General features: G+C 46.8%; 1 long non-coding RNA gene across 1 annotated transcript; it reads right to left on the bottom strand.

Moving 5' to 3' along the window:
• Window positions 1–852,325: 852,325 nt before the first annotated feature.
• LOC138581807 (uncharacterized) lies at window positions 852,326–853,191 on the bottom strand. The gene is made up of 3 exons (XR_011304796.1): window positions 852,701–853,191; window positions 852,561–852,618; window positions 852,326–852,484 (listed from the first exon to the last, which is right to left on the bottom strand). It is a non-coding gene; the product is annotated as an uncharacterized lncRNA (long non-coding RNA).
• Window positions 853,192–1,153,433: the final 300,242 nt, after the last annotated feature.

The following is a 1,153,433-nucleotide window of genomic DNA, read 5'->3' as shown; positions in this document are numbered from 1 at the left end:
GTAGACTCCCGAGTGATGGGGATGAAGTATCAGGTAAAGCTCTTGTTCTAATCTGTGATCTCTCCTTCCTTTGCAGGCGCGGATCGCGATGTTCAGGACGGGCGTGGCTGAAGACAGGACTGGAGCTGCAGGCACGGTGAGCGTTACGCCGCAGGAGTGCAGAATAACGCGAAGCGTGTTCTGTTCTTCGGGCATGGTTTAAATAGCTTCCCAGAAGTAGTTCCCATGTAAAGTAGTCCCTGCACCACACCTTATCAAATAGTCCCCAGATAAAAAGTAGTCCCTTCAACCAACCTCAGACTGGGCTGTGCATGGTACTGGTACTTGATAACCTGTCTTGTCTAAAAAGGCAGTATGAGCCTCGTGCCAATGGTGCCAGGACTGAGTCCAGGAAGCCCTCAGGCAATCCTTTGGAACCTTAAAGGTCCCCATGGGTGCCAGTACTCTGGGCCGCCTGGTCTGCTCCTGATGTCTGGGGCCAGGCACTGTGACAGAAACCCTATCCTTGGCACTAATTGGTTACTGGTGTGGTGCGGCAACAAAAGTGGCAAAAAGGCTGCCCTTCTGGGGACGAGATATCCAGAGGGAGAGGAGCATCGTTTGTAAAAGAATATTAAAGAGACCAATGTAAATCTTGTTTTCCCTGAAAAGTTGCTGCAAGTGCTGAAGCTTAAATTTGTTGAACACTGTGAAGTTGTTATGAACCTCTTGTCAGTTGATCTAAACCACAAAATCACTGTTGTTGTGAAACGCTGTTCAGGCAGGGGAGTATACCTGGATGACAAAGCTTTGGAGAAGTAGGCCTGGCATGGAATTAACCTGGCAGGTTTGTAGTGACCCTGAGTGCTCCATTCCCCCTTGCATGGCTCAGACAGGTGTTAGGTGAGTAAGCAATGCTCGTGTAGGAGTGACAGAAGGTCTGAACTCATTTTTGAATACGGAACGATTGAACAGAAGCAGGCACGGTACTCACGTAGAAGCGGAAGTGATTCCCAAGGTGAATTTAAATCTCTAACTAATGAAAAGCAACGTTTTGTAACCACAGCAAATGACTGTAATGTTTAAGGCGTGAGTCTGTGAAAAATCCAGCAAACCAAGGGGGCAATATTGTTAAAAGCCAAGACCTACCAGCATTGCCCAAGCCAAGAGCCAATATTGTCAAAAGCTAAGACCTACAAGCATTGCCCAAGCCAAGACAGACTAAAATGTAGACAAGAGCAATTTAGTCAACATTGTCAACAGCAGAAGGGGGCTAATGAAAGGTCTACAGAGGGGAAGACCTATTGCCCATATTTTGTCCAACATTTGGTGAAAGCTGGTAGAAACTCACATTGTCAAAGCCAGGGGAGAAGCAGAAAGAAACCCTATCATTGGCCGTCAATGGTTACTGGTGTGGTGGGGAAACAAGAGTGGCCAAAGGGCTGCTCCTCTGGAAAAGAGAATTCCAGAGGGGTGGGAGCATCACTTGTAAAAGAATATTAAAGAGACCAATGTAAATCTTGTTAAACCTCTTGTCAGTTGATCTAAACCACAAAAGCACTGTTGTTGTGAAACATTGTTCAGACAGGGGAATATACCCAGATGACAAACCTTTGAAGAAGTAGACCTGGCATGGGAGGTGAAAGATGGAGAAGTAATAGTGTTTTTGACAGAGACCATTTATGCTGTTTGTGGTGCTAAAAGAAAAGCTGAGTAAAGCTGTTGCAATGAAACTATATTTCGTTGAAATGTATTTGTTGTGGCAACAGTCATCCTGATTAAGACAATTATTGCTGCTATGTATGAACTGAGACCTTATTCAATGAGGAGGAAAAGCCTTACACTTTTTGTGTTGGAACTTTACGCTGACATGTTGAAGTGGCATAAAACTATGTTGGAACCTTTGTTGAAATCTATGATTTCCTTTGTTTGCATTTTTTTTTTAAATTGTGGCACAGAATCACTTTTAAACGTGGGGAAGGGGAATTTGCCCAGCTTGTGAAGGGAGATTGTGTTTATATTGTGAATTCAATTATTTGTTTTTTTCAACTGCCATATATTTCCTTATTCATTTGTTATATGTATACGTGTGAGGGACAGATATCCTTTGTTAGAGTGTTTCCTTTAGTTTACTTTATGCAGGATAATCCTCATCAGGGTAGTGATAGTGAGGCGTTCATCCAACCTTTAAATATGATGAAATTACATTAGTTGAGAAAACTTTACAATGTGGTCCGCCTCACATTTCTGACCCCTCACAGCATAGAACAAGGTTGCTGATCCCCATGCGCCGATGTACGGTGTCCGTAAGTGCCTGGTGGTCTACTGTGTCGAAAGCTGCCTAGAGGTCGAGTAGGGTTGGCTGTCATCAAGGATGCTGAGGGTGTCATTGAACACCTGTATAGTTGCCGTCTCCATGCTGCATCTGGATCTGAAACCAGATTGGTAAGTTTGTAGGAGATTGTTGGTGTCGATATGTCACTGCAGTTGAGCGGCTACCGCTTTCTCGATGATCTTACCTAGGAAAGGAAAATGGGTGACGGGGCGATAATTACCTAGGTTGTCAGCATCCAGAGTGGTTTCTTTAGTAGAGGGAGGATTTGCCCTGTCGCTGGGGTCGATGGGAAGGTGCCTTGAGTTAGGGAGCTGTTGATCATCTCCAGGTAGGGAAAGAGAGCTTCTGTGTGGAGGGTCTTGAGGATGGATGCTGGGAGGATGTCATCTGTATGTGATGTGTCTATGAGGGCAGCCAGGGCTTCTACCATGCCCTTTGTAGAGAGTTTCTTGAATGTTGTCCAGGGTGTGGAGATTTCATGAGGAGGGATGTGAAGTTGGTCTGTGGATGCAGAGCTGGTCTCTATGTGCTGGCGGATATTGCTGATTTTGTCGATGAATAAGGTGTTGATGGCGGTGGATATTTCGATGGAGTGTGTTATGGCAGGGTTGGGTAACAAGTTGATGCAGTGCTTGACCACTTTGAAGGAGGCTTTTCATTTGTTGTCGGGTTCTGCTATGGTGTTCTGATAGTAGCAGGCCTTGGCTGTGTTGATTAGTTGTCAGTGGGTGCTCAGAGTTCCTTGAGGAGGGCCAGGTCGGATGCTGTCCTGGAGCGGCACCAGGTTTTCTCTTGTTTCCTGTTGTCTCTTTTGCTGAAGTTGAGTTCTTGCATGTACCAGGATGCTGACGGTTTTGGTTTGCAGGTGCGTTGTTTCAGAGGTGCGTGCCGGTCGTTGGAGGCTGAGAGGGTGGTGTAGAGTGCTTCTAGTAGAGAGTCGCATGTGAGGCGGAGGTTGGCGAGGTCTTCTGTGAGGGCTTCCTCTGGGAAGTTCTTGAAGGACCTGAAGGTTTGTCTGATGGGTTTCTGCTGGGAATGTTTGACTAGGGTGGTGTGCAGGATGTCGAAAGGCATGGGCAGGTGGTCAGACCAGTCAAGCGAGAGAGGTTAGCTGTAGTGGAGGGACGGCAGTGCAGTGATCATTAGGTCGAGAATGTTACTTTTCTCGTGCATTTGGTCTTTTGTGTGCTGTATGAGGCTGAGGATGTCGAGAATGCAAAGGAGAGCTTCCTTCATCGGTTTGGTGGCCTTGTTGCCTGGGAGGTTGAATTTGCCTAGGAAGATGTTGTTGGCATGAGTGAGGTGTTGGACATAATGGTGACCAGGTCAGTGAAGTCTCTGATGAAGGCAGTATTGAATTTGGGTGGTCTGTAGATGAGATGGAAGGTTACTGTGTCTGTCAGGGCGAGTCGGAAGTGGCAGGAGAGGACTTTGAAAGGCCAATGTTGTCGATGTCAAGTCTGGTGCAGGGCCATGAGGTCTTATGGATGACTGCGAGGCTTGTGCCTGTCTTGTTCGGATGGTCTCTGTGTTGGATGCTGTAGCTGTTGGGGACAAGGACATTACGGATTTGGGTGGAGGTGGGTTCAGCCAGGTCGCAGTGATGAAGATGGCATCAAGGTCATGTGTACTTATGAGTTTGGAAATATCTGCTGCATGGGTGATATCTGAGCCTACATTGGCGAGCATCATCCTCTGTGCTGTGGACAGTATGGGGCTACTGATGGGCTTGAGGGCTTGAGGCTGATGCGGGTGAGGTTGCTGCATTGCGGATGTCCTCTGGGGATCGAGGGGGAAAACACATGTTAGTGTGTGCTTACCTGTTGTCTGAGCAGGCGTTCAGGCCCTGTGTCCACCCAGTCCGAAATTGCCCTTTTCTTTGTTTGGCCTTTACTTCAGACACCCAAGTGTGAGATGCCCTTGATCTAAGAGTTAAGAGCAGAAAGGAAGAGGCAGGGCTAAGAAGGTGGGTGGGGTTTGGGCCACGTGAACTAGATCCACTTGCACCTGCTCACTAACTGCAAAGGAAAAGAGGCTGGTGGACTGCTTAAGTAGGGAAAAGGGGCAGGAAAACAAGAAGGCACCAACAGTGTAGCAGTGATTGACAGGTGGGTGGGGCTTAGGTCGCGTGACCTAGATCCACTTGCACCTGCTCACCAACTGCAAAGGAAAAGAGCTGGAGGGCTGCTTGAATAGGAAAACGGGCGGGAAAACGGGAAGGGACCAACAGTTTAGCAGTGATTGGCAGTTGGGTGAGGAGGGGACAAGAGAAGTCTGAATCATAGTCACGCCCATGTTGATCCTGAAGATGCACACAGAGGCCATCGAGTGATGTCAAATACAAAATCACGACTACAGGAAAATGTGTGGTTTTTCAAGTTGGTGTCGAAAGTTAAAGAATGTATACAAAAATATACACGGTGCCAAGCCCCAGCACTAATGGCTCAATCACCTCGCATACATTCATAGGAATTAAGTGAACATCCATGGGAGCACGAGAGCATGTATTTTGGAACAATCGATACAGACCAACATTTCTTAGTGGTGATCGATAAATGATCTAGACATGCTGAAGTCGACTTTATGATATCATAGGTTATTTATAACGCACTTAATATCCAGAGGTTTCTAAGCGTGGACGCGAGGATGGAACTTGTGTTGCTCCATGTCGACTTGCTTCCAAGGCGAGTACGTTGGCCCTGAGCTATCCTCCCGAGACATTGCAAAGTCTTTTGCAGCAAAGGGTGTGATTCCTCTCCTGGAGCAAATGTTGGCAACACTGGCAGTTGCTTCAAGACCCATTAACATGAATACTGGCTACGTGTCATTCTTGGGTTCTACGCTCGGCGTGAACCATACTAGTGGGTGGGGCCCACGCTTACAGTAGTGCCATTATGGCAGCATCTGGCAAATGTTTACCCAAGCGCCTGAAATGTTGAAAATGGTTTGAAAAAACTCGATATCTGTATTGTGTCCCTCATCTAGTTGGTACATTTCTAATTTGTGTTTTTAAAAATGAACACAAGTCGTGAGAATTGGCTCTTCAAATCCGACGTTAATTACCATATGTAATTAACATATTCCAATTTGTTCTAGTATCTCTGTACATGTAGTATATCAAATTGCAGATGCATAAATCATTTCCAGTAGGCTGAGGCTGTCAGGAGCGGATGGGGACCACTCTTAACCTTGGATAGGAGGCCTACCACGTTGGAAGCCAGAGCAGTTTTACTCCAGAGAGGGAATTTTGGCAGTTGGGACGGCCCCAGTCCCTGTCCCTTCTTTATGTGCCCGTATGATTGGCAAATGTATCAGTCTTAAATATCCCATATCTGAATTACAAGATGCTGGCCAGTTTCTGTCTGCTCTAGAGAACTACAGATCCCAAGAGGCAGAGCGGAGAACCAGTAGGAGACCTTCAGAATACTGAACCCTCAAGACATCAGCCCACATCAAACTCCAGAAATAATCCACTTGCCAGCGCACCCCAACCAGCAGTGAAATGAAGAGCACCCGTGACGCGACACAGCATGGCGCAACACAGCAGTGTCACAACGTACCTGAAAAGCTGCAAATCGCACACTTCAAAACCCACACTCAATAGTGACAAAACAGTGGAGCAGCTCTGCGGCAAGAACGTTAATCCACTTTGGAGAACCCTGCTCATATGTTGGGGAGCCCCAAAACAGCTCCTGAATAAGCACTTTAATTTGGTTCACAGTATCCTGCTCCTCTGTAAAGGAGTCACAGAATAGCTTCCCTGCAGAGACTGTGAACCCATGGACTGGGAGAAACATCATAAGACTTGCTATAGCAGGCCACCATTGCTACGTCCCGACGCACCCGCACATGAAAATGTGGTGGGGCCTAGACCCCTTTATATATCTTTTCATGTATGTAACCCTTCCAGGGTTGGGAAGACGAGACAACATTGGCCAGGGGAACGAGACCAATGGGAGCAAGAGGGGAAGGATGTAGGGGGCCACAGAAAGAAGGAAGTTGTGGGTGTTTCGGGGGAGGTCAGAGGGAGAGGAGGTGGCAGGCCAAGAGACTAGAGGAAGCACAATGGAAAGGAGTTCAGAGGGGATTTTCAGAGAAGGTGAGATATTGGTTAGTGGGAGAAAGTGGTCCTGTATTGCGATTGTGCGTGTAAGGTGTGTGAGCGAGAGAGATAGTAAGAAAGTAGGGGCTGAGTGAAGAATGATTGAGGGAGTGAGTGTAGGGTGATTGAGGAGAAAGTGGGGTGGAGTAGCAGAAATGTGGACGAGGAAGAGTAGCGGTAGTGTGGTAGAGGGTGGAGAGTAGTAGGAGAGTCAAGAGTGGAAGAGAGAGTAGGAGGAGGTGGAGGTAGTATAGCGAGAAGGCTACATCAGAGGAACAGAGGAGAATTTAGCATGGAGAGAGAGAAGAGAAGGTGGGAGGAATTGGAGGGAGGGGTCATAGTGAGGAGAGAAGGAGGAGAAATAGAGAGGGACAGAAGGAGATAGAGAGAGGAATAACTGGTCATAAAGAGGAAGAGACTGAGTGGGGCTGGAGTGTCTGGAAGGCACACCTACGGTCCCTAGAACGAACGCAGGAATTAGAGTGGGTCACACCTAGACAGTCCCTGAGAGAGTTAAATAGATAAGACTAGCCTTATGCATTTCATTGTATATGAAAGAAAGAGGTTGGAAGTAGTATGCAGAGGAATAGGAGAATTGAATGGAATATATATTGGATTTGTTTATAGGATGTATTTTATTCTTAATGTACTTAATTATGAATGCCATTTATTTTAATGGGATAAAGACAGGAAACATTCTTCAGAACTGATTGAAAGCAAGAAGAAAACGCGGTGAATATTCCAAAAATGTTTCACAACAGAAAAAATGTAACAATCTCTAATCTTCCTAGAATTATGCTATTTATATTTTTTCTGTTCTCATTTTATATAATCATGTGAAAAGTTTATATACTAAACTGTAGCACATTATTAAATAAAATAATAAAATAGTAACAATATTTATCGTTTGTTATTCAATATGATCACTTCTTCTTGCTCACAATACATTTTTCAAAGAGTCATATGAGATTTGGCCAATGCATTTTGGCCCACACGTTCCTTCATCAGTGCAGATCCTAAATAACATACATAAACTATGCGTTGCAGTAAGAGTAATGCATACATCAACCAGCAGAGTCGATAGTATTCAATCAACAGGAAAAATGTAAACACACACACTTGTGCCTAGGATCTGTCAAAATGATGACTAAGCAATGTAGAAAATGAAAAACAAAAATACAAATAACAAATATGAGAGCTGTAAGGGTGTCTTAGAAGGAGTGTGAGAAGGCGATTGCATGTTTGGGTTATAGGGCCTCATTACACGGTAGGCGGTAAACCATGGCGCTATTAGCGCCATTGTTCATGCCGGTAATTTACCGGTACCGCCTTGGAGGAAAGGGGAATTACCGCCCTATTCCAAGGTTGGGAAGGCGGTAATTCCTCCTTCCTCTATTGCCCTTCCCCATTCCCATTTTTGCCCCATAGGGCATAATGGGAATGGGGAAGGCGCTAATTACGGTACCGCAAATTGCGGTACCGTAATTAGCTCCCTGGTCCCTTTGCGGGTTGGATTTTTAACGCCTGCAAAAAGCAGGGGTTAAATTCCCCAACCCGCAAAGGTACCTCGTAGTAAGACGGTAAGGATTTACCGGTACCGGTAAAATACCAGTACCGGTAAACCCTTACTGCCTACCGTGTAATGAGACCCATAGACTTTTATTTTAAAAGTGCAAAGCCTAACTATCTCTGTCTCTACGAGGGGTTTCCCAGCCTCAACCAAGAAAAATAAGGAAATGCCAGAAAGTCTGTCAAATGATAATCCGTCCTTGTCCAAACCCTGCTTCTATCTCTTACACTTAAACCTAAGAAGTTCTCAATAACATACGTTCTTCCACCAGGAGAATGCCTCCCTTCTCTTGGTGTCTCTTAGGCCCAGAAGAATGCCTCCCTTCTTGTTGATTTTCTCTTCGTATCCAAGGGCTATCTCTGTAACTCTTGCAGCTCCTGCCAAGCTTTCTTTACTAGGCCCTCAAAGGCTTCCTTGGTCCAGCCTCCTCTTTCAATGTCTTCTTGGTACGGGATACTATTCCCTTGAGATTCGGTAAATAGTCTTTTCACTACCAAAGCAGAGAGGAGATACTCCTCTGATGCGTTCTTTATATTGTTGGCTGGAGTTTTGTTAAGTGGCTTTGGGATTGTCACTTAGGTGAGGAAACACTACTCTGTGGTACTCTTTCTTCCAACTTGGGTCAATTGTCTTATGCCTGCCACTGTACTGAGGAAACGTGCCTCTGTTGCACTTTTTCAGCTTGTGACTTCCACTGTTGCATGGAAGTTCCCCTAGGATGCTTGATTCGATATGGCTAGTGTTCCGACCCATCTCAGGAGGTCAGTAGACTGCGACAAAGAAGTTCTTCTCAGATGCCGTCTCTGGTGGTCAGTGGGCTTATTGCTGCCACTGCAACAAGGAAATTCCCCTAGGATGCTTGATTCGATATGGCTAGTGTTCCGACCCATCTCAGGAGGTCAGTGGACTGTGACGAAGAAGTTCTTCTCAGATGCTTGATTCGATATGACTAAGGTCCCTGACCGGTCTTTGGTGGTCAGTGGGTTTATTGTTGCCACTGAGACAAGGAGGCTCTCCTCGGATGCTCACACCATTCTTCCCAATAGTTTGGTTGTTACTTCTGGGCCAGGGGAAAGCCATTCCAGCCTGCCTCTCTTGCATCTCTGTGTACCTTCCGGGTCTCTCATACCTCTGTTACCTTCTTTGGGACTTTGTTATGCCACCAAGGCTGCCTGGGACTGGGGTCTGTCTCTCCGACTCTTCGGGCTTCTCTCCTCTGCTTCCGTAGCAGCACAGCAGCTCCATACCTTGCTGTAGTGCTTGGTTCTCTCACCCTGGTTCGAGCTTGGGTCTGCTCCAGCTGGACACACAGAGAACTCCCTTAGCAGTTTGCCAGCGTCCCCACTCTCCTATTCCTCCGGTCTGCCGACAGGATTTGAAACTCCTACTCTGGATGGTTTCCACACATGTTGCTTCTGTCGGCTGGACTTGACAATTTCTTTAGTCCATCGTCTCTTCTTATACATTGTTGCCAGTCCCTCCCTGGTGGATTGTCAAAGCCCTTTGTTTCTTTTGACATCTTGATCTTTATGCCTCCTTTGGGAGACCTTGTATCAGTACTAGCACAGTCAGTAAACTTCATGTCTTCTGTGCTCTTCTTCATCATAGTACTTTCTGCTTTGGCTGTGTCCCATGTACTACAGTAATATATTGGTATACTTTCAAGGAAGTAGCTTGGAATGGAGAGCGGGGGCTAGGGAATGTTGGGGCTTGACGTTGTTCAACGGGCTGTACCCCAGTTGGTCGTCCTTATCACCAGAGGAGGAGTTCCTCCCCATGAGGTCCTCCCGCATTAAACCACCCATAGGGGGACTATTGGGTAGCGGCCGCACCTCCCTATCCTCATGGGATTGGCTCCCCCCTGGGAAGAAGTCACAAGCCTAGTGAATTGTCACAGAACTCATGAACAAAGTGTAAAGCTAAGGGTTAAACATTGTTACTTAGGATCATTGCGTAACAACATAGTGTCCAATCATGTTACATTCTCTATTATCATGCTGTAAATACCAGTCATTGATATGACAACACATGGGAATTTTCATATGGAAACTATCTTGCCATCTCTGCCTCTACCCTAGCAAAACTGAAATCCTAATTTGTGGTTAAACACCTCTCCTTCCCCAACCAACCCCTGACCACACTCCCTAGGAGCCCCTCCCGCTGCATCCATCTCTAAAAAATCTTGGATGCACCCTGGACTCAGATTTATCACTCTCTTACCACATCAACACTGTGTCCAGAACCTGCCACTTCCATCTATGCATCCTTAGGTGAATATTCCCTTACCTCTCCTACTAACACCGAGTATCTGCAATCCTTGCCATCATCCTCTCCCCGCTTACACTAAGCCAACTTCCTCTATCTAGGTGGCCCAGCCTACCAGCTCAGGAAAGTCCACTGAATCCCTAACTCCTTAGCCAGACTCCACCTTGCCTTCTCACTGTGATGCTGGAAATGCATCAGAGGGACAGGGCCTCTGTATCCTTGTCCTTTATTGCTTTATCATGTATGTTCTATCTTTTTTTCTGCACAGGCGTTCATGTGGGACTCCTGCGGTGCAGCTCTTCCTGTTTTTAGTCGCGGTGAACAGACCCTTGGATACCCTTAGGGCACCCATGGGTAGGGTTACAACCCTGTACTCCTAGTGTATGTTTTTGGGCACCTGTGTGTGGACCACAGAGCATGGTATGGGCTGGTGGCAGCTCCATGCTGAATTTGACAGGGTCTCTGAGTATCCTCCATTTTGGGATACCCAGGCCCTGCCATTGGAATCAGTTGATTCTTGATAGGAAACAAGATGGCCCCTGTGGCCCCTTGCTTTTTATCACCTGTTACCTTACTTTTCCCAAAGTCCCGGGAAGCTCTGACTCTGTCCCTTCCCCCTGACTGGCTGTTGGGTGGGCGTTCCATATATGGTGTTGTGGGGAAGTCCAGGCCAGACCGGCTGGAGCCTTCCCAATGACTGTATGGTGTGGTTACGCCCGTGGGGTGAGACCTGGGTGAATGGAGTGTGTGATGAATACACATTTCCTGGTGTGGGTGTCTAGTATCTGGTGTTTGACACAATGACTGAGACAGCTCTGCCCGAAACTGGTATGAATGCAGAGTGTAGTGCTGAATGGCAGAGTGCTTGTCTAAATCCACATTCTGTGTTGTGAGTGTCTGGATGGAGAAGAATGGCCTGAATGCACTGTGAGCCAATTGGCTGCCTGACTGCCTGAATGCCCTTCTGAGTGATTGGTTGCCTGAGTGTGACCCCGCAGAGTGAATGGGAGATCAACAGTATATCTGGGGGCCTCTCACTGATGGAAATAGTTCAGAAGCTGAAGTTGAGACTGATGCTTAACTTTGAAGCCCACTGAAAGAAGAAGAACTGCTGCTGCTGTCCTTCGCTAATCTGAAAGCTGCTGTGCCTTCAAGGAACTGGATCAAGATAGGACCTGGCTATGGGACCTCTTCCTGAGCTACAAGGGACCGTTGTGCACCAGCTGATCCTTGCCAAAGCTCCCTGGTAGACAGACCTATGAAAGGATGCTGACCGGAGAAGGGGACTGCCGAGTAGAACGAAGAGAAGCACCGGACCGCCGTCCACCGTCGCCGACCGGACCTGCAGTGCTCTCTTTGCCTAAAATAATTTTGATCCACGGACTCTCTTGTTCATCACCGTCGACCACTTGTGTCCTGCCGGAGAAAGTCAAGGTCGCCAACGACCGAAGAGAATCCGCCGATGCGTTTTCCGCCACCCGAAGACCTCAGAGATGCTGATGAAGCTACTGAAGCCAGCTGTGGTCCCGTCCCGTTCGCCGACGCCCTTGCTGGGTCAAAGTTCTTCATTGACTCTTTGGGACAACGAACACTTGTCGTTGAGGTGCACCGCAAGCCTCAGCTTGCAAGACATTTTTGGCCGATCATCAACGCGCACCGCAAGAACTGAAGCTGCTGCCACAATGACAGTGTTCACCCTTTTTCCTCTTGGCTCCTGCCTTAAAGGGAGCCGCTCAAGAAGGATCCGTCGACGACCTGATGTCGAACTTTGCTATTCCAGGTACCTTGGGTTTGTAGAACTATTGAGAAGGAAATAAGACTCTTGTGAACAATATATGGACAGGGCTTGTACGATATATCTTTATTTACAGGTTGCCCAGGTGGGGGGATAATCATACAGAACTGTGCCTGGTGGTAGTGGTAGGGGCTCAGTATTCTGCCAATTGTTCTGACCAACTGCTTTTCCTCCTATGTTTATTATTGATTCATCTTACAATCTGATTCGTATGCTATTTGGGGTGGATAGCTGTGGTTGCATTTTAAAGGAATCGATAGTTAAGAGTGGTACCACGTAGACCTCTATATAATTGCCATTATAGTATTGCCAGAATACAAAGTGTGTTATTGTGATTGTGCATATAACGTGAAGCTTTTTTATATAAAGAACTGTGTTTTCACTAACATAGTGTGTGGAAATTTCTTTGTGGGTGCTTGGGGACTACACTGTACTTACAAACCAGCCTGCATCACCTCCTGAGAGCTTAATCCTTGATTGCTTGTCCATAGCTTCCCTATAGAGAATCCTGGCTGGGGTCCTCTGTGCCCCTCCTCTGCCATATAGAGAGCAGGAGTACAGACACCTCCCTGTTGCCCTCCCCACAATAAATAAAAAAAGAAAATGGCACCACCAGGGGAAGGGCCTCGGGTGGCTGGAAACAGTGGGCAGGGAATGTCTGTTCTCGTCCACTGTTCTAGCCACCATGCTACGAACCTTGATGACCTTCTCGCAGAACTTGCATCCATATTATATGACATTAAGGGCCTCATTACACGTTATGCGGTAAACCATATCGGTATCACCATGGAGAAAAGGGGATTACCACCCTATTCCAAGGTTGGCGGGGCCTTAATTCCCCCTTTCTCCAAGGCCCTTCCCCATTCCCATTTTTGCCCCATAGGGCTCAATGGGAATGGGGAAGGGGCTAATTATGGTACCGCAAATTGCGGTACCGTAATAAGCACCAAGGTCCCTTTGCGGGTCCCAACTTTAACGGCTGGTCTACACCAGCCATTAAGGTCGGGTCCTGCAAAGGGACCTCGTAGTAAGGCGGTAAGGGTTTACCGGTACTGGTGCCCTTACCGGTACCGGTAAACCCTTACCGCCTACCGTGTAGTGAGGCCCTAAATGTCTCAAAAGGAGACCTGTCAAACTTTGCATTGATCAGAGATCAAAGGAGAACTCGATCGTCTCCTTGTCACTCCGTCAATTGATTGCTGTCTTTCCTCCTCTCTTTCTGCTTCTGATTTTGCTTCCTATTTCACTTCTAAACTGGCCACTCTATGTGCCTCTTGTTCTCTTCATATCTCTATTTCTATGGTTTCTTCCAAGCTTTCTTCTATTTCTAATTCGTTATCTTCCTTCTATGTGTTCACTGACAGTAATAGAGCTGAATGTGTTGCTCTTGCTTATCCTACTGCAGTACTCTGATCCTCGCTCCATCACTCTTATTCCTCAAATCTTTCCTCTAATAATCTCCTATTTAACCTTTTTATTTAATACTGCAGATTTTTCTTCTTGTTTTAAACATGCAACTACTCTTCCTATTTGAAACCCCCCCTCACCTGATCCTTCCGGCCCACCCTGTCTCTTTTTCTTCTTATATCTAAGATGCTCTAAAAAAGGGTCTACTCTCAGGTCTCCTCCTATATGAATCTTCTTCCCCTGCTTCCACCTTTTCAATCAGGTTTCCAACCTTTTCATTCCATCGAAACATCTGTACTCTATGGCACCAGTTCTCTTCTTTCTTCCACTACACTACACATTTGCCTCTTCTTTTATTGTTAGATGTATCTACTGCCTTTGACATGGTTGATCACGCTATTCTTTCTGTTAGCCTTTCCTCCCTAGGAATGTCTGCCTCTGTTACAAATGGCTTCTTTCCTGTCTCTGATCGCTCTTAATCTGTTCCTGAGCTGGCCACCTTTCCTCTGCACTTCCATTGCAGTAAGGGGTTTATCAGTGTCCAGTTCCTGATCCTCTTCTTTTCTCACTTTACACCACCATCCCTCTTGGTTATCATTTCTTTTCATCTTTCCTATCACTTGCATGTGCAAGATTCACAAATCTTTATTTCCTTCTCATCCTTCTCGAAATCTATCATTCTAACCTCTCCACCTGTCTTTTAGACATCTCATCTTGGAAGACATCTAATTTCCTCCACTTAAACTTCTAAAAAACTGAAATTCTCTTCATTACTTCTTCACAGTTTACCCCCTTTATCACTCCTTTGCTTATTTCATTCCCCTTTCTCAACTACCTTTTCTCCAATTGATCCCGCAAACTAGGCATCACTTTTGATTCTTCTCTCTCTTTTGCTTCTGATTTCTCCCAGGTTGTCCGATCAAGCAGGTTACATTCATGTAACATTTGTAAGGCCCGGGACCAGCCTTCAAAGCCACTAAACTTCTTCTTTCATGTAGAATTATTTCCCGCCTTGATTATTGCACCTCTCTTTTTCTCGTTTTACCTGACCGGCTTATCAACTGGTCCTGCGCCGCTCTATAATTCTTCTATCCATCTCATATCCTACCTCTCGCCTCATGTGTCTAAAGCCACTGCTCTTCCTTCTCTCTGCTGCTTATCTTTTGAATATCGTCTTCAATGTCATTTTTCATGCATTGTATTCAAATGTCTGCTCATCCTTACCTTTCACCACTTATCTTGGTATCATCCTTCTCGTTCCTTTACTCTCAGTCACAATTTCTGGTATCTGTTCCACGTCCACCGTGTGCTCAGTCACACTTACACTCTTTGTGTCTTTTGGCACCTACATTACAAAACTCTCTTCCTCTTTCTATTCGCTCTCTGACCTCTTTCTCATCTTTTCACTTGCATCTAAACATTTTTATTTTTGCTTTTCATTTTGCATAACATGTTCTGTTGCTTCCATTAAATCCGTACCATTTGTATTTCTGTGTGCAGTGCTTTGACAATAACCTCTATATATGCAAAAATAAATGGCAGAATATCAAATCAATCATTGCATCCAGTCAGCCTACATCACAGTGGACCTGTCCCTTTTCACATGTAAAATAAAGTAGAGGAGGAATTGGAAAAACCTGAAAAGGCTTGGATAATACAAGATGTGTGGCTCCACCCACTGTGAGTCCCCTGATGTCATTGCTTGAAAAGCCATGCCGCTGCCATCGAGCAAGCACACCAAAGAACCCAAACGATTGACAACAACATTGTGGACCTGACGAGCGCCAACATTTTCTTGAAGGTGGACTTTGAGCATCTGAGATCCATCACGACCATCTCTACCTCTGCAGGCCTACACATGCACACATATTGAATTTTGGCCTTCCTTAGCCCACAGAGGTGTTTCAGAATGCCATTATGGGTGCAATAGCAGGACTAGAAGAAATTCTTAATGCCAGCGATGCCGCCCTAATCCATGCCAAATCCGAGGAAGACAGCCTTATCATGCGTTCCAGAGAATATATGATTTCACACTGCATAAAGAGAAATACTGGTACTTCAAAACGATTTGTTGCTTCTGTCTTCGATCAAGATGACATCAAAGAGGACACCAAAAAAGTCTTCTCAAGCAGTGTCAGAACTACAAAGCTTCCTGGCTATTGGCAACTATTGCTGGTGCTTTATCCCACAGTTGCTCACCTTCACTGAACCACTATGAAGCCTGACAACAGGTGATGTGACCTTGAAGTACGGATTGTAATGGCCCAAAATAACAGGGAAAAAATGCCAAATTCGTGTTTTGTGCGCATTCGGCATAGTACAAAACTTCGAATCCCATATGCCGAACAAGGGGAGTGGGGCTGGCAGGGGTGCCCCTCGCATCCGTAATTCGGCATTATGGGCTTCGTGGTTGCAGGGGTGTCCCCCGCTTATATTACATGAAAACCAGGGGACAAATGTAAAAAAAAGCATTCAAGATTTTCGAAATGCGTAGATGTCTACTTCGCAGTTTTGAGACTTGTGCTTTTCCGCTGTGGTTTTTTCACATAGATCTGTATGGAGAACAGCAGCAAGCAGGGTTTCCTGTGGCAAAAGGCCGATACACTAAAACTCACCAACATGATTCTATATGCCAGCCTGTGTGGCCAACATGTGGTGTGGCACAGATTAGCAGGGTTGCTCATCATCATTCTGTAGCCTTTGTCAGCCGATCCTTGGCTCCCACTTAAGCAATAGCGCCCAAGCAGCGGGGGCATTGCCACTTCATGTAATGCCCCGAGACCCGAGTGAAGTGGTAATGCCCCCTCCGCCCCCCTGCGAGGGGCTTATTGCTATTAGTACCCTGGCTGGTAAGACCGGGGTACTAAAATCATTTTTGTTTCTGTTCCAAAACGCTCCGGCGTGGAATTTTGTGGATGGGGGGAGGAGGGAAGAGAGAGGGGGCCCACACTTACCTCGTTCTCCGGCGGGAGAAGATGGCGGCTTCCAGCCATGAGGCGGCTTGGAGCGGGGGATTACTGCTGTAATTCCCCCGTTCAGAGCCGTCTCATTGGCTGAGAGGCTGCCACCCCCACTGCCGGGTACTAATGAGCAATGGTACTTATAGATTGAGAAAGAGGCCACTGCCGTCCTCAGGGGCATCAAACATTTTCACCTATACACCTAAGCAACGTTTTCTGTCATCACAAATCCTTCATCCCCATTCTCTAGGGATAGATCCCTAGAGCGTTGCAATCATCTAACCGTAGATACTAAAGAGGTACAACGTCTCTCCGAATTTGTGCCTTGAGCTACACAATCTTGTGGGTTTCCTGTTCAGGTACCCCATTGAGGCCACTAATTATGCAATGTTTGGGAAGACAGCCACACTAACGAATCCTTAGGTTGAGGTGGAAATGCCCAAAGCACTGCCGCTATCCAACATGATTGAAGAAACAGCCAAAGATAACTGTCTACAAGTTGTCTTACAAGCCATCGATATAGGTCTATGGAAGAACATTCTGCAGGACAATGTGCATAGGACACTATCTGTCAACGAAAGATGGAGCCTCACTCCAAGTATGGCAGTCCGGAAATAAGGGTGCCGGTAACAACGTACCGGCACCCTTTCAGGACCGCCATACTGTAAGAATGCTGATAGGGGCACGGTTTTAGGTTTCTTCTTACCTGATTCCTTTTCAGCTGTCTTTCTGTGATGCAAATAGGGTCTCTCCTCACCCGATACCAGGGCTGCCTGAAACTACAGACTGGGCTGGCACCAAGAAGGAAAAATTCCAAAGGATAAACTCCCAAAGGAGTGAAGAAATCTTGGCTGGAACAGTCCTTAGGTCATATCATAGTGGCTTTGGTCCAGGAATCATGAGAATGGTGAGTGGAACGTCGTAGGAGTGGCCCCAGCAGGTAGGAGACACAGACCCAAGAAAGGCAACTGGATGCAGAGCATGGGAAAATCAAAAGTAAGGAGGGATAAGAAGAGCAGGAGGAAGGGTTGAGATGTTGCATGAGGAGTTTAAGGACAAAAGGGAAACAAGGAAGAGCGTTACCGGCAACAAGGAAGTTGCAATGCAATGCGTTGTGTACAGAGACCAATGTTCATTCTGGACGGCCTGAGGCTCATCTTCCGGGACAAAGGTCAGGAGGTGCCATGTCTTAGATGGCAGAATGACGTCCTGGTTGGCAGCATTCCGTGAAGGCCATGCTGTGGTTGGCGGAACGAGCTGAGAGGACTACGGCCCGTATCCCATCTATCATTAAGGACCTGGGGCGACACCGAGTACTGACACACAGATTCCCCGGCAGGCCTGACCTGCTGGGAAATCAGGCCCCTACCGGCATGTCTCTCTCTGAAGCACCGGCATCGTTAGCAACGGTGCTGGTGCTTCAGTGTCCCCATTCCAATGGAGTCCTAATGGATTTTCCGTTCCACCGCCACTTGTGATATCCCAGTGCTACCGGGATATCATATGTGGTGGTGGAACGGTAAATCAGGTGGCGGAATCAGTGTTACAGGGTTGGCGGCAACCCGCCAGCAGCACCGGTGGGTTACTGCCAACCTCGTAGTGAGGCCCATGGTATTCCGTTGCATCCATTCGGAACGCACTCGATAAATTGGTGTAAGAACAACCCATGAGAAGCTCTAGGATCATCGACCCAGAGACTCTATCTGTGATGTTGTTACTTTAAGTTCTTGTCCCTCATGTCACGTGGAGAGGGAGTGGTGGCAACAGGAAGGGCAGGGGCGGGCAGGGGGAAGTTAGTTACCAGTTAGCAGTTCGAGAATGAAGACGTGTTTATCTTACAGTCCTGGTGTCCGCCTCTTTGTTCGTTCTACGCACATAAGGGCAGTGTGGGTTTGGCCTTCAGGCAGAATAGGCCTGGACGCCACACTATCAGAGAGTAATCGTACTGGACATCAATAGTGAAGACAAATGATGGACTGAGAGTCATGAGGGGACCTTTCCGGCACACATGTATTCATTACTGGTGCGGGTTTTACATCTGCACTAAGTCATGTGCTAAAGCGTTACCTACTGTCTAATTATGCGTGCACATTTTCGCACCTTATTCACGGCTGATAGATCAGTTTGACCTCTGCAAGTAGGCCCTCTGGCATTCGTCCACCAGGTTTTTAATGTCTGGCGAATATCTTCAGAATGGCCGCCATTACATTAGCTTAACTGTTTAAATCGGTTCGATAACCCTGCCGCTGGGATGGGATACATGACATCTATGTCGAGACATAGTATTTCCCATTAGTTATCATTTGATTCTCCCGTCACATATTTACATATCACAATCGTTGGTGAGGCCATCCTAAAGATCACGTTTTTTGGCCTTTGGCATCCAAACCCTACGGTTACACATCAGGAAAGATGCAGTTCCTCACAATTATTTTTTGTAAATCACAGTGATTTGCCCCATCAAATTGAGTGCTCATAAGAACATGCAGCTTGCAGATTTCTCAACATACCCAGGTTGTTTTTTGTACTCACATCGAGTGAAGAAAAAGTTACAATTGCTGTGGGAAGTTGTCCCTTTAAAATGTTGAGAATGAGATGTTTTAGCAGAGGTGCATCTTTCATGTTTCTATAGGGCTTATGTTTCAACATGTCTGATTTGGATTTGTTGTAGATGGACCTTTCTTATTTCACTATGAGATGTCCACAGATGAAAGAGACACACAGGCGCTGTGTTTATGAAAATGATGAGCAATAGATGGTCCATAAGAGGGTGCTCACAGAATTACAGGCGAAAAGGTTTCAGTTTCATATTGTTTGCCCCGTTTTATATAAAAGAGAGGGGGCAACTGATTTGTTGGTTCTTTTGCAGGTAGATGCCTGATTGCCATCATGATGTCAGAATTAGAAAACAAAGAAAAAAGAAGGCTTTTGAGTCACGAGTTGTATAGATGATAATTATGTATTTGCATGCATTGTTCACAGGGTTTCATAAGGTGCACACCATGTCAAGTTTTGAATAATAATATGAATACATCTTAAGTGGCAAATTTGATCCAATTCTTACCCTTGAAGAATGGTCAGAGTGTTAGGGGTAGGGCCATCGTAAGCACTTTTGGGGCCCTGGGCACGGACATCTTTGGGGCCCCCCTTCATCAAACCATCAAACCAAAGGAATTAAGTGATCAAGAATATCTACCCCACTCTCCCCCTGCCGCAATCACAACCCATAGGTTGATATGCTGCCTCAAAGCATTAACAATAAGTCTCCATACCCTCTTTATTTGAAGGCCAACATTATCAGTCTACGAAGCTGTTACTTCTGCTCTAGCATAGATACAGGAGACTTTCTTTTATCAATATCATCCAGGAAGGTATGCAGCCTGTAGTATACATGTAACTCAGAATAGACAGAGAACTCACATTTGCTGCCTCACAGAACGCAAACATGCTCAAGCATGGATAGAGGAGACCAATTGGTAGAAAGGAAAAAGCTACACATATGATGGCATGGACAGTGGATGCAGATTAGAAGCTACCAGGAAGGTGTTTGTATCCAGACAGAGTGAGATCATAAGTGGGACATGGTTTTCAAATAGTGTTGCCATTAGGGATCAAAAGACTAAAGTGCCTGTGGTGTGCAATATATCAATGCTCACTATTGTAGTGGAAGCAACACTATAGCCAGTGACACCATGAGTGAGGCTGTTTTGAAGATCATACCCTGAGAAGGACATCTCTCTGAAGGGCTGACAATTTTGAAAGGTTTAGGGACTGGCAATTTCGAGAGGCTAGGCAATACAAGATTAAATTAGATGCCCATCATTACGCACACCGGTTAAGGGGTGAATCTGGGATGGGTGCCAACTCTGCAATTTCTGCATTTGAACAGTTTTATTACCAGTTCTTACCATGAACTAAAACAATCTCATTTTATAAAACTGACTTGGAAAGTACACCAATCACATTTCCAAACATGACAATTTTTTAAATATTACAGAATGGTTTAACACAGAATGATTCTAGCTTCATTCTCTCCATCATCAAAAGAAGTATATAAGTACCAGCATACCAATCAGTGTGATGGAACAGATTTAATCTGTGTTGATGTTTTGTATTTTAAAGCTCTACATATTTCCAAAACACTGGCTTGTGAAATTGTCATTTATAAATGTGCAGAAAAAACTTTGACTTAAAAAAAATGTGAAGTTTTTTGTGTCAAAGGAGCAGACTTTAAAATAGGCTTGCCCGAGTCCTACACCATCTGGTCTGCTCCCTTCTGTCTATCCCCCCCTTCCACTCAAATGGCCTACATAAGAAGAAAGATCAAGTAATGGGCTAAACAATGCCACCAGCATGCGAGGAGGCAAACCTCACAGAAGACAGTACAGTAATGTACGAGATATTAGATGATTTGACCAGGAACACTGTATTGTCTGCTGGCAAAGCCAGGATACAGGCATGAATGCTTTGGTTCAAAATTTCGATACTTATTCATCTCTTGGACTAACAGTTTATGCTCACCGTTGGAGGTGATTACCCAGGTTTTACATCACCCCATCTGAACAAAGCAATTTCTAGACCTTCACCATGAGGATGCCATTTTTTTTTTATAGCAACCTATATCTGGTGCAGATACATTGCTGATAATAGCACCTGTTGTGCTGCAAGACCAAGTACATATGCAGGCAGATTTATAAACTTCAGACATAGGAAAAGCTCAGCCAGCCTTACAGGAATGTGCTATTCTAATCTTGCATAGGAACACACATCTCTGCAATGAGTGCTTAACACACTGAGCTAACTTCTGAACCATCGTTGTACTTAATTTACCAATATGCATTTAAAAATTGGCTATTGCACATGATCAACATCATTCCCAATATACCACAGTGAACACAGAAAGAATTACATGATGAATTGATCGGGGCAGAATGTACTTGCCAAAACAGACAGGCAATAGGTTTAGAGCCTCAGCATCATGCCATAAAATATCCCAATGTGTGCTTTTTAAGTCTGGTGAACAAAGGCATCTTACTTCTTTAGATCATGCAGCCTTGTGGGACCCTCTCCAAGGTGGGGGCCCTGGGCATGTGCCCCTTTTGCACTCCCATAAAAACGTCTTTGGTTAGAGAACAGAAACATATTACATGTCGGGGACAGGCACTTTGAGAGGAATAAAGCTCAGTCTCATATAAATGTGTTCCATTAAACAAAAGCTGCCACAGTGGGTAATGACTCAGGCCGGTGTCCGGTCAAAGATTTGAATCCAAAAGGATCGAATGCCATAGGATTGAGTCAATTTGACCGAAAATAAAAGGGTCGAATTTTTTTTTTTAAATATTTTTTTTTGGGTTTCCATTTTGGAAAAAAAGTTGTTTTTACCACAAAAAAAGGGGTTTGCCCCCCCCCCCCACAAAAAATCGACCCTTTTGATTTGACCCTTTTGTCATTCGATCCTTTGCATTGGAATCTTTGACCTATAATCACTCAGGCCTACATAGGAAGGGGAATTGGTTGAATGTATAGTTGAGTCTCTAACCAGGTATAATCCCTTTTGCTTGCTGGGACCTTCTCTTTTGTGTACTGCACGGACTGAGACAAACGTTTCCAAGCAAGGTTTGATTGATCAAGCTGCCTGCACAGGAAATCCTCCACCCTTCCACAAGGTTCGAGGAGAGAGAGAGAGAGAGAGAGAGAGAGAGAGAGAGAGGGAGAGAGAGAGAGAGAGAGAGAGAGAGAGAGAGAATGAATCATGGGAAAGTTGAGCATTCATGCCTGCACACGCCACTGCAGGAAACATCTACATCTCTCCAATGGCGATTGTGGGAAGAATCAAGCACTGACACACATCTCCCATGCCTCTTTCAGGCAAAATGTTTTACTATGTGAAAGTGAAAAAGTGATTCGTTATCAAATGTCCATGTGACAAATTATACACAGGGCAGACAAGACGGAAAGCAACAATTAAATGACTGGAACACACATCTAATGTAAATGTGAGAAAACAACGTGTACTCAACAGGTGGCCTATGATTGGATCAAGAGGGGATTATGTGTCGGTGCATTGCCATCACCAGAGGCCACGGAAGCATGGGAGTGGCACGCATAGTCAGACCCTATCACCAATGCTTTGAAAGAATGAATGTCTGATTTAACTCAACAAGCTACCAAGTGTCCCTGGAGACTATCAGAAGAAAGTGAACCATTCAAACAAGAAATAGCTCATCTTCCAATAGCAGCTACTACAGCTAAACATGACGCCATCACGAAACAAACACTACAATATGAATGAAAAAGCAAAAAGTGACTCACATTTAAGAGAGACCAGTTAGATTACGAACTGGGTGGAGTATATATATTTGAAAGGAAATTCGACTTAACCTATACACACATATCAGAAACAGTAACTCGCCTCCTCCTCATCATCAACGGACATGACGTCCATCAGTGATCTGGGAACAGACAAGAATATTTTATAGGAGATCCAATGTTTCAAGAGAGGAAATGGTCCCAGCTGAAGAGTCACCTTTGCACACAGATCATTTCCAAAGACCCCCTCTTCAGCAAATCTCACCTACAAGTACTTCAGAAGAACAGGAAGAAAAAGTGGAAAACACAGAGGACTACACATCTTGATAGGGAGTTATCACCAAAGTGAATGATTGGAGGTACGACAGCAGGCGACCAATCCCCACAAAACATAAATATAGAATATTTCTAATATACTGTATGCAAATACCCAGCCCAGGCTTGTCCTTTGTCCCTAATTAAGAATGGGATTTTCCACTTTTAGAAATCCGCCTGTACACATATGTATGGAAACTGAAATCAAAAACACTGTCCATGGGAAAACCACCTGCTCCACAGTGGAATACTGACAGCTCAACAATCACACAATACAGTGTCCCAAATAGTAAAGACTTGTATATAATAATGACTTTGGACAATGAACAGGAGGAGATTATTATTAGCTGCAATATATGTGACCTATCCAATTCCATTGGAGCAAGCGCCGACAGTGGTCTGAGGCAAAGCTCTGCATCTATCCCGCAAATAGAGACACGCGCACTAATTAATAAACGGCTGACAAAGAAATTAACGGGTACATTTGACTGAAAGGTTTCCGTGTTCATTTGCAGGGTGTTCCATAAAGTCCTGCCTTGAAGAAGGTGGCGCAGCATAGCATCTGTCCACCGAAACATCCCAGCGATAATTGATTAGCTCCTTTGGGCAACAAGGAGCTGGACATATAATTCATTGGGCACATGCCCACATTGGGCATGTGCAGTGGCATTAAATGGGGACCTAGGCAACAAACCATTAGGACATGGACCCTGGCCATTTTTGATACCAAATATAGGGAAAATTATATAAGTGATAGTTACTCTCTCGGCTATCACACATCTGATCTGTGTATTAACTACAGGACTCAAATCTGTCTAAAATAGTTGGTGATGCAGTTTTTACATGAACCATCAACCTAATTTCTATTGATTTCACGTGCACCCATATGTGTCTTGGTTATTGAGTCACACATTAACATTATCACTGTTAGGAACTCCATTTCCATGTATCTTTTGTTTAAATGTTGTCTTATTTTGAAGCACAGACACTTTAAACCGTGTTGCAGCACTTTGTATCTCTTACCTTGTTACTTTTGCAAGAGGCCACACTGGCTGGTCATGTTCCTGAATTTGACCTGGGGCCTCATTACGAGGTGGGCGGAATGGGTTTAACAGCGCTGGTAATGGTGCCGGTAAACCCATTCCACCCTATTATGAGGTTCCCTCGTCAGACCAGATGACCTTTGCGGGTCCCGCAAGGGGACCAGGGAGCTAATAACGGGCCATTAATGACGGGCCCGTTATTAGCTCCCTCCCCATTCCCATTGAGCCCTATTTGGGCTCAAATGGGAATGGGTGTGGGTTTTTTGAATGAGGAATTACCGGGTCCTCCAAGGTTGGAATGGCCCGGTAATTCCTCATTCAAGGAACCCGGACCCGAGTTTGGAGGCAGCCATGGCGCTAATAGCACCATGGCTGCCTCCAAACTCGTAATGAGGCCCCTGTTCTTTTTGACCTTCTTTTACTTCTTCCCTTTCTTCCCCTGTAAAAAAAAATTAAATTAAATATGTACACTTAATCAATACTTTCCATAAACAAACACTCAGTGTGCAAATGCTGCATCATGAATATAAATTAAGGTATTGTCTTAACCTTTCGACCACACAATGATAGGTGGAAGAATATTCATGCTAGGAGCACTTTTGGTATTACTATCCCAGCTGTGCCACAACACAATTTGATCAATACCTTTCAAAAGACCATGACAGCACATTTGTTTGTCAAACGCAATGAGTTGATTTCAAGTTACTGCCATACTTAACTTAACATTACACTTCTCTATGCTAATACAATATGCATACAGTGGTCTTTAGTGCAATAAAACCAATAAGGAAAAAACACCAAACCTATCTTCCCTCCTGCCCCAACCCCTCCCCCACTCCAAACCTCACTCCAGCATGGCAGTTGCTTGGTACAAAGAGACTTGCAACCCATTCAAATCACCTCTTTTTGTTCCAGGCCGTGGAGTCTCTTGTATACAGACCTTCTCACTCCTAATTTCCACTGTTTGCCTGTTGCTTATTCTTTCCCTGGTTCTATTATCCCAGACAAGTCCATTGCTCTAAGTCTGTGTGGTGTGAGACACGCACCAGTATCAAGAGAGACAAAGACACAGGGGATATAGTTATGAAACCTTTATTTAAAATATTCAACGTTGGTGTAATGCCTATCTTGCTCTCTCTCTCTAGTTTGGGATTTCCCTTAACTGATGTTTCTAAGGATGGTCTAGGTATGTAAGTCCCAAAACAAAGTCTATCTGTGTTAAACCTATGATTGCCTTCACTATGCAAACAATTGTTGTGCAGGGTTTCTCTAAAAGGAAAATTGTGTTCCAAAAAGAAGTGTAAAACAGGACTGGATTAAGGTGGCCTTCTCGTCAGTTTCAGGTCTGTCAGTTCAAAATAGTTCAACCTAAAAGTGCCCTTGGAATCTCCCAGGCAAGGTTCTTGTAACTTCAAAACAAATCAGTTCACAAAAGTTCCTATGTTCACTTAGACTTCCTTCCCCAAGCTTCTCAAAGTTCACATTTTCTTTAGGCCTCTCATGGCTCCCTTCCCCAAGCTTAGGCCTTTCCCGTTTCAACAGTTCAACTCAAAAACCCTCTTGGGCCTCTCAGGATTCCCTTCGCCAAGCATAGGCACCTCTGGTTTTAAAGGTTTCGCTCACAGTCCCTTTCAGGCCTCTCAGGGGTTCCTTTCCCAAGCTTAGGCCCCTCTGGTTGAAGATTCACCAGAAAGTTCACCAAAACACAAATGTCCAGTTTTCCAGAATTTACTCTTACAACACAATTCTTTCTCTGAAGCGCAAAACGTCTTTTGCATCACCTTGGGGATTTTGCTCCCACTTCGCCTTCAGTGTAGCTCCCCCTTTTGACCACCTCTCAAGTGGCGCTGTTTGTATCCTCCTTTCAACACCGGGGCAACATCAGAGATTTTCGAGAATGCATGGCTTTACTCTTCCCTATGTGCTACCACTCTGATTCACAGCCCCCCTCTTCTTCTTTCTTATTTTCTCTGTCTTGCTTTGGCTGCTGCAGAGCTTCTAATACATGGGACTCTGCTTTCTCCCCATGTCTCTGGAACTCTGTATATTCTATCAGGTTTCTTTCTCTATCTCATGCCTCTTGCACCTTTCTTTCTGTGCCACTTGCACTCTTTTCATCTTGTCTCTTAATTATGCCTCCTTTCTTCCGTGCCGCTTTCACACTGCCACTTATCTTTTCATCCATGCCGCTTGCATGTTTAAACTTTCATTCTTGCTTACCTTTTAGGGTCGCTCCAATCCTCTTACTTCTATCCTTTCTTTACATGCTTCCAATGGTTTCTCCTTTCCTCCTTTCGTGCCACTTGCACACTTCTTTTCTTCCCCGTCAGGCTCCCGCTTAAGCTTCACTTGCGTACCAGGTTTCTTCAACATTCATATACTCACAGGGTAAAGCAAAGTGCTTGGGATGGCTCGCCGACTTCAATTCTGAGGCCAGGGTCTTACCACCTGCCCCTCAGATAATCCTGGGACCTGGACTCCTTCCAGGTGAATGAGTATCTGCCTGGCCACGGCTCACAGGGCTTAACACGCCCCAGTCTGGCTCCTTGGAGACACGGCTCCCTTGCCACGCTGCAGCCCACACAGCACACTGGGTCAGCGCCTCAGCGTCCCGCTCTCCTCCAGACTCTTCGGGGTCTTCCTTTATCAGCTTCCTGACCTCCAGCTTTCACGGCTTGATCAGCACCCATTTTTCGATGTGCATCTCAAAAACTGGCTTAGGAATAAGAAGTGATCCCCTGCTGGACTCAGCCACACAGCCTCTCCTCTGCTCTCCTAGCTGCTGCCTCTGCTCTGCTGAGAGTTCCACCTTTTATACACCTGAGCCCTGTCAAGGGGTTTCAGGTGTGAGTCCTTGGATTCCCTTGCCTGTCTCCCATTAGGCCAATTAATAGGACATGCCTGACCCTTAGGTTTCCTTTTCTCCATGTCAGTACTGGAGAGGTGTTTAAAAGAGTGCAGGTGTGTAGAATTGTGGTCAAGTGCCTGACTCTGCTTGACCTCATTAAAGGGACAGACTGGTAGGGTGGTGTAGTAGGCCTCTCCATTCATCTTCCGCCTCACAGTACAATAGGAACATTTACCATAGGTTATCTTTCTTACTCTTGGACACCTCTTCCTCGTCTCATTATATGTTGGAATTGAGGAGGGCGGAACAGAATAGGACTTATAATACCCCATGAAGGCTGAGGGAGAGTGGGGTGATGGATAATTGGGAATGTCCACCCCTGGGTCGGGATCCAACAGCGATGAGCCTTCCCTGGCCACCTGAGCAAAGTATCCAAGTGGAGAAAATGTGAGTAGGCCCTCAGGTTTCTCACAGTGGGCATGTGTTGTAAATACATTCTGAGGATACAAACTAGAGTAATAATTCTCATTTCCGCAGAAATCCCTCCTGGCTATCTGTTATGTCTGCAGTTAATTTCTCTAATGCTAATACTGACCATAGTTTAGTCCACCATAGGTTTATGTGCAGAGTCTCACATCTTCTCCAATTTGCAGAAATAACCATCTTTGCCACCAACAATAATAGGGTTATAGTTGCACCCTCCTTTGAGTGCAGAGGGTAGGTTCCTATTTTGGCAATACCCAATAATAATAGCTGTGGGTCAAATGGGAAGTTACGGACCAGTATTTTGGATGTATATGTTACAACTTCCTCCCAGGATGTTTTAATGTTACAGCACTCCCACCCTCTTCCCCGCAGTCTCCCCAGCACCTCCCTTGATTCTCAGGGTGTGTCCTTCTCATCCATGCTGGAGTTAGGTACCACCTTGATACTACTTTGTACGCAGTCTCTTTCATTTGAACTGCAGTGGATGCCTTTTTGTTTCTCAACCATATGTCTTCCCATTCTTTGTCTGTGATTGATCTACCAATGTCTGCCTCTGATGCCTCCATGTAGGTCCAGTTATGCCTTCCTCCAGCATTTTCGCAGGATGTGGTAGATGTTAGACATCGGCCCTTTTGTCATGGTGGTACCAACTACATATCATTTGAATGCAGTCAGCTGTCGTGTCACTGCCTCTTTGATTACCTTATTTAGTACCCAGTGTCGTAATTGGTAATACTGGAAACAATCACATTCTCTCAAATGATATTCTTGCTTGCACTCTCAGAAGGTCTTCATAGTTCCTCTTTTAAACATGTCGCAGATACACCATCCTCGATTGTCTCTCCAGCACTGGAATGTTCCCATTGCTGGTGTGAATTCCAGATTATCATGGATTGGGGTGGATGTTGACAGGAACAATGTGAGGCCTTTATTAAATGCTAATCTGTCCCACATTTCTAGCATCAGTTTAGTCACTCGGTTTATGTATAACGAGGGTGGTCTCAGTTGTTTGGACAACCAGAGGGCCCTCTACAGGGGCATGCCACCCAACGCTGTGCCCATAACCAACCATTGTTTGGAGTATGTTACCTGCCACCATTCCCTCAGTATCCGCACCTGTGCTGCATCGTAGTATGTTTGGAAGTCTGGGGTCGGCAAGCGGCCCTCTATTTGACTCTGCTGTTTAGGTTGCTCTAGATAGCCTGCTTTTCTTCCCTCTCCTTATGAATGTCGTGACCTCCTTGGTTACCATGGTGTAAACGGAGTTTACACCATGGTGGTAAAGTTGGTGCACTTAGCACCAAGGTTGTAATAACCTCCACTGTCAAATGTTTGATGATCGAGTATGAAATCGGTGTGGTCACGATTTAGCAAATTTAGGAGTACTAACTCTAGTATCTATGCTAGTATTTTAGCAAATATTTTTACATCTAAGCTTAACAGTGCTATTGGTCAGTATGACCCACACTATTCTGGGTTCTTCCCCTATTTATTTATGGATTACACTTATAATGGCCTGGCTCATTGTGTCTGTAAGGGTCTGTGATCATAAAAAGGAGTTGAAAATGGCTGTTAATGGCCTCAAATGTTCTCTAAAGAATGTTTTGTAGAATTAGACTGTCAGGCCACCAGGTCAAAAAAAGGGGAAATACTGTTGCACGTTCGGTTGGTACAACTGGGTTAAATCATTTAGAAACTCTTTAGACCAACCCCCCACCACGCCAAAGGCGTTACATAATTCATTTATGCATTTGGCAGAAAGAACACCAATGAACCAAAAGTTCTAAATTGTATATGTATTTATTGAAGCAAGCAAATATAAATGTGTAAAAACATTTGGTATCAACAACCCAATATATGCAAAAACAAATACAGAAACTAAAGGGTTATTGAAATCATCTACACACACATATACAAATAGACAAGAAAAGAACAAAAGAAGGGAAAGGGGGAGAAAGAACCGGGAAAAAACCCAGTTACAAATTCAAATCCAATTGAGAACCTAAGCAAAAAAAAGAAAATCAAAAAAGAAAACAGCCTATATTGCTGCTTAGCAAAGGTATAACCTTAAGACACATCTGGGTTGTAGCCTTTGGTCCTTCTGTTAATATGAACACAGTTGAATACTCAGCAGAAATAGAGTCCTTCTGTCTAAGAAGCTTTAATCTTGCAAGTATCCAGTCCATCCATATGCCATGGAGTAAAGATTATTTTCCGAGGTAGGGTCTGCCGTGCCTGTTAGTTTTTAGATATTTGATCGCCAGCACTATTTCCTCTACTGTTATGTGTTTATCTAGACACTCCTTTTGTTCTTTTGTGATCTTTATTAAATTGGCCTCATCTACATATTCTCGACATATGTTTTCTCCTACAGGTTCTTCCGTGTATAGTTTCTCATAGAAGTCGTGAAACCCGTCAGTCATTTTCACATTGTCATAAATTAGTTGGCCATCGGGTCCTTTAATAGCATTTATTAGAGCCGTTGCCCTTTTAACTTTCAGAGCATGAGCCAGCAGCCTGTCAGATGCGTTTCATGGTAAGGATTATGCGTTCAGCTCTGTTGACAGCCATGGTATTAAGTTGACCTCTCAATGCCATCAGCTTTCTCAGAGGTTTAGGGGAGCCGGCCTCTCTATATTGTCTCTCCAACACCTTCAGCTCACCTAGTAGCGTCTTATGTTCATCAATTTGTTAGCTTGGCTATATGTGATCCCAGGGACAAACATCTTCCCCTTGATATTGCCTTCAATGCATCCCACGTATTGTTAAAGGATGTATCTTCTGCTAAGTTCTCTCTAAAGCAGTCTTGAATCTGTGTCACAATTTCGTCTCTGACCACTGGGTCTCGTAGCAGGTGCTCCAGGAGTGTCCATGTGCACTCTGCAATTTTTGGCGTCCCTAGATAGAGAAATAACATGACTGGTGCATGGTCAACATAGTAATGTCTCCTATTCCTATTTGTACCTCTGTTACATCCCCTCTCAGGACCTGAGACATTGTATATAACCTGTGGACATGCAAAAATAAAGAGTAGTCCCTTGTGGACCCATGTACCTCTCTCCACAGGTCTATAACACAAAGTCTCGCTAATTCCTTTTTCAGTTTACCTGTGTGCATACCCTGCACCCTGTTCCCCTCTGAGTGGCCCATCAATTTGTCCATCATCAAATTCATGTCTTCCCCTATGATTAGATCACCCATTACAAAATGTGAGATTTTAGGGATTAACTTCAGCAGATAGTCTGCTTGTCCCATATTAGGGGCATACACAGATGCCAGTGTCAGAGATTGGTGTCCCAATTTACAATTCAAAATAACATATATGCTGTCTGGGTCACTCACGGAGTCCGTCAGTACCAGTCCCGGGTCCTTCCTATAGAGTATAGCTACCCCGTCCTTTTTGTTGGCACTGAAGCTATCAGTTGTACCCCAAAACGACTGTCTCCTATCCTTCTGCAGTAGGTGGGTAGGTGGGTCTACTGGATAAGGGCTATACCCACCTGCTGGTCACTCAGTAGTTGGAACAATCAAACTCTCTTATTTTGTGAATTTAGACCTCTGACATTTAGGGATAACATCTTAAACGTCTCCCCTACTTAACCAGGGTTGTCAGTGAATCCCACCACGGTAAATTGCTTTTCCTTCCTGCCAGATTTAACAATCCCTCCCCTTCAATCCCCAACTATAATACAAAACATTGTAGATGAATAAATGGGTCCACAGCTTATTACTCTGACCCGTCAGCCTGGGCATTCTCATGCCAGAACCACTCTGTCTTCAACACACGGAGGAGCCTCCTCTGAATCTCTTTCAATGTCTCACATCTATTCAGTAAGTGTTGTCTTAATGTGGTGGAGGCATTTTACACCCATTACAAGTAACGCCATCTCATTTTCCACTTTCTAGATCACTTATCTCTATTCCTGCAGCAAGCAGGCTGGTGACCAGGCCCACTGTCTGAGTATCTCACAAGTATCTCACAAGTATGCAGTCAGACCTTCAGGTTTCATGTCCTGACTCTCGATCCCTCTTTGAACTTGTAGTGTTTTGCGCCTTTCAGTAACCATCCTGCCAACTCATGTTCAGTTGGTCGTGATCCAGATATTGTTCAAAGATTGCGATTTGGAGCAATTGGCATCCTACCTCCAATCCCCTAACTAGGTGGTGTTGGTTGTGTAGCTCAAATTATATACCAGTAGGATATACTATATCAGATTCCATCTTTAGTCAGCTTCTCTGTTATGGGCTTAAGCAACAATATTTTCCCAAAGGTGGCATTGGGGACCTCCTGGAAGAGATGTATCTGTGACCCTCTGAACTCAGTCCACCCTCTCGATCTGGCTTCACGCAGCATTCTTTCAACGGATATAAGTGTGGCTTAAACAGAATGTCTCTGGGTTTCACCTTGTCTTGTGTGGGCCTAAATGGGCATACTCTATGTGCTCTATCCATTTTCAACATCTCTGGTGAGTCATCAGGGAACAACAGCGACAAGTGCGCCAAGACCGTTGAAGCCTGGAAGCCGTGGAGCAGCGGAAAGAAGCTGAACGCTTGCGGAGCGAGTGAGCAAGTTGTCTGGATGTCGTGTGAAGTCTCGCTCCTGAGAACAGGCCCGGCGATGCCAACCCCTGTGAAACAAGATAATGGGGATGTTGGAGACCCAGGAGGGATCACGGCAATAGAGAGTGATGCCAACATACTTGTCGCAGTACTTGGCCTGAAGTTAAGAAGATTAACAAGTACTCTGGGACTCAGTCTACTTGTTCCAGTATTCTTAAAGAAGTTAAGAGGAGTAACGACTACGCCGGAAGTCAGTCTACTCATCCCGGTAGTCATAAAGAATTTAAGAAGAGCAACGAAAACCCTGAGACTTAGCCTACTCAGACCAGCAGTTGGAAAAAAATGAATAAGAGCAACACATAATTTGGGACTCGGTATACACGTCCCAGTGAGGGGCTTAAGAATAAGAAAGGCCCAACAGAAGACAGTGAGTGTGAAGAAGAGGCATATGATACTCATTATCTGGTACACAAAGAGTTGAAGAAATAGAGTAACATTAAGAGTAAGGAGAATATGAAGAGGAATTCCTTATCCCTGTGGGAAATAGGAAAAGAAGGACTTTCAGAGCCACTGAGGAGAAACTTTTGCCCAGCATCCCCAAAATAAACAATGTTAAAAAGGAAAGGCCTAACAGGTAGGAGAGACTGGGAAAAGGCCCCTATAGGAACTACACCAGTTACGTAAAGATATTGCTCAACAATATCTGAGACTTATATATTAAAACCAAGGAAGAACATCTAGAAGAAGAGAATCATTCTCCTACACTTTTGTTGTTCAAGAAGCTGAAGAAGCCTTTCCAGCTGAAGGGGGTCATTTTCCTGGGTTATTTTTTGTTGTTTTTACATAGTAGTAGGGATAGAATAGCTTAGAGTTGGATGGAGTACAGACTGTTTACTTTTGAACTTCACTACAGATGATGAGTAACTTAGTTAGATCGTTTAGGTAGGGAATGCCATATTTTTATATTTAAATAAAGATGCGTAAAATGACATAAATTGGCCTGCCTCTTCCTTCGGACTTACCACAGCACATACGAATTACATACACAATTAAAAATATTGCCTATTTCCATTTTTCGCTCATCTCCAGTCAACTGTGCATGAGTTTCATAAATTGTTTACATTTCATGTCTTTGAGTATTGAGATCGAATTAACAAAAAAGGAGGGCTATGACGAAACTATGTGAATCAAGAACCAGATAAAATAATAATTTCAAAGTGTATCTTGTTTCTATCCCCCACGCAAAACGAATTGAGAACTTTTAATGTTACAAATTAATCAGACAATTGTGCGACGAGGAAGAGTAGATTGAGCAACACGCAATGAAATAAAAACTGCATCTTAATCTTCCAATAAGTTTTTTTTAATGTGGAGCGAGAATGTAAAAAACTACAAAAACATTGATAATTGCACTCTCTTTTGAAAAAAGTTCAATAATAACGGAGAACAAAACAGACTATTTTGCCTAACTTTGCGATTCAAACCACAATGTTTGCAATGCTAAAATTCGACATTCATTTCCCAAATCAATTTTCATCAGAATATTAATGTAAGGAAAAACATACATATAACATTCATAGAAATAAGTATTTGTCACACCTGTTCTAATTAGCAACCAAATTGCCACTTAACATATTCATAAATCCTTAATATAAAAAGAATAAAAACACAGAAAACAGACTAACGTCTCCTGAATTGCATACCAATCACTTATATCAGAGTGGAGCTAGATTTTCAATCATTAGATTCGACTATCATATGCAAAGAGCTAATGGTACTCTATAAGATTTTTAACCCTCCAACAAAATCCTTATATACAGAATTAAAACATATTTTTCTTGAAGGGACCTCTGATATAATTACCAAAATGTTCAAGGAAGGCACAGCACTATTGGATAAAATAGCCTCGAAAAGTAAGGACCTAATTTATAATCCAAATAAGGTGAAAGGAAAAGGAACATTTTGGGATTGGTCCCAACAAATGAAAAAGTACAAAAATACAAAATGTACAAGCATTAGAATTAGACATTTAATAGAATTGATACTCTGCTGGCATATTTATGTTTGTTTCCGGAAAGGAAATCAGGCTGATTTAGCTCAGGTTCAGGTTAAACATGCTATGCACTTTAGATATTTTAGGGCCCCGTAGAGGGACAGAGAAAAAAGAGTGAGTGTGTCGGTTGTGCCATTATACCAAGGAAACCTGGAAGCACCTAATACTCGACTGTCCATTAACAGCACTTGCAAGGCGGCACTTGGTAAGCACTTGTTAAGCACTTGTTAAGCCGATTAATCTCAGCCTGATTAATGGACCGAGCAGACACATTGTGGCGAATACTGTCTACGCTGATTGGAAACATATGATAATTGACCTAATTTAATTTTATTAAATCAATTTATGTAGTGCTGGATAAACCTTTTTTATATGGATTTTAAAGGACATTTTGTATTTAGGAAACATTCTTTTATGAAATAATGAGATTATGATTATGTTTTAAGAGTATTTCTGTATATATTAGTGACATTTTTTGTATAGCTGTATGAGAAATTAGGTATTGTATTTCATTGAGATGTTTTATGTGTTGATTGTATGTTTCTGAGATTATTCATGTTTAAGGTTTTTGTAAACCAAGTCAAAACAAAGAAGAAAAAAAAGAAGACAGACTTTCAATTCAGTCTTGCACCCAGACACTGCCAGAGAACACAATCATAATTGGCAAAAAAGATTTTCAAACACATTATATTCCTTCATTTCCAGAATGTCCTTTGATCCATCTGATATGAATATCCCAGCAAATACTGTGTTCTTTGAATTGTCAAATTTACCAATCAAATCTATTTAGACAAGATTCTTTTTTTAAATCATCTTTATAGTTTTTGGAAGGCAGATGAACGACAGCATAATCCAACATAGGCAACATAGACAGCTATATAAAGCAAAATCCCAAACACAGAAGGCCAGGTGTCACAGACATGGTTAGCATCACATCCAGTATTACTACCCTTTGCCCCAGGGCTCCCGCACTTCAAACAAGGCCCACCGATCTCCCCAAACAACTAAAACAAAGGCAGATATTTGTATAATTTAGGCTTATATGCGCCATAATAAGAATCTTGTGTATAGTTGATGAAAGGGGAGCCAGTTGGACACATACAAGGTATACCGATCTTCAGATAAGGCCATTATTTTTCTGAGGCCAAAATCTCCCAAAGTTTACTCCACCATATAGCCAGGATGGGCCCCTCAGCTGACTTCTAATTGCGAACAAGGGTAATCTTGGCCGCCAAGAGGAGGAATGAGAGAAGTTTAGCTTTGTGGCCCAACAAAGGGCGGAGCCCATCGCCACTGCCAACTAGAAGAATCAACAAAGGTTCCAAGGGGAGGGCAACTTGCAGTATCTCCTTAATGTGTGCAAGGACCACTTTCCAAAATATCTGTACCTTAGAGCAACTCCACCACATGTGGAAATAAGTCCCTTTTTCTCAGCAGCCCCTCCAACAAGTCTCCGAACATGAAGAATTGATGTGGTGCAATCTATCCGGGGAATATTACCAACTATAGCATAACTTTAATTGACATTCTTTGTCCGTACTACATCTCGTGACCTTGTGGTTGCGTTCACATATACGTCGCTGTGAGTCCTCATCAATGGGGGCACCCAGATCCCTTTCCCAGGCCTGCATATAACGAAATTGATCTTGAGGGGTAAACCGATCTAGTAAGTTATAGAGCCCAGTAATCCTACCCCTAGTCTTGCCAGCCAGACAAGTAAGCTCCAATGCATTACATTCCCTGGTACCTCTCTGTCGGACTATAGGATGTGATATCCAATGGTGAATTTGCAAGTAACAGAACCGCTCCCCTTTTTGTAGTATGAACGTATTCTTGCATTCCTCAAATGTAAGTAGGGTTCCATTCCTATGAAGATGTCTGAGTTGTAAGGGAACTCCCGCGACCCAAGCAGCAAATGGTTCTGGGGATAAACCAGGGGCAAAGTCTGGGTTGCCAAGTACAGGCCAAGACCAACCGGGGTGCCCCATCTTTTAGTAGCCAGGACCCAACACAAGATCAAATGTAATGTAAAGGAAAGGAGAGAGGTACCAGGACGTTTGGTATTTGCCCAAACGAATGGTAAGTGCTGCAGAGAGATTGAAGAGGCTGCCTGTTCCATTTGAACCCAGATCAGGGTCTGTCCAGTTTGGCCCCAAGAAAAGATATGCGAAAGTTGCAAAGCTTCATAATAGCAGTAGATGTCTGGGACCCCCAAACCTCCCAAGATCTTACTATGGAGCAAGACCCTCTTTGCAATGCGTGGCTTGAGATACTGCAAATAAACTCCAGGATTTTCTTTTGCAGCACGTGTATTTTATGTGTGGGGACCATCATCGGGGGCGGCCGTAAAATGCTAAATGAGTTTCGGAATAATGTTCATTTTCACACCAGTGATGCGCCCCAACCGAGAGATGGTTTGCGTATTCCAACGCTGGAGGTTTGATATAAGTTGATTAAATAGCAAGGGGTAATTAACTGAATATAGGGACTTAAGTGTGCTAGGTATCCTGACCCCTAGGTAGTCAATGTGATCTTGTTTCCATTGGACTCAGGAATTGCCATTGAGCCTCGTCAAAGCCGTAGGTGTCAAATTGATAGCAAGGCCTACCGACTTGGAATAATTAATGGCGAATCCAGAGACCAATCCAAAACGCTCAAGCTCAGCCATTAGGGACTCGACCGACTCACCGACCTTCGTCAGAGAGAGTAGAACATCGTCCGCATACAGGGATATTTAATGTATCTGTTGTCGAAAACGGAATGCCTCAGATAGCATCATAAGTTTGAACACGAATGGCCAGCAGCTCCATCCAAAGTGCAAAGAGAAGAGGAGATAAAGGACAGCCTTGTTTTGTACCTCTGCACATTTTGATTAAGAGGGAGATCCTCCCATTGAGCAGCACACAGGTCTGCGGGTCACAGTAAATAGCAAGCATAGCCTGCCGGAATATAGGGCCCAGGCCCGACTGTTGAAGGTTCTCAGTGAGGAAACTCCAATCAAACCAGTCAAAAGCCTTGTGAGCAACAACAGTTAACAGCCCATCTGGAACTCCAGCTTGTTTACTATATCTACCAGATTAAGAGTTTTCCTAATGTTATCGTGGGTAGAGCACCATTGAATAAAGCCAGCCTGGATGGCTGCATCAGAATTGGAAGGACTGTCATAACCAGAGATTAAAGAATTTTCGAATATATTTTAGTGTCATTGTTATGAGCGGTAGGATTCCAATGATATGTGGCTTTAAGATCAGGATCGTTGCAGTCTCAAGCATAGTGGAGTGGAAGTGCCAGTTTCTAGGAATTAATTAAACAATCTGGTCAGGTGGGGAGTGAGTAAATTACAGTACATTTTATAGAACTCTGAAGTAAAGCCATCAGGGCCTGGAGTGCAGTTTTTAAGGGACTATATTGCTAAAGTAACTTCTTTCAAGTGATATTGCTTGTTCCAGTCGATTAATATTGGCTAAAGGCAAAGTCGGGAAGACAACTGGGGCCAGGTAATCTCGCAGTACATCCATGTCCGCTGGAGCGGCCAGAGCTGTCGCTGCATGATATTTATGGGCCTAAGCTAGTTTGTCGTCATCTGTGAGAAGTGTGTTTGTGTCATCAAGCAGGGCCCGCATATTGTTCTGAGATATATGCTGTGCTAATTTGCTAACCTGAATTTTGTTAGCCTTGTTTCCCCTCGTGTTATTATATTGTTTAGTCTTCAGTATAGCTCGGGAGGTATGTTCGCCAAAGTGAGCGTTGAGCATGGCCCTAGTAACCATCAGTTGTCTACGTGATTTAAGGGAGCCCGAGAGTTTGTGCACATTCTCCCTAAGTCTCACCTCAGCCTCCAAGTCGCTCGGTATCCCGGCTCTATTCCTGGAATAAGATGGAGCAACACTTATAGACTCTCCCCTGACAACTGATTTCATGGCGTCCCAAACTGTCCTAAGGGAAACGTCGCCAGTAAGGTTATAATTAAAGTCAGCGATAATGCACTCTCCTACTTTCCAATGAATGATCTCATCTTTGAGCAAAGGATTATAAAACTAGACAGTTCTTGCTCTCCCCTCAATATCTGAAGAAGGTAGAAATTTTATGCAAGCCCCAGTTACCATCTTGGAGGTTATATCAGTAATTGGGGGACTGACAAAGGGGAAATCTCCGGGAATGGACGGTTTAACTGTAGAGTTTTATCAAGAATATGATGAGGTGTTGGCGCCGGTACTGTGTAGTTTGTATAATCGTATTCTAAGGGAGGAGAAGTTGTGTACTTGAATGAAGGAAGTGATCATCACAGTAATTCCGAAACCTGGAAAAGATGCAACTAGGTGCTGTAATTACCGTCCTATTTGCCTGCTCAATGTTGACATAAAGATCTTTACCAAGATCCTAACTATAAGACTGGAAAAATATATGGGAGGGTTGATAGAGCGATCTCAGACAGGATTCATGAAACAGCGATATGGATACGGCAATATTAGAACGCTGTTAGATATATTGAGTTTACCGGATTCAGAGATCAAGGATGTTTTGTTGATTTTTTTAGATGCCGAAAACGCCTTTGATAGGGTAAACTGGAGATTCTTGAACTACACACTATCAAAACTGGGATTTGGGTCTTTGTTTATTAAGGCTATTAAGGCGCTACAAACTGACATAATGGCTAAGGTGTGGGTGAATGAGGGATTTTCAGCATCAATGCCATTATATAGGGGCACACAACAAGGCTGTCCTTTTTCTCACTTGTTGTTTAATCTATTATTAGAACCATTGTTAGCATACATACGACAACATGGGAGTGTTTGCAGCCTATGTGTGGAAGAGAGGGAAGTTAAGACATTGGCCTATGTGGATGATGTGGTGGTTATTTTGAATAATCCAGTCGAGGGGGGCCATCTACTGAGAAGTATTTTTGAAGAGGTAGGAAGGTTATCAGGTTACCGGATAAATTGGGGAAAAACTGTAGTATTTCCAATAAGAACTCACCGGGATGTGAGCAATTTTTAGGTTGGAACTGTAAATGGGAGAATGCATGCGTAAAGTACTTGGGTATTTACATTGTTTGGGATGTTAAAAAGATAGTGAATTATAATGTAGATAGACTCATCGAGGTCCTCCAAAGAGGTATCCCTACAAAACATCCCCACCAAAAATATTGCCATACATATGGCCGTTTGTCTCGCCATAGGTGATATTTTTGGGGGGATAATTTGTGCGGGCGGGGATTGTGGGTGTTGCGGAGGTGGCCCCCACAGGGTGCATGGGTCAATATCGCTGCAAAAATATGGTGATATTTTTGTATGGCAATATTTTGTGGGGATATTAACACATGACACATGGAACCTCCAAAGGGATATTGTGAAATGGGGGCGTATCACTTTAACCATTTGGGCTAAAGTTAATGCAATTAAAATACTTCTGTTGCCAAAGGTTTTGTATATTGTTCAATCATTGCCCCTACTCTTCACAAAAAGAGCACTTAGGCTGTTTCAAGATTTTCTATGGGGAGTAGGGAAGAGGGCCACAATTCCTCAACACATTATGGTCCACAGCATTAAAGATTCAGGTTTTGGGTACCCGATACTAAGAAAATTCGCGCAACAGCTCTCTGTTGAAAAAGGTGTCTAGCTACTCTAGCGGGGATCAGAATCAGGTGCCATGGTGGGTGCAAATTGAGATGCAAAAGTTTTCACCATATGATATTAAATGCCTGTATTCTTTTGGGAAGCTACCTGGGAGGGTGAAGAGTTTAAATACAGTCTTGGCGACAAAAGACGCCTTGACTTTGTTGATAGTGGGAAGCGGGCAAGGATTATTTATTTATAAAGAGGCCTCTCTTTGGCATAATCCAGGTCTACAGATCAACAATAAGGTATTGAATTGGAGGAGTTGGATTAGGAGAGGCATCTTAACGATAGGTGATGTTTGGAGTGATTAAGGGGTGGTGCGCTTTGAGAGTTTAGTATAGAAATTTGGGTTACAAAATAGGGAGTTAAGAAGATACGGTGAATTGGTTGATTTAATCTCTGAAAGGAGGCAAATGATGGATGCACCACTATTGCAGAAACCGGAGGTCCTTAAAGTATTGACCAGTGGATCACAGAAGGTGTCAAGTATTTTGAAAATTATGCAACCAGAGCAAAATGTTTGGATTCATGGGAGAAATTATGGCTGTCATGGTCAGAGGAGTTAGGTAGAGATCTTACACAAGAGAAGCGTGAAAAGGTTTGGAAAGTCCTGCTAAATGCTAAAACAGATTTCCAACTACGCTATACTCATCAGAGAATATTGGGCAGAATCTATTGGACCCCGGTGCGTATGTGTGCTTTGGGGATGATTGATGGTGACTGTTGTTGGGTTGTGGGAATGAGAGGGGTAGTTTGCTTCATATGTTGTGGATCTGTGAAAGGGTGGTGAATTTTTGGAGGGATGTTGTTGACAGGATCGACCAAATCTGGAACATTACATATCCACGCAATCCCTTAGCAGTCATCCCGCAGCTACCAAGAAGTGGTCATAATAATAGTTGGGTAACATCGTGCTGGATTAATAAAGTTTTGTTGGTGGCGACTTAACAGACATTTAAGGTCTGGAAGACAAGGAAGAAACCAACAGTGGAGGAATGGATCTTAGATGTGCAAGTCCTATCAAGGTATAAGAAGACTATGTATTATAAATAACACAAGGAAGCATTTTATGTTGAACTGGGTGGAAGTTTAATTGAACTTTATGGGTGATCCTGGATTGATCTGTGGAATGGATTAGGTTTGCTGTCATAATTAATGGGTTTGTTGGGATGTGAGGGTGGTTGTGTCTGTTATGTATCTTGTTTTGTGTCATCCTAATTGTTTGTGGTTGTCAGATTATTGCTCTTGGTTATGTTTTAGGTTCGGTATGGGTCGTTTTGTAGAATGTAGGGCTATAGTTACTGTTTGCTTTGAATTCTGTTTTAGACTATGGTGTTGTTTATAGTCCAATGACCTAAGCTGTCATTACTGTTGCAGTTGTTAATTTTTGTTGAAAACAAGAAATAAAGAGTTTTAAAAAAAAGAAAAAGAAAGAAATTAACAAAACTATTAGCAAGAAACTCCAGGTTAACAAAGTAAAAACTTCCAGATTGGAAGACTAGGAGGGGAGAGACCTACGACCGAGAGAGAGCAGGAGACCAGCGCATGATCAGATAAAGTGACAACATGAATTTCACTTTCCGTGATATAGGGTATGACCGAAGAGGAAACCAAAAGCGCATCACTCCGCGAGTATCCCATGTGAACATGTGAGTATTGCATATAATCACTCTGGGTCGGGTTATGCAGGCGCCAAATATCTATAAGCCGAATCTTGCGCAAGGGTTGCATTAGAGCTAAGGAATTCCTAAAGTCGACTTGCGTGGCTGGAAGAGTTTTGTCCACATTCGGGTCAGGCATGACATTAAGGCCCCCCCCAATAATTGAAGATGCTTCAGCAAAGGAGAGCAATTTAGTTCGGAGGACGTGCAAGAACTGATCTGGGTGATCAATGGGACTGTAGGCCGAAGCAAAAGTGAAAGTGTGCCGACAGTTCCTTAACCCCCAAGTATCTGCCATTTGGATCTCGCAGGACTCTCATCTTAGTAAAAGAGATCGATTTCACAAATACGACAGCTGAACCTCTCTTTTTAGACCCACTAGTTGCGAAAAACTGTAATGGACAGTACAGGTGTTGGAGCCTCTTTTCGTCACCTCACAGGAGGTGTGTTTCCTGCAGAAAGGTTCCAGATGGGAAAAACCTTGAAAGGACAGATTCGTGCTTGATCAGTTTATTCAGCCCCAGAACATTTCCATGTGAACATGGGAAGTGCTGGGTCCTGTGTAGAGTTAGGGTGGCTAGCCAGTGACATTAGAATGTGGTGTTATCAAGCTATGTGCTATCATAGTTGCCCAAACATGAAGTGCCTTATATGCCATCACAGTTCTGCCCTCCTGTTTTCTGTCCCCCCCGACCGTTCCCAACCGAAATTAGAGAAACCCTTCCATCAAACAAATATAACCCACAAAAAGCCAGGTCAACAGGCGACCAAACCAACTACGAGGCAACCTGCCAAGGGGCAGAACCCGATAACTGTTATGAAACATTAACACGTAAGAGAATACATTATAAGAACCAGAGAGCAAAATGCTCAGAAACTCAGGGGACCAACCACCATGCAAGAAGAAATTGTCCGCTGTGGAGACCAGAGCCAGAACGATGATTAAATACAAATCAGGTGTTCTGGTCTGTGGTTCTGGTCCATGGTTTCGGGCGGGGGTGCTTTTTGTCATATTGGGAGCAGATTGGCAGTACGGGCCACAGTGCTTACCATAGCCTTCTTTGTTTCTGTGTTCCTTTTCCCTGGGCCTAGTATGTGGTTATGTTACCGGAAACAGTTGTGATATCCCATTCAGAGATGTCTGCTGTTCTTTATCACCTTGTATCCTTGTAGATATTTACAGTTTAAAAAAAAAAAAGTTTTATTGCCATTTTCATCGCGCTTTAAAACACTGTGTATAGGTGCATTATAAATGCCATATCATATCATAGCATATCATATCATAAACAACACAACATTGTTAACTCTATTTCCTCCCCTTTCATCCTCCCCTTCCCGTACCCTCTTCCCCTGTCCAAACCGTACCCTGTTCTAATCCCTCCCCTGATCATCCCTCTCCCTCCTCCCTGCCCATTTGTCTGTCCCCCTCAGTTGTGACCCAAGTCTCTGCATTGCTTCCTGACCAAGGCATCGATAGTCCTTGCCCCTTTTGTGCTCTTTACTACTTCTGCACTCAGATCAACCTCAGCCGTTTCATCTTCCTCGGGCACCAGGCTCCTCTGAATAAACTTCAAAATCAAATCCCATTCTACAAGAAATCATTGGTGATCCCCCCGAATAGAGTAAGGGACCCACTCTAGCACATCAAAATTCCATACCTTACCCACCCATTCATGTTCATTGGGGCGTTCCCTCTAAATCCACTTCTCAGCCACCACGAACGCCCCCACCATCATCAGAATCACATACGCATTTCTTTGTGACTTTGTTGGTAACTGTTCTAGGGTTCCTCCCAGAGCCAAGATGGCCTCTCCCTGAGTGCCGCTCTATTGTACCTACAAGATCTCTTCTAATGCTGACCGGATCATTACCCAATACTATTGAATGGATGGGCACTCCCACCAAATGTGTGCCCATGTTGCCACCTCCCTGCATTCCCTCCAGTATTTGTCCGGGACCAACTGATACCATCTATATAGCTTCTTGGGGGTCTGATGCTATTGAACCAATATCTTTGTCCCTATCTCTTGTATTTTCAGTGCCCTTGTTTACTTGGGGATCTGTGACCACAAAGCAGACCATTGCTCCACTTCTGTTGGATACCCTACTATCGACTCCCAGCTCTTCATGTGTTCCCTTTTCCCCGGTTCCTGCCCCTCTTTGATAATGGCATGAATTGCCCCCACTATATGTTTGTCCCCTGTTTCTGTTGAGACATATTTTTCAAAGGGGGTGAGTTCCCTGGTAGTGACCTTCCTATTTGTGGGTTGTTGCAACCAGTGTCGTAATTGAAAATAGTGGTATTGCGCCCCTTCTGCTAGCCCAATAGCATCGTTACACTGATTGAAGGCTTTCAACTCCTGTCCATTAAACATGTCCCCCAGTTTTGTGCAACACCCCTCTTGCCACCTAACACATTCTTTGCCTCCAATACTGGTTGCAAATTGCGGGTTACTAAACAAAGGTGTCCATGGGAAGGGGAAGGGAGTCAGGCCTGCCTGTCGTACCGACTCATCACACACCTCTCCCACCAGCGCTTATATTTCACTACAGTACATGTTTGTTGGTCTATCTTCCTTTTGTCATCATAGAACCTCCTCTAGTGGGGCCCCCACTAGTGCTCTGTCCATGGATATCCACACCTTCCCCCTGTCATCCCTAAACCAGTCTCTAATCACTTTGATCTGAGACGCTAAATAGTAAGCTATGAAATCCAGTTCTCCCAGCCCTCCCTTATTCTTCAAAGTTCTCATAACTTGTCTCGGCACCCTAGGTTTTTTGTGAATCCATATAAATGCACCCGTATATTTTTGTAGGGCCCGGAAGTAAGTGTTGGGTACCGGTACTGGCAATTCCATAAAATGATAGAGCAGCTTTGGTAGGATTACCATTTTTAGCACACTGATCCTCCATAAACATGATATTGATAGGGGTCCCCAATTAGCAAGGGAATTTTGTCTCAGATTCAGTCTGATGCTTACTATCTCCACCAACCCCCTCCTCACCTGAAGTCTTTATGGCTGAAGTACTATCTGAATCCGAGTCCCAGGATTCATCCGTTGGTATCTCCTTTCTTCTCTGTCTCCAAAATTCGTTGGGCTTCTTGTGCGTCCTTACTCCTGGTTTGGAGCGTTGGGAATGAGCTCCACTAGAGGCCACTTTGCCAGAGATGCAATTTGCCTGGCAGCGGGAACCCCAGGGAGCCCACCCCAGACCAGGGAAAAAGCCTTGCCGAAAAAACCCTGGTAGGTTGTGATCTTTTGCTGGGACATCAATTCCCAGAATGCACTTGAGAACTGAAGTAGTATACGAAAGTTCCAAAGAATCCTCCAGAAGGTAACAGCAGAATTGTCGGAAGTCCGGAAGGGCAAGGTAGCAGAAGAGTAGCAGGTACCTCGCAAGAACTGCGAGTAAGGAAAGAGAGAGAGTACCCAAGAGGGTAAGCGGTAAACAGCAAACAGAGGAACAGCCGTCTGAGAACGGCAGAGACTGCAAAGGAAGGTCGTTCGGAAAGCGGCCAGAAAGGTAAGTAGAATTACACGTGAGCGCTGGTGAACACTATCCAAAACACTGGAAGTTGCAACGCGGTTGCGTTAGTGACTTCCGGAAGTATAAAGCCAAAAGACTAGAATGCGCACTGTGAGTCCTGGAAAGGAGTCCTTCTTCTATCTCCGTTTCAGTCTCCATCTTAGGTATAGTTTCCACGGCAGGCGAGTTGTGACAGTATGACCCCTTCTTAGGCCTCCACCTCCTGGTTTTCCAGGGTGAAGGCGATGGAATTTGCGTAGTATACGAGGAGCAGAAATGTTCTTAACAGGTTCCCATGTGCACTCAGACTTTGGGTATCCCTTCCAGAATACCAGGTATTGCAGTACACCTCTTTTGTATCTTGAATCCAAAATGTCGGAAACTTCGTATTCCTCAGTGGTCTTTGTGGTCTTTTGAGGAGGTCCTTTTGTCTTTCGGGAATGAGGGTCCTCAATAAATGGTTTAAGGAGTGAGGTATGAAAGACAGGATGAATTCTTTTGAGAATCGGGGGAAGGTCCAGTCTATAAGCCACAGGATTGATCTTGGCTGAAATACGAAAGGGGCCAAGATACCTGGGTGCAAATTTTCCTGGATGAACCCATCTGGGTAAATATTTGGTGGATAACCACACCTGCCTTCCTACCTCCCACTGAGGATTTGGACTTCTCTTTTGATCTGCCCATCTTTTACAGTCTTGTCGAGCTTTTGAGAGATTGGATTCTGATATTCGATGCATCCTCTGTATGGTATCCAGTAGATGATCCACTGAAGGTGTGTTTGTAGGAGGGATACCAAAGAGGGGTATATGCTTTGGGTCATAACCATAGGTGCACTTGAACGGACTCATACCTAGAGAGGTATGTCTTGTGTTGTTATAAGAGAACTCGGCCATGGGCAGAAGATGGAACCAGTCGTCTTGTTCTTGGTTACAAAAACACCGTATGTACTGTTCAAGAGTGGCGTTTAAGCGCTCAGTTTGCCCATTGCTTTCCGGGTGAAACCCTGATGAAAGAGATCTCTTGATTCCTAATGTTCTGCACAGAACTGTCCAGAATTTGGACATAAATTGAGCGCCTCTGTCGGAGACTATATTGACAGGAATCTCATGAAGCCTGACTATATCCTTCAGAAAGATTTCTGCAGTCTTGCTGGCAGTAGGAAGTCCTTTAAGAGGAGAAAAGTGAGCCATCTTGCTAAAGGAATCGATTGTGACCATTATGGCGGTGTGTCCACAGGATTCCGGCAGCTCCACTATGAAATCAGTGGATATCTGTTGCCATGGTCCTTCGGGCTGTCTTTCTTGTTGTAGAAGTCCTAAAGGTTTGTGGTAATCGTACTTGTTTTGAGCACACACGGGACAGGCCTTTACATATTCCTTCACATCCTTAGCCAGGGACGGCCACCAAAATTGACGAGACGTTAGCTCTAGCGTGGCTCTTTGACCTTTGTGCCCGGCAGAAGGAATATCATGACACCAGGACATTGCTTGTACTTGGAGTTCTCGGGTTGGTACATACAAGGATTCCTTTTTAAAAAGAAAGTCGCCCTTCCCTTTCAAATCCAGTTTTGAACTCCTATTGTTCTGTTGTTCTGCTTTGACCCGTTGCAAAAATGTATTTATGGTTGCGATGAATGTCTTTCCTGCTAACATGAGTTCCTGTTCTGGTAAATCTCCCGAATCATCGTTCATACTTCGAGAAAGGGCGTCTGCTAGAGTGTTGTCCTTTCCTGGAAGATAGGTAATCACAAAGTCAAATTGTGAGAAGAAGTACGCCCACCTGGCATGTCGTGAATTGCGGCATTCCATTTTTTGAAGAACTTTAAGGTTTTTATGATCCGTACGGACCAAAAACGGTACTACAGAGCCTTGTAGCAGATGTCTCCATTCCTCGCATGCTTGTCGGATGGCCAGGAGTTCCTTTTCTAACACGGAATAGTTCCGTTCACTAGTGGTCAACGTGCGTGAATAATAAGAGACAGGATGTTCTAAACCGTCTTCCTCCTCTTGTAATAATGCTGCCCCAATAGCACCGAGGGAAGCATCAGTTTCCACTATGAACTGGCGGGTTTGATCTGGTTGTCTTAGGATCGGAGCTGTTACAAAGGATTGTTTCAAAGTTTGGAAGGCTTGTTCAGTGTCGGAATCCCAGAAAAACTTCACCCCCTTTTTTAGAAGATTGGTGATAGGAAGAATAATCTCCGAAAAATTTGGGATAAACTTTCTATAGAAGTTCGCTAGTCCTAAGAATCGTTGGATTCCCTTAACATTAGAAGGAACAGGCCAATTTGTGATGGCATCTGTCTTGGCTGGATCCATCTGTATGTTATCTGCAGATAATATAAAACCCAAATATGGTACTGTGGATGCCTCGAATATGCATTTTTCGGGTTTAGCTAGTAGATTGTTTCTCCTTAGACGTTGTAAGACTTCTGTTACCAATACACGATGTTTCGCCAGAGTGGCTGAAAAGACAAGAATGTCGTCTAGGTAAACTACCACTGAGGAGTAGAGCATATCCGAAAACACATTGTCCATAAATCGTTGGAATTGTGCTGGTGCATTGACTAATCCAAAAGGCATTACTCTATATTCGTAATGTCCTAGAGGTGTCCGGAAAGCCGTCTTCCATTCATCCCCTTCGCGGAGTCTTAAAAGGTGATAAGCCCCTCTCAAATCCAGCTTGGTGAAGACTTGGGCACCTTGTACAGCTTCAATAATGTCCTTCATCAATGGCATAGGATATCTATCTCGCACCGTAAGACTATTCAGACCTCTGTAATCTATACAGGGACGTAGTTCGGTTGTTCCTTTTTTGGGAATAAAAAATAGAGACGCTCCAGCTGAGGAAGAGGATTCTCTAATAAGGCCGTTCTCTAGGTTGGTGACAAGGTACTCTTTCAGGGCCTTTTTTTCAGGAAGTGACAACGGAAACATTCTCCCGCAGGGTACGACTGCCTCCGGTGTTAGTTCAATCTTACAGTCTTCTTTGCGATGTGGGGGTAGAAGACGAGGCTGTGTATCTGTGAATACATCTATAAATTCCTGATAAGGAGTTGGTATCATGTTGACACTAAAGGAAGGATGCAGTGTTGCTTGAATAATCGGGGTGATTTCAGTAGTTAAACAATGTTGATCGCAGTACTGCGATTTGAAGTCAACTGTGTTCAAACTCCAATCAATGTGGGGATTATGTTTTCTCAACCAAGGGATTCCCAGTATGACCGGAAAATGTGCCGCCCTGATCAGATCGAATGAGAGGTATTCCTGATGATTAGCCATCTTTATTTTCAGCTCCTGTGTTTCGTGACTAATGGGACCTGATGTTAGTGGGGTACCATCTACACCTTCCACCGGAATAGATTTAATCTTCGGTCGTCTGGGTAAGAGATGTTCCTTGGCCCACTTGTCGTCCACAAAGTTGCCCGCCGCCCCACAGTCCAACATGGCGATGCACTCCACGGACCCTGTCGGTTCCCATTCTATTAGTATCTTGATTACCATAAGACTGCTACTGTCTAAAGCCGAAGATTGTGCTAAGTGACAGGGATTTATGGTGTTCACCCCTTCCCTTTCCCTGTTTAAGGTTGGGGTCCTTCGTTTCCCTGTCGTCTGGAGGGAATTTCCGGGCAATCCCTTAATAGATGGTTGTTTGACCCACAGTACATACACAAGCCAAGGTCCCTTCTTCTCTTTCGTTCGCTAGTAGATAGAGGTCCTCGGGTAGTTCCGATTTGCATAGGTTCTTCCGTAGATCTCTTTTCAGGTATCGAAGAGGGGTTTGGTCCTGATACAGAATTGCGTGGTCTTCTTCTTTCTGCCTTTCTTTCTGCCATGCGGAACTCTACTTGTAAGACTAAGGAGACCAAGTCTTGGAAAGAATTAGGTCTAGATACTCTCGCCAGTTCGTCCTTAATATCTTCGTGGAGTCCTCTTCGGAATATCGTCTGTTGGGCAGTTTCAGGCCATCCTGCTTCTGCTGCTATCCTTTGAAATCTCGCTAGGTACGTTTGGACATCCGATGACCCTTGTCGTATGTCGAGTAGATCTTCGAAGGCGGTATACAAGACCTCCTGCCTTTCAAACCTTTCTTTTAGTCGTTGTGTGAATAGACCGTAATCCATGAGAATAGGATCTGAAGTGGTAACAAAAGGCGTAGCCCATGCCAAAGCGTTACCTGTCAGATTGGATATTAAGAACCCAACCTTGGTTCTGTCTAACTCATAGGTTCTGGGGCGAAAGGTGAATTGGATTGTGCAGGCATCCAAGAATTCCTTTAGTTTCTTTGGGTCCCCATCATATTTCCCACACGACAAGGGAAGAGGGGGTAATTCTCCTCTGTGATCATCCCGTTGAGGTGCCTGTTGTCCCAACTGTTGGACCTGTTGCTGTAATGCCGTATTGTCGGCTCTTAGGGACTGCACTTCAGCTGTCAGGGCCTGGATGGTGTTTACCATTTCTTGGTATTGTTCTAGAGAGGCCATTATCTCTGGGCGTTGCAATCTCTCAGATTCAGTCTGATGCTTACTATCTCCACCAACCCCCTCCTCACCTGAAGTCTTTATGGCTGAAGTACTATCTGAATCCGAGTCCCAGGATTCATCCGTTGGTATCTCCTTTCTTCTCTGTCTCCAAAATTCGTTGGGCTTCTTGTGCGTCCTTACTCCTGGTTTGGAGCGTTGGGAATGAGCTCCACTAGAGGCCACTTTGCCAGAGATGCAATTTGCCTGGCAGCGGGAACCCCAGGGAGCCCACCCCAGACCAGGGAAAAAGCCTTGCCGAAAAAACCCTGGTAGGTTGTGATCTTTTGCTGGGACATCAATTCCCAGAATGCACTTGAGAACTGAAGTAGTATACGAAAGTTCCAAAGAATCCTCCAGAAGGTAACAGCAGAATTGTCGGAAGTCCGGAAGGGCAAGGTAGCAGAAGAGTAGCAGGTACCTCGCAAGAACTGCGAGTAAGGAAAGAGAGAGAGTACCCAAGAGGGTAAGCGGTAAACAGCAAACAGAGGAACAGCCGTCTGAGAACGGCAGAGACTGCAAAGGAAGGTCGTTCGGAAAGCGGCCAGAAAGGTAAGTAGAATTACACGTGAGCGCTGGTGAACACTATCCAAAACACTGGAAGTTGCAACGCGGTTGCGTTAGTGACTTCCGGAAGTATAAAGCCAAAAGACTAGAATGCGCACTGTGAGTCCTGGAAAGGAGTCCTTCTTCTATCTCCGTTTCAGTCTCCATCTTAGGTATAGTTTCCACGGCAGGCGAGTTGTGACAGTTTGCACCAAATGAAGTGCCTATTGATTTAGTGATCACTGTTATACCTTTTTCCACCTACCGATATGGGAGGGTTTGTTGCAGTTCTTGGTTTTAAGGCTTAATCTGACGGAACCGACAGGTTTAACACCTAAGACTTTTGAGCATTTATTTTTAAGCCTGCTTGCTCTACAAACTGACGCAGTATCCGGTTAACTGCTATCTGCTGTCTGGGTCCGAATTCATTAGCAGCAAGTCGTCCGCGAATGCTGTGACTTTTTGATCTTTCCCCCTGGTTGGGATCCCTTTTATTTCATCTGTGGACCGAATGGTTGACAGGAAGGGCTCCAAATGGACTGCGTAAAGCAGTGGGGAAAAGGGGCACCCCTGCTTTATACCTCTCGAGAGTGGGATGCTCTCAGAGAGCTGGCCATTCATTGCCAGCCGTAATCTGGGACAGTGATAATTCGCCTTTATTATTGCTAGGAATTTGGCCTCACATCCCATTTTTGACCCTATCAAATGCTTTCTCAGCATCTAGGGTCAGGTTTAGTGCTGAAATCCCTGTCTCATTAACCTTTTCGATGAGGTGACTGACCCTTTGAGTATTAACGCTTATCTGTCTACCTCTAATGAATACGGATTGGTCTGGGTCAACAAGCTCTGGGAGGAGCCAGTCAATTCTATACGCCAGAATTTTCATATAAATCTTTGCATCAATGTTAATGAGTGTGATCGGTCTATAGGATCCGCATTGGGTGCTATCTTTCCCTGGTTTCGGCAATAACACTACTTTAGCTTCTTCCACCGAGTGTGTACGCCCAAAAGAATTAAAGAGCGGAACAAATACAGAATAAGGATATCCCTGTAGGTTTTATAGAAGTGCACCGAGCACCCATCCGGACCCGGCATCTTCCCCATTGGTAGGCTTGTTATGGTAGCCCTTACTTCTTCTGGTGTGATATCACTCTCTAGTTCCTCACAATCCCAATTGGCAACCTTTTGTAATGAGAATCTTTCGAGGTATTCTTTTTGCACCTGTTCTGACGGAGAGTTTGTCTCATATAGAGTAGAGTAGCATTTTGTGAATGCCCTCATAATGTCGGGAAGAGCTGAATTTTCCCCGCCCCCTCTGTTTCAATTTTTAGTATTGTTCTGAACCCTGGGATCTGGGGCCCTTTAAGACGAGGTGGCAATACTTAGAGATGGATCGGGATGCAGAACTTACTCATACATCAATAATCAAACTGACTTAGGAAGTTGGCAAAACTTAGTAATGTTTTTTATTTGCAATTACCTAAAATAGGGAGTTACAACGGACATCAACAGATGTCGCACAGTGCGATCTCAATGCATCATATAAAAAAATGTACTTTTATAGCAAAAATGTGTCATCATTGACGTCACACTATGTGGCAAACTACAAAAACCTACTTGGGGATGTGATAGGCTTACAGGGATCATCTAAGTATATGTTCCACACTGACAGGGGTTGTGATTGGGGCTCTAACATCAGATGGACAACTAAGCCCTCCTCTAGTGCAAATCATCTTCATTGTCACAAAATACACGACTATTCATTGGCTACACAAACTATAGGGCTCTCTGAATCATGGCCCTCTACAATTGGTTGGCACGCTTGTGCCCTTTCTCTTCACAGGATTTTAATCTTACTAAAGTGCATTGGGGAACATCCAAATTCTATATAATCCTATGTATATACTTTGGGGCATTGCCGCAATCTATTACTAAGTAGCCAGCCTTAGGATGACTTTGTCTACTTGCGTTACAGCATCTGTACAAGTGTAAAATGAATTTGCATTTTCTTCAGTGTTTCTTCGCACAGGCATCTTCATTTCGATCCCAAAAGGTTGCTTATCTTCGACGCCTCCTCTTCAGATCTTATAGAATGTTTATATTCTTTCGTTCTTTGAATCTCTCCAGGGTGTATCAGTTCTCCTCCGCATGACGCCACCAGTCCTCTTTTTCATCCATTTTCACACTTCTTCTGGGACTCTGTCCAGAAGACCATCATTTCTTCGATAATGCATATAAGGTTTTCTCAATGGATACCTTGTTTCAAGAATTCTTTGTGGTACAGGCATTCTCATTGGTACTGCACGTGTCGCAATTTCTGGTTCCCAATATATAGGCAGCATGGGGGCAGAGCTTCTGGTAGGTGTATTTGGCTCCTCCTCTACAGTTCTTGACATTTCATTCTTCCTCAGTGCGCTTGCTAATGGGCGATCCATCTTGTTAACTTTAATATAATATTTCTGTTTATGGTAGATCAGCGATCGCTCGGCTGCTTTAGTTTGTAAGACCTCAAGTGGACCCTTTATCAGCCGATACACACTTCTGATAGCCCCTCCGGCACCTTCTGCCATGCAGACCATTATTTGTTTCACTTTTCCTTCTAGCTCTGTTTCCAGTTACTTCAATTGTCTATCCCTCTGCGATTTCAATACTATAAGCGCCCCCCTCAAAGTGTATTTAAAGGCGTCCCATAACATTTGTTCACTCGTCTCACTTGAGCTGTTATTGCTAAAGTAATCTAGTATTCTATCTTTTACTGCCCTTAGGATCTCATCTGTAAGAATATGCGATAGACAACGCCATCACCACAGCCCAGGTGTGCCTACCCCCATACTTATAGATAATGTAACGGGAGCATGGTCGGACAGGGCAATAGCACCCACCTCTATTTCCTTCACCTCTCCCATTAAGGCCCTTGATACCCAGACACAATCAATCCTTGAGACAATTCTATGCACGTGTGAATAGAATGTGTAGCTTTTGAGTTTCCACGCTTTTCCCTGCAACCATCTACCAGTGACATTTGTGTAATTCTTTCTATTAGCTCTTTTCAGGGCTTGCGCTGGTTATGGAAGACACTTGCACTTCATTCTTCGCAGGGATCCCAAGCCATTTTGATGTCCCCCTTCACAATGATGTACCCTTTTTCGAAGAACTTCAGCTTTCGTACTATTAATCTGAGGAACCTGTCCTGCCCCTCCTCACATTGGGTGTATATATATATATATATATATATATATATATATATATATATATATACAGATGAAAGGGTGTATGTTCCTCCCCAGAAACGTTACAGCTAAATACTGACCCGCTGAGTCTCTCTCTGTGACTATGACGAGAATGCCCATGTTATCTCGGATGGTAATCAGTACCCCCATATTGCCCGCTGCGTTGGCCTGAAATATTTGTTGGTACCCCTTTATTCTCACTTTGTGTTTGTCTTGTTTGCGAATATGTGTTTTCTGGAGGGTTAATAACCCTGGTCCCTCCCGTCCCAGAAAGAGGTTATCCCCCTAATGTTTAGGGAGATGATTTTAAGGGTATCTTTTGTCGGCATGGTCCTCGTATGCCATTCTAATAGCTGCTTTGTAGTACAGGTTTTGGTTGGGACCTTCCCTCCCTCCCCTCCCTCTCCTCCTCCCCCTCCCTTTCCTTCCTCTCACACCCCTCCTAACTTCTCCTTTCGCTCCCGCCTGCTCTCTTCTCCCCCACTCTAATTGGGCGGACTCAACCAGCCTCGAATGCTCCTGACTTCCCATCTCGGGAGTTGAGCCCCTGCGCCATCCCAGTAGATTCTAGTGCGGGTCCCCCCAGGCCCATGAGTGATTGCAGTTTAACCTATATACCCTACCACTCCCCCGGTACCTCCTTTCTGACCTTCCTCCCCAGGCAGTTTTTAATCCCAATCCCCATGGCTTCTGTTAATATGTTCAATCGCTCATAGTCTCCGTCATGTGGCTCTCCTCCCCCTCTAGCCATTTCTCGGGGGGCTTACGTGGGACTCTAGGTGCCTGTTTTTTCCTGGGGTTTTTTATTGTGTATTTGGACCATTCCCACAGTTTACTCTTGACCGGGTCCCTTGACGGCTTTTGTGACATCGTTTGGCCCTCCTTCTCTTCAATGTCCAGGATTCTCATCCCTTCCACGCATGTGGTGATTCGCTGCTGATGCCCTTCCCAATCAAATAAAAGTCTAAAGGGAAAGGTCCATCTGTATTGTATCTCCCTCTTCCTCAAGCTCTGACCACCAGACCCATCATTCACCTTTTAGCCAAGGTGGTCTGTCCAAGGTCATGATAGAGCTCCAAGTCGAACCCATTATACGTAATCCCCCCAGATTTCTTTGCCGCTGCCAGCACTCTCTCCTTTTGCTCATAGTTATGTAGGGTGACCAACATACCCCTGGGCCTTGCTCCCGGTTCACCTCTCTCTGGGCCGACTCTATGCACCTGGTCTATTTTTAGTTTGGCACTATCTTCTAGGTCTATCAGTTCTGCAAACACCTTGTTGGCCATGGAACAAAAGTCCTTATCTACCACCTCTTCTGCCAGGCCTTTTATCCTTATGTTAGCTCACCTTGACCAGTTTTCAAGGTCTTCGCTTTGGCTCTCTATGTTTTGTGTGACGCTAGACAGGTGTTCCATCAGTTCATCAATTTTCTTTGTGTCATCAGATGTCTCCTGGAGAGCATTTTCAGTGGCATCTACTCTCCCTTCCAATGTATTCATATCCACATTGACCTCCTTAAGGGCCATAGAGAAGTTCTCTCTCATTTTGTCCATTTGCACCTGTATGGTGTTTGCTATTTTGTCCCCAAAGTCTTGAAAGCACAGTTTGAGGTCCTCTTGAGTGATCACTTGCTCGATTCCAATCTTCTCCTGTTGACCCTCCACCATTGATCTATCCGTGTCCCGCTCACCCTCCAGATGGGCTCCCCCATCTTTGCTCCACCGTTTTCAGATGGTGCCCTCTTGGGACTTTTTCACAGATTTTTGAGTGAGTTCTGGGCTTCTTTTCCTTTGTTTTTCGACTTCTTGCCTCTCGTTGTCCACTGGGCTATAGTTTTGGGTTTTTTGTGTAAATCGGTTCGATCCCTTCTCCTCCTGTGCTGCCTGGTAGTTTCTTGAGTGGCTGCTTTTTGCTGGGGGAGCGACTCCTCCTTTCCCTTCCCCCACACTGGTGGGCTTGAGATTTAGCTTTTGCTCAATGTAAGCTTGAGTTGATTCCAACTTGTGTAATCCCCTGTAACGAGGCTCTAGGTCCACTTAGGCCTCTCAGCCGCTGGCCCTTCGCCCTGGTCCCACTACAGGTGCCTCTTATCTTTGAATGGGGTGCTGATAATGTCAGGTGTGGCTGCCCGGGTACTTGGTAGTTCTCTTGCGTTATTTATTGCTTCTGGCAGTTTTTGTCCAGACCTCGGTCCAGTCGCCAGGTCTGGGGGGTGTGGCCCAGTTCTCCACTACTGGCCCCACCCTTCCCCTGCTTTTATCTTTGGGCTGGGGGGGCTCTGCAGAAGCTGTGACTAAAGACCCCCTTTTCTGGGCTTTCAGCAGCTGCAACTAATAGCCTACCCTGAATTGGTTTCCGTCCTCTTTACAGCTTCCAGATCACAGCCCCATGTAGCTGCAAGGCTTGGATGAGCCGCTGCCGTTCCTTGCACTGCCGGGGGGAGGGCCAACGACCCCTCCAGGTCTTCTATCCCCCAGTTCCATGCTCCAGCCCCCATGGCAGCGCTTACCTCCTTGCCCGATCCGGAGCCCACTACGCTTCACTGTCGTGGGGATCTGCAGAACGTCCCCCTCCTTCCTCGCAGTTCTGCAGTGCTCCACTGCGGCTCTCGATAGGGGATGGAGGGGGGATTGACAACTTTCCCAGGAGGGAAACTGCTTCCTCTCCTGCAAGCCTTCCGGGTGCGCTGCTACCAGCGGGCTCCCAATCCCCCACGGATTTCTTCCGCTATGTGACGGGCCACCTACACCGTTACCCCGGCACGGTGCCTCAGGGCTGTTGGGATCTCAAGATGATGTTGGGCAGAAGATCCCTCTTTCCGACCTCGTCCCTCGCCTGGGAGGATTATTTTTGCTATATTTTGCTAATTTAGGCTCCGCAGGGAAGGAGAGCTTTGCTTCATGTAGCTCTCCTCATGGCAGCCATCTTGGAATCCCGGAAGATATTCACTGTTACACTATCCGCGTCGCGTATGGCACTTCCTTCCCATGTCATGGTTTCATAGCAGTATAAGCCACTACTGGTGATGGTAGAAGGCACATTGCAACTCTTCCTGTCCATAGCTCCAATGTTTGCCATCAGGCGCGTTGTGATCTGTTGTTTGAATTCAGCAGTCTGATCCTGGATTCTAATCTGTTCTGGGGATTGCTTGCACCTGCAGTTCAGAAAGGGCTCTGAACCCTTGGCCAAGTCTCCTTTAAAACCTCTGATTGGAACTCAAGGCAGTTGAGGCACTACCTGCTACCTGCCAGCACCATGGGGCCATCTCCTCATAGAGCCTGAAACGGCTCTAACCCTCAGCCTGCCTGTGCATACTACCCATGGGTTACCCTCATGCTTTGCCTCTGAAAGGGTCCATATCATCCCAAATTGGTTAATGCATTGCGTAAGGATCTGGGCCGGCTAGATGGGTAAGGCTGCTGATGTGCCCCAGGATGTTATATCCGCTCCATAACCAAGCCCATGCCTTTAAATCTTAATTTCATTTTCAGAATAAAATGATCAACGTATTTCCTCTGAACTCCTCTCAACTATGACTGGTAAGTGAGAAGAACTTCAGGGAGTTGAAAAGAGTGCACCAGGCAGATGCCCCTATTTACCATTACCATTGAATGGATGGAGGGGGGCTTTGCCTATTCCATTCCATTGACAATGGATGAATGGATCTCACCATCTCCCGTTGATATGCCACGCATCTGACAGAACAAAAAGAGAGATTTCACCTTCTCCCATTGGCTGGACTGTATCTGGAGTCTTGCCAGCGCCTATGTGATTAGAACACGCCTTGTCTTTTTTTCTCTGTTTGATCAAAATATCAAAAAAACACACTACGCAGAGCCGGTAACACCACACATTACATTATTGGCATTGTGGGTTGTATGTATGAACGTATTGGGATTTCTAATAGTGCCAACGTATCTATAAAGCAAGCGAGCAGAGTACAACAAGTGGATACAGGAAGGGGAGCCAAGAATATGACTAAATCCTGAAGCCTAGAATAATAAGGGTGCAGTTGTAAGGGCATGGGTAGAGGCATACAGAGCCTGCAGCAGCCAAGTCCTCCCTTGCCTTCTCCTGCTATGAGAGACAAAGCAAAGGTGTCCCCATCAGTCTCCCCAGAAGGCCACAGGGGAGGGGAAGGGGCAAATCACTAAGCAGCCCATGCAACTTTTTCCTGCATTTTTCCAAACTGATATTTAACAGCATGAGAAAAGCAAGGGGTATGCAGCAAAATTGCACACTTTTAGTTATAGTCACTTACTTTCAACACGCTTAGGTTGGATATTTGCATTTGTCTATATCTATTTCCAGTCGCGTCCCCCAGAAACCTGGTACAAAATGGCATAAAGCAGCAGCAGCAGAGCGTTCCTATTTCTGGGAGGTCTGGAGAGGACTCCTGCAGTGCATGATAGCTAGCTTATCAGGGCCCAGTTACCACAGCCGTGAGCTAGTGCAAGGAATACACGGTGGGAGCTGCACAAGCACCACCCCCTTTCCATTCTCCTCCCTGATGACCTGGTCTTCTGGCTAGTGAAAGAATTGTAAGCTGATGTTGTATAGGTTGAAGGGTAGAGAAGCCCCATAGAAAAAAGGCTCCCATGGGTACTCCTCATGCAAGCTCCATAGCACCCCAGGATCCTGCTGCTCAGTAGTGACCCTCACAGACAAAGCCCCACAAGGACTCAGAAAAGAGCCAGAAAGAGGGGCCGCAGACTGCTGGGAAACAACAGGGCACTGTCTCCCCAGCAGACCTTCGCAGTCACGGCCAGTCCAAGGCATGCACGGTCTATGCGGTGGCCCAGGGCCACACTGTCAGGGAGGGGGGCACTCAGACACTAGTACCCAGTGCTGGAAATTGACATCATTTACTATGGAAATAACAACCCTTCCTCCCACACCCTTACACGGATTGTCAGTGGTGTGGGTGAAATTGAAGGGCAGAGCTAGGTGGCGAATAATGCAGTGCATTGAATGGAATGTCGGATGCTAGCTGCTTTGCATACAAACAAAGTGCATTTTGGGAACATAAGAATGACAGCCAATTTATCAAACATGCCTGTGATAGTCATTCAAGCATGCGTTCCTTCTGAGCATGTACTGCATAGTATTGTGCTCATTTAATTTAATCAGAAAACTCACCATAATAATAAAATGTGTGTAAAATACAACACAGAAATATGGCTTTGGACGGTTTTTATCATTTAGGATTGTGCTGCAAGGTAAGCAAGGTATGAAGCAAGGTATGGATGTTAGATGCAATGTATACATCGGTTGTATAGTCTTCTTCTGGCGCAAATCCTGCCTTCCTCCACTATTCCAGCTAATATTGATATTTAGGTGGACTGTGCTGATTCCATCTTCGAGGCCTGTTTCTCCAGTGAGTCCACAGTGTCACTCCCCAACCTGCTGTGACGCTCTAAAGACAAATACGTACCCCCCTCCCAGCAGGCAGTTGTGTGTGCCCCTTAATGAGTGCTTATCAGTTTCTTCTAGCAGAGATTTTAAAGCAGAACCGATATAGGAGATATAAACCTCATTATAAGGCTGTCAGACTGTTCACGCTGTTTTAGCCACCTGGCCTGGAATATCAGGTGGTGGAAAATGTTAGTTCCCTGAATGGGGACTCTGAAGCATTGGCAATGGGGGTCATTACGAGTTTGGAGGTAAGTAACTGTCCTTCCCGGCATGGAGCAAATACTGTGTCCGTGTAGCAAAGAGCCTGCTATTAGAGGGCCATTATGACTTCGCGTGCACAAGCTTTGCGCCATGCGCTAAAGACCCCAAAATCACCCTTAGCGGTGTCGAGGGAAGTGTAGATAGCACCACCGCCATCCATGCCTCCGCCATTAGCGGTCACCGCTAATTGCGGAACCGGAAGTAGCATCACCGCACAGGAATGGGAAAGAGCATGGCGGCCATCTTGAAAAACACAATCCATTGCCATCCTCTGCACCCAGGATCCACATCACCATCACACCTGTCCCAAAATAAAGCAGCAGCATATTAGAATGCCCAAGGCACTGAAAAAAGGAGCTGCGCGTCTGCGCAAGGAGCGCTTCTCCAAAGAAGAGCTCAACATGCTCGCGGACACCTTGGCAGAAAATGGGGATGTTGTGTTTTCAAATGACATGCGTCGACCTGCACTGTTGCGCAAAAAAGAGATCTGGGCAGAGGTGGCACGTAAAGTGAGTGCGGTTGGCACCACCCCACGCACGATGAAAGATGTCCGGAAGCGCTGGGATGACCTGCGCCTACGCGTCCGCAACATCACCGCAGCAAACTGTAGCCAGGGAATAGCAACAGGTGGCGGAGGGGGCTCACCAATAAAGATGACTCGCCGGGAGGAGACTTTTGCGAGCACCATCGGAATGGAGGCAATCGAAGGAGTGGGGGATATGGAGCGTGGAGCCCTGTCATCGGCAGATGCAGGTGGGTGTCCCAAATAAACCACTGTAATGCAAACCATGAAGATGCCCCCCCAAACTGACAGTGAAATGATACAAAGCAGGGGCTACCAGACACATGTACGCAACCCTGCCTACAGGCAGTGCACAGCACCATCTCGTCCACATGCATGATGCAACCCATACATGTGTCAGCCCAGACACATCCCTGCATGACCCACCCATAAGGCAAGCAACTCGTATGTCACTACTCCAACGGCAAATACCTGCCATCCCATAGAACTGCAGCTACCCCAATGCATGCCTGATGCACGTAAACCCATCACTAATGCACTCCCTCTCTTGGTCCCCCACAGGCACACAATATGACAGCAATGATCAGGACCCCACGGAGCAGCCTGCGACACCAGTCAAGAAGTCCAGGGGCATGGAGGGAGCAAACAGGCCCTCAACATCAAGGGGAAGAGTGAAACCAGGACTACCTCACAAGCCCAACACAACCCACAAACCTACAGCACCAATGTGCAATAGGCCCACCACCACAGCACCCACACCAGCCACCACCACACAGGAGCCAGTGGCTGAAGGCTCTGTATCCACTGCCAGCAGTACTATTGGAGAGGCAGCTGCCATGGCAGCCGTGTCAGATGATGAAGCACGTAGTCCGATACCCGGAACACCTACCGCTACAGGCCCCCTGTAGTCACCCCACCTCTCACCACCCAGCATACACAATGCCAGCAGCCATGAGCTGTCTGCTGTGGAGTCATGGCCAGGGAGCTCCAGCCCCACGGGGAGCACACATGAAGCACAAACCATGTTGCATGCAGCTTCCACATCCACCAGTGTCCGGGACAGGCAAGAGGGGATCACGGTAATCCAACAGCCCCAGGAGGAGCTGACAGGGCTGGTGACCCAGCACATCATTGAAAGTGGCCAGGCAAGGGAGGATTTCAGGGAATGTGCAGCGTCCCTCAAAGCTGCCATTGAGTCAACTTCTACAAACATATGCAACGAATTGGCGGCTGTGAGGCAGGTCCTCACCCGCATGGTAGAAGCCTTGGTGGCCCTGCGTCCCACACAGGTGGTTGAACAACCAGGCACCTCCTCAAATGCCAGCCCCACACAGACCAGCCCCCTGCGTAGGTCTGTGCGGAACTTGCGCAGGTCGGACAGGGGTCCACCCAATGCTGGCAGTGGACAAGGGGTGTAGGTGCAGCCTGTCATTCCAAACTCTTGAAGACTGATGGTGCATGCAAGTGCACACCATGTGTGGGGAAGTTGAAGGGGGAGGGCGAGAGGGTATGTGGGGAAGTTGAGGGGGGAGGTGGGAAAGGGTGTGTGGGGTGGAGGGCTTGTGCACAATCAATGTTCTATTTGTTTGAATACCTGTTGAGATATGAGAATTCACATGACCGGACATTGATTATTGTATATGTGTGCTTTATTGGTGTACAGTGTCCATGTCCCCGACACTACCAGTGCCCTGAGTCCCACCTCCAGGGCACATTCTGCATCCATGTGTGTTAGAAACATTGGTTAATCAAAGTCTGGCGCACGGCACGTCCCTCCTGTGCATCGCTACCTCCCTAATGTGCAGCCCCATCTCCTCCATCCTCATCCCCCTCGTCAGGTGGTTGCAGTTCAACGTCAGGGGACAGAGGCACATTCTGTCTAATGCACATATTGTGTAGCATGACACATGCCATGATGATCTTGCCAACCTTCTCATGCCTGTACAGGAGTGCCCCACCAGACCTGCTGAGGCAGAGAAATCATGCCTTTAAAATCCCAAATGTCCGCTCGATCACCACACGGGTACGTGTATGTGCACGATTGTAGTCCTCTTCGTGCCTGTTCTGCGGTTTCCGGACAGGGGTAAGGAGCCACGTCTTCAAGGGATAGCCAGCATTACCTGCATGTGTGCAACAATGGTTATGTCTAAGTGATTACACCAAATGTGACCTGTATCAATGACACAATAGCATGCATTCATTTCCTGTTTGCATCCACATATCCATGCACGAATAGAGCTACTCAAAGTAACTGCAATATGTGAATTCATATGATCGACAGGTGTGCGTGGCATCGTCTAGTGGGCGCAGGGGTGTCCTATTCCTTATGAGTGCTCATGCACTGTGGTTGCCCACTCCGGTTGTTCCAATGATCTAGGTGATGTGTAGTTGATTGTATGCTTTTTTCCTGTCACTGTTGAAGCCAGACTCTTGATGATCTGACTTTCCACACCTGATATAGCCATGCTGGTATGCTGGAGCTCTGTGGTGGTGTAGGAGTGAGATTCTGTATTTTGGCCTCCTTTGTACGCACTAATGGACACATGTCCATTTTGGTGATGTTATTCGGTCATTTGCATTGCCATACTAACTGCTTGTCGCTGCATTGTGTTGCAGGGGCTACGGTCTGATTATGTGCAGTGTACATGTTGATGGCTATGGAATGGTTGCAGCACTGCCTCATTTTCATAGTAGTGCAGCTTACGTCTTGCATTTAGGTGTCAGGTGTCAGGTCCAGTCTGGCCTGCTTTGGGGTTCGAGCATGGTCCATCCTCTCAGCTAATCTCAGCCAGGTGAAGTATGCATCTCCCCCCCCATCTCAGCCAGGTGAAGAATGCATCTCTCTCCCCCCCCATCTCAGCCAGGTGAAGTATGCATCTCCCCTCCTCCCCCATCTCAGCCAGGTGAAGTATGCATCTCTCCCCCCATCTCAGCCAGGTGAAGTATGCATCTCTCCCCCCATCTCAGCCAGGTGAAGTATGTATCCCTCCCCCCCAATCATCTCCCCACCTCACACTGCCATGAGCTTGACATGCAACTCACCGAGTAGCCAGGATCGTTGCCCTGCGTGTCGCTCCGTGTAGCGTGGTATTGTGGAGTTCCGCATGACCATTGAATCATGGGTTGCTCCGGGAAATCGGGCACAACAATGTGTGATGATCTTGTTTGAGTCACATACCATTTGCAAGTTGATGGAGTGGTATACCTTACGGTTGCGGTACACTACCTCCATGGCATGTGGGACCACCAATTCAACATGGGTGCAGTCGATGGCACCGATGGAACCTGGGAAGCCTGCCAGTGAATGAAAGCCAACTTTGGTGTTGGAGATCTCCTGGGCAGTCCGTGGTAGGAATATGTGGTCGCCTGTGTGCTGCAGGAGGGCATTGAGCACTTGGTTCAGCGTCCGTGAGAATAATGGTTGTGATATGCTATGCATCTGCCCTACTGTGTGCTGGTAGGTGCCTGTGTCCTGTCCAGGAAGTGGAGCACAGACACCACCTTCAGTAGAGGGGGGATTGCGGTACGGATGTCTATGAGGCTCACAATGTCGTTATGTATCATGTCCACAATGGTGGTGATGGTGTCCTGGTCCAGACGGTACAGGGTGTGGATCTGCTCAGGGGTTAGGCTGAATGGACTAGCTCTGATTCGAGAGATTGGCGGCTGCCTGTGTGGTGCAACTGCCTGCACTGGTGGTGCATACTGGGCCTGCCTCACCCTCCTTCTCCTCCTACGTCTTGGGATCATTTTGGTGTGTGACTGGGTGTGGGTAGAAGTGGGGTGTGCTCCTTTTGTGCTGACCCAGTCTACATTGCCTCCACCTGTGATGATTGTGTGCATCTGTGGCAGTTGGGAAAATTGCACATGGCCGTTTACGGGTGGTTCGCGATGCCGGTATTTCCTCCATGCCGGTAAGGTACTTTTCGGCCTTAGTAGGCCGTTATTTGCATATCCGCCTGACTTGTGTTTAGCTCATGTTTACGCCATGCCGCTATTGCCGGCATGTAGGGTTGCGTGCCCGCGCCAGATGCCACTGATAGCGGGTTGGCGGGTCGTAATGGACCGGAGCGGTAAGCGATGCCGGTAATCCTTTACCGGCATTGTTTTTCCCTTACCTCCAACCTCGTAATGACCCCCAATGGCGCTAACATGCCAGTGCTTCCTGACAACTCTGCTTTCCAGGGCCGTTGCGCCCGGCAGATCAGATCTGGCAGTGCACACAGGCCCAGGAAAGCAGAGTTGTAGTCTGCCGGTCCGGAAAGTGTGCCAGTACGTTGCTACCGGCACCCTTATTTCCAGACCAGCAGACTTATAACGAAGCCCAGAGAGATTGAGAGACTTGTTGGGAGTTTTAATGTATTTAATACACTTTAATACACTTTCGACTCCATGGGCCTCATTACGAGGTGGGCGGTAAGGGGTTAACGGTGCCGGTAAAGGCGCCCGAGCCGTTAACCCCTTACCGCCCTATTACGAGGTCCACTCGCGGGACCCTCTCTGGACGCCTGGTTCTACCAGACATCCTTAGCGGGTCCCACGAGTGGCCCAGCATGCTAACAACGGGCCCGTCATTAAAGGGAATCCCGTCATTTAGCATTATTCTTTTTTTTCCCATGCTGCGGGCGCTGAATCAACATTTCCATCGAAATTACGATGGATTGCAATGACTGTGTTGCGATTTCATAGCGAATCCTTACCATCGGACACGTGGGAGGTAATACTAACACCTTTCGCCAAAAGATGGCTTCTACCTGTTGCCATATGTTGAGATCAAGATTGATCATTGTTTCGGCTCCATAGGCTAGGATTGCTACCACTTTTTGACGGAAAAATGTTACCACTGGTTTCAGTCAACACTGGAATTAGTGTCCGTTTCTTGTTGGGACTTCCTGAAAATTCTCGGGACAGAAAAGAAAAGTGGTAATTTCCGATGTGGGCAGGTGATTTTATCCAAGACTCCCCGTCCCCTTCCAAACCGGCCGGCACTCTTCTGACAGTGTTTTCCTGAAGCTGACAGTGCCGGCGTGCTGCTCTCTTCAGCTGCCGAGAAGGAGATCTAAGCTGCATTGCCATAATGTGCAAACATAATAACATAAAAACGCCAATTTAATTGATTTTATTGCGCAGTTAAGTTCACTGAATGTTTCCTGTGGAGTCTTATTGTTTTCTTATGACTTTTTTATTAGAAGTCTCGCGTGCTTGAGACTCCAATGAGGAAATATCTGTCATTTACAGCCGCTTCATTTAAATGCAATTTCTGTTTTAACTTTTATTATGAATAACGTTCACTGCAGTTTTGTATACACCAAGGAGACACTTTTTTTCTATTGAACAAACCATAACCCTCATTCTGAAGATATAATCTCGTTTCAGAGAACCATCGTCTGTGTTGAAGGGGGGGAGGGGATGGGCAGGAAGGAGATGGGTAGATACCTATTGCTATTCAACTAGCCCCTATCCCTTCTGCCTCACCATTTCTCCACTACGACCGTTCCTTCCTGTAACTAGCACCTAGTTGCCCATGGGCTTTGCACGCTGCTATAAATGCATACATAAATAAATAAATAAACACTGATGTTCGGCCCATTGGATCGAGTTCAAGAATAATAGGGGGTGGGCAGTGGTTCAGTTAAGTCCCTTTTGGGTGTTTTTGAGTCCTGAAAACTTCCTCACCCAGCCAAACATCTAAAATCTAGGTTCCGGGATGACATTAACCCACAGCGACTGACCTCCTGTTATGGAGCCCATGATGATTGTATTTTTTTTAAACATTTTTTTGTTTATGTGCTTTTGTCTACAATTTGTGACCTTTTACACTGTGAACAATTCATCTAATACAAGTCATACATTTTACAAAATTATAAAATACATTAAAAGGAAATACATTATCCTATTAAAAATTCATAATTCTATCCTGAGTAAAACTAATGATATACATATAAACCTTAAAATGTATTGGAGTTTATCACCTAAAAAGAAATTAAACATTCCATTATCTTTCGAGAGACAGCTTTTTGGCCACCAGTGACCATATGTGGAAGGCTGCCGCAGAAATCACCAGTGACTCGGCACAGAAGACTTCACTCCAGAATTGGTCCAAAGTGTGGACGGCAAATTTACTGAAAGCTTTCTCATACTCCTTAATAAGGATGTCACATTGTGTTAAAATGTGAGGTGACGTTTCTACCCTTTTGGAGCATAGTCTGCATAATCTATCTCCCATAAACCCACCCAGGCCCCTTTGTTAAATCAGGGCAAATTGTTTGCGGGAACACAGGATGAAACGGACGTGAGGGGCACAGAACTTTCTAAGAGGGATTTAACATTTAACCCATGACGCAGCAATTCCAATATCAAGAATAGAGGATAATACGTGGCTGAATTTGGATTTTTCCCTGATTTCACAAAGGCAGAGTTTCTGTCGAAACACGTGTTATTATAGAGGGCCAACTGAATCACATGATTACCCCTCAATAATAACATTTTAGCTGGTTTCAACCACATTTCGGCATCAATTAGACTTTTTGTAACGCATGTACACGTGTGAAGGAATGCTATACTAAATTGTGTTATGTGGAGTAGAGGAACTCACGTCTCCCTTTATGTCTTCACATACATGCAACATTTTCAGGAGATTTCAAGAATACATAGGGCGCAGAGGCCAAAAAGTGGATGTCCCCAAATAAGTTCCTCATACTGTCTCACAATTATATTTAAATGTTCGCCTTATGTCTCCTGAGTCACTCCCTCCATTTTACAAATCCAATTGCTAGTCTTCCGTTTTTTCCACATACTTGATAAATGAAGTCAGGAGAATTCCACTTGTCTTTTTTTATCTAATGATAATGATGTGTTTTTTATATAGCTCTTTCGCCAAAGCACCTAACATGGAACAAATTTACATACAATGTCACTCAGTCGAAGTTGTTACTTATTTATCGACCTCAGAAGGATGAAAGGCTGAGTTGGCCTTGCTGGCAATCGAACCTGAGACCGGCAGATCACACATAGATCGCAGCAGTGAGTGATCAACCCACTGAGATTTCTTGCTGGCAATTGACTTTCAAGTTTTTTGTCATGGAACTCATTTACTTCCAGAATTTTAAGCATGGACGTTTTTTGACTTCAACAAAGACGGAATTGCTTCCCCATTTTTGGTTTTGGAATTTTATAATTATTTTCAGTAAATTTTAACTGAAGCACTGACTGAGAGTTGAGGAGAAAGCTAGGCAATTCTGGTTCAGCGAGTGCCAGTAATTCTGGCTGGGGGGCCCTTCAAGACCATGAGTGGTTCATGGCCCTGCGTTTTGTGTTTGCCAAAGGCATCCAGAAGCAAATGGGCTTTTAGCCCATGCAGAATCCTAGAAAGCTACCTTTAGATTGCAGGTTTAGGGGAGGGATTTGGATGAAGGTTACAGTCATTTAAGAGTATCATTACTTTTTGCACCGGATAGACTTAAGTATGCGTATCATCAAGAGAGTTGTACGATGGTCTGGACCAAGCTTGCCATGACATCAGTTCAAGTAGGGTAAATGGATCCTGATGGCTTATGCAGAAGGCAAGACAAGCTGGGTAGCTTAGGTGCAGTCCCCACATGGACAGCTGCAGTGAGAGTGAACATCATGAGACTTGATCCATTAGAGCTTGTGGACCTATGACTGAGGGTTGTGGGGGAGCCACCCCCTTTGAGGCTAGGGAGATGAGACTGCTCCGCAAGACCCTGCCTAGGGGTCTGGGCAAGTGGGACCTCACTGGGAGTGAGTCCCCCTTTGGGAACAAGGACTCCCATTCCCAAAGGGAACTTCCTATGCAGGACACTTTATCTGCATTAATGTGTCCTCCATCTGTTCGGCTGCGGGTAATGTGGAAACCAACACTTTATCTGAAAATAAAGGAGCTATCACTTTAAGAATAAATGGCTATGAAAACTGCACGAGTAGGCCCAAACCGAGGAGAGAGAGCGGTACGCAGGGGAAGACCCCTGATGTCAGAACGCTAAGGAGAGACAGAGCTGAGTGCAGCCGTGGAGCCCGCAGTATTCTGAGAAGCTGGCGAAGCAATTCAGAGACACCGTAGGCCCAGCGTAGTAGACAGCGGGAGAACCATTGTCCAGACGGAATCAGAGGAACCGTCTGAAGAGGTGGTGTGACCAAAGAAGTACCATGGTAGGCCTGGAGCACTCCTAACTACGCCGAAACCTGGATGATAAGAAGCAAGGAAAGCTTCCACCTGCCGCAGTTCGTGGGAATGCAGCGAGCTATAGAGAAACTGAGACCGGAGTAACTGAGAAACTGAGAAGCAAAAGGGAAGAGAGGACATTGACCTATTCGAGCTTCAGCCAACTCCTGTAATGTGACCCCAGGCTGATGCAGATACAGGGGAATGCTGGATGAGTGGGTGGCCGCAGGGAGGACGAATAATTAAGCATGATTGTGATACATGTATTAGGGAGAATGGGTGAGCAGAAATAGATATCTGAGGAGGTATTCAAAAGCCTAAAGTAGGAAAAAAGTTGTAAAGTATTAAGAAAGTCAAAATATCTATCATGGGGAAGAGAGAGAAAACCCTAAGAGATACAATTGTTGAAGAGCGGGAGACCCCTGTAAGAGAAGTTGTGTCAGGAAAAGGTTGTGAAGCGTTGAGAAAGTGGAACCAAGGAAACAACTATCATTTGGAAGAGAGAGAAAACCCCAAGAAGTGATTTCAAGAGAGACAATTGTTAAAGAGTGGGGAGATCCCGGTGAGAAAACTTGTGAAACGTATTGTGAGTTAGGAGTACCAAGTGAAGAATACCACGAAAGAAGGAACTTGCTAAAGACATCTCAGAGGTGGGGAACTTTCAAAACTAATAAGTCAGAGGAACAACCCATAGCGAAAGGAAAGTGTTTAAGAGACTATATTCAAAACAACAATATTAAGGGTCTTTTGCTCAGTCAGGAAAATACAACCCACCAACAGTTGAGAAGAGCTGCAGGAGCTCATGAAAAAGACATTTCAGTGCCAGAGGAGATCATCATAAGGAGTATTTTTGTGATATAAGAGACATTTAGACAGTATCAACTTGTATGAAATCAGAAGACCCTGGGAGAAGATGCAAGACACAAAGGCAAAGGGGAGGCCACCAGATGAAAGACATTCTTTTGGGCCCAGTTTAGTTAGTATTAGGGTTAGGTTTGGACTGAGGACATTTTTGATTTCCGGCTACCTGGTGACAGAAGAGCACCTTTAATGTAGTTAAGTAGGGTATTCCCTTATAGCAATAGGCCAAGATAGGCATTTTTTATTATTTAAAATAAAGCACTTAAACATGTCTGTGTTGTGTTTGACTCCTTCTTCCGACCCACCAGAGTAGGTATATCTTGGGGATCATGATTGGCAGCTTGGTACTCTTAAGCTTTGGGGTATGCTCGTTGGACGTCTACTTATCAGAGCATACTTGCCTAGAAGACATTAACTTCACTGAAGTACTTCCAGGTTGATATGAAAATAAGGGATGCTATTGCCTCCTGTTGGAGCTTCACAGCACAGCACTACCTGCCGCTGATTTGGAACCTCCCTGCTTCCAGCGAACTCTGCAGAGCATTTTGATGATGCTGAATCTGCACAGTGGGCGTGGGTGCGAGAGGAAGAAGGCTCCACAAATGTTTCTGCATTACTTTAGGGGAAGTTCAGAAAGCTGTATCTGGCTGGAGTCTCCCAGTCAATTTGATACACTCTTTAACAGGAAAGATTCCAGGCCCAAACTTCAACCCATTTGTGAGATTTCCTTTTATGAGACTTGTGAGAAACCTGAAGGTGTCTCCCTGACTAATCCCCGGGGATCTGGCATCCAGGTGGCCAGGACACGGCCATCGCTATTGGATCCAGTTTCTGGGGGTGGACCCGTGAGGGAGGATCACCTGGATGGAGGGTCCTCAGAGAGTGGAAGTGGGCGGTATCCCCCTTCTTCCAATACCTTTTCCCCATCCTGTTATATAGGAAGCTCAGAAACTCTACCCTCCCCCTTTCTGACACAAACACTTTGGCACATCACGAAAGGCGACGGAAAAACACCAATGCCGTTTACCTAACATGTCCCAACACAGGGGTCAGGCAAAGTCAGGCAATTGACCAGGATTACACACACCTGACAGCCTTTCCATTCCCCACAGGGATAAAAGGTGGAGCACGAAAGCACAATACAAGCAAGGCAGGCCGCACAATGAGACAGCTATCCAGGCACAGCAGTTCAAGAGGAGGAGAAAGGCGTCGAGAACCGAAAGGCTGAAAAGCAGAGAAACGCCCTTGACCTTTCCGGCCCATACTTGCGAGACCTCTGTGAAAGGAATCGTAAGACTGCGAACAATAGCTCAAGTATGTTGCAGCAGATGTCAACGGTACACGGAGCGTGCCTACGCTGATAAGCAGGACCGAGGGAGACGCCTGTGGTACGCTACAGTGGTACCGGCCTTGACTCCAGATACAAGGAAAGCCAAGCGGGTCATCACAGTCGGTGAGTCAAGGGGAGAACTGATAAGAAACCGGACTGTGTTGAATGAAAGTCACAAAGTGGCACATTGAGGAAAGTTCAAAGAACTGTCAATTGTTAGAACTGTAAAATTGTTAAGGGAAGACAAGCTGCAGAGGGGATCGGCACCCCGTGGGTGCTCACTCAAGAGATTCTGGTTGAAACTACAAATACCAGAAGGCAGTAGGAGAGCCACCAAGAAAGGTCAAAGTGGTCATAAAGGTGTCTAGAAAAATCCCCTTACAGTCGAAAGTCTTTGACCAAAAAACCTGTGAGAATGCAAGGGAACTGAATCCCGCATTAAGAGAAAGCAAAAGGAAATGTGAAGTGGCAAGAGTAAACCCGATGGAGGGATGCCAATGTAGAGGGGCCAAGTCTACAGTCCCAAGAAACAGTGTGTTAACAAAAGTGAAACCGGCAGAGTGATGTCCATGAGGCACTGTCTAAAAAGACATTACGATTTGTAAATGCTAAGGAGAAAATATGTTTGCAAAAGCCAAAGTGAACCCGACGGAGGGAGGCAAACAATCGAGAAGGGTCTGCGCCCGGAAGAGGGGGACCCAGGGGTGAAGGTATCACCCAACGTACATTTAAAAGGAACATTTTGTTTGTTATTTTGGTCCTCGGAGGCAAGAGACATTTTGTAAAAAAGAGACTTAACCGCCAACGGCCTTGATACCTGAAGCGGAACTGTCATCTCGTGCTGGGAAAGCTCGAACGTATGCTGTGCTCTGTAGTCCCATCTTGTCCCGTGCTCAAAATGTGGGGAATGGAGACCCCGATTTCCACATCCTGACTTATCATTTGTGAACACTTCTTTCTTTCTTGTCAATCCTATCCCACACTCTTTTTGGTATTTAGTTGTAAGGGTTGGCAAAAGTTTTTTTAGTATAGGCCCTTTTATTTTGACAAGACGCCACTAGGACTGCCTTATTTTGATTTGCTGGTCGTAGCTTGCTTCCATCTTAGATTTAGGTTTAGATTAGGCATTTTTATACCCTAACTATACAGTTTAATAAACACCCTTGAACTGTGATCACTTGTGTCTGTCTTTTCTTGATACCATTCCTTCCTTACAGTCTGCAACAAGTCAATTTCCTAAATTCTGTATTTCAGCAGTTGTTAAATTTCCTAAATTCTGTATTTCAGCTGTTGTATTGCTCCTTTACCTCACCCTGTTCACAATGTGTTCCGCTGTAAAACGTACCTTTCTGTTAACACCCTCTTCTTTTCCTTTGCGCTTGTTTTTTTAACTTAAAATGGTGATAATACCCCAAATCCTCGATGTTTGCCTGCTCCCCTGGGGAAAGTACACCTATTGAGGAATGTCTCAATAGGTATACTTCTCCACCCTTTCCCTTCACTCTCTGGCCTGCCTCCCTTGGCCCTCCTTCTACCCTTAACTGCGAGGCTAAGAACCTCTGCGTTATCTTTGACTCCACACTTTCCTTCTCCACACACATCTCTGACGTCTCCAAAAAGTCAAACTTTTTACTGAACCTCCTTAGAGGCACTCTGCCTTTCCTCTACTTCCCTCAAAAGCTCACTGTCTCCCAAGCTCTGGTTTGCTCTAGGCTGGATTACTGTAACAGCCGCTTTCTAAATCTACCTGCCTCCACTCTCCATCCTATACAACTAATCCAAAACAGGACTGCAAGACTTGTCCTTGGCCTGAAGCCCTGGTATTGTATCTCTCCAGCTCTGAAATCCCTTCATTGGCTCCCAATGGACGCATGGATTACATTTAAAACCTTCTGCATTGTCCACAAGGCTTTCTGGGGCCTGGGTCCAAAATACCTTCAACTATCCCTCTGTAAATACTTCCCCTTTGCGCCTCTACTTTCAACACCCTCAGGGTCAGTCGTTTTTCAAAGAAACGAGCTGGGGGTAGATCTCTGTCTTCGGCTGGGGCCTCCCTTTGGAAGAGCCTCCCGGCCACCTTGAAATTTGAGGAGAACCATCTGCGGTTCAGGAATCACCTCAAGACCTTCCTCTTCACCTCTGCTTTTGCCCCTCTTCTCCTCTGCTGATCTGTTTCCTCTCTTGGCACTGTGCACCTGGCCACCCTCTGTCATTCGGGCTCAGGTACCTGCTCACCCTGCCACCCTCCTGCACTGCCTGCGGGCCACCCCTTGCACTGGGGGTCTGTATTTGTACCCATACAGTCCCCCTCCCACCTTTTTTCTGCACTTATCAGATATACCCTATCTGACTAATCTATCACTTGCCACTTGCTGGCTGCACTACCACTGTTTAGCGCCTTTATTTATTTAGTTATTTTATTTATTATTTATTCTGTTCTCTCCTCTGTTTCGCACATTCCACTTCTCCTCCTTCCATACATTTTCCCCCTTTTCCCTTTTCCAGGCACTTGCGCGTTCTTGATGTCACTGGGCCTAGTAAGATCGCTGTTTTTGTCCTCCCTTGTTCCCCTCCCTTTGCATGGTCGAGCTCTGAAACACTTGTGTACAAGCGCAATATAAATAAAATATCATTTAATTTCATTTCACATACTACCCCTCTTGCACACTCTCTCTAAACCTTGCTCCACCCAACCATTCTTGCTACCCCCCATACCATCTGTGGACCATTCTCATCTGTAATAGGCTCAAGGTTGTGATTTGACTATCCTTGAGGCTGCAATCTGACTTCCTTATCCGATTGTGACGGTGATGCGAGAACAAGCAGGGGCAAACCCTTCCTGACGCCACTGCACCCACCGAAAGATGACAAAGGAGGGGGCACAAAGGGCCCCAGGGGGGATCGTCCCCAAATCAAGAGGGAACATCTAATAGGCAGGAAAACCCTCAACGCGTAGGCAGCAGGCAGAAGCAGGCTGTAGCTGAAGATGGCAGGACGGAGTACAGTTATGTAGCAGGGAAACGGAGAAGACTAGGACACGGAACAGAGAAGGGAGGCAAAGGGAAGCAGCAGACAGGAAAGCAGGAGTGTATGAGGGGAGCAAAATAGTGTCAGAACAAGAGAGCGAGATCCCTGGACAAACGACAACAGAGCGTCTTACCTCTGAGGAGGGTTTGCGACACACTGTGTGAACAGGAGCTGACTGTAATGAAGCGGCATCTTCTGGAAGCGTCAGAAGAATAAGAAAGAAAAGACCAGGGGGGTAATTCATAGAATCCAGCGCACAAGTGGCACACGCGGCTGGCGCACAGTATGCGCGTGCGACAGTCTGCGCCAGTCGTGTGCGCAAAAAATCCAATTCCCGCAAACAGCGTATTCATGGATTTTAACATCCATTACCAGCCGTGGCGCAGAGTGGCACAGCGACCCTGCAGCAGCGCCAGTTACGGCCCCAACCCCTCCCCGTGCGCTATGTACAGCACATAAATCCCGTACATGGCGCACAGGCCTGTGGACCAGCATACAGGCCCGCAACCACGAAAACCCCTGTAAAACTCCCCGCGCACCCCTCCGAATACATGTATTTTGGGGGTGCGCGGGGAGTTTCACACGCGATTGGGCCTGTGCGAGCGGGGTACGCGTATTACTAGGGTTCGCTGGGAGTTTCACACGCGATTGGCCCTGTGCGAGCAGGGTACGTGTATTACTGGGGTTTGCGGGGAGTTTCACATGCGGTTGGCCCTGTGCGAGCGGGGTACATGTATTACTGGGGTTCGCGGGGAGTTTCACACGCGATTGGCTCTGTGCGAGTGGGGTACGTGTATTTCGGGGGTGCGCGGGGAGTTTCACACGCGATTGGCCCTGTGCGAGCGGGGTACTTGTATTACTGGGGTTCGTGGGGAGTTTCACACGGGATTGGCCCTGTGCGAGCGGGGTACGTGTATTACTGGGGTTTGCGGGGAGTTTCACATGCGGTTGGCCCTGTGCGAGCGGGGTACATGTATTACGGGGTTCGCGGGGAGTTTCACACGCGATTGGCTCTGTGCGAGTGGGGTACGTGTATTTCGGGGGTGCGCGGGGAGTTTCACACGCGATTGGCCCTGTGCGAGCGGGGTACTTGTATTACTGGGGTTCGTGGGGAGTTTCACACGGGATTGGCCCTGTGCGAGCGGGGTACGTGTATTACTGGGATTCGCGGGGAGTTTCACACGCGATTGGCCCTGTGCGAGCGGGGTATGTGTATTTTGGGGGTGCACAGGAAGTTTCACACGCGATTGGCCCTGTGCGAGCGAGGTACGTGTATTACAGGGGTTTGCGGGGAGTTTCGCATGCGATTGGCCCTGTGCGAGCGGGGTACATGTATTACTGGGGTTCGCGGGGAGTTTCACACGCGATTGGCTCTGTGCGAGTGGGGTATGTGTATTTCGGGGGTGCGTGTGGAGTTTCACACGCGATTGGCCCTGTGCGAGCGGGGTACGTGTATTACTGGGGTTCGCGGGGAGTTTCACACGGGATTGGCCCTATGCGAGCGGGGTACGTGTATTACTGGGATTCGCGGGGAGTTTCACACGCGATTGGCCCTGTGCGAGCGGGATACGTGTATTACTGGGGTTCGTGGGGAGTTTCACACACGATTGGCCCTGTGCGAGAAGGGTACATGTATTACGGGGGTTTGCGGGAAGTTTCACATGCGAATGGCCCTGTGCGAGCGGGGTACGTGTATTTCGGGGGTTCGTGGGGAGTTTCACACGCGATTTCGCTGTCAGAGCGGGGTACGTGTATCCAGTGGGGTGCGCGGGGAGTCCCACACGTGAATTGGACGTGTGGGTCCTCCCAGGTGTGCCCTCTACCCCCTCCATGGCCCCTGCAGGTAGCCCACACCACAGGGGACTACCCAGCACCCCTGGTCATGTCCCGCACGCAGCCCATCCACAGTGGGCATGCCCCCTAGCCAGCCCACATGTCACCTTGCACTAGTGATCACCAACTCATATCCCCCAGCACCTCCACCCCCCAGCAGTGAGGGGCAGCTGCCAGCAGGCCCCGACTCATGTCCCCCAGCACCACCACCCACCCAGCATTGACGGGCACCTGCCAGCAGGCCCCGACTCATGTCCCCCAGCACCTGCACCCCCCAGCAGTGAGGCTCAGGCCCTGACTCATGTCCCCCAACAACCCCACCCCCCAGCAGTGAGGCTCAGGCCCTGACTCATGTCCCCCAGCACCCCCACCCCCAGCAGTGACGCTCAGGCCCTGACTCATGTCCCCCAGCACCCCCACCCCCCTAGCAGTGAGGTTCAGGCCCCGACTCATGTCCCCCAGCACCCCCACCCACCCAGCAATTGACGGACACCTGCCAGCAGGCCCCGACTCATGTCCCCCAGCACCCCCACCCACCCAGCATTGACGGGCACCTGCCAGCAGGCCCCGACTCATGTCCCCCAGCACCCTCACCCACCCAGCATTGACGGGCACCTGCCAGCAGGCCCCGACTCATGTCCCCCAGAACCCCCAGCCCCCAGCAGTGAGGCTCAGGCCCCGACTCATGTCCCCCAGCAGCCCCACCCACCCAGCATTGACGGGCACCTGCCAGCAGGCACTGACTTATGTCCCCCAGCACCCCCACCCCCCAGCAGTGAGGCTCAGGCCCCGACTCATGTCCCCCAGCAGCGCCACCCACCCAGCATTGACAGGCACCTGCCAGCAGGCCCCGACTCATGTCCCCCAGCACCCCACCCACCCAGCATTGACGGGCACCTGCCAGCAGGCCCCGACTCATGTTTCCCAGCACCCCCACCCACCCAGCATTGACGGGCACTGGCCAGCAGGCCCCGACTTATGTCCCCCAGCACCCCTACCCCCCAGCAGTGAGGCTCAGGCCCCGACTCATGTCCCCCAGCACCCCCACCCACCAAGCATTGACTGGCACCTGCCAGCAGGCCCCGACTCATGTCCCCCCAACACGTCATCATGATCCACAATCATGGGCCTCATGGCCACCCAAATCCCACCGCACGCCACCCCTGTGCAAAGACCCAGCCAAGTATCCCATCCACCCCACATTGAAATGCCCATTACATGATACAACCCAAATGGCAAGAATGTACATCAACACATGTCTGTCACAGACACACAATGGGTGCTGGTGATTGTGAAAACCTACACCGTGACATGCATGAAACCAATGAGAGAATACCACACATCAAAGTAATAAACCAAAATGTATGAAAAACATGAAGTCTGAATCCAAATAAATCGAAATGGAAATGTGTCCAAAGTCTCTGTACACCAAATCAAATCCAAAGGAAACGGAAACAGTAAAATCCATTGTTCCATTGTGAGAAAAATAATAATAGATACATCCACTGTTCAACTATGTACAAAGAAGTAATCCAGGGTCCATGAGCCCAACAAATGAAATGAAACCTAGCAAAAAAACGACCTAATAAAGAACTATATACAAAAATGCGGGGCATAGTCCAAGCGCCCCAAATGAATGACAAAGATAAAGGAAACCTAAAACTACAAACTATATACAATGGCGGCGGGCTAGTCCGACGGCTCACTTCCCGATTTCCCGGGCCAGGGCATCATCGAACTCCTGCTGAATGTCCTGGAGGCGGTCCTCTTCCATGGCCCCGCGGGTTCGCAGGGATGATGCCATGTTGGACTCCAACTCCCTGCGAATGGCCTTGTGGCACTTGGCCCGCCTCAGTGACCTCCGCATGGAGTTCTCCACCCTCACCATTGTGAGCCGTGCCTCTTCTGCCCGCCGCCGCTCCGCATCTATACGCCGGCCCAACCGCAGCCACACAGAAGACACACCCATTCCAGGATTCTCCTGCCCTCTGGCCGATGCCTGCCCCTCTGATGTCGATGGCCCTGAGCCATCATTCCTCCCACCTAGAGCCTGCTGCTGCTGCTGCTGTCCATATGCCCTGTCCGATGATGCCTGCACATCCTCCATCAGCTGGTCTCCAGTTGTTGTGGTGCCCACCCCTGCTGGACCGCTGACTCCCGACTGTGGCAGGGATGGGATCTCCACCAAGCTGGCTGTGTTGGTCAGGCCAGGTGCACAGGGGGCCCTGGTGGAATCTGGGCCGGAAGACGGCATGGAGAATGACTGGTGCATAGTCTCCACAGAGGAGGAGAGGTCCGCCAGAGTGCGCGACACATGTAGGAACCCACCGACCAGGGCCCCTCCTAACAGTGCCACGTTGCGACGCTACTCTTCGTGATGGCGTGCGTGCTCTGGCCAGGAAGCACGCACGTCATCACGAATGTCACGCGTGCGCAACACGACACCAACCAGGACAGAGCTCATACGTTCGTGGGACTCCTCGTCTGCAGGTAGTGGAGAGGCAGATGACGTGGCACTCCCCCCCTACCTCTGGACGGGCCTGGGACGGGGGCATCCCTGCTGGTGCATGGTGGTGCAGTTACAGGGTCAAGGACAGCCACATGCACAGGCCCCTGTCCTGGCTCTGGACTGCACCACTTGTACCAGTGGTACTACCCCCACCAGGCCCCATGTGCGGCTCAGTAGCGGGCTCCTCCTCCTCTGTGGAGACTACAAACCTGGATGTCTCCAAACCGTCTTCTGCCATTGCAAGCCCCGGTGGGGGCTCACCCGGCCCTTCTGCTACAGCCGTAGTGGCAGACACGGCACCAGTCCCCTCGCTCCCGGATAATGGCAATTCCTGGGAGGGTGGAGGCATCCCCGCCGCTTGGCTCCACAGTGCCGTATCCGCCCTCTTCTTCACTTGACGCTGCGTAGAGGGAGACATAGAACACAAGCATCAGGGTACAGTACAATAGTCCCCTAGACAGGAAGCAATAACACATGAGTGGCTCTGTCAAATGTCACTTCCATCCTGTCCCTCCACAATACATGGATGAATGTACGCAACACACATGCAGAAACAGGCACAGCGCCTGCAATCAACATCAGCATCCATGTACAAGGGCCTCTATTAACCAAAATGTTGCCTTCAAACTCACATGCATCATGGCTCACACTGATCCCATGCACACACACCACCGGAGGGTCATGCATCATGGCTTGTACACCACAGACACAGTGGATAGACACAGTGGATACAACGGTGACCACACTGCATGAGTGAATCTACACATCATCACAGACATATGTCATGCATCCATGGCGTTTCAAAGTCACACACACACTTCTCAGACACACACACATGTGCACCATACATGTACATGAGAGCAGAACCCATCCCTCACCCCCCTCCATGTCCAAGAACAGAGACTGGCATGCATTCATGTGTGCATTCCGCATACAGCTCCCCATGTTGCATTGGAACACATGCACCATCCATGTGGTTCACACATTACTGGTCTTACATGCATGACCATGATGTCCCTGCACACACATATCCATACATGGCCTATGACACACATACAGGCAAGTATCAGACTACCAGCACACTGCAACATGCCCTGTCTCACACAGCAATGCTTGGCCACTTACCGCTCAACTCCAGACGGGTCTGCCTCCGAAGGATCTGGGCGTGGAGCGCTGGGCCTACGCGTTCCAGGACCCTCATCTGGATGTTGATCATGCTGGGTCCTGGGGCTGGGCTGTGGATCGATGGTATCTCAGTCGGGAGTCTTCTGTTCCAGCAGGGGTGGACACAGCAACTGGACCCCTGGAGATGGCTGACGTGCAGGCACCAAATAGCAGGGAACATGGGCAGCAGGCAGGCAGCAGCAGATGGCTGGTGGGAGCGTGCTCGGGGTTGTTGGGGGCAGGAAAATGGCCTTCTGGGCAGGAGCGTGGTCTTCTGTGTGTTTTCATGTGGCCAGCTTGATACGGAGTGATTTGGCACGTGAAAAAATTGCACGTCAGCGTGTAATTCGAGGAAAGGCCCTTAGCGCGTAAGCGCGTCTGTGATGTAGCGAGCACGGGCGTTTCCCTCATGACGTGGGCATAGTGGTTCAGCACGCGTGTGAAAAAACTGCACGTCTGCGTGTGAATGCGTGTAATCTGAGGAAAGGGGCTATGCCCGTAAGTGACGCAACGCAGGCGGGCGTTTCCCTCAGCACGGGTTAAATGTGAGCGGGGCCAGCAGTTCGCTGTACTTGCCTTTTGTGGAGACTGACGTGTGTTGCTACTTTGTGTTGTTTTGCGCGCCATCACAACTTCACAACGGATCAAGGACGTATCTCTTCTTTTGGCGGCGGTATTGGCTACACATGTTTTTCATTATCACGCTAGTCAGACGGTAAGTCGTGCACGCTATTTTTCCCACTGCGGGTGCCTCTGTGTATCGCACCCATTTTTGAGGTCATAATAGCCTGCGTGTCCCACGCGTACGCGTTTTTCGTGTTACTGGATGCCACCGCGTACTGTGGGAGGTTAATTCTACGCACGTAGGCTGCAGGGTTGCGTGCAGGGTTTTACTGCAGTTTTGGGGTGCCTGAGCGTCACGTGACCCGTCACTACATCACCGGGGTCACATACAGCCTTGCAGGTGCAGGGGGGATGTTAACATCTTGAAGGCACCTCAATTGCCCAGGACAATGGTGGTGTACACCTCCCATTGGCACTCCTCCATCTGTGCCGGCACTACTCCATCTGCGCCATGGTTGGGAGGCCACCAAAGGTAAGGGCCACCTCAGCTGGGCATCCTCCTCATGGCGGGCGTGGTCAGGGACGTGGCTGGGGTGACCAGGGAGTAGGGGGACTCAAGGGTGTCCAGGGTGGCCGCAGAGGGGGAAGAGGCAGCGGTGCACCACTTGAGCACGATGTTGTGCCATGTGTGGGTGCAGTCATGCCACCACCCCCTGTGGTTCCGGGAGATGCAGCTTCTGCATCTGGCACTGGCGCCCGTGTGACCCGGCAGTCCGTTTCATCGACTGCCACGGGCCCAAGGGTAGTGGTAGCTGCAGGTGCAGCTGTGGACGCCACCACCCAGGCTCAGGGTCTGCCAGAGCAGGCTGCGTTGGCACTTGAAGAGTCCTTGGAAGATTTCCAACAGGCGAGGAGGGAAACCGTAGGTGCACGCAGGGCTGCCCTGACCAAGACAGTAATGTCATCTGCTGTCCCGAACAGCCGGGTGTTGGCAAGTGCAGGGGCAGATGCAGCCAACGACACCCCGGTTGTGAGTCTGCCAACCAGGAAAGTCGCGGTCAATGACCCTGCCACAGTGGATGTTGCTGCGCAGGGTCCATTAGAGGGCACCCAGCTACCACTGATGCAAGTCAGGCCTTTGGTCTTCCCTCCACCTGCCACTCCCTTGGCTCAATCCACCGGTGCCACTGACCATACTGGTCAGGGCGGCATTTGCCAGCCAAGGTCTGCGCCACAATCCAAGAGGAGGAAGGTTGCACCTGCAGCACAGGCTGGGACCCCACACAAAGCCACGACCTCCTGCATGTCGAGGAAGAAGCCTTTCTGTAACCAGGAACTGGACTTTCTCGTGGACTATGTGCGGGACCACAGTCGTGACATGCTAGTGGGTCCTAATTGTCAGACTACGGCTGCCCACCGTGATACCCACTGGAAGCAATTTGCGGAACATGTGAGTGCATTCGGCCATGAGGTGCGCACAGCGCAAGAGTGCAAAAAGCGTTGGAATAATCTCAAATGCAGCGCTAAGGCTAAGTGTGCCTTAAATTACAACTTAACTCTGGTGACTGGCAGTGGGCCTGCACCTGAGGAGGAAGACCTCACTCCGCATGAGTCACTCATTGCGGAGTTCATACCATCTGAATCGGTCAAAGGAGTGGGAGAGATGCCGGACTTTGATGCCCAGTCCAGTGAGTGTTGCTGCGTGTTTGTTGAGGACATGTGTGTTTTACTTGTGTGATGTGTTGTGCATGACTGCCACTACATGTCACGTGTACATGGTTCTGATGTGCAAGTAATGCAATGCTTCCCTGATGCATGGCTGCTCTGCTGGATGGTGGACATGTGGAGCAGACGGGGACTGTCCGCATCACCACTATTGCACTCTACTCACATGCTGGTCACCAGGATGCCCCTCCAGTCCATGTTCCAGCTCACTGGCCCTTCTGCATGTAGCGTGGGGTGACCTTCCTCTCAGCCCAGGGACTATGTCATAGCATGACTGATGTGCATGTGTCCTCTGCCTGCATGCGGGTGCTCCATGTAGGCATGCTCCCTTGCCCCTCCACCCCGCGCTCTGCACCCCAATTCCACCTTTGCACTGATCTGCTTCAATTTTGCCGTTGAGTACTTCCCTATTCATGCGTCCTGTGTACATGCTAACTTCCAGCGGCCAATCTGCCAGACATATGCTGTGTGGTACATCCTTTGTACTTGATGCATGGTGTCTCACTTGGACTGTGCAGAGGTCAGATGCCCCGCAGGTACATGAGTGCCCATTCATGCTCCATGTGTATTCCACGCATGCCCCTAGGTGTCCTTGACTGGATGATCATTGTAGTACGAGTCCAGGGTGACCTACATTGCATGGCATTTCATCAGCCTTCCCATGTCCACTGTGGCTCAGTCCTGCGTCCCACACATGTTTACGGTGTGACAGTCTGTGTGGGTCACAGGCCTCAGCCTGTTCAATGGCCAATGACTCTGTCCAACTGGTATAGTGTCTTCTTCACACGTGGGTGTACTCCAGAGGTTTCATCATGTGTCCTGCTTACTGTCCCATCATCATTTGCTGTGTTGTCACTTGACTCACATGATGCAGTTGATGCTAGTCAACACTGTCTGTCAATACACAGGTCTATGGTCAGCCTTTTGATACCATGCTAGGCATCCCTGCATTTGCACTTGGGGGGAGGGGTGGTTTGCTTGTAGCCATGCTACCTATTGAATGCACATTGCATGTGATGCCTGAAGTTGACCTTGCACTGCCTTCACATTTTCTGACACACATCATGAAGTACTTGTACATGTAGATAGTGAGTAACGTACAAATTTGCTGCACTGCAGCGACCCACTTCTGTGCAAACTGACACCATTCTACATGCCTAATCACAGAAGCGATGTCAAGTTGACCCAGCATGCATGGCAGGTTCTATTTTGTGTGTGACATGTCTGCTTGATGTGTTTGGTGTCTGTGTGATGTCCATGTGTGTGTGTGTTGTGTGCTTCTAAAATGTGTAGTGACCTTTTTTCTCTCTACTTTTCAGATGATGACGCAATGGAGCCAGAGGATGATGTTGTCATGCCAGGCACAGGGTTGTTACCACTACAGCAACCCGGCACAAGTGGGGGTAGTGGGGTGGTAGGCCACGAAATCCCACATGTGCTACAGTCCATCTTGTCTCTGGCTGGCAATGAGTCCAGCCCTGATGAACACTCTGACGTCCATGTCGAGTTGGATGTGCATCAGGTCCATATGTCAGGGTTGAGTGATTCTGATGTGGGCACTCCTCTGTCCGGGACACCTGCACTGAGGGTCAGACAGTGTTGGAACCTCCACCTGTGGTGGATCGGGACACAGGGTCACCCTCCACACCAGTCACTGATGTGCCTGGGACATCACGTTGACGGGGGCATGTAGTCGTGCAGCCGCGGGCGGTGCCAACACAATGAGGACACCCGGTCCTTGGGTCCCGCAGGGGTCAAGCCCAGCAACGCGGTCGCCGTGCGCAACCGCAGTATACTGAGTGGGAGCAAGACATGACTGCCAATTCTGAACGGCAGGGGGCAGCAATGGAGAACATCGCTGAGAGCATGGAGTGTGTGGCCCAATCCGTGCTCCCCCCTGCTAGGCAGGTGCTTCTCCAGCAGCAGGCGGTACAGTCCACGTCCGGCTCGCTCAGGCTGGGCATGGCGGCCTCAGACAGGGCACGCCAGGCTGAAATGTTGTCTCTGCGTAAAGCAATTGCTGCTCACGCAGAGGCACACATGGAGGCCCTGAGGCAGGAGTATGCTTCCCTCAGATCCACTTTGGGTGTCCTTATGAAGTCCCAGAGGGAGTGGGCAGAGGAGAGGTTTGTGCAGCTTGAGCGTACCATCTCGGCTGAGGTACGTGCTTGCCGGGAGGTGCAGCAGTTGTCCAGCCAGGTCTTGCAGGAGGAACTCTGTGTTACACATGCTACCCTGCACGAGGAAGCACGTGTATCACGGGAGGTTCTGCATGCAGACCTACGTGTCATCGCCACACAGAACCAGACTCACCCGTCCGGCAGACTTGCTGCCGACGAGGGGCAAGCTGCGGCTAGGCGTGGTCAGGCTCCTGTGTCACGTCCTCCTTTCCAGGAAGAGCCACACTTGGACGACAATGTATCTCCCACATAGGTCAGGCTGTGTAGGCGTTGAGCCCATGGAGGTTTTTTTTTCCATCAACATCATCGCATGTGGGTGTTGAGCAGCACCATGTACCTCCCCCTCCTGAGTGCCCCCCCCCAGGTCGTATGTGGCCATTTTTGATTTTTCTTTTAGTTTAGTTAGTTTAGTTTCAATTTGATAGTTAGTTTAATTAGGTAATGTAGGTTTTTCATAGTTAGTGTAATTAGTTAATATAGTTTAAAATTGCTTGTCTATTGTGCTTTCATGTGATGGTGTGGTGCTTTGTGGCTTTTGAAAGCATACACTGTCTGTTCCAGCTGGGCCCTTCAAGCTTGTCTTGTGTATGTCTTTGCAGCTTGGGGTCCTGACTCACATATGCCACTCCTGTTTCCCTTATCCATGGGCTCGCAAGGATGGTTTGGTGTAACAGCCTATTACACAAGGGCTTTGGACTGTCATATCTGTGGCATGTCTGCTGCTGTCCAACTTGTGTTAACACCCTTAGTGGGGATGATAGGGGTGTTATTGACCATTGTTCTTCTTTCGCTAGATGGGGGGGTTTCATGATTCATGTGTACATTAATTGCTATGAATTGTGTAGTATGTTTCTTGTACATGTGCTTGTTGCAATTCATGCCGTAGATAGTGTGTACCACACTTTGCCCTTGAAAGACGCACTGATGGTGTGATTTCTGATGTACGTCTCTGACATGGTCCAGTCATGAAATGCCTGAAGAGACACACACAGATGATTTTGAAGCATTAATCATGTGTTTCATGCCCTTTCTGCAGGGGGATGAGCCTCCAGACCACCTTTGCCAGCAGACATGGCCCATTGGACGTCTGGAAGCTGGACACATTTGGTGGTGCCGACATGCACATGTGTGCGCAAGCAGAGGCACAGGGATTGCGCTCATACATCCAAAAACAGCTGACGAGTTTCAAGGGACTTATGAAAAAGATTATGATTACCAACAATATCTCTGTGGACAAATATACCTTATCAAAGGAGGAGACTAAACTCATCTTTCTGAGTAAAAGCCATTTGATTGGCCTGAATGAGGCGATTGATTGGAATTTCTAATATAGAGTGTCTCCATCGTATGATATTCCAGTATGGCGCTCAGATCGATGGCTCCTTCCCCCCCCCCCCCCCTTATTTACCGTGTCCTCTATATACCCACACACACACCCCCCTGTTGTTAGGGGTATTTGGTGTTGTTGGTTGTGCTCTTCTTGACATATCACTTGATTATCATGCCTTGAATCACAGTGCTGTCCCACTGGTTTGAGAGAATGGATTAGGTCTATTTCTTGTCATGTATTTGAGGAGAGTCCCTCCCCTACGTTGTACTTACCGTCTTCCCCCGTTTTGTGCGCGCCGGCATCTCTTTTTCGGGGTGTTTCCTTGTTTCTGTCCCGGTCCGCGGGTCATTTTTTGGGCCGTTCCCTGTGCTTCCGGGGTGTGCGTTTGCATGGCCAGCGGTATTTCATTGGCTAATGGACTGGCCGCTTTCCTAGTGTCCTTGCCGGGTGTGCATCGTGTCGATTTAGCTGACGTTACGTGCAAGTCACGTGATAGTCACGTGACAACACAGGAATGCTTTTTTACCAGGGTCTTCGAGCCGGAAAGGTGGACACACCGTCATTCCGGATTCACGCGTCTGCCCCGTCAGTTGGAATACAACCACTGAGGTAAGCTAGGTTTTGAGGGTTAGTTCCCCTTTGTAGTTATACTTCACGTGTAAATCTCTTCGACCCACACGTGGATTTTACATCTGTCCATTACCGGAAGTGAGTTATTGAGACATAACGGGTCTAGGAAGATTCCTCATACAACTGAATGGCATGTACATTATATTTCTACCATAACATGGCCATCATACTACATTCGTTTTTGACTTCATGACTGTTGACACTGTACACAAGGATCTTGTGATATACCTTTGCAGTCTCTTCACGTGTGTTTCGTTTTCCAGTCTAGACTAGCTAGTGCTGACGGGAGGGAAGTTGTATTTTTGTGTATATACAATAAAGAGAAATTCTCTGTATTAGACTGTTTGTTTTCAACCACAGCAGTTTGATCCTAGTTAAATTATTGGACACTCCATAGATCAAGTAGAGGCTCCTGATGCATTTTTGTTTACGGTTCTTTCTCTTTTGTCCCAGATATCGATTTTCTGATGACCACGACTCACCTCGTTGCCGCGGTCTATATCAATGGTTTAGAAACATTCTGCCATGATTTGGTTAAGACTTATACATATATTGAACAGAATCTGATTACTCTATAAAGGTGAGTTGGTCAACACTCGGGACATAGGCGCACTTAGATGGCGTGTAGAGCGTACGGACATACTTGTTGGGTACCTCTCTTTTACACCTCCCTTCCTGTCACTATGCCTATATGGAAAACGCCTGATGTCGTGTTTTACGATTTTCATGATGGTTGGGTTTCCAGTTTAATTAATCTTTCCCATTCCTTTGCTTTTTACCTCGATGTTGCAAAACAGGTATCAAGTCGCCTTTTATCCTGTATTGAACACAGGTTGAGAGTTTTCCCCTCTGATAATCAGAGTCTGGAATCCGGATGACTATTGTGGCGACACGATGCCTTTACCTCTGTGATCTTGTAGGTTACCCCTGTCCCGGGTCGTACACCGCATAATTATAAGAGACGCAATGTAAGTGTTTTTTCAAATAAACACTTTCACTATGGGATCTTTTTCTTACTGTGGTGTCACGATGATGCTGTTCACTGGGTCACTTGCGGTTTCATTTCCTGGCGAGGTTTTACTTGGTTGATTTGGAATGTCTAAAAGGTTTCACGAGGTGTTGGTGATGGTGGATAGATTTTAGAGGCACCAATTCATTACGGTGCTTCTGATATGTTTGTGGATTTTTGTCCACCTACTTTTCAGTAGAGGATGGTCACAAGGTATTAACTACCTAGTCTACGCCACGTTTAATAATTACACGTTGGCAATATTGATCAATCATATAATAAGAGCATTTTCAGCTTGATTGATTCAGTGTTCCTTTGTTTACATCTAGGTGTGTGTTGGTGGGGCATACTACATATCTCTTTCTTGTCCATGTACAATCCATCTGACTCTGCTGGACCATAACACCCCTGAAGAATTTCTGGTTACTGGACGTGATACAGAAAGAAACATGTCGGGTTGGGGTTGTTTTGTTATTTATGAACAAAATTAGAAGTCAAGCCCACCCGAGCCAGTAAAGTTCATAATTACAAGGAACTGGCTTTTAGGTGTTATGTTGATGGTCTACATTAATAATGGACCAGATATTGTATGATGATGTTTTAGATTGTTGGATATTTTTGAGGATAAATTGTTTTATCATTGTTTGTATTATGAATGATTCTATTATTGGGCTTGTGTATGTATGTGGTATGGTTGCAGTGTGGTTGGATGTGATTTATGGATGAGAATTTTGTATCAGATCAATCCGACAATGAAATGGAGGGATTGATCCATATGAACTATTGTTAATAATATTGTAGATACCAATGTTATTGTATGTTTTTTACTACAATAATACTTTTTCTAGAGATTTATTTAACAAATGTTAATAAATAAAAATACTAAATTGTTTGATTGCCTAGAGGTTTGAATTTAATTGTTTCTCCTCATTGATTGTTGAGATAGTGACAGATGCAGATTCTATATTTAGCTTGAGTATGTAGATTTTGTTGCTATACCAACAACAACCACCTGAACACTTTTACTACTCTGACCTTTGATGTTTTTCTAATACATTTTCTATCCAGGCCAGGTCACAGTAGTTGGATTTTCCTGGTATCCCCTGTTACTCTAGTCCTTTGAGTTTCAAGGGACTCCAGGCAAGGTGAGCAGCACAGGGGGGCCACAATGCAGCAAACCTTTCACCAGGCCAGTTGCACATGCATGCTTAGTAGGAGCACTGATGGTGAGCTTGGACAAATATTGGTGTTGAAGCGCACAATACAGCTGAGATGCGTTGGTGGACTAATGGCTAGTTGATGGGAAAGTTGTCTGGGGCACCTGCAGACTGTCCACCATGGTCCATTGAGGCACTTGTATTAGCCATGTAGCATTCCAAGACATGGAAAGAAGCAGCTCACAGAGACAGAGAGCAAGGGACAGACTTGTGTGCAGTGCATTTCATTCCCATGTAGAATTTGACACATGCACTACCTACTTTATTTCGGTCATAGTGGAACACAACTTGTCCTGAAGTCATACCTTGCTATATGTGTCTGGCTGCTTACCCAGGGAACATTGAATGTTGTGTGAATCGTGACACATTGGTCTTCCATTTGCCACGCACCCACCGGTGCCTGACTTACTGCATTGACTGTGTATGAACCATCACAGGGGTAATGTATGGGTAAGAAGCATCCACACCAGATTGTTTGTTTGTAGAGTAGTTTGTTACTTTGGGGCATATATGGTGGTGTGTTTGTGTGTTATTGGCACGCACAGTGGCTCTCTTTGCAGCATTGAACTGCTCCTGTTACCGGACCTGAGAGTGCGCAGGCAGGAGGCCAGCACTCACCCCAGAGATAAGTTTCTCTTTGTCTTCCATTTGAGTAATTTGTTACGATGTGCATGATGATCAAGTTTGGTGTAATTGTGTATGTGTTAATGTGAGTAGTACAGTTTTGTGCATTTCCTACTTTCCCATGTCAATCCTACTCCCCTCTCCTTCCCCTCATTCCGGTTATCCAGAATAGCAATGCCTGTCCTGACTGCATATCCCTGACCCTCATTCCCCACCAGGGTCTCAGAGGCCTGTGTGAGTTTGACCTTGCAGGCACCCAGACCACGGTGGGGGTGGTTGGTTCGTGCCACTCCTGCGCCTGTACACGGGAGCTGTGACAGTACACATCAGTTTGTGGTGCATCATTCTGTGTTATGTACCACACATGTTACACATACTGTAGTGACATTGTTTTACTGTGCTACCGTGGTTGTTACGTCATTGTGGTAGTGCTTGGGTTTTATGACGTACTGCTACTTCAAGTCATCTACTGGAGGCTCTTCTGGTTTGTTTTGCTGCCTTCAGGCTTTTTGCTTGGTTCTGTGTTGGCCTGCTTTGAGTTCTCTTTGATTTGATGTTTCTGCAAGTCAAGGTGGCCTCTGAGGGTGCTGGACATTTTTTACACACACGGTGGAAGATGGTGACAAAGGGGAAGGGTGATCCTGTGGCCTGGTGAACTTCAAGGATGAAGGCTACAAAAACCAGGTGCAGTTGTTCAGTGGGTCATGGTGATTTGTGAGGGGGGGGTGTTTTGTTGTTGACAGTTGCCTTGCCCTACAGTGTGATGCGCACCCTGAAATTGTAATTATGGTATCCTATGTACATAATGTATTCTGCTGATCAATGCCTGTTCATGTGTTGTGTTTACCTTTCAGGTGTGAGGGAATAGTTGTGGCTTGACATGCTGGGGAGTACACATGGTCAATGTTCACATGTGATGTGTAGAGGACACTGATGGTCACTTGATTGCACATGCATATATTGAATGCATGTCCCTACTGACCCACACACTCGCACTATGATCCACTACATGTACAACCACCCTTCCATGTCCACATGTACACTCTGTTTGCCTTCTGGTGCCCACTGTGTCCCTGCAGCACATGATCTATGACCAATTGTGGATCCTGTACATGCGTAATTTGCTTTTTGATGTAGTTTGTCGCTTAGATGTGATACTCAGGGTGTGCGTCACACACGATGGCTGTTCACTATGCTGTGCGCTGAGCAGTGTGTTGCAGGAGGTGGACACGGCACACAGAAGCTGCAGTGTTGATTTTGCAATGCACAATGTGCATGTAGACAGGCATTCATTGTTATGTTACAACTACAACTGTTGGAATGCATTTGGGTATGACTTATTTTGGGTGGGAGGTTGTTGGTCAGTCATTTCATCTGATTCCATGTCAGGCATCATTGTCTGATGCCACTTTACATTTTTCACATGTCAATGTGTACCTTATTGCTACTGTGTTCGTGTATAGCTATTGCTTGCCATGTCATGTTGTGGTTTGGGAGGGTTTGGGTGACATACCAGTGATAGTCATGGCCTGTTTTGCAGGTCTGTGTGATTTACACCTTGCATGTGTGCCTTTTGGTCACACAGGATTGCTTATGTTTAAGTAGCTAGGGATGCACACAATGTGCACTTCCATGGCAACACTCTCGGGGTGGTAACGTTGTGACAGTTGACTGTCTCTTTGTCATCATCGATTGTCACCTGGTATGTGCCTGGCCTGTGTGCACTCCGCAGTGGTGGGAGTTTAAGTGCAAAATGTGGCCACAAGCTGGGTCCGAGCGTCCTCGCCACGTGCCCTATCCCCTCCCATGGGCAGCGCCTTTGCCTGTGGTTGGGGATGTGGGGGCACCATCATGTCCACCGGTACACTCTGCCGTGTTGCAACATTGTGCAGGACACATGCTGCCACAATGATCCTGCACACTACTGGGGGTGCATAGAGTAGCTGCCCGCCAGAGCGGTCAAGGGATCGGAACCGTGACTTGAGCACTCCGAATGTGCGCTCCACTATGGCCCTGGTTGCAATATGGGCCGCGTTGTATCTTACCTGGTGTGGTGTGGTGGGGTTCCGGATTGGCGTCATCATGTGGTTGCTCAGAGGATAGGCACTGTCCCCTGGAGAGGTGATGATGGTTGTGATTATTGGGGTTTGTGTATTTGTGTGTGTGTGAGACATGCATGCATGTGCACGGGCATTTGTACTCACCTAGGAGCCATGTGTCACCATGCTGCCCAGCTTCCAGGGCCCGGCTCAGGGCGGACATTCTGTATATGAAACTGTCATGGGTGGAGCCAGGGTAGTTTGTATAGACAGAGGTGATGATTCCCTTTGCATCGCATACCACCTGCACGTTGATGGAATGCCAGTGCTTGCGGTTTCAGTAGATGTGCTCAGTGGCCCTAGGTGGACATAGGGCCACATGGGTGCAATCTATGGCACCAAGCACTTTGGGGAAGTGTGCCACCCTGTAAAAGTCCTGGACAACAGCCTGCTTTTCTGCGGGTGTTCTGGGCATGTATATGTGCCTGCGGACTGAGGGGCGCGCTGTCATGATTGCCAAGACCTGGTGTAGGCAGCGTGACTGCGTGGCCTGTGAGACCCAGCCACTATGGCAGTAGTCCGCTGAAATGACCCAGTGGCCAAAAAATGCAGGACACCTTCTCCAAGGGGCTCAATGCTTGGGAGCAGAGGGTGGGGGATTTAAGGTCATCTTCCCACTCCCTGACCAGGTCTAGGATGATACGAGGTGGAAACGTCAGGCATCCCAAAAAGGCTTGTCCGGGTGAAAAAATGCAGGCCCTGGCTATTCTCCTCCTCCTGCGGTGTCCCACGATCAGTGCTGCGACAAATGGGGCATTCATCGTAGCTGTATATGCGTGTTTGTTGTTTGCGCGCACTTCTATACTGTGCGAGGGGACGCTTCCGCCTGCCTTCGTGTGGCGGACCCGTTGACGCCTATGCGCGTCTTTTGTCGTTAGCGGGTTTCCTGTATTCGAATCCATGAATACGGGATGTTCGCGTGCGTGTGGGCGTTCCGTGTAGTTCTCTGCAGTACTTCCCCAGTTACACCTTCTTTTTGACACGTTGTTCCCCATTCCGCGTGTTCCACCCACTTTTGTTGTGTGCGCCGCGCTATGTGCGCTTTTGCTGTGCGCGTAGCGCACGCCGTTTGATGACGTGTGCGCCCGCGTGTGCCACGCAGGATTTTAGCGCACATCCCAGGATTTACACGCGCACGGACTTCCATGAATCGATGTGCGTGGCTTTTGCACGCTTGCGCTGCGATTTTCGCGCTTGCGCAGCGCAAATTCATTCCATGAATCGGCCTCTAGAACGCTTGCTAACGTTTTTATACAACACAGCATCCCTCTAGTGGAGCGCTTCCAGCATTGCCACAGCGACCACAGGGAAGCAGTCGGCGCGACAGTATGCTCCAAGGACAGGCAGCATGGAAAGCCCGAACCAGATGGGGAGCATGGACATACCCGGCCGGTTCTCAGGATCTTTCCCGCTGGGATACCCCTTCCACTCAACTAGAAACTGAAGTTGACCACGATAATACCACAAGTCATAAAAAAGGCAGGCTTTAAATTCCAGCTCACCGCCTTTTAGGATGGGAGGAGGCGGAGGAGTACTTCAACCACAAAAACAGTCAGCAACGGCAGGATTTTAACAGTGAAGAATGGAAGATGGGGTGGACACAGAAGGACACTGCAGCTTAAATGCTATAGAGTTGATCTGACGAGGATGGGAAAAGGGCCCAAGTATATGGGGACAGTTTAGAAGGACAGATGTGTCGAGAAAGATATTTAGTGGCAAGCCAGATGTAAACTCCCACCTTCCAAGCCAGGATGTCTGAACGTTTGCGGTCAGCGATCCTCTTGGTCCGTTGTCCAGCAGCAAGGAGATTGGAATAAGGTGCCTTATCTGGCAGAGATAGATTGTAAATCCTGCTAAAAGGGACATCAGTGCCGGGTAGAAGGTCAATTTGGCAGTGATCTTGCCTATGAGGGGGCAAATCATTGATGCCTTTGTCCTAAAACAAGTTCAAGTAGTCATGGCACTTGCAGGGGGTTTACCGCTAAGTTATCCACAGGTTCTGATGCGGCAACAGGAGTGACTAGAGGATCCATCTTTTCAGGATAGCAAGTCAGGGAACAATATTCAGATCCTAGATAACGCGTTTTTAAGGACCAGTGGCTATAGGGATTATGCTTACGAAGCCATGGGATGCCCACTAGTATAGGGGTGTGGGCTACCTTGATGAGACCAAAATGGACCGTCTCTGTATGACAAGCAATTCTCATTCAAACTGGTAAGGTCCGTTCTTCCACAAATCTGGAAGAAAGAAGCCTGCCATTGTCTCCTTCAATGGGAGAGGGTGCCTCTTTCTCTTCTCGTGGTATACCATGTATATGTGCCTAATAATCATCCATAAACAACTCGGCCGCTCCACACTCAAGGAGCACCAAAGCTTCCATGTGTATATGAGAAGCAAAAGTAAGATGAACACGTAGTACAAGTAAGGGAGATTCTGGTAGATGCGTTGAAAGGGAAGGTAACAAACAGGGATCTTCTAGAGTGCCCCACCCTTTAGTACCTTTTAAGGCAGCGGTCTGGCATTTCCCGCTCTTCTAGGTAGTACTAATTTACGTTATTTTATTTATTTATTCGGTATTTCTAATGCGTCTATACACACTGTGTTTTGAGCCGCAATAAAACAAGAGGGTGGGGGAAACAGGGAGGACAAAACAAAAACCATCCTACTAGGCCTTGTGACATTTGGATCATGCAAGGCCAGTAAAGAGAAGTGCAGGGGACAGGGGAGGGGGGAAGTGCCAGTTAGGGTGGCAGGGCCCGTGAGAAAAGCGAGTGCCAGGGGAGGCCAGGTGGACAGAGCAAGGACAAAGCAGAGAGTGCAGGGGAAGGAAGATCCACAAGCAAGTGCGGTTTAAGGGGCAGGAAGGACTAAAAGGATGCAGGCCCAGCCAGGTTAGTGCAGGGGGAGGGGCCCATAAGGGCAAGTGCAGGTTGAGGGGATGCGGGTAATGGGAGACCAAGTGCAGGGGTAGACTGGATTAGGGGGGCCTGGTACCCTATAAAACTCTGAAGGAACCAGGGAGCAAAGGAGGGCGTTGGGGGGCGGGATGAAACCCACCCAAATTTCTTTTTTTGTGCACATTTAATTTTATTTTGTTTTGCAGGAGAACATCACAACAGTACAACTTTACCGTTTCAGACAACAGAGAACATGAAACCATAACCACTGGTAACAGCAAACCTCAACAATCCCCCACTTACACCCCCCCACCCTCCCACCAAACCCACCTCACCCCCCCTGGTACTGTGTGCTCGTTCTTTGTTCAGTTTACAGGCCCTAGTCAGTTGCATGGCCAACGTTTTGGCACCCTTAGCCCGCCTCCCCCCTTACTCCTTACGCACCCTCTGAGCAGTGCCCAGCCTTCTCCACTGATCCACTGCTTTCCAGCTATACCCCATTTCAGTTCTAATTACCGTGAGATCCCTCTTCATCACCCCGTCTGCATGCCCGGTGTCAAGTATTTGACAGTGAAGGGGTACAACTCCATTTCTGTCGGCCGCGGCCTTCTGTGGGGCCCTGCTGTAATCCTTTCCATCAAGTAAATGCTCTTGCCTACATTGATCCATTTTCTCTTACTAGGTGTGTGTTCATCTTTCCATTTGGTGGCAATGCATGCTCTGGCGGCCAGGAGTAGAGCTGCTGCCATTTTAGGGAGCCTGAAGTATTCCTCCTCCTCGTCCTCCATCCCAAACAAAACCAGAAGGGGATTTATACCCCTATGTATCCACTCTGGGTCTTTGATCCAATTAAGGCCCTCATCCCACAAGGCCTGTATCCTAGGGCAGGCTCACCACATGTGCCAGTAATCCGCCCTCCCTTCACACCCCCTCCAACACCGTGGACTCACATCGGGAAACATCCTGGACAGTCTGACCGGGTCATACTGCCATTGATGGAGGTGCTTGATCGCGTGCTGTCTATACTGGCATGATAATGATGTCTTACGAGCACCCCTGCAGAGTCTGGTCCAGGGGGACTCATCTATTTCCATCCCCATGTCCCTTTCCCATCGCCCTCTCAAGTTCTCTGTGTCCACCCCCTCCTGCCCCCACCAAGGCACCGTACATGGCCGAAATGATCCCTTGCATTGTCGTACCCCTATCAAGCTACTTCTCAAAAGGGGTGAGCTCTCTATGTTACGCTCACCTGGTATCCACAGGGACGCCACCCAGCCTGGTTTCTCGCTGGTATGCTTTTCAGTTTTGCCAAGATGTGGTCTGCGGGGAAGGTTCTGCCTGAAAATACAGGAGGACTGTGTTCAAGACTGGCCGACCGGGGTAAGTATCCTCCCTCCACCCCGTATGATTTCAGCCCCTCAGGGGCCCTCTCCTCACCTTGTGGTAAAGTTAGGTGTGCTCTCCGTCCTGCCTTCTTTGCAGGGGCGCGTTGTCTTTCGAAGGCGTGTGCGGTCCAGTTACTTCACTGACGCCGGCCTGTTTGATATCGTTCAGGTAGGTCTTATTGCTGTTCTTTAGTCTTGTTGCTATCTTGCATGCCTCTCTTTCTTTAATAATGTCTATTTTTCTCCCTTAGGTATGCGGAGCTTCAGCGCGGCGAACTGGCTTGGTTGAGCCCCGCTGGTAAATGATGACGCTCACTGGCGTAACAGGGGCCCCCACAGCCCCCGCGGTGCGGGGGGTGCCCGCTAGCACATGCCTGGGAGGGGGCCCCACTTGAAAAAAAAAAGAAAAAAAAAAGAACATTTCTAAATATATTTTTTAAAATTTCTTTTTGAAATCACTTTGCCTTCATAAAGAAATTATTTCTGTAACAGAAATAATGTCTTTATGAAGACAGAGTGACTACAAAAAGAAACCTTCTTTTTGAAGTCAGAGGGCTCCCCTACCCCCACGACATGGAAGACCCCAGGCTGGAGGCCTCCATGTCATGGGTTGGGGGAGTCCTCTGAATTAATAAAGAAATAGTTTATTTTTTAAGTCACTCTGCCTTCATAAAGAAATGATTTCCGATATGGTTCGGTCCTTAACAGAAATAATTTCAAAACGAGACAATCCTCATCATTACAAGTTTGGCGGTAGCCTTGCCGGTAAAACCGGTAGGCTGCCGCCAAACTTGCACTTTTTTCTGACACCTGCGAATGGGCAGTTACCGGTAATTGGCCATTTGCGGGGGCCGGAAAAAAATGCTCCCCATTCTCATTTGATCCTCATAGGGTTCAATGGGAATGGGATGCTCGGAGGCACCAGCACCATTCAGAATGGTGCCGGTGCATCCGACATGCTCTGCTCGCGGGTGGCGGTACGCCCGCCAGGTCAGACCTTGCGGGCGGGAAGGCACCCGGGAGCAGAACTCTTAGTTTGCCTGTCTGGTAACAACGGTACCGGCAAGCTTACCGGTACCGTTGTTACCAGACCAGCAAACTTATACTGAGGCCCAATTTCGTTTTTAGTAATAGGGCGACCCTCAAACCAATGAGGCGTGTGAGTGTATTGTGAAAGGGTGCACACAAATATATGGGTGACTGGGTGTGCGTGTGTGCGTGTATGGTGAAAGGGTGCACACTTAAATGTGTGAATGGCTGCCTGGGTGTGCCTGTATGGTGAAAGAGTGCACACTTAAATGTAAGGATGGCTGGGCGTGCATGCATGTATATGGTGAATGGTGTTTGTGCTTGTGTTCAGGGGCGCAACAAAACCTACATTTCGGGGGGCTGATTCTTCAAATGTTGGAAGAGGCGCTAACTTCACGGGTGGTGGGGGAAGCAAACTTATTTGTGTGGGGGCATCTAACTTCTTTACGCATTTTAATGAGACTATTCTAGTGCAGCTTCAATGTTGCAAGCAGTTAACTATCTCCTTTAAATGTAAAAGCACCCACTTATGAACTGTTGTGAGAATGAACAGTCTCCTGTTCCCTTTCTACCCTTCCAATCACTTCCCTGGCATGAAAGTACTAAACCCACATCAAATTTCAATTGCCTAAAAAATTTGGCATTTGGATGCAGGTACTAACAGTGAAATGCTTTACGTTAGTAACGGCTGGGCCCTTGTTAACAGCGAAACCCAGGTGCCATTTAACATCTGTATCCTGTTCTGTCCGGTAACTGCTCTGAAGGTCAGCCAGGTTGAGTCAACATACCCCACATTTTCTGGGGGTGAGTGCTGCAGCTCAGTCAACTGAATATTGTTAAGCCCCTACTTGTGTTTAATGCCTTAATTACTTACTGGTAATTGTCATTAGTCCTAGCCCTATTCTTCCTTGTCCCTGTACTTGTGTATGAGGCAGTACTTCGGTATGAGGCACCATGCCTCATACTCAAGCACTGGGACGAGGTAGAGGTACATGGAGGTAATGCCTGACTTAGCTACCTGTATATTCATTACTCCTAATCCCACTCTTCCTCATGCCAGTACTTACCTATGAGGCAAGGATCCTCAAACGTTAGCTCTGGGACAAGGAAGAGGGATGTGAAGGTAATTCTGGGCCAAGGAGCTGATTTTGGAGGTTGGGGTAGGGCATGGGAGGGAGAGGGGATGTGTGGGCGGTGTGATTGTGCGATAAATCATAATGGTTGTCCATGTCCAGGTTCAGCAGGCATGATATGTGGTATTAGTGGCTAGAGAGGCATTTGGGTGCACCCAGTCTAGTTATTCCTCAGTTTATTATGACCTTTTTTTAACCGCACATTTCTGATAAAGCAGTCCTGCTAAGTGTAATTACCTGGCTAGATTGTCATTTGGGTGCTGCCAGTATAGCCATTTCTTACTGCAGCATTGTATATTTTTTTGAGCATCTGTGATAAATTGATATGATATAAGTCTATTATAACATGCCTATACACAAGTGTTTCTTGGTGCGACAAGCAATGGTGTGAAGATAGAGGGTGGACAAGACAAATGATCTTACTAGGCCTTGTGTCATTCAAATCGTGCAAGTGCGAGAATGAGAAATGCAAGGGGAAAGGGATGGGGAAGTGCAAGGAAGAAGGGAGGGGAAAACAGGGCTGTAATGCTCTGAGTAAGTGCAGCCAGGACAGTGAGGCTCTAGGTAGTGCAAGGAGGACAAGGGACTGTAGAGTTACAGTTACAGTCCCTAAGTGTGTGGTAGGCCGGAGGCAGTGCAAGGGTGACAGATCAAGAAAGAGCCTGGACTCAGTGAGACTCTGAGGGTAGCCAAGCAGACAGGTAGGTCAGGTAGTTCAGCAGGGGAGGTCAGGTAGGTCAGCAGGGGAGGGAGAGAGCGAAAGCAGAGGAGAAGGGGAAAGTTTTGAGCTGCTTCCTGAACATCAGGTGGTCCGCTAAAGTTTGGGAGGCGCAGAGAGGCACCTGCAGAGGAAAGAGATCTACCCCCCACTCTCTGCCTGAAGAAGGGTCTAGCCCTTAGAGAGTTGGAGGTAGCCGGGGGAAGGGCTCGAGAAAAAGGTATTTTGTAAGAGAGCATTGGATGTAGTGTGAGCCCGACCCCAGAAAGCCTTGTGGACAATGCAAAGGGTCTTGAACTTGATTATTGCAATCACCGGGAGCCAGTGGAGAGATTTCAGGGCTGTAGATATATGATCCCTGGGCTTGTGGCCAAGGATAAGTCTTGCTGTCCTGTTCTGGATTAGTTGCAGAGGGCGTAGAGAGGAAGGCAGCTTGAGAAAGAGGCTGTTGCAGTAGTCCAGCCTAGAGAGAAACAGGGCTCTGGAGACAGTGAGCTTCTGGGGTAAAGTGAGAAAGGGAAGTGTCCCTTTGAGGAGGAGCAGCTGGTAGGTAGTGGGACTTCTTGGCAACATCCGAGATGCGAGGAGAGAAAGAGAGAGTGGAGTCGAAGATGACACAAAAGGTTTTTTGCCTCGCAATAAGGTGAAGGAAGAGGGCCCTAGGTGGGCGGCCAGGGTGATAGAGGGAAAGCAGGGGCAGGGGTCCCAATGAGAAGGATCTCAATCTTAATGGCACAAAGGTAGATATCATTGGCGGTGCACCAATCCTGAATCACAGATAGACAGTCAGGAATGAGCAAGAGATGAGAGGAGCCTGAAGGAACGCTGAGAGTAATCCGCATAACACAGAAAGTTAGAGGAGAAGGTAGGCCAAAGAGGCCAAGTAGAGGTTGAAAAACAAGGGTGAGAGGATAGAGCCCTGGGGAATGCCACAGGTATAGAGGTGGCAGAGAGAAAGGGACCAAGTTGGACCTGGGAGAGCAGTCCAAGAGGAAGGAGGTCAGCCACTCCAGGGCCTGATCCGTGATGCCCAGGTTCTCACGTAGTCGATTTATCAGGATGGCATGGTTGACTGTGTCGAAAGTAGAGGAAAGATCAAGGAGGATTAGGACAGAAGGAATGCTGGAATCAAGGTTAGAGAGAAGATCTTCACAGGTGTTCAGGAGAGAGGTTTTGGTGCCTCTGGCAGCTCTGAAGCCAGACTGATGGTCTTGGAGACAACCAATTGATTCAATGTCTAGAGTTAGCTGGGAGATGGCCAGCTTTTTTCCAAGAGTTTGCCCAGGAATGGGGTGATGGAGATTGGGTGATAGTTTGCCTGACAGGTAGGATCGACAGACGGCGTGTTGAGGAGTGGGTGCACAAGGGAGTGCTGAAGGGGAGAGGGAACGTTCCAGTGGTGAAAGAGTGATTAAAGAAATCGGCCAAGGTGCAGCGAGGGTGTCAATATGGTCCTTGATGGTTCTGGAGGAGCATGGGAGCACCTTTTTGACATCACTGTCATGGATCAGACTTATCTAGAAACCTTGTCAGGTGTTGTCAGAGAGAAAGAGGAGAAAGGACGAGGAGAGGTAGAGATGGCCAAAGGGGGGCCAAGAGAGGGAGAGGAAGAGGAGATAGTGGACAGGATGTCTTGAGTTTTAGCAGAGAAGTGAGAGGCCAGAGCCATACTGAGGGACTGGGAGGGAACAGGAGAGGTGGAGACCGCAACAGGATTGACCAGTTCCATGCAGATTTTAAAGAGTTTGGCCGTGTTGTTAGAGGCAGCAGAGACCCAGGCTTCAATGTGTGCTCTCTTCTTGATGAGTGTTATTGCTTCAACTGGCATTTTTGCGCAACCAGTCTAGGTATGTCTAAATGTGGCCTGGGATGCTTTACTGTAATGTTATAATGTGTCTTCACTGGTCTACATTGTGCAGCCAGTGGGACATGTTTTCAATGTGACATGGCATTTTTAATAGCAACGCGTGATTTGCATGTATTGGATTGGTTTTACCCTACAAAACAATGGCAAACACTCTGGCTTTTTAGCCACGTTTTCTCAGAAAGTGTGCTGTATATTGCATTAAAACACATATTTATATCTTTCTCCTAGTACAGTGTGCGGTATACCCCTTCAGCAGCACGTCCATGCGTATTGTGCAAGCGTGATAATCTAGGCCGGCCCAAAGTGTGGCACGACCCATGAATTTTTGCCGAGCTGGGGGGGGCCCCCTCAGCATGGCTCGCAGGGTGCCCCCACATTTTGTGTTACGCCACTGATGGCGCTTTAAGAGCGCTATGATGCGGTAAGTAAGCGCTATGCACAGCGCTGCGATGGCTTGCCTTTGCTAACCTGTTTTGTCTTCTTTCCTTGCAGGTCGCGGTGTTCTTCAGCACGTGTGGAATTTCCAGAGTGGTGCCAGCCGAGAGGCGACCAGCCAGGTAAGCCTTTTGAACAGTTCGTAATTTGCAATGTCTCTTCTGCTTTGTTAATGTTGCCTCTATCTTCCTCTTTCAGGTCGTGCAGTCCGGGAGGCCTGCAGATCCAAGGAAAGCTGTTCTCAGGAGCTGCGACTAACTAAAGATGAAGACAGCAGGTAAGATGCTGCTGCTAATGATGTTCCTTTTGTCTCCATGCAGGTTCTGCTTCTCTGAGGTACGGGGATATAGCTGGACACGGTGAGCATCACGTTGCAAGCTGCAAAGTAACACGAAGCGTGTTGTCTTGCTCGGGTGTGGTTTAAATAGCCCCAACAAAATAGTCCAGGTAAAGTAGTCCCTAGGCTACCACACCCAAAACACTAGACCGCATAGCTTGGTTCCGAGGAACCAAGCTATGTGGATGCCTCCATGTTGGCAGGCAACACAATAAAGTAATTCCCAAGCACATTGTTTTTCATGGTGTATGAGCCTGGCGCCATAGGTGCCAGGACTGGCCCCATGAAGGTTTTGGAAGAGGATGTCAGGCTCTAGAGGCCCGAGTCCTGACTTCACCTGGCCAATGGGTTTCCCAGAGGGGGTTTTGGTCGAAGGTCGTGACAGCACTCTCCCCTAAGACCGCTCCCATGGAGTTCCTTCTGTCTGGCCCAGGTTTGGTTGGGAAGTTCCGATGGAATTTCCTGATTAGACGTGGATATTCTCATTGGGCTCCCAGGGTCTATCTTGTGGTCCAAACCCTCTCCAATCGACGAGATAATATAGCTTGGTCCTAGAGTATTTAGAGTCCAAGATAGCTTTGACTTTGAATTCTGGTTCTCGGTCAATAAGTATGGGCTTAGGTGGTGTCCCAATCCGTGTGCCGGGTTGCATTGGTTTCTGGAGGGACACATGAAATACCGGGTGGATTTGTAGATTAGGTGGTAAATCCAGTTTCACAGCTGGGTTGATAATTGCCTTAATGGTATAGGGTCCTAAGAATCTGTAATGAAAGGTCCGGGTTCCCTTGATTGGTACGAATTTAGCGGCTAACCAAACTTTGTCTCCTACTTGATAATCAGGGGCCTTTTTCCGGTGTTAGTCGGCGAATCTCTTTTGTTTTTCTTTGGCATGAATAAGATGTTCCTTTGCCCTTTTGAAAGCCTGAGTAATGGTTGTGTGTAGAGTCTTTACCGCTGGCATTTCCAAGTTGGTCTAGTTCAGAGGTACGTGGATGTCTGCCATAAAGGGTATAGAAGGGCGTTTGTCCCGTGCTTAAATGTAAAGAATTGTTATATGCATATTCGGCTATGCATAGTAGGTCTTTCCAATTCCTTTGTTCATGGTGCAGCATGCACTGTAAATATTGCTCGAGTGTCTGATTGGTTCTCTCGGTTTGGCCGTCCGTTTGGGGATGGTGACTGGTAGATAGCCGAACGTTGATCTGCACCATTGCACAACATTTTTTCTAGAAGTTAGAAACAAACTGGCTGCCTCGATCAGAGACCAGAACCGAAGGGAAGCCATGTAGCTTAACCACGCCCTCCAGGAACACTTTTGCTAAAGTGGCTGCTTCTGGGAGGCCTTTGAGAGGAATAAAATGGGCCATCTTCGAGAATAAGTCCACAACTACAAGGATGGTGTTGAACCCTTGGCTTGGAGGTAGATCAGTGATGAAGTTAAGGGAAAGAGTGTGCCATGGAACTGGAGGAATGTCCAATGGTTGTAGGAGACCAGATGGTTTTTGTTTCTGTGATTTATTTTGTGCGCAGACACAGCAGGACTGAATAAACTGAATGATGTCCTTATGCCAGGTCGGCCACCAAAAGTTCTCTTTCACCTTAGCTAGGGTTTTGGCGATCCCAGGAGGCCCTTCGATCAGTGAATCATGATAGTTTGAAATAATATGCTGTTGTAATTCCTTCTTGGGTACATATAGGCGATCCCTAAAAAAGGGTAGATGGTCCTTGATGATATGTTGTTCTCCTTGAGTTTGCCATGCGAGGAAGGCATCAGGATTCATTGTCCATTGGATTTCTTCTCGTAGTTCTGCTTGTGTTAAGGCTGTCGTGATACCCAAGAGTTTGTCTTCAGGTATAATAGGTACTGGGTCTGGAGTTGTCAGTACCATTTCATCTATGCCCATGCGAGATAAGGCATCCGCCTTTACGTTTCTGACTCCTGGTCGAAATGTGATTACATAATCATATTCGGCGAAGTAAAGGGCCTACCGTAATTGGTGTGAGGACTGGGCCTTGGCTGTTTTGAGGTTTGCAGGTTTCGGTTGTCTGTGATTTGTGTCTGGCCCCCAGAAGGTAGTGCCTCCAGGCTTTATAGGCGGATTTGATAGCCAGGAGTTCCTTGTCCTTGATGGCATAATTAATCTCTGGAGGTGAGAACTTTTTCGACCAAAAGGCCACAGGATGTAGCTGGCCGGTTTCCGGGTCTCTCTGTGAAAGGACAGCCCCCATTACGAGACTGGACGCATCAGTTTCAACGACATAAGGGAGGTCTGGATGAGGATTTCGCAGGACTGGAGTGGAGGTAAACCTTTGTTTAAGTTCCTGAAAGGCTTCTTCTGCTTCTTTGGTCCAAGCAAACCTTTTATTGTTTTTTCGTAATAGTACTGTGATTGGGTGCACAACCTGAGAGAAGTCTGGGGTGAACCGGCGGTAGAAGTTTGCAAAGCCCAGCATGCTTTGTACCCCTTTCAGAGACGGTGGTGAAGGCCATTTCAGAATGGCATCTACCTTGTGCATGTCCATTCTGATGCCTCCTGGAGTAAGGATAAAACCAAGAAACTCTACTTCGGTGACGTAAAAAAAGCATTTTTCAAGCTTTGCAAACAAGCGATGTTGACGGAGCTTGGTGAGGACTGAACAAACGTGCCTGACGTGATCTTGTTTCGGGGCTGAGTATACTAAGATGTCGTCTATGTACACTAAGGCGCACACATCAATTAACTCCCTTAAGACGCCATTCATGAAATATTGGAATGCCGCAAGAGCGTTGCATAACCCGAAGGGCATGACTTGATATTCAAACAAGTCGTACTTGGTACGGAAGGTGGTTTCCCATTCATCTCCTTTTCTGACTCGGACCAGGTGGTACACTCCTTGAAGGTCCAATTTGGTATAAATCTGGGCATCTTTAACTTGGTCTAGCATCTCAGGGATAAGTGGCAAGGGGTAGCGGTTCTTCACGGTGATCTGGTTCAATGTGCGGTAGTCAATACAGGTTCTCAAGTCCCCTTCCTTTTTCGGTACGAAGAACAAAGGATTGGCTGCAGGGGACTTCAAAAGATGGATAAATCCGTTTGTAAGGTACTGGTCTAAATAGGATTTCAAATGAAGGTTTTCCGGTTCTGTGAGAGCGTAGATCCTGCGGCAAGGGATTTGTGCACCAGGAACAAGGTCGATGTGACAGTCATAGGGCGGCAATGTATTGGCTTGGTCCTTTCGGAATACATCCTGGAAATCATGGTATTCACTTAGCAAGGTATTAGTTGCTCCCAGGGTTGATATTGTCGCTCCGGCAGTCATGGGGATACAGACGTCGGGTTTTTCCTCTTGGTAATAGCAGGCAGGGGAGCCGTCACCAGGGAAGGTTAATTTTCGTGCCCGCCAGTCTATCAAAGGGTTGTGAGCAACCAACCATGGCATCCCTAGTATCAGCCTGAACTGAGGTGCCCTGATGAGATCAAATGAAATAGACTCCCAATGTCCGTCCTGGCACAGCAAGGTTACCCTGGCTGTGCACTGGGTTACTGGGCCAGAAGCAATTTCTGTCCCATCCACGGTGGTTACCTTGTCCATAGTTGGCTTAGAACACAAAGGAAGCCCCATCTCTGCTGCCAGTTCTTTATCAATATAATTTCCAACTGCTCCGCTATCGATGTATGCTTCAACGGCATGCATTCTTGACGACTGTTGGTGGTTAATTAAGATCACTGGTATTGCAAAGTGCGAGGTCAGCAACTCTTTCTTCTCACTCGACAAACTGACCACTACGTTTGTCGATCTTGGTAGTTTTCCGATTCCTTAGCTTTATCCTTCTCTGTGGCCCCGACTGTTCTTCTTGGGGGTTTTACTGGACAGTCCTTCAGGAAATGTCCTGGTTTCCGACAATACAAACAAAGTTGTTGTTGTCTTCTTTTGTCCCGCTCTTGTTTTGTTAATGGAGGCCGTATCCCTCCAATCTGCATGGGCTCTACAGCATTTTCAGGTACACAGGGTGTGTTTTCCCTTGGTCAAACATACACGGTCCGAGGGTCCGTCTTAGAACGGTCTGCTTTTCGGTCCTGCAACCGGTGGTCTAGCTGCACGACCAGATTTATGAATTCGGCACAGTCTCTGGGTGGATCAACCACCTGGGCTAAGACGTCCTTTAATTCGCCTCGTAAGCCTCGAGGGAATAACGTGGTTCTTTTGTTTCCTGGCCACCTAGCTTCGGCAACCAGTCTGTTGAAGGTAGCAATGTACGTTAACAAGTCCTGATTCCCCTGTCGGAGGGACAAGAGTTCATTGTCTACTGCTTGTTCCTGGGTATGGCGAGCAAAACGTTTTTCCAATTCTCTCTGGAACCCGCCAAAGTCATGTAATAGAGGATCGTCATGGGTCACCAACAGCACCAACCAATCTGCTGCACTACCACTCAGGTATGATAAGACAAAAGCTACCCGAGCTTGGTCGTTTGGAAATGCTGCAGGCCTACAAAGAAAATGAAGGCGACACTGATTGATGAATGCCACATACTTCCGTGGGACACCTGAGAACCTTTCCGGTGGTGCCAGGGGAACTGTTCCAGGTAATGTGATCTGTACTGGAGTGGGGGTAGTAGATAGTAAGGAGGGGTTTTGCATCAGTGGGTTGCTCCCAGGCAGAGGAGTCTGCCCTGCCTGTGATTGCAGGATCTGCCTACTGATCTCCTCCGTACGATCTTTGGTCACTAGCAAGTCCCTCCAGAGAGCATTAGTCTCATGTCGGGCAGAATGAACCTCAGCACAAAGCTCTCCTAGTAATTGGGCCAATTGGTCCATCTCTGATGTCACCATGGCGCCCAGGTGGATGTGTTACGGTAGGCTTTGTGTTCTGTTACGCTCACCTGGTATCCATAGGGACGCCACCCAGCCGGGTTACTCGCTGGCATGCTTCTCAGTTTTGCCCAGATGTGGTCTACTGGGAAGGTTCTGCCTGAAAATCCAGGAGGACTGTGTTCAAGACTGGCAGACCGGGGTAAGTATCCTCCCTCCACCCCCGTATGATTTCAGCCCCTCAGGGGCCCTCTCCTCACCTTGTGGTAGAGTTAGGCGTGCTCTCCGTCCTGCCTTCTTTGCAGGGGCACGTTGTCTTTCGAGGGCGTGTGCGGTCCAGTTACTTCACTGACGCCGGCCCGTTTTATTATCGTTCTGGTAGGCCTTATTGCTGTTCTTTAGTAATGTTGCTATCCTGCATGCCTCTCTTTGTTTAATAATGTCTCTTTTTCTCCCTTAGGTATGCGGAGCTTCAGCACGGCGAACTGGCTTGGTTGAGCCCCGCTGGTAAATGATGGCGCTTTAAGAGCGCTATGATGTGGTAAGTAAGCGCTATGCACAGCGCTGCGATGGCTTGCCTTTGCTAACCTGTTTTGTCTTCTTTCCTTGCAGGTTGCGGTGTTCATCAGCACGTGTGGAATTTCCAGAGTGGTGCCAGCCGAGAGTGGACCAGCCAGGTAAGCCTTTTGAACAGTTCGTAATTTGCAATGTCTCTTCTGCTTTGTTAATGTTGCCTCTATCTTCCTCTTTCAGGTCGTGCAGTCCGGGAGGCCTGCAGATCCAAGGAAAGCTGTTCTCAGGAGCTGCGACTAACTAAAGATGAAGACAGCAGGTAAGATGCTGCTGCTAATGATGTTCCTTTTGTCTCCATGCAGGTTCTGCTTCTCCGAGGTTCGGGGATATAGCTGGACACGGTGAGCATCACGTTGCAAGCTGCAAAGTAACACAAAGCGTGTTGTCTTGCTCGGGTGTGGTTTAATTAGCCCCAACAAAATAGTCCAGGTAAAGTAGTCCCTAGGCTAATACACCCAATACACTAGACCACATAGCTTGGTTCCAAGGAACCAAGCTATGTGGATTCCTCCATGTTGGCTGACAATACAATAAAGTAGTTCCAAAGGACATTGTTTTTCATGGTGTATGATCCTGGCGCCATAGGCGCCAGGACTTGCCCCAAGAAGGTTTTGGAAGAGGATGCCAGGCTCTAGAGGCCCGAGTCCTGACTCCACCTGGCCAATGGGTTTGCCAGAGGGGGGTTTTGGGCGAGGGTCGTGACACTCTACCGTCTTATCCCGTATCCTTGCATCCGTGAGTACCCCTTTTAGCTGCAGGAACAGGAATACAGAAAGTTTGCCTATGCCCAGGGCTTCTTCTAAATCCGCTATCGAGATGAATGTGCCCCCCTTAAAGAGCTGTCCTATCTTCTCCAAGCCCGCTTCAAATCACTCTTGAAACCGTCCCGGGCTGGGTATGTTGTCTCTAATTCCAGGTACCCACAGATGACCCAGCGGCGAGGGCCACGTAGTGACCCCCTTCATGTCTGCCCCCTGTCTCCAGATTTCCCATATAGTTCCCAGGATGGGGTGATCTCATATTCTCTTCGGCAATGTATCCCTGGGTACCCACAACCATTCCCCAACCGTGGCTGGGCTCAGGTGGTAGTTATCCATCGCCACCCATTGGTGATCTGCATGGGACTGCAAGTGGGGGATCAGGAACCTGAGCTGATTTGCCTTATAGCAGAACTGCATGTCTGGAAGGCCGCCCCCTCCTTTCTCCATTGGTAACATTAGCATGGACCTGGGGATTCTAGCCTTCTTCCCCTACCAGAGGAACCTGTTAGCGCCCCCCTGTACCTACCGAAAGAACCCATCTGGTATGAGTACCGGTAGCATTTGGAATAGATAGAGCACCCTCGGGAGGACCACCATTTTCATTGCGTTCAGGCGACCCATCCAGGAAATTGTAAGCTTTTCCCATTTTAGTATGCCCTTGTGTATTTTCTGCTTCAATGGGGAGAAATTAGCTTCATATAAGCTTTCCAAGTTTCTAGTGAGATTGACACCCAAATACCGCACCATGGACACATTGACCTCCAGACCAAGTGGGTTGAACCTTCCAATATCCCCATCCCTACCCCTATCCAGGGGGAAGAGTATCGACTTCTCCCTATTAATCTTCATCCCAGCCATAGTGCTCAATCAACCCGAGAGCTGCTGGAACGGAATTCAGGGGTTCGCTCAGGTGTAGCAATATATCATCTGCATATAAGGAGACCTTATATTCCACCCCTCCCATCTTGATACCACACACACCCCTGGGTCATCCCTAATCCGCTGGGTGAGGGGTTCTATTGACAGAGCGTGCAGCGTTGGAGAGAGGAGACACCCCTGCCTGGTACCCCTCCTGAGCGAAAACCACATTGAGAACCTCCCATTCACCATCACAAGGCTATAGGGGATGCATACATCGCTAGGACCCCCCATAGTAGCCTTTCCCCTATACCAAACTTTACTACAACGGCCCTAAGAAAACACCATTCCACCCAGTCGAAGGCCTTCTCCGCATCTATTGAAAGAAGAGACGCCCCCCCATGTTCTGAGATGCGTGCATGAGATGTAGTGTCTTCCTCATTGTGTCCGCTCCCTGTCGCCCCATAATGAACCCCACCTGATCTGAGTGAATTAGGCTCGGCATATACCCTTCCATTCTCGTGGCTATCACCCTGGTGTATAACTTAGTGTCTGTGTTAAGGAGAGAAATCGGCCAATATGCCCCACAGTTCAGAGGATAGCTACACTCATGGGAATCATGGTGACCAACGCGTGGGAGAACGATTCCGGTGCAATGACTGTATCGAGTATATGGTTAAACCGCTTTGTCAAGAAGGGTAGTAGGGTGCGGAGAAATGTCTTATAGAACCCAGAGGTGAAGCCATCCTCCCCTGGTGCCTTTCCCACTGGTAATCTTGCCACCGCCTTTTTAACTTCCTCCTCAGTTATGGGGCTTCCAGCGCAGAGGATTCCTCATCAGTGAGTTTGGGCAGGTTAATGGCCTCCAGATAGGCACCAGTATCCTGTGCCTCGGGGGAAACCTCTGATGCGTATAATTTCTCGTAGAAGGGTGTGAAAGCTTCTGGAATCCCCCCCCCACCCTCCCTGTTAGACCTGCTACCCCATCATGCCCTCCTATTTCCATTACCCACCTATCCGCACGCTGACCTCTCAGTCGTGCGGTCAATAAGGAGTCTGCTTTGTCCCCTTTTTTGTAGTACTTTTGTTTAAGGAAGAGCAGGCTGCAGATGACTTTTCCTTCTTCAAAGAGTCTCAGTTCCTCCCTCTTACCTCTCGCCTCCTGTATATTCTGCTCCCAACTCCCAGAAGGGTTATGGGCCTTCGCATCCAGGTGTCTTATCTCCTCCCTAAGTGTCTTCTCAACTATCACTCTTTCCCTCTTTTTACGGGCCCCTTCCCTAATTAGGATCCCTCTCCACGTTGCCTTCCCAGCCTCCCATATGGTCCCCATGTATACCTCCCCATCATCATTGACCTTGAAACATTCTTCTATTTCCTTTTGCACCTCAGTGAAGAATACCGGGTCCTTCCAAAGTGATTCATTGCACCTCCATTTTGCTCCTTTCTGAGAAATGCCCGCCCACTGTATATCCACCATCACCATATCACGGTCGGACTACGAGATCGGAACAATCTCAGAGCCCAGAGCCTCCTCCCATATATGTCGCGAGATGTACAGATAATCAATCCGCGTGTATGTCCCATGTGGTGGGGAATAACATGTATAGCCCCTTATCCCTGGGTGAAAATGGCACCTTATGTCCCTCAGCCCCCAGTCCCCCATTGAGTCATGAAACTGGCGGTGTCCGGTGCCCTGTTTTCTCCTGTGTCCTTTCCCCAAGGCTCTTCCTATCCATGGCTGGATCTGCCCATGTATTGAGGTCTCCACCTGTGATCAGATGCCCCGAACTTTCTACAAGGATTTTTGCCAATGTATCTTTCAGAAACCGTAACTGTCCCTGGTTTGGCGCATACACAGTGGCGTACGTGAACCGCATCTTCCTAATATCCCCTGAGACCAGTAAGGCTCTCCCGTTCATGTCAGACCAAACCATGGTGACCTCCATCCTCAGACCCTTCTGTACCAGAAGACCCACTTTTCGCAGAGGGCCAGAGCCCCGAAATTCTTGACTGACACACCCGCAAGGGATCCTTTGTTTCTCCCCCTTAGAGTACTTCGTTTGCTGGATAAACAGAACATCCAGCTCGGACCTCCGGAATTCCCTTGCCAACATAGATCATTTGGTGGGTGAATTTAAACCTTTCACATTCAGAGTGCCAATCCGCAGGCAACCGTCCCCCGGTGTATTTCGCACTATATGCTCATGTTATTCCCTGTCTGGGGATGCCTGGCCTCCTCTTTATGGACTTCATTGTGTCAGCTGGAACCTTGCGCAAACCTAACACAACTTCTGTAACACCCAGTACCAGTTGGGTTCCCCCTCCCCCCTGCCCTCCATACCCTTACCCCCACCCACCAATCCCCCCCCCTTTGGTGCTTGGTTCCATCCTGTTAGCATCACTGGGTGAAAACCGAACCACCTGTGGGATCCCCCTCCTGGGCAGGGCCCCTGCTTTCCAAACCTCGTGTCCTTGAGCCCCCCTACTTTCACAAATTCGCATCCATTGCCCTCATTAAAGTTCCTTCACACTGCCCACTCCCCCACCCACATATCCAACTGATCCATGAGATCAACTATCACCCATGAAACGAGAACCATAACACACGATGCCCCCACCCTCAGGTGGGGCTAAAAGAGGTTACATGGGCCCACAGGTCGGGGTTCATTGGGGCGCCCATCTTCGAAAGTTACGCCACCCCATGGCGGCCCACCATCACATGTTGCCTCCATTCCCCTCCACCGCGGGAGTATTCCGTTTCCTTCGTCCGGCTTCCTGTCCCTTGAGGTGTGGGAGGTCTCTCCTTCTCCCATCAGTTCGCTCACTGCCCTCTTAATCTCTGGTTCCGAAGTAAGTCTATATTTGCATCCCTCCACCTCAAACGATATGGAGAAAGGGAACCCCCACCTGTAGCTGATCCCTTTTTCATTTAGCCACCTAGTGAAGGGAGCACAGAGCCTTCTCTTAGCAAGGGTGAGGGACCATAGGTCCCGAAAAACTGTCACCTTTGCCGAGCCATACATTACGGGTCCCTTCTTTCTTGCCCGTTCAAAAATTTGTAGCCTATCACTATAGTTGTGAAAGCAAACAAGCATGGATCTGGAGCCATTTGCTCCCCCCAGCCCTGTGTATCCGCTCTATCTTGACCATGTCGATGGCGTCGTTTTCAAAAATGAGTTTGGTAATGGCGAAGAGAGCACTACGCAAGTCCTTCTCGGTCTCCCCATCTGTCTCGGGAACTCTGAAGAAACGAAGGTTGTTGCGCCTCTCGTGAGTCTCGTGGTCGTCCACCTTCAGGAGGATTTCCTCCTCCCTTCTTTCGACCTCCATGAGCCGCACATCAATCTGGGTCTCTAATGTGTCCAGGGAGGACTGGTTATGTTCCACCTCCACCAGCTTTCCTCCATCTTGTCAATTCTGTTGGTGATCTTGTCCACTCTCTGCCCAATGTCTGCCCTCATGCTTCTCATCTCTTCAACAAGGGCCGCTACGTCCTTTTTGGTGACATTGGCATCTTCTCCCATCGTTGATCCTTGGCCCAAGTCGGGCGTTCTCCTCTCTGGGATACCCGGGGTGTATTCGAAGGGGGCCAGTTTCTTCCTCACTTCCATGTGTCACCACCCAACGCCTTGCCCATGCTGTTGGGTCCTTGGGAGAGCTCGTCCGACCTTGAGCCTATGTTGCCATGACATTGTATAGGTTCTGGCTCTGACTCCTGAGTGTCTCTATCGGTTGGACGAAATAAAGAACGGCCCATCTTCCTTTCTTTTCTTCTTTTTTGTAAGCGATGATCCGATTGGAGGGCTGTAGCAAACAGTTCTTGTAGCAAACCAGGCCTGTGTATACGGGCCAGTTCACCCTTAAAGAATTCTTGAAGGGCACGTCTGAACAAGGTGTATTGGATTGTCTCTGGCCATCCAGTCTCTGGTGCAAATCTCTTATAATGGGTAAGGAACATTAGAACATCTATGGTTCCTTGTCTTATCTCCAATAAAGATTCATGAGTGGAGAATGCTGGTTCCGTTCTTTCACGGCACTGATAAACCATTGGCAGTCATCTGATAAGGGAATGCTATATGTAACAAATGGGGTAGCCCATGCTAATGCCTTACCCAGCAAGTTGGATATCATACACCCTACGTGGGCTCATTGTGTAGCCAAGGCATGGGGTTTTAAGGTTAACTGTACTAAGCAGGCTTCCATTAATCATCGCAATTTGCTAGGCGAACCATCATATTTTCCACTAGTGAGAACACCTAAAGGAAGGTCTATAGGAGTTGGTTCCCTAGCGATGACCATCTGGCAGAGCGCCTGACTCTCTGTCTTCAAGGATAGAACATCTGCAGTTAATGCTAGTACCACGGTGATAAGTTCCTGCATCTGTGCCATCATAGGGTTATTTTGGAGGTGTTGCAATCTCTCAATTGTAGTAGGATTAAGATTGTGATCTGACTTCTCCTTGAGGCTGTGATCTGACGTCCTTATCCGATCGTGCATGCGATGCAAGGACAAGTAAGGGCAATCCTTCCCTGATGTCACTGCGCCCACCCAAAGATGACAAAGGAGGGTGCACAAAGGGCACCAGGGGGGATCGTCCCCAAATCAAGAGGAAAAAACCAATTGGCAGAAAAACCCTCTAAGGAGAAGCAGTAGGCAAAAGCAGGTTGTAGCTAAAGACTGCAAGACGGAGTACAGATAACGCTTGCTAACGTTTGTATAGATCACAGTATCCCTCTAGTGGAGCCCTTCCGGCGTTGCCACTGTGACCACCGCGAAGCGGCTGGCGCAACAGCCATGATGTGTGGCTCATAAGACAATATTTAAGAGCCTCTATGGACAATCTATTGGACAGGCTCTTGAGCTCAACTGTGGAACAATGTTTTTCTTGAAGGTAAAACTGCCTGCTTATGAAAAGGATGGGGTGATCTATGTTATGCATCTGTTTCTTCACCCATATGTCCACTCCACAACTCGCCACTCTTGCCCTACTTACCCACCTGTTACTTTATTCCTTCTGGCTCTCTCCTCCTGCTGCTGAAAGTTGGTCCTGGTTTCTGCTGACCAGTTGGGTCCAACCCCAACTTTTACCTTAAACACAAGCATATCTTAGGTTAGGTGATTTTGCCATCTTCTGAAATGTAGGAAGGCCGACCAATGTCTTCCCTGTCAGCAATTAGATTCAATTTGGGCAGACACACTTTTAAAAGTCAACATTTTGACCAGATAGAGCTAGAAATTAGTGTCAAGGAAACCTCTTACGATAATGCAGGCAGTCTCTGTTAAGGCATTCAAGAGAAAGAAGAATGGGTTGCCACCTGCTGCCTAAAGCTCAAATGAGAGATGGGATGAAGTTTTGGGCTTTTATAATGCTAGGGGATCAGTACATTTTAGCTGCAAGCTGCTGAATATGCGTGTTACTATGATATTAAAGCATATAGCACATGGAAACTGCCAGCTGACATCCACTGACCAATGGGGAGGCGCGCCCCGTGTCAAGCTGCAGCACCGTCATCCCTTAGTTAGCAGAGGATGAAGCATGATTTTCCTGTATGTGGAAAGGACTTTTGCATTTGCAAGGATGATAGAAGCCTAACAATCTGGTACCGCGATTCTTAACAAGATGGCTGGTGTTTGTTTACAAGGCATGTGAACACGTGCAAAGGTGACTTCAAGGAATCTTTCATCATCTGTGTCAAGAGGCTGAGTCCCGATATATGCTCCTGCGTGAGATACAAATTTAAGGTTGATTTACTGTAGCAAAGCCTATGAAAGAAACTTGCGCTTAACAGACCTGTTGCCTTACAAACTGGAATCTTTTCCGCTGAGCTGATCCTATCTTCTGAGGAAAAATTGCTACTGCAGTTCATCTTGGCGCTTTCCCCAACCTTTTGCGGTTCAGTGGAAGGTTGGAACTTCGCTGCAACTATTAAACGGCACATTTTTTAGTAAGAGCTAGCTTGAGGTGTCGGGTGCAAAGTTTACTGGTTAAGCACATGACATAGGACATGGGTCCAGCATTAATTTTCCAAGTTTGGATCCCATTAGGGTCTTCTCAACCCCTTCATCTGTTAAAGTTAAACAAATAATGGACCTCATTTCGAGTTGGGTCGTATTCCGCTGGGAAATCTGCCACACTAACACCGAACTGAATTACTGTTACCGCCGCTTGGTCCGGCGGAATAACTGCCGGATTACAAGTGGCGGTGGCAGTGTAAATCCCCATTTTTTTAACAAAAACTCGATGGGGCTTTTTTGGTGGAATTCCCACAGCGGTAATTCCGCAGACTGTGCTGGTTTCTCAGCAGAGTTCGAGGATTCACCTCCAGCACGATGCTGGAGGTGAATCCTGCACTCCAGGGCCTTAGTTGTGGCATGGTGGAGCAGAGGCAGTAATTCCGTTACCATCAATGTTTTCCCCGCTACTCCATGTAATGAGGCCCAATGTATCTTTCAACTGGGAAATAATAAAACATATTGTTATAATGCTTAGAAGAGGGTGGAATCTGGCATGAAGTGCTATGCAAGAATACAGAACATATGTGTAGGAGTGTAGAGGCCAGAACAATAATAGTCAGTGTGCCTCTTTTCAGGAGGTGCACGAAAGAAAGATATAGGTTTAACATCAGCGCCAAAAAACCGTACTACTCATCTCTTCCCGCATCTGTTTCTCAGCGCCCCTGTCGTTTGTTTCAGTTACTCAATAAAATGCCTTTTTCCTCTCCCTTGATCTTTTAATCTCTTCTAAACTTTCTCCCACAAATTTTGCTGACTATTTCGCCTCAAAAGCTTCCTCAATTTGGTCCTCCTTTTCCCCATTCCACTTCTTCCCCTTCACTAGTCCCCCCACTCCATCTCTTTCAGCCTTCACCCCACCCCTTTCTCTCTTTTCCACTCTTACTAACTCAGACACTGCCTCCTTTTTCTTGCCTTCTCAACGTACAGAATCCCCCTCTGAACCTCTTCCTCATCTAGTATCCCTCATGGATTCCTGCCAATCATATCTCTCGGATCAAACTGTCTCTATCCTCCTCATCCTTCCCTTCTCCCTTTGAACATGCTGCCATGATCCGCATTCTCAAAAAAGCCTCCCGTGATCCTTCCTCTCCCTCCAACTTTCAACTTATTTCTCTCCTCCCATTTCCTTCTAGACTTCTAATAGGGCTGTTTACTCTCAAGTCTTAACACCTGCTCTTTGCTACCATCTTTCTAATCTGGCTTTCGTTCGGCACATTTCACCTAAAACGCTCTCTTACACATCTCCAACTCCCTGCTTGGCACAACAAACTTTCATCTATTGTTATTATCGTTGACCTTGTTGCTGCCTTTGATACTGTCGTTTACCCCACACTACTTTCTGCACTCTCTTTTCTTGGCCTCTCTGGTAACATTCTCTAATGGTTTTGTTCCTATCTTTCCTGACACACCTACTTAGTATATTGGCCCGTTCTTACCTCTTCCCCATGTCCTCTTCTTAACAGGGTCCCTTAGGCCTCTGTCTTTGGGCCACTGCTATTCTCAATCTGTACTATTACTCTTTCTGCACTCATTTAGTCCTTCAACATCTCATGTCACTTCTATGCCAAACTTTTCTCCCCTTCCATGCCGCTAAACTTCACATCTCCTGCTGTACTTTCTCTGGCCTTGACTACTGTTCTATTTATTATTTGTATTTGTAATGCGCTGGAATAGAGGCCCTTAGGTATGGAAGCGCAGGGCAAGACAGACATACAGTAAACAAAAAGTATCCCAACTGTCAAAGGGAAAATAGCTTAGAAAGGTTGTCATTCGAACAATAAGGTCTTGGGGTAATGTTTGAAAGAAGCCACAGAGGAGCAAGAGCTTAGATCTGGTGCTAGTGCATTCCAAAGATGCAGGGCTGCCACTGTGAAACAACCATTCAATACGACGGTCAGTTTTGTCTTTGGAGTCCACAGAAGGCCTGAGTTGTTGGACCGCAACGTGCATCTAGCTGAGCGCAATCCCAACAGCAATGAAAGGCAGATTGGCTCCTTTTGTAGGTCTTTCCTCCTCATATCTTACTCTGCTGCACTCTGTCTTCAGTTCTGCAATTCGTACCCTCTTTTCTTTACCTCCTCGATCTTCGATTACCCCCTCTATTCTGTCCTTCCCCTTGATTCCCATCTTATTTTCCATTTTCTCACTATTGATTTTAAAATCTAGCACAGTGTGCTCTCTTGTATCTCCATACGGCCCTTCTTGTTTTCTCCACTCCCAACATGTACACCAGGGGTCCCCAACCTTTTGTGCGCAATGAGCAAAATGTGCCTATCCTATGAAATGGTGAGCAATATCCAATCTTCGACAGAACATATGGGCACTCAGTTGACAGAAAAATGATTGCATCACACATTCGAACTGCAATAAACTTTAAGACTGCTAATATAACATTTCAATTTTCAGTACTTAACAGTAATCTAGACCAAGTGCAATTCTAGTAAAGGAAATGTACAAGGCCTTTATCTTTAATTGACATTAAGTGGTTCTTTACAGGATATGTTGAGGAAATTGAGTTATCAGTAGGACATTTTTAGACAGATGGGACCAGTCAAGTTGTTCAAATATATAGCAAGATCAAATAAACATTACCAGGGGCTACAGGTTCTCAAGCAGAATAGATTCAAGAAGTTCAGTGCAAATGTTTGGACAGTAAAATTGGTCAGAAATGGAGCGGTCTATCCTATCAAAAAATCAAAGGGAGTGTTATGGAGATTCATACAGGACATGAGACTGATTAACCATATTGTCGAGGCAGAGTTTCCTCTAGTTCCTAACCCGGTGACGATACTATGCAGTATCCCAGTAGAAACACGATATTTCACTGTGATTGATTTGAAAAATGCGTTTTTCTCAATCCCGTTGCACAAAGCCTCACAAGACTTGACATAATTACGTTCCGCCAGACTCGTCTGAAACATACTAGGCTGTCTCAAGGGTACTGTGAGTCTCCATCCATCTTTAACAGGGTCCTCCAGATGGACGTAGACAATGTTGATTTGAAAAGTGCAGTGATACAATATGTAGATGACATTTTAATTTGTAGCACTGCCAAAGATGAGTGTAGGCAGGACTCGATTCAGTTGATGACTATCTTAGCAGACAAGGGATACAAAGAGAAACTACAGTATTGTCAAATAGAAGTGTTATACATAGGATAGTTGATTTCACATGAGAGAAAAAAGGTGACACCTGAAAGAGTCGAGGCGATAATGAAAAATGCAAAACCGCGCATAGTAAAACATGTGCAACCATTTTTGGGACTATGCAATTATGTTACAGCATGGGTATTTGACTATAGTTCGCACACAAGACCCCTTTTGCAAGCTTTAAATAAAGCACAAGTGAACGAGGTTAAAATAGAATGGACTGAGGAGATGGAGGAAGGGTTTGAGGAGTTGAAAAAAGCGATTTGTACATCTCCTGTTTTGGGAATCCCCAATTATGCTGAGGAATTTTATTTGTTTTTGCACACGAATGGGACAGTCATGACAGCAGTGCTCACACAGAGGACTACATTGGGGTACAAGCCTCTAGCGTATTACAGTGGGATTTTAGACCCAGTTATGAAAGGACACTTTCCTTGAGAACAGTCATTGGCAGCTGCCGCATTCACAATTGAGAAGTCTACAAGTATCGTCATGGGCTGCTCTATGATGCTTTTTGTGGAGCATGCCGATATCTCAGAGAGCTTCCGCCTCTGAGGTAATGATTTTGAATCCAACGATCAAAATTGTCAGATGTAAAATAGTGAATCCTGCCACATTTGTAGCTGAACCAGTAATAGAGGGCAATCAACTGCATGGCTGTGCAAATTATGTTGAAATTTAACATTGATATACCACGTGTGAAAGAAAATGCTTTGCCAGCAGGGGAAATTCTCTTTATTGATGGTGCTTTGAAAATGTATCAAATGAGTGGGGAAAGACATCTGGTGCAGCTGTGGTAAGGCATAGATTAAATGGTGAGTCTGAAGTTGTAGCAAGTGCCAGGCTACCATCTCATTTTTCAGCACAAGTAGCAGAATTAGTGGTGCTTATTGTTGTGCTTGAGAAACACGGAGGACAGGAAGTGACAGTGTACAGTGACTCCGCCTATGTGAAGTCAACCGTACATGCAGGACTAGCATGTTGTAAAAGGAGGGGCTACCTCTGAGCATATGGCACTCCAGTGCAGCACACATCTTTATTGGACAAGCTTATTAAAGCACTATAACTCCCAGTGGCCATAACAGTCATTAAATGCACAGCGCATACTAAGCTAACAGATTTTATTTCTTGCAGGAATGAAGCCGCAGACGCAGAAGCCAAAAGGGTTGTGTATTCACCAGATATCCCAAGAATGTCAAAGAGAAAGTCAAAGAGAAAGTAGTTATGGGCATGATAATGCAAGAATGGTTTAATCATTTGCCACAGACCCAATTAATGGAGATTCAAGGCAGTGCACCTCAGGAAGAGCAGGAATTATGGAAGTGAAGGGGGTATTCTTTATCTCCCACAGAAGCATTATGGTGCCAGGATAGCACCGGAAAGTGGGTGATGCCAGTAGCATTGTTAAAGATAGCGCTTGCACAGCTGCATTACTCCACGCATGTAACTTGGGAGAGTCTTGCTGCGATGGTTGTGGAAGACTGGTTAGTTCCAAATTTGTTAGAGCATGTTGCATTCTTTGTAGTGAATTGCATTGTGTGTCAGAACTTTACTGCTGGGCATACACGGAGAACAATTAGAGGAGTAATACCTCCATCGAATGGTCCTTTTCAGCATTTACATATTGATTATGTTGATATGCTGCAGGTGTGTAATGGATACAGGTATCTGATATTGGTGGTGTGTCCCTTCTCTAGGTGGATCGAAGCAGGTCCATGTACACACCCTGATGCCACTTGCCCAGCAAAGGTTTTAGTACGTGAAGTCTTTCCAAGATGAGGTGTGTGTGTAATGCTGAGATCCGACAATGGGCCACATTCTGTCAATGAAGTGTTCGAATATATAGGACTATTATTGAGTATTACGCATACGTTTTCTTTTTCTTATCACCGCAAGCAAAGGGAATATGTGAGATACTCAACAGCCTCCTTAAGGAAAGAATTGCCAAGATAAAGCTAACTGTGAAGAAGGAATGGCTATATTGCCTGCCCTTATCTTTATATGCCCTACAGAATCGGCCTGGGATGGACCACCACCTCACCCCCCATGAACCAGTAACAGGGAGGCGAATGAGAATGCCTCTTACACCTCCATCGAGGAGTAAAAGTGATGCCCATAGTACAGCGAAACTGTTAGGTGATGAGCTGCATAATTATTTGACATGTATGACCTCTAGCATCTCTCTCATTTCAGATCAACTCACGCATCAGGGGAGGACTGTCTCAGAACACAGATGAAGACCATTCATTAACCGGCTCTCCTGAACTATTATCGGCACCCAAATTGTTTGTTGGTGATACTGTACTAATTAAAAATTTCACCAGAAAGTGGCATGAGCCATGTTTTAATTGGCCCTTTTGTGTCAAAAATATAACCCCCTCAGCAGTAAAAGTCCAAGGCAAACGAGCTTGGCTTCACTTGAATGACATAAAATTGTATAAAGGCGAGACCAGTCCTCCTACTCCCAGAGTTGCCGATCCAGAAGCAAGACAAAAAGAATTTCAGCATGTGCAGACTTGATCGATGACGAAGAAGAAGGACGATAAACCAACCAGTTGTTAATGCAGATTTTGCATATGGACTAGGGCTCAGTCGAACACTCCCTATAGATATTATAGTGGGTGTGCAAACCCTTAGGAATCTTTAGAAAAATTAAATTTGGAAAAATATTGATGTATCACAATTATGCTTGAACGAGATTTTGAGTTCGAAGATTGAAAACAAGAGCAATACCCAGATTCCTTTCTCACTGAGTATCTATTTGGTTAGTCCCATGGTTCTAGCCGATGGGGATGTGCACAGACTTGTGATTACTGTTTTTGTATTTATCCTTCAAGCTTATCCTGCTCTTGTCAGAAGAGATGTTGATGTTCGCCCTTTTTTACACAATCCTAAGAATGGCCCTGTAATTAAGAGACTGCTCATGGCAATAATATAGGACATACTGCAATTACAGGAGTAAAAAGTGTCTTTTTCTTAAATGACCACAGTAGAAATTAGGAATGTTGAAAGTAGTACGATTTTAGGGAATGAGCAAGCCCGACCAATCCTAGGATGGAGAGAGAAGTGGATGTCCATGGTATTGTGGATATTATACGCCTGCACAATTACACTATGGTTCCCTCCACTACAAGAACTGCTTTTGAATTGCTTACTTCCACTGAGGCAGAAGCCCCTACGGTTCTCCCTATTAAGATAACTCTTTTTGATATACTGCATGATTATTATGCAAGCACTGACCTTGTAGTGGTGAGACCTAAGAGACATGCAGAGGAAGATAATGAAGGGATAAACACTTATCTACATAATACAGCACACTTGGGTAATAACATGTGGCATCAGCACATGAGAGAGGTGGGAAAGAGAACATCTAAGGAGAGTTGCTACGTGTGTTCCATAATACCTTATGCTTTAGAAACCTCTAAAATATTCATAGCCAGAGAAGTATCAGTGAAAAAAGCACATTGCCTGACGCACCTCGCACTTTGCCTGACAAGAGGACAGTTCCAAGGCAGAACAGCATCCATAGTGTGGATGAATAAAGCGACATCTCAAAGAGAAGATAATTATTATTATTTTTTTTTTTTTATTTGTTTGTGGTTACACAGTAACCTTTACAAAAGTTAAAACATGATAAGAATACCTAGACAAATATGTTTCCTATTAGCTTTACAGAATAATTTTACAGAATAAAATAAATTAAAATAAACATTTGTGCAGCGTATTAACAAAACTTCACAATTAACACATTTCCAAAGTTACATTAATTTCTTAGAATCAACAGTTACAAAGCACAATGCATTTTCAAGAATCTCAAAACTGATAATTGTAGTTTTATTCGATTCCCGTGAACCATATCTAACCATAATAAGTTCAAATCCACACAGTCACTATTGGGAACGAATTACGATAAAGACTTAATTCGTTCAGACCTCAAACCATCGCATTCTGTTAGAATATGTCCTAGATTTTCCAATGGAACCGTGGATTTACAGTATCTGCATATAGGAACAGGTGCACAAGCACCAGACCTAATGTTCAAAATTTCCCCAGTACCCAGTACATTGAATCTAAACCTCATGAAGGCGTGCCTCCATGTTCTATCAGGAAATTTGAGCAAATACGACTCAGTAATACCAATTTTTTTTTAATTGGACACAAGTTGACAGTATAATTTCTTGGTCAAAACTTCCGCAACCGTGGAATTCCAATCATGATGAAGGAGAAGAGTGTTTACCTTCATAGGGTTGGAAATCAAAAGCTCTCGGGAGACACCAACTTTTTCTAGACAATCAAGAGCTTCCCTTTCCATGTCTTCAAGAATCTTCGAAGTAACCTTCCCGTGAAGAAACCTGCTGCCTATAACACCGTATAGAGTCGTGTCATTGCTGACAAGGAGCTTCCTATATAGCGCAAGCCTACGCCACTCTATTTTACTTCTAAGAGAAAAGAGTCCCAGTTCGTAACGGATAGCCGTCAGAGGAACACACTTCGGTAGACACCTCACCATATGTTTTAAAATCCGAGACTCATACCTTACAATTTCTTCCCTGCACCAGCGAGGAGCGAATTCCAGACCGTAACAAAACTGAGCCACAATTATATTACGGTACAGGCGCAGGTAAGGCTCCATCGTGAATTTCCCGTACTTATGGTCAATTTTCTGCAATTGACACATCAAGGGTACAATTTTCATTTCAAGAAACTCCCGGGAGTTTGCCTTTTTTTTGTTTTCATAAACTGGATAACCCAGATATCTCATGGCCTGTCTCACTGGAAGTTTGACATGATCTAAAAACCAAGAATATTTGTTGGAACACCTCCTGTGACTTAGGCGAAGTATGACAGTTTTAGTGCGATTGATTATTAGGGAGTTTACACTAGAGTATTCTTTAAATGAGGTCAGTAGACGTTGTAGGCCAATAGGTGTATGGTCATATAAGGTAATGTCGTCCGCGTAGGCAGTCCAAAAGATCTTAACCCCCTCCACCTTGGGGGCAGCAAAGGAAGATTCTTTAAGGTGTGAACCCACATCTGAAAAATATAAATTGAAAACAGTGGGTGCAAAAATGCAGCCCTGTCTAAGCCCATTGGAGACCTTTATTTCCTCCGACAATGAGCCATCTGTACTAAGTCGGACCTTAATTTTGGTGTCTTCATGTAGGTAGTAAAGAATTGACAAGAGAGGAGGGGAAGACCCACGAGACGTAGTTTGGTCCATAGCGTAGTTCTGTTGACCATGTCAAAAGCCAACATCAGATCTTTGCAGATAATTATGTGCAAGCATTAAAGTCAAGAGAGAAGCCAGAAACAAAGCATCAAATAATAAAATATGAGCAGCCTGGAGTAAATGGAGCAGGAATAAAGATTGAAGAAAACAAGATTCTGCAATGCAAAGATAAGAATGGGAATGAAATATGAGAATGCTGGGAAAGAGGACAACTACAAATCAAAGGAACAGTGGTCACTCACGAAGGATGGGTTGATGGACTGGTTGTGTGCAAAGCAACAGCATTAACCGGACATTGGGAAGAAGTTGTGGCAAATGCAGAAAACGAATGCAAAGATCAATGGACGAAGATTGCAAGATTGTTGACATGGGTCGATGATAAAGGAGGACCATTGAAGATATTACCCCTGAAGAATACGTCCTTATGTTTTCAGAAATAATGGTTTGAGGAAAGTAGGAGAGAATCGCCAGTGCATTCCATAAATACAGTTAAATATTGGAAAATGGGCCGAATTGTGGTCTCCTGTCACCTGAGACAAGGATGGAAATAGAAATTGGGCATGTAGTCCAGAACAAAGATAGCGCATGCTCACACTCCCATATATTCTCAGGGGCAAGGATACTTTGCAAGGCCAAGTTCAAAGACAATCTTCATGGCAGAAGGCATGGGTGATGAGAGATGTTGGGCTAATTGGGAGGGGAGACATGGCAAGTCCACCTCCGGACACCTGGTGTATGAGCTGATGTGCTGCTAGTGAGGCGTATGTTCCCAAAGGGCACGAGTGTGCCAACCAATTATAGAGGGCCATATAACCAAGAGCCTTATAGCCAATGATGTACCGTGTATCTAGTAAATGATGAAGTTGACTTGCACTAGGGGTGGGCATGAGTTGTCCAGATGACTGTAAAGACCCAATCACAACACAGTCCCTTATAGAAAGTATACTTAGATGTTCCACTTGAGCCAACCACACCCCACATAGGGTTCGCTTATTTGCCACGTAGTATGATGTCACATATGACGAATTGTTTCTGTAAAAGTATTGTTTTTTATGAAATGCTTCGAGTTCAAGTAAGATAATACTGTGCCGCGTCCATTGATGTCCGTTTAACTCCCTGTTTTAGACAACTGATATTAAAACAGTAAAATGAACTTTGCCATCTTCCTGAGTTGGTTTGATTATTTGTTGTAAGAGTTACTCTGCATCCCATCTACTGCATGACACGCTACCTATTTAAGGGCCATAAGCTCAACAACTTCTTTCTGTCCCAGGAAATCAGTACATCCCCTCTCGCTTCCGTTCCTTTTCCTTTGTCGCTCCCAAAATCTGGAGATCTCTTCCTCCTGATATTCTTTCTTCCCCTTCACTCGACATCTTCACTAGCGGGTTAAAAGCTCATCTTCTCCCACCTCTTTTAGCTATCTATTCTTCATTCCGTTGTTATTTCTCTGTTCCTCTGTTTCTCTGTTCCTCCATTTGCTCATTTGTTATACCGTCCTTTATTTTCTGTGCAGCACTTTGGCAAAAAACTCTACAAAAATACATCCCAGATTAGCACCCACTCCCTCAATTGGTTCAGCAGGCTGGTGGGGGAGGCTGCTTGACTTGTCAGGGTCTCCATCAGCACCCATTCGTGTCACATATGCTTAGTGTATTTAGGGGTGTGCAGAGACTAACTGTTCTTGCCTTTGCAGGGAGCGTCTGAAAAAGGATCAATTGAAAACTAAAGTGTGGTAGGTTCTCCCAGCTAATGATGCAGTCTTGAAGGACGGGCCCATACAGTTGCTAAGGGCACTTAGTTTACAACGTTTGTATGCCTTGATCTTTGACATGATTTGCGTAAGAACCGTAGCTGTAAATTAATCTTAAGTTTCATTTAACTATTATTTTACTTCTGACACAAACACACTTCTAGGCTTCAAACAAAGCAAATAGTAAGTGGTGTACATTTAAAGAGTGGTTTTATGTTAGAAAGTGGGGGCTTGGTTTATCATTGCTGTTAGGCTGTTCTCATGGCTCAGCAAGGTGAGCAATGGGTCTACTGATCCTTGCCACACATGCAGGCCTCATCTTTGAGTCCCTTCATCCCTCAGAGTTTAAGAGTGTAAACACAATTCCCTTATATTTTTTAATAAAGATCAGAACACTTTCTTGGGGAGATTAATGCATTGGCCCAACCTGCCTCCTTACTCGGTGTCAGCGAGTGGACCTTTGTGTTGTATCAGCGGACCTACTATCACTTCAGGGGTTCATTCATTCCTGTGAGAGGGCACTCAGAATACCAGAAATTAACTATTACATCTCCCAATGGGGAAGTCAGGTCTAGAATTGCAAATTAACAAGGAGGTTTCTGGGAGTCCCTCTGCCAGACTTTAGTCCTGGTTACGAGAGACTTACCCAGAGTCTTTTGTACTCTTGTTCAGAGGAGAATTGCCTAGCATTTCGATGCTGGACTGCCCCAGGGCAGGACAAAGACTGATATGTTTAGGATATTTCTTCTCTGTGAAAGATAGTGAGCTAAAGACTCTGGGTAAGTCTCTGGTAACCAGGACTTATGTCTGGCAGAGGTACTCCCAGGACCTCACTTGTTAATTTGCATATTTAAGTAACTTTGGGTCTCACCCTAAGTTACTAGGGGAATCCAGATGTGGACCCCTTGCTCACTATTCTTAGAGAGGCACAGCTCCACCCTACTGATGAGGTCCAACCAGACGAAACAAGTGTCCTGGGTTGCTGTTGGTACTTTTGTTCAGAGGAGAATTGCCTAGCATTTTGGTGCTGGACTGCCCTAGGGCAGGACAAAGACTGATATGTTTAGGATATTTCTTCTTTGTGAAAGATAGTGCGCTAAAGACTCTTGGTAAGTCTCTCGTAACCAGGACTTATGTCTGGCAGAGGGACTCCCAGGAGCCCCCTTGTTAATAGGTCTAGAATCGGACAGAAGCCATCTTGGGTGCAGCTCCTCATTTTGGAGCAAGTATAATTGCTCAGTACACAAGGGAGAGGCACCTCTGCTATGTGCTAGTTATCTGCCCACCTCTCTGCCAGAAGATGGCATCTGAAGTACGGCCCCAATAGTTTCAGTTAGAAGCCAGCTCCGTGGATGTGCCCATTTCCTCATTTGATCCAACTTGAATAAAAGGCAATGCCAACTTTTGGCAAAGATTTGTGAATTTAACATAGCCTTACATTTCATCTTGCTCATTGTCTCTTTTTCCAGGTTTGCTTGAGTTGTTAAACATAAATAAATAGTTTTCGGTTTTGTCACTTCGCATTTAATGCAAAGCTGGCCTGTTTCAAAGGCCAGGTATCAAGGCCAAAGGAACGTGTACATGCCGGTCTCTGCCGGGCACGCTTGTCCAGCCGGAGAAGCTTCCTTCCTACCCCATGTACGACGCAACTCGATCTCCACTTTATTTAGTGAAGGTAAGCTCTGCCACCTACTCTTAGTGTGCGCGTTGGCCAGCCCTAGAAACGTAGTGCAGCTTTGCACATCTAGCTCTATGTATGCCTCGCCTGTTGCAGCTACCTAGGCCCACTCTTTTCATCCCGCCACTCCTTTCCTGGGACTCATCTTGTCCCAACTCTCCAGCGGTTTATAGTCATAAAATCGAAAACAAAAAGTCGAAAGTCAAAATATCGAGAAAAAAAAGTCGAATTTCTTTTTTATTATGTTTTTTATTCGAAATGGGGGGTTCCCCCAACCCCCCCTTTTTTTTAACCTTTTTCTTTACACGCGAGAGCCCAAAAATAAATATAAATAAAAAAATAAAAATAAATGTTCTCGATGTTTTGACTGCACACCCTCTCCAGCACTCCCAGTACTTACATTCACCCTGTTGCCCTCCGCTTCAGAACCCCACATCGATTCACGTGGCCAGTGTATTATCTACCCACGCCGCTTCACACTCTTTCCACAAACAGTCTGGCTCCACCATCCACCCCTTACCTCCCACCACTCGCCCTACAAAGCCCCACTATCACGCACCTAACACCACGGGCAGCTCCCTGCACCAAACTGCCAGTACATCTAGACTCGCCACCATTGCCTATTGAATTAGCCTGCATTCACAACCTGACTGTGCACATGCTACCTACACGGGGGAACTACCCCATGCCTCTCCCCTGCAGTGGCCTCACACAAGGTAGCCCAATAGAACACCACAGGGATAATCCCCAATGACGAACTCCTGCAGAGTGCATCCTGCACCTTGTGGCAGCAGCACATCCCACCGCCGACCAGCATCAAGCTGCTAGCATTCACTCCAAGTACATACCGCACTACACTGTCCTGTTACCAACAGTCCCTGGCAGCCCAACAGCTTACTGTGGAGCTAACACTAAGACTAAACCACGACCGTTAGGGGAACACTCCCTGCACCTGGCAAATCGACGTGTGACCCCCACCACTGATTCTTATCCACTGGCAAAAAAGCTATGAAGTGCCAACCTCCAATGCCGCATAGCTCCCAATTCCCCACAACCACCCGGACCATTACCCACAGGCCCAGTAACACACCAATGCCTCTCACAGAAGCACCTCTGGCCCTGCGCAGGTAGCACCACTCCTGCGCAACACCAGATCCTTGTCTGACCTCATTGTCCTGAACAATCTCAACATCCTTGCCCTTCCTGAAACCTGGCGGACCACTTCAGCAGGCCTCTACATATCTATTGCCATCTCCTCAGGCTATGCTATACTACGCTGTGATCGATCATCTAGAAAAGGGGGTAGAGTTACCCTCATCTACAAGTACTCCCTCCCATTACACTCCATCAACTCTATCATGCTCCCTAGCAGCAAATCCATCTCAGCCAAACTAAACTGCTCACCTAATGCACCTATCATCCTTCATCTCATTTATTGACCCCCTGGTCCAATCGCAACCTTCGAGGATGACCTCATTCAACTCATTGCTACTAATCTCAAGCCCGCCACCCAACTCCTACTCATCAGTGACCTGGATCTTGGCTTCAATGACCCCTCAGACACCGAGGCCACTGCCCTGTTCAGAGCCACTGCAGCTTTGGGCTGCACTCAACACATATCTGATCCTACACACTCCCAAGGTCGCATCATAGATTGGATCTTAGACCAGGAGAGTAATATCACTGTTCTATCCAATCTACCTTGCCCCTGGTCAGATGACTACACCATCACCTTTACTATGCCCATCCCAAGCTAATGCTGGCAACTATGCGCCAACCAAGGGGTTCCCCAACTGGGCATTTTGGCCCACAGCACCCGCAACCTGACCAGTGCCCAGATCCTCCCCTTACTCAGCCTCTCCATCCCCCTCCCCCTCCCCCTCTACACTATACCACTGACATGGTAAACCACTACAATATTATGCTAGGCAAAGCAGCTGATGCCCTGGCCCACTCAAAAGTCGGAGAGCTAAAAACCCCACACACCATAACACATGGTTAACTCCTGACTTCCATGCCACATGAGCAAAAAAAGAGCATCTGAAGCAGTCTGGCACAAAGACCTCACTACAGCTTACAAAGACCACCTTGCCGCAATCTCCTTGTCCTATAACCAAATGATTCATGCCACCAAAGCCGCTTCCTACAGTGAAAGAATCGCCAACGCATCCTCCAGCTCATGTGAACTGTTCACTGTACTCCGAGAGTTAGAGACCCCCATAACTCTCCGCACCACCTATACACAGTCCTGAAATACAACTCCTGGTGCAGTAACATCCAAGACACCTTCACAGGCAAAAACACTTAACTACAAGCCAAAATGAAAGCAAAAGTGCTAAGCACTCACGACCCTCACCTTCCAGACTGGACCACCTAAAGACATCCCCCTCTTCCAATTCCAACACATCTGCGCACTTGAGCCCTCTACCATCATCAACGGCCTCAAACCATCTGCATGCAAAGGCAACATTTGCCCAACATCCATTGTAAGAATGTGCAGAACCCCTGCTCCACATAATCTCTGCCATTATCAACTCCTTCTTCACCACTTGCTCGGTCCCGCCCATCCATAATGAATCCTGGATCCCCCATTGCTTAGAAAATCCACCATTGATCCAACAAACTATCAGCCCATAACCACTGTCCCGTTCCTCCTGAAAATGATCGATAGAGTTGCATACCTTTAAATCCAGGACTTACTTGATTCCCACCACATTTTGGGCACACGACAATAGGGCTTCCGCCCAAGACATGAGACAGAAACCGTCCTCTTGGACCTCAAGAACCAACTGGACGACCCCGGAAAACCTTCCCTACTTTTACTTCTTGCCCTTTTGGTGCCCTTTGACCTCGCCGTTCAACAGACGCTCTGAGACCAACTCAATCTTTAGCTTACTTCTCCCCAAATGCAGCCAAATGGATAGCCTCTTTCCTGGCTAACAGATCCTCTTGACTCTTTGTTGGTGACACTGCTGCTAGCTGCACTCGCATCTCCTGCAAGGTGCCCCAAGGCTCTTGTGTCTCACCAACGCTATGTAACGTCTACACTAAGCCACTGTTTCGACCATCGCAACTCACTAGGCATCTCATGCACCAACTATGCTGATGACACTCAATTTCTTATCTGCCTTTCCGGTGACCACACACAAGACACTATCAAATTGAATACCATCAATGAATCTATCCGATCCCTGGACGGCCTTACAGAGTCTGTGTCTCAACAATGAGAAAATGGAGTTGCTCCTGACTGGTCCCCCGGCCCGCTTGGCCAAACTGGACCAATCATACAAGGCTTTCCTCATCAATGGTCATAAAATCCCAGTCGCCACGTTGGTAAATACACTGGCCGATTACCTAGGCACACCACTCACTATGACACGACATATCAACCATGTTGCTTCTTCATCAGGTTATGCTATAAAACTCATCAATGTTAGCAAACTTTTCCTTTCGGGGATAAACGGCTTGAAGCTGCCCGAGCCCTCATTGGATCAAAACTAGACCATTGTAACGCTCTACTGTGTGGCGCCTCGGAAAAAAAACCTTTGCAAACTACAAAATATAAAGAACAATGCCTTACGGGCCGCGCTGGACACAGGCAAGCATGACCATATCTCAGATGCCAGAAGGTCTGCCCACTGGCTCCCTGTCAAAGACAGACTCACTTTCAAGACCCTATCCATCGGCCACCGCTGCCTGTTCAACAACGCCCCCCCCTTACCTGGCACAAAAACTCAGGGGACATACCCAAGCAAGGGCCCAAACACCCGCCTACAGGCACCATCTGAGTATACCCAGATTCAACCAGAAATGAGAGGGTGGCTTCAGCTTCCCAGTCCGCGCTACCGCCCTCTGGAACAACCTCCCCCTGACCTGTGGAACAAACCCTCCTACACCTTGTTCAGGAAGAGACTAAAACCCATCTTTTCAAATAATGTCTTCCCTCGGCCCTGATCCCTCTACCTACTTGACAACTTACCTGTAACACTGTAACTAGCACCTAGATGCCCATGGGCTTGCATAAATGTTGAAATAAATAATCCCACCCTCTTTTCAGGACTGGTAGGCCTGTGAGGCCTGTTTGCCGTGTCAGACAAATACACATAGGGAAACTCCTTTAGAAGCCTCGCATTTATAGCAAAAGGTAAGTATCAAGATTTTCACAACTTGCCAAAAGTAAAAGTCTGATTTCTGAACTTAAAGTGCCCAGATGGGTTCTAATGCCATGTTTTATTGATAAAACTAAACATGAATATAATGCCATTAATAGACCTTACAGTCCATTTTCAAGACATGCGTATATTAGTGGAATGCTTTACAGGACCAGGGAGAACGCCTCATCATCAGGGACATTGACATCTAAAAACTCTTCTATTGCTTGAGCCCTTCACCATCCATATGTTGGAAGGCAGTGCATGATTGCACCAAACCTGTATACATTCCTTTCCTAGGAATCCTGAGGTACCCATTACAGGTACAGCCTATGGCCATAGCTGTTCAAGCATCAGTCTCCAAGAAGACTCCTTAAGTGCTATGGGTGAGTTTTTTAGTCGTGAATTTCCATAAGGAATCATTGTAGGCTCCAACCCCTCCCACACTTAAGTACGGCCACAGATGTTCAACTTTGTAAGGCTGGCCTCAGTGTTTATAAATCACCTCATCCAGTAGTATACGCTAATCCAGCCGTTCAACCCAAAGTAGCTATTTATGGGGATGCCATTCACTCTATTCTAAAGTTATACCCCTTATTTCTGCAAACGAGACATGTCTACTGAAATGCTTAGTGTGTCTTGGCAAGGCCAATTCAGATGCTCTCCCCACACTGCATACTTCCTGCTTTGCAACAACCATACCTACTGCTAAAATGTCCTAACGTCTGAGCAGACTCATGCCATCTACAGGAAGTTTCCTTCTGACTTGCTGCATCTGAAGCCGAATGGAGACACCTTTAAGTGAATGTAACCCCTGGCTCAAATGGGGCCCTTTCTGGTTGGGAGGCAGGAAGTGGTGGGGGGGGGGTTATAGGCAGGTGCATGTAGGGAAAATGGTGAAGGAAAAGATAAGAGCAAAATAAAGACTAGGACACTGTTTTTTTTTTAAATGTCTTTATTGCATGTGACTGTATTTACTTTGCTTGACTGAACTTACTTGACTGTTCCATGTGCCCCTACCGGGGGGGGGGGGGACACAGAACTCTGACATTCACAACATTAGGCAGGTCTCCCCTGCCTATAAGAATGGACTAGACTTCGAAAAGGTTCCAAAAGGGAATGAAGGCAAAGACAGTTGGAAGTGACAGTTGAAAATAAGAGTGAACAAGAGAAAGACAGAAATAGACGCTTAAAGAAAGGAAAGCAGAAGAAAAGAGAAAAGGAAGGTTGGCGCTCCCAGGGTGGTTATGGCCTTCGGCGCACCCCCAGGGCATCGTGATCATGAAAGTCACTGGCTGGCCACGTATGTCAGCTGCAGCCCAGCACGATCCAAAGCCCAGGCCACGTTTGGGATGCGGCGTGAGTGAAGTAACATACCAGCCGGGGACTGCATGTGCAGGGCAAGCCTGAGACACGAGCGTGGCCGGGGAGTAGTCTCGCTACGTGGCCCGGTGAAGAAGTACCAGGCCTGGGGCTTCATGAGTGGGTGTCCCCAACCAAGGGCGCAGGGAATGGTTCACCCGGCGGCCAGATCGGGTGGCCAGAGGAGATCGAAGCCCCGGGCTGCATCAAGCGCAGCCACCCTGATGAAGATGGCAGAGTGTGGCCTGTGTGGGAAGTCCACCCTCCCCACGGCCAGATGGTGGTGAAGATGTGGCACCCTGACAGCACCAGCAGCGTGCCCGGGGCCACCAGCACCGCTGGGGCGACTGTGAGCAACCTTCCTTCCCAGGGGCCACACAGGGTGCGCGGTGTGAGCATAACTTACCTGGAGCCCTGGACGCTGCGTCTGACGTATCTCAGGGATGGAAGTGGGAGGTGTACATGTCTTATTTAATGATGATCAGGGAGGAATGACAGATGCAGTACTTGGACGGCTGGAGCAGACTGAACATTCCAAGTCTCTATCTCCATCATCCACATACACTGGACCAGACAGTATTGATGAGGAGATGTAAGAGGAGCGAGACAAAGATTATGTTTCATCAGAGCCCAGATGGGACCAAGCACTGCTGTTGGAAAGCAGTGGTGCTGAGGTGGAAGAGGGGAATGGCACCATTACAGATGCAGAAGCTGAACTGTTAAGAGAATCTCACCCCTTACGTGTAGACATGCTCGTTGAGGGACAGACCTCCTGATGCAGATCCGACGGCCCATCACCCCATCATGTGGTATCCGGTATTCTACCACCACCATCCCCTCCAGCACCATCATTCCCACATGAACCCCGCCTGTGTTTTGATATCCCAGAGTGAAAGTCAAAAGCGTGGCAGTACTTCATAGAGGATTAACAGGAACCACATTTGGCCACATGCACACTCTGCCAGAAAACAAAGTGTGTGTAGATAGAAGGCGGAGACAAATGTGGGTACAGCATCTATGTCCTCCAACATGCAGCAGAAACAGGCAATGATATGAGAAGTCAAAAGATCTGAACACCATGCCTCCGAGTACCAACAGACAAGCAGTACACCTGTATCCTACGTACTCTAGTGGAACTTAGCAGTGAGCCCCCATTTTCATTAAGTGAGTGTTATGGAAGCATTTGGGCATGCCGAGGAACATCACAAGTCCCACGATGGAGAGTGCCTGCTCAGTGCTTATCTGGCTATGTTGTTGGCAATAGATCTTGTTGCCCTACTCATTTGTGGAAAACGCTGGTTTCTGGTGCCTTATGGAAAAAGTTGATCGATGCTGGGAAGTTCCCAACCAATGTTTTTTCTCTTGCAAAGTGATACCAGCATCCTATGACGAGGTTCCTTCTAAAGTGGGGAGCCTGAAGAGCAGTACATGGAGCAAATATTCCTCTTCCACATGACTATGTGGACCAGTGGTCCGAGCATTGACCCAGAGCACACTGGCTGGTTTTTCCTTCCTCCAACAATCAAGAGAGGTCATAGAGTAATTGGTGACATCTGGGAGAAGATGGAGGAGGAGGAAGCAGGGTGCCTTTGGGCATTATTGCAGCAGACAATGAATCAAATATCCTTGCTGCCTTAAAGATTGGTAAGATAATGCACATTTCCTGCTTTACACATGTCCTTTATGTCGTAGTCATAGTCATAGTATTATGGCTTATCAGCAATTGTGAGCCTGTCCAAGAAGTGACCGATGTGGCTCAGAAGATCAGCATCCATTTAAGTTGGGATTACAGGCCTAAAAATCAATAGTGCCAGCTTCAAGTGCGACTTAAGGGCCACTATACAACCTCAAGACCTCAGTGGCTACCTGTTGGAACTGTACTTTGCACAAGCTGGACAGGCTACACTCGTAGTGCAATCCTATTACGTAGCAGAGCTCTAGACGGGGCATTCTGTAGCACTGTGGCAGCTACTGTCTAATGTTTGCTCTGTGCTACGACCTTTTGAGGAAGCCACCAAGCCATCATAATGCATCCCTGAGTGAGGTTATCCCTCTGGAATACCTGCTCAACCTGATGGCCATGGCAAGGACCTGTGACTTGTTAGGTGGTGCTGATGCCCCAAGGCTAGTGAGGGACCTGCTTTCTATCTTGCTTGGTGATTCATGGGTAGTTGGATTTGAAAGCAACAATGATTGCCTCCTGGCTTCCTCTGTAAATGTGCCTGAATTCCATCCTCATGCCTCAGGGGAGGAGGTCTTGTAGCAAATATCACAAGGTAGGAGATGCTATGCAAATATGCAAAGATGCTCATCTGCAGTGTTTGCAACATTCATTGGTGCAAGAAAGAAGGCAGCAGGAAGAACACCTTCCAGCCGAAATGTTTCCAAGTGAACAGGGTATGCCAAGTTCATAACTCATGGCATCAATGAGAAGTACATCACTGACACCTTTTGAAAGCTTTGAGAGAGTAGTGTGGTCACAGCCTACAGGGAGGAGAATCTAGGGGACACCCTCCTCAGTGACTCGGGCATCTTGAATACAGACAGGTCATCATCAACAGGACCAGGTAGAGGACAGTCAATCACACAGATGCTTATTGCCTATCTACTGGACACTTCACCTGTGGCAAGGAATGTTGACCCAATATGGTACTGGTACAGCAAGCAGTCTGTCTAGTCAGTAGCACCTGTGTAAATTGCTGTAGAATCGTTAACTTGCACCCCGCCTCACCATAAGTGTGCACTCTGTGGGAGTTTTTCAGTCCGAGAGAGTGTTTGAGGCAACTGTAGCCAGGACTATTATCTATAACCACAGGATAAGCCTTGCACTGCCACATGATGAACAATTGACATTTATAAAAATGAACAGTCGCGTCATTTCAGAAAAGCAGCAATGACATCCATCTGTAGCAAAGACACCAGCTCAGATGAATTGGATGATGATTTGTTACTCAGCGAATGTCGTGAGTGGAGTAGGTTGTTTTGCGGTACATGAGGTTGGGAAATGGATAGCTGTAGTAGTGACTGTAAATAGGTAGCCATGATCAGTTGCTTCTTTACACATTCCAATACATATATAGTGAAAGTAATGTTTTTTTAAAATCACTTGTGAAATGTTTTCTTGCTCTCTCACAGGGCACACTCACCCACCAAGGTTCTTGTTTTGTTTCAAAGCTTGCAGCCACCGCCTCCAGTTCCTGGGCTTGATCATGGGGGCCATAAAGATTCTTAGGTACTTTCAATGGGTGCAGCCAAACACTAAGGATCTTAGTTTCCCACACAGTCAGGATTGACCCAAACTAAACACCACCTCCAGTGTGCTTTCTGAGGCCACCAATCGTCCTACATGATGGGCATGCCTGGCTTCTCCCTGCTGCCCCTGTGGCTTTTCTGTGGCTCTCCCTCCTGCCTCTGCTGGGACCTCCTTCAATGGTCCCACCACCTCTCCCACCCTTAAGACATCCTCCAATGTCACTGCCTCCCTCACTGACCTGGAGAATCAACAGTGATCTTTTTCCCCACCTGCAAACATGCGCCTCTCCTCAACAATGATGAGGGAATCCATCTCCTCCTGTGAGGAAAAATGCAGCTCCTTCTCCCCTCCCCCTCAACCTTCTCCCCCTTCTGCTCCCAGTGTCATGCGCCAACATGACTTCCACAAATTCAGAGAATTGTGTATGATCCTGCAAACCCAAAAGTGAGTGATGACCAGCAGAACCAAAAATGGACAAACAAGGGAACAATCAGAATAATTCTACTTCTAAAACTAAAACTACAATTTCAAACTTCAACCTATAACTAAAATCTACAACTACAATCGACAACATCTACTGTACAATGCAATACATTACAATACCACAGTGATCAGCAAAAACACAAGTGTGCATTTTTTGGGGGAGACAAATACGGTGTGAAACCTTTTTTGCCATTTCTAATTTTACACAGGGATCCATAAAGGGAAAGGTACAAGAGAAAAAGACAAACTTGTTTCTTTTTTATAAGGTGAAACTATCAAAAGGCACTAGCACACTGAACAAACCCTTAGACAAAGGGGAACAGAAAATAACTAAATAAACACACAAAACAGAACGATACCCCACAAAAGATAAAAACAAGCAGAAAACATGCCTCCAAACAACTCAAAAAACTTCTCAAAACTCTCCAAAAGCAACAACCACCGTCCATGTGTGAGTCTGCCCTGTGTAACACCTTCCCTCTCAGCATAGAAAACCACACAAAGGAACAGGAAGTGAGCTGGGTCTAAGTAGGGAGATGAACTACCTTTAGGAGATTTGTGGCCTCTTATTCGTTGCACAAACTTGGACAAACTCGAGGAATCATCTGAGACGGGACTGAATGGCTAGACCAACCGGACAAATAAACCCAGTATTCGTCATGAAATCCTCTGCATCATACTGGGAAATTAATCATTGCATGAGATGGAGAACTCTGCCGCAAGTTCATCAGGGATTCGTCATCATCCAAAAACATGTCCCACTCTTGTGGTAGGAATTAATCTTCTCTAAAATCATTGTCCACGATTTGTAGAGGTTCATCAGGCCTAGCTTTTAGCATTTATGGGGTTGGAGGAAAGCTTGGCACAATTTGGAAATTGGATAAATGAGATACATCCTATGATCACATTTTCCATTACCTGTCGCAGAAATAAAGTGCACTTTCAGGATGTAACTGTGAATTTCGATAAAAGCAAATTTGTTACTACACCATTCGGTAGGAAAGTGTGCATGTTACATAACACTTACACTGTAGGGCTCAATAGACTCTGAGATCATGTGCCAACATCAAATACAAATATGCAACTCTACATTACCAAAATCATAACAGTTTCAAAAAGGGTATTGATTATTTCTAGAGGGGAACTTGGTACCACAGGCAAAAAAACGAAATGTGCAGATTTGTGTCTATGGAAATATATTGACAAAAGCAGAACCTTGTAATCAATTTCCTTGACCTGGTATTAGAGACTCAAGAAAGATTAAATTCAATGTTTCGGAGCAGGTGCAAAACATCCAAACAATCATTGAGAACTCATTTGTTTCAACACAGTTTTTCTGAGTATACTTGAATCACTGGACAAATATTACTCTTTTCTCATGTAACTTTTTATTAGCATTTTCAACACTTCTCAACATAAATGCACCCTCCCTTTTGGTCCGGTCTTGATCCTTCGTTAGCCCCTTTCCTCTCTCCTTCCATGTCGTCTTCCCCCTTTGTGTCTTGAGCCCCTTTTGTATGATATAGTCCCTTCCTCCTTGGGGATTACAGTGAACTTGTGCCCCTTAGGGTAATTGACCAGGAATGTTTACAATAAACCCAAGTCTCATTCTCTTCAGGCACCAGATCCCCCTGGCTCCTTTCTGTAGGAATCCCAGCACCAGGGTCCAACAGCCAGATATCCTTGTTGTTCTCCTTGTATGCAATACGTTACCCATTCACAGCTGCGCAGTTCCACACTTTTCCCACCCATTCATGTTCCATTGAGCAATTACCAGTCCCTCGGCCATCATTAAGATCACATATACCTTGTGTCTGCTTTCATGGGCAATTCATCGAAAAACTCCTCCCAAGCCCATCATTGCCATACCTCTGTTGCCCCTTCCCCTTACTCAAAGGGTTTCCTCTAGAGTTCTTGAATTACCCCCCCAGTATGCTTGGATGCAAGGGCAATCCCACCAGACATGTTTCCAGGTTCCCTCCATTCAACGTTCCTTCCAACATACGTTCGGCACTGTGGGATACAGTTTATGGATTTTTACCGGGGTTAGGTGTAATTGTAACATAAGTCTTAACCATATTCCTTAGATTTGAAGGGACCTTGTAGGTTTGGGGATATTGGACCACGGTCTTTTTCTTCTATCAGTTGGCCTGTTTCCCCTTTCCATCTTGCCATTTATCACCTTTTGCCTAGCTCCTCCACTTGTTTGGTGTATGAATACATGTCCCCACCATATGTTTGTCCCCTGAATCTGACAATAGATATTTTTCAAAGGATGTTAAGGTTCGTGTCGCAGCTTCCTTCATTGGTGGCTGCAGTAACCAATGTTGTATTGTGTTTGTATATCTAAACATCTCCCCTTCTTCCACCCCAAAGTCCATCATGCATTGGCTGAAGGATTTAATTTCAGTCCCCTCGAACATATCCCGGATCTTATGACATCTTCCCTCCTGCCGTTTGCTAAACCCCTTTCCTCCTGGCCCCGGTGAAAACTGCGAATTGCCAAAGATTGGAGTAAATGGGGATGAGAATGAGGTAATTTGGGCCTGATTAGTTAAATCCTCCCATGAGTCTCCCACCACTGACACTATCTTGCTACAATACACATTTGTTGGCCTATACTCCTTTGGTTTCCATAGTACCTCCCCAAAGTGTTCTCCTGCTACCGCCTTATACATTGCCCTCCATATCTTATTCCGATCATCCCTCAGCCAGTCTCTAATCACTCTTGTTTGAGCCGCTAGGAAGTACACTTTAGAATCCGGCTCCCCCATTCTGCCCCTGTACCTTGGCATCATCATTACCCTTTTCGCTATTCTCTGCCTTTTATAATTCCAAATTAATCTCCCAGTGTTTTTTGTAGAGCCTGAAAAAAGGAGGTAGGAACTTTTATCAGTAGGGTCATAAAGTAGTACAGTAGTTGAGGAAGGATGACCATCTTCAAGAAATTGATTCTGACTATCCATGTTATCGCTAACGGGCCCCAGTCGATCAGTTTGTTCTTTATGGCTTCTTGTGGAGGATAATAGTTCGCCAGAAAAAGCTCCCCCATAGTTTTTGTTAATTTAACTCCTTAACTTAACTCCTAGATATGTTATGGCCTCATCAATTCATCTATATGAGAATGTTTTTTTTAGCCCACTTTCTATTTCTCTTGGTGTGTTGCGGTTCAGGATTTCTGATTTGTGGGTGTTTATTTTTAGCCCTGCCACTGACTTGAACTGTTGCATCTCTTTCTCCATGGCTTTATAGGAAACTTCAGGCTCTGTTACCGTTAATAGCATATCAACAGCAAAGGTGGCAATTTTGTACTTCCTTCCCCCCAAATGATATCCCCGATATTTCCCTGTTATTTCTTACTGCGGCAAATAAGGGTTTGAGATTAATTGCATAAAGTTATGGCAAAAGGGGGCTTCCCTGTTTTGTGCCCCTCTGTACTCTGATGGCCTCTGATAGTTGTCCATTTATTACTATTCGTAGTGATGGATTCTGATAGTTGATCCTAATCCTTGCTAAAAAAGTTTCCCTGAATCCCATATTTTTCATGATAAGGAGCAAGAACGTCCACTCTACCCTATCAAAAGCCTTTTTGGCATCTAAAGCTATAAAGAGGGCAGGAATATTCTTCTTGTTAACTTTCTCTATAAGATGCGCTATCCTTCTTGTATTGTCGCTCATCTGTCTGCCCCTAATGAAACCTGAATCATCTGTGCTAATGATACATGGCAGGATTCGATCTAAACGGTTTGGTAGAACCTTTGTATATTATCTTAGCGTTGACGTTGATTAAAGAAATCGGCCTATATGAGACGTACATGGCTGGGTCTTTTCCCCGTTTTGGGAATAGGACTACTTTCGCCTCTTCCATGGACGGGTGATTTGCCCCACTCACCCAAATTCGTTTAGGAGAAGTACCAGGTATGGTATTAAAGTTTTGCCGAAGGACCTATAAAACTAAGAGGTGAAACCATCTGGACCTAGAGACTTGTTAAGGGGTAGTAATGTTATGGCCCTACGCACTTCTTCCGACGTGATAGCTTGTTCCAGAGCATCTCTCTTCTGCTCTGTTATTCCTGTTAATACGCATTTGTCAATGTATTCTTCTTGTCTTTGCTCGAACTGATTTTCCAAGCTATATCGTTCGGTGTAGTATCTAGAGTATTCTTGACAAATGTCAGCTGTCTCCATACTGCTATGCCCCTTCCAGTTTTATTTTTAATATAGTTTTGACCTTGTCTTCCCTTCTCAGCATCCTAGCTAGAAGCCTGTCTGATTTCTTTGCCTTGAGATAGTATTTTTGTTTAAGGAATAGTAGGGATTGTTCTGCAGCCCTAGCCTGTATTATTTCCAGTTGGCTCCTTATGGCCCTATATTCCTTTCTTATTTCACCACTCGCTTGCACTCCCATCCTGGCCATTACCTTTTTCAATTTTTCTTCTAAGTCTTTTTAAACTAGTCTGCTTTCTCTGCCCCTTCGGATTTTGGTAGCAATGATCTTCCCTCTAATCGTAGCCTTGAACGCATCCCACCTCGTCTGCATGGATGAAAATGATGGGATAAGAGATGCACTCAACAGTAAATATATACTTAATCAGAATCCTTCATTTGTAAATCTAATGTGCATAATACATCTGGTGACAGGAGGGAACAGCCCACTTGCATATGAGGCCAAACATTTAAATCCACAAGAAAGAGATGCAGAAGTACCCCCACTTGTGATCACCTGCCCTCTAAGCAAGGAATGTCATCTTTCAAATGGAATGCAGGCAGATTCAATAGATACCAATGTGTATGAATTACGTTTTTTTAATTCACCCACAGGTACCAACCAACCCATAGTAGCAACCTTACAACAATTGTCATCAACAAAATGATGCCACAGATAATCTAATTACAGAATGTCCCTATATCAATTGTCCATTAACTCAAAACTAATTTCTTCCACACATAGAATAATCGCTTATATTAAGTTGTCTTCCTCTCAAAAATAAATACTTGTATGTAAGTGTCCCTGTGTTTTTAGCCATCTGAATAAAATCCATGGTTAGAGTGTTTTAGGTTAGACAAATGTATATCATAATTTAGCAGGTATCAGAATGCTGTCCATTGGAAGCAGACCATCCAAACAGGTTTTTGATATTTGATTTGTCAAGTACGCAGGGACGCTCTTGGAGAGGCATTTGTTGAATGATTTGTAAGAGTGGGGTAGGTTGTTCAGTTTAGATTCGGTGCTGATGATGAGTAATTCAGTTTTCTCATACATACAAGTCTTTATTGCTGAGTAAAAGACAACTTAATATATGCTAGACAATTCATTATTCATCATGTCCCTCTTGTGCCATGTTGTTCACAAAGCTCCTTTCTGCCCCCCCATTAAAATGGAGATTCTTTTTTTTTTTAAATAACTCTAATAATTAAGTTTTACGAAATAAACAATATGAATGTACACAAGCAGCAGGGTCACAAGAAAACAATATACACAGTGGTAGGACAGTCGTCAGTAGTTCGAGCTCAGTTCTTATCCCCCCCACTTCCCCCATATTTTCTGAAATTTCAGAGGGCGCCACCTTGCTGTGTAGATGCGTCGTTCCAGGGAGGCACATCTAATTATTTCCTTGGACCATAGGTCTATGCATATTGTATCTGCAGAACCCCAGGTAGTATCGGTTAATCTCTTCCCCACCCCTAGTGCCACCCCAAGAAATGCTTTTTCATACTTGGTGTAGTCCGTTTCACCCCACACCCCCAATAGTATCAGTTTTGGGTCTCTTGGAACTCGGGACCCCGGTATCTCGGATAGTTGAGTGATGCACGCCGCCCAGAACTTCTGTAGTACTCCACACTCCCAGATCATGTGAAAACAAGTGCCTTCTGTTCTTTTACACCAGAGATATTCCCCATCATTGCCCCCACCCCCACCCCCAGTTAGCCTCCAGTGTGCCCAGGTCACTTTTTATCAGCTTTGTGAGTTCCCTAGGGCCAGAGGAGTTAAGTGCTTGCTAAAGAGTGGAGGTAACCTTAGAAGGGATACAGTCCGGGAGAAGATTTGTCTCTAGGGGGGAACAGGCGGGCATATTCGCCAGGCTTGGGAATTGGGCATTTATAGTGTGAGGGAGCTGTGAGTGTCTAAAGCGGTCCATAGGTGGCAACCCATATTTCCCATTCAGAGTCTCGATACCGGGTTTACGAACCACGAAAAAGTATTTCTGGGGGTAACATTGGGGCATATGGAAAGGTTGATCGCAACATCCTGGGGTTCTGCGGAACATCCGAGACTGAGCCAATGGATTACAGAGGTGAACAGTTGCCCATCCTTAGAGAGGAGAGTGCACAGGGCGAGGGGCTCCCCCCAAAATTTTTAAAAATATGGGGCAAATTGGTGGGGGACGGCTGAGAGCGTATGGTAGCTTTTGTCCCAATCCAAGATCTTCAAAGCGGCGCACAAGTACCAGCCTGCACCCTGTGTTCCTGTTATTTTGTCATAACATTTCTGGCACTCTGAGGAATCTGTGGTATCATGCTTCAACGTACCTATGTTGTTTGTTTTCTTTTGACTGTGCGAAATTCAATAAAAAGATGTTATTAAAAAAGGTGGTGAATGAAGTGTCAACTTCAACTCTATATCCTGAGGAATATAAAATACTGTATCCCAAAATATGATTTGTGCTCCTTACTGAAGACCCTGCTTTAGACCAGACTTGATAACAGCAATGAGCTGGTGGTAGGCTTTTCTAAAATGAAACTTGCCCCTCTCTGAGCTTTTAAATTCAGAGACAATAGGCTGATGTCTGGCACACAGTGCTAGTACCCCATTTCTCCAGTTCTTGTCAGGCTGATGTCTGGTACACAGCGATGATAATACCCCATTCCTCCAGTTCTTGTCAGGCTGATGTCTGGCCCACAGCGATAGTACCCCATTTCTTCAGTTCGTGTCAGGCTGATGTCTGGCACACAGCGATAGTACCCCATTTCTTCAGTTCTTGTCAGGCTGATGTCTGGCACACAGCAATAGTACCCCATTTCTCCAGTTCTTGTCAGGCTGATGTCTGGCACACAGCGATAGTACCCCATTTCTCCAGTTCTTGTCAGGCTGATGTCTGGCACACAGTGATAGTACCCCATTTCTCCAGTTCTTGTCAGGTTGATGTCTAGCACACAGTGATAGTACCCCATTTCTCCAGTTCTTGTCAGGCTGATGTCTGTCTGGCACACAGCAATAGTACCCCATTTCTCCAGTTCTTGTCAGTCTGATGTCTGGCACACAGCGATAGTACCCCATTTATCCAGTTCTTGTCAGGCTGATGTCTGGCACACAGTTATAGTACCCCATTTCTCGTCAGGCTGATGTCTGTCTGGCACAAGGTGATAGTACCCCATTTCTCCAGTTCTTGTCAGGCTGATGTCTGTCTGGCACACAGTGATAGTACCCCATTTCTCCAGTTCTTGTCTTGCTACATTGGCTCCAAATAACAGATTACTACATTTTCAAAAATGCTTCCCTTACCTACAAGGCCACTCCATCTACACTTGCCTAAATACCGGCAGATAAACTTTCTACCTCAGGTGGCACCAAATACTTTTCTTGTAACACAATACAATTATGGATTTTTTCTCTCCTGAATCCCCTCTAGACGTTCATCTTCCCAGCTCGTGCACCCCTTTTATGTTCCTGTTCTTATTCAGCCTTGATCACCCTCGATCTACCAATCCTCTTTTCCTCTCTCTCTCTCTCTCTCTCTCTCTGACTTCGCTCTCCCAATGCATAAATGTCCACAGACCCCGGCTCTTTGCTTTATTTGGTGCCCCTTTTTATGTTAGGCCTTACCTCTCAGGTACCCCTACACCTTCATGACGGCACCGCTAGTATGGCTTTGACAAAGTCTTACCCAGCTGCGTTGACTGGCACTCTTCTTCTTCTATGGGTGCTGGGTAACATCTCCTTGGCTGAGTTCTATGCTCACTCTTCACACAACTTGCCAGGTCCTCTCCCGCTCCTTCTGGACCTTCACAGATCCCATTTATATTTGTGGCTGCTTTATTCACACAGGCTACCCGTCCCCTGTTTATCTAGTCTTCCCCAGCACTGCTCCCACTTTCCATGGCATATGCCTTTTAGTAGATGGCGGCATCGCTTCAGGCATGCTGCCTTCCCCTCAAATAGCCATAACCTGCTCTTGCCCATCATAGGTCCTCCCTGACATGCCTCAACTCAGATCACTTATTTCCCAACTATGCTTTTGGAGACTCTCTGTCACCAAACTAGATGGACTTGTGCCGCGACATGTTTCCGACAGTCTCTAGGATTCATCAGCTACCAATGACATGACTCTCTCTACTATCTGCTACTCCCCCCACCCTTAGTCCATAGAAATGATATGATTGCTGGCTCTCGATGTACAATGACGGCACTTGTCTGACCTCATATTTGCCCCACCCACTTTGTGAACCTGAATTGATGTTGTAAATGCTCTATCCGACAGGTCCCTACCCTAACTATTTATTTGCCCATTTCTGTCGCTGATTGGCTGTGCATTTTGCCCTTTACCTCTGTACAGTGCTCTGTGGCCTCGTGGGCATGCGTCCCACTAAAGGAAACCTCAGATTAAATAAAGACATTATATAAATATTTGTTCATTGCTCACTCAAGGGGCGCCAGCTTTTGTAAATAGGTGTTTATTGCCTGGCTTCACCCTGTGGGCCGGGTAGCATGTTACTCCTTGCATTGCCGAGCAGTCTTCCTGTGATGGAGATATATTGGCAAGTGTCGCTCCTTTATGAAATATTCCCAGCCACAGGATGCTGGAGTCCATTCAGCAATTCGTCAAGGAAGATTGTAGACATGGCCTGGGATGCTTACCGAGTTCAGGAGCATAAGGGGACCCAGACAGAGCGCTGCAGGGATCCAAGGAGTGTCGTCTGGTGCGGGATGGTGGGACGCTGACATTGCATTTTTCTGTCCTATGTTGCTCTCATCGTCTGGCACTAACACTGATCTTCCATTGCAGCGGGCAGGCCTGACAGGAACAGCACCAATGCACTTCTGCGCAGCTTTGTTGGGTGCATTGCCCTAGTTCAATGGCTCATATACTGCCGGGAAGGGTGGCTTCATGTTCTCTGCACAGGGCTTCGTTGCTAGGCGGCTAGGTTTCTTTTGCAGGAAAACCCATTCACCTATACACCATTCTGTTAGAACTGTGAACGGTTAGGTACTATGCGCTCGATCTTTTTTTTTTTTTGTGAACTAAAAGATTCAAATCAGTTAGGAAGAAATCCTCTCTTTATTTCGTTTTAGGTTGCACATAAGATTCTCATGTACAATGAGTAATATAAATGATACCCATTGTAAGATATCCATGTCCCACATGTGATTGTCCCAAAGTGCCAACATCAACCTATTGGGGCACGTGCATGTTTCATCCAAGTCCAGGCTTTCTCAAGGCAGAAAAACCCTAATTATAATAAAATAATATCACGTAAATAAATGTTCTCAAATGTCATCACTTATGATGTTATTAAAGTCATGGCGTTACTGCCCGGCCTGGAAGAGGAACCCCTGTGTCGTGTTGCTAGCCCATAGTCCTGTATAGATATCTAGGGGAGACCTGGTTAGTCTAATTATTTAATTTCAAGTGTTACATGGCTAGGTTTTCCTGAATGTATGAATTTGCTCGTGGGGTGTCTTTCCGTGAATCTGTCTGCTGTTAGGCGTGCCACTCTTTGCCGATCTCTCTAGCTCTGGCGCATAGCTGGGGAGGGAAGTGAAGTGGGCGGTGGGGTAGTTTTGGTCCTCCTTGATTTCCCCGCTGTTATCTGTGACTGCGTCCTTTAGTGTGTTTTTTCAGTCCTTAAAGTTTCGCTGCCTTTGTACCTTTGCGTTTGTCAATGGCTGTTGAATACCCTTGCATTTCCGGAAGGTGAGGTGGTCTTCTAAGGTTCTAATTTCTTTGGACATACTGTTACATAGGTTAGCAATTAAGCGTGAGAATGCTGTTCCTCCAAATTTCTTCTTTGCTTATTGGTTTGTCTCTATTTGTAGGTTGCTTGATCGGAGTTCCCTTCTTGGCTGGTAGTGGCTGATCTTGGATTGGAGGAATTTGGCTCTTTGTCTGTGTAAGGATTTGTGGGCAATGCACAGGGCTTTGAATTTGATGTGTGTATTTACTGGTAGCCAATGTAGGCTTCTCAGAGCTGGAGTGATATGGTCTCTTCTGTTTATTCTCAGCAGAATTCTGGCTGCAGTATTTTGGCCCCATTGGAGTTTTTGGGGAGTCTTTCCGGCATTCCTAGGTAGAGACTGTGCATAACCAATTCTTATTAATATCAGGAATATGACTGTAAGGGTTCTGTGTGGAAAAGAGAGGTATGGGAGCAACCCCCTGGGGAGTCGCAGGAGATAGAAACACTTTTTGGTGATTGCGTTGACCTGCGGCTCCGGGGATAGTCTGTTGTCCATGAGTATTACTAGGTTGTTAACCCCATTGGAAGTTTCTGGTTGTGTTCTCATACCTGTCGTCCAGTCCAGTTGTGAGTTGGCTGCATTGCCTTCTGGTGACGAGACCATTATTTCCGTTTAGGCTGGGTTCAATTTAAGGTTGTTCATTGTCATCCATTTGTAGATGCCTGTGAGACAGTTGTTGAGGCAGTTGTTTAGATGTGCGATATGCGAGGGAATAGCAGGTGATTGGAGATGTTTGCGGGTGGGTGGACGTGCCTTTGTGGGGGATACGGCTATCTTCCATCAAGATGGAGTATGATATTTACCTGAGAGTTATGGCTGATTACTTGTTTTGTTGATGGATTGTCGGTTCTGTCATTCGGGGAATCCTTCTGTGTGTGCTTGGCACTTTCTTAGACTCTCCTCGTGTGACTCCCCCCACCTACGTGTCTGGGGGCAAAGATCACCCGAGAAGCAGAGTAGATCAGTCAAGACATGGGTGGGAAGAGACAGGTTCTTGAATGCCTTCTGGAAGGTGAGGTGATCATCTATGTAACACTGATAGATGTACATAAGATAGGGCTGGACTCATGGAGATAGGATGGAATAAAAATAATAAAAGTTATACAAGTTTGGAAAAATGTGCATATATGTTTCAGGTGGTTTTACTAAGTGATGTATTACTACCAATGCTATTCTAAGGTTACTACAACTGTGATTCACTATACAAATAATGTTACAAAGTGATTTTATATTGTTCTACTGTTTTAAAGTACTTACTTAACTTGCGAATTATCACCTCTGCCTCAGTGTATATAACAAATGCTTATTTTTAATATAACTTCTAGGTGAGTTAGTGTTTTCTTGGACTAAGTGATTGCTCTGAGTTCTTTGTACCTCACTAAAGCCCTCTTTCCTCCTTAGACTAAGTCTCGCTGCTCACCATTCTACCAAACTCTTGTGTGGTTCAGGCCATACCTAAGTAGAGTAACCCTGTTCACCAAAGGTGAGCTTTCATTAGTTCTGTCCCAGAAAGTAAATTGTGTAAAACTCCCTAACAAGACCCACCTGCCAAGTCTTGGACCCAGACCACAGGGACCTGTGAGTGTGTACTGCTGATAACCCACCACCCCAGAACCCAGAAGTTTTGTGTGAATTTGTATTCCTGTGCTGTGTGTGTGAAGGACCAGGCCTCTAATTTTAGGAGGGAGAAAGGGAGAAGGGCTACTGGCGGCATGGCATTTTCTACTGGGCGTCAAGGATAAAGCAAACATAATACTTGTTATTACGTGGCTAGACTGGCCTACATTGGTGGTGCTAGTCCGGCTATATATTCTTAGTGTGGCATCACGACAAACTTCCTAGCCAGGAAAGGGCTACGCCACGTGACAGTTGATAGGTCTGCACCCTGCCGGGGTGGGACCACTCTGAATATGCAACCACACAGGGCTTGTCTTCTGGGCCCACCCTCCGCTTTGTCAGGGCACCCTGCATGTGCAGCTCAGGCTGGGCAGCGTTGATCTTCTCCAGGGTCACCCTGCACACGTGCCTCTGGTGCATTATGGTTGGGCATGACCGTCTGGCCCCTAGGGAGGCCGACAGCTCACCAGACCCGTGGGTCCCCGGGCTGCACTGAGTATGCAGTCCAGGCCGATGATAGATGCTGGGCCAGCCCTGGCCACGCAGCCTGGCTGAAGGAAGATGATAGACCCCAGTGGCTGCTCAAGGCCAGAGACGCCCTAGGGAGCTGATGGTATTGGCATCCTGCTTCCTCTGCCTTCAACCATTCTCCCCAATGGGTCTCCTCCCCAACATTCTCCCCTGTCAACATTCTATCCCCTGCCCAGCCCACTGCTGGAAAGAGGAGACAACGCCCATTATTCTTTTTCCCGTTTTTTTCTGCATTCCATCGAGCCCCATGGTGGGCTGGAAGGTATAGGCCACCAAGAAACAGGCGTTACACAAACACATACACCAACCAACTTTACTGAACTGAAGTTGAAAGTGTACAATGTCAGCTATGCGAATACCAAATTGTCAATATTAAAAATGAAGTGTGATTTTGAAGGAGTCGAAGAAGGTAGCGTTGAGAGAGCTGAGTGAGAGCAACCTGTTACCAGCAGTCACAGGTTTGAATGCGGACAGGGGATACCCAGCCCCTTATCCTTCAGAGGTCAGTAAAATGAGTACTGGCTGGTAAATATCGAACACCTACACTGATAGCGCCTTCCAATGGGGGAATCCGACGTGAGTGCTCAGTAAAACACCTCAATGACAGTAATAGCGACAGGCAAGGGGCTAAGGAAGGAGATTTGCCTGGCCCATATTCGGCTAATTAGTGACCACAGACCAGCCCCGACGTTGGCGCGAGTTGTACAATGTGCGCCGTTATGTGCAGTGAGAATTTCTTGTTAAATCATACCCGAACCCTTATTCTCGCACCCTGCGCGCAGAGAAGGGTAGAGGAACTGCGCAGAAAGCTAATCGCCTGTGGGACGGCGGAATAAATCAGCCGGGCAGCTTTACAGTCTCTGAGGAGAAGGGCTCTCCGGTAGGCACACCCAGGCGGGCGATAAAACGCTCGTGCGAGGCCCTGGGAGCCATTTGGCAGGACCCGGAGCGAAGGCATTCCTGGCGCGTAATTTAGCCACAGAGCGGGTCTGCCTTTAATTACCACTGCGGCGGAATTTCAATGCGGGCGATTCGTCTTGCGGCGCGGCGCGAGAAGGCGGATTTATATGGGACGTTATTTCATGGCAATCCAGGATCTGCATTTTTATGCCGTCGCTCCGTCGGCTCCCCAGCTGCCCCGGCAGCTCGCCCGTGCGGGGGCAGAGCTGAAGAAGCCCGAGGGTGCCGAATATTGCTGACATTATGCACACACGCTCTCTATCTTTCCTCGTCTCCTGCCTGTCGTGCCACCTGCTCCCTCCTCACTTGTACTCTCGCCTGCGCTTCCTGTCCATGCCCCTCCCGATTCCTGCCTCGTTTCTCACCCAGCCTGCTCTCATAGAAGTGCTCCCCTCTGTGTTTACCGTATGGTTAAAGTAACCTCTCTCTCTCTCTCTCTCTCTCTCTCTCTCGCTCGCTCTCTCTCTCTCTCTCTCTCTCTCTCTCTTTCTCCCCTCTCCTGCCTCCCACACCCCTGCTCCCTCCTCTTCGTTGTCTTGTCATTTCTCCACCCACCATCTTCTGCTTCTTCCCACAGTCTTCTCACACTGGTGCACTCTCTGTCATGTTCAGAGTTCAGTTTATATCCACATCGTTATGTGGAGGGTGGGGATAGGGGATGGATGTGACTGGGTATGAGGGAGGAAAAGGGAAGGGTGATGCATTAATAAAGATATAGGAGTTGAGACCATCAGTGACTGTGTGGGCCTCCGTTATTTGTTTGGTGCGCATGGTGTCGAGGTGCCGTATGAAAGGGAGCGCCCTGTCACTCCACAACATTGGCGACCAGGGAAACACGGACCCAGCGCGGTCCTGCCTGACCTGGCACTTCGTTCCGGAGTGGAGGGGGAGGCGTGGTCCGCCTCAGCTGCTCAAGCTGACTCGGGCTGTGAAAGGTGATTGTACCTGGGGGCACAGCGGTAAATACTTCATCAGTGTGCCTGCAGAGGTAAGTGGCACACACAGCCGACTCCCCGCCCAGGTTGTGGCATTGAGTTTAAAGCGCATTTTCGCGCGCGAGACCCCCTGGTGGCCACGCTCGTCGTGCAGGCAAAGTACATGGCCCAGCTTGACCACGATGGAAGAAACCTGGACGAAGGAGTGCAAGCACAGTCATGCACGTGCTTTAGATAACGAATAAGGCAAGGGACACTTGTAGACCAGCAATGTTGGAGGACGACATCCCTGCCACAGTGCCTGCCAGGCTCTCGGAAGCTTTCCACCAAGGCCAAGGAGAAGCTACGCCGTGGCAGCTGCCTCAAGCATTTGACCTCAGAGGCACAGGTAATATGGGATCCCGGTGGGTCCGATGGATGAACAACATCAGAGTGTATGTGGGGGCGATGGGCCCCATGGATGAAGAAAGAAAGTAAAACATACTCACCCTAGCAGGGGCAACTGCCTTCAGGGATATCTTCTACGAACTAGTTGATGAGGAAAAGGCAACATATCAGGAAATTCGTGAAGCACTTGATACCTATTTTGCACCACATACCAACGTGGATTACGAGTGCCTTGTCTTTCACACAACCATGCAGGAGCGAGGAGGGACTATGGACAACTATGCCATGTGTCTTCCCATCCGCATGAAGAATTGCGCCTTCCACCGGTGCTCCAACGCTCCCAAGTCATTGGAGGATGCGAATCTGCAGACTTAAAAAATAAACTGCTCCAGAAACAGCAGAGTGTAGTGGAGGAGTCAAGTGTCCCTACCAGAAGCTCCACCCCCATGTTGCCTATATGTTGGGAACCAGAAATTGCAACACCTGCAGTCCCAGTGCAGTCCCAGTGAGAATGCCCGTACCACAAAGAATTCTTGAAACAAGGTACTCATTGAGAAAGCCCTATATGCACGCACAAAGAAATAACGTTCTTTTGGAAGAAGTTCTGGAAGAAGTATGAGAGTGAGCAAGAAAGAAGATTAGTGACGCCATGCAAAGCAGAACTGACGCACCATCAAAAGATACATAAGACGGGAGAACATTAACATTCTATAAGATCTGAAGAGGAGGTGTCCAAGATGAGCAACATTTCCGGCTCAAAATGAAGATGCTCATACAAAGAAACACTAAAGAAAATGCAAAATCATTTTATATTTGTGCAGATACAGTAACGCAAGTAGACAAAGTGATCTTGAGGCTGGCTAAGGAGTGAATAGTTTGCGGCGATGCACAAATGAATATACATAGGAATGTATAGAACCTGGATGTTCCACGATGCACTTTAGCAAGACTTGAAACAAAGTGTATGGAAAGGTTTTTAGTGTGGCGCAGTTGGAAAACAGCTAATGGCGAAGAAGAAATTCAAGAAAGGCTTGGCTTGCCCAGCACAGTCGAGGCCAATGTGAGCCTGGTTGTTCATTAAGTAGTTACAATGAACGTGAAAAAGAAACAAACTTCTGTTTGAGGTGAGATGGAAAAACACTGAAGGTGCCAAGAGTTCATCATTTAATAGTATTAAATGCAGCAAAGAGCTTGAAAACCTGGTCTCCAGTCACATGGTTTGATGAAAATAGACATTGTGTCAGCTACACCGAAACCCGAAGATAAGACCATGTCATACTCCCTTTAATTCTCAGGCACAGAGAGCCTCTGCAAGGCCAAGTTCGAAGCCTTAATTGAATGGCAGACTGCAAGAGTGATGGTAGATGTTGGGCTAATTGGGTGGGGAGGCATGACCACGCCAACCCTCCCAGCACCTGGCTTGGTAGCCTGCGTGCTGCTAGCGTGTGGAATATTCCAGAAGGGTACAAGCGTGCCAACCAATTGTAGAGGGCCACATATCAAAGACCCCTATAGTTTGTGTAAACAATGAATCGTCATGTATTTTATGACAATGAAGATAACTTGCACTAGAGGAGGGCTTAGTTGTCCACCTGATGTTAGAGACCCAATCACTACCCCTGTTAATATGGAATGTATACTTAGATATTCCCCGTTCACCAACCACAACCTCCGTAGGTTTTTGTAGTTTCCCACGTAGTGAGGCGTCAATGATGATGAATTTTGACTATAAAAGTTATGTTTTTTCTGAAATGTATCGAGAGTCTGAATGATAGTCGGATGATGTCCGTTGTAACCTCTCTTGTTTTAGATAATTGCACATTTTTGGCAACTTCCTGAGTCAGTTTTGATTATTGATGTTTGAGTAAATTCTGCATCACCATCCATCTGTAAGTATTGCTACCTCGTCTTAAAGGGCCCAAGTCTATGGGGCCACATGGTAGCAGAGGTAGGATGGATAAAGATCCATCGACTCAGTAAGCTTTTAAGGGTCTCAAAAATATATGATGTCCTCTGCCATTTACCTGGAGGACCTTGAGGCTTCCTGTGCATAGCAGCCAAAACAAGATCTTGCAAGACACAACGAGATAGGTAGGACGGGTGCCTCTTTCACGGAATTCCCCTCCCGGTTTCTACAGGCAGCTGAGCGGACCGAAGGCTAAGGTGGCCGGTTGAGGAGGAGACCATCCCGATGGTCAGGAGCTGAAAAGCAAATGTTGAGTACATTGATAAAGGTGGGAAAAATAATTGTGTATTAAATGGGGAAAGTAATAATAGGAAAAAAAGCAACAGAGGACTGGTTGGGTATTTAAGTTAATGACGAAGAGCGTCAAATAAAGATATATGGATGAGGAGTGATCCATAAAATAAGCCCAGAATCCAACGTCAAGGACGTCTAGAAGGAGTTGTTTCAAAATCCAAGTGGATATATAGGCTACAAACAGATAGATCTGTTAAAGGAAACAGTTCACAGTCCCCATCAGGAGTCATTTTAGGGATGAGAGTAGCAACACAGAGCGTTGGCAGAGATATATGTGGGGCCGGCCAGTCTGTCTGTTTGTATATTGTATGTTTTATATGTATTAAGGAAATAATGAAATGTCAAAGAGGGACAAATAATAGATTTTGGTAAAAGACTGAGAGTAGATTATTTATTTATTTAGTTGTTAATGTTGTCGACAGAATAGGTGGTTTTAAGTAAAGTGAGACATAGAGGTTTGGAGCAGCAAAGATTGGTGCACGCTCATATTGAATTGTTTTTCTGAAAAGTATTCTCTGTGTTAAATAGCGCTAAATATTGACAGTCGATTGCGACTTATCAGGATGGAGGATGTTACTCCGCTCATGTACCTGTGCAAAAAAGTTGCCAAAACATGCACCCAAGCTTAAGAAATAGAGTGCAGAATGGGTTAAGGGCACAGCAGATAAGATGTTCATGCCATGGCCACAAGGGGGATCACTGTAAAAAGCAGTTTTGCAACACATGACTATGTACTTGCACGCTGCGTATACGGGAAAGAAATTGGAAAAAAGGTTAGCTAGACTAGAGCTTTGGAAAATGTATCAGGAGGAATGGGAAGACCTGCCTCCTGAAGACTGGATGCTTAACCAGCGTAAAGAGGGGTGTGTTGAGCCTTCTGCTCCATCTAGCGTGCCTGAAGTAAATGCCGATAGCACGAAAGATGAGGGAGTGTATCCGTTAAGAGAGCTTAAAACAGCGGCACTATAGAGTAATCCGACCTGCCTGCGTATAGCAGTGATGAGAGCCCAGAAAGAACTCCAGAAAGAAATGTGATCTCTAAAGTCCCACGGGACAAAGAGAGAATTGAATGGCCAATTGTGTGAGCATAGATATAGAACGAGAAATTAAGAGATGGGAAGGAGAAAAAGACAGAGCTGACGAGATAGGGCTCATACAGAACAAATGGATAGGAGGTCAGATATTGTGCAAACTTGATGGGAAGAGCATAGAGGAAGTAAGGCAAGAAGATGATCAAGACAAGCAAGGTAAAAAAGACAGGGAACGAGAGAAGTGATTGAAAGAAGATTAGTATAAAAGAAAGAGTAGACAGAGACGAGAACAAATGGACCAGGAAGAACAGTTAAGAAAGGAAGAAAGAGCGGAAGAGCAAAGAAAATATGACAATAGGCAGAGAGCAATCGAAGAACGAGACAGGCTAGAAAAGAAAAGAGAGTTAGAGGAAGAACATAAATTAAGAGATAAAAGAATACAAAGACACAGAGATGATGAGGTGCTTAGGGCTAATGGGAGAAGAGAAGCAAAAAGACAGGAAGAGGAAATGATTAGGGCGGAAACAAAGAGAATTTGATGAGGATATGGAACGAAAGCAAAGGCAGAGGGCATGCAGCATTGATTGCATTGAGAAAGAGCTAATGGAACCAAATCCAGTAGTGGCATGGGAGGACATAGAGGAGTTCATCCCATCACAAAAACCTATGCCAGGACCCCCTAGAGTGAATCTAGAGGAGAATTTTGAGATAGGAAATATTGGCGATAGAATCAAAAAAGCCTATCAATAGATGAGGACAAAAAGTGAAATGAGAAATAAAGGGAAAGATGATTTGTTTGAAATTGTCCAGTCATGAGGCAAGGTGGGAAGCCTGCTTAGTCTCGAGCACAGAGCTTTGTCTTTGGACAGGCTGACTTTAAACAGGGACGAGAAAGAGGATAGCCATACAAGTTGGGGACAGGATATGTCAGATGAAGACAGGGAAACCTTCTGTGGGGAGGAGGGAGCTAGGGCATGTGGTGCCGAGGGAGGTTTTCAGACAGACAAGGAAGTGAGATGGTCAGATTTGGACCTGCCTAAACAAAGGACACCAGAGTCCATGGCTTGTCCAGGGCGACCTCTTAGTGAGAGGGGGGAATCGCCACCATATGTGAAAAGAGTGAGGTCATTACCAGGAAGAAGGCAATCAGGAACCATTGTCCCCACTATGGATAGGCAGACGATGGAAGCCGATTGCGATTTTGGGATTTTGCAATTTCCCTTGTTAGAAAAAGGAGGGGCCAGACTGCATTATATCCTGTGGCCCCAGATGGATAAAGGTAATCTAAGGTGTAAGCTGCAGAGTTTGACTTCGTGCGTTGGGAAATGGATTTATGAATTGGAAAAAAAGACATGAGGAAACACGTTAGCTATAGGGGACATTAACGGCCTTCTAGCAGCTATCCTTGGGGAAAGGGCTGACGACATTTGGACGAGAGCAGGATACGCAAGTGTCACAGCACAGAACACAGCACATGATGTAGCGCCGTTTAATAATTGTAGAGCGTCAGTTTGGAAAGCGCTTAGAGTACAATATCCTGATATGTCAGATATGGGCGCAATAATGGCACGTAAAATGCAAGAAGGCGAATATCCGCTTGCTTACATTCAGGATTTTCAGGAGCAATGGTCTTTGGAAACTCGAGAGCCTTGGGAGAAATCAATATCTCTGTTTGATCATATTTTATGTCAGGGGTTGCCAGAACAGGTACAGAGACAGCTCAAGAAGCTGGTGGGTATGGAGGCAAAGCCATGGCCAGAAATACAGCTGACCATTGAGCACCAGTGTCGACTGTTGCAAGAGAAAAATCGAAAAGAGAGAAGATGCTAGCAAGCTTGAGGATGCTAAAGTAGTACAGAAGAAGCTGTCGAAATATGCTATAGAAGGGACGATGTTGACCAGCGGAGAAGGGCTAGGATCACAACAGACATCAGGTATGCCGCAGGTGAATAACCACTGGCAGTTGGATCAAGGAGGGAGCATATTTATACCGAGAGGCAGGGGAGGCTTCCATGGAAGAGGAGGATTCCAGAATAATCAGGGAAACATTCAGAATAACCAAGGTGGGTTTTACAATATGCAAGGTGGTAATCAAGGCATGCAGGAAGGGCATGTTATGAGATTCCCTCCTGTGTGTTGGACATGTTGAATGACAGGTCATATTGCGCAAACATGTGGGATCGAAGGGTATGTGCAGAATGGGCAATTTTCAAGAGGGAGCACAGCTTATCCTCCAGCATATAGCCCACAAAGAAGGGATGGGTTCGCCTAAGATCAGACAGTGTATCGATCACAAGCACCACAAATACAACAGGCTTTGCAACCACAGCAAGCACCATTGAATCAGCCACAAGGACAGTCACAGTACGCACCCATGCAAATACAGCACAGCACAAACACAGGGCAGTTATTGACTCCTAGAGTTGGGGGTGCCACCATCGAAGGTGGGAATCCTTTTACAGGTACGAGAATAAGTATATACCAGTTAATATAATGTGCCCACAATAGGACATCTCAAAGCGTGACTTGATATGTTCAGTACTATCGGTGACCCCAAATCCTCAAGAGGAACCAACTGTTAAGTTGCGCTACTAAAAACCTATCAAATTCAGTAAAAAAACGTTGTTAAAGGGACGTTATGGTTCAAAGTAAAACCGAAAAACCCCTGAAATTCGGCAGTTATGGTAAGATAAGCAACCATAACTTGCGCCACAGTGCACTGCTAACACTAACACCCAGGACATCAAAGATGACATCACAAATGTCATTGATGACATCACTGATGACATCACATGGCTGACTCTCCCTTTTTTTCCTTTACTGACATGTCTAAGCCACATAGTTTTCTTCAGTAACAGTCAGGAAGTAAAAATTGAAAAGGTACTATATTTGTAGACTTAGGGTCAAGTCATATCATATGAAACATATATATATAGCGGAAGACACAGGCTATATCAGTATATAATGCGCCGAGATTTAATGGCAGAGCTAAATATGACGATTTCTTTCACTAACGAAGGCATAGTGTGTTCAACGCCAGGAATACACTATTTAAATGTGAGTGAATGTATTATGGCATTTACAGTGCAAATAGCCATATGAGGGGCGCCGTTAGAGCCAGAAGCTTTTCATTATGGGGTCCGCATTTTGCTAACATGGTTACCTTGTTTAGTGGGCAAGATTATGAGAATACCTGATGAATATCTGTCCAGGCCAGAGATACCTATGGACGAAGAGGGGGGACATGATTTTCCCTTGGAATTACAAGCAGCCATAGTGCGATCGGAATTGGCCAAGCTCAAAGGATTTGATGATGAGGGCAGGCCAAGGAGACAGTGATTGCTATTGGAGAAGGATGTAGTTTGACTGAAATCACTGACGAGGATATGTTTAAAGATGACCCGTCAGACAACAAAGTGGTATTCGAAATGAGCATTACATATTGGATCAGGAGAGAAAGATTAGAGGTCCCACAGAAAATGATGATAGTGCGGCAGCGTCCTGCATTTTTTAATAAAGAAATGGAGACACTGCCAATTTCGTTATGGACTATGGGCCCCTATGATGTAGGCCTGTTAAAAGGAGTGGGAGAAGTTAAAATTAAGCTGAAACCAGAAGCAATGTTACCTCGAGCAAGACAATTTCCCATGTCTGGAGAGGCAGACAAAGGTATTTTCAAGACTATATGAGCCATGATTGAACAAGGTATCTTAGTGATGTCAGAGTCACCATGTAATACCGAAGAGTATCCTATCAAAAAATCAAAGGGTGGGTCATGGTGTTTAATTCAGGATATGAGGCCGATTAACCAGATTGTAGAGGCAGAGTTTCCTCTAGTTCCAAATCCTGCAACGATGCTATGTAGTATTGCTGTTGAGGCGTGATATTTCACGGTGATTGACTTGCAAAATGTGTTTTTCTCAATCCCACTGCATAAAGATTCCCAAGATCGTACGTCATTTACGTTTTGTCAGATTAAGCAGAAAAGCACATGTTTGCTTTAGGGGTACTGTGAGTCTCCATCGATTTTCAATAGGGTCCTGCAGATGGACCTAAGCAATATTGATTTTCCAAGTGTTGGGCTGCAATACATAGATGATATTTTGGTCTGTAGCACATCAGAAGACGAGTGTAGACGAGACTCGATTCAGCTAATGATTATTTTAGCAGATAAAGGATACAAAGTGGATAAAGAGATATTGCAGTATTGTCAGGAAGAGGTGTTGTACATAGGACAGTTAATCTCATATGAAGGAAAGAAAATGACACCTGAAATAATTGAGGTGATCTTGAAAACGTCAAAACCTCACACTATAAAGCAAATGCAACAGTTTTTAGGACTGTGTAGTTATGTCAGAGCATGGGTATTTGATTATAGTTCATATACAAGACCCTTGTTACAGGCCCTGAAGAAGGCACAGGTGAATCAGGAGAAAATTGAATGGACTGATGAAATGGAGGAGGGGTTTGGTGAACTTAAAAAGGAAATTTGTACAGCTCCAGTTTTAGGAATTCCCAATTATTCTGAGGAGTTCTTTTTATTTTCGCACACGAATGGAACAGTCATGACAGCAGTGCTCACACAGAGGACTACATTGGGGTACAAGCCCTTGGCATATTACAGTGGCATTTTGGACCAAGTATTGAGGGGTCACGTCCCTTGCAACCAATCACTGACAGAAGCCGTGTTCGCTATCGAGAAATCTGCAAGCATAGTGATGGGGTGTTCCATGATTTTATTTGTTGAGCATGCTTTGTTTGTTGTCTTGGAGAAACATAAGGGTACGCTGACATCTTAAAGAGCTTCCACTTATGAGGTGGTCATATCGAATACAGTGATCAAAATAGTGAGGTGTAAAATGGTGAATCCTGTCACGTTTGTAGCCGAACCACTGGCAGAGGATGAGCAAGTGCATGATTGCTCGTATTATGAGGGATTCTATGATGAAATCCCGAGAGTGAAGGAAAATGCTCTAGCAGCTGGGGAGATTCTCTTTACTGATGGTTCTTCGAAGATTGATCAAACTGATGGAGAAAGGCATTCAGGCTCAGCTGTGGTTAAACACAGAGCCAATGGGGAATTTGAAGTGGTAGCAAGTGCGAAGATAATGTCTCATTTTTCAGCACAGGCTGCAGAATTGGTGGCGCATATTGTCACGCTTCAGAAATGTGCGGGGCAGGAATTAACCATGTACAGTGACACCGCCTACGTGACGTCAACCGAGCACACAGGATTAGCACGTTGGAAAAGGAGCAGCTACCTCCGAGTGGACGGCACTCCAGTGCAATACACAGCATTATTGGATAGGCTTATTACAGCACTGCAACTCCCAGTAGCCATCGCCATAGTTAAATGCGCAGCACATACTAAGAGAACTGACTTTATTTCATGCGGAAACCAAGCCGCAAGCCGAAGAGGCAAAAAGAGTTGCATAGTCACCTGATATAATGAGTTTTGATATTCCTGATGTGAAAGAAAAAATTATTGTGATAATGGTTGTGAATAAAAGCTGCAATCACTTATCCTGAACACAGTTAATGGAAATTCAAGGTGGAGCTCCACAGGAAGAGAAAGACCTGTGGACGCGGAGGGGGTGTTCTTTATCCCCTTCCGAAGCACTGTGGCGACAAGACAGCACTGGTAAACTGGCAAGTCCTGTAGCCTTATTAAGGGAGGCGTTAGAACAGCTACACTACCCTCTGCATGTCACTAGGGAGAGTCTTGCAGCAACCATTGCAGAGGACTGGTTTGCACTGAACCTGTTGGAACACGTTGCTTTTTATGTCGTAAATTGCATCGTATGTCAAAAGTTTACTGCTGGGCACATGCTGCGAACAGTCAGGGGAGTAATTCCTCAACCAAATGGTCCTTTTCGCATTTGCATATTGATTATGTTGATATGCTGCAGGTCTGTAATGGATATAGGTATATGATAGTGATAGTGTGTCCCTTCTCAAGGTGGATTGAAGCTAGTCCATGCACACATCCTGATGCCACTTGCACTGCAAAGTTTTTAGTCTGAGAAGTATTTCCTAGATGGGAGTATGTGAGGTGCTGGGATCAGATAATGGCCCCCATTTTGTGAATGAGGTATTTGAGCAGATTAGCTTATTGCTTGGCATTAAAAACACATTTTCTTCTGCTTTTCACCCGCAAGTGAACAGGATATGTGAGAGGTTCAACGATCTGCTCAAAGAGAGAATAGCTACGTTGAAACTGACATTGACAAAGGGATGGCTTCATTGTCTGCCCCTTGTATTATATGCATTGAGAGATCAGCCCGGCTCTGACCACCACCACCTCATACCCCACAAATTAGTTACAGGGAGGCAAACGAGAACGCCTCTGACTACTCCATCGAGGACTAGAAGTGATGCCCAGACAACTGCAGAATGGTTAGGAGATGGGCTACGTGCATACTTAACATGCAGGATGACTAGGATCTCTTTAATTTCAGATCAAGTCAAGGGGACGGGGTGTTGGTCTCAGAACACAGATGAAGACCATACAGCAACCGGACCTGAAGGACTATGTTTACCAAAACACTTTGCTGAAGATAAGGTTTTAATAAGGAATTTCACAAGAAAGTGGCACAGGCCCCGTTGCAGCGGCCTTTCATTGTGGAGGATATTACTCTGTCAGCAGTCAAGGTCCAAGGGAGACGAGCTTGGATACACCAAGGAGATGTGAAAGTATACAATGGAGAGGCCAACATACCCCAACCCATTCAGAGGCAAGTCAAGGAGAAGAAGTTCAGCATGTGCAGACTAGATTGATGATGAGGAAAAAGGACGCAAAGACTATCCAGTAGATAGATGAACGTGTACATTTTGACGGTGGTTCCCCGGAGACACTCTTTGTAGCCTGCTATAGCAAGGAGTGAGAAAAGTTACTGTTCGTGAGCCACAGGAGTTTGCTGACACTGGACAGTGTAATGCAGAAGTAAATAAAAACAAGTCAGATTTTGACTTTTGTTTGATGACTGGAAGAGGGAGCAGTTCCCCAACTCGTTCCTCACTGAGTTTCTCTTTGGAGGTGCTCATGATGTCAACCAATGTTGATGTACATAGACTACTTCTTGCTGTCTTCATGTTTAATACTTAGAGCTTACCCTGCTCTTGCTGGGATGTACATGCTTTTATGCAAGATCCTAAGAATGGCCCGGCAATAAGATGACTATTGTCAGCAGTTTTAGAGCAGATAAGACAATTATCCGAACATCTGTTCGAGCGCATGAATGGTCCTATCTAACGATGATGCCCACAAACTACTTGTCATGATCTTGTATTATTTTCTCCAAGTTCATCCTTATCTTGTTTGGCAAGATACCAACCCGTTTGTGATTATGCGAGATCCTATAAATCATTCAACAATCAGCTGATTACTTGTGGAGATCGTAGAGCAAATTCGACAGCTACCGAAGCATGTAACGAGATTGTCTGAAAATAATGAGTTCGTCCTTCCTTAAAAGTAACTACAGGCAATCATGTGGTCCAATGAGCACATAGAGGTCCAGAAAGTGAGCAAGGTAAACGACATATGGCGAGACATTGATGGTGGAACCTAATGTATTGGTGCATAATCTATGCATGTTCAGCATTCATTGTTGTTTTTCTGATTTTATTGATCCACACTGTGTATTTCGTTGGTCCTAAGAAAGAGAGAGTGCATCTGATCCTTCCCACTTCAGTGACCTATACAGAACCAGATTTTATCAGAAGGCCGAGGCCTTATGTGATTGTCCCTACTCCAGTATCTCATGTGGAGGTACCCATGGCTGCGACAAGTGACCCCAGGCTTCCTTTTGGTGGGAGGTCTATGTTTGATTTGCTTTATGATCATTATAGGCAGAATCATTTGGCAAGAAAGAGTCCTAAGAGAAGTGCAAGGTAGGATGATTATGAATTAAATTATTATTTAGACAGTACAACACATTTGGGGAACAACATGTGTATTAACACATGAAAGAGGTGGGAAAAAGAACCTGTGAGGGGGATTGCTATGTGTGTGCACTCCTGTCTTATGCTATGGGTAAGTCTAGCTATTGAAATAGATGTTCAAATGGCTCATTGCCTTACTCACCTTACACTCTGCCAATCAAGAGGTCAGTTGCAGGGTTAAACGGCATCCTTGGTATGGGTGACAGAATGGACATCCCCAGATAAAGATGATTATTTCCAAGATTTGAAGACAAGAGAAAGAGCACACACCAGAAATCATGTGATATGGCATGAAAGGAGCTGGAATCAGATGGGAGATAAACAGGAAACTCAACTGTCAAGGGAAGACTGATGAAGAAGTTCGAAGTTGCAAGGAAATCGAAAGATGCGAATCTGGGGGTCAGTACTCTCTCCAGATGGTTGGGAAGAAGGCATAGTCATATGCAGAGCTGTGGCAGTAACTGGTCATCATAAGCCAGTTATTGAGCGAGTGGAAAATGGATGCAAACCTCTATGGCCGAGGCTTGCCAAGCTTTTGACGTGGGTGGAAGGCAAAGGAGGTCCACTACAGATAGTGCCTTTCGCTAGTGCAGAGCTATGTTTCAGAAATAATGGCATGAGAAAAGTTGAAGAAAATCAACAGTGCAGACGAATCTTTGATGTACCAGGAATTAAAGATAGGACAGTGGCGATAATTGATCACTACTGGGCCTGTGGATCCAGAGCTTATATGAAGCTACCCAGAGGTTGGGGAGGACTATGTTCTATAGTGACCGTTCATGTTCCGGCATTGGTGATTTCAAAGAGCGACCTGAACATTGCCGAGTTTCCAAAAGTAGATGCTCATCTGAGGAAGTAGAGATCTGCTGAACTCTTGAAAGTAATGAAGACAGAACATTATTTCTCAGCCAAATTGATAGAAGCATTTGATGCCATTCCATACGAACACCGATTGTTCAGTCAGACTTCAGCAATATTCACGACAATCTTTATGCCTAGGATCCAGGTGATGACGAATGCCAAATGGTTACAGATAACCAGATGGGAGCTTTTACAGACGATCAACACCACCATAAAGGGATTCAATGCTACCAAGGAGGAGCTGAGAGCCATACAACTGATGACTCTCCAGAATAGATATGATTACAGCTATGGATGTAGGTGTTTGTGCCAAAATCAGAGAATCATGTTGCACGTTCATACCTTCTCACGATGACGAGAATGGCACTTTGACGGAGGCCATAACGATGCTGACAAACCTACACATCAAAGTGGAAGACATTGCTTATGATGGTTGGTTCTGTCGATCTTCTCATGGATTCCACTATGGACGGAGAACATTTTCAAGCTCTTTGGATCCCTGTTAGTAATGATCATGTTTGGATGCTGTGTGATTAGGAAAACTATCACACAGTGCAAGAAGACTGGAAAGAAAGCAGTGGGAATGATGATTGTGATTGATGTTGAATCTGGGTTCAAACCCAAAGAGCTGACATATGAAGGAATCAGAGACGAAGTGAAGGCTAGTATTCATGCACCTGAGGGAATAGAGTTCCTGTATCCAAAGAACCACAAGATGTATTTGGGGAGATGTATCTACTGCAGTCCCAATGGACAGTGTATGCTTATGACCTGGAGTGTTGATGAACATACAAAATCAGCAGGATGCCTGAAAGGAGTCATAAAGATATGGGTTCCGAAGAAGCACTTCTTCAGACGAGGATGTCTAGATGTGAAGATTGATGAGAGAGTGGTCTATGAATCGCCCAGAGCGGAGCGTGTAGTTGGGGGAGTCAAATATCCTTACCAGAAGCTCCGCCCCCATGTTGCCTATATGTTGGGAACCAGCTCACACCACCCCACAGGATCCCCACTTCCAGAACACTCAGTCGCTGATGCCTACTTAAAGTACATCATCCACCAATTGAAACTGTTCCCAATAGCATGAAAGACGCTTCAACAAGAGTCAGCAAATGACCCAGTACTGGCCATTGTCTCACAGTGCATCAGCCAAGGGAAAATGAGACGTGCTAAGGAAAGAGCCAAACACCTAGACAAGATATCACAGTGCAACATTAAAGCAATATTGTTGGTTCAGGACAAACTCCCCACCACTGAGGATGAAATAGTCATGAAGGGCTGCCAAATTGTCCTGCCCAAATCGCTAAGCCAACAAGCGGTTCACCTGGCCCACGAGGGATACCAAAGAGTAATCTCAACAAAGAAGTTATTGCGGCAGAACATCTGGTTCCCAGGACTAGACAGACAAGTGGAGGACACCCCGAAGACTTGTTCCATCTGCAGAGCAAGAGCTCCAGTCCCCCACCCAAACCCATTACTGATGCCTCTGCTTCCTGGTGTTGTATGGGAGGAACTTGCGGTCAACTTCTTTGGACCCCTACGGGACGGCATGTATGCCCTAGTCGTGATCGACGAATACTCAAGATACCTGGAGGTACACATAGTGCCGTCCATAGCAGCGACGGCAGTCATTGCGGCCCTGGACCGTATACTCACAGCCTATGGGGTCTCCCAGACAATCAAGTCTGACAATCACTCACCTATTAACAGAGTAGATTTCGCCAATTCTGTCCAATACATGGGTTTCAAGCACCAGAAAATTACAACTCTTTGTGCAACCTCAAGGGGGCACTGCAAGTGGTGCAGCTGTTCCACAAACTCTTCAGACTCTGTATCATCTCCTGCATGATTACAACCACACTCACCACATCACCACAGGCAAATGCCCTGCGAATCTCTTATTTAGTCGCAGGCTATGGACACGGCTGCCTCAGGGAACCCCGTAGGGTAACACCATGCTGGAAGACGAGGCAGGTCAGTATTGGAGACGCCGATGAGAAGAGGAAAATGAAGGTCATGGCAGATGAGCAGAGGGGGCCTCTGAGCACAGTCTTGAGGAAGGTGACAGAGTCCTGGTACGTCAGACTCAAAGAAGGAAGCAGGACTCCCATTTTGCACCTGGTCCTTTCACAGTCACAAAGGTGAAAGGCACCATGACCACGGCCGTAGATGAGAGAGGACAGGAAATCACAAGGAATGTGTCATATTTCAAAGAATGCTGCGGCAAAGCGACATCCTGGGAAACCTTGGAGGAGGAGCAGGAGGACTGTGAGGACACATGGGTCAGGGAAGATTCTGATGACTTATACTGGAGAGGTGAGGAAGTCTCAGGAGGTGAAGCCACAGATGACGATGGTGAGTGGATGTCAGTCAGGTCCCCTCTCCTCAGCCCCGAACTGATGAGGGTAAGACGCCCAGTGCGACCAAAGACTAAACACATGAGACTCATTGAAGAGATATACCTTTGTGTTAACAGTGTTAGCGTGGGTGCGTGACACCCCCTCTGTGAGCTGCTTAATAAAGTGCACACACGCAATGGTGGCTTTGAAACTGATGATGCACGGAGTGGTTGTCCCCTTTATTTCTTCTGTGGCGCAGCACACCCTTCGTCAGTGCCATGCTCACATTACCACATCCCTCCTTAACTATAACGAAACAAATCAGCATAAACATTCACATTAGCATTATGACGGATACTTGTGCCCCCCCTGTTCACTCCACCACATAGTCCTGCAACCTTGCTGGTAACCTTCTCGCTGTTCTCTTTGGGTAGCTTCTCTCATTGGCTTGACTCTCCTGGTGACTGACTGCGGCATGTACCTCTTGGCTCAAATGTCGTGATTGCGGCCGGCACTCGTGTTCTTCCTGCTGTACCCAGTCTGTGTCTTCCTGGCCTGGCGTATTACCTCCATCAGAGGGTGCTGCTGTTTGGCCAATGTGCCAAAATCAGCTACAGTTCCTTGTGACGCTCCCCCTGTCTCTGTGAGCTGTGACCATTGATCCTTTTCTCTGTGTCACTGTCCACGGAGAGATTTTGTATGGTAAATACAACTTGTGTGTGGCGTGGTGGTTTTGGATGAATATCTGACATCATCAACCTTTTCCGCTCTGTTTCTTTGCCGTTCGCCTTTTGAGCCTCCTGGATCCTTTCTGTGTCGACTACTGGGATGCTTCTGGAAACGAACGAGGGGTTGTTCTGTAGGGCATCAGGAATGCCACAGGTGCCGACTCAAGATCAGTTCCCTCTTCCAGCACAGTGCAAAAGACTTTGTTGACGGTTCTTATGAAGCATTCTACGTCTCAACTCGACCCTTGGCCAGCAGGGCCTGATGCAGATGTGCCTGATCCCATATGCTTCTACGAAACAGTTGTCCCTGAAATGGTGCCCCGTGTCAGACAGTATTGTGTCTGGCAGTCCGTACCTAGCAATAATTTCCTGCAACAATGGGAGGACGCAGTCGGAGGGTGTGGAGCGCGTAAATCGCACCTCCGGATAGCGTGAGAATTCAGCCAGTAGCACCAAGAAGCGCCCGTCGTGTTGGATTGTGCCAAAGTCCACACTGACCACCTGCAACAGTATTGTTGCTCTTTGCTGGTGGGTTTGCCGCTTGGCACCATGCACACTGATCCAGCAACTCCTCTACCTGCTTCTCCAGGTCTGTGAACCAGACTTTCTCCCACAGTCTTGCCTTGGTCTTTGTTGCTCCCTGGTGATCATGTCTGCTATTTCCAGCACCCTTGGTATCAGGCCCCACAATTCTTGATCCTCGCAGCAGGATGTCTTCTGCACCCACTGACAGCTCTGTCCTCACTCGCCACAGCGCTTTCTTAGTAGCAGCCATATATCTAGCCTGGTCGCCTGGAAATGACTTCCACTGGCCGATGTTGAGTTGCTTGATCATTTGCATCCCACTGTGCCAGCGAGTTGCCTGAGTGATTTGTGCCAATGCCATGGATTTCGGAACCACCATGTGGGAACCCATGCACACTAATGCCCTCCACTTCTTGTGTTTCTACTTCTGGGTCGTGTCCCGGGGCAATCGGGTCCCTCGAGAGGTGATCGCTGGATTGTTGAATACTAATTGGATCTGTAGCATAACCCAGTAATCTTGGAGCTGAATCATCCACCTCTCCAGCCTCAGCGCAGACCGATTCAGAATTGGAAGTAGTGATTTATGGTCTATTACTACTGTGATGGGATGTAATGTACAAATAAGGACATAAGAGAGGGAGTGCCTCCCAGTGGATCTGTGAGTAGCGTTTCTCTGTGGGCGACAGCGCCTTGCTCACATATGCCACGGGTGTATACACGCTATTAACTCTGGTTAGCACCAGCACCGCACCCAGTTTTACAGGGCTGGTGTCGACCCATATCTCCGGATTAAAGAATGCCATTTTTGTTTCCACTGCCAGCGCCACCCTGGATTGTTCGAAGGTTGCTGGGCCACAGTCAACCACACCCATTCTGAGCCCTTAGGAGGTCCGTGATTTTCACCAGGTTCGGGATGAACCTGCCACAAAAATTCACCATCCCCAGATAGTTCTGTACCTCAGATGGGTTTGTCTGTGGGCGGAAGCCCTTTATGGTGGCTACCGTCTGTGAATTGGGTTAAATCCCTTCCTCTTGGAACACAAATCCAAATAATTGCACTTGGCACTGTAGGAGGTGGCACTTTTGCCTATGTAGTAGGAGGCCCTTGTCCTGAAGTTGATGAAATACGGCTGCCAGTATGTGAAGGTGTTCCGCTTTGGTCTTTGAGTAGATGAACACATCATTGCTGACGTTGATGACCTCTTTTAACCCTGCAAGCACCCCCTGATGGTATGGTGGAAGACTTTGGCAGCGGATGATACTCCGAAGCTGAGCTTCTTGTACTGGAATGGGCGAATGTGTGTGGAGAACGTTGTGATGGATCAGGTCTCCCCATGTAGTGGTACCTGGTGACATCCCTCTCTTAGGTGTATGATGGAGAACACAGCTGCCCCCTGCAGGTCAGCCAGTATAACATGGAGAGTGGTTCTCGTTGTTGCTAGCTCCTGTGCCCTATCCAATTCCAGTATTCTTGTAAGTGACAGCCCTCGTTCCTTGAAAATCTGCTTCTGCAGCTGGTTGGAACTGTACTTTTGTATAATTTGCCAACGCAACTCCCCTTCCTCATCAGTGAATGCACATGTTGCTGCTAGTTGTCGCAGTCGGGTATAGAATCCATTGAGGGATTTGTTCGGGCCTTGTGCTGCTTGTCTCAGCTGAAAACGTTCATAGTCCATGTTTACCACCGGGGTGAAGCAGTTGCTCAGGGCCCTGCCGCATCATTATAGGAGCCCTTGCGCCAAGTAAGGGCCTTGAACAGTTTGTGCAACTCGCTTCCTGCATAGAACAGGAGTATGGACTTCTTGCATGTATCACGCCAGCCGCGTCGAAGAACTTTTCGAGTCGTTCTACCCAGAGTGTTTATTTGGGCCCCAGTGTTGACAGAGGGCTCTGCATGTCAAATGCTGGTACTGTGTACCTGTTGAATCGTGGGCTGTGGAGCTGGTGGTCAGCCTTTGGCAGTTGGCTGGCTACCTGTCTGCGATTGTAGACGATAACACTACATCGTCATTCTCCTGCGCATTGTGGCGCATCAGCAGGCCGCATCAGGAGTTTGTTGAGCTCCTCTACCGATGCAAATGGTGAGCAGTGGTAGGTAGTCCTGCCTTGTCCTCCACTTGCAGCCGTGTCTCCCAATAGGTCAGGGCCTTGTATGCTCGTTGTGGACCACTAGGTGGTGCTGCATAATTTCTATCAATGTTGTTCTCCTTGACTCAGGGGCTGGAGTGTTGCCACACAGTTCCTGGCCACACAAGCACTCTCCTCGAGGAAAGACACGGTCGGAACCTCGCTTGTTGGGTGGGGAGAGCAGTGGCTGCTCTCCCCTGTCGGTGCCCTGTTCGTCGTACAGGGATATGCCTTCCCGGTTTCCCTGCCGCGTGTGTCCCAGTGGGTCCATGGCTGGGCAGCACGATATGCTGCACCGGATCTCTACGTGGCGACTGACTGGTGAACCGGGTGGCGTTTGTCGGCTGGCAAATTGTTGGCAAATGTTAGAGCGGATGCATTATACCCTCGCTGTGAGCATGGCTCGATAGACGCAACACTCAATAAAGCACACACACGCAATCGTGGCTTTGTAGCTGACGGTGCATGGAGTGGCCGTTCCCTTTATTTCCTCTGTGGCGCAGCATGCCCTTCGTCGATGCCATGCTTGTTACGGGTGACCCTCCCAATGTGCATTGCCCCTTTAAGGGGATGTGTTCCTCCCACGTGTGTTGTCCCTTTAAGAGGGGCCATGACTGTGTCATGGCCCAAGCTAATAAAAGGAGCTCCTGCAGGCACGTGAGACAGAGCGGCTGCAGACTCCCAAAGAGGAACGACTGAGTCCGTGTCTCATTATCAATGTAGGCCCCAGGCCTACACGTGGAGGCACAGGCCTGCACGCCCAGACACTGAGGGACCCGCATGCCGGGATGGCAGCCGAGGTCTCCTCAGTCAGAGGCCTGGCAGGCTGTGACCCCACGCCAGGGTGCCGAGGCCCATGGCACCCGGGGCCATGCCGGATGTCCATGGCAGGCCCCCACCCCACACATCGTGGGCCTGCACGGCGCTAGCAGAGATAGCGCCCAGGGGCGCCTGCCGGATGACCATGGCAGGCGACCCCCAACAATGGCGACGAGGACCACAAGCCCGCGTTGAACCTTTCTGCCAGTAAGTGGAAAGGGGGAGGAAGAGGAGTATCAAGCCCCACCGCGGTGTCGCGTGGCCTGCGCCTCACCACTGCGACATGGTCGGTGTAGGCCCCGGCTGCCCTGCGGTGAGGTGCACTCGAAGAGGAGCGTCCGGCCCCACCGCGGTTTCGCGTGGCCTGCGCCTCACCGCCGTGGCATGGGCGATGGAGGCCTGGGCTGCCCCTCGGTGTGATGACACCCGGCGGCGCTCCGCCGCAAAGAAGACAACGGATGGAGCCGCCTTCCCCAACCATGTGGAGGTGGTCTGATCCGCGGCGTCGGCCGCGTGAAAATGCATATGCTGGCGGCACCGTGCCGCGTGAAGGGGGCGGTGCCAGCTGATGCACTCTCCTCGTGAGGACAAGTCTGGCGGTGGAGGTGGCCACGGATGTGGGGAGACAGAGCCCCGCCTTAAGGCCCCCACCATCAGGGCCCACGGGACTGGACAGTGCTCCGGGAACCGGAGCAGGAAGAAAAAAAGAGAAGACGGACGAAGTGAAGGCGGCTGTCCACCTCTCCCCCGCGGGAGAAGAATGGTTGCCGGCTGCCCTGTAGTGACGATGTCTTTCCCCGCCTCCACCCCTCGGGAGCCGTAACAAAGAGGTGAGCTGAGTGCCCCTACCCCACCCGCGTGGACACTACAAAAAAAAAAAAAGGAAAAAGAAAGGGGGAGTCGCCAAACAGCTGCCACGCCCCCCCCAGAGGCGGCCCCAACATTCACCCGGGCCCTAAAAAAAAAAAAAAACAATGAAAATTGCGTCAAAGGAAAGCGGCGTCGGCCGCGTGTGCTGCTGCTGGCCCCGCCGCAGTGTGGAAGAAAATCCCTGAGGGAGGGAGCCTGCCCGCAAAACAATCCCCGCCCGGAGAAGGTGAGGCCGCATCTCCCCCCAGGAAGGAGAGGGCTCATGGAGGGGAAGGCCTCAAGGGAAGACAAATTACTAAAAGTAACGGCGGCGCCAGACAAATTACTAAAAGTAACTGCGGCGCCAGTCATCGGCGCAGAAGGGCGTGAAGTGACGGCTCTTCAGTAATCCCGGGCCCCTCTGGCAAGTGGTTGAGGGCAGGATTGTCTAATGGAACTTCGAGGACACGAGTAATGATGGGAAGTGCTGTGCCCTGCACCGGTGGTCACCTCCATGCACAGTGCCAGCAAGAAAACAAGAAGGGAAGCGATGGCGGTCATGTGGCAGTGCATGGATAATCTAAATGCATCAAAAGCGCAGACGCCTGCCCTGGGAACTGAGTAAGGCTCGGGTGCCTGCCGACACCATTCACAGAACCCCGCTGTCGACATCAAACTGTCACGGGTGTTCCACGGCCATGGGTGCGCCGTACTGCCTGAAGAACAAATGGCCTTGGTGCACAAACAGTGGCAATTTGCTGATTGACACTCCTCAGAACTCCACGCCAGGACATTTCAGCATCCGACGCCCAGCACTCTGGACACTTTAGTGACAGGGCCATAGAAAGATAGATCACCCTGACAACGAAGACATCTTGCCGGCCCTGCAGACGGCCTCGACACCCTCCCACCAAGATCCCCTACTGGACCATCCGAGGATCAAGGAGCTGGTGGCCCTGCCGGCCTGCTAGCATCACCCAGGGCCACACAAGGACTTGCTCCGGCCTGGCGCCGTGAAAGAAGAGCCCAGCCCATCATGGCCAACAAGGAACAGGTGGCTGCCCACACCACGTCCGGCGCCGCGGTACCAGCCTCATCCAGTCAGGAGTGGTGCACTACCACAGGTGCGTGCTCCGACCTGAGGAAGAAATGACCCCAGTACACCATAGTTGGTCACTGGATAGCCATGTTGTGATCAACCGGGACTTCCACCCTCATGTTCATCAGAACCCGAGCGGGAACAGATCAGCATCCCACGCCCTGTGCAGTGTACTCCGGATCGTTTCATTGTCCTAATCCCTGGGCATTGTACACCGGGATGTCAGCATCATCGAGTGCGAGGACAAACCAACAAGGAGGACTCTGTGCTCGCCCTGCAAGGGGCCTCGACGTCTTGCCACGGAAGTCCCCACTGGACCACCTGAGGACCAAGGAGTGGAGGTTGACCGTGACACTCCCATGAAGAGGTGGTGCACTGGGCAGGTCGGGGTGAGGCCATTCAGTCCAGCGGAATGTGAGCGATCACGTATGCCATGTCGGCACAGCACTAGCGGCGGGGCAGTAGCAATCCGCCGGCACCACAGCGTCACTCCGAGCACAGGGCACCTGAGTAAGTTGCACTATGCGGAAGGGATGAAGGACTGTGCACCAATGACTGCCCTGTACCATTGAAGGCTGGCATTGACCCAGCGCCAACCATGGTCTCACCATGGCCTATGTGGGATTTTTCACCCTCACGCCACTCACGGGTCACAGTTGTGAGTACCGGGACGTCCAGTATTCTGGGTGCTGCAGGGCTTGACAACGTATGGGGGCCCCAACTCCGGGGAAGGGGCGCTGGGTGCTGTCAGGTGATCCGAGATGGCGGGTTCCACTATGCAACGGTGACGCGAAATCCTGCAGCGATGCCAGCCAGACAAGGAAGGGGCACTGTAACAACAAGGACAAGGGGAGGTCGACCCACAGTGAGGTGGTCATCTCCCGGCACAGTGCCAGCGGAACATAGCGGAACAAGAGCCACCCTGCCTGCCAGACTGGTGGGCCCAGACAGCGGGTCGCCAAGGACACCCTGCATGCTACGACATCGAAGGTCCGTGTGACTTACCAGCAAACCAGAAAGCCCTGGACCCCAACCCTAGGGGTCAGTACATCAGGATAGAAGTGAGTCGCAGCTCAGCATGAGGGTTTGTGCTCCCGTGTGCGGTCCTGGTGGAAGGAGACACTTCGGACCGGGGAACATCGCCGGAGAAGGGGCAGGTGATGACCGATCACCCCGTGCCCGATCAACAGCACCGTGCCCCGCCAACAGTCCGAGGAGAAGCGCGATGACTGGTGACCGGTGTCCCGCTGATCGGCTATGAACATCAGGAAACGAGGCCGATGTGGCCCCTGGCACCCCCAGGTGCGGCTTTGCCGGCCATGGACTGTACTGTCACTGGACCTGGACCCGGGAAGTGAATCCTGAGCTGACGCCAGTAGTAGGCGAGATGATATCCTGCGGTCCTACGATTGCGTAAAGAGGACTCTGTAATCTGGTGCATTGCCGCTGTGGACCTGTACATTACTAACATGCTTAGAGCAGTCTCCGTAGTGAGCCATAAGGTGAAGCGGTGGCCCCGCATATACGAGGCGTACATAGCGCCAGCCGCAGAACATGGTGTTTTGTTAATGGTTGCAGGTTCTAACCCCAGGTTAATAAAGGGTTTGTAAACTGTGGGGAAATGCCTACATTCCACCGGTAGCTCACCCCGCGACTGTTTCCCCACGGAGAAGGTTTAGAAGTGTTTGGTGTGATGTTTTGTTATCATTTTGAGTTATTTATGCATGTGGCCGTGTCATAGCTTAGCATGTGGTTGTTTCAGCAGGGTCTGAAGCAAGAAGTAATTTGTCGCTCTGTAACCACTGGGACGCAAGTATGTTCAGCCACGTTGGTTTGTTTGTTATGAAAAAGGAGGAGTGTTACGGGTGACCCTCCCAATGTGCATTGCCCCTTTAAGGGGATGTGTTCCTCCCACGTGTGTTGCCCCTTTAAGAGGGTCCATGACTGTGTCATGGCCCAAGCTAATAAAAGGAGCTCCTGCAGGCACGTGAGACAGAGCGGCTGCAGACTCCCAAAGAGGAACGACTGAGTCCGTGTCTCATTATCAATGTAGGCCCCAGGCCTACACGTGGAGGCACAGGCCTGCACGCCCAGACACTGAGGGACCCGCATGCCAGGATGGCAGCCGAGGTCCCCTCAGTCAGAGGCCTGGCAGGCTGTGACCCCAGCCAGGGTGCCGAGGCCCATGGCACCCGGGGCCATGCCACACATCATGGGCCTGCACGACGCTAGCAGAGATAGCGCCCAGGGGCGCCTGCCGGATGACCGTGGCAGGCGACCCCCAACAATGCTCACGTCACCACAAACGGGAAGGGTCTGCATGATTTGCAGTGGACAGACCCTTCTGTTAACCCCCATTTGGAGTTCTGTAGTCCACACAAAATAGTTTAATTTTGAAACTCTTTATTTGGTGGTGCAGTAAAAGTGGCAGTAATCCTGTTCAACATCATGTTTTTATCACGCTGCCAAACTCTGCACTCATCTGTTTCCTGGCTCTGACTGCACTGTGGGCCGGATTAGAAGTTTGGCAGTAGTGGTAAAACATCCAGTGTTTTTGAATAATGGATGTTGCACCGCCATCAAACTACAAGTTTCAAACTTGAAACTTGTCCTCTCTGACTGCTTACTGCCACACAAAACATTATCATATACAGTAATTACTATATGCAGTGGTAAAAGTTCCTCATGGAATCCTATGGGACTCCCAGATGGGGAATAACTTTAGGGTCCATATGATTTGGAATCATGTAGACCCGTACACTTACTGTATACTTACAGCTTGAAGTGATTGTATTATCGTTTGGCAGTATTTCTGGAGGAAATACCACACAACTCGTAATCAGGCCTTTGCTTTAAAAGTCTTGCTTCACATTGTTTCCGGCCAGCATAATGGTGGGCTCGGGTGCCACTAGCAGCCCGAGTAGGATGAGACCATACCTCATTTTTAGTTTTAAAAATCTTCCATCCCGCAGCCCATTTCCAGTTTCAAAGCACTTCCATGAATACCTCTGTGCTCAGAAACACTTCCACAGAAAAAGACTTCCGCATCCGTTGCTGAAATACAATTACTCTCTGCCACTTTGTATCAGACAATAAACACAGAAATACACTATTTATGGAAATGTTAAAAATAAACATAAATGATGGCTTTATATTTGTTACCGCTATTGTTGTGAGATCGTATGTGTATTGATTCTACAGGGCTATGATTTCACTTTTTAATAATGCTCTTAGCATGTGGCTATGCATTGTACACTTTGGGCCTCATTACACGGATGGCGGAGAACCATGGCGCTATTAGCGCCATGGTTCATGCCGGTAAAATACCGGCACCGCCTTGGAGGAAAGGGGAATTACCGCCCCATTCCAAGGTTGGCAGGACGGTAATTCCCCCTTCCACCATTGCCCTTCCCCATTCCCATTTTTGCCCCATAGGGCATAATGGGAATGGGGAAGGCGCTAATTACGGTACCGCAAATTGCGGTACCATAAGTAGCTCCCTGGGTCCCTTTGCGGGTTGGTTTTTAACGCCTGCAAAAAGCAGGCGTTAAACCCCCCAACCCGCAAAGGGACCTCGTAGTAAGGCGGTAAGGATTTACCGGTACCGGTATTTTACCAGTACCGGTAAACCCTTACCGCCTACCGTGTAATGAGGCCCTATGTATTTAGACTTGCTTTGCTGATTTTATCATTATTGGTGAACGTTAGTGCTAATTCGGGGATCATTACACAGTGAGTAGGTGCTTTTCTAATACCAATGAATTTGCATCTATGTTTTCTAATATTTTAATATATTGGGCAATTCAAGTAATCACCTCCTGTATACAAGTGTTGAATAATACCACACAAAGATATTTTCTCTGAAAGAATATTTGTGATGCCCTCTATATTCGAAATGGGAAGAATAGGCAAATTTAGGCAAAGATGGCCACCAGATTTTACTTACTAAAGAGTGGGAAGTGAAGATTGTATTGGCTATTTAAATATGCACTTGAGAATGGTTTATGTAGTGTGAACAAGTGCCCAGCAGGGCGTAAAAAGTGTCTCCTTTCTTGTTTCCATGGCTTTTAAAATGGATTATAAATAAAACTTCCCAAAAATATATTTGACATTGTTGGTGTACAGAACATTCTTTTCTCGGTAAAGCTGAGTGCGACCTATGCACGCTGAAGTGCAATTTCTCTGGTTTCTCCTGATTATATGATTATGAACCTGTACTCGTGGAGTGTTTCTTAGTTTGTTGTAAGGTATGTCTTGATGTTTTTAGGTAAGATATTTTAAGACAGGATGTTTCATATACTAAATATTCTGGATAGACGGGTGCTGTTCTAATGTGGGCAGTGGGACACACGTGGAAGAAGCGGCCTGCTTAAAACATTTTGGGTGCGTGTTTGCGGCAATGAATACTGAGGACTGCGTAGAAATTGTTGTGCCTGGTCTAAAATTTGAGGTGGAGGAGGATAAAAAAGCAATCAACCTCCAAGCCCATAATCAGGCACCAGGACTGGACATGATCCCCTCAGCTTTGTTTCAAGATCCAGTGGACATGTGGGCACCATTTTTAACGGTGGTGTTCAATGCCTGCATGCAATCCGGGAACTACCCACCTTCGTGGAAAAGGGCAATTATTTGTCCAATTTTTAAAGAAATGGGACATGGCCAGCCCTGGTGCCTATAGACCAATATCTCTGCTGGACTCTTCCTTTAAAATCTTTGGGAGAATCCTGGTAGCTCGCATTGAAACATGGTTGGGGGAACAATCGATACTCTCTGATATTCAATTTGGATTCTGCCCTGGAGTTGGCACAATGGAACAGAGTCTCAACTTATACCACCTAGTGGCCAATTCGTGTTTTTGCAGGGGAGAGGCATGGACCTGAGCACGGCCTTTGATAAGGTGGAGAGGGCAAAGCTCTGGGCCGTGCTTGGGTCTTTGGGGTACCTGGGGGACATCCTGCGGGTGTTGGTTGATCTACACACAGATAATGAGGCGTGTGTGCGTAGTGGTCCAGCGGGACACTGCACGGCTTGTTTTAGGGTCGGGTGTGGTGTACGGCAGGGCTGTGTATTGGCCCCCATCTGTTTCTGCTTATACATTAATAGTCTCTCACTGAATCTTACTAATATCTTGGCGGACTTCATAGTCCTGGGGCGATGGGGTTTCCCAGTTTTAGCATATGCTGATGACACAGTTTTGTTAGCCAGAACTCCAAGAGCATTGCAGGCCCTGATTAATGCCTACACATCCTTCATGTGCGAACTGGGTCTAAAAATGAATACCAAAAAATCAGCAGTGATGGCATGTGTGGGCAGAAAACGGCCAGCGGCTATGAGACCGATGCTCTGTGCTGCAGAAATCATACCCCGAGTTAAGGTGTTTGATTATTTAGGAATTAGCTTCACGGAAGCCTTTACTGGCAGGGCTCATGTGGCCAAACAATCGGTCAAAATGAGCCAGCAAATAGGGGGTATTTTCCGATTTATGTCAAGGTGTAGGGGCCAGCCTCTGGAAGTTATTACTAAGATTTATGGTGCCCAAACTTTGGCCGTCACTATGTATGGTGCCCCTATGTGGGGATTTCAGGAGGCAGCAGAAATCCAAACTAAAGAGAACAAATTCCTCAGGCAACTGTTGGGGCTCCCGAACTCAGCAGCCTGCATTTCAATACATAGAGAACTGGGAATGGAGTTTTGGGAGGACCAGTGGGCGTTGGCCCCGATTTTATTTTGGGTCCAGTTGTGGGCTAATAAATTTGCCTCCTTTTGTCACTTTATTATTCAGGCTGTGTTGGGCAGAGTGGGGTGGCAAAAAATCGCATGGTTTGTTTATATTTCTAATGCCCTTGGGGAGGCCAATCTCAGTGCTCTTTTCCCCCCGGCTGCATTAATAACTAAGGCTGAGGGGACCAGCTACAAATCTGTGTTGGGTGAGGCTGTACTGAGGAAAAGAATACTCTTGGAGTATGGTAACAAATCTGGCCAATTTCATACCATGATCAGTAGGCCCTCTGGGATCCAACCTTATCTATCCTGGAGTCGCTACAAAAAAAATAGGTGGTTAATAACGACGGCGCGGTTTGATTCCATTCTCTTGCAAGGGAATACAGCCAAGTGGAAAGGATTCCCAGATTCGTCCGGTTGTCCGATTTGTGGTCATCAGCATGAAGATTTGGCACATCTATTGTTCTTTTGCACTGGTTATGCAGGCATCCGCAGAGTAACTCTGATTCCTGCCCTAGAGAAGTCTGAGATCCAAAGCAGCACTCGCTTTTCTTTTGAGTGCAGACACTGGGCCTCATTCCGAGATTGGAGGTAGCCATGGCGCCATTTGCGCCATGGCTGCCTCCAATACCGGGTCCGGCACCGGTCTGGTTCAATGGGGACTTACCGGTGCATTCCGACCCTGGAGTAATTAGCGCCCTGGTCCCCTAACGGGACCCATAAGGGACGTGTGCTTCCCGCTAAGAGACCTCGGAATTGGGCGGTAAGGGATTACCGGCACCGGTCTCATTACCGGTGCCCGGTATCCCTTACCGCCCAATTTGTAATGACCCCCACTGTCTTTATGGCCTGGGCTTTGCTCACCTTCCTAAAAAGAGCAATGTGTTTTAGAAAAAGACTGATGAGGCTCCAGGGAGACGGAAGCCAATAATGAAAAGTGTAACATTGGAGGAATTATTTGGTTTATAATGTTTTTAATTGTTGTTCCTGTAAATATTGGATTTTATGGATCAGGGATTATGTAATATATAATAACTTTATCCTATTGTGCCCCGTTTTTAAGAATGCTCATAATTGTCGTCCGCACAGGATTCTATGAACTATATATAAATTGTGTAATCTTATGGCTGTGTGTATATTGTTTTTTGTCGTTTGATGGATTTATGCAGAGTTTGCACAGAGGAGGCTAGCACTGGCTCATTGAAGAATCCAATCTCCACACAGCTGTAAGCAACACGCCATGTTGTTTATATGACACAAAGTTGCCAGGAGACCATGTTTATGGCACTTACCTCACCCAGGAATCTTTACGAGTCAGTTTCCTTTGCAAGGCCTCTGAAGAAAGGGACATACTTTCCCTGCAGGCACCCAGTGAACATCAGGTCACATACAGCAAGGAACAGACAATCCATGGGGGAAGCCTGCAATTGGTGAAAAAGCCCCACAAATAAAAAATACAAAACCCGAGTAGCTCTCCAGTTAAGTAGGAGTCCAAGGCAATGACTGCAGCAATCCTGTGGCAAAGGGACGATAGAAATCAGAGCACTATAAGAGTCACCAAGGCACCTCGTGAACGAAAGGAGGTTGTCAGGGCCTTTCAATATTTTCAACTGTAAGGGGTCTCAAGGCTCAGCGGAGCCCCCTGCAACTTGCCCCATGTTGTAACACTGCAATGTATTAATTTCTCTGTTTTTCTTCTGGGGCTTAAAATGGCCACTTTGCCACACTCACATTACAAGCTGCATTTTCTCTTCTCACGGGATATACAGAAGTGTTATCAACTCCTTGCCTTCTAACACTGGATCCTCCACATCAGCCTCCTGCTGACAAAGAAGGATTTATGGCTCATCAGTGGGCATTTAGTTTTTTATCTCCCTGCTGGCTGGCTGCCTCGTGATAATTGGCAGCGGTTAACCTCATCTTTGTGGCCATTGTAATGTATGCACCCTATGGATGCCTCAGACTGTTTTCGCTCTAATCAGGGGGCCCCAACCATCATGCTGAATGGGCCCCCAGACATCTTCAGCCAGGGCTAGCTGCAACCATTCAGAAATGGGAGATATAAGTAACAAACATCAAGCTCGTACAGCCATCCTGGGAACAAAACATTGTAGTCTTCTTTTAAGATAATAAGTATTCATTAGCTCATTCAGTACAATCAAGAACAGCGTCTCAAAAGACACTTGCAACAACCCCTGGGCCATGGTGCCAGATCTCCACACTCAGGGACGTCGATTCACCAAAATGGCTGTGGTAGCAGAAGTGACATCACAGACCTGATGACTTGACACATATGACATCAGTTCCTTTCAGCCCTGGTGACGTTTCCTAATGTGGCTTGCGGGTGTAAAGAAAAGTAAACGTAACATTTAGAAATACTATGTAAGGGTACAGATGAATCCGCCAGTACCAGCTTTGCCCCTAGTACTTACCAGTACAGAGCAGGTGAAAAAAGATATAAGCTGCCTTAGTCTCTTCCTGAGATATAAAAATGACACATGCACATATGCGCTGAAAAACAGAATCCACAAACTTACATTTAAACAGGCAATGTATACGTTAACTGCCAGAAGAGAATTAGGTAGTTAAAATGACATTTGTGGAGAATTAAAATGAGATAGTAACAGAAGCGCACAGTGTGCTAAACATTCATGGAGGAGCTATGATTCCAGCATACAATAGACAGGGAATCACGACACTTGGAAGGGAACCCACATTAACTCAGGTTAATGCTAGCCTATGAAATGTAAGAGAAGTGATGTAAGTGCATGTTGTCTCTAAAGTGGGTTGGCCAGTATATAAGGGACCCTGCAATCCAGAGTGTTGCACCTATAGGAAATATATATGCCCTAAGGGTGCAATCCAATGAATGTTAGGAATAGGTTTTGCAGTTTGTTCATCATGTTGACATCATAGTTACAAGGTGTGTCTTTAAAAATAATTATCCTGCAACGGACCACTGGTTGAAAAACTAAATGGGGCATGCCTGTGGATCTTGTGTTTCCCCCCTCAGCTTCTTGTGTATTTTGAATAAAGAGCTGGGATTACCTAGCATTTAACAAATCCCATTCTCTGCCATCTTTTGTATTGGCAGTTGCCAAGTAGCGGGCTGAGTTACTTTTTTAAAACCAAACACGTACTTAAGAAGACAAGAATATTTTAGATACCAACCACATTTTAATAAGGGTGCTGGCTTCATATGTCATGGATGGGGTCATGATATAATAGGGTTGGACTCAAAAGTACAACATAGTGCAAGGCAATATTGGTTCCACCATCGGCTTGCTAATTGGAGTATATCTTTAAGCAATCATTATGATAAAGTATTGAGCAATTTTGGGGAGTGCTGTGACCTGATTCTTGCTGAAATGGACTCAGACAAGCTTGCATTGATGGAAAGCCCAGTGAAGATGTACAACAAAATGTAAATTGTAAAATGGGAAATATATACAGAGACTGTCACTGTGAAAACTACCAGGGGAGCTAACCACACACTGGAGGACATATAGGGAGATGCAGTCCTCTGTGATGAGATTCCCAGGGCTGAAATAGCGTTACATTTATATGCGCTTAAGCCTTAACTTACTAAGCTCCCTACAAAGGTAGGGTCCCATTAAAGTGATCCCTTGGCAAGAAAGAAATGATCGGCTCTGTAGAAAGCCGGGGGAAGCAGAGACACTAAAACATTGGCTGATTGGCTGCAGCTCAAAACTAGGACTGAGGAAAATTAGGTTGGGAAAGTTCATAAGGAGATTAGAGATTTTAAACAGTGAATGGAAGTGGGCTAGGCTCTTGCATGGATACTCTATCTTAATGACCAGTGAATATTTTAATAGTGATACACAAAATGTTGGGGGGAAATGTTTTTCTCGATTAGTCCACCATAATGAAGGTGGGAAATGAGTAATTTATCGTATAGGTGGAAAATGTAATCTTGGGAGTTAGAAAGGGAGGCCCTGATGTATTGTGTTGAATGAATTAATGCCTGCAATGTTCGTTTTAGAATGTTGTGCCAGAAGTAATGTATTGCCATTTCTAATGAACTAAGAGATGTGAAGTATATGATTAAAAATGTGTTCTATAGATATACCACTTCAGTACTGTATGGCCAATTTCACCCAAATTACACCAATTATAGCTGCATGTCGGGTATTGTCATTATCTGAAAAGTAGATCCCCTACATTGCCAGTTGCTGCGATAATACTATATCAAAAATTCGAATAGATGCAAGTCTTTAATGATAATAATGACAATGATCATTAATGATAATGATTTGTTATTTATATAGAGTTTTCGCCACAGCGCTGTACAAAGCTCATATTTACATACAATTATCATCCCACCTGACATTGGTACTCATTTATCAACCTCGGAAGAATGAAAGGCTGAGTTGGCCTTGCCAGGATTTGAACCTGCGACCTGCAGATCACACACAGATCGCAGCAGTGACGCTCAACCGCTGTGCTATCTTATCACTTTGCTATTAAAAATGTAATGCCACCGTAAGCAAGTATGTAAAACTGCCTGAACAATGTAGGCCAGACACGTATTAACATGTATCATGTTTGCTGTAGCCTTGATGATTTACAGTAAAGAATGCCATGCCACAGTAAGTTATACCTAGACTGGCAGCACCAAAATGCCAATCTAACCAGGTAATAACACTTATCATGATTGCTTTATCAGAGATTTCAGTACAAAATGTCAAACCACAGTAAGAAATGCAAGTCTAGATACATATTACACTTATGATGCGTACTTCATTATAGATGCCCAGAAAATTATGCTATGACGCAGTAAGAAATGGCTAGACTGGCTGCACCCAAATGTCAGTCTAAACAGGTAATAAACACTTATTTATTTTCTTATTTTTTATTGGTTTGTTACAAACCTTTAAAAACATTTATTTACAGTGATTGTTCATTCCAATTTACTAAAAACTTCCTTTTTAATTAAATATCCATCCTATATAATCAAACAAAATCAGCTTTCTAATCCACATGCTTCAGATAAAAAACGGAATAAAAGCACAAGACATAGCAAGCACAAAAGTACACCATCAGCCTTCATCAATGAGGTGGGTTCGTCTCGATCAGCCACCAGATCTATTGGTTGTACTCATAACAATATGTCCCAATTAAGATCTCTAGTTCCCTAAGACCACTAGTAATTAATTACTAAAGTAGTTATGTCCTTATTAAATTTCATGATCATCCAACATCTTATTCAGCTGATCTAGGTAAAATGTTAGTGCAATCGTTAGCTTAGTGTCATCTCCATTATGTAGGTTTATCCACCATTCTTCACCGCTGAGGGTTGTAAATTTTGCAATTACCTGCACCAAATATTTAGTTCTTAGCGCTCTCAGTTCAAAACAAAACAACACTAAGTGCTTCAGTGTTTTGTCAGCATTGTGGCAAAATCTACAGTTAAGGTCTGCTCCTACATCTTTTTTCCTAAGGTATTGTACTTCTTTCATGGGAAATAGGTTCAATCTGAATTTCAAGAAGAACGTGGTTCTCTTATACTTGCATGGAAATGTTTCCATATATTTCGGTAAGCTATTTAATGCTTTAGCTTCAACAGCTCTGTTTTTCATACGTAGATGTTGTGCTCTTTGGGTACTAGTATCCACCCAATCCTGCTGCCATAGTTTTTTTTAACAACATAAGGATTTTGAATTAATGTGTCTTCATCTGTATTCAATTGATTGATGTTAGATCAAATGACAGTTCTGGCTCCAATCATTCAAGAGAGACCCTTTTTGACTCTTTCTCAGTGTATTTAAAATCCTGATTTGTGGACGATCATCAGTCCCCAAGACCTTCGTATACAAGGCCAGGGTATTCCATATAACTCTTGCGTTTATGGACATAAGACTCAGTTGGGATACAGGCAGTTGGATAACCTTTTGGGAGATGTAAAATTATTTTCCAAAAAAGATGTTCACATTGGGACAATATCATGTGGGAACATCCAAACGATGTTTCAGCTCCATGTATTAATGCTGGAATTACTTTACTCTTGTAAAAGCTGACGACAGGCTTGAATGAAAATTTGCCGTACTTTCCATGTATAACGGCTCCTTGTGCCGCTAGCTGTTTGCATTTGTTTATGACTTTCCTAGTCATCGGCCTATCAGTGATATTGGCATTCACAGTTTTTCCTAAATACTGCGTTTGTGATACGCATTTCAGCTTCTCCTGGCCCAGCCTCCATTAAAACTGTTTCACCTCCTGTTTTTGGACCCACTAAGTTGTTTTAAATCAGAATCTCTGTCTTTGAGACATTTATTTTCAGGCCATTGGAGTCGAAATATCTTTTTAAGGCTGTTAGTTTTCGCTGTAAACCAATTGGAGTAGTGTTGAGGAGCACAATGTCGTCTGCGTAAATGATCTAGCTCAAATGGTTTCCATTGATTTTAGGAGGAAATGAGCGAGCCGCTTCTAATGTTTCTCCGACATCAGCTATAAAGAAGTTAAATAGAGTTGCTCCTAAAGGACACCCTTGCTTCACTCCTCATGAGGACTTAATTGGAGCTGAAAGTTGTCCATGTTGGTCTAAACGCATTTGTATTTGAGTGTCAGAATATAATTCTTTTATGGCCATGATTAGGCTTATAGGACATTTTCTCTTCACCATTTTCGTCCATAGCAATTCTCGATCGATTCCATCAAAGCCATGCGCCAGATCTACAAAAGCCAGATATACTGGCAAGCCTTTTTTTATTGCCTCCATTTTTAGGAGATTAATGATGAATAGGTTCAGCCCACAGCCAACTCCTCTAACGAAGCCCGTTTGTTGGGGATCAAACGAGCCAGTTGCTTGTCTCCAAGATGTTAATTGCCTCGGTTGTTGGGTGGTGAATAATGTCCATAGCACATCAAGGAGTGCGATGGGGTGGTAATTTTTGGGCTCATTTCTTATCCCCTTTTTGAAAATCGGTACGATTATTGCAAGCTTCCATGAGAGAGGCATTCTACGTTCTTGCACTATATTTTTGAAGAATATATCACAGAAGCCTGCCCATTCGTCTGGATCATTTTCCAAAATCAAGTTAGTCAGTCCATAGGGACATGGCGTGCACGATGTGCTGATTCGCTTGATTTTGTCAAATATATCCTCTCGATAAATGGACATGTTCCAGATTTTTATATTCAGGCTTTCTGGCTCAGTTGTTAAGCCCTGCTTCTCAAACAGCGTTCTATAATGGTTACTCCATTGATCTTCAGTCACCATGTTGCATTTCATCAAGTTTTTGGGGGGCATCAGAGTCATCGATTATTGTTCAAATTTCTCTTGAGTTTCGTTGGGTCAAACTCCACATCATTAATTCAGCATCCTGTTGTTCCATAATAGCTCTATGGGAAAGGATCCCGTTTTTATATTGCATTTTTACTTTCTTTTTTTCCTTAATTCGATTGATATTATGGTTTTTCATAATCATTCTGATATTTTTCCTCAGTTCTCTTTTTTTACCACAATTTCGTGATAATACGTATGTTTGTAGAAACTAGTTTTTTTGGCACTACTGCATACAATATAGTTCTCGAGAAGAGGGCCATATTCAATTATGTCACTTTTCCCCCCTGTTTTCTAGTAGTGAGTATGTTAGACATATGTCTGATTTTATGACTGTCTATTCTCAGTCGATTCCCCCCTGGTTCAACGTTTATATCATGCTTCCAATTATCAGGCCGAACGAGATTATTCAATTTGAACAGTATTCTTACTAAACTATGATCGCTATGAATTGTTTTGATTACTCTGAGTTCACTCGTTTTCTTGGTCATATTTTCGGAAGTGAAGTAGTAGTTCAGAATTGAGTTTTGGGTTCCTCTTTCCCAGGTACTAATTGGGGGGATATCACCCATCATGTTTCCATTTATTAAACTCATATTTCTGGAATCCATCTCCTCCAACCAAGTAGCTTTAATAGTATTCACGTTGTTTTTCCTGGCATTATCTCGTGAGGTGGAGATCAGGACTTATCCATTGCATATTTAAGTCCCCAAACAATATGATATTAGCGTTAGGATTTTTACACAGCAGATCATCTAATGAATCACATAGCGCATCTATAAAATTCAATCTCCCTGTTGCTGTATGTTGCCAGTAAAGATTGAAGATATTAAGGTTCGTATTGGATTCCGGCACTTTTTGCCTTGCTTCTACAGTGATCAATTGAATATATGGAGAGTGGTTAAATGAGTTTATTATTTGAAGGCCACTCTCTCTCTCTCTCTCTCTTTACTAAAGTAATCAGGCCAGACATTGGTCTACCTTTCTGTGTGATAGCCGGGTTTATGGCAATCTCATAACCTTCAACACAAGGAGTGTTTACCAGCCATATTTCCTGCAAACATATATTATCACACAGGTCAAGAACATTGGCAGATGTATGGGAGAGGTGAGTTTAACCCTGTGTGTTCCACGATCCCATTATATTTTGCGACATGGCAGCAGGACATTAACTTTGATGTTTTGAATTCAGAGCTTCGGAAACCCAGCTCCAAGTATTATCTGATTTAGTTTTAATCTTGGAGTCCTTGGTGGTAATATCGCTCGTTGTTAAGCTATTGCCCTGAAAGGTTATTTCTTTTTTTTTAGGACATGGAATTTCCAATAATATACAGGGCTCCTTTTCTTCAAGTTTCTCGTCTGGGTACCAATTCGAAATGCTACGTTTTTCTATTTTGTCCTCATGCTTTGATCATTGGTCATTTTTTTGAGTCGATTTCAAAGTTTTCTTAGAGGTCGCAATCACCATATCCGGCCTCTCAGTTTGTGAATCTAGGTTCTTGATTTCCAGTACTCGGAAGCCTGCCTGATAAAGGGCATGATTGCTGTTTAAAATGATATTGTGTATGGTCCTTGAGTATAAATGGACTGACACACAATCAAAAATGGTCTCTTTAATAAACTCAAACCATTTTATGTCTTTAGATGATATTGAATTGAAAGCAGGCACAAAGTGCAATAATTGTAAAACGTTGTAGCGGTTTAGTATGAGACCATCTTTACAGGGACTAACACGCTCTAAAAGAATGCAGTAGGCAGAGTCTTTCTTTAGACTATTATCAATAGGCCTACCAGGATTCTCAGGTTCCATCAGATTATCAATTTTCCACTCTCTTGTTAGACTCACCATGTTACCAGCTTTCATTTTATTTGAATTGTTTCCAAAGACTCTAGAAGTGGAGCCACCTTCTAAGAGCCTGCTATTCCTAAGTTCTCTAAGTTGCTGCTTCTCAGATTGTTCTTGGCTTTCCTTCATTTTTTTAAGTATAATTTTTTTCCCTCAGTCTTCAATTGTCCAAAATTCATCCTGGACTCTATCTGAAAAGCGTCTCCAACATTAGGAGACAACTGCTTGTTTGGAGATGGTGACATCAAACAGACTCGTTTCACCGTTTTCGAGCCGTCGCTCCTTACTTTAGGTGATAGCAGTGGTTCTCTATTGTCTTCTGAGTCTGAGCATAGATTAATATTTCCATCTGGCGGATTTGCTTGATCCTCCACTTCATATTCATCGCCAGTATCGTATGTAGATAAGTTCATTAACTCATAATTTTCAAGCTCCGCTGTAGTTTGACTATCATTTTGAGATTTCTTTGCATCAGCTTTCTTTTGATGTGGAGTGTCGTGTTCTGGAGCAACTTTATTCTATTCTTTTGAGAGGTAGTTTGTATCGTTACGTTCAACGCTTTTAAATTCTTCAGGAATTGACATGAGTTTTTAGCGTTGTTTTTTTTTTTTGGTTCGGCATGTTTTTTTTTTCTTTTTGCATTTAGCATGTTTCGTAGGCATCAACACAAGTTTCTGACCAGGCTTTTGCTTAGTTCTATCAAATATTGAGTAGGTTTAATTTATCATTGTTATGGACTTCTCCATTGTGGGGGTCACAATTGCAGGGTTAGTACACATTCCTTCTGCATCTGCTGAGGTCGAGGGTATAGAGACCAAGCCCAGGTCAGCCTGTTTTCCACCCGACTGAACAGTGCCACCACGGTTACACACCTCGATCTCCTGATCTCTATTTGTTAGAATGCAAGTGTCAACAATCTCGCCAGTTAGACAGGAGCTTGAGTGTGGAGCACTTGAAGAGCAGCCACTTGGATCATTGGTTTTTTGGTGATTCAAAGAAGGGAGGAAGGATTGACATACAGAGGAGTCCTTCGTACTAGTCATAAGGCTTGAACTTTGAATATCAGACTTTTTTGTCAGAGTTCAGAATTTTGCTAGGTTAGCTCTTCTCTCGGCACATTCTGTCTCTTTAAGATTGACAGAGCTTCACGCGCCATTACCGCCAGCAGTCTTTTATCTTCTCCATTGTTTTTCAACATTTCTCTCAATATCGTGCTTGTTGTTTCAGTCTTATGTGTAGTTACAGAAGCTTGGTGGCTTATTTACACTAGATCCATTTCTAGCTTTGTTATTTTAGACTTCATAAGTGCCAGCAAGGTATTCTGGTCTCTGGAGTTCTCATTAAGCTGCTCATGTAATTTTGTCAGCGGGGCAGCCGCTATCATTGTAAAGGACATGAGGTTTGGTTTAAGTTCATCAATCACCCCTTCTGCAATTTCAACATACAGGCTTTGTGAAGCGGCAGCCTGCCTTGTGACTTTTTCGTGGTAGGGGTCTGTCAGACTTTAGATTAGTCCTATGAGCAGATAGCTCATTCGAAGATGTAGATGAATCATCACTTGACATTTGTGATATGTTTATATCCTTTTGTAAAAGCTGGTTCATGCCCATCCTGCGAGTAACGATTTTATGTTTTGCGAACTCCGGAACCATCAGATTTTGCTTTTGTGAGCAACTTAATTAGTGGTAGGATGGGACTCTGCCACTAACCAACCCTTCTAAAAAAATAATCTTTCTGTATACACTTCTCAAACCCTGAATTGAACACAACCATACCTCCACAGCACAGCAACCTGCACACACTTCGCTACACCACAACAAAGAAACAAACCACACATAGCTTTGCACAACAGCACATGGCGGCTACCAACTGAAAAACACACCTACGCTCAGCTAACAGTGTCAACCGAACTGAAGCTGCCAACAGCACATCACAGCTCTCTTGCTCTTTTCTCCCGCTCGTTCCTACTAATCAACCTGCCCCCTCCACTTTGCTTTACAGATCTGCCGGAGAGCCAAGACACCACACAGGTGGCGACAATGCACAGTGTAAGAACCTCTAACGTAACATAACTTATCATGCTTACTTTATTGTAGATGCTGTGTAAAAATATCATACCACAGTAAGAAATTACTATACTAACTGAACCCAAATGCCAGTCTAGATAGCTAATAACATTTATCATGCTTACTTTATCATAGATGCCCTGTAGAAATGTCTTGCCACATTAAGAAATAACTAGACTCACTGTAGAAAAATGCCAGTCTAGACACTAATAACATATATCATGCCTGCTTTATTATAGATGCCCATTACGTGATAACGCTCCCTCCCACCTGTCCCACTCTCCTGACATGTCCCCCATACCTCCAACCCTCCTCATCCAATGCCAAACTCAGCTTCTTGGCCCAGAATTACCTCGTCGCCCGTCTTCCTCGTCCCAGTATTTATATATGAGGCAAAGTGAGTGATAGGCAAGTACTGGGACAAGGAAGAGTAGGACTAGGCGAAATAAAGATTCCAGGTAAGTAATGTAGGTATTGAACTCCAGCACGCTATTCACATGCTCATTTATACTGCGGTCATCAACCATTCACTCACACTCCCAGCCACCCATACATCATGCACTCACTCACTCACATTACATAATATATATATATGCATACAAACACACCCTTTCATGCACGCACACACATTTACCCAAAAAAAAGTTACCTTTTCCGAATCCATTGTTGCACCAATGAGGAACTCCTCTGTCGGCAGGCCTCCCATGTTCCACACATGCAAGGAACCAGCTCTGGTTCCTGCCATGCGCAGAGCAGGGGAGACTGAGCCGTCCATGTCCTGGGGGGAAAGGAGGGTGAGAGGGTTCTTTTCTAAGTCAGTCTAACTTCAAAAAGAAATTAAAACCGTAACAGAAATAATTTTGAATGTAAAGAATGTCGCCGGAGAGCCCTCTTTACTTTCGGTTTCTCTCTGCCTCTGCAGACCCCTGGGGTCACAGAGGCAGTGCCAGGGGTTGCACAGGAGATGCCGGGGGTCACAATTGTAATCCCTGGCGACCCCCAATTGAATTACCTGTCCGCACTGCTGCCAGACTGGTCCATATGCTCCAGGGCTGCCTGAAGGATCCTCCCAACCAGGGAAAAAAACTGCCCCCCATCCCCCCCATGAAAGTGGAACTGTACCTGATGCCCCAAAACATCAAACTGGTCTGAAATTTCCCAGACCCCTCACTGGACCTGAAGCTGCTGCATGACAGGAATTCATAAAGTGGAACTCACTCTTACATCACTGTATCCTGAGTATTACACAGCGCCCCCCACACTCCATAGAATAGAGCATGCCAGTGACCCGAGCCTTTAGGGGGATGGGAAGCCAGTGCAAATCCTCTGGGGGTCTTACAGTTACTGTGCATACTGTGGTGATCTGGCAGCTGCTTAGTGTTGACATTTCAGCATGCTTACAGTGTCCTCAAAATTCAGAGAAGCAGCAAGAAGCGACGTATTAATGCTATATAAATCACCTAAATAAACACAAAGGCAGACAGATATAGCTGAAGAACGGCCACCATAAATACAAGCTGACAAGCTGGAGCCAGTGCAGGAGTCGGGCTGGATTTAGATTGAACCGGGATCCAACAAAATCCCAGGTCCGAGCTGCCATACTACACTGTATCCGCAGAGATAATCTGCGGATCTGAGGGACCTGTTCCCATAGCAGGGCGCAAGGCACAACACGACTGGCAGGCGTTACTCTATCACAATATAGAGATAATGTTAATCACTGTATTTTGCAGGAAGCCCAGGAGACATTAACGAGCAAGTCACTCATTTAAATACACAGTTACTAATGCGCTTCCCGTTTCTTCACCCTACTTCCGTCTGAGATCTTCCTCTGCTGGCAGAGGGGTCTGGTTTTTTATTCACAATCACAGAAGCCCAGGCATGGATCCGGGGACATCTAGCAAAACGTTCAGGTTAGCTTGAATAATCCATGCAAATCTATGCACCCAGGACTTTGCAAAGTCATTTTCCATGGGATATACCTACCTGCACCACTCTTTGGAAAGCCAAGTGAGGTAATGTTGGATATGCTAGGAGGGGTCTGCCATTTTACTGCTGTCTTCCTCCATCTTCTGTCACTTGTACTCTTCAGCCTGGAGACGGAGATGCTGTTCGCCTCCACCCTCCCTCTGAAAGATGCAATTTAACTTACACAACATCAGATCAAGCCTTTGGCAAAATTAAGATCCAGGTGGTTGGGTTGGTGGGTAAGCACCTGGCACAATGGAATGGGTGTCAATGATGAGAACTTTAAAGTGCAAAATGTTATGTTATGTTACTTGCCATTTATATAGCGCTTTATATATCATTGGCATGACCTCAAAGCGCTGGTAGGTTGAACACCCTCGTTCACTGTAGTTCTGGTCAGTAGAGAGGGATAGAGTCGTGGGGTGCTTGTGTGCACCAGATGTGTGCAGCTGATGGAATTGCTGGATGGTAGCTGCATCCTAGCGTTAGGTGTGGTGCTGAAGATATCAGTTGGATGTGTGCAGTCTGGTGGGTGGACACCAAGACTGGGCTCTGGCTGCGTTAGGCCTGGAGGACGCCTATGTGAGCAACTAGGCTGGAATGTGCTTGGCTAGCTGCGTTTTATTAGGGTGATGAGGTGTTAGTGGGGTTGTATTCGTATGTGAACAGCTAGGCCAAATTAACAGGGGTATAGCTGTCTTCTAGTTGAATGATGGTGTATGGTAGAGAGTGAGCTTAGTGATGTGATATGATGGTTATCTTTAGAGCGCCCGAGACCCGGCACGTGAACAGGATGGCAGGGAACAGAGCGACACACAGGGGCTGAGCTTACAGCGACAGGAGATTGGAACATGGAAATAAGCATCCTGTAGGTCCAGAGAAGATGGAAACTCCAACCAAGTGTGGCATTGTCAACACTCACAATCCTATCTGGGTCTGGCATGGGCCAATGTTCACAATTCCAACCAAGTGCGGCATTGCTAACACTTATAATTAAGAATGGGTCTAGGCAGGCCACTGTTCACAATTCCGACCAAGTGGGGCATCAAGAGGTGACGCAGGCTAATGCTCATGGTTCTAACCAAGTATGGCGTTGCTAACAGTCACAATCCTATCTAGATGCGACACAGCCTAATGTTCACAATTCCAACCAAGTGTGGCATTGCTAACATTCACAATCCTGTCTGGGTCTGGCATAGGCCAATGTTCACAATTCTCACCAAGTGTGGCATTGCTAACATTTTATTTATTTATTATTTTATTTGTAATGCGCCGGTAACCCGCGAGTTTCGGGGCGCAGAGACAAGGACACGAAGACAGACATAAAAGAGACGGGACAGTTCCTAATGAAATCTCAGGGTAAGTGGATCAGGGGTGGCGATGTCAGTTAAAGAAATGCGTTTTCACTAGCTTACGAAAGCGTAAGTAGTTACGTTCTTTCCTTATGTGGACTGGCAAGTTGTTCCAGATACCTGCTGTAATGACTGGGAAAGATTTTCCCAGTCCAGACATGCGTTTGTGTGGCGTCACTGCAATCCTGTTTTGATCCAAGGGTCTTAGGGCACGGCTTGGAACATAGGGAAGCATTTTGGATTTTAGGTAGTCTGGTGCCTTCCCGTAGATGCATCTGTGGGCTATAGCAAGCGCCTTGAAGTGGGTTCTACTCTCCACTTTGAGCCAATGTAATTCCTTCCTAGAGTTACTAGTGTGGTCCGATTTAGATTTTCGTTTGATTATCCTAACTGCGTTGTTTTGGATAATCTGGTACGCCTGTAGTCTTTTTTTGTTGGTTCCTAGCATAAGTGCGTTCCCATAGTCTAATCGAGATAAGATGGTTGCTCTGGCCACTGCGGCACAGTTGTTCTCTGATAGGTAGGGTCTAATGGCTCTGAGGAGTCTCAGGTAATAATTGCATGTTTTTTTTTATGTACTGAGTCTGGGCTTCTGCTCCTAGGGATGCTTCCATCATCATACCCAGGGTTTTTACCTTCTCAAGTACTTTGATGTTGGCATTCACAATTCACAATCCTATCTAGATGTGATGCAGGCTAACATTCACAATTCTAACCAAGAGTGGTATTGTTAGCATTTCACAATCCTGTCTGGGTCTGGCATAGGCTAAGGTTCACAATTCTAACCAAGTGCAGTATTGCTAGCATTTCACAATCCTGTCTGGGTCTGTCATTGGCCAATGTTCATAATTCTAATCAAGTGCGGCATTGCTTACATTCACATTCCAATCTAGATGCGAAGCAGGCTAATGTTCAAAGTTCTAACCAAGTGTGGCATTGCTAATATGCACAATCCTGTCTGGGTCTGGCATAGGTTAATGTTCACAATTCTAACCAAGTGTGGTATTGCTAACATTCATAATCCTATCTAGATGCGAGGCAGGCTAATGTTCACAGTTCTAACCAAGTGTAGCATTGCTAATATGCACAATCCTGTCTGGGTCTGGCATAGGCTAATGTTCACACAAGTGTGGTATTGCTAACATTCATAATCCTATCTAGATGCGACACATGCTATTGTTCACAATTCTAACCAAGTGTGGTATTGCTAACATTCATAATCCTGTCTGGCATTGGCTAATGTTCACAGTTCTAACCAAGCACGGCATTGCTAACATTCACAATCCTTGGTGACATTTACAGTTCTGTGGGGAGGTAGTGTTGAGCGGCAGGGTTTTCCAAAGTAGAGTAATTGCTCTACTCCCCACCCATGCCACACTTACTTTTTTGGTTGCTGCTGGTTGACGGCTGGTCGCTGGCTTCACTGGCTTCCCCTGAGTACACCTGCTGACACTTTCTGGAGCCACCTCTGTTGGAGCTGCCCTTTGCCTTGGGGCCCTTAGCCGCAGGGGCTGCTGGGCAGAGGGCTGCCCTGGTGAGGTCGGTTAAGACCATCCATAGCACCAATCACGCGGCCGGGGTGACTCAGTAGGCGGCAGCATGGATAAGGTGGCAGGATACAGCCAGGAACGCGAGGCAGCACGCTGGGCAGGGGGACACAAATTGTTAAAAAAAGAAAGTCTGCTAGCCAGGTCCCAGGAGGGTCCTGGGGAGCTCCACTCACCTGCATCTCCAAGATGTTCAATGGAGTGCACAGTGCGGCGTGGGTCTGTGGGCCTAGTCAGTGGCTTCAATCCAGCCAATCACGCAGCGGGGGTGGCTCGGGAGGCGGGAGCATGGATAAGGATGCAGGGATAAGTCCGGGAAAGCGAGGCAGCACGTGGGGCAGAGGGATACAATTTGTTCAAAAAAAGGCTGCTAGCCAGGTCCAAGGAGGGCCCTGGGGGGTTCCATTCACCTGCATCTCCAAGATGTTCAATGGAATGCACAGTGCAGCGTGGGTCTGTGGGCCTAGTCAGTGGCTTCAATCCAGCCAATCACGCGGTGGGGGTAACTCCGGAGGGGGAATCATGGATAAGGAGGCAGGGATAGTGCCGGGAAAGCGAGGCAGCACACCGGGCAGGGGGACACAATTTGTTATAAAAAAAGGCTACTAGTCAGGTCCCAGGAGCGTCCTGGGGGGCTCCACTCACCTGCATCTCCAAGATGTTCAATGGAGTGCACGGTGCGGCGTGGGTCTGTGTGTCAGGAACGGAGAATGGAAGGTTTGGAAGCGCTGGAAGCATTGACTTGCGAGCGCTCTAGTCCTCATCTAAGATGGCGTCCGTACCTGCGCTAGAAGCATTGACTTGCGAGCGCTCTAGTCCTCATTCAATATGGTGTCCGTACCTTTAAATTCTGACTCCTCCCCCAAACCGGTGCGTTGTATCTGTACACTTCGCTCCGGTACGATTGGAACTTCGTTCTTGGATATTCCTCCTTGCCGACCATCCTTGCAGCTACCTTGCCTTCCTAGTGCCTGCCTTCTGTGCCATACTTACTTTCTTCCCTTGGTTACCTGTCTCCTTCAGCTTGCATTTTTGCGAGTGTTTTCCTCTGCCTCTCCTTGTCTGTTCTGCGGCTCCGCCTCGCGTGAGCTTCTGTACTACACCTCTTGGTTTCCGCCGAAGCTTATCCAGTTTAGTTGTTCGGTGTTTTCTGCCTTTTGTCTTCTTTGCACTCTCGGTTCTTGTTTACTGAATTATCGCACTTGGCGGGTATGATTCTACCTTCTGCTTATGGTTACCTATACTTAGCACTGTTATTTACGGACTTTTTCTATCTGTTCTGTCTTCCTTAATGATTTACTTATTGGTTATTTGGGTTCCTGTACCTTTCCTCTGTGTTTCGCCCTAATGTCATCACAGAGCTTAACGGCTCCCTCCACCGGAGTTGTTGGTCAACTTCATTAGCCTTCAACTGCAGCCAGACTTTCTCAACTCCTTATTGGTACCCAACTGGAAACAGGGTTTTTTCTGCCTTCGTGCTTTTTCCCTGATCTAGGTCCGGCCCCCTGGGGGTCCCTGCGGACAGGGTTCTATCTCTGCCGCGGTGGCCTCTGGAGGGGCCCGACCCTATTTACACGAAAAGAAAGCCAAGACATCAAAGGACAAGACTCCTGTAAGGAGGAAGGATCGTAAGAAGACGGAGTCGATCCCAAGAGAATCCGCCACTGAAGATCCAGGTGAGGAGGAAGGGGATAAGGCCTCCAATCTTGACAGTATACAACGCCCTAAATCTACCATGGCGTCGCTAGAACAATATCAAGAATTGGTAGCAGCGATGCAGAACCTTACTATGGAGGTCCAGACGTTGAGAACAGAGAACATAGCCCTCCGACAACAGGTTGTGTTACATCGTGATGACAGGGGAGACCTGCCTACAATGCCACTCTCCTTTGGCAAATATGATGGTCACCCGGGAGGGCTGAAGGACTTTCTTGACGCATGTACAGTGTATTTTGCCTTTCGACCCCATGCTTATGAGACTGCTAGAGCTAAGGTCGGATTTATCATTGCAAATCTAATGGGTAACGCACTCTCATGGGCTACACCGTTTGTCACCGGAAACGACCCGATTTTGGGTGACTATGATCGTTTTACGGAGGTCTTTAAAGCACGCTTCGACCGACCAGAAGTCTTCTATTCCTCTCTAGAAGCTATCCTAGATGTCAGCCAGGGAAACACGGACGTACAAACCTATCTGTCTCGTTTTCAGAGGCTGGCCGCCAAGGCAGATTGGCCTGATTCCGCTCAGCAAACCATCTATAGACGTGGCCTTCGTGATGAAATCAAGGATGAGCTGGCCAGAGTGGCGAGACCTGCGTCCTTTCAAGACCTGGTTACTTTATCTCTTCAGATTGAGTTCCGTCTACAAGAGAGACGGTTAGAAAGAAGACGAACCAGAGGCGTTCCACAGCCAACCGGCCTCCCCTCTCCTGTTCCTCCACCCACCAGAGCCACCATTTCGCCTGAAGAACCTATGCAGATAGGGGCAGCCCGAGGACCTCTAACTCAAGAAGAAAAGAGAAGAAGAAGAGAGGCTGGACTGTGTATGTATTGTGGCTCCTCAAAGCACTTTTTGAGAGACTGTCCTCAGGTGCCACCTCGAAGACAGGGAAACTTCAACCCCCGATCTACAGCAAGGGAAGTTTCGGGGGAAGTAACAAGCACCCTTGCAACTACACAAGAGCAGTAACCATTCCCGATGACAACAGTCTAATGGTGTTCCGAGTTGAAGTTTGGCTGTCTGATGCAGGTCCCACAGAGGTGCTCGCCATGCTTGACTGTGGAGCAGCAGGGAATTTCATTGACTCCATGTGGACGGCTAACAAGGTAGTCTTCAATTCTACATTCTGTAAAACACACTGCATGAGCTTGTCCTCAACGTCCAACACTCTAGCAAATGACCGAAACTGTACTCCAGTTCCAATCACAGTGGCATCAGTTCCCATCCATTATCAAGAGTTCTCAGAGGTGTTCCTGGATACTGTTCCCCGTCAACTCCCGCCTCATCGAACAGAAGATTGCGGTATCGACCTGATACCTGAGGCAGTGGTTCCCTTTGGAAGAATGTACCCGTTGTCTCTACCAGAGAGGAAGGCTCTGAGAGAATACCTCGACGCAAATCTTCAAAACGGACTCATCCAGGAGTCCAGATCCTCCTGTGGGGCCTCCTTGTTCTTCATTCCTAAAAAGGACTCCGCAGAGTTACGCCCTTGTATAGACTACAGGGGGCTCAACAAGGTTACGATTAGAGATAGGTATCCTATGCCTTTGATCCGGGACATCTTGGAGGCTGTACATGGAGCGGTGTTCTTTACCAAGCTTGATTTGAGAGGGGCGTACCACCTCTTGAGGATCAAGAAAGGGGACGAGTGGAAGACAGCGTTCCGTACCCCTTTTGGTCTCTTCGAATACCGAGTGATGCCATTTGGTCTTGTGAATGCACCGGCCATTTTCCAAAGGTATATGGACAAGATTTTCACAGATATGCTGTTTGTGTCGGTGGTAGTGTACCTGGATGACATCCTCATTTTTTCCAAAACTCTATCGGAGCACAAGTCACTGGTCAGACTAGTCTTACAGCGTCTGCAATTCCATCAACTACTAGTAAAACCAGAGAAATGCTCATTTGAAGCTACGTCCGTGTCCTATCTAGGATATATCTTATCCAAAGAAGGGATCAAGATGGACCCCAGTAAGGTGAAGGCTATCAGAGAATGGAGAAATCCTGTCAATATTAAAGAACTCCAAAGCTTCCTAGGATTGGCCAATTTCTATCGAAGGTTCATTCCCAACTTCTCTAACAAGGTACTTCCACTGACCTCTCTGTTGAAAAAAGGAGTCAAGTTCGCATTTGATGAAGGGCCCCAAAGAGCCTTCTGTTTTCTAAAAGAATGTTTTTCCACAGCCCCCATTCTGGTCCAACCAGATCAGAATCGACCCTACGTTCTGGAAACAGACGCTTCTACAGGGGCCGTGGGAGCAGTCCTGCTTCAAAGGTCTGATGACGACTATGAACATCCATTAGCGTATTACTCCAAAACACTTACTTGTAGTGAACGCAACTACTCTGTGATAGAAAAGGAGCTATTGGCTATCAAGCTGGCCTGTCAGGAGTGGAGACATCTCTTACAGGGTGCTACTCATCAGTTTACTATTAGAACAGATCATCGTAACCTTCGGGTTTTACAACAGTTGGAATGTTCCAACGCCAGGCATGCCAGATGGGCATATTTTTTTTTACAATATGATTTTTTAATTACATACATACCAGGTACAGAGAACAGGAAGGCTGATGCCTTGTCAAGAAGTCTTGGAGATACCTCTGGCTCCTACATAGGACACGAATTGGTTCTCCCTAATCTCAAAGTATTGGCTTCGACCGTCTCACTTCTTCAAGACCTAATTCCACAGTATCAGATGGGCACTAAGCTTCCGTCAACGGTAATTCAAGATAAGGACGGATTGTATTATCATGAAGGAGCTCTCTATGTTCCTACTAAGAAGCTACAAGATCGGATACTCTCCTGGTGTCATGACACTCCTTTATCTGGACATCCGGGAGTCAGGAAGACATTGGATTTGCTACGGAGGGGCTTTTGGTGGCCAACCTTAAGAAGAGACGTAAGCCAGTACGTTTCCACTTGTTCGGTTTGTGCTTCCAACAAACACCGCACGGGAAGACCTCTGGGGCTACTGCAGCAAGGACCCTTACCGGAATATCCATGGGAACACATCTCTACTGATTTCATTGTAGACCTCCCTCCGTCATATGGCATGACTACTATTATGGTGACAGTTGACTCATTCAGCAAACTTGCGCATTTTTCGGCCTTTAAACAAGTCCCTTCAGCCTCTGAGATGGCCGCAACCTTTCTGCAGGATATAGTCCGTCTACATGGTTTGCCCAGGACCATAGTGTCAGACAGAGGACCTCAATTCACCTCTAAATTCTGGTCTTCTCTCTGCCAGGTTCTAGGGATTCACAAGGCACTTTCTTCTGGATATCACCCACAGAGCAATGGCCAAACTGAAAGATTAAATGCCAGCCTAGAACAGTACCTCAGGTGTTTCTGCAGTCCGCAACAAGAAGAATGGTATCGTTTCCTCCCACAGGCAGAATTCGCCTACAATAACTCTCTCCATACCTCGATCCAGATGAGTCCTTTCTATTGTACCTACGGATATCATCCTCAACATTTACCCTGGCTCAATCCTCCTTCTACCAAAATACCGGCGTTGGATGGGGTCTTACAGGACCTACAGGAGATACACAGACTCGCTAAGGAAGCGCACCAAGCAAGTCAACTTACACACAAGAAATGGGCTGACAAGAGTCGTACTGCCAATCCGAGCTGGAAGATAGGGCAGCTTGTCTGGGTGTCCACCAGATTTCTACCCAGATGGGTTCATAAGGGGAAGTTCTCCTCTCGTTTCCTTGGGCCCTTTCCCATTCTTCAACAGATCAACCCTGTAGCATATAAGATCAAGCTACCAGAATATCTCAGAAGGGTGCATCCTGTATTCCATGTCTCCCTTCTCAAGGAACATAAGGAGGATCCTTTTAAGAGACCTGTGTTCAAGACGCGTGCTCAGGTGAGCCCTCCGCCAGAAGAATATGAGGTGTCTCGTCTGGTCGATTCCAGATACCTCAAGGGAAGGTTGCACTATTTGGTTCATTGGAAGGGTTATCCAGTTGAAGAGAGGACGTGGGAACCTGTGAGCCATATACATGCCAAACGCCTTGTACAGAGGTTCCATCGCCTTCATCCGGGCAAACCAGGGAGTCCCCCGAGAGGACGGGGGTATACTGTCAGGAACGGAGAATGGAAGGTTTGGAAGCGCTGGAAGCATTGACTTGCGAGCGCTCTAGTCCTCATCTAAGATGGCGTCCGTACCTGCGCTAGAAGCATTGACTTGCGAGCGCTCTAGTCCTCATTCAATATGGTGTCCGTACCTTTAAATTCTGACTCCTCCCCCAAACCGGTGCGTTGTATCTGTACACTTCGCTCCGGTACGATTGGAACTTCGTTCTTGGATATTCCTCCTTGCCGACCATCCTTGCAGCTACCTTGCCTTCCTAGTGCCTGCCTTCTGTGCCATACTTACTTTCTTCCCTTGGTTACCTGTCTCCTTCAGCTTGCATTTTTGCGAGTGTTTTCCTCTGCCTCTCCTTGTCTGTTCTGCGGCTCCGCCTCGCGTGAGCTTCTGTACTACACCTCTTGGTTTCCGCCGAAGCTTATCCAGTTTAGTTGTTCGGTGTTTTCTGCCTTTTGTCTTCTTTGCACTCTCGGTTCTTGTTTACTGAATTATCGCACTTGGCGGGTATGATTCTACCTTCTGCTTATGGTTACCTATACTTAGCACTGTTATTTACGGACTTTTTCTATCTGTTCTGTCTTCCTTAATGATTTACTTATTGGTTATTTGGGTTCCTGTACCTTTCCTCTGTGTTTCGCCCTAATGTCATCACAGAGCTTAACGGCTCCCTCCACCGGAGTTGTTGGTCAACTTCATTAGCCTTCAACTGCAGCCAGACTTTCTCAACTCCTTATTGGTACCCAACTGGAAACAGGGTTTTTTCTGCCTTCGTGCTTTTTCCCTGATCTAGGTCCGGCCCCCTGGGGGTCCCTGCGGACAGGGTTCTATCTCTGCCGCGGTGGCCTCTGGAGGGGCCCGACCCTATTTACACGAAAAGAAAGCCAAGACATCAAAGGACAAGACTCCTGTAAGGAGGAAGGATCGTAAGAAGACGGAGTCGATCCCAAGAGAATCCGCCACTGAAGATCCAGGTGAGGAGGAAGGGGATAAGGCCTCCAATCTTGACACTGTGGGCCTAGTCAATGGCTTCAATCCAGCCAATCACGAGGCGGGGTGGCTCGGGAGGTGGGAGCATGGATAAGGAAGCAGGGATAGGGCCAGGAAAGCGAGAAAGCACACGGGGCAGGGGGACACAATTTAAAAAAAGGCTGCTAACCAGGTCCTAGGAGGGTCCTGGGGGTCTCCACTCACCTGCATCTCCAAGATGTTCAATGGAGTGCGGTGTGGCGTGGGTCTGTGGGCCTAGTCAGTGGCTTCAATCCAGAGAACAACGTGGCAGGGGTGGCTCAGGAGGCGGGAGCATCGATAAGAAGGCAGGGATAGGGTCAGGAAAGCGAGGCAGCATGCTGGGCCGGGGGACACAATTTGTTCAAAAAAAGGCAGCTAGCCAGGTGGCAGGAGGGTCCTGGGGGGCTCCACACACCTGCATCTCCAAGATATTCAATGGAGTGCACAGTGCAGTGTGGGTCTGTGGCTCTAGTCAGTGGCTTGAGTCTAGCCAATCACGCGGCGGCGGTGGCTCGGGAGGTGGGAGCATGGATAAGGAGGCAGGGATAGGGCCGGGAAAGTGAGGCAACATGCGGGGCAGGGGGACACAATTTGTTAAACAAAGGCTGCTAGCCAGGTCCCACAAGGGTCCTGGGGGCACCATTCACCTGCATCTCCAAGATGTTCAATGGAGTGCACGGTGCGGCGTGGGTCTGTGGGCCTAGTCAATGGCTTCAATCCAGCCAATCATGAGGCGGGGTGGCTTGGGAGGTGGGAGCATTGATAAGGAGTCAGGGATAGGGCCGGGAAAGCGAGACAGCACGCACGGCAGGGGGACACAATGTTAAAAAAATGCTGCTAACCAGGTCCCAGGAGGGTCGTGGGGGTATCCACTCACCTGCATCTCCAAGATGTTCAATAGAGTGCACGGTGTGGTGTGGGTCTGTGGGCCTAGTCAGTGGCTTCAATCCAGAGAAAAACGTGGCAGGGTGGCTCAGGAGGCGGGGGCATCGATAAGACGGCAGGGATAGGGTCAGGAAAGCGAGGCAGCATGCTGGGCAGGGGGACACAATTTGTTAAAAAAAAAGTATTATAAATAAAAAGGCTGCTAGCCAGGTCCCAGGAGGTTCGTAGGGGGCTCCACTCACCTGCATCTCCAAGATGTTCAATGGAGTGCACAGTGCGGCGTGGGCCTAGTCAGTGGCTTCAATCCATCCAATCACGCTGTGGGGTGGCTTGGGAGGCAGAGCATAGATAAGGAGGCATGGATAGGGCCAGGAAAGCGAGGCAGCATGCAGGGCGGGGGGACACAATTTGTTCAAAAAAAAGGCTGCTAGCCAGGTGGCAGGAGGGTCCTGGGGGGGATCCACTCACCTGCATCTCTAATATGATCAATGGAGTGCATGGTGCGGCGTGGGTCTGTGGGCCTAGTCAGTGGCTTCAATCCAGCCAATCACGCGGCGGGGTGGCTTGGGAGGCGGGAACATAGATAAGGAAGCAGGGATATGGCCAGGAAAGCAAGGCAGCATGCGGGGCAGTGGGACACAATTTGTTTAAAAAAGGCTGATAGCCAGGTCCCAGGGTGGCCCTGGGGGGCTCCACTCACCTGCATCTCCAAGATGTTCAAATCTATACATAGGCCAAAGCCAATGGACTAGTGTCTTGTAGAGGTAAAAACGGTTCTAGTATTTAAACGGAAAAGTCTTTGCCACGGTTCTCGGAAGTAGTTCAGGGAAGAAAGGTTCATATGTCAGGTGACAAGCTGACAGGGCCTGCAAGTTGCCAAAGTTCCATGAACTTTCACGGTGAGAGGTAAGTTCTCTCGGTCGGGTTTTCACAGTACCTTATATTGAAGAAAAAGATGCAGCTGAAGACTTCTGTTCCTGGCAGTTCCTGCAGATCTTGCTGTTCCTGAGCCTCAGTCGTGGGGACAAGAGGGAGGACATTGGGGGACTCCTGCACTGTACGGGGACCAGTCACAAAGCTGGCAAACTGGCAAATTTTCGATTCCGGTAGCTGTTTTAAAGCACACAACTGGTGTCCTTTTCCCTGGTTATTCTGTTTCCTGCAGCACTATGAGGAAATACCAGCTCAGAGAATGGTGTCCAGGTGGCTTAAGAGTTGATTGGTCCTACCAACTCAAAGGAAGAAGTCATCCTTGAAGGGCTTCTCTGTGGAGGTTAACTTGGCGATTTGGACCTGCAGCAGGGCTCCACCGGGCAAACCAACGGTTCAGTAGTTGCAGCAGCCGTCCTCTTCCAGCTCGTCTTCGGTTCTTTCGTTCCAGTGGTCGACTGCCTTTCAGTCCAAGAGACTCGCCTTTTAAACAGTTTTCTCCCATTCATTTCAGCAAGGCTGCCACTCACCCGACAGGGTGGTTGTCCTTGCAGTTATCAGAATATGAAAGACTACAATTATACTTAGACAGTGCAGTTACTTTGAGTTCACCAGAAGAGTCAATTCAATTCAATAGGCTAGGCCAAAGTCAATGGGCCAAAGTCTTGGATAGGCTAAAGCAGTTTTGGTAGTTAAACGGAAAAGTCTCTGCCCAAGTTCTTAGAAGTAGTTTACAAAAAGAAGAATGATATGTTAGGTCACAAGCTGATCAGTCCTGTGAGTCACAAAAGTTTCAAGTACTTTCACTGTGAGAGGTAAGTTCTCTCCGTCTTGTTTTACAGTACCTTACAATGAAGAAAAAGATGCAGCTGATGACTTCTGTTCCTGGCAGCTCCTGCAGACCTCGCTGCTCCTGGGCCTCAGTCGCTGGGACAAGAGGGAGGACGCTGGGGGACTCCCGCACTGCACTGGGACTGGTCAAAGCTCGCAACTGGCAAACTTCAATTTCAGTGGCTGTTTCGCGTTTCAGCTACCGCACTGGAAACAACGCTGGTCCTGGCCATCAAGGTGGACTGTCCCTGCCCCAGAGGTCCCGCATCCAGCCGTGGCGGGTCAGGCCCGGCCGGTCTGACGTCGTGGGAGTCCGCAGGATCCTCCAAACGCTTCTGGCCAGCCCACAAGCAATGCACACAATCCGGTGTCCCTCCCACCCCCCGGCTCCACGGCCTCCTGCAGCACTCTGAAGAAATGCAACTGGCTCCGAGATAGTTGTCCAGGTGGCCGACCGGTCCCACCAACTCAAAGGAAGAGTCGTCCCTAGCAGGGCCTCTCTGTCGATGTGAACCTGGCGATTCAGAGCTGCAGCAGGGCTTCACTGGGAAAACCAACGGCCCAAGAGCTGCAGCAGCCGTCCTCCTCAAGCTCCTCTTTGGTTCCTTTGTTCCGGTGGTCGACTCTGCTCTCCAAGCCAAGAGACCCGCCCTCTTCTCAGTTCTCTCCCATTCATTCCAGCCCAGCTGCCACTCACCCAGCAGGGTGGCCGTCCCTGCCGGACAGTCAGCCAGCCAATCATCACAGAGTGCATTTGGGTCTCCTAGGAGACTAAGCACACGAAGTTTCGGGCACCTCCCACACTTCCTGCCTACCCCAGACACTCTGGAGCCAGAGGCGGTCTTCAATCCTGGAGCACGTCAAAGGCGAATGAACAAAGAGACCAAACCTGGTTTGGCGTGCAGAGAAAAACTCTAGAAGGCCCTTTCCACAAAGAAATGGCGAAAAAAGAAGACTGGGATCTGTTTTTAGCAATGATGGCTGAGCGCCATCTTGAAAAACATGGCTCCCGCGATTTAACATTACCGGAGCTACCACTGCCACCAGCCATTCTGAGAGGAAAGGGTAACATTTGACTGTTACATGAGTAACTAGACATAGGGGATACTAAGTAACCTCTCCAGCAGTCTGTTGTAAAATAGGTTGTGCTGGGTCTAGTAATTTACAGGGATAAGTGAAGTCAATTTCACTCCACTGTTCTGGGAAGCAGTAGTTAATCCCAGAGAAGGTGTTTAAACCTTGGGAAATCAGAAAGACTTCCCTGTGTCACTGCACTGAAGGTGCTTTGTGACACAATTGTAAAAGATGATGCCTATGGAGTTGGTTAGACTCCATAACCAAAGGAAACACAAGGGTAAAACACATATCAAAATACATGAGAGAGTGGGAAAAAGGCTCACACTCTCCAGGTAAAAAAATCAAGTCCTCAAAATCCAGCAAAGTTGCTGGGGGTCTCTAAGGTGAAGGGAATTAGCACATTTTTTGAGAATTCTCCCCAACACCAGCTAAGTTGCTCCCTAACATCCGGCAAGGACAGCCACCATGCCGGGCGACCGACAGCTAAGCTGGAACGAATGGGAGAAACTTGCACAAAAGGCGAGGCTCTCTTGCCTGGAAGGCGGAGTAGACCACCAGACGAAGGAATCCAAAGAAGAACCCGGAAGAGTTGCCTCCTGCAACTCCTGGACGGCCGGCCCCGCCAGGCAAAGCCCCGCAACTGTACCAAAGCTCTGAATTTGCCTCGACTAGAGAAGCCCTGCAAGGACGACCCCTCCTCCCAAGTTGGCGGACCAATCAACTCCAAAGCAAGCCACCGGACAGCCTTTCGAAGCTGGCTGCACCTCCACAGCAGTTGCTCCTCGAAACCAAAGAGCCAGGGAGAGGAACACCAGACCGGGTCCACCGCTTTCAAGCTGATCCTCCAGACTCCCAGGAAGCAGCACCAACCGAGCCTGAGCCACCCCAACAGAGTGCCGGACCCCAGATGCAAGGAAAGCCCATCTCAACAGCAAAGAGTCCACAGTGGTGCTATTTGCTGAGACGCAAGGGGCTGAAACCGCAAAGTACCACTGAATAGAAGTTGGTCCTTTTCTGTTACTGACCATCCCGTTGCAGTGCAGGAGTACCACAGACGTCCTCTCTCCCGTGCCCACAACCGAGGCCCAGGAACACAGGATCTGCAGAGCTGCAAAGAAACAGAAGCCAGCTGGAACCATTTCTTCTAACCAAAGGTACTGCGCAGTCTAAGAGAAAATCATTGAGAAAAGATAGTGGAGAGAGAAATAAGGGAGACACGCGCCCATCAAAAGTGGACAATCATTTGTGAGCACAGCTTACAAAGGCAAGGTTGTTCTGAGTGTTGAGGTTGCAGTTAATGAAAATGACTAACCTCGAAAATAGGTCTCGTTTATTTTTTTATCGAATTAAAAAAATTATTTAAAAATACTGATCTGTGATTGCACAGAGCGCTCTTTCTAAATCGAACTGTCATGCCCCTGCTGCACACAAGTGGGACAGCCAGCGAGGTAAGATTGTTTAATGTGTTGTGTGTGTGTGTGTTTGGGGAGTAAGTGTTTCTAGGGCTGGGAAGGGGGTGGTGGGTGAGGAAATGGGGGTTTCGGAGGTTAACCCCCCTCCATTGATTTACAAGAGAACTGGTGGGATAAGGTAGGCGCTGGATTTCATTGGGGGCTGAGGGGTGTAGTATGTGATATTTCATCATTTTAAAGGCACTCAAAAACGGCCAAAAAAAACCCGATATTTTTTGTGTTCCGCCTTTAAAATGCGGAAATATCACATAGACCCGGAAATATGCCACAACCATGCATTGCGGACTTCAGCGAAACTGTATGTATGCAGATGCACCACACACCTCTGGTGGCACTGCATTCGCCATGCAGGAATATTCTGTTGCTCATGGCCTCAATTCCTTTTGCCATATTACTATCTGGCAAAGTTAATTGTTGGCCACCATTGCAAATGTGTGCTGGTGTAAGCTTGTGTTCATGGTAGAGATGTATAGTGTCACACTGTATGCATGCATATGGTGATTCTGTGAACAGGACGTCCCGGTGGAAGTCCAACCACTGGTTGCGGTATAAGTTGGGCTCTTTTCTGCAACTTTTCTGCCCCCCATAAGAAGGAGGCCGCCAATCTGGTTGCAAGTCTGGAGGCGGCTTTATCTGCACAGTTTGATATCACAAATCTCAGAGAATCAGTACCTTTTCCGTATTAACAATGTGACCACTGTTGCCCAGGATCGGGCAGGAAGTAATAACATGCACACACACGGAGGATCTTAACAGAGCTCCTTCTTTATTAACCGCTCCAACTGTAACTGGCGCCAAGAGCGCCTTTTCCCCACAACAACCTCCCTCACCCATTGCGTCATGATGTCCAGCCCCTTAGTGTGCAGGGTTTGCATTAACCCTGTAGTGGTGGGCAACCGAACCCTGTAGTGGTGGGCAAAACCACACCTGGACAAATGTACAAACGCCCCCTTAACATTCTTCGATCAGTGGTGTTAGTCTCTTGATAACTCGTTGCGGTCTCTCGTGACGGACCTCTGCTCCACTTTCATTCTGGGCCCCTTCACCTTGATTTGTTCCGCTGGCGTCTTCCTTCGGCAGAATCCACAGGTCGTCTCAGGCAACCCTTGGCTCTGGGGTGCTGGGTCTCGGGGGAGACTCGTACCCTTCTCTTTTGATGTAATGTTTGAACTGTTGGCAGTTCCTCGTGATGGCCTTGTCATGGTCTTGTGCTGTCACCATTGTTCCTTTTACTGCCGTGACTCTCATGGGGCTTGGAGCATACCGAGGGTCTGTCTTGCGTACCATGGGTTGCTGTACCAGCACCTCATCTCTGATCTGGAAGTCTTTTGGCGTTGCCTTGCACTTGGTGTCGGTGTCCTGCTTCGCTATCCATTTCTCTTCAGCATCTCGCTGTAGTATTTCTGTATCTCGGTCCTCTGTCACTGTTGGATTTTGTGGGAAGTGTGTGTACCTCGTACCAGACCATGAGTTCAGTGGGTGTTTTGTTTGTGGCTTCGTGTGGCGTATTTCTGTAGTCTCTGAGGAGTCGGCATAATGCTTGATGGGGGTTGATTGGTTCAATGCGTGCTCTCTGGATCATTTTCTTTATTGATGCCATGAATCATTCCGCCATCCCATTTGCTTGCGGGTGTCGGGGTGTAATCTTCATGTGTTTGAATCCTAGATGGTTTGTCAGAGCTGCAAATTCATGTCCACAGAACGGTGGCCCATTGTCCGACTTAATCACTCTGGGGATTCCCCATCCGCTAAGTACTTCCTCCAGTACTGCTGCTACTTGTGGAAACGCTGTGGTAGCTAGTTTTTTACTATGGGGAATCGCGAGTGTTTGTCTATCAGGAGTAGGAGGTATTCACCTGACTCTGTGGGTCCGTAAAGGTCTATCACCACCCTTTCCCACGGGTGGTCTGGTATTTGTATATGTTGCAGAGGAGCCGGAAGTTCGGCTGGGGATGTGCACTGACAGGCATGGCAGTTCTTTATCCATTTGTCCACTGCGGCGTCTAGGAATGGAAACTAGATGTGACACCTCAGTTGTTTCTTTGTGTTTTCGGCTCCTCTGTGTCCTTCATGTGCAGTGCGGACAACTTCTTTCCTCAGAGCAGCTGGGATTCCAATGCGGCAGCCCCTGAGTAGGATGTTGTGGTCTTTTACCGCTGGTTCGTTGTGTACCCTTGCTATTCTCTCAATTTCTTCTCTGTACACTCCCGAGTGGGCCAGCATTGCTCATCGGTGGTCTTTCCACTTGTTGGCTTATGTCAGGCTGATGGCAAGTGCGGTGGTGGGGTCTGCGGCGGATGCTGCAGCGACAGTGTCCATTGAGAGCGCAGGTGGTAGTGAGTTTTCCGCTACGTAGTTGACAAATGCGACATCTCCTCTCCGTGTTAGCGGGGGCCCCGCCGGGTGTCGTGACAGGTAGTCAGCTGGGTTTAAATCGCCCCCGGGTCGATGAATGATATCGTAATCGTATTCCTGAAGGCGGATGCCCCAACGGTCTATCCTCGGAGGCATCTTGGTGTGAGAGTTGCCGAAAAGTGATAATAGGGCTTGATGATCAGTTATTAGGTTAAATCTTTTCCTGATTAGAAAGTTGTGGAAATGTTCACATGCCCAGACTGCGGCAAGGCTTTCTTTTTCTGCCTGACAGTAGGCTGTTTCCAGGGTGGATAGTGCTCTGCTGGCGTATGTTACCACGTGCCTGGGGTTGACGTCTGCTCCGCTTGTCTGTGCTAAAATTGCACCTAGGCCAACTGGACTTGCGTCTACAATCACTTCCGTGTGCCAGTCCGGGTTGAAATAGGCAAGGTGGTGGGCTTCGGTGAGAGCTTTCCTGATGTCATTGAACGTGCGTTGGCATCCAGGAGTCCATACAAACACCACTTCTTTCTGTAGCAGTTTCCTGAGCGGTTCAGTGAGGGATGCGTAGTGTGGTATATACCTGGTGCAATATCCAGCCATACCCAGAAAAGAGAGGACATCGGCTGCTTGTTGTGGTCTTTTGAGATTTGAGATGGTGTCCACTTTTTCAGGGTTGGGCATCATCCCTTCACTGGAGAAAATGTGTCCAAAAAATGTTAGCTTTGCCTTGCTGAACCGGCATATTTCGATGTTGAGTGTGAGGCCAGAGGCTTGTATAGCCTCACATGTGGCAAACAGAGCGGCATCATGGGCTTCTTTTGACGACCCGAAAATGAGGATGTCATCGTTGTAGCTCAAAGCTCCTTGTATTGGCCTGATCATTTGTCGCACCGTCTCCTGAAAAATGTCAGCAGCTGAGGAGATGCCAAAGTTTAGTCTGTGGTATCTGAACAGGCCATCATGAGTTTCAAAGGTTGTGATTGCCTTCGAGTCCGGGTGTAATTCCAGTTGGTGGTAGCCTTGTCTTAGATCGAGTTTGGAGAACATGTGTGCATTGTTCAATTGTACGATCATGTCTTCGATGCACGGGCCCCAATGTCTCTCAAGTTTGATGGCGGTGTTGGCCACCCTCATGTCGACACACAGTCGTAACTTGCCCCCTTCTTTGGGCACTATAACAAGGAGGGAAACCCACGGTGTTGGTCCTGTTGCTGGTTCAATAATGCTATCAGCGAGTAGTTGTTCAAGGCCACGTGACACTGCCTCTTGAAGGTGAAAACCGACTCTCATCGGATGTTGTGGCACCAGTCTCACGTTGGGGTCTATGTGCAGTTTGATTGGGGGGAAAACACACACCGACTGTTGCTAGTCGGTAACCCTCTGCTGCACTCCTAGCGTGAGCTAGTCCCAAATGGTGATCATGCCTTGTAAATACTAAAGACTCCAAGTCAGGAGTGTTTAGGGTACATGATTACTGCTATTCTTCAGTAACTGTGCGGGGTTGAGGGGCGCTAGGCAGCCTCCCGCTGCCGACACGCCCCTCCCCCCGCCGTCCTCACATACAAGGAGGCTCGCCCCCACATCCGCCCCCATACCCACCTTTTATTTGAACTCTTTCCTCCATTCTGATCGGAAGGAATGGTTTCCAAGTACGATGCAGTCCTAATGCCCACCTTTAATTCGCCTGTTCTTTTTGGGACCGAGGATTACCCTTGTCTGATTTCAGCAAAGATCTGCAGGGAAAGCAACACACACTCGGAGTACTACGCAGGCGGACAAGCGTCCCTAGCAACCCAGCACGTAACGCGCATGCGCAACACGACGTGCTTAGCTGATACAACCTGTGGCTGTATTCACTTCAACAGTGCTTCTACACCCTGATCGTACCATGTACCCGAGTACGGCTCACCTCCTGTTGGGCGGTACTTTATTTAGAAATTTGTTACTGATAGTTTGTCAGATCGTACTTGGGACTGGCAGTCCCACACCAAGATGGCGGCCGCTGCGGGGACGCGACTGCGCGGCGCTCCCATGGCAACGCAATTGGCTTGGGAGTGCCTTGCAGCGCGCCCTTGCGAGCGGCGGCTTCCTCGTTTCACCGTGCAGCTCGCCCGTGCGAGCGGCTGCTTCTCTACTTTGGAGTGTTGTGGGCGATACTCGCCATGTAAGTAGACATTACTCCTATGAGTGCTCACTTCTTGATCACACTTACCACGTGATCTTAGTAAATATCTTCCATCTTTACATATACTTTGTGCATCAATCTCAACTAACGCCCTTTTCAGGTGTTATTGACTCATTTTTATGGGTTTACCCAATGATCGGGGAAACGTAGCTTCTATATTACCTAGAAATTCACGGTATGTCTTTGTACTATGCCTATAGAACGCATATAGTTATATGCCTTAGTCGCCAGTAACTTTGATTCTTCTCCATGCCTCTAGCTACCCAATTTCGGCAATCCCGCCTGACAACACCCCTGCACCCGGCGAGACACAGCTGTCTTGTGACTGGGTGAGTACTCACATTCTACCATAGAGGATCATTTTATATGTTCTCGTACATAAGGTCAAACTTTTACAAGTGGCGGCTGATAATTTCTTTACCACACAGGTGATTATGACTCGATTCTGCTTTACAAGAAGAGCAGGTCAGTGCACATCCATTTTTTAGTGAGTTAAATGATAGAGTCCTCTTAATACGTCCCAGGTCTAATTAGTGTATCCTTATACTTTGTAGGAATTGCAACTGAACATTGATGAAACTAAAAACATATCCTGCCCTGAAGATGGATTTCCTAATCCGAAACGCGTAGGCACTGATTACCCAATAGGAGTGTCTTTAGGAACTCTGAGCAGAGTGAATGTAACTGCTCAGTAGCAGAGCAACACCTAGGTGGTGTAGAGCCTGCATATGAATGACCTTACCATTTTTGTTTCTTAACTTAACAGGTTATGTTTGAGTACTGGGTTAGCTCAAATCTAATTTTGCCTTTTGTTGTTGAATTACCAATTGGCCTGTACAAATTGCTTTGTTAAAATGACTACTGCTAACGCACTCCCATGGAGTACTTTGTTATAAATTAAAACTGATTATGTTTGGATTCATCACCTTATGGGCCTATCGTTTTATCTGTTTATTCTCAGCCTGATGCTTTCATGTTTGTAGATTCACAGATTAATGGAGCCCTTGATATACTATTTGCCCTTTGAACATTAGAGAATATTAATTATTTCCTTGTTACACATTTCTGACACCCACCCTTGTACCCTAAACACTCCTGACTTGGAGTCTTTAGTATTTACAAGGCATGATCACCATTTGGGACTAGCTCCCGCTAGGAGTGCAGCAGAGGGTTACCGACTAGCAACAGTCGGTGTGTTTTTTCTGCTTGAGCTGTGCTGAAACTCGAGTGGCCTTGAGTTTCTCCCTCCTGCACCTGAAGAAAAAGGAATTAATACCCTACACTAATATTGTCGACCCCCTATGGGTTATTTATTTCTTATTTGAGTACTTCGGACCAATTGGTGTGCCTCCCTACCCAACCTCTTTCCTCTTACCTTTACGGTGGCCACATCCAGGGAGTGCACTCATACCTTCTTATTATTACTGACTATACACTTGTTAATATCATTGATTCCCTCATACATCGTACTTAAGAATGTCCTTCGCTAAAATAGACGCTACGACTAACAATAGAGCTGAATCGCTAGGATTTAGCGGGGAAGAAGCCAAGAGGATATTGAGCCTCATCAAAACAACGGGAGATGAGCTGATCAGCTCTGACAAGCCTGAACTATTAATCAAGCAACTTGAGTGGAAGATTCGGAGGGAGATTAACCTGAAACTCCATGCTACAACACTGGCACACTACTACAAAGCACAGAGGATCCCACGTGGATTAAGAGTGAACCTAGAACCAACCCTTTGCAAGGAGAATCCCAATTTTCTAAAGAAATGGAGACAGATTCACAATAAGTGTTCGCTTGACCTTATCCTATTGACAATAGAAGAACTCTCTCACAGCCTGACATCCCTTGAAGAGGAAATCGGGACGATTAAGAACATGTTGAGTAAGTGCCTTACAGCCGACCAACTTAAACAAGTGCTGGATGACACCAATCAGAAATTGGCCAAATATAAGCAAGAACTCGAAACAAAGAAAATCCGCAAATTCAGACGCGACACCCAGGATTACAAGCTCGACATTGTTTATACCTGGCAGGAATACTATGGTCAACGCCCAAGCAGACCTTTTAAACCCCACACGCCAAAAACTGGCCCCGTAAATACAGACGCTACTTCATCAGAAGCTTCCAGCACAGAACTTGAAGCCACCACTGACATTGGAGGCTCTGCACCCTCTTCCTCAAAGAGTGAAGAAACTACACCAATATCCGTTCCTTTTTTAGAAAAAGGCCAACCAGACGGGGAAAAGGGAAGAAAAAAATCAGAGAGGAAGAAACAACCCGGGAAAGGGACATAGTTGTTAACATCTCATCCTACCAATTGACACGCATGGAACTACAAGTCCTACAGAAAGGCCTCTCTTTTGTAGCCCACTATAACACCAGTCAACTGAAAGAAAAGATTGACTTTTTCAAACTCATGCGGAAATTAAAGTTGAAAGTTTTCTTTAATGATCTTGAGGAAGAAGAGAATACCATGGAGCCCTCAAGGTTCCTGGAACTAAAACCAAAGAGTGTCTTCAACCCCCCAGTTAGCAATCACGTGCTGGCGGTCTTTGAGAAAACAGTTTTGGACCAATTCAAAAAAATCTCCTTCAGATCGAAAGAGAGAGGCAACTTTACAACAAATGAACGTCAAACCCTCAAAAAGCTGCTTGATAACAGTGAGATCATCTTTAAACCTGCAGACAAGGGGGGTGCTCTAGTCCTGATGGATAAGATGAAATACATCTCAGAAATCGAACGACAACTTGCTGATCAGGAAACTTATCAAGAAATTAACCAGGACCCTACTGAACAGGTCAGGGAATTGATCAGAGAGGTGTTGGATGAGGCTGAAGCAAGAGAGGTGATCTCAGAGAAGACACGAAGATTTTTAGAGAAGAAACATCCAATCATCCCGGTGATATACATCCGCCCGAAGATTCATAAAAGACTTTTGGACCCCTCTGGCAGACCTATCATAGCGGCTACTGATAGCCTATTGGAACCACTTGCTAAATACTTGGATCAAGTTTTACAACCGTTGATGCAAGAAACCCCGACCTACATCAAAGACACCACTCACTTTCTAAAATAACTTAAGGAAGTCGAATTTGTCAACACTAGAGATACCCTCTTTACAATGGATGTGACCTCTCTTTACACCAACATCGTACACGAGGCTGGACTGGAAGCAGTGGAATGGCTACTCCTACGGAGTGAAAATTGTCAAGGTGATAAGCTATTTGTACTGACACTACTCAAGGTAGTTTTAATGAATAACTTTTTTCGATTTGGGGATACATTTTATCTTCAAGTCTCAGGGACCAGCATGGGGGCCGCTATGGCCCCAGCATACGCGAATACATTTATGTATCATCTAGAAGAAGAAAACATCCTCACATCTGCAAGGTGGCTACGCCATCTATCCATCTTTGTAAGATACATTGATGATGTCTTTGGCATCTGGAAAGGCCCAGATGATGAACTTAATGAATTCTTCACCATGATGAATGCCATGCATCCGAGAATCAAATTCACAACCCGGACGAGCAAATCATTGATCAACTTTCTAGATGTTGAGATCTATATAAAAGAAAATGTGCTGGAGACAAGAATTTACACGAAAACTACAGATCGAAATAGCCTATTGTCACCTACGACGGATGATTGACAGCGTCCCGCTGAGTCAGTTTCTGAGATGTCGGAGGAATATTTCTGAAAACACGGAATACCAGAGATAGTCAGCATCCTTACACAACACATTTCGAGAACGTGGATACAAATCCGCCACACTATCTCGAATTGAGGAGAAAGTGGCCACTATTGAAAGGGATACCTTATTAACACTCAAGAATACCCAGAAGGACGAGGCCATGATATACGTCACCACATACTCAGCACAAAGTCAGAAAATCAGGAACATAATCCAAAGAAACTGGCCCATGCTACAAATGGACCCACAGACACAGTGGCCCTCATTACGACCCTGGCGGATTTTTTCCGCCATCGACGGACTTTCCGGCCATGGCGCAAAGTCCCTTTACGCCATGGCGGATGGCGGACTTACCGCCCCATTCCGAGGTCGGCGGGGCGGTAAGTCCCCATTGACCCATTTACCCTTCCCCATTCCCATTTCGGCCCCATAGGGCTCAATGGGAGTGGGGAAGGAGTTAATTACGCCACCGTAAAATACGGTGGCGTAATTAACACCAAGGTCCCAGAGCGCCATGGATTTTTCCGCCCGCAAAAAGCGGGCGGAAAAATGACCATGGCGCTCCGGGAACTCGTAGTTGGCGGTAAGGGGTCCGCGCAGCTAACGCTGGCGCAGACCCCTTAGCGCCAGGGTCGTAATGAGGCCCAGTCACTTTTTCAAAATCCACCTATTTTTGCCTATAGAAACAGCAACGCTCTGAGGAATAGTTTAGTCAGAGCTGATTTGCCCATGACTCAGGAGACACTAACCTTTAAAACAGAATTCGCCACCACTAGCACATGGAATTTACAGTTGCCAAAAGAAAAAAACAAACCCTTTAGGCTCTCAGCACAGATGTTACTCTTTCTTCTAAGCATGGCATTATTCCCCTCGTTATTTTTTCAGGAATGCCAACACTTCAAAAGCATACATCAAAAAAGCGAACCTTCGCCTCCGAACATTACAACCCCCACTCGCTAGCACACTGGGGCTGAGTCAATGGTTAAATCACTATTCACAATTTGCATGTCAAATCCTTGCAATTTTTTTTCCCTGCCCTCATGACAGAATAGAGATGAGAACTCCGTCTCACTTTGCATTTCAAATTACAACTTTAAACTGGGGAAACCGCATGATAAAATTCTTTTCTAATTGAGCATACATCTTTCTTGACTATTCATCGGAGTGCTTTAAACAAAGCCATTTCCCGCTTGTTTATCGCCTTGTACTCCCTGGCTCCATCCCAAGCAATAAGTCAGTCACGACTGATTTACTGAAGGGAGTCTTAACCACACAAGCTATCGGCCACGGCAAGCCGACACAACATTGCTGCCTTTTGAAGTCTCAGAGCTGCAGTGAGACCACCAAGGAAATGCGACAGCCTGCTCCCCACTCTACACTGTGTTCTCTCACACAATTTGTCATGTCACAGCACGGCACTGCTCTTCACAAATCCCACAAAGCTGCCACCAAATGTCGTGATCTGGGCAAAATCTTCCTCGGGGCCAGCCCTTTGAGAGCAAAAAATACCAAATTCAGCCCAAAATACAGGTTCTATTGTGCTGAGCAGTGATCTCATGCTAGTGACAAATGACACTTTCAAAGTTTTAGCATATTTATTCTAAGCAGTGAATTTCATATACATTTGGGATTCAAGTTAGAGAATATTACAAAGCATGAAACTTAGAGAAATGCAAAATATAGTGAAACATGGAACTTAGATAAACATAGAGAAATATAGAGAAGCATAGAGAAACACAGTCTTACGTCCCTTTAATCAGCACTGGGAGACCCTGGGCTCTCATAAGCTAGCTCTAAACAAGCCCCGCTCAGAGAAACAGTGCTGCAGGACGCCGTCAGAGCCAATTCCGGGCACTTGTTTCTGCACGAATCAAGTCCACAGGACGATCTCCCCCTCGAGTCATGGGAGCATGGATATTTTATAATCTCGTGCTGTCAGTCACCATGACGCACAGTTCCAGAACTTTCCCTGTGCAAAATATGGGCTTGCTCATGGAAAAAACCCAACTCTCTCTGAGATGCTCCCTGCTCGCTCCTACCCCTCCCTTGGAGCCCTCTCCGCGAAAGCACTGGAATGTCCGTATCAGCGTGTGGGCAAGGTCGTACCAGGCCTTCTCAGGGGAACAGGATTTGTTTACAAAGCCATGCAGGGCTACAATTAGAAAGGCAGAATATTCAGATGGAAGCAGGGATGTATTAACCCCATCTGCAAGCTCTAAAAGGCATGCACTCATAGCTTAGTGTTCATAGCGCTTAAGACTGGCTATCTAAGCGCTATATAGGTGCCATAATGTTCCAAACACTCCAAAAATACCTATTAGCTACAGAGCTAGGGGCCCTCTCCCTGCCTGTCTATCAACAATGCATAATGTGACCTATTTCATACTAGGCCTGCATATTCCTTGTAGCTCACTACTGCATAATGGAAGTGCTACAACAGACTACTGTCAGCATTTTTAGCACATACTTTGAATACACTATTGGCTTTCAGCGGCTAATGCTGTCATCTAAAGCCCTGATTGGCAAGGTTGCAATTTCGTGTATCACTACAGTGACTCAACTAATGTAGTATATGCTCTTAAGTGTCCCTGTGGTTACTACTATGTGGGGATCACTATACGGAAGGCAAAGCTACGGTGGACGGAACACAAGTCCAATATCCGAACGAAAAGTCTCAGGTCACCTGTGGCAATGCATTTTCAGGAGGCTAGACATTCGATTGCACAACTTAAATGCATGATTTTAGAACAAGTGAAAGTAGGTCCCCGAGGGGGAGATGTACAAAAGAGACTACTCCAGCGTGAAATCTTTTGGATAGACCTATTGGATTGCCTCAGCCCAAGAGGCATGAACTATGAATTTGACTTAATGTGTTTTCTCTGATCCTCATGTGATCCATTGCATGTGTTTGTACAAGCGATTTTAACATTGTTTTAATAGCATTATGCTAACTCAAAAATATGATTACAACTGTCCCGTCCAATCTCGACGTCACATTTTGGCGAATGAGAAATGTGTCATATGTTTGATTTCCATAACACAGCTGTCACATGATATAATCTGTATTGACCTTGCCGGTGAGACGGCACCACTATGTATACAAGACTGTAATCTTTCTGATATGGAACTAGTTGAGCATGGTGATTGTGAATCTTGTTACCTGATTCAATTCTATTGGACAAAAAATGAGACTGTGCACGGTGACTCAGCCGGGAGATTTTAATTTTAATTCTCAATATGACACGAGTGAAGGACAGTGTCCCATGTTAGGCTCATTAATCAGAGTACAGAACATAACTGAGTTCCAACCAGCTACTAATTAAAGATCTGAATAGCAATCACGCAGGATAGGTCTTGGCAGCTTGCCTCTGCTACCCTGCTTATGATTACTGCTATTGTTCAGTAACTGTGCAGGGTTGAGGGGCGCTAGGCAGCCTCCCGCTGCCGACACGCCCCTCCCCCCGCCGTCCTAACATACAAGGAGGCTCGCCCCCACATCCGCCCCCATATTCACCTTTTATTTGAACTCTTTCCTCCATTCTGATCGGAAGGAATGGTTTCGAAGTTCGATGCAGTCCTAATGCCCACCTTTAATTCGCCTGTTCTTTTTGGGACCGAGGATTACCCTCGTCTGATTTCAGCAAAGATCTGCAGGGAAAGCAACACACACTCGGAGAACGACGCAGGCGGACTAGCGTCCCTAGCAACTCAGAACGTAACGCGCATGCGCAACACGACGTGCTTAGCTGATACAACCTATACGTGGCTGAATTCACTTCAACAGTGCTTCTACACCCTGATCGTACCATGTACCCGAGTACGGCTCACCTCCTGTTGGGCGGTACTTTATTTAGAAATTTGTTACTGACAGTTTGTCAGATCGTACTTGGGACTGGCAGTCCCACACCAAGATGGCGGCTGCCGCAGGGACACGACTGCACGGCGCTCCCATGGCAACGCAATTGGGTTGGGAGTGCCTTGTAGCGCGCCCTTGCGAGCGGCGGCTTCCTCGCTTCACCGTGCAGCTCGCCCGTGCGAGCGGCTGCTTCACTACTTTGGAGTTTTGTGGGCGATACTCGCCATGTAAGTAGACATTACTCCTATGAGTACTCACTTCTTGATCACACTTACCATGTGATCTTAGTAAATATCTTCCATCTTTACATATACTTGGTGAATCAATCTCAACTAACGCCCTTTTCGGGTGTTATTGACTCATTTTTATGGGTTTACCCAATGATCCGGGAAACATAGCTTCTATATTACCTAGAAATTCACGGTGTGTCTTTGTACTATGCCTATAGAACGCATATAGTTATATGCCTTAGTCGCCAGTAACTTTGATTCTTCTCCATGCCTCTAGCTACCCAATTTCGGCAATCCCACCTGACAACACCCCTGCACCCGGCGAGACACAGCTGTCTTGTGACTGGGTGAGTACTCACATTCTACCATAGAGGATCATTTTATATGTTCTCGTACATAAGGTCAAACTTTTACAAGTGGCGGCTGATAATTTCTTTACCACACAGGTGATTATGACTCGATTCTGCTTTACAAGAAGAGCAGGCCAGTGCACTTCCAATTTTTAGTGAGTTAAATGATAGAGTCCTCTTCATACGTCCCAGGTCTAATTAGTGTATCCTTATACTTTGTAGGAATTGCAACTGAACATTGATGAAACTAAAAACACATCCTGCCCTGAAGATGGATTTCCTAATCCGAAACGTGTAGGCACTGATTACCCAATAGGAGTGTCTTTAGGAACTCTGTGCAGAGTGAATGTAACTGCTCAGTAGCAGAGCAACACCTAGATGGTGTAGAGCCTGCATACGAATGACCTTACCATTTTTGTTTCTTAACTAAACAGGTTATGTTTGAGTACTGGGTTCAGCTCAAATCTAATTTTGCCTTTTGTTGTTGAATTACCAATTGACCTGTACAAATTGCTTTGTTAAGACGACTACTGCTAACGCACTCCCATGGAGTATTTTGTTATAAATTAAAACTGATTATGTTTGGATTTATCACCTTATGGGCCTATCGTTTTATCTGTTTATTCTCAGCCTGATGCTTTCATGTTTGTAGATTCACAGATTAATGGAGCCCTTGATATACTATTTGCCCTTTGAACATTAGAGAATATTAATTATTTCCTTGTTACACATTTCTGACACCCACCCTTGTACCCTAAACACTCCTGACTTGGAGTCTTTAGTATTTACAAGGCATGATCACCATTTGGGACTAGCTCCCGCTAGGAGTGCAGCAGAGGGTTACCGACTAGCAACAGTCGGTGTGTGTTTTCTGCTTGAGCTGTGCTGAAACTCGAGTGGCCTCGAGTTTCTCCCTCCTGCACCTGAAAAAAAGGAATTAATACCCTACACTAATATTGTCGACCCCCTATGGGTTATTTATTTCTTATTTGAGTACTTCGGACCAATTGGTGTGCCTCCCTACCTAACCTCTTTCCAGTTTGATTGGGGGCCCTTCGAGCTTTCCTAGGCCAGAGCATATGTTTGGGAATTTTTGTTAGACCTCCACCTTTGAGATTAGGTTTTGGGATTGCTCATGGATTATCGCTGTGATCTGCTCCTTCGACTCCTGGTGGATCGTGGTTGAGGTGATGGTATCTCTGGAACTTACGTGGATCTCGATCAGCCCTAGGCGAGGGGCGGTGTGATAGCTGAGAAGGCATCTTCCTTTGGTGAGAGATCTAATTACGTGGGTGGTGGTGTCCACTTGGCGTCTGTTTAGGAGAAAACGGCGTGTGAACTGTCCGATTGTTTGTAGTGGCATGGCTGAGCCCCACTGAAAGATTCTGGAGTGCGACGGCTCGAGCACTGGTGGCCGTGGCATTCTCATGTACTCTTGTTCGCCCATGATGTTCACGGTGGCGCCTGAGTCTACCATGAAGTGGAAAAGGCAGTTCTCCATTTTGATTGGTATTTTCGGGGCTTCTCTGGCCTCCTCATTGTCAAGCACGAGGTTGACATACTCGTCCTGGTTGTGTGAGTCGTATTGCATATAGTATGTGGTTGCTGGGGCATCGTAGTAGTGCGTGTCCTCACCATGCCCCTCTGGAGGGTTGTCATATTCGTCTGTTAGATGTTGCGGCCGGTCTGTGTAGTCAGGCGCCTGGGCGTATTTGTGGTCTTGATATTCATCAACAGCTCTTACATGTCTCCGTTGGTTCTGTTGGCAGTATCTTTATGCCCCATATTGTGGAGGCATCGGGCGGAGAGGCATTCTGACCGGTGCCTGGGGTGGCATCATGGGGAACGCTTCCCTTCTCTACATACTGATTGAAATGTCCTTCTCTTCCGTAGTTCGTGCACCTTTGTGACAGTGCCGGGCAGGATCCTGAGTGTGGAAATGCCATGCTGCACCGGTAACATTGTCTCTGTTGACGTGGTATTTGTTGGGTTTGTGGCCTGTAGGGATATGGGGCTATGTCATTTTGGTGAGGTGATTGGACAGCGGCTATTAGTTCCGTTGTATTCTGTTTTGGGTTGCTGGTGCCGGCCATGGATGCGGCCTGCGCATCGACTCTTTCAAATATGCGAGCAAGCTCGCTGACTTCGGGGATGGTGAGTGGTTTCTTTAACAGCTGCTTTTTGAGTGCAGGCGATAGGCAGCCTTCTATGACTCTAAGGCTTATTGCTTCTTCTAGAGAATATGCATCAAATTGGCACTGCGCTCCTTTCACTCTTAGGCGTGTTATGAATTTGTCTACCGTTTCTTGTGGTTTTTGCAAACACTGGTTGAAAAGGTATCTTTCATAATCGCGATTTGGCTCTATTATGAGTAGTTTGTCTAGGGCTTTGATTAATGTTGCAAAGTCATTTTGTTCAGCCCCTGGGATTGTCTTAACAATGGTCTTTATCTCCCCTCCCACCAGGTTGAGAAAAATGTCTGTTATGTGTGGAGAGTCGCAGTCCCCTGACCCCCTCACGAAATGGTGGATGTCCTCCATCCACTCAGTCCACCTCTGCCATTTCGTGGCTCGTGGTGTTGTGGTGAATGGTGGTGGCATCCGTAGCTGGATGGACTTGGCCGCAGGCGCTGGCTAGGGTGATGTTGGCTTGCTCATCTTGCAGGGCGGTGTGTCTCTTTGGAGCGCTGTGGTGTGGGGTATTTCGTGGTAAGCTGATGCTCCTGTATGGACGGGCTTCCAAAATGGCGGTGTTGGGGTGTGTTACTAGGACCATGTGGGCCTGTTGGTTTCAGGCATGTTGGGCCTAGTCTCCCCGGCAGGCCACTGTCTCTTGGTATGTTGCATGGGGGTTGTGGGCTTCCACTCACCGAAAATGCTGCTCCTTTGTCTCTGGAGGCTGATTGTCTTAACTGTTCTACCTGCGTGGCTCTCTGTTTCTCTGGTGCGCTCCGGTCGTCGTAGTATGGCTGCGTGGGTGACTGGGCCCTCAACGAGTGCAGCAGCCGGATTGGGGGGTGTGACCAGGATTGCCTCTCGTACATTAGCTGGAGGAATGTTGGGCGGACTACCCAATTCAAAAAGGCGCTCAGCAGGATCGCTGGCAACTGCAGGAGGAGATGGAGAGAGAGGGCGGACTGCCTGTGTTGAAATATGAGCACCCAGAGGGATCGCTCGCACTTGCAGGAAGAGGCGGAGAGGGGCGGACTGCCCTTGTTGATTATGAGCGCCCAGCGGGAACGCTGGGGCAATGCAGGAAGAGGCGGAGGACAAAAGAAAAGGGTGGATTGCCCGATGCCGGCTTGTGTGCCCAGCGGGATGGCTGGCGCGAGGAAAGGAGGTGGAGGAAGGGGCAGACTGCACGATGCCAGCGTGTGGAGGAGGGCCTGACTTCGTAGGGGCGGGATCGCCGTAGCCAGTGGAAGGAGGAGGAGGAGCGGCGGCCAGCAGAGGCCAGGGAGTCAGGCGGATTGCCGGTGCAGAGGACTCCGGTGTGTGCTGTGACCGTCCTCGTTGCCAGTGTTGCCTGGGATCGGGCGGGAAGTAATAACACGCACACACACAGAGGATCTTAACAGAACTCCTTTTTTATTAACCGCTCCAACTGTAACTGTCACCAAGCACGCCTTTTCCCACAACAACCTCCCTCACCCATTGTGTCATGATGTCTGTTGTGGGTGACCCTCCTACGTGCATTGCCCCTTTAAGGGGATGTGTCCCTCCCACGTGTATTGCCCCTTTAAGATGGGCCATGACTGTGTCATGGCCCTTGTGAATAAAAGGAGCTCCTGCAGGCACGTGAGACAATACGGCTGCAGACTCCGTGGAAGGTTGGTCTGAGTCCGTGTCTTATTGATGATGTAGGCCGCAGGCCTACCTGTGGGCGGTACAGGCCTGCAGGCACTGTTGCCATGGGACCCTCGTGCCGGGACGGTGGCCGAGGTCCGCATGGTCAGGACCCTGGCGGGCTGTGCCCCCACCCCGATGGCGCTGGTGTCCCCTAGTGCCACGGGGCCTGCTGGATGGACATGGCAGGCCCCGAACTCCCACAGGCGCTGGGCCTGTTCGGTGCTGTGAGGAAGCAGCACCCCGGGGTCGCCTGCCGGATGGACATGGCAGGTGACTCCCAACAATGGCGACGAGGAGTAAAGGCCCTGCGTGGCCCGTGGCGTGGTGAGGAGCTGCCCCTCCCTCGCTCACCTGGGCGAGACGGCGAGCGGTGTGGGTCTGCGCCCCACTCCGTGTGGAGCGAGGTTGCCCCGCGGCGTCAGCCGCCACATCAAGGAGCTGGTGCTCCCCTCCTGCCGGAGGGAGGTGAGTTGCCCGCCCGCCCCCCCGTTGAAGGCGGCATCGATCGTGTGGGGAGGAGGGTGAGCAGCCCCTCCTCACCCGGAGGCCGCACAACATCGGGCGGCTCGGTGCACGCAGCATCAGCCGCGCTGCGAACTGGAGAGCGGCCTCGGCCGCACGAAAATGGTAAGCGGCATCGGCTGCGTGAGCACTGCCCCCCCCAGCTACAACAAGAAGAACGGGTATCTGAGCCCGCGATGGAGGGGAGGTGCAGCCCCCCCCCCGCAATGAAGATTGGCAGCGACATCCACCGCGGAGGGGGAGGGAAAAAAAAAAATCCTGCAATGAGGAGAACGGCGCTGGCCCCGCAAGACTGGGCTATCCAGGGGTGAGTGCTGGTGTGCCTCACCCTGGAGCTGATCAGTAACACAAGTGTAAGCGGTGGGGTACACACCTGGTGGCGTTCCGCCGCAAAGAGACAAGGAAGGCGGCGTGCGGCATCCATCGCCGCACACGAGGGAGCAGGAGCCGCATCAAAGCAGCAGCATGTGGCATACATCGCCACGAAACGAGAACCCAATGCGGGAATAATGCCAGTTGGCTTCCCGGCCGCGGCCCTCTGAGGAGGGTGCTCGTGCAGCCGGGGTATTTTGTCTCACTCGCAGCCATCCCCGCCCAACCCCTCTCGGATGCAGCATCTCCTGACACCAGAGAGAAGGTCAACGTGGCCGCAGCCGCAAGGTGGAGGAGCGGCAGGCCATTGCCGCAGGGAGGGGATGCGCTCAGCATGTCTCCGCCTTAGCCGCGGCCCTCTGAAGAGGGTGCTCGTGCGGCTGGGGGCAAAGCATGCCGGCACCCTGCCGCAGGAAAGGGTGCTGTGCCCCTAAGTGGACGAGATAAGCCGCCGCTGCCACAGAGGGTGGTAAGGAATCGCACCTCCTGAATGGTCTCCCACCAGAAGCATGCCCGCAACAAAGTAGAGAATTGTTGGCCGCCCCCACCCCAATGGAGACTTGCAGAGCGGCATCTGCTGCGAAGAGATAGGCTGTGTCACCCAAAAGGAACTGGGGCGCCCGCTGCCCCAAGAAAGGATACGGGACCTCCCCCTGGAGAATACGCCTCAGGCTGCCCTGGGTTGAAAATATCGGGCAGCCGATGCTGCCGGCAGAGGAAAGTGACCGTGAGAGGCTTCTGCTGCCGGAAAAGAGGTAGCCGACCTGCAAATCCTGCGGCACCTGCCGCAGGGAAAGGGAGAATGCATTCGGGCTCACTTGCTGCCCGGGCTAACTGGAGGGGTGGATAGAAGACCCGCTGGCCCCCAGGGAAGGAAGTACTGGCGGTGCTGCCGCAAATTAATAAAGAACTCTCCACCCGGGGAGAGGGATGCTGCGTGTCTGTGGGCAGGCCAGGGGAGGTGACTGCCCAGCCTGCCTGGGGGGCGGAGGCACCAGATGTCGGCAGCCTCTTTGAGCCGGCTGCTGGAGCCCTGCAGATGGTGAAGTCACCAGGCTCCATGTCGGAGCAACGAGGAAACGTGATAAAGTGCTCCATATCTCACGTTTGGTCACAATGCCTCGGGACACAGTGGGACTGGCCTGAAACCAGCGTAATACGCAGGATCAGTGGATCGGCTGTGTCAGGGATACCCTGTTAAAGGGATGATGACCCCAGTAAGGGCTGAAGGCAAATAGCCTTTGATGAGCCCGGGCTGTGGTGGTGACAGAGGACAATGCTGTACCCAGGGGTCTGGTGTCGATGTTTCCGGACAACAGAAGGTGTGGCAGAGCTACCCACAACATACGTGAGCATGCACTGGTTGCCACATCATGCGGTGGAGGACAGAGAGGGTGCTCTCTACCCAAACATGCGGGTGCGTCGCCTGGGAACCGGTACACTCCGGCAGTGAAGAAACAGCAGTCCCCTGCCCGTACATTCCTGCAGTCGGGTAGTGGGTTCACGACGATGTAGTTGGAGGTTGTCATGAGCCACCACGTGAGGGCCGGCTGTCGGATGGCCATTGGAGGCGACAGTGTGTGCGTTGACTCTGACCGTGCTCGTATCTCCCTCGAACACCTGGTGAGAAAGCAAACAAAATGGTGGAAATAAAGACATCGGAGAATAACTCAACGCCTCAGCCTTCCCAATGCGCAAAACAGTACCGACTGATGGATGGTAAGCACCACGTCCAGCATGCCCGTTCAGTGCTCATTGCAGAAAAGTGAACAATCGCACAGCACCACATCAATACGTGAATATAATCCCCTGGAGCAGTGCTATCAGGAAAGCAGCACACCCTGTCCCACACGCCACCTGGCCTACCTTACCAGTGGCCTAGACTGCTTGCCATAGCTGACACACTGGTCGCCTGACACTAACATTCCCCAGCATGCCATCCGGTCGGGAGTACAGGCCAACGTGGGTGTCGGGGAGGTACTTGCCGGCCCTTCCCCTGGGGTCCACCAAAAAACCGAGGTCTGACTAATGAACACGGGTGGCCCTGGCACCCGCCGCGGGGAAGTGGTTCACTGGACAACGGCGTGGGTTGAATCTCAGCATGAGCTTTCGTGCGCCCTCCTGCGCCACTGGAGGAAAGAGACACTCCTGACTGGGGAACATCGTGAAGAGGGGGGTGAACGATGTCCTGTCACCTTGTGCATGATCTATGGCACCATCCCCATCTACAGTGCATGGAGCAGCCAGGAAGCCCTGCGACCTGCGTCTCGCTGCCCTGCCCATAACATCACGGGACTAGCCAATGTGACCCCTGGCAGCGACCAGGTGCAGCGTTGACAACTGTGAACTGGACCAAGAGGGATTCGAATTTGGGGAAGTAACTCCTGCACGGACTGCCCATAACATCAAGGGTTTAGGCCGATGTGGCCCCTGACACCGCCTGTCAGGTGCGGCTTTGCCGGTGGTGAACTGTGTCATCAAGGGACCTGGATTTGGGAGGTGACTCCGGAACGGACGTTGATGGAAGACGAACTGGCCTCCCGCAGTCCTGCAAGTGCTTAAAGTGGACTCAGAAGTATTGTGCATTTTGATGCGGTGAACCTGGTTAGTAAATACATGCCTGAGGTGGTCCCCGTAAAGAAAATCAGCATGAAGCTGTGATCCCGCAGTTGCTAGGTGTGCATGTAGTGCCAGCTGCCAACCGGGGTGTTTTGTTTCAGTGGTTGCCTCTCCGAACCCCAGGTTAATAAAGGGTTTTGTAAACTGTGGGAGAACTGCCTACATTCCACCGGCAGCTCATCCACCGCGACTGTAACCCGCGGAGCATGTTTAGAATTGGTTTTGCATGTGTTATGTCGGTAACGATTTTGAGTTAGCTAGGAATGTGTCAGTGATGTATTGTAGTATGTGGGCGTCCCGCAAGGTTTGACTTGAGAGGCAGTTTGTCGTTCTGTAATAGGTGGGACGCATGTATGTTTTATTCACGTTTGTTGTGTTATGAAAAAGGAGGAGTGTTATGGGTGACCCTCCTACGTGCATTGCCCCTTTAAGGGGATGTGTCCCTCCCACGTGTATTGCCCCTTTAAGATGGGCCATGATTGTGTCATGGCCCTTGTGAATAAAAGGAGCTCCTGCAGGCACGTGAGACAGTACGGCTGCAGACTCCGTGGAAGGTTGGTCTGAGTCCGTGTCTTATTGATGATGTAGGCCGCAGGCCTACCTGTGGCCGGTACAGGCCTGCAGGCCCTGTTGCCATGGGACCCTCGTGCCGGGACGGTGGCCGAGGTCCGCATGGTCAGGACCCTGGCGGGCTGTGCCCCCACCCCGATGGCGCTGGTGTCCCCTAGTGCCACGGGGCCTGCCGGATGGACATGGCAGGCCCCGAACTCCCACAGGCGCTGGGCCTGTTCGGTGCTGTGAGGAAGCAGCACCCCGGGGTCGCCTGCCGGATGGACATGGCAGGCGACTCCCAACAATGTCCAGCCCCTTAGTGGGCGGGGTTTGCATTAACCCTCTAGTGGCGGGCAACCTAACCCTGTAGTGGCGGGCAACAACAACCAAAATACCGGTTAGTGGGGACGCGCATGCGCACACGTTAACAAGTGTGCAAAATGTGGACCAGCCTTCCACAGGGAAACGATGCCAGTTTCATTGAAAAACTGCATAACGTACGAGATGCCTTAGTCCACTGCGCGTCAAATCAGACGCACCTGCGCTGCCTTCAGTCGCTCGTCACAGACGTGCTGCTTACCCATAGCCATTTACATAGCGAGCGGGAGAAAGGCATGTGATGGCTTTCGGTAACGAGAAACGTGGAACGCTTTCAACGCCACCGAGAGCGTACGCTGGCACGGGCTGCTCTCAATGCGTTATAAGTGGAAGATAATTGTCAAGTGTGCGGTAAATTTCCGTACTTATAGTCTAATCATGTCGCCTTCCGAGTATCTGCAGGAGGTCACCTGACAGGGGCACCATCAGGACTGTCATTCTCAGTGGCCATCACAGGCGGCAGATGTACCCGCATGATTGACAAGGGAGAAGTTTCCTCTCCTGTCTTACTTCTGAAGAACTGCTTCTCTCGGGAAACTGCAGACCCCCTTCGTTATCTAAAATGTCGATCTTCGAGATCAGCAGTGCCTCGGGTTTTATGTTTGATTTTTACGAGCCCGTGTAAAAAGAGAAAGGGCCTACGTTTGCCCTTCCAAGGCTTTTGTTTTGACAGCTCATTAGTGCTAGGTTTTCCAATTGTCTAACTTCATAAAGCATGTTTAAGTAAGACATCTTCAGCCCTGGCTTCGAAAATCCCCCACTTTCTTGTTTCTAACTGTTGGACAATATGCTATGTGCAGACAGGTAGTCCCCCTGGAACCAGGGGAAGCTCTACTTGCCGGGAGGATAGCTCGGTGGCAACGTGCTCCCCTTAGAAACAAGACGACATGAAACAACACAGGTTCGATCCCCAGGGCTGCACTTAGAAACCTCTTGGTATTTAAGCGCGTTATAAATATGCAACTAAGACAACAACAATAAAAAGAAAATCTGTAACAGCGCCTCGATGCCCCCGAGCTGTGTGAGCGCTTTAAAAATGCAAATAAATAAACCACATGTGTGCAAAAGCGCTGAAGGTTTTGGAGATGCAAACAACCCTGTCAGGGGTCTGAAACTTTTGGCTCACCATATGCTCTGAACTACAACTGTCATCAGTCTATAGCACTGAAGTAAATGGTGAGTGTTCATAGGAAACGCAGTCAAAAACATCTGGAGAGCCTCTGGTTGCAGATCACTCCATCTTTGCAACGAGGCCCCTGGAATCAGACACAGCAGAGCTGGCATGCAGCCTGGGCAGTACTGTGCCCCATCAATGGCTTTACACGCGGGCAGCTGCATTACTTTCCGATACCCAACCCTGCAAGAGAGGTGCACCTCAAAGTATCATCCCCAGGTGGGGGCGCAGAGGGAGGGGGGATTTCCTCTGATATCTCCTGCTTATGACAATGCAACGCTAGAAACCGCCACACAGCCAGGCTGGAAACCAGGAAATGCTGAAAGGGAAGACTACAAAATAGGCCTGCCTGCTCCACTGCCAGACTCTGAGACAGCCACACGAGATCTCGCCCACCCTCCTACAACTAACGATGCAAAAGAAGACCCTGCTCCTCCAGGAGCCCCCTGTGGATTGCTGTGCCGCAGGCAGCCCTTCTCCTTCCCGCTCAATCCTCCATAGCCCCATGTACCTTATCTATCCCCTCCTACAACATATGTACCCACCCTTGCCTTGCACAACAATACGAGGCAGTCTCCTGCTGTTTTCTCATCCATTTCGACACGACCGTCAAGTTGCACTCTCTTAAGTGCAACCACCACCCCCCTGAAATGTCTTTGCTCTTCCATCCCACCACACACAGTTACATTTGATTCTCCACCCAACCACATGTCCTACTCACTGCCAAAACTGCACAAGAACATGCATTTGAAACGTCCCATCTCCGTGCTTTCCGGAGTTCATCAGAGTACAGGCCACCCAACCGTGCGCTCTGTTGAGCTGACCTTCCACCCGTGTGCTTCCCATGACCAGGCTGCTGTGCTTTTTAACAGGGAATGCACAGGTATAGAAGACAGCAAGGGCTTCATTTGTCAGACAACTCTCATAAGACCGCAGTTTCTGCCATGGTATGATCTAGCCTCCCACTCTATAGAGCCATTCCCATAAAGCTGCCTGGCCTATAGAAGTCCTTGCAGAGCAGCCAGTGGCTGAAGCCCATCATCAATTGTTATAGACCATGGACATCTCTCCAGAACCCCCTCTGCCCCCATACACCCTGGACACCCGTCCCTGTTTGTGACGTAGGCAGTGAGTATAAGGGCATTTAGCTGGTCAGATAGCACAGCGAGAAGAGCACTCACTTTGACCTCAGTGAATAGTTTGCTGATGCAGGTTCGAATCCCAGCAGGGCCAAACTCAGACTTTCATCCTCCCGTGGTCGATAAATGAGCACCACACACTGGCCCTCATTACGACCCTTGCGGAGATCCATGGTGCAATTTGCACCATGGACCATGGCGCAGAGCTGCCAACTCCGCCATGGGGGTTGGCAGACTTACCGCCCCATTCCGACCTTGGCGGGGCGGTTAGTCCCCAATCCCCATTTACCCTTCCCCATTCCCATTTTTGCCCCATAGGGTATAATGGGAGTGGGGAAGGCGTTAATTACGCCACCGTAGATTACGGTGGCGTAATTAACAAGAGGTCCCGTAGCGCCATGGATTTTTCCACCATGGTGCTACGGAAAGTCGTAATCTGGCGGAGAGGTACGCCATGCATTACGCTGGCGTAAACCCCTCTCCGCCAGGGTCGTAATGAGGGCCACTGTCTGTATTAATAAACAGCACACAGATGCCTGAGAGTTCGTAGCACTATATAAATGCTAAATAAATTAAATGTACTCTCCTCTCTCATGACACAGCACAGCATCCTTTTCTCCAGACTAAATTGGCATGAGGCTCATGGCACAATATGGTGAGGTTAGGAGAGGACCTACATTGCCACTTTCTGCTTGCACTGGCGACCGTCCTGTGTCTCACTGATCCTAGTTTTTGCAGGCTTAGGATCTGAAGTATAGCTAACATGCCATAGCAGACATGTTCTGGAACTCTCCACCCTCGCCTAAGGTCCCTGTTCCCACCAATCAGAGAATACTATGCTGGCCATTCTCTTTCAAACTGCAGATGAAAAAACCAACGGGCTGATCAGACATTGTAGGGGGTCAAGTCCACACAAGGCAAGATGTCCACCGGGAAACTGTCCATCATGACACCATCCACAATTATCACAATGAGGACAATCACTCTGAAGTGGGTGCAAGGGGACTTTTAGAACTATATGAAACACCGTCAATAATAAATGCACGCATGCACCTTTATAATCTCTTCCCATGCCTAGACAGTTCCCACATGAACACTCTCCCCTACTCTTCTTCAGCTAGGAACCTTGCACCATCTATGACCCTTCTCACAGTGTCTCTACTTTTAGCTCCAAAACTGCAAGAGCAGCTCGCTGCAATCTCCTTAATATTAGGAAAATCAGACACCACCATCCTTTCAACACCACAAAGCATCTATTAACCTCCCTTGTCTTCTCAAAATTGGACTACTGTGCCAGCATCCCCTTTGGTCTCACTAGCTATGCTTTCTGTCCTTGTGACAAGATCATTAACTTTTCTAGCAGGACTCTCTTTGAAATCCCTCACTTCACACCTACATCCTTCTACTGTCACCAGGCTGGATGGCTGATGATGCAAACAGGGCCAGATTTAAATGTCTGCTTCTGGTTCACAAATCCATCCACAGTAAGGCACCATTGTATCTATCCTCCTCTATCCATCTCTACAAGTCTTCTCGTAATATCTGCTCTGTCTCCTTGACTACCCTTGTGGCAGCTTCTCTTCCCTGTGCTTCCTTTTGCTTCCGCTCTTTCTCTCTTCTTGCTCCACTTGCATGGAATTCTCTTCGCCTGGATATCCGAGCAACAGTCCACACGGATTTGTTCAAACCCAAAGTAAAAGCCTACCTCCTCGCCTTCGAGTTACCCTCTTTAGCTACCTCTCATCTGCCTTCTAGCTAACATTGTTTCCCCTTGCCTCTAACCTGTCCCTCAATTTCTACTGCCTCCACTCTAGCACTTTATCCGGTATCTAGTTAATATGTCTAAAAAAACATTTCGAATGACAAAAATGTCGAAAACATGTTACCGAAAAAAATAATTTGAATATATTATTTTTTAATTTACATGTTTGTTTTGTTTCGCGAGTAAAAAAAGGGTTAAAAAAATTATAAAAAAGGGGATTTGGGGGGAATCCCCCCATTTCGAACAAAAAGTTTTAAAAAAAAGACATTCGAAATTTCTTTTTTTCAGTAACATTTTTTCGACATTTTGGCACTCGAAATTATGTAATTCGAAATATTCACTGTAAACCACTTTATCCATCGTGGTCACATCCCTAACACAGCTGGCCGTACTGCCTACCTGCACTTAAAAATGTTGAATGTTGGTTGTCCTTAATCTATGTATGTCCACCCATGTATTGTCCCCAGTGACTGTTCCATTTATTCCCCACCACATCCTAGTCAGAATGTCACTCAAACTCGTCCGATTGTAAGAAGCTCACTGCTTCCCGTCCAATCTGATTTCTTATCTATTGTACGTTCTTTTGTGATCAAAAGAGCATCATTCCTCCTGTATATAAATAAATACATAAATGTAATCACATGACTTACATTTCCTTGTCCAGTGATATTTTCATTACACACCCACAAACACACATGCACACAATCACAACATGCACATACACACAGACACACTCACACACACACACGCAGCTGTGTCCATATTGCACATGCAGAGCTGCGCAGTATCTCTCCTACAACACATTCAGCCCTTGGTAGGGTCACTTCTACACAAGACACAGGCCTGTGCATGTATTACTTTCATAAAACACATTCCTTGTGCACAGGACTATGCAATGACCCGCTTTTAACACGTGCAACCCCTCTGCAATTATGCTTCTATAACACGTACACACCTGTGCAGTGTGGTTTTGATATACCCATCTCATGTGCATTTTGTAGTAGCTCCATTAGCTATCATTCAATGTACGTCTCAGGTATTTCCCGTCCCACGTACCGCTTACATATTCACTTAAAACTAGGCAACTACAAACCTAACCTGCATCCTAGATGGACTCCGAGGGCCGATTCATGGATATTTTTTGGCACGGTTCAAAGTGAATTTGCACTGCTGAAAAGTGACTTTGCACTCTTTTGTAGTGCAAAGTCACTGAAAAGTCATTTTTGCAGTACAAAATTAAATTTTTCACTGACTTTGCACAGCAAAAATACACTTTGCACAGTTCCATGAAGGAGGGTTTGTGTCGGCAGTGCAAAGTCAGTTTGGACCGTGCAAATAATTCCATGAATCGGCCCTGGATGCTGCTGTACTTGCCCAAACGGCAGCAGTCACCAACCGCACTACCTTCCTCGGCGTCCTTTAGATACAGTGACACGCTCGCTGCAGCACCCGCTCGGTGCACCCGTCTCATCCCACCATGCACATGCATGTCACCATATGCGAGCAATCCGTAGCCAAGGCGTCATGCATCCAGACACACGCCAACAAATAGAAAGTGGCCAGGGCTGGCACCGACCAATCATTGCAGAAGGATATACACAACAAAGAGGCTTGTCTCACCCAGTCATCAGACACCTGACCTGTGCAGCAGTTGTACTTTGGGACAAAAGGATACAGGTCTGCGAAACCACACCACTGGCAACAGGAAGCTATACAAATACCACTGACCTTGTCATGCATCCATACAAACACACATTTATTTAAACACATAACTCAGTCATTGCAGACTCACACTAAGACATACAATGAGGAGGCCAACACTAGCACTGATGTGCCAGAGCACACGCGGATCGATAGCCCATGAATCCATTGAGACAGATACTACTGCTCATGTTTTCGCTGAGACATGTTTTTGAACTATTTCTGTCTGCTCAGGTATATGAACCGTGCCTCCAGTTAAAAAGCAATGCCACAGAACATTAACATGCAATGAATGCGTCTGTAGGTGGATCATCGATTAAGGGGTGCAAGGAATAGACAATAGTTTACTGCTGCAATGCAAGCTGAACACAAGCCAGAGCAATGGCAATAGAAGATTCATTCAAAATGTAAATGTAGTAGAGCAAGTGGACCTGATCTTGGCAGACTGCCAACGGGATGAACTAGAAACAACCAGAAATAGGCAGCGTGAGAGAGCAGTTCGATAAAAAGGGTTTGCATTGGAAACATCGTAAACTGGATTTCAGCCAAGATTCCTGAAGGCAATGACAACTACTGCAGAGGACAGCACTGAAGTGACAGTTAATGAGCAGCGGGTGGCGTATCCTGGCCCCTCTCATAGAGCCTCTTAGAGGATGGGGCAAAGAGAGCGAGATGTATGTCTTAATATAGAACACCAAGTGGTCGAAAGTCTTTTGCTCAACAACAACTGCTCACCCACTCCAACTTCTCGCCCCTTATTATTCTCTATGAGCATATTGCTCGACACCAGGTGGTAGACATGTGCAACTGCTTGCCCCCTTGAAGTGGATGGGTGGGTAAATCCCCATTCTATAAGCAAGAGGTCTGGTTCAGGGGAAATCCCCACGCCCAAGAACCGGAAAAGTCCAAATATATGACAAAATCACTGGTTTATTAAGAGCTCTCGCAAAACAGGGATCGTACTGAACATCTCAATATTTGCAATGCACTCTCAGGGGTTACAGGCTTCTTAACAGTTTATAAAGGGTTATGATGTCAGAAGTGGCAAATTATTCCACAAAAACCTAAGATAGACTGAGGTTAGTGGGGTAAACTACATATAGAATGTACATGGGGGTTAGCATTTTCATTGGCTACACATTATCTGGTGGCTTCACCTGCGACCACCTCCTAAATGCTGCAAATAAAGGCATGTCAGGTTAACGCATTATAATGGGTCATTGCAGCAAAGTGTGAACTGGCACGGAAGGACAGAAGGGATTGGTCAGCAAGGGGCTTCTCACACTTGGTACCTTGGAAGATTGCCAGTCCATGAGCAACAATTCAAGGTGATGAGAACAGCCTCAAAGGGCTGTCTGTACCTATAAGGTCACCATCTCCGATCCTTTAGGACATTTAGCTTTCAACTTAGCACTACTTTGTATCATCTGTCCTAATCTAGATGGGAACAACAGTCTCTGTCTGACTCGAATGAATAGGCTTTGTTCTGCTCAACATTTACAAGGATTTTTAGCATTTACACATGCAGGTGTTATAACTTCCCTGTCTTCTGGAGGCTTGTTCAAGCTACCTTTCAGTCACTTTCGGTCTGATGTGATGTGTCTCTGTCCTTCCAGCAACACTTGTTTCTCGCCTTATCTAAGAAGACTGATTCTTATGTCTGCACTCTTCTGTACTGCCAGGTGCCGATGTGGAACTCTCCCTCCCTTGATGGCATTTACACCACTGCATGAACAGTCTGGTCTGCGTTTTCCTGCTAACTCAGTGAGCCAGGTCTCGTAGTGTGTTCTCGGGCCTTCTCAGTGCTTCCCATTCACTCCAATGTGGCTACAGCTTCCATCTTGATTTTTTGGCTACTTATGTTAACTGTGTTTTGCATTGAGCATGCGTCATGTTTTCTCGTGCATCTTGCGTTTCAGAATAGCAAAAGTGTATATGTCCTCTATATAAGTGAGTTAAAAGCATGTTCTTCGTGTCTCTATACAGTGTGGCCTATTGTCTGTGTAGATTTGTGATGGATGAGTATATGCTTCCTGTCTAACGCATCTATGCACGGATAGTATAGCTCAGTTGCAACGTGCTCATCTTGGAAGCAAGATGACGCAGAGCAACACAGCTTTGAATCCCGGGTCCACGCTTAGAAACCTCTTCGGTATTAAGTGCGTTATAAAAAACCTATTATAGTAATTAATTATGTCGTGGTCTTAGTCGTGACATCATTTGCTCCCTTCACAGTCAGTCAATCCACTTGCTCCATTGTCTGCAAGTTTATCTCCTCTACAACGCCATCAGGGTAGGGTCTATATAGTTGTCTCAGTGACGGTGTAGGTGTGATGGGGAGGAGGGGGCCAGGAACGATGTACACCTTTAATTTCTCTGACATCGAGATGATGAGGGAGGGACTGGCGCAATGAGGGCCACATTCATATCTCTCACTTCAATCCCCCCTTTGGTCGAGATATCGACCACACCTATATGAAGGTCCTCCCTGCTGACATATATCTATGGAGTCCAAACCTTCGCCCGCTCTCAGGTTGCCATGGTACTTCACATGTTTGTCCATATTCAAGGTCATATAGCAGCACTCTCCATCTGGTTGTCACCATACCCAACGTCCCACGTATTTACAGGGATCTAGGTGAATAAAATAATGTTGTGCCTGGAGGAAAAAGGGAGCACTGCTTTAGGTGTGACTGCAGCACTTCAAGGGTTTGTGTTTGTTCGTCTGCTTTTGTTTCCACATCTAGTAATATTTTCATCCCTATCATCTTCTCGGTAGTCATATTGCACTGTGCTTTAGCTGTTCTAATGACACAGAATGCGAAAACTACTAGTACCAGGGCAGCTATGAGTACTTTTAATATGTTGGCCATCCATGACTGAATACAGGAAATGATGTACACCAACCTGTCATCATCTTCCGCTGCCAAGTTAGTTATTTCTTTCATTTTGGCATGCAGGTCTGACAGCTGCATAATTGCCTCTGTAAGGGTGCCATTATCTTCATCGAGGGCGGGTGCATAGGTACAGCAGGACGGTTAATTCTTGTACACACACTACCCTCCATAGATGTGAGGAGGTCTAAGACGTATGTATTTTGAAGTGTCATCAGTCTCAAGGCTCTGAGTTCTTCCTTAATAGTGTTGAACCCTTTAACCGTTGAATTGATTGTCTGCAACAGCTCCCATGTTGTCTGGATCCACTTGGCGTTCACATTGGTTTGGACCCCTAGAACAATCAAAGCAAAGAACATCTCAGTCCTGTTTCACAGTCTATGGTCCCATTGTATTGCATGAAGCGTGCATTCCATCTTGCTTGAAATTTATTTCCTCTCTTCATTCTGGTCAATTCCAATGATCTTCTTTTTCTCTAGTGTGTATCCATCTTGGGGAATCCATCTGTTTTTCTTTCTTTCTGGGGTATTACTGTAAAGAAACACACTGGAGGGGGGGGCGTCTGTACTCCTGCTCACTATATGGCAGAGGAGAGGCAAAGAGGACCCCAGCCAAGATTCTCTCTTATTCTCTTATTAGTATCGTGGTCAAACAATCAAGGCCTAGCTTCTCAGAAGATGATGCGGGCTGGTTCTTAAGTACAGTGTAGTCCCCAAGCACCCACAAAGGAATGTCCACACACTGTATTAGTTAAAGCACAGTCTTTATATAAATAAGGTTCAATGTTATATACACTATCACGATAATACACTTTGTGCTCCGACAATTCTAAAATGGTAAATATATACAATTCTAGGTAGTACCATGATTACTCTGATTCCATTTAAATGCATCAACTGTACTCAGTTCAAATAGCATACGAATTAACACACCAAAACCATATCAACCATAGATTTACGAGGAAGACAAGTTGGTTAGAAAATTGGCAGAATACTGGCCCATACCACTAGGCACCGTTCTGTATGAGGATCCCCCCACCTGGGCAACCTGTAAATGAAGATGCACTACAAGCCCAGTCCATGTATTGTCTGTTAGAGTCTTATCTTCTTCTATAGTTCTGCAACCCAATGTACCTTGTGTTGTAGAGTTCTTTGTCTGCAAATCGACGGGCCCTTCTTGAGTGCACTCCCTTTCAGGTAGGAGCCACGGGTCGTCGAACTTCTGAGATGAAGAAAAGGTGAACGTTGTCATTGAGGCAGCAGCTTCGGCCCTTGTGATGCTCGTTGATGAGTGATTGAAAACGTCCTGCAACAGGGGAGGCGTGCGGTGCACCTCGACGATGATGGTTCGTTGCCGCAAAGATTTTGTGAAGAACTTTGGCCCAGCAAGGGCGTTGAGTCGATGTAGTCTTGCATTGGCGAACGGGACGTGACCAAGGCTGGCGTCAGTAGCTTCGTCGGTGTCTCTGAAGTCTTTGGGTGGCGGGAAACCCACCAGCGGATTCTCCTCAGTCGTCGACGACCTCGACTTTCTCCAGCAGGACGAAAGCGGTCGATGGTGATGAACAAGGGAGTCCTTGGATCAAATCTTCTTAGGCAACGGGATCACAGCGGCTCCGGTTGGCGACATCGGTCGTCGACGTGGATGGCTGTCCTGTCCTGGGCTTCTCTACGTGATTCCACGGCGGTCCCTGTCTCCGGTCGGCAGCCTTTTGTAGGTCTGTAACCAGGGAGCTTTGGCAAAGATCAGCTGGTGCACGATGGTTCCTCGTAGCTCGGGGAGAGGTCTCCTTACCAGGTCCTCTCTTGGATCAGTTCTTGAAGACACAGCAGCTTTCAGATTACACGGAACGGAACAGCAGTTCACCTTCTTCTTCCGGCTCAGGTTCGAGAGTAAGCATCAGGTAGCAACTTCAGCTTCTGAACGATTTCTAGCAGTGAGAGGACCCCAGATATACTGTTGATCTCCTATTCATTCTGCGGTGTCACACTCAGGCAACCAATCACTGAGAAGGGCATTCAGGCAGTCAGACAGCCTATCTGGCGCACAGTGAGTGCATTCAGGCCATTCTTCTCCATCCAGACACTCACAACACAGAATGTGGATCCGGACAAGCACTCTGCCATTCAGCACTACACATTGCATTCATAGCAATTTCGGGAAGGGCTGTCTCAGTCATTGTGTCAAATGCCAGATACTAGACACCCATAACACAGAATGCGTATTCATCACACACTCCATTCACCCAGGTCCCTCCTCACGGGCGTACCCACAACATACAGTCATTGGGTAGGCTCCCGCCAGTCTGGTCGGCACTTCCCCACACTACCATATATGGAACTTCCACCCAACAGCCAGTCAGGGGGAAGGGACAGAGCCACGTTTTCCCGGGACTTCGACCGCGTGTGATTTTATATTTAAACAGAAGTGCACGGAGCCAGACAGCCATACCTGAAGAGTTCCAGAGTCCGCGTGGGGTTTTACCCACGAACAAAGTACACGCAGCCAGGACAGCTGCGCTTGGAGAGTTCCAGAGTCCGCATGGGTTTTTACCCGCAAACAAAGTACACGCAGCCAGGACAGCCGCGCTTGGAGAGTTCCAGCGTCCGCGTGAGGTTTTACCCGCGAACAAAGTACACGCAGCCAGGATAGCCACGCTTGAAGAGTTCCAGCGTCCGCGTGAGGTTTTGCCCACAAACAAAGTACACGCAGCCAGGACAGCCGCGCTTGGAGAGTTCCAGCGTCCGCGTGGGAATTAACACGCTGCAATTTACACGCATTCAGGAAAGCAGCATGCAAAGATATCAGGAACCCGCGTGTGAGGATACACGCGACTGAACTGCACGCAGACAGTGCTGCCAAAACTTGCGTGTGAAGGAAAGCCAGCTCCAGGAGTTTGCGTGTGGAAGAAACACGCCGTAGAAAGCCAAGGAAGTAACTGATAAGATGCGAGGACGCAGATCAAGGGTTCAGCTACCAAACGCCATATTGGTTCAATCAGAAGCAGCGAGCAACGTCTCCACGCTGCTAATGAACATACTGCAGTAACACACGTGACTACCCTGAATCACGTGAATTCAATGACGTGAAAAATGCAAATGTCGTTTTCCCGGCAGTACATCAAACAACCTCCATTTAGAATAGAACGGTCTAGCAGTTCTATGAGCATAACCCGTTCTGCGTGAAGATGGTTTTCCAGGTCCAGAGGTAATATGTCCAGCATGCATGACAGCGGGCCACTGTGATTTTGGCTGCCAGCAGGAATTGGGATATCAGCAGTGCCCTCCTCCCTGTTCTCGGATACGAGTCCGGGAGCGGAATCCCCAGGAGGACTTGCTCGGGCGTTAGCGGAATTTGAACCTGGGTGATGTCCTTTACGGTGGCCAGGCACTGGATCCAGAACTCCCTTACCTTGGGGCATGTCCACCACATGTGGAAGTAGGAACCTGGGTGGGTGCAAAGGCGCCAGCATTGGGGGTCCAGGGCCTGCTGAAAGTGGTGGAAGCGCAGGGGGGTAGTACCAGCGTAACAGGAGTTTGTGGGCGCATTCCCGGTTGGTAATGCAACGAGATGCTGTGCGTGTTCTGGTCCAAACGTCCACCCATGTGTGGTCTTCAATCGCATGACCCAAGTCCGTCTCCCACCGGGACATATAGGGCCTAGACTGGAGGGGATCTTCCTGCAGTAGTTTGTAGAGGGCCGAGATCTTTTCCCGGGCTGGTAAGTCATGCACTGTAAGTTCCAGTGGAGCAAGGGGTCATGTTGCGGCCGAGCGGGTCTGAGGGTGGGAGCACCAGTGCCTCAGTTGGGCGTAGGTAAATCTGTCTGCATCTGTTAGCTGGAAAATCGATTTACAGTGTTCAAAGGTGAAGGGGGCATCCCCTTCAAAGAGCTGCCCCAATGTTTCAAGGCCCCCTGCCACCCAGTTCCTGAAGTTCTTAGGGTGAGCTCCCGGGGAAAAGGCGGGGTTGAGGAAGATTGGGGAAAGGGCGCTGAAGCCTCCTGGGATGCCCCCATGTCTGCGGGCCCAGTCCCATGCCTTTATCGACTGCTTCGTGGCGGTCAACACTCCTGGCCAACTTCGGCCTAATGCCGTGGGAATAAAGGGGAGAAAGCGAAGGGGGAGAGGGAGACGGGTTTGTTCGATCTCTACCCACTTCGGGCGTCCGGTGGCGAGGCCCCATGCTTGAAAGTGGGGCAGTTGCGCTGCTATGTGGTATTTTCGGAGGTTCGGCACCCCCAGTCCTCCCAGTCTTGTGCTGGCCATCATCGTTCTCCGGGGGATCTGTGGTTTCTTGCCCTTCCAAATAAAGCCAATGATTTTCCTTTGGAGCCGTTGCAAAAGGGGGAGGGGGATTGAGGTTAGGAGGGATGCGCAGGCGTAGAGGAAGCGGGGGAGGAGGTTCATTTTGCACATCGTTATGCGCCCTAAAAGCAAAATCTCCTGAGTCTGCCAACGAGCAAGGTCCTTCTCCAATTCCTCGAAGAGTGGGGGGAAATTGGCCTGGTAGACCTTCGCTGGGTGGGCGGGGATCTGAACCCCCAAGTATGGGATCGCTTGGGTGCTCCATTGAAACAGGCTGTGGTTCTCTAAGACCTCCCTCTCGCCTGGGCGCAGACCCACTCCGAGGGCTGTTGATTTTTGGAAATTGATAGCGCATCCCGAGAGCCTCCCGAAGGCCTGTATTTCGGTTAGGGATGCCTTCATGGAGTCTTTGATGTTTGTGATGGTTAGTAACACATTGTCCGTGTAGAGGGCAATTTTGTGTTGGGCTGGGCTGATCTTTAGGCCAGTGATCAGGGGGTCCCGGCGAACTCGCTGGGCTAACGGTTCCATGGCCAAGGCAAAGAGCATGGGGGATAGTGGACATCCCTGTCGCGTTCCGCATGTAAGATGGATTGGGTCCGACAGACGGCCATTGACATCAGCCCGGGTCTTCGGGGCTTGATAGTTCGCCAAGATCATTCTCATGAAGGTCGGGCCAAAGCTAAAGGCCCCCAGGGCGTGGGACAGATAGGGCCAGTCCACCTTATCGAAGGCTTTGGTTGCATCCAATGCCAGCAGGGCTAGTTGTTGGGAGTCCTGACTGGCGACCTCTATGAGGTCCAGAGCCCTGCGGATGTTGTCCTTTGTTGATCTGTGGAAAATAAACCCTGTCTGGTGCGGGTCTATAATGTTCGGGAGAATAGGTGCAAGGCGGTTGGCCAGAATCTTGGAGTAGATATTGGCGTCCAGGTTCAACAGGGAGATGGGTCTATACGAGCTATTCTCCTGGGGATCCTTTCCAGGCATGAGAATCAGGACAGTAATGGACTCCTGCATCGATGGGGTGACTGTTCCAGTGACTGCAAACGAGTTGAAGAGGCGGGTCAGGGGAGCCACTAGTTGGGGACGGAAGAGCTTGTAGAAGCGTGTAGAGAACCCGTCTGGGCCTGGTGCCCTAGGCTTTAGGCTTTCAATGGCTTCCTCCACTTCCTCGTTTGTGATAGGTGTCTCCAGTCCATCTCTTACCTCCGGCTCGAGGAGCGGGCGCGCCGCCTCTTGGATGTAGGAGTGCTCCTCATCCAGGTCCCGCGGGACTGCGTCATTATTTCCGACTGGTGGGCGACCGCCAGTCACAGTTTTTTCGCACTCTGCGTAGTGGATCTTTCCCTGTGTGTCGCTTAGACCCTGGATGAAGTTTGTTAGCCTTATTGCTATGGTCGTAGTACCATTGTTTGGTTCTGGTTAGCAGGCTTGCTGTAGCGTCGGCGTAGTGCGCCTCGAGCCTTTTCCTCACCATTTGTAGGACCCTGTAGGATTTCGGGAACCAGCCCTTATGTTTATGGGTGGCCTCAGCCTCACAGACCTTGGCTTCCAGGATAGCGCGGGCCGCCCGCTTCTGCTTGTGGAACGCGGCGCCTTGGGCGATTAGCTCCGCTCTAAGTACTGCTTTCATGGCATCCCAAGTATTAGCCGGGGAGGTGTCCTCGTCACGGTTTTCAGCAAAGACATTTTTAAGTGTTCTGGCGATCGTGTCTCTCACTGCCATGTTCCCCAAGATAGGGTCGTACAGACTCCACTGGCGGCGGGGAGGAGGGTCTGGGTCGTGCAACTGCAGGGTGAGCGAGACCGGGGCATGGTCCGAGAGGATCCGGTGGCCAATCGTAACATCGTCCGTAAAGGTCAGGATCTGGGGGGAAACCAGTAATAGGTCGATTCTGGACAAGGTACGGTGAACATACGAATAGAAGGTGAAGTCTTTCTCTTCTGGGATAGCACTCTCCAGGAGTCAACGATGTTCAGCGTGTGGAACAAGTGGAGCAGGGCTGTAGCCAACTTCGGGTCCCTGGCTGTTGGGGGGTGAGATCTCTCCCCAAGGGGGTTGGGACCCCGTTAAAGTCTCCGCCGATAACTACTTGCCCTTCAATGAATGGAAGGAGGGAATCCTCCAGGTCTTGATAGAATCCTTCCTTGTGCTCATTCGGGGTATAGGCTGAGATGAGGGTGTAAAGTTGACCATGGATAATGCATTTGACCGCCACAAATCGACCCTCCTGGCATCCCAATGTGTCCAGGATCTGGGGTTTCAAGTCCTTAGCAAAGAGGATGGCGGTGCCTCCCTTCTTGGTTCCGTTAGAGGCCAGGAATTGTAGGGGATAGAGTCTGCTTCGCAAGCGAGAAAAGTCTGCTGGGATTAGGTGCGTTTCTTGTAGGAAAGCGATTGAGGTCCCCTCGTTGTGCAGCCTTTGGAGGATGGATTTCCTCTTCGGGGGGAATTCAATCCTCTGACGTTTAAAGTGGTGAATTTTAATTTTAGATGCAATGGCTGGTGCTCCGAGTCCGTTTTCTGCAGGGGACGGGGGGATTGGGAGCGGGTCAAATCAGTCATAGTTGTGAGGGATTCACTGCTGTGGGGTCTCCTGTGGCCGAGGGTTTTTAAGAAGTAATCTCCAACGGGAGATATGAACTTCCAACATTGGCCTCCAACGGGAGGACTAAACTGTGGCCGGGGGGACTGATTTTGAACTGTCGGTGGCTCCCCCGGCCACCCAGGCTGTCACCGTGCGACATCGCCAACATAGTTGAGATTCTCTCCAGGGGTAATACGGTGACATTCACCCTGGAGGAGGCTATGGACTGCATGGGGTCCGCAGCGAGCTTGAAAGAGTTTTGGTGGTTCCTGCGCTATGTGTACTTCAGACATACTTGCCCTGGTCATCAGGGTTTACGGCTTCTCTGTACCCCTGACCATGGGGCCCGCTTCGGTTTGGGGGAAGCAGCGTCCCACGCAAGGCTTGTTTGGCTTGAGGAGTGCGGTTCTGTGCCCCCGGGGGAGTCCGGCAGAGGATTGATGCTGCATCATCTAGGTGGCTAATGGTGCGGGGGGTACCCTTGTACAAGAACTGAAGTGCCGTGGAGAACAGCCATCGGAAGTGGATCTGTTGGTCTCGTAGGAAAAGCGAGAATGGGCAAAGCATCCTGCGCTTCTGGAGAGTTAGAGGGGAGAGATCCTGGAAGATCTGCAGTGGGGAGCCCTGGAAAGAGAGTTCATCTTTTAAGCGGCCAATCGCTGAAATGCCCTCCTTGGTGGTATAAAAGTGAACTCTAGTGATTACGTCTGGAGGGGGTCTGTATCGGATCCCCGGCGGGGGCGCAGTCGATGGGTACGGTCAAGTAGGAGCTGCGTCTCATCTAGGTCTGGCAGCAGGGACTGAAAGAAGAGACTTATATATCCGGGGAGCTCCTTATCAGAGACCGCAGAGGGCACCCCCCGGATGCGGAGGTTGTTGCGCCTGGAGCGGTTCTCCAAATCCTCCTGCTTGAACTCAAGGATTTCGGTTCTGTCCATCAGTGCCTGGATGGTGCACTGGACCTCCGATAGTGAATTAGAGTGTTCCATAGCCAGTTCCTCGGCCTCCTCCATCCTGTGCTCGATGTCGCTGACCCGTTGTTCTGTTTGCTCTAATTTAGCAGTGAGTTCAGTTATGCAGGATCTAAATTCCGATTTGATGTCGGTCATGAAGGCCTAAAGGTCCTCTTTGGTTGCGAGTGACCATTTATCTTCAGAGGTTTTCTGAGGGGTGAGTTTAGGGCATTCGGTTTTCTTCCGTTTCTCCGGGGCCAGCAGCATGGTGGAGATGTCGGCGGATTTAGGGGTTTTCAGTACTTTAGACATGGCTCTCGAGTGAGGGTCGACTCCGGGGGAACTCCGCCTGGGGGCTGCGCCCAGCAAATTTGGCCAAGAACTGCGGGAACCGGGAATGGTGGTAGCCGGGGCGGTGCAGTGGGCCGGGGCGCCCCAGGAGGGTGCGTGAGCGAGCAGTGCTTCAACTCCCTCAATTGCCTTGGTGAGGCAGACGTGCAGGGTGAGGTGACTGAGGGCTTATGAGTCGCCCTCTGCTGTAGTAGTCCAGGTCGATAGTGCTGCAGGCAGGCTCCCTCCGGCTGACAGAGATGAGAGGTGGGCAGGGGCACCCCAGGAAGTCAGTGGCGTGGTAGAATCAGCCACAGGAGCTGCCGTGTGGGCTCCAAAGGATCTGTTCATTCCCAGTAGCAGGGGCTCAGGGTGGAGGCCGGAGATGGAGGGGGCCAATGCAGAGAGCCAGAGGACCCTGTGTTGGGTAAGGGGTAAAAGTAGAGCCCCCCCGGTCGCTGCAATAGCGGGTGGCCCGGGCTCACCTGAGCAGAGCGTGCATCCCCTCTCGGGGGTCAGGGCCAAGGCCTCAGCAAAGCGAAGGGCTGGAGCGCCGCTGCCACGGCCGTATGATGGGCTGGGCCAGATGGAAGTGTGGGCGGCCCCCACACGGCCCCCACACGGATTCCGGGTGGGGCTGTCAGGTGGGAGGGAGCCAGGCGCTGCCGCAGGCAGGGACGTTATCCAGCGCAGGTCAGGGGCCCCAGCAGGAGGACGGTCCAGAACTCCTTGGCTCAGCAGTCAGGCAAGTCCGGGCGGAGCCGCAGCGACTCTGGGCACCCTCAACCGCTCATCCGTGCCGGCGAGTAGCAGAGGGAGCGCTCGCAGTGTCGGGCCCCTCCACGACGTATGAGAGTTGGTCGGGGAGATCCGATCTCCAAAGCTGGATCAGGGCCGGCACGGCCGGCACGGCCGGCGGGCCGCAGGGGCAGGGGCTCGGAGGTACTGCCGCCATCTTGGATTGCGGTGCGGGCATCAGAGGAGCTTTCCCTTGCCACGTTTTCTGTGATCCTGGGGCCGTTAAGTACCCAGGTTGCAGCCGGTGATACAGGGGCCGCTCCGGTGCTTCATCTCATGTCGGGCTGGCGATTCACATGGCAGGAACCGGCGGAATTACGTTATGGCCATGGACCCATGCGGAGGCCATCAATGGAGCTGCCGCATCACTGGCGCTCCAGGCCATGCCCCCGCCTTCATTGTCTTTTAAAGCTAACCTGTGTTTTCTTCTCCTCACAGGCCACTGTGGTGCTGCGAGTGGATGAGAGCGCGATGAAAAACAGGCCCCCGAATCCGTTAAGGTAAGTACAGCGCTGTGCGGTTGTTTAATATTGAAAGCAAACTTGAGTATGTCTCTTTTCCTTTGCAGATGTTGCTGTGGTGCTCCGGATGGAAACGTGGCGTAGCGTGATGGAATTCAGGTAAGACTGATGGAATTCGATGTTTTGTAAGCGCGCGTTCTAATATTGTTTTTCCCTTTTTCGTTATTGCAGGTCGCAATGTTCGAACAGCAGCTGTGGTAGCGGTTTGCCGGAAGTCCTTAAGCTAGTACTCACAGGTGAGTGATGTTTCTTCTTCTCTCGGTTTCCACAGATTGCAGCCCAGTTGAGATGCTGAGTGCTGGATGGTGTTTTCTCAGGTAAAACAGAATAATCTTGTTCTTGCTCTTGCAGGATTACAGGAAGATGCTGAAAACCAGGAGCTGGACACAGTGAGCGTCACACTGCTGGTTGCAGAATAACACGAAGCATGTTCTGCAGTCAGGGTGTGGTTTATATAGCCCAGATAAAGTAGTACCAGGGAAAGTAGTTCCAGGCCTGCCACACCCAAAACACTAGACTGCATGGCTTGGTTCTTAGAACTAGACTGTGTGGGGGCTTCCATGTTGGATTTAAAGGCCCATGTACATAAATGGGACCTAGTTTGAACAGCCCTTCCTTCCTACATATGAGCCTGGTGCCAAAGGCGCCAGCACTGGCTCTAGGAGCCCGTTTGCAGTGGTTTTAAGGCCCTGAGGGTTCTGGTGGGAGCCTGCTTGTGGCACAACTTGTGCCCCCTCACAGTGGTCATGACAGCCGAGCCTGTAGCTGTGGAGAAATAAAGAAGCACTAGCCATCATCGAAGTGAGATATTCATACATTTCATTTCCCAAAACAGTAGCAGCATTCTGGGCATCCGTCAGCGCACTTTTGGGAGGAGCAAGTGGGAGGCACATGCATCATCCTGTCACCACCTCATGTGGAGTTAAATGCTGGTCCGATGCAGGGTGATTGCGCAATGCGAACAAGGCTATGGGTAGGGAATTAAGCCATCCCTTTTTCAGAGTAATTTTCACTTTTGTAATATTTTCTTTGAGCAGGCCGTTGAGGCATTCACAGACTTGTGCTTAATCCCCAGTAGGATCGTAAAATATGCTCAAACACTTAATTTTAAGAAGTACAGACCTTTATCAGATTGGAGGATCTTGCACACACTCCATTGTGGGAATACCTCTCTAACGAGGAATATTCCAGGGCTGGCGGCATCAGGGTGGGTACATGACTGGCTTCGATCCATTGAGAAAATGGGTACACAACCACTAGTATATACCTGTAGCTGTTGCACTTCTGGATTATGTCCACATAATCTATGTGTAAATGTTGGAAGGGCCCATTAGGGTGGTGTATTGCTCCTCTCACTACTCGCAACATGTGTCTGCTGTGATTTTTTGGCATACAATACAGTTACACATGAAGGCGGCAACATGCTCTGCCAAGTTGGGACCGAACCAGTCTTTCGCTATATGCGCTGCAAGAGCCTCTTTGCTTATATCGGTTGGGTAGTGGATCTGTATTAAGGATGTCTGGAGTAATGCGAGGGGCATGACCTGCTTTCCGGTGCTCTCTTGTCGCCATATCACATCTGTGGGGGATACTGAACACCCCATCCTTATCCACAATTCCTTCTCTTCTACTGCCGCTCGTCCCTGTTACTCCATTTTCTGGGTAATGGGCAATTCATTAAACCCTTCTTGCATTACCATGTTATGCACTCGTGTGTGTCTATTGGGAGGAGTATCAAATTAATTTATCTCTAGAAAGTACACTGTTCTTTTTGCTTCTGCGTCTGCTGCTCCGTTGCTGCTGGAAACCATGTCCGCCCCCCTCATGTGGGCTTGGCACTTCACCACTGAGATGGTCGATGGGAGTTGTAGTGCATTTACGAGCCTGTCCAATAGGGGTGCATTGCTGCTCTAGCATGGCATCAGCACGTCAGAAGCTCTGCGTTTTCCATTGTGAATGCCTGCATGTACTGTTGATGTCACGTATGCGGTTTCGAAGTACACTGTGCTGTTCTCGTCCTCCCGTGATTCTAATGCTATGATGAGTGCTACCAATTCTGCTGCTTGTGCTGAAAAATGAGAGAGTAACCTTGCGTGCCACTTCTTCAAATGTCCGATTCTGTCCGTATTTTACCACTGCCATCCCAGTATGTCATTCCTCTGATGTCTGGTCAATCGTTGATTACTTACCAATAAAGAGAACTTCCCCGCCCCCGAGGGCATTTTCTCTGACCCTTGGGATGTCGTTATAGTATTCTGTGTATTTAGTGCAGCCATGCACGTAGTCTCCCTCTTCCACTGGCTCTGCTATGAATGTCGCTGGGTTTACAACTCTGCATCTCACTACTTCTATTGCTGGATTGGAGATGATCACCTCAAATTCAGATGATCTCTGTGTGGTCAGTGTGCTTTCGGGTTCCTCAAGAATGGCAAAGAGGACATGCTCCATGCAGAGAGTTGTACTGCAGCCCATCGTGATACTTGCCAATCTCTCATTTGCAAAGGCAGCAGCAGCCACTGCTTGTTTGCAAGGATAATGTCCTATCATCACTGGACCCAGATGCCCACTGTAGTAGGCTATTGGTTTGTGCCCCAAGTTAGTTTTCTGTGTGAGTACTGCTGTATTCCCTTCTACATTTGACTGTGAGAACAAGTAACATTCTGCAGTGTAATCAGGAATTCCAAAACTGGGGCTGTGCATATTGCCCTTTTCAATTCATCAAATGCTTCTATCATTTCACTTGTCCAGATTAGCTTACCGTCACCCCTCTGCACTTCATTAAGTCTGCTTGAAAGGGTTCTAGTATATATGCTGTAGTCGTACAACCAGGCCCTGCAATAATTGCAAAGACACAAATATTTCTGCATCTCCCTCACAGTCTTTGGGTGCTGTGTTTTCATGATCGCCTCTGCTTTTTCACGGGTTACCTTCCTGCCTTCCTGAGAGTTTAACTGTCCAATGTATAGACCCTCTTCCTGGCAGTATTGTAATTCTGCCTCGCCCACCTTGTAACCCTTGTCTGCCAAAACCGTCATCAACTGTATTGAGTCTTTTTGACACTGCTCTTCTGTCCTGCTACATACCAGAATGTATTCCACGTATTGGATTACTGTGCTGTCTAAATGTAAATTCCCCAAGTCCATTTGAAGAATCCTATTGAATATGGAAGGAGATTCACAGTACCGTTGTGGCAGCCTCATATGTTTCCACTTTTTATTTCTATATATAAATTAGGTCAAGTCTTGTGATTCTTCATGAAGGGGGATTGAGAAGAACTCATTCTTCAAGTCAATTACTGTGAAAAGTGGCTTTTGGTGGGATACTGCATAAAATTGTCATGGGATTAGGTACTAAGGGAAACTTTGCTTCAACAATATTGTTCAGTGGGTGCGAATCCTGGATAAAATGCCACAATCCCCCCCCACCACCTTCTTCAGTGGGAACACAGCTGTGTTGCATTGAGATTCTGATGGTACTAGTATTCCCTGTGGCACTAGTGTGAAAGTTGTTTCAAAAATTACTTTGTCTGCCTCTTTAGATACAGGGGGCCTCATTACGAGTCCAGGGGTAACCCTGCCGGTGCTACTGGTGGGTTGCAACTGGACTGGTAATATTTTACCGGCACCTGACTACCCAGTGCCACCGGGAGATTCCAAGTCCGACGGCTCGGGAAGTCAGGCACCAGTAAAATGTAAGTCCCATTCCAATAGACTCCAGCACTCATAAGCAATGGTGCTGTTGATAATGGGGCCAGTGCTTCTGTGAACAGTCTGCCAACCGTGGCCACTGTGCCCGGCTAGTTCAGACGGTTCCATGTCTTAAAATCGCTGCAAAAATGGCCATGAATAAAAAATATTGCGGCAAAAATGCCATGGTTTTTTGTCCCACAATCATGTAAAGGATGCGGGGGACACCCCTGCAACACCTGGACCCATTATACCATTTAAGGGAAGCGGGGGACACCCCTGCAACCTCCGCTCCCCTTAAATGGTAAAATGGGGAACACATTTACCGGGTCAAACCACAGCATTTTTGCCATGATTATTTTTACCAGCAACATTTTTGCCACGATTTTATTACCTGATACCGGTCAGACCTGTCAGGCACAGCGGCCCGGCAGGTAGATACGTAGTTTGTTGGTCCGGAAACAAGGGTGCCGGTGAGCTTACTGGCACCCTTTTTTCTAGACCGGCAAACTTATAATGAGGCCCAGGGTATTGTTTTGCCCTCTGTAGAATTGCTTCTGGCTTTAGTTTGATTTTAACAGTGCCTACCCCTTTCAACAGGCCAACCTCATACAGGCTGTTGGTCCACCTGTGCAAAATTGTCCTCCAGAAAGGATAGTGTCTTTTTCACCAGGAGCATCCTTTGTAGGACTTGCCTGTAATTATCTCTCATCCAGTAAGTAATTCTCATGAAAAACGTTGTCTCAATGTCTGAATGGTTGTCTCAAAACAGTTCTTCGTCTGTCAAGTCAGTCAGTCTGTGTCCTTCTCCTACTGCAATTTCTGTTTTCCAAGCTTTCCCTGCATCATCGGTCCCGTGAATTACTATTCTCTCTTCCCTTACTATAACTGTTTTGAAGCCTAATGGGAATAACTGTCCTTCCTCCTCGTCCAGGGGAATTTCTGGTCTGAACAACATCTCATTGGGTCAGTGAAGTAGTTTGCCCTGTATCCATCGGAGCCATGCTAGCATTATATTCACTCCATACTGGAATACCTCGGGATCTAGGGCACCTCCCTCTGTATGGTCTAGTCGCAGAATGCTTGGATAAATTCTCATGCATTCATGTAGTGAATCCCTGGGGTAGAGAACACTAACCCTTGTTCCGTGAATGAGAGGGCCATGTTATGTTTACTCATCATGTCCCTTCACATTATGCTAACTGGTGTCTGACGGGAACATAACAGTGGCATGGTAAGGTCATGCTCTCCAACAGTGAATGGCAATTTGTCAGTGAGTGGAACCAAATCTGATGCCCCAGAAAACCTTGAGCATTCATGGCAATGCCAGACATGGGGTATCTCCCCTCCCTAACAGAGGACCTGGTGGCTCCCATATCTATGAGAAAGGAGAAAGTCTTGTCACCTATGGTTACCCCCACTCATGGTTCCTTGTTCGGGTCGCGTGTAACAAATAGGATTGAACACATCAAGTCAGTATGTAGGCTGTCCTATTGTGGGTATATGCTCTTCCCTGTCCCTGTAAAAGGATTCCCTCCCACTATGGCCACATTCCCTAGCCTTGGCGCGGGAGTCTGTACTGTGATATCCCAATTCCTCATAGCTACAGTGTTCTGCTGTGCCGGTGTTTGTGGTACTGCCTGCGGTTGCTGTATATATAGTGGTGCTTGTGGCGTCTGCATCCTGGGTTGTTGTGGCTGCGTCAGTGTGTGTTATGCCATTTGGGGCACGTAGGTATGTGTCTGTGCAAGATATTGGGCATAATAGTCAGGTTTCTCTGTAGTGTATGCTGGTGGATGTGTTGTCCCACCTCTTGGGTCTCGCCAATTCTGTTGCATCCCACTCCTGCTTCTGCACACTCGGGCTATGTGGCCAGTCTTCCTGCATGTCTAACATTGTGGTGGGGTCCCCATGGACCTGGCCGTCCCCCATTAAATCCTTCAGGGGATCCTTGCTGCATTGGGTATCCTGCTCCTCTCCCCCTGGGCATGCCTCCTCTACCCCGGGGCCAATAGTTATCATCCCCTCTTTCTGAAAAACTTCCCCCTGCCATTTGCTGGTACTGTGTATTTTGGGTAACCACTCCCTTTCGACTTGTGGACATTGTGCCTTCCATTGAATACTTTGATAATGTTTTCAGAACTAACTTTGCTTCTTCTTGTTTCCTTTCCTCATGTTTCTTTCTCGCGTCCTCTTGTATTAGCCAAAAATAGTATACTACAGTCAATTGAATTTCCAAACACAGCTTCACCTCCCTCCTCACTTATTTCTTCAATTGCTTCTGTACTTGATCTGATAAAGTCTGACTTAGTATGTAGTCAAACAGACCCACGATTTTGTCACACGGTTTACGAGTCTCAAGAAGCCAGCATTCTTGTATGTCCTGAATATATTGAGTTGTGTCTTCGTCCTCGTGCATTTTGCGTGCCATAATGGCGCTTATTTCAGATGTTTCTGTGTATTGCACTCTCAGGGCCTGCCATATGGCCACCCTACAGTTTTTGAAAGGTGCTCCGTCATGCTCTGTGTTTTGTGCCGCCACTCCAGGATACTCTGCTCGATTCCAAACATCATGAGAATGGTGCAGAGCAATCTCTTCATGTTGCCAACTGCTAATGTTGTCCCTACTGTCAACCCTTCTAACTCATAAATCACGTTTTCCGCATCTGAAGTTAACAATGGCAATTTGCCTCTCAGATTATCCTTGTCCATTTGCTGCCATGGTATATATTGTGGTCGTCCTCCATCCTTTTTCTAGCAGCGGAAATTGTGGCAGTCCCACTCTTCTCTAGGGTTTCCTCATGTCTTTTGTTATTGTAAATGCTCCCGCCATGCTAGCTATCTTCCTCGCCGGTACCATTTTTAACCTATGCATGGATGGGGTAAACTCGTCTGCGCTATGTGATCGACTCTTTGGGTGCTTAGTGCACCCTTCAGGTTCTAGCTTCCCTCTTTCTTTTTCTTTCTTTACGTCCCTTTGTGTCTCCCGCTCTGGGCTCTCTCCCTCAGAGGGGCAGCGTGGGCCTCTTCCCTTTTTCATCATTGCTTTCCCCTTTTTCCTCATCTGACCCCATTGTCGCTATACTGTCATCACTCTCTTCGTCCAGTTCGTCCTCGAAGCTCAGTCGTTTCAGCATATTTTTTCCCTGTCATCCCCTCACTACCCCCTATCCTTTGCCATATCTCCCATTCCTGTTCTGTTTCTCCTTCGTAGTTATCCCCCTCCTCTACCCTCCCCCATTACCCTCAGACATTCTCTGGCCCCTTCTCACATTATTAGCATACACCCCATCATGCATTAATTCTCCCACCCCTTCTAGCCCCACACCCCACTTTACCACCTACCCCCTCCAACCCCTTCCCCCTCCTTAATTTGTCGATAGGGTCCTTGGGCATCTTTAATTGGCCGAATAGTTTGAACAGGTCGATCTGTTTAAATGTTCTACCAGTTCAAACTGACGGCCACTTAAGCAGGAGCATTAGACCCACTTTTGGAGAGTGGAGGTGGTGTTGGGGGGAGAGAGAGAGAAAGAGCGAGATGAAACACAGAGGCACAATGTTTTGGCGCGAGCCTTCCGGCGCTGGCCATTTTGCCGTACCACTGTGGTCACAAGGCCCCATGTTCACAGTGGCGCAACAGACAACTCAGCACCAGTTATTTGGCACAAATGCCATTTAGGCGAGGCTGCTGAGTGTCAGCATTTATCAGTTGCATTTGCAGCCCATTTCTAATGACCCTCGCTCCTGATGAGTTGCAGGAGATAAATAGGCAGCATGGTCAGCTTCTAAATGTACCAGCAGTCACGATCGCGGCCGTTAGCGTTCAAGATCCAGCACTCAACACCAAGGCCACATAGAGCTTAGTGTGTGAATGGGTTCAAGTTTCATCCTTGGCCTACAATTCTACATGCGTGTGTAAATGTATACGTATTACTGCTTTCATGTGAGCCTTGAAGATAGGGGACCAGGGTTCTGATACCCGAGTACTTATTATTATTATTTATTTTTAATTTTATACATATATATATATATATATATATATATATATATATATATATATATATATATATATATATATATATATGTATATATATATATATATATATAATTATTCACTGAAAAAAACATTGTTAAAGGGACGTCATGTTAAGTTGCACTAATAAAAACCTATGAAATTCAATGAAAAAACGTTGTTAAAGGGATGTTATGGTTCCAAGTAAAACTGAAAACCCCCATAATTTTTTATGTCAGTTTCATAGGTGTTTATTAGTGCAACTTAACCATAACGTCCCTCTAACAAAGTTTTTTCAGTGATTTTCATAGGTCTCATAGGTTGTTACCTGTGCACCCTTAATTTCCTATAACTTACTAATATCATACTTACCCAATATAGCAGCATTTTTCTCCAATTTACAAAGTTTCACCTAAAAAATCTGACATTCCCCACCTTCTAGCATCATGTGTAAGACTTCTATACACTTTTTGCAACTTTTCCCACGATTTTTGTGTTTGCTGTCATTGCAGACTTTCCGGACAGTGTCATGTGACCTCGTGCCTGGCACTTTGCGAACGAGTCCGTGCTTCACGAACAGTACAGAACTACATTTTTGCTGATCTAGGAACTTTCAAGCCCAAAATGTACCCTTGCACAGCTCCTACACCTATTCTTACTCATTATCTATTAACAAACTAGAACAGAGCACATACTTGGAAGAATATTAGCAAAACTGCTATTTATCTTAAAAATGGCATCATCTATCAGCACCCCTGCTCCCCAAGAGCCAAAACCACCACCAGCTGGAGGACCTAGACAACAAAAGAAGTGCAGTACTTCCAAAGAAAATGAAGATGACCAAGAAGGTGAGATAGAGGAAGTGCCTACCTCTAGCACCCAGAGAGAATCATGGGTGTGGAAGTTATTTACTACTGTTGGGAATGTGCCAAAGGCTAAAGCTACCAAAGTAAAATACACTGCACTCAGTCGCGGACTACCTGGAAAGTACTCCTATGGGACCACCTCCATGTGCCCCACACCAAATCCAACCAAAGGTTGTTCCTTTCTGAGAAAGTAGTAGGCTGTCTTTCCCCACCTCATCTTCCTCATACAATACTGTAACCACACAGCCTACTTCTGTAGGACACAAAATCCCACCAGCTACCTTGCAAGCGATAAAGGAGGCTGTTGATCCATGTGTTTTGAAGACAACAGTACTCTGTATATACTGCAACACACCACTCTGCTGGGGGAGCAATTTCAATGTGCTTTTGAAGCTGTAATCCAGGAGCATGAGAAACACTGCCCCCTACATTAGATGTAACACACTCGCAACATCTTCCACTGTCCACCTGCCCGTCTATATTAGTAGTTGGTGCCTCTTCCCTCATTTCCCTCCCCACCTTACTTTCTGACCTCTCCTGCAAATAAAAAGGTTCCTTTAGGAACCACCTTTCACAGTTAACAAAATAGAAAGAAAAAAAATCTTATAGATTCCTTCTACTTTACATTTCGCAAATAAGTAATGGGAATAATGTGACGTTCATCCCCCGTTCCACGGGCTGGAACAGTGAAAATGTCCCGGCCACCCAAGTTATTGGCCCAAGCGAAGCGAGGGTGACTAATAAGGGCTACAGGCCGTTATCCCCCATTCCGCTTCTGCAACGGGAAATGAAGGAAATTAGCACCCAGGTTGCCAAAACGGTAACCTGGAGTGCTAAAAAAAGGATTTTCCTTCCTACAGGGGGATGCACACAGCGTGCCGCTATAGGAAGGAAAATCCTTTTCTAAGATGGCCGCCATGAAAAGGGAAAGTGGGCTCCGTACGGAGTCCCTCTTCCGTTTCCATGGTGGCCTGCAGGTGGCAAAGAGAAGGAGTGAATGCGACAGCGGCACCCACCGTCGTGGAAATAAGGTAAGTAGGGGAGGGTTAAGGGTGTAAAAAGTAAAATAAATTGAAAAAAAGGTCGAAGGATGGGGGGAAGATGAAGGCGGGGAAAGCCACCCATCAGCCGGCTTTGAACATGGGGTTGTACCAGCGTTTCAAGCCTGCATTCCTAGCCACCTGATTGGCTGGCTCCCCTGTCCAGGGTCTTAATGGACAATTGTATACTAGAGGCAAATATAAAAGGACAAAAATTATTTTCAGTTCCAAATACTTTTCTCTAGCATGCATTAAGGACCATAATTGATGAACCTTTATAACTATCCACAGTCTCCACAGCCCCCTTTCCAGGCCATGGATCATAAAAAGACCCGAATGGCACGTGCTCACGATCGTACAGGGCAGCCCTTCTAACCTTTTTAATTTTATATTTGTAACACTACCTCAATGCCTGCTTTCAAAAAGTCACACATCCATCCACCAATCACTTCCAAAAACTGTACACATAACACTATGACCATACTAAGCTTCCACACACCAACTGCCACTTAACAATCTTCTACAAATCCTTTGCATCTGCATTTCCCTTACTTATACAGATACATTGTACACAATGCTCCCATAAATACACATATGCATTGTGCAGTGAGAGAAGTGCATAAATAGAAGGGGCAGTATGAATAGGCAATTGCTCATGAAAACCCAGGAGGAAAATGCCAAGGGATGCCAAGTTGGGATGCCACTGGCTAACTACTGGAGCAGAGGAGTCCCAAAGATGGGATGCATCTTTAGTGTAATATCCCTTTACCAAAGTTTTTTCTGTCCATTTCATAGGTTTTTATAAGTGAAAATGTTTCATTGTGTTACATCACTGTACATACGTTATTAACAATTCATTTGTTCATATATATGAAAGAACTATAAACCTCCTTTAAGAAACATACTTTTTGCAACACATACTTATGTCTGTCATTATCAGCAATGCATGCTGGGGCTGGAAATCATCCTTCAGTTGCCTATGGCATAAGGCTCCGCTATAACCCCAGCCAACCAAACCACCACTATTATTCACTGCACCTACCCTGCACCCTAGCTCAGTGTCCACTATACCCTGTTAATGTAACCAATGGCCAGTGCTCATGGCTTGCAGCCATGACCAATCTCTAAATCCATGGGGTATAGGTTTCGGCCATACCGCATTCCTCAATAAGTAAATCAGAGTACACATTTGTGTTTACCGAGGGCCAGGCCCACTACCCACACACCAAATGTATATCACTGGTTTTTCTACTTAGATTCTTACACTTTTGAAAAATAAAAGCCAAGATATATTTCCAAAAACTTGCCTTCAGGTCCTTGCTAATGCTCGTTGCGCATGTTTGCTGTAATCTAGTCTACCACTTCAAGCTGTAACTGCAAGCAGAATATTTTTTCCCATTCAAAACGACCGCTACGCCCATGCCGCATGCTCCAATAAGCAAATTACAGTACACATTTCTCCTTGCAAATGGCCAGACCCTTTGCCCAGACACCAATGTTATATCACTGTGTCGTGTACTTACATTTGACACTTTTGAAAAAAATAAAACACAGGACATATTTGCAAAACCATGCTTTCAAGTTCTTGCTGACCCTCCTCGTGCATATTGCTGCAATCCCATCCAGCACTTCAGCCTGTACCCACGAGCAAATTGTTTTCTCCCATTCAAACCAATGCCAATTTACCACACAGCAGGTCCCTGGTATCCATGCCCACTTTAACCCTATTGCTGGTTCCTCGTGGTCATGGCCAGCAGCCTGATTGTCCGGGTCATGGCCTTAGGCCATGCCCCAGACAATTTGGCCATTGTCCATGGCCACAGGCTATATACCTCAGTCTCCAAAGGTATATCACTATTATTTTGCACCTACATTATGACACTTTTCAAAAAATAAAACACGTACACATTTGCAAAACCATGCTTTCAGGCCCTTGCCAATGCTCCTTGCGCAAGTTTGCTGCAAATCCACCTATGTTTTATTTTTTCAAAAGTGTCAAAATGTACGTATGTACAATAGTTATATAAGTTAGCCCCACTTGACAAAATCCTTTCAGACTTTGCACAAACATTCAATGTTGGGTCTATAATCTTTCCGAAAACACTTTGTAGAGTCAGGAATGCAATTCCAAAGTATCATGCAGTTTCATTGAGTGGCGCCAAAGGTATAAGCCATCCAAAAACGGATTTTCACCAACCCTGTAATGCACCAGTAAACATAGATGTCCCCGAACATCTTTGATGTTCGAACATCACAGAGCTGCCCTGGACTGTTCGCAGACATCGCAGAAGGAAACACACCCTTTTTTTGTCTTTTTATGGCCATATCCCAACCCATCCTCATCACCCCTTGCCTCCCCAGAGATTGTTTTATTAGTTTGACAAGTGCAATGTTGTGTTGTTTAATATGTTTTACTGCGATGTCCGCGGACAACGGTGGCTGTCTGTGAATCCAACATGCTGAGTGTTTCCAAAAATCTGATGCACCTCACATTTTTTATTGACCATTCAGCATCCGATGTCCGCAGACCTCACGCCGCCCTCTGGGCCAATCAGATGCCCGTACTCATAGCGAACAGGGAAGTGAGTCCACAGATCGAACCCAGATATCACAAGTGTTGTTTTACCTACTTTTTGATCGTTTAAAAAAAACTACTGGACAGATTTGCATCATATTTACAAAAGCATGCTTTTGGGACCAAGCCCTTGCTCCTGTCACAAATTTGGTGAAAATCAGTCCAGCGGTTTGGGCTGTAGGCATGACCAAATTTATTTTTCCATTGTGTCTATGGGAAAAACCACACATTTTGGGACCCCCTATAACTTTACCCCCCTGCACGAAACCTCACCAAACTTTGCGAAATCAATCTGATGGGGCCATATAACCTTTTTGAGCCGGATTTGTCTGGGGAGGGCAACGTTGCAAGCCACCCAAAAAAGGGCATGTCCAATTGGTTGAGCAACTTAATCATAACTACAGGGCCGCTATCGCAGGCCCTGTAATATATATATATATGTATATAGATTAGACTCACTAGTATATGTACCCCCGTTGCCAGTTATCAAGGCTTGGCACTGACCAGGGGAGTATCCAGCATTGCAACAGTGTGGGGGGGGGAGGCAGGGCGAGCCGTGAAAAAAGTACTGCTACTTTCTCCCCAAATGCAGTGTTCACGATTCCATATGGTTTCATTCGCAGCCGCCCCCCTAGCCCCAAACAACTTTTTTGGTAACATAAGTGGCAGATGGCATTTTAACACACACACATGAGAAAAAAGTAAAACTGCAGTACCATTACAGATGCAGGATACCCATCTATTAGTGTGTGGGGCAAAATACATGCAAACCTCAAAATGTGCATACAGATTGCACCAACAGAAGTGACTTCACAGAAAAGGACATTGAAAGGAGCATCGTAAGTTTTTGATACTTGGAGGCACCATGGAAGTGACTTTAGAATAAGTTGCCATAAGCAAGCCTATTGGCAATAACTTTGTGATGCAAAATATCTAAATTGCACTTTTATTAAATATAGAGCAACTTTTTTAGTCATTAGGCTTTTTTTTTATAACAGCATGATATATTAATGTAAGCTATGGAGTGAATCACTTACAAAGCTGCAGAAAAGACACAGTGCGATTAAATGATTGGCCCAGGGTCACACACTTTGGTTAAATGGTGAAACCTGGATGTGGACAATTAAAGTAACACATCATCCCAGGTTTACTTGATATAGATATGTATTAAGGTTTGGGTTTGCATTTCATGAGCTTAAATACTACGTTATTTATATCAATGTCTTGCTAGCAAACCACATTACATAACAAACTAGCCTTTCATAATAAAGTAACTATACACTATATACATCATCATGTTGAGCCATAAGAGTATGGCTTTAGTAATTTTCTCCCCATCCTGCATGCAAAGTCACAATAGCGTCATGCAGATTAATGTGAGCCTAACAAATCCCCCTTGCGTTTTAAAGCTGTAGTCATAATTTCATAAGGCATACATCATCATGCACCATTCTCACTTCTGATCACTCCCATTCATATTTCTTAAGGAACAAACGTCCCTTCTAATAGTCCCCCCTCACTTCCATAAATGTCTAATGGCTCCCATTGTAATGATCTGTATGAGGAAAATTGGGGTCCGCAGGGAGGTGGTACCAATGGTGGAAGTAACCACATACACAATGTTCTCGGAAATATATGGCAGTGATTCCCTATGTGACAGGTGGTCCAGGTGTACTGTATCCTCCGCGCCATGGATGCCGCACACTGGTGAAGTCCCCCAGTGTTAATGCAGGCCACCCCACCATACCCTTATTGGGGGGCGAGCCCAGGAGCACCCTTTTCTTGACCGGCACTGTCCGCCTCCTGGCTCTGCCCTCTGTTGGCTCCTCCCCATTGGACCCCCAGTGGAAGGCAGAATGTGCCCTGACCACAGCACCCTACCAGCCCAGGGTCCCCCGGAAGGGGCAACTCAATGTCCACATGGTACTCCCCCACCTGCCACAGGGACATTCGACCACCTGGTCGGGGGCACTCCCCCAGTCCATGTTGTGCATTTCAGTGCCAAAATGTTCCCCAGCAGTAAATCAGTACCTCGTATGAATAGGTGAATGTCATCAGTGTGCATGTTTTCGGTCCCTTCACCAGTCCATTGGCCACAACTGGCAGCCGCCCGCAGTAGGATGCAAACCGAGCTAGTTCATTATTCATTTTCCTTGCTGATATGTTTTGAGGCCTAGCAGGGCCTGGCTCACCCCACCTTGTCCTTGGGATGATTTGCGACCAGGCCATCTGAGCACTGGGACAAAACCTGCCTAGCCAACTATACTAGGAGACAAGCAACTCCCTCACTTTGTTCCTCCCCAAAGAAACCATATCGTTGCCACCAATATGGAGGATGACTAAATCATTCGGGGCAATACTGGTTAAGTACTGCTTGGCTGCGAGTCCCCCTGCGCTTTTGTGTTTGCTGGTTCTCTTTGTGCTGCCTCTGCTGAAGTGGCTCCTGTGCTGAATCCACGTGTGCCCTTTAAGAAGAGCTCCGCCTCTAATTGTCCGTGGATTGGACAGTCCATAAATTTCAAACACATGCACCCACGCGCGCGCACTCAGGGCAAGTACTGGTTAAGTACTGCTTGGCTGCGAGTCCCCCTGCGCTTTTGTGTGCTGGTTTTCTTCGTGCTGCCTCTGCTGAAGTGGCTGCTGTGCTGAATCCACGTGTACCCTTTAAGAAGGTGACTGGTGCACACTCCCTAGCTTTCAGTGTTTGGACTTTGTTTGGACTTTGTTTGTGCATTTTCCTGAATTTTGTTTTGTTCTTTCTCCTTCCTAGAGCTCCGCTCTAATTGTCTGTGGATTGGACAGTCCATAAATTTCAAACACATGCGCACCCACGCGCGCGCACTCGGGGCAAGTACTGGTTAAGTACTGCTCGGCTGCTTAGCTGAGCAGCCAGCGGTCGCGAAAAAGCGAGTGCTACATGGCGTTTTGATTAAAAACTGGTATGCCGCCTTCCTTGAATCCCTTGCAAAACACCTTGGCTTCCCCATCCTCGTGCGCGCTATGTGCTTCTCATAAATCCATTACCTTGACCACAATCCATGCATCAGCAGCTGCTCGAGATCGTCTCACACCAGCCCTCTCTGGACCCAGTTCTGCTGGAATTCAAATTCCTTTCAGCCCTGCCCTTCCATATACACTGCACGCTTCATGCCGTCCAAATCCATCCGCCCACCCCTTGTCCGATCAGACCATGCTCCATACCTCGCTTCCCCACCTTCCCCTCCCCATGACAAAACCTATGATGCCTTTTGCTCTCCAGACCTCCTCACCATGTTCTGACCCAGATCTCTCGATTTACGTGAGTCAATGTGAATCACCTATCTCCATGGTAGTTCCCGCGCCCTGTGCCCAGGCAAACACCTCTGCCTCAGCATCCATTACTGCCTCTCCCACAATTTCATTTGTTTATCCCACTCCACGGAGAGCCCGTTCAATGGCTCCTCAGGTGCCAGTTGCCAGCTCTCCATCATTGCCTCAGTTCTCCCCGATAATTGATGTTACAGTGGCAGCTATGAATCTCACCCCACAGAGCCTCTTTAAGCTGTTTGAGGGCCTTCATGCAAAAATATCTACACATACGTTGCAGTCCCAACAAATACTGTCTTTGTTGGAAGCTTTAACTGTACTTCCCAAGCCCGTTGCTTAAATTGACCTGAGTGAGGTCCATACACCTGTGGATGACATATCAATTATCACCATAGGTTCCCCAGTCCCTCAATGACCGCCCTGAATTGCCGCCCTACCGTTGTTCAAGGACATCATTATCCCTGAGACGATGGATGGTGGCGCGACCAAAGTTCCCTCTACTCACAATTCTTGGGTTAGCATTCCGTCCTCACCAGCTACCATCACATCGCCTTCAATTCCGGCCTCATCCCTGCCTGTGGTTCCAATGTCACCCCTGATTGCTCCAATTAAAAAAAATACCAAGGCCGCTCACTCAGCAAACAAAAATACTAAAAACCACATCACTTTAAGATTGCCTAAACAAACCATGAAATCCTTTTTTCACACCCTAAGGCCAGCTTCAGGCAAAACAAAGCCTAATGAAGAAGCTGCCTCCACTAGCCAAGTTCTTTCAATTGTCCCCTTGGCCATCCCTCTGCTCGGAGTGACCTGGCAGACCAAACTCCACAGCCACCAGGAATTGCTCTTCTGCCCAGAGTGGGCCCAAAACCCCCTCTGGGCTATCCACCCTTGGATGCTTTAATTCGAGAACTGGACCAAGCGGACGTGTCGAAAGCGATTAACTCTCTCGCACCCAACTTGATGATTCCTTGTGTACATCCCGTCCCAATGCCTAATATCAAGGCCCCTGATTCCAGAACACTAGGTGTTCATCCCGTTCCAATGCTCACAAATGAGGCACCTGATCTCACAATCGACCATCTACGTAAGGCAGTGGACTCCTATTTAGCACTAAGTCTACAATCAGTCGAGATTCCTCCCCCACGAGCGTCTGATAGAGTGGATTCACAGTTACATCAATGGCTTCTTTCTAGCGCAGTTAACACTAAGGTGTGTGATTATCATCCCCCACCTCTGTCTACTAATTCCACCCAACAAGCCATTTCTCATACGATGAATGGAGTTCTTCCACCTCCAAAACCACAGAATAAGGTTGCTGATCCGAATCCCCTAAATGCTCCAATAATACCTTCCAGACATCATTCTGTACATACCCCAAGATGCCATTCGCTTATTTTAATATGTCGAGAGGGTCCCTTTGGAACTTATGATCTCAATAGACGAAGTGTTCTGAATATATTTGCAGAAGTAGTTGAACTGGAGGACATTGCTTCCAATGACATTGAACAGATTGAGGTCATTTCTGACTTCACATGTTCAGTTGTTCGTCTGTGGATTCCTTCGGGGATCGTTTTAAACACCATCTGGAAGGCAAAAATGCAACATTTTAGCATGGGGTTTTTGTTGGCCCACGATCCGGCCTGCATGGTTGCCAGATATGTTCCCACGCAAACAGCTGCCAATGTACATCAGAATGTTGTGGGCTTGTCAGTACCTAATTGTGACTATTCAAGTATGTCGTAACCATCAACAAAATTGTTTCCTCTGTTTCTATTGTAAGTTGGAATACTCATGGTCACTCACATTTGCAAGCTTCGATTTCCAAGTTCCCTGTGGAATATGATATCATAGCACTACAGGAAACCTGGCTGATTCAATCGCCTGTATGGAACAATTATGAGATTGCACTACCTGCTATTGCTGGCATGAAAGGACCTCTTCAGGTCTTTTAGTGGGGGTTAATACATCCAAGGGATTTTCAATCGTGTCCTGGGATGCTGTTACTGCATATATACAACTTGCCAAAATTGTATGTCGTCCTCATGTAATAGCTTTGATTAATATCTATTGTAACCCCCTTTGCTTGATTGATGCGGCCTTTTATGCAGGGCTGACCAGACTTCTCGATCTCATTACTGTCACCACAAAAATAACAGACACAATCATTGTTGGAGACCTTAACATGAATTGCCTTTATCCAAAAGGCCGAAATAACGATGAGATGAGAGTTAATTGCTGGTCTTCCTTTATGTCAGAGCGCAATTTTCACATGGTCAATGGTTCCATAGCAGGCGATATACTGGCTTGTCCAACGTGGCAGTGGGACACTCTAAGCAGCATTATTGACTATATTTACATACATACTAATCAGAGCAGCCTTATACAATCCTTTGAAGTTATACCTCAATCGCACAGTGATCACAACTTGCTTCTATTAAAAATCGATTTGATTTATGAACCATCTAACAAAAACAAGGTTCCACCAGAACTTAATAGTCAATAATGCTAAGTCCCGTTTCCGTTGGTCACATATGAATCTTACTGCGTTTTCCAACCTAATTCATCATAATAAAAGTTCTGCCATACCAAAACAATATACTTTTTTACTAACCCCATTCAAGAATCCAACCAATCTGACCTTTGGCCAGAAGCGTTCGCATTCTCATACTTTTAATCCTTTAATTAAAGCAAGGAAGAACGAGTACCAGCGAGAGAAGAAGTTTATTTGTAAATTAAATCTTCCCATTATGTCTCAACAACTACGTACTGCAAAATGCAGATATCACAATTGGCTACGCCAGTTTCGAGCACAAATTTTACAACATGATAGCGAAAATATGCTAAGGCTTATTGCAAACAAAAATACCACCGCAATTTGGGCTGTATTTAATCAATGTACCCATCAGACACAACCATCATTGCAATATCACAATGTCACTGAGGCCCAATGGATACAACACACTGCAAAACTATATGCTGACCCCCACTTTTCCTGCTCGGCTTATCATCCAGAGAGTCAGGAAAAGTGGACATTGGAATGCTCCCCTACCATCCTGGAAGATTGCATCAAACATATTAGTTCGTCGAGAGCCATGGGACCTGATGGACTCTCTAACGCAATGTTTAAATCAAACCCCCCATTGTGGGCCAACATATTGAATGGTATATTCCAACAGATTATTGAATCACGCTGGATCCCCTCGTCGTGGAAAACTTCCATACTAGTGCCTATCCACAAGAAAGGTGATAGAACTCTCCCTCATAACTACAGACCAATTGCGCTTTTAGATGTGCCTAGGAAACTCTTTGCCAATCTAGTTCTGCGTGATTTCAATATCTGGACGAAACTCAGCAACTGCAGAGCTCCCTTTCAAACAGGGTTTCTTGCAGGCATGGGCACTACCATCAACTTATTGTGCCTTAACGCAATTAAATCTCAAGCTCATGCATTTAGGCAGGCAATCTATTTTGCCTTTGTAGATCGTCATAATGCCTTCGATGCCATCTCGCGTCCTCTTCTCTTTTCAAAACTAAAAAGAGATAATTGTCCTGATACACTGCTGCAAATCATTCAATCGTTATATTGTGATGCATCTGTCTGCGTAAGATTGACCTTAGAAGGGTTGCTGTCTATGCCAATTTCCACCTCTCGTGGCCTCAAACAGGGTTGCTGCTGCGGTTTTCAATTATTTTATGTATGATGTGCAACAATCTTTTGAAGAGATCCAGTCAGACTCTCCCAAATTAAAAAATACTCAAATCCAGACCCTCATGTACGCCGATGACCTGGTACACATTTCCAAAACTCCTACTGGCTTACAAAAACTCCTCGATATATTTAATACCTACATAGAGAAGAATGAACTGCGTATTAACACCATCAAAACGCAAATTGTCTTCTACAGTCCCAAGAATATATCTAAGAAGAAATGTATATGGACAATCAGTCACATCAAGTTGATGGTTACTCCCCATTACACTTATTTGGGAATGTTATTTGATGGCCATACTGTAACTACTGCCCACTACGAGGTTATATATCGTAAACTGGAAACAGTAATTTCCCAGACTAAGATCATTATATACCGTTTTGGCACCTTCACTTTGAAACCAGGTGTCATTTATTGGAAACAAAAAGCCATCCCATGCATTCTCTTTGGCCTAGAATCCCAACCTTTCTGGTCCTCAAAAGTCTTGGACAAACTAGAAGCGAAATTTTGGAAATCAGTACTCCAACTACCCCAATGTACTCCTCGAGTTTGGTTACGATATGAACTAGGCTTAACATCCCTCAATGCACAATATCATTGGAGACTTTGTGCTCTCCTTCGTAAATGACTCATTGCCACTAGTGAGAATAATATTCTGAAATTCCTCTCTGACTATGTATTTAAGCCTAATCATACCTTTGTTAAACGCTGGTTGCATGCTATTTATACCATCATGGCCCAAGCAGAAGTAACCATTGATGTTTTACTCTGTAATCCTGACAAAACTAAGAGATTAATCTATTGTCATGACTGGATTAATACTAGACATGAATGTCTACAATATAAAATTGCCTTTCTTGACAAATTTAGACACAAATGTCTTGGAAAAACAGAATCATATTTGCTCAAGTTTCCTTCCAAAAAAATACGCTCAGGTATTCTACGACTGCGCCTAAACCAGTGGCATACCCGTGAGCTTTTGCTCAAGCGTAATCTCATTAAATCAGACATGGCATTTTGTCGTTTTTGCTTAAACATCAAGATTACTGAAACCTTTGAACATATAATATCCTTATGCCCAGCTTTGATTGATGCATGTTTGAAGTTTTTTTCTAACCACTGTAACCATTTAAGTATGATGGCTCCCTCACAGAGATGGTCAACATTACCATGTACATCGAATGTTTCCTTGGAAATAGCAATTGTAAATTTCCTTTATGCTGTGAATTTAACGTGTTAAGTCCAATTTCGGCCTATCAACTGTGATTATGATATGGCTTCCTTGCTAAATTCTTATTTTGTTTGTATTGTTTAGCTTTAATGCAAAGCTAATTGTATTGTGCTTAACCTGTTTTTGCTCTGCTGAATATGTTTAAGTACTTGTTATTTTTCTTGACTGTTTTAAAACTCAAACTTTTGTATATTGAAAAGTTGATTCATTTCAGCTAAATCAATAAAAATAATTTTTTAAAAATCCGGTTCAGGCAACTGTCGGCTCGCGCTAGGCCTGGTCAAGATCTCGCGGACATAGCCAATCTGCATGACTCCCCTTCTGATCCAATGCACATATTCTTCTGGGCACCTCAGCACCTTCGGACTTTCCCTCACCCTTTTTTCCATCTGCCTAATAAAAGAGTGACCAACCACCCAGACCACGTGAACCGGCGACATCCCTAGAACCCTTCCCTGCAAACCCACCAGATGTCTGAAGGCGCCTGACTTCCATTTCCCAGTCTTCATTATGTGGGCAGCCCTCAAACCCATCTGGCTGCCGTGGCCACTGCCCCTCTACTAATTCAGGTGGGCTGTTTTGCCCAGACACAGACCCGCTGCTCCAATACCATAGAGCCGCCTTTGAAGATTGCAGAACGTCAGTTAAAGTTTTCAATGATCAATAATTCATGATCTAGGATACTGCCATTGCGCATAACTCCCCTTTCGCACCCCACTCGCCTGTCCTTCGAACTCCCGACACTGAAAACAGAAAAGAGATGGTGCTGCCGAACCAAGATTTGGCGCGCACTGAGTGTGTGCAACAAACCTCGTTCGCATTTCTCCTCTCCTGCCACTACCAATCTCCCTGCAAAGGAAAATGGCCTCACTATACCAATTGACCCACCCTGGACGCACCACTGCCCCAGATTGCACCACCCAACCCCTCCTTACCGCTCTTAGTATCTCCCCCGAGCCCTGGGCCGCAGACTGCTAAATTGATCCACCCACAGACTATACTTGTCTACAATTGTAGAGTAGAAACCCGGGGAATAGCGTCACCGACGCCCTGTCCCCTTTTGGCAAGACTCGGCCCACCCACCCACATTTTAACCGTGTCAATATGAGCATCATAAATAAAACAGAAGACACTTGATGAGACCGCAGGTCTTGCATTGGTTGCAGTCTGTGTTTACTGATAGTGTAAATGATGCTGACAGGTACTGTAAACTGTGAAATTATCTTCCACGGAGTGTACTGCCTTTCCCTGAAATCACAATTGACCTGACGCTTTCACTGACCGTGGTTACATCTGTCCCGTGCTCACAAGGCCTCCCAGAGAGTGAGCAGATCAGAGTGCTTCTGATTTCTGTTGTTGCAATATCGTATTTTAAACAAATTTGAGGCATTACCGGTCCCGCCCACGCCTCCACCGATTGGCTACCATCAGCAGTCTTTTGTAGCCAATCAGATGGAGGCATGAGCAGAGCCACAGCAACTCTGTGCCTGCGCTGGAAAACCCAGACACTACACTCTTCCCCGGAGACCCGAAGCAAAGTATAAAAACCCAGAGTTTAGGCAGGTATGCTACAGACCTGAGTGAGAAGGCCCAATGCGGCAGAGGGGCAATGGCATGAGGACGGAAGTGGCAGCCAGAGATGATCCGATTTCAATTGAAGAAACTGAGGCACTTTTGTGAGCAAGGCTCGTGGCAGTTCCACAGGGCGACAGCCAGTGGTGGCACAGCACGGGACAGGAGAGTGAAAGAGAGCCGATGCTCTTGCTGTCCCCTTCCTCCCCCTTTTATCCCAGAATCGGTGCCACCACATGTGAGGGATTCGACCATCCGCACAGGGAGTGTGCACTCCCCGGGGCTTTTTTGATTTTTTGGTAAATTAAATGATGGAAGATTAACCTATGAAAATGTGTGGAGCTAATCCGCACACATTTTCTAATCCTTGGCTCACAACAAACACATAGTTTACTGCATTCTGGGTGACACAGCTCACATGCGCAGTCCTCCCTGTCACATTCGTTTGACAGGTGACAGTGAGGTGTGCATGAAAACATCCAGAGGAGAAGAGCAACACCTTTCTCCTCTCATGGCCAGCCTAATTAAATATCAAAGGCTCAGTGGATCCTCCCTGTTCTATTGTCTAAGATGTGTGTGGTGCTGGGAATACTGATGAGAGTTAATTGAAGCAGGCTAGCAAACAGGCCTGGTCACAGAACTTAACAATGAGCCGGAAAACAAACACCTCTTTGATATGCAATGTGTCACCTTGAAGCTAACACGCACACCTCTGTGCGAAGGGCAGTGAATTTCAAGTCTGGGACAACAGTTTAGAGTAGTCAAATTAGGTTTGTGATTTGAGGGAGACAGAAGTCTGTTCTCACCACAAACTTCAAGGTAGACCTGCACTTTGATCAAGAGCCATAGAGGGCTCAGTTAACCAGAGAGACACTTTAATCTACAACAGGCAGAAAGATGGGTGTGACTTAGGAGTACATGTTATCACCCCTTACCTTTCCTGTTGCAAAGCACTCTGGTCCTGACCTCACCCATAACAGAAGATTGTTGGTGGGGACCCCAAATTGGTACCTTAAGGTAGGCTTAGCCCGCACCAATCTCTGGGGCCCATTTGGCTTTAAAAGAGGGGTGAGCTCCTCACTTAGCAGCTAATCTGAAGGTTTCACCACAAGCAGGAAAGAAGAACTCAGCATTGGACCCTGGCTGAAGGTACAGTCTACTTTACAGCTTTACCCAGTGAAGGAAGTCCAGGATTTCCAAGAGGGAAGCAATATCCCTCCCCTAAACATCTCCTAGGGAACAGAGGGAGATACAGGACTCAGAGGACCCATCCAGCAGCTCCAGAAACGGTACCCAGCCAGCACACAGCATGCCCTGATAGGTTCTGCCAGCAAGCTTCCTAGGTGGGAAGTGCCAGAGAGTCTCTGAACAAAGGACAAGGGTTCCATGTAATAATGTCCCCGCAAAAATGTCCCCTGCCAAAAAAGTTGCAATTTTTCGCAGAGACATTATTACATTGAACATGCGGGGGACATACCCACAACCCCTGTTTTTGTTTTTTTAGATGGGAGAAGGGGACATCCCCCAAGCCATCCCCATACATAATGTCACCATATATAATGTCGCCAATGGTTTTTCCTGGCAACATTATGTATGGGGACATTATGTATGGGGACATCATTACCTGATTCCAGGACAAGGATGTTGCCTGCAAACACTTTCCTCAGCTTTGGGCTGTCCGCCTTGAAAGGGCAACACGAGCTCTGCGAAGAAGCTAGGAGGAGTGTTACAATAAGCATCAACCAGCGTCTATCTTTTAAGGACATTTTCGAGGCAGTCGAGCCCTCGAACCGTGACCGGCAGCACCACTGACTGTTGTCACGCTGCAGTCATTAAAGCCTTCCGAGATGCCTCGACAGTGGTCGAAGTGAGCGGGCGCGGTCGGGAGCGGTGCTCCTGTACTTTTTTAAAATACCTTTTACAGCTCCTATACTTTTATTTGAAAAAGAAACCATTCCGGAATGGTTTTGTTTTAAAATAAAAGTTTAGGAAGAAGTTGAAACTTGCACTTTCAGTGCACTGCACTAACGTTCCCTTAAACAGCAGGTGCAAGTGTTTGGGGGTGTGTATTGTGTGTGGGAGGGGACAAGGTGATCGGGTTTGTGGGGAGTGGAGTAGGCCAGCAGGGAACATAGTTCCACTACTTCTTTTCGTACACTTTGACCACTGTGCCTCGACCAGCGTTTCAGATCTGCCAACCAGCACAGAGACAATGGTTCTTAATCCTGAGCCACCGTGTAGGCCCGCCTGCAGCTGCACGTCAAGCTTTGCGTGCTGAATTGTCTGCCACCTTATGCCCTCAGCTTTCTCCCATCTTGAACTCTGTCGCAGGAGTGGCAAAGAACCCTGGAATCAAATTGACTCTTTTGAGCATCAAGATCAACTCAAGCACCAGGTCCATTGTGATTCTGTCCCCCTGGTCCTTCTCCGAAGGCCCCTAGCGACATTTACGACCCCTTGCCCCCTTGGTGCTGAAACCAAATAACCTTGAACAGTAAAGACTGATTGCTTTACTGTCTAACCTCCTGTCAGTATTCAGAGTACATCCCTTTCCTTTGTGAAACTATCTGTCCTCTATGTTCCTTTACAGGGTGGGTTTATTTTGCAATGTGCTAGAACTGTCCGTTGTAATAATAATAAAGTAGATATTTGTATACAACCTTGACTGGACAGTCCCTTTTATCGTTGGGTAATAATTTTATTTTCGCTGTGTTGCAACTAACCAACGATCCACGACCTTGCAGAGATAAGTCTGCCGTTCTGTCTACGTTACCAAAATTGGACAAGGAGGTTTATAATTTACTTGCAATCTGCTCGAATTCCCTTCGGGTGTACTAGAGGTGTGGGACTGATTGATGGTTTAAAACCGATATTCATCCCTGGACCACTGGTGCTCCGGTAGTTGATTCGTCACACCAGATGCCTGCCCCCCCAGCGCCTGCATTGTTTGCCCCGGAGCAGGTAACATCTGCCCGAAACTGGACACAGGCAGCTGATTCATGCAGCCACCAGTTTCTGCTGCTGTTTTGGTGCTTCCTGCCCCGCCCAACCCAGTGACCCCTCCACCAGGGGTGGTGACTCGCCATCAGAGGGTGCTGAGCAGGAACACCGCGCTCGGCACCCTGAGCTCTCAATATCCTGCCAGCGGGACACCTTTCCAGAACGGGAGAGGTGTCCTACTGCCAACGGTCCTGGACGTGCTCTAAAAGAGCCACTGGGGGAGGGGTGGTGGGAGCTGACCATCCTCCTACCGACTCACCCCTCCCCTCAATCCCCTCCCACCGGGCTCGGTACACCACTGATACTGACCCTACAATTGTATATATATATATATATGTTGAAAAAAAGAGGAGAGGGGCGCACTCCAGTTCCCTGCACAGTAAACCTTCCCAGCCACAGGTGTTCTCCTCCGACCGGTTTCTGTGCCAATACACGTCATCAGGGAGGCTGTCTTAACTTGCAGCTCACAGCAAGTGCAGGTGTTACCACTTAGTGAGGATTCTGCTGCAAGGACTTCTGGTAGCTGTAGTCATCAGGTTAGCAAGGAACAGACTCACACCCAATCCCACAGTGGGGAAAGGGGGGGAGTAGCCTACAGTGAGGCACTCCAAAGTTGGGCATAAATTACCCCGGTGCAGCACCCTATTAGATTTCTGAAGATTCCACCCTTCAGAAAACTTACAAATGTGTTGAAAAAAAGAGGAGAGGGGCGCACTCCAGTTCCCTGCACAGTAAACCTTCCCAGCCACAGGTGTTCTCCTCCGACCGGTTTCAGGGTGAGTATAAAACAAATTTATAAGCTCTGTTTGGACTTTTGGAACGTGCCAAGCTTTGAAGATGGCAGAACCGGGTTCCTATTTAAAGTGCAGTTAAAAATAAAATGATGTGGGTTTTAGAGAAGTCATATGCATGGAATTGCTTATACCTTGTTCTCACTGGTATGTTTTTCAATTGTAACTTTTGGAAAAATTATTATTATTTATTATTAAATAAAGTAGAAAAAAAATGTGGGGACGTTTTGTTGGGAAGTGCCAAACTTGGATATAATTGTGAATGTTGGCAAGTGCCACACTTAGATCGGGCTGTGAACATTGGCTTGTGTCGCATCTCGCATCTGGCCGGGTTTGTAGATGTTGCCCTGCGTCGCACCTGGATGGATTTGTAAATACTAGTAGGTGCCGCGCTTAAATGGAGTTGTGAATGTTGGCAAGTGCCGCATTTAGTCAGAATTGTGAACAATAGCCTGCCCTGCATCCACTTTGCAGGATTCTCAAGTCTGGGTGCATCCTTTGTCTATTGGATGGTGAAATGTATTGTACTGTGAAGCCTGGGCCTCTCCCGCGCCTTGCAGGACTCCCAAGTCTAGGTGTAGCCTCCATCTCTGACTGTTATGTGCCGAAACCCACTTCTTGTGGAACCAGGGCCTTTCTCCCGCTGTACAGGACTCTCTAGTCTAGGGATAGCCTCCACCTTTGTCTACTGTATGGTGAAACGTAATTGATTGTGAAACCTGAGCCTCTCCACCACTTTGCACGACACTCAAATCTAGGTGTGACCTACATCTTTGCCTGCTGTATGGTGAAACTTAAGGTACTGTGAGTCCTGGCCCTCTCCCCCACCATACAGGATCCTCAATTCTAGGCATTTAGCCAAACTGCAAAGGTCAACTTTGAAGCATATAACCCACTAACTAAAAAGCTCAAAATCTCTGCATACCTTAACTCATACAAAAACTCACACAACCACCTCATGCACAGCAAGCCGCACGCACTTCACAACACCGCAACAACAAACAACACATAAACCACACCAACAACACACTCGGACTGTCACCGATCCGCTACTCGGACCAAAGCTCAGTGCACGGTGTATACCGAACCGAAGCTGCCAACAGGACACCACTCTCACTTTCCTACTCCCTCTTCACCTTAGTAATCTACACCGCCTTCTCGTTTGCAGTTCTGCTTGAGCGCCCGGGGACCAATTCCATTGGTGACAGTGCACGGTACAAATACATTTAACATTTAACATTAAACATTTAATATATACCATGATTTTGCGGCCATTTGCTGGCCGCCGCCAACATGGATCTGCAGCAAAGTAGCCGTGATTAAATGGTCAGCGCCAAAACGTCCTGCTTCGCGGGAGAGAGGGAGAGAAAGCTGCAGACACCAGGGACGTCATTTGGGGGTAGCCCCTGTGGTCTCCCTTGCTACCCCTAGAAAAAAAAGTGTATTTTTTTTACAACTTTATTTTTTTATATATATACATGTAAGCTCCTGTGATGTGGCTCTTTATTTTTGGAGTAGCTGACGTTCTGGATAAGGCCTCGTTAAAAAAAAATAAAAAAAAACAGGGTTTCACAAGTGTATCACTTTGAGCAGTGATGCTAAATAAGAATAGGAATAACACAATGAGTCTTTCTGGAATACTATCCAATAATTGATAGACTCATAAAGGTTTATTTCCAGGCACACTTCCGGTGGTGAGTCACTGATTTAGTGTGTTCTTAAACACCTCAACTGAGCCTTTCACCCTTCTGAGGTCAATAAATGAGTACCAATACAGGTTGTGTGATATTGTATGTATATTTGATCTATATAAAGCGCTTACGCGTAAGTTCTATATAATAACATATCATTATCATTTGGCCTTGGACGTCTGCTTGCATTCACAGTAATTTGGTAATATAGTCCTATGCACACTGATATTATTGATACATATGGTTATCCATTCTTGTATGAAATGTATATAACATTGTAGTGATATCACAACCATATTTTTCGTAGTGTACTTAGGAACAATATGTGATGTGCCTTCCTGTTTTGTTAAGGGGTGAAAGGTTGTGTTCCATTGCTTCCCATTATGTCACTTCGAGGTGGGGGGGTCAAATTACATCACTTCCTGCGATGTCACCAGAGGTGAAAGGTCATGTGATGTCACTTCCGCTACCCCTGGCATTTTGGTGAAATGATGTCCCTGGCAGACACGCTGTAACAGGGGGGGTGGGCAAGCCTTTTTAGGGAGAGAGTGAGAAAGAGATAGAGGATGAAGAAAATGGAGGGGGAGGTAAATCCTGCAAAAGCCTAATAACAACCATAAATAACTGTATAATGGAGAATCTGTGTTGGTCGGGGTCGCGTTAGCTTAGACACCCACGGGCATTCAAGTAAAAAAGAAAAAGCTCAGGCTCCGCACTCTGGGCTTCCCTGCACGGTGATGGAAGGCAGGGGAAAGATGAGGGGAGTGGGAGGTTGAATGTACACCTGCCCTGGGCAGGACAGGTTCGATCTCACGCTTCCAGCAAAGGACGGGTGGCTGTAGACTATATATCACGGCTTTAGTGTGGAGTGGTTCCTTGGCCTGCGCTCATGGCGTGCAGTGGACGCAGCCTAATAGAGTTGTCATGTGAGCCTGCCTGGCTGAAAGATGGCTCCCCGTGTACGCATTCTTACGCCAAGGCCGCCCGGCCCGATAAAGCAGAGGATTACTGTCCCGTTAACTTTTAGCCCTGTGAAGTTATGGGGTTCTCGGGCGCCGCCGAGACCGAGGCCGGCTGCGTATGACTGACTTGTGTGAATTAAGAGAGTGCTACGGTGTGCAGCAGGCAGAGCCCTGCAGGTGCCTGCCTATCCCTGACACAACACTACTTATTGGAGGCAAATAAGGTTCCCACAGGCAGTGTCGGATTGGGACAAGAAATAGACCCGGGCACCCGAAAAAAGTGGCCCAGCCCTCACCTCAAAAAAAGTGGCCCCCAAACCATCATCCGTGAAATGCGTCAATTCACACTTTAAAGGAAATTCTGCTGGTGGAGCGTTAGTGGCGTTTGTTTCATGCAATGTTTTGTGTGAACCCTTGATCTAGGTCCCATGGCCATTCTTCCCTGGACACTCTGTTGTGATTGACATGATAGGTGTAAATTCGGACTACTTGCAATGTGTCATTTTAAGGGAAGCAACAGAAGCCCAATGCGTTTGAGAACACCAGTTCCTTTCATATAGGCCTTTGGACCACCATAGGAATATGATTCCCCATTTATATAGTGCTTCGAGGTACCTTAGTCCATTATATGTGCGCTATGTCAGTGTGCGTTGCTCACTCCAGAGTTAGACCATTTCAAAACTTGGAAATGTGGGAGGAGGACTTTTTAATGCAGTCATTTTGTAGGAGCCATGTTCTGTGGGAGAGCGCGGGAGTTTAGGGGGGCATGAACTATGGAGAAGGTGGGACAGGGGGCGTGAAACGTTTCCCCCAAGGGTATTTTCTTGCTCTGCACAGGCGTGCAGAGTGCCCCTATGGGTATAAAAGGGGGCAGGGAAGGTTCGGGAGCAAGCGACATTTGGGAATGAAGGATGAGAGGATTTTAAGACGACGGAAGGGAGCAAGAGATAGGAAGGGAGTAATTTGAAATGCTTTCATTATTTAATTGTGGGGGAATGCAAATTGGTTATTTACTTAATTATTTGGCAATTGTTAAAAGTTATTTAGTCTGTAAGGCCAGGGAGCCAAGTTAGCGTTTCTTTGTGAGCTGTGGCCAGTCACATTAAAGCAACCTTTTCCACTTTAAAGCGAGTCTGGGTTTTTGTGCAGTAAGTCCAAAGTCCTGTTTAATTTGGGGACTCTGGGTCTCGCAAAGTGTGACTGGTCAAAGAAAGAAGTAAGACTTAAGCAACCTTCTCCTTGAGCTCCCACAACCCACACTGGCAACATCACTATAGCCTAGAGGTTACCATGGGGCAAGGATTACAATTCGGAGCATCCCACTGACTGTCAGTAGCTTCAAATCTTTGTAAATAACAGATATTACCATTACCCAACTAAAGGTTGTCCCGGGTACTATAGCTCAGTGGCAATGAGCTCGTCTTGGAAGCAAGACAATGTAGAGCAACACAGGTTGGAATCCCGGGTCCGTGCTTAGAAACCTCTTTGGTATTAAGCGTGTTATAAATAACCAATCAATAATAATAAAAAAGTATTTTTTCAACTTCATAAGCATGAAAATCCAATACAGCCCTGCTGGAATTTCCACATATTAAGGCAGATTGCACAAAGATCTCCGGAGAGCTACATTTTTTTGTACCTGGGTCCCTGGGGTGAACCCACTTATGTGACAGAGGTAACTGTGTTCTCTCCTGCCACCACTAGGCTGCACCGTAACTGCTCAATACAACAAATGTAAAGGCCATTACAGCTAGTAACGTGGACATGCCATTACCCACTATTTTTTCTTTTTTTTCTTGAAACCTTTATTCGACATAAAGTCATCAGGTGACATTATAAAGAATAAAATACATGAAAATCACACAATCAATTATCCCAAACACGTGGAAATGAATAAAACAGATGAAAAGGTGTAAAAACAACACTAAAACATAACACCAACAAGTCGCCACATGGCCACAGATATCATAACAAGATGGCAGTTGGCTATCCCAAAGGGATTACTGGGACAACAGGAGAAAAATACTCCCAGCCTGTTGTCCAGTTAAAGTGCTACCATTTTCCTCCTCAAAATCCATGCTCTATGCAAAAATGCAGACCACAGCATCCACCATTGAGGGGTTAGTGCATTGAACCAGAAATTCCATGACACTGCCCCATGACTTAATCCCTACCTCCAGCAGGACGGGGCTCAGGTATAAGAACGTTAGCCACTGGAAGGACTTACAAAATAACATACAATGTGATATTGTCTCCTCGGGGGCACCACGCCGGGGGCATCTAGCAGAGCCAAGGCCATTCCATTTAGATGTAAAAGCGGTGATAGGCAATATACCTAGTCATACCCCCATATACAAAGATCTTGCATGGGCAGGCCTGATCTGATCCATACATGCACATACTTATACATTTTTTGCTTTTCTTTTTTCTTTTTCTTGTCGTTGCATTTTGTCTCATTTACTGTGCATTTGTTATGGTGTATGTGCATTTATGATAATCAATGGTGACTACAAAACCTGATTTTCTCTCCTTTTCACACATGTTTATATTTATTTATTTATTATTTTCACTTGATTGTAAATACAATGTACACTTCATGTTCATTTATGTAACCATCTTTAAAGCATGAATATGATTTAACTTGCCCAGAAAACTTTTTGTTTTGACAAAGGCCCTTGAGAGGCCGAAACACGTGTTAACAAAGGGGGCAATGAAAAAATGAAAAAATAAATTTCTTCTGACAGCAATCACAGTGAGAAAGGGAAATTATTTCTTGAGTTAACCAGATTTCAGTGGCACAGTTACGGTGTGATTCATAGACTTTGCACAGAAACCAAGCGGGGGGGGGACTGGTCCCTCCTACACTTATCACACTAACGCGACACCAGACTAATAAGTGGCACATTGGGGTCGCCGGCATAAGAAGCTGTACCCAGACCAAACCCCTAAAAAAAACACTGATCTGATCCAGCTAGGATTTAAAGCCATTTATGTGTCTCTGAGCTAAATAAGCAGCTCCCAACCTTAACTTTGAAGCCTCAAGAAGGAGTGTTTCCCTGGCTCTCTGTTTTATTAGAGGTTTCATTTGATTCTAGCTCAAATCACAGAGTCTGCCTGGATCGTTCCAAAACTCACCCATTTTCAGACAGATGAGTACATTTTTTATGTGTGTAAGCCATTTCAACCTACTTGCTGCTTCAAGTGACAACATATATACCAGTGCCTCCCTACACAGTTTAAGGGCTGGTCTTGCCAAAGTCTAACCCAAACTAAACATCCTTACTTCATATGCACTCTTTCCTTAAAATGATGCTGAAACAGTGCTTTAAAATCATGCATGCTCATTAAATCCCAGTGTTTTTAGTGAATGTCCTTTTTCCTTCCTCTACATTATTAAAATACAAGGCTATGAGCATCACAATGAAAAAGGATGTGAGCCCAAACTACTGGAATTATTGCATATTTTACAAATGACATGCAATAACTTGAGATCTCTGTAAACTGTCTTATGGGTTGTAGTATGTTCAAGGCAGGCATCCCTAGAAAGCCCTGTGTGGTAAAGGCACTGTCTTGTAGTCATTGTTTGATACCTGTACCTTGTTGTTATTCATAATGTACATAATATATGCATATTAATCAACATTTACTTTTCATGGGTAATGAAACTTGCCAGAGAAAAGGACCACTCCCATGCCATTTGAGGGGTCGGCTTAAAACCACAATGCCTGGTCCTTAGTGTACCATGCAAGATGTTTGCACCCCTTCTCTTGAGAGACCTTAATACATGGTCCTCACATCTTGGCTTCCTTTCCAGATTTCAGGTGGTCTTTAGGTCACAAATGGGAATGACACTGAACACCATTATTATGACGCATCTTTCTGCTGCTTTGGTGGGCACTGTCTACATCGCATCTCTAGATATGAGTAGTGCATTTCACAGGGTAAACAGAGAACTGCTTTGGAACAAAATGTTTGACTAGGGTGTGCCTTTGAAGTTGATTCAGTTGTTGGCCACTCTGTGCACATGTACACACTCTGTGCACATGTACACATGTACCAAGCTTAGAGTACGATTTACAAAGGAGGGCATGGTATCCGGTCCAGTTCAAACCTTTGTGGGTCTCAAACAGAGCTGTGTCCTGGCCCCTGTCCTCTTCAATAACTATGCATCAGACGTAGACAAGCTTTGGTCGCCTGATAGAGACTATCCTGTGAAACGTGCCCACCTAAGACTAAACTGGTTGACTTTTGATGACAACTTTGTATTTTTTTTATCAAACTTCCCTGGGTCTCCAACGAAAGCTGGGGTCCTTCTTTGAATATGCAATGAACAATAACCTTATGTTAAATGGGGAAACATCTAAGGTCGTCATATATACCACAAAGAAAAAAAACTAAAACAATGTTGTGGCGCGTGGGTGAGCAGAGACTAGAAAGGGTCTTGAAGATTTGATATCTGAGCTACACTATGGGCCTCATCACGAGTTGGGCGGTAACGTCAGCGGTATTACCGCCAGCGCTATTAGCCCTACCGCCAAACCCCCGGCGCTATTAGCGCCAGATCACGGGTTTGACGGAACAGTTAGTGCCCATTCCTCATTGGGCCCATTCGGGAATTTCTCATTCTCCATTGGGCCCAATGGGGAATTTTCGCGTTATTACCGCCAGCGGATTTCCCACCAGCGGTAATAGCGCCGAAAATCATCAAATTTGCCACGGATTTCCCCGCCGCATTTAAGGGTTACCGCCAGACTCGTGATGAGGCCCTATGTCTAATCGCTCCTCAAATTCTGAATGGCAGAACATCTTGAGAGAGAAAATACAGTCCTTGGTCAAGCAACTTAAAAGGCTTTATAGCCACCTGTGCAGATGCTCATTGCTCCCTCTCATCAGATTCTTTCTAGCGAAAGTGGAACTAACTTTGTTGTATGGTCTGGATATTACACAGCTTGAGCTATGCCCTTACTTAAACACTCTCCAAGGCCTGATTTGGAAGGCGACCCTTCGATTGCCAAACTCCATTCCCAACTCGGTACGAAGGCACAAGTTGGGTCTCACTTCACTAGGTTAGAGAGCTCTTTGGAGATAACTTACTAGTTATGCAAAAATGCTCAGGCCCCAACCAAACTCTCTTTACATTGACTTGGGGAAGATTATTGTCCTGAAATCGTCAGAATCACTCAGTGGCTTTAAGACTGGGATGGTCGATCCTCTCTACAAAATTCAATCACCAGAAGAAGAACTGACCAACAGACCAGGACAAACAAAAATAAATTGTTCTCTACGGGTTGACTAGAGACAGTCGAAGCCTTTGGGTCCTATACAACCTACTAGTTTGCCAGGAGATAAACACGCTGCCTCAGTAGGTTCATCTGTTTCCTTGCAACAAACTTCGAACTCTCTACTTGCGTTTCCGTCTAAATCAGCTCTCTACCTTGCAACGCTTGGCAAGAAGACACAAATATATAGGACGATCCCTGACCTGCAGATTTTGTAAGCTGCCTGATTTAGAATCCCTCAAAAACCTGGTTCTGGACCATTCATTCTTCACGAAAGCCAGAACTCTCCATTTCAAAAACGCACTACACTGGGGGTTCCTTCGTTCAGCTGATTTATCCTGGGCACGCCTGATGTGGGGAGCGGGGGAAATGTCTCCTTAACACTAGTTTCATGTAGGTACCTTGCAGAAATATCCATTCATATGCCTGGCGATGGTAAATGAGGGTCCTTGGTGAACTGACTTGCCTGATTGAGTCTCGTAGATTAAGGGATGTTCAACCTAGGAGACGGTAATCAACTTTAACTTTTATTCAATTTTTTTATTCAATCAAATAGTGTAGCTTGTTGTAATGTTTATTGCTTTTTTCTACTCACTACTGACTTTACTATTTGTTTCTTCTTTTCTTTTTATATGCCATTGTGAACGGTTTATATTTTTAAACCATAACACATTAAAATAAAACAATTATCTGGATTTCCATAAGGATGCTGATGGCAAGTGGCCTTTAAGGGAGTAAGTAACCTTGCTTATAGCATGACCAGACATTTTGAAACTCTTAATTTCTTCAGTTCGAGGGGTTGGTGGGTGGGGGGGCTATATGCCCCTGGCCCCAAAGGTGTATGTACCCCATACCACACAATTCCTTAATGTGAATCTGCATGGCAGGTTTCTGTCCTTTTTCACTTAGCGTTTAGTTCACAAAAAAAGTGTGTCTGCCTCCCCTGTTTTATATTCCCTACTAGGCCACAGTCGTACAATTAATCGCTTGATTCGGCCTGCCCTGCAGGCTCCCATCATGAGTCAGTCCGAACGGTCTGAGTAATGTGGGGTTGGGCGGCTTGGGACAGAGAGATGCAGAGATATCCATGAGAATGCGATTTGGGAAAAAGGGCAGCACTTCGATACCAGGGTTGCATTTGTGTTGCGTGGCCTCATTGTCCATCCCATTTGACCCGGAAGTAGTTCCTGGAATCATGTCATAAGCATGCGGTTGAGTTGTTCGGGATACAGGTTTGCATGCTCCCTTTTATATAATTGCATGAATGATATGATAGCCTCCCATGGGTCAGTCGGAAATTCCAGCCAGCAGAGAACGTGCTGGAGCGCACTAGACGCTCGTGAGAAAGCAATGCAATGGGAAGAAAGTGGGTTGGGTACAGAGGGCTGAGTGCAGGAGACGACTATCCTGGCTGGCACTGACAGGGGAGGCGGGAAATGGCGGGCTCTGGGATCTGTCATCGCCTTGTCTGGGATGGTGTAGCCCTCACGCCAAGCAGGGCTCCAGCGGTGGGATCGGGTTCCCGCTGAATGTGGCACGCTCCATGAAAACCCCGGTGCTGGACCGTGGTAAGCGGCTCGTAAAACGCGGGAACAGAGAGCGGCTCTGTTCTCGCCACAGGAAAGACCTCTCCTGGGCCGGACTTGGCATGTTCATGGCTGCGCTGCGACTATGGGGCCACCAGAAGGGGAGAAGGGAGGCAGAGGGGGAGACCGAAAGGGCACATCAGGAAAGGCAGGGAGAGAAGACCACACGAGATGGCGATTCTGTAATAAAATAAAGGGCACCGGGGTTCTGCTTCACTCCGCAGACTAGCTGTGCAGCAGCTTCTCGGCACAGACCCATCTAATGTTGGGAGAGGCGCTAACTTCAGAAACTGTGGCGAAGGACACACTTTTTTTGTGTGGGGACATCTAACTTCTTTACACATTCTGATGAGACTATGTTAGTGCTGCTTCAATGTTACAAGCAGTTAACTCTCTCCACTAAGTCTGAAAGCACCCACTTAAGGACGGTACTGAGAGTGGTCTCCTGTCCCTTCTGTACCCTTCCAATCACTCCCTTGGCATGCAAGTACTCACCCCAGATCAAGATTTCTATTGCCTGAAAATGCGTGCATATTAACATATGTGTCCTGTTCTATCCCGCAGGCTCTATAGCACAGCCAGGTCGAGTCAGCATAGCCTAAGATTTCAGGGGGAAAGGAGGTATGGCTGAAGCCCCATGAACTCAACGGTGACGCGCCGCTGGAAAGCTGAGAAGCTTAGGGATGCTGGGGGCTGTCAGAGCTGATGCAATGAACCCACCCCTCTTGCGAGGGGGGTCTTCATATCAGAATTCTCAGAAGGAGGGATGGGCGATAGATAGGCGGCCTCTGGAAAGAAGCCCCAGAAACCGCTGGGTGATGCATTTTACAATGTATAGCCCCTCTCTGGTGCACACCAATATTTCACACACAAAAGTAAAAACCTCATCTCGTTAAATATTAACAATTTTGATTGGGTAATAATAGTAATGTATATGTCCTATGTAAAGCGCTTTAGATTATAGCGCTATATAAAAAGCAAAACATTAAAATTAAAACATTTTAAAAAGTGTGAAAATTAATAATAATCACCTGTAGTCGAGCGAGGAGAGCACTGACTTTGGACCTATGGGTGCTTTGCTGAAGGGGTCTAAAACGTGTAAACTCTTGGTAATGGGTTCAAACCCATTTCCGGCCTTTGGGAACACAGTAAGTGGTGTCTCAGGAGCCGACCATAGGTGGGCCTTTGCATCCTACAGACTGTCCAGCCCTGGGCTCCCCTTTGCATGGCTGCTCACAGCTCCTTTGGTTTGCTGTGCTGGCTTTTGTTCCTAGGCAGCCATATAGGAATCTTGCTGACCTGGAGCTTATGCACCTCACTTTGCCTGTGAGTGAGGGTGATGAGGCGACGTGTTGCAGGGGGTCCTTTTGTGTGTGACGATGGAGCAGCGTTTTTTCCTTGGGAGAGAGGTGGTGCACTCGGAAGGAGGTTACTTATTGTGGGAGGTGGGGTGCACTTGGCAGGCGGGTCTTTTTTGTGTATTGGGGAGACCTTGAGGACATGCTGCAGGGGGTTGTGAATGTGAGGAGAAGCTCAGCATGGATCACCTTGTGTGCAGGGCCGGCCCTAGGAATTGTGGGCCTAAGTGCAGCAAATTAATAGCGAGGCCCCTTCCTTTGATTGTGATGACATCACAGGAAGTGACATCACTCCAACCCGACCTCAGAAGGATGGAAATTGAGGAACACGTGGCCAGCAGTTTAACCATAGATCTCATCAGTAGGCACATTAGCCCAGTGGCTATCATTGCTGCATGCATATTGATTTATGACACAGCGAGCCTCATTACAAGCATGGCGGTCTGGGAACTACAGTACCAGCAAGCATGCCGGTACCGTAGTTCCCGGACCGCCATACTAGGAGCTGTGCTCGTGGGTGCCGTCTCACCAGCCAGGTTTTTCTTGGCGGGCGTAACGGCACTCGTGAGCAGAGCACGTCAGATGCACCGGCACAGCTCTGAATGCATCCAACGTCCCCATCTCCATTCAGCCCTGTGGGGCAGAATGGGGATCGGGAGGCCCTTGATTCCAGCACCCCCAAATGGGCACTTACCGGTTCCGCCGAGCTCGGCATGACCGGTTCTTGCCCTTTCGCTGGTGCCGGAAAAAATGCAACTCCGATGGCAGCCGTGCCGTTTTTAATGGCACGGCTACCGCCAGAGTTGTAATGAGGCCAACTGCCTCATTACGAGTTTTCCAGTCCGGATACAACAGTACCAGTAAGCTTGTTGGTACCGTTGTATCCGGAACTGAAACTCAGAGTTGTGCTCGCGGGTGCCTTTCATTTCGTCAGGTCTGACCTGGCGGGCAGAGCGGCACCCGCGAGCTCAGCAGGCCTGTAGCACCAGCACCCTTATGATTGGTGCCGGTGCTACAGGCACCCCCATTCCCATTGAGCCCTATGGGGCTCAATGGGGATCACCCGATTCCGGCACTGATGTGCGGCGGGGCCAGAATACCCCGGTAATTGCCCATTCACAGGTGCCAGACGTTTTTGCAAGTTTGCAGGTAGCCTTGCCGGTTTTACTGGCAAGGCTACCTCCAACCTTGTAATGAGGCCCACTAAGGATACTTTCTTGTCATCCACATGCCCCTTTACCCCAACACACACGCATAAGCACTGTTTTTATGGTAATTTGTACTTTTTACATTTTCTCGCAACCTTTGCATTTATTTAACACATTAATTATTCGAATTTTACTGTGTGCCCCCTATCTGCCATGCACCCTTTCTATGCTAGTGAATAGTCGCATATCACATGTGGGGCTGCGTGGCTCACCCAACACATTTGACATCCTTCTTGTTACTGCGCCAGATATTCTGTGGGCCCATTGTTACAACATTGTATTACATGTATGTGATTTCACTTTTGCCTGTTACTCAACACAGACTATATGAATCGCAGCCAGAGATTTCTGCGGCCTAATTGCGTAATTTGAACATTTTTACGCCACATGGCAATAAGTAAAAAAGGCTGCTCATTGGGTAATAGATATGAGCAGGAATCAGGGTGCAGCCTGACATTCACAGGGCTTAATACCATTAATAACACCATTAATACTCATTGGGTAATAGATATGAGCAGGAATCAGGGTGCAGCCTGACATTCACAGGGCTTAATACCATTAATAATACCATTAATACTCATTGGGTAATAGATATGAGCAGGATCCAGGGTGCAGCCTGAAATTCACAGGGCTTAATACCATTAATAATACCATTAATACTCATTGGGTAATAGATGTGAGCAGGAATCAGGGTGCAGCCTGACATTCACAGGGCTTAATACCATTAATAATACCATTAATACTCATTGGGTAATAGATATGAGCAGGAATCAGGGTGCAGCCTGGCATTCACAGGGCTTAATACCATTAATAATACCATTAATACTCATTGGGTAATAGATATGAGCAGGAATCAGGGTGCAGCCTGGCATTCACAGGGCTTAATACCATTCATACTCATTCGGTAATAGATATGAGCAGGAATCAGGGTGCAGCCTGACATTCACAGGGCTTAATACCATTAATAATACCATTAATACTCAGTGGGTAATAGATATGAGCAGGAATCAGGGCGCAGCCTGAAATTCACAGGGCTTAATACCATTAATAATACCATTACTACTCATTGGGTAATAGATATGAGCAGGAATCAGGGTGCAGCCTGACATTCACAGGGCTTAATACCATTAATAATACCATTAATACTCATTAGGTAATAGATATGAGCAGGAATCAGGGTGCAGCCTGAAATTCGCAGGGCTTAATAACATTAATAATACCATTAATACTCATTGGGTAATAGATATGAGCAGGAATCAGGGTGCAGCCTGACATTCGCAGGGCTTAATACCATTAATAATACCATTAATACTCATTGGGTAATAGATATGAGCAGGAATCAGGGTGCAGCCTGACATTCACAGGGCTTAATACCATTAATAATACCATTAATACTCATTGGGTAATAGATATGAGCAGGAATCAGGGTGCAGCCTGGCATTCACAGGGCTTAATACCATTAATAATACCATTAATACTCATTGGGTAATAGATATGAGCAGGAATCAGGGTGCAGCCTGGCATTCACAGGGCTTAATGCCATTAATACTCATTGGGTAATAGATATGAGCATATGAGCAGGAATCAGGGTGCAGCCTGACATTCACAGGGCTTAATACCATTAATAATACCATTAATACTCATTAAGTAATATATATGAGCAGGAATCAGGGTGCAGCCTGGCATTCACAGGGCTTAATACCATTAATAATACCATTAATACTCATTGGGTAATAGATATGAGCAGGAATCAGGGTGCAGCCTGAAATTCACAGGGCTTAACCCTAGCCTGGCAGCTTCACCTTTTACTCTCCGCAACGCTGTAAAATGAGCACCATTCGCTTAAATAATTTACACTTGCACAGAATATTCATCAGAAGAATCTCCGATGCAAGCAGAGAAGTGTTGCAACATCCCTACAACACATTCAGCAAGAAACACTTGTGTTCGTGGGTGTGCTATATAAGTGATAAACACACAAGGCGAGCAAAACAGCATTGCCAATCAGATTTACCAGTAGAATAATGTTGAGGATGAGAACAGAACATTGCACCATATCCAGGGAGGGCGGAGATCATTTTGCTCTGTTTTGTAAATGGTTCTCTATCCAATATTTCACAAAATACAAACACCCCTCTGCTGAGAAGACATGAGGCAGAAGGGCTCATGACATATGCAGAAGGGGCATGGGAGAAGAAGGGTCTGGTGACACGGGTGAATGGACAGATGAAATGGGGGAGATGAGCTGGTGAAACAGGCGGGGAACGGCTAGTGACATGTGGGAAAAGGGGCAGAGGACATGGGGAGAAAGGAGTTAACAATGGGGGACAAGGGGCAGGTGACGGTGGGTGAAGGGGCATGGGAGAAGAAGGGTCTGGTGACACGGGAACATGGCACTGGTGACACAGGTGAATGGACAGATGAAATGGGGGAGATGAGCTGATGAAACTGACTGGGGAAAGGCTAGTGACATGTGGGAAAAGGGGCAGAGGACATGGGGAGAAAGGAGTTAACACTGGGGGACAAGGGGCAGGTGACGGTGGGTGAAGTGGCATGGGAGAAGGGTCTGGTGACACGGGAACAAGGTACTGGTGACACAGGTGAATGGACAGATGAAATGGGGGATATGAGCTGGTGAAACTGACTGGGGAAAGGCTGGTGACATGGAGGAAAAGGGTCAGTTGACATGGGGGCGAAGGAAGTTACCACGGGGCAAGGGCTGGTGACGTGAGTGAGAAGAGGCAGGTGACTGTATGTTTTTCACCACTGACAATGGCACTTTGTGATGTTTTGCACTTTAAGACTTTTTTGAAATGACTTATTTTTCTACAGAATCACTTGACATTTTAGCAATTCAAGTTGTTTACCTTTCACTGTTGATTTGGCACTTGATGATGAATTGTGCTTCATACTGTTGTGGGTACGATCTATCTTTTTGAACAGTATAATCTAAGAGGAATAATATTATTAACCCTGACTACAGCAGGGTCTAAATAATTGGGTGTAATTCTAAGTTCACACTACCCCATTACTGTATTCCTTTTGTAAAGAGATTGATTATTAGTTTTAGGTAGTACAAAAGTCGAATTATTTTAATATGGATTTCTATTAGTTTTATGATCTATTATGTGTTATTGTGATTTTTTATCATTGTGTGTAATTGACCAATAAAATATGTATATCGTAATATTCTACCTGACGGAGCCTATCCCCTTTTGTATGCATTTCGAAGTTGTACTTTTTAGTTTATTCTCTCTATACTAGTATTTGCCCGTGTGACCACGCTCTTTGGTTCTTTTGACTGGAAGAAGGGGTACAGGGGGAATAGGGAGATGTTGACATGGAGGAATGGGCAGATGACACGGGGGATGGGTTGGTGAAACTGGTGGGTGAAAGGCCTTGGTGACGGGGCAAAGGAGCAGATAACATGGAGAAGAAGAGGCATATGATAAAAACACAAGAGGCAGGTTACTGGGGGTGAAGGGGCCCATGGAAGAAGTGTACTGATGACACGGGGGAGTGGCCAGATGACATGTGGGAGAAAGGCTGATGACACAGGTGGGGGAAAGGCTAATGAAAAGGGGGAGAAGAGGTAGATGACACGGTACACGCAGAGAAGGAAGGTAACAGGGGTGAAAGGGTATGTTTTAATAGAAGAAGAGGCTGGAGATGGGAGAATGGGATGGAAGGGGCACTGGTGTGGGGAGGTAGAAGCTGGGACATGGGGAGAAGGGGGGTGACACATGGAGAAGGGACAGGTAACATGGGGGAGATGGGCTCTGGTCGTTGACTGCCTGGTGAGTCACTCCACTGTGTTTAGTCACCCTTTTGGTCCTTGACAGGCCACTGTCCCCTGGTCCTTGGCTCATCTGGTTCATGAGCCCTCTGGTCATTGACTGCCTTGTTGTAGAGTTGCTTCTCTGGTCCATCATTTCTCTAGTCCTGGTTTTGACTTTGTATTCTGGGTCTTTAGTCCCAGATTTCCCCATTATAAATCTGGGACTACAACTACCAGAAGGCACAGTCAAACCTAGGACCAGATTAGCATATCCTGACTGGAGTGAGGCAAGTCGGCAGGTATTTAGTGTTACAGCTGGGGGTGTCTTTGATTTGAGGAGTCAGTGGGCAGTCATAACGGAGGCCCGTGAAACTGACCAGAAACCGTGGCACGGTGTCACCTGATTTAGTAACACTTAGCCTGCCATTGAATATTATGGCATAACAAGGCCTAAATGCTGGGGAACGGCTGTTTTGCATTGATGTAGGCAAATAAATGTGAACAACTGTGATGTTTCCAAATTGAAAAAGCTTGTCCCCAGTTGTTATTAGGTGGACTGTTCCGCAAGATAGGGCAATAGCAACCAGCTGAAAACATCTCTACATACAAGTGCCCCACTGATACAACAAAGGTTACACAAAGGAATGCACAGCACCCAAAGAAACCTGTCTACACTAAATTTCCCTGAATAGCACACCTGCTCATATATGCCAACATGATCCTTTCCAATCCTGCCCAGTCCTGTTTTATTTCTTTTCATGCAGCACACAATCCAGCACTGTATAAGCAACTACAGATTAGAATGGATCATGTTGGCAACTATGCTAGCCCATCACAGATACACCAACAGAACTCTCCACATTCCTTAAATTCCATTCCGAGAGACACTACAATAAATCTACGTTACCAACCTAGAGCACACGTTGCACCGGATGACTCACAAAAAATATATAATGAACACACTACAGAGAGTTCTATCTTTTGAGATCTCCCTATGCCAACATCATGACAAAGCAACCTTGTCCTGCTCCTAAGTTAGTCCCATACCCTGCCTCTTGCATATCCTGAAACTCCAAGGAACCCGGGAAAATGGTAGACTATGTGCTATACAAGATTCAATAACATAGCATAACAGGGCATAGCAAAGCGTTTCACTCATTCTCCTGTGGAGCAGTACTATGGATGGTCCATGCCACTTTGGTGACTGGCAGAAAAATGGGGAAAAAGTTAATGATGGCTCTGCTGAGGCCAGTCCTCTGTCCTACACAGAATTACTTTATTTGCCCAGGCTCACACACTGTGCTTAAACAGTGAAGCTGGGATTTTAACACTCTAAAATCCAGGCAATTGAACACATGCCTCTAAATTCCACTTGTTCCAAATATTTACATTTTGGATTTCAAGACCTACAATGATACCTTCCTATAGAGAAGTGCTCTGAAGTTTACCATGGACATGCGTGAGAAAGCCACCCCGTCCAGAGACGTTTTTATGGGAGGGCAAAAGGGGCACTTGCCCAGGGCCCCCACCATTGTTCACCAACTTAAATAGCACACACCAGGAGATTTTATGACATGCTGCTGAAGCGCTAAACCTATTGTCTGTCTGTTCTGACAAGTACATCCTGCCCTGATCAATTAATCATGTAATGCTTTCTTTGTTCACTGAGGAATACATAGTTTGTGTGTTCCGTACAGCACAACCTCTGTAGCATGCTTTCCTTCCTGTGGGAATTATGCTGATCATGTGCAATAGCCAAAGTTGAAATTCATATTGATAAATTGAGTGCCACAATGATTCAGAAGTTAGCTCAGTGAGTTAAACATCCATTGCAAAGCTATGTGTTCATATGAAAGATTAGAAAAGCACATTCCAGCAAGGTTGGCTGAACCTTTCCTATGTCTGAAGTTTATAAACATACCTGCATATGTACTTAGTTTTGCAGCATAAGAGGTGCTAGTATCAGCAATGTTCCTGCAGCAGATAGGGGTTGCTATGTAAACTGTCATTCGTATGGTGAAGGTCTAGAAATTGGTTTGTTCAGATGGAGCGTTCTAAAACCTAAGCAATCCCCTCCAAAGATGAGCATAAACTATTAGTCCAAGAGGTGAATAAGTATCCAAATTCATGACTGTTGAATCAAAGTATTCATGCTTGTATCCTGGCTTTGCCAGCAGATGATACAGTGATCCTTGTCAAATCATAAAATATCTCTTGCATTATTGTGCTGTCTTCTGTGAGGTTTGCCTTCTTGCATGCTGGTGGCAGCGTTTAGCTCATTACTTGATATTGCTTCTTATGTATGCCATTTGAGTGGTTTGGGTGGTAGACAAGAGAGAGCGGTCCAGATGTTGTAGGCCTTGGGCAAGCATATTTTAAGGTCTGCTCGTTTGACGCAAAAACGTGTTGCTTTTTGTATAAAAGTCAAAGGATTTTCGGCACGTTTGGAAGTATTTAAAGCTTAAAAGTACAAAGGACATACCTAGATTTTCAGGGTAATTCATAGAATTTCGCACAAAAGTGGCGCACGCGGCTGGCGCACAGTGTCCCCGTGCGATACACTGCGCCAGCCGCGTGCGAAAAAATCAATTTTATCGCACAGCGTATTCATGGATTTTAGCCTCCAAAACCAGCCGTGGTGCAGAGTGGCGCAGCGACCCTGCAGCAGCGCCAGTTACGCCCCCAAGAACGCCCTCGCGCAAGGAAAAGCCATCAAAATTCCCAATTCATCGCAAATGTCTGCGCTAACCCTGGACCAGTCCACAGGGCTGCCAAACAGCAAACGCCAAGCGGGGAACGTGTATTTCAGTGGTTCGCAGGAAGTTTCACATGTGAATGTCCTGGGTACGTGTACATCAGGGGTGCGCGTGTATTCCAGGGGTGCGCGGTAAGTATCACACGCAAATTCAGCAGGGTATGTGTATTTCCGGGGTGCGCGGGAAGTATCACACGCGATTCCATCAGGGCGCGTGTATTTCAGGGGTGCGCGGGGAGTACTACACGTGAATTGTCCGTGTGGGTCCTCCCAGGTGTTCCCTCTACACCCTCCACGGCCCTTGCAGGCAGCCCACACCACAGGGGACTACCCTGACCCCTGCTCATGTCCCGCAGGCAGACAATCCACCATGGGCATGCCACCCAGCCAACCCACAAGTCACCTTGCACCACTGATCAACAAAGCATGTTTCCCAGCACCCTCACCCCCCAGCACTGTGGGGCACCCTCCACCAGGCCCCCACTCCTGTCTCCCTGCACCCCCACCCCCCTGCATCCAGGGGCACCCTCCACCAGGCCCCCACTCATGTCTCCCAGCACCCCCCCCACCCCGCAGTGCAGGGCACCCTCCACCAGGCCCCACTCATGTCCAACTCATGTCCCCCTGCACCCCCACACCCCCTCAGCATCCAGGGGCACCCTCCACCAGGCCCCCACTCCTGTCTCCCTGCACCCCCACCCCCCAGCATCCAGGGGCACCCTCCACCAGGCACCCACTCCTGTCTACCACCTCCCCCACACCCCAGCAGTGCGATCCGCCTGGGTATGTGTATTTCAGGGGTGCGCGTGTAGTCTGACACGCAAATTCATCAGGGTACGTGTATTATGGTTCCGCGTGAACTTCCACACGCGATATCAGCAGGGTACGTGTATTACGAGGTTCACGTGAAGTTCCACACGCGATTGCCCTGGGTACGTGTATTCCGGGGTGCGCGGGAAGTTCCACGCGCGATTGCCCTGGTTACGTGTATTTCGGGGTGCGCGGGAAGTTCCACACGCGATTGCCCTCGTTACGTGTATTTCGGGGTGCACGGGAAGTTCCACATGCGATTGCCCTGTGTACGTGTATTTCGGGGTGCGCGGGAAATTCCACACGCGATTGTCTGTGGTGCGTGTATTTCTGGTTGCGCGTGAAGTTTCACACGCGATTTCAGCAGGGTACGTGTATTCCAAGGTGCGCAGGAAATTCCACACGCGAATCCAGCAGTCTACGTGTATTCCGGGGGTGCCGCGGAGTCCTACACGTGAATCGGCCGTGTGGGTCCTCCCAGCTGTTCACTCTACACCCTCCACGGCCCCTGCAGGCGGCCCACACCACAGGGGACTACCCTGCACATGTCCCGCAGCAGCCCATCCACAATGGCCATGCCCCCCAGCCAACCCACATGTCACCTTGCACCACTGCCCACCAACGCAAGTCTCCCAGCATCCCCACCCCCAGCACTGTGGGGCACCCTCCACCAGGCCCCACTCATGTCCAACTCATGTCCCCCTGCACCCCCACCCCTCAGCACTGTGGGGCACCCTCCACCAGGCCCCACTCATGTCCAACTCATGTCCCCCTGCACCCCCACCCCCCAGCACTGTGGGGCACCCTCCACCAGGCCCCCACTCATGTCCAACTCATGTCTCCCAGCAACCCCACCCCCCACCAGTCAGGGGCACCTGCCAGCAGGCCCCCACTCAGGTCCAACTCCTGTCTCCCTGCACCCCCACCCCACAGCAGTGCAGGGCACCATCCACCAGGCCCCCACTCCTGTCTCCCTGCACCCCCACCCCCCACCAGTCAGGGGCACCTGCCAGCAGGCCCCCACTCAGGTCCAACTCATGTCTCCCTGCACCCCCACCCCCCACCAGTGCAGGGCACCCTCCACCAGGCCCCACTCAGGTCCAACTCATGTCCCCCTGCACCCCCACCCCCAGCACTGTGGGGCACCCTCCACCAGGCCCCCACTCATGTCCAACTCATGTCCCCCTGCACCCCCACCCCCAGCACTGTGGGGCACCCTCCACCAGGCCCCCACTCCTGTCCCCCTGCACCCCCACCCCCCTGCATCCAGGGGCACCCTCCACCAGGCCCCCACTCCTGTCTCCCTGCACCCCCACCCCCCAGACGTGCAGGGCACCCTCCACCAGGCCCCCACTCCTGTCTCCCTGCACCCCCACCCCCTAGCAGTGCAGGGCACCCTCCACCAGGCCCCCACTCCTGTCCCCCTGCATCCCCAGCCCCCTGCATCCAGGGGCACCCTCCACCAGGCCCCCACTCCTGTCTCCCTGCACCCCCACCCCCCACCAGTCAGGGGCTCCTGCCAGCAGCCCCCACTCATGTCTCCCTGCACCCCCACCCCCCAGCAGTGCAGGGCACCCTCCACCAGGCCCCCACTCCTGTCTCCCTGCACCCCCACCCCCCACCAGTCAGGGGCACCTGCCAGCAGGCCCCTACTCCTGTCTCCCTGCACCCCCACCTCCCAGCACTGTGGGGCACCCTCCACCAGGCCCCCACTCATGTCCAACTCATGTCCCCCTGCACCCCCACCCCCCAGCAATGCAGGGCACCCTCTACCAGGCCCCCACTCCTGTCCGCCTGCACCCCCACCCCCTGCATCCAGGGCACCCTCCACCAGGCCCCCACTCCTGTCTCCCAGCACCCCCACCCCCCACCAGTCAGGGGCACCTGCCAGGAGGCCTCCACTCCTGTCTCCCTGCACCCCCACCCCCCAGCAGTGCAGGACATCCTCCACCAGGCCCCCACTCATGTCTCCCAGCACCCCCACCCCCCAGCAGTCAGGGGCACCTGCCAGCAGGCCCCCACACATGTCCCCCAGCCAACACGTCATCACAATCTAGATCCCTGGCCCTTTCGGGCAGCCTCCACATGCCAAACACCCACCCAAGTATTGCATCCACCCACTTAGAAATGCCAATTACATGATACAACCCCAATGGCAAGTATGTAAATGAACACATCTCCCTCACATACACACAATTGGTGTCAGGGAATGTCAAAACCCATATCATGACATGCATGAAACCAATGAGACGATACTACACATTGAAGTATGATGAAAACATATGTATTAAAAGCAACATAAATGGAATCAAAAAGAAACAAACGAAAATGTGAATTAAAAACAAAAAGCAGCATGTCCATAAAATAATGTAAAACCACAAATCATAATCCAAAGGAAAGGTGTCCAAAGTCACAATTCACAAAAGTAAATCCAATGTAAAATTAAAACCAAAAACCATTGCTCCATGGGTAAAATCAAAATGAAAAAAAAAAAATCCCAACAGTCAACTATATACAGATAAACAATCCAGGGTCCATGATCCCAACAGAAGAAATTAAACCTATCTAATAAGACTACCTAATAAAAAATAACTATATACAAAAATGTGGCCCATTGTCCAAAAGGTCCAAAAAAAACAAAAAAGCAAAGGAAACCTAACACTAACTACAGAACTATTTACAAGGGCAGCGGGCTACTCCGACGGCTCACTTCGGGATCTTCCGGGCCAGGGCATCATCAAACTCCTGCTCAATGTCCCGGAGGCGGTCCTCCTCCATGGCCCCGAGGGTCCGCAGGGCCGACGACATGTTCACCTCCAACTCCCTGCGGATTGCCTCGAGGCACTCGGCCTGCCTCAGGGCCCTCCGCATGGAGTTCTCCGCCCTGACCATCGTAAGCCGTGCCTCTTCCGCCCGCTGCTGCTCCGCATCTATGGCGTGGCCCAACCGCTGCCACACGGAAGACACTTCCCATCCTGGGTCCTCCTGGCCTCCGGCCGATGCCTGCCCCTCCGATGTCGAAGGCCCCGAGCCATCATGGCTCCCACCTCGTTGCTGATGCTGCTGTGCCTCTGCCCGTGCCCTGGCTCCTGCTGCCTGCACATCCTCCACAGGCTAGGGTGCAGTCGTTGATGTGGCCACCCCTGCTGGACGTCCGACTCCCGACTGTGGCAGGGATGCCTCCTCCACCAGCCTGGCCACACCGTCAGAGGCAGCTTCACAGGGCACCCAGGTGACAAATGGGTGGGAAGATGGCACGAAGGATGACTGGCGCATAGGGTGTTCAGCAGAGGAGGGGGTCGGAGCAAGCTGCAGCAAACGGAGGAATCCGGCCTGGGCGACCTGTCCCAGTAGGCCGACGCGGTCAACGAGCCATTCGAGATGACGTGCAGTCTCCTCATGAAAAGACTGCAGATCACCTCGCATGGCCCGTTGACGCAACGCCACACCAGTCAGGACAGGCTCAACCCGTACCTGGATAGCCACGTCCGCAGGCAGAGGAAGGCCAGTTGTTGTGAGCTCATCCCCTGCCTGAAAACGGGTCTGGACGTAGGCATCCCTGCTGGTGCAAGATGATGCAGTGACAGGATCAGGGACATGATTGCACACAGGCACCTCCGCGGTGGCCTGTGCTGCCTCCTGTCCCTGGTCCTGCACTGCACCACTAGCACCAGTGGAATCCCCACCTGCAGACCCCGTCTCTGTCGCTTGCACGGCCTCCTCCTCCACCAAACCCCCCACCAACCTGGATGACTCCGTGCCATCTTCCCCCGTTGGGCCCTGTGGGGTCCCAGCTGCCCCTTCTGCTGCCGAGGAGTCCAACTCCGACCTCCGCCTCTTGGACCTCCCCCCGGCAGCTGCGGCCTGGGACGCGGCACAGGACTCCTCACTCCCCGACGAGATCACAACCTGGGAGGGGAGCCGGGCCTTGCGTCTCCGGCTGGCGATGCGATCCCCGCCGCTGTGCTCCACAGCACCTTCTCCGCCCTCTTCATCAGTTGACGCTGCAGACAGGGAGAAATAAAACACAGGCATCAGGGCACTGTACAATGGACACATACACACATGACAGTTGTACATGAGTGGCATTGGCAAACCTCAGACATGGCATCACAATCGCCAACACACATGTCATTTCAACTCGCACACATGAGCCATACCACAGCCATATCGCAACAGCCAGCACCATCCATACACATACAACAGCATGAGCAGGCAAAGGTGAGCCAGACACCACATGCAACACAGGGAGTGCACTACACATACACACACCACCACAATTGCATGCATGTGTACACCTCTGCCAACTGTGGCAGTGTTCAGATTGGCATCCATGTCACATCTGCCAATCAGGCTTCCACATCCCGCTGTCACATGCATCCATGTTGCATCACTGTTGCACCCTTGTCAAATACACACACATGCACATGTACACAGTGCTGATACATGCAGCTGAAAACAACATCCATGTGTGACATCACGAACATGCCTACTTACATACACATTCATCCAAACATGTGTGCCCACACAACTGTATTTGGCATGCAAGCCTACACACACAAGCACCATCCATGTCTCACACATGACTGCCCTTGCATGTGTTAGCCTCACGGCCCTGTACACCCCCCCATACTTGGCCCCATAAAAACATATGTGCAACCTGCACACTACTGGCACATCACCACATGCACAGCACACAATCATGATGCATGTACACTTACCGCTCGACTCCAGACGGGTCTGCCTCTCAAGGACCTGGACGTGGAGCGCTGGGGATATGCGTTCCAGGACCCTCATCTGATCGTCCGACAAGTGGCCCCGGCGCCCCTTAGCATCCGCTGCCTTCAAGAGGCGCCGGGCCTTGTTGAGGGTCCTGGACCTGAAGTCCTTCCAGCGCTTCTTGACATGATGGAATAGTCAGACTGCCACCCCCTCCGCGTTGATGGCAGTCACGATGTCTGTCCAGATCCGAGTCCGTCCTTCCTTGTCGGCGCGCAAACTTCCGAAGAGGGCATCATACTGCCCTAGGACTTGCTCCACCAGGACACCAACTTCGGTGGCAGTGAAGCTGGTGCCCCTCTGCCTCTCTGGCTGGGGGTTGTCAGTGGTGCCAGATGTTGCAGCGCCCGACATGACAACCCCAGAGGCAGGAGTGGGTGGGCAACTGGGTCCTGGGGCTGGTCTGTGGCGCGATGGAATCCCAGTCGGGAGTCTTCGGTTCCAGCAGGGGTGGTCACAGCAACAGCACCCCTGGCTGATGTGCAGGCAGCAAATGGCAGGGCACGTGGCCCCAGACAATCAGGCAGCAGCAGATGGCAGGTGGGAGCGTGCTCGGGGCACTGGGGGGCAGTAATTCGGCCTTCTGGGCAGGAGCGTGGTCTTCCGTGTGCTTACGCGTGGCCAGCTTGATAAGGAGTGATTTGGCACGTGAAAATCCAGCACGTCTGCGTGTAATTCGAGGAAAGAGCCTTAGCGCATAAGCGCGTCAGCACACGTACGCGAATTCATTGGCCCAAAGGCCACCAGCGCGTATGCGCGTCTGTGACGTGCGTGCGCGGGCATTTCCCTGTACACGGGTGCATGTTACACGTCCAATGACTGCACGTCAGAGTGTCAGCTCGTGTAATTGGAGGATGGGGCCTTAGCGCGTACACGCGGAAGTGACGCTGGATGTGTGGGCATCTTTAAAAGGTACGTGTAGAACGCCATTTCCTTGTACGTGCTTTTCGTGGAGAGCGAGTGGGTGAAATCTGTACTTCTTGTCGGTTCACACGCGATTTACTTCACGGCGTTCCAAGTTCGTACTCCCTGTTACCTCTGACAGCTTTTTCTCTTCTTGTCTTTTTCCTGGGCCTGTTTCCTCAAACAGCGTTCACTTCTCCTGTTGTCCTGTCTCCTCAGACAGCGTACAATTCTTCTTTTGGCGGGAGTGTTGCCAACGCGCACACGCGTGTATTTTTCACACGATATTTCCTGGCAGATGGTGAGTCGCGCACGTATTTGACATCTGTGCTTGCCCAGTGTGTTGCCTACCCCTTCAGAGGTCAGTCTAGGCTGCGTGTGACACGCAAACGTTCATTTGTGTGTTTCTGGGTGCCACAGCGTAGTGCAGGTTTTTTTTTCCACGCACGTGGTCTAGGAGGGGTTGCGTGCACATTATCTCCCTTTTTCGGGGTGCCTGTGCGTTGAGTGACCCGTCATCATCCCCCAGGGGTCACATACAGCCTTGCTAGAGCACTAGGGTACGAATTCCATCTAGTACCCTACCCCTTTGACCCGCAATTGCCCAGGACTATAGTTTACTGCAACTCCCATACGCACAACAACATCAGTGCCATGGTTGGGAGGCAAGCACGCGGTAAGGGTGGCAAAGGTGCGCGAGCCACAAGAGGTGGCCATGGTGGATACGGTGGGGGCGTGGCCAGGACTTGCAGGGTGCCCCTAGCCCCCCATGTGTTGGTGACCAGTCAGGGACACCCATGTCCCCCCCCCCCGGTTGAGGGTAACGTAGCTGACACCATCCCTGCTCAGCCCTTGTTGGACCAGCCCATTGTGGCACCAGACCTGGCACAGGGTGATTCCATGGATGACTTCCAGGTCAGCAGGTCTAGGCCACGTGTGGTGGTGCACGTTGGTGTCACCAGCCCACGTGGATCAGGGGCAGCTATGTCATCTGCTGCCCCGAGTAGGCAGGGTGGGGAGGCTGCAGGGGCAGCTGCGGCTCCATCCACCCCAGCACTGAGTCTCCCAGCCAGGACAGTGTCGGTCCTAGTCCATCCTGCTGACGTTCACCCTGACTACATCACACTTCAGCTAATGCCTGCACCAAGTCCCATGGTGAGTGTTCATTCCCACACTCCTGGTCCACATTCCACCGGGGCTCCTGCCCCTAGTGTCCAGAGTGGCGTAGGACACTCAGTATCACCACCACCTTCCAAGCGGAAGAGGAAGAGTGCTCGTCCAGTACAGTCTGATGCCCCAGACACAGCTAACAGTCCGGCCCACCAAGGAAGCCCAGCTTCAATCAGGCCGAACTTAATGCACTTGTGGAGTATGTGTCCGCACATGACAGCAAAATGGTGATTACTGCAGGATGCAAGACCACACCTGCACAACGTCAGGCACACTGGCAGACCATTGCTGAACTCATAAGTGCCCTTCGATTCGTGAGGCGCACAGCTAATGATTGCTACAAGCACTGAAATGACCTTAAGCGCAGGGCAAATAAAAAGCTGGCCTCAAGTCATGCCGCAACTCTAGTGACTGGAGGTGGGTCTCCGGCAGAGGACATAGAACTCACTCCACATGAGTATGTTGCTGGGACCTACGTCACGGAGGAACACATCCAAGCCGTGGGAGACCTGCCAGATTACGAGGCATTGTCCGGTGAGTGCACATGCATGTGTGTGTCATCCATGTGCATGGTGTGTGTGTGAGTGCTTCTGATTGAGTGCCAGGTGAGGGGGTGTGTGCCTGAGGGGTTTGGGTCACCCATCTGCTTCATCCAATACATTCTGCGCACCAGGATTTGGGTGTTGCAGTATCCCTTCTGGCAACAGTAGACATTCAGCCCAACCTCACGCCAGTTGCCCTTGAAGTGTCATCTTGCCACAACATAGTTGCATGTTATTCTGTGTTCATTCAAGTTGATTGTCTGCATTCCACCACTTTCACTAGGCATTTCTCAGTCCTATTGTCACATGTGTGACATGGCTAGGGTACATGCCATCTGTGTGATGGCATGTGTCATGTATGTGTATTGGACATGCCAATCACAGGCCAATGTGTGATGGCACTGCTAGGCAGCATGCAGCAAATTTGTTGGTCTTCCATCTTGGTGTCATCAATGTGTGCCATTTGCCTCCCCTTCATACGCAGTGACAGTGCATGCATGGGAGGGTTATAGTCATGTGGGACATGTGTCAATGAAGTACTGTTTCTGTTGCTTCTCAGCCCTAATTGTGTTCCATGGTGCTAATGCGTGTTCCCATTTCTTTTCTTTCATGTCTTTGCAGGGGATGACGCACTTGATACTGCTGGGGTTGTGCAGATGGTGCAGACCCAGGAGGGGTCTCAGGCCCGACCGGGCACCAGTGAGGGACGTGGTGTGGTGGTGGGTGAGAACCCACACTTGCTGCAGACCGTCATCTCAAGGGGTGTCTCTGGGTGCACCTCCCCCGAGCTCTATTCAGGTGTCGATTCGGATGATGAGACCTATGTGCCGTCGCAGGTAAGTGTTTCTGGGAGGGATTCTGTACTGTCCAACCCACCTGCACCATGGGTAGAACCCTCAATGGGGATGTCAGTGTTGGTAGGTCCGCCTTTGGTGGTTACGGATGCAGGGTCACACTCTGCTACATCTGATCCTGTTCCTGGGCCAGCAGATCAGAGGGGGAATGCAGTCCTGCAGCCTCAGGCAGTGCCGGCACAGCAAGGCGCAGTTCGCCATGCCCCAGACAGGTGCGATGCCCGCCGACGCGGTGGCCGTACGCCACCTGGCAATACCGCATGGGAGCAATCCATATACGGTATGGCAAACCAACAGGCAGCATCAACTGAGATGATGGCTCAGGCCATGGATAGGGTGGCCAGTTCCATTGTCCCCCAAGAAAGGCTAATTGAACAACTACTGCAGGCAACAGACTCCATTAACCAGTCACACAGGGAGGACATGTTGGCATCCAACAGGGACAGGCGGGCGGCACTGGAGACTCTGCGGGAAGCCATTTCTATTGAGTCCCAGGGCCACAGGGAAGCCCTGAGGGTGGAACTCCGTCAGCTCAGGGAAACTCTGGTTGAGCTTGAGGCTTCAGCTAACACGAGGACAGAACAGCAGCTGGAGCGGCTCACACGTACGCTCTCAGCTGAGATGCAGGCAACTAGGGAGGATGTCTGGGCATCCCGTGAGTTGTTGCATGGGGACCTCCGCACAATTATCCTCCAGAACCAGACCTTCCACATCCGCATGCTTGCTGCCATGGAGGACCAGACTAGGGCTTTGCGTGGGCTGCCTCCCATAGTGCCACCACCTCCTGATGCAGCTGCAGAGGGTGAGGAGAGCGACAGCAGCGATTCTCCCACAATAGGGTAGCCGTGCAGGCCATGAGCCCATGGAGGTGTTTTTTTTCCGCAAGATCCACACAGGTGGGTTTTGGTGTGCACTCTGTCCTCGGACCTCCTGGGTGGCTTCCCCCACCCCCCGGGCCCATTCATGGCCATTTTTGGTTTTTTATTTATTTATGTATTTATTTTTTATTTTTTATTCTTGATTTTTTGGACAGTGTGTTGCCTTGTGTGGCTCCCGTGGGCATACGCTGTATTGTGGCTGGGCACATGCAGGCTTGTCCTGAATTTGGGTCAGATGCTTGGGTTTGTATGACACACACCCCTCCTGCTTCCCGTTTCCATGGGCTTGCAAAGGGTGTGCCCAAGTGACATTGACTTACACGGTGACGTTGGACTCCCATTTGATGTGTGGGCAGTCTGTAGTCAATACTGTGTATACATTCCTAGTGCATATTGTTGTTGTATTGTACACTGCATGGTGTATTGATATGTGCCTCTGCATCCATCTCATCCTCCTAATTTGCAGGACCATTTCTCATGTCTTCACAAGGCGGTCTACTTTGGAACTGGAGTCCATGTTGTAAGCAGTGCACCTACACTTTTGCGTGGCGCTAACACTGTATAGTTGGAAGTGTTCGAAGTGCTGGCATTATCAGGTAGTGAGGCTACCAATTTTTTAAGTCCGTACTGTCATGTTTATGGTAGGTTGGAGGTTGTGTAGGTGATTGGTATTATTGGTAAGTATTTGGTAATGTGTGTTGTTGGTCCTGCATTACTGTGAGCATTTCATGTGTGGCCAGTTTCCATTAAGGACACTGTAGTTGGTGACACTTGGGTCATGTTGTGGGGATTAATTTGTTTGCTCTCACATTGCTGACATGCCATGGTGTGTTGTGTGGCCGTGCCGGGGAGAGGTTGGGTGACATGGCACTGTTCTCATGTTGTATTTTGCAAGTGGGTATTCATTTTTGCTGCATGGAAGTGTGTCTTTTGATGACACTGCATTGGTGGTGTTTGTGTAGGTAGGGATGCACACATTGTGACACTTTCAGATGAACAATCTCAGGCTGCTATGGTTCTGACAGTTGACTGTCCCTTAATTCATCAGAATTGTCAGATTGAGTCATCATTGATTGTCAGATGGTATGTGCCAGGGCTGTGTGCACTCCACAGGGGTGTGCTTTCTATGTGAAGTAATTAGCCACCAGCTGCGTACGGGCTGCCTCACCCCGTGCCCTTTCCCCTCCCATGCGCAGCGGGCGTGCATGTGGTTGGGGATGTGGGGGCACCACCATGTCCACAGCCAGGCCCCGGCGTGTTGCAACATTGTGCAGGACACTATGATCCTGCACACTATTGGGGGAGCGTATAACAGCTGCCCACCAGAACGGTCAAGGGAGCGAAAGCGTGACTTGAGCACTCCGAATGTGCACTCCACTATGCCCCGTGTTGCAATATGGGCTGTGTTGTATCTTACCTCGGGAGGCGTGATGGGGTTCCGAAGTGGCGTCATCATGTGTGTGCTCAGAGGGTAGGCACTGTCCCCTGGGGAGGTGGTGATGGGGATCATTAGTGGGGTATTGGCATTACTCTGTATCTGTCATGAATGCGTGTGCTGTGGCATTTCTACTCACCAAGCAGCCATGCATCGCCATGCCGCCCAGCTTCCATGTCCCGGTTTAGGGTTGACATCCTGTAAATGAAGCTGTCGTGGGTGGACCCTGGATAGTTGGCATATACTGAGGTGATGATTCCCTTGGCATCACATACTACCTGGACGTTGATGGAATGCCAGTGCTTGCGGTTTCTATAGATGTGCTCAGATGCCCTGGGGGGACGTAGAGCCACATGGGTGCAATCAATGGCACCTAGCACTTTGGGGAATTGTGCCACCCTGTAGAAATCCTGGCTGACAGCCTGCCTTTCTGCAGGTGTTCTGGGCAGGTATATGTGCCTGCGGACTGATGGGCGTGCAGTGATGATGGCTAACACCTGGTGTAGGCACCGTGACTGCGTGGCCTGTGACACCCCCCCCCCACTATGGCACTTGTCCGCTGAAATGATCTGGTAGCCAAGAAGTGCAGTACATTGAGGACCTTCTCCAGGGGGCTGAGTGCTTGGGAGCACAGGGTGGGTGATGTGAGGTCATCCTCCCACTCACTGACCAGGTCGAGTATTATTTGTGGTGGAAACCTGTACCTCCCATACACCTGGTCACCAGGCATACCAAATAGGCTGGTTCTGGGTGTGAAGATTCTGGCCCTGACTATCCTTCTCCTCCTCCTGCGGTATCCCACGGCCACTGCTGCTAGGAACGGTATATTCATCCTGGCGTCTGAGCTTGTTTGTTGTTTGCGCACTCTTTTTTATGCTGCGCGGGACGTGCGCCTGCTTCATGCTGGCGTACGTGTTTCATGATTGGACCTTTTATTTTTTGGCGCGTTGTTGGCGACCGTGTAAATCTTCCCGCCCACCCCAGGAATACACGTAACACGCTCTCCCAGGCCCAGTCGCGAGTAAATATTCCCGCCCACCCCTGGAATACACGTACCCCACTCTCACAGGCCTAGTCGCGTGTGGAACTTCACGCGCACACCGAAATACACGTACCCAGGGCAATCGCGTGTGGAACTTCCCGCGAACCCCGTAATACACGTACCCTGATGGTATCGCGTGTGAGACTACCTGCGCACCCCTGGAATACACGTACCCAGGAAAATCGCATGGCTGGGGGGTGGGGGTGCTGGGAGACAGGAGTGGGGGCCTGGTGGAGGGTGCCCCTGGATGCAGGGGGGTGGGGGTGCAGGGGGACAGGAGTGGGGGCCTGGTGGAGTGTGCCCTACAGTGCTGGGGGGTGGGGGTTCTGGGAGACAGGAGTGGGGGCCTGGTGGAGGGTGCCCCTGGATGCAGGGGGTTGGGGTGCTGGGGGACAGGAGTGGGGGCCTGGTGGAGGGTGCCCTACAGTGCTGGGGGGTGGGGGTGCTGGGAGACAGGAGTGGGGGCCTGGTGGAGGGTGCCCCTGGATGCAGGGGGGTGGGGGTGCAGGGAGACAGGAGTGGGGGCCTGGTGGAGGGTGCCCTACAGTGCTGGGGGGTGGGGCGGCAGGGAGACAGGAGTGGGGGCCTGGTGGAGGGTGCCCCACAGTGCCGGGGGGTGGGGGTGCAGGGAGACAGGAGTGGGGGCCTGGTGGAGGGTGCCCCTGGATGCAGGGGGGTGGGGGTGCAGGGAGACAGGAGTGGGGGCCTGGTGGAGGGTGCCCTACAGTGCTGGGGGGTGGGGGTACTGGGAGACAGGAGTGGGGGCCTGGTGGAGGGTGCCCCTGGATGCAGGGGGTGGGGGTGCAGGGAGACATGAGTTGGGGCCTGGTGGAGGGTGCCCTACAGTGCTGGGGGGTGGGGGTGCAGGGAGACAGGAGTGGGGGCCTGGTGGAGGGTGCCCTACAGTTCTGGGGGGTGGGGGTGCTGGGAGACAGGAGTGGGGGCCTGGTGGAGGGTGCCCTACAGTGCTGGGGGGTGGGGGTGCTGGGAGACAGGAGTGGGGGCCTGGTGGAGGGTGCCCCTGGATGCAGGGGGGTGGGGGTGCAGGGGGACATGAGTGGTGGCCTGGTGGAGGGTGCCCCTGGATGCAGGGGAGTGGGGGTGCAGGGAGACAGTGGGTGCCTGGTGGAGGGTGCCCTACAGTGCTGGGGGGTGGGGGTGCTGGGAGACAGGAGTGGGGTCCTGTTGGAGGGTGCCCCTGGATGCGGGGGGGTGGGGGTGCAGGGGGACATGAGTGGGGGCCTGGTGGAGGGTGCCCTACAGTGCTGGGGGGTGGGGGTGCAGGGAGACAGGAGTGGGGGCCTGGTGGAGGGTGCCCTACAGTGCTGGGGGGTGGGGGTGCTGGGAGACAGGAGTGGGGGCCTGGTGGAGGGTGCCCCTGGATGCAGGGGGGTGGGGGTGCAGGGGGACATGAGTGGTGGCCTGGTGGAGGGTGCCCCTGGATGCAGGGGGGTGGGGGTGCAGGGAGACAGTGGGTGCCTGGTGGAGGGTGCCCTACAGTGCTGGGGGGTGGGGGTGCTGGGAGACAGGAGTGGGGGCCTGGTGGAGGGTGCCCCTGGATGCAGGGGGGTGGGGGTGCAGGGGGACATGAGTGGGGGCCTGGTGGAGGGTGCCCTACAGTGCTGGGGGGTGGGGGTGCAGGGAGACAGGAGTGGGGGCCTGGTGGAGGGTGCCCTACAGTGCTGGGGGGTGGGGGTGCAGGGTGACAGGAGTGGGGGCCTGGTGGAGGGTGCCCTACAGTGCTGGGGGGTGGGGGTGCAGGGAGACAGGATTGGGGGCCTGGTGGAGGGTGCCCCTGGATGCAGGGGGGTGGGGGTGCAGGGAGACAGGAGTGGGGGCCTGGTGGAGTGTGCCCGACAGTGCTGGGGGGGTGGGGGCGCTGGGAGACAGGAGTGGGGGCCTGGTGGAGGGTGCCCCTGGATGCAGGGGGGTGGGGGTGCAGGGGGACATGAGTGGGGGCCTGGTGGAGGGTGCCCCTGGATGCAGGGGGTGGGGGTGCAGGGGGACAGGAGTGGGGGCCTGGTGGAGGGTGCCCTACAGTGCTGGGGGGTGGGGGTGCAGGGAGACATGAGTGGGGGCCTGGTGGAGGGTGCCCTACAGTGCTGGGGGGTGGGGGTGCTGGGAGACAGGAGTGGGGGCCTGGTGGAGGGTGCCCTACAGTGCTGGGGGGTGGGGGTGCAGGGGGACATGAGTGGGGGCCTGGTGGAGGGTGCCCCTGGATGCTGGGGGGTGGGGGTGCTGGGAGACATGCGTTGGTGGGCAGTAGTGCAAGGTGACATGTGGGTTGGCTGGGGGGCATGGCCATGGTGGATGGGCTGCCTGCGGGACATGTGCAGGGGTGCAGGGTAGTCCCCTGTGGTGTGGGACGCCTGCAGGGGCCGTGGAGGGTGTAGAGGGAACAGCTGGGAGGACCCACATGGCCAATTCACGTGTGGGACTCCCCGGCAACCCCAAAATACACGTAGGCTGCTGGATTCGCGTGTGGAATTTGCCGCGCACCCGGAGTACACGTACCCTGCTGAAATTGCGTGTGGAACTTCACGCGCACACCGAAATACACGTACCCTGCTAATTCGCGTGGGAACCTTCACGCGCGCCCCGGAATACACGTGCCCAAGCCAATCGCGTGTGGAACTTCCCGCGAACCCCGTAATACACGCACACGCTATTTTTCACACAGCGGGTGTCCGTGTTTGTCGGTACCCCTTTCCACCTCATTTGTCCTAGAGGGCCACTGTATAGACCATTCATCATAGCTGTATATGGGTGCTTTTTGTTAGCGCACATTTTGGCGCACATTTATTTCAGGCGCAGGGACGCTACCGCCTGCTTTCTTGTGGCGTACTTGTTTGGCCCTGTGCGCGTCTTTGACCGTGCGCTGGTTTGCCCTATTCGATTCCATGAATACGAGTTGTAGGCGAGCGTGTGGGCGTTCTGCGCACTTGCCTCCTGTACTTCCCCCGTGAAGCCCATATTTGCACGCGTTGTTCCCCATTCCGAGTGTTACGCCCCGTGTTCTGCCTACTTTTGTAATGTGTGCCGTGCTATGTGCGATTTCGCAGCGGCCGTGGCGCATGCCGTTGGATGACCTGTGCGCCGGCGTGCGCCGCGCACTTTTTCAGTGCACATCCAATATTTTTCTCGCGCACGGACTTCCATGAATCGATGTGCGCTGGTTTCCCTGCGATTTTCGCAGTTGCACTGCGATTTTTGCTCTTTTACTGCGAATCGCACGTTTTGGCACCTCTGCGCCGGAATTTTCGGTGCACATTAATTCCATGAATCGGCTTAAATCTGTTAAATCACATCGATTGGTATGCTGGCACTTCTATACTTCCCTTGCTGATGGAGAGAATGAAGCTAGAATCATTCCCATTTTGCGTAACACCCTTCTGTAATATTTTGGTTTTAAAAATTGTCAGGTTTGGAAATGTGATTTGTGTACTTTGTGTACTTTGCAAGTCAGTTTTATAAAATGATATTGTTTTAGTACATGGTAAGAGCTGGAAAAGAAAGTGTTCCAATACAGAAATTGCATAGTTGGTACAAATCCCAGCTTCACCCCTTAAGCAATGTGTGATCCTGGGCATTTCATTTAAACTTTTATTGCCTAACCGCTCAGAACTGCCAGTCCCTAAACCTTTCAAAATTGCCAGCCCTTCAGAGTGATTTCCTTCTCAGGGTATGATCTTCATAAAAACCTCACTCATAGTTTCACTGGAAATGGGGTTGCTTGCACTATAATTGTGAGCATTGATATACTGCACACCACAAGCACTTGTTCCCTTGATCTCTAATGGAAACACTATTTGAAAACCATGTCCCCACTTCTAATCTCAGTCTGTCTGGATATAGACACCTTCCTGGTAGCTTCTAATCTGCATTCACTATATATGCTATGCCATGTGTACCTTTCTCCTTCCTTACAATTGGTCTCCTCTATCCATGCTTGAGCACTTTTGCATTCTCCGAGGCAGCTAATGTGAGTTCTCTGCCTATTCTGGGTTACATGTACTTTTTATGTAGTTTTATACCTAAATGCCAAATGCGTTAGAAAAATTACAAATGTCCCAGAATCCAGACTGGATGACTTCACATGTGGCCACAGGAAACTTCAGAAATCTGGAAGTTTACTTGTAAAATACACATCTCAAATGAGGGCATCCTAACAATATGTACATTCTTAGAGAAACATGTTCAGCCAAAAGAATATTGTTTTAGCTTCACAATCCACATGCTGATCGGAAAACTAGAAGTCCCAGAATGCAAAATAATACTAGCCTGAAAAATCCTTTTTAAAAAACTGCTTTAATCACTTTAAGAATTACAGGAAACGTTTAGTAACATCACTTGGATAAATATTACCTCTGTCACAAACTTCCAGAGTGCTGTTGTGTATTCTGTTAAGAGCATTTGTCAACTAATGCAAAGCAATACCTTTTTTGTAGGTCTGTCATAGAGATCATGACTAATGTTTAAAAGGGAGCCTTTTCTCCTTTTGCATATGTTTGGGCATTTGACAAATACTATTGGCTAGGTAACAATCTGTGAGGGGTCTTTCAGATGGGAAGGTCCCACCCATCATTGCCAAATGCCTAAACATATGCAAAGGGGAGCACTCACAATGGGACTAAGAACAAAGGTGTAATTGTGCTGCTGGCAGCCCTTTAACGACCTGCAATAATTGCAGATCGTTAAAAGGCTGCCACCACCCCTTTCCAGGACGCTCTGTGGACAGAGAAAGAGGGCCAGCCTCTGCGTGGGGGCCCCAGGACTGCGAGGCAAAGTGCAGCTGCACATGCTGCACTAGCCTAGCGCCGTCCCTACTGTGTGCATGGAAAGAAGCATGACATGGCACTACGCAAGCCCGCAGCCTAGTGGAGGAGGTGAGGCCAGGGTCGGACTGGGGCATAAAATTGGCACAGGCAACAATTAAAACCTGGCCCACCTTTTCACAACACCTTCACAAATTGCAGTGTGTTCCTTTTATGAAAGACTGAGAAGTAGGCAAGGGGGAATTCTTTGCTAAAATATGGTTCAAATTGTGCATTTTAAACAATATTTGTTCAGTAATAATGGTCAAAACTATTAGCTGCACACTGAAGTAACTCATCAAACTGATCGACTTTGGCAATAGAAGTGGCCCACTTTGACACAAAAAAGTGGTCCACACTAGCCTGTTGGGGCTGCACTTTGGGAATTGCCGTGTAGGCCAGTCGAAGCCTGGCTGAGGCATAATAGGTGGTGTGTCAAAAGCTGCTGCAGTAGAGTACACCTTCATACCAGTGGTGTAGCACAAAACTTGGGGTCCCCTCTGTGAGTCATGCTGAGGTCCCCCCACAGCTTGGCAACAAATCACAGGTCGCGCCTCACTCTGGGCCGGCCTAGACTATCACGCTTGCACAATACACATGATTGTGCTGCTGCAGGGGCATATCGCACACTGCACTAGGAGAAAGATATAAATATCTATTTTAATGCATTATATAGCACACTTTCTGAGAAAAATTGGCTAAAAAGCCAGAACGTTTTTTGAGGGGTCAGAAATGTGAGGTGGGCAGCTTGGTAAAGGCTTTTCCACAAGTAGCCATTTTGTTAAATCTTAAGGGTGTGACAAATGCCTCACTATCCCTAACCTAAAGAGGATTTCCCTGCCTATCAAAATAAACTAAAGGAAAACACTCTAAGACAAGGAATCTGTCCCTCACACTTATACATACATCAAACCCATAAAGGTAATATATGGCAATTAAAATGTAACAGAAATAACAGTTATATTCAACATAAACCTAATATCTGTGTATCGTTGTAACCTGGGTCGGACCCCCTTCCCCAGATTCAAAGCAGAATTTTCAATCAAAGTTTCAAATAAGAGAATTCCTTTTTGAAGCCAATTTCTGAGCATAAAGTTCTTATTTCACAAGACGTTCAGTTGGAATTTTAACAAAAGTTCAACTAGTCGAGTCTTTGTCTCTCCACGTATATACGAGAGTTCAACACAACTTCTTGTTCTTTAAAAACAAACAAGAATACTTTCACAATTCCTCTGTATCAATAACATTCTTTTGTTAGGATGATTCCACCACAATTTAGGAAACACCTTAGTGGCCTTGACACTTTTTCTCCACAACCTTCAACCACAATGCAGTACTTCGATGATTTCTTCGTGGTCTACTAACCTGCCAGGGCTACCACTAAAAGACCCCTTTCCTGGTATACTCGCCTGTCAGACCAAGAACAAAAACTCCTAACACTACTACAAGTACTCTGTGGTGAGATTTACTTCAAAACTTTTGGAAACAGTCTTTGACTTTGAACAACATCGACATTTGCAGCTTCTTCTAGGAAGAAATGATACACTTACTAGGCCTTGTGTCATTAAGATCGTGCAAGTGCGCAAACAAGAAATGTAGGGGAGAGGGTGCAGGGAGAAGCGCACCCAGAGCAGCAGGGCCCTGAGTTCAGTGCTGGGAGGCTGGGACTCCACAGGGCAATCCCAGCATGGTAGTGCAAGGTTAACTAGGAGGCAGTGCAAATAGGGCCAGACGGCAAGTGTAGGGGGACTGGTCAGGGGGGGACTCAGAGGACAACCAGGCAACCAGTCAGCAGACGGAGCAGGAGCAAGGGAAAGTTAACAGGGTAGAGGGAGAGAGAAAGAAGAGGAGAAAAAGTAGGCCTTGAGGAATTTCAGGAATTTAGGGAGGTCCTGCTCAAGGTGGAGAGAGGCAGGGAGGCCATTCCAGAGGGTGGCACCTGCAGAGGAGAGAGTTCTACCCCCAATCTCTGCTTGGAGAAGCAACTCATCCGCTGAGAGTTAGATGTAAATGAGCAAAGGGCTCTAGGAGGAAGGTACTTAGGAAGAGAGAGTTGAAGGTAGTTAGGGCCACTGCTCCAAAAAGCCTTGTGGATGACGTAAAGGGTTTTAAACTTGATCCTTGCAGCCACTAGGAGCCAGTCGAGGAATTTCAGGACCGATGAGATGTGGTCCCTGGGCCTGAGGGCAAGGATACATCTTGTGGTTCTTTTCTGGATGAGTTAAAGAGGGCGAAGAGTAGAGGTAGGCAGATTGAGAAAGAGGTTGTTGCAGTAGTTCAGCCTAGAGAGACCCAGAGCTCCAGAGACAGCGAGCTTCTGGGGAAAGGTGAGAAAGGGGAGAATACCTTTGAGGAATTACAACTGGAAGTGGGCCTTCTTGGCAAGGTCCGTGATGTGTGGAGAGAAGGAGAGTGTGGAGTCGAAGATCAGTCCAAGGTTTTTTGCCTCACCAGTGAGGGCAGAGGGCCCAAGGAGGACGGCTAGAGTGAGAGAGGGAAAGTGGGATCAGGGGTCCCAATGAGAAGGAACTCAGTCTTGCTGGTGTTGAGGCAGAGCACGTTGGAGGCACACCAGGACTGAATAGCAGATAGACAAGGGTGAGCAAGGAGGAGGAGGCTGAGGGTAGGCGGAAAGAGAGCTGTGTGGTAGCTGCATAACACTGAAAGTTAGAGGTGAAAGCAGAGATGAGGAGGGCCAAAGGGGCCGGATAGCCATTGAAGATCCAGGGGGGGAGGATAGAGCCACTGGGAACACCACATGTAGAGAGAGAGATGGTGGAGACAAAGGAAGCCAAGCTGGACCTGGGAGGGTCTGTCCAGGAGGAAGGATGTCAGCCAAGCCAGAGCCTGATCCATAATGCCAAGGGTCTCGCGGAGATGGGTAATCAGGATGTTGTGGTTGATCATGTCAAAAGCAGCGGAAAGGGCGAGGAGAATGAGGACTGAGGGAGAGCTAGAATCAAAATTAGAGAGCAGATCTTCACAGGTGCTCACACGTGCAGTTTACGTGCCTCTGAATGCTCTGAAGCCAGACTGATTGTCATGCAAACTACCAACAGATTCAGTGTAGATGGTTAGCTGGTAGATAGCCAACTTCTCCAGGAGTTTGCCCAGGAAAGGAGTGATGAGATCGGGTGATAGTTTGCTGGAAAGGAGGGGTCGGCAGAAGACTTTTTTAGTAGGGGGTGCACAGGGGAGTGCTTGTGAAGAGAGGGAAAACTGACAATGGGAAGGAGCGCTTACAGAAATCGGCAAAGGCTGGAGCAAGAGAACCAATGTTGTTCATTGGTGCTGTTTGTTCCACTGTAGCATTTGGCAAATGCAATGCGGGTTATGTTTCTCTCCTCCTTGATACTTTCTAGCAGGAAAGCATTGCTCCTGCCACTCTTGTTTTCCCACTTTCACATCAAATAACTGCTGACAATGTTTCTTTTTTACAACTACCCCTCTTTGGCTTTGGCAATACGTTGGCAATACGTGTTGATGTTTTGCTCAGCTATTGCCTTTTCCTCACTCTGGCAATAATGGTTATACTCTTTCTGCAATAATGTTCTCTTGTTATTTTGCCAATGTGGATTAGATGCCTTTCGACGTATTACTTTGGCACTGGTGGTTATAGTTAACTTGCTTCAGTATTGTCCCCTCTTTGTCTTGGCAATATTGTTGGCTTTGATAGCAATGATTATAACTTTACTTTTCTTGTCTTTTTACAAAGTTCTTAGTTCGGTATTCAAAATTGTTATCAGAGGCCAGCGATCGATTATGGATCATACCGGGATTACCCTACAATGGTAAACTCACTGGTTTCTACACACGCATCAGCTCGATTCGCTGCCACTGCTCATTCTGTCTCTTCTCAGTCCTAGGGCACTCCGGTGCTCGCAGGCCACCAGGAGACAGCACGCAGTAAGAAGAGCCTCTCTCTCCAAGGGGAAAGCCTGCTACAACATCCTTTCCAACTGTGCAACCTGCATTTTAGGCCATCAATGTTGGAGAGTCTCTCAGGACTGTCATCTTATTCAAAGATAGCAGCAGCTCCGGTGTCTCTGTTTCCTTCCTTCTGCTGCAACTGCAACTGGCAGCCTCTGCAACTACTCCACCTCCTTGACCTAATGGCCTGTACCTGAGGGGACCTTAAATATTTAAATGTCCCACTTAGGTGTGGGTCATTAGAACCACTAGATTGCATACTGCAGTTTGGTGCCCCTGAGTCCCTGTTCCTCGTCCCAGTACTTAGGGCATTGTGGGACTTAACGTCCCCAATGTTCTGGTTCCTTTTTTCTTCAGAAATACAAACTTCAATTTTATTGGATTTACTATGTTTATTAAATAGATCCCTAGGGAAGGGTTTTAGATGGGTCAATGGTTGGTTCAGATTTAAGGGAGTATTGTATTAATCAGAAGTCAGGGTATTAAGGTTCTGATTGCCACATATATTGTTCCCCTGTTGATCACAAGAGTTTTCACGACCATCAATGTGGGTGGCTTTGTGAAAGGAAGCCTTACTCTGACAGCAAGCTGTTAAATATGCTGGCATCATGGAGCTCTCCCTCACTGAAGAAGGTAAATACCACGTCTCTCCTAACAGAGTCCTCCTGTTCCTTTGGTGGCCTTCTCCTCCCAGGTGATCCACCCAGTTAATACGACCCTCAGGGCTAGGATCAGGTAGCAGCTGCCTTCCCCTGTCCATCTGGGAGGAGACTTTAGGCAGGGATTCTGTGAGGATTCCACAGGATTAATCACAGTTTGCAATGGTTTTGTAGGGTAAAACCAATCCAAAATTCCAATACATGCAAGTCACCAACAGTGCACAGGAACATTAATGCTTTAATTAATGTAATGATTTGCTAATAAAAATGCAATTCCTCATTGAAAGCATGTCCAACTGGATGAAAAATGTAGAACAGCCTAGACATGTAGTAACATATTTCAGTAAAACATGCCATGCCACATTAAGACATACCTATAATGCTTGCACCAAAACACCAGTCGAAGCAATTACACTTATCATGGTTATTTTATCACAGATGCCCAGAAAAATATACAATGCCATAGTAAGAAATGGCGAGACTGGCAGTACCAAATGCCAGTTTAGCCAGGTAATTACACTTGGCAGGACTGCTTTATCAGAGATGCCCAGTTAAAAAAAAAATCTTTCTAGCCACTAATAACACATATCATGCCTGCTTAGCCTGGACATGAATGACCATTACAATTTAACGCACAACCCACACCCACCACCTCACACATACCCTCTGCCTCCGACTCCCTACCTCAACCCCCCAACATAAGCTCCTCTTCTCAGTATTACCTCCACATCCCTCTTCCTTCTCCCAGTGCTTATGTATGAGGCACCTTGCCTCACAGGTAGGTACTGGGATGAGGAAGAGTGGGACTATGAGTAATGAAGATTACAGGTAACTAAGCCAGGCATGACCTTCATGTCCCTCTACCTTGTCCCAGTACTTGTGTGTGAGGCAAAGTGCCTCAAATGCAAAGTTCCTCAAACACAAGTACTGGTACGAGGAAGAGTAGGTCTAGGAGTAAAGAATATTACAATATGTAATCCAGGCATTAAACACAAGCGCACACACACACCATTCACCATACACTCACACACACGCACACACAGCCACCCATACTTTACATGTGCACCCTTTGGCCTTTATATAAACACTCTCACACACAGGCAGCCACCCATACATCATGCACACACTCATTCACACACATTACATTATATATACACACGCACATGTATTTAAACAAAATACATTTTCTTACCTTTTTGAATCTGTTGGTCCAGGGAAAGAGGCTTTCAGCTCCCGGCAGCAGGCAGGAACGTTCGTGCCTGTCATGTGCAGAGGATCTGGAGGCCTCCATGTCATGGGGTGGGTGGAGCCCCTATGACTTCAATAAGAAATTGTTTCTTTTTGAAGTCACTCTGCCTTCATAAAGGCATTATTTCCGTTATGGAAATGATTTCTTTATGAAGTCAGTGACTTTAAAAAGAAACTATTTCTTTTTGAAGTCCGAGGGGGCCCCCTCCCAGGACATGTGATGGCAGGCCACCCCGCACCACGGTGGCTTTGGGGGCACCAGCTACGTCAGTGCTTTATACATCATTCACACCTACGTTATGCAATTACTGTAGTAGTGCTGTGCTAACACGGCACTATTAGAGGAGCCCTGCCGTGCAGTACACCCTTTTCATCAAGATCATGCCCTCAGTCGGTAGCCTATATGGAATAGGTTTTGGTTTCAGTCCAGTTCTTAGTTGGGTGATGACCACTGGAAACAAACTATATGATCTGGCGATAGTTATCCCTCCTCTTGACAATATCTGCAGAGAGGCCAGGGATGGGATGGGCAAGAAGTCAGACTTTTCCGCCTATGCATGTTGGGTGAAATGTGGTATACGACAGTGAGAACCTTCCACTACAGTTAGGTCCTTGTCTCCAGTGCACTGACTTCTGTACTTTTCACCAGAACTCCTCAGTGACTTGCAATTTCCTTATAACGAACAGTTGGGTATATTGTACTCCTGTCATCCTCTTTAATACCTGGCCTTTTGTTTAAAGTATTGTAAGATATATTCTAGTTGCTGGTACATGTAATCAATATAGAATCTCCTTATACACTTTCTAATGTGTTGCACAAAAATAGTTTAAGCAGTTTGATAAAATGTATCCTAAAAAGTCTTCATTTCATGTTTTAAATTAAGCAATAACATGTACAGTCTTGCTCAGATGTGTTATATTCCAGCCATGCACACAATAAAAACACTGCCATGAACAGGTCCTTATTAGTCAATGGGCCTCATTATGAAAAACTGGCACGGCTGCCGCCGGTATCATTTTTTTTCCGGTGCCCGCGAATGGGCATTTACCGGGTCATTACGGCCCTGCCGGACCCGGTAATTGCCCATTTGCGGGAGCCGGAAAAAAATGCTCCCCATTCCAATAAATGCGCCCCATTCTCATTGAGCCCAGTGGTGCCGGTGCATCCGACATGCTCTGCCATAGCCGGTCTGGTAACAACGGTACCGGCAAGCAAATTTATAATGAGGCCCAATGGCTGTAAAGTTTCACAGAAATCTATTTAACTATAAAGCCATTTGAAAAGTTGGTCACACCTTTAAGTGCTTCAGTGGGAGCTGGAATTCTGCTCTGTTTGGCTGAAGCAGCAGGCCATTGTACAATGGCCGTCACAACTGAAGCATAACAACTTATTAAAGCGCAGTAGTGATGTCACGTTCTTAGACTGGAAGTTTGGGAACTATTTTGTATTTTGAATATTAGTTCTTGATTTATATACAGTTTATATGTGTTAGGTCATTTGCATGCACATAGCACTTTGTCATTTGTACATGCCTTTTATATGTACTGTTATTTAGTACTTTGTTGGGTCGGTTTTTAACAATGTATTTTGGATAAGGTGGCGCTGTATTGTCATTGCATGGTTCATGCATTACATTGTTGCAGTTTTCTAGATACATGCATTTCTATGCATTGTATGACTGATTATGATTTAGCTAGCATATATATATATATATATATAAACAGCACAATTGATGTATTCAATATAATAAAGGTATGTTATTATTTATGTTGCCCTCATGCAAACCCCTTGTTTCCTAATTGTGTTTTGGCCCTTTGATTAAGGTTTCGCTGCATACCTACCTGTTTTATGAGAGACTTTCTTCTTACCGGCGAGTAGTGATGTCCAGTAAGAATCAGCGCCTAGATGCCGAAGGGCTTTATGCGCCACTATAAATGCAATTTTTTTTTTAAAATAGCCTCTAATGAGAACATTATTTACAGGTTTATATGTTGGTATTGCAAGCTGCCATGTAATATAAAGCCATTCATAAAATGGTTGAATTTGGTTAGTCCTTGCAAAACAGTGAGTGTCTGGAATGACATAGATATCACTTATAAGGCAATTGTATTTTATGTGTGCGGACTACCACATTAAAAAGAATCTGCTTCATTATTTTTTAAAATATGTGTAAAAGAAGCAGTTGTTCTTCCTTTTCTTCTTTTCTATATGTATGTGCGGGTGGGGTTTGTGGCTTGTGGCAAACAATCTGTTTCACATTGTGACACAATGGGCCTCATTCCGAGATTGGTGGTAGTCATGGCGCTATTTGCCACCAATAACGGGTCCGGCACCAGTCTAGTTCAATGGGGACTTACCGGTGTAGTCCGACCTTGGCGGGACCGGTAAGTCCCCCTTGAACATGCCATTCCCTATTCCCATTTGAGCCCCCATAGGGGTCAATGGGAATGGGGAGGGTGCCAATAACGGGCTCGCGACTTGCGAGCCCGTTATTAGCGCCCTGGTCCCTTAGCGGGACCCGTAAGGGACGTGTGGTCAGGCCACACGTTCCTTACGGTCCCTGCCAAGGGACCTTGGAATAGGGCGGTAAGGGATTACCGGCACCGGTCTCCTTACTGGTGCCTCGTATCCCTTACCGCCCACCTTGTAATGCGCCCCAATATCTATATCTGATCTCATCTTTCCCTTCCTCTAAAATAGTCTTTGCACAGTCCTAACCCTAACCTAAGGGTTAGTCTAGGTGCTTTCCAAACCGTATCTAGATACCTCTATCGCTATTGAGCTCTTTACTTTTAGCAATAAGGCCTTTCAACCCGAGGTGGAATCGGCTGGCAATGCCAATGTGTAGGGTGTGCAGCAGAGTGGAGCCACACATGTTTGCTCGAAGGAAGTTGCTTTCATTAATTGCACCCAACATGGCCTAACAGCTCAGACTCCTGAGTTCCATGAAATGAAATCCTGCGAATGAAAATAGAGATTGAAAACATGAATGAGTACATGGGAGCGGTAACAAGATCTAATTCTACATAACAAATCATAGAAATATGTAACATTTAGAATTTAAAATGATGAAAACAAAATGAATACATTTATTTTTGCCCCCCAAAATTCACAGATTATCTTTCCAAATATACGTGTCTGTGTTAAAAATGTTTTTGGAGAGTTTCTTATAAGTTTATAGTTCCGTGGACGCCGCTTCCCCTTATGGCCCCAATTTAACTCGCCAAACTCATCATCCTTTGCAGGAATTGCATCCGTGATTATAGATTTTCAAACGTGGAGAAACGACTGCGGCCCCACGCTCCATCACAACACATCGCTTCGCGGCTGTAAATCGCAGGGATCCTTTTTGTTTCAATCTGTTTTATGACTTTTATTTTTAAGTCCGTGCATTGCGGCTTTGCGTCTGGTTTATTTCATGAGTGGCCTGGGATCTGCCTGCATACACTTGCTGGGAATGCCCTCTGAAGAGTTCGGGGGCTACTTTCCCCTTCAGTGGGCCGTCGTCCAGGCCAGCAGCTTGCCACTCCGGACTGAGAAATCCCCGGGCAATTCCCACTCACAATGCTGGCAGCCACGGACCGACAGCAGAGGATGGAGAGGACGCAGGACCCGATTCATGCGATCCTTCGCACTGCTGAAAAGTGACTTTGCACCGATTCACGGAACTCTGCAACGTGTATTTTTGCAGTGCAAAGTCCGTGCAACGCCATTTTGCGCTGCAAAAATACACTTTGCACAGTTCGGTGAATCGGGGTTTGTGTCGGCAGTGCAAAGTCACTTTTCATTTTCAGCAGTGCAAAGTCACTTTTCATTTTCAGCAGTGCAAAGTCACTTTGAACCGTGCAAAAAATTCCATGAATCGGGCCCTCAGTATCAACACACGTATAGTTAGCCATTGAAGGCCATTCACACAATCTGGCATGCAAGTACATCTTAGACCTCTTTTAGAGGTAACATTTGCATCTATCAAAAAGAATGAAGGCGTTTAAAAACATTTTAGTTTCGAACTTCTAATACGAGAGTTTATCAAATTCTCCATTGAGAAAATTGATCACGAGGACTCCTCCTATTGACATTTACTGCCCTGAAACGGCTGGCTCAGTGTTTTACCCTTTTCAGAATTACCATCATTACTTTATGTTTATGTTTATTATTTATATTGCGCTCCGGGTACCCAAAGGCTTAAGAGCGCAGACAACAAAAAACAAACATTACAAACAAATCTTACGTGAAACAAAAAAGCAGGCAGATTATGGATCAACACCAATGTGCAAAACATACGACTGCAAAAGACAAAGAGGTAAGAGAACCTCCTTGAACCGAATAAATAATCAAATGATCAGATTGCAGCTGGAGAATACAAAGTGTTCTTATCATATGTTGAAGGATGGAGGAGGGTTGCCCGATTTGTCACCGCAATTAACTGTTCCATCCCAATACCCACATGAAGCCCACCATTCTTGAGGGTGACATTTGAACACATCACTTTTTATTCTCAGTGGGAACTCCTGCTTCATTGGCATATAGTGTAATTGTTTTGACTACAAAATCTTCCAGAGGTGTGTCGATACTGCCATGCAAGCTGTTGATCAGGTCACTGCTAGATGTTGCCGTGTCATTCAACACCGGTAAACAGACCTGCATATGCACGCCTTGCCCTATCCACAACACACTCGGGCACCTATGTGTTCGGGTGCATACCTTAGCCAGAGCATTGGTGGACCAGAGCATGGTCACTCCCATGAGATGATATGATTGGTTATTTATAACACGCTTAATACCTGGAGATTTCTAAGCGCGGACCCAGGGATCAAACCTGTGTTGCTCCACGTCGTCTTGCTTCCAAGGCGAGCACATTGTCCCTGAGCTATCCTCCCGCATAGTGGACCGGAAAAAGACATGAATGCAGGATTCAAGCCTCATCACTGATGCTCTCCTTTACATTTTCTTTAAACATGTCAAACATGTCTAGTTCTGTCATTTAATGAGAGACAAAACATTGGCTCTGTTAGAGCAAAATACTGGGCAATGCTGCATCGGCATCCCACAAGCGAGGCAGGGTAACTGCTATTACCAACGGCAGCTGGGAGAGGGGCAGCCCCAACCCCCCGCGCCTGCTCCTCTCCTCCCCCCCCAGCTATGGAGACATGCAGTCTCGGCAGCACAAAAGCCACGGAAGGGTAAGGTGCGAACAGTCATCGCACCCTTCCTCCAAACAGCAAGGTGCTAAAGCGCCACAAGGAAACAACCATCAGGCAGGGCCCAGGTTCAAAGATCTGCCCCCACCAGGGGGTCAGACAGTCGGCTATCTGGCCGGGGGGGGGGGGGGGGGGGGCTGCGACAACAGCGGCCCCCATCACATACAAAACAAAGACCCAGGGCCTCCCTGGGTCCTATAAATGAGAGCAGCATGCTCAGAGGAAACACAATCTGTTTGTGGACCCTGAACAGGGACCCAAGCAAACAAGAGGTTCACTGTTTACTCAGTGTCTTCCAAATCTTCTTGCTTCTTTACCACAGAACCCACCCACCCTACAAAAGGGGAGAAGAACAAAAAGAAGTACAAGGCACTGTACGGTGCCCACAACAAGTCGTGGGACACAAGAAGGTGGCACGGGTCCGAGGGGGTAACCTCAGGACCCGTTGCACAAAAGTATGATACCATCATGATATGTGGTATTGTTATTGTCATAACCCATATCTGTACAATAAAATCCTACAGCCTTTTTATTGCCAACACTTGAAACAAGTTGTGAGCGTATCATTATGGGTGAGGGTTTGGGGTTCGGCCATTACTAATGCATGCATATGGGTTACTAATGCATGCATAACTGCATGCAGCAGTTATATAAAGTAATTACTCAAAACTTGACGTGCACAGTCCGAGAGAGCATTGATAGTCCAGGGCAACAGGTTTAGGCTGCCTGAAGCCATCATCTGCCTAAACTCATGCGTTTATCCATCATCATAGGTGATCAATGCACATAGGGGAACTGGCAAAGGCCAATGGAAGTAGTCTTATCACCTGTCTAAAAGGAAAGGTTTGACCCCCTTGAAGATCGCTGCTCTTTTTTGTGCAGCCCGCGCAGTCTGTTTTTAAAATTATACAGTCCCAGATTACTGGAGGTGCTTGAACATTATGCATTATGGGGTGACAATAACAATCCCCTTGCCTTCTTCGGATAGTTGCCAGGCTGTGGAGTGTCCAAGTACTGCTCTTGTAACTTCGCCCCACTTCACCAGAGCCAACTCTCCAGCCACAATGGCTCAATTGTGGTTAACCGCTCTCCTCTCATTTCCTTCCTCTCGCCCATACGATGTCGGTAATAACAAGGTGGTGAGAGGTCTAAGGGCCAAGGGCTTGAAGAATCATGGTGCACATTCCAGCCCTGGACTTTATTTTCTCCATCAACTGCATTCTGGGAGTTGTTTCCTCCAATGGAATATACGGGACTAAGGCCATACAAGAGGGTGTCAGCTACAGCATAAGACCCGTCTTCAGTAACAATAAGATCCCAGATCTGCACACTATGGTTGGTTGCAACATGACATATACCATCATCATCAAAATTAATTTACTCAGATAAAAATCCATTAAACATTATACAATAAAAACATTAAAACATTGTGATAAAACCAAATAAAACACGCATTCATACAATAAATTGGGAGTGCAATGGTGCACAGTGAGTTACACAGCATCAAGAAGTATTCCTGTTGACATGATCAGGTCCGTTGGTGAAGTATTCTCCAGTCAGTTGTTTTCAGCAAGCCAGGCCCTCCTTAAATATCGTAGAAATGCCCGAGCAACAAAGAGTGGCTGCGGCTGTAATAAGAAGGTTAATGCTGGTCGACAACGAGTACATTTATCTCGATTGAATATCGGGAGGATTGTTTGCCTTCTTAGTTCTGGACAAAACAGAACAAAGTGCATAAGACTTTCGACATCTAGGTTACAACCGGGACATTCGGATTCCTGCCCCCCCCTGCTGTTTTTCCTGTAAGCATCAATAGGTCAGACCTGGCTCTGGTCACTATCCAGCGATCTATTGGCTTGTTGCTATGGGTCTAGTAGGGTTGCATGCAGTCTACTTTTGACGCTATTGCATGGTTCCTGTTTACGGTCAGAGAGAACCTCTGTGGTTCACGTCCCTCCTTGTTTAAGGAAACAAAATGTCTTTTATGGACTTTCGTCTCCCCCTTACTCATCAAAGTTGTCTGTACAGTAAAGTTAAAAGTTACAAGTGTGTTTCTACAAACAGAAATACACATGAAAGGTGTTGTAAATGTTAAATAGTGCAAGTGCTCCTACACTACAATGTGAGTGTTCATACGCAGTCCGGTGCTCACTGCTGTTGCCTGGGTGTCACTGGTCATGCATTGCGGAGTACCAACCCTAGCTGTGCAGTATGCAAGTGGGAGGCAGTTTCTAATTACCCGCAAATTGTGCCTCCCAAAGTGCCTGGCTTGAGTCTCATTATATTTCAGTGGCATTTTATTATTTATCTGACGCAGTATTTGCCCCCTACATTAATTATTTCCCTGAACACCCCCACACATATATATATATATGTATATATATGTCAAAATGCATCCCAAAAATTGCGACGATTCTCCTTCGACCAAACATGCTGCGGCAAAACCACCCATTTTCGATTTACTTGACTACCAGAGCAACCATGTACACTACATTAAGGAACCAACAAAACACAGTGACAGCGGTTGCCATCCTTTAGTCCTTCCATTATCTGCTGAAATCTAGAATGTCCCACTCTCCAACACATCCCATCCTGCACACTCCACCTCTACCACGAGCGCGCTGCCCAGCGGCCATCCTTACACCGCCACTGCCTTAAAGGCATCTTCCAATTGGTTTAAAATAAAGGAAGACCCACTGCACACCTGCTGCCAAAACACACCATGGGACTTTGCCATGTTAAAACATTTTTGTAAATCAGGCCCTCAGAATTCCTCAATGCAGAATCAGGGAGTCACTAGAAAATGTCGGAACTGCCCATAGAGAGGTTGGTGTCCCTTTCTTCAGTGTGACAAGGAATTAGGGTGTGTCCAACAGAACACAGTACAGGTAACCATAGCAGAACACACTGCAAAGCCATAACATGCCAGAAAGCATGTTGAGTAAGAAGCATGGGGGACGGGGTACTGCACCCTACTATCTTACACAGGAAAGGCTTACCGGCGCAGGCATATACACTACCCTACCACTAAGGCAGTATGACAAGAGAACACCCCAGAGTACCTTTAGGGCCGCTGTGGGATTCTGTGCTTAGAGACTCTGTGCCAGGCATACCTGAGAGCAAGTGCCAATATGGCCGGATAGGTCAGCTGTTAACGTGTCAGGAAGGTCTGCTCACGTGACAAACCATCACTGTAAGCCTTTTCTTTGGCATTGCAGCAAATCAATGAGGCCTTTGTTCGTTTCTTCCCTTCTTGCTTCACCACCTGTGCACGAAAGAGCAGTCGCCCAGCTGGCAAGCGACCTTGCCGCCGCAGGATGGCACGGGCTGGTAAGAAAGGTTTGGGGAGTTTTGCACTCTGTGCGGGCCTACTATGGGTGAAACACAAACAATACCAATAGATGCAAAACAAACAGAAATATGTGATTTTCGATGTAAACCAATAGCCTCCTGAAAGAGAAGTGTTTGCCAGGTCCAAGGCTTGCGTGGCGTTGCCGTTCTGTTTGAAGCAAAAACTGGACTTGAAGCCACACCCACATTTTTAGAAGCCCCGCCCCTGACACACCCCTTTTAAACATATAAAAACTATTGTACAATGGCAAGGGGTGAGAAAAAAAAATCATGCTTTCGCAGTTACTTTTTTAACAGACCTATGTTCATTTTATGAAAAAGCAATCTACATTAGTAAAATAAAAAATAATTATGTAAGGCTGAAAATGGCATTTCACAAAATGATATACCATAGAGTTTTTGCACCTGGGAATGATGAAAAGCTGAGCTGATTCTGACCCAAACTGATCCAATTAGAGTCAAACTAGACCTGCCTACAGCTGAAAATGAAACACCTCTTGCTGCTATTTGGTGCTCATGTCTGACACAGCGCCTAGGCATTACACATTCTGCCATTGCCTCATCTCAGGGTAACTAAGGGGGTGCATGATATTAACACACACACGCCAACCTTTTTAACTACCTAGAAAGAAATGTAACAACTACAATTTACCATCACCTTTTTGATTTAATCTGGGCACATTGAAATATATATTACATTTTCCTCTCTTTGATGGAAAGACAATCTAGTTCACATTAGATGTGCCACAGACAAGGCACAGAACCATAAACGGATTTGCCCATGATCACACACTTCAGGTAAATGATGAAGCTAAGATTTGAGACCGGTCCCTAACATAGGGCCATGGCCTAATATTTTCACAGGTCTAGTTGGTAGAAATGTGTTCAATGTGTGGATGCCAAGAATACTCTGAAAAGGGCACACATCAAAATAAACCAACTTGACAAATCGATGATACCTACATCTGTTAAGCAAAGAGCACAATTGTAGTTTCTTTCCCTTCAATCTTGACTGGAAAACTAAATTACCAGAATGCAAAGTAATAATGTCATTCAACATAATATAGTTTAATATTATGTCATATTATGTATAATTTAATATAGTAACAGAGGCTGTGAAGTCTGGGTAATAACACAGCATAAGATTTAAGGCCTCCCTCATACTGCAAACTAGGTCCGGAATTCTCTACCCCCTTGACTTTGTATGACAGCGAGGAGCGGGGGATCAGGCCTAGGGACGCATACATCCATGAATGTTTGTACCTGTGGGATGCATCAGAGAGATGAATGTTCCGAATTACACTCTGCAGAGCACAGGTTCGATTCCCTTTTGGAGGGCACCGCTTTGTAGCTTTATTCTTCCTCCTGCACTGAGTTGGCGGTGTGCCCTAGAAACCCCAATGCTCTCCCTCTCTTCCCCGAAACCCTGAGTCTCCGGGCCAATGCTGGAGGTTCGGCAGAGCTGTATGAAGCAGTTCAGATTTTAGCGACAAGCACATTAACCCACTTGTCCATCTTGCCAGATCAAAAGAACGCACTGAACATTTTCTTTAGTTTTAAAAGCTGCTGAAAAACATTCCTAGAAGCTTTATTTTATGCTTTGAAAGCATGAATCCCAAGAATATCTCAGTCGGTTAAGAACCTGCAGCCAGATCTTGCTGCTGTTTTTTCAGAAATCACTGCAGCAGGCACATAACCCACCAAGACAACATTCCAAACGAATGTCACAGTTATAAAAGGTCAGAATGATTTTTCAACCATTTCATTAAGCCACTCCAATAACAGAATGGTCTGTTGCAATTGTTAAGATATGTGGCCAATATAGTCCGTCCGAGCTAACTTTGCAGGTACAGCAACGTTTAACAGCTGGTTCACGCACACCTAGCATTAAGCTGACTCTTCCTAATTCCTAACAACCTTTTAGAGGTAGAGACCAGACATAAAATCACCCAGATCATATTTTCCATCAGAATCGATTTCATGGTGTCCGATGAGATAAGAGGCTGAGGAGGTACGCGGACTTGCAACTGCCTGCCCCCCACTCCTCCAATGCTTTCACACACAGAAGCTGGCCTGTTATTACATCTCCCCGCTTTATCTGTAGTGTACACTTGTTAGGCATATCATACAGCAACATTATAGATATCTTGCCCCCTTCCACAATTCTCTCCATAGAATTGAAGCTCTACATGTAGGAGGTTGGAAGGTTGATTTGGGCTGAGGCCCTGAATTGTCTAATTCCCACTTGACCTTGGTTTGTTAGATAGTTCTGGGGGAGGGGAATACATTGCAGCAAAGCTTTGTGCATTGAGAAGTGGTCCCATAACGTGTCTGCACCCTGACCTCCCATCAACCCCTGGCTGTTCATGCAACAGTGAGTAGCATGCTGGTAATTATAGATTAGCTTTTCCCAAATGTGTGTGCCGCAAATCAAAGGAAAGTTGTCATTGGCTAAAAAAATAACTTCTCTGATCAGTAGTGAGCTTCTTTCCTGTCACTGCCTCCTTTACACAGTGATTGTGAAGCAGAGGTGTACATCAGCGCAAGCCAAGTCGGGCAGGTGTGTGTGGTTCATCCCGTGCTGAATCTTTCTTTGCATTCTGGTATTTGTCGTTTTGCAAAAAAGGGAGGCAGGCCTGGATGTCCTATTCACAAGTGATACTGCAACAACGCCTGAAGTGTCTGAAGTCCCCTCTGGATTAGCTGTACTATTAATAAACGTTGCTTGCTTTTTTTCATTTTTGAAAATGGGAAACCAGCATATTGTTTTGCATAGGTGTAACTAAATGTGAAGTTTTGAAAATCGTTTTTTTTAAACTTTCAAACACGCAGGCAGGTTTGTAAATGTCTATAACTATACAGTCGGTCTGCTCTTTCACAAATAAACCAAATAGCTTGGGAGATCTGTTGTCTAGACTTGCCTTGAAAATGCATATGGGTCATCAAAATGAACAATCCCAACGCTAGCACTTTGCATGGAGAGTTGCAGTTTTGCACATGAAAGGGTCACGGAATGCGAACTTCCCCAATAACCCCTTTTCCATTCATTGTTGCCTACTGCACCCCTTATCTGACAACAGCAAAAAGAGCAACCTCTCATGCCAAATTAACTTTCATTTGCTACAATGTCAAAAGACAGGTCAATTATTTTATTGCTGATCATTTTTATTATCATTGTGAACCAATATATGATACAAATGTGACAACCATATATAGCTCCCTTCATAGATCTCAATCACAACTCATACATTATTTGGGCACATACTCTCACAATCATACCTAAATAAAGCCTAATGACATCATCACATATACACAACAAATCACAAATAGGAGCCATGTGCAAAAACAGTAGTATGTGCAATCTACGCAATAAAGTGCAAATTATACCAATTGATGTAAACAGATAACTGTAACATTCCAGTCTAATCACATGAAAAAGTGCAATGTGCCTGCTGATTCTCTTAGCCAATATCACAGATTCAAGCTGCGCAGCGATGGCTCCATGAATGGTAGCTCTTCTTATATTGGCCTCCCAATTTTTTGGCCTACTCGAGTTTTGGCTTTGGGGTTCAAGAGGTTACAGCGGAGCCAGCCTTCTTCAGGGAAATATTCAATTTGATATGAGATGGTGAACTCAACCTACAACCAAGAGAAATTAATATTAGCAAGCCTTTCATGCATAAGTTTACCAATAATGGAAACATGTAGGGGGTATGGCGGGGAAGAACACCTGTAGGGATGACATGAATGTGGGCCTTGCTTATTTCTGTCAGGTCCTTCTTTTTACTGAGCTAATTCCTTCTTTTAGCGAGAACGCGGCAGGACTCACCTCACGCTTTGGAGACATGCGTTTGAGCATTTATTCCTTCCTCAATTGGGGACTAGTCCGCCATCCAGTTTCCATTTGTTCAGGGACTGGATCAAGTCTAAATTTAGAATAATTGAGAAAAACACAGAGGAGAGACTCTGTCAACTTGGTGCTGGTGCGCATATCGGATTTTGCCTCTATGGTAGGAGAATTGCTGTGCATGAGTGGGGATGAACTCGCCTCACGCTCGACGGTTCATGGCCAACGGAAGAGAAACATCTTTTCTTATTGGCTGCTACAGTGCATAGTCCATAGTTTTCAGACGGATGACTATTTATAAGGGCAATATGCAGGGACGTCATTTCACCAAAATGCCAGGGGTAGCGGAAGTGACATCACATGGCCCTTGACCTCTGATGACAACACAGGAAGTGATGTCATTTGATCCCTCCCCGAAGTGACATCACGGGAGGCACGGAAAACGATCATTCACCCTTGGCAAAACAGGAAGTTGTATCACATAGCATTTATTCCTAAGCACACTATGAAAAATGTAGTTACGATATCACTGTAATGTGTTATACATTTCTTACAAGACATGGATCACCATTACTTTCGATAATATCAGTGTGTATAGGTCCATATTACCAATTACTGTGAATGCAAGCAGACGTTCAAGGCCAAATGATAAGTTATTATATAGCACTTATGTTTAAGCGCTTTATATAGAACAAATAAACATGCAATATCACCCAACCTCGATTTATCGACTTCATAAGGATGAAAAGCTGAGTTGGCCTTGCTGGGATTCAAACCTACAACCTGCAGATCACACACAGATTGCAGCAGCGAGCGCTCAGCCCACTGAGCTATGTTACCGACGATAGCTATCTTGCCGGCTATAGTAAAATTAGCAATTACATGTCTGCATGTTCTCAAAGTCAGAAAGCAAATTACACTTTTTATTGGATACCATTAAACTGGTAACTGAGATTTAACAGCAGGCCAGTTCATCCGCAGGTCTGGTGCAAAGTTGGCCACATGTCAAGCCTGCTTGGACCTACTTTTCAGGCTTCAGAGGTGGCAACATACATACCATTAGGAGGGTTCATAACTGTTTATTAAAGAATTTAGAGTAGCGCAGGGAAAGCAGTGAACTCACACGGCATCCCGTACCCTGGGCACTCGTTACCTCATACATGCAAACAAACATCCTGAACAGCATGCCACAGAGAAAGGAAAGATAGACACATTACAACAAAGCATTAATTGTGGTACAATGAAAATAAGGGCCACTTTCTGTGATATGGTCAAACATTTCTACACTGTACACAATCTTTTAGGCACAAGGATTGTGTCAAGTGACCGAGGACACCGAGATGGAATGTCTTGTGATGATTGTAACAGAGACAATGGCAGAAAAAAATATGCTATAACTGCAACTTGCGACTAGCAAAATCCATAGTCTGAAATGGAAGCTTGAGGTGTTAGAGAACAGACTAAATCAGTGACTCACCCCTTGAAGTGTGCTTGAAATAAACCTTTAATGAGTCTAGCAATTATTGTATGGAATTCCAGAAAGACACATTATGTGTTACTCCTATGCTTTCTTACTTAGGGTCACTGCTCAAAGTGTTACACTTGTGGAATCTCCTGTTTTTTTAAGAGGCCTGAACAAGAACGCCTGCCACTCCAGAAACAAAAAGCCACATTTAAGGGTAGCAAGGAAGACCACAGGGGTAGCAACGGAGACCACAGGGGTCACAGCTGCAACCCCTGGCAACCCCCAAATCACGTTCCTCAGGCAGAGACAGGACGGTATATTAAACCGTCTTCTTTATTTCACCTCCTTTCCTAACTCCCCACGCCCTCCCGACCCAGCCCCGTCATATCCCATAGCCCTTTGGCCTAAACATGGACCTGCCTCACCCATAACGATGTGGACAAGCTTAAAAGGTAAGTATAGAATATTAAATTGCACTAAAAGTAAACCTAGGAGTTACCAATATATTCTGGAGTATGGAAGTAGATTCCAGATGCCACCGATTTAGCCTCCAGCATTGTGCCTTTGACTTGTAAGCGATATTTCCAGGCCTATCAGGAGCTAGGGTGCACGTCTGAGGGGTCACTGTGGAGGGGATAGAGCAGGGGTGGGGGAGAGGCTCACTCGCGCAGAGTCTGACAGACATCACATTGATTTCTGTGGATCTGCATATCAGTACTGTGCCACCAAAGCCCTTAGAATATCCATGCAAGTCAAAGTGCGCCAATACGTTTGGACCAACCATGTTTAGACTAAGGCCTGCTTCTAAGCGATACTAGGGAGGCCAAATAATGTCTGTGTGTAAAAGGGGCCCCCTGTTCCAAATTATGTAGCTTCTACCTACCCAGGCCTCCATTGAGCTGTGACGCTGAAAGCATTTTACTATAGTGCCCTGCCCAGAGCCCAAGCCCTTTTCAGAGACCACCCTGCCCAACACACACCTTCAACAGCCCAGCTTTTTCCATGCACCAGCCATACCTGTAGCTCAACCCAGGACCAGCCCTGCCCAGAGCCCAGTCAAGCTAAGAACCCTGATACCCTCCTTAACAGGAGCTCACTCCAGCCCAGACCCTAACCAACAGGGCTGGCCAGTGTCCTGCCCCATCTGGAGTCCAACCAGCCCAGAGCCTTCAACACCCTGATACTAGCTTTAGACAGAGTCCAGTCAAGGGATGAGGTCTTTTGCATCCCGGAGGGGAGCCTCAGATTTGAGCTTGGACTCAAATCGTTGGATTGCGTGGCAAACTGGAAGCTAGCATCACTTTATAGGGAGGTAATCATGGGAAAGAGTTCAACTCTATATGGGACATTAGACTCCATCTGGAACAATCAAAGTCACATATGCTGTCTGATCTGGAAAAAAGAGGGAAGGTATTGCTGGAGAAAATAGATCTAGAGGTTGACACCCTTATCTCAAACCCGTTAATGGTAAAACGTAAGCTTGAATTAAGCGATTGCATGGAAACCATCGCAAGGGTAAGAGAGACACCATGTGTAAACCCATTCCTTTTGGCGGAAAAATCTTGGTTGCCTCTCCCGTTATCTCTTGAAGCTCCCTGACAGGGTAGTAAGGAACAACGTCCTCAGGATCAGGCTAAACCTGGTACATTGTGGAAAAGTTCTGGCAAGGCGTCAACAAGGAGATAAGGCTGTAAAATTGTGTAATGTGTGTGCTATTCCATCTAACCAAGGCATTTATTGATGGAGTGTGAGGGAACAGTGCCACCCCGAAAGTTGTTGTTCAGCTAATTTGTATCCCGTGAGGAACCGATCGTGGCAGAATATTTTTGGGATTATTTGGTTTCTGGATTTAATGTAACTTTAACAGCCTCGAGAGTTCGGGTTTTAAAAATCTGCAAAATAATGGAATAATGTTTTTTCGGAGCAGTAATTGCAAAATATTGAAATTTTAGGTTATTTTTTCTGATTAATGTATTTATGTGGAAAAGTGTATCTTATCGTCCCTTATTTTTGCTTAGTAGATTTTTTGCTTCTTCTGTTTTGTAGTTATTTTTGTTTTGTTTTATTGTTGTATGTCATTTTTGGTTTTCTTTTTTGTAAAGGTTCATGTCATAACCATATCCAAATAAAATAAAATAATAAAAAAGATGAAGTCTGCAGAGACACAGCCAAAGGCAAATTGAGCCTAGACAGAAGCTCTAGCACCCAACCCTGCACAGGATACATCCTTGCCCAGAATCCCAACATGTCCATAGCCCGGCCCTGCTTGCAGGCAAGCCTTTTCCACACACCATGTCACTCCGGAACCAAGCACTACCCAGAGACCATGTCAGGCCGTAGTGCAGTCATGCAACACAGTCTGGAACAAAACCCAGCCCAGAACCTAACCTGGGGTCGATTACAGCCGATGGCCTGCTCGGCCCATATCCCATGCCGAGTCTTGTTCAGCGTGGAGCATAGCACAGTCATGCCAGTACCACAGACCCAACTGAAGCCCGACTTGGATGCCAGCTCTACCCAGAACCCAGCTCAGAACTCAACCTAGCCAGAGCCCAGCCAGATCTCAGTCCAGAGCAGAGATGAGCTCCACGTGGAGCACACACCCGGCAGAGAGGTCATACCTGTCCGCGGCTCCATTCAGTTCAGAGTCCTGATATCCTCTCTGCACTGAGCCAGGATGCCTGCCCAGTGTCAGGCCCAGTCCCAACTGGAGCCCATTTCTTTCATGACGTTAAGAACATCTCTATTTCCTGATAACATGGAGGACAATCGTTTAAATGAATAGTTTAGAGCCCTGGCAATTCGTGTATTGTTACTAAACGTTCTAGCTGCTGTATGGGCTGGTCCTGACTGACAGTACTATAGTCCATGTTGTGGCTAACATCCAACTGTTCCACCGAGCTGATCTTTTGAGCCAATTCATCCCTGTTTTGAAACGCATTTCTTTCTGACAAAGACTGGGCAAGGGAAATGGGAGGTGTAGAGGTGAATAAGAGCACGAGATGAAAGGATAATGATTATGAACGATGATCAGCACTCACTGGTGAGGAGACGGAGAGAGGAGGGTGAGGAGGAGAGAGAGAATACTAGAAACGTTGCAATGTGGCCAGAGAAGTGAATAGAAAGACAGAGGTAAATGCAGGGACCTGGAATGGGATGGCAAGCGGCCAGCCTGCTTCCACCTTCCCCCTTGGGAGGGCTTTTCCAGATGTGCCGGGCAATTCCAGCTGTTCCAAATTTCCGCCCGCTGCTCTGGTCCCAGCATGCTCTAGAGCTTGGGAGAGCTTCATCCTGAACAGAGGGAGCAGGTGTTCCTAATACAGAGTGGAGTTAATATATAGCATGCATTGGGATGCACCCCCACTTCTACAGCCCCTCGACCGTGCTAGCGTGCAACACCCGCGAGACCTGAGCAGGATGGCAGCTATAAAATGGGCCAGTCCATGTGTAGCCTTCATCCCATGGGTTGGGTAGGAAAGTCTGAGCTGGGGGTGGGCTGTGGGCTGCGGTGGACAGGGGAACCACAGGAAATTAACTTTCCCCAAAGCTGCCTTTTTATTCATCCCACCTCCTGCACTGAAAGATTGAGTACTGCTGTAAGGCAGCGGCAGAAACCTGTCAATTTCACTTTTTTAATACCATCGTAACAGCAAGCAATCTGGCAGAGATGATACCTTTAGAAGATTAAGGGCCTCATCACAAGTCTGACGGTAAACTTGTGCAATTACCACTGGCGGTAATTGAGTTACCGCCGGGTCATGTGACAGAATTAGCGGTGCATCACAACCTGGTGTGAACTCACCCCCGACTCTGGCGGTAACTGCATTGGAATAAGACTACTGCTGAGAAAGTGGCACTAATAGTGCTACCGCCGGTGAACTCAGAGCTATTAGCGTCAGTGGAAAATGTATCACCATCGGAACAAGAAGCATTGCGGCAGCCATTTTGAAAAACACATTCCATTAAATACTTCACTTCCTGCAGCCATCTGGTCCTGGAAAGCAGCAAAAATGGCCCAGGAGATGACAAGCGGCAAGGGGGCCGAATATCGCCTGCAAAAACCCGAATTTAATGAGGGGGAACTGGTGGTCCTAACAGATGAGGTAATTGCCCACTGTGAGCAACTCTATGGAAGTCATCAAAGGAAGAGCACTGGGCAGCGCTGAACCGCCATCTGGAACTCGATCTCCCAGAAAGATCTCAACTGTACCCCGTGATGGAGAGGACAGCTGCAAGTGGTGGAACAACCTGAGGGTCAGGGTGTGGAGACTGCTGTCCCAACACCGCCGGGAGTCCCTGGTGACAGGAGGAGAAGGCACTGTTGAGCCACTGGTCCTCACCTCCTGCAAGGACAAATGCAGCACAGTGCTGAAACTCAAGGGAACAGAGGGAGTCGGCAGTGCGGAAGCGGGTGCCAGCAGCCAGGAAGCAGGAGGTGAGTGACCCCCCCAACAAATACATGCACAAATCACAGTGGACAGGGACACAAGTCAGCAGACCCAGAAGCTGGGCATGCCAACAGGGCAGAGTGACATGGTGGCACACTAGCCACCGTCGACAGCAGCCATGGGACATGGCACCAAGGGAATGCCTGAGTGTCACAGCAGTGGCAAGTTCAGGCAAATTAACCAAACAAATGCCATGTATACTACGCCCCTACTGGTGCACCGTGTGCCAGCGGAATTGAGGTGCGTGAGCGACCTCAACACCGTGCAGCAGTCACATCAGCATGTTGAAGGCCCAGTAGGCATGGCAGACAAGCCACAGGGAAGTACACATCCCACACACTGACAGGTGCCCAGCCTTCCAATCACTGTGCACCACAGTACCTCTCTGCTGGCTGCACAGCAGTGCCCCATAGAGCCATTACAGTGCCATGGAACAAGCCACCCTCCACCATGTGAGTGACACCTGGGCAGGGGATGTGGGGCGATGAAGGACCACAAGCATGCGTGTCAGACATAAGCTGCCCAAGCATTGAAACCCTGTCCTACCCAAACACAGGCCAATGACCAACAGGCTGTGGGCCACACACCCATTACTACAAGCAACCCCATTACACTGGGCCCACATGCATCCTCCCATGACTAACCATGTCCATTTGCCAATATTCCTGGGGTCATGCTCTGTACCATTGCAATTGTGTCTTGCATGCCAACACAAGTGGGGGAACCATACCTGATGACATTTCTTTTGTCCCCTACAGGCACTCACACATCAACACAGGCTTCAGAGGAGGGTGAGTAGGAGATTTCAGGCACATCAGGGTGTGGCACATTCAGGCCCTCAAGGTCTGCCACCACCACCCCTCAATGGCCAACACAGGCCACACCAAGGTGGATGTTCCGGCGCATAATGCCACAGCAGAGCAGGTCCAAGGCAACGCCCAGGCCACAGGCCACCAGGAGCAGTGCTGACCACACTGCACCCACACCCGCAGCCGTAGGTACGGACACTGAGGCCACACCTGCTGGCAGGGTGACTGAGGAGCCACAGGGGGACACCGGCTCAGTGTCACCACCTTCTGAAGAGCCCTCCATACCGCCAGCACCATTGCACTCCAGAGAGCCCTCCATGCCACCAGCGCACACGGACACCAGAACCAGATGTTGACATTCCGTCATATGGCTGCCCTGCATTCAGCCCTGTGCCAGTGCCGAGCCCCACACCCACGCAGCACAGTCCAACATGCAGCATGCTGTTGCAGAGGCTCGAGGACATGGAGCACAGACAGCGGGAGGAGGAGATTGGTCACACTCACTCTGCACACCTGTAGGCCATTCTGGACAGTATCTGTAGGCTACTCCCAGGGTTGTGCATGCCAGGGTGCGGAACAGGGCCTAGACGACAGCTAACACGTCCGCGCTGACGCTGTGTGCACAACGGGTCAGAGAAATGACCGAAAGCTTCTCTGCATTAGCAGAATCCATCCGGCAGAACACAGATTGGTGCCTCTTCTTCCACAAAGTGTGAGGGCTTAAGCCCTCCGAAGCCAGGGTCTGGTGCTGCCCATGGCCTTGATCAGCGGGTACATCCTAGTTTACCATCCCCAATGGCAGTGAATTAAGTGGGATGCTAAATCGAGGGGGGCTTTCATTAGGAGGCGTGGCCTAAGTATGCATATTCTTAGGCCATGCCCTCGAAAGAGACCCCCCCTCGCCCATGGGGGGTAAGTGGGCTGGTGAAAGCAGGGGAGCACGGGGGGCACTGGCATTATTACCTTTGGCACACCAAAGGTGTGACACCAGTGTGCACCAGCTCTCACATGCAGCAGGCAGCCCTTTCATTCAAGGTGCTGAGTAGTTAAAAACCACGGGCTCTTTGATTGAAAGGGCTGCCTGCTGCATGATGAATCTGTACTTCGAAACAGAAGGAAGACTGGAGGGCCCAGTCTCTCCTTTTGTTTCTGAGTAAAGAATCATCAGGCATCATGAAGTCTAGTTTAAAAGGCTTCAAGCTGCATGATGCCTCTTTACTCTGAAACAAAAGGAGAGACTGGGCCCTCCAGCCCTCCTCCTGTTTCGGAGTTCAGGGTCAACTGGCAGCTGCGTAGCCGAAGCCACGGTTACACTGGCTGTCTGAAGATCTCAGTACCTACGAAGTGCTGACACCTGCAGGCAGTCTCTGTAATTGTGCAGCGCTTCAGCTACACGGCTGCCCGAGGTGTCGGCATGGCGGGGGCTAGTCGTGGTGGGCCCAGGCATGGCCTCGGCTCGGGAGCCCTTTCTGGAGACTGCTGGGGCTTGGCCCCAGCCCATTTAAACCCCCGCCCAATGCCCTGACTACTTCTCTGCCCACACCGCACTGGCACGTGCATAGAGGTTCAGTCCCTGGTCTCCTTCATCGAAGGCTGCGAGAGGCGTGGCGCTGACACGTGTCTTATCCCGCCTCCTAACGACGCTCATCAGGATGAAACTGGGTTCAATTATTCAGTACCTTCTAGTTACACTGAAGTATGAAGAAGGGTATTTTGTTTTCCCCATTTCCAACATGCACTGCTGTTATATCTCTTGCATCATTTCACGTACATCAATATTAAGAAACATAAAAAGGGATCATGACAAAAAGAAAATGACACCAATTGCAAGAGCATTCTCATTTACAAATGACAATGTTTGAAGGTTTGACATGGTTTTCGTTGAAAACAGGACAGGAAGAACACTTATTTTCTATCCTTTTACATTATTTCTGATGACACAAGGTACATGGAAGTTTGATAAAAAAAAAAAGGAAAGGGGACGACTTGGATTCCATGTTGACACATGTATTTGTACATTACAATGTGTGCGAGGACCAGGCAGGTTTGAGTGGCCCTCAAGGCCGGGACTGCACCTGCTGCCCAGTACTGCTTGTACATCGTCACACATGTAGTCAAGGGGAAGAAGCCAGGATAAGATGATCATTCGAATGGTTCCGTAGACAGCACTATGGCAACTATATGACCTGTGCCCAATGCATTCTGGGTGAGTCAGCGGGGCCACTGTGCTCCATCACACTGAAAGTGCAAACGCAACCCCACCTGAGAATAGGAACCAAGGCCTGGAACCCCGATACTGGGCCTCTCGTAACCTAAGAGCCTGCACCCATGAGCAATGACGACTCCCATTGGATTCACTTATTTTTTACTCTGGTCAGGAATTGTTTTACTTCATGAAGCTGCTTCAAAGTGGAAGGGAGCGGGGGGGGGGAGTGGTGGAGGCCTTCCGTCCGCATGTCGCTCAGAGATGTTTACATTTAAAAATTCCATCCCGGTTCGGTTTTGTCAAGTCTCACATTCCAATTCATCATTATCATCATCATCAAACAGTGCTTTGATTCGCCACGTGGGCCATGAGAGCCATCAAATCAATACTTACATGATTCATATACAACACATGGTTCCATCCTAAAATACATAAAAACAAGTGTGTGTCCAGAATACTTCAGATTCACTAGACTCCTCCTTAAACCATCGGAAGAGTTCAGACAATCCAGCGGTGCTCCTTCTCCAAGCCCTGGCTAAATGGCAAGACGTGGTACATATCACACCCTGATGTAAAGTCCTCCTGCACAGTGCAACAGCATCAGCCAATAGCCTTCTCCACTGCTTGACCGCAGCTTCACCCAGTATAACAGTGGCTTGAATGTCATATTACCACTTATTCGGTTCAGGCACATGTCGAAATATATAAGGTAGTGTGGCACGCTTTTAGGCAGCATAACCGTTTATTTTTAGAAAGCTATTTCCCATTATAAACTTGCGACATTTATATGACCCCATAGTTTCCGCCACATAGGTTGCCACGCTTACAGCCTGGGATCTGTACGCGCGCCACGCTTACAGCCTGGGATCTGTACACTTGCCGCGCTTACAGCCTGGGATCTGTACCCGTGCCGCGCTTACAGCCTGGGATCTGTACCCGTGCCGCGCTTACAGCCTGGGATCTATACCCGTGCCGAGCTTACAGCCTGGGATCTGTACACGTGCCGAGCTTACAGCCTGGGATCTGTACCCGTGCCGCGCTTACAGCCTGGGATCTGCACCCGTGCCCAGTTTACAGCCTGGGATCTGCACCCGTGCCACGGCTACAGCCTGGGATCTGTACCCGTGCCACGCTTACAGCCTGGGATCTGTACCCGTGCCGCGCTTACAGCCTGGGATCTGCACCCGTGCCGAGCTTACAGCCTGGGATCTGTACCCGTGCCGCGCTTACAGCCTGGGATCTGCACCCGTGCCCAGCTTACAGCCTGGGATCTGCACCCGTGCCACGCTTACAGCCTGGGATCTGTACCCGTGCCACGCTTACAGCCTGGGATCTGTACCCGTGACGCGCTTACAGCCTGGGATCTGCACCCGTGCCGAGCTTACAGCCTGGGATCTGCACCCGTGCCGCGCTTACAACCTGGGATCTGTACACGTGCCGCGCTTACAGCCTGGGATCTGTACCCGTGCCGCGCTTACAACCTGGGATCTGTACCCGTGCCGCGCTTACAGCCTGGGATCTGTACCCATGCCGCGCTTACAGCCTGGGATCTGTACACGTGCCACGCTTACAGCCTGGCATCTGTACCCGTGCCGAGCTTACAGCCTGGCATCTGTACCCGTGCCGAGTTTACAGCCTGGGATCTGTACCCGTGCCGAGCTTACAGCCTGGGATCTGTACAGGTGCTGCGCGTACAGCCTGGGATCTGTACCCGTGCCGAGCTTACAGCCTGGGATCTGTACCCGTGCCGAGCTTACAGCCTGGGATCTGTACCCGTGCCGAGCTTACAGCCTGGGATCTATACCCGTGCCGAGCTTACAGCCTGGGATCTGTACCCGTGCAGAGCTTACAGCCTGGGATCTGAACACCCCCAGTGCTGGTACAATTGTTATTCCCAAATGTCTTTGAGAAATTGACAACAGCCGTGCTTCTCAATGTGACTGGACCATCTGCCATTGGTGGTAAACCTGAAGCCTGGGTAATCGAACAAAGAAACCTCTTTTATTGGTGAACATCCTATTTTCATCTGTATGTTAGAATACTTTTTCATGTTCTTCCCACATCTCATACATTTTGGTTTCGCTGGTTTGATGGTCAGGCCTTTTTTATTGACAACATTCCCTGGAATGTTGTACTATTCTAATGAGTCCATTAGGGGTACGAGATATAAGAAACATCAGTGCCTTAAGTGGCACTACAAATCGAGCCAGGGCTCATCGAGTGGGCGTGGCCTAACAACGGGGGTCTTGATGGCCCGTTAGGCCACGCCCCCTTGACGAGCCCCGGCTCAATGGGCTACTGGCACCCCTGCCAGGCAGCCTTTTGTAGAGATTAGCACCCTCTCCCCTATGGGGGAGAAGGTTCTGATCTCTGCATTTATTTTGTATAAGCTTGCCTGGCAGCGGACAGTGCCTCGCCTATTCAGCCTTAATGGTGGTGCTGCCCCTCGCCAGCTAGGGAGGGGTAGCGTCACCATTAAGGCTGAAAGGGTGAGGCCACTGGAAGCAGAGGCCTTTTTCCTAAAGACTGAAACCCCCGCGAATCCGCGGGAGCTTCAGTATTTAGAAAGCAAGGCCTCTGCTTCCAGCGGCCTCACGTTTTCTCCAAAATGGTGGCGCCGGCCCACGTGCATCACTTGATTAAAGGGATGCCTCGCAGGTGCGGCGCCGCCATTATGGCTGAAAGGCATTTTTTTCTGAAGCTCTCGCACACGAGCGAGAGCTTCTGGCTGTAGAAAAAAATGCCTTTTCGTGTAGTGGCCGGGGCTACCAGGGAGATTAGTGGGCCCCGGCAGGGCCCCGCCTCAAAGCGAAATTTCGGAGCCTGCCGGGGTCCAGCCCCGGCAGGCCCCGGCCCAGCCCCGGCAGGCCCCGGCCCACTTAAAGCCCTGAGAAACATATCATCGGCAAATAAAAGGATGGTACTCTTTTGTTTGCCTCATTTTGGGGAATTGGAATCACCCACAGACAGACTGCTCACCACATCCTTAAAGAAGATGGAAAAAAGTACAGGGGCACAGCCCTGCCTGACCCCATTTTCTACTGATCAAACCATCCACTATTTCTGTTCTTTACACCCCCAGAAGATATGGCTTTGCAAGGTTGTGTCCGGTGGTTGGACAAAATCCCTGTTGGGGTCACATTTGATACCCCACAGAACCTGATTCTTTACTCTAACTTGACAGAGGACTTCTTCAAGTAGAGGGAGGATTTCAGAAAAGATCAATGGAATGGTGTTGTTTAATTCCATCCTTTCCCAAATCAACCTGCTTCGTGGTTGATATAATTTGGCCAGTGGAGGATAACTCTCCTAACCCCGAGGGCAGTTAGATCGTTAGCAACTGGCTAATGGTCACTTTCGTCTCTGCAGTGGACATACCGATTCTTGAACCTCTTCCAATGTGGTAAGTCTATCAAGATGTAGTCAATGCGGCTCACAGTGGTACCTTTTTTGTAAGTATGAGTTGACGGTATATCGCCTGCCTTTCGACCGTTGCATGTCCTGACTCCCATTGTAAGTAATATCTGGCCAGTTTCCAGGGCATGTTCATAGTGTCTCGTTGGCTTCGGTAATTTTGGGGTAGGAATGTCCCAGATCAGGTCTTCTTCTTCAAGAAAGTCTACCAACTCATCATGCAGCTCAAGCTGTTCATTAAAGTCTGCCACAATCAGAGTTAAATTGCTATTTCGCTTAGATGAGTCATCAGTGATTGTGGATTTGAGTTGCAGCACAGTCTGCCTGGCATTGTTGCCATAAGGGCGATTTTATATGTTTGCAAGGAGGATATTTTGGTAATTGGGAAGGGCAATAGTGAGGCACATCAGGCCGGGTGAGTTAGTTGCAAGCATTATAACTTGCGCATTAAGGGCGGTCTTTAACTACACAGGCCCCCACATGGCTGCCTTGTTCTACCCCTGGGTTTACTTGCTGGAATTCCAAAATGTATGTAGGCCACCAGGCTCGGTGAGTCGAATGCCCATGTCTCTTGGCAACAGATAATGTCATAGTTGGAAATAAAGCGGACCCAATTCAGATCCTCTAGGTTCTTTTCAAGGTAAGCAATATCCCAGCTGACAAGGCTCAGTGAGTCAAGGGGTGCATAGTCAGATGCAAGTGATCGCTCAGGATTGAGGGTTGTTACTAGTGGGTGGGGTGGGGATCCTGTCAACTCACTATGTGAGTTATAAACCAAATAAACATTATGTTTGTTAATTCTATATTATTGTGGGGGTGGGCTCGAACCCCCAACCTTTTAGTTAGCAACCACATGCATTGACTGATTGGCCCACACAGATTGCACAGAAATAGATACATAGTGAGACCTGGAACAGCAATCGAAGTAAAACCTCCTTTGTTTCGAACTTGCATATAGTCATGACTAAAGCTGCACAGTGTAAATCCAGGAGCAGTGCAAGAAGTGTAAATTACTTACCATGGGATCACAATGAGTGGAGTGGACGGCGAGGATGAGGAGGTTGGGGGCGGCAGGCATAGTCCTACTTTGATGTTTATGGACTGTCCAATTATTTTATTTTGAAAATCTCGTCACTCTACTTAAGATGAAGTGCGGAAGTTCTTGAGATGGTGAGGAAGAGTACGAGTAGGTTGGCAGTGTACGAGCCAAAGATGGATAGGAATTGGTGCGTCTCCAGCCTCTCCTGGACTTCAGTCTCCCTGGCTTGAGGTGGGTTAAGCGGTGGGCCCATGGAAGTCCAACAGGCGTACGTTTGATAATGTAGGGTTCTGTTATCCAAACGATTTTGGTTTTCTGGTCAGCAGATGTTCGGAGGCCGGCCATAGCCATCTGTACCACTGGCAGTAGGCACACATGTAGTGCATCGCCTTGAACACAAGCTCTCTTGGTAAATGCATATCCCTTGGCCTCCGCCCAATGCCATCTTCTTGGCTAACCTAACGCAGTGGCACTGACACTCGTGCTCTAAGCAGGCGCTTAGTATTTAACTACGCTATTAAACGACTTTCACTCTATTGGTAGCAACAGCATCAATCAAAATGAGAATTCCCTTTTCTGTCTCCAGACTCTTAAATCATTTGCCTTAAAAAATATGTTTTAGTCATTTACTCCATGGAAATCAAAATGGCACATTTCCAGAAGCAGTTGTCCAGCACGGCCATAATACAGACTTCCTTCCTGCTTTGCTTTGAACATTATGTGGCCAGGTTGGCGCGTAATCCACTGGTGCAGAGGCCAGGCTCTCAGCCTCTTTGTGACGGTGCTTCCTGTTTTCATTCAGAAGTAGCTCGCCAGGCGCGCGGGAAAGTGGCTTCAACATTCACACGGACAATGTGACGCCCAATTGCTGTGGCAATGATCTGGAAAGAGATGCTGTTACAACTTTCAGTTACGAGGTTTGCAATGTATTCTTTTAATTAAACCATGTGGTCGCATGTACTTGCTTAATATGTAATACTGCTTTAAAATCGTGAATTTGAAGAACTATCTGGTATCTGGTATCTGGTGTTGAAGTGGTGGGGCGACAGCGTTTCTTACACCACACGGCCTATTACAATTGACTGATACAAATGGCCAACTACAGGGGACAACTATGGACGACACTGAGCCTGGATCAAGATGGCTGGTTTCTGTGCTCTGGGTATTTACAAAGTTATAAGTCACTTCAACAGGTAAGAAAACAGAGCTATACTTTTTTTTGAAGAGAGCAAACATTTTTGCAAGGCCTTTTTCTTTTCACCATGAACTTTGCAGACTCCACCCCCAAAAAATCGTTTAATGCCTGATCTGTTTATCTGTTCTTGTAATGTTTGAAGTTCACCTATGAGAGTCACAATCGGTCCCGCCTCCTTTGTGTCCAACTCCCTTAGCCTATTTACCCTTTGAAACAAGCCTGCAATATAGAACTTTATCAAACGATTTTTTAAAATCTCGTTTCAAAAGAAGATTCTGACCTTGGGCCTGTCATTGAGGACCAGCAGCCATTTTGAGTGGGTTGTGCATTGGCGAGGAATACGCTGGTCTTTGGGGTTATGGCAGGTCTCAGAGCAAGGTAAGTTGAGGCCAGGGGGGTTCTTGTTCCTGATCAAGCATACATGTTGAATAGGATGGCTTTCCCCAGCATGGAATTTGCACAATTGTTTGAACAGCTGCTGAACCATCATCCATTTTGAAGGGAAATAAGAGACTACAAAACCCCCTAATCAGCACTTGGTGTCAGGAACTTCTGCTGCTCCAGGAGACCATTTTGAATTTGGAGGATAGATTCCGGCGAGTTGAGCATTCTGGAGTGTTCATATGGGGCCAGAAACAAAAAGAGGCCCTAGGCTTGGAACGGTCCTTGCTAAGCTCTGTCAATTGTTGTGATACCCTAATAGTTGGTGCAAGGTCACAAGGTGCGTTTTGAAGTGAAGCCGACACCTCTTTTTGGTACGATAGAGGTTTTTTTTCCTCGATACCTCGCTGTTTGTTGGTTTTTGAAAAAGTATAGATTGTCCACGCTTGTTGCATTTCGTGATAAGTGCAGGTTTTATTTATCAATTATAGTGTGGGCTCATGGTTCCAATTGTGGTCAGCCGACACGTGCTTCGACCTCGTGGGGTGCTGGGTTAGTTCTGGATATATCCTGTGTGATACAGCTGGGCTTTTCGTAGGCCCTTGGATCAGGAGGGTTTGCGGCGTGGAGTCGTCCTTGGTCTGTCTATATCCAGAACCAACCCAGCACCCCACAGGGGGCAAAACAATTCTACAATTAGCCTTGATAAAGACCCACGAGGAAGCGTGGAAAATATATACTTTTTCAAAAAACAACAAACCGCGAAGTATCCAGGAAACAAACCCTGTTTCATATGGGGCCATCCAACATAGCACAGTAGACTGTAGGCCCGTGGATCTCCCCCATGAGCATTAAGCAAGAGTTGATACATTTTATATGATTCTGAGTAAAGAGGAACCTCACTATTGTGAATGCTAAATCTTGCAACAAATAAGACTAGCTAAATGGAACTTAAAAATCCCTAAACACTCAAATGAATACATCTTTAAATATAAAATAAATGTTGGTAAAAATGCTTCTGCATGTCTGGTATGAATGGGTACTGGGGACACCAATATTTTACCTGCCCAGTTTTCACTACACATACACACCATGATCCATGGATGTCATTCTATTTATTTATTTATTTGTTTGGTTTGAATTTAATTGCGTTGAATTTCCGGCATTTTTTTGCAATAAGTTTCTTACCTTAACTGATCATTAGCTAAAGTTTTTTCATGGAATTTCAAGGGTTTTGTTATTCCATAGATTTTTTTCCACACCACAGGATACGGCCTTTGCCCATGGCCAGTGGCCACAACCTTTGGCCGCGCCCACTGTACATTTTAAAACACTTCCAGACCACTAGGACCAGTGGTCGAAGTGGGTGGAAGCAGTGCTCCTCTACTTTTATCAATTAAGTTTTACTGTTCCTATACTTTTATTTTAAAAAGAAACTGTTCCGGAATGGTTTTGTTTTAAAATAAAAGTGTAGGAAGCAGTTGAAACTTGCACTTCAGTGCACTGCACTGAACGTGCCCCAAAACAGCAGGCACGTTTGTTTGAGGGTTTGTATTGTGCGCAGGAAGGGGCGTTGCAATGGGGTTTGTGGGGAACGGGGCTAGCCCAGCAGGGAACATAGTTCCAATACTTCTTTTCATACACTTCGACCACTGACTAGCACCTGCCTTCGGCCAGTAGGCACGGTCGCCAGCCGTGCACACTGTATTTTTTAAAGCACTACCAGACCACTAGCCATGGCCAGTGGTTTTTCACCCGTAACCTCATTGTTTCTGTTAAAATTACTAAATACTTTTTTTGTATTACTTTTTTGCCATAGCCACAGATATAATTATTATTAGGCTTTTCTGTTTTCAGTGTTTCTTTTTTTTTCTTTCATAGTGTGTTTTTCCATTGTTTTCAAAACATTTCAGAGTCTGTGTTTATAAGAGTTTGCTCATGTGCCCCCTTCAAACAATCACAGGTAACTGTTATTTCCAGTGGAAACACACACACATATTCTTTTATTGTTTCATTGTGAGTTTATGGCCCTTGGAACGTGCATCTGTTACCGGATAGGATTGCACCAGAATAGCTCTGAGTCCAAATAAACCGACAAACTCAAGAAGGTGGCAAGTTGCTGTTTTATCCGCAATTACGTCTCTTCCACACCGCACAGATAGTAAAAGGTTTTTTAGGCAAGGACCAATTTTTATCATTTATTTTTGACCCACCATTCATGTTAGCCTTTGCATTAGTACTGGGGCAGGCAGGCAAGTACTCCCAAACTTTAGCAGCTTTCTGGATAGGCATTTCAAAAGATGCGAAGCTCCTCAGATGAAATGCGCCGTGTGTTGCAGTGTATTGCGTCTTACCTCTGACGCGTCCCCTGGCAGCTCCACGTGCACAGCCAGCACTGCTAATACCGCTTGAACAGCCGATGCCCGTTCCCGTTTTCGAGCCACTCTGCTCTCCAAGCTTGTTCCCAGTCCGGTAGCTGTGTCAAGCCGCACTGATTTCGGATCTGACTATTACAGTTGCTTTTAGGATCAGTGGAACACAGATTAAGATAAGCAATCACTTTTAAACTTATTCTAGGAGGGCACACATCTAACTCAAGGTAAGTAAGACCTAAATACTTTTTAAAGGGGCTATCAGCGACTTAAAGGTAAGGTACTTTCTGACACAGACAGATCCTAAGTTTTGGTTTAGGTAGGGAAAGAGGGCGAGAGAGGCATTTTCCCAGCCCCTTTTATTTTCAATAAAAGTCTTAAACCAAAATCCTGGCTTACATGTGTCAGAGTTTCATTTATGACTCCTCACATTTGGCACTGCGGCTTTGTCACCAGGGCAACACATGAAACACTTCAATAGATGCCAGGTTTCCAACAGTACACAGGAGAATTTTAAAGCATGTATTTATACTGGCTGTTCATAAAAAAGACCAAGAATACAGTCTCAACAATATATGTCGCCATAGCCCTGTTTTCAAGTAGGTTCTGTCCACTGCAAAACACATTTTAATTCTGCTAATGTGCAAAGAAAACATTAGGCCTGTTTCAACAATATATTTCCGTGCTGCTCCCTTTCATGCTTCTAGTGGCCAAATTAAATCCTGCATTCTCAACATATGCCCCTGCTGCATCCGTTTTTCATCAAGTCAGTATCGGTGCACACAAACTGCCCTTTGTACACAAACATGCACGCTCCCACACACACACACATATTCGTACACAGGTGTACACACGCACACACATACACATATGTACACATACATGAAAAAAACAATTAAGCATATCTTTTTTCTTTTATATGACCCTAAAAGCCATTAATGTTAAATTATTTCACACCAAACATTGGAAAGCTTGAGATAACCTTAACAAATGTTACATGTTCAAGACCAAGACACCCCCATAAGAGCCTTTGTGATAAACCCCTATGCTTGTAGTCATTTTTTTGACAATGGCATGTATCTTCTTGCTATGCATAATATGCGCTACATTTGCATATCAAACCATCAGCTGTAACGCTTAACAAGAGCTATTTATTAGTGGAAAGGGCCACCCCTACATTGTGCGCCATTTCTGCTTCCCCCATTAATTAAACTTAGTTTAGAGGTGCATTACTGGAAACAAAGACAAGGGTCAGAAAGGTATTTGCCTCTAAGGAAGGTGGGTGAGTGGCCGGGACTTTTTCTGCCACCCGCAGGGCCCTCTTGGCAGCTCTCGTAGAGGCATCACCTGAGAAAAAGTGTCATGTGCTCTTAAATGCAGTGAATCTCTCCACTGTGGAGCTTGTGCTCGGACTAGAAGCACAACCTACCCCCACCCACAGCCCCCGGCCATTCAGTGTGCCACTGGGGATGTGGTTGAAAGGGTGAGACAGTTCAACAAGGCCAAAGACAAAGCAAGAACAAAAACAAAGTACTGCATGCTGTACTCTTTGCTGTTTAGGGTGGTGGTGGAAGGGTAGGCTACTACCGATGTGAGTATGAAAGGGCTGAGGGATTCTTGACAGTCTTGACTCTGGACCAATGGAAGCAACTGTTAATCCACCTAAAACCCCTAATGCACAGGCAACCTCAGTAATGGCTTGTAGCCGGTGAAGCAAGAGAGGCAAGTGACTGAAGTTAATGAAGTATCTGGGTGCCATGGACAGTGATATCTGACCCAGTGTTGAGCTAGTCCTTACGTTATTTGTTTGTGTATGTGGTTGCTTATAAGCTGAGATACCCCATTAAAGTAGTTGGTTCTGATGAAACTATAGCACCATATTATATTCTGTGATTTACACTATCATTGTATTGTCATCCATGCATGGTTGTAGCCAGGGCTTTAACTGGCACCCTAAATTGAGGGGGGCTTTCTGCAGTGTATATGGCCTCATAGGGGTCATGGCCTAATGGGCGGCCAGTGGCTTAGTTAAGTGCCACTGAGCCCCACCAGGCATCCCTTTGCAGCGGTCATCACCCTCACATCTGGGGTCTGAGGATGATGATCCCTGTATCTCTTTGCTAAAGGATTGCAGGGCAGGGGCGGTGACACCAATAAGGAAGAAAAGGCGAGGCTGCTAGAAGCCAAGGCCTTTCTTATAAAGCCTGAAGATCTCGCGCATGAGCAGATTTGCGGCAGGGGATGGTTATTCTAACTGGGAAATGAGGATTTGCCAGGCTCCCACTTCCTTCTTGACACCTCCCTAACTTCTTGCAGAAAAGGGACTCCAGGAGCTGATATCACAAGGACTAGCCCTTGTTCTAACAGCAATGATTGTCCCTCACAAAAGGCTTGGAATGGACCACTCCTCTGTGGCAAAGTGACTGTACAAGTGAGTGAGAGCTCCCTTTAATTGAATCACATTTAGGAAACACCTTATTGATTCTTTGACTTACTTAAAGAAGATTTCACTGGAACCTTGATGGGGTAGACGGCTGGCCAAAGTCCCATCCAATGGGTGAAGACAAGGACCTACAAGGAGGCTGCAAATCCTCTTTGTAACCATGTCTGGCAAACATTTGGGATGACCTGCTGGAAGAAAACCGGCTGCTACTAGACACTGGTCCTCAGGGCTCTGCCTGATGATGTGGCAGCTCAGCACATTTCCCTGGCAACCTTCCTGGAAGGGAAGGGCAGAAACAGACTTGCTTTCTTCATGGACCTCGTGAAGTGGTAGAGCACTCCAAGGACCAAACTAAGATGCCTTTGGTTCTCTCTGCAATTTCAAGCCGCTTTGAGCCACTGCAAGTGCTCTGGCTGACATCGAGTTTCTCTAAAGACCCAGCAAACAGTGGGCTTGCCCAGAGCTGCCTGTACATCCCAATGAGCCAGCTCACCATCCCAAACCCATATGTAAGCAGGGGGAACCGCCATAAACCCAGCTTGATGCTGTGGAGACCCTGAAAGAAAACAGTGAAGAGAAGGTCTAGTTAACTGAATGCAGTGGGGGCAGACCCCCTCACTTAAACAAAGTGTAGAAAAACCTGGTGAGGTGATTACTGCTTTCAAATATGCAGAAAACTAAAATCGTAGTGCTTAAAAACATGAGCACTTTAATTTGAGTCATGTTTATAAGGTTAGAATGTGTTAACATTGTTAAATAATGAATGGCTTAGTAAGAAGCTCATGATAAAGTATATATGTATTATTAAACTAGAATAAAACAGATTAGGTGTCAAGTTATGACCAGAAATAGGGCAATCCACCATTTTGTGAACAAGACATTCCCTTTAAGAGACATTCCCTTTAAAGAAAGATTCTGTGTATTTAATGATGTAAACCTCTGTGAAATGTAAAATAATTATCTCTTATAGTTCAAGGACGGTGAAGTAGCTGGAGAACCTGGACTTTCCATAAATCATAACTCTAATCTTGACAGTGTGCTCTGTGGAGGAGATAGGAAATCCAGGGTAGACAGTAAATGATACCTTTGGCTGGTTTCATTAGCATCTGTGGCCCATATAAGGATCGCTGGAACAGGAAATCCAGTGGCGAGTGCCAACATGTATCTCAAGTTGAAGGTTAAGAACAGAATGACTAATTGCAAGGAGTGGGATCAACGTCAATGGAGAGCCTTGCTTATGAGTGTATTTAAAAAAGGTGGGGGCTAGTCTTAGCTCCCTACAAACTGTATAAAAGAGGACTGATTTCAGTGTTAAAGATGCTGAGCTCCTCTGATGTCCAAGGTGTTTGCTGTGTGTCGGTCTGAGCGTAATAAAACCTGAAGTCCTTTAAAAAGCCTGCCTCTGACTCATGGGCCCTCATTACAACACTGGCGCTAAACCATGGCGCTATTAGCACCATGGTTGGTGCCGGTATTGTAACGAGCCCGCCAATGTTCAATGGGGAATTACCACCCCATTCCAAGGTTGGCGGGGCGGTAATTCCCCATTGAACATTGGCCCTTCCCCATTCCCATTTTTGCCCCACAGGGCTCAGTGGGACTGGGGAAGGCAGTAAGTACAGTACCGCAAATTACGGTACCGTACTTACCTCGAGAGTCCCTTTGCGGGTCCCTACTTTAACGGCTGGTCTAGACCAGCCGTTCGCGTCAGGTCCCGCAAAGGGACCTCGTAGTAAGGCGCTGAGTGGTTAACGGTGCTCCAGCCTTTTACAGCACCGTTAACCACTTAGCGCCAGGGTCGTAATGAGGCCCATGGTGTGCTTCCAGAGTTCCTTTCTACATCTAAAGATACAGAGCCCAAGAAAGAAAAAGATGGTGACTGGACTATCTTTAGAACAGCATGGTACATATCTGTAGTCCTGTCCCGAGGGGACCTGTTCCATGTGCCCTAGTGACATTCAGTATCACCTTTTACACCTTAAAGAGACATTCATAAACTCTCTCTATTCCTTTACCACCTACTATAAAAGTTAACCTCCTCCTTCCTCTTGACATTCCTCTACAACCTCCTGGTGATGTTCAGACCCAACCACTTCAGATGACTCTTCACCTTTTCCCTCTCTATTCCCAAACACCCTCCTCTCTCCAAGCTCCTTTGTTCTCCAAATTCCTTCATCTCTTGCAACACTCTACCAAACTTGACATTTGATCTCTAATCTCCAGCAGATGCACTCACCACTCTCCAACGTCATCCAGGCTCTTTCCTGGCTGTCCACCTTCCTCTCAGCTCCTACTGAAAGCACCTTCTCCAATCATTCATAACACCTGGCTGGGGCACGGGGGTTTCCTTTGTTTGTAACCCTTCTCCCTTTGAGGGGAGTTGGGAAAGGGGTTGTGACTAGCCATTTATGATCGGGTCACCTATCCCGAATTCGGGCTTTAGTGGGTAGAACAATGTTTGTACTTTATTTTCTGGGACAAATCCTGCCTACAACTGAACACTTTGAATCAGACATTCCCAGTTCATGGACCCCTTGCTCACTGTGTCTTAGAGAGGCTCAGCTTTACCTCACTGAGGAAGGCCAACAAGGCAGAAACACGTGTCTGGGGTAGCTGTTGGCACTCTTATTCAGAGGAGAATTGCCTAGCATTTCAGTGCTGGGCTGCCTTGGTGGATGGGACCAGACTGATATGCAAATGGACATTTCTCCTCTGTGAAAGCTTCAGTGAGCTAAAATGTGGCTGTAGACCTTCCTGGGTGAGAAACCTCCCATAGAATAGGTTATTTGAAACATGTTTGTTCACAGTACAGGAGCTACCACAATTTTGTATACTTTTGATGGAGGTTAGTTTAGGAAAGGCTCTGTTTATTCTGCTGCCCGTTCCCAACAACCTTATGAGCGGGCTGTGCTGCAGAGAAGGGCGGTACGTTGTTATGTGAGCTTGTGGAGTGCGGCTTGCTAAGAGTAGAAGCAATGTTTGGTGCATGCATGGATTCATGTTACCTGGAAGTGAATGGGTCTTAAGTGAAAAAAATTATTTTCGGACAGAACCAAAAAAATATCGATTTAGAAAGACAGAATAAAATCATGAATTCGGTCTTTCTAAATCGAGCCTAGAAACCTTCCCAGCTACCTCAAACTCCATCTTCACTCAACCCCTCCAACTCTCCACCCACACTGACCTTGCTCCCTCGACGCTGTCCTCCTCTCGGTGCGTGGCTATTTTGGGAGTGACAGCTGCTCCCTGATACCCACACGAGTGCATGCAGGGGCTGACAGGTGCGGTCGGGCGAGGCCCGAGGGACGTCATGGAAGTAAGTTAAGTGTTTGGGTGTGTGTATGTGTGTGTACGTGTATGTAAGGGAGAGGTGTGTGAATGTATGTAGTGGGAATGGGAGGTGGTGGTGGAGCAAGTTCAAATGTAATAGATGGTGTGAGTGTGTGACGGTAAAGTGTGGTGCGGGACAGTAGGGGGAGGGCGCATGAAAGGGGTTTCGGGGGGTGAGGGATGTGAGACGCTCTGAATACCTTAAAAACCGAGGGCACAGCGAGGGTCGGGGCCCAACGGAATATTACGGCATTTTGAAATCAACACCAAAACGACCAAAAGAAATCATTGTTTTTAGTGTTCGACCTTCAAAATGCGGTAATATCACTTATATCCAGTGAATGTGGTACTGCTTTCTTCAGCTGATTCGTGGGGTGTGGCTCGCGGAACAATGCCAGTGTATCAGTGACGGCACGAACTCGAAATGTGGGCCACATAGAAGCCTTCATAGTGTTCCTGACCTTGTTGTGCACTCCCTCTGTGGGTTGTAGGACTCGTTTCAATCTGCTTCATAGGCCTGAGTAGGCCTCAGTAACAGTATGCGAGATAAATGATGTGTGCGCCACATGCCCCTTTTGGTCGGCAGTACTCGGCTTTCTGTAAGAGGCAGTGCCAGCCTCTGTCCTGGCTCCCTGAGCGAGCATGGGACTAGTCACTGCTTGAGGACAGGGTAAAGATGATATCAGCAATTGTGTACCCCAAGGCAAGAGCTGATTCCCTAAAAAGTGACTCTTACTGGGAAATGAGTTTCAAAAGGGTCAGAAGCCTCATGTGTCTTACTGGGTCATTTGTGCGTGAGGTCGTGCGGAGAGTAAGGCCCAGGTTTGGGTCAGGACACTACACTGAAATGTGTGCAGGGAGCCTGCATGGGAATCCTCACTTTGCTCGGGCTTGCGATATTTGAATTATTAGGGTCTCAAACTTGCTGGAATCAAGCCTGAAAAGAAGTAGTGGATTCCCAGCAGGGTCTAGGACATGATGCCAGAACTGAATGGCATCAGTGTACATAGATGTGCAAACATTCAACAAGCCTGTACTGGCGAGAGAGGGAGGCAGAGGGAGAGAGAGGGAGAACGAGCCGGAGAGAGAGAAAGGAGCACTGAGGGATTTCCCAAGGAACAAACTTATAAATAGATTCTAACTCTGGGAGCAGCGCATATTGAGCCCAATCTGAAAAACAGGGTCAAGAGGTTAAGCATTCCGGAAGGAGATGATGAGCAATGGCACACAATGGTGCAGAAAAGGGAGGCATTATAATCCCATGTTTATATAAGCCTTTCCACCTCTGTTTTTTTCACTTTTTTCACAGTGCTGTAAATAACAGGCATTGCTATTATCCCATTTGATCGTATTAAGTTTTAGTGAGACCTGCAAGGATTACAATATGCCACTTACGTGATGAACACAGATCTAAACAACACCTGCTTAGCACAGTGAGGTATTTGAACAGCCAACACAGCCCCCTCCCACCTCCTTTCGAAGTTTGTCTAGGTCGTTGTCAGATCACATTCACTGCTCCTAATCGGATAAAAGTCAGCCTAGAAGGGGTCAAGTGCAGCAGTGGCCCACACATTCATAACGGAGTGTGTGGGGTGGTGCTCCACTGCAGAGACTATCTGTGATGTGGAGCACACTGCAGGCTAAGGAAGCACTGCTCCTTGCCTACAGGCCCAGCAGCCTTGCAGGTGCCATACGTGATGGTGCATGGCCACGCATGGGACTTGCAGAGCCAATGATCCTGCGGGCACAGGGTGGCATTGAGGAGCCAAGTGCGCCAGGGGCAATAGGGTGCATCTGATTCGGAACGATGCCATGTGCTCATCAGGCAGTCACTTTGCGAGTCTCAAATCATCTGGGAGTATGTGGCACAGACAGTGAGCCATGGCCATGTAACATCTGTCTACCTGGCTTTTGCGTCTGATTTTTAGGAACAATCAGAAAGTTCTAGGCGCTGGTTCTTGTTGAGCATGGAGGCTGTTTCAATCAAGCCTGTGTACACAGGTTACTACATTGTGAAGCAGGTTCTGACATGACTAGAGAGCCAGTTTTGTTTCTGTGGAAGATTCTGGAGCCATATTTGCATTTCTCAGTTTGAAGGAGAATCTGCTTGTTGCATTTTGGACTTTTTGCAGTCTTTGTATCCGGAAGGCAGTGCAGACCCTGTTAAGTATTTTAATCAGGCGATAACACCCTGGTCTCAGCCTAGTATGCAGCGCACAACTGAAATGCCTATTTTGTTATATATATGGATTCAATATTTGAGCGATACACCACTCATATCACACCCCTTTTTCAAATATCCTGGGTCACGATGGACCAGGAACCAGGCTGGTTGGTAAAGCCAAAATGTGTTTATTTATTTAAAATTCAAGGAACTCATACACTTGTTAATATGGGGCAGCAATCACCAATGTGATGATAATACAATAGGAATGTAGGCAATGCACTTAAATTAACCCTTTAGCAACACAGATAGAAAACACCAGATAATAGAGTCACGCTTGAATTTTAGGAAAGATAGCACTCAAGTTAGGATTTCCCCCTTCAATATTCCTCAACCCACAAATAATCAATTCTAAATAGATATAAGGAAGCAGCAGGTAATCAGGAATGAGGAATAAGAAAGCAAATTCAAATCCATTCTTCCCTCCCCAAACAAGAGAAAAATACGGATCTGAAACCCTTACAATGTTAAAATGACACTCGTAAATGTCTGAATAAAACAATGAATGTGTGGAAAAATCCCTAAATCAGTACAATTCTCTACGGGAGCAACACTGGAAAGTTACAAGCGCAATCATAAGCAATAGATTGAGCAAAAACATACAATTCGAAAATTAATGGAAGGTTTAAAACAATTGATAGTAAAAATAACACGTTTAAAACTTTGCAAAAATGCTCATTCCCTCCTGAAATTAACCAAATGGTTTCTGATAAAAATGGGTGAAATTCACTGATTTGTAGTGCGGTTTGGTTGGGCTGTAGCTATATATTTTAGGTACAATCAGGAGGGGAAATGAAGTCTCTAGCTATTAAACTGAGGGAGATATGCAATGAAGAATAAGAGACGTTTTTAGAAAAATCGGTTAGTGAAAACAGAAAGAAAACTCAGTTTGGACAGAACAGTTTTACTCTATACTAGAGCATTCAGGCTAGAATACCAAAGAGGGACACAGTAAGCTCCAGGGTTGATTCATGAGTTCAACCCTAGTTCCCCAGCGCCCGCCCTGGCGGAACCAGTCCGATCACTCAAAATAGGATTGATAGTTTAGGATTTACAAAACAAAATAAAAATGACTAAAGAAATGACGTTTAGCAAGATAAATCAAAGACAGGGTTGCAATAAGTATTCTGACAATGTTACAAGTTATTAAGGTAAGGATAGGATGGTTTAGAGATTGGGCTAGGACAAGGCAAGGCAAGTTATGCTATGGTTCTATGGTTCCTATTGATACTCACAGTCCACTTTTAATTTGGATTTTGGACATTCAGCGCTCTGGATCACCACACGGATCTGGTCTAACACGGGACAGCTGGAGAAAATCAGCGGGCATGGACTGGATACCGGTTAGCACTTCTGGTCACTGGATAAGATAGGGCATCAGCGGGATGGCAGGTTTGCAGCAGGCATACATGTAACATGTAGTAGCAGCAATCCAAGCTGGTTTAGGAAGCTTCCCACAATTTGGGTAATGGGATTTTAGAATGGAGGTTTCAGATTGCGGCCTTGCTGGGAATGAAGTCAGCAATGCATAGGCCTTAGCTTTGCAAAGGAAATCTGGAATCAGGATCAAAACAGGATGAAGGAAAGAGGAACCGGATGCCACCCAGAAATTCAGGAAGAGAGCCAGGAATCAGTCAGGAATCAGTGTATCCTGAGTGCTAATCAGAGGCCCTTATTTATAATGCCAGATGACATCATTACAGTGTATGACAGGGGCAAGATTCACTATGCCCGCCTCTAATAACAGGATTGGGCAAGGGTAGAAGTCTCGCCTAGCTCTTTGCTGATTGGATTTCAGGAAAAGGATGTCATGTTTATGAGGTGATTTTTTACTGTATCTAGAAACTCCCACATTTATTCTAGTGAAAATCCGATTTTGCCACAAACAGATATTTATGCAGTTGCCACCTCTTAGTAAATCAGATACACAGGTTACATATTTTGTGCAGCACAGATTAGTCCAAACCTCCAGTCTATGCGACCTTGTTTCGCCTTTCTGACACATTTTGGTATTTTTACACATTAAAGATTTGGCCTAAAATTCCACAATTTATATACAAAGATGCGAATTGTCCCCAGGGATGTATGTACACAATTTGACATTTGCAACATGGATGCTTTTCTGGTAATACAACATCTATCACAATTTCTGTCCAGAGTGTGTCACGACATTCTACCAAGGTTTCAAACACAGCCCACAATTTCACTTTATGCTGTGAAAATTCCACCTTTTTAACAGCTGAGATATGTCTTTTTAAAGTTCTTCATAAGTTAGTCTTAAGACAAATGGGAGTCATTGTCATTTTTTTCTTCCCAAGTAACCCCAACTGGCAGTTTCTTCCAAGCAGGATGGGGGGGCCTCTCTCTTAATTAAAGGTTTTATTGCCCTTCACACTTGACAGGTGAGTGTCCAAAGACTGGTATTATCCCAGCCTGGAGCACAGATGAATGTCTGATGAGCTTGTGAACTCCCATTGTCCTGTCCCATACACAATTTTTCAAGCAGGCAATTAGCAATTTTGGTGTCCTGGAAGTTTATGGTGTTCCTCACATCCTAAAGGAAGTTAGAGGGCTGGAACTTGAACAACTAGAAGACCAGTTTTTTTAGAGCTTCCCATCTCAGCTCAGTTGATTTAAAAGTATTTTTATCCTGATTTCTGAGTCTTGATTTAACAAACCTGTGGAATACAAATAGCATATTGCATTTATTATCACCAGCCACATACATTGCTAAGTAAGCAAGCCTTCACTCAACAATTTACTTTGAAATAGGCAATTTTTCTTCAGTCAGCAAAGCCCATTTTACCACATGTGATTAAAACTGCTAACATTTCTTTCTTCTAAATTCGATTTTCATCTTCAGCAAATTCACACACTGCCATGCTGTCTTGATATTGGGAAAATCTTCCTCGGGACCAGCCCTTAGAGCAAAAATTACCCAATTCAGCCCAAAATACAGGTTCTATTGTGCCGAGCAGTGAAATCATGCTAGTGACAAATGACACCTTCAAAACGTTTTAGTATTTATTCTAAACAGTGAATTTCAGCAACATTTTGGGATTCAAGTTAGAGAAGATTACAAAGCACAAAACTTAGAGAAATGCAAAATATAGAAAAACATAGAACTTAGAGAAACATAGAGAAACACAGTCTAATGCCCCTTCAATCAGCACTGGGAGACCCTGGCCCTCATAAGCTAGCTGTAACAAGCCCCGCTCAGAGGACAGCGCTGCAGGCTGCCGACAGAGCCACAAATTCCGGACACTTGATCGATCTCCCACCTGAGTCATGTGGGCATGCATTTTTATAATCTCGTGCTGTCAGTCCATGACACACAGTTCCAGAACTTTCCCTGTGCAAAATATAGGCTTGCTCATGGAAAAACCCAACTCTGTGAATTTCCACTGTGCTCCTTTTCTGTGCCCCTCCCTACTTGGAGCCCATCTGCGCGAAAGCTGAGGAATGTCTTATCTGTGCCTTCTCAGAGAAAGAGGATTTGTTTACAAAGCCATGCAGGGCTACCGTTAGAAAGGCAGAATATTCTAAGAGAAGCCGAGATGAATTAACCCCATGTGAGCAAGCTCTAAAAGGCATGCACTCATAGCTTAGTGTTCATAGCGCTTAAGACTGGCTATCTAAGTGCTATATAGGTGCCATAATGTTCCAAACACTCCAATAATGTCTGTCAGCTACAGAGCTGGGGCCTTCGCCCTGCCTGTTTATCTACAATGCATAATATGACCTACCACCCCTACTAGGCCTGCATATTCCTTGTAGCTCACTACTGCATAATGGAAGTGCTACAACAGACTACTGTCAGCATTTTTGGCACATACTTTGAATAAACTATTGGCTTCCAGCGGCTAATGCTGTCATCTAAAGCCCTTATTGGCAAATTTGCAATTTTGTGTATCACTACACATGCAGCTATGGTTATTCTCTTGAATGCTGGAGTTGTTCTGCAGCATGGCCCAGCTATTTAGAGTCTTTCTCTGAACAGCTGATTTTTAGATACTTTTGCAAAGCAAATAGATGTCTTTCCTGTGTAAACTGAAAACAAAGCCCCTGATTGATTTATTTCCAAGCTAAGATGACTGGGCTTGTCATTCAGGAACTAGACATGGTTTTGCTAATGTACAATGACTTCTCCTGGGCATGGGCGGGCCTTTTCAATCACAGCAGCTTCATAGTACATGGATGGATTTAGCCCCAAAACAGCATTTTTAAAGGTTGAAAAAGGTGTCCTTTTAAAGGATATTTTGGGGGTTTTCAGCAAGGCAATGTTGCCTATTTCACTTAATTCCATGTTAAATGTTGCAGAGCACGCTGGCACACTTTTGCGGTGTGTACTCTGTTCCTCCCCGCCTGAAATGTGTGTGGCAGGGTGATGCAGCCATTTTCTTTGGTAGTTGTAAAAACGCTATTTTGAGATTGTGGCACACACAGGAGTTAGCACAGCCATTTTGCTGTTTCTTGCACCAATGCAGAAAAGTGATGTGGTAAAGCGCATCTGAGTGGGTCAATATATCCCCCCCCTCCCCCCCCAACTTATTCTGGACTTCCTGTCGTGGGGGAGTTGGGCAAGTGGGATTTCTTTCTTGAAAAAGCAGGTTCAGTAGGATATGAGTACTTCTTCTATCAGCGAACGGTGTGATACGCTCCCCTCGCTGCCTCTGGTTGGAACGTGGAACGATACCCCTCAGCCTTCTCTCAGGTCCTTCTTTTCTGGTGTGCGGCGATGCCCCGGATTTCCTTGGGTTTCTCCTTCCGGGTCCCCGAGGAGGTCCTCCTTGGTAATTGTAAAGACCGGAGGGGGGGGTCTGTACTTCCGCTCTCTATATGGTAGAGGAGAGGCACAGAGGACCCCTGCCAAGATTCTCTAATATTGGTATCGTGGTCGAGCAATCAAGGCCTAGCTTCTCAAGAGGTGATGCGAGCTGGTTCTTAAGTACAGTGTGGTCCCCAAGCACCCACAGAGGAATGTCCACACACTGTATCGGTTAGAACACAGTCTTTATATAATTAATGTTCAAAGGTATATACAATATCACGATAACTCACTTTGTACTCTGAAAATCAGCAATGGTAAATATATACAGTTTCTAAAGTGGTACCACTAACGTTATTAGATCTCATTTAAGTGCATACGGTTCGAACAGATTAGAATAAAGAGGAAACCAGCAGTAGAGAGAGGAAGGAAAGCAAGATGGTTGAGCAATTGGCAGAATACTGGCCCCGTACCACTAGACACAGTTCTGTGTGGAGATCCCCCCACCTGGGTAACCTGTAGAAGAAAGATACAAGCCCAGTCCATTATTGTTCACCCTAGACTTTCCAATAGTTCTGCAACCCCAAAATACCTTGGCATTGTAGCGTTCTGCGTCGGGGAATCGACGGCCCTTCTTGAGTGTCCTCCCTTTAAGGCAGGAGTCACGGGTTGTCGAACGTCCGACGGAGAACAGGTCGAGCTATGACGGTGAAGTGGCCGCGTCCTTCCTAGTGGTGCTCGTTGACGGGGAATCGCAAACGTCCTGCCAGGAAGAGGCGTGTGGGGCACCTCTATGTCGATAGTTCTGGACCGCAAAGAGTTGAAGAACTGTGGCCCAGCAAGGGTGTTGAGTCGTCGGCGTCTCTGTGGTCTATGGGTGGCGGGAAACCCACCGGTGGATGCTCCTCAGCATGACGACGGTCAGGCCTTCTCCAGCAGGATACAGCGGTGACGATGCGGACGAGAGCATCCTTGGATCAATGAAGTTCTTAGGCAACGGGAGCACGGTGGCTCCAGTCGGCGACGGCGGTCGTCGACAGTGGCAGACAACAGTCCTGGCGCTTCTCCTTGGAGTTCCACAGCAATCCCCGTATCGGGTTGGCCGCCTGTCGAAGGTCTGTCTACCAGGGAGCTTAGGCAAATATCAGCTGTGCACGATGGCCCCTCGTAGCTCGGGAAGAGGGCGCCTTACCAGGTCTTCTCTGGGTCAGTTCTTGAAGCACAGCCACTTTCAAATTGCAAAGGAGAGCAACAGAAATTCTTCAGACCAGCGGGGCTTCAGGATCAAGCTTCAGTTACTCCATTTACTCGTCGTAGTGGACTTCAGCTTCTGAACACGAATCCTATCAGTGAGAGGTCCCCAGATATACTGTTGATCTCCCTTCATTCCGCTGAGTCACACTCAAGCATCCAATCACGACTACGGTCATTCATGCAGGCAGGCAGCCAATCAGGCACACAGGGCATTGAGGCCATTCACTTCTCTCCAGACACTCACAACAAGTTATGTGTATTGGGACAAGTACCGAGCCATTCAACACTCCAAGCTGCATTCATACCGGTTTCGGGCAGGGCTGTCTCAACCATTGTGTCAACCACCAGATACTAGACAGCCACAACATAGAATGTATATTCGTCACACACTCCATTCACCCAGGTCCCACCCACAGGTGTACCCACAACATACGGTCGTTGAGGAGGCTCCAGCCAGTCTGGTCGGCACTTCCCCACACTACCATATACGGAACTTCCACCCAACAGCCAGTCAGGGGAAGGGACAGAGGCAGGGCTTCCTGGGACTTCGGGAAGATCAAGGTAACAGGTGATGGAAGGCAAGAGGCCATGGGGGCCATTTTGTCTCCATCCGGAATCTACCGATTCCAATGACAGGGCCTGGGCATCCCAAAATGGAGGACGCTCAGGGCACCAAACATTTCAGCACAGAGCTGCCACCAGTCCGTACCCTGCTCTGTGGGTCACACACAGGTGCCCAAAAACATACTAGGGGCACAGAGTTGCACCCCTACCCATGAGTGCCATAAGGGTATCCCATGGGTCTGTTCACCAAAACCAAAAGAGAGAGAGCTGCACTGCCAGGAGTCCCACATGAACTCCTGCGCGGAAAACATGACAGAACACACAATAAAAAGCTAAAAAGCAGTAAAGGACAAGAATACAGAGGCCCTGTCCCTCTGATGCATTTCCAGCATCACAGTAATGACGGTGCAATCAGTGCAAATCTAGAAATGAAGCGCAAACAGGTTATTACAATGTTCCCACTAACTGCCCCCAATCAGAGTGACAGCAGCGGGATACGCATGCATTCTATGACAATTGAAATAATCCTATGTTTCAGATGTATCCCCCATTGAGATTTCAGTAGGCTCCTCCATTTGCCACAAAGTGTGCCTGGGGTGGCAACTCTTGAGCTGATTGATGTGGTCCCACTTCTCTTCTGTCAAGTCACCTTTGGGGATGCTGATTCTGTAGGTGACAGGTGAGATTTTGTCTACAATTCCAAAAGGTTCTTGCCAGATAGGCAAAAATGTGCGCTCTTTGGTATGGTTCCTTTGGAAATTGTCTTGAGACCCTGTCTCTTAGTATTCTTTTTTGGTTGTTTTTAGATCATAATGAGTCTTCATGCTGTCTGCAGATCTTTCTAGATTCCGCTGAGCGTACGCAAAAGCATGTTGAAGGTGTTGAAGGTGTTTTCTCAGATTTTCAACATACTCATGAGTTGTGGAGGCATTTATTAGTGTCTGCTCTTGTGTTCTTTAGAGCAGATGCTGGGGTAGCACCAATCCTTCTTCCAGTCATCAGCTCAAATGGAGACATCTTAGTTGCAGAAGAAGGTGTAGATCTGATGGACATCAGGACAAGAAGTAATCGGATGTCCCAGCTTGGTCCAGAATCTGCCACAAACTTTTTTAGTATGCTCACAATGGTTTTATTGTATCTCTCAACTCCACCACTAGAGGACTGCCGGCAGGCAATGTGTAGTATCACCCACATCTTTGTCATCACTTCGCTGATGAAGTGACTACTTCGGTCTGATTCAATCCTTTGGGGTAGTCCAAAACGCGAGAAGATGTGATTGATCATCAGCGCAGCTGCTGTTTATGCCTTGTAATTTGGGGCCGGGAGACATTCCACCCATTTAGTAAACAAGTATGTTACGGTTAACATGTACTTGTTCCCCCTAGAGGAGCGAATCATGGGCCCGATTAAATCTACTTGTAAATCTGACCAAGGCAGTGTCATCCCCCTCTTCTGGAGGGGAGCTTGATGTGTGAGTGATGTTGGCTGAAATTGTGCACGCACAAGACACCGCTTCAAGTATTGGTCAAGGTCCTGCCCCATATGTGGCCAGTATGTAACCTCTCGCAAGATTTCTAATGTAGTATGAAACACCTGATGACCGGCAATGGCCGCATCATGGGCGTGACTTAGCATCAGGCTTCGGAATGAGGTAGGGACCACCCATTGGTCACAGCCAGATATGGATCTCCTTACCAACAAACCGTCTTGGATTCAGAACATTTTCAACACCCTGAGGTCCTCTTTCCCAATGTATTTGGTATCCTCAAGGGGAAAGTTCTCAGGGTCCTCAATGTGTTGATAAAATTTACCAATGATTGGATCCCCTTTTTGTGCCGTGATTAAATCAGCATCTGGGGTCTCCTTACTCCACTGGGAAGTTGAGAGTTCATTGTGAGCATTTGTCTGTGACCTAGTGATAGCAGTGACCTGGATTTCCCACACCAGGGATTCGATCTCAAGGAGATCCCCCTGAATGGCTCCGGTTTTGGCCAGCTGATCAGCTAGGTCATTTACAGTTTTGTCTGGTCCCTCTATTCTGAAATGACCATTGAGCTTCTTCAAATAGCTGGTCATCCCACTAGAGGTGACCAGATCATCAATAGTTTGGATTAGCTTGCCATGTTTAAGTGGTTTGTTGTTAGCACATAGCATGCCTCTGGTTTTCCAATTAACCAGGTGCTCCACGAACCCGTTCCGAACATAATCTTAATCAGTGATTATGACCAGTTTGTGGAGTTGGTGTTGGACGGCAGTGAGGATGGCTTGATGAACTGCCATTAGCTCTGCCACCTGACTACTACGGGGACCAATATTGTACCCTGTGGAGGGTTCCGGGGCATTATTCACCCAGGCATTTCCAACGCAGGCCACCGGTTCCTTTTCCCAGTTGTTGTCAAAATGGTAGGAGCACCTGTCCACATAAACAGTGGGCATTCCCTCGCACTTGTCTTCTTCATAGACTTTGTACGGGGAATTCAGGTACACCTCCATGTTGCCCTGGGTTTTAAGACTTTCGTCCTCGAGACAGTTTTCTCTGGCACAATCATGCAAGTCAGCCAGACCTTGCGCGAGGGGACTCCTCTTGTTTTGGCCATATCTGACCTCCACAGGAAAGCCTTGCATTGACAGAATCCAGGAAGTAATTCTGGAATTACTCACATTTCCCGCCCGGAATCTGTCACTTTGGAGATATTTCAAAGGCTTGTGGGGAGTCTCCACTATGATGTGTCCCCCCCCCGATGAACGGGCGGCCATTTTTCAATGCCCACACTGTTGCCAGGAGTGCCTTCTCACAATTGTTGAATTTTTCCTCCAAAGAGGATAAAGTCTTACTTGCATAGGAGATGACCTTATTGACCTTGTCATGCTTTTGATATAATACTGATGTCAAGCATGTATTCGAGAACCCTGTCTCCAAGGACAACTCCTTGTTTTGACAGAGTAAGCTAGACAAGGTGCTTGTGAGAGGCTTCTTTTGAATTGCTTTACTGCCTCGGCTTGTTCTGGACCCCACTCCCACTTGACCTCCCCCTTCAACAGATGAATCAGTGGTCTTGTGATCTCTGCGTAATCCTCAATGAACTTCCTACTGTAATTAGTCAGTCCAAGGAGGCTCCTTAGCTCACGCAGAGTTGTGGGGTCTTTTAGTTTCAGGAGTGCTTCCCCTTTCACCCAAGTCAGACATGGCCTTATGCAAGAAGATGTTAAATGTGTTGCCGGAGTTGATGTATCCGAAGGGAGTCCGGTCCATGTGTACTGCTGCCCCCCAAAGGTGAAGGCCAGCTTGTATTGGTCCCTCCTACTGAAAGGCACTGTCCAGTATCCATTGCTCAGGTCAATGGCAGTGTATACCCTTGACCCCCGAATCTGAGACAGCCCCTAGTCAATGTAGGGGAGAGGCCATCGGGACATGTGGACCCGTTTGTTCAGCTTCCTCAGGTCAGCACAGAGTCTCCACTGGCCGTTAGGTTTTAAAATCCCTAGCACTGGATTATTAAAGGTGCAGTGCACTGGACGAATTATCCCACAGGACTCAAGCTTTTTGATAATTTCGGTCAGGGACTCCATGGATGTGAGAGGCAAACGGTATTGCTTCACAAACACTGGAGTCATACCAGGGTCTTTGGGAATTGTTGTATGGATTTTGGTGCGACCAGAGTCATATGAATCCACCGCAAAGAGATCTTGAAAATCTAAGAAAACTTGTTTCAACTTTTGCTTTTGCTCTGGAGTTTCACAGGCATCAGCTAGGTTGACTTGCTCTTTAACCATTTGCCTGAAGCCTGGAAAGACTTCTGGTTTGGCTATTTCAGCGGCCTCCTCCATCTGAGTGGAGAGTCCTTGATTAAAGTATTGACCTGGACAGAGGGTTTCAGGCAAGGGAGGTGGTCCTTGTGGACCTGGAAGATCACTTAATCCCGCCTGATGTCACAGGTCACTTCTTCCTCACCATAAGGGCAGGAAGGGTACAACAGGAAATTCCCCCTTGCCGGGTGAAGATCCTTTCGAGTGTTATGTCATTGTCACTATCACTGTCCAAACAGTCATTGGGGATTGGTCCTATCAGTTCCTTACCTACTTACCTAAATCTATGGAAAAATGTCAGTCATCAACCGCCATTCGAACAATGGTGCTTGCGCTCACAGTGATACTCCTAAGGTCGCTGTTATCCATCAGTATTAGAATGGTATTGTGTTCTACATTGACTAATGGTGTTGGGTTTAACCCCAACCCCTGCTGTTGGAGATGGGCATTGAGGTGTACATATGCATCAGGATTTTGCAATTTCTGTACTCTTTTAATTTTTAATTCAAGTGGGAATAGTTGTGTCCGTCCTGGGATGGTGACCTCTCCAATTTGAACTTCAACTGCATACAGCAGCAATTGGGCTGACCGAAATGCTTTTTCTGAATCATCAAAGTCCATGGGATTACCCCCTAATTAGGACCAGGCTTTGTAATTTATCAGGTCCAAATTAATGGCAAAACGATTGAGAATGTCAATGCCTAAACAGAATGCAGCAGGGACATCTCACACGACCCAACAACTATGTACTATGTTTTTGTTGCTTATAAAAATTTTGAGCATACACCTGCTAGGCAGGAGATGTTTGGAATTGGGATTTTCCAGGTCCATTTCCCATTCATCAATTAATTTAAATGTCGGAATGGCTGGATCTTTTGGGAGTTTTCGGAACATGGCTTCGCTAATGAAGCTCTTACTGTCGTTCACGCACACTCGGGCGAGAACAGATTCCTTCTCCTCATTTAACTGAATAGGGATGAATAACTGTTCTCTAATTTTCGGAATGTCAGATAAACTTTGAGCTGGTTTCTCATCATTTTTGACTATGGAATTGGGATTTTCAGATGGTGGATTGGTATAACATTTTAAAGTATTTTCTTCCAGTGTGGAATGCCACTTGAGACTGGAAGGAAGGTTGATTTTCAGAAATGGAAAGGAGTTCCCATCACTAGTTTGTAGTCCCACAGCAATTACTGTAACGGCGGGTATTTCATTATTCTGAAGATGAAACTTAATTTGATCTGGTTTTTGTTCAACCATGTGGCGTGTCCCATTTAGACTAACATGGTTGACACTCTGTTTTAATTTGATTGGCCTGTAAGTCTGGGTCCAGAGTACCTTATTCACACAGTGTAATACAGGAGACAACCTACGGAGGATGTCATTTCCTAATAGACGGGGTTCCCAATGGAGCCACGACTATGACCGCATGCTTCATCTTGTGTTGACCTATTTTAATTTCCAGCTCTGCAGACCCCTCGACAGGACTTTCCTTCCCGTCGAAGTTCTGGAGTTGTCCAGGAAGAGTGGTGAGAGGGATCTGGTATCTCTCCCCCCTTTCAGAATTTAGCTGCTCAAAGGCCCTCTTTGACAGAAGAGTGGCTTGGGATCCAGTGTCCACCAGTGCCGAAGAAATGTACACTGCCCTTGTACTTGGACAGAGGCGGAGAATCTACCTTCTTTCTCCTCCAATGGGCAAAAGTAATGGGCATTCTGGGCAAGCTGAGTGGTCAATTTCCTTATTTTCGACTCTGAAACAGGGGTAGTTTGGTCATGATCCGGTGTTTGAGTTTGGGGATCTGAAAAGAGAACTTGACATTGGGATATGTGGGGAGTATTTGGCTCCCCTTCTTCTGATTCTCCCCCCCCCCTTTTGGAGGCAGTCCCCAGACTTGGTTTGGACTGTGTGGTTTCCTTGGTGCTCATTCTGGGGTTCATTGTTGGGCGATTGTTGGGCGATTCCGCACATTCACCCAGTCTTCATTTGGATCTCTTGGGACCCATTTTTCTTTGGGCGGAGTCCCCCATCCCTAAAGGAGAAGATCTTTTTCCCAGAATCCTCTGAGCATTGCTCTCCTTCAAATTGGAGGACCCTAACCTCCTCCACAAAATGTGTCTTTTTGGGTTCTTTATTTCTCCTAACCACCCTCTGTTCCTTGGGTGGCAGGTTTTTTGGGGGGAATGAGATTTTGGTTCCGGTTTCTGGGTGTCCAGGGGCTTTTCACAGGTGAGGAAGGAAGCTTCCTCTAGGGCTGTACACCTCCCTTCCCCCGTGCTTCCTCCTCTGGAACCAGTGAGTTGTCGGGGTGCTCTCCCCGTCATTGTTCTGGGGTACCAGACCCTTGGTTGGTGGGGTTCAGAGCCGCCATGTTCATTTGAGGGTTCTGTTGAGCCCTCAACATGCGATCCAGATCCTGGGACAGGTTCTGGACCTGGCGCTCCAGTTGAGACACCCGTTCCGGCTGGTACGGGGGTCTCAGGTCAGCCCTAGGTGAGTCACAGGAAGGGTAACTATCCCTTCTCCCATAGTACCCTGGGTATGGAGAATCTAGGTAACCCTCCACCCTTGGCCTCCCCTCTCCCAGATTGGGCTGTCTGGGCTCCTGAAAGCGGGGAACGAAAGTAGGGTTGTCATGCAGGTTGATGTTTTGTGGGTACCGGGGGAAAGAAACTCAACCTGGCATTTGGGGATTACCGCCCTCCTGGGGAAAGTTAGGAGGAAAGTTTCCTGGGGCGGTACTTAGCTGGTTGGACCCCCCGCTTGGGCTGGGGGAGTCCATACATTCCCCAGGATTGGTCTGTTGCCCTTGTATGGGGGCTGATGTAATCAGGGGAGTTAGGGGTCCTATTTGTGGGATTACCTTCTTGACTACCACCTGTCTGGGATTGGCCCAAGGGCCTTCTGGGTATTTGATTTGGTTGATTTGGTACAGATATATTTTTAGGCTCCCCCCCCTTCTCCAGATCTAAAATGTGGGCAACCTTCACCTCCGCCACCTTAGCAGCAGCAGGGGTGTTGGCTGGTTTGGGGTTTTTGTTTGGATTTTTGTTATCTGCAGGTTTTTGGACCTCATAAATGCGGGTCGCCTGCTCTATGGCCCAGACCAGCGATCTTTTCTCATGAAAGTCCCTCACCAGCTGGGTCATTATATATCCTAGTGGTCTGTGCAAAGGCACATTTGAGCTCCTGCACAAATTCTTGGGGGGCCTGATCTTCCCTGCACTGCAGATTGTAGGCCACCTTGCGGGCCTCTTTGGGGTTTCTGTGAGCAGAAAAATGTTTTAAGATGACCGTCCTGTAGGTGGACCATATGGAGTGGTTCTGGTCCTCCAGTCCCACAAAGAAACTGGAGTATTCGGGGGAGAAGGTCCATTTTACATATTCTGTGCAATTCTGGCTGTCCTTCATATGAAAGTATCCATCATTTGCTCATATAGTTCTAAGTGTTCCCAAACAGAATACTTTGCATTTTTATGATATGGAGTTATGACACTCCTAATGGCCTTAACCTGCGTAATGGGATCTTTGTTCATAGCTCTCTTAAGTTTGTTTGCCTTCTTTGTTTTAGTCAGCCGAGTCCACTCGCCCTCGGACTCAGAGGCACTGCTACTCGAGGTCCCTTCTTGATCCTCTAGGCACTCCCGGATTCTGTGAGCTTGAGAAGGGCTCGCAGAATGTTGGGGCCTAGTTTCTCTTTTCCTGTGGTGCTTAGAAGAATTTTCAGACTCTTCCCTGCTCCCAACATTGGCAGAGTAACCCCCCACTGCCCTAACTGGGTAGAGGTCTTCAGGATACTCTTTTTGGGCTTTATTTCATTGAGTTCCCCACCAAATTTCACAAACGGGTCCCTTGGAAGTAGTATTTTAGTGGATCTAATTCCCTGACCCTCCCCTCATAGGAGTCTTCCTTGTCAGAGATATCAGCCCTAACATTTGGGTATCTGTACAGGGATGCCCGTCCATCAATTTCTGGGGGGGGCACTGATCTGTCAGTCCCATTTTACAAACCCTATTGAATTCTGCCAGCCCCGTGGCTCCTGGCTCATGAGAGCCAGTAGACATGAATTTGACAGCGTTCATGGTATTGAATGAGTTTGAGTCCCTGAGTACAGAGGTCCTGATGCTAGGGGTTGCCTTGTCCCTTTCTATCTGTTCAGGGTCCCTCCAGGTAGGATTGAGTCTAGCACCCTCTTTCTCCAACCTTGCTAGCTTTTCTTTTTTAGCCCCTATTTCTTGGTAATAAGCAAAGATCTGAGCCTTTTGTTCATCTATCAAGGCCTTACTGGTCTCAATGATCCGCTCTTGCATTGCCACTTGTTGGTGGAGCCCATAATTCTTTTCACAGAGAGCCTCATTGTCTCTCTACGCTTCCTGTATGGTGTGGGAATACTCAGACAATTTCTGCTGCAGGAGACTTACCTCCTGAGTTTTAGCATCTTTGGTCAGGGTGTTCTCTTCCAGAGCACCCTCTACCCGTCTAGCGTGCTCCAGTAACTTCCCATACTATGTTTTTAGTTCATTGAGCTCCTGGAGGGCTAACTCTCTTCTCTCTAACTCAGTTTTTAACTTGCTTATTTCCTGGCCTATAGCGCCTTTCTCTTGATTCAGGGTGCCCCTCTGTTCAGCCAGGTCATCCCTTTGTTTTTTGATAATATTGGATTTCTGGCGTTCCTGATAAAATTCCTCCTAAGAGTGGAGGTCTTTCACAATTAATTGGTTATTTTCCTCTTCCAATTTCTTTATCTGATCTTGTAGAGTAACTATCTGCTCTGTGCAGACCCTATTATATTTTATCTGTTGATTTAACTTCTGGTGACTCTCTTGCAGAGAGTCAACCTTTTCCCTACACTCCTCTTTCAATGTCTCTACTTGGGTCTCTTGATCTGCATTATCCTGTTGTTGGCGAGCCAAGTCCTCTTTTAATTTGGTGAAATAATCTCTAGATTCTGCGTCCGATTCTTGGCTTTCTGTAGCCTTTGTTGTCACACTCTGCCCCTTGTCTCACCTGTTTGTGCTTTGATGTCTTCTTTCTTGGAGATCTTTCTTTTTTCCTGGACGTTCGGGACTTATAAAGGTATGGACGGGTATCCTCTGCCTCCAGTGTGTAGACCGGACACCAGCCTTGGAGAGAATGTAAGCGTTCAGTATTCCAGGAAGGTAAGGTGAGTAACTGTCAATGTCCGGGATGGATCTAGGAACCAGGGAGGAGTCGCGATGCTCGCGGAGTGCAGAAGACAGAGTACGAGCACGGAAGGACTGGACCAATGGCTCGGGGAGGGAGGGGAACGAGCGGACCCTCATGCGGAAGCACAAGGAGCAACACAATAGCACACCAGGAAGGAATTTTGAAACCGATAACTATCGGAGGAGTAGCACTGTAGTAGACCTCTTCTATATCTGGAATCACATATCCTGGAGACCTCAAATGCGATCTGATCATTGACAAGCACAGGGGTAGGTCGATGAGCTGATCTGGTGGATTGAGAATAGGGTTTAAGCAAGGAGGTGTGAAAAACAGGATGCATCTTCTTCCAGGTTACTGGTAACTGAAGTCGATATGCCACTGGGTTAACGATTTCCTTGATGGAAAAAGGCCCGTAAAATTGAGGGGCCAATTTATTGGGTTGCAGGTGTCGAGGCAAGAGTCTAGAGGAAAGCTAGACCTTGTCGCCAATGGCATACACAGGACTGGGTCTCCTCCTGGTATCAGTGTGTCTTTTAACATGAATTCTGGCTATTTCCAAATGATTCTTAACATCCTTATGTACAGTGACCAGATGTTCAATCCAGGAATCAACCAAAGGAACCGGGGTGGAATGAGGTAGGAGTGTTGGCCGGACAGAACCCTTGTTTGCAAAAGAAAGGGCTTGTCTTGATAGCAGAGTGGTCAGAGTTGTTGAATGGAAACTCAGCAACTGGGATTAAAACTGACCAATCATCCTGGACCTTGGCTGCAAAACTTCGTAAATATTGTTCTAGGGTCTGATTTACTCGTTCAGTTATTCCATTGGATTGAGGATGGTAGCCTGAAGATAAGGCATGTTGAATATCTAACATTTGACACAGGTACTTCCAGAATCGGGATATGTACTGAGGCCAGCGGTCTGAAATGATCCTGGAAGGGAGACCATGCAGTCTAAAGATGTGGTTCAAAAATATACCTGCCATCTCTTGTGCTGAAGGTAACTTGTACAAGAGAGTGAAGTGAGCCATATGGGAGAATAGGTCGATGGTAACCATAATGGTAGTGAAACCCTTGAAAGGAGGTAATTCCACGATAAAATCGGTGGCAATTATTTCCCAAGGACGGTCTGGCAATGTGGGTTGATGGAGAAAACCTGCAGGTTTTCTATTGTCACACTTGTTCTGACTGCAGACAGCGCAGGCTTGGATATATGCTTTTACCCCATCGATCATCCTAGGCCACCAAAAATGTCTCTGGATGAGATGGAGAGTGGCTGTAATGCCCCGATGCCCGGAATGGAAGGTATCATGACAGAGGTTTATAATCTTGGTTCTCAGGGTCTGAGTAGGTATCAGCAATCTCTTGTCTTTAAAAGGTAACCATCTTTAGCAACTAGGGACCATTGGTTGGTCTTGGTGCAATCCTCCCATAGATCAGAAAGTGGTGTCTCAGCATGGACATTATTCAATAAGGAATTGGCCCGGGCCACGAAAACAGTGTCGGAAACCTCTTAGGAAACGCACGTGCCTCAACTGGTTGGTAATCAGGGCATCTGGATAAGGCATAAGCGATTATGTTGGTAGTTCTGGGTACGTGATGAATGCGAAACTGATATTGGGCAAAAAAAAAAGCCCAATGAGCCTGCCGACTGTTTCTGCACTCCAGGGATTGCAGGACCTGTAAGTTCCTGTGATCAGTTTGCACTTGTCCTGGGAATTTGGCACCCAAAAGCAGATGACGGCACTCAGTAAAGGCCTGCCAGATGGCAAGCAATTCCTTTTTTTTTTGTTTAACATTTTTGATTAATTTTATTTCAACAAACAAACAACCAAACTTGTTGCAAAGCAACAGTACTTGTTGCAATTTCCAGTTTATACAATTTACCCAGTGTCTACTGCTTCCCCCCCTCCCTCCCTCCCTTCCGAGCCTACTCTTCTTTGTGACTTGCTTCTGCTTCCTGCGGGGAGGTTTCATCTTCTATATTCTCTGTTGGGTCCTGGCTGCTTGACCAGTCCTGGGCGGGCCCAAACAAGGTGGCTATTAAGTGTTTCCAGGCTGTCAAGGTTTCTGCGTCCTCCTCCCCTCCCGTATTGCTAGCTTCCTGCCATACTGCAGTTTCGGCTTCCGCCACCATTTTTTTTATTTCTTTATTATTTTCTTAACAATACAACAAACAAGTCAAAATAACTCCCCCCCCCACCCCCCACTCCCAACTTTCCAAGACCATACGGTACTGCGCCGCAAACTGTGCTCCCCAAAGGTTCTCATGGGCTATTTGTGTCCTCATAGGAGGAACTATCCACCTTCAGGCAGAACAGAAGCAATTCCTTCTCTAGAACTGAGTAATGGGTCTAACTGGGATTCAGAGTTTGAGAAAGGTAAGCAATGGGATTTTCTTCTTTGTCCTCGGACTCTTGTTTTTACACTGCCCCAATAGCGTAATCTGAGGCATCAGTTTCCACCAGGAAGGGTTTATTGACGTCAGGTTGAGCCAGGACGGGACCTTGAGTAAACCTTTGCTTTAGTTCCTGAAAGGCAGTCTCTTGAGCGACAGACCAGTTGAAAGGAATGTCTTTCTTTAACAATGCAACTATAGGTTGTACAATGGCAGAGAATGTAGGAATGAATTTCCTATAAAAGTTTGCAAGTCCCAGGAATGATTGAATCTGTTTTACTGTTGCAGGGGCTAGCCATGAAAGGACAGAGTCAACCTTGGCAGGATCCATTTCTATTCCTTTGGAACTCAAAACAAATCCCAGGTAATGGACTGTAGGGGCATGAAAGATACATTTTTCTGGTTTAGCCAGCAGTTTATTCTCTTGTAGACGTTGTAAAACCAAGGTCACGTGTTCTTGATGTACTTTGGGATCATTGGAATATATCAATATGTCATACAGGTAAACAATGACAAAGAGGAACAGCATATCTGAAAAGACTCTGTCCATGAAGCACTGAAAAACCGCGGGAGCGTTGGCAAGGCCAAATGGCATAACCAAGTATTCAAAGTGTCCGAAGGGCGTCCTGAAGGCAGTCTTCCATTCATCGTCTTCCTTTATGCGGATGAGATGGTAAGCGGTCAGACAGGAAGAAATTGATTTGTTTGATGGCCATGGCAGAGATACTGACTACATGTAACTGATAGGTGAGGGTGGTGTGATCTACCGTGCCAAAGGCGGCTGAGAGATGAAACATGATAAGCTTGTTAATGGATAGAAATCGAAATGTCTTTTTTGTTTACGGCTGGGCAAAGGAGCACTTTTAAGACTCAAGTAAAGAGTGTTTTGCCAGGGGGGGCTGTCCACCAATTGGGGGTGGGGGCAAAGTAGCAAATAGCAGAGAGGTGGCCCCCCTGTGCCCCCAGGAACACCTAGGAATGGTACCACAATGTTTTGATCTGGGGTGTGTGACTGGAGTGCGATTCTTGTCAGCTGATAGGAAAAACTGGGAATTATGGTCTGATAATGTGACCAGAAAGGAGCAAAGAGTGCCTGCCATCAGTCCATTTTGAAGGATTGTGTCTAGGTAGTGTCCCTTGCTATGCAAAGTTTTATGAATGTTTCTTCAGATTGAGATTTTGCAGGCGCCAAAGAACTTCTTGCAAAATGGGATGGCATCATCCTCTAGCCAGTGGTTGAAGTCCGCTTTGGCATGGAGGGAGTGGCAGGAAATAAAGAGGCGTTCTTGGAGGGAGGAGAAGTGTCAACAAATCTCCTTGGATGGGCAAGGTGGGAAGTAGCAGGAGGTGCGCGTGAAGCGTGTTTGTGGTCACATCTACAGTTGAATGCCAACCAGCTTGCCATGCTGCTGGCAGGGACAAGAAAGGGAAATATGTTGAGGGTGCTTGCTAGCCCTCTGGGGTTCTATCAACGTGATGGAGTGAGCAGGTTTGGGGGACGGTGCTGTCAAAATATGGAACTGAGGCATCAGTGAACCATGCCTCAAAGATGAAGTTCAGACTGAACCTTTCAACGGTGAAGTGGCTGTGAATGTCTTGAAATCTGATTGGGCATTGATAACACACCCAAGGAGTGTGTGTGAGGCATTTTGAACCTCTGTATGGTGAGTTGTGGGCTTCAGGATGGGGGTTGAGCAGTGTGGAGTAATCTAAAGGGAGATGAGACAGAGTTTGGTGCTTATGTTGATGGTGACGTTGGTGCAGTGTTTACTGGGTGTGTGTGTATGGGAGTTTAATTGTGTAGCCTTACCTGGGTGTGGTGGTTGAGTAGCAGAGGTTCTGGTTCTTGGGTTCTTTCAGGTCGGAACAGGGCACTACAGCAGTTGCCCTTGTCTGAGTCTTTGTTTCACTGCTGGACGCTTGGGCACAGGATTCCAAGAGATCCCGGGGATGTTTCCAGACACTCCTGATCTGCCAGGATATAAGCAGGAGAGGGGGAAGCAAGGGCAGGAATAATTAAAGGGAGAACTTGTTTTTTTGGTGCAATGGTCCCTTACTTGCTGTAAACAATTCAGAAGAAAACTGAAAAGAAAAGCTATGCGAGGATAGCAGGGCCAGGGGCCCTGTTGCTTATGCTCTCTGGAGAAAACAAGTCTCTCCAGCCCTTAAGAGGTCATTGAAAGGAGGACGTTTTTCTTGATGGTGCCAGCAACTAGTGAAGGGAGAGGGTGTGCGCAGGAAGTCGTGTGAGGAGAGTGACATTGGGCCTATTAGAGGGACTTGAGACATAACTGAGGCAATGGAAGTGACAATGAAGAAGAATTGGGGGCATTGAGTGTGACCTGGCGGGCAGGAGGCCATGTCCCGACATCTTAATTATTCTAATATTTATTGCAATCCTTCTTGTAAATAGTGTGTTTTTAATCTAATTTTACCCAAAGAATGAGCTGTAAAATACCCCATGTTGATTAATTGTAAACATGTTCCTGTGTTGGGTATGGTGGGACAACCCTCCCAAACTTGCTGTGTGTGTTTGGGCATCCGGACACCAAATTATTGGGAACAGCATTTGCACCCCAGCCGCCACTGGGAAGGATATTATTGATATTTAAGAGAACTCAGCACATAACTGCTGAAGGCTTTGATAGGTGCTGGGGGTGGGGGAGGTGGAAAAAGGATCCTGTGGTGACCCACATATCTGCTACATTAACAATTGTACATACCTCTTTTGCATATACACATGCACATATTTGAAAAGAAAGACAGTACAGCTTGGTGTGGGTTTAAAATAGGCTGCATGCAACCAGGTGCTAATTATTAACATTAGAGGATCACATTATATGGGGGGAAGCTCCCTTAGAACAGCACAGTTCACCTTCTTCCGCCTACTGCTAACATGGTGGCCACCTACAGGGATGGCCAGGGGGCTTATCACATTTCTGGGGCAAATACCTGCTTCTTCGTTTCCCCCGGGCCTATCTCAAGTTCATGTTTGTTAGTTATACATTTGTTTTATTCTATCAAGAGTCCATTTGTGATGCAATAAGAGCTTATGTCGGCTCTGTTATGCTCAGTGGGCACACCATGCCAAGTGGCACAATTAGAGTCTACAGACTCCAGATAATAGCGTTGCTTGGCCCCTCTTTTTGCTAGCTGACCGTGCCAACCCGGGGAGGTGGCAAAATAAGTGCCTACTGACTCCTGAGAAGATGGTGTCACCTGTTGACTCAACTGGGAAGACTATAGCCGCCATGCCTTTAAAGGGGGTACCCCCACTGACTACCAGGACAATCTTCACTGTTCACCCTAAAGCACTAGGCATCATAGCAAATAAATACATGCACATAAACACTGTACTATTGTGAAAACAAAAAGAAGATATCGAGGCTGAGTACCCCAAAAGGAAACACACCAAATGCGGGTTACAAAGGAAAATACTAAATCTTTATTTTATACTGAACAGTTTCAAAGGACAAAGCAACAGATAGCTATCAGCCCTCAGTACAACACAGCGAACTCCAGCTTGGTTCGGTGTGCTCAGTGAATGAGGCTGTACATTAGAATAGTTGTGCCTTTCATGCAGTCCAAAACATGATGTTCAGCCAACTTATAAGTTAATACAAGTTAATCATCACGGATCTAGGGTTCGTGCCGAGTTCATACATCTATACATTTAGGGTTTACCTTTAATACATTCACTAACAAATCACAATAGCAACAGTATGTCTTAGGATTTCTCGTAGTGCCTTCTCAAACTGTTTTATACAATGTAGTCAAACAAGTGTTCACATTTCGTTATTTAAATACATTCTGTTTAACATATGCTCGCGGATTAGCTTCGTTGGCGCAGGTAATCCTCTACACACAGGTCAACAAAGAACAAGGTCTCAGTTCATGACCCCAACATGTGGCCTGCAGGCAAGTTACATATTAGTTTGTACACAGAGGTCAAGATGGCCATGTTACATTCGGAATGACACTGTCCACCATCTTAGAACACAGGGTGACTTTAGAGGGAGAATCTAAAATGGCGGATAGACCTAAAATGGCAGCTTATACTGATCTAAGGTCAAGACATTGTAACGCGGATGTAAAGTGGCTTATAAGCAGCTTGGCATAGGCCAATATACATATATTCATACAGTATAGGAGGCACAATATGATTTTCCGTTTAACACTATAATGGTCTGTGTTGGCTCTATGGAACCAGCCCAAAACAAGCTCACACCCTGCTACAAGTTCGCCTTGTGGAATGCAATAAAGTCACTCTGGAGAAATAATCCACTCATATAAACTTGGCATTTATTTAGCAATAAGCTGATAACACAGCAATTTGGCATAAATTTGAATAATACAAGTTATAGGTTACAGATTATATAGAGCACAATCTTACGTTCCTTGGATGTCCACACTGCCTAATGCCAAGGGCCCGTTCTGCTAAATGACTGGCTTCCCTCCCTCTCAGTCACTGGACTGGCCTCTGTCTTTCTTTCAGTCACTGGACTGGCCTCTACCGTTCTCTCTGGTCAACCCACAAGTGAGATGTGGCAACAAGAACCGCCGCTAGGAGCGATCAATCTAGGGCACTTGCACATGCTCGATGCAAATCCACTGGAGAGTCCTCCTCTCCCCATGTGGGCGCAAAGCTTTATCAGGTATGCCTGTCACTCAACGTGATGTAAACTTTCTAGAACTTTTCTTATGTCAAAATATGTTTTTGGCGGAAAGTTATTATTCTGCCCCTGTCCAAGTTGCTTTTCCCCCTCTCACTTCCTCCCATCTACAGGGCTGGGATTGAAGCGCTCCACTGGAATGTATGCTTATCAATGTCCAAGGTCAGTCTGTACCCTGCTGTATCATCCTGTGTCTGTTTACCAGGGAACAAAGAACATTGCCTGTGAAAATAAAGTGTTTCAGTGGAAGCTAAAGCCAGTAATGCAGAACGTCCATGTAAGCCTTGCAAAGTAAAGCAATTAACCCCTAGTGAGCATTTCATGCAAGCCTAATGTGCTCTGCTGATTATTATATCACTGTACAACTTGGCATCTAGGTGCTATAATGCTGTTATACTGCAGGTTTCAAGCATTCAGTACATGCCTCTATTAGCTACTAAACCCCATCCTGCCTTGGCAAGCTGTGTACTTATGCAAAGTGTAGTTAGATCAGCAGGTATTGCACCTGCACACACCTTAATCATTATATTACACACACAAACATCTCGCACTGCACTGCCATCAAAAGACCTTGGCAGTGTGCTGAGACCTTAGAAATACCTCAGTCTGGTGCAAGGTGGTGATGACATCACACTGGGCCACCTACATCAGCCTTGAGTCTCTGTAGCATGTTTTCCTGATGCCAGGCTGCTTGGTGCCACCTCTCCCACACATGTCCCAGACCAGGCTGGAAACCCTTGTCTGAAAGGTAGATCCTCAGACAGAGCTTCAGAGTTTGGCTACCATTATTTTGGTCTGAGTAGCAACAGATCTCTCCTAACACGATAGGGGAATGAGCTTTGTTCATGGCCAGTCAACGACTTTGTCTAAAGTAACGGATTGGCACGGTTTGGAAGATGCTTGGTATCGTGCTGTCCCAGTGACATAGGTCCACCTGGACATCCGATGCCACGCCAGAAGTATAGACCCCCAATTGACAAGCAACGGCCTCTGACTAGATGGCAGAAGCCTACAGTTTCCAGGTGAAGTGACAGAGTCGACACCAGGTAAGTTATAGCAGTTTATTAGGTATTTGCGTAATAAACCTGGAGCGGTGGCTGTCCTAACTGCTCCCTCTTCCTTCGCCTCTCCAACTGCCCTGCATTCAAACTTCTGGAACCCACTCCAAGATCACGACGATCCATCACATTCCAACCATTTAGATGCCTACCACACTCCACATCACCTTCCACCCAAACAAATAAGCATCATACTTCTTGGGAAACTTTATACAGCACAAGCTATAAAAGTACAACACATTTAAAACAACTTTATACATAACTCAGTTAAACAAATGCATAGAAGAATTATTAACCTGAGAAACTATTGTTTGGAGAGAGGGCACAGCCTGTTTTCAATTATCTATATACTAATTCATATCCATTCCATGTTTTGCTTGTAATAGGTTTAGTAGGGTGCAGCCCACTATATAGTGCCACCGCGCAAGGCACTGAGGTATGACTGGAGAAAAGAGACCTAGGCTGAATAGCCTTCGGTATGGGCCACACACCTGTATTTCCCACTAGGAGTTAAATTAAATTTCGTGTTTTTTCTAAATCATGACTTTGCCAGGGCCTAGTCTTATCCTAATTTTTCACTGTCTGCAGGGCGTATCTCTGCATGCTACGCGGTGCGAGGCACTCGCGATCTCACCTTAGATCAATGATCGCAAATGTAAGGAGCACCCGCACACGGATTGGCCATAGAGTCATTGTTTGCTAAAACCATTTTTTTGAAAATATTCTGGTGAAGAATAACCAAATATCAAAGAATAAAACTTTCCAGTTTGAAAAAGGATTTACAGTCTTCAAGTCATGATTTAGAAAAAACAAGAGAAGGAATTTAACTCCTAGTGGGAAATACGTGTGTGCAGCCCACACCGAAGGCTATTCAGCCTAGGTCTCTTTTCTCCAAGAATTATTAACCAGCCACTCCCTATAAGATTTAAAAGTAAAACCACATTCTTATGGGAGGGAAAATATTGTTTGTGCAGCTTTGATGCAATGCAAATATAACTTTGCATTGCATCTAAGGCTATTGGAGCTACACCAACTAATAAATATTGCATGGATCGCCCAGTGGTTGTAATACCCGCACATCTAAACAAAGGGAGGCGGGTCTTCTGCTTCATCTTTCTGTATAGGTCACACAAAAGCATAAAGTGGACCGTATCCTCCGCCGCTTGCAGGCAATGTGTGCAGACTGCCTTTTGGGGTGATGTGTGTATACTCCAGCTGGATACCTTTCCACTTGGCAAAAAACCAAAACTAAGTCGAGTTCTATGTGACCTGCTACTGCATGAAGCACCAATCATGTCCAGATAATCACTCCTTTGGCCTGGGATAGAAATGGTAGCATGCTTCCTGTTAGACAGTTTGCTGTGTTCCTTGCCCCTCCTTTCAGCATCTCACATATGTTTTAATTTCCCAGTGATCAGCCCAATGTTATTTTTAGAAATGCTATTGGGATCCATGAACAATCCTCGAGCGTCTACTTTTGTCAGGGTGTTACAAACATATTTTATCTAAGGGATCCTATGAAGGTTTTCTCTCACCATAAGATCCTTCAATGTTTTCTGGGTCAAACCAGCTGCAGGATTGATCCATATCAATAGCCAAATCAACGGCTACTAACTGTTGATCTATAAGCACAACAGCTACTAACCGTTGATCTACAAGCACAACCAAGAACTTGCTCATGTGTCCTAGGCACTCAAATGGTCTCGAAATGTCTATTTCCAAACTAACCCATGATCCCTTTGGCCGTGGAAGTGGGCTCCAAGGTAGTCTCTACATGGACAAACATTCATCACAATTGGCGCATGGTCTGCACTTCATCACTATTCTCTCTACTTGAGAGTTCACTCTCTGCCACCAGTGCTCCTCTCTAATTTTCCTTTTGGACACAGAAATCCCTGGATGGCATTTGTGACCTAGTTGAATAATGAACTCCCTGAGGTACAACTTGATGAACTCTTATTAACAATTCTCCTTCCACGGTTAGTTCTTCCATAATATCCTCTATATACTTCCTCCAGCACATCTTTATTTGCCCACCCTTCTTTGACGCAACCAGCACCAGTGGTCAACATCACATTACTCTATCTCTGTTCTTCCCAGTCCTCATTGCCCAAAGCATTTAAAGAGCATACTTGTTCCTGTCTAATGTTTTTCTTCTTCAGTTCAAATGCCCTCCTCATCAGGACATTGACCAGCATCACAAACTGATAGAAACATTCTCGACACAAAATCTGCTATGCAGTTCCTCTTCCCAGGTAAGTACACTACTTTACAATTGTATTCAAACAACCTTGAACTTAATCTAGCAATCCTGGGAGTGGCCTTTGATATCCCCTGTTACCAAAGATACTACAGTGCAACTCCCACGACTCCATCTCTCTTGCACCTCCTTCCAACAAACAAGCTGACAAGCTATCCTTACCTCCTCTAACACCTATCCATCTTGCCTCTCTTACACTGAGACTGAACTTCTCTACTCTTCCTTACCCCATTAACTGAACATTTCACTCTGGAATGCTGAGTCTGCATGCAACAAAACATCTTTTGTCACTGACTGCTTTCCCTCCAGCTCTCCTCCCCTAGACCTCCTTGCTATCACTGAAACCTGGATTTGTCCATCTGACACTGGCACTCTGGCATCTCTACATGACTGCAAATTATCCTACATTCACTCTCTTCGGCTGACTGGCAGAGGTGGAGGCATCAGACACTCTCTTCCCACCGCAATTCCTCACACATCTCCAATGCCACCTCCTCTCCTTCCTCTTTTGAATTCACCATCTCTACTATTGATATGCCTCTCTCAGTTCACATCATCTCCATAATCGCCCTCCTGGTCCCACTGGACCATTCTTTGATGATATTGGCAACTCCTTGATTCTCTTTCCACTAAATATCACCTCATTCTCTTCAATGACCTTAACCTTCCCTCTACAACCACTTCTCAGAAATCTGAACTTTATTCTTTTCTTAGTGACCACGGTCTCCACTCAATCCATACCCTACCTACCTACCTACACAGGGGCGCAACTCTTTAGATCTCATTTTCATCTCCACCTATTTCTCAGCCATTAATACTACTGTCACACCATCCATATCTGATCACTCAAATGTTTACACCACTATCTTCTTTTTGCCATCTGACTTTCCATCACTACTTGCTTCACCTATTACTTAAAGGACATTTAAACCTTCTGCCATTGCCCCCTTTCTCTCTGACTTACAGTTCTCACTCTCTTCCTTCACACCTGATGCCTCTTCCACCAACACTGCTTTCTCTGGGTTCCAATCCCAGCTATATGACTCATTATCCTCTACCTTTCCACTGCTAACTTTCACCCCTAAGTCTCAGCATCCTTAACCATGGGTCGCCCCATTAATCTGCTCTCTCTGCAGAGATATGGGTTAGCTGATACGTGAATGGAGACGTACCCACTCACATGAGGACCTGCAACCCTATCTCCTTTCCCTGAACTCTCTCAAGTCCTCTCTTAATAGAGCAAAAGGGGAATTCTACCTAACTCTCATTTACTGCAACCATCCTTGCTGGCTACAGGGCACCCTAAACATACTCCCCACTCCTCCTCGGCCTATGAATATCAACTCCACTCTCACAGTTAATGACCTAGCTTAATACTGCGCTGTAAACATTTCCAAAATTAAAGACTTTCTCCTGACCTTCCTCACACTCACTCCTACATTTTACACTCCACTTACTCTACCATCGTCCTCCGGCTCTATCCCCCACTTTAGTCACACTAATACTGAAGAGGTTGTATCTAACCCCTCTTGTGCCCCATAAGACCCTCTTGCTCCTCAACTAGTCAAGCCTATTGCCCCTTTAGTGGCCTCTCACCTAGCCGAGCTCTTCAACCTGTCCTTCGACTCTGATTGCTTTCCCTCTGTTTTCAAAACAGCCAAGGTCATCCCTCTCCTAGAAAAGCAAGGGGCTGACCTGAACCTACCAGCTAATGTTCACCCTATGTCTTTCCTTCCACACTACTCTAAAGTACTTGAAAGTTGTGTTCAACCATCTTACCAATTTCTTAGACATCCACAACCTTAGACACCCCATACAAGCAGGTTTCCGCTCCTGTCACTCCAGGGAAACTGCTCTCATGAATGTGTCCAACTTCATTGCTGCTGCTAAGCACTCCACCTATCCTCTGTCCTAATTCTCCTTGACCCTTCTGCTGCCTTTGACACTGTCGATCACTCTGATCGCCTTCATTCTCTCTTTGTTGATGGGATTTGCAATCGAGTTCTTGCTTCGATTGCATCCTACCTTGCACCTCGCACATTTTCTGTCTCCTGGACTAACAACACCTCTGAACTTACTCCTCTAACTATTGGTGTTGCACAAGGCCCTGTCTTGGGTCTGCTCCTCTTTACACTCTACAACTCTGCTCTTGGGGCACTTATCCCCTCCCTTGGGTTCTTGTACCAACTCTTTGTGGACAACACCCAAATCTTCTTCTCTTTTCCTGAACTCTCCTCTGATCTCTCTATCAAAATGGCCAACTATTTCTCTGCCATTAAATATTGGATGGCTTTGCACTCTCTGATGTTAAACTCTACCAAAACAGAGGTGCTCTCCTTCCCTGCCAAACGTTCTCTCTCATCACTTCCTCTGCCTATCCAGTCCCCACGTGACACTCTCCTCTACTCTGCTTCAGCTACAACCATTGGTGTCATCTATGATCCTTCTCACACCTTCTCTACTTTCATCTCCAAAATCGGAACAGCAGCTCGCCTCAACCTCCTAAATATTAGGAAAATCAGGCATCTCCTTCCTTTCAACACCGACAAGCATATCTTAACCACTCTTGTCTTCTCTAAACTGGACTATTGTGCCAGCATCCTGTTTGGTCTTCCCAACCATGGTTCTGTCCTCTCCACAAGATCATTTACTGCCTTTGAACTCCCTCACTTCACACCTATTTCCTTGTATTGTCACCAGGCTGAATGGCGGACGATGCAGCACAGGGTCTGATTTAAATTCCTTTTCCTAGTTGACAGGTCTGTCCACAGTAAGGCACCACTATCTATCCTCCTCTATTCAACTCTACAAGCCTTCATGTCATCTCCACTCTGCCTCCTCAACCACACTTGTGGCTCCTTGCCCTCTCTGCGATTCCTCTCGCTGTCCCTCTCTCTCTCTTCTTCCTTCACTTGCAAGGAATTCTCTTCCCCCGGGCATCTGAGAAAAACAGCCCACATGGATTTGTTCAAAACCAAACAAAAATCCTACCTCCTCACCTCAGAGTTACCCTCTTAACCTACCTCTTTTCTGCCTGCTAGCGAACATTTTCCCCTCACCATTAACCTGCCTCTGTCCCTCACTTCCTCTGCCTCCACTCTAGCACTTCACCCACCATGGCCACATCCTGAGCCAAGCTGGCCGTACCCCCTAACTGCACTTAAAAATTTCCAATGTTGCTTGTCCTTAATCTATGTATGTCCACTTATGTATTGTCCCCGGTGAACGTTCTATTTACTCCCCTCCACAACCTGGTCAGATGTCTCTCAAATTCATCTCATTGTAAGAAGCTCACTCCTTTCCATCATATCTGATTTCTTATATATTGTTTGGTATTTTGTGATCAAAAGAACATTGTTCCTCCAGTAGATGAATAAATAAATAAATAAATCAAATACATGTTAAAACTTCCACTTACGTTTTGTGATCTGTCCTTATTATGAATACTTTACCCCACACACACTGATGAAAATGTTCTATCCCCCAATAACATGCCAGCAACTCTCTATAACTGAATATTGAGTTTCTGTATCAGTAAAGGCATGTGAGCCAAATGTTATAATTCTTTCTCTATCCCCTTGTCCACAGATAATTACCGTTCATTCCATGAGTAACTTTTACTAGATATCAGTTCCCTTCCTGTATTTTCCAGTTTGCTGTTGTCCCGGCTCAGTCACAGTCCATAGTCCGGAGTCCTGTCATAGCGGTCTCCTCACCTCACAGTCCGTGGCAGTTTTCTCTCACGCAAGTACTCCCAGTGATGTGCGAATGCATTTGCTTTGTTTTTGCTGCCTTATCAGATACATTGAATTGTGTATAAATGTTATTAGAATCCCTCACGCATTTCTGGGTATTACGTTGTTATTAGCGGGTTTGTACCCTTTCTGTGGAGTTTGCCTTGGAAGTTTGTTTCTAGTCAGATATTTTTGGTCACACTCATGTTCATATTACGCAAGGTCATAAGGTGCTTCCATGTTTCCGACCGAGTAGTTCTTTGACTCTTCTAATTGTTTCAGGGGTTTACTATTCTGTCACGCATTGCAGTGAGGAAGTTCTTCACAGCTCTTTTTTCTGTAATTTTACACACGCATCTCACCACAGCATATTGCCCCTTTTAGGGTCTAATTAGGATAGGTTTTCTGTCATTTCCTTTTTTCCCAGTGATAATTGCTCTCCGTAAGTGCCCATTTAGCCCCTTATAAAAGAAACCATTCTCCTGTGCCCCATCTTCAGGACTTGCGCCCCTGTATAGAACAGGACGGAGAGCTCAACAAATTAAATACCAAGGTGAGCTATTGCTGGTCCCATAGTTACCAGTCTGTTCCTCCTATTTTACAAGAGAAAACTAAGGAAGGGAAAATTGTTATTTTCTTCACAGAAATTCCGTGTATAGTTCCCAGGAAGGTAGAAGTCAGTTGGAGTTCCAGAAGGTTCCCGCAGAGTTCAGGTGAGCGTTACAGAACGCGAAGCCCACTTTGAAAAATACTCTGCCTGGACATTATGGAAACTCCAGAAGTAGACCAATTGGCCCAGTTATTGGGAGAACTAAGGGCTGAGGTCCATGCAGCCCGCACAGAAACCAGTGCTCTCCGGAGAGAATTAATTGTTAACCGGGATCGCACTGATGATTTAGCTTGCCAGATGTTGCAAGCCCAAGCGGGTCAAACTCCCTTGCCTTCTGCCAGTGCTTCTGCCCCCGTTTCAGTCACGCCTCCTTCACCAGTTCAAGTAATTGTCCCGGCAATATCCCATTAGCTCCTCCTGAACGCTTTCTAGGAGATCCTAAGAAGTTTGCGGTTTTTCTCAACCAATGCCGGTTTCATTTCCTCTGTCGCCCTGGGGTATTTCCTCCTGATCAGGCCAAGGTAGCGTTTATATTATCCTATTTGGGTGGGTATGCAGTTGATTGGTCAATCCCGTTAGTAAATAGGGATGATCCGATTTTGAGAAATCTTGCAGACTTTCAGAAGGAGATGGAGAAATTGTTTGCATGTCATGCTCAAGGTCAGGCTCTGGATAATGAGTTGCTTTCACTTCGCCAAGGTAACCAGGAATTGTTGGCATATGTAGCAACTTTTAACAGATTGGTGGCAGAAACAAATTGGCCCACAGAGAAAAGAACCACCTTATTTCAGAGAGGACTACATAATGAATTGAAAGACGTCCTGGCTCAGATGGTGAATCCTCCAGAAGTAATTGCAGAATTTATTGATTTAACGGTACAACTCAATCAGAGATTGCAAGACAGAAGGATGGATCGCTCTCGCTCAGAAAACAGAACTTATTTTGTGCCCCCCAAGGAAAATCAGTTGAGAGCCAGTTCAGAGAGTTCCGTTGAACCTATGCAGTTGGGAGCCGTCAGAGGACCGATATCACAAGCTGAAAGAGACAAGAGGCGCCAACAACAGTTGTGTCTTTACTGTGGTAAGGCTGGTCATTTTCTCAAGGAGTGTCCTATTAAACCTTCCCGGAAGCCTATTGGAGGTGTTATCCCAGACAAGAAGGACTTGAATTCGGAAAACTCCAGTGCCCGACAAGTGTAGAGGTCAACTTGTCGAGCATGGAAAAGGTTTGGTGACCTCACATTTTGTTTTCCCATTACCTTATCCAGTACGAAACAGCCCACCAGAATGCAGACTTTGCAAGCCTACATCGATTGTGGAGCAGTTGGAAATTATATGGATATCGATTTGGGAACTAGGATGGGTTTTCCTCGTGTGAACAAGCACGAAGCTGAAAATGTATCAGCAGTCGATGGTACGCCTTTGGCTTCAGGTCCTGTTACTCAACGCACGGAGAACCTTATTATGTGTTGTCAGGGGAAACATGAAGAGAGAATCACGTTCGAACTTATTAGCGCTCCCCAACTCCAAATTATACTTGGCTTGCCCTGGTTGGAGAAACATAACCCAAGGATTGATTGGCGAACTCGGTCTCTGACCTTTGCTGCTGAGTGTAGAGAATCTTGCTGTAAAACAAACACCCAGAATGATTCCCGTTTAATGAAGAAGGTCTCTGTATCAACGTTAGGAATAATCGGCTTACTACCTCCCGAGTATGCAGAATTCCGAGACGTCTTTGAAGAGAAATTGGCCGAGGAGCTTCCTCCACATCGACCCTATGATTGTCAGATTGATCTTCTTCCTGGAAGTGAAATTCCGTGTAGTTGGATTTATTCGTTAACGGAGAAGGAAGATTCTCACCTAAAGAAATACTTAGACCAATACTTAGCCAATGGTTTCATCCGATCCTCTAAGTCTCCTGCTGCTTCGCCTCTTTTTTTTATTGCCAAGAAGGAAGGCGATCTCAGAACTTGTATCGATTACCGAGCACTCAACCAGATTACTGTCAAGAATCGATATCCTATTCCTCTCATTTCAAATCTGTTGGACCAAATTAAAGGAGCTCAGATATTCACCAAACTGGATCTTAGAGGGGCGTATCACCTGATCCGAGTTAAGGAAGGCGACGAGTGGAAGACTGCATTTCGCACAAAGTATGGCCTCTTCGAATACCAAGTCATGCCATTCGGGTTATGCAACGCGCCAGCAGCATTTCAGTGCTTTATGAATGACGTTTTGAAAGATTTGCTCGATGTCTCCGCAGTAGTATACATTGACGATATCTTGATTTTTTCAGCAACCCCCTCGGAGCATGTGAATCACGTTTCAGCAGTTTTGAAAAAATTGCGACAGAACTCCCTTTTTGTGAAAATGGAAAAATGTTCATTTCATGTTCCTGAAGTAGAGTTTCTAGGGTTTGTGCTGTCCTCTCAAGGAGTGAAGATGGATGTTCGTAAGGTGGAGGCAATTCTATCATGGCCAGTTCCAACTTCGGTGAAAGGAGTCCAAAGTTTTTTAGGCTTTGCAAATTTCTATAGAAGATTTGTGGAAAATTTCTCGCATTTGGTTCATCCGATCACGTCTTTGCTTAAAAAGAACCAGAAGTTTGCCTGGATCCCGGAGGCCACAGTTGCCTTTCAGACTCTCAAGTCCAAGTTTACTGAGGCTCCTATATTGAGACATCCTCGTCCTGACTTACCTTTCATTGTAGAGACAGATGCCTCGAGTGCTGCCATGGGGGCTGTTTTGTCTCAACGAGATCCACAGACTCAAGTTTTGCATCCAGTGGCGTTTTGGTCGAAAAAATGTTCAGCTGCAGAACGAAATTATACAATTACAGACAGGGAACTGTTGGCAATCAAGTGCGCCTTAAAGGAATGGAGACATTATTTGCTAGGTGCTCAACACACAGTCACCATCCTTACTGACCACCGAAACTTGCAGTATCTCTGCTCAGTCAAGGCCCAATCAGCTAGACAACTGCGATGGGCTTTATTCTTCGCAGAGTACGACTTTGTCATCACTTTTCGGCCAGGGGTTCGAAATGGGAAAGCTGATGCCTTGTCCCGGATTGGCAATGAAGACGAGACCTTTGTTCCCCAAGTTCCAAACAACATCATTGCTGGAGAAAGGGTTTTAGGGTTACTAAACACTTCAGACCCTTTTTATGAAGAACTACTGAAGGAAGTCAAGAGGAATGTGGTTCCTGAAGAGCTGCTTGCCTGGACTAATCGAGGCGATCAATTCACCCTGCAGGAGGATAACCCGCATTATCAAAATCGCTTGTACCTACCTACTGAAGAACTGAGAAGACAAGTAATTGCTAACTACCATAGCTCCTTGATTGAGGGTCATCCAGGGGTCACAAAGTCTTTGGAAAATATCAAGAGACACTACTGGTGGCCTATGTGGCGCAAGGATGTCATTCAATTTATTCAAATCTGTGGAACCTGTGTACAAAATAAGAATACTAAGAAAAGACCGGCCGGTCTTCTTCAACCTTTGGATGTACCACCGAGTCCTTGGCATACCGTGTCAATGGATTTTATTACCGATCTTCCTCCATGTAGGGGTTTTGACACCATTCTAGTGGTGGTTGACTTATTCTCCAAGATGGCACATTTCATCACAGTCCAAGGACTTCCGACTGCTTCTGGACTGGCCAAGATATTTCTGTAGAACATTGTTAAGGCGCATGGTTTTCCCTCCATTGTAATCTCAGACCGAGGTAGTCAATTTGTTTCTAAATTTTGGAGGCAATGTTGTGCTCAGGCCAAGATTGATGTTCGACTATCCACCAGCCATCATCCCCAAACCGATGGTCAGATGGAGCGCACCAACCAGACTTTAGAACAGTATTTACGATGCATGCTTCACCAAACAAAAGACTCTTGGTTGGATATATTGTGGGTGGCAGAATATGTTTACAACAATTCAACTCATTCCTCTACTGGGCTTACTCCATTCTATACATTACATGGTAGACATCCTCGAACTTCTGCCTTTGACCCTCCAGAACCTTTAGAGATGCCTGCTGTGAAAACTCTCCATGAATTCATCTCAACAGCCCACACTAGGGCTCAAGCTAGCTTATCTGCAGCCAAGGAAAGTCAGAAGAAGTTTGCTGACCGCCATCGAAGTGTAGCTCCTAAGTTTCAAGTCGGAGACTCTGTGTGGCTATCCTCCAGAAATTTGATGTTGAAAGGTTCAAAGAAATTTCTTCCCCGATTTTTGGGTCCGTTCTCCATAGAAGCCATCATCAACCCAGTGGCAATGAAATTGACCCTTCCTCGGAAGATGCGAATTCATCCAGTTTTTCATGTGTCTTTACTGAAACCAGTAACGCCAGATACTCGTTTAGAACCAGCTCCTGCTCCCATTGAGCTTGAAGACAATCAATCTGAATATGAAGTGAAGGATATTTTAGACTCCAAGATTGTCAGGCACAAGGTATTTTTATCTGGTTGACTGGAAAGGTTACGGTCCCTTAGATAGATCTTGGGAACCAAAAGAAAACATACATGCCACTAGATTGTTAAAGAGGTTTCATCAGAATCACCCCAATAAACCGGGAGGAGAGTCCTTGAGGAGGGGTACTGTCATGACCACAGGTTAGTTTTCCCATACTAGTCCTAAGAGATGCAGGTTCATAGGGAATTCATTTGCCCTAGCTGGTTATTGATTCTAATTCCCCATGTAAATGGTTGGTTGGAGTTTCGTTAATGGCCGCTAGGTGGTGCCTCTGGGTCAGTTAGCTAGCGGGTCTAGTTGTTTTCATGTGCCGGCTATTTAAACCCCGCCCATCAGGAGGCTCGCGCTTCGCGTCGTTTTGTTTGAGTTCAGATGGAACGCTCGCCGCGTACCTCTGTTTCCTGTCACAGCTCACAGCTCAATATTCCTTGTCCACAGATAATTACCGTTCATTCCATGAGTAACTTTTACTAGATATCAGTTCCCTTCCTGTATTTTCCAGTTTGCTGTCGTCCCGGCTCAGTCACAGTCCATAGTCCGGAGTCCTGTCATAGCGGTCTCCTCACCTCACAGTCCGTGGCAGTTTTCTCTCACGCAAGTACTCCCAGTGATGTGCGAATGCATTTGCTTCGTTTTTGCTGCTTATCAGATACATTGAATTGTGTATAAATGTTATTAGAATCCCTCACGCATTTCAGGGTATTACGTTGTTATTAGCGGGTTTGTGCCCTTTCTGTGGAGTTTGCCTTGGAAGTTTGTTTCTAGTCAGATATTTTTGGTCACACTCATGTTCATATTGCGCAAGGTCATAAGGTGCTTCCATGTTTCCGACCGATTAGTTCTTTGACTCTTCTACTTGTTTCAGGGTTTTACTATTCCGTCACGCATTGTAGTAAGGAAGTTCTTCACAGCTCTTTTTTCTGTAATTTTACACACGCATCTCACCACAGCATATTGCCCCTTTTAGGGTCTAATTAGGATAGGGTTTCTGTCATTTCCTTTTTTCCCAGTGATATTTGCTCTCCATAAGTGCCCATTTAGCCCCTTATAAAAGAAACCATTCTCCTGTGTCCCATCTTCAGGACTTGCGCCCCTGTATAGAACAGGATGGAGAGCTCAACAAATTAAATACCAAGGTGAGCTATTGCTGGTCCCATAGTTACCAGTCTGTTCCTCCTATTTTACAAGAGAAAACTAAGGAAGGGAAAATTGTTATCTTCTTCACAGAAATTCCGTGTATAGTTCCCAGGAAGGTAGAAGTCAGTTGGAGTTCCAGAAGGTTCCCGCAGAGTTCAGGTGAGCGTTACAACATGCCAAAAGGAGTAATGAATGGCATGCACCTTTTTAATTGTGTATGCAATGGAATCTAATGGTATGCTGCCGGAAGATTAAACGGATCCGAGTGATCTAAATAAGAGCCTCTTCAAACAAATAGCCCTCCATTATAAAAAAGCCATCTTAGCAGCAAAATCCAACTCCTTCAATGATAGGATCTCAAAGGCAAACTCCCAAGCTAAAGAACTATTCGCAATCTTTAATGAATTAGTCACTCCTCCGGCTACCGCTAACGAGATAACTAAAGACAAAGCCTGGTGTGCCAGCATTCAGTCCGTCACGCTCAACAAAATAAAACTCCTCCAGAACAAAATCCGAAACCACTGCAAAGCCCTCCGAAACCAAAAAAACAACCGCCCTACACAAGACAAGCGTAGTAATCTCAATCATGCTCAATTCTCCTTCAGAAAGGTCACTGAACCTGAGGTCCTTCATCTCATCAAAAACCTCAAACCATCCCTCTGCAAAGCAGACATTTGCCCTCCCAAAATCATCAAGGAATGCGCCAATGACCTAGCACCCCTGATTACTGCCTTCATTAACGCATCTTTCCAAACAGGAACTGTCCCAGACAATCTCAAGGAAGCCTGGCTGCGGCCACTTCTAAAAAAGGCCACACTTGATCCAGCGCAACCCAACAACTACAGATAACGACAGCCCCGTTCCTCCTAAAAATCCTGGACAAAGCAGCTCACATCCAGATCCAATCATACATAGAAGCTAACTCCATACTAGGCAAAAGACAATCTGGCTTCCGTGTCGAGCATGGAACAAAATCCGCCTTATTAGACCTAAAAAAATCAAATCTCACAGATCATGGACAAAGGAAAACCTGCCTTGCTCCTCCTCCTCGATCTATCAGCTGCTTTTGACCTGGTTGAACACCAAACACTCACCACCCACCTCACCCATGCAGCCCATTTCTCTAATCAAGCAGCATCCTGGATCACTTCCTTCCTTGAACGAAGAGCCATGAAGGTCTACTCCGACACAGCTAACGCAGATCCTACAACTATAAACTGCGGTGTCCCCCAAGGATCTTGTACAGCCCCCACCCTCTATAACCTCTTCACAAAACCCCTCTTCGACCTACTTGACTCCATGGATGTTGCATATACAAACTATGCAGACGACACTCAAGTATTTTTACCCCTATTTGGACTCTATCACCAAGACGCCACGGCCCTTCACAACATCTATGCCACTATCCAAGCTTGGATGGCAATCAATAGCCTCTGTCTTAACGGGGAGAAGACTGAAATTCTCATCCTGGGCCAGTCAAACACATTATCTAAACTAAGCCCCCAATACAACAACTTCAACATAGACAACTCAACCATCTCCATATCATTCTCTGTCAAGACTTTAGGGTGCAAATCTATCGATGACCAAACAGGTGAGCGTCATAGCCTCTGCATCAGCATTCAGCACCAAACTCATCAATGCCATTAAACCCTACTTATCCACCCCCAACCGCTTGGCCATAGCTAGAGCAACTATAGGAGCCAAACTCGATTATTGCAAGACCCTTCTAGCTGGCACCTCCGCCAAAAACATTCACAGACTGCAAACCACACAAAACAATGCCCTCAGAGCCGCCATGAGCATCCCTAGAAGAGACCATGTATCCCACGCCAGACGTGAAGCCTGGTGGCTCAAGGTCAAAGACCATATTACTTTGAAAATCCTCACCATCACTCACAGGTGCGTCAACAAAACCGCTCCAGCATACCTATCTGAAGCAATATCAAGGACCACATCCACTCGCCCCACCAGAGCTCAGTACACCAACCAGCTACACATACCACACATAAAGAGAGCCACAGCGGGAGGTCTAGGCTTCTCCTATATTGCACCAAAACTCTGGAACTCACTCCCTGCCACCCTTAGAGCTGAAACTTCCATCTCTGTCTTCCGCAACAACCTCAAGGCCACTCTCCTCAACCAGCAAGTGGAGGACTGCCTCCTCCACTTCTGCCATGTATATTGTAATATAACGCACATGTAATATAACTATATTGTAACCTGTGTATATACTGCTAATGACTATGTAACTATATTGCAACCTGTATATATATTGCTAATGACCATGTTACTAAGTAACTAAGCTTTGTACTGTAACAAGTGCCACGATGTAATTGGGCTGTTGTGCGCTATATAAATACGAATAAAACAAAACAAAACAAACATTTCTGAAATCACCAGAAGCAGGTATTTCTCCAAAATGATGGACTTTTTGAGTTCTCTCAGGTCCATGCAAATCCTTAATCTGCCATTGGGCTTTCTCGTTACCACTACATCAAATATCCATTCAGATACCTCTATCTTCTCTATCACTCCTTCCTCGAGTAAACTTTCCAGCTCTTTTTTGACCTCTTCCCTCAATTATATGGGACTATGTCTCACAGAATGTGACACTGGTTCTGCTCCCAGCTTAAGCATGAAATGATGGCTGCACCCTTTAATCTTCCCTATCCCTTTGTTGCATACTCTCTGGAGCAATGCTTTTTCCTTGCCTTGCTTCCTTTCTATTTGCCCACTTTGGTTCTCATTGTCTACCACAACTGATACAGGTTCTTAACTCCCCACACAGAGTTTGATTTCTAGTTTAGCTTGGTCCTCGCACCCTAGAACGTTCACATTTCACCACATACACTTTAATCTGCGCCAAACTCCCCTTGAATTCTACTAGGTTGAACTTGTAATCTATCATTTGAAATTGGGAACCTTCAAATGCCACAGTATCTCTAATGTCTGCCATCTTTAACTCAGCACCATTCCCTCTCTGGCATAATTCTAACCATTGTACCTTGGTGATGATGATGTAGGGAGAACCCGAATGCACCCATGAGTTTGGTGTCAACCCCATCCAATTTAAATATACACTTAGGAGCAACTCTCTTCTCCTTACTCTGAACTACTATCACCACTTCCATTTCACCTTTGAGTTCTCCTCCTTCTGCACCTTGTGCATATCTCATTCTTTCTACACCACTGCTTTCTTTGCCACGCTTCATATTCATGCACACAGCTGCAAAGTGTGCCTCACACCAACATTTTTGGTTTCAGGCTGGACACTTTCTTGGAACTGGCATAATGTCCCTTCCGGCAGCAACAAAAACATGTATTTTGAAAGTCAGACTTGGCATCTGAGTCGTCCTGTCTCTAGAAATTCGGATTTCTGCCTTCCAACCACACCTCCCTCATCTTTTCTTCTCCCTTGTTCATTTTGTCCTTCAATGTTTCCGGTTTCACTGCAGCTACTTGTGATCCGGTCATCAGGGCCTGGGCTCTGGACACTTTGACTTACTTATAGTGCCCAGGATGCCATCTACGTCAAATACCAGACCCTCCTGGGTAGCTGGATACACAATCCCAGAGTGCTCAGGCTTATCGAGGTTACCATTCCAATACTTTTGCTTTGTTTGAGAACCCCAGGTGGCCTCTGATATACAACACATCTCCTTAGGTGACTGATCTGCAAGAAATGTGCGATTTCATCTCATGACACACCAGTCATGAAAATTGCGGGTCAAGGCTAATTTCTTTAAGGACTCACATACTCAATCACTGATTCACTCAGTCTCGTGATTGTGAGAATTGAAATATATCTGTTGACTGCTAAATTTGTTTTCGGGTAATAGTAATTATCTAGGAGTTGTATCATTTTCTCATACTCATTTATTCCCTCACTCTTCACCTTCCTAAGGGGTAGAATCTGCCTAAAAACCCTGTGACCTTCAGGCCCTAAGGAGTGCAGTAACAGAGTCTTCTTTTTACCTGCAGGCAAATTTTCATTCTCTGTGGTACTGATGTAATTAGCCCAATACGCTTTCCATTCAACCCATAGAATTGGTGGCTCTTCTGGTGCAGCCAAAAATGGCTTTGGAAGGTGTACTGTAGCATCTTGCATCCCGACTTGTACTCAGGTTTCAAATTCCACTCAGGCAGTCAATTCAGTTTGTTTCCGACTTACTTCTTTACTTCCGTTTTCTTGGCTCTGCCTTGTCAGCAATTCGCTTCCTCCACCCGATCGGTAGCACATCTGCAATGCTGGTTTCTCAGCGACGATATAACTGATTTTTTTCCCTCCAAAATGGCTCTACTTATTGCACGCGTCGCTGAGTCATTTCCTCTAGTTGTTGCTTCATGGCTCTCAAGTAGCGGTATGTTCACACAGCGCTGGGTGCCCAGTTCGAGCTAGTTTCCTTTGCAACTCATGCCCTGTCACTTGAGGCGCTCTCGCCACCCTCATCAGCAAGTGTTGCGTGTGGTATACTCACTGGCCCTACCCACAAGTCAGAGTCCTTGACGGCACCACATGTGCTGTTTTTGTAATCAGCTGTCATTTGCTACCTTGCTCCCAGCAGAACGACTTGTCCATCTGAACTCATTCAGGTTGACTCCGTCCCCTGAGCTTCAACTGGGTCTGCGGGGCCTAATGATCGGGAGCAGGCTCTTGACCTTGACAGTACTGTAGGGTTGGAGTTCACATGATCCTTGTCAGAAAATTGAAGTGACAGTCGACAGCAGGTTAGTTATTGTCGTTTACTAAGTATCTGTGTACCAACCCTCCAGCTGCCACTGTCCTGACTGCTCCCTTGTCCTTCGCCTCTCAAACTGCCCTGCATTCAAACAATTCCCTTCAGGAACCCGCTCCAAGAATCCCACGCTCCCTCACATTCCAACCATCTAGATATCTACCACACCACACCGGGATCTCTGCAGCCTGGAATAGATGAACGCCTTCAAGAGGTAGGACAGAAATCTGCATCAGAGAAAGCCGAGTCCATGGGTGTTCAGGGTCCAGGGAACCCACCCCACGGGGAAAACCAAACTCCAACCAAATATCATTTCAATGCTACTGGGGTTCAAATCTGGGCACTGGCTCCCTTCGGGAAATTCATAACTTGGCTTCCCCGATCTGCATGCGCTTCCATGCAGTATCCCATAGACGCTTGCCCGCATCCTGGGTGGCTGATGCCTTTGATGACAAGTTTTCAGACCCAATTACCAGATACAGGGGCGCGTGCCAGGCCCACTTCCACACTGATTTACCCTCTAATAAGACAGGAATAACACCGCCTGAGAACACAAGGACTGCCCCAGGGTGATTTACGGGGTTCTTAACAAGACAACAGCACAAATGCGTGATTAATAAGGGGTTTCTTCCTCCCCTGGCTCATAATTTAGTGATTTCTTTTTTTTTATCAGTCGGAACAGGAACTGGTCTCTCATCACCTTCAATTAGAAATATAACCGAGGCGAGCCAGCCGATGGAGGACTGCCCGGTGAGACTTGGCTGCCACTAAATCAGGCTGGAATTAACATAACAATAAACAGCTAACTTGCATTAAAATTTAAACGCCTGCATATTGTTTTCAAAATCTCTGCTGGAGCACGTGCTCTGCCTGATAACCAAGCTCGCCTCGCGCTTGGCTCCGGAAAGGCCCACCTCCCGCGCCACCTTTCACTGTAACGGCAGCCGCGTGCTCTCGCGCGTGCAGCTTTCTCTGCACCTTCAGTGCGTCATGTGGAATGGAGGAGCTGAGACGGGAGGCAGTGGAGTAACTTTGCTGAAGATGTTGGGGGAAGGGGGTGGGGCTTGACATCTATAGGAAAGGGGCCCCTGCCAAATGAGGGGGGGGGGCGGAATTGTGTGTCACGAAAGTGGGGGTGGGGGGTTGGGGGGAAGCACCCTTTATCCCCCGCGCTTTAAAATTACACCCGTGGTGGGAGGAGGGTTAGGGGGAGGCGTAACAAGTCACAAAACAATATTTGGGGGTGGAACCTAAGAAGCGTCTGCCAAGGCCTAAAAATGGCAAGTAGCTAAGGAACCTTTCAAGGAGGTTATTGCTAACAGAAATGAAAGAGCGGCATGCCTCTGTTCATGTCTTGCATGAAAGGAAGAACATATATTTAAAAGGTAAAAAAACCTTCCAATTAAAACAAAAAACGAAATCAAATCAAAATGGGTCAATGCAGTTTTCAACCCCCGTAAAATAGCTCAGGGGCTTAAAGTGCCTACTTGAGACATATGCTTGCACCCTACAGGTTACAATTACCCATACCACTAAGATTATTTTTTTAATTTAATTGGTTTATTATAACGCGCTTAATACCTGAGTTCGGTTTCTAAGCACAGATCTGGAATTCAAACCTCTGTTGCTCTACGTGGTCTTGCTTTCAAGACCAGCACGTTGCCCCTGTGCTATCCTCCGTTCACCAAGATGGCTAAAGGGGTTATGATGCCTGCCTGCAGCAGAGATGTGTGTGTAACATGCAGGAGGTCAGGACAAAAGAATTCTGCGCCCCTCACTTTCGCCACTCAAAATTGAAAAATCCACTCTCCGAAGTACTCCACTTAAAAAAATGATTGAAACACGCTTTGTTGCGTGGATAATGTATTTACCACGGGTTTGCTTCTAGCGGTTAATGCGGTGCTAACATGCCTAAATGGTTCCTTTTTGAATTTCAAATAATCCTGATTATTCACGATGTGCTCCTCCAGATGTTTTGGACTTGAACTCCCATGATCTCAAGAATCATGAGAGTTGTAGTGGAAAACATCTGTTAGGCCACATATTGCGTCACCATGCCAGATTCTACCCAGTTGGGCTAGAGGCAGCAGCATTTCACAAAAGGAGCGGGAAATATACCAGAAGCAGGGCCCGTCTCAGAAACAGGAATTACAACCCTGCCACGGCCCATGAGACCAGGGCCCCCTTACAGCCCTGTGCGCATCTAGATCAAAATCAGCCATCCAGAACTTTCCTTCAGCCCACTCCCCTCGCCCTTCATATAACCAGTGCCCTTCACCCCTTCCAATCACTACCTCTCTCCACTCTCTTGCATTATAACTGGTTCCCGCCATTTTGATGATCACCAGTTCCCCTCCCACGAGCATCTCTCTCCCTTTCTATCACACCCACCTCTCATCCATACTCAGTTCTCATAATGGGCTCCCTCCACCTCTGCCACCACCACGCCTCACACTCCGCTCTCATAACACCGGCTGACCACTTCTCTCTGTAACGGCTCTCTTAGCCAGTCCCTCGTAAAGCCCCCCATTTCGATCTCACACCATCGTTATCCTCTGCTTACCCATAACAGTCCTCTCTTCACAACCCTCCTCTGTCCCCGTTCTGCTTGCTCTTCCCTAGCGCATCTCCTAACCCTTTCACCAAACCCTCACCATGTTCTCTACTACAAAGCCACTCATCCTATCCTCTCATGCGCCCTCGCATCATGCCCCAACGTGCACCCCCTCCATCTATCAATGCATGCAAGCATCTCACCTGATCCCCTATTCATAGCTCATCCCCCCAGGCTCCCATAACACCCCCACCCCATCATCTGATGCGTAGTGCCTCTCGCTATCCCCTCATGCACAGACTCCTCTCTATCCTTTTATTGCCAGTCTCTCAGGCTGTCTTATCCTACTCAGTCCCTAGTCCTATCGGTGGGAAGGAGGAATTGGTCAGGAAGTCCCAATAAAGTGTGGGGAGGTCCAAAGGTGGTCCTCCTTAAATTCTATGATGCTGCTCCTTGCTCTAAGGTCGGAAACGGACATTTACAAGAACACCTGGTTCAGCTTTTGGTAGTGTTGTTGAATAGTCAAGATGCTTTCTGCAGAAAGCAAACAGGCGGGCACAGTCTACCCTATAGGAAATAGATCCAGCCTCAGTAACACAATGTAGTTTTAGGAGGCGATTTAAAAGAAGACACTATTGATAGTCACAGGAAACACACAATGGTATTTTCTTTTCATAAATAGGATTATAAAAGACATCGGAATAGAAAAGCATTAATCATTTTTGTAAACCTTTATTTAATAGTTGTCATTACAGATGGCAGTATAACTTGATAGATGGTGAAAATAATCATTGTAATTTTAAGTGACACAGCAATTGAGGTAAGAGCATGTGCATGCTGCAGTAATGCGGTGGTAACAGAATTACAGTCACATGACCACTGTTATTGCCCGCACTGCCATGCTTGTAATGATGCCCAAAGAGTGGGGCAGCACATGGGCTGTCCACAAGGCTGTGAGCATCTCCTCAGAACATGAACAGTTCTCAAGCTGTAGAAACAAATGCTGTGACGCAAATGGGGTGTTGCTTGTGAGTTAGTCAACAGCAGGCACAGTCAGCCATTGCTTCTTCGGTCTAGCTGAAGCGAGCTTAGCTTGTTATCAGAGAAAGCAGATGAAGATACATAACACCGAGGGGCCTTGGCGTCAGATGCTTAACTAGTAGCTATTTAAGCTGGTGAGAAATGTGTTGAATGCTACTCTAAAGATCTGAAATTTTGTTTTCATGCTGCCTGGTATATTGATGTTTTCTTCACTTTTGCACTCCTAGTGGACTGTCTACTTTGGCGAGAGAGTTCAATTTGTTGAATGATGCATTTGAGTGCGTGTTTTGATAGTACCGAGCTGCTTGTACAGGAAATTACCATACCGAGTGATAAGTGGCACTGTGCACTCTGGCACAGGTTATGAATGGATAAACACTGGCGAAATATTTTGTGACCTCAAAAATGATGCAACATTGCCCTCCATCCATTTCAGATTAGAACATCTGATAAAGTGAAAGAAGGACATGCACAACACAAAGAATAAGCATGCAACTACCTGAAGAATTTGCAAAATAGCTTCTGACTCTATAGGATCAGCCATTTCTTAGAGGTCTAGGCTTCTGTGTACGCTGGGGCTACAGTTGTTCCTTGTAACAGCTCCTTTAGCCTACCCTTAGGAGTGCATTGATATTGATTCAACCTAGGTGTTGCATTTATTTGTATTTGTATTCTTTTGTAAAGATGCTGAATCTTGCTTTACATTGCACAGGTTTTGTTCTTAGGCTGCATTATTGTTTCCCTTTTGTGCTGCTAGGGGTACTGTCAATATAGGGTAGGGATTTGTTGCATTGTGCTTTTAAGTCACCTTTTCTATTTCCATGCTGTTTTCACAGTTCAGGACCCCATATGGTTGAAAGGTGTCACTGTGCAATCCGGCAGAAATAATGCATAGCTACACACAGTCAAACATTATTGTGACCCATCCCCTCCCCCCCAAAGATGCCACATTTCTCTCCCTCCATCCCAGGTTACAACAGTTGATAAAGGTACTGAGGAGACGTCCAGCCCAGAGAATAAACATGCATATCTGAGAAAAGTTAGCAAAATGGCTTCTAGGTGCACAAGATAAGCCATTTTGTATAATCCTGGGCTACTGAGTAAGTCGGGGCAAGGGCTGTAGAATGTTGCCTGTAAGAGTTGCTTTTGTTTCCTCTGTCTAGTGCGTTACAATTTTTTCCACACATGTGTTACATTTACATGTATTTTAAACCTTTTGTAAAGGTGATACATGTTAGTTTAAAAGGCTTACGTTTTATTTTCATGCTGCCCCGTTCATTGACGAATTACAGTTTTGTACTGCTACCTATACGACTGTCTACACTTTGAGAGAGTTGTTGAATTATGATTTTAAGCGCATATTTTGTTTTCATGCTGCTTACACATGTGGCTAATAGGCACTGTGCAGACTGGCACAAGTACTCACAGCTAAAAACGGGCAAATATTTGTTCTGACCAGAAAAAAGCAACATTGCACTCCTTCCATATCAGGCTAGAATAAAGGAGTAGAGAGAGAAATTTTATTTATTTATTGTATTTGCTGGTAGCGCCCAGACCCGGATGTATCACGGCGCTAAAGTACATGGCTAGAAGAACATTAAGTTACAGGTAAGATAGCAGTAAGGTGATTACATGGTGTCAGAGGTCAAGTGTCAGATACATAGGTACGTGGCAAGGTAGTACATTACATATATTTGTTGAATAGTAAGGTTTTTGCTTTCTTGCGGAAGAGAACGTAGACACGTTCATCTTGGATGCGCAGAGGCAAGGTGCTCCAGAGTGTGAGAGCGATGGGGGTGAAGCAGGAGCCCCCGGCTCTTTGGTAGATCTGGGGCTGCTCAGGGCAGAAGTGGGCGAGGAGCTGAGATTGCGCATGTTATGTTTCTTAGTGATACGGTTTGTGAGATGGGGGGCTGTGTTGGGTAGGCATCAAAGGCTGATGGCCAAGAGTTTGAACTCAATGAAGACTTTGATGGGAAGCCAGTGTGCCTCGCGTCTGATGTGGGAGATGTGGTCAGAGCGCTTCAAGCCCCAGACTGCTCTGAGGGTGTTGTTTTGTGGCAGTTGGAGTTTGTTAAGATTTTTGGTAGAAGTCCCAGCTAAAATGGCATTGCAATAGTCTCATTTGATGCTTATGATGGCTCTGGCTAGGGTGAGACAGTTTTCGGAGGTGAGAAAGTTCCTGGATAGGTTAATGAGTTTGGTAGAATAAGCTATAGCAGAGGCGATAGCTTTGATCTGTCTTTGATGTGACATGTAACTAAACTTTAGAGATGGGTGTCCCCTTCATCGTGGACATTGGGGACAATACAGAGGCAAAAGCAATGAGTAATATCACACAGTACATTTCATTTTAAGTAGTAGAAAGGAGTGTGTGAGGTCAGGAGACATCATGATCAATGTATATCAAGTTTTTATTAACATAACATCATAAAACAATACCACATATTTATTTTTATTATTTGATCAAAACTATGGTACTATTAAAACCTTAAAATAATTTATCAAAAAGGATTCGATAAAAAGTAGAAATCCACAAAAAGTGCAAAAAATGTGCTATAAGTCATAAGTGCTATAGTGGTATGTCAGAGGTAATCAGTGCACATACCTAACTGTTGAGCATATATAATCTCTACTTATCACAATAAAGTGTAAAATTGTCTAAATGAGATCAATATCTAAATAGAGTCAACTAAAGGTATTCTTGCAAGGAAAAAGCAATTTGTAATCCTCCACAGTCCAATATCCCTTAATGTTTAGTTTCGACGAATAACACTTCTAGTTTTTGAATCAAAAACTAATGTTCGTCTTCCTCAGGACAGATGGGCATATAACACAAATATACATTCAGAAACGTAGTAAATAAGTAAGTATCTGTAGGATGTTTAGTTATTTCTTTCAATGTTTTGTACAACATCCCCAAATCAAATGTATACGTGTTCTATAAAAAACAGAAAACAAAACACAATTAAAAAACAATTTAAAAACTGACCGTCTACAACTAATTCCTACAACTAGAGTTCCGTATAGAATAGAAGAACAATTCACCCTTGTTTCTTCTTGATGAAAGTGGGTGGGATAACGTCATCCTCCAACCAAGAGAAGACCAGATAACAACAATTTATCTGTGGAGACATAGAAAAGGTAATTGGGGGCCCCTAATTCTAGAGCGTGGAATAATCGGACAACAACCCACATTATGGATCAATGCGACAGTCACTGACCTCTGTCTAGTAGCAGATGTCATCAAAAAAGTGTTTGGCCCACATAGAGGGAGGTCTCTAAGCATCGAAAGTGCTGCAAACACCCTTGGGGCGCTGCAATTCTTTGTTTAGCATATACCTGGGATTAAAGACAAAAGACTGCCTGTTAATGAATCAGCAGGCTAGATATTAAAGTGCAGTATCGTATGCACAGACATGTATAGAGTAAAACTATTAAATACTGCGGTCTCCGGCTTCAAATGCGGAGCATTGCAAACAGATTAATAAACGGGTTACTCTTAGCAGAGCACCCCATGATGTAACGGCATCAATGGAAAAGCCGTATTGAAAAAACACACATACTATAAATATGTGAAAGGCCACTGTTTAAGGTTTAACATGCAGAGTATTAAGCGAGATTGAACAAGAAAAAGACAGAAAAACTCATCCATCAGTTGGAGCCACATAGAAGAGAGCAATCGTCTCCCATAAAATCACTGTGGCAGGTAGCACTAGAGCCCCTGTGATCCGTATATTATAAACGGGAGGACATTTTCTTGTGTGACCGACTCTATGGAAAGGAGCCATTCATGGTCACAGAAAGAGGACTGTGGGTTTGCGAGTCTCACTGCATTTCGAGACTATAAACAAATTACTATCTAATGGACATTAGCAAAATACTTAGTCAGCAAAATCTTGCATCCCCCATTATCAAAGGGCCTAACATGGACCGTAGCCTCTAATAAATGCTGATCTAAAGAATCCAATCCACAAATGCATCCACTAGAAACAGAGCTAGTCAAAAGACTTTCCGGACTCTGTGTTCAGGATCAAATAAGGCAACAGTGTAGAGGACATTGGAAATGTCTACATAATTTCCATATGTGCATATTATAATGGTTAAAATGAATTGCACATATTTTCACTTTACTTGACCATTCCAACCAACTGTGTCCAATTCAAACATATAATCGAAGAAACGCATTAAGGCATCAGCGGGTGTAAAAAGCATGAGATGCGAAATCAATAGTAATAAAAGCAGCCTACTGGACGCAATGTAACCATTCTTCTTGTTGGTTAAGTCCCAGCTGATAGCGTAAGATGTAGTACATCCACCACTGCTCTCGCTGTGCTAATCCGGTGGACGTGTCCTGGGCATCAGTTCCCCAAATGCGTTCCAAAGCCCGCCACTTGAGTTCTTCACAACTATGATAGTTTTCCAAAATGTGAGCTACCAATGAAAATGTTATATTCCTAGTATGGATCTTGGATTTGTGGTCTGTAATCCTTTGTTTAATAGGCCTTGATGTCTTGCCTATGTATGTTTTAAGACATTGACATGTGATAGCATAAATCACATTTTTGGTATTACAAGTGGTATGATGCTTAAATTCCATGATTTGAAATTCATTGTAACAGTGGTGCATGGCGTAGTAGATCTGCATTGGCAGCAAAAGCCGCAAGGAAAATGCCTGGTCACCGGTTTGGCCCCCAAAAGGGATGTACTGGTTACTGAATTTCTCTCTATTGATCCTCTATCAGCTTGCGAAAACCAATTCTTCAAATTCTTTCCTTTTTTAAAGGGATATATCAGAGGTTCTAGGCTAGGGTTATTAAGTTGTAGTAGGTGCCAATGTTTAGAAATTGTTTTTTTAATTTCAATATTATGTGTGTTAAAGGTCATGGCACAAACTAATCTTGAATTTGTGATGTTTTCTTGGTTATTTTTAGCCAATGATTTATCTCTATGTTGGTTTTTGGCTCTTTTTCGGGATTGTCTGAGAAGATGTTGGGACTAACCCCTCTCTAACAATCTGTCCTGTATAATATTGGACTTTTTAACAAAGTCTTCAATTTTAGTACAATTACGCCTGGCCCTCATAAATTGACCGTAGGGGATGTTCTTCCTTAAGGCCTGGGAATGGAAACTGTCATATCTAAGACTAGTATTCCTCCTAGTTCCCTTCCGAAAAAGGTCAACTATAATCAAACCATTCTCAATTTTGATCAAAAGGTCCAAAAAAGAAATATGGTTGTTATTTGTTCGTATCGTAAACGGTTGGGATTGAGGGAATTGATCCATGCTAGAAATTCCTCATAGTTCACCTTTTCCTTGTCCCAAATGATAATGTTCAATATATCGTTTGTAAAATTTGAGGGCTGGGAAGAATGGATTGGTTTCATTGAGCATGTGGACTTGCTCAAACCTCCACATATAAAGAGTCTTTACATGTGGATCTATGTGGAGCAAAAGCTGCCTCCATGGCCGTACCTTTCATTTGTAAATAGTAGGCAGCCTTGAATCTAAACATTATTTTTGTTAATGCCACTTCCAAAAGCTCTATAAGGAATTCACTGGGGATTTGCTGATGTCCATCCCTTGTGTCCAAACATTCTTTCATAATATTCAATGATTACAATTGGGGAATGTTAGAATATAAAGATTCAACATCCAACATGATCAACTGGTCTGTTTCTATGTTAAATGTTAGGTCCTCCATTTGGTTAATCATGTCAGTTGTATCTGCCAAATATGTGTCTGATCTTGCGGCTAAAGGCTTCAAAAAGAAGTCTAGGAATCGGCAAGTGGACTCTAATATAGAGCCACAGAGGGACACAACAGATCTCCCTGGTGGATTCGGGGAGTCCTTATGTATTTTGGGCAATAAATAGAAGAGGGGAGTGCTGTTATCTATGGATGTGAAAAAATTGAATTCCTTTTTGCTGCTCACTCCTGCATCTAAAGCTTGTGTAGGGATCTGAACAATTTCTTCAACTATACCTTCAGTAGGGTCACCCCTGAGTTAGTGGTAGATTATTCAACTGCCTCATTACTTCGATGTCATATTTCTCCTCATCCCAAACAACCACCCCGCCCCCTTTGTCCGCTTTTTTGATAACAATGGATTGGTCATTTTGTAATTGGAATAGGCAGTCCCATTCCTTTTTTGAAAAAGTATAGCTAGTCCAATGTTTGGCTCTATCTGGAGTGTCGTAAATAGCATTACATTCGCTCAGGACAACATTCTCGAAAATCGTGCTTTCTTTGGAGACCATTTGGAGGGTAGGAGTGAAAGAAGATTTCTCTTTGAAAGGGGTGTTGTTATCTATGTTGTAGTACCCATATTTTCCATACCAAAACTTCGCAACTTGATTTCTGCTTCCATTTTGACAGGGTTCTTCATAAGAATAAAGGAAAAACCTTTTTCCAATATAGCTACTTCCTGTTTGGTCAAAGCTTTTCTGGAAATCTTATATACTGCTGAGAAGTTAGCTACCTCCTGTAAACTTTTTTTGAGTCTCGAAAAAGTTGGGTATCGGAGGAGTACCTTGATTTGGTGGGGGGAAAAGGGAGTGTCTGTGGAGGAAAATTTGCCGAATGGCCCTGTGTAGCCATTGATGTGACATGTAACACAAACAAGAAGCATCCAAGTTCCTGAAAAAATAGCAAACTGGCTTCTGGTTGCACAGGAACAGCCATTTGTTAGAAGCCTTGGGTACTATATAAGATTGGGCTAGGGTTGTAGAATGTTGCCTGTAACGGCTTCTTTAGCTCCCCCTGCCTAGTGCATTGATATTTTCGACTCATTTTCTACATTTATAGATATTCTTATTCTCTTGCAAAGGGAGCAAGTTGTTGTCTAATGCAAACTCTAACAACTATGTGGCAAGGGGGCATTCTGATGTGTGTGGTGGGTATGCCACGGATCTATGTAACATTACATTGTGCAAAACTTTGGAGCTTGGCACCAGTACTTGGTGTGCAGGAGTGCATTATTGCATGCTTTTAAACATTGGCTGTGCATGGTTGCAAACCCAAAGGCAGTTCATTGATGGCACTTTGCAGCCTGGCACTAAAATGTGCCTACAGCAGTTACCTAACACACATGGTTAATAGGTGTAGCTTGGCAGTCTGGCACAAGTCATCCATTTTATCGAATTTATTTTAAAAATGTTGTAATGTAGTTAAATAAATAACTTTTTAATACATCTCATCGTTCATCACATCTTAGTATAAAATGGTAACATGCATTCGCTAAAAGGTACAAGTCACATTGCACTATTGGTTCATGCTTCAATTATTGCTATTATGTCCCAAATTTCATTCCATAGCCTGGAGCAATAGCTTATACATCCTTCATGGTTCCCAGACATGAATAAGTCCCAGAGCTCATTGGTGCTTACTGTCGACTGGAGGCCAGCAGCTATGATGGCTTTCTGTCGGAGAGCTACCATTGCACCACAGTCAAAAAGGAGATGTTGCACAGATTCAAAAGCTGATTCGCCACATAAACGGCAGAGTCTGAGGCAGGGGAACTGACTTATGAATTTCCCGGGGGTGCCCAAATATAGTAAGTGACATCACCAGCGGTTATATGACCGCATTTGCACTTAGTCGCCAACTTGGTGCGAGGGGCTGGGGGCGGCACTGAACAGTGGAAACATTGGCTAGCATGTACTGCATATGCTAAAGTCAAGTAAGAAGGGGGATTAAACCTCCAAGTTGCATTCCAGTAGGCCATCACTGACCCTACTCCACCCCGCTATAATCATCCAGGTTGTAGTAGCCCTCAAAAGGCACAGCAACACAACTAGGATGGGAGAACGAAATGCCATCTCATCCTGTGAGTGTGGCAAACCTCAGAGCAAAGACTGTGCATGTGCCTCCTACCTTGGAGCACAATCTCACTAATTTGGTGCAAATCTCGCAAGTGTGCATGGGAATCCCATGCGTGTGTGTGGGCTGCAGACCCCAGATCACATGTTCACTTCTTCAGTGTTAGATTCTGGCCAAGGCTCTTTGGGCAAGCATTCAGGATGGGTCTCACACCTTTAAACAGTGTGATATATTGAGTGGGCACCTCACTCCTTGGACCATAGTATACCCGTCGCTGGTAATCTCACAACTGAACGTACAGTTTCACACTTGGTCATCTCAGTGACCCCATGTATATTAATGGAGACAGTCTCCCATCTGGGAAGACAATTATATTTCTGTTAAAATACTCTGAATTCTCACTCCAGTTTTCTCGATCTATAGATCCATACCATATTCATTCATTGTGTGTGCAGGGGTGATAACTTGTGTCTGAGAGAGCTTGTTCTTTCATTCAGGGGTGATACAGGGGTAACAACCGCCTGTATGTGGGATCAGGCTCATTTTTCCCCATGGCCCCTCACTCCAGAATGAGTGAGCAGGTTTTAAGACCCTGCTGATTCTGCTATCTTACAGGCTCGAGCCTTCTATCCCTTGCCCCATCACGGCTTCCAACATTCTGAGCGGCAATTTATGTACAGCAGGCAGCTCGGGACATGCCTGTTGCCAATTGAATGTAGCCAGATCTACTTTGGTGGTGAAGAAGCACTCAACATACATAACACAATGGTATAGTGTTGCAGTCCTGCTGAGAAATTACAATTTGGTCTGTTTAAATGTAAAGCAGAGTGGCTGAGAAGTACACACACTGTGCCATTAAAAATAAAGCAGATGTGGTGGGTGGAAGTGCTGCCTTGGTGGCATCAAGAGTATGCAATTCGCTGCGGGGTAGTGTTGGTCATTTCCTATTGAAGTATAGCAGTCCTATTGAGAAGTGCCATTAAAAGTGAAGCTGTCCAGTAGGCTGGATCAGTGCTGCCCCATAAAAGGTGTAGAAGCCTCTGTGAGAAGTGGCAGTACTGTCCCAACGGTGAAAAGTGTAGTATTTTCACATTAACTATGTTTAAGCACTTTGGGTTATTGAATAGTGCTGCTACTTTCTGAGTAATTCCATCCCTTTAAATGTATCAGCTCTTGTATAACCACAACAGTGTTGAGTTATTTTGATGATGGTGAAGATGATATCAGACTTGCTCAATAGTTCTGGTTCTCTATCATTAAATGTACTTCAGATTTTCAGTGTCTCGGGAGGATAGCTCAGGGGTAACGTGCTCATCTTGGAAGCAAGACGACATGGAGCAACACAGGTTCGATCCCTTGGTCTGCGCTTAGAAACCTCTGGGTATTACGTGCATTATAAATAACCAATTAAAATTAAAATAAATAAATCTGCTGAGAAGTGCTGGGGCCTTGTCAATAAGAGTGTAGCAGCTCAACTGAGAAGTGCTGATGTTGTATCATCAAATGTATAGCAGCCGCACTAAGATAAACTAGCAATGTCACAACAAAAACATAGCAGCCCCACTAAGATGAACTAGCATTGCCTCAACACAAGCATAGTATTACATTTATAGAAGCCCTGTTGCCAAGAGGCGTGCACAGATGTACAAATACATCCAACGCAAAAAGATTTTTAGAAATTGAGGGACAGACTTGCTTTGCATCTGTGCCTCCATTTCTAAAAATCGTGTACAAATACACCCAAACCAAAAAGATTTTTATAAATTGAGGGACAGACTTGCTTTGCATCTGTGCCTCCATTTCTAAAAATCGTTTTGGGTTGGGTGTACCACTACATCCTTGCACCCCTCTTTGGAAGAGGGGTGCACAGATGTACAAATACACCCAACCCAAAACGATTTTTAGAAATTGAGGGACAGACTTGGTTTGCATCTGTGTCTCCATTTCTAAAAATCGTTTTGCGTTGGGTGTACCTCTACATCCGCGCACCCCTCTTGCCAAGAGGGGTGCACAGATGTACAAATACATCCAACCCAGAACGATTTTTAGAAATTGAGGGACAGACTTGCTTTGCATCTGTGTCTCCATTTTTTAAAATCGCTTTGGGTTGGGTGTACCTCTAGATCCGTGCACCCGGGTGCACAGATGTATAAGTATACCCAAACCAAAACGATTTTTAGAAATTGAGGGACAGATGCAAAACAAGAGCCTCTTGCTTTGCATCCATCCCTCAATTTTTAAACATCGTTTTTTACCCGGCTTTCACCCGGGCCGCCAGAGAGAGACACAGTATGGATGGAACAAAGGGCCATCCATACTGCGTCTCTCCGGCCTGGGGGTGGGGGGTGCTCAGCCCCGACTTCATTCTACCGGGGGGTGCCCGGGCCCCGGAGCACCCGCATACTCGGCGCCTCTGGTCTGAGGTGCCTATCCATTTTGTGCCAGCGACCAGTTATTTCAAATGATTTGACTGCATTAAACTTAATGCATAGATAGACCCATACCAGATGGTTTCCAATGAACTTCTGCATGAACTTTGAAATTAATTGTCTTCCTAGTATATATGGGAAGAAGCAATCTGCAGTTGTTTTCAAGGGAAAGTCAAGTATCATCTGGTCCTTAATATGTGTCCAACAGTGACCTCATAGTTCGATTATACTGGCCAAGATTCATTGCCCCAATGGTAATTAATCTTGGCCAATATAATTGAACATTGCGTCCATTCTAAGTTTCCCAAACCATAACTCAGACAAATATTTAACTGCACCGAGTGAAGAGCATTTCATGTAGTCAGGTTTTGTTGTGGAACACCTCATATAATAGGCCCATGAGAGTATTACTTGCAGCATGGGCAAGCTTCTAGTAAAATATCAAACACGACAACGTGATTCGTTTGCCTGTAGAGGTAAGACCAAATTCCAAGTAGAGCACTTCTGATGGCACATAAAGTGGTAGTTGAAGTAGCTGCTTGAGGGTCCTTGATTCTATTCTGGAGATAGCTTATATTGACCCAAGTGCTCATGCTTCTGCAGCATAACAAATAATGGGTGCAATCTTCATCGAGTACAACTTGGCCACAGATCCCACCGAGTATCCATCACTCTTGAAGGCAAGGGAACAAATAGCACCTGATATTTGAGCACTGCAGATTTTTAACTTACTCAAATGGGGGAGACCCACTAGTTTTGCGTCAAACACAATGCCCAGGTAGGTGTATACGTTCACAACTTCAATTGAAGCCCCTTTAAGGTTCCCTGTAGTGAGTGCCACTTTTTTATGTGGTGGCTTAAACACCATCATTTTGTTTTTTGTGGTGTTTATTCTTAGGGAATTAACTTCAGAGAAGGAAAGATGGTTACCCAGGACGAGTTGTAGGCCATATGGTGTAAGATTAAGGATAACAATGTTGTCGGCATAGCCGAACCATTGAACCTCATGATTACTCAGGTGTGGTGGTAAACATCTGACACTGGTTAGAGCTGGCTCCATGTCAGATAGGTACAAGTTAAATAGCAGTGCAGCCATTGTACAGCCCTGTTTAAGGCCCAATTTTGCATTACTCCAACTAGATGTGCTGCCATTGCTCTGTAGCCGCACTTTGACACGTGTCTCCTCATGCAACTTCATGATCTTTTTCAGCAGGCCCGTGGGGATCCCCCAATTTAGCAACTTCCCCCATAACCTTCCATAGTTAACAGTGACAAATGCATCACTGTAGTCAACAAATGCCACATATATGGGGCGTCTCCGAATCTTCCAGGCGTGTTCCATTATGGTGGTTAGAGTTAATATGTTAACTGATGTGGAACATCCCTTACGGAACCCAGTTTTATTCCATGGTATTATGTCTGACCTCTCAGCCCAATTTGTTAGTTCCTCCAAGATCATTTTTGCAAATATCTTAGAGGGAACATGGAGCATGGCCAGAAGTCGATAGTTGCGTGGATCAGTGTGATAGAATTTCTTTAAAGTTTGGTAGAAGACCATTTTATGCGAGTCATGGCGTTGTTGTTAGAGGCTGTCCCCGTTATTAGTGTATCAATTTTATGTTGTTCTATGTTAAGGCTCAGTACGATGGCCTATGATCGCTCTCGTAGTGTTTTATTATGGATAAGTCGGTTATCAATGATGGATTGTTTGCGACAAATACATAGTCTTTAATGCTAGAGCTAGTGGTGGAGGACCTCATGAATTGCAGAGGACAGTCAGATGGTCGAGCTCCGTTCATTATTTTGAACCCTCGCGAGTATTGCAAAGTTGCCTAGTCGATTCCACAAGGGCATGTGTGATTAAGCCTAGATCCTTCAGCTGGTCTGGAGTAGGATGGTACATTAGACATCTACTCTAGATTTTCATTGCTCGGTATTCGGTATATAAGTTTTAAAGTCACCACACATGATAATAGGAATATTGATGATAGCAGCTTCAAGCTATTCTTCTAATTTTCTAAGAACTGCCACATGGGGTGCGATGTAGGGAGGGTCATATAATGTGATGATGAGGGTTTCTTTCTGCTCCACAACGTCTGTAGTGGTCATCTTGCCTACCAAAATGTTCAATGATGAACATTGACCTTCCGTGAGCATATGTGGTTTTTTTTTACACCAATTAACAGACCATCTTTAGGTCTTCCCTTTTTCCTTTGATGGCCAGTTGTTGGATGATGGTCCAGACATCCATGACTAATGGATCAACCATCTGAGTCTCCTGTAGTGCGACTATGTTGAACCCATATATGTGGCCAAACAGACCATCCTGATAATACAAGTGAGAATGTCCTCGAGTATTCCGGATTAAAGCAAGGAATATGCTATTAGGACCATAGCTGGTATCGCTGCTGTATCAAACCAGCTAGCCATTCCCAGTGGTCTGCGTTGTTAACGGGACCGTGGGCAGCCCCTCCCAGTCGTCGCGATGTGGCTTCTATGCCTCTGTTAGCAGCAAGAACGTCATGGGCCGTTGAGGTGGACTGATGTTCATCCATAAATAGCGTCCCTCTGCCATCATGGACAGTCAGTCTGGAACTCTTTTACAGAGTAACGAAGTAGATTCATATCCAGCACAGAAAAAGAGTTGAGAATATTCCATAGCATAGTCAACCATCCCATCAGGGAAATAGACCATTGAAGTTACATCTTGCGCATCTTCACATTGGTGTACGATTTTAATGTTGTCTGGATGGATAAAAGATTGGAAAAGCTCCGTGACCTGTGTCTGGTTGAGATAGTCATGGTGTCATTCCGAAAAGGCCTTTTTATTTGTAATGCCTTTTCAACCTGCTCATACTGCGAGTGAAGGGGAGGCCCTGTTGTACTCTCCTGATTGAAGCCCTGAGGCTTGTTCGCAGAAGCATTCACCTCTTGATGATCAAGAGTCTCCGAGGCGCCATCAGTTGTCACACGGGCATCTCTGTAGGTTTCGAGGAGCAATCTCTTGAGCCTTTAAGCATGCCATTGTTTATTGCTGTTAGTGGCTCAGGTATGTTGAACAGGCGCTTTAGGTGATATACCGGTACATTGTTATTAGGTTGCCCTCAACCCCACTAATGAGGGGGGAGATTTGACCTGGGGGGCAGGTTTAGCAGCCTGGGTCGATGCCTTTGGTGCTTCCTCGTTGACATGCATCTGGGTACTATTTATGTTCGTAATACTGAAAGATGTCTGTATTACACAATTAGAGATTGTTTTTCTTCTTTGTTCTCTACTTTGTTCTCTACTTTGTTGGGTATCAGGTCCTCTTGAATTAAGCAGGAGACTTCCTCATTACCCACTAGAGAGGTCTGTGCAGGCAAATCTTCCAGGTTTTCACAACACTGGTCTGTAGTAGCTGGAGCCTAGTTAGTGGTTGCTGGCTGTTTGGTCGTGGGGCTTTTGTTTTGTACATTAGGCCCACGAAAGACAGAGAACACCCCACTTAGACCAACTCTCATAGTTGTGTCAGTCAAAACAGTGGAGGTTCGTTTTTGGTTATTGTTTCCATATTTTCTAACTTGGCAGATAACTCGCCTTTTTTTTGTGTATGGCGGACTACAGGAGCAAGTTTTCAGTGTGTTCAGCAGGGGCAGCCATATTAACAGAGCTGGAAATGGGTCGGTCGTATCGATCGATAAGTTCAGGTCATGCATAATTGTGGTTAGATGTATATCCGCATGGATCACCACTTTTAATGCCGGAAACTGCATCTTGCAGCAGGGGACATGGTTTTTACATCAACTTGCTGAGTCACATTAGTGGAGGTATCAGAGTGGGTTGAAGGGTACGTACCCACGCTGTTTAGCTTGTCATCAGTGTATGTAACATATTTCTATGTTTATAAAAGATGGCTTGTATAGTACACAAACCATAGTAAGGTGCGCATACAAATATATAAATGTTTACATTTATATATTTGTTTGCGCACCTTACTATGGTTTGTGTACTTCAAGATGGCTTGAAAAGTACACAAACCACAGTAAGATATGCACACAAATATGTCAAATGTTTATATTTGTATGCATACCATATGGTTTGCGTACTTTTCAAGACATCTTTTATAAAAATGTCTATGTTTATAAAAGGTGGCTTGAAAAGTACACAATTTAATCCATCTTTTATAAAGCTTTGCCAAAAAGATGGCTTGAACTGTGTACTTTTCAAGCCATCTTTTATAAACCTCGAAATATGGCCCCTGAGGGGCAGTGACCAGGAAACAAAAGGATAGTAACTTCCTCTGGTGATCCCTCACGTGACAGCATGGCACTTCTGTGCTTGCCTGACTAAATAGCGGGCGCATCTACTGTCGCGGCTGCGGCAGGATAATGTGCCCGACTTTTTAGAGACTGGCCAGGGCCCGGCCCGGCCCACTTAAAGAACTGCCTGCTTCTCTATTCACAAACACCCTCTATTTTTACTGTCTTTCTTGAACTAGTGAACGGAGGATAGCACAGGAACAATGCGCTGGTCTTGAGAGAAAGACCACACAGAGCAAGAAATGTTCGAATCTGGATCCGCGCTCAGGCGCGTTATAACATGAATTAAAAAGATGCATCAGAGTCATGTTTCTGCGGATGTTTTGCCGATACATGACCACGCACAACAATTTGCTGCTCCTACCCGATCACCTCTTTCTTACCTCGCCGCTCATGAGGAGCGCTCTCTGTGCGTGCATCTCCCACTTGGCCTGCGACCATGCCCGGGCACACTCCCCCCCTTACATTTTGCAGGCTTGCCACCCTCGCAGCATTTCTCTTACTCCCTTTTGGCCTGTTATTTTTATTTTTTTTATTATTTCCCTGCAGGAAACACCCCTGTAATCCCCCTTCCTTTTACGTTTATATGTGCTCCCCTCCAGATCTCGCCTCTTAAAAGCACATGCCAGTCGCGGAAAGATTGCGACGGAATGGATCCGCGACACAATGACCCTTTCCCATGCAGATCATTTGTCTTGCAGCCAAGAAATGTGCTGACAGGACGTGTGTTCTATGCGATACCTCGCACTTTGTGGCAGCCTTTGGCTATTTTCCTGTGTTATCTTTGCAAGCGAGTTTGCTGGGCTAGCTTGTTTCATCTGGGATCCGCTATCGCTGCTGCACGCCCAAACAGGCAGAGAGGCCTTCATCAAGTGTGAGATCTACGCAGGAATTCCCGATGCCATGAACCTCTAGCGATGCCCAGTGCCTGGGCTGGCCTTGTACAGCGAGGTAATCAGACAGCCTTCGCGATTCTGTCGGACACTTTGCTTTGGTTATTTCAGGGCTTCCTGTTTTCTGTAAGTAGCCCTTCTATCAGAAGCGTAGCCACGATTGTCTAACAAGTGGGGCCTGAAGCTCATCGCTTTAAGTGAGCCCGGGGTGGCAATCTTTAAAAAGTGGGACTGAGCTTGGGCCTCCCAGTCCTGCCTCGGCCACGGTCGCAGACGCAACAGGACATTTGCCCGCTGTCATAATGAAGACAGGCAGGAGCAGCTGTGACTGAAAGATACGCCAGCACAAAGCAAACTGTAACTTCCTCTTGTGACCCCTTGTGGATCACAAGAGGAAGTTACAGTCCTCAATCACGACCCATTTTATTTATTTATGCAATGTTTGTCAGATACATGGAACCAGATCATTTATTAATTTATGCAATGTTTGTCTGATACTTGTAACACAGCTACAGAGCCTATCAAATGGTGTGTCCCTGTAATGTAAGGGTCATTCAGTTAGGGAACCATAGTCCAATGCCTTAATCATAGTACCCCAAGAACGGGGAATCAAATACAAGCATTTGTCTACGCCTCTGCTTTCTATATGGAGTGATGCAGGCACAGGAGGAGAAGCTACAGGTTGGAAATTTCGGGAAGCATTTGGGCAGTGCCCTTCTGTTCTTGGCTCATGAACTTGACACCAGGTCCCTGCCCCCTCTTCAGAAGCTGTGCCGTGACCCCACTCTCTTAATTGCTTGCTGTTAGCATTTCACTCCTGCTGACCGGGGAGACCAAGGCAAAACTCTCCCTTTCAGTCACTCAAAAGGAGGGCACTGTTATGTAGTGTTGCCCTTTTAAGAATATGTGTCATGACTCACTGTCAATAAAAGGAGCCTCAGCTGGCATTTGCGCCAGAACAGTGGCAGACTCCATGAACAGCACTTCTGTCTCGTGTCTCATTAATTGAGCCTGCAGGCTGATGCTGTGTGATCACCCTGGCCTGCAGGCTGACGCTATGTGACCACGGTATTGCAGCCATCACTGATCTGGATGCCCCCAGATCAGCATGTGTAACCTGGGAGCCCCATGGCCACTGTCAAGCTGTGTGTTCACAGCCCAATTTGAGACCGGGAGCCCCTGGCAACTGCCGTCAGATGTGTGACCACAGCAACTGTAAGTGTCTTCTGGTTGTCCCCAGCACTGTTTGGGCTGGCCCATGAGCCAGCCCGCAACAACTGTAACTGAAGCATATGCTGGGTGCTCCCAGCACTGATGAGCATGTCCTGTGTGCCCACGGACCACCCTCCACAACAATGGCAACAAAGCTGCTCGTTCCTGCAGTGTGCCAGCAACATGCAGTGTCTCCTGCGTCACGTTGAAGCCAGTGGTGGGGCTGCTCCTGCCTGGAGTGGGCTAGGAAGAAGCGCTATGCCTGTGGCCCACCCGAACGGAATGTGTGGTGAGTTTTAATCCGCTCCAAGTACGGAGCTTTAGAAGAAGAGAAATAAATGAAAAAAGGTAAGTTGCCTGGCTGCCCGCACTCGTGTGTTACAAGCAAGCTCAATCCTGCAGCGTTCCCATGCCTCAGGCTGTCATGAACCATCGGACGCGTCCTTTCTGGACTTCCTGGTCCCTGACCCATAGGGGCTTGCACTCAGCAGTACTCCCAACATAGTCGCTGAACGCGGAATGCTGTTTACCAGTTTCCGCGCCGTACGCATTACGTTCTATAAAGCGGACACGCCCCCGCAGCCCTGCGCGTCTCAATGCTACCGCTTGCCGTGGCTAGACGTGTGCTGCCGTAGTTCGCTTGTGTGTTTCCTTTGATTCCTGGTTCCCGGTTCCCCTAAATTCCTCCTCCTTCATTCCCCCTCCTTTTTTGTCCTCCTTGCATCCCGGATCTCCGTGCACTCGTCTTCCTTGTGCACTCTTCGCTGCTTTCCTGGATTTCCTCGGACTTCCCAGATAGCTGAACGTTCCCAGGAATCGGAACGCTGAACGCACTCTGGAACCCGAGGACCTGCACACTGGGTTATACAAGACCCTAACTCTACGAAAGAAGACTCCATCGAAGAACTCCAACAAACAACAAAGACAGGTGAGAAGCGGGGAAACCTGTGACAGATTGAGACGCCGACAAACTGATACAGATACAGACATGGAGGCTGAAGTTCAAGACCTCATGCGTGGCATGCAAGAGTTAACCACAGAAGTCAGAATCTCAAAGCTGAGAATGCCGCATTAAAACAACTAGTCCTGTCACGTGATTCCGCGACCAAGGAAAGTGTATTGCTGGGCGGAGTAGTGGATAAATATAATGGCTCCTCAAAGAACCTTCGTGGCTTCCTTGATTTGTGTTTAGTGCACTTTACCTTTAAGCCCTACTACTTTTCCACCCCCAGGGCAAAGGTGGGCTTTATGATTTTGCATCTCTCTGGGAATGCATTAACCTGGGCTACGCCCTTAGTTCATTCTGGAGATGCCCTCCTGGATGATTATGATGGGTTCGTACGGGCTCTAAAGACCATGTTTGACCGCCCAGAACAGGTTTACAGTGCCCAAGAAGGTCTATTGGATTTCCAACAAGGGTCCCAGGATATGCTTACCTATGTAACACGCTTTAAGCAACTGGCCAAGGAAGCAAATTGGTTCCCGGATGCCTGTTTTACCCTATTCCGGAGAGGACTAAACGAAGAAATAAAAGACGAGCTAGCCAGGGTAGCTCGCCCAGGTTCCTTCCAGGCCCTTATGGACCTCTCTTTACAAATAGACTTTCGAATCCAGGAAAGGAAGGCAGAAAAGAAGAAAACAAAGATGCCTTACCAAAAGACCTCTATAGAATTTCCTTCTAAACCCAAGCCCACTCCTGCCCCGACCACAGACCCTGAACCCATGCAACTGGGGGCCTTCCGCGGACCCATATCCCTGCAAGAAAGATAGCAACGGATTCACACTGGGCTGTGTATGTACTGTTCCTCAGATAAACATCTTGTGAGAGAATGCCCTTTGGCCCCTCCACGGCGTTCGGGAAATGCCAGCTCCCGATCCTAGATGGAGCACAGCTTCGGGAGAGAGATGTTTGCTCCACATCTATTCCATCCTTGAACTCTACTGGACAAAACAACATTGTGATCTTGCAGGCCTTTCTATCGCCGTCCAAGAAAGAAACGTACCCCATTCTGGCATTAGTGGATTGTGGAGCCATGGCGGGTTTTATAGATCAGGATTGGGTCACTACCCACCACATTCCATATGAAACTCGAGACATCATGCAACCTGTAGAGGCCATCGATGGACAACCTCTCTCTTCAGGACCAATCACCCTGCAAACCAAAGAGATCCAGCTCTCAATAAACCATCATCAAGAGATGATCAAGTTTGACATCATAAAGTCTTCCCATTATCCAATGGTACTGGGTATGCCCTGGTTACAGAAGCACAACCCATACATCAATTGGGCAGCAGGATCCTTATTTCTTGGCTGCGAACATTGCATTTCTCACTGCCTATCCCTGGATTCCTCGTCAAGATCCTCTGAAGGTACGCTGACAGACCAGCCAAGCCCACTCACGGTCTCAAATATTATCCGGGTCCCCAGAGCCTATCAGGACTGCACTGATGTGTTTTCAACTGCCATAGTTCAAGCCCCACCCCCTCACAGACCTGAAGACTGCGCTATCGATACTGAACCCTCGGCAGTGATTCCCTTTGGAAGGATGTTCATCCTATCAGAACCAGAGAAAAGAGCCCTCCGAGAATACTTGGATACCAACCTAGAAAATGGCACCATACGACCATCCAAATCCCCATTGGGAGCTTTGTTGTTTTTCGTTCCCAAGAAAGATACTAAGGAGCTTAGACCTTGTCTTGATTATCGTGGTCTTAATCAATGCACCCTCAAGGACCGCTACCCATTGCCCTTAATCTCGGATATCCTGGAAACGGTGAGAGGAGCCGTAATCTTCACAAAATTGGATCTCAGAGGTGCCTACCATCTGATCCGTATAAAGGAAGGTGACAAATGGAAAACAGCTTTTAGAACACCCTTTGGTCACTTTGAATACCTGGTCATGCCTTTCGGACTCACCAATGCCCCAGGGGTCTTCCAACGTTTTATGGACCCGGTGTTCTCCGATATGCTGTTCCTCTTCGTCATAGTTTACCTGGACGACATACTGATATACTCCAAGGACCATCTTAAGCATGAAGAGCATGTCAAGGCAGTCTTACAACGGGTATGTGAACATAAACTCCTGGCTAAACCCGAGAAATGCCTTTTTCATGTCTCTACTGTTCACTATCTCGGATTTGCCCTTAGTCCAGAAGGAATTGGAATGGACCACTCAAAAGTAATTTACATACTATCCTGGCCTGTTCCAACTACTGTGAAACAGATTCAATCCTTCCTGGGGCTTGCCAACTTCTACCGGAAATTCATACCTTCCTTTTCGGAGATAGTTCAACCGATCATTACATTGTTGAAGAAGGATATTCCCTTCCTCTGGACCGCAGCCCAAGACGAAGCGTTCCAACATTTGAAGTCGGAATTTACACAAGCCCCCCATCTTGGCTCAACCTGACATTGATCGACCTTTCCTAGTGGAGGCTGATGCCTCTAACTACGCCATCGGAGCAGTCTTAAAGCAGGAATTCGAGGACAAGTTAGAACACCCCATCGCTTATCTCTCGCAAACCCTAACTCCCAGCGAGACCCATTATTCTGTTCTGGAAAAGAAATTGTTGGCCATCCGTCAAGCCTTCACAAAGTGGTGTCATCTACTCCTGGGAGCTAAACATCCTGTTCAGGTCCATACGATCATCGGAATCTCCAAGTCCTACAATCCATGGATTGTAGGAATAGTCGTCAAGCCCGTTGGGCCTTCTTCTTTGCCCAGTACCAGTTCCAAATCCATCACATACCTGGAACACACAACATAATTGCTGACGTCTTGTCCCGATGTCCCGACTACGAAACTCTTGGAGATCGATCCTTCCCAAAGATGTTTCCCCATACAATTTTCATAGCTCAAGCAATCACTCTCCTGGAAGACATTCAGATTCAAACCCAGTCCTTTGAGATCTGGAAGGAATTTACTGGGAAGAATCGATGGAATCTTAAAACCAAGGATGGGTATTTGTTCAAGGACAATGGCCTGTTCATTCCCACACAGAGAGTGCGACAAAGGATTACAAGCCTCTGTCATGATACCCTTCATTCAGGACATTGAGGCATTACCAACACTCTCAGTTTAATACAAAGACAATTTTGGTGGCCTAAAATGAAACTTGATGTCCAGCAGTACATCCAAGCCTGTGCAGTCTGCAATCAAAACAAGCACGATAACAAGAGGCCGGCGGGTCTCCTACTCCAACCAACGCTACCAACAAGGCCCTGGCCATTTATTGCTACAGACTTTATTGTGGAACTACCACTTTCCAGGGGATACACAACTATCATGGTCACCATTGATTTATTCACTCACATGGCTCATTTTACACCCTTGTGTAAATTACCATCTTCCTCAGAATTCGCTTGAATCTTCCTGGAACACATATTACGACTTCATGGACTCCCTTCCAAGATCATATCTGTTACGCTCACCTGGCTCCCACAGAGGCGTCGATCTGAACTGGACTGCTGCGGTCTCCACCAATGTGACTCGTAGGGCCGAGATGATGGACTGGACTGGCCCACCTAGCTTTGTCTGCTTGGCCCGTAGGAATATTCTTCTGCAAGTGGAGAAAGGGAATTAACCACCCGTGGAGTTGAGCGTAAATCCCCCCACACCGCTGTTCTCCCCACTGATCACCTTGGATGTTCCCTCTTATAGTCTCACCTGATGATTTGAAAAGATGAGCTCTCCATCCTGCATTGAGCGCAGGGGCGCGTAGATAACCAGTTGCTTCACTGGCTCGAAGGAATTGGTGAGTTCTAGGACAATATTGACTCTGATATTCCCGGCAAGACGCCGTAAGTATGTAGTTCGTAAGAGTTCAAATGCCTGACTTTCACTCTTGTCCGATTCCTTGCAGGTTGCAGCTTGACCCTACTGAAGAGTTCCTCGTGGCAACCGGTAATGTTCTGGTAAGGATTTGTATTATCCAACACAGTTCGATAAAATAATGTCCATATGTAACCTGTTGCTTTCTCCCTTATTCAGTCGCTGAAAGAAAGTATGAAGTCTCGGGGAATAATGCCTCTGGCTGTAAAATCAGGTAAGTCTTTTGTGGTGAGGAGGGTTCCCCTTGTTAGTCCCTTGTTTCACCTTGCTGTCCTTTTGTTTCCCCTTAGGGGCCGGGGTTCGGCTAGGATGCAGTGGAAGCTGCACCGACCCGTGAAGAAGAATAGTACCCCCGGTGGTAAAATCAGGTAAGTCTATGGGGGGAATTCCTCTGTGTATTCCCTTGGCTCACCTTGCTGTTCTTGTCTTCTCCTTAGGTGCCAGAGTGCAGCGGTAACATGCAGGAGGATACGGTGAAATGTGAAGATGCTGCAAAGGCCGGTGAGTTCAGCGCGACGCTGCAGCAGGGGAGGCGACGCGCATAAAATAACTTCTTTCTTCCAGCTCGAAGGCGCGATAGATCGAGAATTCAGGTAAGGATCAAAGGTGTTGCTCTTGTTCTAACCTTTTCTCCTTCTTTCTCCCTTTTTCTAGGAGCTACAAACTCGAGGCGGCCGTGGCAGAAGACTGGATGCAGATTTGCAGGCACGGTGAGCATTACGCTGCTGGATGCAGAATAACGCGAAGCGTGTGCTGCTCTTCGGGCTTGGTTTAAATAGCCTCCAAAGTAGTTCCAGGTAAGTATTCCTCCCCAGCCCCACCCGAGTAAAAAAATAGTCCCTAGGTAAAATAGTCCCTTCCAAGCCTCGTTTGGCTTGGAGCTCTTGCAGCATGGTCTGCATCAGGTACGTTTGCAGCATGGTCTGCATCAGGTACGTTTTAATCTATGAGCCTGGCGCCTATGGTGCCAGGACTGACTCTCCATATGAGCCTGGCGCCCTAGCAGGGATAGTTGGGCTTGCCTGGGGTAACTTGTTGCCTGCTTCTGGGGTTGCTGGACTTGGTCTGGGTCCCCGGGGGTAGGCATCATGACATCATGACAATATCAGACTTGTGCCGTATATTAGGAATCCAACATGCCCTCTCCTTAGGTTATCATCCAGAGACCAATGGAGCTACAGAACGTGTGAACCAAACCCTGGAGAGGTATCTTCGTTGTTTCACAACCAAGGTCCATGACGATTGGTCTCTTTTAATACCTGTGGCTGAATTTGCCTACAACAATTCGGATCACTCGGCTGTCAAGACGAGCCCCTTCTTCTACAGCCAAGGATTCCACCCTTCAGTTCTACCACCCCTTCTCCCACATCTTACACCAGTTTCTACAGTCGACTCCTGGATTGAAACCCTCATCAATGTACACAAGGAAGCCAAAGAACACCTTGAAAGGGCCCGAGCTAACACCAAGCACTATGCGGACTCCAAAAGAAGACCAGGACCTTCCTATGCAGTGGGTGATAAGGTCTAGCTATCCTCGAAACTACTGTCTCGAGACTTACGACCTAATAAGTTGGCTCCTCGGTACTATGGCCCTTTTTCCATAAAGGAAATCATTAACCCAGTGGCCTTCCGACTTAAATTACCAGACTCCTGGAAGAGGATCCACCCAGTGTTTCACACATCTCTAATGAAACCATACGTCCAGACCTCCCGGTCTGTTCCAAGATCTACCCCTGTGGTTGTCGACGACCAGCTTAAATACGAAGTGTCCCGAATATGTGACTCCAGGTACAGACATGGTAAGCTACAGTATCTGGTGGAGTGGGAAGGTTATCCACCCAGTCAACGCACCTGGGAACCGGTCTCAAACCTAAACGCCCCAGGCTACTTCAAAGGTTCCACCTTATACACCCGGGCAAACCCGGAGGAACAGGCCTTCGGAGGAGGCATGCTGTCATAAACCATCGAACGCGTCCTTTCTGGACTTCCTGATCCCTGACCCATAGGGGCTTGCACTCAGCAGTACTTCCAACATGGCCGCTGAATGCGGAATGCTGTTTATCTGTTTCCCCGCCGTACGCATTACGTTCTATAAAGCGGACACGCCACTACGGCCCTGCGTGTCTCAAGTCTACCACTTGCCGTGGCTAGACATGTGCTGCCGTAGTTCATTTGTGTTTTCCTTTGATTCCTGGTTCCCGGTTCCCCTAAATTCCTCCTCCTTCATTGCCCCTCCTTTTTTGTCCTCCTTGCATCCCAGATCTCCGTGCACTCGTCTTCCGTGTGCACTCTTCGCTGCCTTCGTGGATTTCCTCGGACTTCCCAGATATCTGAACATTCCCAGGACTCGGAATGCTGAACGCACGCTGGAACCCGAGGACCTGCACACTGGGTTATACAAGACCCGAACTCTACGAAAGAAGACTCCATCCAAAAACTCCAACAAACAACAAAGACAGGTGAAAAGGGGGAAACCTGTGACACAGGCGGTAATTAATCTGTGCTCAGAGATCGGAGCTTAAAAAAAAGAATACCACGGTTTCTTCTTTATAAATGACCTTGCAGACTATTCTCTTCTTTGGAAATTTTAAGGGAGTCTAGGTATATACCACTATCTTCATCGTGGCTTAATGAATAGGCCTTATTTTCAAGTCTGAATCATGTGTGAGGTCACCACGATCTTGTCCATTTCAACCTTTTATTTAGTGCTATTTAATTCAATTATGCTGGTTGTCATTACTCCTCTTGGCCTCTGGAGACTTGGTTGCTCAACCTGACATATGCTTTCTGCATCCTTGATTGTCCAATACTTGGCACTTGCAGGTGTTTTCTCCTTTGGTTAATCTATGAGAAATATGTTTTACGTACATAGCTTACCCTCTTCACTCCCTTTTTGCCTTGCAATTATTCCTTGATGTGGCATCCTTAATCCCAGGCCAATGGATATTCTTTGTTGCTCACATAAAGCAGTTTTCCAGTGCCTCTTAGTCCTGGTCTGTCTCTATGGTAGCTTGATTGGTTTCAACACGAGTCCAGCGTCCATCTTTTCATCATGGCTGCTTTAATCGCGTTATATTTTCTTCTGCAGCAAGCTTCTATTTGTCTCATCTACCTTGCATTTTTGCGTATGTACATTCACTTCATATTTTCTCACTTGTCTCTTTGGTGTACATGATCTCTTCCTAATTGATTACATGTTTCACTTGTTACTTCATTTACAGTTTCATTCTTTAACGCATATTGTTTCAGTGCGTCTTTGTGTCTTCCCTTTATGATATCACTCTGCCCTTGCCAGATTTCAATTACAGCTCTTTATTGTCCAATGGGGCAGACAGAAATCCTTCTACCACCTCAGTGCAAGGGTAAATTCATTATGGTTGTCTGAGTGCATAATGTCTCTTGTATCTTTGATGTGGTATTGGGATGATACCTGGTGCCACACATAGTGCTCTCTTACTACTGTTCCAGTATGACAAAGGTCAGGGGGCAGGCACTAGAGATGACATATAGATGTGGTGCTCTACATTCCCCTCTATGGTCAAGTCTTCGACCACCTCCTCTTCTTCAATCTCCTTAATCTTTTCTCCATACCTTGGTTTCATCGGGATCCATACTTTTGTCACCCCCCTCAGGTTGCCTGCATTCTTTATGTGCTCATCCACACTCCATGTCATGTGGCAGCACTCTCGAGTTGGTTGACAGAATACCAAAAGTTCTATATGGTTCTTATGATCATTTGGGTAGTAAAACCTCATCCCTATGCCAGCAAACTCTTCTTTATGTTCTCACGGGCGGTGTCTTCAGTCTGTGGTATATTGTCACCGTTCACATCAATCATTATCTTCATCCCAATAGCTTTCTTTTCTGTCTACTTGCATTGTCCTATAATGATCCTTACAATACAGAATCCTTGAAATACCAACACGCGTATTGCTTTGAGTAGTTTAAAGGCATTAGCTAACCAGGTTGGGATCCACAAAAACAGAGAAGAAAACCAATGATCTTCCTCTGCCTCATCAAATTCTTTTTCTCCATCATGGGCAGGTATGTGCAACAGGAAGGCTTGATCTTGGCGCATACGCCGCCTTCCAATGCTGTAATCAAGTTCAGCATATACCTGTTCTGGAGGTCCATGAGCTTGATGGCCCTTACTTCTTCTCAGATCGCATTAAAACCTTTGATTGTCATATTTATTGTTTCTAACAGCTTCCACTTGGTCATCTGCAACCACTTAGCATTCACTGCAGTCTGTATTCTGCGCATGAATATGGTTATAAATATCACTGCCATCTTGCTGAATAGTTTTTGCTTAGGTGGAATATCGTCATGAGCTGCTATTGATTTTGCTGAGAAATAATTCTCTCTCTTCAGCCGAAGGAGGTTGAGCGACCTCTTCTCTTTCTGGTGTGCATCCATCTTTGGAAACTCTTCAATATGGAGATAAATTTGGGGGATCACCAATGCAGTAACATGCATGACCACGATAGAACATATTCCTCCACCAATTCTTAGACAGCTGAATATAAGCACTGGATCCACAGGCCTAATAACAGTCCATCAGTATGGCAATTACTCTACTCATTCCTGGAGCTTCAATTATCTGCTTACAGTCCTTATGTTCTCCCAATTTAAAAGATCCTGCATTTCTGAAGCACAGTGTGACATTCTTCATTGGTAATATAGATACAGGTCCTGCTTCATTCTTGATCCATGTTAGTAGTTTCACATACTTGGCCCGTGTTTTCAATAATTCGTCATTCACTCTTTGCACTATCTGTACTGGTGCTGTCATTAATAAATGTGCAATACAGGCCAACATTCCATCTTCCCATCCTGTGCTGGTTGCTACTCATCCATATATGAACATCTGAGGCCTTTCCCAACATCCTGGCAATCATGGCATTTCCCATGCATCTGCACATCCTAGTCTTTTTTGCTCAACAATTCTTATCTGGTCTCCAGTCATAACACTGAGGGAATAAATAAACATCCTACTCATCCAACCTGGTTCCTTTTCAATCTGCTGCATTTTTATATATCCATCTTCATATGGAAATGTTTTTCTTGACCTCCATCTTAAGTTTGCCCATCTTCCTTCAAATTGTCCTCTTGTTGTGTATGCCGCTAAGTGCCAGAGACATCTTGCTTCATGTGCACATATTTGTCTTGCAATTAATGTTCTGACTGTGTTCATGGCAAAGGGGATGAGAGAAAACACATGGCAGCTTTCATCTGACGTTCTCCTCCCCACCTCCTTCATGTGCTGATACGACATATTATTCTTTAAGTGGGTTGGATTATCAAGATATGTATTTTTATATTCACGATCTTCACCAGCATCTCTTTTAAGTCAAAAATGTGTTTATCAAAATCAAGAAAAATGAGACTTGTGTTTTTGTTAGGAATTATAAAAGATGCTTCAGTGTCAACCACTGTATCTGCATTTCTAATCATTATGTGTCTAAATCCTATAATAATAAGAAAGAAAAGACAAATCATTGTGCAAAATGAGGTAACAATTAGTATTCCAAAGAAACATATCGTTTTTCCTGTTGTTAGTAACTCTCTTATATTTTGGAAAATTCCCATTCTTTTAATTTAAGATGTAATTTTGTTACTTTTGTGAATCGCACTTTTATATCAAAAACTGTAGAATGATCACAATAATTATCCTGAAAATAATAGGACTGTTTTTAGTATTATTGAAAAATTTAACAATGTCTACGTGTCGTCTTAATAAAGCTGGATCAGACTGCAATATGTAATTAAAAACAGCATACAGGAATCTGTGTAACGTTATTATTATTATAAAACACAACAAGAGGTTGAGGGAAATGAAATGCCCACTTCTAACCAACCCACGTATAGGTACGTAACCTTTAGACACAAACAGAAAAGGGTTAGAAGGGCAACAAGCTCTATTGTTACCAAGTGATTGCCAGGGGAAAACCAGTGAAGCACAAGAAAATATGCATCTAGTACATTAAATTGTGAAGCAAGGCAAATGTAGCAAAAAATAAGCAATTTTATTAATGTACAAAAAGCACCAACCAATAGTCACAATAATAAAACGATTGAAGTAGATGTTGAACCAAAAAATACAAATGAGATGACACCAACAAAATGTCGTCATCCAAATGGAATAACTACTCAAAACTGGTACAACAGTGCCAATGTATAACAGACAGAAATTTGGTTAAATTATGAGCTTCTAATCAACTGCCCTATAAAGTCAGTACTGTCAAAAAGTGTCTTGTGCTGTGCAAATACGCAATTAAACCACATCCAACACTCCATTCATTCTCACCATCACTCACTCATCCATATATTATCAACACATATATCCCAACATGTTTCTTTCCATATTATAAAGTGCAAGAGTGCAAGGAAATTCATAAGGGACTATCTGGGGTAAGTACTGTGCACTGTAGTAAGCAATATGCGAAACAACAATACCATCGAAAGTTTATCCCATCTATTAGAGAAACAATCTAAATTACATATGGCACTAAATTAGTGCTTTGAAAACACTTCATACACCTAAACCATAATAGAAGGTTGAGGGTGCATCCACAACTCTTCAACTGGTAACACCACGTCTCACCAGCAATAGAAAAGACAATGGGGTCAGTGTCCGTTTGTCTTTTAAACATATGTCCAGAAATCAACAATATGTGCTCCCGGTCTGGTAAATCAGACGGGACAACGCTAAAAAGGGCAACCCAATTGCCTATCAGGCATGCACTAGTAGAGACCAAATTCAGAAGGAGAGGCAAAGCTGAACGAGAATTCTACACTTTGTATCGTTATTATTCACAACATCTAGTCTAATGGATGTTGACTGAACTAGAATTCGGTGATGGGCCCGAAGGCGCAATATGATTTTCAACTATATGCTTCAACATAAGTGATTCCTACATATGTGCCCTAGTGACTAGAAGAAAAAGCTTACCATGAGCCTTTCAGGCAGAAGACTCAGGAGGATATTCTGGAGGAAATTGGAAGGACAAAATACAACCTTCGTTCATACAGCAGGTCTTCAAAAATGGAAGCGGTGTGCATGGGAAGGTCCCGCAAATTGTGGAAAGAAGTTTCTGTTGAAGAGCACATAAGGCAACCGGTTAGGGAGCTACATAGGGCTTCCTTATTAGGTTGATCCGTTCAAGGTGATGTAGAAAAGCACAAATTACAGCCGCATTAAACAGCATGTTCTGGTTACCTTGTTTCCGATATAAAAATCCTCTGTTCAAGGCTTCTATGGGCGGATCTTGTGCACGGCTGCCTGGTGTGCACGTCGGGCGGTGGCGGCGCTGTACACTGTCGACAGAAGAAATTTGTTGTGCAGAGGCTGGCAGCTCGATGTGCTGAAAAGCCAGCGTTATTGCCGGCTGTGAAGATGGGGGAAGAAATTCAGAAATATTGTTGGCCAGAATAATCACACCACATGTCTCCGTTGCTGTTTCCTCGAAATTCATGAGCATGACAAGCATGCTGTGGAACGGACGAGGAGCTTTCCCTGAAGTGTATTCTCTGCCGTGCGGAGACCAGATCCTGACATGTCTGGACCCGGAAGTGTGAGGTCATGTGCCCCGCATCCCGTCTGAAATACTAGATCGTGCATCAACCGGTGTCGTTCTCCATTGGATGGGGTGGTGTTAACAGTATTATTATTGACAGCATGAAAAGTGCGATGTGCTCTGTTTCCTTAGGTCTGGTACATCAATGCGTTGGGCCTCATTGCAAGAATGGTGGTCCGGAAATAAGGGTGCCGGAAGCAACGTACTAACACCCTTTCCAGACCGCAATACTACGAGAATGCCGGTGGGGGCATGAATCCCCCGCCAGGCCTGATCTGTCACGCTTTCAGGCCCCTACCGGCACATCTCTCACTGAAGCACCAGCACCGTTAACAATGATGCTGGTGCTTCAGTGTCCCCATGAGCCCTATGGGATGGACTCAATGGGAATAGGGATTTACCATTCCGCCGCCACTTATGATATCCCGGTGGTACCGGGATATCAGGTGGGGGAAACAGTGGTATGGGGATGGGGGCAACCCGCTGGCAGCACCGGTGGGTTACCACCAACGTCGCAATGAGGCTCTCTTCTCCTATCTCAAAATAGTTTTGGAACTGTTTCAAAAGTTATTCGTCCTTCTTCTCCATTGCCTTGAAAAGTTCTTTAGAAATTCAAAGGCCCTCATTACACTGTAGGCGGTAAGGGTTTACCGGTACCAGTAAGGGGTAAACCCTTACCGCCTTACTACGAGTTCCCTTTGCGGGACCCGACCTTAACGGCTGGTTTTACCAGCCGTTAAAGTAGGATGCCGCAAAGGGACCTTGGTGCTAATTACGGTACCGCAATTTGCGGTACTGTAATTAGCACCTTCCCCATTCCCATTATGCCCTATGGGGGCAAAAATGGGAATGGGGAAGTGCCTTGGTGAATGGGGAATTACCGCCCCCGCTCACCTTGGAGTAGGGCGGTAATTCCGCCATCCACCAAGGCGGACACGGTAAAATACCGGCAGCAACCATGGCGCTAATAGCGCCATGGTTACCGCCTACTGTGTAATGAGGCCCAAAGTGTTTTTATTTAGATCAATCTTTATCTTGGTTCCTTGCAGCCAATCTTGTCATCATCTGTGGAGCTTCTTCTCTTGCTTCACTGTCAATGAAAGCAGGAGGGGTCAATATTTCTCCTTTTGTATGCCTTTATGTCATGCAGGTGCAGCCAGCCTTGTCTTCCTTGTAGCTTGACAGCTGTGGGTGTGACCTCCTCTACTAGTTATGGTCATTCAAAGTGGGATTTGTTACAAGTGTGGACAAAACTTCCTACCTGCACCTGGTCCACTGGATACAAACTAGGTTGCTTCAATAGATCATGAGGATCTACTAGTTGTTGCCTTCTTCAATCCTCTTTGACCCCTCCCTACGTTTTTTTAGTTGTGAGAAATGAAAGAGACAGTAGCAGTCGTATTTGTCAAATAAACATGCATTTCATCACCTTATGTCTTTGCTACACTGTGGATATATAATACAGAGTATAGTAGTCTTCTTTTTTCGGGGGCTGTGTGGAGGAGGACAATTTGAACACTGGCATACAGAGATTCCACAAAAGACAGCTTCCCACATTCTCACACACAAGGTCAGATAGTCCACAATTGTCACCAAACAATAACTGTCATAATGCAATTAGACAGAGATACAGAAATTTAACATATTTTAATCAATCTATACAAAACCTAAAAGTGTGAGCATTGTAAGAACACCTAAAAAACTAAAAAACATGATCTGACATTCACAATGGCCCTATTTTACTGGGGTGATGACACCCAACAGTTGCTGAATTAATGATGGTCATCACAGAAACTTAGTGTGGTTAGTAAGGGAGTGAGGGATATTATTTCATAGATTGATCAGCCACTAATTCTGCAGCTTGTGCTGAACAATGTGAAGGCAGTCTCGCACTTGTCAGTACTTAAAATTTACCATCACAGTTCAGCTTCACTACTGCCTATCTCATATGTCTTTCTCCCGTTGTTTGGTCCATTTTTGAAGAACCATTAATGAACAGAATTTCCTTCTCCAATATCATTTTCTCTAACGCTGGGAATATCATCATAGAACTCCGTGTACGTTGTGCAGTCATGTACATAGTCCTCCTTCCCTACTGGTTCTTCTATAAATGGTGTTCGATTCACTATTCTGCACCTAACAATTTTAATTGCTGGTTTTGAAATAATGACCACATACCCTGATGCTCTTTGTGTAGTCAGTGTACTTGTGGGTTTCTCTCAAATGGCAAATAACTAGTGTTCGACAAATAATATCACTGAATATCCCATTGTAATGCTTGTAGCCTTTTCAATAGCGAACACGGCAGCAGCAAACGCTTGTTCGCAAGGGTAATATCATTTCATTACTGGATCTAAAATCTCACTATAATAGGCTAATGCAGTGGTCTTCAAATGTTTTTGGCCTGGGCCCCCCCTTGAGCAAATTTTGGGCAGGCCGGGCCCCCCCAAATGTGCCAGATGAACTTTTGCGCGCCGTCACTACACCCTATACCCAGTACAGACCCTGGGCTCTCCCCACCCTGCTCCCACCACTATCCCAGTGCTCCCGCCCATTCTGCTCCCACCACAGTCCCAGAACACAATCATTGCCGCATCCATACACACATTTAAATAAAAAATAAATCACTATAAACGTACCTTCTGCAGGGGCCAGCGCCTGGTTGCCAAAATACCCCGCTCCAGGTTGCTCTGCCCGTATGTGCGAGGTGGCGCAGGAGCACCCCCTCGCACATACATACATGCAGTGCCCCAGCCAGCATTTCCAATGAGCTATGCAAGGCAGGCAAAGCAAAACGCCCCCAGCGTTGCATGACTCAGTGATCATGTGTAGCTGGGGAACTGAACTGTCAATGGCAAACAGTGTTTCCCTTTGACAGGTCAGCCAGCCCAATAGCACTCCATCAGCTGGAAAAAGCAGCTGAGGGAGTGCTCAGTGTTTCACTTGGCTGGCTCCTTGGCTGCTCCATAATGGGTGAGGGGGCCAGTGGGTGGACGCCCCCTCACCCATTATGGATGAGCCGCCAGCTTTGGACTGGCCTATAGGGCAATAGGGTGATGACTGTACCAAAAATGCAAAATGCTAGTGTAGGCCAGTCAAAATGGGCCACTTCTTTGGCCAATGTGGGCCAGTTTGAGGAGTTACTTCACTATGCAGCTAATAGTTTTGACCATTGTTGCTGAATAAATATTCTTTAAATATCACAATTTGTTTACATTTGAACAAAAAAAACACCCCCTTGGGTACTATTCAAACAGTCTTTGACTAAAGAACTTAATATCCATTTGCAACTGCTGGCCGCTTATTCATTGGTGCCTAAGACCGTTTGATGGTCCAGTCTGACCATGTGAGCTGCCCCAGCCCATTTCCTCCAATCTTTTTTTGTTTTTACTTTTCATGCTGGGCTCTCACGCCCCCCCCCCTGGGAGGCGGACGCGCTCCCCTGCGGGGGCGCACCTCCCTGTTTGAATACCTCTGGGCTAATGGTTTATGTCCATTTCCTAATGTTGTTTTCTGTGTGAGAACTGCTGTCATTACTTCTCCATTTGACTGTGAGAATATATATAAAACTCTTCATTATAATCTGGAATTCCTAACACAGGAGCTGTACAGATCGCCTTTATTAATTCTTCAAATCCTTCAGTCATTTTGTCTGTCCATCTTATCTTACTTTTGCCGACCTGTGCTTCCTTAAGTCCTTTTAAAAGTGGTCGAATATATGCGCTGTAATCAAAAACCCAGGCCCTGCAATAGTTACTTAGGCCTAAAAATTGTTTCATTTTCCTCACTGTTTTGGGTTCTGAGGTTTTCATGATAGCTTCTGTTCTCTCAGGTGTCACGTTTCTTCCTTCTTGAGAGATTAACTGCCCTATGTACAGGACCTCTTCCTGACAATATTGTAGCTTTTCTTTGTCTACCATATATATCTATTCTGCACTTTTTTTCTGTCTCGCTGCATACTAATATGTCATCTACATATAAATGATGGCACTCTAACGTTGTACATTACCTAGGCCCATCAGAAGGAGCCTTTTAAGGATTGAGGGGGACTCATAGTACCGGTGAGCAAGTCTTGTGTGTTTCCAGCACTGGTTTCTATATGAAAATGAGGGCAAATCCTGTGAGTCCTCATGAAGAGGCATTGAGACAAAGGCATTCTTCAAGCCTATTACTGTACAATATTTGGCTGTGGCTGGAATATTGTATAATATCATAGCTGGATTTGGAACTAAAGGAAATTCTGCCTCGACTATATTATTTAAGGGATGGAGATCCTGAATAAAAATCCACGACTCTCCAGTTGATTTCTTCACTGGGTACAGCCGTGTTACATGGGGACTCTGATAGCACCAATATTCCCTGCTGCACTAGAGCAGAAATGGTTTAAAATATATCTCGAGCCGCTTCTCTGGAAATGGGGTATTACTTTGCTCGTGGCAAAAGATTGATTCTAACTGCTCCTACTCCACTCAATAGACCAACATCATATGGACTGTTGGTCCATAAGATGCTTGCCACCTTTTCTCAATCTTCCTGGAAAAATGTCGGTTTCTTTTTTACCACTGCCATTCTCTGTGGTATCTCTCTATTCTCTACTTTAATCCAATAAGTGAGATTTATGAAAAATACGAACTCATCGTCTGAGTAATCATCCTTGAAAAGTTCTTTGTCTGTCAAGTGTGTCAATCTATACCCTTCAGCAAGGGCTATCACTGCTCTCCATCCTCTTCCCTCATCACCTGTCCCATGAACAACCACCCTTTCCTCTCTGACCACTGCTTCTTCTAACTCTAGCGAGACAATCTGTCCTTCTTCATCACCCATAGGTATTTATGGTCTGAATAAAAACTCTTCAGGTATTCTCAATATTTTACCACCAGTCTAGGTAACCATGTTAATAAAATAGTCACTCCATGCTCAAATACGTCTGAATCTACGGGAACCCCCCTTAAGGTCTTTTGGCCTGCAAATGCTAATATAAAATCTCTAACATTTATATAATGTATCCCTGAAGTGGGACACACTATTCCTTCATCAGTAAAAGATATTGGCCCGCATTCTGACTCAGGCGTTAAGGGGTTTAAGCGCCGTAAACGGCGCCGACCCTTAACGCCTGATTACAAGGTTCCCTTTGCGGAATGGCTTTTAACGGCTGCTTTTTGCAGCCGTTAAAATCCATGCCGCAAAGGGACCTTGGCGATAATTACGGCACCGTAATTTACTGTGCCGTAATTATCGCCTTTCCCCATTCCCATTATGCCCTATGGGGCAAAAATGGGAATGGGGCCATTGGTGAATGGGGAATTACCGCCCCACTCACCTTGGAATGGGACGGTAATTCCGCCATCCACCATGGCGGAATTGCAACCTTAGCGGCATGGACCATGGTGCTAATAGCACCATGGCCCTCCGCCAAGGTTGTAATGAGGGCCATTGTCATGTTAAGTTTTGTCATCAAGTCATGCTCTAATATATTAACTGGTGTCTGCCGAGAATACAACAATGGCATAGATACCTCATGTTCTCCTATATAAATTGGTAATTCATCAGTAAAAAGAACTAAACTCATAACCCCAGAGAATCCACTTGTATTCATGGCAATGCCAGACTTTGGGTACTTTCTCTCTCAGACACAGGAACGAGTCGCTCCAGTGTCTACAAGAAACAAAAATGTCTTGCCTCCTATTGTTACCTTGACCCTTGGTTTCTCTTGGGGGTCAAATGTCACTGATAGTACTGTGCTGGCCTTGCCTCTTGTGTCGTTACACCTTCACCACTTGTCAATACCATTCCCTCTCTGGCTAATTTTGACAATTTATTCGGAACTAACTTTGCTCCCTCCTGCTTTCTACTCAGCTTCCTTCTTATTCTTCTCCTGCAACAATCTACAATGATGTACTATAGTCAACAGTATTTCTGGTCATGGCTTCGCCTCCATCCCTACCTGCATCTTCAACTGCCGCTGCACTGACTTGGGCAGTGCGGACATAAAATATGATAAAATAATACCACTGTTATATCCTACGATTCTCTTGTCTCAAGATGCCAAAGTTCTTGAATGTCTTGAATAAAGGCAACAGGATCTTCATCCTCACCCGTTTTCCTTGTCATAATTGAACCCATGTCTGATATATTGGGATATTGTACTCTGAGCGCCCACCATACGCCTCCTCTGCAATAATTAAATAGTGCTCCATCGTGTGTCGTGTTTTGTGCTGTCACACTCGTATATCCTGCTCATCTCCAAATGCCATCAGCCCTCTCCCCTAGAATGGCTGCTAGCAGACTTTTAAATCACCTATTGCTAATGTCATTCCTGATGTCATTCTTTCTAACCCATAAATCCACTTTTCCCCACCTGAATTTAAACTAGGTAATTTACATTTCAAATGATCTTTATCCATTTGTGGCCACAGGATATATTGTTGTCGTCCTCCTCCTTTCTCTAGCAATGGGAACTGTGTAAATTCTGGTCCACAATCATACCCACCTACACTTCCGGCATTCCAAGTGGGGCTAGTTTGGCCTGTTTGTCTCCGTCCTGGCAGTGACCTTAATCTGCTTACATTGGGCGGGGATATGTCTCCTGCTCTGAACAATCGTGCTATTGGTCGCTCAGTATATGGTGTAGGTTTTGGTGTTTTTTCTTTGGGGACTTCTAAGCCTGACCATTTTACCTCTCTTTCTATGCTTGAATCTTTTGAACAAAACACAGGCGCCCCCTCTTTGTGCTCTTTCATTTTCTTCCCTTTCTTTGTGTGACATCATTACACCCCAACCTGTATGACTGTTGTCCATTTCCATGTCGCCAAGATTTAGCCTATCTAAAGACAGCATTCGATGTTCGTCCGTCATTACATCATCTGACCTACCTCCTGCTTTCTTTGATGGAAATCCTTTAGTATCCCCTTTGGTTTTGTAACCATCTTTATCTCTCATTTGCCTATATAAAACCCCAATCCTTTTCCATATGCCTTATGCCTCATGCTCGTCGGCCCATGTTTGCATCCTTGGTATTCCTTGCAAGTCCCTTCAGGGTTGGTGTGACCCTCTCTCTTCTTACCATCATTCTCGTGCTTCAATTGGAATCATGCATCTATAGAAAAAAAATATCTAGCGGTCGTGGCTTCACACTGATGTTTATGGCCGCCTGATTTCACTCCTCCCGCCCGCGACACCTTTTCATCTATGCCCACAATAATCTGTTGACCCATTTCTACATTCTTTACTTATCTGGTGGTTGTCCCACAACGCACTTATCCGCTGCATCTCAGAGACTGGTTTGGCCGATACCTGAAGACTCTTGCACCCCACAGACTTTGACTTCACATTTCAATCACTGCCCCATGATTCCCTCTCACGCCTAGATTATGTCTTTGTCACTAAATCACTGTCACATACAGTTCTTCATTCTTGTATTGCCAACATTGTGATCTCTGTTGTTACTAACTTTGACTTTCTTAACGTTAGTAAACACTCCAGCCGATGGCGCTGCAATAATTCACTATTACAAGACGATCAGGTTATTAAATCATTTACCAGTTTTCAGCAACAGTTCTTTCTTGACAATAACAATGAAGATACCTCTACGGGTAGCAACTGGGACACATTCAAAACAGCAGCATTGAGCGGGCATGTTATTCAGTATGTTAGCAGAAAGAAAAAAGAATACAAAAAGGTATTGGATTAATTATTTGTGGAGCTCTCCAAAATGGGGAAAATGTACTACCAATCCCCCTCTCAATCTAAACTTCGTCAAGTTCTATTATTGTGTACGCAAATTAATAAAAAACATACTGAACTTACTTCTTAAACCATCCTAAAGTTCAAATCTTGCTTCCTATTTCAAATCCCACAAAAAGAAAACCTTCATCTCACACATTAAGAACAGTGTGGGCACTACTGTTACTAACTGTAATGAGATTCTAGTTGTCTTCAAAACCTTTTACTCTCACCTTTACTCCCCGAATACCACCAGTGCTCCTGATAACCTGCTCTCTTTCTCACAAAACATTAAGAGGGATTCATATCCTCAGGTAGATCTTGGAAGCCTTGACTCTGAAATATCCACCCAAGAAATCATTCAGACAACTAGGGAACTTAAGACAGCCAAGGCACCTGGTCCTAATTGCCTCTCTCCTGAGTTATTTCATCGCTTTTCTAGTATCCTATCCCCTAAACTCAAATCATTCTTTACCTACTTTGCTAACAAAAACTCCTCCTCCGGGTCATTTGCCGAAGCCACCTTGATTCTCTTCCCTAAAGCTCTAAAGACTCTGACCATCCTAAAAATTATAGGCCCATTTCCCTAATAAACGTTGAGTGTAACATATTTGCATGGGTACTTGCTAACAGAATTGAATCCTACCTCCCCAAACTAATTAAATCAGATCAAGTTGGTTATGTAAAAGGGAGAAAAATCTCCTCAAATGCAAGACTTTTACTGGATGCCATGCTTCTTATAGCGAAAGACAAAACAGATAAACATGGTTATGCCGCCATAGCGCTTGACGCTGAAAAAGCTTTCGATCGAGTGCACTAGGATTTCTTGTTCCAATCTTTGCGTTGGAATGGCTGCGGTGAGGGCTTTATCTCACTGGTCAAACTTCTATACTACAACCCCAAATCCTCTATCTTCATTAACGGTCAATCATCATCTTATTTCCCCCTTAAAAGGGCTACTAGACAGGGCTGTCCTTTCACTCCCATTTTGTTTGTTTAATCTCTTGAGCCTTTATTACAATGCATAAGAACTAACTCTCAAATTCCAGGTGTGACTTGTGGTAAACATGAATTTAAAATTGCAGTATATGCCAATGACATTCTGATTATCCTAAAAAATACAAAAGATCATATACCATACCTACTGTCAGTCCTCAATGATTTCTCTTTAGCCTCTGGTTATAAATTAAATATGGATAAATCAGAAATCTTCCCTCTTAACTCATTTTGCCTCGAGCATGAAATTGATATGTTTGGCTTTAAATGGTGCGACAACTCATTTAAATATTTAAACTTTATTTGTTTTGGTTTCTGAAAACCTTTACAAAATTCACAAAAATACTTTATCCTTACATAGTTTCACAAATACAAATAATCAAAATCCAATATTAAAATATATCTTCATGCATAATACATAAAAACCTAAAACACAAATAAACAGGAACGGTAGGAAAATTATATACAATATTGAAACTTAAAACAGAGCACAAATATTTCTTAGAAATGTTGCGACCCTGATATTTAAATTGCCTTTACTATTGTGTAGCATTTTGTACCAGATAAATTCTCTGTCCACCTCCGCCGTGTTATGCACGTATTGACCAAAGTATAGAAGTCTTTTTTCCCTAAGGGCCGGACAGACCAAAAGTATATGTTTCAGGTCCTCCACCATACCTTCTATACAACAAAATCTGCATCATAACCAAGATCCTTGTGCAGTCAATCTAATTGAATTAATCTGATTAGTAGGGATTACATTGAATCTAAAACGCATACAATCATTTCGAATTATTATGTTTGGGTACTTAATTAAGTAACTCTCTATAACTGGGAACCATTTATTTAGAGCACACACTTGTTGATACAATTTTGTATTGCGAATAGCATTTTTTGTGTACTTCCAATCAAAACCCAAAACACTTTCTTTCACCCTAGAGGGGTTGTTTATAGGAGAGGTGACTGACATACCCAAGAGCTTCAGACTTTTAAAAATGTCTTCATTCAGTAGAGCAATGAATGGATTTCCCATATCCAGACCTGCATGAGTATACAATGAGTTGGTCTTTAGGGAGTTGCATTTCCTCCATAGCATCATTCTTTTCCAAGTCACCAACGCCTGAAGAGAATTTAGCCCCAATTCGTACTTGATAAGATGATAAGGAATACATTTTGGTAAGTGGTACATAACTGATTTCCAAATATAACTTTCCATATAAGACCACTCTCCTTCACAACTTGCAGATTGAAATTCAGCTCCGTATGTTAAGCGGGGAATGACTTTTTTTGTGTAGTATTCTCAAAGGGGTCATTGAAAATTTCCCAAATTTAAAATCTAGGGCACGCATTTGACGAATGGCAATATCAGCCATAAGTTTCAATTGTGTCCTGAGGAGGGGTCTTGAGTGCGCACCATCGATTACAAAGTCAAGGTATTTAAACTCCAACTGTGCTTTAAGTCGAGTGGTACCAGATAACCAAGATAACATATTTGACTTCTTATTCTTCCTACCTAGGCGGACTATCACTGTTTTAGCAGGTTTCATCTTTAATGCTATCGAATCAATAAACCCCTGAAAGGCTGTAAGCATTCTTTGAAGTCCTACCTTAGTGGTGTCCATGAGGAGAAAGTCGTCCGCATATGCTAACCAGGCCAGGCGCGTGTTCAAAAGTCTAAGCGGCACTAGGCCCTTATTTAAGAGAGCCATGTTCGCACCACTAACATAAAGGTTGAAGATTGTGGGTGCTAATCTACAACCCTGGCGCAGACCATTATGTACGGTAAATTCATCAGAAAGGGTGGCCTCTGAATCTAATCTAACATTCACACCAGTCTGGGAGTAAATTGCCCTTACTATGTCTAACAGGATTGCTGGCATATTTAGTGCTCTTAGTCTTTTCCACAAAGTATTTCTGTCCACCAAGTCGAAAGCGGAGCTCGGGTCCATTGAAGCTACAAAGACCGAAGTATCCACCTTCTTCATTGCTTCAGCTCTCAGACAATACAAAATCACCCCCCCCACATTCGGTACCCATGTTTTTTCCTAAATCCAAATTGTCTCAAATCCAAGATCTGTTTTTCATCTATCCATTTCTGGATGTCTTTTAGAACCAATGATGAGAACAATTTAGATTCTGGGTCGATGATGGCTATTGGCCTGTAGCTCATAGGACATAATCGAGAACCCTTTTTAAATATAGGGATAATAATTGATACCCTCCAGGACAACGGGATGGTTTTAGTTGTTAATATGTTGGTAAACAAAAGGGAGAGTATTTTTTCCCATAATTCTGGGTCACACTTAAGGATTTTATTAGACACATTTTTTGGGCCAGGTGCCGCTGAGTTTTTAGATTTTACAATTAAATGTTTTATGTCCCATGAGGTAAAGTTCAACAGCCATTTCGGTTCATGCTTCCATGTAGCCGAACCCTCCTCATTATTAAAACGGTACAGATTGGCAAAGTGGCCCCTCCACATTGATTCATTGATCGGGTTCAAAAGTACCTCTTTTTGAGGTTTGTCCAAGTTATTAATTAATTGCCAAAAATGTCTTGAGTTAACTCCTCTAATGGATGTTAGCATAATTTCCCCATCTCTCTGAGATCTAATTATCCAATGTTGTATGGACCAATTTTTGTAACTTTGTTTGATTTTTTTAATCATGTCAGCCGTGTTTAAAAGGGTAAACCCCAATTTCTTAATTTGTCTGATCTCTTTCCTCATACTGTGCTTTTTATCCCTGACTTCCATATCACAATTGTGGGATTTCCACTTCGTAGCCGAGATAGCAGTATTAATTAGAACCCCATGTTTTGACAGGGTCTGTGAATCTAAGGGCCGAATAGATCTTATTCCTCTGCTGATCAGAGAAGGTCTCCAGATCTTCAATCATGGAAGCAGTAAAACGACTTGTTTTTTCCCCCGTCCATGTAATTTGATTCTCTGTGCAATTGACTTTCAAATTATGATTAAACATCATTTTTGGATCAATTGATCCTGTTATTCCTATGTCCAAAGCTAGCATACAATGATCACTAAAGGTGGTCTCGATAAGGTCAAATTTACCTGAGCGGTTAAACAGATCCATTGAACATATGAAATAATCAATTATAGAGTGATAACCTCTGGCTTTCCAGGTTGGAAGAAGATTTACAAGTATTTCCAGACCCCAAACCTCAGAAACTCAGAAAAGTGACACCAAATTCTTCCCCTACACTTCGGATTACCAACAGATTGCGAAGTTTCCTCTATATTGCTAATCAGGACCTCCCCAATTGAAGGGTCCTCGTGAATCACTGCGTTAAGATCACCAGCAATCACAATCTGTCCCCCTGAATTTACAAGCAGCCAGTTCTCCAACAGGGACCCTAAGTTACATAATTCCAACCATAATTGCCTGTCCGAATGTTCAGCCGGATACCAATATATGTTAACTAGCAAAAAGTTTGTGACCCTATTATTAAACAGTAGTTTGAAACCCACAACCAAAAAATGATAAGCAAATGCCCATTCACCCATATTTATGGGATTCAAATGATTTCTTACAGCAATTAAGAGGCCTCCTTTCGGACGACCTCTAGCTCCCCTTGTGCACACAGTGAACATACCGTAAAACCCTCCCAACACAAAGGCACCCTTGACCAGGTTTCTTGAATAAAAAGTAGATCATATTGCGCCAGTAAGGTCAAGTTATGAAGGAGATTAACCGGACCTCTTGAGTTCCAACGTAGAAGTTTCAGGATATGGTTTTCATTTGCTAGAGTGGCTTCCCTAATTTTTTGAGGGTATCAATCGACTCTCGCAGTGTCAGGCCAAGCCATCTCCAATCCTGTTTCTCCTCATTCTCAGGCACATCACCATTTGCCCCCACCTCCCTATTTGATGAGTCATCCTTCTGCGCTCTATTGTTGTTTCGTATTGATACTGATTTGTGGGATTGAGTATGGACATATTCAAAAATATCGAAACCTCTACGATGAAATTGCTCAGCCTCTTTCATCATTAGGTTTCTAACCAACGGTGAGGGGATCACAGGGCGAACATAATCTATCCTCTGCCTATGTATATAGTCAACCAGATAAATATCAGACGATTCGATCAAACTTAAGTTCAGGATTTGTCCCAGAAGAGACAATATGAAAGATCTGTTGAAGGAGGTATTAATCTGATCTGTAAATAACGTTGTCAAGACCAGCCCTGGTAGATCTGGTCTTACTGGATCTTTTAGATCGAGTGTCGGATGTCATTGGAGCTGGTCCTTCTCTTTAGCACACGTAATCTCATTTTCAGCTCCATAAACATCCCCACTAAAACCAGTGCAATATTCTTCATATGAACCCTCCCTCATATTGTTCTGATGCGGTTCAATCCCGATTTTAGGTGCCTCCTGAGGATGTTTAACCCTTAGCACTCTGATGATGGATTGATAAAGGGCATCATCATTCATATCCTCATTAGTTTTCCCTTCCATTTTCTGATAAACCTGCTAAGTATGATTTCCCCTCGGGTTACCCCCATAGCCTTCCGTGATCACTTCAAAAAGGTTATCATTAGAGTACCCATTTCTCGTCATTAGTTCAATAGAGTTACCTGACCCCTTGTTGGACAAAGTCCCCGGTTGCGACCCTAATGGCCTAGGAGGATCACTGAGTTCGTTGTTGGCCATCGAACCCACGTTATTCCCCCCCCATGTCCACTTCTTGACCAAGATTACACACTCTAGTATTACCCGGGGCCAAATTCTGATTAGTTTTAGGGTCTTTCACAAGGGCAATTTTCCAGTCCCTGCTGCCCAGGCCAGTATTAACTGAGATGGGAACCAAATTCCTGACTGGCCCTCTTTCGGTGACTATTTCATTCATCCCATTAGTCTTATTTTTTATCATGGGTCCATCCATTCGGATAGAATGGTTCACCTCTTTAACCTTTAAGAGCCTCACCATGTCTGCCATATTTTCCTGCGGCGGCGCCACATTGAAGATTTCATATAGGTCATCCCTATGATTTTTGTTTTTCATTGCTTCCCATAGTTGTTTGTCCCCTTCATCATATACACTTTTAACCTTAATGGCTCTCCCGAGATCCTCCTCTGTTATATTTTTATTTTGTTGTTGTCTATTCACCCTGGGTGGAGATTCCTCATTCTCCTCCACCTGGATGATATCTCTCAAAAACTTTCTAGGTGTTTTAGCTATTCCTCCATTTTTATTATTATTTTTATTTTTTTGCTTTGCAATTTTTTTTTCTTGTCTTTTTGACAATTTGAATACAGGCAACACATTCTCGGACCCTTTTGGGGTTGTTTTGGTTGCCTGGGTACTTTGCTCAATTTCATCCTGAGAAGTACTATCCTCAACCCCGATTGAATCAGGTGCAGGATCTTGGGAAGCTTCTAGAATAATTATCTCTTCTATAGGAGGTACCTTTGTGAGACCCGAGGACCCAAGCTCCCCTTTCCACTCCATATTAGTTTTCAATGTCTTTGCCAGTGCAACTGACAGTTTGTCTGGTAAAGCTCTAATTTCAGAGGCTAAATTGGCTAGAGATGCCATTTGCTTACGTAGTTCAGACAAAATTAGGCAATTAAAGATAGTCATCATTACAGGAAATTCAGAGGCAAAAGGGTCCGAGCTAATCTTATTGGATTTCTCCCCTCTGAATGTAGTACCATTAGAGAAATCCAACAATTTATCAAAATTCAAATTGCCTTGGGATTCGTTGTCATTCACATATGGGATGTTTTCATAATCTTTACTTGTATTAGGAACCTTCCCTTTTACCTGCACATTGTTCAATGGTTCGTCTTCTCCAAACAGTAGTTGAGAAGGATCAATAATGTTCTCGCTCTGTTTATCGAGCAGGGAACATTCTTGTGCATATTTTAAAAATTCTGCCTCTTGGGAGGGATCAATATTGTCCTCCATCTGCTTATCAAGTAGAGAACATTGTTGCGCACATTGTAATAGTTCGACCTCTTCCTCATTGGCCTCAGGCAGCGGTAAGGCAGCTGCGCGGGCGAGGCTCGCTCTTCTTGTACTTACTGCAATGAAAAAGTCAGCTCTCTCATCTTTGCGGAGCGGAAGTTTGGCTTTCCCCATTTAACAATTTATGCAGTTGAGACCCAAATAGCACACTGGAAGACACCCTCAAGGGTATGCCTTATAGCCGGCACTAATAGCTCCTACCCCATACACCAGCTGCCAGCCGAACAGCCCAACAGCCGCACTTCCGAGCACTTCCGGATGCGTGCGCCGGATGCGCGAGCACAAGTGCTTTTGTGGAAGTGGCTGTGAGCGTGTGAGCGGGCGGTAGGCGGGATCAGTGGGCAGAGCTGGAATCAAGCAGAGAACACAGTAAGTAACGCTCGCTTGTTAGCGAGACCCGCGGTACACCCGCGGTCAAGTTATCAAAGGGACGAAGTTAAAGTAATAAATACCCTCCAATTGAAAGTCCACAAAAGTCCGAGATAGTGCGCGTTTTGCGCGTTGAAGAAAATGCTGAGCTTCCACTTGCCAACGACGCTGGCCCCAGAACAAAAGATAGCAAGGTATAAGAGTAGCAGAGTGTGCAGCCCAACACCCGCACTTCCGAGCACTTCCGGATGCGCGCGCCGGATGCGCAAGCACCAGTGCTTTTGTGGAAGTGGCTGTGGGCGTGTGAGCGGGATCAGTGGGCGGAGCCTCCAATTGAAAGTCCACAAAAGTACGAGATAGTGCACGTTTCGCGCACTGAAGAAAATGCTGAGCTTCCACTTGCCGACGACGCCGGCCCCGGAACAAAAGAAAGCAAGGTATCAGAGTAGCAGAGTGTGCAGCCCAACAGCCGCACTTCCGAGCACTTCCGAATGCATTTAAATATTTGGGCTTACTCTTTACCTCTTCTACTAAAAATACCATAACATTAAACTCTTCATCTCTTCTTCTGAGACTCAAAGAACTTACCTCTCTATGGTCACCCCTATAACTCTCTTGGTGGGGGCGTCTTGAAACTATTAAGATGATGCTTTCACCCATCATTCTCTATAACCTTCAAATGCTTCCCATTCCTCTTCCCACTTCCTTCTTCTCTGCTATAAACTGTATCCTACTCAACTTCTTATGGGGCATTGTTAAAAGTAAAAGAATTTCGGTAAGCAAACTTAGAGCCCTCTTTGAACATGGTGGCGTCAAATTTCCAGACTTCAAACAATACCATAATGCATTCCTTATTAAACAATCATGTATCTGGTTTAATACCTTTGCAACCGAAGACCTCCCTACCTGGTTCGTTCTTGAAAGGGAGTTAACCACACCCATCAAAACCCAAGATTTGAACTCTATATTTATATTTTTATCTACTAAGCTTACTAATTCAATTAAGGTGACTGTCTCCTGCCTTAGAACCTTTCTCTTTCAACCCACTTGCTCGCTGACCCTTAAATTCTCACCTTTTCTATGGAACAACAAACATATTACATTCAACAACAAGAGACTTCATAGAAAGTCCTGGATCAGCAAAGGTATTAGATTGATTCATCAAGTCTATTACACTTCTGGCTGGGAATCCTGTCATGATTTGAAAAAAAGATTCTCTTTCTCTCCTCGGACTTTGGTATTTACAATAAACTACTTAACGCATGCCTTAATAGTTTTCCTCACTTCACTCAGAATGAGCTCATCCCCAACCCTACAAGAATCCTGTTCATGACTTCTACTCCCAATATCAAAGCGGCTCAATTCTATAAATTATTAGGCACCAAAGATTTTCCTGCTGATAGATGGTCTATTCAGGTCCAATGGGAAATAGACTGTGGGAAAGGGTTTGATGACAAAACATGGCAATTACTCTGGTCTAAGGTCAAAACTGTCTCCACTGCTGCCAACATTTCACAAAATCTATTTTTCTTTCTTCACAGGGCCTTTATAACCCCAATGCGCCTGTTGAAAATCAAATTTGTAACAGATGGAAACTGCTGGACTTGTGGAAACATTTGCGGATCCTACAGTCATATGTTCATTCAGTGTCCCTGTGTTCAATAATTCTAGAGAGACGTGTGGTCCCTCTTGATTATCATTTTTGAGGTCAATCCTCCCTAACATTCTCAAACATACTCCTGCAGAGCTTAGCCCTTGAAAGTTAAAAAAAAAACACCCCAGCTATAGTGTATATGACTTATTTATTGCAATTGCTATCAAGCTAATTACAGCCAACTGGAAAGACTTAAAAGAACTGGCTGTTAAAGGTTGGTGAAACAATATCCATTCACAGATTGGAACACTGCATGGCGGTACGTCTCAATGCTAGATCCAAACATGATGTTAAATGGTCCCTTTTTACTGAGTATCTCTCTTATCACAATATGTCCACCCATGGTTCATGAATATCAACTGTTTTTGTTACTTCAAAATATTGATTACATGTGTACAATTATATCCTTTACCCAACTGTTTTTGTTTTGAATGGCTCCCTCGCCCTCTTTTCCCTCCGCTCTATTTTCGTCTTCAGTTTTTCTACCCCTTGTTTGTCTTATCATAATCTTCATTTGATGATTAGATAATTAATCTTGTTAACTACTGTATGTATACCATACTGTAATTATTCTCTCATTCTAGATGGTCTCTGCTAAATTGTATCACTATATATTTTTCTCTTCATCACTTTTGGTTTATAATATACCTAATGATATATTGTTCTTATCATTTATGTCATTATTTATTATTATAAATTATTAATAAAAATGTACTAAACAAAAAAAATAAAAAATGATCTATTTCGTCATCTCTTTCTCCCCTACTCCTATTAATTTCTTCTTCCTTTCTTCTTATTTCCCTTTTCTCTTCTTCCTCTTGCCTTCTTTGTAACCTACGTTATTTCAATTTCTGTGTTTTTATCTCATCTTGTTTCTTCTCTAGTCTCTCCTTCTTTCTTTCATTCCTTATACCTTCGTTGTCTTCCTTCCGCTTCCTCTCTTTTCCCTTCTCTTCTGTGTATGCTTTCCTTCTTTTCCTGTTCTCCCCTTTCTTCTCTTTATCTCACCCCATTGATGCCCTTGTCATCTAACTTAAGTAATATCTGTCTTCCCATCCATTCATTCTGTACTATTGCCACTTCCTTCACCTTTTCTTCTGTTTGTCTTTTTGCTTCTTCCTCTATCTTTATCTGTCTGTCCTTTCTCTCATCACAATGTTTATTTTCCTCACGTGTTGGCATATATTTGCATTCTCTATTTTTGCTCTCTTCCATATTGTCCTCACTATTATAAGCGGGGGGCTCATATGTCAGATCAACATACCCCGCTGCTGATTTTAATTCTGTTAAAGGATAAAATCCCCATTTCTCAGTGTCTCTGCTCTTATTTTCAGAAGGGAAAAGAGGAGCTGAAGGTGTTACATCCTTCCCTTTATGCTGATTAAGCATCCACACATTCTCAGGCGGGTCTTCTCTCTCACTCGAATACATCTTCCATCATTTTAAAACAGCTAATCTTTTCTGTAGCTTTATATGTAGCATGCAAACATGTTGTCATATGTTGCAATATCGTTTTTGATAATGAGGTTTCTTGAGGCTACGCCATGAGTGTTTTATTAGTTGTACCTTTAACCCACTCGTGATACTTTCTAATCTTAGGTGTGTAACTTGGCAATGTCCTGCATAGATGGGAATTTCCCCCATAATGACAAGTCGTTTTTATTGTCAATACTTACCAGATCTTTTATCCTTTTACTTATTTAATCAAATATACCACAATAATTAATTCAAGCAAGCACAATCAATCGCTGCCCATTAATAGAAACATTTTTTTAACCAATTTTTAAAATGTATGCAATAATGTTCTGTTCAGTCCTTCGTTTACAATTTCTATCAATTCCTGCTGTCTCGTTGTTTTATCATCGACATTGTAAGAATCTTTTCTTTATTTATTTATTATTTTCCTTCAATTTTTGTCCTTCTCTGATTGACGTCAATCTCTTGATTTTAAAATCTGATCGACTAAATTATTACTTTCATTTTATATCTCTTAGTCTAAGCACAATAAAAGTTTTACGCTGACATATTTATAAGCCCTTACACTTGTCCACTTTAACTTTTTGCTAAAGCCTTTCTTTACTATCTATAGTAAATGTATCTCATCTCACTATTTACCCCATTTTGGAGTTTGATCCGCACTCTGCGTGTTCACCTTGCCTCCGAAATCCTTAAAAAATACCCTGTTTTTGGAGTTTAGTGCCCATCTTTCTGCCCCTCTTGAAACCAGGAATCAAGGTATCTATCTCTCTTTTAACCTCAAAAATTCAAAAGTCCTGTTACTATATATATATATATATATATATATATATATATATATATATATGTATATATATATATATACACACATATATGTACAATATATATATTATATATTATATTAATATATATTGTACAATATATATTGTATTATAAGTATATATATATATATATATATACTTATAATACAATCCCTCCCCCTTTATTTGCCACTTTGGATGCTGTACTTACATCAGCAGGTGCTCAGCTCGAGTCCCTAAGTATCGACCTTTCCCCAATCAACCACTTCACCTTCTGTCCCCTTTGCGCCTGCGGGCACCATACAGGAATTTTGTCAAAGGCGTCCCTGCCAACCGTCTCGCTGTCACACGTGTGTCATTACTCTGCTCTCCATAGGAAACTCTGTGATCTTCTGGCTAATGGTGTAAGCTGTTGATAGTGCGAGAGTCTGGATCTGGGCTCGGGCAACTTGGTCAGAACCATCCTCTGCTACCAAAATGTGCAGTCGTACCTGGAGTGTTCCAAGTGTCAGACGGAATTACCAATAACGATCTCAGACCCAGATAACCAGACAGACTGAAATAACATGGCAAAATACTACCTTATTATCAGCTCAATAAAGTAGGGAAATCTGGTGAACAACGAATTGTAGTCCACACACTCACAATAATAATTTGATTATACAAAGGCTTGATTCCTCAATATATGTCAGCTATGTCATCATCCTACATGGCAACTTTAAAAACCTACAGACGGGAGGGATTGGGTAAGGTAACATATGTACCTATAGTTCATATAAGTGTTAGTGTCATTATTGGATGCCCCTTATCGAGTCGGCATGCCTTTAACTACCTCTAAATAAATATAATACAGATGAATAGCAGAATAACAGAAGCGCATTGGCTTCTGTAACATTGTATAATACACTGCTACATCGATACTCATGATTGGTTGGCATACTCTCCTGACCTTGAACTTTTGGCTCTTTAGCAGCACGTAAGCAAAACAAAACCCAGGTGCAGAGAACAACATCAGACTACTACCCACTCACCCAGTTAGTTCATCTCTCAGCGGTCAGGCCCTACGCCAAGGTTTCTTCTTTATAGTTGACACTGCGGACTGTTCTCTTCTCCAGGACTTTCAAGGGAGTGTAGTTACACCACTTTCTCTGTATGGGCTTAATGAAAAGGCCTTGTTTTCAAGTCTGAATTATGTGTGAGGAGACCATGATCTTGTTCAATTTCGACCATTTATTTAGTGCTATTTAATTCAATTATGCTGGGTGTCATTACTCCTCTTGGCCTATGGAGACTTGATTGCTCTACCTCACATATGATTTCTGCATCCTTGACTGTCCAATACTTGGCACTTGATAATGTTTTCTTCTGTGCTTAATCTAAGAGAAATATGTCTTACTTGCATAGCTTATCCTCTTGACTTGTGCCTTGCAATTATTCCTTTATGTGGCATTCCAGGCCAATGGATATTCTTTGCTGTCCGGCGTCCATCTTTTCATTATGGCTGCTTTAATCACGTTATATATTTGTGCTGCAGCAAGCTACTATATGTCTCATCTACATTGCGTTTCTGCGTATGTACATTCACTTCATCTCTTCTGACTTGTCACTTTGGTGCACATGATTTCTTCATATTTGATTACATGTTTCACTTATTACTTCAGTTACAGTTTCATTCTTTAATGCATATAATTACAGCTCTTCGATGTCCAATGGTGCATGCAAACATCCTTCCACCACATCAGTGTGTAGGTACATTCAATATGGTTGTCGAGGGCATAACGTCTCTCATATCTTCAATGTGGTAACGGGACGATACCTGGTCGTGGATAGTGCTCTCTTACTACTGTTGCAGTATGACACAGGTGAGGGGGTGGGCACTAGAGATGACATGTACATCTGCTCCTCTATAGAGCTTCTCCACACCAAAAGAAAGTGCTAGCTGTGTGCTCCGGTTTGGAGGAAGAATAACAATAGAGGAAAGTTGAATTCTCCTTCACTGTGCTCCATACTGGGAGCACCAGCAACAACTAGATGCAACCCCTGCCTGGGGGAGAAGAGCAGTGCCAATCCAGTAAGGAGATATTCCTGCCTGTGGGTGTGTGGCCCAGACACCCCGTCACCAGTGTCTTGCTGCCTGCTCCACCATCAAGAGGGTTTGAACAGAATGTCTGTCTTCATGTGCCAGACCTGTGGCAAGAAGGTTACCCCCTACAATCTGCCAAGCAGGGATCATAGGGTAAACCTTTTACATCAAGCTGCAGCCAAGGTTGCTACCTTTACTTCTCCACATATCCAATGAAGAGCAGACTCAGGACAGTCAGGGACCCTTGGTGGCAAGGAGGGAGGGTTTCCAACCCCCTAGGGGATACCAACTGAGAAAGAAACGTTAGGAGAGCACATCCAGGGAGCAGGGGGAATAGGGGTGGGTTCACAGTCACATTAGTGCATGCATTAGAAACCATATGGTAGGTGTGGGTGTAAACGCCATCTTGGTAAACAACAGCCATCTTAGAATTTAGGCCCAGGTGCAGCAAACAGCATTATGTGTGTTAGTATTAGATCCCTTGCATGAGCGCAACATCAACCCCACCCTGGACAGGTTTGAAAGATCCATAAAATCCTCCATTGTCCAAGAAGTTACAGGCCCTCGCGCCCTGGGAAGAATGTGCCTTGTTATGTTATGTTATGATATCAACATTTATAACGCGTACAGTTGCCCAAGGGCATCATGGCGCAAAGATAGCATAAGGAACTACTAATGAGTAGCCACAGTCTAAAAGCAGCGTGTTTTCAGAAGACGACGGATCTGGAAGTGTTTCTCAACAGATCTATTGGCAACAGGCAATTCATTCCACAGTTTGGCAGCTGCAAGAGAGAAAGCCCTCCCACCAACTATAGAGAAGTGGAACTTCAGCACAGTTACTAGGAGAGTGTTTCTAGAGCGATGAGTCTGGCACCGAACATAGAGTAGACATTTTTAAAAAAGGTAATCAGCTCCCTGACCATAAAATGCTTTGTGTACCAAGCAGAGGGGTTTAAAATCAATCCCCTTAGTGACAGGCAGCCAGTGCAGGGAGTGGAATACTGGAGTAATATGACCACGGTAGGGAGTGGATGTGGCCACTCTAGATGCAAGGTTCTGAAGGAGCTGTAACCTGTGAACCAGCCCCACAGGTTGTGCCAAAAAAAGTGCATTACAATAGTTGATACGACTAAGTACAGCAGAAGCTACCACCAACGGACGCAGACGGGTAGGGAGAAAAGGCAAAATCCCTCGAAGTACCCGTAGAAGGAAATGGCCCGTTTTGCAAACAGCATTGACTTGAGCAGACATAAACAGCGAAGCAGATAGATAGACTCCAAGATTGTTTACCAGACTTACAGGAGCAGGAACAGCACCCAGAGCAGTGGGCCATAGAGATGATGACCAAAGAGCAATGTCAGTCGGGGACCCTACCACCAGGACCACCGTTGTATCGCCGTTGAGCTCTAGTCAGCCTCTGCTCAGGTACTCCCCTGCGGCCGCCAGGCAGTTACACAGCCGTTTAGAAGCCTCTGAGTGGTCCAGATCTAAATGGACCAAAATGTGGGTGTCATCGGCATAGGAATAGCACCAGAAGCCGTGGGAGCGGATGATACCCATCAGTGGCTGAACATAGATGTTGAACAACATCGGGGACAAGGCAGAACCTTGAGGAACACCACAGAAAAGTGCATGAGAAGAGGAATTAAATAGCGGGACTGAAAGAGATTGAGACCTATCTGTAAAAAATGTAAAAAAAGAAGAGAACCAGGGCAGAAAAAGGTCAGGACAGGGCCAGAGATTTGTGCAGCGAGGTGCAGGGTAGCGTCAAATTATAGTCTAAAATGAATGTGGAGGACATTGGGAGTTGCTGCTCTATCTGGGAGTCAGTGGAGCATGTGAGTTAGTGTGACCTTGGCTCCCCCCCCCAGACTCATTCCTGTATCTGCCAGGTGCATTGTTACAACGATAAAATAACATTGTTTTTGCAAGTAGCTAATTAATTGTTAGGCCTGCTTCACCGTGGATGACGACCCAGAAACGCACACGTGGATGAAGATGGACAGATGAAGACAGAGCAATGGCTTGGCATCCCATTTGGAGCAGGCCCTACATGTATAGGACTCCTCCAATTAGTATTGTAGAATTATACTGTGTATGTTGTTTGGACTTTTAATGTGCTGCACATGCCTACGGAGCTCGGAACGTTCGGCGGCAGCAGAGTTCTTTGCTGATGCACCTCTATTTTGTAGAAATAAATACTTGTTATCCTTGCAAGCGGTGTCTTGGGCCTTTTTCCCTAGAGGGTTGTTTTTCTTCTGGTGTGAGTGTGCCGGGGCATGCCTTCATCCTGAACTGGCTGGATCATCGAGGCCAGCAGCCGATGTGGCCCTGGTGTCCCCAGGTGTGGCTTTGCCGGCATATTAAAATGTAGTCTCAACTGTCCTGGACTGATGATTGATGAAGCTTCTGACAGCCCCGAAAATGCTCAAAGAGGTCTCAGTAAATATGTACCTTTGAGGCTGTGACCCTGCATGTCATTGATTTGCTTAAAGTAGTCCCAGTAATTAAGTGTGTGTGAAGCTGTGATCCCGCAGATTGTCAGCATGCTCAATATTGTTCCAGTAGCTGACAATGGTGTTGTCTGTTGTTTGTAGTGTCCCTTCTCACCCACTGAATAAAGTTTTCCTGATAATGTGTCAAAACTGCCAACATGCCACCAGCAGTCCACCAACTCCGATCGACACCTGCAAGATATGTAAACAGTGGTTGTGTATGTTTTAATGTTTGTAGGTGACTGAGTCCCAATGTATGTGGTTATTGTTTTACCCTGCGGTTACCAAGTGGAACAAGCGCTGCTGTTTGTTATGAAAAAGGAGGAGTGTACCGGTGTACCAGTGGTCCGGGGGTGAATATCGGTTTCTAAACCGTCAATCAGCCCCAAACCTCAAATACAGTAGACAGGATCCCAACAGATTGGAATAACAAGCAAATTATAAATCTCCTTGCCCAATTTTGGTAACGTGGATGGAACGGCATGCTTATCTCTGAAAGGTCATGGATCGTTGCTTAGTTGCAACAAAGCGAAAATACAATCATTACTGAATGATAAAAGGGACTGTCCAGTCAAGGTTGTATCAAAAATATTTACGTTATATCACAACAGCCAGTTCTAGCAACACTACGAAATACAGCCCACCCTGTACAGCAATGCAGAGGACAGACAGTTTTAAAGAAGGAAAAGGGATGCACTCTGGATACTGACAGCAGGGTAGTCAGTATGGTTAATAACCGCAACAGTTTAGGTTTTCTTAGCTTCAGCACAAATGGATCAATGGGTCTTAATATGTCTGGGAAGCACCAGCAGGGCAGAATTTACAATGTACCTTGTGTTGTAAGTGTTCCTGGTGCTCGACAGGTTCGAGTTGGCTTCAGGGCGCTTTGCAGGCTTCTGTGAAAGAGTTCGAGGCAGGAGTCAGCTGCGGGTATCAGGCGGCAAAGCTGGACCAACAGCTGTAGGCTGGCCTATGCTGCAGCCCGGGCTCAGGAATTGTTGTCTCAGTGCTGATCAGTGGTTCTGAAGCACTGGTCAAGATGCCTCGGATGTCTTTAAGTGACGGCAGCTTGACAACGATCAGCGTTGCCGTCTCTTGCAGAGCAAGGAACTCGACTGACTCAAAAATGTCCTTTAAGGCCAAGTGGGCGACAGTGATTGGTGCAGGCTAAGCCTACCTTAATCAGCCAATTCTGGTGTCCCTACAAACAAACTCCTGTATGTGGGAGGTCAAAACCAGAGTGCTTTGCAACAGGAGAGGTAAAGGGTGAAAACAGGAACACGGTGTGCCCCAGAACTAAAATGGCGGAAACCTTCTCTCGACATAAAGCTCTGTCCACACTCCCTTGTGACATTAAGTTCACCCATATTCCTGTATGTTGTGTTCAAAGAGTCTATCTGGTTAATGGTCCTCTGTATGCGGTCCCTGTTAAAGTGGCAGGCCTCCCTTGAAGTTGCAGCAAGACCAGACCATCTGTTTCCTGCAAACCACATTCTCGTACCTTATGAATGGGTTCCCCCTTGTGGGGTGGCTTACTGTAAAAAGCAGTCCCAGACATGATAGCTCACTGTCATTGATACCGAGGACGAGAAATGGCTTTGGGTTGACACAGTTATATATTAAAGGTTATAATAATATGAAGGTGGGGCATAAGATTGGGATCCAATGGCGCATGTCAAATGTAATTTGCAGGAGAATCTAAATGCAAAAAATCACAATTGTGTGTATCTGCTGCAGGTGGTCGTGCCAAATTGGACCCTATGCTCCAAGAGTCCTATGTATGAGAATACTAAGAACACCTAACCTCACTGCACTGATGACAATTAATAAACAAAAGCATCCAATTTTGAATCATGAAGAGAAGAAAAAGCCAACACAGGTTTCGACCACAGGTCTTTTTCCAGGCTACGGTATACATATTATAATGCAAGAAGAGCATATACATTGCCACAATTATTCACAAACATTGTACAGTATTGTTTATCCAACAGTTTGTATTTGACACCATTGAAACAGAAAACCAACATAGCCCGGGGGCAAGATGCAAAGATATATGGCAGGTCCATCAGTCAATAAAACACAAGCAAGGGGAAGAGAGAGAAGAACAGGAAAAGCACAAAAAGCCCCCACATATTCATTGCGGGCCAACAAAACATGTTCAAGGAGATTGGGTAGCAACATGAAGCTGATGATATCAATGTATTACAACCAGGTCATTAATCAAAGACAACATAAGAACAAGTAAAGAGAGAGGGAACAAAAGTCAGACAAAAAACGTATTAGAAGTATATTTACTTGGAGCACATTCACTTACAATTAGATCACACAATGCCCTCAACATTACATCAAAACCAATTTGGGTGATACTGAGCCAAATATTAATCTTTATGCAAGCTCATTCATGCAATTACTTGTAACACCCATCATGCATCGTGCTGCCTGGAGACCCTTATTGTCGTGTAGGCAAATTGCCAATTTTAAAAATATGTTGTCCCAATTTAATCGATAGCCCGTGTTTAAACTGTAACCTGATCAGTGAGAATTACGAGACAACACCTCGTTAGCAATAAAGCCTACCTTATGTCACTTCCTTAGACCCAGTCTTGGGTAATTGTGTCCACTACAGAACCTGAATCAGTAGAATAAATTGCTTTATTAATTATCCGACTCGAAGTGCCCGCATTGAGTGCCACCATTAGTAACAGCCCGGAAATTCACATACCTGCTATATACTTCAATGCAGATAAATTGATATCGCTAGTGCGGTACTGTGTATTTCGAATGCACAAATGAAAGTACATTTTATCAATTTCTTTTAAATAGAGCTGCAATACCAACAGCTATTCTATGCAATGGAAACAGTAAAATAAAATGACATAGAACCTCCCTATATATATGCTCGACGTTTGGCCTCTCAATTATTTCTGCTCTGCTTTCTTATAATCTTCTCTAACTATATATGAATGCCAGGTTCACACCGAAGTGAAAAAGAGCTCAAAAGGGGACCGCCATCTTGGAAAGGATAATTACAATGCAGAATCGTATGGATATTGCATGGAATATTGCACCATCCCTTTCCATAGTCAATGTTTGTCTGTATGTGTGATGTGGAATTTGAAAATGATCTCTGATGGTATGCGATAATCAATTTCATGCCCATATTCGCCCAAGTGTAACTCCAGCACCAGAATAACCCGCCATCTTTGAACGGGAATTAGTATTGCAATAAGAGTGTGTACCGTGCAGGATACCGCCGGCATTTCAATTTTTAATTGCCAGTACTTGCAATACAACAATGCATATAAGTAAATGTATTTGTTCATACATAGAGACCACTTGTGTACAGTACAATCGATTTACTCATAAGCCAACCCCATTATTGGTTGCCCACTGCACAATTCATTCTAACATCTCACTCCATGTTGGTAAATACTTGGCTTTGGTGTTTCCCAATTTGGAATACTTCAGTACTGGAATACTTCATGTTACACTAGAGTAAACAAGAGCAATTATCATGCTAACCACTTAATACATTAACCATTAACATGCTACAGTTCAGACCAGAATCCACGGTGGCAATTCCCCACCTAAAGTTATTAATGACATACCAAGACAATAGTTATGTAAACTTCATACTCAGAATGATATACTATACATTCTAAACAGAGACATGATAATAGACAGATAAAATCTAAATGACAACGCGTTACTAATCTATGACAGTCATTAGAAGCCAATAATAACTTGTACCTTGTTAACCCCACTTTAGAGAAACACTGAAAACTCATGGTCTGACTCTAATCCATAATGCACAGTCCTGTATTTACATGTTAGGCACAATTCCAATTGCCTCAATCTAAGTTCACTGTTCCCACCTCATGGTGGTAATGTAACTTGCAGCACCCCCACGAATCGTAATTCTTTGACATTGTCCATTTGATGAAAGCACTGCCAGTGAGTCGCCAAAGGATATTTAGATTCTTGTCTGGAAATAGAACTTGTTAGGGCCCAAATGGTGCTACCATTGTAATGTAAATCACCTACACAAATAATGCAATAAATCACAAACTTGGTGTTACAATTAATAGATATGGCTATTTTCTGTGTACCTAAGTTCCCAAAACTAACCTTGTCCATTTCTAAAGCATATTTACACATAGAGCAGGTCCCACATTTGTGGAACCCTTCTTTCTGCATTTTACACAACCAATCCTGCCTTTGAGGTATCTCTCATACATGATCGGGATAAAAAGGTGCTGAGTGTTGGGGCCATGCTGTAAGTGATACTTGGAACAGTGTCAACATATTTGACCAGATCCTTATCTAGTAACAAGAGGTGCCAGTGTTTTTTTAGAATGTGACAAATTAAGTGACTCTCCGAATAGTATTGTGTGATCAATTTTAATGTCTTAAAATCATCGCCTGATCTTTTGGTTTTGGTGTCAATAGAGACACTTTCTCCATCTTTTTCACTTCTTTAACAGCTTGATTTAATGCAGGTTTCGGGTATCCCCTTTCCATAAATCTTGAATATATGTTTTCACATTCTGATTGATAGTCACAATGATGGGCGGTCAGTCTTTACCAGTCCTTGTGTAGGCAGACGATTATGTTCTGATGGCGCGTACACCAAGAGCTCTGCAGGCCCTCATCTCGGTCTATGCTGACTTTATGGAGGGGTTAGATCTGGTAGTAAATGCAACGAAGTTGGTGGTGATAGTTTGTTGGAAGGGACGGCAGAGGATTAATTTTATGGCCATGCACTGCAGGACCAGTGTTAACCCCAGGTTCGATTTCTTTGACTACTTGGGGGTCATATTCTCTGCCAATGTTGGAGCTACGGCCCATGTAACTAAACAGGCCCGGCAGTTCACGTAGGCTTCGGGTGGGGTTTTCAGGGCCATGTCCATGTTTAGAGCCAAACCAATTGCTCCATTTTTGCAGATGTATAAAGGTAAAGCGGCCTCAGTTGCCAGATTTGGGATGGAATTGTGGGGCTATTCAAATGTTAGTTTTATGGTATGGTAATGTTTATTTGTATAGCGCCTATACACAAAGCAAGTGTTTCAAAGCGCTCAAGGAGGGGGGAACAAGGGGTAAAACAACAGTCGTTCAGAGCCCTTCAAATTCTGAAATGATACAAGTCTGCAGAGGTAGAGTACGTGCATATGATATATTGACAGTCGAGATAACAGCAATATGGTCTGATGACGATTCTGCAGTTTTTTCAAGTGCATAAGGTGCCACCATACAAGGAGCGAAAGATGAGGGCAAAACAGACATACGATCTTCAGGCATGGTACAGTTTAGATTGCGCAAGTGCACAGACGGTTACAGGGGAGGAGGAGGTGGAGGGGGGACAAGTGCAGGGGGGTACAAGTGTGCTCAGTCGGAAAAGGCTGGGGTAAGTGCAGAGAGATGACCTCTCTTGGGTCATTGACCAAGTGCAGTGGTGATGAGGCAAGTGCAAGGCCCGGAGGCAAGTACAAGAGGACTGGCGAGGGTGCCAGGGAACTGTTAGACTCTGAGTCACATGTTTAAACAAACAGGGAAAGCTTGTGGAAGCTATCAAACACGGACAAGCCGTTTGCGTCCTATTAACTGTTAACAAGGTACAATGCAGTAGCACAAAAACAATGGTTTTATAAGAGGGTAGTCATTCAAAGACATTTATAAATGCAAAGCTAAGTAAATTGAACGCTCAGACTTAGAAGGAGGGCTACCCGGCTCAGCGTAACTCACCCTGGGGAAGAACACCCTGTCCCTATCGGGGGTGCCTGTCCCTGGGTGGCGCGTGGTGTATCACCTATCTAAAAGTAATAGAGGAGAGGACTGTCCCTAACCTTCTATACTAGTGGCTGTGTCTGGTGGCAGACAATATACAGAAATAGCAAATATTGATGGTGTTTTCCAAATGGGTATTGCAGCAAAGGACAGAACTATGAATTAGATTCTGTAGCTGCTTGGTCTAAGTGGAGACAACCTGGGAACCAGGTCAACTAATTGTATTCCATCCGAAGTGTACAACTTTAATCTAGCCCTTATGTCAGAGTAGTTGGAATGCAAAAAGTACAAATGGAAAACACACTAGCAAACACTATAGTTAAAACAGCTGAAGAGCTGAAGGACTAAAAGTGGATGTGAGTGTGCAAGCAAATAACTATTCAGGTAGTATCTCTCTGTTAATGTGGGAGATATCAATAGTTGGTCATGAGAGCCCTCAGGACCAAAGTGGTGGACCGGTTTCAATGGCATCGGTGGATAGAGCCATCTTCATCAGGACCGTTATTCGAGCTGCAAACTGAATTGTCGGAGTTCAGATTTGCTGAACTGAAGGTACCATTGGGAAGTGCTGTTGTCTCCTCTGTAATGGAGGACAAGAGGAACAGGGGAGCAGCTCTTGTCAAAGGTTGTTCAAAGCAGCTGCAACTGCTGCATGTAGCTGCCTGCTTCGTGCGTGCCTGGTGCTGTACAGCAATGCTGTAAGTCTGAGCGTTCAATTTACTTAGACTCTGAGGTACACCAGGGGGCCAGTCAGCAAGCTATACGGAAAAAGGAGGGAGAGAGGGATAGTGCAGAGAGAAAGGTTAGCAGGGTAGTGGGAGAGAGAAGGACTGACTCTTGAGAATCCATGTGCGGTCCAGACTCTTGAGAATCAATTCCTTAAGAATCTGCTGGGGCTGCTAGCCTTGGCTCCAAATTTTGGAGTACAAATGGAATTGGGCTGCACACCAATCAGGGACATGGTCTCCCTGCAGCCAGTACTGCACTGGGTCAGGCTATGGGGTAATGGAAAATCATCACTCACCCACAAATTGATTATCTCCCTGATCGACAAGGACTCGGGAGGTAGGGACCCATGGCTGTCCCATATTAAGAAACAGCTGAGGACGATTGACATCATGCACCTGTACCCACCCTGTAGTTTGCTCTCTCAGGGAGAGATAAACCGATGGACTGCCTGCTTTTATGAGTCTGTGAGTATGGATAGTATAGAAATACTGAATCCACAGAAATAAGGGTTAATGACAATCATGTTCCCGGGAGTCCAGCGTTATTTTCTATGGCTGGAGTTTCCAGTGAATCACGTTCTCGTATCTAGGGTAAGGTTTAGCTGTATCCCTCTAGGGGCTGTCGTGGCAGCATGGTCCAGGGGGTGGTGGGGGGGGTGCAGGACAGATCTTGCACGTTACGAGGGCCTGGCACATCCGGTTTCCTTTTGTCCTGTTTATGCACTAGCTAGAGGACGGCTTATACAACCTCTATTGCAGGAATTGGGCTTTGCACAATATCGGCGTGCTCTAATATATCAGTTGTGGGTAGACTCATCACATATCTAAAAACAGCGCTTTATCTCCGGAAATGACTGCAACGTATACAGCCTTGAAATTAATTTATGTACATCCATTAATGATCTGTGTATTGAGATTTTTTTTAGCTGGATTTTATGATCATGTGTTTTATTGTTTTATTATTGGTATGTATTTTTGTATTTTGTACTGTTTTTATGGATTGTTTTTTATGCATATCTGAAATAAACATGATGATGATGATAGTCACAATGACGACTGCAATTACGTTTTGATCTAATAAATCCACCCTTAGGTATATTCGTAATAACATTTGTCCTACGACAGCTGGTAGCGTGTAACACTGCATTAACAGTTGTATCCTTTCTATATGTATGAGTAACATGCCCATGTGGAGTCATATTGATACTCAAATCGAGAAAATCAATTCTTGAATCACTCGATGCATGAATAAAGGTGACTCCCAACTATTTCTATTCAGAAAAGCTAGAGATGTTTACAGAGCAAAAACTCAGGATTAGCTAATGCATAAGATTGCTCAAATAGGTGCATAAATATATTGGCCAGGACCGGGGAAAAACTAGCTCCCATGGCTATTCCCACTTTCTGTGTATAGAAGACATCAAAAACACATTGTTATCTAAAGAAAATGATAGTAATTCTTTCACCATCTGAATGTGCTCAAAATATGAGGCTGATTTTATCTCTAAATATATAGTCCACAATTGAAATCGCTAGATCGTGTTTCATGGAAGTATATAAAGATTTCACATCCAAAGTAACCAGTAGATAACCAGTACCTAATTCGAGTTAATTGAGCAACTGTAAGACATGCATGGTATCCCGTAAATATGTTGGTGTATTTTTGACTTCCTTATTCAACAATTCATTAATATACTGGGACAGAGGTTCAGTAACCCAATCCTTCCCACTCATGATCGGCCGACCCTCTGGTATCAATTCAAATTGTTTATGAACCTTGGGTAGAAAATAAATAGTTGGAATTGTGGGATGTTCCACCACTAAGAATTACTTTTCTGCATCTGTAAGAAAACCTTTCTTGTACCATTTAGAGATGAGCTGAGTTGCACATGTTATAATGCTTTTGGTCTGATTTGATGTCAACACAGTATGACAGCCCGGTATATCCAAATGGTTGTGTGCCATTTGAATATAGTCAGACTTATTCATGATCACAACATTCCCGCCTTTGTCCGCTTCTTTAATAATCAGAGAATTGTTAGCCAATAATGTTTGACTGCCATAAATGTCTTTGGTGTGAGGTTGTTAAAATGTTTATGATATGCCTGGACTTCTAAAGCATGTATATCCCTGATAATTGCTTTATGAAAAGTATCGATCACATTTTTTCCTACAAATGCTGGAGTAAAGTGAGATTTTCTCATCAACTCTCTCATATGCATACTTTCCAGTTAGATACTAAGTTCCTCTGCCACATCTGTCACTGTGGATTCGATTCGTCCATGGACACCATCACATGTGCAGATAATAATGTTTGTACAGACATAATAAGTGGCAATAACTGATCCACGATCGAACACACTGTTTAACTTGTGTTGCGAAAACAATTCCAAATTTAATTTGCGTAGAAACTTGAAAATCAATTTGTATTTCCGTATAGTTATTTAATACTGATGGAGCAAAATATGAGACTTTGTTCAATAGAGTGATTTCCTGTGGAGAGAGCTGATAAGTGGACAGATTGCACACTAAGTCATTGTTCTGCTCTGATTCTGCTTGCGTTGTAAGGCCTGTGTAATTCTTTGTTTGGATAATGGAGCGTTTCCGCCTGTGTTGTTTCCCACCTCTCCTCCCCCTGAATTTGTGCCTGGGATTGAAATATTTGTTACTACAGGGACTTGGAAGCCGACCTGTTTTATGACTTGTCTCCTCCGATTGTCTCTCTTGAAAAGCCGTACTTGGTCTAAAAAAGATGAAGTGGATGGAACTGCATCTTGAACAGTTCCAGAAGAGATACCACTTGTGCTTGCTGTTTGTGAGTCAGGGTCACTTTCCACATCCAAACTCGCCGGAGAAGCGGCCACACAACTGCTCCTAGATAACTGTGTTTCATCATATTTGGGTTGATCGGTGTATACCCTATCATCCCTGTAATCTCGATTATCCCGCAAAAATGTGCGAGATTCCCTGAGTTTAATTTCATCCTGGTGTTGTCGAAGGATTGTAAACATGGTTTTGTAATTTGTCATTTTTATCCTTTGTGGAAAGCGGTGCATCTACGGCCTAAATTTCTAGTACGAGGGTGTCAATTTGAATGATATTACGAGCATGTTCCCGTGAGGCATGCTCAATCAACAATGTGATCATAGTCTTAGAGCGGGCTGTAAGGTTTTCTTCCCATTGGGTCACAATGTCACTATCTAAGGAATAAATTCCCAATTTATTTCCCGAATACTTAATAATCTTTCTAGCCGTAGGGATTTGTGACGTAGATCCTCAGTCTGAGAAACCAACCTTCTAAATGGGTGTAGTGTGGAACCTCGGGGTGCGAAAAGTGCCTTGATATCATTGTCAGGGGTTAACAAGTATTCTGCAGTTTCTGACATTATGCAATTAATTCAATCTCAATTGTGACAGCTGCTATAGATTTCTTACTAAGTAAATAATATTATGAAGGTGGGGCATAAGAGTGGAATCCAATGGCGTTTGTCAAATGCAATTTGCAGGAGAATCTAAATACTAAGTATCACAATCGTGTGTATCTGCTGCAGGTGGTCTTGTCAAATTGGACCCTATACTCCAAGAGTCCTATGTATGAGAATACTAAGAACACATAACCTCACTGCGCTGATAACAATTAATGTAGAGCCATCAATCAATAAAGTACAAGCAAGAGAAAGAGAGAGAAGAACAAAAAAAGCGCAAAAGGACACACCCACATATTCATTGTAGGCCAACAAAACATACTCCAGCAGTGAGATGACATGCACAGAGGCCTTGCAATGAACCTCTTTTCACACCTCCAGAAGACACTTATGACCCAGTACTCTGGCGTCCTCTGAGCTCTCTCGATGCACCTGCATCCAGACTTGCAGCATACCCCAGTAGTGAGATGACATGCACGGAGGCTTTGCAATGCACCTCTTCTCTCACCTGCAGTAGGCACTTGTGACCCAGTACTCTGGTGTCTTCTGGCGTCCTCTGAGCTCTCTCAATGCACCTGCATCCAGACGTGTGGCATACCCCAGTAGTGAGATGACATGCACAGAGGCCTTGCAATGCACCTCCTTTCTCACCTGCATGGTAAACTTGCAATCCAGTACTCTGGCATTCTCTGAGCTCCCTTGATTCACCTGCATCCAGAGTTGCAGTATACTCCAGTAGTGAGATGACATGCACAGAGGCCATGCAATGCACCTCTTTTCTCATCTGCAGTAGGCACTTCTGACCCAGTACTCTGGCGTCCTCTGAGCTCTCTCGATGCACCTGCATACAGAGTTGCAGTATACTTCAGTAGTGAGATGACATGCACAAAGGCCTTGCAATGCACCTTTCTTATCACCTGCAGTAGACACTTCTGACCCAGTACTCTGGTGTCCTCTGAGCTCCCTCGATGCACCTGCATCCAGACATGCGGCATACCCCAGTAGTGAGATGACATGCACAGAGGCCTTGCAATGCACCTTTTTTCTCACATGCAATAGACACTTCTGACCCAGTACTCTGGCGTCCTCTGAGCTCCCTCGATGCACCTGCATCCATAGTTGCGGTATGCCCCAGTAGTGAGATGACATGCACGGACGTCTTGCAATGCACCTCTTTTCTCACCTGCATGGTACACTTGCAACCCAGTACTCTGGCATTCTCTGAGCTCCCTTGATTCACCTGCATCCAGAGTTGTAGTATGCACCAGTAGTGAGATGACATGCACGCAGGCCTTGCAATGCAACTCTTTTCTCACCTGCAGTAGGCACTTGTGACCCAGTACTCTGGCGTCCTCTGAGCTCTCTCGATGCACCTGCATACAGAGTTGCAGTATGCCCCAGTAGTAAGATGAGATGCACGCACGGACGCCTTGAAATCTACCTCGTTTCTCACCTGCATTGTACACTTGCAACCCAGTATTCTGGTGTCCTCTGAGCTCTCTCGATGCACCTTCATACAGACTTGCGATATGCCCCCGTAGTGAGACGACATGCGCAAAGGCCTTGCAATGCACCTCTTTTCTCACCTGCAGTAGACACTTCTGACCCAGTACTCTGGCGTCTCCTGAGCTCCCTCGATTAACCTGCATCCAGACTTGTGGTATACCCCAGTGGTGAGATGATATGCACAGAGGCCTTGCAATGCACCTCTTTTCTGACCTGCATTGTACACTTGTAACCCAGTACTCTGTCGTCCTCTGAGCTCTCTCGATGCACCTGCATCCAGAGTTGCAGTATACTTCAGTAGTGAGATGACATGCACAAAGGCCTTGCAATGCACCTTTTTTCTCACCTGCAGTAGACACTTCTGACCCAGTACTCTGGCGTCCTCTGAGCTCCCTCGATGCACCTGCATCCAGACTTGCGGCATAACCCAGTAGTGAGATGACATGCACAGAGGCCTTGCAATGCACCTTTTTTTCTCACCTGCAATAGACACTTCTGACCCAATACTCTGGCGTCCTCTGAGCTCCCTCGATGGACCTGCATCCATAGTTGCGGTGTGCCCCAGTAGTGAGATGACATGCACGGACGCCTTGCAATGCACCTCTTTTCTCACCTGCAGTAGGCACTTGTGACCTAGTACACTGGCGTCCTCTGAGCTCCCTCGATGCACCTGCATCCAGACTTGCGGTATGCCCCAGTAGTGAGATGACATGCGCAGAGGCCTTGCAATGCACCTCTTTTCTGAACTGCAGTGGCCACTTGTAACCCCTAACCCAGTACTCTGGCGTCCCCTCAGCTCTCTCAATGCACCTGCATCTAGAGTTGCAGTATACTTCAGTAGTGAGATGACATACACAGAGGCCTTGCAATGCACCTTTTTTCTCACCTGCAGTAGACACTTCTGACCCAGTACTCTGGCGTCCTCTGGCGTCCTCTGAGCTCCCTCGATGCACCTGCATCCATAGTTGCGGTATGCCCCAGTAGTGAGATGACATGCATGGACGCCTTGCAATGCACCTCTTTTTTCACCTGCAGTAGGCACTTGTGACCTAGTACGCTGGCGTGCTCTGAGCTCCCTCGATGCACCTGCATCCAGACTTGCGGTATGCCCCAGTAGTGAGATGACAGGCGCAGAGGCCTTGCAATGCACCTCTTTTCTGAACTGCAGTGGCCACTTGCAACCCCTAACCCAGTACTCTGGCGTCCTCTGAGCTCTCTCGATGCACCTGCATCCAAAGTTGCAGTATACTCCAGTAGTGAGATGACATACACAGAGGCCTTGCAATGCACCTTTTTTCTCATCTGCAGTAGACACTTCTGACCCAGTACTCTGGTGTCCTCTGAGCTCCCTCCATGCACCTGCATCCAGACTTGCGGCATAACCCAGTAGTGAGATGACATGCACAGAGGCCTTGCAATGCACCTTTTTTCTCACCTGCAGTAGACACTTCTGACCCAGTACTCTGGCGTCCTCTGGCGTCCTCTGGCGTCCTCTGAGCTCCCTCTACTTGCACCCATAGTTGCGGTATGCCCCAGTAGTGAGACGACATCCACCAAGGCCTTGCAATGCACCTCTTTTCTGACCAGCATTGTACACTTGTAACCCAGTACTCTGGCGTCCTCTGACGTCCTCTGAGCTCTCTCAATGCACCTGCATCCAGAGTTGTAGTATGTCCCAGTAGTGATATGACATGCACGGGGGTCTTGCAATGCACCTCTTTTCTCACCTGCAGTATACACTTCTGACCCAGTACTCTGGCGTCCTCTGAGCTCCCTCGATGCACCTGCATCCAGACTTGCGGTATGCCCCAGTAGTGAGATGACATGCGCAGAGGCCTTGCAATGCACCTCTTTTCTGAACTACAGTGGCCACTTGTAACCCCTAACCCAGTACTCTGGCCTCCCCTGTGCTCTCTCGATGAGATGACATACACAGAGGCCTTGCAATGCACCTTTCTTCTCACCTGCAGTAGACACTTCTGACCCAGTACTCTGGCGTCCTCTGAGCTCCCTCGATGCACCTGCAGCCAGACATGCGGCATACCCCAGTAGTGAGATGACATGCACAGAGGCCTTGCAATGCACCTTTTTCCTCACATGCAATAGACACTTCTGACCCAGTACTCTGGCGTCCTCTGAGCTCCCTTGATGCACCTGCATCCATAATTGCGGTATGCCCCAGTAGTGAGATGACATGCATGGACGCCTTGCAATGCGCCTCTTTTCTCACCTGCAGTAGGCACTTGTGACCTAGTACGCTGGCGTGCTCTGAGCTCCCTCGATGCACCTGCATCCAGACGTGTGGTATGTCCCAGTAGTGAGATGACAGGCGCAGAGGCCTTGCAATGCACCTCTTTTCTGAACTGCAGTGGCCACTTGTAACCCCTAACCCAGTACTCTGGCGTCCTCTGAGCTCTCTCGAAGCACCTGCATCCAAAGTTGCAGTATACTCCAGTAGTGAGATGACATGCACAGAGGCCTTGCAATGCACCTTTTTTCTCACCTGCAGTAGACACTTCTGACCCAGTACTCTGGTGTCCTCTGAGCTCCCTCGATGCACCTGCATCCAGACTTGCGGCATACCCCAGTAGTGAGATGACATGCACTGAGGCCTTGCAATGCACCTTTTTTCTCACCTGCAGTAGACACTTCTGACCAAGTACTCTGGCGTCCTCTGAGCTCCCTCGATGCACCTGCATCCAGACTTGTGGTATGCCCCAGTAGTGAGATGACATGCACGGACGCCTTGCAATGCACCTCTTTTCTCACCTGCAGTAGGCACTTGTGACCTAGTACACTGGCGTCCTCTGAGCTCTCTCGATGCACCTGCATCCAGAGTTGAAGTATACTTCAGTAGTGAGATGACATACACAGAGGCCTTGCAATGCACCTTTTTTTCTCACCTGCAGTAGACACTTCTGACCCAATACTCTGGCGTCCTCTGAGCTCCCTCGATGCACCTGCATCCAAAGTTGCGGTATGCCCCAGTAGTGAGATGACATCCACGAAGGCCTTGCAATGTACCTCTTTTTTGACCTGCATTGTACACTTGCAGCCCAGTACTCTGGCGTCCTCTGACGTCCTCTGAGCTCCCTCGATGCACCTGCATTCAGACTTGCGGTATGCCCCAGTAGTGAGATGACATGCACAGAGGCCTTGCAATGCACCTTTTTTTCTCACCTGCAGTAGACACTTCTGACCCAGTACTCTGGCGTCCTCTGAGCTCCCTCGATGCACCTGCATCCAGACTTGCGGTATGCCCCAGTAGTGAGATGACATGCGCAGAGGCCTTGCAATGCACCTCTTTTCTGAACTACAGTGGCCACTTGTAACCCCTAACCCAGTACTCTGGCGTCCCCTGAGCTCCCTCGATGCACCTGCATCCATAGTTGCGGTATGCCCCAGTAGTGAGATGACATGCATGGACGCCTTGCAATGCACCTCTTTTCTCACCTGCAGTAGGCACTTGCGACCTAGTACGCTGGCGTGCTCTGAGCTCCCTCGATGCACCTGCATCCAGACGTGCGGTATGCCCCAGTAGTGAGATGACATGCGCAGAGGCCTTGCAATGCACCTCTTTTCTGACCAGCATTGTACACTTGTAACCCAGTACTCTGGCGTCCTCTGACGTCCTCTGAGCTCTCTCGATGCACCTGCATCCAGACTTGCGGTATGCCCCAGTAGTGAGATGACATGCACGGGGGTCTTGCAATGCACCTCTTTTCCCATCTGCAGTAGACACTTCTGACCCAGTACTCTGGCGTCCTCTGAGCTCCCTCGATGCACCTGCATCCAGACTTGCGGTATGCCCCAGTAGTGAGATGACATGCGCAGAGGCCTTGCAATGCACCTCTTTTCTGAACTACAGTGGCCACTTGTAACCCCTAACCCAGTACTCTGGCGTCCCCTGAGCTCCCTCCATTCACCTGAATCCCGAGTTGCATATATCACAGTAGTGAGATGACATGCAAAGAACTCACCCAATCCACTTTCAGCCTGAGTTGCATGTGTCCTGGCACGGAAGCACTGAAGCACCGACAGAGCTTTCACAATTCCGAATGCAACTCTTTCCTGACTGCAGTACACACTTGAGTACTGCGGCATGCTTGGTATTCGCACAATGCAACAGTATTCTGGCTTGCAGTATGCATGTGTACGTTATGTGATGTATGATGTGTACTACCAGTGCATGATAAAGTGATTTTCACAGGCAGTGCCTAGGAATCAACATGCCTCTACCTCCCAGAAGCATTTACAAACAATTCCATGCCAGTGCCTAGCTGTGTCCCACCCGCTTTTTGACTGCCACCGCTGGGATACCCATTTGGGTGTCAAACGCTGTACAAACACACACAATTTGGCAATCATTAAGAGTGTAATGCAAAAATGGTGTAACTCAGATATAATAAAGGAGGTCATTTGTGCTGTGAGTGGCCATCGGCCGGCTTCACCCTGCACCACATCTACATACCACCACTCTCTACTGGGGAACACTGCACAGCAATGGGGTTCGTAGACTGCTGTCAAAAGGGGGCATTAGTCTATCCCGTATGTCCTTTGATGCACTGCACCTGTGAAGTTCAAGCGGTTAGTGCAGTACTCCCTTGCTGAGGTCACGTCAGGTGTGCTCTACTAACCTCTGTGAGTTGCAGGTATTTCTCGCTGAAGCTTTGTTACAACCTCTCTCTTGGTTGATGACGCAGATGTGGGCTTCTTGGTCTGATCTGCATGGGGATTTAAACCCAAATTGAACTTTTACAATCTACACAAGAGTTTACTTCCGGGTGATCTGCAGGAATTTGATGAGCATGTCAATTTCCAGGGCTGGATCCAAGAGCTAAATATGAATGTAAGTTCATTCGGTGGGGAGGGAGGTGGGATAGTGTAATTTCCAAGACATATTGCTGGGGCAGAGGGTTTTTTATGTACACACTGTTGAACTCTATGCACGCGCCCTTTGTGCCTGAAGTCACATGAATGCTAAAGGGTCATATAGTCACGGCATTTTGCTTTCTGTAAAGATGGAAGGCTTTTAGCAATGAAAATGTAGATGGAAAAAATGTAATTGTTCGTCCAGATCTGAAATTTCGTTTTCCACTTGTCAGAGCTACCTTAAGGGATTTCAAGGTCTGGGGCCCAGACACCCTCAGGTGCCCCCTCGAATTAAAGAAATTAAGAGATCCAGAATCTCTGGGCACGCAATCAGCAAGGCTACTCCCTTAAAAGCCACTTGCCAGCTGCATCCTTGTGGGGATCCTAATAATGGACATGTGGCATTTCAAGGGCCACATTACCAGGTCGCAGACAGGGCCCTTGTGTTCTAGCATTGGTACAGGGCTCTTTTTAATAACATCACCCACGAGGAAGCTGCACCTGCCATAGTACAAATGCAGGCCACAGATCAGTAGCTACATGAAAGGAGACACACATAGCCCAGCATGGGCACAGAACCCGGATTAGCAGCCTCCGGGTATATATAAGAGCTCACGCAGGAATGCAAGAGTCAGCTCGTAAGCAATGGTGCAAGTCCACGTAACACAGGACAGACAGGGAATGCAGACTAGAAGCTACCAGTCGGAGATTACAAGAGGGCCATGCTTTCCAAGTGGAACTGCTGTTAGTGAGCAAAGAAACAATATTATTTGTGGTGGGTGATATATCACTGGACACTATTATTATAAATGAAGCAATCCTATACCCAGTTCAGCTATGAATGAGATTTGTTTGAAGCAGGAGCGTCATTTCACCAAAATGCCAGGGGTAGCGGAAGTGACATCACACGACCCTTGACCCCCTGATGACATCACAGGAATTGATGTAATTTGACCCCACCCTGAAGTGATATCGTGGGAAGCGATGGAACATGACCTTTCACCCGTTGACAAAACAGGAAGTGGCATCACATAGCATAGTACACTACGAAAAATATGGTTACGATATCACTATAATGTGATGTACATTTCATCCAAGAATGGATCGCCGTATGTATCGTTAAGATCAGTGTGTATCGGCCCATATTACCAAATTACTGTGAATGCAAGCAGACGCCCATGGCCAAATGATAACGATGTGTTATTATATAGCGCGAACGCTTAGACGCTTTATATAGAAAAAATATACAACCAATATATCCCAACCGTTGTTGGTACTCATTTATCGACCTCAGAAGGATGAAAGGCTGAGTTGAGGCGTTTAAGAACAGACTAAATGAGTGACATACCCCTTGAAGTGTGCCTGAAATAAACCTTTAATGAGTCTAGCAATTATTGTATAGAACTCCAGAAAGACACATTATATGGTATTCCAATTCTTTCTTATTTAGGGTCAGTGCTGAAAATGTTAGACTTGTGGCACTCCTGTTCTTATTTTTCTTATTTTTTTAAGGGGCCTGAACAAGAAAGCTAGCCACCCCAGAACGAAAGAGCCACATGGTGCTGGCCACAGCCCAGGAGCTTGCATTAAAAAAAAAAATTAAAAAAGAAAAATGCTTTTTTTAGAGGTCGCAAGGAAGAACAGAGAGATCACAGTTGCGACCTCTGGTCACCCCTAAACGACATCCTGGTTTGAAGAGTCCCCTGAGAACTAAATCACTCTTAGGGACTTACAATTCTGAAATATTTAGGGACTGGGAAATGTGATAGGTTATTTGAGTTGCCCAGGATCGCACACTTTACGAGATGAAGCTGGGATGTGTGCCCAGGGTGCAATTTCTGCATTTGGCCAAACTGTTTCCCAGGTCATGTTATGTAACAATGAGCAATTATTTGTGGATATTTTACTCTCATGAACTAAAATGATATCCTGTTTTATTGACCTGACTTGAAAAGCATGCAAATCACGTATACAATGACATTTAAAAAACGTTATGGTACTATGCTAAAGGTGAGGGATTTTAGATTAGTTTTCTCCATCATCAAGGGAAGTGTACAAGTACCAGAATACTAATGTATGCAAGTCTACAAAAACTCATCTTTTTTTTTTCTCCATTGCATTGTATTTTAAAGCATTAAATGCACTCAACACACAGACGTGTGGATTGTTTTCATGATATGGAGAGGAAAAACAAACCGTTCTTTGTGACAAACAAGCAGACCTGAAAATAAGCTTGCCACATGCCTGTGGGTCGGCTCGTTCCTTTCTGAGACCCCTAAGCCGGGAACCTCAGCACTTTTGTGCCAGAGACTTGAATTTGGCTACCTAATCACCTCTCCTGACTAACACTTCATGGTCTCCATTTAGGCTTGCTGACCAATTTTGACAACCTTCTGTTTGACAACAGGAGGAAATGAGCTCTAGAATTGTACCATAGGTAAATTACGTTCCTTTATATAGCTAAAGCAGGTATGTTGTTTTGTAACAAAACAGGCGTTGCTTTCCCCAAAGTATATGGAGATGCTGGTTTATCAATCCCAGAACGTGGTGCTGTGATCTGGCATATGAACAAAGAACTCTCACAAGTGCTTAAAACACCCGTCGTGAAAACGCGACAGGAATTGTACTATGGTAATAACCACAAAGACTGTATGCATTACAGTCAACACAGCAGGAAGCACTATGTGTTTAATTGATTTGCATGCAATGTACTTATCAACAACAAGTGGGCAGCAGGTTTATAGCCTCACCAGTGCGCTAATAAATATCCTAAGGAGTTACTTATGATTTTTTTTTTAAAAGGGTAAGACTCCTTTGCATCAGCCATGTGCCCCTTTTGCCAGCCCATAGAGATGTCTCTGCCAATTGTACATTTGAAAGCCCACCTTCCAGTCTGCTAACATATGGAAATCTATGGGCTAATAAAGCAATTGCTGCAGGCACACATTTTTTTTAAACTTTGAAATTGTGCCAGAAAATTAACATCGAAGTATGGTTAGCTGAAATGTCAAGTTTAAATTGGGAGGATGAGTAGGATATAAAAATATCTTGAATATATATTAGAAAAGTGTTTTTTTATGTTCTTGATTAACTGCATTTTCCATACATATTAAAGTATTTTCGGATTAGATGGCCCTATGTGTATTTCAGTGAGCTCATGAAAAAAATATTTTCTTAGAATTATACGTTTAATTAAGAATTATATATTTTTTATTTTCACACAACTTTAGATGTCACGGTTTTAAAGGTTGCGTGTATGATATGATACAGCATTTATAATGCGCCTCTACACAAGTGTTTCTAGGCGCCACAAGACCGGTAGGGAAGACAGAAGGAAGACAAGACAAAGATCCTACTAGGCCTTGTGTAATTCCATACGTGCAAGTGCGACAACGAGAAGTGCAGGGGAAAGGGAAAGGGAGAAGTGCAAGGCAGAGGGCAGGGGGAAGTGCGATTAGGGCAGCATGGCTTTGAGTAAGTGCAGCCAGAGGGGCTGTAGCGGTTACAGTTACAGCCTCTAAGTGCACGGTACGCCAGGAGACAGTGCAAGGAATACTGGTCGTGGAGGAGCCTGGTACCCAGGAGACAGGTAGGTTAGCAAGAAAGCAAGAGAGAGAAGGCAGAGGGGAAAGGGAAGGCCTTGAGCTGCTTCCAGAACTTCAGGTGGTCCGGCTCAAGCCTGAGAGGGCCAGGGAGGCCGTTGCAGAGGGAGGCACCTGCAGAGAAGAGAAACCTACCCTCTCCCACTCTCTGTCCGGAGAAGCGTCTGACCCTCAGAGAGTAGGAGGTAGCTGAGCAAAGGGCTCTAGAAGGAAGATACTTCAGCAGAGAGAGTTGGATGTAGTGCGGGCCCCAGGCCCAGAAAGCCTTGTGGACGATGCAGAGGGTCTTGAACTTGATCCCTGCAGCCATCAGGAGCCAGTGGAGAGATTTCAAGGCTGGAGAGATACGGTCCCTGGACTTGAGGACAAGGATAATTCTAGCAGTCCTGTTCTGGATCAGTTGCAGAGGGCAAAGAGTAGAGGTATGCAGATTGAGAAAGAGGCTGTTGCAGTAGTCCAGCCTGGAGAGAACCAGGGCTCCGGAGACAGTGAGCTTCAGGGGGCAAGTGAGAAAAGGTAGTATACCTCTGAGGGGGTGCAGCTGGAAGTGGGCCTTTTTGGCCAGGTCTGTGATGTGAGGAGAGAAGGAGAGAGTGGAGTCGAAGATGACACCAAGGTTTTTTGCCTCACAGGAATGCAAGGGTAGTGGGCACAAGGAGGGTGGCCAGAGTGAGAGAAGGAAAGCCAGAGCAGGGGTCCCAATGAGAAGGATCTCCGTTTTACGGGCATTAAGGCAGAGATCATTGGAGACACACCAGTCCTGAATCGTGGATAGATAGTGAGGAATGAGCAATGGAGGAGAGGAGGCTGAGGGAAGCCTGAAAGAAAGCTGAATGTCATTATCATAACACTGATCAAGTGGGCCAAACGGGCCAGATAGACATTGAAAAGTCATGGTGAGAGGATAGAGCCCTGGGGGACACCACATGTGGAGCGAGGGGTAGGGATTAGAAAGGACCCAAGTTGGACCTGGGAGGGTTGGTCCAGGAGGAAGCAGGCCAGCCACGCCAGGGTCTGATCCGTGATGCTGAGGTCCTCACGGAGTCGATTGATCAGGGTGGCGTGATTGACTGTGTCATAAGCCGAGGAAAGGTCAAGGAGGATGAAGATAGAAAGAAAGTTGGAGTTAAGGTTAGAGAGCAGATCTCCACGTGTGTTCAGGAGAGCAGTTTCCATGCCTTTGGTAGCTCTGAAGCCAGACTCATGGTCATGGAGAGAACCAACAGATTCAGTGTGGAGAGTAAACTGGGAGATGGCCAGCTTTTTCAGGAGTTTGCCCAGGAAAGGAGTGATAGAAATGTGGGTGTTAGTTTGCCAGACAGGTGAGATCAGCAGAAGGTTTTGTTAGGAGGGGGTGCACAAGGGAGTGCTTGAGGGGAGTAAGGGAAAGATCTAGTGGTGAAAGAGCAATTGCAGAAATCAACCAAGGCTGGAGCAAGGGTGTCAAGGTGATTCCTACGCTTCAGGGCGACGAGGTCAGAGTCATACCAGGAGTTGCACTTGAAGGTAGGCTTCAGACGGATTCTCATGACAGGGTCAAGGATGTCTAGAATTTTGGACACAGCAAGATGCAGGTTAGAGAGGGCTGTGTCAGAGTGTGAGTCAGCCACAGGACTAGGAGGAGCAGAGAAAGTAGAGGCAAAGGCGTCAAGTGACACTCGCTTCATGGGCAGAATGACTGAGAAGGAAGGTGGCAGTGCTGGGGTAGACTTTGCCTGCGGGACAAGAGGTTTCAGGTCGGAGGAGAGCATTAAGGGGACAGTCCAAGAAAGAGGAGTGGCGAGAGGGTTAGAGAGGGGGATGTCTGAGGGGATGAGAACATCCAAGGTATGTCTGGTAGAGTGTGTTGGCCCAGAGGGTAGAATGGAAAGAAAGAGAGAGTCGCAAAGGTTGCGGAAGAACCCAGAGGAGGGATTAGAAGCTTCCAGGTGGATGCTGAGGTCATAAAGGAGGAGAAGTTGAGAGGTAGAGGAAAGGAGAGAAGAGAAGAGGACTGCCCATTCTGAGAGGAAGAGGGCAACCTGGCCAGGTGGCCTGCAGATGGTGGCCACAGTCAGAGGGAGGCCAGGAGAGATAGAGAGCCGGCAGACCAGGCATTCAAATGAGGAGTAGGCATATTAAGGAATGACAGAACCAGGGACCCACTCCAGAAATATCAGGGCCACTCTACATCCAGGCCAGTTGGTTCTGGGCTCGGAGAGGATCTTGTAGCTTTCAGGGAGTAAAGTGTCAAAACTCGTGACAGAGCTGGCCGTGAACCATGTGTCGGTGAGAGCGAGGACATCCAGGGCAGGGTTTTGAGAAGGAGGCAGATGTTAGAGGAGTGTTTGACAGCAGAACAAGAGTTTAGAGTAGTGATGTGGAGCAGATTGCCACATGCAGAAGCAGTAGAGGGGCCCGAGAGTGGGCAGAGGCAGTAGACAGAGGTGGCAAAGGTGCCACAGAAGTGTTAGAAGGAGAAGCAGGAGAAGGGAGGAAGTTGATAAGATATGGAAAACACCTATCAAAAAGGAAGAGATTGGGCTGAGTGCCCTGGACCAGGACGGTACCACTTTGATAGACATTATTGTTGGTTTTGGTGGAATGGACGGAGGTCCTATCAGCGATAGGGAGGCCAGGATATCCCTCTTGAATTTCTTTCCTTCCAGACTTAGTAAGAAGGATAGGGTAGGAGATAGAAAAGGAGTTTGAGAAGATGGGAGAGATTGAGAGCACCATAGAGGGTGAGAGGAGGGGAGAGGGGAGCTGAGGGAAGAGAAAGAAGCACAGCACAGAACCGTGCACCACAGGAAGCACCGGAGGGGGAGGGTTCACAAGTAGGCAAACAGGAAGCACAAGCAGGTACACACCACAAGGGGAACGCAGGGAGCAGCCTGGACGGCAGACAGGCAGGGGTTTGGGGAGGGACAACAGAGAACGAAAGCCTAGGGTGGGGGACAGTGACCACAGCAGAGACCAATAGGCCCAACAGTAACCAACAGTAGTCAGCAGTAGAGAGTGCAGAGACAGAGCAAGTTTAAGGCGTTGAAGTTGAAGTGCACGTACTGTGAAAAAAAAACAAATTAGACTGTCCTAAAAGAGGGAAAAAGGCCTAGTTTAATTTATTACATGCTAGGAAATCTTCCCCCAAGTTCCATGCTTGTTGGTAGATGTTGTCTTGGAAACCTAGGTTTCCAAGGCAATGGGGACGCCGAGACAACATGCCTGGTTGCACGGCCTGTATTAACCGTGTTGAATTATGGCGATGACTTTGTAAGAAGCCATACAGCACACACAATCACTTGCATTGCCTAGCAGATCCACCACCATACCGCAGAGCTCTGTGTATGCACTAAGAAGTGCATTACCAGAGATGAAGCCAGACAACTCAAGCATGCGTATACATTTGTCAGATTACCATGTGAAGTGGTAACATGGTTACATGGGATTCTCCCCTCTGCCTCAGTTCACGAAATAAGAGCAATTTGTTTTTGAGCTACTAGCAACTTGGTACTATTGATCCTCTGAGGAAGGGAGTTCACGAACATACCCTTGAACCCCCTCGGTGGTTTACTTGCCTTGAGCAGAGTGGAGGTCACCCAATAGTTCTTCTATCCTGGTACAGAGGAAGGTGCCACTTCAATTTGCAATACCACTGAAACGTACAGCCCATGTGATTGATTCAAGCACACATCAGAGAGGCCGTGCAGATCCTGTGAATGATATTGAGCTCTACATAGACTTCTGAGTCCATGAATCAGCTCCTGAGGCAGCTTTGGTAGCACTACGGATTGGTTATGTTTAATTAGACAGATAGATAATGTTTTGAACTTGACACGCTACCTTGGAGATTTGCGTCTTTGCTAGGATTCCTACCTGTGGCATTGATTGTCATCAAGTATGATGAGAACAGTCATCTCACTTTTTGGGCTTTGATATTTATGTGTGCTTATGTGTAACTTTGCAGTGTATTGTTCTGAACATAGTTGAATCGTTAAATGTTGCATCAATATACACACTTGTGATTCACATGAACAGAGATATGTATATGTATGTCTATAATGTATACCTATACGTTTTAAAAGTGTGATAATGAATGTAGAATAAAATATCCACTTGCCATGTGCAAGGTGACTATTAATAATCCATCCAGAGATGTGGTGCTATTTTCTCGCCCTAGCTTTTGATCTCAATAACTATGAAGTGATATATACATTTGAATACCGACATTGTGTAAACAAATAAAAGCAATTTATTTCCGTTTAGAAATGTCTTTCCTGTCAGGACATTTTTGTGTTCTTCACTTTTCACCTTCTAGCTGGGACTCCTCGTCAAACTCTCTCCTCAGCTCTCACATGGATTATTTTCTTTCTGACCATGATTGCTCATCCACCAGCCTCTCTTCCCTGCTCTCAGCTGTAGTTTTCACCTCCTGGCCAGGACTGTTCCTCAGCCTCTTACCTTGATTCTCACATGGACTTGTTAACTTCTGTCCAGGACTGCTCATCCGCCTCGGACTCCGACTCTCGCAGGGACATTGCACTTTCTGGTCAGGACCGCTCATCGGCCTCTCTCCTCTTCCCTCACAGATAGTTTTCCCCTGGTGGCCAGGACCGCTCATCGGCCTCTCTCCTCTTCCCTCACAGGTAGTTTTCGCCTGGTGGCCAGGACCGCTCATTGGCCTCTCTACTCTTCCCTCACAGGTAGTTTTCGCCTGGTGGCCAGGACCGCTCATTGGCCTCTTCCCTCTTCCCTCACAGGTAGTTTTCGCCTTGTGGCCAGAACCGCTCATTGGCCTCTGACCTCGGGTCTCTCAGTGATTTTCACCTTCTCGCAGGGATACTTCATTGATGTTACTCGCCTTCTTCGATGTCACCTGTGGTGTCACTCACATCTCCGTAGACATAGCAAGGAGACATAGACAATCCCTTTTTGGGTGGTAGTTCAAGTCAATCTTTAGAAAATAAGATTCATGAAATGTCTAATATGTCTTTTTAATTGTATTTGAAATTTGGAATACAAAATATATTTATAGCAAAGTTGGAACATTTACACAGGAGTGCATTGGCCTTGGTGTAATGTTTGCATGTTTCTGGGCCTATGTCTGTCCACTGGAAGCGAGCATGTCCGAAAGCATCTACCTATGGTCTGTGCTTGCCCGTGGTGGTGCTATCTTGAGCCGCAGGGTCTACGGGGGAAACAAGCCCATATGACCACTCTTCCCACATCATTTTCTAACTTGAGAAGGGAACATTGGCCGATAATATGATGTCTGGGAGCCAAACATATGTCAGCATTATCAGCCTCTCACTTGAACCCACAGGTTAGAGGATCAGCTAGTCTGGGACTGAGAGTCCTGAGACAGCAGACACTGAGTTCCTGTGACTGAGATGGCAGCTCACACAGGCCACACAGTTCCACTACTTCTTTTCGCACACTTCGACCATTGCTCAAGCATTAACACCTACAATACCCTACCATTTGAAATGAGCTGATGGAAGCAAAATGTGTCAGGTATGTGCAAGGCCCAGCCTAGCTCCTTTTGAATTTGCCGGGTAGAGGTAGTGAGCCAGTGTGAGCATTTCATATCAGAGGGAGCCGCTGACCACTGCTCTGATAGCAATGGCAAGTGCATACTTACGAACCCTACAGATTTAAGTAGTAGGCTACTGCTTTTTAAGCAGTCCTACCGCCTACAGATTTGGGTGACAGATCCTACTGCTTTTTACAGTGGCAAGTAATTTATGTGACTCTAAGGCAGGCTCCAGGACAGAGCATGCAACACATTAATAAGTCTATCTTTCGAGGAACTCTTTCAGTGGGGTTGTCCTGTTGCTGGACCTCAGCGCCCTTGGTTATATTGCTGGTATGACTTTTCAGGGTCGCATGGAAAAGTAACAACGGAGTCCTTGGTTCCTCTCCTCCGTTTTGAAAAATGAAACTCTTTAGGGTCTTACATTAGCTTATTCCCAAGCGCCCACAAATAACTAAAAAGGATGACAAATGACTCAGATCCATCTTTCCTTCACTGCGTCCCGTGACATTTTGGCACGGGACGCAGTGAAGGAAAGATGGATCTGGGATTTAACCCATGAAATTATTACCAAGATATTAAGAATACTAGTGGGAAACAGTGCAACTAGCCCTGATTTGAAAAAGATGATTTAGTCATCGAAACACGTGTAATCACAAAGGGCACCAGAATTCTCATAATAAACCACAAGATGTGGAGTTTCTGAACACTGTAAAGGGAGTCATTTGTCATCCTTTTCAGTTATTTGTGGGCGCTTGGGAATAAGCTAATGTAACACCCTAAAGAGTTACATTAATAAGTCTATCTGTACAGTGGGCTAGTAGGTGATTACTTTGATTGGGCTCAGACCAATGAACTGACCTGACAGCTACGTGACTCGGTCCTGCACTTTTGCCCAGACAACCCTTAGGTGAACCACTTGTGAAGGCAAGTGGCAGAGCGTAACACCATCACACAGCATCTGCCTATCAAACTGAGGGGGCAACAGTCTACATGTCATTCAGTGTTCAGCTTGCACTGCAGGAATACATATGTATTGCCCAGGCTGCTGCTACAGAGCAGTGGGAAACATTGCCTACCAGTTCTGTGTGATTACCTTCTGTGTAATTGAATTTGTCTTAACTTACCATTCAAAATTATGCATTTTTAACATTTGAACAACTTTCCATGTTGTGTTGTTTGAAGGGTTGTGCATTTTAGAATGCTCCAGTGGTGCCAACAACGTATGTTTTGTATTTTCCTGTGATGTCATTGTTATGCAAATTATTATTTTTAAAACTTGAAAAATCCTACATCTTTTTGGTCATAGAATGTTGGCAAGTATGCGAGTGAGGGCTGGAAAGCCCTGTGCACCAAGGAATGGCAGAGTTTGGGAGCTCTTTCCCGAAAAAGGCTGGAGAGGAGACCGAAAACCGGGAGTGGCCGAGCCGGTCTCTGGGGGTGGGCAGCTACGGGGATGGCGGCCCAGACTCGGTGGACGTGAAGCTATCACGTGGCCATGCGTGGTGTCAAGGGTTTGACCCAGGTTGAATCAATAGACTAGGTAGAGGTGGGGATGAGCTGTCGCCGCCCATTATTGTATCCCAGAACAAACTAAATCAATAGACTGGGTGGATGTGGGGATGAGCTATCGCCGCCCACATTCACGCCAGAATAGGAGAACTGCGCAGTTGGCACGAGACCACTCCAAAGATACAACCTTCTTGTGGGGGGTTCCACATCACCACTCTACTGTAAGGATGCCACCAAAACAATGTTAAGCAAGGGCCTATACTATCAAGCAAAAGACCACTCTATTGAAATGCAGTAATTCAAGACAACTCAAAAATGGATGCAGTACCGACAAATTACCCAAGGTGGCGCTAGCGGCCCAAACTCTGACAGGGAAACTATTTAGGAGTTGCAAGAGGGGCAGGGACTTCAAAGCTTGTTGGTTAATTGAAAATCTAGCCACCTGCTGTTCCCAGAGGCCAAGAGGCTGGGAAACCTTAACACCTCAGAGATTCCCACACTAGGAGGCAGGATATCACATGACCCTGTTGATTGATTGAGGAGAGACTTCCAGGAAGCCTGCTGGAGCCAACACAAAAGGCTCTTTCTGTTGAATGGGGTATGTTAATTTTGAGTGTTTCCTGTCAACAGCCCTCTGCCAGCAAGGAGAGACATGTGATCACTGACCCACCCAGACTCCTGGAGGCGGACCCAAACACTTGGGGGAGTTGAATTGCAACAAATATATATTTTATAGAAACAGTGATAATTTATTGTAACCAAATGACAGGAATGTACAACTTTGAGAGTCTTAGTTTGAAAAATGCCCTCACGATTTGAGTCCAAACTCCAATTTGTACCATGTTCTGGGGCAAAACCCCGCTAATTATGATTATTGTAGACAATGTGTTTAAGCTAGAGACATGGAAAGTTACTGGGATATATGTGGAAGGGAAATGTACCTTTGTATAATTTTTGATGAAAAACCAATGTTGCAAAACCCACTAAAATCGAAAATAAGTTGCCATTTTTGAATGTAAGCTCCTAGAAACGCCAGAGTCGGGACAGGGACTATCTTTACTAATATATGATGTGTGTATGTGATGTCAAACAACTGTGTACCTGGGAAATATGTATTTGGCTCAGGAATAGATTTGTGTGCACATTGACCAGGGGAGTGTCATTTCTGCAGGTCATAAAAATGACATCACTCTGACACACTATCCCTTCCCAAATCAGGGACCAGAGAATCTATTGACCTATCAAATCAAGAGAGGGGCAGGCTTAGGGATGCTAGCCTCTCCACCCACTTTTTAAAACACATAAAAAGAGACTGCTGGGACAGGTAGAGACATTCAATTCCATTTTCTGCGGGACGCTCAGCCGGGAGACTCCAGACTTTACATCCATCAATCTCCAAAGACCAGAACTTTACTTCAGAACTTAAAGCAAGGGCCTAAACCCACAAACTGAGAACTCTTCTCAGCAGGCCTCAGCATCCTTAAAATCATTTGCAAACTATTCCACAGCCGGGCGAGCTGTTTGAATTCTTTGCCAAGAACAATTGCCAGAGACCAGGCCACTGTATCCAGAGAGCTGACCCAGACCGCTGTGAGCAGAACCAGAGATCCAGACCACTGTGAGCAGAACCGGTGCCAGAACCGGTGCCTGATTGACCCGCCGAGCAGAGAGAACCGAAGTCCAGTCCAGTTGACCAGATCCGTGACGAGGCCCATTCATTTCAAAATTAGGAGTGAGTATCCGCCAGAACTGTGCAGAACCCAATCTCTTAGTTAAAATAATCTAATTCAAGCTATTTTAACCTAATTAGAACAGCCTCCTAGAAATCGTGTCATCTGTCATTTTTAAAGCTGCACAACTGTCACCTGTCAATTCTGCAACTGCAAGCTGTCACCTATCATTTTGAGTTTTACTTTAAATACGAAAATCTACCTTTATTAAATCATTCTGTATCTCCGGAACCGTTAGTGCTAGGAACGAGATTTAACTTTCATCTGTAGAAATCTAGGCTTTCCGCGATTTTCGATTTCGCCCGATTTCTTCATCTGTAGAAATCAGCAGCTTTTTGCTTCTCTTGCTAAAATTCGTTTGCAATCTGCTAATCATTCATAGAGTATTGTTAAAGTGAGCCTGAACTAATATAAAGTATCCATCACCTACCCTGAACCTCTAGAGGGAATTAAAAGCAATTTTAGCACCTTTTCACTTCCTTGCAAACCACATTAAAGTAATTCACCTGTGTTAAAACTCATCCCTGTTTTCCCTAAGCTTGCTGGGAGAACTGGAACTGTGTATTGCATTATAAAGAGTGATTTGTTGGGATTCTTGAAGACTGTGTGCTCTCCTTCCATTTCCTGTATTGCATGGGGGGGGAGTGAATTGTCAAAAGAAAAAGTGATCATATTACCTTTTGCTAAAATCATAACAAGTTATTTCTGTACTGCATTTTATTCCGCCTTGCGTTTCCTTGAACCATATAAAGCATTCTTTCCCACCTTATTCTTCTGTTCCTATTCATAAGTTACCTCTTGCTGACTACTGCTCATATTCACAAGTGTAATATCCATTATCAATTTATTTATAGAAGTGTGATATATATATATATTGTTTAAATTTTCAAATAAACCTTTTAATTTGCAAAACAAACCTACTTCTTGGCTCAGTGGGGTCAGGGGGATTCTAAGAGGGGGGTGTTATACAAGGGTTGTCATCCAGAGTACTGAACTGGATATAAAAATACATCAATAAGGGTTTTCCTCAGCATCCCAGACTAGGCATTGACTTAGCTGTAGTGTTGATTGAATATCGCTTACAAAAGTGGGGGCTCGGAGCTGGGACATTCTGGGTTAGATTTACCACTTGTGCAGATTAATACAGTGTGCCAACTGACCAGATACACATATTCGGTTAGATCACCATGCTGTTTTACACTGTGAAAGCATCCCTCAAAGGAACGCTCTAAGGAAACGGTCTGTTTTGCAAAATAAAATACAAACTTCTGTAAGTCAGGAAGGAACTCAAATTCCAGAATGACGACCTTGGTAGATATGAAAATAGCCAGAGAGCACTTCTTACATAAGCTATTTGTGAGAGGTGAGTGGACTCATCAGGACCAAACGGTCTGGTTGCAGGCAATCGCGCAACAGGTCACTGAAACAGGGTCAGATACATGGAGAGATCAGGGTCCATTACATGTGGCCCTGAGTGAATTATATATGGCTTCTAAGGCCAAAGATGAACACAATAGATTGCCAGGATAGCTGCATATTTGTATCTATATATGGGAGCCATGCAGGACAAATGTGCTGAAGGCCAAGACCTGGCAAATAGGCAACAGATGGCGTTAGAAAAGGCCCAATCTGACCTGGTCTCTTCTGAGCAGAGGCTGCAGAGGAGCCAGGAGTCAGAAAATGATAGTAGGCAGTATATCATTTAAATAAAAGAGGACATGGATATACTGCAACAGGAAAAGACAGACCAGGATACCAGAATTCTGGCTTTGCAGAAGGAGCACCAAGACAGTTTGGACTCCTTACTGCAGAGCCAGAAAAAGCTGGAGCAACAGATCAATTTCAACAGGGCATGCACAGAGCAGGTAGCCACCCTGCAAATCCAACTAGACAGAGAGAAAGAGGAAAGCAATAAATTGATTTTGAAAGTCCTGGATACCCAGGCAGAGTTTGATGAGAACACCAGAAAGCTGGTGCCTTTCAAAGGCAGAGGGACGACCTGGTGTCACAAATGCAGGCTCTTGGTAAGGAAAGGGATACCTTAGGCCAGGAAGTCTGCCATTTAAAAAGAAAAATTGAAGAAAATCACGTGGCCCTCCAGGGGCTGGGTGACCTCCAAAAAGAGCATCAGGGCTTGCTAGATCACACCAGGAGGGTGGAGGAGGCTCTGGCAAGAAAGGAGCAGGCCAGTAGGGATGGGACTGAGGAGGTAACCCTCCTGCAGAAGAGACTGGCCCAGTACTCCAGGACCAATCAGGAGGCACAGAGAGAAAATGAGGCTCTCTGTCAGCACAATGATAGGCTCCAGCAACAGGTAGCCATGCAGGAGAGACTGATAGAGTCTAGTAAGGCCTTAACTGAGGAACTGAAAGCGCAGGCTCTTGCATTGCAACAGGAAGCAGGGGCGGATAGAGATGAGGTTCGCTGGGAAAGAGAAACTCCTGAGCATAACCTCAGGAGCCCTAGTACCAGAGGCCTTCATCTCTCCCAGTCCCTGGACTCTGCCACCCCCATGTCCCCTCGCGCACATGAGCCCAGGGCCACGGGGATGGCAGATTACTATCCAGCTAGAAGTATGGGGCTCATAGGCCAGTACCTCCCAGGAATGGATGGGCGGGCATCCGGGTATGGGCACCTAAGCACAGTGCAATATAGTGGAGAACCCCAGGAGAGTAGGCCCTCTAAGGGCATCCTGAAAACCTCTGCCCAGTTAGGTCAGTGGGGGGGATACCCAGCAAATCCTGGTAGCAAGGAGGGATCTGAAGACTCCTCTGAGCGTCACAGGACACAAGAGACCAGGTCCCCACATTCTGCCAGCCATTCCCAGGCTCGCAGAATCCGGGAAAACCTGGAAAATCAGACGGGCACCTCTGGGAGCAGCGCTTCTGAGTCGGAGGATGAATGGACCAGGGTTACCCGAACTAAAAAGGCCAATAAGGCAAAAAGGGCCTTGCTTAAGGACCCATTGAAACAAATAAAGGCAATAAGGAGTGTCATCACGCCTTATCATAAGAACGCCAAGTATTCTGTTTGGGAACACTTGGAGCTCTATGAGCAAATGATGGAGACTTTCCATTTGAAGGACAGCCAAAGCTGTATTCAATATGTAAAGTGGACCTTCTCACCAGAATACTCCAGTTTCTTTGCGGGCTGGAGGATCAAAACCATTCAAGGTGGTCCACATACAGAGTGGCCATCTTGAAACATTTTTCTGTGCACAGAAATCCTCAAGAGGCTCGCAAGGCAGCCTACAATTTGCAATGTGGGGAGGATCAGGCCCCACAAGAGTTTGTGCAAGAATTAAAGCGTGCTTTTGCGCAGACCACCAGAAGGGTGCGCACGGATAGCAGAGAATTTATCAATACGTTTTTCCATGCCTTACCCAAATACATAATGACCCAGCTCATGAGAGATTTTCATGAGAAAAGATCTTTAGACTGGGTCATTGAACAGGCTACCCGGATCTATGAGGTGCAGAAGCCCATCGAAAATAAAAATAATGCGCAGAAAAACCCCAAAACCAACAGCACCCCTGCTGCTGCCAAGGTGGCAGAGGTAAAGGTTGCCCCCGTTTTAGATTTGGAGATGGGGGGCCTAAAAACCTGCCTGCACCAAATAATTCACAGCCCAGAAGGCCCTTGGGCCAGTCACAGACAGGGAGTCGAGGAGGTAGTCCCACAAATGGGGTCCCCCGCTCCCCTGACTATGTAAGTCCCCGCTACAAGGGAAACCGACCAATCCTGGGTTATGTGTGGACTCCTCCAGCCCAAGGGGGGGGGATCCAGCCAAGCACCTAACCCAGGGAACTTCCCTCCCAACTTCCCACAGGAGGGCAGAAATTCTCCAAATCCTGGGCAGAACTTTTTCCCCAGGTATCCACCCAATTTCCAGCCCCAAAATCATCTATCCTTCTTTCCCCAATTCCCTGAGCCCAGACAACCTAATCCGGGAGAGGGGAGGCCAGGGGTACCCGAATCTTCCCAACCCAGGGTATTACCAGAAAAGGGATAGCTACCCTTCCCGGGATCAGCCCAGGGGAGAAAATAGAGCCCCGTATCAGCCTGAGCGGGTTTCCCAGTTAGAGAGGCAGGTCCAAAATATGGCACGGGATCTGGGTCACATACTGAGGGCTCAACAGAACCCTCAGATGAGCATGCCACCGCAGAATGCCCCAAACTCTGGACCTGGTGCTCCAGAACAATGACGGGGGCAGCACCCCAATAACCCACCGGTTCCCGGGGAGGAGGCACAAGGAGAAGGGGGGTGTAAAGCCTTGGAGGAAGCTTTCTTCCCAACTTGTAAACAGCCCCTGTAAAACCAGGAACCGGAAACAAAATCTCCTGCCCCTGAAAGTCTGCCTCCAAAGGAGCAGATGGGGGGTAGGAGAAACAAAGTACCCAAACAGGCCCAGTTTGTAGAGAAGGTACATATCTTCCAATTTGAGGGAGAAGGATCCTCAGAGAATCCTGGGAAAAGGATCTTCTCCTTTAGAGATGGGGGAACTCCTCCCAAAGAAAAATGGGTCCCAAGGGATGCCAATTCAGACTGAGGAGATGTGGAGACTGAGCTACCGCCGCCCACCATCTCATCCCAGAACCAACAGCAAGAAAATCCCCTGGTTCAAACCCATCCTGGTGACTGCATCTATAATGGGGGGGGTGGCCCAGAACTGGAACCAGGGGAACCCACAATGGCTCTGATCTCCAGTTGCCAACTTTTTCTTTCAGATTCCCAAGGCTCTCCACAGAATTCTGCCCAAATCTCTTCACTAGAAATGTCCAAAACCAGAAAGTTAGCCCACCAGTTGTCCAAAAATGTGCATTATCTGTGCCCCCTTGAGGAGAAAGAGGGAAGATACTATGCCCCGGTACAAGTACAGGGGCAGGGTACAATTTTGGCACTGGTGGACACTGGATCCCAAGCTACCCTTCTGTCCAAAAGGGCCTTTGAGGAACTAAATGCAGGAAGGGGGGAGAATTACCGTATTCCTCTTACCTCTCTTCCTGGACAACTGCAGAACTTTGACGGGAAGGAAATTCCTGTCGAGGGGACTGCAGATTTGGACATCAAAATTGGGCGACACAAGGTGAAACACCCGGTCATAGTAGTGACTCCAGAGGGCACCCCTTGTTTACTAGGGAATGACCTCCTGAGAAGGTTGTCACCCCTAATAGATTGCGTAAACAAGGTCCTCTGGACCCAGACTAGCCGACCAATAAAATTAAAACAGAGTGTCAACCATGTTAGTTTAAACGGCACCTGCCACATGGTTGAACAAAAATCTGACCAATTAGAATTTCACTTCCAGAACAACCAAATTCCAGACGTGACAGTAATAGCAGTAAGACAACAGACTTGAGATGGGGGGTCCTCTCTATTTCTGAAAATCAACCTTCCTTCCAGTTTAAGGTGGTATTCCACACTGGAAGGAAACACCCTGAAATTCTTTACTAATCCACAATCAGAAACTCCCACTCCTATAGTCCAGGAAGATGTGAAATCAGCTCAGAGCCTGGCTGATATTCAGAAAATTGGAGAGCAGTTGTTCATCCCTATTCAGTTAAATGATGGGAAGGACTCTGTTCTCGCTCGAGTGTGCGTGAACAACGGTAAGAGCTTCATCAGCGAAGCCATGTTCCGCCAACTCCCAAAAGATCCAGTCATTCCCTCATTCAAACTGATAGACAAATGGGAAATGGACCTGGAAGCACCTAATTCCAAACATCTCCTGCCAAGCAGGTGTATGCTCAAAATCTCCATTGGCAACAAGAGCATAGTCCATAATTGTTGGATCGTGCGAGACGTCACTGCCGCCTTTTACTTAGGCAGTGATATTCTCAATCGCTTTGCCATTAGTTTGGACCTAATAAACTTCAAAGCTTGGTCCCGATTAGCGGATAATCCCATGGGCTTTGATGATCCAGAAAAAGCATTTAGGTCAGCTCAATTGCTACCTTATGCAGTTGAAATTCAGATCAAAGAGGAAGTCACCATCCCAGAAAGGACCCGACAATTCTCCCTGGAAGTGAAAGTTAAAAGAGGACAAAAATTGAAAAACCCTGATGCTTATATACATCTAAATGCTTCTTTCCAACAGCAAGGGTTGGGGGTAAACCCAACTCCATTAGTCAACATAGAACATGACACCATTCCAATAGTGGTGGATAACAGCGACTTAAAGAGTATTACTCTAGCCGCAGGCACCATTATTGGAATGGCGGTTGATGACCAACATTTTTCCATTGATCTAGCAAATGAACTGTTAGGACCAATCCCCAAGGACTGTTTTGACAGTGACAGTGATGACAACACAACACCAGACAGGATTTTCACCCGGCATGGGGGGAACTTCCTGGTGTACACTTCTTGCCCTTATGGTAAGGAAGATGTGACTTGTGACTTCAGAGGGGATGAGATGATTTTCCAGGTCCATGAGGGCTGCCTTTCCCACCTGAAGCCTCCAGTCCAAATCAGCACTCTGACCAGGGACTTCTCCACCCAGCTGGAGGAGGCTGCTGAGATAGCCAAACCAGAAGTCTTTCCAGGCTTCAGGCAGATGGTGGAAGAAACAGTCAACCTAGCTGATGCCTGCGTGACTCTGGAACAGAAGCAAAAGTTGAAACAAGTTTTCTTGGATTTCCAAGATCTCTTTGCGGTACACTCATATGACTGTGGTCGCACCGACATCCACACCACAACAATTCCCACGGACCCTGGAATGACTCCAGTGTTTGTGAAGCAATATCGTTTGCCTCTCGCATCCATGGAGTCCCTTACTGAAATAATTAAGAACCTTGAGTCCCGGGGAATAATCCGTCCAGTACACAGCACCTTCAATAATCCGGTGCTGGGAATATTGAAGCCAAACGGCCAGTGGAGACTCTGCGCCGACCTTAGGGAGCTCAACAAACGGGTCCATACTTCCCGATGGCCTCTGCCCTACATTGACCAAGGGCTGGCCCAGATTCAGGGGTCACAGGCATTCACAGCAATAGACCTGACCAATGGATACTGGACCGTGCCTGTCAGTAGGGAGGACCAATACAAACTGGCTTTTACCTTTGGGGGCTAGCAGTACACATGGACCCGGACTCCCTTCGGATACCTCAACTCCGGCAATGAATTCAACATTTTTCTACACAAGGCCATGCCCGACCTGGGTGCGAGGGGTAACCTGGCTTATGTAGATGATGTCCTCATCAAAAGTTCATCTGTGGAGGAACACATAGCGGAAATCCGTTATGTTCTGACATAGTTGAGGGCCGCCGGAGCAAAACGTTCCTTTCAGAAAGCACAGTGGTGTAGATCCCGTGTTAATTTCTTGGGGCAGGAGATTACTCCTCAGGGTCTCTGTCCCCAAAAAAAGAAAGTGGAAGCACTCCAGAAACTGAAAGACCCCACAACTCTGCGGGAACTAAGGAGCCTCCTTGGACTGACTAATTACAGCAGAAAGTTCATTGAAGGCTACGCAGAGATCACTAGACCCCTGATTCATTTCTTGAAGGGGGGGGGTCAAGTGGAAATGGGGTCCAGAACAATCTGAGGCAGTAAGACAACTCAAAAGAAGCCTCTCACAAGCGCCTTGCCTAGCTTACCTTGTCAGAAACAAGGAGTTCTTCCTGGAGACAGGGTTCTCTAATACGTGCTTGACGGCATTATTATACCAAAAGCATGACAAGGTCAATAAAGTAATCTCCTATGCGAGCAAAACTTTATCCTCTGTGGAGAAAAATTCAACGATTGTGAGAAGGCACTCCTGGCAACGGTGTGGGCATTGAAGAATTACCGCCCGTTTATCCAGGGGGAACACATCATAGTGGAGACTCCACACCAGCCTCTGCAATACCTCCAAAGTGACAGAATCTGGGCCGAAAATGTGAGTAATTCCCGAATTACTTCCTGGATTCTGTCAATGCAAGGCTTTCCTGTAGAGGTCAGATATGGCCAAAACAAGAAGAGTCCCCTCGCGCAAGGTCTGGCTGACTTGCATGATTGTGTCAGAGAAAACTGTCTCGAGGACGAAAGTCTAAAAATCAAGGACAACAAGGAGGCATACCTTAATTCCCCACACAAAGTCTTTGAAGAAGACAAGTGTGAGGGAATGCCCACTGTCTATGTGGATGGATGCTCTTACCATGTTGACAACAACGGGGAGAAAGAACTGGTGGCCGGCATAGGGAACGCATGGGTGAATGAGTCCCCAGAACCCTCTGCTGGATACAAAATTGTTCCCCGAAGTAGTCAGGTGGCAGAATTGATGGCTGTGCATCAAGCCATCCTCACGGCTATCCAACATCAACTCCACGAACTGGTCATAATCACAGATTCGGATTATGTACGGAACGGGTTCGTGGAGCACCTGGTTAAGTGGAAAACCAGAGGCATGTTATGTGCTAATAACAAACCCTTGAAACATGGGAAGTTAATTAAAAACATTGATGATCTGGTCACATCGAATGGGATGACCATCTACTGGAAAAAGATCAAGGGTCATTCCAAAGTAGAGGGACCAGACAAAACTGGAAATGACTTAGCTGATCAGCTGGCCAAAACCGGGGCCATCCAAGGGGATCTAATAGAAATAGAGTCCCTGTTGGGGGAAATCCAGGTCACTGCCATCACTAGGTCCCAGACCAATGCTCACAATGATCTTTCAACTGCACAATGGAGTAAGGAGACCCCTGATGCTGATTTGATTATAGCTCAGAAGGGGGATCCAATAATTGGTAAGTTTTACCAACACATTGAGGACCCTGATAACTTTCCCCTGATGGATACCGATTACATTGGGAAAGAGGACCTAAGAGTGTTGATGAAATGTCCAAAAAGGTTCCGAATCCAAGACGGTTTGTTGGTAAGGAAATCCCAAGCTGGCCATGATCAGTGGGTGGTCCCTACCTCATTCCGAAGCCTGATGTTAAGTCACGCCCATGATGCGGTCACCGCCGGTCATAGGGGGTTTCACACAACACTGGAAATCTTAAGAGAGGTTGCATACTGGCCACACATTTGGCAGGACCTCGACCAATACTTGAAGGGGTGTCTTGTGTGTGCACAATTTCAGCCATCATCCCTCACACACCGTGCGCCTCTCCAAAAGAGGGGGATGACACTGCCATGGTCAGATTTGCAAATCGACTTTGTAGGCCCTGTAATTCGCTCGTCTAGAGGAAACAAGTACATGTTGACCGTTACATGCTTGTTTACCAAGTGGGTGGAATGTATCCCGGCCCCAAACTGCAAGGCAGAAACAGCAGCTGCCCTGATGATTAACCACATCTTTTCCCGTTTTGGTCTGCCTCAAAGGATTGAGTCAGACAGAGGTAGCCACTTCACCAGTGAAGTAATGACAAGGATGTGGGAGATACTGGGGGTTAAAAGGAAGCTACACATTGCTTACAGGCCAGCTTCTTCTGGAGCAGTGGAGAGATACAACAGAACCATTGTGAGCATATTAAAAAAGTTTGTGGCAGATTCTGGGCCAAGTTGGGATATCCGATTACCTCTGGTCCTAATGGCCATCAGATCTACCCCTTCATCTGCAACTAAAATGTCACCATTTGAGTTGATGACTGGACGCAAGATGGTGCTTCCCCAGCATTTGCTCTACAGGACCCAAGAGCAAACGTTGATAAATGCCTCCACAACTCATGAGTATGTGGAGAATTTAAGGAAACACCTTCAGCATGCTTTTGCCTATGCTCAGCGGAATCTAGAAAGATCAGCTGAGAGCATGAAGACCCACTATGATTTAAAAACTACCCGAAAGGAATATAAGGTGGGTGATCGGATCTATCTGTACAATTTCCAAAGGAACCAGGCCAAACAGCGAAAATTCTTGCCTACATGGAAGGGACCGTTTGAAATTATAGACAAGATCTCCCCTGTTGCATACAAGATCCGCATCCCCAAAGGCAGTTCGGCAGAGGGGGAAGACAAGTGGGTACATATAAATCAGCTAAAGTGTTGCCATCCCAGGCACACTCTGCAACAACTGGAGGAGTCCTCTGCAATACCAGAGGGGACCGCTCCAGAGTCATTCAATTCCAACCCTAAAATATCCCACATATAGTCTCTAAAATATTATGTTTTGAAAAAAAAATGTCTTAAAATTGTATCTTGTTTTTTGCTAAAATAAGAACGCAAATGTTTTGACTATAAAATGTATATGCCACCCCACTATATCAATGGTGGGGAAGAAATGTCTACGAATAGGTATTGCCGCTTTCCTTTGTCGTCCTAGGAGAAAGAAAACCTGGAGACTGGCCAAGGAGGACGATCCGGGGACCGGGAGCAGAGACCCGAGGGGCCCGGGGTACCACCCAATATTCCCATCAGGACCGGCGAGGAGAACCGATCGATCCAACTGGGTGGAAGAAAAGATGCTGAACTGTGCCATCTACAGAATTGGAAGAAGATAATGCGGACATACCAGCGCAAGGGCTCAAAACCTCCTTTGCACCCGACTTCCCCTCGACTTGAATCAAAGCGCAGTCGGGCGGGGGGATTTGTCAAGGGTTTGACCCATGTTGAATCAATAGACTGGGTATAGGTGGGGATGAGCTGTCGCCACCCATTATTCTATCCCAGAACAAACTAAATCAATAGACTGGGTGGATGTGGGGATGAGCTATCGCCGCCCACATTCACGCCAGAATAGGAGAAGTGCGCAGTTGGCACGAGACCACTCCAAAGATACAACCTTCTTGTGGGGGATTCCACATCACCACTCTACTGTAAGGATGCCATCAAAACAATGTTAAGCATGGGCCCTATACTATCAAGCAAAAGACCACTCTATTGAAATGCAGTAATTCAAGACAACTCAAAAATGGATGCAGTACTGACAAATTCCCCAAGGTGGCGCTAGCGGTCTAAACTCTGATAGGGAAACTGTTTTTAGGAGTTGCAAGAGGGGCAGGGACTTCAAAGCTTGTTGGTTAATTGAAAATCTAGCCACCTGCTGTTCCCAGAGGCCAAGAGGCTGGGAAACCTTAACACCTCAGAGATTCCCACACTAGGAGGCAGGATATCACATGACCCTGTTGATTGATTGAGGAGAGACTTCCAGGCAGCCTGCTGGAGCCCACACAAAAGGCTCTTTCTGTTGAATGGGGTATGTTAATTTTGAGTGTTTCCTGTCAACAGCCCTCTGCCAGCAAGGAGAGACATGTGATCACTGACCCACCCAGACTCCTGGAGGCGGACCCAAACACTTGGGGGAGTTGAATTGCAACAAATATATATTTTATAGAAACAGTGATAATTTATTGTAACCAAATGACAGGAATGTACAACTTTGAGAGTCTTAGTTTGAAAAATGCCCTCACGATTTGAGTCCAAACTCCAATTTGTACCATGTTCTGGGGCAAAACCCCGCTAATTATGATTATTGTAGACAATGTGTTTAAGCTAGAGACATGGAATGTTACTGGGATATATGTGGAAGGGAAATGTACCTTTGTATAATTTTTGATGAAAAACCAATGTTGCAAAACCCACTAAAATCGAAAATAAGTTGCCATTTTTGAATGCAAGCTCCTAGAAATGCCAGAGTCGGGACAGGGACTATCTTTAGTAATATATGATGTGTGTATGTGATGTCAAACAACTGTGTACCTGGGAAATATGTATTTGGATCAGGAATAGATTTGTGTGCACATTGACCAGGGGAGTGTCATTTCTGCAGGTCATAAAAATGACATCACTCTGACACACTATCCCTTCCCAAATCAGGGACCAAAGAATCTATTGACCTATCAAATCAAGAGAGGGGCAGGCTTAGGGATGCTAGCCTCTCCACCCACTTTTTAAAACACATAAAAAGAGACTGCTGGGACAGGTAGAGACATTCAATTCCATTTTCTGCGGGACGCTCTGCCGGGAGACTCCAGACTTCACATCCATCAATCTCCAAAGACCAGAACTTTACTTCAGAACTTAAAGCAAGGGCCTAAACCCACAAACTGAGAACTCTTCACAGCAAGCCTCAGCATCCTTAAAATCATTTGCAAACTATTCCGGGCGAGCTGTTTGAATTCTTTGCCAAGAACAATTGCCAGAGACCAGGCCGCTGTATCCAGAGAGCTGACCCAGACTGCTGTGAGCAAAACCAGAGATCCAGACCGCTGTGAGCAGAACCGGTGCCTGATTGACCCGACGAGCAGAGAGAACCGAAGTCCAGTCCAGTTGACCAGATCCGTGACGAGGCCCATTCATTTCAAAATTAGGAGTGAGTATCCGCCAGAACTGTGCAGAACCCAATCTCTAAGTTAAAATAATCTAATTCAAGCTATTTTAACCTAATTAGAACAACCTCCTAGAAATCGTGTCATCTGTCATTTTTAAAGCTGCAAAACTGTCACCTGTCAATTCTGCAACTGCAAGCTGTCACCTGTCATTTTGAGTTTTACTTTAAATTCGAAAATCTACCTTTATTAAATCATCCGTATCTCCGGAACCGTTTGTGCTAGGAACGAGATTTAACTTTCATCTGTAGAAATCTAGGCTTTCCGCGATTTGCGATTTGGCCCGATTTCTTCATCTGTAGAAATCAGCAGCTTTTTGCTTCTCTTGCTAAAATGTGTTTGCAATCTGCTAATCATTCATAGAGTATTGTTAAAGTGAGCCTAAACTAATCTAAAGTATCAATCACCTACCCTGAACCTCTAGAGGGAATTAAAAGCAATTTTAGCACCTTTTCACTTCCTTGCAAACCACATTAAAGTAATTCGCCTGTGTTAAAACTCATCCCTGTTTTCCCTAAGCTTGCTGGGAGAACTGGAACTGTGTATTGCATTATAAAGAGTGATTTGTTGGGATTCTTGAAGACTGTGTGCTCTCCTTCCATTTCTTGTATTGCATTGGGGGGGAGTGAATTGTCAAAAGAAAAAGTGATCATATTACCTTTTGCTAAAATCATAACAAGTTATTTCTGTACTGCATTTTATTCCACCTTGCGTTTCCTTGAACCATATAAAGCATTCTTTCCCACCGTATTCTTCTGTTCCTATTCATAAGTTACCTCTTGCTGACTACTGCTCATATTCACAAGTGTAATATCCATTATCAATTTATTTATAGAAGTGTGATATATATATATATATATATATATATATATATATATATAATATATATATTGTTTACATTTTCAAATAAACCTTTTAATTTGCAAAACAAACCTACTTCTTGGCTCAGTGGGTTCAGGGGGATTCTAAGAGGGGGGTGTTATACAAGGGTTGTCATCCAGAGTACTGAACTGGATATAAAAATACATCAATAAGGGTTTTCCTCAGCATCCTTGACTAGGCATTGACTTAGCTGTAGTGTTGATTGAATATCGCTTACAGTGGTGCTGCAAGCGCAGGCCAGACGCGAGGAGTTGGTCAGCAGGGGCGGACCGCGGCATTAGCAGGGGACTCCAGCCCTTGGGAAAAATCTTCAACTATTCCTCTGCACACACAGCATTGCACATGCACTGCCACAAAATGAGAAGACCGCAGCAGCCATTGCTGCTCTTTTTTAAAACAGAAAAAAAGAATGGTCTGGCACTGCCTGGATTCGAACACGTTGTCTGCAAGGTAAGCACAGAGCCGCACGGCATGCCCCTAATGCAGTGGGCTATAAGGCCTTAATGGTGCACAGAGGTGCATATGACTCAGGTTTATCCAAAACTAACACCGGCGCAGCCCTCTCGACTTTGATGGGGCGGGCCCAGCGGCGATTGCCCAAACAGACTTCCACTGGTGGTGAGGCAAGCTGTTTGCCATCTTGCGAGACCGTCGGTATCAATGTGGGTGGCCGCACAAACTCTGTGACTGCCATCAGCAGGCATGAGCGGAGCCTGTAGCTTGTCACACCAGGCATGCACGCTAGCCTCGTCTTGTGTGGCTGGGTTGTTGCTATAGTTCTTTAGGGAGTAGGTAACAAAAGCAGTACCAGAACACCATTAGAGGGTGCACCAACTAAAAGCAGCCTTCCCTTAGAAAAACAATGTGAGTCCTATGGTGTGGTCTAGTATCTAAAAGGTGGCGGGTCACAAACACCCAAAAGAGTTCCTCTTTTTTTGTGCTCAGTTGAGACAATCCCAGGATTCTCTAATGCGTAACTTTGCCAACTCTTTGCACCAAAGGCACCACTGGATGCCAACATTTAAAAGGTGTAGGGTTCCCCTGTGGCTGGCATTGATATCTCCCACGTCTACTTCAGTAGGGCCCAAGTCCTTCATATCCACATTCTTAATCACTGAAACACCAGACTCACACAGATCACCGAACCTCACAAGCCACATTATCATGCAAACCCTTACTAAAACAACAGATAACCCCAGAGTGAAACATAACACCCCACACCTTGCCAGCCGCACTTCAAATCTCCCTATGCCATCCCTATCCCAACATCTTTTTTCCCAAGCAGTCTTCACTAGGAAGCAACACTATCCACCCACCACCATTGCCACATGACCTCTGCCTGCACACTGTGGTCACACTCCAAGCCACCCACACTCCACATCTCGATTGTCTCACACCATGACATGTTGAAAGCGCCATCACTTGCTAAACCTTGTTACTCCCCCACTTCTCCATCCTTTCACACGTATTATTTCCAAATTCACCTTCTTTGCCATCTCCATGATCATTCCAAACTAAATGTCCCTCCAGCACCATGGTCATTTCCTACTCCACCATTCACCTCTCATCCTACGACCACCTCACACTGGCCCTTCACTGGCATTCAACCATCTTGTTCCACTTCGTTACCGTCCACACTCAACCACAATCTCTCTCACTTGTACCTCCATCATTATACATCCCTGCGATTACCTTCCCCCACCAACCTCCATCACCTTCTCCCACACCTCCATCATCACCTGCACCTCCATCGGATTACATCCCCATACTTATCACACCCAACTTCCATTGCCTTGTTTGACGCCCCCCACAGACACTCGCACCCCTCCCCTTCCACACTCAACTCTACTCATGCCCTCCTCCACACTCACCTTCAACACATTTTCCCAACACAAATTCACACTCTACTTGACCATTCAGGAAACCTTACAAACTCAGGGGGTGCTGCTGCCACACAAGCACACATCCAAAGTCACAAATGCGATACACCAAACCTTCTCACACTGACACTCAGCGGACCTAGAGCCTCATTACGACTCAGGCGGTAAGGGGTTTACGGCGGCGTAAACAGCGCCGACCCTTACCGCCTGATTCCGAGGTCCCTTAGCGCCATGGAGGTTTTAACACCTGCTTTTAGCAGGTGTTAAAATCCATGGCGCTAAGGGACCTTGATGTTAATTACGCCACCGTAATTTACGGTGGCGTAATTAACGCCTTCCCCACTCCCATTATGCCCTATGGGGGAAAAATGGGAATGAGGAAGGGTAAATGGGGATTGGGGACTTACTGCCCCGCCAACCTCGGAATGGGGCGGTAAGTCCGCCAACCACCATGGCGTAAACGTAGTTTATTAAAACAAAGAATAGGCGTCCCCGACCACATGAACCCAGGGGAGAACCAAAATAATATGTACCAAGAAGGAAGAGGGGTTCACATGTATGCAACCGGAGAGCAAATCGCCGGGATAAACTGCAATAAGCACAGGAATCAAGTCGGGGGATAGATCAGGTCAAGGAAAGTAAAATTTCATCAATCTTTAATGGACACATATTCAATTATATCGTACATAGTGCTGAAATGACAATAAAAGCAGCATAAAAACATACCATCAATACTCCACATTTCCTATTAAAGTGCATATAAGCTTGATAGTATTCCTAACATATTGGAATAAATACACTGGGAAAATTATAATGGTAGTTTGAATTAACTAGAGAAAACAAAAAGGAAAAATTATATATTCAAAAAGAAAAAACCAAAAAAAAAAAAAAAAGAAAAAACAGAAAAAACAGAAAAACAAGGGCACTCATCCAGGCAAGACTGAACATTCAGTATCTCCTGCGAGGTGAACAAGTTGTCCCCTATTCAATCCAATAAATTGTTATGGGAAACAGACAAGTGTAGTCGCGTCGTAGCTTAATAGAACAGAAGCAATTACTTGTCTCCAATCTGACCATGATAGTCAACAACCAGTACCTCGTACAGCGACCGACCATTTCATGGGCTGTACTGGTATCATACACGGGTGGTTTCGACGACTAATTAGCACAGTCTAGGCAGTCTATCTCCTGCCCTAGCAGGAGAGAGAAGGCCTGACAGTCGTCTTCCTCAGGACAGGACAGATTAGATAATTTAGTAATACAATTTGAACATTTCATTTCTTCACATATCTCAAGGCACAAAGCACTTGGTTACAGGCAATATGGAAATAATTTTGAAATTCTTCCATGCAGACATTTATCTTCATGTAGATCTTCCGTGATTCACAACGATGAGATACTTCTCCATCTTAGTGATACTCAAAACTAACATTTGAAAAAAGATATACATCAAGGAAGGAAGAAAAGAGAAGGAACTAATTAGAACAATAGACAATATTTTATTTAAACATTAAAATCACTCATTAAAATATTCCCTTGACCTGATCTAGCAACCCCATACGTGACCCTATCCGTGCAGTAAAAAGTCATATTCCCATCTATGTTAACTCCAGGGATAGCCCCACAATCTGTCCAGGAGATAGACTGCCTAGACTGTGCTAATTAGTCGTCGAAACCACCCGTGTATGATACCAGTACAGCCCATGAAATGGTCGGTCGCTGTACGAGGTACTGGTTGTTGACTATCATGGTCAGATTGGAGACAAGTAATTGCTTCTGTTCTATTAAGCTACGACGCGACTACACTTGTCTGTTTCCCATAACAATTTATTGGATTGAATAGGGGACAACTTGTTCACCTCGCAGGAGATACTGAATGTTCAGTCTTGCCTGGATGAGTGCCCTTGTTTTTCTGTTTTTTCTGTTTTTTCTTTTTTTTTTTTTTTTGGTTTTTTCTTTTTGAATATATAATTTTTCCTTTTTGTTTTCTCTAGTTAATTCAAACTACCATTATAATTTTCCCAGTGTATTTATTCCAATATGTTAGGAATACTATCAAGCTTATATGCACTTTAATAGGAAATGTGGAGTATTGATGGTATGTTTTTATGCTGCTTTTATTGTCATTTCAGCACTATGTACGATATAATTGAATATGTGTCCATTAAAGATTGATGAAATTTTACTTTCCTTGACCTGATCTATCCCCCGACTTGATTCCTGTGCTTATTGCAGTTTATCCCGGCGATTTGCTCTCCGGTTGCATACATGTGAACCCCTCTTCCTTCTTGGTACATATTATTTTGGTTCTCCCCTGGGTTCATGTGGTCGGGGACGCCTATTCTTTGTTTTAATGTTTGTACAACACGTTGTTGCATAGGCCAGTAGTATTTATTGTTGTTTGCTTCTCGGACTGAGAAGTTGATGCCTTAGCTTTTGCAGAGTGACGCGACCTTACGGTTCTATTCACACATTATTTCTCCTTGATTTTTTCCTTTGTTCCCAGTGATTCTTTACCATAGAATATGGCGGCATCAGATTCAGTGTTTTTCTCGGAAGAACAATTGGCAGCAGCTATTGAGGTGCCTTCTTTCTTTGATGCCATAGATATCACTATTGGAACAGGTGCTAATTCGAATGTTACCAGTGACACCCTCCTTAAACTTAGAAAGAAAAAATTCCGTACAGAAATGCATAGTCACCTTCTTACGGAATATTTGAGAAAGAATATTATTCCACAGGGTCTAGTGGTTCATTTGGAACCCTGTCTCTTTATAGATGATGTAGATTATAAACAAGCCTTTGCTGGGGTGGCAATTAAATGTAGTCGTGACCTAATGCTTCTTACCATCAATACAGCACTTAGGAAGAGTGCGATTATTGGGGAGGAGATTGATAAAGCAGAATCGGCCTTTGCCTCAGATACCTCTATTTCTAATATAAAAGATAAACTGGAACTCATTGAAAATCAGATCAAGGAATTCATTAAAATAACAACCAACAAAAAAATGGACAAACTTAGAAAAGACATTTCGGCATTTACCAAGGAGGGAACATTCCCTTACCTTAATGCCGACTATAGAGGCCCAGGACACTGGTCCAATGCTAATCCCCAAATGGCACCAATACCTAAAAGGGTGACTTTTTCAGACACTTCTTCCGATGGGAGTCAAACTCATCCCAGTAGAGGGCGGTATAATAGAGGCAATAGAAGGAATAGAGGGCAACATAGAGGCAGAGGAGGTAGACAGTACTGGCAATCTCCTCAATATGGTCCTCCGCCACCGTTTACCCAATATGGACAAATGATTCCCTTCCCTACACCCAACCTCCCTTTTCCGCCCCCAGAACTGGGGCCACCCCCGTTAGACAATTTATTCCATACCAGGAGGAGATCATACAGGAGGTAATACCTAAGTCACTGGTTTACAATATTTCGCAGAGGACTTTAAATCCACTCGAAATCTCTATACTGGAGAGAGGCTTTTCTTTTGTGCCCATGCAGAATCCATCTAAAATGAATATTGAAATTGAACTGCAGAGTTTTTTCCGTAAGATTAGATTGAGAGACTTTTTTGGTAACAATGAGAAAGAATATAGGGATGAGGACTCCACCACTCCGTTTAGGAACAAGTCTACTTTCACACCGAGCCTTAATATGGTATCGGACGAAACAGCGATTTTTTGAAAAAGCGGTCTTGAGGGACTTCCATCGATTATTTAAACAATCTATTGATCACCCTCATATACCCAGCTTTAACTTTTCTAAAAAAGAATGGGAGTGCCTTAAGAAACTCAAAGAAGACCCGTCTATTATAATCAAACAGGCGGACAAGGGAGGTGGCATCGTTGTCCTAGATGCGACAAAGTATGATCAGGAAGTGATGCGCCAACTTGACAACTCTATGGTGTACCACAAATTGAGTGGGGACCCCACTGAGGGTATTAGTAAAGAAATTAAGGCAATCTGCACGACAGCACGTGATGCAAATATCATCAGTGAAAAGGAATTCCTTTTCCTCACGGCTAAGGAAACTAGAGTTCCTCTTTTTTACATACTGCCCAAAATTCATAAAGATTCTACTAACCCTCCGGGTCGCCCAATAGTTTCCCTTTGTAGTTCCATACTTGAACCATTGGGACAATTCCTGGATTTCTTTTTGAAACCTTTAGCATCCGATACTGACACTTATATACAAGACACTACAGATGCCATCAAACAACTCGAGAACCTTTCTTTCAATCCTGTCCACGAAATGTTAATTACCTTGGATGTGGAGTCACTTTATTCTAATATACCGCAAGCTGAATCTTTAATCATCATTAAGCGGTTTCTGGATTCCCGTCCAGATACTCAACATATACCTAGTGAGTTCCTGATTCAACTTTTAGAATTAGCTCTTACTAAAAACTATTTCAGATTTAAGAATTCCTACTATCTACAAGTTAAAGGTACGGCTATGGGGGCATCTTTTGCCCCCAATTATGCCATTCTATATATGTGGCACTTTGAAAAATCTTTGATATTACATGATTCGAATCCTTTTTTTGCGGCTATACGTCTATATAAAAGATATATAGACGACATTATCATGGTCTGGGATACTACTAAAGGGGACTATAACAATTTTCTCCCCTGGATCAACTCCCTTAGTCCACACCTTAAATTCACCATGACTTCTAGCAACATTTCACTTCCTTTTTTGGACCTAACAGTGAAATCAGATGGTGAACAGATTCTTGTGGAACTTTTTCGAAAAGAGACAGACCGCAACTCTATTCTACGGTTTGATAGTTTTCACCCTAAAGCACTTAGAGAAAGCATACCATATGGGCAATTTTTGAGAGCAAGAAGGAATTGCACCAAAGTCAATGACTATCTGACTCAGGCTGATATAATTACAACCATATCAACAGCCAGAGGTTATCCTCCTTTTTTGCTTAGACAGGCGCGGAAGAGAGCCAGATATCAACATCGAGACACACTACTTACTAAGCAGAATAGATCGGATGCAACTAGTCAACGCATTATATGCGTTACCACTTTTAGCTCTCACCATAAAGAGATTAAAAAAATGATTTATAAACACTGGCACCTCCTCCAACTTAATAATTCAGAATTGGAACGACCTTTATTCGCGTTCAAAAAAGGCAAAAATCTTAAAAACTGGCTGTCTAAGGCAGATCGAGCTAAACCTCCTCTGCGACAACCCACATTGACATCTCAGTGGGGCCTTCCTCCGATTGTAGGACATTTTCCATGCGGGTCCTGCAATGCTTGCAAATTCACTACAGCATGCACTACCATATTTATTAATGGTAGAGTTTGGTCGCTTAGACAACACACTACATGTAATTCCTTTAATGTTGTCTATGTTATTGTCTGCCCATGTAATAAATCTTACATTGGCAAGACAGCTAGACCCATTAAAACTAGAATTTTGGAGCACAAATCTAGAATCCGGACCAGCACTCACAATGCTCCACTAGTGGCCCATTTCTTGGAATTGGGCCACAGCTGTGATGAATTTAAATGGTGGATATTGGAACGAGTCCAAGGTACTGATCGCCATAACACAGCATCTAAATTAGCACAAAGGGAGCAGTGGTGGATGTACCACACTGACAGTTATTATACTGGACTCAACCACCAAGAAGAATGGCTACAATGTGCCATTTGAGAACCGATCCTGGGACGGCGTCTCTCGTTTCCAATTCTGCCTCAATTGGGCCTAATGAATGGACTTTTTCTCTGTCAATGTCATCAGAGTCTTTTCCTTTCATTTCATTACTTTGCTCATAATTATTTTACTTTTCATTATTTTTTCACTTATCTTTTTTCTAATGACAGGACTATGACATCCATGTCATATGACAACCAGCAACTTTGGGTCTTTACCTCTGTCTCCCTCTCCTTGGGGCTTTCTTTTCTCTCCCGTCTATTCCTCTTGTATGCACTGTCCCTTTAAGGACGCGACTTTCTAGTCCGCGTCATGTGATCTTTGACGGCAGTCACATGGGACGTGGAGACGGTATTTTAGGCAATTTGAGTAGCTCCCTCTTTTGACTTCCGGGAACTAAGCCGAAGCCATTGGAGGTACTTACGCATTCAGCAGCAGTCAGTTGACTCTGACCTGCATAGCGGCTACAGCCTCATAGGAGGACTACATCGTGGATAGGTAAGAGTGGGAGGTTCTATTTAGTCTCTTTCGGCTTTCTTCTGTTGCTCATATGCTAGTCCTCTCCTTATTTTCTTTAACTCCGAGATGGGTTTCCCTTTTACAGGATACGGACCGCATTGGGTCTCTAGATGGCCCTACCTTCTCGTGTCCTAGCGAATCCCGCATTGCACCTTTACAAGAATTCGGAGCTGTATTGTTTAGACTCACTCATATTTTGGAGGAGCCCCCCTTTCTTCAATTTGAAGGTACGGGATGCACTTTTTTCTATAATTTTACATTGAACCGTTTGGTTGGCTTGCACTCTGCTTTTGAGCTCTTTGACCGACGGGATGATAGTGTGAGCTTGAAATGCCTTTAGGCTCCCTTTCCCGTACTGCCTGGCTGGATTGATTTAACTGCCTGGCTGGATTGACTTAACTGCATATTCACGGCATAATAGGCAGGGACGATCAGGCCCCTGGTTTTCTCCTTAAATTGATCGGGAGCTGCTCACCTCTAGTTCTTCCCTAGAACAGATTGTGGGGCTATCCCTGGAGTTAACATAGATGGGAATATGACTTTTTACTGCACGGATAGGGTCACGTATGGGGTTGCTAGATCAGGTCAAGGGAATATTTTAATGAGTGATTTTAATGTTTAAATAAAATATTGTCTATTGTTCTAATTAGTTCCTTCTCTTTTCTTCCTTCCTTGATGTATATCTTTTTTCAAATGTTAGTTTTGAGTATCACTAAAATGGAGAAGTATCTCATCGTTGTGAATCACGGAAGATCTACATGAAGATAAATGTCTGCATGGAAGAATTTCAAAATTATTTCCATATTGCCTGTAACCAAGTGCTTTGTGCCTTGAGATATGTGAAGAAATGAAATGTTCAAATTGTATTACTAAATTATCTAATCTGTCCTGTCCTGAGGAAGACGACTGTCAGGCCTTCTCTCTCCTGCTAGGGCAGGAGATAGACTGCCTAGACTGTGCTAATTAGTCGTCGAAACCACCCGTGTATGATACCAGTACAGCCCATGAAATGGTCGGTCGCTGTACGAGGTACTGGTTGTTGACTATCATGGTCAGATTGGAGACAAGTAATTGCTTCTGTTCTATTAAGCTACGACGCGACTACACTTGTCTGTTTCCCATAACAATTTATTGGATTGAATAGGGGACAACTTGTTCACCTCGCAGGAGATACTGAATGTTCAGTCTTGCCTGGATAAGTGCCCTTGTTTTTCTGTTTTTTCTGTTTTTTCTTTTTTTTTTTTTTTTTTTTTTTGTTTTTTTCTTTTTGAATATATAATTTTTCCTTTTTGTTTTCTCTAGTTAATTCAAACTACCATTATAATTTTCCCAGTGTATTAATTCCAATATGTTAGGAATACTATCAAGCTTATATGCACTTTAATAGGAAATGTGGAGTATTGATGGTATGTTTTTATGCTGCTTTTATTGTCATTTCAGCACTATGTACGATATAATTGAATATGTGTCCATTAAAGATTGATGAAATTTTACTTTCCTTGACCTGATCTATCCCCCGACTTGATTCCTGTGCTTATTGCAGTTTATCTCGGCGATTTGCTCTCCGGTTGCATACATGTGAACCCCTCTTCCTTCTTGGTACATAGTAAACGTAGTTTATGCCATGGTGGTAAAGGTACGACCCAGGCGGTAACTTACCGCCTGGGTCGTAATGAGGCCCCTAGACTAATTACTTGGAACCGTTCAAACCACTCCTAGGTTACACACCAATAAACAGACTTGCACCAACACTTGCACCCGAGAGTCATGAAAGACTAAAAGCCTGACCACCCTGTGCTACTAAAATAACTCCCAGAAAACGCTCAAATGAACAAGCTCTTGCTAAAACTAACTCGCAGGAGTCCCTGGAAGCCCAATGCCAAACCACTCTGTGCCAATTACCCACACTCAAGTTCTTCTCCAAAGCCTGTGGAATACGCATCACTGCTTTCCCTTGAACGCTCCGTGGGGTCACCCCAACCGGAAAGAACTGTGTCTCACCCAGAAACACGCCATAGGGCAAGCAATGAAAATGGTGACTGTTGCAAAACCTCCTAACCCAGCATAAGCACACCTACCACCTGGAGAGCAATTACTGAATGTGCCCGTTGCTACCTCACTCCAGGGCCTTTTTGCGCCAGATGAGTTGCTTCGTTAAGGCAATCTCCAAGAAATTGACAATGCTTGTTTGACATTCAAAAAACAACTCTTTGTGAAACTGCACGTTTTTACACATAATGCAAAACAATATGCTGCATGCCTGTTTAAAATAATAACAAATGGAAGCAACCTTTGTCAATATGAATGAAATGTTTGCTCTAGTGGAATTGTTTGACCTAGTTTTTGTGGTGTTACAGTATTTCGCTCCTTAGCATCCTAGATTGTTTGCCCTTAGTATGAATTGTTTGCCCCAAAAATAATACTTTCTTCTCCACGCCCAGACAGGTCCTCATCACGAGTTGGACGGTATCCCGGCGGTAATACTGCCGGGGCTATAAGCGTTACCGCCAACCCCCCCTGGCGCTATTAGCGCCAGATCACAGATTTGGCGGAATGGTAATTCCCCATTCACCATTGAGCCCAATTAGGTATTTTCGGCGCTATTACCGCTGGTGGTATTAGTGCGCGGTAATAGTGCTGAAAATCAGCAAATTCGCTGCAGATTTATCCCAGTTCAGAGTTGGGGGTAAATCCTGCCAAACCCATGATTTGACAGACCCTTAAATGCGACAGTAATAGCGTTACTGCCGCATTTAAGGCTTACCGCCAAACTCGTGATGAGGCAGTGAGTAGACCAAGTATACCACTTTCAGACAGGAATTTAAATCCGCTCCCTACAGACATCAAACAACAGAACTCTACATCTCTGCATTCAATGAACAAGCCACTGCCACAGCCAATGCACCCTATCACCGTGGGTGCACAAGGACACAAATGCCTCTGTGCCCTTGACACAGACCTGTGCACCTTTCTCGAGTACTGTCGACCGACATGCAGCAAGCCAACAGCAAAGCTATCTTGCCTTTTCCCTCTCTACCCGCTAACAACTACCCTGACAGACCCCCTCTCTTTCAGATCTGCCAGAGAACCCAAAGACCATGCAAATGAGTGCACTGGATCCTTGTGCAACACATGCATTGCGGTTTTATGTCCATTTGCAGACAGGTGTTTTTTCGATGGAATTTAGATCCAAACAATTACATCGAAAACTCATCTGATTTTGTTTTCTATTGGGGGGGGTGTCCACCCCAAATGCCCCGTCCCTATATTATAAACACTACCCCAACCTCTTGCCTGCCTCTTTTATCCTCTTACCCGCTCTAAATTTTGATGAGTTTTTTCAATGGAATGTGTTCAATAAGAATTCCATCGAAAAAACACCTGCCAGCCAAACGAAGGTATTGCAGCTAGACCACCAAGACAATCCACGCACTTTCCAACTCACTTTTGTAAATGAAACCTCCGCATTTTTGTAGGAACTTAATGCTATGCTTGAAGTCATCTGTTATTTAAAAAAATCTATTCTAGTCTTTCGATGGGGTATTAAGGGACGGGCCAGCGTTTCCATCCAAGTCTTTGACATCAGATGTGTCCAATGATGTTAGGGGTAATTTGACAGCATGTCACATCAAGAAAAATAAAGCACATGGCGTTTGCCCAAAAATATCACACATGGAGCATGTGGGGCAAGATCCGGGCACAATGACATTTCCCTGAAGTCAGCAGCACACAGGATTTTCCCTCCATGTTATGTACTGGGTGAAATAATTCAGAAAGATGCAGGCTGTGACTCAAATTGCTGGAATGGAAGTTTTCTTCTCCTGCAAGTTCCCTTGACCTCGAAAAATGCTCCCCGATTGGTAGGAACCCGATTTTGATTTTGTTGGCAAATCGCGCAGAAAAGTAGGGAACTGCCTCACACGCCCCCAGGGAAACATTTTTTTAGCCTATCTACACTCTTATTAAGACCTCATTTACCTCCAAACTTCTGGAGGGAGCAAATGAGAAAATTAAAATGAAATATGAATTCAAGGATAAATAAATTATTAAAACTAGAGAGAACCTCCCCCCGCCCAGCTTCCATGGTTGCCCTTAAATCAATTCTCCAACCTGCGGTTGTGCGTTGTTGACAGTGTTCTCAGCACAGAAGCTTTATCAGGATGAGGAGGAGGGGGGTGGCGGGAGCTGGAAACGGGGCCTGCCAGCCTGTCATCTCCTCAGATTGGTTACCTTGTTATGATGCCATCAGGGCGGTCCAGGACAAGGAGGATTCAGCAGTTGCACTGCATAAGCAGAGCACGTGCTCGATACCTGCGGCTCGGCCGCCGAATCTTTGTCACCCTTTAACGGCCTAATGGCGTCATTACAAACCGCCTGCCGGAGTCAGAGTTCAGGGTCTAAGTGAGTATGACCGTGTTTATGGATCTCACCGTGGACTCCTGTACCCGTCCCCGCTTCCCGCCCCGACTAATGAAAACACGGCAGGGCCCTCATCCGGTCCAACCGCCCGCCACCTCCCCAAACTCGGGAGTGCGAGCGGCGGAGACCAAAAACCAATCAATTCGGAACGAGTGTCGGAGCCTGGCAGGATATTCATTGCTAACGCTGGGAGTGATTGATCGCCCGGCGCTGCGGACACGCGGGAGCATGATGGAGGCCATTAAAATGCAAGGAGATTGTTTTTTATGATTGAAATCTGTATTACACCAGCCATAAAGAAAGGCAGCCCAGAGTCATTAGCATTTCCATGATGTGATAGCGCTGCCTGTCGCCCTGCGCCATAACTTATCTTTACTGTCCGTCCGCATGGTCGCCGCCATTGCCGCCGTCGCGCTATCTTGAAGGAGGAACAGCCGGCGGCAGCAAGTGGCTTGCCGTAGATGCAGGCCCTGCGTGGAGGACCTTGGGAGCACCCAGGGGCCCTACGGTGTAAAGAGGTCCTGGCGCCGATAGAATCCAATGAGTGTCTGGGATCAGGGGCACACACGGGATCCAGAAATAGCACAGGCTTTTACAGGCCTAGCTGCATCACACACACACACATGCATGCCAGACATACAGAGACTTCGCAGCACACAGAGCTCTTGCTACACAGAGCTCCTGGAATGCATAGAAGCTCTGCAGCACACAGAGGACAGACTGCACATGCATTCATTGAAGATGCCAAACTCATCAGCAGTAGGACAAGCGACCCATTAATAGGAGCCAACGTACCCCATCCCCCTGTGGTGCAAGGCTAAGACAACCAGGTGCTGATACTGGCTAGTCGGTGAACAGGGGCACTAGCCTCCCGCCACAGCGACACCGCTTGCGACGGAGCCACCGGATAGCCACTGAGCGGCCAATCAGCAGAGAATGCTGCCACTAAATGCAGTACCCTGTCACCGGGGATTTGCCTTCCACTGAAAGAAGCGTTCAGTGCAGATTGCTATTTTCTGTGTGTATTTCCACAATCTGAGCATTGTTCGGTGGAATGTCCGAGTCTCCCTGGAGGACATTCCAGCTGACCAGTTACACATGGGTTCTACTCCACTTACTAGGGCCATCAAGGTTCTTAGATATTTCGCAAGGTTTATCCCACAGAAAATACAAAGCAAAACCCACCTGGTAAATGAAGCCACTAAGCAAATCCACGATGCAGCTGGAATCTGGAACTGTTGGCATCGCAGATCACTAGATGTAAATGAGAGCACCTGCTGCAACTGGACCCAGGAAAAGAGATTTCAAGTTGGTGAAATCGAATTTCCATCACAGACAGGATTTAAGAATCGGACTCTCATGTGTTTGTGCGTGCTGCGTGTGTTTTTGTATCACCAATACTTTGTGTGAGGAGCCTGTAAGTGTGTGTTTCTGGCAATGTTGCAATTGTTTACTAGTGCAGCAGTGCCCTTCAAAGCTGTTTAGATGATAGTATTGACCATGTTAATGGGCGACGAAATGCGTCCGTTTGGGGCAATGTGTGCGCGTCAGTCTACGTGCAGTCATGTGATGTGTCTGAGGATGAGGCTGCCATTTTGTGCCACTGCGGGGCATTGACACGGTTTTGACATTCAGTGACAAAGGAAGGTTTTTCGGGTTGCAAAATTAAAAGATATGACCTTTGCAACATCGCCAGGAAATGATATAAAATCCCTATCGTTTTGAAGCTATTAGTAAGAGTGACACCTAAATAAGTAAGCAGTGACCATAGGGACCTTCCCACACTAAAAGGCCAGGATATTAGTTTAAACCTTTGTAATTTTGGCTCATGGTTGACCATCGCTATCTGTGGCTAACCATTGCCAACCGTGTTCGACCATTGCCAAGAATGGCTGACCATGGCCAACCATCGCAAACCTTGGTTGAACGTATTCAACTAGCGTCAATCACTGGTAACCATGGCTGACCATCGCCAACAAAGGATGACCTCTGCCTACTATGGTCAACCAAGTGGGCAACAATGGCTGACCATGGCCAACCATCGCAAACCTTGGTTGAATGTATTCAACTACCGTCAATCACTGGTAACCATGGCTGACCATCGCCAACAAAGGATGACCTCTGCCTAGTATGGTCAACCAAGTGAGCAACAATGGGTGACCAGGGCCAACCATCGCCACCTGGGGCACCACCTCATCACTCTGTCTGGAACATGGAAGCAGGCCTGCAAAACCAAAGCAGATCCAGTGAGCAAAGCTAAATATTTTGGCTTTGGCAATACGTTTTTTTCTGCTTCTATTGCTTTAAAAGGGACAGGTTTTTGTTGGAGAATCGGTGGGCGATAAGATTGCCTGAAACATGCATCTTGCTACATAGTTGTGTAGGACTTTGTGGTAAGTAATCGTGTCAGTGTGACTGGAAGGCCCCATTTGTGCTGTTTCCAGGCTGCGATTATGTTTGCATGAGCTACTGTGCAATTCTTGAGTGCATGGCTCGCACTGCACGCACAAATTACGTTCAGGTCTTGCATCCTCTATAAGGCAGTCGCCCTCAAGTCACCCAGCTACCTCAAGGAGAAACTCAGCATCTCCGGCAGACAGCGCACCACCAGAAGACAGGACATGTGCAGACTTGAAATCTGCTGCTGCAAAAAGGAAAGGACCAGAAAACAAGCCTTCTCTGCCTACTCCCCAAAATTCGAGAACCTCCTCCCGGTCAGCATTAGACTTGCCCCCACACTCCTACAATTCGGAAAAGAACTCAAGACCCACCTCTTCAAGGAGTCTCTCCTCAACACCCAGGCCATCACGTCACTCCCCGCAACACCTGACTCGCTAGACACCGTCCATCCCTGTCATCCCTGCCAAGGGTACCTCTCCTCTATGCCCCTCTGTATCCTACCCCCTGCTGTATATCTGTTCAGTTGTTAGCCCTGAAAGCGCTAGTGTTGGGGGTCGCCTGCCATGGACATCCGGCAGGCGCCCCTGGGTGCTGTTTCCATCAGCACTCCACAGACCCAGTGCCTGTGGGGGTGTGGGGCATGCCCTGGACATCCGGCAGGCCCCTTGGCACTATGGGACATCGGCACCATCGGGGGGGCACAGCCTGCCAGGCTCCTGACCATGCGGACCTCTGCCACCGTCCTGGCACGAGGGTCCTATGGAACCAGGGCCTGCAGGCCTGGGCTGCCACGTGTAGGCCTGCAGGCCTACATCATTAATGAGACACGGACTCAGACCAACCTCTTACGGAGTCTGCAGCCGTTCTGATTCACGTGCCTGCAGGGGCTCCCTTTATTAACTTGGGCCATGACACAGTCATGGCCCATCTTAAAGGGGCAATACACGTGGGAGGGACACATCCACTTAAAGGGGCAATACACATGGGAGGGTCCCACCTAACACTCCTCCTTTTTCATAACGAACAAACAAACGTTACTAAAACGCGTTACTAAAACACACATGCATCCCACCCGTTACAGAACAACAAAATACGTATCACTTAGTACTTGCAGGGTAGACCGAAGATAGGATATGCCACTGACACATACCTAGCTAACTCCAACAGTTACAGACATAACGTATACTAACCCGTTTCTAAACATGCTCAATAGGTGATCATGGTGGCAGATGATCTGCTGGAGGACTATAGGCAGATCCACCACAGTTTGTAAAACCCTTTATTAACCTGGGGTTCGGAGTGGCAACTCCACAAACAATGCCATGGTTGAAAGCTGGCACTACATGCACACCTCGCAGTTGCGGGATCACAGCCTCACCTCATTGTTATTTACTGAGACCACTTAGAGAATTTAATTACTATGCAGGTTCACAGCCTCAAACACATAGGATTACTGAGTCCTCTTTGAGCAACTGCAGGACAGCAGACGACCAGTTCCTCTTCCATCAGTATCCGTTCAGGAGTTACGTCTCAAGTCCAGGTCCATTGATGGTACAGTTCACGGCCGGCAAAGCCACGCCTGGCGAGTGCCAGGGGCCACCTCGGCATGGTCTCTTGATGTTCATAGCAGAGCAGCAAGACGCCGGTCACCGGGCATCCAGGCTGCTCCATGTGCTGTGGATAGGGCACAGTGTTATTGATGGGGTACGGGTTGAGAGGACATCGCTCACCCCTTTCGTCAGAGATGTGCTCCCGATCTGGCACATCTCCTACCTCCAGGACCACAGGAGGGCGCACAAGCACTCATGATGAGCTGCAACCCACCCCTCGACTGATGCACTGATACTTGGTGTTGGGGCCCAGGGCTGCCTGGCTGAACTCAGGGGTCCGGCAGGTATCTCCCCCAAGCCCTGTTTAGCCTGGCCCTTCCATTGCTGTAACAGTGTACCAGTTCTTGTCTGGCTGCCAACGCTGGGCTGGATTGGCGTTCCAGGTACGTGGTGGGAGCTACCATCTCGGATCATCTGATAGCACCGGGGCTGCACAGAACGCAGGATGTCTCAGTGCTCATGACAGTGACCCCCCCCCCCCCCATGGGCCTGAAGGTGAAAATCCCATGTCGGCCACGGTGAGGCTATTGTCGGTGCTGGAACAATGCCACGCTTCAGTTGCCCAGGGCAGTCTTTGATGCAGAGAGTCATTTGTCCATTGTGTGCAGCCTCTTGGAAAGTCCATTGGTAGTGAGGTGTACGATGCTCTGAGTGCAGTGTGCTCACGTACCCAGGACTTGGAGTTCTGATGTGATGCTGGTGAATCAGCTCTGCACTGTAACATGTGTTGACCCAGAATAAGCGATTACTCACATTCCACTGGATGGACTGGGCTCATCCCGACTGCCTTGCCTTTTGGTGCCTGCGGAGTAAACTTGCCTCCTCATTTCTGCTCTGGTGTGAATCGCCTTATAGTTGCCCCCTCAGTATACTGCTCCAGAATGGAGCCAGTCATCACTTTCCTGGCCAGCGGAAAACCGGCGGGCAGGCAGGGCGTCCCGTTTTCCTGATGGCACTGGGCCGGAAGACGTTTACTTGTATTCTTGTTGGTCATCGTTCTCGACCGCTGGTACAATGCACGGGTTCTTGTACAGCTGGCCTTGTAGGAACTTCCTGGTGTTAGAGGTGCACAATGGACCCCGCCTCTCAGAAGACCTGGCAGCGCCGAGCACCCGTTCCCCAGTGCTGCAGGGTCCCCACCTTGTCACGTCCTGCACCTGCAGCCTTCCATGTTTGATAATGCTGGTGAGATGTACAGTCCACAGAGCGCCAGATGCTTCAACGCTCATGGCCTCGAACCCTTAGGAGCATAGGGGTGGCAGATCCCATTGGGTGCTGTTGGGACAGCCTGGTGATATACTGCTGCCTTCGGTGCTCAAAGTCCTTCCTTTCCTTTCTTCCGACTTGGCACCCACATGTCCACTGCACTGCCGGTGGGGCTGGCAAGGGTCTGACTTCTCGGCTATTATGATCAGGCTCATTACTATCTTTGGGATACCATGGAAGACGTTTCAGTTGGAGTGGCAGTGCTCCCACTGCTCTGCCACGCAGGTCCGGGGAATGCAGGAGGGCTGCATGCATCTGTGTCGATGTAGGGTGCCAGGTACACAAACTGCCTATGTTCTCTCTCCACCGCCTGGCCCAGAGACTTGCACGGGAGCCTCACTTTCCTTTGGTCCCGGTCAGAGCTCCTCTTTTGATGTCACCGCCGGGCCCGGGATTGCTGTGGGGGCCCCCAGCTGCGGCCATTCCTTAGTTGTGGCGGAGACCGTTGGGGGTGGGTTGGATCCTCCACTTCACCTCATGCGCGTCCAGGACTTTCACTTTCCTGGCTCTGACCCCGGAACCTTTCCACCTTTCCATCCTTGCTCGAGCATGGAGCTGCCAATTTCGCCACCAGGCAGCACGGACGTTCTAGGTGCACGTCATTTTCCATGCTCCGACTTGTAGCACTCCAGAGGTCACCACTGGTGGGTCCAGACTAAACTGCAGGTGGGGCTTCTGGCCCACCGCTGCCGGGCTCTGCCTGTTGATATTATCAGCTTCTGCATGCAGCGCTCCTCCATATTCGTTCGCCACCAGGTGGCCCGGACCAATACTGAGAACCGCGGGTCTTCCTTTTCTGCAGTTCTGTGCTGGAGCAGTGCAACATCACGCATGCCCTTCCCCACAACATGGGAGTCCACCTTCCCCCATCACAGCAGCATGGATGAATGCCACTATGGGGCCACACCACGGTCGCTCTGCTCCAGGCACAGTCTCTCCACGCTCCAACAGCCCGCCTAGCCCAGGGTCTTCATGAGGGCTTCGGCGGGTGGCCAGCCAGAGAATACTCACGAAATTCTGTTGGCATGTGGGGCTTGGGGGGGTGCAGGCACTCACCTCCCTCCCTCTACCGTTCCTTTCCTCGGCCGGGAGGTCCATTTTGTTGTTAGGGCTGTAGCCGCTCCCTATCTACATGCGGCTGTGGCTGTTTGATGTTACCTTCGTTATTTATTTATTTTTGGATTCCGCAGGGCTGCGGGCTGACCTTCCAGTTGGTTTCACCATCAGCAGTTAAGGACCACACAGGGCCACAACTTCACCCGCCTGGAGCACTGCATCATTTCTCTCACTACTGGGCCCGGGATCATGCTCTGCAATGCAGCTGCTGTTTTTTTTTTCTTCTTGGACAGCTCCGATCACGGAGCCGTCCCTGGTCCACAGTGTTTTCTTTGTGGGTCCTGGAGCCATCACTCCGCCGCCGCTGTGCCCGCCATGCGAGTGGGGCCCCGGCAGCGACGTGGCATCACGCAGCGGGGCACTACCTTCATCATTACTGATGGCGGCGTATGCCGCAAGATTCTGCTGGCTGGTCCCCCCCCCCCGGCACAGGCCGCTCCTGGTCTTCCATTTTCCGCCCGGGGGCAGCACAGCTCTTGTTCGGGCGGCAGACGCTGAGGGGCAGATGATCCTCCCCCCAACTTCTCTTCTTGCCGCAGGGCTGTATCTCCCCCCGGCCGCACGAGCACCCTCCTCGCAGAGGGCCACGGCCAGGGGGGAAATCCACCCTCAGGGCTCTTGCTCCAAGACACGGCACAGGCTGCCGTTTCTCTCCAGTGCAGCCACTCCGTTTCTTCTTCCCCCCACGGCCATAGATGCCGCAGGGGCAGTGGGCAGGACTCCGCCCCACTTCTCCACGACCTGCCGCTCCTCCTCCACCTTCCCCCAATCGGAGGAACAAAGGGAAAATCGCATCCCGGGGAGAGCATAGGAACGGCCCATGGCGAGGGCTCATTCCTCGTCGCCATTGTTGGGGGTTGCCTGCCATGGACATCTGGCAGGCGCCCCTCGGTGCTGTTTCCATCAGCCCACCACAGGCCCAGTGCCTGTGGGGATTTGGGGCCTGCCCTGGACATCCGGCAGGCCCCTTGGCACTGTGGGACATCAGAGCCATCCTGGTGGGGGCACAGCCTGCCAGGCTCCTGACCATGCGGACCTCTGCCACCGTCCTAGCACGAGGGTCCCATGGCACCAGGGCCTGCAGGCCTGGGCCGCCACGTGTAGGCCTGCGGCCTACATCATTAATGAGACACAGACTCAGACCAACCTCTTACGGAGTCTGCAGCCGTTCTGATTCACGTGGCTGCAGGGGCTCCCTTTATTAACTTGGGCCATGACAAAGTCATGGCCCATCTTAAAGGGGCAATACACGTGGGAGGGACACATCCCCTTAAAGGGGCAATACACATTGGAGGGTCTCACCGAACAGCTAGCGCTCCGTTATGCATCTGTTCTGTTGTATACCTCTGTAAAGCGCTCCATTATGTATCTGTGTTGGTGTATAGCTCTGTAAAGCGCTCAGTTGTTTCTCGAAGTCCGTCCTCAGAAAATACAATCATAATAAAAATAATAATAATAATTGCTCTTTAGGACGCCGCGTTGTCTGTGCTTTGCTGTTAGGTTGAAGCTGTGAGGGAAAGTGTGTTTGTGTGAGGCTTTATTGAGGGGTGTGATAAAGTGAGGCAGCAAGTCTCAGTAATGCGGTTTGGTGATGTGTTTGTGCAGGTTCAGGCCGACAATATTTGTGTAAATCGCTATATGTGCGATGCGTTAATGCGTATTTGAGTGCAAGTGAATGGCTCAGAAGGTGGAGAAAATCCTCTGGGATTGACCACTGACACGGAAGCACTTGCTCCTGGAAGTGACGCATTTCACGCGTCGCATTTGTGAAATGAGATATTAAGCGCTATTCATAAAATTAGCATTTTATTAAACCTGTTGCCAGGGTGATAGCTTGTTATGCATAACAAACCTGTGTGGGTAGTCCATTCCCACATTTAAAAGCACATTATTGTGCTAGTAAGTAGATGTTTTTGAAATGCGGAAATCTTGTTATCTGCTGTGCGTCCTGCGTTGGCTCATGTTTTTACTTCCCCGTGCCCTCTCCTGCTTATTCTTCTCCCCCCAGTCCCCTCGGAGGCCGGGAGACAGCTGGATTTATATCTGGCATGCGGAGCACTTACTGGACAAGGGCCCCCCTACTGCCAGCACCCCCCACGCTGACAGGAGCGGCCTGGATCAGAGTGACACTGGCGATAAAGCTGCCACCGCCCGCCAGGCCCGCTGTCTCGCAATCTGCCGGCGAGCTGTGCAGGATTAGAGGAGCAGGCAAGGACAGAAGCCCCATCGGAATGTGGAGACCTGGGCACGCCAAGGGTAGGCCTCCACTACGCGCACCTACCACATAGGTCTGCAGAAGGAGACCTACGAAAGGGGTAGAGGTGTGCCTTGTGGGGATCCTTTCTGGGTCAGACGTGCAAGGGATGGAGATTTAAAGGGGCAGATTGATGGTTGAAGAAGTGTCAAGGCTCCTGGGGGCCCATTTCAACATGATGCTGTGTACCCCCCCCTACCTCCCAAGCTCCCCTCAGACCCTCCTTGACTACAGCTTGGGAAAACAGTTTTAGGCACCAGTTTAGATTATAATGACAATATAAAGTAATGCAGCAAGGGGGTTGACTGCAGACTACCACAGGACAGGCAGCCAGCAGGGAGCCCAAAGAAATGTCCACTGAAAAGCTGTTAATCGCTGTTTGCCAGCAAGATGTTGATGTAGTGAAAACCAGAGTAAAACAGCAACAAGGTGATAAGAACCCTGTTGGATACTGCAAGGGCCGAGGGAGGGGAAAGCACGAGGGCCCAGTAAAGGCAGCCTGTAATGTGCACACTGCATGCACACATTGAATTCCCTGAGTTAAAGAAGTATTTGGCTTTGTCATAAGATTGTCAACATGGGAGTCGCTGATTGGGGGCTCCCTTAGGTTCGATGCCCATTTCAACTGAAGCAGTTGAAAGACCCTGATGCCGGCCCTGGTTGACGCCCAATGAACGTAGTAGACAGTGTTGTTTAAGGGGAAAATCATAGCAGTGAGCACTTTTTAGCACCCCTGTGGAAGACAAAGAGGAAGCAACAGACAGGAATGAACGGCCCACTGGGTGTGAGTACAGCGGTGATAGGCAAATATGATCCACAAAAGGATAGGTCTTAGGTGAAAGAAGGTGCTCAGGTGACCTAACCAGTCTTTAGGATCCCAGTGGACCAAGGGGGCAGTTTGTGGTCAACAGTACCTGGTTTCGGTTCATGGGGGTGGGTTGATGGATATCGAACCCGGTGTCGAACGCAGATGTGAGTGGTTCGTGCTCAGTTCAGGCACGTTGAATTGTGTGGGCCCAAGCAGCAAGCAAGCGTTGAGTAGGGGCAAATGTGATTGCTCTGTGCAGTCGAAGTGGGGGGGCTTTCAACTATGCAGGTCAGGGCCGTTCCAGGATCTTTTCGCATTTGGGCCAGGGCTTTGGAAAGTGCAAGTGCAACTTTCCAAAGGAAGTCCAGCGAGTTCTTCTCGGTGCTTCAGAGCAAATCTTCTTGCCTTCAGAGGATCTGGAGAAGGGAGGTGGGGCTTCATTTAAAAGCAAAAGTCCTCAAGTGATTGGACTAACTCTAGCCTGCCTTAGTGGTCCAATCCCTGCTCTTGAATGGAGTTACTTTACCCATCTGATCTCCCACCCAAAGTGCTTTGCTCCAGATGAAGTGGAGGGGACAGGAAAGAGACAGAGAGAAATAAAATAGTGGATATCTCCTTCAATTGACCAGAGCACTACTGCCTACTCTAATCCCAACCTCCGCCCTTCTCACTTAGAACAAATGCCTTTAGCGATGCAGCACCCTCGTGTGAGGCTACCCCTTTTGAATGGGTGTGCTTCCTTGATACCCGGGCACAGGACAACTGCCTGCTATGCGGTTTCCTCTGGTGGAGGGTCCTCCACAATCCTCTCCTGCCATTTGGCAGCCTCTACTTGGCTGATCCATGTTTGATATCAACTGGGATGTGGGGGCCATGATCATAAGTACTGCCATGCATTATGCCTTAATGCAGGCATAGCCTTATTTTAGATATTAACCTGCCACCATCATGGGTTACTTATGATCATTGTAGTTTTGGTAGGGGGGATATCTTAAATGCCACCCCTGCTTTGCAGGGACTTGGCTGTCGTTGCCGCTGTCTAGTGGGCATCTTTTGACCTTTGAACCTGCTCCACGCCCCAGTTAGAGCAGGTGCTGTGGATCAGGCTACTGAAGCAACAGGGCACAAGTAGGCTATGCCTTTGACATGAAGTTGAAAGAAAGGGGAATCTGGTTAGCCGATTACTATTTTAGAGATGGGATTACCCACATCATTATATATTTTAATAAACATTAAAACACATTAAAAAAAAAGCCAGGGCTTTGCACCCTGGCCCGATGGCAATTCCTCACAAGCTATAATGCCTAATGAGTCACAACCCAACAAGCCAGCATATTCATAATTACGCAAAAGTCTACATTACAATGTTCACATAAAATTAATACAAAAACATTTACAGTTGGCAGAGGACAAGGATTATGAAGAGGCCGCAAAGCCTGCTTGAATATCAATACATTGGCCAATCCCTTGAACTGTTTCTGATTAGGCTCGACCCTGATTTCTATCGATAGCCTATTCCAGCCCTTGGCTGCTGCTACTATAAAGGAGCGTGAATCTTGGAGTGGAGATTACATGGAGATTAGCAGATTGTAGGCTCCTCCAGGTTCCAGGAAGGGAGACACAACATAAACATTGGATTTGTGGATAGTACATAGTGCCTCATTACAAGTTTGCCGGACCGGAATCAACAGTGCTGGTAGCACCGTACCAGCACCGTTTTCCGGACTGGCACATTCCGACCCGCGATGGCAGAAAGACTATCACCGCAAAGTGACCCCCACGGTGCTGCCGCACCCGGTAGCACCGTCACTGCAAACAGCGGGATGCATCGCTGGACGTCCAGGAATTACCAGCATGCCGGCATACTAGGGTATATTATGAGTACCACCTACATGCAAACACTGCTATAAAAATGGCGTTAGCACCGTGACCACTGCACCAGTATTACTGCCACCACGGACTAGGTGTTAAACAGTGCCAGGTGAGCACAAACAGGCCCCAGGTGGCCAAAATTAGCCCAACTGCACACCATTGGCCACTGGGAACAAATGGGCCACACCCAACCCACCACCCAAAACAACCATGCTGGTAATCAGGCCCCATGTGGCCAAAATTAGCCCAGCTGCACACCATTGGCCACTGTGAACCTACAAATGGACCACACCCAACCCACCTCCGAACACAACCATGCTGGCAGTCGGTCTAGCAGCAATTGGGCTGGGGAACCTGCAAGCAGCTATTGAGTTAGAGGCAGCACTGAGGCAGAGGAGGAGGCCTAGGCGCAGGAGGCAAATGAGGAACCAGGTTGCCATCCCAAACATCATTTTAAAGCAGGTAGCACTCGAAGGCAGCCACCAAAACCCTGCATCAGGACCTCGCCCTGGAACCTAACCCCAAACCAAATCCATATCATATATGGGCTTGACAGGAACACAATAATGTCAATAGTCACCCTCATCAATGACATCTGCAGCATCATAAACATCTGGACTGCAATCCCACCCTTGCTGAAGGTAGTGTCAGTATTGCACTTCCTTGCAACCGGCACATACCATCACACCATTGGTGAGCTGCACTGGCTGTCACAACCCTGTTTTTCAAGGATAATGTCCCAGGTAGTGGAAGCGCTGCTGCGCCATGTGTCAGACCACATTGCCCTACTCCGAGACCCTGCACAGATCAATGCCACCAAAGTGGCCTTCCATGCCCTTGCCGGCATGCCCAATTGCATAGGTGTGCTAGATTGCACCCACGTGGAGTTGACTGCCAGTCATGCCATTGAGGCGGTGTATAGAAATCAGAAACAATTCCACTCCCTGAACGCGCAGATGGTCTGTGATGCAGAACAACTCATCACCCATTGCTCTGCACGTTTTTTCCGGGATGGACACACGACTGGTTTTGCGTAACTACATTTTGCCAGGGCACATGGCACGTTACCACGGAGAGAGAACACCTGGCTGTTGGTTGAGTAGAATGACCAATGCAGGACCTCTGTGTACTGGGGTGGGGGGGCAAATAGACACTCACCAGAGTGCTCATGGCTGTTGGGTGAGTAGAATGACCAATGCAAGACCTCTGTGTAGTGGGGGGGCAAATAGACACTCACCAGAGTTCACCCAGCTTACCGCTGCAATAGGAAAATGACAGTTTGCCATGTCACAGGAGTCCATACACTGGCTAATGGTAACACCTCGAACCATGGAGTGGTAGACCATGCAATGGTGACATGTGAATGTGAGTTTCGGCACCGGCAAGAAAGTAGCAGGTGCTCCCATGTGCACAATGCCTATTTTGCCCACTGTGCGCAGCAATGTCTTCACTCCTGTGCACTGCGGAGGCATGACGCTGATTTTGACAGAACCTTACAAGACATGAGGCACCTAGTACGTGCACAAACAGCATTGTGCAAATTGTAAGGAATAAGAAATGTAGTTGCGTAGAAGGTATCATGTATGCAGACATTGAGCACGCCAAACAGTAGGAATGAGTGAGACAAGTGTATAATATTGAAGAGTACATCCAAGACAATTTAGCAGGTTGCATTCTGAAATCTGTGCCATGTACTATGCTCTGTGCTAACAAAATACTTGAGACTGTGTACATGCTATCATCGCCAACACAAAATTTCCACCATACACAACTGATCACCTTTCTGTCAATCCCATGCAGGTGATGCCGGGTACCCCCTCACGCCATGGCTCACGACACCCATCAGACGACCACGGAATGGGCATGAGGAGGCCTACAACTGGGCACACACACGTACACAGGGCATCATAGAGCAGACTTTTGGACTGCTGAAGGCCAGGTTCCGCTGCCTCAGCAGATCCGGTGGGGCATTGATGTATAGCCCTGTGAAGTTTGGCACAATATGTGTATACGCCAGAACATTGCACTGCCCCCAGACATGGACCCAGCAGATGAGGAGGAAGAGGATGAGGACGATGATGATGGGATGGGTGTGCAACCAGGGCGGGTGCCATGGATAGATAACATGCACGGGAAGGACTTATTCACATTTTTTTTTCTGAACAATCATCACAAGCACATTGAGCACATTATCCCACGCGTAATTTTGAACACTTGCATTAAATCATTCACGCACACACAGACGAAGATTGTCCACTCGTTATTCTGATTAACAACCCAGTCAACCCAGTGTATTCTGAAGGAAAAATTGAGCAGGTGCTACAACAATACATGCCTAAACGTACCCGTCCACTTCCCAGACCCCAATTACCTACCCCAACTATGGACCCCCCTCCACCTCCAAAACGTACCCACCCGGCTCCCAGGCCCCAACTACCTATCCCAACTATGGATCCCCCTCCATCTCCCAAACGTACCCTTTCACCTCCCTGGCCCCAACTACCTATCCCAACTATGGATCCCCCTCCACCTCCCAAACGTACCCACCCACCTCCCAGGCCCCAACTACCTACCCCAACTATGGACCCCCTCCACCTCCCAAACGTACCCACCCACCTCCCAGGCCCCAACTACTAACCCAACTATGGGCCCCCCCCCTCCACCTCCCAAACGTACCCACCCGGCTCCCAGGCCCCAACTACCTATCCCAACTATTGACCCCCTCCATCTCCCAAATGTACCCTTCCACCTCCCAGGCCCCAACTACCTATCCCAACTATGGACCCCCTCCACACCCCAAAGATACCCGCCCACCTCACAGGCCCCAGACCCAATATGCCAACATGTGCAACAATTGTCAGTCAAACTGCACTACTTCTTGCCATGCTTGGGTGCATGAATGTCCCTCTGAGATGCCCCAGACAGCCGTGTGGACCTCCTCCTGGGGCTGCCTGCCTGTGAGCTGGTTGGTGTGGTGCTGGTGGAGGGCATTGTAGGGTTATGTGGTGGTAGGCGCGTCATGATGGCCTAAAGGGCCAGTGCCATTGTTTCCGCTATTGTTGACTGTACACTGTTTCCCTCACGGACCCTCCGTGACATCTGCATATTGGAGGTGGCACAACGCCCAATGGCACGTGCAACCCAGCGCCCAATGGTCTGGTTGCTCTCACGTTGCAGCATACTGCTGGACCAGTGGGGCCAGCATGTCCTGCCATTCCTCAATCCATTGTAGATGGCTGCCGATCTCCTGCAAAGATGGAGTTGGGAAGCGCATGGGACTACTATGGCTCATGGGGCCGAATCTGCCCAGTGGTTCTCGGGTGTTGGGATTCTCCTCACTGCGTATTCCGGCTGCCTCAACGAGCAGTTCCTCTGGACTGCTGTCCGTGCTCTGGGACTCGGCCTGGTGGGGTGGTGGTGGTGCACGTCCCGGTGGGATTGAAGTGGGGATAGGGGTGTCGGCCTGGGGTACCTGCTGTGTCCCAGGGGCAGCAGGGGTGTTGGGCTGGTGTGCCGGCTGTGTCGCAGGGGCAGCAGGGGTGGTGGGCTGGTGTGCCGGCTGTGTCTCAGGGGCAGCAGGGGTGTTGGGCTGGGGTGCCTGCTGTGTCCCAGGGGCAGCAGGGGTGTTGGTCTCATGGGCGTGGTGTACCTGGGCCTCTGTAACTTCCCAGATGGCCGAGGTGCCTGCAGCGGATGGTGCCTGACGGCGTGCTGGCCGACATGCACATCCCATCTCCCTCGACGTCCATGGTTGTCAGCCATCCGTCTCAGATGATGTTCCTGTAGGTGAATGAAAGGCATGATGTTAGTGGACAGACCGGATGTGCATAGTACAATTACATGCAACACAGTCATCGGGCAACATCACATTGTAGTTACACGCATTGATGTGTGCTGCATTGTCCTGTGGGTGTGTATGGGTCATACTTGGCATGGGAGCACTGGGTGTGCTCAGGGTGATGTGGACTGTGATATGTGTATTTCTGTACATTCATCGGGGGCAGGATTAGCTTGATTCAGCTTCATATTTGTGCACTTTCTGTACTCACCAGCCTCACCAGGTGTCCCAGCTCCTGCCTCGGCTGCACCAACTCCCTCGATGCCCTCAAGGTGCAGCACACTGCTGCACTTTTCCTCCCATAGCAGCAGCTTTAGGGGTGAGTGTGGATCACCACCTGTTGCAGTTCATTGACGTCTGTGGGCTGACAGAGGTTGCGTACCCTTTTGCAGAGGTCCTCCCATATTTTAGGGCAGTCCTTAACACTACAGGCTGTCACACCCACAGCTGTCACCTTCTGGGCAGCCTCAGTCCATATGGCATTGTGGCTCAGCTGCATGCTGCGCCGCTGGTCAGCTGAGAATAACTCCCCTGCATTTTCCACAATGTGGCCAACCAGCAGGATGAGTTGTGCTTCACTGAAGCGGGGCTTGCGCACACCTTTTTATGGGATTCTTGATGCCATGTCCCTCTGTATGTTTGGCCACTCACTGTTGCTGGATGCCTTCTGGTACAGGAGGATTGCAGTGGATTGTGATTTTTGTAATGGCTGCCGCTCTCTTTCCGGATCCGGCGATCATTGTATTTCCGGTTCCGTCCGGTGTTTCCGGCTCCGCGTACGCGGTGCCGCTATGTCCGGCATGCACACAGCGGAGGCGGATGCGCCACCAACTTTTGTGGCGGTACACCCGTCTACGCCAGTGTTTCCGCGGTGGCGGTGGCACCAGTTCCGCATATTAGTGACGCACACGGCCTCCAAGCCATTATCCTACCTTGTTTCCACCACCACGCGGTACAACATCCATCAGGTAACACCAGATTTTTACCGCCGGACTCGGAATGAGGGCCATAGTGCTTTGAAGTGCATTTCTAGGATCATGATCAATTTTGATAATCTGAAGTTTGTCAGCTGTCATTATGCGATTTTTTTAAAGAAACTTTTTTTTACACCTGCTTTATTCGCATGTGGTAGCCCCTACTCTGGACAGCTCACACCATGGGTTAACACACGCCCAGGTCTCAGAGTGCCCTGAAAGTTTTGTGTATTCACATTTATTTCGTGCCTAAATGTTACTTTTTGATCTTTGGTTTCTGTGGCTAGTTTTCATTTAGTTATTTTTGGTAGTAACAATTTAGAGTTAAGACGTTACAGGGATTGTACTTCAACAAATCCTTCGGAAAAGGTTACACTCTGGACAAATGCCTATTGCCCCTATAATTTGGTGTGACCAAAGAATAGCTCTGTGTACAGAAAAAAAACCACTGGTGCTGCAGTGGTCTTTATTGTCTAGGGAGGTGGGCAATGTTTTCTGAACTGCAGGTTTTGTGCATGGAATAAAAAAAAGAATGTCCTTGGAAATCTGCCGTCTTCCCTTTAGACGGGACGCAAAGCGATACTGTTTCATATTCTGAGAATGTCCACAGGGTTCAAAAAGAGAGAGTTTTTAAAAGTAAAAGTAAAAAGGCATTGGGAAAGTCAATAGGCCTGTAAAGCCTCCACAGGCCTAATGAGTCTCGTATTTACATTTGAAAACCCAGATCTATTGGTTTTGACAATCCTAATTATTGTACATTTGCCCTTCTAGGGAATTCCCAAAGCTTCCGCCCCAGAGCCCCTGGTAGAGCGCTTTGCTGGCGGTTTTTTCTGCTCTTATTTCTCGGACTAGCCCCTATGATGCAAACTCCAGAAATCAGCCATGCCTCATTTGCATACCCAGGAATCCCTGCGAAAACACGGAGGCTTTCTTTCTCAATCTGGTGATATTTCCACATTCCATGGGTTACAAAGCATTGAGTGGAGGGCGTTGAATTGGCGGGCAGTGTTATGAGAACAATCATTGTCACCATAACGTGGGAGTTGTTCTGAAGTTGTCAGATACGCACCAGTGCATTCTGTTTTAGAAAGTCAAGTTCAGTACAAGACAATGACAAGGAATATCATAAGCGTCTTTAATAAGTGTGATACACATGTCGCTGCCAACCCTGTCAGGACCTTTGTAAAACATCATGTACACAATTACACCAGGGGTGCACAAGTGCATTTTCTGGAATGTCGAATGTACCGTACAAGCCTTCTATGGTGGCGAGGTCCAGCGGGCCTTTTGCAAAGGAAACCATGTTTTTAAAACTAGAAAAAAGTCAATTTGCAGTGTACTTATCAACCTTAATGCTTTATTTATTTTTAAATCTTCAACACTAGTATTATATTGAATTAAAACTCTTTGGGTAAAGGGTGTTATGTTTCATAGAAACATAATTGAAACATGACTTACTTAATGTAGGTTGCAGAAGAGTATGTGATGCTTGTGGTCATTGGGCATAACTGGCATTCATGTTAACCCCAAATCTAAGATTTTTGCTGGCATTAAGCCATGGGCAAGTCTACCCTTGCAGGTATGTCTATGGGGCACAGTGGGCCATTGAAATACTGGGCAAAGGATGTAGCAAGCCCCCGAGTATTGGGTCTTCCCCATGCATAAACCTCCCAGGGATTGGGAGGAGAAGCCAGGCTGCATTTTGTAGCATAGGCTGTTGGGAATGTTGGGTGAGGTGGAGGGTAACATCAAACTCCTCTTCATCGCTGAGCATTGGTTGGTTGGAGATTATGCCCATGTATGAGGTAGGGCAATGCCACCTTTCTTTGAGGTGGCTTTCACCAACCAGAGGTGTGAGAAGGAAGTAGGAATGGCCATCATACACAAGGAATGCATCCATGCAGAGGTGCTTCTTTGTGACTCTACACCAGAATTCAAATGTAACACCTCTCATATGGTAACACTAACAGTCCTCTTAATCTAGCTACCTCCTTCTTGCTGCCAATCTCTCTGACATAGATACTAACGCCTTCATGGGTAGGGATTATCTGACAATTTAAATGTAAGGCTGGAAAAGAAATCCAATACCCTGGCCAGGTGCTTATCAGCAAACTAAAGGCCTACACGTCAAGCAACAAGCAATGCGTGAGTGTTCAACCCAACTAGCCAGACATAACCTGGGTACGATATCATGCACCAAACTCTCTAATGGGGAGACCACCTTCTTAGAACATTCAAGATCCGCATTCCATTGGTGAAACTCCCTAAACCTCTGAGGGCACCTCCAATAGCTTGGCGAGCAGGGAAAGCTATCATTCAAGAGGAACTTGAAAGACAAATCTGGAGAGAGAAACGTGGCGCCCCAAGAACCCAAGTGAAGGAATCTATACACTTAACAAATGGATGCAAAGCGCCCTGAAGAAGCCAACCCTGAAGACTTTTCCAAAACGCCAGTGCGCCTTGAGGCCATGATAACGCCAGCGATGCGTGGTATAAATCACAATAACATAACAATGCACGGAGAAAAACATGTGCAGGAAGATAGTACACCAATAACCCAGACAAAAAATGTAAAAATAAAACAGAGCAATGGCACAACGACTGAAAAGAAGTGACCGAAACATTCGCAAACTCCCCTTTCCTGCCAACTCTGAATCTACAGGACCGAAAAGCTGAATCCAAGATAAGCCTAGAATGTGATGTGAATTCAGCAAGTACAATATCGGTAAAAGGGCAATGCCCAAACTGAACAAGAAGACCAGGAACACATTGCCCAGCTTGAACAAACAACTTCACAGCACCTCAGCGACATTCTTTCATCCCATTTTCCAATAAAGCGTCACAAATACATGATCACCCCGATCACAAGCGGACAGCATTGGATCATGAGAAAACCCCCATCTCTACATGGACCCTTCCACATTCCTACATTAATCCATTCAATGAGAAGGATTTCTCTGCTGGGCCATCTCAAGAGTTTAAGGGGCCTGTGGCAAAGACAATTATGCCCCACCCCAAAACCGCCGAAATGAAGGCAGGCAAGACTGTATGTGTGCCCCCCTTGCCCTCCTTCACCCCAGTCACAAAACATAGCTTGAAGTTTTGCCCCTCTCACCGATATAAACTGGCATCCTCAGACATCCTTTGTCCGAGCTGGTATTGGAGAATAATAAACATGTTTCATTTCCGGTGCAACATTAGCAATCCATGATGAAGGGGCTATATGCGCTTGGGCATAACGGATAGATATTACCAATGCTCGTCACAAGGAAGGACTTCCGGGTGCAGAATAGTTGCAGGACACAGATCTCTACTTGTATGAAAAAGGTGCACATTCCAGCATAGAGGCAGCTCCCCGATTAACCCCTTTTCTGCCAAGGACAGGCCCATTCACTTCTGTACTGGCCCTTTCTGTTGCCAATTACGTGGATGGTTATAACCTTGTGGAAGCTGATGCGATTGCAGCTAGGGCACCCCAAGGCTGCATTGTAGAGATTCAGTATCGCAAGCAGGCTTCCTGCACCAGAACATATGCTTTGAGTTATGAGTTTAGACGCCAAGAGCAAGGTACATGGTCCCTAGCGTGGATAAGGACACAGATGGAGAGCTATGAGAAAGCACATGTACTCGAGCACAAATACAGGCCAGGGATTAGAAGCAATGAGAGAAGTGCACATAGATAGGAGACAGATTGTAAGCAACCACGAAGGTACACATACATAGCACAGAGAGCAAAGATTAGAAGTCAACAAGAAGGTTCATCTATCTGAGCGTGAACTGAAATTAGAGGTGTTGCCATGGATGAGCGAAGAAACACATGTCTTTATGCGGTGCCACATATGAATTGTAACTAGAATTACATATCAAGCAACCGCGAGTGATGCTTTTTGAATGGTGAAATCTGAGAATTGAATCAAACGTAGGGACTGAACATTTTGAAATATTAAGTACGGGGCATGTTGACAGGCGAGATTAAAAGCACACACTTTGGTTAGGTGCTGAAGCTGGGATTTGAGCTCAGTCTGGTATCCTAGCACTTGAACGCATTGTTTCCCAGCCCTTGCTGTACAGCACGTTGCAATTATTTATGAAGGCATGACTTGGAAGGTACATGAATCACATGAGAAATCAAAATGACCTTTCAAAATGGCCAGCCCTTCAGAGTGATTTCCTTCTCATGGTATGATCTTCATAAAAGCCTTAGTCATGGTTTCAGGGTATCAACAAGTACCCGAATCTTTATTAATGGGAGTCTAAACATGTGCTCTGGCTTTAAGTACTGTATTTTAAATATTTAAATACACAGAGGAAAAGAAACGGCGCGATATGATCGCCTGCTTACAGTCATCGTTTGTACAGGCACACATATTGTTATTCATGATACGAAGAACGTTTGAAATTCTAGAAAGAATGCAAGCTGTTTTTGTGTTGAACAAGCAGACTTGAGAAAAAGACTTTGGGCCTCATTACACGGACGGCGGTAAGGGTTAACGGTCACCGTTAATGGTACCGGTGACCGTTAACCCTTACCGCCTTACTACGAGGTCCCTTTGCGGGTTGGAGAATTTAACACCTGCTTTTTGCAGGCGTTAAAAACCAACCCGCAAAGGGACCAGGGAGCTAATTACGGCACCGCAATTTGCGGTACCGTAATTAGCACCTTCCCCATTCCCCTTATGCCCTATGGGGCAAAAATGGGAATGGGGGAAGGGGGAATTACCGCCCCACCAACGTTGGAATAGGGTGGTAATTCCCCTTTCCACCAAGGCGGTGCCGGTATTTTAGCACCATGGTCCCCCGCCGTCCGTGTAATGAGGCCCTATAAGAGAACCAAGGCATATGGCCTGCCCTTACAACTCAAATGGCTTGCAGTCAAAGAGACGTCGTGAGCTAAAGAAGGCCACTCCAATGTGGAAAGCCAAACCTTTTCAATGAAGAGAGCACAATACTATTCCGTGTGATATTAATATCTGTCCAGGATCGCTATATGGACTGGTGGCAAAGCTGGGACATGAGCCTTGAAACAGCATCCAATTTTACTAACAAACTACCTCTCCCAACTAATGTATTATGCCCTTTCAGTGGAATAGTATATATATTGCCTTGCTGGATCCTGTTGCCCTGTTTTTTCAACTTTCAATTCAAAGGACTGAACTTTAGACCTCCACCATTCTGATGCTATGTTATTAATAATAGTGTGTTGTTATAAAGCACCTCATGCCAACTAATAAAGCCTCTAAGTGCTGTATAACAAGGGTTATTATTACTATTCGATTTCAATGCTAGTGTTTATGACTAGTGATTTCTGGTGCAGTTATGTTTTTTTTTTTCCACAGTAGGGGACTCATTAAAAGTTTAGCAGTATTAGCAGCGCTAATACTTCCGGAATATATTTCTGTTACCACCACTGGTGATGGCAATTTACCACTTGTGTTTTTTAGTTACTGCACATTCTGAGGCCCCATATAACTTCATGGGAGAGTGGCAGTATTACCACAATCGGTAATACCGTCTGCACCATTACCACCGCTGTGAGTTGAAATGGAACCTCCACGCACAAGTAGCCAGCTGTTATGCTTTACAGGCTCCAAATCCATAATCAGATCGAATGATCAAACAGGTGGTAGTTGGAAACACTTCCTGCTTTTCCTTCACTGCCATACTTATAATGAGACCCTATGTGTTGCTATCATCAAAGTTTGTATACTCAAGTTGATCAACTCACAAGACAGGAAAGTGGGATCCAGCCATGTTTGGAATTTGGTACTGAGATCTAACATGAACTTACGTATTTCCAAATAAATCCTTCATACATGGAGTATCTTCTTGACCTTCCTGGCATTCAAATTGATCAATATACATTTCAACTTTGATTATTGCTCATAATCAAAATATCACCCAAAGGAAGGTGAAAAGCTACATGAGCTGTGCTGTAGCGAGCACACAAACTGTAGGTATTACAGTGAACACAGAATGCATTACTGGAATAAATGATCAGATCGAAACGTCATTGTCAGCAACAACCAAGCATCAGGCGTGGAGGTTCAGCAGAGCTCCACGCAATATAATGACGTGCTATGTATGATTTTATAAAGGTGTGCAGGGACTTCATTGCATTAGGCAGCTAGGTGGGGGGTCCTGTGAAGGTGGGGGCATAGGGCCCGTGCCCTGTCTGCTGACCCATTGAGACATCTATGCTCTCTACATTAACACCAGCACTCCAACAGAGGGCCCGTTTTCACTATACATTTTATGAAACCACCCTGCAAAAACTACAATACTCACGCCTCTTCAAGATTGTACTCGGCTTGAACAAAGAACATCCCACTAGCCCTGAAGACAGTGTACACAAAACCCCTCCAAAAAAGAAAATAGCAAACCTCACTGATTCTGCCAACTGCTACCTGCTCTCCACCTTCCTTACTGAACTAAGCTCCCACAAAAACAAACCTACCAACAACTACTTCTCTACATACAATCCTCTAGAGCTACACTTCAAAGCACTGGCCAAAAACGAGGTTTTCCACCTAAGATCTATCTTCATGGAAGCACAGAACTCTTGTGGTCATTATGCTAGAACTATCCAGAGTGGACAACAGACTCAACATAGGCCAACCAGATAAACCTCTTAACCTCCTCTATAGAGTAAAGATTGCCGCAGGAAGACCTGTCAAATGCAGGTGTCACTTCAGAACACTCTGCATCGTCCACCAGAGCACCCACAGCTGAGCCCCGAGGTAATGATGGAGAAATTCACTGTTTATGCTCCTGGGGTGACCCCATGATCAGGTCGGGCTGCGTGGGTGATGATTTCTTGGCACAATAAGAAAGGACAAGGAGCGGCCACCTTCACTGTGATAGACAATAAGCTCTGGAATGCCATGACCCGAAAGATTTGCATGGTGAGGACCACTTGACTTTTCAGAAACTACAGAAAACCTACCTCTTTTCCAAACCGTTAGAAAGACTAAGGTGAGACTGACAGAAGGTTTCCACACAACCTTCCCATTGATTCTAATGAACATCACAGCGCACACTGGATAACATATCAAAGCCAAGAAAGGGCACCATTTGGAAACCATATGTCTCCCCTGTCTCCCAGTCAGAAGGAGTCTCAGAGGTCAAAATAAATAAGCATAAACAACTTTTTGTGCTGCTTATCTGATTGGTGAGGCAACAATACACACCACCATGCACCTAGGATAGCAGCCCCCAACTTGCACATGAACCAGTTCTTCTAGACATGCGCCAGTTAAATTAGGAGACTCATATGACCAAGAATAGATATGCCTGAATGCCTTGAAACTGCTTATTCAACAAGTCCGGCAATAAGACACACCACAATGCACCTTAGAAAACTCTAATTACCCCAACCTTTCACCCACTAACCAATTCACCACCATCATCATCATCATCATCATCATCATCATCATCATCATCATCATCATCATCATCATCATCATCATCATCATCAGCACATTCCCTCTGCCAGTTTACACTCCATACACCGGAAGCAGCTTCCATATAGCACCTTACGTCACACTCACTATTCTTCATCTACTCTCTCATCCCAACATGTTACATCCCTACGCCAGACCCATGCTTGAAGACTGAATTTCCATACTATGCAACATAACACCTGGGGCTCATATGCCAAGACACACCCCTTGTGTCCAAGCACACTTAGATTTGAACTGGCCCTCAGACAGTCTTCACTGCTGCACACATGAAAGACTCACACACTGCAGTTCCTTCTGCCCCCCACTATCTCTTGCAGAACCAAATGTCAAGAGGCTTCACAAGACCCAATTACATTACATTACATTAGATTGCGGCGCTGTGTGCCGTGCCTTATAAAGAAGTATATGGAGTATACTGCTTGCACAAGGTCACCAGGATTAACTTCCTTTGCATCAGTAAGATCTGCCTGCACTCCACCCATCACTCTCCCAAAACACTGATCTCCACCCTGGTTGTCAGTAGAATGGAACTGCTCTGGCCCACTCATGGGTTGCCTTCTTTATTCCCCGTTGTTCACTTTAATAAGATACTCAACTTTGCAACACACACCCTCTAGAACCTAGCTAGATCTTCTCCCACCTATGCATACCAACACCATGCTGGGAGACTCCCTACGCAGAATCGCTCCTTTTGCAAAGGCCAGCTCCTGAAGTAATTCCATGGACTAGCCCCCATTAAATGGCTGAATTGATATCTCTCTGCTTTCCTGCTTGGGCACAACACTCAATAACCCTCAACAACCTTTCTGTCCCATGCGTCACCCTGCGTTGCCTTGAATATTTGCTCCTTTTCTTTACTGGCTCTTTATCACTGGAACGTTTTTTGCCTGACATCAAAGAAGTCCTGTAATTTTCAGCTAATTCTATTGTCATTTGTCCCCCTTCCATGTCTCCACACCCTTTCCCTCCAAAACCCAGCCTATCGCTACCACATATTTCAGTAACGTAGTCAAACAAACGGGGGTGCCTCTTCTGCCATGTTTGCAACATGGATGATGCTTTTAGTGGAAGCACCAACCTTACTGACCAAATAAATCAAAAAATAAATACCAAATCAATGTAGCGATCCACAAAAATACATTCACTTTCCAGTGCTGATTCGTTCCATTGCTGCGCTGGGTGCAACACAACAGCTCTTGATGTACTATTTGCCCAAGCTCACAAGGCTGCACTGTAATAAAATCCTCCAACCTCAGTTCTGTCTTCTGTTCTGATTCCTTTATTCCACAAGAATGGAACTCAAGAGCTCAAGATATACTGGTTTTCAAAGATCACACAACAGCATTCCATTGATTCCCTTTACCTGCATGTGCTGATCCCTTTTCTTTCCTGCCCATGGAAAACAAGACCTCCGTGCTTCACTGTGATAGCATGGCTATACTGTAACAAAACAAATATTTCCATCTCTGAGTGGCCATTTCTTTTATTTCCTCTGCACGGAAAACAAGAGCTGAAAACACTCTTCTTGTTGAAGACCGTAAAGATACATGAAACGGTGTCTCTGTCCCTCAAAACTGATTTGTTACCTGTCCTTCTCATGAACACAAAAACGTATTTTCTTTGGTGTTTGCACAGGATCACAAGGCTGCACTGCAATGCATACCTCAATTTCCAGTGATGATTGCTTTGCTTTCATCCCCATGATTACAAACGCTGTGAAAAAACAATTTGCCCAAGATTAGATGACACGACTTGGTGTACTTATAAAGAACCCACTATCTCTGACCCCATCATATTGTAAAGCATGGCATACCATGGCATACCATGGCATACCATGCTTTAAATGTGATGCCAAACAGCACCTTTTGTTGCACACGTTATTTGTGTAAACTGGGGGGCCCTCTTCTCCTGTCTAAACCAACTACTGCTAAAATTGATTGCATATATTTTGGGACGGAAAATATAAATATAACTAAAAAACAGTTGGACTGAGCCAGTACCATTTTCTATTTCAGCCATCAGTGATGTGCTTTCATAACTACAATATCAAATGGGTTGAGTTAGCATGCTTTTTTTATGGCAGACCTGGCAATAGGGTGAGTACCTAGGAATTTGATGGTAATCTCGGGTGGTGGGGCGAGGGCCATGGCATTTGACACCAATGTCTGGCTCTTAGGAGCCTGTCTAGGCATTTCATTCAGAATCTCTGGCGAGGGAGAGAAGAAGGGGTAATTTGATGGCAATTCCTGGTAACTGGCCGAGTACTTGAGCATTCACCATCAATCTCTGGTAATGGAGCGAGTACCTGGCCATAGACTCGTTTTACTGATTTAGGAAGGTACAACGATGGGTCAGCCTACCCCCTGGATGTGAACCTCTGGCATTTAGGTTGCAAACATATTATTTTAGAAGGCACGTTAAAACCCTGAGCTGTGCCTGTCAGATAACTGAGTGAGTTTAAGAGTTGCTGATTAGATCTGTGGCCAAAGAGGCACAGAATCCTGGCAGGGTTCATTCGCCCTTCAAAGTTTCATAGAGTGAGTGCCATCGTAGCAGTTAAAAGTACAATAGTGTATTAAAGAGTGTTAGCACAGTATAAACTCATAAATACAATGAGGGTTGAGCATCCATGATTTTACCTTGCCTTAAATTAAGAGCGGATTAAACATCCTTTCTGGCCTTTTTTTGATATCACGTTTAATAATAATAATTTTGCATTTATACAGTGCCAGGAATCCTCAGGCATATGAACGCTGCTTATTATTACCCACGGTGTGTGGAGCTTATTTATCATGAAAGGCTGAGCTTGGCCCTGCCGGGATTCAAACCTGCATCAGCAAGCTCTGCAGGGATGTCAAAGCGAGCGCTCTACCCGCTGTGCTATCTGACCATGTTTGTTGTAATGTCACTTACTCATGACGATTGCAGATCATTGTTATTTCTGACAGTTGCTTGCTTCTGAAAGGCTTGTCAGGCTGGGGAAGGGTCATTCACATGTCAGTACAGACCCTGCCCCATGGCAACTCACCTTTCAGAGGCTCTGACTTTTTAGGTATCCTCCTATTATCAATATAGGAAAGTTGAACTCTTGTTTGCCCGCTCGCTTGTTAAAAGGGCCACAGGATGTATTAGTTGTCCTGAGGGCTTGAAGGTGCCTACACCCCTCTGCGCCCCACCCCCGCCTAAGACTATGGCAGCATGTGGCAGCATCTATGAGAGCTTCCTGCTCACTTCACACCTCCTCCCAGCAAAGGCAATGTGACGACTGTTGGGGAATGGACCACGTGAAATTCAATGACTAACACCCAGGACATCACTGATGACATCACATATCTGGGCAACTTGTTTTTGTTCACTGACATATCCAGGCCAGGTGGTTTTGTTCACTGACAGTCAGAATATTAAAATTGAAAAGGTGCTATACAACTAGATGTTAACCTTGTCATATGTTCTTAAAATACTTTCCTAAATAATCACACAATTCATTTGTATACATGAAGATAAACTTTATTGTTATTAGCATTTTCTGATGATGCTATTTCTTTCTTCCCTACTTTAGTTTCCCAGTATTTGCCTCTGATTTGTATGCATTGTGGATCTTCATATGTATTGTTTGTACTAGCACAAGTATAGTAAGTCTTGAAATGTTAGCTAGTTATTACATGTTTAACATTACTCAAAACACTGATAAGGTAGCATTCATTATTGTAGTATCAAAAATGACAAGATTATAAATATTGTACTTCTATGGTGCATGCTGCAGTCATTGCCTATGTTTATATATGATTAGGTTCCTGTATTAATAACAACACTCCAATACAATGTTGTTTAGATGAGTACATTCTTTAATAGATTAAGTAGTTCATGATAGGTCTCCCGATCACCCCTGACATCTTGTTACCAACAATATAAACACAACCCCTTGTAGGGACTTTTCATCAAAATGTATTTCACATGTGATGTCATCAGTGATGTCATCAATGACATTTGTGATGTCATCTTTGATGTCCTGGGTGTTAGTCTTAGCAGTGCACGGTAGTGGCACGAGTTATGGTTGCTTAGCTTACCATAACTGGCAAATTTCTGGGGGTTTTCAGTTTATCTTGTAACCATAACATCCCTTCAACAAAGTTTTTTCACTGAATTTCATAGGTTTTTACCAGGATGCCATTAGTTTGTGTAGATGTACAATACAGCATACGAAATTGATGTATCCATACCGATGAGCACAGTAACCACAAACTGTACATCTGTTCGCATATAGCGCTAGTATTCAAACTGCTGGAAACAGCACGAGTTCTCTTACATACGGCTACCATTCACCAAATAGAACCATGTATGTACATTGCAAGGAAAATGAAGTAAGTTAAGTGCACAAACTCTGTACTTGTGAAACAAACAGACCAAAGGCATAGAGTATGCACCATAATGGACGTGTGCATCCAACAATATTATCACACTGCTGCTGTACATGGAAACGAAGAAGGAAATAGCAGAGTAAGGAATGCAAAGTATTGAGAGCAGAACGTAACTGCAACGTGGTAACTACAGTGAAGTCTCTCCTATGATTGCAGAATTTCTGCAGTGTACAACAATAGCAAACCATGTTTTTTGTTTTTTTTACGCAGCAATGCCAAACACCCTAGAACGGCGGGAAGAGAACAACCCTCTTCAATAAATAAGTAACGATAGTAACTGCATTGGCAAGCAGCACAGTCTAAAAGGTAATATAGTTAGTATGTAGTGCTTTATGTACACTTCACACATATGTTTGTGTGTAACAGGACATACTTTACATTGAAGGAATGCATCAGAAGCGGTACTTCCTCCGCAACAGCATATAGCCACACAAAATCAATGAGACGCTATAAAAAGAAACGTACACAGCGTGGGCATGAAAATGGAACAATTGCTAAACAATTTGTACTAATAGTGGCAATGTTTCTTACAAATTAAACGTGTACATGTAAACTGTTTGTCAGTGTGTGTGTAGCTGTTGCATTGGTGCTGTAATTGCATTGTGACTCTGTAGCGCACCGTACTGCCAGAGATGCCTGCAGGTAAGCAAAATGGAGGTTTCCTAGTGAGAGTGCACCTGCCCGGCGTATGTCCAATCACAACAGAAGCGTCCATAGGACTACAACAGTACTGACCTCATGTCTGCATCCTCCAGTTCACTTTTAATTAGTCATGGCAGCAGACATCTTTCAGTTGCACAGCTATACGTATGCATATGTCATCCTCTGTCTCTTGGTAATGCCGTCCCTGTCGCCAACCCTACTGATTCATGCAACAGGCTACAGCATTTCAAATCGCCCTGCTGCCTACGGATTTTGTTTTGCAAAGCTACCGATTTAAGGCTGCATCACACCTGGCTGCCTGAGGCCCATTGGGAGCAAGGAGCAGCATGCTCCAGTGTACAGTGTGTGTGTTAAATGGCCTATTGCTTTGATTGATGAGCTGCTTTCCTTTCCATGACCCGTGAAGCTGACACTCTGTCTCTGCACTGAGTAGCGTGAGGTTAAGTAGCAAGTTGTTGACTGTGGTTTGTACAGTTGCAGGAAAGATTGCACTGCACATATCACAGTCCGTAGTGAGGCTAGAAAATATCAACACTGTTGCTGCTTGCTAACTTGCAGACAGTTAAATGTAAGCACAACTAAGTAAACAACAAAATCTTTGGATCTCAAAGAATATGAGTGCCAGTTGCAAAGTTACTGTGGCCGCGTGCAGCTGCCTGAACAACTATCTTGTTGCTCCTCCCAATGAAACTGCGTGTCTCCTTATAAAAAGCATTCCTATATGGCAAAATACACTCATCTCCATGAATTCTACAGATACGGCTAATGTTGTGCCAACAAGTGACAGTACTTTGCCTTCGATGCACAGATTGCTATATTTGAAGACGTACAAATAGTAGTTTTGTGGCGTAATACATGACATACAATATGCTACAGATCAATATCTGCGAGAACCCGTTACCCGTGATGAGACATTCAGACATATGGCAGCGCCACTGCACAAGCTGTTTAGGACGAGTGCATCAGACGTTGGCTATATACATTCGCTTTAGTATTGTACTGTTCATAGCACCCTGTAGAGGGTCCCTTTGTTCACAGGCAACAAGAAGGGAACACAGAGGGTATTGGGAGCAAGTTAAAGTCAAGGGCTTTCATTCACAATGCATGTCCAAATCCGTGCCCACCCTTTGTAGTAGCTATTGCAATGATCTGCTAGCAAGAATATATACAGTGCTATAATATTTCATTGGTGACTATTTTGCAAATGTTATGATTCCAACACATTCTTGCTCACACCCAGAAGCCTTATTGCACAATCTCTTAGCCTCCACAGACCCATTTCCATGCACGCCATTCTGCAAATGGGCCGGATGTGGCACATGGAATCCCGGAAGTAACGCGGTGTCCTTGGACTTTTCGTGCTGTGGGCGGGCGTAGCGGAATACATTTCAACCCAGACAGTGGATTTCATATGTAGTGGTGGCTCTGAAAAGAGCCTTTTGTGTTTTCGTTATTTTGGATGCTTTTAATGAAACACTGTTTTTGTGGTTTTTATAGAGATTATTAGTTTTCTGTACTCTGCCCATTCTTACAGTAAGCTCTTCAATGCATCCTGTAGATGATACAACAAAATACCATTGCCAATGTTGGACAAAGAAATGCCATTATCATGGAATAAGTCCGCATTTTGAGAATCAATGATGTAATTGTTGCAGAAGAACATTGCAGCATCGCACAAAAAAGTAGACATGCTTCCATTGATGATACACCTTCTGCCCTCTGTCTGTGAACAAACTGCATCAGAACAGTCCCATACTCTTCTTGGTGGTATGGATAAGAAAAGGATTTTCGCTTTTTATAGAGATTTTTATTTTTCTGTACTCCGCGCATTCTTACAGTAAGCTCTTCAACTCATCTTGTAGATGGAACAACAAAATACCATAGCCAATGTTGGACAAGGAAATGCCATTGTCATGGAATAAGTCTGCATTTTGAGAATCAATGATGTCATTGTTGCAGAAGAACATTGCAAAACTCACAATAAAAGTAGACATGCTTCCATTGATGATACACCTTCCACCCTCTGGCTGTGAACAAACTGCATTAGAACAGTGCCATACTCTTCTTGGTGATATAGATGAGAAAATTTGCAGTGGAAGAAAATGCTTCAGTGCTTTCATCAATCTCTTGAGTTGATGCAACCCATATGAGCAAGGAAAAACATGCTTCAGTACTTTAATAAATCTCTTGAGTTGATGGAACACATATGAACAAGGTGCGTAACCCAAATGCAGCGCTCCGTAGTGTACCACGAAAACTTTAAAAGGAGCGAAAGTGGCCACTTCTTTGCAAAGGTCAAGGACAACTCTGGAACTGCACACATCGGCAGCGCACCACAATGCCTCCACTCCTTCAATCCGAAATTGCCATGCAAGTCTCTTTCCTGGGCATACCTGTGCAAATCTACCAAAAGGCATCGCCCAGTAACAGCACTCTGCGTCCCTCCATGTCTGCCAGTCTGAGTGCACGAAGTAATGTAAACATTTTTTACCGCCCATTCCTGTGAAGCAGAACCTCAGCAGCTAATTGGATAATCCCCACAGTCACATTCCCATTGGCCAGAATGCTCAGACTGGCAGAATGTGGCACGTGCGCTTCCCGAACTAGCGCAAGGGCCACGCCCCAGTGAAGCAGCAGCAGTCCTTCTTCCCTTTGCAGTACTTTTTTTCCAATACTCCCTCATTGGCTACTGTGAAATAGTCACACACGCTTCCACCAATCACATGCAAGACCTCTGCATCTAACAGTAGCACTTCTGTACAACACTCCTTGTCTTTGTACCATTAAACATTCAGAGTGCAAGTCTGGGGTGAAGCGCCACCACCTCCAATGGAAAGTTCTGTCAAACTATACAAGAATTCTGCATCCAGATTCGTGCACATTGGCACCCATAAGCACCAAGTACAGGTAGAAAAATTTCCTGTACACTATTTTTACAAGTCTGCGTACACATCACAACCAGAAACTTTAATAAGCAAGGCCTTAGCCTCCACAGTCCCATAGCCATGCCTGCCATCCTGAAAAAGGCTGGATGTGGCATGTGTAATTCTGAAACTACTGCAGAGTCTGCAGAGTTGTGTTACTATGAAAAGGCAGAGGGAAGTAAGCTGAAACAGGGTAGAATATTTCGTGTTTAGCGGTGGCTTTGGAACGGGGTGGTTTTCTTTTGTATTTTTTGTATTTGTTTTTACGTGCTTTCAAAGAACTTGTTCTTTTTTATGCTCTTCATATGACTTTCTGTTTTGTTTGTCTCCTTATATTTTCACAGAATTATGGTCAAAGCTTCTTGCACAGTGTAAAAGAAAAAAACATTGCCAATGGTGGTCAAATAAATGTCATTTGCATAGAAACAGTGCATATTTGGTGACTCCATATTCTCATAGTAGGTGGAGAACATGCCAGCAATGTGCTAAAATTCACACATGCTTCTATTTATAAAACGCCTTGCGAGCTCTGGCTGAGGACACATTCCACCGGCCTGGTTCCATACTCCTTTTGGTGGTATGCAGGAGTAAACGACCTTGGTAAAGGGAAAAATCCCCATCACTGCATTCATCAACTTCCTTAGGTGACGGAGCAAATGTCCACACGACATGTAACCCAATTATAGAGGTCCAAAATTCACCACAACAACATGAACTGTACCAACAGAGGCCACATATCTGCAAATATGAACGATACTGCCGAAACTGCACTCATACAGACTGCCCCAGTAAGCATCCACTTCTTCCAATCCGAAATTAGCGCCCAGGCCTCTTTGCTCGGCATACCTGTGCACATGTTGCACAAAGTTATTACCCACGATAAGCACTGTCCGTCTCTCCATTTCTGCCAGCCTCACTGCACACAGATTTCTGAACAAATAGTACTGCCCCTTCCTGTAAACCACACCCTCAACACCTAATTGCATAATCCCTGCAGTTCCATTTCCAGGGCCACCATGCTCATAAGGCCAGGATGTGGCACGTGCGCTTTCCCAACTACAGCGAGGACCGTGCCCCAGTAAAGTAGGAACAATACTTCTTCCCTTTTCACAGCTCATTTTGCAGCACTCCCTCATTGCATACAGTGAAATATTCACACACTCAGGCATCAAGCACATCCAAGACCTCTGCATCCAACGCTATAATTTCTGTAGAGCACTGCATATTTAGCGTTCGACACTCCGAGTGCACGTCGCGTGTCCTTCCCAAGCACCTCAAGTAGAAAGTTCTGCACAAGGAATGCACAATTTCATCATGCACAATCATCCCGAGTGGTACATATCAGCAATTGAGCCATGCACCCAAAGGTCTAGGACTTGCCCACACCCAGCAGAACATAATGCAACGATGCATGCGAACATGTGGCCAGATACCACAATCCACTAATGTAACATAGCCAACGCCACTTCTATCCAACCCCCACACCATGACACATCAATCCATGGTAACATGTAACAAGTTACGAGAATCCACAAACATACCACAGCCCCCGGGAACTCTTAATCACTTCCATTCGCAAAGTATTGTGTCACAGGCAAGCAATCCACAATAGCTGCACAACATTGTGCCTACTCCCAGCACTGTATTAACTGCATAGAACCAATAATGCATAGGGCACTGCTGCTAGGCCATAAAGACTGCATATGGAAACTAAGACACAATAACCATATATCCAAGTGACACGTCAGACACGAGGTTCGTTTTCCAAACAAGTCTGGTTTATTTCAAAGTATTCTCAGTCGGCCGACTGGGTCTCAACGCCTCATGACGTGTTTTCCCAGACCTCGTGAGATGCGAGAGCGCGAGCAACGCTCAAGCAGCAATATATATACACTAAAGATGGCCGGCGCGTAGAGCATAATGATGTCATCACGCACGCGAGCGTGATGATGTCACACGCTCATTTAGAAAACATATTTAAACACGCTCAGTGCACAAGCAAAGTGCGCCGAATGAAGGAGCCAGGGAGAGACAAACGGATCTCTCCAGACAAGTGACTTTCTTATTTGGAAAAAAGAAAAGGCAAGCCTATCTAACCCTTGATTCCCATTAAGCCAATATAGAATTCAGACTTAAACTATTGGGAACCTGAACAAGGTCCAATATCCCCTTAAAAGAATGTTTCTGTTTTTGTGTTTAAATAGGGCAACAACTAAAAGGACCCTATAATTGTGTTCTTAAAAATCATATAGACACCATCTTTAATGAACGTATTCTCAAGCCAAGATCCACTTAAAATAAATAAAATTGCTGAGTACCATTCTTACATTTGTAAGACTTTTGCTCTGTTGACTTATTGCAATAATTGAAATGCTGATATAAGAAAAAGATAAGCCACCAGGAAGGCTTAAAAACTTGCTTTGTGTTGAAAAAACTGTTCAAATGAAAAATTGTAAAAATTATTCTTTTTCCTTTTTTCCTTATGAGCCCTACAAAATGTATTTCATTGTTTTTTTAATTTAGCAAAAATCTCTCCTGATGATCCCCTGTGACATAACCAAGGGTGAAACACGTGTAGAGAGTTCACTAATTCAAGAGCCAGCAAGAATAAGGGATTAAATACCCAGATTATAAAATAAAAAGACAAACTCTTGAAAGTAACTTGGAAAGTGTGATGAGTATTAATTTGGCACTCGCAATAACAAACTGAAAATACATATTTGGAATGTCACCAGTGGATATGTATATATTCAAAAACATACTTTAACTCTATCTATGGCAATCTAGATAATGATGCAATACCACAGCTGACAAACCAACACAACAAAAATAGCTATCAAATTAGAATTCACCCCGAGAACAAAGTCCTGAAAAAATTGCCGTCAAAGTGTTTATATCATTTTCCAAACAAGTCTGGTTTATTTCAAAGTATTCTCAGTCGGCTGACTGGGTCTCAACGCCTCACGACGTGTGTTCCCAGACCTCGTGAGATGCGAGAGCGCGAGCAACGCTCAAGCAGCAATATATATACATAAGACATAATTAGCATGTCGTACAGGCTAGGGTTCAGTGATTGACAATCATGACAATTATGACACATTGTGACAAGTCTTCATTCAGTCTAAACATAGTTATTCTATCAGAGGCAGCAGAGACAGCTTTCTTGTTATGAGGAACATGGAGCTCTTAGCTCGGCAAAGATATCATGTTCTTAGCAGAGAAACATTCCTTATTACGTTATCTGTGTGTCTCGGTTCACAAGCTAAGGGTCAGACAGTTCTGAAGCAGAAAATACCACTCTCCGTGAAGGAGCACCGCTAGGAGAATATAATTCATGGTTTAACTGCCTTTTCTACAGGGTTTGCAAGACAAGCCGGCACCTGGACTACTGATTAGATGCGGCTTCTGCACTACTTCAAGGACTTAGTGAGAGAGAAAAACAATGTATTTCTGCACAGTTTGACATTCCTGTCTGTGTTAGTATTTCAGCATTCAGGCCGTGGCCTCGCACTGTGTGCGAGTTCAAAGCATAGAATACATTTGCAAAGCATTTGACAGAAAGGAAGAAACAAATGGCCGACATTCCACAAAATGGATGCCCTCTGGTTCCATTGACGATTCTAGGATTGCAATGTTTGTAACATGATAAGATTGATTTCTGGCCAACATACTATACATACTATAGTCGTTTCTGGCCTAACACTGCAATACTCAGTAACCAGCTCAAATACAGTAACCATGCACATAAAAGATGCAGTTCAAACCTACCCTATTCTGTACTCACACTATTCCAATAGTCCTCCAGTGGGCACACTACAGAACTCCGCACTACAGCATCGGCAGCCATACACTGAAAACATTAGGATGTTGTAACGCTCACCATACTCATGAAACCAACAATGTACGCATGTCAGCTCACTTCGAGTGCTATACCAAATCTAAAATATGCTCCACAATCATTGTTTACAGATCACAACCCTCAATGATACAGAGTGAAAAGTGCACGGCAGTGGTGGGTGTGGCCAAGGCCTAGACTCTTGGGTGCAAGGGCCATGGCCTATGGCCCTTGGCCCATGCACCCAAGAGGCTAGACCTTGGCCACACCCACTGTAACGTAATGCAGCCCAACATGTGAACATGTGACCAAGTACCACAATCCACAAACATACCGCAGCCACCAGCACTCCTACCTAACCTACACACTGTAATAGAGCTATGCATGGAAACATGTAACAGTTAGAAGAATTTACTAACACAACACAGCCTCTAGCACCCCTAATCACTTTCATTTGAATAGTGTAGTGTTTCTGTCAACCAAACTGCTAAATCTTCACAACACTGGCCCTGCTCCCAGCACTCTATGAAGTGCACAAAACGACTACTTCATAGTGGAGTACAGTACTGAGCACTTCACACAATGGGTACTACCCAAGGCCATAGAATATGCAGAGCAGCCCTATGCACTTCTATGCACGCAGTATTTCAACACTACACCCAGTGGACACACAGCATGAGTGTTCACTGCATCAGCTTCAACCATGGTCTAAAATCTGTACAATGTGCTAATAATCACCTCATCCAGGGAACCCGTGTTGACAAGGAGAGGAAATTACTGACGGGCCCATTGGTCAGCACTCACCCTCGAAAACTAGTAATACAAGATAGCTGCACCATGCGAGGACAGAGTGCAGGATTCACATACTCCAGCAAGGTTCAATAATCAGGACTCAGTAAATTGGCAAAGGGAAGTCAGTTTAATGATACATACATCAGCTTATGGAAATCAACAGCATCATGAACACCTGCCTCACCCTGACTTTCCCGAACATTAGTCCAACAGCCTCTTTTATGGGCAAAGTCCGTCATCATTGACGTCTAATTCTACAAAAAATCATCATGCAATACAATTGGTTGGGAAAGGTAACTTAAGTATAGGTGGTATATCTGTATATGGAAATAACGCAAGTGGATTGGATAACTCTTATCGGGTGGGCGTCTACGCCCTTCCCTCTACACCACACGTGATTGACGTCACTACAAGTATGACGTCTCATTGGTTACAGTGTCTATAGGACCCTAGATTACATGGTGCCTTGTGATTGGGCAGGTTACACCCATAAACATAAATCTCCATTTTAATTAGCAGCATTGCAGAGTAGACACCCAGGTGCCTAGTGTCCCATGATTCACCCTTCCTCCCTTCCATCAATCAGTGTTTTAGGGCTGTGTGTCAATTAGGTGGCTGGGTATGGCCGCGGATCTGTAGCCTCTTATTAGTAAAAGTTATGGCACCCTCTGGTTCTGGATGACATCAGGTGGTGGTACATCTTCGCGCCTGTCTGGTCACATGTTGATTCACTGTGAATCTGCTTCAGTTTCCAACCTTTTGTGCATTTAATTCTGTATGCGCTTGGCCACCTGCATGGGCTTCTCTTATCTTGACCTTCACGGACGGGCTGGTATTCTCTGCAGTTGGAGTCTCGTGAGCTCATGCTCACCTCCCCTTCTCTGGTTGACCTTGATCTCCCCGGCATAAGCCTCTCTTTGTTGAGTTTCGATTCCGTTCCTTCTCTGGTCTTTGCTGGGTTTCTAAACCCGGCCTGTCAGGCCTTTGGACGCCTGGGTACATTTCTGCTTTCACAAAATGGAGTCGCACGTGTACATTGTGCAGTATTGAGGTAGATATATGGTTGGCGCTTGCCACTCTACTCTTCTACTAAGCATTGCAAGCAGTATCGATGTCTTAGCATCTTGCATTTCAAGCTTATTTACACACATTCAACAGGGCGGTTGCTTCCATCTTGCCTTATGGCACCATTCTCTTATGTTTTAACAGTGTCTCTCCCCTGCATCCATTATCATTATCTTTGCGGTTACTAGTGCTGGCATTCATGATTTCAGTAGCCAAGTCTGGTTGTTCTCGGGGCTGCTCGGGCCCTTGGTTTATTTTCATTGGCCTTCCATTAAGGCCTTAGGGGTCTCCTCGTGGACCGTGTGCAGGTATTCCTCATTCCGTATCAGTGGCTGGTATGGCTGTCTGATAGGGTATTGTGCTGCCCAGGGTTGTTGCGTTATTGCTGCTGCAACCGGTATTGATCTCCTTACGTACAAGGGGCAGAGTCCCACTGCAGCTCTCTGTTGGTTTATCTGCTCCTCATACGTCACGTACCACGGCGAGTACCTTACTGGCAACTTGCAATGGGGGGGCAGGCGTGCGGGTCATATCTGGGACCTCTTCTACACTCCCCCCTCTGGTCGGTTCATCGACCACTCCTACTTCCTCCTTTATATTCAGTTTCTTTGATTCCTCAGCTTCTTGCTCATCGTCTCCTGGGTTTACACAAGAAGGCGTGAAAGTATGTAATTTTGGTGTCCATATCTTTATCACCCCTTTCAAGCTTCCTGCTGTTCTCACATGCTCATCTTTGTTCCAGGTCATCAACTGGCATTGTCCATTTGGACTGCAGTAAATCCATTTGCCTTCGTACCTTCTTCGTTTCTTGGGATAAGTGAATTTTGTTCCTTCTGGTGTAAATTCACTGGCCTTCACAAAGTTTTTTATTTCCTCATCTGTCAGGTCTCTGGGCTTCCAGCCTGGCTTGACATCGACCATAATTTTCACCCCAATGGCCTTCTTTGCTGTTTTCTGGCACTGATGATTATCTTGATAACACAGACTACTAGCAGCACCATTGCTAGCAAAGCTCCCAGGAACTTGAATATATCTGCCATCCATTGCAGGACCCATGAGAATAGGTTCCCAAACCAGCTGTCGTCATCCACTTCATCTGTCTCATCGGTCATCTGTTTTTTCAGGGTTGTTAACATGTCTATGGCCTCTGTGAGGGTTCCATTTTCTTCATCGTGTGATGGTATAAATGTGCACCATGATTCTTCAATTTTTGCGCAAACACCTCCATCCATTGCGGTGATCATGTCAAGCACATATCTGTTCTGGAGGGTCATCAGTCTGACTGCTCTCAGCTCTTCTTTGATCGCATTGAATCCTTTTATTGTGGTGTTGATGGTCTGCAGTAACTCCCATCTCGTTATCTGCAACTACTTGATGTTTGCACCAACTTGGATATGCGTCAAGAGTATTGTTGTAAATACTGATGAAGTTAGGCTGAACAGCCTGTGTTCGTAGGGAATGGCAGAAAATGCGTCCTCTGATTTGGCGGAGAAGTAATTCTCTCTCTTCATCCTTGACATTAGTTCCACAGACCTCCTTTTCCTCAGGTGAGCGTCTGCTTTCGGGAAACTGTCCAAATTCAGTTCATTTTTTGTAATCACTAGTTCACCAGTTCACCAGTGTGCATATGCCTCCCCAGTTCCTCGGTAGCCTTATGTATGCCTTGGATCCACATGCCCAATAGTGGTCCATCAGGACTGCAGTCCCTTGCAACATCCCCGGGGCTTCGTATATTCGCCCGCAGTTTTGATTCTCTCCCATTTTCCTTGTGCCATTACTACTAAAGCACAGTTTAGGGTTTTCCAGCGGTACTATCTGCAAGGGTCCTCCTCTGTCTTCGACCCATGTCAATAGCTTTACCAATTTTGGCCACAATGGTCTGCATAGTCTCTGTGAGTTCTCTATTGCTTCTTTGCAGGCTCCAAGGACCATCCAAGCTCGGCAGATTACTATTCCTTCTTCCCATCCGTCTGGGGAGACTACTGATCCCCAGATCTGCATTTGTCCTTGGTTCTTCCATATTTGAGCTTCGTCTGCCGTTTTCCCTTTGAGTTTATTTCCCACCTTATTCCTGATCCCTTGACGTCAGGGTTTTCATATCTAATCACATGAAACTTGGTGTGCGCCCTGTTTCTTGTTTTGATGTCCTGGACATATCCGTCTTCATCAGGGTAGTCCTTTTCGTTGGCCCATATCAACGAGGCATCTCTCCCCATGAATTGTCCTCTGGTGTTACACATTGCCACATGTGACAGGCAGTGTGCTATGAGGAGATCTATTTCTACAGCCACAAAGATTTTGGACTTGCACATGCTGTACGGCAGGAGTGCACAGACGAAACATTCTCCTTCTGATTGCCTTCGTCCAACTTCCTTCATGCGCTGGTGCCATATGTTGTTTCCAAGATGGGCCGTGCTGTCCAAGTAATCGTTTAACTCATTATAGGTTTCGTATGGACTTCTCTTGATCCTTAGCGTTTTTCTCTGGTTGGCTATCACTATGTCTCTGAATGCGTCTGTACTGCTCTTTCGTTCAGACAGACTCTCGGGCGTTATCCTTGGAGGGGCAGGTTTCATTTCCTGCCCTGCAGTAATATGGGGAGGTTTTGCGCTTCCTTTCCTTCCCTCCTGCATTCTTTTGTATACCTCCTCCCACCGCATGTGATTTATCATCCTTCCAACACGTGGCTGTGTCGTAGGCTCGGTAGTTACTTCTGGCGTTGGAGCTGGCGTGCTCGCTATCACAGTTGTGGTGGTTGTCTTGCTCAGCTCCTCATGTAGCTTCTTTGCTCTAAGCATGAGTGGAAACACATACTCAACTGCCGCATGTGTTTTCTCAGTGGGTTCTTTCATTGCTTCCTCTGTTCTATTGAGTGATTTTGCTATTTCACTTTGGTTCGGTTTCTCATGTTGCTCCCTGCTTTCTGGAGCTGCTTGTTCCACAGGTGATTTCTCTCTTTCAGTTGGTTTGGCCTGCGGCTTTGTAGCCATTGACACTTGCCCTTGTTTGTGTGCACTCAGTGTATGGGTGCGTGCCGTGGACAGTGCTATGCTATCATTCATTCCGTGCTGACCCTGTCTCCAGCCTTTCTCACCATTCATTACTTCAAGTGTATGCGTGCTACTGCTAATAACATTCAACTGTAAATCGTTTGCTTTATCATCAGTTTTTCTTGGAACAGGGATGACAATATAAGGTCTTGGTGCTTTTGTGGGCCCCAGATGTTCATTACCTGGTGGATGCGCAGACTTTGGGATGCTTCGTGTACCAATAAAAAATGCAGTTCTGATAGTTAGAGACAAAAATACTACAATAATCATTATGCATATACATATAATGGCCTTGAAGGACAGTTTACAACATCTCCTTCTGGGAAACCGGGGGCGCCCTTCCACTGGTGGCACGTCTAAGTTACTGTTTTGGGCCCCCATTTCAATCAAGTCCTTAGTCCACTATTTCTTTCTTTCTTCGTTCTGATCTCGTTGTTCAAAGTTCAGCAAATCAAAGTTCAGCAAATACTAAAGTGACATGTGCTGTTCAATGTCCCCCCTCTTACGAGTGATGATGATGATAATCTCTGAGTATGGAGTACAGTTCCTTTGCTAGACTATGGAAAAAGGTTAGACTATCGTTTTCAACACATCATAATTATCCTGTATTTGTATGGCCAGCGTATTCCCAGGGCGCTCTTCCAATTCGCCTTGACCCTTGGGACATACAGGACCTTGTTTGCTGTGACACCATGAAAGTATGGATTCGCTACAAATCACGCAAAATAACATTTTGAAAAAATAAAAATAAAAATAAAAATAAAAGTGAACATAAGAGAAGGTAGGAAAAAATAAGAAAAAGGTTGAAAAAGGTAAACACGGCAGTGAAGTTCATGTCTCTGTTCCTTTCACTTGGTCCTTCGAGGTGGAGTTGGTGAACAGTCTCTCTCTCACCCATTTATTCTCCTGCGCGATAATGATGAACAAATAGAAAACACAAAACAAGAAAAATAAGAACAGATGTAGTTATCCTTGTTTCTGCTCTTTTCAATCGGTCCTATATTGGAAGCATGAAGAACTGTGTCTTTTGGTTTCTTGCCTTGTCCCCGGTTGGGGATGATGAAAAAGGTTATTTTGGATGTGGATGTCCATAGTTGCTTCGGAGTTGTGATGCAATAGCTCTTAGGAGCCTGTTCAGTTGGGCATTATTTTCTGGATCATTAAGAAAGGCAGGCACATCAATGTTGCGGGGTCTGCCCACTAGTTCTGGAAAGTTATCAATGAGGTGAAAGAAAACACGAAAAGCATAATGACTGTCTTCAGGTGTTAATGACATTTGTTCTGGTTCTTTGGCTCTAAAGTCACAGGCCTTTTCTTGCAGTGTGATCAATTGTTTTTTTTTTTTTTTTTATCTGTCCCTCGTCGGCTAGTCTCACTGAAATCTCCTCAGGAATTCTCGCTGGAAATTGGACAGCTCCACCTGGAGCATGATGCCTTGGAGGAGTGCGCCCATGTGTGGGGCGTTGGCCGGATTCCTAACAAAGGTGATGACGTCAACATCTACAGGTCTCCCCACCATTTCCGGATAGTCTGTGACTAATCGAAATAAAACATTGTGTCCCAGCCGTGTATCCTCAGGTGACAGGGACATTTGCCCCGTTTGCTGGGACCTAATCACAGTCCCTTCTTTTGATGCGAACAAGTTTTGCACTTTCCTGCTGAGCGAGTTGCAACCACGTGGTTCAGCTTGTACCACACTTGGTTGAGAAAGTAATTGTTTTTTGGATCTCTAATAAATGTCAATGTATCTGTAGTTCTCCCGATAAGTCCTGGACATTCTTCGATGATGCGGAACAACAAAGTATTTGTGATCTTGTCAATGATTACTTGTGGTGGAAGCATCTGTGTCTTTTCCGCTGTGTTCGGGTAGTGTAATGAAAGTTTCTGTTATAACAGTCAGTAGTTGTCGGATTATTTTCTTGTTTGCAGGGTCTTGAATGAATTCAGTGACACTTGTTTCTCTCCCTATGAGTGACGGATAGGACAGTACAACTAGCTGAAAATAGGTGAGCACATCCCACTTGAGACTTCTGCTGGGGTGAACCATATATCTGTGAACCGAGTCTTGATACTGGATGCTTCAGGATACCAGTTTTAGTTTACAAGAGTGTCCTGTTTTTACAGTTTATCAGAGTCTGAGAGTTTGTGTTCAATGCTTTGTGGCTCAACGTTCATGCGATTAGCGCTTCTGTTGATATGAGTACGCAATTTTCTTCTTTTACCCTGCACCTTTGGCTGCACAGGGTGTTTGCCTGCTTCTTATTGTCTTTTTTATGCCTATAGAAAAGGTTCAGCGTGGACAAGATTTTCACAAAAGTTCTTTGTTGGCTACATTGAATGTTCATTTAATTGTCCTTTTGTCACCTTTCACATGGTTTGAAGAACTGTCTTGTTTCGAAAGTCTCACTTTTATATTTTTTTTCTCCTCCTTCTTGTAGCTTGTCTGCTCATGCATCCTTCTTCCTTGCCATAGATCTCGTCTGCACATGCTGCGGTCCTTCCCCGTTGTCGGTGGAATCCTCGGCAGTAGATGTAGTAGCAGTGCTCTCTCCTATAAAGAGTTTTTATATCATTTGTGAAGATCCAGGCTCTTCTGCCTTTGAGCTTGACAGCTGATGGGGTACAGTCCTCTACGATGAACGGGCCATTAAACCTCGGCTCGTCCCATATTTTTCTTGTGAAATTCTTCACGAGGACGCGATCTCCAGGGAAGACAAGAGGCACGCATAGGCTATGAGCTGCATCGGCATCAGCACTGTCCGTTGTGGTTTGTGCTGTGTCGTCTCTTTTCTGCCGTTGCTGCAGCTGGCCTGATATGATAGTGGAACTGGATGTGTGACAATCCAGATAGACCTTCATCTCCTCTCCCAGAACCTCCCTGGTTGACTGGGCATCACATCTAGCCCTGTCTCGGGGACGGGTGAGAGGGGTCCTCATCTTTCTCCCTGTGACTATTTCGTGCGGCGTTAGATGATGGTCAGAGCCTGGCTGGTTCCGAAGAGCATACAATGCCAGTGGTAGGCAGTGCATCCATCCCTTTCTTAATGTGAGCTTCAACTTTGCTATTCTTTCCTTAAGCAAGCCGTTGATCCGTTCACATATCTCGTTTCCCTCTGGGTGATACACCGACGAGAATTTGTGCTTTATACCAAGCAACAAGCTAATCTGCTCAAATACTGCATTTACGAAATGTGCCCCATTATCAAATCTCATTACCTCGCACACCCCCCATCTAGGGAAAACCTCCCTCACCAGGAATTTAGCAGCACAGGCAGCATCAGGGTGTGTACAGGGGCCTGCTTCTACCCATCTGGAGAAGGGACACACCACCACAAGTAGATACCTGTACCCATTACACACCTGAATCATATCGACATAATCAATATGTAGGTGCTTGAAAGGTCCATTTGGTCTGGGGATGACTCCTCTCACTACTTTTAATGTGTTCCCAGAAGTGAATTGCTGGCAGATAATGCAGTTTACCATAAAGAATGCAACATGCTTGGCTAAATTCGGTATAAACCAGTCTTCCGCGAGCGTTGCAGCAAGATTTTCTTTTGGCATATGAATGGGGTAGTGAAACTGTTCTAACACTACTTTTTGAAGGGCGATAGTCATTACTGGTTTACCAGTGCTGTCTTGCCTCCACAATCCGTCAGAGGGGTTTAAAGAACATCCTCAACGCTTCCATAAATTTTTCTCCTCCTGAGGTGCCTCCCCCTGGAGCTCCATCAATTGAGACTGCCCAAAATTGCTATAGGCTTCTGGAGTGGCTCGTGCTATCATCATTCATTCATGGGTATGTGCCACCTCCACGTCCATGATTGTTTCAGATTTGGATGCCATCCGTTTGGCTTCCGTGTCCGCTTCATGATTTCCACGTGACACAAAATCTGTCCCTTTGGTATGAGCGGCGCATTTTACGACCGCTATGCCCACTGGCAGCTGTGTTGCTTTTATCAGCCTGTCCAACAAGGCTGCGTGTTGCATTGGCGTGACGTCTGCTCGGAGGTAGCCCTCCTCTTCCAGTGCGCTAATCCTGCGTGCACTGCTGATGTCACATAGGTCTGCATGGTTCTCGATGGCGAGTATCAATGCCACTAGTTCTGCAGCCTGTGCCGAATAGTGAGATGGTATTCGTGCACTGACAAGTACTCAGAACTCTCCATTCGCCATGTGTTTGATTACGGCCACGCCTGTATACCTCTGCCCGTCATCGTGGTCAATTCTTGATGACCCATCAATAAAGACGATCTCTCCACTTGGTTTAAGGCATTTCCCTTGACCCTGGGGATCTCATCATAGTATTCTTCATAGTTTGCACAGTCATGCACAGGTTCTCCCTCTGTGACTGGCTTGGCTATAAACATAGCAGGGTTCACCGTTTTGCATCGCACTATTTTGATCGATGGATTAGAGATAATCACCTCGTAGGCTGATGCTCTTTGCGAAGTCAGCGTGCCCTTGGCTTCTCTAGTATGGTGAATAGTGAGTGCTCAACATATAATGTCATGGGGCACCCCATCACAATGGATGACGCCTTCTCAATGGCGAACGCGGCGGCAGCTAAATTTTGTTCGCATGGGAAGTGGCCCTTCATGACCGGGTGCAGACTGCTGTAATATGCTGGGGGTTTATATCCCAATGAGGTTCGCTGCGCGAGCACTGCTGTCATAAAACTGCCGTCGGTATGAGAGAATAGATAGAATTCCTCTGCATAATTAGGAATCCCGAGTACTGGGGCCTTACAAATTGCCCCCTTGAGTTCTGTAAACCCCTTCTCCATTTCTTCATTCCATTCAATTTCTTCTCTTGTTGCCTGGGCCTTTTTAAGGGCCTGTAACAAGGGCTTGGCATATGAGCTGTAGTCAAAGATCCATGCTCTGACATAATTGCACAAGCCTAAGAAGCTTTGCATTTGCTTTATTGTGCACGGCATGGCCGTGTGCATGATAGCCTCGGCCCTTTCTGGGGTTACCCTTTTCCCTTCATGTGAGATTAGTTGCCTTATGTACAACACCTCCTGTTGGCAGTACTGCAGCTTGTCCTTGTCTACTTTGTATCCTTTCTCAGCCAATATAGTCAATAGCTGGACTGAGTCGTGTCGGCATTGCTCTTCAGTGATGCTGTAGATTAGAATGCCATCTACATACTGCAAAACAACACTGTCGACCGCAATATTGCATAGGTCCATTTGCAGGACTCTGTTGAAAATGGATGGAGACTCGCAATACCCCTGTGGCAGCCTCGTACTTTTCAGCCGCATATGTCTGAAAGTAAATGACGTCAGGTCTTGTGAGTCACGGTGCAATGGAATTGAGAAAAATGCATTTTTCAAATCGATCACCGTGAAGTATTTTGACTCAGTGGGTATGTTGCACAAAATTGCGGATGGATTAGTGACTAGAGGGAATTCGGCTTCGACTATGTTGTTCAATGCTCGTAAATCCTGGATTAAATGCCAAGACCCTCCCTTTGATTTCTTGACAGGATAAATCACTGTGTTGCACGGCGATTCTGATGTCACAAGGATGCATTGCTCCATCATGGCAGAGATTGTCTTTGCAATCCCTTCATCTGCTTCTCTGGACATGGGATACTGTCGTGCCCGTGGCAGAATTGCTCCTGGTTTCAATTTAATTTTTACTTCGCTGGCCCCCTTCAGGAGTCCTACATCATATGGCCCTGTAGTCCATACTTTGGCCGGCACCAGGGCCATGTCGTTATCAAAGTATTCTGGATGTACTAATGCTAACATCATCCTCTGCGGTACCTCCCACCTGATCATTTAGACCCAAAATATGAGACTCACTTCCACCCGCGTCTCTTCTAGGTCATGGTGTTCTTCGAACAGATCGTCATCGGTGACGTCAGTCACTCGATACCCTTCTTCGATGGTGACAATCACACACCGTGGTCTGCCCTCATCGTCACATCCCTCAACCAATACCACTTTTCCTCGCACTGCGGCAGAATGTATCATTAAGGGAAATACTTGTCCCTCCTCTTCGTGCATGGGTATTCTTGGTCTGAATAGAAACTCATCCGGAGTTCTCATAGTTTTGTCTGCGAGGCCTGGCAACCCCCCCATACGCACTCGTACGCCATATGCGAATACTTCTGGCTCCAGCGGTACAGCTCTCATAGCTGCATGTCCAGAGTATGCTCTGATCATTTCGCACACATTTGAATAATGCATTCCTGGGGTGGAGCACACTATGCCATCTTCAGTGAATGAGATGGTCATATTCAACTTTGTCATCAAGGCCCGACCCATGATATTTACTGGGGACTGACGAGAATACAATAAAGGTACATTCATGTCGCACTCTCCCACGGAAACTGGGAGTGCATCATTAAAGGGAACTCTGCTATGAGCTCCAGTAAAACTCTGGGTATCTATTGCCTCGCCGGACAAGGAGAACTTGCCTTCTCGTATGCACGAGAGCGTTGCACCCGTGTCAACTAAGAAGGAATATTCTTTCCCCCCTATGGTGACATTTACCCTTGGTTCCCTGTTAGGGTCTGGTGTCACTGATAGGATAGAACACATCAGAGTTCCCTGTGAGCCGTCCTATTTCATATATAGGTTTGGTCCATTGTACACCTGTGGGTTTCCTCCACCTGAATTAGTGTCCTGAACCACTTTTGGCAGTGTCTGCTGGGGTTGTCCCTGAGGTACATTCCCCATGTTCAGTGGTTGGACCATTTGCTGTGCACCTTGCTGCAAGCCAGCTGCCTGCTGCTGCACGGTATAGTGTTGTGCATTGCCCTGTTGTGGGGTAGCAGGTTGAATCACCATGCCTGTCCCCATCCCTTGGTTGTTCTGCCACATGCCTTGGCTTCTGCACATGTGCGCCACATGTCCTGTCACTCCACATAGCGAACACACTGGCGGTGGTCGGGCCATCTGTCCATCTGGCATAGCTGGACTGCCCATTGGTGCGCTTTGGATACCACCTTGAACATTTTGAAAACCTCCTTGGTTACTTCTAAAGCCTCCCTGATTGCTCTGCCATCCTCTTCCTCCAAATGCCCTTCCTCTCAGGTAATATCCCGCGTTACCCTAATTACTCTGGGGCGGGTTAGCTGCACGCTGTGCACTCGATTCAGCTGGGCTTGTTAGCATGGCTCCCTCGAGAGCATATTTTGAGAGCTTCCTTTGCACTAGCTTTGCCTCTTCTCCCTTATGCGTTGCCTCTTTCTTTCGATTCTTTTCTTGCAACAGCCTACAGTAATGTGCAATTGTCAACTGGATCTCAGCCCGTGGTTTAGCTTCCATTCCTACCAATTTTCTTAGCTGTTTTTGCACCGGGTCTGGTAACCCTTGGCACAATATATGGTAGAATACAGGGATCGATTTCGTCCAGGACTCATGCATTTCGAGCGCCCACGCATCTTGAAAATTCTGGATATAAAGTAACGGATCCTCTGACTCCTTCATTTTTTGAGTCATTATAGCTCCCATATCAGACGTGTCTATATATAGTGTACGCAGCACTTTCCATACTGCTGCTCTACAGTTATTAAATGGCGCTCCATCATGAGAGGTGTTAGTTATGGTTACACTAGGGTATCCTGCCCTTTTCCACACATCGTCTGCTCTTTCTCCGAGTATTGCAATTAGGAGACCCTTGATGTCCCCTATGGCTAGGGTGACGCCCCCTGTCATTTTTTCTAGCTCATGTATCTACTTCCCGGCTCCCGATGTGAACATTGGAAGCTTATTTTTGAGATTCTCTCGGTCCATTTGTGGCCATGGAATATATTGCGGTCTTGCTTCCCCTTTTCTAACAGTGGGAATTGGAATACACAATCTTCCTTTCCCTTCTCTACACCCCCTCTGTCTCTCGGCGGGGTAGCATTCCCGCTTTGCGGTCTACCTGGCAATGCCCATAATCTATCAGTATAGGCAGGTGCCGACGCCCCCCTCTTACCGGGGCGCGTGTCTTCATCTCGGCTGGACTGTCCAGCAGACTTCGGTGTCCTACTTATGGACTCGCCCGTATCTGACCACCGTACCTCTCGACTCCCTGGGAGCCACGTTTCGCACCGCCTCCCTTCGTCATACATCACTTTCTCCGCTTCTCCATCGGAGTCTTATTCTGAATACTCCAAGTTTACTTCTTGCATCATCTTCGCTCTGCCCATCTTCTAGTCTATCTAGGGAACGTCCCCTGCTCTCACTACTTCGGGTGACATCCTCAGTGTCATATAACTGAGTGCTCTCTAAGTGCTCATCTTCCCTTCCTTCTTGGGAGATTCATTCCAGTCCCATCTCATCATATATTTTATCAATCGCTTCCCCAATGCTTCCGGTGTCTAAGTCATCATCAATAATTGTCCCGCTTGTACTTGGTACCGCATCGTTTGCAGGAAAGAATTCTTCTATGTCTTCCCAGTCTACAACAGGATTGGGTTTTTTAATTTCCCGTTGCAAATATTCTAAATCTCGCGCCCTTTGCCTGCGTTTACGCTCTGCTTCCTCATCCATTTCTCTCTGCTTCGTTGCTTCCTCTCTAGCCTTATCTACTTCCCTCATCCATTCATTTCTACGTTCTTTTGCCCTTCTGCTTTTCTCGTCTTCTCGCTTTTTTACCTTTCTTTCGTGCACTCTCTTCTCCTCTTCTAACCTAAGCATGTTCTGCCTGTACTTTTCATAGGCTGCATATTGCGTGTGACTGAGTGGTATACCTTGTTCTTCGCGATATAGTTGTTCTCGCCTCAACCTATCCTTCTTTCTTGCCCTCTCGTTTCTTATGCCCACTTCTTTTTCCCTTTCCTTTCTTTGCACCTCATCAGACCGTTCACTCGGCCTTGCACCATCACTTCCTTTTCCATCTAACTTCAATAGTATCTGCCCTCCCATCCATTCATTCTTTGTACATGTTAACTCATCGGTTCCTTTCCGCTTCTTTCCCTCTCTTTCGGTGCACTTGTTTGTGCCTGGTCCTTCCTTTCTTCACCTCGCCTCTCTTTTCCCCATGGGACTGTGGAGGCCGAGTCAATTTCCTATTCCTTCTCTTTCGTCTCGTCACTGCTACACGCAGGTGACTCATATGCAGGGTTGCTATGACCTGTGGCTGCCTTAAACTCTCTTACGGGGTAAAGACCCTCTGACTTACCTCCCTCAACAACTGGTTCCGGCGGGGCAGGTGGCGCGGTAGGCGTCTCACCCTCCTCCGTACATACATTTAATATCCAGTCTGTGGGGGGTTCTTCTTCTTTTGTTTACAATTTTCTTTCGGGTGCCCCCCGGTATTCCTTACAGTTTTTTTCTCAGGTGCCCCCCGATATTCCTTACAGTTTTTTTTTTCGGGTGCCCCCCACCCCCCTGTTATTCCTTACAGTTTTTTTCTCTGGTGCCCCCCCGCGGTATTCATTACAGTTTTTTTCTCAGATGCCCCCCGGTATTCCTCCCAATTACTTCAGGTGCCCAGGTTTTTACCCTTTATCTCTACAGTCTTTCCTACTTTTAACTGTATTAATCTTCTCCACCACCCTCTGTTACCTTTCCCCTTCTTACTCTAAGGCCTATAAGACATTTGCCAGGGTAACGAGTTCCGTTGTTTTCACTCACCGATCGCCTCTTTTCCTCTACGGAACTTCAGGATCACAGCCCCTTCCTCTTCCTGCTTTTAAGGTTTTTGTACGATCCGCTGCCTGTGGGAATGAGAAGGATTATGCTTGGAAAGGCGGGTTCCTTCAGACCCACTGCAGATTTTTTGGGAATGATTACACTATCATTGTCCACGGGGAGCTTCTCAGCCTACTCAGCCGGAATAGCGAAAGGACTCATGATGTAACCGAAGGCCCAGAGTTACTTCGTGCCATCGGTCTAAAGGTGTCTTATACTATACCAATCGATAATCTATAATCGATGGCCGAAACCGTCCTCACGCTACGAAGTGTTGACGAGGAGAGGAAATTACTGACAGGCCCATTGGTCAGCACTCACCCTCGAAAACTAGTAATACAAGATAGCTGCACCATGCGAGGACAGAGTGCAGGATTCACATACTCCAGCAAGGTTCAATAATCAGGACTCAGTAAATTGGCAAAGGGAAGTCCGTTTAATGATACATACATCAGCTTATGGAAATCAGCAGCATCACGTACACCTGCCTCACCCCGACTGCCCCGAACATTAGTCCAACAGCCTCTTTTATGGGCAAAGTCCGTCATCATTGACGTCTAATTCTACAAAAAATCATCATGCAATACAATTGGTTGGGAAAGGTAACTTAAGTATAGGTGCTATATCTGTATATGGAAATAACACAAGTGGATTGAATAACTCTTATCGGGTGGGCGTCCACGCCCTTCCCTCTACACCACACGTGATTGACGTCACTACAAGTACGACGTCTCATTGGTTACAGTGTCTATAGGACCCTAGATTACATGGTCCCTTGTGATTGGGCAAGTTACACCCCTAAACATAAATCTCCATTTTAATTAGCAGCATGCAGATTAGACACCCAGGTGCCTAGTGTCCCAAAATGTACCCTTCCTCCCTTCCATCAATCAGTGTTTTAGGGCTGTGTGTCAATTAGTTGGCTGGGTATGGCCTTGGATCTGTAGCCTCTTATCAGGAAAAGTTATGGCACACTCTGGTTCTGGATGACATCAGGCGGTGGTACATCTTCGCGCCTGTCTGGTCACGTGTTGGTTCACTGTGAATCTGCTTCAGTTTCCAACCTTTTGTGCATTTAATTCTATATGCGCTGGGTCACCTGCATGGGCCTCTCTTATCTTGACCTTCACGGGCGGGCTGGTATTCTCTGTAGTTGGAGTCTCGTGAGCTCATGCTCACCTCCCCTGCTCTGGTTGACCTCGATCTCCCCGGCATAAGCCTCTCTTTGTTGAGTTTTGATTCCGCTCCTTCTCTGGTCTTTGCTGGGTTTCGGTGTGGCCGCTTGAGTACATTTTTGCTTTCACAAAATGGAGTCACATGTGTACATTGTGCAGTATTGAGGTCGATATATGGTTGGCGCTTGCCGCACTACTCTTCTACTAAGCATTGCAAGCAGTATAGATTTCATAGCATCTTGCATTTCAAGCTTATTTATACACATTCAACAGGGTGGTTGCTTCCATCTTGCCTTATGGCACCATTCTCTTATGTTTTAACAGTGTCTCTCCCCTGCATCCATTATCATTATCCTTGCGGTTACTAGTGCTGGCATTCGTGCTTTCAGTAGCCAAGTCTGCTTGTTCTCGGGGCTGCTCGGGCCCTTGGTTTATTTTCATTGGCCTTCAATTAAGGCCTTAGGGGTCTCCTCGTGGACCGTGTGCAGGTATTCCTCATTCCGTATCAGTGGCTGGTATGGCTGTCTGATAGGGTATCGTGCTGCCCAGGGTTGTCGCGTTATGGCTGCTTCAAACGGTATTGATCTCCTTACGTACAAGGGGCAGAGTCCCAGTGCGGCCTTCTGTTGGTTTATCTGCTCCTCATACGTCACGTACCACGGCGAGTACCTTACTGGCAACTCGCAATGGTGGGCAGGGGTGCGGGTCATATCTGGGACCTCCTCTACACCAACAATGTATGCGATGCTGATATACCACGCACACAAAAGGGAACAATGTGGAACCTAGTTACAACCAGAGCACATACTTGTTGGTGCAAGGCCTCCAGCCATGCATCAAAGTGCCAACGAGCTTACCACAGCCAGCACACCATAGTACCCGCTATGTGAAAAGGTTCATGGCATGTGCAATGCACTCCCCTTCTGCAAGTCACCTGCCACCAGTCACCATGAAAAGAGCTCACGCACACAGCCGTAATCAAGGTTGTGTGCATTCACTAAACAAGGTAGTTGTCTGTGGAGATACCTGGGAATTGGCGCAGTATGCACGAATACGGCAGGCAACCCACCATCTTCTTCCACCTAATCTGATATATCAGATCAACCACTTCTCACTCCCCCACCCTTTCCATCCATTCTTCCCACCACCACATAGCGTATAGTACATTTTCCAGCCCCTTTCGACGCTGCACTGGATAGAACATGGCGGCTGTACCCAAAATCATGGCGCACAACACGCTTCCCTCCAGCCAACCAACGGACGTATCCAATGGTCACCGACAGCATGCCACATTTCAGCCCAATCAGACTGTTGCCCACGAAGCGAACAGGGAAATGGGACTGCGGAGCGGAGGCAGATATCACTAATTTTTTCAGACATACATTTTAGTTGTTTTTAAAGAAAATACTGGATGGATGTTCACCAAATTTACAAAAACATGCTTCCGGGAGCAAGCCGCTGCTCCTGCCACAAATTTGGTGAAAATCCGTCCAACGGTTTCACCTGTACACGTGCGCAAGGTTTTTGTCCATTCAGCCTACGGAGAAAAAAAATGTGTGGGACCCCCACCAAACCTCACCCAACTTCCCAAAAAAATTCTGCGTGGGCCATATACTTTTTTTTTACAAACTGTGGTGAGAATTCCTCCAGGGGGAGCGCAATTATAAACCACCCAAAAAGGGGTCTTCCTATGGGTTTAGCAACTTAACCATAACTACACGGCCGCTACCACAGGCCGTGTAATTTATGCTGCTACACATTTAGCTGCTTTGTCAGTCACAGGACATTGCAATACATGTTTACTGTTGTGGTACCCTGCCCTATCCCTGTACTTTATCCCTCATACGCTTTGGTGGTGGAAGAAAGGGAAGTGTGTAGTGTCTGTTATTCCCTTCCCTGCGTGTTGGCGAGCCTGTAGCTGTGATGTCAGAGTGAGTGCTGGAATGCATGCATGGTATGGAAGGTTCCCTCCAAGGGCTTCCAGGAGTTCCAGTTAGAAGAGCTAACTGGGTGGTGGGGACTGGTGGGTCTTCTCCTTACCCATTTACCTGTTACCTATGTGACCAAGACTGAAAAAAGGAACTTGCTTGTAACTAAACGAGTCACAGACTTTCTATTACTACAACTATCTTAACCAATTTGTGGGGAAGTGCGGGAGGGGGAGGTGGTTATGGCTTGCGCTCACGTGGCAGGGTATTTTGGTGTTTTGAGCAGCGGCCGTTAGTTTGTGTGCAAACACAGACACGGATAGGGACGTAAGAGGAGGTGAGGTCCAGAAGAGATAGATTAGGATAGAGTCTAAAAGGAGACTATGTTACTGCAGCACAGAGCAAACAGCGGGGAAGGCACAAGGGAGGTGAGCACAGGAAGAGAGAGGTATTACAGACCTGGGCAGAGAGGTGGCGGTGGGTGCAGCGGGAGATGAAGTGTGCAGAACGCAGGTCAAATTTAAGCAGGGGGCATTTGTGGATAGGGCAGAAAGCAGGCCTGACTTGGGGATGATACGACATTTGCAGACTTTGCAACAGGCAGATTCTTCCCTAGGATTGGTAGGTCCTGGACAGTGTTGGTGATGTGTTGTGCCTTGCTCTGCCTTTCATTTTTCTGAAGGTGATCAAACCACCACAATAGAGCTTTGTAATATTCTATGGACAGTAGGGCGACCAGATTTAATTCTGTTTTGTTTTTTAAATGAGACGGGCCATAGACATTGAAGCAGGACTACCGTTTTAGTGGACAGAAACACAAAAAAGGACCAAAACACAAATAGGACTCCAATAAAACGGTAGTCATACTTCTGTGTCAGTGGCCTGTTACATTGCAAAAGTACTGGAATGTGTTAAAAGGCACATAACTCTCATTGGAGGAGAGAGGTCATGGAGGAAGGGGGAGAAAATGGGGGTTTGAAAAGCAAGCAGGGAGATCAGTGCTGGGCCGATTTCGGGATTTGTCAATTGGTATCTAGCAAAAACCGGGACCGAAGCCACGCGTCACTCCAATCCTGGTATGGGGTTTTAAAACTTAAAAAACTCTCGGGACGCTGGGACAAAGGGGCAAATACAAGACAGTCCTGGCAAAACCGGAATATCTGATCACTCTAAGTATAATGGGCTTGCTCCTCAGAGCACGGTGGGTTAAGGGCAATATCAGACGCATATCATGTGTGCCGTCTGAGAAGGAAAAACGAAGTAACGTTGAGGAAGATATTATGAAGCAGGTCATATCATAAAGGATGGTGGCATTGTGAAAAAGTCAGTCACATGGCAGTGTGCCTCACTCTTTCATCATTTTGAGGGTTGTATTTTAAGTACCAGTGCGGTGGGCAACATAACATTGATATATGTGTCAATACCAGAACAGCCACATGCCACCTGTGCTTGGCACAGCCTTTCGTCCTTCCCCGCCTGATACAATAGTGCCATTGAAATGAACAATAGAGATTTTATGGCTGGAAAAGCTGGGTTGAAGTCAGTCAAAAGTAAGGTATGCCCTGTTTAAACGTTTGAAGGACTTGAGTACAATTATTGTGAGTGACAGTGCATGGAGGCTGGTGTCTCTGAGACTCAGGGTGGGCGGGCTTGGGATTGGCTACATGTGATGTGTGCCTCACTCCACTTTTCATCCTTATGATGGTGAACGAATGAGCACCATTGATTTAGATAATATGAAAGAGCAACAATGCCGTGACTTGTTAGTACCTCTGAGATACCAGCCCAGGTATGGCACAGTCAGTCTCATGTCAGGTGTGCCCGACTCATTCTCATGAAATGGCGGGTGATTATGAAATACTGGTAGTGCTCAGGAAAGTCAATGACTTTAGTGGTACACACCTTAGCCTCTCATCATCCCCGGCGTGCTAAAATGAGGGCCTCATAAGTAGGTCGTATTAAATGGAGCGATAGCACTGCAGCTGTGGGCCTCTGATAGACTGGCAGGGCTGGGGGTGAGTCAGTAATGTGTAGCATGCCCAGGTAAGCCTTTCTTTTACGGGTGGGTGACTAAACAGTATTACTTTAATAGAGCTTTTAGTGTATTGTTACTGCTACTAATATTAATAATGATCCTAGTAATGAGATGTTTTTATATAGTGCTTGTGTCAGATTGTCCGCTTTATAGCGCTGTAAATGACAGGGCTACTATTCCCCAATGTAATGGTACTCACATTAATGGAGTCAGAAGCAGGCTGAGCTGGCACTACAGTTTCATGTCAGGGGTGCTTGGCAGGCACCCTTCTAAAGGACACACAATAAGTATGCGTGGGGTCCAACATATTTAATCCTGCGATTTGATGACAGATGCATCAATACAAAGGGTTAGTATGATATGATATGATCGTTTATTTATATAGCGCCTATACACAATGTGTTTCAAAGCACTTCAAGGCAAGGGAGGGAACAAGGGAAAATACAATGACATTCTTACAGGCCATGAACAGTAAGGATGTGAAATTAACTATCGTACTTGGCCTGACGACTTTTCAGATAGTGCAAGAGCTATGACATAGATAAGGAAGGGAGGGGGAGAGTGGGAAGGAAATGGAAACAGACAGGCGACTACCGTACTAGGCCTGACGACATTTCTGGTAGAGCTGTAGAAAAACAAAAGGTGGGGGAGAGGGGTGCAGAAAGGTAGGGGAGGAACAAAACAAGCGACTGTCATACTAGGCCTGACGACATTTCAGATAGTGCTGGAGGGGGGGTGGGGAAGAAAAAACCAGTAAAGGGAGGGGGGAGGAGACAGACGAGGTTGCTATTATACTAGGTCCAGGGACAATTCTGATAGAGTAAGTGCATAGAAGAAAGTAAGGGGAGGAGATGGGAAAACGGAGAAGGGAAAGGAGGAGAGAACAGAGAGTTAGCAGTCAAAAGAGTGGAGAAGCAAGAGGGGAGAGTGAATACAATTGCAGAAGTCAGAAGTAACACATAGGGCCTCATTACGAGGTGGGCAGAATGGGTTTAACGGCGCCGGTAATGGTGCCGGTGCTGGTAAACCCATTCGGCCCTATTACGAGGCTCCATTGCGGGACCCACTCTGAACGTCTGGTCAGACCAGACGTCCTTTGCGGCTCCCGCAAGGGGACCAGGGAGCTAATAACGGGCTCCCTCCCCATTCCCATTGAGCCCTATGGGGGCTCGAATGGGAATGGGGATGGGTTTTTGGAATGAGGAATTACCGGGTTCTCCAAGGTTAGAATGACCCGGTAATTCCTCATTCAAGGAACCCGGACCCCGACACGAGTTTGGAGGCAGCCATGGTGCTAATAGCACCATGGTTACCTCCAAACTCATAATGAGGCCCATGATGTTGCAAGCCAGGATACAAGATGAAGATGGGAACAGCATGATTCAGGGCCACCAGTACAAGATGCAAAGGAAGTTCAGCATGAGAGTTGAGAAAGGGTGACGCACCGTGAATGAATGAAGTCGATAAAGTCAAATCCAGCATTGGCCACAAGACGGTGATGGTGAAACCAGAATTTATCAGGACAGAATCCTGCAGAAGTAGGCTTGAGGAGGGTGAGGGGGGAACAGGGTAGAAGAATCAAGCAAAACAGGCAACACCTGTGTGCGAGAAAAGTGGGGGCACAAGAGAACATCATGGTGGACCAGAGGGGGTGGGGATGGCCTGTGGGGACAGAGGGAGTAACACATGTTGGTGTATGCTTACCTGCGGTTCGAGCAGGGGTTCGGGCCCTGGGTCCTCCTGGTCCGAACAGGAATTGCCCTTTTCTTCGTCTGCCCTTCGCTTAGGACGCCTGGCTGAGAGACGCCCTTGATCTAATAGTTAAGAGCAGGAAGGAAGAGGCAGGGCTAAGAAGGTGGGCGGGGCTTAGGCCAGGTGACCTAGATCCACTTGCACCTGCTCCCCATCTGCAAAGGAAAAGAGGCTGAAGGGCTCCTTAAGTAGGGAAAAAGAGCGGGGGGCGTGGCTTGGCAGCCATGGAATAGGCTGGAAACCCTCGAGCTCCGTGATCCGACAACTTGATCCGACCAAGAAACGGATATTTTTCTGATCAGTGGCGGCCCAAAAAGTATGTGGAGGCGTGGGAAGGCACAGAGCAGAGCATGAGCAGGTTGACTGATAATTTACGGTGGAGGAACGGTCGCATTGTTACTTTGTTCTGAGAGGTTGGCCGCGGAGAGGGCATCAAAATGGCCACGGACGAGAACAAAGAGATCCCGAGGGATGCACCCCTGAGACGGAGGAGCTGTCTCCGTTCGACAACAGCAGAGGAAGATCGCTAGGGATACGAAATAATTATCACATTGCCCAGTCCGGGTGGGTGCGGAGAAAGAAAAGCAAAGGGAAAAACGCTGGTGGAGTGCTCCGAATGGAGAGTGGACGATCGAAGAAACTAGCAGAAATCACCAGCCCTTTGAGGACAGTGAGAACCCACCCTTGCTGGAACTGAGGACCATGGGTGAAGTGGCTGATCCACGACTCATAGGCACAGCGCCATGTCTAATAAACCTCCAAGACTGAAGAGTAAGCAACCCACATTAGAGGAATACAAAAAGACGCCACCAGGCCCGGAAGGAGCCAGGAGCAAAGACAAAGCCCAAGTTGGGAGCAGTGCCACCATGGGCACGAATCAGGAGGTCCTCGAAGCGATCGCCGATCTGAAGGCGGCTTGGGAGACCAAGCTCGAACTGGCGGTGGCAGAACTAAAAACAGCACTGGAGCTCCAGGTCGGGGCAGTGCAAGAGGATGTGAATCTGCTACGGCAAGAAGTAAGATCTCTGGCGGAGCGCACGGAGAACCTCGAGAAGGAGATGGGCCCTAACACGGCAGATTGTGCTTCTCACCGTTTGGAGCTTCACGCCCTGGTACAACGAGTGGGTAATCTGGAGAGCAGAGCGGAGGAGGCAGAAGGATGGGCCCAGAGGAATAATATCCGTATTGTTGGACTACCAGAAGGAGCGGAAGGCCATAACCCCACGGATTTCGTTGAAACAATGGTGCTACAAGAAATCACTGGAGGAGTGCTGTCTCAGGGGTTCACGTTGGAAAGGGCACACAGGGTCCTAACGAGGAGATCGCCACCAGGAGGCCCACCTAGGCCGGTGATCGCTAAAATACTTAATTACAGGGATCGAGAAAGGATCCTGGAACACTTCCGCAAAGGTGGGACAATACAAAGAAGTTCGGCAAACATAACGGTTTACCCGGATTATACCCTGACGGTGCAGCGGAGCAGAATGAACTTTGGGGCAGTCAAAAGGAGATTGTGAGAAGCGGGTCATAAATACATGCTGCTTTACCCGGCCAAACTGAAGTTTTTTCACAAGCACAGAACTTTGTTTTTTGAAACTCCGGAAGAAGCCATGGGATGGCTCGATGCCTCCAGGAGTCGGACGTTCGGACAGGAGAAGGAGGTGACGTGGATAAGTAATGAACGAGAGGGGCACCAGGGGGTCTCAGAACTTAAGACTATGGGACTTGAATATAGTCACTAAAGTATCCAGTGGAATGGTGTTATCAGGATGAGATACACTCATGATCTGCGAATATTGCGATTTAGACTTTAACTAGGAGTCTTGCAGGACCAACCTGTACATCCCCCATTTAGAGTTTAGTTAGGTTGCGGATAGTGTGGTGACGCCCTGCTGGGGTCTTGCCCAGGGTACCAGGGTAGGCCCAAACGCGGGGGAGGCTGAGATCCAGGGATGGAGCTGGGCAACTGTTGGGGTTGGTGTAGGGTGGGGAGGAGGGAGGGAAGGGGTTGTGTGCTGTGGTTTGTTATAGTTGGGGAAGAGTTATGGGGTAAGCCTACACTTCACGGAAAACGAGATGAACCATGGGAGACCTTAAAATAGTCACTTGGAACGTTAGGGGACTCAATAGTTATCTGAAGCGGAACAAGGTAATGATGTACCTACGCAGACAGAAAGTGAATATAGCCCTGTTACAAGAAACTCATTTAACGAAAGACAAACTAGAAGTGATACGGAAAAAATGGAGAGGGACAATGGTGGGGGCAACATACTCCGCCTATGCAAGAGGGGTAATCACATGGGTGGCCCCGCATGTTCCGTTTCAGTTGCTGAGCTCGCAGGTAGAGGCGGATGGTAGGATGGTGATTATGAGATGGATGGTGGAGAGATCTGCATTGTGAATACTTATGCTCCGAACCAAGATACAGCTGCGTATTTTAGGACCCTGTATAATAATCTCAGTGGCAGTGTGGGGGGGCCATATTGTGGGGGAGGGAGATTTCAATTGTGTGTTGAACCCCACCATTGATAGATCAGACACTAAAATAGTTACACCCACCCCGGCTGCAAAGGCACTACATGCACTATTGGCGGAGTTTGGGCTTACAGATGCATGGAGAACATGCCATCCGCAGGATAGACACTATTCACATTATGCGGCCCCACAGGGCCTACATACAAGATTGGACCATATATTTGTCACACAGGAGTTGCTGACCGAAATACCGCAGGCGGAATACAAAGCTAGAGTCCTCTCAGACCACTCACCACTGTTGCTAACATGGCAATACCGACCCCCTAGGGGAAGGATACCCACATGGGGATTGCGTGCAGAAGCTCTTAAAGACAGCGTATTTAGGGAGGATATGCGAGAGGAAATAATAAGTTATTTCAAGATAAATACTGGCAGTGTAAAGACAGCGGGCACACTCTGGGAAGCCTTTAAAGTGGTAGTGAGAGGAATTGCCATAGCCAAGTCTAAAGGACTGCAGGATGGGATTCTGACCGAATTACAGGACTCTGAGAAGGAATTGGAGAGGGTATGGGAACGGGGCAGTAACACTAAGGCAGATGTAGAAAAAGCTCTGGGCCTGCAGCAGAAATGTGCAGGATGTTGGGAGAGATTATGTAATCTTAATTATAAAAAATACATAGAAAGACAACATGCTGGAGGCGACAAACCAGGAAGACTCCTTGCATGGCTTTACAAAAATGAGACTCCTAGGCCCCCAATCAGAACAATGGTGAGAGATAATGGCGATGTAGTGGATACGCAGGAGGGGGTTAACCAAGAATTTGTAGACTATTATAGCCGCTTGTACGGAGACGAGACGGGAAGCAAGAGGGGGGAAATAGGAGACATATTGGAAGATATTGGGCTACCCCAAATTAGTGTAGAAGAGAGGGAGGAGCTAGATGCCCTGATCACTCTAGAAGAGTTAGAAGAAGTGGTGAGGCAGCTGCCCACGTGTAAAACCTCGGGAACTGACGGACTCCCGAGTGAATTTTATAAGGCATATAAAGCAGAGATTCTCCCCCCACTGCTGGAAATGCTTAACGAAGCATATGAAGTTGGGAGACTACTGGAATCACTGCACGAAGCGGTTATTATACCACTCCCCAAGCCCGACAGGCCTGGTGGTGACTGTGGTTCCTATAGACCCCTATCAATGTTAAACCAAGATAGTAAGATCTTAACAGCGGTGTTAGCAAACAGAATGAAAAAGGTCATAACCAAATTAATTCACCCTGATCAAACAGGATATGTCCCAAATAGGAATATTTCGAATAATTTGAGGCGACTCCATCGAGTGATTGAACATACTGAAAGGAACGCTAGCGAAATGGCGATAGTGTCGCTGGATGCGATCAAGGCATTTGACTCGGTCAAGTGGCCCTGGCTGAAGGCGGCCCTAGCCAGCTATGGTATGGGACCAGGATATCTTCACTGGGTAGAACTTCTATATAGCGAGCCATTAGCGAGAGTGAAGACAGGAACTGTGATTTCTGAAAGGTGGCAACTTGGTAGAGGGACCAGACAGGGATGCCCCTGGTCCCCCATGTTGTATATTCTGGCTTTAGAACCTCTGGCGATTTATCTAAGGCAGCAATATGACACAATAGGCATTGTAGTTGGGGAAACATCACACTTAATTTCTCTAGACGCAGATGATATGTTATTTTATTTGCGCTACCCAGAGGAAAATCTGCAGTATGTATTAGAAGTGGTAGATAGGTTTGCTGAACTCTCAGGTATAGCCGTGAACCCAAGTAAATCCTGTGTGTTTCCACTGGGCAGATATAGAGGGCTCTTGGCGGAGAATTTGCTGGTACTCCAGATACTGTGGGAGACCACAACCTTTAGGTATCTTGGATAGATATATATCATACAGTAGAAGCTGACATAGGCATAATACAGAAAGAATGGTTCGGAAACTGGAAAACAGCATGAAGGTCTGGGTGAAACTCCCCTTAGCAATGATGGGATGGGGGGCGATGCTCAAGATGGTGGCATTGCCCAGACTGTTGCATTGCTTCGTGAACATCCCATACTCCATACCCCGGCAATTCTTGACTAAGCTGGACAGCATATGCAGGGAATTCCTATGGTACGGGATGAGGAACAGGGTAGCCCTATGGAAACTCCAAAACCCGCATGAGAAAGGAGGCATCAAATTACCTAACTGGGAAGTATATTATGTAGCGAGCCAGTTGCATCATGTAGCCAAATGGCTCTCTGCGGAGTCCACCTTAGAGCATAAGCTGCATCAAGGAGATTGCACCCCATATTTTTTGAGAGAAATTATATGGTTACCCAAGCGGGAGCTAAGCGGTCGCCCAGGGATGTTGGGTCTTGGGTGGGGGATGTGGCAGAGGGCGTGCCGGTTGATGGACAAGCCGGCCCTGTGCTCTCCGCAAATCCCACTGGTTATAATGATGGGAACAGAAGAGCAACTTAGGTTAATGATTAGGAAGTTTTGGGAACCAGTGGGAATAGCAGCATTGGGGGATGTGTGGCAAGAGGGGAAAATACTGGAATTTGAGGAGCTGGTGGAACAAACAGGGTTGAGCACTGCGCAATATATTACATATCATAGGATGGTGCAACAAATTAAAGATACCTGGTCCGAAGTGGAACTTGCAGAGGAACCGGACACCACACTAGATGTGATATATGATATAGCAGAAGGTGGGCATGAAACATCTAGAGTGTACGAGATGATGATGACTCAAGTGGGCAAGGAGGTGGTGCAACTTAGACTGGCCTGGGAGGAGGAAGTAGGAGATGTGATGAGTGACGGGATGTGGGAAAGGGCTCAGGGGTATCATAAGAAAGTGTTGAGAAATGCTGGGCTGCAACTAATACAGTTGTGTATAATGCACAGAGCATATCTGACGCCACTAAAGGTAGCTAAATTTAAGAATGCTGGAAGCCAGGTGTGTCCCAAATGCAATGAGGAAAATGCAGGAATGGTCCGTATGTTCTGGGCATGTCCACAGATAGCGAAATATTGGAGAGATATAGCACAGAAAATGGAAGACAAGGGAATCCGCATGAAGGTGGATACGGCGTGGGCTTGTTTGTTGGGAGGGTTCCCCAGACCGCGGAAGCTTAAACATGTGAGCAAATTGAAAGATCTGGCATATGTATTGGCGAAGAGAAGGATTGCAATGGGATGGAAAGCGTGCCACAAGCCCAAAGTGGAGACGTGGTGGAGGGACTTGCAGAAGTGGGCGGAGGCAGAAACAGTGGCATGGCAGGAAGAGTACAAAGGGGACATAGAGTGTGAAGCCGGAGCCCTAGAGGGTTGGCGACAGCTAATAGCAGAGCTATTTGGGCCCACGTATGATGGACCAAGTGATGATGATTCAATAAGCGTGGTGGGAGAGGTCTCCCCACCACAAGAGGTGGAGACTAACAATGGGAGAAAGTTGGCTTGGGAGGGGGGTGGGACAGGAAATACAGTGGGCAAAAAAGTAACAATGTATGTGTATTTACGAGCAAGATATGTAACCACTGTAAGTTGAGTTGGGTTTGTTATTTGTTGTTTGAATAAAATCAATAAAATTGTTTTAAAAAAATGAAATAAAAAAAAAAGTAGGGAAAAAGAGTGGCAGGCAGGAAGGCACTAGGTGGGCGGGGCTTAGGCCAGGTGACCTAGATCCACTTGCACCTGCTCCCCATATGCAAAGGAAAAGAGGATGGAGGGCTCCTTAAGTAGGGAAAAAGAGCGGCAGGCAGGAAGGCACCAGGTGGGCCGGGTTTGCTAAGTGGTGAAAAAGAGCGGCAGGCAGGCAGGCAGGTGGGCGGGGCTTAGACCAGGTGACCTAGATCCACTTGCACCTGCTCTAGGGAACAGCCAGCCGTACTCCAGGTATGCGTCATTCAGCATTCAAACTTTGTGAAGATGATGAAATGAGTACCATTTGGTTGGATATTGTTAACTTTTACTAATAACAGCCTTAGAATATTTCTCATTGGGATTTTGGCTAAATAATACCCAATCCATCGCTCTCACTTTTTCTCCCCATGAGTTTCTTTTGTTGAGTTAGCTTGGTGGGTACGTGTTAATGTGTTCATGGACCCCTTGCTCACTGTGCTCAGAGAGGCACAGCGCCACCTCACTGATGAGGCCCAACAAGGCTGAAACACGTGTCTGGGGTTGCTGATGGTACTCTTGTTCAAAGGAGGTTTGCCTTGCATTTCGGTGCTGGACTGCCCTTGTGGGTGGCACAAAGACTGATATGCAAATGGTTATTCCTCCTTTGTGAAAAAGTACAGTGAGCAAAAAGCTATGGCTGCAGACTCCCAAAGTGGGAAAAAAACCCAGAACAGGTTACCATGCCATGTTCTTTCTAGAGAGGGGCGCCTGCTACCTTTTTGTATTAATGTGTTCACGGGTTAGAAGGGTCGGACTGAGGCATAAAATTGGCTCGGGCACCAGTGAAAAAGTGGCCCGAAATCGCAGTTCCTTTTATGACACACTGAATGATACCCAGTGTTGCAAACTGCATATTAAAGATGAGATATTCATTAACACGGGTCAAAACGACTAACTGCACAGCGAAGTAACCCACTTTGACTAAAAAAACGACCCACACTAGAATGTTGGGCCTGAAATTCCTTCTGTCGGGCTGACCCCTAGTAGAGGCACAGGGGTGTCCTGAGGGGCACAAGTCTCTTTAAAAAAGGATTATGGTGACTGATTTCAATAGAAACTATAAGCAGTTACAGCTTGTGTGTGTGTGTGTGGCGGTAGGGGGAGGTGAATTGGAAAGTGTCTCTGCAACAGTATTTTTACTGAAGAAAGGCTTAGCATAAACACGTTTGGACACCACAGCCCTGTTGCCACAAAGACCAGTCTGGACCCTGGCCAAGAATGACTCAGCTGTTCTGCCATTCTAATAGTGACGACACGAGAGTGATTGAGTTTGGTATTATTAGCAATCTTTAATAACAGCACCAGATGAGGGCCCTATTGGTGTGCCAGGATGACCAGCAACTTAAAGCTATACTCTTGCACCAGGTGCTTACACCGCTGAGTTACTGAGCAGGAAAATGCGGCGTTAGGAATATTCTCAGAGCTGACTGAGATCAGGCCTATCCGCATGTCATGACTGCGCGTTTTTCTTCAGACAGCCATGGCATTCATTGACACTAATGCCTGGCAAAGGCTCATGAGGGTACAATGAAGCTGGGGATGAGGTGGGCGGAGGGTGGGGGTGCCAATGGCATGTTGTCTTATTGGCAGAGTTTCTTGTTTGTTTTGTCATCGCAGGAGGCTCCAGTAAACGGCTGGGAATGTATGTCATCTGACCCCACCCCGAAGTGACATCACAGGAAGCGATGGAACATGACCTTTCACCCCTTGACAAAACTGGAAGTTGCATCACATAGCATTGTTCATAAGTACATATGGTTACAATATCACTGTAATCTGATATACATTTCATACAAGAATGGATCACCATATGTATCTTTAATATAAGTGTGTATAGGCCCATATTACCAAATTACTGTGAATGCAACCAGACGCCCAAGGCCAAATGATAATGATGTGTTATTATTTAGCATGTATGCTTAAGTGCTTTAATTTATATAGAACAAATATACATACAATATCTCCCAACCTGTGTTGGTACTCATTTATCAATCGCAGAAGGATGAAAGGTTGAGTTGGCCTTGCCGGGATTCGAACCTGCAACCTACAGATCACTCAAACAACTCGCAGCAGTGAGCGCTCAACCCACTGAGCTATCTTACTGGCTATAGATATCTTACCGGCTATTATAAAATGTGTGATTACATGTCTGGATGTTCTCAAAGTGAGAAAGCAAATTACACTCTGTAGTGGATACCATTAAACTGGCAACTGAGATTTAACAGCAGGCCAGTACATCTGCAGGTCTGGTGCAAAGTTGGCCACATGTCAAGCCTGAGTAAACACAACACAATTTCAGGGTGAGAGGTCACACCAGTCCAACATTTTGACACATATGAAAGTCAATAGCAGCACATGTTTTTGACTAAATGTATTAAATAACATATGGATAACGACAAAGTGGGGATAGAGCACCCAGGGATATTTGAAGGCAATACAGGTAAGTATAATCCAGTGGAAAGGACTGGATTCAAATAAATAACAAACAAAATCTGCCGCTATTGGTCAATTTTTTCGGTTGTGCAGTTACAAAATGAACCAAAAACACAATTCTATGGACATATAACAAAGGACAAATCAGTGCATAAACTGTGCACTGTACATGTGGTGTAATTGTCGGCACAAAGGTGTTTCGGCCTAGAAGAGAGCTGTAGAATGCAGCTTTGTATGCAGGCCTTCATCAGGACGTGCGATGGAGTAAGTTGTGGTCCCGGGATCTCTATCAAAGACTTATCCAGTACAGGGGTAAGTAAAGATATCCATCATTGGTATAGATAGCTGGACTGCATATGATTGGTCGATGAGGAAACAGGTGAATACCTCAGGCGGTAAGTAATATCATCAATTGTAATGATGGTGGAGTAACCCACTTCTTAATGGCTGAAGCTAACCCAGACGGTCCGTGAATGGCAGAACTAGGATTAAATGAAGTGTTCGTCTCGGGCTGCACGGCAACGGCGTCTCTGGATGCAAGGACTGCCGAAGAGTGCAGTCCTCGCATCCAGAGACACCGTCCAGATATCTATACCAATGATGGATATCTTTACTTACCCCTGTACTGGATGAGTCTTCGATAGAGATCCTGGGACCACAACTTACTCCATTGCACGACCTGATGAAGGCCTGCATACAAAGCTGTATTCTACAGCTCTCTTTTAGGCCGAAACACCTTTGTGTCGACGATTACAACACATGTACAGTGCACAGTTTATGAACTGCTTTGTCCTTTGTTATATGTCCATAGAATTGTGTTTTTGGTTCATTTTGTAACTGCACAATCGAAAAAGTTGACCAATATCTGCAGGTTTTGTTTGTTATTCATTTGAATCCAGCCCTTTCCATTGGATTATACTTACCTGTATTGTCTTCAAATATCCCCGGGTGCTCTATCCCCACTTTGTCGTTATCCATATGTTATTAAATACATTTAGTCAAAAACATGTGCTGCTATTGACTTTCATATGTGTCAAAATGTTGGACTGGTGTGACCTCTCACCCTGAAATTGTGTTTTGTTTACTCAACTACGCCTACCTGGGTTTTTCAGGGCATTACCATGTGCCCTAACATTTACTTTGGCACATGTCAAGCCTGCATGGATCTACTTTATAGGCTTCAGAGGTTGGCAAAATGCATACCATTGTGAGGTTTCATAACTGTGTATTAAAGAACATAGAGTAGCGCAGGGAAAGGAGCAGATTCACATGGCATCCCGTACTCTGGGCCCTCGTTACCTCCACCTGCAAGCAAACATCCTGAACAGCATGCCATGGTGATAGGAAAGATGGACACATTACAACAAAGCATTAATTGTGGCACAATGAAATGAAGGGCCGAATGAATGTATGTGCTACGGTCAAATATTTCCACACTGTACACAAGCTTTTAGGCACAAGGATTTTGTCAAGTGACTGAGGACACTGAGTTGGAATGTCTTGTGATGATCGTAACAGAGACATCAGCAAATAAAAATATGCTAAAATTGCAACTTGTGAAAAGCAAAATACATAGTCCGAAATTGATGCTTATTCTACTATAAATGCTTTTTAGACGTTTTTGTCTGCATTGTGAATTTGAGGAGTTTGAGAACAGACTAAATCGGTGACTCACCCCTGAAGTGTGCCTGAAATAGACATTTAATGAGTCTAGTAATTATTGTATGGAATTCCAGAAAGACAAATTATTTGTTATTCCTATTCCTTCTTATTTAGGGCCACTGCTTAGTGTTACCCTTGTGGAACCCCCTGTTTTCTTAAAGAGCCCTGAACAAGGAAGCCAGCCACTCTAGAAACAAAGATCCAGATGGCGCTGGCCAAAGACCAGGAGCTTCAATACAAACAAAAACAAAAAACAAAAAATGTCTTTTTTATGGGTAGCAAGGGAGATCACAGGGGTAGCCAGGGAGACCTCAAGGGTCACAGTTGTGACCCCTGGGGACGCACAAATGACGTCCCTCCCAGTGCGGCTCAGGTAGTCCCAGTCACATGTCTGTGGCAGGGCTCACATCACAGCTAAACTGAGTCATATAAAAGAAATCAAGCCGCTGCCCGCGCCCCGTGCACCTCACGTTGCTAAACCAGAAACAGCAAATAGGTTATTGCTACAGTTTGTTGGTGCTGCTTTGCTGTGGTCGAAGTGTAAAAGAAGTAGTGGAACTATGTTCCCTACTGGACTGCCCCTCACCTGACAAACCCCATCGCCAAACCACTCCCTCGCGCAATCCAAAGACATGCGCCTGCTGTTTAAGGAATTTTCAGTGCAGTGCAGTGTAACGTCTCAACTTCTTCTTGCACTTTTATTTCAAAACGAAACCATTCAGGAATGTTTTCTTTTTCAAATAAAAGTATGGGAACAGTATAACTTAATTAAAAAAAAATTAGAGGAGCACTGCTCCAAACCGCTCCTGTCCACTTCGACCATTGTTCTTTAGTTACTAAACCCGCAACCAGGGCAGGCTGAGGAAAAAGGGATCCTTTCACATGCAAAAAGTCTTTCATTTCCATACAATGGCTTTACTGAGGTCTGCTTCTGCCATTGACAGAGCTTTGACCTCCTGTGACCTCCTAAAGCTAGCAGAATCTGAAGCCCAGAAGTGTATAGCCTTGCTGCCACAGTTCCCAAAAAAATGATTTAAGTGTTTTTGAGTCAGGCAGACAAGTTATTGGTGAGGATGGATTAAAAAAAGCTCATTTCTAATAATAAATCATGCACGGATATACACGTATTTACAATTTAATTCCAGATAAATGTTTTTGTCCCATCGCTACAAACATTAATTACTGGTTGTTTTAAATTGTCTAGAAAGTCTCTGGTAGTGACGACACGTTCAGAGAACAGTTTTGCCCAGGATCACAAGGCACTCCAGTGCAATCCCATCACTTCTGAATACCTATGAAAGGGTAACTCGAAAGTACAATGCAGTGCTCACTTAAGCTGTGTGATGCAAATAAGATTATGTGCTTGTCTGGCAAACTAATCACAAATAACAACTAATTGTCGCCTCTATTGGGGCAAATACACATATTTATGCTATGAAACACTATTACAAAAATGTAAGTAAAAGTGAACTATTCTTGTTTCTAATTCTGATGGAATTGTCCTCAATGTCTTGGGTTCACAGTGCATGTTGCTCTTTTAGTGAGGTGGGCAGAGATATATAAATTAAGCAAATGTTTGGCGTACGGGCCATGGGAGTACGAGCACCGCATAAGTGACCCTCGAGCGCACTGTGAAAATGTGCATCTATGTCTTACCAGGATGTGTGAAACAAACAAACCACGAATGCAATGCTTTGAAGCCTGGCAGTGTCTGCATGCCACTGCAAGCCAAAGCTACAAAGTGGTGACTCATACAGTCAAAGAATTGACAGAGAAGGTGAATTGATTCTGTAAGGCAATATGCAGCACTCTCAGGTTTTCCCATGCTAATACGGGAGGCAGTCACCTGGTCCTGTTTTTTTCTTTGAATTCCGGGAATTGTAGTTTTGTCCTTTCTACCTTAAATTTAGGACTTCAAGTGCCAGAATTCCAAGAATACATCAGGACTGGATGGCTTTCTCACACATGGCATGAAGTAACTTAAGAGCTCTGCCGTCTCTTTTGTTCAAGAAAGACTGTCTATCAGACACGTTCCCTTTCTTTCTGTCTGGTGAATAACTTGCAATAGTTAAACGCTTCCCTCTGGCACCGGGTAGGCCTGCACATAGACCACTGGAGGGCCCACTCAGCCCTTCATCCTTCCAGGGCGAAAGGTTGAGTGCCATTAAATCGGATTGTAATTGCAGGCTGTTTTCCAGTGCATAGAAAAGGGAGGACTCCGGCATGAAGCACTATATCACAGCCTGAAATAATATGATTTTTGTTTCCTCCCCTACACCCACTAAACCAGCTTCTCAGAAACATTTTGGGTCTGATTTACAAAAGCGTTTTCCAATGGGAAAATCCCATTGAAAAACGCGGTGTTCATCAGGCCCTTTATATATGAATTAGTTATGGCAATTAAAACATAAAAGCAATACTATATACACAAACTGAAAGACTGACTGATATGATGCGGACAGTAGCGGCCCCTATCATCCTAGAGAGGTTCCCGCGGGATTAACCCACCCCAAAACATTCTGGAGCGGGCCGGGTACACAGGGGGCCGCAACCTTGCTGCTCGCTGAAAGGCACAGAATTGGCTCATAGTGGGGTTGCACGATGCCCCCAGGCCCCTCCTTTCAGTCCCATCAGTGGAGGCTTGGCTCGGTTCGGTCCATTAAAGGGAGCGTTTGCCCAGCCGTGGAGCCGCAGGCTGCGCCCAAGAGCGCATGCTGAATGGCGCCTTGTGTGGCTGCGCTGCTCCCGCGGAGGGAGCGCTTTACCAGGTGGGCTGCGGCTCTGCGGTTTCCTCCGGGATCAGGGCTGGAGGACCAGTAATGACTTTTCCGAATGTTCTTTTCCAAGGCCGAGCTTCGCTGCGTGCCTTCACTGTGGATTCAGATCATAACAGAAAACAGTGTGTGCCAGAAGGCCCAAGGATTTATGCTGGCCCAGGCAAGGTGACATTTCGGTGCCTCCTCCTTCCACACCAAGGGGGACAGATGGGACGTCTTCATGGCCGTAAGAGCGCCCCCTGGCGCCACTCTGCTGGTAGAGATCGAGAATGGCATTCTTGTGGCACCGAGTTCTTGTTGCCCTAGGCAGAGTAACATTCCGATGAGGGTTTCCGAACTTTAAAAGCATGAGTGATTTTGCTGAGTTTGTAAAGTGCACTCCGGGTAACAAACACAACGAAACAGCGAGGGGACATTATTTATTTATTACATTTGTTACACGGCCAGACCCTGGGGTATCACGACATAGTTACAGGCATCTTTGGCATTGATTTGGAGTGTTCACTTACATAGATATAGATAGACATTGTTGCAAAATAGGCATTATAGCAAAGGCTTTTAACATATATGGGATAAAACAATACAGGAATCATTAGACACAGGGCTAGGCATAAGTAAACTTTGTGGCAAGGCAAAACTGGCACGAAGCAAAGGTGAATCTTTGCACTTTATATTCAGCACACTTCATGCCAAAGTAAGCTATTCAGAAATCACACTTGCTAAAACACATTGAATCCAGGCTGGGAGCAAAGTTCAGGGGCAATGCGCTTGTTTTGGAAGCAAAATAAGGCCGAGCAGCATGGGTTGAAACCTGGTCCCACTATCATAAGTATGGACCCAAAACGACCCATTCTGTACCATGCTATCTTCTCCCCCGGGTTGAATTTGCATAGCAGTGAAGTTAGTAAAAGCTGGCAGGGATCCATGCTGGGCCATCCTACTGGGCACATGTGTTCTTTGTGCCCATTGGCTAAGGGCATCCTTGCCTGGCATTCAATGCTCTAGAGCAGGGCTCTGCAACCTGCAACTCCCCAGATGTTTTGGACTAGGACTGCCATGCTCCTCACCATTGACTATGCTGGCGTAATCTGATGGGAGTGACATCCCAAAACATCTGGAGAGCTAAGGTCGCAGATAGCTGCTCTGCAATTACCAGAGACAAAGCTTGCTGCTGAAAATAGGACGATGTCAAGAGGCCTGTGGCTGAGGCAGGCCTGGTAAACTCCACAGGGCTGGCAAATTTAGCTCACTGCTTCGCCAGTGTAGATTATCAACTGGTGATATGTGGATGTTCTAGGTCATCCTGTTCATCACCAGTATAACACTCACTGATTTTAACATGCATGGTGTTTTCCCATCCTTACATCTGACATTGCACCACTGAGAACAGTATAGATGAATTTTAAGCCACAGTCTACTGCAGTGACCTGTCTATTTGCAGATAGATTTAGCAGGAGACGCGGTGCTTAGAAAGAATTGTATGGCAGTGGGAAATGAACGATGAGCGCGCCTATGATATTTTGACTGAAGTATGAACTATGGAAACCACTAGGACCACTTAGATCAGATTCTGAATTTTCCAATTGGCCAAATTATTTTCCAAGAATTTGTCGCAGTTTATTATGCAGTCACTCTCAACCCGGGGAGTTCCTTTCCCCCGAAGCAAGGTGGCACACAATAAAGCACTTTTATTTAAGGTTCAATTTGGTGATGCCTCTAACCCGTCTCGCACCCAACCCCAAAAAATACCCTGTGTCACCAATGGGCTAGGAACCAAGGTGGTGGGCAGTCACAATATTTATTTATTTAATATTTGACACAATGTGAACATCATCCACCAATGCTGTGGCAACACCCAAGATCACACAATAACTTGGTTATATAAAACAACACCGGTGACATTTTGAAACATGCGATAATAGCTCACACAGATTTCAATTTAACCAATAAAAAACGTTCCCAATACCATACAAGATCCACAGAAATAACTTAATTTGAAACAATGCTTTTCTCCCAGTAACCCCACATTCCAGGCCCAAATTAAATGTGACCCCTTTGATTGAAAGGCAAGATGCAAGGAGTGTGAGCACAATGGAAAAATCGTTTGGGCAAGGATTTCAATGGGAAAAAGTGTTTTGGGCTTGTTAGTTAAAAGGCAAGGTTGGGAAAAAGGCACTCAAATGAAAATCATTTTTCAACACACATGAAAATAAAGGGAAGGATAGTTTGAGATTAGAGAAAAATTGAAACAAAAGAACAATTTCCTTTTGTAACACCCATGCAGATGAGAACAATACTTTGTAACTCTGATTGAAAATGAATGGGGAATTTCGTTTTTCCACCTTCCACACTGACTTGAAAGATGGTGTTTTGTGGATTACTTCTTTTTGGGATAAGCCCCCTCCCCTTTCTAGTCAAGGATTTCAGAAACAGTCAACCAAGTCTTTATGGTCTATACCACCTACAACACACTAGATATGAATTTTGTTAGTTTCAAATTCTAACAACACTCAACCCGAGATTTTCTATATGGGAAATAATTGATCTACTTTAATCCAATGTTCTAAGGATCTACACAGCTTTCCCCCACCCCACACTTTAATGGAAAGGTTTAAAGATGGCTGCACCCAACACAATGCAATTTCAACAGAGGGGTGGTTTTCTATGGGGAACTAAGTTTGAGTGAATTTAATAAATGTGTTCGAAGGGCCTACCCAGTTTCACCCACCTCTACACACTAATGGAAAGGGATAAAGGCTGGGGGCTTCCCACACAATTGAGGCTACATAGGAGGCTTTGGTCAGGGAAACAGCAGGACTCCTCTGAGGACAGCACAGGTCTGCTCAAGGTCTTTGTTACGCTCACCTGGCTCCCACAGGGGCGTCAACCGGACCCAGACAGCTGCGGTCTCCACCAACGTGATGTGTAGTGCAGAGATGACAGACTGGACTGGCCCGCCTAATCTCGTCTGCTTGACCCATAGAAGTATTCTCCTGTAAGTGGACAAAGGGATTTAGCAACCCGTGGATTTAGTGATGGCACCCCACTGTTCTCCCCACTAGTCACCTCCAATATCCCCTTACAGTAATCCCACCTTATGTTTTTAAATGATGAGCTCTCCATCCTGCGTGGAATGCAGGGGCGCATAGATACCAGTTACTTCACTGGTTTGAAGGTGTTGGAAGCGTTCTGGATGAATATTGATCCCGAGGTTCTTGGCGAGAACCCGTAATTATAAAGTTCAAAGAGTTCAATATGTCCGATGTTCACTCTTGTTCCATTTCCCTTTTGAATTGCAGCGGTCCGAGAGAATATTGCCTTGAGGCAACTGATGGCGTTCAGGTAAGAGTCTGTATTACCCAACACTGCCCGGTAAAAGTTGCATGTGTTTAACTTATTGTTTTCTCTCTCTTTATGGGAGCGGCATAAGAAGATGTGGCGTGTTAAAGGATAATGCCACCGGTGGTAATCAGGTAAGTCTATGGTGGTAAAAGAGATTATATTTGTTGGCTCTCTCGGCTCACCTTGTTATTTCTTTTGTTCCCCAGGTGCTGGAGTTCGGCGAAGAAAATGATGGAGGCAGTGCCGAATTGAAAGGTGCTGTGAAGACTGGTGAGTATGGCGCGGCGCTGCCGCTGGTGATGCGACGCGTGCGGAAATAATGTCCTTTCCAGGCTCGAAGACGTGCTGGATCCGGAATCAGGTAAGGAATGAAAACAATGTCCTTTCCAGGTTTGGAGACGTGCTGGATCCGGAATCAGGGAAGGAATCAAAATAATGTCCGTGATCTAACCTTTCCGCCTTCTTTCCCCTTTTTCTAGGAGCTCCAGATTCGAGGCGGGCGTGGCAGAAGACTGGATGCTGACTGCAGGCGCGGTGAGCGTTACGCTGCTGAGTGCAGAATAACGCGAAGCGTGTGCTGCTGTTCGGGCGTGGTTTAAATAGCCTCCAAAGTAGTTCCAGGTAAGACGTTCCCCAGAACCACACCCGAGTAAAAAATAGTCCCTGTAGTAAAATAGTCCCATCCAGGCCTCACATTGGCTTGGATTCATTTGCAGCATGGTCTGCATGAGGTAAGTAATGTCTATGAGCCTGGCGCCAGGACTGATTTCTATTATAAGCCTGGTGCCTAAGGCACCAGGACTGAACCCAGACAGCCCCCAGCCGGGGCTGCTGGGGTTTTAATAAATGTCTGGATGCCTGCTCCCGGGGCTGATGGGCTTGATCCGGATGCCCGGGGGTAGGCATCATGACAGGCTTTCAGACATGGATTTTCTCCTGCACCCAAACTCCTTATGCTCCTCTGGTTTGGGCCCCAACTAGCTTCTCTATGTCCCAGCCACTGTCTTCAGTGCAAGGATTGAGGCCTGTCTGCTAGTTGTTCCTCACAAGAGTCCAGCAACAGCTCTCTCCTAGAATAATTCACAAAAATCCCAGTTATGATGCTAACCTGGCCTTTTCTGGGGCTAGTGACACAGCAAACTTGTCATAATTCCTGTGGTCAGGATTGGCTAGCATGTTTCCTTCACCTCTCACCAAAATGACAACTGGCTGCTGATAGGACAAGAAGTTGGGGGATATGTATGATGTAGGCTGAAGGAGGAGAATAGATACATCATTTCAAATTGACAAGGATTCCTGCATCTTTTGTTCTGAAAAAATTCATACTGTAATAACTCCCTAGGTCTTTGTAAAGTTCTTTATTTTACGGCGAATCAGACCATATTAATTTTACTTCGGCACGCCTTTCCTGAGTGGAGTTACCGTTTTTGTGGTTTTCTGCTGTGCCGAAATAGCTAAATTAGTGACAGTTTCCAATTTAGGCCTTATTTTCATGATCTACCGCATCACCAACTTCCCCATTGCTCAGGTGTACGAAAATGGCAAAAATCATACTTTTCCACATAACTTAAATTATGCACATCACAAAAATTTAGTTTTTGCAGGGCCACGATGGGCATTTTCTCTTGTTTAATTGAAACTGGGGTGGGCTCTATAGGACATACGCTGCTCTTTTTATGAAGGAAAAACGGTATACAATTTTTAATGCATGGCAGGGCACAATCTGGCCTCAGTAGGTAGGTTTCTTTTCCCTGAAACCATGTGACCAACCATCTGGTTTATCTGTGTTTACCTTAACATATCCTTCTGCTGGGCTTCAACAGCCTTGCTCAATGCTTAATGTTCAGTTTTATGTGAAGCTTGACCCAAAGGTTACTTCTACAGGACATGTTATCAGCAACTAATTGACAACCAGACTTTCTTCGTGATAGGCCCAGCTCCAAAAAGCCTGGAGTTCAGATTTCAAAGTGTCTTTGTTCAGAACTAATAGCACTTTTTATAGGGAACCTGGCCTCACAGGTCGTGTCTGTTGGCTGTTTTATCAACAATTCACCATAGTTGAAATCTCTCATCTATCATTTCTTTGTATTTTTTTCCTCTTTAAATTGAAAAACAGACCTCTTTCTCCAAAACAGCCCAAACCAACAGGTCATGGGTCACAGTTTCGTTTCAGTGGAAATGCCCTTCTGCAGCCATGCTTTTCAAAGTACAGCTTCAGTTTTTAATCTGTCCATGTGTAATGTCTTTCTTTAATATTACAGTTGAAATAACATGAGTATCGCAACGCTCCAAGTAGGCCCTGTCCTTTTAAATGATTTAATTTAAATGTTAACAAGTATGTGTGTTTATTTGTGACAAATGCAAAGTGCTTGGTTCACTTTAGATTTCTGGATCAAAGCATTGTTCTGCATTGAAGTGGATGTAACATGCTGCAATCTGTGTCACTTTGAGTAAAATTGTAGCTTTTCATCTTTTGCCATGCATTGGACACATCTAGCAATTTTAAGTTTTCAGGCACATTTTCCTTCACTTGAACGTCTGTTCTTTTTGGTAAAGCTGAAAGAGGCCCATTTCTGTTCATATCCTTAAGTTAGACACAGAATTGTTTTGGGACTGGCCAACATTTTCCAATGGGTAGCACTAGTCAGCTTCACTCTTAAATATGGGCCTGGCCTGGTCTTTTTATTTCTGACATTCTGGGGCTGTATTTACCCCACAATTTAAAATCACTGTAACTCACTATGCCAGACTTTCATAAATTGCCAGAATTGAACTCACTTAGAGGTATTTCAGTTCAGTGGCTGCCATTCAAAATGGACTCTAGAGCTGCTCTATAGTTTTACATATGTTCATACAAATATAACATTGTTGAATCATATATTACAGCAAACCAGATTAAGTGCCATTTTGGTGGCTGTACTTTAAAGTTCTGCAGATTTTATTTTTTTAATGCAAAATGAGTGCCCCTTGTACCAGTTTGCTGGAAAGTTGGGGTCAGTTCATTAGTGGGACAGTGGAAAAGGCAGTTGTCAAACCTGTGGAGTTGATGGGAGCAGGTTGGAAGTACCCGGTTCCTGAGTGCCAATCTGCTTTATGTGGGTTTGGCAGTAGAAACTTGGGAGTATGCTATCAATAGAAAACAGTCCAAGATCTGATTGACTACAGTGCTTTGGGTCTAGTTAGCCACTAATGTGAGAGAGTATGATAGGGCTAAATCGGAGACCGTGGTCGTGGCCAGGTTAGTGTTGCTGTGTTAACAGCTGGGCCTGTAGTGGACCTCTGTGTGTGGTTTGTGTGTAATGTAAGGTGGTATGAAATGTTAGAGGGGAGTAAGTTAGGTGGGGAAATTCAGGAGTAGGCCTTACAAGGCAACACAACCTGCAACCCTGAACTCCTACCCCCAGTTGTTTCCAGACAGGTCCCATCTCTCTAGCTCCCAATGCCACATTTTTCTCCAATTCTTTGTCTGTGTCTTAAATAGATACATTGTACCACTTGAAGAACAAAACAAACATCTGTGAGTTGGCAGATGAGGGAAAGGGGCAGTGTGAAACACTCAGACATTACCATAACCTGCTAAAGCTTATTGGAGGCAAGAACACAGCCCAATCATCAGGATAATACCCAAGCTAAACTCTCACCCGTTTGGAACAGGTGTTATCTTTCTGTGAAGTCTTGTATTCCAGAGTTCTGTCTATTAACTGTTTGTTTCTACTTTTATAATGGTCATTTTTCACACACTGTGTTATTCTTATCTCGCATGTTTTGTCCAGGTCTTTCCACTGGATTGCTTAATAAGCAGACAATCCCAGAGAATGCACCCCCCAATTTCTATCGGTTGAGCATATTTACAATGCATTTGAAAAAGTCGGGTCTGCCGGCTCTGGATACTTTTGAATTCCAATAATTTTAATTCCTCATTTCATCGTGGCAACATGACACATTGATGAAATACATATTTCTGGATTGCTCTGGTTCATGCAAAAACAGGCATACCCAACATGAAAATGTGTAATGAAATATGAATTATTTATTAATATTTCAGATGTTTCCCTCTTTGGTTCTACATCACACAGTTGCAAAGAATTGGGTAAATCATTATTAAATGCATGAATAATGTTAATCCAAATGGCCCATTATATTTCTGAAGAATGGTTACATCCTTTGGCCGACGTTCTCTGAATTGTGAAACCTTCGTACTAGTATCATGAGTCATATAAACAGCTCTCTTAGGCCCCATTGTCTATTTTCCATTACTGGCAATCTGGTTGTATTTACTGCTCTAACTAATGTCACAAGGTGACACATTAGGTGGATTACACTCTTTGAGGCTGGGAGTTTGGAAAACAGCCCTCAGACCATGTGGCCAGTTCAGATTTATATCTTTGCAAATACCATGAATTCAGTCTTTCTGAATTTAAAGAATGCCTAAGAATATATTCTGAAATGTGGGTAGGAATATGTCAAATTTCTTGGGGATCCTGTACAAATGGCTCTTTGATCAGTGAACTTAATATGTTTTCACGAACAAGCCTATTCACTCCATATGGCCAAGACAAATCTCTGAGGACACTGAAGCCTCACCCCCCTCATTTGATCATGTTTGAAGGGCAAAAGGGAGGGGTTCCAGGACAATACCCCAACATCCAAAGAGAGGGATGCAGGCCAGGACGTCCATTACCTCAGGATGGGAAAAGGAGCAGACAGGCTCCAACAAATAAATAAATAAAAAGAGACAAAAGAAAAACACCACTCTCCCTTGCTCTTTCCTACAAGTGACAGGAGCCAAAGATCCAAGGCAGAGGGGAATCTGTGGGGTGCAAACTCAGACCAAGAGTGACAGAAATTAAAAGGCCATGTAAGGCCCCTATTGTGAGAGTAAAGTTTCCTGATGGGTGAGACTCATTGGAACATGCAGGTCAGTTCAAAACATTTTTTTCCAACAAGAGGCCTAGTGAATGAACAAAAAGGGGCCTCCCTCAACTTTGCCAAAATGCGAAGGCACTCAGCTGAAGGAGGTTGTGCTTTAGATCTGAAAACTGCTGAATGTGCCAAATGCATTACAAAAGACATGTGTTGCTGCAAATCTTGACTCCATAGACTGGGAAAAGACACACTTTGGTTGATAAAGATAGATAGCAGCATGTAACATCAAGGTTATGCAATACAAGACTGTGAGCTGGAAATCTAAGTGAAGCCAAGTGACATTTTGTTGACATGAATAAAAACATTTACTGTCCAACAAAGAAACCGACATTAAATGGAAAAGCTTATTTAGAGTTTTAATGTCGACATTGGTTTCCCATGTTAAAGTGCAGCTTGTGTGAACAATTGAGAAGGGACTCATGTCTTTTCAACTATTATATTAATGAAATACCTTACACATGGACAAACGGCCCATAGGTGATGTAAAATGGCACATGTAAAACACATCTTTTCAATTTAAAATGCTGTTTTGCTCAGAATTATGCAGATAGCGCGCTGCTGCTGCTTTCCCCACTGAATATATCTGTAATTCTTACCTCAGAGACCTTTGGCTGAGGCCCACTAGGAAAACAGGTCTGTTTCAGTTAAATCCAAAGAAATACAAATGCTTGTATATCAAAATTGTAGAGGGGTCGGATAAAGTAACCAACAGAATGGACCTTTCAGGGCTGTCATGGCCCAATAAACTGCCTCTCAGAGAATACCAATGGATCCTCAAAGACTGTGTATAAACAGATTACATAGATAAGCAGATGTCCAAAACATGTGACTTTGGGGAAAATGAAATTATTAGGGGGTGATCTGAATGTCAAACTAAGGCTTCTATATTAATGTCTTGCCATTTAAATAACATGGGACACCTGTTCATTAATAATAGGAGAACCGTAATGGGCTCATTGAGGACTAATTTCGAAGATCACCAAAAGCCTGTCAGTTCTATGTAAATATGAACAATATGCAGTGTTATTTGAGTTAGAGATGAAAATGGGGTTGTGACACTCCTATAAATCAGAGAAATCCAGAACTTGGTGAGCTGATAAAAAGTTCAATTAATGTGCGTTTTGTGAAGTTTGATGTTAATAACTATTTCAGCTCATGAATAAACTGTGAGAAATGATGGCCCTTCCAAGGAAGGTTGTGCCTCGATCAAATGAGTGTCCCCAGATTCGTCATAAATCATAGAATACAAATATATATACTTTGTTGTAGTTATATGAAAATTGCAGAAAGTTGTCATGTTGTGGCTTTCTGAGAAAACAAAAACTTAAAGGTCATTTTGAAATTATGCATTTCTCTCCTCCCCTCATTATCCATAATCCAAACCTCCTAAATCCTTTGCCCTATTGGCCGGCAGGAGCTGGATTGGTGGGAGTGAGAGGAATGAATGTCCAATCCAAAGCATGGGAATATTCATACTGTGGATGTGTCATGAGTGCTATATAATAGCAGTTTCCTATCTACAAAGGGCAGTATCACTACATATTATCCCCACCAAAAATATCGCCGTATATATGGTCGTCTGGAAGTGGGAGTTGTGGGGTGTCCCCCGCTCCTTTAAAAATAATGCAGGGGTTGCTGGGGGTCCCCCACAGGTTCCATGCCTTAATATCGCTACAAAAATATGGTGATATTTTTGTATGGCGATATTTTTGCAGGGATATTAACATATGGAACCCAACGGGACAGCCAAGGAAAACCAGGGGAAAGAAGGAAAACCAAAGGAAAGAAGGAAGACCAAACTGGAGAGAGCCAACCCAGAGAGAGATTGAGACAAAAAGACAGATGGACAAAAGGACAGAGAGAGAAAAGGTGTACCCTAGACACTTGTTGGGGACTTATGCGTGGAAAACTGGGAGCCCTATCTGAGAGAGGCCTGTGGCTGGTGGGACCTTACTGTGAATAGAGGACTGAGGTATGAGCTGTCTACCTGTTTCCAAAAGAGGGTCCTAATTCTGGCTGGAATCCTGAGCTAAGAACAGAGATCTCCTCTGTAAGTAGATATCTCCCAAAGCTATCCATTGTGTGGGGGAACTACCTGCCTTAATCCTTTCCATTTAATTGTGGGTGGAGGCGGGCTGTGTAGACCCATAGCCTGTTTTATTACAATTAATTCAATTAATTCCCCTATAGAAAAGATCACATGATGATTTTTGTTAAAGTTCAAAATTAACAAATCTCATTCCCAGTGTGTCATAGCCACTATAGCCGATAAAATAATTGGGTGGCCCAATTTTCCTGAATCTCCTGATTTTCTCACAGAAGACCGGTGGCCTTGATTCCAAAACACATTTCCTGCTTTATTCCAACACCAGAATGCCAAAACCCTGCATTTCTTTCTTTTTAATGTAGTGTGTTTTAAAACAAATGTTCCCTTTTTATTGCAAAACCAGAATCCCAAAGCCCTGCATTTCATTTGAATGTGTGTTACAAAACACATGTTTCCATTGAGTTAATTTCCTAATCCTTACCTTGATAAATAAAAACCAAACAAAATTCCCAATATTTCCCACTCCCTGTACCTTGCCTTCCAAACCAAAGGGGTCACATATAACTGATGCCTGGGAGAGGGGTGCTGAGAGAAAAGAGCATTGTAACAAATAAACATATGAATGTGTTTTTAAAGTGTTCTTATGTGTTCATGTGCAGTGAGATCCCACTTGTACTCTGATTTGAAATTCAATTTGTTTTGTTGTTGCAATTGAAAGTTTATAAGAAATACATGTCAGTCCATAAATGCAAGTAAGTTCCATATATTATTATTGTGTTGTGCCATGGAGTTGGTAGATGGTGATTGTGGTGAAGTTATGATCAATTGTGTACATTTAGATGAAAATATATTATTATTTCTATACACCAGCCTGGGTTCTGGCATATTGGTGACACAACGGGTACAGGCGGAGTGGTATTATACAGGTTGGAAACCTGACCAAGTTTGAATCTGCTAAGCGCTTTCTTGTGCGACACCTTGATTGGGGGGGAAGGAACTCCCCAAGTTGAGAGTGACCATCCAATAAACCGTGGCATCAGATAATTTATTCGTGATGCAGGTTTTGGACACATGCCGCAAAGAGCCATTGCGTTGCACTGTAGCACAGTGGAGAATCATGGAATGCTCTTTTGGTTGGAACCAATGTCACCTCGTCTAGTATAGCTGTGCAAGGCAATTTTGAAATCTGTGCTTGTTAAATATATAACCATCATTATCCTTTTTCTCTTCACTTAATGTTCTTAACAAAATCTTTACTCTTGTATATCTATCTTTTGCAGTTCATAGATTGAGAGCCCAGTACTGAGGCATCCCCTGAGTTATCATAATGCACCTGCGACCAGATAGGCACTAAACACTGATCCGGGACACGGATATACTATTTCTGAGACACCAATAGATCACCAAACAGGCATGAGGCAATGCACTCTACTGAGACATCTCCCAAACTGCAATATGCACGTATATTCCAGGACTAAGATGTCTACAAATCTCCCATAATGATATGATATGATATGGCATTTATAACGTGCCTATACACAAGTGGTTCAAGGCACGAAATGCCCCTCTAGAAGTGTGCCCTTAAATCCCAGTGCTCAGGTATCCACAGAGTTCTCATAATGCTCATTTTTGTAGTGTGTTCCAAAACACATTTCCCCTTTGTTATGCTCTTGGATCCCAGTACTGGGACCTCCACAGAGTTTTCACCATGTTGACAATATGATACATTTTGCTGTCTGGTGTTGCATTGTAATCACATTATCATATTTATCATTGAGTAAATTTACACTGGCTGTCTATGCATTTGTATTAGATGGAAGACTCCCTGACAACTATAATAATTAACATTTTTGAAATATTCAAATTTTGTTTTGTTCCTGATGAAGGTTAGTACACCGAAACACGCAGAGCACATGAGCATAATGAGGGGAGGTTGACGACAAACACAGATGATGTGTTTTATGACTGCATTTACAATAAGAAATTGAATATATGGAATAATAAAGTATGAAAAATAGGATGAATAGTTCTTATGAAAAATATTAAACGAGAGACTGAAACAGATGTTGATGAAAAAAGAAAAAAAAGAAGCCACCATCACTCAGTAAAACATCTAGACCTCTGTGCAGTGGGAAAAGAGCACACGAAAAGCTACCAGGCTGGCGTAAGATCCACGTCCTGTTTGCATACACCTTTCCTTTGTGAAATGTTGCTGCACACCAGAAATTGAACTAAGAGCGCTGGGCTGGAAATGCATTGTTCACTGTGGAACTACGTGATGACACTGTGAAGTAAAAGGTTTCGACTGCTTGCACACAGAGTTGGAAGAACTTGGGAGAGTCGAGGCTATGCTGCAGAGACTTTGTGACAGATTTTCACAAACAAGTACAAATAAAAAGACAGAGAAGATATTTGTGCTCAGGCGGTAACCTCCTTGTTCCTGGTTCCAATTCCTATAATATACCAGAGGGCTGATGTGCGCACTGTAGAGATCGAACCAAGAGATTACAGGCTGGAATCCAAGCAGGGCCTTGTTGGGATTTAGTAAGATTTCAACAAAATGCAGCAGGGACTTAATGGCCCTAACCATAACAACAGCACAACACATCCATACAAAACTACAACAAGATCTTAAAGAAGAAGAGTCCAAATTTCTGAATGATGATAGCCTTACCAATGCCAGAGAGAAATTGAAAGAAATTGACAAAGCATTCGACCAATTTACTGCCATCACATTAGAGAAAAAACATAAAAAATTGGCAAAAGATATCAGCAACTTCAAAATAGAACAAATGTACCCATATCTCTCAGCCGAATACAAAGACAACAAGGAAAAGGAAAGACTGGCCAATCAAACATCTGCTACCAGAAGCAGACGCAAATGGGTCTCATTCTCAGATACCTCGAGCTCGGACTCATCATCAGGAGACCCTAACCAAAGCAGAAATAAAAATAGACAACAAGGGCAACACCAGCCACCACATCAGATGCCTTTTTTAGGGCAAATGGCCCCCAGCGGAGCATACTGGGGGCCACCTCCGTCTCCACAAGAAATGCAGTTTTTCAACTACCCCCAGTGGGGACAACGCAACCAGAGGAGGAGAACCAACCGCAGGTTCTAACCGAGATCCCAATATTCAATCTATCGGGATGTACACTCTCCAATGACGAAATCTACATCCTTACCAAAGGATTATCCTTCGTACCCACCAAACACACAGACTGGTTCAAACTGGACACAGAACTATTCAATCTATTCAGGAGTATCAAAAGAAAAGTATATTTCAAAGATAAAGATCACCGCCCAGAGCTAGATGACACTGGCCTAAGAGTCAAATCCACATTCAACCCTATGGAAAACGAGGTACCGGGATCCCTGATAACATTCGAGAAATGTATCTCGAAAGAAATAAAAAAACTCCAAACCAAACCTCAACAGATGAGACACAATCTCACGACAGGGGAACGCAAGGCTTTAACAACTCTAGCCGCTAATAAACAACTGATCATCAAAGCAGCCGATAAAGGTGGAGGAATAGTCATCCAGAACATCACGCAATATAAAGAAATGGTAATGGAACTACTTAATCAAGAAGGCAACTACAAAAAACTCGGGAAAGACCCCACAGCGGATATCAAACACAAAATCCAGGAAGCAACAAGATATGCATTAGAACAGGACTGGATTTCAGACCGAGAAGAAACCTTCCTCAATACCTCAGAAAACAGGACGCCAGCATTCTATGCCCTTCCTAAACTCCACAAACACAGACAAACTCCTCCGGGAAGACCCATTGTGTCAGGTTGCGGATCAATTCCTGAACCTATCTGTAAGTTCATAGACCATTTCCTAAAGCTACTAAGCCAGCAAACACCCACCTACCTAAGAGATATGATGTCTACCATCACTAAGTTTGAAGGACTCCCATTCAACAACGACCAAGAACTTCTAGTCACCATGGACATAGTAAGTCTATACACGAGCATTCCACAAGAAGCAGCGGTGGAATGCATAAGACATCACCTTACACACTTTATGATCCAGAGAAGAGTTCCCACTAACTTTATAGTGGAACTCCTTGAACTTGCACTGATGAATAATTTCTTCACATTTAACGACAATTTCTATCTTCAAAGAAGCGGAACGGCCATGGGAGCAGCATTTGCTCCTAGTTTGGTAATAATTTTCATTGCTGAATTTGAACGCCTGCACGTCCTTGACACCTCCAACCCCTTTCAAGACAAAATCACCTCATGGTATCGATATATCAATGATATCATTCTAATATGGAAAGGGGACAGAAATAGTCTAGACAAATTCTTCTACTGGCTGAACACCAAGACACCAGAAATAAAATTTACCATGCAAAGCAGCAGCACTACTATTAATTTCTTGGACCTCACCATCACAGCTAAAAACGGGACCTTAATGTGAAACCTTTTTACCAAAGAGACGGACAGAAACACCTTGCTTCACTACAACAGCCACCACCCAAGAAGTCTACGGGACAATCTTCCATACGGCCAATTCTTAAGGCTAAGACGTAACTGCACAGAAATGGACCAATATAACAAACATGCCAAGGTTCTACAAAGGAAACTGGAAGAAAGAGGTTACCCCAAAAAACTCATCAGGAAAACTACAAAGAGAGCAAAATACACGCCCAGAGAAAGCCTGCTAACACCGAAAATGGCTAGCACAGACCAGGACGACAATATCACAGTAGTCTCCACCTTCGGACCCGACACAACCAAACTGAAAGGCATATTGAAAAAATTCTGGCCCTTAGTACAACTGAGCCTGCCAGATGAAAAAATACCTAGCGCTTAAAAGATCCAAAAATCTCAAGGATATGTTATCACATGCCAGAATAGAGACCAAGACGCAAAGATCAACGATTTGGAACATGCGTGAAATAAAAGGCCACCACCCCTGCGGCACATGTACAGTTTGCCGGTTCACCAAGAAGATGAATTCATTTAAGATCGGGACCAAAGACTGGCAACTCAGAAAGTTCACCAATTGCAAAACAGCAAACATGATATACATAATTGAATGCCCATGTGGCCTCCGTTATATAGGACAAACCACCCGCCAAGTTCACAAAATAATAGGAGAACATAGATCTCGGATTAGATGTAAAACCTTAACATCTCCCATGGTCCAACACTATACTGAAAATCACCACGGTCCCGATGACATTTTCTGGTGGATAGCAGACTCAGTACCAAACACCAGCAATGCTATCAACTCACTCAACCATAAAGAGGCCTGGTGGATATTCCGATTGAAAAGCACTACCAATGGACTTAATGAGGAAGAACCCACAGGCTATCGTAGATAATCACGATACCAAAATTTCCATGTTTCTGATTACTCTCTATAGCCATAGGACCTCTACTGCCCTGATTAGGTAGGTGTTCCTCTTTTAGGACACTTTCACGCCTTGTGTCCTACATGTACCTGCCAATTACCACAGCCTTCACACGGCCGCAAGAACATTATCCAAGACACTCTATTTGTCCACGCATGCGCCACAGGGTAACATTTTTCTAAACTATGTTACACGCACACTCAGAAGCGCCTCCTCATCGATTGTGTGCGTACATGCGCAGCTGCATACAAGAACGTACACTACTCTCCCTGAGCATGCGCACTCCACTCCAAAGATAACAGCTTGGTACAACGTCTTTTTATACACGGTTCCCCAACCGCATTTCGCATTCGTGGCTCCAAAGGTGAACACATCTCCTGCCTAGGACTTCATTTCCAGGAAACGGCATTCCCAGCACTACGCATCTCCTTTCCACATGGCTCCCTCCTGCCATTTCACTAAATTGCGAACGTGCTTTCTTTCTTTGCACTCCACAGGATCTTAGCCTTTGGCGACCATTTTTGTGAAACCAACCACATCTTTGGCCCTCCCTTCCTTAAACGGATGCCACACTTCCAGCCAGCATCCACTTGCAGTTCCCCTCGAGCTTGAGGACACTATGATAGCCAACCACAGCCTGTGATCCCTGCTACACACCAGTTATACAGCAAATCTAAGACCCATCCAGCATTGCAGTCCCACAGGTCAGTTCCATGCAGCCCTTACTTTTATCCCAATTTTATCCCAATTGTACTAATCGTGTACCACAATTTTGGATATAGTTATGTCATGTGCATAAACATTTTAACCCCCACTTTATGCACTAATAGAGTCCTCCTATCTCTCTTCCAGGGAGACCTATTCCAGGCCCAAGATGAAGGCATCTTGCCGAACCTCCAAGGACCATTACTCCAAACTCAACCTGGTCCTTCCATCCTCCTGATTCAGATCTAGACGTCGACCACGTGTTAGGTCACCCTCTAGCCTGGCTACATACAACCTAGTGTTATACAATTTACTGTTTTCAGCCTGGTTGTTCTGTATTAAGTACCTATACTATACTATCACTTGTCACTATAGGTGGTGGTTACACACTGATATTAAAGCACTACTATGTTTTAAGCAATGTATATCTACAAATCAGTTGCTAATTCAGTTACATTGAGGATCTTGTGAAGACTAAAGACTAACTACCCTTAATGTAATGTACCTTCTATTTTCTATAAAATCAAAAAATTACAAATGCATGATTTTGAAATACATCCAACAGCAAAATAATTTACATCTATTATTGCCTGAATTTCTGAATTTCCAAAGTACTACTATATTTAGAGTGTTCTTGCATGCATGTGACTTAATAAAATAAGTCTAGGCCTACTGCAGTCAATAAGTAGACCACAGAACTTCAGACCTCAGAGCTAACCCCCTTTTGTACACCTATTATTCTCAACCCATAGCTTTGACGGTTTTAGGGCTGTCCCTCTAGTTACCCAAACTCAGATATAGCACCATGCTATAATAGGGTACCTTTAACTTGCTTTACCTACTTCAGGACATTCAGCCTTACCTATAGGCCCTCACCTCTATACACCCACCAAGGGACTGCACGGTACTTGTCCTATTGGGCACTCATATTTCACATTAACAACATGAATCAAATGCTATCCTTCACAGAAGAAGACATTGACAATATTATAGAAGGGCCTTCCCTTTTCAACATGGCAGGAGCCCAGCAACACATAGCCTCAACAGCCTCAGGAGATGTAAAGTGCTTCCGGACGGAAGTACACGGACATTTTCTTAGGGAATACCTCAGAGTAAATTGTGTGCCAATGGGGCTACTAGTCAGAAATGAACCAGCACTATTTCTGGAAGACAAGGACTACATGTTGGGATTTAGTAAGATTTCAATAAAATGCAGCAAGGACTTAATGTCCCTGACCATAACAACAGTACAACGCATCCATACGAAAATACAACAAGATCTTAAAGAAGAAGAGTCCAAATTTCTGAATGATAATAGCCTTACCAATGCCAGAGAGAAATTGAAAGAAATTGACAAAGCATTCGACCAATTTATTGCCATCACATTAGAGAAAAAACATAAAAAATTGGCAAAAGATATCAGCAACTTCAAAATAGAACAAATGTACCCGTATCTCTCAGCCGAATACAAAGACAACAAGGAAAAGGAAAGACTGGCCAATCAAACATCTGCTACCAGAAGCAGACGCAAATGGGTCTCATTCTCAGATACCTCGGACTCATCATCAGGAGACTCTAACCAAAGCAGAAATAAAAATAGACAACAAGGGCAACACCAGCCACCACATCAGATTTAATTCCTTGGACCTCACCATCACAGCTAAAAACGGGACCTTAATGTGCAACCTTTTTACCAAAGAGATGGACAGAAACACCTTGCTTCACTGCAACAGCCACCACCCGAGAAGTCTACGGGACAATCTTCCATACGGCCAATTCTTAAGGCTAAGACGTAACTGCACAGAAATGGACCAATATAACAAACATGCCAAGGTTCTACAAAGGAAACTGGAAGAAAGAGGTTACCCCAAAAAACTCATCAGGAAAACTACAAAGAGAGCAAAATACACGCCCAGAGAAAGCCTGCTAACACCCAAAATGGCTAGCACAGGCCAGGACGACAATATCACATTCGTCTCCACCTTCGGACCCGACACAACCAAACTGAAAGGCATATTGAAAACATTCTGGCCCTTAGTACAACTGAGCCTGCCAGATGAAAAAATCCCTACAATGGCGCTTAAAAGATCCAAAACTCTCAAGGATATGTTATCACATGCCAGAAAAGAGACCAAGACGCAAAGCTCAATGATTTGGAACATGCGTGAAATAAAAGGCCACCACCCCTGCGGCATATGTACAGTATGCCGGTTCACCAAGAAGATGAATTCATTTAAGATCGGGACCAAAGACTGGCAACTCAGAAAGTTCACCAATTGCAAAACAGCAAATGTGATATACATAATTGAATGCCCATGTGGCCTCCGTTATGTAGGACAAACCACCTGACAAATTCACAAAAGAATAGGAGAACATAGATCTCGGATTAGATGTAAAACCTTAACAGCTCCCATGGTCCAACACTATACTGAAAATCACCACGGTCCCGATTACATTTTCTGGTGGATAGCAGACTCAGTACCAAACACCAGCAATGCTATCAACTCACTCAACCACAAAGAGGCCTGGTGGATCTTTCGATTGAAAAGCACTACCAATGGACTTAATGAGGAAGAACCCACAGGCTATCGTAGATAATCACGATACCAAAATTTCCATGTTCCTGATTACTCTCTATAACCACAGGACCTCTACTGCCCTGATTAGGTAGGTGTTCCTCTTTTAGGACACTTTCATGCCTTGTGTCCTACACGTACCTACTAGTTACCAGAGCCTTCACACGTCCGGTAGAACATTATCCAAGACACTCTATTTGTCCACGCATGCGCCACAGGGTAACATTTTTCTACACTACGTTACACGCACACTCAGAAGCGCCTCTGCATCGGTTGTGCGCGTACATGCGCAGCTGCATACAAGAACGTACACTACTCTCCCTGAGCATGCGCACTCCGCTCCAATGATAACAGCTTGCTACAACGTCTTTTTATACACGGTTCCCCAACCGCATTTCGCATTCGTGGCTTCACAGTTGAACACATCTCTTGCCTAGGACTTCATTTCCAGGTAACGGCATTCCCAGCCCTACGCATCTCCTTTCCACAGGGCTCCCTCCTGCCATTTCACTAAATTGCAAACGTGCTTTCTTTCTTTGCACTCCACAGGATCTTAGCCTTTGGCGACCATTTTTGTGAAACCAACCACATCTTTGGCCCTCCATTCCTCAAACGGATGCCACACTTCCAGCCAGCATCCACTTGCAGTTCCCCTCGAGCTTGAGGACACTGTGATAGCCGACCACAGCCTGTGATCCCCGCTACACACCAGTTATAAAGCAAATCTAAGACCCATCCAGCATTGCAGTCCCACAGGTCAGTTCCATGCAGCCCTTACTTTTATCCCAATTTTATCCCAATTGTACTAATGGTGAACCACAATTTTGGATATAGTTATGTCATGTGCATAAACTTTTTAACCCCCACTTTAGGCACTAATAGAGTCCCCCTATCTCTCTTCCAGGGAGACCTATTCCAGGCCCAAGATGAAGGCATCTTGCCGAAACGTCCAAGGGCCATTACTCCAAACTCAACCTGGTCCTTCCATCCTCCTGATTCAGATCTAGACGTTGACCACGTGTTAGGCCACCCTCTAGCCTGGCTACATACAACCTAGTGTTATACAATTTACTGTTTTCAGCCTGGTTGTTCTGTATTAAGTACCTAAACTATACTATCACTTGTCACTATAGGTGGTGGTTACACACTGATATTAAAGCACTACTATGTTTTAAGCAATGTATATCTACAAATCAGTTGCTAATTCAGTTACATTGGGGATCTTGTGAAGACTAAACACTAACTACCCTTAATGTACTGTACCTTCTATTTTCTATAAAATCAAACAATTACAAATGCATGATTTTGAAATGCATCCAACAGCAAAATAAAATAAAAGCTGTATGATTTACATCTATTATTGCCTGAATTTCTGAATTTCCAAAGTCCTACTATATTTAGAGTGTTCTTGCATGCATGTGACTTAATAAAATAAGTCTAGGCCTACTGCAGTCACTAAGTAGACCACAGAACTTCAGACCTCAGAGCAAACCCCCTTTTTGTATACCTAGTATTCTCAGCCCATAGCTCTGACGGTCTTAGGGCTGTCCCTCTAGTTACCAAAACCCAGATATAGCACTATGCCATAATAGGGTACCTTTAACTTGCTTTACCTTTAACTTGCTTTACCAACTTCAGGACCTTCAGCCTTTTCTATAGGCCCTCACCTCTCTACACCACCAAGGGACTGCACGGTACTTGTCCTATTGGGCACTCATATTTCACATTAACAACATGAATCAAATGCTATCCTTCACAGAAGAAGAAATTGACTAAATTATAGAAGGGCCTTCCCTTTTCAACATGGCAGGAGCCCAGCAACACATAGCCTCCACAGCCTCAGTAGATGTACTACTAAACTTAAAGAAAAAGTGCTTCCGGACGGAAGTACACAGACATTTTCTTAGGGAATACCTCAGAGTAAATCGTGTGCCAATGGGGCTACTAGTCAGAAATGAACCAGCACTATTTCTGGAAGACAAGCACTACATGTTGGGATTTAGTAAGATTTCAACAAAATGCAGCAGGGACTTAATGGCCCTGACCATAACAACAGCACAACGCATCCATACGAAAATACAACAAGATCTTAAAGAAGAAGAGTCCACATTTCTGAATGATGATAGCCTTACCAATGCCAGGGAGAAATTGAAAGAAATTGACAAAGCATTTGACCAATTTACTGCCATCACATTAGAGAAACATTATAAAAAATTGGCAAAAGATATCAGCAACTTCAAAATAGAACAAATGTACCCGTATCTCTCAGCCGAATACAAAGACAACAAGGAAAAGGAAAGACTGGCCAATCAAAAATCTGCTACCAGAAGCAGACGCAAATGGGTCTCGTTCTCAGATACCTCAAGTTCGGACTCATTATCAGGAGACCCTAACCAAGGCAGAAATAAAAATAGACACCAAGGGCAACACCAGCCACCACATCAGATGCCTTTTTTTAGGGCAAATGGCCTTCAGTGGAGCATACTGGGGGACACCTCCGCCCCCACAAGTAATGCAGTTTTTCAACTACCCCCAGTGGGGACAACGCAACCAGAGGAGGAGAACCAACCGCAGGTTCTAACCGAGATCCCAATATTCAATCTATCGGGATGTACACTCTCCAATGACGAAATCTCCATCCTTACCAAAGGATTATGCTTTGTACCCTCCAAACACACAGACTGGTTCAAACTGGACACAGAACTATTCAATCTATTCAGGAGTATCAGAAGAAAAGTATATTTCAAAGATAAAGATCAACGCCCAGAGCTAGACGACACTGGCCTAAGAGTCAAATCCACATTCAACCCTATGGAAAACGAGGTACCGGGATCCCTGATAACATTCGAGAAATGTATCTCCAAAAAAATCAAAAAACTCCAAACCAAACCTCAACAGATGAGACACAATCTCACCACAGGGGAACGCAAGGCTTTGACAACTCTAGCCACTAATAAACAACTGATCATCAAAGCAGCCGATAAAGACGGAGGAATAGTCATCCAGAACATCACGCAATATAAAGAAATGGTAATAGAACTACTTAATCAAGAAGGCAACTACAAAAATCTCAGGAAAGACCCCACAGCGGATATCAAAAACAAAATCCAGGAAGCAACAAGATATGCATTAGAACAGGACTGGATTCCAGGCCGAGAAGAAACCTTCCTCAATACCTCAGAAAGCAGGACGCCAGCATTCTATGCCCTTCCTAAACTCCACAAACACAGATAAACTCCTCCGGGAAGACCCATTGTGTCAGGTTGCGGATCAATTCTTGAACCTATCTGTAATTTCATAGACCATTTCCTAAAGCCACTAAGCCAGCAAACACCCACCTACCTAAGAGATATGATGTCTACCATCACTAAGTTTGAAGGACTCCCATACAACAACGACCAAGAACTTCTAGTCACCATGGACATAGTAAGTCTATGCACGAGCATTCCACAAGAAGCAGAGGTGGAATGCATAAGACATCACCTTGCACACTTTATGATCCAGAGAAGAGTTCCCACTAACTTTATAGTGAAACTCCTTGAATTTGCACTGACAAATAATTTCTTCACATTCGACGACAATTTCTATCTTCAAACAAGCGGAACGGCCATGGGAGCAGCATTTGCTCCTAGTCTGGCGATAATTTTCATGGCTGAATTTGAACGCCTGCACGTCCTTGACACCTCCAACCCCTTTCAAGACAAAATCACCTTATGGTATAGATATATTGATGATATCATTCTATTATGGAAAGGGGACATAAATATTCTAGATGAATTCTTCTACTGGCTGAACACCAAGACACCAGAAATAAAATTTACCATGCAAAGCAGCAGCACTATTATTAATTTCTTGGACCTCACCATCACAGCTAAAAACGGGACCTTAATGTGCAACCTTTTTACTAAAGAGACGGACAGAAACACCTTGCTTCACTACAACAGCCACCACCCGAGAAGTTTATGGGACAATCTTCCATACGGCCAATTCTTAAGGCTAAGACGTAACTGCACAGAAATGGACCAATATAACAAACATGCCAAGGTTCTACAAAGGAAACTGGAAGAAAGAGGTTACCCCAAAAAACTCATCAGGAAAACTAAAAAGAGAGCAAAATACATGCCCAGAGAAAGCCTGCTAACACCCAAAATGGCTAGCACAAACCAGGACGACAATATCACATTCATCTCCACTTTCGGACCCGACATAACCAAACTGAAAGGCATATTGAAAACATTCTGGCCCTTAGTACAACTGAGCCTGCCAAATGAAAAAATACGTAGAATGGCACTTAAAAGATCCAAAAATCTCAAGGATATGTTATCACATACCAGAATAGAGACCAAGATGCAAAGATCAACGATTTGGAACATGTGTGAAATAAAAGGCCACCACCACTGCGGCACATGTACAGTTTGCCGGTTCACCAAGAAGATTAATTCATTTAAGATCGGGAGTAAAGACTGGCAACTCAGAAAGTTCACCAATTGCAAAACAGCAAACGTGATAAACATAATTGAATGCCCATGTGTCCTCCGTTATGTTTGACAAACCACCTGCCAAATTCACAAAAGAATAGGAGAACATAGATCTCGGATTAGATATAAAACCTTAACAGCTCCCATGGTACAACACTATACTGAAAATCACCACGGTCCCGATGACATTTTCTGGTGGATAGTAGACTCAGTACCAAACACCAGCAATGCTATCAACTCACTCAACCACAAAGAGGCCTGGTGGATCTTCCGATTGAAAAGCACTGCCAATGGACTTAATGAGGAAGAACCCACAGGCTATCGTAGATAATCACAATACCAACATTTCCATGTTCCTGATTACTCTCTATAACCATAGGACCTCTACTGCCCTGATTAGGTAGGTGTTCCTCCTTTAGGACACTTTCACGCCTTGTGTCCTACACGTACCTACCAGTTACCACGGCCTTCACACGGTCCCAAGAACATTATCCAAGACACTCTATTTGTCGACGCATGCGCCACAGGGTAACATTTTTCTACACTACGTTACACGCTCACTCAGAAGCGCCTCCGCATCGGTTGTGCGTGTACATGCGTAGCTGCATACAAGAACGTACACTACTCTCCCTGAGCATGCGCACTCCGCTCCAATGATAACAGCTTGGCACAACTTGTTTTTATACACGGTTCCCCAACCGCATTTCGCATTCGTGGCTCCACAGGTGAACACATCTCCTGCCTAGGACTTCATTTCCAGGTAACGGCATTGCCAGACCTACGCATCTCCTTTCCACAGGGCTCCCTCCTGCCATTTCACTAAATTGCAAACATGCTCTCTTTCTTTGCACTCCACAGGATCTTAGCCTTTGGCGACCATTTTTGTGAAACCAACCACATCTTTGGCCCTCCATTCCTCAAACCGATGCCACACTTCCAGCCATCACCCACTTGCAGTTCCCCTTGAGCTTGAGGACACTGTGATAGCCGACCACAGCCTGTGATCCCCGCTACACACCAGTTATACAGCAAATCTAAGACCCATTTAGCATTGCCGTCCCACAGGCCAGTTCCGTGCATCCCTTACTTTTATCCCAATTTTATCCCAATTGTACTAATGGTGTACCACAATTTTGGATATAGTTATGTTATGTGCATAAACTTTTTAACCCCCACTTTAGGCACTAATAGAGTCCCCCTATCTCTCTTCCATTGAGACCTATTCCAGGCCCAAGATGAAGGCATCTTGCCGAAACATCCAAGGACCATTACTCCATACTCAACCTGGTCCTTCCATCCTCCTGATTCAGATCTAGACGTCGACTACGTGTTAGGTCACCCTCTAGCCTGGCTACATACAACCTAGTGTTATACAATTTACTGTTTTCAGCCTGGTTGTTCTGTATTAAGTACCTATACTATACTATCACTTGTCACTATAGGTGGTGGTTACACACTGATATTAAAGCACTACTATGTTTTAAGCAATGTATATCTACAAATCAGTTGCTAATTCAGTTACATTGAGGATCTTGTGAAGACTAAAGACTAACTACCCTTAATGTACTGTACCTTCTATTTTCTATAAAATCAAAAAATTACAAATGCATAATTTTGAAATGCATCCAACAGCAAAATTAAATAAAAGCTGTATGATTTACATCTATTATTGCCTGAATTTCTGAATTTCCAAAGTACTACTATATTTAGAGTGTTCTTGCATGCATGTGACTTAATAAAATAAGTCTAGGCCTACTGCAGTCAATTAGTAGACCACAGAACTTCAGACCTCAGAGCTAACCCCCTTTTTGTATACCATGAAGATGGTCACACCTGTTGATGGAGGGTTTTGACATTTCTGGATTTTATCCCTTATATATCTCGACTTAGCCTTATTATTTTACACCAAAGTGGATTTCCCTTCCACCTTCTCTATTTGGAAGGCCGGAGCATGTGGGTGTTTTACCTGCCCCACATTCCTACAGTAACCAGAGAGTTTAAAACATGGGCATTTTGGGAAAGTCATGAGGAATAGGTTCCAATCTCCACATACAATGAACAGGGACTTATGGATTTTTGAGTTGGATAAATAATTAAATGAAATCGAAATTGTATTATTGTAGACCTGAAAATCACGTGTCTTCCTCTCAGAAGTGGACTGCTGAGGGATCGAAACAAGCCTAGTAAACTCGGCACTTCCCTTGTAACACACACACACACACACACACCACCCCTGTTCCTCGCACCCTTATAAAACAAAACTAATACAAGATGGGGTCCCTTTTATTCATGGGAGCGAGTCACAGGGTATTATTACTATCCAGTGAACAGGAAAAGTACCTGGTGTATTGATTTTTGAGCCCCGAGGTACACCTGGTGCAAAACTCACATCATAACTATTCGTTGCTCCGATAACTATTTACAAGCACAGGGCCACAGGCCAACTCATTTTTGTAAAATACGTGAGCTGTATTACTAACCAAGTAAGAGCAGATTGAATGTGGTTACCTCTTTCTTTCCTTCTCATTTCTGCCAATCACGGGAGATCTGGTCTTGTGCAAACCCTCACCTGTGCCCAGTAAGCTTCCTGGTAGCATGGAACCAGGAGCTGCTGGCCGGGCCCATAAACACAATCTCCACGCCCCCTTCCAGGCGTAATCAAGGGAATGTTCATTGCAGTGCACTGAAGTGCAAGTTTCAACTTCTTCCTACACTTTTATTTTAAAACGAAACCATTCTGGAACGGTATCTTTCTAACATAAAAGTATAGGAATGGTAAAACGTAATTTAAAAAAGTATAGGCGCACCACTCCCATCTGCTCCCGCCGACTTGAAGCACTGGCAGCAACCCTTTTTACAACCCTAAAAAGAATAGGTTGGATTCAGTATTTTTCTGCTCACTCCGTTTTCCCAAAATGACAGAAGGGCCGGCCTCTTCTGATCAAAAGTAAAACTATTCAGAGGTCTTATGGGTTATTTATAGTCCATAAAACCGCCCCGCCCATGCTCCTCACCCTATATGGTCTCCTCAAAGCACAGGCATTGGGCTGCATTTTTGATTTGGAAACAATAGTGCTTAGCCCAGCGCCTGCATATAGGCCTGTTTTAAGAGCTTAGCCAATTTACGCGCTCCTCCTCAGCGGCACAGACATCCTATGCCCCCTACTAGAAGAGTGACAGCTAGCTTTATGTTCACTCTTTATGAACTTCAGGAATGTGTGCCGTGCATTGCACCACTAGTATCCGGGGCAGTGTGCAGACAGCTGGCCACGTGCTCCCCTGTGTGTACCATTTCAGATATGAATTGGAATTGATAGAACCAGTGACAGTGAATATTCCACCTGCTCTAAATTTTGAAGCATAGCTGGGCAGTGACATGAGACAGATTTCATTGGGCTTTTACACCATTATTTTCCAAAGGAGAGTTGTGAGGTCTCAAGAGGTTCTTGCTATTGTGTAGAGCCCTCAGTGCAAAGATGGTTTTTGAGTTCCTGGGGAAATCTCACTGTTCCATGGCTAAAGCCCAGATCGGGTCCCCTTCTGTTATCAAAGCAAAGGGCTGTGGTGTCTAAGCCTGGCCTGATGTTGGCACACCACCACCGTGAAAGATCCACAGAAGAAATAGTTTAATGAAGCTGTCAGGAACTGATGGAGAGTAAGAAATCTTTGTCTTGAAAAGGCCCTCCGTAATCATATTAGCTGCACAGGAATGTATACATGAGAACTCAGCAGAGTCCTACCACCTCTCGTGAGATTTGGTGATCCCAGCTTGGTTGAAAATTCTATGAGGGCGCAGGAGCAAAGCAAATACATTATAAACAATTAACAATGCTCGATCAGATTGCTTTATATCCATATAAAATGGCAATATATGCCCCCTCGGGTAGTACTTTCTTTGGAGGATTTGCCTCTCTGCCCGGCACAGGAAGACCATTGCTGGCCAGAGAGGATAGTGGCAGCTCCTTGACTAGACCCCAGGTGCGGAGGGACACTTTGCTTTTATTGGAAGACCTGAGCCTGCCTTGCTGTTCTGTGCCCAAGGCCTGGAGGCCCTTTAACAAAGGCTGTTATCTGTGCTCACAGGCCTTCACAGTGAAAAGGAGCGGGCGCAGTCAGGGCCACCAGACAGATCTATCGGCAGAAAGAGAAGCTGCTTTAAGGTCAGAAATTAAAGGTCTAAATGCTGTATCAAGGTCCACGATCTAAGGTCCACGGGGGCTTGGTTGCTCTCATTCCCAAGAATACGACGGGCCAATGACAACGGCAGATCTTTCTTTCTTGCCTACTAGCTTGTCCTTACCTTCCTTGTTGTCCTGTCTTGGATGTTATGTCTCAAGTCTCTATGTGCGCCCTGATGCCTTTGGGTTTTTGGGGCATTATAAACAATAAATAAACAAATAAATTAAGAAGCCACAGGGTTAGCTGGAAGTTGTCGCAACCCCCATTGGTGTGATGTGAGTAAGGCTTGTGCCAAGGAGTTTGTAATTTGCCAGCAAGTACTTAAGGGTGAGTGAAGTGACATTTGTTACCAAAATGTGCAGGTTTGAAGTTTGAAGATATCCAATTTCAGGGGGCCCCTTTTCAGCCTCCCTGGTCCTTCGCCCTCACCTTCCTCGTCACCTGCTCCTGCTTTGAGTTTTCTTAGAACCACCAGAACTGTCCACTGGCAATGCTGTAAAACCTGACTTTGTTGATTCGATTCTGTGGAGCCATCCCAGGATATCCTCAAAGACATCCATCCCCCTGCTGAGGAGATCTGAGCAGTAGAAACACCACATCAAGTGAAACAACCGGAAAAGCCAGTGTGGGACCAGGGTGCCACACTTGCAACTCTGTCCTCTGAAAGAGCTTCTTCATCCTAGAGCTTTTTAGCACTGTAGTTTTTTGTCACTGACTACAATCACTCCAACTCAGCCAAACGGAGGCTGACAAACCAACTTTCATCTTCGGCTGTGGTTGATTTCACAGTGTTTGCTCATATACATTTTGCTCTACTGCAGACCAGCTTCAAAGTTTAATGGTAACTTTTATCACTCGGGGTGAACTTCTTATTTAGGTCCTAGTTCACGGACAGCCAGGCCCGATCTTTGGTCGTAGGCCTTTTCGAATGGCCCATGAAAACACTTGCTCTTTGCTTCTGCTTTTTCTCCTTCTCTCCCCTGCTGACTTCCTGGCTCCTGGATGAAACTGCACTGGTTACCTGGCCACCCTCTGACCTCGGGCCTAGGTTCCCTCCCCCGCCAGTCGCACACCTGCACTGCCTTCCTGGCAACTGCCTGCCCTTGTGGACTGTTTTCTGTATCCCTACAGTCCCACTACCAGCGCTGTACACCTGATGCCTGCACTTACCCTTGCACTTGCCACCTGCTGGCCACACTTTTACTTATTGTTATTTATTCTATTATCCCATGTACTGCACTGTCCCCTCCCCCTTTCCCCCGCACTTTCCCCTTCCCCCTTCCCATGCACTTGTGCGAACTGAATGACACCTCGCCTAGTAGGATCGCTGTCTGTCTTCCCTCTGTTCCCCCTCCCTTGCCTCGTTGCGCCTTGAAACACTTGTGTATAGGCGCGTTATAAATGCCATATCATATCATATCATATCATAGACTTTGACCTTCATTGACTTACCTTATAATGGAGGGGGTCAGTTAAGTCGCTTTTCTTGCATTTTCTAGGATTTCTGCCCCAATCCTTTTCTTGGTACTTTATTAATGCATATTTTCTATTTATTTTAATACTCCAGTTCGGGGGTTAATCTCCTTATTTATTTGTTCTGTGATTGTGTCTGTTGAATCCGACTTCATACTAGCCCTTCTGGCAGAGTGATGGATTCAGCATGTCCTGTGCTACGAATAGTGATCAAAGGGCACCTAAAGAAGGCCTCTGACCGGCATCTGTTTACAAACTACGGAGTCAGGGCATAATCGGAACGCCCGGCAAAGGATATTAAGCTTCTAGTTACTCTTTACTCGTGTCTTGCTAGGTATATCTGGATTGTGAAACCAGAAGTGGAGTGGTGTGGAAGTGCGAAACTGGGCTGCATAGTGGAATTGCGGAATTTTCAGTGCGCTGGGAGTGTGCTTCAGTTTAGAAACTGGGAATATACCTGGGGTCTTAAACTGGGAGTGTGCTGGGGGTCTCAACATTGTGAGTGTAGTGGAACTTTGAAAGTGCAGGGGTTGTAAAAGTGGGTCTCTACTGGGTTTGCACAACAGGAGTGTTCTTGTTTTCTCCTGTGATTATACTGTGAAATTAGGAGTGTAGTAGAGTCAGAAGGTAGATAATGCACTTTATTTGCCAAACTGGGTAGGAACTGGGAATTTCTTTAGCGGGGGTGTAGTTAGATGCTGAATAGAAGGATTATAATGTGATAATGGAACTGGATTCACATGGGATCCTGAGGCTTTAATTTTGATTAACTCCTGAAAATGATGATATTCTTGCATTGAAAAACTATTAAAGTTCTAGAGTTGTCAAACTTTGGATATAACTAGATCATGTAAACCGTGGTTGCACTTAGATTTTGCAAACCGTGGGTGTACTTGAATTTCAAATTGTAAGCCTCATTTTGAAACTGGCAGTATAGTGGGCCTTTGACATTGGGCAGGGATCCACTAGGATTGATAAACTGGGTGTGCTATGAGGATTGTAAAATATAACTTTTACAGAGTTGTTGAAAATGAGAGTATTGCCGAGATTGCCAAATCTGGGGGGATATTGGGTTTGAGAAACTGGGAATGTACCTGGATTGTTATACTAGGGTTGCATTACTGGGAATATTTTGAATTGCCCAACCAGGGTGCATGGGGGATCTATTGGTATTGGGAAATGGGGACTGTACTGGGATTTAGAAAATTGGAGTGTGCGTGAATTGACCAGTTGGGAACAAACTGGAATGTTCAACTGGGAAGCCACTGTGATCGGAGGTGTGTTTAGGGTTTCTGCTGCCCTAAACCAACTAATTGTATGTCCCCCCCATCTCTCCGACTTTACTCCACCTGTGCTAGATCCTGCACCTTCACCAGATTCCGCCCCTTCATTAGACGCTGTACGCCCTGAGCAAACTACACACCTTCACCACCATATTGTCCCATTTTGGCTTCATAACAACATAAACACGTTTTGAGGCTTACATGATTAGAAAATTATTGCTTACAATCTAATTGAAGCCTTTTTTCATCTATGTTATGTTAGTTGAAAGAATGTTTTTAGTCTCTGCTACCCAGGATTTGGAGAAGGCAGTATGTTCTACAGTTGAGTGCACTAGGTACTTGTTGTGGCTCCTTGCCCACTTTCTATTGGGTCAGAGAACAATCTTTTAGAGGAAATGATCACAATATAAGCTGTCTACCAACTGGGCACAATTGAGGGAGGATTGGAACGCAGAATTTTGGTTTCAATATCTGGTGTCTTCCGAGTTGCCTGCGGTCAACCCACGCGATGCAGCTAGACTGGTCTGCAATATGAATATTTCACGCAACATAACTACGTTTCTACATGTAGCCTTATAGGTGGTTCAGGTGTATCTTTAAAAAATGTTGATTAAAAAGAACTAAACCTCCTTCTCATGGTTATAGCACTGGTGTTAGCAGGGGCATAAATGAGATAAGGAAAGTTATCACCTGCTGCAGCATATGTACCTCCAATCCTTTAGGCTGGAATGACGTTAAATGATTGAAAAATCACAAGTGAAATTCTAAACTCTGCCTGGGCATAAAAAACATATTGAATAAGGACAGCTGGAGAAGGATCTTGGAATCTTTGGCTGAGCATTCTCACTGTGAAGTAATGGATAAGGGCAACCCTGAACATTCATGGGTGAGAAGCAACAGCATTCCTCATGGCTGTTCAGTGCAGGCATCTTGTATAACAAACTATAACAAACTAGGAGTTCCCGGCATAACATATGCCATTCTAGCATATCTTAAAGGTCAATATCAGTTGGTATTTCATAGGATCACTTCTGTCCCCCTTCTTAAATATCTGAACTACCACTGATCGCTTCCAGGAAGAGGCCATATGTCCCTGTGACTTTTAAATGTTCATTGAAAAGGCTATGCATATAGGAAACTTTCTTCTTTTGAATTTGAAAGTCACATTTGCATCAGATGGAATGAGAGGTATGCGCGGTATAAGAACAGTATCTAAGTTTAATCCATTGATTACACAGGCCTCTATGATGTGTCTTTGTAGATGCATACTTGTCAACCTTGTTCCATTGCAGAGTCCCTGTGATGGCATAAGATTGCATAGTAGCATAATCACAGCATAATCACAGCACCTACTTTCAGTTTTAGCTTGTCAGGAGGCATTCGTCCTACAGCGTTTCACTCTTTAGAAGAGTTGAGCCAGTAATTAACTGTTCATTCATTGACACTGGAACTGCCATGCCCTGTGTGAAGAGAGGTGGGTATGGAAAGAACTAACAAATTTATACTGAATATTTGTGATAGTGGAAGGTGAAGGTGACCATGTAGAACCGTGCGCATTCTGTTTGTTAAAACGATAGATGTTGTTGAAGTGGAAGCACACAGAGTTGCACTTTGCAATTTGGACAGCAGAGGGCTGATAACTTGCATCAGCTTAGTATGGAAACATATCTAAGCGTTTTATATAAATATACTTGCAGCTTTGCACAGTAATTCCTACTTCAGTCCTTGTTTGAAGTTAATTTAATGAACAAAACCAATACTTCATTGTAGACAATATTGCAAGTCTTTCCTGTAGCAGTTAGTGTGAACAAATTGTCTTTGTTTCCAACTCTGGAGCAAGCCACATAAAGCTGACCATGAGAAAAGCATGAATCCCGTAAATAGGTTCCAGCTACTTTGAGTTGGAGTGCTGAGCTTGTTCAGCATAATTACCGGTGTCCCGGTCTACAGCCAAGGCAGCAGCAAGCTCAACATAAGTGCCGCACGAGCAGGGCTGAAGCATGTAAGCTTGAAGTGCAGTACCCGTACGTGTACGGCTGAAGCATGCAAGCTTCATACTGTTGAGATGGCATACATTCATCAACTTCCATGGCAACTGGAGTTTCTGTAATTATCATGAGAGATTTGCCATGATGTGACAGACAACGTTATTGCGGACACTATTGAAGAGATATGCACCATTTCCTGTCACCCGCATTACTACAAAAGCACTGTATTGTGTCACCTGCATAACTTCAAAAGTGAGTGCCTTTAAGTCCGCTAAAATGCGGATAGTGTGTAAAGTTTAGGATTAATGAACGGCTGGAGTTTTCACAAACTGCTGAACTTAGAAACATTGAACGAAGAACTACAGCAGAACTATGGCATGAAGAGCCATATGTCAGGGTTCAGACCACTTAAAAAACATCCAAAAAGGATATATTTTATAATTGTTACATTGTGTACACAATGGAACCTACCCACATGCCAAATTTCAGGTTTGTAGCATGTTGGGAAGTGTGCTGAACATTTCAAACAAACACACACACATATCCACAAATGTCCCAAGCATTGCAGACCGCTTAAAACAAAAAAGAAAACATTATATTTTATACTTTTTGCATTGCCTACACCATGGAACCTACACACATGCCACATTTCAGGTTTATAGAATGTTGGAAAGTATGCTGAACATTTCAAACAGACACACACACACACATCCAAGAATTGCAGACCGCAAAAATTAGAAAAAATTATATTTTATACATTTCACATTGTCTAATCATGGAACCTACCCAAATACCGAATTTCAGGTTTGTATCATGTTGGGAAGTATGCTGAACATTTTGAACACACACACACACACACATATACACACATTTCCCTTTTATATATACACAGAGATTAAGTGGTAGGTACTGTTTACATCATTGCTGTTTGTGCCATTGTCCAAAATAACCAACACCCAAAGAGTGAAACTGGGTAATAGGTCATGCTTTCCAGCACATCACATTTGTGGGTGTGGTTTAGGCTATGGGTATTCCCAGCTTGTGTTTGTGATAGTTTAAAATTTGTTTTAACTCTTTCAGAGTGGAAGTGGAGCCCAAAGTGGGAAGTTGACGTGACCATAAGGACATCATGGTTGGCAGACTGCCCGTCTAACAATGCTGACACCATACCAATCAGCAATTGGCAAATGCAGGAATTGGCAAATGCTCCGGTCTCCCGCTGGGAGACCGAGACGCCAAGAGAGAGCGAGAGAACCGCAAAGACAAGACACTGGTGGAAGAGAGCCGACAGAGAAACCAAGTGAAGGAGAAGGTTGGACGCCAGTACAGGTCCCGGTAACGGTTCCCAGACAGACTAAAGGTAACAGGGAGAACCGGTAGGCCGAGCAGGACTCATTATGCAAGCACAGAGACTCGTGTCAGTACAATTGACAAAGTCGTAAACTAAATCTGATGAACTTGAACAGTGGTAATATAAGAGGAAACATCATAAATAATCCTGAGCGAGGGATCAATGGAACATGGGTCACACTATGAAGAGGGGGAAATACCCAGTTACTCAAGGAACATTGAGGGGACCGTAACAGAGAAAGAATATTTAAAAATGAAGGGCAGAGAAGCCCCAGGGACACATGATATACAAGACAGACTACACCAAGAAACTAACTGTAGACAACAGATAGGAAAAGACACTTTCCACGATTACCTGGAATATATTAATATGATACGACATTCATTCATTGCCATGTTTTTTTTCACTGAGTTTTTTGCTGCTGTTTTTCTGCGGAAAAAACTCATCAAAATATATGGGGGGTAAAGGGATGTAAAAGGTAAGGGTGTGTGGGGAATAGGTAGTACAAAACTGGAAGGGAGGATTGGGGGAACCCTCAAATAAAAAATAAAAACATTTCAAGTAATTTTTTCAGCCAAAAAATCTGTGGCACAAATCTCTGCGAAAAAAACCCTGTTGATGGAATGACATAGAACCATTAAGGATTCAACAAAGACCAAAACAAGGAATCATTAAAGAGGAAAGGGAAGCCACAAGTCTGCAAGGAGAACTACAGGAACTGGTACAGAAAGTAACAATAGAATATTTGAAAATCGAATATTAACAAGAAACTCAAAATATTAAAGAAGAGAAGTGCGACAAGCACCCATCAGGAGAAGAGAGTCATTCTCCTGACCGTATTTTGTTAGAATATTAGGGTAGGGTCAGTTAGCATTAGCTTTGGACAGCAGACGTATTCCTTTGGACATGTACTGATGACTGAAAAGCACCTTCGTAAAATAGGCAAGGATTACCCCTTAGCGATAGGGAAAGTTAGGCCTTATTCTTTAAAAACACATGTTGGATATGTCCTCAGAGTGTCCGCGCCCTCATCCTTCTAATCAACACCCACAGTATGTGCGTGTTGATTAGAAAGATCTCCAGTGATAATGAGGGGGTGGCACCAATAACACCATTGAGGTTCTGGCTGTTTTGTATATTAAGAAGCATTCTGCGAACATAATAATGACCAAAGATGTTTGTTTATATCTTGTCATACATGCCAGTGAAAGTTGTATAACTGAATCACCAAATACCTAATGCACGCTGGTTTTGGTACACATTTCATTTTTTAAACAAAAGTCACCAGTAAGCACCTATAGACGTTTGACGAGTAAATACTTTAGCTGTCAGAGTGCAATGACTGCTAACAACTCCAAATCACTAGATCATTATTTTGGATTAGCTTGATATCAAGAAAAAAAACCTAATTTTAATTAAAAAAATGACTAATAAGTTGAAACAAGCTGCTATAAAATGTTTCTCCAGTTGCAATATGCCGCCCTAAGCCTTGGCCTAGTTGGCCTCATTGTAAATGCGTCACTGACTGTGATAGTGAAATGGGGAAAGCAAAAAGAATGCCTACAGTAGGGTTCTGTAGGATGGTCCAGTTGGGATTGTGAAATGAAGATTGCAGTGGAAGTGAGAAAAGTAAGCCCCAGATTTACTAAAATGTAGTGCTGGCGAAGGTACATAACCATAAAAATAGTGAGATGTGCACGTTTTCCAAGGCAAGCCAAAGTCAAGCCAAAGTAAAGTTGCTATAAAAAGGGAGGTTTAGCAGGGTGCAAATGTCACACCAACAAAGAAGGAAGATGGACTTGATTTTACATCGCCATCATCACAGACGGCTGTTCATCAGCACAGAGGGAGAAGATACCTCCAGTAGAAGGCTGCGTAAGGGAAGGATATTCCACTCAGGCATAACATTGTTTGGCCCACCAGAGGACATTGTGCAGCAAATATATAGGTGGATCAGTGCAGTGATTCAACAGGTGTTGGGCAGCATTGCTGAATACTTTGAACTATCCACAGGTAGATCCAAATCCATAGTGGGTAAAGGGAAACTATCCCCAATTGTTGTCATCCAGCTCATTCCAGATCACTTTTGCAGCAGTTGAGCATGGCCCAGAGAGGGCTATCAGCAATTCTCCCTCAAGCTCTTGCAGGCGACTTTGAGGATCACATCACAACTTTTGCCCATTCCAAGACCTGGTCAGGAGGCTAAGGGACTGATTCACAGACACGTTTTATAATAGTGAAATCCCATAGGAAAACGCTCGGTGAATCAGGACATAAGTGTTTAAACAGCTTTCTGTATAATGGCCCAGTTCCCCAGAGTGTTAGGGAGACATTGAATGTAAACATGTTAAGTTTGTGCCGCTTCTAGACTGGAATATAGCTACAGGAACAGGAGACACTCCCATTGCATCAACATGCAGATCACATGAGATGCACAGTACTGCTCCACCATTATAGTAACTAAGCACCCTGCTAGCACCTCTCCCACATTTTCAAACACAACACTATTCTCAGTACCTGGAGAATTCCATGGATGGACAGAATCTTCTCATTGGAATGTAGAAAAGAAGTTATGAGAATAGTCAAATGTAAAAACTCCATGGGACCCTATACTTCCACAACTCTTTAGCCTCTGAGAAACTGCGAGAACTGCAGGTCCAGGCATATTAGTCATGACACATAACTAGCCATACAGCACAGCAGTACTAATTACAAAAATAAGTCTGTGACTTACTATAGGACCTTAAATACCATACTCTTTTAGGGCATGACACACACCGGTAATGAACACTGCATGCACTGCATGTCCTTTGTCTATTTTATATGCCACATCTTTGTGATACATGGTGCACTTGCATCTTGATGTAGTTAATATGCATCTTCTGGGCTTATAACTACATAGCCTGAACTCAATATGGAGTCCGTAGAAATTACGGGCAAAAAAATGAATGGGATATTTATTCAAATTTCGGCTGAATAAAAATCAAAAACAGATGAATATTTCGAATAAATATCCTGTTCAGTTTGATTATAGTGAACAAGGGGAGCAGGGGTTTCAGAGGATTAAAGTGTTCACTAGAATCGCAACTGGGGTTGCAGGGTTGTCCCCCGTGACTTAAACAATAAAGGTTTTTTTAAAAAAGAAAGAAAGTACCCTGCTGGTCCGGTTCCAATGCACGTAAGTGAATAGAATCGGCGTTGCCGAGTAATGGAGGAGTCGGCGGCACAGAGCAAAGTGTGCCACCAAAAGGTAAGTAGGGAGCGGAGGAGGCAGGTTGCCAAAAATGTCAGTGCTAGAAAAAACAAGTCATCTGCGTTTAGATTACTTTCTGTTTTTTCTCCCTCTGACATTTATGATTCAAACAAATCCTCGACAATCACTCAATATATCTCTGGTTAAAAACAACCACATATGTGACCAATGCCCTGTGACCATGACTTGTAACACCACACCATATCCCTATGAATATACCAGAGGATAATACAAAATTGCCCTTACCAACATGCACAATGTTCTAGAGTGAAGGTTTATAATACTGACATAGCATTTCAGAAGTTTGAACTTGTCGGGCGGTGATCTCTTATACAGACCAAGTGACCATGGTGTGCTGTGCCCTGCACTACATGGTTGTATATGGAAGCATGTCCATGGAGGACATAGATGGCACATCAAATGCCTATCTGGATGACAGTGTGCATTTGCCAGCAAGCAGGGATGAGGACAGAAGATGGAATTGAAGGCGGAGGGCCAAGTATGGCCCTCATGACCCCCACACGACTCCCAGCCCAAAGACACAAAAATGATAGATGCACCTCATTCTTAGGTCCTTCATTGCCATCATCAATGTATAGCAGATGTGAGAAATGTTACTCTGTTAGGCAGCCATTCAAACCGTACTCAATCGATGATATGGAGATGGAGAGTTCATCAATCGAACGAACAGACTGACCGCAAATTGCGAAATCAATGATGTCATCACTGACATCATGACACTTAGACATGAAGTACATAGCCATCCATTCATGAAGTTACACAAACATACATTAGCTTGCTGCATATAGACATGAAAAACTTTCATATGACTCACATAGGTAGATGATGGTTACATATACATATCTCTATATATATTTTCATATCCTTGGCCAAAGCTGAATCGCAAGATGCCAAGTATACGTATACCTAGCTTGAACGTGCTTGATTGCCACTAACATGTAAAGTCATACGGATGAATATGGAAGCTATAGGCGTATTGAATTGAATGAGGAAGGGGTGACAGACATTGAATACATGGAAGGGCTGGCAAGATCGCTGCAGCCAGAGGCAAGCAGACATGATGCACCACAGTCAAGGATCAGCAGAGATGGAAAGTTTCAGCTACCAAGACAATAAGCCACCTGCAAGACATTCAGGCTAAAACCCTTATACCTACAGGAAGGAGAGCTCCATTTCGTAGTCTCAATACACATGACCTAGTAAAGCAAGACAGTGCCCATTCTTTCAAGGTAGGCGGAGAGAATCTGTTCTCATTAAACCAGAGGTGGAAAGACACAAGTGTTGCTCACAAACTACCAACTGATTGCACTCTGTCAGGCTTAGGTGATCAGAGAGGGCAACATTAGGGAACATACAGCACCTCCATGGTCATTCACCTTGTCTTGAGAAGGTACACTCAGCCTGGTAATCATCCAGGGTTCCAGAGTTTAGGGGACACATTCTGCACAATCCCGAGTCACCTTTCACGTGAATACATAACATGCTGCAGGAGCCAATAGTCTCCCCATGGCCCTCCAACAGTGTATTCATTACATGTAGAGGTGGTCCCAGGAGGAGTCACCCGATATGGCTATATAGTAGTAGAACTAACCCTTATTGAATGTGTATATGGTTCACCTAAACTGACCAATCTGCATGCCCAATAGGTTTCAGGAACGGAACTTGGTTTTGTGACGTCACTCCTGGATAAAACAGGGTGACACAAGTTCAGAAGATGAGAGCTCTTTAGAATGTATGTTTCCTAGTGTGATCGCCTGCCATTTTGTTAGATAATAAAGACAGTAAACTTTGCCCTATGGCCGAGTCTTCCATTCTGACGGTGGGGAGTTTTTGATGCGCCCGAGTGTCTCTCTGCTGGTAATTGGGGCGACTGTTATAGAGCCGCTGCCGCTCCTTTACAAGTGGTAGCAGAGCGATGGTTGCTAAGACCTTTCGGAATTAAACTGCCTCATCCTGCCGCATGCCCGAGGGGCTGCATGGTGACCCGCTGAAATCAACGCCTAAATCCACGCGTGGTTAAAAAGAGAAGAGGTCAACTGGAGCCGTCTTTGGAGGGAATTCCTGCCCACATCTTGTGGTGCGCCTAGCCGACTGGATGGCAGAGTGGCAAGCTGTGGGAGAGTCAGTGTCCGAAGGGCTTCAGCGAACCACAGAGTGTAAGCATAGATTCAGCTATATAGCAAATGTGGGGGGAAGGAAATGTTCCGCTTGATGTTGTGTTTTGTGGATTTTTGGTTTGTATAAGGATTACCTGTTCTTTAGGCGGTCAGTTTGGGGTTAATTGGTCACTTTAGTTTGCGGATTGAAAAAACTTAAAAAAACAAAATGAAAAATGGTTTCCCTCTGAGTTAGGCGATTCAGCTTGGTTCATGGATGATTATGTATGGTTACCTACATATAGGTGTTAGCGGAAGAAGCTAGCTTATATCATGAAAGGTGGTTTCCTAGTTTATCTCTTGGAGATGTATTCCTATATTGCAACAAAATAGAAGAGAGACCCCGTGATTAAATGGTTTAGTAAGGCACGAAGACGGCTGTGTGTGTTATGTAATGTTTGTAATGTTTATCATTGTGTTTTTGTGATTAATAGCGGACAAACATGCTGAGGGTTCAGGCATAGAGAATGTTTCTTGAGGTGTACCGGAAGTGGTGGATTTCAGTTGTTATATTGCTGACTGAGTTTAAGGACCAGTGTTGTGCCATTGGGGCAGAGCTTGAGAAGTACATGCGTGGAGTTTTGTTTTGAGACTTTAGGGCGGAGGCCCACAGTGGGGTGGTGCGCAGAGCATGCCCGTGTTGATGGTGGTGAGCCGTAGAGGCTATTGAACAGATTTGTTGCACTGTTACGATTTGGAGGAATTATGTTTGAGAGACAGTATTGAGTTTGTGAATTACCAAATTGTAATGTAAATTGGAGGTGTCGAAATCCCGATTCGAGGTGAAGTAAGTATTTACAAGTGTTAAATAAAGTGACAAAATGAAGGACACACTCCTTGAACACTTATGCAAGACCCTCCCGTGGAATCAAGGCAAGATAAACAAGTATAGCGCAGAACGGATTTGCGATACCAAGCGCAAAGTGGGAAAGCCATGGCCCAAAGACGGGAGCTTTTCCAAATGTATGCAGCAACATATGATCACTTATTTACATGCAGCCTATAAGGGCAACAAATTAGATAAGCGGATAGCCATATTAGAGTTATGGAAAATGTTTCAGGATGAGGAAGGGGGCTTCATCCAAAAGCAATGGATGTTGAGTCAATGCAATATGGAAGGGAACTCACTTTTAGCTCCCCTTCCTCCACCTCAATCCGTGGACAAAAGTCCAGTAGCAGAAAGGAAGGGATTTTACCACGTAAAGGAGTTGAAAGCAGCTGCGGCATAAACCAATCCCACTTTTGCACCTTCAGCGTATAGATGTGAAGATACACTTAGTGGCGCAAAGCAAGCAAGTGAAAGAGTGCAAGATATCAGCAGCTAAGTTGCAAGCCAAGCTAAAGGAGAATTACTTGGGGAGGATAGGGCATAGCGAGGGGCAACAATAGATATTTCCAAATGCTTGGGTAGGCAGACAGATATTGCTCAAATTGGACAGGAAAGCCACAAGTGGGACAGAGCACACAGGGAAGGAAGTACCGAGTCGTAAAGACACGGAGGAGGAAACTAAAGAATGGGCAGAGATAATGGAGTAAGAAGGGAAAGGGAAGAGAAGGACAAATATGAGAGGTTGCGAAAGAAGAGAGAGTGAGCAGAAGAAAGATAGAGAGAGAGGAAAAAGAACGGGAAAGGCAATTGCAAATAAAGAAGGAGAAGAGGAAGGCGGAAGGCGGAGGACGAGCGGCTCATTAACGAGTGCCGATGCAAGGAAGAAGAGGCACGCAGACGCAAGCAGGAAAGGGATGAAAGCAGAGAGAGACGCTCTTCAAAGGCAGTCGGGATTAAGGTGGACTTGGCACGTTTAGAAAATGAGGATGGGGAAGGAATACGATGGAGGTTAGGGGAACTTTACAGGAGTAGGAAAGACAGCACATCTGCTGCATGGGCTGATAGGAGTGCCACTTGGCCCTCATTGAGGGGGGAACACAGTAGTACAGATCAAGCCAAGGGAAAGTAGTGGGAAGACCCAATGTTAAGGAGGCTTAGCTTCGAGGATAAGAGAGAAGGAGACAGTGATAGTAGTATTGGGATCATGGGGTCAGAGGAGGATCAACAGAGAAGTGACAATGACGAAGGGGGGAGGCATTATCACTGCTCCCCGGAAGCAAGCCCTGATAGAGACACAGTGCGGGGAGGCAAAGAAGACATGGGAAGAGGAGAGGAGGAAATTGAAGGGTGACTGATGCATCTCTGCGCCAGATCGCACATTGCAGATGATATCACTCCACATGCGCAAAGGCTCAGGGCCCTGCCAGAATAGAAATGGACTGAGATGGCAAGGGCGTTCACCTCCACTAAAGACATGGGGAGACAGGATGGAGAAACGAGTCTGACAGAGTTCCCATTATTGGAGAACGGTGGTGGGCGACCTCAGTAGATTCTGTGGCAGCAGATGGATAAGGACAATTTAAAATGTAAGCTACTGTTGTTGACTGCTGGGCTTGGGAAATGTATTAATGAGCTTGAAAGACTGACAGCAGGGATGACAGTAGAAGTGGGTGACATGAAGAGTTTACTTTCAGCCATTCTTGGGGAGGTAGCAGGGGATGCGTGGAGAAGAGCAGGGTACCCCGTAGTGACAACACAGAACGCAGCACACGATGATGCACCATTCAATAACTGCCCAGAGGCCGCATGACAAGCTCTAAGAGAGCAATACCCAGACATCTCAGAGATAAGTGCGATTATGGCACGTAAAATGTGTGAGGGGAAGACACACTTCAATATATTCAAGAGATTCAGAACAATGGCATCTCGAGACGAGAGAGCCATGGGACAATACAGTGGGGTTATTTTACCACATATTATGGCATGGGTTACACGATCAGGTGCAAAAGCAGCTGAAGAAGCTGGTGAGTATAGAGGCTAAGCCATGGTCAGAAATTCAGCTCACCATAGTGCTCTATTGTAGGCTTATGCAAGAGAATGCGAAAAAGAAGCGTGAGCAGAGGAAACAGGAAGAAGCGAAGAGGGCAGAAGAAATTATGAAAGTATACAATGGAAGGGGCAATGCTAATGAGCGGGGAGGGAGTAGAACTGTCTTGATTGCCTATGCTTAGGCGTGACCACAAGCCTCTTACCTCCACCTTGTTTCAGGCTGTGAAAACAGACCTCTGGTCACCAGTCACTCATGTCAAAACGCACCCTAGGCTATCTCTCAGTGCTAAAAGGCAGGTATTCCTAGGTTCATGTGCTCATCAACATGATTAAACATATACCGTCAGGAATTGTAAAGTTCTTAGACTCAAATGGATACCACTCTGACACATTGCTCTGAATTATACAATTGACACAGAAGTTTTCATGTTAATACATTTAATATGACCCCCTATCTTCTGAGGGTTCTTATTCTCATTAAACAAGTTAAAGCAAAAGCAAATATAACATAACATAACATCACACATATGAACAAGATTACCATGTAGGAAAAGAGCATGTTTGAATGTGTGGTGGTTTAGTTTAACGCATGGGTAACCTACATCTCTTATAAAGCTACGCTACACTATACGCCATCAGTCTCAATGCACACAGCAAGCGTCGAACTGTCACTCATGTTTAGAGCAGAGGGTGCTTCAAATTAAACAGCTCCTTCTAGGGTTGACAAGTTCTGCTAAGCTGGGACTGGATGTCTCGCTGGTATGCTGCTGCTGCTGCTCTGCACTCCTCCCCAACACATCCGGCTTGAAATGGACTGGCAAGTCTGCTGCTCTTCCTTCCTTCCATATCTCTCCATCCTTGGGCCTGGCTATATATCTACCAAGTAACACAGTGGCCCTGTACGCAGTGGGTTTATCATATCCGCTGTTTGGAACAGTCAGAGAGCTAGAGCTAGCATGTTACTTTGTTCGTTCAAGGTAGAACTCCTATGTGAAACTACGTTAGATGGGCTTTTGCATTTGAAAGTGAGATCTCTGTACCCGTTAGTAAAGGCCTTCACTGTAATCTTATGGCATTTTGTGAAGTTCTGCAACATCACAGCATTGTATGCTTCTGCAGGCTATCTTAGCTGGCTCTCTGTTATCTAGGGATATCTTTCTCACTTGTTACCCAGTGCTTTCCTTTGTACCCTATGGACCTTGACTTTGCGAATGCGAAAGATGCTTCTGTTCACGTCTGTCAATTTCCTGTTCTTGAATCCTTATCAGATAACACTGAACTGTGAGAAGTTAAAAGGCTGCTAATGGTGTGAAGTCAAAGAGGTTGCTAACTGACAGTTTTGTGTTTGGCCAACCTGCCAGAGCAGGAAACACACCATTTCCTGGTCGTAGGCTGATTTGCAGGACTTAAGAACACTTGTCGCACACTTTGTATCCATCATTAAATTTTATGTTAAAGTAGTGTGTTTGTGTAAAGAACACCTTTTATGACTACAGGTCGTATGAGATATGAAAAGCTGTCTTAAATGAGTCTGAACTCATCTCAGAACAGGCCGCAAATAGCATGGGCGAGGCTTCTCGGGACGAAGTGACATGAATCAGTGGCCATGAGGATGAGGAGGGGCACCTCGGGGAAGAGGGTTTGGATATCCAATGTAGCAGGGCACAGAGGGGTTCCATGTAGGACAGCAAAGACCGATGGGGGACCCGTACAATGTTGGGTCTGTGGAAGAATGGGTCACATATCTCGAGTGTGTAGGCACATGGGTGTGATGCACCAGAATGGGGGAATGCAGCATCAACCCACATATCAGACAGAGCAGGTGGACTATTATGCTCAGGATCACACGCAAGTGCAGACCTACGCACCACAACAGATGCATACACAAGACATGCAAATGCAGCCATACCAGCCCATGACACATGCATCACAGAAGCAGGGACATGTGCAGTCATCACAAACAACACAGCAGCCACCAGCACAACAGAATATTATGGCCACAACACATACAGACTCCACGATGCAGACTCCAGTGCGAAAGTGGGGGGAGTGACTTTTGTAGGGGGCAATCCTTCCACAGGGATGGGAATGTCATTATACCCACAATAGGACAGCCCACAGACAGACGTCTGCGTTGCAACCAATCCGGCCGAGGAACCACATATATTGGTGACAATAGGTGACAAGGATTTTTCTTTCCTCATAAATATTGGGGCGACTCAGTCCTGTATTAGGGAGGGAAGATACCCAATGTCAGGCATTGCCATGAATGCGCAGGGATTCTCTGGGGCTACAGACCTGGTTCATTTTACGGGAGAACTTCCACTTTCTGTAGGAGAACACGACCTGACCATGCCACTGTTATATTCTTGGCGGACACCAGTGAACATAATGGTTAGAGAAATGGTGAGCTGACTTAACATGACCATCTCATTCACAGATCAAGGGATAGTGTGCTCATCACCAGGAATTCATTACATGAATGTGAGAGAACTAATTCAGGCATATTGTGGGCAGACGGTGCAAAGGGACGTGGCAGCAGACCATGAGCTGTTTCAATATGGGGTGGAAGTGTTGATAGCGTGGCCCCCAGGCATACAGGGCAGACTGCTACGCATACCGAATTAGTTCTTATTCAGACCAGAGATTCCCTTAGTTGAAAAGAAAGGAAAGGTGATCCTAATAGAACTTGAGGCAGTTATAGTGACAGATGAGAGAATAGTGTTGTATGGGACTGACAACACAGGACGATCATGGACGACAGTGATTGCAGTGGGGGAGGGATACAGGTTGACTGACAGGACAGATGAGGAACTGTTTCAAGACGATCGATCAGATCACGAGATGTTGTTTGACATAAGCATTACACATTGGGTGAGGATACATTACAGGGATGTGCTGCAGAGAATGGCTGTGTTGCAAAAAGCACCACCACCATTTCTCAAGGAAGACTTTGGGTGAGTCTGACGTGGGCTTGTTAAAAGGGATATGGGCAGTCAAGATAAAGCTTAAACCGGTGGCTATTCTACAAGGGGCAAGACAGTACCCTCGATGAAAGGAAGCACACAAAGACAATTGCAGAATTAGTGAAGCAAGGCATTCTGGTATCCTCTGAATCGCAGTCTAACACCGCAGTGTACCCAGTAAAAAAGGCGACCGGAGGGTCGTGGCGTTTCATTCAGGATTTGTGTCCCTTGAACTAAATTATTGAGGCAGAATTTCCGTTAATTTCAAATCCAGCGACAACAGTATGATGACATTCCCAAGCTGGGGGAGAAGGCACTTGAGTGGGGAGAAGTACTTTATATTGACGGGTCCTTGACAATAGACCAGGCAGCAGGGAAAAGACATACAGGGATGGCAGTGGTGAGATTAAAGTTGGATGGGATAGCCAAAGTAATAATAAGCGCGAGATTGCCTTCACATTTTTCAGTGCAAGCAGCAGAATTGGTCGCCCTCATAATGCCATTAGAAGTGCGCAGGGACCAGGAAGTCACAGTGTATTCTGATTCGGCCTACGTGACGTCTACAGTACACTCTAGTCACGATGGCATAGGTGGGGCTTTCGACATGCTAACGGTACACCAGTGCAGCACGCGCCCCTGTTGGGTCGGTTCATAGATGCGCTCCAACAGCAATAGCGGTCTTGAAGTGCCAGGCCCACACAATGTTGGAGGTACTAGTCTCCAGGGGCAGTGAAGCCACAGACGCAGAAGTAAAGCATGCAGCATATTTGCCTGAAATAACTGACTTTGATAACCCATCAAACACACATATCCGTGTGCGCAACACGATTTTAAAGGAAGGCTTTGATACCTTGCCAGCCACGCAGATAATGGAATTTCGGGGAAGGGCATCAGTGGAGGAAAAAGAATTATGGGTGAGAAGGGGATGCTCAGTATCGCCTATGGATGCCCTGTGGTGACAGGAAAGCACAGGTAAGCTAGTAATTCCATCAGCAATATTGCAGATTGCACTCACGCAACTGCACTACCTCACTCATCTGGGTAAGGACGTACTTGCTGCACCCATTAGGGAAAAGTGGTTCTGTCCAAATATGTCAGAGCACATAGACGCGTTCATGGAAAATTGTGTCACCTGTAAAAAATTCACTGCTGGTGGTACTTTATGGGTAGTGAGAGGAGCCATACCCTGCACAATCGGTCCTTTCCAAACCTCCACATTGACTATGTGGACATGTTCCAAGTCTTCCAGGGCTACCGCTACATGATAGTGGTTGTATGCCCATTCTCCAGGTGGATAGAAGCCGGTCCCTGCTCACACCCCGACACTCTCAGAGAAGCAACATTCCTCAATAGAGAGGTGTTCGCACGATGGGGGGTGCGTGAGGTCCTGCACTCTGACAATGAGTCTCATTTTGTAAATGAAACTTTTCAGCATAGCAAAACTCTATTGGGTATACAGCACAAATTCTCCTTTGCCTATCACTAGCAAGCGACTGGATTCTGTGAGCGCCACAACGGCCTGCTCAAAGAGAAAATCCCGGGATGGGAGGATACATTCTGCCCAATCGAGTCACCTTTCACATGAAGACAAATATGTTGCAGGAGCCAAAAGTCTCCCCACGGCCTTGCAACTGTGTATTCGTTACATGTAGAGGTGGTCCCAAGAGGAGCCACCAGATATGGCTAGCCAGTAGTAGAACTCACCCTTATAGAATGTATATATGGTTCACCTAAACTGACCAATCTGCACGCCCAAAAGGTTTTGGTTTTGTGACATCACGCGTGGATAAAACAGGGTCAGTCTCTCAGTCTCAGTCTCTCAGCCCATGTGTCTTAGTCTAAGTTTCAGTGTCTCCGTCTCAGGCTCCCAGTCTCACTCTTTCACTCTCAGTCACAGGCTCTCTGTTTCATTCTCTCAGTATAGCAACCCCAGTTTCACATTCTAAGTGTCAGTCTTTCAGTCTCACAGTGTCAGCCTTGCAGTCTCCTCAGCTCAGTCTGAGTCTCATTCTCTGAGTATCTGTCTCATCTCTTGGTCTCTCAGTCTCATTCTCTCAGTCTCAAAGTTAAACCTCTCAGTCTAAGGGCCTCATTACACGGAAGGCGGTGAACCATGGCGCTATTAGCGCCATGGTTCATGCCGGTAAAATACCGGCACCGCCTTGGTGGAAAGGGGAATTATCGCCCCATTACAAGGTTGGCGGGGCGGTAATTCCCCCTTCCACCATTGCCCTTCCCCATTCCCATTTTCACCCCATAGGGCTCTATGGGAATGGGGAAGGCGCTAATTACGGTACCGTAATTAGCTCAACTGGTCCCTTTACGGGTTGGTTTTGAACACCTGCAAAAAGCAGGCGTTAAATCCCCCAACCCGCAAAGGGACCTCGTAGTAAGGCGGTAAGGATTTACCGCTACCGGTAAAATACCGGTACCGGTAAACCCTTACCGCCTACCGTGTAATGAGGCCTTAAGTCTGTAAGTCTCCATTTTGAAGTCCTCCAGTCCCCCGGCCTATATCTAAGTCCCTCAGTTTCAGCCTCAGTCTCAGTTTCAGTCTTTCAGTCCCAATCTTAATCTGCTAGCCTTTGTCTTGGACTCTATGACTCAGTGTTTCAGTCACAGTCACTCAATTTCTAATTGGCTTAGTCGGTCTCAGTCTTTCAGTCTTACACTCTCAGTCTCAGTGTCACAACCTCAGACTTTCAGTCTCAGTCAGAGTATTAATCACTTAGTACCAGCCTGTCAATCTCAGTCTCAACCTCTCTGTCTCATTCTCTGTGTCCCAGTCTCAGTGTTCTCGCCATCAGTCTGTCAGCCTCAATCTTTCAGTCTCAGGCCCTGTCTCAGTCTCAATCTCTATCTCAGTCTCAATCTCAGTGTTTGATTCTTTCAGTCTCAATTTATCAGTTTGAGTCTGAAGCTCTCAGTCTGAGTTGCTCACTCAATCTCTGTGTCCCAGTTGCAGTGCCTGAGTCTCTTATTTCCCAGTCTCAGTGTCTCAGTCTCAGCATCTCAATCTCTTAGTCCCAGTAATAATCTCAGTTTAAGTGTCTCAGTTTTAATGTTGCAGTCACAGTGTTTCAGTGTAAGAAACTCGGCATGAATATCCCAGTCTCTTATTGATAGTCTCTTAATCTCAGTCTATTTTCTTCATTTCTCAGTATAAGTCTCTCAGTGTCTCAGCCTAAATATCTTGGTCTCATTTTCAGTTTGTCAGTCCCCGCCTGTCAGTCTCCATGTCTCAGTCTCAGTGGGTCTCATTATAAGTTTGCGGGTCTGGGAACTACGGTACCGGTAAGCATGCTGGTACCGTAGTTCCTGGACCAACAAGGTCGGACCTGGCGGGCAGAAAGGCACCCGCGAGCACAGCATGTCGGATGCACCGGCACCGTTCTAAACGGTGCCGGTGCATCCGACCTCCCCATTCCCATTCGGCCCTATGGGGTCAAATGTCAATGGGGAGCATCTTTTTTCTGGCACCCGCATATGGGCAATTACCGGGTCCGGCAGGGCCGTAATGACCCGGTAATTGCCCATTCGCGGGTGCCTGAAATATTTGGAAGTTTGGCGGCTGCCTGCCGGTTTACCGGCAAGGCTACCACCAAACTTCTAATGAGGCCCAGTGTCTCAGTCCTTTAGCCACAGCCTCAGTGTCTCAGTCTCAGTGGCTCTTTCACAGTCTCATTCGCAGAGTCTCAGTTCCTCAATATCAAACTCTCTCAGTGCCTTGGCAATGGGGTTTGGGCCTACTGAGAAACATATACCCTAAGCTCCTGCCAGATTGGATTGTTTCCTGGTTCTGGTTTCAGGTGCATTCTGAGCCCTAACTGCTCTTTATTTCTTACTGTCCTGAGTATGTTTAAATCTAGATTTAAAGCTAGTAAAGCTATCAAAGTCTGTACAGCTCCCACCCTACCTCTGAATACATGTGCGACACCAACGCCCAAGAATAGGTGGCTAATAGAGGTTACGGCATTGAGCGCACGAAGGAAGCGAAGACTGCAGGATATGAGATTACATCTCTCTGCAGACGAGGATGTCACTGGCTGTATGCAGGCTCCTTTACTAGGTACTCCTACTAAGGTGAATACTGATACTGAAGAGAGGGGAGGTCCACCGACAATGATGGTCCCTATTGAATGTTGTACCCAAGGGTCTGATAATAAGAGGTCACCATTGCCTGTTGATTGCCTGTCCAGGTGAACTAGTTCTCGACCAACCCATATTGACAAAAAACAGAGACTGGTAATATGGAACTTCTTGTGCAACCCTCCCCTGAATTCTCTGAAGGAGGAGATATACAAACGTGTCAGTTCGACCCAAGTAGTTCCACACAATGGCTGCCTATGAAGGGTAAGTTAATGGGAGAGCTTAATTTATGTAAAAACGTTAAAGATGTTTGCCATTGGCTTGATGTAATGGACAAAGTGGCAGCACAGTTTCAGCCAATGAAAGAAGATAGGTCTTGTCAATGGGATCAGACTGCAGATAAGAACGATCAGACATCTCAAGTCTATATCAATCAAAACTCACAAACAACTCAATGTAATCTGTATTGCCCTCCTCCTCCATGGAAAAATCAACTCGTGGGGGTCTGGAAGGGTAAAACTGCTACGGATACTGTGGACAATTGTTGTCAGACAACTGTAGAGTTGGAGCTTATGAAAGTGTCTGCGGAGAAATAAATGGTGCAACATCAAACATCTTTACTCAATCAGCAAACTCCAGCTACTGTTGCTCCTAGTACTGTTGAGAAGCAAGTACAACCACTTCTGCCAACATTGCTGACCGAAGAAAGAGATGCTCTCCAAGTCCCGACATTACTGGTTCAACAGAACATCTCTAGCCCCAAATACTGTTTACTGAGGAACCTGCGTATTGGTAAAACCTTTTTGCCCCCCTATTACTGATGATTTTATGAAGAAGACTATTATGGATCAGAGGAATTTCATCATCACCAATGTAGAGACTCTGGTGGGATATGAATCCACAGATGCCCTGAGGAAAAAGGTCCTGGCATGGTTACGCCTAAAGACTGGTCCAGATGTTGTAAGAATGTCTGACCTAAAATCATCCGAAGGCTTAAGATAGACCCGTGGTGTACTCAGGGTGTCAGGGACTGCATACTGGTGGGTTGCGGTGTAAGTTACCTGCCATCCTATCTATCCCTTTGTAATGACCTGTCGAGAGTCCTGAACGTGCCTGAAGTTAGTTGTTGACTTCTCTGTCTAATAATAAAGATGCCCATGAATAATGGACTTTCTCTGTATGTTTATTTGTTTTATGTGTCTGTTTTTTTCTTGAATGTTGCGTTCTGAGGCCTATGGGCGCGTCGGAACAGTATAAGAAATAAAAATAAATAAATAAATACATGTTTCAGTCTCTGAATCCCAGTCTCTCAGTGTCTCAGTCTCCGTCCCTCGGTTTGATTCTCTGTCTCCCAGTCTTGGAATCTCAGCATAATTCTTTCAAGCTCAGTCTCTCATTCTGTCTTTGTCTCAGTCCCAGTCTCCATTTCTTAGTCTCTCACATTCAGTGTCTCCGTCACAGTGTCCTGGTTTCATTGACCAAATCTCTGTCTTTTAGTCCCATTCTCTCAACATTTCATTAATGCATTCTCAATGGCTCCGTTTCAGTGGCTCAGCAACAATGTCACAGTATAAGTCTTACAGTCACAGTCATATTGTCTCACTCCAAATGTCTCAGTCGCTCAGTCCCAGTGTCCCAGTTTTAGTGCAGTGTCTAATTGTCTGAGTACCAAATTCCCAGTTTAGGTGTCTCTGTCTCAGTATCTCAAGCCTAGTAGCTCAGTCTCTGTGTCTCAGTCTCTCAGTCATGGTGTCTCAAATGCAGTCTTCAATGACAGTTACTCTGTCTCAGTCTCTTAGTCACAGTTTCAGTATCTTAGTTCCGTAGTGTCTGTGTTTATTTCTCTGTCTCATTGTATTAATCTCACTCTCTCAGTCTCCAAGAGTTTCCGTCTCAATCTCAGTCTTTCAGTATCAGTCTTTAAGTCTCAGTCTCTCTCAATTTGCCTGTATATCAGTGTCAATGTCCTAGTGCCTCAATCTCACAGTCTCAGTGTCCAAATGTCAGTACCTGAGTCTCAGTCCCTTAGTGTCATTCTCAGTGAGCTAGACTCAGTGTGTCGGTGTTTTATCTCAATCCCAAGCTATCAATAAAAGTGTTGCAGCCTCAGGCCCAGTCTTCTAGCAACAATGTTTGGATTTCGTATTATCAGTCTCTCAAAGACTCAGACTCTCATTTTCTGATGCTGTCTCTCAAAGTCAATGCCTCACACTCTCAGATGCCCAGTTTCAGTCTCTCTGTCTGAGTTTCGCAGTCTCATTGTTTCAATCTCAGTACCTCACTCATAGTGGCACAGTTGCAGTGTCTCAGTGTCTTAGTCTTAGGGCCCCATCATAGCCTTGGCGGTATCCCGGTGGTAATTCTGCTGGAATACTGCCAACACTATTAGCGTTACCTCTACTCAATACAGCGCTATTAGCACAGAATACCGAGTAGTGGTAAGGCGGTAATTATCAATTTTTTGGAGAGTCCATAGCACTCTATGGGGATTTGCAGTGCTATTACCTCCGGTGGTAATAGCGCTGGCAGTAATAGCGCTAAAAACGGGCAGAAATCTCCAGCTTTCCACCTAAACTCGAGATTGGGAAGAGCGGTAATGCTGCCATAATAGTGTTACCGCTGCATTTTTGCCACTCCGCCCAACCCTTGATGAGGTCCTAAGTCTCATAGTATCTGAGTGTAACTGAGAATCCATTTCAGTACGTCAGTCTGAGTCTCAGCCTCAGTGTCTCTGTCTGAGACTCCCTTGATGTAAGTCTCTAAGGAACAGTCTTTCTCAGTCTTCCCCTTCCTTTCTCTGTGTCTCTGGTTCTGTCTCTCTCTCTCTCTCGCTCTTTCTCTCTCTCTCTCTCTCTCTCTCTCTCTCTCTCTCTCTTCTCCTTCTTGTCTGTATTGCTTCATTTATATGTTCTCCTTTTCCACTCGATATGTTCCTCATTGAGCCCTTGATCTCTCTTTCCTACTTCTTTTCCATTTTTCTCCCCACTCCTCCTTCTAAGTGGATAGGGTGGTGCTGGTTAGGGTGGAAATGGTGCAAGGGACGGTGAAGAAAGAGATAAAGGCTGCGTGGAGAGTTTGTAAGGAAGCTTGCCACTGAATCATTAAATGTGGTGTCATCTATAAGAAGTTTGGTATGTTAGGATGAATCAACCAACCCCGCAGCCTGCATACCACTCTGCATGTAGTAGTTCTACATTTCATAATCAGAGCTTCCCATGATTGGCAGGTTTGAGGTAGGCATGGGACTTATATTCTGTTTCTATGCAGTACTTTTGCAGGCAAGATCCCAATATAGCTGCTGCTCCCATTGGTCCCAGAGGTATATATTAAGGAGTGAACGCTGCTCACATGTTTCATCGCCTTCTTACTATTGGGTCTTCCTTACGCCATTTATAATTGGCATATTTTCATGAATGCTAATGCCCCCTTTGCTTGGGCACGGCTGGTAAACTAGGGGGGGGTCTTGTTACTGCACTATACTCTCACACTGCTGTGAGGTAGGTATGAAGGAGGACACGCCCTTTCCTACATACTGTCCTGAGAACCATGTATGTCTGTATTATGTTTTAGAGTTAGACAGGCCTATTTTATTTCATGGCTGTAATAGAACATTGTTAGTGCTTGCAGCATTCTGTTGGACAGCGTTTAAGGTCCTGGGTCATTGGGACTTAAAGGAGTGTTTTAACAATATTGACGATGGCACGCGGGATGGGAGAGAGAGGTCAAAGGCATATTATGGGCCTCCATGGAAGGCTTTTTAAACTTGTGGCCATGTAGAATGTTAGAAGTCTTTAATCAGCCAGCAGAGACTTCCCGCCCCCAACTTCGCCCTTCGGCTTGCACGCTCTTCCACCTCTTCCATGCTGTCTTCAACTTACTAAATACTCTCCCTCTAGACCTTTGCGGTCCTCTGGCACCAACTCTCTGGCTCTCTGGGTAAAACTGGCAGGCTGCCGCCAAACTTGCGATTTTTCCCGGCCCCCGCAAATGGGCAATTACCGGGTCATTGCGGCCCGCCGGACCCGGTAATTGCCCATTCGCAGGCACCCGAAAAAAATGTTCCCCATTCCCATTGAGCCCATAGGGCTCAATGGGAATGGGGAGGTCGGATGCAGCACCACCATTCAGAATGGTGCCGGTGCATCCGACATGCTCTGCTCGTGGGTGCCGGTACACCCACCTGGCCAGTCCTTGCGGGCAGGAAGGCACCTGCGAGCAGAACTCGTAGTTTGACGGTCTGGTAGCAACGGTACTGGCAAGCATACCGATACTGTTGTTAGCGGACCGGCAAACTTATAATGAGGCCCTCTGTGGAAAGTGTTTCGCTAAACAAAGGGCCGGAGGCCGATCACTTTCTTCAGCTGGTTCCCTCTTATGGAACAGCCTCCTTCTCCCTCTCCCTCTCGAGCAGGACTTCCTCAAAAGATGGTGCTTTATGGGCTGGAACACACATTCATGCCAATAAATATAAAATGCAATATTCAACCGCAAATGCCACCAGTACTGACTGTATTAGCTGAAGGGAAAAGCCCTACGGCCTAGGAACGGGCGTACAAACAAAATGTACCAAAGAACTGTTCCTAGCTGAAGAACATACCTATGACAATTTCTAATGATTGTATTACATGATTCATAGTTCATTATTCATTTAGCAGTCAACTAAAAACAAAATGGAGACATTCCAATCACTAACTGCATCACTTAATACTCAAATGAAAAAGACCTGTATTCACGTCAGTCCTGCATACCATGATGAATATGATACATACAATGAATACAAAGCACCCATCAAGTTTAAAAAGACATACAACATCACATGATAAACTTAATAGTGCTGGGAAAAATGAAGTCTGACAGTGTGCAAAATTCGCCTAAAGTGCTTAATGTGCCACCATATAATCACAACCTGTGCGGGAAATGGGCCCTGCATCATGAGCCAAACTAGCAGAGCTCTACTACTCTGAGCTAAGATTGTGAAATCATCCGTCTACTACTCATATATGCACAAACGTACATGGTTAACCTCTACAATGCTGAGATGTCTGCGCAGTTACATGATGTACATGCCTACTAGTAGGTGATGTTTGGCTGTTTGCCCACCCATTGTTTGCCCATGGCCATGGTAATCCCTATGGGTATTCCCAACCGGCTCCTGCCCCTCCCCACAGGAACTCTTTGAGCTCACATTAGTCAAGCCTTACCATCAAACTTTGCACTCAAAGTTCCTGCCAGTGCTTTTTCAAAGCACTCTTCTAAGAGTCAATGGGCCTCATTACGACCCTGGCGGCCGTGGTTTGAACGGTGCCAGTAAGGTACTGGCACCGTTCATACCGGGCCGCCACATTACGAGTTTGCTCGCGGGTGGCGGTATGCACATCTGGTCTGCCCAGACGGGCATAGCGGCACCCGTGAGCAGACCAGGATGCTAACAACAGACCCGTCATTAATGGGTCAGTTGTTAGCATCCTCCCCATCCCATTGAGCCCTATGCGGGCTCAAATGGGAATGGGGAAGTACCGGGTCCTGGTCCCGAAAATGGGAATTACCGGGCCCGCAAAAGTCGGAATGGCCCGGTAATTCCCTTTTTTTCGGGACCCAGACACGAGTTTGGAGGTAGCCATGCCGGTAATGACGGCATAGCTACCTCCAAACTCGTAATGAGGCCAAATGACTTAATTGGACTTGCAAACCTTCTACCAGTGTAATAAAAATGTCAACCAGGTCTGCCATCAGCCACTGGATTTATAAGCACTCTGTGTCATTCACTGAAGTCCTGTTAAAACCAAGCATTGACAAAGCCAACAGTTTTGGCTTGTGTATAAGTATTAGGCATTTGCCAGGCTTGTTACCATCAATGGCCAGTTAATACCACGACACCTGTGCCTGGCAAGTGTTTTTCCCATGCCTACACAAAAGCCCAAACTGTTGGCAGTGCCAATGTGTGTCATGCATGTGACGTTGTAAGAGACAGTTCCTATACAAGTCACAGCATTGTTCTTTATATTGGGCCCGATTCATGGAATTGTTTGCCTGGTGCAAGGTTACTTTGCCCTGTGCAAAGTCACTTTGAACTGCCAACACAAACCCTGATTCATGAACTGTGCAAAGTGTATTTTTTCAGGGCAAAGTTAGTGTAAAGTTCATTTTGTACTGCAAAAATGACCTTGCCCTGAAAAAATACACGTTGCATAGTTCCATGAAACAGGGTTTGTGCTCGCAGTGCAAAGTGACTTTGCACCAGGCAAAAAATTCCATGTATCGGGCCAATTGAGTATAGAACAACTTTCAAGTCACATTTCATTGTTCATGTTTTTTCGATTGTTGACAGTCAGCTTCCTTTGGGCAGCCCTGATGCACGTGTCTCTAGAAGACAAACCTTTCTGATATGGAAAGCAGGAGACGAGCGCCTGGAGGATAACTCAGGGGCAATGCACTCGCCTTGGAAGCAAAACGACACAGAGCACCACAGGTTCGATACCCGGTCTTCCTCAGAAACCTTTGTGTATAAGTGCGTTGTCAATAATCAATTAGAGAAACATATTATAAACCATGCAAAGGGCAGCAGTGCATGGTAAAAATCCTAATAACGTAACGGGTTACTCGTTGGGAACTCCTTCCTGTTTTTTGGCATGATTGTACTTTTCTTGACAATTTATTTGATCCTCATCTTTTTGGAGGACTGTACTTGAAACTGATTTCGGGACATTGGACAGAGTGCTGTTTCCGACTCGCTTGCTCTCTTGACCCTTTGGCGCTCCCAGGGATCTATGTGGAGGATGTGAAGAGTAATGCCAGTGTGTTTGCACCAGTATGCTGCCTGCAGTGGAGTACAGAACGTCCGGTTTGATCTCTGTAATCTGCAGTCAGGCAGAAAGTGGGTAGCCAGAGGCCAATTAAAGCAGGTCATCAGGGGAGAAGAGGTGTTCTTACAGGTACACATTTAGTGACAAAAGGCAGAAGAGGAGACCAGACACACCAATGACAACAAGTGGAAGAGGCGATGAGGGGTGTCAGAGGAGGAAACAGCACACACTCACAGAAGGAAGGATCTGCAAAAGGTTGCAAGGAAGGAAAGAGAGGGGCAATCAGAGGAGGAGTGGGCCTCCCAGAAGATATACAAGGACAACCGGGCACCGAAGGGATAAACTAGGGGGGAAATTATGACATCTCAACACAAAGTGGTAACTAGCAAAGGAGAGAAGGCGACCAGCCATACCTAGAGCACACCACAGGAAGGAATAGTGCATCCACATGAGCAGAGAAGCCAGGACAAGGCATGGCAAAGAGGTAGCACCAGATCAAGGCAAGCCGAGAAGTCGAGTGGTAGCCAGGGTCAGGAGGCCCAAGCTGAAGAAGAGTGAATGCACCTAGAGGAAGAGATTGAAGGATGGAAATTGGGCAAGAACAAGAAGGTTGAAGGAAGACAGGCACATAGGGGAAATGTGTAGATATGATTGGCAACTTGCGTGGAGGAGGTGAAGGATCCTGCCAGTCTCTTGGCACTCAGGAAGCGGGAAGACTTTATGGAACCAACCAGAGGGGAAACAGGTAATAACCAGAGCAGAGGGCACAGCATGCGTGAAGAGTGTGGGCAAGGTGCAGTAAGGTAAGACGCAGAACATCTGAGAGAGTGGGGAGTCAATCAGAGGGAGAAGCGAGATCATCTGAAGAGCTGATGTGGCAACAGGAGGAGGGGAGGTGGTAATCCGGCAAAGAAGAGGACAGAAGAGACGGGGCATCCAGGCACAACGTGGGCAAATCGAGGAGAAGAGGGAACAACGTGAAGTGGAGAGGTCAAGAGGAAACTTGGGAAGAGTGGGTGCCATGAGGAAGAGACGTTCCAGACAGAGAATGAGAGGCGGCCTCCAGGCACAGAGGGAGGAACGAGACGATTTTAACCTGAGGAGGAGAGGCGTTCTTCAAAGAGCAGATGGGGCAAACAGAGGAGAAAAGGGGTTGTATGAAAACATCAAGGTTCCAGAAACTCGAGGGGCAGAAAGTACAGAAGGGGGAAACCAGGAGAAGAGAGGGCACACTGACGAGTGGAAGGGAAACCTTGCCGGGGAAGAGAGGTGGGTACCTAGGTAAGAGAGGATTCAACGGAAGTGGAGAGGGGTAACGTTACTGTTCCACAAGGTGGGCCTCAGCTTTGGGGGTAGCTTTAGGGGAAGCTTGGCAGTGCTGAGTGTGACTTGCCTTCATATATTTGCTCTCATGTTCTCTGGGGAGGGGCCTTTGTTCCTGGTGACTCCATAGTACTCTCCCTTCATGTCATATAGTCTGATATCCATAAAGGCAAGATACAGGGACTGCTGGTACGGGGGAAGGTGTGTTGCAACTCCTCCTTTTCTCTCTGAATATGATTACCACATGATTTATCTGAGCCTGGAACATTTCGTCACTCCTGTGTTGCTCCACATGCTCTCTGCAGAGGTGGTGCATTGGCATAAGGGAAACGCCACCCCCAACTTCATGTCAAAAAAAATGAAAGGGTTTAGAGCAAACTCTAAATGGACAGGTTGCCAAGCCCACAAAATGCGAACACGTGGATGGATAAGATACAGAGCCTGGACTGCCTCTGGAGGGGCAGATGAATGTGGCAAGTGAGAACCTCTGCCAGGATTCCCCACCAGTGGGGAGACATCATGGGAGGTATGAGTAGAGCAAGAGACGCAGCAGAAGACGAGAAGCTGCAGAGACAAGGGAGCGGTGCCACAGACGTGGAAGCTGCTGAGGCCCAGGGAGTGCCGCGTACAGGAAGCGCTCTGGATTTGGTTGGGTTGGGCTCAGTTGGTAGACGATCCCTGCCAGATCTGCTGGTTGAATGGGTTCAGAGAGTTAGAAGGCAGAGTGGGAAGCTGAGAGCGAACCCAAGAGGTTCCATTGGCAGAGGAGTAAGGGATGCTGAGGGAGCATCTGCAAGATCCACGAGAGGCCGTGCGGGAGCCTGAGACGTCTGACGGATTCCTGGAGATGAGCATGGTGTTTTGTGAGATGCCAGGGGAGTCACAGACCAATAGCCAAGTGGAAGATAGACAAAGAAGGTACCAATACATCGCTTGGCACTCATGCTGCATGTTAGGAAAGGCAATCAAAGTACCATCCCTTCCAATAAAGACTGTGAGGAAAAAGGAAACCCCGACACTACATTCTGGGAATTGCAGTCAAAGTATGAGAGCCCCAAAGAAATAATGTGAGAGAAAGAGAACCCCGACTCTGTATTCCTGGAAATATAGACAAAGAACTAAAGCACCCCTAAGACAATGTGAGAGAAAGAGAGCCATGGTACTGCATTCTGGGAAATGCAGTGAAAGTACAATGAATTCCAAAAGATGTTGTGAGAGAAAGAAAACCTGGTCAGTGGATTCTTGGACATATAGCGAAAATGCCACATCATCAACCAGGCACTGTGAAAGAAAGGGAACCTTGACACTGCCATCTAGATAGGGTAGTAAAAATACCAACCTGTCCAAAAGAGATTCTGAAAATAAAATACTCCTGATGCTGAATTCTGGGAAACGTTGAAAGTACCAAGACACTCTGAGAGAAAGGAAACATTGATGGTTCAAAAGACAGTAGCTGACTTGGTTTGCACAGCTGAGGGCAATGTTTCGGCATCTAACCAATTGGATCCACAGATCATGTTATTGAGAGTTTGAGCTGGGAAACCATACCGAGGTGCTTTCTTTTAATGTCATAGCATTTCCATGTTTTCTGTTATTTTCTGTAATCCCTGTCAGAGGATGTAAGGAGTCACAATTCATATCAATGTGTATATTAATTCTCTGATTTCGGGATTTAGCTTTTGCAAAGAGAATTATCTGATTGTATTGGGCTGGGGTGCCGGTTTATACATCTGGAGTCTAGAACCCTGTAGACACTGTAGGAGCCGGTATGGAGGGCAATATTTCATGTGTCCATTTTGGTACCACATTTTGGTTCCTGAATACTTTTCAGAAGGTTGAGAGAAGGACATTGCCACCACACAGGGAATACAATTGTAACATCGAATAACAGCCTGATTCTGTGGTTCCTTACATGGGTGCACTCTTCAAGAGAGCGAGAAATAAAGAGTTTGGCCCTAATTTGGTGGTAAATCCGTTGAATTACTGCTTAACTCGATCACTGTTACCACCACCTGGTTCCTCTGTGGAATTAAGACAGGATTACAAGTGGTGGTAGGGTGGTGTAATTCCCAATTTTTGGAGTCCATTGGACTCCATGGGGAATTTTTTGGTGGGAGTTAAAATGGAGGATTTACTTCCAGAAACAAATTGGAGGTGAATCCACCACTTTTCCTCCAAAAATGGGTGGATTTACCACAAAGTCATTCCACCGGTGGTAAATTGGCCATAACCTATAATTTGGCAGTGTGGGGAAAATAGAGGTAATTCCATTACTGCCCAAAAAAGTGGCATTAAACCAATTGCGGCACTTTTTCCCACACTGCCAAACTTGTAAAGAGGCTCATTATTTATAGGAGACTCTTGAAAACAAATAAGTATGGTGAAGCGGGAAAAAAGTGGGGGTAACGGAATTACTGCCAATGTTCCCGCTCCGCCATACTACTAGTATGGCCCTGGAGTGGAGGATTTACCTCCCACATCATGCTGGAGGTGAATACTCCAACCGTCTGCTGAAAAATCGGCGCAATTACCACAGCTGAATTACTGCTGTATTAATTCAGCCAATAAAGCCCCGTAGAGTCCCATGGACTCATAAAAATGGGGAATTACACTGCACCTGCCACTTGTAATCCAGCGCTAATGGTAATTCAGTCGTGTAGTATTCTGGCAGGTTTCCCGCTGGAATACCGCCCAACTCGTAACGAGGTCCATTGTCCCATCAAATCAATTGCAGGGTCATTGTGATTTTCCAAGTGCAAAAATCATGAGAACGACACATCTGGATTTTCATGGATTAATAGCGTGAGCCTCGAGGATCTCTAACCTTTAGGTTTGGTTATTGATATTCTGGAGTCTCTCTATTAACTTAGTGTAACCTGCGTGATGTGTATCACTTGTCAGGAAAAAGAGCTGATGGGTTGAAGGCTATATCTTGAGCCCCTGTTGGGCATTATGAATATTGCATGCAGTAATGTGAGTTGTGTAAATGTATGGATCCAATTCTGCCTGTTGTTTTCAATCAGCTTGTGATTGTTTATTTGGACCACATCTTGATTTATTCTCACTCGATTTGACAGGAGAGAGCTTGTGTTCCACTGTTCGCAATTAGATTACGTGATGATCTTTTATCTCCCAAGCCTGAAAAAATGGTGTAGGAGAATCTTTGGGGTTTATTAATTTACCCACTGGATTAGTCATGGATCGCAAAAAAAGCAGCAGCAGATTTTGGAATGGGCTGCTCTTTCTTCTTTTAACGAAACTAAAGGTTTTGTAAGGTTTGACAATTTCTTATATGCGATCCATTCAGATGCATTTGAAAATCTCTTGTCTTCTGAAAAATGAGAATTTCATTAAGGGGTTCTGCTCTGATGATTGGGCTGAGAGAGCATTTTTGGACTCTCCAATGTGCTTTAATTTTCAAATAGTCTCTAGCAGGGTTGGCACACACTGCCTTCATGTAAACAGCCACACAGACAGAGACCACAGGCAAGAAGGACTCTCTTAAATGGTCTGGCCCAAAAGACAATTTTACCCCATTTGGTTGAGGGTGCCCCATGGTATGCCTATGAACTTCGGCCCTTTTGCTGGTATATGTAGACTGGGTTAAGACCAAGAAGGAAGCTGGCTGGTTGACCTGTAGATTTGAAACTAGGGCTATAAGAGCTCAATATATAGAATTAAAAGATCTTCTATCAGTAAAGTGATTGACTCCTCGAGAAACCATACTCTTCTGCCCTTTAAGATGAATCATTTGTGCCATGGGATCATCAGGATGGCATCTAATGAAGAAGGCTGCAGTGAATGTCATTGGTTCTTTGACGATAAGATAGAGCGTATTCGAGCAGGCATTAGCCCAGTGTTAATTCTGAGCCCCAGTGTCAAGCCTAAGGTGGCATTTATCTTAAATACATCAAGTATGTCACAGCCTCAGAGCTCCAGGCTTTGGTATGCGGCAGACAAGTTTTCATTTGGGTCCTTTTCTATCAGGCTTTATAAGGAATATCTTGGCTACAGTGGTGTTCTGGATGGTAAAGGTAATGGTTAACATCTGAAGGGTGGTTATTCCACCATTGAAATGGCCTTTCTTCTGCCCCTCCTTAAACTCATGGCCTTCATGTTCATTTTCTCAAAAACTGTGGTTTTATCTACTATCTTCTCTTAGGGAACAGAATATTGGAGAAGGTAGTCTTTGAGGGAACTGGAAAAATGCTTGTAGGAGGTTGGCTTCTTAGATGTCTTTTAATCAGGCCTTAGAGCCGGTCACAGTATCAGTGCTGGTTTGTATGGCAGATAATTTAGTTTTGGCCTTGGACAGGGGCAGCCTTTCAGTTCTGGATTTTGTGGACCTAACAGCTGCTTTAGACACTGACCTCAGAATGTTGCAGGCCCATCTGCGGGAAATGGTGGTAGTTAGGTTCTTGAATGACTCTTCTTGTTCTTGCGTGATTGCACCCAGCAGATCAGCACACATGCTTATTATTCAGTGGGCCGTTTTGCTTATGTGGGTCCCACAGGGGTTTGTCCACTTCCCATTATTGTTTAGTGTGTATGTCAGGCAGCTGTGTGATATCATCTGGAATTATGGCCTGTATGCCATCCATATGCTGATTACATGATGATCTATATATGTTTCCAAGGCAGCCTGGAGAAGATGGTCAATGCCCTGACAAGCTGCCTGACCAAGATTGCCACACGGAGGAAGGCTAAGGGGTTAAGTGGCTGAAGTTGAACCTGGATAAGGTGCCATTAATGATTGTAGGTTCAGAAAGGAGACTGAAAAAGGGTCTGTGTAAGTTTGCATTTCCATTATTGATTCCCGCCCACCCTATCCATTTTACCCAGGTACGCAACCTCACAGTCCTATTTGATCGAAACCATAACATGCATTTTCGAGTGGCTGTGGTGGTTAAGGCTGGGTATTTGCATCTTAGTACTGTCAGGGAGTTATAGCCTTTTCTGTCTTCGTATGACTTTGAATCACTAGTCCAATGCACCCCTTTGTCAGAAGCATTTGAACTCTATGCAAATCTCCCTGCCTGCCTAATTTGAAGCTGCAGCTTCTGCGGTACAGTTCTAATCGAATGCTGCAACATGATTTATAATTCAATCATATTATCCCTATTGTCATTTTCTGTAGTCTTCTGTATGAACTACATGTCGGCCATTCTGGACTTTGAGATTGGCCGGCAGTCAGGCCAATTTATGTGCGGGCGCAAGTGGTCCATCAGAGAGTGAAAAGAGAATTCGGTCGGACTCTTGATGGTTAGTCTTTCTCAACTGAGGTTCCTTGAGTTTTGGAATGCCCTGCCCCCTACACTACGATGAGCAATTCCACTTTCCCTGTTCAGGACACGCTGCAAAACCCATTTTGTAGGGTTGGCTTTCCTTGCTAGTGTCATGCTCTTAATTTTAGTTTTGATCTTTAAGAGTTTATATTCTGTACAGGGCTTCGTTACCCACTGAGAGTTTTTAACACTTGAAATAATACATTTGATTTGATGAAGGGACTGCCACTGACGGAGGAAGGTACATCACATTCATCCCGTGTCTCACGCCTGCTCGTTGCTCCATATGGGCTGCTGAATTCCTTGTTTCTTAGTTTCTCATTTATCTGGCCTCCCAAGCCTAAGGGAGGTGAATCCCAGTGGATCTCCTTACCTTTCCTCCCTCCTCTCTTTCTACACCCCTCCAGCCCTCTCCGTTCTGCCAACCTTTTCCTCCTCTCTGCCCCACCCCCACCTTGCGCCCCTTCCCGCTTCCTATCCTTTCAGCTCCTTGCCCCTCTACATTGGAACTCCCTACCTCTCCTTATCCGCTCCATCTCCTCTTACCCCTCCTTCACTTCCTCCTTAAAATCTCATCTTCTTCTTTCTCCCCCTGACCTCTCCCTATCACTTCCTTCTTACTCTTCCTCCTTTTTCTCTTAGTCTTTGTCCTCAGCAAATTGTTCTGCATACTGTACTTGATGGTTTGATTCTAGTTTATTACTCATACTTCTAATGTAATCTTGTTGTTATGAAGTAAAGCGCTTTGGCGTAAAGCACTATATAAAATGTAATATATACAAATACAAATCACTGTGGTGCCTGGAGCTTTCTCCACCTGAAACTGATCCCGCTCCTGGGCTGCTCGACATATTTCTGTGCTCAATACTGAGGCTGTGCAGTGACCCGCCATGGCTTCATTTTAAGTAGAAGTAGAATCAAAGGGGTTGAAGGCAACCTGACTACTAGAATCTACATTAGGAGAAATGTCAACCCAAGAAAATGTGTGGGAGCAAGAGAAGGAGAGGGAACCAGAGGAGATTATTGGGGACATAGGCCCACAGGGTACAAGAGGAGGTGGAGAGGGGGAACTGAGGAGAGAGAGAGCATTCAGAAGAGTGGAGAAGACAACAAGTATAAAGGAACCAACCAGAGGATCAACTGTCAAACCAGAGAAGGTGTGGGCCCTGTTATGCCTTGAGGAGAACGGGGAGCTCGAGAAAGTGCAGAGAGACCTAGCGAAGGAGTGTAGACCACCTTCCACAGAAGTGGCAACCAGGGAAGGAGAGGGGACTGACAGGAACAGGTGCAAAATGAGTGGGGGGAGGATATGTGGTAACAAGTGGAGGGCATACAGTGGGCTATCAGGAGAGTGGACACACCACCAGGCACAGAAGAGGTCAGTCGGAAAAATGTGTGAGAGAGAGCTAGATTAGCAGAGAGAGGGAGATGCTGCTCTTCAAGGAAACATGCACTGATGATAATAGGATATTAACAGCAACACACCTCTTTTCTACTTTTCTGCTATATACCCCATCCTACACTTGTACAGCACTCTGAGAGAAAGACAGAGAGAGAGGAGAGGAGAGAGGGAGAAGGAGGAGAGAGAGAGAGAGAGAGAGAGAGAGAGAGAGAGAGAGAGAGAGAGAGAGAGAGAGAGAGAGAGAGAGAGAGAGAGAGAGAGAGAGAGAGAGAGAGAGAGAGAGAGAGAGAGAGAGATATACAAATTCAATCCATACCAATCATTCTAATACTTTTTCCCTCATCACAAATTGAGATAATGGAGAGGATACAAGCAGTGAGGATTTGCAGGGAGTCGACAGGAGGGCACAATATAAACATTGGCATAAAACATACAACACATTTTACTATAGGTAGCAAACTCAGTAAATCTCAATAATTATGTATCCTGCTAGTATGGGGAGTTACATCCACTCAGTTATTATCCTTTTTGTTAAATGCTACAAGATGGTTCCTCCGATGAGTAAATCTTCCTCTTGTGATAGTGGAACTTTTGAATTTGATAAAAAATGCCTTGGTTTTTCTTTCTCATTCAAAGTATACCCTATGAAGTGCAGCCAAAATGTTTTCCAAAACCTTAAAATAAAAAGATTTCATAAGGGAAATACGAATTGGTGAATTAGTTGAGAGGAGCTGTGTCCTCATTTGGAGGATGGCATCCAAGATTTTGAAAAATGTTATTAAGCATCCTCTGCCAGGCAAGATATCAGCCTATCATACGTGGCAATCTGCAATTCCCGTATAAAGGTTTATAAATAATGGTGTTATCAAAGGTTAGTTGTGACAACACTACTGACCTGTAACAAAAAAAGTATGTCACTACCGCTCTGTAATCAGTTATTATGCTTCAGTTGTGACGTCACAAACCCTGCTGCTTGATCCAGCAGCTGGAAGAATTCCAGAATCTCGTAGAAAATCTAAGCTTGGTGATTCCGCCGCTGGCAATTCTGAGTCATATGGCCTCCAGAAAATGGGGATTTGGACCACCTATCACCACGGGACCAAGTGGCAGTAATGGTAATACTGGGTGGCAGTATTCCAGTGGATTTACCACCGGAATACCGCCAAACTCATAATGAGGCCCTTGGTGCGGAGACAAAGTGGTCAGGGACTCAATTTTAACAGGAATTGAAATGAGAATTTTAAAAAGCAAACCAATTATAACATTTATCGCTGAAATGAACTGTAGTCACACCCAAGACCACTCTAATCTATGCCCACCCACACCTCAGAAACGTGTGCTCTTTTTGTCATTCTTGCCTAGAAGACCCTCTTGGTCTTGTCTGTGGAAAGCCAGTGGCACGATCACTCCTCCTTGTGAGCCAGTGTGGCATCCAGACAGAGCCTGTGGAGTCAGGCCGGCCTTCCAGATACATGCAGAGTTCCCATGCTCTGTACTGGTTCTGCAGCAATTCATATCACGTGCAGACGATTGTGTATCTGCCAGGTCTTCACAGCAGATCTTCTGCGTGCCCCACTGAAGAATGCTCCCTGTTATCTCCAGACTCCACTTGCATCGCCTTAAGCATCTTCCTATTAGTTGCACTTGAGCCTTTGAGTGGGACAAAATGCAGGACCTGTGCTCCCACCAGAGCAAAACTAGAAGTGAAGTGGCAGAGCCACGATTGCTGTCGACATGCTGTTCCATCGTCTCTGGCACGTGCCAGCACAAGGAGGCAACCGCGTGCTGGAGTATCTTTCTTTCTCGGGCGCTTAAGTGCTGGAGTTCTGCTCTGGATGAGTTGGGCAGGATGGGAGAAGGCCAGCAAGGTGATGTCAGTGGCAGCACCCTACCCTGTTAGGTGGCACTTCTCCCACATTGAGCATCACCCACCATATTGACCATCTCCTTGTCATATTGAACATTGTCCATTTTGTTTCTCCTGCCATATTTGTCTGTTGTAATTGTATTTATTGAATGTTGGGTGTCATTTCGACCAGAAATGATACACATAGGAAACAGTACTGGAGATAAAGACAGTCATGGGTAATGGTGCATTTAGAGTAGGTTAAGGGTATCAGGGTGTGAATAGCCACTTGTTGTGAAGGACAGCTAATGACTTAAGAAACTTGGGGCACGGGCAAGGACACAGACATAGCAAGCTAATGTAATGCCCGGTGCCACAATGTATATTTTTAAAATATTCACATATTTTCAGATGAGTAGTCATTAAGGAAGGATGGGGGGCCCCTCCGCAGGGCAGACGTTTGCACTTGAGTCTGGTCTTGAAGTGTTCAAGAGATGGGATCATTTTGTTATGAGTGGGGCAGGTAGGGAGTAAGAGCGGAAACGGGACGCGGTGCTGTGGGGACAGGGGTGGCTAGGTCAAGGGGGCCTGAGGAACATAGGGTGCAAGAGGGAGAAGAAAGAGAGAATCAGTCAGCAAGTTGGTGAGGAGGGTTCAAGACCATCGATGGATTTGGAGACAAGAGGAAGGAATTTAAAGAGAGAATGGTTTTGGATTGAGAGGCAGCCGGCTTGGCTGTGGTGTAGAGAGGTGGGGGAGGATTGGTGCAAGTTGTAGAGGGTGCGGGTAGCACAATTCAGGACTTTATTAAGGTGAGAGAGAAGGAGTAGAGATGGAGATTAAACAGTGGGCGCAAGCAGTTCTGGAATTTAATGTGCATGAGGTCTCTGCACATCTGGCAGCACCCCACAGATTTTGAGGTGGGTCATATTACTGCATGTTACTGCAGTAAGTTTGACGTGGGTGGACGGGTGGGGATGGTAAAACAGGGTTTGGGGAGGAGGGAGGTTACAATAGGTTGGGAGTGGGAACCCTAAAAATGCACCACGGCGAAATGTGGCTGAACATCTCTTGTGGCAACATGTCATGTTTCTGAGCAGAAGAGTGGCGATGATCTGTTTTTCTGACTAGTGGGTTAGGTGGAAGTGAATTTCTTCTAATGATGAGGATATGGACTTTAGAGGCCATGGTAGTGGTTATAAGGAACTGCTGAAGACTAAGGCTGCTGTCAAGGAGGACCCTGTTGGTTGTGCGCCTCTGGTGAAACTGTGCAGATAGCCTGTGGGAAGGTGATGAAAGATGAGGGAGGGGAATTGGCCTTGGAGGCGGTGAGAAGTGTAACTTCAGCATTAGGTCGTTTAGTGCCATCCAGTGATGGATGTCTGTGAGGCAGCTGGTGATGCTTAAAGAGAGGGCAGGGGTGAAGGGTGGCAAGGAAAGAAATATCTGGGTGTCATCGGCAATGAGGTGACATTGAAAGCCGAAGGATGAGATGATATGATAGGTGATTTATACCTGCTTAATACCCAGAGGTTTCTAAGCGTGGACCCGGGGATGGAACCTGTGTTGCTCCCTGTCGTCTTGCTTCCAAGGCAAGCACATTGCCCCTGAGCTATCCTCCCGAGACAGTACCTTTGGCACATTGAGCATCACATATTGAATTGCACTCATTGTGCCGGAATCACACTTACATATTGAACAACACTTTGGAATATTTAAAAAGTACACTGACATCAGTGGCAGCAGTTGGGTATTCTGAGCATTACTTTCAGAGCAGGTTTGGATGGAATATTTCAACAACTACCTGTGGACAAGGGAGGCAGGCCAAAATAGGGAAGGCTATGTGGGAGACCCGAGGCAGAGCCACAATTTTGAGCCAGGTATTTAACAGACTCGGTGAGGGTGCGTTATGTGTGCAGGTGGACTGGGTCCCCCCTCTGGCAATAACAGGTAGGCTATGCTGAAAGCGGGAACACAAATGGAGGCACCAAATTCTTTGCAAAAATCAGGAACAGATTTATTAAAGGCAGAGAAGTGAACATATTGCCAGCAGACTATGTTAGACTCATTGGACATGGATGATCATCTGCACAGGGCTGCGGGCACAAGGTGGGGGCATTGATGGCAGCCATACAAGTGAGGCACACCCACTTGAATAGAGCCTTGGGGCTTGGGGAGTAACTTTGGATGTAGCAGGGGTGAAGGGAAACTAAGGGAAGGGTTGGAGAGGGAAAAGGTTGAGTGGGGAGGCTGCTGAAGGAGAAAAAGAGAGACTGGGGAGAGGGGAGAGAGAAGAAAGAATGGGGAGCAATGAAAGAGAGAGGGTGGGGAGTGAAGAGGAAAATAGCCAGTGGGGAGATAGTGGGAAGGGGAGAGAAGGGGACTGGTACAGAGCGTGAAGGCTGAGAGAAGGTGAGGAAAGAGAAAGGCGGAGAAAAAGAGGAGAGAAAGCGAGAAAGAAATAGGAGGAGAGAGAGAAAGAGAGACAGAGACAGAGAGACACACAGCGAAAGCCACACAGAGAGAGGCCCAAAGAGAGACATAGAGACAGAGAGAGAGTGATGGAGAGAGACACACAAAGAGGGATACACACAGAGAGGAAGAGACAGATAGACAGACAAAGAGAGAGAGAGAGAGAGAGAGAGAGAGAGAGAGAGAGAGAGTCAGAGAGAGACAGCTGGGAAGCCAGCTGGTGAACAAATAAAACAGGTTGGGAGAGAGAGAGGAACAAGGGGGAGAGGGGGAGGGCAGACAGGCAAAACAAGGATACCTGCTAAAGGGGCCTCCTTGGCTTCTCTACCCCCAACCTACACATTCAGCATACCATGACAGGCAACCCAGCAAAGAGAGCCATGTCCTCGCGCCACACACTTAAAGGCTGTGGCTCCCCCCAGCCTACCCCTGTCCCCACTCCCATGTTGCCTGCCTGTTCTGTTCCTAGATCGCAAGGAAGTTTGGTACAGGAAGGGGGAAGAAGATGACAAGTGGGTAAACATAGGCAGGGGCTCTGCACAGCTGTTTCGTTTCCCCTCTAGAGATCACCCACCCTCCCATGATAACCACAGCTGTTTCCAAAGCCCAGAGAGGCATGGTGACAGGAAAAGAAACAGGTAGGCCAACACAGACCCGGGGAGGGGAGGATGTTTCTCAGGAAAGGGCCAGCAGGGGAAGGAGGTCACAGGGTTTGGGACAGGTGGGTTAACCCAGGCCTGGGGTAGGGAGTTTCTCAGGAAAATATGGGCTAGCCCTCCAGGCTGCATATTACACAGCTGTTGCAATTGTCACCTGGGCTGGGAACAAGTTTAGTTCTCGTAGAGGAATGGGGGTGTTGGCCAGGCCTTGGATTCCCTGTGTCTGGGCAGGAGCAGGGCTCATACAGTGCAAGATGAAAAATACATTTGGGAAAATGAAAAGTCATGCAATACACTGAAAATAAAAAATACAGTTGGAAAATGAAAAGTCACGCAATAAATGAAAAGGCAATAAGTGACATTATGTGAAAAACTGGCAAATGATGTCTGGTGTCCACACATGGAAATATATATATGTGTATTGGCAGCATAATGGCATCTGATGGCAGTAGTGTGGGTAGCATTTTATTTTCTTGTATAGATATGATGAGGATGCCCACTGACACAGCATCTGTGATGGCCTTTATATCTCGGACAGAGTATTCAGACCCTGTATAGGAATTCTGATGGGGCGCCCCCTGACACAGCATGGACAGAGTATTCAGACCCTGTATGGGAATTCTGATGGGGCGCCCCCTGACACAGCATGGACAGAGTATTCAGACGTTGTATAGGAATTCTGATAGGGCGCCCCCTGACACAGCATGGACAGAGTATTCAGACGTTGCATAGGAATTCTGATGGGGCGCCCCCTGACACAGCATGGACAGAGTATTCAGACGTTGCATAGGAATTCTGATGGGGCGCGCCCTGACACAGCATGGACAGAGTATTCAGACCCTGTATGGGAATTCTGATGGGGCGCCCCCTGACACAGCATGGACAGAGTATTCAGACCCTGTATGGGAATTCTGATGGGGCGCCCCCTGACACAGTATGGACAGAGTATTCAGACGTTGCATGGGAATTCTGATGGGGCGCCCCCTGATACAGCATGGACAGAGTATTCAGACGTTGTATGGGAATTCTGATGGGGCGCCCCCTGACACAGCATGGACAGAGTATTCAGACCCTGTATGGGAATTCTGATGGGGCGCCCCCTGACACAGTATGGACAGAGTATTCAGACGTTGCATAGGAATTCTGATGGGGCGCCCCCTGACACAGCATGGACAGAGTATTCAGACGTTGTATAGGAATTCTGATGGGGCGCCCACTGACAGAGCATCTGTGATGGCCATTATGTCTCGGGACAGAGTATTCAGACCTAGTGTTATTTCTCATGGCATAGCTGTTAATCCAGACATTTACGAGCGCCAGGTCACAATGCATCAGAGAGGCTCCATTTCTCTTGTGCTGCAAACATCTTCGTGCAGTGCATACAGAACACGGCACACGGTATTCTGCTGTGCAACTTTGAGAACTGCGACAGACCTTGAACAATTATATTATTATGTGAAATCCACTTTAAGGCGTTCTGTAAAACATTTGGTATTTGAGAGAAAACATTGGCAAATGTGCTTTAAAATGCAAGGCTTGACCCATTTTTTTCAAAAGATTCTAGAGGGGGCGTCTGCGCGTGAGAAGGGCTGCTTCACTCTCTGCCCTTGGTCAAAGATTCCAGTGCTGTTGGCTCACCTCAGGGGTCATATGATCAGTACCTATATGTCCTTCTGAAGCCTTAGCTGCCGGCATGTGTGATCTCGCCACGGCTCTGTCATGTTGGCAATGCTTTACTGCCCTCGGGGCTCTTGAGCACTCCTCCAGGGATCCAGGTCACGTGTAACTTCAGCACTCTCTCTGGGAGTCTAAGAAAGTATCATTGGCTGGACGTTACAGCATGCGGCTTAACAACCTCCCCAGTGTCACACGGGTTGAAACCTCATGGGTTCACAGGTGGTCGTTTTGTCTGGAAGTCGCGAAAAGCCTTTTCTCGGCGTGATGGGTGCTGGGCCTCATCACACCGCTTGCCGGTATGTTCCGTGGGAAATAGGGATGTGTGGATCTTTCAGTGGAGGATACCGGAATTGTGCAATGTGCGAGCTTATTGGGAATGTGAAACCGGGATCTTAATGGCAGCGTCTACCTTACTGGAAGCTTACTGAGAAGGTTGAGTTTACTAGGTTTTGTCAAACTGAGTTCGTTTCCGAGCATGTCAGGCTTAATTGTAATCTGGCACTGGGAGTTTACTGGGGATGTCTAAACTGCCAGATGCCTCTGAATGCTAAGTTTACTGTGAATGTGAAATGGTGAGCTTACTGGGATCGTATAACTTTGAGCTTCCTTGGTAATGGCATGCTTACAGGGCATTTTTGTTATATATATATGGTTTTAAATTCATAATGCGGAATAAAATAGTGAAAAGTTTGTTATAAACTACACTAATAAAAATGTTATACACTCCTTTGGGGTGCTTCGCTTTTGAGTTTGAGTGTGGGTCTTGGGCTGCTCTGAAACCTCTAATTTCCCTAAATGCGTTCATAGCTGCTCAATGAATTGCTGAACCTGGTCCCTGCGAGTGTACAGATGCACGACTTGTGCATAAGAAAACAGATTCCGGTGCTCGGTAGGGGGCGGTAGAGGGAGCCCAGACAGCGCTCTGGCTCAGGAGTCAACTTTTGAGACTGCCTGGGCTTTGCCCTAGCTACCCCTGGCCCTCTTAAAGACCTGTGTACTAGTCCATTTATTCAAACTACACCTTACAGCAGTTAGGCAAACTCGCATCACACTAGAAAGAAATGTCTCTGTGCTGGCATGTTCAGGGCCCTCGCTTGTTAATCTGACTGTATTAGAAGGCCCCCTCGCTGCCCACTGTCATAAGGATAAATAGAGCATCGCCCTGTTCTAAAGTTTCCTAGCATTTAGTCTTTAGCTAGCTTACAAGGCAAGGAAAATAATTAGCACTCCCTGGAACACAAACACCGCAACAGGGAACTACGCTTATGCTGCACAGCAGAGAAGATGCATTCCAGCACCACCACAGTGCAGGCCACATTCCTCTGCAACTGTAATTGACAATAGTGCCAGGTGATGAGGCCTTCAGGACCATGGCCGCTGTGCGCGGGAAGGAGTATCAGGAGAAGCAGTTTGCTACAGGCACCCACCATACAAATATGACCTCTCTTTGTTTTGGTGGCCCGGTGCCGAATCTGACGGGCACCTTAACGCCCTTGTACTTTTCTCCATTCTGCCTCCTTTTCATATGTAGATTTCTTTCAACACATGCCACTCGTAGGCCAGGCCCTCCTGCAGGGTCATCCTAATTTTGTGGTTGTCAGACTCAGGTGCGCAGTTCAATGGCGTGAGCAAAGATCCGAATATAGGCATATATCCTGGGAGATGGCTTTTGCAGGAGCGATCTCCTTTTCCTTTAAAAATTTAGCAAGCCCTCCTCTCTATTAAAAATCTCAAAGCATCTACCAAATCTAAATGCACATGTTCCTGCTATTATTTGGGATTCCACGTCGTGGAATAACACCGATGCATTGCTAATGTTCTAATCCTCCTGTTTCACCACATTAACTTTTGAAGATATGGTCTCCCTGTTGTGCAAATGTGCAGTAGCACCAGAAGCGCTCAAAGTGCCAGCTGGAATTACCAATAAACGATCTCAGACCCAAATAACCGGACGGACTCAAAGAATATGGCAAAATACGACTTTATTATCAGCTCAAATAAAGTAGGGAAACCTGGTGAACAAACAGATTGCAGTTCACACACTCACGTCTACAGTTCGATTATACAAAGGCTTTATACTTCGATGTACGTCAGCTGTGATGTCATCTTATGTGGCAAATAGTAAAAACCTACCGAAAGGAGAGATTGGTTAAGGGAACACATATATCTATACTTTGTATAAGTGTTAGTGTTAATTGGCTGCTCCCTTTCGGGTAGGGACGCCTTAAACTACCTCTTACTACGTATAATACAGATCAATAGCAGAATAACAGCAACAGATTGCCCCCTGAAACAATGTATGGTACACTGCCTCATAGGCCTTCATGATTGGTTGGCATTCTCTCCCAACCTTGAACATTCGGCTCGTTGGGAGCACTTGAACAAAACGAAACCCAGGTGCTGGGAACAACGTCAGACCACTGCCCGCTTTTGTCAATTAGCCTACGATCTCTCATCAGTTAGGCCCTAAGCCAGAGGTCTTCAAACAGTGGGGCGCGCCCCCCAGGGGGGCATGGCCGCATCACAGGGGGGCGCCAGAGCCCAGCACATTTTACACATTGGAGGAAATGTGCAGGGGCAGCTCACATGGTCACACTGGACCATAAAAAAAGCTTTAGGCACCAATGGAAAAGTGGCCAGCAGTTGCAAATGGATATTCGGTCCTTTAGTCACAAACTGTTTGAATAGTACCCAAAGGGGTGTTTATTGTTAAAATGTAAACAAATTGTGATATTTAAAGATTATTTATTCAGCAGCAATGGTCAAAACTACTAGCAGCATAGTGAAGTTACTCCTCAAACTGGCCCACATTGGCCAAAAAAGTGTCCTATTTTGACTGGCCTATACTAGCATTTTGCATTTTTGGTACGGTCATCGCCCTATTGCCCTATAGGCCAGTCCAAGCCTGGCAGCTCATCCATAATGGGTGAGGGGGCGTCCAACCACTGGCCCCCTCACCCATTATGGAGGAGCCGAGGAGCCAGCCCAGTGAAACACTGAACACTCCCTCAGCTGCTTTTTCCGGCTGAGGGAGTGCTCCTGGGCTGGCAGAACTGTCAAAGAGAAACACTGTTTGCCTTTGACAGTTCAGTTCCCCAGCTGCACATGATCACTGAGCCATGCAACGCTGGGGCGGTTTGCTTCGCCAGCCTTGCATAGCTCATTGGAAATGCTGGCTGGGGCACTGCATGTATGTATGTGCGAGGGGGTGCTCCTGCACCTCCTAGCACATACAACCAGAGCAACCTGGAGCGGGTAATTTTAGCAACCACGCGCATACCCCTGCAGAAGGTACGTTTATGGTGATTTATTTTGTATTTAAATATGTGTATGGATGTGTGTATGCTTGTGCTATGGGACTGTGGTGGGAGCAGGATGGGCGGGAGCACTAGGATAGTGGTGGGCGCAGGCTGGGGAGAGCCCAGAGTCTGTACTGGGAGTAGGGTGCAATGACGGCGCGCAATAGTTCATAGCCATTTCTACATACTGTCCATCTGGCACTTTTGGGGGGCCCGGCCTGCCCAAATTTTGCTCAGGGGGGGCCCAGGCCAAAAAAGTTTGAAGACCACTGCCCTAAGCCATTGTTTCTTCTTCATAGTTGACCTTGCTGACTGTTCTCTTCCTTGGGACTTTTAAGGGAGTATATATACATCACTATTTTCAGTTGGAGCTTAATGAATAGGCCATGTTTTAGAGTCTTGCACCACGTATGAGGAGACCATGATTTTGTCCATTTTGACCTTTTATTTAGTGCTGTTTAATTGAATTAAGCTGGGTGTGATTACTCCTCATGGCCTCGGGAGTCTTGGTTGCTTCGTCTTGCATATGATTTCTACATCTTTAATTGTTCAATACTTGGCTCTTGCAAATGTTTTCTCCTTCACTTAATCTAAGGGAAATATGTCCTGCATGTATAGCTTATCATCTTAAACGCCCCTTGCGCCTTGCAGTTTGATTCTTTATGTGGCATCCTTCATCCCAAGCCAAACAGACATTCTTTATTCTTCGCAAAAAGCTGTTTTCCAGCACCTGTCAACTCTGCAGTTCTGGTCTCTCCCTTCAAGGCTTCTTAGCTCACTATTATACGAAACCACCATCCATCTTTTCATCACGGCCGCTTTACCCGCGTTATGCTTTCTCCTGCCGCAAACCTCTATATGTCTTATCGACCTGGCATTTCTGCATATATACATTTGCTGATTCTCTTCTTACTTCTTAGTGTATATGATTTTTTCATATTTGCATACATGTTTCTCTTGTTACTACAATGATATCTTCATTGTTTGAGTGATCGCATATCGTTTCAGTACGTCCTAGTCTCTTCTCTTCACGACGTTACTTTACTCTGGTTTGATTTCACTTATAGCTCTTCTGTGTTCAGTGGAGTATGCAGACACCCTTCCACCATGTCAGTGCGAGGGTACATGCGATACAGTTGTCTAAGTGCATAACGTCTCTTGTATCTTTGATGCAGTATAGGGGCCATGCCGGGTGTGAGGGGGCGGGCACTAGAGATGACATGTGCATAGTCATTTCCCCTCTAAAGGTGGACTATGCTTGTTGTGCATAACATATTTCTATAACCTTACATATTGCCAAGTTAACTTATAAGCCCTGGTTGTTTCACAGAGAAGTCAATCAACATATCAACAGATGGGCTGCAATGTTTGGTGAATGGGGTGATTCCCTGGGGGCTGAGTATCTGGAATACAACATAAATCAATGAAAGATCTGTTGCATTCTGCCCCCAGTTTAAACGATCCTAGTTATGCCAATCATTTCTACCCAACGCACAATAAATATTTGAGTTGGAGGTTTAGTCATTTCGCTTGATATGACATTTCATCTTTCTGTCACATTGTCATAAGTGATGTAGGCACAGGTGTATAAATTGGAAACAGGAAAGCTGGATTTGCCACATTACCAAAACGGTGTGAACTTGGGCTAATCGCCTTTGCTCTCTGTGTCGCAGCCCTCTTAACAATCACACTTGGGATTGCATAAAACAAGCATTGGCAATGCCATTAGTTGTGGCTTTGGTATTTGCAGCGAGGGCCTATGAGCAGTGAGGCAAGGAAGGGGGCGAGGAGAGGAAGGGTGAAGAGGGCTAAGGGAAAGAGGGGTAGGGAATAGCGTGGGAAATCGTGACGGTTTCGTGGCACTCTCTGGTCGGGGAGAGGAACAGTGGACAAGAATCACTGCTGAAAACTCTTTAAAGCAGTTCAGGAGATGTACAAAAGCCCAGATGGCAGTAGCTGCGTGCAGTAGAACCTATTTGGAAATATTAAAGTGGAATTACTAACAGGACACTCTGCCTTCCAGTTAAAATAAACCTGTGACGGCAAAGTATGATCACGGCAAAAGCAGACTATTGCAGATAGCACTATATCAGCTGCAAGCGGCTCATGCTACTCATCTTCTAGTTGACATTTCATCGACTCATTGTTTCTACTGTACCAATTTGAAGCATAGGGTTTTTAATAATGGAATTTAGGCAATTTATAAGCACCTACCTACAAGCAACTGAATCATTAGAAACCATGTGGAAACAGTGAACTGGAATGTATACCAGAATGCCTTGTATTTACGCAACAAACGCTAGAAAGCAGGTTAAACGTGTAGCAAAGCAGGAATTTGTTAGCTTACCTCTACAATATGTAGTTGCTTACATGTACTATATCTGACAGATATCATAAATAAATGGCAGAAAATAAACAGGCATCTTTTTACACACTGTTTGCAATATGCACCATTAACACTTTGTTAACTAAACAAAGAGCACCTATAAGGACATCACTTTAAACATACTCCCAGAATAAAAGGCTTTGCTTTTCCTGTACTTAATATCTCTTTCAATTTTCATGTACATTCAAAATACATTTTGTGGAGAGAATAACATTTCATCTACATGTACTTTGTGAACATCTTTGTAGTTTTGATCCTCCTTTCTTTCTTGTGCTGCCAACTCCTGTGCCCTTGGTCAAGGACTTGGGTGTGAAACTGTTTGCATCAGTGTTCTCTGCATCCCAAGTTAGCGTGGTCTGCCAGTCTGGCCACTTTCAGCTGAAGATGCTTCGGGAAATGATCTGTTTCCTTCCATTGCTTCTGCGCCCCCCGTGGTGACAGCCTTGGTGCTTAGCATCATTGATTACTGCAACTCTCTGCTCCTAGCCCAGCCTGGCTACCAGATTGAGCGCCTCTAATTCTTGCAGAATTCAGCTGCCCGAGTTGCTAGGGGTACTCCATTTAGAGCTCACATCTCCCCTGTGCTTCGACCTCTACATTGGCTTCCAGTTGCCAAACAAATCCATTACAAATCTCTTTGCATTGTGCATTGAGCTTTTTATGGTATGGGTGCGGAATATTTACTGCATACTTTTCGCCCCTGTGTTCCTATGCATTCTTTATGTTCACACAGTGCTGGTATTATTTAGGTTCCCAATTATAATCTATCCTGGATGAAAGGACAAGCCTTCTCTGTGGCAGCAGCGAAACTCTGGAACTCCCTTTCATGAACACTACGGGTCACTGAGAACCATCTGTTTTTCCGTCGGTCATTAAAAACTCTTCTATTTTAGTCTGATGCTATTTAATTTTTTGGTTTCTCTTGGTCCTCACCTTTTTCCTGTCTAGATCCCCCTAGCGCCAAGATGCCTTTGCGCGAATGTTGCTCTTTACAAAACATTTAACAAAACATAACAACATAAGAAGGAAAAGGCAAACCAAGCATAGCTTGTCAAGTTGCTATAAAGTATTGCATGAGTGAATGTGTGGATGTGTACAGGTCTTGACGTAATGTCAACACCTGATATCCTGCAACGGGATCCCTGCTGGGCCCACCACATTGAATTCTGAGTATATGCTGCATTCCAAGATGTCCTCCGTTGACCCCGTCGCATCCCAGCTACCTGCAGACGTTCCTAAGGTTCCGCCCACCGCCTGCACCAATTGGCTGGTCACTAACCACCATGACCACTTCCTGAGCCTAACAGGGATGCGGCAGGCATAAGTATGCCCCCATGGAAGGCCCACATTAAAGGTCAGCTCCTGTCTTAGTCTGTGCTCTGCCCCCCCACCCCATGCAAGATGAAACAAAGCAGCCTGCTTCACCTGCTACAAAGTAAGCCCTGCTGGCCCACCACATTGAGTTTGGAGCATCTGCTCTGTTCCAAGATGTCCGCCGCTGCCTCCCAGCAACCTGCAGACCTTCATCAAGACCCACCCACCGCCCACACTGGTTGGCTGGCCACCAACCATCATGACCACTTCTTGAGCCTAACAAGGAGCCAGCAGGTGAAGCCAGTCCCACTGAATGCCCAAAACAAAGGCCAGCTCCTGTCATGGCCTGTGCTCCAGCCCACATGCAAGTTAAGACAAAGCAGCCTGCTTCACCTGCTGCAAGGTAAGCCATGCTGGACCACCACACTGAATTCTGAGCTTCTGCTCCATTCCAATATGTCAGCCGTGGCCCATGCTACCTCCCAGCTACCTGCAGACCTCCCTGAGTTCTCACCCACACTGATTGGCTGTCCACCAAACATCATGGCCATTCCCTGAGCCTAACAGCGAGCCAGCAGGCAAAACCGGCCCCCACCAAAGGCCCACAACAAAGGCCAGTTCCTGTTTTTGCCTGTGCTCCGGCCCCTCTACAAGATGAGACAAAGCAGCCTGCTTCCACATGCTCCAATGTAAGACCTGCTGGGCCCAGCAAATTGAATTTGGAGCATCCACTCTGTTCCAGTATGTCTGCCGGTGCCCGTGCCCAGCAACCTGCAGACCTTCCTGAGGTCCCGCCTGCACCAATTGGCTGGCCACCAACCCCCATGACCACTCCTGAGCCTAACAGGGAGCTGGCAGGCATAGGCCGGCCCCCACCAATGGCCCACAACAAAGGCCAGTTCCTGTGTCTGCCTATCTGGGCATGAAGGGGCCATTCCAGTCCATGGCCTACCTCCCATGATCACCCCATCTCAGCCATACTTTGCCTCTTTGCTGCACTCTGCATTACCTCTCCCAGGTAAGCCAACTCTACATAGCAGTAAAACCCTATTTACACCCACTTTTGCTGTACTCACAACTCTGACACCTCCCACTAGCTTCCTCCCTCTTCACATGCAATATGCCCCCCTGCCCACACCACTACCCTGCCCCCTTCCAGATATATGCGCTTTCTCCATCCCATCAAAAAACACCACCAAATACTGATGCCCCACTCAAGAATCACTCACTTAGCCTCCCATACCAATGCACCAGATACCCACTTCTCCTTTCCTCCTCCACTTCACGCCAGAAACTCTCGGTTATGTGCCCGCGTGGAATCCGCTACTCCCAGCAACACTGATTCTCACATTCCCATGCATACACCATCAGAGGGTTCCTCCACGACCCCAATAAACAGAGCATCCCCCAACACTAGCCTGGCTACCCCCTTACCACCCCCTGTCCTCAACTGTGCTTTTATCAATTCCTGATCACTCCCGGCACATGCACTCAACATCTGTGACATTATCACTGCCAAGAACCTTTACATCCTAGCCATTTCTGAAACCTAGCTCCATGCCGCCGCTCGACGAGCCTTACCGCTAGCCTTACCCACCGGATACTCCATACACCACAGCAATAGACCTATTGGTAAAGGTGGTGGGGTAGCAATTATCCATAAAGATGCTATCCTGGTCAGAGCCACCACCACTGACACTCCTCTGAACTGTGATCTGCTCCCTACTAAACCCTCACTCTCACCTACCTCTACCATGTCCATTCACCTATTCTATCGCCCACCTGGACCCACCTCCACTTTCGAAGAGCACATACTTCAGCGCATCCCTGCCAGTCTCAAGCCTACCACCAAACTTCTACTACTTGGTTCCATGAACCTTAGCTTCAATGACCCCACCAACACCAATGCCACCTCCTTGGCCAACACCCTTCAGCACATCAGTGGCACACATCTTGTTTCAACACCCACCCACCTCCTAGGCCGTTCTCTAGATTGGTTGCTCGACATTAACTGCATTATTACACTTAAATCCAACACTCCCTGCCCTGGGTCTGACCACCACATTATCGCATTCTCCCTCCCAACTGTAACGATGTGCACTTAACCTCACCAAAGAATGCTGCCTTCCTCTACTCGCCAATATCACCTACCCAGACACCAACATCACGGATCACACCATCCTTGTCAACTCCTATAACGATTTAATAACCCAAGCAGTTGACACACTTTCTCCCCTCAAACTGCGCAAGCCTAAACCTACCACTGACATGAGCTTGTGGTTCACCCCGCACCTCACAGCTATTCGTGCTAAGAAGTGAGCCAGCAAATTGGTATGGCGTCGCAACCCAAATACCTCCACCAAGTCCCACTTCACCACCATTACCAGGGAATATAAAGTTGCAGTTCACACTGCCAAAGCCTCCAACTTGAACATATGTATGTTATTTACATTTGGTTTTTAAGCATGGTCAAATAATATGCTTTTCCATGACAACTAGTTTACGAACAAAATAAAAAGAAATTTAACAAAAACAAGGTTCTTTTGTCTAGAATTTACACTTTTTGAAAGTAGGTCATTTTTTGGAAGGGATTCGGTGGCGTACGAATACGTGAATTTTGTTGAAAATGGTTGGAGGGTTTGCATCTGTCTACGGACATTTGCAACTTTGTATAAAGCCTCCAACTTCAACATGATGCAAACTAATGCAAAATAAAACTCATGCAAGCTCTTTACTATCCTGCGAGAACTCGAGAACCAAACTACACCACCATCTACCATCACCATCCATGAGGCATGGTGCAGTAAAACCAAGATGCACTATCAGAAAATATGGCCCTATTTCAAGATAACATCATTATCAAGCAACAGACCATACTTGCCAAAACCCCATCTTGCTCAACTGCCCTCCCTGCTACTCTCATTCCCACCATTTAACTTCCACCCTGTTACAGAAATTGATGTGGCTAAAATAATCAAAGGTCTCAAACCCTGCAAAAGCAAAGTTGACACCTGCCAATTCCTTCTTATCAAGGTCTGCTCTGACAACCTCCTACCACTCATTATTGGCATCATAAACTCTTCCTTCAACTCTTGCACTGTCCCAACCACACTCAAGGAATCCTGGGTCTCCACCCCTTTTGAAAAATCCTCTCCTGGCCCTGCTGTCCCTACCAACTACTGCCCCATCACTACGATACCATTCCTGCAAAAAATTATTGACAGTGCAGCATACCTCCAGACCCAATCTTACCTCGGACAGCATCACATGCTCAGCTCCCATGAATCTGGTTTCAGTCCCCTCCATGTCACGGAATCTACCCTACTTGATCTCACAATGATCTCACAAACCAGAAAAATGACCTACGCCACTCTGGCAAAGTCACCCTCCTCCTTCTATTAGACCTCTCATTTTCGATCTGGTTGACCACAACACACTCTGCCATCACCTCAGCACAGCCGTTAAATTCTCTCCCCTCAACACCAAATGGGCCACCTCCTTTCTAGCCAACAGATCCTCTCGGGTCAACATCAGCAACTCTGCCTGCCGCCTGACTCCTGTCTCCTGCTGTGTCCCTCAAGGATCTTGTTTCTCCTCTACCCTTTACAACATTTACACAAGACCCCTCTTTGACTACCTTGACTCCATGGGTATCTCCAACACTAACTACGCTGATGACACCCAGATCCTCTGTTACCTATATTGACGATATCACCAATCTCAATTCCATTCAAGAGATCATCCAGGCTTGGATGGCATGCCACAGTCTCTGCTTGAACGATGATAAAATGGAAATCTTGATCATTGGCAGTCACACCACCCTCTCCAAACTCGACCCAGCCTACCGCTGATTTCTGATTGACAGGAACACTATCCCTGTATACTCAATCATCAAAACACTAGGTGTCTACCTCGATGCTACACTCAGCATGACACGACATGTAAATACCATAGCATCTTCTGCTGCCCACACATCACAAATCTTGAACATCTGTAAACACTTCCTCAATTCTAACAACCGCCTTGCTATATTGCACAAACCATCATTGGCGCAAAAGTGTATTATTGCAAAGTTCTTCCTGCCAGCACAACTGAACGAAATCTAAACAAATGACAAGTTATACAGAAGAATGCCCTCAGGGTTGCCCTCAACCTCCCCAAATACGATCATCACACTGCACACAGGAAAAACTTCCACTGGCTTCCAATGAGAGACCGTATTAAATTCAAGACCCTGGACATCAGACATCGATGCCTCTCCAAAACTGCACCTTCCTATCTCTCACAAAGAGTGGCCCGACTAAACATATCAGACCCACAGGCTCCTGCAAAAGTCACAAGCTGGCCATTCCCAGATTCAAAAGATCAAGTTTCCCTGCCACTGCCCCCCTACTCTAGAACTGCCTACCACTTACTTCCAGAACAGAGCCTTCTTTGAAATCCTTCAGAATACAACTTAAGACATGGCTTTTTCAACTGACTCGTCCTCCACCTGCCATGACCCTTGACCCTTCTCACTGACTCCTTTATCTCGCCACAATGCCCTGACGTTGCAACTTGACATTTCATTGATACTTGCTACCCTCAAGTTTATCAACTGTATCTCATGTAAGTAGCCTCAAGTTGCCTGTGGGCTCACGCACGCTTTACAAATGCAAAAATAAATAAATAAATAGACATCATTTGCAACTGCCCAAATGAAATGTCTAGCAAGGTTGTATCAAATTCAGGGAGGTGTCTTTCTGGAACAGTTTCAGAGTCACTGGGGTGAATTGACTGCATTGAAGTGAAGAGGGACTAGGACACTAGGATCAGAGGGATTGTTAGGCAATCATGGAGACTCCCTTGAATTATGGGAGACTTGGGCGATCTGCACACAGCATGTTTGTAATTATGTCATACATGTGTTTTCAGGGGGTAAACAAAATCTCTTCTATTTTCCGCCGTCCTCCATGCAAGTACAATTGCCTTGGTCTACTTTGGTGTCATTTCTCAAGCTTCTTTGATAAAGTGCTTTGTGAAGCGGATGGCAGTGAGATTGATTTCCATATAGCTTTGTTTGTGATACCTACACCCCTAGTGTGAACCGTGAGTGTTAAATACACACAAAGCACAGTGGCTTTCCTATGATGCTCCTTCGATATGAGATAATTATTTTCATTTAGAAATACAAACCGCTATGCCGTAGTCAAGGAAAAGACTAAGGCCTGGATATCATTGCCAAGGCCATAGCATGCTATTCCACTGACAAGGCTAGATGCTCTGAATCGCCTAGAGTGGTGATCCGGCACAGTATAGAACACACCATGTCAATGAGCTACGGCGTCAAGAATAAGGATGCCACTGGCAGGAAGCTGCCAATAAAATGAGGTGATCAATATTTACATATGCCTAAGCAGCTTACTGTCCACAGCTAGTATCTTTTTAAATCATAGTTTTACATAGTGCTAAATCTCAAGACTAAGGGGGATTTTTTGAGTTGGAGATATTTGGCTTCAAAGTAGATATACTCCTCCTCTAAGGCAAGAATGAGAAAGTGCAGATGGTAGTGTGGATGCACAAAGTGAAGGAGGATGCCTCAGAACTTGACACATTTGTGTCAAAGGAGTGTGAGCTCTCGGTAAAGAATAGTGCCTTGCAAGCTTGGCAGGGGTACATGGCATTGTAACAGGCAGTGGGGCACTAGTGATATGCTTGGCACTTAGTAGTGCCTCTTTATTCATGGCTCTCAAGTGAACCTCTACTGGAGAGGCTGCTCTGCCATCTTTGTGGAAATTCTAGCCAACCAGTTAAGAAAGGTATTTACTGCATCCATTTGGTGGCATGTGGGATTTTGGCATCTTCTGCACTAACATTGAGACGCAATTAATTTCTAGGAATTGGTTATTGGTGGTTGATGCTGTTAAATGATCGACTTTTTTTGCAGTTAGTACCTTCCCCTTGATTATTGGCTTGAACATGGCCTTGCTTTTTTTTAAATTTACAATCATAAGAGTAACCCATACTTAGGCTCCTTCGTCCATAAACTCAAAGGAGAGTTTGCCTGTCTCCTCTTGGTGGTCCTGGCTGCTGCTGGTGGGCTTGTGAAAAAAATACTACGGGGGCTTCACCAAGTTTTGGCCATGGGCTATACCAAACCCTGTGACAGCCTGCTTCAGGGCACAGCCAGGCCGATCCCCTCGGGTCTCTTTCTTCTGTTAACATTTTGCGAGGGAGAGCTGGTGGGCCTCACAGACAAGGTAACTGCCCACCATGAGGAACTCCATGGAAGTCCCCAACGGAAGACCAGTAGGCAGTGCCGGACCGCCACCTGGCACTCGATCTCCCAGAAGGTAACAGCAGTCTCAAGTGTACCCCCGTGATGGAGAGGACTGCAGTAAGCGGCGGAACGACCTGACAGTCAGGGTGCAGGGACTGCTGTCCTAACACCGCCCAGAGTCCCTGGCGACAGGAGGAGGCACTGTTGAGCCACTGATCCTCAATGCCTGGGAGGAGAAATGTAGGGTTCCATGTGATATAATTGTGGCAAAAATTGCCGTCCTAACAAAATATCGTGTCAAAAATGCCACCGTTTTTGCGCCGCAGTCCATGTAAACATGCGGGGGACACCCCTGCAACCCCCGGACCCATTATACCATTTAAGGGGAGCAGGGGACATCCCTGCAACCTCCGCTCCCCTTAAATGGTATAATGGGGCACACTTTTACCGGGTCAAACGGCGGCAAACAATATTTTTTTACTGTGACATTTTTGCCGCGATTATATTACCTGATACCAAATGTAGCATGTTGCTGGACCTCAAGGGGATAAAGGGGGTCAGCAGTGCAGAGGCGGGTGCCAGTAGCCAGGAGGCAGGAGGTGAGTGAATCCCCTCCCACAACAAATGCATGCACAAATGATAGCCCAGCATAAGATGCCCCAGTGGACACGGACACAAGTCAGCAGACCCAGAAGCTGGCCCTGCAAACAGGGCAGAGTGATGGGGTGGTACATCAGCCACCCTCCACAGCAGCCATGGGGCAGGGCACCAAGGGCACCCCTAAGTGTTACAGTAGCAGTAAGGGCAGTCAAGTGAATCAAACAAATGCCATGCACACCACACCCCCTAGGCGAACCCTATGCCAGCGGGATTGACCACAATACTGCTCAGCAGTCCAACCAGCATGTTGCGGGCTCAGTATGCCTGCCCCTTGATGGCATGGCAGACAAGCCACAGGGAAGTACACGTCCCACACACCAACATGGGCCCAGCTTGCCAATCACTGTGCACCACAGTACAGCCCTGCTGGCTGCACAGCAGTGCCACATAAAGCCATGACTGTGCCATGGAAGACGCCACCACACACCCCCACCTTGTGATTGACACCGGGGGAGGGGATGAAGGACCACAAGCATGCATGTCAGACATAAGCTGCCCAGCATTGATACCCTGCCCTACCCAAACACAGGCCAATGACCAACAGGCCATGGGTCACACACCCATCGCCACAAGCTACCCCATGACCAACCATGACCATTTGCCCAAATGTGTGGGGTCACACTCTGTACCATAGCAATTGTGTCTTGAAAGCCAACACACGTGGGGAAACCATACCTGACGATTTTTCCTGTGTCCCGTAAAGGCACTCACGCATCACCAGAGGCTTCAGAGGAGGAGGAGGATGATGCAGGCCCATCAGGGAGCGGTGCATCCAAGCCCACAAGGTCTGCCACCACCTCCACCACCACCCGGCAAAGGCCGACACAGGCCACACCAAGGCAGATGTCCTGTGTGTAACGCCACAGCAAAGCAGGGCCAAGGCAACGTCCACATCACAGGCCACAAGGATAATTTCTGGGCACACTGCACCCACACCCACAGCCATACAAATGGACACTGAGGGCACACCTGCCGGCAGGGCGACTGAGGAGCCACAGAGGGACACCAGCCCGTTGTCACCACCTGCCAAAGGTCCACAATGCCCAGAGAACCCACACCACCAGTGCAGAGGACACCAGAGCCAGATGTTGACACTCCTTTATGTGGCTCCCCTGCATTCACCCCTCGGCAAGTGCATAGCCCCTCACCCCCACAGTGCAGTGGATCACATAGCATGCCATTGCAGAGGCTCGAGGACATGGAGCGATGACAGTGGCGGATGGACACTCACTCCGCACACCTGCAGGCCATTCTGGACAGTATCCAAGGGGGCAACCGCAGGGCTGTGTGTGCCATGGCACGGAGCAGGACCAAGACGATAGCCAGCATGTCCTCCCTGACACTGTACGCACAACGGGTCAGGGAAATGACGGAAGGCATCTTTGCACTAGCAGAAGCCATCCGGCAGAGCACAGAGGTGCAATGGCAGCAGAACCTGGGGACAGGCTCCGTCCCATCCACCTCCACCACACAGAGGGGTCACAGGAGGGCACGCTGCGGAGACAGTCACTTCACCTTGTGCAATCAAAATCGCCAGTCACAGGGGGAGGGAAGAGGCCACGGTTGTGAACGCCTCTGGGACACCGATTCTCTTGAGTGACCATACTGGGGAGTTGGTGGTGGGAGAGAGGAGAGGGGATTGTGTGATGGGGAGTTGGTGGTGGGCGGGGGATAGTTGGGGCACTCATGACATAAAAACTGTTAAACTTCATCAATGCAAGGACATTCCTGATTGTGTCCTTGTCGTGTTTATTGTTTGAGTGGTGTCACACAGTGTGCATGACTTGTGCCATGTGAAAGTGTCAAAAGAAATTGTCTATCAGTCCCTGGCATGCCATTCTCCAATTCCTCACATCATCTCTGGCAATGCGTGCATTTGCCTCAGTCACAGGCTCTGCTTCCTCATCCTCCTGGGGGTGGCATGTCCATGTCAGAGGGTAGTGGGAGATTTCCCCTCAGTCAGATTTTGTGCAACATGGCACACAAGCACAATTATACCCACTTTCTCTGGTGCAAACATCAGGGCTCCACAAGTATGGTCGTGGCAACGGAAATGTGCATTCAGGAAGCCAAACGTATGCTGGATGCACACACGGGTAATGCTGTGTGTGTTGTCGTAGGCAATATCCTGCACTGATTGTGGATCACGCACAGTGGTCATAGCCAGGGCAGCTGTGGATATCCGAAGGCACAGACACATTGTAGGGGTTGGGGTGGACTTACACAATATCAGCTCAATGTACTACTATATTCCATGTCTGTGCATGCAGTGTCACTCGTGTCGTGCAGTGTTGGTGATTCACATGCACCCTGTTCCCTTGCAGCATATGTTACGTAAGGTGTCTGTCAGTGACATGCGCAGCGGACATGGTGGCTATAATGTGGCAGTGTATTTCCACCGTGCATGTGGCATGCTGGGTTCCCCATGGCCCCTCCCTGGGCATCTTGTGCAAACAGGTGGCCATTGTGGGCTAGGCACACATGGGTGCATGGCTGTGGTACTGGCAGGTTTGTTGTTGTGTTGGGCTATGTGGCCATTTGTATGCATTGATTTTGTTGGTGCATGATGCATTGTGGTACCTGAAGTCATATTGTTGTATATAGTTGCTACTGTATGTGTAGTACTGCTTCGCCATGCTGGTGAGTCTGACATGTACATACTCGCGGGCCTGTACTGTGACGATGGTGTGGGAGGAGGTGTAGTACAGATGGCCCATTCACTTGTCATGCCAACCTTTGTGAAGTCATTTGCATCTCCCCACCTCCCATTTGGGCATGTGCTTGGCGGCACATGTGTGCTGGATTCTCTACTCACCCACTATCCAGGTCCGTTGTCCTCTGTGCCTCTCTAGGTATCCTGGCAGTGTGCTGTTCCGTAGGCCCATGGCATCGTGGGTGAAACCAGGGTAGCGGGCACAGCAGTGGGTGATGTACAGGTTGGGGTAGCAATGCACCTGCACATTCAGGGAGTGGTAGTGCTTGCGGTTTTGGTACACTGCTTCGTGGGACTGGGGGGCCACCAGCACAACATGGGTACAGTCCAGGGCAGCGATCACATTTGGGCAACGGCATAGACTTGTGCCTTATTGGGATTGAGCTGGGCTGGGTGGTATGCAGTGAGATGTGGCATTGCACTTCCTGCAGGATGGCTTCAAGCACCTGGCATAACACTGTGCACAGTGTGCGCTGTGCCGTGCCGTGCATCATGGTCACAGAGTTCTGGAAGATGCCAGTTCCGAGGAATTGTAGGATGGAGACTAGTTTCAGCAGTGAGGGCACAGCTGTCCGGATGTTGATCCTGCTCCCTATGTCATCCTGTATTGTGGTGAGCAGTTCTGTTATGGTCTCCCTGTTCAGGTAGTACAGGGTGATCAACTGGCTGTCGGTGAGGGTCCACGGTGAGGGCTTAACCCCGGGGATCGGTGTACTCCTTGCATTGCCTGGGCTCTCCTCATCCACTTCCTCCTCCTCCCCCTAATACCCTCTTGTTCTCCCTGTACCCTGGCCTGGTTGTCCTGCCTCTCTAATTCCAGCCTTAGCATGAGCAGTTGCCTGTCCCAGCTCACAGTGACTAGTGGCAGCATGTTGTTGGAAACAGTGTTTGGGGAAGGGGTGTGCCTTATGTAGCACTCTGGGGTGGATTGGGATCACATGTGGCTTAATTCCTGGCACCCGTGCTCATTAATATCCAGCTGGAAATTGGAGGTGACTGTGCCATTTTTCCAGTGGTATTAGCGCTGGTTTTCGGCATTAATACCGGTGACAATGGACTTGTGATGCGCCTGTGTTTGTGCCTCTTGTGGCATGCTGTAGTTGCGCCGGCTGTAATAGCGCTGACTAGAATAGCGATGGGTGTAATAGCGCCGGCTGCTTTTACAGTTGGAAGAATTTGCACCAGCTCATGATCCGGCAGAGTGCATTGGCAGCGCTAAATCCGTTACCGCTACTTTTAAGGATTACCGCCAGACTTGTGAAGAGGCCCAAAGGGGCTTACAAGTACTGCAGTGCAGGTAAAAATGGCAGCAATGTGTTGGTTATTGAGTGACTGCTGAATTACCACTGCATTACTGCCACATTACCGCACCTCCATACTATAAGGTTGGTGGTAAGGTGAAGTATTTTCCTCCAGAAAGAGGCTGGGGGTAAATCCACCACCGCACTACCAAAAACCAGCAGAATCACCACCAGCAGTAATTCAGCCTATATCCTCATCGAAAATAGAAAGCGAGGAGAAAGGGAGAGAAGATAAGTGTGGCTTAGAACTTCTATGTGGGATGCTGTAAAAATAATAACATGAGAGCATGGACCCTCTATATAGAGTAGATGGAGGGGGAAGAAATAAGGGATAGACACGTCGATTTGTGCAGCATGCGTGATGCTTTTTTATGTCATGTATCTCACATTAACTTTAGCATTGAAATATGGTTTGATGTCTCTGTTTCATATGCAGTATTATAAAAAAAAGTTCCAGGTGTTTTGTTATGGATGTTATAGGCATCTAAGGTTTTGTAATGAGTAGAGTAGAGTCTTGGTAGAGTGGAGTCTTGCAGAGGCTGCTCATTTGCTAGAATGATATTTCTGTGGATCTGATATACACGTGCCAACCAACCATAAGTGGTGGGATATCTTTCTGCAGTTTTTGGAATCAGATATTATAGTTTTTGTTCCCAGTGCAAGGGGTCGTTTTAAGAGGGTAATGTAGCAAGGTATACAGGGAAGAGGCAAATGCTCCAAGACAAGCAGCCCGGTCTTCAATCTGTGCATTTTGCTTCAAAATCTTGGAAAGTTCAGTTTAGAACTTTGAGCAAAATGGTTGCATTCTGTGGCACTAAAAGGTCATATGGGTATATTGCCCAATTCTGAAGGACAATGCCAGCATCGATCAGAAGATTCCGAGTTGTGCTTTGAACATCAACATCCTTAGTGGATCCAAGTGGTGTGGTCTAGAATCAGGAATCCTGATTTGGTAATGATGTTTGGAATTTACACTTAAAGGGTGATTGCTATTCGGTTGCCCACTGTTGCTCCAATATTGTTTAGAGAGGAAATATGTCCAGGTCATCTTCCCAATAATTACTTACATTTTGAATGTGTCTGTCATTGGTCCATTTAAGAAGTTTGTAGATTTGGGCTGGGACATGAGAGTTTTTCGGATTACTGTCAGGTCATGGATAGCTTTGTGGAAGATGATTTTGGACAGGTAAGCCTTTAACTCCAGGAAGTTATGGACTTTGAAGTCAGGCATGGGATGATTACGAAAGTGGAGTGTCCTTCTTCCGTAGGTCGTTATTAGGGAGATGTCAGACGAGGTCCAAATTGGACAGTCTAAACTTGTATTGCTATTCTTGGTCAGGTTATTGGGAGGTGCAGTGGCAGATTTGTATTTTTGAAGGTGTATGGTCATGTTTTTATCTAGAGGAATACAGGCCTTCACCGTAGCCAGCAGATGCTTAGGGAACGTTTCCTTTGGGCGAAGAGGAGGGTGAGAAGCATAGGTAGGTTGTGTGGGTGTCGGAGGTCTCTCTTAGCTTTTAGCCAAGCAGGGGTTAAATGATCTCTAGGATGGTCTGTCACTAAACATTATGCAGCCTGGCTTTCTTATTCGACCACCGAAATCTGCGGAGAATAATGAAGGAGCCATTCTGGTTGCTATGTTAAGGTGTAATTAATGATTGGGGTAAGAGTCATTTTAAACCAGTTCTGCTGTCACCCAACAGGATAGATGTTTAGACGACCATGTTTGCATTCATTCTGCATTTTTATTAATTATGTGGCATTTATATCTCTGGTTTCTATCTATGAGATCATTCCAGAGATGGGAGGGAAAACAAAACCATCCATCTTTGTACACATATCTTAGCCCAGCACAAACGTCTGAAGAGTGGAACTTTTTCAACCAGGAGAAATAAAAAAACAAGATCTCAATGACTACACTCTGTGCAAGGAAACAGCCTGCCGGGAAAGACCTGGACCCGCCGGGGTACCGCATCTTTGGGGTCCCATATGGTGCAGCACCACGTAAAGGACTGGGCGGAACTAACAAGACTCCAATTACATCCTTCACACACATACCACCCCAGCCCATACTGTCACCTCAGATAACATAGCAAATGCGCTACCATTACTCTTTATTCTGAGAGCCAGGTCTGCTTCCCGCAGTAATACCTTTTTGAGCCAGATCAGTGTGATGGAGACACTTTAGTGTGGTCAAAAATATTGCAGTTCGCATGATAAAGTGTACTTGCCCAGAGCTGACTTGGCGGCATTGTTGTCCATGGACCTTTTGCTGCTTTCTTTTGTCGAATACCCTGGTTATCCCTGATCACTGCTGGGAAACTTCCAGTTGACGTTACTTTTCTCAGGAAGCTGTAACAAGGTACTATTGCAGTGGGGCAGGTGCTGGGCTATTTTGAGGGCAATAACATCCACTTCATCATTGACATGTAGACTACGGGACAGAGGGCTGACTACACAGCTGTGAACGCTCGCTGTGTAACAGTCCCCTACAGCCCACAGGGGTTCTGATCCTGAAGGAATCAATGAGGTCAGCAGTTGATGGAGGAGGTTGTGGCACAGTATATGGGCCCCTGACACCTGCAGCTAGACTTTTATTGCTTTGTTTGCTCCTGGCTATGGTCCTAGTATCCTTGATGCCCTACGAAATGGCAAGACCATGAATGCTCCTTGCTGTGTGCTTGTCCTTCAACTTGTTGCGGCACATTTCATTGGAAATTGACACTTTTTAAGGAAATGATTGCCATGGACCAGAAAATGTGCTTACTATTCACCCAGGCACACACACTGCAGGAAATATGCTGCACCAATTGCAGATGCACCACAAATTGCCACAGCACATTTGCCACCAGCTGGTGGATTTGATACAGAAAACGATGGGCTGGCAACTTGAGCAATGAACAGCCTTTATCAATTATTGAAACAAACACAGCAAAACATCTGATGTCTGTTGTGTACTCCGGCTTTTTTGGGAGGCCACCAAGCATGTCAGGCAGCACAGTGCATCATTCAGTGAGATACTGCCACTAGTGCATCTGTTAGTAACCAACCCGTGCAACATGCTAAGCATAACCACACATGGTGTGTCCTGTACATGCTCACTCTTACCTTTCTGCCTTTCCATGCGTGTGTAACTGGTTTGTAACAGCGCCTTGATGCCTCCGCGCTTAGTGCGCATTATAAGTAAATACATAAATAAATAAATAAATAAATAAACAAGCGGCCCATCATTTGGTCAGCATGGTGGATACAGCGAGGCTGGTGTGAGATGTGCTCTTCACCTTGTGCAGGGATAGATCTATAGCCTCAATGAAAGCCAACACAAAATACCTCATTGAGTCATTCCACAACCCATGTTTCAAGATCCAAGTGCCTGTTTTTTAGTGCCATGTGGATGGCGAAAACTTTGAGAGCCCATCAGAATGAGACACTGCTAAAACGTTCAATAACGTGATGATGCGGAAGCGAAAGAAGCAATGCAACACGGTCTATGCACAACACACCATCATCAGAGATGCCAGGAACACTGTCTCCATCATCAGTAAATCCATTCCTCATATCGCCAATTCTACCTGAGCCATCTTCGTTGAACAATACTGATGATATTGATAGGTTCGAAACGGACAGCCTGTGAGATGCACTCCACACTCAAAGGAGAATCGTCAATGCAGATGAGTCTACAAGAACATACAGCAGACCTTCAGCAGCTCAGATGGTGGATGCTTATCTACTTGACGCAGCCCCATGGGTAGGGAAGAGGACCCATTGCAGCACTGGTTCGGTAAGTGGTGCTTCAGAAGAGCAGTACTGGCAATGTAATGCAATGAGGTCGGCATTTGTATGGGCCCTGTCACCGCTGTAGCTATTTCCCAGCACTGGGGCGTGTCCAAGTGAATGTTGCATATTAAGTCTAGGCATGCTAGTGCTACATAGAGTAGGGATCAAACAAAGTGCAAGTGGTCCATTCCTCTAAGGTCACATGAACGCTTACTAAGAAGGGCTTTGCTGAAGAGTTGCCCATGGGTTCACAGAATGCTGTATGACTCTGGAGGGGAGGCTCTCCTTTGTCCAAAATACCATGAATGTGCTTCTTGGGTGGATTATGGGACTGTAAAATGCCAGCAGTGAAGTGACAGATACAGAGCATCTTAAAACGTTTGTAAGCATGTGGTCATTTGTCTAGTGCGCAATACCAGCCCCAGACTGCACCAAATTGGCATGGGGAGAAGAGCCAGGCAGGATGGGAAACAGTAGGGGTTAGTAAGAGAAGCGGTGCAACTAGTAGAGAAATCATGAAGAGATGCCATTAGCATTTGTACTCCTACTGATCTTTAGTACTGCTCCTGCTATTTACAACTAAAGTAGCAGAGGGGAGAACTACCTTCCACCAGGGAAAGGAACACCCTTGGTCATTTGTAAGGTTCTCCACACTAAACAAGAGTAACCAAGATAAGGATTTTTCAGGTTCTCCCTGCTTCACAAGAGCGTCCATTTTGATAATTCTTTAGGTTCTATATCCTACACGAGAGTCACCAATACGCGAATTGTTCAGGTTCTCGCTGCTACATGAGAGCTGCCCATGCTACAGGGGAGTGACCGCACATATATCTCATGGTCTCCCTGTTGCAATTTCCCAGGGTGTACCTGCTCTGCAATAGCTGAATGCGCAACTATTTCCCGAAGCTACCTGCTACTTTTTTTCAAGCTACCCTGCTAGGGAATAGCTGCCACAAATATTTCACAGGTTCATGATAGCTGCCTGCTGTCTTTGTCCCTATAGAGCCACTGGCGATCCCCCCTTGCTGAATTTAGTGGGGGAAGTTGGGATGACTGGCATGCAGGCGAGTCTCCGCAAGGTCTTGGACTGAACTGTCCTTCAGCTCCCACTGAATGACCATCACCCTGCAATGCTGGCAATGTGGAGCTGCATGTCGAGCAATTGATCACACCGGCTTCTCCCATATGCAGCAAACATCTGTACTTTGTGCCACAGGAGGGGTAGAGAGACAACACAGGCCTGGTAGCTGTGGCAGGGGCCACTGGCAGTGGATGGGACTCTTTTGCTGGCTGCCACACTCTGCTTCGTGGTGGGGAAAGAATTGCACCTCAAGATATGCTGGCACAGACTTCCTCCTCACATGTGTAGGAGGATACCAAGGAGGAGTGAAGGCAGTGGGTGCCCCATAACTGATAATGGTTGTTTTGTGACACTGCTAAATGTGGTTATGCACTTTAGTTGTATCTGAAGCATAGCACACATTCTTCTTGGCCCACTGCACTCTGTTTTTGTATAGCTTAAACATAACCATATACTCCCCTGCCTGTATCTTGCTCAGAGGCAAGGGAAATTACTACTTCACCCAAGAGGAGCCAGTTATAGAAAGTGAAGGGGCAGTACCTGTTGTTGACCCTGTCCTCTGCCCTATCCTGCCCCTACACAGGACGGGAGAATCATCATTAGCTCGGTCAGCCTTCTCCCCGTCCTCCTCTGACTGCCGCATGTCATCCTCTTCCTTCTACCCATATCCACATCGCCATCTTCCTCATACTGCCCTGTGTATGCCTTCTATTCCACCTCCTGCTACCCCACTTCCTCCTGGTCCTCATCTGCCTCTCTATGTTCCTCCTCCTACCCTGCATCCATCTTGTGTTCCCTTAACTCTCACGTTCTGTCTGCTGGCCCCAATCCACATAAAATAGTTCCCACTCCTCCTCGTGCTGCACTGCCTCCTCATTTTCCACCTGCTGCCCCACAACTGTGGTCTTGTGTTGCTCCTGTCCTGCAGGCACATCTCCACCTTCCGCTGGCGCCACCTCTATGCCTGCTAATGTTCCACCTCCTGTCCCTACATTGCCTGCATTGTTTGTCCCATATCCACCTCATTGTCTTGCTGCCATCACCATCATAGTCCTGATGCAACATCTCCTATAGTTACTGCCACCAGCTCGCCCTGCCACACACCCACCAACTCCTCCATTAGAAAGCCAGACACTGTGTTACCTCCACCCACATCAGTTAACTACATGCCACCACTCTGTGCTTCCAACCATTCCACCTCTTCCTCTCACTGCACCTGGTCATCACTTGGTGATTCCCCGCCCTTATCATCCCCCAAGACTTCCACGTCTATGACCTGGATGAGGCGTCCGCCTCAATCGCAACAGGCTGTGCTTCTACAACCAAATCGTCCCCCAACATCTACCACCTCCTCCACACCTGAAGATGGCATGCTTCCAAAGAGACAGACTTATTACGGTTGTTTTGTTCATATAGTAATTTGTGGGGGAGCTAAGGGAAATATTTTCACAAATGGTTTCATTTCTTTTTTTCATCTGTCTTGGGTTGAAGGATGAACGGTCTGGGCATGGGATCTAAAAAACAAACAACCCCAAAGATTGTACCAAATGTTTGTTACAGGGGGTGGGGGCTTGTACTGTAATGAACTTTACAAAACAAGCACAATACAAATATAATGCCACTAACAGGAAAGAACATGCCAAAAAGACGCAAAAATACTTTCAATGGCTACAGCATACGCTTCTCTGCTCTCATAGGCTGGATTTGTGAGTGCCTGCCCTTTATCAGACAGGCACAACCGACAGAGAACCGAAGTGAGCTGGGGCTTGTGTATATGCCGAGTTCCCCGCCCAAGAGATTCTAGGTCTCAGATTGGCCTGCCAAATATCTCATAGAGTTTTGACAGTTCTCATAGGGTCTCATTATAGGTTTCCATTACTGGCACTTTTCCCACCCCACCAAACCACAGTCAGAATTACCGGCACCAGTATTAACGGTGGCGGTCATACTGACAATCCTCTCCATGGATGGAATGGGGACTTACCACACTTTCTGCCGCTTGTAACATCCCGGTAATACTGGGAAATCAGGCGTCAGAAACGGTGGGTCAGTTTGCATTTGTAAGTTTAGAAGAGACTTTGTATTGTTTCCAAACCTCCCAAGATCTTCTAAGTCCACTGATTCCAAAAAAACAAATTCGTTAGGCTTGTAAGTGCAGCGGCAGGAAGTTGACTCATGCCTACTTTGGGGAGATGTTATGGCAAACAGAAAAAAAATATTGTGCTTAGGAGGGTTTGGGGGGGGGGGAAACGACATCACGAAGAAGGCCCTCAAGCCAGGCAAGATTTGTTATTAGAAAATGTTCAGGGTGAGCAGGCACAGCTTGGATTTTTAAAGGGCTTGAAAATTGAGTCGAGCTTGAGCCGGGCTTCTTGGCAGAACCCAGGCCAAGCTGAACCATGCTTGCACACCTGTATTCGTATCTCACAACACCCTAATCACATCTGTAAAGCACTTTCACTGAGCTTGGACACATAGACTCATTTCCAAACATGAGGAAATGAAATAAAGGAGCATTCATTTGTCTCTGCTAGGGAGCAGGCCTGTGCCCACTGGGCCAGAAGAGAACCAAAATAATGACTGTAAGGAACTATCTTCAACCACATTTCTTTGACCAGGCGCGAGGTCCATTGGCTTCCTATCGAAGCCTGTATCATCTTCAAAACATTGTCTCTTGCACACCGCTGTATTCACAAAGAGGCCCTTCTCTACCTGAACAATAGCTTTGCCCAGAAACATCATGTACGCTCTCTGTGTTCATCTGACAGCATTTCTCTATTCATCCCACAATACAGAAATTCCAGAGCAGGAGGCTTAAGCTTCTGTGTTACAGCTCCCTCCCTTTGGAACTCCCTACTTGCCAACATCAGAAACAAATGCTCCTACACACCTTCAAAAGACTATTAAAAACCTGGCTGTTCAACAAATATGATTAATGCCATTCTGTTCATTACTACTACTGCTTGCCACTGCTATATCGCGCTCTGAAACACTTGTGTACGAGCGCGATAGAAATACATTATCAATCAATCAATATATCGTACAAACCGCTGTGATATTATCAAAAAAATTGTGTTCCCTGTTATGTGCTCTTTCGTAACTGAGAAGGTTGACCAGTCTACACATCTGGAAACCATTTCTGGTTTGGGCGTTACACAAATGCTATAAATAAAATAAATACATAAATCTGTCCTACCCATGGCATTACAATCCGGCATACACTATGTCAAATTCAAAAAGCATTGCAGCAGACGGTATCAGCAACCTGTACAATGTATTTGGAAACTCCAGTGTGAATTTTGAATAGGCTGAATCCTCTGAAGGTTTTTTTGAAACAAAATATCATCCTGTCTTCGGTCATTCTCTGTTTGAACAAAACGACAGCTGACCTTGACATCAGAACCAGGGTGGGATCATTTCTGAAAACTAAAATGAAAACAGGTGCATTTTGCCCAACATGTAGTTTCCCAAAGCATCCTAAACGACCAGCTTTGTGAACAGTATTGCCAATGCAAAATAGTTTTGCCAAAATGCTAACATTTCATGTTTTGCTCTAGATATTGGTGGGATTCACTCAAGCAATTTAGAATGATTGGTTTGTGGGGTTTGTCCTGTGCTACCTTAATGCAAGTCAAAGGGCCTCATTAGGACTCCAGCGCTAAACCATGGTGCTATTAGCACCATGGTCCATGACGGAGTCCGCCATGGTGGAATGGGGAATTACCACCCCATTCCAAGGTTGGTGGGGCGGTAATTCCCCATGCCGCCATGGCCCTTCCCCATTCCCATTTTTGCCCCATAGGGCTCAATGGGAATGGGGAAGGCGCTAATTACGGCACCGTAAATTACGGTGCCGTAATTAGCTCCTAGGTCCCTTTGCGGGTTGGTTTTTTAACGCCTGCTAAAAGGCGGCGTTAAAGTGCAACCCGCAAAGGGACCTCGTAATCAGGTGTTAAGGGTTTAACGGCGCCGACACCTTTTACGGTGCCGTTAACCCCTTAACGCCTGGGTTGTAATGAGGCCCAAAGCCTTACTTTCAATGGACTATTTTCTGCTAACCCCCAGATAGGTTGACAGGGTTTGAAATTGAAATTCAATGAGCAGGGGCTGAAACCAGCTACTGGGTGTCGGGCGACTCCAAGTAAGCAGGAGCTACAGCAGGAGAACCAGGTGTTACCAGAGATGCTCCTTTAGCTTTTTGTCCATTTTGTATGAACTACTGTGTTTAGAAGTGTATTAGATGTGTTCTAATTCTTATTTATTAACCTTTTCAAATACTCAACGTTAATGTCACATTTACATGTTTTGAAGGCACCACTTGGCCTTAGGAGCCAGAAGTAGTTCCTGGTAGCTGTTGGTTTCAAGCTAACCAGGCTCTTCTATGCTAGAACAGGAGCTAAATAGCCCCCAGCTCCCCTCAATTTCGATCCCTGCGTTAAAATGAAACACAGCTTCTTGTTGCTCTCTTACTGCTGCCCTGTCAGATAGGTCTCTCACAGGTTTGCAAAACCTTCAACCTATCGTAGGTGTAGCGAGCTCTGAGAACTACAAAGGGAAGACAGAAATGGTTTCTAGATTTGCAGACTGGTCAACCTTTTCAGTAACGAAAGAGCACAAAACAGGGAACAAACGATTGGGGATATTACTGCTGAGTCAGGGGTCTGTAGTCAGCAAGAGTGAGGAAATCGATGTTCCACTGTTAGGAAGTGGGGCCTGTGGGCATGAGGAGGGGCGAGGGGGGTCAGTTTCGACAGAGTAAAGAAGTCAAGATGCAAAAGTTCTAAGGAACATAAAGTGAGGAGATCCAGATGTGAATGTCTAGAAGGATTCACGATGACGTAGTCTGGATCTAGGAGCTCTTATGGCGAGAGAACGAGAAGATCTGGATTTGGGAGCCTAAAAGGACAGAAATAGGAAGCAAGGATGTTTCTGAGACCACGGGTAGATTGAGATACAATGTGAGGAAGCCTGGCTCTGGACCTACAAAGTGAAGCAGTGTGGCTCTGGGAACCCATAGCGATAGAGTACAAAAGTGAAGCAGTGTGGCTCTGGGAGCCCATAGCGATAGAGCTACAAAGTGAAGCAGTGTGCCTCTGGGAGCCCATAGCGATAGAGCTACAAAGTGAAGCAGTGTGGCTCTGGGAGCCCATAGCAATAGAGTACAAAATTGAAGCAGTGTGGCTCTGGGATCGCACAGTGATAGAGCTACAAAGTGAAGAGCACAAAATGAGAGAGCTAAAAAGTGAGGACATATCTGGGAGTCCATACTGATCAACTACAAAGTGAGAAAGTATGGTTTTTTAAGTTGAGACCACTTGTGCTACAGAGTACAGAAGTATCTGGGAGCCCATAGCGATAGCGCTACAAAGTGAGGCGGTGTGGATATGGGAGTCCATAGTGACAGAACTATAAAGTGAGGATGTATTAAGGAGCCTATGGTGAAAGGGCTACAAATAGAGTACATATCTGGGAGCCCATAGCAATAGAGTTACAAAGCAAAGACGTATCTGGGAGCCCATAGTGATCAGGATACAAAGTGAAGACGTATCTGGGAGCACATAGCAATAGAGCCACAAAGCAAAGAAGTATCGGGGAGTCCATAGTGACCAAGATACAAAGTGAGGAAGTATGGATCTGGGGCACCCATAACGATGGAGCTACACAGTGAGGAAGTATTAGGAAGCATTTAGAGATAGTGCTATAAAGTGAGGATATATCTGGGAGCCATTGCAATAGAACTACAGAGCAAGGCAGTATCTGAAAGCCCATAGTTATCAAGATGCAAAGTGAAGACATATCCGAGAGCCCATAGAGACACAGCTTCACAGTGAGGAAGTATGGATCTGGGAACCCACAGCAATACAGATACAAAGTGATGATGTATAACAAAGCATGTAGTGATGGAGCTGCAAAGTAGGAAATATCTAGGAGCAATAGAGTTATAAAGCAAGGAAGTATCTGGGCGTCCATATTGATCAAGATACAAAGTGAGGAAGTATGACTCTTTTGTGAAATCGGAAAAAATACAATATTACGGCTGTTACACCAAGCAAAGGAAAATACACCGGCACAGGCTTGTAAAGATTCCCAGAATCTTTATTACAAAACTGAACAGTATTCAACAAAGTACACAAATAGCTATTTGGCCGTCAATACATCACAGAGACCACCAGCAGGGTTCAATGTGAGCAGTGAACAGAATTTCCTAGCTGGACATCGACACATTTATACAATTTGTAAAATGATGTCCAGCCTCTTACAGGTTAATTATACACTGGGCTAGGGTAGCGCCAGGTTCACTTTCCTAATTTACATATCTCGTGCATGCGGTTTACTTTTGAATATATTTACTAACACACTCCATTATTCTTTATTTAACATTTACACTCTTTACACAATGTTTTACTACAGACCAAACAAATGTTTCATTTATTATATTCGGATAGCATTACTGTTCTTGTATATTTGTAGTTTAACATTGCTAATTCAAGTAATCCCCTGCTCCCGAGGTCAACAAAGGACAAGGTCTACATGACCCTAACATGTAGCCTGAAGGCAGGTTGGACATTAACTCTCCTACAGAGGTTGGAGAGGTTAAGGCAAGAACAAGGGCACATGAGACGGCCATTTTAGATTACAGGGTGACTTTGTACAAAAACCCCAAAATGGCGGCTCTAACCTAAAATGGAGGCTTGATTCAAGATGGCGGCTTACATCAATTTCTAAGGTCAAGACCTTGCCGTAGAGAGTTATTCGCGTACAATTTTAAGCAACTTGGCGTAGGCCAATATACATACAAATCGTTATAATAGGAGGCATAATTTAATATCCAGTTCGACAAACCCTCCTTTTGGCCTATGCCAAGTGCTAACACTACTTCTGATCTGTTTGCAAGTAACTCCATACGTCATCGTCCTTACACCCCGAATCATTGTCGGACATATCTATTGCCGTTAGATCTGACACCAGAGTTTCTTTCAACACATACTCTTTGGAAACCTTCTTTGGGGCATATATTTCATGCCCTAATACACTTGTTGCTTGCGTGCAACATCCCCCTAACACTGAGCATATACCAGCGAGACACTGTATACAACAACAAAGAAACAGAAAACTTCCCAAGATAATCAGCAGGGCCGAAAACAACTTCCATCCCCATGACCGTAGGAGGTCCCAAAACCATGTACCAAGTTCCCAGTTTCCCTCAGGAACATGTACTTCTGAACTAAGAACATGTAGATTTTGGATAGCCCTAGCTATCCTTGTGTATGGGAATACTGAAAAAACAGTTTTTAAGATCAACAACGCTAAAATGAGTGGCAGAAGCCGGAATCATGGTTAGTATCGTTGTAACATCAGGTACGATAGGAAATTGAGGAGCCACAATTTTGGTAATAGCGTGTAAATCAATTATAAAACGAAAGGGAATTGCATTATCACCTTTTTTGTATACTGGCAAAATGGGGCTGTTACATATGCTACCCGTAATCTCCTCAATTACTCCACGATGTACAAAATCAGAAACTATACATTTCAAAGCCTGTTCGCCTTCAACTGAGATCTTATATTGCGGGATGCGAGGCAATTTTACTCCATGTTTCAAAATAATTTTAACAGGTTCAATTTGAAGAATGCCCACATCATTATCATCAATTGCCCATAAGCATTCTGGAACATTACTAAATTCTGGCGGTAAAGGTCTAGTCAAAAACTGAGAGGCGAATGATTGCTGAGGTGAAATTGTTAGCCGAATTCCGTCCGGAGAACAATGTATTACTGCATGCAATGCCTTCAACAAATTTAGCCCCAGCAAGTTCTCCCCACAGTTTGGGGTAAGTAGAAATGGACACTGTTCTGTGAATGGACCCAGTGTTATCGGTACCGGCAAAGAGACCGGACAAACTACAGGTGTGCCTGAAAACCCTACGGAAACTTTGGATTGCCCTGACAGGGGAATATTTGGAACCCGTGAATGATCAATGGAACATTTCTGTGCTCCCGTATCTACTAAAAATAGATGCTTCCTATTCCCCACCGCCATCTCATCTAAGGGGCCTTTCTGATGAACGGGAATAGGCTTAGGTTCCAAATCCTGCTTCGGGCAATCCTAGCGAAACAGAATATTATCAAAAGGAAGCTCTTCAGAGAGGTACGCGGCAGAAGGGTGATCAAAAATGTTTCTATTATCCACATTCGAAACTTGCTTATCTTGTGAAGGAGGTTGCTGTGATTCTGGTGTAAACTGACCTCTGCCAGGGCCCCCTGCACCTGGGCGACCTCTGGATCGTCTACCCATGTTCCCAAATGACCTTTGCTGTAAGGTCGGACATTGTGCGCGCCAGTGGCCTTCCCGCCGGCAATAGGCACACTGGTTAATGGTTACCGGAGCCAAGGGCACACTTCCCTGTGGAATGTACTGACCTCTAAATTGATTACCCCCTCTAGGGTTTCTAACAAACTGCTGTAATAAAACTTTAGTTTTCTGGTCACCCTTTTTTTTCTCAAGTTTTTCCTTTTCAGTATTTACACAATTTTCATAGTACTGAGCCATATGCAGTACTTCTGATTGAGACTTTGCGTGCCAAGCGTTTTCAGAAGACATAATCTGTAACTGGATGTCAGGCAGCAATCCACGTACAAATTTGTCGACAAACAACGTTTTTCCTGACCCTGCGCCTAAGTCTTGTCCACTGAAATCTGAGAATACCTGCTCGAACCGATTGAAGAAATCGGTAGCACCCTCAGACTTTCCTTGGACACAGGCCGTAAGCTTGTCCCAAATGATTCTTTTTTCTGGAACCATAGTTTTCAATTTTACAATAATTCTATCAGGCAAGGTTAATATCACTTGAGGTGGTCGTTCGCCAGCTGGTCTTTCTCTGTCTAGTCTAACCATGTTATCCCATGTATCTCCCAACCCAGGTATGTAATCTGTTTCCACAAATCAACTGGCAGGAGTACGGGAAATAATAAGTCAATATCACTTAAAGTGAATACCGACGACTGTAAGACCGACTCTATTTCTTTATAGAATCCGGTCGGATTCTTTCTTATATCGGGAATAGATTGCTTTATGGTGTTCACTTCCTGTCTTGAAAACGGGACGTGAACAAACTGTGAAACGTAATGTGCTGGAATTTCTCCGGCGATTATTCCTCGTCCAGCATCGGCCGCAATCTCAACTTTCGGGACAAATGTCAGAGGGACCTCTCTCATAGGCAACTGAGAAGTAGGCAGCTCTGAACGCTTACTAAGCAACAGAGCCAAATCAAGCGCTAAGGCAGTCGAAGAAGTATCAATCGAAAAGGCTCTCTTATAAACACTCAACAATTCTGCGGGACAACAAATCTTTCTTCTTACACACTCATTCTGCAGGTGCTCTACCATCACCTGTATCACTTTCTTTTGCATTTCTAACGTATACTGACTATATGTGTCATATACTTTATCTGGAGTTATCGACATATCCGAAATCCATCTTATCGCATCCTTTGTACAAATTTGCGCTTCCTCTCCTTTTAATTCTCGATGAGGAGAAAACCGTTTCTGTAAGTACATAGTACCGAAACTACCACCATCTGCTTACTCATTCTGTAACTCTTCCAACTCCTTCCTATACTCAAAAATCCTCTCAACATGCTCATATACCTTCTCTGCAGTATCTCTGGACAACGCTAAGGCATTCAAATCCCGTAACCCTTGTGGGAAATCTACATCATTTAGTCTATTCCACATTATACTCAAATGAGTCCCTAATCCTTCGTTAAAAACATTTTTCTCAGGAATATCTTTTAAATTTTCGAGTGTGGAAAAAACATCAGCTTCTTCACCCTTCTCCATACAATGTTTAGCCCAAGCAGTCAATTCACACTTTTTGTCTGGGGACACAGTATTACGAGTCACAACCCTTGGTCTTGCTCCCTGGTCTACTACAAGCGATGCAGAATCACTTGGAAGAGGAAGAGTAGGCACATTCTGAATAACAACAGGTGAAGGCAAGGGGGCAGACAAAGGGGCGACGGCTGGAAGAACAACAGGAAGAACAGCAGGGAGGACCGGATGAACTATAGGAGGGGGAACTACAACAGGAAGGGGCAAAGCGCCAGGAGGAGGGACGTACGGAGGAGGCGCGGAGGCATCGGGCCTTCGTTCATGCAAAGTTTATTAATCAATTCATCTGACGTATGAAAATCTTTTGAAGAGTAGATTTTCTGAATGCCTAATTGAAACGCCCTGTCCGTGTTCCTAACTGACTCCAATTGTTTATTTTGATCATATAACCGTGCCTTTTCGACACTTGTCATATGTCTACGTATGTGTTTCTCTCTACTCTTTTGTTGCTGCAAAGCTTCTGTTTTCCAACTGTGCAACGCGTCAAATGCTGCAGGTCTAGCCTTTTTCTTTACTTCTACAGATTCTAAATATTCTATACGAGGGATTTCAAAACTACCATTGGTTGGCCACCGAAGATTAGAATTGTGTCTGGTTTGTCTGTGCCCAATGTCATTAAATGCTATACTACCAAAGCCTTTCTTACAGTACATAGTACATGCCGGCAACCCCTACTGTGGTGCGGGACGGCTATCTTGCAAAGATTGTCTGTCGCTGCGGAATAATGCCCTAAAGCAGGCAGACAATTTCCCAGGCATATCAAAGTTCTGGTGTTACCTGGTTAAATAATTGTGCTCGCAAGTACAATGCTCCAAATTCAAATTGTCAGGGTTAGATTAAGAATCGCTGCAAGATTCACCTGACCAAAGGACTGGGAGGCCCGATTGGGTTACTAAGGACAATGCTAAGGACCCACGTGTCTGGTGATTTTCGGCAAATTTACCCACCTCAAATATATGGACCCTCGTCAAGACGTCGTCTCGGGCTACAGCTCTCCGTCCAGGGATCTGATCGTGCAGTTTCGTAGAGGAATTCGCTTCTCATCTAGAGTGGCCGTTTCTGTTGGCACCGTCCGATCCTGGTCCGATAGCCGAGCCAACCTTCAATGAGACAAAGTCAATCTTGAGGGTGCCTATTCGGGCGCCATCTGTGGAATCAGAAAAAATACAATATTACGGCTGTTACACCAAGCAAAGGAAAATACACTGATACGGGCTTGTAAAGATTCCCAGAATCTGTATTACAAAACTGAACAGTATTCAACAAAGTACACAAATAGCTATTTGGCCGTCAATACATCACAGAGACCACCAGCAGGGTTCAATGTGAGCAGTGAACAGAATTTCCTAGCTGGACATCGACGCATTTATACAATTTGTAAAATGATGTCCAGCCTCTTACAGGTTAATTATACACTGGGCTAGGGTCGCGCCAGGTTCACTTTCCTAATTTACATATCTCGTGCATGCGGTTTACTTTTGAACATATTTACAAACACACTCCATTATTCTTCAATTTAACATTTACACTCTTTACATGATGTTTTACTACAGACCAAACAAATGTTTCACATATTATATTCGGATAGCATTACTGTTCTTGTACACTTGTAGTTTAACATTACTAATTCAAGTCATCCCCTGATCCCGAGGTCAACAAAGGACAAGGTCTACATGACCCTAACATGTAGCCTGAAGGCAGGTTGGACATTAACTCTCCTACAGAGGTTGGAGAGGTTAAGGAAAGAACAAGGGCACATGAGACGGCCATTTTAGATTACAGGGTGACTTTGTACAAAAACCCCAAAATGGCGGTTCTAACCTAAAATGGAGGCTTGATTCAAGATGGCGGCTTACATCAATTTCTAAGGTCAAGACCTTGCCGTAGAGAGTTATTCGCGTACAATTTTAAGCAACTTGGCGTAGGCCAATATACATAAAAATCGTTATACTAGAGGCATAATTTAATATCCAGTTCGACACTTTGAGCCAAGAATGATAGTGCTAAAAGGTTCAGACGTATCTGGGAGTACATAGTGATACAGCTACAAAGTGAGAAAGTTGTGGGGTGCATTTAAAGGCCCCAAACAGAAGTCCTTTTCACATGAATAGCAATATTTTAAACACAGAAACAAAAACGGCCTGCCCTTTGTTTTTGTTTTTCAAGTAAAATTTAAGAGCCATGTGGAAAGGGGCCGTTCTGTCATTACCAATAGACAAAGAAGAGTCAAAGATCCATGTCACAAAACAAAAATGGCCTGCAAAGGTGTGTGCAAATAAAAACGGTTTTAAAAAGTAAAAATGAAAAAAAAATATCACTGCTCACAGAAAAATGTCAGGAAAACAAAACATGATATTCAGGTTGACAAAAAGCAATGTATATGATGTTTCAACTACAAAGCTCCAGTGACATTTGAAGAGCCACTTTGTCTTCACAGAAAATGTCAGCACAAGAAAGACCCTTTTGCTGGCTGAGGGCAAAGGTCCACAAGGGTATCTCCAGCCTGGGTGTCACATCTCCCATCTAATTACCAATTGCAATAAAATGTCCTGCTAAATGTGTCAAAATCCAGTGTTCTCCAGATCTGGTGGCTCTGAAAGCACTCACTTTAAGGAAAGCTACCCCTTGGCTGGAGCGTGACTAATAAAGGTACAGGCTGACCCAGTGAAAACAAATGGCCAGAAGGCATAAATTGCCATTCGCCAACATGAACATTCACAATTAATTTAAAAGGACTATTTCATTTAGGGCTTTTTCTCAGCCACCATAAGGCGGATTGAATTCATTTTGTACCATTTTATATCTAATTTCCAGGTGATTTTGGGGATATAAAATACATCTACCTGTTTTTTTAATGGAAAAAGCAGAAAGCTGCCACATGGCCGTGCTATATAGTATAGATTTTATGGTCGGTTTATCTAATTCTCCATGATTATCTGAATCAGAAAATATGTTTAGTATGGCAGTGGCTAGTAAAATTATGAAGTTGTGATACATAACTAGTTTTTGCCAAAAAGTTGAAAGGAGAATAAAGGGCGATTGCAAATGGGAATTACCATATGTTGCTCCAGACCCTGAACCAATCCTGACTTGGAAGCTGGGTTTGGGAGGAGAGAGAAGGGTAACTGTCCAGTCCTGGTGGCAAGAATTATTGAAGCGCACTTCCCCAAGATTGTACAATTGGTGGTGTCATTGCTGCTATGTAAGGGGGGGACTGCACTAGGACAGGGGACAGAAAAAGGAGACAGGGGGACAGACAGAGAGAAGAGACAGACCATCAGGAGTGCTGCAACTTACCATCTGACAGCTGTAATGAGACACCAGAGGAGATTGCATCTGGGTGGAGCTGTCTATTTCTAGGAAGGCCTCAAAGCTGATTTGGTCCTATGGTGGAGAGCGGGAGGCCATCTTTGAGAGTGGAGTAACCAGACCCCTACCGTATCTTTCTAGAGTATCCTGAGATGTAGCTGGCTTTCCTGAACCTTAACCAGGCTTTCCTGAACCTTAAACAGAGGCTTGCTATGTAAGTAGAACTGAGCCCTGGGAAAGCAAATGTGGGGGAGTCTGCTTGCCTTGAATCCTTTCCCTTTATAGTGGGTGGGGGCTGGGGGACTGTGTAGATCCTTAGCCTATTCCATTTGGCAGAAACACTATGGTTTGAATTTTGTTAAAAATCGAAATTAACAAAGCTCACTTCCCAGTGTGCGCTGGAAACTATAGCCTATAATTTAAAGGAATGGTTCGGTCAAAATTTGTTATTGTCCCTACGGGTCGGCCATGTGTTTTTAAGCCTACGTCGCTCGATTTTAAAAAAATTTCCTATGGACCTTACCCGAGTTTTCGTCCATTAAACGCATGCGAAAACAGGCATCAGGGCGCTGCCATTTTGTGATAATCCTATCAGTTGCCCCATCGCCCTGGCTGACCTGCTTTTGCGGCACTAAATCATATCCCCCGCCCCTGAGCCTGTCATCAGCAGTCACGTACCGCCCATTTCACAACGCCAAAGCACGTCTCGTGTCAACGTTCGCTGTGCTTCAGCTAATGACGTGTGGCCATGGAAATGGCAGGACGCCTCTTTCCTCAATAAGTATAAACAGACCGTTTCACAACACACAGCAGCAGATTTTCGATTCCATTCCTCTCTCTGTGTTACTTTGAGTCTTGTGTGACTCATTTCTGTGCTCTGGTCAGCTACCTTCGTTGCTTTTAGCCCGTGTGAACAGATACCAGTACCACCGCTATAAATTATTTTAGTTTGTTTAACACACAATGGCTACAATAATGCCTTACATGTACGAGCCAGAGTATACCGAGGAGGAACTATTGGAAAGGGAAACACGAAAACGATGGGTCTTCGGATGGCAGGTGCGAGGACGATACAACAGCTGAAGAGCCTGGACCTAGTCGCATGGACAGTGTTTCCACCTGGTGCACATGCAATTGGTGCGAGCTAATGCCAACCGAGGGCGAGAACTGCTGCTGCTGTGAAAACTCGGAATACGTGGCATACATTTCGGAAGGTGAGCCACGACCGCAATGCATCACCGAGCTGCCAGACTTCAGGGCAGCCTGCCTCACATGATCCGTGTTGAGGATAATGATGGTGCTTATGCACGAACTTCGCGCAACTGTTCGTCCTCGTAATCCGAGTAACGAGTAAGTATACTCTGCTTGTCATGCCACTCCGATTTCATGGTCTTCTACTATATCCAAAATGACATATACATATCATTGTAACTCATGAATGTCGTTCAATAGTGTGCAGTATCTAGATAGCATTTGTCCGATCAGAATGCCATTAGTTACAAGAATTGTCATTGACAACAAACGTTTATTAAACTTATCTTGGTCATTTAAAAACAGTTTGTTTCATTCCTTTTCACAGGTGGTACAGGCTGGTGGCCCATCGTTCCTTTACATGGTGGCTTCACTGGAGGCTTGGACACCGCGTTCGAAGAGTAATACCAGCCTGTGCCGTTCGTGCCTAAAGAGAAACTTTCCCAAGTGACAGCGGTCAGTACAGGGGATTTTCTCTCGCTGTGCTGCAACCTGACCTAAAAAATTGAAACAACCGTTGTTAAAATATATGTGTTGTTTTATTTTGTATCTTATTTTGATGACACAAAAATACAAGACTTTACACATTGTAGTGTAAAGTCTTGTATTTTTGTGTCATCAAAATAAGATACAAAATAAAACAACACATATATTTTAACAACGGTTGTTTCGATTTTTTAAATGAATCAAGTGTGTCTCCATTCAAGGATGGATGTCAGACATCTGTGCTCCGAATTGGTGAAGGTCAGGTTGCTGTGAAGCAGGGTGGTCACTATCTAAGCTAACATAATATATTCTCAATAATGCATGCACTAAATAACACTTGTTCAAAGTCTTTCAGTCGGTTATGTCTGTATAAAAGTCACACATATATCTATACTATCAATCAACATTGGATTATACAGGCCTTAGGTTAAGGGTCTTGACCACTATAATACTCTGTTTGAAGTGTGGGTCTGTGCTCACAAGAATCTCCGGTATGTGGCATTTGTTATTGATAGGCGACGATATACTGCAGTAGGGGTCTAATGTTAGTTGGGGATCTGCTAGGTGGGCATCATGGCGTGGTCAGTGGTCTGGCACATGAAGAGAATACCTTGCAGGGACACAGGGTCAGAATGGCAGTAAGTTTCCACTGGCAAGGGTGCGTGTGCAAGGACACGTTTGTGGAGATGAACGAGCTATTGTCTTAGTTCAGGCTGGTTCACATGCAGGACAGTGATCTCAGAGGAAGAGTGATGTGTTACATTTATTAGCTGTTGCAAATACCTCTGTAGTTTTCCAGTCAGAGTGGGAACAAGGGTGGGGGCCATGTGCTCTGCGCAGTGAGGCCTGGTCACCAAGATGGAGTGGAAAGGGGGTACAAAAATGGATGCCCTGTGTCCTGCTCAGTGGTCCCATCTACGCAAACGTCAACCAAAGTTAACATCACATAAGGGCAAGGGGCGAACCCACTACTGGAGGCACTTGGTCTGAGTTTCTACTGAGAAGTAAAGGATGAGAGGGGCCTGATGGCCCCTCGCTCCCACACACTTGCCTGCACGCCCACTGGCCCATGCATCCCACCTCCCTCTATCAAAGGCGGTTCGCACCCGGGGATGAGCGCTGGCATGGGGGCTGTCAGGGGCGCAAACGGCAAAGGTGCCAAACAGCATGTACACTTCAAAAGGTATCCCACGCCCAGGGGCCATCGCTCACATGGCCTCCTCAGACCCCGTGTCTCCAGGCAGGCCTCCCCTGAGGCAGGCCGCCCCCCTGCAATCCACATAAGTGTGTCTCCATTTAGCAGTCTTCCTGTGCCTTATCTGCACGCCCACCGGCCCATCCATCCCACCCCCCTCTAACAAAGGTGGTTCACACCCGGGGATGAGCGCTGGCATGGGGGGCTGTCACATGCGCAAACGGCCAAGGTGCCAAACAGCATGTACACTTCTAAAGGTATCCCACGCCCAGGGGCCATCGCTCACATGGCCTCCTCAGACCCGTGTTTCCTGGCAGGCCTCCCCTGAGGCAGGCCGCCTCCTGCAATCCACATAAGTGTGTCTCCATTCAGCAGTCTTCCTGTGCCTTTTCTGCACGCCCACCGGCCCATCCATCCCACCCCCCTCTATCAAAGGCGGTTCGCACCCGGGGATGAGCGCTGGCATGGGGGGCTGTCACGGGCGCAAACGTCCAAGGTGCCAAACAGCATGTACACTTCAAAAGGTATCCGACGCCCAGGGGCCATCGCTCACATGGCCTCTTCAGACCCCGTGTCTCCAGGCAGGCCTCCCCTGAGGCAGGCCGCCCCCCTGCAAACCACATAATACCAAGAGATACACACGTCATTCATTCACAATCACACCCCTGTTTCTAATACTTTATAAACCACTTGATATGTCTCATGAGAACATCTTTGTGCTTTGCAAGTCAACTCCTGAACCTTCTACCTGAGAAGCACTGAGATCTATGCTAATCTGCTCGTCGTCAGCTATCTGTGACCGCTTCGAGCAAACTCGTCAGTGTGCTACCTGTGGCCATCTACCTGTTCTCCTGCAACATACTGCTCGGCCTGCTGTATCCAACTGTTTGTTGGTCAAGGTAAGGCCATGTATCCTAGTCATATTTCGTCATTTTTACATTTCTATTTGCGATTACAGTACCCAATAGTGCTATGGTCATTGGTCTCATTGCTATTGACTTGAGTTTCAATTGTTATGCTATCAATAGATCTATTATTTTCATCTGTGTCAATTGTCATCGAATTGCATCCTTCGGGGATCCAGTCTATAATGTAAGCATGTTTCCTTCTCGTGCAAGACAGAACATCCAAGGACCGAGTCACATGTTCAGAGTTTAGTCACATCATTTAAAAAATGTCTGTAACTTATGCAAATACTAAGCCGCACATGATGAACTGGTGTAGTTCCGGCGACCAAAACAAACCTTGCTTTGAACATGGTATGGTTCATTTACTTTTTTATGACATTTTTATTCATCAAGATTTTATAATAATCTTGATATTTACTTTTCAGAATTTTCATCAATGCCTGCCTGTTTCATTAGTGGTTGCCCTTCGAAGACCCATGCTAAATCTAAAGGCACTACAATGCATGTATTCCCTAAAACTGTTGATCGAATAAGAGAATGGGTCAGACATTGCGGATATACACCGGAAGAGCTTGAAAGTAGAGTCCAGCAAGTCTTTGAGGACAAGAGGGGTGATCGAAACCGCATCTGCAGCCGGCACTGTTCCTCGAACATGTACGCCACATCTTGGGTAACAAAGAAGAATAAACGGCGAACGACACGAAAATTGCTCGCAAACGCTATTCCGACTCTATTCGTCCACATTCCGCCACTGGTGAGTCAAGTGTCCGGATTTAGCTTTAGGCCTTGCAGTAGTGTGTAGGTAGCCGAATGGATTAATTGATATTTTAGGTGTTGTATCCCTTGTAATACTTTCGATATTGATATGCGTGTATAACTTTTTGAATAATGACATTTATCAATAAATTATTTTTCAATTTTATAACCCCCAAAGGAAATCTATTTATGGGCACAGGAAACTGTGCTATATTGCGCATTTTCAATTGCATTATTCTCAAGTATTCTGTTGGTTTACATGGCAATTTTTTTATGTTTGCATTTCATTATCAAACAATAATTTACCTTTACAACTGCTTGACTATCCACTGAATCTGAAGCAAGAACATTCTACATCCGTGATGTGCCCGCAGTTATCAACCACTTCTAGCGCGTATCAGGTAATCATACTTGGCTATTCCGCTACAGACTTGTTTTATGCATGTCAAGTAATAGTTTTTATGTATCGTGTGATTATTCTACCAATTGTTTGGTTAGTGCTTTCCAATTGATATACACCTTAGTTGTCGTCCCCTGGTGTTTGTTTTCAGTTATAATTAGTGTTATCCATACTAATGCAAGTACTGTCTTTCAGGGAGATGCTGAAGCCTCCACCACATTGACAACAGCCCTAGATGTTCTTCAGCAGCACGAGGTATGGATACTGACAGCTCTATCGACCGTGATCATCAGGACTGGAACACTTGTCGTTTGATTGTTCTACACCATGTTTCATTTGTGGTTAGCCATTGATATGTACCTGTGCGGTCGACCCCAAGTGTGTGTTGTGTTTTCAATATTGTAATCCTTACTAATGCAAATACTATGTTTCAGGCAGTTGTTGAAGCGTCAACCCACGCACTTGATGCGGAGCCTGACATTCAAGTAATTCCAGGGGAATTGGAAGCGGGACCATGCGTATACGAATCGGCGCAACAGCTTTCGGAAGTGCGCACCACATTTACAACATCCATAGATATTCTTCAGCAGCACGAGGTATGGATACTGACAGGTCCATCGAGCGTGATCATATAACGTGATTCCATTTGCTATACTTTCTTCCCTATTAACGCAAGTACTGTGTTTCTGGGAGACGATGGAGCTTCCACTACAATCACAAGATCCCATTTAGATGATGCAGATGTAAAGAAATCGGAGAAATAAGTCAAATCTGATCATATTTAAATATTCCTTGATTCTTTTAGACAATGCATCATTTGTGGTTATCTCTTTATATGTACCTGTGCCGTCAACCCCAAGTGTGTGTTATGTTTACAATATTGAAAACCATACTAACGCAAGTACTGTGTTTCAGGGAGTTGCTGATGCCTCCTCTCCAATACAATCATTCATGGCAGTCCATGCAGAGCCAGAGGTATGGATACTGACAGTTCCATGGAACTAGGTCATCAGAGTTCGAATACTTGCCGTTTGATTGTTCTACACAATGTTTAATTTGTGTTGAGCTATTGAGATGTACCTGTGTATTCCTCCTCACGTGTGTTTTATGTTATCAATATTGTGATACATAGTAATGAAAGTACTATGTTTCAGGGAGTCGATGGAGCCTCATTCCGTGCTGTCTATGCTGATACAGAAAATATAGTCGTTGCAGCGCAAGAGGAAGGGAAGAGATGCGGAAACGAATCAGAGCACAGCGTGCAGATGTTGAAGGTCGAGTCAAGAAAGTTGCAAAGAAAAGAAACAAAAATAAGGTTAGTTACAAACAGTTCATAACTTTAGAATTTCCTTGTCCTGGGGACTATTTTATGTTTTTTCCAGTCAATTGTACTATACTTTATCTTGTGTTTAAACTGAACATCCCTTTTCCAATCTGTCCTGTAGTTACCCGTGGGTCTACGAACTATACATACACAGACAGTGAAGCGAATGAGAGATGTTGCTTGCCAGACCATTTACACTATGGAGGAACTATTAATTCAGACGCCGCATGTTGAAACTAGAGATGCTCATATCCAATGGCCAGAACATGAAATTAATTAGTCCGGAGAATCCAGTAAAGTTGTAATGGACCATTGCTACAGTGCGACTGCACCACCACAAGAAGATGATACTGAATGTATTGAGGATAGCTCGGAAGTAGTCGCAGATCAATTCACACAATCTACACCTGCCAAAAAATTGCCACCAAAAAAGCTGTCGACAATGTTGTGTGCTTCCATCAATGTTGAAGTAACAGATGTTGAAATGAAAGAGAATGAACCAGCAGCAGCATTCACCGATGCATCAAAACCTGATATCGGTGATATTTCTTTCAGTTGTGGTGAAATTTCCTCAACGATGCAGTCCGAAACAAGTGTGACACCGGTGACAGTCTAATGAAAGAGGGCAAATACATAGTATTCGACAGTTGTTTGATGGATATTATAAGTATGCTGAAATGTGGGCATTCCGTCAGAGGGAAAGTATGTCGGAGGCCATTGATTCATGTGACTCGTCAAAAACAAGGCAGTAACGTCAAAATACATGCCGCCTGTAGATTAAATCATGGGTTCTCATGGTCTGCACAACCGATGCTGGGGAAGCTGCCAGCAGGCAATCTACTGTGTGCAGCTGCATCACTTTTTAGTGGGTCCAGTTTTAGAAAGTTAGAGTCTTTCTTTCAGTTTGTGGGACTTCATTTCATTTCTAAAACGCAGTACTACAAATACCAACATGAGTATCTGTTTCCAGCCATTAGTGATGCTTGGAAAATTGAATAATTGTCTCTAGCAAGTACATTCGAAGGGAAACGATTCAGGCCAGCCGGCGATGGACAGTGTAACAGCCCTGGATTTTCTGCCAAGTACTGCACCTACCACTTTCAGGACATGGATAGTAAGAACATTTTGAGTTCGGTGGTCGTGCAGGTAACACAATGTACATCCTCAGTGGCCATGGAGAAACTAGGATTTATAAAATCAGTGGAATATCTACAATCGAGGGGAATGCACATCGACCTCATAGCCACGGACAGACACGTTTCAATTGCCAAGACAATGAGAGAGCAGTTCCCACATATTAAACATCAATTTGATGTATGGCATCTTGCTAAATCAATTAATAAGAAAATCTCGGCTGCAGGGAAAAAAAAAAGGTTTGGAAAGTATTTCACAGTGGTCCCATTCTATCAGCAACCATCTTTGGTGGAGCTCCAAAACTTGTGAAGGGTCAGTGGAAATGCTACTTGAAAAATGGCGGTCACTGATGCACCACTGTACTAACGTTCACCGCTGGTCAGAAAACCTACATTTCCACCAATGTGAACATGGCCCTTTGTCCCCAGAGGAGGCAAGAAAGAAGAAGTGGTTGATTCCATCTTCACTGACACACAAAGCCATTGAGAAGATTGTTTTCGATAAAACTCTATCAAGAGATTTGAGGGGACTGACAGAATTCTGTCACACAGGAGGTTTGGAGATGTTCCACAATATGTGCCTAAAGTACAGGCCAAAGCGCTTGCATTTCAGCATACAGGGCATGAAACATAGGACTCTACTTGCGGTCTTGGCCCATAACGAGAATCTCAGCCGTGAACAATCTAGGACTAAAAGAAGTGTGTTTTCTAAAAGAAGTAAGCAATGGATCATCAAACCAGTCTATGAGGAAATGGAGTTCGACTTTGTAAAAAGCCTTATTGTTGCTGTACTCGAGAAGCACAGATATGGAATTTTGAACGTTTCTGTGCAGAGCACTGATGCATTGCCACCGAACATTGTCACTGTGCCATGTCCACCCAAAGTAGAGCTGGTTGTGAAGTACAAATCCCGGTTTAAATAATTGTAATATGATTGTCTTTTTGTAAATAAATGTTATTGTACAGTGTACATACAAAATATGCTAACCCTAACCCCTCCCTTCACCATCCTGGGTGGCGAACAACCTGGGTGTCATGTTTGACTTCTCTCTCTATTCACCTCATATCGCTGACCTTGTCAATATGTGTATGTATATATTTTTGTTGCTGTAACTAGGTTTCGCAAGGCTTGCGTATTGCAAATAATAAAACAAACAATAAATCTCACTTACAACTCCTCGGGTACGTTATACTTTCCCTGACCTTCCCCCAAGAAGTCAATGTCTCCATAGTTATGGTTCTCTATGGCTGCAAAGCTCGCGGACAACGAGGACAAAATTGGGGGCCTTAGAACGCGCCAAGCGAGCCGTTGCAGATGGGAGAGAAGCCAGTTCACATTTGCACATTGAGGCCTAGTACATAGATGGATTCGAAAATTCAAGTTCTCACAGATGGCTTTACTACGGGATGTTGCAAAGTAAGAATGTATGCTCCTTTAGAGTGAAGGTCAGCGACTTTGATTTTCAGCTGGCAGCCTGAAGAGCCCCACAACTCACACTGGCAGTATAAGGTTCTATTGTTTTTTTACCTTGAGAGACAGGGACCATGCCGAAAGGACTTCATTTGAAGGAGGGGTGCAAATACGTAAAAGACGATAAGGCAGAAAATTCTGAAACTAGACCGAGTTTCATGTTAGTTCAGTATACGAAAAATCGTTGTCAAGAGCACAGTGGGCTTTACGGACTGCATTACGCAGAGATACAATGGAATTTGCAAATATGATGTAAGTAACTCTTTAGACGCTTTTATACCGGAATGAAGAATTAATGAATGGATGAATGAATGAATGAATGAATGAATGAAGAGCAAGTAAAACGTTTGTGGGATCGTCTTTGTACCGGGCACATGGGCATGCAGGTCCACATTCCACACGCATGTAGACAAACAGTTGTTTCTCATTGTGTGTTAACCTTGATTTATTTAGTCAGTTTTCGCATTGATTTTAGAGCGGAACATACTCCATTGCACTATCCTTGAAAGCAAATAGTTTCAGATCGGCCGTGATAAATAAAATGAGTAATATTAATAAAGATCGGCAGGCGAGACTAATTATAATTTTTATGTTTTCAAAACAGGTATATCCTACCCTACTGCTACTGCCACCAGTTTCAGACCCCGGCAGATGGTTTCTTCAACCGCCAGCTGCAGCTTATCGTAAACAACTGCACCACTTTGACGATCCATATGCCCTTACGCGGTACTAGTGACTAGAAGCAACATATCAACCTTTACGCTGGCCTAGTGCCTAGTTGATGGAACAGCCTTGCGGTTTACCGTGCGACCAAAGTGCTTCTTTTAACGAAAACCAACACCCTGTGTACCATAAAGTAACAGCGCGTGACTCACGATAAAACGGAACAGGATTTGCGGATAGAGAGAAAAGAAAAAAAATGACATTCCGATTTAATATGCCAATTGCTGAATATTCTATAAACATTTAATGTTAAATAAATGTACTTTACCAAATGTACCGTGTTGCTGTTTGATTTGAAAGTACAGTTTCATATTTTGAATTGTGGCGCGCTGTGTTGTGAGTTGATCTGTGTTGGTTTCCGGGTTCTGTGTGAAGTCGCATAGAAGACGACTGGGAGGGTTTGCCTACGCAGCACAGTAACGTCACGGAGAGAGGTGGGGAATATGAATGTTTTGATAATGTCAGGCTCAGGGGCGGGGGATATGATTTAGTGCCGCAAAAGCAGGTCCGCCAGGGCGATGGGGCAAGTGATAGGTTTATCACAAAATGGCAGCGCCCTTATGCCTGTTTTCGCGTGCGATGGACGAAAACTCGGGTAAGGTCCGTGGGAAATTTTTCTAAAATCGAGCGACTTAGGCTTAAAAACACATGGCCGACCCGTAGGTACTATAAAAAATGTTGATCAAACCATTCCTTTAATTGGGTACTCCTTGTTGTCCAGCTGACCCTGACTTCTTTAAGGAAGAGGGGTGTCTTTGTTATTAAATCAGTCTGACCTTTTCCTCCGGCTTCCCCAAAACAGGCCTTTCAGTAAGGGTGGTCTGAAATCCAAAATTCCCCAAAGCATTCAAATGTTTCTGTCTAACTTCCCAACATAGACCAAAGCAAGGCGGGGTTCTGAAAAACAAACCGATAAATCACCATGTGTTTATTTTGAACCAAAAGTGTGAGCGAAATCATAATTGCCATATGTTTTAGAACCAATCTTGAAATCCTACTGCAAGCCTTTTAAACCGGCAGGAAAATCAAAATCGCACAACATTACACAATAATTGCCTTAGTGACTGATCTGTGTAATTATTTCGTGAATAGAAGTCTGCAGATAGGGAAGAATTGTGATTGTGTTCTTTTTAATTTCACTTTTGTTTATTTATGTTGAAAGAAGTTGATTGTGTTATGCCATGGATAAAATGGTGTTGATATTTTCGTGATCATTTCTATTAATTTTAATATAAATAAATACCAAGATATTTTCCGCACACCAGCCTGGTTCTTGGCTCATTGTTAGCTCGGGGAGAGGGATCCAAGGGGCATGATATGTGTCTGAGATAGGGCTAAAAAAATAATCTGTTAAACTATTTGTCGCATGGGAAGGAACTCACTGTGTTGAGGGTGGCTTCTCAATAAACTGTTACAAAATGTGGATCTGGGAGCCCATAGTGATAAAGCTACAATGTGAGGATGTATTAGAGGGCCTATACTAAGCGAGCTATAAAGTGAGGAAATATCTGGGAGCCCATAACGATACAGATACAAAGTGAGGAAATATCTGGAAGCCCATAGCAATAGAGCTACAAAGCAAGGAAGTATCTGGGAGCCCATAGTGATCAAGATACAAAGTGAGGAAATATCTGAGAGCCCATAGTGACAGAACTATAAAGTGAGGAAGCATGGATCTGGGAGCCCATGACGATACAGATACAAAGTGTGGAAATATCTGGGAGCCGATAACGATACAGATACAAAGTGTGGAAATATCTGGGAGCCCATAACGATAGAGCTACAAAGCAAGGAAGTATCTGGGAGCCCATAGTGACAGCTATAAAGTGAGGAAGCATGGATCTGGGAGCCCATAATGATACAGATACAAAGTGAGGAAATATCTGGGAGCCCATAGTGACAGAGCTATAAAGTGAGGAAGCATGGATCTGGGAGCCCATAGCGATACAGATACAAAGTGATGATGTATTAGGAAGCCTATAGTGATAGAGCTATACAGTGAGGAAATATCTGGGAGCCCATATTGATAAAGATACAAAGTGAGGAAGTGCGGCTCTTTGAGCTGAGAACGATAGTTCTGCAAAGTGCGGAAGTATCTGGAAGCGATAGAGCTACAAAGCGAGGAAGTGTGGATCTGGGAGGCAAAAGTGATAGAGCTCCACGGTGAGGCAATATCTGGGAGCCCATAGGCATCAAGATAGAAAGTGAGGAAGTTGGATCTGGGGCCCATAGTGACAGTGCTACAAAGTGAGGCAGTATGGATCTGGGGAGCCCATAGCGATAAAGTTACAAAGTGAGGATGTGCGGATCTGGGGAGCCCATAGCAATAGAGCTACAGAGCGAGGAAGTATGGATCTGGGGAGCCCAGAGCAATAGAGCCCAGAGCAATAGAGCTACAGAGTGAGGAAGTATGGATCTGGGGAGCCCAGAGCAGTAGAGCTACAGAGTGAGGAAGTATGGATCTGGGGAGCCCAGAGCAATAGAGCTACAGAGAGAGGAAGTATAGATCTGGGGAGCCCAGAGCAATAGAGCTACAGAGCGAGGAAGTATGGATATAGGGAGCCCAGAGCAATAGAGCTACAGAGCGAGGAAGTACGGATCTGGGGAGCCCAGAGCAATAGAGCTACAGAGCGAGGAAGTATGGATCTGGGAGCACAAAGTGAGAGTGCTAAAAAGCGAGCAAATATATGGGAGTCCATACTGATCAAGCTACAAAGTGAAGAAGTATGGGTCTGGAAGTCCATTGGGCCCCAGAATGAAAAAGAGAACACAAGAGAATTTCATAATTGGATGCTGGTTGTGAATTTCATAATTGGGTGCTGGTTGTGTCTGGCTCCTGTACAATGAAAGAAAATGAAAAGGAAAAACTTTGCGAGACTGCACAAATAACTCATTTCACGCCTCAATTCAGGATGTACAGCAATTTGAATTCACAGTCTCATAAAAAAGAAATGATTCTTTGAGTTGCTAATTTGTGTGCAATTAGATGCCTCCTCGCATGGAAATCAGGTATCGGCATCGTATCATCCAAGGCTGGGAGCTGATGCGCCATAAGTCTGCAAATTACTGCGTAAGTATGTTGTAATTCGCCCTAATGGAGGCGCTGCAGAAGGGAAAGCTTTTAGCCACTCAGATCCTCGGTGGTGAGGGAGGTCGGCTCTTTCAGAGAGGGCAGTATGGCTAAGGAGGCCCAATGTGGAGACCCTAATAGCCCAGTCAGGGGTCAGAAGAACCTGATGGCATGGCGGCAGACCAGTCTAGCAGGGGGAAGGAGATCCCGGGAAAAAGGGGCCTACAAGGCATTGTAGGGCTCGCAATGCAGGGGCATAAACAGAGGGTGAAACAGAGGCAGCGGTAATAAACAGGTGGAGACAGGCTCATGGCAGCACAATGCAAGTCACAGCCAAGGGGGCTTACATGCACACTGAAGCACCTGGGTCTTTGCCCTCCTTACATTCTCCTTTGATGCCAGTTTAAAGTGTGTGATGAAAGAATGCCGCTCCAACTGCTGCAAGGGGAGAAGTAAAACACACACACACGCGCGCGCGCCCGTACACGCATCCTGTTGCCTGCAGCCCCACCCACTCAGTCAACTGCACAAGGTGCGCTCTCAGACGTACCATCAAAACATCGGGTATCTGCGTTTCTTCTTCATGCTGATAGATTTTATCCATCAGCTGTGATTTTTGGATACCGCGACTTGAGCCTCATTACTCCATCTTCTCGGGTTGAGTGTATAGTTGTAGGTTAGGATTCTTCTTGGTCTGTGTGGACTTGTCACAGTAGGCCTGGTTTCACAGGGTCTTCGCCGTGATGGGCCGCGGGTAGTGGTCGAACAGGGTTTTCAGTGGTGGAAGTGGGTCTACTGATCAGAGGCTTCAGGTTCTGATACAGTCCTTGGCAGAAGTTCTTACTCAGACATTCGGTACCCTGCGGGCTCTCCCCATCTTAAACAAGATTGCAAAGAGCTGATACCACGTCATACCTTCCGCCTGACTATTCCACCAATGCTTCTTGATAGGGGCACCCCAACTTGCCTTCCGTAGGTATGTTTTTCGGCATGAGTTCCTGAGTACAAAGAAAAGAAGTTCTATTTATTCGACAAGATCGAGTGTCGCATAAGTACAACTTATTTTCTTTGTACTCCTCCAACAATTCTAAAATGGACAAACAGCTGACCAAACAAACCTTTTGGACGTAACTTTATACACTCGGGCGCATATGCCCTCAGTAACTCGCAGACTCCCGCCTACCTAATATTTTCAAGAACCTACCACTCATCCCCAAAACGGATGCTGCCCAGTTAAGAATTCATATATACTAAAGACTGCCATTTGATTCCCAACAGAACCAGACAATGCTGGACAGCAGTCTGCTCACTCTGAGAGGGCTGTTGTCGGCTCTCTCCTCCTGCTACTAGGCTCACCTGCCTGGCATCTATGGGATTCTGCTCAAACCTCTTCCCAGCAAGACCTCTCGCCGCCATGTTTTCCCTGACAATGGGAGACCCAAGGCCTCTAAGTCTCGGCCGCATCCTATTGCTTCACCTCTCTCTCTTCTGCGCGACTGACCAATCCATCCCTTTGGACTTGAGATATTCCCACACAACAGCATTTCACCATCCAGCATCTCCTGAGTTTAGTCGTTTGCCAACAGGATTTCACCATCCAGCCTCTCCTGAGTTTAGCCCTTTGCCAACAGCATTTCACCATCCAGCCTCTTCTGAGTTCAGCCCTTTGCCAACAGAATTTCACCATCCAGCCTCTCCTGAGTTTAGCCCTTTGCTTATATCCTCAACAGTTCCTGGTCTCCCCATCCAATCGGGCCACTTCTTCTTGAACCAAGGTGGCGCCCCATCCATCCTCCCCCCTTCAGTGCCTTGGGCACCCGCCTTGTGCAGATCCTCTTCCAGCCTGGCATCCTTGTGCCGGTCTGGCATTTCTTACTCGTGTGAGAGGGCCACCTCCCATGCCTCCCTTTGGATGTTGCTCCTTGGCTTTGCCTGCTCTGAATCTGGATCCTTGGACCATTATAATGCTTTATCTCTTTTCGTTTGCAAGGCATTGCCACTGTCCCAGTCGCCACCATTCCCACTGGAGCGTATGCATTGTAGGCCATGTCCAGCAAATGGGTGGCCTACTTGCCTCACTTGTTCCTTTTCTCGCGGTGAGGAAAGAACAGTGGGAATGCTGGCGACTGGGACAGAGGTGATGCCTCGGAAAGGAAAGGAGATAAAGCATTAATTTGTGGGGGTGTTTGCCTGGGCTCAGCCCTGGCACCTATTTTTGAGCCCCGGCACTTATTGTATCAGGCTCACTTTAATTATGAAGTGGAGATGGTCAGTGAATCCATCCACCACAATGCGCTGGTGCAAGCTCTCGTGTAACCCCAAATATGTCCACACTGTGGGGAGCAGCTGCGGGTGGTAGCAGCAGTGGTGGGGAACTGCCCACCTGCAATGTCACAGGATTGCTAGAAAATATGTGGGCCCTGGCACTTATTATTTTACAAATGAAGCACTGCCATAACACCTTTACAGAACATTTCACTTGGGGCGAAGCACCATGTTTGCCTTCCCTATTGCTTAACTATTCAACCAATAAGGGCAATTGATCAATGCACATGCCCCCATTCCTTGTACTCCTTTTGACCACAATTTGTAGTCCTGCAATCCTGTCTTTACAAATCCCCCGCAACCTGAAATGAAGCCCACATGACACCTCTCAGAGTCACACTGCTGGCATTTCTCAGTGATTCCTACCTGGTAATGCACTCCTGCCATTCTGAGCGCTGAGATGGATGCCAAAGGGAGCTCTGCTGTTTTCTGCTACCTTGAACCCCTAACAAGGAAAGGCAAAAGCCTGTGCAGCATTGTTCTACATGGGGTGTCACTCACCAGCCAATCACCCGGTGGGGAGACTGTGACCAGTCAACTTCTGGGGCACCAGTGGTCCAGGGATGAATATCGGTTACATTGGTGGCAAGCAGCCGGATCAGTTGGAGACTTGCACACAGCTGAGTCATCGAACGATAAAAGTACTGTTGCAGACAATGTTAAGTCACTGCTTGGTATAATAATAGTCATGGAGCTTAACATGGAGACTATAAAAGGCATGACCAAGAATGTCCTGTGCATCTTTGGTCAAGAGAGGGGACTTCCCCACAGCACTAAGGTTAATAGACCTGAGTTGCTGACCAGCCTCCAAGCTTGGGTAGAAGTAGGGCTGTACCGAACTTCGGCTTCGAGTCCCTATTCTGCCGAAGTTCGGCTGAAATACAGCTATCCGGCTTCGGCAGAATAGTTTCTGTTTAGGGACTCGAAGCCGAAGTCCACTTTCTATGATTAGCTGCCCTCTCCCTGTTTGGGAGATGACAGCCAATCATAGAATGTTTGACAGTGTTCAGGCTGCAGAAGCCAAACAAGCTGTTTGCCTATTGGCTTCTGCAGTCTGACCACAGCCTAACGTGTTGAAATAGGAAGCGAGGGAAGGGAACAGTTCTTCCCGTCCCTCACTTCCTATGCCAGCACCCGGACCCAATCACCAGGTAAGTGACGCCCCCCCCCCCCCATACCCCCTCATCACGGTGAGGCCGCGGGGCCTCAGGGAACCCCCGCGGCCTCACCGCAATAATGTTTTGTTTGTCGGGCCACCGGTGCAAAGCCGGTGGCCCGACGTTTATTTTGCATTGAGGGGCCGCTCCTACAGGAGCGGCCCCCCCAGACTCATGAGGCCGCCGGGGCACTTTGCCGACCCCGGCGGCCACGGTGCCCCCCATCCCCCTCACCACGGTGAGGCCGCGGGGCCTCAGGGAACCCCCGCGGCCTCACCGCAATAATGTTTTGTTTGTCGGGCCACCGGTGCAAAGCCGGTGGCCCGACGTTTATTTTGCATTGGGGGGCCGCTCCTACAGGAGCGGCCCCCCCAGACTCATGAGGCCGCCGGGGCACTTTGCCGACCCCGGCGGCCTCGGTGCCCCCCACCCCCCTCACCACGGTGAGGCCGCGGGGCCTCAGGGAACCCCCGCGGCCTCACCGCAATAATGTTCTGTTTGTCGGGCCACCGGTGCAAAGCCGGTGGCCCGACGTTTATTTTGCATTGGGGGGCCGCTCCTACAGGAGCGGCCCCCCCAGACTCATGAGGCCGCCGGGGCACTTTGCCGACCCCGGCGGCCTCGGTGCCCCCCACACCCCTCACCACGGTGAGGCCGCGGGGCCTCAGGGAACCCCCGCGGCCTCACCGCAATAATGTTCTGTTTGTCGGGCCACCGGTGCAAAGCCGGTGGCCCGACGTTTATTTTGCATTGGGGGGCCGCTCCTACAGGAGCGGCCCCCCCAGACTCATGAGGCCGCCGGGGCACTTTGCCGACCCCGGCGGCCTCGGTGCCCCCCACCCCCCTCACCACGGTGAGGCCGCGGGGCCTCAGGGAACCCCCGCGGCCTCACCGCAATAATGTTCTGTTTGTCGGGCCACCGGTGCAAAGCCGGTGGCCCGACGTTTATTTTGCATTGGGGGGCCGCTCCTACAGGAGCGGCCCCCCCAGACTCATGAGGCCGCCGGGGCACTTTGCCGACCCCGGCGGCCTCGGTGCCCCCCACCCCCCTCACCACGGTGAGGCCGCGGGGCCTCAGGGAACCCCCGCGGCCTCACCGCAATAATGTTTTGTTTGTCGGGCCACCGGTGCAAAGCCGGTGGCCCGACGTTTATTTTGCATTGGGGGGCCGCTCCTACAGGAGCGGCCCCCCCAGACTCATGAGGCCGCCGGGGCACTTTGCCGACCCCGGCGGCCTCGGTGCCCCCCACCCCCCTCACCACGGTGAGGCCGCGGGGCCTCAGGGAACCCCCGCGGCCTCACCGCAATAATGTTTTGTTTGTCGGGCCACCGGTGCAAAGCCGGTGGCCCGACGTTTATTTTGCATTGGGGGGCCGCTCCTACAGGAGCGGCCCCCCCAGACTCATGAGGCCGCCGGGGCACTTTGCCGACCCCGGCGGCCTCGGTGCCCCCCACCCCCCTCACCACGGTGAGGCCGCGGGGCCTCAGGGAACCCCCGCGGCCTCACCGCAATAATGTTTTGTTTGTCGGGCCACCGGTGCAAAGCCGGTGGCCCGATGTTTATTTTGCATTGGGGGGCCGCTCCTACAGGAGCGGCCCCCCAGACTCATGAGGCCGCCGGGGCACTTTGCCGACCCCGGCGGCCTCCGGCCCCCATCCCCCTCACCACGGTGAGGCCGCGGGGCCTCAGGGAACCCCCGCGGCCTCACCGCAATAATGTTGTTTGTCGGGCCACCGGGCCAAAGCCGGTGGCCCGAGATTGTATTGCATAGGGGGGGCCTAAAAAAAAACAAACTATTCGGCTCACTATTCGGCTCCGGCCGAATAGTTGACAAACTATTCGGTATCCGGCCGAATACTAAATATGCTATTCGGTACAGCCCTAGGTAGAAGCGAGGGCGGTTATGGAGAAGACCCCAGGTGACGGGCTAGGCCGTAACCGAACGGACAAGACCTTTCCAGAGGGGGTACGTGACAAGGACGACCGTATGAACAGTGTTTCTCACCAATCATTCCGCCGGGGGCAAAGTGTGGTTTCTCAACACTCGAGAGTGTCAGTGATGACAGGGGCTAGTGCGGCATCCCTCAGGTCCCAGGTCTCAGAGCAGTCTCAAAGTGGTCCAGAAATGTTTCCAACTGTAAATGAAGTAGCGGCTAGAAGGGTTCTGCTCGAGGAGAGGAGAATAGCACTAGAAGAACAGAAACAGCGGGACCAGGTAAGCATAGAGATGCACAAGCTGGCGCTTGAAGAGCACAAGGAGGCCAGCAGATCCACCTCTAGCGAAAGCAGCAGTAGTGGCTCAAACCAGAGTGCCCGGTATAAGCCCCGACGGCACATCCCCAAAGACTTAGTACAGGTTTATGAGGTGGAGAAGAATATTTTTGACTGGTTTGAAGTGCTCGAGCTGGCATTCCAGCTGCAGTAGGTGGATGTGGTAGTGTGGGGTGCAGCCCTAATGAGTCGCTTACCGACACCAGGGACTGATATAATTCTTCAGTTAATTCCTGAGGAAAGGCCCGTTTATGAGAGCATGAAGGCAGCCTTACTCAGGAAGTTATGTAAAACCCCAGAACAGTATCTAAAGAGCTGCAGAGAGTTCAGAAAGAAAAGTGGGCAGACATTTGAAGCGGTTGCACACTTGTCGTTGAAATATCTGAGCAGGTGGGTGACTGGTAACAAAGTGACACTTTTAAAGGGATGTACAATTTGATTGCGTGTGAGCATGTGTTGAAAACTTGTGAGTTTGAACTACACCAGCATCTTGTGGACAAGACTATCACAGACCCTAGGGAGCTTGCAAAGGCTGCCGGCAGGTTTGTGAGTACTCAAGTCCAAAAGGCGAGCACACCCAAACTGGAAGAGAAATCGGCAGACAAAAAAGTAAACAAGGATGGGATGGACAAAGGTCCAACCCAATCCTCTTCAAAGTCAGGTCCCTGAAAGAACGAAGGGAAATTTCTAAACGCTAGTTCAGCCGTGCACACCGAGAAGAAGAGCACAGGCACCCCTAACACTGGGACACCTGTGTTCTCACCACCCAAAGGTTGTTTCGTGTCTAAGGAGCTGGGCCATAGGAAAAGGGATCCTGCTTGCAAGGGTTTACCTAAGCAAGCCATAGTCAATGTTGGACTTGTGAAAGAGGCCATCATTAGTGTGGACCTCTCAGAGGAGGGTTTCCAACTAGGCCAGGGAGTGGCCGAATGTGGATGCGTTACACTGAGTGGGAACTGTACCGGAGTACTTACAGAGGGCTTGTTGGAAGGTTGCCGTGGCCGGTAGCCCCTTGTCTAGTTCCACAGACTACTGAGTCGCCTACTCCTGCGGGAGAGGGGCTAGTAGCCACAGAGGACCCTACTTTGGTAGCAATGGACCACGTGACTTCAGAGTTTCCTGGCGCAGCACAGGAACCTGAGGTGGAGGACCAGGTGAGTGCAGATCTCAAGGGTTTGCCCAAGCTGGATTAGTTCGCATCAGCTGGGGGTCCAGACAGACGGACTTCCACACAGCCCAGAAACAGTGTCCCACTCTGACAGGTCTGCAGAATCAGGCGGAGGAGCAGGCTAAGGGCGAGGTCTCTGGACTGTTCACAGTGTACGGGGAGGATGAACTCCTGTACAGTGAGCCAAAGGATTCTGAGGGCAAGTACACTAGAAGGTTGGTCGTTTCCTAATGCCACAGAAAGTTCGTTTTGGATTTGTCTCACCAAATTCCTTTAGGAGGTCACTTGGGAGTGACTAAGACATCCGACCGGTTGTCTGCACACTTTTACTGGCTGCAGTTCGGCTTAGAAGTTAAGGAATTTGTCAGGTCCTGCCTAACTTGTCAAGCTTCTGGCAAGTCATTGGTGCCAGATTCCACTACCCATAGGTCGGGCTGCCTTTTGATAGAATAGGCATGGTTATTGTGGGTCTTTTGGATCCTCATACCAGCTCAGGGAACAGATATATCTTGGTGGTGGTGGACCACGCCACAAGATACCCTGAGGTGGTTGCAAAGGCTCTGATTGGGATATTCTCCCATGTTGGATTCCACTAGGGCGTTGTTTCTGACATGGGATCAAACTTCATATCAGCATATATTTAGGCTATGTGGGAAGATTGTGGAGTCACCTACCGGTTCTCTACCTCCTTCCACCCACAAACCAATGGGATTGTTGAGCGGTTCAACAAGACCCTGAAAGGCATGATAGGTGGCTTGGAAGAGCACCTGAGAAAATGGGATATTCTCCTGCCATGCTTTCTGTTCGCCTACAGGGAGGTGCCACAGAACCGAGTGGGGTTTAGCCCCTTTCAGCTTTGGTTTGGACACCCTGTACGAGGTCCCCCAGTCTAGTGAAGGAGGGATGGCAAAGCAAACCCTCATCCCTGTCACGAGATGTGGTGAACTGTGTACTCGGCCTTTGGTCTAGAATGGCAAAGTACATTGAACTGTCAACAAAGAATGTGAAGGCCAGTCAGGAGCTGATGAAGAACTGGCACAACCAGAAGACCACAGTGACAGTCTATTCTCTAGGCCAGTGGGTGTGAATTATGGAACCTGTCAAACCCAGTGCCATTCAGGACAAGTGGACTGAGCCTAACTATGTGCTGGAAAAGGTCAGTGAAGTGAATTCTCATTGACGTAAAAGGACCTAAACAGATGTGTAGGGTCTTTCATGTAAACCGGCTAAAACCCCATTATAGCCGGGATGACTTGATCATGGCATTAGTGACTGACGGAGAGACTGAGGAGGAGACCAGTCCCCTCCCAAACCTCTTGCACACTGAAGCCACAGATGGGTCAGTTGAAGGTGTCAACCTTGCAGCGGACCTGTCAGAAAAGCAACTGACAGACTATCCCTGGTTACTGGGAAAGTTTGCGGTCTATTTTCTCTGACTTCTGGTCAAGCAGTTTGATGCACCCATGATGTAGACACTGGAGAGAGTAAGCCAGTGAAGAGTAGGATTCACCTGATGTCCGATAAGGCCAGGGACACCATCAAGGAGGAAGTTTCCAAGATGTTGTCCCTAGGAGTGATAGAGCCATCCCACAGCCCCTGGGCTAGCCCAGTGGTACTGGTCCCTAAAAAGACCATTAGTGGGAAAACTGAAGCTCGCTTTTGTGTAGACTACAGGGGGCACAATTCTGTCACAAAGACAGATGTTCACCCCATTCCTCGGGCAGATGAGCTCATTGACAGGCTCGGCACTGCCAAGTACATGAGTACTTTTGACCTCATAGCGGGGTATTGGCAGGACGGCTTGACAGATGGAGCAAGAGGGAGGTTGGCATTCTCAACCCCGGAAGTCTGACCACACGTCCTTTGCGGTTCCCGCTAAGGGACCTTGGAATTGAGCGGTAAGAGTTTTCTGGCACCGGCATCATTACCTGTGACCGTTAACCCTCACCGCCCAAGTCGGAATGAGACCCATAGTCACGTGTACTCCAGGAAGACACAGCCTACAAGCGCCGTCTTCCCCTGTCATATTCAGCAGGAATGTGATAGCCACGGGTACATCAAAGTATTGCAAGAAGGGGGAAGGGACATCTTCCTCCAGCCATGGCCAGCCTAATTTAAATATCAAAGGCACCATGGATCTGCTTTCCCTTTGTCCAGCAGACTAGTGGCAGTGCATACTAATGAGAAATAATTGAGTCAAGCCTTGAAGTGGCTTGGTTGCCAGAACAGCCAACAAGAAAAGCGCGGCTAACACCCCTTTGGTATGCAATGTGTCAACTTGAAGCTAGTTCCCACCCCTCTGTATGAAAGGCAGTGAAATGCCTGTCTGAGTCCACTAGTTGTCATAGGAAAACCCCTGCAGAGCTGACCCGTTTCAGAGGGAGGAAGTAAGTGATTTGGGGGAAATCGGAAGTCTGCTCTCAGCCTCATACTTCAAGGGAGACCTGTGCTTTAATCAAGAGTCACAGAGGGCTCAGTTAACCAGAGAGACACTTTGATCTACAACAGTCTGGAAGGTGGGTGGGACTTAGGTTTATGTTGTTACCCCTCACCTTTTCCTGTTGCAGAGCACTCTGGTCCTGACCTCATGCATAACAGAAGATTGTTGGTGGGGACCCAGGATTGTTCAATTAAGGTAGGCCTAGCCTGCACTAATCACTGGGGCCCATTTGGCTTTAAAAGAGGGCTGAATCCCTCACTTAGCAGATCATCCCACGACTTTAAAAGGAGTAAGAAGAAAGATTCATTTGGACCCGGGCTGAAGGTACAGTCTACCTTACATCTTCTGCCACTGAAGCAAGGGCAGGAGTTCCAAGGGGGAAGCAAGATCTCTCCCCTAAATATCTCCCAGGGAACTGAGGGAGATAACAGACTCAGAGGACCCGTCCAGCAGCTCCAGAACCGGTACCCAGCCAGCACACAGCATGCCCTGCTAGGTTCTGCCAGCAAGCGTCCTAGGTGGGAAGTGCCACAGAGTCTCTGGACAAAGGACAAGGCTGTTGCCTGCAAACACCCTCCTGAGGTTTGGGCCGCCCGCCTTGAAAGGACGACATGAGCCCTGCGAAGCAGCTAGGAGGAGTGCCACACAAGTATCATCCAGCGTCCATATTTTAAGGACATTTTCGAGACAGTGGAGTTCTCAAACCACATCTGGCTGCACTGCTGACTGTTGTCACACCGCAGTCACAAGAGCCATCCCAGCCGCTTCGACCAGCATTCCAGATTCACCAGCCAGCACAGAGACAACTATTGTTGGCCCCGAGCCGCCATGCCAGCCAACCTGCAGATGTCCATCCAGCCTTGCTTGCCGAACTGCCAGCTGCCTTATACCCGCAGCTGTCTCCCGCCACTAACAAGGACTGCGAAACGTCCTTGAACCGCCTCAACGCTGTCGAGCACCGAAAACTTCAGCACCAGGTACATTGTGGTTCTGCCCCCCTGGTCCTTCTCCAAAGGCCCCTAGAGACAGTAACATCCCTTTGCCCCCTTGGTGCTTGAACCGAATAACCATGAACAGTAGGACTGATTACTTTACCAGCTACCCTACTGTCAGTATCCAGAGTGAATCCCTTTCCTTCGTGAAACTGTTTGGCCTCTGAGTTCCTTCACAGGGTGGGTCATATTTGTAGTGTGCTAGAACTGTCTGTTGTAGTAATAATAAAGTAGATATTTTTTATACAAGAGGATAAGCTGTGGTTGGATCCCTGATGTTAATGGCACTGGATTTGACTGTTGTCAGATATTATGGGGATGCCTCTGTGTAGGGTCACGCAATCACTGCTGGACTCGTCGTGCAAATGTACCAATACTTGCTTGCAAGACCGGGGAAAACTATTGCCCTTTACACAGCCAATAAAAACTAGCACCATGAATATCTAATTGTGTCTTGCAGTGATTGCATGACCATACACACAGGCATAAACGCAACATCTGACAACAGTCAAATCCAGAGCCAGTAACGCCAGGGATCCAACCACAACGTATTCTCTTTCAGGAACCACAGGACTTCAGGAGCACTGTCCCGCAGGAACCCTGGAATGGCTGCAGGAAGCATAATACACCATTGACTCAACAAGCAGATCAGCGCAGCGGTCCTACCTTTACTACAAAGTCCTACCTTCCATAGATATTTTTATACAACCTTGACTGGAGAGTCCCTTTTATCATTGGTTAATAAATGTATTTTCGCTGTGTTGCAACTAACCAACGATCCACGACCTTGCGGAGAAAAGCCTGCCGTTCCGTCCACGTTACCAAAGTTGGACAAGTAGGGTTATAATTCACTTGTATTCCAATCCGTTCGAATCCCTTCTGCTGTACTAGAGGTGTGGGGCTCATTGATGGTTTAGAACCCAATATTTATCCCTGGACTACTGTCGTCCCAGAAGTTGATTCGTCACAGAGAGCCCTGCATGCTGGTGTGTCAGCATGCTTTCCTGCCTTCCTAGATGATTGGTTCTTTGGCAAAGCAATGTTTATTTAACAGTGGTGGAACACCTTGTAACACGTATAAAGCCAGGTACATGATGTGCAGAAGCTAATGTGGCTAACTTTACAAAATCGTTTTGCAGGACACTTTAGATGTGGTGGCGCCTCTGAAGAAGTGTGTGGTGCGCACTGTTCCTTGTGGCATCACTCGCGTCCCTTACCTGCGCCCTTCTATCTACTTTCCTTGTAACATTAAAGGCAAAAGACCTTTTAGCACGTACACAGCACACAAAATAACAAGAATGTCGGACTGTTATGCAACAGGGCACTAACCTGTTCAATTTCAAAGGCCCTGTTGGGCAAAAGACATGCAGACCCCAGAACATGCATATGCATTGATTTCATGAGAAATGACATCACGGGAGATAACATTACATGGTATGACATCAGCCTTCCAAACTCTGGTACATTAAAGGAAGTTTTCATGTTTAAGCCGAGACACAAATAATTGTGGTGTGCAGTATATAAATGGTCTCTATTATTAATGTGTAAACTGTTCAAGGATTTTATTAGTACAGTCCTAGGGACTCCCGAGTATGACAGCTATGGGAGAGTGAGATTAGATGATTTTCCCAGGATCATATACTTTTATTAAGTGTCGAAACCAGGATTTGAACGGAACCTGTGATTAAAGCCCCTGGCCACATATCTCCCCAGCTACACTATATATAAGTATCTGTTGAGATGTGAGTTTCAAAGGACTAAAAAAACATTCGTTTTATAGCAATGCCTTAAAAAGTACATACAATTCGCAAGAAACAAACCTGACAACATGAATCGTTATAGAAATATGTCAAGCAAAAGGATCATGATTCCAGCCTTATGTTTGCTACCCTGAATGGTAACATCACGCAACGTGATGAACGCCTAAACACACGTCCTTTGAGTTGTAAAACTGTATTCACAGTGAAAGAAAATGCAACAAAAGTGCCTCTGCGTGGGTCATTGTTAGATGCAGCATGCAGTGTTGTGCTCCACTCCCATTAAATGTTAGCCCCGACTCCCACCTGTAAGGTGACAACATTCCTTCCTTCGAGACTCCTCCGCTCTGTGTTTGGGCCATCAACCTCTAATCTCTCTTACGTAATGCTCTGTTGAAACAACGCAGAACCTCACAAAAGCTGAGGCGCTACCCTAGGCTTTGAACTATCACATGAAAAAAGAGTTAGTGCAGTGGTCCTACTCCAGAGGAGCAAAGTCAGGGACTTTTCCCTGTCTCCAACAGCCTGTGTCCGGGACGGTATCCTGTGGTTTCCACGAACCATACTTCGATGCAATTTACTTTGTGGAAATCACTTCGAAAACACTTCAAAATGTACATATGTTTGTGGGATAAAAAGTAAAAAGGGGGTTGGGCTGAGGGTGGAAATGGAAGCAAAAGGGGTTTGGGGAACTCCTAAAAAACATTTCAAAGTGTTTTTTGAAGTAATGTCAACAAAGGTAAATTGCGTCAATTGATTTACTTCGTTGAAATGACATGGAACCTCTAGGATGTGGGGCACAGACCATGAAAGCAGGACAGTTCCGCCAAATATGGTCCGGTTGGTCACCCTGGCAGATGCTGTCGCTTGATACTCTTGTCAGATAAAGCCTGGAACAGGGCACAGTGAATCCGGGGAGTCCCAGCTGGGAGCTGAGAAGTGGGAGGGGGGTGGCGGTATTTGAGTACTCTTCGTGTTTATTTTCGGTAGTATTTTGGTACTGCTTTTTATGATGTCTTTGAATTTGCTGGTCTTTTTTTAATCTCATTTCCATGACTATGGTCATGTGATGCAGGAGGGGACTGAACTGGATCCTGGGAGTGGGGATGTTCACTTGCTCATATCAGTTGCCCGCGCAGGCGATGCCGGGTGGTGGTGTTATGTTTATGCTCGGTTACTCTCCCTAGTGAGTAATAGTGTAATGACTGTGTATTTTCAGTCAGTTTTTCAGGGAAGATTGAGGATTCTTTTTTCTGTATTCTTTGTCTAAGTGATTACTGCTGCTGAAGATGGTGTAAACCGAAACACGTCGAGCACAGGTAGTGGAAATCCTCTTCTTTATGAATGATGTTTAAAGAATATTTATATTTTATGCAAAATCAACCGCAATAAAATAGGGTGTACTAAAAGTCAACAAGGAATTTATTTCACATTAATCTAGGTGGCAAAGACGGTACGCCTAGCAGCCGCGCACTGCCCAGTGAGGTGAAAAATTCTGCACTTTGTATTTGCTATTTCCAATTTTCACATGTGACCAGTACATGTTTTGGCAACAGCACCAATACCTTTTCTGGCCTTGTTCCGAACTGTTTGTGCATTTTAACCCATTTAGATTTGGTTTGAACTGAGATCTAGTCCTTGTGAAAAGAAAGGTTATGAGATTAGAGAGGAAATGTAAAAGATGGCTGGTATCCAAGATGTGATAGCTTGCAGAATCAATATTATGTTTGTTTGCTTGTTTGTTTTATTATTGTATTGCGCGCCAGACCCGTGGGTATCATGGTGCATCACATAAGACAACTTACAGCTTAGTTACACAATGAAATAGTACAATACAATACATATGAATTATACAGGTCAAACAAGCAATATACAATTATGCGTACATAAGGATCGCATCAAGGCAACATAGCAAGATAGGAGAGATGGTAATTTACAATGGCTGGTCGAAAATATAACTTTATGATCATGGGTAGGTGGATACATATCTAAAATGATTTACACGGTAGCAAGGAAGATCAGTTATAGGTGTCTGGAGCGTGCTTTATTTGTCTGAGTATTTGAACCATCTTATTGGGTTTTGGCGGAAGTTCTGGTAAGATTGATCTGCTCTCAATAGAGGGGGTAGGGAGTTCCAAAATTGAGCTGCCTTGACCGGGAAGCTACTGCCCCCAACTCTGGATATCTTAAATCTTGGGACTAGAAGGCAGTTAGTATTGGTTGATCTGGTAGTTCTTGTAGAGGGTTTTCTGGTAAGTCTTTCAGTCAAATAGCAGGGTGCCGCGTTGTTCAGGCATTTATATGTGAGTGAAGCACCATTTAACTTGATTTTGTCATAAGTTGAAAGACAGTTGTTGGATCTTCTAATCTCAGAGATGTGTTCTCTCCTGGCTATTCAGAGTGCTGCTCTCAGGGCATTATTCTGGAGGAATTGGATTTTCTTAATAGTTTGTTTGTTGGCCCATATGTACAGTGTGTTACAGTAGTCTAACTTAGACAAAAGAAGCGCTCCGGCCAAGGTAATGCAGCTGTTGTTGGACAAAAAGGGTTTACCTGCTGTAATCAGTTTGCAAGTATATGCTGTGGCCAAGGCCATGGCATTTACTTGCTTGTTGAGAGACAAGGTAGAGTGTAGGTAGAACCCCAGGGTTTTCACCTCCTTAGCGACGGTGATGGTGTTATTGTCAATATTAAAGGCAGTGTAGCTGGGGCTCAGTTTTTTTAGGGTTGACGTCGTGCCCAGGATAATGATCTCAGACTTATCATCATTCAGGCATAGTCCATGGGTGGCCATCCATGCCTGGATGAAGAGATATACCCTATTCACTAAGGCCAAATCCTTGTTATGATCCCCAGTAAGTGGTAGGAGGATCTGAGTATCATCTGCATAATTAGTGTAGGTGATACCAAGATGATCCAGATCATTGAAAAGGGGCTTCTTGAAGATATTGTATAGGGTAGGTGAGACGCAGGAACCCTGAGGCACTCCACAAGTGATGGGGATGGGGTCTGCGGCTGCAGTGGGGGAAAGGACTCTCATAGTCCGATTACTAAGAAAGGATTGTATCCATGCTATAGCTTCTGCAAAAAATGAGCGGCAGAGTCCAGATAGCTACATAAGACCCTCATGGTCCACGAGGTTGAATGCAGCCGATAGATCCAGGAAGAGAAGAAGGGCCGATTTTCCTTTATCCCTGAGTTCGTCTATCTGGGCCTTCAGATCTATTAAGGCTGTTTTGGTCCCATGTTGGGGCCGGATGCCTAACTGTCCTGCTCCTAGCAAGAGGTTGGATTCCAGTTGTTTTTGTACTTGTGTGTAGGCCATCTTGTCTATGATTTTCAGAAGAAAAGGCACTGTTGTAATCGGTCGGTAATTAGTGGGTATAGCTGGGTCTACGGTCTGTTTTTTAAGTAGTGGTAGCACCCACGATTCTTTGAGGTTGGTTGGTATACTGCCTGAGGAGAACGAGGCATTAATGAGTTTTGGGATGAAAGGGGCCAGGTCTCTGGCTGCGTCTTTTATAAGTTGGGCAGGGCATTGATCACCCTGGCAGTTTGAGGGTTTGAGCGATAGAATAGTTTTTTCTGTTTCAAGTGTGGTGACTTTAGTGAACTTAAAGTGCAAGGGATCATCAGTGCTATTAAGTAGTACCGGGAAGACTGTGGGGGGCGTGGTACAAGTTAGGGAGGCTTTTTTCTTGCCAATTTTTGATTGTAGGGTTGTAACTTTATCGGCAAGAGCTTGCTGTATGCTAGAGCCCCATAGTTTATCTTTAACGCAGTTGTCCGGCACTGGGATGGGAGCTTCTAGCTCTTTGAGGATAACAAAGAGTTCTTTCATTGTTGATTTGGCTAGCGATATTCTAGAATTATACGTTTCGCGTTTAGCTAGGAGTATTTAATTTTTATAGAGAGCAGTTATGGTGCTGAGGTTGGTCTTGTTTTCCGCAGATGGTAACAATCTCCAAGATACCTCGCAATGTCTTTTTTTTGTTCGTAATGTTTTCAAATAGGGTGTGTACCATGAGTTAAGGTGGGCTTTGGGCTTGCTTCTTCTCATTTTAAGTGGCACTATTAAGTCAAGTGCTGAGGACATGACTTTGTTATACTCTTTGACCAATGCATCGGGCCCCAAGTTTTCAGGGAGCGCATTGAGAGTAGGGAGGATGAGGGGGAGTACGTTGTTGCAGGTAATATTCTTTTTGTTCCTTGTGAGTATGGGTGGAGGTAACAATATGGGAGTGGAGATAGGTTTTTCAATTGCTAAAGAGAAGGCTACAAGGTGGTGATCTGTCCAGATCTGGTGTGATATGGATAAGATAGCGGCATTGCAGTTGTAATCTGCCACCCAGTCAAGTATTCTCCCTTTGTTGTGAGTAGGGTGGAGCACTCTCTGGGTAAGACCTAGATCAGTTAAGATGTTGGACACTCTGGTTGCATGTGTATCTTTAGGGTCATTGAAACCTAGGTTAATATCCCCTAGTAGGAGGACTTGGGAGGAATTTTTTAAATCATTAGACAGGATGTTGAAAATATCTTCCTCAAAGGTTCCGATGTGGCTTAGGGGTCTGTATAAAAGATGGATCGTGAGAGTCTGGGAATTGCTGATGGAGAGCTTAGCTGTGATGTTTTCACAAGATTTGATGTCAAAGGGTGGAGCTAGTCTAATTGGTAGAATCGTGGTTGGCTCTAGGTGTGGAATCAACCTGTGCTAGGCTCTGTTGTTTTCTAAGCATACTAAAAGGATTCATATGTTGCAAGATCACAGGAGCTGTAGGGGTTTAGCCAGCACCCCAATTGTTGAGTAGGAAGGGAGAGTTTTCTCCTGGCTATCTTGCTTCAGTAGTTCAAAGAATGGTTCTAACACAGTGGTTATTGCGATACAGTTTTCGCTTTTATTTGTGTTAGTGCTGAGTTGTTCAACATTCAGTTGGTATGCATTTAGTACATTTAGGGGCAATTGTGTCCCCTGGTTGTCAACCATTCTTTAAACTACTGAAGCAAGGTAGCCAGGAGAAAACTCTCCCTTCCTAGTCTAATAGGTAGATTCGATTTAGCAATAAGGGCTATACCTCCTCCTCTCGCTTCATTTCTGTCAGATCTTACAATTATGTAGCCATTGGGGATGGCCAGTGAGAGGGCTGGGCCTGCAGCGGAGTGTAGCCATGATTCAGTGATCGCTAGTAAGTCAAGGTTTTCTGACTGTATGATGTCGGAGATCTCCGATGCATGTGCAACCAGAGATCTGGCATTTATTAAAGTGCCCTTGAGAACTGGGTTGGTGGATAGAATTGTGGGAGTGGCTTCCGTGCTTTGGGTTTTAAAGGTGGTGTGATTGAGTGGCGCGTGAGTTGGCAGAGGGCTATGGAGACATTTTCCTCTGATATTGGGATTTTCAGTATGTGGGTTGATCCTCTTCCTGTTTGGAGTGGCAAGTGTTCTTGCTAGATGTTCAAATAACTTGGCTAGTCTTGAGCGAAGCCTTTCATTTCTTGTAGAGGTGTTACAAGGTTGGGAGTTGTACATAGGCTGCTGAGGCGCAGTGTTGTTGAGGTTAGCTGACTTTTGCATATGAGTCAGGCTGTTTCTCTGGGGAGAAGACTGGGCCATAGTAGAGTTAGGAGCGATATGAAGGTGGAGAGCTGATGGTGTAATATATGTGCAAACGATGGCTATTAGTAAGGGGGAGGGGAACAGAGAACTCCCTTGTGCGTGCATTTTAGGTGGATCCGTAAAATCGTTATCCAAGGACACACTGTATTTAGGGATTCTGTAGTATAGTCTATGATTATGCAATAGTAATTGCTAGAGCGATAGTCAGTCAGTCAATGCGGATAGCTAATGCCCCAGGGAGCCGGTTGTCTAACCCGGTCTTCGGATAGGCTTGGGTAGAGCGGAAGTAAGGAGGTCAGGCAGTGCTACTGAGAGGCTATTGCTATAAACTATAGAGCAATATGGGCAGGCATCAATGTTTGATGGGGAAATACATGTAGTAGTAGGGAGCAAAATTGCATTTCAAACAAATGGGCTAATTCACATTGACGAGGAACCTACAAGGGGTGCAAAGGTACTGTATTAACATGGTAGGGTTCAGATGTGAAAGCGAGAGTAGGCTACTTTAGTTAAAATAGCCAAGTCATGAGTTAAGGTGCATGTATAAGTACCCAATCGACGGAGTGGGATGATTCAAATTTCCGCACGGCAGCTAATTTGTATTAGCAATCAAAGGCTATTTCACCTTGACAAAGACGGCAGAGCACACGTGCAACAGTACACCTCACAGTAGCGTGGTGTAATTACGATGCAAGAATGCAGTAGGCTAATTCAAATATCAGTGACAGGTTCGCGTGCAAAGTACAGGACAGGTTCTAAATCCACAGAATAGGCAAAATCGGGTTTTTGCAATCCGGTAAATTTGCATTAATGAACACGAGTGAGCTAGTTCGCTTGGATCTAGGGCGGCAAGGGCACACAGCAGTAGTAACGCGATTCGGTTCTACATTCAAAGTAGTATGCATGGCTAGATTGCAGTTCACTAGAGGGGGACTAAGTCGACTTAGCAGTGGGTACAGAGGTCTGTCCCATTGTGTACGTGCAAGCAGTTATTTGAATTAGTGACTCTAGGTACATACTCGGACTAATTAAAGCGGCATTGTAATACACTATGCAAATTATCATGGAACGGAGATAGGTAAAGTAAAAGCATGAATCAGCAACATAACAGTATATAGATCGTAAAAGGGTACGCATCAAAAGGCATTGTCTAGATTCCAAAGCGCATCCTCGGAGCATGTAGGTAGTAAGTAAAGTGTTCATTTCAGCGAGAAGCTTATGAAATTCCTAGAGCTTGCCAAGCGATTGACGCATCAGTCAGTGTGCTACCAGGTGTGCCTCGCATTTACTGGGTGGTTGGACAGGCGTTCTGGGTCCGAGAGCTATAGGCGAAGTTATAGTTCGGTAATAGTCATCAAGGAACGTATATGCACAGATGTAAGGCCAGCTCACGTTGTCCTGCCTCCTGAATTAAGAAAATAGAATGGGCAGACAAATGCGCAACCAGAGCGCTAACAGGAGCTAACAGGGCCTTATGCTGGCCTTAGCTGAAGGCGGCTTCCGCCTGCCGGTGGATGTTTCCACAAGATATTCCTCGCGTTGCCTAGCAACGAAGGGGAAGCCAAGCCTCGTTCTGAGGCCGCAAAGTGCCCGACATTTTGTAAGTAGGCAAGTCGGCGCGATGCAGGAGAGCGGCTTCAAAAGTTAAAATATGGCTTTTTCTTGCAAATGGCTATGGCCCACGGGCCCAAGGGGAAACTGGATGGTAGCATGGGGGTGTGCCCACCATAAATGCGGGATGTAGGCCCAGATTGAAGGGCTCGCTCCAGTCATAGGATTGGCGTCGTAGAAGATGCTGCTGCAGGGCTCGAGCAGGATTGCAGGGCGGCTGGTGAGGGCTCCAGCCCACTCCACCTGAAGATGACCACGGACTGGATGCAGAGAACCAGCTAAAATCATACAATAAGTTATAATAAAAAAATGGCCATTAGGTGTAGCAAATAACATCTACATGGACTGCTTGACCTCAGCCCCAAATACAAGCCATGAGGTGTTCAGAATCTGTTCTGAATTGACCACCCCTCATGAATCTTCTAGCGCTGTTAGGCGGATACAATCACAGACTGACTGCCAAGCTTGCCACCTTGAAGACAAGGTGTTGCTTATAACAGAAAACATTGAAAACCCACATTCAGACTACTGCATGGACCCCCCTGGTTTCACCAGTTACCTCACCGTCTCCATAAGACCTAAATGTTCACATTGTTGCCCTTGCTCCGTTCGTAGCCAAATTCTGCACTGCGTCACTGCAAGCTGGAAAAATCCCGGAGCAACTGAAGAGAGCTTTTGTCACTCTGGTTCTCCAAACTTTAATCATGGTGGAAAAGGCTTTACACCTAGCTGGCATGCGTTGCTTAGAAAGGCGACTCATTACCCACCTTGCATCTGCTTTTTAGTTGGAAGTTGCACCATAAATATGATGATTTGCACTCGGTTGTACTTTTTTTGTGATCCACGGGGTGCAGGAACTTAGTGTGAGATCAGAATTTCCCCTGGGGAGGCCGGTGAGTCAGTAGTGTGCGTCAGATATGCAAAGGCACTAGACACGTTTCTGTGGGTTGCATTGTTCGTGTGCATGAGTGCTATCTTGGGTAGAACATTGTGCTGTTTGGGATCAACTCTTGAGGTTGGAAATGTCCGTTCAGTGGAGAGCAGCATTGCTGGTTCTGGTGGTCAGTCCAGAACTGCTGATAATGAGAGGATCTGATAGTCAGTGTGAGCATGACATCACGCATGTGATGAGCCTTCTGAGTGGGTTCATTAGACCAGTGAGTGGAACAAAGGGGGATCATGTGACTAAATCAGTATTGTGCCGCTTTATTGATTTTTGTAATCTAGCCGGAGGGTAAGGCCACTAGAAAATAGCACTTTGTGTAGACTATAAAGTTATATGAAGCATTGACTAGAGTAAAATGGAAGTCCACTTGACATATAGTGGCGACCCCTAGACATGTGCGGTCATACCTCAGATATGGTGGCTCTACCAGTCATACAAGCCATTGACTACTATGCAATGAGAGATACACAGAAGGCGAAATGAAGGTGAGGATCTTTATTACAGCCGGGCCACCCTCCGAAAGCCCAACCAACTGACTTAATTCAAAGCCCGCATTTCAGCTTCACGAGCCACATGGAACGAGCTGCACGTCTCGTGAAGCTGGAACGCGGCACAAAGAGAAATACAGGTCACTACATGTCTTCCTTCTTAAAAAAAACAATAGTGCACACAAAAATAATTATACACATCTGAAAACTAACAAAGTATATAACAATAAGACAAATAGAGGTAATAACCGATCATTTAACAGTTTGATAGACATTACATATATAAAGAATATAAAGATAAAGTGAATGAAATTGTGAATGAAGGTAACAAATTTTCATTGAACAAAATCCTTCATCCAACAAGGTTTCCGTGACAGTCTCTTATTTTCCTCAACATTGTTGCTTCCCATAACCCTTCTATTATCAGGATAAACACTCTCATTGTCACTCCCGTCCAACGCTCTCTCCCTTTTTCCATCAACCTTGTTTCCTGCTCTTGCCAGCTTGCTTTTCGACCATACCTCACTCTCATTCTAACTCTCGTCCAACACTCTCTCCCCTTCTCCATCAACTTTGTCTCCTGCTCTTGCCAACTTGCCTTGCGACCATACCTCTCCTCCATCCAATATGACAACAATACCACGTACAACAGAAATCCTCTTGGGACCTATGTACTTACTTTCTACGCACTTCTGCGTAGACCTGGGATTCTTTACCCATACCCAATCTCCAGACTTCCACTCTCTTTTCTTAACAGACTCTCTTCGGTCAAATGCCTCTTTACTCCTCACTTGGCTTTTTTCAATCAATCTCATTATGGCATCCCTATCTACCTCAACCATCCCTGTCAAACCCAACCACCCAGGACACAATTTGGTTCCAGGCTCCCTTCCTTTGAGTGAAACAAAAGGGGATATGTTGATGTTGGAGTGAGGAGTCGTTAGGTAGCTCCACATCATGTGGTTCATTAACTCTCTCCAAGGAAGACCATTACACATGGCAAGTTGTAACCCCCCCCCCCCTTGATAAATCTATTTATTCTCTCAACTAGACCATTTGCTCTTGGGTGATAAAGTGCTGTTCTCACATGTTTGATGCCATAGTCCCCCAAAAACCTTTTTTCGTGAAGTGGGAGACAAATTGTACCCCGTTGTCTGATACTAATTCCTCAGGACAACCTTCTCTGAGAAATACTTTTTCCAAGAAAGCCACTAACTCAATGGCCGTCACCTCTCTGACCACCTCCCACTCTACCCATTTGGAATGAAAGTCCACTAACACAAACATGTATTTAAACTCATCTCCTAACCCTGCTATCGGTCCTAGAATGTCCACTGCTAACTTTTGCCACGGTTGGCCTGGAACTGAATTTGGTATCAAAGGTACTTCCATCACCACCTTACTTTTATCCCCCAATTGGCAAGCATTACATTGTTTCACTATCTCTTAAGCCATTCTATCAATGCTAGATCGCCAATAGCTATGTCTCAACCTCCTCTTAGTGGCTCCCTCACCAAATGACCTTGGTGAGCCAATTCCAACAAGCTCCTTCTCACTCCTTCAGGAGATACAATACAACTGCCCCTCCTCAACCTGTCACCTTGTAAACTCAGCTCATCACGTATTTCCGACCAAATCTCAAATTTCTTTTCAAGAGACTCCTTATCCGGCCATCATTCAACTGTCCATTGCTTTATGCGCCTAAAATCTTGATCTGCCATTCCTGCTTGTTCCCACTCTTCTTTGCACACACTGACCAAATCGGCCACAACATACTCTTCGGTCTCTTGAAAATGACTTGAATGATCTTGTACTGCTGGCAATCTCGATAAACAATCCGCTACCAAGTTTTTTTTCCTGGTAAGTAGCAAACTTCAAAATTGTATAACTGAAGTCTAAGACCCCACCTGCTTATCCTTAGGAAACCTACAGTCCATCTATTACTGTTAAACAATTGTACTAACGGTTATGATCTGTTCGCACCATAAACCTCCTTCCCCACAGAAAGTACTTGAAATGGTTCACCGCCCAAAACATTGCTAGCACGTCCCATTCTATCACTGAGTCATTTCTTTCAGCCCCTCTGAGTGCTCTAGAAGAAAATGCTATAACTCCTTCAATCTCACCACTGTCATACTGCATCAACATGGCTCCCACCCCCAGTGTGCAGGCATCAACAACTAACACTGTTCTATCCCTTGCATCAAACATCCTAATTGAAGGAGCATGAACAATCCCTTGTTTGATCTAACAGCTTTTTCACAGTGTGTGGACCATTGAAATTTGACCCCTTTTTTAATAGGGCCCTTGATGGCGTGGTAATCACTGCAAAATCCCTCACAAATGTATGGTAATACTCGGCCAGCCCTAAGAAAGTCCTAACTTGGTCTTTATCTCTAGGGCATGGAGCTTTCTCGATAGCCTCAACAAGACTTGTTTTGGGTTTTATGCCTTGACTTGATACCATGTGACCAAGATATTCCACACTATCTACCGAAATCTTGCATTTACTCCTTTGAACAGTTAGACCTGCTTCCCCCAACTTTGTCAACACCACTCTCAATAGTTTATCATGCTCTTCACTGGACTCTGCATACACTAGTACATCATCCTGGAAAATGATCACATTTTGAATACCCTCCAAAACCATTTCCATAACCCTCTGAAAGACAGCAGCTGCTGAAGCTAGACCAAAAGGCATTCTGCAGTATTTGAATGTGCCTTCGGTAGTGATGAAGGTAGTTAGATGTTGACAATCCTCTGAAAGTGGGATCTGATGGTAAGCCTGTGACAAGTCAATTACAGAAAATGTCTTCGCTTTATTCAACATGGCCAACTCTTCACTGATAATGGGTAAAGGATGGTGATCCACTAAGATGTTCTTATTAAGGTCTCTCAGGTCTACACATAGTCTTATCTTCCCGCTACCTTTGGTAGCCACAACCATTAGAGACAACCATTCCGACCCTTCCATTCTCTCTATAATGCCTCTTTGAAGTAATGCTTTGATCTCCTCCTTTACTTTGTGTTTAATGTTCTGTGGAACTGGTCTGACCCTGTGTATCCTTGAAACAGCTCCCTTCTTCAGCTTAATTCTGTGTTCATACCCCTCCAGTTTCCCTAAATCTTCAGTGAACACATTAGGAAATTATTTTTCCCATTGAGCTCTCACTTCCGCAATGGTAACTGGGTTCTCAGTATTTGCTTGAATCCTGATCCCCAGCTTCTTCTGCTCACTCCAGCCCAACAGTGAGAATCCTACTTTAGTGACGAATATGTCACCTTCACAACTCCTTCCTTTAAACTTGATGTTGGCAGAGAACTATCCAAGCAACTCTATTTTAATGTTTCCATACGCGTAAGGCTCAATCCCTGGATGCTTTAAATGTTCAATGTCTCTGTATACAACATTCTCATATGTCTTCTTTGATATGATAGTCCATGGTAAGCAACTATCCACCTTCATGGTGACCACCCTGCCATTGACCATGAAGACATGAATCAGTCCCTTTTCAGATTTAGACACTTCTCCTATTTCTAAGATGTGCTTGGGTTGTTGATACTCTCTAGTGTTCTCTTCTTGCTCTGGGCATCTGGTATTGGCATTGGCTTCAATGTTTTCTACTGACGGGTTTTCCCTGCATACTCTTGCAAAGTGCCCCTTCCTCTTACACTTGAGACAATTTGCATTACGCGCTGGACAGAATGGGTTTGATGAGACATGTCTATTGCTGCCACACTTGAAACACTTTAAACTTCTAGTACTGTTGGTTTTCTTGTTCCTGACTGCTGCTACCTCATTCACCTGTTTGTCCGTCTTCATGCTGGTCATATACTTTGATGTCTCCTCCATTCCTCTAGCCACTTCCACCACTTGTTCTAGGGGTAGATCTTTTGACAACAACTTTTCTTGCACTCTTCTATTATTGGTGCAACGCACTAACTGGTTACGAATAAGAGGATCCGCTAATTGCCTGAACTCCTACGAGTAGCTGAGGGTGCGAAGTGTGGCAATGAAAGTTTCCACAGGCTCATGAAGTTCTTGGGTTCTCGAAAAGAACTTATGTCTCTCAAAACTTAAATTTTTCTTAGGTTCAAAGTGTGATTGTAGCTTCCTGATCGCAACAGAGAATTGATCTTCGTCACCTTGTCCCATTTCAATGGGCTCCGCCAAACCATCGTAGACACTGCGTCCTTTGGTCCCTAAATTATGTAGTAACACAGCTTCCTTCCTAGCTGGAGCAAATTTGTCGCCACCAATGGCGACCAAATAAGTGTCAAACATCTTCTTCCACCTGTCCCATCTGATTGGCGGCGAACCTGGCTCAGCCAGGAAGGGTGGGGGAGGAGACATGTTGATATACAGTAGATGTGGTGCTAACCTTTATATGTTCAAGGTATCAGACCAACTGCAATTCAACAATTCTTCAAATATTCGCCACTTGGGAGTTGAGGACCCTTATTTGACACTTTTCCTGTTGAAGAATTACTATATACTCCAGGTATTTGGTCAATTATATGTAGTGAGCCTTCATCCAGTAAGTAGTGCCAGTAGACAGACTACTTCATCCAGTAAGTAGTGCCAGTAGACAGACTAACTGTGAGTCAACAACTCTTCCAATATTCACCACTTGGGAGTTGAGGGCCCTTTTGACACATTTCCAGCTACAGAAATATCACACCCTTCAAATTCTGTTTTTGCCCCTCTTAGACAGATGGAGTGGCACTTACATTCATTGTCATTTGTCCCCAGGCTCCACAAAAATCGAATTGCCGCACCGTACCTGGTCCTTGCTATAGGGTCTGTCACTGGATCTGCATTTGGCACGAAGCAAATGACACTTTTGTTTGCCTTGCCCCTGTGTTATCATACGATGCTGCACTAGACAATTCTGCTGCCAGTTTACGCGATTTAATACGGTAGTAGCCAGCTGTATTAGATACAGGGCCTTGGGCGTGTCAACGGATCCCTCGTTGGCCGCTGTAATGCCTTGGGAGTAGGCGGAGCAGCTTGTGCAGCGGTAGCAGCTGTTTCCTGACCGGGATCCCCCGTTGGCCGCGGCAATGACGGGAGAGGAGGGGCGGAGCGGTTTATTCAGAGGCAGCTAGCCTCGAATCAGCCTGTGTGCTGCTGGCCGTATCCTCTTCACTAAAGATGCTATTCAACAATCAAAATGGAAGAGAATATATGTTCGGCAGGCCCGCTGCTTTCCACTTCCTTGTTGCCAATGAAAAGATACACAGAAGGCGAAATGAAGGTGAGGATCTTTATTGCAGCGGGCCCACCATCGGAAAGCCCAACCAACTGACTTAATTCAAAACCCGGATTCCAGCTTCAGAAGCCGCACAGAACGAGCTGCACGTCTTGTGAAACTGGAACGCGGCACGAAGAGAAATACAGGTCACTACAGCCGCTTCATTGATTTTTGTAATCTAGCCGGAGGGTAAGGCCACTAGAAAATAGCACTTCGTGTAGACAATACAGTTATATGAAGCATTGACTAGAGTAAAATGGAAGTCCACTTGACGTATAGTGGCGACCACTAGACATGTACGGTCATACCTCAGATATGGTGGCTCTACCAGTCATACGAGCCATTGACTACTATACGATGAGAGCCTATGAGCATGCAAGGCTGCACTTGGTATGTGATGGCAGCCCCTAGGCACAGGCTGCTGTCCCTTGCATATGATAACCAGGAGAGTCTATAACTGCCACTTGAGACTTTACTGGCATATAAAGGAAATGACCCCAGCCTCTGGTGGTTCTTCTGTGGAACCACCTTTGCCTATGATGACTGCACCCTGTCACAAACCACAGGATCAACAGATGCCTTGAGGTCAAATAGGTTTCAAACACAGAAACCTATTCAGTTTAAAACACAGGGGTTGGAGTGATGGGATGCATTAATCGAAAATAAGGATAACCCTCTATAGAATGGTGAAGGGTTGAAGATAAAATAAATAGTTGAGAGGAATGTTCCCAGATGCAAGAACTGTTCCATAGAAGGGCTGTGGTCCTAAGTTCAGGTGCGGTGGCCTATAGTAGTTTGTGGTCAGAGTGAGATTCCCCAAAAGGAATTATGCAAAGTCACCCACTTTTCTTGGATGGTCCGTGGCTCATGGGACCCCTTTGTAGAGATTTCTGGACGGAGCTGTCACTCCTGGGCTTTGGTCTCTTGGCTTTCAGATGAAAGTTGATTTCTTCCCAGTCTGCCCCAGGCAGAGCAGATATTCAGGCTTCAGCCCTTATTTATTCCGCCTAGCCAAAGGTGAGGATTTCCAAGTTTGGTGTCTGTTACTGGCGTGGGAATTCCAAAACCTCCAAAGACACCGTCATCTCCAGAGCCGACCACAAGTTACTTTATGGCTCGCATTCGTAGAGAAGACGGTGGGTCTGCAGGATCCCACCTGAATTCTCAATGAGCCCCTCTGTCTCAAGTTCACCATGAGTCCTACTCTGTGAGATATTCTTAGTGAGTCCTCAGGGTTCCCACTCAAGCAGAGATCTATTGGCTCATCTTAAGCCTGAGCCCTCCTGGCATCTGTCTCGAGTTCACCATAAGTCCTACTGTGTCAGATTCTTAGTGAGTCCTCAGGGTTCCCACTCAAGCAGAGCTCTATCGGCTCATCTTAAGCCTGAGCCCTCCTTGCCTCTGTCTAGAGTTCACCATGAGTCCTACTGTGTCAGATTCTTAGTGAGTCCTCAGGGTTCCCACACAAGCAGAGCTCTATAGGCTCATCTTAAGCCTGAACCCTCCTGGCCTCTGTCTCGAGTTCACCATGAGTCCTACTGTGTCAGATTCTTAGTGAGTCCTCAGGGTTCCCACTCAAGCAGAGCTCTATCGGCTCATCTGAAGCCTGAGCCCTCCTGACTCGGATCCACAGGAAGCCTTCCTGGCTCGGATTGAGGGTCACTCGCCCCTGATTTACTTTCAAAACAAGAAAATCGTCTTCTATGTTCCCAGAAGGGGGTTGTCCCTTCCGCCAGAGTACAGATAATGACTATTGGCTATCACATGATTTTCTCTTGCACTCTCTTTTGGTTTCTCGCAAGCAATCATCATAATTTGCACCATTGCTCCTGTCTAGCCTTAACGATTTCTCTTTCTTTCTGTTTCTTTTATTTATTTAGGCGTATGGTCATATAGGCAGGTGAGCATGGCTTCTGCACTCTGGTTGCAACCCAGCTCAGGCCACACAGGTCTTACCACCTGACTTTAGCCTGTGGCTCTCTTGCCTTGCCCAATGAAGGTTGTCTGCTATGGATGGCTCTGTTCCACTACCCTCGTCTTTCTCCAACCTTTCTCTACCTCCAATGACCTCCTCCTACATCTCTCCCTTCTCTACTCTCCTCTAACCTCCTTATTCTTGAACTCTTCTGTCCCTCCTTCAAAGTCTTCTCCCTGATGTGTCTCCCCTCCTCCTGCTTTATAATCCTTTATAATCTCACCCTCCTAGAACTCCTTCCCTTCCCTGCTTCTTCCTGTCTCTGCACTTGACTTCCACCAACTCTGCCTTTTTCCTGTTCCTTCCTCACTCCTGCTGTATCCTTCTTGATCCACACACCTCTGCAATGTTAACCGGTCTCTAATATCCTTCAATCAGGGTTTATCTTTGCCCTTTTTTTAATACGGGCTGCAGCTGCCTGAAATTGGGCCAAGAATGGGCGTACTGGGCACACCTGCCCACTGTTATTGGTTTCATTCTGGGGTTGCAAGTGGCCATTGCCGCCGATCCCCACAAGCCCATATTTTTGTATTGTTTGCTGCCGGCCTGTTGCTCTTTCAGTTGAGACTTTATATGGGACTCTACCAGGGGTGTTGCTAGGTCTGGAAAAGATCCAGGGCTACGCTAATGTCGGGACTGTCGGGACGCAGGGATAGCTAGCATTTTGGTTGTACCCCCTGGCCTTCTATCCGGGGCTACAACCAAAAGAACCAGGGCTATAGCCCCCCTAGCCTTCCCCTAGCGATGCCTCTGGGTCCTACCCACTGCCTGATTCTACCAGGGTTCCCGCAGGCCGGCGTGTGGGTAGCTTGATACCTTTGAACTCCCTGATTATGCTTATTCGTGGCTCTGTCTGTGCTGCACAGAAAGTGTCGTGTAAGACCGCAAATACATCCATCTTTCAGTTTGCGGACACTGCTCGCATATATTCACGATCTCCAATCGTCTGTATTATGTTTACAATCGCTAATCGTGGTTGCGGGGTATAGCTTGCAGTGTCTGAAACCCTTGGCGCATGAGGCCTTATTACAAGGTTGGTGGTGTGGGAGAAGGGTGGTGGTTATTCTGTTACCGCTACTTTTCCTGCACCGTCAGATTATAATTTTTGGCAGATTTGCCGCTGGCGGCCAAAAATCCCCATGGAGCCCCATGGACTCCAGAAATGGGAAATTATCACCACTTGTAATCTCATGGTAACTGCACAGCACCAAGTGGTGGCAACGGTATTGAGTTTAGTGGTAATTCGGAAGATTTACTGGTAAATTAGCACAAAACTCGTAATGTGGCCCATGGTTTCGGGGGACTATGATTAGCCTGAGTGGCGCGGTTGAGAATGGGGAAAGACTTTGGTCCATCCTCCATATACTTCTACCGGGAATACATCGCGTGGCCGCAGGCTTTCCCTGGCGGCAGGGTCCCTCTCAATCTAATTCCCCCACTTCTTCACACCCATAGAAAATCAAGGCTACAACCAAGGAAATATATGGCTGGTAACTAAAGCAGGCTTTTGTCTACTTTACTAACTTTTCGTTACTTTATTTATTTATTTATTTATTTATTTATGCTTTACATCAACACGTAATGCCACTTCCACTACCGCTGGCATTTTGGTGAATTGGCATTTCTGATTCAATACATATTCATAGTACAAATACCCTCACCAGGTCTGTAAAATCAAGCTCTGTCCTGCGCATATATACTTCCTCATGGGACAACGTGTTTCCTGAACCTTACTTTTGTGATCATGTCTTCCTATTTTTATTGTTAGGACATGTTGCCGTGAGCAGCCATTTGATGGCAAACAGCACTGCGGCACCACGATCCATTTTAACTTGCAATGTTGCAAGTCTTTCGATTAAGGAGAAGCTTTTGAAACATTAAATTACTCTGATTTCCCCAGGAACAACTGACATCTGAGAAGAAAGGACCACGTCAATATTTAATTATCCAGTTATTGATCGAGTTGCTGGAGAATGGAAAGTTTTGTTACCACCCCTCCTTTAATTTAGCGCTGGCACGAAATTCATCTCATCAAGGATCACGAGCCATCTGCAGCAATTCTTCTAAGGTTTCGCGCACACTTATTAACCCCCCCCCCCCCCCCCCCCGCGTTGTTCTCTCTCCTGATTCAGCTCACATTGTTAGACTGACACATGAAGCGCGTGTTATGGATCCCTGGCAGAAGCCGATGGCAGCTAATGCAGGGTCCTCTGCGTTTGGATAGCATGGAGCAGGGCAGGGTGTCTATCTCCTAACCCCGGCCTCAAAGCCAATCAGACGGGGTGTTACTAAAACTACAGAAACATGAGCACGTGATAGGCTGCCTTCCTGGAGGGCTTAGCAAGGCCATATCAGGAACAGTAGCTGGTCGGACCAATCATGCTAGGCACACACGTGTAGGCTTTTGTGTAGGGAAGGGGTAGGCAACTGTCATATTGGTATTACCTGCCCATAAAATGGCAATAGCTGGAAAATGGTGTTAGTACCCAGGTGGCAAATATTCATAGGCCAGAAATGTTGGTCTTGCCAGTACGTGCTTTTAACAGGACTTAAGTTCAAGGAACTGACCAGAGGACACACATACTGCTTATAAACCAAGGTGCTGACGGCACATTTGGTTAACACATTTGGGGCACCAGTAGGAATTAACCGCTGAAATTAAGCCGTTAATTTTCAGAAGACTGCTTAGAAATAATATCGGAATCACAAAGTTTGATGTTATCGGAGAAGGGAGTGTCTTAGGAGTCTTCTGAGGCATCACCACATGGAGTAATGTTTTAAACACAGCGCATTCTTTTTGCAATTAAAACATTCTAAGAAGGGCTTAATAGAATAACTGAATGCTCCCAGGCATGAGACCTGTGTGCAGGCCAGGAGCAAATGCTGGCGCGGCAATCAGCTCAGTCGGGGCAAGTGTGTGCTGGCAAGTGTGCACATGAGGCGAATCACTGTGCAGCCAGGCTTTGTGGGGCAACTTCCTTCAGACTCAACAGAACTTAAACACAGCCAACTTCCAACCACTCATGCTTGAAGTTATCAAGCCTGGTAAGCAGGCACAGTACCACAGATCTTCTGCGGGCCTTGTCTAGGGCAGAAAACCACTTGCATAGTTGTTGTAAAAGTTATAAAGCGCACTTCCGCCAAAGGTATCATGGCGCTGGGAATAAGCAGGACTAACCAAAAGGAGAACAGAAAAATAGCTAAAACAGGAATGTTTTCAGAGCACGTCTGAACTCTAAATGATTAGCTGTAGATCTGAGCAACTGAGGTACAGAATTCCATAATTTCACAGCTGCGATAGTAAAAGCTCGACCACCATTTCTCGCAAGTCCAAAACGCGGAGCCTGAACCAGACATTTGTCTTGGGAGCCAAGACACCTCGCTGGAAGGTAAGGTTGGAATTTTGATTGCAAATACTCTGCTCCTTGCCCATAGAAAGTTTGACGAACAATGCAGAGCGATTTGAAGGCCACCAGTTTTTCAACAGGAAGCCAGTGAAACTTTCAGAGAACTGGAGAAATGTGTGACCCAGAAGGAGAGCCAGTGGCAATCCAGGCTGCCACGTTTTGCAGAAGCTGTAATCGATTAAACAAATATTTAGGCTCAACAAGATATAATGAATTTCACTAGCCAATTCGGCTCAGTACCAATGCTGCCACTACCGGAGCATGCAACTCTTCTGAGAGAAAAGGCAGAATTTTCCTCTGAATTTTTAGATGATAATATCCTGACCGGCCGACAGCACTCATCTGAGCTTCCATTGTAAGAGGAGAATCACTCTTTGCCTCAAGATCCCTAACCACAGAAACAGGGACAGTGCCAAGTGTATAAGGCCAGAAAGCAGGACACCCAAGAGAGGTAGCAGAAGGAGACCCAAACACCAGGATTTCTATCTTGTACCCGTTCAGCCAATTGTCACCCATCCAGCACCCAACAGCCTCCAAGCATTCCCTAAACTGAGACGGACAGTTAGAATCCTCCAGATTGCGCAGGACAATAATCTGGGTATCATCAGCATAGGAGTAACAATGGAGTGGATGAGACCGACAAGAGGCTAAATGTAGATATTAAATAGAATTGGAGACAGGGCGGACCCCTGAAACAGTAGGTATAGCTAAGCACAGATCAATATTCAGAATGGAATAGGCCTCCTTCTTTTTTGGTTTCATGTGCCAGGGAAAACGGTCATGGTGGCAGATGTTGTTCTGATTCTCCCAGGTTGGAAGCAGTCACAGGTTGGTAAAGTCAGAAGGCGAGGGTGTGGCTGCCATTTTGTGACTCTCCTACAAAGTGGGCAAGCTGCATAGACCGTTGCACCCTATAGCGGGTTGGATCAGGTTGGTTTCTCTAAGCTGCTCTGCAGACAGCACTTCTCTTGTTCATTTATTTTATTGTATTTAGGTTTAAGTATAGAGGGCACTTTATAAAGAGGCTTTCAGTAAGCGGTAGGCATAGCTATGTCAATGCAGGGTGATATTAAGTTAGGCAAGACTGTATACGTTATGGGAAGGTTTTGCATCTTTTTTGGTTCTTGCTGAAGTTATTCTCCTTGTGTAGAAATAAAGGATGAAGTTCCAAAGGGCCGAAGCTTGCATGTGTAGTGATGAGCATAGTGATAACTACTGTCATGGTTTGGTGGATTTAGCATCGCGGAGATGGGTGGGTCAATGCTGATGATTGTTGTTTTTTTTTTTTTTATTTGATGTGGATAATAAAATCATCCTTTCAAATGTACAGAAGAAAATTTCAAGTTTTTAGCAAAATATAAAACGGCTTAACAATTTTTAAAAACAAACAATTTGGTTCACAATTAAAATCCACAATTTTTGGATAGATCGAATACAATGTAACATGTCATCGTTAACATAAGCATAAGCATAGTTGCAGTACTTACTTAGTTCTCAAATCGATACGACTGAATTGATACTAGATTCTTTAACAGCAAAGCATAAATATGTACAGTTATGAAGACCCTTCCTCCGATGTCATTTTGGGAAGAATTGCATCAAGAAAATGGACTATTGCCACCCGCATTCCCAGATCGGGATTATTAGTTATGTCAGACCACATATTGTCCATTGACATATAATTGTATCTCGTTAGATTACATTTTTTGAAGTGTGTAGTTCTTTGATTGGCTAACATAGGACAATACAAAATGCAATGTTCTAAGGTTTCTTTTTGAGTTCTATTAGAACAAAAGCGACAGTAATTCTGATCTGGTCGTAACATGTTTCGTCTAACTAAGATCTCGGTGGTTGGGTAAAGGTTTAGGCGAAACCTGAGAAATTGGTGTCTGATGTATGGACACGGACATCTCAGTATATAAGGCGATGTTACGAGCAAAGGTTTGTTATTGATTGTTTTTTTTTAGCAAGGCCACCTGGTGAAAGGCCAGCATTGAGCAAGAATCCGCCAGAGATGGGGTCACTGGAAGGGCTTCGCCAGGATGCGGGTATCGAGGCCGGACAGGATTGAAGAAGGTGGTCCGCCTGGACCTAGCGATATCTTCTACACCATGTAAGCTTGCTGCTGGAGGTTGAGGAAAGGGCGGTGGCGTGGTACTCATCTGGAATCGTACAAAGGATCAGCACGTGTCTGTCCAAAAGGGTGAAGAGGGTCAGTAGCGATGAGGTTTTGCAGCAGTGAGACGGGGAGTGCCAGGCAATGACCAGCGTTATCACTGCGGGTAGACACCCCAAGCACAGGGAAGCACATAAAACATAAAACGAAGGCACAGCAATTACAAATAACTTCACCGGCCGCCAGTGGAGTTTTCATAATTGCTGTGACTGTTTTCAAGTTTTCCAAGCCCAGAAAACTGAAAATGAGAGTCACAGCAATTATGAGTACTCTGCCGGCGTCCAGCAAAGTTGTCACGTGCCTGCCATCCTGTCGCTTGTGACATACATGGAGGGTCCGCCGCCATTGGAAGAGCACATCACGTCATTCACAATACTTTAACAGTCTAGTTGTTGGGTGTCATGGCCGCCTTCCATCTATTCTTAAGCACTCCCCTTTCTTCACTCTTTGCGTTGCAACCCTGACCACAACTTTTGCTTTTGGGTCAGACGCTTAGCGTTTTTCCCTCGGCTGTCTGTGCAGCCCACTCTCTCTCTTTGTGTTTTCCCTCTGCCTCTCTACTTGTCTAGTATTTCCCAGCTATCTTTGTCCTCCCTATGTCTCGTCCCGCTCCTACTGGTTTTTTCCCTTCTTGGCGGCTTCTGGCTCTGCCTGTCTTTTGTGGCCCATGCCTCTTTCTGTTCTTTCGTTTCTGTGCTTCCTCGGAAATGCATCTCTTTTCTGCTTAACTGGCATGCTTGTTTTCTTGTCTTTCCACTTTTCGTTCTCTTGGTTTCTTACTTTTTTCTACTTCCGGAGCTCTCTGAGTGTTTCCAACCACTTACCTGTTACGGAGTGCGGTAATGCTGAGGTCTGTCTCGGCAGTGTCCTCCGTTATTCATCCTGAGCTCCCTGTGCTTTCTACTTCTTACCAGCACCGGAGCACTGAGCTGCCACTGCCGATTACTGCAGGCCCTTCCAGTCTGTACTTAGAAGACTTCTACCTTACCGACATTTTCGGATTACTCTATACTCCACTACTTTATTCTTCTCCTGAGAAGATGTTTACTTACCGAGGAGTTCTCTACCTACCACTTCAACCATCAGTGCATTTGTCACTCAAGACTTTACCTCAAGAACTGATTACTCAAAGAGGTTTTTTCTGCCCAACGGCTTATTCCTCTTAGTGGCTTCCTCGGGAAGGGGTCCCTTGCCTGCCTCTTTCACTCAGTGGGCATAGTGGCTTCTACTCGAGGGAGGCCATATCTCTACAGAAAAAAGCAGCCCATCCAGAGAAAGGAAGGCAAGAATCCCCCGTCCACGTCGGAAGAATCAGGTGAGGAGGAGGGGGCAGCTGTCATGACGCCTACCCCGGGCATCCAGACCAAGCCCATCAGCCCCGGGAGCAGGCATCCAGATATTTATTAAAACCCCAGCAGCCTCAGCTAGGGGCTGTCTGGGTTCAGTCCTGGCGCCTTAGGCACCAGGCTCATAATAGGAATCAGTCCTGGCGCCATAGGCGCCAGGCTCATAGACATTACTTACCTCATGCAGACCATGCTGCAACTGAATCCAAACCAACGTGAGGCTTGGATGGGACTATTTTGTTACAGGGACTATTTTTTACTCGGGTGTGGTTCTGGGGAACTTCTTACCTGGAACTACTTTGGAGACTATTTAAACCACGCCCGATCAGCAACACATGCTTCATGTTATTCTGCATCCAGCAGCGTAACGCTCACTGTGCCTGCAGTCAGCATCCAGTCTTCAGCCACACCCATCTCGAATCCTGAGCTCCTAGCAAAAGCGGAAAGACGAAGGAAAGGTTAGAACAACAACATTATTTCAATCTTTACAAAAAAGGTAGCAGGCGCCCCTCTCTCGAAATAACAAGGCATGATAACCTGTTCAGTGGTTATTAACCACATTGAGAGTTCGCAGCCATTGCTTTTTGCTCACTGTACCTTCACAGATGGGAAATATCCATTTGCATATCAGTCTTTGTCCCACCCACAAGAGCAGTCCAGCACCGAAATGCTATGGCAATTCCTCTCTGAACAAGAGTACCATTAGCAACCCCATACACGTGTTTCAGCCTTGTTGGGCATCATCAGTGAGGTGAAGCTGAGCCTCTTGTTCAGAGAGGAATTGCCATAGCATTTCGGTGCTGGACTGCCCTTGTGGGCGGGACAAAGACTGATATGGAAATTTCCCATCTGTGAAGGTACAGTGAGCAAAAAGCAATGGCTGCGAACTCTCAATGTGGTTAATAATCATTGAACAGGTTATCATGCCTTGTTCTTTCGAGAGAGAGGCGCCTGCTACCTTTTTTGTATTTGTGTTGTTATTTCAATCTTTACCTGATTTCGGATCCATCACGTCTTCGAACTTGAAAAGGACATTATTTCTGCACGCGTCGCATCACCAGCTGCAGCGCCGCGCCAAACTCACCAGTCCTCACAGCATTTTTCGATCCGGCGCTGCATCCATTATTTTCTTTGCCGAACTCCAGCACCGGGGGGGGAAAAAACGAAAGAAACAACAAGGTGAGCCAAGAGAGCCGACAAACACAATCTCTTACCATCTTAGGCTTACCTGATTTACCACCGGAGGCATTAGCCGTTAATACGCCTCATCTTCATTTGCCGCACCTGTAAAGGGAGAAAACAACAAGTTAAACTCATGCAATTTACACCGGACAATGTTGGGTAATACAGACTCTTACCTGATCGCCATCAGCTGCCTCCAGGCAATATTTTTTTGAACCAGTTGCAATTCAACAAGGGAATGGAATAAGAGAGTGAACATCGGACATATTGAACTCTTTGAACCTATAATCCCCAGAGTCAATATTCCTCCGGAACTCCTCCAGCACCCTCAAACCAGTGAAGTAACTGGTATGTACGCGCCCCTGCATGCCATGCAGGATGGAGAGCTCATCTTTTAAAAACATATGGTGAGGTTACTAAAGGGGATATCGGAGGTGACAAGAGGGGAGAACGAGAACAGTGGGAGGGGGCCATCACTAAAATCCACGGGTGGCTAAATCCCTTTCTCCACTTGCAGGAGAATACTTCTACGGATCAAGCAGACGAGATTAGGCGGTCCAGTCCAGACAGTCATCATGGCACTACACATCACGTTGGTGGAGACCGCAGCTGTCCGGGTCCGATCGACGCCCCTGTGGGAACCAGGTGAGCGTAACAGCAGCCCGGGAGACCCAAAACGAAAAGCACAGCAATTATAAATACAACAGTGTTGTATTTATAATTGCTGTTACTTTCGCTTTTGTTCTCCTGGACCGAGGGAGCCCGGGAGACTTAAAACGAAAGGAACAGCAATTATAAATACCTTGCCGCATATCAATCAAGTCTCTTGGGCTCCCACGGAGCCTGGGAAAGTGGGCAAAAGAAGAAAATAAAGTACTCACCTGGAGCACAGTGCAGGGGCTCACAGCATTCTCTGCTCCCCGGCTGTAATAAGCAAATGCTCCCAGTAGGGGACTTTCGCTTTATTATTGCCGCATGCGCAGAGCTTAACATAAGCACAGGAGGCTCATTCATTTCACAAAATGGATGCCTCCTAGTGCTTAAAATTTCAGACTTTGAGCCGCATTTCCTTAAAACCTTACATACAAAATTTCTTTAAAAATATGTTTTATATTTATTTTTGATTATGGCCCATCTTTTTAAAGAATAACATTTCTTGTCATTATATTCTTTGTAATGCTCACTTCAACCCATTTAGACAAAGTGTCTTCCAAAACAGTTCAGTACAAAAGCACTCCTGGGCTTCATATTGGTCAAACAATATTCATGAAAACTCTGTCCCACGGCAGCTTAGAAACAGCCATTCGCTTCATGGGACTTTCCCTCCGTTCAAGACTAATCACTTAAATCACACGAAATGTTGTTTCTCACAATCTCTAGGTCACAACCCAGCCACCAATACTCTGAACGAACACTGTGCTTCATCTTGGTAATGTCTTGGTGTCCTTCATAAGCCAATTGTATGATATTTTTCCTTACGCCATGACAAGGCAATACTAGGTCACCTCTCAGCACATTCTGACCAGCTGTCATGAACTTCAGATCACGCCCCTTTTGGACCTCCTGGTCCTTGTCTCAACGGGGCTTACATTCCGTACTACTTCCAACATGGCCGTCCAGAGCTGAAGCCCTTGCTCGCTCCATGCGCTGAATGCAGCGTGATCTATTTATAGACCACGCCTTCCGCGGCTCCACGCGTCTCAATGCTATTGCAAAGTAGCCTCAGACGTGTGTTCATAGCTTGCGGTATTGTTTCCTTTGTCCCAGTGCTATTACCCACTCCTGACCCTTTCCCCTTCCTGATTCCGAGCTTTACTAGCATTTCCCAGACTCCCGGATTCCTGGACTACGCGTTCCCGGAACTAAACGCAACCTGGAACCAGACGAGACTCGAGCAGCACTGTTCAAGACCAGGAGTGTTCGCAATAAGGCAGCGATCGAAGACACCGGCAAACAACGGACCCAGGTGAGAGGTGGAACTCCTTTACAGTTTGAGACGCCACCCGATCGAACCTAAAAATGAGATAGAAGCCGCCGTGCAGGACCTGATGCGACGCATGCAAGAATTATCAACCGAAGGTCCAAAATCTTAAGGCGGAAAATGCTGTGCTCAAACAATTGGTCTTATCCCGGGATACTGCCACAAAGGAGGGTGTCCTGTTGGGCGGTATTGTTGACAAGTATGATGGTTCGGCAAAAACACTTGGCGGATTCCTGGATTCATGCCTGGTCAACTTTACCTTTAAGCCTTATTATTTCTCGACTCCTAGGGCTAAGATGGGTTTCATCATATCCCACCTTTCCGGCAACGCCTTACCTTGGGCAACACCCTTTGTTAACTCCGGCGATGCCCTCCTAGATGACTACGATGGGTTCATACAGGACCTTAAAGGCATGTTTGATCGTCCAGAGCAGGTCTATACTGCCCAAGAACATTTGCTGGATTTTCAACAGGGCTCCTAAGATATGCTCACTTATGTGACCAGATTTAAACAATTGGCTAAGGAAGTAGACTGGTCCTCTGAGGCTAGTTTTACCCTGTTCAGGAGAGGCCTGAACGATGAGATCAAGGATGAACTGGCCAGGGTGGCTCGACCAAATTCATTCCAAGCACTAATAGACCTTGCCATGCAAATAGACTTTCGCATCCAGGAAAAGAAGAAATCCAGGGGAAACCCACCCAAGACGTCCTTTGAGAGCACAGTCAGAACGGACGCAAACCCAAGCCCAGCCCCAGAACCAGAACCCATGCAAATTGGAGCCTTTCGTGGACCCATATCACCTCAAGAAAGGTTGAGAAGGATTCATACGGGTTTGTGTATGTATTGTGCTTCAGACAAACATTTGGGCAGGGAATGTCCTCTGGCACCTCCTCGGCGTTCGGGAAACGCCAGCTCCCGATCTTAAATGGAGCAGAGATTTGGGAGAGAGATGTTTGCTCCACATCAATTCCATCCTTGAACTCTCCTGGACAAAACAAACTGGTCATTCTCCAGGCATTTCTTTCACCCTCGAAGAGTAAGATCTGTCCCATTCTGGCCTTGGTTGACTGCGGAGCTATGGGAATCTTCATAGATCAGGAATGGGTTGTCAGTCATCAAATCCCATATGAGGCACGAAGCACCATTGATGGAAGACCCCTCAGTTCACGGCCCATAAGCCTACAGACCAAGGAAATCCAGCTCTCAATAAACCACCATCAAGAGCTAATCAGATTCGATATCATTAAGTCCGCCCACTACCCCATGGTATTGGGTATGCCCTGGTTACAAAAACACAATCCGTATATAAACTGGACAGCAGGATCACTATTCCTAGGCTCGGAGTTTTGTATGTCTCATTGTCTATCCCTGGAACCTCATTTAACACCCCCTGAGGAACCACTTAAGGAGCAAGAAACTCCACTCATGGTTTCCAATATAATACAAGTTCTGGAAGCCTACCAAGGATTCGCCGATGTATTTTCAACTGCCATAGTCCAGGCCTTACCTTCACACAGACCCGAAGACTGCGCAATTGAAACGGAACCCTCGGCAGTGATCCCTTTCGGTAGGATGTTTATCCTTTCCGAACCCGAGAAAAAGGCCTTCAAAGAATATCTGGATACAAACCTTGAAAACGGTACCATAAGACCTTCAAAATCACCAGCAGGCACATCTTTGTTCTTTGTTCCTAAGAAAGATACCCAGGAACTCAGACCTTGCCTCGATTATCGTGGCCTAAATCAATGCACTCTTAAGGACCGATACCCACTACCCTTGATATCGGATATCCTGGAAGCCATGAGAAGTGCAGTAATATTCACCAAATTGGATCTCAGGGGTGCCTACCATTTGATCCGTATCCGGGAAGGAGACGAGTGGAAGACCGCCTTTAGAACACCCTTTGGCCATTACGAGTACCTGGTCATGCCCTTTGGACTAGCCAACGCCCCAGCAGTATTCCAACGTTTTATGGATAGGGTGTTCTCTGACATGTTGTTTCTCTTTGTCATTGTCTATCTGGATGACATATTGATTTTTTCCAAGGATCCTCTGAGCATGAAGGACATGTAAAGGCAGTTCTACAAAGACTCCGGGAACATCACCTCTTAGCCAAGCCTGAAAAATGTTTGTTTCACGTTACCTCTGTGCACTATCTAGGATTTATCCTTAGTACAGAGGGGATTGGCATGGATCCTTCAAAAGTAAAGGCCAGTCTCGCATGGCCTACTCCCATGTCCGTGAAACAAGTCCAATCCTTCCTAGGACTAGCCAATTTCTACCGAAAGTTCATAGCCACCTTTTCCAAGATTGTACAACCTATAGTTAAATGGTGATAAAACAGAGGTACTGTTGGTAGGCTGCCCCCCAACCCCTCCCTGTGGACCCCTGCTTTCTGGCCGCTGCCTTGGGCCCGCTACCCAACCCAGTTAGCAAAGTCAAGAATTTAGGAGTTATCCTCTCCGCTTCTTTGTCAATGTCTAACCAGGTTGCGGCCGTGTGCCAGTCCACTCACCATCAGATCAGAATCCTTAAGAGGGTCATGCCCTTGATCCCGGTAGCCCTCCGCCCCCCTGTGGTAGCCGCGTTAGTCCTCACACGACTGGACTATTGCAATTCACTCTATTTGTCTCAATCTATCGGCCTTATCCACCGCCTTCAGCGTATGCAGAACCTGGCTGCTAGGTTTGCTACAAAATGGTGCCCACATTACACCAGTGCTTCGCCAACTGCATTGGCTCCCAGTGAACCAACAAATTCAGTTTAAATCTCTGTGTATTGTTCACCGGGCCATTCATGATCAGGGTGCTGAATTTTTGCAGCTTAAATTCACCCGATATTGTCCGGACCGGGACCTCTGCTCTGCTACTTCTAACCTGCTTACTGTCCCTAGGTTTAACCGGGCAAGGCCCGGTGGTAAAGCCTTCTCTGTTACCGCGACCATACTTTGGAACAGCCTCCCTGAACCTCTTAGGGCCACTGTTAACCATCTCGGATTCAGAAGAGCGCTGAAAACCAACCTGTTCTAAGCCTGACCACTTCACTGGTCTTCTCCAACTGGGTAGCTTCCTTCCAGCGCCATGATGCCTTTGGGCGAACGCGCGCTTTATATATGTTAATAACATAACATATAGTGGCTCTGCTAAAGAAGGATACCCCTTTTGTCTGGTCAACATTACAAGAAACTGCATTCCAGCATTTGAAGACCGAGTTTACACAAGCTCCTATTTTGGCTCAACCCGATACAAGTCGACCCTTTTTAGTGGAAACGGATGCCTCTAATTACGCTATAGCAGCAGTGTTGAAGCAGAAAATGGAGGACGACTTGGAACACCCCGTTGCTTATCTTTCAAGAACCTTAACTCCGAGTGAAACACACTACTCCGTCCTGGAAAAGGAACTGTTAGCCATTCGCCAAGCCTTCACTGAATGGCAACACCTACTTCTGGGAGCTAGACATCCTGTCCAAGTCCGTACTGATCATCGAAACCTTCAGATTCTACAGTCACTGGAGTGCAGGAACAGTTGTCAGGCACGTTGGGCCTACTTTTTTACCCAGTATCAGTTCCACATCACTCATGTCCCTGGATCACAGAACCTGATCGCTGACGCCTTGTCTCGCCGTCCTGACTACGTGACCACTGAAGATAAGGCATATCCTAAAATGTTTTCTACCACGATCTTCGTATCCCAAGCAGTTAATCTCCTGGAAGAAGTCTGATCGCAAACCCAATCCTCGGAAATATGGAAGGACATTTCGAGAAGAAATCAGTGGAAATTAAGAGCCAAGGAAGGCTACTTATTCAAGGACAATGCACTGCTCATTCCTACACGGAAGTTACAGCAGAAAATAATAAACCTTTGTCATGACACACTCCATTCCGGGCACAGAGGTATCAGCAACACCCTCCGTCTTATACAGAGACAGTTCTGGTGGCCTAAAATGAAGTCTGACGTACAGCAATACATCCAGGCTTGTATGATCTGTGCCCAAAATAAACATGATAACAAAAGACGGGCGGGCCTTCTTCTGCAGCCCACTCTACCCACTAAACCATGGGAAATCATCGCTACAGACTTCATAGTGGAGTTACCACCTTCCCGAGGATATACTACCATCATGGTCACCAAAGATTTGTTCATCCATATGGCCCATTTTACGCCACTGATGAAACTACCCTCCTCTTCAGAGCTAACAGGAATATTTCTGGAACACATATTCCGACTACATGGGCTTCCTTCCAAGATCATATCTGACCGGGGTCCCCAATACTTTTCACAATTCTGGAAACACCTCTGTCGGATTTTAGGAATCCAACGTGCCCTCTCTTCAGGATATCATCCCCAAACCAACGGAGCCACAGAACGTGCAAATCAGACCCTGGAACAATATCTCTGATGTTTCACCACCAAGGTCCAGGATGACTGGTCTCTCCTGATACCCGTTGCGGAATTCGCTTACAACAACTCCGAACACTCAGCGCTACAGACAAGCCCTTTTCATTGTAGTCAGGGGTTCCATCCATCGGTTTTACCCTTGGTTCTTCCTTACCCTACACCAGTACCTACTGTTGACTCCTGGATCGAAACTCTTATCAACATTCACCGGGAGGCTAAAGAACACTTAGAGAAAGCCAGATTACAGACAAAGAGGTATGCTGATTCCAAGAGAAGACCACGTCCTTCCTATACGGTCGGTGACCGAGTGTGGTTGTCATCAAAACTACTCCCCCAACACTTGCGACCAAACAAGCTGCCTCCCCGCTACTATGGTCCATTTCCCATCAAGGAGATTATCAATCCTGCCTCATATCGAATCAAGCTACCTGACTCCTGGAAAATAATTCATCCAGTTTTTCACACATCCCTATTGAAGCCCTACATCCAATCCTCTCGAAAATCCAGTAGACCTCCTGCTCTACTGGTTGACAACCAACTGGAATATGAGGTGTCCCGGATTCGTGACTCCAGGTATAAGCGGGGCCATCTTCAATACCTAGTGGAGTGGAAAGGATATCCTCCTAGCGAAAGGACCTGGGAACCTGTTTCAAATATCAAGGCTCCTCGGTTGCTCAGAAGATTTCACCTAATACACCCAGGCAAACCTGGAGGAAAAGGCCTTCGGAGGAGGCATGCTGTCATGAACTTCAGATCACACCCCTTTTGGACCTCTTGGTCCTTGTCTCAACGGGGCTTACATTCCGTACTACTTCCAACATGGCCATCCAGAGCTGAAGCCCTTGATTGCTCCATGCGCTGAACGCGGTGTGATCTATTTATAGACCACGCCTTCCGTGGCTCCGCGCATCTCAATGCTATTGCAAAGTAGCCTCAGACGTGGGTTCATAGCTCGCTGTATTGTTTCCTTTGTCCCAGTGCTATTACCCACTCCTGACCCTTTCCCCCTTCCTGATTCCGAGCCTTACTAGCATTTCCCAGACTCCCGGATTCCTGGACTCCGCGTTCCCCGAACTAAACGCAACCTGGAACCAGACGAGACTCGAGCAGCACTGTTCAAGACTAGGAGCGTTCGCAAGAAGGCAGCGATCGAAGACACCGGCAAACAACAGACCCAGGTGAGATGGGGGAACTCCTTGACACCAACCACATGCAACTCATCCCTAACGGGCCATACCATTCTCAATTCTGTCCCTTCCACACCCTGACCCACTTTTTGCTAATTCGCTCGTTAAACTCATCAACACATCATCGAGTTCTAAATTTGCATTCCATTCATCCTTAGAAACCATTCATTGTTCATTGTTTAGTACATCGTCTTCACTTGTCTGCACTTCATTAACTGTTCCTCCTCCAGCCACTATTCGGATAAACAGTCAGCAGGTATTGTCCTCTTCCCTGCAACATATTTCACTTCAAAAACATATTCTTGGAGACTCATAATCTTTCTCCTTATCCTGGATTAAACTTTATCCGAACCCTTCGTATACAATGTGTCTTGTAAAGGCTTGTGGTCGGTGCGAAACCACAAACTTCGATCCCCATAAAAAAGGTTCTGAACATTTCAATGGACCACTTTATTGCCAAGAGTTCTTTTTCAATGGTTTGATTTCTTTAGCTCTGCCTCTTTCAGGAGTCTAGAAGCATATACAATGACGTATTCTTTGCCAGCTCCAACTTTATGACCACACCAAGACCAGTGTTACTGGCATCTGTCGATAATATGGTCTGTCATCCTGCCACATAATTTTAAGAGAGGGCATTTTGTCCAACTCATCTTTAATTGAGATGATTTCCTTTGCACACTTATCATTCCATACATATTTATATTTGTCTTTCAACCGAAGACTCATGTTGACTGATTTGTCTGCACAATTTGGAATACATTTTGCATAGTATTCAGCCATACCCAAAAAGAGCATAACTCATCCTTATTCTTGGGTTCTGTAGTCTTTCTGATGTTATTTACCAAATACCTTTTTGGACCAATTCCATTGGCGGAAATTCTATGTCTCAGATAATCAATTTCATCTTGATTGAATTTGCATTTATACTCAGGGTGAGACCTTTATCTTCTAAAGCTTTAATTTCTCTGCTCATTCTTTTATCATGGGTAGATTGGTCATTTCCAAACATTAGTATGTCGTCTTGAAAGCATATCACGGCTGGGTGATCTTTGATGATTTCATACATTATATTTTGGAACACAGATGCAGCCGAGACGAAACTAAAGGGATGTGAATGAACTGGAACAAGCCCTTTGGCGTGATGAAAAACAAGAAAAAAGAGCCCTTTGTCATTTTTCAATGGCTTCCAAAAACTGAAATAAAGTATATGCAATTCAGTGAGATCACATACTTAGAGTGTACATTTATAGGAAATTGTTTTAGACAAAAAGGCAATTTGGCAAAATTATATACACATGACAACTAGGTCAAAAACACAAATATAAAGACTACTACCCAACATCAGGCAAGGTGCTAAATCACCCTGCCAAGAAAAACAAAAACAATATCTGACCACCATTCTTGCAAAAACATTCATACAAACAGTTATAAAACACACATACTCATAAGAAGAAAACATAATGAATGAAAAAAATAAAATTGCTGGGTTTAGAAGCTAAAGAAAAAGGAAAGCTTTCTGCGCTGGTGTACAAATCCAGCAGGCGCTGCCTTAGTAAACACTCTGCGCCATTGGTCTGTGGGATGTGGCAGGAAAGTGAATTAGCAACTACGTGCCCACCTAGGTTATAGCTGTAATTATCAGGCAGTTCATGTAGTAATGAAGCCCAGTTTTGTTCACATTATTTGTTCATGTGAACTCGCGTTTCGGCCAATGGTGTGATAGAATAGCAACATCACACACATCTTTCTTCAGGGCAGGAATTAGGCATACATGGTAGTCGGGGACTGAATCAAGAGCATATCTAAAATCCCGGCATCCAAGCGTTGCTTAATGCCAATCCTGGTGAAGCTGAAATATGGGGTACCCCGGTCTCCCACAAGGGGTCTGCATGCCTCCCCAGCCTGTGTCATCTCGTCTTGTCTCACAGTTTGGGTGTAGATGGCGGTTGTATCCTGTACTACTGGATGTGCGTGATGTGCTGGAAAGTCAGAGAAGGTTGTAACGCTGTCCTAGCATTCAAACTGTCTATCGCGACAGGTCACGCCTGAATGCGAAGCAGCTATTCCGACCTACACCAAAGTGAATCGAGTTCATAACAAATAATAATAATGGCATGAACAAATAATGTGACTAAAATTGGGCTTCATTACCACATTAACTGCATAATAACTACAGTTATAACATAGGCGGACAACACGGCTAATTCACTTTCCCGCCGTGTTGTACAGAGCAATGGCGCAGAGTATTTATACTAAGGCAGCGCCTGCTGGATTGGCACACCAGGGGTTGTCCCCTTTTCCATGACATATCTTTTCCCAGAAGCCTTTCTTCCCTTGAATTTAAAGTTTGCCAAGACCCATCCAACAATTTAAATTTGTTCATCCTCCATATGCTTCTGGTCTGATGTCCAAGTCCATCAGCTTTTCATCGGGAAACAGACGTTCAAAAAACGTTTTTGGAAGGAGAGTGTACTTTGCTCCGGAATCAATCATCATCTCCACCTTCGTCCCATTAACACTCACAATATCTTTTGGTCCACCTAAGTCTTCTTCATCCTCTCCTACAGGAAATACAGCTTAATTGTCAGTCTCGCACGGGTTCTCTATTAGGCGTAAGGCCTGAGGCTTGTAACACTTGGTTAGATGTCTCTTCTATTTGCACCTGGAACACTTCACCTCAAGCAGGGGGTACTGTTCGCAAGGTGACCTGTTGAGTCACACCTGAAGCACTTTCTCTGAGTGAACATATTTACGCATGAACTAGGTACTTTGCTCTCTGGCACATGCATTTTTGTCGGTTTAGCTTTCAAGGATGTACTAGCCATGGCAGAAATAGCATCTGCATTTGTTGTTGTTTTGTCTTTCACTGATCTGTTAGTGAGCGTCTTCTTTTCGAGAGTCTTGACAAATGTATTGGTGTGTTCAACTTCCTTGGCTATCCTTAACACCTCCTCTAGTGTGGGGATTGTTACCTTTGGCCCACAGTTGTTCTCTTGTAGAGGAGGTCCCAAATATGGCCTGCACTCCAGCCACCCATGTCGAGATGCCAGAAGCATACTCGCCAAGATATGTGACGTATAAGGAGCAAATGAACCAACAGAGAACCACGGCGGGGCTCTGTCCGGTACCCATCAGAAGGATATGTATACCTATTGAAGCGTCAATAACCAGACAACCGTGGGCTGCAAGGTACCCACTGAGACAACCATACCAGCAGCTGACACGAAACGAAGATTACTTACAAACGGTCCCTGAAGAGACCCAAAGAGCCTTAATGGAGGGCAAATGGTGACAACAAAAGAACCCAGACAGATGTACAAATTAACATAAACGACGAACGAAAACTGACAAGCAAGGGTGAAATATAAAGAATAACGATGTTAACGAAAAGAAACGTAACCTTGAAGTAAGATGAAAATATGCGACTAGCTGAATGCATGTAAATGGGCTTGGAACGCAAGCAGCTAAGAAAGTGGTACTGCTTGCAATGCTTAGTAGAAGAATAGAGCGGCATGCGGCAATTATACATCTACTCAATGAATCACGCTATACAAATGCGACTCCATTTTGTAAAGCAGAACTAAGCCCAGGCTGCAAAGGGCCATCAAGGCCGAGATTCATATTCCAGCTAAAGACCAGAAGTGAAGAGCGGAATCAAAACTCAGCAAGAAGTAGCTCATGCTTGGGAATTCAAGGTCAACTCCAGGAAGGGAGGAGAGCGGCAACTCTGAAGAATCGAAACTTCAGAGCATGACTGCCAGCCAGTGAAGGTCGAGATAAAGAGGCCACAGGCAGGTGGCTATGCTGAACAAAGAATCAAACATACAAAAAGAAGGAAAATGAAGCAGATTCACGGTGAACAGACACGTGACTAGCCAAGGGCAAAGAGGTACCAACATCTGATGTCACCCAGATCCCGAGGATGCCATAACTTTTCCTGATAAGCTACAGTTTCGAGGCCATTGCCAGCCAACTAATTGACACTTAGCCCTAAAGCACTGATTGATGGAAGGGAGGCAGGGTGAATCTTGGGGCAATCCGCATCTGGGTGTCCAGTCTGCATGCTGCTAATTAAAGTGGAGATTTATGCCTATGGGTGTAACCCACCCAATCACAATGGACCAAATAATCTAGGGTCCTATAGTTTGTAGAGCCAATCAGACGTCGTAGTTGTAGTGACCTCCATCACGAGTGATGTAGAGGGATCGGCGTAGATGCCCACCCGATAAGAGTTATCCAATCCACACGCTCTGTTACCATATACAGATATAGCACCTATACTTAAGTTACATTTTCCAACCAATAGAATTGCATGTCAAACTTATGAGTTTTACACGTCAATGATGACGCGAATTTGCTATAAAAGTTACTATCAGCATGAAGAATTTGGAAGTTGAAGCGAAACAGGCGATCACATCACTGTTGATTATCATTTGTTTTTGCCGTTTTTTGTACTTGTCTGTAAACAGACTTCCCTTTGCCAAACCATTGAGTTGTCCTCATTGATTTGTGTTGGAGTAAGTGAATCCTGCACCCCATCCTCCTCAAGGTGCAGCTATCTTGTCTTACAGGTACCTGAGGACGAGCTCTGACCTATGGGCCCATCAGAGGACACTCTGCCCTCCAGTACCCTTGGTAGTGACGAGGATGGTTTACTGACCATCGAGCATTAATTAACTATTGATAAGACACCTATTGACCCCCCACACAAAGTAACTTTAGGTTTTCGGCAATATCGCAAGTCCTTCGCCATCCGGCTGAGTAGAGTGAGAAGCTTCCTGTGGACAATGATAGTATAAGCCCATAAAACTGCAGTGGGTCTGAAGGAACCTGCCTTACAGAGCATTAACCCTTCTCATTCCTACAGGCAGCCAATCGGACGAAAAGACCAGTGAGGCGGTAACGACGGAGGGGTTGGTGATCCCGAAGATTCAGAGAACCATGTGAGCGGTGAGTGAACGAAAAGACTCAACACTTTGGCAAAAGTTTTGTAGGCATTAGAACAAGTAAGGGAAAAGGTAACAGAGGGTGGCGGAAAATAAAATAATCAGAAGTAGAGAAGACTGTATATATAAGGGGATAATGACTCGAGAATAAGAGAAAAGCAGAGGTTACCGGGAGGGCACCCTAGAAAAAAAAGCATAGGATACCGGGAGGGCACCCGAGAGAAAAAGCAGAGGATACCGGGAGGGCACCCGAGAGAAAAAGCATAGGATACCGGGTGGGCACCCGAGAGAAAAAGCAGAGGATACCAGGATGGACACCTGAGATAAAAAAGTAAGGATTCGCCTTGTTCCTGCGCTTTAATATAGCGGTCAGAAGAAACGTGAACTCAGAGCCCACATAATGGGGGACGATTAGACTACGGTGGCGATTAAAGAGGATAGCTCAGCGGCAGCGTGCGCGTCTTGGAAGCAAGACGACACGAAGCAACAACAGGTGTCCGCGCTTAGAAACCTCTGGGTGTTTAAGCGCGTTATAAATACGTAACTAAGACAAAAAAAAAAACAACACAATTACACAACTAAGAAAAACAAACAATTCCTGTAACAGCGCCTCGATGCCTGTGGGCTGTGAGGGCGCTTTATAAATGTTAAATAAATTAAATTTTAAAAAAAAGACGGCACTAAAGGGGTTCATTTAAACTCCATGTCGGGGTATTGATTAGAAGGCAGGTATATGTGTGTCCAGCTGGGGTCCGTCTAGTTTGTCAAATATCTGTCAAGCGTGTCCTGTTATATGTCAAATGTGAAGAACTGAATCATTGATTGTGTGAAATGAAGTTGGGTTTTACGCGATTCTGAAGCTGAGAGGGAATCGCACACGGATTGATGTTCTTGACGTAGATTAATGGTATAACATTTTGACGAGAAAAGATTGGATTGGAGCTTGCGTGTTTGGGGCGCGCTCATAATACTGAAAGTATTGAGATTGCATGAAAATATTGTTGGAAATAGAATTCAAGCATGGAGGATATTACATCACTCCCCCACTTATGTAAGCAATTGCCTAAACATGCACCCAAGCTCAAGAAGTATAGTGCGGAGTGGGTTAAGGATACCGCCCACAAGATGTTTATGCCGTGGCCACAGAACGGGTCCTTATCTAAAGCCGTCTTACAACGTATGACGACTTATCTGCATGCCACATATACAGGTAAAAAACTAGAGAAATGTCTTGCTGTTCTAGAACTGTGGAAAATGTTCGAACAGCCAAAGAAGGAAGAGCCCCGTGCAGACTGGATATGGAATGTATGCACGGAGGGGGGTGAGACGCCTACCGCGCCACCAGCCCCGCCTGATCCAGAGATCGAGGGAAGTAAGTCAGAGGGACTCTACCCATTAAGAGAGCTTAAGGCAGCCACTGGGTATAGCAACCCCACATATGAGTCACCTACGTACAGTAGTGACAAAATCAAGGAGAAGGAGCAGGAAATTAATCTTACCTCCGTAGTCCCGAGGGACCAGGAGAGACGTGATAATGAAAGAAAGGACCAGGCACAGATTGGTGCACCTCTCGATAAAGAGAGAGAAGGAAAGAAGTGGAAAGGAAGTGAAGACTGAATGGATGAGATAGCATTTGCAAAAGACGAATGGATGGGAGGGCAGATATTGTTGAAACTAGATGGTAAAGGAAGTGATGATGTGAGACCGAGAGAGAGGTCTGATGAGGCACAAAGAAGGGAAAAGGAAAAGGAAATAAGGGGCGAGAGAATAAGAAAGAAAGATAGGTTGAGGCGAGAACAGCTGTATCGCGAAGAGCAAGAAAAACAGCTCAATTGCAAACAGAAGGCAGCCTATGACCAGTACAGACAGAATCAGAAAAGTTTGGAAGAAGAGCAAAGAGTACGTGAGAAAAGGAAAAAGAGGCGAAAGGATGAGAAAGTTAGAAGGCCAGATGAACGTAGAAATGAAGGAAGAAGGGAAGAAGATAAGGGCAGAGACGAAGCGAGGAAGCATAAGGAGATCGATGGTGATATGGAACGTAAGCTTAGACAGAGGGCACGTGACCTCGAATATCTGGAGCGGGAAGTTAAGAAACCCAATCCTGTTGTAGAATGGGAAAATATTGAAGAATTCTTTCCTGCGTACGATTCAGTACCAGGCTCGAGTGGGGCGAATATCGAAGATGACTTCGACTCCAGAAGCATCGGGGAAACGATCGATAAGATATATGATGAAATGTGGTTGGAGCGGATATCCCACGGGGAAAGGGAAGACGAGCACTTGGAGAGCACTCAGTTACATGATACAGAGGAGGTCACCCAAAGTAGTGGAGCGGGAGATTGTCTCTGGACAGGTTAGAAATTAGAAAGAATGATGAAGATGCAAGGAGTTGTGCGGGTTTGGAACAATCAATGTCTGACTCTGGTGGGGAGACGGAGGACGAGGCACACAAAGAAGGGAGACGGGGCGAGAAGCAGCTCCCAAGGGACAGAGGGGTGTAATGGTCAGACGCCAGTGAGTCTGCATATGGGGCATCAGAGTCTGCCGTGCAGCCTGGCTGACATGAAAGAACACCCATGGTCCGAGGGGGGTGTCAGCACATGCCTACGAAGATAGATTGAGGACATTGCCGGGTAGACGGCCATGCGGGAATGATACTCCAGTAATAAACAGGAGAGCCATGGGGAAAGAAAAGGAGGACTGCGCTTTCCAATTCCTGCTACTAGAAAAAGGGGGACTAAGACCACAATATATTCCATGGCCACACATGGACAGAGAAAACCTGAAACACAAGCTTCCAATGTTGACATCGGGAGCCGGGAAGTGGAAACATGAGTTAGAAAAAATGACAGGGGTGTACCGTTAGCTATAGGGGACATTAAGGGTCTCCTGATCGCCATACTTGGTGAGAGAGCAGACGATGTATGGAAACGAGCTGGGTACCATGGGGTAACCATAATTAACACTACCCATGATGGAGCGCCATTTAATAGTTGTAGAGCAGCAGTGTGGAAAGCGCTACAAGTATTGTACCCAGACACTTCTGATATGGGAGCTATAATGACTCGGAAAATGAAAGAGTCAGAGGATCCGTTGATTTATATCCAGAACTTTCAAGACGCATAGGTGCTCAAAACGCACAAATCTTGGATGAAATCTATCCCTGTATTCTACCATATATTGTGCCAAGGGTTGCCTGAACTGGTGCAGAAATAGCTCAAGAAATTGGTAGGAGTAGAAGCTAAACCTTGGGCCGAAATACAGTTGACAATTGCACATTACTGGAGATTGTTGCAAGAAAAGAATCGGAAAAAGGAGGCAGCTCGTAAGGTTGAGGAAGCAAAGCTGGTGCAAAAGAAACTCTCAAAGTATGCTCTCGAAGGAGCTATGCTGACGAGTCCAGCAGAATCGAACTTACAGCAGGCGAGTAACTCACCACAGTACAACTAGGAAAACACAGGATTTTATCCGAGGGTTAGGGGATTCAGAGGGAGAGGATGGCAGAGTAATCAGGGAGGATTTCAAGGTAATCAGGGAGGTTTCTAGAATAATCAAGGAGGCTTTCAAAACGTGCAGATGGCCAATCCAGATATGTCATATGGACAGATAGCCCAACCACTGCCAGTTTGTTGGCTGTGTGGTATGACGGGGCATGTGGCCCGCGCATGCAGAAACCAAGGCACGTGGCAAAATGGACAAGGAACGGGAGCAGGCACGGTGAATCTGCCTGCTGTCCCTCTACAGGGCGGTGCACAAAATCACATTGTGCAGCAACAAGCACCAGGCTTGCAGCAAGGTGCACAGCAGGGGGTTCAACCCTCAAACATGGGGAACGCCCCACAAGGGCAATCCGAACAGGCACCACTGCAAATGTCCCAGGGAACAAAACACAGAGGGGGAGTCAACCCTGGAAATGGAGGGAATCCACAAGTACACAGTGGACCGAACTTAAACATGAAATAGGACAGCTTGCTGGGAACCCTGATGTGTTCTATCCTATCAGTGACACCAGACACTAGCAGGGAACCAAGGGTAAATGTTGTGATAGGGGGGAAAGAATATTTCTTCTTAGTTGACACCGGTGCAACACACTTGTGCATACAAGAAGGCAAGGTTTCCTTGTCCCGCCAGGCCATAGATACTCAGAGTTTTACAGGAGCTCACAGCAGAGTTCCCTTTACAGATAATCTCCCAGACTCTTTAGGAGAGTGTGAAATGAATGTACCATTATTATATTCATGTCAGACCCCAGTAAACATTTTGGGTTGAGACTTTATGACAAAGTTGAATATGACTATCTCGTTCACAGAGGAGGGCATAGTATGCTCCACTCCAGGTATGCATTATTCGAACATGTGCAAAATTATCAGATCATACTCGGGACGCATAGTCATGAGAGCTACACCATTAGAACCAGAAGTCTTCGCATACGGCGTGCGTGTGCTTATGGCGGGATTGCCAGGCCTCGCAGATAGAACTATGAGAACCCATGATGAGCTCCTGTTCAGGCCAAGAATACCTATGCATGAAGAAGAGGGACAAGTATTTCCCTTGACAAATACATATTGCTGCATTATGAGGGAAAATAGCAATGGTCGAAGGGTTCGACGACGAAGGCAGACAATGGTGTGCAATTATCGCCATTAAAGAAGGATATCGAGTGACAGACGTCACCGATGACGATCTGTTCGAAGAACACCTCGACCTCGAAGAGACGAGGGTGGAAGTAAGTCTCACGTTCTGGGTCAAAATGATCAAATGAGAAGTGCCACAGAGAATGATGTTGGCGCTGATCCACCCCGCATACTTTGACAACGATATGGCCCAGGTGCCTGTCTCAGTATGGACTACAGGACCCTATGATGTAGGCCTCCTGAAAGGGGTGGGAGAAGTGAAAACCAAACTGAAACCAGGAGCAATTTTACCAAGGGGGCGACAGTATCCCATGTCCAGAGAAGCGGATGAAGGGATTGAGAAAACAATTTCCGCCATGATGGATCAGGGCATCCTAGTGACATCAGAATCACCCTGTAATACGGTGATTTACCCGGTCAAGAAATCAAAGGGAAGGTTGTGGCGTTTAATCCAAGATTTAAGAGCATTAAACAATATTGTTGAAGCCGAGTTCCCTATAGTCCCTAATCCATCTACGATCTTGTGTAACATACCGCTCGAGGTGAAATACTTCACGGTGATTGATTTGAAAATGCTTTTTTCTCAATCCCGCTGCACCGTGACTCACAAGATCTGACGTCCTTCACGTTCAGACAGATGGCCTAAAATGTACAAGGTTGCTGCAGGGGTATGGTGAGTCCCCGTCCATTTTTAACAGAGTCTTGCAAATGGACCTAGGCAATATTACAGTAGACAGTGTTGTTTTGCAGTATGTGGATGACATTCTGATCTGCAGCACCACTGAAGAGCAATGCAGGCGTGATTCTATCCAGCTACTGACTATATTGGCTGAGAAAGGATATAAGGTTGACAAAGAAAAGTTACAATATTGTCAACAAGAGGTGCTGTACATAGGCCAGCTAATCTCGCACGAGGGGAAAAAGGTCACCCCAGAAAGGGCTGAAGCTATCATGAACAAGGCTAAGCCGCTCACGATAAAGCAAATGCATAGCTTCCTAGGCCTGTGCAATTATGTTAGAGCACGAGTCTTCGATTACAGCTCGTATACCAAGCCCTTGCTCCAGGCCCTGAAGAAGGCCCAACGACAAAAGAAAGAATTGAATGGACTGAATCGATTTCTACCTGTTCTCGCACACGAATGGCAATGTTGTGACGGCAGTACTCGTTCAAAAAACCTTGTTGGGGTACAAGCCCCTGGAGTATTACAGTGGGAATCTGGACCCAGTAATGAGAGGCCAGTTCCCATGCAAACAAAGCTTAGCTGCCGCAGCGTTTGCCATAGAGAAGGCGACAACCATTGTAATGGGATGCTCCATGACGTTATACGTCGAGCACTCATTATTTGCCATATTATAGAAACCAAAAGGTACATTGACATCTCAAAGGGCTTCTGCCTGTGAAGTGATTATATCTAATCCATCGATCAAAATAGTTTGATGTAAAACAGTGAACCCAGCCACAGTCTTAGCTGAACCATTCACTGAAGACGAGCCGATACATGACTGCGCAAACTACGAAGAATTCTATGATGAAATCCCCAGGGTGAAAGAAAATGCCCTGTCGGGAAGTGAGATCATTTTCATTGATGCTTCTTCAAGAATCAACCAAGAAGACGGGCAAAGATATACAGGCGTTGCCGTAGTGAAACACATAGCAAATGGAGAATTTCAAATACTCGTCAGTGCACGAATACCATCTCATTATTCAGCGCAGGCTGCAGAGCTATTGGCTTTGATACTCACCATTGAGAGTCACGCAGACCAGGAAGTAACGGTGTACAGTGACTCCGCCTACGTGATGTTCACAGTGGACTCAGGATTAGCACGCTGGAAAAGGAGGGGCTACCTCCGAGCAGACGGCACGCCAGTGCAGCACGCAGCCTCATTGGACAGGCTGATAAAGGCACTACAGCTCCCAGTGGGCATAGCGGTTGTGAAATGCGCCGCCCATACTCACAGGACAGATTTTGTGTCACTCGGAAACCATGCAGCAGACACGGAAGCCAAGCGTGTGGCATCCAAGAGTGAAACAATCATGGAAGTAGAAGTGGCACACACCCATGAAAGAATGATGGTAGCTCGAGTCACACCAGAGGCTTATAGTAATATGGGGCAGACTTAACTGATGGAACTGCAAGGAGAGGCACCACAGGACGAAAAGAACCTGTGGAAGCATTAAGGGTGTTCTTTAAACCCCTCGGACAGATTGTGGAGGCAAGACAGCACTGGTAAACCAGTCATGCCTATAGCCTTACTAAAGATAGCATTGGAGCAACTACATTATCCATTACACATGTCCAAAGAAAATCTTGCTGCAACGCTCGCAGAAGACTGGTTTATACCGAATTTAGCAGAGCATGTTGCATTCTTCATGGTGAACTGCATAGTCTGCCAGCAATTCACCGCTGGGCACACATTAAAAGTAGTGAGAGGAGTCATCCCGTGGCCAAATGGGCCTTTTCAGCACTTGCATATCGACTACATCGACATGATTCAAGTATGTAACGGGTACAGGTACTTAATTGTAGTGGTGTGTCATTCTCTAGATGGATAGAAGCAGGTCCCTGTACACACCCAGACTCAACCTGTGCTGCCAAATTCCTGGTGAGGGAAGTGTTCCCTAGATGGGGGATGTGTGAGGTGATGAGGTCAGATAATGGGGCTCATTTTGTAAATGCATTCTTTGAACAGATTAGCTTGTTGCTTGGTATAAAGCACAAGTTCTTGTCGACGTATCATCCGGAATGTAACGGTCTTTGTGAGAGGCTCAACGGCTTGTTAAAGGAGAGGATAGCCAAGTTGAAGATTACTCTAAAGAAGGGATGGCTGCACTGTCTACCACTGGTATTGTATGCACTTCGGAACCAACCAGGCTCCGACCATCAACTTACGTCACACGAGATAGTCATGGGAAGGAGAATGAGGACCCTCCTTACCCTGCGAGATAGAGCTAGATGGCCCATCCAACCCGAGAGGTCCTGGGAACCGAATTGTTGGAGTACCTGAACTGCATGACATCAAGCCGTCTTATCGTTTCAGACCAAGTACAGCGACAACGAAAAGGGTGTAGCAGAGCACAAGATACAGCAGGAGGTGCTGAAAATTACACAGTACAAGGTCTATGTGCGCTTATCATCTTCCCTGGTGATGCTGTGCTGGCAAGTAACCACACAAGGAAAGGTGGGATGAGCCAAGATTCAATGGCCCGTTCATCGTAGAGGACTGCACTCCCTCAGCCGTCAAACTACAAGGCAGGAGAGCATGGATCTTCCTCAGTGACATTAAACCCTATATTGGCAAGATCCCTCTAGCTGCACCCCACTGTGAAGAATCTACAGACAACGGGGAAGAACCTCAGCACGTGCAGACGAGAGCCATGAGCAGGAAAACCAAGACAAAGAACCCAGTTGCAAGTTGTGGCTTAAAACTGGACAGTTCCTCCAAGCAAAGGGGGATAAGGACATAACGAACACTCTGTGCATTTTAGTTGCAGGGTGAAGAAGAGAATCGCGCATCTAAGCCACAACACACTGATAATACGAACTTTTGAATCAGGCCATATTCAAGAATTATTGGTAAACAAGACTTTGGTAGACTAAGAGCAAAAGTTCAGAGCATCACACAGTCACCTGAATCAACCAGCACCCAGACTTTGCTTTGCAGAACTTATGACATCCACCAACAGGAATATCACAAGAGATGTGCTGTCCTGTTTCCAGTTAGTACTAGAGACATATCCATCGCCTGTAGGAAGAGTTACCAGTATCACAGACTTTGTCCAAGGTCCTGCCAACAAGAAAGTAATCTGGCAACTACTGACTGTCATCGCGGAAGCCTTCATTGTACTGCCCGAGTACGGTGATAAGGACACAGATGCTTCCACCATAAGTGATCATCGATGAACTCATGTACACGCTTTTCTTTCGTATCATAGAGGAATGCCCAGGACTCGTAGGGAGAACTACGGATACACTCACCTACATTAGGGACCCAAGAAACACTGAATATTTGAACCAACTGTGGACCAGGCTCAACTACGTGGTCGCAATCCACGCAGCAGGAAAGTGTAAAGACTGGTCACATAAAAAGAAAGGCCTGTGATCTTGAAACCAGCAAAGCAGAACAATGTCCCTGTCGCCCGAGGACAGCCGGCTGGCTCATAATGTCCTATTCCGTCTAGTCACTGAATATCTAGAAATGTAGGGAGACCTGCAGAGGTTGTCGTCATCACCTTCCTCAGAGATCCAGCTAATGCAGCACACATGGGAACACCCCTCCAAGGAATTATGCTCCAAGTAGAGCTGTCCAACTTTCAACGAGAGTATCTCCGGAGATTCCAGTGAATCTTTCAGCTGAGGGACAGATCCAGGAGGCAAAGACACAGTTCTTCATCTTTCCGCCGAGGGACAGATCAAGAGTGTCGAGGCAAGAACTTCACCGTATTATTTTCTTATTTTTATTTTTTATTTTTTATTTTTATTTTGACTTTGACTACCATCTTTCCATTATTCACATTGAACAATATCCAGCATGTCTTCAGGACTGAAGCAAATTCGGGGGTGTGGACTGGGAATTGACCTATTTTGAATATGCATAATGAACGTGCCTCACCAAAGAGGTGTTAGTCTAACCTTTTTCCATAGTCTAGCAAGGGAACTGTATCCCATAACCAGAGACAATCGTCACCCGCAAGAGGGGGACACTTGCGAAGCACTCGACACTTTATGTTACCAACTGCCTGAGAAACAATAATGGAGCAAGCAAAAAGAATTAAAACTCTGACAATTGACTCATGATTGAAATGGGGGCCCAAAACAATGACCTAGTCCTCCCACAAAAGAGGGGCGACCCCACTTTCCTGGAATAAAGTGCTGCAAGTTGTCATATTGCACAGTTATGTGTATATGCATAGTGATTATTATTGTTTTTCTGTCTCTAACTATCAGAACTGCATTCTTTATTGGTGCACAAAGCGTTCCAATTTCAGTGCACCCACCAGATAATGTACGCATGAATCCCACAAAATCACTCAGACCCTATATAGTCATTCCAGTTCCAAGAAAATCTGATGATAAGGAAAACAAACTAAAATTGAATGTAATTAGCAGTGATTCATATGCACTTGAGGTAACAAATGAAGAGAAAAGCTGAAGACAGGGTCAGCACGGAATGAATGAAAATACAGCACTGACCACGACACACACACAAACACTGAATGCACACGAACAAGGGCAAGTGTCAATGGCTGCAGAACCTCAAACAAAGAGACTTACTTTACCGACAAGCATGCCCGAGAATTCTCCGGCAAGAAAAAGTCACACAGACACATTTAGAGATGTAGTTATAGCTAACTACAAAAAGACACTAAGAATCAAGAGAAACCCACATGAAGACAACAATGAACTGAACGATTATCTGGACAGCACAGCACATCTAGGAAATAACATTTGGTACCAACACAAGAAAGAGGTCGGAAGAAGAAAAGCTGAAGGAGAATGCTACGTCTGCGCACTTCTACCATACAGCATGGGAAAATCCAAGATGTTCGTGGCTGTAGAAATTGATGTCCCGACAGCACACTGTTTGTCACACGTAGCAATGTGCAACACCAGAGGACAGTTCATGGGGAGAGATGCCTCACTGATATGGGCAACAGAAACAGCATACCCCGATGAAGATGACTATATCCAAGACATTAAGACAAGAAACAGAGCTCACACCAGGAATCACGTGATTAGGTATGCAAAGCCAGAAGCACAAGGAGCAGGAACAAGATGGGAGATAAACCCGAGACTGAACATCCAAGGAAAAACTTCAAAAGAAGCCCAAATTTGGAAAAATAGAGGCCAGATGCAGATTTGGGGAACAGTGCTTTCTCCAGATGGATGGGAAGCAGGAGTAGTGATATGCCGAGCATGGATGGTCCTTGGAGCCTGCAAGGGAGCAATATAAACTCTCAAAAACTATGCAAACCTCTATGGCCAAAGTTGGTGAAGTTACTACCATGGGTCTAAGATAGAGGAGGACCCCTGCTGATAGTGCCACTGGAAAGCCTGAAATGGAACGAGGAAGATGGGAGAGAATCAGACTGCGAACGGATCTTTGAAGATCCAGGTATAACTCACGGAACCACAGTAATTATGGATCATTACTGGGCGTGTGGATCCAAAGCATACATAAGATTGCTGAAAAACTAGGGAGGCATATGCATGATAGTGAACGTTCATGTTCCAGCACTAGTGATCCCAATAAGTGACTTGAACATTGACAGCTTCCCAAAGGCAGATGCTCACATGAGAAAGAGGAGGTCTGTAGAACTGGTATCCATGAAGAGAGAGAATTACTTTTCTGCCAAATCAGAAGAATCATTTCATGTAATACCATATGAACACAGGCTGTTCAGCCTCACCTCAACTGTATTCACAACACTGCTCTTGCCACACATCCGAAATGGTTGCAGATAACCAGATGGGAGTTATTACAGACCATCAACACATCATAAAAGGATTCAACGCAATCAAAGAAGAATTAAGAGCAATCCGATTGATGACCCTCCAGAACAGACATGTACTCGACATGATCACTGGGATGGATGGAGGTGTTTGCACAAAAATCGGAGAATCATGTTGCATGTTTATACCTTCACATGATGAAGAAAATGGAATTTTAACAGAAGCGATTAACCTGCGGAATCAGATGATCGATGAAAATGACAAAGTTGACGATGACAGCTGGTTTGGAACACTGTTTCTATGGGTCCCACAATGGATGGCAGACATATTCAAAATTCTGGGAGCCCTGCTAGTAATAATACTACTAGGATTTTGTGTTATCAAGAGAATCGGAACACAATGCCAGAAAACTGTGAAGAAAGCCATTGGGATGAAAATCATGGTTGATGTTGAACCAGGATGGAAGCCCAGAGACCTAACTGATGAAGAAATAAGAAATTTTGTGAAGGCCAGCGAATTTGCGCCAGAAGGAACAAAGTTTGCATACCCCAGAAAACGAAGAAGGTCTGAAGGGAAAGGGATCTACTGCAGCCCTAACGGGCAATGCCAGCTAATGACCTGGAACAAAGACGAACACGTAAAAACAACAGGACATTTGAAAGGAGTGATAAAGATATGGACTCTAAAGATGCACACGTTCACTCCATCGTGTACAAACCCAGAAGACAAAGAATTGGATATAGAAGAACCAAGTAAGAATAATCTAAAGGAAGAAGAAAAGGTGGTCGATAAACCGACCAGAGGTGTGTGTGTAGAGGAGGTCCCAAATATGACCTGCACTCCAGCCACCCATGTCGAGATGCCAGAAGCATACTCGCCAAGATATGTGACGTATAAGGAGCAAATGAACCAACAGAGAGCCACGGTGGGGATCTGTCCAGTACCCATTAGAAGGATATCTATACCTATTGAAGCGCCAATAACCAGACAACCGTGGGCTGCAAGGCACCCACTGAGACAACCATACCAGCAGCTGACACGAAACCAAGATTACTTACAAACGGTCCCTGAAGAGACCCAAAGAGCTTTAATGGAAGGCAAATGGTGACAACAAAAGAACCCAGACAGACGTACAAATGAACATAAACGACGAGCGAAAACTCACACGCAAGGGCGAAATATAAAGAATAACGATGTTAACGAAAAGAAACATAACCATGAAGTAAGATGAAAATATGCGACTAACATGCATGTAAATAGGCTTGGAACGCAAGAAGCTAAGAAAGCGGTACTGCTTGCAATGCTTAGTAGAAGAATAGAGCGGCATGCGCCAATTATACATCTACCTCAATGAAGCACGCTATACAATGCGACTCCATTTTGTAAAGCAGAACTAAGCCCAGGCTGCAAGGGGCCTTCAAGGCCGAGATTCATATTCCAGCTCAAGACCAGAAGGGAAGAGCGGAATCGAAACTCAGCAAGAAGTAGCTCATGCTTGGGAATTCGAGGTCAACTCCAGGAAAGGAGGAGAGCGGCAACTCTGATGAATCGAAACTTCAGAGCATGACTGCCAGCCACTGAAGGTGGAGATAAAGAGGCCCCAGGTAGGTGGCTAGGCTGAACAAAGAATCAAACATACGAAAAGAAGGAAAATGAAGCAGATTCACAGTGAACAGACACGTGACTAGCCAAGGGCAAAGAGGTACCAACGTCTGATGTCACCCAGAACCCGATGATGTCATAACTTTTCCTGATAAGAAGCTACAGTTTCGAGGCCATCCTCAGCCAACTAATTGACACATAGCCCTAAAGCACTGATTGATGGAAGGGTGGCAGGGTGAATCTTGGTGCAATCCGCATCTGGGTGTCCAGTCTGCATGCTGCTAATTTAAGTGGAGATTTATGCCTAGGGGTGTAACCCACCCAATCAGAATGGACCAAATAATCTAGTGTCCTATAGTTTGTAGAGCCAATCCGACGTCGTAGTTGTAGTGACGTCCATCACGGTGATGTAGAGGGATGGGCGTAGACGCCCACCCGATAAGAGTTATCCAATCCACACGCTCTGTTACCATATACAGATATAGCACCTATACTTAAGTTACCTTTTCCAACCAATAGAATTGCATGTCAAACTTATGAGTTTTACACGTCAATGATGACGCGAATTTGCAATAAAAGTTACTGTCAGCATGAAAAATGTGCAAGTTGAAGCGAAATAGGTGATCGCATCACTGTTGATTACCATTTGTTTTCCCGTTTTTTGTACTTGTCATTAAACGGACTTCCCTTTGCCCAAACCATTGAGTTGTCCTAATTGATTTCTGTTGGAGTAAGTGAATTCTGCACCCCATCTTGACATCTCTACACTCAAGCATAAACTGGTCCCTGGGCCTTTCATCTGTCTGTTTTCCATAGTTGCAGCTCCTCAAAAGATCTCTCAGGGCAGTCATGAATTGTTCAGCCGATTCTTCTTCTCGTTGTGTTCTTTTCCCAAATTTGTGTCTCTCCCTAGGATAACACTAAGTCTCATCTCATAGTGTTTGTCCATTTTTGCAATGCACTTTTCATACTCATTTAGATTGTCTGATTTGCTGAGGAGAGGTGAGGAAGGTAATTGAATTTGTCTTGATCTGCAGATCCCAAACAATGCATGAATAGGGATTTGTTGTCTCTCACTGCCATAATTAGCACCGCAAACTGCAGCAGCGTATTGTTCGAAGGATTTGTTCCATCGCTTCCATGGTACTGGTGGCTCCCCAGGAGAAGAAAGAAACGTTATTGGTGGTGATATGTGCTCGAGCATGGGGCTCATTGAGCCAATGTTTGTGTCACCAGACCCTCACCTGACAGTGAGGTTGTGCCAATAGTTTTTTTGTTACAGATGAATTGATGTTATTACACTGTATACTTTATATATCATATCTTTATATCTATTTTTGGATTGTCACATGGTTAATCTCGATACACCCTTGTAGCGACTGCTGTCACCGGAATCACACCATTACGGCGACTCTAAAATGCTGACTGTGCTTTTACTGCAGTGTCTCCATTTTAGAGAATGCCAACCCCCATTAGTGCGCCCAAGGTGAGCAGGGGTTGCAGGGGTGTCCCCAGCTCTCATTGGTCGCAGTAATGGGACACAGGAGTTGCAGGGGTGTTCCCTGCTTTGCATTATGGTAAGCGGGGGAACAGGAAAAAGACATTTTTTTTTTAAAGGACCCTGCGCCGCCCCACTTAAGTCGGAGTGTGGTGTTTGGGGGTACAAAGGAGTTGGTGGCGCACACAGAAGTGCGCTGCAGTAAAGGTAAGTGGGGCAGGGGCTGGGGGTTGGATTATTGGGGGCAAAAGTGAGCGAGCTGATCACTGTGCTACGCCTTAATTGGCATCGACATTTTTGTCTGCGCAGTTACGGGCAGCGCAGTGATGATATAGATTCATGTCACCTACAGGAGCCGAGCGGGCCACGTTAGCGTTGCCCCATTAGAAGTTGCTGCTGTTATGTAGCTTTTCAATGACTGAAGCATGGAAAGTATGATGTGCGTCAAAAACATCAGAAGGTCCTTTCCTCAGAGAGCCTTCAATAGCTTGAGCCCTTGCTGATGAACGTCTTGATTAGGGGTGCGCGTGGTTCGCCTTAACCGCTGGCTACTAGCGTGCGGTCCTTTTGTGTCTGCAGGAGTCTTCATTTGTGCCCTTCTGGCAGCAAATGGCGGTCCTCATCACAGGATGGGTGTGGGAGATTGGGAGATCTGTGTGGCGTCTCGTCGCCACAAATGTATCCACTTGAGGAGACAGGTAGGTTTTCACAAGTATTTATTGAAATGTATACTACTGTAAAGCCCCACCAACTGCAAACTGCTCCGTCCTTTATAACTGCTTCTCTGCTCTCGCCCGTTCTCCTTCCAACTGCACACTCCACCATCTCCATTCCACATTCCATGTTTCATATGCAGATAAGATACCTCATATTGAAAGATGTTTTCTTTCTCTGAATCGAAAATCCATTCCAATCCACAATGTGAACTCGAACCTCTTTCCCTGGAGCTCAAACATGTCCGTCTGTAAAATCCCTAATTTTGGGGTTTGGGGTGCCTTGCCTTTTGGCTTTTAGATATTGAGGGTGCAGAAGGGTTAGAACAACCACATACTCCTGCATCACAATTTCACCAGTTAAAAAGAAGACGAATTTGAATGAAAAAGACATGAGCACTTTACATTTTCATCAAGGGCACAGTAGTAACTGGCGGCTCTTTTGCACCATTCAAAGGCATCCATTGGACTACGTTACGAAGTTGGAAATGCTGCCAAACTCGTTTACCGCTACTGCTGGGATACTAGGGTCACCAGACGTCCCAGGAAATAGCCCTCCGTCCCGGGAGTTTTTTTATTTTATAAACCCCGTCCTGGGATTGGAAGGGTGGTGGCTATGGTCCCGGTTTTTGCGCAGACCCAATTTCGAAATCCCAAAATAGGGCCGGCGCGACTCTTCCTGCGCGATGGGGGTGTCATAGCTCTCAACTCACCCGCTTTTGGCGGGTGTCACCCGCCAAAGCATCTACACACCCGCCCACCTGCCAGCTCATCTGTTTCACCCGCCTTGGCAAAGGTGGGAGCTACGATTCATATTTTTGCCGGGACCCGATTTCGAGATCCCGAAATTGGGTCCCTCGCGACTCTTCCTGCGCGAATGGAGGCGTGAAAAGCAAGTGTCATGCTTTTCACGCCCCCATTTCCTCCCTCTTCCCCTCCCTGGCGCTCTCCTCCAATGAGAGGATTGTGCCTGGGAGCATTCCCCCCCACCCCGCTCCCGTAAAAGGTCAGCGACATAGAAGTAGGACTGCCGTTTCATGTTTTTACGGCAGTCCTACTTTTATATTTATGGCCTTTCTGGGTTTTCACCCGCCTTGGTTTCAAAAAAGCTTGAGAGGTATGGGGTGTGAATGCCGTTGCCCACTCCCCCGCAACAGGCAGCAGCATAGAAGTAGGACTACAGTTGTATTTGTGTTTACTTTAGTCCTACTTCTATGTCTATGGCCTGTCCCGTATTTTTTGTTTTTTTGTTTTAATCTGGTCACCCTATGTGATATCAATCCGGAAATACAGGTACATCCTCCAGATTCTGTCTGGATCTTATTCCTCACTTTGGTGTCCCATATCATTCCACTAAGGTTTGGAGGAACTACCATCAGTGGTAATTCTGCTGGTGGTAGTTCCTCTATTGTTTGCAGGGAAAGTGGAGGAAATACCTCCTGTCAATTATTTCCTCCACTTTCCCTCCAAACTAATAATACTGCAGTGCGGTAGAAGTGGCAGTGGTTCTGTTACCGCTACTTTATTTAACACAGTGACATTCGCGTAAGGAGCCCAGTCATGTTGACGTTGGGAAGATGTATATTTGAGTTGGTACTGCTGGGATTCGAACCTGCGATCTGCAGGATCTAGGATAACATTAGCATCAAACACTATTAACCAACCAAGGAGGGGCTCTCGTGTACAGGGCGACTTTCCTATTTAATTTTGTCGAAACTACGGTCCTGCAGCACAGACATTAACCCGTCACGTTCTCTTTTTTAGCATTAAGGCTTGTAATCTGCAGGTGACGCATATCTCTGCAGCATGCGTGCAATTTAATAAGCTATTTTCCCCACTTCATCCAGATCCCGCTGCGTTCTGCTAGGGCTGGTGGGTTTCTTTACGCCCCATTCTATATACTGCTTCTTGTACAGGGAGATTAGAATTTCATAGCACATTTAAATTGAATTACACCGAGGCAGATTGTGCCAAGTGTGGTTTTTAGAATAAAAGAAAGCAGCTGCGGCCCGCAGAGTGGTTTGCTCCCCACGCTCCGTGAAGAGAGAGTCGGTCCATGTGTTTGTTGCAGGAACTAGCGGAATGCCGCCCTTCAAGGCTGAAATGGAGTCCAGAAAAAAGGGTAGGGAAGGAGCTGGCATTGCCAGTGGGTGGTCTTTTATAGCACCCTCATGCCTCTCCTGCCACTTTGGTGGCTTCGCTGTGAGTGGATCTGCAAAAAAGAGGTGGAACAGTGGGAGAGGCAGGTGGGAAACCTGTGGTGGGGATGGTAGCAGGTCAGAAGTCGGGAGAGGCAGGTGGGAAACCTGTGGTGGGGATGGTAGCAGGTCAGAAGTCGGGAGAGGCAGGTGGGAAACCTGTGGTGGGGATGGTGCAGGTCGGGATTAGGGGATAGGTGGATGGGAACCCTGTAGTGTGGATGGGTGCAAGTCGGAGTAACCGGGGAGGCAGGTGGGAAACCTGTGGTGTAGATTGCTGAAAGTTGGAAGCACGGGAGAGGCGGATGGAAAACCTGTGGTGTGGATGGGTGCAGTTTGGAAGTATGGGAGAGGTGGATGAGAAAACTGTGGTGTGTGTTTGGGCGCAGGTCAGAAGTACAGGAGGGCTGGATGTGACACCTGTGGTGTGGATGGGTGCTGGTCAAAAGTACACGATAGGCAGATGGAGAACCTGTGGTGGGGATGGGTGCAGGTTGGAAGTACGGGAGAGGCGGATGAGAACCCTATGGTGTGGATGGGCACAAGTCGGAGTAACTGGCGAAGCAGATGGGAAACCTGTGGTGTGGATTGGTGAAAGTCGGAGTAACCAGGGAAACTTGTGGTGCAGATTGGTCAAAGTCGGAGGCATGTGATAGGCGGATGGTAAACCTGTGGTGTGAATTGGAGCAGGTCAGAAGTAAAGGAGAGGCGAATGGGAAACCTGTGGTGTGGATGGGTGTAGATCAGAAGTAAAGGAGAGGTGGATGGGAAACCTGTGGTGTGGATGGGTGTAGGTCAGAAGTAAAGGAGAGGCGGATGGGAAACCTGTGGTGTGGATGGGTGTAGGTCAGAAGTAAAGGAGCGGCGGATGGGAAACCTGTGGTGTGGATGGGTGTAGGTCAGAAGTAAAGGAGAGGTGGATGGGAAACCTGTGGTGTGGATGGGTGTAGGTCAGAAGTAAAGGAGAGGCGGATGGGAAACCTGTGGTGTGAATCTGTGCAGGTTAGAAGTGCAGTAGAGGCAGATGGGAAACCTGTGGCGTGGATGATCGCAGGTCAGAAGTACGGCAGAGGTGGATGGGAAACCTGTGGTGTGGATTGGCACAGGTCAGAAGTATGGGAGAGGTGGATGGAAAACCTGTGGTGTGGATAGGTGAAGGTCAAAAATACAGGAGAGGCAGATGGGGAACCTGTGGTGTGGATGGTCGTTGGTCGGAAGTACGGGAGCGGTGGATGGGAAACCTGTGGTGTGGATTGGCACAGGTCAGAAGTGCAGGAGATGTGGATGGGCAACCTGTGGTGTCGATGGGTGCAGGTTGAAAGTACAGGAGAGGCAGATGAAGAACATGTGGTGTGGATGGTCATAGGTCAGAAGTACAGGAAAGTGGATGGGAAACTTGTGGTGGGGATGGTCGCAGGTCTGAAGTACGAGAGAGGTGGATGGGACACCTGTGGTGTGGAAAGGTGCAGGTTGGAAGTACGCGAGAGGGCGATGAAAAACCTCTGGTGTGGATGGGCGCAGGTCAGAAGTAAAGGAGAGATGGGTGGGGAACTTGTGGTGTGGATATGTGCAGCTTAGAAGCTCAGGGGAGGCAGATGGGAAACCTGCGGCGTGAATGGTTGCAGATCGGAAGTATTGGAAAGGCGGATGGGAGCTGACCTCCGATCAAAAGAAATGTCCAAAATAATAGTTTAAAACGGCGCTATTTCTTTCATGCTGCTTCTTTTCCAAACTATATAGCAATTCCACTTTAAACCACTTCCATGGCACTGGTGATGAGTTACTTCACCATGTGCATAATAGTTTTGACCAGTAAATATCAGTCTTGCTGAGTAAATATTCTTTAAAATGAACCATTTGCATCCCATTTTATTTTAAAAAAATCTCCCCCTTGGTTACTATTCAAACAGGGTGATTTCTGTTCGCCATAATCAACGTTTTCTTTTGCTTGAACCACACCTGGCACAGCTCCTGCAGCTCCCCTCTGAAAGCGGTTGAGTGGCTGCATCATGTGTAATAGTTTCAATGTTAATAGGGGTATTTATTTATTCATGCAATGTTTGTCGGATACCTGTAGATTTATGTATGCAATGTTTGTCGGAATCAGGTATCAGACAAACATTGCCTAAATAAATAATCCGGGTCCATGTATCCGACAAACATTGCATAAATCAATAAACCCGGTCGTGGCTGGGGACTGGGTCGTGGCTGAGGACTGTAACTTCCTCTTGCGACCCCTTGCACAGGGTTACCAGAGGAAGTTACAGTTTGCCTGCAGGCGCTTTCTTTTTTTTTCTTCTTCCCCAGCGCTGACTCTGGCTGGATCCCGAGATCCGGCTACCCATCTGGTGCCGGATCTCGGATCCAGCGAGAGCGGGCCCAATCGCCAGCGCTGTCCTTTAGGACACATTGATGTCAGAAGAGAGGAACATTGTGCTATCTCAGGCTGTCTCAGCACCCTGCACGTGCAGAGGAGCCCTCCTGGGTCCTTTGCTTCTCAGTGCAGTTCTGTAGATGTTGCTGTCACTGTTCGCCTGCGCGAGGGAAGCTTGTGCCGCTGCTAACTCTTCTTGTCCCGATCTGTGAATGATGGGAGGGTTTTATGCTCCAGGTGAACTTTTTGGCAAGTACAAGTGAAGCATGAGGAAGGGCCTTGTTATACAGTGGTTAAATCGAGTCTGATGGTGCTGAACAATACGAGCCTGGGCCTTTGGAGTGGTTTCTGGTATACAATGGAAGGCCGGGCAAGACTGAACTTTGGCCTATGGTGTTCATGGCATATGCTCGATGTACACTGGAGTGTAAGGCTGAACCCGGGCATATTAAGGTGTTCCTGGCATATGCTCGATGTACTCTGGAGTGTAAGGCTGAACCCGGGCATATTAAGGTGTTCCTGGCATATGCTCGATGTACACTGGAGTGTAAGGCTGAACCCGGGCATATTAAGGTGTTCCTGGCATATGCTCGATGTACACTGGAGTGTAAGGCTGAACCCGGGCATATTAAGGTGTTCCTGGCATATGCTCGATGTACAGTGGAGTGTAAGGCTGAACCCGGGCATATTAAGGTGTTCCTGGCATATGCTCGATGTACACTGGAGTGTAAGGCTGAACCCGGGCATATTAAGGTGTTCCTGGCATATGCTCGATGTACAGTGGAGTGTAAGGCTGAACCCGGGCATATTAAGGTGTTCCTGGCATATGCTCGATGTACACTGGGTGTAAGGCTGAACCCGGGCATATTAAGGTGTTCCTGGCATATGCTCGATGTACTCTGGAGTGTAAGGCTGAACCCGGGCATATTAAGGTGTTCCTGGCATATGCTCGATGTACTCTGGAGTGTAAGGCTGAACCCGGGCATATTAAGGTGTTCCTGGCATATGCTCGATGTACTCTGGAGTGTAAGGCTGAACCCGGGCATATTAAGGTGTTCCTGGCATATGCTCGATGTACAGTGGAGTGTAAGGCTGAACCCGGGCATATTAAGGTGTTCCTGGCATATGCTCGATTTACACTGGAGTGTAAGGCTGAACCCGGGCATATTAAGGTGTTCCTGGCATATGCTCGATGTACACTGGAGTGTAAGGCTGAACCCGGGCATATTAAGGTGTTCCTGGCATATGCTCGATGTACACTGGAGTGTAAGGCTGAACCCGGGCATATTAAGGTGTTCCTGGCATATGCTCGATGTACACTGGAGTGTAAGGCTGAACCCGGGCATATTAAGGTGTTCCTGGCATATGCTCGATGTACACTGGGTGTAAGGCTGAACCAGGGGATGCGCAGGATCTGGAAGGATTTGGAAAGGCTGCTTCTGCAAAAAGCATGTGGGTCCACCTAATTTGCATCTTTATTTATTTATTGATTTATTTATTTGTATATAGTTGTAAAAGTATTTTTACAAAACCTTACTCAAAATAAACCATTTCAATTTAATTCAATTTGATTCACATGTATATGTCATACAATAAATACACATGGTTTAAGATTTAAAATTTTAAAATTACAATTACAGTTTCTCCTTTTGCTTTCAACTTTAGCTTTAGACTTTGGCACATACACATGCTATTCTTAGGCTTATTCCCATGCAGATCCAAAAATCCATGAGTTCCAAAGACATATTGAGCAGTTACTGGCACTAACCGTTAGCTGGCGTTGTCAATTAAACGCTGAATACTCTGGGTCTTTCCCAATAGCAACAATTTGGGGTAAATTCAGATCCTAGCACAAATAAACTAAGACATTTTATCATAACAGATTTTTTTAAAAGAATAAATATTGGCATATTAAAATTCTAAGATCCTAAAAATCTAAACGTCTAAACCCCCCACCCCCTTAGAAAATAGGTAGATCACCAGTTACCATAATTGTTCCAAGAGTTACTTATCAGCTAAAAATCGCTTTTGTATAATACCCCACAGGCGATAAAGTGCAAAATGCATGCTTTCCTTATTCGTGTTAAGGCAGTAGTCCCAAAATGTGTCATCCTTTATAAAATCGTAACAATAGACCACGTAGCCTAACGTGTTCATGTATTCAATACTCATGGCGGAACATTCTGTGAATAGGTGTTTTGCCGCCTCCGTTGTCCCAGGAATTTTACATATACGGCAGTGTCTCTCTTTAAGGGGGATCCCCAATTGTGCGCCCACAGAGACATATGCTGGCAGTTGATTTATTCATGATCTTAATCGGAAGCTCTGCATTGATAAATGTGGGCATTTCCTCAAGTACCTCTGGCGTTTAAAGTATTTGTGCACCACCCTAGATACATAGCAATAGCTTCTAATCAGAGCTAAATGGGTATAGTTATAGGCCCAATCCCACTGTTTGACTTTATGCTTAAAGATACGTTTTAGCAGAGCCGTACACAGGGTAGGGCCTGTGCGGGCAAGGCCCACCCAAATTCTGTAAATCACCACTCAGCAGAGCTGTATGGGCATTTACAGATGTTAATGTCACTGCAATGGGCACAACTATGTTGGTTTCAGGCCCCACTTGTTAGACAATCCTGGCTATGCCTCTGCTTTTTAGACATTGATAACTTGTCCCTCTGGAAAAATCAGGACACCATCCAATATCTTCATACAGGCTAGTAGCCAGAGTGTCAAACTGGCCTATTCCACCCCCTTTAGTTCATTTTGCACCTGTCCTCAACAGAGAGAGCAGGTGACATTTTGGATGCACATGGATTTTAATATGAGATATGCATCTTCTAATGAGCAATTTACTCTTGAGCGAAACCAGCCCCAACTCTTGCTGAATATATTCCATTGAGGTTGACTTTGTGGGGTGAAATAGCCCCTGGATGCCATAAATAAAAGGCCAGAGTCAGTGGGGGACATGTCCCTAAGTAAAAGGCCTGCGCTGGATTAATGTGGAAAATGCAGCTATGAAATCAAAGCGAGAAGGAGTGAAATTGAGCTTCAAAACGTCACGACATTTAAGAATGCCAACTATCTGGCATAAGGGAAAGACATGTGTCAAGGTTTGCCAAATTATTGGAGAGCTGAAGTAACATTCTCAGAAATCACAGCCCACAGAACCCTCAATGGGATGTCTGCATTGTGTGCAGAAATTGCAGTCAAGCCGCTTGCTTTCTGTCATGATCTTTAAATAAAATGAGAATTCCGTTTTTCCCTTTAAACAAATGTAATGTTCATCAAAATGTGTCCAAGACTGTGAAATATGAACTTGGTTTCGGTCCATCATGAGCCCATCACAGAGGAGACAACGGTGTACAGAATCCATAAAGGGATGTTGAACTGCAGTAAAATGAAGGCCTTTCACGGCTAATAGCAGCACAATGTCATTTCGATGTTGATTCCAAGTGACACTTTGCAAAGCCAGAATTATACCAAAGCCTTTAAAAACGGAATTATGATGCCCTCATTGAACCCCTGCATGCAGGGAACAACTTTGCAATGACATATATCCATGTTAAAATTGTGTGCCTTTCAAGAGTCATTTTTAAGTGAAAATGTGAGTTAAAAAGTAATGTTGGCTAAGTGGGTTGCTTGGTTGTAATTTAAAGGGTCGACTGCAATTGATTCGAATGCAAAAGTCTCGAGTCAAAAGGGGTCCTCCCCCAAACCGCCGTTTAAGTGTAAAAAACTCATTTCTTTCCTATACGGAAGCCAAAAAATAAAAATACATTTAAAAAAGGCATTCAACCTTTTTTTTCTTGCTCCTTTTGTTTCGAAACTATTGTAATTTGAAACAATGTATTTGATCCTTTCACTGGACACCGGGTTGCTTGCCATTGGTTTCGTTTCTCTCTGCTTGTGACTTCCTCAGATGTGAAACTAGATTCCAAAGCCCATGTTGTCATGGGGATTTAGGCCTGGCTCACTGCAGACATGAGGGCCTTCCTTTAAAAATGCAAACTAAATAACTTTAGAGATCAAATGTGTGGTGTGGACGAGATAAAGGCAGCTCTGTTCCCCAGCTTTTATGAAGCAGGTCACTTAGGCTGCAATAAAACATGCCTTAGCTGGCAATTAGCTCTTGGAATGTGCAAGCTAATCTCAACACAAGACCCCTCTTGACGTCACAGCCAGGAACAGGCACATGGCAAGGGTGGGGGCCAAGTTTAAGAAGTGGTTTGACTGTCCATTGTGTAAATACAGAGAAATGGTTTTCCTCTCCTAAAATTGGCAATATTTGTTGCACAATAGTCATGGTTGGATTTATGAAAAGGTGTCAGCAAGGTGCTTCTCGCCATTTAAAAAAGATTTTGGTGAGACCAACATACCAAAGGTTATTAAGAAAAACATAATGTGACCCTCCGTATGAATGGGAGAACCATACCAATTTGATAAAACATGTAAAATATGATTCATATGCCACCCACCAAGGAACACATTTGTCACCAATATAATTCTGTAGTAAATGAGGAAAAACTGTAGCTTCGCACAGGAATGACATATAAACTCCCGAGTAGTGTTATTTGACTCACAGTAAAATATAAATTCAAAAAATACATTAATATCTGGCAAAATATGGAGATTAAGGGCACTTGTCATGCAGTGAGATTTCGATAGCCCTGAACCAGACGAAGCCCTCCTGTTGAAGGAAGATGATGGATTGGTTTCCTCCCCTGGTGTCCCAAAACACTTCTATATTTCTGGACCTATCAGCATACAGGTGGGAGTGGGTACTGGAGCATTGACCAATCCCTTCTGTGGGAATTCTGACCATTTCTGATGTCATTTGCCATATAAATAAGTCACCCCACCTCAGATCAGGACTTTTTCTGCCCACTAACATCTGAGATGAACTACTGCCGAACTCTGATCAATCCAGCACTAGCAGTGAGGCCTAATCTTGCAGAGGAACCAGGAGACATAGTAGCTGACTTGGGACCCCTTGAAGGAGAGAGAAAAACCTTGGCTGACCCCGTTGGCTGTTCCAGCAGTGGTGCTCTTATGCTCTCTGATGCCCAGTCCAGACCTCTCCTGTAAGTAAACTAAACACCAAAAACCATAGATTGCATAAGCCCAGTATTCTTGTAGCATTGCGTTAGATAGTTCCCCCATTGAACATTTCCCATTGAAAACCTCCAAATTCCTGTGCATTTTAGTCATCTCCCCATTGAGGAACTCACCTATTTGCCTGTGTATGTAAGCAAATCTCTATTGCAAATCCCCATTTGTCTGTATTTCAGTCATTGCCCTGTGAAGAATCCCCATTTGCCTGTGTAAATCCTTAGTGTATTTTTGTAAGCAAATCAATTAATTTCACAGGATTTGTATGGTTGTAATTCAAAACCAACCAGCTTCTCCCAGTGTTTTGGTAACTGGTATAGTCATAAAGGGTTGCCCAAAAGAATTAACCCCATTGTGATCTGAGAAACAAATTTGTCCCTGTGTTTAAATTATGCCCTGCTGAATGAATTTCCACCTGCAGCTGTATTTTTCCATTGCATCTGTCATCCTAACCAAAAACCGATTTTCCTTTTGTGAGCTACCCCCTTTCCCAGAGCCTTCCTGTCATTTTCAGCCTAGGTAAAAACACATTTTATTTGCATTTTCTTTCCCATTGAAATTGAGCTTAACATCCCAAAAACCAATTTCCCCCTTCTGTTCCTCTTTCCCTATTGTGAGAAAAAAAACGGATTTCCATTTGCACTTTCTTTCATATTGCCTATGTATTGAATTTCCAAAAAATGATTTTCCCCCTGGGTGCTGACTAGTATTCTCTGAAAGCCCTGCCTGTCTTTCTAAGTATAAATATGCGAGATCCCTGTCTTTCTATTTCTTTCCCAAAACAGTTGTGAGAAATAATTTTTTTTAAAACATTCTTCCATTGTGCTCTAAAAACGAATTTCCCCCTTCTTTGCTGGCTCACCACATTGTTTCTGTGGGCACCACCCCAAAACTGATTTTTCCCCCCCTGTATGTGTACTCCCTGCAACTGCCTTCTATTCAAAGGAATCAAGTCCAATTGTTGTTTGGGGGTTGAGTGTCGCAGGGGCAGTGCTTAACTCTTGTGCTATCACTGTGTGTTTAATTGTTCTTCTTCTGTTTTATGCTTAAAAAGGAAGTATTTGTGACAGTATATCTTAACCTGGTCGCTTGATAGAAGTAATTGCATTTTTGTGTTGCCACAACATTGGTGGCTGTTGTAAATGGTTGATTCTAATTTGACTTTAAATAATAAATTAATACATATCTTATTGATACACACTGGCCTGGTTCCTAGTCCATTGTGACACGGGGTGTTGTGGAGGGTGTGTGCGAGGCGGGTTGGAGGCCTTCTCAAAAGAATCAGAGGGACAAAAATTGAAGCGTTTTTATTGTGCACCACATTCATTGTAGGGGAAGGAGATCCCTGACTTGCTTGTGCCGTGTAATAAATCGTGACAACTTGCTCTTCAATATGCGCTTCCAAAAGGTTCCTTCTATATGGCCCACCACAGCAGGTCGCTGATACTCAGCGCCTCTAGTCCAAATAGGACCATAGGGAAGAAACATTGTTTATAGAGGGTCATAATTCCTTCCATTGTAAACCCTGCAGTGTTTCTTGCAAAATTACAAAATAACTGGTCATACGCAAGGCCTTAGCCTTCTTTGTGGCCACTATGTGAGTATAAACTCTACACCAGCTCATATCTAGACTCAAGTATGGACAGGAAGCAACATAATCACCTTTACCAAGGCACGTATGGAAATCGAGGAGTTTCACTTTTTTAGATGAGACAACCATGATCTTCGTCTTACCCATATTTATATAGATCTAATTTTAAGCTGTGTACTTGATCAAATAGTCAAACATACCCTTTGCTCCCATATAAGTATAGTTCAACATGACTAAGTCATTGGCGTATAACATACAGGGGATATTCTCCTGCCAACCTTCGGACAGCACCCCCTATCCACTGTAAGTCGAACTGGGAGATCAGCCGTATAGAAATTATAGAGCAAAGGCGCAATAGTGCAGCCCTGCTTTACCCCTTTCCCAATTGGGACTGGCCCGGATAGACCTCCCCCTTCATTCATGCACACACGAGCTTGGGTGTTAAGATGTAACCCTCTTAACACATTAACACACCATTTTGGGCAGCCATAAACAAGCAATTCTTCCCACAGCATTGTTCGGTTAACTCTTTCGAATGACGCTTTGAGGTCAAATTTGACATATAATGTACGACCTCTGGATTCCAGTGTTCCCCTAATCAGTGAATCTAACATTCTTAAATGATGTATAGTACAGCAGCCAGGATGAAACCCGGTCACCATACATTTTAGTATATTAGACTCATCTACCTATGTCTGGAACGCCCTCAAAACTAATGTAGAAAATATCCTCCCGGTAACATCTAATAATGAGAGAAGTCTATAGTTTTCCGGCATAAGTCGGTCACCTTTCTTATACACTGGTAGGAGAATGGACTGCTGCCATGAAACCGGAATGTTTTGTGTGAAGCATACCTTATTAAACAAAATTCGGAGTATGTGTGCCCATATTTCAGGATTCTGTTTTAAGACTATGGGGGTCATTCTGACCCTGGCGGTAAGGGGCTAACTGCGCTGGTGAAGGTGCCGGAGCTGTCAATCCCTTACCGCCTCATTACGAGTTCTGCTCGCGGGACCCGCTAAGGACGCCTGGTTTTACCAGGCAGCCTTAGCGTGTCCCGCGAGCAGCCCAGCATGCTAACAACGGGCCTGTTATTAACTGGCCCGTTGTTAGCATGCTCCCCATTCCCATTGAGCCTTATGGGGGCTCAAATGGGAATAGAGATGTACCGGGTCCTGGTTCCTTGAATGAGGAATTACCGGGCCCTCCAAGGTCAGAATGGCCTGGTAATTACTCATTCAAGGAACCCGGACTCGGTACCCGGTGTCGGGGTAGCAATGCTGCTAATAGTGGCATGGTTACCTCCTACCTCGTAATGACCCCCAATGTTAGCAAGTCCATTTGGACCAGGCACCCTGGAATTTGTGAGTTTCATAATAATGAAAAAGAGGTCATCTTCAGATACCAGACGCCATCCCCCAGTCACATATACCGGATGGGAGGGCGCTGTGGTATCCCTGCTTTGCTTTTTAATGTGGTCCAGCCACTAACTTTCTTGTATAGGGTTCAATAGACATTGGCCCTCATTACAACACCGGCGCTAAACCATGGCGCTATTAGGACCATGGTTGGTGCCAGTGTTGTAACGGGTTCGCCATGGTTCAATGGGGAATTACCACCCCATTCCAAGGTTGACGGGGCGGTAATTCCCCATTGAACCATGGCCCTTCCCCATTCCCATATTCGCCCCATAGGGCTCTATGGGAATGGGGAAGGCGCTAAGTACGGTACCGCAAATTGCGGTACCGTACTTAGAACCAAGGTCCCTTTGCAGGTCCCTACTTTAATGGCTGGTCTAGACCAGCCGTTCAGGTCGGGTCCCGCAAAGGGACCTCGTAGTAAGGCGCTAAGTGTTTAACAGCGCCGAAGCCTTTTACGGCACTGTTAAACACTTAGCGCCAGGGTCCTAATGAGGCCCATTTATTTCTATCCCCCTTAGCTTTAGCTAACATGTCCTAAATTTTCCTGTGATCAGCACTACTAAGTGCAGCAAACATTTCCTGGCAAGTGGCATTGAGGGCAGAGCGCTTCCATCTCCTAAGCCGTCCTTGATACTGTTTCTTGACAGCATAAACACGTCTGACCAGCAGCTGGGCTGACAGCCCAAGCCATGTGCCAGGCGTATGTCTTTTCGCATGGCTCTCTTATCGTCTCTTATAGCTACATCAAATGTGTGCAAAAACTTATTACAAATTACGCTCTGGCTTTTTTTGCCAGTTGCAGCTCTTTTAATGGTCAATGTACTAATCCACTTCTCTATTTCATCACTTCTCATTAGCCCCAGGGCGATAGAATTGTTGCCCCTCAGTTCAGTCAGCCAAGTGCCCATTTTTTGTATGTGCTTTACAGTGCAGCGGCTACAAATACCTGCGTGGTTAGTATGGACATCGGTACACCTACTTCCAACAAGTCTTGTATGTTGGAGGTTAATATGTAACGACATAATGTTGCGGTCACAAAATTCTTTAGGGAGAACCCTTAGAGCTTTAGTCGCATGTAGGCATGCATTATTTCCAAAAAAGTTATCTAACATGGCCTCACACTTGTTTCCCCTTCAGGTGTATCCCCCTGGTATATCACCATCAGTTCTACCATTTAACATAAATAGATCCCATTGTCGCAAGAAAGCTGCCCACTCCTTACCCTTGCGGTTACCTATTTCATGGGTCATAATACACTTTTTAGAAACTTTGCAATAGGCTGAGCAATCGTTTTCATCAGTGCACTTTGCATTCAAGTCTCCTCCCAAAATGATCATATATTCAACATTTATCCCATCACCAGTCAACAGTAGCTCTTCAAGGGCTGATTTGGCATCATCCAACTCTTTAGTACTGGGGGTGTATATACATTAATCAGCAGCATTTTCCAATCATTCACGCTTCCCTCCTGCCACACGTTATCCTCAGCCGAGGTGCCCACCAACTGGCAGGAATGGAAGCAGTGATTGATTCCAATTATAAGGACCCCAAATGGCCTACCCTTTAGCCTCTTTTGGCCATAGTTTGGTAGATGTGGTATCCCCCCACCTGGAGAGAGATGTCCAACCAGGTTTCCGAGAGCATGAATATATCAAATTGTGTCAAAGTAACCAAAGAGCCATTTGTATGTAATAAGTGACTAAAACCGCGTGTGTTCCAGCTGGCGATATTAATCAGTCAGTGCACCCCCCCCCCCCCCGCGTACGTGCTCGGGGATTGCCTCCACAGTACAACCACCTCATGATAAGACTTTGTACTCAGGGCTCATTTCACCTTTACCCCTAATGGCTGTGTGCACCCCTCTAGATGGAACAATCAGCAGAGCTCCTTCTTTACATGAACGGTCCATGGTATGGATCCGTGCCTGGGGAATTGGTGCCACCTTCTGGTGGCATACTGCGAGTTTCAGTCTCAGCGCAAGTAGTGCACTTGCGTTGGCACATTAACAGCGACACAACGAAGGAGGTGGTACATTCAATCAAAACCCAATTGGATGGGCTGCCCCACTTCGGGAGCTTTATCTTCAGCATGTCTTCGGATGTAATGGCAGACAGCCAAGGCATGGCCGCCCAAAGTCTCAGCAGAACAGATCTTTTTAAGAAGGGGCTTGTTTCAGAGGTATTAATCTCCTCCAGCCTAGCCGAGGCCCCCAATCTAAAATGTGCAGCTACTCGACTACCTGTAGGTACACCAAAACCCCCAGACTCATGCCCACACTTAAGGGCTCCAAGATTAGAAGGCGAGGGTCCAGCCAGGGCAACCCAATTAGGGGCAAGTAAGGTGGTGGCAGCTAAAAAGCGGACGGGCCCAGATGGTTTTATTAGGGTATCCAAACTGCCATGCCTTTCGCTCTTTTCTTTACTAATTTTGTATTTCTTTTTTTAGATTTGTATAGCACAGAAACTGCCCTAAGGCATCGAGGCGCTAGTCCTTAGGCACTGAGCCCATTCCAAGTGGAATTATCAGTGATGGTAGTCTTGGGTTGTTTTAATAAGCTTTCACCACAGCCACCCCAGCTTTTAGTCTCAGTAGGGGTGGTGATCGGAGTCGTAAACGATTGGGGCAGGTTAAACGTAGGTGTAATGGCTCCAGACTAAGCCCACTTAACAAGCGGGCCACGAAGTGTAACTGAATATCTTGAGCCATCACTTTGCATTCTCATGATCAGGGTTGGCCACTTCGCAACTTTCAATACACCACCAGTGGGGGGCAGCCCTCTAGGCTCTTGATCTAGCCTAAAGGCTATACTGGGTCCCAACCTTTGAATGGATTCTAAGGCCTCGTCTTGGGGGTTAGTCTTAGTATCTGAAGAATGTTGTTTCATCATTGAAATTTCCGTGCACAATGCCTCCAGGGCATCCTCCTCGGAGACTGCTGCGATGTTTACGGAGTCTTGGAACCTCAAAGAGGCATCTGGCCCATCAGATACCTCGGTTGCTTCTTTAGAAGTTTCTACATCCACGACAGTCACACCCTCCATCAATTGTTCAATACTCCTCTCTATGCTTCCTGCCACACTGTTTCCTCGTTGTGCAGATTCTTTTATATACACAGTCTTTGGAGGAGGAGATGGGGTAAAATAGGGTGGCTGTGCAACTGTCTGGGCCTGGCCCTTAGGCTCCAATAGTCTGCACATCATTGTGTGTAGTACGCGCTGATCCGAAGCAACTACTGAGCACAGGGCAAACACTGCATCAATTTTAGCTAGTAGCTCAGCAAGTAGTTCAGATTGATTACCTTCATATTTGGCTCCCTCAGGGATGACGAATGTGCATGGCAGGGTCTACTTTCTGCCCCTATTGCATCCACAGGGGATACCACAGCCTCCTAATTTGGGCTAGCTGACAAGTTGAAGGACTGAATGGCATTCCTCTCCATTTTTTGCGGCCCCGGGGATTTGTGCCCTTATGGTCTTACACAAATTCAGTAAAGATCCGTTATTATCGAATGAATGCTGTGACCATGAGAGAAGAGGGTCTTCATCGGCATTGGTGGAAGTAAGGGCAGTATAAGTGGATCTTGGAGCTGGTACTAGACCAGGATCCTTGGTAGCAATGTCCTTAAAAACCGAAGGGCTATCTATAGGGTTACCACTCCCTGCAAAATATCCTGTAATCCTGGTTTGTGTACCCTGCCCCCCGTTTCTACTAGGCCCGCCATCTTTCTTTCCTTTTTTTGGCTTTGGTCCATTTCTTCAACATTTCCTTGGAGTGGGCTTCTTAATTGTTTTCCTTTTTGTGCCAACTCACTATGTAGCCCTCGCCTCAGTGAGAGTTTGGGCTTCATTTTGCTGAAGGCTAATGGATAACTATTCAGATCCCAATACAAAGTCAATGGCACCACTAACAATAAATAGCCGTGGAAATAGTGATGCTGTAATATAAAATGTATATATGTATCACAATACTCCAAAACAATGTTTTAAATCTGAATAGTGGAAGGGGCAGACACACTGCTATACACTCATTACAATGATAACGTTGTAATGCAGAGCGCGTTTGGAGGCAGCGTAAAAGTCAGACAGCCGCAATAAGGAAAGTTCCAGTACAAAACGCATTAGTAGGCAGGTTACAGATTGAACAACCAACGCGCCAGTTCCTTACCTCAACATTGTTCTTATATCTGATGTATAGGACATAGCACATACTGTTGGGGTACGTCTCCGGTCTGAACTTCTGCCCTTATGTGAAAATGAAGGAGCCGGCTAAACGGACCCAGCTCCAAGAGAGACAGCTTTAGAAAGTTGGTTTAGCCTATAGGTTCTGCAGTCCATGGCACCATCTTCACCTCGACAACCCAGAAACACGAAACACACTGTTGAACACCGCTACGCTCCGCTTTCACTGGTGGTTTTATTACAGGTGCTGCCTCTGCCTCCTCATGCAGATACAGAAAGAGGATTTCAACCAAAGTAAGCAGCAAGATGTAAACAGTTTGTGGCAGTAACGGCAACACGAAACACACTGTTGCACACCGCTGGGCTCCGTGCTAACTGGGGGTTTTATTGCAGGTGTTGCCTCTGCCTCCTCATGCAGATACAGAAAGAGGATTTTAACTAAAGTAAGCAGCAAGACGTAAACGGTCTGCGGTAGTAACGGCAATACGAAACACACTATTGCATATGCATCCTCTTTCTTCTTTGCTCCTCTGGGCACACGGAGCCCTGCTGCCCTCCCTACTGAGCATTTCTGCCCACCTGCAAGAAAGCACAAGAAGCTGCTAATTTTGCTGGATAAGCGCTTCATTTTGGCACCCATCGCACCTGATGTGACGTTTTTCATCATACTGAAAGCAAAATTGTTTAACATCTTCGTGCAACATGCAGATTGCGACAAGAGCAATCTCTATTCTATATTTCAACCCAGTTCCTGGGTTTTGCTGCATTTTCATTTTTGGTGCACTGGAGTCTTTGTGCTTCGGTGCCTTCAAGATGGTGGCACTACCTTACCTGCAGTAACGGCCTTGGGCTGGCCATTGGTCTCTCTAGATAAACCAATCCGAGCAACCGGGAGGCTGGAGCCGGCACCAGCATCCAAGGTCCACCACGAGGCCCCTGTCTGCTCCCTGTCTGCAACAGGTACGCCCCCTTGGTCGCCTGTGATGCTCTGTGCTCCCCGACCCCCCTGATTGCCTGTGATGCTATGTGCCCCCCCCCCCGGTTGCCTATGATACTGTGTGCCCCCCACACCCCTCTCTTGCCCTTGATGTCCTCCCCCACCCCACATCCCATTCATCCGAGCCTAATAGTGCCCCTTATTCATTTTGGCATTTGCATGCTGCTGCCATATGGGGTAGGCACCATGTATTTGCCCATTGCTGGACTCTCGCATCTGTGTGCTTCTGCCGCTCTGCAACATGGTGTAGGCACCATGTATTTGCCCATTAATATGACATAAGCATTTGTGTGTTGCTGCCACCCTACTCCATGGGGTATGCACCATGTATTTGCCCATTGCTGGACTCTCACATCTCTGTGCTGCTGCCGCCCTGCAATATGTGGTTGGCACTATCTATTTGCCCATTTCTGGACTTTCGTGTCTGTGTGCTGCTGCCGCCCTGCAACATCAGGTAGGCACCATGTATTTGCCCATTGCTAGACTTTCACATCTGTGTGATATGCACCTATTATGTCCCCATATGTGCTCCTGATGTAGTTCCCCGCAGGAAGAAGTGAGCTTTTCCAAGTACATATTTTTTGCACTATACAGGTCCAATGTATGCCTGGCTGTAACTATTGTAACTTGTTTTCTTCAAGCACTTACTGTAACCATATTTTTAAGTTAAAGCGCCTAGATGCCTCTGGGCTTTGTGTGCTATATAAATATCAAATAAAATAAAATTGACATCACCAGAAGTGACAATAGAGGAGATATGATGTCACCTTTGTGTGAAATCAATCCTTCATACTTTCGTGCATCATGGAAAGTTACATTAAAAGTATTTGCCATGAGTAGGTTGAGAGATATCAAGTTTGTGAAATGCGTATGAATGCTCAGTAGTCTCATTATATATGGAGCAGATCTACGTTGAAATACAGGGAAAAAAAACGAGGCACAAAACAATTTCGTTTTTTTCCGAATGTCGATAATGTTTGGTCTTTTTTGCATTTTTTTCTTTTTTAATTTTATGGGTGGCCTCCACACCCGCTCCCTGCCACATTCCACACCCTTTTCTTTATCCCTAACACAAACCCCTATCTATTTTTTTGAAAAAAAAAGTGCAAAAATCTCACACAAATGAGGTATAAAAATGTGTTTTTGGCCTTGTTTTGTCATTGGTTTTTTTTGACGGGATACCTATGGAACAACACTACACTGCACTGTAAACTGAATCATTTCTATAGACAAACCATTTTGGCAGGTAAGGCAAAGAAATAGAAATGTATTTGCCCAAACCAAACACTTCATTTAAGTCGTGAAGTTGGGATTTGAGCCCAATCTGCAATTTAGACACATAATCACATATCTAGTGAGCGCTGATTGGTCAGGATGACTAATAAACCAACTTGAGATCCTTACATAAATATGTTAAGAATAAAGAGAATAAGTGCATGACGTAAAGAACACGTGCAAACAGATATCATGGGCAACCACTCACCGTCTAAAAAGGGGCAAAGAGATTGTCTTGAGAGAAGACACAGATTTCAGAAGCCATTTGGAGATCTGTAGGGCTGCTAAATGCACGAGGCACTTTATAAAAGAATTATGAATTGTATTTTTATGGTTACCAAATGCACATAGCACTTTAACAACATTTGTTGTATATTGCAAATTTTGCACAGTTCGTGAATACAGTTATTAGTATCCGAACAGGTAAACCCTAATATGCTTGAACCTTAGAACGCAAAAGAATATGTGCACTATGCAATTTATTTGAAATACTGCATGAATTTATTTATATCACAATTAACCTCACAAAAAGCGTTTTTTATTGCAATAACCGCCTGCTCCACGTTAGCAATGCCCGATTTATAAAACAAGTTTTGTTTTGCTTTGCTATTCAGCCCAATGTTGTTTGATCCATTCCAAGATGGCAGATTAGAACACGAGACAAAAAGGAAACATGCATGACTCTCTACACTGTAACCATAGAGTCAATTGGTTGAATAAATAGTCCTTCTATTGTGTTTGTCGCCCTAAACGTGAACAAGCAGTTTGTTACCGCAAAACGCGTCGTTTTTCGTGTTTGTTTCTCCTGTCCTGGACAATGGATTAATTAAAGTATTAATTTTTGGCTGACATACTATGGTTTCCTGACTCAGTGTTTTGCTGTGACTACTGCATGCAAGACTGCTTCCCGGAGTGCCTTCCGCCTTCCCTGGACTTCTGGACAGGGTTCACTAAATATATATATATATATCCTTACATAAATATGTTTAGAATAAAGAGAATAAGTGCATGACGTAAAGAACACGTGCAAACAGATATCATGGGCAACCACTCAACCGTCTAAAAAGGGGCAAAAAGATTGTCTTGAGAGAAGACACAGATTTCAGAAGCCATTTGGAAGTCTGTAGGGGTGTTCAGATGAAAAAGACCCCATGATTTCTCAAAACATAAACATGAACGCTATATATCAGGGAGGCTTGCGACCAGTCATCACTGATAAAGGGCTGCCCGTGAAATGGCACACGCATGTTATTAATAAGTGATATAGGCAGGGCTTTAAGTGTGCCAGGCCGTGCCCCGGCAGTCTACAGAAAGGGCTCCCGAGCCGGGGCCCACCCCTGACTAGCTCAGCTAGCCGACACCTCAGGCAGCCCGTGTAAGAGGCTGCACGGTTACACGAGCTGCCTGCAGGTGTCAGCACTTCGGTTTAGAAAAAAGAAGAGGCATCGTCTTTTCTTTTTTCGAAGCCAAAGTACTGAAACTGCAAGCGCCTGATATCTATGTACTCGAAACTGGAGGAGGGCTGGACTGCTCAGCTCTCCTTTTGTTTTTCGAGTGATGAATAGTTACTCGGAACAAAAGGAGACTGGGCCCTCCAACCCTCCTACTGTTTCAAGTACATAGACACCAACAGCAGGCAGACTTTTCATTCAAGGAGCCTGTGGTTAAAGCGGGCTCCTTGAATGAAAGGGCTGCCTGCTGTGTGCGAGCTGAAGCACACTGGTATCTCACCTTTTGGTGCACTCATTCCCTTCTTTAGTTCAAAAGGAGTGGCTGGGAGCATCAAAGGTAATGATGTCAGTGTGCCCCAGCTCCACTTCTTTTACCAGTCCCCCCCGCCCTTAATCAAGGGGGGGGGGGTTCTCGTTAGGGGGTGTGTCCTAACTAGAACCCCCTGCCCCCGATTTCCAATCCCACTTAAAGCACTGGATATAGTGGCACTAATGCCAGGTGCTGGGACACTGGGGTCAAAACACCCAGCCAATTAGTGAGCAGCGGCTTATGTCCCCCAAGAGTGCGGCGCCCTGTGCAGACTCATATGCGGCCCATGCCGTCCGCCTGCTTTGTGAATGTGGGGATTGGTAAATGAGAGCGCTTAGCGCAGGGCTAATGCATTTGTCTTGGAAGCAGCGCAGCAGGGGGTCGAATCCTGATTCGATGCTAAGAGGCTTGATTCTGGCATGAAGCGCGATATGAAAGCTCACTTTGCATTTTAAGGAAAACGTTAAGTGGACATTTGTGGGCATATCTAAGCGGCATTGAGTCAACACCTACACCCTTTTAAGATGTCCTCTGAGCTCCGCCCACGCCTCTTCACTACGAAAAATAGGGTCTGGCTTTACTTCTCATCATGTCTCTGCTCTCTTCGCCAACAACATTCTGAGATAATTCTTAATATGAAGTCTGGGAACCTGCCCTTTTGTGCTCTCATTCTAGTTGTCTTCTGTGGTCACGAGCCGCGACTCCACGTTATAAATCCCTGGGTCCATTTTGAGGCATAAGCTTGAAAGGAACCCATTGCCGCGAATACTCTGCTATCCGCTGCTTGAAGAGCGCCCTCTGTAGGTAGTCTGGAAGATTACCGAGAGAGCAATGCACAAACATGGATGATCAGCAGTAGCGGAGAAAAGAGCGAGGAAAAGTGGGCAGGCGAGAGAGAGGGGAGGAGCAATAGTTCAAGCGGACAGAAGTAAGAACATAAGAAAAGCTAGCGACGCCCTGGCCAATGGTAGAAAAAAAGAGCATACGAAATAGAGAAAAACGAGAGGAGCATGCAAAACAACAAAGGACTTGGAACATAGATATCTAAATATATACATGTAGAGCGAGGGGGAGGGCAAAGGGGCAAGACGTTGACAAATCAAGTGAAATACTGACAGTTCAGAAGCAAAACTTGTAAGAAGGACACGGCAGGGACATGCTACAATCCTATTGACATAATGTACATGAAACAAATGCTTTGAACACGAAGTACGAGCACAACAGCTGTTGCGAACATTTCAGAATGCATTGAACATTAAATGAATTTAAGGATAACATTAGCACAGAAGACATTATTAACCCAGCAAGGTAGGAGGGCCCCTCGCCTACAGGGAGACCAGGGCTGTGTGGGAGGGAGAGAAGAGGTAGTACAGAAAAAACCTGCGCATGTGATGCGGACACTTTAGGGAATACTAGCAATGGCCAGCAGGGGTCACTAGAGCCTCAGGAATCACCTTGCGCAGACCACGACGACCGCAGCTTCGTGCTCCTCTACCTCAGCCTGTCCTGGAATGATTTCTTTCCAGGCCCCCTCCCCCTCATCCAGTGCCTTTTAACATTCCTGGTGCATTGTAGACGAGCAAGACAAAAATAAATAAAAGATCAGGAGCGCAGGTAGGAGGAGAGACAAAGGTGCCAAGCCGAGAGTCTGACCTTCAGTTTACCTTTGCAATCACCCTAGGCGCTGCTGCGTACCTGTGATTTACACCTAGGAATGGAAGAGGGCGAGGGGGACCATGGACAATCCGGCTACCCCACCCTTGGCCTCCGTTGCCGCCAGAAAGACCAAAGCATGTCTATCTACACCCTGCCAGAGCATCAGGTCACTGCAGCTTGGCGAGCAGGAGGCACTAGACCTCACGTGCGGCCACTAGGTATGGGGTCAACTGGGGTAGGTCTGGCTTCACTTCCAGTGAGAGGGTAGACTTGCAGACCGGTCCCTGCTACTTGGCCAGCAGGAGGCACTAGACCACTGTGGATGATGGAGGCGCTAACACTAGGGAAGGCACCAGTTATGGGAATGTGTGAGAGTTCGTCAAATCCCCATCCATCGGGTTTTTCGGTTAGTGTTGTCTCTGTCCTAGGGTAGAGAGCTTTTCGTCACTTTCAGTGGGCAGACAACATTAGCACTTGTGCATGTTGTAAAACTAGGGCGCAGAATCCCCAACTTCAGCCGTTTTTATTGTAGGATTTCTCCAGTCAACACCAAAGCTCTCCCCTCACTCCACGGTGTTGCATTGAGAGAAGTGCTCGAAGTAGGCCGGATTTCCCCATGTTCAGAAAATGGCCGACAATTGTCTTCCAGGGTTGCGCACCCAAGGCCCTGCCCAGCGCCACACACTACACTCACAGTAGTGCTCAGCCGTTCCCAGTGCTCGGAGATGCATGTCTGACCTCAGAAGAACTCTGCTGTGGTTTGTCTTCTCTGTTTTCAATTTAGCAAATTAAAGTGAGATGGCTGCTCAGACAGCAAGGAGTGGGTGATTATTGTTCCTTAAGTGGACCGGATGGTGGGCTTCTAGAAATGGGAGCAGTGAAAAGCTGCATGCAGTGTAAAATAATGACAATTCTGGTAATTGTAATGAATTTGCTTTCACTATGTGTCTTTTAGTCTTGAACACAACTTTAAACTCAGATTTGATTTTCTTCAGCTAAAATTACTTTGCATGCTGGTAAATGTAGGCTTTCATCCAGAACGTGAAAAATAACTCACGATCAACTCTTTTTGTTCAACATGCTACTATAACAATGTATATATTGTCAGGTTGGTTCATTATGGGCTTTGTGGTTCTATGTCGTTTCATCGACCTCCGTTTTTGTGTGGTAAGTTTGGTGCACCTATGTTTGGTAGTTTGACTGTTTTTGTCTTGCACTCTGGGTCCACCAATGCCCACCCCCCGTTTCTCTGCTCCTCTCCAAACTCTTGTTATTAAGTTGAACTACCAAACGACGACCAAGCGTACTATTTGAAAACTGAGTTCGACGAAATTAGGAATTACCGGGATCTGTGCAGACTTCAAGACAACTTTATGAAGCTCAGTGTTATCGTATGTTATCTCTGTGCTTTATTTATTTATTTATTTTTACACATGACTGCTGTGACTCCACACCTAAGCCTGTGCTCATCATTCCCCCTCCCCGGGTGGAATCCCACACTGATTTTCTTTCCATGTATACCTGTAAGTATAGACCATTCCTTCCCAGTTTACTCAGCACACCAGCTCACATGCACCCCTCATGTGTTAGTAACACCTGGTCATTGGTTTGGGAACAGGCTGACCCTCAGGGACTGCCGACGAAGCGTCGGGGCCCACTCCTAAATGATGCTTGGCTGATCTGTTTACCTACATCTGGGAAAGCCCACCTGCATGGGTTTAGAACAAAAATGACTTGATGTGGTGTAGTTTAAGGTTTTAAAATACGAAAGGGTAGTGGGGAAATTGTAGGTGCGTTTGTGTTTGTGGTGCGAGCTGTTGCTCTGTCATTGTGGTTGCAAACCATGAGCCTCACCTTGAACTTCATTAATATCCACGATTATGCACTGACTCACCCCAAAAAGCTGAGAGAAGGGTGAAACAGGTCTGCGATAACTGAGCACTGCGCGGAGAGGCTGCACCTTTGTCCAGCAAATACCCTTTTACAGTGGCACAGCTTTAAGTTCATGGCGTTTGGTGTTTCCTTAGGGAATACACTCATGCCACCAGTCTCGGCTTGTGGGTTGAATCTGTGGCAAAATCCTGGCTCAAGCTACGCAGGCAGCGGCGGAATGGCTGCAGATTACTAAACGACAGGTTTGCAAAGCAGAGCCAAGAAAGGCAGCCAGCGGGGAGCTGAAACCCTGAAGGACCACTTAAGAAAAGCAACTGAGCTTTCTTTGTTAGCCAGAGGGGGCCCCCCAAAGTGTGGGGGTCATTTGAGTTGCCAGATTGGAAAGGCCCTGATTCTGGACAGACTGACCTTGCTCACTGACCACAGACCACTGGCATTGAAGCCCGTTTTGTTTAGTCTACGCACCTGGTGTGAGTACAGGTCCTTACCAATTTACCACATACCACTGGTGGGAGCATAGCCATAGCTTTGCTTCTAATGCCAGGTCGCCGGCGTGGAGGCAGGCCACAGGTCGCCGGCGTGGAGACAGGCCAATCCTTACCAATGAATCCCAGTCAGTGGTGGCATTGGTGCCGGATCTTCATGGTCCCACTGGTCTATCGGCATTCTACCACCGGCATCCGATGCAGAGTTATCCATTAGCTGGCCATGAATTCCCCCTCATCTCATGCCACTGGAGCATTACATCTACTTTCCCTGAACAGCAACATTCCCTGCACAGTCTTACAACCCCTTTCCACACACAGCCTCAACTCAGCTTTCGCTGCACAGATAGATCCCCACGCCCCTCACCTGCACTGCCTCCCATCACATTTACCAGCACAGCCTAGTATAAGCTTTCCCTGTACAGACTCATCCAGCTTTGCACAGCATAGAGCCCCAGTATCCTGCACAGCCTCCCATTATCCTGCACAACCATCCATCATCATTCCTGACAGAGTCCCATATCAGTTCCCTGCACAGACTCCCATCATCTTGGCCAACACATGCAGCTTTCCCCTTCACAGCCTCCCAACAGCTTTCCCCTTCACAGCCTCCCAATAGCTTTGCCCTTCACAGCCTCCCAACAGCTTTACCCTGCACAGCCTCCCAACAGCTTTACCCTGCACAGCCTCCCAACAGCTTTCCCCTTCACAGCCTCCCAACAGCGTTACCCTTCACAGCCTCCCAACAGCCTTTCCATTTATAAACTCCTAACCTCTTTTTCCTTCACAGCCTCACACTTGCTTTTCCTATACATCCTGCCGCCAGCTGTCTATGCACAGCCTCCCATCATCGATTCCCTTCACAACCTCCCCTCACCATTTTCCTGCACAAGCATCCATCAGATGTTCCCTTCACTGCCTCCTACCTGCTTTTCTGTTCGCAACCTCCCATCAGCTTTTCTCTTCACAGTCTCTCACCAGCTCCCCCCGCCCCCTCAGACTCCGAACACCTCTTTCCTTCACAGCCTCTAAACAGCGTTTCCCCTCAGAGCCTCCCATCAGCTGTTTCGCTGCACAGCCTCGTATGAGCTTTCACTCTGCAATTATCCATCTGCACTCACTGCACAGCCTGGCGTCAGCTATTCCCTTCACAGCCTGGCATCAGCTATTCCCTGCACAGCCTGGTATCAGCTATTCTCTTTACAGCCTGGCATCAGCTATTCCCTTCACAGCCTCTAGTCAGCTATTCTCTTCACAGCTTGGCATCAGCTATTCCCTGCACAGCCTGGCATCAGCTATTCCCTGCACAGCCTGGTATCAGCTATTCTCTTCACAGCCTGGCATCAGCTATTCCCTTCACAGCCTCTAGTCAGCTATTCTCTTCATAGCTTGGCATCAGCTATTCCCTGCACAGCCTGGCATCAGCTATTCCCTGCACAGCCTGGTATCAGCTATTCTCTTCACAGCCTGGCATCAGCTATTCCCTTCACAGCCTCTAGTCAGCTATTCTCTTCACAGCTTGGCATCAGCTATTCCCTGCACAGCCTGGCATCAGCTATTCCCTGCACAGCCTGGTATCAGCTATTCGCTTCACAGCCTCTAGTCAGCTATTCCCTTCACAGCCTGGCATCAGCTATTCCCTTCACAGCCTCTAGTCAGCTATTCTCCTCACAGCCTGGCATCAGCTATTCCCTGCACAGACTGGCATCAGCTATTCCCTTCACAGCCTCTAGTCAGCTATTCCATTCACAGCCTCTAGTCAGCTATTCCCTGCACAGCCTGGCATCAGCTATTCCCTTCACAGCCTCTAGTCAGCTATTCCATTCACAGCCTCTAGTCAGCTATTCCCTTCACAGCCTGGCATCAGCTATTCCCTTCACAGCCTGGCATCATCTAATCCCTTCACAGCCTGGCATCAGCTATTCCCTTCACAGCCTCTAGTCAGCTATTCCCTTCACAGACTCTAGTCAGCTATTCCCTGCACAGCCTCTAGTCAGCTATTCCCCGCACAGCCTGGCATCAGCTATTCCCTGCACAGCCTGGCATCAGCTATTCCCTTCACAGCCTGGCATCAGCTATTCCCTTCACAGCCTCTAGTCAGCTATTCCCTTCACAGCCTGGCATCAGCTATTCCCTTCACAGCCTCTAGTCAGCTATTCCCTTCACAGACTCTAGTCAGCTATTCCCTTCACAGCCTGGCATCAGCTATTCCCTTCACAGCCTCTAGTCAGCTATTCCCTTCACAGCCTCTAGTCAGCTATGCCCTTCACAGCCTCTAGTCAGCTATTCTCTTCACAGCCTGGCATCACCTATTCCCTTCACAGCCTCTAGTCAGCTATTCCCTTCACAGCCTCTAGTCAGCTATTCCCTTCACCGCCTCTAGTCAGCTATTCCCTTCACCGCCTCTAGTCAGCTATTCCATTCACAGCCTCTAGTCAGCTATTCCCTTCACAGCCTCTAGTCAGCTATGCCCTTCACAGCCTCTAGTCAGCTATGCCCTTCACAGCCTCTAGTCAGCTATTCCCTTCACAGCCTCTAGTCAGCTATTCCCTGCATAGCCTGGCATCAGCTATTCCCTTCACAGCCTCTAGTCAGCTATTCCCTTCACAGCCTCTAGTCAGCTATTCCCTTCACAGCCTCTATTCAGCTATTCCCTTCACAGACTCTAGTCAGCTATTCCCTTCACAGCCTCTAGTCAGCTATGCCATTCACAGCCTCTAGTCAGCTATTCCCTTCACAGCCTCTAGTCAGCTATTCCCTTCACAGCCTCTAGTCAGCTATGCCCTTCACAGCCTCTAGTCAGCTATTCCCTTCACAGCCTCTAGTCAGCTATTCCCTGCACAGCCTCTAGTCAGCTATTCCCTTCACAGCCTCTAGTCAGCTATGCCCTTCACAGCCTCTAGTCAGCTATTCCCTTCACAGCCTCTAGTCAGCTATTCCCTGCATAGCCTGGCATCAGCTATTCCCTTCACAGCCTCTAGTCAGCTATTCCCTTTGCAGCCTCTAGTCAGCTATTCCCTTCACAGCCTCTTGTCAGCTATTCCCTTCACAGCCTCTAGTCAGCTATTCCCTTCACAGACACTAGTCAGCTATTCCCTTCACAGCCTCTAGTCAGCTATGCCCTTCACAGCCTCTAGTCAGCTATCCCCTTTACAGCCTCTAGTCAGCTATTCCCTTCACAGCCTCTAGTCAGCTATTCCCTGCACAGCCTGGCATCAGCTATTCCCTTCACAGCCTCTAGTCAGCTATTCCCTTCGCAGCCTCTAGTCAGCTATTCCCTTCACAGCCTCTAGTCAGCTATTCCCTTCGCAGCCTCTAGTCAGCTATTCCCTTCACAGCCTCTAGTCAGCTATTCCCTTCACAGCCTCTAGTCAGCTATTCTCTTCACAGCCTCTAGTCAGCTATTCCCTTCGCAGCCTCTAGTCAGCTATTCCCTTCACAGCCTCTAGTCAGCTATTCCCTTCACAGCCTCTAGTCAGCTATTCCCTTCACAGCCTCTAGTCAGCTATTCCCTTCACAGCCTCTAGTCAGCTATTCTCTTCACAGCCTCTAGTCAGCTATTCCCTTCGCAGCCTCTAGTCAGCTATTCCCTTCACAGCCTCTTGTCAGCTATTCCCTTCACAGCCTCTAGTCAGCTATTCCCTTCACAGACACTAGTCAGCTATTCCATTCACAGCCTCTAGTCAGCTATGCCCTTCACAGCCTCTAGTCAGCTATGCCCTTCACAGCCTCTAGTCAGCTATTCCCTTCACAGCCTCTAGTCAGCTATTCCCTGCATAGCCTGGCATCAGCTATTCCCTTCACAGCCTCTAGTCAGCTATTCCCTTCGCAGCCTCTAGTCAGCTATTCCCTTCACAGCCTCTAGTCAGCTATTCCCTTCACAGACTCTAGTCAGTTTTCCCCCCAAAGATACTTAACATGTGGAGCGGGGAACACCCCACAACCCTCGCTCTTCATGATCGATATTTTCAGATTCAAATTGATCGAAAATTCTGTCAAATCTACCCTTCGTGCAGCTTTTTGCGATCAATTTGGGTAATACCAATAAACAATCTTAATATTGAAAATGTCCAACTCTCTACCACATCTTGTTGCAAATCACCTTCAGTTTGTCTAAGAATTGAGGCTGGAAGCGTGAAGCACAATGCACTGCTTTTCTCTGTCTAGAAGGAAATGTTATCCCATCCAAACTGGCCACCAAACGCTACCCACGGAGCCACGCCATGAAGCAAACGCTAGGCTGCCGTACTGTAAGTGTGCGCCGGCCGGTAGAGAGATCGGCAAAGAAGAGCTTTCAAATACCACATCGTGGTAGCACGGTGAATTACCCACTGCCGACGGGGCAGAATCAATCGTTCGTTCACATTGGACACTAGTAATGAGAGTCGGTCCTTCAAATCATGTTGTGGCATAATCTGGGCATTCATTTTTTGCTGCCCTGTTGATCTTAGGCTACACAAATGTGAGCATAGAGGCAGAGCCAGGGAAGGCACTGTGTCAGTACAGGGCGCAACCCACATTAATCCTAAACTGTCCAGCTGGTCTCCCCCATGCCATGTGCATCTGTATGCATGCAAGCTCCAGCGTCAGGGTTTGCCTTCATTTGAGAAGAGTGGGCTGCAGGTGAAAGTCTGGGATATTTCTACAGCAGCAGGGTGGACCTCCTCAGAAATGTCTCATTCATGTCCTAGCCCCGAACTGGTGACGACTGACGCTCCAGCCCGTGCTCTGGCCTGCGGAGCCGCTCAGTGCACGCAGCGGATGTGACGTGACGGGAGCGCCTCTGCATGGAAAGTGGGTTCTCTCTGCCAAGTTTGGCTAACCTTCCTTTACACCGGCGACGCCATTAAGCAGTGTTGCGCATGCGCCATCCCTGGCAATGACTTCACCGATCCTTCACCAACTCTGCCGGCTAGAGACTGCATGGGAGGAAAGAATGAGCAGCCACGTGCTTACCAATACATTGACTTTCCAACTGTGCTAGTGCCAGAAAGGTATAACATAATCACCATTTTAGGCCCGATTCATGGAATACTTGCACGGTTCAAAGTGACGTTGCACTGCTGAAAAGTGACTTTACACTTTCGACACAGACCCTGATTCATGGAATCGTGCAAAGTGTATTTTTGCCGTGCAAAGTCCAGGAAAGTCATTTTGAACTGCAAAAACTACTATGCGCTGACTGTGCCCGGACTTTGCACTGCAAAAATACACTTTGCACGATTCCACGAATCAGGGTCTGTGTCGACAATGCAAATATTGCATGAATCGGGCCCAGAGTGTCTATGTTTGCTCCTTATGTTCTGTTATTGGGTCTTTGTAGCGCACATCTTGCCATTTGCAGGGTGTCTTAGCACTTTGGCATCTGCAAGAGAAAAGCTGTGGGGCAGGTGGCGAGTGTGTAGGAGTAGAGGGAGCAGGGCAAGGTTGTTTGCTGCAACATTGCACATTTTAGTCTTGTGTGGCCTTTCTGGGGAGCAGGTGAATGTGCATTTGAAGGTTGCAGTGTAAATCATTTGTGTGGTTGTAAGTGGTGTTTTGTGAAGAGTAGGGTTTATGAGAGTCTGGAGAGGCGTCTGTGGTGCGTTTGTGTGATGTTAAGAGTATGATATGATAGGTTATTTATAACGCGCTTAATACCCAGAGGACCCGGGGATCGAACCTCTGGTGCTCTGTGTCGTCTTGCTTCCAAGGCAAGCACATTGCCCCTGAGCTATCCTCCCGAGAGTAGAGAGCTATATCTTGATGTGGCATTGTTCCTTGTGTTAGACTGTGCTGTATTAGTGTTAGAGATGTGTGATGAAATGTTGTGTCATTTAGGGTGTGACGTTGGATGATGAAGAGGTGGTATGATGAAGCTAGAGGCCCTGACTGAGAAGGATAAGGCACGAGCCATTAGTGTCTGTGCCAGGTGGATGGATGGTACTAGCATAGGGTAGAAAGCTGGGTACCTGTGGCAGACTTCAAAGCCTCCTGTTTTGCCTGGCCTGCCCGTGGGACGCGTAGAGCTGCTAAGATAGCCCAGCGGGTTTAGCGCTTGCTACTGTGATCTGTTTGTCCTGCAGGTAGCAGGTTCGAATCCTGGGAAGGCCAACTCAGCCGTTCGTCCTTTGAGGTCAATGCATGAGTACCAACTTTGGTTGGGTGATATTGTATGTAAATATGTTCTCTGTAAGGCACTTTGAGGAAAGCGCTACACAAATAATGGATCATTATCACCATTAGTAGACCATGTATTTGGGAGATTTCGGGGGGACAGAGAGAGTGGGCTCTCACAAACCGAGGCATTTACTGGTGCTCAGGTTGGGTTGTGGTACCCAGGGGAAGTCAGGTGCTCTCTGTGACAGAACCCCCACATGTAGACCCTGTCACCCGAATTGGGGAAGTGACAGATGGTCTGCGGGCCAATCTGCATAACATAGCTAAAAGGAGAGAAGAGAAGAAAGCATCAGAAAAGAGCAGAGGGATTCGGCAGTATAGGTTTGGGTGTGTTTGACCGAATTCTTTTTGATCGTGGCAAACTGACCGAAATGTATCTGCTCGGGGCCCAATTTAAACGCACATGCATTTTAAAAAATAAAATTCCCGCCTCTAATTTTAAGGAAGCGGGGGACACCGCTGCACCCTCAAAATTGCAAAATATCAACATGGGGAGCGGGGGACAGCCCCGCAACCCATGCTCTCCAGGGTTGGTATTTTGCAAAGTATGTGACCAAATTGCCCCGAGGGCCAAATCCCCCATGCAAAATATGATCAAATTGGTCATTAGGTCAATTGTTTTAGGCCAAATAGGCTACTACCGTAGGATGAGGTAGGAAGAAGTGAAGAGGGGAAGGCATGAATGCCAGTAGGGATAGAACAAGGTACATGCCAGCAACCTCGGAAGAAAGAAAAGAAGGTGAGGGGCAACCTGGATGGGCAAGGAAGAGATCACGAGGGCAAAGATAAGGCAGAGGATGGAAAGGAAGGACTGGCAAGAGGGAAAGAATAAGATCAGCATAACAGAGAATTAGGAGGAGGACACAAGAGACACAAACCCCAAAAGGAAGACAGGGGCATAAAAACAGGAGGACGTGATGAGATACAGCCCACTGGGAAGACGGGTGTGTCTGCTAGAATGAGGGTGGAGGAGGCGGAGCCAGGAAGCGAAGGAACCGCTTGGGGGGAAAAGGAGGGGTGCAAGGTGGAGAAGAAGAGCCACGCAAAGACCAAACGGGTGCTGCACTAGAGGAAAATGAATCAAGGCCCCTCGAACGGGAGAGGAAGAAAGTTAGTGCTTAGAAGGCAGAGGAGGAAAGGCAGCAGCTCTAGGAATGGGGCTTTTGGAGTGATCCTAAAGCTGTGGATGGAGTGCTGGTCTCGGGGGAAAGATCAGATGCCAAAACACTGCCAAAGAAAAGACTCGACCAGCAGCAGAATTCCCACCCAGGGCCCACACCCCGAAAATATTATGGACCTTACCGTATGGAGAATCTAGGAGCAGCAGGGCTGCAAGCACTGAGGTTAAACTGCCCAGACCAACTGTAGTTGCCACCAGAAAGACCAATGCTTTGGCACTCGTAGGAGGGAAAGGGCACTTGGGCCGAGAATAATCAACAGGAAAGCATTTTCTTGGTTCACAACATCAACAACCCGGTGTGTTGGTATGTACAGGAGGGAAAGTACACCTAGACTCAGGGAACATAGGACTAGGAGGAGGGCACTTTCTGAATTGGCAAACTCAATTGACCAGTGCTTTGGTACAATCAAGGGGGCAAGCACATTTCGGGCAGGAGAAACCCTAAATCCAGACGGACCCACACCTGATCCTAACAACTGCCAGGTCAACCAAGTCAGAGGCAGCTAAGACCAAGAAAGAAATATGGGATGCCAAAAATCCTGTGACTTTGGTTTGGAGAGGGACGGCTCAGGACTACAGGCCTAAAGGCAGGACACCCAATTGAAACCCTGCCTCACTTGGTGCTTTTATCACAGTCTACCACGTTTGGTTTAGTCGGTACATCTTTTTAGTTTTCCCTTCAGAGGGAACCTAAATAAATGTTAATCCTCACATAGATTTTTGGGTAAAAAAGAAAGAAGTTGAGAAATCACCCCCTTGTTTCAGGTTTTGTGTTGATAGTTTGGCTGTGACATTGTTCAGTGTTAGTGGTCAAGCCTATCCAGGTACACTACACACTAAGTACTGCAAACACATTTTGACTTTGGAAACATAAAAAGGCCATTTTTAAGTATAACCAAGTACAGGCGTCTTTCCCCCGTGCTATTTAATCACTAAAGGCAGAGCAAATCATGTTATTCTGTGAGAAATGTGTGTCCATTTTCATGGGATTGAAACTTAGTCCTCCCAGCTGAGTCAACTGTGTTTCATCTCCCCTCTCTAATGATCTGTACATTGGCTGTGCAGAGTCTAACCTTTACCTCCTGTAATGAAAAAGGGGTGGGTGTTTAGAGTAAGAATGCATTCCACAGATGGGGCTTCTGCTCTGCAAGAGGACAGGATTGAGAAATGGCTGGCGCAACTATTCAGCCCTACACTACTACCAAGCCGACAGTGACCCCTATCGTGAAGGAGAAACAGACACAGCCTGATGGGTATACCGCCAAGGGCCAGCTATCACCTTCAGGGGGAGAGAGGGGTGAGGGTGATGGCAGTAGCATTCCAAAAAACCTCAGTAAAATGTTCCAAAATACAAGAATGTCCAATAAAGGTTCAATAAAAATATAGAATTGTAATCAAACAATACAATTCCAACAACTAATCAAAAACCACTAAGAAAGCCCACCTGTGTAAAAGACTTTTGTGAAGGGGCCCTCTGTGTAGATGAGCGAGGTACTCAGGCACAAGATGGGCATGGTGTCACTGTTCAAGGATATGTCTTGAAGAGAAAGGTAAGGAAAGGGGTCTTAAGTGTCACTATTGTCCTAAGAGGTTGCCCAGAAGGACAGGGCCTCTTCACAGTACCTTAATTCTTGTATTTAGGGCTAGACAGTATCAAACTGGGCTTTTTGCATCAAACCGGGAGTCTGGATGCTTTTGGCAGAGGACTGGTGCCCAATCCAATTATGTAGTGCTGTTTGGCATGGTAGCGGTGTCGCTTGCGAGTCAAAGCCACTGTGGACAGCAGGTAATGTAAGGTCAATGTGGCTGGAAGACTCAGCAGCCTTGGGGCAGAGTAACGGAGACTCAACAGGGTGTTGGGGTACTGGAACAACATTGTCTAGAAGCTTGAGGAAGCTGGTGACCAGGTGGTGGTGTCGAGTTGGGTACAATGGAAGACTCAGCAGGTCTCAGATATGGAGATGGTGCAGTTCGGGCCCTGGCTTTGAGTGAACTTGAAGATGTGAAGGTAGTTGAGAGTCCAGGTCAAGCCTGACGTTTGTGGTTCCTCAGCAGCAATTTGAATGGTGTCAAAGGTGCCCAAAATGCCACTATTGCCGTTTAGAGGTACATGCTACTGTGGCTGTTGGGAATCCCAATCGAGGGACTCCAGGACATTTTGAGCTCTTATTTTCTGCTCTCCCAATCCTGGGAACTTGCCTGGCACCTACTGGGCGATCGTTCACCTCCAGTGAACAGGAGCGTGGTTCTAGCACAGCCAATAGAGAGGCTTTGTTCCAACAGCAATTCACCCTAACAATCCTTGGGTATGGTTAAGCCTTGGATGCTTTTTTATTCACCTCCCTGGCAGATGACTTTGATATACACTGTACCCCAATAAAAGTCCAGATGAATTATGTTTGTCCTTCTGAAGTCCAGAGATGAATCAAACAATGTGGGGGTGTTTTTAACAGGTGTCCTATGCCTTATGACATCAAATCCAGAGTCCATTGCCTGCAGGAAAGGAAGAGGACAGGAAGAGGAAGAGAGCTGGTGGGACACCTTCTCCTGACATGCCTTTCCCTTCTAGCTCCTCTAAATCCACCCCCTTACCATTCCTGCTGACTTCAAATGGACTCCGGTGGTCAGCACCATGGCGTGAGAGTTACTTTGTTACATTAGTCCTGCCTCTGAAGCACCAGTTTCCAGGAGGCCTCTTGGGAGAAGTTCCGATGCAGTGGGGAAAGGTGTTACTCTTCCTGCAGGAGAATCAAATGGGCAGCATCCTGGCTATTATTTCATGTGTCTGTAGTGGAGACAATAAGACCAGACACTAATAAACATAAGTCCTATCATGGCTGTGAATTTCAATTGTTGTGGATGTATGACTGTGTGCTCTTAACAGTCACCATCCCACAACCAGGCAGGGCTTACATTTGAAGATGTATGTGCCACCAGACTGATGAATGTATGCAATTATTATAATTTAGATTAGAGGTGCGGAAGGTTAAAATGCTACCTCTGCCTGCAGGAACTTGGTGTTCCAGCAGCAGTCAGGAATGCACATGTGACCTTTGAAACTGTTCTGTACGACTGCTGGCACAGAGCAGTTCAAAGGTCATATGTTTGTACTATAATTTTGGCATGGAGCATTTATGAAAGGGGGTCTTATTATCAGATTGATGAGACCCCCTTCAGAAACAGAAATACCCGCAGCATTTAAGTGAATACAAATCAAAGAAGCTGGCGCTTTCCCACACTTGCAGATTGCAATCTTCAAAGTTTCTGGGTGTGTTCTCCCAGCAGAAGAGCACTGTTAGCTGTGTAGCTTCAGAAAACATACAGCACATGGTGTAGGCACTTTCCTGCACCTCTACATGCCTCCCCTTAAAGCAGACTTTGGCAGCACTTTCATCAATGTTATGGGGCGTTGCTCTAACAGATAATACCTCTGCACCCTGTGCTTTTTAAGCTTTCGGCAGCACCAAGTGGAGAAACAACTATTGGTATGCATAGTGATTATGCCAAATGCGCATAAATATCCATCTGATTGATGTGTCATTGTTAGCTCCTGTTGTTTCTTTCTGGCATTGTGATTTGCTGAGAGGTGAATATTCTGTTTGCACCTTCAAGACAATTGGTCGCATCTGCTGGCAATGTCATGGAAAGTGTCTTAGATCTCCAGGCTTGACTTCTGTGCTTGTCTTGCACTACTTTTGTTGCGTTATAACTTTATGCCCTTGTGTGCTAAATACTTTACTTAAGCATTGAGACCAGCAGCAGAAGCATTACTGGGCCAAGAAAAAAAAAATATGGGCCAGAGAGGAAGGGTCAGAGCCCATCACCCTGGTATGTCTCTTTGTCAGGCCTTGGTGTGATGAACCCCTCTAACCTGTGACCACATAGAGCTTCCTGGTTCCTTCTTGCACATACGTGTTTTGGTAAATTGATTAGTTTGATAGGCGGTATTTAGGAAAAGAGTATCTGCACTTTTTTAATGGAGCACCTGTATCATTTAACTTGCATCATTTGGAATGTTGTCAATGTCATTTCCCACTCATTTGGTGTGTTTCATGCAGGGCGTGAGTCCTAAAAAAAGTGGGGGGACTCTGATGCACCCATTGAGAAGTGACGTCATAGGAAGTGAACATATCCTTGGGTGAAATATGCACATTTCATTCAACGTGTCTTTCCCAGCTGAAGGAAGTGCACTGGACAAATACGCCCTTGCCAATAGAACAGATGCTCCTGTGACATTGCTGGCTCGTTATAAACCCTACGGACCTTTTAGATCGTTAGCAAAACATGTCCTGTATGGAAGGATGTCAATATAAGAAATGTTGGTGCTCCACGATATGCGAGCCGAATGACTGGGGTTCGAATCCTGGTGTCGGCCCTTCCCACTGCAAGTGGGTACAGCAAATTGTGTGTTTTTTTTAATTCCTTAAATACATCGTGGGGGCGGGAGAGCCATCCACCCGTGTGGTCACATGACAAAACACTGGGTGGACCTTGTCCACCCGCGTGGCCCCTCGATTTGATGCCTGCTGAAAGATGGAATACGGCGAGTGTTTGGAAGTATAAAATACTGATCTGGCAGAACATGCAAACGCTTACTCTTAGACCTGTCTAGTTATGGTTTCCCAGAGATTATTCCTGGGATTTGGTTGATTAAGGGCCAACATTGACTGGTTTTCAGGCTTTCCAGTCAGTACTCTGGGGTTGCCCAGTGGGAGCCCTATTTAGAAGTGACTTACAAAAAGGGTGGAAAAGGGACTGACCCATTACTACATGGTGGCACTGGGGACATATATATCTGGTCTCAATCCACATGCAAATTGGATTGAGACCAGATATATATCTGGCCATTTTGAAAGGGTGCCCTTGTTTTTCACACAGTGCAAGAAACGGCTGATGAGTGGGTTCTTAGGGAGTGACAGACCATCCGTCGTCTGATTGGCTTGAACACGGACACAGAATATGCCAGAAGGCGAATAGGGAAATCTGTTAGTGGTAGTTTATTAGACTTGTCTGGTGAAAAGCCCACCTGACCTAGGGAGAGAAAGGTGGAGTGGAGATATCACAGCCAGTGGAATGGATGCCTCCCGGACTGAACACAACCGTGCTGTCAATGTCCTGTAGTAATTTATCAGCTTGTTGTCAATATCCCTTAATATCACTTCCTGAGAAAAAGCCAGGAGGGCGTCTTTTCTGCTATCGATCTTAATGACTATATTGGAAAGGAATACCAAAAGTAAAATTCTGAGATCTCCCTTCTGAAAAGATCAAATCAACATATGAGCCATTGTGATTTGTGAATCTCCGTCAGGAGGCCCAGTTCTATGGCGGATCAGCCCCCTTCGGTTGAGCATAGCCACATCTTCTGTTCTACGGCCCCGCACGGCTGCCAGAGGATAGGTCTCATAGGCTGGTGCTGTTAACGCATCCTTGGTGGGGCATTAACAACCAGAGCATGGCGAGAATGCCTTGAGAACATGAGCTTAGCTACTTTCCGGGCCTCCCTTCGAAGCCATCAGACATAATCCCATCTGCCAACCGGATCCACCTGCTCAGGAATGCCCGCCTTTGATCAATCAGCCCCTGACTTTATCCGTCCCCTATCCCTTGTAAACAAGATGTGGGCCTGTAGCGGGCAAGGATGTGCCAGCTGGGGTGGACTAGCACGCACCTTATCTGTGCCCATGGTCGTGATGGATTCCGACGCCGGCGGCAGTGCCATTCATTAATGATGCTAATGTGGGAAGCAATAAAGGAAGACGAGAGATACGATTAATTAAATCATCCTGATAATTAACTTTCATTAAAGGGAAATCAATAAAGCAGCTGAGTCAGTCAAATAGCTGGGACACGGCGCGGCAGCTGGTCTTCCTGAAGGCAAACGAGAGTCCCTTCCTTGGTACAAGGGAGGGGTAATGGCGTTCATTGCAGAGTTTTCTTCATACACTGCCAGGGTGAGACCGCAGCTACACCACACTGTCTACCATATAATTATTATTATAATTGGTTATTTATAACACACTTAATACCCAGAGGTTTCTAAACGCAGACCCATGGATCGAACCTGTGTTGCTCTGCATCATCTTGCTTCCAAGGGGAGTGTCTTGCCGCTGAGCTATCCTCCCAAGACTATCGAGGGACATCATTTGGGGGTCACCGGGCATTGTAAGAGCGCCCTCTGTGCCCTCTTGTCCAGTCCTTATGCATCCCTTCCATCGTATGCCAAGGTGTCTTTTAGTTATCCACCGGTGTTGGATGTCTTGTGTCCACGCACTGTGATTGCGCCAGCGTTTCAGGTTAGGCCCCTTCTTGGAATGTGAGTGTGGGCGAAGGCCAACGTGCTGTCTTTCTGTGTGATGTCATACGCTGCTGTGGGGTGAGAAGCGTCACAGGCTGTTGGATGCCACCTCCAGCATCTTTATGTTTTTGGGAACATTGTCCAGTGGGCATCGCACAGGTGGCAGTGGTGGTGGAGATGGTAGTTTATGTACACACCAGAGCTTCCATTGCACCGTACAAGGGGTCCTGGAGATGGTGTCTGAGCCTGAGCTTCTCTCATCCATTACAGGAGAGCGAGAGAGGGGGAGGGGCTTGTGCTCACACCAGAGCTTCCCTCACCCAAACACTAATTAGGGCTTGCTCACAGCATATCTTATTTATTTATTTTTCTGGGCATTTGTAAGGCGCTTTATACAGCAGGACTGTGTACTATAACTCGCAAGGCCTCTAAGCGCTTCCCATAATTGTTGCCATTACCCTTCAAATACCCAACTTTTTGAAGACCGATGGAACCCGGATAGTAATGGAGAACTTGGGATCTTTGCGGTCAGTGAGTGCCAGCTTTTTGTCACCTGAAGTGAGAATGATGGCCACTCTGTGGGAGGCTAGAGGAATTTGGGGGAAGACCTGGGTCACGCATTGGACTTTCATCTTTCGGGCCATACAAGGGGGGGGTGGAAGCTAGTTCAAACCCTTGCCCCCTAAATAAACCATTTAAAACTGTATATGGGAGGACACTGGCAACCAGTCCAATGATTCTCTGGCATGTCCGATACTGCTCACCCTATTCTGGAGAAGTGCTGAACCCCGAAACATTGGCTTGGAAACCTGCACTGGTGGAGGGATAGAGGGGTTTGCTGCTGAGACGCCCTGGTGGAGCTCAGAACTAACGTCATTGGGTCGCCCGTCGAGGCCATAGACCCTCACTCGTCGCAGTACACACACGGGTCAAGCGAAAAGCTCGCAGGCAACCCAATGACGTTAGTTCTGAGCTCCACCAGGGCGTCTCAGCAGCAAACCCCTCTATCCCTCCACCAGTGCAGGTTTCCAAGCCAATGTTTTCGGGGTTCAGCACTTCTCCAGAATAGGGTGAGCAGTATCGGAGTTCCTAGGAGGCGGATTCACTTCCTGGGAATGTCAAGTTGGGAATGGTGATTTAGCTAAAACGCACCCTGGTTCCAATGCATAAGCGCCCCATAGCGCACACCCCAATCTCATGCCAAAGGCCTGTTACTTTTAGTGTGTTTTGGTGTCATTTGACAAGGAAACCATAAGCAAAATCAATCCCATGCCGAACTGGCAAGGCTTTGCATTCGATTTTAAGGAAAGCACCATTCACTACATCAGGGTAAATTTTAGCATTCCTGCAGGCATTATTGTGGCAATAAGCCACGAGGTGGCGGGCCAATACCGCCCCAGGCAATGCCCCCGGGGCGAGTTATAGGCCCGAGCGAAGCGAGGGCCTTAACGGTGCCTCGGGGGCATTACCTCGGGTGATATTGGCCCGCCACCTCGTGGCTTATTGCCATTAGTACCCCGGCCCGTTAGACCGGGGTACTAATTGCTTTTTTTCCTGTTGCGAAACACGTTTCGGAACAGAAAAAAACCCAAAAAAAAACAGAAATAGTCCGTTTTCCCTTTCCATGGCGGCCATCAGGAGCGGACGGGCTGGGAACAGAACTGTTCCCAGCGCGTTTGCTTCCAAGACCAGAAAAAAAAAGAAGGTAAGTGGGGTCGGGAGGGGATGGGGAGGAAGAAAAAAAAACAAAAAAAAAATGTACCGCTGTCTCCGGCGGTGGACGATGGAAGCCTGCAGCCGTGTGGAGGCTTGGAGCGAGTCTCTACACGGCTGGAGGTTTCCATCGTCTCCCGCCGGAGACCGCGGGATAGAAGGTAAGTGGGGTGGGGAGGGAGGAGGGAGGACAGGCTGGGGAACATTTATTTTTTTTACCTGAGTCCCCGGCGGGGGACAAAGGAGGCCTCCAGGCATGATGAGGGTCGGAGCGGGGATGGCCCCGCTTCGAGCATCCTCATTGGCTGAGGGGTTGCCACGCCCCCCGCCGAGGACAAGGTGGCTGGAATCCCGGTCGAGAATCGAAGGATTCTCGGCCGGGTAATGACCCGGCGAGAGCCAATCAGAATGCTTGTTGCATTCTGATTGTCGGGTACTAATGTGCAATAAGATTTTAACCCCTTGTTCTCCTGATCTTCCATTTAAGCATCGTTAAATAGCACAGTAGTTAGCATTAACGTACAGCATTGATTTTCCTTCATTTGAGGTGGGTGGCTGGGGGGGGTCCGTGGACATATTGCGACATTTAGCAGAGTTGGCTTTTCCGGGGAGTGCCCGGTCCCGGAGCACCCACGTACCCCGCGCCTGATATGGGCTCCTGGGAGCCGGTCCTCATCGGTGGTTTTTAAATGTCTGCCGAGCCCCCTAACACGGGCAGAGCCCCACCCCTTCTGCCGGCACACACCACTTACATATCACCTCATTCGTCACCGCCGAGGGCCGATAAAAGGCGCTTTGCACATCCCCATAATCCGAGCAAACGCTTGCATTCGTATTCTTGCTTTTTATAGTAAAAAAAGCTGCGCGTGAATTTTAATTTTTTTAGGGGGGGTCGAAGGAGATGGACTGGTAACAGTGGGATCCCAGGTCTCCTGTTCCACCCTGGATGTTGTGCCCAGAAGTCCTCAGCAGACACTGGGAAGTGATATTGGGTAGGGTGACCAGATTTCAAAAGTAAAAACCCGGGACAGGGCAACTAACATAAAAGTAGGATTAACTCTTGAAAAAGGCTGTCAAGGCACTACACTTCAGCAGAGTTGGGAGGAGAAGGGGGTTTAACTGTTACTGTTCAAAGAAACACATATTATAATTCATTCATCTCAAACTAACGCTATCTTAAGCTGTAAAGTGCGGCATTTCTTCTGTGCGAGACCTACTACCAAAAACCGAGACAACTGCAGTTTCCAATGGGAATATAATCTTGAGAAAGGGGTACAGAGAACCAAATACCGGGACATTCCCAGCAAAACCGGGATGTCTGGTCACCCTAATATTCGGTCCGAGTCCAGGCATATCACTGAAGGAGGCCCCGTGAACCACCTCCGCCATGTTACAGGCTCTGGAACCCTTTGTTTCAGGAGCTTCTTATCTACTGGTGAATTATAACGACTAGTCCATATTTTAGAGATGCCCCTCCTTTCGTGCCACCTGTATTTTCTAAAAGATGAAACATCGACTGTTTCGGTTAGGCCGCTCCTTCAGGGACACAGGCCACTTTTTTTTCCTCGGGCCACAACAGACACTTTTTAGGTCTTGCCCACAAATATTTGCTCGCAATGTTTTTTATGCTTGTAACACAATTCTCACCCTCACTTAAAACACTGAATATTCACCTGACCAACTACTAGCGGGCTGTGTTTGAAGCACAATTCAACAGGGCAGTTATATTTTAATCATACCCCTACTTGAAGCCACGTGACTTGAATAGAAAATGCAAAACGAACCAAAGAGAGGAAAGGGGGGTGTAGAAAGGAGTGGGTAAATGATGTGTGTGGGATGGCCAGTGTCCCGCTCACAGAGTTTCGAAAGACCAGCAATGCGATGGAATCAAAATGAATTTTAGGCGCTATAGTATGCAATGGTAACAGTTCACTTATTGATCGTTTGTACTCTATAATCTGAGCATTCATATTTTGTCATGGAAGGACCCGTTTAGTTAAATGCCACAAAGTTTACAAACAAAATGAAGTGAAGCAGTCTATTGAAAACACCCTTTGTCTCACCTTAGGGTAGCGCAGGCTGAATTTGAAAGCTGACTCCTTGCCAGAGGTGCTGAGGTGAGGAGAAGGGTTGCAGATACCCTGGCTTGCTGTAGAGTTTGAGTAAAAGAACCCAAGGCCCAAGCAGGGGTATTTATAACAAATAATCAGGTTTCTATGATGCCCTGCACAGGGGAGGCAACGGCCCAGCTGAAATGATTGATCCTTACAAGGTAAGTGGGAGTAAGGTTTTTACTGTTAAACCGTGTGCCCCGCCGGCTCCTTCCAATTGACCGTAACTTTCACTGTGGAACACGGAACCAGGTACGGTTCCATGTTCTAAAAGATGCACCGCTGATATAGGAATGCTACACATCTCTCTTCTTTCAATACACCAACGTGTTGCTAACAGTTAAAAGCACTGGCGTAACAGGGGCCCCCGCAGCCCCCGCGGTGCGGGGGGGGCCCGCGGTGTGGGGGGCCCCACCAGCACATGGCTGGGAGGGGGCCCCAGTAAAAAAAAAAGTAACAGAAATAATTTCTTTATGAAGGCAGAGTGACTACAAAAAGAAACTTTCTTTTTGAAGTCTGAGGGCCCCCGTACCCCATGACATGGAAGACCCTAGGCTGGAGGCCTCCATGTCATGGGGTGGGGGGAACCCTATGCCTTCAAAAAGAAATTGTTTGTTTTTGAAGCCACTCAGCCATCATAAAGAAATTATTTTGATTATGGTTCGGTCCTTAACTGAAATAATTTCTTAATGAAGTTATAGTGACTTAAAAAAGAAACAATGGGGCTCATTCTGACCATGCCGGTCGGGAAACAACGGTGCTGGTAAGCTTACAGGCACTGTTGTTTCCGGACCGGCATATTACAGGTCTGTCTGGTGGGGCTGCCATGCCCGACAGGTCTGACCCTGCCAGGCACAGCAGCCACGGTAGGCAGACCTGTCACGGAAGCACCGGCACCGTTAACAATGGTGCAGGTGCTTCTGTGTCCCCATTCCCGTGGAGTCTGGGGTTTAACGAAATTACCGGCACCTGATTTCCCAGCCGCCGGACTTGAAATAGCACGGTGGCACCGGGAAGTCAGGCCATAGTAATTTTTTATGGGTCTGGCGGCAACCCGCCGGTAGCACCGGCACGGTTACCGCTGGACCCGTAATGAGCCCCAATTTCTTTTCTAAGTAATAGGGCCCCCCCTCAACTCCATGAGGTGTGCGTGTATGAGTCTATGGTGAAAGGGTGCACACTCAAATGTATAGCCGGCTGCCTGTGTGTGTATGGTGAAAGGGTGCACACTTAAATGTATGGGTGGCTGTGGGGGTGTGCCTGCATGGTGAAAGGGTGCACACATAAATGTATAGGTGGCTACCTGTGTGAGTGTATGGTGAAAGGGTGCACACTTAAATGTGTGGATGACTGGGTGTGTATAAGGTGAATGGTGTGTGTGCTTGTGTTCAGGGGCACAAGAAAACCTTCATTTCGGGGGGGCTAACCCTTCAAATGTTGGGAGAGGCGCTAACTTCACATGCAGTGGGGTGGGGGAAACTTATTTGTGTGGGCGCATCCAAATTATTTACGCATTTTAATGAGACTATTCTAGTGCAGATTCAATGTTACAAGCAGTTAACTCTCTCCTATAAGTCTCCTGTTCCCTCTCTACCCTTCCAATCACTCCCCTGGCATGCAAGTACTAAACCCACATCACGATTTCAATCGCCTAAACAATGTGGAATTTGAATGCAGGTACTAACAGTGAAATGCTTTACGTTGGTAATTGCTTTGTTCTTGTTAACAGCAAAAACCAGGTGCTGTTTAAAATCTGTGTCCTGTTCGGTCTGGCAACTGCTCTAAAGGTTAGCCAAGTTGAGTCAATATAGCCCAAAATGTCAGGGGGGGTAGTGCTGAAGCCCAGTCAACTCAATGGTGTTGCGCTACTACTTGTGTTTAATGCCTTGCTTACTCCTAGCCCTATTCTTCCTCGTCCCAGTACTTATATACGAGGCAGTACGTGTGTTTAAGGCACTCTGCCTCATACAAAAGTACTGGGAAGAGGTAGAGGTACATGGAGGTAATGCCTGATTTAGCTACCTGTAATCTTCATCACTCCTAGTCCCACTGTTCCTCATCCCAGTACTTACCTATGAGGCAAGGAGCCTCATACGAAAGCTCTGGGACAAGGAAGAGGGACGCAGAGGTAATTCTGGGCCAAGGAGCTGATTGTGGAGGTTGGGGTGGTGGGTGGGAGGGAGAGTGGATGTGTGGGGGGGCAGGATTGTGTGATAAACCATAATGGTTGTCCATGTCCAGGCTAAGCAGGCATGATATGTGGTATTAGTGGCTAGAGAGGCATTTTGATTTAGCCAGTCTAGTCATTCCTCAGTTTGGTATGACTTTCTTTTAACTGGACATTTCTGATAAAGTAGTCCTGCTAACTTTAATTACCTGGCTAGGTTGGCATTTGGGTGCTGCCAGTCTAGCCATTTCTTACTGCGGCATTGTATATTTTTCTGGGCATCTGTGATAAAATGATATGATGTGATTCAAGTCATTTATAATGCGCCTGTACACAAGTGTACACAAGGGAGGGATGATAGAGGGAGGACAAGACAAACGATCTCACTAGGCCTTGTGTCATTGTGAGAACGAGAAGTGCAAGGGAAAAGGGAGCAGGGAAGTGCAAGTGAGAGGGGAGGGGAAAACAGGGCAGCAATGCTCTCAGTAAGTGCAGCCAGGGCAGAGCAGCTATTGGTTGTGCAAGGAGAACAATGGACTGCAGGGTTACAGTTACAGCCCCTAAGTGCATGGTAGGCCCGGAGGCAGTGCAAGGGTGACCAATCAAGAAAGAGCCTGGACTCAGAGAGACTCTGAGGGTAGCCAAGCAGCCAGTCAGTACAGCAGACATGTAGGTCAGGTAGGTCAGCAGGGGGGGAGAGAGAGCGAAAGCAGCAGAGAAGAGGAAAGCTTTTAGCTGCTTCCGAAACTTCAGGTTGTCCGCCTCAAGTTTGAGAGGGGCAGGGAGGCCATTCCAGTTGGAGGCACCAGCAGAGAAGAGAGGTCTACCCCCACTCTCTGCCTGGAGAAATGTCTAAGCCTTAGAGAGTTGGAGGTAGCTGAGTGAAGGGTTAGAGAAAGAAGGTATTTTGGAAGAGAGCATTGGATTTAGTGTTGGCACTGGCCCCAGAAAGCCTTGTGGGCAATGCAAAGGTTCTTGAACTTGATCCTTGCAGCCAGTGGAGAGATTTCAGGGCTGGAGAAATACAATCCCAGGGCTTGAGGCCAAGGCTAAGTCTTGCAGTCCTGTTCTGGATTATTTGCAGATGAAGGAGACTAGAGGAAGACAGATTGAGAAAGTGGCTGTTGCAGTAGTCCAGCTTAGAGACAGTGAGCTTCTGGTGGAGAGTGAGAAAGGGAAGAGTCCCTTTGAGGAGTAGCAGCTGGTAGTGGGACTTCTTGGTGATGTCCGAGATGTTAGGAGAGAAAGAGAGTGTGGCGTTGAAGATGACACCAAGGTTTTCTGCCTCGCAGGAAGGCAAAGGAAGAGGGCCCAAGGTGGTCTGCTATAGTGAGAGAGGAAACACAGTGGCAAGGGTCCCAATGAGAAGGATCTCTGTCTTACTGGCAATAAGGCAGAGATTGTTGGAGGCGCACCAATCCTGAATCATGGATAGACAGTCAGGAATGAGCAAGAGAGGAGAGGAGGATGAGGGGAGCCTGAAGGAAAGCTGAGTCATCTGCACAACACTGAAAGTTAGAGGATAAGGTAGAGATCAGGGAGGCCAAAGTGGCCAAGTAGAGGTTGAAAAACCAGCGTGAGAGGATAGAGCCCTGGGGAATGCCACAGGTAGAGAGAGGTGGCGGAGAGAATGGGACCACGATCGACCTGGGAGCGGAGTGGCGGTCCAAGTGGAAGTAGGTCAGTCACTCTAGGGTCTGATCTGTGATGCCCAGGTTCTCACAGAGTCGATTGATCAGGATGGCGATGTTGACCCTGTCGAAAGCAGAGGAAAGATGAAGGATGAGAATAGAAGGAATGCTGGAATCAAGGTTAGAGAGCAGCACAGGTGTTAAGGAGAGCAGTTTCCATGCCTCTGGCAGCTCTGAAGCCAGACTGATGGTCATGGAGACAACCAACAGATTCAGTGTGGAGAGTAAGCTGGGAGATGGCAAGCTTTTCCAAGAGTTTGCTCAGGAAAGGTGGAGATTGAGCGATAGTTTTCCAGCAGGTAGGATCAGCAGACTGCTTCTTGAGGAGTGGGTGCACAAGGGGGTGCTCAAAGGGAGAGGGGAACATTGCAGTGGCGAAAGAGTGATTACAGAAATCGGCCAAGGCTGGAGCGAGGGTGTCAATATGGGCTTTGATGGTTCTGGAGGAGCAGCGGAGCACCTGTTTTTGGACGACACTTTCATAGATCGGACTTGTCTAGAAACCTTGTCAGGTGTTGTCAGAGAGAAAGAGGAAAAAGGAGGAGGAGAGAAGAGATGGCCAAAATGGGCCGAGAGAGGAAGAGGACATAGAGGACAGGATGTCCTGAGATTTAGCAGAGAAATGAGAGGCCAGAGCTGTACAGAGGGCATGGGAGGGAACAGAAGAGGTATAGACCACAACAGGATTGACCAGTTCCTTGCAGATTTTAAAGAGTTTGGCCATGTTGTTCGAGGCCATGGAGACACATGCTTTATTGTGAGCTCTCTTCTTGATGAGTGTTATTGCTTTGACTGGCATTTTGCTGAAAACAGTCTAGGTTTGTCTAAATGTGGCCTGGCATTCTGTACCATAATGTTATTACGTGTTTACACTGGTCTACATTGTGCAGCCAGTTGGAAGCATTAATGTTCCTGTGCACTGTTGGTGACTTGCATGTATTGGATTGTGTTACCCTACAAAACAATTGCAAACACTCTGGCTTTATAGCCAATTTATCTCAGAAAGTGTGCTGTATATTGCATTAAAACACATATTTATATCTTTTTCCTAGTGCAGTGTGCGGCATACCCCTTCAGCAGCACGTTCATGCGTATTGTGCAAGCGTGACAGTCTAGGCCGGCCCAGAGTGTGGCGCAACCCGTGATTTGTTGCCGAGTTGGGGGGCCCCCTCAGCATGGCTCGCAGGGGGGCCCCCACATTTTGTGTTACGCCACTGGTTAAAAGAACTAAGTTACACACTAAAAATTCTAAACACCATCTAGAAAAAGAACGGTGGCGATTGCTGTGATTGCCGATGGAAAGCACAATATAAATGAAGAATTACATTTACACCGCCACGACAGCAAAAGTATAACGCAACTGAGAGGAAAGCTGTTAAGGCCACTTGCAACTAACAAGATATGCAGAGATGGTAGCAGCAGATACCTAGAATTCTCAATGCTGTATCAGTCAGCATCTTCATCAAGACTCACAGGTCTCCCTTCTCTCCTAGGCCTATTGGCCGCCTCATTTCCTGGACTGCAGTTAGCAGACCCTTCATTCTCACTACCTCGATAACACATGTCACCCCTTCTAATGGTCCTTTCTCCATTACCATCTCTCCCTGATAGTAAGGGCTTCTTCCACTTACTCTTCCATCAGGCGTCTTTACAGCTCCATGCATCCCCATAGCAGCACTCTGATGCATACCCGTATCCCCTCCCCATAGCAGCACTCTGATGCATGCCCGTATCCCCGCCCCATAGCAGCACTCTGATGCATGCCTGTATCCCCTCCCCATAGCAGCACTCTGGTGCATGCTCGTATCCCCTCCCCATAGCAGCACTCTGATGCATGCCTGTATCCCCTCCCCATAGCAGCACTCTGATGCATACCCATATCCCCTCCCCATAGCAGCACTCTGATGCATACCCGTATCCCCTCCCCATAGCAGCACTCTGGTGCATACCCGTATCCCCGCCCCATAGCAGCACTCTGATGCATGCCCATATCCCCTCCCCATACCAGCACTCTGGTGCATGCTCGTATCCCCTCCCCATAGCAGCACTCTGATGCATGCCTGTATCCCCTCCCCATAGCAGCACTCTGCTGAATGCTTGTATCCCCTCCCATAGCAGCACTCTGATGCATGCTTGTATCCCCGCCCCATAGCAGCAAGCACTCTGATGCATGTCCGTGTCCCCGCCCCATAGCAGCACTCTGGTGAATGCCTGTATCCCCTCCCCATACCAGCACTCTGATGCATGCCTGTATTCCTTCCCCATAGCAGCACTCTGATGCATGCCTGTATCCCCGCCCCATTGCAGCAGTCTGATGAATGCCCGTATCCCCTCCCCATACCAGCACTCTGATGAATGCCCCTATCCCCTCCCCATACCAGCACTCTGATGCATGCCTGTATTCCTTCCCCATAGCAGCACTCTGATGAATGCCTGTATCCCCTCCCCATAGCAGCACTCTGTTGCATGCCCGTATCCCCTTGCCATACCAGCACTCTGATGCATGCCTGTATTCCTTCCCCATAGCAGCACTCTGATGCATGCCCGTATCCCCTCCCCATAGCAGCACTCTGATGAATGCCTGCATCCCCTCCACATACCAGCACTCTGATGCATGCCTGTATTCCTTCCCCATAGCAGCACTCTGATGCATGCCTGTATCCCCTCCCCATAGCAGCACTCTGTTGCATGCCTGTATCCCCTCGCCATAGCAGCACTCTGATGCATGCCCGTATCCCCTCCCCATATCAGCACTCTGATGCATGCCCGTATCCCCGCCCCATAGCAGCACTCTGATGCATGCCCGTATCCCCTTGCCATATCAGCACTCTGATGCATGCCTGCATTCCTTCCCCATAGCAGCACTCTGATGCATGCCTGTATCCCCTCCCCATAGCAGCACTCTGTTGCATGCCTGTATCCCCTCGCCATAGCAGCACTCTGATGCATGCCCGTATCCCCTCCCCATATCAGCACTCTGATGCATGTCCGTATCCCCGCCCCATAGCAGCACTCTGATGCATGCCCGTATCCCCGCCCCATAGCAGCACTCTGATGCATGCCCGTATCCCCTTGCCATATCAGCACTCTGATGCATGCCCGTATGCCCTCCCCACAGCAGCACTCTGCTGCTTGCCTGTATCCCCCATAGCAGCACTCTGATGCATGCCCATATCCCCGCCCCGTAGCAACACTCTGATGCACGCCTGTATTCCTTTCCCATAGCAGCACTCTGATGCATGCCCGTATCTCCTCCCCATAGCAGCACTCTGATGCATGCCTGTATCCCCTCCCCATAGCAGCGATCTGATGCATGCCCGTATCCCTTCCCCAAAGCAGCGCTCTGATGCATGGCCGTATCCCCACCCCATAGCAGCACTCTGATACATGCCCGTATCCCCTCCCAATAGCAGCACTCTGATGCTTCCTGATGCTCAGGTGCACGCTTAATATCCCGCTAAAAAAGAGATTAGCAATTAGCTGAAACATGCTGGGTGGGTGGCCATCGATTTGCTAAGGCGATAGATACCACGTCCGGTCTGGAGTTATTTATATGGGCATGCCAGTCATTGGAGTTTTGCATATGGCTTCGATTTCGGAGAATAAAGGTAATCTCCCCAAGCATAAACAAGCTTCCTTGTAGATCACAACCTCATAATACCCAGGAATGGTGGCTATGCTGCTGTAGTCAGCAGGTAACCGTGACTCATCATGGCTGAGAGGCGTTCACGCTGGTCCTGGCTCATGTGTGCATGCATTTCTTTCTGGTTTGTAGCGCGAGCTAAACAAACAGTACCATAAAGATGGGGGGTGGAGGGGGCGGTGTTAGGAGAGAGAGGGAGGTGTTACAGAGAAACCGTGACCAGAATTCACCTTCGAGGGTTTCATTGGTTATTACAGTTAACATAGAAAAGCAGGTTACCAGGAAAGTACATAGATACATATGTGTAGTTTACATTTGCTATGGACTGGCGGTTAAAATGAATCCTCGGTACTTTGCAGTTGTAGCCGTAAGGCTTAAAAGCCAGCTGTAGCAATTATTTATCACCAGGCTGCCTTTTAAGGAGATGGCGGCTGAAATTCCCGCGTGCCCTTCTAAATCCGCTGTGATTTGCATGCAATGGATGCTACATATTTAAGTTTCAGCTACATTTGCTATAGCTCACTCTTTTTGCTTCTTTTTTTTTAAAAACTTGTAAAACACACCACATGATGACTTTTTCCAGAGGAAGCAGTACGGAGCCAGGCTCGAATTGAGTGGCTCTTGTTTGCCAGAGTGGGAATAATTAACCATGAAACCTTTCTTTATTTCTGGAGCACAGCAGCAGATTTGCAGGTCTGCAGGGCTGCCCTTATTTCTGCCTGACACCTCATGCCTCCGGGCCCTTTCTGGCGCTTTATAAATAAATAACTATACACAGACCCACTTCTGAAGCAATTCGTCTGGACCAACAGCAATGTGCAGTGTACACCTTGACTTAACCATCTGAGTAGTCTTATGCCTCAGAATGAGTCTGGTAGATACGGGGAGGGCCTTGTGTTTGGACAGGGGCGCTGTCAGTCTGGATGGGATTTCTTAGCAGTGCTTAAAATGGGCCAGGTCTATCCGGCCCTCAGTACTGGCACGTTGGAGGACCGGGACTTCTCCACGCTGAATGACAGTACCAATGCTGAACTATGGAAATCATCCAAAAAGACAGACATTAAAAGACCGAATGGGAGATTTGGCTGAATTTCGGCTGTTCTAAAATTCCAAACGGGTGAAAACTTCGACCAAATCCCCCATTCGGTGGTGGGGGCTTTGGGGGTGTCCCCCACACCCTTGCTCACCATATTGTGAGTGGGGGTTGCGGGGGTGTCCCCCCAGCGGGTCTTGGGAGGAAAAAAAAAAGGAAAGGACCCTGCGCCGTCGGTTCACGATCACGGAAGTGAAAGGGAACAGGCGTTGCAGGGACACAGCGGATCGGTGGCACACAGCGAAGTGTGCAGCCGCAAGGTAGGTAGGGGGGTGGGGTTGTGGATGGGGTTGGGGTTGGAAGCCCGTGGCTGCAATGTTCAGGGGAGAAAAGACCAAAAGTTTTTGGAAAAATTATTTTCGGTCTTTTCTCCCTCGAACATTTCCGTCAGTTTTCCAACCCTGATCCGAACTATGCAGCAGGGAGCAAAACGTTAACAGATTAATCCATGTTGACAAATGAATGGCAAGCTGGAAGCCGTGCTTTCTTGTCTCTTTTCTCTCACTTCCACACACAGTACCCTCTTTTACCCTCCTCTTCCTCCCAACACTGCATAACAAAATGAGAACCAGGAAACCTGTGCCTGTTAGAGCCATTAGGGTCATTACGACTTTGGTGGTATCTGGGTGGTAAATCTGCACAGATAACACCAGACTGTATTACCGTTACCACCACTCGGTCCAGCGGTATTACTGCTGGATTACAAGTGGCGGAGGTGGTGTAAGTCCCCATTTTTTTGAGCTCATGGGACTCAATGGGGCATTTTCAGCGAAATTACTGCAGCAGTAATTTCACCACAGTAATTCCACTGAAAATGGGCAGAAAGTCAGTAGATTTACCTCCAGCGCAAAACTGGGGGTCAATCCTCCAACTTTCCACCCACCGCACAGTTGGGTGGTGCGGTAAGGGAGCGGTATTTGGCAATACCGCTGCATTAAACCCTCACAACTCCTAATGAAGCCCAGTACTTTCTGCTAATCTAACAGCACACACCTCCACTTCACATCTTCTATCAATGAAAAGGGCTGGGGATTGGCAGAAGATTTCCTGTGACGGATAATCCTCCCAGCTAATCTTTAAAATGAACAGGGTTACACCCAAGTTCCATACAGGGCTCTCTCCTTGCTATCTCTGCCTATATTCTACCCCCCCCCCCCTCGGACAGCAAGAAGGACTTGCACAGGGAGAACAAGACTGGAGGAAGAGGGAGAGAACGAAAAGGTGGAAGTGATTGTGAAGAGAAGGGTCAAAATAAGCAAACATTTAGAGAAACAAACATTGGCGAAGCCAACAGTTTTGGTTTTTGGGTAGGCCTGGGAAAGGCCCTTGCCAAGCACAGACGTAGTAGTATTAACTAACTATTGATGGTAGTAGCTGCAAAATGCTATGAGTACCTGGGCATCTAAAAGCAGTGCCTGGCAAATGCCTATTTATACACAAGTCAAAACTGTTTAATTGAAGCACAAGAATGTGTGCTTATAAATCAAGTGGCTGATGGCAGACCTGGTTCAGGCATTTGTTTACACCAGTAGCATGTTCACAGCGCCAATTAAGTCATTAACTCTCAGAACACTGCTTTGAAAAAACACTGGTAGGCACTTCAAGAGCAACGTTTGATACAAAGGCTCATCAGAACGCATCCTCATTCTACAGAGGCTGCTTACCCCTGTATTTCTAATACTTCACTGTGGAGCTTGTTCGAGCTTTCTGGGTGCAGCAATGCACTTCTATGCACTGCAGCCTAAACGACACCAAGCAGTGATGCCTCTGCTACTGGCATAGCAACATGATGAGGAAACATGTCTCCACAGACTATTTCTAACAAGACACCAGACATGATTTGCTCATCCTTTCAGGTGGCATCATTCTGTCTAGGCCTCCAAAGCCCAAACTAAACGAATGGTCTGTTATGAGCCAACATGCGGTAGGCATCTGTGGTGCTCCTATCCCTCTTCACCCATGCAGGTAGAACGGGCAAAATACCACATCAACACAAGTCTCCTATTGAATCCCAGTAAAGAAAACAATATGTATATTTGGAAATAAATACATGTTTGCATTACCCTTTGCCTCAATGCCATACACTGATTTCGAAGCATCTAAACCCTGCATTTAAATAATATGTGCTACCATGTGACACTGCATTATAATGTGGTTGGCTTTTGCATCACTAATTATTATTGACTTATGTAGTGCTTAGCACTATTGTGAAAGTGCCCCTTTCAAAGATCAATAAGCATAGAGTAAATGCAAATAATATGTCCCCCCTTAACATAAACACCTTCATCACAGAAAATGTCAGGAGGCCCATATTAACCAGACCATAAATTTGTATGTGGGTTTCACCTGCTAAAAGGGGGTAAGTAAACCTGGAGGGGATTATGTTACCCATGGAACAGGCGCAGATGGAAGGGTGGAAATGGCCGAGAACAAAGCCTTTTAAAAGGCCATCAGGCATAGCAACGGGGCAGAGTTGTCATGGAGTACAGCCAGGTAATCATAGAAACAAAGGACTCCAAGAGCAAAAACAAAATGTTTACCAAATATGCATGTATATTAGTTATTGTGCTGGATTGCCATCAGGCGAGGGTTTGGAAGCCTGGCTTTTTATTTTTATTAAATAATAAAATGATGCAGGTCATTCTATTTCTGAAAGGGGAGCCTGCTGATCAGGCCCCTCTTTAATAAAGCTCCATGCCAAAAGCATGGTGCACACATGTGTCCCTGTGTCCAAGACGTGCAGAACCTGCTCTTTAATGGCGCAGGGCAGGTACAACGTTTGCATGTGCATTCTTGACAGCTGCTGTGACCCAAAGTCACTGCAGCCAGAGATGACATTGTAAATTGTGGACCGCTGATTCAAAATGTAATCATTATTGCCTTACCCGTTTGGTGTCAGGGTAAACTGTTAATAATAATAATAATAATAATAATAATAATAATAATAATAATAATAAACTATACCTGGTCACACAAATTTTATATTTTACAAGTGTCATCCCTGTGATCCCAGATCAGTGATGTCAAGGCAAAGTATATTCATGGTTAGCCTGGCTGTCTACACTGCTCCAAGTGAGACCATAACCAGGATGCTGTCTTATTCGGTTTCCCTGGGAGGAAGGCTAACACCTCCTCTCAGGCCACAGAAAGCTCTCACTAGGAGATCTCATGGGAACCCTGCTTCAACGGTGTACTCGCATAACAAGGCAGAAGGGCAATATCTGAAACCATGGTCAGTTGTTAGGGGGCACTGCCGCCCCTTTCCTGCACAGATTGAATGGTATACTTCTTGGTACACATGTTCATAAACATGGTATCCGCTTTTAGTTTCAAGACACAGTGAATAAATATTAGAGATGAAGATTTTGTTAATACTTTTCAAATTTGAGTGTGCTTTATGTCTCTGATTGGCCAATTCTTTTAGTGGTATCCAAACCTCTTGAATAAAGGTATCTATGTGGTCACTGCGACCGTCATAATGATGATGGCTTTAAATGCTGATTTTTTTGTTGTTTCTTTTTTTTTAAACCCTTTTACACCACATATATATGCGGGGGGAAACCCCCCGCAACCCCTCAATACCCTCCGCAACCCCCTAATATTAATATTATATCATATACTCCCCACATATATAGCATATAGTCTGCATTTTCGGTCATCGTAATTGTGAGGGCGACATTTTGGGCCATTCGTGAATGAAGCACCCAAAAGGAGTTAATATACACATGTGCCTTTAGGGTAAGTATTCTCTTCAGCCACTTGCCTTGGGAGCGTAGTAATAGGGCGGTAATTAGTAGGGATGAGGGGAACTAATGTCTGTTTTTTAAGGAGGTGGGAGTACCCAGGACTGTTTAAGGTTGGCAGGGATGGTGCCTGAGGCGAAGGAGGCGTTAATCAATTTAGTGATAAATGGAGATAATTCTCTGGCAGCGTCTTTTATTAACTGTGCCGGGCAAATGTCACCTTTACAATTTGATTGTTTAAGCGACAGGATAACTTTTTCTACTTCCAAGGTGGTCATTTTGGAGAAGTGGAAGGTATTGCTGTGCGCCAGTGTGTTATTGGTGTGAGGCATTTTAGGAAAATCCTGAATTTTGAGTACTTCTTTTTTTTGCTGGATTTTATTTTGGAGTGTGATAATTTTATTTGCTAAAGCTTGCTGGATATCCGTGCGCCAAGCTTTGTCCTTGGTACGGTACAGGTGTCCTGAATGGCGATGGGAGACTCGAGTTCCTTTAGAATGGAAAAAAGCTCTTTCATGCTGGAATTAGATTTAGCTATACGGTCATCATATGAGTTACGTTTTGCCTGACAAACTTCTTTTTTGTAAAGTGAGGAGAGAGTGGATAGTTTAGCTTTGTTATCGACTGATGGGCAGAGCCTCCAGGTGCTTTCGCTCTTTCTTTTCAGAATGCGTAAATCTCTTAGCTGTGGAGTAAACCATTTGTTTAGATGAGCTTTCGGTTTGCTTGGTCTAAGTTTGAGAGGAGCCACTTTATCTAGGGTAGTGAGCATGATAGTATTAAATTCTTGCACTAGGATGCTAGGGTTTAGATTAGCTGATAGAGCTTTAAGGGTTGGTAATATAGCTGGGATCACTTTCTCTACAGTGATACATTTTTTATTTCTTGTTAAGCAAGGTGGCGCTAGTGGGAGGGCCGTAGGGTTAGGTCTGGCAGCAGCTAGGTTAAAGGACACCAGGGAATGGTCTGTCCAGGGTAAGGGCATTATAGATGAGATAGTGGCTGGTATCTGTGGTGTCATGGAGACCTAAATTAAAGTCCCCAAGAAGGATTGATTGAGAACGAGGTTTGGGGTTATTTGTGAGTAAGTTATGGAGATCCTCTTCAAAGGTGCCTAGAGGGCCAGGGGGTCTATATAGAAGGTGAATGATAAGTGTTTGATTATTATTTAGTTGAAGTTTGGCAGATAGGGTCTCACAAGATTGAATCGATTGGGTGGGTACTAATCTGAGTGAAAGGCTTGTTTTAGAGATTATAGCGATGCCGCCACCTCTAGCACCTTCTCGGTCGTGTCTAACTATCGTGTAGCCATCAGGGATAGCTAGCATAAGCGAAGGTCCTGCTGCATTGTGTAGCCAGGTCTCTGTGATAGCGAGAAAGTCAAGGTTGCCTTCTGTAATTATGTCGGCAATGTCTAGGGCATGGGCGACAAGCGATCTCACGTTAAGGAGTGCTCCAACAATAGTTGGGGTTTTAGTGACCTCTGTGGCTTGAGGGGGTAGAATAGTGGACATATTGGGTGTTTTTGACTTATTGTTCTGAGTTAGGCAAATATAGGAATTAGGTTGTGAAGGTCGTCTAGTATGGCGAGGTTTACGGACCTGCTTGAGGTTTGTTTTAATGTTGGTAGAGGACAGAGATCTGCGGAGGGGTTCATGCAGTTTAGATAGTCTTGCATGGAGTCTAAGGTTTCTGCTGGGTGTATCACATGGGTGAGATATCGCGGTGGCTGTCTCAAGGGGCTCATAGCTAGGATGTAAATATTGGTCAGGAGAGTTATCGTTCAAGTGTACTACAGACGTCAAAGGTGGCAAGGAGATAGGTACGTTAACATCTGGCATGATGAGTAAGTGTAGGATAGTCCTCAGTAGGGTTGTGTAAATGGCTGGTAGATACATAGTTGTATAGTGGTGGCCTATCTAGAATACCACATTAGTAACCGGTACGTGTGCAGGCAATCAATGACTTAGAGGCAGTTACTCAAATATGGCCGACTAGGTAAGTACATGTGCAGGCAATCAATCACTCAAAGGCAATTATTCAAATATATCGAGTACCGTCAGTCACTGAGCTAGAAGGGGACCCATGAGAGGGCAGGCCCTCAGCTGGCTATGGCGGACCTTGCATATGCTGTGGACAATTATATCAAAAGCAGCTTAAGGGCCCAGGACTGATAAATGCAGTCAGCTGATGTTACAGAGTTGCGGACATGGGGGCCGTTTCTCTGATTTTTTTAAAATGTAGTCTGGGCTGATTTGTTGGTTAATGAAGTGGTTAATGAGTACATTTTTAATCAATCATAAGTACTGGGATATTTTCCGTTTTCAATACACCAAATGGCTATAACTCCTAATCAGGAGTCTTGTCTATATTGTCGGTAGCCTTTCTCAAGTACAATCATTTGAAGATCACTAATATCAACGCTCGTCATGTCTGAGAGCACCGAGTAAAAGGTATCAAACAGAGGGCACTTTGGGGGACAGCACCCAGAACACTTAGTCTTTGGAAGACTCTTTACATGGATTATTTGGGGCTCTTACATGTTGGATCGGGACAGTGGAGTGTTCAGAAACTTTCCGCCATGAGCTACGTGCTTAAGATAGGGTGACCAGACGTCCTGGTTTTTCCGGGACAGTCCGGGGAAATCACCCTCCGTCCCAGGAGTTTTTTCATTTTAGAAGCCCCATCCAGGGTTTGCATGGTTGGGGGGTTTAAGGTAATTCAAATTGTAATTATTTTTCATAACACTTTCAGAATTTGAAGTTGGAGGATTGCGCAAACCCCCAACCTTTCAGGTACAAGTCGCAACACTTAGTGACTGTGCCACAGAAACTGGCTTGGAAATGGTTGTACAAGAAGCCATGTAATATAAATTAGAGCAAACGCTTGTTTTGAATTAACATGCCAAGATTCACAGACACAACTGCACAAATTAGATCATATACACTTTATAGAAAGGTGAAGTGCTGGAAATATGATTAGGTGGTGGTTGTGGGGGCGTGTTGGGGGAGGGGCAGTAATTAGTGGGCTGCGATGGGGTAGTCCTTATTTTATGTTGTTGATTGTCCCGGTTTTTTGTTTTGGAAATCTGCTCACCCTAGCTTAAGAGGCAGTGCACGGGACGTTGCACGTGGGCTCGCGAGCCCGAGGAGACCAGGGCCTGCCATGTATGTATTCCCAGCAGGGCCGTCACGAGGGGGGTGCAGGGGGGGCAAACTGCCCCGGGCCTCGCGCTTGCTGGGGGCCTCGCGGCCCCCTCTCCTAAGTGGAAGGCAGCACAGTCTCTCGTGTCCTTTATTCACACGGGGGACTGTGCTGCCCCTGCAATGATTTTGCTGTTTCTTGTGAAGCCGTTTGGCTCCGCAACAAACAGCAAAATAATGGCAGACAGCAGGGCTCAGAAGTGAGCTCTGCTGCCTCCCGTCATTCCGCTGAAAACGTGGACATGCTGAATGACAAGAGAGGACTCCTCTCCTGTCAGTCAGTGTGTTCACGTTGCTCAGCGTGACCACACTGACTGACAGGAGTGGAGTTCTCTCTTGTCAGTCAGTGTGTTCATGTTGTCAGTGTGACCACGTTGACTGATGGGAGAGGAGTTCTCTCTCGTCAGTCAGTGTGTTCACGTTACTCAGCATGACCATGCTGACTGACAGGAGAGGAGTTCTCTTTTGTCAGACAGTGTATTCATGTTGTCAGTGTGACCACGCTGACTGATGGGAGAGGAGTTCTCTCTTGTCAGTCAGTGTGTTCCTGTTGTCAGTGTGACCACACTGACTGATGGGAGAGGACTCCTCTCCTGTCAGTCAGTATGTTCATGTCAGCGTGATCATGCTGACTGACAGGAGAGGAGTTCTCTCTTGTCAGTCAGTGTGTTCATGTTGTCAGTGTGACCACGCTGACTGATGGGAGAGGAGTTCTCTCTTGTTAGTCAGTGTGTTCACGTTGCTCAGCATGACCACGCTGACTGACAGGAGAGGACAGTCAGTGTGTTCACGTTGCTCAGCGTGACCACGCTGACAGATTGGAGAGGAGTTCTCTCTTGTCAATCAGTGTGTTCACGTTGCTCAACATGACCACGCTGACTGACAGGAGAGGAGTTCTCTCTTGTAGGTCAGTGTGTTCATGTTGTCAGTGTGACCACACTGACTGATGGGAGAGGACTCCTCTCCTGTCAGTCAGTGCGTTCATGTCAGCGTGATCATGCTGACTGATTGGAGAGGAGTTCTCTCTTGTCAGTCAGTGTGTTCACGTTGCTCAGCATGACCACGCTCACTGACAGGAGAGGAGTTCTCCTGTCAGTCAGTGTGTTCATGTTGATTAGAGAGGACTCCTCGCTTGTCAATCAGTGTGTTCACGTTGCTCAGCCTGACCACACTGACTGATGGGAGAGGAGTTCTCTCTTGTCAGTCAGTGTGTTCACGTTGCTCAGCGTGACCACGCTGCCTGATGGGAGAGGAGTTCTCTATTGTCAGTCAGTGTGTTCACATTGCTCAGTGTGACCACGCTGACTGTTGGGAGAGGAGTTCTCTCTTGTCAGGCAGCATGTCTACGTGTCGGCTGCGTGGATGCTTTTTAAGGGTGCATGGAGGTAAGGTAAGTGTTTTTTATTTTAAATTAAAAGTGTATATGTGTATTTAAATTAAATTAGTATGTATATGTGTATGTATGTATGAATGCATGCGTGCATGTTGATGTTTGTGTCAATGCTGTGTTTGGTTTTATGTATACATGAATGTATGGAGTTGTGTAACTGGTGGTTGAATGCATGGGTGAAAGTGTTTTTGTGAGTGTGTGTTCAGCACCACCCCTAAATGTAGCCACCCTGGGGGCCACTTCATTAAGGGGTGGGTTCATGGCATCAGAGGTGCACCTAGGCTAAAATGTCAGGGGGGAAAGGGGACTAATACTTCAAATGTTGGGAGAGATGCTAACGTCAGTAGCTGTGAGGAAGGGGCAAACTTCCTTGTGTGGGGGCACCTAAAATCTTTCCACTTTTCGAATGAGACTCTTCTGGTGAAGCTTCGATGTTACAAGCAGCTACCTCTTGCCTTCATTTCTGAAACATCACACTTAAGGACTGCTGTGAGAATGAGATGTCTCATGTCACCACTTCCCTTCTAATCACTCCCCTAGCATGCAAGTGCTAACCCCACATCACGATTTCAATTACCTAAAAATGTATGTATATGAATGCAGGTGCTAACAGTGAAATGACTTCTCATGGCCATGCTAATCCCTATGGCAATTCTCACCCAGTTCCTGCCCTCCCCACCCAAAACACCTCCTCACTGGAACTCTTTGGGCTAGCTTTAAACATGGCTAGCCATCAAACTTTGCCCTCAATGTGCCTGCAAGTGTTTCCTCAAAGGAGTCTTCTAAGAGTTCATGACTTCATTGGAGTTGTAAACACGTAACTGGTGTAATAAAAATGTCTTAATCAGGTCTGCCTTTGGCCACTCAATTTAAAAACACCCTGCATGTCTTCGCTGAAATTCTTTTAAAAATAAGCATTGGCAAAGCCAACAGTTTTGGCTTGTGTATAAGTATTAGGCATTTACGAAGCACTGCTATTAGCTGCTCAGGTACTCAAACCATTTTGCACTGGCACTATCAATGGCCAGCTAATACCAATACAGAAGTGCCTTTCCCATGCCTACACGAATGCCCAAACTGTTAGCATTGCCAGTGCTCTTTTTGCTTTACCCTTGATGCACAGGACTATGCATCAAGGTTAAAGCAAACATACTACTTGGCTAAATTGGCCCACTTTGAATGTAGGCCAATCTAGCCAGTAATAACACTTATGGTACACAGTCAGCCTGGATATACTTTCTGTGGCATGGCATTTTTACTGGTTGGGAATCCGTACATGGTAATAATGGCAAATATTGATGCAGCCTGCTTCAACATAATTAGAACAACCAGCATGAATATATGTTTATACTAGCATATCCCGCGTGGAAAGGCAGCATGAAATGTATTGGAAAATGTTCCTATGCACAATTTGTGATTTGCATCTATTGGGAATTTCCATGTGCTTCCATACAAAACCAATTACAAACTGTGTGGATTTCTACCCAATTTTGCAAAGAAAGTGCTGTAAAATGCATACTTTTAACCCAATGTTTCATACATTTTCTTGGGAGTGAGAACCCCCCCACCCCCCCAAGCCACCCTTGTTTGGTTTGGGCTCCCTCACTGTGCTCTCTTGATCCTGACTAATTGGAACAAACACTTAAGCCTCTTAAGTTCAGAAATGTACCATCCTCCACTTTACATCATTTGTCAGTGTGTTCATGTTGTCATATGATTTAATGATATGAAATGGCATTTATAACGTGCCTGTACGCAAGTGTTTCTAGGCGCGACAAGGCAAGGAGGGAGAAACAAAAGAGAAGGACAAAACACAGATCTTACTAGGCCTTGTGTCATTCAGATCGTGCAAGAGCAGGGAAGGGGGAGGGGAGAATTGCTGAGGGTGGGGTAGGATGTAGAAGTGCAGGAACAAAGGAGAAAGAAGAGTGCAGCCAACCGGTGGCAAGTGTGAGTACTCATAAGTGCAGCCAACAGGTGGACAATACGAGCAAGAGCGGGGACTGTAGGGTTACAGATACAGACCACAAGTGCAGGGGAGCCAAGAGGCAGTGCGGGATTGCAACAGGACAGGCAGGGACCTGGGCCCGAATTCAGAGCTTGACCAGGTGACCAGTGCATGGATCAGGCAGGTGATCAGCAAGGGAGAGGAAGAGAGAAGGCAGAAGCAAATAAACAGGTCTTGAGGTGCTTCCGGAACCGGAGATGGTGCTCCTCAAGTTTCAGCGAGGCAGGGAGGCTGTTTCCAGAGGGAGGCCCCAGCTGAAGAAAGAGATCTGCCCTCAACTCTTTGCTTGGAAAAGTGATTGACCCTCAGAGAATTGGAAGTGGCACAGTGGAGAGCTCATGCCATCTTATATATATTCATTAATATGATAAAAAAGTTAGTCTGGCATGAACCTTTCTTCAGTAGAGAAAGTAGCAATAAACCATATTTGGGATCCTGCACACAAACTCAAGGGTAGATTTCTCAAGTCTCCTGTGTGCGGATATGCCGCCGCTGGCCGAGTGCAAAAAACTGTAAGGGGGCCTCACCAAATGTTTTGCCCCGGGCCTCACCACATCTTCTGACAGCCCTGATTCCCAGCCCGGTTCTAAGTTCCGTCGGCTGATCTTTGCACGGGTCTGTGTGGCTTATGTTACTTTACACCTTGTTCCCCCCACCCCCGGTGTCTTTTGCTCCCTCTGTATCCCGTGTACCAACTATGTACCCTTTGCCATTGTAGGTGCCCGTGAGACATTGACGACACGTGGGATCCATTTTAATTGCTTGGCCCAGCTCAGGTGGCAGCCATCTGTGGCTCCCTCAGTCCCTCTGTGAGCAGCGCTGGTCACTGGGACGGATTTCCCTGGATCCAAGATGTGGCAAAACAACTCTCCACTACCTATTTAATGAGGACACCTGGGTTCGAACTCGTGTCCTCGTGACCAGAGTCGAGTCACTGAACTCTGCAGAAAATGGTAAACTACAGCGTTTTACAATAAAAAAGATGTGCCCCTTTTCTAATTTGCTTGCAACATTACAGGGAATACCCCTCCTTGCTTTAATAGCTTATTCGTAAATCTCCTGAAATGTAAAGGTCTATTTATTGAGAGGGGCGGCTGAGAAAAATCTCCTGAGTTCCATACCTGCCTAACCTCCGGAATTTTTCCGGAGACTCCAGAATTTCAAGCATTTCTCTGGGTCTCCGTAAAAGTTCCTTGAATCTCAGGAATTTTGAGATTCTTTCTGGGTCCGTCATATTCTCTACCTGATTGGCTGCCGCCGGTAGCCAATCAGGTGGAGAATATGACGGGACCCGGAAACGGCGCGATTTGTTCGTGCCCACTGCCTGCACCACTATAATAATAGTGCTTTCAATCCATATCATTGGATTGAAAGCACTATCATTTCGGCGGCGGCGCCGCCTTCATTTTGCTTACTATAGCATTGAATGAATTATTTTCAATGCTATAGTAAGCAAACTGAAGGCTACAACAACCGAGTTTACCTTTTTGACAGGTAGGCGGGCCGTGTGGGCGGAGCCGTGTGCAAATGGGCGGAGTCTCCTGTGGCTGTGGGCGGGGCATACATCTCAGGAATTTTGATTTTCAAATGTAGGCAGGTATGCTGAGTTCCCCCCTAGTTTATAACCCGCGCCCGTGGGATCCCACAGGTAACCATTCCATTTCCAGCTGTGTGTAGGCCGCCCTTCTTCCCACTGCGTCCTTTTCCTTCCAGGTTGCAAAGTTCCACGAGGCTGTATTTGGCGCTTTTCTAACATGACATGACATAAAAGGCGCCGCTTCTCTGGCAGAACACAAATGGGCAAACGGCATATCACAGGAGTGGTGTGGGGATTCGGGGGGGGGGGGTGGCTGCTCACTCAGAATTGTAGACTGAGAGCGAACAAACGCAGAACGATTGAAATCAAATTAGTGAGACAGATGGTGAAACATTAGCAGCCAATAAAAGCCCTTCTACTCGCCCAAATCCAGCGAGCTGAAATATTCAGGGCTCGAGCTAGAACGTGAGGCTTGAGCTGTTCCTCTCTGGAGGGTGGGTGGGGGGGAGATTCGGAGGAGGAGGCGAGGGCACTGCAGGGAAGGGAATGGGTGACGGTGGAGGGAGTCTGAGGGGAAGGGACACAAAGGAGAGGGGGAGGGGACTGGAGGAATGGGGAAAGAAGGGGATACGGTGGTGGGGAGAGAAGGAACGTAGCAGAGAAGGTGGAGACGTGGGAGGGATGTGGCGCAGTGAACGCGTTTGCTTTAAGGGGGCCGTCAGCCCTCTCCCCATGGGGCGGCCCTGGCAGTGGCACACTCCACCTCACGGTCACTGAGCACCTCCTGGAGGGCAAACCTTTGCTTTGTTAAAAGGTGGCCGCCATCTTCCGGTTTTAGACGACCAAGGCACGCTGCGCTGCCTCCTTTTAGCAACACATTGGGGGTGGAGATTGCTTTTGTGGAGGGGGCTGGATCAGTGCACATGGGACCGCAGGCCTTCTGTTGTTTTGGTGGATGGAGCTGGTCCCACGAATTGCTGCCGCAGGCACAGTAACTCCATGAGCTATCCCATTGGGTCTGTGATGGGAATTCTGAGGCGAGGGCCCTATCTTGGCAGCAGGCTATTTAATACACGTGGCTGTTTTACATGAGTTGGGGCCTGCATTGACTTATGTTAATGTTAAAGGATATTTGTACCGCTCATTTCTAGGCGCCAGCGGACCAGCTGTTGTGACCTGTTGTGATCATATGAGCTATTGTGACAGGATGACTTGGAGAGACCCGTCTGTGTGGGGGATGAGTCCCAAGCCCCATCACACTGCCTGGCTTTGTGGGCTATGAAGCCTAGGGATATGTTTTGTGTTTTCTCAATTTGATCTGCGTTATCAGAGTTTTACAAATGCTGTTTGGGGCTAGTATGGAATGTGTCAGTGCACTGCAGAGTAACACTCCACCACAAAATGCACATTCCAGCTCAGTCGCCCATACCTGGCAATGGAACACCTCTCCCAGCAGGCATTGAATATCGAAATGCTGCAACTTATATGTCCCAGACCTGACGCATACCTGCCTACATTCCAAAATGACAAACCCGGAGATCTACGTCACCGGAATGCCCCGCCCACATGTTCACAAGGCTACGCCCACACGTTCACTGAATATTTGACTTTGTACTATATCTGTTTAATAAATTGTCAGGATTGCAATAAGCACTAAAATGTGCAAAACGTATTAACGGATCCATCATAAATATATAGATTCAAATTAGAACGTGTGTGGGGAAGTAAGTGCATTATTAACGTGATAAAGTAAGCTCTCGAACACACGCCACAATAGCTTTTTTTTTAATTAATCCACATGCGGCATACGTGTTCGCCATAGTGGAAGCCGTAACATGTGCCCTTCATTGAAGTTAACTCGTTTTGAAGGCAAACCGGAGCGCATTTCGGGAGAAGCAGCAAACAGCAAAGGCACGTTTACTCCCGTCAGATGGGCTGTTAAAAAGTGCGCAAGGACACCGTTACTTGCTGGCATCACGTGGCGGGAAAGGGGTCAAAGCACACAAATCGAGTGCAGACACAGAGATGGCTGGAAAACCCGGAGACTCCACGCTCTTACCCGTAGACGAGCGTGAAAACTGTAGGAATGAAGGTTTCCTGGTACTCAAGGTAAGTTATAATGAGTCTTTAATGTCCAGGTCCAGCTCTGCCATCAAACATTAGGATTGTAGGGGAAACACAGGATACAAGTATAAGGGAGAAAACACTGGGAAAGCCCCACACCCCATCAACATCTTTGCTCACTGACAAGCCAACCGTCAATAATAGAACAACTGAACCTCCACATTCCACATGATGACACCCTGACCATTCCACAGCCTAGTTATGAGCCTATGCTCATAAGCATAGATTATAACACTTCCCCCTCCCTTGGGAAACAAAGAACGAGGGAAAATGACCAGCATTGTACCCAAGTCATTACAAAACAAGCACTGAACTACAGAACACAGCGGCCGTCCATGTCCGTAATTGCAGCACCCAACATAAGGAAATCCTTCACTGGGCCAACCGGACCACTACCATAAATGCTACACAGGCCCACATGGACCATCAACAAACACCGCACCACCACCATGACCAAGCTCCAAATCAAATGCCGATGTAATTCCTAGGTTTCAAAATACCACCTAAAATTCCACCAGAAACTACACAAACCCCTCGATGGAAACCTACAAGGAACAAAAATAACAAATAATGCACTACCACCGTTCCGAGCTGCACCTCGGAACCCAGGACTGCCACTCCCAGATCACAAGGTTCATTAGAGAACACAACTTCCTAACCAACCTATACCACCATCACACAAACATCCTGCCACTCTGGTCTGCACCCCAGAGTCTCGGAACTGCCACCACCGAGCACAACCCAGCTCAACAGAGCACAACAAAAGCCCAACACCACCGAGGGACCAGGCTAATACTAAACAAGCAAACCACTCCACAGTAATCTTACAAAGAGAATAACCAAAAGTCCTACAACGCATCTGACTGAATATGGCTTAGCAACAAATGTTAACACGCCCCAAAACAACTGGTAGAAAACAAACCTGGGGCAAACCCGTACAACGCCAAGGCACATGGCATGAGATTGAACTACCCTTGGAATTCGCTAACCTCTAACATGGCTATGTGCAAAAAAAATGTACTCCCCACATGAAACACCTATCATGCACACAACACCTCTTACATAGCCATGTGCATGTGGAAAATTCCCTACATGGCACTTAAGAAGACCAAAACACTGAGTAATAACTGTGTACTCACCACATAACACCAATGGAATGGTGGACCCACCCGGCACCCACCAGCCTAAAACCGGAAAAGTAACAGTGTACTGACCACAGAACACCACCCGGTTTCGTGGACCCAATCCAGCATCCACAACCCAAAACTGGAAAGAATGGACCCACAAGCATCCACTATTTAAGATTGACATCCCACAATACAACATTGTGAACTCTCCCGGATGTCACAACATTGACCTGCATAAAGGCACTTAAAACTCGTATACGCTGCCACACACACACCTAATAAAACCTGAGTATGCGTATACTCAATAAATAACTGAACAGCATATCGCGTGAAGCCACCCGGCCATCCACAATTATTATAGATGATGAGTAAGAACCAAAGGAAATGAAGCGACATAGATCCACCCGGACATCTACACCTAACATAGCCAAACACCAAACCCAAAGATTGGCATAAAACACTTCATAGCCAAATTGACACTACATTCACCCACTCACCTCACAAAACAACATGAAAACAAAATATCATTGTACATTTCATACAATTCACATTTCTTGGTACAATTTGCATTACTATTGCTTTTCATTACATTCCCAATGAACGTTGTCCCTTAGACCACCACCCTCAAGTCCAATATATTCCAGTCCTTAGGAAAAACCACCCGCCAGTCCAGCGTGTTACAGCCCCATTGTCAAAATTCCAATGCAACACTCTGTGCTACGTAAAGATGAAAACATCACCCACATGTCCTTGCTTCCCACATAAGGAATAAACCCTCTAATCCATAGAAGCACCACCCTAAACAGTGAGCATAGACTAACAGAATTTCAAAATATGGCTTAACATGGCAACTATGGCTTAACATGGACTATGAGGCCACAACGAAACACACCACTGGGAAGGGACAACGGCCTCACAACATTAGCCCCTTACTATAACCGGAAGCTTACACCTCGCACCCCTAAGAGTTGAGCCACGACATAAAAGACAACGACACACTGGCCCAAGACACTAACCGTGTCTATTAGTTACTTGATCTTCTTCAAGTCCACACGGTTCATTGAAGCGCCAAAACATGAATCTAGGAAGTAAAGATAAGTGACACTACTTCCATCGCCGGCACAAAAGTCCCCCTCGCACCATTCACTGTCCTCTGCTGAACTTCCAAAGCCAGGACCAGGACAACGGAAATCACATTTCGGAAGAGGGTACAACATTTCTTGCTGAGCGACCCCATCAGGACCAGGAGTATCCACAACACTCGACACCTTCAATGGAAAAGGGATTCCCACGGCATCACCACCACTGCCGCATTTCCGAATCACATGACCGCCATCCGTAGTATCCGGAAACGAGCTACGAAACTTGGCATTGATCTCAATGCCGACGTGGGCAGGACACGACCCACAGGAACACCAACGGCCTTTGCGGTGATTGGACAGATTAGTTAGAGGCGGGGACGACGTCATCATTCTTCCACCAACCTTCGACCTGTCAACAACGCTCCTGGACGTTGCTGAGCTCTCCTCTGCGGACCTCCCGTGATGGCTCATGTCCGCATACTTGGACGCAAAAGTCAGTCCGGAGGAGGAGCCTGGCACGCACAACTGCCGCTTGTCCGACAGACACCCGGGCATGCTCCTCTTCTCCATGCCCGAAACCAGCCGTGTGCCGCTTCTTCACCGCTCCCTCCAATAAGCCGCTGGGATCAAATTCGGAGCCTGGCTGGCACTATGCTCTGATTCCCAACCGCTCCTTCACACCAGCGGACGGAACTTCACTGCCACCAAGTGCTGGCAAGCGACTAAACCAGCTGCAAACACGGGCACAAACCTCTGGCGATAGCCGACAGCAGATGAACTGGTACCTTTTTGTCTACTAAGTCCCAAGCAGCGCTCCCAGCACAGAGCCTGCAAGATAGACAGAGGTACCTGCGCAAACGAAACCGCTCACTGATAAATTATCACAGTAATGCAACACTCACCCCTGCACTGCAACCATATTGCCTCACCCTCATTCCACCTATCTGTGCCCCTCTGTATTTATTTGTCTTCTGGCTCGCCCCCTCTGTCTTATCTCCATCCCACCCCCAACCCTCCTCTTTACTATTCACAGAGTAGGGTCTGCCAACACCCCGGTAAGGTCACAACATGCTACCTCTAGGGCATGGTTCAGGTTCCATTACTTACTACAGTGGTGATGGGTGCAGAATAAATATTGGAAAGCATATTGGACAGAATCGTATTCATTCATCCTCCTATTTGGCACCTTTTAGAAGGAGAAGGGTAGGAGTGATTGGAGGAAGGGGAAGTATATGGGCAGGAGGGGTGTTAAAGGAATGGGAGATTGTGGTGGAGGAGAGCATTTGAGGCATGGCGAGGCGATTGAAGGAGGGGATGAGGGTTGGGCAGGAGGCGGAAAAGAAATGGGGACTGGAAGCAACATAGATGGTAAGGGAAGTGGAGGCACAAGTAGAACGTTAATGGGGAAGAGGACCAAAAGAAGTAGTCTTCGTATTAGGGGGCATGAGAGCATGGAAGCAAAGAAGTAGTATATGCCACTTGATAAGTAGAAAAAGCAAAGCGGTGCAGACAATGTGACAGGGTCATGGCCATCCCCGATTCTGGCGTGATAATGTTATATTTATTTATTTAATGGTATTTGCTAATGTGTGCCATGAATACAGGATACTTCAGAGTGTGTTAGCACATATCACAGATATTTCCCTGATAGCTCACAACACGCGTGTGGCAAGCAGGAGCCAGACGTCAAATGTGCCATAACTATTTAATTTTACTTATTTAATATTATGCTTCATACAACAGAGCCCAAATGTGCAGGTTTGTTACGATAATACACATTAAAAGGTTGCCCTGGACGGCACATTCCAGCCTCTGTAGGCATGCAATATTCATTTCTATTATCACCTATGAAGATATGCCAGGCTTTAGTAAGATCCTCTTCTGATTATACTATGAATTATTCAGAGTATAGCATGCTTTTCCTAGTTATATGTTAAAGACTGTGAAAAAAATGCTACAGTGTTTCTATGGTAACAACTCTGTGTCGTTAGAAGGCGCTAGTGTTGACTCCCTATGGTAATGTGTATGTGTTAGGTTATGTTATGTTAAAGGTTCTTGTACCACTTGCCACTTGCGTAGTCTCTTGGTGCTCTGGCGGATCTGCAAGGGTAGGGGATGAGTGGTTTGTTAGTGGGGTTGAGAGGGAGAACAGCAAGATAGCTTTGATGTGCTGTTGGCAGCTTCAGTTCAGAGAAACTAGTCAATGAGCATTGGTGTGTTTTTCATCAGTAGCTGTTATGTGGTGTTGAGGTGTGGTTGTGTATGGTTTGGTTTCTTGTTGGGTGTTGTGAAGTATGTGCGGTTTGCGGTCCAGTAGAGGTATGGTTGTGTTTAGTTCAGAGTTTAAGGGCGAGTATGCAGAAAGGTGAGTTTTTGGTAGGGTTAATTAGTATCAATAACATTTCCCACCCCCAACCTTCTATCTAAGTGTGGTACATTTCCTACGCCCAACAATCCAGCTAAGAGTGACACATTACAACCTCCCCAACAATCCGTCTAAGTGTGACGCGTGGCTAGTCTTTGCAATTGCCAAATGCAGAATATGGCTATCTTACACAATATGGCTAAATGTGAGATATGGCTGACTAACTTAGATAGGCTTTTTTGTAATAGGTAATTAGAGTGGTGGGGTTTTAATGGAGTACAGTAATTGATGCACTCCCAGCCCAGACCACACTTACCTTATCTATCGCTGCTGGTTGACTGCAGCAGGCTTTCCTGGAAAACACGGGCAAACACAGAGTGGAGCTGCTCTGTGGGGAGCTGTCCTTTGCCTTGTGGCCCTTAGATGAGGGTTGCTCTGGCAGAGGCTTCCCTGGGACACTCTGTTAAATGGGAAGCCAACAACACCACCGGGCCAAACAAGGGCAGGGCGGGCGAGTTGAAGATAGAAGCACTATCTGGGTGGGAAAAGAGCACCGGGTCGGGGGGAAGCAAGGGAAAAAGAAAAAAAGGAAAAAGGGAAGTGAAGAGAAGGAAAGAGGATGAATGAGAGAGAGAGAGAGCGAAAGGGGTACAAAGGCCTAGATGAACAGGGGAGCATGCACCTAATGCAGGCCCAGGGACGGAGCAGCAGGACATGCTTTCACTGGCCTGCTGCAGTGATATGACCGTCCTGGACCCTGCAGAAACAGGTAGTGGGGCTGCAAACGCAGCTGGAGGAGGTGGGAGGGACAGTGGGGAGGGGGATCTGGGTGGCAAAAGAGCATCGGTCGAGGGAACCAAGGGAGAAGGAAAACAAACAAAAGGAAACCAAAGAGGATGAATGAGAGAGAGTGAAGGGGTCAAAGGCCCAATTGGACAGGGGATCACTCACCTGAGGAAGTCCCAGGGACGGAGCAGCAGGACCCACTTTTACGTGCCTGTTGCAGTGACATGACAGTCCTGGTCCCCGCAGAAACAGGTAGTGGGGTTGCAAACTTGGCTGGCCCAATAACGGGCAGGAGAGGCAGGAGAGGCGGGAGGGTATCTGGGCGGTAAAAGAGCATTGGGTCAGGGGGAAGCAAGGGAGAAAGAACAGAAGGAGAAGGAAAGCAAAGATGAAGAATGAGAGAGAGAGAGAGAGAGAGAGAGAGAGAGAGAGCAAGAGAGAGAGAGAGAAAGAGGGGGGACAATGGCCTAAGCAGGCTCAGTGACAGAGCATCAGGGCCCACTTTCACAGGTTTGCTGTGGTGATATGACTGTCCTGGACCCCGCAGAAACAGGTAGTTGGATTGCAAACGCGGTTTGCCCAGTCACAGTCAGCGGAGGCGGGAGGGGATCTGGGCAGCAAAAGAGCATTGGGTTTGGGGAAGCAAGGGAGAAAGAAAACAAGGAAAAGGAAAGCAAAGAGGAGGAAAGATGATGAATGGGAGAGAGGGAGAGGGAAAGGGAGAGAGAGAGAGAGAGAGAGAGAGAGAGAAAGAGAGAGCGAGAGAGAGATAGAGAAAAAAAGGGTCAAAGGCCTAAAAGGACAGTGGAGCACTCACCTGAGTCAGGGCCAGGGACGGAGTTGCAGGACCCACTTTCACAGGCCTGCTGCAGTGACATGACAGTCCTGGACCCGGGCAGGGGAGGTGGGAGTTAATCTAGACGGCAAAAGAGGAGAGAGAGAGAGAGAGAGAGAGAGAGAGAGAGAAAGGGGGACAAAGTCCTAGATGGAAGGTGGAGCACTCACCGGCTGAGGCAGGCCCAGGGATGGGGCAGCAGGACACGCTTTCATTGGGCTGCTGCGGTGATATATGCAGAGCGCAGTAATAGGGCATTTCAATGAGAATTGGGCACCCTAAATCACAATAGTTCTGATGTAATGCTGTGGATTTTGTGTCTACATATAGGTGAATGTAGATTAAAATTCTAATACTCTCCTGCTGCCAAAAGCCCCGCAAAGGTTGAGGTGCGAGAGGGAAAGGTAGAGAGGAAGGAGGATGGCAGAAAGGAAGATGTATCCAGTCTAGCAACATTGGAAACTGGGTAGTAAACTTACACCTTCCGGTGGAGCCTTGCATAGTCCATCTCTTCTCTGTGTGATCGGAGAAAATCATAATCATTGCACCTGCGCAGAACGCAGGACCGCAAGCTGCTGCCAGCCAGAGCATTATTATTTAAATTTAGGAGCAATTAAGAAATGGCGCATTAAGCTAGATGCACTAAAAGGACAGATAGGAGGCGTGCGGGAAAACTGCAAACGCACTAGTAATACAGGATGCGCAGGCGCAAAGCAGGCGCCTGCGCGTTTCCACAGGCGCGCCCTGCATCCAAACGAAGGGCCGCATATTGCCTCAATGCACGCTCCCAGTACAGAGCATGCACATGGGTAGCCAGGCCCCAGATGGAGAGGCAGCATGTAGTTTCCACCCACTAGGCACAGGCGGTTTCAAGAAGAGCAAGGAGAATTCTAAGGGGGGCGGGAGGATGGCTGTCTTTACCCCCTTCCACAGCCAGACCAGTGGATCCCTGTTGCGGAGCCAGGCACGCGTTGCCAAGGCTGAGCAGCGTGTTTCTGTTTCTGGGAAGAGCGGCGCTGGGCTTTTGAGGGGAACTTTGGCACCCCTCAGGCACACCCAGTGGGCGGCAGATAAGAATGCTGCTATTGCACTGAGCCGCTGACACTGTAAGGTGCGGGCGGGGCTCCCGTGTATACCGCGCTTTCTGTAATGTCGCATTCCAAGCAGAGTTCGAAATAAATAGCTCAAATGCAGGAGCTAAATGTAGCTCCTGGGCAACACATCATCCAGTGACCAGGAGCTACATGCAGAAAATAAGGAGCTGTGCCTAGATACAGAGTGCCCAATACATCTAGCTGCAACATGAGATTCAAACAATGCCATGTTTCCCATCAAGTATAACAAGCCAGTTATTGGCACACGTTTTTAGTACTTTCTAGAGGCATCCGATTGCAATAATGTAATCACCTTTTGGGGGCACAATGAGATGATGCCAAGTACCTCCTGTGTGATTACATTCTCTATGTGTTTCGGGATTGGGAGTCAGTAACAGAGGGAGAGGATTGAGGCTGTATGATGGCCACCAGGCAAACAGTGTACTCCCCTCCCCGCTACGCCTCAGATCATGACAGCGACTGCACCCTCCCAGCATCACCTACTGACAGCGGTGCCACTGGCCCGAGCAAGGTGGCAGTGGTTGACAGAACCGGGAGTGCCATGTAAATGAGGTAAGACACATAGACTCACTCCCACTGGACTGGCAGTCTACTTCTTCCCGGTTCTTTTGCCAGACTTACGGAGGCGCAAAGTCAGAAAAAATGGAGAGGGCCTCTGTGACAATCAATTTCCGGGCAGCAGTGGACCAGGGATGAATATAGGTGTCTAAGCCATCAATCAGCCCCACACCTCTAGTACACCAGAAGGGACCCAAACAGATTGGAATAACAAGAAAATTATAAACTTCCTTGTCCAATTTGGGTAACGTGGACAGAATGGCAGGCTTATCTCCAAAAGGTCATGGTTCTTTCGTTAGTTGCAACATAGCAAAAATACAATTATTGCCCAATGATAAAAGGGACTACGCAGTGAAGCTTGTACACACGGATATCTACTTTATTATTATCACAACAGATAGTTCTAGAACACTACAGAATACAACCCACCCTGTTATGGAATGCAGAGGACAGACAGTTTCAAGAAGGAAAAGGGATGCAGTCTAGATACTGCCAGGAGCGTGGTTGGTAAAGTAATTAATTGCAATAGTTCAAGGGTACTTGGTTTCAATACAAAGTGAGCAATGGGTCATAAAATGTCACCAGGGGCACAACCACAATGTACCTTGTGCTGTAGGAGTTCTTGGTGCTCAACAGGGTCGAGTCTGTTTCAGGGCGCTTTGCAGCTTCTGCGACAGAGTTCAAGACGGGAGACAGCTTCGGGTAACAGGCGGTAGGCAGTTCCGCGAGCAAAGCTGGACTGACGGCTACAGGCTGGCCTATACGGCGACTCAGGGTCAGGAATCGTTGTCTCAGTGCTGGTCGGAGACTCTGAAGCACTGGTCGAGGTGTCTCAGCAGTGGTCGAAGTGTCCGAAAAGAAGTAGTGGAACTATGTTCCCTGCGACCTGACCCCGCTCTGCAAAAACCCCATCAGCATGCCCCCTCCCATGCACAATACAAACCCCCAAACACAAATGCGCCTGCTGATTAAGGGAACTTCAGTGCAGTGCACTGAAAGTGCAAGTTCCAATATCATTTCCTGCACTTTTATTTTAAAACAAAACCATTATGGAACAGTTTATTTTTAAAATAAAAGTATAGGAACAGTAAAACTCAATTTAGAAAAGTAAAGGCACACAGCCCCCAACCGTACCCGCCCACTGCATCTCTTAATGACTGTAGGCATAACAATAGCCAGCGGTGCAGTTGGTTGCAGCTCGAGGGGCTTGACTTGCTCGGAAATGTCTTTTAAGGCACATGTCGGCAGATTCTCGTTGAAGCACTCCTCCTAGCTTCTTCACTGGGCTCATGGCATCCTTTAAGGTGGACGGCCCAAAGCTGAGGAGAATGTTGCGGGCAGCTAGCTGCCTTGCCCTTGGGTTTGGTTCAGAGACTCTCTGGCACATCCCAACTAGGAAGCAGAGCCTAGCAGTGCATGCTGTGTGCTGGCTGGGTACCAGTTCTGGAACTGCTGGAGGGTCTTCTGGATTCAGTATCTTCCTCTGTTCCCTGAGAAATGTTTAGGGGAGGGATCTTGCTTCCCTCTTGGAGGTCCTGGCCTTCCTTAACTGGCAGAAGATGTAAGGCAGACTATTCCTGCAGCCAGGGACCAATGCCGAGTCCTTCTTGTTGTTCCATGCAAAGTCTTGAGATGATCTGCCAAAAGAGGGACTCGGCCCTCTTTAAAAGCCATTTGTACCACAGGGATTGGTGTATGCTGAGCTTACCTTAATGAACCAATCCTTGGTTCCCACCAACAATCTCCTGTATGCGTGAGGTCATAACAAGATTATTTTGCAACAGAAAAGGTAAAGGGGTGAACACATTTAATATTAAGTCCCACCCATCTTCCTGTCTGTTGTGGATCAAAGGGTCCCTAATGGAGCTCTCTATGGTTCCTGATTAAATCGGTAGGCCTCCCTTGAAGCTATGGCAAGACCAGACTTTCTGGCTCCGTCAAACCACATACTCGTATCTTCTGAATGGGGTCCTCCTGCGGGGTTGACTAATGTAAACACGCAGTCCCAGGCATGACATTTCACTGTCAATTGATACTGAGGGCAGGAGCTTGCTTCAGGTAGACACAGTGCATATAAAATGGTGTTGGAGTTTCCTGTCACCTTTGTTAGCCTCTGCAGCCATGCCCCTTGTTAATGCTTCCACCAGCTACAGAGCTGAACACAAGGACAAGGCAGATCCATGGAGCCTTTATTAGTTAATTAGACTGGCCATGGCAGGGGGGAGGTTGGGCCCTCCTCCTCCTGGAGCTGCATTGTATACTTCACCTGTCAGTTCCCAAATAAATATGACTGGGGGACTGCGTCTGTAGGCTGTGTCCACCCAGAGTACACAGGCCTATGCGTATGTCGTGCAGTGAGCATAGGAACATTTTATGGATTAGCCCCACATGTTTTCCGGAGGTTGATCTACCATCAATCAATATCATTAAAGATTTTTTTTTAAACCCAGGTGAGTATACACCCACCGTGCGGATGGTGGACTTCCTCACATCTTCCTCCTATGTGACATCTTGCTGGGTCCCTCCGACTACTTTCTCCCCTGTCTCCAGGCCACCTAAAACAATGTGAAACAAGCCGAGAGTGACTAGGCCCAACTTGACCTCAGTTTTGTAGCCTGTAACTCAATGAGTTTGACAGCTTCTATAAAGAGTTATTCTTGGTGTATCGGTGGAGCTCATTGATTAAAAAAAGTATAGGGTCCGATTCACAACAGTGGGTAGAGAATGCACTATTTAGTTGGCCGATTCTTGGAATTTTACTGGTCACTCTATTAACAAAGATGAACTGGGTATTTTATGGGGGACGGAAGCCAGTACAAATGATGGGGTGGCCAAACCAAATGTACCCAACACTGATGGATGATAGGCGCCCAATGCCGATACGTGTTCGGAGAGAGCATCTTATATACACAGGCCCATAAAAGTGCTTCTATCCCTATGTGAGGGATGGAAATGGAAGCTTCTTGGCATTGGTGCATTCCACGGCTGTGCTGCTTTAAAAGCAAATGGACGACAGGGTCATAAATGACCCTACCATTCATTGTGCATCCCCGTGTGCCTGTTCCACACAGGTGCAGGGGATACTTTTGTTTTCTGCACATTTTAAAGCACATTCCATTTTTGAACGAGGATGTGCTTTTTACATTTGCCAAAGAGCCCTGTTTAACCTTCTGCTTTGCTCGATTACGCACAGGGGGAGATAGGGCCTCGGAATGTGGTCGTCTATTGTATGAGGTGGACATTCACATGGCCTTTGCAAACTGCTTTTGTTGCAAGTGAGGAGGGTGCACCAAAAATGATGCCCATAATGGCTTCCTTTCGTTGTATTTGATATTTTATAGGGACCAGCACAGGTGTATTTTAATGAGGTGAAATGCCTTCCAATCATTGTACAGATATTGAGCCCTTTGAGAAGGAACAGAGATCCTATGATCCACTGCCTAATTTGTAAAACTTGGGACCTGGAAAAAAGATACATTCCCAGATTCTCCCACTTGACCACAATAAGTAATGTTGGCAAATGACTTTATCTCACTGTGGGCCTCATTAGGAGTTTGGAGGTAACCATGGCGCTAATAGCGCCATGGCTGCCTCCAAACCCTTACCGACTCCGCCCTGGTGAATGGAGCTATTACCGCCCCATTCCAAGGTTGGCGGGGGCAGTAATTCCCCATTCACCAGGGCCCTTCCCCATTCCCATTTGAGCCCCCATAGGGCTCAATGGGAATGGGGAAGGCGCTAATAACGGTACCGCAAATTGCAGTACCGTTATTAGCTCCAAAGTCCCTTTGCGGGTCCCGTCCTTAACGCCTGGAAAAACCAGGCGTTAAGGGAGGACCCGCAAAGGGAACTCGTAGTAGGGCGGTAAGGGATTACCGGCACTGGTGCCCTTACCGGTGCCGGTAATCCCTTACTGCTCACCACGTAATGAGGCCCTGTGACTTATTTTCCTTACGTGGGAAAACCTACCAGTGTTTCAGTTCAGTGTGTCACATAGAAACATTTTCCTCCCACATTTATTTATTTATACATTTGTATACATGGGGCCTCATTACGACCAGGGCGGTAAGTGAACAACGATGCCGGTAAAGGATTACCGGCATCGCTTACCGCTCCGGCCGATTAGGACACGATTATCCGCTATTAGCGGCACCGTAATTAACGGTGCCATTAATAGCGCCAGGAGCGCGGGCACACGACCATCCATGCCGCAAATACCGGCATGGCGCCAACAGGGGAACATCACAAGTCAGGCGGACATGCAAACAACACCCTACTGAAGCCCGAAAAGTACCTTACCGGCATGGAGCTAATTCTGGCATCGCGGACCATCCGTAAACGGCCATGTGCAGTGTTCCCAATTGCCACAGGTGTACACAATCAGCACAGGTGGGGGCAATACAGACTGGGCCAGCACAAAAGGAGCACACCCCACCCCTTCCCACACCCAGTCACACTCCACAATGATTACAATACTACTAGCAATGCTGGGGCTGGAGGACATGATTGCTGTGGAACTGCTGCAACAACAACAACAACAACAACAACAACAACAACAACAACAACAACAACAACAACTGGTAGCACAGAGGAGACGCAGGAGGAGAAGGAGGGTGAGGCAGGGCCAGCATGCCCCACCAGTGCAGTCAGTGCTACCACGCAGGCAGCCCCCAATCCCTCGCATCCGAACCAGTGCATTCAATTTAACCCCTGAGCAGATCCACACCCTGTACTGTCTGGACCGGGACACCATCACCACCATTGTGGATATGATACATGACGACATTGTTAGCCTGATTGAATCACGCACCGCCATCCCACCCCTACTGAAGGTAATGTCTGTGCTCCACTTCCTGGCCACAGGCACCTACCAGCACAGAGTGGGGCACATGCATGGCATATCACAACCATTATTCTCACGTACGCTTAACCAAGTGCTTGATGCCCTCCTGGAGCACACAGGCGACCACATTTGCTTACCACGGTCTGCCCAGGAGATCTCAAACACCAAAGTTGGTTTCCATTCACTGGCCGGCATCCCTGGTTGCATTGGCGCCATCGACTGCACCCATGTGGAATTGGTGGTCCCACATGCCATCGAGGTAGCGTACTGCAACCATAAGCTATACTACTCAATCAACGTGCAAATGGTATGTGACTCAAATAAGATCATCATGCATTGCTGTGCCCGATACCCCGGATCAACCCATTATTCAATGGTCCTGCGGAACTCCACGATACCACGCTACATGGAGCGACACGCAGGGCACAGATCCTAGCTTCTCGGTGAGTCGAATGTTAGGCCCATGGAAATGTGATGTGGGTAGGTGATTGGGTTAGAGATGCATACTTCACCTGGCTGAGATGGGGGAGGGGAGAGATGCATACTTCACCTGGCTGAGATGCGGGGGGAGATGCATACTTCACCTGGCTGAGATGGGGGGGGAAAGATGCATACTTCACCTGGCTGAGATGGGGGGGAGATGCATACTTCACCTGGCTGAGATGGGGGGGAGAGATGCATACTTCACCTGGCTGAGATGGGGGGGGAGAGATGCATACTTCACCTGGCTGAGATGGGGGGGGGTGCATACTTCACCTGGCTGCGAGTGCCTGAGAGAATGGACCATGCTCATACCCCAAAGCAGCCCAGACTGGACCTGACACCTGACCACATAATGTAAAACGAAAGCTGCCCTAACATGTAAATGATGCAGTGTCACAACCATTCCATAGTCATCTACATGTGCACTGTACCTAATCAGACCGTATCCCCCTCAACACAATGCAGCTACAAGCAATTACTATGGCCAATACACAGCACCAAATACCATCAACTGAAAGGACAGTCCCCCATTACTGCGTACATAGGAGTCACATGAGGGCCAAATACATTAATACACCACTACACTGACACAGAGGTTCAACTAAAGTGCATTTCACCATTTGTTTTGCATAGTGACATCATCATGAGGCTGACATCAACGGTGCCAGGATGAAAGCATACAAATTACTGGACATCAGCCAGATCATGGAAACAACCGGCGTGGAATAACACAGTGCATGAGCACTCACAAAGAACTGGACCCCCCTGCGCCCACTAGTCGATGGCATGCACACCAGTCCATAAGAGGAATACACACATAGCAGTCACATCATGTGTCTCCATTCATGCATGGGAATGTGGTTGCAATCAGGAAATCAATGCATGCTATGGTGTCATTGATCAAGGTCACATATGATGTGATGACTTACACTTATACATTGTTGCCCACATGCAGGTGATGCAGGCTATCCCTTGAAGAGGTGGCTCCTTACCCCAGTCCGGAACCCACAGAACAGGCACGAGGAGGTGTTTGAGCAGACATTTGGCCTCTTGAAGGCATGGTTTCGCTGCCTCAGCTGCCTCAGCAGGTCTGATGGGGCACTCCTGTACCACCATGAGAAGGTGGCCAAGATCGTCATGGCATGTGTCATGCTACACAATATGTGCATCAGACGGAATGTGCCCCTGCCCCCTGATGCAGAACTGCAACCACCTGACGATGAGGATGAGGAGGGTGGGGATGGGGCAGCACCTCAGGGAGGCAGCGATGCACAGGAGGGACGTGCCATGCGTCAGACTCTGATCAACCAATGTTTCTAGTACACATGGACGTGGAGTGTGACATGGATGTGGCACTCGGGGCACTTGGTGTGTCAGGGACATGGATACTGTAGACTGTTCACCAATAAAGCACACGTACGCAATAAGCAATGTCCACACATGGCACCAGTATGCATGGCTGTGACTACTGCCCTCCCCGTCTTCCAGCACCAGGTGCCCCCCTGTCCGATCTGCGCAGGTTCCTGCCAGACCGACGCACAGGGCTGGTCCTAGTAGAGCTGGCATTTGATGATGGTCCAGATTGTCCTGGCAACTGTGGTGGATGCATGTCCCGCATTGCTGCCAGCATTTCCGAGAGGACATGGCGCACTGCTGCAAGTTCCGCGCAAATGTCATTTGAGGTGGACTCGATGGCTGTTTTTAGGGATGCAGCACAATCCCTAATGCCATCCCTTGCACGGGTACATTCGGTAATATGCTGCGTCAAGAGCCCTGTCAGTTCCTCCTGGCGCCTCTGTATAGCCATGATCCCCTCTTGGGTGGTTGTCACTGGGGTGGAAGTGTGAGGCGTTTCCACCATGATTTGGTCATCAAGCACAGTTGGCATGGGGCTGAAATTTGCCGGCCATGAATCTCCAGGTGACAGCCCGTGCATGCTGCCGTACACCACGCTGCATGGGGATAGTTGGGGTGAGTGCAGGGGGCCTGTGGCGGGTGTTGCGCCATGCAGCTGTACGTCACCCTCATCGTCCGATATGGCTGCTGTGGCAGCTGTCTCACCGACTGTGCTGCTGGCAGCCGATGGTGTGCCCTCTGCCAATGTCTCCTGGGTGATGGTGGCTGGTGTGGGTGTTTTTGTGGGGGCCGTGGTGCACATTGGTGTTGTGGCCTCTGTGGTTTTCATGGCCTTCCGAGGTGGTGCAGGTTGGCCTCTGCCCCTTGAGGTTGAGGGGCGGTGTTCTCACTCCTCGGCCCTGGCCTTCTTCTGTGGTGTGGCATCTTTCTCCCTGGTGTCCTCATCACCGCTGTCAGAATGTGTGCCTGTGGGGGACCAAAGGAGGGAGAGGGTTAGTGATGGGTCTACGGGCATCGGGCATGCATTGGGGTGGCTGCATTGATATGGAATGGTAGATGATTAACATTGGGGGGAGTGACATACGGGTTGCCTCACTCTTGGGTGGGTGATGCATGGAGGCGTCTGGGTTGCAACACATATGGGGTGCATTATGCATGTGGACAAGGTGATGCTCTGCACTGCCTGTAGGCAGTCTTGTACTTATGTGTCAGGTGGACCCTGCTCTACATCATTTCACTGTCAGTTCAGGTGGACATCATCGTGGTGGTATTAGCATTGTTTCATTTGACACAACTACCTGCATCGGCTGATGACAGGGCTCCTCGCTCCATGTCCCCGATTCCCTCTATTTCCTCGGTGCCTATGGTGGTGGCGCAAATCTCCTCCCATGGTTGCAGTTTTATGGGCGACTCTGCACCTCCGCCTGTCGCCATCCCAAGGTTGCGGTTGACGGAGAGTATGCTCCGCACATGTAGACGTAGGTCATCCCAGCGCTTAAGGCATTGTTTGGGTGTGGGTGTGATGCCAATGGCACTGACTCTCTGGGCGACCTCTTTGCAATCTGCTTTTTGCACTGCAGTGCTGGACGGGACATGTCTTTTGAGAACACCACATCTGCATGGTCCTGCAGTGTCTCCGCTTACATGGTGAGCTCCTCTGGAGAAGCGCTCCTTGCGCAGGCGATCTCCCGTTTTTTTTCACTGCTTTTGGCATCGTAAATTGCAACAAGTAGTGGTGGGGGTGTGTTGGAGTTCTGGGGGTCAGATGGCTCCTGGTTGTGGTGGATGGCAATGGATTGTGTTTTTAAAGATGGCTGCCGTGCTCTTTCCCGTTCCTGTGCGATGACGCTACTTCCAGTTCCGCATATTTACGGTCACTGCTAATAGCGGTTACCGCTATTAGAGGTGACTGCTATTAGTGGTCACCGCTAATGCCGATGGCTTGGATGCCGGAGGAGCTATTTCCACTACAGACGGTGCCGGAAAGGGGGATTTTTCAGACTTTTACGGCATGGTGGTGAGGTCATTACCGGCATGGCGCAAAGCTCGTGCCCGCGAACTCGTAATGGGCCGCTTTTAGCGGACACAGTAATTGCGCCATGCCGGTAATGACCGGTACTTACCGCCTGCGTCATAAGAGGCCCATGGTTTAATAGGCTTAAATGCTGCTCACACACTGCGCCAGAAATTCACTTGAAGCATAAGTGCACCTAACAAATGGCACCAAGCATGTACCTAATTCGGACCACTTTGAAGTGGGCAATGCAAACTGAAGGTGCTCACGTATGCCAACCTCACGTGTGTGCTATGGTGCGCTCCCTTGGAAAAGTTAAATGAATTATACATTATATTTAATGACACGTGTCTGAAATGTAACTATGATTTCTAGAGACACCGCAGACACTTCGGCCACTCTAGGCCTCTTTCCTGTTTCCCCCACCCGTGTCCGTAACTTCGCTGGCAGCTCGTTCTACACATACTTTTGTTTAATATTTAATTGCAAAATCCCATTTTGCTGCGTTCAACCGAAGCCATCATTGCAGCATGCTTATCGAAAAATCGAGCACAGGATGCATAGGAGCTCATGCTCCTGAAATGCGTAATTTGGTGGTGGGGACCCGTTACATTTGTAATGTAACGTAAGCGGGCCCACGTCACTAGATGTTGGTCATTTGCACTGCGGGGTGCAAATGTAAGGAGCAAAAGGCGGCGTACACGGTTGTGTGCAGCCTTTTGCCCTTCACGTTTGAACTCCACAGTGCAAAGTGATTAAAGGCTGCCTGGCATGCTGGCATGCCAAGCAGCGTTTATTTGTAATTGTGAAGGTCGCCTGGCATGTGAGAATGACAGGCGACGTTTACAATGGATCCCTATAGGGTCCGGCGCTTTATGCTGGTGCTTAAAGCTGGCAGACGGGTGCTTTATGCTGGTGCGTGAAGCTGGCAGACGGGTGCTTTATGCTGGTGCATGAAGCTGGCAGACGGGCGCTTTATGCTGGTGCTTAAAGCTGGCAGACGGGTGCTTTATGCTGGTGCGTGAAGCTGGCAGACGGGTGCTTTATGCTGGTGCATGAAGCTGGCAGACGGGTGCTTTATGCTGGTGCATGAAGCTGGCAGACGGGTGCTTTATGCTGGTGCATGAAGTTGGCAGGCGGGTGCTTTATGCTGGTGCGTGAAGCTGCAGCCAGGTGCTTTATGCTGGTGCGTGAAGCTGGCAGACAGCTGATTTATGCTGGTGCGTGAAGCTGGCAGACGGGTGCTTTATGCTGGTGCATGAAGTTGGCAGGCGGGTGCTTTATGCTGGTGCGTGAAGCTGCAGCCGGGTGCTTTATGCTGGTGCGTGAAGCTGGCAGACGGGTGCTTTATGCTGGTGAGTGAAGCTGCAGACCGCATACAGATCTCCAGCAGTTGCGCCAGCATGAAAATCCTCTGGCGGAGATGAAGAGAGGCGGCGGAAATGCAAGTTGCGTTCCATCCCTCTTGTCCGCCATGTACAAATGAATGAAAATGAGCTGTGGCGTCAATGGAAAGCGTTAAAGTCTTACGCATGGGAATAAAAAGTGACATTATATTTCTGCAAAGGAGAGCACTTTTTCGCCTCCTGTAAACATGTGATTGATATTAAAGAGGAACAAAGAAAAAGGAGAACCTGCAATTTGAAAAGCCGAGTCCTTCCATTTCTTCTCCAATGAATGAATGCCATATAAAATTAATTGCTTTTGGCTTTATTTTTTGACTGGTCCTGGGCTAGCTGAACAATGTCTCGTTTCTTGCTCCTAAATGATGACTTTTGTCCCACATGTCTACGCAAGCTCGGTGGTGTTGGCCATTCCTGATTCTGAGATCTGCAAGTCTTGGTGAAGATTCAGAGGCCCTCTTTCTAATGGGGTTGGATGCAGACTAAACACATGTAAAACAATCTTCCTTTGCCACTTTCCGCCCCTCTCCCTTTTGCAGGGATTCCATGCCTGAGGTGGAGACCCTGTGAGAAAGGTCTAGCCCGGAGTGTCCCTGCAGGTTTTTCCATGTGGTGCAGATAATCTGCCTGCCCGCGAGATCAGCATTCTGAGGGGCAGGGATAGGCCAGATTGCCATTGGCCCTGCACTCATGGTTGGCGCTTGCTAACAAGCAGGCGCAGCCAATGGGAATGAGTAGGGAGGGTAGGCCCTATGGCTTTTATGGCGGCCATCATGATCCATATGAAGCCTGCATTCCTGCGCTCCTGACTGCTCTGTGTGAATAATCAGTGGAATTTGCTGGAGAGCGACCAGTGCTTTAAGTGGGCTGGGGCTATGCTGGGCGGAGTCGCAGCAGTCTGCAAAAACTGTTCCCGCGTCCGGGAGGTGCCGGGACTCCCTGTTGCCCAAAAGCAGTCCATGTTTGTACTCCCTGGGGGCTTTCGAGCGCCTCTGCCTGTGCTCCCTGTCAAGTCTTGCATACGCTTCCCGTGCAATTCCCCCGTTTCCCAGTGACTTCATAGTAAGTTTGGTTTAGTGATGGCAAGCAGAGAGCAACTCGCCAGGGCCATCTCAGAGATTGCAAGTTGCTACTCTGCATTCAAATGAAGAAACGGATCCACGCATGGTTCTTTCTATACGCTTTTCAGCACACACATTACAGGGTTAATGGCATGATTGCTGGTGCTATCAGGCCGGTGCTCCCCAGTCCGTTGGGCCATTAGCACCTCCTTCCCCTGGAGCAGAGCCACTGTGGGGTGCTAGATGCCAACGCAAGGAGCAGCGTGATTCCAGACAGGCCCCACCGTGCAGTTCAGCTGTATTTTGCACACAGAGAGCACCGCTCTGTGCCTTTCTTTACCTAGTATTGAGGCAGAAGGGAACCCCAAAGGATTTATTTCTGCCTGCCCAGCTGTTCTCAACAACTATCTATGCTCGGATCTGATCAATTGGTCCAGTAGTGTATTCCATGTTAATTGTAGTTCACTTGCTTTGTGCATTCACTATTGCACAACTTGAGTAGCATTATTCTCTTTGTGGACTACGCTGATCAAATGCAAAAATCAAGGTTGAAAGGCATACTTCTAACTCTGAGTGCCATCACGTTTAAGACGGTAGCTCAGTATGTTTAGTAAATGTTGCAAAGATATGTGGTAATGTGCTGTATCAACGTACCTAATCTTGGCATGGCCAGATCAGCCATTCCTCTGTCTGAGGATGATATGTTTGTATATAAACAGTGTGAATAGCAACACTTATTGTGAAACAAACCAATATAGCATAAAACCCCAGGCACATTAATTTGCATTTTGCAGAGTAGATACAAGCAACACCATCTCAGATCATACTGAATGACTACAAGTACAGGTTTCCGGGGTCACACAGTGCGTTTGCCCAAGCGGCACCGCTTTCAAGACCATGCCCATCACTATTTATGCCATGCCCAACAGATAGGGCAACCCCCCCTTTTTAGAGCACCCCCCATTTCGAACCCCCACTTTAATCAGTGAGAGAGCCCCCGCTGTGGATGTGGTAGCGTGGTCACCTGGCGGATTTCCCAGCCTGATCAGAACGAGGCCCAGAGTGCCTAAGGGTCAGGCATCCCATTCTAACAGCAGATTAAAAAGAGAAACTCACAAAGCAAACATCTTGAAACATTCCCCCTTAAAATGCACTATAATTCCACCCAAGAAGGCCATACATTTTGCCCACTCAAAGCCCTACCATATCACCTCGTGAAACTCTGCCTCCCACCTAATCAGGGCCGTTTTGCTATTCTTGCCTCCTGGACACTTCCTCTCAAATCTGCCACCGCAAAAAATGTAAGAGCAACCCTTGCACAACCTTTGACAGAGCGGGCCCTGCCCAGGGTCCCCTCTCTGCCAGTGCAGGGAGGCCTCCCCTGCAATGCCAGCCTGACAGCAGGAAACGTGACTGTTTATTTCTGTGAATCCACCCAACATAGACTGGCTGCTGGAGTTTAGATCTAGCAGAGCCCCTGATAGGAGCATCACTGGATCGAACCAGAGGACCCTGAAAGGCATCAAGACGAGACCTACATCATGAGATGGGAAAGGAGGGAATAGCTAAGCCTACAGTCCCACCACTAGACTTCTTGCCAATTTCTACAAGTCAAGATCTCCCACAGAGATTCTCCCACTATCTCACCGCCTTCATGTAGTCCAGGGCATCCCAGTCATGTGACAGAACGAGCCCTGCCCATCCCCGGCTCCTCACCTGATCCTTCTGGTTCACTATCCTTGGAAGAGGATGAAGTCTTCTTCTTGGGACTTGGAGCCTCTCTTGATAGTTTCTCCTTTGATCTCCTATCGTGCAAATAGGGTCTGGCTCCCTCGGAGGCCACCTTGACAGGCATTGGGACCTGTCTTTGGGGGACCCCGAGGAGCCAAACCCCCAACGTCAGGGAAAAAGCCGGATGGCAACAAAAAACCCTGATAAAGAGTCCTTCTGTGATTAGGGCTGACTTGCCAAGGGGATGCACACAACTGGCGGAAGAAGTTCCGATGAGAATTATATTTCGGGTCTTGAATAGGACAAGAAGAGGTACTCCGGGATGTAGGTCTTGAAGATGAAGCAGGAGCAGAGAAGTCTGGTTACCGGTCGATTCCCAGGAGTAGGACTGCTAAACAGGTAAGATGCAACGGAATTCTGCAACGGGGATACAGAAGGAATGGGACTCGCAGAGTGAAGGGGAGAAGGTAAGGGCTGCGAGGACGGGAAGGCAGAAAAGCACAGAGGGGTAAGGAGGTATGAAGAAAGTGCCCACTTACCAGAGAAAGCTTGATCCCACGAAAGTAACCAGGACAGAGTATGGAGGGCCGTAGGAGGAGGTGGATCCGAAAAGAACAGAACTGAAAGCGAGAAGGGCGGAGACGCCGACAGGGTAAGCACAGAGAGGAAAAGGTAGCGAGCAGGCGCCGAAATAGGAAGGAAACAAAAAAGCTTCTCGAGGGAAGACCGGCTAAAGGCCAGAGGTTCAAAATTAAGGCAACCTCTTTAGAAAGGCAAGGAGGGCTGCTAAACGAGGTTAGCTGTGGAGCGCTGAGTATCAAAGAACAGATACAACGCAACGGGGGGTAGGCCGGGCTTGGTAATATACACATGTCGGCCATGATAGGTGAGGACTAGACTGCATATTGGAACTCTAACCAGCATTACATTTCCAGTAATGCCAGAGTTTCCATGGTCGAATCCTGACATCATGCCACAGAGGTCAGCAACTGATAAGGCTACCGTTTCCCAAAAGAGATTACCAAGGCCCGCCAACATCCCCTTCTCAAACTTATGTGATGCTGATTAGCCAAGCCCCCCCCAGGAGTCAGCAAAAACGAGTCACACAAAATGTGAAACCATGGGATGCAATTAGACGAGATACAAAACCAGGGCAAAGAATAGCAAGCTCCTAAATGGGGTGCACGTGGATAGGAAGTTGCTTGATGGCAGTCTTAAGGTAAGTCAAAGAAAACGGTACTATTCCTGCGGCAGAAGCCAGCACTGTGTGTAGGCCTTCAGCTTCATTGGACCTATAAAGGCTTCAGTAATCTGTAGAAATAAAATGCTTTAAACTCTCACCCTAGAATGTGTGAGGTTTAGTGAGGTGAGCTCTGTTTATTTAATACACATACATATGATATGATAAGTCATTTATAAAGCGCCTGTACACAAGTGCGTCTAGGCGCAACAAGACAAGGAGTAACAAAAGGGGAGCCTGATTAACGTCTATGGCCCTCCAGGCTATTCTATAATGTAATAAAGAGATTGGGCCAACTAGACCAGAGACGACAATTAGCTATTGTTCAAATCATAGTAGCTTTCTGTTTATTGTACAAATGCATATATCATATGAAAAGTATATTTACAATGTTTATATTCATTGGTCAGCTCCACAAACCAACTGTAACACATCCCTTCACAAACCACTCATTCACAACTCATTCATACAGTCATCATATTAACAAAAAATTAGAAACAGGTGATGTTCTGTTTAAATCACAGTAATAGGTCAGACAGTTCTTAAATTAAGCACTCAATTGTTTCACAATGTGCCCCTCTGCTAGTATTCAGGGGGTTTAGACCACAAGAGGCAAACAAGAAACATGTTCTCTTCGCTCTTTTTTAAAAAAAAACAGGCATACATCACGTGAAGCGCCACATCCGGGAGCATTCATGACGGGATTCATTCCATCTTACCAGTTTGCCAGCCCCTGAAAAGTTTCAGAGGAGATCTAAGGCTCTCTCGCCACACACATCCTCCACCTTTGTCTTTCTATCAAGAGGCAACGCAGAATCGGCGATTGCCCCCCTGTCCTGAAGAAGGTTGAATATTAAGTCACGACACGAGGGGACTGTTTCATCCTCGTTAAGAGAACTCAACCGAAACATGTTGACAATGGTTTTCTAAACCCCCTGAATACTAGCAGAGGGGCACATTGTGAAATAATTGAGTGCTTAATTTAAGAACTGTCTGACCTATTACTGTGATTTAAACAGAACATCACCTGTTTTTAATTTTTTGTTAATATGATGACTGTATGAATGAGATGTGAACGAGTGGTTTGTGAAGGGATGTGTTACAGTTGGTTTGTGGAGCTGACCAATGAATATAAACATTGTAAATATACTTTTCATATGATATATGCATTTGTACAATAAACAGAAAGCTATTATGATTTGAACAATAGCTAATTGTCGTCTCTGGTCTAGTTGGCCCAATCTCTTTATTACAACAAGACAAGGGACAGAAGACAGATGGAGGACAATACAAACGATCTTACCAGGCCTTGTGACATTCAGCTCATATATGATGTGGTATATGATATGATGGGGAGCTGTCCTGTGCATTGCATAGATACTTGAGGGTCCTTGTCGCCCCACCTGAACAGGTGGAGGTACTGTGTCCTTTAAAACACACATCAAAATGAGATTGTCGCTGGGTTTGTGACCTGCACAGTGGACAGGGAAATCGGAAATACTCAGGTGGTCATGTTCCACTATGCAGGCAGTGCTAATCTTCAATTACAACCGAGTTGTCATTGTGCAAAAATAAAGGGAAATCATTTAAATACTTTTTATACAATTAGGAGAAGTACAAAGTAGCTACACTCAACATCTGACTATGACATGGAAATTGCAAAAATAACCTGGCTGAATTTGCAAATCAAATTGCATTATTAAGTGTTAGTACCCGGCGAGATACACTGAGCTTGTAACAAGCTAGCTCATTGGCCCTTGCAGAGTTGCTACCAGCCCGACAAAGACTTTCCCAGAGGCTCATTCAATGGTCGAATGGCCACCGTGGAAAAGGACAAGGGACTATATGTAGTCCTTTCTCTCCTTTCCATGAAAGCCATCTTCTTTACTTTTTTCCCCTGCTTTTTAATGGCGACCATGGAAAGGGAGAAGGGACGACATATGGTCCCTTATACCGTCCCATGGTGGCCATCTTCTTTGTTTACTCTTATGAACGGCCGCCATGAAAAGGGATCTACGTACCCTGTTCCATGGTGGCCATCTTTTTTCCCATTTCTTTTTCAGTTGCTAAATGCCAGAGCATCTGACAACTGATAAAAAGAAACTATTTGTACCCGGTCTGACAGGCTGGAGTACTAATAGTACTCACTTTGCTCTGGCCTGTAATTATGGGCCCCAGGTCATTACCTGAAGCAGTAATGGCCCCCCAGCTCAGGGCCGTTGTCTAAGTGATAATGTAATTAAGATGCATTTTGATGGGTATCCCACATGGGCCACAGGGAGTAATACCATATGCATACAGTTGCCTGGCACCAGTGGGCTTGCAGTTAATGGTAGCTCCGGGGTACCAGTCTTATTTAAGGGTAACCAGGTTCTCCAAAGCTAGATGCAGAAGCTAGATAACACCAGGTTATTTCCATCCCTGCCAGGAAGCATATTGTCGATATGAGGACTGATATCAATGGATCTCGGTGCTCTAGCCATGTCGTACCTAAGAACCAAACTCTGAAGACATCAATGTTCCCCTCAACAGGAAGTTTTGAGGGAATCTTTAAATTGACTCATACTTTAACTAGGAGCCCTCGAAAAGATCAGATGATCTTCCTGATGAGATCAGTTGTTTTATGCTTAATGAATCAGCAGAACTGCTCCGGTTTGGATGTTCTGTGGTTTCTGCAGGGAGGCAAAGAGCAGGCGTTTGTGGAGGGCGTCCCATAGACCAAAGTGGGGTACCGAATGGTTCTAGACAGCGGTAATAGTTCCTGGATTGCAGGTCAGCAGATCCAGGTGTGGGTGTTTGCACTTCAGTCTAGGCATCTGGAGTGTATTCCCTGCGGCATAGTCACAAGCCTCTCATATTGGCCTCCGGTGCTAGATGGTTGTGTATCACCCAGAACTGGATGAACTTCAGGTGGAAATGAAAGAATCTAAAGTCACAGGGATATTTGGGTCACTCTTAAGATGAAAATGATGGGTCATCAGAAGACATTTGCAACTCTGGAGGAAATGTCCTATATGCTCTGCGTATGGCTACATAGAGGATTTTAAAAGAAGGGCTTTTGACTTTTGAGACCATAGTGTTTGACTTAAGGGTGCATATAGGTGTGTACCTTTTGGATCCATCCCCATGGGAAGGATTGATGGTAATGAATGAGAACTGGTGTGCTGCAGGGCAATAGTCCTGACAGGGCTGAAGTCGAGGGTACGTGCGGGTGGATGGCGTCCCCCCACTTTTTCCGGAGGGCGGACGCAGTCACCCAGGGTATTTTAAAGGCTGTGTGTAAAAGAAGACACTTTGGGTCTCATCAGGGCCTTGGAGATATCATGGCGGTAATACTGCTGGCAGACCGCCAATGCAAATAGCGTCACGGCTACTCGGTTCAACGCTATTAGCTCTGCGGTATGGCAGTAAATCCTCATTCCCCTCTGGGTCCATTGGACCCAATGGGGTTTTTCGGTGCCATTAGGGCTGGCGCAATTAGTGCTACGCTTATTGCGCCGAAAATGGGTGGAAAGTTGAACTTTTTACCTCCAGCAAAAAACTGGAGGTAAAACTCCAACTTTCCACCCGACTCATAACTGTGCCAACCCTTAAATGCAGCGTTAATTGTGTCACCGCCGCATTTAAGGGCTACCGCCCAACTCATGATGAGGAGCTTTGTCTTTTTCGACATTTCTATTTTAATGGACACCTGGGTATTCAAACCGCAGTCCCCAGGTCAGGCACTTCACCATACACCAAATAACGCAATGGAAAATAACAAACAACTAAAGGTGAAATGTCACATTTCGCTAACATTGACATTGATTCTCAGGGTTTAAAAAGTGCACACCTTTTAACATTTTCAAACCCTATTGGAAGAAAATATCCTCTTTTTGTTTTTCTGTGGATGTTGATTTTATGGAAGACAAAAGTCCACTTCTCCTGTGCAATTTGTATGGTTTTTTTAGTTGATAAAACATTTTTTATTGTTTTACATCACATCAAACCAACAATGCAAAACCAACGGAATGAAATTTGCATATTTCACTTTGATATGCTAATTTCTGGTGACATCACATCCCATTGCATATGTCAATGAGTCCCCACATTTTCTTTTAGGACTTGACACCTAGTTGCAAATTTCACTCATTGCATCTGTGTATTTCCAAATTAATCCATAGGGTTGGGCACAGCCGAAGGCTGGGTCCTAGTAGAGTGCTGCCGACGTGTCAAACAATTACACAGTGTTCCCCATCAATGTGATAATCATGTCTTACTTATGTAGTGCTTAGACCTAAGCACTTTGCATAGAACATATTTACATACAATATATCACCTAACCAAATTTGGCACTCATGTACCAACCTCAAAAGGAGAAAAGGCTGAATCGCCCTTGCCAGGATTCCAACCTGCAACTTGCAGATCACACATAGATTGCAGCAGCGAGCGCTGAAACCGCTGAGCTTTCTTACCTGCTAGGTAAGTCTTGGTAAGTGGTCTGTGCAGTGTCCTACTTTTCTTGGATGAGCACACTCATGTTTTGATACATTACTTTGCATGCCATACTCTGTGTGCCTTGAACAGATTCCTTCATGTGCCAATCAGCTGATGTCATCTGACAATGTGAGCTAGAATTGCAGACAAACATCCGAGTATGTAGCGCAACGAGTGTGTGCTCGCCTCTCACATGTGACACGCCCGCACATCACAAGTAAGATCCCAGCAAAGCTAAGTTTCCCCTTCCTCCTTCAGAGGCTGATAATCTGAGTGCCATTTTATTGGGTAATAATAGCACCTATAATTACAGCGCCTAGAAGCCAGGGGGAATCGAGCATGAGCAGCTATGTTAATACATGATGTTTTTATTGTCTGTGAGCAGTTCCACGTGAGGAGTCATACTTAATAACAGCTATCATCAAAGCGACTGTCAAGCCCGCTGTCCTCTCACTTAATGCACATGTTCGGGGCAGATGTCATCCAGACATCTGTTGGAAGATGTGAAAAAGGCCCCTCTTTATGTGTTCATGGAAAATTAATTATTTGCCTCATTTGTCTCATGAGACAATGGGGGAGCTGGTGAGACCCCTCTTTTGTTACTCCGAAGAGGAGCTGCCTGCTCGCCTAAACGAGAAGCTGAGAAAGGCATACGTTGCGGGGGAGGACAACTCGACATAGGGCTTCATAATAGGTTTGAATCCGGTGGGATACCACCAAACGGTAATACCGCTCCCGGCACTTGGCCTGCCGGAACTGACCAGCAGATTACAAGTGGCGGGAAGGGTGGGAATGAGATAGAAGAAGCAACCTCGTCAGAAGTGAGAGCTGAAAAAGAGAAAAGAGGAGGAAGAGCAGAGGTGCAGGCAGATATAAAGAACGAGGGGTTAAAATTGCGTAGATCACGCTGAGAAAAGGTTGACGTAAAAGAAAAAGCAGAAGAACGCACAGGGTTTTGAGGAGACAGTGATACAGAAAGAAGATAATGGTCAGAAATCAACGTCAGTATCAATGTCGCACGCCTAAAAATGAACCAACCAATCTTTTCCTGTGTTTTGAAAAATCAAACAAGGTTATATATGCTTGACTGTTGAAAAAGTAAACCTGCCATTATTTGTTCTGGAACAGTGTAACAAATCAACTTCCGGGGCACCTGTGGTCCAGGGATGAATATCGGCTTCTGAAACATCAATTAGCCCCACACCTCTACTACACCAGAAGGGATCCGAACAAATTGGAAACACAAGCAAATTATAAACCTCCTTGTCCAATTTTGGTAACGTGGACGAAATGGCAGGCTTATCTCTGCAAGGTCGTGGATCGTTGGTTAGTTGCAACAAAGCGAAAGTACAATTATTAACAAATGATAAAAGGGACTGTCTAGTCAAGGTTGTATAAAACCAGCTACTTACAATTGAAAAAGTATGCTTGTGAACAAAATACGATTGCACGTTTTATTGTGTTGTGCACCAATAATGCCATTCAGGAAAACACATTTATTTAAATGTAAACAACAGTGTTTTGCCAAATTGTGTGTTATTAGATGTATTTGAGCATGGTTATTCAGCCAGAATTACGCATGCCTCAAAGGAAGAGAATTGCGCGGCCCCTGAAAATAATCTAATCTATAATAGCATGTTTGTTGTTGTTGATCTAAAAAACATATCTATGTAGAATTGTGAATGTGTCAATATCAAAAGCAAAGGCGTTTTTTAGTGAGGGCTACTAAGTAAGCGCATGCACATGAATAGGCAGTGGGACTCAAGGCGGAGCATATCCCGCTACATGCTGTCACTTGGCATGGTGTGCACGCTGCATCCCGTTCCCCAGCTATCTGTGTGGAGGGGGGATGAGGACAAAGGCTCTATTTCTCTCCAAACTATCATCTCAGATTGACCTTGTACTTGGGAGCTCACTGTTCTGCGCTCAATTGGTTCCCCTCCTCCTCTTCCTGGCGCTTGTCATTTTAAGTGCTCTGGTTCAAAGTTCCTTTTTAAGTGTCCTAGATGGAAAATTGTCTCTTTACACGGGCTGCTGTGGCACCAGCGCATTTGTCGACAGTGAGGGCCATTTGGGCATACTGCACAAAACACTTGTAGTGGAAAAAGTTGCTTTAATGTGACAGGCCAAAGCTCACAAATAATGCTAACATGGCCCCTGGCCTTACAGACTAACATATCTGATTTTTAACAATTTTCCAAACAAATTAATAATTCAACATTTTCAATTGCCCCAAAAATTGAATAATTAAGTCAGTATAAATTCCTCCCTACCTATCCTTTGCTCCCTATCGTATCCTTACCATGTTCTCCAGCCTTCCTTCCCGCTTTCTCACATCTTCTCCCCGGGCCATGCCCCTCCATCTTCATTACCTGTTCCCCCTCTTTGCAACCCCGGGTAACCCGTTCGTGCCAAACAGCACCACTCCCATCCTTCCCCGTGCTATTCGCCCATTGTGCTTCCCTCTCCCCTCATCCAAAGGGGCCTTGCCCCTGGCATCAGAAAAATCCTCCCCCGAAGTGTTCTTTCTGCCCCACCCTACCATTCTACCTTCTAACCCCAACTCTTTATCATTTCCTGTACTTGCACCTGCATATCCAAGAGGTAGTAACTGTTCCCATAAACCGAAAGATGAACGCCATCCTCACGAAAAACCGAAAAATCCTCATATACTATCTCCCTGTGCACTAGAACTTGCACCGCTGCCAAACTGCATAATTTTGTCATCTCCCTATTAATTTTCCTCCTAGTCCTCTCTACTGCTCCCTCACTTACCGCGCCCCTCCATACTCTCGTTGGCAGCAGCTTAGACCATACCAAACTTACCTTTGGCTATATCTCCCTAATCCATGCCAAGTCCCTCTTCATTTTCTCAACAGAGCCACACCTGTGTCTCTGACAAGATCATTCTCTCCTGCATGTATTATCAGCCCTTCCGGGACACCAAAACCCTCCTTCAGGCCCGCCAACATGGGCAGCAGCTGATCCCAACGAAGCCCCCCTAAACCCGACCATCTAACAAGCGCCATATTGTAACTACACCCCAATTGAGTACCAAAAATCCTTTTCTCCACCTCCTTCCCCACCCATTTCACAATTGAATGGCCAACAATCCAAATCTGTGGCATCTCCCCTGTCCTCCGAGCCGCATCTGCAAAAGAAATTTCATTGTCACTTTCCGGTCTCCAACCTCCCCACACACCCCCACCCCAACCCAACCCCAAAACCACTTCCCTGCCCTGTGCCCCCATTATTCCCCTTTCAGACAGCTCCTTTCCCCAGGTCCCTAATATACCCTTTAAATTTCCCTGACCTCCACCGGCCCAAACTTTTAACCTTGTCCCCCGATAACCCCAACCGGCTCCCCTCAGATGCTGCCCCCATCCTAAATGAATGAGATTCCAACTCCTACGCATTTTCCCCCACCGCCCCAAAGCCTTTCTCAACACACCCAACACCTGAGCTGCCAACACTGCCGCCCCATGCTTGAAAACCAACCCCAAACTCCCCCCACATAACTCCTTCCAAGCCAAACCTGATCTAACCGGGCACAGCTCCTTGCTACCCCACCCCAGCAACACCCAGCATCCCCTCCATTTTTGAGCCGTCTTTGACCTCCCAATTATAATATTCACCCCCTCGACTGGGAAATAAATGTCCCCCAATGCAGGCCACCTTTCCCTCCTTTCCCCCATGCCAGCTCAGACTCCCTGAATGCCCCAAAAAACAACCAAGTAAAACATGCCGCAAACATGACGCCCTCCTGAGCCGACCAGCAAATCCTGTCCAGGACCTGGCATAAACTCTCCAACAGAGCCGCTGATATAGGCCTCCTGCTGTCCTTCTCCCTCCTATTCTCCCTTGCCCAGCCCTCTAACATCCTGCTCTCCATTTCCCTGCCGTTGGGCTGAAAACCCCAAAACCACTTCCCATAAAAAGCGATGCCCGCCAACTTCCCCGCTATTGTCACTTTCGACCATCCTTTGTCCATGCACCCTGATAGAAAATTGACCACATCATCCCTTCTACGCTCCTCGGCATCCACCCTACCCTTCCAGCTACGCACTCCCCCTTTTATGAATTCCGCCCATGCCTTCCTGTCTGCTGCTCTGGACGGTGGGGCAAGCGAACCCTCCACTAAAGACAGCGCTCTCAAAATCCTATCTTCCACAGCTCTTCCCGGATCCGTTGTCCCCTCTGCTCCTGGTGCCAGTCCATGGAATCTCTGCCATTGAAAACGAGATAATGCATTAGCGATGCCATTTTCCTTCCCCGGGACGTGCAGTGCCTTAAACACCACATTCCGTTCCATACAGCGCAACACAAATTCCCTCATTACCCTCGCCACCCTCTGGTCCCTTGCCGACTGCCTATTCACTACATGAACCACGCATTCATTGTCAATATTAAACTTCACTTTCCTGTTCTGCAATTCCTTTCCCCACAATTCCAATGCAGCCACCAACGGAAAAATTCCAGAAATGCTATGCTTCTCCCTTCCTTCAGCCAATGCGCTGGCCACTTCTCGGCGCACCATTTGCCCCCCCAAAAGACTCCAAACCCCACCGCACCTGCCGCAGCTGAAAATATCTGCACTTCCCATGACACAGGATCCATCCCCCTGGAGCCACATGGACACCCCGTTAAAACTTTTCAGAAAACGCAACCAAATCCTACAGTCTTCAAATACCGACCCTGACACCCTTACCCGATGATGTGGGCACTTTTCTCCCGTCATAGACCGTGCCATGTTCCTACAAAAAGTATGTCCTGGGCCACCTCCTTGCATGCAAAATTCAAATGCCCTACTAGCCTCTGCATCTCCACCAATGTCATCTTCCGAGCACCTACCGCTTTTTCCAGCAAAACTACCAGCCTGCTCAATTTGTGGCAAGCATGAGGTCATGGTCACTGAGTCCAATTCGTTCCCTAAAAAGGTCAGCACCACCGCTGGTCCCTCCATTTTGTCCTCTGCCAATGGCACCCCAAACTCCTGCATCAGCGCCTGGAACCTCCCTAGCATCTCCCCGCACTCCTTTTCTTTGCCCGCCCCACTAATGAACAGAAAATCATCTAAGTAATGCAATACACTTTCCAAACCCGAGCTATATGAAAAAACCGACTGCAAAAATTAACTGAAACACTCGAACAAGGCGCAAGAATTTGCGCAACCTATCGGCAAGGCCTTGTCTATGTAAATGCGGTCCTCACATTGCATTCCCAGCAGCCAAAAATACTCCGGGTGCACCGGCAGCACCCTGAAAGCCGCCTTAATGTCACACTTGGCCATGAAGGCCCCACGCCCAGCCTTCCTCACCAATCCCACCGCCTGAACTACAATCATGTATGCAACCCCACACTCCTCCGGGGCAATAAAATCATTTACCGACATGCCCTCTGGCCATGACAAATGGTGTATTAACCTAAATTCCCCCGGAACCTTCTTGGGCACGACACCCAGTGGGGATACCACCAAATCGCCTGGCAGATCAGCAAATGGCCCTACCACTCTACCCACTGCTATCTCCTTTCCCAGTTTCTCTCTTACCACTTCCACATTTTCCCTAGATGACTTCAAATTCTCTGCCCAACGATGCACCTTTGGACCCTGGTAACCCAACCTAAAGCCATAACGTAAACCGTCTACCAAGATCTGCGACCCATCCCTGTCTGGGTAAAATTCAAGCCATTTCTCCAGTACCTCCACCTTAATTGTAAAAGCCTTTCCCCACAACCCCCCGGCCTGCTCCTCACCCTCTCCGTCTATCCCCCTGCTGGAAACACTGAGTGATGGGGTGCCTCCCTGCACACCTGCTGCATTCGTGTCTAAACCTACATACTGTCCTTGTGCTGCCGTCCTTGTTAAAGGCCCAGCATGCCATTGAGGGCTGACCTCTGCCTCCTCCCACTGCCCCCTCATGGGCGGGGCGACCAAGAAAGGGCCGGAAAGGCACAGGCAAACCACTCTCTGTGTGCAACGTTGGAGCTGGCCTTGTCGGCGCCATCCACTGCAGCCAGAGATCCATATTTATCTCCCCCCAAACAGCCTGACTGTCCTCTGCCATCCTCGCCCTGAATTCCTCGTCATAACCCACCCACGTGAAACCCCCGAAACATGTGAATGCCTTTCTGATCACATCCATGTCACACATCTCTCTGGGAATTTCTCACTTGCATAGATAATAAAAGCTGACGTCCAATTTGTGATCATCAACAGCAACTTTGGATGTGAGGCCAGCTCCCTCTCCTCTTCCTTAGAACCCTCCTTGGCTCTCACCTCTCTATGTAGAAGCTTGAACACGTCCACAAATTCCCCTGCCAATATCTTATCCGTTGTTGTTGTCATCAAGTTTGCTCCCAAAGGTTTTGTAATTCCCATGTACGGCGACTTCTTCTCCTTTCCCTTTCCCTCTGCCTCCTTCTCTTTTAGAACCTGTACCTCGAGTGCCAAGGGCTCAATCGCCCTGTCTGTCTGCACCTCGACTGAAGAAACCTTCTCAACAACCAAGGCCCCCATAGCCTGTAAGCCAATCTCTCTCCTTGCCCCTTGCACCCCTGCCCCTTCCGTTCTTGCCCCCAACCTTGTTTCCCCCCTATGCCATGCCGCTGTCCATTCCCCTTCCCGCTCACCTCTTTCTGCCCTGCCGTTGCTTGTTTGCAGCTTGGCCTCCACTCCAACGCTCCTCATCTCGTTCCTTACTGGGCTCCTGCTGCGGGGACAAAACATGTCAACAGTCTCACCCAGCCAGTTTCCCCCCAACCTCTTGCCCCCCAGACCCGTTGGTCCTGGTTTTCCCCTTCCCACCTTAAACCCCTTCTAGCCCTATCCCTCCTCCTTACAACACTGTACCCTTCATCCTCCCAATGCCCCACATATTCTTCCACCCCTTCATCATCCCCCATGTAATACATTGGCTGTTGCGAGCACATGCTCGGGTAGGGCAGATCTTCATCTTGTGAGCACGGGGCATCTACCCCGCCACTCCTTCGGCGTCTTCTCGGTGGGGCCGTGGAATCCCCTTCCTGGTCCTCTTCTCTCGGGCGAGGCGTCCCCTCCTCCACCCTTCGGTCCCCCGTGCTAGGGGCCGTACTGTGCCCTCTAGTCTGTCCTCGTACATCCTGTGGAGGGGGCGTTCTTAAACCCTCTCCCAACTCAGCCTCTGGAACAGCAGGGCCGTACTATGCCCTCCACCCGAAATCCTTCTAGGCAGGGAGGCCGTTCCGCGCCTCTACCTTTCCTCACTAATTGAGGGGGACCGCTCTCTCCTCCTGCCACCTGCACTCTTCTGCAGGTATTTTCCTCCCTTACCCCTCCGCCCTTCCGCCCTTCTCTGCACCCCTGCACTACCTCCTCCCCCTGCCTGCCCTGCACCTATCTGCAATCTCCTATCATCCACTTCTTCCACTGGCTCTTTGTCCCCCAAACTCCTGCTGGGCCCCTCCCCTCCCTCACCAACCCCTTTTGATGCTTTCTTGGGCATTTCCCTCCTGCTTCTCCTGGCCCCGCTACCCCAAAACTCCCTACTCCCAGCCGCAGGGCTGCAGGCCACCACTGCCACAAGGGCCCCATATGCCGCCAGTCTCTGCTGTGGCCTCCCCCCATCATCCTGTTTCTCTCTCGTAACCTCCTCTACCGCCCCCTCAACCTGGGCCTTGGATGCCCTGCTAATAATGTTCAATGCCTTCCTCAGCGACTTGGCATCCACCATAGCTCTCTGCTTCACCCCCTGACCTACCATGGCTCCAACTGAGTGCAGTGAAATAACCCCTGCTGCCCTGCCCCTAAATAACTAGCCCCTGAGCCAAAAACCTAACCGGGAAACTAACTACCGAGTGGGTGGAGTACCAAACTTAACTGACACCCCACAAAATCCCCACAACAAACCGCTAAATTACTTCCCTAAAATACCAATGTCAACCTATAAGCAGCTGACCATTCCAAAGACCCCTAACTAAAAAAGGGGCACTACCAAAAACCTGTTTCCCAACCAAAAAACGGAAGTTTTTTTATTGTAATTAATTCTCTTTTTTATTTTTGTTTTATTTTTAATTATTTCACTAAAACCCCCCACAACTAACAAAACCCCCCCCACCGACCTCTCGCCAGGCACCTAACCAACTGTCCTAATATAACTGGCCTGCCCCCTGCTGGCAGGGAGGCGGCACTGCACTGCAGTGCTCTGCAACGTCCAACTGGCTGCCTGACTGGAACGACAGGTGCAGCCCCTTTAAAGGGTTATCACTGCATCTCCAGCCTGCACCGCAGCTGCGCACACGAAAGCAAACCCACGGCCGAAGAAGCCAAAGAAAATATCCTGGCTCCTTCTGCGTCTTCCCCAAGGGGTGGCCCTCAGCCTGCCGAGACCTGTGGCCGCCCCTGCCCAGACGCCAGCGTTAAGCCCCCGCGGCCGCACCAACCCCTACACCGCCTGAACCAACGACGGGCACTGCAGCCGTTAGCCGCGAAATACCCCCTCTGCTCCCAAGAAGCACACGCCAAGCAGACGCTGCAACTTGTCCATGCTACCTCGCAGACCACACCACCTCGCGCCAGGCCTGGCAACGGGAACCCGCACCCCCAAATGTAAGTTGGGCTTACCTTATCTATTGTACGCCCGGCTATAAAACACAAAGCAATTCCTTACACCGCACCTAATATGCCTACCCGCTCACCTAGAGCTACCAATAACTGCTAACTCTCCTCACCTAACCACCGCCAACACTATAGGCCCCATGCAGGGAAGGCTCGGGAGCAGGCGACCAGGACAAATGCTCGTCCTCAACCGTCGCCTGCTCTCGAACCTTCCCTGCCCTCTTAAGTACCCCTGAGGCGCTCTGTACGCCAGGCCAGCTCGCTGACCTGTGCAGCGCCCTAAACCACCCCAGGGGGAAACGCTTCACGTTCCCGCTGGGCCCCCCCTTACGGGTTTGCCAGTAACCCGCCAGTAATACCGGTGGGTTACCGGCAAAACCACCTTACCGTTACTGGTACCCGATATCCCGGTGTTACCAGGATATTACAGGTTCCAGCAACGGCGGTAAGTTCCCATTCCATGGAGTCGCCCCCCACCCCTCCTTTTACTCCTTACCCAACAAACATATTTACATTTCAAAGTGTTTTCGAAGTAATTTCCATGAAGAAAATGACATCAAAGTAATTTGCTTTGTGGAAACCACGGGATACCTATATGTGTGATCCTAACAGGTAGATATTGGTCTGAGAACACTGTTGAGACAAACATACCCAAGTTATTGGAATACTAAAGGAGTTATTTATGCAATTAGATGTTTGTACAAAAAACTCTCCATTGGAGAAACAAAGTCAGAAGTAAACATGCGTATATTAGAAGCGCGAGGGAATATAGATTACTGCAACACACAAACTCCCTTAGCACATTACATTAGCAATGTAATGCGGAGCATGATTTACAATGGCCAGCACTAAGAATGATTCAATGTAGTCAGGACAATATGGAATATGTATTGCTAAGAGTAGAACAACGGATGATCTTTTTTATGAAACCTCGTAATGTTGGGTTATATGAGGACATTGGAAATAATTAAGAATTCTCTTATCGCTATATAAACTTTATTAATCACTTATCCTGCCTATGTACATACAGACTACAAGTTTCTACTTTCATTCTAGGTTGGTTTAACAGTACCTAGAATCTCGTCACCATTAATGTGTGGTATTTTAAGAGAAAACATATTAGAATAGAGGACCTAGTAGCATAGTTAAGTGCAGAAGCGTAAAGACCGTTTGCACACTCAGTATTGCAAGCTTGGGACTACCATAGAGGAACCAACCTCAGTGCCAGAAACATCTTCTTTTAAAGTTCCAAAAATTCTTGGTCCGAGGGGACACGCGATCAGGGAGGCACGATTAGGAGTTATCCTGGGTAGACAACTTCACTTCTTCCTGAGCTGAAGAGGATTGCTAGGGAAGGAAGGGCGAGTGACCCCCCCAAGGTTTAAAAAATATATATAATATATAATATAACCACAAAGCCTCACTATGAGTTCAAAAAACCAACGTTACATCAGTTTTATGTATCCTAATCTCTTATAATATATCTATCTATATATATATATATATATATATATATATATATATATATATATATATATATATATATATATATATATATATATATATATATATATATATAGATAGATATATTATAAGAGATTAGGATACATAAAACTGATGTAACGTTGGTTTTTTGAACTCATAGTGAGGCTTTGTGGTTTTAAGATTCTTCCAAGCCCAAAAGAATGTCAAGCAAACATATGTTTAGATGAATTTCAGAAGATTTTATTTGTGATGGAACCCCCCTCGCCCCCCCCTTACCCATACAGGTTAGTAGTTGAGGGGTGTTAGATGCAGTGTCTAAAGACAGAACAGAATGGCATTTTGACACGTCGTGAAGTTATTGGTTCTTTCTGACAATATACCCCTCAAGAATACAAAAGGACATATAGAGGTGAGTATTCCCCGAAAATGAGTCATGCCCTGGTACACTGCTGGCTGCAAAGGAAAAACAAGAGATTAGCCAAGAACACACACCAGAGTATTCTAGAATAAGTACAGTAGCAATACTCACTAAAGAAGGGTTTGGGTGTCTGCTAAGAATATTGCCAAGGTATATGGAAAGTGTAGCCCTGGAAACATAACCAGAATTAGAACCCAGCAAATCACAATAAGGCAGTTAGAAAATACACTAGAGTAGAGTACCAATCTTACTAATGTTTTCCATTTGAATAGCTGTAATTCCTGGAGAGTATTCAAGTGTCCTTATTCTGTAAGGTAGAGGAGAATCCAAGTAACAAAAGTCCTGTAACAAACTATCCCCGACGGCACGAGGACGCCTGCGCAGAGTCTGGAAATCCACTTAACACCGATGAAACAAGGACGCCTGTAACCAAGTCCTTAATCCAAGCAGGGGTACAAAGAAAGTCCAAAAGTTCCGTGATACGTGGTAACAATTCAAGGGCAAGACGAAAGCAATCCGATGGGAATTCCGAGGTCAACAAATCCGAGAGCAAAAAAGGACAAGAGCAGGAAGCGGAGATGTCCGTTGGTCGCTCCGGGTCGGAAACCGTAGCTGTAGATCAGTGGAGATATGCCGAGGATACAGAAAAGAGCAGTCCTGAGACAAAACAGGGTCGAGGTAACAAGAGCAAGGTAAACAAACAATGAAGACGCCACTGCTAACGAAATTCAGAAGCAGCATTCTGAATTCTGCGCGGAGTATTAAAGGCATCAGCTGACTTGACGCAACGCATCTCGCTGTTCATGAAGCAATGGCAATCTTTGATTAGGTTGCCAACGTTTCCAAGGCAACCCCAAGCGTTCCCGGAACCAGATGCGACGCATCGAGGTTTTACCCCTGCGAGATGATTTCCAACGTTGTCTGATTGAAGTTTTACGTGATTGGAACAGGGGTTTGGAGGAGGTAAGCGAAGGCCTGAATTGAAAGGTTGCTCTGCTTGCACGAGAGCGTGAGCGTGGCGTTTTCCTGACAAGGGGAACCATACAATTTTATTTATTTAGTTTGTCATGTATTTAGCGCACAAAGCCCACAGGCATGTAGGCGCTTATCAATTGGGAGGAGAACAGCAACTAAGGCTCTATTAAGTTTATCATGCGTGTTGCAGCTATGGTAGAGTAAGACCTTTTTAAAACAAAAAAAAACATAATACATGAATAGTGTCCGTTGGGTGAGACCTTTTGTTCAACATCATTGGGTATGTGTCATTTTCAGGATGCGAAATGTAGTGGGATATTCTCTGGGGATGTCACTTTGGATGACCTTTGACTTTTGGATTTAATTAGTCCCAAGTCCTTGCTATTATAGAGTGCGCTCCTGATGAATCCTCTGTGCCATGTCGAGCTATGATATTTCTGAATACATGTTGAGCGCTGTCTCAATAGTGCTATGCACTTATTTAAAGTGTAGTGCAGCTAGCAGTTGTTTAAATAGTTTTTCCACCACTGGTTTGATTTGGGTTTTTTAAGTTTAGGTGATGGCATTTTTTCATTTTACCTTGGAGAATGACACTTTGGGGTGGCACATCATGTACACGGACATTTTAATTGTATTCTTAACACATGTGCCGATTGTTGTTTACAAATATAATAATTAAAACATATTTAAAAAAAATAATAATTTCACCTTCAGTTTTGAAGCTTCTTTACAATGATGATAGACAGATGTTTTAAGTGGTTGAGAGAGGTTCTTAGAGGATGGGTCTGCAACCTTTGGCTCTTCAGATGTTTTGGATTACAACTCCCATCAGCCCTAGCCAGATACTGAGGGATCAAAGGGGTTGTATTCCTAATTGCCTGGTGAGCAACAGGTTGCAGACCCCTGGGCTAAAGGCAATGACCTGTGATCCCAGAATGTCACCTAGGGAGTCCAGGGAAGTGCTGGGAAAGGTTGGTGGTGTCACCACAGGATTCCTTTGAAGCATCAGACACGAGCGGAGAGGATGCTGGTCGCCAAAGCATCTGCATTGAGGATTGGTAGGGCCAGTACTGCTCTGGTACTGGTCTGTGGTGGACATTGTGGATTTCAGGACAATAGCAATGCTTCCCCCATTATGTCAAATCGTTGGGCTTAATTGGGCATCCCTCTGTATCTGGAGTATGATGTGGGGCTAGAGGAGGGCAATTCCTGCAATAGCCAGATCCACCCCATGAAGAAGCAGCTTAGCCTACATTCAAGGATAACACATTGAATGGGATGATGGTGTAATGTGGCGGCACAGTGACCGTCAAAGCGCATGCATAGACATGCATATAAATGTTTTGGTGAGGTTTTGGTTGGGGAAGCAAGGGGTCTAAAGCTCTGGGTGGTGATATTTTAAAAAGGAAATTACAATTCTACAGAGGGAGTCTGCTTTATTGAAGTTGTGGAGGCAGCTGATGAGAGATTGACAGCGCCTGATGAACTTTGTTCGGCCAGCAGAACAATTGAAAAGAATGCCTACAGGGTGCAAGTGGGAGTTGCAAAAGTAGCTCAGATAAAGCTATTGTGCCCAATTGGAGTACATGGCAGCTTCGAGGGATTCACATTTTCTTTCCCGAAATCTTCCATCGAAAATGTTCTTTTTCTTTTTGGGGGGTTCCCCCAACCACCGCTTATTAATCTAACACTATTCCCGACCCCCAACCCCTTATATACCCTTCCCGACAGCCCCCTATGTTTTAGATGGGTTTTTTTCAAGAAAATAAAATCAGCAAAAAATCTATCGAAAAATGTCGATGAAGGGACGTCGTACCACTTACAGTATATACAAGTTCCAGTTTCTCTTAAGATATATGAACAGGAGCACCCACCGTCCTTGCTCCTGCACTCCAGCTCAGGCCCCGATGCACAGATTCAACGCATTCACTGACCAAGCAAGCACTCATCAACATTCTCCTGAGCTGGCGTGCATGGTGTACAGAAGGACAAGACACAACAATTCACCCATTCACAGCACTAATCCCAGAATACATTTCCATGGGGAGGACCAAAAGGGTATCCATCGTGGCGTTCAGGGATCCAGGCTCGGGCCAGTCCTTTGACATCTCGGGGGTCAGGATGGTGTAGTGTGCGGGGGCTTGCCCTGGCTGGAGTGGAGCGCTCCATCTGATGAACATGGGGGGGGAGGGGTGGATGTGAATGGAGGGCAGGTACCTCGGATAGGGTGCAAGGGTATTTTGGATTAGTTCAGACTGCTTTCCTGGAGGGGTCTGGTAATCCCTGCAGGCAGCAGGTACTCCAACTGAAGCTTTTGCTAAAAGATACTGCAGCTTATTAACATTCCATTTGGACATGTTTGAGCATGGTAACAGGAGTGTGACACCTCACACAGGTACAACTGCTACTCCAGCCCACATGATTCCAGGCCAACCCCAAACCTATATCACAATACTCTTTTGCTAAAGGGCACCCCCTAGATTTAAGGCCTTTCACCACAACATAACAGATTCCTCGGTCCCTGAATGGAAGAGCTCTGACTAAATCCTCTCCACCACCCTTGGGATCCGAGATCATGTTGCTGTCTTCTTATAATAGTAGGGTGTATCCACAGCTCTGGGCGAGACAGGTGCAAAAGACTGGCTTGTTACGGTGACTCGTAGAAGCCTCAGCCAAGAAGGGACATATCCTCCCACATAGGACTTTTAGTTGGTTTAAAGAGCTTCCACACAGCCAGGTCCAGGGCACTGGTCACAGAGGAATTATAGACTGGACCCACGCCCATTTCACACTGCCCATATGCCTGCCTATAGAGCCTGGTCTTTATTGACTACACGGGGGACAGTGGGGCATTCCCCACATTCCTGGGCATTTCGAGAGCCCAGCCCATTCTCCCACCTAGAGAGCCAGCCTATGCTATGTCTTAAGCGTGCCGTCGCTGTTTAGACAGTGGAACCCAAGCACAGTAGCCTGGACCAGGATCCTCACCCTTCAGGTGAGGTACAGTGCATGCCATTCACAACACTCGCACACCATCCATGTGACAGACGGCCACAGGAATTGGATCCAAGTTGGCATGTGGTGCCTTACAAACACTGAAATACATTCATTGATATGCATTCTGCCATGAAAGGCAGGTATAAAAACAACTCCTTATATGATCATGGGTTCGTGGGCAGAAGACCACCGCGATAATTAGGCTCCAGATCCCCCCCACGTCTGAAATTCCGCGTCATGCCCGAGGGAACCTGAGTCAGAGTCAGCGTCCACGCAACTCCTTTCCTTGTGTTATCGGCAGTGTCCTTCTTAGGCGTGAATTGTTAGCCAATTGGCCCCGCAGTGGGGCATTTCGAACTGAAAGACCTCTGTTTAGTTCCAATTAACTCACAAATCTGCATCTCTTTCCAAGACAATTGAAGCGTGTAAAACAATGAAGCTCCCTTTTAAAGATTTGTTTATACCCATGATATCCACTAGCTTGACATGCAAAAAAGAGCTAGGTTGTATGTAGATATTGAATGTTCTCAACATCATGAATTACATAAGCAAACTTTAGTTTTTGCCAAACAATCTTTATACAAGGTAACCTTTTTACACAATGGGGGTCATTATAAGCTTACCGGTACCATTGTTTCCAGACCGGCAAACTATGAGTCTGTGAGCGGGTGCCTTTCAGCCCGCAAGGTCTGACCTGGCGGGCGGAACGGCACTGGTGCTCAGAACTCGATGGATGCACCGGCACCATTCATGAATGGTGCCGGTGCATCCGTCCTCCCCATTCCCATTGAGTCCAATGGGACTCAAGTGGGAATGGGGTGTAATATTTTCTGGCGCCCGGGAATGGGCAATCACTGGGTCAGCCGGGGCTGTAATGCAATGTAATGTAATGAAAATTCATGACTCCGGCGGCAACCGGGCTACCGCTAGAGTCATAATGAGGCCCAATGTCTTTTAGAGTGGAGATGATGTTTAATAAGAAGTACCATAAACAGCATGTGTAAAATGTATACTGAAAGATTTTTTGCATGCTTTTTATACCAAGCCATATTTTCATTAATTTGTATTGTGGGAAGGGAGCATGGAATGCAATTGCCTTTTGCACCACCCGACCCTCTCTGTCATGCAAAGGTACAAGCACTTACACCAGCCTGACATTCAGACTAGCACAAATCTTTGCATTCTTATGGAATCTGACTGCTTTTTACACTGCTAAAAACAGGCAGGTTCCAAAGGAATGCATTGCAAACACTGCCTACCATTGGCATGCACTCAATTTGCACTACAAAGTGAAGCAAACTAAGGTTCACAAGCGATTTTGCTTGCATTTACGCATTTGTTTTTCCACTGCATAGGGCAAAGGACTAAAATTGCATGCCGGAGACCTATTTGCACGTAAGGACAAACGTAACAGGCCCCCTCCCTGCTATTTATATTTTAAGGAAAAGGACGTCCTGTGTTTATTAAAGTGCTGAAATCATAGTGCTGTACAAAAGGACATTGTTCAGGCTATCATTGATTTGCATTCTAGGACTTGTAGTGTTCCATTCAGGATGTGGAAAATAAAGGTACAATGATAATGTACCTAGGATGGGTAAAAAAAGAATGGTGTCACTGCTTAAACAAAGTATGCAATCTCACTGTGACTTCACCACAGAAAGTGGAGCGCTTGCAAGTGATCAACTTCACACTATTAAAAAACAATTGCCTTAGAGTGAGGCAGATTTCATGATTTTAGGGACAAAATGGTGTCTCCTTGTGCTCCTGCATTAGTGGCCCTTTGAGAGAGCCACCTAGAATTGCATTATTACTGCAGTGACCGTCCCTCAGTTCCCAGAACCCTTAATTTGACACACAGAAATATAGTCTCACCAACCAGTCACTGCACCAGAGATTTTTGCATAGCAGACTGACATTAATGTGCCGCCCTATGGCTGCCAGTCTCCAAAGTTCCCTTGACAGTTCAGAGTACTACCCCAACTCAAAATGTCTGATTTGCTATAGCTGGGTATGCTATGTTATTGAGCATTGCATAACACACCTTCTCCCTTTTTCATGGTTTCTTGGAGCTTTAGAATCTCTAAAAGGTGGGAAAGGGGACTAACACAGGACAAACTAAGGATGCTTACTTGCAATGCTTTTGTGTGCAGATCTGATAAGACAATAATGTCGTATAGTGTGTACGCTTTAGCTATTTTGTGACTTGTTAATTTGGACTCCAGTTTGCTAACATACATCTTTTCTGAGGTTGACCGCGGTGTCTGTCAGAGTGGTGTTTAAGGAGTGCAGGGAGTTTTGTTGGTGTATCTGTGGTGGGTTAGAGTGGTGTTTGGGAAACTTAGTGCAGACATGTCTTGGTGGGTGTACATCCCACTGTGTGACCTATGCTGTTTTGCTGTTGAAATTGTGTGTTGTTGAGATATGCTGTTAGGCTATGGAATGCTATGTGATGTGACACTGTATCATGGCACAAATTTAGGGAACACAGTATCTAGTCAGTTTCCTGGACCTCTTTTCTGACTGCACACTTACAATTCAAAAACACTGCAACCACTAGTCTTACATGGGGTTATGGTACAATGCAGCCGGATATGCATCATGAACTACCAACTGACAAACCCAAACACAGCCATGCTGGCAGTTATCATTAAAATTTGCATTTTGTATTTAAAGCATATCATGTTTTGGGGCAATCTCTCTGGCCCAATTGTAATTGTAATTGTTTACTTGTACAGCGCTTATACACAAGTGAAGTGAATCAAAGCGCTTCAAGGCAGGAAGGAAGCAAGGGAATACAGTAGTGATTCTTAGGCCTTGAATTTCCCGAATGATCTAACAGAAAAAATAACTAGCGTACTAGGCCTGACGACATTTCTCCTGGTGCAAATGCATTAGGTGTTTCAGGCACAACCAAGCTAGGGAGGGGAGATAGAGGGGGGACAGGCAAAACAAACTTACTAGGCCTAGTACATACAGGTCATGCAAGCGTGCAGATGGGAGTGCGAGGGAGTGGGAGGTGGGAACAGGTGTGCACAGACATGCAGGGCCCTGGTTTAAGTGCAGAGAGGTTACCCCTCTGGTTACCCCTCAGGGGTAAGTGCAGAGTGGTACCGCACCCATGGAACATATACTGAAAGTGCAGTTGTGCTGAGCATACTGCAGAGGCCGGGAGGAAAATGCAAAGACTGGCGGGAGTGCCTGGGACCTGTGGATCTCTGGAGGTGCACCAGGCGACCAGTGAGCAAACTAAACCGAGTTAGGTAGAGAAGGAGGAGGGAAGCGGGAGAGAACGGAAAGGAGGTTAGCATGCGAGAGGGAGAGAGAAAGAGGAAGAGAAGAGGAAGGTCTTGAGGAGTTTCTGAAACTTATGAACTCCAGCTCAAGACGGAGCGAGGCAAGGAGGCTGTCCCAGAAGGAGGCACCTGCAGAGGATAAAAATCTACTCCCAAATCCCTTTTTGGAAAAGCAGCTCACCAGCAAAAAGTTGGAGGAGGACGAGCGGAGGGCTCTAGTGGGAGAGTATTGAGCAAGAGAGCTTTGTAGATAGTGCAGGTCCAGCTCCAGAAATCCTTGTGTACTATGCATAGGGGTTTGAACTTGATCCTTGCAGCCACAGGGATCCAGTGGAGGGATTTCAGAGCCAAAGAGATGAAGTCCCTGGGCTGGAGGCCAAGGATAAGTCTTGCAGTTCTGTTCTGGATGAGTTGTAGCAGATGGAGAGTAGAAGTAGGAAGATTGAGAAAGAGGCTGTTGCAGTAGTCCAGCCTAGAGAGAACCAGGGCTCTGGAGACGATGAGCCTTTGGGGGAAAGTGAGAAAAGTTAAGATACCTCAAAGGAGGTGCAGCTGTTAGTGGGACTTTTTGGAGATGTCTGACATGTGAGAAGAGAAGGAGAGAGTGAAGTCGAAGATGACCCCCATGTTTTTTGCCTCACTGGAAGGTGGGGCAGAGGGCCAAGGATAGCCGGCCAGAGTAAAAGTGGGAAAGCAGGAGCAGGGGTCCCAATAAGGACGATCTCTGTCTTACTGGCATTGAGGCAGAGATCGTTAGCAGCACACAAAGACTGAATTGCAGACAGACAGTCATGAATGAGCGAGGAGGAGGAAGAGGCTGAGCTGCTCATTGTCCACATAACACTGAAAGTTAGAGGTGAAGGAAGAGATCCTGTGGGCCAGCAGGGCCATGAATACATTTTACTTTTTACTTTTACTTTAATTAATTTGTATTGTGCAGCCATGGACCCTGAGGCGTAAGGACGCTAACAAGACATACAGTACATGAAACAAGAAGGGACAGGGTCCCTGCAGGTTAGAGAGATCCAAGGAGTGCTGTGTAGATGAGCGGTCAGTAGAACAACCCCGTTTTAAGAGCTTTCTTAAAGACCGTCAGGGAGGAATGTTGAAAGTGTCTGCGATAGTGAGTTCCATAGCTTGGGTGCGGCAATGAAGAAGGCCCCATTCTCAACCTTCTTTAGTTTACATCGCGGAATCGCCAGGATGCTCTGGTTGGTAGATCTTAATGACCTGCTGCTGACCTTCTCTATGATAGGGTCTTGAGGATAGGTGAGCATTATTCAAAGTCTCCATTTGAAAATGATTGTTAATCATCCAAACTTGGCTCGGGCCTCTACTGGGAACCAGTGTAAGGCACGCTTGGCCTCGGAGACATGGTCACGGCGAGCTAAACCAGCGACCACTGTTACTGCTCCGTTCTGGACCACTTGGAGTCTGTTGGAATCGACTTTGCAGAGACCGACCAGGAGGCTATTGCAATAGTCAATCTTTGCTCCAATAATGGCTCTGGCTATAGATTCAGCATTGACTTGCAAGGTAAAAGGTTTCAAGTGGGCAAGCAATTTCACGTAATAGATGGACGCTGATACGGTATTGCTCACATGGGCCCTCATATTGAGCATCTGGTCTATAACCACACCCAACATTTTGCATTTGGAGTGCTCTCCAGATAGTGGGATGGCACACTGGGTGTCATCGGCATAATTCGAAAAAGTTATTGAGAAACCAGGGGAATAGGTTAGATCCCTGGGAGACACCACATGTAGAGAGAGTGTTAGAGGAGAGAAAGGACTCAAGTTCCTCCTGGGACGGACTGTCCAAGAGAAAGGAGGCAAGCCAAACTAGGGCCTGATCTGTGATGCCCAGGGTATCACAGAGGCGGGTGATCAGGATGTTGTGGTTTACCATATCGAAAGCACAAGAGAGGTTGAAAAGAATGAGGACAGAAGGAGAGTTAGAGTCAAGATTTGAGAGCAGGTCTTCACAGGTGTTCAGAAGAGCAGTTTCCGTGCCTCTGGATGCTCTAAAGCCACACTGATGGTCATGGAGACAACCAACAGATTCAGTGTGGAGGGTAAGCTGAGAGATAGTCAACTTCTGCAGGAGTTTGCCCAGGAAAGGAGTGACACAGATCGGGCGATAGTTTGCCAGAATAGAAAGGTCAGCAGAGGGTTTTTTGAGCAGACGGTACGGTGCACAGGAGAGTGCTTGAGAGAAGTGGGGAAAACTCTAGTGGCGAAAGAGAGGTTGCAGAGGTCGGCCAAGGCTGGAGCAAGAGAATCAATGTTGTCCTTGATGGTTTCAGGAGGACATGGGTCAGCCTGTTTGGAAGGGGCTTATAGGTGGCTAATTTGACACTAACTCTCAAAAACATTTGTTTGGGATGAGGGGAATGGAGCACCATAGAAGTAAATATGTCCTGGCCACACAAAGTCTCTGAGTTCAGCTCTATCGCCACCATTTGATGCATTAGCCCCCCTCTTCCCAAAGTTATGGTCTAGTTGTGCCCTTGCATTCTGGAGCAAGGCCAGCCACCTTGGCATCTTCCCATGCATTCTTGGTGAATAACACTTTTCGCTGTTTGGGCTACCTACATTGTAGGGGGTGCCTGGGAGTCATAGACGCTGGGGACAGATGCAGCTCTACCTCCCAAAAGAAGTAGAGCTGCCCCCAAACAGGTCGTCAACAAAGAGTGAGTCACGCAAGAGTATATGCCTCGAGAGAAAAGTGGAATATTTTAGGTAATGGACGCTTGTTAACCCTAAGGCTTCGGGAGCACTTGTCAGAGTCTACACCCTGTTAGGTCACTGGGAATCCTAGCCCTCGGGGAGATGTCTTGCCCCAAATAAATCAGGAGGGAAACCTCAAAGACATGGCAGGGGTGCTGAAAGCTACTCCAAGCTCAGGACTTTCCATCGCACAGTAATTAATATTCCAGTATTACAGTGCTTAATTTGCAAAAAAATGTCAGGGCACAGATATTTTTCTAGTACTCCTGTAACACTGCGGCTGTGCAGTTCAACCACGACTGCTGCCACCACCCATATCTGCTCCCCACAGTGTCGACATAGTCGGGGTTACACTACAGCTCGCACCTGCTCATTGTGTTTGATGGATGCACTGGCTATCACCACTTCATTATTAAAGTGAGTCTGAGACAATAAGTGCCGGGGATCAAAAATAAGTGCCAGGGCTGTGCCCTGGCAAACACCCCCACAAATTAGGCACTGCCAGTATCCCTTTAATAATCCACAGGACTGATGTGCATTTGGCACATTACAGTGCACGGACCCTATGGAAATGGAGTGGATTTATGCCATAAAACGACCAGCCTAGCATGGGACTTCCTCTCTTCTGAGAAGTAATAACAAGGCCCAGGGGCAACCAGCACGGGGCCACCGTGTTCCAATCTCTTGGTAATTGAAAGGTTCCTCCACGGCAGTCCAGGGTACAGCCTGCACTGCTGAAATGGCTCCATCCTTCAGCCCCCGGCCGGTGAGTTACAGCGCCCCGCTCCTGACAGCACAAGGGCACACGGCTGGAGGCTCACTCTGCTGATTGCCCACAGAAGATGAAAACCTCATCAGGGAGAGAGGAGGTTATTGCAGCGGCAAAGGTTGCCGTCAGGAATTCATAGTGGGCTCTCAAGACTGCCCTCCAAGCCAAAGGCCAACTCGCACAAACTTTGCACCACTGCACTGCTGCTTGTCACCCTACTTTCACTGAAGCAATAATGCACTGAAACAATGCACATTTGCATGGGGGCAACTTATGCACTGGTGCATCCGCCGTGCAAAATTGTACTTGCACCAGTTCAAAGTTTCAGTAATATTCAAACTATGACAGATGATGGAAAGCTATTGTTCTGAGCAGGCTAAAAAAGTTACACCCTTGACATAGAAATTCTGAACAGCATAATACAGAGTTACGTATATTATTACAAACAGTATGTGCCTAGATTTTATGCTGAACTGCCATTTTCAATGTTGCAACTAGTTTATCTCTCTTTTGAATAGGTTTGTACCGAATAGTAGATTTAAGTATTCGGCCAAATACCGAATAGTTGGATAAGTATTCAGCCGAATGTAAGGAGGAGGGGTTGGGGAGCTGGGGAGTCACCGTCCCTGGCTGCATTGTCAGGTGTGGCCCGGGCAGACTTAATGATGTTGGTGGGAGGTGGGGCTCTCGTGATGTTTAAACAAAAGGGGGGTGAGTCGCGCACTCCAAGTCCTGGCCAATATACTACCTGAAAAAAGAAAAAGAATAACTGGGTTAAATCAAGTGTCCAAATCACTGGGTTAGATCCCAAATGTTGCCAAAACAATTCACAAGATTGGATCCCTTCTGTTGTATTTGTGCTGCTGTTCTGCTCCTCCTAGCGCTTTCGTGTCCCAACACTCTTCAGGGAGGCTGTGTTGTTTTTCTTTTCAGGTGAATCCAATTAAGTTGCTAATGCAGTCTCCGGGGGTTATGGGAGCTGTAGTGAAATGATTTGTTCAATTCAGGTGACCAAGGAAAGACTCCCCTCCAGGATCACACATCTTACCCTTAGAAGGGGGAGGGGGGAAAACCATAACTATGGTTCTCCACTGTAGGGCAAAATATCCCCAGTGCTGCAGCCTCTGGAGCTCGGATCTTCACAAATTACATGTGAAAACAAAAGGGGGGTGTGGCGTGCACTCCAAGTCCTGGCCAATATACTACCTGAAAAAAGAAAAAGAATAACTGGGTTAAATCAAGTGTCCAATTCACTGGGTTAGAACCCAAATGTTGCCAAAACAATTCACAAGATTGGATCCCTTCTGTTGTATTTGTGCTGCTGTTCTGCTCCTCCTAGCGCTTTCGTGTCCCAACACTCTTCAGGGAGGCTGTGTTGTTTTTCTTTTCAGGTGAATCCAATTAAGTTGCTAATGTAGTCTCCGAGGGTTATGGGAGCTGTAGTGAAATGATTTGTTCAATTCAGGTGACCAAGGAAAGACTCCCCTCCAGGAGCACACATCTTACCCTTAGAAGGGGGAGGGGGGGAAACCATAACTATGGTTCTCCACTGTAGGGCAAAACATCCCCGGTGCTGCAGCCTCTGGAGCCCGGATCTTCACAAATTACATGTAAAAACAAAAGGCAAGCAACCAGGGGAGGAAACAGGGGGAGAAGATCGGCCTATCTCAGGGTATGTGGGGGAGTAGTGGGGGTGTGAACCTAGGTATTTGGGAGGAGCCATTCCTTGGGTCTTGAGCTCGTTCCTAACCAAGAAGCATGTCTAGGTTTGATGGTGTTCCCGTTTGGAGTAAACACAGCCCGGCAGTTTATCCTGGGGCTGGGGCTCAGGAATGAGTTCCATATGATTGGCTCCCTTCTCTAAAGGCACAGGCGAGATAAAAAACAAGGGGCTGGAATCCTACCCAAAGGATTAGCCAGTGTTGGCTCAAGCATTCCAATCCTCTAGCGTTTTGCCTTTCTCAGGGGGTCAACGACATATCAACCTTATGCACACTGCTAGACGACATTTCACGCTTATGCACGCTGCTAAACCCATAGCTTGAGGGTTTCCGTTGCTATTCCTCATGCCATCCATTCCCTCACCAGGCAATACCACCACGCAGATTCATGCTGAATGCCTGCTTCTTACGTGATGTCTTTTTTAGGTTTTAAGCAAGAAAGATGAACCTGAGCAGAAGCAGATGTGCGTTTCTCTATACACATCCATGATAAATAAGCAAAACCGAGCGTGTGATATCCCTACTACTCTCCATGTCCACATCCATAAGGTAAACCCTGGCAATGAAAGTGTGGGGGCAGTGCTGTGCTTCTCGGACTCTCAGAGACGGGGTGAGCCTTGGGGGGAATGAGCGATGCCAACAAGGAACTGGACGCCAACAGGTCCTGACTCCAGACTGTTTCTCTTCTGGTTGGAGAGAGGCCAGGTCCACATATTTTCTTGCAGCCTTTCCCATGGCTCTGGCGTCCATTGCCCTGCAAAGTGAATTTGGGTGAGAATATAGCGAATCCCTTTTGACAGCAACACTGTGCTGTTAGCGCGTCAAAAGTCGAAGAAAGTGAACCCAGTGACAAGTCCGCGAGATAGGACAGAGTAGAGGTCTCTTAGGTCCATTTATAATGATAGCGCCAATGATAGCGCCAATGTGAACCGGGCCGTAGAGCACTGACCAAACCATTATGGGAATCCTGAGTCGGCTTTGTGAGTTTCCATGTACCTCCGGTGGTCCACTCTAGCTGGGAATTGTATATGTACACATCACAGGCATGCAAGCATAATATCAGCTTTGTCCAAAACTATCTTCTTTACTGACCTTCAGTTCTTATACATGCACCCATACAATCCACAACCATATACCCACACCTGCCCCCCTTTGTGTACTTCCCTTCTATGGAGGTGAAGGGCGCAGTGCAAATGTTGGATAACATAACACACCCCAGCAAATCATGACACTTGGCTTCATTATAAGGTTGCCGGTCCGGTAACAACGGTACCGGTAATCTTGACGGTACCATTGTAACTGGACCGACAAACTACGAGTTCTGCTCGCTGGTGCCTTTTCGCCCACCAGGTCTGACCGTGCATCCGGTCCCTATGGGGCTCAATGGGAATGGGGAGCATTTTTTTCCGACGCCCGGGAATGGCCAATTACTGTGTCGGTCATTGCCCATTCTCGGGCGCTGGAAAAAAAATTACTTTGGCGGCAGCCGGCTACCGGCGGAGTCATAGTGAGGCCCACTGTCTCAAAGTGACATCCATCAAAGTCCTGATTGCCAACATATAACCCTGCCAGGCCACCTACACAGCATCAGTTTCATTCATTCCTTAATTTTAATCTTTTATATAGAGCCCTGCACCATAATTATGGTCTCAACGTACTGGTGGTTGAACAACCTCGGACGGACTAAAGTCCAAACGTATGGGAAATTGGGAGGTGCTATTATGCGTGCGTGCATTTGGACCATTAAAGTTATGAGAGGGTGGCCAAGATCCTGCTAGTCACCCAAGAGTCTTTTCCTCGCAACTGCTATTCCTCAAATTCAAACTTCTATTAGTGGACCAGTTCCTGCATGTTTAGGAAACTAACGCGACAACTGTGGATGAACACTCTTTTCCTTTCTGAATGCTGTATCCCCTTCTGTGATGTCATGCCGGCGGATTAAGAAAGTCATAACCAAATTCTATGAAATCATGCCGGAGTATTTGGCGTTTTCTCTGCCAGGTATTTTAATGTTTTTCATTTTTGGCTTGCTATGGGTCGAGGTGGGGGGGTAAATCCCGTTTGTTTATGTTTCATATGGACCCCTCTTGTCTCCACTCTGCAAATCTGGCGCATGAGGAGAGTGCAGGTGGTGGAAAAAAGATGCAGGTGGGCATACACAACATAAAATTATAGATGGATTGTTCAAAACTATGGGGTGCGTTTCAGCTTCGGGTGTCATCAGAGTTAGCTACCCATTCTTAATTATATATGTTGCTATTTTCATCGTTGATTGTCGTATGCTGCTGCGCTCAGTGATTGAGGAGGACACCGCAGGGACGCCATTTCACCAAAATGCCAGGGGTAGCGGAAGTGACATCACACGACCATTGACCCCCTGATGACATCACAGGAAGTGATGCCATTTGACCCCACCCCGAAGTGATTACACGGGAAGTGATGGAACACAACCTTTCACCCATTCACAAAACAGGAAGTGGCATCACATAGGATTGTACACTACGAAAAATATAGTTACGATATCACTATAATGTGATGTACATTTCATCCAAGAATGGATCGTCATATGTATCGTTAAGATCAGTGTGTATAGGCCCATATTACCAAATTACTGTGAATGCAAGCAGACGTCCATGACCAAATGATAATGATGTGTTATTATATAGCACTTATGCTTAAGCGCTTTATATAGAAAAATATACACCCAATATAACCCAACCTGTGTTGGGACTCATTTATCGACCTCAGAAGGATGAATGGCTGAGTTGAGGTGTTTAAGAACAGACTAAATCAGTGACTCACCCCCTGAAGTGTGCCTGAAATAAACCTTTAATGAGTCTAGCAATTATTGTATAGGATTCCAGAAAGACGCATTATTTGGTATTCCTATTCTTTCTCATTTAGTGTCAGTGCTGAAAGTGTTAGGCTTGTGGCACTCCTGTTCTTATTTTCCTTCTTTTTTTTAAGGGGCCTGAACAAGAAAGGCAGCCACTCCAGAAGTAAAGAGCCACATGGTGCTGGCCACAGCCCAGGAGCTTGCATTAAAAAAAAAACTTTACTTTTTTTAGAGGTCGCAAGGGAGACCTCAGAGGTAGTAGTTGCGGCCTCTGGCGACCCCTAAATGATGTCCCTGGGACACCGCCGTGCTACAGCATTCTGTGTTGGTGAGAAATGATTTTTTCACTGTATTAGCGAGAACCAGCCGGCCTGCACGGCCTTCACCAGGGCAGATGCATGAGACACATTCTCCATTCTGTCACGAGGAAAGTCAGGACTTGTAATGCTTCTCATTTGTTAAACATCCCTGTCCTTTCTCTCTGGGCATCTCTGTTCCTTTCTGAAATGTCTGCGGGCTCTTTCTGGCTAGAGGTGGTAACATAAGGCTCTTGACATTTGGCTACCTTTGCTTATGCCTTTCCCCTTCACTTTAGACAAGGGGCCTCATCACGAGTTGGGTGGCAGTCCTTAAAGGTGGTGGTAACAGTGTTACCGCCACATTTACCGCTTCGCCCAATCTCGAGACTGGCATGCTTACCCCCAGCTCAGAGCTGGATGTAAACACGCCAGAAAAATGCAAATTTTGGGTGCAATTACTGCTAGCTGTATTACCACATGTTAATTGCTCCGAAAATTCTGCATCCAATGGACCCATGGGGAATGGGAAGTAACGGTTAATGCCCAACCCGTGATCTGGTGGTAAAACCGCCAGATGGGTGGGCGCTAATGCAAATAAAGTTGGGCGGCATCCTGGTCAGGACACCGCCCAACTAGTGATGAGGCCCATGGTGTCAGCAACCTGTGGCTCTACAGATGTTATGGACTGTGAATTCCATGATCCCTCACCATTGACTATGTTGGCCTGGGCTGATGGGAGTTGTAGGCTGAAACGTCAGAAGAGCTACAGGTTGCGTGGCCCTGCTTCTGACCAAAGGTAGTCTTTAGAGGCGCTGATGGGTGTCAAGTCATTATCAGGTGAATTATGAATATAATTTGGTGATTCTTTGTTATTCTTTCAGCTGTGAAAATGGCAACAGTGTTTTGATTGTCACAAAAGTCATGTTTATTTGTTTGTATTTCAGTTTTAAGTTTGTGGCGGCAACCTCCTGTGCCCCCGTGCTGATAAAAAACCATACCTTAGCACCAATACAATGACGTCACCAAATGTGAACACCGGGAGACTGTTAATGACTGAAGAACTCGTACAAAAATCAAAGGATGTGCAGTGTTGTGAGCTTGTGATGCTGGCACAGAGCCATAGTGTTAGCAAAGAAATGTAAAGTTTTGGATTCACCAAATGACCTTCTCCCTCCTTGAATCCATGAAGCAATAGCATTAGACTCAAAGAAGGCCCCATCCTATTTTATAGATATGGGGAGGAAGGATACCTCAGGGACAACGCGTTTGTCTTGGTAGCAAGACAATGCAGCACCACAGGTTCGAATCCTGATCCTGTGCTTAGAAAGCACTTGTTGGAATTAAGCTGGTTACAAATGAACAATTAAAATAAATAAATATATCTGCATTTGTGAACTGTGCATGTGCACAGCCATCCTTACCCTGAGACCTGACTAAACTTCTGTGAGGGGAAAAGTAAACATTATCTGGGGACTGTCCTTGGACCTAAATGGAGCAACTGGTGCTACATCCATGACATTCTCACTGCAAAACACTAATGTTGCGCAAATCAGTACATATGGTCAGTGTTACAAATATTTTAATGTTAGCGTGAGTGTTGTGAAAAATAAAATAAGGTCCAAGCCCGCTGTGCACTATGTAATTAGTGGCAATTCCTTTATCACAAACATACTTGCCAGGTATAAAGATCTGTGGTCACTCTTATGTTCCCAAAATGCTCTTCTATTTGATGCAAAGGAGGCTGAAACCTTCACAGGTGCTATGTGTCCCCTTCCCCTTTTTTGATAGGGGTATTTCAATGAGTACAATAGGAGTTTATTAGATGTTCCATCTTGAACTGAAACCCTTCTATTAGAAATTAATATATACCATTACAATAGGTTTTGATAATGTGCTTTGATCTGCAAGACAAGAGTAATCAACATTCTTATTATGACTACTAAACATACTGCAAGTCATTGTTAGTAATGAAAATTGTAAAATTTTAAAAGGGGGCAGTTTACACGTTACTATAATGAAATAATGTCCTTTTTTAAGGTTCTTTTGCAAATAATACACACCATTTCTGTCTCTCAAAACATCTTTTTATCTTAGCGTCACGCCCAAATGCAAACCATTGACCTGTCTTGTCTGTGATTGCAAAGGCAGTGTTTCACTTTCTGTGATGACCACCGATTGGTTGGTAGTGCTGATGACACTGTGCCTTTGTTAAAGTATGCAAAAACACTAATAATTAACAAACAATAGAAAATAACAAACACAGTTGGATACCCTGCAGTCTAGTCCCTTGGTCCCTTACAAGGTCTGTTAAAAACCCAGCACCCCCTGAAGAGCCTTTCTGTGTCCCCCTTCCCCCTTGCATAAGCACAATGTTGCGCAATGTGCGATGGTGATATTCCTGCAGGAAACGCGATTAAAATGTATGTCTCCAAATACCAGGCTGGTTCCCAACTCAGCGGATGCCCCTATTCCTGCTGCTTTCACTCTGCTTTTAACCATACAAACACAGCACCCTCACCCATTCGCAATATTAGTTTTTTCTCTGGCCCCGCCTTTGTCAGAGAGAGAGAGAGAGAGATGGAGTGGACTATCTTGGCGTGTGATGCACTAAATACAGCTAGTTCAAAAAGAATCCTGCTCACATGTCCCTACTTCCGGGGTCATTTTTGGTGTGCGGGAAACAAGTTATCTTTACAACTCTACTGACATGCCAAATACTGCTCCAAACACAGGTGAAAGGTAACTCTTCAGTTTGAATGCAGTGGGGATGGAGAAAACATGGGCCTCTTGAAAAGCGTCTACTATATGAACGGTGCATACTGTGTTGGCAGACTCACTACACCCAGAGGTGCAGCTTGCATCTCTATAGTGACCCCCACACACAGCAAACTAAGCACCATCCAAGCACAGCAGAAACATGTCCGTCGCCTCCAGTAAAGCCACACAGAAGTTCCCATTCTAAATAACACAGAGGTAAAACACTGAGCCTCATGGGTGCTAACGGCGGGTTGCCTGCCGACTTCGTAACATCGCTCTGCCACATGAGATCTCGGTGCCACCGGGACATTACAAGTTCCGGCGGCCCAGGCTGTCAGGCCGCGGAAAGTTTAAGTCCCCATTCCCGTGGAGTCCAAAAGGACTCCACGGGAATGGGGACACGTAAGCACCGGCACCGTTGCTAACCGTGCTGGTGCTTCCATGAAAACCATGCCTGCGGGGGCCGATTCTCCCGGCAGGTGACCTGCTGGGAGCACCAGCCCGTGCAGGCATACTCGTAGTCTGGCGGTCTGAAAGGGTGCCGGTACGGTGCTATCAGCACCCTTATTTCCGCACCGCCAGACTTGGAATGAGTCTCAGCTGGCAGCCAAGCCCCGCTAGGCACAGCACCCTGCCCTGCAAGTAGGCGCCAGGTAGGACTGCAGTGGGAAAGGGGGACATGGACTTGCAGAAATGCAGCTTACTTGGTTAATTGGAATGAGAATGTTTGATGCAATCTTCGCACATTTCACACCGCCTGAAGACGCCTCTTTAGATACAGAATGACACTAGTATTGTAGGGAAATGTTAAAAGCTGCCCACTTGCCCAAACATTGAAAAGATGGCCACAGATGGTTATCTAGACAACAACAATGACTAGAACGCAGCTGCACACTGCTTTCAGGAACCCAACGGCTCCAAGTGTTATCCAGTTCAAATATATGCAACGCTTGAGCACAGATACACGTTGGTGATTTAATGATCACGTGCTGTTTTCGGAATTTGAGTCTGGTTTAGAGAACTTGGCCATCTGGCCACTCAAGGTTGGGTTGCAGGTGATTTATTCTCAGTATAACAAGCATAATGTTGTGCTCTTACCGATTTCTCGAATTGCTTTTCTTACTGTATTTTATAGATCACTCTTTCAGAAATATGTTGAGGGTGCACTCCTGAAGATGGGACTTTGGTGCTGAAACGCGTAGGGTCGCGCAATGTGGACCCTCATGTGATATGTGTCGAATCGTGGAGTTCTATATGTTTTCTTATATGTTACGTTCCTGGATCTCACACTCTTGCAGTATTTAATACATGTGGGAGCTTAACATTGTGCTTGAAGTCTGTTAAACCTACACAGTGTTATTCCTTTTATCTGTTTTCTGTGCCAAGCTTTGCTGAATGATGGCGACACAAAACATGAGCATCCGTGTTCAAGTGTTTTGGACAACACCTGCAACCGTTGGGTTCCTGATAGCAGTGTGCAGCTGGGTTCCAGGGTTCTAGTCATTTCTGTTGTCTCGACATCTCTTTCTACTCAGCTGGGGGGTTTTCTGAGGGCAGAAGCCTGCACAGGAAACATGTGCATTTGAATAGATTTCTTGGTCATAGGGAATCATACTTTCCCTGTGTGCAGTCCCCATTCCGATAGACAGATCGTTCTCTGCTACAATTCTTTCCTGAACCCACTGATGGGAACTTGGAGGCTCACGGGGCAGGGCGTCGCCCCCCGCTGAGCGCCGCTGCACTGATCTGGCAGTGAGACTGGAGGACCAGAGGCTGGTGGTGAAGCGAGGATGGTGAAACCCTCATTTTGTTAAATCTAGTGCCCCTTGTGACACCCTTAGCAACCGTGTTGCCCTAAAGAGGTTAACGGTATTTTGGTACATAGCCCTTGGGAGCAGGCGACTCACATGATTACATGCTTTATTTCAGGCCGGATTCTCACACTTGCATAAGGTGCCCGGAAATGTAGCCTGGGTGTAGCTCAAGGCTAGGCCCTGTCATCACTTCCTGTCTAGCATTCCCCTTTTACAGGGATTGTTCACTCATGTGGGCTTTCTCATGTATTTGTCTGCCAGCACATTCTGTATTCGTAAATCCCAGACAACGCTGCACCCAAACAAATGTGCTAAATATTTGCAGCCCTGAACAAATGAAACTATGAAAGGGACATGATAGGTCAACATCAAAACAAAACGTTCTAGCTCTATGGCCCCTAGCCTTATGCACACAGCCGGCCCTAGGGGGGGTGGGCCGGGCGACTGCCCGGGGCGCCACGCCCCCCAGGGATCCTTTTGCCCCAGCCACTCCAGCTCGGGGGAGTCTTTCAAGGGCTCCCCCGAGCTGGCGTGGTGGAGGAAGGCATGTCAGGCGCCGCATTGTCATTGAATGAACCCGCAGCGGCGGGCTCATTCAGTAGCAATGGGGTGCTAACGTGCCCTATTTAACCTCCTCGCCAGAGCGAGGAGGTAAAAAAAAAATAATAATAAGTGGCCCCTCCTGGCCCCACCCCCTTCCGCCCGCCCCCTGTTAACCAGGGGGGCGCGGTGGGCGAGGGGGGCGCCAATTTGCCTAGGGCGCGGCTGCCCTTAAGGCCGGTCCTTCTTATGCGCTTGGCCTGCATCTCTTACAATAGTGAATAATCTTGGAGTCTATGCCAATATCAATCCATCTCTGGCTTCACAGGTGATGGAAGACAATTTAATTAACCTTTATAAGCTGACATGAATGGTATGAAAAGACATAAGCAAGTGTATTAGGAAATCGACAAAACCAGGTACAATATAATGTGCAGACATGTTTATTGGCCTAGGGAAGGGAGCAAGGAGGCACTTGGAAGCGGGAAAACCCATGATGCATTTTGTTTAAAAGCAGCAAGGCCCATAAGGCATGGCGTGTCGATGTATGGAGGGATGCAGGATGGGACTGGAAGCGAGGCAAGGGGATTGGTGTTTGTTCGTGGCAAACTGACCGCAATGTATCATTGTTAAGGAAGCAGGGAAACCATTGCACCCCGAAAACCAAAAATACCAAACATGGGGGTGGGGTACACCCCCAAACCCCCGCTCTCCATATTCGGTATTTTCATAAGCATGCAGGCGAAGTGCACACAAGGTCAAATCAAACGATAAATACGATCAAATGTTTGATTCGATCAAACATTTTTGAACACATACGCTAATTCCATACAAGGCTGTTTGGACTTAGGGTGACAATGGCCTGGTAAGAAGCTAGGCGCGTGACTGTGCCATGGAAGACGTTCATGGCATTGACAGGGTTCAGTCTGATAAGGGCTCGATAAGCAAGGCCATAGGCAGGAGGAAGTGACATATTTTGTGCTAGTAGGTTCATCTGAAAGGATGTACAAGGGTCAGCAATTCTTGCTCGGGGGTTCCGTTGATCAGATGGGGATACCCTGCCAGCCTATTCACATGATGAAAAAACGGACTTTGTGATATGCTGATGTCTGAAATTACAGAGTTTGGAGCTTGTTTGCTTCCACAATTTGGGACCATGACTCAGACGACAGCGCCCAATGGGAAGACAACAGGATTGAGGGCTGTTTCCCCCACAACACCTGTGGTGCCAATTTGAGAGGAAAGAGCCCTTCTGAAATATCTACTGGGGTATCAGAGGGAAGCTTGTCTGCAGGGCTGGTGTCTCTTTTGGGCGTTCACCGGTGCAATATCTTTTCTCTCAATGAGCAACAAAGATCAGATGGAGATGGAGAGGGATGGAACTGTTGCCTGTTAATAATGAAAAAATGTTCATGTCTGAATGTTAAAAAAATGCATAGACAGGAACTGGGATCAACAAAACAGGACATTCTGAGAACCATGATCATGTAACCTCAGCGAGAACTCATGGCCAGCATGGACATCAAGGCACACCAATACACAGATGACACACTGCTTTACCTCAGGAGCATTGCATCAATGACATCCATTGACTCAAAGACTGTGTGCCACTCATCCAAGCCAAGGTGCCAATCACCTACCGGAAGCACAATCCTAAAATGACTGTGACCTCTCATTGAAAACCCACATCATCAAGACCCATGTAACATGCTACCAGCTTGCGCTCCTCTGTAAAGAGAAGGCTTTCATTCCTGCCTTGAGTTGCAGAACAGTTGTCCAAGCCCTGGTTATCTTCCAGCTGGACAGTGGCATCACCCTTTTTGCAGGAGTCCCAGATGCAATTGTGGCTCCTGTGAAATGCCACCATATGGCAGCATGCCTCATGCCAGGACTAAGAACATTTGTTCACATTAACTTCCCTCACCCCCCTCCTAAGGGAGCTGCAAATGCTAGCCCTTAAAGTAAATTCAAAACTACCTGCACCACCCAGAGAGCCTTCACAGCCATAAAAGCACTCTATCTGGCTGAGACACACAACATTTCTGAAGGCCAGTGGCCCACCAGGAGCGTCAAAATCACCAGGCTGGAAACAACTAAAAGAGAGAAATAGGCCTTTTTCTGCTATGAACCCTGCCTTTGGAAAAAGGTACCAATGGAATTATTGAACCTGAAAAATTCAAATTGAAAATTGAAAAAAGAAGAAAAAACAAAATTTGCTTGAAATTGTTGGAAAAACACTGTTATATTGCACATTTTCGTCGTGCTGCCATTTTGTGAGCTTTTTAATAACTGAAGCTGGCTTGTTATTTTGAAAGCACACGTTTTCCCACTATTGCCTGCTTATTTGACTGATTTTTGGCACTTCAAAGATGGCCACCATTGTTTTCTTTGTTGTGAAGGCAGGCTGGGTGAGCTGCCTTTCACTGTGCAGCACTCCCATTGGTTGCTGATTGTCTTCTTCCATCCAACCAGGGAACGGCAAGCTTTAGCTGGCCCCCTCAGCAAAGGCCCACTTCTAAGGCCCATGTCAGCTCCCTGTCTGTTACCGGAACGCTAATTGGGGTCCTCACTGCACCTTAACCACAATGATGCTGCCACCCCACTCATCTAAGAAATCCGGACTGCCTTGACATTGTCACTTCAGAAACTATGGGTTAGTTCACTCCTTATGGACTCACTCCTACCACCTTTGACTATCACTGTTCTTTCTGCTTGTTTCTCCCATGTTGCCATTCTGATGTGCAGTGCTTTTAAAACCCTTTGCTAACATCCGTATCCCTGATTGGAAAGCCAAATCTTGCTGTTTTTGCTTTTGCTGTTGCTAGAAAGTCACATCTTGCTCTTTTTGCTTTTTGCTAGATAGTCAAATATTGCTGTTTTTTCTTTTTTGCTAGAAAGGCATATCTTGCTGTTTTTGCCTTTTGCTAGAAAGTCAAATCTTGCTGGCTTTTGCTTTTGCTAGAAAGTCAAATCTTGCTGTTTTTGCTTTTTGCTAGAACGTCAAAGCTTGCATCTCATTGCTAAATTCTCTGTACTTTGCTTGTATACTGTTGCCTCTCTGTAACTTGCCAGCCCAGTGACCTCACCACTCTCTTTTGTCCCACACCTACTTGCCTTATCCCCCCAGCTTCTCCCTCCTCTCCTCGCTTACACCCCCATGGCACTTTCTGTTTCTCCTATCTTTTCCAACTGCTTCTCAATTGACTATCCTTCCCGTCTCACTAAGTCTGTCAGGAAGAAGTTCAAAAAAGGATATCTTGGCCTCTAACCCTGCTCTTCCTATCGCCGACACCTACTCCAATACTTCCTCCAGACAGACCTTCACCGAAATCCTCTTTGTCATTCCTTTGCCAGATCTATGGACTCTTCATATGATCTCTGTGCTCTGTCGTATCTCCTCCTTTCCCATTAATGGTGGCACTCACTGGGAAGTTCTCATGGCTGCCTTTGACTCCTCTAAAGTCATCATTCATGTCTACCTTAATGGCACTGTCATGGTCCAAGGCCCTCAGGCCAATCTCCTCCTCTTTTATAGGTGTTCCCCTTGCCTCATCAATTTCCTCTCATCTCCTGCTGTCTCCTCCTCTCCCCTCTTGGCTACCTTGCCCTCTCTCTCCTCCTCCTCTGCCCCTCCTAGGGCTCTTTCTCCTCTGCAGGGCATACCTCTGATCTGTACCCCTCCCCGGAAGGTCTTTAAGGCTGGCAACCTTCTTCATCTTGCCACTCTCAACTCACGCTCTGCTGTTAAACACTCCTCTGACATCTGCCACCTCTTTGAAGAACTAGACCTTGATGTCCTTGGTTTTACTGAGACATGGTTCATGGCCAGCTCTGTCACAAGCTTTGACACTCTCCTCCCTGATGGCTACAAGATCCTCTCCACACTCAGATCCTTCCAGTCTGTGGGGGGGGGGGGTAACCCTTATCTTTCCTGAGTGGATTCCTGCCTCTATCATTCCCACTCAGATCTACTCCTCTTTTGAATGCCTTGTCTGTAGGCTCGCTCTCTCTCCCACCCATTCTCTTACTGTGGCTACCATCTACCAGCCTCCTGGTCAAATCACCAAATTTCTTTCTGAGTGGGCAGACCTCTACTACTCCCTCCTGGCCTCTACCACTCAACTCCTCCTCCTCGGTGACCTCAATATCCATTTAGACTCTCCTTGTTCCTCCTCTTTACTCTTTCATGACCGCTGCAACTCGCAATCCCTGTCCATCCTCCCCTCCAGCCCGACTCACTCTGCAGGGCACACACTTGATTTCTTGATCTCCTCTGACCTCCCCCTGTCCATCCCTCTGACCACTCCTCTCTCTTGGAGTGATCATTCCATCCTCTCCTCTCATATCTCCCTCTCTTCCCCCCAAGCCAAGCCTACCCCAACATTGCCACCTAACTTCTCGGACATCCGGCCGTTGAAGCGTGTGTCAGGCTTTTTCCGCCACCTTCTCTCCTCCCCTCCACCTCTGGCTGACTCACATCCTGACACAGCCCTGTCCCTGCTCTACTCTTCTATTTCTGATACTCTTGATGCTCTTGTCCCTGTCATGAGGATCCGTTTGAAGTCCAAATCCAAGTGCAATTCCTGGTATGACTCTGATTTAGCTACACTTAAACCTAAGTTTAGGGCGGCTGAGAGGAAATGGAGGGCTTCTTGTTCATCCTCTGACAAACTGGCCTGTCGCCTTCTCCAAAGGCAATACCGACTCTCTGTCCACACCAAGAAGAGAGTCCACATTCAAGCCCGTGTCTCTGCGGCATCTAACAACTCGGCTGAACTCTTTAAAATCTGCAAGGAGCTGGCCAACGCTGTGCAGTCTCTACCCCTCCTGTTGCCTCCCAGGCTCTTTGCAATGCCCTTGCCTCTCACTTCATCTCAAAAACCCAGGACATCCTGTCCATCCTCTCCTCCCCTCCCCTTCCTATCTCCTCTCTGTCTGTGCTTGCTGACCCTCTTTCAGCCACCCCCCACCCTCCTTCTCGTACTTTCCTCTTTACACCCCTGATGAGATCGCTAGACAAGTCCGATATATGAAAGCCTCGTTCAAACAGGTTAATCTTTTTTCCTGTAAAACCATCAAGGACCACATTGATACCCTCGTTCCAGCCTTTGTCGATTTTTGCAACCTGCCTTTGCCTCAGGATCCCTCCCATCCCCTATGGAACACTCCCTTGTGTATCCTCTTCTTATGAAACCCACAGCTGATCCTTCTTGTCTGGCTAACTATCGGCCAATTTCCATTACTCCCTTTCTGGGCAAACTCCTGGAAAAGCTGACCATCTCTCAGCTTAATCTTCATTCCGATTCTGTTAACTGTCTCCATGACGACCAGTCTGGCTTCAGAGCTGTCAGAAGCACAGAAACTGCTCTCCTGAACATCCGTGAAGATCTGCTCTCCAACCTTGACTCTAACATTCCCTGTGTCTTCATCCTACTCGATCTTTCTTCTGCCTTCGACACCGTCAACCATACCATCCGGCTCAACCGTCTCTGTGATAACCTGGGTTCCACTGATAAGGCTCTGGCCTGGCTGACTTCTTTTCTCTCTGATCGACCGTCCCAGGTCCAACTTGTGTCCTTCCTATCTATCTATATCCCTCTCACCCACTCCATTGCCATTTTATGCTCAAATCTCCAGTGCTACGCTGCCGACACTCATCTCATTTTCAGGCTGCCTTTGGCCACCTTCTCTCCCTCTCACATCTCTGATTGACTAACTGTCATTCAAGATTGGTGTGCCTCCAACGATCTTTGTCTGAATGCCAGCAAGACAGAGATCCTCCTCATCAGCACACCTTCACCATCCTTTCCCCTCACTCTCTGGCCGGCCTCCCTTGGCCCTCCTCCTACCCCCACCTGCAAGGCTAAGAACCTCAGGGTCATCTTTGACTCCACACTTTCCTTCTCCCCCACATCTCTGATGTCTCTAAAAAGTCAAACTTCCTACTGCACATCCTAAGAGGTACTTTGCCTTTACTCTCCTTCCCCCAGAAGCTCACTGTCTCCCAAGCCTTGGTTCCGGAAGCACCTCAAGCCCTCCCTCTTCGCCTCTGCCTTTGCCCCTCTTCTCCCCTGCTTATCTGCTTTCTCTCTCAGCAGTGCTGCACCTGTCCACCTTCTGCCCTTTGGGCCCAGGTACCTGCTCACCCTGCCACCCTCCCGCACTGCCTCTGGGCCACCCCTTGCACTCGGGTCTGTTTCTGTACCCATACAGTCCCCCCTTTTTTTCTTCCTGCACTTATCAGACCTACCCTGTCTGCTAAAAACAAACACAAGGAGGTATAAGGGAAACAAAGCCCACCTCTAACCAGCCCTCAAATAGGTTCACAACCTTTAGCAACAAACAGAAAGGGTTAGGGAGGCAGCGTGCTCTACTGCATAAAAGTGAAAGCCACAGGGAAACCAGTAGACAAAGGGAAGGGGGATGCTTTGGACTGAATCATGAAGCATGATGCATACAAAAATAGACAATGTTATTAAGTTTCAACAATAACAATATATAAAATGCAATCAAATTGCAAATCAACCTCAATCTTTAAAAAAATACAAGAAAATATACGACTGTTATCAAATAACCAGTCAGAACAACTCAGTGCAACAATGTTTCAGACAGCAGTAAGTATTATGGGCTTCTAATGGTCAGCCCTATAATGTTTGTTTAGAAAAAGTGTCTTGTGCTGTGCAAATAGCGTAATTCAAACACATCAAACACTTCATTCATACTAATCATCAATCACTCATACACATACTCTCAACAGATTCTTCCAACATGTTTCTTTCCAGGTTTGTGTCTGCAAAGTTCTAAAGGAAATTCATCAGCGACTGTCCGTAGTCTACTCAATGCACTGAGCACAGCAAAAGCAGTTTTTACAAACAAAGTAGAATCATTATAAAGAGCAACACAGAGAAAGTGAAATGACTCCGCGATGCGTTGGCATCTCGTAACCCGGAAAATGTGTGGAGGGCTACTTAGACGTCCATCTGATATGCTTTCAAGTATTGAAAGCATATGAGATGGAACAAAAGAAGTGTGTGGACGAAATGGTTGAAGTGGGTAGAACAGAGGAAGTGGGCGGAAGAGAAGAATGTGTGGATGAAACGGGTGAAGCCGCTTGAACGGATGAAATAGGTGGTTGAACGGATGAAGTAGGTGGTTGAATGAATGAAGTAGGTTGTTGAACGGATGACATAGCTAGATGAAGTGAGTGGAACCGAAGATCGAGCATAAAATGATCGAAGTGCATAAACGATCGAAGTGCATAAACGATCGAAGTGCATGGAATGGTTGGAGTGCAAAGAATGGTTGGAGTACAAGGAATTGCCGGGGTGCATGGAACGGTCAGAGTGCATGGAATTGCCGGAGTGCATGGAACTATAGAAGTGTGCTCGATCTCAAGCACCTAAAGTAAACCACCATATCACATCTCCACGCTTACTCTCTTCTTCACACCATCACACAACTAGAACACAGCGATACTATGACACCATTCGGTATAGCTGTTCTCATACCTTCACTAGCCTCATACTCCCCATCATCATAACGAAACACAGCTGGTTACACACCCTCCAGCCTAGGCGTTCTCCTCAGGCCTAACGCAGCCAGAATCGGTCTGGATAACAACCTGCCAGAACAAACACATACTCTTGATCTCCCAACTAGCACACCTACCGCTAAGAAGCAGCTATCTCTCTCTCTCTCTCTCTCTCTCTCTCTCTCTCTCTCTCTCTCTCTCTCTCTCTCTCTCTCTCTCTCTCTCTCTCTCTCTCTCTCTCTCTCTCTCTCTCTCTCTCTCTCTCTCTCTCTCTCTCTCTCTTCTCTCTCCCCCCCCCCCTTCGGTTCCCGAGGGCATTCAACCTACCAGCGCCTTGAGATGGTACATAAGGCACTATATAAATGCAAAATAACATAACATACTGATAACCAGGGGCATCACCATTTGGGTATGGTGGAGAGGAGAATCAAATTCAGCTGTAAGGTCCCCGGTCTGGAAGGTTATCCGGCACCGTTCTTAACAAATCAGGCTCCAGACTCAAAAGTTCTTGGTAATGTTATAACAGCCAGGTGTTAAATAGAGGTTCTCGAATCAAGGTAGTCAGAAGAGATGTGTTCTCTAATGGTTCCACTTTCCTTCACCTTTACATGCTGGTTGGGCTAAATGGAGCGCTGTATTCAATGGGCGTGGCTAAATGATGCCTTCCCCTTGAAACAGAACAGTGATCCTGTTTGTGAATGGAACTGCAGCTCATAGTGTTGGAGGGTAAGCCGTTTAACTTCAAAAGGTCTGCGAGCGAAACACGATCACAGATCGCCTGTTCCGGTGGTGTGTCTGCTGCCCTAAGCACAGCACTTGCCACTTGCTGGCTGCACTACCACTGTTTGTTGCCTTTATTATTTATTTATTATTATTTATCTGTTTCTCCTTTGCTCCGCACTTTCCACTTCTCCCCCCTTCCATGCACCTTTCCCCTCTCCCTCTCCCATGCACTTGAACGTGCTTAATGTCACTGGGCCTAGTAAGATCATTGTTTTGTTCTCCCCTGTTCCCCTCCCTTGCCTTGTCGAGCCCTGAAACACTTGTGTACCAGCGCGGCAGAAATCAAATATCAATTCAATTCAATTAAGCTGATTACTCCACTGAAGCCTATTTCTCCACCTCTAGAGTTCCCCACATCCTCTGAACCTAGCTATCCCCTGCTTGTAATCTCCAGCTGCATCCCCTTCGTACAGAGCTCTGTTTTTTCCTAGTGAGTTTGAACTTTATAATCCCATACATACATGAAAATAAAGGACCTACACTTAGTGTAGGGTAAACCAGTAAAGTCCCAGATTGAGAGGGATGAGTCGGTGAGGTATAAACCGGTAAAGGACCGAAAGGCAAAGAAAGCATGTAAAACATTACTGACCAGGTCTGGGGCTAGTCTGGCTCTAGCAACACCAGGGCCCTCCTGTCGAAGTGGGCTCTGAAAGCAACGAGGGTGGCTGAACATCACAATGTTTTGAATGGGAAACATGGCATAGTTTCTTTTCTGAATGAGTGGCACTCTTTTGCTACTGTGTGTTGCTGCATGAATAAAGGGTCTCCCTTTGTTTCGTAATTGATAGCCTTCCTTCCTTCATGTCGCATAGATAAGTGGTGCTTTGCTTTGGTATGAGTGAGAAATAGAAAGGGGACCACAACATTCTTTAAAAGTTCTGGTAGGCCCACCAACATGTATGTTAAGTACCAACACACCACTTGCAAGAATTTACAAAAATGGCGCTCTGATGCACAAGGAATTGGATTTTAAAAAAATGACAACTGAAAGTAACTTTAATGCAAGCAAACCTGCACATATGAAAAAAGTACTACTCACTTCCAAAAATGGGAATATTTGTCTGGAGCAATGCAGGAGGTATTTGAGTTAATGTTGCTGAATCCCTCACTCATGTGTTGCCTAGTCCAAGGATGGACAACCAGATGAGTGAATTACTTTCACAGCCACCCTCCCTCCTCCCCGGGATGAGCGCCTCCATGATGTGCATTTGCAAAATCCTGGTCTTATTCGTGTTGTAGATGGTTCATGTCTGCGTGATTCAAACGGGCAACTAATTGTCGCTTATACTCTGTGCTCCCCGCAGATGGTAATAGAAACTGAGCCACTCGCCAATGTTTTTTCTGAGCCCTCACAAGGGAGGGCACATAAGACATCTTGGGATAAAATGGTGGAAATCACAACTCGGCTTCAACCATTCCAGTATGAAAAAAGCATTCAGTCTCTACAAGAAAAGAGCCCTTTTGAAAATGCAACTGATGGAGCTAAGAAAAAGCTAAGAGCACATGATTTGTAATGTTTGAGAAATTCCTCTCCCCTTCCTGTATGTCCAGTGTCATCCTGCCTTTTTAAATAATACAATCTAGGATATCCAGAAGTAACTGGGTGGGACACACCCCATCACTTAATGCATCAGTGAACACAACTATTCAGTCATACTACTAATGTATCATTTTAATAGGGTTTCACCACCCTACAGCCTCTGGCCATCTGTAATGAATCTAAAAAATGTAATTTCTTTGACTTAAATATTGAGGCTATGTGAAATGCATGTTGGGTGCAGCAGCGGACGTTTGCCTCCAATTCTCAGTGAAAGCTTTATTTCTGAATATCGTCTGCATTTTCAGAAACACTGGAAAAACATCTTCTTGTTGCCCAGGCCAGTCAAGGTTTGTTTTGAATTCCGCAGGAGCCAAAAGGAGTTCTTTCGGCTCCCATGAGAAACAGAGTGTTTACTTGTCACAGTATTCCACAGAGTACATCGGCTGGGTCTCTGTGAAGTACTATCAGCAGGTGAACTTTCTGGAAAAGTACTAGTCTGTAATTGTATAAGTTAGACTGGGGGCATCAGACAAGGCTGGCAAAGAGAGACACATAGCTTCAGCTGAACAGAGAGACGGTGGACGCATTGAATCTGGTTCCAGTCCTCTTGCGCTGTCTCCCTGCGCCAAGCCTGGATTGAGAAGCTGTCCAGTGATGTTTTTAGCAGGGATGATGTGGTGCAAACATATGCCAACAGTGATGTAACCTTTTTTCTAATTCTACATTTTATTTTGTATTTTTTGTTTGAGTTAATAAACGGCTATGCAATTGCCAGTTTTATAATTACTGAGAATGACTGAATTCCTGCGTCCCAAGAGCATATTGCCTTCCTATTCAGTGTGTTGGGAAAAATAATAAAATAGACATCCGTGCACTGATATTTGGGAGAGCAAAACACCATCCCATCTGTTTACTATACTGACTCAGCCCCCTCCATGCCCTATATTACGGATAGTCCTGAACCTACGCACCACTTGTTAGCCTGTTGATGACATTACTCCTTTGGCTGGAAAAAGGACATTCTGTTCTCCCAGGCAACATAGGTCATGTGGTTCATTAATCTTTCACTGCAATCCAGAGATCTCCCTTACCCCTAATGCAAACAGTGCTCTAACAACTATTAGAAAAAGCCTTCTTGGGACCCTACTGTTCTGAATAACCTTTGCCCTATAGCCGATCTTCAATCGTTAATAGTGGGTATTCAGCTCCAACACTTGAAGAATGTAATGGTGTCCTTGCATTCTTCAAACTAAATTTCGACCCAATTAAGGGGATGAGTAAGCTGTTTTCTAAATCTGGGATAACATACTTTACAATCACAATCAGGGATACCTATCGCTTTTGATAACGCTGGACGCCGAAGCTGATTTCGATCCTGTAAACTACTCCCTCTTTTCAGATCATTTGTCCATTGCTGTCCAGGTAGAAGGTGGCTGCTCGGAGTGCTCACAACCATCCCTTATGAATTGCCAACAAAGAGTGGATCTAGTTCCCAGTGACCTAAATCGCAATGCCTCCAATACAGGATTATTGCTTTTAGTTCTTGTTCATTTTCTCTGCACCTCCAACCTCGTACTTCCCCAAAGAAACATTCTATGCAGATTATGACTTACGCCAGCAAGGTTAAAATTCTGGTATTTTCTGGCAATATAACTTGAGCCTATATGCACAATTAAGAGTAGTAGTGGAAGGGGCATATTTTCAGTCGCTCCCTGTATGAATGACTAGTGTCTTTACCCGCGCCTAGATACAGAAAGAGGTGGTGAGAGTCTTGATCAATTCCTAGCTTGATCACATTAATTCCATTTACACAGGTCTGGCAGCCTACCTGCTACAGCACCTTCAGAGTGGACAGAATTTAGCTGTATGCTTCCTCGTTGGACTCATTAAGTGAGATGTCACCCCTCTGCAGCCCTCCCCTCGCTGGCTGTGTTACTAGCCAGATTGCCTTCACGGTCCTTTGTCTCAACATTAAGTGTCTTCATAACCTGGGCCCACCTTACTTGGCCTACAAGCCCCAACCCATGATGACGCTTCACTCAGCCAACTTACATTTACTAAAGATACCACAGCATAATTATAAGTACAGAGGAAGGCAGAGGTTCTCTATCCAAGGAAGTCTCTTGTGGAATGCTTGCCAATTGGAAAAACTCCAGCTATCTTACTTGACCTTGTTTAGGGAAACCTCTTTTGTTAACCCTTTGCTTGGAGCATGATATTTGGATTGTTTCTGGTTGCCATTGCAGAAATTGAGTTTGCGGATGTGCACAATACAAAACACAAAATCAAATCAAGTTCTCCTCCCAAATGTTCACAGACCGCAAAGATGCCGAAGACCACGTGTTCATGTTGCAATGGCCTGGCGATAATGACTTACAAACGTTCTATACTGTAGACCTTGACGACAAAATGGGGGGCTGATATTATTGAGCCTCAAAACAGATCAATTACATAAGAATTGCTCTCAACATAAATGATATGTCGCTGCATTGGTTCGCAGATAGTGGCGAGCACTCTGTCTAATGGAATGATCTTGTGTTTGTAGAATAATTGGTGATGAACTATTGGATTTTGTAAATAGTGATAAAATCCTTTATTAGAATAGACATCTGTCAAAAAAGAATGGAGTGGAGAATACGTCTCCTGAATATAATGTGTCTTTTAATTGTTGTCAATAAATAAATGCATCATAAAAGATAGGCTTTAATTTTTCAGAGGTTTAGACGGTTGAAATATAATGATTAATGTGAAACTATGAATAAATTAGCAATAATCTAAAGTAAAACGTGAGGGGGTTTATTTGTTTTGTACACATTCTGATGGCGGCCATGCAACAGAAGGAATAAACACATTACTCGATGAACAGTAACTTGTGACCAGTAACCACAAAGGAGTATAAGAGCCCTGGGATGGACAGTACTCCAGAGGGAAATGACTAGTGCGTGTTGGTTGTGGTGGTGCAGATAACTGAGTTGCTTTGCGTAAGACAGATGGAAGTAAAGACACAGAAATTCAGGCCATAAAATGAAATGTGGAGGATCTTAAATCCCTTTAGGGGTGGGGAAAGAAACGACCATATGCATAGGTTCTGCATAAGGACCACACATTTAGAGGGAACCCAAAAAAGTCACCACCACAGTTCAGAACTACAGGCCAGGTGCATATCTTGGCACAGCGTTGCTGGGTAATGCATTGTATCTAGCATGGGGGATGGGGAGCCGTAACTGCAGTCTGGAGTAATAGCCATTTCATGTACACCTACAACTGCCAGTGCTGTGCTGCCACCCAGGAAATGTTTACAAAAGCCTGGTCCCCAGTGAATTCCCAGATCCTAAGGGCACTCCCTGGGAATAAGTAGATCACTGACTATGTTTGGTACCTGTGCGAGTCTGATCCACTTAAAATAATGGATTACCTACTAATGGCCATATCTCCATGATCATGAAGTACGTGTTCGTCTTTAGGAATACAGATACCATTTGCCCGTGTGAGTTTTTAAAATACTCTTACATCTTGCATGTGTGTTTGCATTTTCTACACATATTTCCTGAAAGGAGATTTCCCATCATTTTGATTCTAGAAAGTAGATCACATTTTCCCGCTCTATAAAGAAGCTCCAACCTTGGCTTTACGTGACTCTCACTCAGCCAGCGGAGGAAGCTGCTTCACATGATCACAGGTTAAATGGTCTTGTTCTATTTCAGAAGGGTCAGGCCAGTCCCCCTCAATGCTTTCAGAATCATTCTATTTATTAGGTTGTAAAACATGCAATGCAGAACAACTCTAAAGCAACTATCCCCAGGCCCCTCCATCTCATGTACCTGATTCCTTCTGTCATTCACTGTCTGAAAGGGTTGCTCAATGCCCACCTCTCTCTGCACTCTGCTGCCACTAATCACCAAGATGAAAATGTTCATAGGAGAAGGAAAATAAATGTGCACGTATCCAGTTCTATATTTTTCCATAATAATTGGGTTTAAGCGGGTCATTTTATATTCCTCCATTTGCCAAGTATGCATCATTTTAATAGCATCATGGCAGAGAAAACCCATCTACATTTGTTTTCAGGATTGAAGGGGGGGGCATCATTTTTTTAAGGTAATGGTCTCTAGTGCTCACTGGTGCAGGGGTTGGGAACTATGTCTGCCTTAGTTAGGTGGTGCTCTGTTTGATGAATCTTGTGGAGTCATCACTAAACCCCAGTCTAAAGTCTCCTCCCATGTGGCCAGGGGAAGGCAGCTGCTACCTGATCCTACCACTGGGGGTGGTATCCGGGGGAAGGCTCACAGCTATAAAGGGGAAGGGATGACTCTACTGGGAGGGACACAGTATTAATTTTCGTCTGAGCATGAAATCATTCCCAGATATTTAATTGCTTACTATCAATGTACCAATCCCTATAATATGAAATTGCAGACTCTTTTCACAAGCTCAAGCTCCCCTTATTTAGAAACCCTTGGTATAAATAACAATCGGATGTAAATAGAAATAACATAGAACAACTTAATGTTACACCTTTTTCTATGGACCTTACTTCCCGCAATGCTAAAAGTACTGGTATGAAGAAGAGGAGCTTGGAGGCAATGAGAATTCAGAATGGTGAATACCCAAAGGTTTGGTCTAGTCGTTGACTATTGAAACACCTGACCGGGACATTTAAATCCTGAGATGAAATCCAGCGGGAGAGTGAGAATGATGGTGATGGTGAAGCAGAGGAAGAAGGATGTGGAGCAGTTGATGGCCGTGCGGGAAGCGTAGCTGGGAAAGCTACCATCATCCAGGGTGTGGAGGCAGCCGAGGAGAGAAGCCCAGTTGTTGGATCCACCCTGGTGAGGGAAAACAAGGAAGACTGCAGAGTACGTGCAGCAGTTGAAAGCGTACTAAAAGGAAGCCCAGGTGAGAAGATGGGCTTCCCAAACAGCGTGCGGCAGACAATTATGATTGGTTATTTATAACGCACTTAATACCGAAGAGGTTTCTAAGCGCGGATCTGGGATTCGAACCTGTGTTGCTCTACATCCACTTGTTTCTAAGATGAATGCGTTGCCACTGAGCTATACTACCCGTACCCATAGACAAGCATTGCAGCGGAAGATCAGTGGGGCGGCCGTCACTCCTGAAGACCTCCGTGCTACTTACCAGAGACTCAAAGAGGTGAGGAGGAAAGCCAACCTGAAACAGGAGGACTGCAGTGAAGCCAAAGTGCCAGCAGGAGCTGTTGTAGAGGGCCAGTGAGTTGTTATAGAGGTAATGCCAATGCTGGGGCGCTCTGTGCTCTAAGACTGTTACAGAAATCGCGTTTTGAATACCAAACTATTGCTAAAACAAAGCAGAACTTTTTTGATTAATATCAAACAGATATGCAAGACAAAATGAAGTGGCAAAGAGGAAGGTTTCCTCACAATGGAATACAAGAGGGGAAGGTTTGTGAACAGCATTACCCAAAAAATGAAACGAAATGGCAAAGAGGAACGTTTCCTCTTAAAGGAATATAAGAGGGGAAAGTTTGTGAATATTACCCACAGCCAAGAGGCTGCTAAAAGACTCTGGGTAAAATACCAGTGAAGGAAATCTTAAATCCATACTATCTATAGCAAGAGGCTATGAGAAATATATATTAAGACAAACACTGAGCAAAATTCACAACAAGCATTTCCATCAGCCATGAAGTTGTGAAAAACCCTTAAGGAAGCAACTGAATCGGAAGACCCCTTCTTTGAGAGATATACTCTTGGAAAAACCTATATCACATCCTGCCAACAGCCAGATTGTAAAATTAGACTAAGGCGACACGGGAGCAACTCTTCCTTTTGGGATTGAAATTGGAATAATCTTGTAACCCAAACTGCTTTCATTCCAACGATTGTTGAGAAGCCATTGAGAAATTTTTAAGAATAGGTCTTGTACATGTTGTTTCCAGTTTAGGGAAAATTAGAACACAAGGTGTCAAGAGCCAAAAGAGTATAAGAATAGACAATTGTTGGTTAAACCACCTTCCAAGAGAGATTGATGTGGAGAATATTGGAAGCAATTATACCATGAAGTTTGAAGTTAGTTGTAGGAGATTTCTTCCTGGTGGGCTAGTACACTAGGAAAGGGCTTGTAGTTGTCACTACTCGAGGATATTCCACTTGGAATCTGATCCACACAAATATCAGGGTCGTTGTAGAAACCTTCTCCCCCCTCCTCCTCCTCCTCCTCCTCATTTGTTTCAGTAATGGAGTCCAGGACCTTCTTCCCACCTTTCTTCTTGCTCTTGTGTTTTCTTTCGAAGAGGTACGGTCTCCTTCGAGTAGCTGTTAAGTGATGGCAAGCAAGAGGGACCCCTTCCCGCTGGAATCCAAACAGAGGAAAAAGCCCAAAGGCAGAAAAAACCTCTGGATGTTAGGAAGGCCGGTGGAGTAATCCGGTGGAAGGTGTTTTCCAACAGGCAACGGTCACAATGCAAGACTTTAGAGGCTGGGTGTGCCTCGGGCGGAAAGGCAGAGTTCCACAAAAATCCAACAGAAGCACTGGAGGTGCGCCGAGAGACAAGAATGGCCACTTTTACTCCATGGGATGACACAAGACCAGTAAACCGGAATGCTCTGGTAAGAGGAAAGGAGGGAGATAAACCCAGAGCGCAGAACGCAGGAAGCAAGAGTAAGAGAAAGACAGGTAAGTGTAAAGGGGAAAAGATGAGGAGGCAGAAACCAGAGCGGGTAGAAGGACCAGATCAAAGAGGACCAGTACAGCCGGAGGAAACAACAGAGCAGAGGAAACGGATTAAGACGAGAAGGCTACGGTAAGAGAACCGCAGGAAGGAAATGAACGAGAGAAAAATAAAGGGGCAGACGGCAAGCAAGTGAAAGAAAGCGTAATCTTACGCTGGAAAGCATAACTAGCGTTAACCTCATGAAACAGAGAGAAAACACAGTGAGTTGCAATGCAAAGCTAGCGCGGAAGGGGAGGAGTTAAAAAGGCGGAAGAAAGAATGTAGTTGGAAAGACTAGACTGGTAAACCCGGAAGGATGAAAAAATGAAAGGGAAACCCTACCGGCGATACACTCGCCTGGCCGGCCATAAGCGCCAGAAGAATCGGCGCGTGACAGTATGCCCCCCTCCTAAGGAGAGACCGCCCGGCTTGCCAGGGTGGGATCGATGGAACTTCCGGACCAGGACGGGTGCGTGAACGTGGGATGCAGGTTCCAAGAGTCCCCTGAATGAGGAAAACACTTCCAATGAATAAGGTATTCCAGTCTGCTCCTTTTATATCTGGAGTCCTGCACACACACCACTTCGTACTCCTCGGTTTTGGGTCTTCTTTGGATACCTTGTCCTAGGGCATGGTCGAGCATAAGGATCTGCCAAACATTCCTTAAGCAATGAGGAATGAAACACCAGTGAATGTGTTTCATGTAGGCAGGTAACTCCAATCGATATGCCACCGGATTGATCCGCTCCAAAATGGGATACAGACCTAAAAATCGAGGTGACAGCTTAGAACTCTGCACCCATCGAGGCAGGTATTTCGTCAAAAGCCGAACCTTGGTGCCCTTCTGCCACAAGGGTGACGGAAGTTGATGAGGATTGGTCTGAGAGCAGTAACGACTGCGGGAGTCTTTAAGACTCTTGTAGGCAACCTTGTGTGCTTCAGTGATGTCATCGAGTAAGGCGTCTATTGAAGGAAAGGTAGTTGATTGCAGATCACCTGGTAAAAGAGCTTGGGGGTGTATAACATAGGAGCAAAAAAAAGGGCTAAGGCAAGTGGCACTGTGTTTACTGGACACAGTTATAGGAGAATTCCGCCAAAGGTAACAACGCCACCCAGTTGTCCTGCTGATGGTTAACAAAACCTCGGAGATATTGTTCCAAGGATGCGTTTATTCTCTCCGTTTGGCCATTCGTCTGAGGGTGAAATCCCGACGACAAAGCCCTTTGGATGCTTAGTTTGGTACAGAGTGTCTTCCAGAAGCGGGAGGTGTACTGACTACCTCTGTCAGATATAATTTTCGTAGGAAGACCATGAAGACGAAAGACGTCTCGGATAAATATTGAGACCATTTCAGCTGCAGTGGGTATTCCATGCAGAGGGGAGGAATGGGCCATCTTGGTGAAGGCATCTATGGTTACCATGATGCAGGTGCACCCCTCCGAGGGCGGTAGTTCCACAATAAAATCTGTCGTGATGATCTCACATGGTCTGGTTGGAAGAGGGTCGTGTTGTAGCAGTCCTTTGGGTTTCGAAGTGTTGTATTTGGATCTGCTACATACTGGGCATGATTGAACATAACTCTTGACTTCCTTGATCATACCAGGCCACCAAAGTTGTCATCTGAGAAAATCTATGGTGTTGGAAACCCCACGGTGACCTGCCACTGGGCTGTCATGACACCACTGAAGGGCCTTCAATCTGGTAATGGAGTTAAAAAGAAATAGACGTTGATTTACAAAAAGCAATCCGTCTTTCATGATGGCCGCGTCCCGAGCTGAATAGGAGGGAAGGACAGGATTGTGGACCATGGCCTCTTTGACCGTTTGCAGAAAAGAAGAGACCATACTGATAACTTGGTGAGAGGCAAACATGTGTTTGAGTGGGTGATTAAAAAAGGCACCCGGAACCGGAACCCGAGAGAGAGCATCCACCAGAACGTTCTTGGTCCCAGGTAAGTAGGTGATAGTAAAGTCATATAGGGCAAATAAATGTGCCCACCTGGCTTGCCGGGAATTGACACATTCCATCTGCTGTAATACCCTTAAGTTCTTGTGGTCAGTTCTTATGATAAATGGATGAGTGGCCCCTTGGAGTAGATGGCGCCACTCTTCGCACGCCGTTTTAATGGCCAAAGGTTCTTTCTCCAGGACAGAATAGTTCTTCTGACTGAGCATCAGAGTCTTGGATAGATATGCAACTGGATGCTCCACTCCATTGTGTTCTTGTAGGAGAACAGCACCCAAAGCAGCTGCCGAGGCGTCGGTTTCTACCACGAAGGGAAGATTTTGATCTGGCTGTCACAAAATAGGTGCAGAGCAAAAGGAGTGTTTGAGTTTTTTAAAGGCTTGGTCAGCCTGCTCTGTCCAAATGAAGGGAACCGCAGTCTTCTTGAGCAGAGAAGTGATGGGCAAAATGATCTTGGAGAATCCAGCTATGAATTTCCTGTAAAAATTACTTAAACCCAAGGACCTCTGAATGTCCTTTACCGACATAGGCACAGGGCACTCTAGGATGGCCTTGGCCTTCCAAGGGTCCATCTGGATGCCAGCACTGGACAATATGAAACCCAAGTATGGGACTGTTGGTACCTGAAAAACGCATTTGCTGGGATTGACCAGAAGATGGTGTTCCTTAAGTCATTGGACTACCTGGCGAAGATGTTCTCGGTGATCCACCTCGGAGGCTGAAACGACCAAAATATCGTCTAAGTAGATGACGGTGTTATGAAATAGGAGATCAGAAAATATATGGTCCATGAATCTCTGAAAAACTGCCAGGGCATTGACAAAGCCGAATGGCATGACTCGGTATTCAAAATGCCCATACGGGGTACGGAATGCTGTCTTCCATTCATCCCACACACGGACACATAGGAGATGGTATGCCCTCTGAAGATCCAACTTTGCAAATATCGCCGCACCTTGTACTGCTTCAAGAATGTCCTTTATAAGGGGCAAGGGGTATCTGTCTCGCACCGTGACACGATTAAGGCCACGATAGTCAATGCAAGGGCGTAGCTCATGAGTGTCCTTCTTGGGGACAAAAAACAATGATGCCCCTGCAGGGGAACGTGAAGATTGAATGAGGCCGTGGTGAAGATTGTCATCTAAGTATTTCCGTAGAACTCCCTTCTCTTTGAGGGAAAGAGAAATCATTCGACTGAATGGGACTAATGCCTCTGGTAACAGATCGATAGCGCAGTCCTCTGGCCGGTGTGGTGGTAGGGCTTGTGGTCCTTCATCACAGAAAACCTCGCTGAATTCATGTAGGAAGGTAGGTATGGTATGTATTCCCAGAGTTGTCCAAGATGTGGGTGCGGCCATAGAAGTGTCGACTGTAGTGTAGTTTGTAGACTTAAGGCATGTCTGGTGACAGTAGTCAGAAGTGAAGGCCATCTGATTCTTCTTCCAGTCTATAGAAGGGTTGCGTTTCCTGAGCCAAGAGATACCCAAGATGACCGGAATGTGGGCAGCCTTGATGAGCTTGAACTGGATAGTTTCCGCATGATGCATCACCGTCATCTCTAAAGGCGCAGTGGAATGAGTGATAAGGCCTGAACACAAAGGCTTGCCATCCACTCCTTCTACTTTTTGATTTTCTTCCTTTTACAGGGTCTTTATTCCCATTTTCCTGGCCCAGGAGATGTCCATAACACAACCGGCAGCACTGCAGTCAACAAGGGCTAATACCTCGGACTTCCATTCCTTGGACTGAAGCTGGATACCCACCACCATGAGGCGATTGTCATCCGATGGCACAGCAATGGTAACAGACAAAGAAACATAGGGGCCTGTTGATCTTCCACGGAGGCTTACCCCTTCTTGCTCTGAGGATGTTCATTTCCCGAACGGCGAGGCGGCACTTGAGAGCAGTCCCGAAGCAGATGCTTATCTGAACCGCAATACATGCAGAGACTGTTATCCTTTCTCCTCTTTCTCTCTTCAGCACTCAAAGGTCCTCTCATGGTCCCTATTTGCATTGGTTCATCCTTGTTTGATGAAGGTGAGGAGGGGCTAGGACTAGGGGTTTCCATCCGAAAGGGGATGCCTCGATTCTTTCTTCGTTCTGACCTTCTCTCACTGAGGTGAAAGTCAATCTGTAGAACCATGGATAGCAAGTCGGCAAAGGTATCAGGTCTTGAGGATCAAGCGAACTCATCCATGAGTTCTTCTCTAAGGCTTCTACGAAAAATGGCATATTGAGTCGAGTCTGGCCAACCAGTCTCGGCAGCGACTCGTTTGAAATGGGCAATGTAGGTGGGTAGATCAGAAGTGCCCTGTTGAATGTCTAGTAGCTCTTCGCTGGCTACCTGAGCTGATTCCTGCCTTTCAAAAGCCGACTTAAATTGAGTAAAAGTGCCATAATCCTGTAGTAAAGGGCTAGCGCTATTTTATACCCCCTAATCTCTCTTAGGTGTGGGTCATTACAATCACTAGACTGCACCTTGTAGTCTAGTGCCTCCAAATCCCTCTTCCTCGTCCCAGTACTTTGGACATTGGTGGACTTAAAGTCCCCAAAGTTACAATTAGCTTTTTCTCTATGCACATTGTGTTTAAATGGATTTACTTCACTTCCATTATTAATCATGTTTTCAGGAGGGGATTTAAAAGGAGTCAATTATTGTTTTGAGTAGTAACTCTATCATAACTTAAGATGGTATTGCTCTGATGTTCACATTTAACTTACACTTGTTGAATACAAGAGTTTTCATCGTTATAGATGTGACCAACCTTATGAGGGGGAGCTCTGTGTCTGATAAATGATTGATTAGGACCAGTTTCACAATCCACAGAATGAATAGTTTCAGAACAGAAAACCTCACTTTGACATCAAGCCATTATACATTCTGGCATCACTGACATCTCTTCCTCTGAGGAAGATAAATACTACGTCTCAACTGAGTCCTCCTATTGCCTTGGGCCCCTTCTCCTCCCATGTGATCCTCTGGACTAATACCACCCCCAGGGTTAGGATCAGATAGTGGCTGCCTTCCCATGGCCACCTGGGAGGAGACTTTAGGTAGGGTTTTTGAGAGAACTTCGCAGGATTCATCACACCACCCATAGTAAGTTTACAAAAGTAATGACTTTTACCTACACACAAGTAACTATATGCCCTTTCTAATGCCTCTTGTGATGTACAATGCATTGCAAGTTAGAAAATAAATAAAGAGAAATGCAGTAAAAATAGTCTCCCAGAATAAAACTAGAAGTCTCTAACCCTCAACTGTGTTGAGTGCTGACAACAAACCTGTTTTGCAGTAAAGGTGGGATCGCTATAGGAAAAACAAACGGTCAACGTGGTGATATTTTCCTGTGGTTCTTCTTAGCTTTCAGTCCATATTTTCTAATTGTCGCGTCATTTGGAGAAACCCTTCCCTTGTGGATGCGTTGTTCTTGGTCACCTTCTTGATTTCCAAGGCAGAGACATCCAGTGGCTGGAAAGTGAGAGAAGAGGGCTGCCTCAAGCAGAAACTTTCTTTGTGTGATGCTCCTGGCCCTCCCGAAGCAAGAGTTACAGCTCTCTTTGAAGATAGGTGGCCTTGCAGCTATGAATATTCCAGCATCCCTCCTCAATTCCTTGAGGACTCCCTCAACAAGTAGTTGCATTTTCTGGTGTCCTTGCAAAGTGTTGACTACATATGTTGCAGTTGCCATAAAACAACACAGGGAACCCACATAGATCAGATTTCTTCTTCAGTACTTGTGGACCTTCTGGTCCAGGGGCTCTGGCTATTCCAGGTACTGAAAATGCAGAGCCACACTTCTGTCAGCTTGCATTGAGATGCACATGTGCGATAGCATTCTGATGAGGGGGGAGGTGGTGGTGGTGGTGCTGCAGGGCGCTGGTTCTTGAACTCATCAATGGACTGGAGGTGGGGCAGGAGCTTGTGGCCATACAGAAATAGGCTGTCTTCAGAGAGTGCCCAGCCCCAGACAGCTGGTTGGCCGAAGGAACAGTTCATTTCCGACACGCGTCAGCTCTTGTCAGCACATTACGGCTGTTGGTGCAGAGCCACTTCTTTGGGTAGCATGCAGGCAAAGGTGGGCTCCGTACGGTGTGGGGGCCTATCCCCGTCCATCCCCATGCATCTCCAATAAAACAATGCGTCCAGCTTCTATCTCAGCACCTTGAATGTATATGGGGATATAGGAGTTGGGAAGGTTGTCACTTCCACAATCACATGTATGCATGCATTGAAATGTGGCTTTTGGCCACGTGCATCCCATTCAAGCTTGCATGCAACCAAACAGCCTCCTCTTAGCATGAACAGATGGTATCTGGCTTGCACAAAGGAAGCCAAACAGGGAACAGAAATTCCTCAAATAGCCATGGATACCTTTCTGGAGGAAAGCCAGCCTCCTTAACACCATCTTAAGTTTTCTTCACAGAAAGCACAGTGTGGGTATTGGGGATACCGTATATGTAGTTGGTTCTCTGGGATAACAACAGGTTGTACCCCAAAAAAATATAAAACTGCCACCGACCAGAACATGTTCGCACATCAAGGCAGGTGAGGATAGTCACCTGCAGAACCAGGGCCTCCTTTTTGGTAGGTCTGCCGCACACTGTCCCTGGGGTGCAGATACAACAATGGTACCCCTTCTTGTCTCTGGACATTCCAGAACCCACAGGGCAAGGTTCAAGATCAAGATATCAGAAGGAAAATCGAAAAGAATTACAGGCTGGCTACAAACTATACTTTTTGCCTCACGCTTGCTTCCCGAACCCATGGATCGGTGTGAAGTTATGTGGGATGTATGGCCACTGTTGCATGTCTGGGCCCTGTACATCTTCGAACCATTTCAATAGGCCTCATTACGACCCTGCCGGTCCGGAAAGAACTGTGGTGGTAAATCCGCCACCACCGTTCTTTCCGGACCGACTGATTAAGAGTCCTGCATGCGGGAGGTGTCACTCCCGGCAGGTCTGACCTGGCGGGTTTAACACCACCCGCCTGCAGGCAGACATGGAAACACCAGCTCTGTCATAGACGGAGCCGGTGTTTCCATGGTCCCCATCCCCATGGAGTCCTAAGGGACTCCATGGGAATGGGGATTTACCGATTTCTGCCTCCGGAATTACCGGGTCACCGGGGTTGTAATGCCCCAGTGATTCCGGCAATCACGGAGGTGGAATGGTAATACCAGTCCGGCGGTGACCTGCCAGACTTTTGGCACGGTTACCACCGGACTCGTAATGAGGCCCACAGACCTTTCACCAGTGAGTTTTCCCATACCATGTAAGACACTCTTGTAACGTGGACCACATCCACACATACATGAGGACACCTGCAGCATTTGAGTCTGTACTGAAGCCAGCTGTACGCATCACCTGAGTTACCTCAAATGCTAAGCCTGACATGGATGTTCTCAAAGGTCAAGGGTTTCCTAGATGGGAAAGCATGTGTTATGCAAGGAGCACACATTTTTGAATGGAGGCACTCCATCTTGTTAAATTTAGAGAATGTATGTGTAGTCACACTTTGACATTTTTCTTTTTAAGCCAGATTGACCTAAGGAGCAAGGATACGTTACAGCTCACAAAGGCAGTGTGTATTGACTTTTAGTGGCCTGCTCCCTCTTTATGGGCCTGCAGCGCAGCAGAGAACTCATAAGGAACATAAACAGTACATTTCAGTTTTCTGTTTTGGGTTGTACAGAAATGACCACTTTTGACATTGGCGACAGACACAGACTTTTCACCAGTGAGTTGTCCCATACCATGTAAGACTTTCTTGTAAAGTGGAAGAGCCTTCTTGTTGGTGTCCCATACCCAACAGCCAATCAGCAAATCCAAAGCAACGCCTCAATCGTCCACCCTAACGTCTCACCAGGAGAAAAGGAGAGTCATGGGATAACGACTCAGGCACAGGTCCTGTGAAGTCGAGGTTCAGAGGATGGCCACAAATTGTAGATAAGTCCTCTCTCTATTTTCAATGTCCCTAGAGTATTAAAGAGAGAGGACTATCAAAACGCAGTCCCTCCTGTATCAACAACTAGGATGAGGCAAGCCTCTGTATCACAAGCAAATCACCGGAATGTTAACTGCGATGTAGAAATGGTAATTGTATTGGTGGTTAACACCTAGTCCTGCCACAACTAGAACAATAAAACCATGTCCCAATGTGATACATTGCATTGTCACAGCTGTTTGGTTTTATTTCCTACTCTGCTAACATTTCGCCCCAAATTCGGACAGTTCTCAGCCCTAGCAATCATAATTAATAATAATGTGCATTCATTTAGTGCTACAAACCTCAGGGATCTGAGCACTGCTTATTATTACCCACCGTGTGTGGTGCTCATTTATCGATCTCCGAAGGATGAAAGGCTGAGTTTGGCCCTGTGCGACAGCAGGTTCTGCACGGATGTCAAGGTGAGCGCTCTATTCTCTGTGCTATCTGAGGGTGCGTGAAGAGGACTCATGGACCATATCTGGTAACATTGCTTGCTGCTGAGAATTATAACACTACTAGCACCCTGGCGGGGATTGCAAGAGCCTTGTTTGGGATTTAGGTGTCAGATAGACACAGCTGGAGGCAAACCTTTGGCATGTGCACCTAATAAGGGAACACAACACCTGAAGAAAACCCGATCTCAAGGAAGACCACCAGCTGCAGGGCAGGTTTTTCTGATGTTCCTTTTAGGACACAATTCTGCTGGTATTACAAGAGCATGGAGGCGAGATGCCACCAAAAATATGGTAAGCTCAGGGAGCGTAAAAGAAAAGGCAGGCAACCAGAGTGGCCATGTGGTCCAAGCAGCTATCAGCATTCTTGAAATCTTGAACAACAATGGCCATTATGATCTGGATTCCAAGGATTCAGGCTGGAAAGTAATTCAAGGTTCTCACCAGTGCTAATCATAGCTGTGAATCAAGGTTTTATCTCATCATAGCCCCTTCTTGAGACTTTGTCACTGGGCCTCACTCCCTTATACCCTGTTTCATGCCTGAGTGGATTTGCGCTTCAGTTGAATGATATGACTATAGCTTTCCCAGTTGTTTGATCTGAATTGTTCTGTTCCTTTTCAAAGATGTCACCATCATGTTGATGGAGCCAAATTGGCAGCCCTGGAATCAATGCATGATGAGATGAAGACTTTGTGCCTTCAACTTCACAAAAAGTCTAGATGGCAAAGGCCTAATTGTTTTTAGAAAAGAAGAGCTTCATAGTTGAAGGACCCCCTGAAGAGTCACCTATATCAGTTACCACCCAGAACGTATTCTTAAGTGAGGTGAGTGTATATCAGTATCGAACGAGACATTAGATTGAAGATAATAGACATATGATATATTTTATATCATGAATGACCTAGTTAGGAATCTTCACAGGAGATCAGGAGCTGCTGTTGGCCATAATAGGAAATAAAAGTATTCCAGCATGCAGATAAGGCAGGTGAGGTTAAGATTGTCAGTTTTCTACACATATTATGATTGAATGAAAAATTCAATTGATTTCAATGATTCTGTTATTACCAGGGAAGTCAGCAAAACAAGTGAATGAGTGAAAAACTTGTCAATTGTGTATTTCGGAGGACTCTGGGATATAAGAGGTATTTGATAGAATATGACTAAGGTTGCATTACGTAAATAATATTATCGTCTTTATTAATTGTTTTCAAACAGAGTCATACAAGGAAGGATAATAACACAAGAAGATTAGAACGACAAAATCTTTAAACCTCCCCATGTATCTGAATACATCAGTCATCCCTCAAAAATATATATGTTAAAAGAAGAAAATAGTATAAATAATTAAACGTAAATAATATGGCAGTAAAGTATTGATCAATTGAAAGATGGATGCATTTTTACAGTAATTTTTCTGAATTGTTTGTAGACAAATCTTAAGAAAACTTCCCCTGATGAAGAGAGATCCTCTCGAAATGTGTTGAGCCACCCTTTTTTGTTTTATTTAAAATGTCTTTATAAATACATTTCTTTGTACTAACTCATAACATGGAATCAATATGAGTATTTCTTTTACTTTGATACTTAAAATCTGCTTTCCAAAAATTATGATCACTATTTTCAAAATTCCAAAAATTATCAATTGAATATGATTGTTCAAACATTTACAAATTAGCTCAAGAAAGTGTGCAGGGGCCGGTAGGTCCCCCCTTAGGGAACTCACTCAACTATACCTTAGTGAGAAAACCCCAGATAAATTGGTCTGATAAACGTGCCTGGGGGAGATGAAAAAGACCTATGTGTCAACCTAGTGCTGCAGGGCAGTCCAACAAAGTCATCTCTTTTCATACTGGCTCAGAAGGTTGTCTAAAAAGAATCAAAATATGTTTTTTCAGTGGTGCAATGGTTGCTAAAAAGATGATGCAAAGATGTTTAAGTCACCCACTGTACCAGCTGTTGAAGATTGGATCAACAAACTCCTGACTCTTTTAACATTTGATCATGCAATGTATTAATGCAGGAGTGACCTGGGCAATTTCCATGACATCTGGTCGCATGACCCTTCTCTCTTTGTTTGTGAGGTTCCGTTTAGTTGTCACTGCTTGTTGACTATGTCAGATTTTACACATTTCCTGAGACAACCAATGTAGGTTTCAAGATTCGGATTGTGGGCACTACTTTTATTAAATAAAAGCAAGCATCTCTTTAGACAATGCACTGCTTCTAACTGCTTTGTCTGCAAACTAACGGTTCTGTGGTGGAGATGTACGGTGTCCAGTTAAAGGATCGAATACCAAAGGATCGAACGCCAAAGGGTCGACGCAATTTGACCTAAAACAAAGGGTCGATTTTTTTTTTTTAATATATATTTTTGGGGGTTTTCGTTTTGTAAAAAAAAGTGTTTTTTTACCAAAAAAACGGGGGTTTGGAGGGGGACCCCCCAAAAAAACAAAAAAAACATTTTTTAAAAAAAACAAATTTTTGACCCTTTGGTTTTAGCTCCTTTTGATTCGACCCTTTTGGCATTCGATCCTATGTTTTCGATTCTTTGACCAATAACCGAGATGTACAACTCTTAGATAAGAGGATCACTGCACTACATTCCATGCAGGCCAGTCTTGGTAAAGAACTCTTAATGCGGCTCTCCCCTCACTTCAACCTGTTACCATCTGATGAAGAAAGTCTTTGGGCCTTTTCGAAAGCTAATGCATTTTCCACTGCAGCATAATACTCTCAGATTATCCAAAGGAATGTAGCAAAATTCAGAATGTTGTTATTTTTATGGAAAAGAAGAAAATTACCCTTTGCAAAGAGGTGGCTTGCTGGTGTGTCCCAAGGGGGAGGGGGACACAGAGAATGCAAAGGGCAACCTTCAATCAGTCGTTGTTTTAGGCACCATTTGTAAAGCTGAACATTTACCATTTGAATAGCTTCCTGACGCTAAATTGTGTACAGAGAAACACTGAGAAATGGACCTTGAGAAACTACTGCACGCTGCCTGCTCAATTCCATCGATTTACGATAGATTTTGGATAATCAATAAATTAAAGACACAAAAACCGTGGGGGTGAGGTTGTCGGAGGGGTAAATATATGCAAGGCTTTTCAATGCAGCGGCAGCTGGGCATGGGGCTACATGAGGAATAGCTATGCATTTATGCATGTGATTTATGTACCAACACCTTGCTTAAAAGCAGAGGAGTGCCTTGCAGTAAAGGAAGAGGTATAGACTACATGAGAGAGAAGGGCATGGGCTGGGAAAGGGGGAGTGGCCATCAGTCAGTGTATTGGTACCTGAAGAGCAGGCTCCTCCTCCTTCCTGCAGCGCGGGGAGGATTCAGCTGATCTGATGTTTAGCATGTGTTGGACTGGTGTTTGTGAGTGCAGCATTAGAAGGCCTGCGTTCTAATCTTCTCCGTCATGCACTCCATAGAGCCTAATGTGATACCTTTCTTGCTACCCCTGTGATCTCCCTGGCTACCCTTAAAAAAAATTGAAGCTCTTGGGCTGTGGCCAGAGCCATGTGGCTCTTTGTTTCTGGAGTGGCTGGCTTTCTTGATCAGGCCTCTTAAAAAAACAGGGGGCACCACAAGCGTAACTCTTTGAGCAGTGACCCTAAATAAGAAAGAATAGGAATTACACATAATTAGTCTTTCTGGAATTCTATACAGTAATTGCTAGACTCATTAAAGGTATATTTCAGGCACACTTCAGGGGGTGAGCCACTGATTTAGTCTGTTCTTAAACACCACAAATTCACAATGCAGACAATAACTTCCAAAAAGCATTTAGAGTAGAATAGGCATCCCTTCTGGACTATGTATTTTGATTTTTGCACTTTGCAGCTATAATATGTCCTCGGTCACTTGACAAAATCCTTGTGCCTAAAAGCTTGTGTATGGTGTAGAAATGTTTGACTATAGCACATGAGGTGGCCCTTGATTTCATTTTGCCACAATGAATGCGTTGTTGTAATGTTTCTATCTTTCCTATCTCCATGGAATGCTGTTCAGGATGTTTGGGTGCATGTATGAGGGAACGAGTGCCCAGAGTACAGGATGCTGTGTGAGTGCGCTGCTTTCGCGGCACTACTCTAAATTCTTTCATACACAAATATGAGCCTGAAAAGTAGAACAGGGCCGGCTTGACATGTGGACAACTTTGCACCAGACCTGTCGAAGAAACTAAGCCGCTGTCAGGGGAGTTGCTAGGTCTGGAAAAGACCCGGGGCTTAGCTGATGTCGGAACTGTTGGGACTGGGGGCTAGCTAGACTTTTGGCTGTAGCTCCTGAGATTCTATCCGGGGCTACAACCAAAAGATCAGGGGCTATAGCCCCCTTAGCCCCCCCCTAGCAACGCCCCTGGCCGCTGTTAAATCTCAGTTACGAGTGTAATGGTATCCACTACACAGTGTAAGTTTCTTTCTGACTTTGAGAACATTCAGACATGTAATTGCTCATTTTACTACAGCCGGTAAAATAGATCAGTGGGTTGAACACTAGCTGCTAGATGCGTGTGATTTGCAGGTTTCAGGTTCCAATCCCCTCAAGCATAACTCAGCCTTTCATCCTTACGAAATTGATAAATGAGTACCAACACAGGTTGGGTGATAATGTATAGATATTTGTCCTATATAATGCGCATTAGCGTAAGTGCTATATAATAACACATGTTCATCATTTGGCCTTGGACGTCTGTTTGCATTCACAGTAATTTGGTAATATGGTATATACACTGATATTAACGATACATATGGTGATCCATTCTTGTATGAAATGTATATCACATTACAGTGATACTGTAAACATATTTTTCGTACTGTACTTAGGAACAATGCTATGTGATGCCATTGTTTTGTCAAGGGGTGAAAGGTCATGCTCCATCACTGCCTGTGATGTTACTTTGGGGTGGGGTCAAATGACAACACTTCCTGTGATGTCATCAGAGGTTAAGGGTTGCGCGATGCCTCTTCCGCTATGCCAGGCATGTTGGTGAATGGACGGCCCTGCACAGATAGCGAGTTTCTCAGCACGAAGGATGGTCTCTTGCCTATCAGTGCGTGGCAGATGGTGGGGTCGTCTTGGAGTGATGCAGGCTCAGATGGGTAAGCAGTGGAATTCCTGAGTGCTGGGATAAGGAGTCACGAGGAATCGGTCAACGAAATGCACCAGTCATGATTCTCAAGATTGTAGAAGTTTACCTCCTCTAACTTAAAAAAAAGAAAAAAGAACATTGTTTCCCACCACTGGTGTGTCGCGAGATACTGGCCCGGTTATTTTGAAAAAGAATAACCTGTTTAAACTTCCCCTCCCCCTCGTACCAGCAAACCACGAACAGCTGTGCCTGCAAAAACGTCGCGTGCTGAGTCCCGCCACAAATTCTTACTGCGCCATTTACACTTCCCTCAATCCCTTACAAAAAAAAAAAGAAAACCCACACTGCAGTTTGTGGTAGCCATAACTTTTAAAATACGGCGCTGCCTTTTATGCTGGGTGCCTGACAAATGGGCCAGAAATATTTAATTGATTTGTTTATACATTTATTTTGTATCTGGTGCGAAAATCCCGGGCTGTAAATAATAAAAAAAAAGGATCTGGCCTGGAATAAACTAAATTTATATGGCGATATAAAAGCAACACCAAATCATGAATCATGGCTATTCCGTCCTAACAAGCGGGGTCTCTGCAGAGCCCGCTGCCATAAAAGGCTGCAGTGGCGAGCCGGAGGCAGCCCTGACCAGCGTGAAGGCGCACAGCCCCCGCCGAGAAGCTGACCTCAAGAGCTGCCAGCTGCTGCTTAAGGGGCCCGTGCATGCATTTCCCAAAATGTAGACTCGCAAATGCGGCAAGGTGCACTCAGCCGCCAGCATGACATGCTGAGAAAAATAAAAACATAGGTAACGATGCATACAGCAGGACACAGCGTAACGGACTAAATAAATAAATGTATAAATATGTGTACATATTGCAGGCCAGGGGACGTAAACAATCCAGCGCCGATGGCCAACCGTACACTAGCACCCTCGGGGTGAAACTTGCCATTAAAGTAGAATGAAAAAGGGGCATCGGACGGTTTACTGACTGAAGCAGTCTCCTTCGTCCTCGAAGGGTGGCCCAGACTCCTGCAGGAGGAGTGTGACTGTGCGGGCAGTTAAAACCTCCTTGCTGTGGTACACAAGGACCCATGGCTGCGCCCAGCAATTGGCAGCCTGAATGAGCAAACGCTACATGTAGCTGTTTTAGTATAGCTATTAGGTGGCGTTTAATCCAAAACTAATGCATGAGAGTACAGCTAGGGAGAAATGTCATAGTGATGCAAAGTTTGTAAGTGTTGTTTGGTTATTTACCCACCCATTGCGTGCCCATGGATATGCTAATTCCTACCCACTTCCTGCCCCTCTACGCCCAAAACACATTCTGCTAAGACATCTTCAAGCTAGCTTTTTCACGTCTTACCATCAAACTGTACACTCAAAAGGCCTGCCAGTGTTTTTTCAAAGCAGTCTTCTGAGATTTAATGACTTAATTGGAACTGTAAACGAGCCACGGATCTAATTAAAATGTCTTGCCAGATCTGCCTTTAGCCACTTGATCTATAAACACTATGCATTCCCTTCAATGAAATCCTGTTTAAAATTAGATTTGGCAAAGCCAACAGTTTTGGCTTGTGTATAAGCATTAGGCATTTGCCAGGCACTGATATTGTATGTCGAAGTACATACACCATTCTGCAGCTGCTACCATCAATGGCCCGTTAATAACACTACAGCAGTGTCTGGCAAATGAGTTTCCCTTGCCTACACAAAAACACAAACTGTTGTTATTTTCAATGTTGGTTTACCAGATGTGCCAAGGCTGTCTCCAGATAGTTGCAGAGCCCCGACGGGGCATTCTTACTATATCCTGATAAAGAGAAGGGTATGGTTGAGGGAGAATGATATATATATTAATTGAAAAAAACTTTAGTAAAGGGACAGTTAAGGTGATCAGATTTAACCCTTGACATTCAGTGGATGTTGGAAGTATGATCATCCTAACTCGGCGTCCCCCCCGTTGATGACCCTCTAGGATGTAATGCTGTGCTATTTATATAGTACTTACACCTAAGCACTTTACATAGAACACATATGCATAAAATATCACCCAACCAGAGTTGGTACTTATTTATTGACCTCAAAAGGATGAAAGGCTGAGTTGGCCTTGCCGGGATTCGGACCTGGGACCGGCTGCAGACCAAACACAGATCGCAGCAGCGAGCGCTCAAACCCCTGAGCTAACCTGATGGCCTCTACTTTTGTGAATTCCATCTGTTATGTATTTGCACATGGGCTTTGCAACAGGGTGGATGCTGAGTTAAGATGATCATCACTTCCCACAGTCGTTGATTTTCAAGGGTTTTGTTGCGTTAAATCTGATCCCCTTAACAGTCCCTTAACTAAACCATTTTCAATGAATTTCAAGGGTTTTGTTATACAATAGTTTATTCAAGGGCCACTAGCCCTAGTCTTTAGCGTGCCCGCTGTATGTTTTTATACACTATGTTTCTTTCAAGCCCACTTGTCACAGCATTTGGCTGTGGCCGCAGCACATGCTGCACCATTAGGTTTCTTTGGGACCCACTAACCGGGGCCACTGGCACAAAGACTCATTTCTCCCTGCCTATAAGATGTGAACACAACAGATGTCCCCCCATTCCTTTTTTTCCTCAGTTTCCATTCCCCCAATAATCACTGTGGTAATCTTGCGCCAATTGCTGCGATGACGCTTGAAAATGAAGAAGTCCTCACAGGCGCTCCCCATGTGATTCCTTTCTTTTCCCAAGGTCTCCCCACCCACCTCAGTTGATGTTTACCTCCCTGGCCCCTCCCATTACTCCCTTTCTCTCTTTGGTTTGTGTGACACATTTTTTGTTTCCGAGCACGTTTTGCTTTATTACTGCAGTAATCGTGCGAGATTCCCTCTGTATTCCCCCAATAAAGGGAAATCCTCCGAAATGTAACTGGCTCTCAATTCCCCAACTTCACATGATCTCCTCTTTCCCCCTCCCTACCTCTAGCCCAGTGGTCTTCAAACTTTTTTGGCCGGGGCCCCCCTGAGCAAAATTTGTGCATGTCGGGACACCCCAGAAATGCCAAATGGACAGTATATATTGCGCGCCGTCACCTGCTCCCATCACAGTCGCTGGGCTCCCTCATCCCACTCCTACCCAGTCCTTGGTCTCTCCCCACCCCATCACACACCCTGGGCTCTCCCCACTCTGCTCCCACCACTATCCCATGGTTCCCGCCCATTGTGCTCCCACCATAGTCCCTGGGTTCCCCCCATTCCGTTCCCAACAGAGTCTGAGGGCCAGTGGCGGCTGTTGATTTTTTTAAATGGAGGGGCATAACTATTTCCCCCAAAAATGCTATAGCAACCGAGCATAGTGAGGGAGCCCGAACCAATAAAGTGAGGTTCGGGGGGGTTACCCCCAGTGAATTATTTTTAAATAATGGGTTAAAATGTTGCATTGTAGAGCATACTTTTAACAAAAAAATGGGTAAGTAGCCAAACAGTTTGCAATTGGTGCTGGGGGGCCCAAGGCGGCAGGCTTGACATTTTTTACTTGTCATGTAATAGTCATTGATGATTACATCATTTAATGTTACTTATAGAATGTATTATGTATTCAAGCAGAGAACTAAACATTGTTTCCAAATCTTACAGAATTCAATTGAACACCCCGTAATTGTGACTGAAATTAGTGCATCAGCAGGATCCCCTGATGAAAGTCCAGTATTACTTTACGATGATGACAGAAACATGTGCATACTGAGAATAGTGGACATACACACTGAAGAAGTGCCTATCTTTGATAAGGCCAAGATATCGAGCGTATAAAAAGACTCGCAGACACACTTGTAGCAAACGTGTGCCAACCACTAATGTTGCTATAATTACTGCAAGTACTATTTTATTTTCAAACTGTTTTGTCTCATTTGTATAATGATGTATATGAACAATAGATGGGGATGGGGTGTTGTTAAATATGTTGCATTGGATTTTGTTAAGATCATGTTTATTTGAGATGGAATACTATTAGTGAGTTTTAGAAGTTAATTGTATGGGTGCCTCTACATATGTATTGTGAGATATATTTAGAAATATGTGGATTGCTAATTGATTATGAGAGACCAGCTTTCTTTGCATTGGCATTTATTTAGATATCATACAAATATATTGTTCTAAATATTTTGATGTTTGTTAATTTCTGATAAGTATTGATGATTTGTTTGATTCAATCTCCCTGACTTGTAAGTGTTGTTGAGTTCAAGTCCAGGATATAAGAGAGTTTCCCCCTGGGTGTTCCTACCTTATGCTTATAGCAAATTGAATGACTAATCGTTTAATTTGTGTCCCTTTTTCAATAGGCTTGATATAAAAGATTGGTGACAGTGCAGTAACCAGATACACCTGCATAAGCACGTCTATAGATCTTTCTCATTAGCTCCACTCTACAAAGCCTCCCTGGCTTGGTGCATTCCATTGGAGGTGGGAGAGTGGCTCTAGTTTATGATGCCTGCTTCTTGATGGTTTATGTATCTAATGAAGATAATTTATTATCCCTCATGAGATTAGAGGAAAGTTAAAGGGGCCATCTGCTCTGAAACGTCTGTCTCATGCTGTAGTGGCGCTGTTTATGCTAGTAGGTGTGACCCACGATTACTTAGGGTGCCTCAAAGTAGTTCCTACTCAAGTCTCTGTGAAGTGACAACCAGGAAGATTTTACAAGAGGTGTTTGAAGAACAGTCATCATCTTATTAATTACAACACTGGAGATGCACAAAAGCCTGCGTCACCCGAACCCCTGTTCGAACTGCAGGTGTCGCCCTGCTAATTTCCACTTGAGCATTCAGTGTGCAATTTTGTTTTCTATCAGGATTGAGGGTCGTTATGGGCGCAGCATGCAGTCAGGGGTAACAATGGTCTTATGGGACTTGCAGTCCAAGATAGTGTTTTTACTATTTCATTTGAAATAATTAACTGAAAGGTTTTACAAATATATGTTTTTCTTGCAGCTGTTTTTGACAATAAAGAGTTTCTATAACTGACCTAACTCTCATTGCCATTAATAGAATTCTGATTTTCCCTCAGCTGCCTCTAAGACACTCTCCAGTGCAGTGTAGCTTCAGTGCAGCAGGTTATGGCATAGTGTACCTGTGAACAGCAATCCTGAAGTGCATGCATTTGAGATCATTGCTGGGCAGTGGATCTCAGCTGAGATTTGACCTGAGTACATTTTAGGAATCCACAATGGTAAATTCAAAATAGCTTACACAACAATTAATGAATGGCTTCAGATGGAACCACTAACCAAATGATCATACTACAGCAGAAGCTTTGTGACCCGACACTCTACCTGCCATTGCCAGTAAGAGTACCATGTTGGTTAGGAAAAGGCTGGATAACGAAGCCTGGGGCAGAATAACCCAGCATTCGGTTATCAGACAGCTTCTGGTTATCAGAGTGCTATTAAACAGAGCAAAGACCTGTTATCCAGTATTTTTTGCTCTGTTTTCTGGCTCATGCACAATAACAACATTGGGTTATCCATTGTGACAGGGTCAGCGCTGTGGCCCTGTTAGGAGGAAGCCCACCCCAACCTGACCACGGTCCTAAGTGCGGGTATGCCCCCACCTCACCTGACTTGCACAGATGGCGGCCTCCAGTACCCAGGGAGACTGGCAGGCCCACCACCAGCACCAGCGTCAAAACCACAGGATGCCAGGAGAAGTGGAAGGCATCCTGCTGTGGGGCACAGAGAGCTGCACAACACTGGCCACCCAAAGCTGGAGGACGCGGCAATGGGGTGCACAGCACCTAGGGGTGCAGTGCCACCCACAACACCGGCCATCAAAGAAGCGCGGCTCCAGCAGACAGTGTCAGCTGGAGCCCGCATGGGGGAAAGCCTCCACTAAACCACCAGGGAAGTATTTTTTTTAAAAGGCCTCCATGAAGGCCATAAACACTGTGACATCAGCGAATTTTTAATTATTAAATAAATGCCTCCATTAAGTCCTTTGCTCTACTAAACCACCAGGGATTGTATCATATTAAAAGGCCTTATGGAGGTCTTCTGATCCAACGTCCATGGACCCCATCAGGGTTCATGTTGGAAAAGGGGTGGGGTTTATAAGCCCCTTTGAGGCCTCCCAAGCACTGCCCATGACACACCACCTGGAGCCAGGTAAGCTATTGATAAATGCAAAACAAAGAGGCGATGGCTGAAAGGTTCAACATTTATATTAAACCTCTGGCAATTGCGCTGGGCAACCCTCCAGATCATTGTTCATCACCTGCCATTACATAAAGGGGAAATACCATATGCAAATCAGGCTTAGTCCCACCCCAAAAGGGGCAGTCCAGCCTGAACTGCTAGGTCACATCCCTTCTGCACGAGACCACAAGACATCCCCAGACATGTTTCAGCCTCATTGGGTGTCATCAGTGAGGAGTAGCTTGGGTCTCTAGGCCCAGCAGGCACAGGAACCACGTCGTCTGGGCATACCCGTGCCACTCACAAAACAAAGAGGTGGTGTCTGGAAGGTTTATAATTAATCTTAAACCTTTGGCTATTGGTTAAGGTCAGCGGCCAATCCTGGAAGGGGTGTGGCATGTAAGTAGGTGGGTGTGAATGATTCATGGTGGGTTAGTTGAGCGAGGACAGGAGGCGGTGGAGGACATCCGAGAGACAAGAGGAGGCAAAAGCGACAGGAGTGCAGAGGCTATTGGAGGAGGGGGTCTGGGGAGTGTCTGTGTTGGAGAGTGGAGCGTGTGAGGAGTAGCGATAGAGTAGGAGTAACAACGTGGTAGTGGTATCAGTGGTGGGGGAAGTAGTAGTTGGCAGTAGAGACAGTAGGTAGCCGAGTAACGAGTGAGAGAAACAGGCAGTAGAGTGGTAGTTGGCAGTAAAGCACGATAGTGCGCTCTAGTGAGTAGAAAGATAAATAGATTGACAGGAGGAGTTGGAGGTAAAGGAAGAAACGGGACAGTGTTAGTAACGGAGTAACAACAGAAGGAGAGGAAGAGTACTAGGATTGACAGGGAGAGGGAGAATAGGAGTGGCTAGTGGTAAGAGTAAAGAGAGAGAAAATAACAGAAGAATAGCAAGAGGCAAGGAAGTAGAGTGGGAGGAAGGAGGCAAGCACACGTAACGTAAGTAGAGGGGCAGCCTGAGGTAAGATCGACAGTAAGTTCAGGAGTAAGAAGAGAAGTAAGATCAAAGTGTGGAGGTGAAAAGGTGGACAGAGAAATGAGAGGTATAGTGACTTGGTGGGAGGAGAGCATCTTGAGAGACCAGTATAGTCAAGGGTCAGGTACGCGTGCACGTGCACACACTCTTGAGATGCCTCCTGCCTCCTGGCCCTCCGCCTTACTTGTTCTCAGATAACACATACACTATTCGGCTGTTATTTTCATTCACATAATGAAACAAAGAACTAAGCACACGCAATTAGTAATTTAGTGATGTTGGTAGCTGGTCATTACTTTAGCGTTAAGTACAAGACTAATCAAAATGTCCAAAACAGATCTCTGAGGCATCTCCCAACCTATGATAAAAACCCATACCCCACCCACCAGAAAAGAAGTTCGCAATACACTAGGGGTGTTTCATTCGCCATTGTGTTTACTCAGACAGGAAGTGCTCGAAAAGGAAATTAGTTACAGTGAGATGCCACCAGCATCAGGGGGCTGGTGTGGTTATTCCCAGCTCCCTCCCCCCTTTGTCTCTCACAAGATTAATCATGAACACATGCAAAATAACCCAAGAGAAGACTGCTTTTTATAACGTTGGTGGCAAAGTATTGAAGGTTCACACCTTTTAAAACTAAGAAGATGTATTTAAGTATTTCCCACCGAGTACAAGCATAATGTGTGATTTAACAAGCATTGTTAATAGTCCTCCATGCCGACTTGTGGGTCTCTCACCCCTGGTCCTAACAAGCTGGGTTTGAATCCCGGCTTCTGCAGTATTTAAGAAAGTCCCAGACACATTAAACACTATGGGTGCAGTATTCACTGGGGCAAAGGCTTTGGAGTTTTTATGAATCTGGGAGACATTTTCTGACAGATCAAGGCACATCCGGTCCAGTTCTAGCACTGCAGACAGTTCAGATCCTCCTGCAAATCTCGGTTCAGCTCAGCTGCTTGTGTTTACTACGATTATATTTATGGCCGCATTTTTCCAGATTTGTGTGCCCCATAAATTGCCTACACTTACTTTGCAGCAATAGAGATATAACCCAACCTAAAAGCCACATGGCCACCTTTCCTCCTATTGAACCCTTATATGGCAGAGTAGAAGCACATAGCACATAGCACCCCAGCCAAAATTCTCTATAGGGTAGCAATGGACGAGCAACCAAGGCTTAAGCTCTCAGGAGGTGATGCAGGATGGTTCTTAAGTACAGTGTAGTCCCCAAGCCCCCACAAAGGAATGTCCACACCCTATGTTATGTGCTAACACAGTTCTTTATATAAAAATAAGGTTCAAGATATATACATCAATTATCAACACACGTTGTACTTTAGCAAGTCTAATATGGCAAATGTATACAATGTCTATGTGGTACCACACTTAGCTATTGACTCCTTTAAATGAATCAACTGCTGACAATTATAATGGCATACAAATCATACAGCAATGTGTATCAGCATAGAGCATAGGAAGGAAGGCAAGGTCAGGTTACACAATGGCAGAATGTTGTCTCCCTCTACCAACGCACAATTCTGAGTGAGGATCCCCCACCTGGGCAACCTGTAATAAAGAGTATTAACAAGCCCAGTCCATTACTGTTTAAATAGTCTTGTTTCCTTATTAAAATGTTCAACTACCCCAGGAGCCACAGGGTGTTGAGATTCCTCGAAGAAATGTGAACACTGGCGTCGAGACAGCAGCTTTGGTCTTTGCCGTGCTCTTCGGCGATCAATCGTGGAAGTCCTGGGAAGATGAGGCATGTGGTGTACCTCGATGCTAGACTTTGGTGCCACAGAGAAGACTCAGTAAAGAACGTAGGCCCAGCAGCGGGCATCAGATATCGGTGTCGGCGTCAACGAACGGGCCTTGACCAAGTCTAGATTTTGGATCTTCACTTGTCGGCGTCTTTGTGGACTTCAGGTGGTGAGAAACCCAACGGTGGACTTTCCTCAGTCATCGACGACCTTGACTTTCTCCGGCAGGACAAATCGGTTAGCTATGATGGCAAGGGAGCCCTTCTTTCAATGTTCTTAGTCAAAGGTGGAGCGTTGCTGCTCCGGTCGTCGAGCAGCACAGTGTCAAGCTGTCCCTGCTTCTGGACAAGATGACTTGATGGGCTTCCAGCGGTTACATAAATCCTCCGAACCAGGTCGATGGCGATGGACTTTGATGGCCTCGATGTCCTGGTGCTTTACTTCAAGATTCCTCAGCGGACCCCGTCTCCGGTCAACAGCTTTTCAGGACTGGCTTCCAGGGTGCCTAGATGAAGATCAGCTTCTGCACGATGTTCCCTCATAGCTCGGGAGAGGTTTCCTACCAGGTCCTCTCTCGGATCAGTCCTCGAAAGAATCGACAGATTTTTGATTTTGTCGAAAGAAAGTAGCAGCAATTCTTCTTCTTCTAGCTGGGCTTCAAGGATAAGAAGCTTCAAGTTTCAACTTCAGGTTCTAAACAAATTGGGAAGTGAGAGGTCCCCAAATGTACACATCTGTCCCTCATTCACTCTGCTTAGACAAGCTTGGTCAGCAAATCAGACAGAAGGGCATTCACACAGGTAGGCAGCCAATCAGGGTCACAGGCATTCAGGCTTTTCACTGCCACCCAGACACCCATAACAAGGAATGTGGATTGGGGCAAGTACCCAGCCTTTCAGCACACCACACTGAATTCATGTCAGTTTCAGGCAGGCCTGTCTCATTCATTGTGACATCTACACGTACCCAGACACCCATAAGATAGAATGCATATTGGTCACACACTCTATTCACACAGGTCCCACCCCAAGGGTGTACCCACAACACACAGTCACTGGGAAGGCTCCAATCAGCCTGGCCTGGATTTCCCCACAATGCTGTAAATGGTTCTTCTACCCAACAGCCAGTCAGGGGGAAGGGACAGAGTGAGGACTTTGGAAAACAAGGTAACAGGCAATAGAAACCAAAAGGCCATAGGGGCACATCTTGCCTTCTATCAGGACAGAAATCCATTGATTCCTATGGCAGGGCCTGGGTATCCCAAAATGGAGGATACTCAGAGCACCTGTCAAATTCAGCATGGAGCTGCCACCAGCCCATACCCTGCTCTGTGGGCCACACACAGGTGCCCAAAAAGATACACTGGGGGCACAGGGTTGTACCCCTACCCATGGGTGCCATAAGGGTATCCCAAGGGTCCCTCTTCACCATAACCATAAAGAGAAGGAGCTGCACTGCCAGGAGCCAAAACTGTACTGTGCAGAAGACATCGTAGAACACACATGGTAAGGGAGTACAGGACGCGGACATGGAGGCCCTGTCCCTCCAATGAATTTCCAGCATCACAATGCCAAGATGCTCAACAAATCAATCCGATATGTCACGTGACCGCCGCTCACGCCAAATAGTTTTAACCGCATTTCCGACCACCTTAAACAATATTATCTTAGGGCAGCTCCACCAGGCAGGCACCAGCAGTCCTACTGTCCCCACTCTGCTTCTCATGTAAAAGGTGCTCTGGCTTTCGTGCCACCTGCGCACACAGACACAGATAACCTTATTACACAAAGCAGGGCCTGCGCAAGGCAAGGGCAGCATGCGCAGTTGCACTTGGCCTCACGCTCCTGGGACCCCGCGCAGAGGCTGATCCTATCTCTCCCTGGAAGAAAGCGGTCAGCGCTGGTGTCTCCTCTCCCGGGACCGTCGCAGAGCCTTGTCGCTGCAGCTCTGTGCTGCCTGTACTCAGGCTCGGATTGCTGATGCAGTCAGGCCTGGCTGCGGCAGATGTTTTTTGTTGGGGGGGGGAGCATTCAGCGACAAAGCTGACAAAATTCTAAAGGTTTTGCACATACCACATTTTTGGCCACAGAGTGTCCTGGAAAGGGGTTGCTGGCAGTCATTTAACGTCCTGCAATTACTGCAAGTCGTCAAAGGGCTGCCAGTAGAGAAATTGCTCCTTTGTTCTTAGTCCTGGTGGGGGTGCTCTTTTCTTTTGCACATGTCTAGACATTTGGCAATGATGGGTGGGACTTTTCCATCGGAAAGACCCCTCGCAGATTGTTACCTAGACAATAGTGTTCCCATCAGTGCAAAATGACCAAACATATGTGAAAGCTCCCTTTTAAATGTTAGTCAAGATGCCATGAATGACATACAAAAAAGGCACTAGTCTGCATTAGTGACACATGTTCTTAAAGGATAGTTCCGGGACTTTTTTTTTATTGTCCCTACGGTTCGGCCATGTGTTTTTAAGCATAAATCGGTAGATCGTAGAAAACTTTCCTATGGCCCTTACCCGACTTTTCGTCCATTAACGCACTCGAAATCAGCCGCCATTCACTGATAATCCTATCATTTCCCCCCATCGCCCTGGCTCACCTGCTTTTGCGGCACTAAATCAAATCCCCCGCCCCTGAAACAGACTTTATCAAAACATTCATATTCCCCGCCTCTATCCGTGACGTGACTGTGCTGCGTAGGCAAACGCGCCCAGGCGTCTTCTACGCGACTACACACAGAACCCAGAAACCAACACAGATTAGCTCACAACACAGCGCACCACAATTCGGAATATGAAACTGTACTTTTAAATCAAACCGCAAGATTGTAAATTTGGTAAAGTACATTTATTTGACATCAAATGTTTAGAGAATATTCAGCGATTTGCATTTTTATTTGCTCACGTTCCAAAAAGTTCGTTTTGAGGCACGCGATGTTCCTTTGCTGTACACAGGGTCTTAGATCATCTCACAATACAGCGCCACAATTCGGAATATGAAACTGTGGTTTAAAAGCAAACGGCAAGATTGTCCATTTGGCAAAGTACATTTATTGGACATCAAATGTTTAGAGAATATTCTGCGATTTGCATTTTTCTTTGCTCTCGATCCAAAATAGTTCGTCTTGAGGCAAGCGATGTTCGTGTGCAGTACACAGGGTGTTGGTTTACGATAAAATAAGCTCTTCGGTCGCACTGATAATCGCATGGCTGTTCCAACAACGAGGCACTAGGCCACCACAACGGTCTGTATGTTGCATCTAGCCGTTAGTACCGCGTAAGGGCATACTTGTACTTGGCGATCGTCCCATAAAATGGTCAGGGTGGTAACGTTGTTCACGCGGAGAAGCAACTGGCGGTTATAAAAGCCATCCGCCGGTGTTTGGTACTCGTGACACATACAATAATGAAGGATGTACCTGTTTTAAAAACATAAAAAATGAAATTAGTCTCACCATCAGATCTTTATTAAAATTATTCATTTTATATATTAGGTCGGGAAATTATTTCATAGCTAGGACAGTGCAACTGGGTATTATACGTCAAGGGGGGGCTGTAGGATACTGAGACAGTCCCCCAGTGCAGGGGTTGACAGGGAGGCAGTGCAGGTGGAGAGTGGAAGGGCCCAGGACCGAGGTCGCAGACAGTGGACCAGTTGTAGCAGGGGAGAGGGAGAGAGAAAGCAGAAGCAAAGAGGAAGGTTTTGAGGTGCTTCCGTAAAAGGAGATGGTTCTCCGCAAGATAGTGCGCGGTACAAAACAATATGCCACATAGAACGAACAAGTACAACTTAACCCGTCTTTAAAGCTACTGTATAGTAATTAAATTGCGGTATAAACCCATCTAAAGAGTTACTTACATTATATTTGCATTTTCCATTGTGTCTGTGCGTAGGGCAGCCCCGAAATACCACTCCTTCTATGCCGACGTTATTTCTTCTAATGAACGAACATTAAATGGCTTTCGTTTCGGAAATTATATTCATTATCGTTTCTTACGTTATTGCCCCACACCCCCAAAAAGAAGTCTTTCGGGATGGTCCCGGCCTGTCAAGGTCAAATAACAATAGAACCTTATACTGAGTCGTGGGCCATTCCGGCACCCGAGCAAAAAATCAAAGCAGCTGACCTTCACTTTGAATGAGCACACATTCCTAGTTAGCTACATTCAGTGTAAGGCCATCTCACAGGACTTGAAATTTACACTCCATCTTTGCATTTTGTCTGCGTGCATTTGCAGCCCCAGAGAACCATAAATACGGAGACATTCTATATTTTTTGAAAAATGATTTATATTACTGTTTGGTTTAATTTAATGCGCAAATGAACAAGGTTGGATAGACACATTGCATGTACATTGAGCAATCACTTTTATTTACACAATACATAGCTACACATATTCAATGGGCCTGCGACATGAGGAGACTCCAGAGCAAAGTCACAGGTGACACCCGGGTGGTTCGCACAACTGCACGGTGAAGGGAGGGGCAACGGTGGAGAGACACATTGCATGTACACTGAGCAATCACTTTTATTTACACATTACGTAGATACACATATTCAATGGGCCTGCAACATGAGGAGACTCGAGAGAACAGACAATCAAATTACAATCATTTAAACCATGATGTGTATTTCTCAATGAGCTCTTCTTTAGGTGGACATGGAACAGAGGCAATGTTGGGTGGCAATGCAGTTGTCCCCTGCACAGGTTCGTTCACAACTCCATGTATGTGCCTATCTAGGACATCAACAATAAGTCTCTCAATAAACTCATATTGCATATCCTGAAACACTGGTTTGATCACCCATTGTTTACTTCTTTTAGTGAAGGCCTTATTGTAGCGAAGCGTCCCTAAAGTTCCGGTCGTCCTACTTTGTTGACGGCCAACATTATGGTTATGTGCCAAGACCGCTAGAAGAGTCCGATTTATCATGCCCTCCATGCCAAAATGCAATCGTTTTGGCCTGTACTTTAGGCACATATTGTGGAACACCTCCAAATCTCCTGTGTGGCAGAATTCCGTGAGTCCCCTTCAATCTCTTGTTATAGTTTTATCAAATACAATCTTTTCAATGGCTTTGTGAGTGGGTGATGAAGGAATCAACCACTTCTTCTTCCGTGCCTCCTCTGTGGACAAATGGCCATGTTCACAATTGTGGAAATGTTGGTTTGTGGTCCAGCGGTGAACGTTGCTACAGTGTAGCATTACTGACCGCCATTGTTCCAGTAGAATTTCCAACGACCCTCCACATGTTTTTGAGCTCCACCAAAGATGGTTGCTGATTGACTTGGACCACTGTGAAATACCTTGCATATCTTTTTTTTTACCTGCAGCCGACATTTTTTTATTGATTGTTTTTGCAAGATGCCAAACGTCAAATTGGTGATTTATATTTTTGTACTCTTCTCTCATTGTCTTGGCAATTGAAACGTGTCTGTCCGTGGCTATCAGGTCGATCACCATTCCCTGCGATTGTAGTTCTTGCAATGATGCTACAAAGCCAACTTTCTCCATGGCCACTGAGGATGTACTTTGTGACACCTGCACGACCACCGAACACACAATTTGCTTACTTTCCATGTCCTGAAAGTGGTAGGTGCAGTACTTGGCTGAAAATCCTGGGCTGTCGCACTGTCCATCACCGGCTAGCCTGAACCGTTTGCCCGCGAATGTACTATCAATAGACATTTTTTCCATTCTCCAAGCTTCGCTAATGGCTAGTAATAGATAATCGGTTTGGTATTTGTAGAACTGAGTTTTCGCAATGAAATGAATTCCCACAAACTGAAAGAAAGACTCTAACTTTTTAAAACTTGAACCACTAAAAAGTGCAGCCGCTGCAAAAAGTAGATTGCCTGCTGGCAGTTGCCCCAGCATGGGTTGTGCAGACCATGAGAAAGGATGATATTTTGTACAGGTGGCATGTATTTTAAGGTTAGTGCCTCGAATTGCATGAGTCACATTAATCAATGGCTCCCCACATACTTCCCCACCAACCGAATGCCCACATTTCATCCGAATAATAATATCAATCAAACAACTATCGAATACAATTAATTTGGCCTCTTTCCTTATACTGTCACTCTGCATCCCAGCTGGTTCGGCCTGTAACGTTGAGGACATGTCACTCACATGAAAGGTAGAATCTCTGATATCGTCTTCCGCTATGTTCAGTGATATTGATGGTGTTTCATTGTCGTCCACTTCATTCTCTTCCATTGCAACATCTGTTCCTTCTCCGGCGATGGGTGAATAAAACAATTTCTTCAACTTTCTCTCGGTCTTAGTTTTTGCGGGTGTGGATTCTGTGAATTGATCTCCGACTGCATCCGAACTACCAGGAGGACATTCACTATCAATGGATGGATGTGGTATAGCTCCGTTGTCAATCACTTCATATTCTTCCCATTGGCACGATGCATCTCCAGTCTCAAGTCCCTGCCAAAAGGTTTGACAAGCAACATCTCTCGTTCGCTTCACTGTCTGTGTAGATCTAGTTCGTACACCCACTCGGAACTAGAGGACAGATTGGAAAAGGGATGTTCAGTTTAAACACAACTTACAGTATTGAACTATTAACAGTGAAAAACAACATAATATAGTGACCAGGACACTAACCTTCTTTTGCTTTCTTTTCTTTGAAACTTTCTTGCCTCGAACTTCAACATCGGGACGCTGTTGCTCCGACTCGTGTGTGCATGTCTCCACTTCCTCTTGCGCTGCAACGACTATATTTTCATGATAAGCACATCCATCACGCACTGACGCTCCATCGACTCCCTGAAACATAGAACTTTCATTAGTATGTATAATAATATTGAAAACACAAAATGTACTTGGGGACCAATACCCACGTACATCTCAATAGCAAAACACGAATGAACGCTTTGTGTAGAACATTCAAACGAAAATTATTCACGCATTGTTGATCTAGTTAGATGGAACTGTCAAGATCCATACCTCGGGCTCCTCATAGACTTCCATTGATGATATTATTGAAGATGATGCTTCAGTAACTCCCTGAAACACAGTAATTGCATTAGTATGGTTTTCTATTTTGTTAAAAAGAACATACACTTTGTGCAGGCGTCAACGGCTCATCTAAATAGACCTGCACAGATGATCAGTTGTCTAAAATAAATAATGGATATCTAAATATGATTCGATTTGCTCGATCGTTGGAAGTGTCACCACCCAGAGATCTGCATCAACTACTAGGGGTGATGTTCTTGTAGAAGAAGCTCCGTCATCTCCCTGAAACATAGTACTTGCGTTAATAAAGAAGGAAGTATAGCGGATGTAATCACGTCATATGATTTCGCTTGATCGAACTGTCAGTATCCATACCTCGAAATGCATAAGAACATCAAGGGACGATGTAACTGCGGTGCACACTTCTGCAAGCTGTTGCGCCGACCCGTAACTGCATGCTCCCCCTTCTTCTTGGACTAATGCTCCATCGACTCCCTGAAACATAGGACTTTCATTAGTAATGAACACAATATTGAAAAAAGAAGACACATAGGAGGGCGACGACAGAAGGACATATCAATGGCTAAAAACGAAAGAAACATTGTGTGTAACAATCACGCTACAAGAATGCAAGATCTGATGATCTCCATCGATGGAACTGTCCGGAAACGTACCTCGAGCATTTGAGTGACATCAACGGTTGTCGTCAATGCGTTGGACTCCTCAGCAACTCCCTGAAAGACAGTACTTGCATTATTTTGGATAACAATAATTATAACTGAAAACAAAGACTAGAGGACGAGTACAAGGGTGTACCATTAGGTAAAATAATCACACGATAAATTAAAACTATTAATTTACATGCCTAAAACAAGTCAGTGGCAGAATAGCTAAGTAAGATTACCCGATAGGCGCTTGAAGTGGCTGATGACTGCAATAACGACACGGATGGAGAATCTTCCGCCTTCATATTGAGTGGATACATAAATGGGGAAATTATTGTTAGCTAATGCTACACACTACCACAAGGCCGAGAGATAAATACGTAAACTTGACTCACCAGTGGAGGGATGTGGACGAATAGAGTGGGAATAGCGGTTGAGAGCAATTTTCGCTCGCTTGCGATGTGTTCTTCTTTATTAGCAATGATGTGGAGTACATGTCAGAGGTAAAGTGCCTGCTGCAGATGCGGTATCGATCACCCCTCTTGTCCGCAAAGACTTCTAGGACTCTACTTTCAAGCTCAGACGGTGGATATCCGCAATATCGGACCCATTCTCTTATCTGATCTATTGTTTTAGGGAAAACATGCATTATAGTACCTTCAGATTTACTATGAGTCTTCGAAGGGCAACCGCCAATGGAGCAGGCAGGCATTGTGGAAAGTTCTGAAAAGTAAAGATCAACAATTCTCTATGAATACCAATGTGTTAAAAAATAAAATGACACATAAAAGGTTCAATGCAAGGTTCGTTTTGTTTCTTGGAACTATACACGTTATTCACATGTGGATAAGTATTTGAATAACTTTAAAAAAATAGAAAAATAATTTCACTAAACTCAGAACATGTGACTAGTTCCTTGCATGTACTGTCTTGAACAAAAAGAAATTGGACGCAAAATGATTATGGTACATGGCCTTACCTTGACGAACAAACAGTTAGATGCAGGGATCAGAGTAGTTTCTTGTCGTAGAACAGGGAGCAGTTCACAGGTTGCAAACTGACGAGTTTCCTCGAAGTGGTCATGGAAGTTCACAGAGACGAAGAGCAGATAACCAGCACCTTCACGGGTTGACTAGCAAAGCGGAAAGAAGTTTTTATTTGAAATATGAAGTGGGTTATAAAGAATTCGAAACAGGGGTGTGTTTGTGAATGACGTGTATATGTCGTGGCATTATGCGGTTTGCAGGGGGGCGTCCAGCGTGAGGGGGGATGCTTGGCAGGAGACACGGGGTCTGGAGGTAGACATGGGAACAACAACCCATGCTCTATAGACCACTTTGAAGTGTACATGGTATTTGGCACCTCTTGGCCTTTATCGCTCCCTGACAGCTCCACTTGCCAGCACAAGTACCCCGGTGCGAACTGCCTTTGATAGGGCGGGGCTGGATTGGGGCGGTGGTCGTGCAGACAAGACACAGGAAGACTCGTGAATGGAGACACACTTATGTGGATTGCAGGGGGGCGTCCAGCGTGAGGGGGGATGCTTGGCAGGAGACACGGGGTCTGGAGGTAGACATGGGAACAACAACCCATGCTCTATAGACCACTTTGAAGTGTACATGGTATTTGGCACCTCTTGGCCTTTATCGCTCCCTGACAGCTCCACTTGCCAGCACAAGTACCCCGGTGCGAACTGCCTTTGATAGGGCGGGGGGGTGGATTGGGGCGGTGGTCGTGCAGACAAGACTCGTTTGCCGCAGGGCCTCACCAAGGAGAGGCCATCTAACTGCATGCAAGAGGCAGGCTGCAGGATCTAGTACATGGAAGGCAGGGGGGTGAGTTTATAAATACCTCAGCCTCCCAGGAGAATATATGGGTGCAGTTCACCCTGGAGACCCTGGATGCCTAGGCAGTTAGTCAGCAGCAGGCTGGCCTGTGGTGGAAAGGCGGCAGGGGCCAGAGGGGGTCATCTCTGTACCCGGTGCCCAAAAGGATGATTTATTATGATCAACCATATTGATTATTTACCTATAAGCATGTTTTGTATCAATAAAATCCAACGGCCTTTTATTGCCAACGCTTGAACAAAGTGGTGTGGTAAGTATTTTTGGGGGAGGAGGCAAGGCCGGGAGGCTTGATGCCAACCCGCAAAATAACATATGTATGTCTGCTGCATATGGGTTCAACGGTTATGTGGATTGAAGGTGGGCGGCCAGCGTGAGGGAGGATGCTGGCCGGAGACATGTGGTGTGACAAGACAAGGCACAGGAAGACTATTCAATGGAGACACACTAGATTCATTTAAAAAATCAAAACAACCATTGTTAAAATATATGTTGGGTTTTATTTTAGATCTTAATTTCAATTGAACATAAATAATAAACATTACACATTGTAAAGTTCCGGTTGCAGCACATCCAGGGAAAATCCGCAGTATTGTCCACTGTCGCTGGGGAAATGTTGTCTAATGGCAAGTACCGCACAGGCAGGTATTACTCTCCGAACGCGGTGTCCGAGCCTCCCGTGAAGCCACCAAGTGAAGCAACGATAGGCCACCAGCCTGTACCACCTATGAAAATGAAAGATGCAAACTGTATTAAAATGACAAAACTTTCTTATCACTGTCGATTCAGGTAAAAAATGTCATTCTGCTTTGAAAAAAATTCTATCTAGAAAATGCACAATATGGAACCAATTTACATGCATTCCAATGATATGTAGATGTAATGTTATATGTGGGAGACGACCATGAAATAGTAGTGGCATCACTGACATCACAACCAGAGTATACTTACTCGTTACTCGGATTACGCGGACGAACAGTGCCGCGAAGTTCGTGCATAAGCACCATCATCATCCTCAACACGGTCCGTGAGAGGCAGGCTTCCCTGAACTCTGGCAGCTCGGTGATGCATTGCGGACTTGGCTCGCCTTCCGAAATGTAGGCCAAGCACCTGGAATTTTCACGGCAGCAGCAGTTCTCCTCCTCAGTTGGCATTAGCTCGCACCGATTGCACGTGCACCAGGTGGAGACGCCGTCCATGCGACATGGTCCAGGCTCTTCATCCGTTGACTGGTCCTCCCAACTGCCGTCCGAATCCCCATCGTTTCCGCGTGCTTGCCTTTCCAGTAGTTCTTCCTCAGTGTACTCGGGCTTGTACATATACGGCATTATTGTAGCCATTGTGTGGTAAAGAAAGTAAAATAATTTACAGAGATGGTACAGGTGTTCACAAGGCCTAGAAGCGGCGAAGGTAGCTGACCAGAGCACAGAAACGAGTCACAGAATACTCAAAGTAACACAGAGAGAAAAATGGAATCGAAAATCTGCTGCTGTGTGTTGTGAAACGGTGTGTTTATACTTATTGAGGAAAGAGGCGTCCTGCCATTTCCATGGCGACACTTCATTAGCTGAGGCGCAGCGATTGTTGACACGAAACGTGCTTTGGCGTTGGGAAATGGGCGGTACGCGTCTGCTGATGTCAGGCTCAGGGGCGGGGGATTTGATTTAGTGCCGCAAAAGCAGGTGAGCCAGGGCGATGGGGGGAAATGATAGGATTATCAGAAAATGGCGGCTGATTTCGAGTGCGTTAATGGACGAAAAGTCGGGTAAGGTCCATAGGAAGGTTTTCTACGATCTACCGATTTATGCTTAAAAACACATGGCCGAACCGTAGGGACAATAAAAAAAAAGTGCTGGAACTATCCTTTAACACCATACACAACAGCACTCTGGAAGTTGATAATAGAAGTAATATTAATCCAAGTGACTTTACGACACGTTTTCCTGTAACTCTTAAAGTGATGTAAAGTAGTGTTGTAAAAAAAGAGAAAAATGTTTCAGGCTTGTATTATTTCGCATTCTGCGCCTTCTAGATTCCTGGTCAGCATGTGCTGAGTATGAAGCTAAAACAATATTCTTTTGGCTGAACTAGTTTCTCTAAGACGTTACATATTGTAAGGTGGCCTTCATTTGAGATGTGCATTTTGCAAGTAAACTGTCAGATTTTTCAAGTTTCCTGTGGCCACACGTGAGGTCATTCAGTCCTGTTTTCTCCCTTTGGATTGTGGGACTTGCAGTTTTTTCCTACCCATTTGACATTTAGGTAAAGAACTACAGGTCAGAGAATTCTGAGCATAAATAGGTCTGGGGGACTTTTTCACACATGGCCATTGGAAGCTTGAAAGCGCTGCTCTATAAGACAGTCTTATTGCAGGTCTTGAAATCCAAAATTTCAATATTTGGAATAAGTTTAGAAGGCATGTGTTCAAGTGCCTGAACAATAGAGTGTGTTAAAATCCCAGTTTCAATATTTAACCAGAGTATGTGAGCCTGGGTATCCCTTGTAGTATAGAGGAAAAGCCTCAACAGAGCCATCAGTTGTTCCCATTTTGATACCAGTCACACAAGTGGAATGGGCCATCCAGAGTACTGCCCCACAGGAGAATAAGTGAAACCCTTTGCTATGCCGTTTTATGCTATGTTATTGATGTTATTTTAAACTGTTGGCTATTGGTTCCAATCTCTTCAAGTTTCATCCTTCCAAGGACAGTTTTGAATGATGTCACTTCCCGTGATATCACTTCCTCTGATGTCATCATATGCAAGTTAAAGGGCCCCGCAATTGTCGCAAGTGCCACTTCTACCCTTTGAGCATTTGCTTTTAAGCAAGGGAGCAGTGCTAGGAAAAGCTGCAGTTCTATTGACATTCTATCACTCAAACAGGAACAGAAACGCTTCTCCCCTCCCCCGTCTTTTATGATGTTTAATGATGATTTACCCTTTAAGGACCCATTGTGGTGAAATGCGCTCTCAGCACAGACTTTGGGGTTGGAGGGCCTAGTATGGAAGGGGCCTGGCCGTGCATTCTTTGTGCTGGGGCACAGCCCTCGCCATATGCATATGTTCCCCTTGTGAATACTGTGCCCTGTAACCTTTCCTAGAAACACGAAAGTGACATGAATGCATGCATGCACCGAGCATGTTTTGCTTGCGGCATTCCTTGAGAATCGACCATAGGTGTTTCTCGTGAGAGGTTTGACACGTGTGAATTTGACCACGAGCAGGGGGCACATGTCATGGTATGGATCTCCAAACTGTGGAATGGTCGCCAGGGTGCCATCTGTAGCCTGTTCAGTGGATGTGGACCGCATTCTGGTTGGAGGGGAAGGGGAACTTGCCAGGGCAATTCACTGCCCAGGTGTTCAGGATATTTTCATGGATGCATGTGTGGGTGAGGCAGAGGGGTGCTGGCAGCTCAGACATGCAAGAGGAGCCAGTGCAGTGCCCATGGGATGGGCGTGACCAGGTGCCAGAGCAGTTATCGGTTTGGTTACAGATGATTTGGAGATGAGAGGCTTGACCTGTACATGGAAGGCGGATGAGTCATCACCCGGTAGCATGCCAACGAGCACAGTGCAGGAATCCAGCCAGTGTTACTATTATCAGGACAGGCTAGCCTGGGGTTTCGTCTAGGTTCCGCTACTACACATGTGCCCTGCAAAATTCCAGGAGGAGCGAAAGCCACCAGGAATTGGAACATGCACAAGTAGTGATTGGAGATGCCAACTACTCACCTGACATTGGCATCTAGTTTTGAGGCTGAGTCAAGAGGAACTCCTACATTTTGGCTTTGGAGCATGTGTAATAAACCTGTTTGATTCTGGTAGGTGGGAAAAGAATGGCGAGTAGCCAGGGTTCCTTTCAATGGTCAGGAACTAGGGTTGTGAATCGAAACCCTTAAGTTCTCGGATGATCTTACACATCCACCTTGTCATGCTTATTTATTCATTGAAGTGCAGTTACATGTATGCGAGGTACATATTTTGCTTTTTCAAATGTATGTGGGGAAATGACAGAATGCTGTACATACTCAGGGAAGAGGAGCGTACAGTAGATTATTGCAGGCCGAACACTCCTTACAACATAGCATTTATTGCATGGCTGCCATAATGGTAATACGTCACATTGAACTTTTACAGGAAGTAGGAATCACGCACCACTGCTGAAAGGTGTCTCCAGAGGCCAGAGGGAGGACTGTAAAGGTGGGTCATCAGGAGTGGTACTGGGCTGGCTGGATTCAGAAGCTTCCACATGAAGAGGAGGGTCTTGCTTTCTTTTCTGAATTTCATGAGAGTGGGGCCGAGTCTGATGCTAACGGGTTTGAGTTGCCACAATCTTGGAGCACACTCCACAAATGCTGGTGGCCTGGTTCTTTCTTGGTTTGTGTGTCTGCTGCTCTACTATGGCTCTTGTGATGAGTAGTCCACCAGAGATGTTGAATTCGTCTGCCAAGTAGGCGGGATTATGCCTGGTAACAGCTCTGCATATGAAGCAGTTGGCTTTGAAGGTGATGCTTACTTGCAGGGAGAGCCAGTGAAGTTCCGAGAGTGTGGGCGTTATGTGGGCATATATTCTGAGACCTTTAATAGGCAGACAGTGGCATGGAAAATGGTGCTAGGCTGGTGGTGGGTACGATGGCGAACAAGCTGCTTTCTTTGTCTTTGGTGAGAAAAGATTGGGGCCCTTACGGTGGGTCTGAATCTGGTTCCGGCAGGAAGGGCTTGATTTTCTGCAGGAGGGATAGCTGGTACCATCTGTCTGTTCTTTCTTCACCATGGGTGTTTTGAAGCAGAGGTGGCAGTCTATGTGGAGTCCCTGGAACTTGGTCCACAGTGTCATCTATGGTGTGGTGCCCTCAAGATTCATTGCAGACAACCAGGTCTGGATGTGGGGCTGTTTGGTGGTGTTCTCATTGAAGAGCAGGTGGGGTTCATTTTGAGACAGGCATTGGTCATTCAGGTCGGGATCAGAGCCATTCAGACCTGGAGTTGGGGGACGTTTTTGACGGATGACATTTTCAGGTAGAGTTATGTATTTTTCAGTGCATTGTTGGATGTTCATGTTGTGGTTGGCGCCAGTAGGGTTGCCAGCAGCCCCATAAAGAGGGTGAAGCTCACTGGTTCAAAGATGAACCCCTGCTGGTGTACACAGGTGATTGGTAGAGGCAGTGAGCTAGAGATATCGATCCATCTGGTAAACTGATGGCCACCTCCTGGGTAGAAGTTGAACCAGCGAGGAATCTACTCTCTGATGCCTGTGTAGTTGTGCCATATGTTGATCAGGGCTAAATGGTTGTTTTGAAAGCTGCACAGAGATCGACAAGTACCATGAGGCTGAGATGTCTGTCAATGAGGATGCAGAGTGTATTATCTACCACTTAGATGGTGGCTGCCTCCATGCTGCTTCTGGGGCTGAAGCCCCTCATTGATGTTCTGGCCTGTTGGCGATGATGTGTGCATGAAGCTAAGTGTGTGCAGCTCTTGCAAGGATCTTGCTGGGAGAGGAAGATGTATGGTGGCGCGCTAGCTGCTGGGGACATCGGGCTCCACTGTTGCTTTCTTGATCAGGGTGAGGATGTGTCTGGTATTGAGGAGGGTGCACTGAGTAATGGCTGCGCTGATTGCCAGAATGGGGTAGAGGGCTTCAGTGGGCAAGGTCTTGAGGAAGGAAGCTGGCAAGATGTCATCTGATAGAATGTGGATTGGAGGGATGATTTCTGTAAGCATTAACACTTTGATGAAATAGTTCATGCTTCCACCTTCCATGCATGTCTAGCTCGAGGGTTTGCTTGTGGTCATTGGAGGTAGGCCTGGTGCCCTTTTAGACATGAGTACAGTTTAGGATTCAGCATGTCGGAACTAACAGGAGAGACATTGTCATCAACTCCAGTTTCGGGCATAGCTCACAGTCGTGCAGGTCTAGAGCAAGATCCAAAGAGCCTGTCCTTTGCTGTGCACTGCATATGCCAGACATTTAAGACACCACCTGCCCCTTATTTGTAAAGATCAAATGTCCAGTTCCCTTAGGTTTATTGATGCAGCATTAACCCAGCAAAGGAGTACCCCATCCTGTTAATTATTATTTTATTTTTATTTTATTGTTTAAAGCATGGACATAGCTCGAGAGTAGCAGAGCCCTGTACAGAGTGTAGGTAGATGGCATTTGGACTGGCATCTTTTAACAGTAGTGCAGTACTGGTCTGTGCATTGGTATGTGTGTCCATTTGAATTAGTCCTTGGTCAAGTGTTGCTGAAAGAGCCATGTTTTGAGAGATTTGCAAAATTGGAGAATTGTGGGGGCATACCGAGCCGACACAGGGATCGAGTTCCAGAGGGTGGGTGCATGACAAGAGAAGAATTGTGTCGGTGTCCTCTCTTTACGGACGAGTTGTGATTCAAGTCGGTTGGTTGATTTGCTGCACAAGGAGCATGTGCCACCAGATATGTGGAGTGTAGACGCTAGGTACGCTGGTGTGCTACTCATGACTGCTTTGTACATGATACATGTAGTCTTGACCAGTACCCTGGCTTGGAGTGGAAGCCAATGTAGTTTGCGTAGGTTGGTGGTCATTCGGTTAAATTTCCATGCTCCCATAATAACACATGCTGCAGTGTGGTGGACTGCGTTTAGAGGAGCCAATTGAGCAGCTGGGAGTCCTGTCAGGAGAGCATCAATGTGCAAGACCACAAGATCCTGCACTACGGTCCGGAAGTCCTGCGGTGGGTTGAAGGTCTGGATTTTTCAAAGGGTAGAGATTCTGAGCAATGTTATTTGAGCCTTCTTGGCTATATGTTTCTGGAATGACAGATTGCTGTCAATGGTGAAGCCTAAGGATTCTGCGGAGTCTGAGGGCCTCATTACACGTTGTGCGGTAATGGAATACCGTTACCGGTAATGATTTACCGGTACCGTTAATTCCCTAAGCAAATCACGACCCGGACCCACCGCTATCTGCGCACCCGTTACTTACGGTGCCACTAATAGCGGCAAGGCCGCGGGCGCGCGACCCACATGCCGGAATTAGCGCCATGGCGCTAATACCAGGCCATCACAAGCTATGCGGACATGGTATTAGCGGCATGTAGAACACCCAAAAACCCCTTACCGGAATGGCGCTAATAACGGCATCGAAAAGCACCCGTTAAGAGACCTGAGCAGTGTACCCATCAACTACAGGTGGACACAATCAGCACAGGTGCATGCAATGGAGACAGGCAGCACAAAAGAGCACACCACACCCCTACCCACACCCCTTCCCACACCAAGATGGTCCCAATAGCAGCAGCATGACATGACAGCCCTGACTACATGATAGCAGTGCAGCACCTACAACAACAGCCAGCACCAGAGGTGAGCCGTAACAGGCACCCATTCCTCACACCATACAGGCGAAGACAGCCATCCACTGAGGAGGTGGCTCCTAACCCCTGTACGTAACCCACAGTACCATCAGGAAGAGGACAACAATATAGTACATCCTTCCAATGACAGTGCTCCACTGCCTAAGCGGCCTGGGTGTGGCACTCCTGTACGGCCGTGTCAAAGTGGCAAAGACAACCATGGCATGTGTAGAGCATCACAAAATGTGCATATGATGGAATGTGCCTATGCCACTTGAAATTGACATGCAACCACCAGAAGAGTATGATGTGGCTGGGGATGAGTGCGGTTGGAATGCCCCGGCAGGACATGAAACAGGCAGTGCCAAGGAGGCACACGATGTGCATCAGCATCTGATTCTGTAATCTCATCATGCACCAAGGTGAAATAGCATGGACGTAGATGGGAATTGTTGCCCTGGTGCATGTTTCGAGGCCCACAAAGGACCCTGTCCACAATGAATGACACATACACAATAATGGAGACCACGCTTGGGTTTCAAACTCTGAACAGTGTATATTGAACATATTGTGGTACTAAAGTGCATAACACAGACTCCCTAAATACACCCTTACCCCCCTCCCCCCTCAACACACCCAATCACACCCTTACCCCCCTCCCCCCTCAACACACCCTTACCCCCCTCCCCCCTCAACACACCCAATCACACCCTTACCCCCCTCCCCCCTCAACACACCCAATCACACCCTTATCCCCACCCCCCCTCAACACACCCATACCCCCCTCCCCCCTCAACACTCCCATGTGAGTCTCATGACGTGAATGCGTCCATTGCCACATGTGACACACGAATCCTGGCGGCCCTATTTGCCAGTGCCTGCATCGTCATCTAGTGGTTGTGAAGCCGTGCGCCGCAGGTTACGCATAGACCGGCGCAGGGGACTAGTCTGGCGTGAACTCCCAGACGAGGAGGGGCCTGGTTCTTCCTGGGCCATGAGTGGGCACCGACGCTCAATAGCGTCTGCTATGCGGTTCATGGCCTGCCGCAGTTGGGCCATTTCACTGCCGATTCGGCTGGTGCATGCCTCCATGCCCTCCCTTGTCTGCTGTGCAAGTGTAGCAATGTCCTCCCTCAGGCGGGCTGTCTCTGCCACATGTTGACCTACTAGGCCACTCATCTCGGTCTGCCTCTGGTAGATGGTCGAGAGGTCATGTCGCATGGTGGGTGCTGGTGGGATGGCTGATGCACCTGGTCCCATTGCACTTGCATCAGGAGAGGATATCTGGGGGCTCCATATCCCTTCAGGGGTGGGTGAATCTCCATGACTACCCGGACCTGAGGAGTACCCTGGGCTTGCCAGTAAGGGGCTTGTTGGTCTGGGGCTATAGCTATCAGCATCAATGGCAGGTGTGTCCTCCTCGTCTGAAGGTGGGGCCGTGGCTGCTGCTTCACCCGTTGAGCTGGTGGCAGCAGAGTGCATTCCCTCGATGCTGCCCTCACCTGCTGGCAGACACACTTCCGTGGGTGCCACGACGGGAGCAGCCATGGGCTGTGGATGCGTGCAACTGGTGTTCCGGCTGCTTTTGTCCCTGTGGTCATGGACACTCGTCCTGGCTGCCCTTGTGGATGTGGCGGTGTCCCCTGTGGCATCCCTCCTTGCTTTTTTGCTGGATGTGGGAGCAGGTGTGGAAGTGCGTGCCTCCTCAGTGTCAGTGTGTGATCCTGCAAGGGTGAGAAATGTTGACAACCATCAATAATGGGTCGACCTGCCTTGAGCAAAATGAATACGTCATGCCGTTCTATGCATTCCGGGCTCTTTAGTGTGGATGCAGGTAATGGGGATGTTGGGTGGGTCATGCATGAATGGGTCTGTGTTGTACGGGCATGTGGTGATGCATGCATGTCTGTTTGTGGCTGGAGCCACGGCATTCATATGGACACATGATTGGGGGGAACATCACACTTCACTGTGCATTGTTTGATGCATACACTCACCTCCATCGGAGGAAACGGCCACGCCATGCTCCATTTGTCCAACTCCCTCAATGCATTCTACCCCGATGGTTGATGCACATGTCTCCTCCCACTCAGTGAGCTTGATTGGTGATTCACTGCCTCCTCCTGTGCCCGTAGCCAGGTTGTGGTTCACGGATAGAATGTTCCGCACACGGAGCCGGAGGTCATCCCACCTCTTTCGGCAGTCTTTGACTGTGCGGGTTGTGGTGCCTACCGCGCTGACCTTATGGGCTACCTCTTCCCAGATGGCCTTCTTCTTCACAATGGTCTCCCGACGCATGTCGTTGTTGAAGACGACATGAGCATTGTCTGCTAGTGTCTGCGTTAGCATAAGGAGCTCCTCCTTGCAAAATTTCTCCTTGCGTTGCCGCTCAGACGATTTTTTAACAGCCTTGGGCATCTTCACAGTGTCCTTGGTGTATTTCCCAACGTGGTTCCTGGTAAGGTGTCCTGGATAAGGAGGATGGCAATGGATTGTGTTTTTAAAGATGGCCGCCGTGCTTTTTCCCGTTCCGGTGCGAGGACGCTATTTCCGGTTCCGCAATATTACGGTAACCGCTATTAGCGGTGACCGCTAATGGCGGTCACCGACATTTGCGGAAACCGCTATTTGCATGTGGCGGCAGGTCGGAAGTGCTAACAGCGCTTTCGAGGATGCCGTTAAGGGACTTTTTGGGGACTTTTGCGGCATGGCGGTAGGCTCATTACCGGCATGGCGGTAGGCTCGTGCCCGCGATCTCGTAATGGCATGCAATTTGCGGCCTCTTGCGAGGGCGGACACGCTATTTACGCCATGCCGGTAATTAGCAATTTTTACCGCCTACCGTGTAATGAGGCCCTGAGAGTTGTGGATCAAATGCTACTAGGCACATACTATTGAGCCATTGTTGGACAAGTTGCTTTTTAGCGGGCAGACCAATGAGGACGAATTCAGTCTTGGATGGTTTTATTTTGAGGTAGGCAGTTGACATCCAGGACTGGAAGATGTCTGGGTAATCACAGAGATGAATGATGTCCTGCTCACTATTTACTCTCATGTACAACTATCGGTGCGTATTGGTGGATTACTATATTCCGATCTTTGAGGAAAGTGTCTAGAGGCTCCATGTAAAGGTTAAAAAGGATTGGTGAGAAGATTGGTGCGAGGATGGAGCCTTGGGGGACTCCGCAGGCAACCTGGAGCCAGTTAGAATACGACAAGTTCATCTAGACAGCCTGGTGTCTGCCTGAGAGGTAGGAGGTAAACCAATTCAGGACAGTGCCAGAGAATCCAATCCTGCCAGCAAGGAGGGAGAGAAGGATGCGTTGGTCAGCAGTGTCAAATGCAGCCAAGAGTTCAAGGAGGACAAGGAGGCATGAGCTGCTCTTATCCATGATTTGGAGAGCATCATCCACCACCTGGATGGTGACTGTATCTATGCTACACTTAGTGTGGAACCCTGACTGATAATCATTTAGGAGGTGAAGTTGTTCCATTCTGGCTAGGAGTTGTATAGCAACTAATTCTTCCAAGATTTTGCCAGTAAACGGGAAGTTCATAATGGGCCTGTAGATGGCCAGGTCATCTGAATCTAGGGTTGATTTTTTGAAAAGAGCTCATACGAGACCAGTCTTGAGGGTGTCCAGGAATAATTATTTGGCGAGGGAGGCATCGATGATGCTGAGGAGCGTATTTAGTGCCGGGCCCGTTAATTGTTTGATGATGGAGGCCGGAGTAATATTGTCAGAGTAAGAAGTAGGTTTGAGGGAGGCCATCATTTTCAGGAGATCCTGGGGAAAGAGAGGAGTGAATTCGGTCCAGGGGGACACATGGACCTCATTTCACCAAAATGCCAGGGGTAGCGGAAGTGACATCACACGGCCCGCCCCCCTGGGTGACATCACAGGAAGTGATGCCATTTGACCCTGCCCTGAGTGACATCACAGGAAGTAGAATAAAGCAGTACTGTGCACTTAGAAAAATATGGTTACGATATCACTGTAATGTGACATACATTTCACACAAGAATGGATCATCATATGTAGCAGTATGTCAAGGCCCATGTTATCACAGGAATTTCGAGATTCACATATACAATCCTTTTATCACAGACTTGTTTTTCAAATATAGAGATGTCTGATCACTGTCCTGAAATGCTGTGATTTAATGCAAAGCATACAGGAACCCTCATTGGTGCTATCTGTCCCCTTTAGCACTCTCAGAGGTATTTTGAAAGAGTGCAATAAGAGTGTACCAGACAGTCCATGTTGGAATGATAACCGTCTATCAGAAAATAATTCATATGGTTAGTCTAGTATTGCCCGTTACGAAATACAAGTGAGGTGGTAAGAACAGAACACGTGCAACACAGTGCCTGTGGTCAGTGGGCCCTCAGACCCTGGCAGGCTGGTCACACTGCAGTGTGCCAGTACTAACAGTTGGAAAGTTCATTCAGGCCAGGCCTTCCCTAAGAGCAGATGACAGAAGAACCATTTACTTGGGCAGCAACAGCTGTGTTTTCACATTAGATTTCTTCTGTAAAGTACTTGAATTACAATTTAATAAAACCAGCTTCATTTATATAGCAATTATTTATTGAGGTTGAGGGGTTTTGTCGCATGACACAGAGGTGTAGTTTGAGAGTGATGTGTGCCAGTCGGGGGCTGAGGGGGCTCATTGTAGTGTTTGCCCCCCCGGCCAACAAGTTGGCTAGAAACTGCCCTGTCTCCAGGCCTCGACGGCTCTCCTCTGAGCCTCGAGGCCCTGTTGAAAGGATCCCAGGGGGAAAAGCCGGCATGTCCCTGCTCCGAGTCCCTCCTCCCCTGTCCTCACCTTAACTGTCATCATACACACCACTGGTCGTTTATCTTTATCCTACTGCAATCAAGTGACGCAAGGCAGGTGCTGAGCATCCCTTCTAAACTTTTCAAGGACATCATTATTGTAAGCATTTGGCAGACTATAAGTTAGAGGGTACAGAGGCCATAAAACTTTAAAAAGGTTAACGGCTAACGTTGGAAAAAATCTGTAATACCTCCTGACGCTACTGGCAAGTGTGTATTTGGGGGGGCAGCGTGGGTACCTAACTCTGCCCCTTAACGCGATCACACCCAAAATCATTTTGGTTGGTCAATTGAGGTTCAAATCATAAAGAAATCTGCGTATGCGCCGGTGGATTGTGGCTGCAATGTTTTCTGTTTGGAGGAAGTTTGCAGAGCAGGTGATGTTCATAATCATGCACTTATCAGTTCAAACCCACATGGCATGGCAGACGGGACAAACCCCCTCTTTTACATGCAATAAGGGACATTTTGTTTAAGGTTCCGAGTGCCACAGTAAGAAAGACGCCATTTTCCAGTCCTCCACAAGGTCCCAGTATATTTTGCCCAGTGCCATCAAGGCAGCAGCAGTGTATAGATTGTGCATTGTCACATTCCAAAGTAACCAATGCTAATATTCCCCATTAATGACCATATTTTCAAAATGTTCACTATGAACAGTTAATGCTACTTTCACACAAGGCGTGCATGCAAACCGATACAGAGACAGCAGGTCCAGAAGCATATAAACATGCACATTTCGACGGGCAGGCAAGGAAGCAGGCACAAGCACAAGGGTACAATTGTGAAAAGCACAGACAAGCACACAAAGAGACAGGTCAGTCACGCAAACACTGAGGCGAGGCCCAGAGCGGGGCAGGCAGACATGCTCATGAAGAAGTAAATAAATAACATAAAGAATCCCATCCTCTCCCCAACTTCTCAGCAGCACCTGAAAGGCAGTCGACAGTGCAGGTAGCACAACAGTGCCAAAGGAATGATGACAGTGCTCTCGTTTCAGTACTAAACCCTGATTGGAAGACTTGCAGTACTCGGTGCTGGGAGGAAGCAAAGCGCAGCCTGCAAAGGCCATAGAGTCCCTCAATCCCACACACTCCAGTAGAGGAGAACGCAGCATGGCGTGGGCAGAGCCCGAAAGAGAAAGAGAGTACAAAAAGCAACCTGGAGAGACTAAGGGCAAACCCCCGGGTCAATCCAAAAACAGCCCGGTGAGTAGGAAAAAACAGCCACGGGAGAAGGACCGCACAGGCACAGTAATGGGTGGTGAAGACCCGAGCCCAGGCAACTTTGTCATACATGGTAATGTCTTGGAACAGAAAGCAACAGACTTACTTGCTCGCTCACTTGTGGTACAGTGAAAGAATCAGCAACATCAATCGTTTTGCTTATGGAGCAGGACCACAGCTGCCTTATTCCCGTACATTGCCCTGCACACAGAACCTGAGGACGACGGCTGGTGTGTGTCAGGGTTGCAACACATGGGGGAAACAAAATGGAGCCCAGCAACTTGCGAGCCGCCGCTGTGTCTCCACTCTCGGCATGCATTCGCATTAGCCACACCCCCGGCCCATTTGCTGGTTTATCATTGGTGGACTTGCCTGGGGTAGCAGGGATTGTCCAGAGGTCGCAAACCAACCAACAGAGGTTGCTCTTGCGACCTCTGGCGGCCCTTAAATGATGTCCCTGAGGGGGCAGTGTCCCTGCCAGGGTGCAGGAGATACTAATGCTGTGAGAGGTTGATTCAATGGTCTCTGGATGTTGTCTATTTTTTCAATACAAATGTTTTATTCTGTCTCATTTTTCCTGAGTTGCTGGTACCTCAGGGTCAGGTGAGGGTTTAGTACAATTGTATACGGGGTGCCAACCCCCAACTCTCCTCAACTGAATATAGATAACATGATAGGCAGATCAAATAGTTCCATTATTGAAGAAATCAGGATTCAATTGCCTTAATTAAAGGTAAAAAGTGCACATGGCACTGCACATATTTGGGTTAGGATGCCCCACGAAATGAAGAGTGCTTTAATTATCACACACATACCATAAGTGTATAAAGATATATTATGAATAAAGGATACAAAGTGAGAGATGTTTAATTAAATAGATAATAGCTCCCTGAAAAACAAACACAGTGTCAGACAAAAATATATTTCAAAATAGATACTCAAGTCCAAAATGGTTTCCAGGCCTAAAACAGGTGTGTGTGACTATGAGGAATGCCAAGAGTTTTCAGACAAGCAACAGAGGCTGATACATTGGAGATAATCTTTGGCAGCATATCACATTGAGGTAATTAGGTTGTTAGGTTAAAAATGAAAATTTGTCAGGGAAGCCAGACAAGATTGTGATGAGACCAGTTAAGCACAGAAGCTTAGATACATTTACCTATGTTCTTATTGAAGAGGGCACAGCGTGTGTCATGCAGACTATTCTGAGAGACCAGCTGTATTATTTTGGCAGCCATAAAATCTGCTCTATTGGAGTACAAAGCACTAACTAACTTGGCAGGACCTCAGCAATCAGATAAGGATTAGATATCAGTGTGTCAAAATGGTTTTGGCAGTAGTTAAGCACTTTCATACTTGTGTCCAGCCAAGTCTAAAATATGCATATCAGTTTCATGCGTTAGAGAAAATTGTGGATGTCAGCTATGCTAATGTGGGCTTGCTGTACTCACAAGAAAAGCTAGCCAATGATACTAAAGGAATGTTTTTTCTCTGACTAAGATGTTCTATCAGAAGCATACCATGTACAAGGTAGTCATTTGCATAAACATGGTGCATCGTTGTAAAAGACTAGAAAAGCAGGATAAAGGCAAAATGTCTTTGAGTGAGTGTGTGTCTTGTTATTCCAACAAATAATGGGTATTATGAAAAAACTCCAAGGCATCTGAATTTCTCTGGTTTCTCTCTAAGGAGTATTCATAGATGTCTGGTGCTTGATGGAAGAGGGGAAGCATGGCCTTCGGTTCACAATGCTACTAAGAGGGCGTTGATCCTTTTAGAGGCTGCTACAGCGGTGGTGGAGCAATAAGCAGCTATGGTTTGCTCACAGAGATGTGAGGTTGGTGAGGTCTGCCGAGTAATGGTTTTTGCACCACCATTCTCTAGGGCTCTGATTGAGCGTTTGTCGGAGGCTAGCTCGGGGGTGTTTTTTAACACAACAACACAACAAGACACATCGGTGTATAATTTTGCTACAGCACAGAGCTTAGCACAGTCTCCAAGTGGTCTGAGTGGGCAAGGCTGTGAAGGAAGACAGAAGGATAGAGAGATTCTCTTTCTAGTCCTGCCATAGCCGAGTGGGTGACTGATAATGGGATGGTGGCATGGTCAGACCAGTCAAGTGGGGTAGGGTCTGCACAGGTGATGCAGGGGGACGGTGGGAAAACTAGGTCTAGGGTGTTGCCTTTGTTGTGCATGAAGGAGAGCACAATTTGCTTAAGGTCCATGGAAGCGTTCAGCGCAATAAGCATATTTCAAGTGTGGTTGTCAGCCTGTGACTCGGGTCGTTAAAATCACTGAGAAAGACATTATTTGAATGTGTTAACTTGGCAGAGGAGAGTAAGTTGGGGATGTCTGCAATGAAAGAGTCACTCCTGTGAGGTGGTCTGTAGATGAGGTGGAAGGTGATAGATTCCTTGTGCAATATAGTGAACCAGCAGGCTAGTGATTCAAATGAGCTTGTTCTGGGAAAGGGGATAATGGAGCATGGCCAATCACTCATGTGGCTGATTGCCACTCTGCCTCCTGACCTTCCTAGCCGGTCGGCATGTTGGATTCAGTAGTCCTGGGGTAGGAGGACATTGAAAACATGTGGGAGGATGGGGTAAACCATGTTTCAGTGATGAACAGGGCATCAAGGATGTTGCATGAGAAGAGGTCAGCAATCTCTGCAGCATGAGCGACTGCTGATTGAGCATCGATCAACATGAGAGGGCGTGTGCAAGTGGTCCATAGGTGTTGGATCGGGCAAGGGCAATATTGATGATGTTCGCTAGGGTAGCTTGCCGGGGCTGTCCAGGGCACTTGGCCATTTAAACCCTAGTGAGAGTGGGGATGGGCAGTGGAGGGAGGAGACATATGGTGATGTCTTTTGGTGAGTAGCAGTAGTAGCGACTAGTTTGTAGGTGAAATGCAGAATAGTGGGTCAGGCCCATGGCCCTATCAGACCCTATCAGGCACAAACAGGTGAGGTTCTTGTCTTTGCACCTTCTTTGCTAAGGACGCCGTCGATGTTGACGCTTAAGGAGGACTGATTAAAAAGGTGGTGGGTGGAGAAACTGAGTGGCAGGGCCTGGTCATTTGACCAGCAGCCTACTAAATGCTGTCTGCCTGGAGCTGATCTACAGTCCTTAAGTAGAGGCATGGAATGCGCGAAAACTGGAGTTGGGCGGAGCAACTGAGTGGCAGGCCCTGTTCACGTGACCAGCAGCCTACTCAATGCTGTCTGCCTGGAGCTAGTCTACAGTCCTTAAGTAGAGGCTTGAAATGCGCGAAAACTGGAGGTGGGCGGAGCAACTAAGTGGCCGGCCTGGTCACGCGACCAGCAGCCGACTCAATATATGATATAAGTCATTTATAACGTGCCTGTACACAATTGTTTCTAGGTGCGACAAGATGCTGTCTCATTTGTGCCCCTGCCAGTTGTTCTTCCTGTGTTTGTTTTTGGATGTGTTGTCAGTTCCACAGAACTTCGCTAGGTGTGAGATATTAGACGTTCTTCATTGCCTTTCTTTGCCAGCATCATTTCACGTTCTTACTGAGTTTCAGAGAGGTCTTTCCATGGTCATCAGGAAGTGCACTGCATGCAGTCTGTTCTTTTTCTTAGGTTTGTTAAGTATAGCTGGAAGACGTATGGCATAGTGATATTATTATACAGGGTCTGCAACCTGTGGCTCTCCAGATGATTTGGGCTACAAGTCCAATGATGCCTCACCATTGACTGTGATGGCAAGGGCAGGTGGGAGTAGTAGTCCAAAACAGTTGGAGAACCAATGGCTGCAGATCCATGGTATATAGTATAGTCGTGTTCTTTTCTTTTAAATGCAACTGGGTGGGTTTCAGCCCAAACAGCTATGGTAATGATCTGGTTCTAATTTATTTAGAGTTGGAATAAGGACTTTATTACATTTCTGGTATCTTTAAGACCTTTGTGTCCGAATCTCACATGGTTAAAAACAAAGGAATATGAAATTGCAAAATACAACACTGCGAACAAAATATAGTCATAGACAGAATTGCTCAATGTCAATCAAAAAAGGGTTTCAGTTTGTATTATAAAAGTAACCTGTCTGACACTTAACAACCACACTGGGCCACTTTAACAAAGCAGAGTGGTTTGCTGTGGGGGTGCATCAATTTAAGACATCATATAAAAACATATTTTGGGAAAGGGTACTTGAAGGACATTGAATGAAAGAACAAACTCAATGGCAAAGCAGAAAGGTTTTGACTGCCATATGTCAAGTCCAGCTTCAAATGCCCCAATTAATCTCTCAACAAAGTAGAGCAAAATAAACACTATTCTGTCAAGCCTGGACATCTGAGACTCTTTCCATTCCATTAAATTGATAGCAGATGCAACTAAGGTAACCACATAATATCAACCTTTCAGCAAATCACAATGCCAGAAACATACAGGCGAAGTAATAAGCACACATTTGGATGGAGTTGCATTCAATCCACCAGCTGCAAACCTTTCCTAATTCTGCCATTAATCCTTATTTGCCTCAATTGAACTAATTTGTCACCACCGTATCACTGATTTGTAAAAGGAAATCCAAGACTGCAAATACTACATCCTATTGATATGGAGCTCTGCATTCTCCTTAAACATATCTCATAATCATTATGATTGCAGATCTTTCAAGTATCCAGTGGATTTCTTTGTGAAGGCCATTCAGTCCTGTTTATCCCTTTGCATCATGGGAGTTGTAGTGTATTATTTCTCATTTGAAATGTATGAAAACGACAAGTCCTAGAATTCAAAGTAAAAACAGGACTGGGTGGCCTTCTCAGGCATGGACAAGGAAACGTAAGAGCTCTGGCAATGCATTGGCTTTTCTTGAACACAAACCCAGCAAGCAAACAACAGAGTGCTGTGCCATTTCGGGGACCTGCAAAAATTGAAATATCGGATCAGCAAGATCCCCCATTCTACCATTCAATTACCCTCTGGATGCACATCCCAAGTAGCACCCCAAATAACTATTAGGCCGCCTCCAGGAGGGGGTGCACCACAATGATATACCATCAAGGCTGGGTTAAGAGCAGAGGATAGAATGGGGAGCAGTTCCCGTTACCCTACCTGCTCAGAGGCACATATGCAATTTGGAGAAAGGGTGCTCTGATTGCACCCTTTGTAGATCTGAGGCAGGCTTTGGATTCTGTGAATTGTGCAAGTCTCGGGTGCTTTCTTTGCGTCGTGGGAGTAGATCCAGCCTCAGGGCAGTTCAGGTACTTAATGTCCACTGCAATGGTCCATCATCGTCCCGATGGGAGTCTTTCCCAACCTCTTTTGGTCCACAGAGGTATGAGGCAGGACCTTGTCATTGCTTGTGGTTGTTCGATCTCCACATCAATGATGTTGCTAACTTGACAGTGGAAGCAAGCACATCAGCTGGCACTAGCTTCATGCGTGAGGGTGTTGGTCCGCGATCATCCTCCCCATGAGGGCTTCTGACTTAGTGCAGCGACAGAGTTGAGAGAACGGCACATGTATGTTTTTTATGTGTGCCATGGAAGATTGAGGAAGAACTAGCTAAATACCCTCTTAAGAAAAATGAATCTCACTCCAACACTACAGCAACTCCACTACCCTTCTCGAGGTTGTTTTTGCCACTGCGCGCCATCTGCATGAAGCCTGGAGCCAGAGACAGTGTGGAGAGGTGGTCTTGTATTTGAGTATTGTGTCAACATGTCATGCAGCAACTCAGTTTCACTTTTAACTTCTAATTCATTTTTTTCATGAACAATGTTTAGTGATTATAATGTAATGTGGTCTTTGATAGCCTGATTTTAGCCATCTGGTGATCCCTTGGCACAAAGTACTGTAAGAGAGTTACAGGGTTGGAGTTAGCTGTCTTGGGAGGATAGCTCAGGGACAACGTGCTCATCCTGGAAGCAAGACTATGCAGAGCAACACAGGTACGATCCCTGGGTCTGCGCTTAGAAACCTCTGGGTATTAAGTGTGTTTTAAAGAGCCAATTACAAAATGGAAGAGGCAAGATGCGAAACATCTGAAGATATTTTCCCAAATTCACCAATGCCTGAGTAATAATTAGCAACACAATGGTAGAGCAATTTCAAACCACTTGCACAATCTTATGCAAATGTCTTCAGTCTCAATATTCCAACAATGAATACATTTGCCCAAATGTCTTCAATTTTCAAATTTGATATGATGGGTAGATTTTAGCGTTTGAAATGATGGGTGGGCTTTGCCGACGCATGTTTCGAACTTCTAAATCAAGGTCCTCTTCAGGCCCAATAAATCACACTGCAATGTTTAATTGTAGACGATTCATCTTCGGTAAGTCATTTCAAATTTTGAAATCTCAATCAAAATCGCTTTGCGCCCTTGCTTCAAATTGCCAAAACATTGACTTCAAATTCGTCCTAAAATATGTCTCTTAATCACCAATCCTGTGGACAAGTTCCCATTCCTGTTCACGGCGTTCCGTATGGCGCATGCAGATGAGGAGCACGTGATCCCTGTGTCCAGGTAAGATTCTAAGTGAGTTGGATAAAGGCAGGTGGGGTTCCATCCTGTGTGCATGACTGTGGAGTGGCCTGCACTCTGGTGGGTTAGTGGAGTGTACAGTTTGATGGGCGTGAGTTAATGGACAGGAGGTGCCATTCACACAACTTTGCCACTGCAGAGTGTGTTTTAACTGGCCAGTGTGTGTAGCGTATGGTGGCAGTATGGAGGATGAATGGGCCAATAGGACGAGGGGTGGTGATGGGAGTCAATGTTCATGGCTACTGGCCAGGTTTAAGGTTCTGATTTGATATTGAAGCAGAGAGACCAAGAGGGCGTGTCCTGTCCCACAAGTGCCCGGGTAAAGGCATGTTCCACTATTGTAGTGCTCTTATATGTGCATTTTCCTAATGTGAAAAATACATTAATATTTTTTTATTGTTGGTTTTTCTAACAAAAAAAGACCAGAACACAAGTTGGATTGGGCATAAGAATAAGAGGAATGCCAGAGTGAGTGCCTATTTGAGTGCACGCCTAAAATGCCAGGGGTGTGTGGCTGCTCCTTCCATGCTGCCAGTATCAGCGCTATAGCAATGGAACATGGGGACTTCCCTTATCGGGGTTCTGCGGATGCTACACTTGCAGGGAAAGGCAATGCTTGCTGGAAAAGGGCGCCAGGCTCCCAAAGATCCTCCACCATTGACTCCACTAGGTTGGGACTGGGCATAGCTTCAATTCAAGGGAAAATCCTGTTTGCAACAGTTAAGCTTCCCTTTTAACTGGTCCCGACCTTAGAGGGGTCAGCTGGGTGGGATCTTTACTCAGAGCTGCTTGGTAAGTGTGTGAAACTACTTAAACAAGCATTGGCAATGCCAACAGTTTGGGCTTTTGTGTAAGCATGGGAAAGGCATTTGCCAGGCACTGCTGTAGTGATATTAAATGACCATCAATGGTTGCAGCTGTGAAATGGTGCACATGCCTGGGCCTACAATAGCAAGGCCTGACAAATGCCTAATACGTATACACAAGACAAAACCTTTGGCTTTGGCAATTCTTGTTTGTTCACAGGAGTTCAGTGAAGGACACACATAGTGCTTATAAATCGAGTGGCAGAAGGCAGACCTGCTTAAGTCATTTTTATTACACCAGTAGCGAGTTTACAACTCCCATTAAGTCATAAGCTCTCAGAAGAGTGCTTTGAAAAAACACTGGCAGGCACTTTCGAGTGCAAGGTTTGTTAGTGAGGCTTGATAAAGGTAGCTCAAATCAATACCAGGATGAGGTGCGTTGGGCGGGGAGGAGCAGGAAGTGGGTGGGAATGGCCATGGGCCGCAAATGGGAGGGTAAAATGCCAAACTACTCCTTCAAACTTCCTCATACGCCATTTTTCCCTACTTGTGCCCCAATGCAATCATTTTGTGTTATGCTCTAGCACCACCTAATACCCAAACCGAAAAAGGGTACTTTGCTTCAATAGGCCCAAGTGAATGTGAGAGCCATGGGGAATGTGGTTTCCTTACTCTTCTATGTCACAGCTCGAAGAAAATATTAAAAAACGCACAAAGACTGTGAAGTAGGAAGTCTGATTTGCCAGACGTTGCTGCATAAAAGATGGGGCCCCCTTGTGCGGTCGGGGGAATGCGCCCCGAGATATATGGCCGATCTTCCCTCTCAACCTCGAAGGAAACGCTCCCTCAGGTTGGGACTAGGACTGGGGCCGGGAGTGGGCTTGAATGCAGATTCCAGGCGATCGGCGGGGACGTGTGGTGCATGGTTTGGGTCATGGGCGTAGGACATGAGGGGGACAGGGGGGACAAATCCCCTCCCACAATTGTAAGTGGGGGGGATGTAATGTCATTTTTCCCCCCCAGAATATGTTTGGTGTGTAGTGCAGGGATCTGTTTCTGAAGTGGGGGGAGGGGCTGCAGCCCTCTCCCCCTTGACCCCCAAAGCATGGGGGCAACAAAAAAAACCAAAAAAAAAATGTAAATGTAGTTTTGGGTGGGGGTGAGTGCGGGTGGGGCCACTAACCACCACAAATTTTTGCAAGGGGGTGGCCATCCTCCCCCCCGTAAGTGGATGGGGCACCTTATGTAGCCCTCCCTGGGGGCAGATTTTTTTTTTTAAACTTTATTTAACGATTGTGGTACATGACATTGCAACAACAACATATAATGCATATCTTTGAATCATCAACTTTCAGTATTAGTTACCCTACAGCATAAGCAGTGTTTATTGATGTGTAGAAGCAGTTGGCCCTACCGGGCTGTCACTGTCCGAGTTATCTTTACTCAGATATATTCGAAACCGGGCCCATATGGCTTTCGGCTTACTCGGATTCGGTATAGTCAATATATAATATTCCTCACATTCATTTACATGCATCAATTCTGTAAGGAAGTGATTCACTCTCGGTGCCAGTGCACTCTTCCATTTTTGCAATATACACCTTTTCGCTACTGCACATGTGACATTAAAGAGTCTCCTCGTTACCTCTGATTGTTTACCAATGTCTCCAAATAAGTATTTTCGAGGTGCAAGGCCTGCCGGTATCTGGGTCACCTTCTCCAGGATATTCGCAACCTCCCCCCAAAAAGCAAGCACCTTAGGACAATTCCAATACATATTCATGGAGTCAGCCCGATCTGTCCCACACTTTGGACACGTACCAGACCCATTGTTTGTAAACCTCGCCACCCTCTGGAGGGTGAGGGTGTAGTGTAGCTTATTCAACATCTTAAACTGAATCAACCGGAGGCCGGCATTCATGGATACTTTTTTGGTCATTTCGCAGTACCTTTCCCATTGTCTATCTGATATATCCTCACCCAGATCTGCTTCCCAGGAAGCCTTCATTGCATTTAAAGTTGGGGCACAAGTCTGCACGGTCGTATATAGCCCCGATATGCTAGTACCCGCCCGGGTTGAAAGTGCCAATAGACATGGGTGTGGTGGGGGTTCATCTGGGAACGTTGGCCAACGGGCCTTAAAGGCCAATCTCATTCTATAAAATTGCAGAATCATCAGCTGATCCTTCCCCATCCCTGTTTTGAAGTCCTCCAGTGTTATAAACCTCCCATTGGGAAATATGTCCTTTATTTTGATTCTTCATCTGGATCCCATTTATTTTGTATACCCAGGTCGTATGTGGGTGTTATGCCTGGGAAGTTCCAAAACGGAGCCTCAGCATAGTAAGGTGTCTTTACCCCCAGCCTTCGGAAGATTTTAAACCATGCCTGAGCTGTCGCACTAACGGGGTGGAATGGGCAGTCGTCCCTATGTTTAATTTTAAAAATGGCTGACCTTACGTCGGTCGGTCACGTTGCATGTTTCTCAAGACGGATGTGGGGTTAAGTGTCGTGTTCATCATACCAGTGTTTGACAAACTGGGCCTGTGCAACCAGATAATATAATTCAAAATCGGGAGCCGCTATCCACCTTTATTGTATGGTTCTACCATTTTCTCCCATTTCATCCTGGGCGCCCCCCCGCTCCAGATAAATTCTACCACCAGGGACCTGAGCGTGTCAAAAAATCTTCTACCAGGCCAGATCGGGATGTTGGTAAATAAATACAGCAGTTTAGGGAGTATGATCATTTTTAATATAGCTACCCGACCTATTAGTGATACGGGGAATTTGGCCCAGAATCGGAGTTTAGTGGCAATAGTAGACAGCAGGGGATCATGGTTGTTCAAGAATAGAGATGTTCTATCTCCAGTAACTATATCCCCTAAATATCTGATCTTGTCCGGGGACCACTTTAACCCAAGTGTGTTGTTTGGGCAATTGATAGCGGGGGTCAAGCGGAAAATTTCAGACTTAGATCGATTAGTCTTGTATCCTGAGTATGATGCGAATTTGTGCATTTCCTCCATTACTGGGCCCAGATGTGTGTCAGGCTCTCTAATGTATAATAGGGTGTCATCAGCGTACAGGGATATCGATTGAGTGAGGCCCGCCATCCGTATACCTCTCTGTTCCTGATGTTCTCCAATTGCCGCCGCCGCTGGCTCCATAGTGAGAGCAAACAATATGGGGGAGAATGGGCAGCCCTGTCTAGTGCCCCTCTTCAACTCAAACCAATCAGACATAGTGTGGTTAGTCAATACCCTGGCCCCCGGGTTAGTGTACAATACCCTGACATAATTCAAGAAGCTGGGCCCCAGCCCGAATTTGCCCAGCACCATGAACAGGTATGCCCATGACACAGAGTCGAACGTCTTTTCGGCATCTAGGGATACAGCCGACGCCCAGGCCTCTGGTTTGATTTGGGCCATTACGCCAAACAGCCTGCGTAGATTGAGCGCTGTAGATCTAGTGGGAATGAACCCGCATTGATCGGGATGTACTAGCACTGGCATGTGTGGCAGGAGCCTGTTAGCCAGGATCTTCGCAAATATCTTAGCATCGCAATTTATAAGACATAGAGGCCTATATGAGGACATCTCGTTGGGGGGACGTCTGGGTTTAAGGAGCACTGTGATTATAGCCTCTCTCATGGATGGTGGTAGTGTTCCTATCTCTGTGGCCTCCTCCCACAGAGACAACAATATCGGGGCAAGTTCTTCGCTTAGCTCTTTGTACAGTTCAATTCCCAGACTGTCTGAACCGGGAGCTTTTCCGTTAGCCAGTGATTTAATTGCTTCCTTAATTTCCTCAATCGTAAGGGGTTGGTCTAGCTGTAGTTTATTTTCATCGGACAGTTTTGGAAGCGTTATACCATCTAAGTAAAGTTGGACATCCCTTGGGTTTTTTAAGTCATGATTGGCGTAGAGCTCTTTATAGAAAAGGGCAAATTCCTCGTTGATATTCTCCTCATTTGTTTGTACTGTGCCTTCTCTCCCTATTATGCTGGAAATCAGGGTGCGGCCCCTGTCAACTTTCAACAGGTTAGCTAGTGTGCGCCCCGCTTTGTTCCCTTCGCCATATCGGCGTGCTCTGACTGGAGTGGCCATGTATAGCAGCTCCCTATTTGCTAGTTTATTGAACTCTTGTTGGTTGCTATTAATTTCTGCAAGGGTGTTATCCTCATGCAAGGATGTGTATTGTTGCTCTAGTTCTCCCAGCCGCTTCTCAACCTCCTCCAGTTCTTTCCTAACCGCTTTCAGTAGCCCCGTAGACTTGGAGATCAGGATACCCCTAACCCACACCTTGAATGTTTCCCATAGCATCGAGGGGCTATCCACCGAACCCTTGTTGGTCTCAAAAAAGAATTCAACTTCAATATTTAGTTCCTCCACCACCCCCGGGTCCTTAAAAATATCGGAAGGCATTCTTCATCTCCTGGCCAGGTGTTTAACGCTTTTCAGTGTCATGTCTAACTCTATGGGAGAATGATTGGAAAGGGTGCGGGGAAACATTTCACTTCCATTAATTTGGTGCACGAGAGACGCCGACACCAGCCAATAGTCAATGCGGGATTCAGTGTCATGCACCGAGGAGTAGAAGGAATACTGTCGCCTAAGGGGGTGGAGTGTTCTCCAGGCATCTACCAGTTGTAGCTGTAAAATGATTTGTTGCAAAGTGCTGGCTGCTCTCGAGGGGTTCCTATGTGTGGAGGTTGAACGATCTAGTTCCTTATCTAAAATAGTATTAAAATCTCCTCCCCACACTATTTGCTCGCCCCCACAAGCACCAATCTCATGCAGTACATTAATGTAGAATTCAGGGTCATCTATATTTGGACCATATGTATTAATGAAGATCATTGCTGTACCCTTAATGTTGCCCCAAAGTATAACATACCGACCCAGTGGGTCTATTTTACTCCTCTCAAACTGAAACCCAACGGTTGGGTGTGTCAGGGTTAGTACCCATCTTGCCTGTGAGGAGTATTCCGTGCAATACCTGTGAGAGCCCCACCCCCTCAAAAACTCGGCATTGACCTTCTGGAGCGCATGTGTTTCCTGTAGCATGACTATATGAGGTTGGTGCCGAGTAATATAGGCTCCCACTTTCCTCAGTTTGATTTGGTTGTTCAGACCCCGGACATTCCAAGAAAGCAGTTTCAATCGGAGCCCTACGGCTACCTTAACAGTGTTAGCCATATCTGTATTTCCAGTTCATGTATTTGGCCTTGCTGCTCTTCAGGAGAATTCCATGCGTTGCAATGTCACCACATTTTTTAACTTTTGAGACTTCTCTAACTGAGTCCCATTCCCCAACTTTTCCCCCCTCCCTCCCTTCCTGTTTAGTCATGTGACATTTTAAACCCCCACCCTCATCATCAACCCCAACATGACAATGCTGCCCTTGAACATGTGGAACAATCCCTTGAACATGTGGAACTTTCCTGAGGGTCACTAATTGCAGCCATCTGGCGCGCTCTAGGCCAAGGCTCACAGCCCAGAGAACAAACCAGTAACATTTTAGTTCAGTTCGCCACTATTTCATGTTTTCCAATGTCAATAATTTCTCACCGTATGGGAGGTGTTCAAGCCATAGCCTGGTCTGGTCTCGCCGCCTGCCTCTCGGTTATGGATTCGCATTTTGGTTTGCCGTTCGATTTCCAGTTGGTATTGGAATGGAAGCCTCTACATATGACATGGCATCTGTGGGATTCTCGAAGAAATGAGCGCGTCCCCCATGTTGTATTCTCATTTTTGCCGGGAAGATTAGGGCATAGGGCACATTTCGCACTCGTAGCTGTTTTTTCACTCCTTCCTATGATCTCCTTTGCATTTGCACGTTGGTCGAGAAGTCCGGATATATGTGGATCATGTTCTCTTCATAACGTAGGGTACCTTTTTCTCTCGACAGCCGGAGTATAATGTCCCCGTCTCGGTAATTTAGGAGGCGCGCAATTATGGTTCGAGGGGGGGCCCCTGGTTTCGGGAGCGGTGCTAGGGTACGATGGGCCCTTTCAATCAGAAAGTGATCCGAGAAGGAGTCAGCGCCTAGGACGTCTTTCAACAAGGCCTCAACTTGTCTCTCCATGGAGCCTTTTCTGAATTTTTCGGACACCCCGACAATTCGGATGTTGTTCCTCCGGGATCTCAATTCGAGGTCCTCGCACTTGGTTTGAGTCTTATCCAGTTCTGTTTGGAGGTGGGCTATATCTCGACTGTGTTGTAGTATCGTGTCCTCGTTCACACTTATCCTGTTTTCTGTCTCCGTAATGCGTGCTCTCTCCTTTTCCACACGTGCCTTTAGGGAACCCATCGTCGCCACTATATCATCCAGCTTAACGTTCATCGCCATAAATCCATTCTGTACCAGCGTTGCCAGGCGATCTATCGGGTCGCTCTCCTGCCCATCGGATGTGGATGGTTCCCCCCCAGTCGCCCCTTGTGGCTGCGAACTGGTGAAGGTATCCATCGGGCCAATCTTTTTCCCTCCTGTCCCCTTCCTCTCGTTGCGGCCCATAAGTTGTGATTGTCCGTTGAGGGTGGACTGTGTTCTCCCACGTATTATCGCCCAATGTATCTCTGTACAGTTCAGGATGGAGAGGGGACGTTATTTATGTTAGCCCGTATTGCCAGATGATCCGTTTCTATACAGGAGTGGGTCCAGCAGGTCTGCACACGTGGGGACCACAGGGCACCACTCTGGATTGTAGTCGTTGAGGCCTCAATGGGATGCTGAGCTGTGGACCCGGTGCAATGAGGGCATACTGCAATGTTGCCCCACTGTGTCTGCGCTCGTTGGAGTTAGAGGCCTCTGGGCATAAGCTTTTTTTTTTTTTCCCCGTTCTTTACATGGAGGTGGCCCGACGGGATCCCGAGACTTCTCCACTATCAAGGGTGAATGTTTAATCCCCCCTGTTCATGGGGTTGCTGCTGGCTGAACGAGGCAGGCGCCACGGGGCACGATGTCAAGCCCTCCACCAGGCCGCAGCTGCGTATTATAAAAGCCCGACTTACGGGCAGCGGCAGAAGGGGCTCCGCCCTTGCCCAAAATCACTTACTTGGTGTTTGCGTGCGTGGGGGGCCACTCCCGGGCAGAGTCCGCTCCTCCAGGCGGCCGTGGGCAACGCTATGTGAAGTCACGGCCGCGGCGCCAGCTGCCGCGGGTAAAGGACGTGTCACGCGCCCCATGCGGCCTCTCCGGACGGGAGCAGTCCGCATCCCCCAAGCCGCACACTCTCTTTCCTCCGCCTCGGGGGTGGGCGGCCACTCAGCTGTCTTCGTGTTGCCGGATTGTGTTGGCCGCGCGGTGTCCCTCCCCCACCGTGGCCCACAGTCAAGGCGCGCGCGGATCCTCCAGTCGGCCGCACGGGACTCCCTCTGCCGCCGATACTGCCTGATGTGATATCTCGGCGGCGCAGCCACGGTTTTCCACCACTCTTCACTGGAATGCGCTTTAAGGTACTTGCCCCCGAATACTTGCTTCTGTTAGGATCTGGGGCGAAGCAGAAAGGATTTATTTTTTATAAGGATTGTGTCTGAGCCAGAGCTCTCACACTAGGCGGCAATGTTGGTTGTGCGCAACAGCGCCCCGGAGGTCCCCTGGGGGCAGATTTCTGCCCCTAGGAAGGGGTACATGAGATGCCCGCATCCATTTGGGGTGGGGGGGAGAGGCCACTGCAAATATTGGAAGAGCCACCCTTCCCAAGCCTGGGGCAGTATGTTTTGACTCCCCCTGGGGGCAGATGGCCACACAAATGTGCCCATCTGCCCCTAGGGAAGGGGCAAAACAAAAATATATATTATAACTTGTTTTGGGTGGGGTTGGGGAGGCCCGGGGGCCCACTAGACCACCAGGATTTTTTGTGTTTCAAAGGGGGGGTGGCCCTCTCCCCCCACCCTAGGTGGATGAGGGGGCACCTTATGTAGCCCTCCCTTGGGGCAGATTTCTGCCCCTAGGAAGGGGTACATGACATGCCCCCCATCCATTTGGGGTGGGGGGAGAGGCCACTGTAAATATTGACAGAACCAACCTCCCAAGATTGGGGCAGTATGTTTTGCCCCTCCTCCCCCCGGGGGCAGATGGCCACACACATGTGCCCATTTGCCCATAGAGAAGGGGAAAAACAAAAAAAACAAAATTATTATAACTTTTTTGGGGTGGGGGGCCCGGTGGAGCCCACTAGACCACCAGGATTTTTTTGTGTTTGAAAGGGGGCCCTCTCCCCCAACCTAAGTGGATGGGGGGCACCTTATGTAGCCCTCCCTGGGGGCAGATTTCTGCCCTTAGGAAGTGGTCCATAAAATGCCCCCCATCCATTTTGGGTGGGGGGGAGAGGCCACTGCAAATATTGGCAGAGCCACCCCCCCCAAGCCTGGGGCAGTACGTTTTGCCCCCCTGGGGGCAGATGGCCACACACATGTGCCCATCTGCCCCTAAGGAAGGGGATAAACAAAAAATATATTATAACTTGTTTTGGGTGGGGGTGGGGAGTACGGGGGGCCCACTAAACCACCAGTATTCTTTTTGTATTTCAAAGGAGGAGTGGCCCTCTCCCCCCACCCTCAGTGGATGGGGTACCTTTTGGAGCCCTCCCTGGGGGAAGATTTCTGCCCCTAGGAAGGGGTACATGAGATGCCCCCCATCCATTTCATTTCATGTGGAGGGGAGAGGCCACTGCAAGTATTGCAGATCCAGCCCCCAAGCCTGAGGCAGTAAGTTTTGCCCCACCCGGGGGCAGGTGGCCACACACATGTGCCCATCTGCCCCTAGGAAAGGGGCAAAACTAAAATAAAACAAATTATAACTTGTTTTGGCTGGGTGTGGGGGGCCACTGAACCACCATGGATGTTATTAGTAGAAAGGGGGTGGCCCTCTCCCCCCACCCCAAATGGATGGGGGGCATCTCATGTAGCCCTCCCTGGGGGTAGATTACTAGATTGGGGTTATCAGTGGGTTAGCCTTTTCACTTTGCGGCCAGGTAGGTGCTCCCACACATGAGGTACAGTTTTCGTCGGGACACCTGTGGGAAGGCGGGAAGGTAGGACATCTGTTGTTGGCGGCATGCTTCGGTGGGTGGGCAGAGGGAAATGTCTCTGAAATTTGGTGGAAAAAAACAGAATTTTCAGACATTTCACTCTGGACACCCACCGCAACACGCCGCCAACAACACATGTCCTACCATGCTGCGTTCCCACAGGTGTCCCAACGAAAACGGTACCTCACATGTGTGGGTGCACCTACCTGGGCGCAAAGGGAAAAGGCTAACCCACTGGTAACCCCAAGCCTTTCGGCAGAGCAGATTTTGCTCATGTGGACGACATACAGATTTGGGCCTATGGTGTAGAAGCCACCAAGGAAAACAGGGAACCTCATGCATTTCCGAAAAGAGGACAACCGTGGGAATCCACATGGGTCAGACTTGCGCAAATTGCACCAGAATTTATTACACACAATCCCCGGCAAAGTCTGAAACGTTACGACCGCCTACATTTGGGGAAAAAAGGGACCAAATTTGGCCGAGATATCTTCTGTAACAAAAAAGTTACAAGGGATTGAATGGCGACATACCGAAATCACCAAAAAAGGCCTTGGCAGAAATACCCATGGCAGTTAAGGGGTTAAGACGGTAAAACCCCAGAAGAGAGCTAATTTGTAAGGTGGCTCAGTGAGTTAATGCTCCAAATGCAGATTGTGCACAGGAATATGTAACACCTGTGTTCAGCACCTAGCTTAATCTTCCGGTGGGACAATATGCAGAGTGAATGAATTCAGCTTCTGATGCAACACAGCATTTTCCAGGACAATTGGTTCAGAAAAAGTGGTGGAAAACACTATCACCGTCGCTTTTTCTAATTGGCCGGATTTTCGTGCATTTTCTGGGTGCAGTTCAGGAGCCGAGTGGACACACCAGGACCCCCTGTATTTCCCGCTCCACCAGACAAATGCGACCTTACTGCCAGCATGGATTCTCATGCTGGAAATAAGGAAAGGGATTCCTCTGGCATCTCCTTGGAAATTAAACCTTGTAAAAGCGGGCGGAGTCCAGAGGAAGCCATTGTTAATTCCACCAGCAATCGCTAATTGCGCAAGGTATTTACACTCTTCCGCAGTGGAAAAGCAATGTGATTTCACCTGCCTCTTACGCTAAAATCTTCCATTTTGTGGCAGAAAAGTAAAAATTGCACCAATGGAAGTGGCCCACTCCATGCAGTTTACTTTGCGCCTTGATGCTTGTGGGTTTTGCATGATGCTACACATGTAATAAATAAATACATATAACATGACCCCAGAATGAGTGAGCATGGCATGTCGCTGGTAAGAGGGTGTCCTGTGCTTCTTGAGTGCATTGGCAAATGCCCTTAATTGCTATCTCACATTAAACAGGTGCTTACACCCATCAGTGTGGATTGCGCAATAATAAGTCGACAGAGGTATTTCAAATGGCCAATTTAGCTCTATGGGTGACAATGTCAAAGTGGGAGAATGTTGCCCAGCATGTGCCACTTTCTCTGCGGAGTGAATTGTGCCCACCCCGAGGAAGAAGTGTGAAAAACCCACAAGGGCACTGTGCTCTGCTCTTTCTGTGTGTGTCTTCCCCACAGGGCGACAGATGCCAACTCAGACATGGGTAAGTCTCAGGTGGCAACCTTGTACCCTTGTTGATGTGGCAAAGGATTCCAGACTTCCGAGGCTGATAACATTAGTAGCATTGAGTTACATGCCACCTGACCGGTATGTGTGATAAAGTTGCAAAGCAGAGCTGTTAGTGGGCTAAAGCAGGAACCAATGTCTGCCCACCCTCAAAGGGTACGTATGACCAAAAGTAATAGGCCCCTCGACCCATCATGGCTGTAGGGGCCAGGCTCCAAACCAGGGCAAGAATGCCCTTCCATCATCCATGCCCACGAGTAGGGTACCCCTTGTGCTCCAGGAACCCTGTTAAGCAACCTCTGTGCTTTCCAGGTGATACTAACATTATTTAAAGCTAGAAGTCTAAAAGGTAATCGCTTAATTGCAGCTGGAAATTAGCTCCTGGAGTGATCAAAATGTCTTAACCAAGTGTGACATAATCCCCTTCATTTATAAGCAATATGTGTGTTCTCGCGTTTCTTCATCCACTGAATTATTGTTAGAAACAAAGGCAAGAGTTGTGTCTCTTGTGTAGGCATTAGGAAGGCAGTTGCCAGCCTCTAGCATGATATGCCCATGTTCTTTCAATATTGGCAACTGTTGCCCTCTTATGGCCAGGTAGAACCATTGTGGCAGTGACTGGCAAATGCCTTTCCTCGGCAGACAGTAAAGCGGAAATAAGAGGCCAATTCAAGACACGGAACAAACAGAAGTTAAGACAGACTGCAGCTGCCTTTGCTGTGTTAGGGAGAACATGTTGAGTGTTCAAGCAAGGAGGTATGTATTAAGCAAGCAAGCAGTGAGACAAGGGAGAGGCAAAGAAAGGCCAGAGGGGCTCTTTGAATAGTGTAACAGGGCAGAGGACCCATGCTCTGCCGTCCTAGTAACATATGAGGGAATCAAATAGATCAGGCTTTGCAGCAAATGTTAAACGAGAAAGGAACGGAGTCCAGCTCTGCATTCAGAATAACAAAGGCAAAGAAAGGCTAGGCTCTAAAGCCAGCATGAGATGGAATAAGAGGGACCAGACTCATCGTGAGAGGCTGGCCAGGCCCTCACAGGGGCGCTATAGCGGGCTGCCCCTCTGGCCACCCCCCTGGGTCCACATACACCCCACCTACTAGGCATCCCCAGGGTCCGACGCATCCGGCCGCTGACCTGGGGAGTGCTTATAAGGGGGTGGGCTTGCGATCGCTCATCCTCCTTGTTTGCTGTACCCCCCAGCCCCCGGAGGACAGTCAAAGCAGCAACATCACACACCTGGTCCCTTTACTCCAATAACAGGGCCTACTCAGAGGTACAAGCAAGATTTCCTCTTTCTTTGAAACCCCCATCCTTCCATTCCAAGAGACACACACGTCTCCTTGCCCCACACAAAAAAGGTAGCAACTTGCAGCTGGTAGAAAAGGCTGCAACTCCTTTCTTTGGCAGGAATCCACTTACATGTAATCTGCCTCTTAACGAGTTGGCGTCCTAGCTGTGGCCCACGAAGTAATTGTTATTTCCTCTCTCTTACCATGAGTTTGTAGCCAGGTGACAGATCCAGAAATGCAACATATAAAGACATCTTCTTTGCTGCTGCATCCTTTAATTTTCTCCTGTTTTCTTTTCTTTTTTTCTCTTGTTTTATACAGTGATGATATTTGTAATTTAATACGTACTGCTATTTTAATTTTAATTTTGGGAAAAGTCGAGTTCTTTGACTAAAACACAATAAATAAATTTAAAAAAGCAAAAGTCCCCAAGGAGTCCCCTGTCCCCCCCAGATTTTATGTGTCTCCTACGCCCCTGGTTTGGGTCACATGTCCTGTCATGTGAGGTGTGTCCCGGGAAGTGATGAGACTACGTTGCTATGGTAAACCTTTATGTAGGCAGTGCGCTGGAATCCAGGCGTGCGGTCCACTCAATGCATCCCCACGCTGCCACCCCATCCCGTTTCCCTCTGCCACAACCACCCCATCCTTATGTCCGGCGCCTACACCATCTTCCCCATCCTCCTATCACCCCTCCACTTCTTCTCCTCCGCAGACTAAGGTCAGGATGCCCCAGGGAGGGGCACAATATGCCAACCTCCGGACAAGCACGGCAGCCTGAGAATGCCACGGTGGTGATTTACCACAGCATAACAGCAATGTAAGAAAACATAACACAACACAACTAGGCATCTCAACGTCTGCTTAGGAAGATTCAAATTGGATCGGTATCGGGGCAAACGGTTTGCTTGCTTTTTTGTGAAAAATCAAATGATTAGGAAAAGCGTACAGTGTATTTTGTGCCTATGGCAGGGGAATGTTATGGTGGTCTAACCTGGATCTCCACCAAACTATTCAACATTCCAATTATATATATATATATGCTGGAAGTTCACCTCCAGTTCTGAGCCAAAACAGCAAGGCATTTTTGGTATGCAAATTAGCTCAAATACAAACCTTTTTCTCCAGGAAATTGTCCTTGTCTAAGAGGGCAGTGTTGCATTATACATAGCTTAATCAATCCAAGACAGACACAGCTTTTTTTTTTTAATCTATTGATTTTATTAAAACATTAGGTATTCTAATGGTAGACTTATGCAAATTGCCATGCACGTCCTGCCCTAATTCCCTTGCAAAGTGTACAAATAAGAGTTGTTATTCATTAAAATACAGCTGTACTGTCTTCAATGATTTTAGTGGTTGCCGTGGAGTTTTTTGAGGTTGCACGTGCTCCGTCTATTGCTTAATTGTAATGTCTAATGATATTGATTGCATATTTGTTACTTTAGTCTGATGATCTAACTTAATAAACACTTGAATCTCTTAAAAAAAGATCAATACGAATTGAATTGATAGAATACTGTGTTGAGGCACGGGAAGGAGCCTTAGGCAGGCCGAATGGAGGTTCTCCAGGAATCGATTTAGGATCCTGTGCAGCTCCAGGAGCGGGTCCAGGTGGTGAATGTATTCCAATTCCCAGCCAGAGACATTCTCCCTTTGGTCCAAATAGTCGTGAGCCAAAGCGCTACCAATGGCATAAACAAAGGCAGAGTGGGTGGTTAAAGCCCCAGATGAACCTTGGCACAATACTGTTCTGCCCAGATCCCAGAGTGGATGACTAAGGCACGCGATGAACCTTGGGGCAATACTGATCTGCCCAGATCAGAGAGTGGGTTGCTAAGGCATGCAATGAACCTTGGGGCAATGCTGATCTGCCCAAGATCACAGATTGGGCAGCTAAGGCACCAGATGAACCCTGGGGCAATACTGATCTGCCCAGATCCCAGAGTGGATGACAAAGGCACGTGATGAACCTTGGGCAATACTGATCTGCCCAGATCCCAGAGTGGATGACTAAGGCACGCGATGAACCTTGGGGCTGCCCAGATCAGAGAGTGGGTTGCTAAGGCATGCAATGAACCTTGGGGCAATGCTGATCTGCCCAAGATCACAGATTGGGCAGCTAAGGCACCAGATGAACCCTGGGGCAATACTGATCTGCCCAGATCCCAGAGTGGATGACAAAGGCACGTGATGAACCTTGGGCAATACTGATCTGCCCAGATCCCAGAGTGGATGACTAAGGCACGCGATGAACCTTGGGGCAATACTGATCTGCCCAGATCCCAGAGTGGATGACTAAGGCAAGCGATGAACCTTGGGGCAATACTGATCTGTCCAGATCAGAGAGTGGGTTGCTAAAGCATGCAATGAACCATGGGGCAATGCTGATCTGCCCAAGATCACAGATTGGGTGGCTAAGGCACCAGATGAACCCTGGGGCAATAATGATCTGCCCAAGATCACAGATTGGGTAGCTAAGGCACCAGATGAACTCTGTGGCAATACTGATCTGCCCAGATCACAGAGAGGGTGGCTTAGGCACCAGATGAACCACGTCACATTCTGTTCTCTCCAATATCACAGAATGGGTGGCTAAAGCACCTAATGAACCATGGCACGATGCTGATCTGCACAAGATCACAGAGTGTCTGACTAAGGCACGCGATGAACCTTGGGGCAATAATACTGATCTGCCCAGATCCCAGAGTGGATGACTAAGGCACGCAATGAACCTTGGTGCAATACTGATCTGCCCAGATCAGATAGTGGGTGGCTAAGGCACCAGATACACCCTGTGGCAATACTGATCTGCCCAGATCACAGAGAGGGTGGCTAAAGCACCCAATGAACCATGGCACGATGCTGATCTGCCCAGATCACAGAGAGGGTGACTAATGCACCAGACGAACCATGGCACATACTGTTCTCTCCAATATCACAGAGTGGGTGGCTAAAGCACCCAATGCACCTTGGTGCAATACTGATCTGCCCAGATCAGATAGTGGGTGGCTAAGGCACCAGATGAACTCTGTGGCAATACTGATCTGCCCAGATCAAAGAGAGGGTGGCTTAGGCACCAGATGAACCACGTCACATTCTGTTCTCTCCAATATCACAGAGTGGGTGGCTAAAGCACCCAATGAACCATGGCACGATGCTGATCTGCACAAGATCACAGAGTGTCTGATTAAGGCACGCGATGAACCTTGGTGCAATACTGATCTGCCCAGATCAGAAAGTGGGTGGCTAAGGCACCAGATACACCCTGTGGCAATACTGATCTGCCCAGATCACAGAGAGGGTGGCTAATGCACCAGATGAACCATGGCACATACTGTTCTCTCCAATATCACAGAGTGGGTGGCTAAAGCACCCAATGCACCTTGGCACAATGCTGATCTGCTCAAGATCACAGAGTGCCTGGCTAAGGCACCCAAAGCACCCGTGGGCAATACTGATCTGCCCAAGACCACCGAGCGGGTGGCTAAGGCACCATATGAACCTCAGTGCAATGCTGATTTGCCTAAGATGACAGAGTGGTTTGCAAAGGCACCAGGTGAACCTTGACGCAATATTGATCTGTCGAAGATCACAGAGGCTATCAAATGGTTAATTAGGAGCTTGAACTCCTGGATTCCGACATTAAACTCGACTGCCTTCAATCCTTAAATCAGTAGAGCTCGCCCCTCCCGCCGTTCCTGCCTGCACCACTGACATCTGCGCATCTCTCTCCTTTATATGTGTGCAGCGTCTTATATTTTAAATGCCACTTTGGATGCTTCTGCGCGTCCCTGTCAAATCGCGCATCTGCGCTGGTGGAGGAGGCGGGGGTTGCTTGTAATATCGCATGCCAGTGTGTGGCTGCAGGTTTTTCTTTGCTCGTGCGGCTTTGGGCTAAAGGTCATTCGAGGGGACGACCCGACCCTCCCCTCTCAACCTCACAGGCTTTCGCCCCCAGAGGCACAGATCTCCCGAGCTATAGATCTCTCCCTCTTCCGCCTTCGCGGTCTCTAAGGAGACTGCTTTCCGCCGCCAACCTTGAGACAGCAGCAGCTGAACCTGATGAGAATTGTAAATCCCGGCAGCCCCAGGGAGGACACATCCAGTTAGTGAGAGCTGGGCGGAGGACACTCCCTGCGGCAGCGAGGACCATGTCCATTATGGCTTCGAATCAGCACAGGTAGAGGTAGACTCCTTAACTGAAAAGCAACGGGAGAAAGCTCCTCGCGCCAGCCTGCAGGAGCACACTGCTCGGGCCACGCCAGCGGTGCCAACGTACAGTAGAGAGAACCAGGCTAAGAGCAGGCCGGTTTGCCCTAAATAGGTACATACACCTGCCTGCCAGGTGAGGACTGACCTATGCAACCGCAACACAGGGCAAGTGGCCGTCCAGTGGGGCTGGAGAAAAATCAGTGTATTGTCTTTATGAGAAAGGAGCTTTGCTGTGCCCCTCGGGAGTGCTGTTGTAAAAGGCAGCCACCATCTGTATTGTTGAGCTCGTGGTAAGTGAGTTCGTAGAGAGGCATGCCAGGGGTGGGAGGTGCGTTTTGTGGGGAGTGTTGGTTTGAGGTTGTGTGGTTTGTATTCTATAATTGTGATTGTTGGCAACAAGAGGGGAAGAAGGTCTTCTTTCTCTGCACCCTGATTGCCAATGAGCCCTTTGAGGTTTTCTACATTTTAAGAGATCTTTACTAGATAAATGCACGGATTCCAGCAGTGCTTTAAGTGGGGTGAGAAATTGAGGGGGGCCTCGTTTGGGGGCGTGGCTTCCATTGTGGGCGTGGCCTAAAACGTGCACAAATCATTGTAAGGTGCGCAAACAAATATATAAATGTATGTGAGCATTTATATATTTGTATGCGCACTACTATGGTTTGTGTACCTTTCAAGCCTTATAAACATACCAATGTTACGTATTTCTAAGTTTATAAAAAGGTGGCTTGAACAGTGCACAAACCATAGTAATTTACGCACACTTGTGTGCTTACCTTACTATGGTTTGTGCACTTTTCAAGCCCCCTTTTATAAGCATAGACATTTATAACATATTTCTATGTTTATAAAAGGCGGCTTGAAACGTAAACAATTCAAGGCATCTTTTATAAAGCGTTGAGGACGGACAAAACCCGAGGTGGCTTTGTCTGTCGACAAAGCTTTATAAAATATGCCTTGAATTGTGTACGTTTCAAGCGGTCTTTTATAAACATAGAAATATTTCTACGTTTATAAAAATGGCTTGAAACGTATACAGTTCAAGGCATCTTTTATAAAGATTTGCCAAATGAGACAGGCACCCCGGGCTCAGTGATCTTTGTTCTGAGCAGAGATCACAGAGCACAAGGCGTCTTTCACCCTCTGGGAACCTGCGGGCTCCGTGATCTAATCTGCATATTAGATCATGGAGCCCATGGGTTCACTGAGGGTCAGTGACCTGGCAAGGGCAAACAAAGGAACTGTAACTTCCCTGATGACCCCTCAGATGGGGGGTCATCAGGGAAGTTACAGTGACTGACAGAAGTGCCAGCCAGCCTCAGCGAGGCTGTGCCTGGCTGGCACTTCTGTCAGCTCACCTGAAATTAAACTGGCGGGCGCATCTCCAGTTGCGGCTGCGGCCGCGGCGGGATAATGCATCCCGCCAATGTTGTGTGGGATGGGGGGCCCCAGCAGGGCCCCGGCTCAGTCCCACCTTTTGGAGACTGCCGGAGCCCAGCCCCGCCAGGCCCCGGCCCACTTTAAGCACTGGATTCCAGCCACTGGGAGCGAGTTCAGCTTGACGGGCGTGTTTTTCTTAAGCGTAGCGTGTCACCTTGAATCCGACCAACAGCTTCCCGAAAATCATCCCCACCTTTGCTAATTCCGGTTCATAAACCACCTGCTGCTCCATCAGTGCGCCTCAGTTCTGACCAATAGCGTGGCAGGTCACTCCAGTGCTGGCAATTTCGGACTGGGGCACGCCTTCTTGCAGCACCGCCTTTTATTGCCCTAAGTCACAGGTAGGGCAACTCCTCTGCTTATGGCAATGTACTCCCGAGGAGTCCCCTATGCCTGCCTGCTCCGTAGGCTCAAGCCTAGCCCCCCCCCCCATCGACGAGACGATGCCCCTGTAGTTATAAGAAGCATTAATCTCCTGCGACATCTCCGTCACATCTAGACAGAACAGTGAATATTAGCCCGCGTCACATGTAGACAGGATTGTGAATGTTAACCACTGCCACATTAGAGAGACTTGTGAATATTAGTCAGCGTCAGGTCTAGACAGTATTGTGTATGCTAGCATTGCCACACTTAGACCGATTTATAAATACTAGCCTGCGTCGCTTCTAGACAGGATTGTGAATGCTAGCCAGTGCCACATGTAGCTAAACCTGCAAATATCAGCCACCGCCACATTTAGACAGAATTGTGAATATTAGCTCGCGCCACATCTAGGCAAGACCATAAATGTGTTTCTTGGTCACTCCTAGACAGGTTTGTGAATGTTAGCAAGTGCCACACTTACATATAATTGTGAATACTATCCATTGCCACATTTAGTTAGAACTATGAACGTTGGCTTGCATCGCTTCTGGACGCGATTATGAATATTAGCAAATGCCAGATGTGGATTTAAATGGGGAGAGATTCACGCCCCACATCTAGAAAGAACATGGAAATTAGCATGTATCCGATCTAGATAGCGAGGACAAGAACCAACCCACTAACATCCTCACCCCTCTACCTACACCTCTCAAACTCCAACCAAACACAACCAGAAGCCTAAAGCACAGCAAACCGCACAAACTTCACTACACCGCGACAACAAAACAAATCACACATAGCTTCGCACAACAGAACACAAAGGCTACCGACCGGAAAGCACCCCCAAGCTTAGTGAACGGTGTTAACCGAACTGAAGCTGCCAACAGCACATCGCTGCTCTCTTGCACTTTTCCCGCTCGGTCCCACTAACTGAACCCCGCCCTCTTTCCTTTTCAGATCCACCAGAGCGCCAGGGGACCACTCCGGTGGTGATAGAGCACGGTACAAATATCCTTTAACACTAACATTAACATCTGTGTACCTGTCTTGTGGCACCTCCCTGAATTAGCATCCCATAGGAGCATCTTAGAACCCGGGGCCTTCATACCTCTCCTCTCTGTGCAAGGGTCTACCCTATGGCGCAGCCCTCATGCATTGTTTTACACTGCATGCCTCTTTGTAGCACCTTGAGGGAGAGTTTCTCTCCCTCTATCTCTTTCTCCCCCTGGATGTTACCAGGATGACTTGTGGTAGGACCTCCCACCACTGGCCCTGAACTGCCCCATGTATTCTTCGCTTCTAGCTCAACCTCATGAACTAAAAATAATACTCTGTTTTGAATACCTGACTTGAACAATCTACAAATCACATGATAAAGTAAGATGACACAATTAAGAAAATATATATGTAGAAACTTGCTATGTAAAAGGGAGATATTGTAGTTTTAGTTTCTGTATTATACATGGAAATAAGTAATCTGGATTGTCAACTGAAGTTTAAAGATTTAAATACACCCAGCAAAAGAAAGTTTCTGATAAGTTCACCTGCTTTTGGTCATTATTTCGGCATTCTTGCAGACTGCTATTTATGATAGACCATTTGGAATTGTAGAAAAAAGCAAACCTCTGTTGTGTTAAAAAGGATGATCTTTAAATAAGCTTGCTGGAATCCTGAGACATTTGGTTGGCTCTCTCCTGTCTTTCCACTCAAATGGCGTAAATGAAAGAGTTGGCGATGAGCTAAACAATACCACAGGAATGTGAAAAGGCAGACCCCTTCACTGACGACAGCAAAACTTCTATAGAGTGTGATAAGGTGATCTATCCAGGATCACAGTATCGTGCCGTGTTAAAGCCTAGATATGGACCACTGTCCCCAATTCAGCTACCTAAGCACCTCTCTTGACTAAGGCACTAATCTCTTCATTGATGGTGAAGACCTGGTTTTGACTAACCTCGTTTTGGAGGGACTAAGCTCTAGAATGACATCATACTGATATGTTAACTTGTATAACTAGCATTGTCTGGTGAAGGTACTTTGTTTTGTAGCATGATAGATGTGTTACTGTAGCCGAAGTTGATATACCTTTGTTCATCAACCTCAGAGAGAGCAAAGGTGAAATCTGCTTTGCTGGTATTTGGACACGTGATCTGGCATTTGAACACAGAGCTCTCTAACAAGTGCTTGACACACTGAGCTATCTTCGGAACCATTGTGGTACTCAATTCACCAACACACACTTCAAATTAGCATCATTGCTTGTGATCAATACATTCTCTAAAGAAAAGTGAAAAGGAGCATACGTTGTGCTATGGTCAGCGCACACACGGTATGTACTACAGTGAACAAAGTACGCATTTCGTGATTCATTGATCAATTCAGAGCTTGACTAGAGTACCAACACGAGCCAGGCCGCATGCTCAGTGCCTCACTAATGCACTATACAATATCATAGCATGGCTTCTCTGTCTCGGGCAACCAGCGGGACTGTCTGCCAAGGTTTTATGTGTGCTCACTCGTCAACATAGTAGTAGTCCAGTTAAAACATGAGCAGGACAGCTTCCAACACCACACTCTTCCATGATTTCCCCCTGTATTTAATGACACAGGTTTGGCAACAGGGAATAGAGGGCCTTAGGCCTCAGGCCACAACCTGTCTACCCAACTGTCCACTGACACATAGCAATTTAACATCCCTCCCAACAGACATCAAACAGAACACTACACCACTACAACCACCTTACATACTACAGCCCCGGTCAATGCATAGTAGAACCATGGGCCAACAAGGCTCTCAAGTCTCGGAAAGGGCAAAGTGCTTGCCTTGGAAGCTAGACAACACGGAGTAACACAGGTTCGATCCCCGGGTCCAGCGCTTAGAAACCTCTGAGTACTGAGTGCGCTATAAACAACCTATCATATCTTCAAGACAGAAATGCCCCTGCGCTCGTGACACAACACCTCGAAACAGGCCCAAGTGCAGAGCTCAGAGTACTTCCGGTCTGCACGCATCAACACAACAGCAAATCCAACCTGCATTTTTCCTCTCTTTCCACTAACTAACCCACCCCCTCTGTTTCAATTCCACACAGCGCCTGGAGACCACAGTATAATCCCAGCAACATAACATACCACCACAACACAACCTCTGCTCAATTGCAGCTAGGCTATTCCAATGTATGTTGTTGTCCATGTCCTTGCAGAGTATGTTTATGTGTTAATTTTCTGGGAATATAAGGTTGCATGTTTATAGCAGTCTGCTAGCTTCCTTCTTATTTTTTGAGATTACCTGTGTGTGCTACTTTGTATTATTTGTGCAAAATGCACTATTAGTGTTCTACGCCACACTACCAGAATGTGAACCTAGTGTTCCTGTAAACCCATTATTTGACTTTAGATTAAGGGCTGCCTAAACACCTGCTCAGTGATGGAAATGGAAACCATTTATTGGGGAAGCATCACTTCTTAGGGGGCAGGGCTTTGGGAAGGAGGGGGCGTGGCCCCAGCCAGGTTGCAACACAGTTTGGGTCATTACGAGTGCAGTGGTAAGGGTTAACGGCACCAGTAAGAATACCAATGCCGTTAACCCCTTACCGCTGCATTGCAAGGTCCCTTAGAGAGTTCTAATAAGGCCGGCTGGTAAAACCAGCCGTCTTTAGCGGGAGCCGCTAAGGGACCAGGGAGCTAATAACGGGCCTGTAATTTACAGGCCCGTTATTAGCTCCCTCTCCATTCCCATTGAGCCCTATGGGGGCTCGAATGGGAATGGGGAAGGATTTTTTGAATGGGGACTTACTGGGTCCTTCAAGGTTGGAATGATCCAATATGTCCCCATTCAGAGAACCCGGACCCAGACACTACTTTGGAAGAAGCCATGGTGCTAACAGTACCATGGCTACCTCCAAACTCGTAATGAGGCCCACTAGTATCTCTATATAGAACCACATCCTGGTGATTTGCATAAAAGGAAAAAGCATTATGTGAACAACATAATGGGCCTCATTATGACCCTGATGGTCCCGTAATGAATGGTGCCGGTACGGGACCGGCACCGTTCATTATGGGATGCCCTATTACGAGGTTCTGAGGTTCCCTTGCGGGACACGCTCAGAACGTCTGGTAAAACCAGATGTCCTTAGCAGGTCCCACAAGGGGACCAGGGAGCTAATAACGGGCCCGTTAATAACGGGCCCGTTATTAGCTCCCTCCCCATTCCCATTGAGCCCCATGGGGGCTCAAATGGGAATGGGGGTGGGTTTTTTCAATGAGGAATTACCGGGTCCTCCAAGGTTGGAATGACCCGGTAATTCCTCATTGAAGGAACCCGGTACTGGAACCCGGTATGGAGGCAGCCATACCCTTATTAAGGGCATGGCTACTACCATACTCGTAATGATGCCCAATGTGTTTCAGACCAGTGTTTCAATGGGCCTCATTCCGAGTTTGGAGGTAAGTACCGGTTATTACCGGCATGGTGCAAATAGCACATCCGAGCTGGCAATAGACCACTAAAAGCAGTCTATTATGAATTTGCGGGCACAAGCTTTGCGCCATGCCGGTAACATACTTAGCGCCATGCCGCAACAGGGCCCCAAAAAGCCCTTGCTGGCATCAAGCGCACTGTACATAACACTACCGCTATAGAGTAAAGCGGCAATAGCGGTGACCGTAAATAGCAGTGACCGTAATCAGCGGTCACCGCTATTTACAGTCACTGTTAAATAGCGGAACCGGAAACAGCGTCATCGCACAGGAACGGGAAGGAACACAGCGGCCATCTTTAAAAACACAATCCATTGCCATCCTCACCCCACAGGACCCGGAGCCATCTAGTGAATACAGACATCGACCATCAACACCAGCATCATGCCAAAAGCACCAAAAAGGGAGCTGCCTGCCTCAGGAAGGAGCGCTTTAGCCCGGATGAGCTCCAGATGATGGTAGACACTCTCCACGAGCATTCAGACACCATTTTTAGTGGTGACAATGCGGAGGGTGACGATCATTAAAAAGAAGGAGATCTGGGCCATGGTAGCACAGAAGGTGAGCGCCGTGGGCAACAACCCCCGCACCATTAAGGACTGCCGAAAACGGTGGCACGACCTACGGCTGAGGGTGAGGAGCATCTTCTCGGCCAACAGAAGCCAGGCCCTGGAGACAGGAGGAGGGCCAGGTTCCCCCATAAAATGGATGCCATGGGAGGAGACGTGTGCAGCCATGATAGGCCCAGAAGCCATTTAAGGGGTTGGCGACATGGAGTGCGGGGCAACGTCATCCGTCGATGGAGGTGAGTGTCCAAAGTCAATACTGACAACGCATTTGTAATGAAAGTCACTGCCAAGGGCTGGGCAAGGTGTCACGTCATGGTGGCCACCCCCCCCTTCAAATAATGTCGAAACAAGTGAGACCCAGGCTAATGCCAGGTGCAAGGCTGTAACCCATATGGCACATACCACACGAAGAGGCCCATGCCGTGAGGCACACAGGGCAGTTGATGTAAACATTGTGCATGTGAGCCAGCACAGTACCCGGCCAACATGAGTGACCCAGACATATGCATGCATTTACCATCCAAGCATGGATCAATGTGCCTCTCACCACCCAAATGGCGACAACCCACTAGAATCCCATTGTGATATTGTAGGCATGTCCAAATGCTGAATCTAAAATCATCGCTCATGCCGTCTCTTTCTTCCACCCCCACAGGCAGCGAGCATGATAGCGACGACCAGGCAAGCAACCGGCCCAGTAGCTCCAGGGGCCAAGTCAGGGCTCGCCGTCTACCTGCAAGCAGGAAGACACTGCAAGCCACACCACCGCCTCCCGCAAGGCCCATGGAGGGTGCACAACCCCCACCCCTAACCCACCCTGCACTGGCGCGGGACACATGCCCCACGCCACACTCTGAGGAGTCCAGTGTGGCTGGGGAGAATGCAGCCACGGGCCCCCTCGATGTTCCTGACAGCCCCTCATCTGTATGCGGAGCAACTGAGGAGGACACTGATGTGATTTTCCATACCCCTGATGCCCAAACCAACCCCCAGGTGTCATACAGCGACTCCGTTGAGAGTGACACACCAGGGCATACAGGGCAAGGAGCTACACTGGAACATGCCAGTCCTGTATCCACTTCCCTTACTAAAGCAACGGAAATACATGCAAGCCCAATTCCCACCGGGCCAACCACATCTGCCGCATTAGCCATGGATGCAGAGCGCTCTCAGCAGCTCACAGGCCTCATTAATGAGTTCATCCGAGACAATCGGGAGTCCAGGGAGGAGTGGCGTAATGAACTCAGGGCACTGGGTGAGGTCATCACAGTCAGCACGAACCGGCTCTGCGAGGTCCTTGGCCGGATTGCAGACGCCCTGGAGGCTGCACCTCCTGCACGACAGCCCCAGCAGGAGGACACACATTCTCAAAGCTCCTCCACCCAGACCAGCCCGCTCCGTCGCTCACAGCATACATTGCGCCGCCATGACATGGATCTCCCTGGCTCTGGGAGCGCACATTGACAATGCTGGCATACACATGTGGCCTATGTTGTCCTTATGGGACTAGTGCTGGGTTGTTGTGGGGGGAGGGGGGAAGGGTGTGTTTGGGAGTTGTGGGGGAGGGGGTGGGGGGGAGGGTGTGTTTGGGAGTTGTGGGGGGAGGGTGATGGGGTTAGGGTGTGTTTGGGAGGTGTGGGAGGAGGGGAGCGGGTGGAGGTTTTGTTGTTCATGTTTGAACCTTATAATTCAATACATGGCAGCAGGTAATTTCTGCCCATGGACACATGTCCCTGGATGCATTGCCCCCATTTCTGACCCCGCTATGTGTCCTGTGCAATGGGATGATGGAGTGGGTAGCATCCTCAGGATGGGTTATGGTTGCACACACATCTTGTTGCACATGCATCGTATTTGCATGCAGTCGTGTTGAGTGAAATCATTGCTGTGTTGTAATCTGTGAGATTTGGTAGTAGGGAGTGTTGGCTGTTGTCAGTAGCATATTGGTACCATGCTGTGGTATCCCTTTTAGGCTCACCTCAATGCACTCCCAGGGATGACTCTACGGTGTGGTGATATGCTGGAGGCAGCGACATGGTGTTACGCTCACCTGGTATCCACAGGGCCGCCACCCAGCCGGGTTACTCGGTGGTATGCTTCTCAGCTTTGCCCTGATGTGGTCTGCGGGGAAGGTTCTGCCTTGTGGTAGAATTAGGCGTGCTCTTCGTACTGCGTGTTGTCTTTCATGGGCGAGTGCGGTCCAGTTACTTCACTGACGCCGGCCCGTTTGATATTGTTCAGGTAGGTCTTATTGCTGTTCTTTAGTTTTGTTGCTATCCTGTATGCCTTTCTTTGTTTAAAATGTATCTTTTTTCTCCCTTAGGTATGCAGAGCTTCAGCGCGGCGAACTGGCTTGGTTGAGCCCCGCTGGTAAATGATGGCGCATTAAGAGCACTATGATGCGGTAAGTAAGCGCTATGCGCAGCACTGCGAAGTCTTGCCTTTGCTAACCTGTGTTTTCCTTCCTTGTAGGTCACGGTGTTCTTCAGCGCGAGTGGAATGTCCGGAGTGGTGCCAGCCGAGAGGCGACCAGCCAGGTAAGCCTTTTGAGCAGTTCGTAATTTGTAAATGTCTCTACTGCTTTCTTTAATGCTGCCTCTATCTTCCTCTTTCAGGTCGTTCTGTCCGGGAGGCGTGCAGATTCGAGGAAGCTGTTCTCAGTAGCTGCAAGTGTTTAAAGATGAAGACTGCAGGTAAGATGCTGCTGCTAATGATGTTCCTTTTGTCTCCTTGCAGGTTCTGCTTCTCCGAGGTTCGAGGGAATAGCTGGAAAAAATGAGCGTCACGTTGTAAGCTGCAAAGTAACGCAAAGCGTATTGTCTTGCTCGGGTGTGGTTTAAATAGCCCCAACAAAATAGTCCAGGTAAAATAGTCCCTAGGCTAATACACCCAATACACTAGACCGCATAGCTGGGTTCTTAGGAACCAAGCTATGTGGATGCCTCCATGTGGCTGACAATACAATAAAGTAGTTCCCAGGCACATTGTTTTTCATGGTGTATGAGCCTGGCGCCATAGGCGCCAGGACTGGCCCCATGAGAGTTTTGAAGAGTATGCCAGGCTCTAGAGGCCCGAGTCCTGACCCCACCTGGCCAATGGGTTTGCCAGAGGGGGTTTTGGGCGAGGGTCGTGACACATGGTGCATATGCAGTGCAAAGTGCTAGATGCCCTTACGGTGTGTGAGGGCCGCTGATGAGTGGTGCATGTGTTGTGGGATGTGGCCTGGTCACCTGTTAGTTATGTAGTGTTAGGTGTCGGCCTTACTTCATCACTGTGGGATTTGGTGGTCATGTGCTGTTTCACTGGCTCTGGGGCACAGTGTTCGGTGAGGTGCACATCGTGCACTGGCGTCAACATTCCCACCCAGGTGGTGTATACATCCCCCCTTCCCACCCAGGTGGTGTATGCAGCCGCCCACCTCATGACCCCGATGCACTGCCATGGGCCAGTCAGGCAACTCACGCCAGGCACGTTGTCCAGCATGTCGCTCCATATAGCGTGGTAGCGTGGAGTTCCGCAGGACCAAAGAGTCATCAGTTGATCCTGGATATCGGGCACAGCAATGTGTGATGATCTTGCTCGCGTTGCATACCATCTGCACTTTGATGGAGTGGTATTGCTTGCGGTTGCGATATGCCACCTCCATGGCATGCGGGACCACCAACTCCATGTGGGTGCAGTCGAGGGCACTTATACAATTTGGCATACCTGCCAGTGCATGGAATGCAACTTTTGTATCATGTATCTCCTGGGGAGTCCGTGGTAGGGATATGTGGTCCCTTGGGTGCTTGAGGAGGGCATCCAGCACTTGGTTCAGTATCCAGGAAAATAAGGGTTGTGATATGCCATGCATGTGCCCCACTGTGTGCTGGTAGCTGCCTGTGGCAAGGAAGTGGAGCACAGACACTACCTTCAGTAGAGGTGGGATGGCGGTGCGTATTTCTATGGGGCTCACTATGTCATCATGTATCAGGTGGTGATGGTTTCACGGTCAAGCAGGTACAGGTTGTGGATCTGCTCAGGGGTTAGGTTGAAAGGACTGGCTCTGATGCGAGGGATTGGGGGCTGCCGGCGTGGTAACGCTGGCTGCACTGTTGGGGCAGGCTGGGTCTGTCTCACCATCCTTCTCCTCCTGTGTATCCTCTGTGGTGGGGGCTGTGGTTGTTGTTGTTGTTGTTGTTGCTGCCTTGCAAGCAGGGTGTCCAGCTCCAGTACTGCTACCACTATTGGTATCATCTTGGTGTGGGAAGGGTGTGGTGTGTGGGTGTGCCGCTTTTGTGCTGTGCCAGACTCCATTGCCTCCACCTGTGCTGATTGTGTGCACCTGTGGCTCTTGGAAACACTGCTGAGGGTTCTTAACACCTTCTCTGAGATGCCGGTATTTACTCCATGCCGGTAAAGTACATTTCGGGCTTCAGGAGGACGTTATTTGCATGTCCGCATTACTACATGTCAGCTCCGATTTATGGCATGCCGCTGATATCGGCATGGTGTGTTGCGCGCGTGACCGTAGACCGCTATTTACGGCATAGTACTTCACGGTGCTGTAAATAGCGGCCTGGTTGGTCAGAATAGCCTGTAGCGGTAAGGGATGCCGGTAATCCTTTACTGGCATCGTCTTTCCCTTACCTCCAACCTCGGAATGACCCCCAATGTGTTTCAACGGAGGGAACAAGGGAAAATACAATGACGTTCTTACAGGTCATGAACAGTAAGGATGTGAAATTAACTATCATACTCAACCTGACGACATTTCAGATAGTGCAGCAAGAGCTAAGACATAGGGAGGGGGAGAGTGGGAAGGAAATGGAAACAGACAGGCCACTACCGTACTTCGCCTGCCGACACATTTCTGGTAGAGCTGGAGAAAAACAGAAGGTGAGGGAGAGGGGTGCAGAAAGGGAGGGGAGGAACAAAACAAGTGACTATCGTACTAGGCCTGATGACATTTCAGATAGTGCTGGAAGGGGTGGGGGAGTGACGAGGTTGCTATCATACTAGGTCTAGGGACAATTCTGATAGAGTAAGTGCATAGAAGAAAGGGGAGGGGATAGGAAAAGGGCGAAAGGGAGAGGAGGAGCGAACAAGAGAGTAAGCATTCAAAAGAGTGGAGAAGCAAGTGGGGAGAGCGAATACAATTGCAGAAGTCAGTTATAACACATAGGGCCTCATCACGAGTTTGGCGGTAACCCTTAAATGCGGCTTAAATTACCACCTCATTTAAGCTTGGCAGATTTACCCCCAGCTCTGAGCTGGGGCCAAATCCACCGTAATTTTGCCAATTTTCTGCGCTATTAGGTAATAGCGCCGGCGGTAATAGCGCCGGACAGTCCCCATTGGGCCCAATGGGGAATGGGAAATTCCCGAATGGGCCCAATGGGGAATGGGGACTTACCGTTCCACCAAACCTGTGATCCGGCGCTTATAGCGCCGGGGGGCTTGGTGGTAGGGCTAATAGCCCTGGCAGTAATACCGCGCGGGTTAGCGCCCAACTCGTGATGAGGCCCATAATGTTGGAAGCCAGGATACAAGATGAAGATGTGAACAGCTTGATTCAGGGCCACCATAGGTACAAGATGCAACGGAAGGCACGCATGGGAGTTGAGACAGGGTGACACACAGTGAATCAATGAAGTCCATAAAAGTGAAACCCAGCATTGGCCACAAGACGGTGATGGGCAAACCAGAATGTATCAGGACAGACTCCTGCAGATGTAGGCTTTTGGGGGTGAGGGGGAGAAGGGTAGAAGAATCAAGCAAATCAGGCATCACCTGTGTGCAGGAAGGGGGGCACAAGGGAACATCATGGGGGGGGGGGAGACCAGAGAGGATGGCCTGTGGGGACAGAGGGAGTAAACACATGTTGGTGCATGCTTACCTGCTGTCTGAGCGAGGGTTCAGGCCCTGAGTCCTCTTGGTCCGAACATGTCCAAACAGGAATTGCCCTTTTCTTTTTCTGTTTGCCCTTCGCTTCGGGCGCCTGGGCGAGAGACACCCTTGATCTAAAAGTTAAGAGTAGGAAGGAAGGGGCAGGGCTAAGAAGGTGGGTGGTGCTTAGGCCAGGTGACCTAGATCCGCTTGCACCTGCTCCCCATCTGCAAAGGAAAAGAGGCTGGAGGGCTCCTTAAGTAAGGAAAAAGAGCAGCAACCAGGAAGGCACTAGGTGTGCGGGGCTTGCTAAGTGGGGAAAAGAGCAGCAGGCAGGAAGGCACCAGGTGGGCGGGGCTTAGGCCAGGTGACCTAGATTCATTTGCACCTGCTCCCCATCTGCAAAGGAAAAGAGGCTGGAGGGCTCCTTAAATAGGGAAAAAGAGCGGCAACCAGGAAGGTACCAGGAGGGCGGGGCTCGCTAAGTGGGAGAAAAAGAGCGGCAGCCAGGAAGGCACCAGGTGGGCAGGGCTTGCTAAGTGGGGAAAAAGAGAGGCAGCCAGGAAGGCACCAGGTGGGCGGGGCTTGCTAAGTAGGGAAATGCGCGACAGCCAGGAAGGCACCAGGTGGGCGGGGCTTAGGCCAGGTGACCTAGATCCACTTGCACCTGCTCCCCATCTGCTGATGAGATACAGGGTCTGCAAGAGTCGTGTCTGGGAGCCCCCTGGTTCAGGGGGACCTTGCAAGAACACTGCTCTGTCTTGTTCCGGCCCATTCCCTGCACCGCTCATGCTCAAAGCTCAAATGGGTCACAGACCAAACTTGCAGTCTCACAGAGAACCACCCAAAAGGTCGGCACCTCTGGGTGCAATGTTTTTCCTCACTCTGGAGCCTTGCCTGCCCCCGGCGGAGGGTGAAGGGGTGAAGGGAGGCAGCAGCTGGGATGCTAAGCCCCAACTGTACGAATTCAAACCGATCCTCTCCCGCCAGGAAAAGATCGCCCAGGACAGGCATGGCCGAGAAAACGCTGCTGATGGATGGAGCAGTAATGGGATATTGATCACCGCTCATTACAAAAAGCTTTCCTAGAGCCCAAAATGCGAACAATAAATGGATTCCCTTCACTCTTCCCATGAGAAATGGCCCGGCAGCCATGGGGGTGATGGCGCCATATATCCTGCCATTGACTTCAGAGGCCTTCGACATCCTCACTGACGACTAAAGGGCTTTCATTAGCTGGTGTTGCCACACTGAGAAAGTGCTGCACTCTCCTCCACCCCGCATCTCTCGAATAATATTGACCGTTTATATGGCGCTCATGACTCGAGTACCAAATGTTTTAGCAGGACACTTTAGACGTGGTAGCGCATCAGAAGCGGTCTGCAGCGCGCGCGGTTCCATATGGTCTCATTTGCGCCCCACCCATCCACTTGTTGGTGGATTTTTTATAATAGCATATAACATAATGATGTAATAACATACGCTATGAACTGAATCACTTACAGGGACTCAAGCAAAACACACTGAGATTACATGATTTGCCCAAGATCACACACGTTGGTTAGGGCTGAAAACAGGATGTGGCCAATTTAAGCAGTTGAGCAGGTATCGTGCCATGCTTAGTTGATATATATATTTATTAAAGCTTTTTCATAGAAATGCTTTGAAAAGAACCCACACAACACAATAAACTAGCACGGTATAATAAACAAACCTTATATTATATTAATTGTCATAGAAACATGTTCAGCTAAATGAGTATGGCTTTAACTTTATTTTCCCCATCCTGCATGGAAGGAAGGGCACAGTAGAAAGGGCAAAGTAATGTGAGCCAAACAATCTCATTTGGGTTTTAAAACCATAGGGCCTCATTACGGCTTTGGCGGTAGCCATGCCCTTATTAAGGGCATGGCTGCCACCAAAACCGGGTCTGGGTTCCCTGAATGGGGAATTACCAGGCCATTCCGAGTTTGGAGGGCCCGGTAATTCCCCCTACAGGGAACCCAGGCCCGGACCTTCCCCATTCCCATTTGAGCCCCCATAGGGCTCAATGGGAATGGGTGCAGGGAGCTAACAACGGGCCGGCCCGTTGTTAGCTCCCTGGTCCCCTCGCGGGACCCGGTAAGGACGTCTGGTAAAACCAGACGTCCACATCGGGTCCCGCGAGGGGACCTCGTAATGAGGAGGAATGGGTTGAACGGGTCTGCATCCATTAGCGGCACCCGTTAACCCATTCCGCCAATGTTATAATGAGGCCCATAGTCTTATGTAAAACAGCATGCTGCATTATAGACCCTACCCGTTTGTTATCACCCCATTCACATTTCTTAAGTAACAAAACTCCCAGCTAATAGTCCCCCTCCCTCCCATCAGTGTCTAATTGCTCCCATTGTAATGATCAGTTGAGAGAGAGCAAAGTGTTAATATGCTGCACAGACCGCAGGGAGAGCCAACCTGAATTAAACAGAAGTGTGAGCTCCGAGCTGAAAATACTGTGATCAGGCCAGGGCTGAAGTAATTCGTGACTTTTTGCAACCCAATCCCTGGGGGCATTTAGGGCCTCATCATGAGTTCGGCTGCAGCCCTTAAATGCGGCGTTAACGGTATTACCACTGCATTTAAGGGCTGGTACTGTGACAAGTTGGGCGCTACATAGGCTGTTATACCTCCAGCTTTTTTCTGGAGGTGAAAATCCCATTTAGCGTCCTGTTTCCGGCAGTATTATCGCTGGCTTTATTAGCAGGCGGTATTAGCACTGAAAATGCTGCATTGGATCCAATGGACCCAATAGGGAATGGGGATTGACTGTTAACGCCCAACCCATGATCCGGCGGTAATACTGCCAGACCTGTGGGCCCTAATGCCATTACAGTTGGGTGGTATTACAGCCGGGATATTGCCCAACTCGTGATGAGGCCCTTAATCTTGTAGATCCCAGGTTATATACAGATCGTTAAAAGCAGGCTTTCAACCCACTGAGCTATCTTACGGTCTCAAAAATAAGAGCCCTAAAGGTATTTAAGAGCAGCCTTTATGATTAACCATGTGAGGTTTCCCAAGGTCATTTGTGAGCGTACGACAGTAAATAGAAAAACCTGAGTGAATTAACTACTCATGCATCACATGAAGCAATTTGACCCTCGAATGCACATGTAAGACATACTTGGACATACATCACCTCCTGCACTGGAAGCAGGACATTCTGTGCAATGTTGAGAACTTCAGCTGTGATATTATGAGCTGTTTTGCTTTTGTAGCCTATGTGTTTTGTACCACAGGACCAGATGTAAATCATGTATGTATTGCGGCATTCCGATATGGAGGTCTGTCCAAGGAGGGATATGACGTGTCTCTCCCCGGGTCCCAGTACATAGATTACTCGTGCATCACTTTGCAGCACTAGTGGCGGCTATTCTCTAGAAATAATGTTGCCATGGTAACCATCGCGTACTCTCTTTTGAATCTGCAGGATATATATATATATATATATATATATATATATATATATATATATATATATATATATATATTATATATATATACCCTATATGCTGAATTTAGAAACTCATAGTGCCATTTTCAGCAGGCTTTCAATGCTTGCCTGTGTTTTGGGAGCTTTGGTTGGCTTAAATTGGAAGATCTTACACTTTGCCTGTGAAGAGATGTAATTCGAGAGTCTTGCTTTTTCAGAGGTGAGGGAGCCCGGGAAGCCCTAAACTCCATAACAAAGGATGTGATTGGGCAAGTCTCTCCGCTCAAAGGATGTGATTGGGAAAGTCTCTCCGCTCGGTTCCCAAGAGGTGTTCATGGGACATGGTTCAAAGCTATTAATACAGTAATAATAACATCTATTTCTTACATAGCGCTACACATCCATGTGTGGATGTCGGGCCACTTCTGACCATTATTCCCACCACAAGACTTGCTACATGAAGGCAGAGAAATTACAGATCTACCTCACCTTTAGGCCCATCACTGTGAACTCTGATATATCGCAGATGTGAGAAGCATTATTCTCTCAGATAACCGGTCAGACCATACCCAATCAATGATTTGGACAACATGGAAATGGCATCGATCGAGCAAGCCGACTAACTGCAAAACCAAACATTAATGACATCATCACGGACATCCCGATGTATCCGCATTATACATACATATTGATCCATTCATGAAGTTACACGAACATGCACTTGTTTATGACATATTTGGCCTCATTACGAGTATGGAGGTAGCCATGGTGCTATTAGCGCCATGGCTGCCTCCATGCCGGGCTCCAATACCGTGTTGCTTCAATGAGGAATAACCGGGTAATTCCAACATTGGAGGACCCGGTAATTCCTCCTTGAAGGAACCATTCCCCATTCCCATTTGAGCCCCCATAGGGCTCAATGGGAATGGGGAGGGAGCTAATAACGGGCACGTATATAACAGCCCATTATTAGCTCCCTGTTCCCCTCACCGGACCCGGAAAGGACGTCTGGTTTTACCAGACGTCTGTTCCGAGTCCCGCAAAGGGAACCTCGTAATATGCGCTACCGTAATGAAGGGTGCCGGTCCCGTACCGGCACCCTTCATTACGGGAGCGCCAGGGTCGTATTGAGGCCCATAGACACAAAGCACATGCTTATGACCCACGTAGGTAGGGGACAAACACACATACATATTTCTTTATATTCACATGCTTCGCCTAAACTGAAACCGCAAGATGCAAAGAATTAATATATTAAGCTTGCACATGCTTGACTGCTACTAACATGGAGAAGCCATAAGGAGTGATATGGAAGCTATAGGTCTCTGAAATGGATGGCAAAAGAGAGACAGTCTTCGAGTTCATGGAAAAGCTGACGTGATCGCTGCAGCCAGAGACCTGCAGAAACAAGGCACTCAGCCAAGGACAAGTGGCAATGGGAAAGTTGCACTTACCAAGACAATGAGCCACCTGCCGAAAATTGCGCTAAAATCCTCATAATTACAAGCAGGAAATCTTCACTTTGTGGGCTCCACACATGTGACCCAGCCGACCAGGACAATGCCCATTCAACCAAGGTGGACGAACAGGACTGTTCCCATCGAACCAGATGGGAGAACGCTACAAGTGTTGCCCACAAGCTGCTAACTGAATGCACTCTCCCTGGCTTAGGTGATCAGAGATGGCAATGTTAGGGAACACTTCACACCTCCATGTTCATTTCCATTGCCTTGAAAATATACATTCAGTCTGGTCACTGTCCAGGGTCCCAGGGATGGATGACACATTCTGCCCAATCCAGATTCACCTTCATGTGGGGATATAATTTGTTGCAAGGGCCAATGGTCCAGATTGATAGTAGTAGAGGTCGTCCTAGGAAGAGCCACTAGATATGGCTATCCAATTGTAGAACTAACGCATATATTTTTTTATATGTATCCTATCCAAACTGACCCATCTAAATGTTTGATAGGTTTCTGGGAGGGAACCTGGATTTGTGACATGACACCATGATAAAACCAGGTTGACATACGTTTAGAAGACGAGAGCTCTGGAGGATACCTGTTATTCTGGTGCAATCTCTGTCATTTTATTTGCTAATAAAAGACTGTAACTTTGCCCCATGGCTGAGACTTCTGTTCTTGTGGCAGGGAGTTATTGATGGGCCCAAGTGTTCTCTGCTGCTAATTGGGGTCACTCCCAGACATATACAAAGTGGTAGCAGAGGATGGTTGCTAGGACTTTTTGGCAAGAAACCATTTCGCCCCACTGCATGCCTGAGGGGCTGTGTGGTGACCGCAGTAATCAAATCCCTAAAATCACGTGTGTATAAAGAAGAGGTCGACAGGAGACACCTTTGGAGGAACATTCCTGCCCACTTCCCATGAGACGCCTATCAGACCGGACGGCAGAGTGGCAGGTTGTGGGATAGACAGTGTCCGAAAGACTTCAGCAGATCATGCAGTGTAAGTATAGATTAAGCCTTAAGCCAAATGTGGGGAGGGAGTGCCCCTTTGGTGTTTTTGTTGAAGTTTTTGTTTGATTTAAGGATGCCTGTTTGTTAGGCAGCCAGTTTGGGCGGTAAGCGTAGGCAGTCAGCTTAGCTTGTGGATGGAAAAAAATAAAACACTTAGAAAAAAAAAGATAAACATATATAATGGTTTCCCTGTGAGTTAGGCAAGTTAGCTTGGTTCATGGATGATTATTTAATGGTTTACCTGGGTATATTGGTTAGCAGAAGAAGCTACCTTATATCACAGAAGGTGGACACTGACTCACCTCGTGGAGGTGCATTTCTATAAGGCGACGCTATAGAAAAGGGACCATGATATTTATTGGATTACCCTGTTAGGAGACAGGAGGGGGCCGTATATATGTTATGTTGTGTATGTCATTGTGTTTGGGGCAGGTCAGAAGCGGACACGTCTATTGAAAGATTTAGTATCAAAACTTCTTCCTCTATTGTGGTGGTGACATCACTGGTGACGTTGTTTAATAGGACCTGAAGTGTACAGAACGCAGTAGAACTTGGTGGGTAGTTCCCCGATTGTGGTTGAGAATCAGTGTGGGCCATTTGGGTGGAGCTTGAGAAGCTTACTTGTGCAATTGTGATTTGAGCCTTTAGGGCGGAAAACATCAATAAGGGCAGTGTGCAGAGCATTCCTGTGTTTTTGGTGGTTTAGCCAGAGAGACTAAAGTAAAGATTTGTTATATTGTATTGATTGAAATTGGATGCATCAAAATCCCGATTTGAGGTCAAGTAAGCATTGATTAAGTGTTACATAAGGTGACAAAGATGAGGGATACATCTCTTCAGCATATGTGGAAGTCCCTCCCGCGATATCAAGACAAAATACACAAGTATAGCGGAGTACGGAGCACAGACTTGCGGTAAAGAGGACATGTTGGCAAAGCCATGGGCCAAAAACAGACTTTTTTCCAAACACATGACCACCTATTTGCAGGCAGCTTACAAGGGGAATAAACTGAGTAAACGATTGGCCATATCAGAGTTATGGAAAATGTTTCAGGATGACGAAGGGGACTCGGTTCGGCGCATTGGATGCTGAGCCAGTTGGACAAAGGGGACAAACATCTTTCGGCTACACCTCCTCCTCATCAAACAGCGGACATAGACACAGCAGCAAAAACCAAGGGATTATACCCCATGAAGGAATTAAAAGCAGCGGTGGAAATCACCAATACCACTTTTGTACTTCCAGCGTATAGTGGCGAAAGCGCACCTGATGACGCAAAGCAAGCGAGTAGAACAGCGTGAGACAGAAGCAGAGAATGTAAGGAGTGCAGCGGGATGCAAGTGAAGCTAAGCGAGAATGACTTGGGGAAAACAAGGCTTAGTGAAGGCCAAGAATTGGTGGTACCGAATTAGTGGCTAGGCGGACAGATATTGCTCAAACTGAATGAGAAAACAGTAAGTGAGACAGGGCACGCAGGCAAGACCGACAAATACTTTAGTCAAATACCTTATTTCGGTTTTCACCATTTACAGCAAGTAAAATACAATACAGTTCAAAATGTTAAAAAGAATCATGTTAAAATATACAATAACATTGATAAAAATAAGAAAATTGAAAAACTTAAAAGGTTTTCTCACCGTGCGTTTTAAAGCTGCAGTAATATACTTGCATAAATCATTACTGAAACAAGCTTCAACACAGGACAAAATGAAATTCATAGCATCTGGGACATGCCTATTGACACTAAAATGTCTTCTCAACCATAGTCGTTACAGATCTAAAATGTGTACAGCAAATAAATAAAAAATAAATTAAGTCCTCATCAGCCCCACCTCACATGTGCAAAGCTTCATGTTGAACAGCCATGTCATCCGGCCCTCAGTGTTAAAACATTCAGTCGCACCATTGTGATGACTCGTCTTTGCACCGGAGAATGAATAACGAAAAATGCTCACAATTTATCATAAGGTTAGAGTCTCTCCTTCTGGCTTTCATGAGCAATTGTAGTTTTGTAATCAAGCCACCCCTTAATTCATCAAAAACAATCCCCCATTTTTTGCACAAGTTGGAACTCTTCTTATACCAGGGCTACATAGAATATGTCGCAGCATTTGCTAATTCTTCCCTCACATTCACAATATTCTAGTTAATCAGTGGGACAAAATTTAATTTATGAAAATACATTAAAAACATAAATTCAGCCTGAACACCAATATTTAAAACACTGGTCTCCAAAGCAAGAGGAGACCCTGCGGTGCTAGACCACAAACCCACAGCGTTCCCAAGTAAATATATAAAATACGGTCAAAGGAGGTACAGTTCATGCTTCCCCAAATTTCGCTACCGTACAATATGCCAGAATCAATCTTGGCCTTCATCACCTGAATAGATTCATCAAAACGAAAACCACAGAATTTTTATTATTATTATTCTACTAATGCTAAATGTTTGGACCACAAGAAATTACTTGACAACGTGACTCCCAGATAGCAATATGAATCAGCCACACTTAAGTTTACATTGGGCCTCATTACGGGTCCGGTGGTAACTCTACCGGTGCAACCTGCGGATTGCTGACGGACCCGTAAAAAATTACTGGCGCCTTACTTCCCGGAGCCACCAGGCTATTCCAAGTCTGATGGCTGGGAAGTAAGGAGCCGGTCATTTTGTTAGTCCCCATTCCCATGGAGTCCGATAGGATGTATGCTCCAGCCGCGTGCGCTAAAATCGATTTCCGCGCACAGCGTATTCATGGATTTTGGCCTCCAAAACCAGCCGTGGCGCAGAGTGGCGCAGCGACCCTGCAGCAGCGCCAGTTACGCCCCCAAGAACGCCCTTGCGCAAGGAAAAGCCATCAAAATTCCCAATTCAGCGCAAAGGGCTGCGCTAACCCTGGACCAGTATACAGGGCTGCCAAACAGCAAACGCTGAGCGGGGAACGTGTATTACTGGGGTGCGCGGGAAGTTCCACACGCAATTTCAGCAGGGTACGTGTATTTCTGGGGTGCAGGGAAGTTAACACGCGATTTCAGCAGGGTACGTGTATTACTGGGGTGCGCAGGAAGTTCCACACGCGATTTCAGCAGGGTATGTGTATTTCTGGGGTGCGGGGAGGTTTAGCACGCAATTTCAGCAGGGTACGTGTATTACTGGGGTGCGCGGGAAGTTCCACGCGCGATTTCAGCAGGGTACGTGTATTTCTGGAGTGCGGGGAAGTTTAACACGCGATTTCAGCAGGGTACGTGTATTACTGGGGTGCGCAGGAAGTTCCACATGCGATTTCAGCAGGGTACGTGTATTTCTGGGAAGCAGGGAAGTTTAACACGTGATTTCAGCAGGGTACGTGTATTTCTGGGGGGTGCGGGAAGTTCCACATGCGATTTTAGCAGGGTACGTGTATTACTGGGGTGCGTGTGAAGTTTCACACGCGATAGGCCCTGTGCGAGTGGGGTACGTGTATTTCGGGGGTGCAGGGGAGTCCTACATGTGAATTGCCAGTGTGGATCCTCACAGGTGTTCCCTCTACACCCTCCACGGCCCCTGCAGGCAGCCCACACCACAGGGGACTACCCTGCACCCATGGTCATGTCCCGCAGGCAGCCCATCCACCATGGGCATGCCCCCCCAGCCAACCCACATGTCACCTTGCACTAGTGATCACCAACGCATTACCCCATTGCACCCCCACCCCCCCAGCAGTGCAGGACACCGGCCAGCAGGCCCCCACTCATGTCCCACTCATGTCCCCTTGCATCACCCCCCCAAGCAGTGCAGGGCACCTGCCAGCAGGCCCCCACTCATGTCCCCAGCACCCCACCCCCCAGCAGTCAGGGGCACCTGCCAGCAGGCCCCCACTCATGTCCCACTCATGTCCCCTTGAACCCCCACCCCCCAGCACTGAGGGGCACCTGCCAGCAGGCCCCACTCATGTCCCCTTGCAACCCCACCCCCCAGCAGTGCAGGGCACCTGCCAGCAGGCCCCCACTCATGTCCCACTCATGCCCCTTGCACCCCCACCCCCAAGCAGTGCAGGCCATCTGCCAGCAGGCCCCCACTCATGTCCCACTCACGCCCCTTGCACCCCCACCCCCCAGCAGTGCAGGGCACCTGCCAGCAGGCCCCCAATTATGTCCCCCAGCACCCCCACCCTCCAGCAGTGCAGGGCACCTGCCAGCAGGCCCCCACTCATGTCCTCTTGCACCCCCACCACCCAGGCAGTGCAGGGCACCTGCCAGCAGGCCCCCACTCATGTCCCCCAGCACCCCCACCCCCCAGCAGTGCAGGGCACCTGTCAGCAGGCCCCCACTCATGTCCCACTCATGTCCCCTTGCACTCCCACCCACCAGCAGTGCAGGGCACCTGCCAGCAGGCCCCCACTCATGTCCCCCAGCACCCCCACCCCCCAGCAGTGCAGGGCACCTGTCAGCAGGCCCCCACTCATGTCCCACTCATGTCCCCTTGCACCCCCACCCCCCAGCAGTGCAGGGCACCTGCCAGCAGGCCCGACACATGTCCCCCAGCCAACACATCATCACAATCTAGATCTCTGGCCCTTATGGCCGGCCTCCACATGCCAAAGACCCACCCAAGTATTGCATCCACCCACATAGAAATGCCAATTACATGATACAACCCCAATGGCAAGTATGTAAATGAACACATGTCCGTCACACACACACACAATGAGTGCAAGTGAATGTCAAAACCAATATCATGACATGCATGAAACCAATGAGATAATACCACAAATGGAAGTATAAAAAAATATATATTAAAGATAACATGAACGTAAATTAAATTAAACACACAACAATGGGAATAACAAAAGAAATGGTCCATGTCCGATAAATAATGAAAATCAAGAATACATAAGCAAAAGAAATCCAAAAAGAAATGTCCAAAGTCACAGTCTAAAAAATCAAATCCAAGGGAAAATAAAAAGCATTGCTCCATGGTGAACACAAAAAATATTAAAAAAGATGAATCCAATGTAGAACTATGTACAATTGAAGAATCCAGGGTCCATGAGCCCAACTTAAGAAATGAAACCTACCAAAAACTATTACCTAATAAAAAAACTATATACAAAAATGTGGTGCATTGTCCAAGCGGTCCAAAATAAAGAAAAAACGAAAGGAAACCTAATACTAGCTAACTAACTATTTACAAGGGCAGCGGGCTAGTCCAACCGTTCACTTGTTGGTGTCCCGGGCCAGGGCATCATCGAACTCCTGCTCGATGTCCCGGAGGCGGTCCTCTTCCATGGCCCCGAGGGTTCGCAGGGACGATGACATCTGGATCTCCAGGTCCCTGCGAATGGCCTCGACGCACTCGGCCCGCCTCAGGGCCATACGCATGGAGTTCTCTGCCCTGACCATCATGAGCCGTGCCTCTTCCACCCGCTGCCGCTCCGCATCTATCGCATGGCCCAACCGCTGCCACACGGAAGACACTCCCATTCCTGGGTCCTCCTGCCCTCTGGCCGATGCCTGCCCCTCCGATGCTGAAGGCCACGAGCCATCTTGGCTCCCACCTTGTTGCTGCTGCTGCTGTGCCGCTGCCTGTGCCCTGGCTCATGCTGCCTGCACATCCTCCTCCAGCTGGGGTGCAGTTGTTGAGGTGGCCACCCCTGCTGGACGTCCGACTCCCGACTGTGGCAGGGATGTGTCCTCCACCAGCCTGGCCGCAGGGTCAGAGGCAGCTCCACAGGGCACCCAGGTGACACATGGGTGGGAAGATGGCACGGAGGACGACTGGCGCATAGGGGGTTCAGTTGAGGAGGGGGTCGGAACAAGGTCCAGAAAACGGAGGAATCCGGCACTGGTGAGCTGTCCCAGTGGGTCAACGCGGTCAACGAGCCATGCGAGAAGAAGTGCAGTCTCCTCATGAAAAGACTGCAGGTCAGCTCGCATGGCACGTTGACGCAACGCCACCCCACCCAGGACAGGCTCAACCCGGTGCCGGATAGCCAAATCCGCAGGGAGAGGAAGGCCAGTTGGTGTAAGCCAATCCCCTCCCAGAGAACGGGTCTGGACATTGGTATCCCTGCTGGTGCAAGATGATGCAGTCACAGGATCGGGGACAGGATTACACACAGGCACCTCCGCGGCGGCCTGTGCTGCCTCCTGTCCCTGCCCCTGCACTGCACCACTAGCACCAGTGGAATCCCCACCTCCAGAACCCGTCTCTGTCCCTTGCATGGCCTCCTCCTCCACCAAACCCCCCCACCAACCTGGATGACTCCGTGCCATCTTCCTCCATCGGGCCCTGTGGGGTCTCAGTTGCCCCTTCAGCTGCCGAGGAGTCCAACTCCAATCTGCCTCTTGGACCTCCTCTTGGCAGCTGCGACCTGGGACGCGGCACCGGACTCCTCACTCCCCGACGAGATGACAACCTGGGAGGGGAGCCGGGCCTTGCGTCTCCGGCTGGCGGTGCGATCCCTGCCGCTGTGCTCCACAGCACCCTATCCGCCCTCTTCATCAGTCGACGCTGCAGCCAGGGAAAGATAGGACACAGGCATCAGGGCACTGTACAATGGACTCATACACACATGACAGTTGCACACGAGTGTCATTGTCAAACTTCAGACATGGCATCACAATCCCCAACACACATGTCATTTCAAATCACACACATGAGCTATTCCACAGCCATATCGCAAAAGCCAGCACCATCCATACACATACAACAGCATGAGCAGGCAAAGGTGAGCCAGACATCACATGAGACACAGGGAGTGCACTAGACATGCACACACGCCACCACACTTACATGCATGTGTACACCTCCAGACGCCACCACACTTACATGCATGTGTACACCTCCACCAAGTGTCGCAGTGATGAGATCGGCATCCATGTCTGGCAATCAGTCTTCTACATATCAGTCTCACATGCATCCATGTTGCATGACAGTTGCACACTTGTCAGATACACATACATGCACATGTACACAGTGCAGATTCATGCAGCTGGAACCAACATCCATGTGTGATAACACAACCTTGACAACTGACATACACAGTCATTCAAACATGTGTGCTCACACATCTGCATTTGGCCTGCATGCTTACCCACAAATACACCATCCATGTGTCTCACACATGAAAGGACTCACATGTGTCAGCCTCATGGCCCTGTACATACACATCCATACATGGCCCTACAAAACCACATGTGCAACCTGCACTCTACTGGCACACTACCACACGCACAGCTTCCAATCAGTATGCATGTACACTTACCGCTCGACTCCAGACGGGTCTGCCTCTCAAGGACCTGGACGTGGAGCGCTGGACATATGCGTTCCAGGACCCTCATTTGGTCTTCCAACAGGTGGCCCCGGCGCCCTTTAGCATCCGCTGCCTTCAAGAGGCGCCGGGCCTTGTTGAGGGTCCTGGACCTGAAGTCCTCCCAGCGCTTCTTGACATGATGGAATTCGCGGACTGCCACCCCCTCCGCGTTGATGGCAGTCACGATGTCCGTCCAGATCCTGGTCCGTCCTTCCTTGTCAGCGCGCGACCTTCCAAAGAGGGCATCATACTGCCCCAGGACTTGCTCCACCAGGACACCAACTTCGGTGGCAGTGAAGCTGGTGGCCCTCTGTCTCTCTGGCTGGGGGTTGCCAGTGGTCTCAGATGGTGGTGTTCCCGACATGGCAACCCCAGAGGCAGGAGTGGTGGGCAACTGGGTCCTGGGGCTGGGCTGTGGAGCGATGGAAGTCAGGAGTCTTCGGTTCCAGCAGGGGTGGTCACAGCAACAGCACCCCTGGCTGACGTGCAGGCAGCAAATGGCAGGGCACGTGGGCAGCAGGCAATCAGGCAGCAGCAGATGGCAGGTGGGAGCGTGCTCGGGACTCTGGGGGGGCAGTAATTCAGCCTTCTGGGCAGGAGCGTGGTCTTCCGTGTGTGAACGCGTGGCCAGCTTGAGACGGAGTGATTTGGCACGTGAAAATCTTGCACGTCAGCATGTAATTCGAGGAAAGGCCTTTAGCGCGTAAGCTCGTCAGTGCACGTACGCGATTTCATTGGACCAAAGGCCATTAGCGTGTAAGCGCGTCTGTGACGTGACGCGCACGGGTGTTCCCCTCATAGCACGTGATGACAGAGCACACGTGGAAAAGCTGCACGTCCGAGTGTCAGCGCGTATAATTGGAGGAAAGGGGGCGTACACACGTAAGTGACGTGTACGTGTGGGCCGGTTTAAAAGGTACGTGTAGGATGCCATTTCCTTGTACGTGCTTTTTGTGGAGAGCGAGTGGGTGGATTCTGTACTTCTTGTCGGTTCACACGCGATTACTTCGCAGCGTTTCAAGTTCGTACTCCCTGTTACCTCTGACAGCTTTCATTTTTCTACTTTTTTTGGGCCTGTTTCCTCAAACAGTGTTCCCTTCTCCTTTTGTCCTGTCTCCTCAGACAGCGTACAATTCTTCTTTTGGCGGGGGTGTTGCCAACGCGCACATGTGTGTATTTTTCACGTTCTTTTTCCAGGCAGACGGTGAGTTCCGCACGTACTTAGCAACTGTGCTTGCCTCGTGTGTCGCGTACCCCTTCAGAGGTCATTGTAGGCTGCGTGTATTATGCGTACACTTATTTTTGTGTTTCTGGGTGCCACATCGTAGTGCGGGTTCATTTCTCCATGCACGTGGTCTACGAGGGGTTGCGTGCACGTTTATTTTTGGTTTTGGGCTGCCTGTGCATTGCGTGACCCGTCATCTTCCCCCAGGGGTCACAGACAGCCTTGTTAGAGCACTAGGGTACGAATTCCATCTAGTACCCTACACCTTTGACCCCCAATTGCCCAGGACAATAGTTTACTGCTCCTCCCATACATACAACAGCATCAGTGCCATGGTTGGGAGGCGACCAAGCGGTAAGGGAGGCAAAGGTGGCCGACCTTCAAAAGGTGGACGTGGTGGGCGCGGTAGGGGACATGGACAGGTTTTGCAGGGTGCCCGTAGACCCCCATGTGTGGAGGACCAATCAGGGACACCCATGCCCCCCCCATGTTTGAGGGAAATGTGGCTGAGACCATCCCAGCTCAGCCCCTGTTGGACCAGCCCATTGTGGCACCTGGCCTGGCACAGGATGACTCCCTGGCTGACTTCCAGGTCAGCAAGTCTAGGCCACGTGTGGCGGTACAAGTTGTCACCAAGGCACGTGGATCTGGGGCAGCTATGTCATCTGCTGCCCCAAGTATGCAGGGTGGTGAGGCTGCAGGGGCAGCTGCAGCTCCATCCGCCCCAGCTCTGACTCTCCCAGCCAGGACAGTGTCGGTCCTGGTCCATCATACTGATGTTCCCCCTGCCAACATCACAATTCAGACAATGCCTGCACCAAGTCCTATGGTCAATGTGCATTCGCACACTCCAACAAGCCAGTCCACCGGTGATTCTGCCCCTACTGACCAGAGTGGCGTTAGCCACTCTGGCTCCGCTCCACCTTCTAAAAAGAGGAAGAAGGGTGCTCTGGCACGACAGGCTGAGACCCCAGGCACGGCTACACACTCCGGCACGTCAAGGAAGCCTTGCTTTAATGACGCGGAGCTTAATGCACTTGTGAGCTATGTGTTGCAACATAGCCACGAAATGGTGGTGACTGCAGGATCCAAGACCACACCTGGTCAACGTAAGGCACACTGGCAGACCATCACCAATGACATAAGTGCCCTTGGATTTGTGAGGCGCTCAGCTGATGATTGCTACAAGCGGTGGAACGACCTGAAACGCAGAGCAAAGGACAAGCTGGCCTCAAGTCATGCCGCTACTCTGGTGACTGGCGGTGGGTCTCCACAAGAGGACAACAAACTCACTGAACATGAGTCTGTTGCTGGGACCTTCGTCACACAGGAACAGATCTGAGGTGTGGGAGAACTACCCGATTATGAAACATTGTTCGGTGAGTGCCCATGCGTGTGTGTGTAATGCATGTGAATGTTTTTTTGGTCACGGGTTATGATTGAGTGGCAGGTGAGGGTGTGTGTGACTGAGTAGTATGGGTCACCCATGTGCTTCATCCAAAACATTCTGCGGCCTTGAATTTGGGTGTGACACTATCCCTTCTGCCCACAGTAGTAATTTAGCGCAACATCATGGCAGTTGCCCTTGAGGTGGCATCATGCAACAACATTGTTTGTATTTTTCAGTGTTCTTTCAGGCTGATTGTTTCAATTCTCACACTTTTGCAACACATTCCTCAGCCCTATTGTGACATATGTGACATGCTTCTGTCAGTGAAGAACCCCACATAGGCCCACATGTGTCACCTTGGTAGTTGAAAGATTTGACCATTCAGGCTGAATGAGTATTGTCCTGATCACATGATGTTTTTGGGCCTGTTTGAATGTGGAACATGCTAGTTGTTTCCTGTCATGTTGAAGTGCACAACCATTGATGTGTACATGGCCCTGCAATCACTGTATTTTTGTACACTGGATGTGTTGCAGTGTGTGTCACATGGCGTATCTTTTCACACTATGTGGCATTTTTCATCTCTTCATGTCCATCTCACGTGGATGGGTGACAGTACTCCTTCACTGACATATGGATGTACTTGTGGAATGTACCATGGCTATGGTACATGCCATCTGTGTGATGGCATGTGTCATTTATGTGTATAGGACATGCCACTCACAGGCCAATGTGTGATGGCAGTGCTACCCAGCATGCAGCAAATGTGTTGCTCTTCCATCTTGGTGTCATCAGTGTCAGACCTTTGCCTCCCCTTAGAACTCTGTGACAGTGCATGCATGGGAGGGTTATAGTCATGTGGGACATGTGTAAATCATGTACTGGTTCTGTAGCTTGTCAGGCCTATTTGTGTGCTCTGGTGCTAATGCCTGTTTCCATTTTTTGTCTTTCATGTTTTTGCAGGGGATGATGCACTTGATGCTGGTGAGGTTGAGGAGATGGTGCAGACCCAGGAGGAACCTGAGGCACAACCGGCCACCAGTGGGGGACGTGGTGTGGTGGTGGGTGAGAACCCACTCTTGCTACAGACGATACTGTCAAGGGGTGTCTCTGGGTGCACCTCCCCAGACCTCTATTCAGGTGTTGATTCGGATGATGAGACCTATGTGGCGTCGCAGGTAAGTGTTTCTGGAAGGGGTTCTGTTCTGTCCAACCCACCTGCACCAGGGGTAGAACCCTCTATGGGGATGTCAGTGTTGGTTAGTCAGCCTTTGGCAGTTACGGGTGCATGGTCACACTCCACAACATCTGATGCTGTTCCTGGGCCAGCAGATCAGAGGGGGAATGCAATCCTGCAGCCTCAGGCAGTGCCGGCACAGCAAGGCGCAGATCGCCTTGCCCCAAACAGGTGTGGTGCCTGCCGACGCGGTGGCTGTACGCCACCAGGCAATACCGCCTGGGAACAATCCATTTACGGTATGGCAACCCACCAGGCAGCATCAGTTGAGATGATGGCTCAAGCAATGGAGAGGGTGGCCACTTCCATTGTCCCCCCGACAGACAGATGGAGCTACTACAGCAGGCAGCAGACTCCATTTGCCAATCACACAGGGAGGACATGTTGGCGTCCAACAGGGACAGACGGGCGGCACTGGAGACTCTACGCCAATCGATTTCAATAGGGTCCCAGGGCCACAGGGAGACTCTTGTTGACCTTGAGACTTCCACTAACTTGAGGACAGAACAGCAGCTGGAGTGGCTCACACGTTCGCTCTCAGCTGAGATGCAGGCAACTCGGGAGGAGATCCGGGCATCACTCCAGGTGCTGCATGGGGATCTCTGCACTATAATCCTCCAGAACGAGACCTTCCACACCTGCATGCTTGCTGCCATGGAGGACCATACCAGGGCTTTGCGTGGGCTGCCTCCCATAGCACCATCACCTCCTGTGGCAGCAGCAGAGGGTGATGAGAATGACAGCAGCAGTTCTCCCACATTGGCATAGCCGTGCAGGCCATGAGCCCATGGAGGTGTTTTTTTTTCCTATCATCCACACAGGCGGCTGTTGGTGCGCACCCTGTCCTCGGACCTCCTGGGTGGCCTCCCCCCCCCAGCCCCCACATGGCCATTTTTGATTTTTGATTTTTGCTTTTTTGAATTTTGATTTTTGATATTTGATTATTTTTTGACAGTGTGTTGCCTTGTGTGGCTCCCGTGGGCATCCACTGTATTCCGGATGGGCACATGCAGGCTTGTCCTGAGTTTGGGTTCGATGCTTGGGTTTGTGAGACACACATCACTCCTGCTTCCCGTTTCCATGGGCTTGCAAAGGGTGTGACCAAGTGACAGTGATGTACACAGTGATGTTGGGCTCCCATGAGCTGTGTGGGCAGTCTGTAGTCAATACTGTGTAGACATTCCTGGTGTATATTGTAGTTGTATTGTACACTGCATGTTGGAATTATGTATGCTTCTACTTCCATGTCTACCTCTGAATTTGCAGGTTCATTCCTCATGTCTTCACAAGGCCGTCTACTTTGGAGATGGAGTTCATGTTGTATGCAGTACACAGACAAGTTTTGAAGCCTGCAAGACTACAGTTGGAAGATGGCGATGTGGTGGCATATTCAGGTTGTAAGACTACGACTACTTTAACTTAGTACTGTCATGTTTTAGTTATGTTTGAGATTGTGTAGCTGCATTGTATTGTTGGTAAGTATTTGGTCATGTGTGTTGTTAGTTCAACATTACTGGGAGCATATTGTTTGTGGCCAGTTTCCATTAGGGACACTGTACTTTGTGACACTTGTGTCAGGTTTTCGGGATTGCTTTGTTTGCTCTCACATAGCATGACATGCCATGGTGTGTTGGGTGGTGGTGCTGGGGAGGGGTTGGGTGACATGGCACTGTTCTCATGTTGTATTTTGCAAGAGGGTAATGCATTTAGCAGCATATGTGTCTTTTGATGACACAGCATTGGTGGTGTTTCTGTAGGTAGGTATGCACATATTGTGACACTTCCAGGTGACCAATCTCAGGCTGGTATGGTAGTGACAGTTGACTGTCCCTTGAGTCATCATCATTGATTGTCAGATGATATGTGCCAGGGCTGTGTGCACTCCACAGGGGTGTGATTCTAAGTGAAGTAATTAGCCACCAGCTGCGTTCGGGCTGCCTCACCCCGTGCCCTTTCCCCTCCCATGCGCAGCGGGCGTGCATGTGGTTGGGGATGTGGGGGCACCACCATGTCCACCGGCAGGCCCCGGCATGTTGCAACATTGTGAAGGACACATGCTGCCACTATGATCCTGCACACTACTGGGGGAGCGTATAACAGCTGCCCGCCAGAACAGTCAAGGGAGCGAAAGCGTGACTTGAGCACTCCGAATGTGCGCTCCACTATGCCCCGGGTTGCAATATGGGCTGTGTTGTATCTTACCTCGGGTGGCGTGGTGGGGTTCCGAATTGGTGTCATCATATGGGTGCTCAGAGGGTAGGCACTGTCCCCTAGGGAGGTGGTGATGGGTATCATTAGTAGTGTTGTGACATTACTCAGTATCTGGCATGCATGCATGTGCTGTGGCATTTATACTCACCGAGCAGCCATGTATCGCCATGCCGCCCAGCTTCTATGTCCCGGTTTAGGGTTGACATTCTGTAAATGAAACTGTCGTGGGTGGACCCTGGATAGTTGGCATATACTGAGGTGATGATTCCCTTGGCATCACATACTACCTGGACGTTGATGGAATGCCAGTGCTTGCGGTTTCTATAGATGTGCTCTGATGCCCTGGGGGGGGCGTAGAGCCACATGGGTGCAATCAATGGCACCTAGGACTTTGGGGAATTGTGCCACCCCGTAGAAATCCTGGACGGCAGCCTGCCTTTCTGCAGGTGTCCTGGGCAGGTATATGTGCCTGCGGACTGATGGGCGTGCAGTCATGATGGCCAAGACCTGGTGTAGGCAGCGTGACTGCGTGGCCTGTGGCACCCCCCCCCCCACTATGGCACTTGTCCGCTGAAATGATCCGGTGGCCAAAAAGTGCAGTACATTGAGGACCTTCTCCAGGGGGCTGAGTGCTTGAAGCAGAGGGTGGGTGATGTGAAGTCATCCTCCCACTCACTGACCAGGTTGAGTATTATGTGAGGTGGAAACCTGTACCTCCCATACACCTGGTCATCAGGCATGCCAAAAAGGCTGGTTCTGGGTGTGAAAATTCTGGGCCTGACTATCCTCCTCCTCCTCCTGCGGTATCCCACGACCACTGCTGCTAGGAACGGTATGTTCATCCTGGCGTCTGAGCTTGCTTGTTGTTTGCGCGCACTTTTATGCTGCGCGGGTCCACGTATGCCTGCTTCCTGCTGGCGTACGTGTTTCCGGATTAGCGTGTCTTTTTTGGCGCGTGTGTGTGGGCGTTCCACGCATTTGCCTCCTGTACTTCCCCGCCCACCCCAGTAATACACGTACCACGCTCGCCCAGGCCCAATAGCGTGTAAAACTTCCCGCGAGCCCCTGAAGTACACATACCCTGCTCACCCAGGCACAATCGCATGTAAAACTTCCTGCGAGCCCCTGAAATACACGTACCCCGCTCACCCAGGCACAATCGCATGTAAAACTTCCCGCCCACCCCAGTAATACACGTACCACGCTCGCCCAGGCCCAATCGCGTGTAAAACTTCCCGCGAGCCCCTGAAGTACACATACCCTGCTCACCCAGGCACAATCGCATGTAAAACTTCCCGCGAGCCCCTGAAGTACACGTACCCCTCTCGCCCAGGCACAATCACGTGTGAAACTTCCCGCGCACCCCCGCAATACACGCTATTTTTTACACAGGGGGTGTCCGTGTTTGTCGCGTACGCCTTTGCACGTCATTTGTCCTAGAGGGCCACAGTATGGGACATTCATCAGAGCTGTATATACAGGCTTTTTGGTAGCGCAGGGACTTTACCGCCTGCCTTCGTGTGGCGGACATTTGTTGATGTACATAGTTGACTTTTGGTTTGTGCAATGAGATCGCCATTTCACTGCTGGGGGGTGGAGGTGCAAGGGGACATGAGTGGGGGCCTGTTGGCAGATGCCCTGCACTGCTGGGGGGTGGGGGTGCAAGAGGACATGAGTGGAGGCCTGCTGGCAGGTGCCCTGCACTGCTGGGGCGTGGGGGTGCAAGGGGACATGAGTGGCGCCCTGTTGGCAGGTGCCCTGCACTGCTGGGGGGTGGGGGTGCAATAGGACATGAGTGGGGGCCTGCTGGCAGGTGCCCTGCACTGCTGGACGGTGGGGGTGCAAGGGGACATGAGTGGGACATGAGTGGGGGCCTGTTGGCAGGTGCCCCGCACTGCTGGGGGGTGGGGGCGCAATGGGACATGAGTGGGGGCCTGCTGGCAGGTGCCCCGCACTGCTGGGGGGTGGGGGTGCAAGAGGACATGAGTGGGACATGAGTGGGGGCCTGTTGGCAGGTGCCCTGCACTGCTGGGGGTGGGGGTGCAAGGGGACATGAGTGGGGGCCTGCTAGCAGGTACCCTGCACTGCTGGGGGGTGGGTGTGCAAGGGGACATGAGTGGGGGCCTGTTGGCAGGTGCCCTGAACTGCTGGGGGTGGGGGGGCAATGGGACATGAGTGGGACATGAGTGGGGGCCTGTTGGCAGGTGCCCTGCACTGCTGGGTGGTGGGGGTGCAATGGGACATGAGTGGGACATGAGTGGGGGCCTGCTGGCAGGTGGCCTGCACTGCTGGGGGGTGGGGGTGCAAGGGGAAAAGAGTGGGACATGAGTGGGGGTCTGTTGGTGGGTGCCCTGCACTGCTGGGGGGTGGGGGTGCAAGGGGACATGAGTGGGGGCCTGCTGGCAGGTGCCCCTCAGTGCTGGCGGGTGGGGGTGCAAGGGGACATGAGTGGGACATAAGTGGGGGCCTGTTGGCAGGTGCCCTGCACTGCTGGGGGGTGGGGGTGCAATGGGACATGAGTGGGGGCCTGCTGGCAGGTGCCCTGCACTGCTGGGGGGTGGGGGTCCAAGGGGGCATGAGTGGGGGCCTGTTCCTGTTGGCAGGTGCCCTGCACTGCGGGGGGTGGGGGTGCAATGGGACATTTGTGGGGGCCTGTTGGCAGGTGCCCTGCACTGCTGGGGGGTGGGGGTGCAATGGGACATGAGTGGGACATGAGTGGGGGCCTGTTGGCAGGTGCCCTGCACTGCTGGGGCGTGGGGTGCAAGGGGACATAAGTGGGGGCCTGCTGGCAGGTGCCCTGCACTGCTGGGGGGTGGGTGTGCAAGGGGACATGAGTGGGGGCCTGTTGGCAGGTGCCCTGCACTGCTGGGGGTGGGGGTGCAATGGGACATGAGTGGGACATGAGTGGGGGCCTGTTGGCAGGTGCCCTGCACTGCTGGGGGGTGGGGGTGCAATGAGACATGCGTGGGACATGAGTGGGGGCCTGCTGGCAGGTGCCCTGCACTGCTGGGGGTGGGGGTTTAAGGGGACATGAGTGGGGGCCTTCTGGCAGGTGCCCTGCACTGCTGGGGGGTGGGTGTGCAAGGGGACATGAGTGGGGGCCTGTTGGCAGGTGCCCTGCACTGCTGGGGAGTGGGGGTGCAAGGGGAAATGAGTGGGACATGAGTGGGGGCCTGTTGGCGGGTGCCCTGCACTGCTGGGGGGTGGGGGTGCAAGGGGACATGAGTGGGGGCCTGCTGGCAGGTGCCCCTCAGTGCTGGCGGGTGGGGGTGCAAGGGGACATGAGTGGGACATAAGTGGGGGCCTGTTGGCAGGTGCCCTGCACTGCTGGGGGTGGGGGTGCAATGGGACATGAGTGGGGGCCTGCTGGCAGGTGACCTGCACTGCCGGGGGGTGGGGGTGCAATGGGGCATGAGTGGGGGCCTGTTGGCAGGTGCCCTGCACTGCAGGGGGGTGGGGGTGCAATGGGACATGTGTGGGGGCCTGTTGGCAGGTGCGCTGCACTGCTGGGGGGTGGGGGTGCAATGGGACATGAGTGGGACATGAGTGGGGGCCTGTTGGCAGGTGCCCTGCACTGCTGGGGCGTGGGGTGCAAGGGGACATGAGTGGGGGCCTGCTGGCAGGTGCCCTGCACTGCTGGGGGTGGGTGTGTAAGGGGACATGAGTGGGGCCTGTTGGCAGGTGCCCTGCACTGCTGGGGGGTGGGGGTGCAATGGGACATGAGTGGAACATGAGTGGGGGCCTGTTGGCAGGTGCCCTGCACTGCTAGGGGGTGGGGGTGCAATGGGACATGCGTGGGACATGAGTGGGGGCCTGCTGGCAGGTGCCCTGCACTGCTGGGGGGTGGGGGTGCAAGGGGACATGAGTGGGGGCCTTCTGGCAGGTGCCCTGCACTGCTGGGGGGTGGGTGTGCAAGGGGACATGAGTGGGGGCCTGTTGGCAGGTGCCCTGCACTGCTGGGGGGTGGGGGTGCAATGGGACATGAGTGGAGGCCTGTTGGCAGGTGCCCTGCACTGATGGGGGGTGGGGGAGCAATGGGACATGAGTGGGACATGAGTGGGGGCCTGCTGGCAGGTGCCCTGCACTGCTGGGGGTGGGGGTGCAAGGGGACATGAGTAGGACATGAGTGGGGGCCTGTTGGCAGGTGCCCTGCACTGCTGGGGGAAATGAGTGGGGGCCTGTTGGTAGGTGCCCCTCAGTGCTGGGGGGTGGGGGTGCAAGGGGACATGAGTGGGACATGAGTGGGGGCCTGTTGGCAGGTGCCCTGCACTGCTGGGGGTGGGGGTGCAATGGGACATGAGTGGGGGCCTGCTGGCAGGTGCCCTGCACTGCTGGGGGCTGGGGGTGCAAGGGGACATAAGTGGGGCATGAGTGGGGGCCTGTTGGCAGGTGTCTTGCACTGCTGGGGGGTGGTGGTGCAATGGGACATGAGTGGGGGCCTGCTGGCAGGTTCCCTGCACTGCTGGGGGTGGGGGTGCAAGGGGACATGAGTGAGGGCCTGTTGGCAGGTGCCCTGCACTGCTGGGGGGTGGGGGCGCAATGGGACATGAGTGGGGGCCTGCTGGCAGCTGCCCTGCACTGCTGGGGGTGGGGGTGCAAGGGGACAAGAGTGGGGGTCTGTTGGCAGGTGCCCTGCACTGCTGGGGGGTGGGGGTGCAAGGGGACATGAGTGGGGGCCTGCTGGCAGGTGCCCTGCACTGCTGGGGGGGTGGGGGTGCAAGGGGACATGAGTGGGGGCCTGCTGGCAGGTGCCCTGCACTGCTGGGGGGTGGGGGTGGAAGGGGACATGAGTGGGACATGAGTGGGGGCCTGTTGGCAGGTGCCCTGCATTGCTGGGGGGTCGGGGTGCAATGGGACATGAGTGGGGGCCTGCTGGCAGGTGCCCTGCACTGCTGGGGGGTGGGGGTGCAAGGGGACATGAGTGGGACATGAGTGGGGGCCTTTTGGCAGGTGCCCTGCACTGCTGGTGGGTGGGGGTGCAAGGGGACATGAGTGGGGGCCTGTTGGCAGGTGCCCATCAGTGCTGAGGGGTGGGGGTGCAAGGGGACATGAGTGGGACATGAGTGGGGGCCTGTTGGCAGGTGCCCTGCACTGCTGGGCGTGGGGGCACAATGGGACATGAGTGGGGGCCTGCTGGCAGGTGCCCTGCACTGCTGGGGGGGGTGGGGGTGCAAGGGGACATGAGCGGGGGCCTGTTGGCAGGTGCCCTGCACTGCTGGGGTGCGGGGGTGCAATGGGACATGAGTGGGGGCCTGCTGGGAGGTGCCCTGCACTGCTGGGTGGTGGGGGTGTAAGGGAACATGAGTGGGGGCCTGCTGGCAGGTGCCCTGCACTGCTGGGGGGTGAGGGTGTAAGGAGACATGAGTGGGACATGAGTGGGGGCCTGTTGGCAGGTGCCCTGCACTGCTGGGGTGTGGGGGTGCAATGGGACATGAGTGGGGGCCTGTTGGCAGGTGCCCTGCACTGCTGGGGGTGCAATGGGACATGAGTGGGGGCCTGCTGGCAGGTGCCCTGCACTGCTGGGGGGTGGGGGTGCAAGGGGACATGAGTGGGGGCCTGTTGGCAGGTGCCCTGCACTGCTGGGGGGCGGGGGTGCAAGGGGACATGAGTGGGACATGAGTGGGGGCCTGCTGGCAGGTGCCCTGCACTGCTGGACGGTGGGGGTGCAAGGGGACATGAGTGGGACATGAGTGGGGGCCTGTTGGCAGGTGCCCTGCACTGCTGGGGGGTGGGGGCGCAATGGGACATGAGTGTGGGCCTGCTGGCAGGTGCCCCGCACTGCTGGGGGGTGGGGGTGCAAGAGGACATGAGTGGGACATGAGTGGGGGCCTGTTGGCAGGTGCCCTGCACTGCTGGGGGTGGGGGTGCAAGGGGACATGAGTGGGGGCCTGCTAGCAGGTACCCTGCACTGCTGGGGGGTGGGTGTGCAAGGGGACATGAGTGGGGGCCTGTTGGCAGGTGCCCTGCACTGCTGGAGGTGGGGGGCAATGGGACATGAGTGGGACATGAGTGGGGGCCTGTTGGCAGGTGTCCTGCACTGCTGGGTGGTGGGGGTGCAATGGGACATGAGTGGGACATGAGTGGGGGCCTGCTGGCAGGTGGCCTGCACTGCTGGGGGGTGGGGGTGCAAGGGGAAAAGAGTGGACATGAGTGGGGGTCTGTTGGCGGGTGCCCTGCACTGCTGGGGGGTGGGGGTGCAATGGGACATGAGTGGGGGCCTGCTGGCAGGTGCCCCTCAGTGCTGGCGGGTGGGGGTGCAAGGGGACATGAGTGGGACATAAGTGGGGGCCTGTTGGCAGGTGCCCTGCACTGCTGGGGGGTGGGGGTGCAATGGGACATGAGTGGGGGCCTGCTGGCAGGTGCCCTGCACTGCTGGGGGGTGGGGGTCCAAGGGGGCATGAGTGGGGGCCTGTTCCTGTTGGCAGGTGCCCTGCACTGCAGGGGGTGGGGGTGCAATGGGACATTTGTGGGGGCCTGTTGGCAGGTGCCCTGCACTGCTGGGGGGTGGGGGTGCAATGGGACATGAGTGGGACATGAGTGGGGGCCTGTTGGCAGGTGCCCTGCACTGCTGGGGCGTGGGGTGCAAGGGGACATGAGTGGGGGCCTGTTGGCAGGTGCCCTGCACTGCTGGGGGGGTGGGTGTGCAAGGGGACATGAGTGGGGGCCTGTTGGCAGGTGCCCTGCACTGCTGGGGGGTGGGGGTGCAATGGGACATGAGTGGGACATGAGTGGGGGCCTGTTGGCAGGTGCCCTGCACTGCTGGGGGGTGGGGGTGCAATGAGACATGTGTGGGACATGAGTGGGGGACTGCTGGCAGGTGCCCTGCACTGCTGGGGGTGGGGGTGCAAGGGGACATGAGTGGGGGCCTTCTGGCAGGTGCCCTGCACTGCTGGGGGGTGGGTGTGCAAGGGGACATGAGTGGGGGCCTGTTGGCAGGTGCCCTGCACTGCTGGGGAGTGGGGGTGCAAGGGGAAATGAGTGGGACATGAGTGGGGGCCTGTTGGCGGGTGCCCTGCACTGCTGGGGGGTGGGGGTGCAAGGGGACATGAGTGGGGGCCTGCTGGCAGGTGCCCCTCAGTGCTGGCGGGTGGGGGTACAAGGGGACATGAGTGGGACATAAGTGGGGGCCTGTTGGCAGGTGCCCTGCACTGCTGGGGGGTGGGGGTGCAATGGGACATGAGTGGGGGCCTGCTGGCAGGTGACCTGCACTGCTGGGGGGTGGGGGTGCAATGGGGCATGAGTGGGGGCCTGTTGGCAGGTGCCCTGCACTGCAGGGGGGTGGGGGTGCAATGGGACATGTGTGGGGGCCTGTTGGCAGGTGCCCTGCACTGCTGGGGGGTGGGGGTGCAATGGGACATGAGTGGGACATGAGTGGGGGCCTGTTGGCAGGTGCCCTGCACTGCTGGGGCGTGGGGTGCAAGGGGACATGAGTGGGGGCCTGCTGGCAGGTGCCCTGCACTGCTGGGGGGTGGGTGTGCAAGGGGACATGAGTGGGGGCCTGTTGGCAGGTGCCCTGCACTGCTGGGGGGTGGGGGTGCAATGGGACATGAGTGGGACATGGGTGGGGGCCTGTTGGCAGGTGCCCTGCACTGCTAGGGGGTGGGGGTGCAATGGGACATGCGTGGGACATGAGTGGGGGCCTGCTGGCAGGTGCCCTGCACTGCTGGGGGGTGGGGGTGCAAGGGGACATGAGTGGGGGCCTTCTGGCAGGTGCCCTGCACTGCTGGGGGGGTGGGTGTGCAAGGGGACATGAGTGGGGGCCTGTTGGCAGGTGCCCTGCACTGCTGGGGGGTGGGGGTGCAATGGGACATGAGTGGAGGCCTGTTGGCAGGTGCCCTGCACTGATGGGGGGTGGGGGTGCAATGGGACATGAGTGGGACATGAGTGGGGGCCTGCTGGCAGGTGCCCTGCACTGCTGGGGGTGGGGGTGCAAGGGGACATGAGTAGGACATGAGTGGGGGCCTGTTGGCAGGTGCCCTGCACTGCTGGGGGGTGGGGTGCAAGGGGAAATGAGTGGGGGGCCTGTTGGTAGGTGCCCCTCAGTGCTGGGGGGTGGGGGTGCAAGGGGACATGAGTGGGACATGAGTGGGGGCCTGTTGGCAGGTGCCCTGCACTGCTGGGGGTGGGGGTGCAATGGGACATGAGTGGGGGCCTGCTGGCAGGTGCCCCTCAGTGCTGGCGGGTGGGGGTGCAAGGGGACATGAGTGGGACATAAGTGGGGGCCTGTTGGCAGGTGCCCTGCACTGCTGGGGGGTGGGGGTGCAATGGGACATGAGTGGGGGCCTGCTGGCAGGTGCCCTGCACTGCTGGGGGGTGGGGGTCCAAAGGGGGATGGGTGGGGGCCTGTTCCTGTTGGCAGGTGCCCTGCACTGCGGGGGGTGGGGGTGCAATGGGACATTTGTGGGGGCCTGTTGGCAGGTGCCCTGCACTGCTGGGGGGTGGGGGTGCAATGGGACATGAGTGGGACATGAGTGGGGGCCTGTTGGCAGGTGCCCTGCACTGCTGGGGCGTGGGGTGCAAGGGGACATGAGTGGGGGCCTGCTGGCAGGTGCTCTGCACTGCTGGGGGGGTGGGTGTGCAAGGGGACATGAGTGGGGGCCTGTTGGCAGGTGCCCTGCACTGCTGGGGGGTGGGGGTGCAATGGGATATGAGTGGGACATGAGTGGGGGCCTGTTGGCAGGTGCCCTGCACTGCTGGGGGGTGGGGGTGCAATGAGACATGTGTGGGACATGAGTGGGGGCCTGCTGGCAGGTGCCCTGCACTGCTGGGGGTGGGGTGCAAGGGGACATGAGTGGGGGCCTTCTGGCAGGTGCCCTGCACTGCTGGGGGGTGGGTGTGCAAGGGGACATGAGTGGGGGCCTGTTGGCAGGTGCCCTGCACTGCTGGGGAGTGGGGGTGCAAGGGGAAATGAGTGGGACATGAGTGGGGGCCTGTTGGCGGGTGCCCTGCACTGCTGGGGGGTGGGGGTGCAAGGGGACATGAGTGGGGGCCTGCTGGCAGGTGCCCCTCAGTGCTGGCGGGTGGGGGTGCAAGGGGACATGAGTGGGACATAAGTGGGGGCCTGTTGGCAGGTGCCCTGCACTGCTGGGGGGTGTGGGTGCAATGGGACATGAGTGGGGGCCTGCACTGCTGGGGGGTGGGGGTGCAATGGGGCATGAGTGGGGGCCTGTTGGCAGGTGCCCTGCACTGCAGGGGGGTGGGGGTGCAATGGGACATGTGTGGGGGCCTGTTGGCAGGTGCCCTGCACTGCTGGGGGGTGGGGGTGCAATGGGACATGAGTGGGACATGAGTGGGGGCCTGTTGGCAGGTGCCCTGCACTGCTGGGGCGTGGGGTGCAAGGGGACATGAGTGGGGGGCCTGCTGGCAGGTGCCCTGCACTGCTGGGGGGTGGGTGTGCAAGGGGACATGAGTGGGGGCCTGTTGGCAGGTGCCCTGCACTGCTGGGGGGTGGGGGTGCAATGGGACATGAGTGGGACATGAGTGGGGGCCTGTTGGCAGGTGCCCTGCACTGCTAGGGGGTGGGGGTGCAATGGGACATGCGTGGGACATGAGTGGGGGCCTGCTGGCAGGTGCCCTGCACTGCTGGGGGGTGGGGGTGCAAGGGGACATGAGTGGGGGCCTTCTGGCAGGTGCCCTGCACTGCTGGGGGGTGGGTGTGCAAGGGGACATGAGTGGGGGCCTGTTGGCAGGTGCCCTGCACTGCTGGGGGGTGGGGGTGCAATGGGACATGAGTGGAGGCCTGTTGGCAGGTGCCCTGCACTGATGGGGGGTAGGGGTGCAATCGGACATGAATGGGACATGAGTGGGGGCCTGCTGGCAGGTGCCCTGCACTGCTGGGGGTGGGGGCGCAAGGGGACATGAGTAGGACATGAGTGGGGGCCTGTTGGCAGGTGCCCTGCACTGCTGGGGGGTGGGGGTGCAAGGGGAAATGAGTGGGGGCCTGTTGGTAGGTGCCCCTCAGTGCTGGGGGGTGGGGGTGCAAGGGGACATGAGTGGGACATGAGTGGGGGCCTGTTGGCAGGTGCCCTGCACTGCTGGGGGTGGGGGTGCAATGGGACATGAGTGGGGGCCTGCTGGCAGGTGCCCTGCACTGCTGGGGGTTGGGGGTGCAATGGGACATGAGTGGGGGCCTGCTGGCACGTGCCCTGCACTGCTGGTGGGGTGGGGGTGCAAAGGGACATGAGTGGGGGCCTGCTGGCAGGTGCCCTGCACTGCTTGGGGCTGGGGGTGCAAGGGGTCATAAGTGGGGCATGAGTGGGGGCCTGTTGGCAGGTGTCTTGCACTGCTGGGGGGTGGTGGTGCAATGGGACATGAGTGGGGGCCTGCTGGCAGGTTCCCTGCACTGCTGGGGGTGGGGGTGCAAGGGGACATGAGTGGGGGCCTGTTGGCAGGTGCCCTGCACTGCTGGGGGTGGGGGCGCAATGGGGACATGAGTGGGGGCCTGCTGGCAGCTGCCCTGCACTGCTGGGGGTGGGGGTGCAAGGGGACAAGAGTGGGGGCCTGTTGGCAGGTGCCCTGCACTGCTGGGGGGTGGGGGTGCAAGGGGACATGAGTGGGGGCCTGCTGGCAGGTGCCCTGCACTGCTGGGGGGTGGGGGTGCAAGGGGACATGAGTGGGGGCCTGCTGGCAGGTGCCCTGCACTGCTGGGGGGTGGGGGTGGAAGGGGCATGAGTGGGACATGAGCGGCGGGCCTGTTGGCAGGTGCCCTGCATTGCTGGGGGGTCGGGGTGCAATGGAACATGAGTGGGGGCCTGCTGGCAGGTGCCCTGCACTGCTGGGGGGTGGGGTGCAAGGGGACATGAGTGGGACATGAGTGGGGGCCTTTTGGCAGGTGCCCTGCACTGCTGGGGGGTGGGGGTGCAAGGGGACATGAGTGGGGGCCTGTTGGCAGGTGCCCATCAGTGCTGAGGGGTGGGGGTGCAAGGGGACATGAGTGGGGGCCTGTTGGCAGGTGCCCTGCACTGCTGGGCGTGGGGGCACAATGGGACATGAGTGGGGGCCTGCTGGCAGGTGCCCTGCACTGCTGGGGGGTGGGGGTGCAAGGGGACATGAGCGGGGGCCTGTTGGCAGGTGCCCTGCACTGCTGGGGGGCGGAGGTGCAATGGGACATGAGTGGGGGCCTGCTGGGAGGTGCCCTGCACTGCTGGGGGGTGGGGGTGTAAGGGAACATGAGTGGGGGCCTGCTGGCAGGTGCCCTGCACTGCTGGGGGGTGAGGGTGTAAGGAGACATGAGTGGGACATGAGTGGGGGCCTGTTGGCAGGTGCCCTGCACTGCTGGGGGGTGGGGGTGCAATGGGACATGAGTGGGGGCCTGTTGGCAGGTGCCCTGCACTGCTGGGGGTGCAATGGGACATGAGTGGGGGCCTGCTGGCAGGTGCCCTGCACTGCTGGGGGGTGGGGGTGCAAGGGGACATGAGTGGGGGCCTCTTGGCAGGTGCCCTGCACTGCTGGGGGGCGGTGGTGCAAGGGGACATGAGTGGGACATGAGTGGGGGCCTGTTGGCAGGTGCCCTGCACTGCTGGGGGTGGGGGTGCAATGGGACATGAGTGGGGGCCTGCTGGCAGGTGCCCTACACTGCTGGGGGGTGGGGGTGCAAATGGACATGAGTGGGACATGAGTGGGGGCCTGCTGGCAGGTGGCCTGCACTGCTGGGGGGTGGGGGTGCAAGGGGAAAGGAGTGGGACATGAGTGGGGGTCTGTTGGCGGGTGCCCTGCACTGCTGGGGGGTGGGGGTGCAAGGGGACAAGAGTGGGGGCCTGTTGGCAGGTGCCCTGCACTGCTGCGGGGTGGGGGTGTAAGGGGACATGAGTGGGGGCCTGCTGGCAGGTGCCCTGCACTGCTGGTGAGTGGGGGTGCAAGGGGACATGAGTGGGACATGAGTGGGGGCCTGTTGGCAGGTGCCCTGCACTGCTGGGGGTGGGGGTGCAATGGGACATGAGTGGGGGCCTGCTGGCAGGTGCCCTGCACTGCTGGGGGGTGGGGGTGCAAATGGACATGAGTGGGACATGAGTGGGGGCCTGCTGGCAGGTGCCCTGCACTGCTGGGGGGTGGGGGTGGAAGGGGACATGAGTGGGACATGAGTGGGGGCCTGTTGGCAGGTGCCCTGCATTGCTGGGGGGTCGGGGTGCAATGGGACATGAGTGGGGGCCTGCTGGCAGGTGCCCTGCACTGCTGGGGGGTGGGAGTGCAAGGGGACATGAGTGGGACATGAGTGGGGGCCTGTTGGCAGGTGCCCTGCACTGCTGGGGGGTGGGGGTGCAAGGGGACATGAGTGGGGGCCTGTTGGCAGGTGCCCTGCACTGCTGGGGGGCGGGGGTGCAAGGGGACATGAGTGGGACATGAGTGGGGGCCTGTTGGCAGGTGCCCTGCACTGCTGGGGGGCGGGGGTGCAAGGGGACATGAGTGGGACATGAGTGGGGGCCTGTTGGCAGGTGCCCTGCACTGCTGGGGGGTGGCGGTGAAATGGGACATGAGTGGGGGCCTGCTGGCAGGTGCCCTGCACTGCTGGGGAGTGGGGGTGCAAGGGGACATGAGTGGGACATGAGTGGGGGCCTTTTGGCAGGTGCCCTGCACTGCTGGGGGGTGGGGGTGCAAGGGGACATGAGTGGGGGCCTGTTGGCAGGTGCCCATCAGTGCTGAGGGGTGGGGGTACAAGGGGACATGAGTGGGACATGAGTGGGGGCCTGTTGGCAGGTGCCCTGCACTGCTGGGCGTGGGGGCACAATGGGACATGAGTGGGGGCCTGCTGGGAGGTGCCCTGCACTGCTGGGGGTGGGGGTGTAAGGGAACATGAGTGGGGGCCTGCTGGCAGGTGCCCTGCACTGCTGGGGGGTGAGGGTGTAAGGAGACATGAGTGGGACATGAGTGGGGTCCTGTTGGCAGGTGCCCTGCACTGCTGGGGGGTGGGGGTGCAATGGGACATGAGTGGGGGCCTGTTGGCAGGTGCCCTGCACTGCTGGGGGTGCAATGGGACATGAGTGGGGGCCTGCTGGCAGGTGCCCTGCACTGCTGGGGGTTGGGGGTGCAAGGGGACATGAGTGGGGGCCTGTTGGCAGGTGCCCTGCACTGCTGGGGGGCGGAGGTGCAAGGGGACATGAGTGGGACATGAGTGGGGGCCTGCTGGCAGGTGCCCTGCACTGCTGGGGGGTGGGGGTGCAAGGGGACATGAGTGGGGGCCTGCTGGCAGGTGCACCTCAGTGCTGGGGGGTGGGGGTGCAAGGGGACATGAGTGGGACATGAGTGGGGGCCTGTTGGCAGGTGCCCTGCACTGCTGGGGGTGGGGGTGCAATGGGACATGAGTGGGGGCCTGCTGGCAGGTGCCCTGCACTGCTGGGGGGTGGGGGTGCAAATGGACATGAGTGGGACATGAGTGGGGGCCTGCTGGCAGGTAGCCTGCACTGCTGGGGGGTGGGGGTGCAAGGGGAAAGGAGTGGGACATGAGTGGGGGTCTGTTGGCGGGTGCCCTGCACTGCTGGGGGGTGGGGGTGCAAGGGGACAAGAGTGGGGGCCTGTTGGAAGGTGCCCTGCACTGCTGGGGGTGGGGGTGCAAGGGGACATGAGTGGGGGCCTGTTGGCAGGTGCCCATCAGTGCTGAGGGGTGGGGGTGCAAGGGGACATGAGTGGGACATGAGTGGGGGCCTGTTGGCAGGTGCCCTGCACTGCTGGGCGTGGGGGCACAATGGGACATGAGTGGGGGCCTGCTGGCAGGTGCCCTGCACTGCTGGGGGGTGGGGGTGCAAGGGGACATGTGCGGGGGCCTGTTGGCAGGTGCCCTGCACTGCTAGGGGGCGGGGGTGCAATGGGACATGAGTGGGGGCCTGCTGGGAGGTGCCTTGCACTGCTGGGGGGTGGGGGTGTAAGGGAACATGAGTGGGGGCCTGCTGGCAGGTGCCCTGCACTGCTGGGGGGTGAGGGTGTAAGGAGACATGAGTGGGACATGAGTGGGGGCCTGTTGGCAGGTGCCCTGCACTGCTGGGGGGTGGGGGTGCAATGGGACATGAGTGGGGGCCTGTTGGCAGGTGCCCTGCACTGCTGGGGGTGCAATGGGACATGAGTGGGGGCCTGCTGGCAGGTGCCCTGCACTGCTGGGGAGTGGGGGTGCAAGGGGACATGAGTGGGGGCCTGTTGGCAGGTGCCCTGCACTGCTGGGGGGCGGGGGTGCAAGGGGACATGAGTGGGACATGAGTGGGGGCCTGCTGGCAGGTGCCCTGCACTGCTGAGGGGTGGGGGTGCAAGGGGACATGAGTGGGAGCCTGCTGGCAGGTGCACCTCAGTGCTGGGGGGTGGGGGTGCAAGGGGACATGAGTGGGACATGAGTGGGGGGCTGTTGGCAGGTGCCCTGCACTGCTGGGGGTGGGGGTGCAATGGGACATGAGTGGGGGCCTGCTGGCAGGTGCCCTGCACTGCTGGGGGGTGGGGGTGCAAATGGACATGAGTGGGACATGAGTGGGGGCCTGCTGGCAGGGGGCCTGTACTGCTGGGGGGTGGGGGTGCAAGGGGAAAGGAGTGGGACATGAGTGGGGGTCTGTTGGCGGGTGCCCTGCACTGCTGGGGGGTGGGGGTGCAAGGGGACAAGAGTGGGGGCCTGTTGGCAGGTGCCCTGCACTGCTGGGGGGTGGGGGTGCAAGGGGACATGAGTGGGGGCCTGCTGGCAGGTGCTCTGCACTGCTGGGGGGGAGGTGGTGCAAGGGGACATGAGTGGGGGCCTGCTGGCAGGTGCCCTGCACTGCTGGGGGGTGGGGGTGGAAGGGGACATGAGTGGGACATGAGTGGGGGCCTGTTGGCAGGTGCCCTGCATTGCTGGGGGGTCGGGGTGCAATGGGACATGAGTGGGGGCCTGCTGGCAGGTGCCCTGCACTGCTGGGGGGTGGGGGTGCAAGGGGACATGAGTGGGACATGAGTGGGGGCCTGTTGGCAGGTGCTCTGCACTGCAGGGGGGTGGGGGTGCAAGGGGACATGAGTGGGGGCCTGTTGGCAAGTGCCCTGCACTGCTGGGGGGCGGGGGTGCAAGGGGACATGAGTGGGACATGAGTGGGGGCCTGTTGGCAGGTGCCCTGCACTGCTGGGGGGCGGGAGTGCAAGGGGACATGAGTGTGACATGAGTGGGGGCCTGTTGGCAGGTGCCCTGCACTGCTGGGGGGTGGGGGTACAATGGGACATGAGTGGGGGCCTGTTGGCAGGTGCCCTGCACTGCTGGGGGTGCAATGGGACATGAGTGGGGGCCTGCTGGCAGGTGCCCTGCACTGCTGGGGGGTGGGGGTGCAAGGGGACATGAGTGGGGGCCTGTTGGCAGGTGCCCTGCACTGCTGGGGGGCGGGGGTGAAAGGGGACATGAGTGGGACATGAGTGGGGGCCTGCTGGCAGGTGCCCTGCACTGCTGGGGGGTGGGGGTGCAAGGGGAAATGAGTGGGACATGAGTGGGGGTCTGTTGGCGGGTGCCCTGCACTGCTGGGGGGTGGGGGTGCAAGGGGACATGAGTGGGGGCCTGCTGGCAGGTGCCCCTCAGTGCTGGCGGGTGGGGGTGCAAGGGTACATGAGTAGGACATAAGTCGGGGCCTGTTGGCAGGTGCCCTGCACTGCTGGGGGGTGGGGGTGCAATGGGACATGAGTGGGGGCCTGCTGGCAGGTGCCCTGCACTGCTGGGGGGTGGGGGTCCAAGGGGGCATGAGTGGGGGCCTATTGGCAGGTGCCCTGCACTGCGGGGGGTGGGGGTGCAATGGGACATGTGTGGGGGCCTGTTGGCAGGTGCCCTGCACTGCTGGGGGGTGGGGTGCAAGGGGACATGAGTGGGGGCCTGCCGGCAGGTGCCCTGCATTGCTGGGGGATGGGGGTGCAAGGGGACATGAGTGGTACATGATTGGGGGCCTGTTGGCAGGTGCCCTGCACTGCTGGGGGGTGGGGGTGCAATGGGACATGAGTGGGACATGAGTGGGGGCCTGTTGGCAGGTGCCCTGCACTGCTGGGGGGTGGGGGTGCAATGAGACATGCGTGGGACATGAGTGGGGGCCTTCTGGCAGGTGCCCTGCACTGCTGGGGGGTGGGTGTGCAAGAGGACATGAGTGGGGGCCTGTTGGCAGGTGCCCTGCACTGCTGGGGAGTGGGGGTGCAAGGGGAAATGAGTGGGACATGAGTGGGGGCCTGTTGGCGGGTGCCCTGAACTGCTGGGGGGTGGGGGTGCAAGGGGACATGAGTGGGGGCCTGCTGGCAGGTGCCCCTCAGTGCTGGCGGGTGGGGGTGCAAGGGGACATGAGTGGGACATAAGTGGGGGGCTGTTGGCAGGTGCCCTGCACTGCTGGGGGGTGGGGGTGCAATGGGACATGAGTGGGGGCCTGCTGGCAGGTGACCTGCACTGCTGGGGGGTGGAGGTGCAAGGGGGCATGAGTGGGGGCCTTTTGGCAGGTGCCCTGCACTGCAGGGGGGTGGGGGTCTAATGGGACATGTGTGGGGGCCCGTTGGCAGGTGCCCTGCACTGCTGGGGGTGGGGGTGCAAGGGGACATGAGTGGGGGCCTTCTGGCAGGTGCCCTGCACTGCTGGGGGGTGGGTGTGCAAGGGGACATGAGTGGGGGCCTGTTGGCAGGTGCCCTGCACTGCTGGGGGTTGGTGTGCAAGGGGACATGAGTGGGGGCCTGCTGGCAGGTGCCCTGCACTGCTGGGGGGTGGGGGTGCAATGGGACATGAGTGGGACATGAGTGGGGGCCTGTTGGCAGGTGCCCTGCACTGCTGGGGGGTGGGGGTGCAATGAGACATGCGTGGGACATGAGTGGGGGCCTGCTGGCAGGTTCCCTGCACTGCTGGGGGTGGGGGTGCAAGGGGACATGAGTGGGGGCCTTCTGGCAGGTACCCTGCACTGCTGGGGGGTGGGTGTGCAAGGGGACATGAGTGGGGGCCTGTTGGCAGGTGCCCTGCACTGCTGGGGCGTGGGGTGCAAGGGGACATGAGTGGGGGCCTGCTGGTAGGTGCCCTGCACTGCTGGAGGGTGGGTGTGCAAGGGGACATGAGTGGGGGCCTTTTGGCAGGTGCCCTGCACTGCTGGGGGGTGGGGGTGCAATGGGACATGAGTGGGACATGAGTGGGGGCCTGTTGGCAGGTGCCCTGCACTTTTAGGGGGTGGGGGTGCAATGGGACATGCGTGGGACATGAGTGGGGGCCTGCTGGCAGGTGCCCTGCACTGCTGGGGGGTGGGTGTGCAAGGGGACATGAGTGGGGGCCTGTTGGCAGGTGCCCTGCACTGCTGGGGGGTGGGGGTGCAATGGGACATGAGTGGAGGCCTGTTGGCAGGTGCCCTGCACTGATGGGGGGTGGGGGTGCAATGGGACATGAGTGGGACATGAGTGGGGGCCTGCTGGCAGGTGCCCTGCACTGCTGGGGGTGGGGGTGCAAGGGGACATGAGTAGGACATGAGTGGGTGCCTGTTGGCAGGTGCCCTGCACTGCTGGGGGGTGGGGGTGCAAGGGGACATGAGTGGGGGCCTGTTGGTAGGTGCCCCTCAGTGCTGGGGGGTGGGGGTGCAAGGGGACATGAGTGGGACATGAGTGGGGGCCTGTTGGCAGGTGCCCTGCACTGCTGGGGGTGGGGTGCAATGGGACATGAGTGGGGGCCTGCTGGCAGGTGCCCTGCACTGCTGGGGGGGTGGGGGTGCAAGGGGACATGAGTGGGGTCCTGTTGGTAGGTGCCCTGCACTGCTGGGGGTTGGGGGTGCAATGGGACATGAGTGGGGGCCTGCTGGCAGGTGCCCTGCACTGCTGGGGGGTGGGGGTGCAAAGGGACATGAGTGGGGGCCTGCTGGCAGGTGCCCTGCACTGCTGGGGTCTGGGGGTGCAAGGGGACATAAGTGGGGCATGAGTGGGGGCCTGTTGGCAGGTGTCTTGCACTGCTGGGGGGTGGTGGTGCAATGGGACATGAGTGGGGGCCTCCTGGCGGGTTCCCTGCACTGCTGGGGGTGGGGGTGCAAGGGTACATGAGTGGGGGCCTGTTGGCAGGTGCCCTGCACTGCTCGGGGGTGGGGGTGCAATGGGACATGCGTGGGACATGAGTGGGGGCCTGCTGGCAGGTGCCCTGCACTGCTGGGGCGTGGGGGTGCAAGGGGACATGAGTGGGGGCCTTCTGGCAGGTGCCCTGCACTGCTGGGGGGTGGGTGTGCAAGGGGACATGAGTGGGGGCCTGTTGGCAGGTGCCCTGCACTGCTGGGGGGTGGGGGTGCAATGGGACATGAGTGGAGGCCTGTTGGCAGGTGCCCTGCACTGATGGTGGGTGGGGGTGCAATGGGACATGAGTGGGACATGAGTGGGGGCCTGCTGGCAGGTGCCCTGCACTGCTGGGGGTGGGGGTGCAAGGGGACATGAGTAGGACATGAGTGGGGGCCTGTTGGCAGGTTCCCTGCACTGCTGGGGGGTGGGGGTGCAAGGGGACATGAGTGGGGGCCTGTTGGTAGGTGCCCCTCAGTGCTGGGGGGTGGGGGTGCAAGGGGACATGAGTGGGACATGAGTGGGGGCCTGTTGGCAGGTGCCCTACACTGCTGGGGGTGGGGGTGCAATGGGACATGAGTGGGGGCCTGCTGGCAGGTGCCCTGCACTGCTGGGGGGTGGGGGTGCAAGGGGACATGAGTGGGGGCCTGCTGGCAGGTGCCCCTCAGTGCTGGCGGGTGGGGGTGCAAGGGGACATGAGTGGGACATAAGTGGGGGCCTGTTGGCAGGTGCCCTGCACTGCTGGGGGGTGGGGGTGCAATGGGACATGAGTGGGGGCCTGCTGGCAGGTGACCTGCACTGCTGGGTGGTGGGGGTGCAAGGGGGCATGAGTGGGGGCCTGTTGGCAGGTGCCCTGCACTGCAGGGGGGTGGGGGTGCAATGGGACATGTGTGGGGGCCCGTTGGCAGGTGCCCTGCACTGCTGGGGGGTGGGGGTGCAATGGGACATGAGTGGGACATGAGTGGGAGCCTGTTGGCAGGTGCCCTGCACTGCTGGGGCGTGGGGTGCAAGGGGACATGAGTGGGGGCCTGCTGGTAGGTGCCCTGCACTGCTGGAGGGTGGGTGTGCAAGGGGACATGAGTGGGGGCCTGTTGGCAGGTGCCCTGCACTGCTGGGGGGTGGGGGTGCAATGGGACATGAGTGGGACATGAGTGGGGGCCTGTTGGCAGGTGCCCTGCACTTTTAGGGGGTGGGGGTGCAATGGGACATGCGTGGGACATGAGTGGGGGCCTGCTGGCAGGTGCCCTGCACTGCTGGGGGGTGGGTGTGCAAGGGGACATGAGTGGGGGCCTGTTGGCAGGTGCCCTGCACTGCTGGGGGTGGGGGTGCAATGGGACATGAGTGGAGGCCTGTTGGCAGGTGCCCTGCACTGATGGGGGGTGGGGGTGCAATGGGACATGAGTGGGACATGAGTGGGGGCCTGCTGGCAGGTGCCCTGCACTGCTGGGGGTGGGGGTGCAAGGGGCCATGAGTAGGACATGAGTGGGTGCCTGTTGGCAGGTGCCCTGCACTGCTGGGGGGTGGGGGTGCAAGGGGACATGAGTGGGGGCCTGTTGGTAGGTGCCCCTCAGTGCTGGGGGGTGGGGGTGCAAGGGGACATGAGTGGGACATGAGTGGGGGCCTGTTGGCAGGTGCCCTGCACTGCTGGGGGTGGGGTGCAATGGGACATGAGTGGGGGCCTGCTGGCAGGTGCCCTGCACTGCTGGGGGGGTGGGGGTGCAAGGGGACATGAGTGGGGTCCTGTTGGTAGGTGCCCTGCACTGCTGGGGGTTGGGGGTGCAATGGGACATGAGTGGGGGCCTGCTGGCAGGTGCCCTGCACTGCTGGGGGGTGGGGGTGCAAAGGGACATGAGTGGGGGCCTGCTGGCAGGTGCCCTGCACTGCTGGGGTCTGGGGGTGCAAGGGGACATAAGTGGGGCATGAGTGGGGGCCTGTTGGCAGGTGTCTTGCACTGCTGGGGGGTGGTGGTGCAATGGGACATGAGTGGGGGCCTGCTGGCGGGTTCCCTGCACTGCTGGGTGTGGGGGTGCAAGGGTACATGAGTGGGGGCCTGTTGGCAGGTGCCCTGCACTGCTCGGGGGTGGGGGTGCAATGGGACATGCGTGGGACATGAGTGGGGGCCTGCTGGCAGGTGCCCTGCACTGCTGGGGCGTGGGGGTGCAAGGGGACATGAGTGGGGGCCTTCTGGCAGGTGCCCTGCACTGCTGGGGGGTGGGTGTGCAAGGGGACATGAGTGGGGGCCTGTTGGCAGGTGCCCTGCACTGCTGGGGGTGGGGGTGCAATGGGACATGAGTGGAGTCCTGTTGGCAGGTGCCCTGCACTGATGGGGGGTGGGGGTGCAATGGGACATGAGTGGGACATGAGTGGGGGCCTGCTGGCAGGTGCCCTGCACTGCTGGGGGTGGGGGTGCAAGGGGACATGAGTAGGACATGAGTGGGGGCCTGTTGGCAGGTGCCCTGCACTGCTGGTGGGTGGGGGTGCAAGGGGACATGAGTGGGGGCCTGTTGGTAGGTGCCCCTCAGTGCTGGGGGGTGGGGGTGCAAGGGGACATGAGTGGGACATGAGTGGGGGCCTGTTGGCAGGTGCCCTACACTGCTGGGGGTGGGGGTGCAATGGGACATGAGTGGGGGCCTGCTGGCAGGTGCCCTGCACTGCTGGGGGGTGGGGGTGCAAGGGGACATGAGTGGGGTCCTGTTGGTAGGTGCCCTGCACTGCTGGGGGTTGGGGGTGCAATGGGACATGAGTGGGGGCCTGCTGGCAGGTGCCCTGCACTGCTGGGGGGTGGGGGTGCAAAGGGACATGAGTGGGGGCCTGCTGGCAGGTGCCCTGCACTGCTGGGGGTGGGGGTGCAAGGGGACATGAGTGGGGGCCTGTTGGCAGGTGCCCTGCACTGCTGGGGGGTGGGGGCGCAATGGGACATGAGTGGGGGCCTGCTGGCAGCTGCCCTGCACTGCTGGGGGTGGGGGTGCAAGGGGACAAGAGTGGGGGCCTGTTGGCAGGTGCCCTGCACTGCTGGGGGGTGGGGGTGCAAGGGGACATGAGTGGGGGCCTGCTGGCAGGTGCCCTGCACTGCTGGGGGGGTGGGGGTGCAAGGGGACATGAGTGGGGGCCTGCTGGCAGGTGCCCTGCACTGCTGGGGGGTGGGGATGGAAGGGGACATGAGTGGGACATGAGTGGGGGCCTGTTGGCAGGTGCCCTGCATTGCTGGGGGGTCGGGGTGCAATGGGACATGAGTGGGGGCCTGCTGGCAGGTGCCCTGCACTGCTGGGGGGTGGGGGTGCAAGGGGACATGAGTGGGACATGAGTGGGGGCCTGTTGGCAGGTGCCCTGCACTGCTGGGGGGTGGGGGTGCAAGGGGACATGAGTGGGGGCCTGTTGGCAGGTGCCCTGCACTGCTGGGGGGTGGGTGTGCAAGGGGACATGAGTGGGGGCCTGTTGGCAGGTGCCCTGCACTGCTGGGGGGTGGGGGTGCAATGGGACATGAGTGGAGGCCTGTTGGCAGGTGCCCTGCACTGATGGGGGGTGGGGGTGCAATGGGACATGCGTGGGACATGAGTGGGGGCCTGCTGGCAGGTGCCCTGCACTGCTGGGGGGTGGGTGTGCAAGGGGACATGAGTGGGGGCCTGTTGGCAGGTGCCCTGCACTGCTGGGGGGTGGGGGTGCAATGGGACATGAGTGGAGGCCTGTTGGCAGGTGCCCTGCACTGATGGGGGGTGGGGGTGCAATGGGACATGAGTGGGACATGAGTGGGGGCCTGCTGGCAGGTGCCCTGCACTGCTGGGGGTGGGGGTGCAAGGGGACATGAGTAGGACATGAGTGGGTGCCTGTTGGCAGGTGCCCTGCACTGCTGGGGGGTGGGGGTGCAAGGGGACATGAGTGGGGGCCTGTTGGTAGGTGCCCCTCAGTGCTGGGGGGTGGGGGTGCAAGGGGACATGAGTGGGACATGAGTGGGGGCCTGTAGGCAGGTGCCCTGCACTGCTGGGGGTGGGGTGCAATGGGACATGAGTGGGGGCCTGCTGGCAGGTGCCCTGCACTGCTGGGGGGGGTGGGGGTGCAAGGGGACATGAGTGGGGTCCTGTTGGTAGGTGCCCTGCACTGCTGGGGATTGGGGGTGCAATGGGACATGAGTGGGGGCCTGCTGGCAGGTGCCCTGCACTGCTGGGGGGTGGGGGTGCAAAGGGACATGAGTGGGGGCCTGCTGGCAGGTGCCCTGCACTGCTGGGGTCTGGGGGTGCAAGGGGACATAAGTGGGGCATGAGTGGGGGCCTGTTGGCAGGTGTCTTGCACTGCTGGGGGATGGTGGTGCAATGGGACATGAGTGGGGGCCTGCTGGCGGGTTCCCTGCACTGCTGGGTGTGGGGGTGCAAGGGTACATGAGTGGGGGCCTGTTGGCAGGTGTCCTGCACTGCTCGGGGTGGGGGTGCAATGGGACATGCGTGGGACATGAGTGGGGGCCTGCTGGCAGGTGCCCTGCACTGCTGGGGCGTGGGGGTGCAAGGGGACATGAGTGGGGGCCTTCTGGCAGGTGCCCTGCACTGCTGGGGGGTGGGTGTGCAAGGGGACATGAGTGGGGGCCTGTTGGCAGGTGCCCTGCACTGCTGGGGGGTGGGGGTGCAATGGGACATGAGTGGAGGCCTGTTGGCAGGTGCCCTGCACTGATGGGGGGTGGGGGTGCAATGGGACATGAGTGGGACATGAGTGGGGGCCTGCTGGCAGGTGCCCTGCACTGCTGGGGGTGGGGGTGCAAGGGGACATGAGTAGGACATGAGTGGGGGCCTGTTGGCAGGTGCCCTACACTGCTGGTGGGTGGGGGTGCAAGGGGACATGAGTGGGGGCCTGTTGGTAGGTGCCCCTCAGTGCTGGGGGTGGGGGTGGAAGGGGACATGAGTGGGACATGAGTGGGGGCCTGTTGGCAGGTGCCCTACACTGCTGGGGGTGGGGGTGCAATGGGACATGAGTGGGGGCCTGCTGGCAGGTGCCCTGCACTGCTGGGGGGTGGGGGTGCAAGGGGACATGAGTGGGGTCCTGTTGGTAGGTGCCCTGCACTGCTGGGGGTTGGGGGTGCAATGGGACATGAGTGGGGGCCTGCTGGCAGGTGCCCTGCACTGCTGGGGGGTGGGGGTGCAAAGGTACATGAGTGGGGGCCTGCTGGCAGGTGCCCTGCACTGCTGGGGGCTGGGGGTGCAAGGGGACATAGGTGGGGCATGAGTGGGGGCCTGTTTACAGGTGTCTTGCACTGCTGGGGGTGGTGGTGCAATGGGACATGAGTGGGGGCCTGCTGGCAGGTTCCCTGCACTGCTGGGGGTGGGGGTGCAAGGGGACATGAGTGGGGGCCTGTTGGCAGGTGCCCTGCACTGCTGGGGGGTGGGGGCGCAATGGGACATGAGTGGGGGCCTGCTGGCAGCTGCCCTGCACTGCTGGGGGTGGGGGTGCAAGGGGACAAGAGTGGGGGCCTGTTGGCAGGTGCCCTGCACTGCTGGGGGGTGGGGGTGCAAGGGGACATGAGTGGGGGCCTGCTGGCAGGTGCCCTGCACTGCTGGGGGGGTGGGGGTGCAAGGGGACATGAGTGGGGGCCTGCTGGCAGGTGCCCTGCACTGCTGGGGGGTGGGGATGGAAGGGGACATGAGTGGGACATGAGTGGGGGCCTGTTGGCAGGTGCCCTGCATTGCTGGGGGGTCGGGGTGCAATGGGACATGAGTGGGGGCCTGCTGGCAGGTGCCCAGCACTGCTGGGGGGTGGGGGTGCAAGGGGACATGAGTGGGACATGAGTGGGGGCCTGTTGGCAGGTGCCCTGCACTGCTGGGGGGTGGGGGTGCAAGGGGACATGAGTGGGGGCCTGTTGGCAGGTGCCCTGCACTGCTGGGGCGTGGGGTGCAAGGGGACATGAGTGGGACATGAGTGGGGGCCTGTTGGCAGGTGCCCTGCACTGCTGGCCGTGGGGGCACAATGGGACATGAGTGGGGGCCTGCTGGCAGGTGCCCTGCACTGCTGGGGGGTGGGGGTGCAAGGGGACATGAGCGGGGGCCTGTTGGCAGGTGCCCTGCACTGCTGGGGGGCGGGGGTGCAATAGGACATGAGTGGGGGCCTGCTGGGAGGTGCCCTGCACTGCTGGGGGGTGGGGGTGTAAGGGAACATGAGTGGGGGCCTGCTGGCAGGTGCCCTGCACTGCTGGGGGGTGAGGGTGTAAGGAGACATGAGTGGGACATGAGTGGGGGCCTGTTGGCAGGTGCCCTGCACTGCTGGGGGGTGGGGGTGCAATGGGACATGAGTGGGGGCCTGTTGGCAGGTGCCCTGCACTGCTGGGGGTGCAATGGGACATGAGTGGGGGCCTGCTGGCAGGTGCCCTGCACTGCTGGGGGGTGGGGGTGCAAGGGGACATGAGTGGGGGCCTGTTGGCAGGTGCCCTGCACTGCTGGGGGGCGGGGGTGCAAGGGGACATGACTGGGACATGAGTGGGGGCCTGCTGGCAGGTGCCCTGCACTGCTGGGGGGTGGGGGTGCAAGGGGACATGAGTGGGGGCCTGCTGGCAGGTGCACCTCAGTGCTGGGGGGTGGGGGTGCAAGGGGACATGAGTGGGGGCCTGTTGACAGGTGCCCCTCAGTGCTGGGGGTGGGGGTGCAAGGGGACATGAGTGGGACATGAGTGGGGGCCTGTTGGCAGGTGCCCTGCACTGCTGGGGGTGGGGGTTCAATGGGACATGAGTGGGGCCCTGCTGGCAGGTGCCCTGTACTGCTGGGGTTTGGGGGTGCAAGGGGACATGAGATGGGGCCTGTTGGCAGGCGCCCTGCACTGCTGGGGGATGGTGGTGCAATGGGACATGAGTGGGGCCCTGCTGGCAGGTGCCCTGCACTTCTAGGGTGTGGGGGTGCAAAGGGACATGAGTGGGGGCCTGCCGGCAGGTGCCCTGCATTGCTGGGGGATGGGGGTGCAAGGGGACATGAGTGGTACATGATTGGGGGCCTGTTGGCAGGTGCCCTGCACTGCTGGGGGGTGGGGGTGCAATGGGACATGAGTGGGGGCCTGTTGGTAGGTGCCCTGCACTGCTGGGGGGTGTGGGTGGAATGGGACTTGAGTGGGGGCCTGCTGGCAGGTGCCCTGCACTGTTGGGTGGTGGGGGGTGCAAGGGGGCATGAGTGGGGGCCTGTTGGCAGGTGCACTGCACTGCTGGGGGTGGGAGTGCAATGGGACATGAGTGGGGGCCTGCTGGCAGGTGCCCTGCACTGCTGGGGGTGGGGGTGCAAGGGTACAGGAGTGGGACATGAGTGGGGGCCTGCTGGCAGATGCACTGAACTGCTGGGGGGTGGGGGTTGAGGGGGTCATGCGTTGGTGATCAGAAATGCAAGGTGACATGTGGCTTGGCTGGGGGGCATGCCCATGGTGGATGGGCTGCCTGCGGGACATGACCAGGGGTGCAGTGTAGTCCCCTGTGGTATGGGCTGCCTGCAGGGGCCGTGGAGGGTGTAGAGGGAACACCTGGGAGGACCCACACTGCCAATTCACGTGTAGGACTCCCCTGCACCCCAGATATACACATACCCCACTCGCACAGGGCCTGTCGCGTGTGAAACTTCCTGCGCACCCCCAAAATACACGTACCCCGCTCGCCCAAGGCCAATCACGTGTGAAACTTCCCGCGCACCCCAGATTTACACGTACCCAGGCCAATCGCATGTGAAACTTCACGCGAACCCCAGGAATACACGCACCCCACTCGCACAGGGCCTATCGCATGTGAAACTTCCCGCAACCCCAGATTTACACGCACCCCGCTCGCCCAAGGCCAATCGCGTGTGAAACTTCCCGCGCAACCCCGAAATACACACACACGCTATTTTTGACACAGCGGGTGTTCGTGTTTGTCGCGTACCCCTTTGCACGTCATTTGTCCTAGAGGGCCACAGTATGGCACAATCATCAGAGCTGTATATACGTGCTTTTTGTTAGCGCACATTTTGGCGCACATTTTTTTTTCATGCGCAGGGACGCTATCGCCTGCCTTCGTGTGGCGTACGTGTTTAGGCCTGTGCACGTCTTCGCCGGTGCGCTGGTTTTCCCTATTCGATTCCATGAATACGTGTTGTAGTTGAGCGTGTGGGCGTTCCGCGCACTTGCCTCCTGTACTTCCCCCGTGACGCCCACATTTTCACGCGTTGTTCCCATTCCGCGTGTCACGCCCCGTGTTACGCCTACTTTTGTTATGTGCGCCGCGCTATGTGCGCTTTCGCTGTGGCCGTAGCGCACGCCGTTAGATGACCTGTGCGCCGGCGTGCGCCACACAGATTTTCAGCGCACATCCCACATTTTACTCGCGCACGGACTTCCATGAATCGATGTGTGCGGGTTTTGCTGCAATTTTCGCACTTGCACTGCGATTCGCATGGTTTCGCACGCTTGCGCAGGAATTTTCCGCGCACATTAATTCCTTGAATCGGCCTGCAAATTTTAGGCTGTTGACTTTAAAATAATCGAATGCATATTTAAGGCTGCTGGCAAGTCCCTTTGGGGTCAGATCTAGTACTATAACATCATCTGCATAAAGTAGACCAGGGTACATTGCCCCATTCAAACAAGGAGAGAATAGGCCTGGTATGGGGCAGACATAAAATCAGATAGGAAAATGATAAACAAAAGTGGAGCCAATTGGTAGCCCTGGCATACAACTTTGTTGGTAGTGAACTCACTTGTGGGCCCTGGTCTAGGGTAACTTCTTTTAGAAGCCCTAGTGTCCGAATATAGACAGACAATCAATTGTAGAAGAGGGATTGGGACACCCAATCTCTGGAGTTTATTCCAGAGAAGAGGACCATCAATAGAATCAAAGGCTTTAGCAAAGTCCAGAAAGCCTGCATATACTACACCCCTTCTTATCTTCACATATTTATCTAAGATGGTTGAAAACACAAAAACATGGTTCCGATGTCGAGAAATCTTTTCTAAATCCTGGCTTGATAAATGGGAAGTATATGATTTTCCTCAGCCCATGCCTCTAGCATGACCAACAAGCAATTAATACACATTTTCTAAATACTGTCTAATAATGATATAGGGCGGTAAGAATGGTTTAATTAAACTCAGAGACCAAGAATGGGGAATAGTCACTGATGAAGCGATTGAATTAAAATGTTCTAACAAGACCGGTGACCACCATTCCTAACACCATCGATATATATCAGGTCTAATGCCACCCAGACCCAGTGCCTTACCTTGCTTGGCCCCTGCGATGGCTCTCTCTACTTCATCACAGGAAAGGAATTCCTGAGTAGCAAAGATGCGGAGGAGAAAGCTAAAGAATGGGTTGAAATAATGGAAGAAGTGCAAAGAAGGGAAAGGGAAGAGAAGGGGGAAAGTGAAAGATTGAGAAAAGAAAGGGAGCAAACAGAAGCCAGGGAGAAAGAGGAAAGGGAGAGAAGAAAACAAGGAGAGCTAGAAGACATAGCAAGGAGAAAAGCAGAAGAAGGGCAGGAAAGGCAACTGCAGATAAAGAAGGAGAAAAGGAGGTTTGAAGTTGAGTGACTCATTAAAGAACGCTGACGCAGGGAAAGAGAGGAGCGCAGAAGCGAACGAGAAACAGACAAGAGCAGGGAAAGATGCTGATGAGGAAGGGGAAGGTATGCAAAGAAGGATAGGGGAACTCTATATGAGCAGGAGGAGCAGCATGTTTGCCCCATGAGAACAGACAGAAGTGCTGAATCCTCGGTGAGGGGGGGAGCGTGAAGTTACAGACCTAACAAGGGGAAAACAGTGGCAAGACACAACATTAAGGAGATTTAGCTTCAATGAAGACAGAGAAGGGGACAGTGACAGTAGTATTAGACATGGGGTCAGACGAGGATTCACAAGGGAGTGAGGACGAGGAGGAGAGAAGACATTCTGGACGCTCCAGGGAAGCAAGACCAGGCAGAGATACAATATTGGGAGGCGAGAAAAGCATGGGTAGGAGAGAGGAGGACATTGCAGGGTGACTACCACATTCCGAGGGTGGGTCATGGAGCGCTGACAATATCACTCTATATGCGCAGAGGCTCAGGGCCCAGCCGGAATGGAAAAATACAGAGATGGCAAGGGCATTCACCACCACTAAAGACATGGGAAGACAGGATGGAGGGACAACACTGACACAGTTCCAATTACTGGAAAGGGGGTGACCTCAGTATATACCATGGCAGCAAATGGACAAAGATATTTAAAAATGCAAGCAGCCTTCATTTACTGCTGGGGCTGGCAAGTGGATTTACGAGCTCAAAAGACTGACTGCAGGGACGACATTAGCGGTAGGGGACATGTAGAGTTTACTCTCAGCCATTCTTGTGGAGGCAGCTGACAATGTATCGAAAAAAGCAGGATATCTTGGAGTGACAGCACAGAACATGGCAAACAATGGTGCACCATTCAACAACTGCTGAGCAGCCATATGGCAAGCTCTAAGGGTGTGATACCCAGACACCTCAGACATAAGCACGATCATGGCATGCAAAATGCATGAGGACAAAAACCCATTTCAATAGTTTCAACAGATTCAAGATAAATGGCGCCTTGAGATGGGAGAACTGTGGGACAAAACAGTGAGGTTATTTTAGCACATAGCAAAGTTAGTGTAGAAGAAATTATCTAAGTTTACAATGGAAGGGGCCATGTTAACCAGCAAAGGAGTAGTTGCTCAGCATGCGCAGAACACACCACAGACGAAAGGGGAAGGTTTTGCAGGATGAGAGGATATGAATCAGTGGCCAAGGGTAGGAAGGGGGATACCTCAAGGAAGAGTGTTCAGACATACAATGCAGCAGAACGCAGGAGGGTTTCATGGGGGACAGCAAGACCAATGGGTGGTCCTGCACAATGCTGGGTGTGCGGACTAATTGGCCACATATTGCAAGTATGCAGATATAGGGACGGGGTGCCTCAGAAGGAGGGAATGCAGCAACAGCCCACATACCAAACTGACTATTATGCCCAAGATCCAACAGATGCATACCCAAGACATGCAAATGCAGCAGTATCAGTCCATGACACGTGCATTACAGATGCAGGGACACATGCAGCAATCACAACCAGCAGAGCAGGCACCGGTTCAACAGAACGTAATAACCATGACACATACCGGCTCTAGGAAACCGGCTGGGAGGGGTGACTGTTGTAGGGGACAATTCATTTACAGGAACGGGAATGTCATTATATCCACATTAGGACAGCCCACAGACAGACCTGATGTGTTAAATCCTATTTGTTACACCCAATCCAGTTGAGGAACCACATATAGGGGTGACTGTAGGTGACAAGACTTTTTCCTTTCTTGTGGATATGGGGGCGACTAGGCCCTGTATAAGAGAAGGGAGATACCCAATATCAGGCATTGCCATGAATATGCAGGGATCATCTGGGGCCATGGATATGGTTCCTTTTACTGACAAATTACCACTTTCTCTGGGAGAACATGACCTCACCATGCCACTGTTATATTCCCGACAGACACCAGTGAATATAATGGGTAGAGACATGATGACTTAACATGACCTTTTCATTCGCAGACTCAGGGATAGTGTGCTCAACTCCAGGGATTCATTACATGAATGTGAGGGAACTCATCCAAGCTTATTGTAGCCTGATGGTACAGAGGGGGGTATCAGAGGGGGTGCCAGTAGACATTGAACTGTTTTCATATGGGACAGAAGTGTTAATTGCATGGTTCATAGGGATACAGGGTAGACTGTTACGCATACCCAATGAATTCCTATTTAGGCCAGAGGTTCCTTTAGATGAGATAAAAGGAAAATTGACTCCAATAAAACTCAAGGCAGTTATAGTGAGAGACGAGAGACTAGTATTGCATGGGACTGATGATACAGATACAGATACAAGATGATCGATCATCTAGTAAGGTGGAGTTTGACAAAAGCATTATACATTGGGTGGAAATACATTACAGGGAAGGGCAGCAGAGAATGGTTGTGTTGTGAAAACTGCCATCACCATTTCTTGAGGGTACCCAGTGTCTTACGGACCAATAGTTCCTATGACATGGTCTTTTAAAAGGGATAGGAGTGGTCAAGATAAACCAGGGGCTATTTTACTAAGTGCAAGACAGTATCCCCTATCGAGGGAAAACAGACAAGGGCATATACAAGACGATCGCCGCATTAGTGAAGCAAGGCATTCTGGTACCCTCAGAATCTCCAGTAACACTGCAGTGTATCTGGTAAAAAAGGCGACAGGGGGATAATGGCATTTGCTTTGAACTAAATTGTTGAATCAGAATTCCCGTTAGTGCCGAATCCAGCGACAATGCTGTGCAGCATCCCAACGGAAGCTACGCACTTCACGGTAATAGATTTGAAGAACACCTTCTTTTCTATACCCCTTCACGAAGAGTCACAGACCTTCCTTCCAATATAGAAATCAGAATTTGAAACACATGAGACTCCCACAAGGATACTGTAAGTCACCTTCCATCTTTAATAGGGTGTGTTAGACCAGAAAAGTAACCCTATAGTCGAATGATACGTATAATATGTTGGTCAGAAGCCAATCGCATCATATGACAAACATCGCAATCTAAGAATCGTCAGTATAGCCAAAAGGCGTCCATTTTGTGAAATATCGGCCATTTGCTTTTTTTCTTCTCTGTCAAAACGCTTTGCAAATGTATTCCATGCTTTAGACTCGCACACCGTGCGAGGCCACAGCTTGAACGTTGAAACACTAACACAGACAGGAATGAGAAAATACATTGTTTTTCTCTCTCACTAAGTCCTTGAAGTGGAGCAGAAGCCGCATCTAATCAGTAGTCCAGGTGCCGGGTTGTCTTGCAAGCGCTGTTGTAAAAGGCAGTTAAACATGAATTATATTCTCCTAGTGGTGCTCCTTCGCGGAGAGAGGTATTTTCTACTTCAGAACTATCTGCCCCTTAGCTCATGAGCCAAAACACACAGATAACATAGTAAGGAATGTTTCCCTGCTAAGAACATAATATCGTTGCCGAGCCAGAGCTCCATGTTCCTCATAACAGAAAGCTGTCTCTGCTGCCTTTGCTAAAAGTAATATGTTTAGGCTGAATGAAGACTTGTCATAACGTGTCACAATTGTCATAATTGTCAATCACTGAACCCTAGCCTGTATCACATGTATGAGGGCGGGTCGAATTGCCTTAGCAAAGGATATGTCTAATGTATATATATTACTGCTTGAACGCTGTTCGCTCTCTCTTGCATCTCACATTGTTTGGGAACACACGTCGTGAGGCGGTGAGACCCAGTCGGCCGACTGAGAATACTTTGAAATAAACCAGACTTGTTTGGGAAAACGAACCTCTCGTCTGACGTGTCATTCTAGTATATGGTTATAGTGCCTTAGTGTCCATATGCAGTCTTTATGTCCTAGCAGGTCCTAGCAGGTCCTTCAGATGGATCTAGGCAACATACAGATAGTGAGCACATTCAAACTATACATGGACAACATTTTAATCTGTAGCAAGTCAGGCGAATAGTGTTGACATTATTTGGTATACTTGCTGACAGTGTTAGCAGAAAAGGGTTACTAGGTTCAATATCGCCTACGCATAACTTTGTGGTGACAGGAAAGCACAGGGAAGCTGGTACTCCCAATAGCATTATTGCAGATTGCGCTCACACAACTACAGTATCCTACTTCATATGAGTAAAGAAGTACTTGTAGCTTACATTGGGGATGATTGGTTCTGTCCTAATATGTCAGAGCATATAGCTACGTTTATGGAAAATTGTGCCACCTGTAAAGAGTTCACTGAAGGACATACTTTACGTGTAGTGAGGGGAGCCATACCCCGCCCAATCGGGCCTTTCCAACATCTCCATATCGACTGTGTCGATTAGATCCAGTTGTGCCAGGGCTACCGCTACATGATAGTGGTTGTGTGCCCTTTCTCCCGATGGATCGAGGCTGGTCCCTGTTCACACCACAATGCCCTCATGGCAGCAAAACTCCTTGTTAGAGAGGTATTCCCATGATGGGGGGTGTCTGAGGTCCTGCAGTGAATGGGCCTCATTTAGTGAATGGGACTTTTGAGCACATCACAACCCTACTGGGGATAGAGCACAAATTGTCCTGTGCCTATCACTTGCAAGCAAATGTGGTGTGTGAGCGCCTCAATGGCCTGCTCCAAGACACAATTGCAAAGATAAAACACACTTTAAAAAGGGTTGGCTTCACTGTTAGCCCCTAGCATTGTTCGCATTGCGCAATCAGCCGGATCTGACCACCACGTAACACCTCATGAGGTGGTAATAGGACAGCGAATGCGACTACCCCTGGCTCCTCTCACTAGCACATTAACAGATACAAATGCAGCCTTTGATGTGTTTGGAAAATAAATGTACAAATATGTGGCTTCTTTTATGGCTAGTGCATCTTTTATTCTCGCCAACTGCAGGCACGGGGGGAGAGGTAGAAAAACAGTGAGGAAGATTTCATCCCAACCACAAGTGAAAGACTCCTCAAGCAACCACTACTTTATCTAGGGGACATGGTCCTACTCTGGAATTTAGGAGAGTTCAGGAAATACAATACGCACACCTAGAATAGGCACACTACCTTTTCCTTACAATAGGTATGCATCAAGAAAGTAAGGACAGTTCAAGCAAGATGGTCCTCAATAGACGTAACTCATTTTAGGAATGCTTTATCTACTTTGTGATACGGACAGAAACTGAATGAATGATTCCTCCACAATTGTTTTTTCATGACTTTCAGCTATATGTTGCCCACTTCTACCCACAATTGACCCATGGAAACCTGACTATCATTACTCTGCTTGGTGTTTTGAGAATCCGGATAGTGTGGGAGCGATGGTTCTTTGCAGCACTCACCTAATACTAAAGGCGTAGAGCTTAATATAACATACAGTAACACAATTATAATGCATTTCCCAGGCTTTTCAGGTGAATTGCACAAACCCTTGGATCAACACAAAGAAGCACCCAAGAATAACAACATGCAAAATGTAATTTGTAATATTGTAATGATGTTTTCTACCTTCTGCTGTTTCTACCTCTTTACACTCTACGAAGATTGTTGTTTTTCCAAGGCAGGTAACAAGCACTGCTAAAGAAGTAAAGAGAGTTAGATGCAGTGCAGAAGTAGATTTCAACCGGGTGTAGGAACCTAGTTGAAATCTACTTCTGCACTGCGCCTAACTGATTCAGCCTGTGTATCAAGCCACATGTGGTATAGCTACAGGCTAAAGTGGGGAAACAAATGGCAAAAGAGAGCTGTTATGTCTGCTCTCTCATACCCTATGCCATGAGTGCATCTGGAACTTTCGTGGCAACTAAAATGCCAGTGGCAAGAGCACCATACATCATGCATTTATCGCTATGCACCACAAGAGGACGATTTCAAGGGAAGCGGGCCACACTAAGGTGTATGTCCAAGAAGACATTCTTGTACTAAAATATCTACATAAAGACTGAGGAAATGTTGGACGATTACTGGAATTCAGATAAAAGTACAGAGTACATCACAGTGGATTGGCCTAAAGGGGAAGTATAGACAGTGACACAGAAGGAGTTACAGTGTCCCAAGAAAGGACCTATAGAAATGGGAGGAATGCCAGGCGGCTGGGATAGAGCACAGGCTGTTCAGCAGAACTGAGATGTTCTTTGCATCTATCATTACAGTAGTACAGACTAGCACAAATGCCAAATGGCTCCAGATAATGCTTTGGCAGCTGACACAGACAATAAACTCAATCGTCAATGGGTCCAACACCATCAAGGAAGAGTTGAGAGCAGTTAGACTAATGTCCCTCCAGAATAGATACCTTCTAGATCTCCTCAGAGCCATGGAGGGAGGCATTTGTGCCAAGATTGGATCTTCTTGCTGTACATTCGTTTCTGCCAATAACTAAGGCAATGTGACGCTGACTGGGCCATCACTCGGCTCTCTGAACTGCACACAAAGATGGAGACGGAAACAAAAAATGTAGGAAAGATTGAGGTTTGGCTGTCTTATATATTCTCATGGATAGCAACATAGATGGCAAACTGACTTAAATTACTGGGAGCAGCTTTGATACTAGTATTGCTAACATAGTGTGTCATCAGGATAATCATCACGCAGTATAGAAAGACAACTAAAAAGACATTAACAATGAAAGTACTGATAGAGATGGAAGAAGATGAAGAAAGAAAGGCACGAAATGCAATGAAATCACAATTAACACAGTGCCCTCTGTTCCCAGCAGGTACAATGTTCCAGTACTCATACAACACCCATAAATATTGAGGAAAATGGGTTTGGTGCAACCCTGATGCGTACTGCAGTTAAGTAACATAGAGCCTGGATAACCATGCAAAATACTATGGACTTCTTGGAGGGATAACAAAGGCTTGGCTTCCAAATTGCAGACAAACCAAGGGAGTCATATGCATAGTGTGGTCAACAGGTCGACCAGATGGTGGATTGTAGACTGGGGGCCATATCTGACTCTCATTCCCCCCACAAGACTCTCAACATGAAGGCAGAGAAACAACAGATGTGCCTCACTTTTAGGCCCATCAAAGCAAATTTCAATGAATAGCAGATGTGAGAAGCGTTATTCTCTCAGACAACCATTCAGACAATACCCAATCAATGATTTGGATGACATGGAAATGACATCGATCGAGCAAGTCGACTAACTGCAAAACCAGACATTAATGACATCATCACTGACATCACGATGTAGCCGCATTATACATGAAGTACATATTCATCCATTCATAAAGTCACACAAACATGCCCTAGTTTATTACATATAGACATTAAGCACATGATTATGACCCACTGTGAGGAAAAAGGGCTTGTTGGGAGCCCGGGAAGCCTGTTTTTGGGCCAAAGAACCCAGAAAACTGTTTCCCATGAGGACCTGGGGTTTGAGTGGGTGCACGTGCTCATGCCTTTGCAGGCTATTTAATCTCCTCCCCATCCCATGCTGCATGTCGGTGATTGTTGGCATCACAGGCATGAGCCGGAGGAGAGTAGGACGTAGAGCTGGTGGACCCGGGCCCCTCTGGTGAGGAGGATTGAGAGACATCACGAACGGAGCTCAGAGGAGCCACGGCTCCTTCCTTATCTCTCATGGAGGCACGAACTACATCGCAGTGACCGCGGCTCGACTGCTCAACGCAGGAGCTGCTTTGCATGCGTAGGTGCTATCTGGCCCCCCTCCAGACCTCAGTCACGTGCACGCTGGGAAAGGTAGGAAACAGGGAAGACTGTGCAATTGTTTGATGCCACGTGCATTATGACATAACGCAATTACCTCCATGAATTCTAATCAGCGAGAGCTGCGGGAGGCAGAGGTCCTGTTCATGAATGCTTGAGGGGTGAACTGAATTGTCATGGAAGCAATGTGTTGTCTGTTGCTGCTTGCTCTGGACAACTCATATGGTGGGAATTTTCCAATGCATACCAGGTCATAAGTGCACCCAATGGAACTAATCACTGTCGGGCAGCAAGAGAAGGGTCCCATGGAGACCATTTGGGGTGCTGCCAGTATATGTAATGTGCTACACTGATTACTTGTTGTATGCCACGTCTCATGTTTGTGTGCTACTGCTGGTTCAGGAGATTATCCGGAAAACACCATGTGCTTATGTTAGTCACTTGATTTAGGAGTGAATGGTTTGAGATACAGGGTCGAGGAGGCAACATCCTAATAAAGTAGGATGTCGTGCTGCTAGTAGGAGAAGGTTCCGGAGAATAATTAACCCACGAATTAAGAGGATTAGTTACATTACTGTGTTTCATGAAGTGTGTGATTTTTCCCCAACTCCCTGAACCTTTCCAATTCAAGAATCCTAACCCTCTTTCCGGTTACCCTAAACACCCCCTACCTATCCATATCTTCTCCCTAACCCTCTTCCCCCCATTGGCTGTCTCGAGGTTACATGATGGTACAACATCAGAAGCTTGTGCCAAACAAGGTGGAAGGGGTCAATGCATTTGGCTTCCGTGGTCTGGAAGGAGTTGTGAAATACTCCAGGGGTGTGACATAATCACCAACCCCTAAAGTGGGAAAATTAATTCCACCTAAGCCATATGGAGTCCCCTCTGCCCTTAACTGAGGTGCTCAAGGCACTACAGGATATTCAGGCAGAATTGGTTCAGATTCGGTAGGAGACCACTACATTGAAGATGCAGGTTAGTGGGTTAATTGCTCAAGGTACGCCAGTTCAGGGGGATGCTGAACCCGCCTCTACTTCTGGGCCATTTGGTTGATCGAGTACAGTGGTGGTGCAGCAACATTTAGGGGTTCCACTGGTAGTGCCAGAGAGGTTTGTTGGAGATTTTAGGAGGTTTTCCACTTTTGTGACAGTCTAAACTAAATTATTTGTATAAACCTACTGCATTTGAGTTTCCCAAGCTTGGACAGTATTTGTTATCTCTAACTTGTCAGGGGATGCAGCAGCTTGGGCAATCCCTTTAGTACAGAAGGAGGATCGCATACTTTATGACTGGGGGATTTTCAGTGGAATTTGCATGAGTGTCTGGTCACCGCAACATGTCCTCAGCTCAAGATAAGGGGTTGCTAGCCCTTATACAGGGCACTAAAGATTTGGTGACCTATGTGATACAGTTTAATCACTTGGTGGTAGAGACAGCTTGGTCAGAACCAAAACAACCAGTTTTGTTTAATCAGGGTGTAGAGGAGCAGCTGAATGCCTCTGCAGGAAGTCCCGCCCCATCCTTCCTATCTGCTGGAAGCCAGAAATCGCGACATGCACAGCACCCGTGATCGTTCCTATTTCACGGAGAGCCTTTGTGAAAAAGTATCCATTGAGAAAACCCTATATGATGTATCTCAGTAAAGATGACAATCTCTTGGAGGAGATCCCCGAAGGAATATGAAGAGGAGAGAAAGAGAAGTTGGGACATCACAAGAAGCAAGCATGACACACTGAAAAGACTGGCTGACAAAGTGAATGTATGGACCTTATAGAAACTGATAACGAAGTAAAGAATCGAGTAAACCTGTGTATGCGGAATGAAGATTGCGCGTGTGAGGACATGTTGCGGTGACCAGACACTCATGCAAATTCCTGTGAAGGGCACTGCAGAACATGCAAGCCGCTTTATAACTGTACAGATGCAGCAAGGCAAGTAGACTAAGTGATCTTAAAGGCTAGCTACATGTAGTGAATAGACTGCCGGCGGTGCCGCCATTATATAGAAGCTGGACATTGGTGTCACATGTTTATTAAGCTCAGACCCACTGAGAAATAGGGATCAGAAAAGCTGTGTCACAGCAACATGAAGTTAAAAGCATGGAAAGGCCTGGAAGAGCTGTCTGGCCTGGTGTCAAAGGATGAAGTAGCGAATAAGTGTTTATCTATACTTGAAGAACAGTAACCGTGAGACGCTGAATTGTCTCGTGTTAAGGTACAAAGAAAAAACAATATGAGTGGCAAGTTTGTTAAATAAAGACAATTAAATGCAGAAAAACAGCCGAAATACAATCTCCTGTCACGTGAACTGTGGATAGAAATAGAAGGTGGGCATGCTGCTCTGGACTTCAGATAGCGTGTGCTCACAGTCCCTTTTATTCCCAGGAGCAAGGACACTTTGCAAGGCCAAGTTCAAAGACAATCTGAATGGCAGAAGGCATGAGCGATGAGAGATGTTGGGCTAATAGGTTGGAAAGACATGGTCAAAGTCCACCCACTGACACCTGGGGTACCAGCTTACGTGCTGCTAGTGAGCTGAATTTTCCAGAGGGGTACAAGTGTGTCAACCAATTAGACAGGACCACATAAAGAAGGGTCGTATATTTTGAGAGCCAATGATAAAACGTGTATCTAATACCTGATGAAGATGACTTGCACTAGGGGAGGACATGAGTTGTCCACCTGACAGTAGAGACCCAATCACAACCCATCTCTATATAGAAAGTATACTTAGATGTTCCCTTTGAGCGTATCACAACACCCCGTAGGTTTCTCTGACATTCCACATAGTATGATGTCATGTATGACACATTTTTAGTATATGAATGTGTTTTTTATGCAAAATGTTTAGGAGAGAACATGAGAGAACGTCCGTCGATGTCCGTTGTAACTCCCTGTTTTAGATAATTGATATTAAAACAGTTGGATGAGACTTTTTGCCAACTTTCTGAGTCGGTCTTATTTGGTGTAACAGTTATTCTGCATCCCATCTATGCATGACATGTTACTCATTTAAGGAACCCCCGGGTTCATGTGGCAGCATTGTAGGATGATTTGATAAAAGACCCATCGACTTGTTAGAACTCCAGTGTTTCGGACGATCGGACATCCTCTGTCATCTAACCAGAAGATCGCAGGTTTCCTGTGGAGAGCGGCCGAATAGAAATCGTGCAAGAAAATCGAGACAGTGGGCAAGGTCCCTTTTTGATGAAATCCTTACCTCGCTTCCACAGGCGCTTTGCGGATGGAAGGCAAAAGTGGCTGATTGGAGGAGGAGACAATACCGCAGGCCTCAAGCCAAACAAGGGAATGGTGGTGGACTGAGGGGAATGGCAAACTAAGGCGATGTGGCTGCAATAAATTAACAAAAGTAACGAAAGTAACGGGAGTAATGGAAGTAACAGGAAATATTGTGTAAAGAGAGAGAGAAGAAGAGGAAAGAAGAGGTAGCACAGAAATTAAGGGGCAGAAGAATACAGAGGCAATGAAAAGAGGAAGAAAGAAGAGCAGGAGTAAGGAAAGAAGAGATAAATCAAGAAGAGGAAAGAGTTAGATGGGAAGCGAGAAAGCAAAGGGAATTGGAAGAAGAGTTAGAACACAAGAGGAGACAGCAGGAACTTGATATCAATCGCATTCAAAGGGGGCTAATGGAGCCAAGTCCTACAATGCGATGGGACAGACTGGAAGAGTTCTTTACGGTAAAGGGAGCGACGTTGGGGCCATCTAGAGCGGCCCTAGATGAGAACTCTGATATAGGAAGTATCAGAGATAGGATCGATAAGGCCTATCAAGAGTTTAAGGAAGGTAGCAAATCGGGATGCCGAGGGAAGGGAGAGCAATCCTCTGAATTTCAATTACAAAGTGAAGAAGAGAATCCATTCCGCTTCGAGCATAGGGCCTTATCCTAAAGCAGACTGATCTTAAATAAGGGTGAAGGGGACGAGAGTCACACTAGTCTGATGAGGAGAGGGAATCCTTCCATGGGGAAGAGGGAAGAGGTGCATGGGCCCCCAAGGGAAGCCTGCAGATGGACAAGGAAGTAAGATGGTCTGATCTAGAGCAACCCAAGGATAGAACGCCAGATCCATAGTATTTCCAGAGTGTCCCAGAGGACGATCGTATAGTGAGAAGGGAGAATCACTACCATATGTGAGTAGGTTAAGATAATTGCCGGGAAGGAGAAGGTCAGGGATTATTGTCCCTACCATGGATAGGCAGTGTTACATCAAAATCTCTGTGTTTGTGACTGCCATACGGACTGCCACACAGCTGCTTTTCTCGCTTCTCCGCATCTCCATTATGGCAGCGCTGGAGGTTGCCATGGAGACGCGGATGCTCTGCCTCACGATTCCATGGAGGTCATGTGACCCGTCGGTTATGTGTGCGTCGAGATAGGCTCCGCCCCCATGCACAAGGAGAGCTTTAAATAGGCTCGTATCCCTTACAACACTGCTTCTAATTAGCGCTATCTTGCCGCATTTCCTGAATTTCGGATTTTCAACCTAACTTCTGACCTCGGATTACGTCCCTCGACTATTCTCTATCTTGTTCCTCGGATTTGATGATACACTCGATTCGGCATCAGTTCTGTCTGTATGCCGACCCCTTTGCCTTTCTGGCGTTCTTTTCTTTGACTACTGCCTTCCGCTGGAAACCGTCAGCAAACGCAGCACTTCCCGGCAGCCGTGCTTAACAAGCCAAAAGCATTCCAACGGTCCCCGCAGGGGGTTTACATCACCCTCGAGTCAGTGCTAATCCCCTGAAGCTGCCATTTAAATACTTCTGTCTCCGTGGTGAGTTCAATCAACCTGGAAAAAGTAGCATTGTTTCAGCTTCCTGTCCTTGCTGGTTAGTGCTCAATCAGTTTTGTTTGCTAGTGGTTTTTTTCTCCTTGGATTTCCTATTCTCTGGATTGTCTCATAAACTGGGATACTTCAAACAACATCTCCACAGCTACTACTTTGCATTTATGAACACTATCCCGACTCAATGCACCATCCCGAAACTAGATGTGTCCCTTGTGCCGTTTGGGGTAGCCTCCTGTACTAACTCCCTGTTTGTTATTTTTTCCTGTTGTTGTTTATTCCATTTTCAAACCACTCTCCTGACGGTAAGCCTTCTACAATTATGTGCATTTTGGGGTTTAGATTGACATAATTTGGGATTGACCTATCTGTTTTCTTCCTTCCCAGTAATACATCCCAACTACAATCTTTGGTACCCTTACAGTCATACCAAGCTTAATTCAGGTATTCCTCCTTCTCACTAAAACACTGCATATTGGTTTCCTAATCCTCACCTTTATAACTGTGTTTTTTTACTTCCGCAGCATTGGTGTAGCGCTGTGGGTATCCCCGCTCTTTTGGGTAACCAATTCCTTTGATTGTATTTCTTTAACAACAAAGGGGTGTGTTGCATTAAAGAGCTCCTCAAGCTGAGGAGGTCTGGTTCTAGAGAGTTTCGGTAACTGAACATACCAGCTTGGACTGAAAACTTACCGGAGCAGATCCCTCTCCTCTAGTGCCTTAAGGTTGAGCAACGCCCCGACCTGTTCAACTAGTGGTGAGTAACAGGCAGATGATGAGAGCCGATTGAGGGTTAGGGTTCACGCCGTTTCCCTTATTGGAAAAAGGGTAGCAAGACCGCAGTATATTCCATGGCCATAGATGAACAAGGCTCATTTAAGGTGCAAGCTCCCGAGTTTGACATCAGGTGCTGGAAAAATGGATTTATCAACTAAGAAACATGAGAGGAGGAAACACATTAGCCACAGGGAACATCAAGTGTCTCTTGGCAGCTATTCTTGGGGAAAGAGCTGATGATATAAGGAGGAGAGCAGGCTATTCAAGTGTGACAGCACAGAACACAGTGCACGATGGAACGCTGTATAATTATTGCAGAGAAGATGTCTGGAGGGCTCTCAGGGTACAGTATCCTGATACATCAAACATGGGTACAATCATGGCACGTAAGATGAAGGAAGATAAAAACCCTCTTGATTACATACAGGATATTAAAAAGCGTTGGACTCTTGAAACGAGGGAACTGTGCGAAAAAACAGTGGCATTATTCTACCACATTTTGTGGCAGGGATCGCCCGAGCAAGTACAGAGGCAGATGAAAAAGCAAATGAGAATGGAAGCAAAGCCATGGGATGAAATACAGATGATGGTAGTGCATCACTGTCGGCTGTTACAGGAGAAAAATAAGGAGGAAGATGTGCTAGGAAACTTGAGGAAGCTAAATTAGTCCAGAAGAAATTGTCAAAATATGCCATAGAAAGGGTAGTATTGATAAGTGGAGAAGGGCTGGGAATACAGCAAACAGCGGGTCCATTGCAGGCTAATAATCAACATCCGATGGACCAAGGAGGAAATGGGTTCATGCCACGAGGAAGAGGTTTGGGATATAGAGGAAGGGGTCGATTCCAAAATAATCAAGGTGGGTTTCAGAATGCACAGAATGAGAATCTGAATGTGCAAGGACGATTTAACCAAGAGGCACTAATTAGACAGGCTCCTCCTGTATGTTGGACTTGTGGGATGACAAGACCCATTGCATGCATATGTGGGAGCCAAGGGAATGTACAGAATGGCCAATTCTCAAGAGGGGGGCCAGCTTATCCTCCAGCAGGTAGCTCACAAGCTAGGGAAGGGTTTGCCCAAGATCAGGCAGTGTATGAAACACAGACGCTGCAAATGCAACAGTCACAGCAACCACAGCAAGTGCAAATGAATCCACCGCAAGAGCAGTTGCACCACATCCCTATGCAAACACAGCAGTATGCAAATACAGGACTACTAATCATAGCTAGAATAGAGGGTGTCACTGTGGTGGGACAAAATCCTTTCACAGGTACAGGGGTATGCATGGATCCACAATAGTACAGCTCACAGGGCAACTTGATGTGTTCAGTACTATCTGTGACACCAGACCCTCAAGAGGAACCAAGGGTCAACGTGACAATAGGAGGCAAATGTTTTTCTTTTTTAGTAGTAGACACGGGGGCTACTCGTTCATGTATATAAGATGGAAATTATCCAATGTCGGGAATTGCCATGAATGCTCAAGGGTTCTCTGGAGTTACAAGTCGAGTTCCTTTTACTGATGAATTACCAGTTTCCATAGGAGAGTGTGATATGTCTGTACCATTGTTGTATTCTAGACAGAAACCAGTTAACATTTTGGAAAGAGATTTGATGACAAAACTTAACGTGACAATTTCTTTTACTGACAAAGGAATAGTGAGTTCCACTGCTGGAATACATTAAATGAATTTGGGTGAATTTGTATTGGCATTCACAGGACAAGTGGCTCTGCGAGGCGTTCCAGTAGAGCCAGAGGTTTTCCTTTATGGGGTGAGTATTCTATTGACATTGCTACCTGGACTAGTGGAAAAGACTATGACAATACCTGATGAATTTGTGTTTAGACCACAGATACCCATGGACGAAGAGGGGGGACAGACAATCCCTATAGAATTAGAAGCAGCCATAGTACGAAGGGAAATGGCAATGCTCGAAGGAACAGATAACGTGGGCAAGCCATGGAGAACAGTAATAGCTCTGGGAGAAGGGTATAGGCTGACTGACATTACTGATGATGACATGTTTAGCGAGGACTCAACAGATGATGAAGTAGTGTTATGAGCATTATATATTGGATAAGAATAGAGAAAAGGGAAATCCCACTGTGAATGGCATTAATACAGTAGCATCCAGCATTTTTTGTCGAAGACTTGGACAATGTGCCAAGCGTCCTATGAACTACAGGCCCTTATGACATAGGACGGTTAAAGGGGGTAGGAGAAGTCAAAATAAAGCTGAAACCAGGAGCAATTTTACCTCGATTAAGACAATACCCCATGTCTTGAGAGGCTGATGAGGGTATTTTATTTTTCAGCACTAATGAAACAAGGCATTCTAATACCGTCAGAATCATTGTGAAACACAGTGGTGTATCCTGTGAAAAAATCAAAGGGAGGGTCGTCGAGATTCATACAGGACATGAGTCTGTTTAACCAGATTGTAGAGGCAGAGTTTCCTTAAATTCCTAATCTGGCGACAATACTATGTAATATCCCAGTAGAGGCACGATTTTTCATGGTGATCGATTTCAAAAATGCGTTTCTCTCAATCCCATTGCACAAGTACTCACAAGACTTGACTTAATTTACGTTCCAAAAGACTTGTATGAAACACACTAGGCTGCCCCAAGGGTACTGTGACTATCCATCAATCTTTAACAGAGTCCCCCAGATGAACATAGCTAATATTGATTTGAAGGGTGGCGTGATACAATACGTAGATGATATTTTAATTTGTACCATTACAGAAGATGAGTGTAGACAAGACTTGATTCAGTTGATGACTATCCTAGCAGAAAAGGGATACAAGGTAGACAAGGAAAAGTTATGGTATTGTCAAGAAGAGGTGTTATACATAGGACAACTGATCTCACATGAGGGAAAGAAGGTGCCACCTGAAAGAGCTGAGGCGATTATGAAAACCGCAAAACCGCATAGTGTAAAACAAATGCAACCATTTTTTGGTTTATGTAATTATATAAGAGCCTGGGTGTTAAACTATAGTACATATACAAGACCCTTTTTGCAAGCTTTAAAGAAGGCACACGTAGATGAAGTCACAATAGAATGGAGGAAGGATTTGAAGAGTTGAAAAAAAGCAATTTGTACAGCTCCTGTTTTACGAATTCCCAATCATGCTGTGGAGTTTTTCTTATTTTTGCACACAAATGGGACATTCATGACTGCAGTGCTTACACAGAGAACTACACTGTGGTAGAAACCCCTAGCGTATTACAGTGGGATGTTAGAATCAGTTATGAAGGGACACTTTCCTTGTGAACAGTCATTGGCAGCCACTGCATTTGCAATTGACAAGTGTACAAGTATTGTGACGGGCTGCTCTATGCCTCTTTTTGTGGAACATGCTTTGTGTGCCATTTTAGAGAAACCCAAAGGTACATTGACATCCAAGAGAGCTTCTGCTTATGAAGTGATGATTTCGAAACCCAGCGATTAAAACTGTCAGATGTTAAATAGTGAACTCTGCCACATTTGTAGCTGAGCCAGTGACAGAGGGTGACCATGTGCATGATTATGCAAACTTCATTGAATTCTATTATGATATACCTCATGTAAAAGAAAACGCATTGCCAGGAGGGGAAATTCTCTTTATTGATGGTTCTTCGAAAAGTGATGAAATCGGTGAAGAAAGGCATTCTGGCAAAGCTGTAGTAAGGCATAGAGCAAATAGCGAGTTTGAAGTTGTAGCAAGTGCAAGACTACTGTCTCAATTTTTGGCACAAGTGGCAGATTTCGTTGCGCTTATTGTCGCGCTTGAAAATTATGAATTGAAGGAAGTGATGGTGTACAGTGACTCCGCCTATGTGATGTCAACCGTACATGCAGGGCTAGCTTGTTGGAAAAGGAGGAGCTATCTCTGAGAGGAAGGCACTCCAGTGCAACACGCATCCTTTTTGGACATGCTTATTAAGGCACTACAGCTCCCAGTAGCCATAGTGGTAGTTGAATGTGTTGCTCATAATAAGCATACAGACTATATTTCTTGTGGGAATGAAGCCACAAATGCAGAAGCCAAAAGGGTTGCATATTCACCAGATATTTCAAGTTTTGATACTCCAGATGTCAAGGCAAAGGTAGTCACGATTATGGTACTGAAAGAAGGATTTAATAATTTCAAAAGAACCCAATATATGGAGATTCAAGGAAGTGCACCACGGGAAGAGCAGGAACTATGGAAGCAAAGGGGGTGTTCTTTATCTGCCACTGAAGCATTATGGCAACAGGATAGCACTGGAAAGCTGGTGATGCCAGTAACATTGTGGAAGGTAGTGCTTCAACAGCTGTACTACCCTGCGCATGTAACTTGGGAAAGTCTTGCTGCAACGATTGCAGAACACAGGATTGTTCCAAATTTGTTACAGCACGTTGTATTTTATGTATTAAACTGCATCGTATTCCAAAGGGTTACCCCTGGGCATACACTGCAAACAATTAGAGGAGTAATTCCTCGACCAAATGGTCCTTTTCAGCATTTACATATTGACTATGTTGATATGCTGCGGGTATATAGTGGATACAGGTATTTGATAGTGGTGGTGTGTCCCTTCTCCAGGTGGATCGAAGCAGGTCGATGCACACACACTGACGTCACTTGCACCGCAAAGTTTCTAGTACGTGAAGTCGTTCCACGATGGGGAGTGTGCGAAGTGCTGAGATCCGATAATGGGCCACATTTTGTTGATAAAGTATTTGAACAGATAGCACTATTACTGAATGTTAAGCACACGTTTTTTTCTGCTTACCACCCGCAAGTAAACAGAAATGTGAGAGACTTAACAGCCTCCTTAAAGAAAGGATTGCCAAACTTAAATTGACGTTGAAAAGGGGATGACTATATTGCTTGCCCTTAGCTTTATATGCCCTAAGGAATCAGCCTGGTTCAGACCACCACCTCACACCCCATAAATTAGTAACAGGGAGGCGAATGAGAACACCCCTTACACTTCCATCGAGGAGTAGAAGTTATGCCCAGAGTACAGCAAAAATGTTAGGAAATGAGTTACCTGATTTCTTCACATGTATGACCGCTAGCATCTCTCTCATTTCAGATCAACTCAAGTGCCAGGGGAGGTCGGTTTCAAAACACAGATGAAAACCATTTAGCAACCGGATCAAGTGAAGTATTAGGGAAGGCCGTAAGGAAAGGCCTCCGGTGCTCTTTGCAGCTCCGCTGCGAGCACGAATCATCCCCGACCAGCTGAGCGCTGAATCAGCTGTTATCCTGCACTTCGGAGCGGCCGCGTGTTCCCCTTTGTCTACGCTACAAGCCGCGTTCACCGAAGCTCCAGACAAGATGGCCCCCGTTACCACGGCAGCACAATCAACAAAATGTGCTCAGAAGCTCACTGCCGTGGGCCCGTGTCCCGATTCGCTGCCTCACCCCGCCCGCCCCTCCCCTCCTGCTTTATATGGAGGGGGAGAGGGCCGAGAGGCGAAGCCGAGCAGGGAAGGCCGTAAGGAAAGGCCTCCGGTGCTCTTTGCAGCTCTTCGCTGCTCGTCTGCCGTCTGCCCAATGCCCTTGCAGCACCTACAAGGTAAGAAGCACTACCCGAGCAAGCTTCTTTCAGAACCATGTGCTTCTTCAAGGCTCCTCAGGTTGCGCGCCCGTACTCTGCAAGCCGCCTTCAGCTCACACCCCACACCCACGAGCACCCGTAATACACGGCTATGCTCACGTACTCTACACCCCTTTATATTTGCTGATAAGGACAGGCTCCCACGCACAACCTCAAAGGCTGCATCCACTACTAGTATTGCCAACAGAGTACTTGACCCACCACATAACTGGCCTAACCCCATAACAAATGTGATTAATCATGTGTCCACTACTACCCCCAGTGTAAGATCTGTAATGTGCAAATCTTCTACCGCCATCTTGAATTCTATTGTGTCAAATGCCATGCCACATGTGTCCACCACCTCTGAAAATGAGCCCCCCAGTGGAAAATCTATGATGTGCCCCCCAGTGGAAAATCTATGATGTGCAAATCTTCTACCGCCAGTTTGAAATCTATTGTGTCAAATGCTATGCCACATGTGTCCACCACTTCTGAAAATGAGCCCCCCAGTGTAAAATCTGTGATGTGCAAATCTTCTACCGTCATTTTGAATTCTATTGTGCCAAATGCTATGCCACATGTGTCCACCACCTCTGAAAATGAGCCCCCCAGTGTAAAATCTGTGATGTGCAAATCTTCTACCGCCATTTTGAATTCTATTGTGCCAAATACTATGCCACATGTGTCCACCACCTCTGAAAATGAGCCCCCCAGTGTAAAATCTGTGATGTGCAAATCTTTTACCGCCATTTTGAATTCTATTGTGCCAAATGCTATGCCACATGTGTCCACCACCTCTGAAAATGAGCCCCCCAGTGTAAAATCAGTGTTGTGCACCTCGCCCAACGCACCTAGCCACTCCACACCATTGTCTCCCATCTCAAACCCCCTCACAGCCACTACTGAACCCCACCTCAAATGCGCCATTATCAACACCAGGTCCATTAATGCTCACGCTCTAGACATCCACGATCTCCTAACCTCCCAAAACCTAGATCTACTCATGATCTCAGAAACTTGGCTACACCAGGCCTCCGGCCCTACGCTCTCATTCGCCTTACCCCCTGGCTACTCCATCACTAGACAAGACCGCCTCTTGTAGCAATTATCTTCAGAGACTGCCTCTCTGTCAGAAAGGTAGAGAAATCCCTTAATAACAACAGCGACTACCTCCAAGTCAAAATAACCCTCTCCCGCCACTGCACAATTACTGTGCACACTGTATATCGCCCACCAGGCCCAGCAGGAGACTTTCAGGCCTCCCTCATCCACCTCCTCTCTGACAACCTCAAAAAACAATCTAAAGCCATTCTCCTTGGGGATGTCAACCTAGGGCTCCGGGACAGTAAGGACGTAGCAGCAAAATCCCTTGACTCTGCCCTTAATGCTCTAGGCTACAATAACACCATACTTAGCTCAACTCACACCCAGGGCAGAACGCTTGACTGGATAGCACAGCACAACTGTCCACTCATCATCACAGGAAACACTCCGACCCCATGGTCTGACCACCACATCATCACCTTTAGCATCCTCACCAGTAGCTCCCCAGCTACCCCTTCACCTCAACCACTCCCTCCCTGCCTCGCCAGAAGCTCCCGCCAACTCACTAAGGAGAGACTACTGCCCTTCCTCCAAGGTCCAGCCTTCAGACCACCTTTCTCCTCAGACCCCGAAACACTTGCATCAACCTATGATACTGCCATCAAAGCAGCTATCAACGCCATTGCCCCGCTCAAACCTCGCAAATCCAAACCCACTACCCACCCCAACTTTTGGTTCACACCTGACCTCTTCGCACTCCGCAACAAGAAAAAAGCCTCACTCACACAGTGGCAAAAGTCCCACTCCGAAAAAGATAAGATGATCTTTAAAGCCCTCTCCACCAAATACAAAAAGGCAATCACCCAAGCCAAGGCCAAATCCTTTGAATCAAGAATCTCGGAAGCCCAATCTAACACTAAAGAAATATTCGCCATTTTCAGAGAGCTCGAGACACCCACCCCCGCCCCCCAGAATTTCGCCAAAGGCAAAGACTGGTGTGATGAAATACAAAAGGCCATGCAATCCAAACTAAGTCTCCTCAAAAGTAAAATACTAGCCACTAAACAAGCCCTACCGAACAAACACATCTCAGTCCCACTGCCCGCCCCTGATCCCCCCCTACCCTTCTCCTTCAAACCGATTCAGGAAAAAGACATCATCAACATAATGAGGAACATCAAACCCTCTAACTGCAAAGGTGATGCATGCCCAGCCTCCATTATCAAAGACTGTGCGGAAATGCTAGCTCCCTTCCTAACAGCCTTTGTAAATGCCTCCTTCACCACAGGAAAAGTCCCTGCCTCCCTCAAGGAAGCCTGGGTCCGCCCTCTTCTAAAAAAGACATCGCTCGATCCCACCTCCCCCAACAACTACAGATCCATCACCACTGTCCCCTTCCTCCTTAAAATACTGGACAAAGCAGCCTACCTGCAGGTCCAACACTTCATTGAAGAGAACAAACTCCTTGGACTACGCCAATCTGGCTTCCGCCCCAGACACTGAACCGAAACAGCCCTACTTGACTTGAAAAACCAGATGGACGATGCGAGAGACTTGGGTAAACCAGCACTTCTCCTACTCCTTGACCTCTCAGCGGCCTTTGATCTCGTGGATCATGGCGTCCTATGCCACCACCTCTCCACCACCGCCAAATTCTCCCCAGAAGCCACAGCGTGGATCACCTCCTTCCTACAAGACAGAACCATGCAAGTATTCTCGGGCCTATCCGCCGCCTCACCAACCATTATACTTTGTGGGGTGCCTCAAGGCTCCTGCCTCTCCCCCATGCTATACAACATCTTTACACGCCCCCTCTTCCTCATCCTCGACGCCATGGGCATCTCCTACACCAATTACGCCGACGATACACAGATCCGCCTCACTCTCACAGGCAACTACAACACTGACTCCCTGACCCTCAAAAACCTCTACAACACCATCCAAGCCTGGATGGCAGACAACGGCCTATGCCTCAACTCTGACAAGACGGAACTCCTCCTGGTAGGTTCTCCCGACACCCTAAAAAATCTAGATGCCCAATTCAGCCACTTCACCATTGACTCCATCAAAATTCCAGTTTCCGACTCTGTCAAAACTCTGGGAGTTTACCTAGATTACGGCCTATCCATGGACAGACAAATCAATGCAATAGCCTCTGCAGCTGCATATCATGCCAAATTTATAAATGCAGTCAGACCCTTTCTCTCCAAAGAGAACTGCACCAACATAGCCAGAGCCATCACCAGCTCTAGGCTAGACTACTGTAACGTACTCTTTCTAGGAACCTCCAACAAAAACTTAGAGAGATTACAAGTAATACAGAACAATGCGCTCCGGGCAGCCCAAGGCATTGCAAAAAGCGAACATATCTCTGAGGCCAGAAAACTAGCCCACTGGCTCCCAATAAAAGAAAGGATCTTATTCAAAGCCCTGACACTGACCCACAAGTGCATCCACCTCACTGCTCCTGCATACCTCTCACAAAGGATACACCCCGTCTCTTCCACCAGGCCAACTAGATCACCGTACACCAACATGCTCTCGGTGCCACTAGTGAAAAAAGCAAGAGCGGGCGGATCCAACTTCCCTTACCTCGCGCCCTCTCACTGGAATGCCCTACCACCCACTATCCGTGGCGAGGCCTCCCTCACGACCTTCCGCAAAACGCTGAAGACTGCCCTCTTCACACACCAGCACGGTCACCTTCGTGTATACTGTACAATATGACCTAAAGCAATATCTGTAACAACATTATGCTTCCCTGTAACATTCACAATATGTCAACAATCGCTATCCTGCCTGTACCATGTAACTATGATTATTGCAAGTAACAGCGCCTCAATGCCCCTGGGCTGCTTGCGCGCTATATAAATGTAAATAAATAAATAAATAAATAAATAAATAAATAAATTATCACTACCTAGACTAGTTGTTGGTGACACTGTGCTAATTTAAAACTTTACTAGGAACTGGCACGAGCCGAGATTTAATGGTCTGTTTCTTGTCAAATTTGTTACTCCTTCAGCAGTAAATGTTCAAGGCAAACAAGTGTGGATACATCTGAACAACATCAAGCTATACGCTGGTGAGACCGCAGCACTCCCAGCCATCAGTCCAGAAGCAAGACAAGAAGAAGAATTTCAGCATGTGCAGACTCGATCGATGACAAAGAAGAAGGATGATAAAGCTATGAACTAATAAATGCAGATTTGCATTTGGACTGTGACTCCCCTTGGACACTCCTTATACATATTATAGCAGGCATGCAATTCCTTGCTTGAGTCAAAAGAAACGTTGAAAATGAACTTTAGAAAAGTACTGATGCATCACAATTATGCCTAACCTTGAATTCAAAGTCAACAATTGGAAACGTGAGCAGTACCCCAATGCGTTTCTTACTGACTACTTGTTTGGCTGAATCTATGGTCTTGTCAGACGGAGATGTGCATTGGCTCATACTTGCTGTTTTTGTGTTTATCCTTCAAGCTTATCCTGCTCTTGTCAGAAGAGACGTGCACATCCACACTTTTATACAGGATCCTAAGAATGGCCTTGTAATCTGAAGGCTGCTTGTAGCAATAGTAGAGGAATTACTGAAGCTACCAAATTCATTACAGTTACTGGAGTAAAGTGTTTTTCCTTCCTTAAATCGCAGTAAAATGAGGAATGTTAAAGCTGGTACGATTTCTGAGATTGAGCAAGCTAAAGAAGTTGCAGAATGGCACAAGCAGTGGGGACTAATATCTTGGTTCGTGATATATATATGTACCATTATGCTTTGTGTTTTTCTGTTTCTTTTGATTCGCTTTTTCTGTTTCATTGATCCAAACAAGTCAGAAGTCCCTTTGATACTCCCATCTCCAGGAAATCTTGTAGATGTGTCCACTTCCAATGAGTTAAAGCCCCTTGTGTTGTCCACACATCATAAGGCTGCTTAAGAGTTGTTTCCAAGGGCTGAAAACATTTTGTTAGGGATACACAGAAGGAGTGCAGAGGAAGACAATGATAAAATAAACACTTATCTAGATAGTATAGCACAGCACACCTGGGTAATAACATGCAGTATCAGTACATGAAAAAGGTGGGAGAGAGAACATCTAAGGAGAGTTGCTATGTCTGCGCTCTCATACCTTATGCCATGGGAACTTCTAAATTGTTCATAGCTACAGAAGTACCAGTGACAAAAGCTTATTGCCTGATGCATCTCACACTTTGCCAGACAAAAGGACAGTTCCAAGGCAGAACAGCATCCCTGGTGTGGATAAATAAAGACACATCTGAAAGAGAAGACAATTATGTGTAACACTTAAAGACAAAGGAGAATCCAAAAACAAGGCAATCAGATATGAACAGCCTGGAGCACCAAATGGAGCAGGAATCACGATGGAAGAAAACAAGATGCTAAATTGTCAAGGCAAGAATGAAGAGGAGATACTGAGTTGCTGGGAAAGAGGTCCATTGCAAATCAGAGGAACAGTGTTGACTCAAGAAGGATGGGCTGATGGACTGATTGTGTGTAAAGCAGCAGCATTAACTGGACAGTACGAGCGTGTTATAGAAACTGCAGAAAAAGAATGCAAGGATCAATGGTCGAAGATTACAAAATTGTTGACATGGGGTGACAACAAAGGAAGACCATTGCAGATATTACCTTTTAAAGAGTGCATCCGTGTGTTTCAGAAATAATGCTATGAGGAAGGTTGGAGGGAATCACCAGTGTGGCAGAATTTTTCATGTACCAGGTATGAAGGAAGGGACAGTCATCCTAATGGATCATTATTGAGCTTGTGGGTCCAGAGCCTACATGAAGCTGCCCAAGTACTGAGGAGGGATGTGCTCTATAGTGCTTATCCATGTTCCAGCATTAGTGATTCCTAAGAGTGACCTGAATATTGGAGAGTTTCCAAAAGCAGATGCCCACTTGAGGAGGAGGAGATCACTTGAATTTCTAAACCAAACAAGGAGGAAGAATTACTTTTCATCTAAATCAATAGAAGCCTTTGATGCTATTTTCTATGAGCACAGGTTGTTCAGCCAGACTTCAGCGATATTCATGACTATCTTTATGCTTGGGATCCAGGTGGTGGCCAATGCAAAGTGGTTGCAAATCACACGCTAGGAACTCCTGCAGACGATCAACACTACCATAAAGGCATTCAATGCGATCAAGGAAGAATTGAGGGCCATAAGACTGATGACCCTCCAGAACAGATATGTCCTTGATATGATCACAGCAATGGATGGAAGAGTTTGCGCCAAAATCGGGCCATCATGTCGCACGTTCATTCCTTCTCATGATGACAAGAATGGGACCTTGACAGAGGCCATAGCGTTGCTGACGAAATTGCACAATCAGATGGAAGATGAGACAGAAGACATTGCGGATGATAGCTGGTTTGCGTCTTTCTTCTCATTGGTTCCTCAATGGATGGTGAACATCTTTAAGCTTCTTGGAGCAATACTGGTGATGGTGAAGTTTGGATTCTGTGAAATCAGGATAATAATTACACAGTGTAAGAAGACAGCAAAGAAGGCTGTGGGAATGAAGATCCTGATCAATGTGAATCAGGGTTCGGACCCAAGGAGTTGACAGATGAAGAGATTAGAAATATATAGAGGCCAGCATCTTAGCACCTGAGGGAACAAAGTTCCAGCATCCAAGAAATCATAAGAAGTATGTAGGATGATGCGTCTATTGTAGCCCGAATGGACAGTGCAGCTACATGAACTGGAGTGTTGATGAGAATGTAAAATCAGCAGGGTCCCTGAAGGGAGGGATGAAGATCTGAACTCCAAAGAAGCACTTCTTCAAGAGAGCATACTAAGATGTGAAGACTGATGAAGGAGTGGTCGATGAATCATCCAGAGGGGGGAGTGTAGAGGAGCAGCTGGATGCCTCTGCAGGAAGTTCCGCCCCCATCCTTCCTATATGCTGGAAGCCAGAATCATGACATGCACAGCACCCATGATCGTGCCTATTCCACTGAGTGCCTTTGAGAAAAGGTATCCATTGAGAAAACCCTATATGATGTATCCCCATAGAGATGGCAATCTCTTGGAGGAGATCCCTGAAGGAATATTGTTGCATCCCATTACCGGCAATGGTCTCTGTGGCACCGCAGAAGGCAGTGTAACTCATTACTGTTTGCCTCCCCAAAGATGGTGGTGGAATTTCCCTGTCGTGCTGTGGTAGGCTGAGTCTTTGCACGCACGTTTCCGACGCCGGAGAGAAGTCACGTGACACAACATTGCAGACGCGTAACAACTCAACGTGTCGCTACTCTTCAGAATGACGCTCTGTGAGTGTACGAATTCTAGGGAATTCTTTCTCTGCTTATTTTCTGCCTCCTAACCTCTTATTTCTTGATTTAGAGCGGACAGTTGGTACCTCCTCCTTAAACCTCTCACAGTCACAGCTCTCATCTTACGGTCTCTCTCTCTCCACTCTACAGTGTAAGGGCTCCTTCAATTTCCAAGAAGCTGATTCTGTTAAAACCATTTGATCGGCCAGCTTGCATCCTTTAGTGGGTGATTCCATCCAGCAAAATTCATACGATCCATCTGTAAAACTGAATTCCGACTGTTATTCGATTCCTGCTCCAGAACCCGAAGACCATCCAACTTCCGAGGAGTGACATCCATTCCACAGCAGGGTTTTCTGCCCCAGAGGGTTTCCCTGGGAGTACTCCCCCCTCCATTCCTGCTTTGCTAAGGAAGGAGGGTGGTAGAATTTTCAGGGGAAGTCTCATTATCTTCGCTCATGGTCTTCAAGGCAGGTTAGTGGAAATCTGCCTTTGTTTTTGGTATCACTGTCTAAGTACCTGTCTACGTACAGAATTGTAACAGATAGCGATGCCCAAAAAGAAAGAGCAGTTGCAGGATCATGGAACAATAGATGCAGCAGCTTATGGCTGCAATGCAGTCTTTGTCTCATGAAGTACAGAACCTTAAGCAGGAAAACAGCCAGTTAAGACAACAAGTGGCTCGGGTTGTCCCTGAGGTTCCCCCGTCAGCTTTACCTACTGGTAAATACAACGGAAACCCTCATAAATTGATGGAATTCCTAGATAGCTGTACCGTGCAATTCACCTTCAAACCTTGATATTTCCCAACAGACAAAGATAAGGTTGGGTTTCTAGTTTCACATCTCTCAGAAGTGGCTCTAGCTTGGGCAACTCCCTTAGTGATCTCTGGAACCCTGCCCTCGATTCCTACACAGCTTTTGTAAACAGCTTAAAATCAATGTTCAGTAGACAGGAAATCTCAGTGGCTGCACAAAAAAATCTTTTAGCCCTTAGGCAAGGCACGCAGGAACTGATGTCCTACATCACTTAGTTTAAACAGCTTTCCTCGGAGACAACCTGGCCAGATGATGCCCTATTAACTCTATTTCGGAGGGGTCTAACCGAGGAACTTAAAGATGAAGTATCGCGGGTACCCCGTCCCGCGAATCTGGCAGACATGATTACCTTAACCGTGCAAATGGATTAGCATTTACAGGAACGACAACATGAACGAAAGAATGGGAGGTTGTTTCATTCCTGTTCCGAAGGTCTGCCTACAGTGGTTAAATCTATACCGCAAGACGAACCTATGCAACTCGGTTCGGCAAGGGGATCTTTAACTAAAGGAGAAAAAGAAAGACGTAAATCCTTGGGATTGTGTATGTACTGCGGGTCCGCAACCCATGTCCTCCTCGTAAACCTGCGGCCCTATTGCCGGGAAACTCCAAAACTCTGCCGTAAGGGGAACCACGGCTAGGGTATCCAGGAATGGTTCCTCAAAAACAGTAGCTCATTCTCGAACCTCTCTTCCAACAGATCTGTCGATGGTGGTGGTCTCGCTTAATATACACATTCAAGATCAAGTAATATCTGGTATACCATAATTGGTGGATTGCGGTGCTGCGGGTAATTTCATCGATGACCACTGGGCAGAACAGAATGGTATTGCACGGGTGACGAAGGAATCTGTCACCCCTATACAAGGGGTAGACGGTTGTCCTCTGAGTTCCGGTCCTATCCGAGAGCAAACAAAGCCCCTCACTTGTCAAATCTCTTCCCATAAAGAAACACTTGGCTTTGATTTAATCAAAGCCGCCCACTTCCTCGTTATTCTAGGGTTACCGTGGCTGTGGCTACATAATCCATTCATCAATTGGTCGGCCGGAACTCTCTAGCTGGGGTCCGAGTATTGTGTTTCACACTGTTTATCTGACAAGTCAGTAGGCCTGCAGGTCTCTCTTCCTACACCTACTCCTACTACAGTTACTACGGTGGGACTAGTAAACAAAATTCCGGAGATTTACCACCAATACTCCTCCGTATTCTCCACCCCACAGTTTTCAACACTGCCCCCACATCGGAGAGATGACTTTATTCCAAAAAAAGATTCGGAGGAGTTACGACCTTGTATCGACTACAGAGGGCTAAATAAGATCACTATAGCCTATGCCACTAATTTCAGACATCCTGGAGGCGGTACAAGGGGCCACTATTTATTCTAAACTAGACCTTCGAGGAGCATATCATCTCATACGAATAGCCCCTGGGGATGATTGGAAGAAAGCATTTCGTACTCCTTTTGGACATTTTGAGTACCATGTTATGCCCTTCAGGTTGTCCAAAGCGCCTGCGGTATTTCAACGCTTTATGGACCATATTTTCTCAGATGTTTTATTACATTTTATGGTTGTGTACCTCGATGACATCTTAATATTTTCTCCAAATGAAGAGAAACATGTTCATAATGTATCATTGGTCCTGGAAAGATTACAGGCAAATCAGTTATACTGCAAGCTTGACAAATGCAAATTCCATCAAACCCAGGTAAACTATTTAGGGTTTGTTCTGTCAGCCGAGGGCATTTCCATGGATCCTCGAAAGGTGGCTGCTGTGCTGGAATGGCCACCTCCCACTAACATTAAAGAAATACAAAGATTTATTAGATTCGCCAATTTCTATCGCAAATTTATCCCAAACTTCTCAGAAATCATTTTGCCCATTACCCAACTCCTAAAGAAGAACATCCGATTCAATTGGCATGATCAAGCGCAGGTGGCCTTTTCAAGGCTTAAGGAGTTGTTCACTACTGCCCCTGTTTTATCCACACCCGATCAAACAAAAAATGTAATCTTAGAAACAGATGCTTCCCACCATGCTTTGGGAGCAGTTCTGCTCCAAGAGTCTGAATCTGAGGGTGAAAAATCGGTAGCATATCTGTCTAAGACTTTCAATGCATCAGAGATGAATTACTCTGTCCTCGAGAAGGAACTTTTAGCTATCAAAAGGTCCTTCGAGGAATGGAGACACCTTCTGTTGGGATCACCTCATCCAATAGAAGTCCGAACCGATCACCAAAATTTGAAGGTCCTACAATATGCCCAGACTACCAACAGCCGTAAGGCACGCTGGGCTCATTTGTTTTTACCCTTCTGAATCAATTTCACATTCCTGCCTGGACGACTGAATCTTCGAGCTGATGCCCTTTCCCGCAAGGACCAGTCTGTTTCCAAATTTAGACCTGAGAGACTCGTCCCGGGGGCTAAATCCATTTCAGTTTTGGTGGATTTTCTTCAGATGATCAAACAGGCAACAAACCTCTGATCACTGTCTTGCAGGTTCCTGTCCCAAACCTACCATCACATCCCTGATAAGGGATATTTGTTTCATGGCAAACAGGTGTTGGTCCCAATGGAAGTCCTTCAGAGGGAGGTTCTGCCCATGTGCCATGATTTGCGTGCTGCAGGTCATCGGGGATATCGAACTACGTTGGATCTGATCAAGAGACATTTTTGGTGGCCAGCTCTTCAATCGGATGTTAAGGATTGTGTCTCGGCTTGCCCCACCTGTTTGCAATCCAAAACACCCCAAGTACCTCCTTTGGGTCTTCTCTCTCGGATGCCGATACCCGACAAACCCTGGCAAGTAATCTCAACGGATTTCATAGTGGAATTACCTCCTTCGAAACATCATACCACAATAATGGTGACTATTGATTATTTCACAAAATTGGCGCACTTTAGCCCATTGCTCAAACCACCAACAGCAGAACAAATGTCCCGAATTTTCATCAAGGAAGTTTTTTCTCGTCATGGACTCCCTGAAACCATCGTATCAGATAGGGGCCCTCAGTATACATCTTATTTTTGGCAGAAGATCTGTGCCTATCTGGGTGTGCAGAGAGCACTTAGCTCTGGCTATCACCCTCAGGCTAACAGCCAGACAGAACGTTTAAATCAGACATTGGAGGGATATCTGCACTGTTTTGTTTCTGCTGCCCATGACAACTGGGTGGATCTCCTTCCTTTGGCTGAGTTTGCCTGTAACAATGCTACTCATACTGCAATAAAGGTTAGTCCCTTCTATTGCACTTATGGCTTTCATCCTTCCTTTGTACCCACAGCCATATCTGCCCCCACAAAATGTCCTGGAGTTGATAGTTTCATTTCTGACTTACAAACAGGACACCGCACTGCTCGCCAAGCTCTTTTGGCAGCTCAGGATCGTGCCAAAAAATACGCTGACTTACATCATCGACCTGCTTCTGCCCTGACGGTAGGAGATGCAGTTTGGCTGGCCTCTCGGTTCTTACCCCGTCACCTGGTTCCGTCTAAACCTTTACCCAGATTTTTTGGACCCTTTCGGATTCAAGCTTTGGTGGGCAAAGCTGCAGTACGCCTTTTACTGCCACCGTCTTGGTCGAGAATTCATCCCGTCTTTCATCTCTCCCAGATCAAACTAAACGTGGCAGATCATTTCCGGCGACATCCTTCGATCCGCCCTCCTCCCATTGACACGGCTACTGCTCCTGAGTTTGCGGTGGCTGGCATCTGTGACTCTCGAAACCATGGAGGGTGTTTGCAGTTTTTGGTTGATTGGAAGGGGTATTCACCGGGGGATCGCTCTTGGGAACTGGCTTTGGGGGTTCATGCCCCTCGGTTGGTGAGGCCATTCTTTCAGTGGAATCCCAGCAAACCAAGAAGTCCGCCTCTGCGGAGGGGGCATATTGTTACATCCCACTACCGGCAAAGGTCTCTGTGGTACCACGTGTCATGAATAGCTGAATTCTGCCCTTCTGGACTTCGTGGTCCATGATGCACCACGGCATAAACTCTGCAACTCATCCAAGATGGCTGACGGATCAGAACCGTTGCGTTCTAGCCTTTGCATGCAGTCTCCAGCTTCCTAGAAAAAAGGCACGCACGCGTCTCTGCGCGTCTCAACTCTACCCCTACGAGTTACTAGACGTTGTTCGAGTTCACTCTCTGTGCTATCGTGAATTCTATCTTTCCTTCTTTGTTCCTGGAACCCCCCTCCAAACCTTACCTTACCAATATCCTACTTCCTGGATTCATTGACATTGTTGCCGGTAATCGAACGCTACCGGTTTGGCAGCCGGCTTCCACGCTGGAACCCGAGGACTCGCATTCCAGCCTGTACAAGTCACGGTCGGTGAAAAAGAAAGAAACCTCATCCCAGAAGACCACAAGCAAGGAGAAAAAGGTGAGAAAGAAAGAAGATCGTGACAGATTGAGACGCCTAGAACTGGATACAGAAACAGATATGGAAGCAGCAGTCCAAGACCTCATGAGAGGTATGCAAGAAATAACTACAGAGGTTCAAAATCTCAAAGCCGAAAATGAAGCTTTAAAACAGCTGGTCTTATCCCGGGATTCCGCAGTCAAAGAAAGCATTCTGGTAGGAGGTGTTGTGGACAAGTATGATGGATCTTCTAGGTCCCTGCGTTCCTTCCTTGATTGTTGCTTAGTGCACTTCACTTTCAAACCCTACTATTTTTCCACACCACGAGAAAAGGTTGGATTCATGCTATCACACTTAACGGGCAATGCCTTAACCTGGGCAACTGCCTTAGTTAATTTGGGAGATCAGCTGTTGGATAACTACGAAGGATTTGTGGATGCCCTAAAAGCCATGTTTGATCGACCAGAACTTGTTTACAGTGCACAAGAAAGACTTCTTGAATTTAAGCAGGGGAGTCAGGAAATGCTCTCTTATGTGACTCGCTTCAAGCAGCTAGCTAAAGAAGCTGATTGGTCACAAGAAGCCAGTTTCACTCTCTTCAGAAGGGGTTTAAATGATGAAGTAAAGGATGAGCTAGCAAGCTAGCCAGAGTAGCACGTCCGGGAACCTTCCAGGCCCTTATGGATCTTTCCTTGCAGATAGATTTTAGGATCCAGGAGAGAAAGGCAGAGAAAAAGAAGGTGAAAACATTTCCAAAGACAACTGCTGAATACCCAAGTTCCAAAGAAATCGCTGCTCCACGTACCCCGGATCCTGAACCCATGCAACTAGGTGCCTTCCGGGGTCCAATTTCTCCACAAGAAAGGATCCGTAGAATCGATACTGGACTCTGCATGTACTGTGCCTCTGACAAAAGTCTAGTAACAGAATGTCCTATTGCACCACCCCGGCGTTCGGGAAACGCCAGCTCCCGATCCTAAACGGAGCACAACTTCGGGAGAAAGATGCCTGCTCCACATCCATTCCTTCCTTGAATACTGCAGGACAGAATACCTTAGTGATTCTCCAAACTGTCCTGACATCTACCGAGAATGAGTCTTTTTCCATTCTGGCTCTCGTGGACTGCGGTGCCATGGGTATTGTCATAGACCACGATTGGGCCACCACTCATAACATCCCTAGAGAGCTCAAAGAAGTGATACAACCCATGAAAGGAATCAACGGTAGACCATTGTCTTCAGGTCCCATTACTCACCAAACAAAAGAATTGAATCTCTCCATAAACAACCACCAGGAAAGAATACGATTTCACATTGTCAAGACTGCCCACTAGCCCATGGTTTTAGGCATGCCCTGGTTACAGAAGCACAACCCATACATCAATTGAAAAGCAGGCTCCTTGTTCCTTGGTTCAGAGTTTTGTATGTCCCACTGTTTAGGTCAGGACACATCCCAGATTCCTCCAGTAAACTCCCAGAACCACGAATTATCCTCCTTAAGCGTGCCCAATATTATCCAAGTACCAGAATCACATCAAACATACTCCAACGTGTTTTCAACAGACATTGTTCAAGCTCTTCCACCCCACAGACCGGAGGATTGCGCCATAGAAACTGATACCTCGGCTGTGATTCCATTTGGGAGAATGTTCATATTATCCGAACCGGAAAAGAGGGCTCTACGTGAATACCTGGATACCAACTTGGCGAATGGAACTATCTGGCCTTCAAAATCTCCCGCCGGTGCTTCCTTGTTTTTTGTTCCCAAGAAAAACACAAAAGAGTTACGACCCTGTTTGGAGTATCATGGTCTTAACCAATGTACTCTCAAGGACCGCTATCCGTTACCACTCATTTCTGATATTCTGGAGGCCGTGCGTGAAGCTGTTATTTTTACCAAGCTCGACCTTAGGGGTGCTTACCATCTCATTCGAATTAAAGAAGGTGATGAATGGAAGACAGCCTTTAGGACCCCTTTTGGCCACTTCGAATATTTGGTAATGCCCTTCGGTCTTGCCAACGCTCCCGCAGTATTTCAACGATTCATGGAGAGAGTTTTCTTGGATATGTTGTTCCTTTTTGTTATCGTATACCTGGATGATATACTGATTTACTCTAAAGATCCCCAGATTCATCAAGAGCATCTTAAGGCAGTTCTGCAACATTTACGTGAAAACAAACTTCTGGCCAAGCCTGAAACATGTCTATTTCATGTTCAGACCGTTCATTACCTTGGATTTGTGCTCAGCCCTAATGGAATTGGAATGGATCCGGGAAAGATAGATTCCATACTTTCGTGGCCTACGCCCACCACTGTGAAGCAGATACAATCCTTCCTAGGACTTGCAAATTTGTACAGAAAATTTATACCGGCATTTTCTGATATTGTACATCCCATCGTGGCACTTCTAAAGAAGGATACACTGTTTATTTGGTCTACAGATCAAGAGAAGGCCTTTCAACAACTAAAACAGAAATTCACTGAAGGTCCTATCCTGGCTCAACCCGATACAGATCTAATCTTCCTGGTGGAAACAGATGCCTCTGACTATGCCATTGGGGCGGTCTTAAAACAAGAATTTGAGGATAAGATGGAAAATCCAATTGCCTACCTATTCCGCACCCTGACGCCAAGTGAATGCCATTATTCCGTCCTGAAGAAGGAGTTACTGGCCATCCGACAAGCCTTCACTGACTGGCGTCATTTACTCCTGGGAGCTAAATATCCAGTGCAAGTACGTACAGATAATCGAAACTTGCAAGTACTACAGTCCCTGGAATGCAGAAACAGTCGGCAGGCCCATTGGGCCTTCTTTTTTGCTCAGTACCAGTTCCAAATAAACCACCTTCCTGGAACCAATAACATCGTCGCAGACGCCTTATCCAGACGTCCTGACTACGGAACTGTCGAAGCCAGGGCCTTTCCCAAGATGTTTCCTAAATCCGTGTTTGTGGCAGAAGCTAATTTACTCCTGGAAGACATTCATGCTCATACACATTCTTCTGATGTCTGGAAAGAATATACCCAGAACAATCAATGGAACTTGAACACAAAGGATGGTCATCTCTTCAAGGACAAACAGCTTGTCTTCCCTACAGAAGGACTGAGAGATAAAATCATGAAGCTCTGTCATGACACTTTTCATTCAGGACATCAAGGCATTACTACTACCCTTCATCTCATACAGAGGCAATTCTGGTGGCCAAGAATGATTACTGATCTAAGAAGCTACATCCAATCCTGTGCTGTGTGCAATCAAAACAAACATGACAATAGAAAACCTGCCGGTCTTCTGCATCAACCTGCATTACCAACACGTCCTTGGGAGATCATCGCCACAGATTTTATTGTGGAACTACCTCCATCCCAGGGATATACGACTATAATGGTTGCCATCGATCTGTTTACCCATACAGCACACTTCACACCACTGTTTAAATTACCCTCCTCACTTGAACTTGCTGGGATATTTATCGAACACATATTTAGGCTCCATGGATTACTTTCCAAGATCATCTCCGACAGAGGTCCTCAGTTTATTTCCCAGTTCTGGAAACAACTATGCCAAATACTAGGCATACAGCGGGCATTGTCTTCAGGTTACCATCCCCAAACCAACGGAATCACAGAAAGAGTTAACCAGACTCTCGAACAGTACCTCCGCTGTTTTGCGAACAAGGTCTAGGATGATTGGCCGCTATTGATTCCTGTAGCCGAATTCGCTTACAATAATTCAGACCATTCGGCCATCAAGACAAGTTCATTCTTCTGCAGTCAAGGATTCCATCCTACAGTTTTACCATCAGTTTTACCATATCCAACAACGGTTCCTGCAGTTGATTCCTGGATTGAAACATTGGTAAATGCTCACAGGGATGCTAAGGAACACCTGGAAAAGGCCAGGATAGCTGTTAAACGATATACGGATGCCAAGCGGAGACCTAGCCCTTCTTATTCGATAGGGGATGAAGTCTGGCTATCCTCCAAACTCCTTCCTCGACATCTACGGCCCAATAAACTGGCTCCTAAGTATTACGGACCTTTCACCATCAAATAAATCATTAACCCAGTGGCCTTTCGACTTCAGCTCCCAGAATCCTGGAAAAGAATACATCCGGTCTGTCACACCTCCTTATTGAAACCATATGTACGATACAATCAGACTATTCCTAAACCTAATCCTGTGCTCATCAATGATCAGGTTGAGTTCGAAGTTTCCAGGATATGTGATTCCAGACTTAGACAAGGCCAACTACAATATTTGGTAGAGTGCAAGGGTTATCCCCCCAGCGAGTGTACTTGGGAACCAGTCTCTAACATGAATGCCCCCCCCGTCTAATGCAGAGGTTTCATCGAATACACCTGAGAAAACCTGGCGGGTCCGGGCTCAGGAGGAGGCATACTGTCATGAATAGCCGAATTCGGCCCTTCTGGACTTCGTGGTCCATGATGCACTGCGGCATAAACTCTGCAACTCATCCAAGATGGCCGACGAATGAGAACCGTTGCGTTCTAGCCTCCTTTGCATGCAGTCTCCAGCTTCCTAGAAAACAGGCACGCCCCTGCGTCTCCACACATCTCAACTCTACCCCTACGAGTTACTAGACGTTGTTCGAGTTCGCTCTCTATGCTATCGTGAATTCTATCTTTCCTTCTTTGTTCCTGGAACCCCCCTCCAAACCTTACCTTTCCAATATCCTCCTTCCTGGATTCATTGACATTGTTCCTGGTAATCGAACGCTACCGGTTTGGCAGCCGGCTTCCATGCTGGAACCCAAGGACTCGTGTTCCAACCTGTACAAGTCACAGTCAGTGAAAAAGAAAGAAACCTCATCCCGAAAGACCACAAGCAAGGAGAAAAGTGTGAGAAAGAAAGAAGCTTGTGACACCGCGTAAGGCATTGTAACTCGTTACTGTTTGCCTCCCCAAGATGGCGGTGGAATTTCCCTGTCGTGCTGTGGTAGGATGTGCAGTCTTTGCACGCACGTTTCTGACGCCGGAGAGAAGTCACGTGACACAATATAGCAGTCACGTAACAACAACTCAACGCCTCGCTCCTCTTCAGGAAGACGCTCCATGAGTGTACGAATTTTAGGGAATTCTTCCTCTGCTTATTTTCTACCTCCTAACCTCTTATTTCTTGATTTAGAGCAGACAAATCACTATCAGCGCTTTCCATCTACTGCCCGGAACCTCACCCCAGGACTTACTCAAACTTTCTTCAAGATCCTTTCCTCACTACCAGGGGATGAGTCTTTCCTTGACTGTCCCAGAGACGCTTCCGCCCTAAACCACTCTACTTGCTAGGTAGTAGATTAATGTCTATATTATTGCTTGCTTGACCTTCCAGAATCTTCACTAATCCATCTTACCTTTCGGCAGCTCCAGGTCAGTTTTGTGACCAGCCCGCAGCCCACGCTACGCGTATTCGTGCTGCATGCCCATTCAAGTCTTTTTCGTAGGTGACAGTTGGTACCTTCTCCTTAAACCTCTCTGTCATGATTCGCCGTTTCAGCCCCTTCTTGACTACGTGGTCCATAAGGCATTGCTACATTCCCTCTAAGGCACACTCAACATGGCCGATGTTAGCGCGTGAGTACCGCGCTAGCGTTTCCAGGAGTTCGTCAGTTCCTTGAAAAAGGATACGCCCTGTGGCGCTTCGCGTCTCAACGCTAGACTTCCGAGCTCGTACTTTCCTGTACTCTTACCCTCTGTCCAGGATCTTAGAGCTTCTCTTTCCTAGTCTCCTTCAGCGCTCCCTTTTATCGAGGGCCTTTGCCCATAGCGCTCACTCCTTCCATTGATTCTCCTTGTTCCTTCCTGGTCTCCTTCCTTCTGGGACCTTAGTTGCTTGTGCTCCTTCCTGGAACTGAACGCAGACTACTTCGGTCAGAATAAAGTACACGCTGGCGACGGAGGATACACGCCCGTGTCTTTACAAGTCCCAAGCTGTCCGGAAAAAGGAAAAGAACCAGTCCAAGACTTCGAAAGACTAACAGGTGAGATTTCAGGCAAAGTGTGACAGTTTAAGACGCCAAGGATTGAATATTGATTCTATAATGGAATCCGCCGTCCAAGACCTCATGAGAGGTATGCAAGAGCTGACAACTGAAGTACAGAACTTAAAGGTGGAAAATGCCGCTTTGAAACAACTCGTTCTCTCCAGGGACTCTGCCTTCCAAGAAAGCGCCATAGTAGGCGGTATTGTGGACAAATACGACAGAACCACCAAAACATTGCGTTCCTTTCTTGACTCGTGTTTGGTTAATTTTACCTTCAAACCCTACTACTTCTCAACACCCAGAGCCAAGGTTGGCTTCATAATTTCCCATCTTTCAGGAAACGCATTGGCCTGGGCAAAACCTCTAGTAAATGCAGGGGACCCACTTCTGGACAACTATGAAGGATTTGTGGATGCCTTTAAAACTATGTTTGATCAACCTGAGCAAGTTTACAGTGCTCAAGAGAGGCTACTGGAGTTTCAACAAGGTTCTCAGGATATGTTGTCATACATCACCCGTTTCAAACAATTGGCCAAGGAGGCTGATTGGGCTCCGGAAGCCTGTTTTACACTGTTTCGCCGTGGATTGAACAACGAAATCAAGGGTGAACTCGCCCGGGTATCCCGCCCAAGCTCGTTCCAGGCTTTATTGGACTTGTCATTGCAAATTGATTTCCGCATCCAGGAAAGAAAATCTGAAAAGAAAAAGACACGTTCCCTGCCAACAAAGGCCCCATTGGAATATCCCAGTCAGCCAGATCCTGAACTGATGCAACTCAGCTCCTTACGGGGGCACATTTCTCTACAAGAAAGAACCCGTAGGATTGAGACGGGGCTATGTATGTATTGTACATCAGACAAACACATAGTAAGAAATTGCCCAATAGCTCCTCCCAGGCGTTTGGGAAATGCCAGCTCCCGATCTTGAATGGAGCCCAGCTTCGGGAGAAAGATTTGTGCTCCAAGTCTTCTCCAAGTAAAACCTGTTAAACCACAAACAATCTGGTGATTCTTCAAGTGTTTCTATCAGTGACCAAGGATGAAACATATTCCGTCCTGGCCTTGGTGGATTGGGCCCTGAAACATCATATTCCCTGGGAAACCAAGGACATCAGCCAGGCGGTTGAAGGTATCGATGGAAGTCCGTTATCTTCAAGACCCAAAACTCAACAAACCACAGAACTGTTACTGTCCATAAACAACCACCAAGAGATGCTACACTTTGACCCAATAAAAGCTGCTCACTATCCGGTGGTACTAGGCATGCCCTGGCTTCAAAGACACAATCCGTACATTAACTGGACCGCGGGATCCTTGTTCCTGGGATCAGAGTATTGTCTCTTGCATTGTCTGACTCAAAAGGCTCAACCTTGTGTCCGGGAACTCCAGGAGACTATGAACCCACCCATTAGTGTGTCTACTGTCACCCAGATACCTGAGTTTTACCAACGATTCTTGGATGTATTTTCTTCCGAAATTGTGCAAGTGTTACCTCCTCACAGACCCGAAGATGGTGCCATCAAAACAGATGACTCTGCAGTTATACCCTTCTGAAGGATGTTCATACTTTCCGAACCTGAAAAGAGAGCCCTACGTGAATACTTGGACACTAATCTATCCAACTGAACCATTCGCCCATCGAAATCCCCAGCAGGAGCATCCTTATTCTTTGTGCCTAAGAAGGATACTAAGGAACTTCGACCCTGTTTGGACTACAGGGGGCTCAACTAATGTACTCGAAAGGACCGTTATCCGCTACCACTCATCTCAGATATCCTAGAAGCAGTCCGAGGAGCTGTGATCTTTACCAAACTTGACCTTCGAGAACACTACCATTTGATCCGCATAAGAGAAGGTGATGAATGGATAACTTGCTTCAGGACACCCTTGGGCATTTCGAGTACTTGGTAATGCCTTTCGGGTTATCTAATGCACCAGCAGTGTTTCAATGGTTCATGGATAGAGTGTTCTCTGACATGCTGTTCCTCTTTGTCATCATTTATTTGGACGACATCTTAATCTACTCCAAGAACCCAACAATACATCAAGAACATGTTTCTATGGTCCTACAACGTTTACGAGAAAATAATCTACTTGCTAAACCTGAGAAATCCATCTTCCACGTGGCAACGGTTAGTTACCTGTAGTTCATCCTAGGTCCTTGAGGAATCGAAATGGATCCTGCCAAGGTCGACTCAATCCTATCTTGGCCCAGTCCCACATCTGTAAAAAAGATACAGTCCTTCCTGGGTCTTGCCAATTTCTACCGGAAATTAATTCCTACCTTTTCTGCTATTGTACCACCCATAGTGGCCTTAGTAAAGAAAGACGTTCCTTTTAATTGGAAAAAAGACCAAGAATCGGCCTTCCATGAGTTAAAACAAAGATTTACTCGAGGTCCCATACTGGCACAACCTAACATTGACAAAACCTTCCTGGTGGAAACACATGCCCCAGATTACGCCATAGGAGCTGTTCTGAAACAAGAATTGGAAGACAAAAAGAACATCCCATTGCCTATCTATCCCGAACTCTAAATCCCAGTGAAACCCATTATTCTGTTTTGGAGAAGGAGTTACTAGCCATCCGACAGCCCTTTACAGAATGGCGCCATCTGCTCTTGGGGGCCAAATTTCTGATCCAAGTCAGGACTGATCACATGAATTTACAAATTCTTCAGTCCTTAGAGTGTAGAAACAGTCGTCAGGCTCGCTGGGCCTTTTTGTTTGCTCAATATTAGTTCCAGATAAACCACGTTCCTGGAGTGACCAACATTATCGCTGACGCCTTGTCCAGATGACCAGACTATGAACTAGAGGAAACTTGTGCCCTTGCTAAGATGTTTCCCGATTCCGTCTTTGTTGCCCAGGTGAATTCATTATTGGATAATATTTATTCTGCGACACCTTCATCTGATCTCTGGAAGGAATTTCTTGAGACAAATAGATGGGAACGCTCAGCGAAAGATGGATACCTGTTGAAAGAAAAGAGTTTAGCGATACCTACACAAGAACTGAGGTTGAAGATCATAAAACTCTGCAGTGATACCTTCCACTCAGGGCATTAAGGCATATCAGCAACTCTCAGACTCATTCAGAGGAACTTTTGGTGGCCCAGAATGGCCGAAGATGTAAGAAATTACATCCAAGCTTGCACAACCTGCTGCCAGAATAAGCATGACAATAAGAAACCAGCAGGACTCCTATATCAGCCTGCATTACCTGACCGTCCCTGGGTGACTATTGCTACTGACTTTATCGTGGAACTGCCTCCTTCCAAAGGCTTTACGACCATAATGGTGACCATCAACCTGTTTTCCCATATGGCCCATTTTACTCCCTTGGAAAAGCTACCTTCAGCACAAGAAATGGCAGGAATTTTCATAAACCACATCTTTAGACTTCATGGCCTTCCTTCCAAAATCATTTCGGATCAGGGACCCCAGTATATCTCCCAGTTCTGGAAATATCTGTGCAAAGTATTAGGCATCCAACGAGCCTTGTCCTCTGGATATCATCCCCAGACCAATGAAATTACAGAACAAGTCAACCAAACACTCAAACAATATCTACAATGTTTTGCCTCCCAGGTCCAGGATAATTGGTCTGTCTTGATTTCCGTGGCTGAGTTCGCTTACAATAACTCCGATCATACAGCCATTAAGACCAGTCCGTTCTTCTGCTCCCAGGGATTTCACCCTTCAGTTCTACCTACTGTACTACCTCAATCCACCCCAGTTCCATCTCTTGATTCCTGGATAGACCATTTGGTTACAGTACACAAGGATGTGAAAAGTCATTTGGAAAAGGCCAGGGAAATGTAAAACGATATGCTGACTCCAGGAGAAGACCAGGGCCTAAGTATGCTATCGGAGATAAGGTCTGGCTTTCCTCCAGGCTCTAACCTAGACATCTGAGACCCAACTAGTTAGCTCCACGTTTCTATGGACCCTTTACGATAAGAGAAATAATCAACCGGGTGGCCTTCAGACTTCAATTGCCCCAATCCTGGAAAAGGATTCACGCAGTTTTTCATACGTCCCTGCTGAAACCTTATTTGCATGACACCAGGACTTCTCCTCGACCTACCCCCGTAATCAACAATGACCAGGTCGAATTTGAAGTTACCAGGATTTGTGACTCCAGATACAGAAGGGGTCACCTCCAATATTTGGTGGAATGGAAGGGATATCCACCTAGTGAGCGAACATGGGAACCAGTGTGCAACATGAATGCCCCTCGTTTGCTACGACGGTTTCATTTAACCCATCCGGGCAAACCAGGAGGATCACAGTTTAAGAGGGGGCATGTTGTCATGATTCGCCGTTTCAGCCCCTTCTTGACTACGTGGTCCAAAAGGCATTGCTACATTCCCTCTAAGACACACTCAACATGACCGACGTTAGTGCGCGAGTACCATGTTAACATTTCCAGGAGTTTGCCAGTTCCTTGAAAAAGGACACGCCCCTGCGGCGCTTCGCGTCTCAACGCTAGACTTCCGAACTTCGGCAAGTGTGCTCGTACTTTCCTGTACTCTTACCCTCTGTCCAGGATCTTAGAGCTTCTCTTTCCTAGTCTCCTTCAGCGCTCCCTTTTATCGAGGGCCTTCGCCCGTAGCGCTCGCTCCTTCCATTGATTCTCCTGGTTCCTTCCTGGTCTCCTTCCTTCCGGGACCTTAGTTGCTTGTGCTCCTTCCTGGAATTGAACACAGACTCCTTTGGTCAGAATAAACTACACGCTGGCGACGGAGGATACAAGCCCGTGTCTTTACAAGTCCTGAGCTGTCCGGAAAAAGGAAAAGAACCAGTCCAAGGCTTCGAAAGATAAACAGGTGAGTTTTCAGGCAAAGTGTGACACAGTCACAGCTCTCATCTTACAGTCTCTCTCTCTCCACTCTACAGTGTAAGGGCTCCTTCAATTTCCCAGAAGATGATCCTGTTAGAACCATTTGATTGGCCAGCCTGCATCCTTTAGTGGGCGATTCCGTCCAGCAACAATCATACGATCCATCTGGAAAACTGAATTCCGACTGTTATTCGATTCCTGCTCCCGAACCCGAAGACCATCCAACTTCCGAGGAGCGACATCCATTCCACAGCAGGGTTTTCTGCCCCAGAGGGTTTCCCTGGGAGTACTCCCCCCTCCATTCCTGCTTTGCTAAGGAAGGAGGGTGGTAGAATTTTCAGGGGAAGTCTCATTATCTTCGCTCACGGTCTTCAAGGCAGGTTAGTGGAAATCTGTCTTTGTTTTTGGTATCACTGTCTAAGTACCTGTCTACGTATAGAATTGTAACAAATATGAAGATGAGAGAAAGAGAGGTTGTAACATCATAAGAAGCAAGCATGACGCACTGAAAAGACTGCTCATACCCACAGAGAAAGAGGAATCGGAAAAGCTGTGTAGCAGCAACATGAAGTTAAAAGCATGGAAAGTTCTGGAAGAGCTGTATGGCCTGGTGTCAAAGGATGAAGTAGCCAATAACTGGTTATCTATCCTTGAAGAACAGTAACTGTGAGATGCTGAATTGTCTCATGTTAAGGTACAAAGAAAGAACATTATGAGTGGCAAGTTTGTTCATTAAAGACGCTTAAATGCTACAAAACAGGCTGAAATACAGTCCCCTGTCATGTGAACTATGGATAGAAATAGAAGGTGGGCATGCTGCTCTGGACTTGAGATAGTGTGTGCTCACACACCCTTTTATTCCCAGGAGCAAGGATACTTTGCAAGGCCAAGTTCAAAGACAATCTGAATGGCACAAGGCATGAGCGATGAAAGATGTTGGGCTAATTGGGTGGGAGACATGGTCCAAGTCCACCCACTGACACCTAGGTACAAGCTTACGTGCTGCTAGTGAGCCGAATGTTCCAGAAGGTTACAAGCGTGCCAACCAACTATGGAAGACCACATAACGAAGGGCTGTATATTTTGAGAGCCAATGATTTACTGTATATCTAATAACTGATGAAGATGACTTGCACTAGGGGTGGGCATAAGTTGTCCACCTGACAGTAGAGAGCCAATCACAACCCGTCCCTAAACAGAAAGTAGTCTTAGATGTTGCCACGTAGTATTATGTCATGTATGACACATTTTTGGTATATAAATGTGTTTTTATGCAACATTTTTAAGAGAGAACACGAGCAAAATACCGTTGATGTCCGTTGTAACTCCCTGTTTTAGATAATTGATATTAAAACAGTCAGATGAGACTTTTTGCCAACTTCCTGAGTCGGTCTTATTTGGTGTAAGAGTAATTCTGCATCCCATCGATGCATGACGTGTTACTGATTTAAGGACCCCCCGGGTTAAAGGGGTTGAGAGAGGATTTAAAGGATGCAATAGCTCATGTGGAACCTCAACCAGAATCATGTAGTGCATTGATTGATTTAGCTCTGCGGTTAGATCAAAGATTTAGTGAGTGCCAAGGGGAAAAGAGGAGATCCAAGGCGGTACCATTTGTACGACTAGACAGAAGTAAGGAGGTAGTGGGACTCTCAGGAGAAGATCAGGGGAGCCCATGCAGATTGGGAGTGTATGGGGATCATTGTCATCCGAGGAAAAGGAAAAGAGGAGAACTAACAATTTGGGTCTTTATTGTGGGAAGGCCGGGCATTACATTTCGGAACTGTCCTAATACCCCAGCACGAACCTCAGAGAGAAGGGCAGAGGCAGGAAAAGAGGGGGCTTGGTAAGTGGGGGAATGACTACACCGATCCTCATGGAGGAGGATTTCCCATCGGCTGTGGCTAACGCAATGCTTTTTAAGGCACTACACATCTATCTACTGGCGATGTTGATTTTTGCCAATAGTAAGGATTCTGGGGCTACAGTAAATGTCATTGATATTTAATTAGCAACCAAGCTAGGAGTTCCTACTCAACAAAAGAAGGAGAATGAGTTGGTACAGGTAGTAGATAGGTCATGTTTGAGATCTTGTCCTATTACCACCCAGACCCAGGAGATGACAATGTGGTGTGGGAAGGGCCATGAGGAGACTATTACCTTTGATCTGATTGCAGCTTCCCAATTTGGGGTTCTTATGGGGGTGCCATGGCTAGTGACACATAACACGTATATTAATTGGAAAGAGAGGACATTGACATTTGGAAATGAGCAGTGTGGATCCCATTGAACTGGCATTGGGGGTCCCACAAATATTTTGGTGGAAGGGGTGGATAGTCAGGCCAATATTGAATCAGTAGTCAGCACCTTGCCGGTGGAGTATTAGGAGTTTGCAGGAGTATTTGACAAGGGAGGTTCTTCAAAGTTGCCGCCCCATAGACCATTTGACTGTGTGATTCAGCTGGAGGCTAATGCTATGTTGCCATGTAGTCGGGTCTATGTATTGTCTGGAAAGGAGACAACATTTACGGGAATATTTTGATGAAATGTTGGCATGTGGGTTCATTCATCATTCCAAGTCACCCATTTCGTCCCCATTGTTTTTCGTGCCTAAGAAAGAGGGAATCTTGAGAACTTGCATAGATTATAGGGCATTAAATAAGGCTACCATCAAGAACTGGTTCCTGCTACCATTGATTCAGGTTTTGCTACATCAAGTGAAGACCACTAGGATTTACACAAAGTTGGATCTGAGGGGAGCGTATCACCTTATCAGGGTGAAGGAGGGTGACGAGTGAAAGACTGCTTTTCATACAAAATTTGGATTGTTTGAGTATTTGGTTATGCCTTTTGGCTTATGTAATGCTCCTGCAGCCTTTCAACATTTTATGCAGGAGGCGTCGTGGAAGTACTTGGATTTATTTGTGATTGTCTATATTGATGATATTTTGATTTTCTCAGAGTCTATTGAGCAACATGTGCAACATGTTAATGCAGTGTTGACCAGGTTACGGGAATATCATTTGTTTGTTAAATTGGCGAAATGTGAATTTCATACCACCAGAGTATAATTCCTGGAATTTATTTTGACGCCGTCTGGCGTAGTCATGGATGACAGGAAGGTGCAGACTGAAACCAAATGGCCATCTCCCAGTGTGGAAAGGACATTCAGTCATTTTTGGGGTTTGCTAATTTCGACCGCAGATTTATATTACCCCCATTACACCCATTACCTTACTGTTAAGGAGGCTACTAAGTTTAACTGGGATCAGGAGGCGGAATAAGCATTTCAGAGGTTAACAGTCGCCTTCACTGAGGCCCCGATTTTACGTCATCCCAATCCAGAGTAGTAGTCGGATGCCTCCAATATGGCCATAGAGGCAATTTTGTCCCAGGCAGATGGGGTGGGCATCCTACATCTGGTGGCTTACTTTTCATGCAAACTGACAAGCTGTGAGCAGAATTATGCTATTATGGATAAAGAACGCGGGCTTTCCGAGAGGCTTTTCTAGAGTGGCTTCACCAATTGATGGGGGCTCAGCATCCTGTGTTAGTTACTACAGATCACAAGAATTTGCAGTATTTAAGATCAGCAAGAACCTTGAGTTCCCGGCAGCTACGGTGGCCACAATTGTTTGAAGAATTTGACTTTGTGGTCACGTATCATCTGGGTAGGTGTAACGAAAAGGCAAATGCACTGTCCAGACAAGAGAATATGGGAGGGCAGTGCCAGGAGGAAGGATATATTATTCCAGAGGAGAAAATTGTGGGTGCACTGTCTCAGGACGTGCTCAGGGAGGTATGCAGGAGTTTCCCAAGAAAGGAGTGGGAAGGATGGTTGAAAGAGGACAGTGCCAGACTCATTCGGGAAGGATTACCTTATCAGGAGGGGAAGTTGTTTCTCCCCACTGAGATGTTGAGAAAGAAGGCCTTGTTTTGGTGCCATAACTCCCCAATGGCGGGTCATGCTCGGGTGAGGAAGACTCGGGACATGATACAGTGGTACTTCTGGTGGGAGGTCTTGGCTTCCGATGTACAGGAGTATGTGGCAAGCTGTAAAACCTCTGTGGGTGCTCCAAGGCAGACCATTTGAGGAAGGCTAGGTTGTTACAACCGCTACTCATGCCCAAGGGACCGTGGGCATGTCCATCTATGGACCTTGTTACCGAATTGCCAGGGATGGGAATTTTGATACCATTCTGATGGTGGTTGATTACTTGACTAAGCAAGCCCATTGTGTTCCTTTTGATGGTATTTCGAGTACAGGGACATTGGCGGAATTGTTTTTGCAACATGTAGTGAGGTTGCATGGTTTACCGAGAACATAGTATCTGATCAGGGATATTGGAGGCATCCCGGATTTGTGGTTGTAGAGAAGGAGCCAAGTACCCCCATCTCAAGCACCACTCCCATGTTACCTGTATGTAACAAGGAGAATCCTGGCAGCAAGGTTCCCGTTGAGAAAACCATAGATGCATACACAACAATATGATGGCCATTTGAATGAAATCCCAGAAGAAGATGGAAAAATGAGCAAAAGGGAAGATTGGTGACATCACACAAATCAGGGTTGACACACCGAGAAGAGATGAAGAGGCAAGAGAACATAAACATTCTACAGGTGTTAAGAAAGTGTCGAAGATAAGCAACATTTTGAGATGAAGATGTTTATGCTACAGAATTGATGAAGATATCAAGTCCTTTTACACGTGTACAGATGCAACAAATGCAAGCAAAAAAAGTATTCTTAAGGCTAGCTATGTAGTGAATAGATTGCGGTATGCGCCAAATATATATAGGTATAGGAGTGAATGAATTATGGACGACTCCACTACGCATTTTAGCAGAGCTGGACCCAGAGAAAGAAAGGGTTTTCCAGTGAGTTCCAGTTGAAAAGTAATTGAATTACAGAGGTGAACCAAAGAAAGGTGAGGCTGGACCCACACCAAGAAGTCAAGGCCACTCTGGGCCTGAATGATCAGACAGAGGTTACAAGTGTGTGAAAAGAACAAACTTCTGTTCAGAAGACAGGCACAAGAACAATGAAGATGCCAGAGGTTCATTAAATAAGAGTATTTTAAATGCAGTAAAACTCTAAAACATGGTCTTCAGTCAAGTGGATGAGTGAAAATAGATAATCATGACGTGCTACGCCAACTCCAGGAGACAGAGTATGCTATACTCCATCTTATTCTCAGGCACAAAGAACAAACTCAAGGCCAATCTTCAAAGGGCTAATTGACTGGCAGACAGCAGAGTGAAAATGGATAGTAGGCTAATTGGTGGAAAGCTATGGTCAAGAGCAACCCACCAGCACCTGGATGCCAGCCTGCATGCTGCTGGCGTATGTGGAAAAGTACTGATGGATACAAGGGTGCCAACCAATTATTGAGGGCCACGTAGTAAAGAGCCCTATAGTTTGTGTAACCAATGGGACGTTGTGTATTTCATGACGTTCATAGTGACCTGTACTAGAGGAGGGCTTAGTTGCCCCTCCTGATTTTAGAGACTCAATCACTTTCCCTGACCAGTATGGTTCATATACCTAGATGTTCCCTCGAATACTATCACTTTTTCTCAAATAGGTTTTTGTAGTTTACTACGTAGGATGACATTAATAGTGACAAGTTTTTACTATATAACCTGTTTTTTTTAAATAAAACATGCTGAGTGAGAAGATCGAGAGAGTTGTCAATGTTCGTTGTAACTCCCTGTTTTAGACAACTGCAAATAGAACAGATGTGATTTGCCAACTTCCTGAGTTAGTTTGATTATTGATGTTTGAGTTTTTTCTGCATCCCCATCCATCTCAAAGTAATGCTACCTCGTCTTAAAGGGCTGGGTCGATAAACCCAGTTCAGCGAGCTTTCTGTAAGTTGCTCGGAATCGCCTGCGCTTTATCCACCAGTTACCATCTGGAAACGGATGCTCAGACCGAGAGAGTTAATCAGACAATGGAGCAATATATAAGGTGTTTTCTGGCTGATGGCAAATCTTCTTGGGTCCGGTCCTTGTGGCTGGCAGAATTTTGTTATAACAATGCCAAACGTGATTCTCTGGGTATGTCGCCCAATTTCTGCTTGTATGGACAAGATTGTAAGAGGTTGCCGGAGGAAGTTCCTGGGTTTAATATGATTCGGGCAGTGACAGAACGTACTCGGGAGCTTCTTGGTATACGAGAGAGAACATGGCAAAATCTGGATAAAGCCAAGGTGGCTTATAAGAAGCAGGAGGACCGGAAAAGATGTGTTGGTCCCAAGTATGTGGTGGGGGATCAAGTGTGGTTGGCCACTCAACACATCAAGTTGTTTGGGTTCTGTACATTTCTGCCTCAATTCATTGGGCCCTATACGATTGTGAAATGTGTTTCAGAGACTGCAGTGCATTTGCTTCTGCCCTCGCATATGAGGATTCATCCTGTGTTTCATGTTTCTTTGGTTAAACCCGCAGCTCCTGGTTTGGTGACATGGAAGGCTCTGGGCGTGATGTGGGATGGTCAGGAAGAATTGGAGGTGCAGTGTATTTTGAACTCCAAGTGGCGCGGCCAGAAACTCTGGTATTTGATTTGATGGATGGGTTTTGGTCCTGAGGATGATTCTTGGGAACCTTTGGAGGCAGTGCATGCAGCCTGTTTGGTAAGACTTCATCATGCACAAAAGGGGCTTGTTGGGAGCCCTGCAGGCCTGCTTTGTCTCAAAGAACCCAGAAAACTATGTTTCCCATGAGGACATAGAGTTTGAGTGTGTGCCATGTTCACACCTATGCATGCTATTTAAACTCCTCCACGGCCCGTGCAGCTTGTTGGTGATTGTTGGCGTTGCAGGCACGGGCCGGACGAGAGCAGGATGTAGAGCTGGTGGATCCGTGGCCCGCTGGTGAGGAGTGAGGGACATCATGAAAGGAGCTCAGAGGAGCCACAGCTCCTTCCTTATCCCTCATGGAGGCATGAATCACATTACGGTGACCACGGTTTGACCGCTCAATGCAGGAGCTGCTTTGCCTGGGAGGTGCAATCTGGACCCCCCTGGCCTAATTTAAGTGCATGCCAGTTTTTAAGGCAAAAGGGAGGAAACAGGGAAGACTGTGCAATTGTTTAATGACACATGATTTATGACATAACGCAATTACCTCCATGAACCCTAGTCAGTAAGAGCTGCTGGAGGCGGAGGTCCTGTTCATGAACGCTTGGGGTGTGAACTGAATTGTCAGGGACGCAATGTGTTGTCTGCTGCTGCTTGCTCTTGTCAACTCATATGATGGCCATTTTCCAACTCATACCAGCTCATATGTGCACCCAATAGAAATAATCACTATCAGGTAGCAAGAGAAAAGTCCCATGGAGACCAGTTGGGGCGCTGTCAGTATATGTAATGTGTTACACTGATTACTTGTTGTACGCCACGTCTCATGTTTGTGTATTAATGCTGGATCAGGAGATTATCCTGAAAACACCATGTGCTTATGTTAGTCACTTTATTTAGGAGTTATTTGGTTTGAGATACAGGTTCTAGGAGGAAATATCCTAATTAAGAAGAATGTTGTGCTGCTAGTAGGAGAAGGTTGAGGAGGTTAATTAACCCATGAATTAAGAGGGTTAGTTACATTACTGTGTTTCATAAAGTGTATGATTTCTTGCCAACATGGGCTCAATGGGAATGGGGATTGCCATTTTCAATGGGGACTTACCGGTCCTGCAAAGGTCGGAATAGACCGGTAAGTCCCCATTGAACCAGGACGGACTCGGTACCGTTAATGGAGGCAGTCATGGCGCTAAAAGTGCCATGACTACCTCCAATCTCGGAATGAGGCCCAGTAACTTTTCCCCATGGCTGAGTCTTCTGTTCTTGTGGCAGGGAATCTTTGATGGGCCGTTGTGTTCTCTGATGATAATTGGGGTGACTGCTAGAGAGCCCCGGCCACACCTATACACATGGGTCTCAGAGTGCTGGACAAAGGCACAAGCCTGTCATTACGGGGTTGCCGGGTTGGGCGGTAGACTAGGGGGGAGTGGCAGCCGGATGCCTGTGGATCTGGCCCCCCAGCAGGGATGTCGGGGGCAATTCACAGTCTTTAGTCACAGTGCGGAGGTCACAGCAGCACCAATCTTGGGCTTAAAGAGAGCCACTGGGGGAGGAGGAGAGCACAGATCTCTGCCTCATGCTGCCAGATATTGTCGCTGCAGCACCCACATCACCCGCCTGAGCCCTCACCTACCTTTGGAGTTTGTTTTGGGTTTTGTCTGCTGTCCGGTCTGCTTCCCACCCAGACCCCGCCGCTGTCGCTGCCTCATGGAACCCCGGGCAAAGAGGGAGTATCTTGAGGAAGTTAGAAAGGTTGATCTCCCGTCTTCACACCAGCGAAAGCAGGAAGTGAGATACAGTGGGCCAGGTGAGGGAGCGTGTGGCTGCATAGCAGTGGAGGATCATGCTAAACTGTGCTGGCAAGGTTGGAGCCATGGGAGGGCAAATTAGCTTGCCTTGGGCCGCATTAATCAGGCTGGGCGCGGTGTTCACTATCAACGTGTGTTTCTTTGCCTGATCATGTAATTATCTGTAGTACGCGCATTGTGTTGAATCAGGCAGCAGATCCTGCAAATTGTGTGTGTATTGTGGGGTGTTAAGCAGTATTGAACAAGCAGTGCTTAAAAAAAGAATTGTGTTGTGCGCTTGTTACAAATATTTTGCTCATTTAAGTACAGTTTACTGAAAGGGTTTGCAATTTTGAATACTGTGGGCATTGTTTAGGAGCGTTCGACTTACTGTTATAGGAAGTACTGCAAATATAGTCCTAGGAGTTCTCTTGCACTGGTAAATGACTTATTAGGTTGCACAGTGGAGACACACTTGTTTTTGTTTGTAAAGAGTGAGCCCAGGACGGGCTGAAGTGTGGATACTGGGCATGCGAGGCAGCAGGGCGAGACAGCATGGATCACAGGGTTTGCCGTGACAACAAGCATCAATTGTTGCAAATTTGAACTCTCTTTTCTTGTTCATTGATATGCAAGAGACAGGGAAGAAAGTTCTGTGAATTTTATTCATATTTTTGCAAGTAACAAGAAGGAGGTTCTGCAAATCATGTGGGGCACTGTGGTGAACAACAAATAGTATACATATGGGTGATTACTGTGTAAGCACACATCAGGAGAAGGGACTCTTTTGAATTTTGACAAAAAGGAGCTGCTGTTCAGGGGAGTGAGTATGGTTCCCACACTATTGGTGGTCACCATTGCTCTGCTACAGGGCAAGGTTTTGGGAGCAGTGTTGGGCTCCCTTCCTGGTAGCAGTGGGCCAGAACAAGCTATGGTGACACACAAGGGCAGGGGGCATATGGTGGAATCCCCACCCTCGAGGCCAAGGAGAATAAATGTGGCCCGCAGGGCTGCTTTTCCTCTGGCTAAAAAGAGGTGGATGGGAGTAGGATAGCCACGGCCCTCGCAGAAAGGGTGGTGAGTGAGGCACCTATCCCCACGCAGGCTGGGAGCTCAAATACTGCTGAGGCAGAGGGAACAGGGGGCAGGGGGCACAGACAGCCGATGTCCCACTGTCAGCTCCAGTTAATGCAGGAGTGAATTTTGGGGGCAATATAAATAGGATTGTCACAGAGGCTCCCTGGTGTCATGAGAGACCTGGACAGGCAGGCCCCTGGGGGACAAACAATGGGCAGGGTATTGTTTGGATGGGGCTCCTCATCACCAGGTCCTCAAGGAGGAAGGATGGGTTTCCCCTCTGGAGGTAAATGTGGGAGTTGGCAGGGAGGGCTTCAACAGCAGGATTGAGCAGCAGCAACCGGGTCGGCTTTGCCTCAGGGACAGTACCAAAGAGGAGGGCCAACACAGGGTGAGCAGGTCACAGTGGTGTTAAACCCAGCTTCACTGGGGACGGCAGGAGGGGCGGGCATCTCCACAGGGATGATGATGGCATTGCAGGGTAGAAAAGATGAGCCAAAAAGGGGAGAAAATCCACAGGTGGTAGGGAATGTGATAAATAATTAAGGGGGAGTGAAGGCACCAGAGACAATGGCAACAAGCTTTGGGCCACACTGGTGGGGGCGGGCAGTCAGGGCAAGCCCCTGCCCCAATACAGGCAGCAGCACTGGTTATGCTTACCTGGCATGTGCCTCTGGAAACTAATGAAAAAATATGGCAAGAAAAATATATTGACATATTTTCACTCTTAGGTTATAGAAGGTTGGAAGAGAGTAAGGCGGCAAAGAGTGGGGGGAAAGAGAACACATTCTTTGTGGAATTATCACTGGCTTACTCAGCAACTGGTTTTTCAATATCTGCAGCTATATTTCTGGAAAAATATCCTGAGCTTCATCAAAAGCTGTGGTCATACAAACATTTGGTTTTGACAATGTATCATGATTGTATATTTGGGGTTGATTGGTATTTTTTTTATTTTATTTTTTATTTGGTTGGTTGATTAAATCAACCTTTCAAATGATATCAAAAGTTTACATTTACATTTACATCACAATATACATAGGTCATATTTACCTTTACATCATTATGCAAAACCATATCCAATATACACAAGCACATTTATCATAAAAAAAGATAAAAGGAACATGATAGGGCATATTCCAATCATTTCTCAGTATGTTAATACAAAGCATTCTCTAGTCATCCTTCTTATATAATTAATCAGAGTTTTCTGAGAAGATTGAATCTAAAAATTGCACTATGGCCACTATAATGGCCATTTTTTACTGGAGAATATATTTCCATCAAATAAATTGTACAGTACTGTGCAATTGAATTCTTAAAAAACATTTTTCGTTGATAATTCAACTGAGGACAAAATACTCTGCAGTGTTCTACAGTCTCCCTTTGTGTTTCATTCTTGCAAAAGCGACAATAGTTTTGATCTTTTGGAATTTGCTTTCTTCTTGCCATCACATCCAATGTGGGCCAAAGGTTTAATCTGAAGCGAAGATATTTGTTGAGAATATATGGAGATGGAAATGTGATTAAATAGTCTGCCGTTAGTTGATATTGCTTGTGACCAAACAGTTTTGTATCGAAATCCTTATAATGTAAACACTTAATTCGATTTTCACACCAATCATGATGGAAGATCTTTAATTTGGAGCATGCCAGATTACTTAAAAGGAGTTCCAACTCAGCCGAGGAATCAGCCAAAGCATTTCGAGTAAATTGGCACCAAACTTTGGAGAAGATCTGGTTACGAGCAAGTAAGTGGTGAGCCAAAGCACCCAATATATTAGGAGAGTTCAGACCGCAACAGGGCACAATATTTTCACACCACTTGGGAATGCAAGGAAAGTAAGACTAATTCGAAGTGAATTAGGGGTAATGGTGTGGAATTTGGGAGATGTAATACTTGTTCCAAAAAAGGGATTCTAGTTTGTCCCACCATTTGTTATCTTTTGGCTTTGGCGCTTCAATGCCGTAGGTTAGAATTGGAGTCACCTTTTGTTGATAAAATAGCATTACATGTTGCACTGAAAATTTGCTGTATTTTCCCATAAGTATTTTTGCTTGCGATATTAAGGAGCGCAGTTTACCTTTCAATTCTTGCTCATGATTTGTACTTGTCATGGTATCGGAAATTGTCATTCGTAAATACTTATATTGGGGTACTCTCAGGAGTTCTATATTCTGTAGGTTCCACTTAAACACTCTTGTTTTTCTGCAGCCATTTGGTTTACAAACCATTATTTGGGTTTTGTCTGTGTTAATCACCAGATGATTTTCGGTTATATATGCTTCAAGGCCATTCAATAGCTTTTGCAGTCCTATATGAGTCTTAGACATGAGCACCAGATCATCTGCATATAGCAGATAACAGATTTTCTGATCGCCCAGACTTGATGAGTCACTTAGGATTTTTCTTAAGAAATACTCAAATCAAACAAGAACATATTAAAGATTGTAGAAGCAAGAATACATCCTTGTTTAAGATCTTGATAGGCGGGAAATATGGACGACAGGTGTCCAGCTAGAGATAGCCTAATTTGCATAGTTGTATTGGTGTGCAACATCATAATCAGTGCAAGGAGAGATTGCAGACAATTGTAATTAACCAGTTTGTTATACAGGAGGAGCCAATCAATTGAATCAAATGCCACTTGAAAATCAACAAATGCAAAATACAGCAGCTGATTCCGAGTGGCATAATCAGGTCAAATCATGTTTAACGTGATGATGTTAGGGGCTGTACCAAGACCAGAAACAAAACCTGATTGAAAGGGGTCTCTGAGATGAGCCTGAAGGGTCCATGCATTTATCTCTCTCAGTATAATTCTTGAGTACATTTTTCCAGGCGCATCCAAGAGAGCTATTGGTGTATAGCTATTAGGTGCTTGTCTATCCCACTTCTTATATATGGGGACTATGATAGAGTGTTTCCAGGTGGGAGGTATAGTTTGGGTTTTGTTAATAGTGGTAAAGATGTCAAACAGTATACTTGCCCAGATTTCAGGATGTTTTTTAAGTGTTTGAGTGGATAATCCATCTGGACCACATGCTCTAGATTGGCTAGCTTTTTTAATATATAGATGAATGTCATCCAAATCAAACTTCAGGTAGAAGCTCTTAGAAACTACAAGAGATACTAAACTTTGGGCTCTTCAGGAGCAGAGTACAAATTTGAAAAATGGGAAATCCAGTTTTGTTCTGTAACTCCATTGGCTAATATAATGGTGTGGGAGCCATGAGTGACTCAATTCAATAGAGCCCAGTTCTTAGCTATGTTCTTTGTTTGCAGAGCGCTTAGCATTATGGCGCCATCAGTTTGATATAATTTAAGTCTTCTAAACTTTAGCCAATTCTTATACTTGGTTCTGATGTTAATTAAGAGTCGAAACCTAATATCTTCTGGTTGTTTCATAGCCTCGCGTTTTTGCATTCTATATAAAGATTTCCTTAGATTCACTTCATGATTATACACATGGATCTTTGGTGGATCTAGTTTTTGGTTATACGGTCTTAATCTCAAGTTACTCTGAAATGCTTGCATCATGTCAGAGTAAACCACCCCATTCGGATAGTCCCTGAACCGACTTTTCCCAATTCTTTGGCCAAATAGGAATTAACGTTGCCCAAAGACTCCTCCGACCATCATAGTCTATTGCAGCCAGTATTTGTAGTTAGAAAACCTTGTTCATGAGTGGTTCTCACGCTCGATTTGCTGTTCAAAATCTGCCATTTCACTTTTAATCGATAATGGTCACTGGCCGTTGATTCCAAAATTTCAAAATCTTTGATTACATGAAAAAGCACATCATTGGTGTATATGTAGTCTATAGTCAATGTGCATGCCCCTCTACACTATGTTGGCCGGGGGGAATATCTGATTTAAACGCTCCATTGAGTTTGTGCAAGTTATGAAATTGATTCCACTTTGTCAACCTGGTTTATTTTTTTGGGCTTTCTCATTGTTACGATCAAAATTCAAATCTCCCGCAAGGATAAATTGCGAGATAGATGTATCCAGTATAATTAAGTTCATTAGCTCACTGAGATCTTTTAAGAAGCAATTATCAGATATTCCCACTGGGTTCCAGTAGACATTTATCATGGCGTAAGTAGTTGAATGAATTTGTAGCCGAAGTAATTGTATGTACTTGCTTGGCGACGCCCATGACTTAGCACTAAAGCCTGGAATCATTTGAATAGCTATTAAAAGGCCTGAAGTCGGTCTCCCACGAATTCCCTTTTGGGCAGGATTTAAAAATAGATCATAATTGTCCCATATTGGGACTAATGTAAGCCACCTTTCTTGTAGCATAAGAATGTTAAACTTACTTAAGGAACTTTCATTGTTATTTACCAAGTGGGTAAATCCCCTTTGTTCCAGCTGAGTAAGGTGATTTCTCTCACTTCTGACTCGAGGACTAGTTATTTTTGATTAACCATACAATTGCATTGATTGCCGGCCTGCTTATGTACATATGGATTTTTATGTGACAATTGGGGAGTATCATTTTGGAGTCTTAGTTGGTCTTGTTTCTGGTCAACAGAGGATTTCGTCATTGTGGCTTCTACTGATACCATATCGTGTTTTGGATGACCCTTGAATTCATCCAAATTCTAACTAAATTAAGATTTTCTTTGTTCAGAAATTCCACCAAAACAATGTCGGAGGAGGAAATGTCCTCTAATTGGGGAATATCGGAGAGGATGGCCAGAATCGAGCGGCGATTCAAGTCATACTGTGTGAATTGCCTTGGTCTACAGGTCAAGTTCAAAGAGTAGATTGCCGACCGTTTCTTAGCTTGGTCATTCACTTTCTCTCGATTTGCCACTGTAGGTGTTTTAATGGTATGTGCCTGGTTATTTAATTTCAAAGAATCTTTATTCAGTGCTGTCTGCAACCGTTGGAATAGCTCTGAAGCAACTTCCGCAAGCAAAGTATGATTCTTCTCTAAGGTTGTAAGCAGGCTTTTATTAGTAGTGATCTCGGCCCATATTTGCTTGTTTTTTGATTGATTGATTGATTGTTTATTTGTATAGCGCCTATACCAATGTGTTTCAAAGCGCTTCAAGGAGGGAGGGAAACAAGGGAAAATACAGTAACATTCTTACAGGTCCTTGAAGCAAATCAGAATGTGAGAAATAACTATCATATCATAACAGATAGTACAAGTGCATGGAACAAATAATGGAGAGAAGAGGGAGGAAAAAGGAGAAAATACAAGCAGTAGCATTACTATGACTGACACAATTGTTGCAGTGCAAAAATGACAAAATGAGGGGGAGGAGGGGAGGAAAGTGGAGGAGAGGAGGGAATGGGAGGGGAGAGCAACAAACGGGTGACTATCTCAAGGGTCAATGAACAATCAAGGTAGTGCTAGGGGGAGGGGAGGAGAAGACACGAAGGAGGAGGGGGAAACAGACAGGCTCTTTATCAGAGGTCAAGGACAGTGATAAGAGTAAGTGCTTATAAAATAGAAGGAAAAAAGGGAGGAGGCAGGGAGAATGGAAGCAGAAGGCAGGCGCTACTATTACTATGCCTGACAGCAATTGGGGTAGTGCTGGAGAATAGACAGAAGGGGGAAGGAGGCGAAGGAAGGAAGGGTGGGGTGAGGGGAGAGGGAGAAGGAGGAGGCAGAGGCAGGGATGAAAGAGCAGTAGGAAGAAAGGGGAAGAGAGAGGAACAGGAAGATAAGCACGCGGGGGAATCAGATGTATACAGGGGGCACAAAGATGAACATGGGACACAGGGGTACAAAGATGAACATGTGGCAGGAGGGCCCAACAACAATAGATGCAGGGGCAAATGGGGGGACCACATGAAAGGACGCAAGGGGCAGTGGGGGGCAAACATAGATGGACATAGGGACAGAGAGCCAACAAAACAATGAGGAGTGGGCACACAGATGGACAAGGGGGGGAGGAGGGCACAGATACAGGACTGTATCTAGACTACAAGTGGTTAAGGGGGACACAGAGAGACAACACGGGGCATAGGAGGTGGGGATACAAGAGAAACACATGGGGATTCTGAGGAGGGTGGTGGGTACAAAGAGACAACACGGGGCAACCTATGAGGGTGGGGGTACAAAGAGAACACAACAGGGCATCATAGGAGGGTGGGGGGAACAAGAGGGCGACACAGGGCATCAGCAGGGGGTGGGGGAACAAGAGGACGACACGGGGCATCAGTGGAGGGCTCAACCGTCACCGAACAGGAAACGAACAGTAGCCTTAAAATCGAGCCTTGGAGGCGGGCCGGCATTCGCCAGCCGGCTCGCCCGATTGGTGCATATGTAGGACAGCTGCGCCTATGATACCTATCATAGGCAGGCAGGCAGGGCTGCAGGGAGGCACTTCGAGCCATGAGGAAGGGGTCGGCCATGTTGGAAAGGCCTTGGATAACATAGAGCTCATTGTGAAAATGCAAAAATGAACAACACAGGATGGAAGGCAGTGAGGGGCACAACGTAGCAGCAGGCTACATAAATCCATCAAAGTCATTGGATGTTCCAGATGAAATACGGAGCTCAATTTGCTCCCAGCATAGCGTTCAGTGCATTATAAGCCGTAATGGGCTTACCTTCCATAGGGAGTCAGGGAGTGGAATCACAAGGCCTGCTGGCCACACGATGTGAAGGGGAAAGGTGCTCCAGGGTCAGAGAAAGGCAGAAGAAGCTAGTATCATTGGAATTTTCAGTTTGGTTTCGAGGAATCGCAATAGTACCAATAGTAGTCTGCATTGCATTGTCATGTAGAGGGAAGGATCTTTGTTGGGCAGGAATTACAATTATTTGTTCTGTCGTTGACGGCATCATTTGCATTTTTGGTTTCCCGCACAAATGAAGTTCATCAGTAGCGTGGCAAGGTCCGAACTTTTTGAACAAAGGTTGGCCTGCCATGTATGCATCGACCACTCGTGTTATTTCCTGCCGATGTAACTCCGATACGATCGATTCCCTTTGAGCTCCACTTTTGATAGAAGGGGCGTTAGCCTGTTTCACTAAAGGAGTAATCCGTGCCTTATTTTTTATTAAGTCTTGCCCATTTACCTCACTTATCAAGGCATCCAAGGAACGTAAGGTAAGATATTTGTATTCATTTTAGGGAAATTAAGCACAGCACAAGCCTGCGGTTGTTGATGATATTTCTTTCTAACCTCATTCGACGCGACTATCGCACTTTTGGCAGGAACATTCACATTTTTTTTAAAATGTTTAGTTTTTTGATATATTATTCTTCTTCAGATCTTTTTGATTTTTTGAAAGTTGAACTTGTTCATTTGCACATGTTTTCTTTTTTGAACCAATAGTAAAAATGGTATCGGTGGTTCTTGGGGCTTTTCCGCTCTTAGACGGTAGTTCAGCCAGGCTACCTTGATCTGTTATATGAACAATATGTGCATTATTGTCTTGTATAATCCCTTCGATCAGAGGAACCACAGAGTCTTGTCTGGACACCTGTGTGTTTATTGTTTGTGTTGGAAGTGCATCTGGCAGTATATCACAGAATAGTGTGTGTACATAATGTCTTGGAGGAAACAATTGGTTTCAGGACACCAACCTGCTCGCTCAATTTTCAATTTAACAAGGTGCCAATTTCAGATGCCACAATATTAATTTATTAAATTGTCTTGTTTGTTCTATTAATTTGCCTTCTGAGGATTCTAACAGTTTAAGCAGAGATTATAATGCCACATTCATCGCGTTTAATGTTATTTTCGCCAAATTCAGTTCCATTTCTGCTTGATTTTGATTGGGGGAGTCGGAATCGAGCATTTAGGGCTCCACAGAGTCGGAGCCAAATAGGAGATCTCAATTTCAGAACATTCGTTCTCAATGTCGGAGAACATAATGGGTGACCTTGAAAGGTTATTCAGGGTGTTATTGGAGAGCAAATGAGGCGAAAATCGAGATTTGCTTGGGTTTAAATCAATTATGGCAATACCAGGAAGTACACCGTTACTCTGACTCTTGTAATTGCTCTTATTAGCCGTGAGAGGAACATTGTTCAGTATGACACTATCTGTCAGAGAGACATGCGTTTCAATGTCTACACATGTCATGTTAATAGCATTAGTAATATTAATACTTTCAATCGTTTCATTTAACACAGCATTGGTAGATGGCAATTTACCCGTTGTCTGCAAGGCAGATACACTTTTGAGAGCAGACCTCGGACATACAGCATCCAGTGGTAACTTGGGGTTTAACACCTCATCATTTGCTTTTGCCACATTAGTCATTTACGGCTCTTTACAAAACCTATGTGTATCAGCTGTAGGAGTGTCTTTGTATACAAACCTGGGTGATTTTCTTGCTCTCGCTGCTACTGGCGTGGAGCAAGTATGATTTAAGGGTCTCTTCCGTGGGTTCAGTGATTGAGAGTTTTGTAGCTCTTTTCTCCTCACAGGCAGTATTGCTGACGGCATACCTGATTTCAATGAAGGGAGCCGTGACTGCATGGCGGTTGCTATCTAAGCTATCTGAAGTTAACCCTTGGAAGTGTCAAGCTTCCTCGACGCCGAGGCAAAAAGGCACTTCCAAGGTACTTTGCTAGGTGCGCACGCGCTGGTGCGTGCGCGTTCTTGTTTTTATCTTGTAATGCTGTTAGGGGCGTGGTTTCAGGCACATAGACTGATATTGCCTCAAATAACCACTGGAAAAGAACTAGAAAAGGCAAAAGTAATATGTTACAAGGATTCCTTCACAGCCAGTTGAATAAGTTTGTATATCTTGAAGGAGTAAATGCACAAAGTACCGTTGGAAGTAGTCTTCTTTCACAAAATTGTCGAAATTGTTCACAGAAGCAAAGACCGCAGTCAAAGGGAGTACCAGGCAAAGAGGCACTTCCAAGGTACATCGCTAGGTGCGCGGTAGGTGGGTTGATTGGTATATGATGAAAAGTTTAGGAGTGCAAAAGCAGACAATGCTACGCTGGACTGGGCTTGTAGGGCAATGGATTTATAGAATAGTTGCACAGCAGTATGTTCATCTAGCAGCAAAGAAATCATGCAGGGGAGACCGGCTCAGCCCTTTCCGTACAGCGGGGGAGGTGGGGACAAATAAGGGGCATGCTGGCCATACAACAAATCCTCTTGTACAAGACCGGTCTGAAAATTTAAGCATGGCTGCTCATTCTGCGGGATGTCAGGGCACAGGAAAGCCAAATGCATTAAATGCAGCAAGGAGCACAAGTAGGAGCGGGGTGCTTGGGGCTCCACCGGCGGGATTACCCTCACCTGTACGAATGGACATGTTAAGGGAATGGGCAAATGGGTACCTTCAGAGGGAAACACAAGACTGTTAGTAGAGGGATTTACACAGGGCTTCCAGATAACAGTGGAGGTGTTCACGCACCCTCCCACCCCCGTCGGTGCCTTAGAATCAATGTTCGGCACGGGGGCCCTGCTAGAAAAAGCAGATATTGAGACTTCCTTCCAGCTACTGCCGGTGCATCCGGAGGACTATCACTTACTGGGTGTCCAGTTGGAGGAAGATTCTACTATGACAAATGCTTACTCATGGGGTGCTCTATCGCATGTGCTTACTTCGAGACATTCAGCACATTTCTCGAGTGGGTGACACAGAAGGAATGTAAGGCGGCGCAGTTCTGCATTACCTGGACAATTTCCTATTTATGGGACAAAATAGCACTGATGAATGCGCAAAGGCACTAAAGATTTTTTAGGAGGTGGCGGAAATGTGGGGGTACCACTGGCATCAGAGAAGACAGGGGGCCCCACCACCTCCCTTTGTTTTTTTTTGGCATCGAAATTGACTATGAGGCGGGCGAATGCCGACTCCCTGTGGACAAGGAGCGGGAGTTCAGGGAGGCAGTATCTGCCTGCCTGAAGGCTAAGAAGGTGACTTTAGGGCAACTGCACAGTTTGGTGGGACAGCTTTTCCTCTGGAGAGGCTCTTCTCTTGGTCCATCGCAGCGGCTATGTCAGGTGTGACAAAAACACATCACCACACCAGGTTGTCAAAAGAGCAGAAGCAGGGCCTGGTGATTTGGGACAGTTTTTTGGGGGATTTCAATGGAGTACAGGTCTGGCCAAAAGAAATTGAGAACAACGACCAGTGGGCCTGTTCAGGGACACAGCTGGGAGTGTGAGTTCCGAGGGGGTGATCCTGGGCAACAAATGCTGAGGACAGCAGTGGCCAAAAGCTGGAAGAATGAGCGACTGTGCAAAAACATAACCATTTTGGAGCTTTTTCCAATTATAGTAGCATTAACTATTTGGGGGAAAGAGTTGAGGGGGAAAGATGTCGTTTTTTGGTCAGACAGCATGTCAGTGGTCTACTCAATCAACAGTCAAAGGGCGGCGCGCCCAATGGTACTGAGGTTGCTGAGAGATTGGTGTTGCTTTAACTGAGGGGCAATATGCGCCTATCAGCAAAACATTTGCCAGGTGTCCATAAGAATGCAGCTGACGCTTTGTCCCGTTTTAAACTACAGGAGTTCCAGAGATGGTTACCAGGGATGGACCTAACAAGGCCATCATTCCCTGAGATACTATGGGAACTTGGTGCCCAGAGCTAGTATCTTTGATAGAGGTTTCAGTACCAAAGAAGACAAAAAGGGAATACGAAAGAGCATTTCCCCCTGAGTGGATGTCATCCCCAGATAGCTTGTTAAGGCCAGAAGTCTCAAAAACCTCACTCCTCAAAAACTCTTGCAGGCATTGAGTCTTAAGCTAGGTGACATACAGGACTATAATAGTTTGCCCGTCCTCTCTGTCCACATAACAAACACCCTTGATTCTGTCATGGATGATCTTGCCCCCATTAACACTAGGTGTGTCAAGCCCGGAACTCTGTTCCACCATTGGTTTAACAATGACATCCTCGCCCTTAGGCATTGTAGGAGAGTGCTTGGTGGATGCAACCAACACCAACTCTGCTTTCTCTATACAAACTGGCAGTGAAGCACTTTAAGGCCTCCGTGACCCAAGCCAAACCCACTTATTACAACAACAGAATTCTGTAGGCTAAATCAAGTAGCAAGGAACTCTTTGTGATCCTTCGGGACTTTAATTGTAACACTCACACTAAAATCAGTACACCCCAAGATCCTGCATGGTGCCAAACTATCCATGACACCTTCACAGCCAAAGTCGCATCCCATCTGCAGTCTAGCATTTATCATATCACTCCTACTCTCACACCCTTACCTGCTCTGTCCCCATCCTGCACAGCCTCCACGAATCACCAGCCACTTCCAAGCCCTTTTTTTCTTTTACTCCTTGCACTGTGGCAGAAGTTACTCAGATAATTCTTGGCATGAAACCAACCACTTGTAAGGGTGATTCCAGGTTGCTGGTGGGCTGCCTTGACATCATCGGCCCTTGGGCTACCAAGCTTATCAACCAGTCATTTCTTGAGGGTCAGGTTCCAATGGATCTCAAAGAAGCCTGGATCACTCCTATTCTTAAAAAAGACAATCTTGACCCTCCCCAACCTAAGGACTACTGTCCTATCGCTAACATCTTGTTTCTCCTCAAGGTTATGGGTTGGGTGGCTTACCTCCAGCTGCAGAGTTTCATTGAGGAAAATTCCATCCTAGCTCCACGCCAATCTTGCGTCTGTGCTCGACATGGCACTGAGACCGCCATGCTTAACCTGACGCCTAACCTCTCGGCCATCATCGATCGAGTTCACCCAGCTCTTGTTATGTTACTCAATCTGTCGGCTGCCTTTGATATGGTCGACCACGATTTGCTGGCATCTAGGCTGCAATCACTGGTGGGCTGTTCTAGTACCTCCATAAAATGGCTTGCTTCCTTCTTGGGTCCCCCCAATGCTAGAGTTGCCATCCACGATGCCTGCTCCTACCCCACCCTACTCACCCGGGGTATTCCTCAGAACCCACCACTTTCATCCACTCTGTTCAATATCTATATTCTCCCTCTTCTCTTGATGGTTGATGACCTGGGTGTCCGGTATACTAATTACGCCACTGACACCCAGGTTATCCTCGAACTCTCAGGCATCTATGCTCAGAACTCTGAGACCATCAATTGTAGCTACTCCACCATTCACTCCTAGATGGTGGCTAATTCCATGGCTCTCAATGCTGAGAAGACAGAGATTCTCATCACTGCCTCCAACCACATGCTGAAAACCCTTTCCCTGGAGTATGCCAACTTCTCCATTGCTAATGTCACCACCCCGTGGCCAAGAGTGTTAAAACGATTGGTGTTACACTTGACCCAGAGCTCACCATGAGGCAGCACGCAGCTAAGACCCGTGTCTCATGTGGCCTGATTAACAAACATCTGGGCTATTTGTGCCCATTCTTGTCTGTATGAAATATATGTCCATCTTAGCCGCCGCCCTGGTTAATTCAAGGCTTAACTATTGTAACAGACTTCTGGCGGGCACTGTCCAGTCCAACTTCGCAGCCCTTCAGGTCACACAAAATGGTGCTGTTAGAGCAGTGCTATGCATCCCCAGACGGCAGTCCATCACTGAAGGCAGAAGAAATCTGCACTGGCTGCATGTCAAGCACTGTGTCTCCTTTAAGATTCTGACTCTTACCTTCAAGTGTCTGACCCTCGCTGCGCCTGTTTATCTCTGGGAGCACATCAAGCTTTATGTGTCCTCATGATCTCTTGGGTCACTTGATCAGGCCAAACTCAGTCAAACCAGATTTTGCCTAGCCAAATATGGGAAGACAAATTGGGATGTTTTGGCACCTGCCACCTGCAACACCATCCCGCTGATTTTGAAAATGACCATGTCTCTTGCTGACTTAAAAAAGAAGTTGAAAACCTTCCTCTTCAATGCACCTTCTATCTAGTTTTCTTAGTTTCTGACGCTGTTTCACTGTTCTACTATTTCCTGTTTACTGGCTGTTTTACTGGTGCACCCTGAGGCCTCTGGGCGATCTGTCGCGTTATCAAGAATTAAAATAAATAAATAAATACATTTGAGGAATTCAGGGAATTTTGTGAGGAACTGGGTCTGGAATACATTTTCCATAGAAATACAATGAGAAAACTCCTGGGACAGCTGCCTACAGAGGGGCTAACAGTGGGGGTGGCCAGAACAAATATGTCGGCTACTGGGTTTTTCACAGGATTACAAGGAAGGTCCCCTGCCATCTGCCGATTTCACCATAAAAAAGACCTTATAGGGCTGGAAGAGGGTGGTGGTACCAGGTGGGATAGTAGGAGGCACCTGGATAAATTAATGGTGATAGTACGGGTACTGGGAGGGGAGATCTAGAGAGATGATAGGGAGATTCCATTGTTCAGGGCAGTCTTTGTGACAGCAGTTTTTGGTGCCTTCAGGACCGGAGAGGCGGTGGGGGGATCCACTACCGACTTGTTGGGAGGGTTGTCCAGGCATGACCTGTCATGGCCTACATATGGGTGAGGAAGTCAAAAACGGACAAGGAGGTAAAAGGGTACAGGGTGACAATGACGGTACATACCTTGACAGAAATCTGCCCAGTGGGGAGGCTACTGCCATATTTGTGGTACAGGGGGGACCAGGTGGGGTCTTGCCTATCCAGGTACCAGACCAGGAAGATTTTTGAAAAACATTGGAGAAAGCAGCGCTTGGGGGCATGGGATTTGCCCCATACTCTTTTAGAATTGGGGCAGACACCACAGCCACATGCCACCTGTACATGTAAGGACAGATCAAGGCAATGGGGTGGTGGACATTCCATGCATGTAAGGGCTACAACAGGCCACACCTCTTTTGTTAGAAGGGCATAGAGGGGTAATGAGGAGAAGGGTACCGATTTGTGGAAGAATGTAAACAATTTGGTGGAATACTGTGAGATGCCCAATGTGCTGTGCTTTGTGCCATTTATTGAGGAATGAGATGGCAAAACCAGCGGTGTCGGTCATAGGACACTCTTTCATAAGAAGGATGGAACAAAGAGTGCAAGAACTACCGGGATTGCTGTGTGTCAAGGCTGCCGTTGACATCCACTGGATTAATCGCGGGGTGTTTCCAGTGTGCCAGGTGCCTTCATTGGTGGAAGAATGAATAAGGAGGGGGCTGCAGGGCCCCATGTTGGTGATTTTGCACATTGGGGCGAATTACCTGGTGAGATTAGTAAGGAAGGAGCTGATCAGGCACTTGCTACCTTTGTCTGCCTGGTTTGGACAGGCCTGCCTGGGGGCATTGCTCTCCTGGCCTCAGATCGTTCCTAGATTGAACTGGGGGTGCCCGTACCTGGCACGCCCATTGAAAATGTCGGCACGAAAATTGAACAGCGAACTTGCCATGGTCACTTTCAAGTAGTCAGGAACGGCCTGTTGAGGGGCCCAGGAACTTGTCACCAGGACAGGGTGCATTTATCCCAGCATGGAACGGAACTATTGTTGCAGATCTATTTGGCCACGATAAGAACATTGTTACGTTTTTGGGGGGGAAGGGTCACGGACAGGTGGAATCGCATCCCTGTGGCAGGTGGGGGAGGGCCATGGGGACACTGAGAGCCCTTTACAGGGGACGTCAGGGCTGGAATGGGGCACAGCGACTGGAATCTCCTGGTGGGGAAGCGGGCGCCAGGTTTGGGGGGCAGCTGGGCCAAGTAAGAAAGGGAGCTGCCTCCCGGAAACGGCTCCCGAGAAGGTCATGGTGGGGAGGGGACAGGGCCTCACCATCCATGTCCGCCGGGACCACTTGCCAGTAGGAAGTGTTATAAACTATGGGCCTCATTATGAGTTTGCCGGTACAGTACCACGGTACCGGTATGCTTGCTGTTACCGTTGTAACCGGACCAGCAAATAACGAGATCTGCTCGTGGGTTCCTTTCCGCCCGCCAGGTCTGACCTGGTGGGTTGACCGGCACCCGCAAGCAGACCATGTCGGATGCACCGGCACCATTCACGAATGGTGCCGGTGCATCCGGCCTCCCCATTCCCATTGAGTCCAATCGGAGTCCAATCGGACTCAATGAGAATGGGGAGTCATTTTTTCCGGCGCCCGGGAATGGCCAATTACCGGGTCCAGCGGGGCCGTAATGACCCGGTAACTGCCCATTATCGGGCGCTGGAAAATAAATGATGCCATCGGTCTCATAATGAGGCCCTATGTGTTGATTTGCGATAACTGTGCATTGGAGAAATGTCACATTTTAGGGAGTGCATTTATGTTTTCTGTGAAATAAAAAATGTGGCCCTTATGGCATCCAAATAATAGGTGTCACGTGTGTTCACTCTTCACCTACGTATGCCTCCCTTCTCAGCCCAATAACAGATGACATTATAACCCACAGAGTGGTACTCAATTTATCGACCTTGGAAGGATCAATGGCTGAGTTGAACTTGCCGGGATTTTAAACTGCCACAGCAGGCAGCGCACAGATATGAGGGGCGACCGTTGAACTCGCTGAGCTATCTGACTGGCTATATGTTATGTTATGTTGATTTATGTGCACTGCTACCACCCACGGGCAGTCTCCAGGTGCTCATATATCAGGTGGTGCTTAATCAGGGTATATCAACGATCTGCCCAAAGGAAGGATCTCACGATCAATTAATTTGTATGATTCCACATTCTCTATTACAGTAACATGACTGCCACAAGTTTAATAAACCACAGCTGAGTCGCTCAACTATTTAATTTTGGGCCTCATTACGAGTCCAGCAGTGCAGTAAAACAGCTGCGGTAACTCTGTTACCACCACGTTTTTGGTGGTAGCAAAATGTATTGCTGTTTTTACTGCACCACCGGATTTCATGTTTGACCTTGAAGTGGAGGATTTATCTCTAGCCTGATGCTGGAGGTAAATTCTCCACTCTGAGACAAAAATGTATCAGATTTACCATGTGGGATTATCGCTCGTGGTAAATCTGCAAAAATCCTTATTGAGTCAAATGGGCTCCAAAAATGGGGTTTTACACCACCACACCACCACTCGTGATCCTCTGCTAATGCCACGGCACTGAGTGTGGCAACTGCAAATGATTTTACACCACCATACCACCACTCGTAATCCTGTGCTAATGCCACGGCACTGAGTGTGGCAACTGCAAATGATTTTACACCACCATAGCACCACTCGTAATCCTGTGCTAATGCCACGGCACTGAGTGTGGCAACTGCAAATGATTTTACACCACCATACCACCACTCGTAATCCTGTGGTAAGGCCGTTGGACTGAGTCTGGCAACAGTGATTGAGTAAATCAGGGGATTTAACACCAATTTACTGCCAAACACGTATTAAGGCTGCACTTGAAACATATATATAAAACGTACTAAAATCTACACGAGGTACACGACTATAGTTTTACGATGCACCTCTTCAAGGAATGGCTCCTCCCTAACACCTAGGTCCACACACCGTCCCCTCTGCACCCTACATGAGGCTGGGAAATCGGATCCAGACTGTTTCCTGCCCTGTTTGCTTGTAGACCCCTTGCTGACAAAATGCCCCCCTTCCCCACTCCCTTGATTCTCTGCTCCCCACACCATGTTTTTCCCCCTATGATTGTAAAGCACTCCGTTACTTCTCTGAGGGAGGACCGTGCTCAATAAAAACCCTAATAATGCATTTATTATTAAATGCACCTGTCTTGAGAGATATAGTCATGTTGTGCCTATAACCTCTGGACATGCACTTCATTGTATTCCATGTAGTGGTAACTAATTAAAAGATTGATGGACATATCAAATTACTTTTCCCCCAGTCCACTTGAACCAAACCATCCTGCACTGGTAGATCAACAGCGCACCCCACACACTGACTCATGCACTACAATTTGGAAGGATTGCATAGCTCCAAACATTAATAACGGCAAACAAAATAGAATCTCCATATGGCATTCGTGCTGTGAGCCTGCACACTGTATTCATCTAATTAACTCATTCTCATGTATATTGTCCCAATTCCCAGTGATGTCTACAAACTATACAGCAATAACAATGTACATAATTGCAGGAACATTCATGCAGTCACAACGGAATGCCTGCTTTGCGAGGCGGACTCTTTAATACCCATATGCCTATCCTTTCCTTTTAAATGCACTTCTGCACACTCTGCTGTCACGAATAGGTTATTAGCTTAATACTAAGAAACGCTCACAAGTAAATTGTACCTTAAATGGCATCAGCAAACATATATTCACATAAGTATGGGATATATAGGCACTTAAAATACCTTTTTCCAATTCTGGCCTGGGACTACACTGAAGAAAAATAAGTGGCAATGTTGTCTTCTGTAACGGTTTATTAAGAGGTGTGTACTGCTCCCCCCGAAGGTAAAGGCAAGCTTGTACTGGTCTTCCCTACTCATGGCTACTTTCCAGTAGCTGTTGGTCAGGGGCAATGGGGTGTACACCTTTGACGTTTGGATCTGTGCCAGCCCCTCATCGATGTAGGGAAGTGGCCATCTTGACATGTGGACCCGTTTGTTCAACTCCCTCAGGTCTGCACATAGTCACCATTGGCCGTTTGGTTTGAATATCCCCAGTACCGGGTTGTTGAAGGTATTGTGGATCGGAAAAATTATCCTACAGGATTCGAATTTCCTAATAATCTCTGCGAGTGATTCCATGGACGCAAGAAGTAATCGGTATTGTTGAACAAATACAGGAGCCATCTTGGGGTCTGTGGGTATGGTGGTTGAATGAATTGAGGTGCATCCACAGTCGTATGAGTCCACTGAAAAAATATCTTGGAATTCCAGGAAGACCTGTTTCAGGTTTTGTCTTTTCTCCTTTGTCACACAGTGTAAGGAACTCATGGTGGCAACAGTAAAGACAGACACAAGTGATCACATTTCAAGGGTGTTTATTAAACTGTATAATGGGTGAGAAAGAATGCCTGATCTAAACCTAAATCTAAGATGGGAGCAAGCTACGACCATCAAATAATAATAAAGCATTCCTAGTGGCGTCTTGTCAAATAAAAAGGGCCTATACTAAAAAAAAATATTGCCAAAAATAGTGTGAGTTATTGTTCTCATGAAAAGAAACAGATGTTCACCAAACGATAAGCCAGAATGGTATGGTTGGGTCTCCCTTCCCCACGTTATTAGCACAGGACAAGGCAGGATAGCATGGGAATTTGGCACCGGCTTCTTTTCCCAGGCTTAAGATACTCGGGAGTCTTTTGAAGTTCAAACAAAATGGTTTTTCGATGGTTCAGGACTGCTGAACCATGTCCTTCCCCATGCTTCATCATCGGAAAAAGGGGGAACATTGATATCAAGATGAGCATCCCAGAGTGTAGGGTGGCAAAATCGGCTTCTCAGGAAAAGGTACAATCCTTCTCTGCCATGGCTTTCTCTCCGCACCCCTTCTTTGGGTTCACCGTTCGCTGCTTACACCAATGTTCAGGTAGTTGGTATTGTTAATGTGGGATTTACTTCACTTACTTTGTCCATTCATTCAGGAACCCCTCCGTCAGGCTCAGACTTTTCAGTACTTTCACAATTCTCAGATCAGAGACTTCTGATAGTCAATCACATATTGCTGGGTTAGTCTGTTATGCCGTCATCACAATTTCATCATTCACTTTCATTCACTTCATCAAAGAGCATTGATTGTACAAGGTGGCGGGGGGATTTGTGCCCTTGACTGCACCCTTGTATGACCACTTAGATAGTTGTTCAATAATCTTTATTAACAGTGCTCTCCTAGCATCTTGTATCCTCGATATTGTAGTTCCTTTTTAATTGTGCACTTTTAGCACCCTTGATTCGCAAAGTTCATGATAAGCCCTTCCAGCATCGTGGCTTACATTCATCCTCCTTCTCTTTCCCTTTTCAAATACTTTCATCGCATCCTATTCGCCTTTCACAAACCAAACTTTTGTGTAGCTCATCAACTCACTGGTTGTTCAGGCTTTTATCCCCCTTTTCCGGGCTCAGACCTTCTCTTTGTGTTTTTATGGGTCTCCCTCTGCCAGATGCAGACCCTCCGCGTGGACACCAGGTCCCCCTCTTTCGGGCTCAGACCTTCTTGCTCTCAGGGTTTTCATCTGCTGGGCGTGGACCACAGGTCCACCTCTTCCGGGCTCAGACCTTCTCGCCTTGCATTAAGGGCCTCCTTCTGCTGGGCACGGACCCTTCTTCAATTTCAGATACTTTTCACATAAACATATCTTTGGACGACAAGTCTGAGAATGCCCTTGGGTTTATTTTGATCCTACTTCATTGCTCCACAAAACAGCATTCTTTGCGTTGGGAGTGGCAGGAGTCTTACAGGGATGATTTATCTGAGGTCAGGGCATCACCGCCTGCCCCTCAGAAACCTGGGCTCGCCTGTTAGGCCCATGGGAGGATCTCTGTTGTGGGGGTATCGCCAGGCAAGCCCAGCTGCCTCTGGTTTGGTCCCCTGGAGGCACTGGTCTCTCCCCACACTGCAGTCTCCTCTGTATCCCAAGGGCCAGTGTCTGGGTGCTTCTCTCCTCCTTTAGGTGTCCCAGGGTCTCTGCAGCTAGCTAGGTCTTCCCCCGGCTTCTCGGCACCTTCCAGCATCCCCACCTTGCTCACAATGCTGTTTCTGGTTGCTACTTTTATACTCCCAGCTACAGTTGCTTGGCGTCAGGTGTGAATAGTTGTCCATCCCTGCCTGATTCTGCCTGACTTTATTTAGAGGACAACATGGAGACTGCCCATAGGAATTCATTGCCCATTGATTTCTATGGGTAATACTCTTGGCTCCCATCTGCCTCTTACTCGTCCCAGTCCTTGTGTATTTCAATATGGGAATGGGATCATGGGAGTTGTAGTGTTGTGGGGGGCCAAAATTCATATTGGGGTTTAGAGATAATCTTGAGTTCCCTTGTTTTCTCCTTCCTTTGTGTAAGGGAAAGTACTGAGGGATGGGATTTTAGTGGTAATATCCTATAAAGACTGCTGGGATTTCGGGTAGGGGTGCATCAGAAAAAATGGGATACTGCGTCTTGCCCAAGGGCACTCCTCTCACAGTCTACAAGGACCCCTGCCTAGCTGATCCTCCCTCGCTCGTACACCCCCAGGCTTGGGATCCAAGAGTGATGGCCCTCCCTTGGCCACCTGAACAAAGGATCCCCGGGAATAACCTGGGAGAAACACCTCAGGTTTCTCACACATAAGCATCAGCAAGGTTGAGCCTTTCATCGGCCATCTGCTTGAAACCTGGAAAGACTGTGGGCTTGGCAATTTCAGTGGTATCCTCCAGTTTGGTGCTGTGAGAAACCTGAAGGTATTCTCACTCCTACTCCCCAGGAATCTTCTATGCAGGAGTCCAGGGAAAGGCCATTGCTTTTGGATCCTGACCCTGGGTGTGGGCAAGCAAGGGAGGATCACCTGGAAGGAGGGTTCTTGGGGATTGAGAGTGGTATGTCTTCAGGCGAGACATGGTATCCCCCTTATCCTAATGCCAACCAACTTAGTCCTCCCCCAACCATTATGGGTTATTGTAGGTCAACTCCCCTTCTTCCCTCTCTTGGGACACAGTACTGAGATGAGGAAGAGACAGCTGAGAGTAATGAATACAACACACTCTCACCACTCTAGTACTGAGATGAGGAAGAAGCAACTAAGAGTAATGAACACAGTTACTTTCACCACTTAGGTACTGGGACGAAGAAGATGCAGGAAAGGTATGAAGGTCATGCATGGCCTCTTAATCAGGGTCAGGCAGAATTGAATGATGGCAGCAAAAAGAACATGGTGCAAATCCCCTTCACCACTCACTCTGGCCCTGTATAGACAAGCTGCACAAGGAGCTCTACACAAGCCTGAACTAATTTGAGAGCCAATCCTGGAGGAATTTGAGGGCAAGTTAGTGGTGGGACCTACACCCACCAAGGACTCACAGTGGTGCCAGACAATCCACAATGAATTCAAACAAAAAATATACAAACATCAGGAGGCTATCTGTGCAGACAGGAAAACCATTCCATCTCCCGGGGTGGATATATCGATCCCTGGGCCTAACCCCAAGCCCACCCTAGGTTATAGAGTCAATGAGTTTACTTTCTCACCCTGCTCTGAGGTTGACATCTTGCAAATCATAAGCTCCTTGAAACCAACCACCTGCCAAGGACACATCTGTCCCTCAAGGGTATATAATGACTGTTCGGTTATTCTAGTTCCCTGGGTTACCAAGCTTGTGAATTTATCTTGTGCCGAAGGCCTGGTACCCCGATTTCTGAAGGAGGCCTGGATCACGCCACTTCTCTCAAAAAAAGCAGTCTTGATCCCTTGAAAGCTGGGAACTATCGCTCCATCACAAACGTCCCCTTTCTGTTGAAAGTGTTGGATCCCACAGCAACCCTACAATTCCATAGCTACATCGAGGAATGTAACCTTCTTGTTACTCAGCAGTCTGGCCTTTGAGCCAGACATGGTACGGAGACCGCCCTAATCGCCCTGAATTCCAACCCCTCTCTTATAGTGGACGATGGGCATCCTGCCCTGTTGGTGTTGCTCGACCTCTCCACTGCGTTTGACCTTGTAGATCATTCCGTTCTGGTGAACCGGCTGCCGGAGGCAGCAGGCTGCTCGGAAGGCAGCGGCTGGGGGGTCGCTTCGTTCTTGGGACCGCGCAATGCCAGAGTTGCTGTGGACAACGCAGCTTCGATTCCCGAGGCCATCTCATGCGGGGCGCCACAGGGGTACTACATCTCGTCGACTCTCTTTAATATTTACATCCTTTCCATCGTGACACTTCTTGATGACCTGGGTGTGTAATATGCCAACTATGCTGATGACACCCAGGTGGTCTTGAAGCTTTCAGGTATCTACACACAAGACACGGCAACAATCAATATGGTCTATGGTGCCATCCAGGCCTGGATGGCAACCAGTGCGTTAGTTTTGAACAAAGACAAAACAGAGCTCCTGATTGTCGCCACGGAGCATCAGCTGAAAAAATGATCTGCAGACTTTGAAAACTTTAACATAGCAGGATACATCATTCCAGTTGCTAAAAGTGTTAAGACCTTAGGGGTTATGTTCGACTCTGAAATGCCCATGAATCCCCACGTAGCCCTCTTATGATCATCCTGTGGCTATATTAATAAACTTCTTAGTCACATCCGCCCTTTCCTGTCACCCGAGAACATGGCCCTCCTTGCTTCAGCTCTTGTTAACTCATGCCACTGGCCACCTCCCAAGCAAACCTAGCAGCTCTTCAGGTGATTCAAAATGGGGCAGTCCGGCTACTAAACATCTAGCCAGATGAGATCACATCGCCCAAGCAAGAAGGGAGCTTCATGGGCTCCCAGTGAAACATCGGATTACTCACAAGGGCCTGACACTGAGCCATAAATGCCTGAACCTCCAGGCCCCTGCATACCTCTGCAAATGCACCAAGGTATACCGATGTGGCTGCTCACTTGGCTCGGCCGAAAAGGCTAGCCTCCAGCAACCTAAATTAAAACTGAAAGGGTTTGGTGGTACCTCATTTGATGTTCAGGCCCCACAGGCATGGAATGTACTCCCTCCTGATCTGAGAAAGATTACTTTCCTTAAAGATTTTAAGCAAAAAATCAAGACACACCTCTTTAACATGGCATACCGTTACCTCCTCTATCTGATCTTTCTGACCCATCCTTTTGTTTGTCTCCTTTTTGTGCATTGTGCACCCTGATACCCAAGGGTGAGAAATGCGTTATAAACATTAAAATAAATAAAGGAAATAAATAAATAAATACACCTGCATCCCATTGAAGGACCAAAGGTGTATAAAAGGGAAAGCCATGAGGGAGGAAAAGAGAGAGACTTGGGGAACTTGGACAGAGATCGACGTACAACCCAGGGAATCCAAAGGCAGCCGTGGGGGGACCTGAGGACAAGACGGGACACTGGGTAACATCCCCAAACCCAGGGAAGCCTCCTGTATGCAGTAGAACATTTCCTGTGTGAAGTGGGAGAAAAAGGTGCTGCGGCGAGGCGTGCATATCAAGGACATTGTGCCCGGCCTCGCAGTGGCATTGAAGCCGCCTACACCAACCGAGCTCCTAGTCCCACATGAGCGGGCCTCGCAGAATCAGCAACCAGAAGGAGAATGAAATAGCACACCAGCTAATATTAAGCTGATGTTTAATCATGTACTAAAAGAAAATAGGAAAGTAAAAGTGAATGAAAAACTCTAACTGCAGAGTTGAAATCAACTCTGAGAAACTGTTTGGCTTTGAAGCTTCTGAGTTTAGGGCCCTTGAGAAGCGTACATATGTAATGAATGGGATCATACAGAATTATTCAGAGTCCAAATAACTGAACTAACTCAGAAAGATGGCAAAGTACTGTTTTATTAACAATTATCTAAAACAGGGAGTTTACAACGAACATCAACGGACGAACGCTCAGTCTCTCAGTGATCTTTACACTAAACATGTTTTTTATATTAAAAATACGTCAGAAGTGATGTTATACCACGTGGCAATAATGATAAACCTATCAAGGGTTGTGATTGGCTAAGGGGAACATCTACGTATACTTTCTATAGGAACTCTGATTGTGATTGTATGCCCACTATGAGGGTGGCAACATATGCCTACCTCTAAAACATGTAATCTTCAGAAACATTAGATACACAGTTTCTCATTGGTCTTCAAACTATAAGGTCCTTAGTTATATGGACTACTATAATTGGTTGGTATGCTTGTGCCATGTCTGGAACATTCAGTTAATTTAGCAGAACGTAAGCCCAGACCCAGGTGCAAGGAGATGGGGCATGACACTACCTTCCCACCCAATTAGCCCAGCATCTCTAATCAGCCATACCTTCTGCCATGAAGATTGTCTTTGTAATTGGCCTTGCAAACTATCCTTTCCTTTGAGAATGCACAGGAGTGAGGGCACTGACTATTGTGTCTAGGACTCCAAGTTCAAACTCTATTTTCATCCTTGGCTCACTTGACAGGAGACTACGATTTGGTCCCTTTTGCAGATTTTAACCGCTTGAAATGGATTAAACTTGGCACTCTTGGTTTTCCTTCTTTGCACCTTAGCAAGGGATGATTCATCCTCTGCATATTTGCTCATTTCCAGAATAGATAGCTGACCTTGGCTGCTTCAGTCTTGACTCCAAACCAGACAACCTCGTCTTTCAGCTCCACGATTCTGCTTATTCTGACACAGTTTTCCCTTCCTGCTTCATAGCTCTTGGCTTAAAAAAATCATGATACGATGAACAGCTTCTATATAATGGCAGCTATTCACTATGTACAGCCACCTTCTTACAGGCGTGCCAACCAATTATAGGAGGCCATATAACGAAGAGCCTTATAGGTTGATAGCCAATGATGAGCTGCGTGTCAAATAACTGTTGAAGATGACTTGCACTAGGGGTGGGCATACGCTGTCCACCTAACTGTAGAGACCCAATCACAACCCAGTCCCTAGAGAAGGTACATTTAGATATTACCCTTGAGCCAACCACAATCCTCCGTAGGTTTTTCTTATTTTCCACGTAGCATGATGTCACTTATGCTACATTTCTTGTACTTAAGTGTATTTTTATGTGATTTGCGCTGAGAGCTTGAGTGAATGTCGGTTGATGTCCGTTGTAACTCCCTGTTTTAGACAATTGATATTAAAACAGTCGAATGAGACTTTGCCAACTTTTAAAAACAACAAATATGAGCAAGCACCACCAATTACTGTTCAATCCTCTTATTTCAATGACCTATCTATTCTTTTGATTGACGCCAATCGTTTTGCAACACTTTGAGCCTCATTACAGGTCAGGCGGTCCGGAATTAACAGAGGCGGCAAACCATTGTTGTCATTGCTCAATAGTTTTCTTTCAAGGGAAAACTTAACAATGACAGACAGATATTGCAGTCTCTATTTTGGCTAGAAAAATTTCTTTTTATGTCTAATAGATGTGTCTACATATGTTTTGGTTAGAGTCGCATTTCAACACCATGCCTGGTGTCTCACTCTTTAATTTTAGCCCTCTTCAGGACAGGTAATTTCTTTATTGTTGATGCAACATTCGTATGTTCCCCAATGATTCAAAGCTTGTGGTCACTGGTCAGTTTCTCTGGTCGGACCAAAGTTTTTCAAAATTTCTTTGTCGAAAAGAGATATCTTCCTTCCTTTTTAGGACTGCGTTATTCTGCTTCCTATGTTATTTCCTTCCATTGTGGAGGCTTGAATTCGCCTCTCTTCATGGTGGCTGCTCCACACTCTGGGGCCAGTAGCTTAATCTTGCTCAAGTTGTAGCGAACGTCTGTTAGACCAAGAGAGAGAAAAGAGAAAGAAAGACTGAAACCTTGTTCCTGATGAAAGTACAACGCTAGTGAGAAGGATTCTGAATAAATGCCGACTGAATAAGGCAGCCATCACCTACAACCTGAGCAAGATTAAGCTACTGGCCCCAGAGTGTGGAGTGAGGGGGCAGTGTATGTGATGGAAGACGTACTTCTATGGTCCAGCAAAGGCTCAAAAGTATCTCAGGTGACAGAAATATGGGATGCGTAATGCACAGGGACCCCAAACAATAAAAAAGTGCATACGCAAGACCAAGATAGCTTCTGTAAAAAGAAAAGCACACAGATAAAATGCATACACGAACCCCGGAAAGCTACACTAAAGGTCAGAATCGAGGTATGCGATACACAGGGGGACCTAGAGTAGGAAAAAAAAAGCATACGCGACTCACCATTAGTCTCATAAAATACAAAATTAGACACGCGTGTATGCAGAGGCAAATCCCCCACCAAAATAAGAAGAGCGTATGTTGCCTGAAGTGAACAAATTGCATGGCACCCCAGAATTCACAGTACTCCACCTGTCCGTCTCCTCCCCTTCACTTGCACGGTTAGAGTTGCTTCTATGCATACTTATGTATCGCCTTTTCTGGCGCGCTCAACGCCAACACACAGTGCCTGTCACGTAAGTTACGGGCTGAGGGCCTTTCCTCAGATTTCACGTGTCCACACTCATTTTCTTGTGCAAAGTCCTGTCACTCTGTTTCCAGCTGCCATCCGAATAATACACGCAAGTACCACGCTCTTGCCTTTGTGCCTTTTTTACCGCCCTCCTACCTAGCCATCTGCTGCTGCCTGTACAGTGTGTGTGCCTGCTGCCTACCTGCACTGCGTTTGGAGTGCTTACTGCCCAGCCATTGCGAGTGTTCCTGTCCTTGGCCCTGTGACCACCTCAGCTGCTTCATTGAACTCCCACCGTGCCATACCACCACCACTGCTCCACAGCCCAGCTACAGGACCACCTTGCCCACCCACATCTGCCTCTGGGGTTGCCATGTCTGCACTGTCACATTCAGACCAGAGCGGCAACCCCATGGCAGCGAGGCAGAGGGCTGTCAACTTCACTTCCAGGGAAGTTGACATCCTGGTGGAGAAGGTCTTGGAGAATTATGATACCCTCTCCAACCCACTGATGCAACACGGAAAGGAAGGATGTCAGCAGATCTGGGACGCGATAACAGATGCCATCAATGCAGAGGAGGTGGCATCCTGCACCTTCATGACAGTGCACAAGCGGTGGGAGGATTTTAAATCCAGGACTCACAGCAAGGCTCTGCGCTACATCCATGTCGGTGCCACTGCAGAGATGCACCGTGCGTGCTGGTGCCGTATGTCCAATACCAACATGCAGGTCCTGGAGAAGTTTTTCCCGGCGCTGCACACCCAGGTCTGTGAGTTACGTGAACGTCTGGAATTGACTGGTGAGTATCCATGTGTTGCAATGCTTTACAGTGCATGTGCATGTCGGTGTATGTTGACAGTGAGCCCCTTAGGCTTGCAGCAAGTATGGTTCTGAGTGCATGCCTCAGACATTGCTCTCCATGTGTGCATTCATACGATACGTATTTTGAATGTCATATCACTTGAATTGTGTGTGTGGTGCTGCCTTTCTGACCGTGCACATGTTTTGTTAATTGTGTCTGAGATGTGCCAGTGTGAGAAGTGTGACAGTTGAGGTAGTGTTGCCCGTGTGATGTGCATGCATGATGTTCATGTGTGTGTGCCAAAGATGTGAATGTGTGACTTGCCATCACTCATGCCTACTTGCAGAACATGCATTTGTATGTCTGATGTAGTCATGTAGAAGGATTACAGTTAACAGGACTCTGATGTGATTGCTCATCACACTGCTTGGGGCCTCTCAGTTGATGTGAGTGCATGACATGTGTATGTGCTTCTTGCTGTGGCATGCTGACATGTGCATGTGCAAATGCTGCATGTGTGTGGAGCATACACAATTTATTGGTTGTGGCAGTGGCAAGTAGACTGATTTGAATATCTGGAGTGATGGCCAGGCATGTATCTGCATGGATGTGGGTTGCATGTCCATGTGTGTGGGTGTGGAGGTTGATGGCTGTTACCTTGACTATTCATGTTCATGTGAATGTTGGTATTGCCACGCACGATTTGGTGCAGTACACTGTTCTTTCTCTCCTTTTCAACAGTTGCATCTGATGAAGAGGGCGCTGCCTGTGGGGGGTGTCACAAGTGAGGGAGGCTGGAGGGTGGTGTCCCGTCTGGAGGGGGCTGCTTGTGGGGGGTGTCACATCTGAGGGGTTTGGGGGTGGTGAGTGGACTACAGTGGTTCATGTGCAGTAGTGGGCTAGGTGGACAGGATGTGTGAAATGGGTGTAAGGGAACTCACGTTATTGTAAGGGGTGTAGCCTACACTTACGAGTGGGGTGATTTATCGCTGGGTTGCAGTCTGTGCTTGTGAGGGAGGGCACGCTTTTTCTCTGGGGTGCGGCCTGGGATTGCGAGGTGAGGTGCGTGATTTTGTTGGGGTGCGGCCTGGGCTTGCGAGGGAGGGCACACATTTTCTCTGGGGTGCGGCTTGGGATTGCGAGGTAAGGCGTGCGATTTCACTGGGGTGCAGCCTGGGCTTGTGAGGGAGGGCACGCGTTTTCTCTGTGGTACGGCCTGGGATTGCAAGGGAGGGCACACGTTTTCTCTGGGGTGCGGCCTGGGATTGCGAGGTGAGGCGTGCAATTTTGCTGGGGTACTGGATGCTGGGACAGGGGTGGCGCAGAGGCTTGCGCCATGTCAGTCCTTTTTCTTGCTTTTTGGTGTGCATGGGGGCGTGTTTTAGGCGTTCCTCGTGCAGCTTGTTGTGACTTGCGCAACGGCTAGTAATGCATCTTGGAATCCATGAATATGTGTGGCGCACAATATTATTGCTGCACCACGGCTCGTGAAGGGTCCTTTTTGCCACGCGGCACTTGCACCATTTCTTCGCCTGAATCCATAAATCGGGCCCTCTGTCTCCAGCTTTTGTGCCTCGTTATGCCACATGGTGTTAGGCTACATGATGCAACATCAGGTGACACTATGCCATGGCAAAGGTTCAGGGCCCGCAGTTTCTAGTCAGTTTCCCAGGAGCTCACTTCTGTCTCTCTCCTGACACCTCAAAGACAGACAGATAGTAGTGCCACTCAACCTTACATTGGAGTATTATACAGTGCAGATGGATGTATGCCATGAATTAACAATTGACAAAGCCAGTCATGAATCGACATCATACCCACTACATTACCATTCTGGCATCACGTTTTTGGGCAATGCCGCTGGTCAAATGTGCTTTACATTGCACAATTTGTAGCTAATTTGACACTATATCCCAACAACATCCCTTGGTGAGAACAAATAAGCTAGTTTGGCCTGCCCACACAGTTTGTGAACATAGCACCGTCCCCACCATTTGAAGCATTTGTCCCCCCTGAAGTTTCAGTCTAGTTGTTCCCCTGGTAGTACACATGGCAAACAGTGCAGGGGCAGCCATTTCCTCTAAAAAACTCCCAGCTCCCCTTAAGTGTCACAGCTGTTTGTTTTATGTACAAATCATGTGCACGTAATGCAGATTTTTGTCAAATGATGTCTGCTAGCAGAAGGGGTTTATCACAAAAGCTCATCTGGGGGTGTTTAAGTATTTAACTTATTAAGATGCATAGGACAGTTAAGGAGCTCGCAGGTATTCCAATGTCATTTGTGAACTAATTAGCCATTTCTGGCTTTTAGGCTCATTAAAAAAGAAATTGGCCATCACTTTTGGTTGTACCCTGTGATCCACGAAGGAAGCAGTTGAAGCCGGCTCCACACAATGACCTATAACTCCTGTCTGGCCCTGTCCGGCAAAGCACAGCACCTGGCGTCATCATTCTGCCCTGATATCAACACCCCAGCCAGCTTCCTTATCCTCCTCCCTTACAGCCACCTTCCAGTATCAACAGTGGCTCTCACGGAATCCCACGTAAGACTGCACGCCTCCATGCTTCCCTGCAAGTGCCTTTCGATGTGCAGCCCAGCCTGAAGCAATAGTTTGCCGCCTTCCTCTTCGTCACTCAGGTAAGCCTTTGCCCAGGCTCACCACTAATACACTAGCTGTGCCGCATATCAACCTGCTGCATCGTACTCTAAAGCTATCTTGTGCCACCCACCAGGGCTGGCACTAGGATTTGCAGTGCCAAGAGTGGCAAATTAAACGCAGGAGCCTTAATTACCATGTGATAACATCACAGGAAGTGACATCACAAGATAATGGCCACTACGTATGTAGGCAGCAGCGAAAACATGGTAATCCAAAAGGAGAATTTCCAATAACTACACTAGCACAGTATAAAAGGTGCCCACCTTTTCAGCCTAATAATTTACAATGAAATATTCCAAAGAAAACAAAACCCAAGCATGAGACGTGAGCTTTAATGGCACGTTGCTTCTTGTGGGTAAGTGCATTGGAAACATGACAACCTGGTGTGAGATCCTAGTAGCTGAGCACTTGAGCACGCACATTGTTTTAAATGCTGGCTTCAAAAACACAAAACCGGGGTTGCGTCGACCCGTTGAAAAAAGTGGACGGATGCTGCCCACCCACATGTATCGACTTGTGCCCTGAAAATCACTACAGGGCCAGAAACAGAGAAAATATCCCCTCCAGTCACCATGACGACAACCTCTCTTGTCACATCCTTGGTAAATATTCATAGCTCACTTGCAGGCTGTGCAATACGTTTAATTGTGCTGGAGGAAGGGACAGATTTTAGGCAGCTAACTGCTGCTTTGCATGTGCCTTCAAAATAAAAATGCCCCTTTGCAGTCCTTAACACAACAATGGTCTGTTAAATAGGCCATCAATAGTAAATTGTACCCACTTTAAACGCTCTACTTTAAGAAAGAAAGTGATCAGCAGTGCTTATGAGGCCTGCATCGCCTATTGGACCGCTGGGAGGGGGGTGAGTTGTCCCTTCAGAGTCACAGCAGGAGGTTGACAGGTGACAAGTTGCCTCCCCAGAAGAAACACAAGGGAGCCAAACCTCGAGGGATAGCAGCTGCTTTTGAAAAAGATATTCTGGCAAGCCTACCATCAAGGCTGCAGTGTGTGCTGTCTATTTGCTCAGCATAGACTGCAGCAAGCTTAGTGTCTCTGAGCACACGGGCCAGGCTGCAGCCTGCAGGAAGGAGTCAATGGCTCTCTCGGCGCAGGGACCTAACAGGCGCGGGGCCAAGTGCATCCGCACATGCTGCACACGCCTAGCGCCGGCCCTAGCATCCACATCCCGCTGTCATGCCCGACCCACTTCCTGCTCCCCCTTCTCCAATTACCTCCCACTGCCCCTGTAATTTTGGCCACCGCTAGCCAGCCTGTGCACACCTACACAGAGTCTACCTCCCTACCTATAGCTCTGTGCTCATTTCGCACCCCAGCACAGCGCTCAAACGCCCTGCAGCCCCTGCAAGGCCCATACCACTGCCTGTTCAGATTTCCCCTGTGAGCCCCCTTCCCCTCCTCTCCACCCAGCCTTGTCATGCACGTCATGGTACCATTCCTTCACACACCAACCCCAATTCTGTGGATACTCCTGCCCTCATTGGCCCTCTGGTTACACCTGCACCAGACACCCCCACCAGGCTATACCCTGTTGTTATACATGTGGACACCACTGCCTGCAATGGCCACCTGGTCACACCGGCACAAGATACCTCCACCAGGTCGGACTTAAACATGCAGCCTGCATCAGCGGCCCCACCTACATGATACATGATACACTCCCATCATAACACCCCACCTTGGAGCTGATCTACGCCACTTCCTATCATCCCACACCGTGACCCCCCCTCCCCTGCACTGTCCTCTCTCTAGCAGCCTTGAGACAGAACGCCAGCCGACACAACCATACTACCTCTGCCTGCTCCCCTCCCGGACCCAACTACTGCCCTCCTTTGCTCCCTTATCAATGCACAATCCATGGTAGCGCATGTCACTGACATACAGAACCTTATTGTTAAAAACAAAATCAATATCATGGACGTCACAGAAACCTGGCTCACCCCTTCGGCAGGCCCCTCTCTCTCCATCTCCATTCCCCCTGGCTCTGCTATAATGCGCAATGACAGACCCAACAGAAAAGGGGGTGGAGTGGCTTTTATCTACAAAAACATCCTCGCTCTATATGCCTTTGACCCCACCAGCATCTCGCACATGCAAAGCCATCTCAGCCAAATTGCACAGCTCACCTAACTTCACCGTCACTATCCATCGAATCTACTGACCCCCAGGTCCGGTCACCTCCGTCGAAACAGATCTTGTCCAGCTCATATCCAACAACCTCAAACCTGCCTCCCAACTACTCATCCTGAGAGACCTCAACTTTTTTTTTATTTGTTTTGATCAATTAGATCTTTACAAAATATAAAAGCTAACATTATGCCGATTTACCATAATAAAAATACAATTATTTTATAAACATTTCCACAGAAATAGAAGACAAGCCTATAAAAGATAAATCAAAAAAAGATAAAAGATTAAAAAGAAAAATGAAGAGAAAGAGAAAAAAAAATAAAAAAAATAAGAAACCTTAATTTCCCCGAAAACATGCTCCCTTTCTACATTGTTAATTTCTACTGCTGTGTTAAGCCATAATATCTGGAGAAGCGTTAGCCCCAGACTGCCCAACGCTTGGATGGGTCAGGACAAGTTTTAAAAGGACCTGACCCACTGCAATCGTCAGGGCAGTGTTGTGCCCATAGATCAGGCAATTCCAAAAGTTCTCTGAGTGCAAGCAGTCCATTTTATGCACAAATTTCCCAAAATAGAGAACTCTAGTCTCCCAAGTTCCTTTACATTCTACGAGTAAGTGATGCAGATTTTGCTTATTTTGAGTTGCACAGATTTCACAGAACGGTATTATATCTGGCTTTGCCCTCTAATGCTTAGGATCTCGCCTGTATGAATTAGGATTAGGCGGGCCCTGAGAAAAACGTATCTTGATTCACTGCTGGGATGTTTTAGCAGATATTTGGGCAAATCTCCCAATTTTTTTTCCACAACTAAGAAGTTATTTTTTGGTTTTACCAGTCTCATTTCCAACCCTGTTTTTATCCAGTCCATTGTTTCGAGTTCTTTCTTTGCTTTCAAAGGATTCTCTTTCAGGGTTGTGACCATTGAATCGGCTCCATCAAGATTTCTTTTAGCTTTTATGGCCAGCTGATGGAGGATCTTGGAGCTGTCCATTTGGAAATGATGATTGACGTCTTCGTAACGAGAGTCTTTTTGTGGAATTATTATTAACCTGTAGAGAGATAACAATCCCCATGTTACCTGTTGCTGCAATGATTTCAGGCTAAGCTCAAACCTTAAGACCTGAATAGAAAGACAGCTAGGCAGGCCCAAAGAGTTCTTCCATATGTGACCCTCCACTTTTTGTCAGTCTATGTCCCAGAGCTTTGGTTGGGCCTCCAACCCATACAGTATCACAGGGATTACTTGGGCGTTATAAAACTGTATTAATGGTTTAAGTGAGAATTTACAAAGCTCAAAGAAGATCTTTTTCATCTGAGGTATTATTTTATCAACTTTGGATCTGATTTCGAATTCCACTTTACTCACTGATGGATAGGCAAACATTGTGTAACCCAAATAGACTAATTTGTCTACCCTTGTAATTGCCTCTCCTTCAAAAAACCATTTACCAAAGTTAATTTGTTTTTTGGATGTTTCAGCACCAGAATTTTTGACTTTCTTGGGTTTACTTGTAGTCCATTAAGTTTAGTGTATTCACTTAACCCATTGAGTAAGTGCTGAAGTCCTGTTGCTGTCCTGTCAATCAGGACAATGTTGTCTGCATAGGCGAGCCAAAAGACCTTAATGGAATTAAGTTTGGGACTTGCCATAGTCCACGTTTGAAGAAAGTCTCCCAGATCTGACAAGTATAGGTTGAAGAAAAAGGGGGCTCCCATGCACCCCTGTCGCACACCATGCTCCACGCTGATTGTATTGGAAAGATGACCAGCCTCATGTAGTCTTACCATGAGCGTGGTGTTTTTGTGGAGCTCAATTAGTTTTGCCAGGAGCTTGTTTGGAAGACCCCACCTTCTCAATTTTGCCCACAAATTCTCCTTATTTACTATGTCAAATGATTTGGAGAGATCTACCGAGGCTCCAAAAAGTGGACCCTCTCCAAATTTTCTCGTATGTTCTTCTAAGAGACTCGGGGTGATGCCATTTAATGTTGTAGCCATTCCTCGCCTGAAGCCTGTTTGAAATGTAGAGATTATGTTATTTGAGTTGGCCCAATCCTCTAGCTTTATCAAGAGTATCCGCATGAAAATCTTGCTCTCGATGTCCAAGAGGGCAATTGGCCTATAATTTTCAGGCTCTGATCTGTCCCCCCCTTTGTAAAATGGTATTATGACTGCTTGTTTCCAGGAAGGAGGGAAGCATTTTGACTCTAGTATTTCCCTATAGAGGGTATCAAGAAGTGTCACCCAGGTATTAACGTTAGACTTCAAAACCTGATAAGTTAGCCCATTTGGGCCCGCTGCCTTTGATGATGAGGCGCTCATAATTAGATCTTCTATTAACTTTACATCAAAGTTAAGTTCCCACTTGGCGACCTCCTGTTGATTTTCCAGGGTGGCTGACGTGTTTTTAAAGTTCATTGTCAGGTAGTCTATCCACCTCTTTTCTGGAACCCGATTACATTGGGTGATGTTACTGGCTGATTTCTTTCCTTTACTATTTATCATTGACCAGAAATTGCAGGTACTATTTTCACAAAGAGCCTCCAGCATCTGTTCATTGTCCTGTTGGTGACGGAGGATCTTTCTTGCCCGTCACCATTGCTTATAGTTCCTAAACAGCTTTTTCTGTTCTATATGGAGTTCAGATGAATTCGTAATAGAATACTTCAGCCGTCTAACTTCACGCCTTAAGGACCTTTTTTGGATCCATGTCTCCTCATCGAAAGAATGTAAGTGATGAGTTTCTTTTGCCAAGGCTCCTGCTGTCGGGCGGTTCACCGACCAAATAAATGGCTGAAAGCAGTATGGTTTACAATTATCTTTTTGTTCTTCTAATGAGATACGATTTAACTTCTCATTCAAATTTCGTCCCTCTCTTTTATATTTAACCAAGACTGCTTTGCCTTTCCTCAGTAGTAAGTCCTGTGAATATTTAACCGACTTATCTTTCCTTGAGCTCGTAATTTTGACTCTTAACAGAGCATGATCACTCCCTTCTCCCCAGATTATTTCCATAGATGTTTTCTTCAATTGTAGCTTTTCAGAGACAAAAACATAATCCAAAATTGAGATGTTGGATTCGAAGGGCAGTCACCTTCAGCAGAGCCATTTAGCATAAAAAGGCCCCTTGAATTTAGAAACTCTGACCACTGTCTCCCAGCCTTGGATATTTTTGCCCATTTTTATGAGTTCTTCCTGTCTTGAGTCATAATACATTGCGTATTCAGGTCACCTCCCAAGATCACGCTGGCATCACCATGGAACAACACAATTTTCTCCAACACCATTGACAATGATCGATGGAACTGATCAAGGCTATAATGCGCTGGGTTCCAATAAATGTTCACTACTACAAGGGAAGCAAGATCATGGACAGACTGTAGTTTGGCTTCACATGCCAAGATTCCTTCCTTTCCATTATGCAGAAGTGTGACATTTTTGCTAAATGAGTTGTTAATTCCCAGCAACAATCCCCCCGACGGTCGTCCTTTAGATTTTTGACTTGCCGGCGTTGTGAATATTGTCTACCCATCTATTTCTATTGGATGTGTATACCAGGACTCCTGGAGTAGGATAGCATCAGAATTTAAAAAGAGATCTTTCTTTCTGCTACTCGCAGTAAAGGTCTTTGGTCCGCGGTTGTTCCAACTTGTAATATTAATTTAATTATGCCTAAAGACTCTGCTGAGTCAACCCCAGCTTTAGTAGTACTTGTGAGAGGATCTATGGGAGTGCTGCTAAGGTACTGGCCTTATTATCTCCCAAATTTCCCCGAGATGGCACTTCTGGCTCCTGATTTAAGATTCCCCCGACTTTTGCGCTTACTCCTTCAGAGATAGACTACTCGCTGTTTTAGCCCAATTGCACTTCCACTGGGTTCTTCTCAAGAATCATCAGGCTGATTTTTTCCAGCTCTTTTTTATTACTTTTTATGGCTTGCCACGCTTTTTGTGATGTGAAACCCACCTCTACTATGTTCATCACCTGTCTGCTCGGAAACTTTACATATTCTATGTCCTCCGAGCCAAACAGGTAGAGGTTGGGAACTCTTTTGACGTAATCCAAGATAGCACTTCTGCAGTGTGATGCATGTTTTTATATTTTATTTAGCGCTTTTAGCCAAGGTTTTGGAACGGCATATTCTTGGATTTCTAGATCTTCCAGGACTTGTTCATAGGAGTTCACCTCCACATCTACTATCATTTTGAGGTCTTCTGTTTTTTCCTTCGGAACTTCTGTCAGTTTCTTAGTCTTACCCTGACCATTTTTGACTTCGACCATCAGTGATGTACTTATGTTTTTCTTAGCATCTTGTTTTAAAAAGATTGGTGCTTCTGTTTAGCCCTGAAGTTTTTTAGGAAGATTTCTGTTCTCCTTCCCCAAAAATATTGAGGCCCAAGGTGGGCCTTTCAATGATGGGCAGGTTAGAATTGATTTTTTCCCTCCATTCTCTTCTCCACTCCCAGTTGGACTTTTGGTGCTCAGGACTCCTGCAGATAAAGTTTGGTGTGGAACTTCTTGTTGATCCAAAGGATCTGTCTGAAGGCCAACATTAGCCCGCAAGATCTTTGCTTTAGTCGGGCTAAGATCTTTGCTTTAGTCGGGCTACACATGTCGGGTTCCAAGACAGCTTTCTGCTTCCCTTCTGTATTTTCTTTTTTTCGGCATCACGAAAGGGTTTCCCACTTTTTATCTGGGAACCTTTCGTGTGTCCATTTGTTATGTCCAGTAAGTGCGACTCATTTCCTAGCATGTCTTTCTGAGAGGTATTTTTCAATTCTTTGGTTATTGAAGGTTTTTCATTATTAAGCTGTTTCATTTTTTGGGCACCAAGCTTGCCTTTTTTTTTTGTTTCTGCAGGATGTCTGGAAATGCCATTGTGCTGATTTTTTTTAATTTCTTTTTTTTTGGCTTTCCTTCTTCCCTTTGACAATTGTCTGCCAGGTACCAGCCATTCACCAGAACTTCCATCCTGAGGGCTTAGCACATCCTCCTGATTATTTATGGGGGGCTCAATTTCTACCACTACATCTTCGTCCACAACATGTGCAAGCCTTCTGAACTCCTCCAAAACTGACTCTGAGAGGGGAGTATCATCAAACTTATTGGTTGTTCCCTCTGCCTGTCTCTGGCTTTCCGCGGATCCAGTTTCTGTTTTCTTTTCGGTGTTCACTAGGTGTAAAATGTCTTCAAGCAGACATTTGTGTTTTTCTTCTTCCTCTTTATCAACGACCTTTCTAGGGCTGAGAGGTCTAGTCCTTGCCTCGCCAGCTCCACTCTCAGCTCTCCTAGTGCCGGTATAATAGTTGTGTTAATTGATGAGGTTAACCCCACTACTGTGGAGTCCAGGCTAGTTAGATCTTTGGTTATTTCCATCAGTGTACCTGATTGTAGTTGAACTTCCAATTTCAATTGCTCAAAGACAGACACCAGTGAGTTTAGTACGAAGTTCAAAGCTCCCAGTGCAGCTGCACTTGGCTCATTTGGAGTTTCTTCCCCTGTTGTGATTTTTGGTTCCTGGGCTACCTCTGAAGTGGAGCCTATTTTTTCACCCTCGTAATTTTGTGTTTGTATAGGAACTTCCTCTTCTGGAGCCTCCTCTACATTTGATATCTCCCTTTCAGGCACTACAATTTTTTGTATGGGCATTTATGGGGGGGGGTCTACTATGGATGAACAGTCATTTATGTCATTTCCTAAGAGTTCTGTGCCGCTTGTACAAGTAACATCTCCATTAACACAACTTTTTTTCTTGCCAAAGTGTTCATCGATTTTCCTTTGGATCTTATTTGTAGTGGTAGTATATTCCAAGCCCTTTCTCCACGACTGTACCGTGTCAGAGGGGGTACTACTAGCTGGCAGAGAACCCGAAGAACCAAGATGCACCTGTGCGATAGTTATAGTAGCTGGGTGTTGACTTGTGGAGGGTACATTATTTGAGGGCAGCTCTTGATTTTGATTCTGATTTTGTAGCTCCTCATAATAGGAGCCGTCGGATTCTGGGCACCTAGTGTCATCCTGCAATGCATTACTTCTCAATTTCATTGTCCCCTCACTCCACTGTGCACAGCACAGGCACAATACTGGATATCCCCACGCTTCACTGCTCACAGCGCAGGCACAGTGCTAAATGTCTCTGTGCTCTGCTACTCAGGCAACAAGACAGTCAAGCCACACTGCCACAAAGGACGCTTAGCTGCCGCTTCCGACTGTCAAGTGTTTAGCAGTGGGCACGGGCACGACCCAGAGCAACACACAACTGTGTGTCGAGAAATCAAAATGCCCTGCTAGAAACGCACAGCCACTTCCAGCCACACTTTCAACCGCCCAGCAGAGTACGCAGGAAGAAAAATTAAAAAATAAAACAGGCTATGCAGAGCACTCAGGTATACTTATTAGCCCCCCCTACCAGGCAGTTATTTCCTGCTTATAGGCAGCCTGGCAGCACAGTAGCTCAATACAAGCACAGTATGAGCACTGCACTAGCAGCACTAGCACAGACAGTCAAGCAAGCAAGCAGGGCAAACCAGGTGGATAAAGTGGAAAACAAGCAGCCTCTTACAACAGTTTAGCTGTAGCTGTGGTCCACCCAGCACCCAGCACCTCGGGGTTATAAGGTTAAAAGGTTAGGAGTTCAAGAGGCGAAACAGCGGCAGCTCAGGCACCTCAGGCAGCTCAAACAGCTCAGGCAGCACGTCCGGACCACTCCGCTTCCGCACCTTCAGCGGCTCCTCCCCAGGTACCGCTCCCCTGCCTTCCGAGACTCAGCGCTCTGAAATGCTCTAAAACTCCAGGTGCAAAGCTCCGCTCTCAATCGTCTTCTTCGGCTCTTTCTGATCTCTTCCTGAGCTCTTCCTGAGCTCTTCGAGTCCTGGACCAGCTCCCGGCCAAGCCCCCCCAGGGGGTCGCAGGAGATCCCTGCGATCCGCGGCTCGCTTTCTTCCAGGACGGTGCTTTGAGAGCTTGAGAAAAGGACCCTACACGCCGCAGACTCAAGCCGCACCTCACATATGCTGCTCGTTCGCTCGTTCATTTCTCAAACAGAGAGAGGCCGCTTCAGAGTCTAAAGGAGATACTAAAGGAGAACTGACTGCCTCAACTTAGGCTTCAACCACCCAGCAAATGCTGATGCCTCCGCCCTATCCAGTTCCACGGCTGCACTTGGATGTACCCAGTGTATTGTGATACCCATTCACCTTAACGGCTGCATCCTAGACTGGCTCTTGGACCACAACTCTAACAGCTCCACCAAAGCCAACATATCCAGCCCCTGGTCAGATCACAATATAATTTCCTTCATGATCCCCTGCTCCAAGTACCCAAAAAATCAACATCCCCTTACCCCTCACCATTGCCCAAAGTATGCGCAACCTCACTGGTGACAAGCTACTCTGCCTTCTCAACCAACCGCACCCCCTCTGCCTATCTCAGGTACAAATGCCTTGGTGCACCACTACAACAGCTTGCTCACCAATGCCGTCAACTCTCTAGCACCCCTTAAAGTCCATAAGTGAAAATATTCCAGGCATGACAGCTCTTCGTTCACTGAAGACCTTCGCTCAATCGGAGCAAAACAAAAACGGGCTGCCGAAGCTGTATGGCAAAAAGACCCTACACCAGAGAACAAATACACTTTTGCTACCATCTCACAAACCTATAGGCAAGCCATCTACAACACCAAAGCTGCTACCTACAACAACAGGATTGTCTCTGCATCCTCTGGCTCCCGTAAGCTTTTTGACATTCTTCGGGAATTAAAATGTCTGATTACACCTGCCTCCACCACTGTGAAAGACTCCCATCTCCCCTGGCTCTCTGGACCACATCCAACCTTTCACCTTCAAACCCATCTGCACCATCGATCTTGTAGCCATATCAAAAGATGGCAAACCCTCCATGTGCAAAGGCGATATCTGCCCTGCGTCCCTAGTAAAGGAATATGCTGCACCCCTCCTTCCCCTCATTGCCTCCATCATCAACATTCTGACCAACTACAGACCTATAACCATTGACCTATTTCTTCTGAACATTGCTGACAGAGTGGCCTATCTCCAAATCCAATGCTTCTTGAAATCCCACTACATTCTAAGCTCCTGACAGGCTGGCTTCCGTCCAAGACATGGAACCAAAACTGTCTTCCTGGACATAAAAGATCAAGTTGGCATTATCAAGGACGACAGAAAAATCTCCTTCTTCTTACTTCTCAACCTCTCGGTCGCCTTTGATCTTGACAACCACCAGACTCTCTGCCACCACCTTACCTCCTCATCTAACTTTTCTATTGCAGCTGCTAATTGCATCACCTCCTTCCTCGCTGACAGAACCTCTAGAGTCTTTGCAGGCAAAGTTTCTGCTCCTCCCACACCTACCTCCTATGGTGTGCCACAAGGCCCTTATCCTCTATAACATCTACACTAAACCCCTTTTTGACCACCTGGACTCCCTTGGCATTTCCTACACAAACCTGCAGACGATACTCAGATTCTGGTCCCCCTCTATTGTGACCATGCCCAGGATTGCCTTAAAATTAACACGATTTACGAAAAAGTCCAAACCTGGATGGCCACCCACTCCCTATGTTTGAACGATGAAAGAAACGGAGCTCCTCCTGGCGGGCAACACCTCCCGGCTCGCCAAACTCGTCCCTGCATACAACTCCTTCACCATCGGTGGCCATGCCATGTCAGTAGCCTCTGCTGTCCAAACTCTGGGGCTCTACTTGGATGCCACCCTTAATATGTCAAGACAAGTCAACCACATGGCCTCCACCTCTGCCTATTCCACCAAGCTCATCCATGCAAGAAAACCCTTTCTCTGTGTTGACCACCGCATTATAGTCGCTCATTGGGTCAAAACACGACTATTGTAACGCCCTCCTTTGTGGAACATCAGAAAAGAACCTGAACAAGCTGAAAATGGTTCAAAACAATTCCATCAAAGCAGCATTACACAGGAGGAATCCGTACCACACCTCAAACACCAGAAGAGCTGCTCATTTGCTCCCCCTCAGTGAAAGGATTACAATCAAAGTCCTTTCCACCTGACAGCGCTGCCTCCCGAACGATGCACCCTTCTAGCGTGTCCAGAGGCTACAAAATATTCAACGGCCAGACCTCTATGTTCCTCAAACAAGCACCTCCTAACCGTACCCAGGGTTCGCTGGAAGAAAACAGAGGGATATAGCTTCCCTCCCTGTGCAGCCATCCTCTGGAACAGTCTACCACTCAACCAGCACGCCGACCACTCCTACCTCTCGTTCCGAAAGTACCTCATGACTCACCTGTTCTGCTAAACTGTATTACCCTGCCTAACTTACTTTTCCTTTATTCCTCTTGACGCTGATTTCTTGATACTAGCGCCTAGATGACTGTGGACTTTGTGCTCTGCTATAAATGCAAAAATAAATATGTTTAAAACATGTTTGCTTGAATGTGTGTGTACATATGTGTATGCATGGGTGGGTATGTATGTGTCTGGGGCAAAGGCCCCATCTGTGGGCACTGAGAGGAACATGATGCAGAAGTAGGGGTAGTGGGGCATACGTTGAGACAGTCAGCTGAATTAAATTTAGGCACTAGCAACAGGAGAGCTGGGCGCCACATATGATGTTGAGACGTGCCTTATGTTTTCTTTAGGCACTAGCAGCACAAAAAATTATTTTTCAGTGGCCTTGATGGCATGAATTGTTGAGACAATCTCATTACTTTCTTTGGACAGAAAAAGCAGGGAAGAGGACGGGACTCGAGATCTGTTTTGGGCAGAACCTGCTTGAAAACGGGGTAAATTCCTGACATATATTGTTGCGTGAGGCTTCATGTTTTACTTTGGGATAGCCATTATCAATGTGTGTTGCAAAATGCTCCTGTGTACTGTTGATGACCTGGCATTTACTGGAGTGTTTCATGTGTTGACCTGCACAATGGAGTGTAAACTTTAAATTGTTACACGTTTATTCGGAAATGTTTGCTGCAAAATGCCCAATTTCAACACATTATTTAAAATAAAACCGTTAAGAGAAAGTACCGCCTACTACCATATTGGATAAACTCAGGTGCGCTCGCTCAGGTAAATTCAGGGGAAAGCATAACAACCCTCCACTTTACACATGTACCAGCTGTAACATCCCTAGAGTGTAGTGGTATTGTTGGAGTGGGGCATGGAAGCCCGTGAAAATGGCTTGTTACCTCTTGCTCCCTTCTTGGACAACTCTTCATTGGGAGAATCCGGTTCTCCTGGCAATAAAAAACAGGACATCATGATGTATTTGCTCAGAGTAGGTAGCTTTTCCCCAAGCCTCCAGTCCCCCATGTAGGCCATCCCCAGAACTCTCTTAGCCACTTCTTCTTGTTAGAACTATCCTACTACTTTAGTTTGGTTTCATTATTTATACCGCACGCTGAACCCTGAGGTAACTGGGCGCCAGAGACTTAGACAAGAACAGCAGGTTACAATCAGTTACATATTGTGCAGGCAAGGAAACAGTGATAAGTGCAAGTGACCAGGTTACAAGATGGTCAGTCACAGAAAAGGAATAGATAGAGATTAAGTGCAGGTGAGATACAGAACAAATCAGGCGAAAATGGTCAGACGTGCGCAATTCTTGCTGGCAAACCAGGACTTTGTTTTTGCTTTGAAAGTCCAGAACGATGATACTAGTCCCGACTACCCTGTTTCTCAAACCACTGAAAGCACTGGGTACCAGTGGCAGAGCCAGTTGGGCCGGGGAAGGTTGGTTTAAAGATAAAATGTTCCGAGCGGCACAACTGCACTGACGTACTGACGTGTGCAGCACAGCGCCTCAATTCCAAGGTTTCTTGGCAGATTCATAGCTAAATGGGGCAATGCCAGCATTCAACCCTGGCATTTATTTCATGTGTTAGCCTACAGAAACAATTTTAATTGGATGACAGTTTACCTCATTTTTCTCCGAAATTGTGCTTCATTTCAGCACATTAGTTCATAAAATGTTCTCGCGGAGAGAACCCCCCCAACTCCCCTTCATTATTTTAGGCTCCCTCGTTACGCCTTTTTGATCACACTAATTTGTGGAAATAGGTCCCTCTGCATAAAATATTCACAAGACATGACTTCCCGTGAATGATGAAATTCACTGGATATTTTTCATGTTTACCTATAGAAACAGTTGTAAATTATATTCTTTTTACCAAACTTGTCACAAAAATTGTGTTGCCTAATGCAATATTTCAGCACACCAAATGTTTGCTCCGTCACTGCTGGGTACTTAGTGTGCCCTGCTTGTGTTGAGTGAATGCCCACAGTCATTTAATGAGTGGAAAGCCACAAGTGAAGTGTCGCCCTCCTCCACGCTGCATGACGAGAGTCCGCTAGCTCTATGTTGAAAGGCATGCTTATACTCTATGAAACCCATTCAAAAATTGGCCTCGCAATTTACAGGGAGGAATATCGTTTACATCACTGACGCCGGCGGCCTGTCGCTCTAGTGGCGCCGCCACAGCTGTGCAAGAAGAATCGAACGTACAAAACAAGCAGACTGCAGAGGATGAGCGTGGATCAGTGCCCCTTTAGGGTCTGAACTGGCGACAAAGACGGTACAGGCATCTCTTCTTTGCTAGACTGCATCCCTCCCTACGCTGCATTTTGTGTTCCTAGTCCTACACGCCTGTTCGTTAATGAAAAGATTAGGACTACATGTACCATGATGCACTGTGATGAAATGATTAAAATCAGATTATGACAACTTGTTTCAGTCTTAATGCAGTGGATCCCTCGAGAAAGAAATGGTGAAAAAAAACACCCCCTGTAGCATACACCCAAAACGGCAAACTCCCCCGTCCCCCAAAATGATTATACCCCAGAACCAAAGCGCAAATACATGACCTACGCACCTCAGTTATGCCACTGCTTACTCAGCCCTTCATGCGTCAGAGATGAAAAACACGTGTGCTAGTATAATATTGACACGTGACACCTGCCATTAAAACACCTGGAGGCAAGTCACTTTGGGGTACCGGTTATCTTGCCTTCTTAATGTTATAATCATTGAATGTGCCCCCAATGGCAGGCATGTCGCAAAGAAGCCCTAGAATAAACGTGGCTATTAAGTCGATACTCGTCATGCGTGGCTATACTTGGCATTTTTAGGACGTGAAAGTTAAGCTCTCCTCTTACTTAATTTAGAGATTCGGCATACCGACGGCGGGAAAGCAATATTCAAAAACACCCTGAAATGGGTGGGTACGAAGACGGGCTGTTGTGACTGGAGAAGCATGCTCGGTATCATGCCAGCAGGTGGCAGCATTGAGCCTCTCAGCTTATGTTCCCTTCTCTGCAACTGAGCGGCGCCTCCCCCAAGAGCGCTACCCCGACTTTCCATCTCTGAAGATGTTTTTAGCTCGCCCAAAACACAATATAAAAGGCAGCGATAAATTCTGAGCAAGATATATGACGCATATAAAACCAGAACCATATTTGCTGTACACTGATCAATGTAACACAATGTTCTCTAGACCAGTATTATTTAACATAGAGGACAGCACTCATGTCATTCCTTTCTAAAACCACCAGTATTGGGAGGTTTAATTCAATGTTGTGTAAGTGAATCAAGACTACAACTCCCAGAATGCACAACGTGGGAAAAACACATGGAGGGCTATATGCCATCCATGGGTTTTAATTGGAGGGCCATACATATTTGCCACACATATGCCAGAATGACACCGTGTAGTGAGGGAGCCCGAACCAAACAAGGGCGGTTTGCGGGGTTGAGGTTCTCCTCTGAGAACATTTTTTAATGGAACAATTGGGTAAAAATCCAGACAGTTTGCAATTGGTGTTGTAAGGTAACTCATGACAAAATCCAATAGATGCAAGTCACTCACCATGAACATGAGTAAGTCCCAACACATCTTCATAATGCCCTTCCTTGCATTATATGCCAGTATAAAAATGTGTTCACGCAGGCATTGCCCATACATTCCCTTGCTGGCTGTAATAATACACGCCACTATCCCCATATACTCATGTTGGCTATGCCATTAAAAATGCCATTCAGTAATAAGAAAACATGTCCAAACCAGCTGCACTGATGAAGGCCAGTCTAGGTAACAACACTGATCATGCTTGCTTTATCATAGGAGGCCAGTAAAAAATGTCATGCAAAGTTAGAAATGGCTTGACTGGTTTCACCAAAATGGCAGTCTAGCCATTTAATAACACTTATCAAGCTTCCTGTATCACAGATGCCCTGTAAAAAATTATACACTACCCCCTCTCCCCGCCCACCCGAATCAGTGGCCTGGGTGGCACACACAGATTCACTCACTCATTCAGACATCCATTCGCCCAGTCAAACAGCCATTCCCACAGCATTCACTCATACATTCACACACATGACAACATACACAATCATACACAAAAAATACAATTCTATGTTTGCTCTTACCTCCAGCCTCCGGCCGGATTCTGCTGCTGGCCACAATGCACAAAGTGTACTTTATGAAGCAAACTATTGGTAAATCCTGCGGCACAGTTGGCTTAATTCATACAGTTGCCAATAGCCGAGACAAACTGAGCTTTGATGAAGGATCTGCCTTAGAAAGGTTTTGATGAGGGCCCTCTGGTCCTTGTGCACAAGAACAGGAACCAGGTAGCACAGAGCTCTTCCTGGTTCCTGCACACGTGGCAGGAGCCGGAGACCTCCCAGGTTACAGCGCTAGAGTCTTAATGTGTGGGGAGGTGTATGAGCGCCCCCTGCGCACCTTGAGGTTGTGCAGTTCCCCAGCCTTCATGTCCACTGGCACATGCAAGCCTGGGGAAGCAAAACTCCCGCAGCCCTGCATGGTCCATTGGACATGTGTGCTTGAGAACAGAACTTTCAAAGGCAAACAATGTTTCCCTTTGATAGTTTCACGCGGCTCCTTGATGATGGGCGACAGTACAGGCAGGACGGCGCCCCGTGACTCATTATGGAAGAGCCGCCCTTGGTGACATGTTGTGCCCAGTGGTATGGAGCCATCGGTTATCTCCAACCAGGCCATGTTCATCTTGCTTCCTGTGTATATTTTGTATACACAGCCATTTTTGCCGCAATTTTAAGACATGGAACCTGAATAAACTGGTCTCGGTGCTGTACCCACACGTTGCCACAGAATATTATGAACAATCCTGTGTCAGTGCTGGAGCTGCTCGTTCTTAAACAATGCTGCCTTCCAGTCACATGTTGATTACTTTAAACATCTGCTGCCAGAATGCTGAAGCCCCCCAGCAAAGCCATTCTCACCTTGTGAACATCAGACTACTCAATGGCGTGAACTTGCAAGCGGCAACAGCTGTCCACAGGCATGTACCTTGGGGTATGGTTTATACATTTGGGATCTTTTATTTTTACAAAAGTAACAGTTCAAATCTGCAAATATGTATTGTTTCATTCAGTTTGTGAACTTCTCAAATTTTAATTCACATCACGTGTCTTTCCTTGTATTTGACATTCCAGTAACAAAGAAATGCTTGAATCCACCCAGAGGTTAAAGGGGGAGGGAACTAAAGGGTACAACGTTCCCTTACTTCTCAGGGAAATCGGTCATAGTTCCCTTACTTTTTGTGACCTGGAGTACCTTTTCAGGGCGGTAGGAAAGGGCACTAAAACAGCTCCTCTGTTGGGGATTGGAACCTAAGCTCTATGTAAACAATCCTGTGCCACTCCACATTGTGCTATCTCGCAAGTGTTGGCTAAACCTTGTTTATTTCAATGGACTGCTTGCGAATGTGAAGGCTGCTCCCAGGCAGTCACGCAGCAATCTGGGAATTGCTGTAGGCACAAGGGGCTTGTGTAGGCACAGAGGTGTTGCAGGTACTGGAGGCGGGCGGGGGCGTATCAGTGGCTACAGTCATGTACATGCCCCTTAAGAGGTCTGAATGGTAGGTGAAGGGAAGGGGAGGCTGCATAAAGCTGCATGCTGAGGGGGCAATGACACACTAATGGTGTTCATTTAAATGTATATTCTTTCACTGCGTTTTCTTTAGTCCTGGAGGGAAGGAAGGACCCAGGTAGGGCGTTTGAATTGAGGGCGGAGGTGGGAATGACTGCATGGGGGATTGAAGGGAGCAGGGGAAGGGGCGGGGCTTAAAGGGGGCGGGGCAGAGGAACATCTTTCCACTACTTTTTTTTGTACACTTCGACCACTGAATCCTCCTCTTAACCTGCATTAACCTTCGAAGCTATGAAACGTTTGACCTTTTCTCCTCTAAAAGTGAACCAGGCTTGTTTTGCTTGACATGTTTCTGTCACCTTGGATATTGTCAGGTTCACTTCTGAGCCACGGTTGTTTCACAGAAAATTCGAGCAAATGCTAGACTACGACATTTGGTGAGTGGGGAGATTCCCTGGAGGATGGGTCTGTGAAAGACAACACAAATCAATAAAAGACATGTTGCATCTTGTCCCCAGGATAAGCAATTAAAGTTATGCCCATCAAGTCTTAAATATTTCGGTACAGGCTTGGTAATTTTGTTTGGAATGGCAATTCATATTTGTGTCACAATGTTGTAGAAACAGGTTCATAATTTGTAAACGGGAAACCTGGATTTCCCACATTACCAAAAACGGTGTGATCTTGGGCAGACCACCTTCACGCCCTGTGTCTCAGCCCACTTAAGTGTGAAAATTAGGAGTGCATGCATCGTTGACCACCTTAAGAAGTACTATATTAAAATGAAACAATACTTGACAAAGCTGGTAAGATAGCTCAGCGGGTTAAATGCTTGTTGCTGTGATTTGTGTTTGACCTGCAGGTCACAGGTGCAAAGCCAACTCAGCCTTTCATCTTTCGAAGGTCGATAAATGGGTACCAATTTCGATTGGGTAGTAATAGTAATAGTAATGTGTGCAAATATGTCCTATTTAAAGCGCTACATAAAAAACACATTATTATTAAAAAACTTGTTTTGGTTTTGGTATAGGCATTGCAAAGAGAGTCTGCAGAGGAGTAGGTATCTGCTTTCTCACTAGTTGCCGCTCTATTCACTACATATATTCAGTTTCTAAGATTACTTAATCTACTTGCTTTGCTGCATCTGTTATTGCACGGCTCACATTTTCTGCAGTGTGTCACACATGTGCAATCTTCTTTTCGCATATGAAATTTTACTCGATTCTTAACTTCGTCCTAGGTTTCTATAATGTCCATGCATTCTCTTCAGCCAGTATTCTTTGGGTGTCACGCTCTTCTCTTGTGACATCACTGGGTCCTCTCTCACTCGTTCTCGTATTCCTTCAGTGAGTTCCTCCCTCAGATTATCGTATTTCGGGAATACATTTGATAGGGTTTTCTCTGCGGGTATCTTCTTTCGAATACTTTCTGTGATATGGTCACAACAGCAGGTGTCAAGCATGGCACAATCTCAGGCTTCCAACATACAGGAGGTAGGGGGCGGGATTTCCTCCAGAGGCAAGAACTGCTCGTCTACAACAGTTAACCTTGCCGGGAGCAGCAGAGGTATGACTTGAGACCTTCCTACTACCCTGAAAAGGTCTTTCAGCTGTAGCGACCGGTCCAGCAACTGACCAATGATCTGGGGTGCATGCTGAGGGCTCAGTCCAACCCTCAACCTAACCCTACTCTGCAGCATTCCCCAACACCCAGGTCTGATGCCCCAGGGGGGAAATGACAGGAGGAAAAGTCTGACAACCCACTGGTTCCTGAGGAGGGGTCCCAGGTAGAGGGCAGATGCCAAGCCCTAGAGGAAGCTTCCTTTCTCACCCATACAGAACCTCTAAAAACATCTCAGCCTGAAAGTGTCTACCCCTAAAATGTTAGAACCCAAAGAGCAAAGGGTAAGTAGGAGACGCCAAAGAAGAACCTCCTTTGTGGAGGAGATCAAGATCATCCCCTTTGAAAGAGAAGAGTCCCCCGAGGATTCAGGTGAGAAGACCTTCTCTTTCAAAAATGGGGGAATCCCTCCCAAAGACAAATGGGGCCCAAAATACCCTGATAGGGACAGAGCAAGCGTGGCGACTGACCCAGAACAAGAAACTATCCAGCCCCCAAAATTTGAGCCAGATAGAATTGAAACTGAGCAGGTGTCCTTTCTCCAAACAGGTTCTGAAAAATGGGCACCAGGTAAAGGTGGACAGGCAAGGAGCCAGGGCAAAGGAGGATTCCCCAACAACTCCCATTGTGAGTTGCAAACCTTTCTTTACAGATTCCCGAACTCCGACACAGATAATTGCCCAAGATAAAAGTGTTGGAGTTCAAAATTAAGAAAATGACCACCTGGCTGTCAAATAGCTCATACTTTCTTTGCATCTTGGAGGAGAAAGAAGGCTGATTTTATGCACCAGTCAGGGTGCAGGGTCAGTATGAATTATCAGCTCTGGTGTGTACTGGATCCCAAGCCACCTTCCTGTCCAAAAAGACCTTTGACTAACTAAACTCAGGATGGGAAAGAGCCACCAAATTCCCCTCACACCACTTAGCCGACAACTCAAAAATGTCCACAGAAATGATATTTCCGTCAAAGGGACTGCGTAACTGGAAATAAAAATTGGACGGCACCGATTAAAACATCCAGTGATAGTCGTGACTCCATAGGGCACGCCTTGTTTACTGGGGTACAATCTCCTGAGAAGGTTATCACCTCTGATCAACTGTGTAAGCAAGGTCCTCTGGACCCAGACTAAGTGGCCTATACAATTTTAAATAAGTACCAATTATGTAAGCAGTAATTGTACCTGTCATTTAATTGATCAACATTATGAGAATGTCAATTCCATTTTAAGAATAACCAAGTCCCAGACATCACTGTCATCTCTGTAGGAGAACAAACTGGTGATGGGAACCCTCCTCCATTCTTGAAAATCAACCTTCCTCCCAGTTTTAAGTGGCAATCCACACTGGAAGGAGTCCCCCTAAAATTTTACACCAGTCCAAAATCTGAAGAAACATTGAGGCCTGTGAAACCAGACAAAGAAGAACCCGCTTAAAATCTGGTGGACATTCAGAAAAAGGGTGAACAGTTATTTTTTCCCCATTCAGTTAAATGAGGGGGAGGAGCCACTGCTCACCAGAATATGCCTAAATAATGGAAGGAGCGTCATCAGCAGAGGATTATTCCAGAAACTCCCAAAAGATCAGACCATTCCCACATTTAAATTGATTGACAAATGGGAAATAGGCCTGGAAACCCCAAATTCCAAGCATCTCCTGGCTAGCAGGTGTATGCTGGCATCAAAAGCATAGAACATAATGGTTGGGTTGTGAGAGATGTCCCTCCACCTTTAATTTAGGCAGTGACATTCTCAATCGAGTCACACTCTATTTGGACATAATTAATAATAAAGCCTGGTCACGACTGATGGATAACCCCATGGGCTTTGACAACACTGAAAAAGCATTCCAGGCAGCTCAATTGCTGCCTTATGCCATTGAAGTTCAAGTGTGAAAAGAGGCTACCATCCCAGGACAGGAGCAACAATTTACTCTTCCCCTCAAAATTAAGCGAGGACAGAACCTCAAACATCAGGAGGCCTATAAACATTTCAATTCCTATCTCCAATAACAAGGTTTGCATTTAAATCAGACACCTCTAGTGCATCTAGAACATAGCACCTTTCGAATATTGGTAGATAACAACAACCCTCGAAGTATCACTTTGGAGTAGATACCTTTATTGGAATGGCGGTTGATGCTCAACATTATTCTATTGATTTATGTAATGAAATCATGGGACCAATCCCAAACGACTGTTTTGACATCATCGACGGTATTCCCCCAGAAAAGATTTTTACTAGGCACGGGGTGAATTTCATGGTGTACTCTTTCTGCCCCTATGGGGTGGAAGAGGTGACCTGTGATATCAGGAAGGAGGAAGTAGTGTTCAGGGTCAAGCACCACTGCCTCGAATCCCTGGAACCTAATGTCCAGGTCAACACCATCAAAAGAGATCTCTCCACCCGACTGGTGTATACCTCTGAAATTGCCAAGCCTGAGGTCTTTTCAGGTTTCAAGCAAGGATCAATCTTGCTGATGCCTGTGAGACTGAGGAGCAAAGACAATAGCTGAAACAGGTCTTCTTGGAATTCCAAAATATCTCTTTTCAGTGGACTTACATGACTGTGGACGTACATCCATTCATTCACCAACCATACCCCCGAGATGGCTCCAGTATTTGTGAAACAATACTGGTTACCTCTCGCATCCATGGAATCGCTCACAGAGATGATTAAGAACTTAGAATCCTGTGGGATATTTCATCCAATCCACAGTACCTTCAACAATTCGGTACTGGGGATACTGAAAACAAACGGCCAATGGAGACTATGTGCAGACCTGAGGGAGGTGTACAAACGGCGCCACATGTCAAGATGGCCACTTCCCTACATCGATCAAGGGCTGGCCCAGATCTAAGGGTCAAAGCTGTACATTGCCATTGACCTGACCAACAGCTACTGGAGATTACCCGTGAGTAGGGAAGACCAGTGCAAGCTTACCTTTATCTTCGGGGGCAGCAATACACATGGACCGAAGCCCCTTTGGATACATAAACTCTGGCAATGAGTTCAACATCTTTCTACAAATGGCCATGCCCAACCTGGGTGAAAGGCAAAAACTGTCCCATGTAGATGATGTTTTTATCAAGAGCTAATCTGTGTAGGAACATAAAGCAGGGATCCGCTATGCTCTGATTCAGTTGCAGAAAGCCGGAGCAAACCTGTCCTTTCAGAAGGCACAGTGGTGTAAGACCCAAGTGAACTTCTTAGGGCACGAGATCACCAAAGACCCTACCACTCTGCGAGAATTAAGAAGCCTTTTTGGACTCACTAATTATAGTCTGAAGTTCATTGAAGAATGTGCACAGGCCACTCAAACTTTGGTCCATTTAGTAAAGGCCGCAGTCAAGTGGAAGTGGGGTTGGCAACAAGCCGAAGCAGTTAAACAACTAAAGAGAAGCCATTTCCAGTCTTCTTGTTTGGCTTACACCATAAAGAACAAGGAGTTCTTCTTGGAGACGGGGTTCTCAGATACTTGCCTAACAGCATTGCTGTATCAAAATATTGACAAGCTCAACAAAGTCGTCTCGTATGCAAGCAAGACTTTGTCCTCTGTGGAGGAAAAATTAAATTACTGCGCGAAGGCCCTCCTGGCAATGGTGTAGGCGTTGAAAAATTAATGCCCATTCATCCCGGGGGAGCACATAATTGTCGAGACTCCTCACCAACCCTTGCAATATCTCCAAAGTGACAGAATCCGGGTGGGGAACGTCATTAATTCCAGAGTTACTTCCTGGATTTGTTCCATGCAAGGATTTCCTGTGGAGGTCGGATATTGCCAAAACAAGAAGAGTCCCCTAGCACAAGGGTTGGCGGACCTGCATGGTTGTGGTCAAGACAACTGTCTCGAGGATGAAAGTCTAACGACCAACAACAACATGGAGGCGTACTTAACTTCCCCACACAAGCTCTATGAAGAAGACAATTGTCAGGGGATACCCACAGTGTATGTGAATGGGTGCTCCTACCATGTTGATAACAACGGGGAAAAAGAACTTGTGGGCGGCATTGGGAATGCATGGGTGAATGATATCCTGGAATCCTCTGCTGGTTACAAAATATGACCCAAAGTAGTCAGGTTACAGAGTTGATGGCCTGTTCATCAAGCCATCCTAACTGCAGTGTACCACCAACTCAATGAAACGGTCATAATCACTGACTCTGATTATGTCAGGAATGGGTTTGTGGAGCATCTAACTAACTGTACAATGGAGGCATGCTTTGTACCAACAATAAACCCTTGAAACATGCCAAACTGATCCAGTCAATTGACAATCTGGTGACCTCCAATGAGATGACCATCTATTGGAAAAAGATAAGAGGTTTTTCCAAAATAGAGGGGCCAGATAAGACTGGGAATTGCCTGGCTAAAACCACAGCTCTGCAGGGCAATTTCATAGAAACGGAATCTCTGCTGGGGAAAATCCAAATGGCTGCTGTCACCAGGTCACAAACTTGTGCGGATAGTGTACTCTTGCCTGCCCAGTGGAGTAAAGATACTGCAGATGCAGATTTGATCACTGCACAGAAAGAGGACCCAATCATTGGGAAACGTTATCGACACATTAAAGACCCTGTGAGTTTTCCACTAAAAGAGTTGGATTGTACCGGCAAAGAGGATCTACGGGTGTTGATGAAGTTTTCCAAGATGTTCCTGAGTCAAAGATTGTTTGTTGGTAAGGAGAGCCCTATCTGGCTGTGACCAGTGGGTGGTACATACCTCATTCCAAAGCCCGATGTTGAACTACACCCATGACGCAGCCACTGCCGGTCATAGGGGGTTTCACACAACATTAGAAATCTTGCGAGAGGTTACCTAGTGGCCAGTCATGGGTCAGGACCTCAACACTTAACTAAAGGGTGTCTTGTGCATGCTCAATTTCAACCCACTTAAATACACTGTTTAGCAATCAGAATGGAACTTCTCTTTGGGCGAATCCAGACAAATAAAAATTGTTGTCATTTGTTAAATTTTGGTAGTCGGCAAAGGATTGATACTTGTATCCTGATTACTTAAGGATAATAGATAAAGTTTTCAAGTTTTGTATATACCCAATTGCGCCAAACCAGTTCAAGCAATTAAGTTAGTAGTGTGGTGGGAGCCAATTAACTTAATTTCATTCCATCCGGTTTTCCAAATGTGAATTTTTGTTTATTTATGTCTTATTTTCATTTAAAACTCTCTACACATGTTTCACCCTTATAACTTCTAAGGACTCATCAGGAGAGTAACTAATTATTCACTTTTAGCAATTGAGGTGAATTTTTTCTTTTTAGGTTTTAGATAGCGGTAGCTAAGGTTATTTCTATGTAGTCCAGTTCTTTTCAGCGACTGGAACTCCAGGCTATTTGGAGCTAGCCTAATCCGGCAATAGGATCTGATTGTCCTTGTTGGATGCAGCGAGCAAGTTGCATCACACACAGAGCTCTGCTACAAACAAGGGGAATTACACTGTCCTGGTCCGATTTTCAAGATGATTTAATTGGGCCAGTTATTCGCTCCTCTAGAGGAAACAAGTACATGTTGACTCTGCCATATTGTTCACAAAGTGAGTAGAATGTCTTCCAGCCCCGAATTCTAAGGCAGGGACAGCTGCTGCACTAATGATCAATCACATCTTCTCTCATTTCGGAATGAGAAGGAATGAGTCGGACTGAAGAAGCCATTTTATCAGTGAGGTGATGGCAAAGATATGGAAGATTGTAGGGGTAAAAAGAAAACTCCACATTGCCTATTGCCGGTCTCAACTGGGCAGGGGGCGTTAGGGAAATACAACAAGACAGTTGTGAGTATCTTAAAGAAGGTTGTGGCAGACTCTGAAACCAGTTGAGACATCCAATCACTGCTTGTCCTTTTGGCTATTAGGTCCACACCATCTTCCGCAACAAAGATGTCTCCATTTGAGCTCATGACCAGACAAACAATGGTGTTACCTCAGCATCTGCTCTACAGAACTTAGGAGCAGACACTGCTAAATGCGTCCACTACTCATGAGTACATTGAAGACTAATTATGACCTAAAGACCACTAAGAAAGTGTATGAAGTAGGGAACAAGGTTTACCATTACAATTTTCAAACCAAGGAGCAGAAGTTTCTCCCGTCTTGGCATGGTGCTTTTGAAATTGTAGATAACATTTCACCTGTTGCCAACAAGATCTGTATCCCAAAAGGAGAACAGATGGAAGAAAAATGGTTCCACATCAACCAGTTGAACATCGGTCATCTCAGACAAGCTTTACGACTGATTGAGGAGCCAAATGAAAGTCAAGCAGAGGAGCCATCTGAGGAATGAAAAGGAAGGATGAAAAATCAGATTGGAACTAATATATATGTATATATATTGTGACGAAAAGCCGCTAGTAACATGTACATGTAACCAAAGCGGACTGCACTCCCGGAGCAGCCAAAGAGTGGGAATATTCTTCAGCAAATTTCAAAAACAGGCAGCACACCGTGTTCCACTTAGCACTTGAAATGTATTTAGCACAGTGCTGGAAGGTAAAAGCCTAAAAACAGGATGACGCATTTCGCGGTACTGTAACCGCTTGGTCACGTGGTACACACAGAGCCATGTGGAGAAGGCCTACCTATCGCTACCAAAGGAAAAGCAGCACTTTCATTCACAAAGGCAGAAGCAATTCAAAGGTTCTTTTCACATGAAAAACTGGATTTTTAAACACTGACACCAAAACTGTTTTGCATGTGTTTGAAAGTTAAAGCAAGACATGAGAAAATGGTTCCCCTGCCAACATAAAGATGTCAGGGAAAATACATGGTGTGTGTGTTAACAAAAAGAAAAGTCATGTACATTATGCTGCACAGGCAAAATACTGGCAAACATTTGAAAGGAAAAGCACACTTTGTTTCCATGAGTCAGACCATGTGGGTGTCTTTCTGCAGTAGAAATCCAGAGAAAGCTTAATGAAAAATGTAATCCAAGTGCAAATTGGAAAAGCACATCACATAACTGGCTAAGAAAAAAAGCAGCATTTTCACTGAAACTGCCAACCCTCAAAAGATGATGCACTGTGACAGTTCAGACACACTTTTCAGCAGCAAAACGAACAACAAAAAATGAAAAGTGTATTTTTATTAACAACTGAAATAAACAACGCTGCACTTTCAGCAGCACAAAAGCAAAGTGAACTCTGATCAGTAAAACACACGTTGTGTCAAAGAATGATATAATATGATATGATGATTTATTTATATAGCGCCTACACACAATGTGTTTCAAAGCACTTCTCGACAAGGGAGGGAACAAGGTAAAATACAAACATTCTTACATGTCATGAACAACAAGAATGTGAGAGGAAAAAACTATCATACTCAGCCTAGTGACATTTCAGATAGTGCAAGTGCTAAAACACAGATAGGAAGGAAATGGGAAATAGACAGGCGACTAACGTACTAGGCCAGATGACATTTCTGGTAGAGCTGGAGAAATACACATGGTGAGGGAGAGGGGAGAAGAAGGACGAGAGGGACAAAACACGTGACTATCGTACTAGGCCTGACGACATTTCAGATAGTGCTGGAGGTGGAGGGGGGGAAACAACTAAAGGGAGGTGGAGACAAACAAAGTTACTATCATACTAGGTCCAGGGACCATTCAGATAGAGTAAGAGGATAGAAAAAAGTAAGAGGGGGAGGGGAGGGAGAGAAGGGAACAGAGATTAAAACAGTGAAAAAGAGCAGAGAATCAGAGGGGAGAGGGACAACAGTTGCAGAGGTCAATGATGCACATAACATTGCAAGGGAACAGAAACATGTAGGCAAGAATAGAGGCTGATGTTAGAAAACTCAGTATGTGAGTTTCTGTCAGCCAAGGACAATGGGCAAAATTCACAAATGGCTTCCCCCACTGCCAGCCTGGTTTGTGCATCAACACTGTGTACAACTGCAATACATTGTGACCCAAAGCGTGTTGAGAAGCACATTTCCCTAGACCTGCTGTCTCCGAAGGCAGTTCTAAGCAGGCAAATGGTTTAGCCAGTGCATGGTAGAAATGTGGGAAGGGGGATCTCATGGTTGCCAATGCCCCAGCTTTTATGACCGGCAGCCACCAACTTCAAACAACCAACTTTCAAGCACAAAGAGACTCATAAAAACTACGGTCACAGGCTGGCCGAGAGAGACAAATGGCCTGCAGGAAGGGAAGCTCATATTTGCACATATGAAGATTCCCTTTGTTTAAAGGGACTGTCACAATTGTTGCATTTTCTCAGAAACCACAAGTCGCATTGATTACATGTACGTTTAATTTTTTTCATAATTTCCAGGTGATTTTGTTTAAATAAAAATCATCCACCTGAGACTTGGGGGGCTGTAATGTACACTAAAATGGGGTTTTGGCTGATCTGAAAATGTCTTTAAGAGTTGGTGAACTGGTGGAGGGTAAAATTAGGTATGTGGGGAATAAATTGCATGTTTCTTACGATTATGCTTTATGTAAAAATGGTGGGCAATAACCAAACGGCCGTGCAAAATAGTGCAGACCTAAGTGTCATTTAATTTAATTGCCCAGTGATTAGCTGAATCAGAAAACATATATATTTTGGCAGTTACTAGTATATCCCAAAGTATTTGACACATAGCTAAATTTTTGCCAAAAATTGACATGGGAACCAAAGGGGATTTCAAAGGGAGGTTGTCATATGTCTGTTCCAGACTATGACCAATTCTAAGAGAGAGGCTGGATTTGGGAGGCGAGAGAAGAGTAACTGCCCAATCCTATTTGCAAGAACTCTTGCAGGGCACTCCACAATGTTGTAAACTTGATAGTGTCATCACTGCTATATAAAATGGATGAACTATGAGGAAAAGGAAGAGCTCCTAAAATAATCAACATGAAAGGAGCTGCTAAAAAACAGAACATCTGATGGCCACAAGGAAACAACAAAAGATGATTTTGCAGAGATTGCCTCTGACTGGAGCTGTCTATTGCACCTGTCTCTTGCTTGTAAGGCCTAAAAGTTCACTGGATTCTATGGTGAAGAACTGAGGACCATCCTTGAACGTGGAGTGACCAGACCCCTGCACTATCCTCCAAGAGGGTCCTGAAATGCAGCTGGCTTTCCTGAACCTTAAACAGTGGCCTTCTATGTAAGTAGAACTGAGCCGCGGGAGACCAAAAGGTGGGGAATCTGCTTGCCTTAAATCCTTTCCCTTTATAGTGAGAGGGTCGGGGGAGGGAGGCAAAACTGTTTTGATCCTTAGCCTAATTAACTAAAGATATTAATTTAATTCATAGATTGTAATGTAATTGGGTGATCCTATTTGTCCTGTTGAATTCGACTTCTTTAGGAAGAGTGGTGTCTTTGTCCCTAAACTAAAAAAATCCTTAACTGTCAGCTTCCCCCAACACAGGCCTTTAAGTGGAATTCTTTAATCATCCCAATTTGTCTGTCTAATTTCCACAACACAGACCAAAGTAAAGAGGGGTCCTGAAAACCAAACTGCTAGACTTTTAAGTGCATAGGAAAATCGAAATTGCACAGCACTACATTTGTAATTGATTGTGTTCACAGACCAGTGCTAATTATTTCTTGAAATGAAATCAGTAGAAAGAAATGTATTGTAATTTGTGTTTTTCCCAACCCATTAGTGTCATTTATTTGTGTAACAAGAAGTTAATTGTGAGTCACAAAGAAGGTGGCGTGTGGTGTTTAGTGAGATTTTGTATTGCCTATAATTCAAATAAATAAAAATATATTTCCTGTACACCGTCTTGGTTCTTGGCTCATTGGTAGCTCAGGATGAAGGTTCCAAGGGGCATGATATGAGGCTGAGATAGGGCTCGATAAAAGAACTGACATTAACCGTTTATGTGCGGCACTTAGCTTGGGGAGGGAAGGAACTCCCTGTGTTGAGGGTGACCTCTCAATAAACCATTAGATAAAGGGATTGATTCTCTGAAGCGGAGCCAGACCTTTACCCAGGACCGAGGGATGTTATTATGTGTGCTGTCTAAGGTTTCAGTTTCCTTGTCTGGATAGGCAGGGGGGAGTTTGCCTCTTGAAGGTAGTTGGACATATGCTGTCAGTCTCTGTCTTTTATTGTGTTGCAATGTATTAAGCTGTCTCTGTGCTTGCTACTCATCAAAATATATCATGTGAGTCTGGCTTCTCCAACAAGTGGATGGGGCTGACTCATTTGGAGATTACAACGCGTGCCCCTGACCCACTATGCAAATCCAGGAACATGAAGCAGTGCATAAAAATCATGAAAATAAGTTGCACGCACAGTATTTATGAACCACATCCAGGAAAAGGACGACCATTTTGTAACATTAAAATATGAAATAGTAATACTTGTGCTATGAAACAAGATATATGGTGGCAGCAATCAGCATATAACAACAGAGGCTGCTGTCCAGTTTAGTTTATTTGCAGCACACCACATGCGCAGATCTGCTTTTAAGCATTGCATCAGAGCAGAGAGTTTGGGTGAGAACATGAATACAGTACATGATGACACCGATCTTTTTAGCTGTGGGTGTAGACGTTTTCTTCTGCGCCAATCCTTCTGAGCACAGAGACAACACCGTGGGATGTGCCAAGCGCAGTGTTACATATGGCATGGCATGGGTTCACGCTGACTAGTCTGCTGGTGGCATACAAATCTGCCCCAGGGAAAATGTATTTGTGTGGTTTTAGTCTGAGGTTCTGTGATTAAATGTAAACTCAGAGTGCTCTGCTCCCATGGCCATTGCGGGATCAATGGTGAAGTGGTTTCCCAGAGGCATCCTGGGGCCTGCAGTTCTGTGGTATAACTGCATACTTTGGTGTGTATTTGTTACTCACCGATATGGAGAGTGCGTAAACAGGCCGGACCTCTATTGCTGGGGGAGTTGCTTGAAGGAGCTAGGGTTGGAGCCTCCTACCCAAGCCTCCTCTCTGTGAGGGAATGAGCTCTTTAAACCGATATGACCACTTGCTGAACTGTACAGACAAGGGGACCGATCGATCAAAAAAGCGGGGAGAACAGACCGTCTCAAACCCAGGCTGTAAAGGAAAGGATAACAAGTTAATAATCTGCCAATAATGAAACTGGTTTATTCCCAAGACTATTCCCCTTTAGTAGTACCTGGTTTAATCTCCCCTTAAGCCAAAGGAACCGGAGTAACCTAAAAAGTAGAGAGGTCTTAGTATATGGCTAACGTATAATTCTGCAGTATGGAAAAACCAAGAAAAACTATACTTTACCCCTGATGGGTTTAGGATTGAAGTAAGAGTCCTGGAAAACAACAAAAGTATAAAATAAAAAATAGGGAGGTTAGTAAGGTAGCTATCCCCGAACGGAACGAGGGTCGCACTGGTTTCGGGATGGTGCACCACAGCAAAGCGTTCAAAAGATGCACTTAGGAATGAAGTCGAATTCCACAGAAAATGGTGTTCCAAATAGAGCTTTTCTTACCGGAGTGGTTACTGTCTCAGAGTCCAGGAAGCAGGCAAGGGTCTGGTACACGAGCGGTCACAAAACAGCAGAATCAGTGTCCAAGAGTTCCAACAAGGACTTCACAATTCAAGATACCGGGAGGGCACTTCGGAAAGTATGCCGGTTGTAACTTTAAACAGAAGCAGCGTTCTGTATGCCGCTGTGGAATAAATAACAACAAGAGGCGTATCGTTTGAAAATGAGGCTCCCCTCTCAACGCCGAGAACTACAACGTAACAGGTTTTCTGGATACTGTAGTTCGTGTAGAAATTTGCCATGGTAGCTGCCAGCGCGATAAGAAGGGCGCGTGCCGGCGCCGTAACCCTTTATGAAGGGCGATCACTTTCCTGTCCTTTATTTTGGTTTTAACCGGAATTCCCCTATTGTTCTTGCTGATACGAGAGCAACGAGGCAGAACCCGGGAAACGCGGCACGGCCGAGGACGAGGTGTAACAGTATTGTGTGTCTTTAGACATTTAAAAATGTGCAGTGCTGAAATGTGGAGGTCTATCGTTTGTTACGCAATGCGGGTTGAGTTGTGCTGTGGTTTCTTGTGCATGGAGATGTGCAGTGCTTTGGATTGCTGTGCATTCTGGATGGGTATTGAATATTTTGGGATACGGTTTGCTGTTTTTTTGGGGTGTGGTGTGCTGCGATTTCCTGAACAATTTGTGATTTTTCGTTCTGTTGTCTCCTGGGAATTCTGGAATGTGCAATAGTGTGATTTCCGCTGCATTTTGGGGTGGACAACGCTGTGATTCCGTGTCAGGTCTGAGCACAAGGCAGTTGATTGAATTACACGTAATGCTGATCATCATCCCGTCCTACGTTGCATGGGCAAGCTATGATTGTATTTATTTGGTGCTTATATAGCGCTTTTGTAATAGGTTTAGAAAACCTCACTACAGACTATGAATGCTGCTCTTTTTTCGCTCACACGACTGTATGATACACTGGACACTAAATTAAGTGACCAATATGCCCTTATAATGAAATTGCTTCAAAAAAATACTGTCAATGAGTATAGTTGTGTCTGCAGAGAGGGTCAAAATAGGGTTTTTAACTGTAAGCTAGGGAATACAGGTTCGAGCACGGAAGAAATAACTTCGAAACAAAAGGAAATTTTGTTAATTGATTGCACACAGGGACAATTAAATATAGCACAACTGGAAGCCAAAAAGAAAAAAGGTGAAAGTATAATGGAAGTATTGAAGGAAAAGTCCCCCACCAAAGCTATAATTATCGAAGGTCAGGAAAGCATCCCAATAGAACTCATTAATGATACACAGGAGGAGTGTAAAAGAGGACATGTGTGTGCGAAAAAGAAGAAAGACAAAATAAAAAATCTGGAAGTGGGCAAGAATGAGCTTCCGTTACAGGAGGAAAATAATATTGTTCAGATTGGGGCCGGGGTCTCTGAAAATGATAATACCCCGACCTACAACATCTTTGATTCCAAAAAAAGAAAACCAAATGTGACTGCTAAAATTATCACGGAAAAAATAAAACAGGTCTCAAACCCTAAAATCACAGGAACCAAGCAGTTCATTCGTTCCTTAACTCTACCTAAATCAGCTGCTGCGGTAGCACGTACTGCTATCGCCAATAAGTACAAAAAATTGATATCTCAAAAAGCGAGTCAAGGACTAATTACATCACGCATTCCCGCAGACTATGAACCTCTGAATAGTCTGATTCAGTTATCTGAACAACAAAGAGAAACTGACAATGGTAAATCAGTGAAAGAACTAATCAATAAGGTAACTAGCGGTGCAATCAAAACAACTACAAGTTCATTAATGAATTCAGTAAATGATAGCCCGAGCAGTTCTCCCAAGCCTGTGCCACAGCTAATGAATGATGAAGTTGTATGTCTTGGAAAGATGGGTGATAGTCACGAGATTAATAAACAAGGACAGGATAAAGATTTACAAATGTTAGCATGGAAAACAGAAATAGAGCAATCTTTAAAAAGAATTAGTGCACAAGTGAATATGAAAGACACCCCCATGAGTAAGGACTGTGGAGTAAGCACACATACACATATGGATAATTTTGGGAGACAATCTAATAATCCCCTGCAGTCAAAAGTTAATTATACATCTAAAGTGGCCTATCGAACATCTATGAGAGATTCGAATATAAATTGTCTAATGATGCAGTGTCGGCCCGAGCCCTATCAATCTTTCGACTTGAACAGGCAATCTGTGATGAACATATTTGCCGAAGTACAGGCTTTGGAAGGAATATGTTCGAGCGACATAGATCAAATTGAATTTCCGCATAGCAATGATCTATCGATGATCAAAATATGGATGAAATCATGTTTTGTTAAAAACGCAGTATGGGAAGCGAGAGATCATATATATGAATTGGGCTTCATCTTGTTAAATCCAGTATTGTGGGACCAACAACAATTCCCTAATCACAGAAATCAGTTTGTACCCAAGGTAAATGTGTACCAGAAAGGCCAAAGTGGCATTCCACGAATAGCCGTGTCAAGTGAAAATGAACAAATACTTGCTGAGAGAGAGATGAGAATGAATGGTAATTAGCTAAGCCAAAAGTCAAAAACGTTATCGATGGCCTCTTGGAATACAAGAGGCTTCAAACATTTAACTTATTCCAAAGATAATCTATTGCTAAAATATGATATATTGGTTTTTCAAGAAATATGGCTATCTGTTGCTCCAGTGTGGGACAATCATGTAATAATATTAACTCCTGCTAGTGTGCCAGTCAGAGGTAGACCCATGGCAGGTCTAATGGTTGCCATAAAATCTTCACCCAATATGAAAATTGAGCCTTGGTCCTCACCGAACAGCTTTTTACAATTGGTAAGGCTAAAATTTAAGACATCCGATATTGGTTTACTAAACATCTATTGGAACCATTCTGCAATAAGTGATTCTGTCTTTTTTGCGGCTATGGATGAAGTATTAAAATTAACACTACTTGATCAAATGTGTAATAATGTAATCATAACGGGCGACTTGAATTTGACTTGCTTGAATAAAATGGGGAAACCTCTGACGACATTAGCTAAAAGGTGGAATACATACATGTTAGATCGACAGTTTCTAATGCTAAATGGAGCGAAGTATGGTGACATGCCCTCTAACAACACCTGGCACAGAGGTGTCCAAGTAGCCACAATTGATTACACCTATGTGGATAGAGATTTGTTTAAGTATGTATCTGAATATCGGATTATAAATCAAAAAATAAGTGATCATGATATCCAATCTATGAAATGGTCCTGGTTAGTTGACAACAAGAAATATGACTCATCCTCGGCCCGTAACTTAACAACTAATACGGCACAGAATAGATTCCATTGGACCCCAGTGTCCTTACAACTTCTAGAGGAAACATTGAATTGCCCTCAGAATGATGTCAAAGACTATGATTCCAATACCCGTCCTTCCTATGTAGAACAAATGCAGATTTTCAAGTTGAAAGGAAAAAATTATAACAACGCGAAGCCGAAATCCCTGCATATATTCGATCAAGAGGTAGCTATGTATAAAACCCGATATAGAGCTAATAGAAGGGAAATTATAAAGAAAAATCTTCCAGAATATTTAAGTCAACTGAAATCATTAAAAACCAAGTATAAGAATTGGTTAAAAGCCAGGAAGGCCATAATGTACCAACGTGATGCGGAGGCTATGCTACGTAGTTGCCAAGAGAAGAACTCTGCCAAAATATGGTCACTTTTAAAACAAACGCAGATGAGGATTCAAATAGTGAATCAGATGAATCCGATTCCACAAGAGGTCTGGTCTAATTTTTACAAAACTATATATGCGAGTACTCTAACAATAAGACAGCAGCATATTGATACACCGAGTCAAACTGATAATCTTAGCTTTGATATTGATGATATTCTAATGTATATCTCGAGGTTGTCTACGTCTCGTGCTCCGGGTCCTGATGGACTCTCCAACTTTATGATAAAAAAGAATCCCACAGCATGGGCTCAAATTCTAACTATTATCTTCAGACAAACAGTGCTAATGTCCGCTATTCCCGACTCTTGGAGAAAATCCATCACAATACCCATCCATAAGAAGGGTGACAACAAAAATCCAAAGAACTACCGACCTATATCTCTTTTAGATATACCGAGCAAAATATTTGCACGTTTGCTACTCAGAGATATTAATAAATGGCTAAGTGACGTGAGAATTAGAGACCCCAATCAAACTGGCTTTATGCCAGGAATGGGAACAGCGATTAATCTTCACATATTAGAGGTCATCAAGAAACAGGAACATCTGAAAGGACAGGCAGTTTACCTAGCCTTCATTGATTTTCAGGCGGCTTTTGATTCTGTATGTAGACAATTGCTAATTAACAAACTTCAAGATGCAAAATGTCCGAACTATATTATATTCTGGATTAATGAATTACACTCTAAAACCACTGTTCAAATTAGACTGGCTCTAGATGGCACCTTGTCAGACCCCATAGAAACTTTTCGGGGTTTAAAGCAAGGATGCATTCTAGCAAGCACTTTGTTCAATTTTTTTATGTCGGCGGTACAATATGACTTTTTGAAAATATTATCAGATGCTCCACGTTTGGGAGGCCAGGCAATCCCCTGGTTATTCTATGCTGATGATCTAGTATTATTAGCTAAGACTCCAAAGGGATTACAAGCCCTATTATCTTGTTTAAGTGATTACGCTGATGCAAACTTACTGAAAATAAATCAAGAAAAGTGCAAAATAATGATAATTGATCAAAAAAGGAAAAAGAAAAAAACAACGTCTTTGGACCGATGGCAACTCCAGAATGTAGTCATAAGCATTGTCTCTGAATATAAGTACCTAGGTTTGACAATTAGTAATGAACCACAAGATAAACCTTACTATGATGAAATCAATATTAAGGTGAATACTGGAATAGCCCAGACCAAGATAATCCAAGCCAAATTTGGCAAATTCTCTTTACTCCCTGCTATTACATTTTACAAACAAAAAGTAACTCCAATTGTAACCTATGGAGCAGAAACTAGAGGAACTATTAGTGAAAATATATGGGTGAGAATTGAGGGTCGATACTGGAAAAAGGTTTGTGGGCTTCCAATGTCTACATCCATGTGCCTTATACGGCACGAAATGGGTCTTGTATCCTTATATGCAGTTTATACATGGAAAGTTCTACAACTGTATCGCAAATATCTAATGGCAGTTAGTGAAAATGGAATACTACATACAATAGGTAGACATATGTTGGAATCGAATAACTCGCCGATTCTGAGATGGAGAAATTGGGTCAAAGTGATAATGGAGAAGTCTGGAATAGATAATGACTTACTCATGAACAATCCTGAGAGGGCGAAAACAAAGCATAGGTTGTATGATTGGATAAAAACCAGAGATGAATGTGTGAAAACCCGAGTATTCAAACAACAATCCTTTGCGATTAAAAAACTACATGTGATTGAAAATTATTTAACTAAATTTCCTGACTCCAAAGCAAGATATACTTATATGAGATTGAGGTTGAACATCTGTCAGACGAATGAAGTGAGGTTCATGTGGAAAATTTCACCCAATGCCAATTGCAGATTTTGTCTTGTGCCCAAGGTGACAGAAACATTAAGACATCTAATTTCCGAATGTCCTGCCCTAGCACAACAGAGATGCAAATTGTTTAAACATCTGTTTGAGGCTAACTTTATGTTAAGCGAGGCGACCTTTTGGAATATTGTGTTTAATAGTCACTCTCCAAAAATGAATATTGCGAGTGTTTTGTTCATTGATTCTTTAACTTTGGTGAATCAAGTTGACCCTATTGTCTCTCAAGTAACATAAATGTTGCTAAACCACTATAATCAGAATGAATGACTGAAAGTGAACTGTATTATTATGCAAAGATATCAACTTTAAATGTAACTACATGCAATTTCTGCTAATTGTGTTCTATTTTTATATGATAGGTCTTTCCTTTTTTTTTTTTTTTTTTTACATTTTTAAGTTTTATATATTTGACTGTTTGTACTTTTTACTTCTATTTTTGAAAGGCTGTATTTTACAGCTATATCAATAAAAAAATATAGCGCTTTTATACAACGCTAATAATGCTTGTGTTTCGTTTGTAATAGAGCATTACCTGCAAGTAGTTCCATTCAGACTTTAGAACATGCCCGCCATACCGAGGACCAATGAGAGTGCACACATCTGCACCACCACACGTGACTCAAAACCAACTGCAGGTATCTTAGGTCAGCAAACCTCACCTTTCCAGAAAATTGTCTTTTGCACGGCCTCTGTTTTGTACTTGTATCCACACATTCACCGGGGCTTCTGGAATTCAAGAATCACCAGCGACCTCATTTCCATCCTTGAAGATAAAAGAAAGGTGGGCCAAGATAAGAGACCCAGTAATCACTGTTTTGCGGTAGACCGTCCCTCTTTTTATTGTCCTCAATGTCCAGCCTCTTTTAGGACTTAGTTCAGAGACAGAAGACTGTCAAAGTCTATTCTTCCTTGGTCATGGTATTTCCTCTGCATCCTGGGATGTGTGATGCTGTGATTTCCTGTGCTCTATATAGAATGTGCTGCTTTGTGCTTGCTTATGCATTCTGGAGTTTCAATTCTACTCCTGCAGAGTCATTTGTGAAGTTATTTTTGCTGTCTTTTGACAGTGGCGACTTTGGGCCTCATTACAAGTTGGGTAGTGCGGGTTAAATGCGGCGATATTACCTTGAAGCGCTGCATTACCGCACCCTCTAAATATAGGTTTGGCGGAAAGTTGGAGTTGGAGGAGCCATGAGCTGGAGGTGATTTGCCAGTTTCCCGCTGCGGTAATTCCACCGAAAATGCCCCATTGAGTCCTATGGACTCAGAAAAAGGGGATTGACACCACCACTGCCACTTGTAATGTGGCGGTAATACCACCAGACCAAGTGGCGGTAACAATATTACAGTTTGGTGATATCTGGGTGGATTTACCACCCAGCTACCACCAAATTCGTAATGAGGCCCGATTCTATTGTATATTTTCATCTTCCGGACACTGCAAAGACATTATGTGAGATACAATTGGGAAGGAAATATGTTGAGAGAAAAAGGAAAGCAGGAAAGGCGAAAGGAGGATGTATGGGATAGAGAAACAAGGAACATGATCTTATAACAAGGCATTTGCTTGTATACTGACAGTCGAGAGAGTTGTCCATTGTGGCCAGTGGAACATTTTCCGGGGGTCCTTTGCAGTTGTGGGGGTGGTATCCTGTCTTTAGTTTCTTGTGTGATATGTGGTGCTGTTTCCATTGCATTCTGGGATGTGTGGTGGCTTGATCTGCAGTACATGTTGAAATGCGTGATTCAGTGAGTAGTTTTCTGTGCAGTGTGGGCTATAAGGTGTTGTGGCTTAAAGCGCATTATGTGATGTTTTTTTGCTGTGGTAATCCGTGTATTTTGAGAGCTGCTATTTTGTTTTTCCTTTTCATTCTGGTATGTGTCGTGCTGTGGTTGACCTGCCGTGCAATCGAGTGATTTCCTGTAATATTTGGGATGTGCAGTGCTATTTCCTGTACATTGTAGCACATGCGATGCTGTAACTACCACCTGTCCCTGCCCCTTATATTAATGCATGTATCGCTTCTGGGGCTCTGCATAGACTATAGACCAGTGGGAGCTTGGCCGCCGTCCCTAGATCAAACACCTGTTTGCCTGAGGTCTTTCTGAAGAATGAGATTCCAGAAATGTTACCAAGGACTGCAATTCCCAGGATGCAGTTGCAATAAATCTTAAGTCCTATCCTGTAGACGATTGTTCTTTGATTTCTATGCCACATCACCTAGTGTTCCTATCGGCAGAGCATGGAATAAGACACACGTGTGCAGGCCATTTATATGACCCCTAACCGTTGGCGCTCTGGCTCCTGGGATCTTGCACTACCTAAATGTTCCTGTTAATTCCAGAACCTTTAGCTGATGCAACACCTGGCGAAATCTTCTCTGCTCGGGTGCCTGTCGCTCTGCCTCATTCTCGGCCTAGCCCTCTGCCTGCTTGCTGCATTACTGCTGAATTACAGGTTGGCCGTCCCTGCCTGCAGCAGTTTAGATTTCTCCGGCTCCTTTTAGCTGTGTTCCTGTATTCTCCAGCCCAACCCCTGCATCTATGCTCAAGTGGTGTCTAGCCTCCTGCATACCGCCGGCATGAGCCCCCCCCCCCCCCCCCTTGCTTGTTTCGCTAGTTATCACCATGTCCTCCTTTGCCCCTGTTGGCTGATTTTGCTTCCAGTCTACACTGCCTTCGTGCATAGCCGCAGTTTATCTTGTCTTAGTGGCTTGCTACAATTTTCCTAGACCTGTGTTTCAACTAATTCCAGCTGTCCTCTTCTGTCTTATTGGTCCCTTGAGCCTGCACCTGTCTGTGTTATGTTCATCTTGGGTCTTAGTGTCTACTGTGTTTTCCTCTATGTCTTCGCCTGTGCCTTTATTCTATGGAAATAAACTCCTAAACTAGAGAAGAGGCTGTCAGCTTCTTTTGTGTGCGCTGTTATAGTGTACAGTCCAGACTGCATTGATTTCTGTTGCCACAGAAAGCATCCACTGCACTTTCCTGCAGGACCCCTATCGGGTTGTATCATGGAAGTGTTCCCCTTGTTTGTTCAAAACCAGAAGCATCTTCCCTGGTTATCGGGTATCTATTCAAATGACCTTCACAGTGACATTGAGTTTCCATGGAAAGCTCCCAGTCTTTCCTTTGCACACCACTAGTGAGAGCCCAGAGTGTTGGTCCAGTCGTTCATACCTCCCTTCACCAGTGAGAGTCCAGAGTGTTGGTCCAGTCGTTCATAGCTCCCTTCACTAGTGAGAGCCCAGGGTGTTGGTCCAGTCGTTCATAGCTCCCTTCACCAGTGAGAGTCCAGGGTGTTGGTCCAGTCGTTCATAGCTCCCTTCAACAGTGAGAGTCCAGGGTGTTGGTCCAGTCGTTCATAGCTCCCTTCACCAGTGAGAGTCCAGGGTGTTGGTCCAGTCGTTCATAGCTCCCTTCACCAGTGAGAGTCCAGGGTGTTGGTCCAGTCGTTCATAGCTCCCTTCAACAGTGAGAGTCCAGGGTGTTGGTCCAGTCGTTCATAGCTCCCTTCACCAGTGAGAGTCCAGGGTGTTGGTCCAGTCGTTCATAGCTCCCTTCACCAGTGAGAGTCCAGGGTGTTGGTCCAGTCGTTCATAGCTCCCTCCACCAGTGAGAGTCCAGGGTGTTGGTCCAGTCGTTCATAGCTCCCTTCCATCTACTACTTTTTCGCCTTCTGAAGGACTGAATGAACAGCTTTATTTTGGGAGGTTATGATCCGAGCAGACGGATGGAAGACTTGTTTAGTGATGTGGCAGCGGCATCAAAGGGTGCCCAAGGAGAAGGGCATTGCTGCCATCAGTGTGAGAAAGACCAAAGACCTGTGCAGCGGAACGGACATGTCAAGGTTTTAGATGTTATTTAACCTTTTCGAACCAGTTAATTTTTTATTTGTTGGCACTCATGATCCTTGAGGGTGATGCTGGAGGCAAATAATGAGCCAGGGTAGAACTGAATTTCCCCAGAGCCATACCGCAGAACCATCTTTACATTTGCAGATGCGAAGCGATGACGTGGCAAGGTCGTTTTTGCAGGATTCAGCTTTACATGAATTGAAGCCATCCAATGTTGCGGGGGGGTTGTTGGGGCGGTGGGATTTCTTCAGGAGATGATACTGTGAGGTAGAGCTGGGAGTGATCTGGTCATGTTTTGCTACTCATCTCTCCTGGTTGTATGCCATGCGGGCTGCTTATCGGGCCATCTGGCACTCCTTGAGGGTCACTGGTCTGCTGTCTAGAGCCCTAATAATTAATGTTCTTATATTGTACTTCATACCACATTCCTGAAGCATGTGATTTAAACGTGTGGAGGGCAATCAGAGACCACAGGGGCCAGATTACGGAAATGTTGCTTCAGTGCAAGTGCGAAGTTTGCACGGTATTAGCACTAGGGCAAAGTTTGCCCTATTTATAAAAACACTGGGACACATTAAAAAACCATTACACCTCGACAAGTGAAGTTTAGCGTATTAAAAGCACCAGGGCAAAAATTACCCTAGTGCTAAAAAGATAAAATATTTATGCATTTTTGCAGCAGGGCAAACGTAGTGAAAATGAGTCTTTTTAGCACTAGGGCAATTTTAGCCCTGGTGCTAATAATTCGCCAAACTGCACTTGTTGCGGTGCAATGGTTTTTTAATGTGTCCCAGTGTTTTTAAAAATAGGGCAAACTTTGCCCTAGTGCTAATACCGTGCAAACTTTGCACTTGCACTGGTGCAACGCTTCCGTAATCTGACCCCAGAACTTTATTCATGAACTATCCACCCATGTCCTAATACCACAAATGCCTACAGCCACACTTCCCTTTTCAGCCCCAAAGGCTGAAATGGTTAATGGGAGGTGGGGGGGGGGTGTTGTATCGTGTTATTGCTGCACAAGTAACTTGCTGCTTTGCATGGTTGTAACTCAAAATAATATTTGGATCCAACAATTCCAGTCATTCAAATGTTTGTTCAATCTTATGGGTATAGCACTTTACTCATATTCCATAGTTATTCATGAATCCCTTAAAGCAGAACATGATTTAACTTTTAGTATGTAGACAGTTAAGGGGAATCTCTCCTTCAGGAGAAATTAATATCTCCAGAAGAATGACCATATTCTCTAAACTTTTAGAATCATATAATCCAAATAAACAGCTAAGCATCATTAATCTACAAGCTATGCAATAATACATAACTGTCACCCAAATGGGGTTCAGTCGTTGCAATCACATTTACTGTAAAGCCTGTTAATCAAGGGAATAAACACAAGTAATAAAAAAATAAAAAATAAAGCCTGTCTTCTATTTCTGTGTGTAAACCAGAAGAAGTCATCAAAGTCTAGGCCCCTGGCTCCAGTGAGTGAGAGAAAAAAAACATAATAAAATGCAAGATCTGTTGACTTCTGGTTCCTTTTAAAGATTAAGATCCGGGATGTTTCTCCCAAATGCCCCAGCAATGCCACCCCAAGGCAATTAATGCCATCTTTCCAGAGTACTGTCACAATTTCCCTTAAAATGCACAATAGTAAAATAATTTGCTAAAATGCCTTTGCAAAGTACACTAACTCCATGAATTATTTTAAATCTCATCATGTTATGGTCAGTGCTATTGTTTTTCTATGTTAAAGGTACTTACAGCGCGCACTGTCACCACCTGCATGGTCCCTTGGCGCTCTGGCAGATCTGTAAGCAAAGAGAGTGAAGGGGGTGTAAGTTAGTAAGACTGGGAGGGAAAAGAGAGCAAGAGAGCTGAGATGTGCTGTTGGCAGCTTCAGTTTGGTTTAGACTGCCCAAATACAAACTAACACAATGGCTAGATGTAAAGTATGGTCACCTTACACAACAAGGCCAGATTTAAAATGGCTACCTTTTAAAAGACGGTTGAATGCCAACTATGGCTGATAAGCATATATACGATAAATGCCTAGGGAAGTAGGATATTAGGTAAGGAGCGAAGTAGGGTAGTTAATAGAATACAGTAAAGGTCGTACCACCTTCCTAAACCACACTTTCCTTATCAGTCACTGCTGGTTGACGGTTGCAGTATTCCCAGGCGAACACGGGCAAACAGGGAGTGGAGCTGCTTCTTCTGGAGCATCCCTTTGCCTTGGGGCCCTCAGCCAACAGGCTGCCCTAGGCCACCCAGCTATGAGGGCTTCCTGAACTCCAGTGGCCAATTGGGGAGGAGGAATGCAGGAACAGCGCAGGGAGAGGAGGGAGAAAGGAAATAAGGAAGGGTTGAAGGCAGGGGAAACAACACTCACAAGGCGAGTTAAACTACTAAACATGGTGCGATTTGCTATCCCAGTGCAGCCTCACCGGCAGAGCGATTAAGGCTTGTGTCTCTGCCACACAGCTCTGCATAAAAGGAGACGAGGGTCTGCCAAACACCTTGGCCCAAGGTGCTTTGAAATGCATGGTTTTGTACAGTTTTTCTTTTTCCCAATTATTCCATTGAGGAGCTCTCCCACACCTCCATATACGGTGCTCTTTGCATCCTTTCACATCTTAATAATGTTACTTTCCCATTGGGCTTTAAAAATGAACCATGTGGCATCAGCTTCAACCAAAGTCCCTTGGGGGAGAAACGCCAAACCCATTTCCATTGGGTCTCATCACAGGTTTTGTGGTAACACAAATACAATCTTTTTTTAGTGTCCACCACATCACAGACGGGGAGACCATAAATCCCCTCGCCGCCAGTAAATATTGCAGTTTTTTAGGTGCCATATAGTGCCTTGGAATACCTTCCTTTTTTCCCCTACACCCAAGGTGGAGGGGCGACTTCTGAAATCTCTCCTTATTTATTTAAAAGGTGTTAGGCTTTACAGAAAGGAAGCAGGCAACTTCACTTCACTACAGGGGAAACTGTATTAGAAGATTGTAAGGGGGTGAAATGGTCCTCTTGAAGTCCTCTTCACAGTGTAATGCACAGAAAATATCGGATTTTACCCTTCTGTTCATTAAAAAATGCACAGCAAGGGTTTGGTTCGCTATTCTACATGTACCGTTTCCAGCCCCAATATGAGGAAGGAAATGGTTAAAAATGCTTTTTACACGTTTTCTGCAAATTTACTGAACTATGCTTGGCACTATTTGAATAAATCCCTTGCCATTAATACTATTATGATGATAAACCTTTACTGGGGGGGGCTCAGAATACCACTGGTGGTAATCAACAGGAAACTTTCTCCATGCCTGTAATGAAGGTCATGAAGTGGTATTTAAAAAATCTAATGGTGTATCAATATTACTGGATCAATGGGCTTTTAAGAATAACACAACCCACTGTTAATGAAGCTGAAGAAATGTGTGAGTTGGGCAGTGGCCAGCAATCAAGGAAGACCCTGGTCAATGGCCAAGCAACATTGACTCCCTAAACTTTTTTTTATTTTTAAATAAAAACTATTTCAAATAAACACATTCTAATTAAACGATTTGTTGTCTGTTCAACCAGTCCACCACTATAGGTAACACCTGCCTTATAAGTTCTATAAAGCTATAACATAATTGTAAAAACTGATAATGGACTACCTTCCAACAGTAATGAAAAGGTATGTGGCATGTTTTACACAGAAAAGCCTTGGGAATTAAGTTCAAACCATAGCCAGGATAAACACCAAACAAGAAATGTCTGCAGAAAGCAATATAGGTTTAGGGAGAACCATTAAGATGGTCTATCGAGAAGGCTTCTCTGCAGGGTCATTTGTTGTGGATGTTGTGGCTTCTCCTTTACTGATGTATGACTTCTAAAATCTGAAATTTAGATTGTGATACTTGGAGAAGAAATTCCGCCAAAATGCCTGAGACTGATTATTGTGAATGTTTCACTTGTATGTTTGACTGATTTTGGTCCATCTCAACTAAGCCCTCCTAGTTGATTGCTTGACGATGTGCCGTGCTTGGACGGTGGTTCAGTGTTGCTACAGGGAGGTGAGCCTGGAGATTAGCATGTAGAATGGTGGGCTATTTAGTGTGAGGATACGGCTGCTAAAGGTTTAGGCGCTATAATCCTATTATTTGGCCCTTTTGCAGATATTGATTTCTCTTGATTCAGTTTTTCTCTGAATCACCAAGATGTGGATCTATGGGTAACAAATCAAGTTGAATCACACGCTACATACATAGCATAGTAAACTAACATTTGAATGGTGGGATCAATTTGATCGGAATTCTACTTAAAACAATGACCATTCAACAGAGGTTGCCTGCTGAGCAACAACAAGTTGGATTCATTACCATCTGGACCGCCGGCAGTTTATGGTCGAGCACCACCCACTCTATCATTCTACTACCATATTTCGTTGTATTGTGTTTTCCTTCAAATAAACGGTGTGCACTCATATTTCATGTACTAGGTACATTTGTTTGTCAGAGCTGTTGAGACTGTGGCACTTGGGAGATTAGTCAAGTTATGGGAGCTGCTGCACAGGGGAGTGAGCCCACAATCTGGAGCCCTAAGTTAGGTACATTTCAAAAGTGAGTACCCCCGAATGCAAGTGCGTGCCCAAAATAAAGCTACAGCCCGAGTTCAGTAGTCAAATTTGTATTCAGAAATCATACACTAAACCAAATTCTTGAGTTATTAACGATGCGTGCACAGTTTTTAGATAACAAACATTGCAAACAATTTCGTATCAATTTCAAAGTAAATTGTGAAAACCATAGTATGGTGCCCTTGCAAACATATGAGCATCGGTGTCAAAGAGAAATATGAAAATCATAGGACTGTGCCTCGCAGTCCTCTTGTTATTTTCTTATGTTCTAAGTATTTACGTATATTTAAGGATCTCTTTGATCAATAATCTTTCTAGTAGTTAGATGATCTAAATGCATGTATGGTGCTTCCTCTAGGTGCAAAGAAGGCTTCAATGTCCTCGTCTCGGTTATTTCCATAGTCTTCCATTATTCAGAATGTACATTTTTCAGAATAACAGTGGCGGCCCTCCGCTTCTCTCCTATGGAGTAGGAACATTTGGTTGTCAGAGCTGTTGAGACCGCTCCACTTGGGAGATTAGTCAAGTGGTGGGAGCTGCTGGCCAGGGGAGTTGGCTCTGGACAGTAAATCAAGTTACCTCACATGCTACATACACAGCATGGTAAACTAACATTTCAATGATGGGAACGATTTGATCGGAATTCTATTTAAAACAATGGCCCGTGCAAGGGAGGTTGCCTGCTGAGCAACAGCAAGTTGGATTCATTACCATCTGGACCACCGGCAGTTTATGGTCGAGCACCACCCATTCTATAAATGGAAAGTTTGGTGAATTGGGCTTTCCTTAAAATAAACTGTGCATTCATATGTCATGTAATTTCCTTAGTCTGGTTTTGCTCCACCCCGCTTTTTATTGAAATCCTTATGTTCACCCTGTGTCTGACCCGTCCAATAGCCTCAGGAGCGTGTTTAATGGAGGTGCTGCTGCCAGGTTAGACTTCATTACTTTCCCACCTTGTGGTGCAGAGAAGTGGAACGCTGCTACTTGACTCCGCCTTAATGTCTCTATGTGAAGTTCTTATTAGCTGTGATTGCTTCCCGTCAGCGTAGTTGTGCCAGAATTTGGACGAGATTATTGTCACCACAAATCGGTCTCACAAATTGACGCAACAATGAATAATTTACATGTGGTTCACATTTTTGAAAGAACAAAAAGTACTTTATTAACACCAAGGGTTAGCGAAGAACAATCAAGGACAGCAGATCGAAAAAGTTACGACTGTTTTAAAGATAATAGTCCAAAAACAGGGCAGGCTCGGGATAAGCCACCTCTTGAATGGCGGAGAGCTAACATCTTAGAAAGGCTGCGAATGTGTGGTATTCCCAGTCTGGGGGAATTTGCGAGGACTTTTCATCTCTCAAGCATAATGATTGATAGGGAGACCACAAAATCCAATTTAGCAGTACATTACCAGAGACGGCCACCAAAGGTGAGCTGAGCCACTTGGGGACCTGGCAGCTACAGATGAGGACAGGTGATGGCCTCATTGTCTAGGGTCTGGTCAATGGGTCTAAGTCCCGGTCAAGACCGGCGAGCTGGGAAAACAGGATTCAATGCTGATGGGTCCCCCCAAAGGAGTAGAGCAAAGTACAACAAAAACTCACCAATGCATGCTGGGCGTGTTGCTGACCCCATCACTGGCCAGGTTTGTAATGCTTGTAAAGTACACTGTGAAGACCCAGTGTTTCTCCTGTCCTAGTGACTAGCAGTTCCCGAGATGTATGGACCTCAAGGAAGTATGTGTTCCTCTTTAATAATGGATCCCAGAAAAGTAAAAGGGCAGGCAGGCACTTCTGCGTTCTGGATCAGAACTGTCGTAACTTCTTCATGGGGCCCTTGGTTCATGCCGAGGACCCTACACTTGGCTATTTGTCTGACCACAGTGTGGAGTTTCTCTCTGTGAGTAGAGGACAGTGAGGGTTTTACTGCTGGCCATGAGACAGTTCTCGAGACATGTTTTTTCACCAATGATATAGGGTCTTGGAGAGTGCCGAGGGACTCATTTCCAGCTATCAGTTCAGTTTTCTCTTATGAGTGGTGGCTCTCCAAACAATCTGGGAACATGGTGAGCAGACATGTCACATTGCCCTAAGAGGAGTATTGAGCCTTTGAGCTGACGACCCTACTGGGAAAAGTCTAGTCTTATGGCGAAAGAGAAACCCCTTTTTTTAAGATAAATGTACATCTCTCCAGTGTTTCAGCTGCAGCATAGGGCAGTCTGGATTTGCATTTGCCACTCGCATTCCAAGGTTCTGACCAAAGGGAGGAAGGCCTTTAGTCCATTTTTGCATATGGGTTAGGAGAGGCCACTGGTACTTCTAAGTGGAAACCCATGGGGATGGGTGCACCTGGGAGTGTTGACTTGGGAAGGCGGAAGGGTTGGCTATCTCCAGGGAAAGACATAGACCATTTGGGGGTACATATACTGGGGCAGAGGGTAGCATCACTGCATCCTCGGGAGGATAGCTCAGCAGCAAGGTGCTCGTCTTGGAAGCAAGACGACACGGAGCAACACAGGTTTGATCCATGTGTCCTAGAAACCTATGGGTATTAAGCGTGTTATAAAGAACCTATCATATCCGGACATGCTTAAGATCCTCCGCAATACCTTCTCTATCAGGAATGGCCAAACCTCACTTGTTGGAGCAATAGACCCACTCAGAGCATGTACACCTCCCACCACAGTGTTGAGTATCATCTGCATTAAGGGAGGGTTGCAGTTGCTGGTTTTGAATCTTTTACTGCAACAATCCTCCATTTCAAATAATTGGCCTTGTGCCAGTAGGCCACCTATCAAACCGAGGCAGGAGAGGGGACTTCAACCTAAATATGTCCAATGCCAAAGCATCCACAGCATTCTGCTTAGTTGGAGCTCACAAAGGTGTACCAAGGCCTCTACAAAGTACCCTTGCAACATCTTTGGGAAGAGCTGAAACATGACATCCAGGCAGGAACTGGGGTGTGCACAGGAGAAACTACTATTCAGAAAGCTATACAGATAAAAGAATAAAGAATGGAAGTTCAAAAATAAGTGAATACACATTCCTAAAAATGCTCTAGCTAATTGCCACTCAAATTTGATTTAAATGATAAAAAGGAAAGTTTGAGATAAAATCTGAAAAATAGACAAAAAGGAATACAAATCAAATATCATCAAAGAATAAAGAAGATCCCCAAAAAAATGTTTTTTAAAAAGAGTCCCAAATGACAACACGAGTTCCTATGTTCCTAAAAAGAAAAAAAGATCGGGGACACTGCTGAGTATCAGATCCAGGGCATTGGTGCACCTTGTTTCTCCGAAGGTCCCGATAGTCAACAGAGAAAACAGGGAATGTAAAATTACAGAATAACGTACCTCTCAAATTCTGTCCTGGTCACGTATAAAGACCCCCCCTTCAGTCTTTTGATGATGAACACGAAAGGTGTTTTCAAATGCAAAATCAAGGAACATCGCTCAGCCTGTGTTCTTCCTTTACAACCACGCACAGGGCTCAAAGGTCTAGGGAAAAAGGTGTTTCCACTAGACCATTTGGTTTACCAATCCTCCTTGGTCTTCAAGGGTCTTACAAGGATTGAGGAAGGCACTTCAGATGGGCGCGATAATCCCTGACTGGCCCAGTAAGGGACATGGCTCAGAGGCACAGCTCTGCAGCTCATCGACCACTCCCTGGTTCCCAGCTCAGTGCGTATGCAAACTTCCATCTACAGGATTGGTCACTTCCAAGATTCTCTTAAATTACTAAATCCGAAATCTTCCCTAAAGTAACAGATACCTCATTTTACCACAGTATGACATCACCAAACGTTGAGAGATGTGGTTGGCTCTGTCCTTCCGCCCCAGTACACCAGGGCAGATGTCCTTCTTTGCTTCAGGATCTCTGGGATTCTATGGTTAACCCGCCCTCTTACTTCAGAGCCAAGAATGTACATGGGGTGCACAGTGGGAGGGGTTGCAGTTCTTTCATGTGTCCTCTTTAAGAAAGAAATACACTTCATCAACCCATTTGAAAGGCCTACCTTGTCAATGACAGTCCATTCTACAGTAAGAGAATGGAAACAAACAGGGCCCCTCTTCCGCAGGGAGGTGCACACTTAGTTCCACAACACAACATGCAAGTGTTTCCAAGAGGGTGCAGAGAGGTGGAAGGAAGACAGATTGCTGTCCAAGTCGGGAGGGGTGGTGTATGGGGGGGAGGGGAGGTGCTGAGGTCAGGGGCAACGTGCAATGGAGAGGGGTCTGGAATGTGGCAAAAGTCCAAACTGGGATGAGGAGAGAGAGTGGGCTATGAGAAAACCAGTGGGCTTGGTGTTGTGGGTATCCCCATAACTACTGGGGTGGAGATTGAGGGGGCCATGAGTAAAAGGGGTGTTGGGCATATGACAGAGACCCCACTGCATTATAAAGCATTTAACGAGGGGAAAAGCAGTGAAAGGAAGCAGGAGGGACGATTCGCAATTGACTTGGTTAACTTATGGTGTAAAACGAAAGGCAACAATCAGAACAGGTGACGAATTTGCAAAATATTCAGAAAACAAAGTAGTGATCAAATGTGCATCAATTGATTGCTGGCGTCAAAGATGACAACTTAAAAAATGGGTGTGGTGGAAACATGAACAACGCAGTGGCAGGTGGTTTCATGCTGGAAGTGGGGCAATCAGCTTCCTGATCCTGACCTTGGGGGTGGTGTACTGCGGGAGGATCACCTGTGAGGGAAAAAGGGTTAGGAGAGTGGGGGAAACCTATGAGATGAGACACAGTATTCAACCTCTTTCCAAGAGGACATACAAACATTACGACAGTATGTAATGGCGTGTTGCCAATATCATTCAACCCCCCTCCCAACCCCAGTTCCCAAAAACCTAAGAGGAAGTTATATAATAAGGGAAGTCTTAAAAGTAAGGAACTATATTCCACTTCACAAACAAGCCTTATGATCGGCTATGGTAATAACCCTTTGTTAAATGTTGTAGTGGAAATCAAATTCGCAATGTAGAAAAACCGAGGAAAATAAACTCTCTCAGTACTGAGATGAGAACGAGGGATACAGAAGAACAAAGAAGTAGAAGTGGTCAGCTAATTGGCAGTAATGCCCTACACCTGAGGGAGAGTGGGAGGCATAAAAGGCCCCCTCAGGTGCAGGTAGTGGTAAAACAGAAGAAGCAGAAGCAGTCTGAGAAGCAGAAAAAGTGCAAGCCATGTATTCTGCAGTAAAGAGAAGTAGAGAAGCTGCAAGACACCAGGACCACTTCAAGTCCTGAGAGGGTCTGTGCCTCTATCATCCTAAACTGCAGAGGTTGCACAGCGAGAAACATGTGGAGGAAATGCTTACCCAAGAAGACTAAGCCGTGCAGAGCTGTCACAGCGGAAGGCAGGTGTAGTGTGAGCAGTCGAGAGGTCTCAGGTGGCAGGGTTGCACCAGAGACTCCCGGGAGTCAGGGCAACTCCAAATCAACGTGGCTGAGGAGGTGGCAACCAAAAAGAGAAGGTGCACCTGGTCGGAAGGAGCCACAAATGCAGCAGTCCTGCGAACGTGGAGAGGAGCACCAGGAATCGATTTACCTGGTGAGTCTAAGCCACATCAGTGACTCCAGGGCGCTCCAGTGCAGGGCACGGGTTCAGAGCAAGCAGGATCACTGGCAAAGCGAGTGACAGGCAGACTAAACAACGCTACCAATACCGAACTGTGGTTAACGTACAAAGAGAAGCTAATAAGCATTTTACAAATACTGAACAGTTACAAAGGCAAGCTATTAAATCTTCTAAATACCAAACCATTTTACCTTTCCCAAAGGCAAATTATCAAATCTTATGAATACCGAACAGTTGCAGACTTGCAAAAAGGGCTGATATTAAATCAAACAAGGTCCAGGAATGAAAGTGCAAGTTTGGGCAAATATCAACAATCTGGTGGGGAGGCCATAATAGAATCCCAAGTATACCACCAGTAGCCAAGCCAAGAGACCATGAGAACCTGGAAATATCAGTGCAACAAAGGTTGCCAAACACAAGAGGGGAATAGTGAGAGGCGCCAAAGCTGCAAAGGTTGCCATTCAGGGTTGGGAACACTCATCATTATGGTTGATGAAGACTCATATCGCTACAACCAAGATAGAAGCAGGAGAAGACTTGATCCTGTACATTACTTTCGGTATTAATGCAGAAGGGAAAGAAAAGTGGTAAACAAGCTGCCGTTCTGGAGGTGGTTATCCAGAGGGTGATGAGCATCGTTTGTGGAGAGATCTCGATAAGGATCAATGTGAATATTACATTCCCTAAATGCTGTTAACCTGCTTATGTTAAAGAAGGCCAGTGAAGTTGTTATTATTCTACTGTGAAAGTCACCATTGAAGCACTCATCTGCTTTGGTAGACGGGCAGATGAGTAGGCCCATAGGGCAAGAGGTGATTCCCCCAAAGACCTGGTGAAAGGTTATGGCAGGTAGTAGAACGAGCAAGTGCTAAAGAGTGGCACTATTGGAAAGCAACATATATTCTTGAAGCAGACTATTTTCGTGAAACAGACAATTCTGACCAAACCATTTGTTGTTGCCAAAGATGTGAAGGAGTTCTCATTCCAGGAGGTGTGAGAACTTGTGACTTTTCCTTTTCAAGATACTTTGGCAAAGTTCTTATTCCATGGGGGAGTAAGAGCTTTTGACTCTGGTGAGCTACCTCATTACAACAACAAAACGTTGTGTTAGGCTGGATTTCCTTGGTGTTCTTTTGAACTGTGAAGAAAAGCCTTGTTTGGATCTGGTGAAGGGGATTTCTCCCAGTCGAGGGCAAGAGACATTAATTGTGCTGTGAACCAGTTTATATGTTGTGTACATTTGTGGAATTGAGTTGCCATATTATACATTTTTGTTTTGATTGTTGTATTAATGTGAGGGTTGAAGATCCCTTTGTTAGAGCATTCCCTTTTAGTTTACTATAGGCAGGGAAATCCACATTAGGATAGGGACAGTGAGGCATTTATTTAACCTGTTTTATTTAATAAAATGGCAGAAGTTAAAAGCTCTTTGCAAAGTTATCCGTCTCACACTTCTGACCACTCACACTTCCCACACACCCTTTTACTCAGAGGTACAGGGAACATAGCTTTCAAACCCCACAGTCCAACACATCTTTGCACATGCTGACCAGGTAGACACCTTCTCCCACAGAGGATTTCCTTGGCATAACACACAGCCTTTCGCTCAGAGGTATTGGCGATATGGACTTTCACACAGTGCAATACTTCTCCAGTTTCTTTCACTTTGTACACAACCTATCCCTCTGAGGTATAGGTGTATGGACTTCAATTTCCAGAGTACAACACGTTTCCATTTCCGTTCACTCTGCATGCAACCTCTCTGTCAAAGGTTTTATGAGATGGACTTACAGTTTTTCCCATGTGACTCTATATTTAAGAGTAACCCAGGGGTGTGCATAAATACATTTTACAAAGTCCCCAAGCATAGCTTCACAGAAAGGTCAACTCTCTAGCCCAAATAAACAGAAACATATGGGGGGAGGCAAAGTTAGTCACAATGTAATGCAGAAGGCAGAAGAATTCAATAGTTTAGGGGTTCGTGGAAAGGCTCTCCCATTTTGATACAGTACACCAACATGCCTACACTTACCGCTGGTTCAACTAACGGTGGAATGTAGGTTTTTCCGATGTTCAAACATAACACACTAGTTGTGTAGAAGGTGGGTACTACCCTTAAGTAAAGAAACTGTTTAAAATAGTTAAACTCATTAAATGTATATGTTATAATGGTGCTATCCAGTGTCGTCCACACTACACAATGTGGAATTAGTCAAACAAAGAGTGAAACTAACAGAAAATCCAACAGTTCTTGTTGCACACACGCAGATAAGTGCTGAAATGTTCTGATGTTCACTTCAAAGGTCTTGAATGCTAAGAACAGTTTGAGTCACTTCTTTCTTTATTGATCTCTTCTTTGTGAACTGTGCCACCAAATTATCACAGACATGATTTGATGAGATCATGTGACCGATCAGCAAAGAAGAACATTTAAGCTATAATAAATCTGCATCCACAAATGCCATATAGAGTGGGAGGTAATGGCATCCTCTATTCCTGTGGGCAGCGGTGAAAGGTGACTGGAAAGGAAAAAGACCAGTAGAATGATGCCACAGAGTACATCCATGGTCCTGACCTGGTGGCTTATTTTCATTGTTGGTATCCTCATAAGCTGTGTCCGGAGGGGTCATTGCTGCGGAGGTAGTGCCAGCCTGCAAACATCTGTTCCCTAGTTCCAGGATTTCAAAGTGAACTGCTTATAGGTGGAGGAAGTGGCACTTAGTCAAATGTAATTGCACTGCAGTCCCAAAGCGTTTAGGTCCTTTCCTCTGAGCCCAATCGCTCCTCAATGCTTCATGGGAATGTATTCATCTGTGACGGCTGATCTTCTCTTTCTGACCTTCCTGTTCACTGATTTCTCTTTAGATTGCCCTTCTGATGGGGTTCACAGGTCGGCTAACTTGCCTGCTTCCCAGATTGCTTTCGATTGCCCTTTTGCTGACTTTCTGTTCTCCCACCCCACTTCCTTTTTAGAACTTTCTTGGTCTTGGGACGCTGCTGGACCATCCTCCCAATCCCCTTAGGATCCAGAGGCTGCTGAATTCCTGTGTCCTGACTGCAGTCTGCAAACTCTCTTTTGGACTATTGGGGATTGGTTACCTCCTCACTTGCCAACCTATCTCGACCCTGCCTACCTGAACACTTCTGTGTTCATTGGATAGATATGTCCTTTTCACCCCCCCTCCATTCCATTAGGCTCATCAGTATCTCAGGACTTATATCAGTGGCACAGGAAAAAAAAAAAACGATGGTATAACAAAACCCTTTGAATTCACTGAAAACACTTTAGGTAAAGTGTAGTTAAGGTGCCCAAATTTATCGCAACAAAACCCCTGAAATTCAACGCATTTGGGAAGTCATGCCCGGCTCAACACGGCGCGTTCCCATTGCAAAGCCCAAAAGCACATACACATTATAAGAGAAGGGATACACGATTCACAATAACATACAAAATAGCATTATGAGGGGCCATGGTATTATGGCATTATGGGGGGCATCAACGGGAGCATGGTAATTTAAGATAGTCATGGATTCCCAAATGTATTACATTTCAGCGGTTTTGTTGACCTTTTTTTGTCTATGAGAAAATGAATGTGGACTAGGCTGAAAGTGCTTTTTTTGTTTTCTTAATAACATCTTTATTTTTTAATGAACCTTTCCCAAAATGTCCAGTCTTGGGGGGTGGAGGGTGGATCGGGCTTACAGAATTGTCTGCAACATGTCAGCCACATTTATTGGACGAGTCAAAAGTTATTAGCTATTCATTTTTTCAATTTCCTATTGTACTTAGTACTCACCTTAACTAAAGTGCGGTGAATCCAAACAAAAAGGAAGGGTGGCAGGGGCGCTACTCTGGGAACCAGCTGCAGCAAGCTCAAACAGTCCAAAGATGTTCTCCTCCTAGCGCGCTTTCATGCCTCAGTAATCTTCAGGGAGGCTGATTGGATGCAGGTGTTATGGGTTGACTACCTCTGGGAAGTACCAGGATGTGACAGCAGGGAATTCTGGTAACTGTAGTGTAGAGCCAGCCAGGATTCAACTCTGCAACCCTTCCTTTTATATATATATATATTTTTTCACACACTTCTGGTTCTCCCCACTCCACCGAACCGCAATGCCTACGGCAACTGCGCCTGTAGTATTCCAACAGTGACACAAAACGCCTTTGGATTTCAAATTCATTCACTATATGAGGATAAAAAGCATTTAAAAAGGAAAACTGATGCGTTTCACCCTCTCACAGGCTTTATCTGAGTCAACCTTTGCACTGTGACCTTTTGCTATAAGTACATACTTCCTTAGTCCCTTATTTGTTTCAGCACCTCTAGCGTCACCCATTCACTCCTCTGGCCATTCACGGCAGCCATCTTTTAACATTTCAGGGATTTGCATTGGGTTCATTGCATTTTGCCAGTTTCACATTATATGAGTCTCACTTTTTAGTATTCATTAATGAGATTCCCCTCCAGTGTTGTAGTATATAAGTTATATGCACTAACATTTCTTAGCTTCCTTTTGCTCATTGTTAATGCAATATATTATCAGTGAGGTGCATAATGTATTTTAGTTTTGAATAAAGTGAATTAATAAAGTGCATTGTGCTTTCTATAGATTCACTGTGAGGTGCATTGTGCATATCATTTCTCAAAGTATTGAGCATTCACAGTAGGCCAAATGAATGAACTGCACAGTGCTTTCCATACTTTCACTATAAAGTGCTTAGTGCACGTCAC

This window comes from Ambystoma mexicanum, chromosome 3q, assembly GCF_040938575.1.
Source record: "Ambystoma mexicanum isolate Mex_15411 chromosome 3q, UKY_AmexF1_1, whole genome shotgun sequence".
Classification (NCBI taxonomy): domain Eukaryota; kingdom Metazoa; phylum Chordata; class Amphibia; order Caudata; family Ambystomatidae; genus Ambystoma; species Ambystoma mexicanum.
The sequence above is the reverse complement of the archived record's forward strand: the minus strand, read 5'-3'. Positions and strand labels throughout refer to the sequence as shown.